Source organism: Lutra lutra, chromosome 11, assembly GCF_902655055.1.
Source record: "Lutra lutra chromosome 11, mLutLut1.2, whole genome shotgun sequence".
Lineage (NCBI taxonomy): Eukaryota > Metazoa > Chordata > Mammalia > Carnivora > Mustelidae > Lutra > Lutra lutra.
This window is the reverse complement of record NC_062288.1, coordinates 70,819,202-71,972,634: the sequence shown is the minus strand read 5'-3', so window position 1 is coordinate 71,972,634 and position 1,153,433 is coordinate 70,819,202. Positions and strand designations below refer to the sequence as shown.

The 1,153,433-nt window shown below is 39.2% G+C and overlaps 6 protein-coding genes and 2 long non-coding RNA genes across 22 annotated transcripts; 3 read left to right on the top strand and 5 right to left on the bottom strand.

Moving 5' to 3' along the window:
* The first annotated feature begins 81,421 nt into the window (after nt 1-81,421).
* On the top strand, nt 81,422-185,100 carry BMT2 (base methyltransferase of 25S rRNA 2 homolog). The gene is made up of 5 exons (XM_047695427.1): nt 81,422-81,700; nt 97,027-97,168; nt 119,573-119,743; nt 163,513-163,627; nt 182,698-185,100. Exons 1-5 carry the CDS (start codon nt 81,541-81,543, stop codon nt 183,325-183,327), a joined length of 1,218 nt encoding a protein of 405 aa, XP_047551383.1. The 5' UTR covers nt 81,422-81,540; the 3' UTR covers nt 183,328-185,100.
* A 20,272-nt stretch (nt 185,101-205,372) lies between these two features.
* Nucleotides 205,373-236,775, top strand: TMEM168 (transmembrane protein 168). 4 transcript variants are annotated; one of them, XM_047694775.1, is made up of 5 exons: nt 205,373-205,393; nt 210,313-211,569; nt 225,580-225,722; nt 227,840-228,114; nt 233,445-236,775. In XM_047694775.1, the coding sequence occupies exons 2-5, from the start codon at nt 210,442-210,444 to the stop codon at nt 233,990-233,992; spliced, it is 2,094 nt and encodes a 697-aa protein (XP_047550731.1). In that variant the 5' UTR covers nt 205,373-205,393; nt 210,313-210,441; the 3' UTR covers nt 233,993-236,775. The 4 variants fall into 4 exon arrangements, with proteins under 4 accessions (XP_047550731.1, XP_047550729.1, XP_047550727.1 ...); XM_047694773.1 differs by lacking the exon at nt 205,373-205,393 and adding an exon at nt 205,525-205,767; XM_047694771.1 differs by lacking the exon at nt 205,373-205,393 and adding an exon at nt 205,556-205,576.
* A 226,432-nt stretch (nt 236,776-463,207) lies between these two features.
* LOC125080574 (uncharacterized) lies at nt 463,208-478,007 on the bottom strand. The gene is made up of 2 exons (XR_007121411.1): nt 477,614-478,007; nt 463,208-463,495 (listed from the first exon to the last, which is right to left on the bottom strand). It is a non-coding gene; the product is annotated as an uncharacterized LOC125080574 (long non-coding RNA).
* Nucleotides 478,008-481,640: 3,633 nt separating this feature from the next.
* LSMEM1 (leucine rich single-pass membrane protein 1) lies at nt 481,641-493,180 on the bottom strand. Its single transcript, XM_047694440.1, has 4 exons — nt 492,383-493,180; nt 488,373-488,501; nt 486,529-486,657; nt 481,641-482,876 (listed from the first exon to the last, which is right to left on the bottom strand). The coding sequence occupies exons 2-4, from the start codon at nt 488,494-488,496 to the stop codon at nt 482,746-482,748; spliced, it is 384 nt and encodes a 127-aa protein (XP_047550396.1). The 5' UTR covers nt 488,497-488,501; nt 492,383-493,180; the 3' UTR covers nt 481,641-482,745.
* A 3,200-nt stretch (nt 493,181-496,380) lies between these two features.
* IFRD1 (interferon related developmental regulator 1) lies at nt 496,381-588,998 on the bottom strand. 3 transcript variants are annotated; one of them, XM_047694439.1, is made up of 13 exons: nt 588,878-588,921; nt 574,733-574,796; nt 515,941-516,045; nt 515,710-515,794; nt 514,905-515,029; nt 513,029-513,186; nt 509,736-509,786; nt 509,445-509,623; nt 509,247-509,355; nt 505,842-505,976; nt 500,136-500,264; nt 499,399-499,494; nt 496,381-497,127 (listed from the first exon to the last, which is right to left on the bottom strand). In XM_047694439.1, the coding sequence occupies exons 3-13, from the start codon at nt 515,987-515,989 to the stop codon at nt 497,038-497,040; spliced, it is 1,206 nt and encodes a 401-aa protein (XP_047550395.1). In that variant the 5' UTR covers nt 515,990-516,045; nt 574,733-574,796; nt 588,878-588,921; the 3' UTR covers nt 496,381-497,037. The 3 variants fall into 3 exon arrangements, with proteins under 3 accessions (XP_047550395.1, XP_047550394.1, XP_047550393.1); XM_047694438.1 differs by lacking the exon at nt 574,733-574,796 and having other exon boundaries at nt 588,878-588,998; XM_047694437.1 differs by lacking the exons at nt 574,733-574,796; nt 588,878-588,921 and adding an exon at nt 520,596-520,733.
* A 25,338-nt stretch (nt 588,999-614,336) lies between these two features.
* ZNF277 (zinc finger protein 277) lies at nt 614,337-719,622 on the bottom strand. Of its 6 annotated transcripts, none has more exons than XM_047695186.1 (13): nt 719,467-719,585; nt 706,792-706,831; nt 659,560-659,761; nt 653,882-653,970; nt 653,420-653,502; nt 634,191-634,282; nt 631,314-631,424; nt 629,090-629,222; nt 621,741-621,808; nt 620,031-620,127; nt 618,019-618,061; nt 616,463-616,637; nt 614,337-614,672 (listed from the first exon to the last, which is right to left on the bottom strand). In XM_047695186.1, exons 3-13 carry the CDS (start codon nt 659,646-659,648, stop codon nt 614,486-614,488), a joined length of 1,167 nt encoding a protein of 388 aa, XP_047551142.1. In that variant the 5' UTR covers nt 659,649-659,761; nt 706,792-706,831; nt 719,467-719,585; the 3' UTR covers nt 614,337-614,485. The 6 variants fall into 6 exon arrangements, with proteins under 6 accessions (XP_047551142.1, XP_047551138.1, XP_047551137.1 ...); XM_047695182.1 differs by lacking the exon at nt 706,792-706,831 and adding an exon at nt 665,682-665,889 and having other exon boundaries at nt 659,560-659,757; nt 719,467-719,563; XM_047695181.1 differs by lacking the exon at nt 706,792-706,831 and having other exon boundaries at nt 719,467-719,622.
* A 195-nt stretch (nt 719,623-719,817) lies between these two features.
* Nucleotides 719,818-1,147,584, top strand: DOCK4 (dedicator of cytokinesis 4). Of its 4 annotated transcripts, none has more exons than XM_047694528.1 (53): nt 719,818-720,185; nt 906,656-906,739; nt 908,979-909,019; nt 911,034-911,089; nt 915,459-915,555; nt 920,708-920,856; nt 925,819-925,903; nt 932,723-932,874; nt 951,255-951,336; nt 952,624-952,684; nt 956,696-956,828; nt 960,631-960,719; nt 977,452-977,577; nt 986,718-986,842; nt 987,672-987,834; nt 993,940-994,046; nt 1,005,420-1,005,576; nt 1,010,446-1,010,543; nt 1,010,651-1,010,734; nt 1,010,923-1,011,023; nt 1,013,266-1,013,347; nt 1,014,374-1,014,544; nt 1,018,849-1,019,041; nt 1,030,497-1,030,624; nt 1,032,993-1,033,127; nt 1,045,765-1,045,863; nt 1,058,556-1,058,650; nt 1,069,350-1,069,425; nt 1,071,228-1,071,328; nt 1,071,769-1,071,827; nt 1,079,876-1,080,024; nt 1,081,790-1,081,875; nt 1,086,432-1,086,458; nt 1,086,603-1,086,698; nt 1,087,528-1,087,588; nt 1,091,703-1,091,796; nt 1,100,222-1,100,370; nt 1,102,062-1,102,148; nt 1,103,922-1,104,026; nt 1,108,984-1,109,125; nt 1,110,561-1,110,727; nt 1,113,354-1,113,440; nt 1,127,161-1,127,337; nt 1,128,064-1,128,147; nt 1,131,652-1,131,771; nt 1,132,108-1,132,229; nt 1,132,558-1,132,624; nt 1,133,731-1,133,812; nt 1,133,969-1,134,078; nt 1,136,565-1,136,637; nt 1,138,390-1,138,503; nt 1,141,595-1,141,656; nt 1,144,955-1,147,584. In XM_047694528.1, the coding sequence occupies exons 1-53, from the start codon at nt 720,149-720,151 to the stop codon at nt 1,145,384-1,145,386; spliced, it is 5,859 nt and encodes a 1,952-aa protein (XP_047550484.1). In that variant the 5' UTR covers nt 719,818-720,148; the 3' UTR covers nt 1,145,387-1,147,584. The 4 variants fall into 4 exon arrangements, with proteins under 4 accessions (XP_047550484.1, XP_047550482.1, XP_047550483.1 ...); XM_047694526.1 differs by having other exon boundaries at nt 1,132,558-1,132,678; XM_047694527.1 differs by lacking the exon at nt 1,086,432-1,086,458 and having other exon boundaries at nt 1,132,558-1,132,678.
* On the bottom strand, nt 1,132,651-1,141,770 carry LOC125080614 (uncharacterized). 2 transcript variants are annotated; one of them, XR_007121429.1, is made up of 3 exons: nt 1,141,634-1,141,770; nt 1,140,821-1,140,940; nt 1,132,651-1,132,774 (listed from the first exon to the last, which is right to left on the bottom strand). It is a non-coding gene; the product is annotated as an uncharacterized LOC125080614 (long non-coding RNA). The 2 variants fall into 2 exon arrangements; XR_007121428.1 differs by lacking the exon at nt 1,132,651-1,132,774 and adding an exon at nt 1,135,037-1,135,776.
* Nucleotides 1,147,585-1,153,433: the final 5,849 nt, after the last annotated feature.

Below are 1,153,433 nucleotides of genomic sequence, written 5' to 3'. Positions count from 1 at the left end.
ATTATAATCAGGGATAGGCTGGAACTGGCTCATACTGGTTCGAGAAAATGAATTATACGCATCTCTTTCCACTCAGCATTAGGTGATGTCAGGCTGGTAGTTGATAACAACCTAGATCAAAGACTTACACCATGGAAATCAGCAAACACTACTACTCAAGGTTCTTTTTTCCCCAAAGAGCTGGTTATTGAACATTTACTAGCACATCTCCAGTTGTAATTAAAGTTAATTTCAAATTCCTTTAGAGTAAGAAAAATTGACAAAATGACCTTATAAAATCTGAAATATTTCAGGTACTATTTTCAAGATGGTCTCATTTATGTTCTTTAGCACCACAAGAACAATATCAAAAAAGTTTTCCTGGACTCTATGAGATAATCTATTTTTCAACATAAATTTATATCATTGGTTCTCTTTGTCCATACAAGCATACATGCACCAAATCACAAGGAGGAATAGCAATGGATATACAAGAATAATAATAGTATATGTGTGCTTATGTATGTAAAATTGTTTTCAAATGTGATTTAATAATTATCTCAATATTGGCCTGAATATACAAGCAAAACTCCAATAATTTCTCCCAGACAACAGCAAAAACTAGAATTGATGAAAAACTTTTTGAAACAATAATGGAAGTAAAAGCCACTGTACCAGTTGGAAGTTGTATTATTGAAAATAATAACATTATTATTATTTCCAATATTGTGTTAGAAATAGAACTCATTGCTTGCATCTATAAATATCAGACTGCACTGAAACAAGCTAAATCTATCATTGAAAAATTATACTCTTTTGAAAAATTATATTATTTTTTAAGACAAAATCTTTTTTTAAAGGAAATGGGAAGAGGATAGATATGAGGGTAAATGTTTGATGAATCAGTAAATAATGACTACCAAATGCATATTTAAAAAAATGAGCAAGTCGCCTCGCTGGTTAGAGTGTGGTTCTAAAGAAGTTAAGGGCATGTTAGGTCACTCTAACCTGTGATACTAAACTGAACACTTAGTCTGTTAGCCTTGAAAACAGAAACCTTAAAGCCACAGGACAAAGCCACTAAATTCAATGACTCACCATTAAAGACAACCTAATTCAGTGCATGTGAACCTTAGGGGCAGTGGGACAGCAAACCCAGCTTTTGATACTGGTGGTTTCATAAATCATTAACATCTATCTCATTTATATTCCTTTTTTTCTCCTAACCGAGCAAAGTACAGTGAAAACCAAATTGGAAATAAGAGTCATATTAAACTTCAGGATAAACTGTTTCTCAAACACTGCGAAAGATATTCATAGCAAAAACGTTTAACACATCAGTCTCATCCCCCACCTTGCAACATCATCTGTCCAAAATAAATTTTCTTAAGAATTTGCTTTTTTTCCCCTTGGATTGTTATCTTTTTTATGGTATTTGAATCTGAGCTAATTTTCACAACACAGCAAAAATAGGATCTTATGGAGAGATAAATACTACTTAAAATAATGAAATAGAGAATTAAGGAGATATTCCTATCATAATACATCTACCCTTGCCATTTTGTAAGGATTTTCTGATATTGAAAGATATCTTTTTAGTAACGCGGAATTAAAAGTTCTCTGCTTTTTAAACTATATGAAGGGATATGAAGGGATAATCCTCTATTCTGTTCCTTGCTTTCTTTTCTTAAGAGAGGAAAAAAGCCACATCATAGTGCTGCTCACAGCTGCTTAATATTCTTTTCTTAAGCGAGCTGTGTCAGGTAACTGCCTACCTCTGTGACCCTTGAATCACTCTCCATGATGGCTTAGTGCCCCATGGTTTTACCAATTATCTACATCTTCCTTCAACATTTCTTACTTTTGAAGACAAAATAAAGTTTATGTCAATATTAATTTCAATAATATTCATTGGCAGCTACAAAAAAATCTTTCATAAAACTAAAATGTAAAGAATATGCTGAATTTCAATCAATGTAGATACTATAGAAGAAAAAACAAGATGCTCTCTCCATTTCCTGATCTTTCCCTTATTGATTCACAAATTTTTAAATTGTAAATTAGAATGATAAATACAATTATATTCTTGGGATTTTCAAACATTTGAAAAATTGTAGTCATCAGGATAGGAACCTCTACATTTGGGGTGGCTTTCTTGCCACAGAATTAGAACACGCTTGCCAACAAGCAATAACACTACATAAAATGAAAGATTAATAAAAATCATTTGTCTTCAAGTTTCAAGAGGGATACTGTCAGGCATTATTTTATAGTTATAAGTCACAAACTTAACTTCATCTAGCTCTTACAGTTTTGGGAGATAACAGAAGAAATATCATCATGTTTAATGAAAAAATAGCTGTATTTTTGTCCTGCATCATCATATCTAATCCCTACATGAAGGATGAACTATTATTATGTTAGGGCCAATTTAATGTTAAAACCTGTTTAACTATTAGGGCCTGCTTAGCCAGAGCAACTCCATATTGCCTAGGTAGCCATATTGTTGTTTACATCCACAGACTTCATTCCGGGAATAAATGCCCCCATAGTTCCTGGTATGGTTCCGGGTATTGATTCCAGGAGTAAACGCCTTAACAATAGAAGCCACATACCTTGGGCCCGCGGTTATGCCCTATAAAACCAGCCTGTGAGATCGGGAGGCGGTCGCTCTCTTCAGAGGTGGCCCTGGCCAGTCAGTCTGACTTCTAATGCTTGGCATAGAATAAAGCTCTACATAACTTTCACTTTGTCTCAGTCTCATTCCCCTGGCTGGTCAGTCTAATTTCTAATGCTTGGCATAGAATAAGACTTTGCATAACTTTTACTTTGTCTCAGTCTCGTTCCTTTGATAACGGACCCCAACAATTATTCCCATTTTATGGAGCAAGCAGTGGGAACAGAAGACAAAAAAATAAATAAATTAAAAGATGTTTGACCAATGCCACACAGGTTAGACATGGTAGGGATTCCAAATCAAACCTGACCAAATATCATCCTGATAGATGTCATCCTATCTTCCTGAAGATGATATACTACCTTCTTTAGATAACTGTCAAGGAGTTTTGAAACTAATTCTTTTTCCCAAGTGTTTTAAAAATCAATAAAATGCAGGGTTTTAAACACATTGAAAACAATCATAGTTCATATGAATTATGATAATTTATATGTACATAATTATTTATGAAACTTTCTTGCACATTCTTTCTTTTAAGCATCACTGTATAAAACTCTGAGTTTCTAATCTGAGTGCCATTTTGAAATTTAGGATGATATACCCAGAAAAATACTTAGGTTAAATTCGCAATGGAACTCCATGATTTCTCTCTGGGAAGCTCCGTTGCCCTAACAATATGCACTTTGCATAACTCCAACCAATGACCATCCACAATCAGGAGAATTATCTCAAAAGACTAACCAGCAGTTTCCAATTCTGAGCCCTAAGAGGAGTTTTGGAAAGCTTAGTGTGACCTCATTCTTCAATTTCCCAGATTTCAGAAGTTTTGCTATAGACAGGTAATAGCCAGGTCAATACTTTGTTTTCTGTTATGTGAATCTGGCCATTTCAAGAACAGGAAGAAAGTTGAAAAATTCTCATTACTTTCTACAAAAGGGTCAGGAAAGTTCAGGCATTTATCTACCCATCCAGTCTTCAGCAAATGTGTATATAACCTTACTTTTCCTTGCAACGAGGAGAAAGAATTCATCTTGACATTATTCTTTGTAAATAAGGAAAGCAAATAACTAGAGGGAGATATTAGTTTGATATGCCAATCTAATTGGATGAGCATCAAATTAATCTTCGCAATTGTATTTTCTTGGTGTGCTTACTACTTCAAGCCCTATATGTATTGTAACAAAATGATCCAGGTCAATCTTTAAGACCAATTCTAAGTGATCACTGGAACCAATTATGTTTATGTAGGTCAATCACAAAGAATTGATTAGACCCACTTATAATCTAATTGATTGCATTGTGCTTGACTGTATCTGAAATAGCCACTATGATACAAAAATAATCACACCAGCAATTCAGTAATTATTAGGTAAACCAAAGTAAAAACCAGGTTTATTTTGTTATGCTTAAGTTACTTTCCTCCAACTAGATTTTGAAAATTAATTTGAAAACTTTTTTTCTAATAAAAATATTTTTTCTTTGCATAGTAACTCATGCACCTTATAAAAAAGTCAGACAGTAAAAAAGTACAAGAAATGCAAAGTTAAAATCATCTTGTAATATTAACCTTCCTTCTAGTTTTTCTGGGCAAACCTTACTTTATCCTTGTAAAGTTTGTTTTTAGAACATCTTCTTTCTGGGGCACCTGTGTGGCTCAGGGGTTGAGTGTCTGCCTTAGGCTCAGATCATGATCCCAGGGTCCTGGGATCAAGCCCCAGATTGGGCTCCCTGCTCAGCAGAGTCTCTTTCTCCCTCTCCCACTCTCCCTGTTTGTGTTCCTTCTCTCACTGTGTCTCTCTCTGTCAAATAAATAAATAAAATCTTTAAAAAAAAAAAAAAAGAACATCCTCTTTCCAAGTTCTTAAACTATCACTTAATCTCAAAAATATAAATGGAAAAATCAATAAATTGTTATCTGAAGAGAGAGACAAAAAAACAAATTCCCCTGCCACGTGACAGAAAGTACATATTGTTTACACTTGCTTCTTTGACACATGTGTTTATTTAAGTAATTGCTTTAATCTGTGACTATTTGGTGTTACAAAAGGTTGTGGTTGTCCCACAATCATTCAGTTTTTATTTTTAAATTTAGTTTATGGATAAGGAAATAACTATGAAATAGAACACAAAAAGCACATGCTCCAATTTGCATATGTTGCTAGACTTAGTTTCAAGAAACTATATAATAGATCTCTATTGGTGGTTCTTGACTTAAAGTGTGCATCAGAATTACCCCTAAGGGCTTGTCCAAACAGAGTGCGGAGCCCCCATCTCTAGACTTTCTGAATTAACAGATCTGAACTGAGACAGGAGAATTTTTATTTTGAACAAGTTCCTAAACAATTGTGGTAAGGCTCCTCCAGAGACCACATTTTAAGAACTATTGATCTACATATAGGCATTAAACATCACTTCAGAATTCATCTTTCTAATATTAATCATCACAGAATCTTGATTTTAATGGACAATTTAGTGCCATGTACACAGTAGGTTTCAATGAATGCTGTTGACTGATCTAAACTTAGACATAAAATAAGTTGGATTACAGACCTACCAGTTACTAAATAATGCATCTTTTTCCCAGCTGATAAAATCTTGGCCTAGGTTTCAGAGAGCTGAGGTACATAAAATGGCCTTTGGATACTGAGTTTTTCTACCTATGAAGTTTCTTTTCAATGCACTTGTGTTTTATTTACTGACAATAGGAAGCACAGTCATCCTGGTACAGGCAATATAATGATAAATGAAATGGGCTTAATGAAACATCAATGAAATTGTTGATTCCAGGAATTTTTTTTAGATCAGTGTTTTGGTAATAGGAGGAAGTGGTTTTTGGAACAAGAGAGGTAACAGCTTGATTTTTTTAACATTAGGCCCATGCTGCTAAAATCTGGAATCTGTCTATTAGTTTGTTTTGAGGTTTATCTTTCACCCTGCATGACTTATTTAAGGAAGATATTTCTGCTGTTTTCAATCCTACAGTGAGATGTGTAAGTTCTTTCCTATAATTACACCAGTTCTACCAAATTCTGATGCTAGTTGAAATATCAATGGAACTGGAAGAAAATATTTAAATATTTTTTTCCTTTGCCTTTGTCATATGTTATGGTATTCACATGACTCCCTCTGGTGGTAAATGTAGCATGGAATGTTAATCTTTTTCAAGAAATATACATGTTTATGTTTCTTTTCATATAGAGTCAATGACTATTTCCTTCTTGTCTGAAGTTTTGTTTCCTAGCTTTCCTAATGCTCTCCACAATCTGATTTAACATCGCTTTCATGATGTGGTTCAATCAAAATGATGAGTTCAAACAATACATAGATTGAATCTCTGCAAAACACACCCTGGAAAATGGTGTCAAATAGTTGATGCAGCCTTTTAACAATCAAGCCAGCATATAAAAATTTTAAAATAATTGATTAAAGAAAATGAACCTGAAAACTCAATCTCAAATCCTCTGAATATAGTTCATTCACAGTAACATATAAATTTAGTCCAAGTAAACTTGAATATCTGCATTCAGCAAATACTCTCAGGGCTCCACACAAATGAAACATAGAGTCATCCAGAGATGAATTTGAATTCTACCACTTGGCACCTGTGTAACCTAAGCCAAGTTACATAACCTCTGTGAGATACGATTTTCATATCGACAAAACGGAATAATGTTTATGCCATTGACTTGTTATAGATTAAACAAGACAATGTATTTAAAGATCTAGCACCAAGCCTGATGTTTAATAAGACACTATCTAGTATTACAGTTATTGTTTTTAATTAACAAATCAAAAGAAAGGAAATTAGAAAATTGAGCCTTCTATCTGATTTTTGTTTGAACCTTAGAGCAACAGTCTTCAAAGTGGTAGAGAGGTGAGAGGTTCCCATCAGACCAAGCTCACACAAGTAAGGGACAGCCTCCAGGAGGCAACATCCCAAGTGATGGTTGAGCAGAAGCACGCACTGAAGAAGTGAAGCTCATTTGTTGCACGTACATGCAGTATCTTGATGACTCTCATACCACCTTAAATTGCAACAGTGGGAAGCCAGAGAATCCCCCTTTCCATTCAAACTTGCCTATATTTCTTTTGCTCAAGTCAATATGACAATGTTTCCTTTTGAGTTAAGAGTTGATATGGATTGAGGGATAATGAAATTTTCCTTCTCAAGAAAGAAAATATCTTAATACCTTTTGCATTTACTGTGAGGCAAGAAAGGTAATAAAGGCATTTTTACATCTCCTGGTAAATGCTTCTTGCACTTGTTACCAAAATAATTGGCCTCTATAATATGAAAAGTTGATCATGACTTAAATGATGTTTGTGTGCACACCTGTTTTAACAGTTTTGATTGGTGAGTTAAAATAAGTTATTTGAACTCATTTCCTTTATTGTTTTTTTGTGGTTGAGTTGTTAGTTTTGTGACTGAATTAATTATACATATACATAGGCACAGGTGTACATGTTTAAGGATTTTGTTGTAAATCTTCTTTATACAGACATTTTGCATCGTTATTATTTAACTTTCCTTCCAAAAAATGATATTAAGATAGATTGTTCAGGGATAAAAGCACTATTGTGTGCTATCGTGCCAGGAACAGAATCTATCTTTCATCTGGGATTCTGTTTTTTGAGAATCTCATATTATCTTTTCGGATGCATGGCAATGCAGCTAAAGTAAGAGGGACCAAGTCTGTTCTGTCCCCCATCAGCTCCTTGAGCTCTTGTCATTATTCCTTCTCCTAGCCCATCAGAGAAGTCTAATCCAAGATTCAAGTATGAATTTAGAAGAGCAAAAGCAGAGAAAGCTGCTTGGCCTGCTTCGCCTTCAGCCCAATTAAAGCCAAACTGTCAGCCAGTAATAAGAGTTTTCCTGACCAGCTCTGTCTGCAGATATTCCCCTTGGTGAACTTGCAAGAAAGATTGAAAACATTCCTGGGATTCTTTGTATTACTAGGGGAAAGGAGGAAAGAATAGACAAAGATAGAAATCTGTGATTTTCAAACCAATATATGCAAATTAGCTAAAACTATAAAAGGACTTCACAGTAATACAACTTTCTGCAACTACTCAAAACTGGTAACCAGTCCGCTCGCCAGAAAATACGAGAAAGATCACTACCAAGGGTGACTTACATCTTCACATGTATTTAGTGACTGAAGCATTTGTGATTCCTTCTCTTCATGGCACCACACATTTATTCACCCAGTCTTCTTGCCTTGTCTCTCTTGGAAACATCTCTTAAATGCATTATCCATAGGAATTTTCATCAACAACTGCTGCCTTTCCTATACTCTGTCTCATCTAGGATCCTTCAATATACCATTTTACAGTTTCCTACATTGATTTCCTCTCACTGTCCTCTTGCTCACCAGTCAGAGCACCTGCAAAAAACAAGTGGTGCATTCAAGTCACGTAATCTGAGGAGAGTTTAATAAGGAGAATATTTATAAGGGCACGAGTAGGGCTGAAGAAAGCCGTAGGAGTTAATGCTATGCCTTGGGAGCCTACACACCTCGCCAGAAGCGGCAAGAGGAGTGGGTGGTTGCCAGACCCAGAGGGGAAAGCTATATAGATAGGGTTGCCAGACACAAACTGTGGCTGCTGCTAGAGGGATATAGCCAACCTGCAGTGGCCAAACTGGGAAGAATGTGAGGGCTGGGGGGAATCAGTATCTGTACTTCAACCTTCTCTCTCTTCTGATCACCTACAGGTATCTCCCACTGGCTACATCTAACTGGGAGTTAGAAGACAAAGTTAATGTAGCCTGTGTGGGGCAGCACCCCCACAGGCCCATGTAGCAGCAAGAATGTAGAGAGGGGATCTGGAGATGCAACCAAAGAATTCAAGTACATCCTGCCCTACTATGATTTTACTGCAAGTGGGCATTGTCTCCTGCCTAGACTACCAGTTTCTTCCTAACTGATCTCTTTGCCTTTAGTCTTGCTTGCTTCCAGCCTATTCTCTATACTAGACAGTGATAGTTCCAAAAGTGCAAATCTCATCATGTCACTTACCTACCTAAAGCCAGTTAGTGGCCTCCACTGCTCCTGGGACAAATTTTAAACTCTTTAACGTGTGTTTTATAAGGACTTTGGCAATTTAGCTCCTAAGATCTTTCCAGTCTCATTACTCACTCTTTCCCTGGTCACACACCACACACACTGAAAGGTAATAGAGGTCTACTAATATGTCATGCTTGCCTCCTGATATTTCTGCATTATGGTCCTTGTGCTCAAGTGCTTTTTGCTACTCTTTGCTGGTTGAGTTCCTTAGTACCACTCTCAAATGTCCCCTTATTTCTCTGCCCTCCCAGAATTAGGTTATACAACTTCATGGCACAGTTCCATCTGCTCCAGACATGGCACTATATGTTATTCTAATAGCCTCTTAACTTCTTTATTTCCCTCTGGAGAATAAAAACTGCTCCAGTGCAAAGGATTACATTGTTCATCATTGTCACCTCAGCACCATCTGGGGCCTGGCATCATGTAGGACCTAGGAAATTTTACTGAATGAATAAAGAAAATAAAAATAAAAAGTCCAATCTCTTCATCATGACTTCCTGACTCTCCGTTATCCACCTGACAATACATAATCATCCTAACGTCATATTACCCTGTCTTTTCAACATCTGTTCCTTCCCAATCATGGACTCATCTGTCCAATCATTTTTCCTCCTAGGAAGGAAGTTAAAGATCCTCTTTTCTCCCTTGTAGGTAATCTTGGGACTCAAGCATCAGAATCAAGCTGAAGTCCTCATTTTAATCCAAATCACACAGTATAATTAACCAATTGTTAAGAGTGAAAAATCATCAATTCTAGGAGGTCCAGTATGATCTCCTAGATGTGGGTTAGAATATAGGTATTGTATTCCATCTCAATTAGAATCTATAGCACAAGAGGGTAGAGTATTAAAAAGGATTGAAAGATTGCACAGATATAAAGATAGTTCTTTCAGGCTGTTTTCCTTCCCAGGCACTGGAAAAGTAAGGCAGGGCCCAATCTCCCATCTCTTTCCCTGCAGGTAGGAAAACATGCTTGGGAGTCTTTTCCTGTCCCCAAATCACATGTGTGCATTGGGGCAAATTTCTGATCTCTTATACATTCTTCTGTCTCTTACTATCATGTTAACTCACAAACCACACTGAAGTTGTAGGTAATCTCAGAGTCCAAACTCCCAGGATCTTGCTCACTAGATATGGAGGTATAATGTTAAAGTCTCAGCTTACAATCAATGGTTAACTTACCTTGCTTCCTTTGTGTGAATTGCTGTCTTGAGCATCTTGAAGGTCAGGTGCTTCATTTGGGGTAAGATTCAGATATTTGTCTGCTGGAAAAATACTATCTTTTTGGTTTTTTAAGTTGTTGCTATGTCCATTTTCTTTTATTTTAATTTTAAAATACTATATGCATATAGTAAAAAAAAAATTCAAAACTCTACAATGAGACAAGTAGGTGTCCCTCTTTCCCAGTTTCTATCTCCTGGAAATTAGCAGAAGTATCTGCTAATTATATTTTATTGTTATAATAATATCACCTCTCAATCTCAGAATTGGATTTACATCACAGGTGTTCTGGTGCCAGATAACATGTGGGAAGACAGGCAGGTTGCCTAAGACAGGTTGACAGAGGAAACGAGTCTCCAACTTTGATTTGGGGAGGGCTATAATTTCTTTAACCCTGGACAGGAGGCTGACAGAGCAGATAACCAGGGTGAAAGGAGAGATTGGTCAGTCCCAAAGCAAAGGCAAAACCATTTATCGGAATAAGGGTATGAGTCTAAAGCTTGACCAACCTCACTAAAAGACTGACGCTGAATCCTTCTGTCTCCAGCCAACTACTTTTTAAAGGTCCTTAGATCAGGAATATGATGGTTTCCAAACCACAAATGAGAGCTTAGATAAGACTAGAAAATTATGGTAGAAGGAGAGCATTACAGGAACAGTCATTTTCTGTACTGATAAATGGTTACTATAATATTTCCTTTTTCATCTGTATATCTTATCTAGTTATTAAACTATAAATAAGGTTTTTCCTATATTTGTACTCAGTAATAAATTATAAATTTACCTAAGTTCTGTGTACTAACGACACTATTGAGCTATGAGAGAATTTTATCCATCAAAAAGTTTACATTTCAGGAGGAGGAGTCAAGATGGCGGAGAAGTAGCAGGCTGAGACTACTTCGGGTAGCGGGAGATCAGCTAAATAGCTTATCTAAAGATTGCAAACACCTACAAATCCAACGGGAGATTGAAGAGAAGAAGAACAGCAATTCCAGAAACAGAAAATCAACTACTTTCTGCAAGGTAGGACTGGCGGAGAAGTGAATCCAAAGCGACGGGAAGATAGACCGCGGGGGGAGGGGCCGGCTCCCGGCGAGCGGCGGAGCAATGGAGCAAAATCAGGACTTTTAAAAGTCTGTTCCGCTGAGGGACATCGCTCCAGAGGCTTAACTGGAAGCCCAGGCGGGGTCAGCGCGGCCTCAGGTCCCGCAGGGTCGAAGAAGGATCGGGGGTGTCTCAGTGTCGCAGAGCTTACCGGTATTAGAACGGGAAAGCCTGCTGCAGAGACAGAGCTGAGGAGTGACTCTCAGCTCGGGGTTGCCTTGAACCGGTCGCAGGCTCGGTCAGCTCGGAGCGTGGCCGGAGGCCAGGGTGGCGGGAGACATTGGGCGCTGTTCTCTGAGGGCGCACTGAGGAGTGGGGCCCCGGGCTCTCGGCTCCTCCGGGCCGGAGACCGGGAGGCCGCCATCTTCATTCCCGTCCTCCGGAACTCTACGGAAAGCGCTCAGGGAACAAAAGCTGCCAAAAGCGAACCCGAGCGGATGACTCAGCGCGGCCCCGGGTAGGGGCGGTGCAACTCCGCCTGGGGCAAAGACGCTTGAGAATCACTACAACAGGCCCCTCCCCCAGAAGATCAACGGGAAACCCAGCCAGGACCAAGTTCACCTACCAAGGAGAGCGGCGGAATTCCAGAGGAGAAGAAAGCAAAGCACGGAACTCATGGCTTTCTCCCCATGATTTTTTTAGCCTTGCAGTTAATTTAATTTTTTTTTCTTTTTCAATTTTTTTTTCTTTTTCTCTTCTTCTGCTGATTTTTTTTTAACTTTTACCGTTTTCTTTTTTTAACGTTTTTTAAATAGTTTATCTAATATATATATTTTTTTCCTCTTTTTATATTTTTTCTTTATCGGCTTTCTTTTTTTTAATAGTTTCTTTTTTTTTTTTCTTTCTTTCTGAACCCCTTTTTATCCCCTTTCTCCCCCCTCACAATTCAGGATCTCTTCTGATTTGGCTAAAGCATATTTTCCTGGGGTTGTTGCCACCCTTTTAGTATTTTACTTGCTCCTTCATATACTCTTATCTGGACAAAATGACAAGGCGGAAAAATTCACAACAAAAAAAAGAACAAGAGGCAGTACCAAAGGCTAGGGACCTAATCAATACAGACATTGGTAATATGTCAGATATAGAGTTCAGAATGATGATTCTCAAGGTTCTAGCCGGGCTTGAAAAAGGCATGGAAGATATTAAAGCAACCCTCTCGGGAGATATAAAAGCCCTTTCTGGAGAAATAAAAGAACTAAAATCTAACCAAGTTGAAATAAAAAAAGCTATTAATGAGGTGCAATCAAAAATGGAGGCTATCACTGCTAGGATAAATGAGGCAGAAGAAAGAATTAGCGATATAGAAGACCAAATGACAGAGAATAAAGAAGCTGAGCAAAAGAGGGACAAACAGCTACTGGACCACGAGGGGAGAATTCGAGAGATAAGTGACACCATAAGACGAAACAACATTAGAATAATTGGGATTCCAGAAGAAGAGGAAACAGAGAGGGGAGCAGAAGGTATGTTGGAGAGAATTATTGGAGAGAATTTCCCCAATATGGCAAAGGGAACAAGCATCAAAATCCAGGAGGTTCAGAGAACCCCCCTCAAAATCAATAAGAATAGGTCCACACCCCATCACCTAATAGTAAAATTGACAAGTCTTAGTGACAAAGAAAGATTCTGAAAGCAGCCCGGGAAAAGAAGTCTGTAACGTACAATGGTAAAAATATTAGATTGGCAGCAGACTTATCTACAGAGACCTGGCAGGCCAGAAAGAGCTGGCATGATATATTCAGAGTACTAAATGAGAAAAACATGCAGCCAAGAATACTATATCCAGCTAGGCTATCATTGAAAATAGAAGGAGAGATTAAAAGCTTCCAGGACAAACAAAAACTGAAAGAATTTGCAAATACCAAACCAGCTCTACAGGAAATATTGAAAGGGGTCCTCTAAGCAAAGAGAGACCCTAAAAGTAGTAGATCAGAAAGAAACAGAGACAATATACAATAACAGTCACCTTACAGGCAATACAATGGCACTAAATTCATATCTCTCAATACTTACCCCGAATGTTAATGGGCTAAATGCCCCAATCAAAAGACACAGGGTATCAGAATGGATAAAAAAACAAAAACCATCTATATGTTGCCTACAAAACTCATCTTACACCCAAAGACACCTCCAGGTTTAAAGTGAGGGGGTGGAAAAGAATTTACCATGCTAATGGACATCGGAAGAAAGCAGGAGTGGCAATCCTTATAGCAGATCAATTAGATTTTAAGCCAAAGACTGTAATAAGAGATGAGGAAGGACACTATATCATACTCAAAGGAACTGTCCAACAAGAAGATCTAACAATTTTAAATATCTATACCCCTAACGTGGGAGCAGCCAACTATATAAACCAATTAATAACAAAACCAAAGAAACATATTGACAATAATACAATAATAGTAGGGGATTTTAACACTCCCCTCACTGAAATGGACAGATCATCCAAGCAAAAGATCAACAAGGAAATCAAGGCCTTAAATGACACACTGGACCAGATGGGCATCACAGATATATTCAGAACATTTCATCCCAAAGCAACAGAATACACATTCTTCTCTAGTGCACATGGAACATTCTCCAGAATAGATCACATTCTTGGTCCTAAATCAAGTCTCAACCGGTATCAAAAGATTGGGATCATTCCCTGCATATTTTCAGACCACAATGCTCTAAAGCTAGAACTCAATCACAAGAGGAAATTTGGAAAGAACCCAAATACATGGAGACTAAACAGCATCCTTCTAAAGAATGAATGGGTCAACCAGGAAATTAAAGAAGAATTGAAAAAATTTATGGAAACAAATGATAATGAAAACACAATGGTTCAGAATCTGTGGGACACAACAAAGGCAGTCCTGAGAGGAAAATATATAGCGGTACAAGCCTTTCTCAAGAAACAAGAAAGGTCTCAGGTACACAACCTAACCCTACACCTAAAGGAGCTGGAGAAAGAACAAGAAGGAAACCCTAAACCCAGCAGGAGAAGAGAAATCATAAAGATCAGAGCAGAAATCAATGAAATAGAAACCAAAAAAACAATAGAACAAATCAACGAAACGAGGAGCTGGTTCTTTGAAAGAATTAATAAGATTGATAAACCCCTGGCCAGACTTATCAAAAAGAAAAGAGAAAGGACCCAAATAAATAAAATCATGAATGAAAGAGGAGAGATCCCAACCAACACCAAAGAAATACAGACAATTATAAGAACATACTATGAGCAACTCTACGCCAACAAATTTGACAATCTGGAAGAAATGGATGCATTCCTAGAGACATATAAACTACCACAACTGAACCAGGAAGAAATAGAAAGCCTGAACAGTCCCATAAGCAGTAAGGAGATTGAAACAGTCATCAAAAATCTCCAAACAAACAAAAGCCCAGGGCCAGACAGCTTCCCGGGGGAATTCTACCAAACATTTAAAGAAGAACTAATTCCTATTCTCCTGAAACTGTTCCAAAAAATACAAATAAAAGGAAAACTTCCAAACTCATTTTATGAGGCCAGCATCACCTTGATCCCAAAACCAGACAAGGATCCCAACAAAAAAGAGAACTACAGACCAATATCCTTGATGAACACAGATGCAAAAATTCTCGCCAAAATACTAGCCAAGAGGATTCAACAGTACATTAAAAGGATTATTCACCACGACCAAGTGGGATTTATTCCAGGGCTGCAAGGCTGGTTCAACATCCGCAAATCAATCAATGTGATACAACACATTAATAAAAGAAAGAACAAGAACCATATGATACTCTCCATAGATGCTGAAAAAGCATTTGACAAAGTACAGCATCCCTTCCTGATCAAAACTCTTCAAAGTGTAGGGATAGAGGGCACATACCTCAATATTATCAAAGCCATCTATGAAAAACCCACTGCAAATATCATTCTCAATGGAGAAAAACTGAAAGCTTTTCCGCTAAGGTGAGGAACACGGCAGGGATGTCCGTTATCACCACTGCTATTCAACATAGTACTAGAAGTCCTAGCCTCAGCAATCAGACAACAAAAGGAAATTAAAGGCATCCAAATCGGCAAAGAAGAAGTCAAACTATCACTCTTCGCAGATGATATGATACTCTATGCGGAAAACCCAAAAGACTCCACTCCAAAACTGCTAGAACTTGTACAGGAATTCAGTAAAGTGTCAGGATATAAAATCAATGCACAGAAATCAGTTGCATTTCTCTACACCAACAACAAGACAGAAGAAAGAGAAATTAAGGAGTCCATCCCATTTACAATTGCACCCAAAACTATAAGATACCTAGGAATAAACCTAACCAAAGAGACTAAGAATCTATACTCAGAAAACTATAAAGTACTCATGAAAGAAATTGAGGAAGACACAAAGAAATGGAAAAATGTTCCATGCTCCTGGATTGGAAGAATAAATATTGTGAAAATGTCTATGCTACCTAAAGCAATCTACACATTTAATGCAATTCCTATCAAAGTACCATCCATTTTTTTTCAAAGAAATGGAACAAATAATCCTAAAATTTATATGGAACCAGAAAAGACCTCGAATAGCCAAAGGAATATTGAAAAAGAAAGCCAAAGTTGGTGGCATCACAATTCCGGACTTCAAGCTCTATTACAAAGCTGTCATCATCAAGACAGCATGGTACTGGCACAAAAACAGACACATAGATCAATGGAACAGAATAGAGAGCCCAGAAATGGACCCTCAACTCTATGGTCAACTCATCTTCGACAAGCAGGAAAGAATGTCCAATGGAACAAAGACAGCCTCTTCAATAAATGGTGTTGGGAAAATTGGACAGCCACATGCAGAAAAATGAAATTGGATCATTTCCTTACACCACACACGAAAATAGACTCAAAATGGATGAAGGATCTCAATGTGAGAAAGGAATCCATCAAAATCCTCGAGGAGAACACAGGCAGCGACCTCTTCGACGTCAGCCACAGCAACATCTTCCTAGGAACATCACCAAAGGCAAGGGAAGCAAGGGCAAAAATGAACTTTTGGGATTTTATCAAGATCAAAAGCTTTTGCACAGCAAAGGAAACAGTGAACAAAACCAAAAGACAACTGACAGAATGGGAGAAGATATTTGCAAATGACATATCAGATAAAGGGCTAGTGTCCAAAATCTATAAAGAACTTAGCAAACTCAACACCCAAAGAACAAATAATCCAATCAAGAAATGGGCAGGGGACATGAACAGACATTTCTGCAAAGAAGACATCCAGATGGCCAACAGACACATGAAAAAGTGCTCCATATCACTCGGCATCAGGGAAATACAAATCAAAACCACCATGAGATATCACCTCACACCAGTCAGAATGGCTAAAATTAACAAGTCAGGAAATGACAGATGCTGGCGAGGATGCGGAGAAAGGGGAACCCTCCTACACTGTTGGTGGGAATGCAAGCTGGTGCAACCACTCTGGAAAACAGCATGGAGGTTCCTCAAAATGTTGAAAATAGAACTACCCTATGACCCTGCAATTGCACTGCTGGGTATTTACCCTAAAGATACAAACGTAGTGATCCGAAGGGGCACATGCACCCGAATGTTTATAGCAGCAATGTCTACAATAGCCAAACTATGGAAAGAACCTAGATGTCCATCTACAGACGAATGGATAAAGAAGAGGTGGTATATATACACAATGGAATACTATGCAGCCATCAAAAGAAATGAAATCTTGCCATTTGCGACGACGTGGATGGAACTAGAGGGTATCATGCTTAGCGAAATAAGTCAATCGGAGAAAGACAACTATCATATGATCTCCCTGATATGAGGGAGAGGAGATGCAACATGGGGGGTTGAGGGGGTAGGAGAAGAGTAAATGAAACAAGATGGGATTGGGAGGGAGACAAACCATAAGTGACTCTTAATCTCACAAAACAAACTGAGGGTTGATGGGGGGAGGGGGTTGGGAGAGGGGGTGGGGTTATGGATATTGGGGAGGGTATGTGCTATGGTGAGTGTTGTGAAGTGTGTAAACCTGGCGATTCGCAGACCTGTACCCCTGGGGATAAAAATATATGTTTATAAAGCTGTAAAAAAAAAAAAAGAAAGAAAGAAAGAAAGGATGAATACCCAAGTTTTGTAGCAACATGGACAGGACTGGAAGAGATTATGCTGAGTGAAATAAGTCAAGCAGAGAGAGTCAATTATCATATGGTTTCACTTATTTGTGGAGCATAACAAATAGCATGGAGGACAAGGGGAGATGGAGAGGAGAAGGGAGTTGAGGGAAATTGGAAGGGGAGGTGAACCATGAGAGACTATGGACTCTGAAAAACGATCTGAGAATTTTGAAGGGGTGGGGGGTGGGAGGTTGGGGGCACCAGGTGGTGGGTATTGTAGAGGGCACAGATTGCATGGAGCACTGGGTGTGGTGCAAAAATAATGAATACAGTTATGCTGAAAAAATAAAAAAAAAATTAGAAAGAAAAAAAAAAAAAGTTTACATTTCATTAGCAGTTTACTTTAAGAAGTGGAATACTTCCCCCAGAAAGTTAGAAGTGTTTCTGAAAACTAAAACAAAATATTTCTCTGGTATACTAACACTCTGCCTATAAGCGGCCAAAAGCAATCAGATTACTTGGGACTCAAGCATCAGAATCAAGCTGAAGTCCTCATTTTAATCCAAATTCACACAGTATAATTAACCAATTGTTAAGAGTGAAAAATCATCAATTCTAGGAGGTCCAGTATGATTAAAATCTGATTGTTTTTCACAATTTTGCATTCTTTTCTGGAATTTTGATGTTTATTGTGATTGGATACACCAGAACAGTCTGATATTATACCAACTTCAGTGGAACCCACTAACTTTCCATGAAGCCTGGACTACTTGCCAGGTGGACTGCCTTCTTCAGAGGAATGTGTGCCTTAATGTCTAAGTTATTAGGAATTATACTTAATGAAGGAACTTTGATCTGTAACCCATCACCTCCCTGACTCCATCTCCTATTACTTTCCCCTGTGGCTCATTCCACACCCGCCTCAAACAGGCCAGACATGTCTCAAAAAGGCCCATAAGACCTTTGCGTTCCTGTTCCCTTTCTCAGGCACTCTGCTTTCAAATATCCACATGATTAATTCATTTCAGCTCACTTTCTTCATTCTACCTTGATGAAACAGCCTTCCCTGGCCACCAAACACCTACTACATCATGGCATCTACCACAATTTGTATTTATTCACTATTTACTTTTTTTTTTTTTTTGGTCTAACTGAAAGTTCTGTGAAGGCAGGGACTATGTTTATCCCCCACTGTCTGTTTAACAAATAGCCATTCAGAACCAACTATGCGTCTAATTTCAAGGACACAGTTGTGAAAGAGTTTGCATTATAGAGGAATATAAGGAAGACAAACAATAAATAAGTAAACAAATAAAACAATGATATTGCAGATGGTGACCAATGCTTTGAAGAAAACAGGAGACTATGATTAAGAGTGACTGAGCGGGGCACCTAGGTGGTTCAGTGGGTTAACCCTCTGCCTTCGGCTCAGGGTCCTGGGATCAAGCCCCGCATCCAGCTCTCTGCTCAGTGGGAGCCTGCTCCCCCCCCCACGCTGCCCACTGCCCCCCACCTGCTGCTCTGCCTACTTGATCTCTCTCTGTCAAATTAATAAATAAAATCTTAAAAAAAAAAAAAAAGTGACTGAGCATGAGCAAGTTCATTGAAATTGGGTGACCAGGGAAGGCCTCTCTTAGGAAGTAACACTGAGTTGAGGTGGGAATGAAATGCTGGAGGCAGCCATGAGAAGACATGGTACCTGAGTACTCCGGCAAGAGGAAACAGAAAGTGCAAGGGACCTAACGCTAGAAAAATTTTGACCTAAAGGGACATAAAGAAGTCTGCTATATCTGGGGGTTTCTGAATGACAGGGATGAGGTTAAGAGGGAATAGCAGGCAGGGGGCAGATCTTACAGAGCAGGACAGATCATACTAAAGTATTAGATTGCTCTGCCTCCCATGTGTAGAATAGATTATAGGAGAGCAAGAGCAGTAGCAGCAGGGAGGTTTACCCTGGCAGATATAAGAGATGACAGTGTCTTGAATCAGATGTAGGTAAAGACAAGTGGAAGAAATAGAGATACAGTGTCGAGGTGGAATTGACACGCATCGCTGATGAACTAGATATGTGCAGTGAGGGGAAGAGAGGAATCAGGGGGGACCTGTAGGCTTTAGGCTAGACCTATGTGATGCATGAATGCATCTCCATTTACTGAGGCATATATTTAATGTTTGGCCCCTAATATGTGCTCAATAGTTGCAAATACATCAATCACTAGGGTAGGTTCTAGGTGACATTTTGTTTGAATAAAACGGTTCCTCTGATGAAAACCACTGCAATTAAAGAGATCAGAATTGCATGTGCCTTTTTCAATCTCATCTGGGTGAGTTTGAGGTAACGGGTGTACTATTACAATTTCCCTTGACAGTGCCTCACGGATGGAATAACAATGGGTGTGTGCAGACACAGAACCGGCTTCTGCTAGGGCCAGGCTATGGCTAGGATTGAGACTGGTAGATCTTGAGAGATTTGAAGACTACTCCCAATGAAGCTGGGGTAGTTTACTTGTGAATGAGTACTCAGTTTTGAGACTTGAATAAATATAGTAGTGAGTCAGAGCTTGGACAGAGTCTCTAGAGGGGATGCTGGTTAGGTGGTTGGCAAAAGACTGAGAATTCAGAGCTGAGGATCTTTGGTAGTGGTCTCACTTGGCTAAGGCTAGAGCACAGCCTAGAATAAAGTCAGGCATCTCCTCTAGAACACTGAACCTGGACAGCAGAGAGAAGAAGAGAGTTTGGTGTTATTTAATAAGGAATTGTAAAAACAAGAAAAACAAAGCATGCACAGAAGTTTGAATGTCATCCAAGGAAAATTATTATGCCCCCCTAAATCATTTAAATAATTTAAATCCTTTCTTTATAAGGTAATCTGAGGTTTTCTAGGCATGTCAAAATTACAGATCAATCCCTAGCAATTGGGTAGGGAGTGAAAGAGTGGGGTAAGGTACAACAATATCCTTTATTGGTGGTCCTATAAATCACCCCACAGAAACAGCTACCTTCTTTAATAACATACAAGGCCATCTTGAGGTCTGATTGGCTGAATAAAGTCATCATGGTTTGGAGAGATTATCTGCTTTGCAGAACTGCCAGGGAGAAAGAGTAGAGCTGAATCAAGAACAAATGCTTTATCTCCTGACCCAAAACTGGAATTTAAGCTGCTCAAACACTGGTAATCCAGAAACTGCTGCCACTCACACTGCCCAAGCAGCTAATGGGAACCAGCAGCAGCCTCACAGCTGCTCAGGATAAAGACCTACTGGGATGTCTGCAGTTGAAGCTTATAGATGTCTGCCCATGTGGCCTCTGGGAAAGCTGGAGCTCAAAATCAGCAGGATTATGAGGTTTAATTGATTAGTGCTGCTAAAGTGTATACCATCCAGTTGTAGAGTTTGTAGTCTTAGCGTCACAGAATTGAGTTAATTTCCTCCCAAGGGAGGCATTTTGCAATTTTCTTAAGTGATAGCTTTAACCTAATACCCTCAGTGGTTAAAATCTCGATAATTAAAAGTTAATGATTTTCTAACAAGCTATTCCTGGCATATGTATAATTTGTTTTCTTTTCCATGCATAGTCCAGGTTGAGGGTTGAACTGTATGAAACAGAAGAAATGTAAATCTCTTCATTCGGTTTCTGAGATAATATCAAGCAAAAAATAATACTCTTAAGAACAACAGAATTTTCATTTTCATTGAAAAATGTTCTCATTTTCTGACTGTAAGAGTGTACAGTAGTGAATTAATCAGTATGTGACCTTGGGTAAGTGACCTTGGGCAAGTGACATAATTTACTACAAGCCTCAGTTTCCTCACCTATAAAATACAGATAATAATAGTTGTATTATCAAATGAGATGATGCAGGAATAAGACTTACTACTCCTGGGGCACTACTCCTGGGGCACTACTCCTGGGGCACTCGGGTGGCTCAGTTGTTGAGTGTCTGCCTTCGGCTTGGGTCATGATCCCAGAGTCCTGGGATCAAGCCCCACATCGGGCTCTCTACTTGGTGCAGAGCCTGCTTCTCCCTCTCTCACTCCCCCTGCTTGTGTTCCCTCTCTTGCTGTCTTTCTGTCAAATAAATTTAAAAAAAAAAAAATCTTAAAAAAAAAAAAAAGAAAAGAAGAGACTTACCACTCCCTTGGAAGCTAATTATTTTCCACCAATTTTTTATTATTATTAAATGTTTTAAGAGTTGATTTTGTCTGGTAGTTAAATAATCCTGCATGTGGGTATTTAATTTGTGGAGCCAAACTTGAACTTCAAAGCTTGGGCAAAGACAAACATTTAAAATCATTTTTCAACTTATTTTCTATTATCCTTCTGTGTCAAATTTGACAGAAGACCTTCCGAAATGAAGTGATTATTATCCTGACAATTAAACTATCTAGTCTTTTAAAGATCCCAATATGTATGTACTTTCCCCTGCAATCTTTGGATTTTTCAAGGTTATTAATTAGCTAAAGAATGACTTTGGGTAAGATAGTTCTTTGTCTGTATTTACAAAAGAAAAAAGCACATGCTACTCTGCTGTTTGATTGATTGAAATAACCTGGGTAAAATTCTAATATTACCGTTAGGGTAGTCTTAAAGAACAATGATACACTTATAAACAACTCTTGTGTTTAACCAGTATTCACTGCTAACCTGCTCTGTGCAAAGCCCTAAAAATACAATAATAATTGAGTCACTAAGAAGCAAGAGAAGCAGCTGCATTTTCTATACTCTCCGTCTATACTGGAAGCTGGTAGATCTTGAGAAAGATCTAGAGAAAGTTGTTTCAACAAATAAGGAGAGTGAACGAACAAATGTGGATTGAGAAAAAAAATCATGAAAAACTATATCAACACTTAAAACTAACAATAAAATATTTTAAAGGCATAAAATGTGGGTCTTATTTTTGTGTTTAACCCTTAAAGTTATGTTAGCCTACACCTCTGACCACACCTAGTCAAGACTGAGACATCCTGTGCCATAAATGTTAGGAAACACTAGGAACAATAAGGTCCCCAGTAATAGGGTAAATTCAGAATACTTGAAGGTAGAAAAGGAAACATGGGTTATGTTTGTCGTTTGGGTCATTGAGCAAATATATTTTTTAAAGTTTTTTCCCTCCAAATACTTAGATGAGGGGGAGTAGGAGGAAACAATACACAGTCCTAACTATAGAACTGGATACATAAAAGTGAGTATTACAATGAAAATATAATTTTGAATAGCATAAAAATTAACACCCACAGTTAATTCCCAAATCTCTTTAACAATCATTTCTTTCTTTTCACAAAACATCTTGTTCTTTGTGTTAAATTAAATTTACTATATAAATGACAGTTTTATCTGTAAAGAAATGGGTGATATACTTAATAATTTTTTGGATTTTGGTGTATACATGGATATGAATCATAATCAAAATGTGCTGTTTTATTAAAAAGCGGTAAGCTAATAAGTTAGCCTGCCACATGCTAATACACTAGCTACTTGCAAGTTAGTAAGTTAGTCTGCCAAAATTTCATGGTCACTGGTAGAGACATGAGTCTCCTGGATCAGAGACAAAGGACAATTTACTACTCAGAGAATAGCAATAGCCAGAATATCAGCATCTGCACTGGTACCCAGAGCTCCAATTCCTATACTGTTGCATGATAAGAGAGGATCCTAAATCTAAGGAACTCATATCTTTTATAATGGGCAGTAAATATATCTGCTCCAGACACAGGTACTATTTCTATGATCCAAGGCTGTAAGCAACTCTACCCTTTCCTGTGGTAGGAGACAATATCTCCATCTTTCAAGTATTTTCTCATTACAAGCATCTTTGAAAAGATGGTTGGGAACAAACGACAGTCAGTGCTTTGCCTTTGCAACCCATGTAGAAATGAAAGAGACTCATGGTGGATTGCCTCAATAATCCGAAGCAATGATTTCTGGGGAAAGAGTCCAGAGGGATAGAGAAAATCCTTTCCCACTGGCTCTTCTGGTGCCAAGGGAGATAAGGCCCTTTCATAATGGGTAGTTTGGTGAAAGCTGAGTTTGGGTGAACTTCCACTGACAACTGTAGCCTGAGAAGAAGAAAATTCCATGTCCTATCCTTCCTTTCTTTCCTGTCCCAATCTTTCAGTCCCCTAGGACATTATAGTTGCTATCTTTGCATCTTGAGCTCTGACTTGGAAATCAATTGCCTTAGAAATAATTTATAATGGCAGTCAGATTCCCTGACTATTCCTCTCACTGCCTCCAATCTCAGTCTCCCCAAAGGGCCTATTAACCCATAATGTATCTGATTTATAAAACATTCAGTTTCAACTTCATTGTGGATTAAATAAACTTGGCAGACTAGCTGGAGACCATAACCACCACTTATGGAGTCTCTAGTGTGAGAAAATGTGTTTTATTAACAAATGCACTTAACAAATGACTTAATGGACCATGCCACTTGTGGCCATGCCACAAAGATTGCATCTTTGTGGTTAATAATCAAGTTTTTAGAATTTTATTGGAGGAAGTTTATTCTTGCAACTATCTATGAAAAAAGACAGTATTTTCATGGCAGCAAAAAGGTTATCCCAAGCCAAAAGCCTACATTAAAAGAACCAAACCAGGGTGCCTGGGTGGCTCAGTGGGTTAAAACCACTGCCTTTGGTTCAGGTCATGATCCCAGGGTCCTGGGATCGAGTCCCGCATCAGGCTCTCTGCTCAGCAGGGAGCCTACTTCCTCCTCTTTCTCTCTGCCTGCTGCTCTGCCTGCTTGTGATCTCTATCTGTCAAATAAATAAATAAAATCTTAAAACAAAACAAAACCAAAAAACCCAGACTTAATCTTTAACAGGAGATTAAAATTCAGGGGGTATGAGCTAACATCTTCTGTCAGATTATCATATTCTCTCCCTAGAGAAATGTGATGGCCAAAAAGCAGGCAGTAAAAGAAAAAACATTTGATGACATTTCTTAAAACCCTTGAAAAATGAGGCATTTGTAATATGTCAGGAAGAAAAAAACCCAAGGAATGATCTCACTCTCTCTGGAAAAGGATTCTAACTTTGAGAACCTCTCCAAATATTCCCAGTTTACCTTCAAATTCTCTTGTATTGTGGGGCTCTGGCTATGCAACAGGACGTTGCCATTTATCCTCAAAATATGTGATATTCCACTTTCCAATTTGCTTTTGTTTAACTTCACCCCATTACACACATTGAATATTTTCCCATGTGCCTTCCCATTTAGAACACATCAAACACTTTTACCATTTTATCATTGTCGTCAATTTTAACATATTTTTTTTAGAATTTATGTTCTTTTCTTCCTGGGTGAAAATTATTCATTTAGTTATATTTTTCCATTTGGAGAGACTGAAAGCAGATTAGCACGTCAAATGTCATCAGCCTAAGTTGTAGCGAAAGGGGCAATCACATTTGGGCGCTCAACAGATTGCTGACATTGTTTGTTTATCAAAGTGAGGGGGGTTTTGGTAACAATGTCACTTTTAACCATCCCTTACTTTTGCTGTTCTCATAGGATTTTACTTGATGTTGATCTGGGGGAAAAAACATGTTTTGTTCCTTTTATAATTACAGTTCTCCAACTCTTTATTTTTTTATCTTATGCCTGAATTTGTGTCCAGTTTTTCATATTTCCAGAGCACATTCTTGAAATTTATGAAATATTACTTTAAAATACAAAATTACTAAACTATCCTAGGAAGTATTTTTTAATATTATGGGAAAGATTATATTAACATCCTAAACTTAAAAATTTAAATGAATATTATCTCCCTCAATATGACTGCCTTAGGAATTTCTACTTTTATTCCATCACTCTTGCCATTTTTAAAAATAATTTTTGGAACTCCTTTTGTGGATTTGCCTTTGGAATCAGCTGCTTTGTTTTAATAAACTCAGTGGTAGCAAATCTTCATCCTTCAAGTATGGACTTCTCTTTTTGATAGAGATCATTGGCATCCGTTGTCTGGTAAATAAGTTAATGAGCAGACTGGGAGACAGACTATTTAGGAGAAAAAGTATCTGATTATAAGGAATGAGGGTGGCAATCTTGTCTGACTAACCTGGCTCCAAAGACAACTTTAGAAAGGACTTCTGGAAGGTTTGAGAGCTTTGTTAGAAGTTGGCTGCTCATATGTCTGGCTCCTGTGCAAATTCCTGGTTCAGTGATAGTGATGTATTACAAAGGTCTTGGATTGCTGTTGTCCTGAATTCACCTGGTCGTTTAAGGATTGTGAGCAGATGAGTGCCATGAACTGACAGGTTTCAAAAGGATCATTCTGCAGGCTGTGCTAGGAAGACACTGAAAAAGAAAGTGTGGAAGGTGGGGCAGACCATAGGAGTCTAATTAGGAAACTATTGCAGTAATCTAGGCAAGAAATGATGTTGGCTCAAGCAAAGATAAAACATAGAAGTGGTGAGAGGTGGTTGGATTCTGAATATATTGTGAAGATACAGGATTTCCTAATATTGGGCCAGATTGGGTCTCTGTTAGGAGTTATTTTTCCTCCTAAAAGGGTATTTGGCAATGTCTGGAGACATCTTTGATTGTCATGACTAAAGGCATGCTATAGGCATTTCGTGAATAGAGGTCAGAGTTGCTGCTATGCATCCTACATTGCACAGGAAAATTTCCCACAAGAATTATCCAAAGAATTACTGAGTCCAAAATGTGGATCGTGCTGACATTGAGAATCCCTGTTCTTGTTGTACTTTGAGCATTCCTTTTCAAATTCTCCAACTAGATGCCTTAGGAGAGCCCACTTCAAGAATTCTGACACTGAGCTAACTCAATTATTCCAATGCCCACAGAAAAGGACAGACTCCAGCAAAATTCATTCTGCCACTGGACTGAAAACTTAAATTATAAAGAAACCTCCCCAGGAGGCATGTTGTAGGAATAATGATAAGTCTGGTCAGAGGTGACTTCATCCGCCAGTGCATCCAGATCGAGGGCAACTTAAGTCAGGACTGCTGCTTGGGCAGCCACCCAGCCTCTACGGGAGCCACTGAAATCTAGACTTATGAAAGTTCCTTCTGAGTTTCCTGGCAGAGAAGCAGCAACAAACAGGGAAAATCTAAGTGGAACCTGCCCTACCAAGTGTCCCAGGTTCGTTATGTCTACCATAACAAGGCAACCACTGGACAGATTTGCCATTTTAAGGCTTCGTCTAGTTGGGTATCCTCACTCTGTGCAGATTGTCAACTCTATGATATGTGTCAAATAATTACAACTTGGAAAGCTACTCTATTAATATTGCATCCTTTACTTAGAAACACTTTATTTGAGAAGAGAATCATCAAATCTCTTAATCCTAATTTTTGGAAATAGAACCAATATCAAAGTAATGTGGTTGTTTCTATTGGCAATACCACATTAGGAAGGACAAAGCCACAAGACTGCTGCCCTGTCTGGGTAGACAACTAAATTACACAGGCCATCTTTGTTACCCATATATTAACTATGCAAGTTCTCAAACTTAGAAGGTTCATAGACAAGCAAAAATATTATGACACAAAAATATTTGATAGGAAACTACCACATATAAAACTTGTTCATACTCAAAAATCCCTTTCTGCTTTACACTAGCCTTATCCTTTGCAATACTTTCATATCTTTGGCATTTTCTTTAAAAATTACGACATGTTGGGGCCTCTAGTGGCTCAGTTGGTTAAGTGACTGATTTTTGATTTGGGTCCAGGTCATGATCTGAGGGTGATGAGATGAAGCCCTGTGTAGGGAGGGCTCCCTGCACAATGGGGAGTCTGCTTGAGACTCTACTTCTCCCAGTTCCCCTCCCAATGTTCATATTCTCTTTCTTTCTCTCTCTCTCTCTCTCAAATAAATAATCCTTAAAAAATAAAAATACATATATAACATGCCATAAGCATCATTGAAACTGAAAATCTTATAAAAGGTACAGGTTTTCATGAAGCCCATAAAAGTGAAATCAGAAAACACTTAATCTACTAAAAAATAGAGATCTGGTGACAAAATAAGTCTTTCAAAACAGACCCTGGAGAAGCCCTTGAATATTTTGCAAACATAACCATAAGCACGCTTCAAAAATCAAGTGAGAAAGTAAAGGCTGCCCTACTGTGCTACTCTATAACTTAGTTAAAAAAAATTAATCTCTCAAAAAGACCTTGGTTTATTTTTTGTGCATCCTAAGAATTAGCACAATCATGCACAGACTGTAACCTGGATGTTGTTAATTATGAAATAAACGTACTTTAATAGCTTATAGACTAACATCTTAGCTTTTTTCCTCAATATAAAAATACACAGAAATTTTTTCCCAAATTCCCTTATTCTCTGTCATTCCCACCACTCACATTATAAGCTCAATTCTTAATTAAAGCTACAGTTGTCTTCTGTCTATTAGAGTTTGACATGCATCTTCTACCCCAAGACCAGTTCAACTTTCTTTTCTGCTCAGTGGTTAAATTGGTTGGATTAGTCACTGCCACTAGAAGGACACTTAACTCCACAGAGCTACAGGGATATTGGGCCCAAACCTCAAAGCACCTCAAGAAGCTCTAGAACCCAGTGAAATGTCCTATTAGATTAGCTTAGGACCAAGGCTTTTTGAGAAACTTGCAACCTAAACAAATAGATGGTCCTTTCAAGCCAGGGAATCCTCAATCTAGAGAAGCCTTCCAAAGTGACAAAATAGCTTACTCAAATATGTCCAAAGCTTTAGATGACTGGCCTCTACTGTCATTTTTCAAAGCCAAAATAAAACCTTGAAGAGGTTCTTCTTCCTTTGCATTTTACACATTGTTTTGGTCCCAGAATGGCTTTCTTGACCTGCCCATCATTTCAAGCCCATTTTCACTTTTACAGATGAGAAAACTCAGGCCCGGAAGGATTAAGTCACTTTTTTCAAGGTCACAAACCTAGTAAGTGGCAGAGCTGAGATTTGAACCACAACAGCTTGATTCCAGAAACTGTGCATGTCACCATCCTGCTCTATTGACTCTATTGGCAAAGGAATGAATATCTGGCAAAAATAGGAAAGAAGTCTAGTGTTCTAGGCTGCCACTTAAAAAGAGATTTAATGATGGTGACAGTCTTGTGGTGAAAGTTGGATCATACCAAGAGTAGCTGCCTGCAGCACCTACCTGTGAAGATAAACTCAACTATGTAGAAATTAACCAATTTAAATCCTTGGAAATTCCTTCCAAAACAAGGGCTCCTAGAAATCTTACACAAAGAAAACAATGTGAGATGGTATTTAAAGCTAGAGTAAAATTTAAGACAAATAAACCAAATGAGACAAACTGATTCTAACATCCTCCTCTGGTATCAAGAGTTGGGAAAATCATGAAATCTCCATGCTTTTCTTCTTCCATTTTAAATATACAGCAACATAAGTAATAATGCTTATCTACTCTCTCTCCATAGCATTGTGAGTGCATATCAATAAGTTTTCTTTTCTCGTTTTGGTTTTTTTTTTTTTTTTTAAGATCTAAAAAAAAAATTTATTTAGGAGAGAGAGTGGGGCAGGGAGAGTGGAGCAGAGGTAGTGGGACAAGCAGACGTTGTGCCGAGTGCGGAGCCCAACAGGGAGCTAGATCCTAGGACCCTGAATGCATGACCTGAGCCAAAACCAAGAGTTTGTTTAATCAAATGAGTCACCCAGGCGCCCCTCAGTGAGTTTGCTTTGTCAATGTTTTTTGAGATCGTCAGTAGAAGCATGTCACATAATTCCAATGTGAATTATCTTTTAGCCACTTCTGCTATTTCTGTACTCATTTCTATAACACACAAATCTTTCTTGATCACTGCAAGTCATCGCTTCTACTTTGCATTATGTGTATTTTCAGTTACATACAGAAATGTATCTGTCATTACTCACTCATCATTAAATTGGTTTTAGCATTAAAGAACTGAAAAGATGCCATCAAGGAGATGATCCACGGGACACTAGATCATTTCATTAAAATCAGATACAACTACTGTTGCATTATATCAAAGTCAATACCAATTATTTTGTCCTCTGTTATATCATTTTTAATATAACAGAATAACCTTTATGGCTTTTTATTCTTCTTTTATTAGTTCTCTAATATTTGTGTGGCTTTATCTGGCCATGAGTTTTGGATTTTTTCATGTATATATAATTTAATTTGAAGTGCTTTTTTTCCCCCTGAATATTTTTACTTGTGTCTCATCTTCTTTATAGGTATTTCTTTTTGTTGATATACATTAAATATCATTCATAGTCTTCAGGGTGGTTTCATCTAATTCCCATTTCTTCATTTCTATTTAAAAATATATATAATATATATATTATATATATACATATCATATATATATATATATATCCTGACCTATATGTATATATAGGTCAGAATCATAATTTTTCTATTCCTTTGAAGTTCTCTTTTAAAGCCTATGCTAATTGTGTAATCTCAACTGACTACCTAAAACTTCAGTATTTTTTATCACATGTAAGCAAACAATGCTTTTTTACCAATTAAGATTTCTAAAATTGCAGTTCTCCTTTTGCTGCTATAAAAATTCCATTATATGGCTAAAATTAACAAGTCAGGAAATGACAGATGCTGGCGAGGATGCGGAGAAAGGGGAACCCTCCTACACTGTTGGTGGGAATGCAAGCTGGTGCAACCACTCTGGAAAACAGCATGGAGGTTCCTCAAAATGTTGAAAATAGAACTACCCTATGACCCTGCAATTGCACTGCTGGGTATTTACCCTAAAGATACAAACGTAGTGATCCGAAGGGGCACGTGCACCCGAATGTTTATAGCAGCAATGTCTACAATAGCCAAACTATGGAAAGAACCTAGATGTCCATCTACAGACGAATGGATAAAGAAGAGGTGGTATATATACACAATGGAATACTATGCAGCCATCAAAAGAAATGAAATCTTGCCATTTGCGACGACGTGGATGGAACTAGAGGGTATCATGCTTAGCGAAATAAGTCAATCGGAGAAAGACAACTATCATATGATCTCCCTGATATGAGGGAGAGGAGATGCAACATGGGGGGTTGAGGGGGTAGGAGAAGAGTAAATGAAACAAGATGGGATTGGGAGGGAGACAAACCATAAGTGACTCTTAATCTCACAAAACAAACTGAGGGTTGATGGGGGGAGGGGGTTGGGAGAGGGGGTGGGGTTATGGATATCGGGGAGGGTATGTGCTATGGTGAGTGTTGTGAAGTGTGTAAACCTGGCGATTCGCAGACCTGTACCCCTGGGGATAAAAATATATGTTTATAAAGCTGTAAAAAAAAAAAAAAGAAAGAAAGAAAGAAAGGATGAATACCCAAGTTTTGTAGCAACATGGACAGGACTGGAAGAGATTATGCTGAGTGAAATAAGTCAAGCAGAGAGAGTCAATTATCATATGGTTTCACTTATTTGTGGAGCATAACAAATAGCATGGAGGACAAGGGGAGATGGAGAGGAGAAGGGAGTTGAGGGAAATTGGAAGGGGAGGTGAACCATGAGAGACTATGGACTCTGAAAAACGATCTGAGAATTTTGAAGGGGTGGGGGGTGGGAGGTTGGGGGCACCAGGTGATGGGTATTTTAGAGGGCACAGATTGCATGGAGCACTGGGTGTGGTGCAAAAATAATGAATACTGTTATGCTGAAAAAATAAAAAAATTTAAAAAAAAATTAAAAAAAAAAAATTCCATTATAATGGTGGTTTTCAAAGTGTGGTCCCAGGATCAGTAGCATCAACATCCTCTGGAAATGTTTTAGAAAATGCAATTCTTTGCCCCATCTTCCCACCCACCCCCCATCCTCCCCATGCCCACCCATACTTACTGATTTAGAAAGTGTAGGCCTGGCATCCAGCAACCTGTGTTTGAACAAGCCCTACACGTGATTCTGATGTTTGAGAACCATTGCATCACAGAGATTATTTTCAAGAACTTGAGAGCATGAATGACGTCTTTTCATCTTTTATCACTCCCATCAGTGTCCAATCCTGTACCTGGCACGTATGAGGTATTTAGTAAATATTGCTTGAATAAATGAATCCATTGATTAGCCAGTCATTTCTAGGATTGGTTTGACATCATCTTCTCCCGACTTCTCTCTTCTTCACATTTGTCATCCATAAAACTGAAGTAATATTATGAAGAGGTTTAAGAGTAGACTGAACATGACTCTCGCTCTGTTGCTGTTTTGTCAACACAATGCTGTTGTGTTCACAGTGCCCAGTGTTACTTTTAAGTTCTCCACAATCAGTGGGTTTTCAGATGCTTAGAAGCAACTTGCATGCCAAGCAGGAAGAGCATTAGGAAGCTGCCGGATACTGAACTGTGCGGAACACTGCATTACACTCTGAACATCATAGCATCTTATTTCCTTCCCTCAAGTAAAAGGGCTAATTTGCCATCCAATAAGCATTCAGCTGGTTCCGCCACACTGTACCCATAATAGAAAGCCAGGAAGATCAACCATGATACTGAATCTGTAGGTATAATTCCATGCTCCAGAAGTAGTTTTTGCCTGACCTGAGAATTATATAAGAAACATAGCTCTTGATTGTTTTTTTCCTCAAAGAATTTCTTCATAAAGCTATGAAAAAATACTGTATTTCTGTATTTCATGAAATATTCACAGATAATGACATTTCTGCTAAAATTATGTAATCAGCCATTCCTAAATTGGTGCCATTATAATTAATGTTTATTTGAGAATCCTCAGAGAAGGACAGAAGATATGTCTCCAGTTTTGTAATGATCAGAGGTTATTCTCCTGGATGCTCTTCCAAACACCTGGGTTAACACATATGTAAATCAGATAATGCTAATGTGTGCACATTAATGAATGTCAAGCTTTACTGTTCCCACAGCTGATTTTTTTAAAAACTAATTTCCTCCTTTTGACAGTAGTATTACCAATAGATTCTTATCCTTGCAGATCCAAACATAACAGTAAAGAATAGCGACCTCCTCCCTTATACTTCCAATGCTTCATCTCTTTTATTTTAAGATACTCTTGATTGCTAGTTCCAGTAGTTTGATCTGATGTGTTGCAAAAAGCCTGATATCACACAAGGAACCTGGATTTTCAGGGTATCTTTTTTTCCTTCAGAAAACCTGGATTTCAATTTTTTAGCTACATTAAAGACAATCACTTCTCTTTTGAACTTTGATTTTCACATCCCCAAAGAGAAGATGACAGCTTGGTGACAGTGACCTTTATAAAGTCAGTTGCTATGTTTGCTATAAAAAACAAAACAAAAAACAAACAAGCAAAAAAATAAAACAAACAAAAATCAAAACAACAACCAGAAAATAACAAGTGTTGGCGAGGCTGTGGAAAAATTAAAACCCTCGTACACTCTTGGTGGGAATGTAAAATGGTGCTAATGCTATGGAACAGAGTATGGTGGTTTCTCAAAAAACTTAGAAATAGAACTACCTTATGACTCAGTAATTCCATATGTGTATATATACTCCAAATAATTAAAAACAGCATCCAGAAGAGATATTTGTAAGCCACATTTATAACAGCATTATTCACAATAGTCAAATAATCATTCATTAATAGATGAACGGATAAATGAAATGCATTATATACATACAATGAAATATTTTTCAGTCCTTAAAAGATAGTAAATTTGGACAAATGTTACACATAGGTAGACCTTGAGGACATTATTCTAGGTGATATAAGCCAGTCACAAAAAATACAAATACAGTATGATTTCACTTAGATGAGGCACCAAGAACAATCAAACTCATAAGAACAGACAGTGGAATAGTTGTTGCCAGGTCCAAGGGGAAGGAAGAGTTGGAGAGTTGCTGTTTAATGAGTATAGAATTTCAGTTTTGCGGGACGCCTGGGTGGCTCAGTTGGTTAAGCAGCTGCCTTCGGCTCAGGTCATGATCCCGGTGTCCTGGGATCGAGTCCCACATCGGGCTCCTTGCTCATCAGGGAGCCTGCTTCTCCCTCTGCCTCTGCCTGCCATTCTGTCTGCCTGTGCTTGCTCTCTCTCCCTCTCTCTCTCTGACAAATAAATAAATAAAATCTTTAAAAAAAAAAAAAAGAATTTCAGTTTTGCAAGATGAAAAAGTTCTGGAGATTGGTTGCACAATATGGTTATTGTTATGGATAAACTTGTGTATAAATGTGGGAAATATGGATTACTTAACAAAGTGGATAAACATAACACTAGTAAACTCTACAGTTAAAAATAGGTAAGAAATTGGGGCGCCTGGGTGGCTCAGTGGGTTAAGCCGCTGCCTTCAGCTCAGGTCATGATCCCAGGGTCCTGGGATCAAGTCCCGCATCGGGCTCGCTGCTCAGCAGGAAGCCTGCTTCCCTTCCTCTCTCTCTGCCTGCCTCTCTGCCTACTTGTGATCTCTCTCTGTCAAATAAATAAATAAAATCTTTAAAAAAAAATAGGTAAGAAATTAAAACAATAAGATATCACTACACACCTATTAGAATGGCCAAAATCCAGAACGCTGACACCACCAGATGCTGGTGAGGATGTGGAGGGGGTGGGGGTAGTACTCATTCACTTCTGGTGGGAATACAAAATAGCACAGCCATTTCAGAAGACTGTTTGGTAGTTTCTTACAAAACTAAAATATATACTCTTCCCACACGATCTAGCAACCAATCTCTTTGGTATTACCCAAAGGCATAAAAAATTTATGTCCACACCAAAAACTATATACAGATGTTTATGGAAGTTTTATTCACAACTGCCCAAGCCCAAATTCAAACAAGATGTCCTAAACTGGTATATCCAGTCAATGGAATATTATTCCATATTAAAAATAAATGAGCTATCAAGCCATAAAAAGACATGGAGGAATCTTAAATGTATATAAGTTAGAGAAAGAAGCCAATCTAAAAAGGCTACATATTATATGATTCCAACTATATGACATTCTGAAAAGGCAAAATTATGGAGACAGTAAAATTATCCGTGGTTGTCTAGACTAGAGGGAGGGAGGGACAAATAGGTAAAACACAGAAAACTTTTTAGAGCAATGAAACCATTCAGTGTGATATTATAACGATAGAAATGTATCATTATAAATTAAAATGTGTAACACCAAGAGTGAAGCCTAATGTGAACTATGGACTTTGGGTGATAATATGTGTCAATGCAGGTTCATCAGTTATAATAAATGTACCCCTCTGGGAGTGGGATAAAGCTACACATATATGAACGCAGGTGTATATGGGATATCTCTGTAGCTTCCTCCCCATTTGCTGTGAATCTACGATTCCTCTAAAAAATAAAGTCTCTCAACTGAAAAAGAAAAGTTATACAATTGTACAACAAGTTATAAAACAGTTGTAAGAAGCAGGCCCCACCAGCGTGTTGAGAGACTATTTGCCACAGTAGTCTTCCTCTCCTCCTCCCCATCTTCCTTCCGCCCCGCCCCCTCCAATCTAGAGGGGAAGACTCTTGAATGCAGAAACCAAGGGAAGGAAGTGGCTTTTTCTCGAGGCCCCAAAGGCAACTACTGTGACAGTTCAACCATTCTCTGGAGAATTCAACAAACAGCCAGTTAGAAATGGGTTTTTTGCTTTTTTTTCCTTTTCCTTTTTTGCCTTCCTGGTCATAAAGGAAAAACCACAGTGGTAAATCAGTCTGGTTCTCTTTTCTTTACAGGTGGGTTACACTGTGAAGGAGGTCACATTTCTCTTCTGTTGAGCCCTGTAGCTCCACCCACCATGACCACAGCTCCAAGTGCTTTCTCTGTGTTGGCCCCATTTTCAGTGAGGATCTCCACCCACTAGGCCAGCCCTCCCCTCACTGCTTCCTATACTCTGAATACAAACAGCAGATTCTGAATCTTTCCCATTTCTGCCTCTCATCCCTCTGCCCCAGAAATCAAAGCTTTTCTCTGTACTAGGTCTTTCAGACTAATGACAAACTGGGTAAGCTGCCATTCTGGTTTACACTAGGTTTCTGATTGTTGATTAGGACATACCTCCAGAATAATTTCCATTTTAGAACATCATTCAATACCCAAACATAAAGTATTCATAAGCCTAAGGTGAGACTCCCAGGCACTGTATTATATCTTGCCAAATTAAGGGACCAGGCCGTCTTTCTAGGGCCTTTCAAATCATGTCACATGATTAGTGGCAGGCTCTGCTCTGCAAAGAGGCATCTTTGCTCTAAAGATCTTTGCCCTTTGTCCCTGAAGTTGTTCATTTTTTTTTTTTTTTTAGATCTTATTTATTTATTTGAGAGAGACAGAGAGAGAGAAAGTGACAGGGATGGTGAGAGAGCACAAGCAGGGAGGAGAGGGAGAAGCCAGCCCCCACACTGAGCAGGGGCTGTCCACTCAGGTCATGATCTCAGGGACCTGGGATCAGACCCAGCCCCAAGCCAGGCTCCCTCTCCCTCTGCTGCTCCCCCTGCTTGTGCTCTCCTGCGCTCTCTGTCAAATAAATAAATAAAATCTTTTAAAAATTGAAAATAAAATAAAATGCCCATAAAGACACAGAAAGAAGAAACTTAACGACTACACCGATCATTCAGACAGAAGCTAGCCTACCTCCAAGGAAAAGAGCAATACTAATTCTAAAGCGAGTGAGATTAGTAGAAACCTTCTCAGAAGCTTTTCCCCCTTTGAATCTGTGGAAAAAAATGTCCTGGAAGAAAGGAAGGAAAGTACTAAAGAGTCCATTACTTTTGAGGCATGGATCCTAACATCAAGTTTAGAGGGCAGTGGAGATTTTACATAAGTCATTAGGATTCATGATAAAAAGTGTTTTCACATTTCATGCTGCCTTGCTGTCCACATAGGTATGGTTCTTCAGGCCTCTGCATATACAGTGTTCATGTATCTCTGGGTTTAAAATACAGTACTGTATTTGAACAGATTTTAATTTCTTCACTTTTATATTATACTGTTTAGTGAATCCTTTAAATAAAATGATAATAAATTCAGCATATTGTTGCAAAATTTGCATAGATAATTGCCTCATGTACGCATTCTCTTTTTTGATAACAACATTTCATGGCTGACTCACATCGAATTTGAAGTATGCTAACACTCTCAGAGCTTACAGAGTTATTTTCCAATATTACCACTAAATATTCTACCCCTGTAACTGATTGTCACTGGTTTCTGCCAGCCCTAGATTTTTAAAATAGTATCTGAAGCATAAAGCAGTTGCCCAATCAATACAATTCAAGTAAATTTGTTTTTCAAGTGGAGAGCCCCTAAAAAGTGTGGTATAAGTAGAAAACAAAAGCTGACCTCTGTTCTCAAGCAAATTCCACATTCAAAAAACCAGTTGTTATCTGGAAGCATTTGAACCAAATTAACAATTACTGGAGATGACAGTAAACTGACACGAAAATTGCCTGAATTTGTCCATCTGGAGGTAAGAAAACAGAAAGAAGACAGTCATCGTTTTAAGATATAAAAGATTATTTTAAAATGTATACCAAATAGCAAACTTGTTTAAAAATGTACGCTCATTTATGGATGAAGAAACGGAAGTGTTCATCCTTGATCAGTACAGGGAGAGGAATAGGAAGTTTTCTGAAGTTGAGAGGTTTTTGTTTGTTTTAGGTCTTGGACTCCAGCCAATATTCCACTTCTCCATTTCAAATGCATCCCCAAATAGACAGAATGCAAAGAATAAGGACGTGAACAGACACCTAAGACTAAAATGATAAAAGAACAAAGTAGGAACATATAAATGAGTAGTTTAAGCAAAGTCGTATTTTCAAGAAAAAATTTTGTAGATGGTAATAAACCAGCATATGGCTACAAAGTACTGAATGTTCAGTAGATGACTCTAAAATAATGTCATGGAAAACTTTCTCTTTATGGCACCATGTCTTTTATTAAGCATTATGTGCCATAGCCCAGATGTAAATCTGACCTACCTTTTTTGCACAAGATAGCCCAAGAGAATGCTAGAAAAGCTAAATATCAGGACTACACAGAGCCAAAATTAGCTGAGCTTGGATAAAAGTATGAAAAGAAATACTGCAAATTGTTAACAGTGGTTGCCACTAGAGGATGGACTTAAAGCTGGGGAAAGATTGGAATTATCAATTTTATATCATGAATTTTCTGCTTGAGTACTTTTAATTAGTTATAATGGTTATATGTTACTTTCATAATTTAAAAATTAATTATTAAAATTTTTGGCCAGATGTCAAATAATGCTACTTGTCAGTTCAAGCAATTTCTGACTTTGAGAAACAGCACTTACTAATGACCCACAAATTCCACTCCTGGATTCCTACCCTCTCTCCCTTCTAGTGGACATGCTGCCATGCCCACAGAAAAGTTTCAGAACTACTGCCAGGTGGCATCTTGGAGGATATAGAAAAGGAGGAATGTGGATAGGTTGGGGTTTTTTTAGACGACCCGCATATCTGGAGTAAGGGAAGAAGCTGTGAAAACTATGAACAGGCCCTGAATCCAGATTCCCAAACTGAGCTTCTTGCCTAAGGATTGTCTGTCCCACATGGCCTCCCCAAGACTTCCTGGTTTGGTTGGGTTTTTTGCACTAGAGTTTTTACCACCCATAAAATTCTGCCAAAAAGATCATCTTTTTGCTTACATCTTTCTTTGAAATACAAATACCTTTGGAAAGAGTAAAGTGCTATCTCTATGCTATTAGTGGATGCTTTATTCCTATTAGTAAATGTTAGCTTCATTTTACGTCCTCAAAACAGCCAATTGATACTAGCGTTGCTGAGTGGGGAGTATATGGTTTGTAAGCATATTGGCCATGGGAGACCTGGATGTTGAAGGGAAGACGTGGTACAGTAGAGAGCATGGAAGTCTGGGAATCACAAAAGAGCCCCAGAAGTCATGAAGGAAGCTGAGTCATAAAAGAAGGTAGTCAATACCAAAATACTGGGGGCTACTTAGAAAAGCACCCAATGAGAAAAAATAAACTCCTTTTGCTCCTTTCATTTGTTTCTCCTCTTTCTTCTCCTTCCTTCCTTTTTAATTCAAATACTGAACAAGAATTAGTACCTCAAGCGAGTTATACATAATGGCCTAAATAAATTTTGGTTGCTGCTCCCTCCTCCATCCCTCCATCCCCAATGACTTCCCACTACTTCTCACAGCCTCGACAAGCCATCGTTTGTCCACTGCCCAGGAAAAGGTTTGCAAAACAGCCTGTCAGTCAGAAGTACATTTGTCAATGCCATTTCTACAGACTGAATGTTTGTGTGTTCCCAAAACTCATGTTGAGAAAGCTAATAAGTGATTGTACTTGGAGGTGGGGTCCTTGGGAGGTGATTAGGTCATAAGAATGAAACCCTCATGAAAAGCACCAGAACCCTTATAAAAGTTACCCTGGAGAGGTCCTTGTGCCCTCCCTCCCACTGAGTTTACAGAGAGAGGACAGCTGTCTATGAACCAGGAAGAAGGCCTTCACCAGACACCAAATCTGGCACCTTAGTCCTTGGACATTCCAACCTCCAGAACTGGAAGAAATACATTTCTGGTCTTGTAAACCACCCAGTTCGATGTTCGTTATAGGAGCCTCAATGGACTAAGACAGGTCTGCACACCCAACCAATAACAGATGGCTGGTTCGTTACCAAGATGGAAATGAAAGCCTAGAGGAAGAGCTGAATTGCCAGGGCTAGGTGAGGGGAACGGCAGGGCTTGGGTGGAGGACTGGATGGGAGAAGACTGGGCAGGTGAGAGAGACACAGAGGTGGGGGAGAGTATGGCGCCCCCTAACAGGAAATGTTACCAAGTCTTTGTTTTGTCCTGTGCAGTCAGTCCCCTTCTCAGCTGCCTACTGAATCCTCGGGAAAATATCTGCTCCTCATAATCGGAATTAGCCCCCTTTTGCAGATAAATTACGCAGTTGAGCAAGGTTAAGTGCAAAATAAAACAAAGGCTTCTCCTCAGGACTCCACTTACATGTGTACAAGTACATATGCTTATGACACAATAAAAAGAAAGTTGTTTCAATAGAGTTATGACAATCTATTATTTTCTTTTCTGTCATTGTTATCATGCAGTTTTATAACATAAATATTTTGTTTCCAGGAAAGGATTTTTTTTTTTAATTTTATTTTTTATAAACATATATTTTTATCCCCAGGGGTACAGGTCTGTGAATCGCCAGGTTTACACACTTCACAGCACTCACCATAGCACATACCCTCCCCAATGTCCATAATCCCACCCCCCCTCCCAACCTCCCTCACCCCATCAACCCTCAATTTGTTTTGTGAGATTAAGAGTCACTTATGGTTTGTCTCCCTCCCAATTCCATCTTGTTTCATTTACTCTTCTCCTACCCCCTTAACCCCCCATGTTGCATCTCCTCTCCCTCATATCAGGGAGATCATATGATAGCTGTCTTTCTCCGATTGACTTATTTCGTTAAGCATGATACCCTCTAGTTCCATCCACGTCGTCGCAAATGGCAAGATAAAGAAGATGTGGTATATATACACAATGGAATACTATGCAGCCAGGAAAGGATTTTGAATGCAAGTGTGTATATACTCGTCCCAAGTGGAAGGGTCCTGCAAGGTACTCTCTCCAGCCTGAACTGAGTCACATCTCCTCTGCCACAGACTCATCTGATGCCCTCCCTGCAGGTTTTAGAGCTCTTCAGAATGCAGTCCCTAAGTAGACTCGGGGCTTCAGAGACAAATCTTGGGTGCATCTGAAAGACACAGCGAGACTGTCAGGACCAGAGATGGCTGTGCCCTATAAAACTACGGCTGTGAAATTCAAGCAGCACCCAGCCAGCAATCAAGAACTCACATTACACACCATCGAAATGGTTGATAAAGTGAGCGAAATGAAAGAGTGACATTCTCTAGTCATGTTTCCTGGTTTTCCAGCATGGTTTTTCTCTTAAGGACTTCCAGCATGTTTAAGGAAGACAGTGAAGATAAGCAAGATAGCGTATAAATTGAGTTTTAAGAGCACTCAATTCAATGCCATGTATCCTAGGACTAGCCAGGAAATATTTACTGAAAGCAGCGGGGCCTATAGAAATCCAGCTTTTTTTTTTTTTTTAAAGATTTTATTTATTTATTTGACAGAGAGAAATCACAAGTAGGCAGAGAGGCAGGCAGAGAGAGAGGAGGAAGCAGGCTCCCCGCTGACCAGAAAGCCCGATGCGGGGCTCGAACCCAGGACCTGGGATCATGACCTGAGCCGAAGGCAGCAGCTTAACCCACTGAGCCACCCAGGCGCCCCAGAAATCCAGCTTTTAAAAATAGATCTCAAAAATCATTTAACAATTTTTAATCACCAATTTACACTTGCCTTCACTTATGCTTATGATTTCCCGGCTCCTTCACCTCTTTCTTCCTCTCAGTATCAGTGCATTAAAAGAACAGAAACATCCTGCTAAAGCCAAAATAGTTAGAGCATGCTGACAGGCAAGCGTTTTACATGAAAACAAAATCTAAAGGCCCTACGGAAACAGAGCTTATGTAGCTTCTTTTTGGGTACACACTGGTTTCTCTTCCAGCCTTTCTGATCCTAACCTCAATTTTTATTGTACAGTTTAATTAACTCAATAATTTGGAAACTCCACTGTTCATCTAGCATGTTCAGGAGGTGAGAGATGATAACTCCAGTCTCCTGATGCACCAAGATAAAAACATTCGGAGATCACAGGAGTTGCAGAGTAGTGGTTAACCCAGAGCCACACTGTCCAGATTCAGACCCCAACTCTTCCTCTCACTCCCTGTGTGACTATGGACAAGTTATGTTGCCTCCCTGCATCTCAGTATCCTCATTTATAACATCAGGATAATAAGCACCTGCTTTACAAAGTTGGATAAGTTGAGTAAATGTACATGAAGTGCTTAGGACATTGTCTAACATATAGGAAAACCATCAATAAACGTGACCACTAACATTGGGAGGATCAAATGAATTTTCATGGCGTGTTAGGAGCTCTTACATGGCTTATGTGGGGTTGTCACTGGAAGATAGAAAAGGGTTGTCTTTACTTTCTTGACCCTTAGAGGACATTTCAACTTATAAATGGAGGAATATAAAGGTGTTTCATAATAATAACGATTCCTTAATAATAATGCGCAAAAGTTATTATTATAAGTCAATGAGATTTAGTTTTCAGTGTGAATACTGAAGGGGAAAAAAGGAACAGAAATTTCATTCTCGACTGACAATGTGAATTTTAGTGCTGGAAATGACTTTTTACTTCTTTGCATAACTATAGCAAGGGTATAATCTTTGAAAGATTTCTGATTTCGCATAACTTCTGGCTCAACCCCAGTGAAGGGAAACAAATAGAAATACATGAGGATACATGATTAAAAACTGCAGTGGGAAAAGAATTATTTATTTATATTTTAGCGAGAAAAGAATAATGTTTACGCTAGAAAAAATCACTCATTTTACCTGGAAGTTGAAGATCCTGCATACAAATGAGATAGAACCTCACACCTGAGGATAAGACAGAGTGGGCCAGAGAAACGGATATTGGACAAATACGTAAAACGACACTTGGCAAACAGAAAAAGACAAAGAATGACTGCAAATGTTCTGTGGCTGGTCATCTGAGTCTGCAGTAGGGGGCAAGTACAAGTAAAGAGGAAAATATGGAGACAGGTGACGGGCTACTGAAATACAGCTCCATAGCTGTAGGAACGTGAAGCGTCTTTTTAAAAGCAACAGAAATTTTCCAAACAAGCTGGATTCCCAAATATTCCTTACTAACAACGTTGGATGCAATCATACTATTACTCTAGCAAAGAGGAGTAATCTCTGCAGCATCAAGCTTTCTTGCTCTCTCCAAACACACACACACATAAGATTTCAGGCTTAAGGGGATGACAAAACCAGAATGCATAGGAACATTCCGGAGTTGAAGAAATCTGATGATGCTCATATGACTCTGTTTCAGGCTCTTTGATCTCCGTGGGTCTACTCCATCCTTAGCCCATCTCTCTCACCTAGAGGAGAGGGACCATGAAAACCCCTCATTCAAGAAGGACTCCAGGGAAGGACCCAATCAGTGAAGAGCAAGTATGTGCCTTTCCTTACAAAGAGTGACACCAATTCAGTATGTCCCTATTCATGAGAATGTTGTCATTGGGAGTATTTCCTTGTAAGGATTCCTACTGCCAGTTGAACACCAGTACAAAACGCTTTATGTATAGTTGTATTTGTTGTTAATTTTCTTTTTTGTTTTTGTTGTTGTTGTTGTATACTTTTTCTTTCATTTTGTTTTATTTTATTTCTTTTCAGTGTTTCAGAATTCATTGTTTATGCACCATGCCCAGTGCTCCATGCAATGCATGCCCGCCATAATACCCACCACCAGGCCCTCCCAACACCCCACCCCCTCCCCTCCAAAACCCTCAGTTTGTTTCTCAGAGTCCACAGTCTCTCATGGTTTTTCTCCCCCTCCAATTTCCCCGAACTCACTTCTCCACTCCATCTCCCAATGTCCTCCGTGTTATTCCTTTGCTCCACAAGTAAGTGAAACCATATGATAATTGACTCTCTCTGCTTGACTTATTTCACTCAGCTTAATCTCTTCCAGTCCCATCCATGTTGATACAAAAGTTGGATATTCATCCTTTCTGATGGAGGCTTAAGGCTCCATTGCATATATGGACCACATCTTCTTTATCCATTCGTTCGTTGAAGGGCATCTTGGTTCTTTCCACAGTTTGACGACTGTGGCCATTGCTGCTATAAACATTGGGGTACAGATGGCCCTTCTTTTCTCTATATCAGTATCTTTGGGGTTGTTAACTTAAAAAAAAAAACACAAGGTGATGAAAATAGCTGGATGTAGTCAAGTTCAAATAGTCTAAACTACACTCCTAAACTTTAAACTGACTTGAATTAAATGATGTTTTTAGAGCTTAAAATAGGAAGTACAAGTGTGGTATTATAATAGAGTAGATTTTAGTTAAAATATCTTAGTAAAATCTAAAAGTCAAATGTAAGCAAAATAACAAAACATCTAAATACTAAAGTAGTTTTCTCTTTAGTTTAATCCCATATTGATATTTTAAATGTACATGGCACCTTCATGATTATGAAATATTCATCAACATTCTATTCTCTCTAAGTTTTTGCCTATCTTAACTTAAAATAAACTTATAAATGTAATATTTTAAACTAAATTTTTCCACTTTCACATTTTTGCAATTCTTTTAATCTGTCACTGAGGTTAAGGAAACTTTAAAAATATTTTCACACCTTGAATGGGTAGCATTATTCTATTTATTTATTTATTTATTGAGACAGAGTGTGTATGGGTGCAGAGAGAGAAGGTGAGAGAGAATCTCAAGCCAAGTACACACTGAGTACAGAGTTCGACTCAGGTTTAATCCCAGGAATATAAGATCATGACCTGAGCAAAAGTCAAGAGTCAGATGTTTAACCAACTGAGCCACCCAGGTTCTCCATGTTGCTCTTATTAATAAAGTGCCTTTACTCAGAGATAATTGATAACAGAACTATATTTATGAGGCCCCCAAGGCCCAAAGTATCAAATGAGCACATTTACATTTTATGCAGTTCATTACAGAGTTTGGGGAGAATGGGTAAACACTTTCTCCATGAAAATAATTAAATGGGGAGTGGAGGAGTGGGGTAACTGGGTGAGGGGCATTGAAGAGGGTATATGTTGTAATGAGCACTGGCTATTATATAAGACTGATGAATCACAGATCTGTACCCCTGAAACAAATAGTACATTATATGTTAATCAATTGAATTTAAATAAAATTGTTTTTAAAAGAAAAATAGAAGTTGAAAAAATGATTAATAATAGTATACATTCATGCTATCTTGTGGTTCAGAACTTTACTCTGAGCGAAAAATTTTGACTTTGGAAACTTTTATGGTTAATGTCATTAGGTCTAAATAACATTTATCAGGCCAAATTAAAGTATCAATATGATAAGAAACTCTAGTAATCAATCTTTGGTTTATTGAAGCTATCAAATTATTTATTCATGAATAACTTACACCAATTTGAAAGACCCAGATCTTTCAGCCATACATTTCCCAAATACATGTGTGGAGGAATAGCAGTAATTATTCAATATGCTACTAATAACATTTGTTTTATTTTCACACAAATAGACTTTACATCAATTTGTTTCTCATTTTTATTCTTTTTCCTTTCTTGTAAAAAAAAAAAAAAAGAGGAATATATACTTTCAGTCATCTGCATTCACGGCCAGGTTTTTTTCATAGGTCAGTTAATTGGTGGGTCCGTACTATTACTTGGGATCACCATCAATTCTTTCTTTTAGGCATTTATCTCATCAAGGTGCATACAGCAAATGGTCATTTGCCAAAGTAATCAAGATTCTTGAGGGCAAATTAAATGTTTTCTTGTATCTCTAAGGAAAAATAGAATACCGCATGCAAAGAAATCAAAACAGTAATTATCTACAAAACAGTAAAAATTTAAAGCTAAATGATTTTAAATCCTACTAAGAAATAGCATGAAATGCTAAAGTGTGTGAATAGAATGTCTCCTTTTATGCAAAGACACTGCTAGACTTAGCTCTCTCTCATCAAGCCTTGATATTTTTTTTTTAAGTTAAGGTTCTCCCATAGTTATGCAGTCAATAAGCTTCCATCTCTAAATATACTAACCTCTTGTATCCATGCAACCTGGGTCAGAGGAGACCAATGTGTACCAGTTGCAGATGGATAACTCACACAGGTGCAGTTTTTAAAATAATTGTGATTGGTGCTATCCTGAGGGTATGGAAGGGAGAAGAGTTTCAGATGCACAGAACCAACTGACTGGACATGCATGGCTCTCAGATGCTTGTGATACCACTGAGTGCATGAGGGCACGCACAGAGGAGCATACACAGAGCGTGCAGTGATGTATGTGCAAGAGCTCATTGGCTGTTGCTATGGAGGCAGCCAGTAATGGCGTAGAGGGAGCAAACTGAAGGACATAAAAAGAAATGACTGTGTTACATATACTGAGAAGGAAACCTGTGAAATCCTCTCCTCTCATTGGCTATTACTATGGAGACAGCCTTTGAAAGCCTCTAGGAGATGGAAATTAGATTCTGATTTAAACACACAACACACACACTCATCTCATAATGGGGAGTATCAGCATGAAAATATTTAAGCCATTTTCCAGAACAATTGCTAACATAGAGCAAGAAAATCCCCCTGGGTACAATACTGGCATTATTGAATGATAATCAAGAATGTCATTTTTCCCTGCCCTGGTATTCATTTCAAAAAGTTATCTAACTCATCCATTTTTGTCTCCAAGTTGTATGTCAGATTCCCATACCACTGGATCCCATTGACAGGTCACTCTTTGAAGCAATGAATACAGCCCCTGGATGCACAGAAAGTGCTTAAAGACCTTGAAACACTGATGTTTGGCAGACAGACATATTTTAAGTTTTATCAGCTCTTCATACCTTGGGTAAATGTTTTTCAGTGGTGCCTTATTAACAAGGATCCTTGCACCCTGCTATGTGGAAAAAAAAACAAGAAAAAGTTGAACTTTAACCGGTGCTCATGAAGAGTAAATGAAATCATTGCCTCCTAAATTAGTCTCTTCTGCTTCTTTTGGGTGATAGCAGTTTGCCCCGACTCAATTACCAGAATAACCATCATCTCTTGAATCCTTTTCAGTGTTTCATTTGCTCTGAACCCCTGCTATGTGTGGTAGCTAAGCTACTTAAAACTTACGTTTATCTTGGTTCCAAAAAATACATAGAAATATGTAATTTGGTCTAAGGAAATGTATATTGTAGGAAAAAATATGCCTTTTAGAATACGGAAATTAATAGCCACTACTTATATACCAAGAGAGATACCCAGCAAATTAAAAAGTTGAATGGTTATTATGTAAAATAAGTTAAAGGATTTTTTCTTCTTCTTTTTGTAACATAAACTAGGTAATAGAATGGGAAAGAGCTTTGGTTTGAAACTTCTAGACACTACATACTGAGACAGAATTGTCTCTGTGGCTGAATTCTTCAGGAGGTATGAAACAAGTGTTATAAAGTGGACAATTGAAGTGGCTTAGAGGCTCATTGATTACTCTTTGCAAGGACTGTTCTAGTCATGGAATGGGGCTTGAGAGACAGTCACAGGTAGCAAAACTCTCTGATTTTCTCCTGGAAATGTTAAAGTAAGAAATTCTACAACCAAGGGAGGCACACACTTCTATTGCAAAAGTCAAAATATTAACAGAGATATAAGTTACTACAGATTGTTCTGAGTCACCCCCATAGCTGGGTAGAAGGATTATGTCTTCTGCCTGAGAAAGAGAGCACTAGAGAAAGGCCCAAATAACCATAGGCTGTGCACCAATTCCCTGCAACCAAACATTTAACACAAAGCCTTCTGCCTTACAAACAAGGTAGTCTAGGGGAACTTAACTGAGTCCTCATTACAAGTCAGGATGCTCTATCTAGAATTACAGATTTTCTTGGCTAGGAATCAGTCTGTATTTGGAAATGGTAAAGTTCTATCTATGCCCTTGGTATCAGAAGCAATCCTGAACCCAGTGTACCTTAACATTTGTCAAATACATCTGCTGCTAGCTGCCTACACAACCGTGTGACAAATAAAGAAATACCGGAACTATTAAGACGATAGATCTCATCTGTGAGACAGAAAGGTGTGCTTATACAGCATCTGAAATGTTCCTCAGTGTCTCACTTTTTTCTTTCTTTGATGCCTAAAGATGTGATTCAGGCTTCAAGCATTACTGATTTGGTATTTTCAAGCAGAGGGAGAAATCTGGTTCAATGTAAATATTAAATATTACTATTTACAAAGATCTTTTGAGTGCAGGATTTGACCTGAACTTTTAGCAAGATGTGAAGCACAGTGTCTCATTCCTTTCACCCTACACATTATCCTTAAAAATTCTATTTGCAGGGATGCCTGGGTGGCTCAGTGGGTTAAAGCCTCTGCCTTCGGGCTCAGGTCATGATCTCAGGGTCCTGGGATTGAGCCCCACATCGGGCATTCTGCTTAGTGGGGAGCCTGCTTCCCCCTCTCTCTCTGCCGGCCTCTCTGCCTACTTGTGATCTCTCTCTGTCAAATAAATAAATAAAATCTTTGAAAAAAAATTCTACTGCAGAATGATTTTCCTGAGAAGTCTAATGCTCTTGTTTTAGATTATTACACACAGAGATCATTAATTTTTTTCTAAGTTAATTGACTTTTCATGCTGTAACTTCAGTGCTACTACATAGCTCTCCAGTTGCAAGGAAAGCCCTCTGAGGATTATTTCCTCTAAGTTACATACCTGATATTCCTATAATTAGCTAGTCAAAGAATGGGAGCCCCTGGGCTAGCCTCCAAATCCAAGCAGTCTGACTTTCCTTGGGCAATTGCTTTGTGATAAAAATATAACATTTATTTATACTCGATTGTGTTATTTTTATGAAAGATTTACTCATATTATGATATTGGACTTCAGCAGTAAAAATAGCAATGTTTCAACATTCCTACAAGTATGTTCCTCAGATTAGCAAAAAAAGACCTAAGAATCACAAGAGATGAAAATGTGTGTGACTGAATTGAGTCCATAAGATGATGGCTGAAAAATATGTTCTCACCAGCATTCAAATACACAAAATAAAATGTGAAATATTTTTCATAGCATAGTAAAATTGCCTGAAATTGCCCAAAATAAATAATCATATATCTTAAAGATTATAAAACTTAGGCCAACAAAGAAAATGAAGAACAATCTATTTTAAAGATTACATCATTCAGATCAAACTTTAAAGGATTATAAATACTTGGGCATAATTTGAGAGCATCTTCATTAATTTGTAATAATCATGAATGTTAATCCAACTTTTCTGTTCCTTACTGATATAAACAGAATGTTCTTTTTTCAAGTTTTGGAAGTCTGGAGTTCTTCAACTGTCAGAGTTAAAATTTTACTACACCTTTTTTCATTGTTTTAAAAATGACTTATTTATTTTAGAGAGAGAGAGCGCAAGGGAGAAGGGCAAGAGAGAATCTCAAGAAGATTCTGCACTGAGCCCAACACAGGAGCTCCATCTCACCATCCTGAGATCACAGCCTGAGCTGAAAGCAAGAGTCAGACCCTTAACCAAGTACACCACCCAGGCACCCCTGTACATTTTTTCATTTTAATAGTTACTTATAATTTCAGCTTACCTTTGAGTTGGCTAGTGAAGTAATTCCCCAGAGGTTTAACTCCCTTTGCTGCAGAGTTTTAACTTTTCCTTCCTTACAAGATTTGACAGAAAGAGACCAGGTTGAATATGTCCTATATTTCCCAGTATAACTTCCATGTAACAGCATTTTTCAAGTCAGCAGAAAAACTTCTCACCATGTTTCTTCTTCAGGCCCATTCTTCTCCCTTTTTGAAGCCAGGGCTGGTTGAGATTTAAATTTGTACCATATACTTTGGCTCTCATTGCATTTTCCCTTGGTAGTGGGTATAACAGGCCTTAGCTCACCTATAAATCTACTTGTTTTGTGGTTGTATTAAAAAAAAATGTCCTTTGCCTTTTGGAACAGAGTATAACATAATTTAAACAGGTACATAAGACTGTTTCTTTCTCTATACCAACTAAATTGTCCTCACAGTTGCTCAGAAGCACCAATTTAATGTACTAACAACATTTTCCTAATTCAGTGCTCCTAGAAAACAAATTATAATATTCAGAAATTTTATCATACTTCTTAATGTACCACTTAATGTACCACTACATTTAGATTTTTATAAAACAAATCATGTTATATGGACAGAAACAGATACGATAAAATATCTGTGATCCTATATTAGCTTACAAGACACTTTCAGTTATTAAAAATGGATGCTCTGTATTTTCAGCAATTAAAGTACTGTTTGAATTTCCTATTTAGATAGCCCCTTAGTAAATTAAAGATTCTAAAGATAGTAAGTATAATATATTCTTCTGCGTTTTCAGTCAAATGTTTTCATTTTGATGGTTTCTTTTATTTATCCAGAAAAATACTCTAGTTTTATCATAATAAGGGGAAAATATTATGTCTGCAGCCTCATTTACTGCTAACCCTTCCCTATTCACTGTTATATTTACCTGCCTGAAATGCTTTTTGGCTTTCTTTTCACATTTGGCATATTCATAATCATTTCTTAGGACTAACTCAAAGGTCCTTAGGAAGCCATCATAACAACCAGCTTTGAGTCACTCATTGCGCTATCTGTAATCCCCTAGGTCTTTGCACAATTCTTTTTGAACACCTAACATCTTTTATGGTAGTTCATTTCACATACGTCCACAGCTCCTTCTAGAGTGTGAGATCTTTAAAGGCAAGGTAGCTGGTACAAAATCACTGCCACATAGGCATTTAATGAAAAAAATACATCAAACCAGTAGTACTGAGATTTGGAACACAGGCAGAGCTATAAGACCTGAAAGGAGGCAAAACACTTCTTCCTCTGAAATAGGAGGAATGAAGTTGTACGTACATAGTATTGCTCCTTCATGAAGGTGCTTCTCATGAAGGAGCTCCTTCATGAAGGTGCTTCTCCATTTCAAAGGTAAGGTAAAAAATCTTGGGAAGAAACAGGTTCTGCTGATTATGAATTTGTGTCCAAGGCACTACACAGTTTGGCTAACCTGCAAACAGTAGAGGATAAATTTCACAAGATATTCTCCAAGAAAGCAAGAATAACAAAAAAAAAAAAATAAATGATTCAGAAAATTTGAGAATATATTAACTAATGACTTAAAATAGAAACTTTAAAAAATTAGAGAATAACTCAGTGGGGTGATTGACATCCCATCCATCATCAGACTAGGCTGTCCTGAGGAAAAACACACTTTGCTTAATCCTATTTTAGGAGCAAGGTTGAGAAACAAGTCTATGAAAACAAATGTCTGCACTTCCCAAACATACAGGTATCTTCTTCTTCTTTGAGGGCACTGAGTACAGCCTTTATTTTGGCTGAAACTTGTGAGTGGGTTAGAAAGGTGTGATATGGTGATTTGTAATCAGAAACATATCTTTGGTGTTCATCCCCATTTCTGGCAAGAGCTCCTGAAACCCTAGGAATTTCCTAAGTGCTGAGAACCTTACAGATGTCTTTTCTTATGTTAATGAGGCGGAGAGCCCTGGGGTAACCTAAGAATGTGGCTGGTTGCCCCTGGAGCCAACCCTGTGTTTGGAGGTTGGCACTTCCAGTCCCCCTCCACCCTATACCCCTGGGGAAGGAAGAGGAGCTGGAGATTGAATTCAGTCACTAATGGCCAACGATTTAATCAGGCATGCCTATGTAATGAAGTCTCCATAAAAACCCAAAAGGATGGGGTTTGGAAGGCTTCCAGGTTGGTGAGCTCTGTGGAGATTCGAGGAGAGAGGCTGAGCCTGGAGAGGGCAAGGAAGCTCTGTACCTTTTCCCCACACCTTGTCCTATGCTTCTCTTCCATCCAGCCGTACCTGAGTCATATATCCTTTCATAACAAATCTGTGCTCTAGTAAGTAAAATGTTTCTCTGAGTTTTGTGAGCTGCTCTAGCAAATTAATAGAAACCAGGCTGGGGGTTGTGGGAACCTCTCATCTATAGCCGGTGGGTCAGAAGTACAAGTGATAAATAACCCGGGCCTGTGACCGGCATCTTCACTGGGTGGGATTCATTGAAACTGTTAGGTCCGTAATTGAAGGAGCGATACAAAGCGAAGGTCAAGCAAAGCTTTATTTCGCGCCAAGCATTGAGAATCAAACCGACCGTTCGGGGCCGCCTCTTACAGAGAGGACAACCCCTCCCTGCCTTGCCGACTAACTTTTACAGAGCAAAGGCCATGTGGTTGGGCCTGGCCACACACAGGTGGCCAATTGAATTACAATTCACCCCATAGTAGCTATTTGAACTAGCCTATCACCTCGGTCAGGATTGGCACCCAAAAGGCAGGGCCCACACTCCTTGGTAGCTAGTGAGACAGTTTGCACACTTTACTGATTGGATGTCTCCACCTGGCCCGACTCATCCCTGCATCCGGGCTGTTACCTCCACCTGACCTGACTGCCTTTGTATTTGGGCTCTGTTATCAGGGACTGGTAGACCATATTCTTGCTTTTAAGTAAGTTCCCCTGGGGTGGGGGGCAGGGTCAGTTTAAGTTTTACTGCATAAACAACAAAATGGCTGTTCAATCAAGGTGGAGCCTCTCTGGCTAAATAGGCCCTTAGAGAAACCTCCAACCTGGAGCGTTAGTCAGAAGGGCAGGTAACAACCTAGCATTTGACTGGCCTCCGAAGTAAGGGGCTGGGTGGGGAGCAGTCTTGCAGGACTGAGCCCTTGGTGCTGTCTCTAGGTAGCTGGTGTCAGAATTGAGTTGAACAGTAGGACACCGAGCTATGTCCTGAGCATTGCTTGCTGGTGTGGGGGAAACCACCTGCCCCCACCCAACACATATTGGTATTGGGTTAGGAAACCCAAAAGGAGAAGATTCTAGTTCTAAACTGGGTTCTAAATTACTTCTTATTCCTCAAGCCAGTGAGAAGTCCATTCTCCAACACAAGCAATTGTAAAACTGTGCAGATGCTCAGATCAGAGTACACAAAGTGTGAGTAAAAACACACACAGACCCTTGTCCTCGTTCTCCAGGTCCCTTCCTCTTCTGTAAATCAAACTGTCTTCAGGTAAGTGTTCGTTATCATTAATTAACCTCTAGCTCCTTTTACATTTAATCACTTAATTAAAGTTCTAGACCCAGGTCTAACTTGGACCAATAAAATACCCATAGATTTGCTAATTTAATCAATTGTGTGAAGATTTTAGTAATTCCGCTCTTAGAATTCCATGCTCTTTGTCCCAGTTCTGAGATCATCTCAGTCTAGCCTTTGGTACACTGCCTCTCCTCAGTGAATTAAGCTCATTGTGTCTGCACACACCGAATGTTACAAAGTCTTTGCCAACACTGCAATTGTCAAAAATAAGTTCGTTAGGCCTCTATCATGACCATTACCCAAAATCAATTCCATTTTTGCTGAAAGGGAAGGTTTTTGCAAAACCTAACAAGGCCCAAGTTAGGCAGTCTGTTCAGCAACCCTGATATATAGGACACCCAGTCATCATTAACTGAGGACTCTTCCAAGATTTATTTGTTCAAATTGGATAGTCTTTTTTTTTTTAAGATTTTATTTATTTATTTGACAGAGATTACAAGTAGGCAGAGAGGCAGGCAGAGAGAGAGAGGAAGAAGCAGACTCCCTGCCGAGCAGAGAGCCCGATGTGGGGCTCAATCCCAGGACCCTGGGATCATGACCTGAGCCGAAGGCAGAGGTTTTAACCACTAAGCCACCCAGGGGCTCCTTATTTGTTCAACATGGATATTCTAACCCTTGGAATTTTCTGATGCATCACAGAGACACTGTTTTCTGGGGCTCCAGAAAATAATACCTTAGCTGTAAGAGCTACCAAATATATCTTAGAAGCCTCTGTATCATTTCCCTTGGAATTGTCCTTGAGCCTCTCATTCTCCCATAGCTACATTGTATCTTCAGAAAATCTTGTTGGGTCTGCCCTGAAAATATATCAGAATCTAACCGCCTCTCACTCCTCCCCTGCTCCCCTGGTCGTGCTGGCACTGATCTAGGCCACCATGGATTCTTAAACCCTGAATTATAATTGCCTCCAAAGGGCTCTGTTTCTATCCTTTCTATGTTATAGCCTCTTCTCAACACAGAAACCACAGAGATCATTTTAAAACATTTGTCTGCTCTGCTCTCCTCAAAACCCTACAGGGGTACTCCATTTCATTCAGAGTAAAAGCCAAAGTCCTCACAGTGGCAGTAAGTACTTACATGGTCTCCTTCCCACTTTACCTCCCACCTCACCTCCCTGACCTCGTGCTCCAGCTCACTCCACCTAAACTGCATCCGGCTCCTTGCTGTTTCCCAAACATACCAGCCATTTGGTCACTTCAGGCCTCCAGGTAACCTGTGCCACCCACCTGCCATGATCCTGTACTTCCTTCAAATCTGTGTTCAGTATCACTTATTCAATCAGGCTACACCATGACATTGTTTAAAACGGCAACTTTGCCTTCTCCCCAGCACTAATGTTGCTCATCCTTCTCATAGCATGTATCATTTTGTAATGAACTAAATAATGACTGTGTTTGTTATATTTATTACTTGTGGTTTGTCCACCACATCTGTAGTGTAAGTTTTTTGGGAACAGATCTCTTCGTTTTATGTAACCATATTTGCCAACCACCTAAAACTGCATCTGGTACACAATAAGTCTACAACAAATATTTGTTGAATTAAAGAATTAATGAATTGGTAACAGTGGGCACCTGGGTGGCTCAGTTGGTTGGGCGACTGCCTTCGGCTTGAGTCCTGATCCTGGAGTCCCAGGATCGAGTCCTGCATCGGGCTCCCAGCTCCATGGGGAGTCTGCTTCTCCCTCTGACCTTCTCCCCTCTCATGCTCTTTCTCTCTCTGTCAAATAAATGAATAATTATTTTTAAAAAAATGAATTGGTAACAGGAAAATATTTCTTTTACCACCTGAATCAGTTAAAGATTCAGAGTTGAGATGTATATAATAGAAACATGACTACTGCAATTCATAAAGGAGTTAATTTTTCTCATGTAAAGTAGGCAATCCCAGTTAGTGCCTTCTTTCTTTATCTTTTCTTTTCTTTTTGTTGTTGTTGTTGTTGTCCAACAAAATTTTGTCCAACAAAAGTACCCTATGATTTTTTTAAATTTAAATTCAATTAGTCAACATAGTACATTATTAGTTTCAGATGTAGGGTTCAATAATTAATCAGTTGGATATAACACCCAGTGCTCATCACATCATGCTAGTGCCTTATTTCTTACGCCTTTTTAACCTCATGACCCTTAGCACAGGGTTTCTTCCTTATAACCTTAAATTTATTTATTTATTTATTTATTTATTTATTTTAAGATTTTATTTATTTATTTGACAGACAGAGATTACAAGTAGGCAGAGAGGCAGTCAGAGAGAGGAGGAAGCGGGCTCCCTGCTGAGCAGAGAGCCCGATGTGGGGCTCGATCCCAGGACCCTGAGATCATGACCTGAGCCGAAGGCAGAGGCTTTAACCCACTGAGCCACCCAGGCGCCCCTCCTTATAACCTTAAAAGGGCTGCTTCACTTTCAGTCACTGTCCACTGAGTCTGTGCCTTTTTGGATTCCTCATCCGATGACTTCTGATTATGTCTCACAAGCCAGAACTAGAGCACATGGCCATTCATAGCTGCAAAGAAAATTGAGAAGTGTCCATAGTTTCAAATGGTCACAATGCGGCCCATGACAGAAGACTGGAACCAACACATGTAAATGCTTAGAACCATGTATGGCGAGTAAATGGCATGAACATATTAGCTATTACTGTCACCTTTGTCTTTTATTTTTTAAATTCCTAAAGTATTCTGTGAATACTAAGCCAATAAGGAAATCAATATATTATAATATGACTACATTGAACTAATGCAGTTAATTTATTAAAGCTTTTCATTTTTAAATAAAAGAATAGTTAAAATAGCTAGAATGAATTTGCTTTAAAGAGCACAATTTATGATAGGATCTTAGAGTTCAATTATGCAAAATATCTACAAATTAAATGCTTCTTTGTTCTGAATCAGGCTCAAGTTCATACAGATAAAATCATACTTATGTACATTTTCCAACCACGGCCAATTCATTTATGTCTAAATGTCTATTATGTGCCAAGGACCATTCTATGCACTGTTTTACACTCTTGGACAAAACAATAAATGGGAAAAAAGGTGTTTCCAGAGTTCAGACTTTAATGAGCATAATAATAATAATAATAATGAGTTTATAGTATTGAAAACTCTGTCTATACTTCCATTTTCCAAATGACTTCCTAAATTAATTTATCTAATAAATTAATCAATAATTAATCAGTTGGATGTAACACCCAGTGCTCATCACATCATGCTAGAGCCTTATTTCTTACGCCTTTTTACCTCATGACCCTTAGCACAGGGTTCCTTCCTTATAACCTTAAAAGGGCTGCTTCACTTTCAGTCACTGTCCACTGAGTCTGTGCCTTTTTTTTTTTTTTTTTTGATTAATTATTGACTAACAGAAAACTAAAGTAAGCAATTATTTAAAAGTAAGTTTGTGGCTCCTGGGTGGCTCAGTCAGTTAAGTGTCTGCCTCTAGCTTAGGTCATGATCTCAGGGTCTTGGGATAGAGCCCCACATCAGGCTCCCCCTCAGCTGGCAGCCTGCTTCTCCCTCTGCCTGCCACTCCCCCTGCTTGTGCTCTCTCTCTGTCTCTGTCAATAAATAAAAAATCTTAAAAATAATAAGTTTCTCTATATCATAAAACTTAAAGAAAACTATCATGCAAAGTACATTTTCCTTCTTCACTTTTACAATAGAGCCAGGCTATTTTTTCCCCCATATTTAAATAGTGTACTTGCACATTTATACTAATTCTTAAGGAAGTTGTTTTCTTTTTTGCTTCAGTGTACTATTCATAACATAAGTTTCTCTTATTTCATTCATGTCTGTAAATATTTTAAACATAAAGAACTTCTTGGTCTAGGCCGGAGGTAATTATTTCTGAAATTATTTCACAGTCAAAAATATTAAGTACCATTCCTTTAAATTACCCACAGATACATAGGATGAGTTTGGCAAAATGGGGAGAAAATTGAAAAAGCGCACCACATAAAAAAAGTCATCATTTTGAACTGGTCTGAAACCATTTTCTTTCTTAGGTTAGGTCCAGTCTGAACAATGGGAAGCAAACATTTGAGAAGGAAATACGTGATACATCTCAGAAATCCTGTGAGAAAACATTCAAGAAAATGTTTATTTCAAAATATTATGTTCCTATATTCCAGTGGGGAATGGGCCTCACAAAGGTCTACTTCCTTGTTCTGTGGGGCCTCAGAATCACCTTCTAGTCCCTACTTCTACCCTAAACTTTCTGGGAGCGACTCCTAACTAACACAACTGTCTCTACTTGGGCTAAGTCACTTCAGGCCTGAAAATTTTTGCTCCCCATTATAGGTCTATTTGGTAGAGATGGTCAGAGTTGTCTCTGTCCTGTTTTCAGTTATGAGCTGGGTGCATAGTTTCTTCTCAATGTTTTTCCCTTTGCCCATGATAGAAGCAAAAAGGTTTTTTATAAAAGGCTCAATCAAATACCTAGAATGACCCAATTAAGTTATGTTACCAGGCTTTAACCTTAAAGTAATATGTCAGAAAGTCTGAAAAACTGATTAACCTGTTACCTTTTCCCCAAACTGTTCACAAAATTGCAGTGTTTCAATCATAGTTATAAATCCTAAGCCTTTCAGACAGAGTTCAACCACAGTAACAATGCTGGAAATAGCTGCAATTCTTTTTCTTTTTTGTCCAATACAGTCATTGTCTAAATAATGTATACATGTCTGATCTGTCCATTCTGCTTTGTATAGAAATAAACTTTTGCAAGATACTTTACCCTTTTGGCACTGAATTTTGTGGAGAATCAATAAATAGTATATATGTCCATATCTTCGCTGCCTATTTCAAATTAGGATGCATTTGTGTGTGTATGTATGTGTGTGTGTGTGTGTGTGTGTGTGGTGTGGTGTGTTTAAGGTTAAGGGAAAACTATTAGAAATAAAGAGAAACTCATAAGACTACAGATTACACACTTAATATTAAAAATACATCACATTTTAATATTCAAATAATAACCAGATAGAAACTATATGGGAAAGAATGATCCCATTTATAAAAACAATAAAAAGAAAGTACCTAACTATAAATTACCAGGAAATATGCAGAACCTGCATGCCTAAAGCTTTAAAACAATACTGGGGAACATATAAAAAGATTTAAAGAAATTATAAAACACACACACACCCTTGTCTACAAAGGAGATAATGTTATAATGATGTCATTTCTCCTGTAAATTACTCAATAAGTTAAATGCAATGACAAAACACCAAAAGAATTTATTTTTTCAACTGGAAAAAATTACGCTAAAGATCATCTGAAAAACTAAATATGCAAAGACAAGTCAAACAAATTCTAAAAGGGAAGAATGAGAGAGTTTAGTCCTAGTAACTCTTAAGACACAGTGTAGCATCCGTAATTAGACGGTTTGGAACCTGAGAAGAAAAAGATCAATGGAAGAGAAGAAAACAAATAGAGCACAATTATGTAACAGCGTAGAAGTGTTAGCTAATGCTAAGGTGGTAATCATATCCCAATATATAAATGTATCAAATCAACACCTTATATACCCTAAACTTGCACAATGTTATGTATCAGTTACATTTCAAAAAAAGAAAATGTGTTAGCGGGACATAGGTAAAGAGATTTCCTTTATGTTAAAGTTGTGTTTCAAATCAATGTGGAAAAACTTCTAGATGGTGAAAACTAAAATTATAACTATAAGCAAAGTCAAACAGTACGTAAGGAAAAAATATCTGTAACATGTAAAAAGGGATTAATTTCCTTAATTTATAAAGAACTCCTATAAATCAATAAGAACAAGACGGTCATTTCGTGAGAAAGAGAGAATATTTTCTTCCAAAACAGAGCAGGTAAATGGTGCCTACTCTGGAGTATGACCAAAAAAGCCAAACCAAACCAAAACAAAACAAAACAACCCCCCTCCAAAGAAAACCCAAAAATTAAAACAAAGAAAGCCTGGGGTTGAGAGTAAAGATGTTTGGAAGGAAAATGGGAAAGTGAGGCTTTTATCTTCCAGTTTGATCTTTTGCTACAGCATGGATTTTTCTATCATCCAAGTATTTATTTACTTGACATGTCAACAGATTACCTGGGCAATGGAATTATAGATCAGTATTTATTTTCATTATTTTTTATCTATATTAAAAATAAAACCCAAATTATTGCTATTTTAACATTTTAAAGAAATTGTTCAAAATTGTCTATAATTTACTCTAGGATTCTCCTGTGTAGATAGTCACATATATGAGTTTCAGTTTAATTCTACCCTACAAGCAGATAATTATCATTTGAAGTGTCCTAATCAGAAACATACACTTCATAGGTTGTGGGGTCCTTTGAGTAGCTCTATCCATAGCATACAATCCAGAGGCTATTATACAAGCCTTTCAAGTATCTTTATTTCCAATCAACACCAGAGCCTTTGTTAGATGTTAGAAGTGACTTCCCACTAGTGAAATGGTGTTCAAGATGTATGTACTGGCTAGAAATATTGTACAGATGTTCCCACTTTTGAATGAATAGCCTAGTACTTAGGAAACTCAATATTCTACACCTTTTAGAATAAAGCCTTGGTTTAAGATTATGAATAAATTATTTGGCTGCCTAATGAAAGATTTTGTCACCTGGCTATAACTAAAAGGTTAGTTACACTTGACATTAAAATATAGTTACATTCATCCATATTGAAGCTTGTATGCAAGGTGTACCAGAGTGCCAAAAATGATGCAATTTATAGAACAGTTGCATGACATTTTCTCAATAAATATTACTGTGTAATGTTCTTATGTGTGGCAAATTTAGTCTTACTTTCATTGTAACATATCACCTCATGATGAAATTGTGGAGGAGAAGATCTATAAAGCTCACTTGACTTTTACTGGAGGTCACTCTACATATCTACCCCAAAAATGAATTACTATAAATGATTAAATTACTTATATTAATTCACAAAAATTTATAATGGAGTGAGAAGGGTAGGAGCTTTGAGAAGGCAAAAACTTAGAAACAAACTAAGCATCATATTCTCCCTCCTAATTATCATACCTGGATCCCAGAAGTACAAATGTAGAATTTGAGATATACAACTTAATCATGGCATTGATGTGGGTTTTTATATTTCTTTAGCAAACTTATAGAGTTTTCTACCCCACCCTTCTTGTGTCATCTGAGGTCACTATTATATTCCCAATTCTCCACCCATTAAGCCTCTTTGTCAGGTGTATTATCATATGGACATATCCTAAAAGCTGTGACAAAATCTGCTGACTGCAAAATATTCCGAATTCAGTCAAAGTAGAGTTCATTATAAGGTAAGTTTCTCTATTTTCATTCCACTTGTCCAAATGTAGCAATATCAGCCTACCTGTATTATCTGAAATAATAGTTGCACATTTGGACAAGATTACTTTATTGCCAGTTTTACCTTTGGGGAGTCACTTTTTAATTTCCTGTACAAAAATTGAAGACATCTAATCCTTTGTATCATTTGTTAGTCGACACTTGGAATTTCATCCCCTTTAGATCTACTTAAAAGGATTTTTTTACTTAACATTCAAGGTAATGTCAAGAATAGTTCACATAAGGGCCAGTTCAGTTGGTTGAGCATCCAACTCTTGGTTTTGGCTCAGGTCAGGATCTCAAGGTCATGGGATCAAGCCTTGAGCACTCAGCAGGGAGTCTGCCTGAGATTCTCCTTTTTCCTCTGGCCCTCCCCCAGCTTGCATGCATAAATTCTCTCTAAAATAAATAAATAAACCTAAAAAAAAAAAAAAGAATAGTTCACATAAATTTGAATACCCAGTCTCTGTAAATCTAAATCTTCTGTGTATTTGATGGATGATTTTAGCCTTGGTATCACTCTAGCATTACACATTTTAAAAATACTCAGCATTTCTCAGGCTTGTACATAGTGTCCTTAACAAAACTCTAACTCAAAACATTAATATCATATTCTTTGATCCGCAGAAAGACACCATGCTCTACATTGTAAATTAACTCTTTGGCTTGGAAAAATTACCAACCAAATTTAATTCTTTTCATCTGAATTTAGTTCACTCTACATCTTGCCATGAATTGCACATGTGCTCCAAGATCATAGGATATCTGTAAAAACAGAAGCCTAACAATTATTAGAAATACAAAATCTGCTAAAGACCTCAGAGACATCTGCTTCAATATCCTATTTTTAGAGGATTTCAGAAAAATTTAATAAGTTGCTCAGATACCCAAAAAGTTAGTGTCAAAGTTGAATCCAAAACCCAGACTTCCTGACTTGAACCATTTCTCCCCAAAGACACTACACAACTTCCTCATTCAATTGTCTGATTCACTAACGTTTTCTCTGAAACAGTCTGGAAAAACTAACATTTTAGCAGCAAAGTATGGTAAATTTGAAATAAAATCTAGATGGAAATTTCAAGCTCCATTGTTCAGATCTAGATAACTGCCCTAAGGAAGAGAAAAATTAACTCTTTGACATTTTTTAACAACAACAAAATCAACAACAAAAATCCTATCTCTTTTATACATTCTCTTTTATATTCTGGATTACAGTTTCTTACTTGTCTTTGATCTCTATGAGATCACCATATAAAATTAGGAACTCTTAAGATCTTGTGCTGATTGAGCCATTCCTGAATCATCTTTTCCTTTTTTTCTTTTATTTCAAATTATAGAAATATAGTTGACATACAATGTTCTGTTAGTTTCAGGTGTAAAACATAGTGATTCAACAATTCTATACATTACTCAATGCTTACCACAGTAAGTATAGTCACTATTTGTCACCAATGTTATTACAATACTATTGAGTAAATTTTTCATGTGGTACTTCTCATCTTCATGACTTATTTTATAAGTTTGTATCTTTTAATGCCCTTCATCTATTTTGCACACATCCCTGTACCCACCTCTCCTCTGGCAACCACCAATTTCTTCTCTGAGGTTAAAGTCTGTTTTGTAGTTGTTTGTTTTACTTTTTAGATTCACATGTAAGTGAAATCTATGATATTTGTCTTTCTATGTGACCTATTTCATTTACTATGATGGAGCTAACATAATCCCAGGGTCCAAAATATACTGCAAAGCTATAATAATCAAAACAGTATGGTAGTGGCACAAAAATAGACACATAGATGAATGGAACAGAATAAAAAAGCCCAGAAATAAGTCCACACTTATATGGTGAATCAATCTTTAACAAAGGACACAAGCATATGCAATGGGGAAAAAGAGGCTCTTCAACCAATGATGTTGGGAAAACTGGTCAGCTACATGCAAAAGAATGAAACTGGACCACTTTGTCACACCATACACAAAAAGAAACTAAAATGGATTAAAGACCAATATGTGAACATTGGGGAGGGTATGTGCTATGGTGAGTGCTGTGAAGTGTGTAAACCTGGCGATTCACAGATCTGTACCCCTGGGGATAAAAATATATTATATGTTTATAAAAAATAAAAAATTTTTTAAAAAGACCAATATGTGAAATCTGAAGTCATGAAACTCCCAAAAGAAAACAGACAGTAAACTCAGACATCAGCTTTAGCAGCAAGCACCTTTACAGATATATCTCCTTAGGCAAAGGAACAAAAGAAAAATGAACTATTGGGACTATACGAGAAACATCCTTTTCACAGATCATTCTTTGAATAATAATTTTCTTCTAACGCTAAAACTGTTGACTTCCTTCCCTATCCTTTTTTTCAACTTTACATGAATTGTCAACAAACAGATAGGTCCATAAGTAAATGAGACTGTAAAGTGGATTCTTCCATCTCAAAACCCAGATAATTTTTCAGTTTGATATACTTAATACTTTCTGGTAATCCCCAAAGAACACGAATAGTACTGCATCCAAATAACTTAGTTGGTTCGATAGCATCAGAAAGTATGGTGATAGTATGATGCATGGTACCCAGCAAAAGCAAAGGTTTTATACCTGCCAAACTATTTATGAAATCTAACATCTATTAGAGCCATGCAAGGTGCAAAGTAACTTAGTTAAGATATACAATAACTTAGAATAGTCTAAACATTGTTGAATGTTGCTGATTAAATTTTAAAAGATTTAGCTTGGCATTTTCTTGATTTCTTTGACCATATGTTTTGTATTGAGCTTTTTAGTATCTCTTTCTAAAACTCAAGGTATTTCTGCTATCCAGTCTGCACTGTCATTGAAATCCCACTTCTCACTCTTACTTCTCATTTCTTACTCTCATAGTGTAGTGTGTGTGTGTGTTTGTGTGTGTGTGTTTAGTTCAAGTACCAGAAACAAACATTAACCATTTGCAAACAGAGGGCTCTTTCTGAGTTTCATGGGATATGATATGCTTAGAGAAATGATTTATCAAAGAGGCATGTTTACCATTGAATTGAGATATGGGGAAATAAAAGATGATTTAAAATGTTTTCTCACTTCTTTGGAGACTCTCTATAATCAGTTTCTTTGAACGTTTCTTCATCTATAAAATAGGGATGCCAGGGGCATTGGGTGGCTCAGGAAGTTAAGCGTCTGCCTTTGGCTCAGGTCATGATCCCAGGGTATTGGAATCGAGTCCACATCAGGATCCTTGCTCAGCCGGGAGTCGTCTTCTCCCTCTATTCTCTCCCTTTCTCTCTCTCTCTCAAATAAATAAATAAATAAATTTTAAAAAATAATAAAATAGGGATGCTAAAATATATAATCTAAAATCTAATTAGAGAAGATTTTAGTACCCATTTATGGTATTCCATGGTAATATCATCAGTTAATATTGTGGCTTAGCAAATGTTAGCCACCAAATGCATCTCCCCTTTCACCCTACATATCTAAACTCAGGTTTTCAATGAACATCACTTCTTATTGGCCTATAAATGTCTAGAGGTTTTTCCACTATGGTGGCAGGGCTACTGAAGAAATGAAGCCATGGTCTCTTTAATTACAAAATCACAACGCATGTTTTACGATGAACACTGTGGTTAGCCCAATCAACTTACTAGAAAATATTTAGGATTTTAAAGATGAAATAAGATAACCATTCCCTGAAGTTGCAGTTGCCTAATACATTCAAGTCCCTCTTTCCCCTTCTTAAAACTATTTCCTTTGTGTTGCTAAAACTGAGTTAAAAACTGACAATAAGTCAGCATTATGCTACACCATATAATGAAGCACTGAGTAAGTACAATATCATACATTGCTATTATAGAATTCTATAAAATCAATTATAGTGTTGGGTTATAGATTCTAGTGATAAAACAGGTTTTTGTTTTATTTTGTTTTGTTTTTTGGCTTGTTTGGTTGCTTAGCAACATTAGCAATATATGCACAGGAACTAAACTGGAAAAACTAAAAACTTCCCCCCTTGTCAAAAGTAAACACAGGAAAAATAGTGAAAGATTCCTTACTCTGTCTAATGTCTGGAGTCCAGTGATGCCTACTTTGAAGAGAAACTTGAGTGGCACATTTGACATTACATGAACGCAAAGTAAGTTTGAAGATACATTTTATTTTGTTCTTTTTTTTTTTTTTTAAGATTTTACTTATTTATTTGACAGGGAGGAAGAAGGAAAGAGAAGGAAGCAGAGGGAGAAGGAGATGCAGACTCCCCACTGAGCATGGAGCACAATATGGGACTCGATCCCAGGACCCTGAGATCATGACCTGAAGGCAGACACTTAACTGACTGAGCCAACCAGGCGTCCTGCGACACATTCCAAAATACAATGACTGAGATACTGCTTTTCATTCTCAGATTTTCCACGTTTCTTGAGAATTTCTGAATCATTCAAGAAATCTTAAAAATCAGGTCCTATCTTGTAAATATGAATGATCTCAAAATATAAACAAAAGGGAAAGGAAGAGAAAATTTAAGGAAAAATAGTATTTTCTGGTCAAAGAGTTCTAAATAGCTATTAGTTATAAATCTTAGTAATTAACATCAAAGCTTGAATAACGAATAGCCAAGAAAATTTCAATTTTGATGTATTAGACTGCTCAAGCTGCCATAACAGAGTCCCACAGATGGGATAGCTTAAACAACAGAAATTAATTTTCTCACAGAAGTCCATGATCAAGGTGCTGGCAAATTGAGTTTCTGGTAAGACCTCTATTCCTGGCTTGCAAAGAACCACATTTTCTCTGTGTCCTTCCAAAGTCTTTCCTCCGTGTGGGTGTGCAGAGATTAAAAGAGAGAGTGATATAGTGACAGAGAGCTCTGGTGTCTCTTCCTCTTTTTATAAGGACACCAGTCCTACTAAATTACTCCACCCCTACAATCCCATTTACTTAATTACTTCCTCCTTAAAGGCCCTATCTTCAACTACAATTGGGGGCTAGGGATTTAACATAATAATTTTGTGGGGACACAGTTCAGTCCATGATACTTGATATCCACTGTAAGTCCCTCAAAATATTGGTTTCTCTACTTCAAATAATGTTAGAAATAATTGGCATAAGATGTTCATTAATTATGACAATCACAAGTTTATTTTTAATCAGCAGGAACATCTCCACAATCTTATATCATGATTTTATCCTTTATCTCCAGGAAAAGCAATATAGCAACATTATAACATAACCTTTTTGGCAAATTTATACTGAAATGAGAATTTGGCCACTCCCTTTTTGAAATAATCTCAGTTCCCTCTACTATGACCATGCCTTCCATAATTCTTGTTATTTCATGAAGAAGGATTATAAAAAGATAGCATTGATAGGAAAATTTGTCCTTATAATAATGGTAACAGTAGTGTAATTTCAGAGAAGCTAGTATCAGACTAAATTTCTTATAGATATTTATCAAAAATCCTGAAAATACACACACACACACACACAGACACACACACACATACACACACCATTTGAAGGCAAGGTATAGTGATCAAATGTAAACAGGAACTAGGGAAGAATTCAACACTTGAAAGAAGAAGGAACTGGCACTCAAAGAGACCCATATTTATACATTCCCCCTGTGAAGATATGAAGCAATTAGAACATAAAGAGAAAGCCATAGTCTTGCTTCCATAAGTATCAGAAGAAAGAATTTGGGGTTTCCAAAGTAACTGAAAATTTAGGGGATAAATCCAGGGGGAAAAAAAGCCATAGAGGACCAAGCTCCAAAATCTTTATATAAACTACCTTCAAACCCTTGGGGAACCCCCAAATTGCATATGTTTTAGACAGCTACAAGGAGACGAGGAAGAAAGCAACAGCTAGAAAGTTAAAAGAAGGGGCGCCTGGGTGGCTCAGTGGGTTAAGCTGCTGCCTTCGGCTCAGGTCATGATCCCAGGTCCTGGGTTCGAGCCCCACATCGGGCTTTCTGCTCAGCAGGGAGCCTGCTTCCTCCTCTCTCTCTGCCTGCCTCTCTGCCTACTTGTGATTTCTCTCTGTCAGATAAATAAATAAAATCTTAAAAAAAAAAAAAGAAAGTTAAAAGAAAAAAAGTGAAACAAAGTGAGCAAGGAATCCAGCTGTTGCTACCTCACGAAAAATAGACTTTAGAGTTTGAGTCAAGCCAAAGTGAAATGCTATGTAAACACCTCAAGCTTTCCATTTAAATCCTAGAACAATCATGATTGTTGATATAAAGACTACTTTTAGGAATAAATTGTATATCTTAAGACTAAAGGCAAAACTAATCCCTAATATTATGGGCAAAACCTTCCCTAACAAAGTGTAAAAACCAAGCCTCCACAAGTTCATGGTGATCAGACAGTAACTAAATTGCCTGGTCACACAAAAATAAATATTTCCTTGAGAACTATAATGAAATCAAGAGTCTTTACAATGCATCATTTGCAATATCCAGTGCACAATCTTAAAGTACTAGACATGCCAAGAAACAAAAGAGTATAATCCCTAGTCAAAAGAAAAAAGACTTAGTAGAAAGAGATCCCAAGTTGACCTAGATGTTAAGATGACCGACAAGGGCTTAAAAGAAATAATTATGAAGATGTTCATGACTTGATGATCAAAAATGAGTAAACAATGGTCAAATCGTATCAAAAAAAGGAAACTATATAAAAAAATGAAAATTCTATTTATTTATTTTTTAATTTTTTAAAGATTTATTTATTTATTACAGAGAGAGACAGAAAGCCCAGGGGCAGGGACTACAGGGATAGAGGGAGAAGGAGAGAGAGAATTCCAAGCAGACTCTCTGATGAGTGCAGAGCCTGACATGGGTCTCCATCTCATGACCCTGAGGTCATGACCTGAGCTGAAATCAGGAGTCTGTCGCTTAACTGACCACCAGGTGCCCCTGAAAATTTTAGAACTGAAACGTTCAATAAGCATATGAAAAAGTGCTCAGCTTTATTAGTAATCAGGAAAAGGTAAATTTCAAACACAATGAAATACTTTCTCATATTCTTTGAAATAGCTAAAATTTAAAAGATGACAATACCAAATGTTAGCAAGGATGTAGAACAACTTGAACTTTCAGATATTGCCAATAAGAGTATACAGTGATGCAGCCACTTTGTAAAAAAAAGATTTTGCAGGTTTTTTTAAAAGTAAAATGTATACCTATCTTATGGCCTAGCATTTCCATTCCTCAGTATTTATTCAAGAGAAATTAAAACATATGCATACAAAAATACTTGAAAACAAATGTTAGAGACACCTGGGTGGCTCAGTTGGTTAAGCGTCTGCCTTCGGCTCAGGTCATGGTCCCAAGGCCCTGGAATTAAGTCTGCATAGGGCTCCTTGCTTAGTAGGGAGCCTGCTTCCCTCTCTGCCTGCCTCTCTCCATGCTTGTGCTCTCTCCCTCTCTCTCTCTCTGAAAAATAAATAAAATAAATCTTAAAAACAAAACAAAAAATTGTTAATAGCAGAAACATCTCAAATGACCATCATTAGGTGAATAACTAATTATGATCTATTTACACAATAGAATACTACTCAACAACACGAAAGTAATATACTATTGTATAACATGAATAAATATGAAAGACATTATGTCATTTGAAAGAAGGCAGACACAAAAAAGCACTTATTGCATGATTCCTTTTATATGAAGCTCAAGAACAGGAAAACTATCACTATAGTGATACAGTCAAAACACCAGTTATGTATGCTAACTGGAGACTAACAGGAAGGGGCACAATGTAGCTTTCCAGGGTGATGAAAATGTTCCTTATCTTGTTTGAATTAATGCTTACATGAATGTATTCATCTGTTGAAACTCACCAGATTGTAAGTATATTTTACCTCAAAAAAAATGGTATCAGAAAATATCTATATAGATCCCTTCCTTATAAAATGTATCTCAACACCATCAGAGAATATGAACCTTTTGCATATATATATTCAACATGAAAATGTATCACTATATATAGTTCTCCATGCCATAAAATATAGATACTAAATATAGAAAGCAATAAGAATACAAAAAAAAAAAAAAGGGAACAAGAAATTTTCCAATCTTACTGAACAGTGTTTACTTGGGAAAAGGAAACTACCAAAGATATTTTCTGTTCCTTGTTAAAATTCTTTTTGCCTTCAAGACTCAAATTTACATTCTAAGTGGAAGAGAATTCAAATTTGTCCACTCCTTTGGAATGGATTCTGTGCCTAGTGAGGCAGAATAAATCCCTATAACTTGGCATTTTGTGCATATTTTATTGTATATTCCTTTATCCTAAAATCTGTAAGTTAAAAAGCAAATACTGTAGTGACTCACTAAGAGCTAACACACCTTAATAGGAAAAGTTGTCACTAGAGATGCATGGTTAAAGAAAAAAAAAGGATTGTGTCATTCTAAAACAATGGTCCTCAACCCAAGCTGTACATTGGCATCAGCTAGGCAGATATTTAAATACTGTATACCAAACCTCACTAATGAAAGCAGAATATATGAGGTATTTTTCTCACTGAAATATGAACTTCACACAGGCAGAGGTTTTTTATTTTTGTTTGTTTGTTTGTTTCTACATTGCTCAGTCTTATATCCCCAGAGCCTGGGACATAATAGGCTCTCAAAATTTGATGAATGAAGGAATGAGTGATAAGTTAGTTATTATAAGTCAAGGAAAAATTTTGGTCTTATACATAATGGCAGAACTCCTCTAGATGGTGCACAGCACAGCAGTGCAAAGCAGTTGTTTTACCAAAAAAAGTTTGACGATTTGTATTAATTTTAGCTGAAAATTATTAAGAATTTTTCATGCATCTCCTATGGGTCAAGAATTATGCTCAGAGTAAGGTATATAAATGTGAATAAAACATGACCTGCATTTGAGAAGCTCCCAGTCTATTAGGGATTAGTGGTGAAGAGAAAGTCTAGCACGTAAACATTCATTAACTTATTCATTAATTCAACAACCATTCATTAAACTCTTATTATGTGCTATGCACATATGTGCCAGGATATGTAGTAGCAAATATGGCAAATGTGATACCTGTCCTCAAGGAGCTTACTGTCTAGTGAGTTAATAAACAAAGAAATAATTTGTGATAAACATTATGAAGGAAATTGTTATAATGTGATAAAGAATTTTGGTCAGACGGAGGGCACTATTTTGCATTGAATGGACATAAAATACATCTTTAGGGAGGAAATATTTGTGTTAAGACTTTACTGATGAGAAGATGACAAGAATGCAAAGGGCATAAAAGGTTTCTAGCAGGGGAAATAACATGTTCAAAATACTCACGTTTGGAAAAAATTTGGCGTGGTTAAGGGCCCCAAAGAATTCAGTGGCTGGAACATAAACAGAAAGTAGAACAAGTTGAAAGTGGAAAAAAAAGGAATAATTCAGTAAGAAGTATTAAATTCACAGCCTGGTAGCCTATGGTAGAGAGTTTGGATTTTATAAGGGCAATATGAATCTCTTAAATGATTTTCATCAATAAAATGGCATGACACAATTTATATATATATTTAATATATATAAATAGATTTCTCAGCCTGTTTATTTCATTTCCATTTTACAATATTAAAGTGTAGTGCGCACATAGCTCATAGGTATAGTTTTTATAGGAGGAGAGTGATTGGCCCCATTCAGGTGTCTGTTCCAAACCCCTACTTTGGGAAAGTGCAAAACCTGGGGTTGTTTTGATTGAAAGCACAGTTTCAATACACCCACACATAAGAAGTAAAGTTACAGACTTGTTTTTTACAAATTCCAGAAATAGGTAGGCGGGGGTGGGGGGCAGGGGGTGCGGGTAGTGGGGCTGCTGTGACTGGGGAAAGGCAGTCCTCTGTTACAGATCATGAGTGAGAGATAGAGAGCAAGGTTGCAAACACCTGTGACTTACAAGGTGTTTGGGTTGGAGGTTACTAACTTCTGGGGGGCTTTCCTCTATACCCCAGGAAAACAAAGCAAGAACTTTTGGCAGAAATCCTAAACTCAAATCCTATTTAAATGTCCAGACTCTGGGTGTGAGGAGGGTTGTCATTCTGTAAAATCTCAAGGCAGCCATTCAGAAAACCAAAAGTTGCTTTTCAGATGTTTCAAAAACTCAGAAAACTAAAAATTTTTCTTATCACAGAGATCCACTTCTGTGGATCAGTATTCAAACTCATAAAAGATAATTCTTTTAGAAGTCAGGCAGGCAGTTCTCAAACCATGAGGACACAGGAAGATTTTTTTTAAAAACATGGAAGTAATATTATCAAACTGCTCATTTAAAAAGTAACCCCAGCAGCAACATAAAGAATAGATAAAGAACAGAGACTAATTAGATTCAGAGAGGTAGTCCAGTTAGGAAACTACTAAGAAAAATTACGAGTAAAATATAGTAAGAACCTTGTTTGGGATAGCAATAGCAGCAGTAATGGAAAAGCATAGACAGATACCAGACACATTTCAGAGGTTGAATGGACCAGACTTAATATATAGGCAGCGAGGAAAGGTGAAAAAGAAAAGATTATTCCAAGATTTCTAGCTTCGACAATAGAGTAAATAGGATTGCTGATAATGGAGACATGCAAAACAGGAAAAGAAACAAACAAAAAGGTCTGAGGGGACAACATAGAGAATGAGGAGATACTGTAAATCCAATGACATATTGAAAGCTCAAGAAAGAGTTGAGAGAGTGGGGCGCCTGGGTGGCTCAGTGGGTTAAAGCCTCTGCCTTCAGCTCAGGTCATGATTCCGGGGTCCTGGGATCAAGTCCCGAATTGGCCTCCCTACTCAGCAGGGAGTCTGCTTCCCTTCCTCTCTCTCTGCCTGCCTCTCTGCCTACTTGTGATCTCTCTCTGTCAAATAAATAAAGTCTTAAGAAAGAAGGAAAGAAAGAAAGAAAGAGTTGAGAAATCAGTATTTGAGAAGAACATGGGTAATAGAACTTTAGGATTGCATGCAGTCAATCAGGAAAATCATGTAAGGTGATTCCCTTGGAAAACTCCAGTAGCAGAGATGAAACAAGGAAAAACTATAAAGAGCCATCAGAGCCATACAGGAAGAATAAGAGATAAGCATGGCTTTGAGGTCAAGAAAGAGATTTACAAGGTGGAAACAACCATCAGTATCAAATTATGCTGGGAGGAAAAGTAGGCAGAGAGCTGAAAAGAGGCTAATGTACTTGACAGTCACATCCTTGTTGACCTTCTCAGAGCAGTTTCAGCAGAGCGGAGGTGGAGGCCAGATTGTGGCAGATTGAGAAGCCACTGAGAGAAGAGGAAGTAGAAGCAGCACTTATGACCTGCCCTTCCAGAAAGTTGTGTATAAACTCGTATATATATCAGTATATAATAACTTAGATATTAAAACATTTTATCACAGTGTTGGGTTGGACTAAAACTAAATTATTGATAAAGCTCCCAAATGAAGCATGGTTTCCTGACCACAGATATCTAGAAATCACCTTATTTTTAAGTGGGATAATTCTGTGGCCTGTTAGAGAAACAGATCCAATGATATTGTGTCTCATCTTTATTTTCATGCCATTGTCTTTAATGATTTCTTCCACCATCATTCCTTTTTACTCCATCTTGGCTCTCGGATACATGACCTTTTTGCCAATCTCATTAATGCTTTGTTCATTTTCTCAAGTTTCCCATCTATTTGGATAATTGCTTCCTACGCAAAACCCAGTCTCCTATTAACTGGCTCATTACCTTAAGTTAAAAGTTCAGAAACTTCTTCAAACTGAAATCACTGCAGTGTCCCGAAAAGAAAACTACTTTTGAAGATGCTGACACATCTGTAAACAGAGACTTTTTTTTTTTTTTGATTAAATACACTGTTTCACAAATCCTTTGTATTCCATGTCAAGTTTCTGTTTGCACCTGTTTTCCTCTCTCATTGCAATGGTATGTTTACTACTCTTTGAATCACAATAGTGGCAAAGCAGTAGAGTACAAAACGAGTCAATGGCAGTGTTGCTAGAGCTAATGTAGTTCAGAAAAGGAATACCATTAAAGTTCCTCTAGTCCTCTCTTCCAGTCGAAGACAATTAGGTTTATAAACATTTATATTCATTATTTCCATGCTAACTAGTTTTATCTTTGCATTTTCTAGACTTACCTCACTGATGCTGAACATTCTAAAAAGCCTTTACTTATTTGGATCAGTGAGAAAAGACCAAGAGATATGAAGTGAAAAAAAAAAAAAAAAGATTTAAAAAATGTAGTAAAATAAACACTCTGAATTCATTATGCTTAATGAGTAATTTAAGTTCTTCTTTGGTAGTATAGGTAAATACTCTTCTCAAATACACTTTTAAAAGCATCTATGCAATTTCCAGACATATATCACTTCAAATGGAATAATACCTTCTGAAAAGGAACCCAAATGCCCTAGTGTACAACTACCTTCCCTATCAACATTTAATTAGCACACACTAGATGGTGGGCACTGATACAGAGATACAGACCTTGGTTTGTGTCCTCAAGAACCATACCATGGGTTGAGGAGATAGGACAAGCCATTCATAGGAAAATAATGATAATATAAAATAGCACATTTTCAGTGAGAAATGAATAGCATAGGTACTAAGAGCTATCAGATTTCAAAAGGGAAGGCTACCATAACAATATAGAATAATTAGAAAAATCTCATGAAGGAAGTGCTCCTTGTGCTGGATCATGGAGGGAGAAATATAAGAGGCGGGTTAACAAAAAGGCCTGGGGAAGGGATTAGAGGTAGAGGAGACAATTTGATGACCTAAAGGAGAGGTAGAACTGCTTAGACTTGTTAGGCAAGTCTGGCCACAAAAAGGCCAGAAGTGTCTTGTGCTCTGAGGGGAGTTAGTGAACTTTCATGCTGTAAGTGAACAGACCATGTTGTAAGAAGTCCAACATATGAAGCCCATGTGGAGAGGTCAGGTAGAGAGCTGAGGCCATTTGACCCAAGCTCCCACTGAAACAGGCAGGCACCTCGGTACCAACAATGTGAGTGAGACCATCTTGGAAGTGGTCTTCTAGGATCAGTTGAGTTACCCACCTAATACCATTACTGAGCCCTGCCTTAATTTCAGAAATTTGAGCAAATAAATGATTAATACTGTTTTAAATCACAAAATTTTGGTGTGAATAAGTGCCTTTTTTCTTCAGATGGGTTAAAAGTGTGACATAAGCAAAATTTATCTGTGAGGACCTCTTGCTTCACTATTATTCACATTCCCAACTTTGTTTTCTCTTCCCCTTTACCATAAGTATTTATGCTAAAAATCCGTGTCATATAATGACTGGTTAATTTACTTTTTACAAAAAGTTCAAAGTGTCCCTTTTAATGTTATTTATCTTTTAACAAAGTAAGATAGGAATATCTTTAAGATGCAAGTGCTGAAAAGATGGGGGGTAGGAGCAGGTATGTAATAAAGAAGAAAGAAAAAATACGTAAAATCACATTTTTGTTTATTTTTGTTTTTAAGATTTTATTTTTAAGTAATCTTTACATTCAGCATGGGAGTTGAACCTACAATTCCGAGATCAAGAGTGACATGTTCTACTGACTGAGCTAGCCAGGCACCCCAGATATTTTTTTTCAATTGATAAAAGTTAATTACTATCTCATATGCCAGTTTATTATAGGTTGAGATCAACTTGGCAGATAACTATTTCTAAATAACTAACAAAAGCCTTTCTCCATCTGGTGCTTTTCCTCAAACATATAAAGTGAATCAAAGAATAAAACAAAAAAAAATATTTCTCTTCAACTAGTCTACCGCTAGTTCTCTTGAACTGGTATGAAACCTCAATGGGAAATTTTCTTTAAAAAACATATCCTCCTACAATTAAGTAGCACATATTTTAACCTAGCACAAAAATCAAAGTAATATTTTTAGTTCCTGTAACTATCAACTATTTGGAATTAGGACATATTAAGAATTTAAAATGTTGCTTATCATTTTCTGTTTTAGAGTCACAGGCATTGGTAAGAAACTAAAATTCAATAATTATTTGTTATCTCTTTCTTTTATTTTTACATATCTTCTCCGTTAACAAATAGTCCTTGTTATTTTCACACTAAGATGATCACTTAGCTGATTTAGGTAGCAAAAGAGGTAACCAGTCTGTATCAAATTTCCACTTACTTTGTTTTATAAATAGTAAAAAATTAGAATTTCACTGGTCTGTGTCCTATTACTAGTAATTGTCAACTTTATAAGAATATAAATAATATTGGGGTGTCTGGGTGGCTTAGGCCATTAAGCGTCCAACTTTGGCTCAGGTCACGGTCCCAGGATCCTGGATTGAGCCCTGCATCAGGCTCCCCGCTCCGTGGGGAGCCTGCTTTTCCCTCTGCCTGCTCCTCCCCCTGCTTGTGCTCTCTCCTCTGCCAAATAAATAAAATAAAATCATACACACACACACACACACACACACACACACACACACACAATGTCTTTGTTTTTCCATTGAAGCCACAATGCCTGGCATATAATAGATGCTAAATTTATTATTTTTAACAGCTTTACTGAGGTATAATAAATATATAATAAAATGTATACATTTGAAGGGTACCATTTGATAAATTTTGATAAATTTAAACTCATAAAACTCTTACAAAAATCAAGATATTAAAAACTTACAAAAGTTTCCTCTTGCCCCTTTTCAATCCCTTCTACCCACTTCTCCTTACCCCACCTCCATAACCTTCATATGTACATTTTGCCACTATAGACTAATTTGCTTTCTGAAGTTTTACATAGGTAAAAACCGTATAGTATATTATTGTTTTTTGTCTGACTCTGACATCCAGCATTAATTATTTTGAGATTAATTCATGTTGTCATGTGAATCAACATTTTTTTTTTGTTATTGTTGACTAGTATTCTATTGTATGGTTAGGCCACAGTTTTTCATTCATCTGTTGATAGACGTTTGGGTTGTTTTCAGTTTGGGGCTGTTTCAGACGTAGCTACTGTAAACCTTTATACACACACACACACACACACACATTTATAAAGTATATATATACACACACTTCCATTAGTCTTGTGTAAATACTTAGGAGTGGGATGGCTGAATCATATGGTAGGTGTATGTTGAACTTTTTTAAGAGACTGCCAAACTGTTTTCCAAAGTGGTTGTGCCATTTAACATTTGCACCTGAACTGTAGGAGAGTTCCCTTACCTCTAGGTTCCAGTCAGTACTTTGTATGGCCTGTCTTCTTAATTTAGATATTCAAATAGGTGTGAAGTGTAACTCATGTGCTTTTAATTTGTTTTTTTCCTAGTGACTAATAATATTAAGCACTTTTTCGTGTACTTTTTGCTGTCTGTACATCATCTTTAGGGAAGTTTTTCATATCTTCTTCCCCTTTGGTGAAGCAGGGAAGTTATCTGTTTTCTTATCATTCAGTTTTGAGAGTTCTTTATATATTCTGGATATAAGCCTTTTATGAGACATAATAATTTCAAATGTTTTCTCCCACTCAGTGGCTTGTCTTCTGATTCCCTTAGCAGTGTCTTTTGAAGAAAGGCAAGTCTAATTTTTGTAAATCCAAGTTATTTTTTCAATTGTGAGTTGTACTTTATGTCATCTCTAAAAGATACATGCCTAACACAAGGTCAAAAAGGTTTTCCTCCAGAACTTTTAGGTTTTATATTTAGGTCTGTGTTCCATTTTGAGTTAATTTTCATATATGGCATGAGACATGGGCTGAATTCCCTTTTTTTTTTTTTTTTTGCATATAAATGTCTACTTGTTCCAGCATCATTTATTGAAAAAAACTATACTTTCTCTACTAAGTGTCTTTGCAACTTTGTGAAAAAAATCAGTTGTCTATACAAGCATGGGTCTATTTCTGAGCTTCTCTTCTATTCCATTGATCTACGTTTTTATCTTTACATTTTACATTGTGGGCTCAGGACACTTAAACATATACTATACATATATAAATATAGACACTTACATGTAATTAGGACACAAGTTCCACCAGACAATACTTACCTTCATTAAGTGCAATAATGGGTGGTGGTATTTTCAGTTCTATTTTAGTTTTTAAAACTGTGGAGCACACTACATTGCTTTTATGGTCCACTCTTGAATATTGGCCTAAAATTTGGAAAACACTACCAATTTAAAAGATCTCTTTCAACCTCCAAACCACTATAACTGTGACTCACTTTAATTTTCTGAACACTTTGTAAGATGTACCTTGCCATATGGCAGCTACTCAGATCCTTTTGAACACCATTTTTACATTTGGGACATTTCCTCTGGCATGAATGCAAGCCTAGATAAGAGACTTAGACTCTGCTAACTATAATATCTGGAGTGAACTGTCTATTCAGAGAAGTGCAAAACAATGAAGCAGAAGCTGCAGGGAATCTTTTGGTTTGTTAAGGTAGAGTGTGGAGGCGTGGGTATTTTAGTATTACAGTGACTGAAGTTCCAACATTTAATGTCCAATATTTGCCCTGTAAGCCAAGAAACAGAGTCAGTGGGGTTTGGCTGGATAGAGTAGTTGCTGGGTTTGACTTAGATGTTGATCCAAGCTGTGTAGTCCCCAAATATGCCTCTTTAGTCCTGCTGGAGTGTGGGGGCCACCTAATATTTTTTAGTAATATTTTCATTTTTTTCCTGATGATTAATGATGTTGAGCACCTTTTCTTGTAAAAAAATAAATGTGTTTCTTACTGTGTGTCATGGTAAAAAAGAATATTGAAGAACATGAGTGAAATCTAACCTCTTCATTTAACATATAAAGAAGAAAAAATAAACCTAGAGAAATCAAGTGATTAATGTCCTGGTGGTTAATGAAAAGCTGAAATCAGGATGCAGAAAATCTCTTAAGTCCTTTGCTCCATTATAAGAACATCATCTATCACCTGGAAGAATACTTCCCATTTTCTATGTAGATATCTTCCTATATTAGTCCAGTTTGAAAATTAAATGAATTCCATTAATATATTGCAAAAATGTTGTAAATTTTATCATTGCATTAGGCACTAATTAGTGGTTTTCATGTGTTCTATTTAACGCTGGTCTTAACACGATTCTGCATATTAACTCTGTAAAGAGAGGTAATCTGTGCTGTTTTAAAGAATGAGGATGAGAAACCAAGTTATCAGGGGTTTAGTGCAGTCATTTGAAAAAATGCCTCTTCCTCCCAGACTGGTTTATCCTGCTCAGTGAATACTGTTGTATTCTGACATCCCTTTTTCCAACAGCCATTTAAAATAATAATGAAAGGGAGTCTAGGTGGCTCAGTTGCTTAAGCATCTGCCTTTGGCTCAGGTCATGATCCCAAGGTTCTGGGATCGAGCCCTGCATCAGGCTCCCTGCTCAGGGGGAGCTTGCCTCTTCTTCTCCCTCTCCCTTTGCTGCTACCCCCTACTCTCTCTCTATCTCTCCCTCTCTCAAATAAGTAAATAAAATCTCAAAATAAATAAAATAATGAGAGAATTTTTTTTAAATTCCAATATTTATGGTATATGAAATCCTGTCATCACATGGGAGGCAAAGGTGTCAATATTTTCCTGCACATAGAATAAGCTTGTTGACCTTGGCGCCAAACATACTTCCCGCAGAGAACCCCTCTTAGCAGCAACTGGAACAAATATTTTACTTAAATGGAAAATCCCATTACCATTCTTCTGCAACTCTAACAGATAGAAAGCTTTTTCTAATACTACTAATCATACCAGAGGAAGGTTATAAACTTCCTTTTAAACTGTGGTCTATGACCGACTGGTTGCCATAGTCCTCCTAAGAAAAGTCAATATTGGTTATATTGGCCTTTGCCCTATTTGAATTCATGCAAATTCAGAATAGAATCCAGCTTTTCAATTTCCTTCTTGAGTTGCTTCTCAGGAACGTATGAAACCAAAAGGCACATTTAAATTATTGTACTCTTGGGGCACCTGGGTGGCTCAATGGGTTAAAGCCTCTGCCTTCAGCTCAGGTCATGGTCCTGGGATTGAGCCCCACATGGAGCTCTCTGCTCAGCAGGGAGCCTGCTTCCTCCTCCTCTCTCTCTGCCTGCCTCTCTGCCTACTTGTGATCTCTGTCAAACAAATAAATAAAATCTTTAAATTATTGTGCTCTTTCATTTGCTTGAAAAATGACAACTAGAGAGTCTTGAATAAGTTCCTTTTATTTGTTCTTAAATTAATATTCAGTGTTAATATTATACCAGCCAGAATTGCTAGTTAAAAAACAGTGAAAAGTTCCACGTGTCTCTTAAAGACAAAGACCTTTAAAAAAACTCATTAATGATTTTGTCAGTTGTAACACATATATTTGATGAGGGTGCAGTGAAATAGACATTCATATATACTGCTAGAGGTGACAAAAACTGCCACCACCTTTCAAACAAGATATTTGACAATATATATTAAAAACTTTAACAAAGGGGTGCCTGGGTGGCTCAGTCAGTTAAGGGTCTGCCTTCGGCTTGGGTCATGATCCCAGAGTCCTGGCATTGAGCTGTGCATTGGGCTCCCTGCTCGGTGGAGAACCTTCTTCTTCCTCTTTCTCTCCTCTGCCTGCCATTCTGCCTACTTGTGCTCTCTATCTCTCTGTCAAATAAATAAATAAAATCTTTAAAATAAAATAAAAACTTTAACATGTTTTCATTAAAAATTTGACCCTTTGATTAAAAAACTTGACTTTCAGAAATTTAGCCTAGTGAAATGTATAATTAAATAGACAAACATTTCTGTACAAGGGTGTTCATCACAGCATTATTTGGAACACGAAAAAACTGGAAACAACATACACTATGTTGGGAATTGGTGACTAAAGCGAAAGGCTATTCATATAATAGATTACCTTACATCCATCAAAAATATCCCATATGTCTATCCATAAAGATAGACAAGCAAAGAAAAAAAATGTTAACAGTTGCTATCTCCCAATGGTAGGTTTTCAGATGACTTCTACCTTCCCCCGCCCTGCTTTCCTGAGATACAATTGACACCTAACATTGTGTAAGTATAAGGTGCACAACATCTTAACTTGATACTTTTGTAAAATGTAAAATGATTACCACTATCAAGTTAACTAACACCTCTATCCCATCACATAACTACCACTTCTTTGTGATGAGAACACTTAAGATCTTCTCTCCCATCTCTATTTTCCAAATTTCCTTCAGTATACACCTCTACTTTTAAGAAGGACTTTAAAATTCATTTGCACATAGTAGCAGGGAGAGTTTGTTTTTTTAGTATAGTTCAGTACAAATGAAATGTAATGCCTCTTTACAATGGTTGTAACTTCTGAATATTGGCACATCTTTTCACCTCCCATATATATTAAAATATGGAAAGAGCCAAAACAACTCTCATTAAAACATCTCTTTCTTCCCGGGGAACACTCCTACACTGTTGGTGGGAATGCAAGCTGGTGCAACCACTCTGGAAAACAGCATGGAGGTTCCTCAAAATGTTGAAAATAGAACTACCCTATGACCCAGCAATTGCACTACTGGGTATTTACCCTAAAGATACAAACGTGATTCGAAGGGGCACGTGCACCCGAATGTTTATAGCAGCAATGTCTACAATAGCCAAACTATGGAAAGAACCTAGATGTCCATCAACAGACAAATGGATAAAGAAGATGTGGTATATATACACAATGGAATACTATGCAGCCATCAAAAGAAATGAAATCTTGCCATTTGCGACGACGTGGATGGAACTAGAAGGTATCATGCTTAGCGAAATAAGTCAATCGGAGAAAGACAATTATCATATGATCTCCCTGATATGAGGGAGAGGAGATGCAACATGGGGGGTTAAGGGGGTAGGAGAAGAGTAAAAGAAACAAGATGGGATTGGGAGGGAGACAAACCATAAGTGACTCTTAATCTCACAAAACAAACTGAGGGTTGATGGGGTTATGGATATTGGGGAGGGTATGTGCTATGGTGAGTGCTGTGAAGTGTGTAAACCTGGCGATTCACAGACCTGTACCCCTGGGGATAAAAATATATTATATGTTTAAAAAAAAATAAAAATAAAATTTAAATTAAAAAAAAAAGAAGTGAGGAATGTACCCTTAATTATAGTTACTACAAATAAATCTTTGGAGATGAATTTTAGGGATTGATTTCAGAAAATAATAAATAAATAAATAAATGAGTGATTAAAAGGAAACTACTGGGAAAAATAGAGAATACTGACAATACAATCCTAGCTTATTTATATAATTTCCAAATGAAAATTAATTATCTGCTTTAATAATTGCTTAATGTTGTATATGTCCGGATTTGTTAATCATACTACAAGGAAGCTTGTATAGCTAGTTAGCTTTTTTGCTATGCCTATGTAAATTATTTAGGCCAACAACAATAGCAGAAAATGATACTAAGAGTTTTTGTAAAAATATGTGGAGATTATTTATAATAATTGTTAAGAAAAAATATCTAAAATATAAAAATAAGGGGATAGGATGGTTAAGTGTCCTTACAATGTCACATTGGGCATTGTCTAATTAGCGTACTCAAGGATCATTAATTCTATAAAACAGGGGTTGGCAAATTATAGTACAATGGCCAAATTCAGCCCATGACTTATTTTTTTATGACCAATAAGTTGAAGAGAATTTTTACACTTTTAAAGTGTTATAAAAGACAAAGTAAAGGGAATATGCAAGGAGATTATATGTGGCTTATAAAACTTAAATATTTACTATTAGGCCTTCCACAAAAAGAGTCTAATTTGCTCTAGAATATGTTTTTGTCTGATTTGCAATTTAGTATTTGTTAAGGCCTGAAGTCTGAGAAGTTGATGTAAATTTGTAGATTTTTGTCGCTTAGAAAATAAATTATTTCTGTATGTTAAGAGAGATAATGCTTAATTTTAAATTTTTACTGACTTATTATATATTAACTGTTTCTGTCTGTAATGTAGCAAATTTGTTTGCATCCTGAGAGATTATATAAATTGTTGTTTTTTAAACTCTTAAAAAAAAGTCTCTTTCTTCCCAAATGAAAAGCCCCCAAATAAGACCACGAGAGCCTCAATTTATTACACATGTGTGTGTAACTTCATTATAATTAGTTCTTTTGAAGTTTATCTGTATTTGATCTGTGTGTTTACTGCACAGATAGGAATACATCTTCCATCTTTATATTCCACCGATCATCTCCATTTCTCCCCTCCTGTTCTTCCTGTGTTCTAGAGAGTGTACAATGCTATGCTCTTCAGGGTCTTCATTATTGAGAAGGTGGCATATAAAAGTTACTTAATGCAAGCTTTATTTATATTCATAAAATCATTGGTTAGAAAGCATTTGCAACATTTTACAAACATATAACCAACAACTGCAGTTCGGTGGTACTCTACAACCTAATACAATCCTTTAAGAGCTCTCAGCCTTTCGAGCAGGAACTTCAAGAATACAGCCGACATCTCTCTGGGGAGCAGAGAAATCAACAATCATGCTCCTCAGGAATTTCCGAAGAGAAGGGCAAGGAGGGGTGCTGGTGATGGTATAGGTTGCCAAACCCACTCAGGCACACTTCACGTAGACTAACCCACCAAATTAAAGGACAGAACACCCAAGCCCAACTTTAAAAGCACTCAGTTCTGATCCAAATTAAATCAGGGTACATTCCCTGTGACACCTGGGCCACCACAAAAGTTCTTGAGGGCAGGTGTTCAGGGTTCTCCATCTTTCCTTTTCTCTCCACTATTACCTTCTACCGCTTTTCTTGACTCTCTCCTTTTCCCATTTCCTATGTCCTTGGCCCAGCTCTGGCACTAAAGGCATTAAGCACCGGTGGCCGGTGAATTAAGTCACTACTCCGTAGACCGCTCCCGCCAATGAAAGCATCTCTGCCTGGGTCCCTCGAAGTGTAAAATTCCTGGGCTGTCGAGTCATCTCAAAAGCGCTTCCCCGCGCTATGCAGCTAAAGAGAACCTATAAGTGACAAAGTACAGCAGGGGTACAGGTAGAAGACCCTAACCGCTTAGCGTTAGAATATAATTCTCAGAGGATGGAAAAGCCGGAAGACGCGAGAAGGCTGGGGGTAGAACCGAGCCCCTACTAAGCAAACTCAGACGCGCAAGCGCGTCGTTCACAGCGCCTGCGCACAGAATCTGGAGAGGGTGGGGAGCAGAAAGGAGCTTTTGGGCCCAGCGCTCCCACTGCCTCAGCTCCCCCGCCTCCTCCAGCTGCTTGCGGTCCCAAACAACCGGGTGCGCCGCCGGCGCTCTCCATCCATTGGCCTTTAGCCTTTTCCGTTTCCGCCCAGCCCTCCACAGTCCGCCAATCAGCTTGAGCGTTTGGGAAAGGGGCCACCTCCAAGGCCGACGCTTGGGCTCCTCTGCCTCCCCCGGCTGCTGCCTCCGCTGCTGCCACCTCCTCCGTCAGGCAGGCGTCTGCGGGGCCCGAGGGGCGGCGGCGGCAGTGATATGGAGCCGGAGGCCGGCGGCCGAAGCAGTGCTCGCAGGCATGGGGCTGGGCCCCCGAGCACTCCGCCGCCTCGGGAGCAGGAGCGGAAGCTGGAGCAAGAGAAGCTGTCCGGGGTGGTGAAGAGCGTCCACCGGCGGCTCCGCAAGAAGTACCGGGAAGGTAAACAGCGAGCTTGAGCGAGGGGGGAGGGGAGGCCTCATCGCCCCCAGCCCCTTGTCACCTCTCCCCTCCCCCAAGGGGCCACCATTGCAACCTGAAGGAGCTGCACGTCAGCCCCTGCCAGCGCCGCTCTCCCAGGCCCGGACGCCCCCTTCTTGGTCGAGTCCTCAGTCGGCGTCAGACGCGCTCCTCCCGCCCCTTTTTCTTCGAGGGCCCTTCAGGAGAGTTCCAGGGCTGTGGAGGAACTGAGTCCCCACCCCTTCCAATCCCCTGTCCCCAGTCGGGGTGCTAAGATTGTTGTCACTACACACACAAACACACGCGCCCTCCCAGAAGAGGTGGAGGTCGCTCGACGCGAGAAAGGTGAAGGTAAAACACGAAGGCAGGTAAGAGCCATTTGGGAAAGATCGAAGGAAGCGTGAGTTGCCACTCTCTCCCTGCGCTTGACCAGGCTTCTTGATTTGCTGCCCCGACAGACCCCCCCTTGCCTGTGGGTTTAGCCAGGCAGTGCTGGAGCTTCCTCGCATTGGTTTCCAGGGCTGCGAAGTCAGCAGGCCTTCTAGCTGACTGGACCTCACCTTGTTAGAGGGGGGAGGGGCGCCATTCATAACCCCCATCCGCCGTTCTCCAAAACCTTGATTTCGGTGAGGAAGGAAAAGATCTGGGGCAGGATCTCAAAATATTGTTTAGCTTTGAATAGTCTGTGTAACCACCGAGCCTCCTAGGGACACAGATGCGGTGAAGCTGGGAACCTGTCCTATGGAAGATCTGAAGCGAAGGAAGAAGCCTTTAGAGGAGCGTTTATAGTTGGGGTCTGCAGTTATCCTCGGTGTTTTTAAATATAGGCTTCTTAACAGAGCCGTTTTGTAGGTCACTTGACATTGGAAATTCCCAGTTTTTTACACACTCAGGAGAAGTTTCTTGAGTATCAAAATGAGGGATAGCCTTCTACTTGCTCTCACTTTAGCTTAATTGCAAACTGAAAGTCAGCAGTCTTCTAGTGTTAGTTTTATAGTGAGTTAAATTTAGGATTAGACGCAAAATATGTTACAGTAACATGTAACATCATGTTACTTTTGATTTACAAACACTTTTCAATTACTCTAGAAGATTAAAAAGAAGTATCTTTTGTTCCTTTGAATGTAGTTGATGTGTTTCCTTTTCCAAACTTAATTCAAAGTTTTCCTCCTTTGGCAACTCAAGCCTAGCTTTTTAAATAGCTGTTTAAATAGTCATCCTCAAAGATGGCTTATAGTTATTGTTTAATAGGTGACAATAGAAAGAGACTTATCAGGCATAGTTAAGATGTTGCCATGTGTTTTTTAAAAGAACGCTTTAACCCCCAACCCACAATTTATTCAATAAAATGAGTAGTTGTCATGACAACCATTGCATCATTCTTGATATTCAAAGAATGCACTTACATAATGGCATTCACTGTAGATTGGAGAAATCCACTGGAGAAATGAAGAAATAAATACACAATTTAATTTATCATGCTATTTTGTACAGCTCTAAGCAAGTACACCTTTTTAAAGAAAAAGCTGACTAGCATATAATTGTTTCCATTTCTACCTTTTTATATTATTAATTTATTTGTAAAAGAAGAGGTTCCACTTAAATCAACACACTACTAATGTGTCATCGTGTGTTCAAGTGCTGTTTATACTTGATTAGTTCCCACATGTTGAAACATGTCTTTAAACTTGAATATTAACCAACGGAACTTTTGTTTATAATGAGAATTGGTCATTGGAAGTTACCAGAGCTAGAAGAGCTACATATGGTTCATAAATGAATGATCTAGTGTGCTTCTGAGCAGGTCAAGTCCTGGCAGTCTGTAAACATTTGAGTGAGACTGTTCTTTAGGCATTTTAATGCCCTGAATTCTATCAATGATCTAGATTTCTCTAGGCTTTATTCCAGTGATACACAAAGCCCCACCAGTGAACTAGCAAAGTAAGAGATCCTAATGAGCATGCACTTCCTGCTTTTATTTCTGACCCGTAATAATGTCAGATTGGACAGAAATCTGTGAAAAGGCCATCTGTGGAAAAGTCTAATTATGCACATAATCCCAAGAAAATAATTTTTTAGTGTTTTCCTTTGAGGTTTTAGTATTATAATACTGGTGGTCCACAGTGTGCAAACATACAAGTTCATTTGCAAGTCACCAGTGGTCATAAAATAATGATGTAAGTGGAGCTTAGGTGCTAGGTCAGGTTATACAGGCCTATTTAAACAGTAACTGTAAGACCATCAATGATACAAACTACACACCTTTTGTAACAATATTTCTATTAGAAAATGCAGTGAAAATTCCAGCTTAGAATCTTGGAATGTTAGACTAGAAGGAACCTTAGCATTTATCATTGATTCCCAAATATGACTGATCATCTGTGTGCCATTTAGAAAATTCTTGTCTTCTACCTTTAGTATATAGTTTCAGAATCCTTGTCAATGGGGCCTGGAAATTTGTCAGCCAATCTTTGGAATGCATTCCTTTTACACATGAGTGAGCCAAATCCCAAAAATATTGACACAACTTGCTTGAAGTTTGGATAGTTCATCATTAGTACTGTACATATTTTATGGAAATAATTTTTTCCTCCCAATTGCACACCTAATGGTAATTCCACATGTTGGTGAAATAGGAGGAAAATGGGAAGCAGTAATTTGTGTTAGGTAAAATGATGTAAATTGATGAGAAAGGAGTAATCCATGGGATAGATATGATGAGCTGAGTTGGGACTATATGAAGTATGGATTTTTGGGTGAGAAATGGCAGGAGTGAGCATTGGATAACAAGTGTACAGTTAGATAATGTAGTTTTCCCTTTCCCTATATCTGGTACTGAAATTGAAAATGAATCAGGAATAACAATAAAAATAAGATTTTCCTGCTGTGGTAGAAAAAATTTCTCAACTGATGCTTGTTGCCCACCTCATGTTTGTTGATGGGGATGAGCAGGCTTGGGGTTGGTGGTAGTGGGTAGAATGGTAAAGATTAGCTGGTGGATTTAGTGCACTTTTTTTTTTTTTTTTTTTTTACCACTTTTGTCCCTCTTTACTCCATTTACTGCCTGTTCTCTGTCACCACTTAGAGATCCTTTGCCAATTTGTATAAAGTAAGAATTGGAGATAATGGTCAGTGTTCTCCGCAGTGCTGTTATCTTAAGTAATTATCAAGAGGAAATGGCAGGGAAATATCTAGCAGTGGTGAGAAGAGGTGTTTGTAGTGTCAGCCATTTATAGCTAAGGGACAGTCCTTTAGATTGAGTTTATATAAATGGAAACATGTTTGCAGATATAGGTGTTTTCTGTCTTTGCTATACAAAATTTTAAGAATAACACTTAAATAACATTTAAGAATAACATGTTATTTTAAGAATAACATGTAAGCCAGAAATATTTTAAATGTATCATAAGAGTTGTAGACAGCTTTTTAATGAGAAACAGCTAATTTTGCTTTCCAAACAGGGACTTCATTGTTTAATCCGATCTGCCTGATGAGTACACATCTAATTGAGAACTGAAGTAGAGCCATGTGTATTTTCAGTTGTCCTTGTATGTTTTTTTCCCATAATCCTAGTCACATAATCCTGTTCCTACAATGATTATTATTATGCTTGGCATCTCTTTTTCCAAACTTAAAGTTTTCATGTAAAAATTGAAAAAATGTGAAGGCTATAGTTGTTAGAAATAAAAGTATGATTTCCATTCCGTTTAGATTTGATTTTTTAACCCATCTGTGAATGTCTTTAGTAAATTTCATCAATTTATTCACTGAATACTCTGAATTTATTTATTCTGTAGGCCAAAACAAGTTAAAAAAACAGTTCATCACACAAACCCATGTAGCTTATAAGCCAACCAGAGAAAAGTAAACATGCATAATAAGCTGTTAACAGTGATATTCTCAAGGTCACTGAATTATGGGGGATCTTTATTGTAGTTTCCTATACTAAAATCAGTGTTAGTAATAGCAATGATGATATTATAAAAGCAGGTAAGACAGATTACTGATACTGAAGCACAAAAGGAGAATACAGGGTATGTTGGTTCTATAGACTATGTCTGGAAAAAATTATGTATTGAAGATAGTTGTGAGCAGCATGTTAAGAAGCAACTACTAAATAGTCTAGTTGAGATGTTTAATTTTATTGATTATTCACATTCTTTATAGTTTGAGAGAAGGGGTGAGCTAGAGTAACAGTTTAGGATAGGCTGAAAAATACTATTGTGATTGTTTTTCTTTACTAAACACATGAAAGAGAGTTGGCAGGGAGGGAAAAACTTGAATTAGACTTTTTTTTTAAAGATTTTATTTATTTATTTATTTATTTGATAGAGAGAGAGAGAGATCACAAGTAGGCAGAGAGGCAGGCAGAGAGAGAGAGGAGGAAACAGGCTCCCCGCCAAGCAGAGAGCCTGATGCTGGACTCGAGTCTAGGACCCTGAGATCACGGCCTAAGCTGAAGGCAGAGGCCCAACCCACCGAGCCACCCAGGCGCCCCTGAATTAGAAATATTTTTAAACTAACACCAAAAGGTCTAAAAATGAAAGAATGAATATAATATTAGTGGTTTTCCTGAAACAAAGTTTTGAAATTGTTTTTAATATTAGGATAACAGACTTTTTAATTGAAATTTCTTATTTTTTTTTCCTTCTATGGTCTTCAACACTACTTTAAAATACTAACCAACTCCATGACCCCAAAAAACTTAGAACAGGTTTTCTTTCTTTCCTTTTTTTTTCCTTTTTTTAAAGTGAAGTTTTACTCTCTTTTTCTTTCTTTTTCTTTTTTTTAGTCATGCCCATTCTGATATAGAATCAGAAAGTGCTGCTTTGTGATAGAATGTTTATTTAGTTAGCAAAATAAGTAAGGTGAAGACTGTCCACAGAGGGCTTTGTTAACATTACACAAGGAGAGTGGGAATTGCCATTCTTGCAGGGAGAAAAAAAGAAGGGTTTAATAATTAGTAACACTAAAAGAGAACATTGACTGGCAAATAGTCATTTCAGTGAGAGGCATATAGTATATTAACTATTTGATTTTGTTATTATTGGTCATTATTGTAGTAAGGTATCTTTTTAGGGTTTTGGTTTTTTTACATTTCAAAAGGTACAGTAAAATTAAGTAGATCCTCTTGATTGGTGTAGAGCCTTTTGATTGTTTTGTGGAGGAAAAAAAAATAAATGCAATGGATCTTAGCCTTGGTTCCACATCATTATCATCTGTGGAAATTTGTGAAACATAGGCATATGTATTTGAAAGCTCCATAGGTTATATAATGAACAGAGGAGTTAAGGAACACTGAACTCTAAAGTACTGTAGAGTAGGAAAGAACCGGAAGAAAGGAGATCACCTAGGAGACCCTTATACTGATCTGATTTAGAGTTAATCATAGCCTCAGTAACAACAGTGATCATGAATACAGAGAAAGATACACCAAAGAATTTTTGAAGGTCAGAGTGAGTAGTTTCAGTGAAAGTAAAGGGGAAGAGTCAGAGATGATGTCAAGGTTTGTTTTCTGGGAAAATTAAAGTACTCATTTTCCTCTGTTTTGGAAATGTGTATGGGTTGGGATGGGAGCAGGGAGAACAGAGTAAACAGGTTGGTTTGTCATAGGGTTGGTGTAATTATTTATTTTGGAATATATCCTTTAGAAGTATAGGATTGGAAGCCCTTCTGTGGAAATTGAAGTTTGAGGCCATATGAACTGACCCACAGAGTGATAATAATGTGTAATTGAGTACAGATCCTTGGAAGACACCAGTAGTGTCCAGTTTTACATTAGTGTCCCTCTTTATATCTTGTGCTCCAATACCACAGTTGTGCTTGCCTTTATTGTATTTATCCCTTACCAGTTCAGTTACCTGTCTTTCCCACTAACTTTAGTTCCTTGAGTAGGACTCTGCCTTTTGTTTTTGTATCCCTAGTATGTAGCATTATGCCTTATAAATTTAAGGTACACATAAAAAGAATGATGCTTATATAGATATTTCTAGATAGTTGGGTTTAATCTTCTTATATTCGTTCATATTTTTAAATTGTAAATTTGGGGTACAGTTTTTTTTGTAAAGAATTTATGGTCATGGCTTCTTATATTTAGTAGTTAGATTAATTTTACTCTTCTAAAAACGCTTGAAATTATCAATGTAAACATATTGTTTTTCTATAGTTAAACTGTAAATAGTGGAGAATATGGATACTGTAAAATGCCTTGTTCTTAACATTTGGTAAATTTTCGTGGAATCACCTTGCCTTATTTTACTGTATGCTGTGAATTTCTCTTCTTTGTTATTTGCTACTCATCTTTCCCTACCAATTGGTTCCTACATACTAGTGTTAGCCAAAGATTAAAAAAAATAAAAAAATAAAAAAATAAAAAGTTTTAGCCAAACAGAAAAAATGAGAACTATTAAGGATATTGTATTGTGTGTCTGTGTGTGTTAGTATTAGAAGATGGTAATAATTTTGTTTTGAGTGTATATTTACCTATATACTGTAACTTCAAAGATAAAAATCTTTCAACCCCAATATCAACCTCCTAAATTTTGGGGGTGAAATTAGCACTAATTGCAAAATGCAAACATCTGAGAACCACTGATATAAACTGTACTAATTTATTATGCTCTAAGTGTAGGGACATTGATGCCCATTGCAAGGGTTATTGTAGAATAGATGGCTAATCAGCATGCATCTGATCATCCCCTTTTCTCATTTATAAAGCAATTTCTCTACTTAATATAGAAATTATTAGTCCAACTTATATAGAAATTAATTCTCAGAAGGTTGTTCATAAGTCCTTTGTTTACACTAAACAAGTAATCTCTGTGGTTGTACATATATCAGTAAATTTGTTTTATAAGGGAATAACAGATGTTGATGCCATTGATTCTGACTTTTCTTAATTTCTTTCCATCTCATGTGTAGGATATATTCAGAGTTTTACATTTTGAATTAACTATTTTATCATAAATATGTTTATAACAAGAGAATGCTCCAAACACAAGATAGACTGTAGATTAAATTACATTTGTAGATACTGAGTTTCATCCATGCAGTGTTTTGTTTTTTAATTAAATTTGACTATTCCGGGGGCACCTGGGTGGCTCAGTGGGTTAAAGCCTCTGCCTTCGGCTCAGGTCATGATCCCAGGGTCCTGGGATCGAGCCCCACATCGGGCTCTCTGCTCAGCGGGGAGCCTGCTTCCTCCTCTCTCTCTCTCTGCCTGCCTCTCTGCCTACTTGTGATCTCTGTCTGTCAAATAAATAAATAAAATCTTTAAAAAAAAATAAATAAATTTGACTATTCAGGATGCCCTAAACCTCACCAATCTATATATTATTTCAAGAGGTGTTTGAGTTTACAATCTTATCATAGACCTGTGGTTTTGAGCCATCACTGCACGGTGGCTTTATCTGAGGAGCATTAAAATAACCAGTTTGTACTCCTGATCCATTAAATGAAACTTCTGGGTGATTCCAGCATGCAGCCAGAGTTGAAATCATTGCCAGAAATCTAACAATTAATGCAGTTGCAGAGACTAAATAATTGCATTTGGCTGACAAAAGACCATTTGTTTGTAGCAAGTAGTGTCAGTGCTACTTGTTCTGGTGCAAAGCTTTGTTCATATCTGTGAACATTCATAAATTAAAAACTGGTAAAGAGAAGCAAGGTGGTGTGGTGGTTAGAAGCATGGACTTTGGCATTTGACTGCTAGGTTTGATGTGTAAGTAAAAGATCTGTCTCAGTGTGTTGGTATTAGAATTGATCTGTAAAGTAAAAGATCTGTCTCAGTGGGTTGGTATTAGAATTAAATGAGTTAATATTTGTGAAGTACTTAAAACAGTATTTGCAACATAGGAAGCATTAAATTTGTTACATACATGGTTTAAGAAATAAAAAGGTATATCATTAACTATACTGCCTGGGTGCATTTAAGGGCTATAACATTGAAGATTGGCTGGTTCCTGGAATTTCTACCAAGGCTGCTCTGTAGTCTCTGTCTTCTTCAGTATTAGAATGGCTGTAACAGGTTTTTTTGCCCCCCCCCCCCCCCCCCCCCCCCCCGCCCCACCAGCCCCGACTGCTTTGCTTCTTATATTTCTGTTTTTATAAGAAAGGTCTGACCTTAGTACATCACTGTTTTGGGTTTTTTCCCTCATCAGATAAATGACTAGTCATGACATGTTGGATATAAGATGCAGGTTTTCAGGTGTTCTGTGTTTGAATCTCAGAAGCTCCTTCTACACCACACACCGTGGATGTTTTGTTCCCCTTTAGGTGTGTCACTGTTTCAGGTGCTCAGGAATCCTGAGAAGCCTGGTTTAACTATGTTTGTGAGACACTCTAGACCTGAACACTTGTCTTAATGCTGTAGAGTGGCTGTTGAACTTGTTTCCACTTGGTCATGAGTTTATCTGCTTACCTCATATTAGAGAAAATGATCTTTAAAGGTTCTTGAAATGTGAATTTGGTAATCTGGTCATCTATAGGTAAAGTATCTTACTGTCCACATTTGATAATGTACCGAAGTAAAAATTAAATAGATTTTTAGTTCTGAATTTCCACAAGGTCAAGATTTGTTTGTGATACTCAAAGTAAATTGTTTTTTTTAAGAGAACTTAATGACCCTCAAATTTAATGAAATATATATTTTTTTAATGTTGTAACTTTTACTGTGCTCATGGCATATAATATTTTTAAATGAAACTTATTGAGGAACAATTTACGTACAATAAACTAAACCCATTTAAAGTGTATAATTCAGTGGGTTTTGGCAGATGTATACACCTGTGAAGCATTGCTACATTCAAGATACAGAACATTTCTATTGTTTCCAAATTTCATTATGCTCCTCTGTAGTCACACCTCTGTCACTCTGTACTCCATGTCCACTGATCCCTTCTGACTATACATTTTTCCTTTTTTTTTAAAGTTTTGTGAATATGGAATCATGTGATTTATTTTGTATTCCATGTAAGAACCACAATAGTGCGGTGTTGATCTTTGATATTATGACTCAGAAGGGTAAACCACTAAGAATAATTTACATGCTATTCTTATCTAAATTTGGCCTCAGATTTACACTTAACAAAATTTCTTATCTTCTGTGCTTTATCTTTTTAAAGTGAGAAAATTAGAAGTTACTGAGAAAATAATATTATTTGTAGCATACTTATAAACATCAAATGGTCCTAGCATGTAAAAATGCATCTGTCTTTTTTTTAAAGCATAGATAACACCATCTATCTTTTTTTTTCCACATAAAAATAACTCATCTATTTAAATAATGTTGTTACCAATAAGTTCTCTTTAAGCGTATAGCTTTTCCTAAAAGATATATGTACTGTTGGGTTTTTTTTTTTCTGTTTCAGTAGAAAATGCTATTTGAATTTTTTTTGTTTTTTCAACTTTTTATTTAGAAATACATACAGTTATCAAAGAACTTAATGGATACAATTGCACTTCCAGCTGCAAGTTTTTCTTTTGACAATAACATAAAGTAAAAAATACGTACATAAAGTAGCATAAAACAGTGAAGTTTCCAGAAAATTGACTTTGAATCTATTGTTTTTCCAAGCCTCTTGTAACTCTTATTTTGAGAACATTATTTTGAAGTATTCAGATTTTACTTTTTCATCACTATTATCCACTGACAGTTGTCAACTCTTGTTTTAATTTTACTCTGGTACTGAATTTAATTTATAATTTCGGTGTTTTGTGTATTTTTTGAGCATGGCAAAAACATAAAACATTTTTTCCCCCATTAATGGGGCACCATCACTAACTCCTATAGCTTATGTAAGTTTTAAATCAAAAAGTATTTGCCTTTCAATTTATACTTTCTAATGGGAAAATTACCATCTTATGGTCTTAATAGACAATATCCATAAACAAGTGACAAAGTACTATAAGGATTGCAGATACATATAGGAAGTAATTGTAAGATGATCAAGTAAGAAGCAGGTGGACCCTTTTGAATATGTGAATTCAGTTATGATTTGAAGGAAAGAAATTTGCTTGTAACAAATGGCAGGAGAGAAGTTAATTCAAAAAGGAAAAATAGTATCAACTTAAATAGGGGATCCCATTGGTTCACTTAAGTTTGGACCTGTTCTTGAGGTTATTTAGAAGAGTAAAGATGAATAACTCCTTAACTCCATTATACTTGGTTCTTAAAAGACACCAGAGGCACAAGGGTGGCTCAGTTCCTTAAGCATCTGCCTTCCGCTCAGGTTGTGGTCCCGTCCTGGGATCAGGCCCTGAATTGGGCTCCCCGCTTGGCAGGAAGCCTGGTTCTCCCTCTCCCACTTCCCCTGCTTGTGTTCCCTCTCTCAGTGTGTCTCTCTCTGTCAAATAAATAAAATCTTAAACAAAACAAAACAAAAAAGACAGTTGCACTCAAAGTAATAATATCTTTTTTTTTTAAGAGTTTATTTATTTATTTAACAGAGAGAGAGAGAGAGAGCACTATCACAAGTAGGCAGAGAGGCCGGCAGGGGTGGGGGGGAGCAGAGAGCTCGATGTGGGACTCAATCCCAAGACCCTGAGATCATGACCTGAGCTGAAGGCAGAGGTTTAACCTACTGAGCCACCCAGGCGCCCCAAAGTAATAATACCTTAAACTAGTCACCAAATTATTAAAAATGGAACTTACTTTCTTTGTTTTTTAATATCCTCGTGACTTATTTATTTTATAACTGGAAGTTTGTATCTTTTGACCCCCTTCACCCATTTCTCCCACACCCCATCCCACACTTCTAGTGACCACCAATCTGCTATCTGTATCTGTGAGCTTGTTTTTTTTGTTTTTGTTTTAGATTCCATGGAACTCTGTCTTTTGAATTAATGAATTAATGTGCTATTAATTTTTTCCTAGTTGTTACTGTTACCACTTTTTATAGGAAGTAGTAGCTCATATTTTTTTTCTTTTAGTTGTCACATAAAATGTTTGTAGAGGTGAATTTAGTCAGTAATTATGATACTGTCTTGATTTTTAGGACCAATCTTCAAAATAACTTGGTTCATTGATTTCTGTTACTGAACTTAGTTTGACAACTTAAATTGGCATCAGTTGTGTTTTAAATTATTAGTTTTTTTTAAATTACTGTTTTAAAAATTTGTAAGAAGAATATAATAAATAGAAGTCATGCTAACAGTTCAGAATCTTATTAGGCAAATTGACTTTATCTTTTAGATGAAGCAGAGCTTTAACATGATCTTTAAAACTATGTACCTGAACAAATTACTGATTTCTTCTTTATATTCATTTAGTTTGGCCATAAAATATTCACTAATTATTAATTTTAAGTTAGACTGGAGGACATATATATATTATTTTTAAAAGATTTTATTTATTTATTTATTTGACAGAGAGATTGAGATCACAAGTCGGCAGAGAGGCAGGCAGAGAGAGAGGGGGAAGCAGGCTCCCTGCTGAGCAGAGAGCCCCACCCGAGGTGGGGCTGGATCCCAGGACCCTGAGATCATGACCTGAGCCAAAGGCAGAGGCTTTAACCCACTGAGCCACCCAGGTGTCCCAGGAGGACATATATTTTTAATTGTGCTTTCTAAAAATAGTTTTTGAATTCTCTATATTTGGGGAAAATGAAATGTATGTATTTATTGGAGATTTAGCTCTCCCTCCCTTCCTCTTCCTCCTTTATCTCTCTTTTTTTTAAAAGATACATTCATACTTCTAAGGATGTCTAAGAAGTGGGCAAGAAAATAGATATTAATCACAATGATTTTGAGTCATCACAAATGCCAATATCATTGTAAAATCATTATATGACTAATTACTAATTCATTGAGAACCTCTGATTGAGCTTGAATACTTAAGCATTTCTGATTCTGTTGACTAGATCTTTGATGCCGACCTCAGGAAGTTCTTAGTTCCTAATTTGCTACTTGGTAATGAAAAAGTATTATACTTTTAAATAGTTCAGTCTTTTAGATGTTGGTTGGCCTAATTTCTAAAAGATAACTAAAAATTCTTAGAATCAAAAATTAACATATTTTTTGTGTAAAAATTTTGACCACATTAGCAGGAGGATTTTGATTACGTTAGCAAAAGGATTTTGATTATGGATACTGGGCACTGGTCAACCTTAACTGGTGTTGGCTTTTAGAACTCAAATCATAAATTATTTTGAAAATACTTTGCTTAAAAGATAAATACTATTATTTTGAATACTGTAAAAACAGAGAATGGGCTATTATGGAAAAAAAAACTGAATTTGGCCATTCTGTTTGTTTAACAAGCTTTCAAGAGTATTCTAGAAAGTAGAATATTTTAATAACTGGTGGCAATGTTTTTTCTTCAACTTTGTAACCACCATTTAACATAGTGTCTTCTTGATACATCTTCTTGTATATGATTTAAAAGTTCTGGGTCCAGGAAGCCTTACATAGGACATAGGGAACATAATCTGGTTCATATAGCATCTACCACATCTTGTGACATTTCTTCTTCCCTTTCTTTGATGCCAGTGCTAGCTCATCAACTTTGTTATCCTGGGTAACATTTTGACATAGAGTATTTTTTTTTTTTTTTCAGCAAATCCACTGAAAGAATGAAAAATATATACAATTACATTGTTTAGTCTCAATTATATATAAGGGTACTACACTTTACTAATCATGCATCGGTTTCACTATCATCGTAGTTGGAGAGAGTTTGGAGACTTAAATGTTAGCAAAGACTTAAAATTGAAAGTTCTCTGCAAACAGTTTGAGTTAAATAGGCTTTACAGACAATATTTGAATCCTTCCTCAAAACTTCAGTGGAGCAGATAGTAAGCTTTAAAACTGTACAAGATACTGATAATTATGTACACAGAATTTTGTTGAATGTGGTAAACTATGGGTCTTAAAAGCTGAATGGCAGTAGGTTTCTGTATATATGCAGTTGTCTTTGTATATATACAGTTGCCTTTGCAATTCTATAGTTAATTCTAGGGTAAATTGAATTTCACAGTATACAGTGATATAGAGTTGTAGTAGATGCATTTGGTGCCCCCACATAACGTACCCTTGGTCTTCAGCTGTGGCGGACAGACAGTGAGCTCAGAGGCACCCAGCCCTAACAAAGTTGCACTTTAACTGAGTGCTGCTTTCCACTATTCTTAACACTGCTGGAGCCCACTAAGGATGTCGCCTTACTCAGTGCCTAAGTGCAAACTAGAAGTAGAGGTTCTCTCATCAACTCTCAGTTAATTGGGGATTGTAGCTGATGTATAAAATGTCCTAGCCTCCTGTCTTTTAGGTGCAAAATTCCAGAATTCATATGCTTCTCTAGCCCACAGCAGCAGAACTCAATAGTGTACCTTTGTATTAGCATTTTTTTCCTGCCTTGGCTTATTCTCCCCACTCCCTCACTCCTGTTTCCTAGGATTCTCTCCCAAATAAACTACTTACACCCAGGTCTTTGTCTTATGTTGTATCTTCTGTGGAATCTAAGCTAAAAAGTCTTACAGAGAAGAAATCTGTTTAAATATGTTAAACATAGCTTTTCCCAGATATATTTGGCCATACAGCTTTTGTTTGAATGATTGTTATTACCAACAAATATAGTAATTTTATGTATTTATTTTTCATATTAAATAGAGCAGTGAAATTTAGAAGTTCAAACAAAAGGCCTTTTAGAATTGAAGATATCCATCTTAATAAAAGATAAAGCACCTCTAAAATGATACTATTCCTTAGTGAACCATTTGATATCAAGTCTGATGAATAGAGTGTTAGGAGCCATCATAGGTTTATTAATGTATCATTAATCAAAATATTTTTTTCGAAGACTTCCTGTAGTTCTATTAGAGATTTGGTAAATTACTCTATCTAAAAGATGTTGCTAAGACTAAGGAGTTTTTCTTTAAGAATTTAGGAAATATGTTTGCCTGCCTGTTTTAGTGGATAGTTATTGCAGTTCACTATATAACAAATTGAGAGTTCTGTCATTACACAAATATTACTGGTTAATGAAAATATTGTTGTGTAAATACATAACCCTCCAAAAGAGAAACCTTCATCCCTTTTGGGTTTACATTCGGTATTCAGGCCAAGATTGAAACTGTGATATGTAATCATTTTAACACTGTGTGTATCTGCATGTATGTACCTTTATTGCTGTTTCTCAATTTCGTCAAACTAAAGGGCTAGTATTTTGATTTTCAACTCAGTCCTTCTTGGTCTCTGTGCTTACAGTAATAAGGCTTTTGAAATTTTGAGTAAGTCAGTCTTGATGTATTTGAACTGTTTTAATTCTTTTTCTGTGTTAAAAATCAATCAAACAAATACACTTCTTGAATGCTAGAATGTGATAGTCTTAACTGGGGAGAGAATTTGACTATCATCTTCAAATTTGGCTGTTTTATTTTATGTTTTTGATTTTATTCTGTCACCAAACAATTGCCTACATTTGAACATAAGGCAATAAAACTTAATCTTAAGACTAAGGATGTTGAGTGAAGCCACCACCATAATTTTTGTTTATCCTTTTGTTTATTCTTTTACCCGTACAATTATGTTAATGCTCATTTATTTGGCCATAGCATTCTCATTCCATATTTTATCAGAATGCACATTGCTCTTTCAGATTTCATATTAAAAGTGGTGACTGATTTAATGTTTTTAAAAAGGTGATGGCAAATATAGTCAGCTTATAATTTTTATTCAGAACATTTTATAAAGATTTGAAACTTTGGAGGGGCTTCCAAGATAATTTCTCTAGCAGCATTTTTGCCCAAGGATAATAATTTTTTAAAGTACTGTTTGCCGAGAGCATGTCAAAATAAGTAAATAAAAATATTTAGCTTGCTTGCTAATTTATGTTACCATCTCAGCTATCAACCTCTTTTTAATATAGAAAACTGTATGTAGAGATCCAAGAAAATAACAGGCAAGAAGCAAGGTTAAGTAACTTTACTCTGTGCTGCAAGGTCATATTGCCCAAGGGTAGCAGGATAATTAATGCTTGAATGCCCAGCCATAATTGTTCCCTCCTAGTGTGTTTTTGGTTTATAAACTGATAACTCATACCTACGTCTGCTTATGCTTATTAGTTTGAGCTTCACAAATCCATCTGTTTAAAATGGTAAAATTTATTTGATTAACACATCATCATAGTTAAAATGTTGCATCTTTTGCATAAAGGACCTTTTAAAATTAAAAAGTTTAAGCTTCATGAAATTTGATTTCATGATTTTGCTTTTCTCATTTTTAAGTAATTATAGGTTATGCAGAAATAAACTTTTAAAAGTCTTAGATATTTTTAAGTGAAATTAACTTAATTCATTTTTTCCCCTTGTTTTTAGTGGGAGATTTTGATAAGATCTGGCGAGAACATTGTGAGGATGAGGAAACCCTTTGTGAATATGCTGTTGCAATGAAAAATTTGGCAGATAACCATTGGGCAAAAACTTGTGAGGGCGAAGGTCGTATTGAATGGTGTTGTAGGTGAGTGTTTTTATGAACTAACATTTTTGGTTTCTAATGTACTGTTTAAACTCTTAAATCCAAGTAATGCTTTGTATAATTCACTGTACCAAAATAGAGCTGCTTTAAAACAGATTATATCTTTTAGATAACTTTTCCCCCTTGACTCTCTTTCCCTAGGTTCATATCATTCATCTCTTTTTCATCAAAATGTTTTTCTCGGATATAACTTTTAATTTTGTTTAAACTTTTTTAAAAGTATAGCTCTAAAAATAAATAAAAGTGTAGTTTTAAATGCATTTAATATACTTAAATACTAATACATTTAAAATAGGAGTTTTAACACTTAACTCTTCATTAATAAGTTATAGTATAGAAATTTCTTTACATAATTATATTTGGATTCAAGTAAAAGTGAATATGTTTCTATAATTTAAAGTTTGAAAACATCTTAAAAGTGTTAAAATCCTAAATTTTGGTTGTATGACTTAGAGTGTTGTAGCACTTAAATTTATTTTGGATAATGTTTATCTTATTGTAGTTTAAGTTCATAGTATAAATTCTAACATTTAAAATATCAGAAAGTGAAATACTTCCTGTCAGTTCTCTCAAGGTGGTAAAATGAGAAGAATAAATATGTATAATGACTGAATTTAAAAATGAACTCCCAGGAGTGGCCAGGTGGCTCAGTCCCTTAAGCAACTGACTTTTGATTTTGGCTTACAGCATGACCTCAGGGTTGTGAGATAGAGCTCTAGGGCTCTGCACTGGGGGGTGGAGTCTACTTAGGATTCTTTCTCTCTTCCTCATTATGCCCCTTCTATCTCTCATTCTCTCTCTCTAAAAAAGTAAATAAATAAAAAATAAATAAAAATGAAGTCCCAGAAAACAAAGTATTTCCTTTTTATGTGGACAATAAATTTATGATAACTTCTGGTTTATATTTCATTGTAGTTATTCTATCCAAAATTTGTTTTAATATCATTTAAAAGTTATGTAATAATGCATATTTCATTCATTAAACAAATAGTCCAGAGGAAAAAAATTGTATATATTTAATTGTTTTGTTCATCTAATAATAATTTTTAATGATTGTCTACTGTGTACTAGTCACATCATAGGCACTGAGAGTACAATAATCCACCAAAATCCTTACTCTCTTGCTCTCTCTTTCATGCTAATAGAGGCAAGAAACAATATATAAGTTAAATATATGCTAAGTCAGATACAGTAAGTGCCATGAGAAAAGTGAAGCAAGGAAAAATAGAACGATTTTAAGTAGGGTAGACAGGGTCGGCCTCACTGAAGTGTTATGTATAAAAAACACGAAAAAAGTGAGAGACCAAGCCTAAAAAGTCCGAAGGCTTTGAGGTACAGACTGTTGCTGGGATGTTTCCGAAACAGTAAGGAAACCAGTTTGGCTAGAGCAAAATATGAAGGGAAGAAGAGTGGTAGAGAGTAAGATAGTGAATAGCTAGAGTCTGTAAGATTTTGTAAACCATTGTAAAGACATTAGCTTTTATTCTGTGTGAATGAGTCACTGGATGTTTTAAGACAAAGATTAACAGGATTTTATTAACCTTTTATAATGTGTCTGGAATTCTTAAGAATTAATTGCTGTGTTAAGATAGACTATAGGAAGGGGAGGGTGTAACTAAGGAAATCAGGAAGCTAATGTAATAATCGAGGTATAAAGTTGTAGGAAACAGTTTTTTTAGAGTGTGAGAAAGTGAATGGACAGAACATTAGTATAATAAGATTAATGCTCAAATGAGTATAATGACTCAAGAGAGGGGGTAGGGAAATGATGGTATATATATTGTGGTGATTATGATGATACATAAATATGAGTTGGGTGTGGGGAGTGAAAGGGTGGTATCACCCACCAATGGATTGTGGATGCCAAGAATTGTGGAGTTGGAGAACTAAAGAAAGGAGCCAGAATAGTAGGAAATAAGATGCTTGGAATTAAAATGTTTTGGGGTTTTTTTGTTTGGTTGGTTGGTTCTGGAGGGAAAATGGTTATAAATCTGACTTACCCACAATACACATTTTCTCCCTCAAGCTAAGAAACACAAAATGAGAAATACTGCTGAACCATGTATTTCTTTTATTACACAGAGTAATAATGTAATCCAGTCAGAAAATTAGTGCCATCACTATTTAAGATCACCATTCTTGGCTTTTAGCAGCAGCACTGCTTTAAAATTAGTATTCAAATACACCAAGCAAGCTCTCAGACTTTATTTTCTTAAATGGACTTTGATAGGTGGTACTCTCATAGGAGCATTTGCTAGTACCTTCCTTGAATAAAGAATCTGCCTCACACTTCACTCTGTTTTTCCTTGGATTTGTGGTTTTTATCAATAGTTATTGTATCTACATGTGTTCTGAAAGAGGTCATTTTTAGGTCAAACTGCTGAAAAGGAACATTCATAAGAATTGAGGTCAAACTGTAAAAGAACAGTGGCAAAATATTGTAAACTAATCTTACTGTGGGATTTAATCCATGAGGAGTTTTATAATGTCTTTAAACTTTAAAATAGCTTGAGGGAAAAGGCTTCAAAACAGTATTGAATTTTGAAACTTGATTTATCTGCAATTTTAACTTGTGTTATATATATAATTCATTTCTCTGTTGATAATTCTAAGAAAGCAGTGGTAATTTGAAAGCTAAAGTGGGTTTTAAAAAGGGTCTAACAGAAGTTTCTTTCCAGTTAATTATACTTAAAACTTCATAGGAATTTGGTATGTGAGTTAAGCCTTACTGACATTACCCTTCTCAGATTTTACTGGCTGTTTAGCTTAAAGAATTCTACATATGATTTCCTGCAAAAAAAATAATAAAATTTGACTTATAGTATGAAATACTGAAAACTAGAAACAAGACACAAATGTATAGTTGTTATGTTTAATAAAAGAATTTGCTTTTTCTAAGTCTTTGTACATAGAGAGAAACACATTGTTTCCTGAATCATTTGCAGGTAAATTGCAGAAAACATGACTTTCATTCCCACACATCTCCTAAAAATAAGGACATTCTTCTCCATAACCACCATATCATCATCATCATCACATTAAGATAATTAACAGTAGTTTTCTCATTTCCTAAAAATTTTAGTTCAAAAATTCAGATTTTTAAAAAATTGTCCCCAAAATGTCCTTATAATTTCTTTTTCTAAATCTAATCAGGGGGGCACCTGGGTGGCTCAGTGGGTTAAGCCGCTGCCTTCGGCTCAGGTCATGATCTCAGGGTCCTGGGATCGAGTCCCGCATCGGGCTCTCTGCTCGGCAGGGAGCCTGCTTCCCTCTCTCTCTCTCTCTCTCTCTCTCTCTCTCTGCCTGCCTCTCTGTCTGCTTGTGATCTCTCTCTGTCAAATAAATAAATAAAAAATCTTTAAAAAAATTAAAAAAAAACTAAATCTAATCAGGGCTTATGCATGACATTTGGTGGTTACATTTCTTTAGGTTCTTGTTTTTATTTGCGTTTTTAGAGAAATGTCAGTTTATTTGTAAAATATCCCACATTCTCTATTCTGTGGTTTTTGGTTTCAAGATGGTTGATAGTACTGTTCAGAATATCTGTATATCCTTACTGATTTTTTTTTTTTTTGGCTTTTTGTTCTGTTACCAAGAGAGATATTTTCAAGATACCATTTTTCTCAATTTTTATATAATAATTATTTGGCTCATCTTTTAGAGATTGCATTTTTCTTTTGAAGTTCTAGTCAGTTAACCTTTTTCTGAATTAAAAGAATTATAACAATTATTTTAAAGTCTTTGTTTATTCCAACATGTTTTATCTAGATCTTCTTTTGGCTGTTTTTTTTTCTTTTGGCTATTATGGATCATTTTCCTGCTTCATTATATGTCTGGTAATTTTAAAATATATATATATATGTATATGTACATATATATATGTACACACACACACACACACACACGAACACTGTGTTTTGAAGAGACTGGCATAAATATTAGTTTTCCCTAGAGAGGGCATGCTTTTTTTTTTTCCTCTCTCTCTCTCTCATTGAGTGGCTGCTAGGATGGAAGACTGACACTTCGATCCATCAGGGGTTAAAATGGATTACATAGTTTCATTTCACCTCTGGCTTCAATTGCTTTGAAGGTGAGTTCTGTCTTATGTATATAACAAGCACATTCCTCCGTCAAGACTCTGAGACCTTAGCCTACAGAAGAGTGTAAAGAATTTTCTCTGCTTTTTAGTCACACTCCATGCCTCTAGTGCTGCCCCACTGCCTTTTTCATATTTGAAAATCAAGACCTATGTGGGGTGGGGGGGATGCAGGAGTAGAACAGGGAGAACAATCTCTGCATTTGGGTTTCTTAAAGTTTCCAGTTAGTCACACTATTCTAAGCAACCGTTAAAAGTTCTGCTGGTTTCCCTTTAATCAAGCAAAATCCCTCTACTATGGAAGACTTGATCCTTTGCTGCCCATGTACCTTTTCAACAAATGTACAAAGTGCCTGTGATCTTTTCTCATCGAGGTCTTTCTTTAGTTCCTTTAGACCTTTTGTATCTTTAGCTCTCTTAATTTCTTCTTAGTACATTGTTTTTTAGATTGTATAGTTCTTTTCCCCCAGTAATAGCATAACCAGGTGCTTGTAAGCAGCTAACAGGTTTATTTGTTTATTAAATAAACTGTTTCATTTGGGTTTGCAAAATGTTTTTTCAAATTGTATCATTCTTTGCATTTATTAGCTTCTGTAAATAAAAGCTTTTCTTTATGAACAGGGAATGATAACCTGTTCTTCAGAAAGGCTGGGGAAAAATAAACATACACATATATCTAATTCTTTTTGTTTAATTAGGAATTTTCTCAATAAGAAATTGGTGTAATAGTTACAATTGTGATGAGTAGGTTTTTTGGTTTTGAGGGTTTTTTAAATTTTTGCAATATCACTATAGCCTCTGATATTAGTTATTCAGTCTTCTTCCATCAGTCTTTTTTTGGGGGTTGGGGGAAGATGTTCAGATTATTTCATATGTAGTTGGTGGGAGCCCCTTCCAAGCTGAATTCTATGTTCTGACATCACCTGTGAGCACTTTCTTAACTCTCTAGAACAATATGAACCTTTACTTTTGCTGTCTGAGACTTAGAATCAAACTATTTCTTCACAGGGCCCTACTTTCTTTTAGTGGGAAATGGCATTTAGAAAATAAAGTAAGATCTGGGCACTAGGTCTGCTGCTGAAGGACTTAGTTCTGAATAATATTAACACATTTGCTTTTGTCCTATAGTTCACATAAAGTGGTTTGAAAATTACAGTGCCAGTTTTACATTTAACGATAAACTGGATGAAGTTTAAAATTTCTTTGCAGTTCTTTTGTCTTTAGAACATATTTAGAACATATTTATAAGGGTCAGGATCCTATGTTTAAAAGTTACTTGAAATAGTTCTTTTGTATATGGTTGTGTTCACTTTTCTTTCATTTTTATGAGTTTTCCCCTATTTTAATTTGTGGGAATATGAAACATTTATATGGTTCAAAACTCAAAACTTTATAAAAAGTTGTATTTGTAAAATGCTCCCATCCTTTTTCTTCATTTGTTTTATCCTGTGTTTTTTTTTTTTTAAGAATTAACCAAATTGACATACACACATGTACCCACCTGTTCTTCTGTGTTCAAGTGGGATATGTTATATACTCTGTTTTATACCTTTCTATTTTATTTAATAATATCTCATGAAGATCACTGTTTGGTATTATACTGGTCAGGGTTCTCCAGAGAATTGACTCCTGTGTTTATGGAGGCTGACAAATCCCAAGATCTGCAGGATGAGTTGACATGCTGGAGACCCAGGAGAACCAGTGGTGTAGTTACAGTCTTAAACCTGGCAGGCTTGAATTCTAGGAATAGCGGATGTTTTAGTCTGAGTCTGAAGGCAGGAAAAATTCAGTGTCCCTGTGCTAATAAGGCAGTCAGGCTGGAGGAGGCTTTCATACTCTGGGGAGGGTTAACCTTTTGCTCTATGCAGACCTTAAAGTTGGATGAGGCCCACCCCATTATGAAGGACAGTCTGCTTTACTCAGTTTACTAATTTAAATGTTAATCTCATTCAGAAACATCCTCACAGAAACACTTAGAATATTTAGCCAGATATCCAGGCACCCCTTGGCCCAGTCAAGTTGACAGCATAAATTAACCAATCACAAGTATATAGATATCTTCCTCATTTCAGTCAGTTATTTATAAGCTTTTCCTATTACAAATACTGCTATAGTGGGTACTCTAGTACGTATTCATTTTGAATTTTGGGCATTGTATCTTTTTAGTTTCCTGGATGTGGAATTGTGGGGTAAAAAAGTAAATATATGTGATTTTGTTAGATATTGTCAAATCACCTTAGATAACCTTGAATAAGTTTAAATCATTTTGCAGTTCCACCAGCAAAAAACAAGAATACCTATTTCTTCACAGTCTCACCTACCTTTTAAAGTTTTGCCAGTTTGATAGGTGGGAACTGGTATCTGTCTGGTTTTATTTTCTCTTGTGAGTGAGGTTAGTATGCTTCACATATTTAAAAATTAATTACCCTTTTTTGTGAGTTATGTGTTTATGTTTTGGATACTTTTTTTTCCCATTCCTTTTGGTTCCTCTTACCTTGTTTATTTTTTTTTCATAGTTTTTAATACGATTTACAGACATGTGCCCTTTTTCTTTGACTCTTTATATCTTTTGCCATGCAGGTTTTTGTTTTGCCATGTAGAAGAATTGTTTTTACATAATCAGATATGTACCTCTTTCATTGCTTCCAGATTTCAGTTGGCTTAGAAAAGCTCTTCTGATTCCCAGACTATAAGAATTCCTAATAGTAGTTTACTCATTTACTCACTAGTTTTCTTCTGGTAATTGAATGATACCATTTTTTACATTTAGATCTCTGACCTGTTTGGAATTCATTCTGGTATTTGTTGGGAAGTATAGCTCTAACTCCCACCACCAAGTAATTATCCATTTCCCCAACATGATTTATGAAAAAGTCCCCCTTTTCTGCAGTGATTTGGCATGACATTTATATGCCAAATTGGCCAACTGTATGCTAGAGTTGGTTCTGTTTTAGGACTTTGTTGCTTTTCATTGTCTCTATTATTTAATCTATGTTGCTCTATAACATCATCTCCCTACCCCACCCCACCACCTGTACTTCCTTCTCTTCCTTCTCAGGGTTTTCTTGATTCTTCTTCTCTCCTTTTCCTTTTTTTTTTTTTGTTGTTGTTGTTTTGGCATGTATTTTAGAACCAACTCTTATAACTCAATTTGTAAAAGTTTTAATTTTTATTGGATTTACATTAAATTTTTTAATAACTGCAGAAAACTGACATCTTTGTAATGTTGAATCATGTCCATGAAAAAGTTATGTATCTTTCCATTTGATCCACTCTGCTTTTGAGTTGTTCAGTAGTATCTTACAATTTTCTGAATACGGGTTATGTGCATTTATCATTTTATTGCTGTTGTAAATATGATCTTCCCTTCCATTATATAAAGAAAGACATATATATATATCTATATATAAAATATACATGTATATACAATGCATACAATATACATGTATATTATATATACAGACGGTTTTAATTTTTGTATGTTTTACATCTTGTTTTACTGAATTGTCTTACTGTTGATATTAGTTTCTTACAGATTCTTTTGGGTTGTCTAGGTAAACTCATCTGTAACTATACAGTATTTTCTTTCTCTCTAGTTCTTTTTGGTTTATTTGTTTGTTTTTTCCCTTTTTCTTTTAATTTTTTTTCTCTTGCTAATATGTATTATTTGCCCCCAGGTGTACAGGTCTGTGAATCGTCAGGTTTACACACTTCACAGCACTCACCATATCACATACCCTCCCCAGTGTCCATAACCCAACCACCCTCTCCACCACCACCCCCAGCAACCCTCAGTCTGTTTCGTAAGATTAAGAGTCTCTTATGGTTTGTCTCCCTCCCAATCCCATCGTGTTTCATTTTTTCCTTCCCTACCCCCCAAACCCCTCACTCTGCCTCTCAAATTCCTCATATCAGAGAGATCATATGATAATTGTCTTTCTCTGATTGACTTATTTCATCAACACAATACCCTCTAGTTCCATCCACATCGTTGCAAATGGCAAGAATTTATTTCTTTTGATGGCTGCATAGTATTCCATTGTATATATATACCACATCTTCTTTATCCATTCATCTGTTGATGGACATCTAGGTTCTTTCCATAGTTTGGCTATTGTGGACATTGCTTCTGTAAACATTGGGGTACACGTGCCCCCTTAGATCACTACATTTGTATCTTTAGGGTAAATACCCACTAGTGCGATTGCTGGGTCATAGGGTAGCTCTATTTTCAACTTTTTGAGGAACCTCTGTGCTGTTTTGCAGAGTGGCTGCACCAGCTTGCATTCCCACCAGCAGTGTAGGAGGGTTCCCCTTTCTCTGCATTCTCATCAGCATCTGTTGTCTACTGACTTATTAATTTTAGCTATTCTGACTGGTGTGAGGTGGTATCTCACTGTGGTTTTGATTTGTATTTCCCTGATGCCGAGTGATATGGAGCACTTTTTCATGTGTCTGCTGGCCATCTGAATATCTTCTTTGCAGAAATGTCTGTTCATGTCCTCTGCGCATTTCTTGATTGGGTTATTTGTTCTTTGGGTGTTGGTTTGGTAAGTTCTTTATAGATTTTGGATACTAGCCCTTTATCTGATAATGTCATTTGCGAATATCTTCCCCCATTCTGTCAGTTGTCTTTTGGTTTTGTTGACTGTTTCCTTTGCTGTGCAAAAGCTTTTGGTCTCAATGAAGTCCCAATAGTGCATTTTTGCCCTCGCTTCCCTTGCCTTTGGTGATGTTTCTAGGAAGAAGTTGCTGTGGCTGAGGTCGAAGCGGTTGCTGCCTGTGTTCTCCTCAAGGATTTTGATGGATTCCTTTCTCACATGGAGGCCCTTCATCCATTTTGAGTCTATTTTTGTGTGTGGTGTATGGAAATGGTCCAGTTTCATTTTTCTGCACACGGCTGTCCAGTTTTCCCAACACCATTTGTGGAAGAGACTGTCTTTTTTCCATTGGACATTCTTCCCTGCTTTGTCGAAGATTAGTTGACCATAGAGTTGAGGGTCTATTTCTGGGCTCTCTATTCTGTTCCATTGATCTATGTGTCTGTTTCTGTGCCAGTACCATACTGTGTTGATGATGACAGCTTTGTAATAGAGCTTGAAGTCTGGAATTGTGATGCCACCGACTTTGGCTTTCCTTTTCAACATTCCTCTGGCTATTCGGGGTCTTTTCTGGTTCCATATAAATTTTAGGATTATTTGTTCCATTTCTTCGAAAAAATTGATGGTATTTTGATAGGGATTGCATTAACTGTGTAGATGGCTTTAGGTAGCATAGACATTTTCACAATATTTGTTCTCCTAATCCATGAGCATGGAACATTTTTCCATTTCTTTGTGTCTTCCTCAGTTTCTTTCTTGAGTACTTTATATAGTTTTCTGAGTATAGATTCTTTGCCTTCTTGGTTAGGTTTATTCCTAGGTATCTGATGGTTTGGGTGCCATTGTAAATGGGATTGACTCCTTAATTTCTCTTTCTTCTGTCTTGTTGTTGGTGTATAGAAATGCAACTGATTTCTGTGCATTGATTTTATATCCTGACACTTTACTGAATTCCTATATGAGTTCTAGCAGTTGTGGAGTGGAGTCTTTTGGGTTCTCCAAAGTATCATATCATCTGCAAAGAGTGATAGTTTGACTTCTTCTTTGCTGATTTGGATGCCTTTAGTTTCTTTTGTTGTCTGATTGCTGAGGATAGGACTTCTAGTAGTACATTGAATAGCAGTGGTGATAGTGGATATCCCTGTTGTGTTTCTGACATTAGCAGAAAAGCTCTCAGTTTTTCTCCATTGAGAATGGTATTCGCTGTGGGTTTTTCATAGATGGCTTTGACAATACTGAGTTATGTACCTTCTGTTCCTACACTTTAAAGAGTTTTGATCAGGAAAGGATGCTGTACTTTGTCAAATGCTTTTTCAGCATCTATTAAGAGTATCACATGGTTCTTGTTCTTTCTTTTATTAATGTATTGTATCACATTGATTGATTTGCCGATGTTGAACCAACCTTGCAGCCCAGGAACAAATCCCACTTGGTCATGGTGAATCATCCTTTTAATGTACTGTTGGATCCTTTTGGCTAGTATTTTGGTGAGAATTTTTGTATCAGTGTTCATCAAGAATATTGGTCTGTAATTCTCTTTTTTGATGAGATCTTTGTCTGGTTTTGGGATCAAGGTAATGCTGGCCTCATAAAATGAGTTCGGAAGTTTTCCTTCCATTTCTATTTTTTGGAACAGTGTCAGGAGAATAGGTATTAATTTTTCTTTAAATGTTTGGGACAATTCCCCCCGGGAAGCCATCTGGCTCTGGGCTCTTGTTTGTTGGGAGATTTTTGATGACTGCTTCAATCTCCTTACTGGTTATGGGTCTGTTCAGGTTTTCTATTTCTTCCTGGTTCAGTTTTGGTAGTTTATATGTCTCTAGGAATGCATCTGTTTCTTCCAGATTGTCAGATTTGCTGGCATAATGTTGCTCATCATATGTTCTTATAATTGTTTGTATTTCTTTGGTGTTGGTTGTGATCTCTCCTCTTTTATTCATGATCTTTTTTAACTTGGGTCATTTCTCTTTTCTTTTTGATAAGTCTGACCAGGGGTTTATCAATCTCATTAATTCTTTCAAGAAAGCAACTCCTAGTTGCGTTGATTTGTTCTATTAATCTTTTGGTTTCTATTTCATTGATTTGTGCTCTGATCTTTATGATTTCTCTTCTGCTGCTGGGTTTAGGCTTTCTTTGCTGTTCTTTCTCCAGCTCCTTTAGGTGTAGGGTTAGGTTGTGTCCTTGAGACCTTTCTTGTTTCTTGAGAAAGGCTTGTATCGATATATACTTTACTCTCAGGACCGCCTTTGCTGTGTCCCACAGATTTTGAACAGTTGTGTTCTCATTATCATTTGTTTCTATGAAGTTTTTAAATTCTTTAATTTCCTGGTTGACCCATTCATTCTTTAGTAGTATGCTCTTTAGCCTCCAGGTATTTGAGTTCTTTCCTCTTGTGGCTGAGTTCTAGCTTCAGAGCATTGTGGTCTGAAAATATGCGGGGATCGATCCCAATCTTTTGGTACCAATTGAAGCCTGATGTGTGACCATGGTGTGATCTATTTTGAAGAATGTTCCATGTGTACTAGAAAAGAATGTGTAATCATTTGCTTTGGGATGGAATGTTCTGAATATATCTGTGATGTCTGTCAGGTCCAGTGTGTCATTTAAGGCCTTTATTTCCTTGTTGATCTTTTCTTTGGATGATCTGTCCATTTCAGTGAGGGGAGTATTAAACTCCCCTACTATTATTGTCTTATTGTCAATGTGTTTCTTTGATTTTGTTTTTATTTGGTTTATATAGTCAGCTGCTCCCATGTTAGGGGTATAGATATTTAACATTGTTAGATCTTCTTGTTGAACAGACCCTTTGAGTATCATATAGTGTCCTTCCTCATCTCTTATTATAGTCTTTGGCTTAAAATCTAATTGATCTGATATAAGGATTGCCACCCCAGCTTTCTTCTTATGTCCATTAGCATGGTAAATTGTTTTCCACCTTGTCACTTTAAATCTGGAGGTTTCTTTGGGTCTAAAATGAGTTTCTTGTAGAGAGCATATTGATAGGTTTTGGTTTTTTATCCATTCTGATACCCTGTGTCTTTTGATTGGGGCATTTAGCCCATTTACATTCAGAGTAACTATTGAGAGAGATGAATTTAGTGCCATTGTATTGCCTGTAAGGTGACTGCTACTGTATATTGTCTCTATTCCTTTCTGGTCTACTACTTTTAGGCTCTCACTTTGCTTAGAGGACCCCTTTCGATATTTCCTGTATAGCTGGTTTGGTTTTTACAAATTCTTTTAGTTTTTGTTTGTCCTGGAAGCTTTTTATCTCTCCTTCTATTTTCAGTGATAGCCTAGCTGGATATTATATTCTTGGCTGCATGTTTTTCTCATTTAGTGCTCTGAATATATCATGCCAGTTCTTTCTGGCCTGCCAAATAGGTCTCTGTGGATAGGTCTGCTGCCAATCTAATATTTTTATCATTGTATGTTACAGTCTTCTTGTCCTGAGGTGATTTCAGGATTTTCTCTGTCACTAAGAGTTGTAAGTTTTATTATTCGATGATGGGGTGTGGACCTATTTTTATTGATTTTGAGGGGGTTCTCTGTGCCTCCTGGATTTTATTGGTTGTTCCCTTTGCCATATTAGGGAAATTCTCCACTATAATTTGCTCCTGTATACCTTCTGCACCCCTCTCTCTTTCCTCTTCTTCTGGAATCCCCATTATTTTAATACTGTTTCATCTTATTGTATCACTTACCTCTTAAATTCTCCCCTCGTGGTCCAGTAGTTGTTTGTCTCTCTTTTGTTCAGCTTCTTTATTCTCCATCGTTTGGTCTTCTATATCACTAATTCTCTCTTCTGCCTCATCTATCCTAGCAGTAAGAGCCTCCGTTTTTTATTGCACCTTATTAATAGCTTTTTTTATTCCAAATTGGTTACATTTTAGGTTTTTTATTTCTCCAGAAAGGGCTTTTATTTCTCCAGACAGAGTTTCTCAAATATATTGCATGCCTTTTTCGAGCCCAGTTAGCACCTTGAGAATCGTCATTCTGAAAACTAGTTCTGACATATTCTTAATGTCCATATTGATTAGGTCCCTGGCCTTCAGTGCTTCCTATTCTTTATTTTGTGGTGAGTTTTTCCACATTGTCATTTTATCCAGATAAGAATATATGAACGAGAGAATAAAATACTAAAAGTGTGGCAAAGACCCCAGAGAAATGTACGCTAAGCAAATCAGATGAGATCCCAAATCGGGGGAGAGAAAAAAGGGATTAAAAAGAAATTTAAAAAAATTTAAAAATGCATATATATCTATAATATATGTATATATATATAATATATATATACATACATAGATACATACATTTATATTAGACTGGTGAATAGAACAGAGCCACCAAGTTGATTTTGGGTTTATTTTGGTCTCAGAAGAAACTACCTCCCAACATTTTAAAGAAAGAAGAACATATATATACCAAAATAAGAGTAAACATGATGAAGGGATGGAATATGACTGTAAAGATGAAGATAAAAATAAATTCTGAGAAAGGAATTGGTAAGATAAGTTGGTTGGAAAAAGAAAAAAAAAGAAAGTGGAGAGAATTTGCTCGGGCTGGAGACTAGAACAAAGCCCTGTGCTAGATTTAGGGTATATTTTGATCTGTTGTATCCCAAAGTTTTTTTTATAAGAAAAAGCCCTATATGTATATAAAAAATAAAGGTAGATAACAATGAAGGATAAAATATTTCTATGATAATGAAGGTTTACAAAAAGATTTTTTTAAGAAAGGTATTGTTAAGATAAACTAGTTAAAAATGTTAAAAAAGGAAAGAGGAAAAGTTAAAAAAATTAGAATAAGAAAAAAATAAAAGAAATTTAATTAACTTTGCAAGACTGAAGAACAATGGGGAGAAAGCCATGAATTCCATGCTTTGCTTTCTCCTCCTCAGAAATTCCTCTGTTCTCCTTGGTCAGTAAGCTTGGTCTTGGCTGGCTGTTCTTGCTCATCTTCTGCGGAAGGTGCCTGTTGCAGTGAATTTGAAATGTCTTTGCCCAAGACGGAATTGCGCAGCCCTTTCCAGGGGGCGGGCTAATTAATTTGCTCAGGTTCGCTCTCGGGAACCTTTGTTACCTGAATGGTTTCCATAGACCTCAGGAGGATGGGAATGAAAATGGCGGCCTCCCAGTCTCTGGCCGGGAGGAGCTGAGAGCTCGGGGCCTCACTTTTCCTTGTGCCTTCGGAGAAAGGTGGTCAATCACTCCCATCTCCCTGGTCTCTGGCCACTCTCCGAGCTCACCCGGCCTGTGACCGAGCGTTTCTGTCTCTGACTCACAGCGCGTTTGGAGTCTCCAATCCCAGCAGACTCCTGCCTCCAGAGAAGGAAGGTGAGTCTCCAGATTGGCCACTTGTGGTGTTCTTGCTCTGCTGTGCTGTGGATCACAGTTTAAGGTAACCCTAAGCTTAGAGCTCACTTTGTAGTTGGTTTCCCTGCTCTGTGAGCTCTGCTACACTCAAGACACCCCCATCCTTCTGTGACCCTGCAGGACCTGAGACCACACTGTCCCCATGAGGGCTTCACCCCCGCTCTGGAGCGATGTCCCTCAGTGGAGCAGACTTCTAACAGTTCGGATTTTGTGCTTCGTTGCTCCACCGCTTGCTGGGAGCCAACCCCACCCCCGTGGTCTGTCTTCCCCTAGCTTCGAATTGGCTTCTCCACAAGGCCTACCTTTCACAAAGTGGTCGATTTTCTGTTTCTAGAATTGTTGCTCTTCTCGTTGATCTCCTGTTGGGTTTGTAGGTGTTCAGAATGGTTTGATAACTATCTAGCTGAACTCCTGTGACCTGATGTCGTCTCAGTCTGCTACTCCTCTGCCATCTTGACTCCTCTTCTCTTTCTCTCTAGTTCTTTTGACCAGTGCTTTTTTCTGTTGTCCGTTGCATACCTTTGCCTTATTCATTTAGCAATAATGTGTTTGGTGTGTCGCCATTAAAAACATTACTGGCTTTTTGACTGATACGTATGTATAATTTTACGGTTAGGAAGTACTCACCAATGCCTATTTTACTGAGTGTTTTTATTAGGAATAGGTGTTGAATTTGCTGAATGTCCTTTCAGCATCTGCGGAAATGAATATGAGGTTCTGTAAATTTATGAATGCAGTGAATTATATTAATGGATTTAAATTTATAGGTGAAGGACTTTTTGTTTTATTTTGTTCTACTTTTATTGCATTATGATTGGATGATTTCATCTGTTTTGTTTTTTTTCTGTGACTCTTACTGTGGTTTTCTTCATGACATAATACATATGTATGGTAATTTTTATGAATATTCAGTGTGTGCTCGAAAAGAAGCTATACTTTCTATTAGAGAGCAAAGTTTGTTATGTTAATAAGATAAACTTTATTCTGCTCCTTCAGGCTTTTCTGTTCTTGCCTAATATTCATTCAGTTGATTGAATTGTGTCTTAAAGTTCCCTATTGTTAGTTGTGTCTATTTCTCAATGCATCTCATGGAGTTTCTGCTTTGTGAAGATGGCTGCTATGATAAATGGCACATAAATATTCATAACTATTGCATTTTCTTTGGAAATTGTGGCCTTCAGCATTATAAAGTTTCCCTTTTTTATTCATTACCAGTCTCTTCATTAACATTTCTCAATCATCTCATGGATGAAATTCATCTTCCAGTAAATCCTTTAAGAACAGCTTGCAACTATGATGTTCCCTGAGTTCTTACATGCCAAAAGCTGTCCTTCTATAGTTTTGTTACAAAGTGCACAGCTTAGCTAGATAAAAATCCTTGACTCACACCTTCTTTCCTTCACCTTTTAAAACAATGTTTCTCTGCTTTAGTCTTATTTTCTATCTTCTTTCCATTTTCTCCCTACCCTCTCCTCTTTTCCCCTTCATTCTCTGCTGAACTGTTTGGGAGTCAGTTGCAGAAATCAGAAGACTTTCATTCCTAATACTTTAAATTGTGTCATTGCACTTAGTTAAGGCAAATTCTCTAGCTTTCTCTCTTCCTCTTTCTTTCTCTCTGTCTCTCTCTCTTTTTTTTTTTTTTTTGTTTCAAGTTTTTATTTAATTCTAGTTAGTTAACATATAGTATAATATTAGTTGCAGGAGTAGAATTTAGTGATTCATCACTTAAAAATAACGCCCTATGCTCCTCACAACAGATGCCCTCCTTAATACCCATCACCCATTTTATTTATTTATTTATTTAAGATTATAGTCATTTTTTAGAGATTTATTTATTTAAAAAGTTTTTAAAGATTTTATTTATTTACTTGAGAAAGAGCAAGAGTGAGAATGAGTACGCAGAGGGAGAGGGAGAAACCTACTCCCCACTGGACAGAGAGCCTGACGCAGGGCTCAATCCCAGGACCCCCAAGATCATGACCTGATCCAAAGGCAGACGCTTAACCAACTGAGCCACCCAAGCACCCCATAAAGATTTATTTATTTATTTGAGAGAGAGTGGGAGGGAGAGAGAGAGAAGGTGTGTGTGAGCTAGGGGAGGAGCAGAGAGAGAATCCTGAAGCCAACTTCCAGGTGCATTGGGCTTGATCCCAGGACTGAGCAGAAATCAAGAGTCAACCACTTAATGGAGTGAATCACCTAAGTGCCCTTTTTTTTTTTAAAGATTTTATTTATTAGAGAGAGAGCAAGCATGAGTGGGGTAAGGGGCAGCAAGAGAAAAGCAGTCTCCCCATTGAGCAGGAGCCCACCACCTTAGCCAACTGAGCCCACCCAGGCGCCCCACCCATCACCCATTTAGCCCATCCCTCTACCCACCTTCCCTCCAGCAACTCTCAGTTTGTTCTCTTGTTAAGCAAAATAAGTCAGAGAAAAACAACACCATATGATTTCCTTCATAAGTAGAATCTCTTTTTTCTCTTTTTCTTTTATAATATTTTACAAATTTTATAGATTCTCAGTTTGGATTTGTATGGTTGTTTCTTTGTGATTAGATTTAAGCATATTAGCAGGAATATCACATAGGTGATATTGTGTCCTCAGTGTATTACATCAGGAGGCATGTGAGATCTGTTCTGAACTGAGGGTTTTTTCCTTTCAAGTAAACTTTTATAGTGCAATTTTAGGGTCACAGCAATATTGAGCAGAAAGCACAATTTCCATGTACACCCAGACCACACATATGCACAGAATCCTCCACTATCAACATAGTGGTACACTAGAGTGGTACATTTATTGTAATTGATGAACCATATTGACATATCATTATCATCCGGAGTCCATAGTTTGTTTACATTAGGGTTTGCTTTTGGTGTTGTATATTCTGTGGGTTTTGACAAATGTATAATGATAAGTATTCACCAGTATAGTATCACACAGAATATTTTCACTGCCCTAAAAATCCTTTCTGCTTTATCTGCATATCCCTTCTTTCCCCATACTCCTGACAACCACAGATGTTTTTAACTCTTTCCATAGTTCTCTGCCTTTTGGAATGTTAAAAAGTTGGAATCACAATATATAGCCTTTTCATATTGACATCTTTCACTTAATAATGTGCATTTAAGGTTCTTCATTATCTTTTTATGGCTCAATAGCTCATTTCTTTTTAGCACCAAGTAATAATCCATTGTTTTGCTATACCACAAGTTCTTTCTTTATTCACCTACTAAAGGACATCTTGATTGCTTCCAAGTTTTGGCATTTATGAATAAAATTGCTGTAAACATCCATCTGCAGGTTTTTGTGTGGAAGTGAGTTTTCATTTGGGGGGGGCAAATATCAAGGAGTGTGATTGCTGTATTGTATGGTAAAAATATGTTTAGTTTTTCACTTTGTATTCCCACTAGTAATGAATAAGAGTTCTTGTTGCCCCACATCTTTATCAGCAGTTGGTGGTTTTGATGTTCAGGATTTTGTCTATGCTATTTATGTGTAGTAATATATTGCAATTTTAATTTGCATTTCCCTAATGACATATGACCTGGAGCATCTTTTCATATGCTTATTTCCTATCTGTATATCTTCTGTGGTAAGGTATCTATTCAGGGTTTTTTTTTTTTTTTTTTTTGCTTATTTTTAAACTAGGTGGTTTGTTTTCTTATTATTAAGATTTAAGAGTTCTTCGTATATTTCAGATAGGAGTCCTTCATCAGCTATGCCTTTGCAGGGATTTTCTCCCAGTCTGTGGCTTGTGTTCTCATTCTTTTCTCATTCTCTCATTCTCTTCTGCAGAACAGTTTTTAATTCTAATGAAGTCTAATTCTCAATTCTTTCTTTCATGGATCTTGACTTTGGTGTTATATCACAAAAGTCATTGCCAAGCCTAGGGTCACCCAGATTTTCTCCTAGGAAATTTATAAAACCTTTTAAGAGTTTATAGGTTTGTGTTTTACTGTGATCCATTTTGAGTAAATTGTTGTGAAGTGTGTAATGTCTATGTTTAGGTTCATTTTTTAGTATTTAGTTGTCATCCGAGCATCATTTGGTGAAAAGACTGTCTTTACCCCCATTGTATTGCTTTGCTCTTTTGTTCCATGGATCTAGTTGTCCATTCTTTCACCAACACCACACCGTTCTGATCACTGTAACTTTATAGTAAGTTTTAGGAAGTCAGACAGTGGTCAGTCCTCCAACTTTGTTTTTCTCCTTCAATATTGTATTGGCTATTCTGGGTCTTTTACCTCTCCATATAAACTTCAAAATTGGTTTGTTGGTATCCACAAAATAATTTGCTGTGATTTTGATTGGGATTGTATTGAATTTGTAGATCAATTTGGGAAGGACTGCTGTTGTGACTGTATTGTATCTTTCTATCCATATTTATGGAATATCTCTCCATTATTTATTCCTTTTTGCTCTCAGTTTTATTTCAGATTTGAAAAGTTCTATCATATCTGCAGTTGCTTACTAAATTATGTGTAATTAGTATTAAAGTGTTAGTATTTTTCTCTTTTATGGCTGTTTTTGGCTCTGTGTTTTTGAGAATTTTCATTCACTGAAAAGTTTTGATTATTTTTCTCTTGCCCTCTAATAGAACCTTTTCTGGTTTCTGGGTTCATTGGGCATTTCTTTCATGTATTTGTCTATTATGTTAGAGTGTCTGTAGGTGGGTAGATAGGAGTTTGTGTGGATTACTCTGTTCTTTAAATCCAAAGAACCTTGCTTGTTTGCTACAAATACAAAAGTATGGTTCCCTTAATAAATATTGTCCTCTTTTGGTCTGACGTATGATTTTCTTACTATGTGTAGATTATAACATCTCATTTTCCTTAATTGCTTCATTTTTTTCCTTTATCACCAAGTCTCCAGAGATACCTCCTTTATTCAAGGTGCCTCTTTTCTTCCCCAGAAGCAATCTTTTCAAGGCTCTTCTTTTTGGTGACATATACGTTTTGTGTATGTCTGTGTATATTGTCCTCTTGACCTTCCAGTGGCTAATGCTCTAGTTCACAATGTCCCAAATCTTTTCTTAAAATTTCCTCTCTCTTGGACCCCTCTCTTGGATGGTATATCTTACTGGTTTTAATCTGTTTTTTTTGCCACTTTTAAGACCCCATGATATCTTACCCTCTTTTATAGAGTCCTCATCTGACTATACTTTGGGGGACTCCAAAGCCAGTTCAGTTGGCCTCTGGTTTTTATTTTCCAGTTACATCTAAAATGAAGTGCTGTTCTGGTTCCTAGTTATGCCATAGGCATGAACTGTATGTGCTTTTATGTGTATGTGCTACACTGAAATATCTATATGTTCTTTGGAAAGTGTATAGGGAGATTGGAATTTAGATGGCTGATATTTTATGAGAATCTGGAATTCTAGCTCTGTAAGTATTTTGCTACGAAGTTTCTAGATAACTATGATGTTAAACCATGTAAAATTGCTATATTTATAATTCAAGAATTCTTGAATATCAGTAGTTGTATATGGTTCTACCCAATAGAAAGGTAAGCAAGCTCTTTACTCTTTGTTTCATGCCTTAGTGAAATGTTACATATTGGAGAGGCATTGTTTTTAGTATTCATTCTAGGGTTATAAAGGCTACATTTTTTATCAAGTTTACTGAGGTTTAATTATATACAATAAAATGGCACCCATTTTAGCATACAATTCAGTGGATATGGACAATTTTTACACTTCTGTAACCACCACTACTGTCAGTATTTCCATCACATTAAAAAGCTCCATTCAGCACTTTTGCAGTTTTAGCCCCACCCCAGGAAATCTGTAAACTGCTTTCTGTCACTAAATTAGATGTCTAAAGTCTACATCTTTAAATTAGCCTTTTAATCTTGCCGGATCTGAGGCTTACTTATTACTCCAGTATCAACTAGTTACCTTTCCCTGCTATATTTGTGTTGGCCTCTGGGCATTTGTACTTGTGAGTCCATCCATCCGTTTTCTACTCGGCACTTTACATTTCACGTGCCTTGAATGGGTGTCCATCTCTGCAGGATCCGTGATGCTTTTTATTTTCTGTGCTTTTACTCATGCTATTCTCTCAGCCAGGAAAGCACTTACCCCTAAATTAACATTCTTCCTTGCCTGATTTATTCTTACTCATATTTTTTAAGTCAGCGTATATTACTGATTGGGTTGTTTATCAATTGTATTTTGTCTTTATCAATTTTGTTTTCTTTATTGTTGTATAATTGTCATCATTAGTCTGAACTCCCTGGGGACAGCAGTGACTTCTTCAATTTGTTTTCACATCACAGATGTGCCTGGCACATGGGAGCTCTCTGTTCTTAATATTTAATAAGTATTTGATTTATGAAGAATAGGTTTTAACTCCTGTATATAAGAACCAAAACTAAGTCTACATAGGAAAAATTAAAGAAGTCTTTTTTTTTTTCTAAGTCTTCATAGTAGTTACTAAGAAAACTAAAGTTGAATGAATAGCATCCTTTAAGTGTGAGGAGAGATGGGCATTAGACCATAGCTCTGCTTGCAGAAACCAGTTTTAAGTTAATGCTTCAATTATTCTCTTGCCATATATTTCTAGAAATTCACCAAGCAGTGTCTGTGGAGAAAAATAGTCTAGCTTTGTTCAAATATGATCTCTGTGTACTAATAATGTGTTTTAAAGATCTAAAAAGAAAATATTTTAAGATTCCATTCTCCTACATTTTAAGTAGCTTTGATAATTATATGTTTATATATATTATATGTTTATAATTATATTTATATTTATAATTATATGTTTTCACATGTGTATTTCCTGTCACAGTGTAAACTCAAGGGCCAGAGCTAGATTAGTCTGTTTTACCTTAAGATTCCTTTCTTTAGGGGCGCCTGGGTGGCTCAGTGGGTTAAAGCCACTGCCTTCGGCTCAGGTCATGATCCCAGGGTCCTGGGATCAAGCCCCACATCGGGCTCTCTGTTCAGCAGGGTGCCTGCTTCCCTTCCTCCCTCTCTCTGCCTGCCTCTTTGCCTACTTGTGATCTCTGTCTGTCAAATAAATAAATAAAATCTTTAAAAAAAAAAAGATTCCTTTCTTTAATAGCTAATAAATATTTGATTTGATTCTGTGATTCATGTTTGCTGTCCTATTACATATCCAGGCATGGTACCCTACTATATTCACTCTAAAATTGTATTAGGTATGAAGAAAATTGTTTATAAGGTTATGTCAATCATCAGTTTCTGATTCTGGATAGCAACCTGATGTGTTCTAAACTGTATGAGCTTAAAATGACGACCTTCAAAAACACTTCATTTTAATAGTGAAAGAATTGGGACAAGCAGGAATGATCTCTTATTAATGGTTAAGAATAATTTCTAGGTGTTACAGAAACCACTCTTACATTTAAACTTTTGTTCTCTGAATGTTTACCTGTAATGACAGTACCATTTTTACCTGAACTAGATTTTTGTTCCCTTCTCTCACAGCAAATAAGATTAATGATTCTTAATATGTTGACATCCTGACTTTGTTTTCATAAACCAGCAGGGATCTAAGAAACAACTATTAGGATATCTGTCTATCACCAGCAAAGCTGGCTCAGAATTAACTGTAATGACTATTCTTTCTGTATGCTCTCACTGAATAGCAGAGTTATCTAAGCTTTTCTGGAGGAACTTATGTTTTAGTTAAGAATACAGTTCAGCAAAACATACAGGCACATCAGTACCCTTGAAAACATACTTTTTTTTTTTTTTTTTTTAATGAGAGAGCACACAAGTGGGAGAGACAGAGGGAGAGAATCCAAAGCGGGCTCTGCTGAGCACGGAGCCTGGCACAGGGCCAATCTCACGACCCTGAGGTCACCACCTGAGCTGAAACCAAATCAGATGCGAACCAACTGTGCCACCCAGGCACTCCAACATACTCTTTATTTATTAAATATAATCTATGATTATGCTTTGTTGTATGGTAGTTAAAAGTGCTACAGGTGCTCAAACTTAACCTCTATGTGAAATTTTCTTTCTTTTTTTTTTTTTTAATTAATGTATTTGACAGAGAGATCATGAGTAGGCAGAGAGGCAGGCAGAGGGAGAGAAGCAGGCTCCCTGCCCAGCAGAGAGCCCCATGTGGGGCTGATGTGGGGCTCGATCCCAGGACCCTGGGATCATGACCTAAGCCAAAGGCAGAGGCTTTAACCCACTGAGCCACCCAGGTGCCCCTCTATGTGACATTTTCAAAGTAAGAATTTGTAATTGAAATTTCTCATTTTGATTAATAAAGGCTAATGTTTTCCCACTTTGTTTTATATTTATATTTAGTGTTTTAAAATATAATTTTATTTTGCCTTGTAGTGTATGCAGAGAATATTTCCAAAATGGTGGGAAGAGAAAAGCACTTGAAAAAGATGAAAAAAGAGCTGTACTCGCCACTAAGACCACTCCAGCCTTAAATACACACGAGTCTTCTAAACTTGAAGGTCATTTAACCAACCTCAGCTTTACAAACCCTGAATTTATAACTGAGTAAGTATACTTTTTCTATTCCAGTTATTAACGTCATCCTGGATAGCTGTATAAATAATGTAAAATAGCGTAATGATTTACCATAAGTAGTGGGCTGTTTGCTTGCTCCCCTGGTAATAGATTAGGCTGAAAAATACATATTTGTAATATTACTAGGTAGAAAACGAGCATAAATTTTAAGGGATATCTGGAAAACTAATGGTTCTTTAATAGATTGTATTCAGGAAAAATGAGAAAGAATAGTTTCTTAAATGTAATTACTCTTACGGGAATGCAAAGAATCAAAATAACAAAATCCATTTTAAACTGTGTTTAATTTAAAGTCGGTATCCACTAATTAAAAAATCACAAGGAATAATGGAAGATTATTAATAGAGCCAATTGCCATTGTTTTATTGTTAATAGGAAAATCTGCCTACTAGTAATATATGTATGCATAGGCTCAAATTTTACTTATTTAGTAAGTAATTGGATATTTTCCAGTTTGGTTACTATCCATCACCTCACAGTTATAATTTTTTTTCTTGTGAAAACTTTTAAGATCCATTCTTTTAGCAACTTTGAAATATACAGTGTAGTGTTAACTATAGTCGTCCTGGTATACCGTTCATCCCTTTAACTTACATATAACTGGAAGTTTGTATCTTTCACCCAATTTCTCTACTCCAACCCTTATCACCCCCTCTGGTAACCATGGTCACATCTCTGTTTCTATGAGTTTAGTTTCTCTTAGATTCCATGTATAAGTATTTGTCTTAGATTGTCTTTCTCTGACTTAATTCACTTAGCATAATGGCCTGAAGAACCATCCATGTTACTAAAAATGGCAGGATTTCATTCTTTTTTATGGGTGAATAGTATTTTGTTCTATATTTATATATATAAGCACATAAGTATTATAATCTAATGAATAGTAGTATTAAAATTATTTATATACCTTAGTACCAGAATTGATTTTTAGTATCAAGTAATACTTTATTAATCTCTTGAAAATGCAACACTTGAATAATTCTAGAAACATTCTTGATAGACACTGAAAGCTAACCATGAAAATAAAATGTATTAGCTTCTTAACAATTTAATTTTATAGATATTGAACATAGTGTTACCTCTGGCTACTTTGATTTTACACCATGTTGACAATACTCTCTAATCAGTTGTAAGCAGTTTCATTTGAAAACTAATTGAATACATTTGATTAGTTCAGTAGGAAAGGATTAAGGCATCTTTTTTTTACCTTTTTTCAAAGGTTACTACAGAGCTTACAAAGCAGGATGTTACTGAACATCCTGTAACTCAGAGTGTTATGAACATTCTTGAATATTTTTAAAATGACAATATAAAAATATAGTTACACTGCTATCAAAGATAGGTATATCTAGAAAATATCAACCCTTGAATTTCTATATGGTTCTTTTTTTATAGTATTTTACTGTTGAGATTACCTTACTTGTTGTATCACTGTCATCATATTTTCCTTCTCTAAACATGTTTTCTTTCAATTCTTGGAACATTTTTGTAATAGTTAATTTGAAGTCTTTGTTAAATTCAACATTTGAGCTTGCTTACTCAGAATCATTTTTTATTTACTACTGTTTTTCTTGGGTATGGACCACACTTTCCTGTTTTTGTTTGTATGTCTCATAATTATTTTGTTAAAAGTTACCCAATGTATTTTTGATAATACATTGTAGAAACTCTCATTTGGGGTTTTTCCCCGAAGTAGGGTGGTGGTGGTGGTTTTTTAGTAATTTGCTAGGGCTTAATCTGTGGGATCTACCTTCTTTGCAGCTTGTATGGTATTGTCATTTTTATTTTTTAGGCTTGTTTCCTCTGCATAGCTTAGTGGTCATTGATAGCACAGGTTCTACTCGAATATCTCAAGCCAGATACGCTTCTACCCTCTACGAGTGGGTGTGTGTTGATTAGGGAGTGCTTTAAAAACTTAGGCAGTTTTCCAGTCTCCCTAACCATATACTTTTCACCAGACCCTCTTGGAGCTCCTGTGCATGTTCACTTAGTCTCCAGATCATTCAAGGCTATGTGGAGATCTTATGAAACACCTGTATGCCTTTCTCATTTTCAGGACTTTTCTGGTTAAATTTTTTACTAATTCTCCAGTCTGCACGTAGCTCAGCCCAACTAAAGCTGCAACCTCAGGCTGGCATAGCTGCTGACTTTGTTTGTTTTCTACTTTTACTGATAATGTTCTGTGTGGGTTTTTGACCCTTTGCTTCAAATCAAGTTAACCCCTTCCAGCAGTGAAGCTGTTGACTTTCATAACCATCCCTGTCCTTGAAAAATTTCTAAACCAACTAACCAAGGGGTGGGGGTGATAAGAGTGGCTTTAGGCAAATAGATCCTTACTATTCTTAACTTAGGATCAGCTTGTTTGAATGAATAAACAATTCTCAAATTGTTTGCCTTTGTTCGAGTATAAAACTCAAGGAGTTTCTTAAGGAGTGGATTTGCACTTCTACCCTGCCAGAATCAAGAAAGAGAATCTGAAGCAGACCCCATGTTGAGTGCAGAGCCCAAGATAGGGCTTGATCTTGAAACCCTGAGATCATCACCTGAGCAGAAACCAAGAGTCTGCTGCTTAATTGACCGTGCCACCCAGCTGCCCCTCCAGTTTAGTTTAAAGGAGAAAAATTAGTTAGGTTTAAGTATTTGAAAGAAAGTATCCAAATATGGTTGTTGTGGGTCAAGAGTTACTTAGTATTGAAATTAAACATTGAAACAAGTTATCTAACCTGGCTAGGTTTATATTTTCTTCATTCTAAAAACTCTGGACTCTTTCATATACCATCTGAACCCAACACGTGTATGTAAACATTATTCCTCCTGCTTTTCTTGCCGTTTTTGCAGCCTTTATTCTAGTCATATAGAACTGTTTAAATTCCCCTAGTGATACATGCTTGGTCTTACTTTCTGGCAGTTGAAAGAACAATATGTCCTCTTTCTGATAAACTGTTGCTGTACTATATTAGGCTATATTTGAAATATCTTGCTTCCCAGAACTTAATTCAAACTTCCCAAAACAAATGATACTCTTTGATACCAATATTAAACCTTTTTATAAATAGTTCTATTAGTGTACTTATAATATTGTACTAAAACCACTATTGAATATTTTTCTTACTACAAATGAAGTAAGATGACAGTGTAAAACATTTGCATGTAAAGAAGACTGTGGATGTAGAAAAATTACTGCTCAGTTCCAGTTAAGTTTATGCAAATTTCTTTCCAGTCTTTTTAATGGGCATTGTTTTTTACACAATAGAGACCATGTAGTATAAAGAATTTTGTTAACTGCTCTTCCCATGCTATTAAAACACTCATTCTGCATTATATATTTTTAAATTATTTTTATTAACATATAATGTATTATTTGTCACAGGGGTACAGGTCTGTGAATCGTCAGGTTTACACACTTCACAGCACTCACCATATCACATACCCTCCCCAGTGTCCATAACCCAACCACCCTCTCCACCACCCCCCCAGCAACCCTCAGTCTGTTTTGTAAGAGTCTGTTATGGTTTGTCTCCCTCCCAATCCCATCTTGTTTCATTTTTTCCTTCCCTAACCCCCAAGCCCCTCACTCTGCCTCTCAAATTCCTCATATCAGAGAGATCATACAGATAATTATCTTTCTCTGATTGGCTTATTTTGTTCAGCACAATACCCTCTAGTTCCATCCACGTTGCAAATGACTAGATTTCATTTCTTTTGATGGCTGCATAGTATTCCATTGTATATATATACCACATCTTCTTTTTCCATTCATCTGTTGATGGACATCTAGGTTCTTTCCATAGTTTGGCTATTGTGGACATTGCTGCTATAAATATTTGAGTGCACGTGTCCTTTCGGATCAGTACATTTGTATCTTTAGGGTAAATACCCAGTAGTGCAATTCCTGGGTTGTAAAGTAGCTCTATTTTCAACTTTTTGAGGAACCTCCATGCTGTTTTCCAGAGTGGCTACACCAGCTTGCATTCCCACCAACAGTGTAAGAGGGTTCCCCTTTCTCCACATCCTCTCCAAATCTGTCATTTCCTGCCTTGTTAATTTTAGCCGTTCTGACTGGTGTGAGGTGGTATCTCACTGTGGTTTTGATTTGTATTTCCCTGATGCCGAGTGATGTGGAGCACTTTTTCATGTGTCTGTTGGCCATCTGGATGTCTTCTTTGCAGAAATGTCTGTTCATGTCCTCTGCGCATTTCTTGATTGGGTTATTTGTTCTTTGGGTGTTGGTTTGGTAAGTTCTTTATAGATTTTGGATACTAGCCCTTTATCTGATAATGTCATTTGCGAATATCTTCTCCCATTCTGTCAGTTGTCTTTTGGTTTTGTTGACTGTTTCCTTTGCTGTGCAAAAGCTTTTGATCTCGATGAAGTCCCAATAGTCCATTTTTGCCCTCACTTCCCTTGCCTTTGGTGATGTTTCTAGGAAGAAGTTGCTGTGGCTGAGGTCGAAGCGGTTGCTGCCTGTGTTCTCCTCAAGGATTTTGATGGATTCCTTTCTCACATGGAGGCCCTTCATCCATTTTGAGTCTATTTTTGTGTGTGGTGTATGGAAATGGTCCAGTTTCATTTTTCTGCACACGGCTGTCCAGTTTTCCTAGCACCATTTGTGGAAGAGACTGTCTTTTTTCCATTGGACATTCTTCCCTGCTTTGTCGAAGATTAGTTGACCATAGAGTTGAGGGTCTATTTCTGGGCTCTCTCTTCTGTTCCATGATCTATGTGTCTGTTTTTGTGCCAGTACCAAAATGTGTTGATGATGACAGCTTTGTAATAGAGCTTGAAGTCTGGAATTGTGATGCCACTGACTTTGGCTTTCCTTTTCAACATTCCTCTGGCTATTCGGGGTCTTTTCTGGTTCCATATAAATTTTAGGATTATTTGTTCCATTTCTTCGAAAAAATTGATGGTGTTTTGATAGGGATTGCATTAACTGTGTAGATGGCTTTAGGTAGCATAGACATTTTCACAATATTTGTTCTCCCAATCCATGAGCATGGAACATTTTTCCATTTCTTTGTGTCTTCCTCAATTTCTTTCTTGAGTACTTTATATAGTTTTCTGAGTACAGATTCTTTGCCTTTTTGGTTAGGTTTATTCCTAGATATCTTATGGTTTGGGGTGCCATTGTAAATGGGATTGACTCCTTAATTTCTCTTTCTTCTGTCTTGTTGTTGGTGTATAGAAATGCAACTGATTTCTGTGCATTGATTTTATATCCTGCCACTTTACTGAATTCCTATGTGAGTTCTAGCAGTTGTGGAGTGGAGTCTTTTGGGTTTTCCAAAGTATCATATCATCTGCAAAGAGTGATAGTTTGACTTCTTCTTTGCTTATTTGGATGCCTTTAGTTTCTTTTGTTGTCTGATTGCTGAGGATAGGACTTCTAGTAGTACATTGAATAGCAGTGGTGATAGTGGATATCGTTGTCGTATTTCTGATGTTAGCGGGAAAGCTCTGTTTTTCCCCATTGAGAATGGAATTCGCTGTGGGTTTCTCATAGATGGCTTTGATAGTGTAGAGGATGTACCTCTATCCCTACACTTTGAAGAGTTTTGATCAAGAAAGGATGCTGTACTTTATCAAATGATTTTCAGCATCTATTTAGAGGATCATGTGTTTCTTGTTCTTTTATTTTGTATTGTATCACGTTGATTGATTTGCGGATGTTGAACCAACCTTGCGGCCCAGGAATAAATCCCTCTTGGTCGTGGTGAATAGTCCTTTTAATGTACTGTTGGATCCTATTGGCTAATATTTTGGTGAAAATTTTTGCATTTCTGTTTATCAAGGATATTGGTCTGTAATTCTCCTTTTTGGTGGCATCTTTGTCTGGTTTTGGGATCAAGGTGATGCTGGCCTCATAAAATGAGTTTGGAAGTTTTCCTTCCATTTCTATTTTTTGGAGCAGTGTCAGGAGAATAGGTATTAATTCTTCTTTAAATGTTTGGTACAATTTCCCCAGGAAGCCGTCTGGCCGTGGGCTCTTGTTTGTTGGGAGATTTTTGATGACTGCTTCAATCTCCTTACTGGTTATGGGTCTGTTCAGGTTTTCTATTTCTTCCTGGTTCAGTTTTGGTAGTTTATATGCCTCTAGGAATGCATCCATTTCTTCCACATTGTCAAATTTGCTGGTGTATAGTTGCTCATCATATCTTCTTATAATTGTTTGTATTTCCTTGGTGTTGGTTGTACTCTCTCCTCCTTCATTCATGATTTTATTAATTTGGCCCCTTTGTCTTTTTCTTTTTGATAAGTCTGACCAGGGGTTTATCAATCTCATTAATTCTTTCAAGGAATCAACTCCTAGTTTCATTGATTTGTTCTACTGTTCTTTTGATTTCTATTTCATTGATTTGTGCTCTGATCTTTAGGATTTCTTTTCTGCTACTGGGTTTAGGCTTTTTTTGCTGTTCTTTCTCCAGCTCCTTTAGGTGTAGGGTTAGGTTGTGTCCTTGAGACCTTGCTTGTTTCTTGAGAAAGGCTTGTATCGATATATACTTTACTCTCAGGACTGCCTTTGCTGTCTCCCAAAGATTTTGGACAGTTGTGTTTTCATTTTCATTTGTTTCCATGAATTTTTAAAATTCTTTCATTTCCTCCTTTCTTGTTTCTTGAGAAAGGCTTATATCACTGTATACTTTCTTCTCAGGACTGCCTTTGCTGTGTCCCACAGATTTTGAACAGTTCTGTTCTCATTATCATTTGTTTCCATGAATTTTTTCAATTCTTCTTTAATTTCCTGGTTGACACATTCATTCTTTAGTACAATCCTCTTTAGCCTCCAGGTATTTGAGTTCTTTCCAACTTTCCTCTTGTGGCTGAGTTCTAGCTTCAGAGCATTGTGGTCTGAAAATATGCAGGGAATGATCCCAATCTTTTGGTACCGGTTGAGACCTGATTTGTGACCCAGGATGTGATCTCTTCTGGAGAATGTTCTATGTGTACTAGAGAAGAATGTGTATTCTGTTGTTTTGGGATGGAATGTTCTTAATATATCTGTGGTGTCCATCTGGTCCAATGTGTCATTTAAGGCCTTTATTTCTTTGTTGATCCTTTGCTTGGGTGATCTGTCCATTTCAGTGAGGGGGTTGTTAAATTCCCCCAATATTATAGTATTATTGTCGGTGTGTTCCTTTGATTTTGTTATTAATTGGTTTATATGGGTGGCTGCTTCCATGTAGGGGGCATAGATATTTAAAATTGTTAGATCTTCTTGTTGAACAGACCTTTTGAGTATGATATAGTGTCCTTGATTGATCTAAGGATTGCCACCCCAGCTTTCTTTTATGTCCATTAGCATGGTAAATTGTTTTCCACCTTGTCACTTTAAATCTGGAGGTTTCTTTGGGTCTAAAATGAGTTTTTGTAGACAGCATATCGATGGGTTTTGGTTTTTTAATCCATTCTGATACCCTGTGTCTTTTGATTCGGGCATTTAGCCCATTTACATTCAGAGTAACTATTGAGAGAGATGAATTTAGTGCCATTGTATTGCCTGTAAGGTGACTGCTACTGTCTATTGTCTCTGTTCCTTTCTGGTCTACTACTTTTAGGCTCTCTCTTTGCTTAGAGGACCCCTTTTGATATTTCCTGTAGGGCTGGTTGATGTTTGCTAATTCCTTTAATTTTTAATTTTTCTTTGTCCTGGAAGCTTTTTATCTCTCCTTCTATTTTCAATGATAGCCTAGCTGGATATAGTATTCTTGGCTGCATATATTTCTCATTTAGTGCTCTGAATATATCATGCCAGTTCCTTCTGGACTTCCAGGCCTCTGTGGATAGGTCTGCTGCCAATCTATTATTTCTACCATTATATGTTAGAGACTTCTTGTCCTGAGGTACGTTCAGGATTTTCTCTTTGTCACTAAGACTTTTACACTTGTTCCCTTTGCCATATTAGGGAAATTCTCCACTATAATTTGCTTTGGTATACCTTCTGTCCCCTTGTCTCTTTCTTCTTCTTCTGGAACCCCAATTATTTTTATACTGTTTCATCTAATGGTATCACTTATCTCTCGAATTTTCCCCTCGTGGTCCAGTAGTTGTTTGTCTTTTGCTCAGCTTCTTTATTCTCCATCATTTGGTCTTCTATATCACTAATTCTCTCTTCTGCCTTCTTTATCCTAGCAGTAAGAGCCCCTATTTTTTATTCCAACTCATTAATAGCTTTTTTGATTTCAGCTTGGTTAAATTTTACTTCTTTTATTTCTCCATGCTTTTTTCGAGCCCAGCTAGCACCTTGAGAATTGTCATTCTGAACTCTGGTTCTGACATATTCTCAGTGTCCATATTGATTAGGTCCCTTGCCATCGGTACTGCCTCTTCTTTTTTTTTGTGGTGAGTTTTTCCGCCTTGTCATTTTATCCAGATAAGAATATATGAATGAGAGTATAAAATACTAAAAGGGTGGCAAAGACCCCAGAAAAATGTACGCTCACCAAATCAGAAGAGATCCAAACCCCAGGGGAGAAGAAAGGGGGTGGGAGGAAATAAAAATTGGGGGATATATATATATAAAAGATTGGTGAATAGAACAAAGCTACCCACTTGATTTTGGGTGTATTTTGGTATCTTAGAAGAAATTGCCTGGCAAAATTTTAAGGAGAGAAAAATTTATATATATATATATTTTATATATATATATATATAAAATATATATATATATATTTTTTATATATATATATGGGTGAACACAATGAAGGGATGGAATATGACTGTAAAGATGAGAATTTTTAAAAAATTCTAAGAAAGGAATTGATAAGTTGGTTGGAAAGAGAAAAAAAAAAGGGAATATGCTCAGGCTGGAGACTAGAACAAAGCCATGTGCTATATTATGGTATATTTTGATGTATTAGAAGAAATTGTATCCCAGAATTTTTTAGGGAAAAAAACCCTATATGTATACAAAAAATAAGGTTAAATAGAACAAAGTGATAAAATATGACTATAACAATGAAAGTTTAAAAAGATTTTTTTTTAGAAAGGTATTTTTTAGATAAATTATTTAAAAAACACTAAAAGAGGAAAGAGGAAAAGTTAAAAAAACAGAATGAGAAAACAAAATAAAATTAAAAATATTTAACTTTGTGAGACTAAAGGATCATGGGAGAAAAGCCATGAATTCTATGCATCGCTTTCCCATAGCTCTGGAGTTCCTCCATTCTCCTTGATCAGTGATCTTGGTCTTGGCTGGATGTTCTTGCTGATCTACTGGGGGAGGGGCCTGTTGCAGTGATTCTCAAATGTCTTTGCCAGAGGTGGAGTTGCACTGCTTTTGCCATGGACTGGGCTAAGTAATCTGCTCAGGTTCACTCTCTGAACTTTTGTTCCCTGAATGCTTTCCTTGGAGCTTTGAAGGATGGGAATGAAAATGGTGGCCTCCCAATCTGCGGCCCCAAGGAGTCTAGAGCTCAGCACACCACTCCTCAGTGCACCCTCAGAGATAAGCAATCACTCCTATCTCTCTGGTCTCTGGCTGCACTCTGAGCTCACCTTGCCTGTGACCAAGTGTTTCTCTATCTGGAGCACGGCCCCATTTGGAGTCTCCAAACCCAGCAGATTCCTGCCGCGCTACTTCTCTGGGAGCAGGAAGGTGAGTTTCCCCAGATCTGCCACTTGTGGGGTCCCTGCTCAAGGAGCAGTGGCCGGACTATGCCTTGGATCATGGTTTAAGGTAACCCCGACCTGAAAGCTCACTCTTTGGTTCTGTCTCCGTAGTTGCCTTCCCTGCTCAGATACCTGGCAGCTCTGCCACACTCAGACATACCCAGTCTTTCTGTGACCCCACGGGACCTGAGACCAAACTGTCCCTGTGAGGACTCCACCCCTGCTTAGCCTCTGGAGCGATACCCCTCAGTGGAGCAGACTTATAAAATTTCTCATTTTGTGTTCCACTGCCCCACCGCTTGCCAGGAGCCAGCCCTTCCTGCCATGGTCTATCTTCCCATCACTTCATATTAACTTCACACGTCCTACCTTTCAGAAAGTGGTTGATTTTCTGTTCCTAGAATTGCTGCTTCACTTCTTTTCTATCTGCTCTTGTGTTTGTACATGTTCAGAATGGTTTGATACCTATCTAGCTGAACTCCTGGGATCTGATGTCGTTTCATTCTGCTACTCCTCTGCCATCTTCTCTCCTTCTCTCCTTCTGCATCATATTTCATCACAAAAACCTGCCAGTATATGTGTCTAAGTAAAGTGGTTCCGAGTACACAATAATGTTCAATTTGCCCAAAGAGAATTGCAGTCTTCTCTCCTCTCTTAGGTAGATGAAATAATCAAGAGTCGCATGTTGAGTTATAGTTATTATATGGGAAAATACATATTCCTTATCATCCAAACCTACTTGGCTTCTGACTTCGGATAACAAGTTTAGATAGCAAGGGTTTTCTTTTTCCCAGTCTTATCTTAAAATGTGTATTCAAGTCATTCTGATTTCTGGGTGTAGGTAATAAGGACTCAGATGGCAAAAATACATAAATTTTTGTACTTATATTTCATGAAAAGCAAATTTAATACCAGATGTTTGTTACTGTTAAAATCACTTTTTAAGTCATCTATATCTCAAAATTGAGATGTGATAATTTTTGGATCTAGATAGAATATGATTAGAAATTTTAGCTCAGATTGTAACTACCCATTCTTCCTACCGTTAAGATATCTGTGTCCCAACCTGCTTTTACTACCTTTTGAAAATACTTGTGTTTTTTTTAAAACATTCAAATGACTGTATTCTGGGCCATAAAACACTTAACAAATTTTAAAAGGTAGATCAAAGTATTTTTGTCAGAACATAGTAGAATAAAACTAGAAATCATTAGCAGAAAGAGACCTAGAAAACCCAAAAACATTGCTCAGCAACGCACTTCTAATTAGCGCACAGGTCAAAGCAGTCATCTTAAGAAATTTCAAAATATTTTGCACTAAATGAAAATGTATCTTACCAATTTATGGGGTGTAATGAAAACAGTGCTTGGAGGGAAATTTGTAGTATTGAGTGCATCTATTAAAAAAGAAGAAAGATTAAAATCAGTACTATAAGCTCCTACCTTAGGAAAGTAGGAAAACAAGAGCAAAATAGGTAGGTCCAGAGTAAGCAGAGGAAAAGAAATAGTGAAAGTTACTGCAGAAGTCAATGAAATTGAAAACAGGAAAAGAGTAGAGAAAATAAGTGAAACTGAAAGCTGGTGTCTTAGGACATTAATAAAATTGATAAACCTCATCTGCTCTAACCAAGAAAAACAAGAAAGAGAAACACAAATTACTAATATCAGAAATGAAAGAGCTGCCATCACTACTGATCTCATGGGCAGTAAAAGGATACTGTAGGAATATTATGCCCACAGATTTGATAACTTAGATGAAATGGACCAATTCCCTGAAAGACAAAACTCATACAGGGGGAAACAGAAAATCAGAATCCGTCTATACATACTAAGGAAATTGAGTCAATAATGAATAGCCTTCCAAAACACAAAGCACAAGGCCCAGTTGGTTTCACTGATGAAATATACCAAACATTTTAGGGAAAAACTGATACCAGTTCTGCAGTCTTTTCCAGAAGATGGAATCAGAAAGAACACTTCCTAATTGGTGCTGTGGGACCAGCAGAATGTAGTTTAGGATGCCAAAGCTGTCTTCCCATTACCTATTCTGAAGTAACATTGAAGTGTTCCTGACTGACTATATAAACATGATTAGATAATGACCGTATTGGGGGTTTAAGTTATGCTTTAGTTGCTTGTGATGGAAACAAATCTAAGGTGAGAAAGAGACTGGAGAATTCATCTAATTGTTTCATCATGTTTCTTTTTAATATGATCTTTATAAGAAAACATCTTCCAATTAAAACTGTAAAATTATACTTTTCATGTAATTACTAAATCTGTACAAAATCTGTACTAAAACTCCCTTTTTGTCAAGTTCATCAAGTGGCCTTTCAATAATTGACCAGCCAAGCTACATTGTGTGAAATCATTTTGGGCTAATGATAGTTTTTCTCAGCTAGTACTTTATTGGTCAAAGTAAAGAAATTGAGAGGCCTCAATAATGTAGACTTTGTAAGGACTCAAATATAATGCCCTCTTTTTGAAGGATAATATGGGGGAAAGGATCTTGCTTTGTATACATTATTCTTTTAAAGTTTGGACATTTAGGTTCTTTTCTTTCTCACAGTTCTTTCATCTCATAATTAAGTATCTCTTTATGCTTATATTTTTGTGTTCTTGGGATGGATTTGCAGTAGATTTCTAGGTTAAAGAGTTTGTGTGACTCAGAGTACTTGTACATATTACTGAATGAATTTCCAGGAAAAAAGATACTACCATTACTTCTAGCAGCATAAGTGCCCACTTTGCCCAAACTCATGAGCACTGAGTATTTTTATTTATTTATTTATTTTGCTCTTTATTAATGTGATGGTATAAAATGGCATCCTGGGTTAATAGGTACTTCTAACAGATAAAAGTAAAAAGAAGGAAAAGGAAATTTATAAAATAAAAGAAAGGAAAATCATATTAAATCAGGAAGATAAAATTCATTCTATGAAGTGCTAGTACTTGACATGGCATTGAAACTTGGCACTCATGCTGTCATTATACTTTCCAAAAATAATAAAGACTATTAATTAGATGGTCCCTGCTGAACCAAGAATCTTACCATAGGCCTTATCTCCATTCTGCCTTAGAATGTAAGATAAATTGGCCATGTACGGTGTGTGATGGAAGGAATATAATACTAAAGAAGACCTAATTAGACCTATTACTGCCAGTCTGGGGAGTTCAGTTTGTAACAAACAGTGATCTTGAATACCATTTTAATATCCTCTTTTTTCCTTAAGATTTAATTTAGTTTCTATTCAATTTTTAGCATTCATTTATTTTATTTTATTAGGCTTTTTAATATTGAAGGTTATTCTAATAAGTAAAAGTTGTTACAGTGGTAAAGGAAGAAGTTAAATGTCTTTTGAACATAATTCAGTAAATTAAAAATTTTAAGTGTTTCAATTGTGGCTTTCAATAGTGTTTTGTCTTTATTTTGAAAGGTATTACATATTAATCAAAGTATATATATAAATGCAAATTTGAACCTGAAACTAAAATTCTTCATTTATTTTACTGAAATGTTAATAGAGTAAATTACAATTACACATACCAGATTTGGAGTTTTAGTAATAGTATCAAAATTTTAGGTCCCATTTAAAGCCATGTATATTATAATGTTTTAAAGCTATTTCTACAGAAACCATGTATATTATCAATTTCATCTTATAAAGTTTTCCTCCATAAATTTTCTTGGTTTAAAATATATATATTGAAAATATGAATAAGCTGACTGCAAATAATCCATGCTTATTAGTTGCTCCTTTCTGAAAAGTTAGAAAGATAGTTCCTTTCCTAATTTTAGCACTGGCTCAGAGAATAACCTCAGGGAAATATCTAACATTCCTGTCTCCTTTTCCTTATAAAAGTAAAATATTACTGTATGGGCTTATAGCTACTAAAAAAAAATATGGGAAGAACATTGTGTAAAAACCCCAGAGCTCTGAGTTTTCAGGTAAATAACCTAAAGTACTGAGAATGAAAGTAGTGAGGATTATATACGTTCAAAACATAATTTGGATAACAGCTCAATTGGTGAATCATCACAATACCATGATTTAGAATTCTGTAATCTTACTGTATATAAAAGAAAATGATGACTACAATATGTTTTCTACCAAAAGAAATTCTGTCTGGAGTGATCTTTAAGTAAATGTCCTTCCATACAGCATTCACTGGGCACTTGGATGGCTCTAGTTAAGCATCTGCCTTTGGCTTAGGTCATGATCCCAGGGTCTTGGGATAGAACTTGCATGGGGCTCCCTGCTCAGCTGGGAGCCTGCTTCTTCCTCTCCCCCTGCTGCTCCCCCTGCTTGTGTTCTCCTGCTCACTCTTTCAAATAAATAAATAAAATCTTCAAAAAACAAAATATACAGCATTCAAAAATTGTTTCTATGAATAACTTTGTAAGATTTTATAAGATTATAAGTTTATAAGATTCTTAATGTAGTTCTATGTACTGTGTTCTCAACTATTAAATATTTAGCATTGTTTATAAGCCCGGCTGTTTATTATTTTATAACTGGAATTGAATCTAATTTGATCTAAAAAATATATAAAGCTAATGAGACTTATACGGGAGATTATAGAAAGATAATTTAGGAAATGGAGTTTTCATTTTTTCTTTAACTAGCAAATTACAGTTTTCTAAATGTATTACCTCTAAAACCCTTCCTGAAACAAGTATCAATGAATGTTACTCATTTTGTGGGAGTGTCAGAGGCATGTGCTATCATTATGTACTATCTTATGAGTCTTAATGGTAATTTGGTGATTATTAACAACTTCTTCCATATACTTCTCCTTATCACTGCAATGTTGTCTTTAAAAAAATATCTTCATCTTAATTCATGTGCTGTAAGAATGTGTCCTTTTATCACTTCATTTACTTGTGCCTTCCTAATAGCAATTCTTTCCCTTTCTCTGCCTGTCTCTTAAATGCTGGTCCTGGGGCTCTCTACTCTTCTCTCTTAGCTTATCCTCCCATGACAGATTAATTTACTCCCATAGCTTTGGTTAACACATGTATGCGAGTGATTCCAAATCTGTATCTCCAGATCTCTTACCTGAATTTCACATAGTTGCTTATTAGACATCTGTTTGTGCCTGTGAGATACCACGACTGAGCTAATTTACTCCCCTTTCCTGCTCTGTGAACCACCCAAATCTGATCCTCTTCCAATTTTCCCTCTTTCATTAAATGTTATCTGTATGCCCACGCCAGAAACTTTAAGACTTATTAACTCTTCCCCCTATCTAACTTCCCATATCTAGATAGTCACCAAGTCTTACTCTCAGTTCTAAGTTCTCAATATGCTTCAGTCTATCTCCTGTCTCCCCTCTCATGTCTTACAAGGGCTCTTGCAGTAGTCTCCTACTTCTAGTTTTTCTACAATCCATTCTCCACAGTACAATTTGAGAACTTTTTCTGCAACACAAACCTGATAATATCAACTCTCTCACTTAAAATTTTCAGTGATTTCCCTTGAAACAAAATCCAAACTTCTAACAAAAAAATCTAACATAAAAAAATCCTCCATGATTGACTTTTGTCTCCCTCATTTCTCAGTACTTTTTCTTTTTAACTATACAATTCAATAATATTGATCTTTCTTTTATTCATGTAGAGTTCCAGTTCCTGCCTGGTATTATTCCTTCTGTCTAGAACATTCTCACACAACCTGCCACCTGAAAATTTGCAGTTTATCCTTACACACTATCTTAAACATTCACCTTTCTCAGGAAGAATTTCCTTTACTCCTAGAATTACTTGGTAACATTAACAAGGCCACATATTCCTGTAACACAGCAGATCTCAAAGTGTGGTCTAGGAGTCTCTGAGACCCTTTGGGACTAGCCATGAATTTAAAATATTTCCTTGTTAAGATATTGATCTTTTTTACTGTGTGGTCTTTGTACTGATAGTTCAAAAGCATTGGTGGATAAAATTGGAGCATCTTAGCACAACTTCAAGCAGTGGCACCAAAGTATGTTAATAGTCATTGTATTCTTTACCATGCACTCAAAATTTTCAGAAAAAGCTGTTTCACTTAAGAATGTCATTGGGATGAAGCAGTGAAAGATACAAATTTTATTAAACTGAACTCGTAAGTAGTTGTCTTTTTAACATGCTGTATGATGTGAAGTAAACAAAAAGTGCTTCTGCTGCATACTAAAGTAAAGCCAGGATGTCGTGATGATTATCCAACTATTTCTATTTAGCCAAACTTCAGAAATTTGCAAAAAAGGGCGGGAAAAGGGAAAATGACTCTTCTCATCACATTTTTTTAATTTTGGAAAATAAGGTTTTTGTTTAAACATATATATGATTTTATTGTTGCTATTTTTATGAGTAAATTTAAAAATTCTCAACTATAATATCTTTTTTGTTAAGGATTTATTTGAGAGTAAGAGCATACACATATGCTTGCGAGTGGGGAGAGGGAGAGAATTTTCAAGCAGACTCCCCACTGAACTTGGAGCCCCTTATAGAGCTCAGTCTCAGGACCCACGAGATCATGACCTTAGCTGAAATCAAGAGTTGGGAAATCAACAGACTGAGCCAGCTGGGCACCCCTTAGCTATAATTCCCAATACAGTTAATATCAATAAATATAACCCATATAAACAACAGTTCTTCGGGGTTTGCAGTGATTTTTAAGAGTACAAAGGGATTCTGAGACTAAAGTTTGAAAACCCCTGCTCTAACACATTGTATTTCCCTGATTTTGTTCATGGTTTGTCTCTCTGTGAAGATAACATCCACGTTGCTTTGTGGGTAACTCAGCTCCTAGCATAGTGTCAACACATACAAGACCCCCAATAAGTACTCATTAAATTAATGAATTCAACAAGCATATGTTGATTATTATCTTGCATATTGTTGAAAATATGAGTCTGAAGGTAAGAAAGGAATTTAAAAAAATCAGAAAATAGATATAGAAGTCTCGTCTGCATTTGGAGATTTTTTTTGACTGATGGAATGACATGATACTATTTGGATATACAGCATATCACCAGAATCAGTCTGGAAAAAGACAATAGAGTAAAAAGAGGAGAGAGATAAACATTAGTTAAGGAACTTAAGGGAATGCTCACATATAACAGGAATGAAAAGGAAGCTACAGTGAATGTAAGAGTGCACAGGGATAATCATCAGTAGGATACAGATTAAGAGGATCACTCATTGGAAGTTTATAATGATACTCTAAAGTGTGAAAGTGGGTAGAAAGATAAAGATAGGATAATGTCCTTAGGGAAATTCAAATCAGTTCTACCCAAGTGACTATAACACGCATGTTGTATTTTTAAATCTGTAAAGTTTTTTATTATCTTGAATCCCTGAAATAAGAATTTAACTGAATTTATTTGTAATGCAGGTAAAACAGCATTAACAAAATTAGGGAATGGTAAAGAGAGTAGCACTTGTCTAAAGCCAAGGAAGAGAAGGGGTGTGTGTGTACACAATACATATAGAGTTGGGTAGATTGAAGAATAAATCATGTTTTTAGTTCTACAGCTAAAGTCATCACCTCTGTATCCTTAGGAGGATCACTTTCTTAATAAAAAATCTATTTAGTACTTCTCCAGAAGAAATACTTTACCTTAAAACTCTGCTCTTATTTCCCTTCATTTGCAGATAGGTCTTTCTGGTCCATCATTTTCTTTAGTTTCTTAAAATTACTAATTATACTCAGAGAATGGATTTTCCATTAGTTCATGCTATCCTGCATAGTTAAGTGGGATAACTTGATTTCTTGGATTCAAACTCAGAAAACATTCACTAATTTTATATGGGGTATTGGAGAGTGATGCTACCTATGTTTTGACCTTTTTTTCTTAAATTACTTGCATTTTGGTAAATGTAACTAATTCCTTCTCACAAGATTTTGATACAAAAGTGTCAAGATATTGCATGGTAACTGTCATGATTAAGGGTAGTCCTATGCAGATTTTTACTAGTGATGCCATACCTATAATACCAATTTTCAGAGATTTTAGATAAACCTGGATACATTTCATGGTACAGTATATTGAACATAGTTGGATATGTCTAACTAAGAAAATGAAGAATCATGCTCAGTTATTAAAAGGGAAAGTCTGGACAAATTTAACCTGGTAGAATGCTTAACCATCAGTTTGTACTATAATTTTTATTATGTTACACTACCTATAAATAGGGTGACCATATGCCCTGGTTTGTCTTATACAGGGCTGCTTTATGCTTGTGATAGTGTTTACTTTTATTTTCAGAAGTGTCCAACTTTGGACTATAAACTATATGGCGATCCTACCTATAAAACAAGGAACCGATAATATAACCATAGCTTAGTTAGAAATATGCAATAAAGAGGGCATGTGATGTGGTGAACACTGGGTGTTAATATGAAGCTGATAACGTACTGAACACATCTGAAAATCATGATGTACTTATAAGTTGGCTAGTTGAATTTAAATTAAAGAATATATATATACAGTAAGAAGGAATAGATTTAGAGAGCAAAGAGATAAGTAAATAAACATCATGACTTAGATAAGCTTCACTTCTCCCAAGCAGTAAGAACTGGGTGATTTTTTTCATGGCTTAGAAGAGCAAACAAACAGAAAAGGTAGAGACTAATGGAATTGAAAACAGACATTCAGTATGAAAATCTATAATTAAAAAAAGACAGAAATACTGGTGACCAGTAGAGTGAGGCATCATGTGGCCTCAGCAATCAGAACACCTGGGCAGGTATATTTTCAGTCATTTAAAAAAGTATTTGCTGAATGCTACTGTATTTCTAGCTGTCTGTGCTATGTAACATGGAAAATAGGAAAAGAAATATAAGATTTTTTTTTTTAATTTATTTATTTGGCGGAGAGGAAATCACAAGTAGGCAGAAGCAGGCAGAGAGGCAGGCAGAGAGGGAGAAGCAGGCTCCCTGCTGAGCAGAGAGCCCGACGTGGGGCTTGATCCCAGAACCCTGGGATCATGACCTGAGCTGAAGGCAGAGGCTTAACCACTGAGCCACCCAGGCGCCCCTATAAGATTTTTTAAAAACATAGCATAATACTAAGATAAAAGTACTAGATAGCTTTGTTTACATTTAATTCTTCAACTGTATATTTCTGTATTTGTTACTCTTGGTTGCTTTAATAGTAATTGCAGTAGTTTACAAGTATAAGGTGTTCCTAGAGCAAAGCCATTATTCTCCATGTTTTGCTTTTAAATATTAATAATATTCAGTAGTCAAATCTAATGGACTTGTTTGCATTTTAATTTAAATGAAGTTCTCTTATGAGTGTAGGGAAAAAAAGATCTTGTGCTTTTGAGAATCATTATGCCTTATTTTATAATTTATCCATGCCGGGAGTATTACTCAAAAAAAAGTTTTGCTACATGCAAATCATATTACAGTAGCAAAGACAAAGATGTAGAACAGATTAATTTTACTTAGACTCTAATGCACTAAGTGGCATTATGCCTGTAGACCTATAACCACTTTGTGTGCATGTAATTCTTTTTCATCATGAAGAATTCCTGAAAAATGTTTAAAAAGAGTCAAATGAATTCATATGAAAGTTGGATAGTTATAAAAGGTCTTTTATTCCTATTCTCTTAAAAAATAAAATTCTTAATTATACCTTATCCTTTAAACAGAATTATTGACAATATATTTCCAGTATGTTATGCCTGTTCTTTAATAATTATAAAATCAAGTAAACAGTTTAATTTTAGCTTTTCAATTATATATCAAGTGGGTATAAAATTGAGAGGGTAGAAATTCACTGTGTTAAGCAGGCTGAGTGAATTTTATCTTTGTCTCAGTTGTGCTAAAACTGGCAAATTAGTTCCTTGTCATGTCACTGGCATTTTAATTTTACTATCATTTACATAAAATACTGGACAGCGCAATAAATTGTGTTTAATTGATAATGGCATATATAGGGGGAAAATATGAACCCCGGTTTTTAAATACCTTCATCTGGTGTTATTTAACAATCTCCGTACTTTGCTTGACAATATCATTCTTTTGAGAAAGTGTAATTATAACCTTATTTGAAAGCAATGCTTTGGAGGTGGGGGGGGGAATATGAATAAATTTGAAGGTTGCTGTTATTGTAAAACAAGGAAATTTTAAAAGTTTTCTGAGCTCTAGTACTCATGCCTGGACAGGATCTATTGTTTGAGAGCTAGAGGAAAGAATAAGGTTAGTGTCTTTGGCTTTCTAAACCTTCCTTCTACCATGAAGTTTATGGGGAAGCTGCTATTTAAAGAGATACAATTGGAGCTGAAACTCTATAATCAGCATAAGAGCCTTCTTGAGTTTCAGCCTACTCCTTCCCTGACCTCTTCTGTTTCACCAGACAGCAGCTGTTGTAGACGTAGGCAGCTGATCACTGGATCTCATTCCCTTCCTCCTCTGGCCCTCTCCATTCTCTGTGCTTCAGGTGGCTGGAAGAGACTGACCTACCTTTGGATCTGCCAAAGTCAGAGCTGATTTCTTTAGATTAGCCACAGTGTTGCACAGAATTCTGAAATGGTTTCCCTGCACCAAATTTAAAAGCACATTATGTACTAAGTTTACTCTTATTATACTGACAGCAGCCAAATTTATCATATTAGATAACTGCATGGAGACCAAAATGAATACTTCATTCAAGTCATATTATTTCTGATTTTTTTAAGTGATATTCTTCATGTAGTACTATATATTTTTATTCTGTTGGTTATGTTTCCCATTCTTGATACAGGTAAATCATATTACAGTAGCAAAGAAAAAGATGCAGAACAGATTAATTTTACTTGTAGACTCTAGTATACTAAGTGGCATTATGCCTGTAGATCTATAACCACTTTGTGTAAGGTAATTCTTTTTCACCATGAAGAATTTCTGAAAAATGTTTAAAAAGAGTCAAATGATTTCATATAAAAGTTGGATAGTTATAAAAGGTCTTTTATTATAGTTCAGTTGTCACTTACAGAAAGACATGTGAAAATAATTCATAATATATTTTAATTATATAGCAATTACTACATTGTATTCTGGCTGTGTAAATTTAAGGAGAATAACTTTGACTTGATTATCACTGTATCACTGACACCCATGGAATACCTGGCACATTAATACACAGTATATATTTGAATAAATAAAAGAAAATACAAAAACTGTTGAGTAATCTAATACAGCATGTTGGAACTCATTGCTTTACTTCTGGAGAATGTTTTAAAATTAAAAGCATGGCCTTAAGAACTTGAGAAAAAATGTAAACTTCAGGTGGAATCCTTTGAAATATGTACGTTGTCAAAGAACTTTGGATTCTTTCCTTAGTTTTTCAAAGAAGTAGTTTTTAGACTTAAATATTGTTACATGCATTAATTTTGTCTAAAGCAGCAGTGACTAAGGTCATAGCACAAAACTTTTAAGCTATAAATGTAAGTGTAGAGTAGTCAAGTAGTTCAGAATGACATTGTCTACCTAATTCAATCTCTAAACCTTTAGGCAATGTTTCTTTGCTTTAAGAACCATTTAAGAGGAAAAGCCTATTACTCTCAAGATCTTGTACTATTATGAATTAACTCTAGGTTGAATATATCTTTTCAAAGGTAGAAACAATTTTCAAAACATGGGAAAGTCTGTAGTTTGACAGAATTCACAGTATTCAAGTAAATTAATTCACTCTATTATAAAGTCACCAGAGAACCTGTGTCCAGAGGCCAAGTTTTCTTAAGGCCTGAGTATTAGTTGAGAACTTAAGAAAATGTTGGAAAATTCCAAAAGCATTAAATTGTTTACTTAGTTACTGGCCGAAGGAGCATCATAATCTTCCTCACCACTGTAATTTTACAAACCAATGTCCTAGTATATAAAACCCCACGAGCACAGATACTGCAGCTGTTTTATTCTCTGCTATAATTCTGGGGCCTAGCACAGTAGCCTTACATATAAAGGAGTGAATGAATGAATTCTCTATTAGAAGGGACTGCAGAATTCATTTTAAGCAAAATTCTCCTGTGATATTAATCTCATGATTAACATAACTGACTTTAGAACATAGAGATGACTTAATTGAAATGGATAATGAAAGTTAGAAATGGAGAACTAATAGTTATCCCTTGAACAACATGAGTTTGAACTGCATTGGCCCATTTACATGCAGTTGTTTTTTTTTTTTTTATAAGTACAGAACTATAAATGTATGTGCTCTTATGAATTTAATTACATTTTCTTTTCTATAGCTTACTTTATTGTAAGAATACAGAATATAATATGTATACAAAATACATGTTAATTAACTATGTTATCAGTAAGGCTTTTGGTCAGCAGTAGGCTAATAGTAGTGAAGTTTTGGGGGAATCCAAAGTTGTATGTGGATTTTCAACTTGCAGGAGGGTTGGCAACTTTAACTCCCATGTTACTCTGGCCTCAACAGTACTCTATTTCATTTCCTTTGTTTTCATCCCTGGAATATTTGTTTTCAGTTCTGTATATTGAGTTAGAAAATGTTGACCCAAAGTATTTTAAAGCAGTATGGATCCATAAATACATCAGATTATAGATCCCAAGAAGAAAAACAAAGAAAATGTTAGAAGTAGAGTGAGGTTTTAAAAAGAGATGCAGGGGTGCTTTCCGTCAGAATACATTGGTACTCTAATACCTCTGTCCTACTTGACTTCTTACCCTTGTTAATATAAGACAGCGTATCCAGTTTCAGCCAACTTATATTTAAACATCTTGAATAAAGATGAGATGAGTTCAGGTAATTGCCGGGGAACTAGGGCCTCATAGACAACAGTGAAGAAGAAGAAACAAAAAGGGAAGGGGAGAATTTTTCAAAGCATAACAGATTAGAGACTTCAAATAAGAAGAAGAAATGTTTCAAATTCTAGAAACATAGGCATATTTATTGTAGGGACAGTCTTATACATCTATACAAATTATGATTATGATAAATGACCCTATTGTCAAGAAAAGATAGTGCTCACTAAGTGATTTTTAAGAAGACAGGTAAGTCTGAACAACTGTTAAAAGATTTCCATTACAGGGGCACCTGGATAGATTAGCAGGTTAAGAGTCCCAACTCTTGATTTCGGCTTAGGTCCTGATCTCAGGGTTGTGAGATCAAGCCCTGCATTGGTCTCCATGCTTAGCAGGGAGCCTGCTTGAGATTCTTTCCCTCTCCTCTGCCCACTCCCTGTTCCATGTGCTTACGTGTGCAGGCTCTTTCTCTCTCTAAAATAAACAATAAACCTTTTTAAAAAAATTTCCATTACATAAAAAGTACATTCTCATTCAAGCACTAGATCTTTGCCCTTAAAGAATCACAAAATTGTGAGTTATTAAAAAGTACTGAAGTGATGGATAAAGATGTGGTGTGTGTGTGTGTGTGTGTATAATGAAATATTACACAGCCATCAAAGAATGAAATCTTGCCATTTGCAACAACATGGATGGAACTAGAGGGTATTATGCTAAGCAAAATAAGTCAGAGAAAGACAGTTATTATATGATCTCACTGATATGCAGAATTTAAGAAACAAGGCAGAGGGTCATAGGAGAAGAAGAAAAAATGAAACAAGATGAAATGAGAGAGGGAGACAAACCATGAGACTCTTAATCATGGGAAACAAATTGAAGGTTGCTGGAGGGAGAAGGGTGGAGGGATGGGGTAACTGCATGATGGACATTGGGGAGAGTATGTGTTGTAATGAGCAGTGGGTATTAGATAAGACTAATGAATCGAAGACCTGTACCCCTGAACCAAATAATACATTATATGTTAATTAATTGAATTTAAATTAAAAAAAATTTTAAAGTACTGAAATATAGGTTATCAATAAGTTGTCATAAATAATAAGACGAAATAGTTGAAATAAACAGTATTTAGAAATACCTTACTAGTTATAGTAGCTTTCCTGTCATGTTAACTGATATCTTAAGACACAATTACTTAGGACGGGGTCGTTATTAAATATAAGTCTGCATTTATCCAAGTTTTTCCAGATCTGATACAGTCATTTTTACTAGGAATAGAAATGTCAGATCTGTTGGGATTTTTTTTTTTTTTTTTTTTTTTGGTATTTCCATTGTATTTGCATTTTTCCATTATCTTCAATCTTGAATTTCTTTGCCAGGAATCTTAATAAGCTACTCTTTCATGAGGCTTAGCTTAAAAGTAATAATTCAGTACATCTATTCACTCACCTGGGAGCAAGGAAACTTAGGATGTTGTGCTTTGCTGCTAGGGAACAAATAGTAGTGATAAGCCAGTGTCATTCCTCCATGTTTTGGAACTCCTCCTCATCCCTCAAGTAACCCTGCACAACTAAACAGGGTTTAGTCACTAAACACTAAACACAGAGACTCTGTGGGCTGTGTATCAGAGTTTTCCATAAGAACAGTCTGTCTGAGTTTGTATATAGAGAGAGTCAGAATTTATTTTAAGGAATTGGCTCCCATGATTGTGAGGGCTGGCCAGTCCAAAATCTACAGTGTAGACCAGGAGGCTGGAGACCCAGGCAAGAGGTGTGTTGCATCTTGAGTCTATAGGCAGTCTGGAGGCAGATTTTCATTGTTTTTTCTATTAAGGCCTTCAGTTTACATGATAGAGGATAATTTGTTTTACTCAGTCTGCCAGTTTTTAAAAATTATTTATTTATATATTTTTTTTACTGTATAGAAACTATTTATTATATAGGCAAGGGTCCTCAAGCCAGTGACAGTTGGATTTCAGTTACACTAAGGATTTTGCTGTCGGTATTTGCCAAACAGCCACAGACCCAACATGCCACTTAGTCCTGACCACCCTGTGGGTTCACCTACTTTATACCTGTCTGCCACCTGATTCTTTTTTTTTTTAATTTTTAATTTTTTATTAATATATAATGTATTATTTGTCCCAGGGGTACAGACAAGCCTGTGAATCATCAGGCTTACACACTTCACAGTACTCAACATAGCACATACCCTCCCCAATGTCCATAACCCAGCCACCCTCTCCCTAACACACTCCTCCCAGCAACCCTCAGTCTCTTTTGTGAGATTAAGAGTCTCTTATGGTTTGTCTCCCTCCCAATCCCATCTTGTTTCATTTTTTCCTTCCCTAACCCCCAGACCCTCCATGTTGACTCTCAAATTCCTCATATCAGGGAGATCATATGATAATTGTCTTTCCCCCATAGGCTTATTTCACTCAGCACAATACCCTCTAGTTCCATCCATGCCGTTGCAAATGGCAAGATTTCATTTTTTGATGGCTGCATAGTATTCCATTGTGTATATATACCACTTCTTTATCCATTCCTCTGTTGATGGACATCTAGGTTCTTTCCATAGTTTAGCTATTGTGGACATTGCTGCTATAAACATTTGGGTACATGTACCCCCTTGGATCACTACATTTTTATCTTTAGGGTAAATACCCACTAGTGCGATTGCTGGGTCGTAGGGTAGCTCTATTTTCAACTTTTTGAGGAACCTCTGTGCTGTTTTGCAGAGTGGCTGCACCAGCTTGCATTCCCACCAACAGTGTACGAGGATTCTCCTTTCTCCGCTTCCTTGCCAACATCTGTCGTTACCTGACTTGTTAGTTTTAGCCGTTCTGACTGGTGTGAGGTGGTATCTCACTGTGGTTTTGATTTGTATTTCCCTGATGCCGAGTGATGTGGAGCACTTTTTCATGTGTCTGTTGGCCATCTGAATATCTTCTTTGCAGAAATGTCTGTTCATGTCCTCTGCGCATTTCTTGATTGGGTTATTTGTTCTTTGGGTGTTGAGCTTGGTAAGTTCTTTATAGATTTTGGATACTAGCCCTTTATCTGATAATGTCATTTGTGAATATCTTCCCCCATTCTGTCAGTTGTCTTTTGGTTTTGTTGACTGTTTCCTTTGCTGTGCAAAAGCTTTTGATCTCGATGAAGTCCCAATAGTGCATTTTTGCCCTCGCTTCCCTTGCCTTTGGTGATGTTTCTAGGAAGAAGTTGCTGTGGCTGAGGTCAAAGCGGTTGCTGCCTGTGTTCTCCTCAAGGATTTTGATGGATTCCTTTCTCACATGGAGGCCCTTCATCTATTTTGAGTCTATTTTTGTGTGTGGTGTATGGAAATGGTCCAGTTTCATTTTTCTGCACACGGCTGTCCAGTTTTCCTAGCACCATTTGTGGAAGAGACTGTCTTTTTTCCATTGGACATTCTTCCCTGCTTTGTCGAAGATTAGTTGACCATAGAGTTGAGGGTCTATTTCTGGGCTCTCTCTTCTGTTCCATGATCTATGTGTCTGTTTCTGTGCCAGTACCATACTGTGTTGATGATGACAGCTTTGTAATAGAGCTTGAAGTCTGGAATTGTGATGCCACCGACTTTGGCTTTCAACATTCCTCTGGCTATTCGGGGTCTTTTCTGGTTCCATATAAATTTTAGGATTATTTGTTCCATTTCTTCGAAAAAATTGATGGTATTTTGATAGGGATTGCATTAACTGTGTAGATGGCTTTAGGTAGCATAGACATTTTCACAATATTTGTTCTTCCAATCCATGAGCATGGAACATTTTTCCATTTCTTTGTGTCTTCCTCAATTTCTTTCTTGAGTACTTTATATAGTTTTCTGAGTACAGATTCTTTGCCTTTTTGGTTAGGTTTATTCCTAGATATCTTATGGTTTGGGGTACCATTGTAAATGGGATTGACTCCTTAATTTCTCTTTCTTCTGTCTTGTTGTTGGTGTATAGAAATGCACCTGATATCTGTGCATTGATTTTATATCCTGCCACTTTACTGAATTCCTATAGGAGTTCTAGCAGTTGTGGAGTGGAGTCTTTCAGGTTTTCCACATAAAGTATCATATCATCTGCAAAGAGTGATAGTTTGACTTCTTCTTTGCCGATCTGGATTCCTTTAATTTCTTTTTGTTGTCTGATTGCTGAGGATAGGACTTCTAGTAGTACATTGAATAGCAGTGGTGATAGTGGATATCCCTGCCATGTTCCTGACCATAGGGGAAAAGCTCTCAGTTTTTCCCCATTGAGAATGGTATTTGCTGTGGGTTTCTCATAAATGGCTTTGATGGTGTAGAGGTATGTACCCTCTATCCCTACACTTTGAAGAGGTTTTTTTTTTTTAAAGATTTTATTTATTTATTTGACAGAGAGAGATCACAAGTAGACGGAGAGGCAGGCAGAGAGAGAGAAGCAGGCTTCTTGCTTAGCAGAGAGCCCGATGTGGGACTCGATCCCAGGACCCTGAGATCATGACCTGAGCCGAAAGCATCGGCTTAACCCACTGAGCCACCCAGGCGCCCCCTGAAGAGTTTTGATCAAGAAAGGATGCTGTACTTTGTCAAATGATTTTCAGCATCTATTTAGAGGATCATGTGGTTCTTGTTCTTTTATTTTGTATTGTATCACGTTGATTGATTTGCGGATGTTGAACCAACCTTGCGGCCCAGGAATAAATCCCTCTTGCTCGTGGTGAATAGTCCTTTTAATGTACTGTTGGATTCTATTGGCTAATAGTTTGGTGAAAATTTTTGCATTTCTGTTTATCAAGGATATTGGTCTGTAATTCTCCTTTTGTCTGGTTTTGGGATCAAGGTGATGCTGGCCTCATAAAATGAGTTTGGAAGTTTTCCTTCCATTTCTATTTTTTGGAGCAGTGTCAGGAGAATAGGTATTAATTCTTCTTTAAATGTTTGGTACAATTCCCCTGGGAAGCCATCTGGCCGTGGGCTCTTGTTTGTTGGGAGATTTTTGATGACTGCTTCAATCTCCTTACTGGTTATGGGTCTGTTCAGGTCTTCTATTTCTTCCTGGTTCAGTTTTGGTAGTTTATATTTCTCTAGGAATGCATCCATTTCTTCCAGATTGTCAAATTTGTTGGCGTATAGTTGCTCATCATATCTTCTTATAATTGTTTGTATTTCTTTGGTGTTGGTTGTGATCTCTCCTCCTTCATTCATGATTTTATTTGTTTGGGGCCTTTCTCTCAGTCTTCCAATTTAAATGTTAATCCCATCTTTAAAAATACCTTCACAGTGACATCAGGACTGGTGTTTGACCAAATACCTGTTTACTGTTACCTAGTCAAAATAACGCATAAAAATAACCATCACAGAATGTCAGTGTCAATTCATGTGCCAGTAGAGCTTAATTTCTTATTATAGAAATAAAAATCACAGGTAAATAGAAGTTCTGATATTGGCTTCCTATACTGCCAGATGATTTTTAAATTTTCTCTACTTTTAGGAACACTGTAGTGGGTGTCCTTTACAAATAACCTTAAGGGACACCTGGGTGGCTCAGTGGTTAAGCGTCTGCCTTCAGCTCAGGATAATCCCAGGGTTCTGGGATTAAGCCCTGCATTCACATGGGGCTGCTTTCTCAGCGGGAGGCCTGCTTCTCCCTCTCCCACTCCCCTTGCTTGTGTTCCCTGTCTCTCTCTGTCAAATTAATAAATAAAATCTTTAAAAATAAAATAAATAACCTTAATTGTTAACACTCACAGAAAATACTTATGAATGTTTCATTAAGTATATGAGCTTTCAGAAATAAATCTCTGACATATAATAAAGCCTCATTAATTTGAAATTCATGATTATTAATATGTCATGAAAAATTCATCTTTGCTATAACTGGGATTTTTAAACAAACTAAGTATTACAGTTGGGATATTTAAACACTTAAGAATGGGAACTTCAGACTTTAAAAAAAGTCATTATAGACATTTAAAAAACATTCTTTAGTGATTTCACCATCTCAAAATTAGTTACCTTTCATTTGCATATATGGTTTTACACACACACACTTTCAAAGTGTGTGTGTGTGTGTTTGTGTGTATGTATTCTGTTTTCATTGGCTGGGAAAACATAGGTGTCTCCTGTGGTCTTTGTATTTAATAGCTGTATTTTAATTCATCAAATTCATGTTTGATATGTTCTATCATGTCCTTAAAACTTATAGTGATAATAATAGTACAAGTTGAAAGATATGAATATTTCAGTGTTCTTGCTAAATATTTCCATTTTGTTCTACAAAAAGTTATAAAAGGTTGCTACAAGTAATATTCAGGTTGTGCACTATAAAACACATCACATCCCAAGAGGGAGTCATTCTCATGGTTGGCATATACACTAAATTAAGTGAGAGTGATGGTGTTTTAACCTCCTGTCTTACCTTGACAAAAGAGAACACTGTCATTTATAAAATACATATATAAATACACACACACACACACACATATGCATATATATAATATATATATAAGTGCATATATATATTATATATATAAATACACACATTGCCTTTTTTATCCCATCCATACCAGGCATCCCAGGGGTTACCACTCTCTCCTGCTTGCTCTCTGGAGGCCCAGTGTTTGCTCACCTACCACAGTGACACTGACAAGCTCATCTCATGAAGGTGCAATAGAGGTTATAAAGGATCACTAAAAGTGTGTGTACTTCACGGTCTGGGGTGTGTTTGCATATATTTGCACAGCCTGGTTGCTTCTCTTTGGCTCTGGAAAGTCTCTCTGGGCAGAACCAGGATGGGCTGCAGCATTCATTTGTTTAATTTGTACAGTAATATACTATCTCAATTTTTTTTTATTTTAAGGAAGGTTACTTTTTCTGTAAATCACAAAGACACCATATAGACGAGCACAACTCAGGAATTTTATCATTTTTCATTGTCATTAGTGTGACAATCATGTATGTAAACTTCACTTTGACCTCAGTAAGTACAAATTATTTTTATAATTTTTGCAGTCTGCAACTTTAGATGTATATTTGTATTTGTTTTTTTTATTGCTAGTGTGGGTTGATATTATTGGGTTTTAATTCCTTTTAGCATTTCCCTCATTCCTTTACATCATTTTCCCATTTATATCTAAATATACCTACTCATAAGAACTTCACTGATGAATAGGAGCCATTGTTATATGCTTACAGTGATCACCATGATGGCAGCTTAAAGAACGTTGTCTTTAAGAGCAAGAATCATTCCTCTGAAAGCATGGCTGAGATCTTTTCACTTAATTCTTTATACCCCTCTCTGATCTCTGTATATGGAGTTTCTGGGTTATCTGTTCAGTTTTTTTCAGGTTTTTTTGCCTAGAAACTATGTCTCCATGCCACTCTCTTGTCTCCAATTTTCCTGTCTTTTCCTGTCTCCAGTCTCAAAAGTTACCCAGAAAAGTTCTATAAAAAAACTTGTCTTCTCTTCCCTTGTTAAAGCTGACTTCCTCTGCTTAATGCAGATTATTTAGTTTATAAGCAACCATTACTCACCACACCTAATCTCCCTCCAATATATTCTTTGTGCTAAGTGATAAGAATGTGTTGTAAAAAATGATAATCTTGATCAGAGTTAGAAGTTGTCTATTCTACCTATTTTTCTGCTGTTTCTTGAAGAAATGATTGAGACAAGGATAGTTAGAATTAATGGTTCTTATGTGATCCACACTATCTAGTAATTTTTACCTGCTTACTTGTCATCTATAAGCTCTAAAAGTTGGCTTTAGAAAACTTTCTCATGTGTATTTGACTCATGGATTCAAGAAGTGATAATGCTATTTATACACATACTCTAAAAATGTGTTTTGTCTTGTGTTTTTCCCTCAAAAAGATATGAGATAGAAACCCAGTTTTCCCTTTCCCCTACTTCAAACCAGCAGGGTTGTTAGTAAGGTCTAGAGCATTGATTTTGACCATTTTAACCATAAAAACTTTTTTTTTGAAGAAATAGTTTATGGTCTGGTCAAAGGGTGTAGAAGTTGTAGCCTCTCAGTATCTCTTATGTCTGCCTTTGTTAACAGGCCCTTGATTGGGCTCTAGAAAATATCTACAGCTCTGTAGAAAGCACTTTGAAAAAACTACTATTGTAAACTATACACTTGGGTAAATATTACCAGCTTCTCTTATGAAATGAGTGAAAAATTATACATAGAGAATACTTCTCCCTCTTAATATATCCTGAGACATTTAAGATGCTGTTGTTGACACTGGCAGCATGCCAGAGAGAAAATTATAGGAAATTAAATCCTGTATTTCCTTACTAAAGTATTTAATCATACAGGGTGGGAATTGAGGGGAAAAAAGAAATACGATCTTATACTATAACTTGTTGAAAAAGAGAACAAAGACAATATTGAATAAAAAACAATGTGGGAAATTTAAATAGGTTATTTGAACAGGCTATACATTTCTGCATATAAGGGTTCTTCTTAATTTTAAATTTAAATTTTAAAAATTTTAAAAATGTTTTCTAATAATGAAATTTTAAGACTCTCTGTATAAGAGTCTCTATATAAGTTTTTATAAAGAAACCAAAAAATGAAAATTTACTGAGGAATTGAACATTTCAAAGAGGCATTAGGATGTAAAAGAAGCATATGGGCGCCTGGGTGGCTTAGTTGGTTAAGTGACTGCCTTTGGATCAGGTCGTGGTTTGGGGTCCTGGGATTGAGTCCTGTGTTGGGCTCTCTGCTTAGTGAGGTGCCTGCTTCTCCCTCTTCCATTCTCCCTTCCATTCTCCCCATATCTCTCTCCCTGTCAAATAAATAAATAATCTTAAAAAAAAGATGTAAAAGAAGCATAAAAGATAAATTTTTTAACCAAAATTTTTTTTAAGATTTTATTTTTTAATTTATTAGGGAGAGTATAAGCAAGTCAGGGGAAGAACAGAGGGAAAGGGAGAGAGAATCTGAAGCGGACTCCACGTTCAGCATGGAGCCCAACATGGGGCTCGATCCCACAACCACAATATCACGACCTAGGCTGAAACCAAGAGTCAGATACTTAACCAACTGAGCCACCCCGGTGCCCCGCCAAATTTTGTTTTCTAATCAGTATGTTTTATCACCTGACAGAATGTCAATGAGGAGAGGTAATATAGATATGCTGAAAATAGAAACCAATCTAACAGTATTTTCCTTGTTGAAAAAGTCCTTCAGGAAGTCATTTGCTTCCTAATAACCTCTTGACCTGTTTTCTAGTAAGAAAAAGCTAATTTTCCACAAATTTGCGTTACCATCAGTAATAAATGCAGCAGATTTTTTAGTTGTGTTTCTCTTAAGGTATGGTAATAGATATTTTTAATAGCTCAAATCTTTCCACAGTCACATTTTGCATGTGGAAAAAATAGCTTTATATAGAGTACATTTAGAAAACATGTGTCCAAATACCCCCAGAATACTATCCAGAGAACATATGCATATTTCTAAAGTACTGTCATATACCACAAAATTTATTAAGACTGTTTAATATGTTATCATACCTACTCCACATTCCTTTTGAACATTCTTAATTTTGGTCAGTTGTCTATTGTGGTTGAATTTGGTGTTAATTTTGTAGTGATGTTTCAGAAAATTATATGGCTTTGATGGGTCATAGATTACTATGGGAAGAATATGGAAAGTGTAACCTGAGAAAAGCCATCTGAGAGTAATAGGTGTCTTGGAAGGGAATTTAAGGAGCTCATCCTAACAGTGCTAAACATGAATTCAAAGATGGAATCACAAATACTAATATTTATAATTAATTTGATGGGGCTGCTTAATATTTCTAGTTTGTATCTTGGCTATATGTCAATACTAAGTACTATAAACTGAAGTAAGAACTAATTATACTTTAATAATATCCAGAGATACAGGACTATGTCTACTTTAGTCAGTCATCAGAGTCCAGAAAATTTTTTGTAGGCAACTGAGGCAGCTTTCTGAAAGGGAGGAAGACAGAAAAGTTTCTGCTTAGTGACTCCTCCATTCTCATGAAGACCACCTGTACTTATTAAAATTGAATTCCACCAGATACCTTTTAATATTTAAAGAAAATCCTTATTTTGCTTAAGCTAGTTTAGTGGTTTTCTGTTCTTTCTGCAAGACAGTGATTCTGTAAACCCTTGTCTTCATCATTACTACCTATACGTAGAAGTTCAGGATGATGCAAGTAGGAATCTGTGAACCATTCTGAATTATATCAAAATGTGATTTGTGTGTCGTATGTGCATTGTTTCTAACAGGTAGAACAAATGAAAAAGTGTAAAGAAAGATAATAGATATAAATCAACATATGTCAGTAAATCACATCAAAATCTAGGTGGCTCAGTCTTTCAAGCATCTGACTCTTGGTTTCGGCTCAGATCGTGATCTCAGGGTCATGAGATCAAGACCCTAGTTGTGGTCTGCCCTTTCATAGAAGTCTGCTTGTTCCTCTCCCTCCCCTTGCCTCTCCCTCTATGCGTGTACACTCACTCTCTCTGAAATAAATACATAAAACTTACTTATGTATTTATTTGAGAGAGAGAGTATATCAGGCTCCATGATAAAGTGCAAAGTCTGCTTGAGTTTCTCTCTCCCTCTGCCCCTCCCCCTCATGTGTACATTCTCTCATTCCCTGTGGTATAGATGCGTGTTAAACATTTGATAGACATACTACACAGATCATACTGTGTTCTCATTGTAAGAGGGCACGTGTTATTTTGTTCCATTCTCAGTGATATTAAATTCAATCATTTGACTAAAGTGATGTCTACCACATTTCTTCACTATAAAGGTTTTGTTTTTTTAAGATTTTATTTATTTATTTGACAGAGAAAGAGAGCAAGAGAGAGGACACAAGCAGCGGGTGTGGGAGAGGGAGAAGAAATAGGCTTTCCCACTGAGCAGAGAGCCCAATGTAGGGCCAGAACCCTGAGATCATGACCTGAGCAAAAAGTGCCCAACCATCTGAGCCACTCAGGCACCCGTTTGATAAATTTTCATAAAACATTTTATAAAAGTTACATGTATGGGTGAAATGAATTATTACTTTGCAGTTTTGAGGTGCACTTTCTATTTTTAGTCATTAGGGCAAGTTTGTTAATCATGTTGGTCAAATGTTCTTCACTGCTTTTTAATGCTTGGTCTCTCAGTTCTTGAGAAGGTATTAAAAGTCATCCATTTGTGGCCACCTGGGTGGCTCAGTGGGTTGAGCCTCAGCCTTCGGTTCTGGTCATGGTCTCAGGGTCCTGGGATTGGGCCCACGTCAAGCTCTCTGCTCAGCAGGAAGCCTGCTTCCTCCTCTCTCTGTCTGCCTACTTGGGATTTCTCGCTCTGTCAAATAAATGAATAAATAATCCTTAAAGAAGAAAAAAGTCATCCATTTGTTTTTTTTGTTGTTTTTTTTTTTTTTAAGATTTTATTTATTTATTTGACAGAGAGAAATCACAAGTAAGCAGAGAGGCAGGCAGAGAGAGAGGAGGAAGCAGGCTCCCCGCTGAGCAGAAAGCCCGATGCATCCATTTGTTTTTAAGAAAGCAGAAAAGAAAGATCTCTGTAAATTGATTGGAAAGGAATTTTTTTTTCATTTTTGCAAAAAAAACCCCCTCAGGATGGAAAATTAGAATAAAACCTCAGAGGATTTGGAAATGAGGTGGAGGATTTTAAGGAGGGGATGGGACATCTAAGTATACCTTCCTTTGTATCCCTGCTTTGTAGTTCAGACCTTTTAAAGTCTATAATGTTTTACATATTCAAAAAATAAAATTAAATCACAGGGATAATTAAAAACACAGAACAAAAAGAAGAGAAAGTAAGGAACCTAGTATGTATCAAGTAACAGAGAGGAAAAAAATTCAGTAGCTTCTGAATATAGCATTCTGACTATAATAATCTTAACAGGTAATATTTTAAGGACAAGAGAAATGCAAAGAAATCCTGAATTTTACTTAGTATGTTGCTGTACTACTGCCTGGTAGAGGCAAAAGGAAAGTTTTCTGTACAGAAGAGTGAGAACCAATGAATATTTAAGCTAAGAAGATTTTGAAAAATTACCATTTTCTAACAACTACAATAAAACAAACTTGATACTAAGCAAAATCTTTAATGGATGCTAAAGCCACTGGTGAAAATTACCAAGGAACAGGAAATTCACTCTATTCACGCATAACCCCACAGTATACAGAAACCTTTATATTGGGGGTGCCTAGGTGGCTCAGTGGTTAAGTATCTGCCTTAGGCTTGGGTCCTGATCCCAAGGTCCTGGACTTGAGCCCTGTGCTGGGCCCCCTGCTCAGCAGGGAGCCCGCTTCTCCATCTCCCTCTGCTGTTCCCCCTGCTTGTGCTATTTCATTCTCTGTCAAAGAAATAAAATCTTAAAAAAAAAAAAAAAAGTATAAAACAAATGTGAATCAAATGAGTATATTCACTAATTTTTTTTAATTCAAATATAGTTGACACACAATGTTAACATTAGTTTCAGGTAGACAGCATAGTGATTTGACAACTCCCTACCTTAGGCTATGCTCACAATAAGTATGCTTCCCAGCTGTCACCATACAATGCTAGCACAATACTGTTGACTATATATTCCCTATGCTATGCGTTTTATCTCTGTGACTTACTCTATAAATGGAAGGCTGTATCTCCCACTGCCACTTCACCCATTTTATGCACCTCCCCTTCTCTGGCAACCGTCATTTTTCTGTGTTTTTGGGTCTGTTTCTGGTTTTTGTTTGTTGATTCATTTGCTCTTTAGATTCCACATGTAAATGAAATTGTGAAATTTTTCCTCCTCTTTCTGACTTATTTCACTTAGCCTAATATCCTCTAGGTCTATCCATGTTGTTGAATTTGGCAAGATTTTTTTTTTAATTTTATTTATTTTTTTGATAGAGATCACAAGCAGGCAGAGAGGCAGACAGAGAGAGAGGAGGAAGCAGGCTCCCCGCTGAGCAGAGAGCCCGACGCGGGACTCAATCCCAGGACCCTGAGATCATGACCTGAGCTGAAGGCAGAGGCTTAACCCACTGAGCCACCCAGGCGCCCCCAAGATTTCTTTTTTATAGCTAATACTCCATTGTGTGTATGTGTGTGTACACATGCACACATACATATATACTATTGTATGTATTATATATGTATTCATTGTATGTGTGTATACACACACATATATATGTATATGTGTGTATATATAATCAATCACATCTTTATCCATTCATCTGCCAAACAGACACTAGGAGTTGCTTTCATATCATGGCTATTTTAAATAACACTGAAATAAACATAGGGATGCACATATTTTTTCAAATAAATATTTTCATTTTCTTTGAGTAAATGCCCAGCAGTGGAATTACTGGGTCATACGATATTTCTATTTTTAGTATTTTAAGGAGTTTCCATACTGTTTTCTCAGTGGCTAACCCAGTTTCCATTCCCACCAGCAGTGCATAAGGATTCCTTTTTCTCCACGTCATTGCCAACACTTGTCATTTCTTGTCTTTTTTATTCTAGCCATTTTGGCAAATGTAAGTTAATAGCTCACTGTGGTTTTGATTTGCATTTCCTGAATTAGTGATGTTGAACTTGTTTTATGTATCTGTATGGCCATCTAGGTCTCATCTTCGGAAAAATGTCTATTCAGTTTCTCTGACCATTTTTTAATTGTATTATTTGGTTTTTTGGTATTGAGATGTATACCTGAGGAAACAGATAAAGGAAAATGTCGCTAGGACCCATGTCAAAGAGATTACAGCCCATGTTTTCTTTTAGAAATTTAATGGTTTTTATGTCTCACATTAGGTCTTTAATCAATTTTGAATTTCTTTGTGTGTATGGTGTAAGAAAGTTGTTGAGTCCTTTTTTTTTTTAATTTTATTTTGTCAGTGTTCCAAGATTCATTGTTTATGCACCACACCCAGTGCTCCATGCAATACGTGTCCTCCTCAATACCCACCACCAGGCCCTCCCAACCCCGACCCCCACCCCCAAACCCTCAGTTTGTTTCTCAGAGTCCACAGTCTCTCATGGTTCATCTCCCCCTCCGATTCCCCCCAACTCACTTATCCTCTCCTTCACCCAATGTACTCTGTGTTATTCCTTATGCTCCACAAGTAAGTGAAACCATATGATAATTGACTTTCTCTGCTTGACTAATTTCACTCAGCATAATTTTCTCCAGTCCCATCCATGTTGATTAAAAAGTTGGGTACTCATCCTTTCTGATGGAGGGATAATACTCCATTATATATATGGACCATATCTTCTTTTTGCATATAGCTGTCTCGTGTTCCCATTTATTGAAGAGATGGTCTTTTTTCCATTGTATAATTTTTGCCTTCTTTGTCGTAGATTAATTGACCATTTCGGCTTGCGTTGGTTTCTCAACTCTTCTTTTCTGTTGATCTATGTGTCTGATTTTGTGCCAGTACCACACTGTTTTGAGTAGTACAGCTCTGTAGTAGTATATCTTGAAATTTGGGATTGTGATACCCTCAGCTTTTTCTTTCTTTTTTTTTTAAAGATTTTATTTATTTATTTGACAGAGAGAGATCACAAGCAGGCAGAGAGGCAGGCAGAGAGAGAGGAGGAAGCAGGCTCCCTGCTGAGCAGAGAGCCCGATGCGGGGCTCGATCCCAGGACCCTGAGATCATGACCTGAGCCGAAGGCAGCGGCTTAACCCACTGAGCCACCCAGGCGCCCCCAGCTTTTTCTTTCTAAAGTTCTTCAGGGTCTTTTGTGGTTCCATACAAATATTAGTATTATTTGTTCTAGTTCTGTGAAAAATGTTGTTGGTATTTTGAGAGGGATTGCTTTGGGTAGTATGGACATTTTAACAGCATTAATTCTTCCATGGGTATTGACTGTCTTTCCATTAGTCTGTGTTTTCTTCATTTTCTTTCAACAATATTCAATAGTTTTCAGAGTACAGGTCTTTCCCCTCCTTGGTTAAGTTTATTCATAGGTATTTTATACTTTTGGGTGTGATGGTAAATGGGATTATTGTCTTAATTTCTTTTTCTGCTACTTTTGTGGAAACACAGCCATTTTGTATATTAATTTTGTATCCTGCAACGCCACTGAATTCATTTATTCTGGTAGTTTTTTGGTGTGATCTTTAGGGCTTTTTATTCATACGGTCATGTCATCTGCAAATAATGAGAGTTTTATACATCTTTCTTACCAATTTGGGTGCTTTTTATTTCATTTCCTCGTGTGATTGCAGTGGCTGGGATTTCCAGTACTATGGTACGTAAAAGTGGTGAGAGTGGACATCCTTGTCTCCTTCCTGATCTTAAAGGAAAAGCTTTCAAGTGTTTCCACCGTTGAGTATGATGTTAGCTGTGGGTTTTTCATATATGGCCTTTATTTTACTGAGGTTTTTCCCTCCAAACTGATTTTGAGAGTTTTTATCACAAACAGATGTTGCGTTTTGTCAGACGCATTTCCTCCCTCTGTTGAAATAAGATTTTTATCCTTTTTGTTGATGTGTTGTATCACATTAATTTGCAAATAATATAGCATACTTGCATCCCTGAAATAGTTCTGCTTGATCGTGGTGAATGACCCTTTTTTTAAATGGATTGTTGAAAGTGAGATTTGCTAATATTTGGTTGAGGATATTTGCATCTATGTTTATCAGTGATGTTGGCCTATAGTTTTCTATTTTGTAGTGTTTTTGTCTGGTTTTGGTATCAGGCTAATGTTGGCCTTGTACAAAGGTTTTGGGAATCTTTCTTCCTAGTCAGGTTTTTGGAATAGTTTAAAGGGTACAAGTATTAACTTTTCTTTAAGTGTTGGTGGAATTCACCGGTGAGTCCATCTAGTCCTGGACTTCTGTTTATTGGTTTGGGGTTTTTTTTTCTTTTTTTTTGCTGATTGAATTTTATTACTAAAAAATCATTGTATTCAGATTTTCTATGTTTCAGTCAGTTCTGATTGTTTATATCTAGGAATTTATTTTTTTCTAGGTTTCCCAGTTTGGGGCATATAATTTTTTATAATATTGTCTTAAAATCTGTTGTTACTTCTCTTTCATTTCTGATTTTATTTATTTGAATCCTCTTTTCTTGATTAAATTGATAAGCCTTTAGCCAGACTTGTTTATATTCTCAAAGAACCAGCTCTTGGTTTTATTCTTTTCCTTTGTCAGGTCTCTTCAGTTTATTTTTGATCTAATCTTCATTATTTCCTTTCTTGTACTAACCTTGACCTTTGTTCTTTTTTCTTTTTAAGTTTAAGGTTAGATTGTTTGAGCTTTTTCTTGTTTTTTTGTGATAAGCCTGTATCACTATAAATTTCCCTTTTACAACTCCAAAGATTATGTGGACCATTGTGATTTTGTTTTCATTTTTCTCCATGTCCCTTTGATTTCTTTAGCAACTCATTGGCTGTTGAGTAGCATATTGTTTAATCTCTACTTGTCTTTTTTCCAGTTTCTTCCTTGTGACTGATTTCTAGTTTCATACCATTGTGGTCAGAAAAGATGCACGATACGATTTTACTCTTAAATTTATTGAGACTTGTTTTGTGGAGTAACGTGATCTGTCCTAGAGAATGTTTCCAGTGCACTTGAAAAGAATGTGTATTCTGTTGTTTTTGGATGAAATGTTCTGTGTATATCTCTTAAGTCCATCTGGTCTGATGTGTTGCTCACAGGTTTTTTGTTGATTTTCTGCCTGTATAATCTATCCATCCATTGATGTAGGTAGGGTTCAAGTTTCTCCATTTATGTCTTAATACTTGTTTATGTATTTAGGTGCTTCAATGTTGAATGCATAGGTATTTACAATTGTTACATCCTCTTGTTGGATTGACCCCTTTTATCAGTATGCAGTACCCTTCTTTATGTTTTATTAGTTTCCGTTTGGAGATCTGCTTTGTCTGATACAAGTATTGCCACCCTGACCTCCCCACCCCCATGCTTTCATTTGCATGGAATACTTCTTTTAATCCTTTCACTTTCAGTCTGTAAGTAAGTGTAAAATGAGTCTCCTTATCAATTCTGTGATCCTTTACATTTCAAGTAATTATTGATAGTTATGTCCTTATTGTTATTTTGGTTTTTTTTTTTTTTTTAATCTCAGCCACATTTTTTTTTAGGATTTTATTTATTTATTTGATAGAGATCACAAGAAGGCAGAGAGGCAGGCAGAGAGAGAGGAGGGAGCAGGGAGAGCCCGATGCTGGGTTTGATCCCAGGACCCTGGGATCATGACCCGAGCCAAATGCCAAGGCTTCAACCCAGGTTGAAGCTGGCTTGAAACTGAGCCACCCAGGTGCCCCATTTTGTTTATTTTTTTCCTGTATTTTGTAGTTCTTCTCTGTTCCTCTTCTCTTGCTCTCTTTACTTGTGACTAAGACTTTCTGTAGTATTATGCTTGATTTTCTTTCTCCTTATTTTTTCTTTTTTTTTTTTTTTTAAAGATTTTATTTATTTGTCAGAGAGAGAGGGAGAGAGAGCAAGCACAGGCAGACAGAATGGCAGGCAGAGGCAGAGGGAGAAGCAGGCTCCTGCTGAGCAAGGAGCCCGATGCGGGACTCGATCCCAGGACGCTGGAATCATGACCTGAGCCGAAGGCAGCTGCTAAACCAACTGAGCCACCCAGGCGTCCCTCCTTATTTTTTTCTATTGTAGGTTTTGGGTTTGTGGTTACCATGAGGTTCACATAAAGCATCTTAAGTATATCAGTTTTAAGTTGATGGCCACTTAAGTTTGAACATTTTAAAAAACTTTTACTACCCCCTCCCTGCCACATTATAATATGTTGTCATATTTTACATTTTATTGATAATTTTCTTCTACTTATGACCTTTTCTTTTCCACTTGAAGTCCCTTTAACATTTCTTGTAAGGCTGGTTTAGTGATGATAAATTACTCTAACTTTTATTTGTCTGAGAAACTCAGTCCTTCATTTCTGAATGATAATCTCACTGGCTAGAGTATTCTTGGTAGTAGGTTTTTTTCCTTTCAGTTTTTTAAAATATATCACGCTACTGTCTTCCCTGTCTTACAAAGTTTCTCCTGAAAAATCAGCTGATTGCCTTATGGGGTTTCCCTTGTATGTGACTTTTTACTTCTTTCTTGCTCCTTTTCTCTATCTCCAGCCTCTAACATTTTAATTACTATGTGTCACAGTATGGACCTCCTTTATGTAACCAGCAGTGAAGCATGGTATTTTTAAAAGTAACATTTATTGGGGCACCTGGGTGGCTCAGTGGGTTAAAGCCTCTGCCTTCTGCTCAGGTCATGATCTCAGGGTCCTGGGATTGAGCCTTGCCTCAGGCTCTCTGCTCAGCAGGGAGCCTGCTTCCCCCCCCCCCCGCCACCTACTTGTGATCTGTCAAATGAATAAATAAAATCTTAAAAAAAAAAAGTAACATTTATCCATAAGGGAAAAATGGTAATACCATCAAAAAATGAGATTCCAAGAAATACAAATCCAACAAAAGATATGGACAAAAGATATGGGAGACAATTTAAAAAAACTAAATAGAGGGAGAACTATGCCATGTCCATGAATTAAAAGATTCTCAGTATGGTAAAGCTGTGAATTCTCCCAAAATGATCTTTAGACTTAGTGTCCTTCTCAAAAATCCCAGTGGGATATAGTGTATGCAGTTACTACTATACAGTAATTAATGTTAATTAACTGGAGAAGTGCAGATGACTCTTACAAACAATATGAAATGAAAGAAGAATGTCACAGAAGGAAAATACAGTATAAAGCTGTATTGTTTAGGGGTGCCTGGGTGACTCAGTTGGTTAAGCATCTGCCCTCGACTCAGGTCACGATCCCAGGGTCCTGGGATTGAGCCTAATGTCAGGCTCCTGACTTAGTGGGAAGCCTGTTTCTCCATCTCCCTCTGCTCCTCCCCTTGCTCATGCTGTCTCACTCTCTCTCAAATAAATAAAATCTTCAAAAAAATTTTTTAAAACTCTCTTCCTCTCCCTCTGTACATCCCCACTGCCCACTCTCACACTCTATTTCAAAAAAAAACAAAAACTGTATTGCTTAGGCATGTGGTCATAGGTCGTAGGACTATAAAAGGAAATGCAGAGAATGATTACCATGAAAATCAGGATAGTGGCTGCATTTACACAGAGGGATGAAGGATGTCATCAGAGAGGGTTATGCTTTCAGAGTGTGGGCAGTGTTTCATTTCTTGACCTGGATGGTAATTACTTGGATGTCACTTTGTGATTATTCTTTAAACTGTAAATATGTTTGATGAAAATAAAAAATTAAGGAGCTAGACTAAAGAATTTGAAATGGATTTAGGTACATACTGAGATTAAATCCATTATACTGTTATTGGTGGTTGTATCATAATGTTGAATTAACTTGAATGATTTAGAATACTCCATCCAGATAGAAAATTTAATTTACAAGAACTTTTTAAGAGACTGCCAGGAATTTGCTAGCCAGTTTACCAGAATCTACTAGCATATAATTTAATATGAGGCAAATTCTGCTCTTACTATGTTCAGGAAGATCATTACTGGATTAACCACAAAAAAAATTCCATCTGTAACATAAACAGCTAACATTATTTACCACTTTTGAGCACTTGCCATATAGCAAATATTGGTGAAGCATTATAAATGCATTATCTATTTAATCCTGGAAACAACTCATAACTGTGGGCACCATAATGGTCCCCATTTTACACACAGGTAAAGGGCAGAATCAGGTTTTGATCCGCATATCTTGTTCTTAGTCCCTGTAATCCTTACTTGAGGCTAGGGTATCTAAGAGTGTATATGTTATTATTGTTACAGATACTCATTTATTCTAACTGGTTATGATTTGGGTATTCAAATTTGTGTTCAGCAGCAGATGTCAGCTAAATGCCAGGCATTTCTATGGCCCCTATCTACTGGATCTTTTGTTCTGTTTAGCAGCTTGGACCCTGTGCCACATATGTTTGCTGGTGTCTTTCTGCCTTGGAGCCTAGTATATTGTGATATATCAAGTATCACCAAACTTAATCTTTTTTTGTTATATGCATCACCCAAACTACATATTAAGCTGCTTTCTTGGGCTGCAGTACTGGAAATTACCTCTTGGAGAAGCTCTTTTAACTCCCTTTCAAGAATGGACATTTATCTAGAAGGCATTATCAGAGGTATTGAGTCTTTCTATGGATAGGGAAAATGATAGCCCTCTATATCCTGCCATATACTCTATCAAATGAGTCCTATTCATTTATAATCAAATGGTGATGGCAGTCATTTCTATAAAATGTTAGGCATTATGCTCTTCATAAAAAATATAACCCTTACTTATTGCCAACTTTGTTATTTTGACTTAGAGTGAGTTTTTCAGGAGCTTAAACTTCTGTCTGTAGTTTTAACATCTCCCAGTGGATCCAAAGGAAACTGATAGCCAAGGTATAAGGAAGAGAAGCTGGACTGGTTCTCTCTGCCCTTTATACAAGATTCATGTTTTCTTTCCTTTGTTTTTTTAAAGGAAATTATCAAAGGAAATATGTCTGAAGTTTAATTTTATTATTGCTTTAATATCTGAAAACTAGGACTACAGGCTTGGGTCCAATAAAATCCAGTTTCCTTTATCCTTACTTGCTGCTACATAAATTGATGGATTGATGGTGGTTATAGATGACCAACTTTATACACTAGAAGAAGATATATAAAACCAGAAATGACTATTTTTGGCCATGAGGAAAGCTCTTGCACATATATAAAAATTTTTTCACAAGTTTAAAAATACTATTTATAATGTTCTTTTGGTTCCTTTAAAATTTCTGAGACAAAGTGAAGTCCAAGGACATTGTTAAATTGACTAATGAGATTTGATTTGTGTATGCATTCTTTTATCTACAAGGACAGTTTTCAAAGTGTGGTCTTGGGATTTGAGACCCTTCCAGGATCTCTGTGGGTGAAAAATTATTTTAATAATATTGAGATGTCATTTGTCTCTATTACTCTTTCTCTCATGAGTGTAGAGTCTTCCAAACCACAGGGCATGTGATGTTACAACAACCTATACACAAAGCCCTTATGAGAATTCTTGTCCTCTAATAAAGCAGACATTAAAGACATTTGAAAAAATAAAATAATCCCTCACTTTTTATTATCTAGCTAATGTAGATTTTTCATATTAAGAGTATAATTTACATTTTTTAGAAAGCCTATTGCAGCATGTTAAATAAATGAATTAATGTTTTTTCACTATTCAGTTTTAATTTCAGATATGGTATTATTGGTAATGTACAACCCACATGTATGAAAGGTCTTTAGGGCCCTCAGTAATTTTTAAATGTCTAAAGGGATCTTGAGACCAAAAATTTAGCCAACGATTTATATGATCTTTTTCTCAAATACTTGAACTTTTCCTTTGTTTTATCCTATAAAAGGTGAACTGAAAATCATCTATTTTTAGGTTGCTACAGACCTCAGGAAAGATCAGATTACTTGATGTTGGCAGCTGCTTTAACCCATTTCTGAAGTTTGAAGAATTTCTAACTGTTGGCATAGACATTGTACCTGCTGTAGAGGTATGCATAGTTCTGTTTTGTTTTGAAGATATTACCAAGGAAAAGCATTGTCTTTACAGTCCTAAAAGAACAAGTGTGTTTTCTATGAAAAAGTTGGTAAGAAATTTCTGTTCAGAAGCAAATAAATATTCCATGAAAATTTTTGAGCATTTAGTTAACAAATATGGTACTGGTCAAATAATACTGATTTTTATTTGTTTCCTGTTTATCTATTGTTGTAATCAGAGGCGTTAGTAGATTGCAGTGATTTCCAGATAGCTTCAAGATTTGGGCTTTTTGTTTGTTTGAGGTATCTTTTTCTGAAGTGTACTGTGATGTAGAGCCATTAAGGAATAATATCAAGAGCAGGGGCTTTTGATACAGTTAAAACTTTATGAAATCCCAGCTATTTGTACTTAGTAGATGAAACTACTTAAATGTTTCCTCTGCTTTTAAAATTAGATTATTTTTCTTAATGATAAATTCATGTTTGCCATTTACTTTTCATAAAGCATTAGGCACCAAAATTTTTTATAAATTGCATTTTTAATGTTAAAAAGAGAATGTGTTACAGTGTAAATTTTTCACCCTGCTGCTATATTCCTAGCACTGAGAAGAGTGCCTAGTACATACTCATTAACAACATCATGAATAAAAGAATAGAATCTTATTTCAACCTGGGGTTGTAACTCTGAAGCAGTTTTCTTATCTCTGTGATGGGGTTAGTAATGGACTGTATTTCATAGGACAGTTGTAATATCTAGTTAAGAAGTAATTAAAATAGTACAGTATCTGTTACATAGAGAGTGTTAAAGAAATGTTTACCATTATTATTGAAAAGTTCCAGAGATTGAACTTTCATATGAATCCTTTGAATTTTGATGAAAAAATGCTAACAAACCATTACCATTATCTCTACTTCTGAAAGGTGGACAGATGTTTGCTTTATGGTAAAATAGCTGTTTTTAGCTTGTCACGGCAAAGAATTCCTATGCCATCAGGACCTATACTTTAAAATGCATTTGGCTTTGTATGTGGATTTTCTTCCTTCCTCAAAAAACACGTTAGAGATATCCTTTAGGGACTGCTGAAATGTGATAACCATTTGATCTAAACTTTGGGCTCAAATAAATACTAAACTTGTGTATATAGAGAGCCATGAACTTTAAAGTAATTGGGAAAGGCAAAAGAACTGCTATATATAAGTTCAGTAATAGAATCAGACTTTCACTTCCAGGCAAAATGGAGTAACAAGGATCAGATTGTTCTTTCCCCCTACCTAAAGCAACAGAAAGTGGACAAAATATAAGTAATTTACAAGACATTGAATATCAGGTGATAAAGAACAGTGATCACTGAAAACAAGTGAGTTGAGCCCTACTCTTGCACCAGCATTTGCCCTTCAGAGAGTTTCTAGGGTATGACACAGAGAGGGAATCCCAGGCATAGCCCAACTGATTCTGAGCTGAGAGCACTAAACATAGATGGCTAGGGTCCAGAGAACACAGTACCAGTTATGTGATAGCTGCACAGAGGGAGAACTCTGAAGTTCGGAGGGCAAAGATGAGGACTCAGCTAAGTACTGGTCACTACATTACATGTGTGAGAAAACTACACGAGACTCAAACTGCACTAGAAAGGAGTGGAGGTTATAGTGCCTGGCACTCAACATAGGATGAAAATAGTACCTATTCCCATCAGGCATACTGGAAACCTAAACAATCACAGTGCCTTAAGTAGAGTATACAGAAGAGTCTTACCTGAGTACTGGAAAATATTTAGCCTTAAACTAAACCATGGTCCAGTCCCACCAAAACAAATCTCAGAAGACCCAAAAAGATCAGTGTCTCCAGGTAACTTAACTACATCCCAGAACAAAGCTCAAGAATATTCATAGCAATACAATGCCGTCCAGTGCCCAAAAAGGTAAAAATCCACGTTAGACATCCAATAAGAAATAACAGGCTATGATCAACAAAGACCAACCCTGAACTGACACAGATGTTAAAATTAGGAAACAAGGACATTAAAATAGGCACAGAATGACTGTATTCTGTATGTACAAAAAGTTTAGAGACATAGAACATACTTAAAAATACCAAATCTAACTTCCAGAGACTTCATACTACCATGTAGGACATGAAGTACATACTAGATGGAATTAAGGCATGTTAGATATTGCAGAAGAAAAATTAAATTGAAGACATGACAACAGAAACCATCCAAAATTAAATACAAAAAGAATTTAAGCTGGAAGAACATCAGTGAGCAATGAGATAATATCAAGTGGCCAAATACAGGCATAACTGTAGTCCCTCCCACAAGGCAGGGAGATTAAAGAAATAATGGCCCAAAATTTTCCAGACTTGATAAAAAGCTATAAATATACAAATCCAAGAAGCTCAACAAACCCACAGCTCAAGAAACAAGATTACACCAAGGCACATGGTAACCAACCCCGCCCCAACACATAACACAAAATCAAAACACAGTGATAAAGAGAAATTCTTAAAAGCAACCAGATTTTTTTAAAGGGCATGTTAAAATAGTGAAGGATAATAATTTGTCACCAAGCAAAAATATCTTTCAAAAATAAAAACAAAATATTTTTCATGCATTCAAAAGCTTTAGGGATTCAACATCAGCCAGTTTACATTTCAAGAAATGTTAAGGAAGAAGTGCTTCAACCAGGTGCAAATATAGATCTACACAAAATGATGAAGAATACAGGAAGTGATAACTACAAAGTTGTTAGAAATGCAGTTTTTTAAATTAAACTCTCTGAAAGACACCGGACCGTTATTATGGGTTGAATTCTGTCCTGTTCCTCCTTGAAAAGATATGTGGAGTCCTAACTTTCGGTGTGTTACTTTATTTGGAGATATGGTCTTTACAGAGATAATCAAGTTAAAATGAGGTTAGTAGGTGGGGTGGGGCCTAATTCAGTATGATTGTAATGTTATAAAAAGAAATTCTGGCTTAGAAACACACATACAGGGAAAATGTCATGTGAAGGCAGAGGGGTGATGGTTCTAGTAAGCCAAAGAACACGAAGCTTGCCAACAACCAGTAGTTAGAATAAAGGCATGAACAGATTTTCCTTCACAGCCCTCAAAATGACCAACCCTGTAGACACCTTGATCTCAGACTTTTAGCCTTTAGAACTGTGACAAAATACATTTCTGTTTAAGCCATCCAGTTTACAGTATTATGTTACAGCGGTCTTTGCAAACTAATACATCCATTTAAACAAGAATAATATGGAGTGTGGTTTACAAGTTTAAAAAAGTCTGACAATAATAGCACAAAGGATGAAATTAGAGAAGGAAAATAACTATTTTTAGGTTTTTATATTAAAGTGGTGAAATACTTAAAGGTAGATTATTAAAGATACATACATTAAATCCTAAAGCAATCACTGAAATAACAAAAGAGTTAAAGCTAATAAGCCAATGGGGTGATAAGATAAAATCATAAATTTATTTAATTCAAAAGATGGAAGAAAGAGATCAAAGGCTATAATGAAGAGGGGACAAAGTAAAAAGGAATTACAGATCTAAACCTTAGTGTATCAATAATTACATTAAATAGGCTGCAAACTTGATCTCCTGGCTGTGGCCAAGGGAGCATGTATTCCTTCTGTGGCACTGTAATAGTCAGTGTCCCCAAAAAGGAGCTCATACCCCCCACCCAGGGGATACCTCCAGATGGCCTGCTTCTCAGTGAAGCCTTACACTTGTTGTCCCACAGGACTGTAATATATTTACATACTTTTAAAAGCTGAAGCCTGGGTGTTGGAGTCAAGATGGCGGAGAAGTAGCAGGCTGAGACTACTTTAGGTAGCGGGAGATCAGCTAAATAGCTTATCTAAAGATTGCAAACACCTATAAATCCAACGGGAGATTGAAGAGAAGAACAGCAATTCCAGAAACAGAAAATCAACCACTTTCTGCAAGGTAGGACTGGCGGAGAAGTGAATCCAAAGCAACGGGAAGATAGACCGCGGGGGGAGGGGCCGGCGAGCAGCGGAGCAACGGAGCACAAAATCAGGACTTTTAAAAGTCTGTTTCACTGAGGGACATCGCTCCAGAAGCTTAACTGGGGTGAAGCCCAGGCGGGGTCAGCGCGGCCTCAGGTCCCACAGGGTCACAGAAGGATCGGGGGTGTCTGAGTGTTGCAGAGCTTACCGGTATTAGAACAGGGAAGCCGGCTACAGAGACAGAGCCGAGGAGTGACTCTCAGCTCAGGGTTACCTTGAACCGGTCGCAGGCTCGGTCAGCTCGGAGCGCGGCCGGAGGCCAGGGTGACAGGAGTCATTGGGCGCTGTTCTCTGAGGGCACACTGAGGAGTGGGGCCCCGGGCTCTCGGCTCCTCCGGGCCGGAGACTGGGAGGCCGCCATCTTCACTCCCGTCCTCCGGAACTCTACAGAAAGCGCTCAGGGAACAAAAGCTCCCGAAAGCAAACCCAGCAAACCCGAGCGGATTACACAGCCCGGCCCCAGGTAAGGGCGGTGCAACTCCGCCTGGGGCAAAGACGCTTGAGAATCACTACAACAGGCCCCTCCCCCAGAAGAGCAACGAGAAACCCAGCCAGGACCAAGTTCACCTACCAAGGAGTGCAGTTTCAATACCGAGGAGAGCGGCGGAATTCCAGAGGAGAAGAAAGCAAAGCATGGAACTCATGACTTTCTCCCCATGATTCTTTAGCCTTGCAGTTAATTTAATTTTTTTTCTCTTTTTCAATTTTTTTTTCTCTTCTAAATTTTTTTAACTTTTACCGTTTTCTTTTTTTAACGTTTTTTAAATAGTTTATCTAATATATATATATATTTTTTTCCTTTTTATATTTTTTATCGGCTTTCTTTTTTTAATAGTTTCTTTTTTTTTTCTTTTTTTTTTCTTTTTTTTTTTTTTTTTTCTTCTGAACCCCTTTTTATCCCCTTTCTACCCCTCATGATTTGGGATCTCTTCTGATTTGGCTAAAGCATATTTTCCTGGGGTTGTTGCCACCCTTTTAGTATTTTACTTGCTCCTTCATATACTCTTATCTGGACAAAATGACAAAGCGGAGAAATTCACAACAAAAAAAAGAACAAGAAGCAGTACCAAAGGCTAGGGACCTAATCAATACAGACATTGGTAATATGTCAGATATAGAGTTCAGAATGAAGATTCTCAAAGTTCTAGCTGGGCTTGAAAAAGGCATGGAAGATATTAAAGCAACCCTCTCGGGAGATATAAAAGCCCTTTCTGGAGAAATAAAAGAACTAAAATCTAACCAAGTTGAAATAATAAAAGCTATTAATGAGGTGCAATAAAAAATGGAGGCTCTCGCTGCTAGGATAAATGAGGCAGGAGAAAGAATTAGCGATATAGAAGACCAAATGACAGAGAATAAAGAAGCTGAGCAAAAGAGGGACAAACAGCTACTGGACCACGAGGGGAGAATTCGAGAGATAAGTGACACCATAAGACGAAACAACATTAGAATAATTGGGATTCCAGAAGAAGAGGAAACGGAGAGGGGAGCAGAAGGTATGTTGGAGAGAATTATTGGAGAGAATTTCCCCAATATGGCAAAGGGAACAAGCATCAAAATCCAGGAGGTTCAGAGAACCCCTCTCAAAATCAATAAGAATAGGTCCACACCCCGTCACCTAATAGTAAAATTGACAAGTCTTAGTGACAAAGAAAAGATCCTGAAAGCAGCCCAGGAAAAGAAGTCTGTAACATACAATGGTAAAAATATTAGATTGGCAGCAGACTTATCCACAGAGACCTGGCAGGCCAGAAAGAGCTGGCATGATATATTCAGAGTACTAAATGAGAAAAACATACAGCCAAGAATACTATATCCAGCTAGGCTATCATTGAAAATAGAAGGAGAGATTAAAAGCTTCCAGGACAAACAAAAACTGAAAGAATTTGCAAACACCAAACCAGCTCTACAGGAAATATTGAAAGGGGTCCTCTAAGCAAAGAGAGACCCTAAAAGTAGTAGATCAGAAAGAAACAGAGACAATATACAATAACAGTCACCTTACAGGCAATACAATGGCACTAAATTCATATTTCTCAATACTTATCCTGAATGTTAATGGGCTAAATGCCCAAACAAAAGACACAGGGTATCAGAATGGATAAAAAAACAAAACCCATCTATATGTTGCCTACAAAACTCATCTTACACCCGAAGACACTTCCAGGTTTAAAGTGAGGGGGTGGAAAAGAATTTACCATGCTAATGGACATCGGAAGAAAGCAGGAGTGGCAATCCTTATAGCAGATCAATTAGATTTTAAGCCAAAGACTGTAATAAGAGATGAGGAAGGACACTATATCATACTCAAAGGAACTGTCCAACAAGAAGATCTAACAATTTTAAATATCTATACCCCTAACGTGGGAGCAGCCAACTATATAAACCAATTAATAACAAAACCAAAGAAACATATTGACAATAATACAATAATAGTAGGGGATTTTAACACTCCCCTCACTGAAATGGACAGATCATCCAAGCAAAAGATCAACAAGGAAATCAAGGCCTTAAATGACACACTGGACCAGATGGGCATCACAGATATATTCAGAACATTTCATCCCAAAGCAACAGAATACACATTCTTCTCTAGTGCACATGGAACATTCTCCAGAATAGATCACATTCTTGGTCCTAAATCAAGTCTCAACTGGTATCAAAAGATTGGGATCATTCCCTGCATATTTTCAGACCACAATGCTCTAAAGCTAGAACTCAATCACAAGAGGAAATTTGGAAAGAACCCAAATACATGGAGACTAAACAGCATCCTTCTAAAGAATGAATGGGTCAACCAGGAAATTAAAGAAGAATTGAAAAAATTTATGGAAACAAATGATAATGAAAACACAATGGTTCAGAATCTGTGGGACACAACAAAGGCAGTCCTGAGAGGAAAATATATAGCGGTACAAGCCTTTCTCAAGAAACAAGAAAGGTCTCAGGCACACAACCTAACCCTACACCTAAAGGAGCTGGAGAAAGAACAAGAAAGAAACCCTAAACCCAGCAGGAGAAGAGAAATCATAAAAATCAGAGCAGAAATCAATGAAATAGAAACCAAAAAAACAATAGAACAAATCAACGAAACTAGGAGCTGGTTCTTTGAAAGAATTAATAAGATTGATAAACCCCTGGCCAGACTTATCAAAAAGAAAAGACAAAGGACCCAAATAAATAAAATCATGAATGAAAGAGGAGAGATCACAACGAACACCAAAGAAATACAGACAATTATAAGAACATACTATGAGCAACTCTACGCCAACAAATTTGACAATCTGGAAGAAATGGATGCATTCCTAGAGACATATAAGCTACCACAACTGAACCAGGAAGAAATGGAAAGCCTGAACAGACCCATAACCAGTAAGGAGATTGAAACAGTCATCAAAAACCTCCAAACAAACAAAAGCCCAGGGCCAGATGGCTTCCCAGGGGAATTCTACCAAACATTTAGAGAAGAACTAATTCCTATCCTCCTGAAACTGTTCCACAAAATAGAAATAGAAGGAAAACTTCCAAATTCATTTTATGAGGCCATCATCACTTTGATCCCAAAACCAGACAAGGATCCCATCAAAAAAGAGAACTACAGACCAATATCCTTGATGAACACAGATGCAAAAATTCTCGCCCAAATACTAGCCAATAGGATTCAACAGTACATTAAAAGGATTATTCACCACGACCAAGTGGGATTTATTCCAGGGCTGCAAGGCTGGTTCAACATCCGCAAATCAATCAATGTGATACAACACATTAATAAAAGAAATAACAAGAACCATATGATACTCTCCATAGATGCTGAAAAAGCATTTGACAAAGTACAGCATCCCTTCCTGGTCAAAACTCTTCAAAGTGTAGGTATAGAGGGCACATACCTCAATATTATCAAAGCCATCTATGAAAAACCCACCGCAAATATCATTCTCAATGGAGAAAAACTGAAAGCTTTTCTGCTAAGGTCAGGAACACAGCAGGGATGTCCGTTATCACCACTGCTCTTCAACATAGTACTAGAGGTCCTAGCCTCAGCAATCAGACAACAAAAGGAAATTAAAGGCATCCAAATTGGCAAAGAAGAAGTCAAACTCTCACTCTTTGCAGATGATATGATACTATATGTGGAAAACCCAAAAGACTCCACTCCAAAACTGCTAGAACTTGTACAGGAATTCAGTAAAGTGTCAGGATATAAAATCAATGCACAGAAATCAGTTGCATTTCTCTACACCAACAACAAGACAGAAGAAAGAGAAATTAAGGAGTCCATCCCATTTACAATTGCACCCAAAACTATAAGATACCTAGGAATAAACCTAACCAAAGAGACTAAGAATCTATACTTAGAAAACTATAAAGTACTCATGAAAGAAATTGAGGAAGACACAAAGAAATGGAAAAATGTTCCATGCTCCTGGATTGGAAGAATAAATATTGTGAAAATGTCTATGCTACCTAAAGCAATCTACACATTTAATGCAATTCCTATCAAAGTACCATCCATTTTTTTTCAAAGAAATGGAACAAATAATCCTAAAATTCATATGGAACCAGAAAAGACCTCGAATAGCCAAAGGAATATTGAAAAAGAAAGCCAAAGTTGGTGGCATCACAATTCCGGACTTCAAGCTCTATTACAAAGCTGTCGTCATCAAGACAGCCTGGTACTGGCACAAAAACAGACACATAGATCAATGGAACAGAATAGAAAGCCCAGAAATAGACCCTCAACTCTATGGTCAACTCATCTTCGACAAAGCAGGAAAGAATGTCCACTGGAAAAAAGACAGCCTCTGCAATAAATGGTGTTGGGAAAATTGGACAGCCACATGCAGAAAAATGAAATTGGATCATTTCCTTACAGCACACACGAAAATAGACTCAAAATGGATGAAGGATCTCAATGTGAGAAAGGAATCCATCAAAATCCTTGAGGAGAACACAGGCAGCAACCTCTTCGACCTCAGCCGCAGCAACATCTTCCTAGGAACATCACCAAAGGCAAGGGAAGCAAGGGCAAAAATGAACTTTTGGGATTTTATCAAGATCAAAAGCTTTTGCACAGCAAAGGAAACAGTTAAAAAAACCAAAAGACAACTGACAGAATGGGAGAAGATATTTGCAAATGACATATCAGATAAAGGGCTAGTGTCCAAAATCTATAAAGAACTTAGCAAACTCAACACCCAAATAACAAATAATCCAATCAAGAAATGGGCAGAGGACATGAACAGACATTTCTGCAAAGAAGACATCCAGATGGCCAACAGACACATGAAAAAGTGCTCCATATCACTCGGCATCAGGGAAATACAAATCAAAACCACAATGAGATATCACCTCACACCAGTCAGAATGGCTAAAATGAACAAGTCAGGAAATGACAGATGCTGGCGAGGATGCAGAGAAAGGGGAACCCTCCTACACTGTTGGTGGGAATGCAAGCTGGTGCAACCACTCTGGAAAACAGCATGGAGGTTCCTCAAAATGTTGAAAATAGAACTACCCTATGACCCAGCAATTGCACTGCTGGGTACTTACCCTAAAGATACAAACGTAGTGATCCGAAGGGGCACGTGCACCCGAATGTTTATAGCAGCAATGTCTACAATAGCCAAACTGTGGAAAGAACCTAGATGTCCATCAACAGACGAATGGATAAAGAAGAAGTGGTATATATACACAATGGAATACTATGCAGCCATCAAAAGAAATGAAATCTTGCCATTTGCGGCGACGTGGATGGAACTAGAGGGTATCATGCTTAGCGAAATAAGTCAATCGGAGAAAGACAACTATCATATGATCTCCCTGATATGAGGGAGAGGAGATGCAACATGGGGGGTTAAGGGGGTAGGAGAAGAGTAAATGAAACAAGATGGGATTGGGAGGGAGACAAACCATAAATGACTCTTAATCTCACAAAACAAACTGAGGGTTGATGGGGGGAGGGGGGTTGGGAGAGGGGGGATGGGGTTATGGATATTGGGGAGGGTATGTGCTATGGTGAGTGCTGTGAAGTGTGTAAACCTGGCGATTCACAGACCTGTACCTCTGGGGATAAAAATATATGTTTATAAAAAATAAAATTTAAAAGCTGAAGCCTGGAGGTCTGGCTTCCAGTCAGCCTGAGTCTAGGTGCTGACATCATCCCCTACAAGGACACTGACAGGTCTTGGCATATCCTCAACTACTGGAAGCTATTAAAAATATAATAGCCTGCTTGGACAAGCATAAAGGTTTGAAAGACAACCAAGAACTGAGACAGAGTTGAATAACAAGTTTCATCTCCTACATGAGGCCACTTCTTCAAAACTGGAAGAGGCTTTGGTGTCATCTGCTATATAGAAACCAACACAGAGAGTCAAAATGAAGAGAGGAATATGTTCCAAATGGAAAGAAAAAATAAATAAATAAAACTTCCAGGGGAAAAAAATTAATGAAATAGAGGTAAGTAATTTACCTACTAAAGAATTCAAAGTAATGGTCATGGAGATACTTATAAAAGTGGAGAGAAGAATGAATTAACACAGTGAGAACTTCAACAAAGAGATGGAAAAGGTACCAAGTATAAGTCACAGAGCTGAAAAATATAAACTGAAAAATACATAAGAGGCATTCAACATGAAACTAGAAACTGCAGAAGCATCAATGTGAAGACAACACAGCAGCAAAAAAAGGAATAGAAAATGGAGAAAATAGTAAAAGCAGCAAGCAAAAAAACAACTTACTGCATACAAATGAACTCCCATAAATCTCTAGGCAGATTTCTCAGCAGAAACTTTGCAGGCCAGAAGGTATACCACTTTATGTTCACAAGGCTGAAAGAAAAGATACTGCCATCCAAGAATACTCTACCTGGCCAAGTTATTCAGAAGTGAAGGAGACACTATAAAACACTGAGGAAAGAAAAATGAAGGTGACATAAAGAAATGTAAAGATATTCCATGCTCATGAATCGGGAGAACAAATATTGTTAAAATTCTGTACTACCTAAAGCAGTCTACAGATTTAAATCAGTCCTTATCAAAATACCAATAGCATTTTTCACAGAACTAGAACAAACCTAACATGTGTATGGAACCACAGAAGACCCCAGATAGCCAAAGCAGTCTTGAAAAATAGAAGATGTATCACAATTCCAGATTTCCAAGTTAAAATACAAAGCTGTGGTAATCTAACAGTGGAGTACTGACATAAATATAGACACATGGATCGTTGGAATGGAATAGAAAACCTAGAAATAAACCCACAATTATATGGTCAATCTTCAACAAAGGAGGAATTTATATATAATAGGAAAAAGAGACTCTTCCACAAATGGTCTTGGGAAAACTGGGCAGCTACATGCAAAAAAATGAAACTGGACCACTTTCTCACACCATCCACAAAAATAAATTCAAAACAGATTCAAGATCTAAATGCAAGACCTGAAACCATAAAAACCCTAGAAAAGAGGAGGTAGTCATTTCCCTGACATGGACCATAACATTTTTCTAGGTAGCTCTCCTAAGGCTGGAGGAGAAAAAAGCAAAAAATAGACTATTGGGACTACATCAAAATAAAGTTTCTGCACAGTAAAAGAAATGATCAACAAAAAGACAAGCTACTGAATGGTATAAGATATTTGCAACTGACATATCTATTAAAGGGTTAGTATCCAAAATATATAAAGAACTTATACAACTCAACACCAAAACCACAAATATTTAAAAATGGGCAGAAGACATGAATAGAAATTTCTCCAAAGAAGACATCAGATGGCTAATAGGCACATGAAAAAATACTCAGTATCACTCATCAGGGAAAGGCAAATCAAAACTACAACAAGATATCACCGCACACCTTTCAGAATGGCGAAAGTCAAGAAGAAAAGAAACAACAAGGGTAGGCAAGGATGTGGAGAAAAAGAAACCGTCATGCAGATGGGAATGTAAACTCGTGCGTTTACTGTGGAAGACATTATGGAGGTTCCTCAAAAACTTAAAAATAGAACTGCCCTACAATCAGCAATCACACTACTGGATATTTACCCAAAAAATACACAACCACTAATTCAAACAGCTATATCCATCTCTGTTTATAGCAGCATTATTTACGATTAAACTATGGCAGCACACAAAGTGTCCATCAATAGATGAATGGATAAATAATAAGTGATAGATAGATATGCAATGAAATACTCATCAAGGGGTTCCTGGGTGGCTCAGTTGGTGAAGCATCAGATACTTGATCTCAGCTCAGGTCTTGATCTTAGGGTCATGAGTTCAAGCCCCACGTTGGGCTCCACACTGGGTGTGGAACCTACTTATGAGAGAGAGAGAGAGATAACCAAAGAGAGAAAGAATCTGTACTCAGAAAACTATAAAATACTAATGAAATAAATTAAGTAAGACACAAAGAAATGGAAAAATGTTCCATGCTCATGGATTGGGAGAACAAATATTGTGAAAATGTCTATGCTACCTAAAGCCATCTACACATTTAATGCAATCTCTATCAAAATACTATCAATTTTTTCGAAGAAATGGAACAAATAATCCTAAAATTTATATAGAACCAGAAAAGACCCCAAATAGCCAGAGGAATGTTGAAAAGGAAAGCCAAAGTCGGTGGCATCACAATTCCAGACTTCAAGCTCTATTACAAAGCTGTCATCATCAACACAGTATGGTACTGGCACAGAAACAGACACATAGATCATGGAACAGAAGAGAGAGCCCAGAAATAGACCCTCAACTCTATGGTCAACTAATCTTCGACAAAGCAGGGAAGAATGTCCAATGGAAAAAAGACGGTCTCTTCCACAAATGGTGCTAGGAAAACTAGACAGCCTTGTGCAGAAAAATGAAACTGGACCATATCCTTACACCACATACAAAATAGACTCAAAATGGATGAAGGGCCTCCATGTGAGAAAGGAATCCATCAAAATCCTTGAGGAGAACACAGGCAGCAACCGCTTCGACCTCAGCCACAGCAACTTCTTCCTCAACCACCTTTTCCAACCACAGTGGTATGAAAGGAAACATTAATTACACAAAACTAGAAAATTTACACATGTGGAGATTAAAAATGCTATTAAACAACTGGTAGGTCAAAGAAGAAATCAAAAGAGAAATAAAAATAATTTGAGACCAATGAAAATAGAAATGGAACACATTAAAATTTATGGGATGCATGGTGCGCCTGGGTGGCTCAGTGGGTTAAGCCACTGCCTTCGGCTCAGGTCATGATCTCAGGGTCCTGGGATCAAGCCCCACATCGGGCTCTCTGCTCAGCTGGGAGCCTGCTTTCCCCTCTCTCTCTGCCTGCCTCTCTGCCTACTTGTGATCTCTCTCTCTGTCACATAAAAAAATAAAATAAAAAAAAAATTTAAAAAAAAAATTTATGGGATGCAGGAAAAGCAATTCTAAGAAGTTCATAGCCATAAATGCCTACCTCAAGAAATAAGAAAAGTTTCAAACAACCTAACTGTACACCTCACGGAACTTGGTAAAATACAAAAAAAGTCCAAAGATAGAAAGAGGGAAATGAAGATCAGAGCAGACATAAATGAAATAGAGACTAAAAAGACAAATAGAAAAGATAAGTGAAAGTAAAAGCTGGTGACTGTGATAAACAATCGTATGTTAACAAACTGGACAATCTATAAGAAATGAATAAATTCCTAGAAACATACAACCTATCAAGACTGAATTAAGATGAAATAGAACATCTGAACAGACTGGGTCCTGCTTAGTGTGTTGAATCAATAATCAAAAACCTTCCAGCATGAAAGACCTCAATGTGAGACAGGAATCCATCAAAATCCTATAGGACAACATAGGCAACCTCTTTGACCTTGGCTGCAGCAACTTCTTGCTACACACGTTTTCAAAGCCAAGAAACAAAAGCAAAAATGAACTATTGGTTCTTGATCAAGATAAAAATCTTTCGCACAGCAAAAGAAACACTCAACAGAACCAGAAGAGAACCCACAGAATGGGAGAAGATATTTGCAAATGACATATCAGATAAAGGACTAGTATCCAAAATCTATAAAGAACTTCTCAAACCCAACACCAAAAGAACAAATAATCCAATCAAGAAATGGGCAGAAGACATGAACAGACATTTCTCCAAAGAAGACATACAAACAGACAATAAATACATGAAAAAATGCTCAACATCACTAGGCATCAGGGAAATACATATCAAAACTGTGATGAGGTACCACCTCATGCCAATCAGAATGGCTAAAATTAACAAGTCAGGAAACAGATGTTGGCAAGGATGTGGAGAAAGGGGAACCTTTTTAAAATGTTGGTGGGAATGCCAACTGGTGCAGCCACTCTGGAAAACAGTATGAAGTTTCCTCAAAAAGTCAGAAATAGGGCTCCCCTACAACCCAGGAATTGCTCTCCTAGGTACTCTTCCAAAGGATACAAACATAGTGATTTGAAGTGTGTATAGCAGCAGTGGCTACAATAGCCAAACTATGAGAAGAACCCAGATGTCCACTGACAGGTGAATGGATAAAGGAGATATGGTATAAACAATGGAATATTAGCTGTCAAAAAGGATGAAATCTTGCCATTTACAATGATGTGGATGGAATTAGATGGTATTATGCTAAGTGAAATAAATCAGAGAAAGACAAATATCATATGCTTTCACTCCTGTGGAATTTAAGAAATAAAACAGATGAATATGGGGAAAGAGAAGGTAAAATAAGATGAAATCAGAGAGGGAGACAAACCATAAGAGACTCTTAACTAGGAAACAAACTGAGGGTTGTTGAAAGGGATATGGTTGGGAGGATGGGGTAACTCAGTGATGGATATTAAGGATAATCCTTAATATAATGAGCAGTGGGTATTCTGTGCAACTGATGAATCACTAAATTCTACCTCTGATACTAATAATAGTTATGTTATAACTGTATGTTAATCGATTTTAAATTTTTAAAAATGAATGCTAAAAACAAAAACCTTCCAACAAACAAAAATCCTCCTCAAACTCTTCCAAAAAATAAGAGAAGGAAACTCTTCCAAACTCATTTTATAAGGAAAGCATAGATAGATTTTTTTGAAGTTGAGGAATGTTCCCTCTGTCCCTATACTTTGAAGTGTTTTAATCAGGAACAGATGCTGTATCTTGTCAGATGCTTTTTCCCGCATCAGTTGAGAGGACCATGTGATTCTTCTCTCTTCTACTGATTTGTTCTATCACATTGATTGATTTGCAAATGTTGAACCACCCTTGCATCCCATGGATAAATCCCACCTATTCATGGTGGGATTCAATCTTTTTAATGTACTGTTGGATCCTATTAGCTAGGATCTTGTTGAGAATCTTGGCATCCATATTCATCAGGGATATTGGTCTGAAATTCTCCTTTTTGATGGGGTCTTTTCCTGGTTTGGGGATCAGGGTAATGCTGGCTTCACAGAAAGAGTCTGGAAGTTTTCCTTCTGTTTCTATGTTTTGAAGCAGCTTCAGGAGAATAGGTATTATTTCTTCTTTGAATGTTTGGTAGAATTCTCCAGGGAATCTGTCAGGTCCTGGGCTCTTGTTTTTGGGGAGGTTTTTGATCACTGCTTCAATCCCGTTACTGATACTAAAACCAGACAAGGATTCCACATGAAAAGAAAAAAAAAATATTACAGGAACAGTGTCCCTAACACATGGATACAAAAATCCCCAACAAAATATAAGCAAACTGAATTCTGTAGTACATTAAAAGAATGTATCAAGTGGGATTTATTCCAAGGATGCAAGGATGGTTTAATATCCACAAAATCAATATAACACACCTTAGTAACAAAATAAAGGATAAAAATCATTTCATTTTGATAGATGTGGAAAAGGATTTAATAAAATACAATATCACTTATGATAAAAACTCTCAACAAAGTGGTTAGGGAGAGAACGTACCTCAACATAGTAGAAAGGCTAAGTATGACCAGCCCACAGCTAACATCATGTTCAACTGTGAAAAGCTTTTCAGTTTTTCTGCTAAGATCAGGAACAAGACAAGGATACCCACTCTTTCCACTTTTATTCAGTAGAGGGTAAGTACTGCCAAGGCAATTAAGCAAGAAAAGAAAAGAGGCATCCAAATTGGAAAGAAAGAAGTAAAGCTGGCACTATTTGGAGATAACTTATACTATACATAAAAATCCTAAAGATTAAAATCTGGAAACTGTTAGAATAAAGAAATCCAGTAAAGTTGCAAGATAAAAAATCAACACATTGTATTTTTATACACTAATAGTAAAATACAAAAAAAAAAAAAATTAAGAAAACAATTCCATTTATAAATGTGTCAAACAGAATAAAGTACCAAGGAATAAATCTGACCAAGGAGGTGAAAGACTTGTATATTGAAAACTACAATAATAAAAGAAACTGAATATATAAATAAATGGTAAGATGATCGGTGCTTATAGATTCAAAGAATGTTGTTTAATATCATACTACCCAAACCAGTTCACAGATTCAGTGCAATCCCTATCACAATTGCAGTGTCATTTTTCACAGAAACAGAACAGTTTTAAAATTTAATTGGAATCATCAGAGACCCCCAAATAGTGAAAATGGTCTTGGGAAAGAAGAAACTGGAGGCATTACACTACCTGATTTCAAACTATATTACAAAGCTATGATGATTAAATCTCTAGGATACTGGTATTAAAATCTACACATAGAACAAATAGAAGAGAGGGCCTAGAAATAAACCCATGTATATATGGTCAATTAATTTATAACAAAGGAGCAGAGAATATACAGAGGGAAGGAGGTCAGTCTCTTCAATAAATGGTGCTGAGAAAATTGGACATCATATGCAAACGAATGAAATGGGACCACTACACACCAAAACTAAAAATGGATTAGGGACTTGAACATGGATCGAAAGCCATAAAACTCCTCTGAGAAAACTTGGGTGTAATCATCTTGATTATCAGTCATGGTGATATTTTAAATCTGATTACCAAAACCAAAGGCAACAAATGCAAAAATAGACAAACGAGACTACATCAAACTAAAAAGCTTCTACAAAGGAAACGAGTAACAGCATGAAAAGGCAACCTACAGAATGGAAGAAAGTATCTGCAAATCATTTTACTTCAGATAAGGGACTACTATCTAAAATATATTTTAAAACTCACAATTCAATAGCAAAGAATAAACTGTCAATAGATAGATTTTATTAAACAGTTAATACCTGACTTAAAATACATATTAAAGTCAACTTACATGATGGGAACTACCGCAATGAAGTGAATATACAGCACTGCATAATTTGCTGAATGTTACAACTTCATGGAAATGATTCAGAATCAATATGCTAGCAGAGCAATAGAGTCAGGAAAAAAGCAATACTAGGCATCAAGATTGGAAAGAACCGAAACTGTCTTTATTCATATATGACATTGATCATCCATTAAATTATTCCTTGGAATCTACAGAGTAGCTACTAGAATAAATGAGTTTAGCAGGGTTGCAAGATAGGAGAGCAATATACAAGAGTCAACTGGTATAGATGATATATAGATATAGATATAGATGCAAAAGAGTGGATGAATCTCAAAATAATTGTATTGTGTGGAAGAAGCCAGGCAAATCAAGAAGACATTATTCTTACTCCATTCATATAAAATTTTATGAAATACAAACTAAATCTGGAGCGCCTGGGTGGCTCAGTGGGTTAAGCCACTGCCTTCAGCTCGGGTCATGGTCTCAGGATCCTGGGATCGAGCCCCAAGTCGGGCTCTTTGCTCAGCGGGGAGCCTGCTTCTCTCTCTCTGGCTGCCTCTCTGCCTACTTGTGATCTTTCTCTGTCAAATAAATAAATAAAATCTTTAAAAAAAAAATACAAACTAAATCTGTAATGATAGAAATCACATGAACAATTGCCTGGTAGCCAGGAAGAACAAGAAGGGTACCAGGAAAGGATTGTAAAGGCTCAGGGAGGAAGCTTTTGGAGGTGTTAGGTCTATTCATTGATTGTCGTTTCATGGTTTCATGAATGTTTAATGACAAAACTTATCAATAAGTACCCTTTAAATATACTTGTGTGTCAGTTCTCCTTGTTTGTACACCAGTATACTGAAGTTATCTTAAGAGGAAAAAAAGGTGGGGGTGCCTAGGTGGCTCCAACTCTTGGTTTTGGTTCAGGTCATGGATTATAAGATCCAGCCCTGTGTTGGGCTCCCTGCTCAGGTAAAGTCTGCTTGCTGATTCTCTCCCTCTGCCCCTCCTCCCATTTGGCATGTACTCTCACACCCTCCAATCATTTAAAAAAAGAAAAAAAAATGGAGGAAGGGGAAGCAATGGGAAGGAGAAAAACATTTTTCTTTTTTCATGTTATGTGTTACTTTCTCTAATAGATAGTCCACATAATTATGTGCTCAGCTTGTCTACCTACTAGCAAGAATGAGGGAATAAAGTATTAGTCCATATCATTGTTAGTTAATAACTATTATATTAAAAGAACACTAATTTTTATCTAATTTTAAAACTTTTTATTCTGGTTGTTTAATAGAATAAATGTAATACTAAAATTATTTTTAAGATGATTCGAGCTAATGGTTTAAAGACATTTTTCATGACCTTGAAAAGTTTTGGTGCTCTGCTTTTACAAATGTATAATGCCTCTTTCATTATCCTTTTCGATTCATCTTTATTTAATAGTATTGTTTAAAGTTTTTATATTGGTCTTTGTTAACTATAAATGTTGAAGTGAAAGTAAATATGACTAAGTTTAGATAAATCTTTCTAGTAAGCTCTTATCCAAATTAAATTTCAAATTGTTAGGCAGAAATATTTAGTTTAATGAGAAGAAATTCTCTAGGCTTGATTATAATCTCTTTGAAATTTTATTGTGTAAAAGTTTAGTTTGAATGTCTGTGCAAGTGGAATCACGTAGAAGGGAAAAATTAAGAATTAAAGCTTGGATAATGTAGAAATGCTGTGACACTGTGTGGTGTAAAATCTGTGTAATAGGGTGGAAGTGATCTTCAGATTCTGAATATGCCTTGTTTTTCCCTTTCTGCAGAGTGTATATAAATGTGACTTCCTGAACTTGCAGCTTCAGCAGCCACTCCAGCTTGCACAGGATGCTATAGATGCCTTTTTGAAGCAGCTGAAAAACCCTATTGATTCTCTTCCTGGAGAACTTTTCCATGTGGTGGTTTTCTCTCTCCTCCTTTCTTATTTTCCATCGCCTTACCAACGATGGATTTGCTGCAAGAAAGCCCATGAACTGTTAGTGTTAAATGGTTTATTGCTTATCATCACACCTGATTCCTCCCATCAGAACCGTCATGCTATGATGATGAAAAGCTGGAAGATTGCTATAGAATCCCTGGGCTTTAAACGTTTCAAGTATTCAAAATTTTCACATATGCATTTGATGGCATTTAGAAAAATCTCCCTAAAAACCACAAGTGACTTGGTTAGTAGGAACTACCCAGGGATGTTATATATTCCTCAAGATTTCAACAGTATAGAAGAAGAGGAATATTCTAACCCTTCCTGCTACGTTCGATCAGATATGGAAGATGAACAACTAGCATATGGTTTCACAGAGCTCCCTGATGCTCCATACGACTCAGATTCTGGAGAAAGTCAAACCAGCTCTATTCCTTTCTATGAGCTAGAAGATCCCATATTACTTTTAAGTTAATAGCAAAGCAAAAGGCCCTTTCAGTCCAGACTTCTAAACTAATTCCTTACACTAATCAGAAATACTAACATGAACTCAGTACTTAAAACCTGGTTTGCATAGAAGAAATGCAAAGGTTTACAGAGTTTGCTATTTTTTTCTACTTCTGGATTTTAAAATTTATTCTTATATAGAAAGCTTAAAGTTTCATGCAGAGTGACTCCTGTCATAGCAGAAACCACTGTTACTTTAGCATTTAGCACTAAGATACTATAGAAAGGTACCTTTTTTCTTTAGTGCTATTGTGAAAATGAAGCATAACTTGCTATGTATTTTTCTTTTTTAATCTTTTCAGTGTTGACTTTAAACCATTGCAATGAGAAAGATATGTAGAAAGCTGTAGCTTGCACTTTGATTACTCACAAGTTAAATGTGACAGAGATAGATTGGTTTAGTTGTTTTGTGATGCACTTATTCTCTTTTCTAGCTAAATTGTTATCTGTTACAGAAAGCCATTTTCTGTTCAGTTTTGTCTGGTGATCCAGCGTTTCCTCAACTTTCTGGAATTGATTTTTTTTTTCTTTTTTGCTCATTTGGCAGCATCAGACATTTGGGGAAAAATTTCCCCCAAGTATGTATTCTAATTTCATTAGTACAGTACAATAAACACCATTGCCAAAGTAGAATGTTCATATCTTTCATATTGATTTAGGCCTTGGTGTTAAGTATATTTAACTGTGAGAGTTCACTCTTACCTTTTTTAATTTTAGGTTTCATTTACAAAATTTTCTATTTAAGCAAGGAACAATACTCGATCCTGACCTGAAACACCTTTGTGAAAGGGTTTGCACTTGTAAGAGTTTATGTTCTGTCTAGACCAACCTTATTAGGGTTCTCACCTTTCCATTAAGGAGGTGTGCTGCACTACAAGTCTGGAATTATATAGAAAAATTTTAAATTAACCCTCTGCTAGCAATCTCATAAAATGGTTTTGACCTTTCGGTATTCTAGTTTCTATCAAAATTCTAGCAGAAAATTTTCTTTGAATATATAAACCATTAGTTGGCTGTGGGAATTTTCCCTTTCCACATTGATAAATGACTTTCTGTGTTTCTGAATCAGAAGCAAATGATTAAGGAGAAAAATATGTCCAAACAAGACAAGATTAGTTTAAATAGCTAAGAACATTTGGTCCACATTGTCTTGTCAGCCAGCAATTGTCATGTAAACTGTCGTTTTTAAGAGTGCCACTGTGTGGATTTTTTTTTCAAGTGGTTATTACATTAAAATTACCTCATACTGAGGTTTTTGCACTGAAGTATCACAGTTTCAGAATCCATGGTTAATGTTATGTGTGCGCGCGCGCGTGTGTATGTATGTTCTTCAAGGAAACTTGCATTTTCAATAGTTGATCCTTAAATTTCATAAACTGCACTTCTTTACTCTGGTAAAATTGATGTTTTTGTGCTTATTGTGAGTTGCTGTAGTTAACTTTGAATGTCAGACTTTATTTAGAAATATAAAATTACCCTTTAAGATACCAGTGTTTGGGTATATATACCCGATATTTCAAATTAAATTTCATGTTCTAAATTAATGAAAGTAACAGGATTGTAATTAACCTAAAAAGTCAGTTGAATGAATGCAATAAACAATGGTTGCTCAAATATGCCAAAAGTAACTAGAAATGTTTCATTTATTTTCAATAGCCTCAGAGCCCTTAATAATTAAGATTTGAGTTTTCTTTCCAATTAAGCATTGTAGGTCCCATCTTTATCTCCCCCAAAAGAATGGGAAAAAAACCCACTCTATTCAGATAACACAAAACTGTGTTTACTATGTTTTGGTAGTACCTCTTTTACCCATATTGCCCATTTCCTTTGATTTGGCGAAATATGATCTTAAGGGCAAAGAAAACAATATATCTAATTAAAGTGCTTTGAAAGTAAATGAAAACCGGGCTTTTGAGAGGCTGGTATAAGTATGACCTTGGAGTCAGCCTTTGTGTTACAGCTAACATGTTGGTGCTATAAATTTTTCTGATTGTTTACAGATGTTGATTCTGCTTATGCTCCAAAGTGTGCATGATGTATTTTAAGTAGTACTTTAAAGAAAAGTCTCTTTATAAAACCTACTCCCACTTAGTATAAATTTGTTTGGATTTATAAATGTCATTTGTTACTATACATTCAGCTTCAAATTAGGTTGGTACAGGATTTAAACTAATACATATTCCACCAAAGCCAGTTTAACATTTATGTGTTAAAATATAAGCAGTCCTGTGGCTTGGTGCCAGAAGATATATGTAATGACAAGAGAAGTTAACAGAGCCTTTTAATACTGAATGGGTACTCTTGAGAATGATTTACTAAATAAGTTTTAAGGGGTCTCCTGTCTCAGAACAGGATTCTCCAAAATAATTTGGAGTTTCAGAAATAAATGATGATCATTTGATTAGATTCTTCAGGATCATGACTTGATAAAAAATGGTTTATATCATATTTGCCAAATGGTGGGAGATGGCATATCTGAAAATGTATGTTTGTGTTTGTTGTATTTTTTCACATTTTGTGAACAAAGCACATTTATTAAAAATTTTAAATTTTCTAATATTCATTGTCTATTACTTAAAACCTGAAAGTGCTATGCTCTTTGACTTTTATACTAAGTGATTTCAAAATTGGGAAGCAGTTTAAAATTTGAATGACCTCCAGAATTTTCAAGCTAGGTTCACCTACTCAAATTCCTTAATTTCAGGAATTGATGCACAAAATTCAGAGAGTTCAAGTGAGTACGATATTGTTACATATTGTCATGCTGTTTATCAAAGAACCGGGGACAACAGCCTCCATAAATTCTGGTTCATTGTAGGTCTCCTCCTTTCCTTGGAAGTTACTTTTATCAAAGATAGTTAAGTGTATTAGTTATTTTATGGCAGCAGATGGCTTTCTCATGATGTCAAACAGTTCTTAATCCACTGAACGAATGTTTGAACTTTACCATATACGGTATGCTGGGGAAACATTAGGATTGGGGTGGTCATAGTCCCCTGCTTTCATGGAGCTGATGATCTAACAAAAGACAAGCATCCTATATAGGGTTAACATCTCTATCTAGGAATGTTTGCCTACTGATCCTTAAACCTTTGCCCCTGCTCAAGTCCCTTAATTTGTTTACCAAAAATGAAACAGAATCTAAAAATTTTTAAAGACAACTGTTCAACAAATTACAAACACATTGTGGGTAAGAGGAATGTATTGTTCATCTCTCTAGAAAAGTGCAAGCTACAAACCAATTCTCTGATTGTAAAAGGTGGGTAAAAAAAAAAGTGGGGGAGGAAACCAAGCTGTCACTCCATTTTCCCCACATTTTTCTGGGCACAGTGCTAGAATGGTATTCCTCTTCAAGGGTCCACACACTAACATTTGGTTCCGTTTTGGTGTTACAAATTGTTAGGCAATAGCAAAGGTGGAAAACAAATTTTTCGTACTTAAAAAAACATTTATTACAAAGAATGTATTTTAAAAATTTGATTTTTCCAAAAAAACCTGAATTGCACTAATCTCCATAATGGTTCACAAAAATTTCATGTCCATGATCCACTGCCAACAAAGTTCCCCAAGATTAGTGGTAACCTATATTACACAATACTCAATATACAAAGAAGCTGCAACAGCTAACAATTTCATTAAGGACCTCTAAATATTATAAAAGGAGGGAAGTATTAGGTTTCCTAAACCCTATTTTTCTTATTAGAGAAATTCATATCCCAAAATTGGAAGACTTTACCTTGAACTTAGATTTAAATGTTTTATCATCCTAAATTTAAGAATGAGTTTAGTTCAGTATGCATTTTTCAACTAAGAATCTTGTTACATCTAGCACTGTTGAGTGCTAACTTTTGGTCAACTTCAGCAGGGTTCAAATTAACTTGAATTTTTTTAACCATAACACTTTTGTCCAATTAATAGAAAGCGATTCTACTTTTTGCCATATAAAACATTTCTGATTAATGTTCCTGCATCCTTTTAGTACTCAGAAATATTGACAACTACTTAATATCATAGGTTTTAACAATTTCTAAAATTGGGTCCATCAGTGGTCCAAAATGGTACCTATGTTTTTTAAATAATTTTTTTTCCTTAAAGATTTTTTTAATTTATTTGACAGACAGATCATGAGTAGGCAGAGAGGCAGGCAGAGAGAGAGGAGGAGGAGGAGGCAGGCTCCCTGCTGAGCAGAGAGCTCGATGCGGGACTCGATCCCAGGACCCTGAGATCATGACCTGAGCTGAAGGCAGAGGCTTAACCACTGAGCCACCCAGGCGCCCCGGTACCTATGTTTTTTAAATTAAAATTTAAACAATTTTAATATTTTAAAAATTTCAAAAATGTTTTTAAATTTTAAAATTTAAAAAAAATAAAATTTAATTAAAATTTAAATTTTAAATTTTAAAAGTTTTAAATTTAAAATTTAAATTAAAATCCAAAAAATTAGGTCATAGATATTGACTGCAGAATCATTTCTTGAATTTGTCATAAATAATGAAAAGGCTATGAAGCAAATTTGTTCATATTACAGGATTAGAATGCCCATGTAAACCATAAAAATGGTACGGAGCATTGCTCAAAATATAAAACGATGCCAATAGTTTTTGAAGCTCTTTAAGGAGAAAAGTCAGGAGAATATACTTGCATACTTTTATTGCATATATGTCTCACTTACTAAAGGCAGTCACAACCAAGTAAATCATTCAATGGTGTCCTGATAACATTCTGTTGGTCTTTGAGCTGGCATGGGGAAAACAGATATCCATAAGAAAATGATTTGTGGGCACAGAGATATTCTATATGAAGCTATTGTAGAATCCACATTTAAGCCCTTTGTAATTGTTCCCTACACCTACAAATCTTTCTCACAGCTAATTAATGCCAGGCTTCAGCTAGGCCTATTGCCCTGTACCTAAGAAAAAGGATAGAAATATGGCCCTGGCCAATATTAATTTAGTTCTTCAAACTCTTGCTCTGTAACACATCCTTTTTGGATGAGGGAATTTGCCGACACAGGTTAAATGTAGAGAAGATAAAGTCAACAACAGCAACAACAAACCGTCTCCTAATTAACACAGGCCTTTTCACTAGGAAGCCAAGAACTAACATTTCCCAAAGCCAAACATGGATGAACCAACCATTCCTTGAAAATAAGGTAGATGGGTGATTGCTGACAAGAAGAGAGGCAGGTGGATCAAATTCCTAGAGCCTCCCTGCAAGAAGAAATGCTGAAGGAAACAGACCTAAGACAGAGGGGATACGGCTTGACTGTAAAAACACAGGTTTGTTTTCTAAACTCACTGAAGCATTAGCACCGATTAATGTCCCAGAGAGGTTGCTGTGCAAACAGTAAGGACCTGGGAATTTTAAAGAAGAAAACAATGATCAAGAGGAAATACGATCATTTGGAGGTTGTGTAACCAGAAGTATTACCAAGACGGGGGGGACCCCAGTGGCATGGAGAACGGTGCCAGTTGGAATTAAAAGCTATGGAATGGGAGTTAGGATGTCATAAATCATCTCTTTAGTCTTGCCTGGACACATATAAAAACTGGACACATATAAAAACTGCTAATATCAATTTTATACTTCAAGAAGTCAAAACAAGTCCTTTTAATGAAATGTTTTTCTCCCTAAAAGCTCTCAAATGTGAAGAGGCAACACCATTTTAACATCCTTGGTGTAGAGATAGTATTACAGACAAATACAGGGGGATAATAATCATCTATAGATTAAGTTCACTTTCCAAAGAATGTGAAGCATGAAATTCACAAGAAAGCAAGCATAGATATTTTAACAGGTCATTTTAGATTATATACAGTATTACTTAAGAAATAAACTTGGAGTTGTTTTGAGTAATGATGAATTTTCACAACTAGCCCTTGAGGTCCCTAAACAGTCATGAGGATTATTTGTAAAATAGGAATTCAAATTAGGAATACAGTTTGTGGCAATGTTTGAAAGCAAAGTTGTTTTGACCATTCACTCAATACTGACTCATAAGTTGAGATCTAATTACTGCATTATTACACTGGACTAGGTCCTATAAGGAATGGATATGTGTTGTGCTTTTCAGGGCTGACAATGTAAATTTTTTAAAAAATGCATTAGCTTTAATAGGAGGCAACAAAAACTTTAAAATTGCAAAATACCATACTGCACTGCAGCATCTGGTGGTACATAACAATGAAATCTGTTCACATGACCTTTGGCATTATGTTATGTTCATCACCAATCTAGATACAATTTATTCAAATATGGATAGCCCCCATCACCCAAGTGCCAAATGTCAACAAGCCTGTGCCTACCTTTGTACTAGCTAGTCCTTCTGCCTAGAATTTCTTCCTCTTACTATGGATTTGTAGGAGTAGTTCATTTTTGTTATCCAGGTCTTAGCTTACATGTCACCTCCTAGGGCATGCTTCCCAGTCCACATTATCAAGTAGTCTTCACGTCACCCTAAATTCTCTGCATAACCAATTATCTGATGTTTATCTTTTTCCTTATCTATATGTGTGGCCAAGGCCCTCATCTATTCTGTATCTTCAGCCTGGCAAAGTGCCTTGCAACAAAGCAAGTGATCAATAAGTATAAATTTATATATTATAAATAAATTCACCTGACCTTACAAAATCCAACTGAGAGGACTCAGGACCATGGCTGATATTTACATTTAGCTTATGAATTTTGTGGGGTGGTCCAGTTTTGTTTATTAATACATTCTCAAAATTAGGATATAGGTCAATTTATACTCTAGAAAAGTCTGAATTGTTTTGTAGAAAATGTCACTTAGATCAATATTAAGTGATTTGGAGCCATAGAATTTTTCTCTCCTCTACTTACTCCTGCCCATTTAAATTTGTTCTATCTTAATCTCAGATCATACTTTCTCACCACGTCTCTATCAATGCTATCCAATCCCTACCTCCCTCTCATTGACAATAAAGAATTGAAACTTGTACACAATCATTAGCTTTGCTACATCTAAGGAAGATTCATCTAGTTGACCTCTGTGGTTCCACAAGAGAAGTAGTGCTCCAGCAGCTTTTTAATTCATGTAAGGGATACAGTATGCCAACCACTTTGCAGATAGGTTTCTACCACTAAACACTGAAATTTGGGGCAAATTTCTTCATAAGACCTGTTTCTTAATCCACAAAATTCACTTACAGGGTTACTCTGATAGCTTTACCAAGTTCCTGTAAAGCAAATAACACACTCTTGTCACATAGTATGATCAGCACACAGTTTCTATTATTTATTTTAGCAAATAGCCATTAATAGTCCTCTTCCTCTTTTCTTAGTCCTGACTATCCTGTGCCTCCCATGCACATTGACCATCTTATCTCCACCACCTACCACCAATTCAAAATTTAATATCCACTCCTCAGAATCTTACTGAGCAATTAAATAGTCGGCATTCAATTTTCTCATCTTCAATTTTCTCCCCTATGACATAATTTCCTCCCAGAAAATAACATAAAAGATACCCAATCCACTACAACCTACCCTGCAAGATTTCAATGGAAACTACAAAACAAACCTCAAGACAATAAGATTTTGTCTCTTTATAAGATGAATTCATCAAGATGGGTAACCACTTCCTCAGTATGTTTGATTCAACTATCCATTAATCATCAAAGAGTTTCCATAAATATAAAGGACAGCAGTTAATATGAGGTAGTTGTTGGTTCACAACCCTCTCAAGAGCTTCCTGGAAGTAATCTGAAACAGGCCCTGAATGTGAAGGGCAGGTAGAGACCAAAGAAAGAGGTCACTCCAGTCTGGTAGGTGGCAGTTTTAATAAGCAAAGGGAACTTATTACACGAACTTATTACACAGACGAATGGATCCCTGCATCTGCTCACGAAATCTTAGCAGCTTATAAAAAGGCCTTAACTGGATTCAATCATGCCTATCGTTCAGGTGTTCTCAACACCACATCATTATCTCAAGGCTATGTCCTTGGAGCAGCCTGTGGGAGTGGGAAAGGGAAGCAGAATGCACATTCCAAGAAAAAGGGAGAGTGTGAGGCATCTCCAATCCCCCAGATCCAGCTCATAGATCAACTGGCAGTCACATCTTTTCCACAACCTTTCCCAACAGCAGTATAACCAAGTTATGTAAGAGTAGGAAGAGATTAGGGTTATTTCATCATTAAGTGGGAAGAAAACCCTTGAAACATAGTTCGGTTTCTAAAGGACTGACTTCTCTAGGTCCACAAAAGCACATCCACTATTGCTTTTATTACATTCCAAGTGATGAGTAAAACCCTATCCATGGGAATACTTGTCTGAATCCACCAACTAACGTACAGCACTACAGAAGCCTTGAACAGATTGGAGAATTACCTAAAAGCCTAGAAAATTACAAGACCAAAAGAGATGACTCATTTTTGAAAAACACTGTTCAGTTTTAAGTAAAATCCTTTCAATAGTCATTATAATAACAAGCATCACTTATTAAGCAACTATTGGGCATTAGATAATATGCTAAGCGCTCTACAAACAATGCCTCGTTTTCATTTTCTCAACAAGCCTACAAAGTACTATTATCACTATGGTACTAGTGAGGACAGTAGGTCTCTGAAAGGTTTAACAACTGTCTAAAGTTACAGAGTTAGAAAAGTAGCTCAGCCACAATGCAACTTGAGTCTGACTGCAAAGCTTCTGCTCATTCACCACATTACCGGAGTTGCCTAATCAACGTGGCTGCCTGAATGAGTACATGTATTTGAAATTAGTTTTCATAAACAATGGGCACAAAATTGAATAAAACATGCATATATTAAGTGTTTGCATTTCACTGTGCCAGGCATTCTTTTACATACTAAGTTCTGATACCCAGATAAATCAGATTATGCCTTCAAGAAGCTTCCTTCCATCTAATAAGACAAAACATATTCATGAAAAGTATAACGTAGAAAAAGGGATGTCACAAAGAAATTGAAAAGGGAATCAAATATTTTTTCCTTTAAAAAGGTATGAGAGGGGTGCCTAGGGGGCTCACTTGGTTGAGCATCCAACTCAGGATTTCAGCTCAGGTCATGATCTCATGGGTCGTGAGCCCGCAGCAGGCTTCCTGCTCAGTGGGGAGTTAGCTTGAGGATCCTCTCCCTCTGCGCCCCCTCAAATAAATAAATATTTTTTAAAGCATAAAAATCACAATATTACAAGTAAATTTTATCGAACTTCTGTGAGTTTTTTTCCCTAAAATCTGTTCTAAAGCATTGAAAAAAAATCGTAAAGAAAAAGGGCACTTTGAACTATACCTGATTCAAATTTAGAGAGCACACGGATAAAATGACAAGTGATACTAATTTTCTATTGCTGCTGTAACAAATTGCCACAGACTTATTGGCTTAAAAAAATATATCTTACAGTTTTGTAGGTCAGAACTCTGACATGGGTCTCACTGGAGTAAAGTCAAGGTGTTCTGTTCCCTCTGGAGGTTCCAAGGAAGAATCCATTTCCTTGCCATTTCCAGCTGGAGGCTACATGAATTCCTGGGCTCATAGCTCTCTTGCATCTTTAGAGCCAGCAATATCAGGTCAAGTCCTGCTCATATCATAGCTCTGAACCTCCTTCCACCATCAGCGTTCCTCTCTCCGAATCTAACTGCAGCTGGAAAAAGTTTTCCCCTTTTAAGGACTCGTGATTAGAGTGGGCCAATGAGAATAATCCAGGATAATCACCCTATCAGAAGGTCTTTAACCTGAAACACTTGTGCAAAGTTCCTTTACCAAGAGAAGTTGTCTATTCACAGGGTTCTCTTTGCGAGGCCATTTTTCCACCAAGCTCACAGGCCATTTCAGCTATTGCTATGAGTGCAAAACTAGTAAATAAAACACTGAGGAAGAAAACAATTAAAAGTCATATATTGACAAAATTCAGTAATATCAAAGAGAACTCTCTTTCTTCCAAGAATGAATTCAGGCAAAGAATAATGTAAGTCACTCTAATTAAAGAAAAAAAAAAAACAAAAACCCATGGTCATCTGGATCCTGAGAAAAGCATTTATTAAATCCAATACCCCTTCATAAGTAAGCTTTTAGAGTAATGGAAGAAAGTCTTCTTAACATGACAAAAGAATCCACAGGAAACCTCATAATGAAGAAACGCTAGAAACCTTTCATTAAGGGCAAAAAGAATAACAATAATGTATGCACCATGTTGCACCATGACTATTCAATGCACAGATTTGATGAATTAAAATGTTTGCAAACTTTTTGCAAACATGTTTGCAAGCACTGAAGCACAGATGTAATAACAAAAAACTGGGAAGTCTAAAAATCCTTCAAAGGAAAAAATAGTTAACATGAAACTTAGTACATTCATCTCATACAGTTGTTGAAAAAAAATTTTAGGGGCTCCTCGGTGGCTCAGTTGGTTAAGCATCTGCCTTCAGCTCAGGTTATGAACCTGGGGTCCTGGAATTGAGCCCCACCTCGGGCTCCCTGCTCAGTGGGGAGCCTGCTTCTGCCTCTGTGCCTCCTCTCCCCGCTCATATGCTTTCTCTCTCTGCCTCTTTCTCTCTAAAATCTTTTAAAAATTTCTTTTTAAACCAGGCCCCACAGGGATCTCTGTGCCCTATCTTGAGAACATCTCCAAGATAATTGCTAAAAACAAAAAAACAAGTTGAATTAACAGCAGAAGAAACACAACCACACCAAAAACAAAATTACAAATTTGTATAAGAACTCCTATTGGGGGGCGCCTGGGTGGCTCAGTGGGTTAAGCCGCTGCCTTCGGCTCAGGTCATGATCCCAGGTCCTGGGTTCGAGCCCTGCGTCGGGCTTTCTGCTCAGCGGGGAGCCTGCTTCCTCCTCTCTCTCTGCCTGCCTCTCTGCCTACTTGTGATTTCTCTCTGTCAAATAAATAAATAAAATCTTAAAAAAAAAAAAAAAAGAACTCCTATTGACACCTGGAAAGAGGATAAAATCAATGACTCACAAAACTTAGTATGATTAGGAATGACCAAATGGCAGCTTCCTAGGTGACATTTCCCTGAGACTGTGATTCAGTAGGTCTGGGCTAACGCAAAGACACCTCCATCTTTAACAAGCTCCCAGGTGATTTCAGTTAGAGAGCCTATGGCCAGCATCTTGAGAAATCCCGACTTAGAAACAGTTTATCGAAGTAATACTATTTACCTGCAGGCTCCTGAGTGGCTTTGGCAAAGGACTGAAGGGGAACTTCTAAACCACACTACGCCGTATGGTTTATGTTGTTTAGATTGTGTAAATTAGTATAGTTTGTACAATTTTTCTTAAGCTTTATTTTAGAAAGAGAAGGAGCACGAGTGGGAGGAGCAGAAGGAGAGGGAATCTTAAGCAGACTCCACACTGAATGCAGAGCCCACTGCCAGGCTACATTTCATGACCCTGGGATCACAATGAGAGCCCGAACCAGGACTGGGTTGCTCAACCAACCATGCTGCCCAGGTGCCCCGGTTTATATATTTTAAAGCAATTAAAACAACAACCAGGAAAACACACACACACACACACACACAAAAAGAGAGTGAGGTGTCTTTAGTTCCCTCGCATAAAATCTATGAGAAATCAAAGGAAGAAAACAGGTCACCTGGGCAATCAAAAAAGGTTCCGAAAGGAAGTGGCTTTTAAAATGAGCTTGGAAGGAAAAGCTAAGATTAGAACGAGTAAAATTGAGGGAGAAGTATTCTAGATAGGGGAGTGAGAAAAGAACACACAGGAGAAAATAAGGACTTTGAACTAAGGAATATTTCCATTTCATAGAATTTAGGGCACTGAAGATAAATTATTAGGAATTAAGAGTTTCATAGTTAAGACACTATTTTTAGAGAATCTTGGTTATAGGGCTAAATATTTTGACTCTACAATTAGTGAAAAATAACTGGAAGATTTCAAGCCTAAGAACCGTGTAATAGACTAATATTCTAAGAGGGTTCACTGGAGACCAGGTGCACTGAAGGGCAGAAAATGGAAGCTGGAGGCTACAGTCCTTTGCAAAAGAAATGAGCACAAATTGTGGCAGAGACATGGAGACAGGCAGAAGGAGCCCCGGCTCTGAGTAGAGAATACAGGAGGAAGAGATAAGGAGAGAGAAGTTTGCCCTGAAAGGTTCTGCATTTGGGGAAGTATAAAATATGGCCAGATTTCGGGAGCGCCTAAAGATAGGCTTGGGGATCGGCTGCAGAGAAGTCAAAATTAACATCAAGATCTAGCTAAGGGTGCAGAGAAACGAAAAAAGGAGCAAAATGGAGTTTAGAGAAAAATCTCCTCAGGAGGTAGTAGACCAATTTTTGAAACAATTCCAACAAAGGAAAGAAAAAGTAGTCGGAGATGTAGGATGAGAAGTAGAACACGGATCTCGGTCAAGCACACCACCACCTCTCCAACACGACCCTCACTGGCCTGGAAATTTGTTTCATTTTTCTATTGGCTAGAAAAGTGGTTCCCAAATATCGCACTTAACCAGAATCACCTGGGAATGAGGACGTTAAACCAAAGACTACTAGGATGGAGGGAGCAACCCTACAACTTATTATTCAGTAGGTTTTATGCGGCATCTCAAATTCGGTGTATTTAAAAAGTTCCTTTATGGTTTGGGGGCCGTTACACCAGATAGAATTTGGAATAGAGGATGAAAGGAAAGGTAGCAAAGACTGAAACCAAATTAACCCACATAAATAAAGCATAAATAACTTCCATAAAAATTGTTACACATTTAAAAGAAAACTATTATATTCTTAGGATATGTGGGAAAGTAATAATTAGAGGAGAAAGGCAAAGCTGAGCTAAATTTCTTCACTTCAAAAAGCCAAAAGTTTGTGTTTTGTTTTTATAATTAGATGTGACAAAGATGAAAGAAAGGGTATTATATTTTGAGTATTTGTAGCCTTCTCCCTTCCCCTTATTTCCTAACAAGGTTTCTGGCCCCGTGCTGAGCTCGGGGTATTAAGTAGCTGATCTAAAAAATTAGAGAACGGGAAAACTAAATGAAGCCCTGAGAGGCTGTACTGATCTGTAAAAATGAAAATGGCTTAGTAATGGAGAACCTACTCAGTGTCAGGCATTGTTCCAAATACTTGATATACATTAACTCATTTAATCCTCATAGCAACCCTATGAATAAATACTACTTCCATTTTACAAATGGGGCTAGTCAGAGTTTCAAACGGAATCGAATTCAGACAGTCCAGCTCCAGAACACTCAGTCTTAACCACTACCCTGTCCTGCTTCTCATAAGAAATACCAAACAGCTAAGCGAAGGAGTAAAGCCGAGAGGATAAGAAACCAGCGCAACACTTGGGACAAGATATTTTGGGAAAGTATATGTGGAACAGAAAAATAAAAGATATCCAATAAGTTCTCAAAAATTAAATTTTTCTCAAAAATTAAATTTATAAATGAAATATGTGAACTGATAGGGCATACTTTTTTAAACTACCAACTAAGGAAATATTGATTAAATGCTCAGTGTTCTGAAAACATATCCATTACTAAAATAAACTCAAGGAGGAATAAAAATCTGAAAGACCAGTGGGCATAGAATATATTCTAGTAGCAAAGAGGTTACCTCTCAGAAAGATGCCTCCAGACCCACAGGCTTCAGGATTTAGTCCCTTCAAACTTAAAGATGACTTCCATCCCAAATCACCTGTTGCACCAAATAGAAGAAAGGGGAAAGCTATCATATTCATTCAATAGAACAAATATACCACTTATACCAAAACCTAAAAAGATAATACTAGAAAATAAAACCATGTACACTGGAGCACCTGGGTGGCTCAGTGGGTTAAACCTCTGCCTCGGCTCAGGTCTTGATCTCAGGGGCCCCGCATGGGCCTCTGTGCTCAGCGGGGAGCCTGCTTCCCCCTCTCTTTCTGCCTGCCTTTCTGCCTACTTGTGATCTCTCTCTCTGTCCAATAAATAAATAAAATCTTAAAAAAAAAACCATGTACACTTCTCACTTAAAAACTTATCAATATCAAAAATAGAATCTTGAACACTTACTTTAATAATTCACTAAAAGACCAAGGAGGATTTATTCCAGAATCACGAAGGTAGATCAATCGTCGGAGTAGTCGGTATGAGAAGTTAAACTCAGTGGATCAATGAGGGAAAACCATATGAACATCTCGAAAGATCCTTAAAAAGAATTTGAATTTGGGATGCCTAGGTGGCTCAGTGGGTTAAGCGTTTGCCTTCGCCTCAGGTCATGATCCCAGGGCTGGGATCAAGCATCATATCAGGCTCCCTGCTTGGTGAGGATCCTGCTTCTCCCTCTGCCTCCTGCTCCCCCTGCTTGTGCGCACGTGCTCTCTCTCTCTCAAATAAACAAATAAAATGTTAAAAAAAAAAAGAATTTGAATTCAAAACCAATATCTGAAACAAAACACACGATGAAAAATTTCTTAAGAATGAACAAAATGTATTCTTTAAATATTCCCTTTAAGGGGTGCCTGGGTGGCTTAGTGGGTTAAAGCCTCTGCCTTCGGCTTGGGTCATGATCCCAGGGTCCTGGGATCAAACCCCACATCCGGCCCTCTGCTCAGTGGGGAGCCTGCCTCCCTTCTTCTCTGCCTGACTCTCTGCCTACCTGTGATCTCTGTCTGTCAAATAAATAAATAAATACATCTTTAAAAATTAATTAACCATCAAGACTATGTTTAATGATGACAATCCTAGAAGTGTTTCCATTCATGTCAGGAACATGCCAAGACCTGCTTTCACTGCTTACTTAAACAAAAATAATTAAATAATGCTTTAAATATGGATTTAAAAATTAAGAGGCATAATAAATGGAAAAAGAAAATAAGTGATTATTATTATTTTTAGGGAAAAAAGTGCTTAATATTAAAAAATTTAGTGAGATGGTCAAATGCTTTAAGATGTAATATGTTTTCTAGAAATACTCAGAAAATAAAAAACAAAATTCGAGAAGACAATATCAGCATATGCAATAATAGCTCCTTCCTATGTTGACTCCAGAGAAATAAGAGAGAATATGTTTTAAATCATTTGATATAAATATAGCTACACTGAAAATTAGAAGGTAAGTTTCCAGGGAACTGTGAGCCCTCTTTAAGAATGGAAAGCAAACAATACTTTTTCAGTCTAAAAGACTAAAACAAAAAGACTCAGGGAACACAGCTGGGAAGCCGCAGCAGCAAAGAGAGATGAAGCTTCTAATACCTGAAAGTCACCACCATGAAAGACGGCAGATCCAACAAATGGAAGAACTTCGAAGCTGATGAAATGGAGTCAAAGGAGCATTCAGAACACACTTAAAAGAGGTATGTTTAGTATCCTTAAAGGAGGAAAATGCCATAAAATAACAAAGAGATCATTAAAGGGTAGCAGATACTTCCCCCTCTCTTTCTACCTGCCTCTCTGCCTACTTTTCCCCTTGATACTTAAAGGGAAAGGAGGCAGGGAAGGAAGGAAGGAAGGAAGGAAGGAAGGAAGGAAGGAAGGAAGGAAAAGAAAAAAGAAAGTAGAAGCCTAGGGAAAAAATTTTTAAATAGCCTAAGAAATAAATTACTGGCCATAAGATTAAACTGAAGAATTCTTCCAGAAAAAAGCACAAAGAAGTAAAGAGGTAAAAAATAGGAAAGAAACATGAAGATTAGATACAGTTCCAACATATTTCAGAAATCAGAGTTCCAGATACTAGAGAAAAAGAAAAGGAAATACTGAAAAAAATAATGCCAACATTTTTCCAGAATTTAAGAATGTTTAAAATCCTGTAATAAAATAGGATTGCTAAATAAAAATATAGGGTTTTTCTAAACGTCCACATATGGAATTTTGGACGATTTAGAATAAGGAGAGTTCAGCTCGGGTCATGATCTCGGGGTCCTGGGATCGAGCCCCACATTGGGCTCTCTGCTCGGCGGGGAGCCTGCTTCCCCCTCTCTTTGCCTGCCTCTCTGCCTACCTGTGATCTCTCTCCCTCTCTCTGTCAAATAAATAAATAAAATCTTAAAAAAAAAAAAGAAAAGAAAAAAAATAGAATAAGGAGAGTTTTCTAAAAGCTAGGAGAAAAGACATACAAAGGAATGGGAATCAGATTGGCACCAGACTTTTTTTTTTTTTTTAAGATTTTATTTATTTGAGAGAGAATGAGAGAGCATGTAAGGGGTGAGGGGCAGGAGAAGCCAGCTCCCTGATGAGCAGAGGGCCTGATGTGGGACTTGATCCTGGGACTCCAGGATCATGACCTGAGCCAAAGGCAGTTGCTTAACCAACTGAGCCACCCAGGTGGCACCAGACTTTTTATCAGCATCTTTAGATTTCAAGAATCTATGCAAAGAAAATGCATTTTTTATTTTTTTTTTTTAAGATTTATTTATTTGACAGAGATCACAAGTAGGCAGAGAGGCAGGCAGAGAGAGAGGAGGAAGCAGGCTCCCTGCTGGCAGAGATCCTGATGTGGGGCTTGATCCCAGAACCCTGAGATCATGACCTGAGCCAAAGGCAGAGGCTTCAACCCACTGAGCCACCCAGGCACCCTGAAAATGCATCTTTTAAAAGGTTATTTTTTAAATGTTAAATATTGTAAAATAAAAAAATTTTAAAGACAAAGTTTTCTGTTGTCAAAAATCTAGTTAATTGACAGCGGGACCACAGAATGGTTTCTTTCTGGTAAGAAAATCAGCCGTAAGAATTAAGAGCCTTAAAAATGTTCATATTCTTTAACCTATTAGGAATCTATCCTGAAAGGATGGTCAGAAGTATAACATATCACAAGTGCAATAAGCCAAAGTTGCAGAATTTGATCAAATCAAAAACATCCTCAATTTCCCAAATTAAGGAAAAGGTTAAATCATGGCTGAGCTACATGATGCAATATTTGCCATGGTTAATACAGTGTAAAATGCTAACGAGCGGAGCTGCCTTAGTTGAAAGGGCAAGTCAAAGTGGTTCAAACAATAATAACACCTATTACCTGACTTAAGAATTTGGGGTGTAAGGAAAAAGTGTAGTTAAGCTCTGGCAAACATGGCTTGCTGCCATCCTTATTTCTGCTTCCTTCTTTATAAAAGAGAATTCTGGGGGCGCCTGGGTGGCTCAGTGGGTTAAAGCCTCTGCCTTCAGCTCCGGTCATGATCTCAGGGTCCTGGGATCGAGCCCCACATCGGGCTCTCTGCTCAGCGGGGAGCCTGCTTCCCTCTCTCTCTCTCTCTCTCTCTCTGCCTGCCTCTCTGCCTACTTGTGATCTCTCTCTCTCTGTCAAATAAATAAAATCTTTAAAAAAAAAAAGAGAATTCTGATTATTTAAAGATTTTGTTTCTTCATTTGAGAGAGAGAGAGAGGAAGAGAGATTATGGGAGGGGGTAGGGACAGAGGGAGAGGGATAAGCAGACTTCCCACTGAGAGCTTAGCGGCGAGCCATCCCAGGACCCTGGGATCATGACCTGAGCTGAAGTCAGATGTGCCACCCAGGCGCCCCAAGAACTGTGATTTTTAGATGGGTATATAGCTACCCCCAAATTTACCACTTTCCCCAGATTCTATAAATACTAAATACCAGTCAAAGTGATGTTAAGCTGAAGTGTTTCATGTAAGTCCAAGAAGCGTCATTAAAGTAAGGGTGGGGGACTACACTTGCCTCTTGTACTCTCTCCTTTCTCTTGACTAGAATTCAGAAGTGATGACTGGAAATGAAACAGACATCTTGCACTATGAGGAGGAAGCCATGTTCTTAGTGGAAGGGAAATAAGAGAAAAGGAATCAGGATCTTTAACACCAAGAAACACCACATCTGCTCTAGAATACCTATCTCTAGACTTTTTATGTGAGAAATAAACTGGTATTAAGCCACAGCTGTTGAGCTTTTTGATATATGCACTGAATCCTAAAATCTGGGCTCTACCCTTAGAGTTTCTGATTCAGTAGATCTGGAGGGTGGGGCTGATAATTTGCATTTCTAACTAGTTTCCAGATGATGCTGATACCTCTGGTCTAGGGAACCACACTTGTAGAACCACTGCACTGATAGCAATAACCCAGTGGTTCTCAAAACTTGCTTTACATTAGAATCACTGGGGAGGTAGGGAGGCACTCAGCAGGGCAGGAAGAATCTTTAATAAAACACACCATCTACCTGGGACTCACTCCAGAGGAGACTGGTTTAATTGATCTGCGCTGGGCCTGGGTATGGGTGTAGGTTAAGAATCTTCCAGAGGATTCTAAGGAGTATGCCAGGACTGAACACTGTAACATTTTCCTGCTTACTATTTATAGCAATAATGAGACAGAAACACCTGTGTTCCCCCCAGAGGGAAATGATATTTAGAAAGTTGCACTTGATGACTTGAAGCGGAAAGACTGAGGTTTAAGCCACTGCTCAGGACAGTGTAATTTCTCTGGACCTTGGTTATTTTATCTGTAAAATGATGATGATGATATTACATCATCAGCTTTTACAGAGATTGAATGATGGGACATAGGTGAAAGCACTTTGTAATCTCAAAGTTTTACACAGAAATAACAAGGGAGTAGACCCAGCATATCATGTATGGAGATCCTGAGTTGGTTCAGCTCTGGAGATTGGAAAGAAGTAGGAGGAAAAACAAGAAAGAAGATGGGAAGAAATAATGTAGGACTCCTCTGTGACTCCCTGCCAGAGAGGACTGAAACAGATATCATGATCCATTTATCCTGCCACAGGTTCTGCCTCCCCTCCTCCCTTGATTTAAGGAAAAAAAAAAAAGGTATTTCCACAGGTGTTCCTAGTCTGACATAATTCCTCTGGGTGAGATATCGGCCTGGAGCGCACACACCGTGCCTGCATGGAACTGAGGGTTGAAGAATGGCCGTTCCTGCCATTAGGATCAGGACACTGCCATCGGTAACTGCAGCTGGAGCTCTCCTGTCACTGAGGCCGTTCCGAAGCGGCTGCTTTAGAGCCAGGTGTCTGGCTGAGGATGTGCCAGATGTCAGGAACTGGCCCTAATTCTTCTAATTTCAGGATAAACGTTACCAGGCAGAGGGGTGTTTAGTTCATCTCTGGAGGGCCTCAGGTGCCAGGAGAAGGGGTTTGGACTTTATCCTGTAGCCTGCAGAAGTCATTGGCTTTAATCTAAGAAGTGACACAGAATGGTGCTCTGAGAGTATCAGTTACGGTGATTGATTAGACGGGGGTGAGGCTGGCATCGAAAGGACAAACCGCAGAAGTTACTGAAGTAATTCAGGGGTTAGGACCTCAACTAGGGTAGTGACAGTGGAATTTGAAAAGAAATGATAAATGCAAGAAGTGGAGTGAATGAAGACGAACAATACTCGGCCTTCACAATTGTCAGGTTCTTGTAGTCGATACTGGCAGCCTTCAGCAACTAACGATGGATGAGAGCTCCCCTCTCCCTTGACTACTAGGTGGGGTCCTAGCGTGAAACCAAGTCTCAGACTTCATGCAACTACACAGATGAATATTTATCAACAAGCAGGCACACACAAAAAAAAAACAACAAAACTACACAAAAAATATTTGGTGCCACAGTATTAAACAGCATTCTAGATTCGGGGAGCCATTCTGAAGCTGCCAGTAGGCCACATTCAGAAGTTTCTTACACGTACTCCATTTAGGCAAGAACAGAAGTGCCCGTACAACATTCTAGCCAGCCACATATCTTGAACACCTGTTATTTCCACAATGAAAAATTATTTATCATCTTTTATGTTAATTAACATACCTCTAGTGCAGATTAACAGTGATCGTGGAAGCATTTCTGCATCCAACTTTATAGTGAAGATTCCTGATTAGTCTTTCAAATGCTAATTATCTACCCTGGAGTGTGCAGATGAAAGTTAACTCTCAAACACACACATCTCACTGAAGTATTCTGAAGTATACTGACAAGATAACAAGCATCAAAGATAGTTTCAAGGTCACAAGGCCATGGATCATGTTTGAGGAAGATGAAAAAGCACTGTTTTAATGAGACACCTTCGTGCTAAGGAACAGGAAACAGGTGTGGCTGATTTCAGCCAAAAACAAATTTATTGGAGGATACTGGGTAGCTCAGAGGATGGCTGGAAACGGAGCTTGGACCTGCGTGGTCAGAGAGTACAACCAGTAACAACACACACTGAACTGATGGGAGACGGCTTTAAAGTTGCTGTAGGCATGTGCAGGCATCTTAAGTCAAAGACACCACTAACCCTGGATGCTGGAGGCCAGCTGCTAAAACCACTCTATTGTTCCAGGAGCCTACCTCGCTATGCTTCTGCAGTTACTCAGGAAGCATGGCTTTCTGTGTTGGCTTTTTTGAGTCGACAGCTCCCAGCTGGTGTACATGATTGGTAGAACAAGAACGTGACATTTCAGATTCAGCCACTAGACTCCTAAGGTGGGGAATTCTCCAAACACAGAACGGTGGTTCAGGTGGTGGGAATGCAAAGCCAACCAACCAACCCACAAATTATGTATGTATAAATAAAATAGATGAATAAATTATTAATTAAAAGGAAATTGAATTAGAAGTGATGGCAATGTACTCAAGTAGAAACATCTAGTAGGTAGTTGGAAATGTGACAGGTGTTCTGCAAAGAGAGTTACAAATTTGGGAATTGGCTAGTGACTGCTTTTATAGTCAAGGCAGGTGTCTGGACAGAGTCTCACACTTCTTATTTACATAGGAGGAATCTGAGTCTGAGAGTTCTTTATCACTATTGATCTGCTCCTACCCCAACCCCCTAACATCTATTAAATGAAAATGAAGAAATTCAGGGCAAAGATAGGAATAAAGTATAGTTGATATAAAAGTATAGATGATACTAAGAAAATAAATGGGAGAGAACAAGTGATTGTTGGAGGTCTATTGTTTTCTATCATTTTATTTAACACATGTTTAAGTAACAACTATTGTAGTTCACCAGGCCAATTTAATCTTGAGCAAAACTGGACATGTCCTGGCATTTGAGGAAATGAAAGCAGACTAGGGTGCAGACAACTGGGGGAGTGTTGTGCGAGTCAAGCTGGAGGTAAAAAAGGGCCAGGCTATAGAACTTGTCCATACCTGTTAAAGGATTTTGAGCTTTGTCCTAAAGTGGATAAAACATCTAAAGGTTTTAAGGTATTTGTTTACATACATGATCTCATTTAATCCCTACAACAACCCTGTGAGGTGGGTGTTATTGGTATCCCATTAACACATGAGAAAACTGGGGTTCAGAGAGATTAACTGACCTAAGAGCTACAAGGAGCAGAAAATGATGGGAGGGATAAAAGGCAGGCAGAAAGGGAGGGCTTCTTAGAAAGGGGAAAGGAATTCACAGTTTTTGAAGGCCTACCTTCTGCCAGAAAAAAAATACTATTTACACAATATCTTTGCAAGAAAGGTTTAGTTTTTTTTTTTTTTTTTTTTTTTTTTTTTTTTTTTTTTTTTTTTTTTAACAAACACCGGTTGCACATAGAAAAGAGGAGGAAGCAGGATCCAAACTCCAAATCCACCGGACTCTGCTGTTGTGAAGCACTGCCTCCCCTACATTTATTCAGTGAGTTCGAGTACAAATGAGAATCAGGCCTGGGCGACTGATTAATCACAGACCTGTACCCCTAAAGCCAATAATACATTACATGTTAATTTTAAAAATTAAAAATTTAAAAAGAAGAAGAAGAAGAAGGCTGGTAAACGTATAAGGGGAGGTAGAAGAAGGGGAAAGGAACAAGCCAGGCTTGGGGAGCTCAGTGCTGTGTCGGTGAAGACCCAGGCGGTGATTTTTAAAAGGAGTCTTAATTAGAAAAGGAGGCGAGAAGGGCTTTGAAGGCGAGCCTAAGGAGCTTGGGCTTCAGCTAGTCAGGCGGACACAAAGCCACGCATTATGCCACAGGTACCAAAGAACAGCAACGCCTCCTGCGTTATTTACAGCCCACGTGCGGACCGTCCCGCCTGTCCTGGCCCAGTTTCGGTCCAGCTCCCGGCCGCGGCCTAAAGGCTTCATGGTCACGGTCTACGTGATCCTTGGTGGTCCTCCCGCTCCCTGTTGGCCCGCCGATCCTAAGTCCCAGAAGGCGAAGGAAACTGGATTCAGTCGGCACCCTAGGTAGGGGGTGCGTGTGTGCTATCGCAACGCCAGGCACACCTGCCGCAGCCGCGGCGGCACGGACAGTTTGGGCGGGGAGGGGGCCGGGCCTCAGGGAGGAAGCGCGCTGCGCGGTTTGACCCCGGCGGCGTTCCGTACCGTCGTGGATTCGGCGGCAGGAACATGGCGGCCGCGGTCGAACCGGTAACGGAGAAAGTTTCCAACGAGGCTGGCCTGTGTTAGTGCCTGTGGCCTCCGGCCCTCGACCCCCTCCTGGCGTGCCACCTCCCAGCTCCGAGTCGCATGCTCAGCCCCCAAGGGCCCTCCCTTTACTGTATTGGCCCCAGAGCCGACTCTGGGGGTTGAGAGAGCGTTGGTGGCGGCGGCCGAGTCAGGTAGGGGGGTCGGGGTGAACAGCGGGGTGGCAAGACCTGAGCACAGACGCTGCCCAGGGCTCTGCATATTTCGAGAGCCTAGCTCCGCACAGCCGGTCACCCGGGGGAGAGGTTGTGATACCTGACCCGGGAGTTGTTGATGGTGGGGTTTGAGGATGGAAGGTGGGGTGCTCCATATCCCCCGTGGTTCCCCAGGCAGTTGGGCCCCCAGTTATGGTTGCCTTCTTCCAAAGTAGAGGGATGGTAGAGAACAGGCAGGCTCTTTCTGGAAGAATTGCTGTTGTTGCCCCAGTACTAAGAGATTGAATATTTAAGTTGACATTGTCCTCGTTTGTAATGGGCCCAAAGAGTTAACATGAGTTCATAGAATCAAAGCACGGGAATTCCCCGACCTTGGGTGCTCAGTATGGTTCTTTCAGTTTTTGACGCCTCTCCTAGATGGGACGGAAATAGTTTCTGAGTCCAAAGCTGATGCAGGTGATACAGTGTGTAGTGGCTCTAGTGAGCCATTCCCTAGAGGTAGGTCACGGAAGAGAACTAACTGGTTTGGAGGAATTTGGATGAATTAAGTGAAGGCTGAAGTAGGCGAAAAGAGAAAGAGGCCAAACATTCATGGACTCTTCCTTAGTTCTGTTACTTATGAGCTGTGGGATATTACACTTTATTCTCTTATATTAATAAGCATCCAATAACTGGCATTGTTATTAAATATAATTATTTCTGTATTAGTCTGTTTCTTTCACGGGTGCTTGTTGAATACCTACTTGGTGCCAAATTTTCTGCTAAGACATGAGTACACAGTATTAAAGCCCAACTTTCAGAGACCTTATTGATGTAGTAGGGAATGCAGACCTTAAACAAAGGAGAATCAGCATTTTCTTATTATAGAAGAAGTGCAGGGATCATATAAATGAGTCAGGGGTAATCTCACCAAGAAAATGATTTTAGTGAGACCTGAAGAGTAGGAGTGAGCCAGGTATGAGGACTGGGATGGGTCTAGGAAGAGGGAAAAAGTGTACCTGCAAAGGGAATAGCAGTGATACACTTCAGAACTGAAAGGTCAGTACTGTTGGAATACAAAGTTTAAGAGGAAAAAAGATGCAGTAGGAAAGTTATTCATATCCAAAAGGCCTTATAAGGCGTTTTAAGGAGTTTAGGCTTTATTGCTTAAGATGATGGGAAGACATTGGAGGGTTTTTATATAACAGAGTGAACTAACAAATTTTTTTATTTTACACGGGACACTTCTTGGAGAGGGCAGTGGTAGATATAGGGAGACATTCAAGCATGACATGATGGTGGCCAAAATTGGGATTTTGACTTTGGGGATGGAAATAGAAACATTTAAGATATGTATAGGAAGACGAGTGGACAGGACTTGGTGAGGACTCAATATAGGTGGTGAAGGAGAGGAGGGTTAGAGTAGTATGCGGGGTTATATAAAACAGACTCTGGGAGTTCCCCTATGCTGATTGACTCTTCTGTGCTCCATTTTTCTCTCTCAGGCAAGTAATTTCTCATTGAATCAAGTAATAGCCGACCAGTTGAAAAGACTGTGATGCTTTGTTGTTCTACTCTCTGATTCAGCCAGTTTGTCCTTGGAAGAAGTTCAGAATGTGGAAAGACTTGTAAATTAGCCATTTGAAATATTCTACATGTTGATTTTGACAGTGTGGTAACATATATTCTATGATATGGATGTTATGGGTATAATTTACATGTTTACCTTTTTAAAAATTATTTGTTTGCAAGAAAGAGCATGAGCATAGTGAGAGTAGAAGGAGAAGCAGATTCCCACTGATCAAGGAGTCGGATGTGGGGCTCAATCCCAGGACCCCGAGATCATGACCTGAGCTGAAGTAACCACCTAACTGACTGAGCCACCAAGGCACCCTTGTTTACCATTTTTCTAGCATTTTACCTCTAAGAGAGCTGGTGCTTTTGTATCTATCAGGTAGATTCATATATGTATATCATTAAGGAGAGAGAATAATTGAAGACATGGAAATAGATGAGATTGCTCATAGAAAGTGTACAATGAGAGAAAAGCCTAGGCCTGGGATTGAACATCCAAGAAATGGATTGAGAATCAAGAGTCTGCAAGAAGACAGAGGAGGAGAAGTCACTAAATTAGAAAGAAAATCTGAATGTTGGTCTTTGAAAGCTAAAGGAGAGTTAGGTTTCAGAAATCGAGAGGAGTCTACAGTGTCAAAGGTTGCTTGAAGAAAGTGCGGGATAATAAGTAAAAAGGATGCATTGTTTTTAGGCGCTTATAGGTCATTTTAGAATTTGGCAGAGCAGTTAGTCATATGGTGGGAACCATTGTTGAGTGGTGTGGGATGTGAAGCAATCAAATAGTAGCTGTCAAAAGAGGATAGAAGGTTGAACTTGGAAGAGAATATGGGGGTGCATGAGGATTGGTTTTGTTTCTGGGGTTTTTGTGGGGGTTTTTTGTATTTTTAAAAAGAGCTTTGTAAGTATTTAAGTGCTAATGGATAAGAAAGAGTGGGAGTTTGAAGAGCGAGGAGATTGTGAAGTTCTGAAGGGGTAGAGGGGAAAAGATAGCCAGTATGGCTGAAAGATTGAGTCTTGGATAGGGAAGGGATACCCTTCTTCCTCTGTATCAGGAGATGTCAGTAGAGGTGAGTTTGTGGTGTTGGAAACTCAGGTAAGCTCTCTTCTGACAACTCTGTTGGAGGCAGTCATCTGGTGGGAGTGTAGTGAGTGGGAAGTGGGTGTCAGAGATTTGAGAATAAGGAAGAGGTTGGATAGCCAAAAAAGAATGGAGAGTGGTGACCAAAGAAACAGAATGATGTCTCATGAACTGAGTGGCATCCATTGAGCCTGGTGTGTGACTAATTTTTTTCTTTAGCAGTGTTCAGTTGTCTAAGCCCAGACCGTACCAACAACCCTTTGGGGATCTATATTCCAGCGTATTTGTTGAACGATTGTATTACAGGAGTGATGTTAAAAAAAAAAAAAAATGCAAAGCCCTTTAGATTTTATCAATGTCTAACATATAAGCAAAACAGATAAAGCCAAAATGTACCAAAGCAGATATTTTCTTTAGCAGTGTATGGTATCTTAAGAAATGATTGGGTGAAAATGTTATTGAGGAAAATCAGAATACTTAATTAAGTAGGCTTATTTGTAAAAAAAAAAAAAAAAAAAAAAAATCCTTATTGAAGTAGAATTAGTAATAGTATTTGGAACATCCCAGAGGCTGTAAGATTGTCACTCAGTAAAATTCTTCTCTAACCAAATGGTTAATTAAGGGTTAATTCCAGGTTATCATATTTCTGTCAGGTCTTTCTTTTAGTGTCCTACTATTTTTTTTTTTTTCAAGATTTTATTTGTCAGAAAGAGAAGGCATATAAGCAGGGGGGTCTACCGGCAGAGGGAGAAGGAGAGTGAGAAGCGGGCTCCCCGCAGAGCAAGGAGCCCAGTGCGGGCTCGATCCCAGGACCAGAGGATCATGACCTGAGCTGAAGGCAGACGCTAATGGACTGAGCCACCCAGGCACCCCTCATGTGTCCTACTATTAAGAAACTATAATAAGCTGATTACAAACAAGTCATTTTTTGAATTTTTGTCTGGTTGAATTCTCTATGGATATTTAGTGTGACTGTGAGCTGTTGAATGGATCAGTTCTGAAACAGTATACCAGCAACTTTGAAGAATTATCTGGTATATAGGTAAAGCACTTTTTGACCACTGTCATGTTTTAAGTGCAATTTGTGGGGGCAGTCAAAGATTAAAATAATTATTTGGGTTCTTTAGCGAATAATTGTTAACTTTTTAAAAGTAAAAGTATAAAGTTTAATTTACAGTAAATATTGGTTAGCATTCTCACTTTACAATTTTGACTAGAAAGTTCAGGAAGTGGTTTGCCACAGAGATAGTGTTTAGATCTAGAAAGGAGGTTTGATAATCCAAGTAATTTAATAGTGCTAAAAGTACAGGGAAAATTATGGGTTAACTTTAGGGATGTACTTTAATACAGTTAAGCTTTACTTCTGGTAAGTTTATTAGTTAAACAATGTAAAGACTAAGATTTTATAGCCTGTTAGAGCTGCCTTGTAAAAAGATTGAGAGGATTTTAGGCAGGTAGGAACAGTTACTATTACTGGATACTTAGTGCTTTTCAAATTAGACATAAATCATTCGGTTAGCTACTGAGTAGTTTTTGACGGTGCCAAATCCATCTTCTACAATCTAAGCCAGGTTGGGAATCTCAGATTTGCACATAGTAGTTGAAAAACCAACCACTGAAGTAAGAATGGGTTAGTCTTTGGAAAAACAGTTTCACTGATGGTGATTTAGTCATACTTCTTAGCATATGTTAAGTAGAAGACCCTGTCATTTTTATTTGGATAAAGTGAGTTTTTAAACCAGAAACAATTACCATTAAAATACGTGCAAGTCAAATTTAAAATTGAGTTTCAGAAGAAACTTTATTTCTGACTTATTATTTTGTACAAAGAAGAGAGAGATAACAGATAAATTATATAAAATTAACACTGACCTATTTTTTCTTCTTTTTAGACCACTGTAAACAAAAATTCCACCAGAGCAAATGCTGAAATAGGAGTTACGGATACGTTGGATTTGCTGGATGAAAATCAAGCAGCTAATTTTTCTACCACGGGGAGAAAGCCCAAATTGCCAGATTACATGTGTAAATCACTGCGTTACTGCTTTAGTCATTGTCTGTATTTAGCAATGACAAGACTGGAAGAAGTCAACAGAGAAGTGAATATGCATTCTTCAGTGCGTTATCTTGGCTATTTAGCCAGAATCAATTTACTGGTTGCTATATGCTTAGGTCTTTATGTAAGATGGGAAAAAACAGCAAATTCCTTAATTTTGGTAATTTTTATTCTTGGTCTTTTCGTTCTTGGAATTGCCAGCATACTCTATTATTATTTTTCAATGGAAGCAGCAAGTTTAAGTCTCTCCAATCTTTGGTTTGGATTCTTGCTTGGCCTCCTATGTTTTCTTGACAATTCATCCTTTAAAAATGATGTGAAAGAAGAATCAACCAAATATTTGCTTCTAACTTCCATAGTATTAAGGATATTATGTGCTTTGGTGGAGAGAATTTCTGGATATGTCCGTCATCGACCCACTTTACTAACCGCAGTTGAGTTTCTGGAACTTGTTGGATTTGCTATTGCCAGCACAACTATGTTGGTGGAGAAGTCTCTGAGTGTCATTTTACTTGTTGTAGCTTTGGCCATGCTGATTATTGACCTGAGAATGAAGTCTTTCTTAGCTATTCCAAACTTAGTTATTTTTGCAGTCTTGCTGTTTTTCTCCTCATTGGAAACTCCCAAAAATCCAGTTGCTTTTGCATGTTTTTTTATCTGCCTGATAACTGACCCTTTCCTTGACATTTATTTTAGTGGACTTTCAGTGACTGAAAGGTGGAAACCCTTTTTGTACCGTGGAAGAATATGCAGAAGACTTTCGGTGGTTTTCACAGGAATGATTGAGCTTACCTTTTTTATTCTTTCAGCATTTAAACTCAGAGACACTCACCTCTGGTATTTTGTAATTCCAGGCTTTTCCATTTTTGGAATTTTCTGGATGATTTGCCATATTATTTTTCTCTTAACTCTTTGGGGATTCCATACCAAATTAAATGACTGCCATAAAGTATATTTCACCCACAGGGTAGATAACAATAGCCTTGATAGAATCATGGCATCCAAAGGGATGCGTCACTTTTGCTTAATTTCAGAGCAGTTAGTTTTTTTTAGTCTTCTTGCAACGGCGATTTTAGGAGCAGTTTCCTGGCAGGTAAGCATATAGTTTGTTTATTATGCCAGTGCCTGTGATGTGTGATTAAATGCTTGCTTCAAGAGTTAAATTATTAGAATCGAAAAGTGACGTTCCCAATTTCAAAAGGAAACTCTTTTTTGATGCTTGTTTTTGTTCATGGATTTGAATATATTGACAGTATAATTTAGTTTTATCTCTAGCAAAGAGGTACCAAAATGTTAGGAATACTCAGCAAGTGAAATGCTCCTGCCTTCTAATTGTTTATTAGTTAAACACTGAGAGATTAAAGATCCTTAAATATTAACATTTGAAGGGTGCTTAAGATTGCACATTAATCCTACACGGTAGGAAACTTGAATGCCTCAGAAGACAACATTTAGAGTCTCTGGGACTAGCCCTAACCGGGTTACCCAGCTTCTGTCTAGTCCAGTGGTCTTTCACTACAACACATTTCTTTTATATAGCCACTTCCCATTTATGTCAAAGGTGATTAGATATATAATGTATCAGGTTCTTTATTAGATGAGTGGCTCTCATAAGAAAGAAAAATTGAGTTTTACAGTACATTTGCTGCCCATGATATGTTAAAGAAATTTAGAAGTTCTTTTGTAGACAAAGATATTTAAATTGCATGGTTGGAATTTATATTTATAATATTAACAAGCCTAGTCTTCTATTTGAACTTTCATTGACTGCAGGATATGTCATATATTGTACTGGCTGCTGAAGATTGCAAGATGAATAAGAAATGTCTGTCTTAAGTCACAATCTCTAATGGAATAGAGAAGAGGCAGGCATGTAAACAATTATTACAGCGTGAGAAATGTAATTTGAGTACATCAGATATTAAGATGTAGGGGAAAAAGTATGGTCCCCTGTGCTTGATATAGTTTTCTGCTTTGGTTCAGTTACTTGCTACACAGTGATTTTTAGATGTGAGTGTTTGAAGGGAGATGTGGAGACTTGCCTGGGCATGGTGCCTCTTTGTCCGTGTGGGCTAGGGCAGGGAGCCTGTGTGGGAGTCGAGTAAATGATAAAAAACATTGTGGGTGTTGCCTGAGGCTATCTTCCTCACTTTACTTGCTAGTTCTGGGGACTGTCAGAATCCAGATGATGATGATGGAGGATGACGTCAGAAACTCTTAAAAGAGTTCTGTTTCTTTCCTTCACCTTTTCCTGTTAGGTCCTTTTCCAGCCCTAACCAATCCTGCCCCTGCATCAGCCTCACTCATGCTTGATACCTTTCCAGATCATCAAATCCTGTGAACCAGTTATTGTCTAAGCCACCATATCTTTCTTATTTTCTTATACCAGTGGTCTTCAAATATGGTGTGTGCACCATTGCAAGTACACAAAAGCTTTCCAAAGACTAGGTCAGCAAAAATAAGAGAATCAGTTTCCAGCTTCTCTCCTGCCGTTCTATTCTTAATGTTGATGTATTTGAGAATGCCTCTCAATTTGGGTGTGAAGTGCTATCTCGTTGTAGTTTTAATTTGTATGTCTCTAATGACTAATGATGTTGAGCATCATTTAATGTGTATTAGTCATTCACTTACTTTGTTTTTGAAATATCTAAATCTTTTACCCATTGTTAAATTGAGTTACTTCTCTTCTTATGATTGAACTTTAAGGGTTCTTTTTATATTCTGGATACAGGGCATTGGTTAGATGATTGGGAAATGTTTTTTCCCAGTCTGTGAGTTATGCTTTTTTTTTTTTTTTTAAAGATTAGGCTTGCTCATCCTTTGTTATTACCTACATACATTATCTGCATAGTACTAAATTATTTCCAGACCTTTTTTCTTAATGACACAGTTTGAAGAGTACAGGTTTTTAATTTCATGAAGACCAATTTATTAACTTATTCTTTATGTACTCTGTTTTTAGTATAAGAAGTCTTTGCTTAACCCTAGGTCACAAAGATTTTTCTTCTATAGTAGTTTTCTTCTAGTGGTTTTATTATTTCAGCTTTTACATTTAGGTATATGATCTGATTTGAAAAAAATTTTGTCTATGGTATGATGTAAGGATCTAATTATTTTAAAATACAACTTTCTGTTTCGGGAAAAGACTATCCTTTCCCCTGTTGAATTGCCTTGATACCTTTGTCCAAAGTCAGTGAAATATAAGGCTTTATTTCTGAGCTTTCTTTTTTGTTCTGTTGATCGGTATGTCTGACCTTATACTAAGAATGTGCTGTCTCACAAGATATTTTCTAATTACCCTTGAAATTTCTTCTTTGACCTTTAGGTTATTTAAATTGGTTGTCTGACAATGGGATATTTGAGGGATTTCCCACATTTCCTTGTTATTGATTTCTAATTTAATTACATGTAATTGGAGAACATAGTTTGTATGATTTAGTTCTTTTATTAAGACTTGTTTTGGGGCCTGGCATGTTTTATTCTGGAGAATATACCATGTTCACTTGAAAAGAATGAGCATTCTACTGTTATTGGGTAGAGTATTTTATAAATACCAGCTAGGTCAAGCTGGTGGGTTTTCTTCCTAAATCTATATCCTTGCTGATTTTCTATTTCCGTTAGGACTTAGAGAGGAATATTAAAAATCTTCATCGTAAGTGGCTAAATTGTGAGTTTGTCTTCTCAGTTGTGTCATTTTCTTGTTTCATGTATTTTGCGGTTCTGTTCCAGGTGTGTATCTACATCTTTAATTACTATACCTTCTTAACATATAGACCTTTTTTAATCATCATAAACACCCTCGCTGAGTACAATAGAGACCTCATGGCTCACAAAACCTAAAGTAGTAACTCTCTGGCTCTTTACAGAAAGTTTGCCAACTCCTGTTGTAGGCCAATGCTTCTCAACCTTTAATGTGCATTGAAATCATGTGGGGGATGTTGTTAAATTTCTGAAGATTGAAATTGATTTTGGGAGACAGCTTGAACAGTTAAAGGTGATACAGAAACTCCTGGTCAAAAGTATACCTATTGAGTAACAAGGTACTAATTTAGCTTTTAAGACTAACATGCATCTTACCTGAGTTGTGTCTGTATTATTAGTTGCTTTTGGTAACTGCTGCCTATGGTGTAGGCATTGTGTCTTTGATGCTGTTAAATTTTTCAACCTAATTTAATTAAACTCTATTTAAAGTTTTCTCAAACTGTGCTCTGCCAGGTGTTCTGTGAGATGTTAATGAGTGTCCTCAGAGAAAAAGTGTCAAAGAAAGAAACATTTCCAAACTTAACCAGGAAATCCTTGACCATATTCCTCATTAACCGCCTCCTCCCACTGCACCTATTAACCTCTCTGTGAAACATAATTTAGGAAATATTCCATTGGATTTACAGAAAGTCCCAACCCTTTTGGCTGATGAAAACATCAGAAATTTAGATAGTGAAAGGCAAAAAATTAAGAGTTTTGTAAGGCTATTTTTGGCATAACATCATTGTTAATACAAGTAAGTCCTAAGCCCTATCTCAAATTCTTTAGATTTTATTTTGTAGAACTTGAACAATGTTTAACAGTCCTAAATCATACAGATACTGACTAGCTTTTTAACAATATACCCATTTTTATTTTTAACAATAAACCCATTTCTTCACATTTCTGTGAGAGTAATTCAGATGTAAACTGGTATTTTCCGTTATCTCATTAAAATTTCCTTTACTGGATTTCTACTGGAAAAATAGTTCCACTGATTGGGTGGGTGCAGACCCAGTGTGGCAGGAAAAAAAAAAAGACAAAGAGACACCTTTTGAGCTCATGATTCAGCCAAAGATAGGATCAGTAAAGTAGAGATAGCCTGAAATCAAGTGTAGCTAGCTAGGAGCAAAAATAAGGACCTTGACTAAGGTGATAGTCTTACCCTTAACACAGCATTTTCCCGTAATATCTTGTTGTGAAGTATAATATAAAGAGAACTTGGAATAAGTTGATGAAATGTAGAGTTGAATAATGTTCTGACATGGTAGTCTAAAAATATAAAAAAAAAATGCTGAGACTAAAGAGAGCAGTTGGGAATGTAGGATGATGGATTTCATTGAGTTAATGACCTAGCAGGCATTTGGAATGAACAAAATATTTTATAGTAGGTTTACTTTTTTAAAGTATATTTTTAAGCAGTCCGATGTACTGTTATTTTACTACTAGAGGAGTGAAATCAAACAAAAGCATGGGATTAATCTGTCTTGAGCACAATCGTAGTTTGGACTTTAATTTCCAAAAATGGGCTTAGCTACTTTTTCTTATTTTAAGCTTATTTGCATGTTAGTTTTGGGTTTTGTTAGTTTTACTTAGCTTAATAATATATAAATTTTTTTTATTAAGGAAAAATTTGCATTTAGTAATAGTCATGCTTTTTTGTGAGTAATTTTGCAGTTCTGACCAACACAAATAGTTGTGTGACTACCACTACCGCAGTCAAAATACAGAGCAGTTGCATTACTCTCCCACATTCCCTCCTGCTCCTTTGTAATCCAATTCCAGTAGCTGGCAACCACTCATCTGTTTTCTGTCCCTAGCCACTTTTCTTTTGCAGAATGTCATATTCAAGTTGTACATTTTATAGTTGTTGGGATCTGGCTTCTTTCACTTAGCATAATTTATATAGATACATCTATGTTGTGTATATGTTTATTCCTTTGTATTGCAGAGCAGTGTTCCATTTTATGGATATCTCACAGTTTAATCATTTCTCAGATGAGGGATGCTGAAATTAGTTTTTGGTAATTATAAAAGTTGCTAGAAACATTCATAGACGGGGTGTTTTGTTAAGATAAATTTTTATTTTACTTGGTGTGGGATTGCTGGGTCATGTGATAAAGATGAATCATTTTTAACTTTTAAGAAACAACCACACTGTTTTCAGAGTGGCTGTACCATTTTGCATTCGGGCCAGCAGTGTCTATGAGTTCCTTTTGCTCCACATAATAACCAGTGCTTGACATTGTCTACTTGTTTTTGTTTTTTCAACCATTCTGATAGGTGTCTAGTGCTAATTCATTGTGGTCTTATTTTCTATCACCCCAGTAACTACTGATGTTTATCTTTTCCTGTGCTTACTTGCTATGGTAGGTCTTCTCCGGTGAAGTACCTGTTCAGATCTCTTGGCAATTTTTAAAAATGTGGATTTTGTTCTTTCTTTATAGTCAGTTCTGAGTATTCTTTATATACTCTAGATACGAGTCCTTTATCAGATATAGGACTTGGAAATATTTCCTCCCAGTGTGTGGCTTATCTTCTCTCTTAGCGTGTTTTTTGAAGAGCAGAAGTTCTAAATTTTGCCACAGTCCACTTTATCAATTTTTTTCTTTTATGAATCTTTTGATGTCCTACCTAAGAAATCTTTGACTGCATTTGAATAGAATCCTAACTAATCCCATATGGATAGCTTTGTTCTTTGTTTTTCCATAGTTTTACTGAGTTTAATAACATTCTCAGAATGAGTCAGTAGTATCATTCTAAGTCATTTACATTAAAAATCTGGAATTTACCATTAACTTGTTGTGTTCTATTCATAATCTCATTCTAACTTTAAAATGGAACATTGCAGCTGTTGTTTCCTGCAATTTGTATTATGTTCATTGAATGTACTATTTGCTTTCCTCTTTTATCCTTGTTTTTTAAAAAAATAAGTCAATGAGATACACTGAGTACCACAGCATTTGGTATTAGTATTATTACTCAGCTATAAGTTTTTCAGAAATTGCGATAATTGATTATTCATATAAGAATAAAAGAATATAGGGGCGCCTGGGTGGCTCAGTGGGTTAAAGCCTCTGCCTTCGGCTCAGGTCATGATCCCAGAGTCCTGGGATCGAGCCCCACATCGGGCTCTCTGCTCAACAGGGAGCCTGCTTCCTCCAATCTCTCTCTCTCTCTCTCTCTGCCTGCCTCTCTGCCTACTTGTGATCTCTGTCTGTCAAATAAATAAATAAATAAAGAATAAAAGAATATATCCAGATACCCAAGGAAGTATATACCCCATGGCTCACTCTTTGGTTTAGAGATTCTCTATGACATCATTCACGTGAGATTTTATATGCCTTTCCTTGCCAACCATTGCTATTTGCAGTTTCCATGGGAGTACGATATAACTTTTTGAGGAAGCCTTTTGACCCATACCAGAAAAACCATAAGCACCGTTGATTTCTCTATAGGGAAAAGCAATGGCAATCACTGGGTGGAACAGATGGAACAAGATCAGCCTCACATCCAATAAAGAGATGAAATCCACAGATGCAGCAGTTTCATTTCTGGCAAGATGGCAGCATCAGCCATATTACTTCACTTGGCATGGGGAACAGGGAGTTTTTAAACCTGCTGCCAAAACTAGAAGTGCACATGTTTCATAATTTTTTGTTTTGTTTCATTTCTCTTTCTAAAGTTTTGAGCTATTTTGGTCTAGATGAGAGGTAGGGAGGGGACACTAATTTTTTTTTTTTTTTTTTTTTTAGCTTAAGGGCATTCTTTTAATTTGATGTTTTTTTCATTTCTGCCAGAATACTATGAAACAGGAGTACTTTTTTTCCCCCTAAAAAAACCAACAATGGTCCTAATTTTGTTTTTCTTTAAGTAAAAACAAGGTTTTTCCTTTTTCTCCAGATGATTTTCCAGCTTTTAAAAATTTTAATGACCACAAAGAATTTTTTTTTTTTAAAGATTTTATTTATTTATTTGACAGACAGAGATCACAAGCAGGCAGAGAAGCAAGCAGAGAGAGAGGAGGAAGTAGGCTCCCCACTGCTGAGCAGAGAGCCCGATGTGGGGCTCGATCCCAGGACCCTGGGATCATGACCTGAGCTGAAGGCAGAGGCTTTACCCCACTGAGCCACCCAGGCGCCCCGAGAATTTTTTTCCATTTAATAAGATTTACCGTTTATTAATGGTTGTCTATGTGCTCTACATCATTCTGTGTACTTTCTGTGTTTACTTAATCCTCATGACACTCTGAGATGGGTACCATTATTATTCCCATTTCATAGATAAGAAATACACGTGAGAGATTAGGAAGCTTGCTCAAGGCTGCAGAGCTGGTAAGAATCCAGGCAATCTGCCTTCACAGCGCTTAACCACTTTACTTAGTTCCATGTATTTTTAGAGTTGGAAATGAGCATAGAGATTATTTAATGTAACCTCTTTATTCTGCCCACAGGAAAAGTAAAATTCAGTGGACTTCCTGTGTTTGATTCCCATACCACTGTTGTTTTACCTTTATCAGGATTGTCATCTAAAAAATGTCTGTTTTTGCCATCTGTATTTTGAGATTACTCAAAAAAGATTCCTAATACATTTACTAGAGCTTTAACTCTACATCAGTATCTCCTATATGGTAATAGTCATTTAGCTTTTTGTTGTCTTACTCATAATGACTTCAATTTAAAAATGCTTCACTGCAAATTACAGCTACCATTTATTGTGCTAGCCATGTTCACATATTTCTAATCTATACTACAAGCTCACAAAATAAATAGTAGCCCCCTTTTATAGATAGTGACTCAAAAGGTAAATTAATTTGCTTATGTACTCACAGATGGTAAATGGCTGAGCTATGTTTGAACCAAAGTCTAACTCCAAAGCTTACGTCCTTTGCACTAGACCCTGTAGCCTCTGTATAAAGAAATCACTTGGCTTTAAAACTGTGAGGTAGCTTTCTAATGTTCTTAAAATTTCCTCTACTGAACAAATTTTTGGAGGTTGCCGATTGTTTCTTAAATATGGGCTTCTTATATTAAAGAGCATATTACCTTCATTTATATATTGCTTTCTAATAATACATTTATATATTCTGTTTCTTAGTTGGACTTCATTTTCTTTAGACTTCCATGTGTACTATCTCTCAGACTGGTTTACTTAAGATGACGCTACAAAAATACTTCTAAACAATAATTTTATCTCTTATGTAAATGCCAGATTTTTTAAAATGAAATTCCAACATTCATATCTGTATATTACATAGATATTTTGTTCCCATTATCTGAGAAATTTTATGATATGAAAGTGTTGAATGTTTTGACCCTGATTCAAAAGCCCAGCTGAACAGAAAATAGCTAGTAACTACTTTTCTACAAAGGATATTACTTAGAGTTGTTTATTGGTCTGATACTATGTTCAGATTCTGCCTGCTTTGAAATTTGCATCATGTCCTATAGTTTGATAGTGAGCTTAGTGTGATTTGGAGAAATGGAGGAAGAAACGTACCTATACTTAATAGTTTTGTTTAGGGTAATTGATCGTATTTATTACAGGGAGTTGTTTAAAATATAAGGAGTACATCAAAATCACAAATGACTTTCAGGTTAAAGCTGTAAATGTTTGCATGCCAGTAAAATTGAAGCTTTCTGAAAGTGCCACGTGGATAAAACATCCTATATTTATTTTTTCTCCCCCTGGACATATTTACCATCTGTTCAGTTAAGATTGCTAATTCTTTGTGTTGCCAAACTGCTCACTTTTATTTATGTGTGTTATCTTGAGAGTATACTCAAAACTGTTTAAGCTTGCTTACTCAAAATAATACAAATATTTAATGTTTTCTGTTAAATTTGACTTAAAAATTAATGACAACATAAAATTATCAGTTTTCATCTAAGATCATAAAAATAACAGATCTATTGTATATTAATTATCAGTACCTTCTGAATATCTGCTTATTTAGTCCTATTAAATATTACTATCAGTGTTGTATAACTGACATGAGAGTATTGAATAACACCACTATCAGTTAACATTTTAATTAGATTTTTAAATTATTTAATAAGGCTTCCTACTTGAGTCATGTACAGACTGATTTGCAATTGAAGTTTATCATTAAATAGTTTATAATTTATCAGTGAACTGCATTAATGCAATGTTTTTTCTAATGGTAAAACTATGATATAATTTCACAGTAAAAAACTTAGTTGGTTTATAAAATTCTTTAAGGTAATACAGAAGTCAATAATAACCACTGATATTGTATACTTATGTATATTTAAAGAAAGGCTAGTCTATACCCTTGACATAATTTGATAATTAGGGCTAAATTTAAATGTGTCTGGGCCACTTTCAGAAATGGGAATTTCCATTCTCTTTAAGACATAGGAAAGATGGGAAGATAGCAGGTTAATGAATAGTCTTAAATAAAGGAAAATGGTTTGATTAAACAAAATGAAAAGTTAACATTTTTATCATGGTACAACATTCTATTACAATTTACATGTCAAAATTTAGTTCCTCACTCCAGAATATCAAATTCCTTGTTTAGAAAAATCTTTATGTATCTATGTCATGAAATTTCCTAGTAACTCTTAGTACAGAAAGGCTGTGTATAAAACTGAACTTCCCATTCTTCTAGAAAGTATCCTGATTTTTGGAATAAGGTGCAGGGACTTTTTTTTTTTTTTTAAGAAGGTGCTGTTTTTTTTTGTAATTCTGTTTTGTAATTATATCTCTATAGCAGAATAAATAAACATGCCTGTAAGATTGAGTAGAGCAGCTTTATGTAGGCAGAACTATTTTTTAAAAATATGTGCCTTTAATAAGTGAGCCAAAGGCAAATACTGCATGATTTCACTTATATGTGGAATCTAAACAAAACAAACAAAACTAACAAATTCTTAAATATAGAGAACAGACTGGTGGTTGCCACAGGGGAGGTGGGTAGGATGATAGGCAAAAGGGATGTACAGGATTAAGAGGGACAAACTTCCAGTTTTTAAAATAAACAAGTCACAGAGATGAAAATAGAGCATAGGGAATATAAATAATATCATGATAATGTTGTAGGGTGACTACACTTACCCGGGTGAGCACTGAGTAATGTATGGAATTACCGAATCACTGTGTTGTACACCTGAAACTAATATAATTGTGTGTCAATTACACTTTAGTTTTTTTAAATGCCTTAAAAAAATGTATGCTTTTAGGCAACAGTGCACTTTCCTTTACAATCCTTACCACTGTTTATCACAGCTGCTTCACATACCACTTTTATGGCCCTGAAGGTTTTTGTGACTCTCGCTATAAATTATAACATGGTGAGTTATTTAGTTTCTTTCATTGCTATCTTGATCAGAAAAGTACTAGTTATATAAAGTTAAAGGTAGAAATAATCAAGTTGTCATATTGGTCATGTTATTTAGTAATTCTTTTGTATGAATGGCTGACATAATGTAGAAGTAATCCTTTGATGAATTAAACCCCTAAAACAAAAGGTTTTTTGTTATCTTGGAGCAACATATGCAATAGAAGGCATAGAAGAAAAAGAAAGTAATGAAATTATTAGTATTTGTAGGTAAGATGATTACCTGGCAAACCTAAGAGTTAACTGGGAAATCAATTGAAAATGCTGTCCTAACAGTTGTGAGAATTATGCTGCATCTTTAACCTTGTAAACTCTGTCATAAAAGGTTGATTTGTGGATAGTTACCATTAATCTAGTCACTATAAAAACTATGTAAATTTTCTTGGAATTGTAGGATGTAGGTAATATAAGAAGAAATAAATGATGTATAGTGGGAGTATATATTTTTAATACATTTAGGTGGCAAAAAACAACATGTAAATATACAAAAAATGTCCTAGACGTGCATAATCAGAAAATGTAATGGAAATCACTCCATTCATAGAACAACAAACATAAAATGAAAAAGGTTTAAAAGAAACTTACGATATTTTTACAAAGAAATTTAAAACTGCACTGAGGATTTTGAAAGAAGACTTGAGTAAATGAAAATACATATTATACTTTCGGGGATAGTAATACTCAATAGTGTTCCCTGTGAACATGTTTAAAACTGAAGAAGGAAGGTTTAAAGCTGAGCTGCACCTCTAGTGCCATCAAGAGCAAAAATCAAAGCCCAGAACTTCAGAGGTGGGGTCTTTGGTAAGTTAATTACCTCCCATTTTAAGATGACACACTGAAGGAAAAGGGTGGAACCGTGTCCGTTACAGCGCTGTCATGAATTTGCATTCTGACATTGTTTCCTTTGAGTGATGTGACCCAGATTAAGTGGTCAAACCTGGCTTAAGATACTGCGTTCCAGCTCTTTGGAAGAAACGAACAAAAATCCACTTGGAGAAAGGTGTCATTATCCTAGGCTTGAAATGGGTCCTGTGAGTATATATATGTAGTTATATAATTATAGGACTAATTTCAGGCCTAGGATAATTTTATATATATATACACGTATACATACATATACACGCACACACATATATATGCACGCACATATATACACACACACGTGTATTTTTGTATACAGTGTTCAGATCATAAACATAACCAGGTACACACACACACACACAGCATCAAAAGCAATAAGCAGCAGGACCAACAAGCAAGAGATGAACAGAAAGTCTTGATGAACCAGATTTACCCAGTTGAAAATGATAAAAGCAAAGGTAGTATATAATAGTAGGAAGATGAAAACTATAAAATAGTAACAAGGCAGATTTGAAAAAGAGTAAGTTTTAGAATCAGAAAATAAAATACCTGAAATTCAGTGTGCAAGACTAATAGATAAAGTTGAAGTGAGCATTAGTAAATTGGAAGATACATTTCAGAAGAAACTGCACAAGAAGGAGCACAAAAGAAAAATGGAAAATACAAAAGACTAAGACTCAAAGAGGGTACAGTGAGAACTCTATTTTATTGGAGTCCCAGAAGAAAGAAGGAAATAAAGGCCAAAGGAAATATTTGAAAGGAGAGGCAGACTAATGGAACAGAATAAAGTATAAGAACAAATCCCATAATACTTGATTTATGGCAGAGACGGCACTGTAGAGTAATGTGGAATTGTTGAGATTTTCAGTGATTGGTAATTGTACAGATAGAAAAAATGGAATTGGACCATAAACAAATATCAATTACATTTGGATTATAGACCTAAAAATGTGAAGAGCAAAACAATAAAGCCTTTCAAGGGTAATGTAAAATAATCTTTCTTGACCTTTGGGTAGAGGAAGATTTCTTTAACTTACACAGAATGACATTACAATTAAAAACATGCTAAACAAGGGGTTCCTGGGTGGCTCGGTTAAAATGTCAGACTTAGATTCTACACAGGTCTTGATCTCAGGGTTGTGAGATCAAGCCTGTAGTCGGGCTCTGTGCTTTGCTTAGAATCTGCTTGTCCCTCTCCCTCCCCCTCTGCGTTTACACCCTGCGCATGTACACTCTCTCTCAAGTAAATAAATGAATAAAATCTTAAAAAAAAAAAAAACACAGGGCACCTGGGTGGCTCAGTGGTTAAGCCTCTGCCTTCAGCTCAGGTCATGATCTCAGGGTCCTGGGATCGAGTCCCACATCGGGCTCTCTGCTCTGCAGGGAGCCTGCTTCCTCCTCTCTCTCTCTCTCTCTCTGCTTGCCTCTCTGCCCACTTGTGATCTCTGTCAAATAAATAAAATCTTTAAAAAAAAAAAAAACTAAGCAAAAAAAAAAAAAAAACATTAAGGGGGGGAAGCATTCATCATATAACCCACAAAAGTCAAATATACTGAGAGCAAAACAAAGCTGTAATAATAAAAAGACAGCCCCATGGAAAAATTAGTAAAGTATTTAACACTTCACCATAGATGAAACTCAGATTATCAAAGGGATTTAAAAATTAAATAAGAGAACTCCATACTTATTCTGGTTTTATTAAAATAGAAAAGTAAATGGAATCTAAATAGCAATAATAGGGAGTCAGCTAATTAAAATTTTATACGATAGGAATGCCATTCTCTTTTTTTTTTTTTTTTCTTTTTGACAGAGACACAGCGAGAGAGGGAACACAAGCAGGGGGTGTGGGAAAGGGAGAAACAGGCCTCCCACTGAGCAAGGATTCCTACGCAGGGCCCAATGATCCCAGGATCCCGGGATCATGACCCAAGCCAAAGGGCAGACACCCAACAACTGAGGCACCCAGGTGCCCCAGGATTGCCATTCCTTACAAATGATTAGCATTATACTAATAGGCTTACAGTATATTAGTGTACAGAACATTATCCTACTGTGACTAAAAAACATGTATATATATTATGTGAAGTCAGGTATTTCAGAAAGCATGTGTGGAGGACAGTACATGCAATGATTTTAATCACTTATCTCAATTATATTTTCTAATGTTTCTAAATTGAGCATGTACTATATTTTATGCAATTGATAGCAAACAGTATACCCAGAATAGGGCATTATATCCATTTTTCCGTTATGGGAATCACCCATTTTTTATTAAAATTCTGAGGGAATTAGAGAAATGCATGTTCATGAACAGAAGCAAGCATATAACCATATAGTATGTGCAGTAGCAACATAAAGAATGGGGAACACTACTGGTACTGTGAAGCTATAGATCAGGACTGAGTGATTATCATCCACTTTGTTTTCACTTAAATGGGTCCTTTATTTTTTCCGGGTTGTTTTTTGGTTTTTGTGGCTTTTTTGCCTCCCTTTTTCTCTTCTGCTTTTAAGATGCTTAAATGCCCTTTATGTATATAGAACATATATACACACACATACACATTTTTTTTTTTTACAACTTTGAATTTACAGAGTCTAGAGCTTTTCAAAGGAAAACTTTATTAAAAGTTTAAGACTGGGATTCATTTTGATAGCTTTAGAATCTTAAATTTTCTATAAGATTTTATTTTCTTTAATTTTGGACTTTTCACAGGAAAATGAGCCCTTTCTAAAGTAACTTTTCTGATAAAATAAATGAGTATGTTATTTGAAAAGTGATTTAGAATATGTTGGTTTTTTAACAGGAAAGGATTTGTTTTCTGGCCTTTAGTGTTATACCAAGAGGGTTTTGTTTTGTTTTGTTTTTAGTTTGGGTAGGATGTTACCAGGCAAATTAAAAAAAATAGGATGTGCTGTATTTGTTTTGCCACAACTTCCAAGAAACTTCCAGATTAATTTAGGTTTCATTGATCAACCTTATATACTTGCTCTGATTCAACCTGTAATTGTTTTTAGGTTATTGTTCTTTTTATCTTTTTTGGAAGTGGGGCAAATATATACGTAAATGTATATATGCACACACATAAGTGCAGTCACACATGCTGTATAAATAAATATGCTGTTTTGAACTTCTTTTAGCCAACAAATGGAATCTTCTTGAGCATGTTTCTGATAGTTTTACCACTGGAATCCATGGCTCATGGTCTCTTCCATGAATTGGGTAACTGTTTAGGAGGAACATCCGTTGGATATGCTATTGTGATTCCCACCAACTTCTGCAGGTACAGTAATCTAGTATAATTAGTAGTGACTACTTGACTCTTAATATTTTCCTAATATTTGTATGAATTTGAATATAAAATGTGATTGCTCATTTTTTCAGAAGTATAGTATTTTCAAAATATAATGCTCTTGCAGTTTTTTTCATTTACCCCAAATGTTTAAAAACTTTTATTAGCTCTGCATAATGATGTAATCCTCAGGATTCAATTTAAATATTTTCTTGATAAATGTGATTAGCTTATACTTAGTTAAAAAAAATCAGAAAAAATGAATGATGCTTCCAAGGAAAGGTCCTACCCTTTCTTTAGAAAAAGGTCCTATCCTTTCTTTAGAAAAGGTTATCTTGTTTAAGAAAATGTCCTATGAAACAACCTGCTAAAATTTAATAGAATGTATACTGAACCTGAGAATCCTAAATGCTAGTTCTGTGTTAATGCTAAGCAAATCATAACTTCTCTGAACTTCAATGTTTTTACTTAAAATGCCAATGACAGGGATGTCTCAGTGGCTCAGTTGGCTAAGCATCCAACTCTGGATTTTAGCTCACATCATCATCTCAGGGTGGTGAGATCAAGCCCCAAGTTGGGCTCTATGCTGGGCGTGGATCTTAAGATCCTCTCTTTCCCTCTGCCTTTGCCCCTCCCCACCTCAAAAAATGCAAATGACAATACCTATTCTAACCATCTCAGAAGAACCTATTATGAAGAGCTAATGAGAATATGGATGTAAAAATACTCTGCTCACTGGAAAATGTTACAAAAAAATTGGGAATGAAGAAACATATATTTGTTTCATTGTAGTTTTATTCCAAAATAATTTTTGTCCTTAAATGTGTGGCAAATCTTTTTGAATATGTAAATATTGCCACATTAAAAAAATTTTTATAGTAAGTACCTTTGAAATAGAAAAAAATAGTTATTTGCTGTTAATGAATTTTGATTACCAAGTATTCATAATTTCCTTTGTGATTTTTGGGGTGGGGGAGAGGGAAGACTTTGAAATAAAAAATTTATTTCAAATAGTTGTCATAAAAACCAAAAACAGAGTATTTGTAGTAAATATTTTCCTTCACGTTAAAGGCTTTATAAAAAGTTGCAAATTCTTATGAGATGTAAAAGGAATAGATTTAATTAAAAGGGTCACATAAAGTAAGATGTGACAGTTTAGCCGGGAGAACACGTGGAAATAGTAATTTGCACTAATTTTTGTTAATGCGTTGCTTATTCTTTTACTGTTTGTGACTGCTAAATGTTACATATACAGCACAAAGTGTCTTACTATTTTAATGAAAACTAGTGTCATTAGAATAATACTGATAAAACTTAAAAAAAAAGAATAATACTGATAATATATGAAGCAAAATGTAAGGTTTTCAGAACTACTGAAAGAACTTTGTTTTCTGGATAGGAGTGATGATTTTTTTTTTCTTCTTCTTGAATATTGGTATTTTGATTCTGCTAGCTTTAAGACATGGTTTTTCATCTTTACTACAGTACCATTTTATGTTCGTTCTAGGATCAGATCTGTCTTCAGTTGTTCAGCAGTATAAGGCATTGGGCCTAAATTTTAATAACTGTTTCAAAATGTCATTTACCAACAATTTCTTCTGTCATTTGTGTTCCTTAACTTAGTAGAACTTGAATGCAACCTTATAAAGTCTGTCTTTTTCAATATAGAAATATAAAGCATACTGCTTCCATAAAGTTTTTTGTCAAGGAAAGAAAGTTCTTTAATTATAGTTCCCACCTGGGTGTTCTTGAAATGCAGGGTAAAATCAGTATGATCTTGCTTTTAGAAAGTCTTATTCAATATCTGTCATTTGGTAAAAGAATACAAATACAGAACAAAGAACAGTCTTATCTACATTTGAAGATCTTTTCCCAGCTTTCAGTTTGGTGACTATTTTATTGGTTAGAGAAAAGTTATATAGAAATGTAACTTTTAGTAATTAGGCTCTGATGTTCAAGCTTAATTTTTAGTACTGTAGAAAAGAGGGTTTTAAAAAAATTCTATTTAGTTAGCAGCAGCTGTTATGATGCTTAATTACAAATGAAGAGTAAGAATGTGACATAGAATGTACACTCTTTAAACACCAAAATAATTTTTTTTCCTTCAGTCCTGATGGCCAGCCAACACTTCTTCCACCAGAACATGTGCAGGAGTTAAATTTGAGGTCTACTGGCATGCTCAATGCTATCCAAAGATTTTTTGCATATCATATGATTGAGACCTATGGATGTGACTATTCCACAAGTGGACTGTCTTTTGATACTCTACATTCCAAACTGAAAGCTTTCCTTGAACTTCGGACTGTGGATGGACCTAGACATGATACGTATGTTTTGTATTACAGTGGGCACACCCATGGCACAGGAGAGTGGGCTCTTGCAGGTAAGTGTACCTCTGGCAATTTCACTATTATAAAGATAGATCTATTTATGCAAAGCTACCCTTCACACTGCAATATTATTTCCAAATTTCTTAATTCCAAATTTCCAAAATTCTTAATTTTCTGCTTCACAGTTTACCAAGTATACAGGTGATTCTGTTTTGTTTTTGTTTTCTCTGGCATACCTGTTTAGCATAATATTAGTAATCTCTAAAGGTTTTGAGAATTACGTCTTGTATTGATTGGAAGAAAAAATCTGCTTAGTCTAAGAAATTATGAGTTTCCCTTTAATATATTTTCAGAATTATTAAATTTAGTTTCATTTTTCAGAAGCTAATTAATTTGACCAGTACTTCTAAGTCTTTAAATGTTATGAGTGCTGATTTCAGTAGTTCTGCACATGTACAGTTCATGTTAGAAAGCTTATAAGGAGTTTAAACAGCAAGTGAGGTGATATGGTGGGAGTAGTGCTTAGGTCAGGAGACCTTGGTTCTTGTCCTGATTTTGTCATAACAGTGTTATTTTTGTCAAGTTACCTAACTTCTCTCAGTTTTAGTTCTCTCCTCTGTAAAATGAGGGGGTAATATTAAATCTTCTTGCTAACTGTAAAATGAGATCTATTTTAAATGTAAATTTGCTCATTGGGCTTCCCAACTAGAATAGAGACCACGTAAGTCATGGGCTTTGTTTTATTAATTATTTGCTTAGTGCCTAGAACAGAGCCTGGCAGATCCCTAGTAGGGTTCCTTAAGTACAGATGGAAGAAATCATTGAATGAGGGCACCTGGGTATCTTAGTCCATAAACGTCTGCCTTCGGCTCAGGACCCTGGGATCCAGCCCCGCATCGGGCTCTCTGCTCAGCGGAGAACCTGCTTCCTCCTCTCTCTCTGCCTGCCTCTCTGCCTGCTTGTGATCTCTCTATGTCAAATAAATAAATAAAAAATCTTAAAGAAAAAAAAGAACGCTAAGTGGGGATGATTAAAGGTTAAAGTCGAGATGATTTTAAACCATCATGGGTTCCCTAATCACATGCTAGATTTGAAATGAGGGTTTTATCATAAAAATACGTTGTAATTTTTGGTTATGTGAATAAATTAATGGCTGTCTAGGAGTGAAAGCAAATATTTATCGGGCATATTTGTAGCAGTTACTATGCTTGGTACTCTATATACATTAAATTTAATGTTCACTTAAACTTTCAGGTAAGTACTATCACCTCTATCATCTTCATTTTTCAAAGAATAAAATGAAAACCTAAAGTTGTTACATATCTGTGGTCATACAACTGGTAAGTGATGGAACCATAATTCAAATCCAGATCTGCCTAACCCCTTAAAGTGTATTTTCCCCCATTGTACCATGTGCTGTCAAGGTTAAAACCATTAAGGTAGAGAAAATTGCATGTTCTGGTTTAGTAGATATTTTTGTTCACCCATTTCCTAAATACTTTTGAAGAAGGTAGGCAACATCAAAATTACTTGAATGCAGTTTGTAAAATCTTTTACTTGACCTGTAACTTGTTAATAATTCAATGTAGAAAACTTTTTAAGCCTTTATGGCTATTTTAATTTTAGGTAAAGTATACCAGTCTGTGTACTTGACCTTAGAGCACAGAAAAAAAGGTTCTAGTCAATTCAAAAATCCTGACAAATAGCATTTCAGACCTAAAACCTGGGATTGATTGTTGAAAATTTACTGTATTGCTTATAATACTGAACTCTTCCCAAATCAAATGGAAAAAGACATAATTTTGGTGGTCATGCGTATATCCCTGGTTATTTGTAAGTATTTTAAGAAAATAATTTTAAAAGTAAGCTTGTTATATGTTAACATGAAGGATTTATTAATGTAAACATTTTTCAGAAACTTTGTATTTTTCCACTTAAATCTTTTAAAAATTTATTTCAATTATCTTATAAAAGATGGCTTTGGAAGTAAATTCTAGATGTATAATTTCCTACTATTTATATCAACTTTTTCTTTTCCTAGGAAAAATAATAGACACCAAGTAACATATATCTATCAGTGTTCTTAAATTTTCACTCACTATGAGTTAGCAATAATTTATGAAGACTTAAAAACTCTATAAATTGTGGCTATATTTTAGGTTAATATCTAGCAATTACATTCTGGAATGGTATCTTTATAATATTTTTTGAATATATCACCAATGAGTTGACCATTATAGAATTCCTCTCTTAGCCAAGAAGATTTGTTCTTCTACGTGTAACTTTCTTTTTGGAGACTTTATGGTAAAAAGTAGAACACAATGAAGGGTAGGTTCATCCCATAATTCAGCAACGCTATACTCTCTCAGCTTGAGGCACCAAGCCCACTTGGAGGTAACCAGGTTGAGCTGGGGATAGAGGCTGAGCCTTCCTTTCACTCAGTTCCTGCCTTGGGCTGCTAGAGACATAACCCTCAAAGGCAGATGATAGTACTGAACCCTCCTGCTCAAAGGAAAATGCTTTAATCCATCCCAGCCCACGTGACAGAGAGCTTTGAGCTCTGAGAATTACATCTTTCTAAAAACCTGTAAAATAGGAAACATCATGTCTGGATTTTACATGGGAGTTAGCAAGTAAGAGCAGGTCCAGAACTAAGTACCACTGTGAGAAAGAGAATCTCTATTTGCCCTTATATCACATACCTTTACTCACAGTATTTCTTAGAATATATAGTAGTCTCCTTAATTTATGGAGTTTCATAAGATGGAATCAGTTATTTTTGCCTCTTTGTTTCAGAGTAAAAAACAATTATGATAATGACAAGAGAGAATTAAATGAAAAAATATAGATAATCTATAAAGCAGTTTATCACAGATAAACAAAGCCTTTAAAAAGCAGTCTCAATTACTTTAACTGCATCAGATGGCTGTTAGCTGAGATAAATGTAAGTACTTTGCATCTGGGCCAAAAGCCAAATGCAACATAGAACCTATTCATAGGAGAAAGCAGAGCAAAACAAAACAGGAGAAGAGAAATAGTCAGTTGAAAAGGCTTTAATGCTCCTTTAAGTCTCTTATTGATATCTAAAGAGCATGTATGTAAGAGAATTAGTTTAGAATGTGCTTTTAGGATATTTATTGAAATAGTTGTAGAAGGCAAGTTAGACAATGATGTTTTGTGGCAGATGGATTTTGTATAATAGCTCTTGTAATCTCCGTCATTCTCTGATCTCTATGAGAAATTGAATAGAACTGGCAATAATGAAAAGTTAACATTTTACTATATAACGAAAGGTATCTTCTGGAGCTCTCTGTGAAGCAATACATTAGTAATACACAGAAACCATGTATTGAGATAGTGCCTCTGAAATGATAAGCATGAGTATAAGAATAATTCATAAAATAGCTTTTTCATTGTCAAAAGCCCAAGATATAGTAGGCTGATGAATAAAAGAATATTAATTGTTCATAAAGAATGTGTTATTATGCCCTGGCTTCAGAGGTCCCATTACTAATAGAATCCAAATACTAAAGGATTCTCTCTCTTTCTCTCCAGTGTCATTTTGATAGTTTAGCAAAGAGAATGATTGCTCTAGGTAGAGATGTGTATCTGAAATTGTTGGAGCTTGTGCCGTAATCTCCATCTTAACATGGAGATTATACCATGTTAAGACTTTGTTCTGATCATTAAAGTAACATATGCTCAGTGTAAAAATGGTCGAAAATATAGGAAGGTGTAACAAAAACTACCTGAAATCCAAACACCCAGCAGTAACCACTGCTGTTTTTGTAGATACACTTCCATGCCATGCTTTTTCTCCTAGTATTATAGACATTTTCTTGTCAATAGAATTTTTTTTAAATACCATTTTATTATAATTCTCTCATAATTTCCATTCCTCCTGGTTGTTTCAGATTTTACACTATCATAGATAGCAGTGGGAAGAAGATCTTTATATGTAATTTTTGTCCCCATTTCTGCCCTTTCCTTAGGATAAATTCCCTAGAATTGGAATGATTCTATGAATATTAATGTACCATTGAAACACAGCCAAGAGTAGGATGAGTAAGGATAGCACTTGCTTGGGTCACAGAATTTAAGAGGATGCCAAAAATTAAATAGTCAAGATAGTATTTTAATGCCATATATTTAAAAATCAAAATTAATACAAAAAGACCTATTATAATGAACTAGATGTAAAACCTACTAGCTTTAAGATAAATTTGCTTTAGACTTTTCTGGGTATGTATTTTTTTTAATCCTGTGTTGTTTTTCAGGTAATAAAATACATTTAGGGGTGCCTGGGTGGCTCAGTCAGTTAGGTGGCTGCCTTTGGCTCAGGTCATGATTGCAGGGTCTTGGGATCGAGCTCCCCATCGGGCTCCCTGCTCAGTGGAGAGCCTGCTTCTCCCTCTCCCTCTGCCTGCTGCTCTGCCTACTTGTGCTCTCTCTCTCTCTCTCTGTCAAATAAATAAAATCTTTTAAAAATCCACTATAAACTCATTCTTGATACAGGTAGGAAGAGTTTCTTTTTCCTTCAGTAGGTATCTATGTATAAGGCAAGGTAACATTAATTTATCATTGATCAGTGGTTTTCAAAAGACCAACAAACTTTTTCTCTAAAGGGCAAGGTATTTTTGGCTTAGTAGTCATAAGGTCCCTATTGTAACTGGTCAGCACAGGCACTGTAGAACAAAAGCATCCATAGACAGAATGCACATGAATGTTATTTATGGAAATAAGAAGAAGAAATTTAAGTTTCTTGTACTGTCACATGTTGCAAACTTCTGTTCTTTTGATTTTTAACCATGTAAAAATGTAAATCAGTTCTTAGCTCTCAGGCCCTACAAACACAGTGTTGACATGCTGGATTGGCCCCTGAGCCATAATTTGCTGCCTGTGATATAGAATATTGACTTTTCATTTTTTTCACTAAATTTAACTTCATAAATATAATTTTCTTAATTTATTATAACCTATTCCTTTTTCAATGTAACAAGGATTTTTTTTTTACCCGAAGTTGAAAGTCTGTTTTTTTTTTTAAGATTTTATTTATTTATTTGACAGAGAAAGATCACAAGTAGGCAGAGAGGCAGGCAGAGAGAGAGAGGGAGAAGCAGGCTGCCCACTAAGCAGAGAGCCCGATGCGGGGCTTGATCCCGGGACCCTGAGATCATGACCTGAGCCGAAGGCAGAGTCTTAACCCACTGAGCCACCCAGGCGCCCTGAAAGTCTGTTTTTAAAAACTCTTCTGACGAGATACTTTGAAAGGAAGGCTCCATCTATTTTTTTGGCCTACATATTTAATTCCAGGAACTTAAACTATACTTAAGAGGAGGCTTCAGAAAAATTATTACTCTATTGAATTTTCTTTTGTTCACAGGTGGAGACATACTGCGCCTTGACACACTTTTAGAATGGTGGAGAGAAAAGAATGCCTCCTTCTGTTCTCGCCTTATTATCGTATTAGACAGTGAGAATTCAACTCCGTGGGTAAAAGAAGTGAGAAAAATCAATGATCAGTACATTGCAGTGCAAGGAGCAGAGATGACAAAGACCATAGATATTGAAGAAGCTGACCCACCACAGCTGGGGGACTTTACAAAAGACTGGGTGGAATATAACTGCAACCCCGGTAATAACATCTGCTGGACTGAGAAGGGCCGCACTGTGAAGGCCGTCTACGCTGTGTCAAAGCGGTGGAGTGACTACACCCTGCATCTGCCAACGGGCAGTGACGTGGCCAAGCACTGGATGTTGCACTTTCCTCGTATTACGTATCCACTGGTGCATTTGGCAAATTGGTTGTGCGGTCTGAACCTTTTTTGGATCTGCAAAAGTTGTTTCAGGTGTTTGAAAAGATTAAAAATGAGTTGGTTTCTTCCTACTGTGCTGGACACAGGACAAGGCTTCAAACTTGTCAAATCTTAATTTGGAACCCAAAGTGGAATATTATTGAGAGTTCATACTACCAGTTATCACTAACTTGCCATTTTTTGTATATGGTTTTTTTATTTGTGGAAAAAAAAAAAAAAACCTTGCTACTTCTGTAGCTGCTCTCACTTTGTCTTTTCTCAAGTAATTATGGTGTTTGTGAGATGTTGGGAATAAGCATTTAATCCTACAAGTATGTAAGGAGACATAAATGCTCATGCTGTGTAAATGCATAACGGAGGCTAAAAATAACAATGCACTTTGAGGAATGTTTGTATATGCCTCTGATTAGAAAGAAAACACTTGTCTATGCTCTGCAGTGGCCAATGAAGAATTAATAATGCCTTATTTTCTAGGCATGGATTAGAGAACGTAGACCAGACAGTTTGTTTACTATTATAAGAAAACTTCCAATTTGCTTACAGAAGTTTTTTTGTGTGTGTGTGAACAGTAGGTTTGAGTCCAAGACCATTTGAACAATTACAAACTCTTAAAAAAAGGATTAAAGGGAGAAGCCTGAAATGAATGCAAAAATGCACTTATAGTCTACCATTCAGATGTCTTGGTTGTGGCCTTTTAATCAGTGTAGTAGTAAAGCTCAAACAACTGTTGAGTTCAAAACTTTCTTCATGTAGGTAACAGTAAGAAGCTAGAAGCCTACAAATCGCTCCTTCCTGCATTGTTGGGGTGGAGAGAGGGGTTCTGAAAGCACTGGCAATTTTAAGAGTCTTTCTCAGGTAACTGTTTTAATGAACAATGTTTCCAGCTACAAATTCCTCCCATATAAATTGTCTTCTCTTTCAAAAAGTAAACTCTTAAAAAATTTAGCAATTTCTCATTGATTCAGGCTATTTTCACTATTCAGAAATGATTTTGATTTCTATGGAATTAATGCTCTGCCATGAAAATTATCTTTCAGATCTCTCATTAGTGATGACATTTTTTTCTACTGAAGGTCAAAGGATTGGAAACAGGTCATTTTTTTCTTGTATACATGTACTGTATTATGTTTAAAAAAGTATTCATATTGGCAATTTTAGTTATGCATAATGGTGTGGTTGTAATTTTTAAAACTTAATTCAGTGTTTTGTCTGATTAAAGCAGGCACTGACCAGGGTATCCCCTAAGAGGTAATTTACCTCCCATTCCCTTCCAGTAATCCTTACATTCTAAATTTTCTTATCTGAGACGTAACAAGAGGGGAGTAGAATTAAATTAGGGGATAATCTAATCTTTGTTGTTTAAAGTGTGACTTCTCACCATTGAAGCCATTTTTCCAGCCTCAGAGAGAAAATAATGCCTCTACCATTTTCTACCTGGTGACTCGAAAATTGAAGTTTTTGTTAGGTAGAAGTCACTTAGTGTCAGGGAACTTGTGAACCACTATCTATGCAGTGTTGTTACAGTCTGATTATTTCTGTGTTTTGAATATGATTTTCCTAATGCTTTGAATAAAATTTTAAAAATTAATTTTTCATTTAATGTGCAAAAAACAGTTACTGAATAATTTTGATATATTAAAAGTGATAGTCATAATAAATGCCCATTTATTAGAGTTCATGGTTGGTAAACAAGTTGATTTGAAATTTTCCAATATTTGGTTACATATTTATATCAACATTATCCAAATGAAATAGTGTAATGTTTCATTTCTGTTCAGAACTAGTGTAGCAGAAAAGCCAAGTGGTAAAATTATGAGCTTATAGCTACAAAAAAGTTAAATTAGCATTAAGTAAAATCTTTTAAATTTAAAAGCTAATATTGAGCAAATTAGCTTTAAATAAAGCATATATCTTTACTCTGAGAAAGCCAAATATAAAGGTATATTCTGCATTCCTTATAACATAATATTAAGATGGTACTAAAAATCAGATTCAAAAGGTAGCAGACTTTACGGCCACAAAACTAGTGTTCTGATACACATTTTCTATGACCAAAAAAGTTCTGAGCTAAAAATGTGACTCGAGCCAATTTATTAACCACAAAGAGTACCCACTTTTTGAATTCTCCTCCTAAACAAAAAACTATAAAATGACAGTTAAGAGGTGGCATCCTAAATTAAAGCTGCCATTTTAAAACATTAACTGACAGAATATAATATGGAGAAAAAATATTATAGGAAGGATAAATTGATTGGTTACTCTAACTTAAAAGATTAAAAACTAGATCTGGCAATTAGTAAGGATAATTTTCTTATGACTTTCATTTTATATACCATATGTTTATGAAGGAGTTACTGGGAATGATAGGAATTACTTCAGGGCAAAACTTTATCAGCCCACAAAAAATAGTTTAAAATGGAGATGTTTTTTAATATAATGTTGATTTAATTTGTTTTCTTACATGATACCTTGCTGAAACCAGAAAAGCACTACACCCTAAAAACATCTCTTAAACTATATACTGTTCTGTGATGAATTAAGGGAGTCAAGTTCTTTCTCTTCCTATAATTTTTCAGTTATGCCATTATTTCACTAAAAACTTTTGTTTTAGTTTGCTCTGACTAAACTCTTCTTCCCTGGGATATTTGGATTTATCTTTGCATAGCTTTCTATCTTGCTCTTCTTAATAAATACAGAATTGTACAGAAGACCATTTTTATGACCAGTGTTTTCATAAGTCTATTAAAAATTGCATTGCTAATTAAAATGCATTTATATTTAATGCATTTATGGGTGGGGTTTTTTTTTTCCAGTAAAATCTTCATTAGAATCTATTTGTAACTGTACATATTGTTTGTAAATTTTGGCCTAAATATATTTGCTGTTTTGGGTACTGCCTTTTTATATGTATTCTTTCCCATTTAGAGTTTAGTCTCCTTCAAAGTAACGTTCTACATTACCTTTCCTCAGAGGATAGCTCACATTATGTATGCCAGAAGAAAATGGTTTGATTTTGAGAATGTTGCTTGGTATATTTCATAGTGAATGCTCAAAGGATTTGGATCTATCAGTATCTTTGAACATGTCCTCTATTGAAAACATAATACAATTACCCACAAATGTGCCTTGCCCCATAATAGGAGGTATTAAAAGAATATTTTTGACTGAGTGAATTTAGAATCCTAAGGAGAAACTGGAATAATTTGATTGTAAATTATTTCATTTTCTTATAATTTTAAGTGGCTATTATTTCAAGAGCCTCATTAAATTAATAATTACTAAAGACTATTATAGAATCAGTGAAAGGAAAACATCTCACATTTTTTTAAAAATATTTTTTTATTAAGTAAACTCCACACCCAAACATAGGGCTCAAACTCAACCCCAAGATCCACAGTCCCATACTCTCTACTGGCTGAGCCAGCCAGGTGCCCCAAACAGTTCACATTTTTAAAAAGTAGTGTCAGGATTAAAGAAGGAAAAACAGGTTTGAATGAAAACATAGCTCATGTCGCAAAAAGATAGCTTTTTGTTGGCTGAGTTCATTTTCATCAGGACTCTGATATAATAAAGATTGAATCTTTCATTGATTTCCCATTAGAAACACATAGACAAATTGGAGACTTAATCACAAATGGAAATTATTAAAAGGAAGTGATGAACAAAGAAGAAAGTTGGCTGTGCTCATCTGTAACAACTAGACTGTAAAGTCAGAAAAAGTTGGCCTGTAACAAACATATTCAGGCTAGGTTCAAAGCCAGGGAAACTATGGCTATCTCACATTTGGGGTATCTCTCCTACCTACTAGTTGTAATACATAAAGTATGAAAAAATGACGTTTAAGTAGTAGTTGTTTTGAGAAATTGTCTCATTGACAGTAATTTCTATTTATGTGTATTAGGAAGTACTGTTGCTATTATTATTCTCTATTGACCAAAGCTGATTCAAAATTGAAATCCATAGGTTAGTCACTAAGTTTTTAAATATTTATACATAAAAACCATTTTGATTGATTAAAATATAAAATTGACCAGTCACCTTGTGTGATGACCTCACAGCATTTTTAAGTCTTAATTAGAATAAGTAGAGAGTTTTAGTCAATTTTTGTTGTTACTGTTTGGTCTGTACCTATAAATATTGATCTATCCCAAACTGAAGATTTCTGTTTTAAAGATTTTATTTATTTATTTATTTGTCAGAGACAGAGAGAATGTGTATGAGTAGGGGGAGAAGCAGGCTCCCTGTAGAGCAAGGAGTCATGTGGAACTTGATCCCAGGACTCTGGGATCATGACCTGGGCTGAAGGCAGATGCCTAACCAGGTGAGCCACTCAGGTGTCTGAAGACTGAAGATTTTTAGTAGTGTGCCAAGGATTAGAGAGGAACATGGTATATCTTCCGAGACCAGCAATGTTTACTCCATGGAGAGCAAAAGTATTTTTATATTAAGACATAACAGTGAATTGATAAGCAGGATTTACATTAATTTTTAGTTTAAGTCAGAAGACTTCAAAGCAGTTTTATTTTTGTAGCAGGTCTTTTGTTCTATCCTTCTAACCCCAGGACATTGAAGATTCTTTAGGTATAATATTGGATATTAATGACACTCTATAGAGATTTTTTTTTCCAAGAAATCCTTTGTCTTCTGGGTTAGAAATGCAAATAGCATGAATTTTCTCAAAACAATTTTGTTTCTATATATATGGAATTTCAGTTGGGTGCCATTAAATATATTGATTTCTTCTTCTCCAGAAGAAGGTATTAGTAAGGAAAATGGGGTGAGGATTTTAATTTGTAATCCATATCCACCTACATTGATACCCATTCTCACCTATTTATCTTCTACCATACTCCTCTTTTTTTTCCCAACACCTAACCTTTGGATTCCTTTCTACATAAAGCAACTAAACATCAGTCACAACAGAAACGACAATGGCTATCAATTTTTTTTTTTTATGTTCTAGGAACTGTGCAAAGCACTTCTGTATACATTATTTCATTAAGTCCTCACAACCACCTCTTATGATGGATATACTTTTATGAGTGAGTCATAATGGTATTTGTCTTTCTCTGACCTATTTTGAATATTTTGTCAAGGGGCCAAACACCTGGCTATAAGCTCATAAACATACCCAAGAGGAGCAACTGCCAATATAAAGACCTTCAATTATTAATTGTACTAATATCACCCTCACTTTTTAGCCCCTCCCTTAGTTTCCCAGCAATCTTTGATGCTAGAGCCCTTCTGGGATGGCTCTGGACTGGTCAGAGGTTCTTCTCCAGAAGCATCTTCTGTGAAGCTACTAGGCTACAGCTTGCTTCACTCTGGCTCCCCAGTTCAATACTCTTCTATCCATTTTGCCTTCTGGATGTGTACTGAAATCACTGGTCTGGTGAGAAGGCTCCTCCCTTTCTCTACATCTTGATGGTACCATGTACTTGTTCCTTTACGTAATTTAATAGGAACTGGAGGAGATACAAAGGCATGTGTTCACAATCTTGAACTTGAAGCAAATATAAATTTCATTTTTATAAAAACAGTGAAATTGACATCCACTTCTGGTTAGGATGTGAAATACAAAAGAACTTTGGTTCAGTGGAAGCATGAGAAAAATTCCAGATAAAAGCATACAATTTATTGGAGCTATTGCAGAGTCGTATATACAAGCAAGTCTAGGTGCAATAAATATAAAGAGAGATGAGTTCTACATAAGCAAGCAGAGACCAGAGCAGCTTCTAGAGCTGGGACACATGCCTGTCTGAGTGCTGGGGACTTAGAAATGGAACTGCCATAGATGAGAAGATTTTGCAGAAGAAAAGAAACTGATTGAACTTTTGAGGATATTGTGGGCTGGTGAGATGGGTCTCAAAGGTCATTAGAAGATTGACTCAAGGGCGCCTGGGTGGCTCAGTGGGTTAAGCCACTGCCTTCGGCTCAGGTCATGATCTCAGGGTCCTGGGATCAAGCCCCTCATCGGGCTCTCTGCTCATCAGGGAGCCTGTTTCCTCCTCTCTCTCTGCCTGCCTCTCTGCCTGCTTGTGATCTCTGTCTGTCAAATAAATAAATAAATAAAATCTTAAAAAAAAAAAAAAGAAGAAGATTGACTCAAAAAGCATGCCTCCTTGCGCTGAAATTTTGCTAAGAAACTGGCAGTGGAAGAGGACTGAGAGAGCATTTAGGTAGCTTTGTGAATCACAATTGCCAGAGTTGGAATCACATTTGAATCTTAACTATCTAAAAGTGAAACAACTCTTATTCCAGTTTAAACACTAAAATAACCAAATTGTTCAGTCTCTTGAGGGATTCAGCATGGGAGATTAGGGACAGGGCTAAGTGAAGGTGAACTCAATCTAATTAAAGCTCCAGCCCAGCTCCAGCCCAATTCAACTTGTGGAGAATTCTGAAGGGTAATTTTCTCACCCTAATCACAGAATGAAAGGCGTGCACTCCCTCGATAGACACAAACTTACACTTTACTCTCCACTGTTCTTTTATGTACAATACAGAACACATTTTTAAAAATTCTCAGATACCGGGGCGCCTGGGTGGCTCAGTGGGTTAAGCTGCTGCCTTCAGCTCGGGTCATGATCTCAGAGTCCTGGGATCGAGCCCCACATCGGGCTCTCTGCTCAGCAGGGAGCCTGCTTCCTCCTCTCTCTCTGCCTGCCTCTCTGCCTGCTTGTGATCTCTCTGTCAAATAAATAAAATCTTTTAAAAAAAATTCTCAGATATCAAGAGGGGAGGAATTGGACCTATTATCAAGAGTAAGCAGTCAACGGGAAGGACTAGCCACAGTAATCAGACAAGAAAAAGGAATGAAGGGCATCCAAATTGGTAAGGAAGAAGTAAAACTTTCACCATTTGCAGATGGCATGATACTATATTGACTCCACCAAAAAAACTACTAGAACTGATAAATGAATTCAGTAAGGCCACAGGATACAAAATCAATATACAGAAATCGATTGCATTTCTATACACTAATAAGTAGCAGAAAGAGAAGCTAAGAAAATAGTCTCATTCATAATGGCACCAAAAAGAATACCTAGGAATACACTTACCTAAAGAGGTGAAAGACCTATCTGACAACTATAAAACACTGGTGAAAGAAATTGAAGATGACACAAACAAATGGAAAGATATTCCATGCTCATGAATTGGGAGAACAAATACTGATTACATGTCCATACTACCCAAAGCAATCTACACATTTAATGCAATCCCTATCAAAATACCAATAGCATTTTTTCACAAAACTAAAATAATCGTAAAATTTTATGGAACCACAAAAGACCTCAAATAGTCAAAGCAATCTTTAAAAAGAACAAAACTAGAAGTATCACAATCACAGATAGCAAGATATACTATAAAGCTGTAGTAATCAGAGCAGTATGGTAGTGACACAAAAATAGACACATAAATCAATGGAGCAGATAAAGAACCCAGAAATAAAGCCATAATTATACAGTCAATTAATCTTCAACAAAGTAGGAAAGAATATGCAATGGGAAAAAGATAATCTCTTCAACAAATGTTGTTGGGAAAACTGGAAAGCTACGTGCAAAGGAATGAAACTGGACCACTTTTTTCACCATACATAAAAATAAATTCCAAATGGATTAAAAATCTCAGTGTAAGGCCTGCGACTATAAAAATCCTAGAAAATAACACAAGCGGTCATTTCTCTGACAAGGGCCATAACATTTTTCTAGATAAGTCTTAAAAGGTGTTGGAAACAAAAGCAAAAATAGACAATTGGAACTACATCAAAATAAGTTTCTGCACAGCAAAAGAAATGATCAACAAAACAAAAAGACAGCCTACTGAATGGGAGACGATATTTGCAACTGATGTATCTGTTAAAGTGTTAGTATCCAAAATATATAAAGAGCTTATACAACTCAAGACCAAAACCACAAATAATCTTATTTTAAAATAGGCAGAAGACATGAATAGACATTTCTCCAAAGAAGACATACGGATGGCCAACAGACTCATGAAAAGAAGCTCAACATCACTCATCATTAAGGAAATGCAAATCAAAACCACAATGAGATATTGCCTCACACCTGTCAGAATGGCTAAAATAAAAAACACAAGAAACAATAAATATTGGAGAGGATGTGGAGAAAAAAAGGAACCCTCAGGCACTGTTGGTGGGAATGCAAACTGGTGCAGCCACTGTGGAAAACAGTAAGGAGGTTCCTTAGAAAATTAAAAAAGAACTACTATATGATGTATAATTCCACTACTGGATATTTACCCGAAGAATACAAAAACACTACTCTAAAAATATATATGCACCCCTATGTTTATTGCAGCATTATTTATAATAGCCAAATTATGGAAGCAGTCCAAGTGCCCCTCAATAGGTAAATGGATAAAGCTATAATATATACACATATAGATCGGTAGATATTTATATATATCTATATGTGTGTATGTCTATGCATGAATATTACTCAGCTATAAAAGAAATAAAATCTTATCATTTGTAATAACATGCATGGATCTAGAAGGTATAATGTTAAGTGAAATAAGTCAGAAAAATACAAATACTGTGTGATTTCACTCACGTGAAATTAAGAAACAAATGAAGAAAAAAAAAAAGACAAATACAAAAACACTCTTAATAACAGAGAACAAACAGATGGTTACCAGAGTAGGTTGGAGGTTGCATGGGTGAAATAAGTGAAGGTGATTAAGAGTACAAGCATCATGATGAGCACTGAGTGATGTATTGAATTGTTGAATCACTATATTGTACACCTGAGACTAATACAACACTGTGTAATGTTACTGGAATTAAAATAACAAAAGAGACAATAAAAAAGGTAAACATTTTTAAAAAAGAATAAGCAGTCAAGAGACCCCTGTAGATTACTAGCAGACAAGAATGTTTTAAAAAACTAAGGTGTGTTGAAGAATTTACAGGAAAGGATGGATACAATGGGCACAGAGGAAATTTCAGAACAAAATAGATATTCTAGGACTGATAAATATATTAGAAATAAAAAATCCCTGGATGGCACTCATGGTGGAGTGTGTAGTCCATGGCGTGGGATGTCATAATGAGTTAGAACCACAAAAAGGGGTGATCTGGTATATGCTAAGAAGGGCACACTAAGGATAAGGGAGAGAGGATAATGGAAGATTGGTTACACGGGAGAGATTTATCAAATATAAAAATATATCAAGGATGATAGAAGCATATTTTCTGTTCAAAAGGGAATTGCAAATATGAAAATGGAGAGATCTAGAATGACCTCTAAGATGTTGGGTTGGAAGAGGAAGTAATTGATAGAGAAATTAATAGAAAAGTAAGGTTGTTTAAACATTTATGTGTGTGTGTTTATACATATAATTTTTAGCTTTGCCTGTAAGAGAGCTTGAGATTGCTAATGCCCCAAAAGTAATGAATACACCTAGATCCCATGTTGTGACTTCATAATATTATTCTCCACTAAAAGAAATCAGGGTTCTTTGGCGAAATAACTGATTACTTCTTATAACTTTTGCTGGAGAAGCAAAAACAAGATAAGTCTGGAATATCTATTAGCTTCAGAAAGCAATCAGTGCTCAAAGAACATGAGGTAACTGTTAAAAAAGGCACATATGTCAGCTTAAAGCAACTCCCAATGGCCAGATCTCAGACGATTTGAAAATAAACAGTGATAGTAGCAGACTATAAGCCATTGAGTAAACTAGGAAACTATATGCCCTAATGATGTAATGCATACATACACAAAAATTTCAAAGGACAAGTTATATTAAAGAGGCATAATAAAATTAATAGAGGAGGTAGAATGCTAAAAACAAACTTGATTAATTCAAAAGAAGGTAGAAAAGGAGAAGGAAGAAACAAAGAACCAATAGGACAATAGAAAACAAATACCAAGATATCAGATTTAAAGTTAACCTTACTGATTAATTACATTAAATGTAAGTGGACTAATTGCTTCAATTAAAAGTCAGAGGTTGTCAAACTAAATTAGAGTTGCTCAACCTCAGCACTATTGACATTTTGGACCATGTAATTCTTTGTTGTAGAAAACTGTACTGTGTATTACAGGATGTTAGACAGTATCCCTGGCTTCTAGTACTAGGTACCAGAAGTATAACCCATTTCCCTTCAGTTTTAATAATCAAACTTGTCTCCAGATAGTTCTAAATATGCCCTGGGGAACAAAATCACTCCTGGTTGAGAACCACCTCACTAGATGAAAAACAAGATTTAACAATATGCTGTTTACTAGAAACATATGTTAAATATAAAGACACCAACAGTTTTCAAGGAAAAAGATGGGGGAAAGGTGCAAATATTAATCATAAGAAGGTTGGTGTGACTATGTTAGTATCAGATAATGCAAATTTGAAAACAAAGAATTTCAAACTGACAAAAAGAAATACCTATCCAAAGGGCTTAATTGTGCTTGCACCTAATAACAGAAGTGTTCAAATACAGAGGTGTCAAATAGCAGAGGTATTCAAAATACTGGAAGCATAAATTGACAGAAACAAAGTAAAGATCTACAATCAAATTGGGAGATTTAAACACTGCTCTTTCAGTAATTGCCAGAATAACTTGATGATAATCAGTAAGATTATAGAACATTTGAACACTTTTAAAGACTTATTTATATTATTTTTATTTTATTTTATTATTTTATTTTTAGAGAGAGAGAGAACATACACAGACAAGGAGGAGGGAGAAGTAGGTGGAGGAGGAGAAATCTCAAGCAGACTCTGTGCTGAGCATGAAGCCCAACAAAGGGCCAGACTCACTACCCTGAGAGAATGACCTGAGCCAAAACCAAGAGTTGGATGCTTAACCAAATGAGCCACCCAGGTGCCCCTGAACAACACTTTTAACAAACTTGACTTAGTGCTATTTTCAGAATAGTGCACTCAATAACTGCAGAATATATATTCTTTTCAAGTGCACCCAGAATTTTCACCAAGATGGAACATATGCTGAGCCAAAAAATAAGTCTCATTAAAATACAATGGCTGTCCTCAAAATATTTTCTATGACCATAACAGATATGAATTAAAAATCAATCATAAAGACATCTAGAAAAATCCCCAAATACTATAAAATAACAAACTTCTCAGTAAATCCTGGGTCAAAGTCACAAGGGAAATTTTAAAATATTTAAATTAAATATCAAACTTCTTCAAAATAGTTTGTTTTTATATCCCAGCTTTGCTGGTAGATTAAGCAAATGCTAGAGTAAAGCCAGGATCGAGGCAAGATTACTTACACTGTCCATACACCAAATATAGAAGTTAACTTTTAACTACACTTATAGGTCAAATGACATCTGGAAAGAGTTTATCAATTAACATATATGGTAAAGGCATATTTTAGATAACAACCAAATCACAGAGATTTCTCCAAGGATATATAAGATATACAAGAAACTTGAGGCCATTTTTCAATCCAGGGTCCTGGGGTTCCCCTTGTGGAGGATTACAGAACCATGAAGCATAAAACCACCAACACACCAATGCATGCAGACCCTCCTCACATGGAGCCATTCTCCCCATCTCTTGAAAGAAGACAATGTTTCAAAAGAATGCCTGGGCGGACTTTAGGAAACGATTCTTCCTCTTGCACACAGTTACTGAAGCCCGTTATGAATAGGACCATTTTATCAAGAGATACAGCAGAGTTTCTTCTGGCACTTAAAATTAGACATTCCTACCATAGACAAGGGATAACAGCTTTGTCCTGCCTGAGATAAAAGGCTTCTAAAGTAAGAATTTCAACAAGATCCACAATTGCTTTGGAGTCTCCTGGAAGCATGGGAAGTACTCTGCCTCAGGTCTTTTCATCTGGCCCTTCTGGATAACATATGAATTCCACCATTTAACACCGTGTCGTACTTGCCAACACTTTGGTGGGTCACACTTGATACAGTAGATTTTAAAAAAATGTTTTTCAGCCCAACAGACTTTCTGTAGTCAAAAAGAGTTCAATAAAACCATTCAATTGCTTTTCTTGCATCCTTGGGCAGTCACTTACCCTTAATTTTCAACCTCCTGCCTGTAGGAGTAGAAAGCTAAAAAAAGTAACAAGTGTTCTATTCACATTCTGCCATCCAGAAGAGAGGTGGAAAATAAATTTTAAAATTTCAATGTTCCTTTCTTTTGTAAGCCAAAAATTGTTTTGAGTGTAGTAGGTGTTAAAATTGTAGAAAATGGTGGTTCAAACTAGATTTTTGCAGATGGGGGTTCTAACTAGGAATGATCTTATAACTTTAGCTATGATGTAAAAAGGAATTATTTTAGTGGTGGATTCTGAACAGGTTGAAATTAGAAAAAATAATAAAATAAAGAAAAATCTACATCCAGACTTTCATAATGAAATTGCAGAAAAAACAAAGAGAAATCTAAAACAGTTCATTTTTTAAAGTATCTTCAAAGTAGAAAATGTATACTAATAAGCTCTATTTCAGTAACAGCAACAAAAAAAATCAAAGGACAAAAAATTATATAATCAATATGCTGAGAGAAAATAATAATCAACATCTATACCCAGCAAAGATATCCTTCAGGAATGAAGATATTGTAAGGACATTACAGGCAAAAACTGATAGGATTTGCTACCAGCACATCTTCAGAAAGGAAGGAATTATATTCTTTGGACAGAAAATGACACCAGTTAGAAGGCAGACTGTAGAAAGGAAGAATTCTAAAGACAGCCATATATAACTGGGTGAAGTTAAATGAACACAGACTATGTCAAGTAATAATAAGTCTCATGGGGTGTAAAATACAGAGAAAATGAAAAAAAGAACATATACAAATCATAGCATATCGGTTGATTTTCCTGTGCTAGGGTTAAAATACTAATTAACTTGTAATTTCTGGGGCAAAAATGGCATAGATTTATTCCCATAAAATAAGGGAACATTTTCAGATGGATAGAGGGGGAAAAAATGGAATTTAAAAAAAAATGCAGTGATTCCAAAAGAAAGCAAGAAAGGAAGAAAAACAGAACATAAAAAAGGCACAATACATAAAAAGAAGGTAGATTTAAACCCACATTTACTGTTCTAAGACTTCTGAGGATAGTACATGGGAGTATGACAGAAAAGAGAGTAATAAATTTAGTCAAATGGCTTGCTTGTCTTAGGACATAAGACATCCTTTTTAATAAGATCCCATAAAGTTTAAAAATCACTACTTCTTGAGTATTTCAGGAATCCAGAGCACCAGCAAGTCATTCTCATCTATCTTTTTTATCATCACCATGAACTTGCAAGTTAAGTTTTTTTAATCCCCAGTTCAGAGATGAGGTTTGCCTAAGGTTGCTCAGATAGTAAATGATAAAACAGGATTCAAACCAGTTCAGATTCATCCCAACCTCCAAACACATCTCACTATGACAGAATTTCCACCACTTAGTAAACACCCAGTAGTCATGTTATTTAAATATAACCTAAGTTCTTAATTGCCTACAAGAACAGATGGACAAAAGTTTTGCAACAAACCCCATTTTTAAAAAATTCAAATTCCTGAGATTTCTTAAGTTACAAATAAATAGATCCTTAAAACAAATGTACCAAACTTAGCCTACAGTCATATGTGCAGCTACTCATATTATAAGCATTTTGGGGATGCCATGCATCCTATATTTTTCCATTTTGTGGTCCACAATGCATATGCATTTCAGTTTCTATTTGGATCTCCATTTAATTCTACTAAGAATATGCATTCATTTCTTGTTAAAACTAGACTTTTCATTTCTGAAATGATTTATACTAGAAGACAATATAATTACATCAGAAGACATTTTAATTTGCAAATTCGTTTCCAGCCAAGATTTGTCCAAAATAAAATCTAATTTATGCCAAAGAATATCAAACCTGCTAATCAATTCTCTTTTAATGACTTCCCAGAAAGAAACTGATGCTGGCTATGATTCTTTACACAGCATGGTTATAGTCCAACCATCTTGCTTTTTAAAAGTATTCAATCTATTTTTATCATCTTTCAGAAATGAGGAATGCATTATCTACCACAAAATGAGAACTTTGTTGCCTAAATGATTTAAAAAAAAAAAAAAGGAAGACTTTGATAGTTTTCCCACAGGTCATTTATTTCTAGGTCCATTCACTTTTATTTTTCTCATTTTAAAAAAATTTCTAATTAAAAAAATTAATTTCTAATGCCTTCTATTCTGGTTTGTTCACTGTATTTTAATATACAATATAATGCTGAAACAACCATAGCTTGTTCCAAGACTATTACAAGAGAACAAGTTGAAGAAAGAAAACCTGTCCCTAGAAAAAAATAAATGGATGACACGCTGGCCCTTAAACTCTGTTTCTAATGGAAAATCCCATGCAGTAGATGAAAAATAACCAGAAAACATGAACTGCCTCATTAATTTTATGCCCAAATTCTATCAGCAATTGATTTTTAATGCCTATGTTCATCATTTATGAGCTTCTACCATCCGTAATATACACTTTAAATGAAGCTTTATAAGATGAACTAGTTACATTGTGAGGCTCACTGTATTATCTATATAAAGCGTCCCAAAGAGTAATTCACAAAGAAACAAAAAGCTGATGAGCCAGTGTTGTTTTGTGATACAAATTACTAATTATGAAATGTCAAATGTGGCAGCTATAATTGCTACTTGATTTGAAATGACCTTAAAAATGGCAACATATCATGAAGATACTTTTGGAAAATGAAGATACCATTGCTTTCTTTGAGTGTGTTTCCACGGCATCTTTCAGCCAAGTTTTCTGATAATCCCAGTCAGACCATCTGCATTACTAGGTATTTGTTGTTGATAGAAAGATAACAGATTTGGAAACTGTTACACATAAAAACAAAGCAGATTAAAATAAGCTAAATATATTAATTTTCAAAGTGGATGCTGGAGATGACAGTTTCATAAACTAGTGATTCATTAAGGTTTGTAGAGTTCCTTGGAATAGTTTCTTAAGTCTGTTTTAAAAAATAAGTAGAAAATAAGGTTTTAAACATGGTTTTTTAAGTTTACTCTCCACGTAGGGCAAAACTGTTAAGGCTAGCTTTGCCGTTACCAGAACTGAGTTAAAAATAAATTTCCAGAAGCCAGATTAATTTGGAAGATATTTTTTAATTTACCACTAGAGAATAGGTAACACTGCCTAACAGCCAACCTCTGTTGAAAGCCATGACATGTGTTAACCCATTTAATCATCCAACAATCCTAGGAAGGAGGTATTATCATTACTGATATTTTAGGGATGAGAGAATGAGGCAGGGAGATAGTCAAGCCTACCTGCCTCACTCAGTAGGAAAAGATGGCTCTAACCTGGGTGGTTCTTCTCTCTGAAGCCTGATTCTAACCATGGTCCTAAGCAGTCTCTCTTCAACTGAAGTGTTCGAATTGAGTGTAAAATGTTTTCTTTTATTAAAGACAGAGAAGAACCCATGGTGAAGTCCTAGCATATGCAGGAAGCCTTGAATAATGTTCAAAATGGAGTCAATCATTAACTCGATTGGTGGACTTTCCCTGGATTCTTCCCTAAAAAACTACCCTGTAGACTTTCTGCTTCTGACATTTAAATCCTTGCTCAGGGCTCTATGATCTCATTTAAAAAATTCTCCCAACAACCCTACAGACTACAGTGGTTTATTTTCATTTAAATTAACACATGAGGGGCACCTGGGTGGCTCAATAGATTAAGCCTCTGCCTTTGGCTCAGGTCATGATCCTGGGGTCCTGGGATGGAGCCCTGCAGTGGGCTCCCTGCTCAGCGGGGAGTCTGCTTCTCCCTCTTCTTCTGCCCCTCTGTTCCTGTTCTCTCTCTCTCTCTCTCTCCCTCTCTCTCTCTCAAGTAAATAAAATCTTTAAAATAAATAACAAACAAATAGACACACAGGACATGGACATTTTGTAAATGAGGGCAGAGGACACCACAGATATTCTAAAAGTGCCAAGGGTTTAATGTATTTCTACATCCTTTCATAGATTTCCTCATGAAAAGCTTTACCTTCAGAACTTGAGCCTGCAAGGCCATCTGGCTGGCTACATGCAGAGCATGTGGCTCTCGAGCTCAGGCTCATGAGCCCGAGCCCCATTTGGGGAGTAGAGTTTACCTCAAAATAAAGAAATGAAAAAACAAAATAAAAATAGCAAAACTTGAGACCAGAGCAACATAAAGTTATTCTGATAACTAAGTTTTTCTAACATAGATAATACAGGAGACATATGGGACAGTAATGGTCAGATAATGTGGAAATTGGGATTGTTCAAAGACTGTTTTCCCAAGTCAAAGGAGTGTGAAACTGCAGGAGTAGAACACAAATCTCATCAGGAAAAGGAAAAGCCCTCAGCTGGGCTGCTGACCTGGCAGGATGAAATTTTTTAGCTGTACTATAGAAAAATTAGAAACAAGAGTCTGTACTCAGGGCCCTGTCCCCGGAGAACTGCCCTTTCCCAGGGCAGCTCTCCGCTCTGGGCAGTTCTCCTGTCTCCTCTGCCCACTCTTTGGGCAGCCCCACAGACTCTGATCTCCATGCCCCTTGGCCCTGTCTCAGTAGGACTAGTCCTTACCTCATTACATTGTGTCCTCATTCCTATCTTATTGTTTTATGCACTGTAATATTCCCTGAGACAGACTCCAGTCACACTGAGCTGCCTGCCTTGATGAGCCATTTTAATCCCCATGATCAATGATTTTTTTTGTTAGTGCTGTTCATTGTTATTTAAGACAGCTCATAATGCAAAATAATAAAAAAAAACCCACAAATATCATCAGATGGAAAATCTTTTTGTACAGGGTAACATCCTTTCTGATAGTCCAATTCTCTACCTCCATGTTTCCTTCTTCCACTGGTTATAAACCTGGTGTGTGTGGGGAGAGCAGATATCAAAGTCACCTAGGAAAAATTTTAAGGACCCATACCAGTTACCCTTCCCTCTGCAAGATTGTATTATGTTGAAAACCACCATTCCTAAAAGAACAAAGAAAAAAAAACACCATTCTTGTAAAATATGGAGGATAGCTCTATTTCTCTAATCCCTCAAAAACCTTAAATATAATAACAATTTCAAGATCCTTTGGAATTTATAGACCATACTTTTTTTATGACTAGGAGGAGGGCTCTATGCTTTTTTAAAAGCAGGTATGTAACCAAGCTTTCCTTGCATAGGTAAAAACATCCTGTTTTATGTTAAGTACCATGACATAACAAGATGTATCAGTATATAGTTTTGTAGGCATTTTAAAGACTCTTTCATAACTAAATTAACAAAGAGCCTATTAGTTTTTAAAATCTTGGTTAAAGGGGAAAAAGTAATTAAAGATTCTTCCTTTTAATATACCAAAAATTATTCAACAGTATTCTGAAGTTTTTCAGAGAGTAAAATTATTTCGACCTTGCTTTTAATTTGAAGAAATCTTAGCTCTATTACTTTAGATACATATGTCCTTAGTCATTTTCTGTATCTCCAAAGTGGTTTTTCCATCCAGAAATTGGAAGGCACTACACATTTAGGCTGGATGGTCCTCAGGTGACTGAGAAATGCAGGTGAGATTCAAGAAATGATGCTCTATTTGCTCTCACTGTCTTTTCTTTCTTCCATCATCTCCTGCGATCTACCTGGAAATGTCCACCATTAAAATTATACTCCCCTCCCCAGATTGGACACTTAGGGAATGATTGGGAATCTCTTTTATTAGTTGGCACAGCTTAGTTTTATTTATTTACCATTTATACTCCACGTATCTCCAACATATTTGAGGTGGTTAACAATAAAATTAGGTCCATTATGGAAATGAAAAGCAACCCCTTCTCTTTTTTCCTCCTAATCCCTCCAAATAATAGAAAGTTTGAGTCAACTTTGATTCAACGTTTGTTAAAATTATAGGAAACCATAAACCACAATAACATATGATTATTTTATATCAGAATATCCCAGTGATCTCAAGTACATAGGAAACAAAGATAGTGGGTAGGTAGGGGAAAGATTTTATTGAGAATTAAATGACAATGTCAGTTCCTAAGCTTTTGTTTCTCAGCACCAAACCTACAGTTTCTATTGTGTTACATGATGTCAAAATGCAGACTTTGCAAGCTACATTTCTGCTTTGCCAGCTGGCTCCCTATTAGGCTCTGCCAACTGCAGTGTGTGAGTGTGTCTGTGTTGGTAGTAGTTGTGTATTTGCTGTTTGTGTATATGTGGTGTGTGTATGTAGTATGTGTATGTGGTAATGTGTGTGTATGCGGTGATATCTGTGCATATGGTGATGCGTGTGTACATGGTTGTGTGTTTTTATGTTTGATAATATGTGTGTGTATGTGGTATGTGTATATGTGTTTGTGGTGTGTATGTATGATGGTTATATTGTGGTGGCAGTAATGTGGAGGGAGAGGTGGGAGAGTGTGTTTGCATGGGCAGGTGACAGAGGGAGTGTTAGACAGAAGCAGAAAGAAAAAACTGCTTGCTTTCAGTGTGTTTCCTGTTCCTGGGAGCATCAACCCAGCAACATTTCTGTGCCCCAAGATGGCAGTTTCTTCCCATAACATACACTTGCACAACCATAACAACACTTCCTATAAGCACACTTTCTCAAAGATACCCAGGACCAGTGGCCTGAAGACCCCTCTTTAGAAATCTGAGTTCCAGTTCCCTGTGGCGTCTTCACCAAGCTTTTAAGTTTTCATACCATCTACCTTTTCCCTTTGTTTACCCAGTCCTAGATGTGGAAGATGCTTCTTGTAGTAGCTTTCTTATTTTTTCTGTTTCCCTTTTTGGTCACATAATTAACTTCACACCTAATTGGTAATTTTTGTATTATATTCTCTCTGTTAAATGGCTAGTGTGACTGTCTCCTGACTAGATCTTAATGGATAGAATGGATTCCGACCATGTCTTTCATTATGTTCACTTACATGAAACAGTACATCTTCTAAGACAGTCACATACTCTTCCTGAGTTATTAAAAAGATGTTCTCATGATATCCAATTTTTGTTAGAGGTAATGTTTCTTTTAACAAGGAAGCACATAAAACAGTTTTACTCCCTTTTTAATTTTTGGAAAAATGCTTATTGTAAAGATTGTAATTTGCATTCTTTGAATGTACGAATGAGCTGTGTTAAACCCATGACTGCATGAGTCATGTATGGGTCAGAAAAGCCCCATCCCCTAGGGCTAATTTTTATATCTGATAGCTTAGTAAATAAAATGAAGACAGTGGTCCTAGCATCTTAAGAATTAAATCTAACCAGAAGTCTGATTTCTTTAATAATTTGCTATCCGACTATTTAAAAACCAAAAATTTAAAAGGTTGGTAGAAAGATGGCTATTTCTCTAAAGAGAAGGTAATTATGCCAAGAGTCAATGATTATATTTTCTCATGGGGTTTTCCTGGCAAGCCATGGCAACAGCACTTCTTTTATGAACAAGTAACAAAATTATTTTCTCCCAGAGATTAGTCTGTGTATGATGGGGAGGCATAATTGCCTAAGCTCAGAAGTTTTCAGGACTAACAGGAAACATAAGCCAAGAGAGCCCAGCACAGGATGATATAAAGACCAGAAATGTAGGCTAGAAAGGACCCGATTTTGAGTTCAAAAAGAAAGTGGAAGACAAATTTGCTTAGGATTGCCTTACCAGTAGAGGGAAGAAGATAGTAAAGGAATATACTCAAAGTACTAGAGAGAAAAAACTACCACAGCCAAGAATTCTGTACCCAGAAAAGTGTGATAGAACTTAGATCTACCTAAAAAGAAATACTAAAGAAAGTCCTTCATACTGATAGGAGTGACTGAGGATGGTAACCTGAATCTACAAAAAGAAACCAGGAACACCGAAATGGTAAATACGTAGGTAACTACCCCCCCACAAAAAAAGTAGAAATATTTTTTCTTTCCTTCTTTTAATTACCTTAAGAGACATGAGATGAGATTATGTAAAGCAGTAATTATAGCACTGTATTGCTGAGTTTATAAACTAAATTGAGGTGATTTATATGACAATAATAGTACAAAAAACGAGAAAGGAAAAGAAGCTGTATTGGAGCTGAATTACTTTATTTTACCAGAATAAAGTCTATATTAACCTGACATAGATTGTGATGAATTATAACTTATATAATCTCTAGCACAACCACCAAGAAAATAACTCCACAAGTGTACTTTAAAAAATTGGCAAAGGTATTTAAATGATACACTATATGATATTTGGCATAAACAGTCATAAAGGAGGAACATATAAACAAGAAATTCATGAAACTAGAAGGCAAATAGCAAAAAATAGACATATTTCCAACAAAATCAATAATTACATTACTGTGATTACACTCTAATCAAAGGAGTTGTCAGACTGGGCTTAAACAGCACTGCCCTGCTATATGCTGTCTCTAAGAGACACAGTACATATGGCAAGACACAAATAGTTGAAAATAAAAGGATATTAAAGAAGTTGAGTGGCTACATTAAGACAAAATGAACTTTAAGAAGTCTTACCAAAAACAGAGATATTTTATAGTAATAATAGTCTACACATCATGAAAATAAAGCAATTTTTAATTTATACTCCCAGTAAAAGAGCCTCAAATCAGAAGAAATAAAAACTTACAAAATTCAAAGGACAGAGAGACAACTATAATTAGAGATTTCAATGTCCCATTGTCAGTAGTCGATAGAATGACTAGACATAAAAATCAAAATGGATATAGAAAAATTGAACACTATCAATCCATTTAACCTGATATAGATTATAACAAGTTAAGATGCATAAAGCCACACACCTTCCACCCAACAGAGAAAGTCATTTCAAGTACATGGGGAACATTCTCTAGGACAGACCATATGGTAAACCATAAAACAATCTGAGTGTGTCCTCTGACCTCAATTAAGTTCAATTACAAATCAAGAGCAGAAATAAATAAGAAATTGCCAAATATTTGGAATTAAATAACGTGTTTATAATTAATCTGTGAGACTAAGAAGAAATCACAAGGCAAATTAGAAAAAATTTTAAGATTAATGAAAAAAGCACATTTCAAATGTATGGGATGAAGTTAAGACAGTAATTAAAAATAAGAATATAGGTCTAAATATTAATATGTGAAAAGAAGTATCAATCAATAATGTAAATTTCTGGCATAATAATAATAGACAAAGAGCAAATTAAACCCAAAACAGAAGAAAAGCAGTAATGACCAGGAAAATAACGAGGATGGAAATTTTCCAAACCCATTCAAAGAGGCTAGTTGTACCTTGATACCAATAACAAAGCTTTCATAAGAAAGAAGAAAAACAGACCAGCATAAACAGACACAAAAATTCGTAACAAAATACTAGAGATTAAATTTAGCAACATATTAAAAAAAAAAAAATCACACACCGTGACCAAGTGGGATTTATCTCAGAAATGCAAACTTGGTTAACAAATGAAGACCAGCTAATGTAATACAGCATATTAATAGAATAAATGCAAAAACACCTGATTATCTCAATAAACTGAGTAAAGCATTCAACAAAATCCAGCTTCAATTCATGACAAAAACTCTTAAAGTAGAAGTAGAAAATTGCTTCCTCATCCTGATAGAGGAAGTCTACAAAATTTGGTAATTGCCTCCCCTTCACTCCATTGGCAAGGAGGGATTATTACCCCAGGTTTTGGGGGTGACTGAACACACAAACCTGAACTTGAAAGATGAGATCAATGACAGTTTATTAATCACATATGCTCACAGTCCAGGGGAGGAGGATACTACATACCATTAAGAGCCACACAGTAGTTGCAGTGGGGAACAGAATGAACAATCAGGCTTTGTAGTATCAAAAGAATGAAGTGCCCCATGGTGCCTGCAGGAGAATGTGATTGGCTTGTTTGAATGAATTTGTGGGCTGGCAGGGAACTGAAACCCTATACTGAGAGATAAGATAAGCATGATCTTCGCCTGGTCTGTTTGATAAGGAGGACTGTTTAGCTGGTGGACCTTAATCCTTGGCAACAGAATGAGGAGGAGAACTTGTGGTTAGGCCATTTGAGGTCCTCCTAATTTTACAAGATAACACATAATGCTGAAAATGTTAATCTTTACATCATTAAAACAAAAACAAAAACAAAAAAATGCCACAAAACCCCCCACAAGCCCCCCCAAAACCCAAAAGCACAACTCTATCACTAACATATACTTAATATATACTTATATTAAGTATATGTTATATACTTATATATAAGATATTAAGTATACATATTAAGTATACTTAACACTTCACAGAAGAAGAATAGATGTTTTCTTCCTGGAATCAGGAAAAAAAAGGAAGGATATCCACTCATATAGCTCCTATTCAACATTTTACAAGAAGTTTAGCCATCATAACAAGGCAAGAGGACAATTAAAGTCATTCAGATTGAAAGGAAGATATAAAACTCTATTTGCAGATGACATGGTGTTATATGTAGAAAATCCTAAAGAATCTATACACACACAAAAAACTACTAAAACTAATCTGTGTAGCAGGTTTTCAGGATATAAGACACAAAAAATAAATTATATTTCTATGTGCAAGCTGTGAACAATCTGAAAACAAGCAATTGCATTCACAGTATCATTAAAAATAAAATACTTAGGAACAAATTTAGCAAAAAGGACATATACCTGTACCCCATGAACTTTGCTTAAAGAAATAAAAGACCTAAATAAATGGAGACACATAACATGTCTGTAGATTGGAAGATTCAAAATTATTAAAATAGAAATTCTTCCCAAGTTGATCTACAGAGTTGAGTCAAATCAATGTTAACCCTATAAAAAACTCAGCAAGAAGGGCAACTGGGTGGTTCAGTAGGTTAAACATCTGCCTCTGGCTCAGGTCATGATCTCAGTCCTGGAACAGAGCCCCACATTGGGCTCCTTGCTCAGTGGGAAGACTGCTTCTCCCTCTCCCTCTGCCTCTACCTGCTGCTTCCCCTGCTTGTGCTCTCTCTTGGTTGCTCTCTCCATCTCAGTCAAATAAATAAATCCTTAAAAATATATATATTTAAAAAAAAAAAACTCGGCAAGGCTTTGTTTTGTTTTGTTTCATAGGAATGGACAGGTCAATACTAAACTTCCATGGAAATGCAAAGAACCAGGAATAACCAAAACAATTCTGAAGAACAAAAGTTGGAGGCCTTACACTTTATTTCAGAGCTTAGTATAAAATTATAGTGATCAAAATAACATAATATTGACATGAGAATAGACATATAGATCAATACAATAAAAGAGAAAGAAACTTAAGCATTTATAGTCAACTGATTTTTGACAAAGTGCTAAGCAATTCAATAGGAAAAGTCTTCTCAGCAAATGATGCTAAAACACCTGCATATTCATAGGCAAAAAAGGTTAACTTAGACCCTTAGCTGACACCATACAGAAAATAAACCCAAAATGAATCGTAGACTTAAATAGGTGAGCTACAAATATAAAACTTCTAGAAGAAAATATAGGAGAAAATCTTTGTGATATTGAGTTAGAAAAGATTTCTTAGAAATAACACTGAGAGCATGATCCATAAAAGAAAAAGTTGGTAATTTGGACTTTAAATTTTTAAATTTAAATTTCAAACTTGCTCTTCAAAAAGTATCATTAACAATAAGATAAGCCACAGATTAGTAGAAAACATTTACAAATTATATCTGATAAAGGGTTTATATTCAATATATATAAAGAACTCTTAAAGCTCAGTTATAAGAATAAAAATAACCCAGTTTAAAAGTGGGCAAAAGGTTTAAACAGATATTTCACTACTAAAATATATGAATGGCTAGTAAGTCCATGAGGATACTGAACATCTTTAGTCATTAAAATGCAAAATAAAGTGAGATACCGTTCTGTACCCATCAGAATGACTAAAAAGAAAAAGACTGTAAATACCAAGTGTTAGCAAATGCTCAATTAGCAAATGAGAAAAATCTGGAATCCCCTTAGATTGTTGGTGGGAATGTAAAATGGCACAGCCAATTTGGAAAACATTGTGGCAATTACTTCAAAAGTTAAACACTACTATGATAGTTAACTTACAATTACATAGCAATTTTGCCCCAAAGTATCCACCCAAGAAAATGAAACTTTATACCCACATAAAGACTTGTGCATGAATATGCATAGCAATATTATTCATAGTAGCCAAAGACTGGAAATAATCTAAATGTCCACTGGCTAGTGAATGGATAAATAAAGATACAGTGTATTCTCATCAAGACAAGGATTCCTATGTTGCCTTTTTATAACCGCACTCTACTCCCCCTGCTACTGTACCTCCTCCCCCACTCCCCGCCTTCATCTCCTGTCTGCCCCACAACTACCACTAAAGTGTCCTCCATTTTTTTAATTTGGTGATTTTAAAAATGTTATATAAAGGAATCATATACATAGCACGTAACCTGTTGGGATTGGCTTTTATTTTACTCAGTGTAATTCCCTGATGAGTCATCCAAGTTGTTCTGTATCTCAATAAACCATTCTTTTAATTTCTAAGTGGCAAATGCACCACAGTTTGTTTAACCACTGACTCAATGAAGAATATTTGGTTATTTCCCACTGTTGGGCTATTATGAATAAAGCTGTTATAGATATTCATTTATAAGTTTTTATATGAGAAGTTTTTATTTCTTTAAGATAAATGCACAACAGTGTAACTGCTGGACTATATGGTAATTGCATATTTAGTTTTTTAAGAAACTGCCTAACTGTTTTCCAGAGTGGCTGAGAATTACTATCTTTCAAAAAGTAGTTCTGTTCATTGTTAACTCTGACCACACAACAGGAAGAAAAGGAAAGTCCATTTTTATTCAAGCTTTGGTCTCATTGCTTCTCTGCCTTTTGGCTAAGATCAGGTGTATTTCAAGCTTAGGTCTTTAACAAGAATAGGAAACTAGAATTCTATTAAGACCCTCTTATCATAGTTAATTAAGGAGAAAGGTGACAGTGCAATATTATGAAATATCTTTGAAAGAAAAGCAATTTGTTAATAATGCAAGTGAAGATTTGTTTAAGTATTTTTAACACTGACCTAGGAGCTCAGTATCAGCAGTACCTACATGATATACTGATGTAATATTTGGCATGGAGCAGCTTCTGAATGTTTAACCTAACATTTTTAAATTAAAATACAGGAAATATACTCCATATGTTCCCAATATGTATACCTGCTCATGTTGGTTTACTTTTATTTAAAAAACTAGCTCTCGGAGATATAGGTGCATTTTCTCTTCCCAAAACAAGATATACCACAACATTTGAGGTTGAAAAATAAAAATTTCAGAAAATTTCTGAATAATTTAGGACATTCTAAACCTTGAGACATAACATTCCCATTATGGCATTATTACTGCACAGCAAGTAATTTTGGCCCAGTCTTTTCTTTTGAAATCTGAAACCCAAAGGAGTTATGTGCAGAAGATGTTCATGATATTCATTTATAAGTTTTTATATGAGAAATTTTTATTTCTCTAAGGTAAATACACAACAGTGTAACTCTTGGACTATATGGTAATTGCATACTTAGTTTTTTAAGAAACTGCCAAACCGTTTTTCCAGAGTGGCTGAAAATTACTATTTTTCAGTGCGCAAGGCCACTCCCAACCTTGAAGTTTTCAGTTCTTTAAGTATTTATCCCTTCTAAGCCATATTTAAAAGTCATCATGGGAATCAACCTGCATGCACACTATTCAGTATTTTCTTCTTTCTCCATTTACCAGTTCCTAAGCTTCCCACCCATTCCAGTTTAGCATTTTGTGCTATTCTCTATACAACTTTATTCAACCACATCGGAATATCTGAGTGTAGGGAGGTCATAGCTTCAAAGTCATTTGGTGGAGGACAGGTCCCTGGAAATTCTATTAACAATCACTGTGAGGTTTGCTGGATCCTCCTATAGAAAGATTACTTCCCATCCTTAATGACATTTCCACTACCAGTCTTTCCAGGTTGGAGCTGCCACAGTGTTTTTCTCTGTTCCTATCACTTTCATTCATTATCGACCTTAATTCTCCCCGGTAACATTTGTATTAATTCACTATTGTCACCTAAACAATGAAAGTTTTAGTTACATTATTTTTTCTAGATAGCCCACTAGTACTCCTTCCTTTTCCATAATTACACCCTTCATGGCGAAATTTTATTTCTCATTAATGTGTTAGTGGCTTAATTGAAGGAGTTAGAGCTTTTCCTTATATTTAACCAATGTAACACATACTGAGTGGTTATCATTTCCACTGTGATTTCTCAGCAAAGTCTGTGGTGAGAAAGCTGGATACAGTTCCTGCCTTAATGGAGCTTACAGTCTAGTGGTAGAAACAGACAGTAAGCAGATCATCACACAGGTAATTAACTACATTAATAGCAAGCATAAGGAAAAAAATACTAGAAATGTATACTTCAAGGGACTCATGGTGATGTGGCAGGAATTGTAGACTAGAAAAAAAAAATGATGTTCTTCCTGATATTTGAGCATGAATTGAGTCAAATGGAAGAGGACGACCGCCACTTGAGTGAAAAAGACAGGCATAGGTTAGAATGCACTGAAAGTCACTGGGCCTGGAACTCAGAGTCAAGAGGACAAAGTTGGGGAAGAGAACAGAAGCAAGACCCTGCTGGGTCTGGCGGGCTCTATATTATTAGATCTGCATTTGAAAAAAAAAAAAATAAGCAGGGGATTGTTGTGATCAGATGTGCCATTTAAAATGATCATTTTCTATAAATAAATAAATAAGCAAATAAATAAATGGAGCACTCTTAGAAAATGAAATAAAGTAACCATTCTAGCTTAGAATGGAGGAGGAAACAAACAGATAAAGGGAAGCCAGTGAGGAAACTCTTACCGATGCTCAGGGAGAAGGACAGATTTCTTGGATCAATGTGTTGGCACCGAAGAGGAAAAATACCTTAGAGGTAAAGCTAGTAAGCTGTGGTTTTTAGCCAGAGCAACTGAATAGTGTGGATAGGTTTAGGGTATATGGCTTCGGTTTGGGACATACTGAGTATGGGCTAGAATGTGAATTCCGCAAAGACAAGGTGTTTTTGCCTATTTTGTTCACTGCTACATCCCAGTGCCTCAGGCGACATTCAAGTGGAGATGTTCAACAGGCAGATTAATTATACGGATTTGTAGCCCAGAAGAGAGGTTTAGGTTGGAATTTGAAATGTGGGAGTCAGCAAGATGCTCTCAGGAGCCAGGAGAATGCCAAGCTGGAAGAGTGGGAAAGGCAAGATCAAATGTGGTGTCCAGCTGACTTGCTAACAGCTTTCTGCAGTATCCTGTGCTTGTCAAAGCATTCAGTAATCACTCCCTCCAATGTGAGGTGAGTGAGACCCCACGGAGTCTATGCTCAGAAGGGGTCCTGACAGTGTTAAGGCCCAGTGTCTCCCATGTGCTTTCAGCTTTGGCATGTCCTACAAGAATACTAAGCCCTTTTCCTGTGTTATTATTCCTGTCTCCCTACTCCTTCTTTCAGGAGAAGTGGGTGGGAAGACATTAGGAAAATCATTAGTTCTAAAATGCAACATGGTCATATGGCTGAATTGTCACGGAAGATAGAGATTTAATGCTTTAACATTTCCAACTATCTGGTCACGATTTAGGCCAGTAGGATATACTTTTAGCCAGAAAGACATTTCTCTGTCCTTTATTAACTCAGCTGCTTTCTCTACCTATCTGCATGAAAGTCTTTCCTTCTTCTAGTTCTTCTGAAAGAAGTCCTCTCTCCTATTTCTCCCTCTTCTTATGCACCCAGAGCAGAAAGAGGTTTGGCGATCTCCTACATACATTTGACATATCAGTTAACTAAATTCATTGTGGGGGACGAAAACACTGCCTTTAGACATTTTGTGTTATTATATTTACATGAAGGTGAGTGTCATCAGCATCTTTGATATATTACTGATCAAAAGGGCCTGAATGTATACACTTTACATATAATTTCTCCTTAATAAAATATTTAATAAAATAACAACTTTTCATAGCATGTCCATTGTTAAAGATGCAAAACTTTTCAAAACCAAACCGGTCAAAACCAGTTTAGAACCAGTTTCATTTTTAGAATTACTTTTTTTAGAGAGAGAGAGCACAAGAGGAGGGGGAGATGGAGAGGGAGAGAGAACCTTAAGCAGGCTCCATGTCTGGCACAGAACCTGATACAGGGCTCAATCTCATGACCCTGAGATCATGACCAGAGCCAAAATCGAGAGTCAGATGCACCAACAATTACTGATCTTTTATAACAATTAATTCAAAAATGTAATTTATTTATTCTATCCAAGTCTCAATGTCATTTTCTTGGACAAGGCGCTTATTTGATGTAAACTGTCCTAGGTAATCAATCTAAACCATCACCAAAATGGAGCAACCAAAAGTCATTGAAAGTTACATTTAAAAAAAAAAAAAAACCCATAGAACCTTCTGCTGTGTCTACAATAATTAAACATTTCTTTCATAATCAAGAGAAATTATTTCTTTTCCAAAGATAGAGATTATAGAAACATTTTTTAAGACCCTCTTGTTGGGGGCGCCTGGGTGGCTCAGTGGGTTAGGCCGCTGCCTTCGGCTCAGGTCATGATCTCAGGGTCCTGGGATCGAGTCCCACATCGGGCTCTCTGCTCAGCAAGAAGCCTGCTTCCCTCTCTCTCTCTCTCTGCCTGCCTCTCCGTCTACTTGTGATCTCTCTCTGTCAAATAAATAAATAAAATCTTTAAAAAAAAAAAAAAAGACCCTCTTGTTGGTATACGACCACCTAAAAATCTCTAGGAAATAAAGTTCATTGAATGAATGTGACTATAAGCATAACTGATTTTCTATCACTAGCTGAACAGGTTTTAAAATTTTCCCAAATACTCTTAGCATACTCACTACATGATCTTAAAAAATATATACCGTTGGTCTAATGAATGCATTGTTAGCCCAGTGATACACAAACAGGTTATTCTATAAAAATGGGAATAATAATGCTTGCCTCATAAGACTGCTGTGAGAATTAAATTAATGTTTGGAAAGCACTCAGAACAGCCTCTGACACATAGCAAGCCCAAGTAGCATTGGCTGCTATGAATGTTGTGACCACTTACAAACATGGGTCATGTTTATCTGCGTTTCAGATCTCAGGGTGGGGACGACAGCTATGTGGGAATTAGAATTATTATTTTGGGTAGATCACATTGATTACGAAGCAGAAATTCTGTATATAAATCAAACAATTTTTAAGGGACTAGAAGAGCCACTATTCAAAAGACTTCTTTACGCACAGACCTGCTTTGTCAAGAATGCTGAAGGTGCCCTTAAGAAAGTAAATTTCCCTCCTGTCACTACATTCCTCTAGGAGTCCTTTCCCTTTGCCTCCGTGACAGCTGCTTGAGGACAGTTTGAGTGTGGGTTAGAAGGGAGTACGTTGCAAGAGCAGAGATGGCAAACGCCCTTGGCTAATACATCTTGCAAGTCTGAAAATCGTTTATTTACTTTTTCCATTATCAGTCATTCTTACCTTTCTAACATGGTCATATGCTAGTTCTTGGTCTACTTTCCCTCCCCTGTGGTTTTTTTCCCTGTGCCCACTCTGAGTTTGTCCTGCCTCCTTCAGTGTTTCCTGGACTATCAGGTCAGGATGGTCATTGGATTTTATCTCTGAACTGCTCAACCCTCTCCCTTGATTCCATATTCTTTATTCAGAACCTGCGGCAGTTGCTCCAGTCCTGCTCTCCTGTCTCTACAATTCTGTCTGTTGCTGGCTACACCCTAGCAGGAAAGAGAGCTGAGGAAATTGCTGTGGCCCCACAGGTTTCTGTATCTTTGATAAGCTGGAAGTCCTCCTGAACTCTTCTCTTGCTTCCTGTCCTGGATCTTCTTCCCCTACTTGAGCTTTTTATATTAAAAAAATGCAAGGGATGACGAGCATACTTGCGGGTAGTCGTGAATTATTGTTACCTATTTCAAAGCAGTTTTCTCCCCCTGTCTCTCCCCATATAATAGAATCTTTACTGAAGAGCTGAGTTATTCTCTTTCTTTGCTCCCATGATGAAGAGGGATCCAACCCTGGCCGGAATGAATTGACCAAGTTTTTCAAAATGAATCAAGAAGAAAAGCCCCTCAGTATGACTCAATTCCCCAACATGCACACCAGTGTGACCACCAGGGAGCGCAGCCCACTGGCCAGGTTTTCTGCCTCCCTGAAGTCACAAACTAAAATAAGTTAGATCCACAGTCCCACTTCTAGTAAGAGCTTTACTCACTTCTGTGGAATGATCCAAACGTAAGGATTATCGATGCTTCTGAATCCGCACTGACTTATGGTTGTTGAGCCAAATCTCAAGAGGCAATGAGAGGTCTTTCCCTCTCTTCCATTACTCTTTAGCTGCAAAATTGCTAGAGCTCACTCAAAGGAAGAGAACCTACCACTGATTTTCTCAGATGAGCCAACCAATGGAACATTCAGCAAAAAAAGAAATCAATTACTGATAACATGCACCAACACTGATGAATCTTGATATAATTACGCCAAGTGGAAGGCAGACAAAATAAAAGTATATACTGTATTATTCCACTTACATAAAATTCTAGAACAAGCAAACTAACCTATGGTATAGAAAGTTGTCACAGGAAGTTGTGGAGGGACCACGAGAAAGAAAAGGAAGAAAGGAAAGGATCACAAAGTAGCACAAGGAAACTTTTGGAAGTGATGAATAGTCTTATTATTTTGACTGTGGTGTTGGTTTCATAGGGGTGCATGTGTCAAAACTTACCCAAGTATCCAGTTTAAATATGTACTATTTATTGTAGGTTAATTTATTACCATAAAGCTATTTAAAAAGTATATATCCGGGGCACCTGGGTGGCTCAGTGGGTTAAAGCCTCTGCCTTCAGCTCAGGTCATGATCCTAGGGTCCTGGGATCGAGCCCCACATCGGGCTCTCTGCTCCACAGGGAGACTGCTTCCTCCTCTCTCTTTCTCTGCCTGCCTCTCTGCCTACTTGTGATCTCTGTCTGTCAAATAAATAAATAAAATCTTAAAAAAAAAAAAGGTATATATCCACCCCCAGCTATTAGTATGGCATACAAGATTATTAAATTTCCTAATATTAAACCAACATTGCTAAAATAAATCTCATATCATCACAAATACTAGCTTTTTAATGTGGTATTGAATTCTCTTTGCTGATAATTCATTTTTGCATTTTTTATCTTTCATTTCTTTAAATAGCTATTTTATAGTCAATATTAGATAATTCTACTTTCTGAATTCCTTATGATTTAGACCTATTGTTTGTCATGTTTGCTGGTTTTCTCTCACTAGAGCTTGGTTTTCTTGTGTTTGATAATTTTGAACTGGGAATTTTTATTTGTCTTACTCAAATACATAGAAATTCTGAAGCCTCAAGTAGGAGGGACTTTCTCTAGGATTAGTATTTGCGTATGCCAGGCACCAGGGAGCAATTCCAATCCCCGACTACCTTATTTTTCAGTTTGCAATTTTCCGGCTTGTGGGTAGTATAAATTCAATGCAGAGTATAAATAAAAAGCCCCAAATCACAAATGGATAGAGTTAAAAATTCTCACAAGAGATGATGTGTTTGTTTTTAGCCCAGTGCTACAACCCAGGCAAATTTCCTCTTAGCTGCTCTTTGCTGACTGTCGGATGTTCCTCTTGCACACTATTTCCTGGAGGTCATATAACCCCTTCAACAGGTTATGACTTCATATATGCATTTCAAGTTCTGTTTCCTTTGTTTTCACGGACACAAATCTGATCCTTTCCTTTCCTTAGCAATTATAAATCCCAGCGCTCTGGATTTCTGGTATCACTTTGTTCTGGGGGAGTCAGGCTTCTACGTTCACTTGCTGCCCGGATGTCAACTAACAGCTGTTTCTTTCGGTTCTTGGGAATTTTCCTTACTTTCTTGCAAACTCAGCCATTTTTTAAAAGTGTATTTGTTATTTAGGACCTATGTGTATCTCAGCAAAATGGCTTGTCAGATATTCGACCCATAAGAAAGCTCAAAGTGTGGGGCACCTGTGTGGCTCAGTGGGTTAAACCTCTGCCTTTGGCTCAGGTCATAATCTCCGGGTCCTGGGATCGAGCCCCACATCAGGCTCTCTGCTCAGCAGGGAGCCTGCTTCCCCCTCTCTCTCTCTACCTGCCTCTCTGCCTACTTGTGATTTCTGTCAAATAAATAAATAAATAAATAAATGAATAAATAAAATCTTTAAAAAAAATAAAAAAGAATGCTCAAAGTAGATCCCCACTCTTTCTTTGTATGAAACTTTTCTCTTCACTCAAGTGGACCTCTGTGTAACATCTAGTGTGGTCAGAAAACAATCAGGAGGTGACTACAAGTCTCATCCACATTTTCTAAGGCTATGTCATTGGGCTTCTTAAGATCCTTAAGACCTTTAGTATTGGTATTACTCCTTCCAGAATTTTCCGTACAGCTGATTGTGGCCAGCGGGAATGGAAGACACAGATACCAAATACTGATGGTACTCTTCCGTCTTGCTCAGGTAGGTACCTGTCATTAGGACTTGCACACTTTAATGACTAGTTATTCACTGCATCATGACCAGTGACCATAATCACTACATGACGAAAACAATGAACTCTATCTCAGAGGACCACGGAAATACAGCTGGCTTTCTCACAGTAAAACATAATCTTTGCTTTAGCATCATTGTGAGTTTACTGAAATCTGAAATATTCCTAAGAGGTTGAACTGGATAAATCAAGTCAAGCTAAGGGGCGCCTGGGTGGCTCAGTGGGTTAAGCTGCTGCCTTCGGCTCAGGTCATGATCCCAGGTCCTGGGTTCGAGCCCCACATCGGGCTTTCTGCTCAGCAGGGAGCCTGCTTCCTCCTCTCTCTCTGCCTGCCTCTCTGCTTACTTGTGATTTCTCTCTGTCAAATAAATAAATAAAATCTTTAAAAAAAAAATCAAGTCAAGCTAAGTAGTTCTCATCAACCTGCCACAAGGTGTGCAGATCATGTGTGAGCAGCTACCCTCCTAGTTCACAGGTCAATCAAAGTTTTCATTTCCCACCTATGGTGGAAAATCCAAGCCAGAGAGAGGTTCAAGACCAGGCTTGATGCTTGGCATGGTGCAATTATTAAGGGTAACGACTAAGTGCTACACCTGTTCTTAGTTACAAAGTCTTGATTTATTTTTTTCAGATTTTATTTACTTATTTGAGAGAGAGAAAGAGAAAACCCGAGCTGGGGGAGGGGCAGAGGAAGAAGCAGACTCCCTGCTAAGTGTGGGGCTCTGTCCCAGGACCCTGAGAACATGACCTGAGCTAAAGTCAGACGCTTAACCAACTGAGCCACCCAGGTGCCCCTGAAGTCTTGAATTTTTTTAAGCCATTCTCAACTACCTTTCTGCGTGAGTCTGTGTGTGTGTGTGTGTGTGTGTGTGTGTGTGTGTGTGTGTGTGTGTCTTTTTCTAGGCTAGATCTAACCAGATACGGAATATTCCCATCTGAGAAAGAATGGAACAAAGCCAAGAAGAGAGGGCACTATGCCCAGGCAGTGCCTATGGCCAGACCCTGCTATGGCCCAGCCTCTCCTCCTCATGCCAGACTCTTCCTCTAGTGGTGCTCAAATTCTTGTGTGCATTAAGATCACAGGGAGACTTGTTAAAAATGTGTTTTAAAGGTCCTGGTTCTATTTTAAGACTAGTGAGAAACTGAGGGTGGGGTTGGGAGTGTTTAGTGGGTTTCTGAGGTGACCACACAGGTGGTCCCAGCACCACATGCAGAGCAAACCTTCAGTCTGGGTTCTGGATGCTGGAATTACTCTTGGCCCTCTGATATTTGCTTACCTTGTTTGCCTCATCTCCTATGTATGTCTGTTTGAACTGATCTCTTTGACCCTGCCCCCCATTTCCTCTCCAACTTTTATCCAACCCGGCTATAGGTCCTTGCTTCAGCTGCCCTGCTCCTGAGCCAGCTTTACCCATGCATCCTGGCACTGTCCCCACAGCGCATCCCAACTGGGCTGGCTGAGGAGTCCAGTTCCTGACCCCAAACCTGGATGTGGGTTTTCAGGCCTGACCACAGACAACTACAAAGTCTTGACCTGGCTGGCCTCGTGGGAAACGCTGCCCTCTCCATACTAGGCTTGGTGTACAGTCAATGCGTTAATGTCTCTGAAAGGAGCTTCAGTCAAGGACTCAAGCCCTTCTGGCCAGCCAGGCTCTTATGTATACTTGCAATTCTAGCTCAGGCACCCTTCAGCCAAGGTGACTAGGTGGAGGCCTCCTTATTAGAGAAGGACACTGAAGACACTTTTATTCCCCTCTCAGACCAAGCACCCTGAACTAGACTCCTCGCTTTCATTTCCACTCCTCCTTCCCCCTTAACAAGCACATTGTTCCATGGGGGAAAATGGAACTGGGACAGTCTTCACTTTCTCTGGTTTTAGCTTCTTGTACTATTGCCACAAGTGATTAAAGGCTTCATTGTTAGTTGTGCTTTGCTCTGCTGCTTTAAACTGAAATCCTAACAGCTCAGCTCCCTCTCCAGGTCAGCCGAGCTTCTGAGAGTCGAGATCCTGAACCAAAACAACTTACTTTTGGAAACTGGGAGATAATATAATAAATTTGGGGTTTGTCAGTTTTTAAGCTACTAATTTGTTACACAGCATTAGATAGCCAATACTATTATCTTTCTCACTTACTTTCTTCTGTACATCTGGACTTTGAACTGTTTCAAGTGGTTTTCATATCTATTATCCCCCTTCTTCCTAAATACAATAGCTAACATTTATAGAAACCTTAACTTTGTGCCAGGCACTGTATTATGTATTAAACAAGCAATATCTGAGTAAATTGTGACAACTCTGAGACGGGTCCTTTTACTACCTCTGATTTACTGAGGAGGAGATTAAGGCACCGGATGCTAAATAACTTGGCCCAAATCACATGTATATAGAGTGGAGTTAGCATGCAAACCCTAGCTCTTACCACTGCAAGAAATTCTAGCCCAAAGACATGATGCTACTTAGGTAAGGCCACACAGCAACCTAGTACTGGAGGCAAAGCCAGGACCCCAGTCCCAATTCCCTCCTGGAGTCTGGGATAACTGCCAAGGACAATGAACAGACTCGGAAATCATCGTCAGCTGCCAGCTAGGCAGAGAGACCCGCTGAGAGGATTGGTGGCAAGAAGCCTCCTTAGGTGGCAAAGTCTTGTGCACCTCTGAGCCTTCATCCAAACCCTGGGGACAACAATCTGACTGACGACCTGCATCAAGTCTTCTCACATCTCTACTACTCACTTCAGCATGACAGGAGAAATAGTAAGGAATACACAAAATAAAGATACAGTTGGGATTGTTTCAAGCACATGGACTCCATGAGACGATGTACCCCACGGGGGTACCATAAAACTGCAGAGCAAAGAGGGATGGTTTTCTGGAATTAAAATTTCACCAATTTTAGACATAAAATTGGAATTCGTGATAATTCTGGGGAGCACTGAGCTAAAGCTACACATCGCGGTATCTTAAGGAACTGTATTTGTTGTGTATTTACAGGATACTACTAAAAGGAAGTGCTTCAACTCTTTGAAATAACAAAAACTACAAATTCTTAAATTCTTTGCAGCACTTGAAATGCCCTCTAAAGGGGAGTTTGCAGAAAATCAGATTCTTAGTCTTTATGCTCAGATCCTGACTTTAGAGACAGCCCGTGGGCCTAGAAAGCTAGTTCTTAAAGCACCACCAGGTGATTCTGATGCAACGGATTCAGGCACAGTCATTTGGGGATCTCTGCTAAGTCCACACCATTTATTATCTATTATTTATTAACAGAGACCTTAAGGACTTCCAGTCCCATAATAATTGAAATTTGGAAATGCTTTGCGAAGTTTGTGACTACCAGTGGTTCTCACTGGAACTTTATTGATTTATCACCACTGTCGTTATATCAGACTAGTAAAACATCATTTTCAACTTGCATTCCCCCATTCTGCACAGACCTTATCATGAGGACAGAGTTCCTGGAACTGGAAGACTCAGCCCCACTCCAGGCTCTCAAAACAGCCATTAATCAGTAGAATTTAAGAAATAAATGACCACACTACCTTATATCTAGATCCTGGAAATGGTCCTTGTACCAGTCCTATGCATTGAGTCCCAAATCCAACAGCAGAAGCCATGCATTCTTGTCCTGACACAGGGGTCTCTCTGGTTCCTTTTTCATTTCATCAGCAATATTTTTTGTGTGTGTTCTGATCCCAAGGGCTGAAACTCTATCAGTAAGCCGGCAGTGGGTCTTTTGAGCTTTCTGGCTTGACCTCTAACCTTTACTTCTGAAGTTTTCCCTGTCTTAACTGATTACCTTTTATCATCCATCAAGGTAACTTCCCGAATCACTGGCCAACCTCGGCTGGGTCTGTCTGTTCTCCCTCCCCCAATCCAGTTCAAGCTTTGACAGAGATTGTGGTTTTTACACTCTTGGATATCCCTAGACATACAGGTTTTCTGAAACAGTCTCTTTGGCATATTTAAGAGACATTAAATCTCTTGGGTTATAATCACTTAAAAATTAAACAAAAACTTCTGAACCTGCCTAAGAAATAAAATGAACTATCAAAATCAAATGCTCACATTTTTAACAGAATTTTAATATTCTATTTTTAGGGGAAAACCCTTTGTATTTTATTCAAATTCATGAATAATGGATGACATTTAAGATGTCTCATTATGCTTGCAACATACAAATATACAGTTTCTTAAAATGGCCTCCTGTCAAATACATATGATTTCTATTTGTCTGCTGTTAATGTAATTGACTAAACACCAGAGTCTACTGATTATGCTTTTCGTTGTAAACCACTTACTTTATAGGCATAAGCAGCTGTGTTTATGCTTCTGTGATTTTCGGGTTTCATTATGAAGTTTCAGCATGTGATTCAAGAGCCATAGGCAGTATAAGCACCCAGGCAGCAGCTGGCAACTTTTACCAACAAAGGGAATATTCCATCAACACTTGCATACGTCGTAGTGTAGCAGGATACACAGATGTGTATGTTACACCCCTGCAACCCCATTAACTGTGAGATGTGAACAGGCATATCTATGGGCCTGTGTCATCCAAGGTTCTGCCAGAGAAACAACCTCTTAATGACCATGGGACAAGCAGTGATAGCCTCTCTTTCATTTCTGATACTAATATTTGTGTCTTCTCTTTTTTCTTTATCAGCTGAATAGAGTTTTGTCAATTTTATTGATCTTTTCCAAGAACCAAATTTGGTTTTATTGATTTTCTCTATTAATTTTCTGTTTTCAATTTCATTGATTTATGCTGCAATGTTTATTGTCTCTTTTGGTTGCTTTAGGTTTATATTACTTTTCTCCCTCTCTTTTCCTGAAATGGAAGCTTAAATTATTGATTACAGATCTTTCTTGTCTACTGTTCATTCAATGCTAAAAAAAAAAAAAAAAAACCTCCCCCAAGACTGGCTTCCATGGCATCCTGCAAATTTTGATAAATTGTATTTTCTTTTTTATTCAAAGTATTTCTTAAAATTTCTCTTGAGGCTTCTTTAAGCCATGGTTAAAAGTCTGTTGTTTGAACTCCAAATATTTTGGGATTTTCCAGCTCTTTCCAAAGTTGATTTCTAGTTCAATTTCATTGTAATTTAAGAGCATGCTTTGTTTGATTTTCTTCTTTCAGATTTGTTGAGGTGTGTTTGATTTGGCTTACTGGAATATCATCTATCCAGGTGAATGTTCCATGTGATATTAAGAAGAATATTTGTTCTGTTGTTGTTGGATGAAGGGTTCCATGTATGTCCCGTAGACATATAGATTGATGGTACTGTTTAGTTTAACTACATTCTTACCGATTTTCTGCCTGCCGGAACTGTCAGCTACTGAGAGAGGGGTGTTGAAGTCTCCAGCTATAATAGATTTATCTATTTCTCCTTGCAGTTCCATCAATTTTTGCCCATTTTGATGTTCTGTTCGGAGGCAAGTGGACAGGAAGGATTGTTACGTGTTCTTGAAGAATTGACCCCTTTTGATCATTATGAATGATGCTCTTTATCCCTGATAATTGCCCTAGCTCTGAAGTCTGCTTTGTCTGCGATTAGTACAGCTACTTCAGCGCTCTTTCGATTGGTATGAACTGTGGCCTATCTTTTCCACTGGTTTACTTTAAATTATCTTTTCATTTAAAGTGGTTTCTTGTACACAGTATATAGTCGGTCTTGTTTTTGTATCCACTCTGTTTCTGTCTTTTAATTGGTGTATTCAGACTATTCACATATACAGCGATTATTGATGGATGAATATTGATCATTTTTGTAACTGTTTTCTATTCGATTGCATTTATTGTTGCTATTGTTGTTCTTTCTCTTCTTTCTTCTCTTCCTCCTCATCCTGCACCTTCCTCTTCCTCGTGTCTTTGTTTTCTGCCTCCTCTGATTTCTGCTTTTATTTTTTAATTAAAATTCAATTACGTTAACATAGAGTGTATTATTAGTTTCAGAGGTAGTTTCATGATTTGGTTTCTGCTTTTAACTTACCATGTTTTATCATTCCATTCCTCTTCACTTTTAACCTATCAATAATACTTCTTAATGTTTTTTAGTGGTTACCCTAGAGTTTACAATATATATTTTTAAGTAATTCAACTCTACTTTCATATAATAGTATATTGCCTCATGGACAATGTGGGATCTTTATTTTTTTTAAAGATTTTATTTATTTGAGAGAGAGAGAGAGAGAAAGAGTGAGCACAAATTGGTGGGGAGAGAAGAGGGAGAAGCAGGCTCCCCACCGAGCAGGGAGCACAGCAGGGCCCCATCCCAGGACCCTGAGATCATGACCTGAGTTAAAGGCAGACACTTAACCGACAGAGCCACCCAACCACCCATAGTGCGGGTACTTTATAATAAATAAATAAAGTACTTTATGATAAAATATTCCTAATCCCTCCTGTCCACTATAATATTACTGCAATTTAGTTCACTTTTTCATATGCTATAATCATCAAATACATTGTTGCTGTTATTTTTTTGAACAAACTGTTCTCTGTTAGATCAGTTAAGAAAAAGAAGATTTTATTTGACCTTTATTTACTCCTTCCCTAGCATTCTTCTTTCTTTATATAGGTCTAATTTTTGTTCTATGATTTTTCTTCTTTCTAAGGAACTTTTTTTTACCATTTGCAACGTAAGTCTACAGGCAGCAAATTCCCTTAATTTTTCTTTGTCCAAGAAAGTCTTTATTTCCCTTTTGCATTTGAAAGATGATACAGACTTTAAGGTTGGTGGCTTTTGGTTTTATTAGGATAGCTCTAGAACAGACTTTTTCTAAAAGCATATGTCTTACTGTTAAGGCATGGCCTTTGTGCTGCCTCATCTGGATGTCTAGGGTGTTAATTTCTTTATGGGCTAGAACTAGAATGTCCCCCCAAATTGTTCAACCTTGAGCATCTTTGTTTAAACCTCTACCTCACTGCAAACACTCTCTGTGTAGTCTCACCTCATGCATGCTTAGGACACATAAACCATGCCCTCCCCCACACTGCTCTCTCCTCAATTCCTACCACACACATTGCAGTGACTATATCTTCCCTAATTCAAATTTCTTCCAAGCAGGACTTCCATGCTCTGCTTGGACTTTATCTCACTGTGCCATAGTTGATTAATCTTTGCCAGTCTGAGAGCCAGGGTGATTATGGGATATTATCTGATGAATTTTCTTTTTAGGGATCATAGTTTATGCTGTTCGTTGTCCAATAACTGAAAACAATGACCTCATACACTTTGTGCGGTTATATGATTTCTTACAGCTTGAAAACTAATCTAGGGCCAATTACTGTGTAATCGTTAGAAGCAGAAATGTCCCTTATTCATTTTTCTATTCCCAATATCTAGCACAGATCCTGGCCTTCAAAGGCAATCAACAAGAAATCAATACATGAATTAATGCGTCCATCAATGAATTCAGGGAAGCAAGAATAGAGTGGGAAAGGGGAAAATTAATTTGAGAGTGTTTGGGAAGCATTAACTAGATAGCAATGTACTCAAGCAAATTTAAAGTTTTAATGGAATCTGACTCTTAAACTCAGAAGATTCAAGAGTTAGCCTTCATACCTTTTGGGAAGCAAGTTATTCAGTAAAGGCTGATTCTCCATTTGTCAATATAATTCATGTTGAAAAGCCTGAGCCAGGATTACTGGCTTGCAATTCCTCTTACCTATTATGTAGTCAATAAATGAGTTCCAGGTAAATCAAGGCATATATGGATTTTATAATATTCCGATTTAGAAGAATTGTTGGATTTTGATGTTCTACACTTGCGTATTTCTTTAGTATTGGAAGGTAATAGGCTAGTGCCACATTTTGAAATCTTTTAAGTTTTGAGGAAATCCTTTTTAGGGATTTTTAAAAAACTGCTTCCTATTTCAGATACATGTTTCTGGTATTTTAATCAATCAAGCAATTAATTATGTCATTAAAATATATTTATTATTACTACATGATAAAGTAACCAACTTATTTTTTAGAAATATATTTTAGAAAAAATCTTTTAACCAGGCTTATATTTGCCCATTTATTTTTAAAAATATGCTTAGCTGAGACATGTATAAAGCCATAAATTTTCTGTTTAAAATCATTTTTCTCCAAGCTATCTATTTAAATAATATCAGGTGGTTATGTTTTCAAGTTAGATTTCTAGGGGCTACAGTTAATTTAAATAAAAGCCATTTTATTTTTTACAGATCTAATTTATTTCTCAATTATCAAGCTTTGATGTAAATGTAAATATAAAAGACATTTTACATTGAAAATGTGATCTTGCTAATATTTTCTGAAAATGAAATGTATAACTACGTTACAGAAAAGTTTTAAATATGATATTGTTATAGAAGAGAACAAGGCAGGATAACTTTTTATGTTCAAGCATAAGTCAGTGAACTATACTTAAAGGTGACAAAAATATTTTATAATGAAGAAAACAAGATAAAGAAAACAAGAAAGATAGAGACTTGCAGATAAGGAATCATCATAGAAGGGTAAACCCCTTACCTGACTTTAAAAATCTTCAAATACTTACCTATTATAAAATCTTGAGGCTCCAGTAATGGGAAAATTTGTCAAAAACGTTTTTTGTCGTGAATAATATTTTATTTTCAAGTAAAGACTGACAGAGACAGGAAAAGGTGATTTTGGGTGTTCTAGAAGAAATAAAAATTATTAATTTATAAAAATTGGATTTCAAGGAAAAAGTATATGAAGAATAGCCTGAAGAAGAGAAGGTGGGATAGGAACGTACAATATCCTTCAAAGGTATGTACGTGTGTTCGAAAAACTCCAGAGATGGATTCTAAGTACACCAAGACAGAGTAAATAGATGATAAAAGCCTGAGCTAGAGATGAGATGTCTCATAAAACTTCTAGCACAGGGAAAATTACTGATCTTGACACTCACTGTCTTGCTTAATTACATTGCAAAAGCACAAGATGATGTTTGATTAAAGTACTGAAATAATGCATAGACTGAGACAAAAATAAAGAAAAATGAAGATACAAGCAGAGTCCACGTGTCACACATGTTTAAACCACCACAGCTTAATTTTTAACCAAAAATGTCAAACACCATCTTAGAACACAATATTTACAATAGATGTTTGCTGTAACATAGTTTGCCAAATGGAAGTAATAGCTGAATTTAACTGTTTTTTTTTTTAATATTGTTGCAGAAAAAGCACATGAATGGCTCTCTTTTGGCATGCTTATACATGGTGGCCTTTAGGCCTTTAATTTTACCTCTTCCTGCTTATTCATTTCTCCTTGGAGTAGTGCTTTTTGGAATCTCCAAAAGGAAAAAGGAAAAAAACAAAAAGAAAGACAAAGACATTTATTTTGATTGTCTTATGGAAGTCTACAGCAGCTTGGAGACTATTTTAAAACATTTAATCAAAATATTGTTACATCTAGGTAGAGTAGTTATAATGATTTCTATTATCTTTTTATTCTTTCCTGAAATCCCACACTTTTTACAATGATCATATATACCACCAAAGTAATCATGAGCAAACAAACAAATTAAGGGAACTCATGGGTCTATTTCATTCCAGTTAGGTGCTTTCATGGTTTCATTTTCCCTTTGATATTAGATTGTCACAACCTCATAAAAATCTCATACCAGTTTCAAAATTATTTAGAACATTCTAAATAAATTGCTTATCTTAAATGTCATTATAATCTGAGCACCTTTGTCAAACACAGGAGCAAATACAACAGTCTGTCCCAGGTTTGGGAGAGGAGGGAGCAATGAGGGAAAAGCTTTATGCTACAGAGGGATACTTGTAAAGATCTTCCAAACATTTTAAGAATTCCAAAAATAATGTGGATGGTGAAAAAGGAGAGAGAAAACTGAGTTTAGAAAAATTCTGGATAGAGTTGAGGTGATGAAGGCTAATAAGCGGTTTTGTAAGACTTTACATAAGATGTTTAGCATCCAAGGAGTTAAGAAAATCAATTATACCCTGATATATTTATACAAGGTGGAGGGAAATGCTAAGTTGAAATGACTTAAAATTTTCAGGTCTTTTTTTTCTTTCTTCTTACCCAGTGGTCCATGCAATACGTGCCCTCCTTAATACCCACCACCAGGCTCATCAGGTCTTATTTAATAAAGAATAAAGTAGTCAGTAAGGAAGGGAGACAGAGAAGTGAAGATCATAGTTCTTGGTATACATATTATGTGTAGAGGGGATTGCTTTTATGTTTATTCTACTTTTTTTTTTTTTAGGATTTTATTTATTTATTTGACAGACAGAGCTCACAAGCAGGGGAGTGGCTGAGGGAGAGGGAGAAATAGGCTCCCCGCTGAGCAGGGAGCCCCATGTGGGGCTCAATCCCAAGACCCTAGGATCATGACCTGAGCCAAAGGCAGATGCTTAACAGACTGAGACACCTAGGTGCCCCTGTTTATTCTATTTTTAATCAAGGACTTCTTTTTTCCTGAAAGAGATAGGGGATGATTTTGTTTGGTGAGTCATGGAAGTCTTACTATTAAGATAAAGAAGATAGTCTTTCTGTTAGATAAAGAGGATAGTCCTGGAGTTCTTTGTGTTGTCTTTGGAAAAGACAAAGTTTCCTGAGTGGCTGGGTTGGTTGAGCGATGGACCCATTTTGGCTCCGGTCGTGATGTCATGGTTGTGGGATGGAGCCCCACCTGGAGCCCTGCACTTGGCTCTGTACTCAGCCGGGAGTCAACTTGAACATTCTTTCCTTCTGCCCTTCCCCTCACACCTGCGCACATACACACACACATAGTCTCTCTCTCTCTCAAATAAATAAATAAATCTTTAAAAAAAAAATGTGTTCTCCAGAGAATCAACACAAATTTTCTATATCCTATCATTTGTGCATTCCAAAGTTTGTTTAGCAATGTACAAGTTCACATTGCGAATTTTTTCCATTAGTAACCAAAATACTCAGTACATGTTTTGTTAATATTTTAAACAATGAATCAGGGCCTAATAATATTTTTGTAATAATTTAACACCCCAGTATAAACATAATCTTTTAATTAACTGGGTAGTAAATGTAAATGCAAGTACACAAACATTATTGTTAATGACAGGACTGCTATATTTCAGAGGACCCCTGCTTATTAATTCAATACAATACAGAGCTGTCCCTTTTAAGAGAAACATTATCCTTACATCTTTGAACTATCAATAAATATAAAAATACTTACATTATAAAATAACTTCTATTTAGACCTGTTCTTTCTAACCAAGGAGATTATTTACAGGCTCCATTAACTATGAGGTGTACACGCACTCCATGATTAACACTTAATCTAATAATGACATATACAGAGATTGAATTGCTGTTACTCTCTCACCATATACTTCACCCACTAATGTGGATTTCCCCAGAGCTTCAAGTATGTTTAAAGGAAGTTCAGGATTAACCCAGTGAGATATTCAGTGGTTGAAGGTACATGTAAATCCTATTTCACCTACATTTTGTGTTAAACCGGCATTGAGATTAGGAAGGTGAATATGAATATGCCGTTGTTTTGCACAGGACTTGGTCTAGTAATAGTCATGCTATTGCCTAGAAATGCCTGAGGGCACTCCCCTGGTTCGGAATGAGTTCACCACAGACATCTGCCCTTTCCAAATCAGTGTTAGTACTAGACCCACCCTTGCGGTACTTGCGCACACAGTGGCCAGGGGGTCTGGTTTTATTAGGGTTGAGGATGGCAGTCTAGAGTTTTGTGGGCTCACTCTTTATGAGTGAATTTAAAACATGAGAGCAGGAATTTAAAATGTAGGGAAAAGAGAAGTGGCTTAAAGGGTCAGTTATAAAAATCAACCAAGATCTCTATAACAAAGGAACCTCAGTGGAGGAAGGTGGCCTGGCTCTCGATCTAGTCCTGTGGCTGTCAATGGGTTTCTCTGAGACAGCAACCTTTGAAGTGGATGCCTCTTTGAAATGGATGTGTCCACAATCAAAGCTTAAGTCAGGCACTTTTATTATAAAACAAAACAAAACAACTGTCAGAGCTTCCATCAAAGCCATCTAAATTCTAGCCAAGTGACATTTGGGAATAAGAACTACAATGGCTTTAGGGCTCTTCACAAATATTCCTGTTCTCCCTACTTCTGGGTAAATGGTAAGAATGCACTTCCTCTTGAATTCAGTTGTGATCAGATGACACGTTGGCCAACCAAATAAGATTGGAAGTGATCAAGGTCATATTTTGTGATATTATGGTCTCTCTTTTTTTTTTAAGATTTTATTTACTTATTTGACAGAAAGAAAGATCACAAGTAGGCATAGAGGCAGGCATGGAGAGGGGAAAGTAGGCTCCCTGCTGAGCAGAGAGCCAATCCAGAGCTCAATCCCAGGACCCCAAGATAATGACCTGAGCCTCATGACTTGAGCCTCATGACCTGAGCCGAAGGCAGAGGTTTAACACACTGAACCACCCAGGTGTCCCTGATATTATGGTCTTCATCTGTCTTACTACTTTCTCTTACTGGGCATTTATTACTTTCTATTATTAAGTGCCATTAAAACTGGTCCCCCCTAAACACTGCAGCAAGAACTGCTTTGTGTATTAATATTTTTCTTTAGTAATGAAAAAATTTAAGGCTTCAAATTTTCCTCTAAGTTTTCACTGGGTCTCAAGTTTGACATGCAATGAAGTCTTCTTTTTATTGCTTTCTAAAAGTTTATTAATTTTCTTTTGATTTCTTCTTTGGGGGTAAGGTTTATCTAAAAATAGATTATTTAATTTCCTAGAATTACAATATTTTTGGCCACTCTTTTTAACATATTTCTGGTTTTATTGGATAATGAGAAAATAATGGAACTATATTTACTTCTTTAAATTTATTAATGTTTTCTTTATAGATGTAACAGTTTTTATAAATCTCTCAAAAATATATAGGACAAAGAAATATATAAAACAAAATTTATTTTCTATTAAGGAGCTAGAAAATATGAACACAGACACACTATCCATTACATCACATTTTAAAATATAATTTCCAATCATGTATTAAAGTCTCATGCTATAAATTTATTTTTTAAAAGATCTCTGTATATCTGATAGGTTTTTTGCTTTATGTATTTATCTATGTTCTTTGATTCATATAGAAGTATGACTGCATTTTTCATAGACTGTATCTTTTTCATTGCAAAATTACTTCTATATTTTTTGTGTTTTTACTCTAAATTCTGCATTATCTCACATTGTCTATATTTTTAATCTATTATCTCTTTTTCCACTCTTATATTTTCAACATCTCTTTAGTTTTTTAAATGTGTTTCCTGTAAAGAGTTTACAACTAGGTTTACTTTTTAACTCAATTTGATCTTTCCTGCCTGTCAGAAGGAAAAGTTCATTGTAGGAAAAATTCACTTATATTTAGTGTAGTTACACTTATTTTAGTTTTCTATCATATAGTCTACTTATGACTTATTTTACATTGTTTTCTATTTTCTCTTCTTTTGTCAGAATGATCAAGTTGTGCTTGATTCATTTTTTTCTCTTATTAATTTGAAAGATATTCTATTTTTTAAAATTTTATTAATATTACTTTCATCTTCTCTGTTCTTATAAAAGGTATATACTTCTCTACTACTATTTGAAAATAAGATGCCACACTCTATTTTTTCTACTCTTCTTACTTGCCCATAAGATGAGACCTTTAAATAATTTCATTTTGCGTATTACTTCATCTCCTCCCCCAGTAAATGAGCGCTACCCCATCCCTATCTCTTTCTACTCTACTAATTCTTGAGTTTTGCTGCTATAATTTAGTATATTTAAACTATTATTAGAATATCCCTTATTGTATATCCCTTCTGTGTCTATGGTTTTTACTTACCATTTACCTTACAGTCATTTTATCCATTTGAATTTCAGTTGAATAAGTAATATTGATTTAATATATAAGCAATTGTTGCTCATCACTGCTTTCTCATGTCTTTGATTTCTCATATTTAGAATTCTGATGTATTCTATGGCATTTATTCTTTGTTTTTATTAGTCTTTTCTTGATAATTTTCCTCTCTGAACATTTGCATATCCTCAAATATCTTTACTTTGCCTTAACAAGTGAACAATTTCTTGGCTGTATATAGGATTTTCAGATTGAAATTCTTTTCTCTCAGTAGTCCTCAGATACTATTCCACTGATTTTTGGCTTCTAGTGTTGCAACTGAGAAGTTCAAAGCCAGTATAATTTTTCTTCCCTTTATGGTTAGCTTGTTCTTTTTGACAGAATGTTTTGAATATTTTCTATGTATCCTAGAACTCAGAAACTTCCTATGATATGTCTAATTATATGTCTCTCCTCATCAGTCTGGCCAGGAATGTGATGAACATTTCAATCTAAAAATTCAGATCTTAAGTTCAGGGTCATTGTCTTTCTCTTCAGCTTTCACAAGAGCCTTATCTTCATTTATGGATTTACCTTTCAGCTGAAGCTGGTATTATTTCCAGGTTTACTTTCCTAGAGATACTATATAATTCTCTTACCTTTTCTCTAATGCTTTATATCTCATTACATTTTTGTTTGTTGCTTTCAGATATTGTGGGTCAAATTGTATCCCCTAAAAGATATATCAAGGTCTTAATCCCAAGGACCTAAGAAATGTAAACTTATTTGGGAATGGGGTCTTTGTAGATGTAAATAAGTGAAGAGGAGGTGGGGCCTCGATCCAATGACTGGTATTGTTATTGGGAAAGAAAAATTTGGAGACTCAGAGACACAAAGTAGAAGAAAGCCATGTAATGATGGAGACAGAGAGTAGAGTGATGCGGCTGCCAAGTCCAGGAATATCAAAGACTGGCAAACAACCACCAGAAGCCCAGAAGAGGCAAGAAAGGATTCTCCTCCAGACCCTTCAGCAGAAATATGGCCCTGTTGACTTTTTGGACTTCTAAAGCCTCTCTCTCTCTCTCTCTCTAAAGAGACTACATATCTTTTGTTATTTATTACAGCAGCCCTAGGAAATGAATGAAGGTAAGTCTTCTACTAGATGTTCCAGGTCACTAATTCAAGTCAACTTCATTTTATTTACTGAATCACTTAATTAAAGAATTATGTTTTGTTGCCATTTATAAAACTCAAGAGTATTTTATGATCTCCATTTGAATATCCTTAAGTCATATTGATGTTTTATAACTCAGGCTTTTAATTTGTTTTATCTAACAGCTCTATTTCACTAAGTGATTTGTTTATTTGTTTGTTTGTGGGGTTTTTTTTTTTGCCTAATTTTCATTTCTGGATACTAGGTTCCCTTAGATGTTATTTTTCCTTATTGACTGACAGAGCTCAGGTCTGATTTGAGAGTACACTAAGTGAATGACCACAGGCAAAGTGACCTCTCCCTCTGTAGGTTGATGATCATGATGGAGCAGGCAAGGAGCCAGTCCTTTATTGAGGTGATAACCTCTCTGCAATTTGGTCTTCTTATATCCAGACTTATCAAGGGCAGGATAGGTTTGGCTCACCCACACAGCAACTGCTTAACCTCAGGAAGAGTCAGGAAGACATGGTATGTTCATGGAAGGTTAATGTTTCTTTTTCTACCTAGGGCCCACCTCTCTGAGGTCATGCTGTTCCCAGGGTCCTGTACTTTTTCGTCCTTACCTGGGAATCTACGGTGTTCTCTAGGTGCTTTCTTGACCAAGAAGAAGAAAACTCTACACTAATTCCCTTTCCTATACCCCAACAGTATTATTGTTGTACCCAAAGTAATTTATACGCTTTAATTCTAAATTGTGAAGTGGAATAAATAGAGTCCAATGGATATATGTATGTGTACATTTAACTATTTCTGGCATTCTAGAGTGGTTATTAGCTAAAAATCTTCAACATGAAGCAAGAATAGGAAACAGGTTGCAAAATAACATGGAACATCTTCTAATTAGAAAATAGATAGGAAAATGTAAGCATGTCCAGTTGAGCATCTATTTAGTAAATGTGGTATCTTAATCTGTCTTATAAATTTTGCCTCTTTAACATAAAATAATTTTAAGTCTATATAAACAAGGTAGACTCTTTGGAATAATACAATTTGAAAATGAATCTCAAGGTTTTATTAGCTGTGGTCTTTATCACCTTGGTATATGGATTTTTAGAAAATAACTTTTAAAAATATACATGTACTTATTTAAATATCTAGCACTCATGGATAAGACAATAGCTTAACATCCAGTGTAAATAGTTGAATTTTCTTCCTACAAACCATGATTTCCTTTTAAAAGTAACTTTTCATCTTTAGTTGGATCAAGATAGCAAGTTTCCTATTTCTTCCAACTTTCAAGAAAGAAAAAATGTATTTCTAAAAATAATTAATTATTAACAACACTAGAAAACTTTTGAGAAACAGCTGAAAAATAAAAAGCAGACGGGTTCAGATCTCTGGGGGAAAAATAGGCTATGATAACCCAAAACAAGCCCCAAAGAAAAGATTGCTGTGGCTATAGGGTTAGTTTTAAGAAAGTTTCAAATTCAGAGTCAAAAGATCCAAGGAATGAAAGGGACTCACTGGTAAACTTTAGGGTGGCCAAGTGGGGCAGCTGCAGCGGGAAGACTGCCCTCTTCCCTGCTTGCCACTGCTGAGCACTGTGTCTTCCAGCTGTGGGACTCTGGTTTTTTTGTTTGTTTGTTTGTTTGTTTGTTTGTTTGTTTGTTTGTTTTTAATAGGTTATGGAGTCTAAGGATTTTTTTTTTTTAAGATTTTCATTTATTTGACAGAGATCACAAGTAGGCAGAGAGGCAGGCAGAGACAGAGGAAGAGAAGCGGGCTCCCTGTCGAGCAGAGAGCCCACCCAATGCGAGGCTGTATCCCAGGACCCTGAGATCATGACCCAAGCTAAAGGCAGAGGCTTTAACCTACTGAGCCACCCAGGCGCCCCTCTGTTTGTTTTTTTGGTTTTTTTTTATGGTGGGTGGAATGGGAGCTAGCTGATAGGTGCTATCTTCCCACAAGCTAAAATAGGAACTATCTCTCTAATATCAAGAAGGCAAAGCAGTACCCTAGTTTTACTGTTTTACTACTAATTTTACTGTTTAACATCTCTCCAGGAAATGATTCCCACACCCAAAAGATAAATCATGGCACACCCATTTTAGCATTAGGCCTTGGTGTCTTCCACAATTACCAGAAGCAGGCTACCAGAAATAGAATACCCAGACTGTAGATTAAAGGATACCAGGAGGTGGCACTTATTTATTATTTCTACTGATTCTATAGGAGGTTGCTCTTGCTAGACTAACACACCTGGCCTCCTTTATAACAACTGTCCACACACTTTTCCCCTGACTTAGCCTATTTGTTTCCTGTCTGCCCAAAGATTAGGAATTCCTGTTTGTTACTTGTTAATAGTATCCCTATGAATCGTTTGAAATAGAACAAAGGGATATCAATATTAGTATAATCTGAAGTTGGTACAGCCTAAAGATGTTAAGAATGTTAAGAACTCATCTGGGTGAGGCACTGATTACGCAGTCAAGAAATGCTGGGGGCACAGATCTCCATCAAAGCTTTATCTGATCAAGAGGTCTTTGCTCTCTCCTAAGGTCATGGGCAGCCACCAAAATCAATTAGTCATGCACCTAAACATTTCTCTTTATGCCCTATGAGAGCCCTACTGCCATCTTGTTATCAGTCTGCCCTGAAATGGGTCTCCTGACCAGAAGACAAATTTTATTTAGGACAAACGACAAAAGGTAACAGAATCAAGAATTTTAGTTTGACTAACCCCAATTCCCACCCATGCTGTTTGGCAAATTCCTCTTCTGATTAAAGAACGCCCTCTAAGATAACCACAACAATGATAAATGTACATAATCCCCCATCTCCACTATACCAACATGTTTGTCCAGTGTAATTCTCTAGATGCTTTTCCCTATCTTGTTTAGATTCCTTATCAGATGATCTTTTAAAAAGAAAATGTAGTCTGAGCAGAATATGGAGATTGGGTGAGGGAAACTGTGAACCTTAAGAATTAGCAGTATGATGTGGGAAAATAAAACATAGAATGCCTCGGGGCACCTCGGGCCTCAGTTAAAAGCGGCTGCCTTTGGCTCAGGTCATGATCCGGAGGTCCTGGGTCCTGGGATCAAACCCTACATCTGGCTTCCGTGCTCAGTGGGGCGTCTGCTCCTCCCCTTTCTCCCCTGCTCATACTCTCTCACATGAATAAAAAAATCTTAAAAAAAAAGTCGTATGGCTAGATTTTGCATGTTAGAGATAAACAATGCTCTGTGATGGATGATAACCATCTGGTAAATTTAGAAGACTCTAATGAAAATCTGGTTAAGTGTCATAAAAAATACTGTTAAAGGGCTTTTTACTTATGGGCGCTCCAAATTCCATTTTTCCTTTTTAACAGCACATCAGGTTTCTTTCATTGTTTCTTCTACATGGCATCAGCCTTTATCAAATGGACACTGTGCAGGAGGATGCTGTGCTCTGATGATTTCTCCAGAGAAAGCCCTGAGGACTTCAGCGAGGGCACTTACTCAGCCGGAAGGGACTGGTCTGTGTTTCCCACTGGAGGGAATAACTGAGGCGATGACGGTCTTTCCTCCTGCAGTTGTAGCCACTGTTGCAGGGAGCCATATTCTAAAGTCTGAAGGAGGCAAATGACTTTCACAAGAGGGTACATGTATGGCAGCTAAGGCCACCATAACAAAGTACCACAGCACGGGTGGCTTAAACAATGCAAATTTACTTCTCACAATTGTAAAGATTAGAAATCCAAAATCAAGGTGTTGGCAGGATTGGTTTCTTCTGAAGTCCTCTCTCTTTGGCTTGTAGATGACTGTCTTCTCCATGTGCCTTCATCTGGTCTTCCCTCTGTTTCTCCATGTCCCAATCCTCTCTTCTTATAAGGACATCAGTCATTTTGGATTAGGACCCCACCATCCGATCTCATTTTACCTTACCTTTCCTCTTTAAAGGCCCTATCTCCCAAAACAATCACATTCTGGGGTACTGGGTATCAGGAATTCAGGGGGGACACAATTTAGCCTGTAAGATTAGTCTTTTCCTAGTGGGTAGAGGGTGTTCAAACAGTGAAATCTGCTCCAAGTTTCAAGATGTACCAGAATCAAGAAGATTATCTATGGCAGGGAAGAAATTTTACAAGAACTAGGAAGTATACACAAACTTCAGGCTTAACTCAAGTTGACATGGGATCCGCATGTCAGTCCCAACTCTCCACTTCATCTTTCAGGTTGATATTATAAGGTTAGAGGAAGAGAACTATGTTAGCAGAAGTAAAGATTAGTTACTTTTCTTCATGTCCCAAATTTTACTTTCACTTTCCTAGACTCTCTCAGTCTTAGGAGACGGAGCCCTCTCCATGTTGACCCCCTCAACTTCCCTTCCTCTGCACTTTAAAAGTTTCTTTGGACTTTTTCCATCCTATCTCCTCTCTGCCTTCCCAGTGCCAACTCCTCTTCCACCATCCATCACAGCTTCCAAAATATCTTCTGTCAGTGATTCTTTCCTATCTCCACTGTCCCTCCCTCACCAGGGAGAAACCACAAGACTTTCCTTCTCCACTGGGTATTTCTCCAGGGCTTAGAAAAACCCTGGGTGGCTCAGCGGGTTAAGCCGCTGCCTTCGGCTCAGGTCATGATCTCAGGGTCCTGGGATCGAGTCCCGCATCGGGCTCTCTGCTCGGCGGGGAGCCTGCTTCCCTCTCTCTCTCTGCCTGCCTCTCTGCCTACTTGTGATCTCTGTCTGCCAAATAAATAAATAAAATCTTTAAAAAAAAAAAAAAAAAGAAAAAAAAAAGAAAAGCAAGCTCAGAGTTCCAGTATTTTTACAGTAAAACAGAACACAATTCCCCGAACCGTGTGCTATCCTTCCTCCTCACTGCCAGAGCCCCGAGGATAACTGAACATGAGAATACATGTGTCAGTCATCCTCCTCAGTCCTGGCTCAGAGACTGGCACTGTTGACAATATTTTCCTGAAGCACTTTCCTCCCTTGGTTTGTCCTGGCCCTACATGTTCTCACTCTCCACGCCACAGCTCAGTTCTTCATCCAGCTCTCTTGCACTGTGGCCTCTCAATATGAGATCTCCTCTGCTCCCATGGCTCCAATATAAACCTTTGCTTAAATATTTACCAAATCAATATAATTTGCTTTGGCCTAAACTCCCAACCAACACTGCCAGCTGTTGCCTGTGCAGCTCCATCTGGATGGTCAGCTGGCACCTCCAACACAATGTGAGCAACACCAAATTATTCATTTCCCCAATACCCACCTCCTTTTTTTAACAAGTAAATTGCAATTTTTAAAAAACAAGAGAGAAATGTAATAACCCTATAGATTAAAAAGACTTAAAACACACATCAACCTTGTGGATCTTAGGTTGAATCTGATGCAAACAAAATGGTAAACATTATAGGATAATCAAGGAAATTTAAACTATTTGACAATATTACGTAATTATTGCTAGATTTGCTTAGGTGTGATGGTGGTATTGAAATTACGCTTTAAAACAGTTTATCTTCTAAGATGTATACTAAAATATTTATGCATCAAATTATGTGATGTGTGAGTTTTTCTTTTAGAACCTCTGCCAGGAAAGGGAGTATGGTTATATAAATGAAATAAGACTAACCATGAGTTCAAGTTGGTCATGGTCACACAGGGAGGGGGTCAGGCACATAATTATCTTTACTTTGGTATTTGTTTCTCATAATAAGGGGATTTTAGAAATCAAGAAAAGGTTTAAAAACAAAGCTAAGTTAAAAAACTACACCTCCTTCTCACTCCCCTAATTTTGTTGACAGATCTTTTCTCTTGATCATTTTGCTGTCCTTCACCTTCTCCTCCCACCCCCAAACATACAGGAACTGTATTCAGCCCACTCTGCTTTCCCTCCAAAGCATACTTGTTTTCTTTCTTCTCACTTTTTCCTAATCACCACCTGGGTTCAGAGGGCCTCATTCCTTTTTCTCCAATAATCTATAATAACTTCTTCTCCTGAATCCTGATTTTCCTATGAGCAGGGTTTATTCTAACAAGAATAAAATAATATTCTAATTCCACTTGTTTTCCCAGACCATGACCTACAGACTTACTTGAGAAAACAGAACAATCTATGGGAGACTTGCTACCCAAAATGAAGCATGAAAGGACTTCTGATCTTGGAATTGGTGGGAGTGAGAGTGAGGAGGAAGTTTGGAATTTGATTTGCCATTTGCCTTCCAAACTTGGGTTATACTTTTCTTATGACTGTTCAATAGGCAGAGATAGCTGAGTGTACTGGTTAAGAACCAAACAGCCTCCCAGCGGCAGGGCCTCAGTTCCCTAAGCAAATAATTGCACTTATTCACAAATTTGTTTGTTTGAACAGTTTAAAAAATTATAAACAAGACTTTATAATATGTTTTAAAATCTTCAAATAAGGAATTTCATTGGCTTTTGAACCCCCTTTTTAAAAATGTAGAAAAATGTAAAACTATCTTAGTTTATATGAATATAAACTAATATTATACTAATATATACTAATACTAATATTATATACTAATATACTGATATAAACTATATTAGTTTATAAAAGCAAGTGATGGCATAATAGAAGGTAAAAATTTACAGGTCAAATCTCAACAAAAGCCTTTGGCTCCTTGTTGAATACAACAAGAAGTGATTTAGTACATCTGATAATGAGCTTTTTCCATTTAGATCTAGAGTTCTTTGTTAGGTGTTCTTCCCGCTAAGGCACTACTAAAACCAACTATAAAATAAACTGAAATAGATCCAAGACTTTAAAAATAAGGACGTATTTCAATCACACTACTCTCACTAAAAATATTAGTATAATTGTAATCACTTACAACATAATGATATAATAATATTTTGTTAAGAGCAGTAAGATATTTTGTACCATGAATATATATGTTATCTTTTAAAAATAGTTTATTTGAAATTACTTCATCATTTAAAAATTTATAGCTTAGTAAATTACTTATGGTATGCATAGTGTGTTTGTGTGTGTGTGTGTGTGTGTGTGTGTGTGTGTGTGTGTGTGTGATATCCAATTAATTAAAATCAAATTCCACTTCTGGCAAGACTGAGAAACTCCACAGACCCACTCCCTAGTGAAATAGGTAAAAATTATTATTTTTAAAATTTATTTATTTATTTGAGAGAGAGAGAGAGCACAAATGGGAAAGGAAGAGAGAGAATCTCAAGCAGACTCCATGCTGAGTGCAGAGCTGGAGGCAGGGCTCCATCTCAGGACCCTAAGATCACAACCTGAGCTGAAACCAAGAGTAGGTTGTTCAGTGGACCATGCCACCCAGGAGCCCCAGTGAAAATTATTTTAAAACAAAATTTAAACCATTGGAATCATCTTAAGGGTGTACAGCAAATAAACATTTATTCAAGATCCACTACTATGCTATAACAGAGTTCATGAAATTTCAATGAATACCTGCTTCTTTCCTATCCCTTCATGGTTCAATGAGACAAAAACTACTCTCCAGACTGGCACATGGTTTCCTCTCCAACACATGCTGGCTAGAAGGCTATCACCCTAGGAGAAGAAGGACGTCAACATTCCTCATCCTGACCCCAGTTATCTATTACTGAAGCTAAGTTCTGGATGAGTTCAGCAAAGAGATAGGGTTCCCTTCTTCCACCTATTGCCCCCTGGTGGCATACATGCTCTATCTTAGGTGTAGCCTGCTAGGAATAGTAGGGCCCAGATCACCCTTGCCATGACTCATTTGTAGTTTATATTATCAGGGGTTCCAAGCCAGGAGGGGCAAACTGAGAAGACCTGAAGCTATTGTCATTTCCTCCACTAACAATCAACCCCTACAGTGAAGCATCATTCTGAGAAAAAAGTAACCATGTCCCCACCCCAGCTCAAGCTCTGTCTCAGAGATTTTGGTCAGAATGAGAATCAGGGGGCGCCTGAGTGGCTCAGTGGGTTAAAGCCTCTGCCTTCGGCTCAGGTCATGATCCCAGGGTCTTGGGATCGAGCCCTGCATCAGGCTCTCTGCTTGGCGAGGAGCCTCCTTCCCTTCCTCTCTCTCTCTGCCTGCCTCTCTGCCTACTTGTGATCTCTCTCTGTCAAATAAATGAATAAAATCTTAAAAAAAAAAAAAAAGAATGAGAATCAGGACATGAAAGAGCTCCAAATTTCCTCCTAAAGTAACTGAGTTCATTTGTAATAGATTGCAGAGAAGTTAAAGCCTAAAAGTCCTCTCAAAAACAGTGAAGGTTGTGGGGAGAGGCAACTGGGAAGAGGTTGATAGATTCATTGGAGATAAAAACTAAACACTATACATCACCCAGTTTGTCAGAGAAAACAGACAGCTGGAATGAGGCATCTGGGAGAAGTCCTAGGCTCAGTAAAAGTCTCAGCACTGATACCTGGCATATCCCTTCAAAGGAGCCTGAATTTGATTGGATCAGATGATGATGCAATTTACACCTCAGGGCGTGTTGAAAATATAGACCAACCAGCCAACAGTACTGGCATTTAAGAGATGGGTGCGGTCAGGAAGAAGACAATCTAAGAGAGCCCTGCCAAAACCAAGGGTTAATTATGGCCTACCCCTGGCTATAGGCACCTCCTACCCCCTCACCTCCTTTCACTCTCACTGCACTCTGGAGTAACATCAGGGACTTCATACTGAGGGAGGAAATGAACTTCACTTAAAAAAAAAAAAAAATCCAGCCAGACACTAAACAAATAAGCAAATAACAGGCACTAGTGTTGTTGAGGGGGACTATTACCCAGAGTTGCTACAATATATTTTCTAAAATGTCTAGTTTCTAACAACAACAACAACAAAATGTGATCATTATCTTAAAAAAATGCATGTGACAAAAACTGCCTGTGAGACCAACCAGATGTTGAAATTAACAAAAAATTTCAAAGCAGTCATTATAAATATGTTCCAAAACTAAAAGAAATCATGATTAACAAAGTGAAGGAAGGTGGTGACCACTGAATAATGTCTAGAATTGTCAAATCACTATGTTGTATACCTGAAACAAATAGAACATTGTATGTCAGCTATACTTCAATAATAAAACTTTTTATTTTTTTTATTTTTTTTTAATTTTATTTTTTATAAACATATAATATATTTTTATCCCCAGGGGTATAGGTCTGTGAATTGCCAGGTTTACACACTTCACAGCACTCACCATAGCACATACCCTCCCCAATGTCCATAATCCCACCCCCACTTCCCAACCCCCCTCCCCCCATCAACCCTCAGTTTGTTTTGTGAGATTAAGAGTCACTTATGGTTTGTCTCCCTCCCAATCCCATCTTGTTTCATTTACTCTTCTCCTACCCCCTTAACCCCCCATGTTGCATCTCCTCTCCCTCATATCAGGGAGATATAAAACTTTTTAAAAAAGAAGTAAAGGAAGGTATTATAACAGTGTTACATCAAAAAGAGAACACCAATAGAAAGGTTAAAAATTATTTAAAAAGAAAAACACACACCAAATAGATGTACTGCAGTTGAACTGCAATGAATTGAACTGAACTGAAATGAAAAATTCACTATATATAAAAAAGAAACCTATAGACCAATATCTCTCAAAAACACATACAAAATTCTTCAGCAAAATGTTAGCAAAATTGAAGCTAAAAAAACATGAGACAAATTGCACATTATTACCAAGTAATACCCAGGTATGTGAGGCTGATTTAATAACTGAAAATCAATTAATACAACCCATCACCTCAACTTCATAGACACTATCTACAAAAAAAACCTACAGCTTACATCATACTTGATGGTGAGAAACTAGAAGCTTTCCCACTAAAGTCAAGTTCAAGGCAAGATCTGCTTGAAAGTCACTTTTCAATATCATACTGGAAGTCCTTGCTAATGCAATAAGGCAAGAAAAAGAAATAAGAGTTATACAGATTTGGAAAGAGGACATGAAAATGCTTTCTTTCCATAGATAACATAATCATCTATGCAGAAAATCCTAAAGAAACAACAAAAAACCTCTTGGGATCAATAAGCAATTATAGCAAGGTTGCAAGATATAAGATGAATATACAAAAGTCAATTGCTTTCCTATATACCAAAACTAAAGAAGTAGAATGTGAAATTAAAAACAAACTAGGGTTTACATTAGCACCCACCAAAAATGAAATACTTAGGTATAAATCTAACAAAATGTATATAAGACCTTAAGATGAGAACTTTGACTCTAATGAATGAAAGCAAAGAAGAACTGTATAATCAGAGAGATATTCCATGTTCACAGACAAGAATAATCCATATTGTCAAGTTGTCAGTTCTTCAGAACTTTATCTATACATTCAGTCTATACATCCCAATTAAAATCCTAGCAAGTTTCTTTTAATAGATAACAACAAAGTGATTCTGAAGCTCATACAAAAAGGCAAAAGATCTAGGGGCACCTGGGTGGCTCAGTGGGTTAAAGCCTCTGCCTTCGGCTCAGGTCATGATCCCAGGGTCCTGGGATCGAGCCCCGCATCAGGCTCTCTGCTCCGCAGGGAGCCTGCTTTCTCCTCTCTCTCTCTCTCTCTCTCTCTCTCTTTGCCTGCCTCTATGCCTGCCTCTATGCCTACCTGTGATCTCTGTCTGTCAAATAAATAAATAAAAATAAAATCTTAAAAAAAAAAGCAAAAGATCTAGAAAAGCCAAGAAAATAGTGAAGAGCAAAGCTGAAGGACTGATGTTATCCAACTTCAAGACTTACTACAAAGCTATAATAATCGAGACAGTGAGGTACTGACAAAAGAATAGACAGATGGACCCACAGAATAAAATAGAGTCTATAAAAGACCTACCTCCCATAAATGTACTCAACTGTACTTTGGCAAAGGAGCAAAGGCAATACACTGAAGCCAAGACAGTATTTTTAATAAATGGTGCTGGAACAAGTGACAACCACAGGCCCAAAAGTGAACTGGACATAGACCTTACATCCTTCACAAAAATTAACTCAAAATGGAATATAGACCCAAATGTAAAATGTAAAACTATAAAATTCCTAGAAGATAACATAGAAAAAAACTGAGATGACTTTGGAATACAGTGATGCCTTTTAGATATAGTACCAAGGACAAAATTCATGAAAGAAATAATTGATAAGCTGGACTTCATTTATATAGTCATAATTTATATATTTATGTAATATATTTATAAAATGTATTAATACCCATTTTAACTAAATTAAAGTGGTTTATGGACAAAGGATCTGAACATGGTTTTCTCTAAAGAAAATGTGTAAATGTCCAATAAGCACATGAAAAGATGTTCAATATCACTAGTCATATGATAAACACATATAAAACCACATAACATACCACTTCACACCCACTAGGATGGTTAGAATTAAAAAGTCAGATAATAGCAAGTGCTGGTGAGAATGTGGAGAAGCTGAACCTTAATACGCTGTTAATGGGACTCTAAGATGGGGCAGCCAGTTTGGAAAACATTTTCTGTAGCTCCGTAAACAATCATACATAAAGTTATCATTTAACCCAGCAATTCTACTACAAAGTATATACCCAAATGATAACATATGTGCACACAAATCCTCCTACACAAGTGTTTATGGCAACACTAAGTCACAAAAACCAAAAGGTAGAAATAATGCAGATGTTCATCAGCTCGAGAGGATAAAGTGTGATATATTCATAAAATGAACTATTACTCACCCAAAAAGGAAATCCATGCTAAAATATGGATTAATCTTCAAGACAATATGCTAGGGGAAAGAAGTTAGTAACAAAAGACAGCATATTAGATGATTCCACTTATTAAATATGCCCAGAAGGGGCATATCTATACCAACAAATTGTATATTCGTGGTTGCATTGGGCTGGAAGAAATGTATTTTTTGAAAATGGGATAACTAAAGGATTATGGGATTTCTTTGTGAGGTGATCGAAATGTTTTTAAAATTGACTGTGATAGGAATCGCAAATATCTGTGAATATACTAGAAACTTTTGAATTACACATTTTAAGTGGATAAATTAGATGGTTTCTGTATCATATCTCAATAAAACTGTTTTGGTTTTTTTTTTTAAGATTTTATTTATTTATTTGACAGAGAGAGATCACAAGTAGACGGAGAGGCAGGCAGAGAGAGAGAGAGAGAGGGAAGCAGGCTCCCTGCTGAGCAGAGAGCCCGATGCGGGCCTCGATCCCAGGACCCTGAGATCATGACCTGAGCCGAAGGCAGCGGCTTAACCCACTGAGCCACCCAGGCGCCCAATAAAACTGTTTTTAACAAAAGATTGGAAATTGCATTCCATAAATTTTGTTGCTGATACCACACAACCTAAAAAGATTGAGTCCATTTATTAGATTATCTTTATGGATGGGTATATTAAAAATATGTTCTAATTCTTGGCAGCTGTATCATTCTTTATAAGTTATAAAGTAGCATCACTTACAATTATAGTTGTTTATGAGCCAGTAGGTGTTCTAATAAAGAGAGGTGAAACTCCACAGATCAAATTGAAACCAGTTCCATTTTCATTATATACAAGAAAAAACGGACATAGTTCTAAACACTATAAAGCCTCAACTCTTCCCTTCTAATTCCCTTTGCCAAATTCCAATGTCTTGATCAAGCATTCACAGACCAGTAAGACAGACTTGCCTATTACCAGTTTATTATTATCAATGAGTAGCTGGGTTTTCTTTCTTTTCTTTGTCCTTTCTTTAAATTATATGCATTGTTTGTGGGTGAGACTATCGTAGAGTAGAGGTTGACAAACCTTTTCTACAGAGCCAAATAGTAAATATTTTAAGCTTTGTGGATATCAGGTCTCTCTCTCAACCCCTTAACACACTGTTACACTGCAAAAGCAACAACAGACAATTTGTTAATGAATTAGCATGACATGTTCCAATAAACTTTAGTATGAACACAGACATTTGAATTTTGTATTATTTTCAAGTGAAAAATGTTGGGAAAATGATACTCTTCTTTTGATTACTTTCAACCATTTAAAAATATAAAAGCAGTTGGGCCTTACAAAAAGAGGTGGCTGGCCTAATCTGACCCATGAGTCACAATTTGTTGATCCCTGTCTTGATTATGACTGAATAGAGAAATAACTAAAATAATAATAACAATTTAAAAATAATAATAATAACTAGAATTTCTAAAATAATTTTTAACCTTTAAAACATTTATTTCCCCCAGATGTCCCACTTAGGGCTCTGGGTAGAGATTGGGAAGAAAGTAATCAGAAGCATCGCACTGTGGTTTTAATATCTAAAACCTCTTAAAAAAGTAAGACCTCTTTAATATAATTATGGACAATTAAAATTAATTCTAGTGTTGACAGAAAACATAAATACAAACAAACAATTCCCCAAGCTGCTTGGTAATCTGACAAGCTTGTAAATTGAAAATTGATTTTCACCCTCTTCAACTGAGTGAATTTTATAGTCACTGGAATCTTGAAAACTAGACAATGGGTGGGGGGGATTAACCAACCATTCCCAGGAGCCAACATCAGACACTTTCTTCCTTTTTTCTTTCTCTCTATTTGATTTATGATCATTCATAACCTTAACAATCACTGTGTTACACAGATTGTAGCTAAGTAACATAAAACTAACTGCTTGAAAAGGGTGAAAAAGTTAACGACCACATTATAATTTTACTTATTTATAAAGCAGTTTGACTGGATTTTCAAAACCAAACTGACACTAATTATCCATCACCCATACACACAGTGAGGGCCCAAACTTGTCTTTGGTTCCTGCTTGTCCTTCTGGTAACTTTGCTTCTAGTTGAAAAACTACATTTCCTTCTTTTGTCAGTATTGGTTCTACTTTTCTAATTAACACTTATTCTCAACTTTATGCATACATACCTAGATCTGAATGTATACTGCTAGAAGATAAAGAACATCTTTCTGATAGTTTTACCACTGTGATAGTGTGAGGGATGTCTTGGGACCATAAGAATCTAGAAGAATGACAATTTTAGTAAGAGAAATGTAGCTGTTTCCTTCCTTCAAATTTTCTTTACTGTTTTGGTTAACTTAAATGTGCTACGAAAGGCACTTATTTTTATTTAACACAAAAAGATTAAATGTTACTCAATAGAAAGAAAAACCACTAAACTAGATGAAATTGTTATCTTTTCCAAATACAATTCACTACAGCAGTCAGAGGGGAAATCATACTGATATACACCAGGAGGCAAATCAGGTTATGAATCATGTCATCTTTTGTTCTACCGAGGGACCCGGTAAATTCGCATTCATTTGGTATGATAATACTTATGCCTCTTTTCCAGAGGTTTACTGAAGTGTATTTTCACTGTCCTGGTATCATTATCTTTTTCTATCTTCAGTTTTTCTCTAGGCCTTGTGGACAAATTTAGAACAGAACGTGTTGTAACCATGGTGAGTCAGGAGTATAATCAATGTAAAGCAAATTATCAGAATTAGGTTTTTTAATGTTTACAGTAATCCCTGCAGTAAATTGTGATATCATTATGAGAATGGTTAATGAGATTTTAGAGCTAAATGACCTCCAGAGGGAGAAATGCAAAATAAAAGTTTAATGGGTATAAGTTTATGAGTTAAGCTGAAGCTTTTCCAGGCTTCAGAAAAACTAACAGGGTCTACTGAATTATGAATGTCTTCCCTAGGCAAGTCAAGCTCTAACTTTAGGAATTTCTGTAAGAAAACAACAACCTTACATTCTTTTCAGTCTGAAACCAAAATATTCTTTTGAATTTTGGCTTAAAATCTTACATAATATTTCTAAAGCTACCAGATACACAGCTCAGGGATATTGCACAAATTTAATTTGGACAGATTTTAAGTCCTCCAACACTGGCAAAGATGCAAATGAGCATACATTTAAGCAGTTAATTGAAACAGTCTCCAACTGTTCTGGAGATTTGGGGGGGAAAAAACAGTCTCTGTGATTTAGCCCCCTAATATACAAATGGCTGGGTATTCACACCTGGTATGTGTTCTCTCTCGACCCATGTGTCTGAGTCATTTGTAGTTGCCATTGCTGATGTACATGCCATAGTTTTGATAATGGCTCAAGAGAAATAAAGTCATTTGATAGTGGTTTCAAATCATTACTAAGAGTTCTCAAAATTTTTATAAAGCAGGGACTCTATTTTCAAGCAAAATTATGCATGGAATTCCTGGAATGTAGATTTTTAAAAATAAGAGCTTACTTCATAAAGTACCTAAGCAAGCAAGATAGATTCTCTAAATTAGGGTTTACCCACCAAGGCCTGGCCCACTACCAGCTTTTAAATAGTCCACCAAAGAAGAACGGTTCTTACATTTTTAAGTTGTTGGAAAGTATCCAAAGAAGGACAGTATTTCATGAGACATGAAAGGAATGTGAAATTCAGGTTTCAGTGTCCAGAAAGTTTTATTGAAAGACATACATGGTCATTTGTCTACCTGTTTTGTATGACTGCTTTTGCATTACAAGGGTGAAATTGAGTCATTATAACAAAGACATTATTGTCAACAAAGCCAAAAATATTCTTATCCGACTCTTTACAGAAAAAGTTTGCCAACCTCTGCTATAAATGAGAATATTTTCATTCACTTTCTAAAAAACAGGTTATACATCATCTAACTTTCCTCTTATATGTGGGTATGTTATCCACTGTACCAGTTGTAAATGTACCTAGGAATTGTTCATCCTGTCTACTTGAGAGAAAGTTTCATCATTGGTAAGTTGGGTATGTAACTGCACAGCTTTGTGTCTGGCTCTGTGGAGAATTCTGAAAGGAAATACATTGTGACTCCTCCCTTCAAAGAGCTTAACTTAGGTCAAGAGAAGACAGAGGTTCAATGCTACATTGAATCACATGTGAAACAACCTGTTTCTGTGGTTTCTGTCAGGAAACCTTCATACTATGCTTGTGGGCAGAGAGCAAATGAAAGTGAAGGTTGGGGAAAATGGAAGAGGGGGCTTCCATTACAGAAAAGAAAGTAATTTCAAAGCGAAAATCAAACCTCCCTGTTCTTAAAGCATTCCACTTGTTGCTTACCCCCACCCCTTACTCTCCTTTGCTCTCTCCCCTTCCCATTCTGTCTCTCATGTAGAGCCAGCAGGGATTTTTTTCGCCTTAGCCGCTACTAACCCATGCCCTCAAGGCCCCATTTTTCATCCATCCAGCTTGTCAAGGTTTTACTCTTACATGTTCCCTAAACAAAGATGGTTTTCTCCCTCAGAGAACCTCTGATGCCACTTGTTAAATAATACTTTTTAAAAAAAGGAAAAAATCACCTCAACTGAGGGAGGGAAGAGGAGAAGGAAAGCATTCGTGGTGAGAGACAGACATGTGGTAGTGAAGAAACAAGGAGACGAGGAAGGAGTTTGGAGAACAGAGGTTACAGGGAGAGAGGTCAGACGTGTGGGAATTCACAGTGCCTGGATAAACGTAATCTAACTTGTACATGCCTTCCTGGATGAGACTCATGAAAGAACAAGAGAGAAGTGCTTCGAACACTGGGCCTCCTTTGAAGTTTTGTGACTGAAAACAGCCAGATTCCTACGGCTGCTCAAGGTTCTCATCTAGGAAGTCAATGTTGAAGTTTTGACGAAAAGCAGACACCTGTGGTGGTCCCGTACTTCACGGACTCCTCGCCTTCTTGCCTTTATCACACGCTGTCCCCATATATTATTATCCTGACTGTTGAGCCTGATGTATTGCTAAGACTCCAATAGAAATGGAGACAAAGCTTGGCAGAGGGCCTTCACCACTAGAGTGTCTGGTCCCCAGGCCTCTCCTTTCTCCTACTAAGGTGTCTGGAGTAATCTTCTCATTCGCTGTCTCCGGGTTTGATGGCCAAACTCGACAAGACAGGCACATGGTGATGGCACAAGGACTTGGCAATGAAAATAAAACTTAGCAAAGAAATCGAGACTCAGTGTAAGTTCGTGAGCCTCGGAGTGGCCTGATGAAAGCAGCCCTCATGGAGTGTGGGTACCGAAGCTGGATAGAAGGGGACACACTTCAGAGTGTGACAGGAGGATGGTGGACTGGTCTAAGCATAACATAGTGAGAGCCCGAACCTCAGCGGGGGCCACAATGATAGAGGAAAAACAGCTCTAAGGATTGGCAAGAGAAAAAAATTGATGCGACATAGCTTTAGGGGATGAAGGCAGGGAGAGGACTGCAGGATTTGGGCCTGGGTGACTTGAAAAATGGTAGAGACATTATCAAATATATTACTATTTTTAAAATACATGTATAATTTACCACTTCCCTACTTCATCATGGAATCCAGTCTTCTTATAGAAAAAGCACATACATATATACACAGGGAGGTTAAATTAAGATAGAGATCTAAATTAATAGGGAAAAGGGAGAGTGAGGGTGATACAATCCTCTGCCTGAGTACTAAATTTAGCTCTGAGCTTCCTTGCAGCTGAGGCCGGTGGCTTCACAGCTGTGACTCTCTACCACTCCTTCCAGAGACCATCACCTGCCTGGCAGTACATTCTGGAAGAAGTCACACTGACCTTTACGGAGTAATGTCCAGGCATGCCTTGTTCTACTGCATGCCACTTTATTACACTTCTCATACTTACACATTTTGCATTTGAAGGTTTGTGGCAACCCTTCATCAAGCAAGTCTATCAGCATTTGGTCACTTCATGTCTCTGTGTCATGTTTTGGTAATTCTCCCAGTATTTTAACATTTTTCATTATTATTGCATTTGTTACGGTGATCTGTGATCAGTGATCTTTGATGAAACTCGTATAATTGTTTTGGGGTACCATGAACAATGTCCCTATAAGATGGCAAACTTAATAAAAGTTGCGTGTGTTCTGACTGCAGATGTGATGGAAGTAGCAAGAGAACTAGAATAAGAATTGGAGCCTGAACACAAGGCAAACTTGCCACAATCTTGCAATAACTCTAACAGATGAGGAGCTGCTTCTTAAGGATGAGCAAGCAAAGTGGTCTCGTGAGACGGAATCTACTCCTGGTAAAGTTGCTGTGAAGACGTTGAAATGACAACAAAAGATTTAGAATGTTACATGAACTTAGTTGACAAAGCAATAGCAGGATTTGAAGAGATTCCAATTCTGAAAGATGTTCTACTGTGGGTAAAATGTTATCAAACAGGACCACCTGGGTGGCTCAGTGGGTTAAGCCTCTGCCTTTGGCTCAGGTCATGATCTCAGGGTCCTGGGATGGAGCCTCGCATCGGGCTCTCTGCTCAGTGGGGAGCCTGCTTCCTCCTCTCTCTCTGCCTACTTGTGATCTCTCTGTCGAATAAATAAATATTTTTTTTAAATGCTATCAAACAGCTCTGCAGGCTATACAGGAATTACTCATGTAAGAGTCAGTCAATGAGGCAAACTTCATATTACCTTATTTTAAGAAATTGCCACAGCCACTCCAACCTTCAGCAGTCACCACCCTGATGAGTCAGCAGCCATCAACACTGAGGCAAGACCCTCTGGATGGTTAATATTTTTTAGCAATAAAATATTTTTAGATTAAGGCTTATACACTTTCTTAGACGTAATGTTATTGAACATTTAATAGGTTACAGTACAGTGCAAACATAAATTTTATATACAGTGGGAAACCCACTTTATTGCAATATTTGCTTTATTGCAGGGATCTGAACCAAATCCGCCACATCTCTGGGATATGCCTGTAATAGACGTAGTCTCAGTACTGGTTCCTTAAAAGCTAGAGAAAACGTTCTTTGTATGCAAGGTACTTGATGCAGGACTCCATCCCAGGACTCCAGAGCCAAAGGCAGATGCTTAACTGACTGAGCCACCCAGGTGTCCCTGTGAAGGTCTTTCTAAATGAAATGAGATTGATATGAATCAAGTAGGGGATAACAGTCTGCTCACCACTAGGACAGGGAGCCTAGCTGAGTAGAGAGGCAGGTCATAGGGTATCCCTTCCTGCACCAGAGATACTCAACCTGAGTTCTGGAGCAAAAAAAAAAAAAAAAAAAAAAAAGCAAAGACCTGATCCAAGAGTGAAGGAACAAGAGGACAAAGTCTAAGAGTGAAGCTAGTTGACTGTGTTTCTTCAAGAACCTCTGATCCTTTCCCTGTCTTCTCTGGGATCTCATTGATAGACAACAAATAATCTATTACTTTGAGAGGACCATCACCAAGTTAACCCAAACTACCTTTCATTGCAACAGGAAACTATCACACATGTCCTCTTCTCAATCTGTTCCTTAGCATGTAGGAGGTGAAGGAACACCGAGGGTATGACCATAGGCCTGGGGAGTCACAGGCTTCTGGGGAGATGGTCAGAGAAGAATAGGACCCATGGGAAATCATTGGATGAGGGTAATCTATGGTCACAATTTCACTCCCTTTCAGTTGTTACCATTAAAATGTTTTTAAACATATCCCTTCAAATTTTTCAGAAAACCACAACAAATCCTAAGCTGAAACAGAAAATGCCTGCCCTCAAATCACCCTGTCCTCCTTGTTACAGCATTCATCACACCGTAATTGCTTGTTTTCCTGTCTGCCTTTCTGGCTGAATGATAAATATGTTTCGGAGGGCAAGACCTTGTAATCTCATTCCTCACCGTATCTCTGGCACCTATCATTTGTGTTCAATAAATACTTGTTGAATAATGTTGAACAAAAACCTTCCCACGTCTCTCTCTTCTAGCTACTTTTACTATTCTTGATCCCGACACTATTTCTTCCTAGGCAAAGAAACTGTCTCTCATTCTGACATAAGAAGCTTGAAGCTGGATTTTTGGAGTCAAAATTATTAATTGTCTAGTATTTTGCTTTATTAATTCTTAGTAGGGTTGTATTAATAATCAGGACATACATCAAATGTTCGTTTCTCTTCAATCTTGATTTCCTACTCCTTAGTTCTTTCAAAAACTATGAAAAAGAATTCGTGTTTTATGGAAACCCTTACTACCCTTTTCCCTAAATTGTAAAGAAAATTAATAACAAAATGGCATTTACTGAATGTTTACCATATGCCAGCCATATGTCCTCAACACTTTGTAAGTATGAAGTAGCATAAAACTTGCCCCAATTCTAGAAAGTAGGTAGTTATTACCTCCTTTACAAATAAGGAAAAAGAAACAGAATAATTTCAAGAGGTGCCCAAAGTCCAGGGCTAGACATATGCCTGTGCAAATTGTATACCACCCAACTCCAGTGGGCACCCTTATACACCTTCCAATGCTGTATGGAGTTGCCCTACAAGGCCATGGAGGTAGTAATCGATGCAGCTAAGATTCTAACCCACACACTCTGGCTCCAGCCCCTACCCTTAACCATGACGCTAATCTAGGCCCTTTTCCTTTCACGTAATTCCTGCCACTATGGGGTTATGCTTAGAGTGGGCAATACCAATCCCTGAAAGCTCACTGTTGGTGAGTTCTGATTTCATCAAGGTTAATTCTTTTATATTATTTGGGAACTAGTCATTATCATGTATATTGATTTTATACTCTGGTTAAACAGAACATTCAAGGAGCTAGAGCTATGATGGGTAGGTCACCAGCAGAAGCTGAGGAAAATAGAGACTTTTTTTTTTTTTAACCTAAATAAGAACTCTATGGAGTAAAAGAGATCCTTTTCTCATACTTGGATAAAACAGGTTTTTTTTCTTAATGCTAGCAGGATGCCTGAGGTCTCCTGCATGTTCTTAATGCCAACATAGCAGAGAATAAAAACAAGATAAGCAGAGTTAGACGGTTCCATGCCAAAGGTTCTAAATGTATAGTTCTTACACTAGCAGCAGCAACAGCAGCACCTGAGAGCTTATTAGAAATGCAGAATCTTGGGACACCTGAGTGGCTCTGTCAGTGAAGTGTCTGACTCTTGATCTTAGGGTCATGAGTTCAGGTCCCACATTGGGCTCAAAGCTTGGCATGGAGCCTACTTTAAAAAAATGCAGAACCTCTGGCCCCACTCCAGATACACTGGATCAGAATCTGTATTTTAACATGATCTCCAAGTAATCCACATATACACCAGGTTTGAGAAGAACTACTCTTGTCTCTTATTTGCTGTGCTGTGATATGATGCCGTTCACCTCTTAGGTCCTCCATGTCCCCAAACCTGCAATACTATAGACTTAACTGCAAGAGACTTGTGTTCATGTAACTTTGTGGGATTGCAGAAAAGCAGGCTGTTCCATATTTGTGTTGGTGTGGGGCAGACAGAGGAGACCAGCTGCAGAAGGCAAGACAGAGAGATCAAGAGCTTGGAGCAAGCAGAAATTCAAAGCAAGAAATGAGGAGGAGGCCCCCAAAACTCTAGGTGGGAAGGGGCAGGGCCACTGGTCCATGTGTGGAATGAGGACACTGGCCATTACCATGTGAAAGCAAAATTGACTGCCCCATGTCATTCATGTGAAAGGAAGAAAGCCCTATAAAGTAGGAGAGGAGGGCTGGGTAGAGATATCTATAAGTTTATATTCAAAAATAAATAATACATTATGTATTAATTAAAAAATTTAAACAAAGGACCATAAGAGAATAAATTCTGTTGTTGTAAGCAAAAAAATATTATTCAATTCTCTGTGCATTCTCTATGTCAAACTTGGTTACATCCTGATTCTAGGGAAATGTAAATGTATTTCTAGAAATAAATCTTCTTCTGAGATTCCTGGTTTCAGCTGATCTGTATTTATAACTAAAATCTCCATGTCATGAAAATCCTAACTTGGATAATTTTAGTAAAGAACTTTCTATTAAGTTTGATAGGAACAAGGGGAAAAATCAGGACAGGTGAATGACATACTTGTGCTTTAGCCCAGGTAATGAAATGGATCCCTCAAATAGATAATAAGATTATATTTGGCAGATCAGCTCTAAACAGGTTTGGGGCTCTTGGATGGCTCAGCTGTTAAGCATCTGCCTTTGGCTCAGGTCATGATCTCAGGGTCCTGGGATCAAGCCCTGCGTTGGGCTCCCTGGGAAACCTGCTTCTCCCTCTCCCACACCCCCCGCTTGTGTGCCCTCTCTCCCTGTCTCTCTCTGTCAAATTAATAAAATCTTAAAATAAATAAATTGCTTGGGGTGCCTGGGTGGCTCAGTGGGTTAAGTCTCTGCCTTCGGCCCAGGTCATGATCTCAGGGACCTAGGATAGAGCCCCGCATCCGGCTCTCCGCTCAGCAGAGAGCCTGCTTCCCCTTCTCTCTCTGCCTGCTGCTCTGCCTACTTGTGATCTCTCTGTCGAATAAATAAATAAAATCTTTAAAATAAATAAATAAATTTCTTGAAAAAAATCTATAGGAGCAGATGTTACTTCGTCAATCAGAAATTCTAAAACAAGTATTAACTCCACCAAGACAAATTTTCATTAACTAGTTTAAACAGTAACCCCCCCTACCCCCACAAACACACACCCACTTAGGGAATCAACTGTTCTAAACAGTGCAAGTTAAAGTTTTTGTTGAAGAAAGGTCTGTTTTGTAAACAATCAGCTTGATTTCCATTTCAGAAAGCACCTTGGCGGTTTCTTAAATAGTTGAACATACACTTACTCAGTACATGATCCAGCCATCCCACTTCTAAGTTTTTACCCAAGATGATGGCAAGAATATAGCCATACACAGACTGGTACATAAATGTTCACAGCAGATTTGCAAGAGCTCAAAGTTAGGGAAAAAACAAAAACACACAAAAAAAACGAATGTCCATTAACTGGTGAGTGAACAAACAAATCAGAGATGATCCAAACAGTGGAATACAACTCAGCAATAAAAAGGAAAGAACTATTTATATACATTAATAACATGGACAAATCTCAAATTAGTTACACTGAATGCAAGAACCCAGACCAAAAAAAAAAAAGAGGACCTATTATATTATTCTACTTTATAAAACTTGAGAAAATGCAAACTAGTCTATAAGGACAGAAAGCACATCAGTGGTTGCCTGGGGAGTGGGGGTTGGAAAGTGAATTACAAAGGGGCACCGTGAGAACCTGAGGCGGGGGTGATGGTTATAGTCATCATTTCAGCTGTGGTGATGGTTTCACGGTGTATGTGAAACTCAAAGCTCATCAAGTCATACGCCGTAAATATATGCCATTTATGTCAACAAACCCTCAGCAAAACTGTAAGAAAAACATTCGCTCAAAAACTATTTTAAAAATAATTATCAGCCATAAATTAATCACCAAAAAGGACTAAGAGCTAAGTAGGCTCAACATTCTTAAAGCAAAAATGAACTACGCCCTCTTATTTCATAGAAATCCTTCCAGCCTTACCCAGCCGTGGGGCTTTGCTCTACTTGGGCACAGACCAGTGCTCAGCAGACGGACTGCTGTCATCGTGGATGTGAGGCTGCTTTCTTTGTGTCGACATAAATTTTTTATTGAAATAGGTCTTGGAACAGAGGTCATTCTCTGTGGTTGTGAGAAAAGAGATACCCTCACTTAAACAGGGCATTTTGTCCACCTAAAGGGCTGTTTGAGTGGATGCAACACACGTCGCAAGCTCATTTATCAAATAAGATAAATCTGTGAGGCACTTTGTAAAGTGTAAAACACTGGAGAGGCAGAAAATTGTTACTGCTCCTGCTTCTGCGGCTATTAATTAATTAGGACGGTGATTGGTGATTATGAATTCATTTGATCGATACAATTAGCTCATTTAGAAGACTCAAAGTGCAAGTGAACTGATGTATTAATAATAGAGTTAACACGAAACTGATAAAGGAATAATGAGGTATATGCTCCATCGGCACACACCACAGATGTGCGGCCAGCACTGCTTTGTTCCTTCTCTAACACAAGTGTAACATTCCTACATACAGATACGGGTGTGTGTTTGCAGGGGTGGGTGTATACATGGCAGCCCCAGGAATGATTAAGATCATAAGAAATAATAAAAGTTAGGTACAAGCTCTGGTCAACAAAGGTCATAAGCACCTATAGGAGGTCAAATAAACCACTCTGAAACAAGAACCCCTCTCACATTTTTCTATGCATTGGAGAGTATCATCTGGAGGAAAAGAGATCTCAGAACCTCCTGTCTTACAGTTCTCTCTTTCTACCCCCTGCATTTTACCTTCCCTGCTTTGTTCTTGACCTCCTCTCTTTAAATCCCTCTGGTCTGCTGTGCTCTTGTAGGACAAATCCCAAGTTCCATTTTCTCTGCCTCTTTCTCTTCCCAGGTTTTTTCTTTCCTGCAGGGATAATCTATGTCGATCAAATCTTGACACAACTCCTTCTTTCACAAAATCTTTTCAGAGCAATGCCACAATGCTGTTTTGCTAGACTTTGTAGTTTTCTGTGCTCATTTTGAGGACACCATACACACAAAGATCTTGAGTGTGTGTTTACTTGAACATTCCAAAGAATTTGAAACGAAAACCTATTTTCCCCAGTTCTTAGCTAAAGCTTTAAAAATAATAAATTCCAGCCTCTGCCTGGAATTATCCCTGACTCATGCCTCTCTTTCATTTCTGAGCCTGGAGAAGGTCTGAGGTGATCACTTTTATACCTGATTCACCTTCTCAATTCACCATATAAGGGATTTAAAAAAAAACACTATAATCGTAATTTAATTAGTGAGAGTCTATGACCCAAAATTATGAACAATGTAATATGATGATATAAATATTTGCTTGGATTTTGTGAATTTTGTGAATTCACCAACATGAATGTTAGTATGAAGAAATGAGTAAATGACCGGGTCATCCGTTAGTACTGTTAAGAACCCCAATACCCTCTTAGCCTCATAAAATGGGAGACTCCTCTCCCACATACTAGCACTATCTCTCTGGCCAGCCATGCACACTGCTTTCTCTGCTGAGACCTGATGATGGAAGAGGTCACTCTTTTGATTGAAGGAAGCCTGATGCTGGGTCCTAGAGGGCTGGCAGGATGCTGAGATCTTAATCTCTATTAGCATGGACTGGATCATGCCCAGCAGCAGAGACTGGAGGATACATCTCCCACCCCTCTGAGCAACCCTCCCATCCACGGGAGGAAATTTTTAAAAAAGATTTTATTTACTTATTTGAGAGAGAGAGAGAGAAAACAAGCCGGTAGGGCAGGTGGGGAGGGAGCACGGCAGAGGGAGAGGGACAAGCAGGTCCCACTGAGCGAACCTGTAGTGGGGCTCCATTCCGGGACCACAGGATCATGACCTGAGCAGATGACAGACACTTAACCAATTGAGCCACCCAGGTGCCCCCAAACTCATATTTTTAATGGGAACGTCTATGTATTCAACTGCCCTTTGTTGTAAAGTGCAGCCAAAAGGCAAAACAGCTGAAGTGATAGCCCCTGTCCACTGTCAATAAAATCCACACATCAATCCAAGTCCATCAGATTTTCCTTCCAAATATTCATTCCATTAATTCCCCTTACTGGTATCCAGCCCAGGCCCTGGTTTTATTCGTGTGCAGTTGCTCTAGAGCAAACGCATCTTACAGACCTGCCATGGGACAGGCACCTCCATGAATTTGTATTAATTCTCAACAGTAGCACTGCAAATCAGTTGCAAAGCTTTTACAAATGAGAAATGGAGGAAGCTATTATTTCTGTCTGCCTGACACTGCTTGGCATCCCCTCACCATCCTTTGGGGCATTTCCCCTTCCCCACCCAATTTCATGGATGACAGCACCCTTCCCCCTCAGGCATATTTAGGTCAACCATGGAACCACACTCTCCTGCCGCAGGGACGATCCAGGGCAGCCCTAATAGCGATGACACCACCACCACAGCAGTTTCATGATGGCAACTATTCCAAACGTTGTAAGCATTTGAAGGCGTTTCATCCTCATAACAACCCTACCACATAGGTGCCCGTATTTTTCTCGTTTATCAGATGAGGTGATGGAGGCACAGAGAGGTTAAGGTACTTGCCTAAGGTCCTAAGCTAGATCATAAATTCTTCTATCAGAATTTAATAATTCTAGGAGCACTTCGGTAGCTCAGTGGGTTAAGCCTCTGCCTTCAGCTTGGGTCATGATCTCAGGGTCCTAGGATCAAGCCCCACATCGGGCTCTCTGCTCAGCGGAGAGCCTGCTTCCCCCTCGCCCCTACCTGCCTAAATGCCTACTTGTGATCTCTGTCTGTCAAATAAATAAATAAAATCTTAAAAAAAAAAAAGAATTTAATAATTCTAGCTAAGGAAAGAGTCCTTTTCTCTTTGGTAGAGAAACTAAAGGGGGAGTGAGCACATAGTGACCAATAGCCCCTTCCAGTACTCCCTAGTGAAAGCTACCCTGTACCCTGCCCTTCCCCACAGAGGAGAAGAGAAATCTCTAGCTCTATTTCTGGAGGCCCCCAGCTGTCTCAGTTCATGTTTTCTCCAGGCTTGGTTGATCCACAATCCCTCAGCTTTGGCAGTCAATCCAGTAATCGTCCAGTAGATCTTGTTTTTAAGCCTATATTGAACTGAGATTCAATTACCTGCCAGCAAATGATTACTGACTAACACAAGAAAAAGAAAACCTGGGGAGGCTAGCTGGTACAGCAGGGGGCACAGGCAGGCTTTCTGATTCAAAAGCACCTGGCCATACCACCTGACCACACAGCTCCTCAGCTGGCCTGCCCACCACAAAATCACCACTGTACAGGTAGCCTTTCTGGAACATAATTTTCATCACTCTTCAATTTTTCCAACAGTTTCCCACATTTCCAGACACATCAAATGCACACACCTCTGTCTCATTTTCAGTGCCTTCCAGATCAGGCCTCTCTTAAATTTGAAAACCCTCCAGCTATCTCCCACCCAACAAGAATCTAGCCCAAATCATGCCATTCACATTGCTGTGATTCCTTCACTCCAGTCCTTTCAAATGACGAAAATCATACTCATTCATGACTCAGTTCAAATCTTGCCCCTTTCCAGAAATCCCAACTACTCTCATCATTAATAATTTCTTCAACTAAGAGTATTGAAACCACTTTGTTTGGAAACCAATTTAACAAAACAAGTGGAAGGAATATATTTGTCTCCTATCTATAAATAGTTTTATTTCATTGGATAGCTACTCCATGAAAATACTGCTAATTGGGAAGTGTCAGTTAGGATTTATTTTTAAAAAAGAAAAAAAAAAGAACAATTGTAGAATAGATTCCATTTTAAGTAATTGTGAAGCTGATTTCCTTGATACTTTTTTTTTCTTTCAGTTAAATGGCTCGTGTTGTATTTTTCTATTCAGTGACAAACACACCAGAATCCAGATAAAAATTCAACTGTGAAAAAACAGCACTATGATTTCTCCAAACATCTATTTCTTAGCTGAAGTATACTTGGAAGTGTGCAAGGAAGGATTTCAAAGCCCTTCCTGGAAATGAGGTATGCTGCTTCCCCGACTGTCTTCAGGGAAGCTGGGCTTGGCATTCTCACATTCTGAAGCAATTGATCGCTTAGCATACCCAGGAATACTGCAATCCAATTAGTGGCAAATCACAAAGCCTACTGATGCCAGGATGAACAATCATCATTGTCCCCAAAAATGCTATTTATATCTCCCTTCTTCTGAACCTCAGACTATATTTTCTTTTTCTTTCTTTTTTTTTTTTTTTTCAGTAAAAACTACTTGATCCCTTGACTTGGAACCATTTATATCGAACTTAAGATCTCCGCTTTTCCTAGATAACACTCCTATAAGCCTGGTTTGACTTGTTCTCTAATTCTACAATGTTCAAAAGTGATTTCTAAGAGGTAAATCAATAAAACATTTAGAAGACAATAGAGGAAATACTCTTATGCCTTCAGGATGGGAAAATGACTTCTTCAACAGAATGTAAAAAGTACTAATGTTAGGTAAAAGCCAACTGTGAGCAGTGGAAGGAACACCAGAGGCAGAGTCCCAAGTTTTCAAAGCAGAATGATAGAGACCTGAGATGGAGGCAAACTGGTGATAAACAGATTATACGTTAGAACATGAGGGTTACAACATCCCCATGCTGTGGCTTCCAAGTATTAAGGCTGACATACCAAGAACCACAGGTACAGAGCATGAGCTCTCCTGTTCTATTTCTGCTCAGGGTAACTCTGAGACTGCAAATGATAATGCATTTGCTTTAGGGGCACAAGCCCACCTCCCACTGAGAAAGGTGGCCATGACAGTACCAGTACAAACCTCGTCAATGGTTGACAAAGGGTGGAAGCAGCCTCCATCAGAGACTGACCCACTGTACCTCCCAGCTCCTCCCACCTCAGAAAAATCCAGTAACATCCAATCCCAAAACTGCTACAGGCTGATTCTACCTGGCAAACTTCCCTCTCTCCCACCAGGACTGTGTACTTTCGCTTTAATAAACTGCTTTGTGCTTGCTACTTTCCTTCTGGCTGTCTTTATTTGATTACAGATTCTCACTCAAATCTTTTCATGGGGAATCCAATAACTGAGACCTCTAGTCACACAAGGCAGACTCTCCTACTGCTAACACTAATAGCAAAAGAAAAACTGACAAATTTGATTTTATTGAAATTAAAAATGTATGTCCTTCAAAAGACACAATTAAGACGTAAAGGGGAGCCTGGGTGACTCAGGGGGTTAAGCCTCTGCCTTTGGCTCAGGTCATGATCTCAGGGTCCTGGGATCAAGCCCCACATCAGGCTCTCCACTCAGCAGGGAGCCTGCTTCCCCCTCTCTCTCTGCCTGACTCTCTGCCTACTTGTGATCTCTCTCTATTTGTCAAATAAATAAATAAAATCTTAAAAAAAAAAGACAGTAAAAAGTCAAGCCACAGATGAAGAGGAGATATGTATATACATAAAACTACAAATCAGTAAGAAAAAACAATGCATTAAAAAAAAAAAATGAGCAGGTGTCCTGAACCAGTACGGCATAAAAGAGGAAATCCAAACAACAGACTTGTGAAAGGTGACAAATTTTACCAGTAATCAAGTAAACACAAATCAAAAATGCAGTAAGATACTATTAATCACCTATCAAAATAGTTAAATTCAAGACTCAAAATAACATGGGTATAATGAAAAGTCTCATATATCACTGGTAGAGGCATTAAATTATTACCACCACTTTGAGAAAATTTTTGGCATTATCTATTATTCAACCTAGGGAATAGCAATCCACTCCTAAATATATAACTCAAGAGAAATATGTGCACAGACGTGTCCATGGAAGCCTTCAAAATGACCAAACCCTGGCTATAACTCAAATCAACAGTAAAATAGATAAATTATGACATATTCTATAATAGAACACTCTACAGAAATGAAAATAAATACCTCCAACTAACAATATAGAAGAACTTTAAAAACACACTGTGGAACAAAGAAGTCCGAAAGAGAGAACGGTATAATTGTGCTTACATGAAGTTCAAGACTCAGGCAAAACTAAACCATATAGGGAAGGATAGTGGTTGCCTTTAGAAGAGAGGATTCCTTGAGATGTACAGTTATGATCTGTGCACTTTTCAACGTGTTATGTTAAACTTTGGTTACAAATATATTAAAAATCACTGACACTAGCAATTAGAAAATCATTGGATTTCTTGGAACATTTTCAGAGTGTAATCTGGCTAAAAGGCAGGTTTCAAGTTTTTATACAAGGGGAAAGCGAGAAGTAAAGGGAGGCAGTTGGTAGATCAACGTTGAAAAGGGAAGCAGCCAGTACCAGCTCATGCAAACATACACCGTGCATCAGCCTATCTGTTTCTGGGCACATTAGATTTGCTGATGACTCAATCTTTACTTTTCTTTTGTGATAATCTTCACAAAGTCACTCTCGTTCTTATGATTTAAATTAACCATATAACCATAAACTGAATAATGAACATTTATAACCCTATCTACAGAAATGAGAAGCGTTGTCTGTTTTGAGATAGAAATGGCTAATATTGAAGGAAAAATAACTTTGACTCTGAATTAATATATCTAACTTTAATTTTTTTTCTAAAATAGTGAATATTGAAAAGTAAGTTTTCATAATCAATACATACTTATCTTAAGTTCCAAGAGCAGTATGTCTTCAGTGTTCTTGTTCTATTTTCCACATTCTGGGTAAGATGACTCAGCAACATTCACTGTAATTAAAAACCTAATATAAATATAGGAAGTACACTCCATTATAAAAGTTAATGCAGAGGCAAATGGAGCAAAATAAATTTTCATTAAAAAAAGTAATTAATAAGAACTTTGCTGTCTGTGTTCCTAAGTCTGATTTCCTCATTAAAATTAGTTATTCAGTCTTCCATTTTGGAACTTGCTTACTTTTTGTATAACACAAAGAGCCATTATCATTTAATTAAAATTATGCCATTAAATAGCTGACCTTTCACTTCACAAGACTGGGTGCTAAGTTTGACTCAAATTCCAAGTTTAAAGCGCACTTAGCTGAAGGCGGAGGTATGTCTGTAAGTCTCAGATTCAGGGAACGGGCTTTAACGCAGCCCATTGTGAATTAAGGTTTTCTGCCTCAGTCACTGACTCACACTGTACGTCTTTAGGAATGGTGCCCCTTGGAAGAAATTGCTCTAAGTCACAAATTTGACTGAAAGTGTTAAATCTCATGATCACAAAGCTATTTAAGAAATATTTCAAAATACTGATTAAATTTGCAATTCCACAGAATCATAATTTCTGAAAGTATTCTCCAAATCAAAGTCAAAGTTAAATGTATTTTGAAAATTTGCCAAACGTGTAAACTTAATAACATTTTTTTTTTTAAATTTTTATAAGGTTAAGATTACTGGTCAGAGGACATGATCATTTTCCTAGCTATAAATATACAGTCAAGTTACCTTCCAAAAATATGAGTAGTAGGTTCTTTTCTATGTTTTAGCTTCTTTTTTTATTTGGATTTTTGGCTCCTTTTGGTCTTTTAAATTACACTTACAATGTTAAGATGAAGCCATTGCCACAATACATTAACATATCCGTCTCTCAAACACATGAAGCAAAACGTCTCCACAGCACCCTCCTGAGACTGCTTCAGAGATCCTGAAACAGCCCTGATTCTTTTCCTTCTGAAACCTGGTGAGCAAATGCTTCTAACACATACATGTTTTATTATTCTGTTGCTTGCAGCCAACAACATCTACCTGATACACCTCCCCACATGTAGAACACTTGCAGATAATTTACCCGCCTTTCTATCTGGACCTTAAGCCACAAAGCAAAAAATTAAGGGAGACCCAAGACAGAGAATGGTGAGCAAGTAAATATTTGGTTGTGGGGTTCCATTTCTTTGAAGACCTAAGTAGGAATGAATGGACTTGCAGAGTAATATCCTCAAAAAAACTGGCCTCTCTTATCCAGGTATAAAAAGACTGAGAGAAGGTAAAATTTAAAAATAAAAATAAAAATTACTAAGGGTTTGGATTGTCTAAACATGAAAGAGATTGGGGCTGTCCTTGAGAATAAAAGTAGTATAAAGATGAAACAATGAATTAGTGTTTTACAGAGCAGGCACTAAAAGAATACAATCTGTTTTCTTAAAAGGAGTAAAATTTCAGATGGATCAAGGCAAATAGTGTACTAGAAAGTTTTCCAGAAAAATAATTCAGTATATTTTTCTGTTTTCTCAATAGTAGTAACTTTTTGGTCTCCACTGAGGAATTATTTATCTTTATATACTCAGAGTCATTACCATTTATTTGAAAATAAATTTATTTGCCTTTTGTTAAACAGAAACAGGCCCAAAATGGAGTCACTTGCTAAGCACCCCCCGACTTACTATGTAACCCAAGTGCAGTTTCAGCGTGTCCCAGGAGTGGAATCTGAAACCAATCAGTGTGGAATTTCCTGATCACACTTGGGAGACAGTCTGCACGATAAGACCTCTGCCCTTTCCCCTGAGGGAAGGTGACCTTGTCTCAAACAACCCTTTCTTTTCTTTTGCTCATAACTTCCTTGTCCCACCTCATTTCTGCCCCTAAACACCTTCCACTTGGTAGACTCCTGGAAGCACCCTTCTATTTGTTAGTCATGAATCGTTGAATAAAGCCAGATCGGTCTTAAAAGTTCGCTAGGTTGGTTTTGTTCTTTAATATGGATAATGTGAAAAAGGAAAAAACAGGTTAGGATATTGACAGAAGCTTAACTCACAAGAAATCTAGGGATTTGGGAGTTATGTCACCTTACCCCAACTTCATCTCTCCACACCAGCTCCTTGCTTAAATCCTCTAGCGCTGTTGTAATGAAATCCCCAATTCTAGAAGACCTCAATATAGTCTGGCCCCTGTCTGTCTGTCCAGAATCACATCACACCACACTCTGTCTGACCCTCTACACCCCAACAATGCTGCTTTCTTTCAGTTCCTCAATCATCCGGCTCCCTCCAAGTGCAGTGCCTTTGCACATGCTCTCCTCCTGCCCAACGACCATCCTTCCTCTCCCTGACAATCCCTCTTCCCCAGATTACTACAGCATCGTCACTGATGCACGGGAAAGACTTGCCTGCCCCAGCAACCAGGCTGGATTCCTCAGTTCTTCACTCTCACAGCACTTCTCACTCAGGCTGTAAGTGTACCTCTATCAGTGTCATCATTTGATGTAAGTTCTTTTCTACGAAACTGTAAGCTCCATGAGAGCATGAACTGCATCTGGTCTTACCTGCCTTTTCATCCCCTGCAACTAAAACTTACTATGCAATAATCACTTGACAAATTAAGAAAGGAGTCAATCCCCTTGGTACCAATATCAGAGACAGAATCTTGGGCTGGTGACCAGAGCTATAAGTTTGTCTTACCTGCACATTTTTCTTGATACCCAGATATGGACCTGAAAGCAGTCTGCGCGGGCAGCCTTCCATGGGTTAGCAGTTCCGCACAGATCTACAGGACCTGATACAGGTGTAGGTAGCATTGCATGCAGTTCTCTCTCCTCATAGGATTTAGGCAGACCCAGAATGTTTGTCCTGGTAACATGTGGATGGCCTCAAATTACTGCTGCTCCTCTCTCAGAGAAAACATTGAGGGGCTGCCATGGACAAATAGGACATTTGTGTCTTTGCATCTCTCTCCAGTGATACTGGAAGAAGGCAGGTGATGACAAAGTACTGTTGTGACATGTTTCCGTTTCTAATTCCTTTAGGTTCCAGATCATACACCTAAAAATACATATACAGAACCGGATTCCAAGTAGGCTACCAAGAACAAAGAAAAATTTAAGGAGGAGCAAGTGCCTTATTTCTCATAGAAGGTGGAATGAGCAAATGGAAAGGAATGGACATGGAATAAAAAATGCTTGTTTTAAAAACAATAATGCAGAGCTTCTAGGTTGGTGAACATGTGGGGATTTGGGAGAATGGCACACCTGGGGAGGGTGTGGAAACTCTGAGCACTTCCCCCCTCAAACCTGCCAAGCCCCCATCCCCACCCCACCCACCCCGTGCCTCTCTTCCACCTGGCTGTTCTTGAGTTATATCTTTTATAATAAACTAGTGATCTATATTTTATGCTCTTGAAGGCCTCAAAATCAAAGAAGCCTAAGTCTATTTTATATGTGACAGAACTGAGCCTTCTAGGATATCTCTATATCCCCAAGAAAATCTACAACTGTCAGATTCCAGAAATTCAAGCTACACTAATTCAGAGGATGAATCTCAAGAAGGCATCTTCTTCTGCGATATGATGGGTAGTAAAAAAAAAAAAGCAGTGTTGCTTTTATATTTCACCCAGCAATGTATGGGTGGATCATCTCTCTGCATCATTACCAACATTTGGCAGTGATTCCTCATTTCCCACTTCCCATCCACATTCCTGCTCACTGCCATCCACAAGATACAACATACCTTTATCCTAGAAGAGTCACCAGTGCTTACATGATCTACCCTTTCATACCCAAAGTGAGATCCAGTGAGACCCAGGGGATTTATGGGTCTCCAAGGCTCTCCTCCCATCCTCTAAAGCCCGACAGTCTGAAGGAGGCTCCTGATGTTGATATAACTAGTACTCCTGGGAAGCCTCAGAGTTTTCCATTCATCTTCCAATGCCACCACAGCAACCTCATCAAGCACATCAGGTGTGGGATCCAATAGCCAAGAAGAACTAAAATGCACTTTATAGTCTCTAAAACACAAGAATGTGCCCATAGATAAGAGAGTAGTAGATTCATTCGTCAAGTTCATGCTACTCAGATATCAATTGAATGAACCAATGATAAAGGCAGATATGTTAAAGATTATCATCAAAGAGAATGAAGACCTCTTCACTGAGATCTCCCTGGGAGCCGCTGAGTATATGGAGGTGATCTTTGGCCTTGATGTGAAGGAAGTAGATCTCACCAACTGCTGCTATGACCTCCTCATCAACCTGGGCCTCCCATATGACAGGGTGCTGCATGGTGAAAAGGGCAGGCCTGAGACCAGCGTCCTGATATTTATCCTGGATATGATCTCCCTCAAGGACAACTGTGTGTCACTGAAGAGGAAGTCTAGGAAGTTCTGAATTTGATGAGGATGTATTCTGAGAGGAAGCACTTTGTCTTCGGAGGGCCCAGGGAGCTCATCACCAAAGATTTCATGAAGGAAAAGTACCTAGAATAACAATAGACAGTTCCCCAATGATCCTACAATTGGAATTTCTATGGGGCCCAAGAGCCCACACTGAAACCACCAAGATGCAAATCCTAGAGTTTCTGGCCAGGGTTCATGGTTTACTAATCCAAGTTCTTTCGCATGTCAGTCTGAGGAGATTCTGCAAGATGAAGAAGAGAAAGTCTGAGCCACAGTTTCAGCTGAGGCTGTGTCTACTTCCGAGTTCACTGCACATTCTCGTGCCAAGTCCACTCATCGTCTTGCCGCTAGTGAAGCCAGAGACAGATTCCTCATTTTGCTTGAAAAGGTCAGTTAGAGATCATAAAATTTTGGTCTGAGGTAGGGCAGAAAGGAACACAATGAATATTCCTCTATCTCCTATTTTAAATGTTTTAAAGGTGTAACTTGAAAAAAAATTTTATTGGAAATGTATACTTTTTATTTTTTGATGTATTATTCAGATATTGTTTCTTTCAATGTAGATTCAATTAGTTTCAAATTTTCCAAACTTATGAATGATATCAGACACACATTTACTACTGTAAGAGTTTAGTTTTGTAAAATAAATTGTGAAACCATCCACCTTATTTTGTCATCCAGAATGCAAATATGGCATTGCTATAGGCATTTCTTTGGAACTGTGAAAGAAATCTGCTTTGAGATAGTTGGGATCAAGAGAAAAAGAGAGAAGAAAATCTAAAAGATGCTCATATCTTGACTTCCCTATCCTTTTTATTTCTTATTCCATAAAGTTAAAAAATACATACATGGATTTGCTTAGCTCTTTCAAGGATGTATGAGAAATAGATCTTAATAAACTGAACTCACGGGCGCCTGGGTGGCTCAGTGGGTTAAGCTGCTGCCTTCGGCTCAGGTCATGATCTCGGAGTCCTGGGATCGAGTCCCGCATCGGGCTCTCTGCTCAGCAGGGAACCTGCTTCCTCCTGTCTCTCTGCCTGCCTCTCTGCCTGCTTGTGATCTCTCTCTGTCAAATAAATAAATAAAATCTTTAAAAAATAAAATAAAATAAAAATAAATAAACTGAACTCACACTTACTGGGAAACACACACACACACACACACACACACACACACACAGAATTTTAAGTTTCTCTTATGAAAACCTTAACAAACCATTGGAAATACAGCCATGAAAAGACATTGGGTTAAAATAAACACAGCAAGTTTTCCTGGTTTAGTAAATAAACTGCAGTTAACTTTCTCCCAAGGTACAGCTATTTAGGTGAAATGCATTTTAATAATACCAGATGGTACCATTTATGCCTACACCTTAGCAAGTACACCTAGCCATTTTCGTATAGCATTCATTTTCAAAGAGCAAGGAGAAAATAAACTAGTAGCTAAAAGCAGAAGAGAAAGCTGTTGGATTCAATGAGCTTTGCATTTGAATAATTGGTGTGAATCTTTGACTTTAAGTGTGTACTCAAGGAACACGAAAAGATTCCTATCTTAATTAAAGATATCTTAGGTTGCCAAATATATTTTTTTTCTCTTTAAAAATGCTATGCAAAATGTTCATTTGAATTACAGGCAAAATTTCAAAAGCAGTTTGCTTTAAAAAAAACAATCATCAATCTCTTCCTCCAATCTGCAGGGGAATAAAATGTAAAGACTTCTCTGAACCTTCAGGATACATGGGTGGCCCAGTCAGTCAAGTGTCTGCCTTCAGCTCAGGTCATGAGCTCAGGGTCCTACGATCCAGTTCCAAGTGGGGCTGCCTGCTCAGCCGGTAGTCTGCTTCTCCCTCTCCTCCCCACTCATGCTCTCTCTCTTGCTATCTCAGTCTTTCTCTCTCAAATAAATAAATAGATAGATAGATATGTTTTTTTTAAAAAGACTCTCTTAATTTTCATCTTTACTATCAATAATGTCTGTACCCTGCAGGATTTGAATTGTTTCCGTTCGATCCTTGAAATGAGGTTGCAAATGTATATAATCTATATTTACTTTTTTCTCTCACTAGATCATGAGCCCTCTGAGGGCAGGCTAGTTATTCCAGCCATGACTGCATTCAGTACTCAAGGTCAGGCATCCAGCAGGCAGGCAACATACTTTCTGGTTTTGTCAGTGCCTACACAGCTGTTCATGTTGAGAAATTTTATATTTATATAAAATACATATATTATTTTATATATTATATAAATTATTTATATTTACATAAAATATATTTATATCATAAAACCTCTTCCATATCTTCTAGAACTGTATATAAGTATTTAATATTTAGCATATAGCATTCATTTGAATCAAACCAAGTGCCGAAAACACGCTTCACCTCTGCAATTCTCAGTGCTTATTGAGATTTGCAGATGTCCAGAAGTAGTCTTCTGTGGGAAGCAGGAGAGGCAGGAGAGGCCACCGAGTGGAAAGGAGGGCTGTGCACCTGGAGGAGGAGCTTAAGGTTGTCATGGATGCTTTAAGTCTAGTGGGTCCACACCACACAACTGAATATAGTTTCCTTAGACAGAGGACACCTGATTCTACCTATCATTCAGTGCACCTTGTGGAAGAATCATTCGTTATTTCAAAACAACCTGGAACTAGGCCAACAGTGGATTATAAAACAAGATCCTGCCCTTGGGGGCTTATGTCCTAGAAAACTGGTAGTTTGGGGCAGAATTTAAGAAGCCCATCCCCCAAACCAGATGAAAAGAACAACAAATCTAGTAACTAACAGTCAGCAATGCCAATAGGAAAGGGTCCCAAACTCAGATCCTACATTTTGAGAAATATTATCTTAAACCAGAACCATTTCGAACAAAGTGAAAAAAAATGCCAGGAATCAACACGCTGTTTAGCCTCTTGAGAAAACAGCACGGAAGAAAGAAATTGCTAAAGAAAGCCTACAAAATTTGAGAAACAAACAAAACAACTATTAACCCGACTTTGAGGGACCAGGTGGTCAGTGTGGCAATCCGTGAGGAAAAACAAAAACACCCCAAGGTGAATCCTTCTTGCCTACGATCAGTGAGCAGAGACTGAGGCCAGGCTGAGGAAATCACACAGTCTGCTTTTTAAAAATTTCTACCAGCAGAAGAAAGGCAAAGAGGGTGTAAGGAAAAATGTTTCAAGGATAACGATCTTGACAACCCATACAAGCTTGCCGAGACAGGAGAAAAATGAGAGTAAGGGCGAGCTGGAGGCTGTGGAGTCAGCGCATCAGATTGGAAAGAGAGCCCTCCCCGGAAAAAATAGAGCATCCAAGGTGTCAAGTGACCTCTGTGTGGCTTTGGAACATAACTTTAGGCTGAAAGGACAGACTGGATATCACTGCCCACACCTGAGGCTCCTTCCTTCCCCAGGCCTTCAGACCTTCGTATGGATGCTAACAACTAGAAAAAAATTAGTGAAGCCTATCTCACCATAACAATGAATTATTTTTTAGGTAGTTTAAATTCTCCTCATCTGTTAGAGCATTTACGTGTCATAGAAATCAGCCATTTCAGAACTGTTGAAGTCTGTAACTTTCACAAAATGCTTATTATTTGGCCGTATTTTACAAACCTATTAAAGAAAAAAGATGACATCTCAACTGTATTAATGGGAATTGCTAACACTTCATTAATGATGCCTAAATGCAATGATCATTTACTGAACAGAAGTGTGAGAAATTTTTATCTCAAAAGTCATTACTGTTTTGTCGTAAGTTTATGTTGACTAATTGTATACTTATTATTACACAAAGTCTATTTCTGTGGTACAAAAAGCTGTTTTACAATTATAAGCAATCTAATAAATGAATCTGAGTAATTTGATGGTAATATAAGCATCCAGCGATTAGTCTCTTAATCAGGCTCATTGCTTCATTGCAGTAAGAAACATAATTGTTCAGAAATATAGAGAAGTTTTTTACACCCATGGTTACAAACTTTTTCAGACAACCAGAGGTTGAATTTTTCTACTTGTAACTCAATAAAAGCAAAGTAAGTTGCTTTATTAATTGAAGCAAGGATTCCAGCAGCCAGGGGTTATGATTGGAGAGTTTTAATAACTCTTCATTTCTCTACATTGTCAAGGGTATTCATTTAATTCTATTGCTTTCGAGTGCATGAAACCGACACAAGGGAACATTTTCTCTTGTTTTTTCATATTTCTCTCTTCCAGTGATGGAGAACGTTGTTGTTGGTACTCCATAACTCCATTCTGAAAATTATTAAATCTCAAAAGTTAAGTCAAATCTGATGCTCCAAGTACTCATTAATTCAAATTGAAATATTTCATGTTGGGGTGGCTTCTTGTTCTTTATTTTACTATTAGTGTGTGTGTGTGTGTGTGTGTGTGTGTGTGTGTGTGTGTGTGTGTATGAGAGATAGAGAAAGAGCAGCCCTTTTTAAAACCTCTGAAAACTGGAGAGTTGCTTAGACTTTGAAAATAAATTTCAAATTCTATTGAAAAGGTCAGTATGTGTGTATGTTAATATGGAAAGATCTTTCAGAAATACTGTTAAGAAAGCAAGTTGCAAAATGTATTATATATTCCTGTTTGGATTTTAGTATCTTTAAAGAATATGAATCCTCTTGTATTAACTACCTGCTTCTACCTACTGGAAGGATAGATCCAGAACTCCTACTGGCAAAAGGACTGGAAATCAGCAGCATAAAATTCAACTCTCATCCCTGACACCCAGTCTCTCTGGACCTTTCTACCCCTTCTCCCCTCCTTGTCAGTTTCCTTTACTTTTCCACTTACTATCCCTAAATGCTAAATGTTGGTAAACCCCAGAACCTGTGCTAAGCTCCCTTCTCTTCACTCTCCATTAATGACCTCATTCAGGACCATGGCTTCCAATATCCTCAAATGACTACAACTCTCAAGTCAAAATTTCTATTCCTTATATCTTCCAGAAAATTTTGAATTGTATAGCAAATAGGCCACTTAATGTAATCACATGACTCGCTAATGGCATTTCAAACTTAATTTGACAAAAAAAAAAAATAGAACTCTTGTTTTTATCATTGAGTCTTCTCTAGCTGAACAAATTAAACCACTATTCCCCCAGTTACTGAAGCCAAAATCCAGGAATTACCCTTGATCTCTCTCTTAATTATATCCAATATTCAATTTATCAAGGACTCCTTCTAGTTTTATCTTTAAGACTTCCTGTCCAGGGATGCCTGGGTGGCTCAGTTGGTTAAGTGACTGCCTTCTGCTCAGGTCATGATCCTGGAGTCCCCGGATCGAGTCCCACTTCGGGTTCTAAGATCGCCAGGGAGTCTGTTTCTCCTGCTGACCTCTCTCCTCTCATGTTCTCTCTCTCTCTCTCTCTCTCTCTCTCCCTCATTCTCTTTCTCAATCCCTCAAATAAATAAATAAAATCTTTAAAAAAAAACCTTCCTGTCCACATCCATTTTCTTCCATCTCTTTGACTATAATTCATACATAAGCAACTGTCATATCTCAAGTGAACTTCTTATAAGACTCATTGCTCCAGCTCATTATCCTACAGTCCATGTCTCCCATGCTACCCAAAGTGACCCAACTTTTTCTCTTTCTCTGCTTAACACACCTCCAAAGGCTTCCCCGTCATTCCTGGAACAAATCCTTCCTTCTTATACTGGCTGGAAATCTCTACAGGCCTGGGCCCTGCCTCACTCTAAGACCTCATCTTCATCGGTTTGACTCCTTTTCCCCTCAGTTCCATTCACACTGGCTTTCTTCTGTTTCCTCAAATAGACCGAGCACATTTCTACTCTTGCACCTTTCCTATAGCTGTTTCTTCTATCCAAAATCTTTTTTCTTGATTCAAACCTATAACAGAGACTAATACTCAGAAGCTGCCACTAACAAAAGCCTAAAATATCCTATTAATTTAGCAGCGTGATGGCAAGAACGAAGGACACTAAAAATCTGGTGACTCTTGCTACGCCACAGCAAAACTTTTTGGTCACAGTGTCTCCTGTGATAATTTAGAAGACAAATCATATGCCTATCATGCCAACAACTCTAAGAGAAGCAGGAAGGAAAAAAAAAAAAAAAAGCCAGGACATCACTATGCGTTTGTAGCTCCTTGCCACTTTTTGACAAGTTATTACAGGAGAGATAAGATCAGGCAAGGACTGGCCAGTTTGCAAGAGGTAAAAGGATAGAGAATCTACAGGTCTGGGGCTTGATGAAGTTGGAAAGTGTCTGCAAACCCCAAACAACAAAAGATGAGATTGGTTTTGCTCATATGCTTTTTCAAAAACCTTATGTGAATCCAAGGAGATAAAACAATGATTCTCAACTGAACACAGTGTAGCCCCCAGGGAATAGTTGGCGATGTCTAGAAACACTTTGGGTTCTTGCAACTGAGAGTCAGGGAACCACCAGCATCTACTTACTGAATAGAGTCTGGGGATGTTGCTGAACATCTTTCAGTGCATAGGACAACCCCATTGAGTACAGACCTCACCAAGACCTGAAACCATGAAACTTCTACAAAAAACATAGTGAAAAAGTTCCTTGACATTGGTCTTGGCCATGATTTTATGGATATGACACACAAAGCACAAGCAACAAGGCAAAAATAAACAGGGGGGACTACATTAAACTAAAAAGCTTCTGCACAGCAAAACACTCAACAAAATGAAAAGACAACCTAAAGAAAATGAGAAAATATTTGTAAACCACATATCTGATAAGAGGTTAATATCCAAAAGTAACTCATATGACTCAATAGCAAAATCACCACCATTATCATCATCATCATCTTCATCTAATTAAAAATGAGCAAAGAAAGGGCCTGGAGAGCTCAGTCATTTGAGCGTTTGACTGTTAATTTCAACTCAGGTCATGGTCTCAGGGTTGTGAGATCAAACTCTCAGTCAGGCTCTGTGCTCAGCTCAGAATCTGCTTGATGTTCTCTATCTCCCTCTCCCTTTGCCCCTGCCCTGCTCCACACGCTCTCTAAATAAATAAATAAATAAATAAATAAATAAATAAATAAATAAATAAATAATTTTTTTAAGTGGGCAAAGGATCTGAATAGACATTTTTCCAGAAAGGATATTCTAGGGACGCCTATGTGGCTCAGTCGTTTGAGCATCTGCCTTTGGCTTAGGTCATGATCCCTGGGCCCTGGGATCTAGCCCCAAATTGGGCTCCCTGCTCAGCAGGGAGTCTCCTTCTCCCTCTCCCTTTGTGCTCTCTTCCTCTGTGCTCTCCTTTTCAAGCTATAATAAAACGTTATTGATCACAGTAATTTATAAATTACTTCCTCAATTTTATTCTTCTATCCCAAGGTGTATAATTTCCCCTGACTTAAAAACTAGTCAAGGGGATATACAGTAGCATGGACAGACATAAAAATAAGAGGAATTATAATATCTTTAAAAAATAGCAAGCAGAGATGATAAGGAAAAGAATCATAGGAAGAGCACAACATTATCAGGCATTTATTTTACTTCTAAAATTTATCAAACTATTGGGTTCAGAATGTCCAGAGAAATAGCTTTGTTTCTCTCACCTGTCCTAAGTCAATGTAGAGAACATCAAGAACTCAGCATATTTTTCAATAGTCTCTCTTTACATTTTATTGTCAAGGACAAAATGGATAATTTATTTTCAAGGACAAAATGGATAATAAATGCATACTGATAAATATTCTGACTAATATGTATTTACATAACACGTTCATAAATAGTTACAATTCACTGAACGTCACCACAGGACATGCTGAAATTCTCACACATTTATAAAGTGAGAAAAAGTTGTTAAAATGAAAAAGGGGCCACTGGAGTAATCTAAAAGTAACTGATGGCAGTAAAGGGCTTACCCCCTGAAACTAGACCAGCAGAGTTGGCTTTGGACATAGCTTGTACTGGAAGCGAAGATGAGTATAGAAGTCTAGAGAAGAAAGTCTAGAAAAGAGGTCTAGAGAAGAAGAAGATTAATCTGAGTGGGAACTGGCTTTAGTAATTCTTTACTGCTTTGAATAGAAAACTAATAAAATGCTTGAGAAAGCTTTGACAAATCTTCGTAAGATAAAATGCAATTGTTTGCCCCTCAAAGCTTAATACTTTACCTATTTGAATACCTGAGGGATGAAAGTGGAGATTATTAGAGTTTGCATCCTATGCTAATGCACTAAGTTTCTATTGCTGAGTGACTAATTACTGCAACGCAAAACCTCTAGCCAGGGCTGGGCTCTCATCTAGAGGTCCAACTAGGGAAAGATCCATTTTCCCACTCTTGTGGTTGTTGGAAGCATTCACTCCCTTGCAGCTACAGAGACTTGTTTAAAAACAGCAAGTGACAAACCATGAGAGACTGTGGACTTTGAGAAACAAACTGAGGGTTTTGGAGCGGGGGGGGGGGGGTTGGGTGAGCCTGGTGGTGGGTATTATGGAGGCCACAGATTGCATGGAGTACTGGATGTGGTGCATAAACGATGAATTTTGGAACTGAAAAGAAAATAAAAATGAAATGAAATGAAATGAAGTGAAATGAAATGAAATGAAATGAAAAAATAATAAAGTAAATTAAAATAAATTGGAAAAATATCCCTAAAAAAAAAACTATGGTTTAAAAAAAAAAAAAAAAAACAGCAAGTGAAGAGAGGGATAAAGTCTACTGGGAAGATAGGATCTAGTATAATGTGACAAAATTATAGTGACATCCCATTATCTTTACCAAATTCTATTGTTAGAATCAAGTCAAAGGTCCTGCAAGAAAAAGTAATAACAACAGGAAATGGGGATCATGGAGACCACCTTAGAGTCTGTTTGCCACGGACTACCCTCTGGCTATCAATTATTCACATCTCTTCCACATACAACATTTTCTCTTTGTCAGATTCCCAAGAGTCTCATTGCATTAAAGCCAGAACACAAGGTCCAAACTCTCAACATCTAAAACAGATACAGGTGCAGATTAGGCTCCTGGGTGTAATCTACTAAGTGCAGTTCCTGAGAAACAATTCTTCTCCATATGTAGATCTGTGAAACTAAAGGTATCTGTCCCGACGTACCCAGCAGGCAATAGTGGGATAGGTGAAGGAGAACAGCTATGGACATTCCAGTTCATAGAGTGGGGAAATGGAAGGTAAAAAAGTGTTACCAGCCCATAGCAGTTCAAAAATCAGTCTAGCCAAACAAACACTGAGAGTTCCTTTATTAAGTTTCAGTAATTCTCCATGGCTTTCAGCCCAGTCATCTGGGATCTGGTTCTGCCCTTTGAATCATCTTTCCTTTTTCATAAAAGATAGAAATGTTTACAGCCAAGTAGTTTAATCAGCCTTCTTGCTGACAGGAGAATGTTGGGGTCCAACAGCCTCCTTTCATTCTGTCCTCTTTCCACGAAAAATGGAAGTGTTTCTGCTGAAATAATTTTCTCAAACATTTCAGTGTGTCTCCCATGGATTTCAATGGACTCACTCCATGAGATGAAAGCCACACCCACAGACCTTTCCAAGATAATCTTTTTTTCTATCTTTGGCTCCCACTGAGATGCTTGAAGAACAACAAAATGAAGCTTCCTAGAGTCCCTAGGGTTTCATGGAGACATCTGTCAAGAAATCCTTCATCTCTTGCAAAGAACTTTGTGTGATGGAATACTCTGACCTTTTGACCTTTCTGAAGATTAAACAAATGGTTGTACCATCATGTCCTCAGCTTTGTCTCTAGATCACATTGCCTTAACTCTAGCATCTCTCCTCATCTTCAGAGACAGAGAATTTTCAAAATCATCAGGTCCTGGTCCCCTGATGTTTAATAGTTCTTTCCACAATCTCTCTCTTCTCACACATTTTCCTGTAAGTGCCTTCAGCACTTGGCTTGGAAATATCTTCAACTATGGTTCTGCTTTCCACAAAACTGCCAGAAACAATTTTTCTAACTTAGTGCTATGTCATAAGGAGAATCCCTTGTCCTCCATTTTTCAGTAACATGCTCCTCACTGACTTCTGGATCCTCTGACAGGGTCCTTAAAGCCCAGGTTTCTACTAACAACCAGTCTGAAGCAAATTAGGCCTTCTCTAGTATGACACTTAAAATTTCTATAGATTCCACATACTGTCTGGTTTCCAAGCCCCTCCTACGTTTTTAGGTTATGTGCTATAACAGCACCCCAGTTCCAGATGCTAAAATCTGTGTTTGTTTGCTACTGTTACATACCTAATCACCACAAACCTAGTGGCTTAAAACAACACACACTTCTTATCATGTAGTTTCTGTGAGCCATAGGTATGGTCATGACTTGGGTCTTCTGCTCAGAATCTCACAGGCTATTATCAAGGTGCTGACTAGGGTGACACGCTTTTTTTTTTTTTTTTTTTTTAATCACCCAGTGCTCATCACAACAAATGCACTCCTTAATCCCCACCACCTACTAGGTGACACTCTTGTCTGAAGGCTCAGATAGGGGGAATTTTCTTCCCTGCTCCTGTGGTTGTTGGCAACATTCTGTTCTGTGTGGTTATAACATTCATGGCACTTATTTCTTCAGAACCACCCAGGTAAGAAAAAGAGTGAGTCTGCTAGCAAGATGGAGTATTACAGGATATAATGCAATCACGAGACTGACATACAGTCACCTGTGCCATGTTCTGCTGGTTAAAATCAAATCACAGTTTCTACCCACATTTAAGGGGAAAGGCTTACATGCGAACACCAGGAGACAGGGTTCAGACACCTCAGATCTTTCACTCTTTTCTGAAAGTCAATGATCCTTTTCCCTACTTCTCCTTCATATCCTATTTTTCCACTAAATGAGAGCATTAGAAATCCCTCGTCTCTGAGACTATTTCTTCTGTATCCTGTTTCTTCTAACTGGAATGTTTTGGTCCAGTTCTAACTGTTGGGGCATGCCTGTATTGGTTAAGCTCCTTAATACTCCAGAGTGGAAGTCAGCTCTATCCTCAACTCAGCTGCCTGTGCAAATATTGGGTTCTACTCTACCTACACAGATTCTTTCTATCTTCGGATCTTAGCAGAAAATATAACTTTGACCCATCTGCTATAAGAAAGCTATCTATGGGGGGCTATAGGAAAGATAAGACAGAATCTAGGTTCCTCTAATTACATTTTGTTATCTGCTTGGTATACAGTGATGAACAAGACATGGCCTCTGTCCTGAGTGACTGACAACCTAGTGAGGGAGACAGATATAAGCAGATAACGGCCAAATGTCTGTAGTGTGCTATAGAAAAGATATTCAAGCAAAGGCCTTCTGGATGATGAAATTAAAATAGTTTGCTGTGTCTGAATCAGATGCGAAGTGCATAAAGGTTAAGTTAAAAAAATAAAGCTAGGAGAATTAAAGGTGGGTGACCAGTTACCAGCTTTTAATTTTTCAAGTTAAAAGAAAACTGGGTCTTGTACTGCAGGCAGTAAAGAGCCACCAAAGATTATTTTATATGAAAGTAAAAAACTTTTTTTTTAAAGTAGGTTCCATGCCCAGCATGGAGCCCAACATGGAGCTTGAACTCATGACCCTGAGATCAAGACCTGAGCTGAGATCAAGAGTTGGACATTTAACCGACTGAGCCACCCAGGTGCCCATAAAGCAATTTTAATACCATTTGGGGAAGATAACTCTGGTAGAAGACTATCAAAAGCTAATACAGTAGTCCAGATGTAGAAATAAAGAGGGAATCCACTCAAGAAGCATTTTAAAGGTTTGACTGACAGGTGATAGTCTCTGGATGAAGGAGAGGGGAGTCTGAAATAACTCTGAGCTGCTTCTCTTAGATAAATTCCTGACAGATGGAACTATGGATCAAGATAAGGAACAGAGGGGGAGCCTGGGTGGCTCAGAGGGTTAAAACCTCTGCCTTCGGCTCAGGTCATGATCCCAGGATCCTGGGATAGAGCCCCCCATCGGGCTCTCTCCTTGGTGGGGAGCCTGCTTCCTCCTCTCTCTCTCTGCCTGCCTCTCTGCCTGATCTCTCTCTGTCGAATAAATAAATAAAATCTTTAAAAAAAAAGATAAGGAACAGAGGAAGAGATGCAGACTTGAGGACAAAGGGTCAGGAAAGTGGAATCTTATGTGAAATTGGATATAGTGTCAGTGTCTGTCTTCAAGCTATTTATACCATTCTCTGCTTAACCCACAAAGAAGTTTTCTCTCAAAGATAGGTTTTAGGAGATCTAGGAGGTAAAGGATGGAAACAAAGTGATATTCATTCATGTTCCAAGGGATGAAAGCTTTGCTCTTCTGATACCCATAACATGGTTTTCCTAACCGGTAAGGAAAAAAAAAAAAAAAAAAAAAGCCATGACCTCCCTCATAAACAGTTCTGTGTTTGGATCTCTGTGTTTAAGTGTCTCCTGGACATGTGAAGATGTTGTCCCATGCATTTTTAAAATCCCAATGCTTTAATCAAGCTGATTGTGAGTTATAAATGTATAAAAACATCCTAGTATAGAAAGCACTCAATACTTCAAAATAATGGCTTTTTGTTAATTACTTCTTATGTACAGTGACCATGAGGTCTCTCGTGGAAGCTTAATTTCATAGAGGAAACAGGTTGAAAATACAGCCCAGTTCAGAGGGAAATGATGCGTCTTACCTCATACTGCATGAGAATATGCCATTCTTAAAAATACCGGTGTGTGGAAGAAAGTTTCATATCCACAGCCAAGGCTAGAGTAATCCTGGAAAGAAGTGGAGAATACCATTTACATACTACGAAATAGAAATTTTATTATTAAAGCATTAAAACAACATTGCAGAACATTTTAAAAATAGAGGAGGAAATATGTTATCTCACTATCCTTAATTAAGTTACAACCTATTTTATATGTTCTCTTTTGGTCTTCTGTACATAATTGTGTATAGTTAATAATAGCCTACATTCTATTTCATATTTTCACTTAACATTCCATCTAAGGCATTTCTGTGTTGCCATGTGAGGTTCATTATCATTTCTATTAGTCACACAATCTTCCAACAAGTAGATCTACCCTAATTTACCTAGTATGATATTATTGCTGGCTATTTTTTCTTCCAGCATTTTTGCCATTATAGATAATACTGCAATGAACATATTCCTCAACAAGGCTTTCCCCTTAGTTTAGTTTTGCAAGATAAATTCAATAAATTGGCTTGCTAGTTAAAATCCTATGGCTATTGATTTACACTGCCTCACTGTCCCTCAGGAGGTTTTCATTATTCATCTTCCCACCTGCATAGTAAAAAAAAAAAAAACATTTTTCTTTTTTTTTTAAGATTTTATTTATTTATTTGACAGGCAGAGATCACAAGCAGGCAGAGAGGCAGGCAGAGAGAGAGGGTGAAGCAGGCTCCCTGCCAAGCAGAGACCCCGATGTGGGGTTCGATCCCAGGACCCTGAGATCATGACCTGAGCCGAAGGCAGAGGCTTTAACCCACTGAACCACCCAGGTGCCCCAAAATGCCATTTTTCATTGCACCTTCTCAATCATTTCCTTTAACTCATCTGAGTGAAAACAACTTATTTTGCCTTTTTAGTTTGCATTTTCTGATTACTAGCAACCACAAACATTTTCACTGTCTCCTAAATTGTCCTACTTCTTTGGTGACATTTAGGTTTGCCAATTATATTGGGGTGCTGCTTTTTCCCTTATAACTGAATACACTCTTTATATGTCATCTTGAGCTCTGAATATTTACAATAAAACACTTTTCTCTGTCATTTCTTTGGTGCCACAATTCTTCAGAGCAATTTAATGAATTGCCAGATAGAAAAATTAGTTGGGACACATCTAACAATATTTTTATACCATAATAGCATTAGCACAGTCAGTTCTTTATTTTAAATCACCACTCTTACTTATCTTGACAGGACCCTACAAGACTACTCCCAGGACTTTTGCTATCCTTTAGAACTGATTTATGCCATCATTTCAAATGTATTTCCTGTAACTGCCCTCAGTTTTAAAAAACAAGGTGAAAACCCAAGAGGCTGTAAAGGGAGCTATAACATTAGTTACACATTAATATAAATCAATCCACATCCTTAGAGATTATAACTTTTAAAATACATTTAAAAAGACACATAGAGAATTACAATGACTATCCTTCGGAAACAAATGCATCACACAGAAAATTTTATGAAAATGAAAAATAGGCACTTATTTTAGGTTGTAAGCAAATAGTATCTTCAGTGTCTGTCTGAGAGTGATCAACACCCCTGGGACACAGCACAACTCCAAGGTGATAGGGGAGGATTGTAGATTCTAGAGCTGGAAAATCTGAGTTCAAATCCTAGCTTTGCCAATTAAAAGTAACTGAGTGAAACTGACCTTGTTAATCCAGATCTGTTTCTCATCTATTAAATATAACAATAGCTTCCTCTATGCTCCGCACAGGGAGCTTTGAGTACTTTATCCCACATTCTTGTAACATCACTATAAGGCAGGAAATATAGACTTCATTTCACCGGGAGATCTCTGACTTCTCTATTGTTTTCCTGACTTACCTATTTAAACAGTAATCTTCCCTACACTCCACACTTTATCCTCCTTCATTGTTCTCCATTGCACAACACACCATCTTACTACTTATCAACTTGTCTTATGCTTATGGTCTGCGTTTTGCCACTAGAAAGTAATCTTCAGAGCATGGATTTTTCTTTTCTCACTGCTCTATCTTCAGCAATGAGTTATCTGTTGAATGAACAAGCTGTGATACCACTCTTACCCCAGGTGTCTCCTATCACTTCCCTCTACTATTTATAGTTTCTTTTAAAAATCATTTAACAGGGGTGCCTGGGTGGCTCAGTCGGTTAAGCATCTGCCTTAGGCTCAGGTCATGATCCCAGGATCCTGGGATTGGGCCCCACATCAGGCTCCTTGCTTGGCAGGGAGCCTACTTTCCCCTCTTCCTCTGCTGCTCCCTCTGCTTATGCTTTCTCGCTCTGTCAAAAAAAAAAAAATCTTGGGGCGCCTGGGTGGCTCAGTGGGTTAAAACCTCTGCTTTCAGCTTGGGTCATGATCCCAGAGTCCTGGGATTGAGCTCCTTTGCTCAGCGAGGAGCCTGCTTCCCCATCTCTCTCTGCCTGCCTCTCTGCCGACTTGTGATCTCTGTCAAATAAATAAATAAATAAATACTCCTTTAAAAAAATAATCTTTAAAATAATAAAATAAAAATAAAAATTATTTCATAGACCAAAGTGCATTCTACATAATATGACAAACCTATTTATTTTTCATTTGTCATTTAATCAGTTAATGAGAGAACATTGTTGACTAGGAAAACTTCAACAATACGCTCGAATTCCTCCTGTACAGTTTTAAAATGCTGTTTTAGGCCAGAGTGTCCAATCTATTCTTCCCAATTTATTTGAAATTGAGACTACATGTTAAAATATCAAGACATGAGATTGTGCTTTTGGTAGAATCTTTGGACCAGATGGTGAATCTGGTGGAATTTTCCAAGCTGGACATCAAAGTCTGAGTCAGCCTGAATCTATGGGGCTCGAGAGTCTTCAAATCCAGTTTGTATATTATTATGTACAAATCTATTAAATGAGGCAACAGTTTTTATCTTATAAATCCATGTGGGAAAAAGAACCATAAAAATACTTTTCTCTGTGGCTGACTAGAAATTACAGCGTTGGAACAGAAAGCTAAGTAACTTCCTAGCTCCACCACTTCTCCGCTGTGCGACTTATAATGAAGTATTTACTCCCCTAAGCCTTAGTTTCCACATTTGTAAACAACCATAATACTATTTACCTCGTGGGGTTGTGAGGACTGAACGGGATCCACAAGGGAAGTACGCAGCACAGTGCCTTATGTGATGGAAAAACTCAATAAATTAGCTTCTCTCCTCTGCTCCTTTCACTGTGAGGTAGTGTAAGAATTTCAGAGGAGTGAGTCTGAATCCTAGTTCCCTCCCTACCAGCTCTGTGACCTTGGACATGTTATAAATCACTCTGTGCTTCCACTAACCCATCTGTATGATGTCACTGGGGATAGTGCCAGTAGGTTTCTTGTGAAGACTCGGGGAGAAAATTCCTGTGCAGTGCTTGTGCTTTGCCTGATAAAGGTTAATTGCTCAGAGAGAGAGTTTAGTAGTAGGAGTAATAAGTGTATCAGTGTCCTTTATTCTTGCCATCACACTGCTAAATCAATAGGGTATTTTAGGCTTTTGTTATGGCAAAACTCCACATCTGAGTATTAGTCTCTATTACAGGTTTGAATGACGAGGAAAAAAAAAATGTTTTGGACAGAAGAAACAACTAATGGAAACAGTCGGAAGGGCTAATCTCTCCTTAAACTTGTGATATTAGACACATGTTTAATGTAAAACAAAAGAGAAAGTCTGTTCTTAACAAAAGTCTCTCATTTACATATTTGAGGGTGATATCACTTTAGGGAACAAAGGAGATGCTGTGGTTGGTAGGATTTGTACCTTTCTTCTGCTCTAAATTCTTTTTTTTTTAATCACTTTTTAAAATTTATTTTCAGCATAACAGTATTCATTGTTTTTGTACCATACCCAGTGCTCCATGCAATCCGTGCCCTCTCTAATACCCACCACCTGGTTCCCCCAACCTCCCACCCCCCCCACCTCCAAATTCTTGACACAGGGTACATATGCCTTCTACAAGATGAAAAATATTTACTTAAAAAAAAAATGAGACAGCATAAAATATTCAGAAAAATGGTTTATGGTACTGCCTGATGCAAATTGAGCAATGTGTTGTGTTTCTGGCCTGAAGAATTTCTTACATGATGTCATGTGTTGCTACTGCAAACACATTGACTGTCAGTCACCTTCAAATAAGTGCCCTGTGATAAAACCAGCACGTTACAGTCCTACAATTTCTCCTTGTTGAGAATTCTAAGCAATAGCTCCCCAGGCTTACCTTTGGGATGGAGGCAATTTTTACAGCATTTAATTGTTATATGGCTTTCTTGTAGAGATTCAGGTTTTAGAGAGTCACTGCTGAATGAAAATATCTCACATGCATCGGAAAGATAAAAGTGGTGTCAAAGTACTTAAGGTGTTTTGGGTTTGTTGTTGGTTTTTTTCCTTTTTTAAGTAGCAACCTTAAGGTTAAATTCAAATTATAGAACAGATTGTTCTTTCTGCCCCTTATCTAATGTCATCCATGAAGTCAGGTTTCAGTTGCCTTAATCTCTTCAAGGCCTCTGAGAACAGACCAGTCCCAAGACCATCAGAGAGAGCCGGAGCAAGCTCACATGCTCTGATCACACTTCCACAGATCCCTGAAACAGTGCAGTCCCAAGCCCTCACTGGTCCAGGAGTGCAGCAGTCTGAAATTGCAGTCACATCCTTTCATGTTACAAACTGGCTTCCAGTTCCTTCTTGAAACAGCGACACGCACTTCTGTGGGAGCAGCAGAGGTAGAAGGGTCCCGGGGCTGGCTCCAGTGGCCAGTCACCAAAAATTAATTCTTAAAATCTCAACCACTGTTATTTTCAATATTTTTCAATGCTACAAGTTATGGGTCACAATTTTAAAGTCTTTAAAGGGTTATCCCCTACCAGAAAGAATATGTATTTCTTTCTGACACTACTGATTCTAAATAAGCTCTTATTATATCTAAACGGGACTCTGTGGCACCCAAAGCGCTGGGCCAAACCAACCAGGCACAGCTCAGTGCTCTGACTCAACAATGGGGGATTAAACACGAAAAACAAAAAAGTCTTCCTTTTTTGTCTAGGGTCTAGGGTCTCCCTCTATGATATGGTATTGGAGCAAGCAGGATATATGGAAGTCAGAAGAGAGTGTGAGTCTTCTAACCAACTCCATCTGTTGCTGCAAAGCCCCATTGAGACACGTCATAAAGAGCCAGGGACCCAGATTCAGCTCAGACCTCCAGGCCCAACTCAGGGAGCTTCTCTGATGGGAATCACTCAAACACTCTGTGCCTCAATTTCCCCCCTGAATAAGATGAAATGAGCCAGGATGATCTCCTGAGGGCTTTCTCATTGCTGATATTCTGTGTTTCTCTAACTTTGCTGGTACCTAAGATCTGGGCAAGATTTTGGGGGTTTGACCCGGAATTACTTAGAAGAGCAACAATTCACTTTTTCTGTCTACCTAAAACAAACAAATGATAACATCACAGAAACAAAATAAGATTTAAAAGCAAATAATACAAAATAAAGTGTATTAGTATCGACCACTGTTTACACTTAATACTTATAATAGTTTCTGAAGGTCACCAATCACCACCTATCTTCCCAAATCTCTTTTTCTTATTCATCTTTCTCCTTTATTTCCTTGAAAGGCTTAACCCTCTTTATTTTGTGCTCATCTTTTGGGAAAGTGTCTCCTAGCCGGGGTCTAAGCCTTACTCTGATTCTCTTCACACCTTTGTGACTGGTTCTGATTTTAGCTTTCTCTTCTTTTCTCCCATCTTTAACTACATATTTACCATGAAGTTCTACTCCATTTTCCCTACTCTTCTTTTTGTATATGCATTTGCATATTTTCTAACCCATTAGCCTACCTTTTTTATGTTAGATTCTCCTCTCTGCATCCAAAGTGTAAGTTTCTACCCTAATCACGTATGTCTAACTGTCCAGAAGGCAGATCTTTTTATATCCTGACACACATCTTTCTAATATGTCCACAATTTCATTTCCTTCTTCTCCATTTGCAAAGAAATATCCAGGCTAGATCATTTCTGCAGATCTTTCATACTCACTCATAACACCACTCTTATCTCAAGCCTCTAGCCTCAAAAGCTTTGGACATCTTTTTGTATTCTGCTGTGTTTAAGGGGAAGTCAGACTGTGTGTGCTCACATCTCAAGATGCCCAATTACTGGCTTTCTGACCTGGGCAAGTTATTCAACCTCTCTGTGACTCAATTTCCTCTTTTGTAAAATGGGGATGATAAGAACACCTACCTCACAGGATAAGTGCAAGAGATAAAGTGTTGCTCTGTTATAAAATGCATAGTATAACATCTGCCATGGGTTCTGTTCAGGAAACAATAGATAACCAAGCAAACAAACAAACAAAACAAAGAAGTGTGTTAATGCCAGGAAAAACAACAAGCTGTGCAAGAAAGGAAATGTAACCATCACACACTATGTGTGGAATATCTGTGGAGAATAATAACTATGCCCTAATGATGTTAATACTAAATATGGACTTAACTGAACACTGTGCAATCATTAACATTGGGAGGATGGAGAGAGGGCGAGTATGTACAGAGTGCATGCAGCTAGCAGTGTGAGTGTATATGTGTGTGTATGTGTGAGTATGTGTGAGTATGTGTGAGATAATCTCTGTCTGAGAGAAGATTTGAGATAAGTCATCATCTTCTAGAGTGGAAAGCCAATATGAAATGCCTAGAACAGAAACATCAAAAATTAGTGGCTATATGAATGTTATTGAGAAATACAGATGTAAAAGCTAGGAGAAAACCATTGAATTGAAAGACTTGGAGCAGAAATCCAGGTTGGGATGAGTTAGTATCTGAGGGCTACTCTTTGTTCCTTTAAAACCTTATAGTAGTATTTGACTGAAACACTCTATCCCAATATTACTTTGATAAAAATAAAAAATTTTAGAGTAATTCATTAAATCATGGATTATGTGTTTGGAAGTCATACAAATCCTGAGAAAATGTTGGTATTTGAAGAAGGTATCATTCGTACATTTTAATTTCCCACATTGAACCTGTAGCCTAAACTCAAAATATAAACTGATTCAGAAAATGGTTAAAGGAGGGTGGTGGATGGGATGTTGGGTAAGCCTGGAGATGGGTATTAAGGAGGGCACATATTGCATGGAGCACAGGGTGTGGTGCATAAACAATGAATTCTGGAACACTGAAAGGAAATTTTAAAAAAATAAATAAAATTTTAAAAAAATGGTTAGAAAAATTCATGATAAATTTATAGCCAAGGGACGCCTAGGTGGCTCAGTTGGTTAAGCCACTGCCTTCGGTGCAGGTCATGATCCCAGGGTCCTAGGATAGAGTGCCACATGGGGCTCCTTGCTTGGCAGGGAGCCTGCTTCTCTCGCTGCCTCTGCCTGCCTCTCTGCATGCTTGTGTGTGCTCGCTCTCTCTCTCTCTCTCTCTGGCAAATAAATAATATCTTAAAAAAAAATTTATAGCCAAGACATTATTTAAAAAAAAAAAAAAGTAGGGATGTCTGAGTGACAGCTTAGCCTCTTTAGGTATCATGAAAACAACCATGAGCTCCAAAAAATATCTTTTATCATTGTTAGGAACAGAAGGCCACCTAGAAATCTGACCTGCAATCCAACAAGCAGAGTTTCTACGAGTGTGGGTATTTATTCCAATGGTGGTCACGCCCAAGATGATTTTGGTAATACTGCCCAAAATAATCTTGGCAAATAATCTTTTCTATTTAAGCATGACACTTGTCATTTTAATTGTTTTATAGTCTCTCCATCAGATATCATTGCCACCAACATACTTGGAACAATATTTATGGAAACCAATTATTTGCAAAGCATATTGAATCTCACTGATTAAAACTACAAATTCAGCACAGTTTTTTAAAAAAATCCTCTAACATGTGCTGCCTAATAAATTTAGATGGGTTTGTTATTCTTCCCTAAAAAACAATGAGATTAAAAAAAAAACACGGTAATGGATAAAAATGAGGAATTCAAAATCTCTGCTTAATGATTTTTAGTAAGTCATGGATTAGAAGATGATGTGTTAAAATGGTTAGGTGACGTTAGGATGGTGAGGAGGACTGGGAGAGACTTCACTGGAAAATGCCTTGGCACTGATTTCTGCTTTGTTATGGCTTGTTCCAACGAACTTCTGAATGCCAATCATATCGCAGATGCATGAAAACCCCATCCCTGCTATCGAGCTCTGAATGAGTGGGGGTGGCTCTCTGAGGAGGAGGAGAGCCAGTGAGATGCAAAGCCAAATGCTGGTTGGCAAAATGAAGGGTATCATCATAGAAGATACACAGAAACAGTTCTGCAAGTGCACATTCAAGAACTTGGCGTAGCTTTAGTTCTACCTCTTCAATATCTTCAAGAGGAAGAAAATAAGTTAATCAGAACAGTTATTCTGATCTGAACATGTGAATAAATGAAAATCATCTGGAACCAAGAAAAAAAAAAGGTGAACACTTCTAAAATCAACACTGGTAGTGCCAACACAGAAAATACAACAGGCTTTGATGAGACTTCTTTTCACACTTGGGTTACAAAGCATGCTGATGAGCTCGTTTCCACAGCCTGCCATGAAACAAGTTTGTCTGCTCAGATGTTTCTTTCCTCCAGTCTAAGAAACTGGGTTTTGAAGTATCACAACGAATTAAGAATCTTTTCTCACACTGCTTTCTTGCCTAAAAGTCACACCATCTTGGTTCTTGATTCTTCCCCTTCTCCACCAGTGAAACAGTACGAAAAGAACTCCAAATCTGCTTCTGTGATCCCCACGTTAAAATTTGCATATGTTTTAAATTCAGGCTCATATTTAAAAGGCTTCTCTCAAGGTTTAAAAGAATGAGATTCATTAAGAAGGTGATACATCCATACTTAATTCTCCAACCTGACTGTTCAATGAAATTGCCTGGGGAGTTTTAAAAGCGACTCACCCTGGGTCAGAGTACCGTAAGGGTATCCAAACTTTTCTGAGCTCCCCAGGACAGTCTCATGTGCACCCCTGGTGAGAAGTACTTCTCTGGAGAACTGGACACCACAAAGTTTATGTGTTTATCAACCTCACTGGGTTGTTCACTCCCAGAGCCAAGTGGATGGATTTGGTTTTTCTGTCTCCTACTTTGATTTCTCTTTTGTTCTAGTCTTTACAAAGGTGAATCCAACAGAAGGATACTGCATAAATCATTTAAGAAGGGCCTACAAAAAACAGATCTGCTTCTCATCCAGTCTCACTGGTTTTTCTGGAACTACGAACAAACAAATAAAAAACCCTACTTTGTATCCATAACGGAACACTTCTTAGGTAATAATATTTTTTTAAAAACCTCAATAATGAAAATTATAATATATACTTTGGACTTTTTATTCCAGAAATTCAATTCTATTTTCAAAGATCATCTTATTACTACCCATAAGAAGACTCTTTGGCAACAAAGACAGAAATTACCAGTTGAATAAAGGAACCTGAGGGTCAGATACTTGGTGTATTTCTGGTTGCTTTAGAATGTCCAATCCTTCACTATAATATTCAACAACCTAAAATTGGAAGGGAAAGGGGAGTTTAATGGCTTGGTCATATAATTTTTGGAATTTTATTTTCACCCTTATAATTACATAGCACAGCCTTATTATAAGAGCAATGAAAAGTCAGGCGCCTGGGTGGCTCAGTTGGTTGAGCGACTGCCTTCGGCTCAGGTCATGATCCCGGACTTCCAGGATCCACTGCATTGGGCTCCCAGCTCCTTGGGGAGTCTGCTTCTCCCTCTGACCTTCTCCTCTCTCACAGTCTCTCTCACTCATTCTCTCTCAAATAAATAAATAAAATCTTAAAAAAAAAAAAAAGGCAATGAAAAGTCACCAAAGTCTCTTTCATACAGGAATAACATGATTTCTCCATGGGAAAACTGGAAGAGGACCATGTAGAAAAACATGAGTTCCATTTGGGGCTCCTGAATTTGAAATGTCTTCATGACATCCAACGACACGTGTCAATTAGTCAGCTGGTTGATCTGTGAGAGGAGAGGAAATTTGTAGGTTTCTATAAAGAGAAGGTAACTGAAATTAAGGACAAGATGGAGGGCACTTGGGAAAGAGAAGAACGGGAAGCGTGGGGAACTCCAATATTGTGGTCAGCTATGACAAGAGAGCAACAAAAGCATGTGGGGAACCTGCAATAAATACACTTCTAACCCTATCTCTAGGCATACCTCTATTTTCTGTATAAAACCAGAAGTGGAATTTCTTTTACCTTTTTTTTTTTTTTTTTAGATTTTATTTATTTGAGAGACAGAGAGAGTGAGAGAGAACAAGCATGAGCAAGGTGAAGGGCAGAGGTAGAAGCAGATTCCCTGATGAGCAGGAAGTCTGATGAGGGGCTTCATCTGGGACCCTGGGATCATGACCTGAGCTAAAGGCAGCCGCTTAACTGACTGAACCACCCAGGTGCCTCCAGAAGTGGAATTTTCTAAAGAGCATTTAAAGCCTATTGATGCAGACTGACAGCTTTCCAGAAAGATCATACTAACTTTCTGCCCCCTCACCAATGCTATGATCCTTGTCAATGTGGTTGGTAAAAACATCATCCCATTATCTCAGGCAACTGTTTGAAATCATTTGCATTAGGAAGCACACGTGATGTTCCTACACAAATGAGCCTGAGACTCTTAAATGCAGAACTGCATTTAGGATGGGACTATGTAGCCAATATCATAAATACACAATCAACTTGCTGAGTTAAAAGGAAATCAAAATTCCATCATCTGTTTTCACAGTGTGTTTCTAACAAGCCCAAGTTCCGATGTCTGCTTCCTCCACTGTGTGAAGGTCCCAAGACTGCTCAGCTGGTAAGTTCAGGCCGAGCCCCCTGCAGACATCTTTCCTCTGGCGAGCGCAACCGGGATGCTGCTCAGGGAGACAGAAACTCAGTAGTGCTGTTTCCAAATTTAGCTTGGAACTTCATAATCATCTTGTTAAGTGTTTTTAATACTGCTTGGAAAATGTACAAGCAAAGCCTAACATATTTTTGTCAATCAATCAGTATAAATTCAGATGTAAGTTTACTGATATGTACTGTATTTTCTGGTGACCCCAAGAATAATGCATCACACTCCTGAATATATTGTGATTAAGTAAAGCCTTCTGGCTTCACTGTCTAATATTAAGGTGACTAGATCGGGGTTTATTCCAACTGACATCTTTCTGGTATTACTATCTGTAATTATTTTTCTTAAAGGAGATGCAATCTCTTGTATTTATATTTTTAACTGACTCCTTTTGGGATATTATAGACTAAAGGGGCTTTTTTTTTTTACAAGGACCATGTTTTTTGGGGTTTTTTTTGCTTTTAAGATTTTATTTATTTATTTGACAGAGAGAGAGAGAGACAGCAAGAGAGGGAACACAAGCAGTGGAAGCGGAGAGGGAGAAGCAGGGACTTCCCGCTGAGCAGGGAGCCGGATGTGGGGCTCCATCCCAGGATGCTGGGATCACAACCTGAGCTGAAGGCAGACACTTAAGGACTGAGCCACACAGGTCCTCACAAGGACCATGTTTTAAAATTGGTTCTTGCTGTGTAAATTATCTGTGGATCCTGTCACTCTGTCCAGCTCCCGAATACTCCCCTTAAAAAGTTAACATGACTGTTTGTGTAGAAATTAAGGGATCTCCAACCTTTACTCCATCAAGGTGGTTGCCTTGGCCTGTTTTGAACTTGGTCCAGTCACTGTATGTTGCTTCAAGTTCATACTTTCAGTACATACATTTGCTTCTGGTTGCTTTCTTCAGAGAGTAGGTAAAGACTTCTGCTTGGATTTGAATCCTGACACCACCCACTTCCACCCCCATGATCCCAGGAAGGTTCTTTAACCCTCAGGTGCCTCCATTTCTTCATGCACAAGAGGGAAAAATACTACCTTTTCACATTGAGTAAGCACTGCAAGTGTTAATGATTGTCTTTTTGTCTGGTGGTTTTTGCCATTGTGTGCTGTGTTGTTGCTACCGTTTATTTTGGGTTTTTTGGCGGGGGGGGGGGGGGGGGGGGGGGGCGGAGAAGGTTGAGCAATGTACCACCTACAACACCTTCTAGTTTACAGCATGACCACAGGAATAGTGACCCACTCTTTCTAAATTATCAGCCTTGCTGACTCAGAGGCTGGGATCTTGGTGCACACTGGCTCACCAAAGCAAAAGCAAGGCTCATGTGACTCTCGGGCACTCATTTCCAAGAGACTCTAAGTACACATACACTCAGAAGTCCTCTGAGTATACACACCAGTCAACAACGTGAATCTCAGCATATAAAATTCAGTTCCCTGCTCCCAAAGAAACAGGAAAGCCACAGACTCTCCTCCCCCATCGGTCTCCTCTCTTCTCTCTCTCTCTCTCAGATACACACACACACACACACACACACACACACACACACACACACCCCTTTCTGGTGGGACAATGAAGAGTGAATCTGAGGACAAGACTGAGGCTGGGAGGCCATTTGGAAAACTAATGCAACCATCCCTAGACATTTGAAGGGTGGGGTCGGGGTGGGAGACGGTAGGGAACCAGAAAAAGACATTTACAGCTGTTAGAAGCATGAACAGTAAGTACATTTTACATGTTTTTAATGTAGCTTCTCTAAAGCACACAAGACATTGGGAAGAAGGTTTAGGGCTATAACCTCCAAGATCCACAGGGCAGGGAGGGCTTTGTGGGAACAAGAACCACCTGGCTGGCCCAGCCTGCTTCCTTCACATCAACAGGAGGGTGGGTAGGGAAGTGTGGATTACCTCAGTCAGCAGCACTGAGGAGAGCATGTCGGGCTGCTGGTGGTGTGTGGACTGCCTCACCCACTGCCCCGAGCCCAGTGACCTGCTGGACAGGGACAGCTCACCCACATCTGACAGGGACATCTGCTCAGGGCAGGTAGCAGATGGAGACTGAGAGTGGGGGGTGAGAGGGAGTGGTCATAACCCCTCCTGGGCAGTTACATCAACATCACAAAGGGACCAGCTCACCTGGGGAAGGGCAGGATCCAGAGTGGGAGTCAGCATCACTCTGGGAGGCCACCTAGACTCCAAGTTGGGCCCTGCAAATGTGTCCTGAATTCTTAAACAAGCAGGCAAACAAAAATTCTTTCCTTGAAGTCCATCCATACCAATATTTCCCATTACAAGCCTTACTGCTGCTCCCATTCTATTAATAATAAAAGACAAAGCTAAGTTGTTCACTGGCTAATTTTATTCCTTGCGAACTCCCTCCACCCCTTCAGGTGAGGCCTGTCAATGAAAAGGTTTTCTGGCAGCTGCCCCAGCAGTCTGATGACCTTGCCCCTGTTTAGACCTTTGGGAACCTCTTTAAAAGTCTCATTTGTTACTGGCCAGAGCCCTCCCTGACAGGTACACCCCTATTTGCCTGAAATTCTTCACTTTAGTTACACAGTCTGAAATTCACCTCTTAGTACTAAGCTTTCTATTTAAAATGCAAATACTTCTGCATGGGTAGGCAGTCTATTCTACCCAAATTAAAATTGTTCAATCATGTGGGGTTTTCCTCCAAAGCCAAGAGACCAGTTTCCAGAGGAAGCTGTAGAGTAGAATCAGTGAATCTTGGTGGCGAAGGTACTCAGAAAAGACATTCCTGCCCTCTTGCAACCCTGCCAAGCTGGGAATTAGGGGTGCTGCCTAAAGGATGGGGGTCCGAGGCTCCCAGGGCTATGGGAAGGAGTCCCAGGCTCAAAGACTGACTTTCCTTTTTAAGCAGGCCCAGATACTGTATGTATATTTTCTACAGTCAAGGGAAAAAAATCACAGGTTAGGATACAAACACTAACCTATTACAATCAAACATTTTGAGCCAAAAATAAGCATCGAAAAGCCAATTAAGACTTCACCAAAATCTGCAAAACACAGAGGGAAGACTCCATTCATAATATGCAGTAAAACACAGTAAGTTCTACTCCATCTGCCCTTTCCACTCCTCTCACACCACACACACACACACACACATCCACTACACTATGGATGCCCCTTCAGATTTTTCCTCTCACACTTCATACTCCTCCAAATTTCCACCCCAATCCTGAAAGAACAGGTCTTCTTTTGTTTTATCTGTATTTTCTGTTCTGTCTGGATGAAAAGAAATGTTGGCTGTCACTGTCATTCCTTGATAAACTTCTGCCCAAACTGTCAAGAAATAAATGTATCACTACAAAAGAAAAGAGAGAGGAGAGAGAACAGAGTTTATTTTTTGGTAAGACAAGAATGTTGATTGTTCTGTCTTCCTAATTTTCTATTTCTTTATGGTTGCTTGCTGTGCATTTTTTCTAAAACGCAAGACACAAATTCCAACCTCCTTGTTAACATGAGGACAGCTTCCATTTTCATTTGGAGAACTACACGATGTTTGATTTTTACAGTACAGGAAGCTAGTAACCACATAATCATCTTCAGTTCCTAAAATTAAACAGATAGATAAACAAATAAGCAAAAACAGGGGACTACATTTATTTACGGATCTATTCACAAAGTTCTAGTAGAGACTGTAAATATAAAAACTTGTGGAGTCAGTGGCAATGGTCCATGGGAACAAAAGAGGTCTTTTTAAAAGATTTATTTATTTATTTTTAGAAGGAAAGAGTGTGGGTGAGTGAAGGGGGGGAGAGGCAAAGGGAAAGGAAGGGGGAGAGAATCTCAAGCAGATGCCATGCTGAGCATGAAGCCCAACGTGGGGCTTGATCTCACGACTCTGACATCATGACTTGAACCGAAACCAAAAGTCGGGTGCTTTAACCAACAGTGACACCCAGGCATCCTGGAACAAAATAGTTTTTAATTAGGTTAAAAAAACATATGTTTTAGAAGGAACTGACAGGGACTGCAGGTGCTCCTGACTCAGTGTAAAAAACTGATTGACTTCCTTTGGATTAAACAAGTCCAGCATTACTACGTGATCCTAGGAGAAAGGCCAGAACTGAACCTTCTGGAAGATGATGCGATGTTGGATGTCCTGCCATTCCAGGCAGGTGAGGACAAGCAGGTACACAAAGGTGTAGTTTCTCAGGATGTTCCAAACTGGAATCCATATCAATGACTTCTCCACTGTCAAGTACCTCACCCGGGGATCATTTCGGAATACAAAATCATCCCTCTTTCAAATTACTTTTTTCTAAGCTGATTTTCCTTTGTCCAAATCTTCTAATTATCTAGCTTTAAAAAATGTACTGTGTTCAACTCGTTAACTTCCTTCCATGTTCAGGAACAGGAAAAATATATATGGAGTGAGAGCAAGGTGGGAAGAAGAGTGAAAAGGAGGAGAGGGAAGGATTAGCGAAGAAAAGAGAATGATAGTTTTCTGCATTCCTTTGTCCTCCACTAACACACGGTGCTTATCGTCACCATGCCTGTGAGATAGAGGAAGAAAAGAGAAATCTTTGGAGTACTGATCTATCCACAGAACTGTAGCTGTCATACTTCTGTGGAAGATCCCACAATATTTATCTTCAGCCACAAGCTTTCTCCTGGTTTCGTATCTCTGCTGTCTCCAAATTATTTCCGCTTGGAGGTTTATTGTCACTTCAAAGTAACCACTTCTCAAATTATTTTAACAGGCTTCATTCCCAAACCAGCTTCCTTTTCCTGCATTCATATTTCTATTAATGGTAGCAAAACTTTCTAAATGACTCAGCCTAATCTCCTGGTGCCATCAATGACTCTCCCTCCTTCCTCTCACCTTTATACCATCAGTGTTTTCATCTTCCTGATGTTATCTCTCTTTCTTCCATCCCTTCCTTCCCATTTCTTCTCTAAAAAAATTTTTGACAGAGAGACCACAGGCATGAAGGGGTTTGGAGGTGAGGGGCAGAGGCAAAGGGAGAGAGAGAAAACCTCCAGCAAACTTCCTACCAAGAGCAGAGCCCAACTCCCAGGGCTTGATCTCATGACCTTGAGATCATGACCTGAGCCGAAATCAAGAGTCAATGCTTAACCGAGCCACCCAGGCACCCCTCTTCCTTTCCATTCTTAATCCTATCAGGCTGTTATCACTGCATGCTGCAATTGGAGTTCTAAAGATAAACACCTTCACAGTTTTTTTCTGGGCTCATCCTGTTCAAGATATTATGTACTGAAAAGGAAAATTACTGAGTGGAATAAACTAGAGAAGAGGTAAAAATTGTAACGATGATAATGGTTAACAGTTCTTGAGCACTATTTGTCAAATACTCCTTAAAAGCTCTTTTCATGGATTAATGCATTTAAGGCTCACTATAAAACTCTATAAAATGGGCACTATTTGTACCTTCCTCATAATAGGTAGAAAAACATGACAGTGGAAATAAACTTTTCATGGTGTACTGGGAGTCAGAGGATATAGGTTCAAGGTCTCAGAATCATTTTGTAAAATGAGGGGGCAAAGCAGATAATATCTAAATTCCTTTTTCTTGAAAATAATCTGAGATTGTACTTCATAACTGAGATGAGAACTTTAGTATGAAACAGAAAGAGAACCCTGAAATTCTCCAAATTCTGTTCTATTCTCCAGGGGTCATTCATAAAGAAACAATGATTCATTTATTCAAAACATTCTTGAGCACCTACAACTTACCATGACCAATGGACAATTATTGTGTCATTTTATATAGCCCTCTTATTTGTATTGACTCTTCCCTTATTATTGCTCAAGTCTTACCTGAGGCAGGTGATAGTCCAAAGAAAAGAAGAGCTAAGAGAAGGTAATGAATCTTCATAGCAAGGCCGCTCAGAAGCAACTAAGTGTCTCAAAAAGATAAACTGATATACATGAAGGTGTTTTTAGAGTCAGGATTCCTGTACTTGAGACTTCCCTGGGTGAGCTGGACCTAATGTGTCTTGGTCTCTGTCAGATTTGTGGGGCTCCAACTCCCCACAACTCCTGTATACATCCTATTTATTGAATCGTATTATGACATGTGTAAGCCCTTATTACATCTTTACAACACTTTTTGCTCATCTATGTCCCTCTACACTGTCTCTGTGACCCATCATCAAGGCTTAACTGTAAGGCCTCTTATCACTTGAATGATCTCTACCTTGATGGCTCCATTAACCGTGGCACCCCCTTTCCTGGTACTTATACCACCTCTCCCTTTCGTCTATGAATCTCCTTTCCTAGTCTGGACATCATGTTCATCAAGACCAATGTTGCCTGGAATACTTTTATGAGGTTGTTAGTAAACCTGAATTTTCACAGTCTCTAACTCCCCTTCCTCTCCTTCTACATCCAGCATACATCGCTGAAGATCATCATGTGATTATGTTAATGTTTCACTTTCATCTCCTTTCAACTGGGCCCAGGTGGTGGCTTTCCCACTTAGTGTGACAACCACAAGGAAAGAGATTGTATGGTCTCTGACCCTGTGCCTACATATACTGTAAAATAGAGTAATGCTCAGAGAAGTTTGTTGAACTGAAGTGACCTTTCTTCCCTACGTTATTTTTGTTACTCTTTTATTGACTACTCTTACTCCAAAGGGGCTGTTCTTATCAGAACTAACACAGTCCCTCATCCCTCCCTTTTTCATGCAGATAAAATCTCCCCCTTCTTTCTTTACTGAATATACTGAGCCATCACTTGTATATTCCTTCTCACCCTCTATACCATATAAAAATGTGTTTGTCTTTACTTCTATCATTTTTTATCTTTTGTTGCAGAAGAAATAATCACTTTCTCCTTCAAAATCTATGTCATCTTCCCAGGCTCTCTCTCCAATTATTTTCTGCCATTTCCCTTCACAATTCTCTACCCATTAGGTAGACCACAGATACATACAGATTGATATCATTCTGGGTCACAATTGCTTTAAGCATTTCTGAAGATGGATGTTTATGTTTAATGTTGGGCATAGATGGCTAGCATCACCCTAAGCACAACATAAGAGTCTGTCATAAGAAACTAATGATAATTCTTTTTTTTTTATTTATTTATTTGACAGATAGAGATCACAAGTAGGCAGAGAGGCAGGCAGAGACAGAGAGAGGAGGAAGCAGGCTCCCTGCTGAGCAGAGAGCCCAATGCGGGGCTCGATCCCAGGTCCTGGGATCATGACTTGAGCCAAAGGCAGAGGCTTTAACACACTGAGCCACCCAGATGCCCCGAAACTAGTGATAATTCTTCAAATAAGTTATAAATGTGTATTTTTGTCATACATTTTTCAAAAAAAAAAAAAGAATTTAAGGCAGGTTACTTGCTATACACACAAGAGATTAAAAGTGAGCAGATTATAAAACTAGGTTGTGGGGGCGCCTGGGTGGCTCAGTGGGTTAAGCCGCTGCCTTCAGCTCAGGTCATGATCTCAGGGTCCTGGGATCGAGTCCCGCATCGGGCTCTCTGCTCAGCGGGGAGCCTGCTTCCCTCTGTCTCTCTCTCTGCCTGCCTCTCTGTTTGTGATCTCTCTCTGTCAAATAAAATCTTTAAAAAAAAAAAAACGAGGTTGTGAAAAATAAGATACAATTATAGGTAAATTAGAGATGGACCACAAATTGTGCTTGAGTTTTGTGCAGTAAAAATAAGAGAAACGATAGTTATAGAAGTCACCAGATCAAAGTAATCTCAAGACAGAAGAACAAAGCTATAGGCATTACATTTTTTTATTTCAAACTATTTTACAAAGCTATAATAATCAATACAGTATAATATTAGCATTAAAAAAGACACATAGGTCAATGAAACAGAATATAAAACCCAGAAATAAACCCGTGCATATTTGGCTACTTAATTTATGATAAAGGAGCCAAGAATATACCATGGAGAAAGGATAGTCTTATCAATAAATGGTGCTGGGAACACTGGATAGGTGCATACAAAAGAATGAAACTGGACCACTTTCTTTCACCATACACAAAAATTAATTCAAAATGGATTAAATATTGCATGTAAGACCTGAAACCACAGAAGTCCTAGAAGAAAACATAGGTAGAAGTCTCCTTGACATTGGTCTTGGTAATAATTTTCTGGATTTTAAACCAAAAGCAAAGGCAACAAAAGTGAAAATAAACAAGTGGTACTAGATCAAACCTAAAAGCTCTGCACAGCAAAGAATACCGTCAACAAAATTAAAAGGGAACCCACCAAATTGGAGAGAATATTTGTAAATCATATGTCTGATAAAAGGTTAATATTCAAATTATAGAGAACTCATACAACTCAATAGGAAAAAAAATAAATAATCCAATTTAAAAGTGGGCAGAGGATCTAAAAGACATTTTTCCAAAGAAGACATACAGATGGCCAATGGGTCCAAGAAAATGTGCTCAGCAACATTAACCATCAGGGATATGCTAATCAAAATGATAAAGAGAGATGACCTCACACATGTTAGAAGGGCTGTTGTCAAAAAGACAAGAGATGACAAGTGTTGGCAAGGCTGTGGAGAAAAGGAAATCTTCATGTAATATCAATGGGAATGTAAATTGGCATAGCTACTATGAAAAACAGCTTGGAGGTTCTTCAAAAAGTTAAAAATTGAACTACCACATGATCCATCAATTCCACTCTGGAATCCCAAAAGAAATAAAAACACTAACTTACAAAGCTTATGTAATTCCATGTTTGTTGTAGCATTTTCTATAACAGCCGAGTGCCCAGGTATTTCTCTTTACAGTAAATGTCCCTCAATGGATGAATGGATACAGAAGATGTCTTATTTACATAAAATGGAATATTAGTCACCCATTAAAAAAAGAAAGAAAATCTTGCCATTTGCAAAAACACGAATGGACCTTGAGGGCATTATGCTAAGGAAAATAAGAGCAAAACAAATATCACATGATCTCACATATATGTAGACTCTAAAACAATACAAAAACAAAACAAAACCAAAAACCTGAACTAATGTAGATAAAGAAAGCAGATTGGTGGTTGTCAGAGGCAATAGAGAAAGGGCTTGCAAAGATGGTCAAAAGGTACAAATTTCCATTTATACAATAAATAAATAAATCCTGGGGATGTAATGTAACACATGGGGACTACAATTAATTATACTGTCTTACATATTTGAAAGTTTCTAAGAGAGTAGATCTTAATAGTTCTCATCACAAGAAAAATAATTATAAGTGTGTATGGTAATGGATATTAAGTAGACTTATTATGGTAATCATTCTGTAATATATTCAAATATCAAATCATCATGTTGTACACCTGAAACCAACATAATGTCATATGTCAATTATATTTCAATATTTTTTTAATTTTAAAAAGCAATTCAGTGGAAAAAAAGGGGGGCTCTATGATGCCAAATAAGTCCCATGTTTTCAGCTAAGCATCTGATTCAATCAAGCTTTAACAAATGGAAAATCTTTAGCCTTTCATAGTGGGAAAAGGGAATGAGAGCAGATACATGAGCAGGTACTGCCCCCAGGATAAGGGGAGAGACTACATTTACCTTATATCTGTACTAGTTAGGATCAGGTTTAGCTATGACAAATATAAATTTAAAATAATAATGACTTAAACCTATTAGAATTTATTTTATTCTACCATAAAGCCCAGAGGTAGATAAGTAGGTAAGTAGGTAGGGAGGTAGGTAAATAGATAGATGATACATTGATTGATTGATTGATTCAGAGCTGAGTGGTGGTTTCATGATCCCCGGTATCCTCCTGTCCTATTGATTTATCATACTCAAGACACAGATCCAAGATGGCTATTCAAGCTTCAACTATCTTTTTGCATTCTGGTCATTGGGAAGGAAGAAACGTGAAGAAGGACGTACTCCTCTTTGAGGAACCTTCCTGAGACTGCACATAATACTTCCACTTACATCTCACTGACTAGAACCTAGTCATACGGCCAGACCTAACTGCAAGAGAGGCTGGGGGAATTTAGTCGTGATTCTAGACAGCCATGTGTTCAGCTATAAATTGGGAGCTTTACTTAGTAACAAAGGGATAATGTATATTGAGGTAGCTAAGTCAGTATCTCTATTATCATAGGACTCTCCTCAAGTTTTGAAGGGGTGGGGGTGGGAAGTTGGGCCAGCCTGGTGGTGGGTATTGTGGAGGGCACGTATTGCATGGAGTACTGGGTGTAGTGCATAAACAATGAAGTCTAGTACACTGAAAAGTAATTAAAAAAATAAAAAAATTTTTAAAAAGACTCTCCTCAAGACCTCCCATCTCTCTACAATACAGAGATACCATGTCAACATGAAAACAAATGGGGGTGGGGGGAATTAACACAACTGTTGTCTTCGGATTTCAAGAAGCTTTATGTTCATAAGCTGGGATTTCATATAAGCTTCTAGAGGGAGGAAAAGGTCATTCCCAAGGAAACACATCCAAATCTGATGGGAGGGGACCATGAAGAGACAGAAGTATGGAACTTTGTGTATCACAGACTACAAAAGTTAGGGTTCTCTCTGACAGGACATAATGACACATGAGAAAATACTTTTAATAGAATATAGCTTAATGTATTGACAGAAATATACACAGTGTGGTCTGACAGAAGGGCTGTCAAGAATGTCAGCCCTGCCTGGTTGCCATCCCTGCAGAGATGCTTTTCTTTGCAGCTGGCACTATAATTAGGCCCTCCTTTAACCCGTGGGAGACTGTCTTGGATCTAAACACTTTCTAGTAAAAATGTTCGGATCTACATTAGTATTTGCAGTTTTATTATGATATATGTATTTGGAGAAAGAGAGAAGTAGAGGCTGTAGAGTGAAATGGTTAAAAGCACAGATTCTAGAGCCAGACTGTGTGAACTTGAATGATGAGTTCTCCAACCATGTGACCTTGAGCAAGTCATTAACCTCAGCATGCTTCAGTTTCCTTCTCTCTAAAATGGGGTTAAGAGACATCCCGTGTTATTTGAATCTGTTTGGTTTCTGAATTAAGACAGGAAGGCAAACTCCACTATCTACCTCATAGGGGTATGGAGTGGAGTAAACAAGCTAATATAAGACTGATGGTATATAACATGGAACATTTTAAATGCTGTGCAAGTGTTTGCTATTGTTAATTGGGGCTATATTTTACACACTAGATGAGAGTCTCTGCACCCCAACATGCATCTGTCCTCCAGTGTCCTTCTGGTGGCAGGGGGCAAGGATAACCCACATGCTGGGCCCTCCCAGCTGGTTCTATCCTACTGCTATTAATGAGGTCATTCTCACTGGGTCCTTCTCTGAAAGGACACTAATGACAGAGAACATTTTTGTCCTTTAAGTTGAAGACAAATGACATGTTTCAGATCTTTAATAGAATGGTAAAACAGTAAAAAGACTCCAGTATAGAAAGAACAAGGTTAAAAAATAAAACTTCTGGTGTACCCAAACAAATTAATGCCTCACTCAGGAAGTCCCTTTGTGAGCAGGAACTGTATCTATTCAATTCACCAAGGTACCCAGAAAGTAGCACAGTGTTTAACATAGAGTAAATACTTAATACATTTTTCTTGACTAAGTAAATATATGGTGAATGCCTAGAGATGTTTCAGAAGTTTACTTCAATACTATAATTCAAGTCACAAAGAAGTAAGTAGGAACTTCAGGCTGTTTTCATGAATTTTTTCAGGTCTAGCCCTGCTGCCAAAATCATAAACAGTAAATAGACACACCCTTCTCTCTACTCCTCACCACTGTCATCTCCACTAAGGAACATTTATGAATGGCAGAGATTCTCTTCAAATTCTTTGATAGTCTTCTCTGGAGCTTTTTTTCTTTTAAGTTTTGTTTTCAAATTTAAAATATATTTTGATAATATATCTCAAAATGTTATAGCTCATTCTTACTCTCTATGCATCAACCTCTTCTTCTTAGTCTTAGACAGTTTTAGCAACTTAGAAATAAACTAGCAATTTAGAAATATTTGGTATTTCTTTTTTTTCCTCTGTAATAACATGCTTAAACTCAAAAAAATATAATCTATTCTTAATAATCACATATATATCTCTTGAGTTCAAAATGCCTAGGGATGGAGGGCGTTTTAAGATCTTAAAATAAATGAATGAATGAACATATATTCATATAAGTTATATATATAAATATAAGTTACATATATAAGTTATACATGTATAAATTATGTGTTATATATAGTACATACAATTATATGTATATTATATGTAACATTGTGACCTGGAGACAGCAGGTGTTTTTAATGAAAGATTTGATGCCATGATGCAGACAAACCATCCAGCTTAGGTCAACCTTAAAGAATGAGGTTTCTATGAAACAATATGTAAAGTACCAATTTCAAGGGCTTTATTGTAGTTTCAAATGCCTTAAATCAGATAAGGACCACCTCCCCCCACCCTATGCATTTTTAAATTGAGACTTCATTAAAAAGCAATTTTTATTTTAAAGAGGAAATAGAAATATTCTACATTAAAATTTAGAACAGAGAACTTCTAGCCATTCCGTATTTTAGTTCTGTATCATATTTAGTTAAGGAGTTAAGGTAGAGTGTAACAGGTAGCAATAGGGACAGAGGGGTGGGAATCTAGGAAAGTAGGTAGATGAAAATCCAGTATTCATCATATTCTGAAAGGATAAAAGTTAAGCAAATATACCACTACTACTTTGAGTTATTTCTAACCTCAGAAAAATCCAACTGTTTGCAATTATATCTCTTTTCCTAATTTTATTTTACTTATTTATTTATTTATTTATTTTTTGCTTCAAATATGCCATGTTTTTAATCACTCAACTGACTTAGGATCAGGTAAGATGGGTATGTATGGTAATGGATCAAGAATTGAGGGGGATGAGTATCAGAAACATTTCTTTTATTCTGTCCCCTTTTAGCTTCGCCACTGAATCTGTCATCAAGTCCCTTTCACCTCCTTCTGCGTGATGACATCAAGTGGAAATGGTACGCGTTTGGGAGGCAAGAGGCTGACAAGCAGGAAGCACAACTGAGCCTGAGCTTTGTTCAGCCTCTCTCTGCAGCGGGCTCCGGCGCTCCCTACGGCGGCGGCGGCGGGAGCATTGCGGGGTGGTCCCGGCGAGCCCGCCACCCGCTCGGCCAGACGCGCGAGGCGGGCTGCGGGGCCGGCGCGGGAGGGGAGCGCGGCGTCCGCGCCTGCAGCCTGGGCTCTCGGCTCGGCCCTTCGGGAGGCGCCCCACCTGCCCACTGCCCTCGGCGCTCCCGGTCGGACACCGCCGCCTCTTTTCCTAATTTTAAACTGGTGGGGAAAGGAGGGCAGGCATTACAAAAATTTGTGACCATTGAATAAAAAATAAACTTTAACCACATTACGCAAGTGGTTTCTATTTGGGTCCCAAGAAAGGAGTTCTGAATAAATATCATTAAAAACTTTTGACAAAGAAGTGGGAAAGGTGATAATTTTCAAACATGATGCCTGGTAAAGCTCTGGCTATACTCTTGTAGCAATGTCTGAAGTCTAATATAAATCTCTTCCTACCATCAGTCTTCTGTTCCTTTTAGTATTGTCCTGGATAAAGCTTTCATTCCCCCAGACTCATCAGCATGATGCTGTATAAATAAATTGTGATACATTCATCAAAAGAAGTTACAGAGTAGCTAAAATTTATAAACTGAGGCTGTATTTATTTTCACAAATAAATCTTAAGCATAAAGTGTTCAGCAAAAGCAATTTGCAAAAGAACATATACAGTATGATCCAATTATATGAGGTTTAAAAACTACATAAACTCTGTGTTGCTTGTGGGCACAGATAAATGTAATAAAAGGAAAAGCATTTCTACTACAATTGAGGGCAGTAGCTATTTCTGGAAGAATACATGAGGAACTTAATACCTGAAATATTTTATTTTTAAATTATCTGATACAAACTTGGCAAAATACTAGGATTTGTCTAAGTTTATGGAAAATATAAACATATCCTTCTCTACATTTTCCTGTTTTCTTGATATAATTTATAATTTTAAGGAAAAATAAATAAGTTAATTGCTCAGATCAAGTAGGTACAAAAACAATAATAAAATACCTCTAGAAAAAGAAAAGCAAGGAATTTATAAATATGAAGTTTAAAAGAATGAAATAGAAGCCATAAAGAATAAAACTGTTCAGTAAAATTAAGTGACTGCACTTTGAAAAGTCCCATAGAGGACATCTTTGAATCTTTTATTAAGACTAAAAGAGGAAAAATAAACACCATTCATAATGAGGAAAGAGATATATCTACAGAAGATATTGTGTTTTTTAAGATTTATTTATTTATTTATTTTAGAGAGAGAGTGTGTGTGAGAGCAAGGGGAAGGGCAGAGGTAGAGGGCGAGATTCTCAAGCAGTTTCCCCGCTATGCATGGAGTCCCACATGGGGCTCAATCTCACAACTCTGAGATCATGACCTGAGCTGAAATCCAGAGTTGGATGCTTAAATAAATCAGCCATCCAGGTGCCCCAACACTGTTTAAACTATAAAAGAATACTAAAGTTTCTAATATTAATTAATTGGAAAATATAGATGAAATGATATCAATTATGTATTATATTATATATTTAATATATATTACCAAGTTGAATCAAATAGAGGATAAAAGCTTAAATATAGGAATAATTGTAAAAAAAAAAATTGCAAGAGTTGTCAAAGCTCTAATCTAAAAATAAGCTACAGTCCCAGAAGGTTTTATAAATTTTACTAAAGCTATAAAGGGCAGATAATTACTATATAATATAAATTCTTTTAGAGCATAGAAAAGCATGCAAATCTTCCCATATCATTCTTTAAGAATAGCCTCACTTTATATCAAAAATAAATAAGGATAAGGGCACCTGGGTGGCTCAGTGGGTTAAAGCCTCTGCCTTCAGCTCAGGTCATGATCTCAGGGTCCTGGATCGAGCCCCGCATCCGGCTCTCTGCTCAGCAGGGAGCCTGCTTCCTCTTCTCTCTCTGCCTGCCTCTCTGCCTACTTGTGATCTCTGTCTGTCAAATAAGTAAATAAAATCTTTAAAAAAATAAATAAGTAAGGATAGCTCAAAAATAGAATACTATAATCTCATTTTAATATACTATCATAAAATTTTAAATAAAATAATTATCTAACTGAACCCAGTAGCTTAGTTTTTAAATAATACATCAGAACTACAAGGGACACTAGTCATCCTGGGCTACTGAATATCTGAAAACCTTTCTGTTGTTTAAGGAATTCCCAATCTCCCATCAAAGAGCCTACTCGTACCACATATTTTCTTTCCCAGTTTTCCATGAAGTTAAAGTAAGAGGTATGTGACCTAGCTTTACCCATCAGATATCACCATTGCAGACTTTAGGTTGAAAGCTACTGACAAGAAACAGCAGAACTGCTCAGAACCCATCTGTTGAGCAGTGGAGTCTACATTCCAGTACAAAAATGGTGGGGCCAAGGGCATGTTTGCCGTCCAGGTTAGGTGATAAAAGTTAGGACGTCCATGTTCAGAAGTTTCTACAGTGTGTCTTTGCTGGACCAGTTCTACAAAATAATGTGAGACTTTGTTCTGGACCACATAGCCTACAAACCTGATACTTTTGACTTCCCAAAGATTCCAGGAGTTCCTTGATAGCTTTTAATAACTTGTTTTTGTACTGTACTTAGGATGAGTTGGTTTTGTTGCTTGTAACTAAAACCACATACTAATATGTTGACAAAGTAAAATTTTTCCCGGTAATGCAAAGATGACTTAATGCTAATAAATCAATTGATGTGATTCACTACATAAACAGATTAAAAAAGAAGAGCTGTACATTATATAACCTAACACCATTTGATGAATTTCACCTCTTACTGATTAAAAACAATACAACACAAAATCTTATCAAACTAGAAATAGTGGGAAATTTTCTCAATTTATAAAGAATATCTACCAGACGCAAAGAGCAAATACCATACTCAGTGTGAAACATTGGAAGTACTTCCACTTACATCACAAACAGAATAAAGATGTACACCTCATCAGGACTATTCAGCCATAAACAAGAGAGCCTGCCCAACACAATTAGACAACAAATTATGTGAGATAAATAATAGAAAAGTAATCACACTTTCATTCTTTACAGGTAAATATGATTATTTATCTAGAAAGTCAAGAGAACCCACTGAAAAATTGTTAGATTTTTTTAGGGGGGTTAGTAACATAGGCGGATATAAGATGGGTCTATAAAAAAATTCTGTGACATTGTGATATACTAGTGATAATCAATTTTTAATATAGTAGAAAAATTTTCATTTATGGTAGCAAAAGAAATGTAAAATATATAGGAAGACACTTATCAAAAATGTTTAAAATGCATATGAAGAAAACTACAAAACTTACCTGAAGGATATAAAATTATATTCAAATAAATACAGAGGTCTACCATGTTCTTGGTTTGTTTTTTCAAGTTAGTCTTTTAATTTAATATAATTTCATTCAAAATCCCAACAAGACATTTGTTTTGTATATAGTTTAACAAGCTGATTCTAAAATTCACATGGAAGAAAAAAATGCCCAATGATTTTGAAAATGTGTGAGAAAGAAAAAGAATAAGAGAGGAATTGCCCTAACACTTATTCAAACCTTGATAATAAAAACAAAGTTGAATTTGCACTGAAATATACAAAAGCAAATCTATGAAACAGAGTGAGGAGTCCAGAAACTACTCTTCAGATATATGGAAATGGAATATCTGTATGGAAATGATGAACTCTTCTAAATATGATGTGACAACTGGCTATACTTTAAAGTGGGGGAAATTTTAAATTTATTTTCCCTACCTAACATAAAACTAAATATCTATGCAAAAAGGCTTGGGAAAAAAATGAGAAAAATTTTAAAATCTTGGGAAAAGAAAGGTCTTGCTATGCAAGTCTCAGAAGCTTTGGACTGGACTACATTGAAACTTAAATTTTCTCTAAGATAAAAGGTACCATGAAGAAAGTTTTAAGAAAGGGGAATCAAGGACAAAACTAGCAGAAAATATTTAATAATCTAGAACAGATAGGGATGTGTATCCATAATACAGAAAGAATACACACTCATAAAAGGAAACTTCCACTTTTTCACTTATTACTCCATGTACTTCTACACTATTTCCATATTTAATAAGAGTTGTCTCATATACTGCTTTATAAAAAGCTAAAAAACATTTTAAAAAACATTAGGAAGTATATCACTCTTCACCAAGACTATCCATATCAGCTTTTCTATTTTAAATGAAGGTCTATAAAAAACACATTATTCCATCTATTCAGTTATTTAAGTTTAAAATAATCTTACTTAGAATGAGGAAACTATGTAGTATATACGTCTGTTCTCTGTTGCAGCATCAACAAAGGAAAAGGACATTGCCATTACTTCTAGTCAAGACCAATGTAATATTTAATATTAAATTTATTGCTTTATTGAATTTATTTGCTTTAATATTATTAAATTATAATTCATAAATGCAAATATGTAGTTTATAAACAGCAGTGCTATATCATCAAAGTAATCTAGGAGCCAGAAATAAATTAATGGTCTTGTCTCTTATTAACATGGCTGTTTAACTACCACAGTAACTATCTTGGTAACAAATTTCCACAAACTTTGTGCCTTGAAACAACAGAAATCTATTCTCCCACAGTTCTGGAGGACAGAATCTGAAATCAAGGTGATGGCAGGTTGGTTTGCTCTGGATGTTCTGAGGGAGAATCTGTCCCATGACCCTCTTCTAGCTTCTGATGGCTACTGGAAATCCTTGGTATTCTTTGGCTTGTGACTACCCTCCAATCTCTGCCATTGCCTTCACATGGCCTTTTCATCCTTGTCTCTCCTCTGTATCTGTGTGTCTCTGAGTAATCTCTTTTTCTGTCTTTTATAAGAACATATGTCATTAGGTTTTGGGTGTCCCCTAAATCTAAGATGATCTCAAGATCCTCAATTACATCTATAAGACCCTATTTTCAAACAAGGTCACATTTACAGGTATGAGGTTTAGGACTTAGACATGTCTTCCGAGGATACATAATTTAACCCACTAGAGGCATCAAGGCAGGATAGGCCCCAGGGCTAAGAAGACTGGAGAAAGCTGAATGGAGGAAGTGGCACCTGGGCCCTGAAGTATGTCCAAGAGTTGGAGAGCTCAAGATGAGAACATAAGATTTCACAGAATTAGGAAAATGTTATAAATGGTGGGTCTGAGGAAGGGGCAGCGTTAAGAAGCAATATTCCTCAAGGAGATAGTTGGAGGTTCCACTAGCTTACTAAGGCTGTGTCAAATTATGTTTAGGTACTATCAGGAACCCGAAAGGTTTTCTAAAACACAGAACTGGCTAGATATATTGTGTATAATACATTAAAGTTATTTATTTCTAAGAATAACAAAATCTCCACATGAGTGCTTTTTATTTGAAATTTTTATTTCTATAAATTACTCTAAAATATTTTAGATTGTTACTAATTGGAAAAATGAATTTCCATGAAATATTAGATAAAAACCAGTTGCCCAGAAAGTCTATTGCTTGAGCTGGGAGGTTAGGCTTATATATTGCAGTGCTGCTCTTGGATAGGATTGCATGAAGAACAGCTCCATCTAATTAGCAGGTGCAGGGTAGTTGATGACCTTTTGGTAACTGGCAGTGGGAAAGAATGTGCACTCTTGTATCTGTGGGAGGTACTGAGGGTGGTAGTTAAGGACAATAGGTATTTAACAGTCTTGCTTCAAGTCCTTGCTTCAAATCTTAGCTCTACTTTTGTTCTTTTACTAGCTATATAATTTTCAGCAAGTTGCTCCATTTTCTAGTCTCTATAATAATATTTCCCAAATCATATGTTTATTGAGAGGGTTAGATGAGATGGTGTGTTAGTTTCCAGGGGCTGCCATTACAAAAGGCCACAAACCGGGTACCTTAAAACAAGAGAAATTTATCATCTCATAGTTCTGGAGGCTAGGACTCCAAAATTAAGATATTATTCAGACCTTGTTCTCTCAAAATCCATAGGGGAGAATGCTTCCTTGACTCTTCAACCTTCTGGTGTTTGCTGATAATCCTTGGTGCTCCTTGGTTTGTAGATGCATCACTCCATCTCTCCCTCTATCATCACTTGACCATCTTTTCCCTGTTCCTCAGCTCTTCCTGGAGAATCTCTAACTCTGGATTAAGGGCCTGCCCTATTCCAAGATGACTTCATCTTAACTAATTATACTTGCAACTACCCTACTTCCAAATAAAGTCACATTGTAAGGCACTAGGAAGGCAGCTATGCTCACCACTATACCACCAACGCTTGTAAGGCTCTAGGGATTAGGATTTCAACATATTTTTGGGAGGCACAGTTCAACCCAAATGAAACGGTTTGAAAATCCCTTTGTACTCAACAAGCAACCAACATTTGCTACTATCTTGAAGGCAGAAGAAGTTTTGATACAGGGTGACATTATATTATCTTGCCCTTGGCAGGCACTTAGTCAGTGTTGTTGATGTGATGGTTTTGTACGTATTTATATTTTTATTTTAGGAATTTAAATAAACTGCCAAACTAGAAAAAATATCCTAAGTAGAGGAAGTACGTCCTCTACATCTCTTGTATGGTCCAGAGTTTACAAAGATATTTTGTGGGAATTTCAATGCCAGGGAATAAACATACCTTATAACCACAGTTCTGCAATTTTAAAAACACATGCAGTGTTATTACGCTTGTTTATATTTACAGTAAAAAAAATCTGACAACCCACCTTCCTTGAGGTGAGGAGAGTTCTCTTCACCTTTTTTAGTGGCAGTCCTTCTAACACAGAGAATTAATAAGTATTTTTTTAATACTCCTGACAGGTTCTTCCATAAGCTACCCTTCTTCATATTGCAATACAATTGACATTGCTAATTTTCCATTTCTTAAAATGAAAAGGGAAAAAATGCCTTTCTTTATAAGCATTTAATAGTGAATTTAAAATATAAAAATCAGTGGGAGAAGTGACAAAATTGAATTAAATTATAAGATTTACCAAGATGAAAATCTCCCATTTAGAATTAAGTGGCTTTAGGCATTCTGGAATCTGTTGTTAAGTATGAAATCAGTTCAATGATCAGGCTAGGAAATACATGTGAGGAAACCCTTCATATCAAAATCTTATTTTTTTTAACGTACTTTTTAAAGCTGTATCTAGGACAAACTACAACTTTATATCTGAAAATTTTTTCAAAACCAATAAATGACAAAAGACCACAAAAATTTAGGAAAGGTACATGGATGAAGGGTATGTTAAATAAGCAGATTTAACCTTTGTATGCTAATTTTAAGCAAATATGTAATGGAAAGAAGCAAATGAATCTTAGATAGAAGGCAATGTGAAAAAAAAGAAAGTATTACTGCCTTCTGATGGTAACAAATTAGGCACAGGAATTCAAGTAAAGAAACAGAAGCCAGGCAGGTCTGGCAGAACATTTTACCAGCCAGACACTTCCCACAGATTGGGAATTCTAGAAATATTAAGGAGGATGAAGCCAGAGAGAAGGAGCTGGAAGATGAGGAAAGTGGTATCAAAAAGGAAAAATCCTAACATATTTACACTCACTATTTTTTAGCAATAATTAAGACACTAAGGCCAATGAAGAGAACCAAAGTTTAGAATAAAAATGATTGGCTCTGTTAAAAGATAGAGGACATTTTTGCTAAATATACTGAGTGGTTTCCTTCCTTAATCTTTGATCTCTGATGGAAGCTGTCAACAGACAGCAGAGTGCACTTAAATGAGGGACTTGGCAGATCTGGGTTATAGGCTTGATTCTGTTTCTTCCTGGCTCTGTCTTCTCAGGTAAGCCAGGAAAGCTCTCTGGTTTCCAGGGTAGCCATTAATGATTTGTTTCTTCACGTATGGTTCAGAGTGTATAAATCTAAAATCTAAAATTGTATGCCTCTGAGTTTATAGATTTCTTCTTTTAATAGAGATTATTTTGTGAATTATATTGTGAATATACATGCATGTGTGTGTGCACACACACAGACATAAACACACACACACACACACAAATGATATTCAAAATGTTTCAAACCAGTTCAGCATTGACTAATTGTACCAGAGGCTGGCTACAAACAACCAATATGGTCCTAACCAATTCATGCCTCCTGAATATCAGCTCTGCAAGGAAAAAGATGAAAGCATAGATACATTGTTTCGAGTGGAAAGGTGGCTCCCTCATACTTTCAGTAAACCAAGCCTATATTCATACCCTAAAAATGCAATCCCTGTATAACCATTCACCAGGTCGTAACTTCCCTGTATTTAAGACTTAGGGAGCAGGAGGAAATATATATAGCTTCTGGAAAGGAAAGAAGGGAGGGAGAAGCATCTGCATTTCGAGATCCTGATTCCTACATGTAGCAGACTGATTAGACTATAGCCAGAACTTGGAATTGCTTAGCAACTAAATACTTGCTCCCATCTTCTGACTTATATAGGTACTAGAGAACCATGGCGGGGCGGGGGGGGGGGGGGTGGATCTTGAACCATAAATGAAATTCAGATTACACATTTCAAAGACTTATCTGATGAACCAGGGTAAGATGACGGGAGCTGAGAGAATTCAGGTGGGCCCTTGAGAAAGAATACCGCATTAAAGAAAGAAGAGTTTGGGTAGGGCCAGATCAGCATACAGCCACAGACATTGCTCTAGAAGAAAGAACATGGCCTCTGGACTCTTCTGACTCAGGCTTCTGAACTCCTCCTTTGTGACCTTGGCATCTACTTTAAAGATTCAGTGTCTTTATCTTTAAAATGGGGTTGGAAATCATCACAGTCCATGTATCACAGAGTGGCCATGAGGAAAAATGGAGGTATTGCATGTAAAGCCTTTAGAGAGAATTTAACACATACTAACTGTTGTTACCTTGGAAGCCCAGGTGTATTTGGAATGGGAAACACCAGTTGTTTGTGCATCAGCTGAAAAACCTAATAATAGTAACAGCAACAATGGTGATAACAACCTCACTATATATTCTGTATCACTTAGGGACCCTGCTCAGGGTACCTCACCCCTCCTCTACCCCCTTAAAAGTCTTGTTTCTCCTTAAAGGCAGGCATTTTTTTTTCTTTCCCCTTCCAAGAGGGTAGCTTGGGGTTGGAAAATTTAGGGACTTCTCTCACTCTGGGGGGAGAATGTGAAGCTTTTGATTGAAAGGCTGAGGCCCCCAGAGCTGGATTGTCTGAGAGAAAAGAGCTCCTAGCACTGAAGGAGGTGGGAGCAACCGACCTGAGGGAGTTAGGGAACACGGAAGGAGCAAAAAAGGGCACTTGTTCCCCATTCCCATCAACTTGTCAACTTTCCTAATTAAAAAGGATAAACTATTATGAGAGAAGAACAACTTTATAAAGATTTAAAATTATTTTCTATCACCCTCCCAAAAAGGCTGAAGAGCTAGCTGGCTGGAAGGTGAAGAAAGAGTTGGAAACCAGAACCATCTGGACAACCACTGAGGCTGCGTGGCACAGCCTGGGGTCCAAGTCACAGGTCAAGGGTGTCGTAGATGAGGAAGGTCTGGGTTAAGTTAGAAGATGGAAACATGATCAAGGTCCTACAGAATTGGGTGCCAGATCAGCAACCAGAGACAACATAAGAGATAGCTGCCCCCCAAGGTGCATCTGGTCTGTAGGCTCTCCCAACAATGGAGCCAGTAAAAGACTGAGGCTATGATGGAGTCCATCTCAAGATGTGGGGCTCAGCTGGCCCTAGAGGCTTGGGAAGACGGCAGAAGCTTGTAGGAGATCACCTTTTACAGACCAGAGAAATATATTCCTTCAATTATTCATTTAGAAGTTGATTATTTTGAGGTTTTTTTTCTATGTCATTCAGTGATATAAAAAATGCCATTTATAGCCAAAAGCCACTAAATTGTTAAAAATGTCATAAGCCAGTTCTCAGAATTAATAAGTCAACTAGAAACAAGTGTATGCTCTCATCAAGAGTTAAATATGCAGTTCAGGTGAGGATTTAGGGCCATTAGATATATAATCACACACACACAAAAAAAAACCCAACAACCTTTTTTTGCATGAGGTGATTCATTTTGGGTTTTGAAATGCAAAAATTGCCATCTTAATTATTTCCAGTCTACTCTGTATATGTATGTGATATGAGTTCACAAGTACGAGCAGTTACCATGGTAGCCAGAGACCTTCCTTTCACAACAGATAAAAGTGAATAGTAATGTTTTAGACCCACTGTTTTTAACTCTGTTCCTTCTATATATGTGTCTTCCCCATTAATATTACAACATTAAGATGATCCACAACACACTTAAACCGTTTGCTTTGAATATCAAGATGACTCAGCCCACCCTGTCCTGTAAATAAGAAGGTTTTGGCATTTACAGATTACTCCTGTCAACTAAAACGTGGTTCAAGTGAGAATTACACGGTCCTGGCAGACATCCATGTGACCTAAGGTTTGGGTTTTTTCTGAGGATTTATAACCCTGACAGTTCATTTTGTGGGCCTTCTTTAAAGCCTGTCATTTAGCACAAATTGACATTTAAGCAGCTTTTTAAAGCTCTAGTATAAAAAATGTTAAAACATCCTGGGTTTTTTCCTATTAACATCACCTATTATTTATTATCGTAGTCAGAAAAGCGAATCATCAATTTTCCCCTTTCAACATTTTTCTTAGGAACTGGAGGCAGTGGGGAAGATAGGGCAACCTCAGTCAGTTTTATTTCCTTCTTTAAAAAGAAAAAAATAAACTTCTTAGATTAACATTAAAATCTTTTGTACAAAAGACACTACAAAATCAAGAGAAGATACCACTGGGTGTTGTAATGCATTTAACAAACAGGATTAGTGTCCAGAATATATATATATATATATATATATATATATATATATTTCTATTACATAATGTATAAATATTATACATATATAAGATTTTATACATAATATAAAATAGTACATTATAAAATATATATGTAAATATATATATATGTACAAATTATAAAAAAAAAACTCAACAGGAAAAGGGGAAGGAATATAAAAGCACCAATTTAGGGAGGAGTCAAGATGGCGGAGAAGTAGCAGGCTGAGACTACTTCGGGTAGCGGGAGATCAGCTAAATAGCTTATCTAAAGATTGCAAACACCTACAAATCCAACGGGAGATTGAAGAGAAGAAGAACAGCAATTCCAGAAACAGAAAATCAACCACTTTCTGCAAGGTAGGACTGGCGGAGAAGTGAATCCAAAGCGACGGGAAGATAGACCGCGGGGGGAGGGACTGGCTCCCGGCGAGCGGCGGAGCAACGGAGCAAAATCAGGACTTTTAAAAGTCTGTTCTGCTGAGGGACATCACTCCAGAGGCTTAACTGGGGTGAAGCCCAGGCGGGGTAAGCGCGGCCTCAGGTCCCGCAGGGTCGCAGAAGGATCGGGGGTGTCTCAGTGTCGCAGAGCTTACCGGTGTTAGAACGGGGAAGCCGGCTGCAGAGACAGAGCCGAGGAGTGACTCTCAGCTCAGGGTTGAACCTTGAACCGGTCGCAGGCTCGGTCAGCTCGGAGCGCGGCCGGAGGCCAGGGTGACGAGAGTCATTTGGCACTGTTCTCTGAGGGCGCACTGAGGAGTGGGGCCCCGGGCTCTCGGCTCCTCCGGGCCGGAGACCAGGAGGCCGCCATCTTCATTCCCGTCCTCCGGACTCTACGGAAAGCGCTCAGGGAACAAAAGCTCCCGAAAGCAAACCCGAGCGGATTACTCAGCGCGGCCCGGGGTAAGGGCAGTGCAACTCCGCCTGGGGCAAAGACGCTTGAGAATCACTACAACAGGCCCCTCCCCCAGAAGATCTACGGGAAACCCAGCCAGGACCAAGTTCACCTACCAAGGAGAACGGCGGAATTCCAGAGGAGAAGAAAGCAAAGCACGGAACTCATGGCTTTCTCCCCATGATTTTTTAGCCTTGCAGTTAATTTAATTTTTTTTTCTTTTTCAATTTTTTTTTCTTTTTCTCTTCTTCTGCTAAATTTTTTTTTAACTTTTACCATTTTCTTTTTTTCAACGTTTTTTAAATAGTTTAATATATATATATTTTTTCCTCTTTTTATATTTATTTCTTTATCGGCTTTCTTTTTTTTAATAGTTTTTTTTTTCTTTCTTTCTGAGCCCCTTTTTATCCCCTTTCTCCCCCCTCACAATTCAGGATCTCTTCTGATTTGGCTAAAGCATATTTTCCTGGGGTTGTTGCCACCCTTTTAGTATTTTACTTGCTCCTTCATAAACTCTTATCTGGACAAAATGACAAGGCGGAAAAATTCACAACAAAAAAAAGAACAAGAAGCAGTACCAAAGGCTAGGGACCTAATCAATACAGACATTGGTAATATGTCAGATATAGAGTTCAGAATGATGATTCTCAAGGTTCTAGCCGGGCTTGAAAAAGGCATGGAAGATATTAAAGCAACCCTCTCGGGAGATATAAAAGCCCTTTCTGGAGAAATAAAAGAACTAAAATCTAACCAAGTTGAAATCAAAAAAGCTATTAATGAGGTGCAATAAAAAATGGAGGCTCTCACTGCTAGGATAAATGAGGCAGAAGAAAGAATTAGCGATATAGAAGACCAAATGACAGAGAATAAAGAAGCTGAGCAGAAGAGGGACAAACAGCTACTGGACCACGAGGGGAGAATTCGAGAGATAAGTGACAGCATAAGACGAAACAACATTAGAATAATTGGGATTCCAGAAGAAGAGGAAACAGAGAGGGGAGCAGAAGGTATATTGGAGAGAATTATTGGAGAGAATTTCCCCAATATGGCAAAGGGAACAAGCATCAAAATCCAGGAGGTTCAGAGAACCCCCCTCAAAATCAATAAGAATAGGTCTACACCCCGTCACCTAATAGTGAAATTGACAAGTCTTAGTGACAAAGAAAAGATCCTGAAAGCAGCCCGGGAAAAGAAGTCTGTAACGTACAATGGTAAAAATATTAGATTGGCAGCAGACTTATCCACAGAGACCTGGCAGGCCAGAAAGAGCTGGCATGATATATTCAGAGTACTAAATGAGAAAAACATGCAGCCAAGAATACTATATCCAGCTAGGCTATCATTGAAAATAGAAGGAGAGATTAAAAGCTTCCAGGACAAACAAAAACTGAAAGAATTTGCAAATACCAAACCAGCTCTACAGGAAATATTGAAAGGGGTCCTCTAAGCAAAGAGAGACCCTAAAAGTAGTAGATCAGAAAGAAACAGAGACAATATACAATAACAGTCACCTTACAGGCAATACAATGGCACTAAATTCATATCTCTCAATACTTACCCTGAATGTGAATGGGCTAAACGCCCCAATCAAAAGACACAGGGTATCAGAATGGATAAAAAAACAAAACCCATCTATGTGTTGCCTACAAGAAACTCATCTTACACCCAAAGACACCTCCAGGTTTAAAGTGAGGGGGTGGAAAAGAATTTACCATGCTAATGGACATCAGAAGAAAGCAGGAGTGGCAATCCTTATATCAGATCAATTAGATTTTAAGCCAAAGACTATAATAAGAGATGAGGAAGGACACTATATCATACTCAAAGGAACTGTCCAACAAGAAGATCTAACAATTTTAAATATCTATGCCCCTAACGTGGGAGCAGCCAACTATATAAACCAATTAATAACAAAATCAAAGAAACACATCGACAAGAATACAATCATAGTAGGGGATTTTAACACTCCCCTCACTGAAATGGACAGATCATCCAAGCAAAAGATCAACAAGGAAATCAAGGCCTTAAATGACACACTGGACCAGATGGACATCACAGATATATTCAGAACATTTCATCCCAAAGCAACAGAATACACATTCTTCTCTAGTGCACATGGAACATTCTCCAGAATAGATCACATTCTTGGTCCTAAATCAAGTCTCAACCGGTATCAAAAGATTGGGATCATTCCCTGCATATTTTCAGACCACAATGCTCTAAAGCTAGAACTCAATAACAAGAGGAAATTTGGAAAGAACCCAAATACATGGAGACTAAACAGCATCCTTCTAAAGAATGAATGGGTCAACCAGGAAATCAAAGAAGAATTGAAAAAAATTATGGAAACAAATGATAATGAAAACACAACAGTTCAGAATCTGTGGGACACAACAAAGGCAGTCCTGAGAGGAAAATATATAGCGGTACAAGCCTTTCTCAAGAAACAAGAAAGGTCTCAGGTACACAACCTAACCCTACACCTAAAGGAGCTGGAGAAAGAACAAGAAAGAAACCCTAAACCCAGCAGGAGAAGAGAAATCATAAAGATCAGAGCAGAAATCAATGAAATAGAAACCAAAAAAACAATAGAACAAATCAACGAAACTAGGAGCTGGTTCTTTGAAAGAATTAATAAGATTGATAAACCCCTGGCCAGACATATCAAAAAGAAAAGAGAAAGGACCCAAATAAATAAAATCATGAATGAAAGAGGAGAGATCACAACGAACACCAAAGAAATACAGACAATTATAAGAACATACTATGAGCAACTCTACGCCAACAAATTTGACAATCTGGAAGAAATGGATGCATTCCTAGAGACATATAAACTACCACAACTGAACCAGGAGAAATAGAAAGCCTGAACAGACCCATAAGCAGTAAGGAGATTGAAACAGTCATCAAAAATCTCCAAACAAACAAAAGCCCAGGGCCAGACGGCTTCCCGGGGGAATTCTACCAAACATTTAAAGAAGAACTAATTCCTATTCTCCTGAAACTGTTCCAAAAAATAGCAATAGAAGGAAAACTTCCAAACTCATTTTATGAGGCCAGCATCACCTTGATCCCAAAACCAGACAAGGATCCCAACAAAAAAGAGAACTACAGACCAATATCCTTGATGAACACAGATGCAAAAATTCTCGCCAAAATACTAGCCAATAGGATTCAACAGTACGTTAAAAGGATTATTCACCACGACCAAGTGGGATTTATTCCAGGGCTGCAAGGCTGGTTCAACATCCGCAAATCAATCAATGTGATACAACACATTAATAAAAGAAAGAACAAGAACCATATGATACTCTCCATAGATGCTGAAAAAGCATTTGACAAAGTACAGCATCCCTTCCTGATCAAAACTCTTCAAAGTGTAGGGATAGAGGGCACATACCTCAATATTATCAAAGCCATCTATGAAAAACCCACCGCAAATATCATTCTCAATGGAGAAAAACTGAAAGCTTTTCCGCTAAGGTCAGGAACACGGCAGGGATGTCCGTTATCACCACTGCTCTTCAACATAGTACTAGAGGTCCTAGCCTCAGCAATCAGACAACAAAAGGAAATTAAAGGCATCCAAATTGGCAAAGAAGAAGTCAAACTCTCACTCTTTGCAGATGATATGATACTATATGTGGAAAACCCAAAAGACTCCACTCCAAAACTGCTAGAACTTGTACAGGAATTCAGTAAAGTGTCAGGATATAAAATCAATGCACAGAAATCAGTTGCATTTCTCTACACCAACAACAAGACAGAAGAAAGAGAAATTAAGGAGTCCATCCCATTTACAATTGCACCCAAAACTATAAGATACCTAGGAATAAACCTAACCAAAGAGACTAAGAATCTATACTCAGAAAACTATAAAGTACTCATGAAAGAAATTGAGGAAGACACAAAGAAATGGAAAAATGTTCCATGCTCCTGGATTGGAAGAATAAATATTGTGAAAATGTCTATGCTACCTAAAGCAATCTACACATTTAATGCAATTCCTATCAAAGTACCATCCATTTTTTTCAAAGAAATGGAACAAATAATCCTAAAATTTATATGGAACCAGAAAAGACCTCGAATAGCCAAAGGAATATTGAAAAAGAAAGCCAAAGTTGGTGGCATCACAATTCCGGACTTCAAGCTCTATTACAAAGCTGTCATCATCAAGACAGCATGGTACTGGCACAAAAACAGACACATAGATCAATGGAACAGAATAGAGAGCCCAGAAATGGACCCTCAACTCTATGGTCAACTCATCTTCGACAAAGCAGGAAAGAATGTCCAATGGAACAAAGACAGCCTCTTCAATAAATGGTGTTGGGAAAATTGGACAGCCACATGCAGAAAAATGAAATTGGATCATTTCCTTACACCACACACGAAAATAGACTCAAAATGGATGAAGGATCTCAATGTGAGAAAGGAATCCATCAAAATCCTCGAGGAAAACACAGGCAGCAACCTCTTCGACGTCAGCCGCAGCAACATCTTCCTAGGAACATCACCAAAGGCAAGGGAAGCAAGGGCAAAAATGAACTTTTGGGATTTTATCAAGATCAAAAGCTTTTGCACAGCAAAGGAAACAGTGAACAAAACCAAAAGACAACTGACAGAATGGGAGAAGATATTTGCAAATGACATATCAGATAAAGGGCTAGTGTCCAAAATCTATAAAGAACTTAGCAAACTCAACACCCAAAGAACAAATAATCCAATCAAGAAATGGGCAGAGGACATGAACAGACATTTCTGCAAAGAAGACATCCAGATGGCCAACAGACACATGAAAAAGTGCTCCATATCACTCGGCATCAGGGAAATACAAATCAAAACCACCATGAGATATCACCTCACACCAGTCAGAATGGCTAAAATGAACAAGTCAGGAAATGACAGATGCTGGCGAGGATGCGGAGAAAGGGGAACCCTCCTACACTGTTGGTGGGAATGCAAGCTGGTGCAACCACTCTGGAAAACAGCATGGAGGTTCCTCAAAATGTTGAAAATAGAACTACCCTATGACCCAGCAATTGCACTGCTGGGTATTTACCCTAAAGATACGAACATAGTGATCCGAAGGGGCACGTGCACCCGAATGTTTATAGCAGCAATGTCTACAATAGCCAAACTATGGAAAGAACCTAGATGTCCATCTACAGACGAATGGATAAAGAAGAGGTGGTATATATACACAATGGAATACTATGCAGCCATCAAAAGAAATGAAATCTTGCCATTTGCGACGACGTGGATGGAACTAGAGGGTATCATGCTTAGCGAAATAAGTCAATCGGAGAAAGACAACTATCATATGATCTCCCTGATATGAGGGAGAGGAGATGCAACATGGGGGGTCGAGGGGGTAGGAGAAGAGTAAATGAAACAAGATGGGATTGGGAGGGAGACAAACCATAAGTGACTCTTAATCTCACAAAACAAACTGAGGGTTGATGGGGGGAGGGGGTTGGGAGAGGGGGTGGGGTTATGGATATCGGGGAGGGTATGTGCTATGGTGAGTGTTGTGAAGTGTGTAAACCTGGCGATTCACAGACCTGTACCCCTGGGGATAAAAATATATGTTTATAAAGCTGTAAAAAAAAAAAAAAGAAAGAAGGAAAGAAAGGATGAATCCCCAAGTTTTGTAGCAACATGGACGGGACTGGAAGAGATTATGCTGAGTGAAATAAGTCAAGCAGAGAGAGTCAATTATCATATGGTTTCACTTATTTGTGGAGCATAACAAATAGCATGGAGGACAAGGGGAGATGGAGAGGAGAAGGGAGTTGAGGGAAATTGGAAGGGGAGGTGAACCATGAGAGACTATGGACTCTGAAAAACGATCTGAGAATTTTGAAGGGGTGGGGGGTGGGAGGTTGGGGGCACCAGGTGGTGGGTATTGTAGAGGGCACGGATTGCATGGAGCACTGGGTGTGGTGCAAAAATAATGAATACTGTTATGCTGAAAAAAATAAAAAAAATTAATAAAAAAAAAAAAAAAAGCACCAATTTACAAAAGAGAGAGTTTGAATGGCCGTATAAAAAGATGCTTAAACTTCTTAGTTATTAGAGAAGGTTGAACTAACACAATGAAATACTTACTACTTTGTGCTCATAGAGCTGACAAAACCACAAAAGTCTGGGAGAGGAAGGGGGTGGTTTAAACTGGTCTCTGCTCTCACATTCACTGGCCCTCACCTCCAATCCAACTGCCATATTACTTTCCAGCCAAAGGGCCGCTGGGCTTGGAGGGTGTGTGGCTTTTCAGGTGAGTCGTGAAGTGGAGAGGTGAACCTAAGCACACCTGGGGGCCAGCAGGAAGAAGGCAGACCAATAGCTGCACTTCTCAAGAAAGCTTGGCTTGTGGAGATCCTTGGTGGATCTCCCAAAGATGGGAGAATAAAATCCTTTGCTAGTATTTTGTTTTGGTTTCTTTTTAAGGATTGTATTTTGTTTACTTTTAACTCCAACAGCATAGAGCTTAGTTAACCTGAAGGGATCCACATTTATTACAAAGGGCCTTCCACACCTGGGTGGCTCTGTGGGTTAAAGCATCTGCCCTTGGCTCAGGTCATGATCCCAGGGTCCTGGGATCAAGCCCCGCACCGGGCTCTCTGCTCAGCTGGGAGCCTGCTTCCTCCTCTCTCTCCGCCTCCTTGTGATCTTCCTCTGTCAAATAAATAAATAAATAAATAAATAAATAAATAAATAAATCTTTAAAAAAAAAACAAAAACAAAAACAAAGGGACTTCCATCACATCAGCGTGGAACTCAGTCTCGAAAGAGAAAGAATAAGGCCCCAGCTGACAACTGGAGAAGGCTCAGTTCCCACTTCGTCATTATGTACAAACATCATAAGGCTCCCACCCCGTTCTTTCATTAGAGGATGAGGTCTGTGTATGCTTACTTCTCCAACAACATTGTGATTCAGGAGAATGGGTCTCTTCTTGCAATCAGAAAGTGCTTGGGTGAAAAACCCACAATGTTTGGAGAAGACCAGGCCATTACTTGTTCAGTATTTCAAGCTGAGAAAGATGAGTTAATTCTTGAGGGAAACAATTCTAAACTTGTGTTGGATTTAGGTGCTTCAATTCAAGAAGCCACGATAGTTAAAAACAAGGATATCAGAAAGGTTTTGGATGTTATCTGTCTCTGATAAAGGAAGAGTTCAGCAGGCAGATTAGTAACATCCAGGAGCTGCTGAGCCATGGAAACCAGTACTTAAGACCTGTCTGTGACATTAAGAGCACAATTGAATTCATCTATTTAAAAGAAAAAAGGGGGGGCACCTGGGTGGCTCAGTGGGTTAAAGCCTCTGCCTTCGGCTCTGGTCATGATCCCAGAGTCCTGGGATTGAGCCCCACATCAGTCTCTCTGCTCGGCAGGGAGCCTGCTTCTCCCCTTCTCTCTGCCTGCCTCTCTGCCTGCTTGTGATCTCTCTCTCTCTCTCTCTGTGTCAAATAAATAAATAGGATCTTTAAAAAAAAAGAAAAGAAAGAAAGATGTGTGGGTAATATAAAGGCATTTAAAGACATTTGAAACCATTTTTCTAAGTAATTCTTGAGTTAAAACAAAAATCCAAAATTACTGATAAAATGAACAGCAGAGTCCTACACTTCCCATCTATGGCACACAGCCAAAGCAATACTCAGCAGAAATGTACATTCTAAATGCATTTATTAGAAAACAGGAAAGATAGTAAATAAATGCATTAAACTTTCACCTCATAATGAGAGAAAAACAACCAAACCAAACAAAAAAATTAGGAAGAAATTTAAGAAGATAAAAACAGAACTAGATTAAATAGAAAATAACCCCAAAAGGCAGACTAGATTAATTAAAATAAAATTAGTTCTTTGAAAAGCCCAACAAAATACACAAGACTCTGGTAATTCTGATAGGGAGGGAGAGAAATAACACCAGAAATAAGAATTAAAACACAGCCAAAGACACAGATAATACTTGTAAAATCCAAAGAATTGTATCTAACACTTAGACCAATAAATTTAAAATTTTAGAAAAAAGAATTGTTTGGGACATACAGATTATCAACTAATATCAGGGAAGATGTAAACTGAAAAAACAGCCACAGAAAAAACTAAAAACATAATTTTTAAAAATCTGCTCTTTAAAAAAAAGCATCAGTCCTAGACCATTTTATGAGTTCTACATAACCTTTAAAAGACACATATTTTTTCCCCATGTTTTATTTAAACTGTTTCAGGCCACAAAATAGATACAAAATATCCTTACATGTTTTATAAGCCTAGCATAACACAAACTTGTGTAAAGACTGCCCCAAATAACCTTTTCTAAATCTCATATAAGATTATGAAAGTAAAAATATTTTTCCAAAAAGTACAAATCAAAACTATAAGAATGATATATCACAACTAAGACTTCTTATAAGAATAAAAAAGTGGCTAACTTGCTCAACAATGAGAAATTTATTATTTCCTTATAAATAGAAAAAGAAAATCTACATGATTCTTGTAATAGAGGTTGAAAAAATCACAAACCTATTTCTAAACTAAACTCAGTAATCTAGGAATAGCATGAAAATAGCGTGTTCTGTAAGAAATTAATGTGAGTTTTTTCCCACTCCTTTAAACACATTAGTTAAGAATAAAAGATAGTTTTACCCATTTTCAAGAGGACTCCCAAGCCATGGCCTAGGTTTTCCTCACCCGGAACTGGGATGGAGCTTTTTTTTTCCCTAATTATTTTACTATCCTATTTACTTTTTTTATTTTTTAAAATTTAAATTCAATTAACATATAATGTATTATTAGTTTCATAGGTAGAGTTCAGTGATTCATCAGTTGCATATAACACCCAGTGCTCATTACATTATGTGCCCTCCTTAGTGTCCATCATCCAGTCACCCCATCCTTCCACCCTTTTCCCCTCCAAAAACCCTTGGTTTGTTTCCCATGATTAAGAGTCTTATGGTTTGTCTCTCTCTCTGATTTCATCTTGTTTTATTTTTCCCTCCCTTCCCCTATGCTCTTCTGTTTTGTTTCTTAAATTCTACATATGAGTAAAATCATAAGATAATTGTCTTTCTCTGATTGACTTATTTCACTTAGCATAATGCCCTCTAGTTCCATCCACATCTTTGCAAATGGGGGATGTCGTTTTTTGATGGCTGAGTAGTATTCCATTGGGAATACCACATCTTCTTTATCCATTCCTCTGTCCATGGACATCTGAGCTTTTGCATCCCCTGGCTAGTAAAGGAGAAATCAGCACTAAAGTACTTGCTGTCCTCGGGATCACCAAGCTCTAGGTTTAGGAGATCTTGCTAACCGAGAGCGTTTAAGCTAGACTGTCCAAGAGAAGATGGAAAAGGCTTTTGACTTGTGGAATTTGAAAGGCAAGAACGACTTTACTGAAAACTCAAATATGGAAAACACTGCAGTTTTTAGAGAGGTGATGATTGGGGGAATTGGGGTGGGGATGATTAGGGTGGGGGATGACCTGAGCCAAATGGTCTGTCACTCTGGTTCAGAGTTGGCAGCAATCCTATTGCTGCAGGGACAGATGTCAAGGCTTGTAGAAGCTGAGCCAGCAGGACTGAAACCCTGGGTGTGTGCTGAGGGCTCCAGGCCTCTGCAGCATAGTGTGCACACTCATGTGGTTTATGTGTGCACACATGCATACATCCGTGTGTGTGTACACATCCCTGTGTGATGTTCTGGATCTGGCCTATCAGTTATCACAATCAACACATAATTTTTGTGAAATACTTTTAAGACTATGAGAATGAATAAGAGAATTTTATCAGATGGCTAGCTATAAGATCAACACATAAAAGAGACTTGTTTTCCTGTGTTGATCTTAACCACTCCCCAAAATCATGAGAAAAATAATCACTGTCACTAGCCTATTTTACATGTTAGAATAAACATCATTAAAAAAATGTGTCAAACCTATGAGGAAAAAAAAATCATAAAATCTTTTGAAGAAGATATTGAGCACCTGATTAAGGGGAAAACATACTATGTTTCTGGATATACTATTTTTCTAGTTTATAAAAATAGGGTAGGGGTGCCTGGGTGGCTCAGTGGGCTAAGCCTCTGCCTTTGGCTCAGGTCAAGATCTCAGGGTCCTGGGATCGAGCCCCACATCGGGCTCTCTGCTCAGCAGGAAGCCTGCTTCTCCCCTGCCCCTGCCTGCCTCTCTGCCTGCTTGTGATCTCTCTCTGTCAAATAAATAAATACAATCTTTAAAAAATAAAAAATAAATAAATAAAAGTAGGGTAAATAAAAGCAGGGTAAATATTTAACCTCTCTGCATCTTATTTCCCTTATTTGTAAGAAGGAAACAAAAATATTACTGACTTAATTAGGTTTTTATGAGAATTAAATGAGTTAATTTATATAAAGTATAATTGTTACTAATAAAAATATGTCAGCTATTTTCAAATTAATCTAAAATTTTGATGCAGTTCTAAATAAAATCTCCCCAAATTTTTATGGGACATGAAAAAGATAATTCTTAAATTCAAATACAAATGTAAATGTTAAAAACTACTAATAGAAATGATGAAAATTTAGGATTATGATGGGAAACTTGATCCAGCTTGATCATTTCAAAGCACATTTTGGAGAACTTCAGTAATAAAAAACAATGTAACATTAATTAAAATAACAGGCAAATATTTCAAAGAATAGAGAATAGAATAAAGATCCTAAACAGTTTCCTGTATCTGTATGGGATATGATCTAAGAAAAATGTAAGATTTGAGATTCATGGGGAAAAAATGGACTATTCAAAGAATTTAGTTGGAATAAATAACTATCTATTGTATCTTTATCCAATACCAAAACCTAAAATAAATGCCTGATGTGGTTCCAAGTTAAATGAAAAACCACAACTATAAAAGTATTACAAGAAAATATAAGAAGGGTGCCTCACTGGCTCAGTCAGTAGAGCATGCGACTCTTGACCTCAGGTCTGTGGGTTCAAGCCCCATGTTGGGTAGACAGATTATTTAAAAAACAAAATATTTTGTGCTCATTTCGGCAGCACATATACTAAAATTGGAACGATAAAAAACAAAATATTTTTTGAAAAGAGAAAAATGAGAATGAATATGTAACTTTAAGGAAACACTACAAATTATATTAATCAAGGTTTAACTGAGCATAACAGAAATTATTCTACCTTGCTTAAGCAGAAAACATTTAAATACATAGAACCTAATGCTTAGAAAATTATCAGAAGGGATTGGAAGAACAAGATCTAAGTAGAACTTTAAAAAAGAATTTCCAGAACATCATTGTAGATCTGGCCCACCGAAATAATCAACAGCTCTGCTCTGATCAGAAAATTCCATGATCAGAAAGCTGGGGAATCAACTAACTTTAAGACCACTACACATCATGGGGCGCCTGGGTGGCTCAGTGGGCTAAGCCTCTGCCTTTGGCTCAGGTCATGATCCCAGGGTCCTGGAATCGAGCCCCGTATCGGGCTCTTTGCTCAGCGGGGAGCCTACTTCCTCCTCTCTCTCTGCCTGCCTCTCTGCCTACTTGTGATCTCTGTCTGTCAAATAAATAAATAAATAAATAAATAAATAAATAAATAAATAAATAAACCACTACACATCAGCCCTTGCATCCTAGCTAAATGGAGCCCCCATCTACCCTGTTTCTTGACATCCTTGAAAGTAAAGCATAAGAACTGAGATTCTGCTGCTGTCTCTGAAAACCAAATGCCCCTTCCATCAGGCTCACCTGTGGAAGTAGCTAGACTAGCTAAGGCATGGACCCATCTCACTCCCACCTTCTAAATCTTGGGAAGAACAGACTTCTCCACTAGGAGTTAGTTCACGTGTAGAACTCAAACTCAAGTTCAGATGGATTTTGTGAAAAGTAGCCGTTCCACATTCTAGCCTTTCTACTCTCCAACCTTCAGGACAAAGTAAGTCATGCTACAGGGGAACTGGAATCTCACGGAGGGGGTCAATTTGTGATTCCTTTCACAATGAGAAAAATGGAAAACTCGCAGTAAGAAAAGATAGGAGAAAGATAGGAAGAGATTGATAGATGTAATACATGACCATAAACAAAGTAAAATCAACAACAAATAACAACAAAAAGAAACATACGGGGGGGTGGAAATATTTGCAATACATAGAACAGATGAACATCAGTGCTCATAACATGATCTCTGAATCACTAAGAAAAGCAACAGAGTAGAAATGTGAACACAGGCTCAGAGCAAGCAATGAAAAGAAAAGGAAATGTATACAAACAATAAATGTATGAAAATATTCCTCAACCAACCAGTAAAGAGTGAAATGCATATAAAAACAAGGTAGTATGATTTTTATTAGATTGGCAAAAAAAATTATTTTAAGTGGTAATATACACAGTTGATGGAAATATAAATTCAATGTTGCCTTTTTGGAGGGCCTTTTAGTATTGACAAAATTTTAAATGCCCATGCCATTTAACTGAACATTTTCACTCCTAGGAATCAGACTTAGAGAAACCTATTTAATGAAGCGTCATTTATGATTGCAGAAAATGTAGACAGCCTGAATGCTTTCAAAAGGAAAAAGTGTTAAATAACTTAGGTATAGCTATTCTCTGAAATAAATGTTTTTAACATCTATATTTATTCATAGTATCTTTAAAAACAGTCACAAAATTTCTGGGGCAGGTACACATTATTACTCACAATAATCAGTATTTCCCCTTTGTCCCAAGTCTTCCCCTTTCTGGGATGAGAGAAGGAGAGCTGGAGAGATGTCATCCTACATATAAAAGGGTCTGCACTGCAGGTGGGGAACCCCGTAAACATGAACCTGGGAGATTATACAGAAGAGGAATAGGCGTTCCCTGGCTTCTCCCCTGAGAGAGAGACAGACCTCTGTTCCCAAATATAAACAAATTGTCTCTGGGAACAAAAGGGAAAGGATGCTAGGCTCTTAATCTTTGGAATATAAATAAACGTCTCTAGGGGAAGGATAAGACAAGCATGTCTGAGCTTACAACCCTGGAATGTTTCCATATTTGGAGGAGGTAAGTTTATTACTTTTTGGAAGGGAGCAGATGGCGCCAGGTCTAACACCCTGGATGCAAGGAAGAAGTCGATCTGGGAAAATGGAAATGTTCTCTAGCCTGTTGTTTTCCTTCCCTTATGAAGCAAAACTATGCAAAAACATGACCCTAAGCAGACGAATAAAAAGTAAATTTATGATATTTGTACCCAGGGTAATCAAAACATAGATCAAAATATAGAATTAAAATATAGAATATTAAATGAAAAGTAAGGACGATACATTAAATAGTATCTCACCTATGTGGAATTGGTAAACCAAGTTGTTAACATGGCTATCTCTTAGGAAAGGAGAATGGATGTGAACAGTAAAAAAGGGAACTTTGTTTAAACTATATATAATTTTTGTTATTGAATTTGGGTGTAAACTGAGGGGCGATATTTAAAATATCTTCTTTTCTGTGTTTTCAAGATTCCTTGCAATAGATATATGTTAATTTTATAATAAAAGTCACTTTTTTATAATCAATTTGTTCATCAAATGTTCTTTATTCTTCACAACAGCCACAGATTAATAAGTTGTATCTATTATCACTGAATTTATCATTTATTCCAAAAGGGAAATGGTGCACCATTATTGATAAAACGAGATTATCCTCTTCTGCTATTTATCAATGTTTGTTCCACAGTAACATTTTAAAATTTCATTCATTGGCGCACCTGCATGTCAGGTGTCCACCTTCAGCTCAGGTCATGATCTCAAGGTCCTCCAGCCATATTAGGCTCATGTGGGAGTCAGCTTCACCCTCTCCCTCTGTGCTTCTCCCCTTCCCCATCCTCCCCCTCTTCCCCAGCCCCGCTCATGCTCTCTCCCTTAGATAAATAAATAAAATATTTAAAATTTTTTTCACTCATTTATCAACATTTATTTAGTATCTATTACATGCTTGGCATTATAATTGGCACTGAGGTTATAAAAAAAAAGTTGGTCCTTCTTGAACAGCTCACAATCTACTGAGGGTAAAAAACTTGTGTTAGAGTATGTTGTAATTCCTTATGATAAACAACAACATGTGAACTAAGAGTGGTATAGACCATGCAAGGGCAGCTCACTCCTGCTTAAGAGGGGGAGTGTTTCATGAAAAGGTGACGTTTGAAATAAGGCCTGAAGAACTCCATTCTACCACAGCACAGCTGAAGGAAATCAGACTGCTAGGTAATTTGATATATATCAACCCAGGAAAGACCCCTCTATTTGTGGCTTGATTTTTAAACCAAATACTACTTGTTATCTACTACCAAATAGTAGATAACACAAATTTCCAACATATTAGAAAGACTGAGTCCATGAGAAGGCAGAGATGCATCTGGCTGAACTGAGAGAGATTTCTGGAACTATTATTACAAGTTGGAGGTGTTGTGTAACTGTAGATGATTCTTAATCCTTAAAAAGTAAGTCATGTGAAATAGATGTTCTTGATAAAATTCAGGGGAGAGTGATGTAATGTTTAAGTTCTAAGCCTTAAGTTCCTTTGGTTTGAAGCGAAAAGTACCAGTAACTGTTATGTCCTCTCTTCATTATTCTGACAGAGACTTGAGGGGAGTCAGATGACAGTAAAGGTTAACTCAGTAGATTTCAAAACGTGGTCCTCATATTAGCAGCATCAGTATCACTAGGAACTTGTTAGCAATGTGAATTCTTGGTCCCCACTCTAGACTACTGAATCAGAAACTCCATGGAGGGGTCCTGCAGTCCATGTTTTAACAAGCCTTTCATGTGATTCTGATGCCCATTGCATAATCAGGTTTGAGAACCACTCTACTAAGGCAAGCTCTCAGTCACTCACAGGCAACCAGTTAATGGCTTAAATTTAACCAGCTATCTCTTGTTTATGTACTGGCAGAAAGAAGGAAACATGGCAGAAAGGAGAATTTAAGAAACATTTTGGTATTTTTCTCAAATACATGTATGTAAATAATATTTAATAGAGAGCACATGGGTGAGAATACTCTTTATTTGAAAGAAAACCGCCCTACAAGTGGTGGGATGGATATTTTGGTCTCTATTGCTTCATGGGCTTCAGAGAATCAATGGAAAACACATCTGGAAAATCTTCACAGTGACAAAGCAGGCAATCTTTGATTTGTTATGACTTGAGGAAAATGGGAAGATGCTCCTGTTTCAAACACCTGTCCAGCCAGAGGCCACGTGACTAAAAGTGCACTATCAGAGACTAACTTCTTCCCCCTTCAGCGAAGCATTTCTCTGAATACTCTTAAAATCAACATCCCCTCTCAAATCCCCTCTGGAGGAATATACTTTAAATCGTCACCAATCTGATTCAACCATGAATTCATTACCAACAATCTTTTCTTCTGAAACCAGAGCTCTAGGAAGTGTACACAGTAAGGCCCTGGTCTCTCTGGGTGGGAAATAATGCAGACAAGGAAGGTGGGGATGTTAGTCATTGGAAATATATTTCCACACTTTCATCCATTGTAGACTTAGATTCTTCAAAGTCTAATTCTGGCATACCATTAGATAAGTCCTCCACCCCTCAGTACCTCAAATTCTCAGCTGTTAAAAGTCTTACAAGTTTAGGGTTTTGAAAATGCTCAGCAATCTTTGAGTGCTAAACATGTGAAGAAAAAAAATCACGTCAGTGTATGGAAGATAATCATTCTGGCTAACTTCACTCATTACTTCCATTATTAGTGCCAGTCTAAAGACCATCTAGAGTCCTTGGTGAAATCAGAGAAGTCATTTGCTGGCACCCAAGTATCATCTCCTGGTGATAGCTTATTTTACCCAATGAATAAAAAGGTTGATTAAATTATAACCACATATTAATGGATGCTCAAAGCCCTGAATTATTTTTGTGGAAACTAAGCATGGGGAAGAGACAAGTGCTATTTTCCAGTAACCTATACTACTCACACTGTTTAGTTTATGTGTTTTGTTTTCTTCAATATTCCTTTAAGATAAGAAGAAAGAATTCCTTATATTTTATTATATAACTGAGTTTAGTGGTTAATTAATAACTTGGACAGCAGCTTTAAACCACTTTCCTGCCACCCAATGAAGAATAAGATGTCTCAGGATTTTCTTTCTATTCTTGGCAGCAGAGCTGCTGAAGAGATAAACAACCAGAACTGCTAACATAAATCACACTCTAGGAGATAAACTGCCCGACCTTTTGGGGAACCATTTACACTTGTATAACACTGCAATCCAAGGAGCCCAGAACAGTTGGGGTAGGTTACCATGTACACACATTTTTAAGTATTTAATCTTGCCACTCATTAAGTGAGGAAATAGAAAAAAAGAGTTATGAATACACTCTCTTGGACCTAATACCACAATAGGGAGTAATCAAATAAAGCCCAAACTTCCTGCATCCTGGTTCCATCTGTTCCTCTCTCTTATCTTTTCCCTTTACAAGCAGAGTTTTCTCAGTGGCAAAATTGCTCTTAGACAGCAATTTTTGATTCTCCATCCTTACCCACACAACACAAATTTTTTTTTAAAGATTTTATTTATTTATTTGAGAGAGATACAGTGAGAGAGAGAGAGCATGAGCAAGGAGAAGGTCAGAGGGAGACGCAGACTTCCCATGGAGCTGGGAGCCGGATGCGGGACTTGATCCCGGGACTCCGGGATCATGACCTGAGCCGAAGGCAGTCGTCCAACCAACTGAGCCACCCAGGCGTCCCCACAACACAAATTTTGTTCCCCAGAAGCTGACACTACCATCCACCTGTTGCTCAAGGATAAATCCTAGAATCACCCTGGATCAGTGTCTTTCCCTGCCCCTTCCTCAGCCCATCAGATCAGCCAAGTCCTACCTCCAACATATACATGTCAAATCCAAGCACTTCTCAGCATCTCCACTGACACCCTGTCTACCCGCCCCCTCCTACCAGTATCTCTCACCTGGACCCTGTTTCTTCCCTTTCTCCCTACAGCCCACTCATTACACAAGAGTCTGACTCATCTATAACATAAATTAGATCTTATGACTACCGTGTTTCAAATCCTCCTGCAGTTTCTGAGTATAATTACAATAAATTTCAAATTCTATCATGGTCCCTTAGGCTCTGTCTCTTAATCTTCATCATGTTCTCCTTGTGGACTGGATGCAGACACTCCAATTTCGCTGGCCCTCTGTTTGGTTCCTCAACCATGCCTACCTTATTAACTTCCAAGAGTCCTCTCCGATAAAGATCATCATCTGAATCTTTGCCCAGCAGGCATCTATGCATTATTCAAATCTCAGCATACATATTACCTCCTCAGAGAAGGATTTTCTGAAATGCCTGCCCACACCACAGCTCAGCCATTTTATCACCTTATTTGTTTAAATTTTCTCTTCATCACTCATCATACATGACATTTTCTTATTTATTAAATATCTGTCTCACCATACTAGACTATAAGCTTCATGAAAGCAGGGACCTTTTTCTCTTACCCCTTAATCTCTAGAGCCCAGAGCCATACCAAGGTCAGAATGGTACTTGATATATATTTGTTGAATCAATGAATAAACTCTTCGACTAAACTCACTCTATAAAAGTTTCAGTCAAATATGTAATGCTAAGAACAGTCAATTCAACAAATATTTTTATGTGATACCAAGTGCCAGACACTGTTCTGGGGGTTTTGTTGGAGTTGGTTTGCATTTATCTACTAAAGTTGAATAAAACATGTTTTGATCATAATAACATACCAGTTAATTGCCATTTGAAGAAAAGTCCAGTGTGAGGAGCACAGGCTGTGACACTTACTCCTGACATGATTGTTGGTACTGGGGCTTCCAAGGGCTTCACTATAAAAGTACAAGTTTATCATTGTCTCTGGAAAAACAAATCACAGAATACCTTTCTTTAGGATGGTGGAGCAGGAGCACATCTACAGATATTCAAGAGTAAGAAGACAAGGTTCAACTCCTAGGTCTGCCTTTTATAATATGTGTAACTTTGGGCAAGTTACCTTATCCCTCTGTGACTCAGTTATACATCTTTTAAAGCTACAAATATTATTAACTTTCCTGCTTACTTCATAGAGTTATAACCATCAAAGAAATATTGCAACTAAGAACACTGCATTCGTTTTTCTTTTAAAAGATTTTATTTATTTATTTGACAGAGATCACAAGCAGGCAGAGAGGCAGGCAGAGAGAGAAGGAGGGGAAGCAGGCTCCCCGCTGAGCAGAGAGCCCGATGAGGGGCTTGATTCCAGGACCCTGAGATCATGACCTGAGCTGAAGGTAGAGGATTTAACCCACTGAGCCACCCAGGTGCCCCAAGAACACTGCATTCTAAAGATGTATGTGGTTTAAGATTATAAACATGTGCATGCTGACAGAGAAAGGCTAACAATGGAACAGTAAATAATTTACAAAATACATTTACCACCTATGTTCAATTAATTCATGTTCAATATAAACAATTAGTCACTAAAAGTTAGAATAGTTGGATTTTTCCAAACACATTTGTTTATGATACATTTCCCCAACACATCCTCATTTCCAGGGTCCCTTCCTTGGATCTGTCCTTGTACATGAATCCCCTTCCTAAGAAGGAGGTCCCAGTATGTGTGATGTCCATAGTTATTAGCAATGTCTCCTACCTAAAGAGACACTAAACTCAAAACACAGACTAACCTCCAGTTATGACTGCAGTGACACGCTTAGTGGTCAAAAATTCCCCCAAACTGTTTCTGAAACTAAATATAAATCACTGAGGATAATACCAGTCAGGGAGAAAAAGTGACACACCGAGTCCTTAATATGGATGCAACAGGCACATAGATCAGTATAGTCCCTTCTGATCAAACAGCCTATGTAGAGAATTCTTAGGCCCTTTTGGATGCCACGTAAATGCTCATAATCAATGAAATTCTCTACCCACATAGTTTTTCCAGCTACAGATTTGATAAAGAGAAAAAAGAACCACCTTAAAACTCTAACTTTAGTGATTTTTTTTGCCAAGTAATCCTAGACAGAACTTAATGATATATTTTTAAATGTTTTTTCTTGACTATCTTGCCTTGGAGGGTAAATCTGCTCTTGCTCTGTCTTTCCACTTGAAAGTCATTTGTATTTCATCAATTATTAGGCACCTATTTCATTTGACAATCTCTTGATGCTCCTTCTTAATTATTTAAATACTTAGAAATATAAACTAAATAAGCTTGTGTGAACGTCCAGCTTAAAAAGCCTTTTAACAATTTTCTCAGATGCACAGATTTGAGAATTGCACCATCAAGGTGCCAGAAATGTGTAAGGAGAACAAGATTTTTAAACAGCAAAATAAAAGTTAGTTCCAGTTTAAGTATCCATTCAGAACACTTTAGAATATAATCTAGATAATAGGGCTCATGCTTCTTTCTATCTTACACATCCAAGTTCATCCTCTTCAGCCTCACTCCTTCAAGACTTTGCACGGGTCACACCACAACCCTGGTTACTGAGTGACCAGGGTGAATACAGAGGTTCTTGGTAAAAGAAGTGGGTAACTTCAAATCAAGGACTTTTATGCCTGCTGATTGCTGCCCAATTATGGTTCTGCAGGAGGTTTGAGACAATGTCTCAATTCTGGGTCTGTATCCAAATTCCAGAGCCTGTGTTGAGTGTCTGTTGATCTATACAGCATCTGTACAGTCGTAATCCATATATGGTCCAGAATTAAATTCAAAGGACCCAAATTAATAAAAACATGAATGAAAGAGAAGAGATCACAACCAACATCAAAGAAATACAAACATTTGTAAAAAAATCTTTTAAGCAACTATATGCCAGCAAATTTGACAGTCTGGAAGAAATGGATGCATTCCTGGAGACACATAAACACCAACACAGAACCAGGAAGAAATAGAAAACCTGAACAGACCCATAATCAGTAAGGAAATTGAAGTAGTCATCAAAAATTTCCCAACAAACAAGAGCCCAGGGCCAGACAGCTTCCCCAGGGGAATTCTACCAAACATTTAAAGAAGAATTAATACCTGTTCTCCTAAAACTGTTCCAAAAATAGAAATGGAAGGAAAACTTCCAAGCTCATTTTATGAGACCAGCATTACCTTGATTCCAAAACCAGACAAAGACACCATCAAAAAGGAGAATTACAGACCAATATCATTGATGAACACAAATGCAAAAATTCTCACCAAAATACTAGCCAATAGGATCCAACAATACATTAAAAAGATTATCCAACATGACCAAGTGGGATTTATTCCTCGGCTGCAAGTTTGGTTCAACATCCACAAATCAATCAATGTGATACAATACATTAATAAAAGAAAGAACAAGAACCATATGATATTCTCAATAGATGCTGGAAAAGCCTTTGACAAAGTACAGCATCCTTTCTCTTTTTTTTCTTAAGATTTTATTTATTTATTTGACAGAGAGAGATCACAAGTCGGCAGAGAGGCAGGCGGGGGGTGGGGGGGAAGCAGGCTCCCTACTGAGCAGAGAGCCCAATGCGGGGCTCAATCCCAGGACTCCAGGATCATGACCTGAGCCGAAGGCAGACGCTTTAACCCACTGAGCCACCCAGGCACCTCAGCATCCTTTCTTGATCAAAACTCTTCAAAGTGTAGAGATAGAGGGTACATACCTCAATACCATCAAAGCCATTTATGAAAGACCCACAGTGAATATCATTCTCAATGGGGAAAAACTGAGAGCTTTTCCCCTAAGATCAGGAACATGGCAGGGATGTCGTCTATCACCGCTGCTATTCAACATAGTACTAGAAGTCTTAGCCTCAGCAGTCAGACAACAAAAAGAAATTAAAGTCATCCAAGTCAGCAAAGAAGAAGTCAAACTCTCACTCTTTGCAGATGATATGATAATTTATGTGGAAAACTCAAAGACTCCACTCCAAAACTGCTACAACTTATATAGAAATTCACTAAAGTGTCAGGATATAAAATCAATGCTCAGAAATCAGTTGCATTTCTATACACCAACAGTAAGACAAAAGAAAGAAAAGTTAAGGAGTTGATCTCATTTACAATGGCACCCAAAACCATAAGATACCTAGGAATAAACCTAACCAAAGAGGCAAAGAATCTGTACTCAGAAAACTATAAAGTACTCATGAAAGAAACTGAGGAAGACACAAAGAAATGGAAAAATGTTCCATGCTCATGGGTTGGAAGAACAAATATTGTGAAAATGTCTATGCTACCTAAAGCAATCTACACATTCAATGCAATCCCTATCAAAATACCATCAATGTTTTTCAAAGAAATGGAACAAATAATCCTAAAATTTATATGGAACCAGAAAAGACCCCCAATAGCCAGAGGGATGTTGAAAAAGAAAGCCAAAGTTGGTGGCATCACAATTCCAGACTTCAAGCTCTATTACAAAGCTGTCATCATCAACACAGTATGGTACTGGCACAAAAACAGACACATAAATCAATGGAACAGAATAGAGAGGCTGGAAATGGACCCTCAACTCTATGGTCAACTAATCTTCTACAAAGCAGGAAAGAATGTCCAATGGAAAAAAGACAGTCTCTTCAACAAATGGTGTTGGGAAAACTGGACACCCACATGCAAAAGAATGAAAATGGACCGTTTCCTTATACCACACACAAAAATAGACTCAAAATGGATGAAAGACCTCAAAATAGACTCAAAATGGATGAAAGACAGGAGTCCATCAAAATCCTTGAGGAAAACAGAGGCAGCAACCTCTTCGACCTTAGCCCCAGCCACTTCTTCCTAACAACATCCCCAAAGGCAAGGGAAACAAGGACAAAAATGAACCATTGGGACTTCATAAAGATCAAAAACTTTTGCACAGCAAAGGAAACAGTCAACAAAACCAAAAGACAACTGACACTCAGTTGTCAACATCACTCAGCATCAGGGAAATACAAATCAAAACCACAATGAGATACCATCTCACACCAGTCAGAATGGCTAAAATTAACAAGTCAGGAAATGACAGATGTTGGCTAAGATGCAGAGAAAGGGGAACCCTTTTACACTGTTGGTGGGAATGCAAGCTGGTGTAGCCACTCTGGAAAACAGCATGGAGGTTCCTCAAAAAGTTGAAAATAGAGCTACCCTATGACCCAGCAATCACACTACTGGGCATTTACCCCAAAGATACAAATGTAGTGATCTGAAGGGGCACGTGGACCCAAATGTTTATAGCAGCAATGTCCACAACAGCCAAACTATGGAAAGAACCTAGATGTCCATCAACAGATGAACGGATAAAGAAGAAGTGGTATATATATACAATGGAATACTATGCAGCCATCGAAAGAAATGAAATCTTGCCATTTGCAATGACGTGGGTGGAACTAGAGGGCATTATGCTAAACGAAATAAGTCAATCAGAGAAAGACAAGTATCATATGATCTCTCTGATATGAGGAATTTGAGAGGGTGGGGGGTTGTGGGTGGTTGTTGGGGGTTGTGTGGGGTAGGGAAGGAAAAAAATGAAACAAGATAGGATCGGGAGGGAAACAAACCATATGAGACTCTTAATCTCATGAAACAAACTGAGGTTTGCGGCAGGGAGGGGTGTGTGGAGAGGGTGGTTGGGTTATGGACATTGGGGACGGTATGGGCTATGGTGAGTGCTGTGAAATGTGTAAGCCTGATGATTCACAGACCTGTACCCAGGGGCATATAATACATTATATGTTGATAAAAATAAATTTTTAAAAATTGTGTGTATAGTTTTGTTTGTCTGTGTGTGTATGTTTTAGGAAGGAGAACAATAGGTTGTATTAGAAATCAAGAACCACCGATCTCCATTGTCTGTGTTCTTCTGATTCCTACCTTCCTCCTAGTTTGACTCACTGCCTTGCTTCGAACTAGGGCTTCAGGGTATGCCCATATATAAAAGCACAGCCTCCCTCTGACCAGTTTGGACAGCCCTTGCTTATGTTTATCCATCATCCCCCGGGCACTTTCCTGATCTCACCCTTCTCCTGAATCTTCTCTCTTCTTTGCACACCTTGCTATAGCTTTTGTTCTTGGTCCCAATGTCAATATGCAAATTCATGGTTCAACCATACACACTAATCTTAGACCCAGTTCTTATGATCCTATTCATTGTAAACACTGTTTTCTCTCACTGATTTTAAGTACATTATCCTAAACAGATTTCAATCACTCACCACTCAGTACCATTGAAGATTTTTTTAAAAGATAGACATTTAGTAAGAATTTTAAGTATTTTGATATAATAAGCTAGGTGGCCTGTTGAGTTAGTCAGGAAAAGGACTTTTAATGAAATGGTGGTGGTTTAAATATAAGACAAACCAATCATGACAGGGGTTTTGTACTAGCTATCATGGTCCATAAATAAATACTTGAAACCAGGCAACAGATGAGAAATAGTGGGCCCTCAGTTCTAACACGTAACTATTGGGAAATATCTAGTAGATTAAAGCATTAGAGTGAGCATTTACTCATTTTATTTTTTTTATTATTTTTATTGTGTTGTGTTAGTCACCATACAAAAACTAATGTAGAGTGAGTATTTAGATGACCTGAAAGTCCTACCTGTAGAGATGAACTATTTTGTGTAAAACTCAAGAGGAAGTTTACCTTTAAATTCAGTAAAAGATTATACATCCTCATAGTTTGATTTCTGGCTTTCATATAACACATAAACAATATTATATACTGCTACAACTAGTTTCTTTCCCAAAGATAGTAGCCATATTATCAGCCAATTAAGGTTGAATAATCTAAATTGCATATATAATATAGATTACATATATTTTTAAATATAACCATTTTCTTATCATTTAAATAATGTCCCTGTAAGTTTTAAGCAGAATTCTCAGGTAGACTCCCAAGATTCCTGTCCCCTAGTTATTCAATCAAATGCCAATCTCAATATCATTCTAGAGGGATTTTTAAGATGTAAAGCCCCAAAATCAACTGACCTTTGGAGGCAGACAATACATGGGTAGTCTTGACCCAATCACAAAATCCCTGTAAAAGCAGTGTTTTCTGTGGCTGGTAGTAGAGGGCAAAATCCCAGAGATGTGAGCATGAAAAAAAATTTAATGCATTACTGCTGGCTTTGCAGATGGAGGGGCTGCATGCAAGGACCAGAGAGCAGCTTCTAAGAGCTAACAGAGACCCCTCAGCCAACAGTCAGCAAAGAAATGGAAACCTGAATCTCATAGCTGAAAAGAACTAAATTCTGCCAATACCCTAAATGAGTTTGGAAGTAGATTCTTCCCCAGAGCCTGTAGATTAAAGTTCCCCCTCTCCCATAGGCCAATGTCTTAATTTCTGCCTTGTGAGTCCCCAGGCAGAGAACCCACAGGATCCCCTACCATATTTCTGATCTACCCAACTCTGCTGATAATTTGGTGTCATTTAAACCACTAACTGTGTGGTAATTTGTTACACTGCAGAAGATAACTAATATACTAACCTTCTGGGAACTTACATGCCATGCTTCTCCTGTATCTAATATTTTCATGCAGCTTTGTAGAAAAACTCAAAATCTGGCTCATGAGGAGAACACAAGCCTACCAGGTAGCCATAAGTAGAGGTCTGTTGACCATTCTGAAGATCTGTGGTTGAGTTACAATGAGCTGTTATAAGAAAATGACTCACTTGGCTTCAATAACAAGCCTAAGTAGAAGAATCAGCAGAACCAACTAACCAAAATGACTCTAAAAATCATTTTCTAGACTGAAATGCATATTAGGAAGTTTTAGCAGAGGTGTCTGTTGAGATTAAATGCTTAATTTTAGAGCAAACAATTTTCTAATATAAACAAATTATTGTAAAAACCAAAGAGGCAGAACTACATTGGATGATTCCATGGACACATGCAAGTAAATCTGTACCTACAGGCATGTAAAAATAGGTTTTAACACTGTCACCCAGCACATCTCAACATTGTTCAACCATATTTATCTTTCCCCAACTTTCTGCCTTTCTCTTGACAGAATACACATAATTGGGAGACAAGGAAATTGGTGGTCTCTAGGGACCACACTGAAAGTGCATTAATCAGAATTCCCCTGGAAAAGCAGTACAGAACTGTTTCTACTCATAGTCGAAATAGCTCAGCATGAGCCTCCAATTAAAAATTAATCAAGTGAATAAGACCCTGCAATACAAAACAGCACAAGAAAATTAAACATCTCCCCAGGGGAAAGCCTACAAGTCATAAAAAATTAAAACATAAAACTGTGAATATTTACAAATATCATTTACAAACTTAAGGTTGTTGGTGACTCATGCCCATGGCAAGATCACAGGTCCTCAGGGAGCTTGAAAACCTTTCAGGGGTCAAAGCTTTGCCTGCCTGAGGACACACCAGAGCCACCAGTTGGAGGATGATGGGGCAATTAATAAAACACAGACTCAGTACCCACCCCCACAGGTGGTGACTCATAAGGTCTGTGATGCAGACATTCTAGCTTGGGTAATTGCGACAAATAATCTGAAGGGATTCTGGTGGGCATCTAATCTGAGAAGCACACAGTAGTTGCCAGTGTCCTCACAGTGGTCTAACAAGTCTGGGGCCCTCCCAATGCAGCACACTGTCTATTGCTCTGCTACTTATTCAGGAAATGAACTTGTATTTGTGAATTCCTCAGACACTTTTCCAGTTTTCTTTCCCAGTTACAAATGAGATCATCCTAAGCAGAACTTTTAGGATAAACATTGGTGAACAAAATTTTCCTATTGCTTCAACAGATAAAAGAGAAGTTATTACATGCCAGACACTGTCCTGGAGATTCAATGACAAATAAGTAAGAAATAGCCCCTGCTCTCAGCCTAATGATAGCCCAATGTCATTAATAATCAAACAGAATACAATATGTTGAATGGCAGGATGGGAAAAATACAAGAAGGAGGGAAAGTGTTGTTGGCAGGATGACTATCACACACAAAACCCAGAGTTAAAAAGGAAGTTTAGTATGGTGGAGTAGAGCCTATCTGTCTGTGGGTGTGTGGACATGTACAATGGGTGTTAGAGGGAATAGTGAAAGATGGGATTAGAGAAAAAGATGAGATTGGGACCAAATTATGCCTCTTTGAAAGTAAACTCGTGCTGGCAAAGTGTGTTGGTAAACTTGCCTGAGCCATTATCCAACAGATTCTATTCACATCAAGACAAAGATAGTAAGACTGGATAGTATTACAAGGTGTGTTTTAAAGACTCTTAAGTCTTTTAAGAGCTCAACACTTCCTGATAGAGCAATTCCTGTGTAAATTCATAAAGATATAGGACTTTTTTTCCTTTTCCCATTTGCCTGACAGTTTTCAGGAGACATTGTCACAGAAAATAATTCATCTATAAAGACAGCTATTGTATACCTTTGCATACTGCCAATATTGCCATGCTTCTTTTTTTTTTTTTTTAAAGATTTTATTTCTTTATTTGACAGAGAGAGATCACAAGTAGACAGAGAGGCAGGCAGAGAGAGAGAGAGAGGGAAGCAGGCTTCTTGCTGAGCAGAGAGCCCGATGTGGGACTCGATCCCAGGACCCTGAGATCATGACCTGAGCCGAAGGCAGCGGCTTAACCCACTGAGCCACCCAGCCGCCCTATTGCCATGCTTCTAACTCACAGTATTCATGGACCTCAGAAGTCATAGCCCAAGTGTCCATCCAAGGAAACAATCCCTTCTAAGTTTTACATTTTCTTCAGTAGGGGTGGAATGCATCAAATGGAACCTCAATTCCCTTCAAGTGGCTTGTTCTAAAATTAGGAAGCCATCTCATCTAGTTCAAATAAAGTTCTTCTGGACTGGAATGGAGACTTGAGCTATAGTTCTAGAAATACATAATTTGGAATGGGAAAAATGTAGGAGAGATCATCCATGTGTATAAATAGAAGAAAAAGTGTGAGAGTAAATGAAACATTATATATAGCAAGAAGGAAGTAATTTGTGTCATTCAAGAGAAGGAGTGATGCTAATATCTAGACCAATAAAAGTAAAGACCCGAAGTGAATTGAGGTAGGCAAGAGATCAAGCATAAGCCTTAAGCTGGAAATATTTAACTTGCTTTTCCAGAGCAAATTTACTTTCCAAACTTCTCTTCCTTGCTCTCTATTCTGGTGACTGACTTACATGAATTGCATCAAAGGGCTGTATTATCTTCTGGCTTCCAGTTGGGTTCAGCCAATGGAAGGCACTAGTGGAACATCAAAGAGAAGGAGAGGAGAGTGAGACCAGGTATCTATTTGCTAGGCCATGGTTTAACTCTTTCCCTCTGCCAAAGGCCTCAACACCTGTCAGACAGACTCCTACAGCTGCTTTCTCTCTCTGGGGTTCTGGTAATTGCTCTCTTGTCTTGCTGTTTCAGGCCTTGGATGATAGGGGCTCCCTACTATTGCTAGCCCTGTAGTGCTTCATTCCTGCTGGTTCATTCCTTGCTGAAATCCTTCATTCCTTTGACCTTGCCTACAACATTGTAAACAATCCTTTCATTATACTCTTCTCTAATACTCATTTAAGTGAGCCATTTATTTCCTGTCTGGATCCTGACTGATACAACCTGCCACAGACTGCATACTTCTTTTATTGACAATGGAGAGTTAGCCTGACTTTTGGAGGTGATTAAAATAATAACTGTCGTTATTAAAATTTACATAGAAATTATAGTTCACATGTGTCCTTTTCTCATTCTTTATCCATGACTTTTAAAACTGAGACCTCACCCACTCTACTGGAATAATAATATATATAAAATGAAGGTAATGTGGGTATTTTCTACCAAGTTTAATATTCTTAAAAATCCCAGAGCCCAGGGGCACCTGGCTGGCTCAGTGGGAAGAGCATGAGAATCTTGATCTTGAGGTCACAAGTTCAAGCCCCACATTAGGTGTAGAGATTATTTAAAATAAATAAATAAAACTTTAAAAAAAAAAGAATTCAAGAACCCAAATGTTGTATAGTCTTTTAAAGTTGAATGAATTAGTCTCATTATATAAGTTGGCTCTATTTCCTTCATTTGGGCTCCAGGTTTTTTAAATTAGCCAAGACTCATTTTTCAAGCTTTCAATCCTATTAGAAATTTTCTAAAGGCAAATTGTCAGAAAAGTAGGATTATGAGTCAGAAATTAATCACGAGCTGGTAGATATCTAAGACCATATTTTATAGTAATAATTTAATCAATTAAGAACATATGTCTGCCAAACCAGTTTGTTGGTGTCATATAGATAGATTCTGACAATAGTAACTGTTTTCTTTCTTCTCAAACACTCAGTTCTTCTTTATATGGACACAACCCAAATCTTTTTACTATGTCAGTAAGCAAAACATGCAGAATAATACTTTTTTAAAATAGCTAAATATTGTCATTCTAAACAGAGGAGGGCAAAGAGAAAGTATCTCTATAATAAAGTTGACAACCAATTTCATAAGATACTCAATTCCCAAAATAAGTAAGTCCATGATGACTACAGACACAATGGAGTCCAGAAATACATGAATAATATTCAAGCAGATACTTTGTGTCATTATGGTGAAGACATTGTTATTGAAGAAAGATTCTTATAGTAAGATCCAGGAAGTGTGGTGGTCTTCCCTCTAAGGTAAGAGATGGTAGACTGGACAATTAGAATTCAACTTAGATTACTTCTATCAAAGTTGGGTCCCCTCCATACACACACACACACACACATTCATATTATACCCAGAGAGCCAAAAGGCTTAAATCATTGATTATCAGAAAATTAGATTTACAAAATCCATATCTCCTTTTGATCTATATGCATCAAGAATAAAATAATTGCCTCCAAAAAAATCACACACAAAAAGACACTATCTCTTTTCATCACTGGAAGGTATATATTCCAGATGTAAAAGAATGAAATTTATGACCTGAAGATATCACTTAGCATAAATAGAACCTCAACTTCCCATTGAGTGGCTTACCTTAAATTTAGCAAGCCAATCTCGCAATTCAAGATAAGGCTTTTCTTTTATTTTTAAAATATTTTATTTATTTATTTGAGAGAGAGAGAGTGATAGAGAGCATTTGAGGGGAGAGGGTCAGAGGGAGAAACAGACTCCCCTCTGAGCAGGGAGCCTGATGCGGGACTCCATCCTGGGACCCTGGGATCACAACCTGAGCCCAAGGCAGTCACTCAATCAAGTGAGCCACCCAGGTGCTCCAATAAAGCTTTTCTAACCATTGAGATAAAGCTTTTCTAGAATGGAATGGATATTTGAGATACAGTTCTAGAAAGAAATAATTTGAGGGTGGGGTGTAGAGATGAAGGAGACTGTCCAATATATAAATACAATACATAAAAGAGAAAGAAGAGAAAGCATGAGAGTAAAAGAAACATGATTTTTCGGGGCACCTGGGTGGCTCAGTGGGTTAAGCCGCTGCCTTCGGCTCAGGTCATGATATCAGGGTCCTGGGATCGAGTCCCGCATCGGGCTCTCTGCTCAACAGGGAGCCTGCTTCCCTCTCTCTCTCTCTCTCTCTCTGCCTGCCTCTCTGTCTACTTGTGATCTCTCTCTGTCAAATAAATAAATAAAATCTTTAAAAAAAAAAAACATGATTTTTCAATAAGGAAGTAATTAGTGACATTCAAGTACAACTTAGTAGGGGGACAGGTATGTACCAAATTATCATAATGAGTGGACAGAAAGAAAATGAAGATAGCGATCAAAGCCCACAGAAGGAAGTAAATGGTAAAAAGAAGGAAAACAATCACTGCTGTGACTTGATTTATCTATAGGACACTATAAGCAGATTTGGCAGAACTTCATTCTTAATAGATTCAGTTATCTTAATAAAATATGGTCTTTGACATCTACCTACTCCTGATTAGCTCATGATGAATTTCCAATCATTCAGAAAGTTTACTTATGAAAAGGAAGTAACTCTGTCTTGAGCTACTCTGAACCCCTAGGACCTAGAAGATAATGCCAGGCAAATGGATGCCCAGACTTCCTGCCTCAAGTCAATAACTAGTTCAGTCAGTGATCAAAAGGGCTTAAGACCAAGGGAAGGTTTTTCATGTTAAAAGAGAGCTGTGTATTTTTGAGAGCAAATAGGATAAAGCCAATAGATAGAAGAAACTGACTACATTAAAAGAAAGACCTGGAAAAAAGAGAGAGAGAGACAGGAGAAAGTTCCCAGGTGCAATGGCCAAAGAGGTACAAGAGCCTTCCTAGTACCTCTCCATACCATTTCTAGGAATTGTTTCCATGCCTCCCTCTCCTCATTCCCATCAATCTTCCTTTCCCCTCAACTTCCCAGTGCTTCCTTTTCATTTCTCCTTCCCATTTCCCCTTTCCCTCACCTCACTTCTCTCTCTCATCTAGCCACAGTGTAAAAGTGAAATAAAAATAATAATGGTAACTGTCATAAAATTATATTAAGTTCTTAAGGTTAAAGCATCTGAATTAATTTTTTTTACATTTGTCTCTAACTTTTTTGGTGTGTGTTGCTCTAGAATAAATATTTTTCCTCTGGGTATAAGGCAATATAAGAAAAGCCTCTTCCAAATTTAGACTCTTAAGAAAAGAATTTGGTTTTTGGCAGAGAAGGGTATAGTTTGTGGCAGAAAGCATTATGATATAATCATAGTTTGCAACATGGGCTCCAGAGTTAGGCAGACCTGCACTGCAATCAGAGCCCCCATTTACTGGCTGTGGGACTTGGCATGCTTCCTCATCTATGAAATTGTGCTGTTACCTTCCCCTAGAGAGAGGCTCGAAGTTTTAAATGAGGAAATGGTAGACTTTGAACCTAGTACCCAGCACAGAGTAAACACCCAATAACAGTAGTCACTGTCCTTAGAAGCTACTTGATATGTCCTAAACTCCCTGGACAGATGAATTAAGCCAAGAAAATATTCATCTAAACATGAAACTTTTTACAGCCTCAGTTTGGTAAACTTACCATTAGCATTATTCTCATTATGTTCATCCAAGGTTAAAAAAAGAGAGAGAGAGAGAGAGAGTGAGAGAGAGAAGGAAAAAAAGAAATGGAAGCAAATCCACTCTGTTGCTAATTTAAGCCACAGAATTAACTAGTGATTGCAGCCAACTGCCCCAAGACATAGCAGTGCTGGAAAAGCAAAAGGTACATGTACAGATTTGACAGCCTGAGAGACAAATAAGCACATCAATTTTAATTTAACCTCCCAAGTATGCAAGCTGTCACTCAAGATCATTGTTAGGCCAATTATCTGGCACTAAATATTGTTATGATTTCTGACATCAAATCCATAGCAGAACACAGTTTTAGAGTGACAGTTCAGTGGAAAATTCCCAGTACTTTCCCTCTGCAATCTGGGCTGGTGAGGTTTAATTAAACAGCCAAATTACAAGCTGCCTCAGAAGATTCTCTAACAAAATTGCTGGCTGGTCTTTTGTGATAATGGTCCTGCAGACCTCTGCTTATGGTCACGTGAGCTTCCTTGGTTACGAAAGGACTGGTCATTGATTCAGTCATAGAAGTCAAGGCTTTTTTATCACTGTCATTTCTGCTGCTTTTACTGACAATGGAATAAGGAGATTTAAAGTTTCAGTTGTTTGCCTAAATATGCCCGATCATGAGAAAGCACGCTGGAAGAAGGACCCATACTGTAAAGGTCGCACATTTGAAAATCTACTGAAGGCTACATAATGTACAAGCATAAGGACTTTGAGTTCTATTCCAAACACTAATGAAAAATACAGTTTGGTCTGGGCTGGAGCAAGTCATTTTTGAGCCCTCCTGCCCCTGGTTGCCTGCTCAATCCCAGCTGCTTGTGGAGTGAGAGAGGCCAGCTTGTGCTTCAGTTCTGCTGATGAGTGAGGACGCAAATGTGACATCAAGCTTCCTGAGTCAGCAGCAGATTGCTCCCCAGGGAGTGCTCTGCATTCCTAGAGCTGTCTGTGTGCATGGTGTAAGAGAATGGTCAGGCTCATTCTTCTGTATATAGCTGTCCAATTTTCCTAGCATCATTTATTGAAGAGACTGCCTTTTTGTCATTGAATATTTTTTCCTGCTTCATCAAAGATTATTTGACCATAGAGCTGAAGGTGTGTACCTGGGCTCTCTACTCTTGTTCCATTGGTCTATGTGTCTGTTTTTGTGCCAGTACCATGCTGTCTTGGTGATCACAGCTTTTTAATATAGCTTGAAATCAGACAACATGATGCCCCCAGCTTAGTTTTTCTTTTTCAATATATCCTTGGCGATTTGGGGTCTTTTTTGGTTCCATACAAATATTAGTTTTGTTTGTTCCAGCACTTCAAAAAATGCTATTGGCATTTTGGTTGGGATGGCATTGAAAGTATGGATTGCTCTGGGCAGCATAGACATTTTAACAATGTTCATTCTTCTGATCCATGAGCATGGAATGCTTTTCCATCTTTTTGTCTTCTTCAATTTCTTTCATGAGTGTTCTACAGTTCCTAGAGTATAGATCCTTTACCTCCTTGGTTAAGTTTATTCCCAGGTACCTTACGGTGTTGGTGTTACTGTAAATGAAAATGATTCTCTAATTTCTCTTTCAATAGTTTCATTGTTAGTGTATAAGAAAACAACTGATTTCTGTGCATTGATTTTGTACACCGCCACATTACTGAATTGCTGTGTGAGTTTTGGTAATTTGGAGATGGAGTTTTTTGGGTTTTCCACATAAAGTATCATGTCATCTGCAAAGAGATTGATTTTGACATCTTTGCCAATTTGAATACCTTTTATTTCTTTTTGTTGTCTGATTGCTGTTGCGAGGACTTCTAGTACTATGTTGAACAACAGTGGCAAGAGAGGGCATCCTTGTCATCTTCCTGATCTTAAGGGAAAGGATCTCAGCTTTTCCCCATTGAGAATGATATTCACTGTGGGTTTTTCATAGATGGATTTTATGAAGTTGAGGAATGTTCCTTCTATCCCTATACTCTGAGGAGTTTTAATCAGGAACAGATGCGGGATTTTGTTAGATGCTTTTTCTGCATCAATTGAGAGGACCATATGGTTCTCTCTTCTCTTATTAATTTGTTCTATCATGTTGATTGATTTGTGACTATTGAACCACCCTTGCATCCCAGGGATGAATCCCACCTGGTCATGGTGGATAATCTTTTTAATGTACTACTGAATCCTATTAGCTGGTATCTTGTTGAGAATCTTGGCATCCATATTCATCAGGGGTATTGGTCTGAAATTCTCTTTTTTGATGGGGTCTTTGTGTGGTTTTGGTAATGCTTGCCTCATAGAAAGAGTTTTCCTTCTGTTTCTGTTTTTTGAAACAGCTTCAGAATAGTTATTATTTCTTCTTTGAATGTTTGGTAGAATTCCCCTGGGAACCCATCAGGTCCTGGACTCTTGTTTTTTGGGAGGTTTTTGATCACTGCTTCAACCTAATTACTAGTTATTCATCTATTCAGTTGTCAGTTTCTTCCTGTTTCAGTCTTGGAAGTTATAGGTTTCCAGGAATGCATCCATTTCTTCCACTTATCCAACTATCACTTAATCATTTCAAGTCATCTGAAATTACCTCAAGCCAAAAGAAACTATTGTTTTCCATAACTCATAAGCCTAAAGGTCTGTGTCAAAATAGTCTCTTACAATAGAACTCCAAACTATATTTTTGGATCTTAAAAGAAAGAAAAACTAAAAATTGGATTACATCTAATAAATTCACACTACCTGGTGGGAGAGCAAGTCTGGGGGTCATAGTATGCTGCACAGCATGCTGACTGGCAGGGGAGTGAAACAGGGCTACAGGTCTCAGGAAACATTCATGAGTTCTTTAGTAAATAATTAATCATCTGTCATTTACATATTCATTGGTACTATTCAAATACTATAAACATGGTTTATAAATTAGCTTTCGAAAATAGCTTATTGGACTAAGAGACTTCATTCAAATAAGCTACCCATTTTCTTTGTTTACATAATTAATATTTATATCAAACACATTTTTTTAAATGCAGAGTTATCCCCCTACTCCATTCTGTAGGTCAGAATTATCACCAATTCCAATGAAGTCTGTTAATGAGGTGTTTGTTTTTGTGTAGAGTACTACTCAAACCATTACTGTACATCCCAAGTAGTTTATAGGGACTTTTTTATTACATAGTCAAGTATATTCACAGGGCCAATACGCCCTTGTCTGTTTACCATTTCTCTTTGTTTATTTACTCACTGATTTATGAAGTGTAATACACTGCAAAAACTCTCTTAGTAATGATGGGAAATTATTAAGGTTGTTCTGCATAGTATTTCTCATTACACTGTAACCAGAGTTCATAAAGAAGTCAATTATGAAGCTAAAGATAAGGATGTGTCCAAGTGATGACAAAAAAAAATTGGTAAATCCAGTCTAATTTCAATTAATTCAGAAAAAATGAAACTTGTCCAATGTTTGATTGATCATGTAGACTAGCGATTGGAAATCTTTTGGGGTCAAAGACCACTTTGAGAATTTAATGCAAGTTATTAGACTTTCTCTACACAAAACCTGGGCCAAGGGAAGAACTTATGGTGGGGGGTGGGTGGGAAACACAATTTTTCACTTTTCAATCAGTCAATGTGCTTTACTAGATAATCTCCAAATGCAAGGCCATCTTTTTTGAGCTCTATATGTTTCTACCAGTGTATTTATTAAACAAGTTCTACTTTACCCACAAGTTCCTAATTATAATGAAATTAAGTGCATGCCCCAGAGGCTTGCTTTATTCTTATTCTTACCTAAATGACTTCACAATTCCGATGCTTAGAATAGTAAGGCTCCTGAGATATCTCATCACTAAGGTAAGTGTTTTCAGACCCTCTTGGCCCTCTCAGGGTGGAAACCTTAAATTAGTGATTCTATCCCTCCTCTTTTAGAAGTCTGAATCTCTTCCATGGTCATTGTTTTTCCCCACTCTGCCACACTGCCACATCTTCCTCCAGAATTCTCTAAGATTCTTAGGCAGATAACACTGTAACTTTGACATCTTCTCTGAACATAGCCACCTCCTCCTTCCCTTAAATGAAACCAGGCTGTCAATAAGGGCATTGCTTCCCCGGAAAGCTTCTCAAGTAGAGGCTTTCCTTCTCTCACATGTCCACATCAGAAAAAAATTAGAAGCCAAACTGTCCTCTGTGCTTTCCACTGCAACCTCAAATCATCTCCCCCTTCCTTTGCTTTGAAGCTCATGCCAGTCAGCTATACTCACCACTCTACCTCTTCAAAGCTATCATATTAACTCCAAGTTATTCCCCTCCTTTTTTTTTGACAAGATTCAATCCTGTATCCTGGATCAGAGTCATTTTTATCATCCCTACTTTTGTCATCATTCTTAGAGATGATAACACCCACATGGATGACCCATCATACATCTCAGTGTCTCAATTAATTTCTTAACTGCCTCTACCACAGGGACTTTTTCTTCCATACCACCTCAGCCAGTCATTCCCATAACCATGTTGTGGGAATTATCTCTTCCATAATCTCAGTTTCAGACATCTCATTTCTGGCCACTACCTTTATCTCTTTGAGCTTACTTATTCTATTAACAACCTCTTCCACTGCTACAATTTTTAATCTTGACCTTTTATCTTTTGCTGAAATACCCATCTCCTATCTTCAATTAACTTTATCCAACCTTAGTTGCTATGGTCCATTACCACTAACAATCCCTTGACACACTCTCCTTCAGGTGTACTATCCTAACAAAACCCTGGTTGAACCTGAAAATCCACTTTTCCTGTGTCTTGAATGATGCTAGAGAAAATCATTAAATACAAATTTTAAATGGGCACATAACACTTCCTGGAATGTCTACTGTTTCCCTAGGAAGCTCACTTTCCCACTCTCTAAGACTATTATTTCAAATATCCTCCCCTCACCAAAACCTTCCATATACCCTCCCCTTTTCACTCTCAGTTGATGACCTTGACTTCTACTTCCTAAAAAAACTAGATATCATTAGATAGGAATTCCCCCACATCCTCACCTCCATATAGAAAACCTCCATATAGAAAACCTGTGTCACTACCTTTTTCTCCATCTGTCCTCCCATCACAACAGAAAATGTATCATTCTACTCCTCAAAGGCTAATCTTTCCTTTGGGCTCTGAAGCCCATCATATCGATCTTTTAAGTTAGGCAATGTACCTCTTACAAATCACACAGACTGGTGAGGATGCCTACAGGCTCATGGATTCTAAATGCTAAAGGAAGGAATATTCTGTCTAAACTATAATCTATTCCAAACCCCAGTATACTGCCCTTAAATATCATGTCTGGATCTAGTTGTGGAACTACCCCAAGACACAATACATATGTACCAGCCATGCAGCAAACCTGGAGTCCTTGTTTCTCCACCTCAGGCTAAGTACCCATTTTGTATAGAAATTGGAAAATAAGCCCAGTGTCTCCTATAAACTGGGGACTGAGACACCAAGCTTACCTCCTTGTAAGTGTGCATAAAGATTTTGAACAACCCTTAAAATATCCTATCCCTGTTTTATAAAACAATCTGTCCACATCCTTTCTAAAGTCTTCTGATATTTGTTAGAATCAAGAATTTTAGGTCAATGATGAGGTTGGAAATTATTTATTCATTCCCACTTTAAAGGCTCAGCAAAGCAGAGTTGACTAGGCTAAAGTCACACATTAGATAGTGAGCACTGTATCAGAATCATGTTCTCTAAGAAAAAAACTCTTTCCACTGTGCTCCTTATAATTGTGGGCTCCATGGAGCAGTAATACCCTAAAAATATTATTGTGTGAGCATTTGACTAAATGACTATGATATAGATTTATGGATCACCTAGTGGGTTTCTTTTTTTTTTTAAGACTTTATTTATTTATTTATTTGACAGAGAGAGAAAGAGAGCGAGCACCATCAGGGGGAGCAGCAGAGGGAGAGAGAAGTCGGCTCCCCACCAAGCAGGGAGTCTGATGTGGGGCTCCATCCCAGGACATTGGGATCATGACCTGAACCAAATGCAGTTCCTTACCCAACTAAAGCACCCAGGCGTCCCTCACCTAGTGGGTTTCACATGGATGCTCAAAAAATATCCATAGTAACAGACTAGAAACCAATGGCCAGTGTGTAAAAGTAACAATCTAGGAGTGGACCAACTTTGTATATTATTTCTTCTGAACAGTAACCTCTATCATGGCCTGTGAAAAAATACCAAATTCTGAAGAATTTGGCCTTAGGAGCTGCCTTAGACAGTTGAACTATCTGGAGATAGTCGGCCTGTCTCCTGTTTGTTTTTATACAAACACAGGGAATTTTTTTTTTACATTAATTTCATCTTAAAAAAATAATAAAATTAATTTCACCCCATAGTTCATCAGTCACCAATCAAACACACACTGAGCACCTGCTATTGTCAGAAGATGTGCTAGATACTGGATTTATAGACACAACTGTTAAAAAGTCCCTGCTCTCAGGGATTTAAGATTCTAAATAGGGACCCTTAGAACACACTGGTATAGTGCAGCCCCCTTGGAGGGCTAGCACGAGTAATATGCTATGAATAAAAAAGTACTGAAGTTGATGAAGTATTTACTTTAAAAAATTAGAATGGATCCATTTGTCCTTCTAATAATTTTGTACTCATTTACTGGCATCGCTAGGTGCATTCCTGAGTAGGAATAAATGGAGTAGAGTTACAATTCACAAACTGCAGATAATCCACATCCTATCTGGTGTTTGCTATGACCCATCATGTGGATAAATCCATGGGAATGTGTCAGCAAATGAAATTCATCTATCATGGGTCCAAGTAGAAAAGAAGTGTTGACCAGCTCTAGCCTGGAGGTCTAGTGAGAAGGAGAGATATTCAGAGAGACAACAACTGGAGGGTACTCTGTTAGGTGCAACCATATACACCTGTTGTATACATGGGAAACTTTGGGCATGCAGAGAAAGGATCAGAAAAAAACTGTGCTGAAAGGAGAGGGTGGTGTTAGGATTAGAGGAAACCGTGCCAAGACATAGCTAACATGGGAGAAGCCTAATCAGGAAGGGTAGAACAAGGAGCTGGGTTGGGATGGATTGGACATGGCACAGGTTTAGAGTTCTTGATTCCATCAATCTCAGAATGAAGAAGAGTTGAGAATGTAAGCTATCTGGTTAAAATGGAGAGATTTGGCAAGGTTCACAGTCCAGTATAGAGGCTGCAACTTCCAAAGATACAGGCCCACCAGGGGCCAGGCAGTATGCATAGCACAGCCAAAAGTTTGGTTGAGTGGGTCAGAGTTCAAGACTCAGAGTCAGTATTTGGACAGATAATCTGGAAAGAGGCTTTCCAGCCATCACAAGACATAGAACCACAAAGCAATAGGGGCAGGATGTGAGTAAAATCGAGATAGGACTGTCTGGTCTCTATCCTTAGTTCAAATTTCAGTATGTGGTAGGTAAGGGCTAGCAGGTATGTGCAACTCCACAGTGTCAAGGAGGAAAGAGAAAAAAAACACAGTGACATCCTTGCCACTGAAAAGCTCACAGTCTAAAAAGGGAGAAAGAAACATGCAAGCATATAAGCACCAGAGATCCTGTGATAAGAAGTTCATACAAGGTGTAGAACCAGAGTGCAAAAGAGGGAGTGGACAATTCAGCCCTGGAAGTTTAGGTAACAGTTTCATGATGGAGGTGACCAATGAATAGACTTGGAAGATAAGTAGGTGTTCGCCTGGCAGATCTTGAAAGGAAGGCAACATTGGGAAAGACATTGCAAGCAAAGGAAGCAGCACGAGCAAGAGTTACTAGGACCCATGGAAACCGTCTGGAATATTGAAAATCAGCATGTGGATGAAAGATCGAGTCAGGATTAATTAAATAATTTGTGCAACCAGTGAGGAAGCCAGACCTGTAGAAGGTGCAGAATGGAGTGAAATTTGTTTGGGCTTTATTGTATAGATCAGTAAAGTTTCTTTTTTTAATTTTTGTTTTAATAGCTTTATTGATAATATAATTCAAATTCAGTATGATTCACCTATCTGAAGTGTACAGTTCATGGGTTTTTAGTACACTTATAGATATTTACAACAAACACATTTTTAGAACATTTTCATCACCTCAGAAAGAAATTCTATACTCTGTAGCTATCAACCTCCATAACCCTAAGTCCTCTAAAAGCCCTAAGCAATTGTTAGTCTACTTTCTTTCTCTATAAATTTGTGTATTCTGGATACTTTGTAGGAAATGGAATCATATCATATGTGGTCATTTGTGACTGGTTTCTTTGATTTAGTATGTTTTCAAGGTTCATCCCTGTTGTAGCACATATCAGTGCCTCATTAATATTTTATGCCCAAATAATATTCTATTGCATGGCTATACCCCATTTTTTATTTATTCATCCATTCATGGGCATTTGGATTGTTTCCACTTTTGGCTATTATGAATAATGCTGCCATAAACATTTCTGTCCAAGTTTTTTTGTGGACATAGGTTTTCATTTCTCTTGAGCATACACGTAGGCATGGAATTGCTGGATCATATGGTAACTCTACATTTAATCATTCAAGGAACTGCTAGAATATTTTCTGAAGTGGATGCTTCATTTTATAATCCTACTGGCAGTGTACGAGGGTTTCAATTTTTTCACATCTTCATTGGCACTTTTTATTATCAGTATTTTTTATTCCTAGTCATTCTACTGAATGTCAAGTGGTAAAAGTTTTTAAGTAGACAATAAAAATTCTGGTTGATGACTCCATCATCAAGATGGAAAAAGAAATGAAATAAAAAGTAGGAATAGAGATAAAGAATTCTAACAGAGAGTGCATCTGTGTCTCTGTCATTAGCAACTTAGGAAAGATAAAAATGGTGCCATCGGTACAATTACTTTCTCTATAATATCAGAGTCTCAATCAACTTCATGTTGTTTCCTTTAAGAATCTTTTATCCTAATCATAACAATTATTGTGGAAAAAATGGGTGTCAGTTTTTTAGAATATGCCCCAAAGAAACCAATACTTCCTTATCTTCCAAGTTTCCAGTCTGTTCTTCAGACTTCATACCCATCTACCCACCCCTACACTGTGATACTTCTGTGCATGACTAGAGGTAGTTCAGTTTAAAATGCATTTTCAGGATGCCTGGGTGGCTCAGTGGGTTAAGCCTCTGCCTTCAGCTCAGGTCATGATCTCAGGTTCCTGGGATCAAGCACCGCATCAGGCTCTCTGCTCAGCAGGGAGCCTGCTTCCCCCCCCCCCCATCTCTCTGCCTGCCTCTCTGCCTACTTGGGATCTCTCTGTCTCTCTCTCTCTCTGTCAAATACATATATAGATATGTGTGTGTGTGTGTGTGTGTGTGTGTGTGTGTGTGTAATATATAAATGCATTTGCAATTGCCAAGGTTTAGGCGATTGATTTCCTCTAGAAGGTGGGAAAGAAAGAGAAAAATCTAGCAATTCTCTGGTTTCTGGCTGGGGTGAGAGGCTAAGATTGTTCTTATTACTAAGATGCAAAAAAGCTGACCAGGAGAGGGGAGTTAGGGACAGATGAAGCATTTGGATTTAAGCACATTGATGTTGCAGTGTCTGGAGGACATCAAGGGGGAGAAGTTTGGCAGTAGCTGGATAGAAGTCCCCAAGGCTGTGGTTCAAATCATCTGTTTCAAATACTTAAACCAAATGGCACACAGAAGCGCAATATTTGTTAATTTAAAATGTCTAGAATATGTCGTCCAGCTGGCTTTATGCCATAGTAAATTCAGTTTGAAATTAAGAAATTGGCCCAGGTGCTCAGCCAAAAGAAATTTGGAGAGATGTCTCAGTAAAAAATAAATTATAGCTATGTATTTCTCCAGTTCTCTTCTGTTCTTTACTGGTGATTTATACCATGTTTCAAAATCCAAAACGAATTAGAGACTTCCTCCAATACCTGAATCCATTCATTTACTCGTTCAACAGAAATTTACTGAGTATGAGGTACTTATTCAGGAGCTCAAGATGGCCACTCTTGAACAAAATAAGCATGGTCTCTACCTGCCCACCCTCCACTCTCCCTCCAGGGTGTAACTTCCATGGTTTTTCTCACTCAAAAGCTATTTATTTTTCTAGGAAGGGCAATCCTCTAGCATCTGAGCATTGAAATAGGTAGGAAGATTTTATTTCATGCTTCTAATAATTCTTAAAATATATATATTATTGAAGAATTGACATGTAGCATTATATTAGTTTCAGGTACACAACAGACTGATTCAAGATAATTTTTAATAACTGTTTAAACCACCTTAGAAAACACTTTTAAATGCTTGGCAGTTCTCTTAGGATATTAAGGTTCATGAATAGCATTTCTCAAATGACCACAAATTGGTTTAAATCTTCAAAGGATGCATTTTTAATTTTCTAAAGCTAAATAAGAGGTTAAATAGCCTGGCTTTAAAAAATGGAAATTCATATTAATGTTACACACAAGACTATAAACACTACAGCTTGGCTTGCTCCTGACTCAAAAAGAAAAAAATAAATAAAGGAGGGCGGTGGGGAAATATTGATGTTCACAAGATTTTTCATTTATTTAGTGGTGCAATTTCAGTGATAAAAATCACTAAAACCTTGGGGGAGTGCCTGGGTGGCTCAGTGGGTTAAAGCCTCTGCCTTCCGCTCAGGTCATGATCCCAAGGTCCGGAATCCAGCCCCGTATCGGGCTCTCAGCTTGGCAGGGAGCTTCCCTCTCTCTCTGCCTGCCTCTCTGCCTCCTTGTGATCTCTATCTGTCAAATACATAAATTTAAAAATTATATATATAAAAAAATCACTAAAACCCTAGACTAGTTCATTGACACCTTCTTAATCAAAAAGCAATAGCACTTTCCTTAATTTTTATTGAGGTACAATTTACATATAACAAAATTTACTAACTTCGAGTATACAATTTAATGACTTTTGACGAATGCATACAGCCCTGTACCCTTCAGCAGAATCAGAACTATAGAGCAGTGCTGTCCAGTAGAAATTTTGGCCATTATGGAAATGTTCTGTATCTGCCCAGACCAATATGGAAGCCATTATAATGCAGCTTAGAGACTGAGTTAACAGAATGAATAACTTTAATTTTAATTCATCTTAAGTAACTACATGTGACAAGTAACTACCATATTAGACAGTGCATGGCATTTCCATCACCCCAAAAATTTCCTATGGCTATCATCTTGCAATGTTGCTCCAGTGCCCTCTACTGACAAAGCTTAGCATTACACTAACTAGCAAAGAGAACACTGTTAACATAGCCAGGAATAGAAGGGGAGAAAATAACTCATCCAATAGGTGTATGTTTAATTGTAATGAATTCCAATTTATCAGTTTTCTTCTTCATGGTGTTTATATCTTGCCTTCGAAAACTTTGACTAATGAAAGATTATAAATATTTCTTATGTTATCAGAGTTTTATAGTTTTAGCTCCTACACCTAGGTCTATCATCCAGCTTTTGTTAAAATTTTTATATGGTGTGAGGTAAGGGTGGAAGTTACTATTTTTGCATATAGATATCCAATAGCTTCAGCATTTGTTGAAAAAACGTCTTTTCTTCCCTCCACTGAATTATATTAGCATATTTGTCAAAAATCACCTCACTGTATATGAAAATAAATCCATTTCTAAACTCTGGGTTATATGCCTATCTGTATACCCATTAGTATCTTAATTATAGTAGTTTCACAATAAATCTTGAAATCAGTTACAATGAGTTCTCTAACTTTTTTCTTTTTCTCACTCATAAGCTATCCAGTTTTGCTTCCTCAAAATTGTTTTGGCTCTTTAAGGTAGTTACATGACCATATAAATTTTAGGATCAGCTTGTCAATTTCTAATTTTTGAATCTCCCACTCAGATATTTTATTGGAATTTTATTAAATCTATAAATCAGCTTGGAGTTCATTGACATCTTAATTATGCTGCATCTTCCAATCCATGAACATGCCATCTCTTTCCATTTATTTAAATCCTAAATTCTAAAATTTCTCTCAGCAGCATTTGGTAGATTGCCTCTGTTGCTATTCTGGGCCTTAGAAATCTCGTAATTCTTACTCCTTCAGGTTCATCAGGGATTAAACTCTCCTCTGGCTTTCATGTGTTTTGGACATTTTCTATATTCTGTAATTATTTCTTTAAAAGTTATTTAGCAAGCTTTTATAATTATCTGCTTGGAATTTGTGAGACCACTTCACCTCTGTGTTATTAACAAAAGCAAACTCCTTAAAAATGTAAAGTAATAACTAACCAAGCTAGAATAAAAATTGGAGATCCTTTCTGCTCTAAATTCTCTTTTTCAGGATTTAAACTATTGAATATTATCTACTCATGTTAATGATGCGTGCTCTGTGTTAACAGTTTCAGTCAGCTACAGTCTGAAATGGGAAGAATGAAACAGAATAAACACAGTTTCTACCAAGGTTCTTATATTTGTAAGTTACCCAGATCAATAATTTGTAAATTACTCACTGATAAGAAAAGTGAAGGGGGGGAGTCCAAATAAATATTTTGAAATAGTATCTTATTAAATTATTAATTTAATTATCTTAAATTATTAAATTAATTAATTTAAATTAATTAAATTATCTTAAATATTATCTATTATCTATCTTAAAACACTTTAGTTTTCTTTCTCATTTCCAGTATTTCCTCCTGCCCTGTCATCTTTCTCTCCCATTTCCCCAGAGAGCAGCAAGAAGAAAGAACAAACTGCCTTCAGGTTTGTGTTGTCACAGCAGGTACAAAGCTTGAAAGAAATGGGTTAATACTCATTTTGGGGATACAAATTAGACTCAAATATTCAGGCAGAGACAATATTTTTATTTAATTATTTCACTTTATTAGGAAATATTTGACTAGCTAATACATGCACCTAGTACAACATTTATAAAATACAGAAGAGTCTACAATGACTATGCTGTGAATACACAATGATACACTCCCTATCCCGCAGGAAGTTTGCTTTCATATTTTCTTCTATGACTTTTATAGTTTTATTTTTTACATTAAAGTCTGGTTCATCTGAAAAGTATTCTTTCCAATTTTACTGAGATATTATTGACATATAACATATGTAAATTTATGGTGTACAATATGATTTGATACACATACACGTTGCTAAATATTTACCACAATAAGGTTAGTTCATACATCCAACACAAAATGATCCTTTTTGTAATGATAACACTTGAAATCTATCATCCTAACTTTCAGATATATAATACAATATCTAATTATAGTCTCCATGCTGCGCATTAGATCCTCTATTCATCTTAGACCTGGAAGTTTATACTCCTTAACCAGCATCTCCCCCTTCCTCCCACCTGCCTAGCCTCTCCCAACCATCATTCTACTATTTTTATGAGTTTAGTTATTTAAATTCCATATGTAAGTGATACCATATAGTAGTTGTCTTTCTCTGACTGACTTACTTCACTTAGCATAACATCCTCCACCCAAGTTCCTGCAAAAGTCAGGATTTCCTTCTTCTTATGGCTGAATAATGCAAGAGAGGGAAAGAGTATATGTGTTTATACAGCATTTTCCTTTACCTTTTCTACCATCAGCAGACACTCAGGATGGTTCCATGGCTTGGCTATTGTAAATAATGCTTCAGTGAACATGAGGGTGCAGATATCTCTTCAAGATATTGATTTTATTTCTTTCAGATACATACTCAGAAATGAAATTGCTGGATCATATGGTGGTTCTATTTTTAGTTTTTTACAGAACCTTCACGCTGTTTTCCACAGTTGCTCTACCAATTTACATTCCCACCAACAGTACATATAAGTACCATTTTCTCTACATTCTCACCAAAACTTGACATCTCTGATCTTTTTGATGATAGCCATTCTAACAGGTGGGAGGTGTTATCTTCTTGAGGTTCAGATTTGCATTTTCCTAGTGATTAGTGATGTTGAGCATCCTTCCATGTATCTGTTGGCCATCTGTATTTCTTCTTCAGAATAATGTCTTTTTGGTTCTTCTCTATTTTTTAAACAGATTGTTTTTCCTTTGTAGCTATTGAGTTGTAAAGGTTACTTATATATTTTGGATATTAACCCCTTATCAGATAGTGTGCAAATGTTTTCTCCCATTCCATAGGTTGCTTTTTATTTTTCCAAGTATTTCCTTTGCTATGAAAAAGCCTTTGTTTTGCTATAGTCCCACTTGTTTATTTGTGCCTTTGTTGCTTATACTCTTTTTTTTCTTTTTAAATTAATTTTATTTTTTATAAACATATAATATATTTTATCCCCAGGGGTACAGGTCTGTGAATCACCAGGTTTACACACTTCACAGCACTCACCATAGCACATACCCTCCCAGTGTCCATAATCCCACCCCCCTCCCAACACCCCTCCCCCCATCACCCTCAGTTTGTTTTGTGAGATTAAGAGTCACTTATGGTTTGTCTCCCTCCCAATTCCATCTTGTTTCATTTACTCTTCTCCTACACCCTTAACCCCACATGTTGCATCTCCTCTCCCTCATATCAGGGAGATCATATGATAGTTGTCTTTCTCCGATTGACTTATTTCGCTAAGCATGATACCCTCTAGTTCCATCCACGTCATCGCAAATGGCAAGATTTCATTTCTTTTGATGGCTGCATAGTATTCCATTGTGTATATATACCACCTCTTCTTTATCCATTCGTCTGTTGATGGACATCTAGGTTCTTTCCATAGTTTGGCTATTGTAGACATTGCTGCTATAAACATTCGGGTGCACGTGCCCCTTCGGATCACTACGTTTGTATCTTTAGGGTAAATACCCAGCAGTGCAATTGCAGGGTCATAGGGTAGTTCTATTTTCAACATTTTGAGGAACCTCCATGCTGTTTTCCAGAGTGGTTGCACCAGCTTGCATTCCCACCAACAGTGTAGGAGGGTTCCCCTTTCTCCGCATCCTCGCCAGCATCTGTCATTTCCTGACTTGTTCATTTTAGCCATTCTGACTGGTGTGAGGTGATATCTCATGGTGGTTTTGATTTGTATTTCCCTGATGCCGAGTGATATGGAGCACTTTTTCATGTGTCTGTTGGCCATCTGGATGTCTTCTTTGCAGAAATGTCTGTTCATGTCCTCTGCCCATTTCTTGATTGGATTATTTGTTCTTTGGGTGTTGAGTTTGCTAAGTTCTTTATAGATTTTGGACACTTGCCCTTTATCTGATATGTCATTTGCAAATATCCTCTCCCATTCTGTCAGTTGTCTTTTGGTTTTGTTAACTGTTTCCTTTGCTGTGCAAAAGCTTTTGATCTTGATAAAATCCCAATAGTTCATTTTTGCCCTTGCTTCCCTTGCTTTTGGCGATGTTCCTAGGAAGATGTTGCTGCGGCTGAGGTCGAAGAGGTTGCTGCCTGTGTTCTCCTTGAGGATTTTGATGGAATCCTTTCTCACATTGAGATCCTTCATCCATTTTGAGTCTATTCTCGTGTGTGGTGTAAGGAAATGATCCAGTTTCATTTTTCTGCATGTGGCTGTCCAATTTTCCCAACACCATTTATTGAAGAGGCTGTCTTTGTTCCATTGGACATTCTTTCCTGCTTTGTCGAAGATGAGTTGACCATAGAGTTGAGGGTCCATTTCTGGGCTCTCTATTCTGCTCCATTGATCTATGTGTCTGTTTTTGTGCCAGTACCATGCTGTCTTGATGATGACAGCTTTGTAATAGAGCTTGAAGTCCGGAATTGTGATGCCACCAACTTTGGCTTTCTTTTTCAATATTCCTTTGGCTATTCGAGGTCTTTTCTGGTTCCATATAAATTTTAGGATTATTTGTTCCATTTCTTTGAAAAAAATGGATGGTACTTTGATAGGAATTGCATTAAATGTGTAGATTGCTTTAGGTAGCATAGACATTTTCACAATATTTATTCTTCCAATCCAGGAGCATGGAACATTTTTCCATTTCTTTGTGTCTTCCTCAATTTCTTTCATGAGTACTTTATAGTTTTCTGAGTATAGATTCTTAGTCTCTTTGGTTAGGTTTATTCCTAGGTATCTTATAGTTTTGGGTGCAACTGTAAATGGGATGGACTCCTTAATTTCTCTTTCTTCTGTCTTGTTGTTGGTGTAGAGAAATGCAACTGATTTCTGTGCATTGATTTTATATCCTGACACTTTACTGAATTCCTGTACAAGTTCTAGCAGTTTTGGAGTGGAGTCTTTTGGGTTTTCCACATAGAGTATCATATCATCTGCAAAGAGTGAGAGTTTGACTTCTTCTTTGCCGATTTGGATGCCTTTAATTTCCTTTTGTTGTCTGATTGCTGAGGCTAGGACTTCTAGTACTATGTTGAAGAGCAGTGGTGATAACGGACATCCCTGCCGTGTTCCTGACCTTAGCGGAAAAGCTTTCAGTTTTTCTCCATTGAGAATGATATTTGCGGTGGGTTTTTCATAGATGGCTTTGATAATATTGAGGTATGTGCCCTCTATCCCTACACTTTGAAGAGTTTTGATCAGGAAGGGATGCTGTACTTTGTCAAATGCTTTTTCAGCATCTATGGAGAGTATCATATGGTTCTTGTTCTTTCTTTTATTAATGTGTTGTATCACATTGATTGATTTGCAGATGTTGAACCAACCTTGCAGCCCTGGAATAAATCCCACTTGGTCGTGGTGAATAATCCTTTTAATGTCCTGTTGAATCCTATTGGCTAGTATTTTGGCGAGAATTTTTGCATCTGTGTTCATCAAGGATATTGGTCTGTAGTTCTCTTTTTTGATGGGATCCTTGTCTGGTTTTGGGATCAAGGTGATGCTGGCCTCATAAAATGAGTTTGGAAGTTTTCCTTCCATTTCTATTTTTTGGAACAGTTTCAGGAGAATAGGAATTAGTTCTTCTTTAAATGTTTGGTAGAATTCTCCCGGGAAGCCGTCTGGCCCTGGGCTTTTGTTTGTTTGGAGATTTTTGATGACTGTTTCAATCTCCTTACTGCTTATGGGTCTGTTCAGGCTTTCTATTTCTTCCTGGTTCAGTTGTGGTAGTTTATATGTCTCTAGGAATGCATCCATTTCTTCCAGATTGTCAAATTTGTTGGCGTAGAGTTGCTCATAGTATGTTCTTATAATTGTCTGTATTTCTTTGGTGTTCGTTGTGATTTCTCCTCTTTCATTCATGATTTTATTTATTTGGGTCCTCTCTCTTTTCTTTTTGATAAGTCTGGCCAGGGGTTTATCAATCTTATTCATTCTTTCAAAGAACCAGCTCCTAGTTTCGTTGATTTGTTCTATTGTTTTTTTGGTTTCTATTTCATTGATTTCTGCTCTGATCTTTTTGATATCTCTTCTCCTGCTGGGTTTAGGGTTTCCTTCTTGTTCTTTCTCCAGCTCCTTTAGGTGTAGGGTTAGGTTGTGTACCTGAGACCTTTCTTGTTTCTTGAGAAAGGCTTGTACCGCTATATATTTTCCTCTCAGGACTGCCTTTGTTGTGTCCCACAGATTCTGAACCGTTGTGTTTTCATTATCATTTGTTTCCATAAATTTTTTCAATTCTTCTTTAATTTCCTGGTTGACCCATTCATTCTTTAGAAGGATGCTGTTTAGTCTCCATGTATTTGGGTTCTTTCCAAATTTCCTCTTGTGATTGAGTTCTAGCTTCAAAGCATTGTGGTCTGAAAATATGCAGGGAATGATTCCAATCTTTTGATAACAGTTGAGACCTGATTTAGGACCAAGAATGTGATCTATTCTGGAGAATGTTCCATGTGCACTAGAGAAGAATGTGTATTCTGTTGCTTTGGGATGAAAAGTTCTGAATATATCTGTGATGTCCATCTGGTCCAGTGTGTCATTTAAGGCCTTGATTTCCTTGTTGATCTTTTGCTTGGATGATCTGTCCATTTCAGTGAGGGGAGTGTTAAAGTCCCCTACTATTATTGTATTATTGTCGATATGTTTCTTTGATTTTGTTATTAATTGGTTTATATAGTTCGCTGCTCCCACGTTAGGGGCATAGATATTTAAAATTGTTAGATCTTCTTGTTGGATAGTTACTTTGAGTATGATATAGTGTCCTTCCTCATCTCTTATTGTAGTCTTTGGCTTAAAATCTAATTGATCTGATATAAGGATTGCCACTCCTGCTTTCTTCTGATGTCCATTAGCATGGTAAATTCTTTTCCACCCCCTCACTTTAAATCTGGAGGTGTCTTCAGGTTTAAGATGAGTTTCTTGTAGGCAACATATAGATGGGTTTTGTTTTTTAATCCATTCTGATACCCTGTGTCTTTTGATTGGGGCATTTAGCCCATTAACATTCAGGGTAAGTATTGAGAGATATGAATTTAGTGCCATTGTATTGCCTGTAAGGTGACTGTTATTGTATATTGTCTCTGTTTCTTTCTGATCTACTTCTTTTAGGGTCTCTCTTTGCTTAGAGGACCCCTTTCAATATTTCCTGTAGAGCTGGTTTGGTATTTGCAAATTCTTTCAGTTTTTGTTTGTCCTGGAAGCTTTTAATCTCTCCTTCTATTTTCAATGATAGCCTAGCTGGATATAGTATTCTTGGCTGCATGTTTTTCTCGTTTAGTACTCTGAATATATCATGCCAGCTCTTTCTGGCCTGCCAGGTCTCTGTGGATAAGTCTGCTGCCAATCTAATATTTTTACCATTGTACGTTACAGACTTCTTTTCCTGGGCTGCTTTCAGGATCTTCTCTTTGTCACTAAGACTTGTCAATTTTACTATTAGGTGATGGGGTGTGGACCTATTCTTATTGATCTTGAGGGGGCTTCTCTGAACCTCCTGGATTTTGATGCTTGTTCCCTTTGCCATATTGGGGAAATTCTCTCCAATATACCTTCTGCTCCCCTCTCTGTTTCCTCTTCTTCTGGAATCCCAATTATTCTAATGTTGTTTCGTCTTTTGGTGTCACTTATCTCTCGAATTCTCCCCTCGTGATCCAGTAGCTGTTTGTCCCTCTTTTGCTCAGCTTTATTCTCTGTCATTTGGTCTTCTATATTGCTAATTCTTTCTTCTGCCTCATTTATCCTAGCCGTCAGAGCCTCCATTTTTGTTTGCACCTCATTAATAGCTTTTTTTATTTCAACTTGGTTAGATTTTAGTTCTTTTATTTCTCCAGAAAGGGCTTTTATGTCTCCCAAGAGGGTTTCTCTAATATCTTCCATGCCTTTTTCGAGCCCGGCTAAAACCTTGAGAATCGTCATTCTGAACTCTGGATCTGACATATTACCAATGTCTGTATTGATTAGGTCCCTAGCCTTTGGTACTGCCTCTTGTTCCTTTTTTTGTGGTGAATTTTTCCGCCTTGTCATTTTGTCCAGATAAGAGTATATGAAGGAGCAAGTAAAATACTAAAAGGGTGGCAACAACCCCAGGAAAATATGCTTTAGCCAAATCAGAAGAGATCCCAAATCGTGGGGGGGGGGGGGGGGGAGGGGATAAAAAGAGGTTCAGAAAAAAAGAAAAAAAAATTAAAAAAAGAAAACCAATAAAGAAAAAGTATAAAAAGGAAATATATATATATATACATATATATATATATATGTATATATATATATATATTAGATAAACTAGTTAAAAAATGTTAAAAAAAGAAAAGGGTAAAAGTTAAAAAAATTTAGCAGAAGAAGAAAAAAATTGAAAAAGAAAAGAAAAAAAAATTAAATTAACTGCAAGGCTAAAGAATCATGGGGAGAAAGCCATGAGTTCCGTGCTTTGCTTTCTCCTCCTCTGGAATTCCGCTGCTCTCCTTGGTATTGAAACTACACTCCTTGGTAGGTGAACTTGGTCCTGGCTGGGTTTCTTGCTGATCTTCTGGGGGAGGGGCCTGTTGTAGTGATTCTCAAGCGTCTTTGCCCCAGGTGGAGTTGCACCGCCCTTACCCGGGGCCGGGCTGAGTAATCCGCTCGGGTTTGCTTTAGGGAGATTTTGTTCCCTGAGCGCTTTCCGTAGAGTTCCGGAGGGTGGGAATGAAGATGGCGGCCTCCCAGTCTCCGGCCCGGAGGAGCCGAGAGCCCAGGGCCCCACTCCTCAGTGCGCCCCCAGAGAACAGCGCCCAATGACTCCCGCCACCCTGGCCTCCGGCCGTGCTCCGAGCTGACCGAGCCTGCAACCGGTTCAAGGTAACCCTGAGCTGAGAGTCACTCCTCGGCTCTGTCTCTGTAGCCGGCTTCCCCGTTCTAATACCTGTGAGCTCTGCGACACTCAGACACCCCGATCCTTCTATGACCCTGCGGGACCTGAGGCCACGCTGACCCCGCGCGGGCTTCACCCCAGTTAAGCCTCTGGAGCGATGTCCCTCAGCGGAACAGACTTTTAAAAGTCCCGATTTTGTGCTCCGTTGCTCCGCCGCTTGCCGGGAGCCGGCCCCTCCCCCCGCGGTCTATCTTCCCGTCACTTTGGATTCACTTCTCCGCCAGTCCTACCTTTCAGAAAGTGGTTGATTTTCTGTTTCTAGAATTGCTGTTCTTCTTCTATTCGATCTCCCATTGGATTTGTAGGTGTTTGTAATCTTTAGATAAGCTATCTAGCTGATCTCCCGATACCTGAAGTAGTCTCAGCCTGCTACTTCTCCGCCATCTTGACTCCTCCCCCTGTTGCTTATACTCTTAATTTCATATCCAAAAAGCATTGCCAAAACCAATGACAAGGAACTTTTTCCTTATGTTTTTCTTCCCGTAGTTTTACAGTTTGGGACCTTACATTTAGGATTTTAATCCCTTCTTAGTGAATATTGGGGAGTGGTAAAAGTTGTATAATATGGGGGTCTAGCTTCATTCTTTGGCATATGAATATCAAGTTTTCCCAGGACTATTAGAGATTCTTTTCTCCTCTGAATATTCTTGACTTCCTGTCAAATATTAGCTGATGATGTATGTAGAGTTTGTTTCTGGGTCTTTGTGTTTACTTTTAAGACAGATGATAGTACCATACTGTTTTGATTCCTACTACTCTATAGTAATGTTTGAAATCAAGAAGTGTGATGCCTCCCACTTTGTTCTTTCTCAGGATTGCTTTGGCTATTTAGAGTCTTTTGTGGTTCCATACAAATTTCAGGATTGCTTGTTCTATTTCTGTGAAAAATGCCCCTAGAATTTTGATAGAGACTGTATTCAATTTATAGATGGCTTTCAGTAGAATGGAAATTTTAACAATATCAATTCTTCCAGCTCAAGAACATGGGCTATCTTTCCATTTATTTGTTTCCTTCCATTACTTTCATTGGTGTCTTATATGTACGGATCTTTCACCTCCTTGGCTAAAAATACTCCTAAAAAATATTTTATTATTTTTCTCACTGAAATGGACAGATCATCCAAGCAAAAGAACAAAAAGGAAATCAAGGCCTTAAATGACACACTGGACCAGATGGACATCACAGATATATTCAGAACTTTTCATCCCAAAGCAACAGAATACACATTCTTCTCTAGTGCACATGGAACATTCTCCAGAATAGATCACATTCTTGGTCCTAAATCAAGTCTCAACCAGTATCAAAAGATTGGGATCATTCCCTGCATATCTTCAGACCACAATGCTTTGAAGCTAGAACTCAATCACAAGAGGAAATTTGGAAAGAACCCAAATACATGGAGACTAAACAGCATCCTTCTAAAGAATGAATGGGTCAACCAGGAAATTAAAGAAGAATTGAAAAAATTTATGGAAACAAATGATAATGAAAACACAACGGTTCAGAATCTGTGGGACACAACAAAGGCAGTCCTGAGAGGAAAATATATAGCGGTACAAGCCTTTCTCAAGAAACAAGAAAGGTCTCAGGTACACAACCTAACCCTACACCTAAAGGAGCTGGAGAAAGAACAAGAAGGAAACCCTAAACCCAGCAGGAGAAGAGAAATCAAAAAGATCAGAGCAGAAATCAATGAAATAGAAACCAAAAAAACAATAGAACAAATCAACGAAACTAGGAGCTGGTTCTTTGAAAGAATGAATAAGATTGATAAACCCCTGGCCAGACTTATCAAAAAGAAAAGAGAGAGGACCCAAATAAATAAAATCATGAATGAAAGAGGAGAAATCACAACGAACACCAAAGAAATACAGACAATTATAAGAACATACTATGAGCAACTCTACGCCAACAAATTTGACAATCTGGAAGAAATGGATGCATTCCTAGAGACATATAAACTACCACAACTGAACCAGGAAGAAATAGAAAGCCTGAACAGACCCATAAGCAGTAAGGAGATTGAAACAGTCATCAAAAATCTCCAAACAAACAAAAGCCCAGGGCCAGACGGCTTCCCGGGAGAATTCTACCAAACATTTAAAGAAGAACTAATTCCTATTCTCCTGAAACTGTTCCAAAAAATAGAAATGGAAGGAAAACTTCCAAACTCATTTTATGAGGCCAGCATCACCTTGATCCCAAAACCAGACAAGGATCCCATCAAAAAAGAGAACTACAGACCAATATCCTTGATGAACACAGATGCAAAAATTCTCGCCAAAATACTAGCCAATAGGATTCAACAGGACATTAAAAGGATTATTCACCACGACCAAGTGGGATTTATTCCAGGGCTGCAAGGTTGGTTCAACATCTGCAAATCAATCAATGTGATACAACACATTAATAAAAGAAAGAACAAGAACCATATGATACTCTCCATAGATGCTGAAAAAGCATTTGACAAAGTACAGCATCCCTTCCTGATCAAAACTCTTCAAAGTGTAGGGATAGAGGGCACATACCTCAATATTATCAAAGCCATCTATGAAAAACCCACCGCAAATATCATTCTCAATGGAGAAAAACTGAAAGCTTTTCCGCTAAGGTCAGGAACACGGCAGGGATGTCCGTTATCACCACTGCTCTTCAACATAGTACTAGAAGTCCTAGCCTCAGCAATCAGACAACAAAAGGAAATTAAAGGCATCCAAATCGGCAAAGAAGAAGTCAAACTCTCACTCTTTGCAGATGATATGATACTCTATGTGGAAAACCCAAAAGACTCCACTCCAAAACTGCTAGAACTTGTACAGGAATTCAGTAAAGTGTCAGGATATAAAATCAATGCACAGAAATCAGTTGCATTTCTCTACACCAACAACAAGACAGAAGAAAGAGAAATTAAGGAGTCCATCCCATTTACAGTTGCACCCAAAACTATAAGATACCTAGGAATAAACCTAACCAAAGAGACTAAGAATCTATACTCAGAAAACTATAAAGTACTCATGAAAGAAATTGAGGAAGACACAAAGAAATGGAAAAATGTTCCATGCTCCTGGATTGGAAGAATAAATATTGTGAAAATGTCTATGCTACCTAAAGCAATCTACACATTTAATGCAATTCCTATCAAAGTACCATCCATTTTTTTCAAAGAAATGGAACAAATAATCCTAAAATTTATATGGAACCAGAAAAGACCTCGAATAGCCAAAGGAATATTGAAAAAGAAAGCCAAAGTTGGTGGCATCACAATTCCGGACTTCAAGCTCTATTACAAAGCTGTCATCATCAAGACAGCATGGTACTGGCACAAAAACAGACACATAGATCAATGGAGCAGAATAGAGAGCCCAGAAATGGACCCTCAACTCTATGGTCAACTCATCTTCGACAAAGCAGGAAAGAATGTCCAATGGAACAAAGACAGCCTCTTCAATAAATGGTGTTGGGAAAATTGGACAGCCACATGCAGAAAAATGAAACTGGATCATTTCCTTACACCACACACGAGAATAGACTCAAAATGGATGAAGGATCTCAATGTGAGAAAGGATTCCATCAAAATCCTCAAGGAGAACACAGGCAGCAACCTCTTCGACCTCAGCCGCAGCAACATCTTCCTAGGAACATCGCCAAAAGCAAGGGAAGCAAGGGCAAAAATGAACTATTGGGATTTTATCAAGATCAAAAGCTTTTGCACAGCAAAGGAAACAGTTAACAAAACCAAAAGACAACTGACAGAATGGGAGAGGATATTTGCAAATGACATATCAGATAAAGGGCAAGTGTCCAAAATCTATAAAGAACTTAGCAAACTCAACACCCAAAGAACAAATAATCCAATCAAGAAATGGGCAGAGGACATGAACAGACATTTCTGCAAAGAAGACATCCAGATGGCCAACAGACACATGAAAAAGTGCTCCATATCACTCGGCATCAGGGAAATACAAATCAAAACCACCATGAGATATCACCTCACACCAGTCAGAATGGCTAAAATGAACAAGTCAGGAAATGACAGATGCTGGCGAGGATGCGGAGAAAGGGGAACCCTCCTACACTGTTGGTGGGAATGCAAGCTGGTGCAACCACTCTGGAAAACAGCATGGAGGTTCCTCAAAATGTTGAAAATAGAACTACCCTATGACCCTGCAATTGCACTGCTGGGTATTTACCCTAAAGATACAAACGTAGTGATCCGAAGGGGCACGTGCACCCGAATGTTTATAGCAGCAATGTCTACAATAGCCAAACTATGGAAAGAACCTAGATGTCCATCAACAGACGAATGGATAAAGAAGAGGTGGTATATATACACAATGGAATACTATGCAGCCATCAAAAGAAATGAAATCTTGCCATTTGTGATGACGTGGATGGAACTAGAGGGTATCATGCTTAGCGAAATAAGTCAATCAGAGAAAGACAACTATCATATGATCTCCCTGATATGAGGAAGTAGAGATGCAACATGGGGGGTTAAGGGGGTTGGAGAAGAATAAATGAAACAAGATGGGATTGGGAGGGAGACAAACCATAAGTGACTCTTAATCTCACAAAACAAACTGAGGGTTGATGGGGGGAGGGGGTTGGGAGAGGGAGGTGGGGTTATGGATATTGGGGAGGGTATGTGCTATGGTGAGTGCTGTGAAGTGTGTAAACCTGGCGATTCGCAGACCTGTACCCCTGGGGATAAAAATATATGTTTATAAAGCTGTAAAAAAAAAAAAAGAAAAAGAAAAAAGAAAGGATGAATACCCAAGTTTTGTAGCAACATGGATGGGACTGGAAGAGATTATGCTGAGTGAAATAAGTCAAGCAGAGAGAGTCAATTATCATATGGTTTCACTTATTTGTGGAGCATAATAAATAGCATGGAGGACAAGGGGAGATGGAGAGGAGAAGGGAGTTGAGGGAAATTGGAAGGGGAGGTGAACCATGAGAGACTATGGACTCTGAAAAATGATCTGAGAATTTTGAAGGGGTGGGGGGTGGGAGGTTGGGGGCACCAGGTGGTGGGTATTGTAGAGGGCACGGATTGCATGGAGCACTGGGTGTGGTGCAAAAATAATGAATACTGTTATGCTGAAAAAATAAAAAATTAATTAAAAAAATTTTATTATTTTTGTTGCTGTTATAAATGGGGTTGTTTTATTTCTTTTTGAAACAGTTAACTGTTAATGTATAGAAACACAATTGATTTTTATATGTTGATTTTGTATCCTGCAACTTCACTGAATTCATTTATTAGTTCTAACAGTGTTTAAGAGAAGTCTTTAGGATTTTCTCTATATAAAATTATATCATCTGCAAAACAAGAAAATCTACTTTTTCCTATCTGATTTGGATGCCTTCTTTTTTTTTTTCTTGCCTAATTGCTCTGGCTAGAACTTCCAGTACTATGTTGAATGGAAATGGTGAGATTAGACATCCTGTTCTGTTTCTGACCTTAGCAGAAAAGCTTCCAACCTTTCACTATTGACTATGATGTTACCTGTGGTCTTGCAACAAAGAAATTTGGATGAGATATACCTCTTCCCTCCTTGTTTTTTTACATCATTGCTTAATTTCATGTTATTTCTGTTTTTAAGTGTCAAACCAAGGGTAATTTTAACTTAGAAAATATTTTTCATAAAATTTACCAAAACATTTTTCAGAAACAGATTCCTTTAATCCATATTTAAAGAATACCTACTATATAGCAGGCAATACATTTGGTATTGCGAAAATGGAAATGCTTGTTTTGATAAAATTTTCACTCAAAATTTGTGCTATTTATAATATCTCTGGAAACACAAAAAAGTGTTAACAGCTTTACCTCCAAGGAAGGAACTTTATCTTTAAAGTCTACCCTTTTTCACTTTTTGAATTTTGTATCCTATGTCTGTGTATTACTTAGTCAAGAAGTTTGATTTCTTTTTTTTTTTAAGATTTTATTTATTTATTTGAAAGAAAAGAGAGACAGAGCATGAGCAGGAAAGAGGAGACAGATGGAGAGGGAGAGAAGCAGGCTCCCTGCTGTGCAGGGAGCCTGATGGAGGGGCTTAATCCCAGGACCATGAGATCATGGCCCGAGCGGAAGGCAGGTGCTTAACCAACTGAGCCACTGGCACCCCCAAAAAGTTTGATTTCTAAAATCCTATGTATTCCATAATTCCTCTAGAAAATAATTTGTAACATGCAATGGGTTTTTTTTTAATCTCTTTAAAAATGGTTCCATGTTGTAGTAAGTTAACAAATTCTAACAAAATTTTCTGTTTATTCATCTTAATTTCTTCAAAGAAAGGAGGCTGTTGTGTACATTGATTTGCCAACCAGCATAGTTTATTATTGGTTACAGAAGATCTTATGACCACTTAACCTGTTCTTAATTAACCACAATAGCTCCAAGGGGAAGATTCTAGTGTATAGCATTCTTCTCTACATGAAAATTAGCCTACTTATAGTAACACAAGTTCTCCCAAAGCTCTCCTGTGGCTCTCCACCAAGTCCTACCTCCCATGTTCACGTGGCATCTCAACCCCTGTGTTGATAGAGATTATGAGAGGATTTTTCATCTAATTCCCTTGCTCTGCAGCACTTATCTCCATCAATGAGAGCTATAGCTGGGAGGAACGTGGCTAGGTGCTGAGGAAAGCTGAAATGAATCTTCTGTGAATACTAAATATATTGAGACTAAGGACTGGAAGAACACCTGATTAGCTACCGTTTCAGTTGCTTAAAATGTTTATCACACTCGGGCTCTAAGAGGAAAAAAGGAGTCATTTGTTCTGAGGTTGATATAAAGAGGTAGTGTAACACAGAGGGGTAAATGCCAAAGGCTTATATGATTTGTGGCCAGTCTCAGAAAGGAGTTCAAATCTCACTACAGTGTGTTGAGGATTGAAAGAAGGCAAGAAGGAATAAAGAGATCATATGGAGGACCGCATTAAGACATTAAGAGTGGGATAGAAAGAACAAGCTAAATATGTTACACATTAAGAAGAAAGATCGAAAATATAACGACCAGGTATAGTCAGTGAGGTCTGAGAACCGACTGGCAGTTAAAGTAGAGATTAAAAGCAGAACTCAGCGACCAGTGAATGCTGGCTCTTTCTTACTAATAATTCTGACTTGGTAAGACTCACAGAAATAGCAGTTCCTATTATTATTATTATTATTATTATTATTATTATTATTATTAATAGCAGCTAGTAGTAGTAGCAGTAGCAATTATATTGGATGAAACAGTGAGGTAGGGATGGCTCCCAGGTTTCTGATTGCATGCCTGGTAAACAGACAGGCCTTTAACTGGGCTGAGAATACAGAAGGAAAAACAGGTATAAATGAGAGGAGGGAAAAAAGAAAAAGCTGCTGAGTTAGAAGAACCTGGAGAAGCAGCCAACTGGAAAAATGCACGTGTGGCATATGTGAAAACTGGTCAGGGTGCCCGGCGGGGGCACAGTTTTTTGAAGGACATGCTCTTGATTTTGGCTCAAGTCATGATTGTGAATTTAAGCCCTACATGGGGCTCCACACTCAGTGTGGAGGTTGCTTGATAATTCTCTCTCCCTCTCCCTCTGCCCCACCCACTCATGCTCTCTCTCTCTCTCTCTCCCTAAAAAAATCTTTAAAAAAGAAAAGAAAAGAAAAGAAAACTCATCAGGAGAGGGGTTGAGATCTAGAAATATATCCTAAGAGTGGCCACATTTAAATGGTGGGTGACCTCATCAGAGTAGGTGAGAATTAAAGAACCAAGAGAAACATGTAGTGTGTAGAAAATGGTAAGAATGAAGACTAGAGAACTTACAGGGAAACCAGGAGGAGAGAGTGACACAGAATAAAGAGAGGGGACCCTGAGAGAGAAAATAGCCTGATCAGATTTCCTTCCCCATCAGATAAATCCAACGGATGTTCTGCCTGGAAATGCATAGGTTCGAGATCTTCCCTAGGACTTCAGGCCCAAGTATCCATGATCAACCTCTGGGTACACCTGAAACCACCCACCAGCCTTCCTGGAAGCCTCCATGATGGCAGTGGTGCAGGATCAAAAAGTCCTCATCTGCATTCCTAGCTCAGGTCATTCAGGAATTCCATGGTTTCTATGAAGGAGAATAGAGTTTTTCCCACTCTTTAGCAGCTGGCCCAAGACAGCTTTCATATCCGTGGGAAAAGTTTCAGAAATCAAGAAATCATGCAAGGCTGACAAAACAACCTGCCTATTAACAAGTAAATGCAAGATTTTAGTTACATGTTGGAAGTAGAAAGTTGGCAATCTCAAATTCTTCTACATTGTAGTAGTAGTGTAATGCCTTATTTTTTACAAGTGAATTTTCTAGATAAAGTCTACTACTGTAGGAACTAAACCTTTAATTTTAGCCATTTGTTATACAAACTCACTAAAATTTTCCTACCTTCCCAATACATAGTACATTGTACAAAATACAATCTTGCTCGTAAACTCAAGATCATTGTTATGATCATTATTTATTATGATAAAAGATGGAAAGGATAAGAAGAAGTAATATTTACTATACACTTATTGTGCATTACTGTACATTTATTGCATGATGGGCCCTAAGCATCATACTTAACCTCCTCAATGATCCTATACACTAGGCATTGTTATCTCCATTCTACAGATAAAGACATTAAGATTTAGCAAGATTAACTTGTCAAAAATCAAATATACATTTTAGCTAAAATTTATATCTTGTTTTGTCTGATTCCAAAACCATCACATTTCCCCTTCCTGTGCTTTCCCCTCCAACTTTCATTTCTTATAGCTATTTCTTTCTGGGAGTTCCCTCAACTACTGTTTACCCCTGTAATTAAACAAGCCAGGTTTTTGAGCTTTTACCAGATGATTTACCTCTCTTTTCCCACGTTACAAATGACCACTTTCAGTATATCAGCTTCAGTAGTAATACCTCCCTGATCCTAGTGCCTTTTTTTTCTAAAACCTAGGCAACTTGCCAGGGAAAACCAAGTCACCAATTTTATTTAATTAATTGATTGATTTTATTAAATTAATTAATTAATAATTATTAAATTAATTAACATAGTTTAACACAATGCTTAAGAATGGCTTCGCAACTCTCCTGTGAATTCTGTTTTCATCCCTCCTTAGAGACTTTTCTTTACTGTCAGATTTATGGCTGTATGCAAGAAAGTTAATCAAAATCTAAATGTTAAATTAATTACTTTCTCAGTTTCTCCAACAAGACTTCCCTGCAATCACTTGCCCATATGTGGGCCATCCCTATGGTTCAGAAAAGGGCAGGTACCCACGTCAAACAATCAGACCCTTTCTTGGGGCTCTGTCTATAGTTAGCAGGAAAGAAATGCCCTTGTCACGGGAGCTATTACAAGATGGATTCAGTGCTTTCTTCTACTCTCTGGGGACAGAGAGCAGTCTACCACTACTGTAGTAGGGAATAATTGCCCCTTGCAAAGAGAGCAGAGACAGGCAATGGAGAGAAAGAGGATCCAGACAGCGTTGTGTCTGCATCCAGTTACTCCTAGCTCTTCAGTTGCCATGAACTTATAAGCTTATAAACCTTTTCCTCTTTATTTGTCTCAAGCTATTTATTCATGTGTTTCCATCATCCATCACTAAGAGACTCTTGACCAATGTATGTAGGCATTAATCAAGAATAGCAGTTCTTAACTTAGCCAAAGTTGCACAGTAGAAGCATCAGGAGAGTTTTTAAAGTCCCAATGCCAAAGCTGAATCTAAAACCAATTAGATCAGAATTTCTGGGTGTAGGAACTAGGCATCAGAATTTTTATACAGCTCCCTAGGGGAGTCCAAAGTGGATCCAGGTTAAGAATCACTGATCTGGAATAGCTTTGATTCTATGTAGTCTATCAAAAACCAACAGCAAAGGATGAAGCTTTGGAAACATTTTCATTGAAGTAAAAACCAAAAGAACAATTGCCATTATTCCCTGTACTGTTCAAGGTATACTGAAAGTCATAATTGATGCAAGAATACTAAAAAGTATTATATGAAGTTTAAAAATAGAATGTGGAGAGACACAGCTGTCAGCTTTTGGAGAAAACAATTTCCACATAGAAATCCAAGAGACCCTATAGACAAACTATTGGAATTAGAATCAGAAGGGTGGCTAGATACAAAATCAACACATGTAGGAGAGGTGAATTCTCTCCAAATAAATATGTATGATCAATACAAATCCAACAGGACTTCTCACAGAATTTGACCAGCTCACCTGAATATTCATTTAAAAAAATAAAAGATTAAGAAAACCAAAATAATTTTAGAAAGTACAAGTGAGGGACTTGCCCTACTGAATATAAACTTTATCACAGTCTCTTTTAAGTTATATTTTATACCCGCACATACACACGCACACTTTTATACCATGTATATCTACTTACACTCCAGAGATTAAAGGAGTCACAGATACAGTAAATAACAAGCAAATTACAAACAATAGAAAGGCTAGAAACAGGACAACACAGATCCAAAAACATGATAGGTGAAAGAGGTAGAATTACAAATCAGTAAGGGGGGGGAATGGAAAATCAATAAATGGTAACTTATATGAGGAAAAATTGATCTCTACTCCCACAATACACAAAAGGTAAATTCCAGAAGGATTAAAGCATTTAATTAAAAGCAAAAATTTTAAATTTTAGAACAACAAATGGAAAGTGTGCTTGTAGTCTTAGGATAAGGAAGGATTTCTTAAATAGGATTAAAAACACAAACTACAAAGAAACTAACTGAAAAATATGGCATTATTTAATTCTAAAACTTTTATATAACACAGCACACAAAAGAGAGATAAGCCACGAACTGAGAGAAGATATTTGTACTTGTGGAAAGTCAACAAAAGACTAGTATCCAGGGTATCTAAAGAGCTCCTACAAATCAAGAGGAATCCCAATTGAAAAACAGGCAGTGGATGCCTTTTATTTCTGTTTGTTGTTTGATTGCTGTGGCTAGAACTTTCATTACTAGGTTTAATAACAATGGTGAGAATGGACATACCTGTCTTATTCCTGACTACAGGAGAAAAGCTCTCATATTTCCCCATTGAGGATGAGATCAGCTGTCGGTTTTTCATGGACAGCCTGTATTATGTTGAGGTATGTTCTTCTAAACCTACTTTGTTGAGGGTTTTTGTCATGAATGGATTATTATGAGCAGAAGACGTGAACAGACATTTTTCCAAAGAAGACATGCAAATGGCCAACAAACACATGACAAGTTACCCAACATCTCTGATCATCAGGGGAATACAAATTAAACTACAATAAAATATCACTTCATGCCTGTCAGAAAGGCTAAAATCAACAACACAAGAAAAAAAAAAACAGGTGTTGGCAAGAATGTGGAGAAAGGGGAATCCTCCTGCATTGTTGGTGAGAATGCAAACTGGTGCAGCCACTCTGGAAAACAGTATGAAACTTCCTCAAAAAGTTAAAAACAGAATGTCCAATGACAGATGAATGGATAAAGAAGATGTGGTACATATATATAATGGAATATTACTCAGGCATAAAAAGGAATGAAATCTCGACATTTGCAACAACATGGATGGAGCTAGAGAGTATTATACTAAGCAGAGAAAGACACATGCCATACAATTACACTCATCTGTGGAACTAACGTGCAGAGGGGATAAAGAGAGAGAGGCAAACCAAGAAACAGACTCTTAACTGTGGAGAACAAAATGATGGTTACCAGAAAGGAGGTGGGTGGGGGGATGAGTTAAATAGATGATGGTGATTAAGGAGTGTACTTGTTGTGATGAACACTGGGTGTTGTTTCTAAGTGTTGAATCACTAAATTATATGCCAGAAACTAATGTTACACTCTATGTTAAATAAGTGGAATTTAAATAAAAACTTCAAAAAACAAAAGTAAAACACAAAGGTTAACAGGAATGGGCAAATCACAGATGAAACCCAACCAACAAATAAACATACGAAAAATATAAATTTAAAATGAGATATAATTTAAACATGTGAAATTAACAAACATTTAATAAAATGACAATCACAAACTTGGGGAAGCATATGGGAATAAGAAACTCCCATAAGCAAGTGGGAGAATAAATTGCCAAAACCATTTATAACAATTTGAATTTGTCTTAAAACCCAACAATTCTATTAGGAGGAATATATGCTTGAGATACTATAAACCACATGGATCAAAAGGTATGTGCAAGCATGTTCACTGCACCATAATTTGTAATAAGGAAAAAAGGGGGGGGGAGAAAAAAGGGAAAGAGAGAGAGAAAAATTTAAATTTATAAATTATGGTATATTTATATTGGATACCATACAACAGTTAAATGAATGAACTAGAGCTAATGAACTGATGTACAGATAAAACTTAGTAGCATACTATTGACTCTACATAATAAAATATTCAGCTAACTAAAAATAAAAGGAAACTTTTTCAAACCATGAAAAAACCACAGCTAATACTATACTTAATCATGATTGACTAGACGCTTTCCCTTTAAAATTGGGAACAAGACAAGATGTGCACTCTTGTTACTTCTATTCAACACTGTACTGCAGGTTCCACCCAAGGAAATTAAGCAGACAGGCAAGAAGGAAGGAAAAGAGAAAGAGAGGAGAGAGGGAAGGAAGGAGGGAGGGAGGGAAGAAAGAAAAGAGAGAGAGACCAAGAGGTGTCCAGATTGGAAATAAAGAAGTAAAATTATCTCTATTCCTAAATGGCATGATCATGTGTATAGGAAATCCTAAAGAATCCACTAAATCAAATAGAACCAATAAACAAATTCAGCAGGACTGCTGGATAAAATATCAACATACAAAAATCAATTGTTTTTATATACACTTACAATGAACAATCTAAAAATGAAATTAACAAAATTTCATTTATAGTAGCATCAAAAAGAAGAAAATACCAAAGAATAAATTTAACAAAAGGAATGTAAAACTTATAATCTCAAAACTGTAAAATGTTGCTGAAAGAAATCAAAGAAGATTTAAATAAACAGAAACCATCCCAAGTTCATGAATTGGAAGACTTAACATGGTTGAAATGGCAATACTCCCAAGTTGATATACAGATTCAATACTTACCAGAATCCCAACTGACTTCATTACAGAAATCAACATGCTGATCTTTAAATGCATATGGAATTGTAAGGGACTTAGACAACCAAAACAATATTAAAAAGAAGAACAAATAGAATCACGCTTCTCAACTACAGAACTTACTACAAAGCAATGGTACTCAAGACAGTGTGGTACTGGCACAAGGATAGACTTATAGATCAATGGCACAGAATTGAGATTCCACAAATAAATCCATATATCTATGGTCAAATGATTTTTGGCAAGGATGCAAGACCATTCAATAGGAAAAGAATAATCTTCTCTACAAATCATGCTGAGACACCTGGATAGTCACATACATAAGAATGAAGTCAACCCCTAGATCATACCAAAGATAAAAATTAATTCGAAATTGATCAAAGATATAAATATGAGACCATAGATTCTTAGGAAATAGCAGAGATAAATCATGACCTTGAATTATGCAATAGGTTCTTAGATATGACATCAAAACCATGAGAGGAAAAAAAAGAATAAACAAACTGGACTTCATCAAAATTTAAAATATTCTTGGGGCACCTGGGTGGCTCAGTGGGTTGAGCCTCTGCCTTCGGCTCAGGTCATGATCTCAGGGTCCTGGGATCGAGCCCCACATAGGGCTCTCTGCTGGGCGGGGAGCCTGCTTCCCCGCTCTCTCTGCCTGCCTCTCTGCCTGCTTGTGATCTCTGTCTGTCAAATGGATGGATAAAATCTTAAAAAAAAAATTTAAAATATTCTTTAAAGGATACCATGAAGAAAGTGAAGAAAAACACAGAATTAAAGAAAATATTTGCAATTCACGTATTTCATAAGGGACTTGTATCCAGAATATACAAATAACCTTTACAGCTTAATAATAAAAAGGCAAATAGCCTAATTTAAAAATGGGCAAAAAATCTGAACAGACATTTCTTCCAAGGAAGACACAAAAATAGCCATTAAACTCATAAAAAGATTCTCAACATCACTGGTCATCAGGCAAATGCGTATCAAAACCACAACGAGACATGCTAGGATGACTAACATAAAAAAGAGTCAGATAATAACAAATGTTGGTGAGGATGTGGAGAAATGAGAACTCTCATACATTACTGATGGAAATGTAAAATGGCACAGCCACTTTGGAAATAGTCTGGCTCTTCCTTAAATGTCCAAATGCAGAGTTGCCATATGACCCAGGATTCTATTCCTAGGTATTTACCCATGAGAAATGAAAACACATGTCCACACAAAAATATATTCATAAATATTTATGGCAGCATTATTTTTAATAGTTAAGAGGTGGAAAGACCCCAAATGTTCATCAATGAATGAATAGATAAACTGTAGTATAACCATACAATTCAATTATGGTCATAAAAAGGAATTACATCACACAAATTCAATTTTATGGCCATAAAAAGGAATAAAGTTCTGATACATGCTACAAAATTGAGGAACCTTGAAAGCATTACACTAAGGAAAAGAAATCAATAACAAAAGACCATTTATTACATGATTCCATTCCTACAAAATATGCATAATAGAGAAACCTAAGAAACAAGGTATATTAGTGGTTGCTTAGGATTGAGGGTAAGACAAAAAGGAAAAGACTGGGTGGTGATAGCTAATGGGCAGAGGTTTTCTTTCTTAGATGATGAAAATGTTATAAAAATCATTGTGATTTTTTTATGCACGGCTGCATATATCTGTGATTTTCCAAAAAAAAAAAAATACACTGCATACTTCCATTAGATGAATTGTATGGTATATGAATTATCTCAATAAAGCTCCCAATAAGGAGCTATTATTAACTTAAATAATATTTAGGACATGATATTTATAGTATAGCATCATTTATTTAAAGTTTACAAATGCAGAAAACAAAAATTTTAATGTTTTTTTCAAAGAACACTACAAAGCTATAGTCATCAAAACAGTACAGTATTGGTGCAAAAAATTGACACAGATCAATGAAACAGGATAGAAGGCCCAGAAATAAACCCATGATTTTAAGGTCAATTAATCTATGCCAACAGAGGCAAGAATATACAATGCAGAAAAGACAATCTCTTCATCAAATAGGGTTGGGAAAACTGGACAGCTACATGCAAAGGAATGAAACAGGACCACTTTCTTACACCATACCCAGAAATAAACTCAAAATGGATTAAAGATCTAAATGTGAGACCTGAAGCCATAAAACTCCTTAAGGAAAATGTAGGCAGTAATCTCTTGGACATACATGGGTCTTAGCAACACTTTCCTTGATAAGATTCCAAATGCAAGAGAAACAAAAGCAAAATTAAACTGATAGGACTACATCAAAATAAAAAGCTTTTGCACAACAAAGGAAACCATCAACAACAACAAAAAAAGGCAATGTACTGAATGGAGAAGATATTTGCAAATAATGTACCCAATAAAGGTTTAATATCCAAAATATATATAGAATTTTTACAACTCAATAACAAAAAACAAATAATCTAATTTAAAAATGAGCAGAGGATCTGAACATTTTTTCAAAGAAGATATAAAGATGGCTAAAAGACAAATGAAAAAGATGCTCAACATCACCAATTACCAGGGAAAAGCAAAATCAAAACCACAATGAGACACCACCTCACATGAGTCAGAATGCCTCATATCAAAAAGATAAAAATAACACGTGTTAACAGGATCTGGAGAAAAAGGGACCCTCATGCACTGTTGGTAGGAATGTAAATTGGCACAACTACTGTGGAAAACAACATGGAGCTTCCTCAAAAAACTAAAAATAGAAATACCATATGATCCAATAATTTCACTACTGGATATTTATCCAAAGGGGGAAAAAAACTAATTCAAAAAAATCTATTCACCCCTACATTTACTGCAGCACTATTTACAATAGTCAAGATATGAAAGCAACCTATGGGGCGCCTGGGTGGCTCAGTGGGTTAAGCCGCTGCCTTCGGCTCAGGTCATGATCTCAGGGTTCTGGGATCGAGCCCCGCATTGGGCTCTCTGCTCGGCAGGGAGCCTGCTTCCTCCTCTCTCTCTACCTGCCTCTCTGCCTGCTTGTGATCTCTCTCTGTCAAATAAATAAATAAAAAATCTTAAAAAAAAAAAAAAAGATATGAAAGCAACCTAAGTGTCCATTGATATATGAATGGATAAAGAGGCTGTGCTAAAAATATACAATGGAATATTACTCAGCCATGAAAAAGAATGAAGTCTTGCCATTTGCAACAACAAAGTACCCAGAGGGTACTATGCTAAATGAAGTGAGTCAGAGAAAGACAAATACTGTATAATTTCACTTATATGTGGAATCTAAAAAACAAATCAACAAACAAACATAAAACAGAAACAGATCCATAAACACAGAGAACAAACAGGTCTTTGTCAGAAAGCAGGGAGTTGGGGTGGGGGAGAGTGGGAGAAATGGGTGAAGGGGATTAAGAGATACAAATTTCCAGGCACAAAATAAGTAAGTCACGAGGATGAAAAGTATGACATAGGGAATCTAGTCAAGAACACAGTAATAGGGGCGCCTGGGTGGCTCGGTGGGTTAAAGCCTCTGCCTTCGGCTCAGGTCATGATCCCAGGGTCCTGGGATCGAGCCCCGCATCGGGCTCTCTGCTCAGCAGGGAGCCTGCTTCCTCCTCTCTCTCTCTGCCTGCCTCTCTGCCTACTTGTGATCTCTGTCTGCCAAATAAATAAATAAAATCTTTAAAAAAAAAAAAAAGAAAGCAGTAATAACATTGTTTGGCAACTACATTTACAACAGTAAGTGTGGCATAATGTACAGAACTGTCAAATCACTACATTACACACTCAAAACTAATATAACATGGTAGGTCAACTGTACTTTATAATAAAAATTATCAAAATAATAATAGTTTAGGCAGGAAGATAAGATAATGGGTTAGTTTTGGGAAAGATAAAAAAGAAGTGAGGGACTTAAACACACCTGTGATATTATATGAAATATTAAAGCAAAAGCAAAATAATTTTGTAAAAACTTAGTGGTTTTCCTTAAAATTTTTTTCCTTAAAATTTTTAATAAATCCTTTTTGTTAGCTTTAGTAAGAGCCAACTTACTAAAGCAGCAATTATTCTAATTGCTAAGTCAAAACTGCCAAAGTTTCTCTAAAGAGAAACACAAACTCTATGAGGTACTCTACTTTGTAGATTTTAAACAGAAATAAGGACCTGGATCTGTGGTTAATGAGGACTTACTGTACTTTACATCTTTTGATCTTCTTAGTCTCTCTTCCACATTCTTTGCGGTCTCTACCCTACTTTACTAAAGAGCTTTGACCAAAAATCGGTGTAATACAATAAATGTCTAACCACTGGAGTAATTTTCCTATTCTTTTCAAACAGTCCAGATTCTAACACTTTTCTCCCACAAACGACTGGGGCTATGGGCTCACTCTCAGTCTGCACGTATTCCACTAGGTCCTCTGGGTTATGCGGAGCCACAAACACCAACTGTGGGTACCAACATGGCTCTTGATCCAAAAGCTGTTAGACAGGAATGCCTGGGTGGCTCGGTTGGTTAATCATCTGCCTTTGGCTCAGGTCATGATCCCAGGGTCCTGGGAGGAGTCCCACATCAGGCTTCCTGCTCAGTGAAGAGTTTGCTTCTCCCTCTCCCCCCTGCTTGTGCTCTCTCTTGCTCTCTCTCTCAAAATGAATAAATAAAATCTTTTTTAAAAAATAAAAATAATAAAAGCTGTTAGACTGAGAATTTGCTTTGCTAGATTTCTACGTTCAAGAACATGGGAATTATAACTCCTCCAGAGTATTTCAAGTACTTTTTGCAAACAGAGTTAAAAATCCACTCTTGGGGCGCCTGGCTGGCTCAGTGGGTTAAGCCGCTGCCTTCGGCTCAGGTCATGATCTCAGGGTCCTGGGATCGAGTCCCACATCGGGCTCTCTGCTCAGCAAGAAGCCTGCTTCCTCCTCTCTCTCTCTCTCTCTGCCTGCCTCTCCGTCTACTTGTGATCTCTCTCTGTCAAATAAATAAATTAAAAAAAAAATCCACTCTGGGGGCGCCTGGGTGGCTCAGTGGGTTAAAGCCTCTGCCTTTGGCTCAGGTCATGATCCCAGGGTCCTGGGATTGAGCCTCACATCGGGCTCTCTGCTCAGTGGGGAGCCTGCTTCCCCCCGCCCCCTCCTGCCTCTCTGTCTACTTGTGAGCTCTCTCTGTCAAATAAATAAATAAAATCTCTAAAAAAAAATCCACTCTGGATCCCCTGTCACTCTGGTCCAGTAGTGTTAGTATAGAGTTCTTCAAAACTTTGTCATCTCATACTCTCTCCCTTGCCCCGCCTCTCACACGTGTGCTGTGGTTCTTAGACAGATGCCACGGTGACTTAGCAGAAAAGACCATCCACACATTATAGATTTATAGATATAATGCCTGAAAAGTTTTGCAATAAATTTTCCCAGTTTCAGACAAACAAACCCAAAAAAAAAATCTTCCCAGACAAAAACCACAGACTTGTTAAGGGACAAATATTAAAAGATAATATTTGCTTTTATTTATTTATTTATTTATTTATTTATTTATTTAAAGATTTTATTTATTTATTTGACAGAGAGAGATCACAAGTAGGCAGAGACAGGCAGAGAGAGGGCGGGGGAAGCAGGCTCCCTTCTGAGCAGAGAGCCCAATTCGGGGCTTGATCCCAGGACCCTGAGATCATGACTTGAGCTGAAGGCAGAGGCTTAATCCACTGAGCCACCCAGGCACCCCTAATATTTGCTTTTAATAAACATTATTTTAAAATCTTTTTAGAGAGCCACAAAAGTGTTTTTGAAGGTGTTCTTTTCATGGCCAATTTGTATTTCCATGAATGAGTCATTGGTTCTTTCCAGGTATTAGAAATAAACACTGGGTCAATCTGGAAACACAAAGGATACAGTCATTGGGGGTGATTTAATGTCACCACAAATATTACAGATATGAATTCCCTCCCAATTCCCTAAAAGATGTATTTCAAAATAGATCTCATTTGAGTCCACCCCTTCTCTGCTCTCAGCAAAACTGAAAAGACATTAAGTATTTGTGGGTTTCTAAGAATCCCATCTTCTCTCTTTGGATCATACAGAATTGTAGGCCTTACAAGATCTAGAAAAATGAGGAGGGTTTTCAGTCATCAATCCTTCTGTCAGAAACTCAGTCCATGTGAGTAGTGTCCCCAGCCATGGGAAGGCAACTAGTTTCAACAGTAACTCCACCTCCTCCAGACCAAGCTTCACCACTATCCACAGAGCCAAGTACTCCACAGTCAGAGATTTCCATGACCTTCCAAAGCCCTGCCACCTCAACAAGGTGGCAACTGTCCTCCCACAGAGGCCCAGGTATTTCCTTCAGACTGATCTGGAAACCTTCCATTTCCCTTCTCTGTATGAAGGACAGGTCGATGGGATGCCATCGCCTACTTCAACTTTTCAACCTCCCACACACAAAAGTCTGTCTCAATTTATCTCCAGGCTGGGTTCTCCTTCTTCACCATCCCCTAGCAAAGCCCCCCCCCCCTTCTAATACACACATACAAAGACAGTTCACTCCCCCTCTCCCTCACTCCCTCATTCCCCAAGGACCTCCCCTTCTTGGGGAAGTAGGAGATGTGGGCCAAAAAGGAATTATACTTTTTCTCTGGCATGTCTATGAGACAGAAAGAGAGATTTATTTTAAAAAAACAGGTTTATATAAGATACAGACAACCTCACAACATGTAACGGCTTGAATTTTGCCTAAAACTTCCACCATTAGATGCAGTTCTCTTGATTACAGCTTCGTCTGCAGAAGTCCACAGCTCATTCCTTTACTCATTCAAAGGTGTAGTTTTAAGGGAACAGATGTGGAGTCCACTTGGAGAGAAGCTGAATTTGAGGCGCTGAATGGTGAGATGAAGTAGCCAATTAAGAATAGAGCCTGGACCTACATATAAATCAGGAAATCCTGTTCCAGTATTTAGAGCCATAGGCAGGAATAAGAGGCTATGGACTGAAGGAGAGGATGCCCTCGGACCGAGGCCTGAGGCACCCTCCAGCAAAGCAGACTGTGGCGGCAGGACCTTAGGTAGAGGGGTAAGTAAATGAGTGGCCAGAAAGCCCGAGCTCCGCGAAGCAAGATATGGACAGCTGTTTCAAGGGCAGCAGCAAGATGGGAGAAAGGCCTTGGAACTCATTCTCTCCCCTTAAGAATTTAGCCACCACGATCATACTCAGGAGATTACTTTAGCTGATTATAGCTCAAACTGCAGAGAGCACATGGGCCCTGAGGGAGCTGGATGAGACGGGTATCATTTGGTGGGAGGCGAGAGCGAAGGAAGGCTCCGGCACAAGCCCTCTGTCCAGGTCGTCCTGGGTGGACAGAAGAGTAATACCCATCTACCCACACCTTTCTCCCTCTATATATGGGCGAAATGACAATCCTGCTGCCCAGGCCTTCCCCACTCCCTAATTAGCTCTCACATTCCTGTGATTTCCACAGCAGCTCTGAGGCATTTCTCTGGTTAGGTACTGAGCAACAGCTTATGCTACAGCACACTCTGACACTTTTCCCTTTCTGAAAAGATAACTTTTAGATCTTAAGACCTCTACTGAAATACTTAGTTATTTAAAAATTAAAATTAATTTATATACATAGTATAAATAATGGGCCCTAAACTTCTCATGAAAAGCGAGCATCTCTCACCCAACCCCTTCTGATTTCCAGTACTGTTCCACAGAGACCGCCAAATGAAAACATTGTCCTTTTATTTTGCTTACTACCTCAATATCTTTAAAGAATGTTCACATGCTGCTATTTCTTGATTTATCAACTTTGGGCCCTGTGAATCTATGGGCTTTCTGCCACAGGCGGTAAGGATTCAGCTAACACCATTGCCTACCTTCCCTCCTCCTGCCTCCCCATCTCTGATGTTTAGATGACTACCTTTACTTCATCTATGGCTTATCTTTGTAATTTTAAATAATTAAATTGTCATCTCTTGACTACACAGTCTGTACAAAGAGAATATTCACACCTCTATGCTTACTTCCGCCTCATTTTCCCCTTCGCCCCTCCCATCAATTGACAGCTACCTTTCCGATTTCTGTTTTTGAAATTGATATCATATATATTCTGTTCTGTATCTGTCGTGTGTTCTATACTTTTTAAAGATTTATTTATTTATGGGGCGCCTGGGTGGCTCAGTGGGTTAAAGCCTCTGCCTTCGGCTCATCGGGCTCTCTGCTCAGCAAGGATCCTGCTTCCTTTCCTCTCTTTCTGCCTGCTTCTGCCTACTTGTGATCTCTGTCAAACAAATAAACAAAATCTTAAAAAACAAACAAAAACTCTCTCTAAAAAAAAAAAAAGATTTATTTATTTATTTTAGAGAGAGACTGGGGGGCCGGGGGACATAGGGAGTGGGGGAGAGAATCTCAAGTGGGGCTCGATCTCACAAGCCTGAGATCGGGACCTGAGCCAAACCAAGAGTCGACGCTTAACCAACTGAGCCACCCAGGTGCCCCATATGTTACATACTTTTTAAATGTGGTTGTCTCATCTGAAGTGGTTTCAAAGCAGGATATCAGAGCAGGGTCAATTTGCAATTGTGGTTTTGATTTAGATGTAGTCATGTGGATACAGCTTTATCAAATATAAGCATTCTCTATTTTTTAAAATAAAAATTAGAAATGTATACAATAGGCTTCCTTAAACTTCATGCCACCCCTGAACCAAAGAGGATGGGAATATCTATGATGCCGTTGCTTGATTTTAAGATCAATGCTTAGAGATATGCTAATTAGGCCACATCAGAAAGTCATGAATCTTTTGTCCTCCCCTACATTAATTTTTGTCAAGGCCTATAGGCAGAGGAAAATATTGGAAAATTTAATTATCTCCTAAATTTGGGAGAGGCTAGGCAGCCAGTCTAAATAAAAATAATAGCAGAAACTCCTAAGAGAATAGGTCTAGCAATGAGAATGACCCTATGGAGGAAATGTAGTAAAATTGCAAAGAAAAATGCTTTATAAAAATGAAATCTAGGAGTACCTGGGTGGCTCAGTTGGTTGGGCGTTTGCCTTTGACTCCAGTCATGGTCCCAGGGTCCTGGGATCCAACCCCACACTGGGCTCCCTGGGGGGCAGAGAGACTGCTTCTCCCTCTCCCTCTCCTCCTGCTGGTGCTTGCTCTCTCTCTCTTTCTCTCTCATGCTCACTCTCCCCCTTTCACTCAAATAAATAAATAAAATATTTTTTAAAATGAAATACTGTCTGAAAAAAAACAGTGTTAAATCTCCTCAATAAAATATAAACTGTTAAAATAAAATGCTATCATCTTTAGTTCACCTCTGGTCTTCTTAGAAAGCTATAGACAAGTCACTGTTACATAAACCAGCCTACCATCAATTTAAGTGATTTCCTAAGCCCAAGAAGGGAGCCAGAGAATTGCCACCAAAACCCAGTCCCATAAAGCTTGAAAACTTTAAGACAAAAATCAGTGTTGAATCTTGTATCACAGATTTTAATTCTAAATAAATAAATAAAATAAATCACCGCACTATATTTTAATGAATACATAATTCTGTAACACAGCTCCCTAAGTATGTCTGATGGTGAAGCTTCAGTGTATTTGACAATTTGTTAATTCAATTGGCTCCTACTATGTTCATTACTATTTTGGATTAAAAAAATAGTTTCTCTTCAGAAATGAAAGAGAGTGGACATTCCCTTGTCAAGATACCTATCTGTGTATGAGTTGCCAGGATATTTTTGAGAAAGAACAGAAGAGGGAAAAATAAAAAACAAAGAGTACATAGTTGTTAGAAAGAAAGAAAGAAAAAAGAAAAGAAAGAAAGTCTCTTTTAACTGGGCTTAAACATTTGAGGCAGTAAATTTGCATAAGACCTCTCCAAAAGAACCTACTGTTGCCTCTGTTTAATCTTAAAAACAAAAATTCCTGCCCAAATCCCAGGTGAAGATTAAATTAAGAGCACCTTGGGCAACCAAATAAGCACCACAGCTAGAGCATTTGGGTTTGAGATCTTGTATCAAACAAGAACTGCTTAACAGGCAACTCCATGACAGCCTGGCTGGGACACTGAACTCAACTGAGAGGAGATGATATCGGAAACTCCGTGAACTTCTACTTTGTTCAATTAGGCCAAATATCCCGCACAAGAAAATGAGGGCTTCAAGGTCAGAAAAGCAGAAGGGAAAACAAAGAGGAAATTGCCTTGGCGAAATGAAGGTTCCAGGGTGAGCTTAAGCAAGGACAGTGAGCCCCCATCAGGAGGCTGAGCTGGAGAGTTGAGGAAAGAAGAAACATTCAATCCACAACGATGTCCTTCGCTTTTGCTGGGCTGTGCAGGGGAACTTGACCACTTCCAGTAAGCTGCTGAGCAGAAGAGCCCTGGGTGGTCAGGAGCTCCTAAGAGGAGCAGCTCCCTCTGGGTATCTGTAAAGGTTGGCCTCTGGGTCAAGTAAGGAGCCTAAAGGAATAAGAGCAATTGATCTGGGAATTAAGGTAAAAGTAATCCTCTTAGTGACCTCATTAAGCTGTATTATTAAAGAAAAAAATAAGGGCAAGCAGCAGGCTCTAGTATATTAACCTAACACATGTAAATGTTTTACAGCCAAGTGGGTTCCCTAAAGGACCCAGAAATTCATCATCATCCTGTCCTGAAGCCACAGCTCAGGATTTTCTTTCCCTCTCAAAAGGCTGCTATGGGAATCCACCTTTCCTCTACTCTGAGTGAGACGAAGTACTTAGGGTTAATTGAGTAGAACTATTTTCTGAAATGTAAAAGTCTTTCTTCTATGCTCAGTGTTCACAGAATGACCAAAAGCTCTTATATGCAAATTAAACCAACATAGTCTGAGTGAAAAGAGAAGGTTGCAATGGGAAGAAAATATATAAGGATGTCTTTCATTCCATCTTACAAAAAAACAAAAAATAGGCTCACCTACCCCGCCTCTTGCTACCTACCTTGAAGTTCCCATTCTGATCCCTCAAACTTCCAGAAGGAATGGGCAGAAATAATTTTAGGAAACAATGTGTCTGTAAAATATCCACTATATAGGTTTGTCTTTCACCAAATTCTGAACTGCCACATGTGACTTGGGAAGGAATGCCGTCCAAGGAAGTCGTGAACGCGGTGGCCCTGGGTACTCTGTGCTTTAGGATTCATTTAATTCTTCATTCAAAAAGTATTTTTATTGAGCACCTATGATGTGCCAGGCTCTGTTTTAGAAACTGAGAGTATAGCGACATAAATGACAGAGTCACTGTTTGATGGAATTTACATTCTCATGGGACACAGAGACTATAAGAAATAGTAAATATGTAACTTCAGATAATAAGTGCTTTGAGGAAAAAGCAAAGTGAAGGAAATTGGCAGGGACTGGGGGTGGGTGAAGCAGGTCAGCGGTTTTACAGAAGATGAGCAGGTAAGACCCCTCCGAGTGATAGTAACTAAGCAAAAAGCTGAATGATATGAAGGAGCAAGTCAAAAGGAATGTGAATTTTATTAGAGGTTGGATGGAAGTGTGCCTAGACGGCTCAGTCAGCATAGCATGCAACTCTTGATCCTGGCGTTGTAAGTTTAAGCCGCACATTGGGCATGGAGCCTAGTGCATAAACAATGAATTTTGGAACACACACACACACACACACACACACACACACACAGAAAAATAAATAAATAAATAATGTTTTAAAAAGATTAAAATTAAAAATAAAGGTTAATGGAAAGTCATTGCAGAGTTTTGAGCAAGAATGCAAAATGACTGACAGTACTTTTTAAAGGTCACTCCGGGTACTCTAAGGAAGGAATCCAGAGTGGTAAGACAGGATACAGGCGGACCAGTGAAAAGGACAATGACTCAGGGAAATGTGACAGCATGAATGTGATACATGGTCAGAGTCAAGATATATCTTGAAAATCAAGCGTAGAGCTGATGGATTAGATGAAGAAAAATGAGGGAACAAGGATATCTCTTTTTTTTAAAGATTTACTTATTTATTTGATAGAGACACAGCAAGAGAGGGAACACAAGCAGGGGGAGTAGAAGAGGGAGAAGCAGGCTTCCCCCAAGTTGGGAGCCAGATGCGGGGCTCGATCCCAGGACCCTGGGGATCATGATGTGGGCTGAAGGCAGATGCCTAACGACCGAGCCACCCAGGAGCCCCAAGGATGTCTTTAAAAAGTTGGACCTCAACAATTAGATCAAAGGAAGTACCATATACTATACTGGGGAAGAGGGGAAGAGGAACAAGTGTTTTGAGGAGAGAGAAGGTAGTCACCAATTTCACCTAAGACATCTTAAGTTTGAGATGCCACTCTAGACTTCTAAAGAGAGATGTCAAAAGGTGGATGGTATCCAAACCTGGGGCTTAAAGTAGAAGCTGGAACTGACTGCAGATACAAATTTGAAGATCATCCACCATGTGTAACATGTCAACATTAGAATAAGGTTTCCTACTCTGTCTTCCCAATGTTTGAAAATCCTCCAAAGCCATCTTTTAAGGGACCATCCTGGGCTTGTTCCAAGTGACCCTGCTTCTTGAGAAGTGGGAAGCTGCCTATGCCCCTGATCTAGTCAAAATCTTAGAAATGCCTTTGGGAGAAGTGTCTTTACCCACCTGCTTACCGGGCCACACCTAGAGCCATGACTCAGATGAGCGTGCACTGGTGCTGTGATTACCTAGCTCCTTCTGACCTCTCCACTCTCCATTTAGTGTCCACACAGAGAATAGATGTATTAAAAGTATTCAGAGATCTTGCACAGAAACCAAGGGCAGAAATGTAGCCAAGACTCAAAAAGGACCTGGAACCAGGAACAGGAAAATCATCAGGACTTTCCATTCCCTACTTTGTTCTACACCCTCATGACTCCTCACCTCTCATAGGCCCTACCTCCTAATACCATCCCCTTGGGGGTGAGACTGTCCACAGACGAACACAGTTGGGGACACAACATTCAGATCAGAGCACCATGAATACATGCCCAGCCTAGGCCACTGGCTCTGAGATGGAGGATGAAAGGCACACATAGTAGAGCTGCTCAGTTGGGCCCATTAAATCAGCCAAAAATAAGCACAAACAAATGCTGAAGGGCCTACAACCATGGGATTTGTGATTGTTTTGCAGTATTATTGTTTCCAAAGTTAAATGATACACGCTGTAATTATAGTCACTCACAAAGCCTATCTGTGTCTGCATCCCCACTTTGCTTTCTGAGGAGAGAGACTATGATCGATTCACTTTGGGTCAAGTGTTTCCTCCCTCCCCATTATTAAAGGAGGTAGTCAAGGCTGTTAGGATAAACCTGGAGGCTGGGGGTCACCCCTGTGGATCAGAAGATAGTTCTCAGAAGAAAGTGTGGGGTGGGGTGGTTATTGTGGTCTGGGCAGACACCCAAAAGGAGTCTACCTCTATTTCATGTACAAAGTGCTCCCTACAGTAAGAACTGCCTGAAGGTAAAAACTGTTCTTCTGTGAGAAAAATTGTCTCCTGCAAGAAAGTTCTGAATTTCAGAAGAAACTTAACTTTGAAGAAAAAAAGGAAAAAGCAATGTTCCTTAAAAGGGAAAGATAGGGAGCACATAGAGATGTTTAAATGCTATTAATCAGAGGATTTGGGTGGAATTTGATCAATGGTTCACAAGGAAATCAAGTGTGAAATGGAAAGGATAGCAAATCATTTCAGCACTATGAAATTCATTTCTGTGACTCCAGAAACATCAGCTGCTACCAGCCACTCCTGCCAATGGCCAGGAGGCATGGATCTGAGCCTAATGAAAGATAAAGAGTTGTCTCTTGATGAAGGAAAATGACCAGGGGAGAAAGGTGAAGTTGAGACATAATTACAACCATTTCAAATTGAGTGAGTACACAAGTGATGTTGGTCCTTTACTTGAATGATGAATTTTAGATCAGAGTTATTACACTATTAAAAAATAGATTATTCAAATTAGCTTTATGGTAGCAAGAAAATAAATTAATAAGATGCTAAGATGTTTTTTGCCTTAAACAAAGGATTTTGTTTCCTTTCATCACTTTTTGAGGAGATATAATGACAATTTTTAGATTCTGAATGTTCAAACAGAGAAATGTTTATAATAATGTACAAAGCTTCATTTACATCTGATTTTTAATAGCTGGTTACATTTTTCCTTTGTATGTCACTTCTAGTGAAGAAATGGCTGATTATCTTACCTACTTATATAAATACAAGCAAACATGCATATATATATATACATTTTGAATTCTATGATTATTAAACTCACTATGTGCTGATATTTAAATTGTATAAATACCAGATAATAAATCACAGGCAAACTGGATGAATAGATCTTTGAATAAATGGCATAACTCTGAAAGCAATGCAAGGCACGTGCCAAAAAGCAATGCTTTTTGAATGATTGTATTGGGAGCAATTAATTAATAACAGTCACTAATGATAACAAGGGCATCTGGGAGGTACATGGTGTCCCACCAGATATATGCCAGGCAGGCAATAAAAATTTGCACAAAGAATCTAATTTAAAGAGAGAATTGCAAGAAAATGGAAAAGAAATAAAAAGCTCTTCCAAGCACTTTATAAGAAATCATACTGGGACCAGACTCATCCAGTAGAAGCAGCTCTTCTGGGAGGTTAGGTTTTAAAGAAAACCTACAACCACCTCATCTTTTTTTTTTTTAAAGATTTTATTTATTTATTTGACAGAGATCACAAGTAGACAGAGAGGCAGGCAGAGAGAGATAGACAAAGGAGGAAGCAGGCTCCCCACCAAGCAGAGAGCCCGATGCAGCGCTCAATCCCAGGACCCTGGGATCACGACCTGAGCTGAAGGCAGAGGCTTTAACCCACTGAGCCACCCAGGTGCCCCCAGGTTTTAATGAAAACCTGCAACCACCTCATCTTTAGCTTGTGGATTTTCCTCAGCAAAAATTCCAGAAGCAAAGCAATTCAAGGGGCTGCTACTGCTCTGAAGGTGGGTTAGTTCCTCACCCGCAGACCTGCTGAATCTAAAACCCAAACTGGACCAAGCATCTCTATTTTTAATAGGCTCCCCCAGTGATTCTGTTGGAATCTGTCATGCTTGGAAACCCCTGTTGTAGAGAGGAAAACTAAAGCTATTGTTGACACATTTGGTCCTCTGTCTATAGAAGGCCTTCAGAATCCTTGGGAAACCTTCAGAAAATGCCCTCTGGGTTTCACAAATCCCACTCTTATCCCCTCCCTCCTAAGGTTTAAGATTCTCCCTAGAATCTCTCTTTCATCAGACATGCAGGAGAAGCTGTTTCTATCTTTGTACTATAAGATTTTGTTTTAATTGTTGAAAACTCTCTGCTGAAAATTGGATCCATCCAGTGACATGAATGATTTGGGATTAAACTGGCAGAGGGCCTGGACAAATGAATCTCTCAATTATTTATTCGGGACTATGACACAACCACAGACATGGTTTCCCTTTCAGTATGTGTTTTAAAACCATGTCAGTGCTGTTCTGAGTTTGAAAAAATACACACTGAATCCACGACTCCTTCATTCTTTGTTTATTGATCTTTTAAATTACATAAACCCTAACTGCACCCAGTTGCCTAAGTAGGATTATGCCACATGACAAACTGCTAATAAGTGAAACACTAAAAAGACCCACCATCTGTCCATACGGCTTTCGGATGAGCAATCAAGGCAGCCCTCGTGCTGGGCTATGCCTAAAGTCCCCTTCCACCTGCACGACTCCCGGAAGCCTCTGCAGTCCCCCCTGTGCCCTGCAAGCTGCGAAAGGGCTGGCTCTGGTGGAAAGAGCAGAACCGAGGGGTAGACAAAGACAAGGAGAGCATTCTGCTTCTCTAGGAGGCTCTCCTCTGAAGCTCAGATTGCAATTTGGATCTTTCTCTTCATGGGAGCAAAGTCAACGAAGTCTAAAGAAGTATATCAGGGGCTTCATGATCTTTAGATTTCCAACATGGTTCAAAGGATAAAAGCTCTACCTCTGACCCTCATATATAGTTTCTGAAGGTAACTAAGAACAATTCAGGATACTTCAAAAGGAAGAGGATAAGAGAAGCCTACGGAATATTCGCTCCTGGATTTTGTGGTGTGGTTCAATTAAAATGGAAAGGGGGTGGGGCGCCTGGGTGGCTCAGTGGGTTAAGCCGCTGCCTTCGGCTTAGGTCATGATCCCAGGTCCTGGGTTCGGGCCCCACATCGGGCTTTCTGCTCAGCAGGGAGCCTGCTTCCTCCTCTCTCTCTGCCTGCCTCTCTGCCTACTTGTGATTTCTCTCTGTCAAATAAATAAATAAAATCTTAAAAAAAAATAAAATAAAATAAAATGGAAAGGGGTAGACTTATCATTTACATAATAGACACACACACACACAGACACGAGCATTTAGGTCAATGGGGTGGGGCAGGATACATAGTGAGACATTGGTTATATCCCAGGAAGAAAACAAGGAAGGCCACTGGGCGCAGAACTCCCACAATTCTGTTTGTATGAGGAACAAGAAGCCGTTTTCTACAAGTCTTCCTAAAGGAGAAGAGAAAAAAGTTATAGAAACTTGATCCAAGAACATGAGGTCCATGTGCAAAGGGAAAGGAAATAGAGGGACACTTATTTGCCTGAGTTCCTGTAAAAAAAAACCTGAAATAAAAGAAATGAAAAATAAAGGATATATTTCACTAAATTTTCAGTTAGGATCAGAACATTAAAAAAAGTCCTCTGCAAAAAGTTAAAAAGGAACTCTGACAGCTTGTATAACAGAATCTAGAAGAGCTCAGTATCCCTTCATATCCCACTTCAGAGGAATGTGGAGCTCATTAGAGAAGAGAGAGAGAGCAGCCTGACCATGAAGTTGGACCCACCTCTTTTTGGAAGAGAGGAGAGGTAGGAAAGAACCCTACGCATTTGAGTCCCTCCCTGGGTGATGGATGACATTGTCACAGTGGGGGAAGGAAGAGTAAGCAAGTCGACACAGAGGGCTAGCTCCCAAGCACAGGCAAAACATCTCAGGATCTTCCTGAACCACCTGCAAAGATCTGAGAACTGTGTGAGTTTCTGCAATTACAGATGGGAGCAGAGCTAGAGAAACACCTTTTTTCCCCTCTATTATGACAGCATTATAACCTCCAGGATGGTATAGCCCAGGGAAATGAGAGTCATCCCATTTTAAAAGAATGTGATGATATAATCAGAGATAACGCCTACCTTGAACTAGCATGTGGCATTATCAATGAGTAAAAGGAGACATAGACCTATTTATGAATGTGTGTTTTAAATGTGTGCTGGTGCTGTTCATATATACACATATGTCTTGTGGTTGAGCTCATGTGTATGAAGTATATACACATATGCTCTCATACATACCTTCTTTGGCCAGAAATCACAGACCTTGCTGATGGATATGAAGACAATCCAGGCAGCAAATGGTGATGCCCATTACTAAGAAGGAGAAACCAGGAGAGGAGTCAGACTGGGTCAGTGGGGAGATGCAAACAAAAGTTCAGTCCAGGACATGTTCTATTTGAGATAAAAATGCTATGTAGGCAGTAGATGGATACGCTTAGTGTTCAGAGGAGAGATGGGTAGACATGTCAGACTGGATGTCCTCAGCATTTAAAGTCATGGCCCTGGATGAGCTCCTGTATGAGGAGAGATATTAAAAAAAAAAAAAAAAAAGCACCTCAGAACAGAGCCCCGGGGACAGGGCAGGGAAGGAGGGAGAGGGACAGGATGCGTGGTGGCACAGTGGGGGAGGTGTCTGCCTTCAGTTTAGGTCATGATCTTGGGGTCCTGAGATCAGTTCCATGTCAGGCTCCTTGCTCAGCAGGGAGCCTGCTTCTCCCTCTGTCTGCCACTCCCCTCCCTGCTTGTGCTTGCTCTCTCTTTGACAAAGAAATAAAATCTTAAAAAACAAAAGAAAACAAAAAACACAGAGCCCAGGAGGGGAAGTCCAATTTTGTGGCTGGTAGGAGGAAGTGGAAGAATGAGAAACTGAGCTTTATGTTTAACTCAACAGAATTTCACAGAATTGTGTTTCTCCAACTTTAGTCCTTGGGATACCCTGTGAAAAAGGGTTTTCTGATCAGATCAGTGTAGGATAATGCCACACACATAGCGTCCCCCCAACCCCTACCCCAGGAACTTCAGAATACCAGACTACTGTTTGCAGATGAAAGATTCGGAGCTGTCCTACTGTATTTAACTGTATTTAATAGAGTTTCACTGTATTTAACAGAGCATTTCCTAAGTCAGGGGTTCTCAAATACAGTCCCCAGATGAGCAGCATGACCATCCCCTGAGAACCTGGTAGAAATGCAAATACTCAGTCCCACTCAGATGTAGACAATCAGAAGCTCTGGAAGCCGGACCCTGCAACATGATTACATGCCTACCAAGGGGACTCGTGTGTGGTTTGAGGACCAATGTCCTAAACACTGGCCCTTTTTCTATTTTTGGCTGATAATAGTGCTTTCCAATGTGTTTTACTTGGAAAATATTGCAAACTCTAGCTTTTAGATTCTTAGTTTAACAAACCTTAAAGTGAGGGATTATAATTAAAGATTAAATCCAGTATCTTACCATTTATTTGTTTGTTGTTAAATCAACATGCCACCAAATATTTCTGTTGTTGTTGTTGTTGTTGTTGTTGTTGTTGTTGTTGTTGTTAAGAGAGAAAGAGAGGGCCAGAGGGAGAGAAAATATCTTAGGCAGCCTCCATGCCCAGCGGGGAGCCAGACATGGGGCTCCATGTTGCCACCCTGAGATCGTGACCTGAGCTGAAATCAGGTCATCAGTTGTAGGCTTAACCCGATAAGCCACCCAGGTGTCCCAATATTTATACTAATTTAAATAAAGGCTTTATTTGACAAGAAGCAATGTGTGGTTATATATTATATATATATAGTATGCTTTTTTTTCACACACACAAAAGTAACCTTTTTACCTTCTTCAACTGGTCACATTATCTAGACCTGCCCTACACAATAAGTTATCCATTAGCCATGTGTGGCTACTTACAGTTAAATTGATTAACATTAAATAAATTAAAACGCAGTGCCTGAGTCACATTAGCCACATTTCCAGTGCTATCCACATGTGGCTAGTGGGCAGTGCAGATAAAGAACATCTACTGAACAGCCCCGATTTAGACAATGAATAATTTCTTCCCCCACTATCCATAAACACCTTGCAGTCAGCATTGTAGAAAGGAGAGCCACTGAGATGTGTGAGTGTGACCTTCATTTCCCAGACAACATCCGTCCTCACAGGGAAGAATGGGAGTGGATAATGACGAGCACATGTAAGAAAGTCAGGGGTCTAGAACTTTAAGCTTGAAAAATCCCCCTCATTTTCCTGCACAGAGTCTTAGGGGTCTCCCATGGCTGTTGTATAAAAGTTCTCCACCTGCTGTCCAGGAAATCCTCTTCAGTCTATGGCTTCCGATGTAGTCTCCATTCTACTCCACCACCAACCTCACCACACAAGACCCCCAGCCCACTCAGCACCTCGGAAATCACCTTCGGTGCTTGGGAACCCCCCAGGTCCTGAACCCATGCTTTCTCATCAGTTTCCCAAACTCCCTTGCAGGCTACACAAGGTCATGTGACCTAGGATCTACCACTCGCGTGCACTCAGGGGAGATTTCAATTTGGAAGAAAGCACTTCAACTATGAGGCAATGCCAGGCACTACGTGAAAACATGCTGGCAGGGATGGGGGAGGGTGGCAAGAGAGGTCACCTTTCAGAGGCAGCAGTGGCAATAAATGAGGCGGGGAGGAGAAGTGTCCCCTGCTCAGTGTCAGCAACAGAGATCCCAGTCGTGGGTCAGCCTAGCATGAGGGCCTCCACTGGAGCAACCCACGGATAATAACTTACATCTTATTCCTGGCTATAAAACACCCAAGTCTCATTCTCTGGTTTCTTGAAAATTCTGAGTTACATAATATCCTTTAATAAATTCTTTTTGAGCCCAAATTATCCAGAGTGAATTCTGTTGCTTGTAAATAGTGTCTGTAATACAAATTCCTACCCAAGTTGGAAAGAATTCTCTCCACAGCATTTACTGACACACATTGATTATCCTACTTGGATTCTCTTCCAGAGAGGAGATACAAACACTTGCAGAACTCATTCTTGAGGGCCTTCCAATTCAGGAAGAGCATAATCAGCAAACCAAAGAAAAGGTGGCCAAGACAAGTACAAACGCAGCACCATGGAGCTCTGACAGACAAGGAGGAGGAGGGCAAGTTGGCAAAACCTTCAAGGAAAAGAGGACCCTTGAGCTGCAAAAGATAAACAGGGTGCTGACAGGCAGGCCAGCAAAAGGACAAAGGCAAAGGCAAAAGCATGATCAAGGTCAAGAAGGCGAGGATCATCTTCCCTATTGTGGGAAGATGGTCAAAGTGTGGGTTTGGGTGGGGAAAGAAAGGAGTCTCAGCATCCAGCAAAAATACTTGGGAAAACCTAACAATAACAGCTAACCTCACCTGAGTGCTTCCTGTGTGCCCTTCTCTAAATTGCTTACATGGCATTAATTCATTCACTCCTGGCTACAACCCCAAGAGGGAGATGACAACCACCCTTATTTTACAGAAGTAAAAAAAAACCTGAGGCGCAGAGGTAAGTGACATGCTCGAGCACAGGAGCAGCAGAGAAGGAGTGTTACCCTCTAGTCCAGCTCCCGAATCCACACGTGTATGCACTCCATGCTGCTCTAGTGAGGGGAGAGCCAGTTCAAAAAGGACTCTATAACCCATCCTAAGGACCTTGAACTTGACTCTGGCAGCACTGGAGGATTTAAGCAGATGAGTGGAATGATCAGACTTGTGTTTTAGGACAAATGCCAAGTGTTTACAGAGTGGAGGACAGAAAGAAGGAAGGCAGCTAGTCAGGAAGACCTGACTCTCCACTCCCTACACTCACACCCACTCCCCATACATACATATATACATACACATGCAAAGACACACACACACACACACACACACACACACACAGCCCTCCTCCTAGGGCCTGCCATACAACCAAGATAACAAAAAGCAGAGCTTCAGGGGACATGATTCAAAACCAAGAAAGAAATAGAAACTTTTAGCAGAAAAGCTCAAAATGGATCTATATTGGAACCATAGCTCCCAACTTGGCAGCTTTGTGACCCCGGCTAAATTACTTAACCTCCTTAAGCTTCAGTTTTTCTACAGAATTGGAGAAACAAAATGAAAATCCCTATCACAAAACTCAGAGTGGGGTCAGATGTGTCCCCAGAATTCAGATTGTCTGGACTGTCGAACAGTAATGGGTTGTCCATTCCACACATTATGTAACACACCTAGCAAGCCTGAACACAGTCTCCTGTGTCAAGTCCATTATTCTTTCTGTGGAAAAATATATTTCCGCAGTGAAACATGTGAATATTCACACTAAGTGGGATAAAGCAAAACTATAAATAGTCTCACATAAGTTCAAGTTCTGTTTCCCTATCAAAAGATTTCAGGTCACATCAGTTCTATATTCAAATGAGTTATGAAAAACTTGAGGTTTTCAAAGCTTTGGGGATTTCAGAATTGCAGATAAGGGGTTATGCCCCTCATTATAATATTTGCTTCAGACTTTCTGTAAGAATTAAATAAGTGAGGCATATAAAGCACTTAGAATCTGATATTCATACCAAATGACAACAAATGTGAACCAGTGTCCCCGTTCCTCAGCCCAGGTGCCTCAACTCTGCCATGTCAAAAAAGCTCTCAAAGCTAGTGATATCTTCACTCGTGCTTTTGATCATGAATTCTCATCTTTACTATCAGCCCCACTACCAATCATAATGCCCATTTCACTATTCTTCTTGGAAATCCTATCAAGTCTTCTTTGCAAAGTCTCCAAGATGGGTTCTAGAGACCCACCCTGCCCTCCTACTCCCGTGCAAAGACCTGTCTGCAAGGCCACCCTGGAAGGTGTGAAGCTGGGGTAAATTATACCATGGGACACCTTCCCCTGTAGCCACGATATTTTTTAGGGACAATATTATTAAAATCAGCAAAAGTAATCATGAATTGTAGAAGATGGAGGGAAAGTACCAGAACACATAAAACCTCAGCAAGGCAATGGTGAGCCAGGGAACTTTTATGGTTTGCACACCAGGGATAGGGGCGGCACTGCTGGGTCACCTGCCCCGCCTTAAAGACACCACAGTTTCTGCCTCTTCTCCAATCCTCCATTCTGCTCCCTTGCCCAGAGTTCTCCTGAATCATCATCACTATCACCATCATCACCATCATCATCCTTCTATGACACGGTGCTCTAAAATTTACTTGGGACACTGAATATATTACCTTACAGTTGGGACCTATGCCTTCATCATTCTCTTCTACTAGGCATTGTGTCCTCAGCCAGCCAGGTAATTTCTATAAAATGCTGGTTATTCTTGTCAGCAGAGCCCCGGAGACAAGACCATCAAGCCATGTGGTTGAAGACCTACCACACCCACAACCCAAGCCACCAGTGCCATTTTGTGTGTCTGCCTGGGCTGATCTGCAAGGCCTCCCTGGGTTGGAGATCAAGCCCAACAGGCACAGTTTTAACAGACTGCCTGTCAGCAAAGAAAAGGAGAGATGCTGCATATTGGCATTTCCATTGTCGTTCCCAAGAGTGATGGCCCCCAAACCTTAGCTGAGCATCACACACACCTGGAACAATTTTAAATCCAGGTTTCCAGGTCCCTCCTGAGAGATTCTGAGACCCCAGATGTGAGGGGAAGGCTGAGAATCTGTACTTTATTATGCTCCCCCAGATGACTCTGATACAAAGGCAATCTTGGAAATCACTGACCTAGAAAATCAGGAAACACAAATTATAGAAAAATAACTTTAAACATCCCAAATTCTAATTTCTGGCAACTGTAAAATCTGTGTTCACACTGAGGGCAGAAAGGAAATGGCCTTGGAATATTAATACAAACAGCCATAATGACCATTCACTTCAGATGACCTTTATGTAAATGACATAGAGACTTTGCAAAGGGAGCACAAAATTGTAAGATGTAAAGCCTAAATTTAGGCAGAGGGACAAATGAATATCTGTTATCTAGAAGATGCATGTAGGCAGCTTTAGACGAAGGCTTGTTATTGGTTCTTGCCCTCCGTCGGTCTCCTTTAGCTCCCACTGCCTTCCCACTCCCATCCCCAAGTGAAAGCTGCCTACAGTGGCAGGATGACACTTCAGAAATCAAATGGAAACCGAAAAATTACTTCTCTGGTTAGCATCTGTGTGGCAATATATTTACTGCCTCTGTTCAGCCCTGAGCAATGGCCAGGGAAGCCAGAAAAGAGGGCAAGAGCTCTATTCATCTAATTACTTCAGCAGAAGAAAAATGTGTTAATTAACTGACCTTAATAATTCATATGTATCCAAACGGAGGGATCATCAGGCTTGCACAAAAGGCCTAGCATCTGAATAAAGAATCCTCAGAATGATCTCAGGGACAGCCTCATTTTGGAGAGGTGATCTATTTTTGTTTTCTCAAGAACAAATCTACCACCTCCAAAATGATTGAAGAACCTTCCTGCAAATTATGGGTTTGCTGTAATACCTTGATTCCTCCAATTTCCTCAGCCCCTCCAGGGAATGTAAAATATTTTTAGAATCACAACAGCCTAACACATTAATTGGATTTCATTATGCTCGCTGCTGATTGGAACATTATACAGTAAAGGGGAATGTGACTGTGTGTGTCCTCTACAGACTTCCAAAGCAGCAAGAGGAGAGACAAAAACAGGTCTTGCTTTTCTGGGGAGTTACCACGATCACTCAAATCATGGTTCCCTACCAAATATGCTGCCGCCTGGAAACCAACCATGAAATTAGTCCCACGAGCTTCAGGTCTCGAAGTCACTGTAAGAAAGAGCAAGGACGCTGATGATTTCATTCTCAAAGATAGGGGGACACCCCCAAGCAGGTACACTATTTCCATTTGCCTTTCTGGGGTCTTAGCAGGCAGAGGTGGAGATTCATGTCAGGGCAAAGTCATTCTCCAAGAGTGTTTATTAAATAGTCTACAAGCACCATAGACAGAGAAACACAGGGATGGAGGCTGGGAGTCTAGGTTGCAGAGGACAACCAGCAATGGGGAACAAAGAACAGCTGGAGGTTCTTCAGTGGGTCGGCAGGACGTGGTAGTGATGACAAAGATGTGGCTGGCCATGGCAGTAGGGGATGAACACCTGCTCCTGGCAGCGATCCCGGCCTGTCAGGCCAAGGCCATCACTGCAGTGTATGTGCCCCAGCTGAGCCCCAGAGCCAGCAGTGGAGCCAGGCGGACACCTGCCTCACCAGCCAAGGGGACCTTGCCAGAGGCCCAGCTGGAGGTGGGAAGGGGCTGAGAGGATGCCAACTGCAGGACCCCTGTCCATGGGATCCTGGGTGTTGGGGTGAATATCCACTCCCCAAATTCATACACTGAGGTTCTAATGCCCAGTGCCTCCGGATGTGACCTTATTTGGAAATAGGATGTTGCAGGTGTCATCCATTAAGACAGGGTCACACTGGAGTAGGATGGGCTCCTAGTCCAATATGACAGCTGTCTTTGTAGAAAGAACACCATGTGAAGGGACAGACCCAGGCCAGAAGAATGCCATGTGAAGAAGGAGTTGTACTGCTACAAGCCAAGAAGCTACCAGAAGCTGTGGAAGAGACCTGGAAAAGATCCTTCCAATGGCATTCATAGGGACCATGGTCCTGCTGACACCTTGATTTCACATTCTGGCCTTAAAACTCTGAAACAACTTTCTGTCGTTCTAAGCCACCCAGTTTGTGGGACTTTATTACAGCAGCCTAGGAAACTAGCTCACAGGGCCAAGGAAGAAAGTTTTGAGCTGATAGGAGAGGGATCAGTCCTCTGACACTAGAATCCAGCTATCATAGTTCAGAATCAGTTCCATGATCTTAGGCAACTTGCTAGCTCTTTGAACCTATTCTTCCACCTATAGAATCGGATTGCTTATACAGTGCCAGTCTGTAGAGTTGTTATGAGGATTAAGTGAGATAATGCTGGTCACATGGTTAGCCTTGTGCCTGGCACACATTAAACACACATTAGGCATTCAGTGAATGTGTGCTAGCACCTGGTAAAGGGCTGCAGAATCATGCAGTGTGGGTGACAGTGGATCTCCATCTGTAATCTTTTGCTCCCAGGGTTTACTTTGCACACTGAATGAATTGTGATATGCGTTTTCTACCATGGCAGCTAAAATTATCTACATGGCTGATCTACAAACATCACAATGCTCCTCAACTCCTTTCCCTATCTCAGCTTCACTAGATTACTCCTAGCTGGCAAATCACATCCTCCATCAGCCCCAATCTCTCTGCATCTTCCTCCCTCCCTGCATCCCCATCCCCCACAGCCTTCCCTTCTGAGAGGATGCCTTTCCTCCTTGCCCTTTCTATTGGCTTCGCCCACCTCTAGCTATAAATCTTTCCTGTTCTCTAGCTGCTCTGCCTGGAGCGACCTCCTATTATGGGCCCTCCCCTCTTCTCTTTAACCCCCTATCATCCCACCTTCTCCTCAAAAACCCATCCACGTCCCAATTATAGTGAACGGAAATAGGAGACAAGTTCCCACTGACACCTAAACATCATCAACTACCTTCTAACCCCAACCCACCCACTACTGATAAAAATAAACCTTTGAAAAATAGAATGAATCAGTTTAATCCAACCTCTCTTCATTGAACCAAGAAGAGCTCTGTCTCCACACCCTGCACAGAAACACAGCATGTACAATACTGGGATATCTGCGTGGGCAACAGTTCATGAGAGAAAGCTGCTAAGAGGTGCCCTGAGCCCCCTCACCTTCCCTACCCTACATGTGTATCTACTAAATGCTCCCAGGGGAAAAAAAAAAAAGACAGAGCCAGAACCCCCAATAATTCATCTGCAAATGCACAAAAGGAAAGCCAAGTCACACAGGCAATCCCCTCTTCCCTCCACCATGCTACTCACCAGGAGTCAGCCTTTTGGGATTTCCATGCCCCTGTTATAGAGGCACCATCCCAATGTAGGCATCATCAAGTGCAGCAGTGCATAAGTCTATGGTGAGAGAAGTCCTTCTACTCTTTACCTAACATCTTGCTATTGATTAACAAGTAGATAGTGGATAAATCTGGTTTTTCCCTGCCAGTACCTCTCTATTTCTTTTGAGGAACTGTTCTTTTTCTGTTCCATAGGAGTCTCATGATGCAATCAAGTAAAACCACACACACACAGAATAACAAAATTGACCTCATCTCCCTGACAACAGTGATTAGTCGATCTAATGGCGCATGATCCAAAGTGGACCAGAGTCCTTCCCTGTGATGACACATAGACATGGGGATAGAGAAGTGCCTTTTCCCACTGGAGCTGCTAAACAGAAAGGGTATTTCCATGGGACTTCCATTAGCTATCTTCACCACACTGAGAGCCAGTCTGCAAGAAGAGGCCTACCCAGAGAGGAAAGGTAGAGGTGAGAGACTGACAGAGACATGCACAAAGACCAAGCAACAACATTTGAGACCCTGCATCCAGTCAAGCTTCAAGCCACATCCACACACCATACACTTATCCAACCCTACCAAGGATTGTAGGACCCCTTTTTTATTTAATCCACTTGGAGTTAGAGTCCTAGCTCTTACAACTAAAAATGACATTGAAGAATTTTCAACTATATGGCAGTATCCATGTCTTAAAATGGTCAGCATCTGTTCTGTTACTGGTTGCCTAATGTTTTGATTATCACCACTGCTTCTAATGTAAAAGTTCTGACCCAACAGAGTGTGTGGTTAACAGTGTTTTCTAGGCTGTACGGAGGCAGCCTCCAAACCCTGTAGGCTGGGGCTTCCTCCCAAACTTCCACCTCAACAGGAAAATGAGACAAGGCCTGAAGACACTCTTCTCATCCCTGAGGTGTGAAGATGAGAGCAGCAGGGCAGAGTTGAGTTCTTTATTCTTCATCACTGTGACACAGCCCCTGCCTGTGTCAAGGGAGGATGCAAGGCTTTGGGTATGTGCCATAAGGAGGAGACTGAAGGACTGACCTGGAAGAGTCACGTCAAGGACAATGTAAACGAATGTTCAGAAGAAAGAGTCCTGGAGAAAAATGAGACTCTCTCCCGAGGAAGATGGCACTGCATGAAAAGATGCTCAAAATCACTGATCATCAGAGAAATACAAATCAAAACTATAATGAGATACTACCTCACACCTGTCAGGATGACTGAAATTAACAGGAAACAACAAGTGTTGAGAGGAAATGGAGAAAGGAGCACTCTCTTACACTATTGGTGGGAATGCAAGCTGCTGCAGCCACTCTGGAAAACAGTATGGAAGTTCCTCAAAAAGTTGAAAATAGAACTACCCTATGACCCAACAATTGCTCTGCTAGGTATTGACCCAAAAGATACAAACATGCTGACTCAAAGGGATACAAGCACCCCAATGTTTATAGCAGCATTATCAATAATAGCCAAATTATGCAAAGAACCCAAATATCCATCCACTGATGAATGGATAAGGAAAATGTGGTATATATTACTCGGCCATTAAAAAAAAAAAAAAAAGAATGAAATCTTGCCATTTGCAATAACATAGATAGAGCCAGAATATATTATGCAAGGCAAACAAAATCAGTCAGAGAAAGACAAATACTGTATGATTTCACTCATATGTGGAATTAAAGAAATGAAACAGACGGACATGGGAAAAAAGAGAGAGGCAAACCATAAAATAGATTTTTAACTATAGAGAACAAACCAAAAGTTGCTAGAGGGGAGATGGATGGGGAATAGGCTAGATGGGTGACAGTATTAAAGAGGGGACTTGTGATAAGTATAGGGTGCCATATGTAAGTGATGAATCACTAAATTCTACCGCTGAAACTAATATTACATGATATGTTAACTAAGTGGAATTAAAATAAAAACTTAAAAATACATACACATATATATATATGTGTGTATATATATATACACACACACACACACACACACGTAAATACCTTCACAAAGGGTTTGCTGCTCTAGTGGGAATATTGTAGGTCCTCTCCCCCAGCAATGAATGTAAACAAAAAAGGTAAAATCTATTATTTTCAGTTTTTGTGCTTGTCATTTTCTTCACTTAACATCCATTTAAAGCATGGTATTCTTGACTAACTTAAAGACTACATCAAAGAAATTGGTCCAATCACAAAATCTAATCCAAGTTCAGAAACTGGTAAAACTGATGACTTAGGGTTGTTTATCCTTTCCTTTCACTATTGAAAAATAAATACAAGTACATGCTTATGGTCACAGATTAAAATAGAAGAGGAAGTGCGGTTTCCCCTTTCCAGGAAGGCTGGGATATTACTGGAAGAATACAGAGCAACCCACGTGTTACAGACTAAATTGTGTCCCCCACCAAAGTTTGTACTTGGAAGCCCTAATCCCCAGTGTAATGGCATTTGGAAACTGGGTCTTTGAGAGGTAAGTAGGATTAGATGAGATCAGGAGGGTGGGATATTCATGATGGGATTAGTAGAGACTGCCCTGTTAAGTACAGACTGGGAGCTTGCTTCCTCTCAGCCAAATGATGACACAGCCAAAAGGTGGCCATGCACAAATCAGGAAGAGGGTCCTCACTAGGACCCCGCGAGGCTGGCACCTTGATCTAGAACGCTAGCCTCCTAAATTGTGAGAAAATACATTTCTGTTGCTAAGCCACCCAGCGTATGGCATTTTGTTATGATGATCCAAACAGATTAAGACACTGTGAAACCTGGCTGAGTACATGGGGATTCTGAAAGGGATGAGGCCACTCAATGTTGAGAAGGCAAGCTGAGAATGTGTGTCACCCCTTCAGCCATGCAGATGTTCTATGGATATTTAAAGTCCATGTTTGTTGACTCTATGGCATCCTCTCTATTCCAGCCCCATGAAGGCTGGAATACAACGCCTCCAGAAGAGTCCACAAAAACTATCCCACACATTCTCAGTGATCAGTTGGATCTGTCCCTAGACACCAGCCTCTGCCATGCCACTTTCCCCATGGTCCCTGCATGGTCTTGCCACCATCCTGCTGACCTCATTCCCCCAGGTGTGTAGGCCACTCAGAGGCTATCTCTGTCAAGGATGCAGGATATAAGGGTGGCCTCTCTCTGGGAAACACTCAGTTGCTGAGCCTCACAAGCCCCAGTGTTACAGGCCTTGGGCCTTGATTAGGACCACTTAGGCTCACTCAAAAGCCTGCATTTTTCCTAACACAAAGTCCTCAATCTTCAGGAGAAGAGGTGTGTGTATACCCCCATGGCTTCTTGTGCTAACTGATCCATCTTCTCCTCAGATCTCCTCCCCAAAGGAGAAGGCGACTCTTGCAAGTTAGACAGAAACTCCCCTTACATCTTTTGCCCAGGGCAGGGGCCAGCGTACCTTACATTAACCAACTAAGAGGACCCACTGCACTGAACCTTCAATTAAAGATCAGTCCCATGTGATTCCATTAAGAATTCAGCTGTCGGGGCGCCTGGGTGGCTCAGTGGGTTAAGCCTCTGCCTTCAGCTCAGGTCATGATCTCATGGTCCTGGGATCGAGCCCCACATTGGGCTCTTTGCTCATCAGAGAGTCTACTTCCCCCGCCCCTGCCTGCCTCTCTGCCTACTTGTGATCTCTCTCTCTGTCAAATAAATAAATAAAATATTTTAAAAATATGTTAAAAAAAAGAATACAGCTGTCAATTTCAGAAGGAAGGAGAAGAAAGGTAGGGAAGAAAGAAGAGAGGGGGAAAGTGGGGGAGGAAAGGAAGGATAAGAAATAGAAGGAAAGAAGGAAGGAAGAAAGAAGGAAGGAGGAAGAGAAATGAAAAGAAGAGAATAGAGAAAAGGGAAGAGAAGAGGGGTTCAAAGAAAGCACCCTATAGGGTACCTTGTTACACACGTGGAGGCATGAAGAGGAAGGCTGTCACTCCATATGCCAGACACAGCTGTATCTCTGTTCTAGTCCAGGGCTTGTGACACAGATACACCGTTACCCATCTGGTCTCTGCTATGTCGAGGCCTATAAATAAAATTTCCACTCAGGTAATTCTGGGAGAAGAGCTGAGGGGCGGTGTGAAGGTAGTGGCACCTGGCAGAGCACAGTGAGGACGTTAACGGCAGCCAGTTACCCGAAAAGTGTGTAAGACAAAGACTGACTTTTGAGGACCCCTCTTTAATAGACTTCTCCCTCACTGAAGACTCTGCCAAGGGTATGGGGAGCTCTGAGAAACAGGACATTTAGGAGCCTCATCTCCTTTCTAGAATCCAAGAGGCACTTAGCCAGTGCATCTCTGTAAGAAAGGGAGTCGACAAGGGGGGATTTGCCATCTTTCAGGAGAATGAAAAATGTGATGCATTGCTTCCTCCAGCTCAGAGGTAAGGGGAGAAGTCCCCGGTCTCATGCCTCAGCCCATCCTGTTACCTCCCTGAGAGCTTGGACATGTTTGTTTTCTGCCTCCAGGAACATCTGCTTAGAGCTTTGCCGAGTCCCATTTACATCGCTGGCTTCACCCTTACATAGCTTACAGTTTGGCTGCCATCGTCAGGAAGGCTCTGGGCAAAGGCAATGGCGACTCATGGACTATGTAGATGAGATGGCCCAGGGGTCTTGGGAAAGTTCGCTTAGTGGAGAAAACACAGAAAGCACAAGCATACCCAGGGGAGGCATCTGTGCTCTGTTAATCCCCAAAGCATCCTTACAAAGAAAAACTAAAGGCAAATTTAGTCCAAAGTTAACTAAGGGATATTAAAACAGAAAACATTATGGGTGTGCTAGGAAAATGAACATTTGGAAGTTACCAAAAGAAGCCAGTCTGAGATCTGTATATCGTGCGCTCTAAATTATCTGGCAGGTAGCACTGGGACCTTAAAAATTAAAATTGAAATGGGGGCAAAATACCCTAATGGAAATAAACCTCAAAGACATTTTTTTATTTTATTAAAAAATAATTCACATCTGGGATGCCTAGGTGGCTCAGTCAATTAAGAATACCTTCAGCTCAGGTCATGATCCCAGGGTCCTGGGATCAAGTCCCATTTCAAGCTCCCTGCTCAGCAGGGAGCCTGCTTCTCTCTCTGCCTCTGTTCCCCCTGCTTGTGCCCTCTTGCTCTGACAAATAAATAAATAAATCTTAAAATTAAAATGATAATAATAATTCACATCCATGTGGTAGCTAAAACTTTACAGTGTGACAGAATGGTCCAAAGTGGCAGGTTTGTGATTGAAGGCATTTGTAGAAAGAGTGATTCCCCCAAGTCCCTGGCAGGGGGCTGTTCAGAGGTCAATTTTTTTTAAGATTTTATTTATTAATTTGACAGAGATCACAAGTAGGCAGAGAGGCAGGCAGAGAGAGGAGGAAGCAGGCTTCCCGCTGAGCAGAAAGCCCAATGTGGGGCTCAATCCCAGGACCCTGGGATCATGACCCGAGCCGAAGGCAGAGGCTTTAATTTACTGAGCCACCCAGGTGCCCCCAGAGGTCATTTTTCTAATCTGAGACTTGCTTGGCAGGGCAAGTGGTGGTTCCTGTGCCCTGGAAACTCCATTCACTCTCTCTCTCTCCCCCCTCTCTTCAGGGTTTTCCCCCATGTGCCCTTGGCCTCCACCTGCCACCCTCCCGATGCAGCACTGGCCCACCACTGCCACTGCCATCTCAAAGTCCATTAAGATTCTTTGATATTGAACCATCACCTCAAACTCAAAAGCTCAATTCACAAACATGCTCCTTTCTTTCTGTCCTCCTTACCTCCCAACCAGGTCTACTTCTTGGCCTTGTTTCTGATAATAGCCCCTCTGTTGTCTCAGTCACCTGCAGCAAAACCATCAAGTTACTTTTTACTTTCCCTCCATTAACCCTACTGCCAAACCCACTGGGTAGAAAAGAATTAACCTCATTCAGAGAGAGGTCTATCCTTTGCCCTTGGCTCCTGAAAAGTGATCTCTAGGTCCCTCAGCTGGCATTCCTGATAAGAATGTCTTTGCCTACCTGGGGACTCTCAGCCATAGTAGATTATCTAACAGTGTGATTTATGAGGCATTCAGTAGGAAAGGGTTAGGAAGGATTTTCCAAAGATGGAATCTTTGGAAGGTATCTTTTTCTCCACATGCTCTTTGGATCCCTGAGCTGACCATGTAAGGGATCTGACTATCCCAAGGCTGTCATGTTGTGATGAAGCCCGGGTCACAATGAGAAGCCACGTTTGGTCCTCCAGTTCATAGCCTCTGCTAGGTGCAGACATGGGAGTGAAGACACCACTGATGATTCTAGCCATCAAATTATCCCCAACCACTCAAGTCTTCTTGGCTGGGGTCCCAGACATTATGGAGCAGAAGAGAACTGATTATACTGTGTCCTTCCCAAATGAGTGATCCACAAAAAATTCTGTGAGTGTAGTAAAATGGTGGTGTTATGCTACTAAGTTTTGGGCCAATTTGTTGCCCAGCACTACTAACTGATACACTTTTCTGGCCAGAGGTCTGGGTTAGGCTTCCATTTCTGGACTCCCTGTCATCTTGTACTTTTTTCATCCTACCTTTGCCACACTGAATTGTCATTGCCAGCTTGCTCACCTCTACTCCACACTAGGCATTAAGTCTGTGAAGTCAGAGACCACATTTACCTCTATGGATCTGTAACTCCTCAGTGCTCTGCTCTCAGTGCCTAGCAAAAAATAGGGAACCAGTAATAATTGTCTGACCAATATCCAATAAGGTAGCACCACATGAACACCAGACAATGGGCCAAAATCAGTACACAACAGGAAGAAAAGTCTGGAACACACACCCAGCGAATCAGATGCATCATCTTGTATGAAGGAAAGCACCTCAGATCAGTGAGGGTTGACAACAGCCCAAATCCTCTACAAAACCAGCTTTCAGGGTGTGAATTTTTCATGAACGGAAGACAAGCTCTGCACTGGAAGAAAGACCCAGATAGCGGAAAGGCTCAAAGGTCAGGGCTATGATTCTGGATGGCAAATTATACTGCAAGTTTAGACCACAAAGGGACTGAGAGAGAGAAACAATGTCTAGCTGACCTTTATCTAAGGCCTAAAATTAATTATTAATCCTAGATCCTGACCCACATCTATTGAGCTGAATCCTATTTCAACAGAGGCATTTATGGTGCTCAAAAGATCTAGGGAAAAGGGCCAGGGTGTCACACTGGGGAATGATGAATGGGTCAGGAAGATTCACTTACTGGGTAAAGAAAAATTAAAGTTTGGCTAAGAAGCCAGGATTTTATTCCGGAAAACTCAAAGGAAATAAAAACATGGGAATTCCTTGGCCTAATAAAAACCTGCTAAAATAAGGAGTACTATCTAATCTTATCTCCTAATTAGAAGTAGGAATCATGAATTACAAGCATGTTTGGTGTATGTGAAATAATGACCTGCCAACTCAACAGCATGTAAATAAATCAGTCAAGGGAGTTTAGGTACTAGAAGGAAGATTTCCTTAGAAAGAAAACTGGAAATTCAGTTGAAAAAACTATTTTGACAGTAAATAATTATATATTTTGACATTTTTCTCTCTTCAATTCTCTGGAAGGTGTTAATTAAATAACCATTCTAACAAATCTGGAATAACACACTTGCTGAAAGGTAGTATAATCAGAAAGGATTGGGGTTCCAAGATGGTTCTTTAAAAATTCACATCCACCTTTTTTTTTTTTTTTTCGCATCCACCTTTGTCTCTGGGAATCATTCAAGCTGAGAAAAAGCCATGTCTTTTCTCTTCCCTCAAGCCTGAAGGAGTCCAAAATTTACTAATTCTTTGACTATGTAAAGTATGCACATGGTATGAAATTCCACAGGTATAAAAGGATATAAGCTAAGTTTCCCTCTAAGAGTGTTTTGTTTTGTTTTGTTTTTTAAGATTTTATTTATTTATTTTACAGAGAGAGAGAGATCACAAGTAGACAGAGAGGCAGGCAGAGCGAGAGAGGGGGAAGCAGGCTCCCTGCTGAGCAGAGAGCCCGAAGTGGGGCTCGATCCCAGGACCCTGAGACCATGACCTGAGCCGAAGGCAGAGGCTTAACCCACTGAGCCACCCAGGCGCCCCTGTTTTGTTTTTTTAAGACTTTTATTTATTTGACAGACAGAGATCACAAGTAGGCAGAGAGAGAGGAGGAACAAGGCTCTCCACAGAGCAGAGAGCCCGACGTGGGGCTCGATCCCAGGACCCTGGGATCATGACCTGAGCCGAAGGCAGAGGCTTTAACCCACTGAGCCACCCAGGCACCCCTCTAAGAGTGTTTTTTAAATGCCCAGCTTTATTCTGGAAATTAAGACTCTCTGATGCTTTATTTTGGACCTAGAGCAAGAATAGCATTAGGAGTAATTTTCTGTGTTTGTACCAAGAAAAGAAATCTATTCGATCGATATGTAGTATTATTATTACAGTCACTTTCTATCTTAATTCAACTCTTCTTAATTAAGTCACTTTCCCTCCTTGCCATATTTTGAGACTTATGACCATGGCAAAATCCTACCACCTAGTGGAAAAACTCTCCATCCCTCACTCTGAATCCTTTTTAGAATTTAGAATACATTAGCTGTTAGCCATGAGCTACCTATGTAGGTCACTTTGAAAATTTTGCTTTAAGGCAATGAACTGTTCAAATGTTTTAATCAATGAAAGATGCTGTAAATTTTGGCCTCAGAGACTTAAGCAATGTTTCCATTTCTTAGAAAAGCAATAGTTACTGGGGCTTGCAGAGATCTACTTCCATTGTTTGGATTTTTTTCAGTTTGTATTCATTTAGTGTTGATAACATCAAGATATAGGCATAAGTGGGTGACATCAGGTACAGTTTTAATCTCTTTGATGTGATAAGCATGATAAATTCACAGCCACATCAATCTATGGGAATCACTCAAATCGAGAAAAAAGCAGGTCTTTTCCCTCAAGACAGTGAAGCAGGATCCCACACTTTCAGTAGATTTTGAGGTTGCAGTTCACAATGACTAGACAAGAATTCTATGTGTATTCATAGATAAGGATTTTCCAATATTTTATTTAGTTTGACTACTCCATCACAGGCAATAGTTGAAGGCACAAAACTTGATGTAGAGATGATGGACTGAGGATCCCACCAAGGCAACAGAGAAGGGAAGAAGAAGAGAGGGAATGAAAATGGTTTGTTTTCCTGATAGATTTCAGTCCATTCTAGCACTAAATCTGCATGAGTTGACACCAGAAGATCTTTGCACTTTTCCATATTTTACTCCTTCTTCCAGATGGAATCTTGGTTTTAGGTCATTCCATCACTGGCCTTGGACAGCAAAGAAAAAAAAAAAAAAGCACCTGTCAATAGGGACACAGAAATAATACTTCCAGAAGTCCATGGTCCTACTTTACATGTGTGATGCCTTGTCTGCTCATCTGTTTGAATATCCAGGTGCCTGCACATCTCTTTTGGTATTTGATTCATTCATTTTGGGATTCCTATACCATGAAAACAGAGTGTCCCACTTCTCCAGACCATCTTCAACCTTCATATTTCACACTCTAGAAATCAATTTGAAGCCTCAACTTCCTACCCTGTATGAGTGCCCTGCATCTGAATGTATGTCATTCCTTTTCCTCCTATCTCCTCAGTCAAGGAAAATGTTGGCTGTCTCCTGTCAGCAAACTCCCTCTCTGTGTTTTTAAAGGACACCTTAATATATTCTGGATTATCTTGTCTTAATGAGGAGGTGAGGTCAAATATATCCTCTTCTCTCTTCAGCTCCCATTTTTATACCATGCTCTTAGTCACCAACACCAGTTTAACCCCATGTTCAGAATTTCTGTTCTGAAAATTCTGAGCCCAAACTAATGTCATCTCCTCCTTCTCACTTTATTCCATCAGGTTTGGTCATTGAATATCCATATCAATAACTCCCTGGCATCCCCATTTCTCAATAAACATTAGAATTAATCCAGATTGAGACGTTTTGAGGTTAAGTTCAATAGACGGATGGAGAATAAGGCAGTTTGGAGCCTTGATTAGTCACCTTTTAGAGTGTATGTCTAGTTCATAATAAACCTTTTCTCTAATAACTACCCTTTTCACAAAATATGGCCCCACACTCCAATACAGCCATATGTGAATGGACCAGAAATAGTCACCTGGTAAAAACTGAGCCACAGATCTCCTGGAAACTTGGAATGGGGTTCAAAGAGAGCCAGATTGTTTCTGGAACTGAGGACATAAGAACTTAGAGGCTATGATGCACAGAAAGCAAAGACTGAGCTGCAGAGAAAGAAGAATGAAGCAGAGACAAAGAAACCACATAGTTCCAGAGGAAAGAGACTGAGGAAATACCCTCATTCCATCTGTTCTTCCTCATTCCTAAGTCTTCTCACTTCCTTCTGGAGAAGGAGCTTTAACACTTCATGTAGTGTGTGGAGCTGTTGGTGGTGAATTCTTTCAGCTTTTGCATGTCTGAAAAAAAAAAAGTCTATTTCTCTCTTGTTTTAAAAGTTATTTCTGATGGGTAGAGAACTATGGGTTGACAGTTGTTTCAATTTTGGTACCTTAAAGATATTGTTTCCCTGTCTTCTCACTTTATACTGTTTTCATGAAAAATCTGTCATCCTTATTACTGTATCTCTGTATTTAATGTGTCTTTTTCTCTGACTGCTTTTAAGATTTTCTCTTTATTACGGGTTTTGAGCAATTTGATTACAATATGCTTTCTTCATGTTTCTAGTGCTTTGGTTTCATGGACGTTTTTGGAACTGGAGATTTTCAGTTTCCATCATATTTGGAAAATTTGGAGCCTTTATTTATTCAAATATTTTTCCTTCTGTTCTTTGAGCTTTCCAACCACACAAATCTTAGACTGCTTGAAGTGGTCCTACAACTCACTGAGGAATTCTGTTCTGTAAAACAGTTCTGTTTACTTCTGCCAGCTTCTCTTTTTGCTTCAATTTTTATTACTTTGCCATCGAATTCACTGAAAAATTCTTCAGCAATGTCTAATCTGCTATTAATGCATCTAGTGCATTTTTCATTTCATGCCTTATAGTTTCATTCCACATGCTTTAATTTGGGTCTCTTATATACTTTCCTTTTCTCTAGCTTTTTAAACATATGGAATACAATTCAAGGCAGTAAACTGGGACAATGGTAGGGCTTACCTTGTTTGTTTCTAATCTCTAGAGATAATGGTCCTCCAATGCCTGATGCCCATTATCTTGAAGCCATAGTTACATTTATCTTGGGAGCAGGGGAATGGCAAATCCAGTTCTAGTTACTCTGTCTTGCAGAAGCAGAAATCCCTTCTCCCATTTCCTAAGGCATAATATTTGACTTTTCCTTGGATTTCAGCATATATAGCCTGTGTCTTTCAAAAAAATTTTCTTTGCCTAAACAACAGTATCTGATACATTGAACAAGTAGAACTCATGGGGTTTCCTAACAACAACAACACCCAAAACTATATTTTCATCTCCTATATACATAAATCTTTTCATGGGGGGGGGGTAACCTTTCTTCTCTTGATCTTGGAAAAAAAACTCAAGGCAGTCTATGTGGGAGTATTCAATATTAGCACCCTCCCATGTATACCTCAATTCCTAAAAAGGGGCCAAGAGAGCTTATGGCAGAGGACATCTTACATCTCTGATGTAAGTGATAGATTGGCAGGGGAAATTGGGAAGTAAAAAATGAAAATAGAATATATAAATAAGTAACCACAAAGAATTTAGTATCATAAGCTATACAGATCCATAATGTGTTTTCAATTTTGAATCATTCAGAGGAGCTATGAAGAGCCACCATATTTACCCATAAAATATCCTTGAGTGCCACATACAGAATTCTAAACCAAATAAATCTCTGATCTGATCTAATATGGGTGGTCCTCCTTACCTTAATACAACCATTAAGGCCAAAGAATAAGTTGATATGGAGCCAAGGAAAGCCAAGAAATAGAAAAAAAAAATCAATTACGATTCAACTAAAGGTGAGTAGTGCTAACTAAAAGAATTTGGAATTGAAACTCTACCTAAGAAACTGATACTGAACAGATGTTCAAAAAGATTAAAAAGAGGAAATGCCAAATATATTGCATAACAAGAGCCAATTATGAGAAAAGAGTATGGATATAATTTGGACCGTAACAATAGATGGGGGCTGGTGAGCCATCCACAGATAAGCTAAGATTCCTAAGATAAGGCAGCCAAGTCCTGCCTACACATCCATGGCTCCTCAAACACCACACTCCATTTTAAGCATTTTATTTGCTGAGGAACAAATGAAAATTGGAAAGAACCCAAGGAAAACTAAAAGTGATCATAGAAGAGCAGATTTTTTTTTTAGGACAATCTAAGTTAATTAAAGATAGGAAATCTGGTTGAAAGACAGTAAAAGCAAAGAAGGTGCACAGATGAAATTTAGTCACAAAAACAGTACAAAAATCCTAACAGGAAGAGAGCAGGATGAGAACTGGAGGACAAAAGAATCAAACCTGGAAAAACTTATAATTCAAAGAACTTTGGAGTTTAACAAACAAACAACTGGTGTGAATTACAGAGAACACAAGCCAGCTTTATGGAGAGAGGACTTGCTGACCAGGTATTTCTTTTTCTAAACTTCATGGGTCAGAAATTGAACAGAACACTGACTAAAAGGCAGCAAAACAAAGATTTTCTTTTCTCCAACACAAGTTACAGTCTCCAAACCAGGGCGGTTTCAGGGTGGGTAATCAACCCATGCAGACACACAGGACCCTGTGTTTGGCCTAATGCTCTCCTATCATCATCATGAAATTAATAATTTACAAAGGGCCTGTAATTTCATTTTATACTGGATCCCATAAATTAGATAGGTGATTCTGCAATAAACCCGAGACTATGAAGAATTTTACCACTATTCACAAAATGTCTTTTTCCCTCACATCTAAGATAATGGATAAATCTGGAGAGAGAGTAAGGCAAGAACGAGGACCATCCATTCACCTCTCTGCAAGACACTCCCCCCTTCTCTGCAAGACCACCCCCACCCCTACCACCATCATATCTGTGGACTGGCTTTCCCCAGTCTTCCTTCCCCAGGACAATAAGCACAAGGTTAATGAGAATGTGCTTTGACAGCTTGAGCTGCATCAAAAGAGTCCACAGAACAATGAGTTCCTCCAGAGAGATCACTCCATAGTAATAAAGTCTTTTTCTGGTCAAGCAACATCTTTAATCTTTCCAGATTAAATAATCTCTCTTCTTGCAGAATCCACAATCTGTCCTTGGTGAGTAAAAAGCTACATTAGCAGCAAGGCCTAAGAGAATTAGGAATTTCTTATCCTGAGTAGTATTAATAAGCAAGAAGTTGGAGGAAATATACATGTATGTTATATATTCTAATATTTACAACATTTTATTCATATACGCCAAAAGTCCCCCTCTGGCCAGGCACTGTCAGCTACTGAGGACTCTACAATGAACAGAGCATAGTTTCTACCCTCATGGTGGTTATGATTCAGTCATATTAACATGTTCCATTTATCTAAGTCCAGAATTCATTCTATATATGAAGCACAGTAGAAAGATGTGGACTGAAGAAACAGATATGGAAATCATCTATATATAAGTGGCATTTAAAACCATAAGATAAACCCAGAAATAGGGTGTAGAGACAGAACAGTGGGCAAAACCCCAGGGAATGGCAACATTGAGGAAGGAGGCAGAGCCAGAGGGACCCCAATAGGAAATATAATGGAAATCCCAGGAGTATAGAAGGGAAACCAGGAGAGTGCTGACCCAGAGGCCGAGACAGTGAAGAGTTTTATGAAAGAAATGTTCAATAAGGTCAAATCCAGGAGGAGATGCAAGATGGTGGAAAAGTAGGAGACCTAATATCATTGGTCCCAGGAGTTCAGCTAGATAGTTACCAAACCATTCTGAACACCTACATATTCAACAGATCAAAGAGAAGAAGAGCTGAAATCCCAGGAACAGAAAAGCAACCACTTTTCAGAAGGTAGGACTTGCAGAGAAGTGAATCCGAAGCCATGGGAAGATAGACCATGGGGGGAGCCCTCAGCAAGCATTATAGCAGTGGAACACAAAGTCAGAACTTCTAGAAGTCTGCTTCACTGAGGGACATCATTCCAGAGGCTAAGTGGGGGATAGAGCCCTCGTGGGGACAATGTGGTCTCAGGACAGGCGGGGTCACAAAAAGACCAGCTGTGGCTGAGTGTGGCAGAGCTCCCATGTATCAGAGCAGGGAAGCCAGCTGTGGAGATGGAGCTGAGGAGTGCACTCTCAGCTTGTTACCTTAATGGAGTGCGTTACCTTAACAGTGATCAGAGGCATGGTCCGGCAACTGCTCTTCAAGCAGGGACTCCCACAAGTAGCAGATCCAGAGAGACCCCTCCTTACTCCTCCCCCTACTTACTCCAGCACGGGAGTGCATTGCAGGAATCTGCTGGGTTTGGAGACTCCAAAGGGGGGCCGTGTGCCAGAGATAGAAACACTCAGTCACAGGCCAGGTGAGCTCGGAGCGCCGCTGGAGACCAGGGCAACGGGAGTGACTGACCGCTTTTCTCTGAGAGTGCACTGAGGAGTGGGGCCCCGAGCTCTCACCTCATACAGGGCCAGAGATTGGGAGGCCACCATCTTCATTCCTGTCCTCCAAAGCTGTACAGAAAGCGTTCAGGGAACAAAAGCTACTAAGAGCAAAACCAAGCAGATTACTTAGCCTGACCCCTGGCAAGGGTGGTGCAATTCCACCTCAGGCAAAAACATTTGAGAACCAATGCAAGAGTCCCCTCCCCTAGAAGATCAATAAGAACATCCAGCCAAGACCACGTTCACCAGTCAATGAGAACTGCAAAACCTCAGAAATATGGGTATACAGAATATGGAATTCATGGCTTTTTTCCCATGATTCTTTAGTCTTTCAAGGTTAAGTTTTTTTAAGATTTTATTTATTTAATTGGCAGACAGAGATCACAAGTAGGCAGAGAGGCAGGCAGAGAGAGAGAGGGAAGCAGGTTCCCTGCTGAGCAGAGAGCCTGATGTGGGGCTCGATCCCAGGCCCAAAGGCAGGGGCTTAACCCACGTGAGCCACCCAGGTGCCCCTAAAGATGGAGCTGACATTTTAAAATGGGCATCCAGACTTCAGGGGAAGAGGGTATTGTAGGAGGATCCCAAGCTCACCTTGTCCCACAGATACACCTAGAGAACAACAACATCAGTGGAAGAGATGAAATCGGGAGCCAAACTTACCCAAAGGCATGGCCACATGACAAAGGGATACTGCAGGTACAGAGAGGAGAGGATCATACCCTACCCCAGGCACCCCAGGCACTGGAAACCTGCACTGGGCTGATGATTCCCCATAACATTTGACTCTGTAAACCAAAAGGGCTTAACTTCTTCAGTTCTAATGATTAGGGGGACTTAAACACCTGGAACTTTAATGATCAGTAGAACTTTAATGATTTCTTGGCTCTAGGAAATCTGGAGGGTGATGGAACACTGAGTAATTGCCCTCAAAGAGACAGCACAACAAACAGTCCTGCTGAGATACAGCACAGAAGCAGCAAATTGAAAGACACATGGAGTGTATGGTGGTGGGGAGGGGGAGGGCGAGAAGAGTGGGGGGGGATTTTTTGCTAATCTCAGGGCTTGTGCTGGAGGAGCAGGGATCTTTTGGAGACTTCTATTAGAACAAAAATTAAAAGAATTTGCAAACACCAAACCAGCCTACAGGAATATTGAAAGGGGACCTCTAAGCAGAGAGAGAGACTAAAAGTAACAGACCAGAAAGGAGCAGAGACAATATACAGTAACAGTCACCTTACAGGCAATATAATGGCACTAATTTCATATCTTTCAATAGTTACCCTGAATGTAAATGGACTAAGTGACCCAATCAAAATATACAGGGTATCAGAATGAATTAAAAACAAGACCCATTGGTATGCTGTCTGCAAGAATCTCATTTTAGACCCAAAGACACCTCCAGATTTAAAGTGAGGGAGTAGAAAACATTACCATGCTAATGGACATCAAAAGAAAGCTGGGGTGGCAATCCTTATGTCAGATAAATAAGGACTATAATAAGAGATGAGGAAGGACACTATATCATACTTAAAAGGTCTGTCCAACAAGAAGATCTAACAATATGAGGTATCTATACCCCTAACATGGAAGCAGCCAATTATATCCACCAATTAATAACAAAACCAAAAAAACACATCAGCAATAAGACAATAATAGTAGGGGACTTGACACCCCCTCCCTGAAATGGACAAATCATCTAAGCAAAAGATCAACAAGGAAATAAAGGGTTTAAATGACACACTGGACCAATGGACATCACAGATATATTCAGAACATTCCGTCCCAAAGTAATAGAATACACAATGTTCTCTAGGGCACATGGAACATTCTCCAGAATAGATCACATCCTGGGTCATAGATCAGGTCTCAACTGGTACCAAAAGATTGGGATCATTCCCTGCTTATTTTCAGACTACAATGCTTTGAAACTAGAACTCAACCACAAGAAGAAACTTGGAAAGAACTCAAATACATAGAGGCTAAAGAGCATCCTACTAAAGAATGAATGGGTCAACCAGGAAATTAAAGAAGAATTTAAAAAATTCATGGAAACAAATGAAAATGAAAGCACAACTGTTCAAAATCTTTGGGACACAGCAAAGGCGGCCCTGAGAGTAAAGTACATAGCTATACAAGCCTTTCTCAAGAAACAAGAAAGGTCTCAAGTACATAACCTAACCCTACACGTAAAGAAGCTAGAGAAAGAACAGCAAAGAAAGCCTAAAACCAGCAGGAGAAGAAAAATAATAAAGATCAGAGCAGAAACCAATGAAATAGAAGCCAAAAGAACAGTAGAACAAATCAATGAAACTAGGAGCTGGTTCTTTGACAGAATTAATAAGATTGATAAATCCCTGGCTAGACTCATCAAAAAGAAAAGAGAGGACCCAAATTAATAAAATCATGAATGAAAGAGGACAGATCACAACCAACACCAAGGAAATACAAACAATTATAAGAACATATCATGAGCAACAATATGTCCGCAAATTTGACAATCTGGAAGAAATGGATGCATTCCTAGAGACAAATAAACTACCAAAACTGAACCAGGAAGAAATAGAAAACCTGAACAGACACATAGCCAGTAAGGAGATTGAAGCAGTCATAAAAAATCTCCCAACAAACAAGAGCCCAGGGCCAGAGAGCTTCCCAGGGGAATTCTACCAAACATTTAAAGAAGAATTAATATCTATTCTCCTGACACTGTTCCAAAAAATAGAAATGGAAGGAAAACTTCCAAACTCATTTTATGAGGCCAGCATTATCTTGATCCCAAAATCAAAGACCCCTTCAAAAAGGAGAATTACAGACCAATATCCTTGATGAACATAGATGCAAAAATTCTCACCAAAATATTAGCCAATAGGATCCAACAGTACTTTAAAAGGATTATTCACCACAACCAAGTGGGATTTATTCCTGGGCTGCAATTTTGGTTCAACATCTGCAAATCAATCAATGTGATACAATACATTAATAAAAGAACAAGAAACCATATAATGCTCTCAATAGATGCTGAAAAACCATTTGACAAAGCACAACATCCTTTCTTGATGAAAACTCTTCACAGTGTTGGGATAGAGGGTACATAAAACAATATCATCAAAGCTATTTATGAAAAACCCACAGCAAATGTCATCCTCAATGGGGAAAAACTGAATGCTTTTCCCCTAAGGTCAGGAACACAGCAGGGATGTCCCCTATCACCACTGCTATTCAACATAGTACTAGAAGTCCTAGCCTCAACAATCAGACAACAAAAAGAAATAAAATGCATTCAAATTGGCAAAGAAGAAGTCAAACTCTCACTCTTTGCAGATGATATGATACTTTATGTGGAAAACCCAAAAGACTCTACTCCAAAACTGCTAGAATACATACAAGAATTTAGTAAAGTGTCAGAATATAAAATCAATGTACAGAAATCAGTTGCATTTCTATACACCAACACCAAGACAGAAAAAAAAATTAAGGAGTCGATCCCATTTACAATTGCACCCAAAACCATAAGATACCTAGGAATAAACCTAGGAATAAACCTAACCAAAGAGGCAAAGAATCTGTACTCAGAAAACTATAAAGTACTTATGAAAGAAACTGAGGAGGACACAAAGAAATGGAAAAATGTTCCATGCTCATGGGTTGGAAGAACAAATATTGTGAAAATGTCTATGCTACCTAAAGCAATCTACACATTCAATGCAATCCCTATCAAAATACCATTGATGTTTTTCAAAGAAATGGAACAAATAATCCTAAAATTTATATGGAACCAGAAAAGACCCCCAATAGCCAGAGGGATGTTGAAAAAGAAAGCCAAAGTTGGTGGCATCACAATTCCAGACTTCAAGCTCTATTACAAAGCTGTCATCATCAACACAGTATGGTACTGGCACAAAAACAGACACATAAATCAATGGAACAGAATAGAGAGCCTGGAAATGGACCCTCAACTCTATGGTCAACTAATCTTCTACAAAGCAGGAAAGAATGTCCAATGGAAAAAAGACAGTCTCTTCAACAAATGGTGTTGGGAAAACTGGACACCCACATGCAAAAGAATGAAAATGGACCGTTTCCTTATACCACACACAAAAATAGACTCAAAATGGATGAAAGACCTCAAAATAGACTCAAAATGGATGAAAGACAGGAGTCCATCAAAATCCTTGAGGAAAACAGAGGCAGCAACCTCTTCGACCTTAGCCCCAGCCACTTCTTCCTAACAACATCCCCAAAGGCAAGGGAAACAAGGACAAAAATGAACCACTGGGACTTCATAAAGATCAAAAACTTTTGCACAGCAAAGGAAACAGTCAACAAAACCAAAAGACAACTGACACAATGGGAGAAGATATTCACAAATGACATGTCAGATAAAGGGCTAGTATCCAAAATCTATAAAGACCTTATCAAACTCAACACCCAAAGAAAAAAATCATCCAGCCAAGAAATGGACAGAAGACATGAACAGAAATATCTGCAAAGAAGACATCCAAATGGCCAGTCAACACATGAAAAAGTACTCAACATCACTCGGCATCAGGGAAATACAAAACAAAACCACAATGAGATACTACGTCACACAAGTCAGAACGGCTAAAATTAACAAGTCAGGAAACGAAAGACATTGGCGAAGATGTGGAAAAAGGGGAACCCTCCTACACTGTTGGAGGGAATGCAAGCTGGTGTAGCCACTCTGGAAAACAACATGGAGGTTCCTCAAAAAGTTGAAAATAGAACTACCCTATGACCCAGCAATTGTACTACTGGATATTTACCCTAAAGATGCAAATGTAGTGATCTGAAGGGGCATGTGCAGCTGAATGTTTATAGCAGCAATGTCCACAATAGCCAAACTATGGAAAGAACCTAGAAAGAACCTTTCTATCAACAGATGAATGGATAAAGAGGATGTAGTATATATATACAATGGAATACTATGCACCGATCAAAAAAAATGAAATCTTGCCATTTGCAATGACATGGATGGAACTAGAGTGTATTATGGAAAACAATTATCATATGATCTCTCTGATATGAGGAATTTGAGAGGCAGGGCAGGGGGTCATGGGGAGTAAGGAGGGAAAAAATGAAACAAGATGAGACCAGGGAAGGAGACAAACCATAAGAGACTCTTTATCTCAGGAAACAAACTGAGGGTTGCTGGGGAATGGGAGGGGAGGGATAGGGTGGCTAGGTTATGGATGTTGGGGAGAGTATGTGCTATGGTGAGTGCTGTAAATTGCTTAAGACTGATGATTCACAGACCTGTACCCCTGAAGCAAATAATACATTATATGTTAATAAAAAAATAAAAATAAGGTTAAATCCAACAAAAAAGTTCACTAAGAAAAACTTTGGGTAATGGGCATTGGATCTAGAAATGACGTCATAAGTTCTATTACCTCAGCAAGGACAGTTTCCACAGGCAGGTGAGGTGAATGTCCAATTGCAGCAGGTAGTGAGGAATGGATGGGAGTTCCAACTATAAGGGACAATGGGTATAGCCCATCATTTTGAGAACTCTAGGCAGGAAGGAGAAGTAAGAAAAGAAGAAGTGGCTAGAGGAGATAGCAGGAGAAGGGTTTATTAGGGTAGGAGAGACTTACATGGGTATCAAGAAGGAGCTAGTGTAAAAGAACAGACATAATAGAGAAATCATAGTACCAGGTTAGAAAAAGAGACTAAGATCAAAGACAGAAGGCGGTGCACATTGACATGAGTCTTAAGTAAAAGCCACAGTTGGGGGGAGGGTTGTTGGTAGGTCTATAGAGAGAAAAGATGGCCACTCAGAGAAACCCTCCTGATGGCTTTGGTATTCACTCTGAAGGTAGAGTGAACAAAAATCCCAGTTTGCTGGGGACAGAGGCTTTTGCAGAACAGCTGGTCAGCCTATTGTGGGCTCAGGGACATGCCTTCCCTCTTTTTCTCTGGGTCACAAAATTGGGGTTATGCCCCAAATGGTTATGCCTTATTTCTTGCTTTGCCGTTGTGTGATGATCTGATCTTCCCACTTAGAGGTAAGCTCCATGAGGGTGGAATGTCTGCGCGATGAAAAGACACTTCAGGAGCTGCATAAATTCCTCTGCTTCATTGTGAGATAATTTCCGACAGACCTGAAACAAGGTTCCCTTGTGAAGACCTTCATAAAAGTGGGATCAAAGAGGCCACCTCTATGGACTTTCCCAAAATTCAAAAAAAAATTATGAAGTTCCCACCAGAACGAGCAGAAAACCACTCCTTGGCATCAAACCCCACTCTCAGCATTTTGTTGTGAATAAGAAAAATCACAGCCACTCTCATTTGTTAAGTGCTTACCAGGTACTAGGTATCACTTTGTTCAATTATTACAGCAACCTTATTAGGTAGGATCACTCCCATTTTGTAGTAAGATGACCAACACTCAGAAAAGGTAAAGAGCCAAGGTCACACATTTAATGAGCACAGAATGAGATTCAAAGGTCCTTCAACTCTAAAACACACAGTCTTCACCACTATGTAGGTGACCTTCTAGCCTAAGAGCCTTTTCCCCAGACATAAACCCTGAGCTGTCATATGTCTGAAGCAACCTTTCACTCGCTCATGGATATCTCAAATTTTATTTTAACTTTTGCCTTCTTTCTTCCTTTCAAAGTGACCTCCTTCCTCTGAAATAACCAACTGCCACCAGGTGTCCCTCCTCTCCTATTAGTGAGCACCACTTTGTTCTAATTGCAAATCAGAGGCAATGCAAGCAAACTGGAAAGCCTTCCTAGCTTAATTCAATTACACAAATTCACATTATCGAGCAACATACTATCCCCATAGGACACCCAGATGAGGGGCGCCTGGGTGGCTCAGTGGGTTAAGCCTCTGCCTTCGGCTCAGGTCATGATCTCAGGGTCCTGGGATCGAGCCCCGCATGGGGCTCTCTGCTCAGCAGGGAGCCTGCTTCCCCCCTTTCTCTCTGTCTGCCTCTCTGACTACTTGTGATCTCTCTCTCTCTGTCAAATAAATAAATAAAATAAAATAAAAAAAAAAGAAAGGACACCCAGATGAGAGAGCAATGCAAAGGGCACAACACAAGCACACAATGACAAGGCAAATCAGAGAGCTTCAAATCAAGTTCTAGTTGACAGGAGGAATAGATGGCATCAAACTGTTGGGAGTAATGATTATGGAATGTGATGATTAGAAGTCCTTTGTGATTTCTACAAGTAAATATGGAGAGAACTTGGGTTTTCTATCATCCATACTGAATGAAGGTTTAAAAATAGGTCCCAGATTGTACCTCAAAGGCGACCTAATGTCTTTTTCCTTCCTTGTTTATTTTCTGCATCTGTAAGAAACTGTTTCTGAGACCTTAAGTGTGATTCAGATGTTGACCCCAGCTCATTAATGTTAAAGGAGTTTGGGGGAGTGAGGCTGTGGAACAGAATATTTAAAATGACTTTAGGGCATTGGAAAATTAGACATTTTTTGGCATTTAAGATGCCATAATTAAATTATTAATTGGTTTTTTCAATTGCTTGGCCTACTCCCTTTGTTCATCAGACAATAAATGCTCTGTGGCAGCAGCACTCCACAATCAGGAGGAATATTCCTGATGGAACAAGCTTGTTACATTCTGTGTCTTTGAGGACTTATGCATGAATAATGCATCATGTTTTGAAATTTAGAAAGGGACTTGAGAGTCAGAGGAAACCAAAAAACAAGGAAAAGTTCGGTCATGACTTCCTTTCCTACAGCCCATGACTACTTCTTCTATCTGGGCGGACACAGAGTGGCCCATGTCTTCCTCCATCTGCGAAGATTTCAAACGCTGCAGCCTTGCCCTTGGGCAGTCTGTTTCACACCATGGCTGCTTTCTCTGCCCTCGTCCCCTTCACAACCTACTCCCCACATTCCTGGCATGAGAGAAAATGTCTACAGAAAAATCCTTTTTATTGGCAAGACCAACTTTGAAGGAAAAAAAGAAAGAAGAAATGAAACAAAGGTAAAATCTTCCTCCAATTTCCTTCTGACCAATTATGTGACTTCCTATAAGTCCATTTTGATTTCTTTTAAATAGTGAGGGAAATTCAGGGGCAACATAAGCTTTGCCCCCAATTAACGCTAGCAATGGCAGAAAGTTCCACACGTAAGCCCGATTTTCATCTCTCGGCACTTTGAAGAGCTCCATCACACTGTATCAACAGAGTCACAGCTCATTTCAACTCTATTTTTTTGCTCCTCCGTGCTGAGGGCTGAATTCATCATTTGCCTCACATCATCTCCATGATTGTCACTGGTCTCAGCTGACTGTGGAGTATTTTGGTATTGATTCTATTTCTTTATCTCACCACCTCTGTAGACTTATTTCTAAGTCCCTTGTAACTATTACGTCAAAGGGGAGGGACATCTGACCATCCCTCAACAGCATTTTTAATCACTAGGGAATGTCAATAGTCTGTCAAAGGACCTATAAAATGTCTTCAGCAGAAGATGTCAAAGACAGGAGGTTTTCATTCGAAATGAAGGCAAGGCGGATTCTGTCATAATTAGCGGGGATAGGGCAAGGGCTGGTCATTCTCATGTCCAGCCAGGATGCTCCCTTAAGCAGCACCGGGAGCAGAACTACCTATATCACAACAAAATCTGAATCCTTTGTGTCTTTAGATCAAGGTCGAAGATACCACTTTCCAACGTACATGAAAAGACAAACTGCTGGACCGTCTACCTGCCTGGTCAGCTTTGTGTGTCTCATATTTGTAAGCCCACACATCATGGTATCCCAAAGCTACCACTTCAGGAATAATCCTTCTTTGCTCTCCTGAGGCAGGACTCTTGTCTGGCTTTTCTTCAGGACCCTTACCTTTCAGGGTTCCTGGTTTCTCACTCACATCCGCTATCAGAACAGCTCTCAATGGCTCTTCAGAAAAGTGAAGTAGCCCCTTCAATTGGAACTTAAGCCAAGTGCAGTTGAGAAGGTATGGCTATGGGGGAAGGGAGGGAAATAAAAAGTAGAAATTGGAATGTTCTTCTCAAGACATTAATAGGTCTTTGACAAGAGATCATGAATGTTCCTTGGAGATTAAGAATCACATCCATAAATGATCAGATGGTTCCCTTTTTTAATGTACAACTCATTAGTGACTTATAAACACTACAGAACCTGAAGAACTTTCTATCAAATTCCTCAGTTTTCACCAGAAGCAATACCCTCCTGTGTTACCAAGGAACAACCTGAAAGTCAGGGAAGTTGACAACATGAAAAGAGTTCAAGGCTACACTCTTACTAATGCATAGTACCAGAATCCAATCCCAAGTTTACTCCAAATCCGTGATCTGTATAGTCACTGGTCCAAACAGAGCACCAGAATCATCACAGCAACTTTTTAAAAACATGAACTCCCAACACCCGCCCCTGCCTGCCAGCTCAGAATGTCTGAGAGTAGGATCGGAACTCAGGGTTGTTTTGTTTTTTTTTTTTAAGTCTTCCTGGTGATGCCCTCAGTGAGCACGCTGGAAACTGCTATCTCCTGTTTGTGGTTGCAGGCCAATACCTTTTTCTCATGTCTTATTTGCACAAACATTCTCCCCCCATCCCCATTTCCAATGATTGCAATTCACTTGTTCTGAAGAACCAAATTGAAAACAAAAATTTTTTTTCAGGCTGAAGTAATCATCTAATCCATTTTTTAAAATTTATTTGAGAGAAAGAAAGCAGAGTGAGAGAGAGCACGGGGTGGGGTGGTGCAGGGAAAGTCAGAAGGAGAGGGAGAAGGCTCCCCACTAATCACGGACCCCCATGCAGGACTGATCCCAGGACCCCAGGATCATAATCCAATCTGAAGGCAGATAAGTCAGTGACTGAGCCACCCAGGCGCCCCACATCATCTATTTTTAAGAAACCTCACAGGTTCTTGTGATTTAAAAAATTATATAAAGAATCCAGCACAGAGCCAGGAGTTTAGCCACACAACACCTTAAATGCTTCCGTCTGTTTTCTCTGGCTCTTCATACTTTAAAAGCAAGAACTATGGGGGGTGTTAACCAAATCTTTTGGTTTGAGGAACAAAATTTCGTTTGAAAAAAATCTTAAACATCAAGGCCTCTCCGAGTAAGACATTGAGACAACATATTATTATCAGGTGCTGGAAGTATTACCATTATAAGTAATTGACGTGGATGTGTTTGATCAGCTGTTCTCATAAAATCTATACGCTTATCAAAACGCCATCCATCCCCAACCAAAAGTAATGTCCCACCTATCTTCCCAGTTTGAAAAATAATTTGTTACTAACATACCAGATGACATAGATCAGAAGCCCACTTGGAGGGAGGACCACACCTTAGCCTCCTCTCGGATCCTCTGCAGCGTGGGCTCAGGGAAGCCCAGCACAGCCCACACCACCAAGTGCGTCAGAGACGCTCCAATCCCACTCGTTATAGAGAATTAAGCTTGTTCTGACTTGCTTTTTCATCACATCTTTAAAAATCCTTTTCACCTTCACAGTAAGAAGAATGGTATTTCTATAATGTTTTCCCCATAAAAATTTTGACTAAGAAGCTTTATCTTCACCAAGTAAGAATAAGGGGGCACACAGGTTCCAATAAGAATAATTTCATTTTTCCTCTTTAAAAAAAAAAAAATACACATCCGGACTCCGTGAAAAGATAGCTCATGGCCCTGTCTCCCTTTCACAGCTTCTTCTGCGCAAACTCGTTTACAAAGGGAATAGATTACCAGTCTTTTCTGGCGATCTCTCTTTCCCTCATCCTCATCTGAATTTAAATGGGGTCATTATGTCAAGCTGGAATAAAATTATTTTATACCCCCTAACTCAGAGAAATCTTGTTTTCACTGAAATTATCTTGCTAAGCAATAAAAATGGGCTAGAACCCAATGGTTTGGTATTTCTAAGACACCTCAGTTAGTCGACATGGTATGCGCACCAAAACCCTTCCGTTTTCCACGGGCTGTCAGTAGTAAAATAAGCAATTGTTTTTGTTATTTTTAACTCTCCAGGTTTGCTCTGTTCTTACCCAAAAGCCTTGCTTTGCAGATTGGCATCCCCTTTGCAGATAGGTAGTCCCTAGACAGAGGGTCTTGGTCTTTTCTGGAGAAATGAGTAATGTGTGTCCCCTAAATTGGAGCTCAGCCACCACACTGGGAACCTGGGGCCTCCTAGCTCAGGCTGCTGCATGCCCCAGTGTGCTCCAACGAGCTGCGTGTTCCCCCGTGCCTCCATGTGTCAACAGCAGAGCGTTGGGGGAAGGGCTGGGCTAGGCTCACCTGCAGGCCGTTGCCAAGGCAGAATTCTGAGGGGCTAGAAGAAGGTGGAATAGAAAAGAAAGTACATGGCTGAGGCACCTGGGTGGTTCAGTCGTTAAGGGTCCGAGCTGGGCTTGGGTCAGTGGTCCCAGGTCCTGGGATCAAGCCCCGCATCAGGGTGAGCGCCTGCTTCTTCCTCTGCCTGCCACTCCCCTTGCTTATGCTTTCTTTCTCTCTCTCTCTCTCTCTCAAATAAATAAATAAAATCTTTAAAAAATAAAGAAAGAAAGGGCATGGCCTGGGACCTGGAGGCAGAAGCTGTGTGTAATCCTTCTATCACAGTGGAGCCCATTGCCAGAAAAAAAAAAAAAACCTCTCTCTCTAAGCCCCTTGTGAACACATAAGAGTCCAAAGAATGATGCAAATATTCTTTTCTTTTCCTATCAGGATATGTCTCAGGTCAGCTGTCTTTTCTATTTCTTTTTCTCCTCTGCGTGCTTCCTCTTTCCACTGAACCCTGTGGCACCTTATTAGTGCTGGACAGACAGATTCTTGGCTCCATCTCAGGTAAGCAAATGTGGACCCTGATGTTCATCAGACTAGATTATTTGATAAATAATAAAACCCTCCTGCATTTATTGATCATCTCCTAGAGCACAGTAAATTTTTTGCTACAAAGCCCCTCACCCTATCATCCTTGGCCGGATGAGATCAGGATGTTATGGTCTTAAGCACTGCAGCAGAAAAAAATATTTTGGCTTTAAGTCCCAAAGACTTAATGCAGAGGTTTAAATGCAGTGAGTTATTTCCACCATACCATACTTACTATATTTAAAAATAATAATTACAATAACAACTCATACTTTGTTTCTGCTAGTTTTCAGTGCTTTATTAAGCACTGAAGGCTCTGTTAAGCCTCCCAACAATATTAAGAAATAGATTTAATAATTACCCAGTTTCGCTTAAGTTAATTTTCCAAAACTCACAGTAAACAGTGGCAGCAGCATCGAAACCAGGAAATTGGGTTCCCCAGCCCATGTCTCAGCCGCCATATTTGACTGCTATGTGGGCAAAGAGTACAAAGATTCAGTAATGCAAGAAGAATTCGTTCTCAAGACCTCGTGTCCAGCATGGTGATGACAGTTAACAACACCGTACTGTACACCTGAAATGTGTTAAGAGGAGAGCTCTTCAATATTCTTACCCCTAAATCCCCCAAACACAAATGGTAACTATAAAGGTGATGCATATATTAATTAATTTAATTGTGGTGCTCATCCAACAATATGTATATCAAAACATCAAGTTGTATACCTTAAATATATACAACTTTTATATGTCAATTATAGCTCAAGAAAGCTATTTAAAAAGAAAGGAAAGGGGCGCCTGCGTGGCTCGGTCAGTTGGGCATCCAACTGTTGATTTTGGCTCAGGTCATGATCTCAGGGTCCTGGGATTGAGCCCTGCATCTCTCTCCTTCCTGATAAATTATTTTGCCACAACCCAACAACGGTTCAGTAAGAATTTTCAGTACACACAAATTTTAGATTATTAAAATGTTCTATACGATATCTATCAATTTTAAGAAGCGAGTATGCAGGACAAAAGCTTTTGAGCACAAAAATAGGTAAGTAAAATGTCTTGTGTTTATTTCATCAACTAGTGTTGTAAAATGTAAACGTGTGTGTTTGTGTTTAATAGTTAATGACAGGGTTTTCATCAGCCCAAAATGAGAGAATTGCAATGCATTCTTCAATAAACTTGCACAATATATTTGCATTACATAAAAGATTTTCTAAGACTCACATGCTTTTTAAGCTCATTTATATCACAGCATATCATATCACAAACTGTGTACCTGACCTTTTGAGCTAAAACAGGGCAGGTTCCAGATATTCCAAATATACAATTTCCTCCTGTAGTTTAGTAAAGACCACAGACTTATCAGATTTCTTCAAAATTAATCAGCAGAACACTGAGGGTTTTTTGCATGAGAAAGGAAGCCAACAAAGCTTATATAACTTATATATATAACCATACATTTCCCTTGTTCCCCAGTTGAATGTGAACTCTTCTAAAGTAGATAGACGGTTTGCACAAAGAGCTCAATAAACATTGGTTAAATAACTCAGGCTCTCTCTTTTGACTCCCACCCTACCATACACATACCAGTACTACTAGCAAATACCAGAAGGCAACTGGCTCTGAAGTCAGCCCAGCCCCTGTCCCTGGAAAAGTATGAGTCAGAGTTTAATCACCTGAGCAGAATTTCTTTTCTTGAGAAGAGTCATCACCTGGTTCCCTTGAATACAGATAATTCACTGGATTCATCAAGCTGTCACAGGAATTCATAAGCGTGCTTGAGGTGCCATGAACCTCACTGGCTCAGTGAACTTATTCTGATGACAAAGCTCCTTTTGTAAGAGAAGGTGTAGGTGCGGAGCCGAATTCTCTTGCTAACCTTTGGTTCTCCTTCATGTCAGCCACCCTAAACCCCAATGAAGCAGAAGGACCCTAGCATAAAATGAGCCCTTTTCTGCATAGTACCCCCATAGCCCTTTGCGTTGGAGTAGCTCCCAACCCTGCAGCAGAAAGTTGGCCCCAGGGTTGGGATCCGAATCAGATAGTCTGTTGCCTGAAGAAATGCGCATGCTCAGTTCATAACCCTGCCTACACCCAGTCAAGTGCGAAGCTCCGGTGTTAGCAGCTGCTTTTAGATGTTCATTTCTTTAGTTTTGTTCAGCGTCCAGTTGATTGAGTCGCTTTACAATCAGGCTGTTGATTTTCTTAAGATCGTCTATGTCCTTTCCCTCAGCTGTTAGTCTTCTTGACACGTCATCCATCTTGTTTCCAGTTTGAACTTCAAAATAGAAAACAGACTGCATTATTTGGTTTCCAGGCTGTTCGGTCAGGACTGGTTAGTGCCTTGTGTTGGTGCTTAGCTGAGTGCTGAAAGGACCCCTTGGCCAGTCCCCTGCTCCAGTCTCCCAGGCAGCCCAGCTGCCCGGGAGAGGAATTGCTTAAGACTAAAGTTATCTACCAAGTGGATTATTTTTACAATTTGTTGGGGCCAGCCTAGACTACCTTTGGAAGCTCCGCACAGATTTTGGCTGAGAAACATCACCGTGAGCAACCAAGGGAAACCACCAGCATGTCTCATTATGAGCATGTCAGGGAAGTGATTGTTACTTTGTCTTTTTCAGAGACCTTTTCTCAGAAGGATTTTGGCTCCTCATCAGGAAATGAGGTTTTCTGGGTTTTGTTTTGTTTTTTTTTTTAAGATTTTATTTATTTATTTATTTGACATACAGAGATCACAAGCAGGCAGAGAGGCAGGCAGAGAGAGAGGAGGAAGCAGGCTCCCCACTGAGCAGAGAACCCAAAGCAGGGCTTGATCCCAAGACCCTGGGACCATGACCTAAGTTGAAGGCAGAGGCTTTAACCCACTGAGCCACCCAGGCACCCCTGGGTTTTGGTCTCTTTTGACATAGCTCTGCTGGTTCTGGATTACCAGCCCATAAATGAATATGTAAGAATTCCCCTCAGACCATCCTGAGAACAGAGACAATATTTTCAAAATAAACCAAACTCCTGGTGATAAAGTCAGCTACAGAACAGAACACACCGAGGTCTGCTGATCAGAGTTAAAATTTCCAAGAAATGCAGCACAATATCCACACTTACTATTTGAGCTTCTTGATTTCCATTTTAGGCAAGTTTTTTCCAAGGTATCTGTCAGGAACTAATGGTGGTAACATGCCACGAGGCTTAGTGAATAAACTAATATGGGAAGGAAAACTAGACATTAGAGCTTCCCCTTCCAGGCTTGGGACAAATTATTGTTCAGAAGCTGCTTCTTCCCCATGTTTGAAAAATTATGCTGGATGAATTATGATCCAAAACTTGAAGGAAGGATCTTAATTGAGATTTGCTGCAGAGCAAGATGGAATACCACTTGCTTCTGGGGAAAAATGTGAAACTGAAGTAAATTCCTAACACATGAGACACTTTCCCCTCTTGGGAACCTCCTAGAACATTAGTCACAAAGAGAAGGAAGCAGCAGCCATGTTGGCTTAACTGTGTTCCACAATACACTGATTCCAAATTAAATTCCCCCCCCCCCAAAAAAAGGGTTGCATGTGCAAAAAAGTTACAGAAACATTATATACTGACTTGCCTCTTGGAAACTCAGAGGAAGGTAAAAAAAAAAAAAAAAAGAGCATTATTTAACTCAGCAATTCTCAGGTGCATTTGACCATAGGACCTTTTTTTCTTCAGGCAACACTTAATAACATCCTATGTGCCCAGTATTCTCAGGAACACACTGCCTGGCCACTAGAAACTGCTACCAGAGGCATCCATAGTTATTTACCCTTGCTGTCTATTATTCCTTTTTAGGAGAGGGATTATGACAAAAACCTAAGGCCCGTTGTTGGGGTTTTATTTTTTCTAAGATTTTTATTTATTTATTTGAGAGAGAGAGACAGAGATTGTGAGAAAGAGCACAAGCTGGGAGGAAAAAGAGAACCAGACGCCCTGGCTGAGCAAGGAGCCCAACCTGGGGCTCAATCCCAGGATCCTGGGATCATGACCAGAGCCAAAAGCAGATGCTTAACTGACTGAGCCACCCAGGTGTCCCAAGCCCCCATGGTTTAATAAGAAAGTAATTGGCATAAAATAAGCCTTCTCTCTCATGTAAAAAGACCAGAGTTTTAAAGAATACAAGTTCTTCCACTTCAGAGAAAGGTTACAAATCTGCACTCAATCCCACTGAGAGCAAAAAGATTTCCTTGTTAAAGAGGATCACAGGCCAAGTTCATTTCCAGATACCTGTGCCAACTCTGGTCTTAGTTTGAGTTAAGTTTTGTCTGAAAACCAGAGGAAGTCCTTACTTTATTACTTTAAAACGCAGGAAATGGAGGGCAGGGGAGCTCTGGAGCCAGACAGATGAGGGTTTGGATCCTGGTTCTGCCTCTGATTAGCAGGGTAAACATGGAGAGGACAACTCTCTGGACCTTAGTCTTGCATTGATGAAATAGAAATATTAAATACTACCTCAAGACATAAAAATTAAGATAATGAATTTATGTGTCTGGCACAGAGCAACTGCCCAATAAAGACATCCTTTATTCATGTCTTCTTCCATTTGTTAATATGACTTTGCCCTCAATATAAAACACCAGCAGCAAATATAAAATAAACCATATTTATAAGGATGCTGATAAAGTCACGCTCTTTGAGGTAGGGCGGGAGAGTCTTTGGGCACTTATGAGCTGTGGACGTTGGGCATGGTAGTTTAACTCAGTCACTGTCCCAGATGGGTGTGGCAGAATGACATTTAGAGCATTCATTTTGGTTGGTGTAACATGTCAGAAGGTAATCCATAGGCTCTCTATGGTCCTGAAGGTTCAGGAACAACCCACATCCAACCGATGGTCAGATACAAGGGCACCTTGTCAGGAAAGTTGCCCTTGCAGCTTCTAAGTGCAAGAAGGCAAGGGCTGGGTGAGAGAGAAGTGATTAAACATGATGCCTCCCTACCTGCCCCCACCCACAGGCTGGATAAAAACCTTTTAGCTGGAAGGAGGGAGTTTGGGGGAAAAAAGGGTGGGAAGCTATCAAAGAGTCACGTCCTCTGCCCACCTGTCTCCCCCCATCCACCAGCCCTACCTCTAATCCTGAATGAATTTAAATTAAGGGCATTCCAAAGACATGGGCTCCACTTCTCAATGCAGATTTTCAAAGGCTACACGGCCTGCAAAGTAGGAAAGGGCAGGAAAAAATGACAGTGTGGTGGATCCAGGGGGAAAGGGTGTCAAAGATGACTCCCTCCACTTGGGCTTCTTTCACTCTTCTCTTGGGGCTGGGAGGAAGCTGAAAAAAATCCTGAATGATGGCCCACAGGGGTTAGCTGTGAGAGAACACTGGTGGGCTTGAGGGCGGGGGGCAGTCTTTCAGCTGAGGAGCTGTGTGGGACAGCCCAGGTCCCCACGGGAGAGGTCAGGCCCAGGTTGAGAGCAGGCAGGGCAGCGAGGAGAGCCCAGGCACCATCAAACAGGAAAGAAGTGGTCTTACCGCCTTCCTAACACTGCCTCCCAGGGTAGGGGGGCCCTACAGAGCCCTCAGTGCTACCAGCTGATTCCTGGGAAGTGAGAAAACCTGGAAAGGAATTGGAAGCCTCAGCGTGACTCTGCTACAGACCTGAATTAATAGAACCGTTTTACACTGGACCAAGAAAACCGACAGTCACCAAGGATAAGCCGCCGGCCATTTGACAACTAGGGACTCCAAGTAAGAGAGTAAAGTCCTAGGAGGTGTTTGTGAACTTTGGGCACCATGGGCTTGTGTCCCCACGATCCTCCTGGAGCTGCAGGGCTCACTCAGGGCCACCGCACACCCTCTTTCAGCAGAGCTGTGAGTGCCAAAAAGCACGACTCCACCCAGAACAAAGTTAAACAACCAGCCACGAAGTAAGAGCCTTTGAGTAATGAGAACATGTCGGTGGTACTTACCTATTAGAAAAATCACGAAGGAAACCAGTGCCAGGCTGACAATCAACACAATTATCAGCCCCATAAAAAACAGACTATGACTTCCGTTTCCTGAGTTAGTGCCAACATCCGGGATTTTCTCCTCAAGGGCTGATAGGAAACAAACAAAAACAATGACAAGAACTCCTCTGCAGATGGTTTGTCCACAGACCTGAATTGTCCCCATGATTAGAGTGTGAGTAAGGGATACACCCGTTTTCCTCAGTGATCGCCCTGGAAAGTGACTTAGGTTTTAAGAATGCCTTTGGGCTGGTGCTCTTTGTGAATTTCTTACTTTCTTCAACATTGGTATTCAAAAAACAAGGAATCTCTTTGGAAAGTTCTTTGAAGATGGTGTTAACACTGAAGGAGCAGAACCAGGGCTTTTCCTGGGCTGGGTAGAGGAAGCTACATACATTAAAGGCTCAGAATGTTGGAGGCTCTGTCTCGCCTTCCGCCAGTGTGAGCCAGGAGTAAAACAGCTGGCTGGGACACCTCTTCTAAGCAGAAGGCAGACTACTCTGGGATGTCACCCAAAGACAGAGATGTCTCCTTGCATCATGGGAGTCATCAGTGAAGCCCACATCCATTTAAGCAGAAAAATGGCTCCAATGTATTTTCGTCTCTTAGAAGCATCTTTGGGATCAAGCTGCTCTGGAAACAAGGTTCTTTTAAATGTTCTGAAGTTAAATTGAGACTGCAACCATGCTTTTAAGGCAGCTTGGGTCCGCCAGAGCATGAAGTGTCTGCATGTGGCCATCCTTTTGTAAGGCCCCTGTGCCTCGTGACACCCAAAGTAAATTCATTAAGAAATAGAGAGACTTGGGAAGACTAATGACTTCCTCTCTGTATTCTCTCCTCCTTGGCATCGGTCCCACACAGGGTGCTACTTGATTGTAGCTGGGTGAGTGCCTTGTGTCCTGAGCCAAGTCACCCTACCACCACCTTTGCTTCCTAATCAAAGCGATGGGATAAGTTGGCATCGAAACACCTGTGTCTACTGAGACTGACCCAGTAAAGGCAGGTGAAAACCCAAACGCATTAAAATGAAGAAACAAGGAAGACCTCGGGAAGGATGGAAAAGGGGAATAATAGGTGTAAATTTGGGACAGTCAGAGTTTAGAACAGGAATGGAACAAATGGCCAGTGGAAATTAAGGCCTGTGTTTGAATGTCACAGTTTAAGCTGCAAAAATGGGGCTCAGAATGATCTGATCGGGCTCGTGTACAATATTCAGGGAATAAAGTCTACATTTAGTATTTAGCAGATTTTTGTTTTGCTTTCTGCCCCCCCCCTCCCCCCCGTTTCTTAAGCCTTTAGTTGGGGCCATTTGTAATTTGTAAGTAGAAAATTAAGTTGATTTCTTTGCCCAATAAAATTCTAATGACTTTTTAAGAGCTGGAGGAATGTGTGGAGCATTTTCCAGGAATCCACTATGAAGTCAGAGCTCTCTAGGGAAGTGGGCCCCACTGGTGATGTGGATGGGGTCCCCAGCAGGTGCAACAGATGCCCAGAGGGAGGAGCAAACCTCTTGGAAGACCTGCAGCCTCCAACACTTTCCTGGGAGAGACACTCCACAGGAAAGTCTCAGAACCCTTGAAGACAGATTCCAAATCTTGCTTAGGAGCCAAGAAAGCCCCTACACCTGGCAAGTATTAAAAGAACAAAAACAAGAATTGCCTAATAATAAATAGCACTTCCGTCATTGAGCTGTTCCTAATGCCCACCCTGCCCCCCCACACACCCCCACGTCCAGATTAGCATTTGCTATTTTTAGGAGGCCTGGAAGCCAGGAAGGGCCACCGAGCCTGGGAGGGCGCACATACAGAACAGGTGCTGTGATCCCGCAGGACAGAGGTTAAGTTTGTTTAAGTCGTTTATGGAATCCACAATATAAAGTTTTCTGTCTTCAGGCATGCCTCCAGGGCCCATGTCCTGGGAATGATTCATTGTTCCTGGAAGAAAAGAGTGACGTGAAGCAGAAGGCTGGGCCCAGGAGCCCCCGTCACAAGAACCACAGGCCACAGGCACATAAAGAACCCTCCACATACATTCCTTTCAGTCAAAGGTCTAGAAGAGCTGTGCTTGTCCAGAAGGAAATTTTTCCTTGTGGGGACAACTTCGTATCTACTCTTTTTGCCTGGCTTACCAGGAAGCTCAGACTCAAGTGTGTGGCCCAGTCTGAGCCCTTTATACCTTGCTTCTCTGAATATCCTTCCCCTCCTCCGCTGATTCCTCAGTTCTATTTTCCCCGGGCCTCCTTTTTTTATTTTCTAAGTTATTTTAAAATATTTTTTTCTTTTATTACATTGTTTATATTCTGGTGAAATGCCTCAAATCGTTTGCCCAAGAAAAGTATGTATAAACATATAGAAAAATAAAACTAAGCTAGTCAGCCTTGGGCCCAAAGATTCTGAGGGGAGAAGAGAGTATTAGGAGGAACTGTCCTAACTGCATGAGGCTTTAAAATAAAACTGCAATTTTCTTTTAACTCTTTATTTTTTTAATATATTATTTATTTATTTTGTTTTTAGTATTTATTTTTTATTTATATATATATATATTTTTGAGAGTGGGGGATGGGGCAGAGGCAGACCGGGAGAGAGAATCTCAAGCAGACGCCACACTGAGCACAGAGCCCGACACAGGGCTCGATCCCATGACCCTGAGATCATGACCAGAGCTGAAATTGAGACGCAGACACTCAACCAACAGCACAAAACTGCCATTTTTATATTTTATATTCTCCCTCAATATGGCATATGAGTTTCTACCTTAAATGTACCCGTTAGCCCTGAGTTGCTGGCTGGGAGTCCTCAAGACGAAATCTTCACAAGCTTAGAAGCTATAGACAGGAACCCTATGGCGAGCTGGAGACCAGACTCTGGGACATCCGAGGTCTCTTCCCTCTGAGTTTCCTTAGATCAAGGTCACTTACATAATACAGAATTTTAAAAGTGAGGCTTACATTTTCTAACGACAGCACCACTTCAAGCAACCCCGAAAAGCCTGAATGGATTAAAAAGGTCTATTTTAAGCTGTCTGTCCAGCACAACAGAGAAATGACGGCCCTTTAACTACATGAAATACAGAGCTCTAGGAAGACAAACTCAAATTACTATCAAAGCTGTCTCTTTCACAGTTCTCTTTTCATAAAATGAGTCTGATAGTGATACCGGGCTTTTTGATCTGAAAGGGATGGTAGACATGCTCTGGTTTGGTCCCCATTCTTCCCTCAGTGAGGAAATCGAAGCTGAGCTGGGGAATGCCCGAGATCATACATTTAGTTAGTTGCAGAGCTGGAAGCGGGCCTCTTGCTTCAGAGTTCACTGCGTCGTCCCTTTCTTCTCCGCATCCCTCCCTAACCCTCTTTCAAACCTCAGCTCAAACCTCTCACCTCCTCTAAGAATCAACCTGCTTCTCCTCTGTGCTTGTGCTGGATGCAGTACCTTCTTCCACCAGAACACTTACCCTGTTTTACAACATTTATTGCTCCCATCTTTGACTTTCCCAACTGACAGAAAACTCCTGAGGGTCAGCACCGAATTCTCCAAGTGCCCAGTGTCAAATATATAAGCCAGTGACTTACAGTAAGTGGGAGTAATTAACATATTTTATACAAGAGCTGAAGCTCACCATTTTCAAAAGAATTTAAGGCAGTTAATAATAAATACACTAATAGAAATAAAACTGAGTGTAAAAATCCTCATGTGATATCTAACTGGCCTCTGGTAAACTAAATAAGCTTTGTGCCTGCTGATATGAAGCAACACACTACTTCCCATAAACATTTTACAATTTTCCTTCAATAGCAATTACAGAATGAAGAAAAATAGGAGAAACCAAATTCAGGGGGGAAAAAAGATGTGAACACCAGTAGAAGATCTGAAAAAAGAATCAGCCATTTACTAAGTAGATTAAATTACATTCTAAAATTAAAAACCAGGAATTTTCCAGTGATACCTGAAACCCACTAGGACTTATGAAAAAAAAAATATGCTCCTAAAGTCCTAAGAAAAACAGCGAGTGCAGAATGACCTGGGGCGCCTGGGTGGCTCAGTCAGTTGAGGCCACCTCCTAACTTTGGCTCATGGTCTCAGGGTTGTGGGATCGAGCCCCACATCCCGCTCCATGCTCAGCGGGGAGTCTGCTTAGGAGTCTCTCACCCTCCCTCTGTCCCTCCCACCACATATGCTCTCTCTCTCTCTAAAATGAGTAAATCTTTTTTAAAAATGTCATGGACTCATTAAACTTTTGCTCAACCAAAGTTAAAGACTGAACAAGGTGTTTTTTGAGAGTGGGGGATGAAATTTTAATTAAATTTGTTAATTTTAATTAACAAAAATACATAATTCTCTGGGTAGTTTAGCTACTACTGAAGCACACCTGAGATATTGATATTACTGAATTCCAAATAGACCCATGGAGCATTCATGAGGGAATGACATAGAGTGGTCATTTTTTAAAAAGCAGCAGCAGCATATAAAATAAAGGAGACTTAGAGATCAATCAAATCTTATCCTCTCACAGGTAAAACCGTAGTGACTGAGGCATGGTCACAGATTTCTATTCTTCCAGAGATGTTTTGTGTGTTATCATCTCGTATACTTTACTCTCCCCGATACTAAAATTTGATGAAGACTAAAGGTTATATGTTTCACATCATAAGATCATCATTCCAGCCATGGCTCCTATTTTAGGCTTGGTGACTGACGCGTGGTTCATTTTTGGATCTCTGACTTAATGTCCTTGAGCCTTAGCTTCCCCTTTAGGAATGGAATTCGTATTGCTCAAATCTCAGACTGAAGCTTAATTGATGTTTACAAAGTGGAGGGCCAACTAGAAAATCACAGCCACGAAAGCGAACCCAAGAGCCGTGCAGTTAATTAAATCTCCAAATCATTAGCCTTGCTACTGCTGACTACAAAGGTGACTCAGGGCAACATGGAGTCCAAAAGCACTAAGGCAGCAACTTAAGGGAAAGCTATGAAGGGCCCTGAAAGTAAATTTCTTATTCAGGATTAAGTCACAATATAAAGAGATGCCATTTTCATGTATTTTTAACTACAACATGCAAATGGAAAATAAAGACCTGTCCAAGAAAACAGAGTTGGGCGTCTGTGGTTCACGGCCACCAAGTGCTCACCAATGACTCGGTAAGTAAATGGATACAGGATCACATGGCCCTAAAATGAGGCCCCACGGCTCTTGGCATCCAGTTGTTGCTATCTGTGGCTCCTCCGTAGAAGGCCAACAATCAGCGGGGCTGGTTACTAAATTCTGCATCACCCCGGCTCAGCCCTCCTCCCTAATCCTGGTGTGCAAATCTGCTCATTAAGGTTGACCAAAGCAGTATCCTTTTAATGGAGCCCTTTCTGATACCTGGCACTAAAACATGTAAGTAATTTCATTTTCCTCCAGCTTAGATCAAGGCTCACAACTGATTCTTTTCATCATGTAAGGACTCTTTCACTACCTACAAATATTCTGACAGAATAGTTGTCTATGAAAAATGGCTTTGCTCTTTATTTTTTAACCAAAGGTGCTCGGTCTCAAAGCTCTGAAGTAACACACCGATACTGCTTTGCCACAGGATCAGAATTGTTATAATAGGGCATAACTCAAAGCTAACAGGAAGCTTTGAGTGAGTCATGGTAATTTGTTCTTTAAATTCCATTTCAGAGTCAGTGCCTCTTCACATTCAGGAATTAATTTTTTAAATCAAGTCTAAATCATTTCTATCAAAAGTTTAAAGCAGAGTGCATGCAACAAAAAACATCCCAGGCTCAAGAATCATAATGCAGGTCGGCAGAATAAGAACATGCAAATTACTTACAAAAATGTGAACTTTGACTGCTAGGAGGCCAGGAAAAAAAAAAAAAAACTAATCAGAAGCAACTGCAACAAAACTTTACAAATTCTGTGGTTCTTTCTTTGCCTTCCTTCAGCGCACAGGTGCTCCTACAAGGCCCAGAAACCCCAGCTTGATGTCGGTCTATATTTAGTGTTCATTTAGCCAAGCAATGTAACATGCCAAATACTTTTTTCAAAATGTCTGAGGTTTTTTGTGAATGTATTGCTGAAACCATGCTTTGAAAATAAAAAGCCACCATGCTTTGATTCAGTTGGTAACTGATGAGGTCCTTATTGGACCAAAGTTAATGTCCTTATTTGGCTGGTGTGTGTGTGTGTAAGCAGACACATTTCTAGCGCCTCAGCCACGGTATGTGCCCATATATAAATGTCCACTAGCGGACTGGAGCTGCCATCCTGACAACTACCTTGCACAGGACTCCAGACCAGGCAGAGGATGGCAATCAGCAAGGACAGAACAAGGTTGTGGTATTAACTAGGGGCATGGCACGTCAGAGAGCCCCTAGGGCGTCCAGTCACTAGGAAACAGGATTGTGAGGGGGAGATTTTGTGGCTCCAGACCCACCGCAGGAGAGGGAATTACTTTGTCTCATCCACCTCCCTGTCTACTGGAAGGCTTTATTCACTCTGAGTTTTTAGGCATCCTCCTTTCTCAGGAATGTCAGGCTTTCTCTTGTGTGGTTCCCTCACTCACACGCCAAGGAGCTTCTGCCCTCTGCTGTACATAAAAGGAGCTACAGTGAGTCCTGCCGTCCCCATTGAAGGCCACTGGGACAGACTCTCCCAGCAGGATGCTGAGGGCTGGGTACTAAACAGATTCACAGTCATTTCTAATCCCACCTTCCACTGCCACGTCTAAGACAGACATTATTTGTCCTTGAAACATTTTGTATGTCAGTGAGAAAATAGTGGCTTCACAGAACTTCCTTTACATTTTACATTCAGTACAGACCTCACCCTACTTTTAGGGGAAAGGAAAGCCATTTTCTTAGGCTTCATCTGTACCAGAGGACCAATTCATGCAGAAGACATTATAACTCATAACTGCCTTCTCAGAACTATATTGTATATTAAAAACCTATGCCAAATTCCATGAAAAATGAAAATGTTTGCTGTTAATTATCAGCCTGTTTTTTAAATACTCCCTGACTACCTGATCTGTCTTAAACCATCAAATCTTTGAAAAAAATAATAGAATGGCCTCATTTTGAGCATTTACTGTTTTTCTCTCTCCTATAGTCTTACAAGCCTGTGAATTATCAATTTCCTCCAGGGATGAGGAAAATGGAGTCTAAGCAATTCCTTACACCAAAATCTGAGTAAAACCATTTTTTTAAAAAAAGATTTTATGTTTTTGAGAGAGAGATAGCAAGAAACATGAGTGGGAAGAGGGAGAGAAAGGCTCCCTGCTGAGCAGGGAGCCCGAAGCAGGACTCCATCCAAGGACCCTGGGACCATGACCTGAGCTGAAGGCAGACATTTAACCAACTGAGCCACCCAGGTGCCCCTGAATTTTTAAACCAGTGAAGGGGCTGAAAGTTTTTATAGCTTATGACCAATTGTCTCCCAATTCTGGAGAACTGCATTAAGAGCAAGAGGACACACCTCATTTTATCTATTACATACCTGAAAGAACACATCAGGAATAGTTCAAAGCCACAAGAAGAAAATAGGTATTCTCACCTGAATTGTTTAATCTGGGAGCATTTTTAAGTATTTGATTTTTATTTCAAATACTTTATTCTATCTAGATCCAATTCCCAGAAAATTCAGTGGATGCCACTTGAATCATGGAATGCTGGTTGTTCCAAAATTAACGCTTGAGCCTCAAAGAACTTAGTAGGCAGGGACCATTTTAAATTCCTTTAAACCAGCAAGATTAACAAAGAATCAAGGAATGAACTCGTCTGTCATACACCATTTTACTACTTCCAAGAAAACTCAGACATTTGTATACACTGAATCCCCATTAATCCTTGTTGAGCAAACATTCATAAATTGCATGAAAATGTATCCACCTACAAACGTAAGCAGATTAAACACTCATCTCTTCTTCCTCCTAAAACCCCAGCTAAAAGGCAGAATAAAGATTTCAAAACCACAAGAAAGAAAATTGGAAGAAACAATACTGAACAATATTTCAACAAATGTATTAAATATGGAAGAGACCGTGGTTGTTAGCCTGCCTTCACAGGCCTCCAGAGGACCATCACTGATGAGTGAGGGAACCTGCAGGGTCCAGGCGGGCTCAAGAATTGGAGGCAACACGAAGTATGGAGTGAAACACGAGCCAGGTCATTTCATGAACATTGGAAAACTACATTATAGAAATCTCCCAGAAAGAAAAATGAATGAAAAATAAGGAATCCAGCAGCTTTAGTTATGTCATGGGGTTTGGACACAAAGAAAAGTGTATGTGCGTGTGCGTCCAGTTGGGTTTTTTGGTTTGGGGAGGGGTGCAGTGCGGGGCAGGGTCAAGAACTTACGAATTTTATTTTCCAGATTGCCAGGGGTCACCAAAGCATAGTATCACACAATTTTAGAACACTAAAAAAACTCTAACAACAACAACAAAAAAAAAACAAAGAAATCAGAAATAAATACTGTGCATCACAACACTTTCATTAGAATAGAGCAATGCCTTTGAAAATCTTGATTATCTACCTTAAGTTTTATATACCAATCCATACTACCTTTAAGACATGTAGTTCTCTCAAAGTAAATGACCTCCCATGCATCCATTCCTGGAGTTACTGAAGGAAGTGTTCCACTTCAACAATTAAGTAATCTAATAACCAAGACATAGGGTCCAGGAAATGCAAACTCCAATCCGAGTGAAAAACAAATCCAGGATGATGAAGTCTCAGGAAACAGCTGTATACATGGGTAAGAAAGAACTTAGTTTACACTGAAACAAGTACACAGTAGAGCTTTGACCATGTCAAAAATAGATTTAAAGTTTTACCTATTTGGGACTGTTTTTGAAGAAGTAGTGATGTGTATGTAAAACCAAGACAAAATGTTGGGAACAGAAACAGAAGCATAGTGAACTAGTTCGGGAATGAACACAGAAATATGGTTGATATAATACAATGATGCCAATTTAATGAAAAAATACTGGGAGAATGAGAAAAAAGTAAAAAGGCAGAAACCTTCATCTATCAAATAGGAAGCTGTCAGATGTTTCTAAACATAGCAAATTAATAAATAAGCAGTATAGGCCCCACTCAGAAATATAAAACCAAGGTGCTAGGAAAAACCTCAAGGCTGAAATGCCCCCTAAGAAATGGAAAAGGATGGTCCCAGGAGCTAACATTTTTCCTTATAATCCTTGTGGTACTATTAAGCTATGTATATAGATCGCTTTAATAAAAATTCATTATTTAAAAATATGTATACATACAGGAAATTGAAAATTTAGGGGGGAAAACACTACTTGCAATCTCTTTTCCACAATTCTCACCTACTTGGGAGCACAAGGAGGTGACAGCATGCAAACTCAAATTCTGGATTCCAAGGCAGTCTTCCTCTGCACCAGATCTGAAGGATGGGCCACACACTCACAGCAACCAAGAGCACCCCCACAGGCCAGCCGAGTGCAGCCGAGGGGCCCCATCACACCTCCCAGAGATGTGGAAAATGCAGGAGAGGAAGAACACTAGTTTGGGAAGTACCTTCACTGATTTTGGTTCTTCTCTACACTGTACATGCTTCCCCACCCCTCCTGCCTCTTATTACTATTCTCTGCACTAATACCAAAGAAATCAGTAACCAAAATCCCAGTGATATGCTACAATATTATTCTAATTTTCCCAATGACATTGCTACATTTTTTTTCATTTATTTTCATGTTGTCCAAATATACAGAGTAAGTTTTCTTCTCACTCTTTCCCTACTAGCTTGGTCATTTTGAACTCTACTTCAGACCCAGAAACGTTTCTTCTACTAGAAAAGAAGCACTTTTTATGTGAAAAGATCTTTATTTCAAAATACAAGAATATAGCAGATAAAATGTATTAGTACCCTCAGAGGTCAAGGTTAGCAGCCTTTCTGGCATATGCTAATTGTTCATGAACTCCCATAGGTGGAATGAATAACCTTTAAGTACATCTGTAAGGTCTATTCTGTAAGGTATAAATTCTCTATGTTGATCCCAGTGACAAAATTAAATTAGGTTCCATTTAAAAATTAAAATATAGCAGCTTTTCCAGAAGAACTAGCTCCCAAAACCGTATCCAGAACTCACCTATTTAACATCTTAACTTAAATACCTTGTATATTTACAACATTATAATCAATATTTTTGGACAACCACAGTATAGGAAATTTAACCTTGGGTAAGAATTTTCCTCATTATGAAATCATGAAATATCGTATTTTTGCTCTCCTCATAAACAGAAAATGACCAAACATTACATTTTATTTGTTTATGTTTACAGAGAATATTCAATAATCAGAACTCACCATTTGTAATACTGTACATTAAATTATAATATAACCCCTGCTACAAAAGCTATCTATGCTGACCCTACATAAAAACTATCCCTAGTTTAAATACATTAGGAATTACCAAAGGGGGAAAAAAAATTTAGAAAGTGGTCTTCCAATCCTGAAAAGCTAGAAGAATTCTCCAACATCTGCTCTCTTATCTCGACATTTGCTTCGAGCTTTCGTTCGAGCTTTGAAGGCTGCAGAGTTATACAGGTGCTGAAATGAAGGAAAGGAAAACACATGCGGATCACTAAAATTTAAGATACTCTGATAAAGGATGAATTAAAAATCACAAAGCAAAGAAATGAGCTAACTCAACCTTATCAATTTTAAAAGTTTATAAAGCACACACAAAGAACAATGGGGAAAATTAACACATCATAGATGATAGATATTCTGTATTAAGAAAAAGTATTATTCAAATAGGTAAAATACCAAATTCCAAAAAAGTTTTTTAAAAATGCATCAACATTTAATCTGATTAAAGAAAAAAACAATTCATGAACTAAAGTGAACAAAATACCCAAAATATCCAATAAATTAAAATAGCAAGGAAAAAAAATTAGGCTCCATCTTAATGCCAATTAAACTAACAAATGTTTTAAATCCTAAAATTCAATGCTGTCAAATATGTAATAGCTATATACCTTTATTCATTACTAGAAATAATTAAAAATGACAGAATAACTTTAGAAGGTAATTTGGCAGTACATATCAAATAAGTCAGAATTGACTCTGTATTCCCATGTACAGATTTCTTCTGAGAAAAAAATTCAAAGGAGAAATACATGTAAAGATCCTAATATTAAAATACTCATCAATTATATGACCATAACAATGATTAACTATAGAGAGTCTATAAAAATATAATTAAACACTTCAGGGGCACCTGGGTGGCAGAGTTGGTTAAGCTCCAACTCTTGGTTTCGGCTCAGACTGTGATCTCAGGGTGGTGGGACTGAGACGCACACTGGGTTCTGCGCTCAGCATGGAATCTGCTTGAGATTTTCTGCTCTGCCCCTCCCCCAAATCACACACTTATGCACTCTCTCTCTCCCCAAATAAAATCTTTAAAAAGCATATTTATATATATTTATATATAAGATATAATTATATATATAATAAATTACAAATATATTTATTATATTATATATAATATACAATATAATATGACATTTATTATATTATATATAATATACAATATAATATGACATTTATATTATATATTAAATATAATATGATATATGTTATATTATAATATAATATAATTTATATATAAGAAATATATATAAACATATATATGAGATAAACATATATATTTACAAATATGTATATATGATTAAGCACTTCACACCCACTAGTATGGCTATAATTTAAAACAAAACAAAAAAGCTAGAATAACAAGTGTTGATAAGGATACAGAAGTTGAAATTCTCATACACTGCTGGTAGGAATGCAAAATGGTACAGGACCTACAGAAAATGGTTTGGCAGTTCCCTAAAAAATTAAACATATAACTACCATATGAGCCAGCAACTCCATTCCTATACCTAAAAGAATTAAGAACAGGTGGTCTAATGAAAACTTACACACAAATGTTCATAGCAGCATTATTCACAATGGCCAAAAAGTGTTAAACAAGCTCAATGTGCATCAATGACTGGATAATCAATAATACTCCACACCATGGAGTATTATTCAGCCCAAAAAGGACTGAAGTACTGGTATGTGTTAGAACATGGATGACCCTTGGCAACATAATGCTGGATGAAAAAAACCACACAACAGGTCACATGTTATTTGAGTCTATTTATACAAAATATCCAGAATAGGTAAATGCAGAGACAGAAAGCACACAAGTGGTTGCCAGTAGCTGGGGGGAGGGGGGGGGAGGGGGGAGAAAGGGAAGTGAATGCTTAAAGGTATAAGCTTCCTTCTGAGGAGATGAAAATATCTTGAAACTAGACAGATAGCTGTACAACATTGTGACTGTACTAAAAGCCCTGAATTATACAACTGAAAACAGGTTTGTTATGTGAATTTCACCTCAGTAAAAACATAAGAATAATTATAATTTAAGGATTTTTGAAAGGCTAAGTGAAATTATAAGTAATGTCACAAACTCTCTAAGCCTGTTTCCTTAACTTGCAAATGAATCTGGTACTTATTAGGTAGGTTTAGTTATCTGATACAAAAGCAGCACTATGTAACATTTATTCTTTAATAGAAGTTAACAGAATAAAGGAAAACAAAAAAGGAAAATTTCTATATTAATGGGACTAAGGATAAAATTATTCAATACAACCCCTCTGTACTCTAACTGCAATGAAGTTTCTACAATTTTAATACAGCTGTTGTGTCTGAAACAGCATGAGGCACTCGAGGCCCACAGACTCCACTCAATACCTATCGCCTGGTAGAATCGCAGCATCAGCTCTGCTTCTCTTCAATGCATTTGGTTCTGATGAGAACAAAAACAAAACCTACCCTTTCAAAACGAGAAATCTTCATCGTTTTAAGTGTTGCGGCATCAAGCATCACGGGGGGTCCAAGTTCAAATACATTACGAAGGAATTCATTTGACTTGAGTAAAATAGAAACATAATAAAGCTCATTATTAAACATCAGCTCTTTTTTATATAAAGTGAAATGATTAACAGAAGTAATGTGAAGCTTATAAATAAGAACATAGGTCACTTATTTTCTGTTTCTCTTTGTAAGACTAAATTGTTTCAAATGCCTTGAATCCAGTAAAGTTATGAGAAGAGCAACAGTGCTCTACCGAATTTATAGATGTTCCACCGGATTTATACAATACAAACAGAAGAGTTTCTTACTTATTGAATCCTACTTTAAAATATAAATGTAAAATTGATTAATAAAATGTAGTTCTGTATCATCCTGAATGCATTCTGCATATCCCGCTAACTTCAAAAGCCCATTCAGTGAACTACATTCAAAACTGCTCCCTGGGCCGCCTGGGTGGCTCAGTGGGTTAAGCCGCTGCCTTCGGCTCAGGTCATGATCTCTGAGTCCTGGGTTCGAGCCCCGCATCGGGCTCTCTGCTCAGCGGGGAGCCTGCTTCCTCCTCTCTCTCTGCCTACCTCTCTGCCTGCTTGTGATCTCTCTGTCAAATAAATAAATAAAATCTTTAAAAAAAAAAAACAAAAAAAACTGCTCCCTAATTTAAAAGCAAACACATAGAAAAGAGGTCAATCACTCACCTGCAAATGATACTGCATCCCTGATCCAAGAACTTCCTTAAAGGTGTCATAGGTATGTTTTTTGACCCAGCAATCAATATACATTCGTTCAGGGCCAAATTTAACAGTTTCTGCTGGAAAATCCCGTTCCTAGACAACAGAAGAACCAAAATTTTAAGAGGAATTAAGAGGACTTAAAGAGATCCTACATAAATACAATTTCTAAATAGACACATTTACGTGCTGAGGTAAGAAAACAATATGGTTTAAACTGATACTGCCATCCCTGAGATGTGAATAGACTAGAAATTACTATCCTAATAAGGGTGTAGAACTTCATCTAGTTGTCATAGACTTGGCACAACTGAGTTCAGATAATCTTACTGGCAAACCACATTGTTGTGAATGTCTTTAAATTTCAGTAGCACTCAAGAAACCTCAGGAAACAAACTGAGGGTTGCTGGAGTTGGCGGAGTGGGAAGGATGGGGTGGCTGGGTGATGGCCATTGGGGAGGGTATGTGCTGTGGTGAGTGCTGTGAATTGTTTAAGACTGATGAATCACAGACCTGTATCCCTGAAACAAATAATGCATCATATGCTAATTTAAAAGAAAACTTGAAGGAAAAAAAGTTATCTCTACCGGTCTACAAATGAGGGGTGAGGTGGGGAAGGAAGAGGAGGAGGTATCAAAGATAAGATGACCCCACACACCAGTGGTGAAACTGAGGGGAAGCAGGGTCAAGAGAACACAAACGGGGTTAACAGACCAACCAAAAAGAAGAGGACCAGCAAGCAGGGGGTTCCAAGGGTTTAAGACCAGGCTTATTAAGAAAATGAGAGCAGGTACACCTGGGTGGCTCAGTTGGTTAAGCATCTGCCTTCGGCTCAGGTCCTGAATCCAGGGCCCCGGGATTGAGCCCCACATCGGGCTCCCTCTGCCTCTGCCCCTACTTGTGCTGTCAAATAAATAAAATCTTAAAAAAAAAAAAAAGAAAGAAAGAAAGAGAAAATGAGAGGGAATAGGTGAGTTTAAGACTTCAGAGATGGAATAATTTTGCCAGAAGACAATTTTATAAAGTATAACCCTGAGAGAGAATCAAGTGAATGGAAATAAAGGAAATGGAAGTAAAGATCACGAACAAATACAGGATAGGGTTTTCCAAATGCACAGGAGTCACACAGACTAGGGGCAAAACTTGGGAGGAAAAAAACTGGCTATGACTATGAAAGAACAACCAGGAAGAGAACAGCGGGTCACCGGAGACAGGATAAAGAGACAGAACTTGATCACTCCAACTATCTTCCCTACACCTACGTAGCCCCCTTCTTTCCCAGCAGACACAGCATATAACATGGAAGAACAGAATGCAAACTCCAGACTCACACAAGTATGCTACTCATTGGCCTGTCATTTTGCCAAGTAATTTAACCCCTTTGGGTCTGTTCCCTTGCTTGTCAAGTGGGGCTTTCCTCCCTCTACCAGTTATTACAAGTGTAAGACAAAGTCTGTGTGTGAACACATACAGTAGCTGATCTGTTACAACAGCTCAAAAAACCCACGAGGGTTCTACTGTTTCAGCCTTCCTTATTTCAGAAAACACTGAGACACCAGGAAAGAACTCACTCTAAACTCAACTGCATCCTTACCTACTCTTCTCCTATATCTCTCCAGCTCAAGGCAAATCATACTGTTTACATCATACTCTCAACCTTTCATTTATATTTTAAAATGCTCCCTTCTCCATGGCTTTCTCCTCCCATAAAATGCATCCAGCATCTTAAACAAGACACAGTAACACACCCTCCAACAGTCCAGTGGTCAACTCTCTTCCCCTTCCAATTATAGCCGTGTCTTAAAAAAGAACAGTCGTGTTTTAAAAAAGAACAGTCAAGACACCCCATCTCCACTTCTTCACTTCCCATTCTCTTTTCAATCAATCCCCATCAAGCTTTCCTGCCATCATTCTACTGAAGCTGCATTTGTAAAGGTCACCCACCAAAGACCTAACTGACAAATCCAATGGACACTCTGACTCTCTCTCACTTGCCCATCTGCAGTACTTGGCCCCTTTGAAAGATACCACAGTGCAGTGAGTTCAAATTCCAGCTTTCCTACTTACTGTTCTTTATGCCTTTAGTAAACTCCTTTTTCCTTAAAAAGTTAATTCTGTTGCTTAAGAGTTATAAAGGAATTAAAATAAGAAAACTGTATGTCAAGGTATCTAACCTATTAAATGCTTGCTAACTTGAGAAATACACGGTCTTAAAAGAATGACTCCTGAATGAAATGACAGGCAGCAATAACTATGCCTAAAATGGAGAATTCTCCTCTGTAGCAATTTAACAACCTCCATCCATCCAGGAAACAGGGTCCTTCAGAGAAAACTGGCTTCCAGTAAAAGCAAAGAAACAGCAACACTCAACAAGGCTGGAAGGCCAGACCTTTCTTTGGCAGGTACAGTGAAGCAGAGCAGGAGCACAGTGAAGCCGGTCAAAGGGCAGGGGAGGAAGAGAAATCCTGAGACGGAGAGGAGAGGGTGTTTAAGGTCTGGGAAGGAGAGCACCACAGGTCAGAATTATGAGGCGAAAAAAGGGCTTTTACTTTTTGTACTGCTGGGCAAGAGCGACGGGCACACAAAAGACCTGTTAAGGCTGCTTAAAGATTTTAACTTATTTGAGAGAGAGAGAGAGAGAACGCGCGCACGAGCAGGCTGAGGGGTAGAGGAGAAGCAGGCTTCCCGCCAAGCGGGGAGACCAATGCAGGGCTCAATCCAAGAACCCTGGGATCATGACCTGAGCCAAAGGCAGATGCTTTACTGACTGACCCACCCAGGTGAGTAGTTTGCAGTCATTCAAGAAAATGGCTCAATTTGAGGATACCACCACACTAAAATTTTAAGATCAGAAGGATCAATTGTTAATACAGAGGTCTGCTCAAGTTCGGGAATTTTATTCTGTGTTTTAGGTTATAAAAACCAGAGTAAATATAAACTACTACTCTAATTAGAGTTAGCATTAACCAAAATGTTCAGGTCCCAGAAGACCTCTATACTTATACCCTAGGTTATACTTAGATTAAAATGAAGAAAGTAGTTCTTAAGTAGTCTATGTATGAGAATCATTGGAACATTTCAAAACTGGACTTGAATGGGGTCTTAACATCTTTATTTTTTTAATTCCCATTCTAAGTTTCCATATTCATGTCAGGTTGATGACTCTTTGGTGACATACTAATTCTTAAATGAACTGCCCTATCAGATAGCAAGTATCTGAGATATTTATTCTTATATCCAAGAAATAATTCTTTATCTAGCTAAGAAAAAGAAAAACAAAAAAACAAAAAACAAAACAAACACTTTGGTATTCTCCACAGTAAAACTGCTCTTATCCTGCAGTTTTGTTTTTTTTTTTAATTTTGAGGGTACTTTTTTTTAATTGATTTTTCCTAATACATGAAAAAAACCTTCCCTAGTACATGAAATAAACTTTCTATATACAATTGCTTTTTTTTGAGTAATGTTTTTTGGTTTTGACACATTCAGGGATTTTTTTTTAAATTTTATTTATTTATTAAAAATTTTATTTATTTATTTGACAGAGAGAGACAACAAGCAGGCAGAGAGGCAGGCAGAGAGAGAGGAGGAAGCAGGCTCCCTTCTGAGCAGAGAGCCCAATGCGGGGCTCAATCCCAGGACCCTGAGATCATGACCTGAGCCGAAGGCAGTGGCTTAACCCACTGAGCCACCCAGGCACCCCTTTAATTTTATTTTTTATAAACATATAATATATTTTTGTCCCCAGGGGTACAGGTCTGTGAATCGCCAGGTTTACACACTTCACAGCACTCACCATAGCACATACCCTCCCCAATGTCCGTAATCCCACCCTCCCTCTCCCAACCCCCCTCCCCCCATCAACCCTCAGTTTGTTTTGTGAGATTAAGAGTCACTTATGGTTTGTCTCCCTCCCAATCCCATCTTGTTTCATTTACTCTTCTCCTACCCCCTTAACCCCCCATGTTGCATCTCCTCTCCCTCATATCAGGGAGATCATATGATAGTTGTCTTTCTCCGATTGACTTATTTCACTAAGCATGATACCCTCTAGTTCCATCCACGTCGTTGCAAATGGCATGATTTCATTTCTTTTGATGGCTGCATAGTATTCCATTGTGTATATATACCACATCTTCTTTATCCATTCGTCTGTAGATGGACATCTAGGTTCTTTCCATAGTTTGGCTATTGTAGACATTGCTGCTATCAACATTCGGGTGCACGTGCCCCTTCGGATCACTACATTTGTATCTTTAGGGTAAATACCCAGCAGTCCTGCAGTTCCTTTTAACCATGCATTCTATCCAAATCCCTGAAAGTTTCTAAATCCATTTATTTGCCAGGTAGATTAAAACAGGTTAGAAGACTATAGAAGATACTCAAGCATCAGATGATTTTAAACCCTTATTTAAAGGCTGGATTTCGGGGCGCCTGGGTGGCTCAGTGGGTTAAAGCCTCTGCCTTCAGCTCAGGTCATGATTCCAGGGTCCTGGGATCGAGCCCCACATCGGGCTCTCTGCTAGGCAGGGAGCCTGCTTCCCTTCCTCTCTCTGCCTCTCTCTGCCTACTTGTGATCTCTCTCTCTGTCAAATAAATAAATAAAATCTAAAAAAAAAAAAATAAAAAAAAATAAAGGCTGGATTTCATCATTTCTCGGCCTTTTGGCTAAGATCAAGTGTAAAGGCTGGATTTCGTTATTTCAGTTTTTAGCACTCAGGTTTCCCAGACAAAGGTCTTTGTTTAAAGTACTGAAGGGGGGGCGCCTGGGTGGCTCAGCAGGTTAAAGCCTCTGCCTTCGGCTCGGGTCATGATCCCAGGGTCCTGGGATCGAGCCCCACGTCGGGCTCTCTGCTCAGCGGGGAGCCTGCTTCCCTTCCTCTCTCTGCCTGCCTCTCTCTCCCTGCCTCTCTGCCTGCCTGTGATCTCTGTCTGTCGAATGAATAAATAAAATCTTTAAAAAAATAAAAATAAAAAAAAATAAAGTACTGAAGGGTAGGCAATAATTTACCGTTCACAAAAAATACCATACTAAATATCTATGTGCTAAAAAGCACCTTTGCTTAAATGATGGCAAGTACAACAAAGTGAAACACACTTTTTTAACTATGAAATTGTCATATTTTTTAACCTAAAAAAAAAGTACCTTTATGCATCAGAACTAAATTTTCCTTTGTTTAAAAAAAAAAAAAAAAAAAAAGAGTCATCTTTCTGTATGTAGTTAAAAACCTTGCTTAAAAGGAGGAAACTGTTTTGTCCAAAACTGAAGTTCAATCAAAAAATGACCCACAATTGTCCAGTTTAGCCTAAAACAATCTCATCTCAAAACAAGTAGCACATGCCTGGCTGGCTCAGTTGGTGGAGCATACAACTCTTGATCTCGGGGTCATGAGTTCAAGCCCCATGGTGGGTGCATCAAATCTACTTAAAAAAAAAAAAAAAAAGGTAGGAAGGAGGGGCACCTGGATGGCTCAGTGGTTAAGCTCAGGTCATGATCCCCAGATCCTGGGGTCAAGCCCCGTATCAGGCTCCCTGTTCAGTGAGGAGCCTGCTTCTCCCTCTCCCACTCCCCCTGCTTGTGTTCCCTCTCTTGCTATGTCTCTGTCAAATAAATAAAATCTTTATAAATAAGTAAGTAAATGAAAGTAGCCATTATAGCATTAAAAGACCTACCTCCACTGCCCTCAGGATGTCTCTGAACACCGACCGCTGCTTTCTCTTGTCCACTTTGGCACGGTGCTTGTTTCCATCCGTAGCCAAAGCCCTAAGCATCTGGGTCAAAGAGTCCATGTCTTCGTAAAAGAAATCCTGGTCAGGAAAAACAATTTTGTTTAGTTCATTATTGGGTCCTCCCCCCAACCTTTCCTAGTGCTAAAAGAGAACACTCTACTTTGGAAAATACCCAGCAGGGGTAAAAACAGCACCACAAATCTCTGAGCTCTTTAGAGATCTTGGCGCACAGGAACACATTAATGCATTTATAATATCATGCTGAAGTTTTAATCCAGAAATGCTGACTACAAGATGATATACTACCACTAAACAATTAACATTCCCCCTCCAAGTATATCCAGATACATTCAATAAATATTTAGTGCGCTCCTACCATATTCAAGACATTCCTAGGATTTCAAAGTAGTTCCGTGAAATTGAATACCACAAATACCAACATAGCTTCTATCCTTTGGCTCTTCAGTCCCCAAAGCACAAAACCCCCGAATTCCAAATATTCTTATTCCGAAAGTACAAGCTATCAGTAATGCCTAAAGCACCTAACTTCAAATATACTGGACATATTTCAAAAAAGCAATACAATTTAAATCTGGTGCACAATTTAAGTAATTAAATTACTCAAGTTAAGAAGTTATTTTAATCCCTTTTGAAGGGAAGCCACAAAATGTATTACTATTTGCTATTACCTTGATATGACTCCCCTCCAACAAAAAATTATCCAGCCCAATAATATATCAACAGTGCAGAGATTGAGAAATCCCACTATAATTGACCTCTGCCATCAGTAAAACTCAATCTAGTTTACAGTCTGAGTCAATGAGTTTAATACAGTATTAACTTGGAAAAATTAAATACTAAATATTATAGGGAAACATATCCATAACATGTTGGGGCATTAAAAAGAAAGTAAATTTAAGACATAAAAATAGTCCAGAAATAGCTTCCAAAAGCCAATTTACTAGAGTTTAGGGTAACTCTACAGTAAAACTATACACCCAGGGACAAATGGGCTCTTGGAGATACAAATAAACACCTCAACTCCTATCAGTAATAAAAAGAAAACAGCGTGGGGGCGCCTGGGTGGCTCAGTGGGTTAGGCCGCTGCCTTCGGCTCAGGTCATGATCCCAGGTCCTGGGTTCGAGCCCCGCATCGGGCTCTCTGCTCTGCAGGGAGCCTGCTTCCTCCTCTCTCTCTGCCTGCCTCTCTGCTTACTTGTGATTTCTCTCTGTCAAATAAATAAATAAAATCTTTAAAAAAAAAAAAAAAAAGAAAAGAAAACAGCGTGATCGTTATCACAGAAGGGTGTGTGTGTGTGTGTGTGTGTGTTGTGTCTGTCTGAAAGCCTTGTTCTTGCAGCACTTCCCATGTCAGGTTAGGTGGGGACAAAAAAGGAAGAACTGGGGAAGATCTGTCTATATTCTATTTTGGTATAGTTTCCTGAGTCAGCACATTATGTGGCTCCCAAGACCTGTAACTCTGCCCAGTAAATAATCTTTGTTTTATTATAGGCTATCCCAGAGAGCCCCTAAAAGGCCACTACCAAAAGATCACCACCAGGAGGGGGATGTAATCCTCACTTTAATGAACAGTTACTGTTAATAGCTACCACTTACACTGTATCTATGTTCTCAACAACCCCGTGGGGTAATTACTACTTTATTCTCCATTTTAAAGATACTGATACTGAGTCATAGAGAAGTCGCCCAACATTATCCAACTAGTAAGGGTGGAAAAGAGATTTGAACCTGGGAGTATGGTGCAGAGTGCACTCTTACCCGTTTGGTTGTAGAGCGAACACAGAGAGCTCTCACAAACAATTCCTACTTCTTCATGTCAACTTATAATCGTTAGCAAAAGGCTCTGAATATTTCAATGCCATGAATTTGCTTCCAAAACCCTAATTTAAATCAGCTTATGTATTCATCAACACATGGTTTAATTTTTTGAGCACTCCTTAACTACCCCCACCACAGCCACACACTCACTCCTTTCAAAAAGCTTACTTAACAAAAATAGCAAACAAAACGCTAGGTTCTGTTTCGTAACCCAGGTCACTTCTGTCCTTAAACAAATAGTTACCCAAACTTGTTCAATTTTATCTGAGTTCTCCTAGCTCTCTCATATGATTTATTATACCCAGAGAATATAAGCTACGTGGGCAACAATAAAAGTGTATTTACAAAATTTTTTAAAAATTCAACATGTATAACTTGAACTGCCTTATTACTTTACTTTTAAAATACACTTTAAAGGAAAAAGAAAAAGAAATTACCATTTCTGGCCTGTAGAAGAACAGAAGTTTAAAAAAGTGGGACATCTGGCTTCTATGCCTTGAGGTTAAGGAGGGATTAACTAGCGCAATAAAATTAAATTGATTGCTAAACTTGAGTTCAATTTCTCACATAAGTAGATTCATTCGCTACTGAAAGCATTAATAACTTCTTTTCATTCCCACCCTGCTATCCTTCAAAGAAAAAGGGAGAGGCTGGGGTAAGCCTAAAAAAGACACTTCCCAGATATTTTTAAACACAGAACTAGAATGGAATTATTCATTGTTAAATAACATATTTAATTCCTTAAAAGGTTTCATTCCAGAAATATAATCTTTGTTCTTACATTAAAAAGCAGCTAATAAGTAAGCCAAGGTTCACAAGAGAGGATACAAACCAGGGTGACCAAATGTCCCAGTTAGCTTGAGAGGAAAGGTTTCCTGGAACACCGAACTTTCCGTGCTAACCAAGCAACAGAACCAGGCGAACCGGTAAAGTTGGTCAGCTATCACAAACTCAACTACTTTTGAGAGCCAAACTGAGGTAATGAACATCCATGGACGGACAGTCGGTAGGGTACTGCAAAGCGCATAAGGCCCAGTCTAAAGGGGGATGTTTGCTTTCAGCTTTGGCTTAGAGAGGTTAAACAACAGTGACTAAACTCATTTGATCTCAAACCTATGTCGACTAAGTATTTCATCCATTTGTCTGACATTTATTATAAAGCACTCATGCCTGAGTCACCTTAATATGCCGTGTCTGAGACGTCCAAGCAGAGCCGCACAGACTGCCGTAGACAACTCTCTCCACGAGTAACAGTGTCCCTAAACTTGAGTTCTACAGACAGCAAGAGTTAAGTGTAATAAACTACACTTAAATGTTGCTCTACCAACCCCTACTGGTTTACACTCTTAAAATTTTTATATCACCACTGCCAAGAAGCAGGGCAATCAGTCACTTGATTCTCAAGCTGGCCATACTCCAAAGTTATCATCCAATTCTTAATTATGAATATAATGGTGGAATAATGATCCTTGAGACACAATCTTTTCCCTCTGTTCATCAGACACTTACACTCTCCATCCCTCTGGCCAATTCAAACATAAGTGCCAACGATTCACCAGCAGCTATTCTCATGTTGACATCATCAGAAGAGAGGAGGCTTGGAAGTTTATGGAAATGCCTAAAAAACAGTTAGTCATTACTGTGTGAACATAACCAATCATATCAATAAATGTTGTTTTTATAAAATATGAAACTAAGAGTACATACATCTCAAGCTTTTTCTTCACTTCACTGATTGGGCATATAGTCAATAATAATGTCCATGCGAGAAGAGCGCTGATATGAAGCACTGTATTAGGGGTGCTGCAAATAACATTTGTGTCTTTGTCTTTGAGATAGGACTTGGTGAAGATACTTTCCAAACATTCCAGAGTTGAATACAGCTCCTAATGCATCAGAACATGACGTAAGGTAAGGTAACCACTTTAAATTTGAAGTGTGCAAGTATATTAATTAATTAAATTTGAAATGTGCAAGAGTAAAGGGTGTTCTACTTACAGTAATGTCTTCTGTAGCAATAAAACAGCAAACACCAAAGCAAGTTGCACACTAAAAAGAAAAAAATAGACATTAATGTTGGTAATTTTTTTATTATTTCCGTATTTTCCTGCTTTTATAATTCAGTGTGAAAATTTTCTCAACTACATGATGACACTGCTCCCAAGCACAGAATAAAAAGAGAAAGGGGTGCCTGGGTGGCTCATGGGTTAAGTGTCTGCCGGGGTCCTGGCATAGAGAGTCTGCTTCTGCCTCTCCCTCTGCACAGCCCCCTCTCTGCTCATACTCTCCCTCGCTCTCAAATAAATAAAAATCTTTTTCAAAAAAAGAATATGAAGAGATAAAGAATATAGGATCAAGAGTTAACGGAAGTGGATTTTAGCCCAAGCTCTGCTACCAAACCAACAATGCGACTTTAGGAAAGTTATTCAATTTCTCCTGGGTCTTCCTTTTTTAATCCAGCAGATCCTTTTCAAACTTCCAACTCCAGCTCAAAGACAGAGATGAAGTTTGCACATTGGAGATAAAAAAGCCTACTCTGTTAAAAAACCTTTAAGCACATTAAGTTTGTTATAAGCTTTTAAGTATTTAAAACCATTTATATTCATTCATCTCTTTTTATAAAGACTCTACTATGAAAACTTCTAAAAGAAATCAGTTTCCAAGAAATAGCAGAAATCTAAAATTTAATTAACTATCCTCAAACTTGCCACCTAAAAAGGGGTCTCATTCATTCAAATTTCACTTTTTTCTGCCTATGTTGAAAACCAGTCAGGAATCCTATAATTTCCTTTTGTTAGAGGATAAAAAAGAGATTAGATAAATGATGACACTACAGGACTACCATGGTTTAAGTTACCTAATAAAATGGAGCTCAGAATACAAAATTTATATACAATCTGCTTGCAACAGAAACGGGAACCATTAGTTTTCAGAACACTGCTCTACACAAATAAATCATATGAAAACAACTTATAATTTGTGAGATTTCTGTATTCTCCATTTCCCTTTTCGCCAAATTTTCAGTAAAATCCTCTCATGTTGTTCTAAGTGCCACTAAAGCGTGAAGTCTTTAAGTCACCATTCACACAGCCAAGTTCCTGGTATCATGAGGACATTTGCGGATTAATCTGCTCAGAGTCACTATTTTATTTTCATTATTTCATCCTGGTAAAACTGGATATTGCTAAAATTAAAAAGTAGTCGAGGCATTATTCTCGATAACAGAAACTTTCAATCTGTAATCCCTCATCCTAAACAAGCAGCAGAGGCAAAGCCACATCTCTCCTTTTGATGCCTCTAAGAGAGAAAAGATAGCTTGAAAACTAGAACTGCCTTCATTCCTTCTGCTAATATGAGGATTGTCAAGTACTTTTTTAAATTCATAGCAAGCATCAAACATATTATTTAAAAAATGACAACAGGGGCGCCTGGGTGGCTCAGTGGGTTAAGCCACTGCCTTCGGCTCAGGTCATGATCCCAGGTCCTGGGTTCGAGCCCCGCATCAGGCTTTCTGCTCAGCAGGGAGCCTGCATCCTCCTCTCTCTCTCTGTCTGCCTCTCTGCCTACTTGTGATTTCTCTCTGTCAAATAAATAAATAAAAATCTTTAAAAAAATTAAAAAAATAATAAAAAAAAATAAAAAATGACAACAAACACACATGCAAGGAAAATTAAGGGTTTACTACAAGTATCCACGCAACAGTGTTTTCTGTCAAACATTTCAAAAATACCCTTATAGTCCTGCATGATTTAAAAGTTTCATGAAAACCCAAAAAAGGGGGATAAAAATGTAAATAGCAAAAGCTTAATTAGCTATTTGGGGATTATGAACTGTTAGAGGGCAAGAGATTCCTAAGAAGTCACCAAAATTCTACTTTTTTTTTGCCTCTGGGGAAACAGCTTAACTATTCCCAGCCTCCATATAGTTGGTAAACCAAGGAACCAGCCACTAAAGTGATGCATTCTGGCCTGAGTACCTGTCTTTTTTCTTTCTCCATCTTGCCACCATAGCTGCCATAAGGAGGACCTAAAGGTAGGACACAGAGATGTGGATGGACACCCAGGGACTCTGCCAACTTACACAGTGATATGAGCAAGAAATAAATTTTTATTAAGCCCCTAAGATTTCAGGGTTTATCTGATAGAAAGATCAATGTCATTTAAATATAATACTAAATAGTCAGTAATACCAAAGAGAAAGCTAATGTGAAAAGTCACTATTAAAACTATTAGAAAGTCTCAAAGCTGAACTGGTTTCTTGTTTAAAAAAAAAAAAAAAAAAAAAAAACAGCTTAACATTCAAATCTACTAAGATTAAATTCTTAAGATCCATTATGATTCAAATCCACTTTCCAAACCCAGAAAGATGTTTGTGATAATTACCTGAGCACTCTAAAAACAAACAAACAAAATCCACAATCTAAAGTCAACTGTCATGAGTAACAAGTATCAAATAATTAGAGAATGAAACATTGTCTTTCAAACCTCATGACATGACTAGATGAGTATCTCACAAGTTACAGATTCCTACGAAATAAAGCATTCAGCTTTTTCATAAGGACTTCTAGGCCACAACAGCCAAGGTTTTTAAAAAATACCTATTACTGGATGGGGGAGAAAATCTGTGCCTGCATTCGCCTGAAGAAGGGGGAGAAGACCACAGAGGAGGAGATCAAGGCTTTCTGCAAAGGGAAGATCTCCCACTTCAAGATTCCCCGCTATGTCCTGTTTGTCACAAACTTCCCCCTCACCGTCTCAGGAAAGATCCAGAAATTCAAACTTCGAGAGCAGATGGAACAACATCTAAACCTGTGAATAGGGGATTGGGAGGGGTCCTCCCAGGCCCTCCCTGCCCTTCCCCCACATTCCCGCCTGTCTTTGTGATTTGACATAAAGAGTTTCTGTGTTTAAAAAAAATAAATAAATAAATAAAAATACCTATTACATTTCTTAGAATAAAAAATGACCACCCAATAAGCACTTTCTATATCATTTAAGTTACAACAAAAATTATTCTTCAATCATCCTGAAGAACTCAAGATAGTATTTCCTATCAGCTTACGACCTTTGATTTCGAAGACGTCGAGATTTGTTCTATCTGGGATATTCTATGGTATCTCAGAAAATTTAAGAAAACAATTGTCCTATTAAGTCTGCTCAAAGTAAAAGACAAATGCAAATAAAACGTTAATTAAAAACCTATTATTTTAAAAAATGTAACCTAGACCATTCATCAGAGTGTCTGGATGTCATGCCTGGACAGACTTATAAATTAAAAAATCATATACTTACAGTTTGCCTAGCCTGGATACTAGCTGTTCCATCACAAATTATTTTCTTTAAGACTGGTCCAAGAGTTTTTAAAACCTCTTCACTTTCAATTCCAGGGCCCAACTGAACACAAAGAACAGATGCTAATGCTGCAGCCGCACGCTGCTCATCACTCTTACCTAGGAAAAAAGCAAAGGTACAACCATGAAAAATTGTTCTGAGAAAACTTATTAAGACAGCAATTTCCCAAATTTGTACAATTCACCAAAATATTATTTACCGTTTATATAACCCCATAATATGCTAACATGAGCTGCAAACCTAGTGACCTCAAACTCTGGAAACCAGCCTCACCCTACAACCACCACTTATTAGCCAAATAAATGACTTATAACTCTTATTCTCAAAACGTATTTCTTCAGCAGTGAAATGGAGATTAACATCTGTCTTAAGGGAGCACTGTAACAATTCAGCAAAATGACGTGTTTCAAGCTGAGCTGACCTTCCAGATCTTTCATGTACTCATAGAACAGTGCTCAGGTAGACTCTGAATTAGTTTCTCAACCATTTCAGATGTATGCAGTCCATGAAGTAAACTAAACCTTCAAGGTTTCTCCTTCCCCAATTTTTTTTTAAACAAGTAAGGGATTAAAAATAAAGGATTCTTGGGGTGCCTGGGTGGCTCTGGTCGATAAGCATCCAACCCCTGATTTCATTTCAGCTCATGATCTCAGGGTGCTGAGATCCAGCCCCACATCCAGCTCCACACTCAAGAGGGGAGTCTGCTTACCCCTCCCCGTTCTGCTTACACATCCATGCTCTCTCTTTCAAATAAAATCTTTAGGAAGAAAGAAAGAGAGAATTCTTATAACCATATGAAAACTGCAGATACCAAATTATTACCTGACAAATTAAAAATCTATTAAAAAAGCAGATTGGAATGGAATTTTTAAAGGTCATCTAATCCAACTACCATTATAGGAAACAGTCTCAAAAAAGTTGGCTCTGCTATCAACTATACCACTAAGAAGTTATATAATCTTAGACCAATCTCACATTTCCTAGACCTTTATTCTGTACAATGAGAGAGATGGAATGGTTGAAAGGTTTGCAAATATCCATTCTATTGCAAAGCTTTCACCTGAGGTAAAATGAGAAAAACAAGAAGATAAAGGTAATAAGCTCATTCAATTCAAAAAGAGCATGTGTGCTTCCCACATTTCTGGTGCTAGAAATATTTTGTTAATAAAGACCTTAATGATAGAAGGTCATTATTCTCATAATGTTCTTACTTGACAAAATAATTAAGCTGGCAGCCCCAGATCCTTGTAATTTTAGTGGTTCCTAAAACTGAAGTTTGTTAATATTAGACTTAATCTTCAAGGTCTCTCTTCATTCTTAAAAGTTCTGTGATTATAATATGACTTCCAGAATCTCCATTACAAAGTTCTAGAATTTAAACATTTCAAGGGATATCCTGAAAATGATGTCATCCACAGGTATGACTGAGGTTTTTAGTAAGTGCAAGGGAAAATGAGCTATGTGATTATAATACTTTTTAAATTAGGAAAATGAAGTAGGATGGCTTTTTTAATACCTTTGTTAAAATCTGACACAAGCTTTCAAGATTTTCTTATACATGAAAATGGCAATCACCTGTTCCAACATAAACACGGATGACAATCCATCACAATCCTAGTTTCAAGCTGTTTTTACATAAACAAAAACAAAGCTTCTAACAAGTCTCATTCTGAATTGAATAAGCATAGTGTATTCCTTGACAACTGTAAAGTTAAGAGTGAGCCAATCTTCCATTTCCATTAATAAATATTACTACAAAGAAGGTGGCAAATTCCTTTTTAGTTCTATGCCTCTGACTCAAAAATAAGTATATTACCTTTTTTCAGGCAGCGTTCAATGCTGTCAGTCAAAGTCATTCTTCTTTCCAGAATAAATTCATAAAGCATTTTTGAAGCCAGTGCATTTTTAATACCTTCAAGAGCTGCCTGCCTTGTCTTCGCACTATTTAAAACAAATCAGAAGATCAATTTGGTGTGTACCATAGGTTAACAATGACTTATAAAAACTACACTATTTCCCTCTCCATTTCTCTTTATACATTTGTAGATTCTTTCTTTCTATAGAATTGTCATCAAGCTCTAACCATTTTTCAGTGTAATAAGGTGAATCCACAATTCACCTCATTACACAGAAGACATATTCTCCCGTATTACATATTTAAGCAAACTCACAATTTTTTGATACTACAAAAGTCTGGACTTCGCATTTGCATCTTTAGGGCTTTTTACTTCTGTTTAAGTCAGCTCTAGAACGACTATGAAATAAGAAAATTTAGCTTTGCTATTTTTCACATCTGCAATAAAATTAGTGGGCAAGAGGCCAAAGTTTAGCTGTACTTTCCAGCTGAAGAGTAACTTTTAGTCCAACAAATCCATTTCAATTACAATCAAATACAGTTATATGCTATTTATAATGCTAGAATAATGACTAATCTGAGACAATCTAAATTCTAGTGGCATGTTCCTATCTACGTTAAAAGTCCAAAGGAACAAGAAACATTTAAAGATACAAAGTAAACAAATCAGGCTTTAGAAAAATATACTGTTAAATCACAGAACTGCATATAATATACATAGTGGCTGATCAGAATCACACAGAAGGAAGTTTCCAGTATCTCCTACCTTTTATCCAGGGTCAAATCAATGAATCCCTTCAATTTGTACTCTAAGTCTTCTTGAGTTCCTTCCTCATCAAAGACTTCTGGTCCTAAGGAATAATATAAACTTAACATTGTTAATTTAAGTAGGAAAAAAGCAGATAGGAAACAGTGATAGTGTGCCTTAGCTAGAAGAATTCTTCTACCTAAAACATCTTTTTATCTAAAGTTGCAAATTTAAATTTAAAACTCATACCATCTTCAGCAAAACTGGAAGGATCGCTGTAACCACTGCAATGGCTCATTGTTTCAATCGATGCATCCTCATCACTAAAAGGTTGAACATTCCGATGCTGGCCACCTAGTGGGTAAAAGAGGGTGGAAGTAGATGACTGTGCTGCCATATGCTCAAAAATTTCACTTGGGAATTTTTAAATCTACTTAGGAGAAATTTGGTAATGAAAACCCAACCTTATTTAAAAGGGATGATTATGCTACAAATAAACATATTTAAATATTCTAAAATAAGTCAATTCACCTGTTTTTCAGACTACTGTTTTATAATATAAATCAACTTCAGAAATGTATCAAAAACTGGTATTATGGTTGAAAAGGTATTTCCAAAACATGACTTCATTGAAGACAATAAAATATCCAGAAATAGAGTATGAAATAATAGGTCATAAGAATAAGTATATTTTTCAAGGAGAATGACTGAGCCTAGTAAACATAAACATGGTAAATGGATTAATTTTTAAGTTACACACCTTGTGTGAAGAAATAAGACATTAAGAGATGGTAGTTTTAAAGATAACTTGAATTAAGCAAGGGGAGGGGGGGACGCCTGAGTGGTTCAGTCAATTAAACATCCGGCTCAGGTCATGATCTCAGGAGCCCCATGTGGGGCTCTGGATGCTGGGGTCATCACAGTCTGCAGTCCTCTTGAGACTCTCTCCCCCTCTGCCCCTCACCCTGCACATATACACACAAACACACACACGCAGTCTCTCTCTCTCTCAAACAAATAAATAAAATTTTTATTTTAAAAGGTGGGGGGTACGCCTGGGTGGCTCAGTCGGTTAGGCAGCTGCCTTCGGCTCGGGTCATGATCCCAGTCTCCTGGGATCGAGTCCCATGTTGGGATCCTTGCACAGCAGGGAGTCTGCTTCTCCCTCTGCCTCTGCCTGCCACTCTGCCTGCCTGTGTGCTCTCTCTCTGACAAATAAAAATAAAATCTTAAAAAAAAATAAAAATAAAAATAAAAAATAAATTAAAAGGTGGGGGAAGGAATAAAATAGAAATTGTGGTTTTTGATATAGTAGAAAAGCCTGTTAGATGATTCACTTTTAAAAGAAAGGTTAACATACCCAACAGTTTAAAAACATCAGGGCTGTTACTAAAAAATAAAATCTTTTTTTTTTAAAGATTTTATTTTTTGAGTAATCTCTACACTCAACTTGGAGCTTGAATTGACAACTCCAAGATAAAGAATCCTATGTTCCACCAACTGAGCCACCCAAGCACCCCAAAATAAAATCTTTTTTTGTAACTAGAATCTTTCCTCAAATTAACTTAAAAAATAAATCCAGGGTGCCTGGGTGGCTCAGTGGGTTAAGCCTCTGCCTTTGGCTCGGGTCCTGGAATCGAGCCCTGCATCAGGCTCTCTGCTCAGACGCTTCCCCCTCTCTATCTCTGACTGCCTCTCTGCCTACTTGTGATCTGTCTGCCAAATAAATAAGTAAAATCTTCAAAAAAAATAAATTTAGTTATATTTTGTTTTGCAGGAATTTAATAATAAAGAACTGCTCTGTCATGAATTACATTCAGCACTGAGTTACAGTACATCCCAAAATCTGCCCCAAAAGTGACTTTGAGTCACTTGATTCACCTTTGAGTCCAAGTTCCCTTATCAGTTAAATCAAAGATTGTACCAAATATCACCAGGTGCCTATGTTCAAGAAATTCATGTCACTTATTCCCTTAAAAAGAGGTGGTTTGTTTGTTTGTTTTCCCAATCCTCTATGTTTAAGCTTCCTAAGTTTAGTATTTGGGGGTATTTTTTAATAAAGTTTTTTTTTTAATCAAAATACAATCTGGCTAATTTTTAAATCAACACAAGATGACAAGCAGCCTTCAAATTTGCTTGCTATTCCAAGGGAATAACTTTGCTAATAAAGGTAGGACAGCATAAAGAATAAGCTAAGAAGCCAGACTACCATAACATATTAATCAGAGTGCTTAGGCCAGGAATAAACAAATAAACCAAGACCTATGACATCATACTCTATTTCTGGATCTACCTTCATTGTCTTCCATGATTTGAAGTCATGGGAATAGTTAAAAGTCATCTGATTTCTACTAATACACATTCACAAGTCAATTCATATTTTCTACTTTTCATATTCATATTCTACTTCTAAACTGCCAAGAAGAGTACTCTTACACACCTCTTACTCAACTCCTTTCCCTAAGTCTGTTTCCAAGACTCCAGGAAAGAGAAGTTAAACAACAACAAATGAAGAAAAAGAACCCTGTATGAATGCCTGATATCTAGATCAAATTCACCCACTGTGTGATCCCAAGTAATATTAATTAGGTAGCACTCTAGACATAAAGTCCTTATATCTTTGGGGGTTTACTAACAAGGTTTTGTTCTTTCATTTTTTAAAAAAAATGCTCTCTTTCAATTAAGTGCAATGAAAAATAAGCATACTTGTCAATTTTATCAGCTTTCTAAAACCTTGCATAACTTAAAAGAGAAAGAATTTAAATGGAAAATCAAAGTGATAGGAAACGTGGTTATCTTTTTATTGTACATGTTAAGATCTCGTTTGAATCCCATCTCTACTGGATGTCATTTAAAAAATACCAAAAAAGTAAATGGCTTTTAAGTAAGTACAAGTTTGTGACAACGTTCCATCTCTTCTAATCAGTTATTATTTATTCCTTTATTTAAAAAGTAATGCATCCACATGGAACCAAATTAACGTTTTAAAAAAGTAAATCCCACTGCATAACCCACTTATCAGAGGTAAGCACAGATAACAAGTACTAGTGTAAATTTCCCAAAATATTCAAAGCCTGTACAGTTTTATACACTCAACGAAGAATTCTTTTCCATTCGTTTGAATACGCTAAAATTCAGTGTTTAAGTTTACCTTTTCTACTGAAAATAAATTTAAAAAAATAAAAGGCAACAGCAAAAAGGCTGATGAGAAATGAGGAAAGAGGAGAGGTGAAATTTGAAAAGTAATCCCCCACCACCACCTGTGGTTATTCGTTAGCCCTAGGAAGAAAGGGAATTTCAGAGTTTCTGAGGTGATAAGATTTGTTTGTGATTCGAGGAAGCCATGAGTAACATCCGTTACAACTTTTAAAATGACTTCTTGCTGCTTCACCATCATCTGTTCCAACAAAAGGTAAAACTTAAAGAAGAATAAAATGAATAAGGACCTCCCAGACAATTCAAATTGACTTCAGAGGAGGAAAAGCTAAAATACAGAAAATAGAGGTACCCCCTATTCACACTGAGCAATCAAATGCTACAACAAACTAATTTTGTATTTTACATCTTGATCAAGAATGAATTTCATGAGTATCGAGGGCATACAATCAAAATAAAGAGCAACATAAAAGGGGGGAAACTGCAACTATAATAATTCATTTCTATTGTCAATTATTAAATGTTTACTACAGAACATAAGTTTTCATGCTGCTATAAATCCTACAGGAAAGCGTTTTAAACGCCAGTTTCCTATTATCTTTAACAAGAAAACCGGACTATTCATTAATGAACAGAGGCGTATCATTACGAGGGTCGGATCAGCAATTGTGTTGACAAATACATAATGGTTAGTACTAGTTCTGATGAGCTGAAGTCTGAGAATTCCAATGTTTAACTTCAAAATCTCGACCAAAAAATTACTAAATGAGATGATTTCACCCAGTTTAACTTAATACTCGATTTAAGTTTAGTGGTGTCTCATAAGACTTTCTTTTAGGTCCTTTTCCCCTAACCCTATAGTTAGTAGTAGAGAATCATGAGTTCATTTAAGCACCTACCCATCCAGGAAAAGCTTCAACGTTGCAATGAGAACACAAAAAAATCTAAACTTTTGGCCAATTGCAACCTGAGTTCCCCACCACCTCGCCCATCCCGGCCTCAGGGGACAGAACCTACAGAACGCTGCACAAAGGAAAACGCGGTTTCTGCCCCCCGGGAGGTCGCTGGACCACCCCCCGCAGACGAAGCGGGGGCGCGGGGTTTCTGCAGGTGCCAGTTTGTAATAGAAATAGACCCTAGGCTCGGACAGTGGCCCTGAGCCTCCACGCCTCCGCCCAGCCAGGTGGACAAGCGGGATGCTCAAGGCGGCAACGGGATGGGATGCCACACCAGCGCCTCTGCGTCACCCGGGCCGCACAGCGCAAGGGCGGGCCTCGTGACGCAAGAGCAGGGCCAAACGCGCCGGACCTTTGACATTCCCCAGAACTCCACGTTGGGGTCGGTGGGTCAAAGGCAACCACTGACATCAAGACGCAAATCCTCTCTCGGCCCCACCCTCCGTTAGGGTGAGCTCTGAAGAGCAAGCACCAGCTTCTGAGAAGAGTTCCTCTCCCGCCCAACAATCCGTCACCCCGGACCCGGATCCACTCTCAGGCCCTAGAACCTATTCGCACCGCCCCTCCCCGCCCCCAAGGCCGGTGCCAAAGAGTTCGGTCCGCAAGCCAGATCCAAATCGCGCGAGGTACTGCCCCCACGGCACGCTGGGAACTGTAGTTCGCCAGTCAAGCGAAGAGCCCGGCCGACACATATGTCCAGAGGAATGGAACTACAAATCCCACGGCGCCCGAGGTTGAGACTCGCAAGCCCGGCCGGCAACTGGGATGTCGGCGGCGGGGATACCCGCTTACCTGCTGTCGCCGCCGTCGCTGCAGCTGCCCCTGTGCCGCTGCCACCACTGCCACCGCGGTGGGGAGTGTTCCGCTTCTTATTCTTCGGCATCGTGGGACGCCCGGTGCCGCCTAAACTCGGAGCTTATTGAGGATCAGCCGATGGAGCTGCACTTTTTACTCGTGCGTCTGTGCGGCGGGCGGCTAAGAGGCGAGTCTTCAGCTAACAACAGAGGCGAGAAGCGGCGGGGGTACGAGCGGGCGGTGGCAGCAGCAGAAATCCCCGTGAAGAGCTGTGATCGGAAACGATACATGTTTCTCTCTAGCGCGGGAGCTAAGGCGGGGCGGGCTGGGCCACGACGCCTTAAGTAGCAAGACCGCCGCCTGTCGTCACCATCTGTGGGCGGGACTCGAACTCTCATTAGCCAATCCCTATAGATCTCCCCACCGGAGTCTTACCTCCGGCGACCGATGGATGCTGACTACCAATCCCATGTCGCAAATCTTCCAGCGGCGAACACGGATCAACTCCTCTCTGCCGCACTGAATTCTGGGAAATGTAGTAAATCTTCGGGGGGAAGTTCTCCTATCTCCGCCCAACGGGCTTTTCTGCGCTCTTTTCTCCCTACTCGTGTCCCCTCCCCTGCTTCTCAGCCGCCCCGCCTCGGAATAAACTGAGTTGTTCCCGGGCGTTGAGCAATGAAGCCAGTATGCCTGATGACGACGGCCAGCTTCCAACTGGGAGCTACGCAATCTGCTTAGCTCATCTTTATCTCGCGGGTCGCGTTCTTCTGTTTAACCTCTCCCCTGCTTCCGTGCAGCTTCGGTCCAGGCACAGCCATACCCCTCCTCGGGAACACCTCCAAGATTTTAGTTGTTGAATTAGTTTAGTGATCACCACTACCTATAATTGAGGGGCTGTGTGCCCCCTACCTCCAAAAAAAGGCGTGCTTTAATTAGTCGTGTAGTTCGTCTATTTCTCCTAGTATAGACTAGAAAGATCTGGTGATTCAGTGTCACAGGAGTCACATTTCTACACAAAAATGAGTCCTTTGACAATTCTGCCAGTTAGGAGGTCAATCTGGGATAAGAGTTGGTTTCTGAGAATTCAACAGCTGGTAAAACAAATATAAACTATAAATACCAATATCGCAGTGTTTATTTTCCAAGGCGCTCTTAGGTATGTCTTCCCTGTTACATTTGTCATGTATTTGGGACCTGTCATTAGGTTCATGTATTATGCCCAAACTCACTGACTCACCCCAGCATAGGTGGCTCATCCCTCACTCCACCTCTCTCCTGGGCTCCTCTTATTTTCTGCTTGTAGCACATTTCCGCCTGAATGTACCGCCAGCACCTCAATCCAATATCACTAAAACAAGAACTGTTTCCCTCTTCCTGTGCCCTTTGTGTGTTCACAGTACTACTATCCTCTATGTCCAAATTCAAAAACTCAACTTCATATGTGGTTCCCCACTCTCTTTAGTGCTCCCCAAAACAATCGGTTTTATGATAAACTCTAAATTCATGTACTATTCTCCAGTCACATGGCCTCAGTTCAAATCACCTAAAGGGATCTTCCAGTCATTTCAAATGACTGGAAGATTTCAGGTTTCACACATGATAATGCTGTCAGGTTTATTTATGATCCCCTGTTTTACTAATTCACTAGTTTAATAGTTGCTCAAAAACATTCTTCGGTTCCATTACCAACATGTTCAATGCCAAACCTCTTAGCTTGGCCTGGACTCCCTTTCCAGCTTCATCTCTCACTGCTTCCCCATACACATCCCATTCTTCAGTGAATGAAGCCTTAGGGAAGCCCTAAACAGAACTGTTTCCTCCTCCTCACAACTCAGTGCTCTTTGTAATGCTCTGTTGTCACTTACTATATCCCTACAGGTCACACAGCCCATTCAAAGATGCTCTCCAAAGGGCCATATTTCAGGATGGCTTTTACTTTCTTTAATCCTAAGGCAGAAAGTAAGCCACATAGAGCATGTAAACCAGGTAAGGATGCAGATTGGTGGACACAGCTCCCATGATTTCCTTCCATCATCCCTCCCATGACTACATATCTGAAGTCTAGTGACCTTGGGCCACACTGAGTGAGACGAACCCAGGTTAAAGGAACACAGAGCTACATACCTTTTATAACACCAGGCTCTTCATCATACAGAAATAAATAATACTACACTTAAGGCAATAATTTTGCCACAGTGTGAGCCCACTGCCATCCATACAGGCTGGATGTCCAGGTTCCAAGCTTTGAACATGTGCTCTGCCTGCATTTGGGAGCATGTTCCTTTTATCTGCATCCATGTTCATGTCCACTTAGAGGCTTTTCTGGGGCAGGCCCAGCCATGGCCTACCACATGATACGCATACACGTTTTACATTTATTTATGAACACATCTGTCATCTAATAAAATTGTTGGCTCCCCCAGAACAAGAAGCTTGGTCTCATCATCTCTATTCCTCACAGCACATAAAAAAGTGTTATCTTCGTAATTATAGATAGTCAGCATATGTTAAATGAACGTTTAAGAAATAATTGTTGACTATATTTCTCTAGTTCAAAAACAGGAAGAAACATGACATACACTGAAGATACCTCAAATTATGAACTCTGAAAGGTACTTCTGATAAAATCATCTTACTATATTTTTATGTGTATAGTTACTTCAGACCAGTACAAGTGCCAGAAAGATTTAGTCACAGTCCTCATAAGACAGTGGTCCTTAACTCAACATGTTGGCTTTACAACATATTTAAAGAAATTACAAGACTCCCAACAACACTGAGTCACCAAGTGACTACAAATAGCAGGAGGAAAGGGGAAGAGGACACAGGGCTTTTTCCTTGTCAGGATTTGCCTTTTCATTCTCCAGTGACTTCTGCGTAGATCTCACAGGCCAGACTTTTGTCACACAATGATCCCTGACCCAAAGGGAGTCTAGAAGACAAGTATTTTCAGCTGGGCTTATTGACAATCAAATCTAAGGTTCTGTCAATAAGAATAAGGGGGAGATCATGAATGTCAGGTAAGCAGATAGCAGGGTCTCCTTCATGTACTATGAGGCAAAGTTTTCCCATGCTCTAATAAATATCACATATTTGTTACCAACTTGACATTATGTGCTGCGTCTCAGCTCTTAGCAGTAAAAAGATGTTTCCTCCCCCTATAAAATACAACCTACGCAGTTTAACATTCCAACAGATATCACTATCACGTAAATAAACTCATTGTTGCAAAAATAAATTGTACATTAATCTGAATGTGTGGACACACCTGAGAAGAGTTCCAAGCTCTCATGGGATCTGTATATTGAGAAATATGGTTCAAGAACAATTAATTAACACAAATAAGACTTGGTATTCAAACCTCCTCTGAAGGCATAAACATAAAAGCCTGTCTTTGAATGACTTTAGTCATGGCTTCCTTGGGATTCTTTGCATAGCATTAAGCAAAATTAAATGTCTCCCAGATCCAGCTGAGACTTACCATAGCCTAGTTCCTGCCTGTCTCTCCCAACTCATCTCTCATCACCTAACAACAGTCATATGACAGAAGGGAAGGGACTGTGTTGTTAGAAGTTCTTCCTCTTACCTCTCAGCCCCTAGCCAGAGATCTTCTGTTTTGCCATATGGAACTCCTGGCAGGTATCGCAGCTCATCATGCTCAACGCCTGGCTACCTCTCCCACTCCTCTTTTCACCCACTACACTTTGCCTAAGTGTGTCCTTTGCCACCTCAGAATATAAAGTTCATTCCCCCTTAAGACTTTTGTAACAGCCGTCCCTCACCCCTGAGTTTCCACAATTGCCATTCAGTTCTCAGCTCAAGTGACGCCTCCCTAAGGAGCCTCCCTACTCTCCATTCAGACATGGTCCCCTCACCCCACTTACCACCACCCCATGTATGTTATTCTCCTAAAGCACATCTCACCACCTAATGCTTCTCAGGTTCAGTCATTATTTTCTCTTGGCCCTACTACAATGTCAGAATGATGGTAAGAACAGATTTCATTTTATTCACTGCTTTATCTTCAGTATTGGCTCTCAGTAGATATTCATGTTTACTGAACGGATAAATAACTGAATGTCACTCCTCTGCCTGGAACATCCTCCTCCACCAATTCCTCTCATCCTTTAGGTCACAGATCCTGGGCCTCCCTCCCCCAGCCCATCAGGTTTAAATGTCTCTCTTCTATGTCCCCATAGTGCCCTCCTTAGAATAGCATTAATTACATGTATTGTAATTCTTGATTACCATTTCCCCATCAGACACAAAATGGGCAAAGCCCAAGATCATCATTACTATATCAGACACCAGAGCCTGATAAGTACCTAAGCTTTACATGTAGCACCTTTGTGCAAATTAGAAAGAGAGGCCAGGGCATCCAGCTTGATGGGTGATAATGAGCTGGAACTCAGCCCCCTCTCTCCCTTCATCAGGGAACAACCTGTCCATTTGTACAGAGTGGCTCTCATAGATAATACTGTTTAATTCAGTGAGGGAGTGGATTTCCTCTATATCAGAGCAGTTTTCTTAAAGATAGAAACTGAAGTAGGGGGAAAGGATGATACTAATAATTATCAGAAGTCCCCTCCGCTGCTGGTGCTGTTGTAGGTTTTTTTCCTCTTTTTTACCACTTGATTACAGTATGATTGATATACAAAAAGCTGTACTTGTTTGATGGATACAACCTGATGAGTTCAGAAATAAGTATACACCAGTGGGACCATCACTACAATCAATGCCATAAACATATCCATCACCTCCAAAAATTTCCTCCTACCCTGTGTGTGAGTGTGATAAGAACACTTAATTGTAGGTTCACCTCACACATCTCATACACTTCTTACAATGACCATATGCAGGACAGATTAGTTGTAACATTTTGTGGATGAAGAACTGGGCTCAGAGAGGTTTTGTCACTTTCCCATGGTTGTACCATTAGTAAATAGTATGTCTGTGATTAAAGCCCAGGCCCATCTGTTTCCAAGGTTGTCCTTGGCTGACCTCGGCCACATGGCAACCTGAATGCTTCTTCCCAAGAGTCATGGGTTATGTATGTAGTCCTGCTAGCAAAGGCCATGTGGGCAGAATCTTGTCTTGTTCCCTGCTTTTGTAGTGTTCCTAAACGCCTACTATTGTTAACTGATTGTTTGTTTGATCGTTTGGCAGATTTAGAGTTTTCTGATAATTCAAAGACTCTGGCAGAATTATATTTTTAAATAACAATGTTATTCAACCAAATAATGCTTAAAGTGATTATCATTTGTTACTTTTTAGGTATGTTGCTTTCTTTATCTGTTTGCAAGTTTTGTGTTATTGCCAGGGAAGATGATAATACAACATGATAAATATGAAGTCCCTGTTTATTTCTTTTAAGAAGGGATACAGTGGGGTGTCTGGGTGGCTCAGGTGGTTAAGCATCTGCCTTCAGCTCAGGTCATGAGGTCCTGGGATCGAACCCCACATTGGGCTCCCTGCTCAGCGGAAAGCCTGCTTCTCCTTTTCCCACTCCCCCTGTTTGTATTCCCTCTCTCTCTCTCTCTCTCTCTCTCTGTCAAATAAATAAATAAATAAATAAACAAACAAACATCTTTTTAAAAAAATAAGAAGGGGGCGCCTGGGTGGCTCAGTGGGTTAAAGCCTCTGCCTTCGGCTCAGGTCATGATCCCAGGGTCCTGGGATTGAGCCCCGCATTGGGCTCTCTGCTCAGCAGGGAGCCTGCTTCCCTTCCTCTCTCTCTGCCTGCCTCTCTGCCTACTTGTGATCTCTGTCTGCCAAATAAATAAATAAATAAATAAATAATCTTTAAAAAAATAAGAAGGGATACAGTGGCAAAATTAGTTAAAACTCCTAAGCCTCCAAATATATTTTGTTTGCTTTTTTCCTTTTTGTTATGTAGGAGACATATCTCTTATTGGTTCTGAAATTGCATACACTTTCTCTAATGAAATTCCTGAAAAATAAAAAATAAGATTGTCAGTTGTCCTCTTAGAATGTTGCTTATCTCACAAAGTTGTGGTTCTATCAATACTACAGTATAAGGCTCTATTAGAAGAGGACTGTGAGGCATAAATACTATAATATACATGGCCAGACAGTAACGTTTATCACACAATGTATTGAAAGGGCTTTTCATGAAAACAGCATACATATGGATTTTCTTTTCTTTGAAGAAAAAGCTTCAAAGAAGCTTGGACTCTTTCATTTGGATATCTTCTGATACTTCATACCAAACCTTATCAAAATCAAAATCAATTTGTTCTCTGCTGACCCCTCTATCCTAAAACCTACAGGGGGGGCACCTGGGTGGCTCAATAGATTAAGCCTCTGCCTTCGGCTCAGGTCATGGTCTCAGGGTCCCGAGATCAAGCGCCGCATCAGGCTCTCTGCTCAGCAGGGAGCCTGCTTCCCCCACTGCCTCTCTGCCTACTTGTGATCTCTCTCTCTGTCAAAAAAAAAAAAAAAAAAAAAATCTAAAACCTACAGTCAGTTCTCCTTCCCCAGTTTCTCTGGGAGCACCAATCTTCTGGCCAACCAACCAGAGAATCTTAAAATAAAAAAAAAAGACTTGAGGTCATCTACTTTAAACTCCTGTCTCATCTAGGAAATGCTTTGGCAACACAACTGAGATCCTGATCTCTAACTCAGTCTACCAGGATTCAAATCCTGGCCACTTGAATGGATTCTTGAGCAAATCACTTCACCTCTCTGTGCCTTGGTTTCAATGAGAATAATAACAGAGCCTATTGTATTGACTTGTAATGAGGAATACATGAAATATTACCATGTAGAGCACTCAGCCCAGTGCCCAACACAGAGTAAACACTCAATAAATGTTAGTCTTTAATATTAGGAAGGAGATATTTACCCATCTTTTCTTAAACTCTGCCAGTGCTAAGAATCACACAACTTTCAAGGCAGATCATTCCAATATTAGAGTTATCATTTTAAGAAGTCCCATATTCCTTCAATAAACATTCATCAAGTGTCTGCAATGTACAAAATATGATGCTAGAACCTGAGAACAAAGAGAGGAGTAGAGAATAGTGTCTGTCCTGACAAAATTCCCAGTCTATGCAGTTCAGCACCAAGTGGCCTGTGGCTGTCCTGCACCCCCTTGGAAGGGATACTTTAATGTTCCACAGGGATGTGACCAATGAGATGCTTCAGCTACCTCAAAGCAACTAGTTCACAGGCTCCCCAGGGAGGTCAGTCCTCTCTTCTGGAAGAAATCACCTTCCTCTTGTGAACCTCCATTTCCTTATGTCTAAATAGGAATAAATAAACTTGCCTATTATGTCACTGGATTGTTGTAAAAATAAAATGAGATCATTATATCATCCTTGTAACCTGTCAGATATTCTGTAAAGATGAGATATTCCATGTGTTAAGCCAAAGAAAAAACATGACTCTTCTCATGATAGAATTATAGATACCAGTCAGCAAGGCAAGGTCTTAGGTCTTTTGGCTAGGAACTAATACCTAGACCTTGATCAGTACCAAGACCCCAAATCAGGTTTACCAGCAAGGACAAGAACAAACTGAATCAACAAGGCATCCAGCACTGCTCCTGAAAATCTAATTGGTGGCCACATATTTTGTTGGAAAGTCATCAGGTTTTAGATCCAGACTGACCTAGAGTCAAAAGGCCTTATCTTCCACTTACTAGCTGGGTGATCTTGTGCAAGATACTCAATTTAAGCCACAGCTCCATTTGTAAATTAGATTCTCTCTCCTGGTAAATTCAGAGTTAGAATGTAGAGACATTCAGAGTTTGGACTAGTCTTTTGAGCAGAGGGGACGTGATATCAAGGAATATAAATTAGCTATCATCTGCCCACCACAGACTTGAAAAAACAACAAAGTCAGTCTGCAGAAAGAAAAGAACCAAACAGCACGACAGTGAGAAGCAGGGACAGGAGTTGAAACTTCCCAGCTCCCCATGTAGTTCCACTTTCAGAGAACAGAACTTCCTAAGACTCAGCTGAATTTGGGTTCCAGGATCATCCCTGAACTTTTAAAGTAAACCGTTTCTTTAGGCTTAAGTTAGGTCTAGGTTTAGGCTTAGTCAGTTTCTATTTCTTGCAGGCTGGAGTAACTGATAGTTTCTTCTTGGCACTCCCGTTTCCTTGAGTGATTGTTTCTTGGAGACCCAGGAAACTATTCAGTCAGTTGCAAATGGGACTTGCAGAGCCTAATCCTCTACTCTCAGATGAAAGATGGTGGGAAGTAGGAACAGATTCTCCAACACTTTAGAGGCATGTTAGTGTTTTAGCATTTTCCTAAATTATGGAGAATGAGTGAACTGCCAAATTTCATTCATCATCAGTGATATTTACCATGAACTATCATCAGCCAAAAGAATTCTGAAGAGTGAGTTTAAAAACCTAAACCAAACTGAACTGACCTTAACAGGTTTATTGCATTGAAATATTTTTATTAGGTGTTCTAAAATTATAATTATTTTATTAAAAATAAGAGAAAATTGGCTACTGAACACATGGCTATAAGACTGAAAATTTTAGGGACGCCTGGGTGGCTCAGTGGGTTAAGCCGCTGCCTTCAGCTCAGGTCATGATCCCGGCGTCCTGGGATCGAGTCCCGCGTCGGGCTCCTTGTTCTGTAGGGAGCCTGCTTCTCCCTCTGCCTCTGCCTGCCACTCTGTCTGCCTGTGCTCGCTCTCTCTCTCTCTGACAAATAAATAAATAAAATCTTTAAAAAAAAAAAAAAAAAGACTGAAAATTTTATTAATAAGATACATTTAATAATTATTTTGTCATTCCATTTAAGAAAGACTTTCGTAGTTAATTTAAAACAGACATCATTGATTGCTTACCCCAAATCTATCCAGCTCTCTCTCCTCATTCATAAAACTGCAATTTTGTCCAGATTTCCAACCCTCTTTGAGAGGCCATGTGCTTCAGGGAAAGATGGACCTGGCCCCAGCACCAAGCACTGGGTCATGAATGATCCCGTGACTGATTCCTCCTATGAATCGTTGGTTCAGTCTTGGATCCACAACATAATTCTAACCAATGAAGTGTGAGAGTTGAGGGTTTGTCAGGAAGACTTCTCTTTTCCAAAAGAAATACAAACAAAAAGGTGGTCTTCTCTTTCTCTGGATATTGTCATTTGAGACCAATGACAGGAAACAAAGCTAACATACCAGGAACTATAAGACAGAAGGATTACAGAAACTGGATGAGATTTCTGAGATATTCAATTACCATGTAGCATCACCTATCACCTCTAGACCACTCATTATGTGAGATAATAAAAGTACTTAATATTTAAGTCAATTTTAACTGGAGATTTCTGTGACTTGGGGCTAAAAGGATCCCGACTGATACTGCTATATCTAACAATCTCTTGAAAATGATGGTAGCATTTGGCAATTTCTAACATTCTTATATGTGTTTAAAAGTGAGTTGAATAAAAATAATTCTTCAACTATTCCCCTACAACCCTAAAAATTCCATATGCTCCAAGAAAGAAAATGTCTTTGAAATCCTCACTCCTGTCATCTGCTGTTTTGTACTTAGAATGTACCAACATAGTGCCACTGCCCACTTCATGCCGCCTCCACAGAAGCCTGTCCAAGGACACCCTGTTAAAACTCTTTATTTGGAGAATTTCCTTTCCTTCACTCCCACTATGATTGTCTGAGAGTGCTTTCTGGGCTTTTCCCCCTAGTATCCTTTTCTTTCTCCCTCTTTGCCATTCCTAATTAAGCCTTGGGGCGCCTGGGTGTGGCTCAGTTGGTTAAGCCTGTGCCTTCAGCTCGGGTCTTGATCCCCAGGTCCTGGGACCAAGTCCTGCCTCAGGCTCCTTGCTCGGCAGCAAGCTGGCTTCTCTTTCTCTCTCTGTCTACTGCTTCCCTGCCTATGTGCTCGCTTGCTCTCTCTGTCAAATAAATAAATAAAATCTTTAAAAAAAGAGTAATCTTCCTTAAGGCAAACCCATCACTATCCCCATGTAGACTTTCCAAATCCCACCTTTGTCCCTGCAGAATGGACTGTCCCCTCCGATGTGGTAAAAAGTGCATTTTCTGGAGTCAGACTGTTAAGATTTGAACCCTGGCTCCACCCTTTACCAGACGCAAGTTACTGAACCTGTGCTTTCAGTTTCCTCTTCTATAAAGCGGCACCAATCAATAGTGCTTTTAGAATTATTGGGATAATTAAATAAGACAATGCATGTTAGCACTTAGCACATGCCAGGCACACAGTAAATATTCCATAAATGTAATAATGCTGTGATTATGATTACAGAAAATCTATGGCTTCCATTGCACCAACTTCTCTATATTTTTCTTTACCAGGCTTTGAGTTACTTGCATCTAATTCATTTTTGTAGCTCAGCATCTAGCACTGGCCTAAAAGGTAGTAGGCACTACACGAACACTTTTTGATTGAATGACTGTGTTACTGACTAATTCATAACCCTTCATTGGCCCCTGACTGCCTATAGTATAAAATCCATACACTTTAACATGGTTTACAAAACTTCCAATACCTGCCTCCTATACATCTGTCTCACTTCATCTTCTACATACCAGCTAAGCAAGATCACTCATAGCCTCCCAAAGAAACATTTCCTTCAACTGGGAATGTCCTCCCAGGACCTTTTCTAATCTGGTGAATTTCTTTTGACATCTGAGGCCCAAATCAAGTATCTTTTCCTATGGTCTTTCCTGACCATCTTAAAACTTGCCACCAAGTCCAGAAACACAGGCAAACACATAATAGTTTTGTTGGGATTATTACATTATAGGATAAAATAATCTATCTGCATTTCCAAACTTCATGGCAACGCTGTAGCTAGAACTGATCCCTCCCTCATCTGTGCTCCCACACTATCTTTTGCCTCTTTCGTGAAGCGCTGACTACCTGGGATGCAACACACAGAGGCCCTGCATTATTGATCTGTGTCCCAACCACTGAACTCTGACTGACACAGGTGAAGCACGCTGAAAATATTTGTCAAATAACAAAATGTCAACAACTATTATGGCTCATCTATGTGTTGGGCAAGGAAAATTGCCACCCACTGAATCACTGATCGTGAACATCCCTAGCACACAAATCCTGCCTGCAATCACTTTCATCCTTGTTGCTCTGGAAAATGAAGCAAAATGCTTGCCATGTGCCCTAGTGACTTCTTCTTCTTTTTTAAGATTTTATTTATTTGATAGAGAGGGGACACAAACAGGGGGAGTGAGAAAGGGAGAAGCAGGCTCCCCACTGAGCAGGGAGCCCGATGTGGGGCTCAATCCCAGGACCCTGGGATCATGACCTGAGCAGAAGGCAGACACTTAACAACTGAGCCACCCAGGCGCCCTGCCCTGGTGACTTCATACTGCATTGCTTATATTCAGTTTTTACTCGTGGTTAAAACATGTCTTCTTTGAAGGAATATTTGCATGTTTTGAAAATGAAAAAATTAAGGAAATGTGGTTTATAATTAGTCAATGTTATGTGATGCCTTCACGAAGAAAAGTATCAATAGAGTAAAATGAATAAAACTCTTCAAAATAAATGATACACTAACATATGAATGTTCTTATTAATAAAATTAAAATTTTACAAAGAGCTATTATCTAAACTGACCAGATAAATGCATTGCTATTAAGATCAACTTTAATTTATACTGGCTGATAGAGCTCATGTATATATAGTTGCAGTCAGATCACGTGGCATTTCAACTAGTGAACAAGTGGTCCCCTACCCCCTATACCTGCAGTCTCTAGATTATGGTAAAAATTCTAAGCGAGGGGCACCTGGTGGCTCAGTCAGATAAGGCTTGGACTCTTGGTTTCAGCTCAGGCCACGATCTCAGGGTCATGAGATTGAGCTCCACATCAGACTGCACTTGGCGTAGAGTTTGCTTGGGATTGTCTCTCTCCTTCTCCCTTCCTCCTGTTCACAGGTGTTCACTCTCTCTCTCAAATAAGTAAATCTTAAAAAAAAAAAAAAAAAAATCTCAAGCCAGTCTCCTCTCAGCAAACTCTCTAATGAAACAGTATTTCTTAAAGACAACATTTGGCCAGAAAAACAAGCAATTCACATGATAGTTTCATGAGACAGTCTGTGAAGTGGAAGATAGCCTCCAGCGAGTGATGGAAACCATGTTGTCAGATGCATGTTTCACAGCTGCACCCTGGCAGGTCTAATGAGGGAAACATTTAGAGGCTCTGCTTTAATAATAACTTAGTTTCCTGGGAAACTTTATTCTCTCTTACAGTAGAATAGCTTACAATTCCACGGACACGATGAGCATTCTTAACATTTAAGAGATGATCCGATCTGGGGGAAGTTATATTTTCAATCTGATTTTGAGTATTGCTGTAGGGAGGTAATGCCATCATCACTCATTGAAATCTAGAGTAAAATTATTGTCATCCAATAAAGAATTACTCTGTTCATCATTAATCCAACCCATAAATGTCAACTTGCAAAGTGAGTCATAGTAAATACATATTCATGGTGCAAGAGCACCCAAAACTGACACTGTCAAGTTGGCACTTAAAACCTCTCAGAGGAAGTTGATAAACTGATACAGGATGATTCAAAAAATATTGAACACCTTCCAAAGTGGACTACTCAGTAACCAGGTAATGTACAATCACATATGTATTAAACCATGGGTGACCTTTTAACTGTCTAGCCATAGGGAAAGTGTTAGGTTTTAACCCCATGTTTATATTGTTAAGTGTTCAATTATTTTTGAACCATTCCATGCAATACTATGGGTATTCTAATCTGAGGTCCAAAAATGGGATTTAGATGCGCTGTGGACTCCCTGAAATTATATTTTATCCCATATTATAATTTGTCTGTATGTAATAGCATGGAATCAACAAAACTTTTCATTAACAGATTTTACAGTGATATTAATAATTACTTAATTTAATCTTAAGTTTAATTTAGGATTTAATAAAGTCATATATCACTTTTAGGTCTATTAGTAGACATTAAAAAAAACATGTTGTCATATTAAGTACACTTCATTCACTGCAATCCCTATCATAATACCAATGGCATTATTCATAGAACTAGAACAAATAATCCTAAAATCTTTATGGAACCACAAAAGACCCCCCCAAGAGGCAAAGCAATCTTGAGAAAAAACAAAGCTGGAGGTATTATGCTCTCTGATTTCAACTATAAAACAAAGGTATAGTAATCAAAACAGTATGGTACTGGCACAAAAATAGACCCATAGATAACAGCATAGAATTGGGAGCCCACAAATAAACCCACATTTTATATGGTCAATTAATCAATGACAAAGGAGGCAAGAATGTACAATGAGGGGGGCGCCTAGGTGGTTTAGTCAGTTAAGCGTCTGCGTTCTGCTCAGGTCATGGTCCCAGGGTCCTGGTATCCAGCCCTGTATCATTGGGCTTCCTGCTCAGTGGGTAAGCTGCTTCTCCCTCTCCTCCCTGCTCATGCTCTCTCTCTCTCTATCTCCACCACCTCCTCTCTTTCTCTCTCTCTCTCAAATAAATAAAAAAATAAATAACTTTTTTTTAAATGTACAATGAAAAAGACAGTCTTTTCAGCAAATGGTGTTAGGAAAACTGGACAACAATATGCAAAAAAATGTAACTGGACCACTCTCTTACACCATATGCAAAAATCAAATCGAAATGGATTAAAGACTTAAATATAAGACCTGAAGCCATAAAATTTCTGTAAGAAAATACAGGCAGTAAGTTCTTTGACATTGATCTTACCTACATTCTTTTATATATGTCTCCTCTAGTAAGAGCAACAAAATAAAGAACAAACAATTAGGACTACAACAAACTAAAAAACTTTTGCCCAGCAAAGGAAACCATTAACAAAAGGAAAATCAACCTACTGAATGGGAGAAGACACTAGCAAATGATTTATCTGATAGGGGTTCATACCCAAAATATATAAAGAACTCATACAACTCAGTAATAACAACAACAACAACAAAAACAAAAACCTGGTTAAAAATGGGCAGAGAAGGCATACAGGTGGGCAAAAAGCACATGAAATGATGTTCAACATCACTAATCATCAGGGAAATGCAAATCAAAACCACAAGATACACCTCACACCTGTCAGAATGGCTATTATCAAAAAGAAAAGTATTGGCAAGGATGTAGAGAAAAGGGAACTCCAAGCACTGTTGGTAGAAAGGTAAATTGGTAAGGCTACTATAGAAAACAATATAGAGGTTCCTCAAAAAATTAAAAATAGAACTACCATACAACTAGCTATTCCATTTCTGGGTATTTATCTGAAGAAAATGAAAGCACTAATTCAAAAAGATATACATACTGCTATGTTCACTGCAGCATTACTTACAATAGCCAAGATATGGAAGTTCCCCAAGTGTCCACTGATAGATTATTAAATAGAGAAGATGTGTTATGTGAGTGTACATATATACATAATATTCCAACATATATACATAATATTCCAATATTACTTCACCATATAAAATAATGAAACATGGATAGATCTAGAAGACATTGTGCTAATAAAGTAATTCAGACAGAGAAAGACAAATACCATATGATTTCACTTACATGTAGAATCTAAGAAACAAATGAACGAACAGAAGAGACACAGACTTATAGACACAGGGAACAAACTTGTGGTTGTGGTGGGGGGGAGCAGGGGGATGGGTGGAGGGTGAGTGAAATAAGTAAAGAGGATTAAGAGGTACAAACTTCTAGTTATGAAATAAAGAAGTCCCAGGGATGATAATGTGCACTCAATAAAATCACGATAACTTTGCATGGTCACAGAGGGTAACTAGACCTATCAAGGTGACCATTTTATAATATATAAAAATATCAAATTACTATGCTGCACATCTGAAACTAATATAATACTGTATGTCAATTATCCTTCAATTTCAGAATAACGAATACACTTCAACTCTGGCTGCTGCAGAGCTCTTACCAGCATTCCTGCTCTAGGACCCAGGTTACTGCTAGCACATAGAGAATCTTTTCTAACTTCTACAAAATTTAAAAAGTCACCAAGATGCCCTTCCTCTTGGAGAGAGGGAGGCAGTCCTCCAATGGGGAGCATTGTTTGGTATGGGAAATGTGATTGGGTTTCAACCCCTTGGCACCTCCTCAGCTGGATACCTTTGTGTATCACACAAACTATACAACTGCAAACAGCAGCCCCACTTGGGTGCCAATGGAAGTGAAAATATACCAGGACTCTTCCGTACATTTCCTATAGAAAATACTTTGAACAAAGACTGTATATATTCTTGTTCGGAATTTGTATTTGTATTTGATTCTAAGATCCACATTTTTTAACTATTTAACATCTCTGAAACTGATGTTTCTTACAGTGCTATACCCAGTCAACCACTCAATAAATTTTATATAATGAATAATGAATACACACACACACCAAAAAAAAAAAAAATTTAAGGAAGTGAAATAATTCTAAATTCTATTTTTATATTTCACTCAGAATAATAAGTTATTTTCTACTTGAAAGATGACACCCTGTAGATCTATCAAATAGAGCACTTTTTCTTGTCCTCTGTTTTCAAGGATTCCTTAGACTAAAATAATTCCTCCTCAACCTCAAAGCACTTTGTTTATGTTCTTCTTGTGGCCTTATGCTATTCTGCTTTGCACTATAATTATATTTTGTTTTTCTTGCCTATAAAATCCTACAGGGCAGGGCCTGTGGACCTTTGTCTTCTCTGCTATGTAGGGCAACAGCATGGTCAAGTAGAAGCAAAATGGCCTCTGGAGATAGGCCAACCTCATCCAGGTCTTGGTCCTGCTGTCTACTGGCTCTATGATCGTGAGCAAGTTATTTAACCTCCCAGAGTCCCATTTCCTCACTTGGAAAATGGAGGTAACATGGGATTGGTCTGAAGGTTTAAAACTGAGTTGAGTTAGAAAGGACTGGCACTTAGGAAGTTCTTTGTAGCTGACTGCCACTATTTTTCAGCATTCTGGAAACAGGCAGATTCACATTCAGGCTTGGCCACTTATTATGACCCCTAACTACCAGTTACTTCTGGATGCCTAAGCTTCTAAGCACCATGAAGGTAGGATGCTATCTGTCTCATTCACCGTTTGTCCTTAGCATCTAACACAGAGCCTGGCTGGTGTTGAATGGACCAGTGAATGAATAAAAAATGAAGATAATCCCTTAGAGCACTATTGTGAGAATTAGGAAGAATATATAAAAGTGCCAGTCACAGTTACAGTGCCTGGTACATAGTAGGCACAAATAACTAATTTTTGACTTTCAAAACAGATAAATATGAAAAAAAATAGGATGCAAAAAGTGCTATGGGCATTCACACCCTTGTATTTATCATGTGATTACTGGAATAGGCAAGAGAGGACATGGCTACATGGCTGGCTTGATGACTAACATTCTACCATAAAAATGGGCTCACACCTCCAATGCAACACGATTATAGGCAGCAAGAGTCACTTATTTGTTTAGTAAATACTTACTGAGCACTTAGGAAGTAGAGGATACCAAAACGGATAAAATATTTATGAACAAGTACATCTATGTCAGGGACTAACATGGAGGTGCTTGCTTTCCAAGACTCTGAGGCCTTAGATGACTCAAGTTTCCATGTAAAAATAGATTTTAAAAGATCACAGAGAACATACAGGACACTCAATAGACCCTTTCCTCTTTATTTCAAATACTACTTCCATAACTGTGACCTGTCTGCTCCCACCCACTTAGACAGACGGAGGTAGCGCCTCTGATCTTTGTCGTAAATAAGAGAGTATAGGAGCCATGACTCTGGAGGTCAGGACAAGGGAGGTTCCTACTGCCCTGGATATACCCTCCCATTATTACAGCACCAAGGGAAGGAAGGCTGTGTAGAAATGAAGACTGGGTGGAGGGAGGGTAAACTGTAACCATGAGTCTAAAGATAAATGATTATACCTCATCTATAACCTGGCTTCCTGGTGATCTCACCTAAATTTTCCATACTGATGTGTGTCATTGTTGTTCACCAAGACAGATAGGAAAGTAGAGTCCATAAGCCATACTGGAGTAACTATCGATCAAAGAGGAGGAAAAAATCCAGGCTGTCATGTTGAATTAACAATTTAAATTTCGTCATACATCCTTATGTTGATATCCTTAATTCAAAACATAATAAGACACAGAGTTAAAACAATGCTACAGGTCTTCATACAAGCCTTTCCTGGCAGTCTAAGCAGTAACCTCAAGACCTATCCTTAAGCTTCCTCAGCCTCCTGTATCCCCTTAATTAAGCCTTTAATGATGGGTGCAGATTTCTGGCCACAACAGGGGACACAAGACATAGGGAGCAACAGCAACACTACTTGAAAAATTATGAACAAAAAATTTTCTAGGACCAATTATGCAAGAAGGAAAGAAGGGAGGGTAGAGAGAAGGTGGAAGGGAGGGAGAAGAAAGGCAAGAAATAATAAATCAACCTAACAAGGTCCAGCCATATCAAGGACTAATTATGTAAAACACTGAGCAAAAGGAGCTCTGAGGAATGGCCCTTTCACCCCCACCGGTCTTTGGCGGGCATTTGTATTAACTGGCTGAGAAATATGATGTTAGGGGTGCCTGGGTGGCTCAGTTGGTTAACTTCCTGCCTTTGGCTCAGGTCATAATCCCAGGATCCTGTATTGAGCCTCACATCAAGCTCTCTGCTCAGCGGGGAGCCTGCCTCTCCCTCTTTCTCTGCCTGCTACTCCCCCTGCTTATGCTCTCTGTCTGTCAAATGAATAAAATCTTTAATAAACAAACAAACAAACAAGTAATTAAATGTTAAAGGGGGGAAAATGGCAAGCATAGTCAATTAAAAGAAGAAAAAAAAAAAGGAATATGATGCTGACCTATAAGAAACAGGATGCTAAGAGAACATTCTATTTCAAACACCAGACCTCAGGAGGGCCCAGGGCCACTTTTGGGGGTACCAAGCTACAAACAGGTGGTCAGCATCTGACATCCTCCTTGTTCTGTTTATGTAAAATATCTTCTATTCTTCCTCTTCCACTGGGGAAGACAGAAGTGGCATGAGCAGCAGCTGGGAGGGAGTGTGTATGTGGAAGGGAGGTGGGGAGTTAGCCCCGTTCTGGACATGCATTCATCATTGTGTGTTCTGGGTAGGCCAGATGTTAAAAGACTTCTCTGGTCTTCCAAGGGCAACAAGGATCAAAGCTAAAGCTCCTGTCATGTGTGACAAAAAGGAAATTTTTCTTGTTCCAGGTTCTCCTTCCAGGTACTTGAGAGAATTCTTCCAGAGCATTAGCCTGCTCTGCACATCTGCGCAGCCCACTGTCTGTCCCCATCGAGTAGCCCAGAGCCCAGAGCCAGGCTGCCCTTTGGCTCTCAGCAGGTGACGGCTCCCTGTGTCATAACTACCCTCCCCAGGCTGCTGCCAGCCTTCCCCCTCTGCTTCTTACCTGAATCCCTCAAAGCATCACGAAGATCAGAAGGACTGTGCTGACAGAAAAGGACATAACACTACAGAAAACAGTATTTCTCCAAAAACGAAGTGAGCTCCAAGTCCTCATCCTGCCCTATGGTGCATCTGCTCCACATTTCCTAGTGTTCTCATATTTTGCTCTCCTTGGTTCACTACTCCTTCTACAGAATTAAGGCAGGCAGACCTAAATCTGTTTACACAAGAGAAGTCCTTGGGCCTCTGCAGGTGCCATCAAGCCTCTGATCTGTACCTGCCAACATGAGACAGAAGGAGAGACTGAAGCAGCAGGAAGATACTGAGAAGAAAGAAGAGGAGAAAGATTGGGTGTGAAACATCAGCACCATGCTTTCCATCTCACAGTAGTCTCCTGATGGTAACATTCTTTCTTGATTTTTTTAATGTAACAGTTTTTAATCCATAATAAGTGATCTTCTCACAGGAAAAATTGAAGGACTGTCTGTTACAATTTAACCAAGCTGAAATTTTGTAACATGAGACCATACAGTATGTTCTTTTATAGAAAAATGCTAGGCCTGCCTTATCCCTAAAGAAAAAAGAACATGGTGAAAAAGAACACAGTGAGACTGCCTTGTTTACTGAGGCTGCTAAAATAATAAACTGATTATTATGAGTTCCATTTTAGTATGTCTGAGTGAGAATTTGTTGAAGCAGAAGGTGCATTACGGGGAAAATGCTTAGGAAGTGAAATTAGGTATTTCATACATGGAACAGCAGCTGCTCAGAGAGCAGAAAACCCCTCAGAAATAATTTATCAAGTGGTGATGTAGTCAACAACAATGAATACAACTCTTCTTCCAAATGAGGGAATGGTCCTAGATAGCTGTCACTGCAGATGACAGCAACATTATAGTCCAGATCTTGGAACTATTGCATAACTAATGTTCAAAGGTTTATAGCCCAGAATGAACATTCTGGAGAGCAAACAATCTTTGATTCAACATTATCAAAAACAGAATATTAAAGCATAATCACAGTGTAGACATACACCATGGCCAAAATGCAAAGTGATGTTGGCTTGTGCAAGAAAGCTTTCTATAGGTATGAGACATTCCAAACACCAGTTCATACTGAACAGGCAAGTCTGACATTAGACAAGTGCATGAGGTAGAAAAGCCACAACTAGTATAAAAACAAGAAAAAAGAAAAGAAAAATAAAGAAGAGTGGTAATGAACAAGAAAGTTCAACAGAGTAATTGCAACTTTTAGTAGATAAGTCTTCCAAGGGCATTTGTAAATGATGTACCGGCTCTTTGGCAGACAGGTAAAGTTATTCTTCTGAAACTATAAACATTTGTTGGGAGACAGTTTTAGAAAGTTTTAGAAAGAGGAGGCAAAATTGCCAGGTTGGTAAAAGGCTACTGACATGAAAACAATAGCTTCTGAGGAGAGGACTGACATGATGTTGATGATTCTTAAAAGATTAATCTACTAATCAGAAGAATGAATTGAAAGGGGATGGGGAGGGTTGGGTTCAGGTTCTGTGTGTCTGAAGCTATTATCAGCTTAAAGAGGGTGTAGGTCGTTTTTGGGTGGTTGTTTTTTTTTTTTTAAAGACTTTATTTATTCATCTGACAGAGAGAGATCACAAGTAGGCAGAGAGGCAGGCAGATAGAGAAGGGGAAGCAGGCTCCCCGCCGAGCAGAGAGCCCGATACAGGGCCTGATCCCAGAACCCTGAGACCATGACCCGAGCCGAAGGCAGAGCCCCAACCCACTGAGACACCCAGGCGCCCCAAGAGGGTGTAGGTCGTTTTTAAGAAAAAGAATATATATTTAAGAATACAAAACTGCTGGTGCCATACCCAGAGCCTTTAAATGGACCCATACAAGGAAAGAGGCCTGAAGGTTAAACTTCTGTACCTTCACAATAAGCTACCTTATGGGTAAGTGATAGCTTAACCCCTATCTGACCACCCAAGCTGGAAACCCAGAAGTCATCTTTTTTTTTTTTTAAGATTTTATTTATTTATTTGACAGAGAGAGATCACAAGCAGACAGAGAGACAGGCAGAGAGAGAGGAGGAAGCAGGCTCCCTGCTGAGCAGAGAGCCCGATGTGGGGCTTGATCCCAGGACCCTGAGATCATGACCTGAGCTGAAGGCAGCAGCTTAACTCACTGAGCCACCCAGGCGCCCCAGAAGTCATCTTTGATTCTTCCTCGCATTTCCTCTTCAGTCACCAAGTCATGACCATTTCATTTCCTAATTATTTCTCAAATTCATTTCTTTCTTCATTCTTTTTTTTTTTTTTTTTTGAAAGAGAGAGTGAGCATGCAGACAGGAGGGAGAAGGGGAGAGGGAGAGGAAAAGAAAATTAAGCAGGTTCCATGCCCAGCACAGAGCCCAAGGTGGGGCTGAATCTCATGACCCTGAGATCACAACCTGAACCAAAATCAAGAGTCTGACACTTAACTTACTGAGCCACCCAGGCGTCCCTCTTTCTTCATCCTTAATAGCAATACATCTACCAACAGCATCTCTTACCTACTCTACTGCAAAGAGCTTCCTAACAGGTTCCCTGTTCCCATTCCTTGACCAGGTCAGAAATCCTTGACCCTAACACTCAGAACTCTATCTAATCTCTGCCTAAAAATTAAATCTACAATTTCACATATCTATTGAGTACCCTTCATTAAAGCCCTAGTTAGGAGAAAGCATTAAGCCTCCTTAGCATGACAAGCAAGGCCTCCATGACCTTGTCCTTTGTACCTCAGCAACCTCAGCATTCAACTCTTCACAGTATCAACAACATACTGCCTCTATTTCTTTGCAAACACCTTTAAAGTTTTCATATCCAGGCTTTCAGTTCCTGGCTGACCTCTTAGCTTAGAGTTTCTGTTTCTCCTCATCTTCCTCCTTTCCACCTCCCTTAAGATACTCCACACACTATATTGAGGACTTGTTTCTCTCTTTTCGTCTCCTCTCCAGCCTATCATTAACTCAGTGGTAGGAGCCATGTCTGACTCATGTTTGTATCCCTAGCACTTAGCAGAATGTAGGTCCTCATTAGATTATTTTTGAATGAACAAATTAGTGATTGAATCAATCACTGTATGAGTCTTTCTCTCTGACAAAGGACACAGAGACAAGAAGAATAGAGAACTTATTTCTAGATTATGCCCATTATTGTGGATAAGAGAAAGAAAAGAAGACAATTAAGCATAGGCTACTGAGAATAATTAGAAAAGTAGAAGGAGGGCCCTTGAGTGGCTCAGATGGTTAAGCGTCTGCCTTTGGCTCAGGTCATGATCCTGGGGTCCTGGGATCGAGTCCTGCATTGGGCTCCCTGGTCAGTGGGGAGCCTGCTTCTCCCCCTGCCCCTCCCTCCCTCTCTCTCTCTCTCTCATGAAAAAATAAAATCTTTAAAAAAAAAAAAAAAGAAAAGAAAAGTAGGAGGATTAACCGGAATTGTGTCATTTTCTTTCTATTTATCATTAAGTTATACTGTTTCTACAGTGAATGCATACTACTTTTTAAATAAGAAGTAAGTTTGGGGCACCTGGATGGCTCAGTGGGTTAAGCCTCTGCCTTTGGCTCAGGTCGTGATCTCAAGAGTCCTGGGATCGAGCCCCACATTGGGCTCTCTGCTTAGCAGGGAACCTGCTTTCCCCCCCTCTCTGCCTGCCTCTCTGCCTACTTGTGATCTCTCTCTCTGTGAAATAAATGAAATTAAAAAAAATATTTTAAAATAAATAAGAAATAAGTTTATTAGGGTACATGCTAAGCTGCTTAAAACAGAGACCCCAGAATGCAAGCTGGTGCAACCACTCTGGAAAACATCATAGAAGTTCCTCAAAAAGTTGAAAATAGAGCTACCCTACAACCCAGCAATTGCACTACTGTGTATTTACCCTAAGGATACAAATGTAGTGATCTGAAGGGGCACATGCACCCGAATGTTTATAGCAGCAATGTCCACAATAGCCAAACTATGGAAAGAACCTAGATGCCCATCAACAGATGAATGGATAAAGAAGATGTGGTATATATATATATATATATATATATATATATATATATATATATATATATATATATATATATATATATATATTGGAATACTATGCAGCCATCAAAAGAAATGAAATCTTGCCATTTGCGACAACGTGAATGGAACTAGAGGGTATTATGCTGAAAGACAACTATCATATGATCTCCCTGATATAAGGAAGTGGAGATGCAATGTGGGGGGCTTGGGGGGTAGGAAAAGAATAAATGAAACAACATGGGATCAGGAGGGAGACAAACCATAAGAGACTCTTAATCTCACAAAACAAACTGAGGGTAGGGAGAGGGTGGTGGGGTTATGGACATCAGGGAGGGTATGTGCTATGATGAGTGCTGTGAAGTATGTAAACCTGGCTATTCATAGACCTGTACCCCTGGGGCTAATAATACATTATATGTCTATAAAATTTTTAAAATTATTTTAAAAATTAATTAATTAAAAAAAAACCAGAGACCCCAAAATAAAATGGTTAAAATACAGTATAAGTTTATTTCTCTCTCATGTAAAGACCCAAAGGTGATTAGTCCATGGCTAGTGGAGCAACAATGCTGTCCTCAACATGCCAGCCCTGCCTCTTGACCACCAATTTCTAAGGCTGCTTCTAGTCTAGAGTGAGAACAAAAGCGGAGGACAGGACAAAAGCAGCAAGTTGCTCCCAGCTCCTGGCCCAACAGCCATACCCAGTTGCGAGGGATATTGGGAAATGTAGTCTCTAGTTGGGCATTGATATGCCCAGCTAAAATTCAGAAGAGTTTTATCCATAAAAGGAAAAAAGACAAAGGAATACCAGGGATGACTAGTGGTCAGATGGAAAGTGTTCTGTTCTGTTGGTTCTGTACAAGAGAGAGAGGAAAAGAGAATGTTTTAGTAAAGCAGTAGAAGCAAAGGCCAGATTTCAAGGAATTAAGAGTTACTGGGTACTGGGAAACTGAAGATTAAAAAGTACAGACCATTTATTCATGTTCAACAGTGAACTGAAGAAGAGAAATAGGGTGATGACTAGAAAAAACTACAAACTTGAACCAGATTTTGGTTTGTTTTTCTTGGAGAAGGAATAACCCATGCTTGTCTGAAGTTGTCAGTGGAGATAAGGATCAAATGCTTGAGAAGACCTAAGCCTGGATATGGCAGCTCTGCAGAGTCAGAAGGCCTCCTCTCCTGAAGCTGAGGGAGGGATGAGAGGTCAGGCTGGAGACACTGATACTGAAGTGGAAGGTAGGGGAAAGTTTATCCTACCCACCAGTTCTCCAGCTCTCCCTCCACAGAGTCCCAAGCCCCAAACTTTCCTGCCCCTAATCCTACCCAACCATCCCCCAAAATATCACCTGTTACCCAGTACCATTTTCTACTTTGCAAAGTCAATGAACCACCTAGACAAGAGTTTCAACAAAGACTTTGAGGACACTCAGCTCCTCTTTGATTCATTTAGTTACACACTCTTTATTCAGTACATAAAGATTACTCTCTACATTCTGTCAGCTAGGGGTATAGAGGTGGACAAGACAAAATCCTTACCTCCATGGAATCTGACTTGGAGGACAACATGTACATTTCAACAATAACCTTCTGAAGACAATGCCTGGCATTTGCTGTGTTACCCAGTTTACTTTAGCAGTAAAATTTTCTGGGAGGGGAGAAGACGGGGAAACAGTGTGACACAGGGGACACACAGTCACACTGAATCTATACCTGTTCTCTGGTGGCTGCAACATAATCTAGAAAATAAATCCACAGAACTCATACTTAGAAAACGGAGATAACACCATGTCTATCTTGAAGAGATGTTACTAGGTATTCAAGCCTCTATACAGTACCTTAAATGACCATAAAGAGCCAGTGGTTCTACCACCTTGATTCTCCACAGGAGCACATGCTTCTCTCCTTCTGTTCTCCCCTTCTCAACCCATTCTTGGCCCTCTGTTTGCTTTTAATTTTCTTCATGTTCTCCTGAATACAATCACCTTCCGACTTTCGTTTAAACTCAACAGGCCATTTGTAATCACTGCTGGGCAGTGGAGAGTACAGGTTAAGAGGATACGTGGACTCCTAAGTGAAAGGCTTGAGTTTGATTCTCAGTCCTGAGCAATTTCACTGATATCTCTGAGCCTCAGTTTTCTCATCCGCAAATGGACATAACACCTACCTTGTGGCTTGCTTCTGAGAATTAAATGGGGTGTCTGTGTAAAGTTCACACACTGTTAGACCTAGCAATCACCAAAAAAGGTTATTTGTTATTATGTGACAATGCATCCATATAAAGAAGCTGGCATCAGACCAAAGCCTGACTGGTTCAGGCTGTTGCCCCAAGTTAAAAAAAGTAATGAAACAGCATTAAATACTGGGATGACTGATACATTCCTTCTGGAACACCCTACTGCTATACAGACTTAGAATGAACTAGAAGCCAGAAGACTGGTCTGGTTTTACCAGCAGTCAGCTGTGCTAGGGCCTCTGGGGTTGGCCCTATTAGTAATAATACAAAATGCTGAGTCATCCTACCCTCCCCCACAACGACCGGATTTTTGCGGGTAGGGTAGCTGTCAGGGACTGAAATGCTCTCTGGCAGACTTCTCAGCAGAGCATTCCAGGGCCTACTTGGCCCACTCTGATCTCCTGACCCACTTGCAGCTCACCTTTTCTTTTGTCTCAGCCCTATTTATGATCTCACCTCTCTGCCTACTGATCCAACCGGTTATTTTCCTCCTCTGGGCACAAGCCTCCTGACCTCCGTTCTGGAGCCACAGCCAAACAGGCAGGGGTTCCTACTGATACCTGGGAATTTCCACTTGGGAATCAGGGGATGCCCTGAGCAGAAAAAGGTGCTTTCTTCCTGAAAACCCTGTTCAAGTTTTTTTCTAAAAGAGTTAAATGAGAGGGAGGAGAAAGCAAATAAAAAACCTGCTTCTAATGGACATATAGATGAAGTGAAACAAAAGGGAAAAAACTAGACATGTTTTCCAGAAGATAGATGGATGCAACTACTTGATTAACTTCCTAACCTTATCTGTGCAATCTAAGGGTGCTGCCACTGTTATAAAGATGGCTTGCCATCTCTTCTCTGTCATAAATTCTTTTCCATAATAATATCAATTTTGGTAACTAATTGACCCTTGCTCTGTGCTATAGGCCTGTGAGATGAATGGTTTGTTCTGATTTTCAGACTTCAGAGCCTTGCAATAGAATGCAGATGTCTTGAGTTACAGAATTGGTCAACAATACTGTATTAAAAAAAAAAAAAAAGACCACATGGGAAATGAATTTCGGCATCTTTGCTTACTAAATAACCTGTACTGGCAAAAATACTTGCCCTTTAAAGTCTTGAGTATACTGCTCCTTGTACCCCTGTATCCTTCTAAGTCCCCACTTCCTGTTTCCTTGGTTGTGAAATGCTGTGTGGTTATAAGTCTGATGCACAGGGACTGAGTGGTCAAAAAAGCCTCCTCTGTCCCCACTTCTGCAACCCTGACCACAGACCCTGCAAGTGACAGGAGGTGGAAGTTGCTGGCAGGTCTGAAGTGCACTAACCACCACCTCTACACTTCCTTCCTTCTTGGGTTTCAATCTCTGATAACTGTCCCCTGCCCCTCCTCCCATCAGGTGATGCAAATGTAACCATCCCCTTGTGAGGGTATGTACAATGTAGCTGTGACATCTTACTCCTATCCACACTGATCACCAAGGGTGGCTGTGGCATGGGGAACTGCTTGCTGCCTCACTGCTCTATGCCTGACTCTCCAGAGGGCCATTGAAGATGCCTTCCCAACAGAGAAACAGTGCCTTGCTGGATAGGAAATATGCACCCTACCTCTGCTGCTTCACAGAGGGCACTCTGTTGAGCCATTCCCTGATCTTGAGATTATTCTTCTTGGCTAACAATTTAAAAGACTTGCCATCTGCTCACAAGGTCCTAAAAGTTTTGATTTCAACATCTGTGCTAAAGATCAAGTCCTTAGTTTTCATTCTTAATTCATATTCATTTGCAGACTAATTTTTTTTCAGGCCCTAGGTCTCTGTACTTATAATAATTCTCCTGGTTGTTAATGAAAGGGCCTGACACAACTCGTTTTATTTAGTTTGGTTTTTGTTGTGAATTATTATTGAGAAACAGGACAGAATCACAGAAGGAGAACTGATGACTTTTTTTTAACTATTAAGGGTTATGCTAATTATTTTTATTAATGTTTTCTGATTATAAAACTATTATATAATGTTTTACAAGATATGAAAAATCCAGGAAAGTTTAAATCACCAAGGTACAAAAAGGACAAAAATCTCACCACCCCATGGCAGTAACTGTCCACGTTTTGATATATTTCCTTCCAATCTCTTTTTCCTACAATTTTTAGTAAGAATAGGAAGGCTATTTTTATTACTAGCACCCTTCAGCAAAGAACTGGGGCTGGGCTGGTGGGGAGTGGGGGAGGACACACATATTTGCTTGTGTTTTCAACAACTCCAAAAGACAGGTGTTGCTGAAATTATAGAAACTGAGTCCTAGAAAGGTGTTAATAATTTGCCTGAGTGAGGATTCAAATCCACATCTCTCACTCCCAGGGCAAAACTTTTTATGAAGTGGACTCCCAACTGAAGCCTTTTCATGGATTTTATGGAGAGAATGAAATGTTCAGAGAGGGATGCTGGACTTACTGAGAGTCAGATCTATCCAGTGTATTATTAAATCAGAGCTGCTGAAAGAAGTCTCTTCATGTGTGTGTGTGTGTGCATGTGTGTGTGCGTGTGTGTGTGTGTGTGTGTAGCCATTTTCAAAGAGAGACTGATTTCTCCGAGAATCCGAAATATCACTGTTATTGTAAGCTGAGTAGAAAGAAATGGAGAGAGTGCTCTGAATCATCTCAAAGCAGCTCAGCAGTTCCGCTCTCCCAAAAGAGAAAGGAGAGTAAATCTTTGACAGTCTGGGCCACTTTCAACACAGCAAGAGCCTGACAATGTCTTGCCTTCCATGGACTTCCAGCTGCAGACAAGTCATGACAGAACCATCTAAAGCTATTGGCCAGATGTGAGTAAATGACACTGAACACAGAAATGGAGTTGTAGTTCTGCTAAAAACCTTTGGACTTAGATAAAAATATATATTAAGCAATCACTATGCTAGCCCTCCCTGTACAAGATCTGGGGTATTAAGACAAGTACATACAATAAATGGCTTCCCTGCCCACGAAGAGTTTCATCCAGTCAACAAATATTTATTGAGCACCTACTATGCACCAAACACTGTAAAGATGAGATAGGTCAGTAAATAAAACAAAGATCCCTGCCCTGAAGCACTGGCTGCTGAGTGGGAAAAGATGGACAAGACAACAATAAACGTAATTGAGACAAGCTGTGCAAATTCCAGAGGCCAGGATTTGGGTATGAAGTGCAGGTTTTACTGGGGAAACTCCTACATGAAGGGTTAACAAGAGGCATGGGGTCCCTTGACCTGCTATTCATTTTATATTCGCTTGTTTCCAGTCTGAGGGTTTGCTTTTAATTTTCCTTTTACATTTCATCTTATTACTACTTTTTAATTTGTAAAATGTTTACACTCTTCATTGTCTTTAAAGAAGTGTCACCTCCACCTCCATCTCCTCAGTCCTTTTTCCTCCCCCTTGTACAAAGTCATTTTTAGTAATATTTTTACTTATCCTTTCAAGGCCTTTGTATTTGGCAGAAACAAGCAAACATTCTTTTTTTTATTATTATGTTATGTTAGTCACCAAACAATACATCATTAGTTTTTGATATAGTGTTCCATGATTCATTGTTTGCATATAACACCCAGTGCTCCATGCAATACATGCCCTCCTTAAAAGCCATCACCTGGGGGCGCCTGGGTGGCTCAGTGGGTTAAGCCGCTGCCTTTGGCTCAGGTCATGATCCCAGGTCCTGGGTTCGAGCCCCACATCGGGCTTTCTGCTCGGCGGGGAGCCTGCTTCCTCCTCTCTCTCTGCCTGCCTCTCTGCCTACTTGTGATTTCTCTCTGTCCAATAAATAAATAAAATCTTTAAAAAAAAAAAAAAAAGCCATCACCTGGCTAACCCATCCCCCCAGCCCCACCCCTCTATAACCCAGTTTGTTTCTCTGATTCCATAGTCTCTAACGATTCATCTCCCCTTCTCTGTTCCCCCATCCTTTTTTCCCTTCTCCTAATGTCCTCTATGCTATCCTTTTATATTCCACGGATAAGTGAAACCATATAATAACTGACTTTCTCTGATAAGTAAACATTCTTATATTTCTTCTTTTATTACACAGAAAGAGTATTCTATGTATATCTTTTACTAATCTTTTGTTCTGAATCTATTTTTAAAGAGCTTTTTTTTGTTTGTTTGTTTTTTAATAGCTGCTCTGTTTTCTATTTTGCTTTATTTGACAAGTCCCCTATTGATGGCTGTTTGGATTGTTTTTCTTTTGCTATTATAAATAATGCCACAATGAATAACTCCCTGAACACAGTGTTTCAAATTTCTAGCGATTCTTAAAAATAGAACTGCTAAGTCAACAGGTGAATAAAATGCAGCTTTACTAGTTAATTCCAGATTATTCTCTATAGAGTCTGTACCATTTTGCACTCCCAACAATTAAGACAGCAACTGTTCCTCCAGAGCCTCACTAACAGATCATATTAGCAAACATTTTGAGTTTTGCCCATCAGATAAGTGAGCAGTAATTTTTTTAGTATAATTGACAATGTTGCATTAGTTTCAAGTGTACAAGGTAATGATCCCACAAGTTTACACATTATGCTATGCTCACCACAAGTGTAGTCGCTGCCTTTGGTGGGCAGTAGTATTTTTAAATACTTTTTAAATTCATTTTCCTCTTAATATGAGTAAGATGGAGTAGGTTTTCAGATAGTACAGGCCGTTTCCCTCTAAATTTTTAAAAAACATTTAACCACCTTTCATATCTTTTGTCCATTGTGCCTTTCTCAGGAAAGTACTTTGGAAACTTTTCTGACTCCAGTAAAAAAACAAAGGCCACGAGGTAGTCACAATAAATGTATATATCAACTTGGAGAGGACTGGCATCTCCTTGATGCTACCTTGTCTGACCCAAGAAGGTGGGATGTCTTCTTATTTGTTCATCTCTATTTGTTTCACAGAGCACTTTACAGTTGTCCACTTATCTGTTTTGTTCATTTCTTTGCATCCATTTGGTAAAACCACAACAGGATGGAGAAAAGCCCATGGTCATGCTGACTGGTCTTACTTTAAATTTATTACCACAGACCTAAAGCAGTGTCTTCCTGCTCCCTAGTAGGTAACACTGCCCTGTCTTTCAGCCTCCAGCTCCCCCCACAGCTCATTACACCCTGTCCCCCCACCCCTCATTCAGCTGATGGTCTTGTTTTCTACCTCATTCAGAAAACAAATCAAAACAGAACAAAAAATCAGAAGACAACTTCTGGAGTTTTCTCTTAGGATAAAAACGCCAGCCACCCAAATTCCAATTTTTCAAAAACTCTCCCTCTAGGGGGAAAAAAAAAGAAGAACATAAAAAAACCAACGATAGTAGAAATCCAAGGGCAGCAGTCACTTCATAGCCTACCTCAGAAGCCCAGACTTGTGAGAATTACATGGAAGAGGAGAAAGAGCAGTGGGGTCTTGGTGATAGTAGACTTTAAGTAACACCAGGCTGGGTTCACTGCCAGCGAAGACAAGCAGAATACTGGTCTAAGGCAATGAGCTGGTTCAGTCTCCTCCACTGGGCCCCCAGGGTTAGGGCAGACCTTACCCAAATGTGTGTGCTCCCTCCTGAGTGCCGCAGGTGGACTGGAGGATGCCTGGGAATGCCAGGTTCACAGCAAGAACGAAGGCCCCCTCATCATTCCTATTAAAGTCTAGAGGATGTGTAAGGGCTTAGTTGCCATGGCTGAAGCTTCTTTTGAATTCAGTGGATGGGGTTGAAGGCCTAGAAGATTGATAGTCATACTGAGAAAACAAGATAAACACCAAGCAATTGATAAGCAAGACAGAATGATAGAGCTTATTTATATTTACACATTGATGTATCTACTAAATTAGGCGGTAGAGACGATTCAGAAATAGAATAGTATATAATAAGGTACTGATCGTAGGATGCCAGGGATAAATACAAAAATGCTTGAGAACAGAGAGCCATCAGGTCATGGATTATCTTGAGAAACAGCAGCAGTCTAAAGCTAGATTTTTATCTCCAGCATAAAGATTGTTAAGGAGGCTCCTGCCACATAGATCTAAACATGAGCAGGACAGAGGATGTACATTGGTGACCAGAGATTATCTGATTGACATGATTTTTAGGAAGGTCTCAGTTTAGCCAGCAGAGGGCAGAAGAACACAGAAACCATTCCAAGATTTATGATCCTTGGAATGTTCAGAATAGAAGGATTGTATAGTGTCTTTGCAAAAATAAACAACAAAAACATGACAGGTATGGGTCTTTTGAAAGATCATATTTAAAAACAGCATGTCTAAGGCAGTGACTAATTACTGTTGACATTGCAACAAAGTCTTGCTTTTTGTTAAAAGTCAGAATTTATTTAAATGACGCATTTCCTTATAGAGCCTTAAATACCTGACAAAAATAGGGGAATATGTCTAAATAATTTAACCTTAATTTTAAGAAATACTTTTAGTTGAAAATCCCACAGAAATAAAGTCTCTGAAACTTTAATAAACATGCATAGTAGTGATTAATTTTATAAATCTCAGAAATGGATTTCTTTAAAGAATGTGATCAACTGTAAATATAGAATGCAGTGACATTTGGGTGTGTGTGTGGTTTTTTTTTAAGATTTTATTTATTTATTTCACAGAGAGAGGGAACACAAGCTGGGGGAGTGGGAGAGGGAGAAGCAGGCTTCCTGCCGAGCAGGGAGCCCAACATCCACATAGGGCTCAATCCCCAGGACTCTGGGGATCATGACTTGAGCTGAAGGGAGATGCCCAATGACTGAGCTACCTGGGCATCCCTGCAGTGACATTTGTTAAATGAGGTAACGAGTGTCAAAATGTTAAATGGGTTATTTATTAAAGACAATTACGCATTTAGCCTATGCGGTCAATAAGAATGGAGGTAGAAGAGGGGAGAAGGAACTGCCCCTTCCAACAGAAAGAGGGCAAAAGCAGACTTAGACCTCAACAAAATCCTGAGGCCAGTGGCCTTATATCTGTTTCCTCCAATCTCCATCCACTCCTTTCCTGCTGCTCACCTGTACAATTGCAAAAAGTATATTTACTATTCAGATGAAGTTTCAAGCCCACATATTCCAGACCCAGATAAAGAAACTGCAAAAGGTTTTCCCCGGCATACTGTTAAATCACTTATTTTGGGGGTGGCAACCAAGTATCAAATTCACTGAGCAGGAAGTCTGAGAATCAAGATTCTAGCTCTAAGGTGAACATTATCTGGGTAAACCACTGAACCTCTCCAATCCACAGTATTTTTCATCTACAAAATAAAGGTGTGAGGCTAGATGATCTCAGAGATCCCTACCAATTCACAGATCCTAAGATTCTATTTATTTTGTCCCCATCTTATACTTCTCCATCTTACCTGATATGTGAGCTGGTAAAACTATAGGATGCTAGTCTCTGCTCAAGAAAATATGCAAATTAAGAAAGAACTCTTAGGACACCTGGGTGGTTTAGTCGGTTAAGCATCTGCCTTCGGCTCAGGTCCTGATCCCAGAGTCCTGGGATTGAGTTCCACAATGGGTTCTCTGCTCGGCAGAGAGCCTGCTTCTCCCTCTGCCTGCTGCTCCCCCTGCTTGTGCTCTCTCTCCCTCTCTCTCTGTCAAATAAATAAATAAATAAATATGAAAGTGAGAAAGAAAACTCTTAAAGACCCTGAGAAAAAATAATCTCTACCACTAGAATGTCAGATCTGAAAGCAGGATACAAGGAAATTCACTTTATTTTATCTACTGAGTGGAAGATTTTATGCCATTCACAACATACTTTTTTTAATTTTTAAAAGATTTTATGATCTAATTTTTATTTTTGTCAAGATTTTCTTTTTAAGTAATCTCCACACCCAACATGGGTCTCAAACTCACAACCCCAAGATCAAGAGATGCCTGCTCTACCAACTGAGCCAGCCAGAGGCCCCCAAACCACACTTTCAGAGGCCAGCTTCAGGTCAGAAGTCTGCTTTTACACATCTCAAGTCTCACTGAACTGTAATCATCAGGGCTCCCAGGTCACTGAACAATCAAAGCACTAACTAAGGGAATTAAGAGCAGGCAGGATGGCCAGTTTAAACACTCTTCCAGGCAGTGGTGTGAAGCATTACTTCCTACCCAGACTTTAAACCATCTGTAGTGGCTGAAAAGCATTCGGCTCTAAGTAACAGAATAGCCAACCTCAGAAGCTTAAACCCTGAAGAACAAGAAGCTCCAAGCTTGGCTCCATGGGTGGTCAGTGGCTGCCAGGTCAGTAGTTTCCTCCACAGAATTAACACCTGATGGTTACAAGGTGTCTGCCACATTCTAGGCAGCACAGCCCCTAATGGCTCCAGAAGCAGTGAAGGATGAGTAGACAGATGGAACTTTCTTCTCCTGAAGCTTTTGCTCTTATAAGGGGGGAAAAATCTTTCCCCCAGCCTAATTGCTCTTATATTTCATTGGCCAGAACTAGATTACATTTATTTCTTAACAGTTATGGATGCCAGGAAGTCCAAGATCAAGGCGCCAGTCGAAACCAAAAATCCTAAACGAAATACTAGCCACCCAAATTCAACAGCCTAGTAAAAGGATCACACACTCTGATGAAGTGGGATTTATCCCTGGGATGCTATGATGGCTGAACATACACAAATCAGTAAGTGCTATATACCACCGTAACCGAATTAAGAATAAAAATCATATAATCATCTCCACAGATGCAGAAAAAAAGCATTTCTTGTATAAAAGCACTAATCCCATTACAAGGGCTACACCCTCATGCCCTAATTACTTACCAAAGACCCTACTCCAAATACCAACACATCAGGGATTAGGGATTCAACATATAATACTTAGTGGGGGCAGAGGGCATACAGACATTCACTGTCCATCAAAGAGTTTTACCATTTCATTTTCTATCCTATTGCTTCGCTTATTGTGTTTCTTTTGCTCTTCTGTTAAAAGAAGAGTTTCTGTGTTGAATCAACAGCTAGGTTATTCCCAGAGAAGTGACTGGAGACATTTCCTTGGGAAAACTCTCTTGGAAGACAAAATGCACACTGTCTGTTTCTGGAGCAGCCCAACAGAGTGCAGCACTGCACTGCTCACACCTTCCCAGGGACGGAACGGTACTGGTTGTCAAATTAATTTCTTCTTTCATTCACAGTTCATTCTGGGCTTCTGCCTGGTCAAGAATTTAGAGGCAGAACCTTACACAAAGGGATTTAAGCTGCATGCTAATAAAATGTCAAAACTATTGTGCGTAAGGGAGCTGTGCATTTTTTTTTAAGAAAAAGATACCACCAGGATTACAAGATAGATGCCCATTAGTGAAATCTGTTTTGTAACTCATCAGAAAATCTTCAAACTACGAGTGAATTCTCATATTGTCTTCCATAAGCCATTAGACCGTGTCTTTCTACTTTTTGGACTGTACAGTAACACAATACACTAAAATGAGTGGTCTGCAAATTTGGGTAACCTATTTTTAACTTTAAGTGGTAATTTTTACCTCCCCATGAAAACCTTAATGATGAATAAGGGCCACTTTTTGGGAAAGTTGCTTATTCCACAGAACACAACTGTTATGCCTCATGTTAAAGCACGAAGCGCTGAATCAGAAGGTCACCTTCTCTAACAGTCTTTCTCGATTTAAAAAGAAACACCCAAAGATGACAAGGAGTGGCTTCATTTTCAAGGTCATCTAATGAGAGAAAAAGAGTTGCTCTAGGTTAAGGCAGAGCTTTTTAACTAAAGCAAGATCCCACCATTGGTACCCAAAATAGCCAGGGGTTTACAGAGCAATTGCTAGAATTACCTAGAAAAACAGAATCATCTCCCAAAGGGGAAGTTTTTGTTTCTGGGGGATAAGACACATTCTCTGAGGGAGTGACTAATGAGAGGCAAGACACAAAAGGTCTAAGGCATTTGTCACTATCCTAAGTATAGTATTTAAGTGACAAGCAAAAATGTATACGTACATTTCCATTTGAGGGGATAAAGCGCCCTTCGACCCTAGCATACTCTGCAGTCCAACTGGCTCTTATTTTTTAAAAAGTGTATGTATAAAAAAAAAAAATATATATATATATATATCTCAGTTTGTGAAGACCTGTCCAACAAGGCTGAAGTTACAAAACATAGGATCAAATACCCAACTCTTCTTGTGATTAAATTACAGGTCTCTTAGCTGCTGGAGGCCTTTCATAGGCAGCTCACAGCCTGGGAAAATGTCTAATTCCTCTGTTAGACCCTTTAGGGTCCACAGCTGATGCCTCCTTATTTTGACTAAAGGTGATTGCCCATGAATCCCCAGGTCACATAAGGATGCTCACCACTATATTAAAGAGACCCTGTGCTCAGTCCTGGTTGGGGTGAAGGAGCTTCCTGTGTGCATGTGTGTACTCCTAAACTTGTCAGAGGCTACAGCTAAGCAGCATGAAGCAACGCTGAGGTGTAACTATTAATGCAAGATTCATTGTTAAATGTTTATCTTGTGTAATTTTTAAAAATTTTTATTTAAATTCAATTAATTAACATATAATGTATTATTGATTTCAGAGGTAGAGGTCAGGGATTCATTAGTTTTATATAACTCCCAGTGCTCATTATATCATGTGCCCTCCTCCTTAATGCCCATCACCCAGTTACTCCAACCCCCCATCTCACCCCTCCAACCACTCTGTTTGTTTCCTATGATTAAAAGTTGCTTATCGTTTGTCTCCCTCTCTGATTTGTCTTGTTTTATTTTTTCCTCTCTTCCCCAATGATCCTGTTTTCTTAAATTCCACATATGAGTGAGATCGTATGATAATTATCTTTCTCTGATTGATTTATTTCGTTTAGCTTAATACACTCTAATTTCATCCACATCATTGCAAATGGCAAGATTTCATTTTTGATGGCTGAGCAATATTCCATCTTATATATACCACATTTTCTCCATCCATTTATCTGTCAATGGACACCAGTTTGGCTACTGTGGACATTGCTGCTATAAATATTGGGGTGCATGTGTGCCTTTGGATCACTACATTTGTAATTTTGGGGTAAATACCTTTTAGTCCAATTGCTGGGTCTTGGGTAGCTCTATTTTCAGCTTGAGGACCCACCACACTGTTTTCCAGAGTGGCTGCACCAGTTTGCATTCCCACCAACAATGTAGGAAGGTTCCCCTTTTCTCTGCATCCTCACCAAGTCTGTCATTTCCTGACTTGTTAATTTTAGCCATTCTGACTGGTGGGAGGTGGTATCTCATTGAGGTTTTGATTTGTATTTCCCTGATACCGAGTGATGTGGAGCATTTTTTTATTTGTCTGTTGGGCATTTGTATGTATTCTTTGGAGAAATGTCTGTTCCTATTTTTTGCTCATTTCTTAGCTGGATGGTTTTTTCTTTGGGTGTTGAGTTTGATAAGGTCTTTATAGATTTTGGACACTAGCCCTTTATCTGATAGGTCATTTCTCCCATTATCTTCTTCCATTCTGTCAGTTGTCTTTTGGTTTTGTCAACTGTTTCCTTTGCTGTCCAAAAGCTTTTTATCTAGATGAAGTCTCGTAATTGTTAACTGTTTACATAAGCTTTTTTGAAGTTTATCATACAGGCAGAGAATTACAAAAAATTAAGAGTGCAGCTCAATGAAGAATTCCTAGTAAGGAGACAGATCATAGGGGAATTTACTGAAGGAGCAGTCACCCTACAATTAAATGTTTTAGGGGGAAGGAGTGGCCAGTGAAGAGATGACTGTGAAACCAAAGTAAGAAAGCTTGACACATGTCCCCCAGAGTTTAAAGAATATAAAAACTGGTACCTATTCTCAACAAAAAGGTATAAGGTGAGGGATTGGCTAGAGCTGCCAGTGCAAGAAGAGAGCAGGAAAGTGGAAGCCCGCAGCACTCATACCACCTGTGGACAGGGGCACCCATTTCCCAGACTGACATCACAGACCGTCATCACAAGATCATCATCTTCATAGGCTCCCAAAAGGATGCCCATTATGATAAGGAGAACTAGGTGAGGTCTCTGGAATAGGACGTGGGGATTCATAAGAATGTAGAAAAAGTTCCATACTTGAGTCAGAAAATAGTGTAATTAGAAGGCCCATGGGGGGATGAGAGGGGAGAGGTGTGCCCAGAAACTCCTCAGCAGAGAAAGGCCAGCACTCTGCTTATCCATAAGAAGGGGTATTTGCTATCAAGGAGAGGAATACACATAGCTCCAGCTAAGTTAAAAGACAGGCTATTCTTTTTCTGTCATCCTCTTGCACAACCAAACCCTGGAGGAGGCTGAAGGATGTAGCAGGGAAGCAGAAGGACAGACCTCCCCACTGCCAGTCTGTGGGACTATAGGTAAGCCCTGAGCTGAGTACAAAGGGTGGAGGTGGGGATTTGATTTTGACTTAGTTAAGATAGGAATTTTTAATACCTGAAAACAGGACTCCTTAGATAACGAAAAGAGACCAGAGATGGATATCATTTGCCCAAGATGGTCTGCAGAGCCAGAAAAGAAAATCCAACATGGTATGTTTGAGGACACCTCATCCCATAAAATGGTTACATAAGTTTGACGATCCATAGCCAAGAGATGAGAAGAAGTCTACTGGCTCTCCTAAGGTATGCAGCCTGAAGGCTTTGAAATCTGAGGCAGGGTTTCGGGTGAGATAAAGAAGTCTTTTAATTAAAGTCAGCAAGGGTAAGAGCAAGGTGACATAAGATTCTTCCAGGAACTTCAAAGCAGAAAAGATTAAAATGACAGCTTGGACACCTAAGAGTAGACAGAAGTTATTTATTGAGTATAGTCTAAGTTTTCTCCAGAAGCTAGAAAAAACAGTCTTCTTCACTGGTTATCGCTTATCTACCGGGCCCTGTCACACAACACCAGGAGTCAAATATTTCATTGCAGGGACCTCATTTTTGGAGGGAAGTGGCCCAAAAGTAATACAAGAATTTTACACAGCAGAGGGAGGAGATTCAAAGCCCTGAAAAACAAGCAAGTGGAGAGAAGCTGGGATGTTGAGTCTAAAGAGACTCAAGGAGTCCATTTCAAGAGCTATGACCGGCATCGTGGTGGCATGATGATCACTATGTGCACCTCTAGATGGCACACCGGCCACTTTATGAGCAGTTCGAGGGTGGCTGGCTTTGTCTTCAGAACATTTGTGTCAAAGTGACTCTTAGCTGTCTTTTAGGGGAGAGGTTCAAGACCTAACAAGCAAGGACATTTTAGATTGGGGAGCTCCCTCTCCCTTGAAATAGCCAGTGTCAAGGAGAGAATTACTCTTCACACATGGAACTGGAACTCCAGACTGAGAAGCAGGCAAGCAATGGATTTGGATATTAGAGGCTTTGTTTTCCTAGGTCTGTCTCTCAAGGAAGAAAAATGTTCAGAGTTGGCTCTCACTGGGGCAACGAGAGGGATTCTGGCTTCTAATGCATAGTAAGGTTGGTCAGAAAGGAGAAAAAAATCAATAGAATCCCATATAACAGAATTCAAATAGCATTCCATGTAATAATTTCCAGTTATTTTCAAGGCCCTCAAATTTTCCCATATTCCCTGTTGATGTCACCAATTTGGAACTGCAAAGTGTTTCTGGTCCGATGGCTCTCTGGGTGAACAGTGAATAGTAGTGAAGAGTTGGGGGTGAATAGTGGTTAGTAGTAGAGCAGAGGTCCTGAAGTATCAGACAGAATTGTTTGCTTTTCTCATTAGCCACTCAACCAAGTTTGGGTATCATCACTGAAACCTGGGGGACATAATTTTGAAATGTGTAAAAACAAGACCAAAACTCTTTGGCAAGTAACATCTTAAATCTCACATTCATCTAAGAAGTCTTGCCTCCTACTCCCTCTCTTTTTTCATAGCGTCTGTGATATATTTCAAGAACAGGCATGAAAAATAAACTGCTTTCATGGCCTTTCAAAGGATCATTTTGAAACCTGACTTTCAGACTTATGGTAGGGATTTATATTTATGGTAGGGATTTAAAATGGACTATCCACCCTAATCTAATACTAGTCTTTTGGTACAAGGATGACAATGGACACACTACAAAGATTATCATACAATCTTTGAGTAGTTTTATTTTTATTTGTGGTGGTGATGAGTTTAAATGGTCCATTCAATGCTTTCTTACTGAACACACATTTTGGAAGGCAACAGTTAGCTTAGATGTATAAGCAATTCATGGAGGGGAGCAAATACACATGGATAAGGAAACAATAACTATGGATAATATTTACTGAATGCTTGGTATGTGCCAAGCCCTGCTCTGTATTTTATTCACATGCATAATCTCATTTAATCATCACGGTAGCTTAATAGGATAAGAAATACTAGAAGTTCCCTCTTATCCATGGGAAATATATTCTGAGACTGCCACTGGATGCCTAAAACCTGAGATAGTACTGAACCTTAGATACACGATACTTTTCCTATACGTATACCTGTGATGAAGTGGAATTTATAAATTCGGCAGAGTAACAGTTTAGTAACAATAACAAAATAAAAAGTAGAGTAATTATACCAACATACTTAATAAAAGTTATATGAATATGGTCTCCCCGTACCCAATATCTTACTGTACTGTACCCACCCTTCTTCTTATGATAATATGAGATGAGTAAATGCCTACCTGATAAGACAAAGTGAGGTGACATAGCAAAGCCAAGACTGACCTTCAGACAATTCATCAGAAAGACAATCATCAGTTTCTGGACCATAATTGACCGTGAGTCACGGAAATCACAGAAAGCAAACCTGCCAATAAGGGCAGACTACTACATCGTTATCTCTCCTTGTTATTGATAAGGAACCCAAGGCACAGAGAGGTTAAGTGACTATTCCAAAGCCAAACAGCTTGGAAGTATTGCCCCCTGGATACTGCCCAGCGAGGCCTGTTCTTTTGTATTCATTCACACAATAACATAATAATTCGATGCTCCCAGTAATAGGACACAACCAGTTTGTTCTGATATATGCAGTTCCAAAATTTCTCCACATATCTACACCTCCCGTCCAGCCTTTAGCCTTTTGAAAACAACTTAACACTAGGTGGTACTGATTTAATGAAAATCTTGAGAATGAATTCAAAGTTTTTAGTTAATATTTCTGAGTGTGCACTGTTGTTTGACATTTTAAAACAGCCAAAACATTGTCTGAAAAAATGGCTGAGTTATATGATTTTTTCTCTTTAAGACAAATGTAAAGTCCAGATATGTTCGTTATGGGCTATAATTAATTTCACTGTTCAGTTTCCTCTAAAGATCATAGATTTTTTCCTGCCTTATAACACCCACTCCTCACTGCTGTTTTCAATCTTGGCAACATTTACATAAAATACTAAACCAGTCTCCTCACTCTGCCCCTCTGAGACTTCCTTCCTCCCATCTGACCCCACCCTCTCCCTGGGACCCAGCATGTGCACAACCCAGGGGTTAAATCATCAGGGACAAGTTACAGTTAAGACTCAGATTTCTGAAACAACAAACTGTCATTAAAAAAAAAAAACAGGCTGTTAGGGTTAGATTGCTATACTTAGGATAGAGAGGTTTATGACTGAAAGAAATGGAAGCTCAGCAGATCTCAATGTTTGCAGAGCCTAGGGCTAGAGTAAAAATGTTGGTGAGGATGTAGAGAAAAGGGAACTCTTGTGCACTGCTGGTGGGAATTTACATTGGTGCAGTCACTCTGGAAAACAGTATAGAGGTTCCTCAAAAATTATACAGAACAGAACTACCATATGATCCAGCATTTCCACTTCTGGGTATTTAGCTGAAGAAAATGAAAACACTGACTCAAAAAGACATATGCACCCCCATTTTCACTGCAGCATTATTTACAATAGCCAAGACAGGGGAGCACCCAAAGTGCCCATCAATGGATGAATAGATAAAGAAAATGTGACCTTCAGCCATAGGAAAGAGAAAACTTGCCATTCATGACAACGTGGCTAGAACTAGTGGGTATCATGTGCTAACTGAAATAAGTCACAGAAAGACAAATATCATATGATCTCTCTAACGTGGAATCTCAAACAAAACTGAATTCATAGATACAGAGAACAGAGTGGTGGTTACTAGAGGCATGGGGTGGGAGGTGAGGGAGCAATGGGTAAGATGAAAAAAAGGCAGAAACTTCCAGTTACAGGTACAGCATGGCATGTAATGTACAGCATTGTGAGTATATTACCAATGCTGTATTGTGTCTTTTAAAGTTGTTAAGAGGGTTGATCTTAAAAGTTCTCATCAAAAGAAAAAAATTTTTGTAGCTTATGCGGTGATGGATATTAACTAGACTTTTTGCCGTAATCAATTCACAATGTATACAAATATAGACACATCATGTTGTACACCTCACACTCATATAATGCTATATATCAATTATACCTCAATAAAAAAAGAAAAAACTTACTTTTAATTCTTGTTTCAAAATGTTATATTAAAATGAGAAGGCAAAATCGTAATTATAATGAATGACTCTTAAAAACTATTTATTGGGGCACCTGGGTGGCTCAGTGGGTGCAATGTCCAACTCTTGATCTCAGGTCTTGATCTTAGGGTCATGAGTTCAAGGCCCACATTGGATGTGGAAGCTACTTTTAAAAATAAAATTAAAATTAAATCAAAATCAAAGCTATTTTTTGTGGTAAAATCTCATAACGTAAAATTTACCATCTTAACCATTTTTTTAAAGATTTTACTTATTTATTTGACAGCCAGAGATCACAAGTAGGCAGAGAGGCAGGCAGAGAGAGAGAGACTGGAGGAAGCATGCTCCCTGCTGAGCAGAGAGCCAGATGCAGGGCTCGATCCCAGGACCCCGGGATCATGACCTGAGCCGAAGACAGAGTCTTTAACCCACTGAACCACCCAGGAGTCCCCCATCTTAACCATTTTTAAGCATACTGGACAACATTCATAACTATAGGCACCTTGTACAACAGATCTCTAGAACTTTCTCATCATGCAAAACTGAAACTATATATATTGTTCTATACCCTCTGAATAACTTCCCTTTTGCCCTCTTCCCTGCCCCTAGCAAATACCATTCTACTTTCTGTTTCTAAGAGTTTGACTATTTTAGATCTTCACATAAGTGAAATCATGCAGTATTTGTCTTCCTATGACTGGTTTATTCCACTTAGCATAATGTTCTCAAATTTCATCCATGTTGTAGCATGATTAGTGATATTTTAAGTTATCTTTTAGAAATATTAAATCTCACTAAGTTTTTTATAAAAATAAGATTATTTACAATTTTTGCCAGCCATGGAGGTAAGCCACTCAGATCTCACTTCAAAGGAAAAATGGCCACGAAGTACACAGTTATCAATGGCCCCTAGCCACCCCTTCAGGATCCGCCTCAGTGCGCAGTCTGAGGCTCTCGCAGTCTGAGGCTCTGCCATCTCGAGGGAGCTTTCAGTTAAAGGCTATGAGACAGGGAAATGAAGGTTAGTCGTTTCTGTTTAATCTAGGACTTCCCTACTGGCAATCTTTGTACCAGAAATCCCCACTGTGCTGGTCAAGACTTTCTCAGAACTATATTGCAGTCAGAGGCTCCTCCTACCCAAACTTACTTTCCTTTCCTCTCTCTCTGTAGGTATCAGACCTACATTGTGGTCTGAAGGCTTTCCTGACCCATTCCTGCTCCATTTTCCCTGGATCTTTAACAGACATTTCCCCCAAAAAATCCCTTGTATTTCTGGCATCTGTTTCCTAAAAAACCCAAATTGGCACAATTTTCTAGCATTTAGTATCCATTTAGTTGACAGCACAGAGAATTGGTATTGCATTTTATTCAGGTTACATCTAGGCCCACATACATACAATATTTAAAATCATATGAATTAATCTTGCAAACTGTCATTGTCCACCATTTGCAGTTTGTGTGAACACCATGCTCTGGAAACACAGATTGGAACATGAGGAGAAACAAGAACGTGGACACTTGGGCACTATAGAAAAATGGTATTTTCTTGTGCAAGCATCTACTACATTCAAGTTACCTGAGAGGAAGTATTCAAAAGTTAACTAATTTGTCTTCTCTTTACTAAATATTTCTGCTACTCAAATTCTCATACTGAAGCAGTATCCATCTCCAATATCTGTAGTGGTAAAGCACACTGACCTTCAGGTCATTCAGATGCCAATGACTGTTGTTTAAAATTACTTGGGGCAAAAGGTGTGGTTAAATATTTCACTGGGTCCTGAATAGTATTAATCCTGAAGATAGATGCATAATGTCACAGGTTGTATTAGATGAGAGCCAAGCTCCAGATCCCGTGACAAAGAAACTTATGTGTTTTCTGTGCCTGTGAAATACTGGTGTCTAAAACACAGGGTTCAGGAAAGGAAACCGGGTCACCTGGATCAAAGATGGTGCTGACATTTTTTTTTTAAAGATTTTATTTATTTATTTAACAGAGAGAGAGATCACAAGTAGGCAAAGAGGCAGGCAGAGAGAGAGGGGGAAGCAGGCTCCCTGCTGAGCAGAGACCCCCCCCCCACCCCCATGAGGGGCTCGATCCCAGGACCCTGAGACCATGACCTGAGCCGAAGGCAGAGGCTTAACCCACTGAACTGCCCAGGCGCCCCTTTTTTTTTTTTTTTTAAGATTTTACTTATTTAATTGAGAGAGATCACAAGTACGCAGAGAGGCAGGTGGGGTGGGGTGGGGAAGCAGGCTCCCTGCTGAGCAGACAGCCTGATGTGGGGCTCAATCCCAGGACCCTGAGATCATGACCTGAGCCGAAGGCAGAGGCTTAACCCACTGAACTGCCCAGGCACCCCTTATTTTTTTTTTAAGATTTTACTTATTTAATTGAGAGAGATCACAAGTACGCAGAGAGGCAGGTGGGGTGGGGTGGGGAAGCACCACAGACAGCCTGATGTGGGGCTCAATCCCAGGACCCTGAGATCATGACCTGAGCCAAAGGCAGAGGCTTAACCCACTGAGCCACCCAGGTGCCCGTAAAGATGGAGCTGACATTTTTAAATGGGCATCCAGACTTCAGGGGAAAAGGGTATTGTAGGAGATCCCAAGCTTACCTTGTCCCACAGATACACCTAGAGAACAACAACATCAGTGGAAGAGATGAAATCGGGAGCCAAACTGACCCAAAGGCATGGCCACAGGACAAAAGGATACTGCAGGTACAGAGAGGGGAGGATCACACCCTACCCCAGGCACCCCAGGCACTGGGATCCTGCACTGGGCTGATGATCCCCCATAACATTTGACTTTGTAAACTAAAGGGGCTTAACTTCTTCAGTTCTAATGATTAGGGGGACTTAAACACCTGGAACTTTAATGATCAGTGGGCTTGCCTTTAGGAAATCTGGAGGGTGATGGAACACTGAGTAATTGCCCTCAAAGAAACAGCACAACAAACAGTCCTGCTGAGATACAGCACGGAAGCAACAAATTGAAAGACACATGGAGTGTATGGTGGTGGGGGAGTGGGAAGAGTGGGGGGGATTTGTTTGCTAATCTCAGGGCCTGTGCTGGAAAAGCAGGGATCTTTGGGAGACTTCTATTAGAAAAAAGGGGCCAGCAGGTGCAGATTTCAATCTCTCACTCCCCTCCCCAGCCTATAAACACAAATCAGCACAGCACAAACACTCTCCACCTAGCTTGCTAACAGCAGCTCCAACACTGCACACTTCTATAGATCTTCCTTCTCCAACCTGGCCCCCTCCCATAGCAAACATGCACAAACCTAGCTAACACCACAAACCTGTCCCGAGGGCTTTCCTGAGGCCACCCCCTACAATAAACATGGCAGTGCGCAAGCAGCACCAACAGGGGTCAGCATCACTCCAAACTGACTCCTGCCCCTTTGAGAAATGGTAAAGGGGATTCTTTGAATGGAAAGACCACAAGGAATAGTAAGAAAAGTAGCAACCACAAAAGCAGTAAAAATAAGTCAAGGGACTCACAAAATCAGTCAAGGAACTCACAAAACAAAAGGATCTTATACTTAAACTGGGGGGCAGGGGGAGGCAATAAAGAATGGACTCAAACTTAAGCAACCATCAACTTAGTATAGACTGCTATATGCAAAGATGTTATATATAAACCTAATGGTAACCACAAATCAAAAATCAGTAATGACTATACAAAAAAGAGAGAGAAAATAATCCAAGTATATCACTAAAGAAAGCCAATTTATGGTAAGAAGAGACAGAGAAGAACTACAAAAACAACCATAAAACAAGTAACAGGGACACCTCGGTGGCTCAGTGGTACAGTATCTGCATTCTGCTCAGGTGACGATCCCAGGGTCTTGGGACTGAGTCCCACATCGGGCTCCTTGCTCAATGGAAAGCCACTCTTTGCTGTTGAATTTTTGTTTGGATGATCTCTCCCTCTGCCTGCAGCTCCCCCTGCTTGTGCTCCTTCTCTCTCTAACAAATAAATAAATAAAATCTTTTTTTAAAAAAAGTAACAAAATGGCAATATATACATACCTATAAATAATTAATTTGAAGGTAAATGGACCAAATCCTCCAATTAAAAGATTTAGGGTGACAGAATATTTTAATATTCTGTAAGTCCAAGAATATTTTAATATATTCTGTCACCCTAAAGACCCACCTACATGCTGCCTACAAGAGACTCATTTCAGACCTAAAATCAAATGCAGATTGAAAGTGAAGAGATAGAAAGCATTTATCATGAAAATGGGAGTGAAAAGAAAGCCAGGATAGCTATAACTACATCAAACAAAATGGACTTTAAAACAAAGACTGTAGCAAGAGGCAAAGGAGGATACTATATAATAAGAGGAACAATCTAAGAAGATATAACAATTGCAAATATTTATACACTCAACATGGGAGTACCCAAATACATAAAGCAGTTAATCACAAACACAAAGGAAGTAATTGATAGTAATACAATAATAGTAGGGGACTTTAACACCCACCTACATCAAGGGACAGATCATCCAAACAAAAATTCAACAGCAAAGAGTGGCTTTGAATGACACATTTGACTAATAGATATATTGAGAACATTCCATCCTAAAACAGCAAAATACACATTCTTTTCAAGGATACATGGAACATTCTCCAGAATAGATTGTATTTTGCAGCATCATTTACAATAGTCATGATATGGAAGCAGCCCACATGTCCACTGATAGATGAATGAATGAATAAAGAAGAGGTGGTGTGTGTGTGTGTGTGTGTGTGTGTGTGTGTGTGTGTAATAGAATATTATTCAGCCATAAAAAGGAATGAAATATTGAAATATTTGCAATTACATGGATGAAGCTAGAGAGTACAGTGCCAAATGAAATAAGTCAGTCAGAGAAAGACAAATACCACACTATTTCACTCATATGTGGAATTAAAGAAACAAAAAAGAAATAGTGGAGAAGGCAAGAAAAATTTTCAAGACAAATTACCAGAAGAGACGGAGCTGCTGAGAGAGGAGAGAGTTCTGGAGTTCTTCAGAGGTATACCCTCGAGTATCTGGCTGAGTATTATTCTTTGAGTGTTTGAAAGCAAACTACCCAAGGCCAGGAAAAGAACCACTGGAAATGAGAAGGCCCAATAATTCCCAGAGGTCACATAGGGTGGGGAATGGTTTATTCTATATAATCCTGAGGGGAAAGATTTCTTAATACATGGGGCATTGTGCAGAATCCTCAAAAGTGTGCCAGTTTAGCAGGAGGGCTAAATTATTTCCTGACTGAAGGCAGCTCTAGACTTGCCTTAACAAAGAAAGCTTAAAGACAAAAGTTAAAAGGATCTGATAGGTTCCAAGTAACTTAACTGCGTGCTGAGACAAAATCCAACACAATTTGAAGGAATACAACAAAAACCAAACACTCAAAAATACAAAGTTCACCATGTCTAACATTTGATCATAAATCACCATGCAAGCAAAAAAGGCAAGAAATATTACCTATAACCTGGAGACATTTTGATTTTTAAAAACAAGAAATGAAAAACATGATGACTTAGCAAAGATATTGAAACAGTTATTATAACTATTCAAGAAGGTAGAAAAAAATGACCATTATGAGGAGAGAAATGGAAGATATTAAAAGGACATAAATGAGACCTTTATAGGTAAAAAATATGTCGATGAAAAATATACTAGATGGTATTAATAACAGGTATGATGCTGCAAAGGAAAAGATAGCTAAACTTGAAGAAAGGACAGTAAAACTATCTGAGGCGGGCAGAATTCTAAGATGTACTCCCAAGATTTCATGCCCCTGGTGTACAAACCCCACATAATCCACATGACTATGAATATGATAAATTCTACCTGGTGATTATGTTACATGACACAGATGATCTTAAGAAAGAGAGATTATCCAGGCAGACTTGACTTAAGCACATAGGCTTTTTGAAAGCAGATTGTTTCTCTGGCTGATCACAGAGGGAAGTTACAGATCAAAGCAAGAAAAGTATTCAAAGCACTGTTACTGGCTTGACAATGGAGGAGACCATATGGTAAGAAAGGTGGGCAGTCTCTATTTCATAAGATCAGCTATGAACTGAGGGGCAGCAGAAAAATAGGGACCTCAATCCTGTAAGTCCAAGAAAATGAATTTTGTCAACAAACAGTGAGCTTGGAAATGTATGCTAAGCCTTACATGAGAACCTCATTCCCTGTCAATACCTTGATTTCAGCCCTGTGAGATCTTGAAGAGAGAACCCAGATATGTTGTGTCAGACTTTTGGCTTATAAAACTGTGAGTTAATAAAAGGATGTTATTTCAAGGCTCAAAGTCCGTGGTAATTTGTTAAATAGCAGTAGAAAATTATCCATGAATGGGGCACCTGGGTGGCGCAGTCAGTTAAACATCCGACTCTTGGTTTTGGCTCAGGTCATGATCTCAGGGTAATGACTGAACCCTACACTGGGCACCCCACTCAGTGCAGAGTCTGCTTAAGACTCTCTCTCTCGGGGCGCCTGGGTGGCTCAGTGGGTTAAGCCGCTGCCTTTGGCTCAAGTCGTGATCTCAGGGTCCTGGGATGGAGTCCCGCATCGGGCTCTCTGCTCAGCGGGGAGCCTGCTTCCCTCTCTCTCTCTCTGCCTGCCTATCTGCCTACTTGTGATCTCTCTCTGTCAAATAAATAAATAAAATCTTAAAAAAAAAAAAAAGACTCTCTCTCTCCCTCTGCCCTTCTTCCCCATGTGCTCTCTCTCTTTCTCTCTCTCAAAATAAATAAATAAACCTTAAAAAAATAAAAAAGAAAGAAAATTATCCATGAAGCAAGAGAAAAAAGACTAACAAACAGCACAGCATCAATGATTGCAAGCAATATCAAGGATTCTAACGTAGGTGTAATGGAGCCTTAGAAGAAAGGGGAAGGGCATAGTTAAAGACATAATGGCCAGGACACCTGGGTGGCTCAGTCGTTGAGCATCTGACTTCAGCTCAGGTCATGATCTCAGGGTCCTGGGATCTAGTCCCACATCAGGCTCCTGCTCAGTAAGGAGCCTACCTCTCCCTCTGTCCTGCCCCCTGCTTGTGTGCATTCTCTCTTTCTCTCTCAAATAAATAAATAAAATCTTTTAAAAAAAAGTAAAGATATAATGGCCAAAGTATGTATAACATTTAGCCCAATTATGCCCAATATATAAGTGAAATTCTCACCATATAAAATTTACTTTTATTCAATACTTCAAAAAAACTGGAGTTGTAGAAAATAGTTTACTATTTAATTTACTGAAAGAGGTTACCAGATGAAATGTATTGAACCTATAAAAAAACAGTATGTAGATTTTATAGGCTCAATGCCTAAAAGTTGATCATAAAACTTGACTTGACATCAAGCATTTTCTAGGAAATTTATCAGCAGATTTCTGACTTTACAGAGCCTTATTTCATTAACAAATATCCAAATTAGCTACTAGGTAAAATTGAAATAATTTATTAAAATCAAGATCATCTGGGTGCCTGGGTGGCTCAGTCATTGTGTCTGCCTTTGGCTCAGGTCATGATCCCAGGACCCTGGGATCGAGTTGTGCATCGGGCTCCCTGCTCAGTGGGAAGCCTGCTTCTCCCTCTTCCACTACCCCTGCTTGTGTTCACTCTGTCGCTGTGTCTCTCTCTGTCAAGTAAATAAAGAAAATCTTTCATAAATAAATAAATAAAATCAAGACCACCTGCCAAACAATCATTTAAAAATATAAAACTCCAACGCCATTGTAGAAAGGCTCTATAATACCTAATGATCTCCACTATCTGATATTCATGCCCTTGAGTACTCCCTCCCAGTGGTCTGGAATGGAATTACTGGCTCACTTCTAATGAATAGATTGTGGCAGGAGTGAGAACAAGCTACTTTTGAGAGTAAATTATAAGAAGACTGTCTTCTCTTTTGGGCTCTCTCTCTCTCTCTCTCGTCACTAGCCTAGAAGGAAAGCCAGTTGCCATGTTTTGAGGAAACCCTGTGGAAAAGCCTAATTGGCTAGTGACTGAACAACCACATGTGTGGCCTTCGGAGTGGATGCCAGCTTTACCATCAGTCGACCTTTTGATGAGACTACAACCCCAGCTGATAGCTTGGTCACAACCTCCTAAGAGACCTGAGGCACCCAATTAAGCTGCACTCAGATTCTTGACACACAGGAATTCTTTCAAGCCTCTATGGGTTGGGAAAATTTGTCAAACAGCAGTAAATAACCAATACAGTTTAATTATTCAGCAGTTTAATCCTTTTCACGAAGGGGAAAATAATCCTACTTGTTACTTTGTGTACCACAGTATTTTCATGGATCAGTAAACAAGTCAATGTGTAGCTGGCTATTACATGAAGATTCAAAATCTGTAATAATTTGGCACCATAATATATTCAAATATTGTCACCGGTGAGCAGTATGATATAGAGAATAGAGTTTACCAGGAACCAAAGTAACACTTGGTTCATTTTATAATCTTAGAGAATCATTAGGTTCTTTTAAAAATGTTCCAGAGAGATATCTTTAATTGCTGGTGCTATGTTCAAGTTAAACAACTTTCTACCCACACAAATGGGTAAAATTATATGACTCACTAATTCTCCCACTGAACAGAGCTCCACAAAACCTTTTGGCCATCTGGCTAAGATAGTACCTTTGGGACTAATAACCTAAGGCTCTCTGGGACCTAATAATCATATCAGACTAATATATATAGCTCTTACTAGCTAAATAATATCCACGCTAGAGATGTAAGATAAAGAAAATGATGATTAAAATAGCAATGGTTTAAACTTTAAAGCTTATAATATTATTGTCATTTACAGTTTCATTTGTTTCTCACCAAAAATCTTGTGTACTAGATATTTTTATCATAAGCACTTTTCACCATGCTTATTCTTTGCTATGTATCTAGGACAGAGTTTGATAACTCTAGAGTTCAAAGACAATTTGACACAAACAGAATAACTGTTGGCTCCTGAAGCCACAAAATGCCTGCATTAAAAAGTTAATAAATCTAACATAATGAGAAAAATCCTACTATCCTACTGCCTTCCCAACCCACCCTTGGCTGGACTTTGTCTTTTCTTCTATTCCACATTGTTTTAGACTTTATTTTTTTTGGAGGGAAGGTTTACTCTAGCTTAATGAGCCAAATTCTTTGAGCCAACAACTACCTTCCTTACAAGCCCATAAACAAAATTGACCATATTTGTTATGGGAAAAGGCAGTCCAAAGACATGGTAATGAACGCCTACTGTGGAATTCTCATATCCTGCAGAAATTTATGGCCCCATTCACCACCGCATCATATGCCTCCTAGAAAAAGAAGCAATGGGTATTTTATTCCTGACTAGAAATTGATGTGTAGCCAGGGGTAACATGTGCACATTCACATCTGCCTCAAGCAGGGTGTAAAATGTGCCCATGAATCGAAGATTCTCTAGTATTTTTAAATCACGGAAAGTCAGAACTAGCTGCAAGAGGCAGGCTTTGGGAGTTGGGCTGCACTCCCCCGAAATACGTGTCTTGATCTTTTGTTGCTCCATTTCCTGGACTGGAAGTTCTCTAGAGGTTCTTTTGACTCTAATGTTATATTTGTGGACCAGCCAAGTTCATTTAAGGAACCTGCCTAAGCTGTGTTAACTCTGTGCTGAATCCTTGATGTCAGACAGTATTTTTCATGGGTGCTTTGGATTATGACACACAGTGTACACAGTAGGATATTACAATATATCTATGGCTGGCAAAGAGTCATCAAAACTAGTTGAAAAATAGGAAATAGTTGCATGAAAAGAAAACATTTAAATAACATGTCTAGCAAAGACCACTAGGAAAGACCAAAAGTCACAATTTCTATTTCCCCCTATTTCCTTTATATTAGAACTTCTGATTTTATTTTTTTTAATTTTATTTATTTATTTGACAGACAGAGATCACAAGTAGGCAGAGAGAGAGGAGGAAGCAGGCTCCCTGCTGAGCAGAGAGCCCAATGCAGGGCTGGATCCCAGGACCTTGGGATCATGACCTGAGCCAAAGGCAGAGGCTTTAACCCACTGAGCCACCCAGGCGCCCTAGAACTTCTGATTTTAAACAGCCATCTGAAACAAAGATATTTCTTGGTAGTTCACTAGTAGATACGGTCATTTGTCTAAGTTCTGGCCAATGAGATATAAGCAGTAGTGTTATGTGCAGTATCTTGGAAGAGTCCTACTGGCTTAAATGCAGACAAGATGGCTGAAGCACAAGAACCATGAACCTGAACCATGAGATGGCACTTGCATACCAAGAATAGCAGGCCAACAATATAGAGGGGACCTTGATCGTTGATACCATGAGTGCTGTCTCTAGATAGTCAGCCCTGAACTATCTCCAAACTTCATTTGACAGAGAAATAAATGGCCATCTTGTTTATATCACTACCATTTTAGATTTCCTGTCACCCACAACAGAATTAATATTGGTGACAAAGCAAGAATATTTGTAACCCATTTTAATAAAGTTATGTAGGTGTGTATGCATACATGCATGTGGACATGTGTGTGTGTTAGGTCCAGCCACCCAGCATCCACTCTCCCATTTTTAACATCATTCTGATGTTAAACATTGAACTGCCTCTCTATCACTGTGTGAGGTCATGGTGGATGGTCATGAACAGATTCTCTCTTTAATGGCTCCAAGGGGGGTCTCTAGAGTCTCCTTTCATCCGGTCCTTCTTTTCACCTCCCTGTTTTAGGGAGAGGCAAGGCAGAGTGTTCTAAAGCTCAGTCCTAAGTCCTCTCCATTTCTTGACTGTGCTCTCCCACAAAGGAATTTTTCATCCACATCAGCATCTGCTACATCTATATAGAGAGGGTCCACAAAATACATCTCTAGCCTGAACCTGTCCATTGAATTCTATACGCATGTATCAGTCAGGAATCTGGCAGAAATGAGTGATATACACTCAGACTGGCACAACTTAAGTGTGTAGACAGGATACAGGGAAATTAAAAGAGGTACAACAGTGTTCTGTAATTAGCAAGAATGCAGCCAGAACCTGGAGAGACAAGGCTTGCAGGGGAAGGTGTCTGACAAGAGCTGTGACCTTTGGTTCAGGGACACAGCCTTTCCACAGCAGTGAGGCAGGGATGAAGCCAAGAAAACAAAGACAAAAGTCACTCCTTTTCCTCTTTTGATCTCCTGCTACTGTACCCCACTGAACTAACCTGATCTGAAGCCAGAGGCAAAGGGAGTTTTGTTGATGCAGGTCACCCTCCCAGAGCGACAAGCAGGGTGGAGGGAGATATGGAGGCAAAGACAGAAAATGTGTGGCACAACCCATATATCTGGTTACCTACTTAACATCTTTTGATGTCTCAAGGCACCTGAAATTCAGCATACCTCAGATGAAACCACTCATGCAACCCCTCCCAAGATTTAGCCAACCCGGTCATCTTTCACTGTTCCCAATCTTAGGAAATGACACTGTTAGCAATGTATTTATGCAAGCCAAAAACCTGGAAATTATGCCTGGTCCCTCTCTTGCCCTGTCCATTCGTACTCAATCTATCACCAAGTCCAGCTAATTTTATGTAACGTAAATTCCGCAAAACAAAACAAAATAAAAACCATTCTCTCCTAGTACTTTCTTTTTTTTTTTTAAGATTTTATTTTTACTTATTCATTTGGCAGAGAGAGCAAGAGAGCACAAGCATGGGGAACAGCAGAGGGAGAGGGAGAAGCAGGCTCCCTGCCCAGCAGGGAGCCCAATGCAGGGCTTGATCCCAGAACCCTGAGACTGTGACCTGAGCTAAAGGCAGGAGCTTAACCATCTGAGCCACCCAGTTGCCCCTAGTACTTTGATTCTTCAGAACAAAGGTGCAAGCAAGGAGCGCAGGCCAGGCCAAGACCACTAGATCCCTATTATTAACCCTGTTCTTCAGGCTCTCTTCAATCTCATGAGACTCCTGGATTCTTCCCACAAAGCTTCTTTTAGGTCAATTTAGTGAGAATTAGTTTCTGCTGCCTCAACAACAGTCTTAATGAATAAAGTAAAATGTTTAATTAGGAAGCTGAGAAAGTACTTTCTCCTCAAACACGTCCTCACTCTTTACAACTTACAAAATGTCTGATATATATAAATATATATAAATATCTTTACCTATCTTCTCCAAAGAGAGGCATTATAAGATAATTTTGTAAATTAAAAAATGTAAAGTACAGCTATGTGTAATTCAATCATAGCATGGCCCATATGTTAGCAATGGGCATCTCTCAGAGTCTTCTCTTTGGGTCTTTGGTCTCCATGTTTTCTACATAAGCACTTATTACCTTTGTAATTTAGTTTTACAAAGTAAGTAAACATTATCTTAAAAAATAAATAAATTATAGTGTATTGATGCTGGAATAATAGTAAAAATGCTTTAATACTGCATAACAGGCACATAGCAAGAAAGCAGCTACTACAGAATTGTATTAAAAAACAAAACTAAGATTTGGGTTTCAGATGGGTGTTTTAGTGATATACACACAGTGGCTGAGGTCATTCATTCAACGTGTATCCATATATTGAGTGTCTGCTTATACTTCCTTACTTATACTTCAAATAGGTTAATTGTTTGACTCATAGACTATACTTTCATTATATGTCTATGTACAGAACATAGTCTACACAGGTCCTACTGATACAAATGAATGAAGATTTTCATTCTTAAAACACTTCTAGTCTTGTGCAAAGTGACACAAAGTATGGCATGGGAACCCTTTGCATCAGAGTCACCTGTGGCAGTGGTTCAATGAAAATGCCTAGGTTCTTCCCCAGGAACCAGAGAAAATAACAAAGTGAAGATGAGATTTAAGCCTGGTTTTTTAAAAATTATTTTTATTAACATATAATGTATTATTTGCCCCAGGGGTACAGGTTTAAGCCTGGTTTTAAATGATATAAGGAGATAAGGAATTAACTGGCCAAAGAAACAAAGATCTGGCATTCTAATTAGTATAAGACAAAAAATATTTAAGAACATAATTCTAGAGCTTCCCAATTTAGTAACCAGTAAATAATGTGTCATAATAACAGTATTACAGACTTACACTTCTGCTACCAAGACAGCACACATGCTTGAGTTAAGAGCTGACAGCTGGGAGTGTCCGTGGCCTGAAAAAGTAATTAATATATTTATTAATTATCCTCCTGTGCATACTTCAAACAGCTTAATTGTTTGACTAACAGACCGTACCTTCATTATAAGTCGCAGTGACCAATCATAAATTGGATTTTTTTAAAAAAGATTTTATTTATTTATTTGTTTGTCAGAGAGAGAGAGAGCACTTGCGAGTGCACAAGCAGGCAGAGCAGCAGGCAGAGGCAGAGGGAGAAGCAGGCTCCCCGCCAAGCAAGGAGCCCCATGCGGGACTTGATCCCAGGACCCTGGGATCATGACCTGAGCCAAAGGCAGAAGCTTGACCGACTGAGCCACCCAGGCATCCCAATAAGCTGGATTTTTATAGCTATCTTCAAGTTAGAAATGCTCATATTTCACACCTGAAGAAAATTTCCACTTACTCTATACTAACATTGCCTTTGAGTTCATAAAATATCAAGAAAACCTACATGTAAGCTGTTTTCCAAAAATCTGCAACCAAAATACTAACAAAATGATTATTTTAAAATCATAGCTCCCCATGCTGCTTTTACCTTGCTTAATTGCAGTTAACTCATTCATCCATTCATCTGTTGATTGATTGATAGATTGAGTCATTCACTCAAACATTCATTTACACAGAACACTGTATACATGTGCAAGAGACTGGAGAGTCAATGATAATTAAATCCTTCCTTCAAAAAAAGTTTGCAGATAAGTTTACAGATAAAATGAAGATGAGAGGTAGTATATAATAAATGCCACCAACTGAAACATGCAAAGTACTAAGAGGACTCAAAGGTGAGAAAGCTGGCTGCCACTGGGTTTCACAGGACAGCTTTGCCACTGACAGGTCAGATAATGAGGGAGTAAAACTGACAATCTCAGCAGTTGAATATAGGAGTGGAAGAATCAAGCAGATGCTTGGAGTCTGGGTAGCAACAACAGAAGCCAAAAAGAGGAACAGCTTTTGAATGGGGGGAAAATGAGTTGTTTAGGACCAAGTCTAGCATGTTGCTGGGATATCTAATGAGACATGAAAGCAGGGAATTGGGAAAACTAGTCTCTGGCTCTGGAGAGGGTACAGGGCTGAATATCACGGGGTCAAGGACGGAGTCAAGGCTCACGGCCAACCCAAGTTTTGTTGTTAAACCTCTTTGAACTTTGGCTGCCTCCTCTACAAAATAAAAATGCTGTGTTAAATCCAAGGTCCCCAAAGCATGGTACACTGCAGGATTTTAGACGGTCCACAGAGAAACCTCATTTTACTGTTTTATATTTATTTTCAGGTGTTTTCCAAAAAAAATTATTGCACAAGAAAACCCTGACTTCACTGACATTATTTCTTTGGCTAAATGAAGAAAAAAGGTATCTTGGTTTTTAAGGAATACTAAAATATATTGGCAATAGTCTGATAAGGTACAAATTGTGAAGACAGTTTGCAAATGCTAAGTTTGGGAAGCTAAATTTTAGGTTGTCTAGAAGGTGTCTAGTACTAAATATTACTAAATTCTGTCTAAAATCATAGGTTTGATGGTATTTCCATAGGTGGAAGTGGAGGGCTAGATAAGATTGACAAGAAAGAGTATGTGAAATGAAAAACGGGCTCAGGGCAGAGCCTGGAGGATCCTACACTGAAGGGATGAAGGGAGCTGTGACCAGGATGGGGCAGTCCCGTCTGCAGCCTCAGCTGGAGGTGGGGATGCTGTAAGTGGAGACGGAGGCAGACAAAGAGGAAAGGCAAGGAGCTGTGCCTCTGTTCTTAACTCTCGGAAGTGGGATACAGGGAGATTATACTGTGTAGAGGGAGGAGAATGTGGAGGAGACAGCCAGTTACTTGTACTTCACATGCCAAGCAGAAGTACTCTGATCCTATGATTCAGTAAGCTGAGAGAAAAGGGGGGTGACATTAACTGTACAGAGTAGAACAACAAACTCAATCACACTTTGACTCAAATGTCCCACACTCTGTGTCTGCACCTACTCTTTTATGTGTGGGCAATTCATTCCAACTGACATTTAACTGGTGTCTAACCACTTCCAGACACTATTCAAAGTAGTGGGGACTTAGAAATGGATGAAATACAGTTGATGCCCTAAAGAGCCTACAGTGTGGAAAGGAAGGCAGACATGCTTACAAATAAATTAGAACTCAGTGTGAAGTGTTCAATCATAAAAGTACGTTCAAGGAACAGCAGTACAAGAGAAGAGAAAGTGTAAAACTCTACTCTGATGAGAATGGGAGAAGAAAAGGGGACAGTCAGAAAAGACTAACCAAATATAGATGACCCTAAGTCATAAAGGAAATTTTACATTTCCAAGCACTCTAAGATTTATTCATTCAAACAATATTTACTGAATGCCCATTACATGCCAGGCACTATTCATGCCAGACACTAAGGATGAACAGAAAGTAAGAGTGATTTTAAAAAATCCCTGCTCTTATGGAATTTACAAGCTAGTGAGGGAAGATAAGTAACAAATCAGCAAAAAAATAAATAGTATGTGAGATGGTGATTAAGTGCTATCAGGAAAAAAATGATAGGAAGGGAGGTTAGAAAGGGCTTAAGGCAGCGTGAGTTGTTATTTTTCTTACTCATAAGTTTAAGGCATGCGTGAGCTGTTATTTTTTAAGAGTAGTCAGGGGAAGCCTTAGTAAAAACAGGATCTTTGAGCAAATCCCTGAAGGAGGAAAGGAAACAAGCCATGTGGATTGAGTATTCCAAGAAGAGAGAATAGCAAATGCAAATGTTCTAAAGTGGAAGCATGCCTGGCATGTTTGGAAAAGCACTGGGCAGCGTGAGCGGGCACCAGGGAGCCACAGAGAATAGGTAAGAGAGTTAAAAGAGGGCCAGATCAGGCTTGAACATTTTAAGAGTGAGATGCTTTAGAAATCTCATCCAGGTAGGTGTGTCCAGGAGACACTGGGCTCTTTGAATCCGGAGTTGAGGTAAGAGGTCTGAGCTGGGCACAGATGGTCCACAGACGGTATTTAAAGTCATGAGCCTGCATGAGACCACCAAAGGAGTGAATACAGATGGCAAATACAGGTCTGTGGACTAAGCCAAGAGCTTTCCAGTGTTTGGAGATCATGACAGTAAGAAGGAACCAGGAAAGAAACAAAAAAGAAACAGTGAGAAGGGAAAAAAGGGAAGCCAGAAGAGCACAGTGCCCTTGAAGCCCAGGGAAGAATAATCTCAAGAAGGAAGGGATGATCAACTGTGTCACATAGATTAAGTGTGGTTAATGGGTCAAATAAAAGGAAGACTAGGAGTTGGCCACTGAATGAGCAGAGTAGAAGTGCTTGTTGATCTCAACAAGCCAAGTTTTGGTAGATTGGGCAGGGGAGAGAGCGGAGTGGAGGAGAGGCAAGCCAAAATGGAACTGGGAAGCACAGACAAGTCTTTTGAGAGTTTTGTCAAAAAAAAAAAAAAAAAAAAAAAAGAGATGCAGAAAAATGGGACAGCTGCCAGAGGGAGATGTATGGTCAATAGGGTTTTTAAAATTTAAAGGTTATTGTTGTTGTTTAATAGGGATAGCATAGCCTGTTTGTATACTAACAGGTATGATCTAAAAGAAAGAGAAAAGTTGGTGATATAGGAATAAGAGAAGAAAACTGCAGGAGCAATGGGTCTGAATAGAAAAAGAAGAATGATAGACAACTATGCATAAAAAAATGTTTGGTCACTGACACATTTAAACTAATAGAAAACCCCCAAACAATCATTCATATGTTATTCCTCAACTCAGGTTTCCTCCGTGGGCACAACTGCTTGTGTATATGTTTTTTGACATTTTTGTGTACGGTACACAACTTGTTCCTTTTTGGTGTGGTATTTATATACAGGGGTCGATCAAGGCAGGGAAAGATGCTCTTTCTTGATAGCCCTGAATCATACCACCATCTCTAGTAGGATGGTCAAAGGGCCTCTATAAATGAAGTTTGTGTTAGTTTTACAAAACCTTGTTTAATTAGGGGAAATTTCCATTAACATGGAAGGGAGGGATGTGTTTATTTCTGTGAATTAGGAATTGTCTTGAGGCTCCTCTAGTCTGATTCCCTCCCCCATCAGAAGCTTCGCAGAGCCTGCATAGCATATACAGGGAAGAGTCACGTATCAGACAGAACAAACACAGGGATCTGACTACTTGAGGGACACACTGGCATTGCGACATCTAAGAGAGGTTTGTTCCTTTCAAATCAGTTTCTTGAGGAGAAATCTGATGCTAGTTTTGCTCAAAACATCTTTGCAACTCCTCTTCCATTCATACCCTATGGCATGTAGAAAATATTCATCCTTACAGCAAGGAAATTGGGGAATGTCTAAAGAAATTTATAGCCAATTCTATTGTTGAGGTTTTTAACAACTTTTTTGAAATCTATATGCCATAAATTCACCCACTATACAGTTATGTCAATGACTGTTGATAAATCTATAGTTATGCAATCATCACCAAAATCCAGCTTTAGGACGTTAGGATGTTTCCATCAACCCATAAAGCTCCCCAGGGCCCATTTACATTTAATCCCTACTACCCTAGGCAACCACAGATCTTATTTCTATGCCTATAAATTTTCCTTTTCTGGATATTTTCTTTAAATAGGATCACACAGGGGCGCCTGGGTGGCTCAGTGGATTAAAGCCTCTGCCTTCGGCTCAGGTCATGATCCCAGGGTCCTGGGATCGAGCCCCGAATCGGGATCTCTGCTCAGTGGGGAACCTGCTTCCTCCTCTCTCTCTGCCTGCCCCTCTGCCTACTTGTGATTTCTGTCTATCAAATAAATAATATCTTATAAAAAAATAAATAAATAGGATCACACAGTATGTGATTCTTATTCCTACCTCTTTCACTGAGCATTATGTTTTTGAAATTCATCCATGTTGCAGCATCTATCAGCACTTTGTTTTAATATATCACTGAATAGTATTTCATTCTATGGGTATATCACATTCTGTTTATCCATTCACTAGATGATAGGTATTTGAGTTTTTAGTTTGGGGCTATTATGAATGCTATAAACATTCACATGCATGTCTCTGTGTGGATGTTTTATTTCTGTTGAATAAGGGTTTTTAACTGTACAATTCAATGGTTTTTAGTATAGTTACCAGAATTGTGCAACCAATGTCACTATCTAATTGCAAAATATTTTCATCATCCCCAAAAGAAACCCTATACCCATTAGCAGTCACTCCTAATTTCCCCTTCCTTCCATCCCCTAGAAACTACTAGTCTACTTTCTAACTACAAATTTACCTATTCTGGGCACTTTATATAAAGGAATCATATCATGTGGAGCTTTTTGTGACTGACTTCTTTCACTTATCATAATGTTTTCAAGATTCACCCACATCACAGCATGTGTCAGTGCTTCAGTCCTTCTCAGTGGCAAAAAAATGCCAGATTCTTTGGATACACCATCCTTTATCCCTACCTCAGTTGGTATACGCATCTGGGTTGTTTCCACTTTTTGGCTATTATGAATAATGCTGCTATGAACACCTGTGCACAAGTTTTTGCACGGACATGTGTTTTCAATTCTCAGTTCTCTGGGTTATAAATCTAGGAGTGGACTTGCTGGGTCATATGGGACCTTTATGTTCGACTTTTTGAGGAGCTGCTAAACTGTTTTTCAAAGTGGCTGCGCCACTTTACACATCAATGTATGAGGGCTCCAATTTTTTCACAAGCTCACCAACACTGTGGAAATTCACTTTTTACCAGCATAAAAGGGGTTAAGCAAACCTGTGACTTTTTTCCTACGTGCATAACATAGTGACATCCCTGGGTTGATCTTCCAGAATGAACGGCTGGGTTACTCCTGCAACTAAGGAGAGAACACTCTCAAATGCAGACAGTGATCCAGGGCTAGATCTCAGAAAAAGACTCCCTTGTAGTGAGCTAATCAAATAATAACAACCTCATAGTAATAGCTACCCAACAACAGCCTTGCAACTTTCCAGAAACTGCTTATTAAACCTCAGGGCATTATATGTACTTCATGATTTCCCTACCCAAATGAGCAGTTTCACTAACAAGTTCTAACTGGTAAGGTAGAACTTTTGTCTCATCCAGGGAGGAAATCTGTGAAAAGAAATGAAATGTGTATGTGTACATACATACATATATATACTACTATAGAATTTAGCATTGTTTTATTTCCCACACTAAAATGTCTAGGCAGAGAGCCAAAAACCTCAAAATAAGCTTTCTTTTAGTGCAAATAAAGAACAATGAATAATTTTAAAATAGTTCATTATGTTGAATTATAATGAGCAATACCTAAGTATGAGATTGTTATGTTATATATTTTATACACTGTTCAATCAACTGCTTTAATTACAATTTTAATTATGTTTTCTATAATAATAAAAGAAAAATATCACATGTCACTTGTGGATTATAACAACAGGTAGAATAATGTTAAGTAACAATGCATCCTTGAGTGTGAATCCATAAAGAAAATTTACATATATCATAGTCTAAGAACACTTTAGAAAATATCACACCAATATATATTTGAACAGAGTTGTAATACTAGGCAAGTAAACTAGCAAACAAACCAAACATCCCCCTACTTGATGAAAACAGCAATTCAATGTCAGCAAAAAACTTTGCAACGCAGAGACAGAGGGGGAAAGAATATGAGAGAATAGAGGGAATCTAAAAGATAAAGTCTCAGGCATCAAATCCTAGAACAAATAATCTTAAAAATGTTCTCTTCTCCAGATATGCTTCATAACTCATATTTATATTAATGTACTGTAATCTGTGTTGCTATATTTTTATTCATTTTCATTGATAATTGGAATTATTAAACTTCTTTTCTTAGTGCTTAGCAAATGTGAAATGTTAGCAAATCCAACCTTGGAACGTATCATGGAAATGGCCCATTTCTGACAAACATTATGTCCACAGGGCTTGTATCAAATGACTATGTTTAAGAAGGACAAAAGTGTTCAAATGTCCTCTGACCAACAGTATAACCTCAGGTGTTGTGTACCACAGACTCTCAATCAATAGAGGAAGAAAGACTGGAAAATTAGCTAAGCACATTTACAGAAATCAAAGATTATCCAGAAATCATGTGGTTTTTTGGTTTTTTTTTTTAAATGAACAGAGACATAATAGGGCTATCCTTTTTTAATCCCTTAGAGTCAACCAGATACAGGATTTAACCAATCTCAGGATATGTTCCTCTTCTGAAGTAGAGAAATAGACCCCGTAATAATAATGCCATTCATACCATATCATACCAGGACAGCAGATGAGTCACTGGAGGGGGCCTCTAGACTACCTGAGAAAGGCCATGTCAAACCTGACCCAGCTCTTCATGCCTTCCCTGCAACTATGTCAAGGGACTGTTCTGTCTGGCCTCAAAGATGGTGGGAGGAAGAGCATCTGCCACACCACCTGCTGTTTCTGCACAGAAGAACCCCCCTCACCCTCCCTGGGCTACAGCAGAGTCATCCAGGAAAAATGCCCTACCCTCAGATGTGAGCATAAAGGAGTGGGTGGCTATTTAAGGTCTTTCACTTTGACTCACTGTACCCCTAAAAGTAGAGCTCTTTTAAGAGATTAGGTACCAAGAGGGCTTGATTCTGATGACTGCCTGAATTAAAACCTGTTACAACTAGGGAAATTGGGGTAAGCTGCTCCTGCCAGTAAAACCCTGGAGAGCTTCTATCAGAGATACCAGTATTAACATAAGTGACCCTGTTCTAGCCTGAGGCTAGATTTGGGCATGTGGGACACAGAGACTTCTGAAATTTTCATGGAGACGGACCAAAGTCCCTTGGGATGTGGCCTGCTTTGTTTCTACCTTCCCCTTGACTTAATGTGACTGACCCTCATAATCCTTCTCTTTGAGGATTTTCCTTTTCAGCCCCTATATATGATTTTATTTGTGTATACGACGTAGGAAAATAAACGGGGCTACCTGGGAAAGGGTTTGCAGGCAGAGGTGAGAATGCGGTGGATGGGGTTAGAGTGGCAACCAGAATTTTTAATATGTGCCTTTTTCTAATTTTTAAAAAAAAATTTAGAATCCGTAAATATCATGGCTTTTTTTTTTTTTCTTTTTGAATTAAGGAATGAAGTAGGCTTTTCTCCAGCATTTGTGGAACCTGGGACAAGAATAAAAATACACGTCTACAAATGTAAAAGCTATAAATCAAGCTAACAAACTGTTAAATAAAATATGTTCTCTTCCCCTACCTTGACAAATAAACTTTCTTAAAGACAAAAAAGATAAATAAGGGCAAAATTTGAAAGTTGACATAATAGGGGTGCCTGGGTGGCTCAGTGGATTAAAGCCTCTGCCTTTGGCTCATGTTATGATCCCAGGGTTCTGGGATCGAACCCCACATCAGGCTCTCTGCTCAGCAAGGAGCCTGCTTCCCCCTGTCTCTCTCTGCCTACTTGTGATCTCTGTCTGTCAAATAAATTTAAAAAATCTTAAAAAAAAAAAAAAGAAAGTTGGCAAAATATAAAACACATAGAATTAAAAATTATTATTGTGCATATCCACATAGCTGAGCGATGATTTGGTGATGTTTGGAAGAATAATAAAATAAAATAAAGTAAAATTATATTAAATTTAGAAATTCACGGGGCACCTGGGTGGCTCAGTGGGTTAAAGCCTCTGCCTTCGGCTCGGGTCGTGATGCCAGGGTCCTGGGATCGAGCCCCACATCGGGCTCTCTGCTCAGCGGGGAGCCTGCTTCCTCCTCTCTCTCTCTGCCTCTCTGCCTACTTGTGATCTCTGTCTGTCAAGTGGATGAATAAAATCTTTAAAAAAAAAATTTAGAAATTCACAAAGTAATTTTTAAAGATTTATTTATTTATTTGAGGGGGGTGGAGCAGCAGGAGAGGTACAGAAACTCAAGCAGGCTCCCCACTGAGCACAGAGCCTGACATGAGGCTCCATCTCAGGACCCTGAGATCAAGGTCTAAGCTGAAACCAAGAGTTAGACACTTAACCTACTGAGCCACCCAGGCATGCCCACAATATATTTTATATTTATTCTACACATCTTTTTCTTGCACATCATTTCAATATAAGCATGCTATGTAGTCATAGTCAAGATTTTTAAATAATTTGAGTGCTACTGACAGTAATAACAAATTAGAAATCTTTCTTGAGTATTTAAAGTTTTTAGGGTTTTTTTCCCCTAAATTAGTTTGAATTTGAAGAAACCACTCTGCTAAGGCAGAAACAACTGGAATTTTCAAAACCTTTTTAAAGCAGTACTTACACTGGAAATAAACTATGACATCTGATCTCATGTTCAAACATTATAATGGGGTCTTTACTGCAGAAATGATTACATAATATTTAAATTTCTCCTATAAATCAATAGCACTCAATTGCTCTTTTCCTCATCTCTCAATGCAGATCTATATAGTATTTCTTAAATTCTTCTCATTTCTAATTTTTAAATGTTAAGATATTATAAAGAAAACTAGAAATAGCATACTTCCTGCAATATCCTACTTCAAAGAATTCAAAATCTTAGAAATTGTCCATGTCTTTAAGTATGAATATCAGGTTTCTATTAAATTGGGAGACTACATAAGTAAAAAAAAAAAATGTAAAAATGCCCCTGTAGGGCGCCTGGGTGGCTCAGTTGGTTGGGCGACTACCTTTGGCTCAGGTCATGATCCTGGAGTCCCACATTGGGCTCCCTGCTCGGTAGGAAATCTGCTTCTCCCGCTGACCTCTCTCCTCTCATGCTCTTTCTCTATCTCATTCTCTCTCTCTCTCTCTCTCAAATAAGTAAATAATTTTTTTTTAAATGCCCCTGTAATCCTTAAAAACTCAGTCGTTATTACAGAGATTGATGATGTGGTGAAAAAGGAACTCTGAAGGGCACTGACACAGGTGAGGATGTGGTCAGTATATGCAGGCAGCAACAAACCATTCTTCTTTCAAAGTACTTCAAATCATAATAGAACTGAAGAAATAATGGCAAACAAGTTTCCGGAACTGCTAAAACCACCTAGGAAAACCCAAACCAACCATCTAAGACAGATGGAGACAAATGGATAGGGCTAGGCAATAAAACTTTTCTAAAGAGAGTGACCAAGGAAAGAAAAATCTCCAGTCTCAGAAGAGAATTATTTCAATGAACTTGAGCTTCTTGTACAATGTTTCTAGAACATTCATGTGACTGTGATCTTGACAGTATGCTCATTTATGTATAATATAGCAGCAAGGATCTGATATAAAATTATAATATTCTAAGAGTACTTTATTAAAATGCTTTATATAGAGTAAGAATTTTATATTCCTATTACTCCCTTACTTATTACTCATCTTAAAGTTAACTGGGTAAGAAAAAAATGGTTATTTGGGAGCAAGAGGAAGAAAGAAAATGAGGGAGACCATCTATATAAAAAGAGGTTTGGATGAGATGAGCACTGTTTGGACTGATTATCAGGGTAGACCTATATTCATTCATAACCCCTATGCTCACTTCTCATAGCACCAGAATCACATTGTGTTGCAAAGCCCTTTTTATTTGATTGCCTCACAATTATACCATAAGCTTACAGATAAGGATGGTGACCAATGTGTTTTCCACTGTGTCTCCACCAATTACACAGGGTCTAACAGACAGTAGGTACTGGTAAATATTAACCGGCTAGGTGGATGGATGGATAAATAGGTAGGTAGGCATGTGGGTGGGTTAGCTCATACGTCAAAGGTGTTAGGGAGTTGCACATCTCTTGGCTACAGTAGATAGGAAAGTTTCTTCATATCCATGGGAAGTTGGACTACCAATGCTACAGCCACAAACATCTCTCAGATACCATTAACCTCTCCACAACGGTTTGCTCAAATTACAGGTGTTTACCTAATAGGTGTTTACCTAAAGTCCAAATATTGAAAGAGAAATCTTAAAAATCCAAACCTAAAAACTGATAGAAAATGTACCTCCTTCTTTTAATTGTAATACCTTTCAGAGATAACTCTGGTCAGGAATTTATTGCCAGGATGCCTGGGTAGCTCAATATTCACAAATCTATCAACATGATGTACCACATCAATAAGAGAAAGGATAAAAACCATATGACTATACGATCATTTCAACAGATGCAGAAAAAGCATTTGACAAAGTACAACATCTATTTATGGTAAAAACCCTCAGCAAAGTAGGTTTAGAGGGAACATACCTCAATATAATAAAGGTTATACATTAAAAACCCACAGCTGGGGGTGCCTAGGTGGCTCAGTTGGTTGAGCCTCCAACTTTTGGTTTCCACTCAGGTCATGATCTCATGGGTTGCGGGATGAAGTCCTGTGTCGGGCTCCACGCTCACTAAAGAGTCTGCTTGGAGATTCTTTCCCTCTGCTCCCCCCACCCAACTTGCATGCATACTCTCTTTCTCTCTAATAAATAAATGAATAAATATTTTAAACAAATAAAAAATAAAAATCCACAGCTAACATCATACTCAATGAGGAAAAGTGAGAGCATTTCCCCTAAGATCAGGAACAAGACAAGGCTGTCCATGCACACCACTTCTATTCAATACGGTACTGGAAATCCTAGCAACAGCAATCAGACAAGGAAAAGAAATGAAAGGCATCCAAATTGGTAGAGGAAGCAAAACATGCACTATTTCTGGATGACATGATACTGTATATAAAAAAACTCTAGAGGGGCGCCTGGGTGGCTCAGTGGGTTAAAGCCTCTGCCTTCGGCTCGAGTCATGATCCCAGGGTTCTGGGATCGAGCCCCACGTCTGGCTCTCTGCTCAGCCAGGAGCCTGCTTCCTCCTCTCTCTCTGTCTGCCTCTCTGCCTACTTGTGATCTCTATCTATCAAATGAATAAATAAAAATCTAAAAAAAAAACAAACAACTCTAGAGTCTCCACCAGAAAACTACTGGAACTGATAATGAATTCAGTAAGGTCACAGGATACAAAATCAATGTACAGAAATCCATTGCATTTCTATACACTAATAAGGAACCAGCAGAAAGAGAAACTAAGAAAACAATTCTATTTATAATTGGACCAAAGAAAATAAAATACCTAGTGATAAACTTAACCAAGGAGGTGAGAGACCTGTACTCTGAAAATGACAAAATATTGATGAAAGAAACTGAAGACAACACAAACAAATGGAAATATATCCCTTACACACAGAATGAAGAAATAGTGTTAAAATGTCCATACTACCCAAAAACAATCTACAAACTTAATGCAATCCCCATCAAAGTACCAACAGCATCTTTCACAGAACTAGAATAAACAATCCTAAAGCTTATATGGAACCGCAAAAGACCTCAAATAGCTAAAGCAATCTTGAAAAAGAAAGAAGCTGGAGGTATCACAATTCCAGATTTCAAGTTATAGTATTAAGCTGTAGTAATCAAAACCATATGGTAATGGCACAAAAACAGACACATAGATCAATGTAACACAACAGAGAGCCCAGAAAGAAACCCACAATTATATAATCGATAAATCTTCAACAAAGGATGCAAGAATATGCAATGGGAAAAAGTCTCTTCAACAACTAGGTACACCTGGTTATTCATGTTGTGTAGTAACAGAAATGGCTCAAGATTAGAATATTTATGAATTCAGAGGTGGTATCAAAAGGGCCAGCCTTTGGTCAGGGGTATGGGAGGAAAAATATCAGAAAATGGGGGACAAAGAGGTCTAGGAGAGAGAATATAGTTAGACATACAGGCAAAGGCACAAAGTATTAAGGTCTGTGTATCAAATGTTGGGATCCACCAGACAGGGTCTATCATAGAAAAGGCGATAAGCAATCAAGTAGATAAAAAAGCAGGCCAGTTGATGCCTTTGTCATCAGCACTGGGATCAGTGCTGGCATTTGGCCACAGTGGCAAAGATGGAGGTAAATATCTGGGTCAGCAGCATGGACTTTCATTCACCAAGACCAATCTTGCTACTGGTCATTCACTTTGAATGTAAAGAGAAAAGGTCTAAGGTTAATTACTGGCACTGCTGAATGTCCAGCAAGGAGAGACCACCACGGAGCCTATGATAAGGCATCATACCCCAAAGAGATTAACTAGCTAACTTGGCAACAAACTAACTACATTGGGCCCCTTCAATCCTGGAAAAACCAGCAGTTCAGGAATACATGCATGTTCTGGGAACAGATTTGCCTTTCCCACCTGTAGGCCCCAGTCAACATCCTCAAGGGCTTAGAGAGTATTCCATCCACTGGTAAGAGATCCCACATACCATGCTGTCAGATCATGGGCCCACATCACAGCAAAGGAGGAGCAGGAGTCAGCCCATGATCATGGGATTGCAGCACATGCCGCATTCCTCAGAAGGAGCCAGCTTGAGAGTGTTGAAACTGCCTGCTGGAAGCACCAGGTCAAGAGCATGACTCTGAAGGGACGGGGTGCCAATCTCTGGAAGAGATTATATTCCCAGGATGGAAGAGCTTTATATGCTGTCTCCAAGAGAAAGAATAGATGGACCAAGAAATAAGAGTGGCAGCAGAAGTGGACTCACATGCCACTGATCTCAATGATCTGGCCACAGGGGCTGTGACTCCTCAGTTCTGGGCTCTGCAGGGTTAGAAGACGTAGCACCCTGAGCAGCCACACTTTTGCCAGGGGACCTAGCAAGAGTCACCCAGTCATCTTAAGCTCCCTGTGTCCGGAACCAGCAGGAGGGAGAGAACTTATTGCGTAGTTGCCTCTCATCATGAGGAGGAGGTAGGCCTGTTGTCACACAATGGGGGCTGGCAGGAATATGGGTGCAGCCCACTTGGGCACTTAGGTATAGCTGCTCCAGCTTAAGAAGGGCATGGTGACCAGAACCTTGGGCTTCTTGGGGATAAAAGTGTAGGTAGGTCACAGCACCACGGAGGCTACTGAGGCCAGCAGAAGTGGTAGCTGAAAGTGAAGGGAACTTAGAACAAACAGCAAAGTTGGAAGACAATGAAGAGCCGTTTGTCTGCTCACCGCCCCCTTCCAAGTCTCCCTCAGGAAAAGAGGCCCACGACGCCATAGAAGAACTGCACTGCCAGTGGTTTCGGAAATGAGGCTCCTGCGCTGGGAGAAGATGGTAGTCACAGAGCCGTGTCACCCACCTCCGCTTCAGCACTGGGAGTCCAGTCAGCAGACAGCCTCCTGCAGTCCCGTCTTCGTGCCGCCCACAGACACCGAGCGAGGGAGGCTGCAGAAAGCACGGCACTGCAGCCCCAGGCCGGAAGAGGCGGTGTCAGCCCAGAGCTCCTCACGTGATTGGCTGTGGCTGGGTAGGCCCGCCAGCTGCTTCCGCCCACTTCCTTCCCCGGGTGTGGGTCAGTAGTAAGACTTGAGCAACCCAAGCTCCATCTTAGCGTTTACTCCTGCAGAACGTACCTGAAATGAGGATTATGTCAAGCACAGCAGGAATTCTTTAGAGTCCCCTTTTTTGCCTTCTCCCATCAGCTTTCTCCCTAAATATTAACTGTTTCAGTTTCCTCTGTTTAGAGCTTACCCAAAGCACTCTTTCTCTCAGTGCTCAGGCCACACAGCCCCAAGTGGGTCCCAGACTTCAGGCCCAGCTGGCAGAGAACCCTTGGGCTCTGCAGCCACAGAGGCCTCCCTCACCTCTCTATCTCTCTCTCTAAGTGTATTTCTTCTTTTTCTTCTTCCACAGTCACTGTCAATCCGTGGGGGGGGGGGGGGGGTGGAAAACTTTGGACACTCACATGTTATATTTTTGGGCCAATGACACACATCCTATCCATGCAAATTAGTGCGAACAGTTTACTAGAGTACCCGGAAAGGTATTTGCGTTTTTAAAAAGTGACTATCCACAGAATGCTTCTCTAATGGAGAATTTCCGGCAACATTATTTAATAAGGTTGAGCCTTCCCTATATCCTTCCAAATGCACCATTACTTTGCCTGCATGCAGCCCCTTGGCTCCCTGAAATACCTAAGAGCATTAAAACAACAAAAATAACAAATGACTGAGTTCTTATTACATGTTAGCCATTGGGCTGGGCCTTTTACATTCCTTTAAACCCCACACCAACTTCATTTCAGATAAATAGCTGAGTCTTGGAAAGCCTAAGTGGCTCCCCAAGGCATGCAGCTTGGAAGTGGTAGAGAAAAAAATGCACTCAGCTATTTTGACTGCAAGCGCCCAGCCCACTGGAATTGAAGGAAAGCAGCTCCCAGCTGGCACACAAGTGCGGTGCCATTAGCAACAGCTCAGCAGCACACCACAGAAATCAGCACACACTTTGTTGTTGAATGATGTTCAAAAGGCATTTTTCACCATTTAGGGTCTGAAATAATATACCAGACTGGACATTCTTGGATCAAATTTCCAAAATTTCCTGTTAATTTTCATACCACGCTTTAAAGCAAGAATGAAGCCATCTACATGTATGAGAGCTGTGAGTTAGAAAAAAGCCCCATTCCCCCGCCCTTTTTGGGGTGGAGCACTGTTATTTAGCCAATTTCACTAGATATTAGTGATGGTCAGTTGTTTTAGAGGAGCACTCAGATGGAACAAAGATGCCATGGCCTCAGCCCTCAAGGAACACAGTGCTTGAGCCCCAGTGAATGGATTTGGTTCATTGAATAACAGTTGAGGAGACACAGCCAAAGTGCCTAGAAGCCACCTCCCCTCCAGTTCAACATTGCCTTTCTTTGAGAATTCCAGTTCATCCAGTGGTGAGAAGGAGAATGTGGAGAAGTGATATTGGGATCCATTACACAACCATTTCAGTAAGTACAAACCCCTGGTATCTCCTTGGTGAAAGTGGCAGAGATTTAGGAACAGGTAGAATGGCTGTGATCATGGGACTAGTCAAAATATTTCAACCATTATTGCATACTATGGACCCAGAGAGGCCAAGTACAGGGGATTCCTGGCGGTAGGCAATAGGACACTACAGCCTTGGGGTGGCCTGGTATGCACCAGGCAGATTTCCCCAGAGGACAGCAGTCCTTCACCCAGAGGGGCTCATGTCTGAGCCTACTCATAGCATCCACTGATGGTGAGAAGTAGAGGGAGGATGGGAGACATATAGGACAAACTCAGGCATGCTGGAGGCTTGGCCAGTTACAGAGCTATTTTCCTCTCCTACTGACCAGGGCTCCCTAGGGCTGAGGCGGCTGGAGTGATAAAAGGGCATTCTGGGAGCTTTAGCCAGTGTCTATTTACCAATTGATAAGGAGAATTTCTTTTTTAAGGTTTTATTTATTTATTTATTTATTTGAGAGAAATAGAGAGAATGAGCAAGGCAGGGAGGAGCAGAAGGAGAGAGAGAAGGGAGCCTGGGGTCATGACCTGAACAGAAGGCAGACACTTAACCAGCTGAGCCACCCCGGAGCCCCAGGAGCTTTTAATGTTGCACGCTAATGCACACTGCTGGACTGGTAGCAGCTCTGGAGGTGACACATGGACGACACATGGCAGCTTCCTGGACAACACTGGTGTTATGATCAGAAAAATCCTTGAGCTACTGATCATTTCTTCCAGGGACCAGTCTTGTTCAGGAGCTCTGTGGATGCCAGAGGACTGACTGAAAACACTCAGATAAAACCTTCCCTATGGGCAGAAATATCCAGGGCAAATGTAATCCAGGGCTATGTCTTTTTTTCTTTTCTTTTCTTTTCTTTTTTTTATATTTTATTTATTTGACAGATAGAGATCACAAGTAGGCAGAGAGGCAGGCAGAGAGAGAGAGGGAGAAGCAGGCTGCCCACTAAGCAGAGCGCCCGATGCGGGGCTTGATCCCAGGACCCTGAGGTCATGACCCGAGCCGAAGGCAGAGGCTTAATTCACTGAGCCGCCCAGGCGCCCCATATGTCTTAATCTCTAAGTAAACCTGAAACCTGTAGGATCCAAGACTTGCCTGTCATTGTATCAGTTCCTTCTTACAGACCACAGACCGGAGATGGTAAATCGGCATCATCTCAGTTGATTGCTGGTGGCTACCTGATGCACTGTGTCAAATGGGATTCTAAAGTTACACCCAGTCTTTGAGAGAAAAAGTCCCACTGATAGTGTACTGGTGACAACTTTTAGATCAAGGCTTTCCTTTCCCCCCAGCTTTTTGTGTGGTGTGTCATGGCTGCCCTTTGCCACCTAGTAAAGACTATAGACACCTTTTCAGAGTAATACTTATTGAAAAAGAAAATTAAATAAAAAGGAAATCAAATATGTTAAATACAGTTAACTAAAAACTTTAGGGAAGTATTTAAGATACAATAATATATGTGCATCTTTATTATTGCATTCAACAAGATCCAGTGGTGAGCCCAGAAACCATTGAATTTTGAAATACTAATGAGTATAGATGATATTTTGAGATGTCTACAACAGCTGAATGCACCATGAATATATCTGTGGTTTCTATCATCAAAAGCACTGCAAATTCTACAACGACGTATTGCCTGCATTCATGGTGGAAGGAAATGGTATGCTTCAGTTTAAGGTTGATGAAAATAAAGACATCATCTTTTCCCATTCATGTTCAGAGACTCTTTGAATTCTAGCTATGGATCTCTTGGGAGAGGGCCCAGAGACCCCAGGTTTCTAACCCATAACTGAGACAGCCACACAGACCCATCTCCTGGTCTGTCATGTTTTTCTCTAGGGCATCCAAGACCAGTATTCACTGAAGTCCAGAATTGTGCACACCAGTATTTAACACCTGTTTATCTAAATACATATCATTCCATGACTCTGGAGGGTAATAGTGGTGGGGCACCCAAGTGTTCTGGTTTTCATCATGGCCCAAATCATGGTCCAATTCCTGGGAAAACAGAGAAGTCTCCCTATTGTGTTAATTCTCTACAAAGTTCAGGTTGCCCCAAGGCCCACGGAATGGAACTGCAGACACCAAGGATTCAGGAACTCATGACCTGACAGGTCCCTGTTATGGTTTGGAAGTCTGGAGGGCATCACCAACTGCTCTGGGTGTGGTTAAGCAAGAAGAGAAGGGACTCCAATAGAATCTATGCATGCGCTGGATATGGCAATAAGAGCACATATCATGGAGAGGAATGGCTGGCACGCCCTTCTTAACTGTGTTTGTAAGTTATACCTTCTTGCACGTTGATGGATTTATAATTATCTCCTGGTAAAAATGAAGACCGAAAACAGACCATTTTCCAGACAGAGACCTTTAAATAAAAATCAGCAGTAGACTTTCACAGTGGTGTGAGTGTGGTAAATCAGGACTAACACTTTCACAATATGAAATGAGACTCAAATTCATCATTACCATTTATTATATTTGAATTGTAGTTATTATTTAAGAGGAGAAAAAAAGCAAACATCTTCTACCTGGGACATCAAATGGTGCTGCTGTGAAAGATTGTCAACCCAGCTTTCTGGGATAGTTGCCAATAAACGCTCAGAAATTTTGTTGCCTCTCATTAAGCCCCTCTGAAACTCCAGAAGCAGTTGTGTAAAATAGATGCTCAGGTCTTGACTTCTGAGCTGTCTGTCCAACATTTTATTCCTTGACCTCAAGTTTGCTTGAAATCACCTGCACCATTAAGTTCCCCCTTCAGACTGTTCATTTGACTATTTCATTCTCTGTGCAGTGAGATATTGAAGACTTGCCCAGCAGTGTGGCATTCAAGACCGCAAACCCCATTTGGCCTCCCATGCTCTGAAGACTCTGTACTAGTTATTAACAATAGCCCCTAGAAGTCCAGAATTGGCTTTGTGTGAGCTCTGCTTTTGCCTCTAGGCTTGTTGACCACTACCCATCCACCAACTCCCAGTGATGAGACAAGCATAAGCCCCTTCATTTCTTCTTTTTTTTTTTAAGATTTTATTTATTTATTTGTTAGGGAGAGAGAGTGGGAGGGAGAGAGAGTGCAAGCACTAGCAGGGGGAGAGGCAGGCAGAGGGAGAAGCAGGCTCCCTGCTGAGCAAAAAGCCCAATGTGGTTCTCGATCCCTGCCAGAGATCGTGACCTGAGCCAAAGGCAGACAGACGCTTTACCGACTGAGCCACCCAGATGTCCCAAGTCCCATCATTTCTATTTAAAACCTTGGAAACTGGAAAAAGTTCTGTCAGGTCGGGTCCTTGATGCCTAATAAGACTGGAACTTGCCTTTCCTCAATTAATTTCTGCCTAAATCACATTTCTCCTTGTACTCCAGTCAACACTTGCCAAACTCAAAGTCCATAAAGAAGTAAAGAAATGCACATAAGCTAAATGACTGACATCAATATATGGAGCAGTAGACTGGGAAAAAATAATCCAGCTTAGTGGTGATGGTGATGATGATGATGAAGATGATGATGATGGCACTCTTATTAAGTGCCTCGTACATTCTAGAAACTGTTATCTCTGAACTTTCAAATCTATACTGTTGGTCCAGAAGTTTGTCTTTATTCCTGTATCATGCTGCTTTGACTACTGTAGCTTTGTAATATGTTTTGAGAGTAAGAAGTGTGAGATCTCTAACTTTGTTCTTCTTTTCCAAGATTGTTTTGGCTATTTGGGTGCCTTGAAATGCCATGTGAATTTTAGGAAAGATTTATTTTCTATTTCTGTCCCCCCAAAAAATACCATTAGGATTTTGATAGGTGTTGCATTGTGGAAAATCTATTACATGCTTTAAAAATATATTCTCATTTATATCTTATGATATTCTGGGAGATAGGTACTATTATTATTTTCCAAATACACATAATAAAATGGAGGCATATAGATGTTATGTAACTTGCCAATGGGTCCACAACTAGTGAGAGAACCAGGTTTTATACCCAGACAGAGTCCAAATACCATATATTTCATGATCATCCTGAACAGACTGAGGATTTGCATAACCTGAAAAGTTTCTATACTTCCACTGTTTAAGAAGTAAGGAAGAACTGAAAGGAACCAGCTAATTGTTCACCAGCATCTATTCTCCCTTTCTTTACTAATACTTTACTAATACTAATACTATTCTCCCTTCTTTACTTTACTATTCTCCCTTTCTTTACTAATACTAATAATAGCTTTCTTTACTAATAGCTAATTGTTCACCAGCATCTATTCTCCCTTTCTTTACTAATACTAATACTAATAGGCCTCTGAGTTTAAGTTGCCCACACCACCGCCGAGTTGATAACTGCATGTCCCAGTAGACCCTGCAGTTAAGTAGCTACAAAGAAACACTCATGTATCTGTGGTTCTTCTCCTTCCTCTTCCTGACTGGGTTGGAAGCCCTGTCCAGGCATGACCAGGCAGCCCTACCACCCTGGAGCTCGTCAAGACTGTGGGGAGAGAGGCAAATAGATCCTGAGGTAAACCAATGTATCCTTGGATCTTTTTGTTACAGCATCATAGCCTAAACCCTAACTAATGCTATTAACTTTGGGGATGTTTCACTTGGAATTTCTGTATTTAGGAGAATGAGGTTTTCAAACATTTGAGACCAGAAAATAGCTTGATGACTTTTTTTTTAACTTTTTGGGTAATTTTTAAGTTAAACTTCCCCATCTAGTACCTTTTTACAAAGATGTTGGTGCTGAGTTATGGAAATTAGGGCATGTGCTTTGAATTTATTTTCTAGTAGTAATAATGAATGTTCATCTAGCTAAATTATTTTGACTTTGTTCCTAGGATCATCTGCTTTTTCCTGTGGGGTACCCTAGTTGGAGTTGGGGATTGGGCCCCAGAACCCAGGGCAGGGCCTAGACAACTGGATTATCCCAGCAGTGAGATGGACCATCCGCCTGGAGACACCCACTCTGACAGCTCTGACAGACTGACATTGTATGTGTTAGCCTGGTTGATGTTCTTCACAGAGAATGCCATGCTAGGGTCCTGGATAAGGCTCAGATCTTGTATGTGCCCAGGTGTAGATTTCGCGTGATATTAATCAGAACTATCCTTATGGAGGGTAACGTTTGGAGCCGTTCATCTGAACAAAGACTAAAAAGCTTTTTTTTTTTTTTTAAGGAAAATTTCAAACATATTCGTAAGTAGAGAGATTAGTGTGATGAGCGCCCTTGTCTGTGAATGTTTTTATGTAGATGAAGTCAAGTTAAAAAGAACATCAAGGGCAGCTTTGAAGACGAAGAGAATTTGAGAAAGGACAGACAAGGGAGGTCATGATAAAAGGGAGGAGTTTTGCTCAGACAAAGGCTTTTTATAAGATGGTGACGAAAGAAATAGGGCAGCTCACCTTGCCCTAAAAACACTTCAGCTCCCTCCGACAGAGCTTAAGAATTAATCAATCATAACAAAACAGTTAATATCTACCTTACCTTTCCTATGCGCTGAATATTGTTTTACAAACTCATCAGGTAGCCATTAATATTATGCCCATATTACAAATGAGAAATTTGTGACTTTCAGAAGTTAAAGTTAACTTTCTCAAAGTCCCATGGCTGATAAATGTCAGAGCCAAGATTTGAAACCAGGACCTTTTTGACTCAAGAGCCTCTTACTCCTAACAATACGTCTGTGTTTAAGTATGGTTCATGGGCTTTGACCTAACATCACTTGGGGCACTTGTTAGAAAGGCAGATTTCTCATTCCCATCCTAGACCTAGTGCATCAGAAACTAAGGTGTATGAGATATGAACAGGCATCAGAAATCAGATTTTTCAGTCCATCCAAGTTTGAGAACTGTAGCTTAGTGACACTTTGTTGAGGTAGTCTCCATCAGAGGTTCTCTGAACTTTTTGATTCTGTACCATTAAGATGTATTAAAAGATGCTTTCTCAGGATAATCTCATTCTTTCTCTAAATTATATACATTCTTTATTTTTCTTTTTAGAAGAGTTTATTTATTTGAGAGAGAGAGCACAACAGTGAGCAGTGCCAGGAGGTATAAGAGAAGCAGGCTCCTTGCCCAGCAAGGAGCCAGATGCAAGGCTTGAGACCAGGACCCTGGGATCGTGATCTGAGCCGAAGGCAGACGCTTAACTGACTGAGCCACCCAGGTGTCCCTATGTACATTCTTTATAAATTACTCTTTATGATTTAATACATAGACACCGTTGTTCTAGTGTATAATGTATACCATAAATATACACAAAAAATTTTAAAATATCCCAAGTGCATGTCCTCTATTCCTCTTTTGAGGACATTGTTCTATAGTCAGTGCAATATGAATTTGTTATCCCATTTTATCACGCCATCCATATCAGGAGTCATAAAGGGAACTAGCCCTCAGACAGGGATTATAAATCAGGAAATTTCATGTAGAAATACAGGTCTCTGGAGACTTCTTTTGGAAACAGTAGATTTGACCCCCTTAGGCCTGAGTTTGTGATGTCATCATTGGCAGGGGCTGCTGAGGAAAAAATGAGCGGGACCCCAGCAGTGAGTCCCTCGTGGGGAGCGTGCACAGGTGCAGTCTCGGCCTTGCCCGCCTCGCTTGCTTCTATTAAATAGGGACCCAGTGGACATTTCAGTCTTTGATGTCAGATCTACTGCCAAGACATGAGGATTTCTTATTCTACCCTCACATGAAGACAGTCTTCATCTTGGTATGTTGTATGCTGCCAGATAATTTTTACCACCAACCTTAACTTTTAAAACCAATCATCTTAGCTCGACCCATATGAATTTGCCATTTCACAGGTTCCAAATGCTACAAATAAAGGAATTTTACAGGGTTCGAAATAGTCGTAAATCTGCTTTTGGAGCGCACCGTGGTTAGAGTTTGCTTTAATAACAACCCAGGTTATTTCAGTGGCTGAGGTAATGAAATGTTGCTGAAAGAACTTGACTAACTGAGGCACTGAAAAAACATGATTAACTGGGGTGCCTGGATGCTTCTGTCAGTTAGGCATTCCACTCTTGATTTCAGCTCCAGTCATGTTCTTAAGTCATGATCTCAGGGTTGTGAGATCGAGCTCCGCACTGAGCTCCACTTAAAATTCATTTTGTTGGGATGCCTAGTGGTGCAGTAGGTGGAATGTCTGCCTTCGGTTCAGGTCATGATCCCAGGGTCCTGGGATCAAGTCTCATAAGGGGTTCCTTTCTCAGCGGGAATCCTGCTTCTTCCTCTGCCTGCTCTGCCAGCCACTACCCCTGCTTGTGCTCTCTCTCTCTGACAAATAAATAAAATCTTTTAAAAAAAATCAAGAAAAAAAATCAAGAAGAAAGGAGAAATTTAAAAAAAAAGATTCTCTCTGTCCCTCTCCCTCTGCCCCTCCCCTGCCTCTTTCCCTCTCTAAAAATAAAATAAATAATAGACCAAAAAAAAAAAAAAACAAGATTAAATTTGTCATTGGTTTCAAGGGAGACTCAAAATACCATGTTGTCACTTTCTGAGGAAAATAAAAGCATGCAAGGATGAAAATTATCTTATACATTAATAAGCCAGATTCTCTCCAGAGCTGAAACCCCTCATTGTTTGTAAGGTAGGGACATGAGGAGGCAAAAAAGCCTCTTTCGTTTGTGCCTCAGAATGTCTTTGGTAAAAGGAGACACTAAGTTTCACTCTGAAGTTTGTGTTTCTCCATTTGTAACTGGACTACCACAAGGTTGTCTTGAGGGCTGCCTCTTTCTGGCCTCATGTCCAAAAAGAACATAGTTCCCAAATCCGGAAGACCTGACAATAGGTTTTTGTCAAGGAATTGGTTTTTCTAGTCATAAGGAATTTTATTAGGAGGAATAATTACCTCAAAAAAGAACTGATAGGGACGCCTGGATGGCTCAGTTGGTTAAGCAGCTGCCTTCAGCTCAGGTCATGATCCCAGCGTCCTGGGATCGAGTCCCACCTCAGGCTCCTTGCTCGGCGGGGAGCCTGCTTCTCCCTCTGCCTCTGCCTACCACTCTGTCTGCCTGTGCTCATGCTCTCTCTCTCTCTCTCGAACAAATAAAATAAAAATAAAAAAAAAGAACTGATAATGGTTAAAATTTCACATTGTACAATTTGTTAGAGAATAAAAGAGATCAAATTGTCTTGATAAAATTTATATCCATAAAATATTTGTCTAGGGAAATTGGATTTGATAAAAACAATGGTCACAAAAGAAAAATTACAATATCAGAAGTTATAATGTATACAATTTGATGAATGTATTAAACACTTCCTGTACAATTTATACAAAACAGAAGTGAATTCTTTGGAAATAATTTAAATAAAATATAAGTAAAATGTATTACAGACAAGTTCACAAGACAGATAGGAAACTGATCAAGGAATTAAACTGCCTTAATGGAACTCTCTGCAGAAAATGTATTCCATCTGTGTTCATAAACATGGAGTCCAAGGGACCACGGTCAAAACATCAACCACCCGGGGGCGCCTGGGTGGCTCAGGGCGCCTGGGCTAAAGCCTCTGCCTTCTGCTTGCGTCATGATCCCAGGGTCCTGGAATCGAGCTCAACATTGGGCTCTCTGCTCGGCAGGGAGACTGCTTCCCCCTCTCTCTCTCTGTCTCTCTGCCTGCCTCTCTGCCTACTTGTGATCTCTATCTGTCAAATAAATAAATAAAATCTTAAAAAAAAAAAATCAACCACCTGGTATAAATGGTCAGGGCCACACTCTGGGGAGAGAATGCCCAGTTCCCACTAGAGAGCAGCTTCCAAAACCCAGTGGAACTTGGGCACATGTGTGGAGACCTTTTGGCTGATTCTGCTCAAACTCTACAGCCTACCACTTAAAACAGCTTTGCTTGCACTGGCTACTTTTCAGCTACCTACCCCACTTTCCCCAGATCTCCTCCATTTAGACCAGGTGACTTCCCCAGGCTGGGTTTCCCAGTTCTCACCATCTTCCCTGCCTGCAGGTCATCTTCCAGTGGTCTACTTCCTACTGTTCCTTCAAGACTCAGGCCTAGCTCCTCTTCCTCATTGCCTCCCATGTAGCTTCCATCTCCCTGCAATCCAGACTTTGTCCCTCTGGATAAACTCCTACCAAAGTCACCAAAGACCTCTCCATTGCCAAGTGCTACAAAAACTCTTAGATTGATTCCTCTGTCCATCACTCCCTCCTTCTGGTAACCATTTCTTCTCAAGTTCCCATGACACAGGGCACAATGAGGCTCCATCTGGTGAAGGGCAATGCCCACAAAGGGATGCAACTGTGGGCCATTATCAATCTACACCCAGGCCAGCTGGCGGAAGGAGGGCCTCAATCCAGAAGGAGGGAGCTGGAGTGTCCGTTATATGCCTCAAATTCAGCAGGTCCAAAATAATAGGCATTTGGTCCTGACCATTCTACTTCCAAAATTTTCCAGATTTTTGTTGCCTTAGTTGAAGTTCTCATCAGCATGTCATCAGATTGATGTTTCAGTCTCTCTCTTGGTCCACTTGGCCTACTCTAGTTCCTCCTTTATACAGACAGTTTATTTATTTATTTATTTATTTATTTATTTATTTTTAAAGATTTTATTTACTTATTTGACAGAGAGAGAGAGATCACAAGTAGGCAGAGAGGCAGGCAGAGAGAGAAGGGGAAATAGGCTCCCCACTGAGCAGAGAGCCAGATGCGGGGCTCCATCCCAGGACCCTGAGATCATGACCTGAGCCAAAGGCAGAGGCCTAACCCACTGAGCCACCCAGGTGCCCCCAGTCAGTTTATTTTTTAAATGTTTTCCTCATTTTTATTGGGAAACAGTTGACACACATCACTGCATAATTTTAAGACATATAACGTGGTGGTTTGATTTATACATATTGTGAAATGATTCCCACAATAGGTTCAGCTAGTATCCATCATTTCATATAAATATACTGAAAAGAAAAGAAAAAATTCTCCTTATGATGAGAACTCTTAGGATTTACTCTCTTAAATTCCTGTGTATCAAACAGCAGTGCTAACTATAGTCTTCATGTTGCACATTACATCTCTAGTGTTTATTTATTTTATAACTGGAAGTTTGTACCTTTTGACCACCTTCCTCCAATTCAACACAATGCCTCTTGGAACCACAAGTCTGATCTCTTTATGAGTTTATTTTAGATTCCACCTGTGAGATCATACAGTGTTTGTCTTTCTCTGTCTGACTTCCTCCACTTAGCATAATCCCTTCAAGGTCCATCCTTGTTGTTGCGAATAATAGGATTTCCTCTAGTCCATTGATTGCTTGATGATACCCCATTGTATGTATGCATTTGTACCTACTGCAATTCTTTATTCATTCATCCACTGATGGACACTTAAATTGTTTCCATGTCTTGGGTATTGTAAACAATGATGCTATGAACATGGGAGTGCACATGTATTTTCAAGTTAGTGTTTTCATTTCCTTTGGATATATTCCCGGTAGTGCAATTGCTGGATCATATGGCAGGTTTCTTTTTTATTTTTTAAAGATTTAATTTAATTTAATTTAATTTTAGATTCATTTCTTTGAGAGAAAGAGAGTGAGCAGGGGGAGGGGCAGAGGAAGAAGGAAAGAATTTCAAGCAGACTCCCCACTGAGCATTGAGCCCAACACAGGGCTTGATCCAACGACCTGAAGATCATGATCTGACCCAAAATCAAGAGTTGAACGCCTAACAGACTAAGCCACCCAGGCCCCCTTAAAGATTTTATTTTTTTTTATAAAGATTTTAAAAAAATTTATTAGACAGGGGCGCCTGGGTGGCTCAGTGGGTTAAAGCCTCTGCCTTCAGCTCGGGTCATGATCCCAGGGTCCTGGGATCAAGCCCTGCATCTGGCTCTCTGCTTGGCCGGAAGCCTGCTTCCTCCTCTCCTTCTGCCTGCCTCTCTGCCTACTTGTGATCTCTGTCTGTCAAGTAAATAAATAAAATCTTAAAAAATAATAATAAAATAAAAAATAAAGAATAAAAATGTATTTGACAGAGAGAGATACAGCGAGAGAGGGATCACAAGCAGGGGGAGTAGGAGAGAGAGAAGAAGGCTTCCCGCTGAGCAGGGCACCTGATTCGGGGCTTGATCCCAGAATCCTGGGATCATGACCTGAGCTGAAGGCAGATGCTTAACGACTGAACCACCCAGGCGCCCCTAAAGGTTTTATTTTTAAGTTATCTCTATACCCAACATGGGGCTTAAACCTACAACCCTGAGATCAAGAGTTGCATGTTCCACTGATTGAGCTAGCCAGGTGTCCTTCTCTTTTTAATTTTTGAGGATCCTCCATACCGGTTTCCATAGCAGTTGTACAAATTTACAGTCCAAACAGTGCACAAGGCTTCCCTTTTCTCCATATCCATACCAGCATTTATTATCTCTTCTCTTGTTGGTGTTGGCCATTCTAACAGATGGATATGTCAGCATTGTCAGGTGATAACTCACTGTGGCTTTAATTTGCATTTCCCCAATGACTGGTGATGTTGAGCATCTTTTCAGGTGCCTATTGACCTTCTTTGGAAAAATGTTCTGGTCCTTTGCCCATTTTCAGCCTATTTTTTAGTCTTTTTCTTATTGTGGTAAAATATACATAACACAAAATTGATTGTTCTGAACATTTTAAAATAAATAACTCAGTGCTGTTAATTAAATCCACAATGTTGGGGGAGCCTGGGTGGCTCAGTCCATTAAGTATCTGACTCTTGATTTTGGCTCAGTCATGATCTCAGGGTGGTGAGTTCAAGCCTCATGTGGGGCTCTGCACTGGGTGTGGGGTCTGCTTAGGATTCTCTCTCTCCCTCTGCCCCTCCCTTACCCACCCTACTGCCTGTTCTCTCTCTCAAAAAAAAATTCACAATGTTGTGCAACTATCACCACTATTTCCAGAACTCTGTAATTATCTGAACAGAAACTCTGTAACCATCAAACAGTAACTCTCCATTTCCCCTTTCTCCCTGGGAACCGATTTTTTGTTTTTCTAGGAACGTTTTTTAAGGAAGACACCAGTACACCATGTGTTGCTGTCCATGAAAATATCCTTAAAGTCCTCTTCACTCTCCCTTCTGTGCTAAAGATCCTGCTTGGTCTCTGAACACTGTAATCTCTCTCCAGTCTTCTCCTAACTTGCTGCCCTCACCTTTTCTTCATGTACAATTGCACCAGCTTCTAGGACAAGGCTTTCTAGAGCCCACACAGCTGGCAGTGTAGTCCAGCTTTTGTCTCATGGCGAGCAGCCTCTTGGCATTCTTGGGAATAAAATTCTCCATTCTAACCCCAGAAAAATGTGATGTCCCCACACATTTATTTATAATATTCTCCTCAGAAGTGAGAGTGGAGAGACCAAATGCATATTGGCTTGGGGCACCAAGAATATTTCCAACTCACAGCCTGGCCTTCTCCCAGTTCTTTTCTCATGGGGTTGCTGAAATTGAAACTGCATGGGCAGCATCTAAGATACTGTAGGACTCTAAACTGGAATGGACCAGCATGTGATGCTGAGACCAAGGCCTGGATCATAAGAAGACAGTAATATTAAGAGTCTGCCCAAGAGTGTACAGAGAGAGCATATGTGAAAACACTGAGGTGGGAAGAAGCGTTGTCTGTTCAAGGAGGCCTGGGTGCCTCAAGAGTAGTGGGCATGCAGGAGAGTGGCAAGGGACGAGGTTGGAGATGTGGCCAGGTCCAAATCAGGAGGGCTTTGGGGGTCATGTAAGAAGTTTACACTTGATTTCTTGTTCAATGAGAAGCCATGTACACGAGCTCTGACAGTCTCATGTATGTAATAGAAAACTCCACTTAAAGGGTTTAAGCAATAAAGGGAATTTATTGGCTTGAGTTACTGAAAAGTCCAGGGGACTGTCTTGAGGTGAGGGCTCTGGTTTCATTTCATCTTGCCTTTTCTCTTCTCTGAGAATCCTTGGCCTACTTTCTCTCAAGATGGCAAGATGGGTTTTGACAGCAACCGGGGTACCTGTTTCTTTCTTTCACAAGGAAAGGGAGAATCTAGCTTCTATAAGGCAATGAACAGACTCCCTCACAGTCACTCTGATTGGCTCAGCCGGGACCAGTCCCAGTGGGCACCTCTCTGCACCACCCGATCTCTGCAGTGAAGCTCTAACTCCAGGCAGTTCTCCCTCCCTCCTGTCGCCAGGGCTGCGGTCAGTCCCAAAAGGCATGATGCTACTTAGTGAGGGTGGAATGGTCCCCCAAAGATCATTTGGAAACAATTAGGGAAGAAAGACAGGGGAAGTAGGTGCTGGTAAGTAACCCCCAAATTCATTATACCGTGGAAGGATTGTTCAAGATCACTCTAGCTGCTGTGAAGAGAACAGACTGGAGGAGCCATTACAGAAGGGGGGAGGCTAACTAGTAGATGGTTGCTGTGGTTTAGTCCAGGGGTGGCACAGACTGAGGAGATGCATTTGGGGGAGAGAATTGACTGGACTTAATGATGGACTGGATGATAGAGGAGGTAGTTGTGACCAGATTCTGAGAAGTCTGAAGTGCCAGGCTTTGGATGTTATCTTTGTAGGTTGATGGAGGTGTTGGAGTGGGTTGTCTTTTGGGAGAGTAAGAGATTAAGAATTTTTGGTTTTTGGTGTCTTTCACTTTCTCTTCCTCCTTTAGGTTTTTTTTTTTTTTTTTTTTTGTGGGGTTTTGTTTTGTTTTGTTTTAGTTTTTACAATTTACCACAGCATATTCTTTTGCTTTTCTAATGTTTTCCAAATGATGAAAACACCGAATGAAAATCTGTGATTTCATTAGATTGATTTACTGCTCATCCTGTATCCAAGTCGACTGAAATTATCTTCAAAAAAAAAAAAAAAGAAGCCTGTTTTCTGTAGCCTAATTTTATAAGCCCAAAAGAACCCAGCTTCACTTGAATCTCAGAACACTGTGAAATTAATATTAACTTAGCTGAATGTTTTCAGTTTGAATTAATATGCTTGCGATGTCATTCAATCTTGCAAATTGCTATCATCAGGAAGTGAACATGTTTTAGCTTTTCAAAGTATCAATTATGAGGCATAAGAGTTCAACTGCAGCTCCTGGTTTAATCCTCGGGCTATCCATCATCTAAAGCGTATTGAGAGTTGAACTAAACTTCAAGGATGTAGGATGGCTATTTTTGCAGACTAGGCAAACAATAGCTGTAGTTTGATGCCCTTGATGAAAGTGGACTGGTGTGTTAATTCTGCACATGAAGTCAGCAAAGCACTTAACATTTTAAAGAATCCATTCTTGTTCTGATTCAGGTTTGAGTCCGTCCCTTCAAAAAGAATTGCTATTTCTCCATTCAGTAAAGAAGTTCAGGACTTGGCTTTGTTTCATTTTAAATTCCCATGTATTATTTTGTCATCAAAATACACAATACTTGGTGGGGCTTTTTTCTTTTGGACACATCCCCATCTCTCTGTTCCTCGGTTTTCTCATCATCTCTTTACCCTTGATGAGGATGAACATTCCTGACTAGAGAGCTCATAACATTATTTTGAGGGTCAGGTCAGATGATACATGGAAAAGTTGTGCGGACAGCTAAATTCTACATAAAATGTTTCTTTTCTGGTCATGCAACATCTATAGTCATAGCAGTTACTGTTAGAGTCCCTTTGCACTACCACTTCCTTAGCCTTTGTGTAAGGTACAGAGCAATGTGGAAGGCAGGCTGGAAGTGCCAGGCAGTTTATGCTGTGGGAGCAGTCCTAGATCTGCAGCCAGTGGGGGTTGGTGGATAAATACCCCAGCTCTTTTGCCCTTTGGTGGTAGTGGTGGGTGGAGGGCCACTCCACGTGTTCTATGCAATCCCCTAGTCCTCAGTAAGGTTGAACTCCAGTTCTCTTAGCAGTAATTTCTTCATTAATGCACACTTTAGTGTTCCTTCCATTTCATTTTTTACTTACTATACTGCCATTTCCTGAGTTTACCTGTCAAGTAAATGATCTGCACTCAAGTTTTCTTTTAAGGTCTGTTTTTGGTGGAACTCAACCTAAGACCCTAGTTTTAATGGTCTTTCAAATAGTATACAAGCAGCTAGCTCACCACTGATATTCTAGAATTCTCTGGCTTTATCGCCCAGCCTTAGTTCTGGATTGGGATGGAGTCTGTTTTGCCTCCTGACTGCCAGGACTCAACAGTATTTACCAGTAAACTCTTCAAGATGTGGTTTCCTAGTAACTTCGACTATACCTATCATCCCCTGAGAGACTGTGTACCTTCTAGAGGGGCCAGGTGATACATGAGTCAAGCAGGCAGAGATGAAATATCACCTTTATTACTAATAAAAATGCTGTTGGAGAGCATGGCATACAGTTGTGGGCACTGACAATGAACCCCAAAGTTAGGCAGATTTATCCACACGGTCACAGACAGCATTGGGTAACTGCTGGCCTCTAACTTCACAGGTGGAGCCTGTCACTCTGAAGTTTGCAGAATGGAGGAGCAGAACAGGGTGTGCTCTCTCGGCAGACCGACAGATCTGAACGAGAAAAAGAAGGAGGAAGGGGCTGAGTCATAGATGCCTCATTCTTGTTCCAGTCAGAAAATTCATTTTCCTCACTCATAGCAGTGACAGGGGGCAGAAAGAAACCAAGAAAGTTATTGTAATGGATTCCTTTTCTTCTGGAAACAAGGTGCTAGGGAAATGGGTTTCCTTTTTCCAACACTCCCAGGGGTTTTTTGTTCTTAGCTCATTGGGCTTAACCGTTAAATTCAAAGCCAACCAAGAGTGTGACCATCTCCTTGGCAGGAGACCAGCAATCTATCCTGACAGTACTGCTCCCACCATGAGCACATCCCCTTGCTTTTCCCATCCGAATGGCTGAAGAGCATAGCTATTGCCCTCAGAAGGTAGTTCAGTGACTGAAGTAATTCCAGGACCATGCTGAACCCTAGCTGAAAGTTCCTCAGTTCACTTTGCAGTCCTAACTGTGTCTAACCATGTTGTTTGGACAGTCAGGGGCTCTGAAGAGATTATATGACAATGTAAAGATACCTCAATAAAAATTTTTCAGTAAAATATTGATGTCTGCCAATTTAAATATAACCCCTGTGAATTCCCCAGGGAAAAAAGTTGAAAGATTAGATTCTCTTTTATGCTTGAGTTAAAGATAAAGACATTAGAATCTAAAACTCATCCTTCTTGATTCTGCTCATTCTGAACCAGATGAGTTAGTTCTTCAGGCCTTGGACAGCACGTGGGTCTTTCAGCAGCATGGACAGGGTCTCACTAGAACCACTGGTGTGGCTTTTTTCAGAATCTCAAAAGTTAAATTATACACCAAGTTTCTAGTATACCTCACTTTTAAAAAAGAAAGGATTAAAAAAAATTATTTGAGAGAAAGAGAGAGAAATAGCAAGCTGGGGAAGGGGTAAAGGCATGAGGGAAAGGGAGAGGGAGAAGGAGAATCTCAGGCAGACTTTGTGCTGAGAGTGGACCCTGACTTGGGACTTGATCTCACAACCCTGAGATCACGAGTTGAGTGGAAACTAAGAGTTGGATGCTCAACCGACTGTGCCACCTAGGCGCCTTGATATACCTCATTTTTAAGAGTACCATCAAAACACTTAACACCAACATAACTAAACAAAAGAAAACAAATCAATACCAAGAGCTTCAAGTAATTATCAAGACAAAATGATGTTCCTCAAACCCTGCACCTTCCATAACAGAGACTCAAGGATACCTTGATTTCTGCTTCAGCAGGGTGTTGAAGTTCTTGACCAGTAAACTTAAACTGCATTGGGAGGAATCTCCCCCAAGAGGTTACCACTGGTAACATGCTTCACCATTCCTATGAGGAAAGCCAACTGGTAATTCTCTCAAGGTGACCTATGAGATTGTAAGAGATCAGAATATGCCACCCCAATCTTTGCCACTCTGGCATAAGGATTATTTTGAACTGAAGGTAACTGAGATAAAGTTGGCATAGGGTGAGCTCTCTGTGGTACCCTATCTACCTGAAAACAAGATCATAAATTGCCCAAAGTATCTCCCCCCTCCTCCCACCATCCCCCACTTTTCATACCAGGAAGGGACTAACAACCTTATCACCAGAGATGAGATGGCACCTCTTTGAGGTCTATACAAACCTTACCTACCTTACTAGCCCTTACCTACCATTAATTTGTCATATATTTCCCTTCCTGCCATTTGCTGCCACTAAAAAGCTCAGTCTTTTTCATATGTCTTGACAGTTCTATTTAAATGTACCCTCTTTTAGCTGTTTCTTTGGGGGTTTTCTATTCTTTCTGAAAAGCCCCCTATGTAAAACTTTTTTAAAAAAACATTTTATTTATTTATTTGAGAGGAAAGAGAGTGGGGGTGAGTGCAGGTGGAGGGGCAGAGAGAGGGAGAGGCAGAGAATCCCAAACAGAATCCATGCTGAGCACAAAACTTGATCTCATGACCCATTAGATCATGACCTGAGCTGAAATCACAAGTCAGACACTTAACCAACGGAGCCACCCAGGCACCCGTTTAAAACTTTTAATATCAAATAACTTTTTTTGGTTAAACATTTTTAAAAAATATTCTATTTAGGGGCGCCTGTGTGGCTGAGTCCGTGAAGAGTCTGCCTTTGGCTCTGGTTGGGGTTCCGAGGTCCTGGGATCAAGCCCCGAGCCAGGCTCCCTGCTCAGCGGAGCCTGCTTCTCCCTGTCCTTCCGCCTGCCATTCTGTCTGCTTGTGCTCTTTCTCTAGCTCTCTGTTAAATAAATAAAATCTTTAAAAAAAAAAAAAAGATTCTATTTATTTATTTGCCAGAGAGTGCACAAACGGGGAGTAGCAGGTAGAGGGAGAGAACGAGACTCCCTGCTGAGCAAGTAGCCTGATGAGGGACTTGATCCCGGGACCCCACGATCATGACTTCAGCTGAAGGCAGCCGCTTAACTGAGGACTGAGCCACCTAGGTGCCCCAATGTCAAATAACTTCGTATATTTTTTCTCATATTAATCTGTCTGTTGACAGTTTATTTTGCAGAATCAGCTGAAGAAACTAAGAGGGCAGAGAAGTTTTCTCCCCTGTAAGGCATTTACATTTTTGCAAAGAAATATCCAGGGATGGTAAGCCCAATTATGAGTCTGCTGTGAGAGGTCTTTCTTTCCCATCTCAAATCTTAAAAACCTTTTTATTTTTCCTTTCCCCTCTCAGCCCACTGTCTACAATATCCCCTGCCTGATCTGTGGGAATCTAGACTCTAAATAACCACACGGTTTCCACACTGGCTTGTGCGGTTGGTCTTTGTTGTGGAATGACAGGCCTATAAAGCCTTTTTTTGAAGGGTAGCTTCTCTTTCATCCCCTTGTTGGTTTCACCTGGAAAACAACCTCAGCAGATTCCTGAACTAAAGCTGCTATGATCATTTCTGCAGCTGAAATTTCTAGGTTTAGCTATGAATCACAAAAACCCCAAAGTAACAGTGGGGAGGTAGATATTTATTCCATTCAGATGAATGTCTAGGTCATTGTTCAAGGGCTGGTGCAGCCTCAAGATAGGGATCCAGGTTCCTTTGACACTCTTGCCCCATCATGCTTGGTTTGACCTCCCTGTCCCATATGCAGACATCTTTGGCAACAGAGCAGGAAGGGATGAAAGGAAAACAGAGAGCGCTTTGTCTAGTATCTTAAGGAAGACTCTTAGAAGCTGTCACTCAACTCTTCTGCTTACATCTCATTTACCATAATGTAGATGAGGAAGTGTCCTAAGCTGCTGGAAAACCTGGGAAATGTAGTCCTCATTCTAGCTGCCATATACCCAACTAAACTTATTATTCAAGAAATGGAGAATGAATACGGGGGCAACTGGACTACCAGATTAATTGTACCGGTGAGGACAGATACCTCTGTGGAGCCCTCCTCAGCACTCCACCTTCCCTTGCTTTTGATTGGTCCAGGCCTCCAGCAGTATTTCCCTCCATTCTGCCTTTGTCAGCAATAGTGGATATGTTCTGGAGCTTGACTTCCCCTCTATGCCTTTCAAGGTGGAACAGCTGGATTTGTCACAGTTTAACTTACCTCCTCGTAAGTTAAAATTCCCCAATAAAGGCCTAGTATTTCTAGAGTCTGATGCCTTTTTTTCCCCTTTTATTTATTTATTTATTTATTTTTAAAAGATTTTATTTATTTATTTGACAGAGAGATCACAAGCAGGCAGAGAGGCAGGCAGAGAGAGAGGAGGAAGCAGGCTCCCTGCCGAGCAGAGAGCCCGATGCGGGGCTCGATCCCAGGACTCTGAGATCATGACCTGAGCCGAAGGCAGCGGCTTAACCCACTGAGCCACCCAGGCGCCCTTTTTTTCCCCTTTTAAATCTTTCTCTTCTTTCTGGCCTAGACATGTACTTACCTGACATTCTGTTCTAGAGTTCGTCTAATGGGGTCTTCTGTTTTGAGAGATAAAACACTAGGTCTGCTTGGCCAAAAGCAGCCATTGTTCAAAAACAAACAAACAAACAAACAAACAAACAAAAAACCAAAACCGAAACAAGCAAACAAAAACCTTGGCCAGGGGCCCCTGGGTGGCTCAGTCAGTTGAGATTCTGCCTTTGGCTCCGGACGGAGCCCAGCATCAGGCTCCCTGCTCAGTAGGAAGCCTGCTTCTCCCTCTCCCTCTGCCTGCCACTCTGCCTACTTGGGCTCTCTCCCTGTGAAAGTAAATAAATAAAATCTTAAAACAATAAGAAAAACAACAACAACAAAACCTTGGCCACTCTCCCCTTTCCGAGTTAGATAACTAGCATGCATTTTCTGATTAGGCTAACAGCCAATCTGGGCTTGGATTCCGTTTATCATGGTCCTTATTGGCTCTGTTATGTTTCCTGTATTCTGGTTACCTTCATTTAGTGTTAATTTTCAGAATTTCTCAAGCCTGCTCCCTCTGGGCATAGATAGCACTTGTATCTCTATTTACAATTTTAGTGACATCTGGAAACCCGTTCAATAATCCCTTGAATGTGTACTTTCATCGGATTGATCCTCCCCTTTTGAATTGTCCAACCTTGCAGGGTACACTTTGCATCAGTGTCCCAATTTTTTTTTTTTAAAGATTTTGTTTTATTTATTTATTTATTTGACAGACAGAGACCACAAGTAGGCAGAGGCAGGCAGAGAGAGAGAGGGGGAAGCAGGCTCCCCTTGGAGCAGAGAGCCCGATGTGGGGCTCGATCCCAGGACCCTGAGATCATGACCTGAGCCGAAGGCAGAGGCTTTAACCCACTGAGCCACCCAGGCACCCCCTCAGTGTCCCAGTTTTTAAGGAGGAGTTCCCAATAGTTCTTGACAAGTAGTCTCTATTTTCTGTGTAGCTCTAAGAGAGTCCTTTGCCAGTAGTGGTCTATATTCTTGCTCCCTCTGAGAGTCAGCACAGTTGGCTGAGATTTTGCTTCTATTCTTGTTTAATTTTTTTGGGACCAAGTTATTATTTCTGAGCTAAAAAAAAATACAACCCCAAACCTCCAAAACATCTACACATTTTAAAAATAACCTCTTATATCTTTTCCCTTTTATCTGTCCTTCAGTTTCATTTTTCCTTTTATGTCCATCTAATCTAAGATCTCAACTTTATCTCCAAAAAAACCTTTCTCCTTCACAAGCTTAATTATTCTTAATTTTGTTCTCATTCTTTCATTGCTCCTGTTCTAAAACTGAAGCATATTCTAGAAACACTCTACACACTTCCTGAACAAATCTGATTCCTAGACACACAAGGTTCTAGGCATAGGACTACCTTCTTATCTTTGGTTTTAAAACAATTTAACTCAATCGTGTCTTTAACTTAGGCATTTTCCATTATAATGACTTTTATTTTTTTGCCTTTAAAAAAAAAAAGATTTATTTTGGAGCGGGAGGGGGCAGAGGGAGAGTCACTCCCAGGCAGACTCCCCACTGAGGGCAGAGCTGGAAGTGGGGCTCTCATGACCCCAAGATCATGACCTGAGCCAAAAACACACAGGTGCCCCTTTTCTCTTTTGTTTGTTTTTTGTTTTGTTTTGTTTTTAAGGATTTTATTTATTTATTTGAGATGGAGAGAGACAGCAGAGGGAGGGTGAGAGGGAGCAGCAGACTCCCCACTGGGCAGAGGGCTCAATGTCAGGACCCTGAGTTCATGACCTGAGCCAAAGGCAGATGCTTAGCCGTCTAGGAGTCCCTCTGCTTGGTGTTTCATAAGAGATCTGTGCAGATGTCTGCAAAGTTGGAGGCTTGGAAAACTAAAGCCATGGTCAGAGCCTCTAATTTTTACAAATCCAGTCACTTTTGGATCACATGGCAGGGGATGACTTTTTTTTTTTTAAGATTTTATTTATTTACTTGACAAAGATACAGAGAGAGAGAGAGAGAGAGAGAGAGAGAGAGAACACAAGCAGGGGGAGTCGGAGAGGGAGAAGCAGGCTTCCCGCTCAGCAGGGAGCCCATGCGGGGCTCCATACCAGGACCCTGGAATCATGACCTGAGCCAAAGGCAGACGTTTAATGACCGAGCCGCCCAGGTGCCCCTGGGGGATGACTCCTGAGACTCATGACAGGCCACATGACTTCAAAATTAGTCTTTGGGCACTGCCTACAGAGGCTGGTATTAACTGTTGAAAACTACAACTTCAAACTCCAGTACTCTATAGCACACATGCTATGTAAAGAATGTATTGTATAAGAAGTGACAGCATTAGAAAATCATCATTTTGCAGTCACTAGAAAAAATAATAGGTAACAATTACCAATGAATACTGAGTGAGTTAGATAAAAGATTGATGGGGAACTTTATAATGATGCACTGACTGATAACACCTGAGCAGATTATCAGCTCTAAAATCTCTAAAAACTGGTACTAGGGATATTATGTGCCTGACGTGATGCAACAGCAACAGTATTTCTTATAAATTATTTGTGCAAATAAGTTTTTGAACACAAATTTACTGGAACTTAAGTCCACCAGTCAGCAGGAAAAATGGGTGATAGAAGAACATGTTAAATGACACAAAGAGCATATGATCATGCAAATCCAGAAAGTGAGATAATGGGCTTAGTTTCTTTAACAAAAAAGTGACATTTTAAGAGGAAGGGAGCACAAACTGTATAGATTATAAGACCCTTAGGAACCATACCAACCAAATGCAATATGTGAATTAAAAAATCTCAATTTTTTAAAAAGATTTTATTGATTTGAGAGAGTATGAGCATGAGATGGGGGAGGGGCAGAGGGATAAGGAGCAGCAGACTCCCCACTGAGCAGGGAACCTGATTCAGAGCTTGATTTCAAGATCCTGACATCATGACCTGAGCTTTGCGAAGGCAGCCACCTGGGTGGCCAGGTGCTCCCTGGGACCTGATTTAAACACCTGGGTGGCCAGGTGCTCCATGGGACCTGATTTAAACAAACCAACTGTTAAGGAGTTTTAGATTACCCAAATGTTAACAACTCACCACACTCACTTTAGCATCCTCTCTCTATATATTCACATTTGTTTTCTGAGAGTAAGTTGCAACCAAAATGCTCTTTTACCTGTAAGTTTAACTGTGTATTATCTAAAGACATGGACATTCTCATACATAACCACAGTACAATTGTCAAGATCTGGAAATTAACACCAATTAACAATAGCTACTGACCTTATTAAAAGTGTACTATTTGTCCCACTAGATCTTTTACGGCAAAAGAAAATTTTTTTTTGGCCCAGAATCTAATCCAGGATCGCATGTAGTATTATCTCTTTAGTTTCCTTTAATCTAAAAGAGTAAGTATTTCGGTCTTTGTTTTTCATGACCTTGACTTTTGAAGAATAAAGGCCAATTATTTGGTTGACTGTCCCTCAACTTGGGTTTGATTAATGTTTCTTTGTTATATTCGTGTTAATGCATTTTTGGAAGGAATCCTCAAACATGTCTTGTCTTCATCAGTGCATCTAATTAGAAAGTATATAGTATCTGTCCTGTAACTGGTAATACTGTAAAAGGACATCTTGAGAAAGCTAGGGAAAATTGAAAACATAGGATATTAATAAGTTAATTTGTTAGATGTCATAATGGTATTGTGTTTATGTTTTTAAAAAATGGTACTGATCTGCTAATGATAGATACATTGTAGAAGATGAGGCTTGATGCCCATTTCTAGGGAGTTTGGTTACTCTATGCAGAAAGCAATAATGATAGTATAGTCAGATTTATACTTTTCTGAAATTGCTTCCAATTTGTGCATTCTCCAGGTCTTTGACCATTTTTCCTTTCTTTTTTTTTTAAAGATTTTATTTGTTTATTTGACAGAGAGAGATCACAAGTAGACAGAGAGGCAGGCAGAGAGAGAGAAAGAGAGAGAGGGAAGCAGGCTCCCTGCTGAGCAGAGAGCCCGATGCGGGACTCGATCCCAGGACCCCGAGATCATGACCTGAGCCGAAGGCAGCGGCTTAACCCACTGAGCCACCCAGGCGCCCATTTTTCCTTTCTTTTACTGGCTCCTTTTTTTGGTCACTATAAATCTTCCCCAGTGTAGTCAAATTCTGTGACTTGTTGGAAGAAAGCCTGTGGCGGAGGAAATTGAAATTACTGGCTGAAACTAACTTTATAAATAATTTGAACATTTCATTTCTTTGTGATTTACGAGTCCTCTTTATTTAAAAAAGAAAAAAAATTTTTTAAAGCCATCTTTTCACCTAATGTGGGGCTCAAACTCATGACCCCCGAGATCAAGAGTCACATACTCCATCAGCTGAGCCAGCCAGGTGCCCCAAATGTCTTCCTTATTATAAATAATTGAGTCTAATGAAATGAGATCATTTATAATGATTACATAGTAAAACTTTACAGCCCAAAATACAAAAAGTCCTCATTTTATTTTTTGGAAAGTACTTTTTAAAATTTTATTTCACCAAGAAGTAATCCTTTGCTGATGTTCAAATTTAAACTATTCTTCTGAGTTTGTCTCATAAGAGAAAAAACATGAGACGTTGCATTTTCTTCTAGTTTTTCTGTGGCATTTTCTTCTAGTTTTTCAAGCTCTCATGTAGTAGCAACTGATTCAAAATACTGCTTTGTTTCAAAGCATGCAGTTTAGATATGTCTTCACTGATGATGGTAATATTTCCATTTTGTTCCTGAGCTGTCAGGTCACTTTCACTGTCAGACAGCGTACATAGAAGAGTGTCGTTTTCATAGGTTGGAAAATAATACCTGAAAACAACCAGATATAATGAATAACCAAACTATAACTCATCCAGAAAAGTTTCTAGGCAGTTGACATACACATTAGTATAATTCTGCTGGGTTTCCTCGCCAACAATTTCAACGGCATTTTGCAAATGTGGTATGGGAGACAACTTCTGAATTACTTTCACTTTGACCTTTAATGACTGATACCAGTCTTAGCTGCATCCTTGCTAACTGCCCATTCAGCCTCTGTTTGATATTCCCACAAGAACTTACTATCTGAAAAGGCAGCTTACTCCAGTATTGGGCATCTAGTTGTTAGAGATATTGCCATGGATGAAGCTAAAAATGAAACCCCTTCATTTCTATTCAAAGGTTCCAGTTCTTCCCTAGAAGATTACCAAAACTCAAATATGGCTACTTTTTCATACATGAGTCCTTTAAATACCTGATGAAAATACTGTTTCCTTTGAATGTGTGTGTGTTCTTCCCAACCTATTCACTACTGGTTCCCTCATTCTAGGTGAATAAAAATTAAAACATTTATAGAATTTTACGTCTATTACTCTGGTTCCTTTTCTGGACACACTTAGGAGTTAGTTCTGGAGTATCTCTAAAGATTTCAACTTATTTAAGAATTACAGGAACAGGGTCTCAGGCAATCCAGGACCAACTTTGTCTCTTACAAATCGGGGATTTTCTTTCTTGCATTCTTTTTTAAGAAGATTTTATTTATTTATTTACCTAGGACCGACTTTGTCTCTTACATATCGGGGATTTTCTTTCTTGCATTCTTTTTAAAGAAGATTTTATTTATTTATTTATTTATTTGACAGAGAGAAAGAGACAGAGAGAGACAGAGAGAGCAAGGGAGTGTGAGCAGGGTGAGGGATAAAGGGAGAATCTCAGACAGATTCCATGCTGAGTACAGAGCCTGATGTGGGGCTCAATCTCATGACCCTATGATCATGACCTGAGCTGAAACCAAGAGTTGGGACGTTTAACTGCACGAACCACCCAGGTGCCCTGAAATCTGGGATTTTCTAGAGGAAAATCTAGAGCTTCGGGGCTAGTATTGGGGGAGGGGTGGGGGGCACTTATTTAACATTTCCTAAGAAGAGAAGAACCTCCAGGCAGCTAGAACCCTACAACCTCTCCGAGGTTCTCCCAGCTGAGGTTGTCCAGACTACTATGAGAACCAGCCCAGATGTCTGAACTAGCAAAGGATATCTGGGAGTCTGAAACCACCTCCATAGTACAGATCAGTGGACCAACTGCTTAACATTTATAAAGTTCTGAGATGCAAAATATATACCAAAAGCCCTAATAGTTGTGTACTCTTTGACAGAATAATTTTATTTCTAGGAGTTTATCTAAATGAAAAATTAGACAAGTGTGCAACAATGCAGGCATCTGGATATTCACTGTATTACTATTTATAAGAGCAAAATGCAAGAAACGACCTCAATATCTAGGAAATTAGGGTATATCTATTGAATGGGATATCTGACAACCATTAAAAATGGTGCAATTGATATGTATTACATATAAAAAATGCATGCAATAATCTGTTAACAAAAATATAATGAAAAAAATCTTTGCTTCTATACTTACATCTTTTTCTTCATACCACAAAATACTAGAGTTGGTTATACTTATAAAAGGGGATTCCTTTAAAAATAAGGTTTTTTGAAGATTTTTGCGCTTTTTTATAAACGTATCTTTCTCTCTCATTAAGGTCTGGAGAAACTGAATAATGGAACAAATAAGGGATATGGAGCAAAGAAGTATAAGCTTGGTTGAGTAGTACTCACTCTGGTTGATCCCACATCTTTCTTTCAGGAAGCAGTGATGTATGTTTAGCTTCTTCCATATGAGTCCTTAACTCTGCTTTGGATTTGAATTTCACATGGCAGCCATAACATCTACATTGGTGAATTTGTCTCCGGATGAAATTGACCAGTTTTACTTGCTGGTAGAAATTTAATCCTGAAATATGATAGTTTATACAATCATCAGACAACTGGTCAGGCCTATTTTTAAATTGTTATAATTTTTTAAAAGAGCCAATTCTTTTTTTTTTTAAAAGGTTTTATTTATTTATTTATTTTTAAAGATTTTATTTGACAGACAGAAATCACAAGTAGGCAGAGAGGCAGGCAGAGAGAGGGGGGGAAGCAGGCTCCCTGCTGAGCAGAGAGCCTGATGCGGGGCTCGATCCCAGGACCCTGAGATCATGACCTGAGCCGAAGGCAGAGGCTTTAACACACTGAGCCACCCAGGCGCCCCAAGGTTTTATTTATTTTTTTGAAAGAGGAAAACAGAGTGAGTGAGCATGAGCAGGGGGAGGGGCAGATGGACAAGCAGACTTTGTGCTGAGTATGGAGCCTGAGGTGGAGCTTGATCCCAGGACCCTGAGATCATGACCTGAGCCAAAGTCAAATGCTTAACCATCTGTACCACCCAAGTGCCTGAGCCACTTCTCTTTATTAACCAACCTGAAGAGGCACTACAATGATAAAGAATAATAGATACCAAACAATAACAGCTAATACTTATATAGGGCTTATGTGCTAGCCACTGTTCTAACCAGTTTCCACACATTAATACATTTAATTCTTGCAGAACTCTACCACATAGGTAGTATTATCATATCCACATTATCTATTAGGAGACTGTCCAAGGTTGCACAGCTAGTGGGTGGTAGAGCCAGCATGTGACATACATACATGTCTGTAAGAAGAGCAAAGTAAAGTAACACTTTCCAGAGTCTAGGAAAGTAGTCAGTAAGCTGAGGTGTGGGAAGTGAGCTTTCTACTGCCTTTGATCCATTAACAAGTCAGTAATTTACATCTTCGTGCCCCTAATCTTTCTATCATACTTATACTGAAAATGATACAATTGGGTCCATCTGTGACAAATAATCTAGCTACACTGTCAAGCAGTATAGTAGCTATTTTATATACATTGTCCACTCCCTTCACATTCTGTTGACCTGAGGCCTTATGTCACACAGCCAGTAAGTGCTGGAGCTGGACTATGAACCCCAGTCTGACCTCAAAAATCCATGGGCTTTCTCTTAGCCGCTTCCACTTTATTTATAATAGATACTAATCATTAGCTTGCATTTTATTTGAAGGATTCATATATGTAGGAAAGAAGAAAGACCATATGAAATAAAAAACCATATTTGAGTATTACAGTTCAAAATGGTTGTGAATCACTGCTTCAGGCAGTCCCATTGAGACCATCTGTGGAGAGACACATTTGGCTGTGCATTCTCCAATCACGACTCCTGAACAAGGCGTCATTTACAGGAGTGTGTATAAAAACGCAACATCATGGAAAACAACTTCTGAATCAAACTCACCAAGTTCTGACTTTATTTTGAGGAGATCAAACTCGTGAGCATCCTAAAAAAGGAATGAATATCTGTGAGCATATAAATTATTTAATCTTTCAGGCTGAAGTTATAAACAGACGGCTTATTCATAGGAGTTTGAACACTGTTGAAACTCAGTCTCAGTTCATCATGTTCTGCTTTTGAAGTATTCGAAATATAACTGCTTCCCCCAACCACATCCAACTACTTTTTAAAGCACAGTCCAAACAAGTCATGCCAATCAGTTGAAACATTTTAATTATTCACAGTTTGTATCTACAGTTTTCACAATTTACTATGTATGCATTCTGCAATCTGACAAAAGTGTCCTCAGTCTGTGGTAAAATGTGGCCCTATTTACTGTATTGTGTGCCTGGACTACAATTATGGATATAGGTCCTTTGCTACACAAGCAGATAGGTAATTTTACAAATCCACTTTTCATTTTATGCTGTTAAACACACTGTTTAATGCAAATTTCTCTTCACTGACATCTTTCCATAAATTTTATTTCTTTTGATTTTTACAATGCAGCCTTATTCTGTTCCACTCGTGCAATCGTCCATCTGGGTAAATGTTTGAACTTAAAAGCTTACAGAGAATAAAGATCATCTAACTTCCTATGAAGGCATTCAATGTAACATCAGAGGCAGGATAATTAGGAAATCTACGGTACTTTATGACTGGAAGTGACTGAGCAGAGGGCGAGGACACAGGTTAAGGATGTTGCAAAGGAAATTTCCTATACAGGGTAGGGGTATTAAGACTCCTTTCAATTCAAAGATATTAGGATATTATTAATTAAATTTAAACACTGAAAACTATACACACATACTATTAGCAACCTGTTTCAGAGAAAACGACTCTCTGCTTTCTTAAGGGTAAATGCTCATGGCCTTTCACATACATTCTATTTTTTTTTTTTTTAAATGGAACTAAGAAGAGTGTTTCTGAATGAGAGCAGGGAGAAGGTGGGTAAAACAGGATAATCTGCATCACTGTTGGCAGAGATGGCTGGGGAGGGTAGGGAGAGGGAATGAGAATCATCCAGTAATATTTTTTAATTATAATCACTCCTCTACCTTTAAGCTGCAGTACTGTCATGACTCATTAGATATCCCCCCTCTTCACCCGCACTGTCCAGGTGAGGATCAGAGTTGTTGGGAGTGTGTCATCTCTCAGATATACTGGGGAGAAAAAAGGTTTAGAACTACCAGCTTCAAGCTTCATTATAACATAAAAATGGCATCCAAAGAGGAACACATGAACTGGAAATACCCTCAAATTTCTTCCCTCCAAATTCTTACAACTGCAGGAGCTGCACGATCACATCCTTTACCCTTTGCCTCTACATTGCCCAGGCCGCACTGCCCATTTCCCTTAAGGGCTTCGTGAACCCTTTCCTGCTTTCCTTATTCACTAGCACAGGAGGCAGTGGAAAAAGATACAGAACCGTCCATATCTTGAGTACTGTTACTCATGGTTACAGGGCCCACATTCTAAGCTAGAATTATCTCATAAACATCTCAGAGGTAGGATGGAATCAGTGGTCTGTGAAATCCCACCCTAACAGTTTGCACAGGTCTTGTGCATTGTACTAAATTGCCCTGAGTTCTGGCTCTTCTTGATGGATTGGGCCTGTCTCTTCGGTTTTGCCTATAGCACTTTCTTTTTAATAAAAGATTTATTTATTTATTTGGCGGGGGGAAGGAGAGAGGGCACAAGTGAGCACAGGAGGAGGGGCAGAGGGAGAGAATCTTTTAAGTAGACTCTACGCTGAGTGTGGAGTTGAACTCGGGGCTCGATCTCACAACCTTGAGTTCAAGACATAAGCTGAAACCACGAGTTGGATGCTTAACCAACTGAGTCATCAGGTGCCCCACCTGGAGCACTTTTAGGAATAGGATAATGACAAACTAAACATAAGCTGGTAAGACTGCAATCATGATCAGTGTCCCTGTCAGAACAAAACAAAATTCAAATGAATAAAAGTATCTCACCTCCATGTGGACACATAATTTCTCAATGGTTTCTGCTTGCTTTTCACAAAATAGGCAGACAGCAGAGTCAGGGTGTTCTTCCCAATCAGACCAGTCACTGTGTTAAAAAGAAAACAGCAAATAGAGAGATTCCCCTCATTAAGAGGGTGTACTAAGCAGTCACTTGCTATTACTTCCTCCTCCCTGGGAAACCCTGCCACTCTCTTTCAACTCTGACATTTTTGTAAAGATTGTCACATCATATTATGACTTTTTGATACAGCTTTTGAAATTCAAAGTAGCACCATGAAATTAATATAAATAATGAACAGGTGCTGCTCCATTTTCTTCTATTTGCTTCTCTTCTGAGCAGCTATTTTACTACAGAATCAGTTTAATGTCTTTCTGACACAACTAGGTTTAATTCGCAAAGGAGGCATATCAGTAGATGCAATGCTCCCTCTCATTAGCCACAACCACTAAGTACACATGCTGTGAGGTGCGGTGCTGGGAGTGTGTCTCTGCATGACAAATGGCGTGTTTTAAAAAGGCAAACCATGTATCCTTCATGTGAGAAATACTGATCATTTTAAGTGTTAAATCTGGCGGTAAACAGAGAGGTCAAAAACCACACAGGACCCATGTTACCATTCCTGTCTACTCCCCATCCCCTGATTTATTTTGAAGACACTATCAACTTCTTGTCAGTCCTAAACCCGGAAAACTGAAATCCCAGGAGAGAAAAAAGGCCAAGCATCTTTGAAGGAAAAGAGGATGAGTAAAGGGAATCCTTTAAGGTTGAAAAGAACACTTCCCAAGCTTGTAATTCCAAGGCAAGAAGCTGTGAATATTTTAACTAGGTCAATGGGATGTACATGGAACAAGGTTAATTCCGTGACATTCTCTACTCCAATGACAAGCAGCACGGAGAGTTCAAAGGTTGTGTAACTTCAAGATCTGGGCACCAACCAAGTGAGCAAAATACCAATGAAATGTATCTTTTTCTGCATTATTTTTTACTTGTGTGTTCAATTAACAGCTTTTTAAAAAACTTTTGAAATTTTATTTTTATTTATTTATATATTTATTTTTAAGGATCTTATTTATTTATTTGAGAGAGTGATAGACAGGACAAGCGGGGGTGGAGGGGTTGGGAAAGGGAGAGGGAGAAGTACACTTCCTACTGAGCAGGAGGCATGGGGCTCGATTCTAGGATCCTAGGATCATGACCTGAGCTGAAGGCAGATATTTAACCAACTGAGCCACTCAAGAGCCCCTAAAGTTGTTTTTTTTAAAAATTAATTAATTTATTTTAAAAGATTTTATTTATTTATTTAGAGAGAGGAGGAGGAGAAGGAGCAGAGGGAGAGGGACAAGCTGACTCCACACTGAGCAAAGAGCTTGATGTGGGACTTGATTTCATGACTTTGAGATCAAGACCTGAGCCAAGACCCAAGAGTCAGATGCTCAACTATGTCACCCAGTCACCCCTCAATTAACAGTTCTAATGGCAAAACACTATTTAGCTGGAATAACAGTTGCTTTAGTGATTTTTATGTAAAAGTTACTTGGAATTCAAGTTTTTGTGCTATTACATGGACGGATGATGACAAGGAGAGAAAGTTTTCTTCGTTTCTATTCTCTTCAGAATAATCGCTTTAAACCAAACTATGGAGTTGTTTTCCTACTCTTAAAACACAGCAATTAATTAGCAGCCATAACAAATCTTACTCTTCCTGATGGTCTAGCAACTCCCGATCATCTTCCAGTTGAACTTCCTCCCATGACTTTCCAAGTTCCTGTTGTGGGAAGAACAGAGAGATTAGGGAAGATGGAGGGAGCAGGGGGAAGAGGAGAAAGGAGAGAGAAAATAGACACAAAATTAAAATAATAAAACCTACTTAAAACCACATACTTGCTGGTTTTAAATCAATGTAAGTAGGGTTTATTAAAACAGTTATTTCAGTGACAAGGAGGATGTATCCTAAAATGCTTTTAATAGGTTTTTCTTTTTGGAGAAGCAGTGATATTCTTTCCATCAAATTCCTTTCTCTTAAATGTAAACCAGTTTCTCAACCCTGGACGCACATTAGAATCTTTTGGGGACCTTTTTAAAAAAAACAAAAATATCTCTTGATGGGGCCTGTGAAACACTCACATAGCTGGACTGTTTCTCCCTGAAGTCCTCTACAGTCTATTTTTCAAACAGGAGCCACAGTGATCTTTCTAAAGGACACTTCCTTGTTTGTATAAACCCTCCTATGGCTTTTTACCACACTTAGAACAAAATTCAGAGGACTTATCATGGTGTGAAAGATCTGCGTGTTCTGCCCTGGCTCCTTCTTCGTTACTATGCCCCATGCCTTTTCCTCTGGCTCAATTTGCTCCAGATAGATCAGTGTCTTCACTATCCCTTGAAAGCAACAAGCTCACCTCCACTGGCTACTTCTGGACATGTTGCGTTGTCTGCCTGAACATTGCTCTCCTGCGTAACCGAGGGGCTCAGTCGTGGGGGCATCTGCTTAAATATTGCCGCCTCTTCTGACTCCTCTGTCTAAAAAAACACCCCTTCTCCCAGTTACTTTTTATTCCCCTATGATGTTTTATTATTTTATTTTAAAAAAAAGATTTTATTTATTTATTTGACAGAGATCACAAGTAGGCAGAGAGAGGGAGGGGGAAGCGGGCTCCCGCTGAGCAGAGAGCCTGATGGGCTCAATCTCAGGACCCTGGAATCGTGACCTGAGCTGAGGGCAGAGGCTTTAACCACTGAGCCACCCAGGTGCCCTGATGTTTTATTTTTTTTTTTTTAAACATCAATCACTTCCTGAAATCAGTTCTGTGTTTCTGTATGTTTTCTCATTTGGTATTCGTTTTCTCCACCAGAATGTCCATGAGGAAATGGACTTTGTTCATTGTTCTATTTCTAGAGCCAGGCATATATGGTAAGTACTAGAAAATATTTCAAAAACTGAATTGTAACTGAAAAGGTCTAAAATTCAGTACCAGTTTAGATCCTACCTCAAAAGGTTTTTATAAGGTGACTAAATAAATTAGTACACATACAGGCAAACCTCAGAGATATTGCAGGTTTGGTTCCAGACTACCCCTGTAAGGCAAGTTGAATGAATGTTTTGGTTTCCCAGTGCACATAAAAGTTATGTTTACATTATATTGCAGTGTATTATGTGTGCATAATGTGTGCATTACGTCTAGAAAAACACTATATACCTTAATTATTGTGAGAATTACCAAAATGTGACTCAGAGACATGATGTGAGTGAATGCTGTTGAAAAAATGGCACAGATAGAGTTGCTCAATCCTTCAGGACTGCCATAATCCTTCAACTTCTAAAAATCCATGAAGCACAATAAGCAAAGTGCAATAAAACTAGTTATCCCTCTATATAAATAGTACACGGCAACAGGCAATAGTAAGTACTCAAATATCTACTTCAACACCTTTTATCTTTTATCTGGAGAAGATGCACCCATGTAGGGCTGGGTCTGGCAAACTTAGTCATAGTTTCAGCAAAACTTTATGGAGTAATGAGCAGGAATGATTTCTTTCGGCCTAACCATTTATCTTTTCTATTCCTGAATCATTTATTTCTCCTCCTTATTTTTTCTTCTTTCCCCATCCAATTTCCCCACTGTGCCATGCAAAAGCAGACAGTGCACTAAAGAAGGATGTAGAACAATAATGGGTACCTTTCCAAGCAGCTAAACTATGGTTACAGTCAAGCCCAACCTGAGCTGTTAAAAGTACAGACGTTCTTGCTTGATATTCCTCTTTTGGAAAAAAGTAACTAAAATTCACTCTCAGTTTTGAACTTTTTTTCTTTTCTCAAAAAATGTATTCATTTAACGAAAAACAAAGAACTACAAGGTCCATTATGATTTAGGGGAAAAAGAAAATCTATCATTCGTCAACTTAATGAGAGGTGTTGAGGCTGTCATTATCTATCAGCTAAATGATGCATAAATTCAGACACGCAGAGATTTACCATAATGTCATTAGAGATAGTAATTTGGACTCTATAATGTACTTCCCAGAGTGTCATGAAGTGTCTGAACCTCATTATGGACATCAGGAATGGCTTCAACACTGCCAACAGGATCTCTGTTAGTTGGAATTTTTGGTGATGAAATTAAATCTTTCATGGATTACTTGGTCTCTCTAGACTTGTACTTAAAGGTCATTGCTACAGGATATTATTCAAAGAAGGACCATCTGTGGTATTACCATTTTCAATGATAGGGACAAATGTTGCTTACCAATAAATGTTTTGGCCAAAGAGACATAAAATGTCTTTTAGTGTCAAACTTCCAAACCCAAAGAATTATTTTTCAACTTTCTGAGTATTCAGTATAACATGGAGGGATTTTCCTAGGCAACGGCACTAACCATTTACCACTTGAGAGGAAAATGGAACTTGGTGTTCATTAGTGTATTAAGAAACAAGTGGTTTGCATGTGACACTGGCCCAGACTTTCCTAGAATGTTCCGACTCATGTAGTCAAATATATATGATTTATTATAGGAATAAGACCCAAAAAGAAAAAAAAAAGGCACAGACTCTCTAATTAAGATGCTGTGCTTGCTAATGAATCATGTTCGGAAAGCAAAGATTTCAAGAAAAACAAAGTTTGGAAGGCATATCAGTAAAGATGTTCAGCACACCCCCTCAAACCCTTACATCAGATGGTTTATGATCAATGAGAGGGTGGGCAAGAAAAACAAAACAAAAAAAAGAAATCTCCTTTACACAGCATCCCCACTGCTCCAACACACGTACTTATATGTACTTACATGAAAAACCCATTATAAACAGAGAAAAAGAAATGTTTTATTTTTTATTTTTTCAAGTTTTTATTTAAATTCTAGTTAGTCGAGAAGTGTTTTACATGGTGGGGGGGCACTTGGATGGCGCTTGGTTGGTTAAGTGTCTGCCTTCAGCTCAGGTCATGATCCCAGGGTCCTGGGAGGGAGCCCTGTGTCAAGCCTGCTTCTTCCTCTTCCTCTGCTATTCCCTGCACCACATCTCCCCCACCTGTGCTCTCCTCTCTCTCAGATAAATAAAATCTTTAAAAAAAAAAAAGAGATAAGTGTTCTAAATGTAAATAATTTCATTAGAAAGAACTATACTAAAACTATAAAAATAGGTTAAGAGCCAACTTTTGTTACAGCAGGTTTTGTATATCTTCAATAATAAAAAAAATACAAATAAAAAATGATAAAACCACTGCAAAAATAATTTTCTTTAGGAAAACTTGGGGCTTGAAACATGAATGCCTTAGGACTAGGTAGCTGACGGCTCAGTGATGATGGCAGGGGCATCTGAATGTGAAACTGCCTGGGAAATTGTCCCCTTGACCATCTCCACTATTCACTGAACACTTTTGTTTGTGAGGAAACAGAGAGAACCCATAGTAGGTAATCTAGTCTATGCAAAGTGACTTTTTATGAATTTGCAAGTCTTTTTTTATTAAAAAACTGATATGAATTATTAAGTATGGAAATTATCTCACCTAAGGAAAAAAAAGGAATCTGTCAATTTGCTGAGCTCAGAGGAGAGCCAAAAACCACCTCTGTGCCTAAGGTCGCCCACCTTAGATGACTATTAGAGTCCAGGAATATCCTGGATGCTGCCATCACTGCTGAGTGGAGATTCTACTCCGAGTGGAGGAGAGGAAATCTGTTGGCACTTATCTGCTACAGGAGAGGTTCAAGCATTAACTTTGTATACCCCATCCCGAGGTGCTGAAATTATGTGCTTAAGTGTCTGTCTCTCATTTGGCCTCTAAACTCTCTGAGTAGTAACTTAAATCAACCACCTTAACTGAAATCAACCACCTTGTCTGTAATATTTTTTTTTCCTGTTCCACCAATGTCTTGTACTGGAAGGCACTCAAATGTGTGTAGAATGTATGAAGCCAATGGAAGTGCTTCTTGGAGGGAAGAGGATGTGAGAAATGGATGTGTAGACCCTGAGGGCTATATACAACAGTTCTTCACTCTTTGGCTCCACATCCATCACTCATGTCAGCCTTATCCCTCAGAGGAATACACAGTGAGTATCTGGGGAGCATTTTTTTCCCCACCTTTTTAAAACTGAAGCAATGTCACTATTCACTGCTTAAGTAAACTTTTAGAAGAATTTATTCTTCATATTATTTTTGTGAAATATTAAGTATTTTCATTAATGGGGTCTAAAAGGAAACAAATGATGCTGAGCAATCTCTGACCCTCATTTTTCTCTAATTACACAGTACTTAGTATTTGGAACAGTATTTTATATACTCATTCTATATATTATACCTTTTATCAACAACAATACTCAGGACGGTTAAGGTTGATAGTTCTGGTAAGTCCTTCTCTATGTTAGGACACTTCTACATCTTTAGAGACTTTATTAGCTTCTTCAATGCTTTTCTTTTTTAAAAAGGATTTTATTTATTTACTTGACAAAGAGAGAGAGAGAACACAAGCAGGGGGAGAGGGAGAGGGAGAAGCAGGCTTCCCGCTGAGCAGGGAGCCCGATGCAGGGCTCTATCTCAGGACCTCGGGATCATGACCTGAGCCAAAGGCAGACGCCCAACGGCTGACCCACCTAAGCGCCCCTCTTCAATCTTTTTCTAAGGTAAGTTTATTTAATTTCCAAAATGCTAAGGCTAATTGTAACACATTTTAGGCTTTGTTTTTTAAATCATTCTTCTTCTTGTGGGCTATTTACTTCAGTGGGAAAGCATACAGGGCTAAGAAGGCTAAGGTTGTGGGTCAGAGCCCTTGATGAGCTTATTAGAGTCAGGTTTACTTTGACCCAGACTCACTTTCTAGTTTAGTACAAAAGAGAACAGGCAGAAGGTGGTGAAGAGATCATTACGAATTCATCATTATTACTTGACCAAAACCAAACCAAAAAAGTAAGAGACAGGTACCTCATTTCAACTGAGGAAAAATTGAAGGAAACTGATACAGAGAGGTTAAGAATCCTGTTCTAACTATGTGACTCTGGGAAAAGATCCATGCTTAGTCTCCAAACCTATAAAAATGGGGATAATGATAAAATCCGTGACACATGAATATGGTTAAGAGTAAATGACATAATATACATATCCAAGACAGTGCCAGGCATACAGCAAGTAGTCAAATGTTGCTAGTTAAAAGAAAAAATTGCTTATATTAATAGTCTCCTAAAATGATTTAATTTTCATTTTATATACTATTAAAGTCTTTATATTCTCTTGAAACACTCTTCTTAAGCTATGATTCATGCCACATCATATCTGGACACTCAGTGGGCAGTATTATCTAGCCTGTTCATCTAGAGACAGCTGGTCCTTGCAAATAATTTCAGTTTTGAAAGACATACTATTCGATGCCCAGAGAATAGAGCATCATACTTTTCTGAAAGTGCCAGCAGAATTTGAGTGAACAGTGTCTTTGAAGTCTCCTCTAAAAGGTAAATACCTCCAGCTATATATATGTAATGTTCTGCTAGTCCTAAACTCTCAATATTATTTTAAAAGATGCCCAGAAGGAAGTACTACTAAATTGCTTCCGTGGCTTTCCGTAGTAGCTGATATTTCTTAGAGCTAACACTGAGGTCCACTCACCGTTGGATTGGGCTGGGCCCTGAAGCAGTGTTTGTTCTAGGAATTAATGATTGAGTGATTTCAAGAGAAGATTGAAGGACTCAAAGGCAGCCTTTGCCTTTAGCTAGTTATAAAACATTTGCAGCAGATCATGGCAACTTCTCAGAGCCAATCTTCAAACACATGTCAAACTTGCTTCTCAAGGGGAATTTTATTTTAACAGTACAAGGATTAGTTAGAACAGACAAAAATTCCACCCTACAGCAGAACTTTCCAACATATTTCAGGAGATGCTTGTTTCTGTCCAATTGATAAAATGGTTGATTATAAGCAATTATGCCTTCTGTGGCCATGAGTTTGATTTCTAACTCATTCCTAATGAGAGGAAAAAAATAATTGCCATTTCTTAAAAAAAGTGTCAGAAACAACTCTCTTTCTCCTAATTCAAGTGGAGAATTATGTAACCCTTTTCTTTATACCAGTGGATTATTTCATTTGTTATGTACACCCCCAAATTCAGCAGAATAGGGCAGGGCCGGTAGCACTGCCAGTCACTGTGTCAGTCAAAATCCCCTCTTCCATTCCTAATGCACCCCCTAGTGACACATGCCTCCTACTGAATACCTTCTCTTAACCAAAAAAGCTCATGAAATGGTATTGAGGTTTCTAGGAAGGAAAACTTTCAATGTATTTAAAATCCTTCATGTGGTAACACCATTATCACATTCTATTAGCCGAATAAATTAAAGTCCTCTTACCTAGTGAAATGACTTGGTTTCTCTAAAACCTCCATCAAAGATAAGCTGGCCAAGGAGGATGGTAAGTTTGTTTTTTTTTGTGGGAAAAGGAAGATTTCTTTTAATGGGTGGAGAGGGAAGAGTGAAGAGATTTTTTTTTTTCCCCTCTCATTAAGAGAAAATCTTAGTGAGGCTCCATGCCCAGTGTGTGAGCCTGACTTGGAGCTTGCTTTCACAACCCTGAGATCATGACCTGAGCGGAAATCAAGAGTTGAACACCCAACAAACTGAGCCACCCAGGCACCCTTACGAAGAGGCTGTTTTTAAAGAGTTATCTAGCATAAGACACCTACCACATCCAGAGGCCAAAAGATGTTTCTTGAGTAGAATACAGAAGTCTCTGGTCTCAAGGTAATAAATACTGTAACAAATAAGTGAGAGTATGTAGATACTCAAATACTTTGTTTATTATTACTTTTTTTTTTTTTTTTTTTTGGTCCAGATCACTGTGAATTCTAGAGACATGACATTTCTACTGTATAAACATCTGGTAAATCAAAGACAAACCGAATCAAATTATGCTTTGTAAACTAAACACTATGAAGCTAATCACTGCTTGGAAGTGTCCCTCGATTACATTTTGACCTTTATACTAATTGCTTGTTTAAATATTAGACAGCTCTTAGAAAGATTTTTGTTTGTGGAAATGCAATCAAATTTTAAATTATGAAGAGAAAGCCTTACCAAATAATTGATGACATAAAATCGGTCATATTCTCTGTTCTTAGGATTAATCCTCCGATGCTGTTTTTTCCTCATATGATCTTTAAGTGTATTTTTGTCCCTGAAGGTCTTCTCACAGTACAAGCACTGCAAGCTAAAAAAAAAAAAAAAAAAAAAAAAAAAAAAAAAAAAAAAAAAAAAAATACACAAACACTGACAGATTACACAAGTCTCCTGGAGAGCTGCTGCGAAAGTCCTTTATTTTTAAGTCTTATGATTATTCATTTTAGGTCACAGAATCTTCAAATGGGATACGACACCCCTGTCAGAACCTCTTTTACTTCATCCATTCAGCTTTGTGGGATTCAGGCTTGGTTTATTTTGTGGTTAGCTACACTGGCCAACTTGGCTATGCAGTCAAACCGTGACAAAGATAGCTAATACCCAAGTAACTTTGGTGTCTTCTAATCAAATTTTCTCTTCTAAAAATGAAAATGTAGTTATGTTCTTCAAATAATTACAATGATAACTAGCATTGGTTGCCTCCATTGAGTACAACAGATTAGTCTATGATTTGGCATATTCTCTGAGCTGATTTGCAGAGATTAATGCCCAGTTCCAGTACACACTAGCTGTGACACTTGGTCAAGTTACTTGCTTCTCTATTGACATTCATTTTCTAGCTAACCGTCTTTCTCAACCCAAGTCTGACAGTGGATACTGCCTGTAACTTCCCCATCAGTCATTAGAGTTTTATTTTTTGGAGTCACACAAATTATGTCTAAGCTCCCTTTTACATGAAAACTCTCAAATGAGTGAAATCAGTTGTTTCAATTTCGAATTCTTTTCCCATCACTACTAAACACCCTTTGAACCATTTCTTGTGCCAGAGAAATAACTGTATTATTTTACAGCAAATAATTTATGACATTAAAAAAAGATCATGCTAATCTTGCTAGAAAGCACATCTGTTATTATTTTATAAATGAAGGATCATTTAGTAAGAGTGAAAGGACTTGTTTTAATGTAGTGTTGATATCAGAATTTGAACTCGGAACTTTTAATATTTCTTTCTTAATGTCATTGCTCTGAATGTTGTGTGCTGAGATTTCATTTGGGAAAAAAAATACAGGGGTACCTCAGTAGCTCAGTTGGTTGGGTGTCTGACCACTGATTTTCACTTGGGTCATGATATTGGTCATGCGATCAAGCCCTGTGTTGGGCTCCACATTTAGTGGGGAGTCTGGGAGTCTGCTTGATTTTCTCTCTCTCCCTCGCCTTCTGTTCCTCCCCCTGCTTAAGCTCCCTCTCTAAAATTCAATAAATAAAAATTTTAAAAACTAAGAAAAAAAAACCCCAAAACTAGGTTTTGAGAGAAAAAATATTGGGTCCTCTCCTAGAGAGAAATGTTGATCAATTTCTGAAAGCCATTTTAGTGACCTAGAGAATTTCCTTCCTTATTTTACAAGCTAAGCTCTAGATACTCACTAGATAACCACAGTCACCAGAATATGAACTTAGAAAAAGTGGAGTGTTATGATATATAAATGTAAGTACTAAAAGGTAAAAGAATGGACAGAGTTTGTCTCACATAAAGCTGAATAACAGAACATTTTGACAATATATTTACTACATATGTGAAAAATTATACTGAAAAACAAATGAATTACCAATACAAAATTAAGAAATGTGGAGATACTAATGAGGAAGGGCACATATGAAAATTCAAGGCGATTAATAATGTTCTATTTCTTTTTTTAAAAAAAGATTTATTGAGAGAGAAGAGGGAGAGGACATGTATGCATACCCATGTGCATGCACGGGGGAGTGGAAGGGGCGGAGGGAGATAGAATTTCAAGCAGACTTGACCCTGAGACCATGACCTGAGCCAAAATCAAGATTTGGGATGCTTAACTGACAAAGCCACCCAGGAATCCCTGTTCTATGTCTTAGGCTAGATGGAGAGTATACACTTCATACCCTATATAGCATATGTTACATGGTATGTACATTGTTTGGTATTTATGATACTTTAAAAAAAAACAGTAAAAGATAGTATGATTAGAGAAAAGAAGGCTGTCATGCAAAACGTGAATGCCTCCAACAGGAGAAATGAGAAAATTCCATTTTATTAATCACTTCTATTAATTAATCATAAAAAATTCACAACAAACAATAAAAAAAATTGCCAAGAGTCCAAAATTAAAATAGCTTCAGGTTGTGTTTCATGAAAAAAAATACTTACTTGTCCAGCTTTTTCTGTAATGTGCATAGAAATTCATTGCAGTTTACAATGTTGTCTGGCAATCCAATGTTGAAAGCATGTTCTCTGGCCATGTGGTTCAAAAGAACAGATCTAAGAAGAAATTTGAGCAATTTATATTATTTACAAATCATCTAGAAACAAATCATGTTAGGAATATCAATTTTATAATGACAACACTAATCAGAAGTACATGCAAAGGTTAAACACTAAAATATAAAATTTGGGCTATGAAAGAGCCATATGTTATAAAGTACTTAAGTACACATATAATCACAATAGTTCTTTAAAGTGAGTTAAAGTTCCATTATCTGCCAGTGGACAGGAATATACTCTATAGATAATTGGGTTTCTGTCCTTTAAACTATTAAACTGTGGTTTGCCTACTTTTCCAATTCATCATGGGAAGGAGGAAGAGACAACTGCCAAAGGGAAATACGTCCTGCTATGTACATCCTGGGATCACAGACATTTAGTCAGCCCACTATCAGACACAGACCTGGAACTCACACTAAACACATCTAAGAATATGTAAGGGTTACCATAACCTGAACACACCATGACCAGTCTGTTGATTAGTTTATGCTGAAAAGGAAAATTTTAATTTTTCTAAGTTTTACATAGCAAAAATGCCTATGTGTAAAATATATTATCCTACTGGGTCTTTAGCATAACTTTATTTTTATTTTTATTTAAAATAAATAACTTTATTTTTATTTATTTTATTTTATTTTAATTTTTTTTAAGTTTATTTATTTATTTAAGTAATCGCTACATCTAACACGAGGCTTGAACTCAGGACCCCAAGATCAAGAGTCCCATCCTCCTTGGGCTGAGCCAGCAAGGCACCCTCGTTATCACAACATTAGTTCATAAAATGAAGGTGACAGTTTTGGGGAACTCATTAGTACACAAACCATTATTAGACTATGCACAGTGACACACAATACAGTTTATCTAGCTTATTTAGATACTTATGATGCCCCCAAATTACTATTTTTTTAGGGTTATCATTTTTTCCTTTAGAAAATAAAATAAAGCAGCCAACCCTAAAAATGTTTGCTGTTTTTTTTAACTATGTAGGAGTCCCATTTATTAATCTCATAGTTAACACACTCTTTTGGCTAACCACTTAGCTATTTATCGATAACTATGAATAAAACTAGTATTTCATAGAGTACTTCATAGCGCCTTTGGCGCAAATTTTTCTCTATGCCAGCTGCCCTAGAGAAGAATCAAATCTTCATTAGTGGTATTTTAAACATCAGCGCTGCAACCAAACCATTTTCTAAATTCAAATTAGTACCTTCTCCTCAATGTTTTTTAAGTAATAATGTCAGTTACTGTGCTAGGCTTTTTTGTTAATACTGTAGACTGCCTTCTTTGAAACGGGCAGAAAATGGTATTTTTCTGATTGTCCACTCTTATGTTGCCACTAAAACCATTCCCAGTTCCTAGAGGTTACAACTTCATGACCTGTATTTAAGTCATGTACATTTGTAAACACCAAATGCTGTATAATGAGAAATCTATCTCTTTGTCTTTAGTTCCTGGCACAGAGCTTCTAAAACCCTTGGAATTTCTCCTTGATAGGATTATCGCTGTTCTGCTGACAAGGCCACTCAACCCAAGACCGTTAGGTAGCTTCATAATGGGAGTTGGTCAAGGAAAAGACTAACCATGTGATTACAAGGTGGTGCTTTTGAGCCTCCAGAGAGGGGAGTGATCTGGAGATTAAGTTCAATGACTGAAACAATGCTCATATGATGAAGGGTTATTAAAAATTCTGGACATCAAAGCTCAGTGAAGATTCCTGGTTGGTGAATACTCTGATGTGCTGGGTGAGTGATATGTCCTGATTCTTTCGAACAGAAGCTCTGAGTTCAGGAACCTCCCGAAACTTGCCCTACGTATCTCTTCACTTGGCTGCTCCTTTATAACAAAACTGCAGTCCTAAGTATACTCACTTTCCAGAGTTTTGTGAGTCATTCTGTAAATTACTAACTATGCAAATTACGGGTGAGGATCTTTGAATTTCTGGCCAGTTGGTCAACTGAACTTGTGGCTGGTAACTAAAATGGAGGCAGTCTTGCTGGGCATGATGCTGCTTAACCTGCAGAGTCTTACGCTAACGGTGGGCAATTAGTTTAGAATTGAATTATAATATGCCAGCTGGTTTTGAACCCAGTTGGGAGTAGTAAAGAATTATCAATACCCCAGTTTTGTTTTGTTTTTTAGATCTTTATTAGTTTTAATATTCAAAAGTGAAACATCAAAAACTGCTAAAGGTTTAGCGTTAACGCTATAGAAGGGTGTGTCTATAGTAGATTGTTGTACATGGTCTTGCCTGTCAGCCAACTGAAAAAGTCCTACAACATTAAACACAAATTTATTTTTGGCATTTAAGAAAAAAAGAGGCAAACCAAGAAACAGATTCCTAACTACACAGAACACACTGATGTTACTGGAGAGGAGATGGGGGGATGGGTTAAACAGGTGACAGGGATTAAGGAGGGTACTTGTAGTGATGAGCACTGGGTATTGGAGTGTTGTATGTAAATGATAAATCACTAAATTCTACACCCGAAACTAATAATACACTGTAAGTTAACTAACTGGAAATTCAATAAATACTTGGAAAAAAATAAAAGAAAAAAATGAAAAAATTATTCCTTTATTCTGCTTAGAGCAACTACAATCCATCTTTAATGTTAAGCATAGTTAAAAAAAAAATTACAGCTGATATATAAAAAAGTCCTGAGCTAATCCACAGAACTTAATTTATATAACCATTACGAATGTTTTGATGTGTTTTCAGATGAAAAACAATAATATTTAAAGACATGGATGAGGGCAAACCTGTTCCCGAAAAATTCCTCATTGCAAAACATACAAATACCATGAAAATGGTTATCATTTCTTTCTTGCTGCTGTTGTTCCAGAATTTCTTTCTGTAAATTAGAAACAGGTATTTCATATTATTATTATTATTATTATTTTTTAAGATTTTATTTTTTATTTGACAGAAAGTAAGAGGGTAGCACAAGCAGGGGGAAAGGCGGGCAGAGGGAGAGGGAGAAGCAGCTCTCTGCTGAACAGAGAGCCCAAAGTGGGGCTCAAACCCAAGACCCTGGGATCATGATCTGAGCTGAAGGCAGATCTTAACCAACTGAGCCACCAAGCCATCCCTGATATTATCTTTAATAAATGTACAGTTAGCTAATGAAAAATGTTATAGTCTGAATGGGAGGAATCTGGGGAAGAAGCACAAAGGGATATATGAATATTGACAATATTTCAAATTTCTCCACATTTCTGTCCTTGTATCAAAACTCGAAGTCTATACTGTTAAATGCTGACAGAACACTCCATTTGGATAGCTTTGCAGGAAACTCAGAGTCACCTGGGTCTCATCATCCTTCCCTACCCTGGCTTTACTCCTGTTCTTACTAGTTAACTCCCATCCTCACCCTCTTTCCCAAACAAAAATATGGTAGGGTTTTTGATTTGCTCCTTTTTGTACCTCTCAGTTTAGTCTGCAATCAAGTTCTGACAAATTTTTCACTTGAATTATCTTTTATATTACTTTTCTCCACCATTCCCAATGCCATCGCCCTGAGTCCGGTTTTTGATCAGTCATGGGATTACAATAAATAAGTCTCCTAGAGGGTCTCCAGGATCTCAATCCTTTTTCCATCACATCCATCCTTCTTTTTGTTCTGAGGCAAACTCTTAAACATGGTTTTCCTACGCTATTATCTTGTTATTCTTCAACTCAAATAATTTTTTAAAAATATTTTATTTATTTATTCATGAGAGACAGAGAGAAGCAGAGGGAGAAGGAGGCTTCCCATGGTGCAGGGAGCCCAATGAGGAACTTGATCCCAGGACCCCGGGATCACAACCTGAGCCCAAAGCAGAAGCTTAACCGAATGAGCCACCCAGCCACCCCCAACTCAATAATTTTAAATATGCTTTGGTAACATTTGCTCCAATCAGGGTGGTTCTACACACCATCTTTCCTTGAGGTCATTTTATTTCTCTTTGATTTTTGCCTGTTATGAATCTTAACTGTAACTTAAGATTCCCATTTCTATCATGATTTCCATTTCCAGACTGCTGTATGAGAGTTACAAGCTCTGGCTCTGAAACACTGAGTAGACTTGGATTTGAACTCTGGCACTCTGGGTACTCAGTATTTAACTTTTTCAATCATCAGTTTTCTCATTTTTAAGATGAAAATGGAAATATTATCTCAGAGAATTGTTTATAGGATTAAATCAGATAATTTATGTACAGGGTTCAAATTGTGCATGGGTCATTAAATGTTGGATATTATTGTTAACCAGCCAATGTCAATTTCCACTGTTTATTACCATCATCTCTTTGTTAACTGTTTGCCTGCCTTGTCTTCTGAAGGGATATGAAAACTCTTTGGAGTAAGAATTAAGTCTTAGAGTATATAGCCTGTGAAGAATATATAAATGTTGAGAATTATAAATTGTGGTAATTCATGATGCAGAATACATCTCAAAAAACTTTTTAAAGGGCTAAACATGAGTTGTTGTAAATTGTAATCTCTTGTCTCTGATTAAAAATTAGATTTTTAGGGGGAAAAAATTAAGTCTTTATGCTGTACTTAGAATGGCATACAGCTTCTCTTATAACATGGAGCTCAAAATAGGAACTTTATAAAGTTTATTGGTGATTCTATGAATACTTACAGAATAACATAAAAATGAGCTAATATCTAGAAGCTTAATAAATTCCATATGGCATTTCTGGAAATGTATCACCAAACATCTAGAAATACTAATCCATTTAAAGAAAAAAAATTAAGAAGTTACCATGATAAAAATCAATTCCATGAACTGGTTCCATCCGTGATAGAACAATGAATATCACACTTACCCTTCCCCTGTAAACTACTAGAAAATAACTTGCTTCATCTATTTTATCTATTTTCAGATACTGGATAATGGACAGTGCAGGGCTGCGATCCATGAAAGAAGAAAATAATACACTGCCAGTTTTTTGCTGGGTGGTATTTTCCAAACTGCAATATAGGGAAGTGAAACCCAAGTGAGGTGTAGCTACTCACTGGATGGAGGGGAAAAAAAAGAATGGAGTTCAGGACACTAAAGCGAGTGCACTCTGTGGGACAAGGTACTAGAGAGAAGAAGGCTGGAGAGAGGGAGCTCAAGATGTACAAAGTAGGACTCTGTAAGTCCTGACGGAGGAATTTCCAGGGGCTGTGAAGCTGAATGGAGATTCCAGAGGTTACAGCATTGGGATATATTGGAGTTCCAACATGCAGAATAAACAGACCTTGCTCAACAGTTTAGGCATACAGCAAATATAAAAGAAACTCTTTAAATTTATGTGCTGGTAGCAAGTGGATAGATAAAAGCTAGAGAAATAAAAGAGCTAAGGTAGATGTATCAGACCATCTCAATTATTGCTTTTTTTTTTTTTTTAAAGATTTTATTTATTTATTTGACAGAGAGAGATCACAAGTAGATGGAGAGGCAGGCAGAGAGAGAGAGAGAGAGGGAAGCAGGCTCCCTGCTGAGCAGAGAGCCCGATGCGGGCCCCGATCCCAGGACCCTGAGATCATGACCTGAGCCGAAGGCAGCGGCTTAACCCACTGAGCCACCCAGGCGCCCTCAATTATTGCTTTTTGAGTTTAAGTGAACCTTGCAGCAAAACTGAAATGGATAGAAGTCAAATAAAAGAGGTACTGTTAAAGGAAACTGAACTTTTATAAACATGCCTGGTTTGACTAAAAAAAAAAAAAAAAAAAAGAAAAAAAAAGAAAACACATTTCTGGGCTCTGTATCAACAACTTTGTTAGCAGGAAAAACAAAAACCCTAATAAAGCTTTTGATAAAGAACCCTATCACTACTGGTACAGTAAGGCCAAGGCCGAACATGTACTTTCTCTGCCTATTCCTGTTTTCAGTCCACAAGACTCAGTGCTCATTAAAAGTCACCATTCTGGCTCGTACTTCTCAAGCTTGTGATGATATAACCCAATTTGGCTAAAGAAAAATCTCACTCAACTTCGTATCTCCTTGGTTTTAGCTCAGCACAAACACAAAAGATTTGTGAGTCTAAACCAGAGGGATACTAAGCCATTTAAGGTTTTCTTTGGCCAAATATAAATTTTATCAACTGACCCTGAATTGCAAAACTCAAGTGGAAACATTAGAAACGTAAATTGATTCTTCTTAGGAGAGCCTAATTTACACTTTGGTATATTCGAGGCAGCATGGGATAGACTGGACAATAAGAAAAGTCACTGTAATGGCAAGTAACTAAAACCAGCCTGTTCTGTTCTGGAGCCTCTCTCCTACAGTGATGGCGGGTACTGAGGACTCTCAGCTAAGTTCACCTGCACAACCGACAACCATAGTAAAAGATGAAGATTCCAGAATGCCCTTGTACTCTAGGTTCAGAGATGCCCTAGCAGGTCTCATACAACTCCTTTGATTTTTACCCAAGTTCATTCCATTAAGATCTGCCTTTTGTCTATGGCACACACTCTCCCCCCACCCCCAACAAACTCTTTTTAAACTCCTTTCCAGACCTTCCTCCAAGGGGAGCTACTTAAACCATTTATTGCTCTGCCTCTGCTTTCTGTTTATTTTATTTGCTTAAGACTTTTCTCATTTTCATATTAACAAGTCTAACAAGGACTAGCTTTATTTGGATTCTCTGCTCTTCCTAGACTTGGTAATTTTAAAATAAGAGAAGTCTTATGTAAATGAAATAAGCAGAAAGAAGATGGTTAATTAAGAAAAAATAGTTTTTCTTTTCTCTTTCTTTCCTTTTTCTTTTGTAAAGCTTGGTATATGATTAGTTCTAGCATATACTTTAACTCACTTTCAAACAAAGAAGTATAATATTAACAGATAATCCACAGCAAGCATCACAAAGATGTGCAAATCAAAGCCTACCAGCTTTGTGGTTTTATTTTTCTAAAAAACAAAACAAAACAAAACAAAAACCAATCCCATGCTGGGTAGACATACTAGATTTTATTCACGGATTTCCAAAATAGGAGGATGAAGAGAATGTCACAGATGTTATATGTTTGAACTTCTCAAACTTATCTGATGAAATCAGAAAAAATTTTCATTACAAAATAGGCTTGGATAAAGACCACAGTTATAAGAATATAAGATCAGCTTATGTATTTGGCAAAGAGTCATAATAACAAGCTGTATTTTTGTCTAATTGGTTTAAAATGTCAAGAATGGCAGGAAAGAGGTCAGTGCAGAGTCTTTCATCTTTATTCATAAGCTGAAGGCAGAGGAAACATTAATGAAACAGCAGATAGAGCAGATGGCCCTCAATAGTCAGTGGGGATTGACATATATAGGTAGAAAATGAAAATGTGAGTTAGGCTGAAAGTTACAAAAATCAGCCAATTTAGGAAAAAGCAATTTAGAAAAATCTCAATTCAGTTAAGTATTTGTGTACAGGAAAGAAGAAACTGATGCTTAGAATGACATAGCCAATGGAGATAGCTTGTGTTACAGTCAGGAAGTAAAACTAAGGCTGATGTTATTAATTATAGATACCAAAAATGTTCTCTAGATACTGACATTTCAGATTCATAACAGACTTTCCAGCTGAATGGCTGTATGAGTGACTAGGAGAGCAAGCAGCACACTCCGAAGGTTCCTTCCCAATCTAGCCCCCCGGGGCAGCAGCAGAGCAGAACCTGTCAGGCAATCTCAGTTTAGGAGCCCAGCTGAGCTCCTTCAACAGAGAACACAAAAATTGTCCCTAGTAAAGTCAGAGCGGTAGCCCAGAGCCTCCAAAGGAAGGCAGCAGGATCTCCTAGTCCTCTTGCTTCCTACTTTCGGGACAATGGGTTTTCTCTGAGGTCTTTGGGATTATTTCATTTATACTTCCACCTTAGCCCAATAGTTATATCAGGCTGCTATGAAACAATGTGGCATAGAAATGAGAGTAAAAGAAAGAAAAAATTAGGATGGGCACATAACTTGAAGGTTAAAAAATAAAAATAACACACGCCTACATATGCACAAATTCATACCTAAAGGTGGGCCCCAAATTTGGCTATCAGTTTTCTTAGAAAAGGGAAACCAAGCCAGCAGGGGTTTGTGCTGATTTTGTCCCTTATTCCTCAGAGGTAACCTTTATACCCTTGACATTTCTTGAGCGGCTGGAGTGTCCGTCTTACTCAGGACGAGCCCTCTGACAGCACCTGACAGCTAATGTTAATGAGATAACTCAGGATGGAGGCTGCTATGCCAGAAAGTCCCACTGCATGCTTAGTGGCTCAGGGCTTTGAGCCACATGCTCTCAGCCTTACTTAGAAAGAGGGAAGTGGTGGTTGAGTTCCACTCTGTGGTCAATGACTCAATCAATCAGTCTTAATGAAATTTTGGTAAAAACCCTGGTTACTAAAGCTCAGGTAAGCTTTCCTAGTTGGGAATACTCTGTACTGTCACACACTGATGTGCCAGGAGGGCAAGAGATCCCTGGAGATGATGGAAACTGTGCTTAGGACTTTGCCAGACCTTCCCCCATGTATCTCTCCTGTTGCTTCTGATCTGTATCTCTTTCTATAACAAAACTGTAGTCCTAAGTACAGTGCTTTCCTGAGTTCTTAGAGCTGTGGGGCAGTAGGACCCCTCAATTTGTAGCCAACTGGTCAGAAAAGAAGATGCCCTGGAAATCCCCGCCCCAACTTGTGGCTGGTGTTAACATAAGGACAGTCTTGTGGGAGACTGTGCTTTGTGAAGTCTGGCTTAGCTCTAGGGAGCTAGAAGTTATTGATAACAAGTATACAATGTGATTTAATGGACAATATATTAGAATAAATAGACCAAACAACATGGACTGTTTCTCATAATGATCCTCAAAATAAGCTTACTCTCATGCCAAAGCACATTCCAAACTCAGTGACGTGTGAAGGGGTTGGGTGAAGGTTGTTGGGATACAATATAGATGCCTGCTTCCTCCTCATTGGAGGCTGAAAGTTTAAGACTATCTAGAAAAACTACTCAACTCAAACACTGTTCCCCGAATGCAGTTTTTATAACATAATAATCTGGATTTTGTCTTTTCAGTAAAGCACCTAGAATGCGGCTTTTCTAGCTCTCACTTGGATGTAGAGCCAAAGGCCTTAAGAGGTAATAAGGAGGGATGCCTGGGTGGCTCAGTAGGTTAAGCCACTGCCTTCGGCTCAAGTCCTGATCCCAGGGTCCTGGGACCAAGTTCCGCATGAGGCTCCTTGCTCGGCAGGGAGCCTGCTTCTCTCTCTGACTCTGCCTGCCACTCTGCCTGCTTGTGTGTGGTCTCTCCCTCTCTCTGACAAATAAATAAATAAATACATAAAATCTTAAAAAAAAAAAAAAAAGGTAATGAGGAGACATGTGGGTTGATACTGTCATAGAAATTGCAGAGTCCTAAACATGGACTAGATCTTGCATGCAAGTCATTTCATGCTTAGCCAAAATGACTCAAGAGAACAGCCACAAACTAGACAAAAAAATCCCTAAAAAAATTCATTTTTAATCCCCATTTCACCCTTCCAACACCAACTACTGGTCTCTAAAGTGGTATTTATTAATCAAGGTCACAATTTTTAGCATGGATTAAATTTTAAGTAAGGTGTCACCAGTTGCCTAGTCCTGACTGGATGGGTAGGTCGGGGATTGTGAGAAAATTATCCCAATAACACCTAGCAATGAGTGACATAATCTGCTAACATCTCCGCAAAGACAAACTTCTGGCAAAATATATTCCAAGATAACTAAATACAGCAATTTATTATACTTATCGCTAACAACTTGGTTAAAAGATCAAGATTGAGTACCAAACAAGTATAGGTTAGGTTTTAGAATTTATTTATGACAACTAGTTAGTTGATTCAATTGTTTCTTCAAGCCATGCCTTTCAATAGACAAATATGTATATCTCTTTGAACTCTGAGAAAGGAAAAGCATCTACCTACTTTAACCCAAAGTGGCACTTAATCACTAAGATATTAATTAAAATAAAGGAGAGGGAGGAGGAGGAGTTCTGCTCTGCTACCCTGCTTAGGATTAAGAAAGTCACAGAGGGGAGCCTGGTTGACTCAGTAGGTAGTAGCATGTGAGTATTGATCTTGGGGTTCGAGTTCCATGTTGGGTGGGGAGATTACTTAAAAATAAAATCTTAAAAAAAAAAGTCATGGAAAATATCCTTATAATGAGAAAAAGTTGGAAAAATCAAAAAAGGAAAGAAAAAATCATTCCTTATTTTAAATCCAAAAATCTATATATTTGTAACCACAGGACTGTACATTTTTTTTATTTTTAACTTATTATTTTTAACTTTTTAAAAAGATTTATTTATTATTTTAGAGAGAGCGAGAGCATGCATGCATGAGTGCAAGGGAATGGGGAGCAGGGAAGAGGGAGAGGGAGAAGGAGAGAATCTCAAGTAGACTCCCTACTGAGCACCAAGCCAGAGGTGGGGACCAATCCTGCAGTGCTCAGATCCCACGTGAGCAGAAATCAAGAATCCAACAGCTAAGAGACTGAAGCACCCAGGCACCCCATTTAATTTTTTTTAAGTTTATTTATTTGTAATCTCTATACCCAATATGGGGTTTGAACTCACGACCCTGAGACCAAGAGTCACACACTCTACTGACTGGACCAGGCAGGCAACCCTGAATTGTACACTTTAAAAGGGTGAATTGTGTTTCTGTGAATTGTATCTCAATAAAACTGTTATTTTTTAAAGGAAAAGAAAAAAATCTGAAGCCCCAAGACACAAGACAAACTGAATTCCAACGGAGATAAACCTCTCTTAGGAGGGACAGAGACACAAATTATTTCCCCTTTGAGAAAAGGAAAAAAAAAAAAAAAAGCTTAAATTTTACAGAATTTTTAAAGGGTAAGTCCCTGGGAACCCTTGCCACAAAACGGTCCAGCTCTTTCTTTTCTACAGGTTTCCTTCAAGTTCTCAGGAAAAGATTAGCAGTAGGGGAAAGAAATATGAACAAGAGCCCATCACTGGTGAGCAGGCACAAAACCCACTTGATTCCTAGGACCCTTCTTTGGCATTCAAAGCAAAAGCCAGAAGCCGCTGGGGGAAGGATCCAAACCTTGCATTGCTACAAAGCATTGGTTTTCTGAGGCTAGGGAGAGGGCAAGAATTACTGAGAAATAAAATATCATTCCTGAGTTCTTTCTGAGTGTACAACAGTGTTCAGTGGTATAAGAGCTGGATATGAAGACAGGCTCAGGAGACCCTAACCGGCAGTTTGCCAAGCAAGTTCTACAACACATTTTTTCTTAGAACATTGAAGCAAGTTATAGGCATGTATTCTGGTATTAAAGGATTTAAATATTAAAAAAATAATAAAGACATTTGAAATTTATGGAAAGGATGGTTATTCTTTCTAAAAGATGGAGTAGGTCTGGCCACAATCTGTTGGGATGACAGCAGGGAAAGGAGGCAGCAAAGGTCAAGGGTGCATTTATTTTTTATTTCTATGAGAGGTTACAAAAGATCATCCCCTCAAGAAAAGAGATGGTGGCATGAACATTTAGGAATATTAATAGAGTTAAAACCTTGAAGAAGAATCAATCCTGGAACAGTTTAGAATTCAGATTTACTTAAGTTTTCAGCCATCAATATAAGTTCAGGGTAAAAAATAAAACAGTAAAACATCAACAAAATGGAAGTTTAAAAGAAAAGTAATAAATATTAAAAAGTACATTAGTCAGATGCAGAAAAAGGTCTGTACTGTTGATATAAATGAGTCAAAAAGTACTAGCTTTCTTTTGAAGAGACTTGGTTACAGTACCAGAACCCAGACTGCATACCAAATAGCAAAGCCCCCTAATACAGATGGAACACTGATCAGCCTTTTCTCTTTAAGAGTGTGAACATTTGCAGCTCTTATAGCACTGGAGATTCTGGGCTGGCACTCCTTTGAGAAACTGACATCAAGTCATGGAGAATGGTACCTCACCTATCTTTGGTCATAAAAAGGAGACCACAGACGTTTGTTTGCTATTTCCTGTTCCCCACACCCCCACTGTCCCAAAGGAGTAAATGAATTGAAATTAACACAGAGAAGGTTTTATACTGTTTTTTTTTTGGTGAAAACAGGTGACTTGGAACATTCCAGCTGGCTAAAACAAATGCCATTTACTCAGCAAAAATTTCCCAAAGGTTAACTGAAGTTTTGGTATTATACTGGGCACTGTGAACTACACCTTCTTTTTGGTCATAATCTGTAATTCAGAATAGGTTTAAATCTTTCCCACTCACTGAGAAAAAAGTTCTTATAAATTGATCAGTGAATATTAAAGTTTTAATGTCTACTTTGTAGCTGATAGCTAAAGTTAATAATTCTCTACAGAAACCAATTCTTCCTAAGTCACTTCAGTCACTGGAATTACTCTTTAAAATGTCTTTATTGGGGCACCTGGGTGGCTCAGGTCGTGATCTCAGGGTCCTGGGATTGAGCCCCGCATCAGGCTCTCTGCTCATCGGGGAGCCTGCTTCCTCCTCTTTCTTTGCCTGCCTCTCTGCCTACTTGTGATCTCTCTCTCTCTCTGTCAAATAAATAAATAAAATAAAATAAAAAGAAGTCTTTTTCTTCCAAAAGCATTTTCAAAGCATTGATTTATCTGCAGCTCCATTCTAGAGGCTTACTTCAGATATCAGCTTTTCTAAAAACTCTTCTCTTCCCCTTCAGAAAAGCCATGAGATTTTGGAGAACAGCCTTCCAAACAGAGCCAATAGCAGGTGCAAACATCAAGTGATGCTGGCAAGAGCTTGTGTCTAAGGAATGGAGACAGAGACATGGCCATGTGGCTGGATATGGTGACCAAAGTTGGGGAGAGAAACAGGCACCAGACCCTTTGGGATCCTGGTAAGAGCTCTGGATTTTTATTCTAAATAAATTTGAAAGTATTGGAAACATTTCATTTACTGGAGTTATATGAAAATGAATGAGTGAACATTATATAAACTATCGAAATAGTCTTCAAATCGTTTCAAAGTCAGGAAGGATAAAAAATAACACCATCCTTTCTTGTTCTTTCTGCCATTTCTCATATCTTCTTATAGTAAGCATGGTATTTTCATTTTGATCTCACTCAGAGTTATGGTGAAGGCTTATCACAACCTTTCTCTAATGTAAAAACTCAATATGAGGAAATTAAAGTAAAGAAAGCTCAGTAAACTTCTACCAATTTAAGGAATGGAGAGCAAGTCTGATTAACAAAGTAAAATGGAAATGAATTAATTTTGTGTAAAGATACTGACGTAGTTTCAACCACATTCAGAACAGAAATTGCCGGCAACTTACTTAAATATTTTAGAAGCCCTCTGAGCAGGCGTTAAGTAAAAAGCTATATATTCACCAAAGAATTCCTTTTTAAGTGTCTAAAAATGTTAGGTAGCCCCAGGAAAGACTAACCTGTCTGCCGGAATCTGATGACTTGGGCATTCTGGGTTCATGTTCGTAATATACCCATACAATATACTTAGTATACTTAAACAAAAACACAGATCCACATGTAGAGGCAGGAATAACTGTATTAAAACAAGGATTATCAATGACACAATACCATTTCTTAAGATAAACCAGCATTTTATGAGAGCTGATAGGAAGTTAACTTTGACAATAACATCAAGGATCTTAATAAACAAATGAGAAAAGACATGTCAATGGCTAAAGCAAGACAGTAAAACAAAAAAGCCAGAGAGAAATTTCTTAACTGGTTTATGATATACTCCCACAAATCCACGAGGTTTGATGTGACTAATATTCCACCTTCTTAAAAGACATCAGCACCTCCCACCCCTTCTGAAACAGCAATGATAACAGAAACAACCATCTGCTTGCTACATAGGACAGAAAGCATTTTTCTTCTTCTTGGAGTCGCAATGAGGTGGCTTTTTGAAGGGAAAGGAAGAGATAGAAGAGACAGAATTAACTAGTAGAGAAAAAAATTACATAAAAGTAACCATTAACAGGGAACAGACCATTACACTGAAAAAAAAAGAAAAGCAGAAGGACAGAAGAAAAAGAACTGCAAGAGTTAAACACATGCCAATTAGAAAAGTCTAATTTTCATTTGTACCGAAGATATGAGGGAATCTAGCGTAGGCAAGAAGAGGAGGATTTTAATAACGGAGAAGTGCCTACAGGAGACTGCAAAATGCCCCCCTCTTACACTGGAAGAGGAGAGAGCATCCAGGGCATGGCTCAGTACAGTATAACCTCCCTGAGGAAGCATTTTCTTGGATAAACTCAAGGTCAGATACACCTTTATGTTTCTTTAAAGATAGGGAAAACTCTGAAAACATATTATCTTCAAGTTTTAAAAGAAAATGTAAGCAGTTTAGGTCCAAAGAATTGAGAGATTACTACCTACCACTGACTTAAGATAATAAAGTAAGAAGTGGGATTTTTTTTTTTTTAAGATTTCATTTATTTATTTGACACACAGAGAGAGATCACAAGTAGGCAGAGTGGCAGGCAGAGAGAGAGAGGGGGAAGTAGGCTCCCTGCTGAGCAGAGAGCCTAATGTGGGACTTGATCCTAGGACCCTGAGATCATGACCTGAGCCGAAGGCAGAGGCTTAACCCACTGAGCCACCCAGGCGTCTGAAATTAGATTTTCTTAAAAAAAAAAAAAAATCTTAGCAGTAGATACAAAACATTATTACTTATTTACATACGTATCTATGTTCCCACTTATCCATTTTTATTCATTATAACAAAGGTCAATTTAGAAAATGTCTCTTTTGCTTATAGAAGTAAGATCAGGGGCACTGGGGTGGCTCAGTGGGTTAAAGCCTCTGCTTTCAGCTCAGGTCATGATCTCAGGGTCCTGGGATGGCAGGGAGCCTGCTTCCTCCCCTCTCCCTCTCTGCCTGCCTCTCTGCCTACTTGTGATCTCTGTCTGTCAAATAAATAAAATCTTAAAAAAAAAAAAAAAGAAGTAAGAACAAACTAGATAAAGGATCTTGGTACAACTAGAAAAAAGCATGGTGCACCGGGTTTGGGAAATAGCAGGAGTCTGGGATGCTTCCCTTATTATTTTATATGGTATATAACTGTGACCTTGAACACTTCTCCTAACAACCTTGACCTTGTTTTTTCCATTTAAACAGAAATAATTTAATTGTCTTACTGATTTCATAGAGCCAATATGTATAAAAAATGGCATGTAAATTTTTAAGTTCTGTTAAAGGAGTTCAGAGTGGTAAACTTTAGGATTGAGTTTAGTATAGTTTCAGACTGGGTTTATATTTATTTGCTAAATAGAAACATTAATCTGAAGGCTAAAATTGCTCAGTGGTCATTTTAGCTAATTGATCTCTGTTGGTTGTTAATAATGTTATAGTTCAATGGGAAATATCATATTATGTTTGGGAAAGTTGTTCTAGATGCAATCAGAAAGAGTATGCTACAAGGGTAGGAATTATGCCAAAAATGTATACGTGTAAACTGACTTTTTTGCTTTGAAGACACTAATAGAAAATAATTTAATCCTTTACTAAAAATCTCTAAAATATATAAAGAAAAGTGCCAGGAAGAAAAAAAATCTTAGTAGGAGAACCACAATTTCATTTTGTTGTTGCTTTGATTGTGTATGTGTGTGGGGGAGGTGGAATATATAAAGTAGCATTAAAATCAAACATTTTTTAAAAAAAAATTTTAAAAAAGGTGATATGATAGTGATTTTTTAAAAAAGAGAAACTCCCAGGCAGTTAAATGGATATCTCTCCTTATCCCAATTTAATTGAAATTACATCTTGTTACTGAGAGCTTATGAATGCCACATCTTTTCCCATGGGCCAACTGAAAAACTAGTGGTTTTTAATACTAAGGTGTAACCCAGTGATTAAAGATGTGTGCCTTGCTATTTTATATCTCTTTTAACAATCAGGGAGATCTAAAAAAAATCAGGGAGATCTGACTATACAGGTTTATTGACCCATCTCACCAATACTTGAGGATTAAAATTTAAGTTAAACCTTTATGTAGAAGGTTCAGAGTAGATACAAAGTAAACAGGACAATCCCAACCCTTAAGAGCATTTATTCCAACAAGGAAGATAGATTTCTGAATAACAGTAATTGAAAAGCCAAATAAAATAGTATATTAAGAGATCTCTGAAGACGTTATTAATTCTTATAGGTGGCATCTGGAAGCTTTTTTGGCAAATGTGGCATTTAAGCAATATCTTGAGGGGTATTTTATTTATACAGGTGGATTGGTGGGGTGGCATTCCTGGTTGATGAAGCAGAGTCCTGAAAGTACCTAATACATTTGAGTAAATGTGAGACAAGTAGTGTTTTCACCAGACTGCATTCTCTACAAGGGCAGGGAGTATGGCCCATTTCATCCACTGCTAGAACAACAGCATTTAGAACACTGTCTGGTACAAGGTAAATATTTATTAAATAAACTGAACACTGAGTAACTGAAAGATAAAAGACACTAGAAATGCAGGCTTAGCTCATAAAATCTTAAGAATATGTAGATGATAAAGAACACTGAAGGTTTTGGCAGAATAAAATAATCTGCTATATGTTTTAATATTAAAATATTAACTTATATTAAAATTCTGGAAGCAATGTCAATTGATTGGAGAGGTAAGTCCACAGGCAAGGTAAGATAAAAGGCATGAAGATTACAAAGAAAAGTATGAAAATGGGATTCAGAAGTGGAACTGACAGGAGTTAAAGATAACCCTAGAAATCTCCAAATTGAGTAACCAGAAGAATGGTGGTACCATTACATAAGCAAACAGGCAAATCATAAATTTTAGTAGAGAAAGAAATAAGTTCAGTTTTAGGCACATTCAACTTAAGGTGTTGACTGGAAATCCATATGGAGATGTTTAGTATAAGGAAGGAGAGTTAGATTTGGGGTTTAAATTTTTTTTAAAAAATTTTTAAAGATTTTATTTATTTACTTGAAAGAGAATGAGTGAGAGAGAGCATTAGAGAGGAGAAGGTCAGAGGGAGAAGCAGACTCCCCAAGGAGCTGGGAGCCCGATGCAAGACTCGATCCTGGAAGTCCGGGATCATGACCTGAGCCGAAGGCAGTCGTTCAACCAACTGAGCGAGCCACCCAGGCCCCTAGATTTGGGGTTTAGAGGTAAACCAAGATGAAAGCTGTAGATGAACTCAATCAACAGGTATTTATTCTGACTGCCTACTCTGCACCAGCACCAATAGTTGAGCCTTCAGTGTAGCAGTAATAGTTATGAGAGTGCACAGTCTAGATGAGGGAACGACCTTGAGAAACTTATACATACCCATTGAAGAGAAAAGGGTCTAAAGGGCCACTGGAGGATATTAAGGCAGAATGATGAGATCAAGGAAACATGTTTGTTTATTTCAATAATTATTTTTAAAAAGATTTTATTTATTTGAGAGAGAGAGAGAGTGTGTGAGTGTGACAGGGAGCGCTACAGACTGAGAGGAAGAAGCAGACACCCTGCTGAGCAGGGAGCCTAATGTGGGACTCAATCCCAGGACCCTGGGATCGTGATCCCCTGAGCCAAAGGACAAAGGCATGACCTGACTAAGTCACCCAAGCACCCCCATTTTTATTTGTTTTTAGAAAGATTTTCTTTCCTTTGAGCGTGGGGGGTTGGGGGGCGGGTGGGAAGGGACAGAGGGAGAGAGAGAGAATCCCTGAGCGTCGAGCCTGATGCGGGTCCTGAGATCATGACCCAAACAAAAACTGGTCTGATGGTCCTTACCCGAGCACCTAAGCCACCCAACCACCTAAAGGAACATTTTAAAGAAGAAAGCTAAAGAAAAGAAGGTATACAAACTATTAAACTCTCGAGAATCTTTCCTAATCTGCAGTTCCCTTCTGAGCACAAATAAAAAAAAGAAAAGAAGTGTTAAGTAGGAATCAAGCTTTTCAAAAAGAAAACTGGGAACACACACAAATCTCACAAATGTCACAAGGAACCAGTGAGGTCTACAAGAAAATGGAAAAAGAAATATGGTTCTAGCCTTAAATCTGCTATGGTAACCAGAAGTGAATTCTTTAGACTCTATATATGTCCAACTATTCACATAGAAATAGGAATTTTTTAAAAAATGGGGGAAATACCAACACGAACTTAGCATTATATTGAGAAGTGGCAAAGTCAATCTGAACTCAAATCATACAGAAGTATTTAACTAAATGCTTTATTGAGAGTTTCAAATGAGAGAGGAAATATCAAAGAATATAATCCATATGAGTTACCATTAATGTAAATCAGGAGAGCAAATGCCACATGAGTTCTCCAGTTTGAGGGTCCCTCCCTCAAGGACTTGAACTGAATTCACTTAAACACAGATTACATTATATATCCAGTATCATAATGTAACTTAATTGGTTTAAATTACATTTTTCAGAAGCTAGATTGAAACTCTGATGAAGAGAAATTCTTTGAAAAATACAATCAATGACAAATAAGGAAAAAACTACCAAGCTGTGGCAGAGTGGGTGACTTAACCCTCTGGGTGTATGATTCCCCTCCGGCGAGTTCTTAGAGGGAGAATAAGGACCAAGGGCATAAATCTCTTCACGAGTTCCAATACATGATGACAAAGCACCTTTCAGGAATGGTACACCAATTCATATTCTTAAAAGTGGCTGAAAAAGTTTTTGTCCTTAATGAAAGATAAAAGGTGTACTATTGCTTTTGCTCAAAATTGTTTCATTGGATTGTTTGGACTTCTTTCTGGAAATGCCTGTTACTAATAATGTAGAGGTCATTATACATAAAAGAGAGATATCTTGTCATCACTGCAAACGAACATCACCCACACCAACTTCATGTTCCATAGTTTAGAGCATAAAACTGTGATGAAATGCCTGACTGCAAATTCAACCTGTCTTCCTGCTATCTGGCAAATCTTTCCTTGTTTGATCCTCTCACCATGATTCCCAGCAGCAGCCTCTTGTAAATCTCCTGTTTTCCCTAAATTCCAGTCCTAGCCTAAATCCCTTCCCTATACAGATGTGTCAAACGCTGAGCATCCAAACAGAGCAATTCCCAGAGTCTAGGATAAGAGTAAGGCATACGGGAAGCTAAGTACTTACTACTAGACTGGCATGGCACTCTTACAAAAGGCACACATTTGGTTTAAAGCCCCATCTTGCTCCTTGTTCACTATGTTGTCCTGGGCAAAAGAGTCTTTCTAGGACAGAGTTTCCTCATGAAGAGAACAGCATTTAAATAGCTACTTCAGAGGGCTGACGTGAAGCAAGGACCCAAGGCAAGGAATGGCATTTGGGTGGCTCTCAGTAACTGCTAGCTTCTTTCCATGTCTCCACGGTGCACTGCTCTTTGCCAGAGTTGTCAGCGTTAAGTGGATTTTTACACAGGTATATTTATCATCTTTTTTCCACTTCACTCCCATGGACAATGGGGAGACATCGGTGGGTCTTTATCACTATAAAGTCAATGTTCCACAACTTAGCTCCATCTCATCTCTCTAAATCCATATCCTACCCCTCCTCCAAAAATCTTTCTACCTTAGCCAGACTGGATTTAATCAACTTTCCTGACATCTTGAATACTTAGATCCACATGCATTTTTCCTCTCATTTTCACAACTCTCCAATTGCCCAAATCCATTTCACTGTTAGGATACAGTATTATCATTGTTATTTGCAACCTTTATTGAGTGCTTTTTATGTGGGAGATACTGTTCTAAGTATATTACATGCAATATCTACTTCATCTTCACAAACCCTACAAGATATTCTATCATCTCCAGTACTGAGACAAGAACACATATTTGCCTTTTTCCTCTAGAGTCTATATGCTCTTCTATCATAGGAGCCATGCCTTGTGTTTTTTCCTTTGTATGATTATCTAGTTAAGCAGGAATTCAATGAATATATACATATATATTTCACATTTTGTTTAGCTGCCATAATACTCACTTTCATCAAATCTATCACGTTGTCAGACTACAAAGTTAGTAAGAAGGTATGATGTGATTTAATAAGAAACACACATTTGGTCTTTGTCCTTGCACATAGCTCCTAAAGTCCTAAGTGTTCAGAGCTATAAAAAGTGTTTTTTTGATATGTTAATGAGTGACTTTTGGAAAGCACACAAGTAACCTAAGGATGTGAGGGATGCTGCCAGTGGAGCCAACTGTGTGATTAGAGGGTTACAATTTTCAGCAACACCCCTCCTACCTAGGAGAGAGGACAGAGACTGAGTTCAGGCACCAAAGGCCAATGAATTAATCAGTCATGTCTTAGTAATGAAGCCTCCACAAAAATCCCAAAAGGACAAGGTCTGGAGAGCTTCCAGTTGATGAACCAGAACGCGTCCATGTGCTGTCTTGCCAGGCCCCAAACTCTACAGGGACAGAAGCTCCTTTGCTTGGGATCTCATCCCTTGTATGTATCTCTGCATCTGCTATTGATTCATATTCTTTTGATATCCTTTGTAATAAACTGGCAATGTTGTTAGTAAACTGGTTTCCTAGAGGGAGCTGCTCTGGCAAATTAATGAAACCCAAGGGGGTGGGGGTCACGGAAACCTCTGATTTACAGTCAGTGGGTCAGAAGCACAGGTAGCAACCTGGACTTGCAATTGTCATCTGAACAGTAGGGCAGTTTTGTGGGACTGAGCCCTCAGTCTGTGGAATTGGATACTATCTCTGGGCAGATAGTGTCAGAATTGAGTTGAACTGTAGGACACACAGCTGGTGTTGGAGAATTGCCAGTGGTTTGGGGAAAAAGAAAACAAACATGCTGAAATGGGTGTCAGAATCTTAAAAGATCACCTAAATTTTAGAGATGTAATATTTCTGGGACTGTATCTATCTGCAGACATACAGTAAAGATTCTGTGTATAGAGTAATAGCAATGGCTGAAGTAGTAGGGTTTGATATAAAGAAATCCTTGGGGCACTAGGATTATGTCAGTTTGATCATTCTTGATTAAGGCCACTGTGAGCGACAGTGAGAAAACCCAAAGCAATAAAAAATTATGAGTAAGTATAAGCAAACAACCTCCCCCTCCAAAAGACTGCAAATTCATCCGTGTTTTGTAGATTGCTTAAGACACTACAACAGAGAAAGAAGAAAGACTTAAGAAGTCCCGTTTCTTTACTGGGTTTGTTGCCACAGTAAAAGAGTAACTTTTTTTGACATACAAATCAACATCCAACAATATTCTTTCTCCTCCCTGTGTGAGAAATAATCATTTGGAGTGTTTACAAAATATAAGGTGCTTCAGGAGGCTTCCTTAATCCTATGACTCTGATGGATTAGAACGTATTTTCTTTTTCCATGTCTTGAGAATTTAGCAGAAAACAATGAAATCACCGCTCTCTGTCATAACATTATTTAGCCAAATCCAAAGACATAAGGAATATTTAAAGGTAACCACTAAAGGAGGAGCAAGTCATTTTCAAGTAATAGTTGAGAATAAATTACAAATAATGGAAAAATGTATATTTTTAAATAAAATTATTAACTTTAAAAATGAACAAATTTCTGTTCAGCTTGTGAAAATAAAAATGCTCACACTTGTATATGTTGTCACCCTTTTTAAAGACCAAAAATGCTGAGAGTTTCAAATTAGCTTGCTTATGATTAAAGCTGAAAATGAGAAAGGCTACTATGAACAAACCATATGCTTAATTCATAAAGGGGTATAAAAGAAGTACATAGCACATTCCAGTGAAGAGGAGAAAAAAAAAGTTAATTAATTCAACTCAATTTTAGCTGAGGGCATTTTTCCACGACTGCTGAACCCTAGCATGTGCCAGGCAGCTAAAATTACACTAAAATGTGTAAGCTTTGTTGTTATTTTAGAGATAATCCAGGAAGCCAAACAAAGTAAAAAATTCTCACTGCATTTTTAACACGAACACTTTAATCTTCAATCAAGTGTACACTTATCTTCTGTTTTAAGATCTTTATGTATTACCTCTTTTGTGTATGTTTGAAAGTTTTAAGATTAAAAAGTGAAAACAAACAAAAAAGAACAAAAGTGATTTTACATGTATTTCCAAAACATTGTTCATCCTCTAAAACCATTCTTACCAGTCTCTGTTTCTGAAGTTCTTCTCTAAGTAGTCGATCTTCTGGTAAAACGTCACATAACAAAAAGTAATTGTCTTGTTCTTCTGTTGAGAGATTAGGAAAATAAATAAGGTCTACTGGCCATACCACCCTGAACCCGCCCGATCTTGTCTGATCTTGGAAGCTAAGCAGGGTCGGGCCTGGTTAGTACTTGGATGGGAGAAAAATAAATAAGAAATGGTATTTATCATTTTTTCCTCCAGAAGGATTTATTCCTTTAAAAAACATACATATATGTATGTCCATTAGAATCTCTCTTCTGGTATATAGTTCTGCTTAGCCATATTGAAGTTAGGCAACATAAAGAGAGCAATTTAATTTTAGCTACCACGAAAGTGAGAGAAATCTAATTTAAGGAAGTAAGGTTATTTCTTTGGATTTTTGGATTATAGGGAAAATATGGTAGCTAAGATGTATACTTACCAACTGGAGCTGTGGAATTGATTCTTATCACACTACAAAAATCTGTAATGGGCTGTTCAGTGAACCTTTTCCTCCAATATAAAATGTACCTTAGAATAATCAAAAACAAAGGATAGTAAGAAGACCCAATATTCTACTTACTATAGAGTGATAAGGTTTTATAAGACCATTTAATTATCCCAAAACAATAAATCAAATGTTGACTGAGAACTGCTAGAGAATTTGTAAGTGGAAATGCAGTAGAGCACTGTAGAAATATGAAATAAATATTTAATGAAATGAAATTACTCTGTAAAGGCATGGACATGATTAAACTTTACTATCCCCAAATTCAATAAACAGACATATGGGGAAGTTAAAATGAATTATTCTTAGGTGATAATGAAGTTTTTCTGAAATCACATCTAAGTTTATGTGAATTTAAAATGCAACAATGATTAAATAGGCTTTATCACACATTTTCCAATAAATTGAAAAGTGGGGGGTTATCTTACACATAAAAAGCACTGAAGGCAAAAAAAAATGCAATGAGATGTCAGTCTAAATTCAATACCTATATGACAAGATAGAAAAATTTTGTATGTGCACGCTGTGGCTGAAATGAGGCAGATTTTTTGAAAAATTGCCAAGCTTACAATTATATCTAATGAGTGGAGTTAGAAGCAGCACGCTGTGTAAATTTTAAAGCATAGCCTAACACTTGGACCGGCACTGTCTGATGAAAGAAGGAGTAAGATGACAGGATTCAATGACCTGTTCACCTTTCTGTTTATCTAACAAGATTTATATTGGCAATTGCAATCTCATTTATCAAATGGTACCAAGACAAGAAGGTAGCCTCCTTCATGGGGAGAAGAGACATGGAAAGGTTGACTTTATAGCTGACCGTTTGTTTATCAGGCTATATGGTTGATACATAAAGAACAAGAACAACAACAACAAAGAACAACCAAAAAAACTTAGAGCAGAGAAAGAAAAACCCCTGAAGGGGATGGGACTTATCGAAATAGATTTAGTAACAGACAGTAAAAATTTGGACATTTTAAATGGCTTGGTAGAGCAACTAGCAGTGTTTTGTACATAGTAGGTTAACAAGAAATATTTTTAAGAGGTAGAAGAGTGTTTAAAGATTTCTGTAAGTTTCTCTTAGTAGCCTTCAACTCTCACAATTTTGTCTCCTTTTAATTCTTCTTTCCCTTTTTCTTAACATTAATGTCCTAGCCCCATGGTGCTCTACAGAAAGGGCTTCATGTATTTAAAAAAAAAAGAAAAAAAAAAGTGCTTGGGGAGAGGTCTGAGAGAAAGAGAGAACTGTGACACAGAAAAATATAAACAGATGACAAGACAGTTTGGAACATATAAGGAAAAGAAGTAAAAGAGTAACATATGAAAATAGAACCATGTTTTAGTTCTTCCTTCTCATGTACAACCATACTGTTGACCTGGATGGTTAAATAAGGGGAGAACTCTTTCCTTATAGATGGTGCAAGACCTTATTTATTTATTTATTTATTTATTTTAAAGATTTTATTTATTTATTTGACAGACAGAGATCACAAGTAGGCAGAGAGGCAGGCAGAGAGAGAGGAAGGGAAGCAGGCTCCCTGCTGAGCAGAGAGCCCGATGAGGGACTCGATCCCAGGACCCTGAGATCATGACCTGAGCCAAAGGCAGCGGCTTAACCCACTGAGCCACCCAGGTGCCCGGTGCAAGACCTTATTTTAAGAGATCTAAAAATGACGTATCCGAAGCTCCAGCTCACCCTCAAACCATAACCACTGACACTATGGTGAGCTTGTTGGCTTCCACACTAGAAGTGTCAGAGGCAGAAGGCAAGTGTGTATTGGAGCCATCAATGGGGATGAAAAGAAGAAAAGTACCTACAAAAGGGGGAAACATTATTCCCTGGTCACTGAGGGCAGACTGCACTGCCCACTTAGTATCTTAAACAGCTACTCTTATTCTCTTCTTTTTCATTACCCACAATTTACCACCAAACCAGCGGAGAGAGAAAAAAGGGGAAATAAAAGGAAAGAGAAGACAACATAACAATGATACTCCCAGCCACTCTCCTTATTTTCCCCTCAGCATATTTCTATTGTAAATTGGTACCAGGGATAAAGGACACAGAAGAACCTCTATTAGAGACGCCAGGAATAGAAGATGGATTGTTCTTCCAAACCATACTACATAGCCATCTATTTTCTGACTAATCAAATTCATACAGCAGAACTGGGTGCTAAGATAATGGACTTAAACAAAAACCAGGACAGTCAGATTGGATACAGAGTTTTCATCATGGCTACCACTACAATACACCATGGAGAGGTTCCTCACCCCGATTACTACTCCAGTGAGGCCATCTGGGGGATATTCAATGTTAGGGGAACACTTAGTGTGTCTCTTCTTCATGTTTTTACTTCTCTAGTGTATTTAAAGCTACAGTTGCAATCATTCAATATTTAAAGGCAGCCAATAAATGACATGTGATATGACTTCTTTATTTGGAGGACAGTTATCAAAGCATTTTATACTTCATTAAAAAGCCATAAGAGTAATTATTAGGTAATCAGCAAATACTTTTTTCTTTTGAAAGAATTTCAATCATGTTTCATTGAATTGTTTCCCAAAAAAATCCTTCTAGTAGTCTTGCTTGCCCAGCCTGACTGTAATTGGTGTACTTTCTGACAGAGGCATAAAGATTTGAGATATGGTTGTTAATTAAGTAGTACTGAATGACTGGAACTTAATATAGAAAGGGGAGAGAATTAAGGAGTTACCATTTATCTTCTGGAAAAATTTTATTTACTGTATAAAGCTTGTAAATGGTTCAGTGTAAATAACTATGTTAAATGGCTCAAAGGAAATATTTCTATTTTTGTTTTATTCTGAGAAAGTTTTACTGTTAACTTTTTTCCAATAAAATGTTAAATATATTAACATGAAAATTTATAGTTTCTTTCCTATAAAGAACATGGTAAGTATCTCACCTATTATTTATCATCTTTATTACTTATTGTACTCAGAAGAAACAATTCCTCTCTGAGAAGCTATATATGTACACATACATATATATATATACACACACACACATATACATGTAAATCTATACATATACACACACATATACCCACCCCTGAGACTTTTCCGACATTAGGAAAAAGTCATATAATGTTGAGAAGATTCCAATTTAACTCTCACAAGTAGTTAATGTTTGCATTGTTTTGGAGAGGAATTTTTAGTTTTCCTAAATAGTAGGAGGGTATTATCTAAAGGAGACTGAATATATCCAAAAGCATTTATTTTTTATTTATTTTTTTTATCCAAAAGCATTTAAAAGCAAGAGTTTTTTACATACGTTCTTGGTCAATTTGAAGTAACCACCAAAGTGAAGCTTACTGGGAGGACAATTGACAAGGAAAAGCTGGGTTTCCAAATTTAAAGTTTCCAAATTACTTTATTTAGAAAGTGTATACATATGTATATATACATATATCAGCTAAGTATCTTTTGCTTTTTAATTAAAGCATCTATTTTACTGCATAACTGCATTTAGAGGGTGATTGATTTCAACATTTAATTATTGACTCCTAAGTCTGAGACCTAGTAAATAATTTGGTTTTTCTGCCCACATACAGATGAGATTAATATTAATGATAAAAAAGAAAGGTTAGCACAAATATAGCTACTTAGCTATTATACATAACACAAAGGGAAAAATATAAACTCAAATTTAGATATTCCTCACAGATTTTAGAAGAAAGATAAATCTCCAATTTTCACTGGTAGGTCATCATATTTTTCTCCAATTCCTGAGGAAGAATTTGCATTTACATGATAAAGTGGGGAATAGATTTATATCAAAGAAAAGCTGAGTTATACAACTTATCAAAGAATAGCTCATTTGATAGTCCTGTCAATGGTTATTTGGTAAGAATCTGAAGATCTCTAGCCTAAAAAGTATCTAAAACAAATCCAACAGACCTGACTACATACAACTAGAAATCACATATGAGAGTACTCCCAAAATACTCACATACACACACAGACATATATATAAAAACACAAATATTTTAACTCAAAATAAAGATTAAGGAATGGGAATGAGAAGTATGAAGTGCTTCCTCTGAAATTATGTAATAATTAGTTTATTCTACTAGTTGGTAGCATATATCATTCATAACTCTCCTTCACATTCTCTTTCTGCTTCCTGACCAGACAACACCAACATCTAAAAAAGCGCAATGCTGAGGGGATATGAGGGGTCATAATAATACAGAAAGCACTCAACAGACATTCTGTATTGGTGTTAGGCAGTTGAGAAGAAGAGGAAGGGTTAGAGAATAATATTACTCCTGTAGGCTTCCCGGCTATTCCAACTTAAAAACAAACTCATTCTCAAAGTTTAGAGTATTTAGGATCCAAAATTAAATTTTCTCAAAAGTTATGTTTGATATATAATAATTATGTTTTCAGACCAGCATAATACCCATAGAAAATTCAAGCTATAGTTGTGGAAAACTAAGAGTTCAAATATGTATCTTTTGTAATAAAAATATAATGAAATTTTTGACTACCATCTGGTGGATATAAAAGATGTCCAAGGTACTGGCCAGTCCTATACATGTCCTGGTTTACCTAATGCTCAACAATCTTATGAGAGTTGAGGTGTTATCCCCTTTCACTGCTGAGGAAACTGTTGCTTAGAGTGGTTTACGTAGTTTGTTAGAAGTTACATGGTCAGGAAGTCACCAAGTCTTCACTCAACCCTAGGCCTGACTCGTTTCACAGTTCAATCTTAGTAATATAGCTTGCTGCTTTGCAGGACCCATCGTAAGAAAGGAATTGCTTGCTAGGAATAATGCGAATAATAATACATCGTTTAGATGCAGAGATATTACAACATCTGGGCTACTGCAATGTTTTGTATGGAAATCAAGGCAGAATATCTAGAAATGGGTCTTGGCCAGATATACCAAAATGTATGCTTTTAGTAATTGTACAAAACCAGTTAATTACCATGATAATGTGCATATGAAAAATGCTTCCAAGTGTCAACTAATAACAACATGAACATAACTGCATTTCTCTTGGACAATCACTTCTAGGAATTAGGAATTAGAAAACAATGAGTAACTGCTTATATTACCTGTCTGTTGGTATGGATATTCTAAGTCAGCTGCTCATAAACTGGAGTTTAGCTCACTTTGGGTCCTGGCTATGTAGGTGAAGTTCCTACATTTCACACATGCCCATGGTTGGCATTTCCTCAACCACTAACCTCTATGTCTCTGCTCTTCATCCTTTTCGTCTTCTTCCACTCAGTACCTCATTCACTGACCTCAACAGCGATCTACGCTTATACCACTTTGGCTTGTTGAATAATTCTTTACTCTTTTGGCCTGACAGGCTCCAACCAAAGGTCCCTGTTCCCAACAATTTTTGAAAAATAGTATGAATGTTTACATTTGCATAGGAATATTTTTATATATAAACTTATCTTTTTCTTTTTTAAAGATTTTATTTATTTGACAGAGAGAGAGAGAGATCACAAGTAGGCAGAGAGGCAGGCAGAGAGAGAGGGGAGGAAGCAGGCTCCCTATAAACTTATCTTTAAGTTATGTTTTTCCTTTATGGAATACTGAATTTAATTCTTTTAGGGACAACGCAAAATTTACCTTTGGAAATCAGCAACCAACTTGACGTCAGCTATGACCATCTTATGTTCAATAATCATGTGCTTCAGAAGTTTGTCTTGTTCATCCATAGGAAAATGTTCTTCACAGAAAATACAAGGCACAGATGGAGAACCTTCTAAAGCGGTGATGCCACCTGGACTTTCTGGCAGGGAAAGTGGCTCCAGGATACAATCCTTACTGTCTGGGAGAGAGAAAAAGAAAAAACAAAAGCGAAAAGAAAAAAAAAAAGAAAAAGCTGAAATCAACTCTTTAGGATCATTTCTCACCTCCTGCATTAAAAGGATCCTAAAGATATTTATGTCTTTCCAAAATGAAAAATACACAGTGCCAGAGTACAGGATACTTTATTATCCTTTTAAATGGATTCTGCAACCTAGAAGCAGGGAGTGTAACAAGACAAGCTCAAACTCCCCATTTGCCGGCTTGAATGGGGGAAAAACCCATTTGTCAGAGCAGCTGTTCAAGCATTCTTGGACACTCTCCAATGGCAGCAATTCCGGGGGTACTTGCAGGGGGACTGCTGCAAAATGCTGTGTTAAGGTTCTATGGCTCGACTGTGACCTATGGCTGATAGTCATCACATTATGGTAAGTAAACGGTATATACTGAGTCTCCAGATGATACCACGGCAGTCTTTTAATCTGCTTCCTGTTGCAGCTGCAAACTCTTTCCTGTTTCTGATTACTTGTCACGTGCAAAGAAGATAGCTCTCATATTGGTTGACACAGCATATGCTGGGTGGCCCAGGTGGCAATTTTTGATGTTGACTTATGTCTACCATTTGCTTTGTTACACAATTACGTACCATAACTCATGTTCTTGTGAACAAAGAGATGAATGCTGACTTACTAGACATACATAGTAAACATTTTTCCTGCTGATACTGTTCATTTTCCTAACATCATCTATAGTATCTTTAAGAGTAGGGACGCCTGGGTGGCTCAGTTGGTTGGACGACTGCCTTCGGCTCAGGTCATGATCCTGGAGTCCTGGGATCGAGTCCCACATCGGGCTCCCAGCTCCATGGGGAGTCTGCTTCTCCCTCTGACCTTCTCGCTCATGCTCTCTCTCACTGTCTCTCTCTCAAATAAATAAATAAAAATCTTTATATAAAAAAAAAAAGAGTAGATCTGTGTGTGGGACGCATGGGTGGCTCAGTTGGTTGAGCGGCTGCCTTCGGCTCAGGTCATGATCCCAGTGTCCTGGGATCGAGTCCCACATCGGGCTCCTTGCTGGGCAGGGAACCTGCTTCTCCCTCTGCCTCTGCCTGCCTCTCTGTCTGCCTGTGCTCGCTCGCTCTCTCTCCCTCTGTCCCTGACATATAAATAAATAAAATCTTAAAAAAAAAAAAGAGTAGATCTGTGTAAGGTCTATAGTTCTGAATTCAGGACTCAAACCACAGCCAGTTGTGTCAGGAGCCCTCTTCAGTCTTCCAGAGGGGGAAGGCTGCACCTATCACCTTATGCAAGGTACCGAGTAGTAACTAACTAGGCAACTAGGATGAGATATTTAATATCTGAGGAAGGGCAGGGAATCTTCTTCATAAAGACAGACAGCTATTTCAGGGTGCCTGGGTGGTGCAGTTAGTAAAGCACCCAACTTGGTTTTCAGCTCAGGTCCTGATCTCAGGGTCCTGAGATCAAGTCCCATGTTGGGCTCTGTGCTCAGCGCAGTCTGCTTAAGACTGTCTCTCCTTATTCCTCTGCCCCTCCCCTCAATTGTCTCTCTCCTTCTCCCTCTCTAAAATAAATAAATGTTGAAAGAGAGAGAGAGAGAAAGGAGGAAAGAAAGTAAGTAAGTTATTCCATAAAAAAGTTTTTGGAATTAGTGTACTACTAATTTTATTTCTTGTTTTTATATTACTTTACCTTATTTCTAAAGGGCTTCTTAATTGCCTAATTCACAGAAACAGTCACTGGTGCACTGATAACCAGGCCTTAGCACTGGGTAAGCATTCATTCACTCCACAAAAATCAGCTGAGTAGTAGCTTCTGAGTACTGGTCTTTTCTGCTTAATGTTGCATGATAGGATCCTTATTATCAAGGCTAAAGTGCTTGCAACTTGTTTGACAGTACAAATAAGTCGAAAGGATAGAGAGACAGAATGTATAGGGTTTATGCGAGCATGGGGATAGGAGAGTCACTTAACTGAGCTGGAAGGGAGGGTGTTCCAAAGGACATGTCCTCAATACATGATTCAAAATACTCTGCTCATATTAAAGTATGCTAAATTAAACTTTTATCTTAGTTCCATAAAATTATTTAATACCAGAAAAGGTGAAAATAGGATATATATGACAATGGAGAGACTATTTAAAATATACAAGCACTTAAAGAAGCACTATTAACAAAAGTGATGTTATCAACTATTACATTTGTTAAATTATGCAATGGAAGCAAGGGATTCTGGAGTTCTATAGTTCTTCAGTTGTAGGTTAAATTATGTAGGAACTTAAACCCTCATGTTAAAAATAGGACGGGGGAAAAGAGGTAATATACTTATGAAACTATATTTTACATTCACTAGAATGGGACAATAAAAGACAACATATATTCTAAATAAAGGTACCATTAGTGAACATTAGCTGCCATCTAGAAAATAACAGATACCATCCTACACCCTTCCCCCTTAAATTGAATGATGTATATGTAAATTCATTTTGTCTGACTACAGAAAACAATGTATTAATCATCACCAATAGCAAGAGCTAACATTACTAAGTGTTTGATATTTGTAAATTACCAGCAGAGGCCTTCAGGGCACTTTCTCAATCATAGCTACCTTTCCCAATTAGTACTATTATAACCCCCATCTTACAGATGAGACTTAGAAAAGTTAAATCAAGGGACCTAAACACAGTAAGTTAAGACTAAATTCAAACAAGACACTATTCTGCCCCAGTTCCAAAAGTCATTTCCCAAAATCTGTTTTTCTGTATACATTCAATGCTATTTTGAATTCATATGTGTTTACAAGCCACACCGAATTTCTGTGTATTCTGCTAGTGTCCTGTAGTCTCCGCAATACTACTTCCACCAACAAATCTCAGTTCCCCGCCTCCTCCAAAAACCACTGGGTACAGTTTATCTCCATCATTGTCCGTATGCTTTCCCAGAGTTTCACTATAAATTCTCTAATGTTCTTCTGTGGTTCACCTCTCCTCCTTTTTGTATGTTCAAAGTCCAGTCTATCTTTCTTCAAATTATTCTTGAGAGAATGAAACTAAATGTTCACATATCCTAGAACCAAACTGCTTGTGGTTACTATAAAGACATATAGGAACAAAATCATATATATGCAAATTTCATGTATGAAGAACTTGTGGTTTAGAAGGTGCTACGTTGCTTTGGGAGCTCAAGTTACTCTGCAATCCAGAAAAGAAACAAAAATTTTTACAGACTTATTTATTCATTTGAGAGAAGGAGAGAGTGAGCATCTGCACAGGGAGGAGGGGCAGAGAGGGAGAGAGAAACTTTAAGCAGACTCCATGCTGAGTCCGGAGCCCAACTTAGGGGCTTGATATCACAACCCTGAGCTCATGACCTGAGCCAAAATCAAGAGTCAGACACTCAACCAACTGAGCCACCCAGGCACTCCCAGAAATAAAAATTTTAACAGAACATTTTGGACAACAAGATTTTAGTGTTCTGACTCCTTAATCATTTATCATCATGCTCAAATTTACAACAGCATTGATCAAAAGAAGTAATTTGTTTACCTACTTGTCTTTCTTTTTCCCACTTTGGATTGTTAATCCCTGCAAGGCCAGATGAGTCCTGGTCATCTTTATTTATCCGGCATGTATACTGTGTCACCGGACCAGGACTGTCACCACCACTGTGAGTTCATTTGTGCAAGGTACTGTTAAGCACTTCATATGTGCAGTATTAACTTTATACGTGTAGTATTAACCCAGTCAACCCCCATTATAACCCTAGGTCAGAGATTCCATTTCCTTCCCTATTTTATAGTTGAGGAAACTGAGATACTGAGAGACTAAGTGCCTTGCCCTAGATAGCTAGTAAGTGGTGGAGCAGGGTTTGAATTCCAAGTGGTCTGGCTTAAGCATTAGCAGTCTTACCCTATACATTAAGACTAAAGAAGTTGGACCTTTTCCTATAGGAAGCAGAGCCACTCCTACATTTAAAGCACTTTGGGGAGAATGGATGAAAAAGGGACAAGTCTCAGGATGAGGAGATCGGTCAGCTGGGAAATGACTGCAGAGTCCAGGACGGGGGCAGTAATGTTAGCAATGCTTTGAGGGGATGGTGAAAGGAGCGGTCGCAGAGATTACACCGACAGTTCCTGATTACTGGTTGGCTATAGGGAGTGAAGACAACTAGGATGCCTTCTGAGTTTCTGGCTGGGGAGGCAGTATGAATGAGAGGTGCCAGTCACCAATCTAGAAATATATGTAGAAAAGCAGGTGTTTTTGTTCTGAGAGAGGGATGGATAATGAGTTAAGCTTTAGATGAACCCATGTGACCTGCTCCAAAGTTAGATATTCCTGGCATGGGTCCTGGACAAAGGCAGCAGTCACTGGAGTTTCACGTGATGCATTTGTGTTATTTCCTCTGTTTGCTAGCACCCCAACCCCCCAAGTCCTCTTGCGGGTTTGACTCACTCCATCTCTCCATGTCCAACAATAGCAAATATCTCTGCTGTAATATGTGTCTCTAGGACAGTTTGGGAACTCCTCAAGGTCAAGGACTAAATTTTATTTTCATATCTAGTGTAGACTATAGACTGCCTGAACTACAGAGAGTATTTGATAAATGTCTGAAAGGACTCAGCTTCTAGGTAAGTCCCATTTCAGGGAACACTTGTGGCTGTCTGACTTTAGGGAAGTGAGAGAAACAGAGAATAATTACATCCAAATCTTTAGTGCTGTGGTCCTTGGTATAACGAGCCCACTGGTAATAAAGAATGATGTAAAAATTACACTAAATTCTAAGGTAACAAGTATTATTGAATTCTTCTTTTTTTTTTTTTTTTAATTTTTCATGCATACTGGCTAGTAGACAAGAGACAAGAGGCATTTGGAATGCAGAGTAAATTATACCACTCACATCAGAGGATGTTTCTATGGGAAAGGTCTGAATCTCAAGTATATTTTACTTTAGAGTAGTGGTTTCCAAATCTGTTGACATTACATCACCTGGAGGGCTTTTGAAAAGTAATGATTTCAAGACTTTGTTTTGGACTGAGGAAATGTAACTTTTACCAAGCAGTAGTTCCTAAACTGAAGTCTAAGGATCAGTGGTTCAAAGGATGATTCCATGGGGACTGTGGACATCTTGATTAAATGTGAGAGTATGATGAACTCATGGAAAGTCTATAAACAGGGAACAAGGCCTTGTGGCAAAGCTTACCTGGTACTGTATTCCGTCCTAAAGAGAGCTTCTCAAACACTAAGCACAGGGTCAGCAGAGATAACTCAGTCAGATTTGTCCAAGAGATTATTTCTAGCTGCCACCATAAGAATCATAGCTACAGGACTGCCTGGGTGGCTCAGTTGGTTAAGCAACTGCCTCGGCTCAGGTCATGATCCCAGAGTCCCTGGATGGAGTCCCACATTGGGCTCCCAGCTCCACGGGGAGTCTGCTTTTCCCTCTGACCTTCTCCCCTCTCATTCTCTCTCTCTCACACTCTCTCTCTCTCAAATAAATAAATAAATTCTTAAAAAAAAAAAAGAATCATAGCTACAACTTACCACATGGTAAACAAAATAAATAAATAAATACAGAAATATAGAATTCTTTGCTACAGGGACCTTGAACTTGAAAAGGCAAAAGGAAATAAACTTACATCTAGCTCCTTTCAGCAAAGAGGCAAAGCATCTTGGAAAGTCTGCTTTGGCCCCAAATCTGCTTCACACATTTGTTATAAATTAGCAACAACAAATTATCTGCTCTAGTTCTCACTTTGAACAGCAACTCTGTTCAGATGAACTGTAAAAAATACCATCCCAAGAGAACTGAATTTTTGAGGAGATCCTATGCGGATTATAAATAATTTTACTGACTGGGTAAATCCCCGAAGGGCCAAATTATTACTCTAGAATCCTGCTTCTCAAAGTTTTAATGTGCTTACAATTCACCTGGAGACTTTGTTAAAATGCAGATCCAGATTCAGGAGGTGAGGGGGCCAGGGAAACACGCCAATCCAATCTCTTGCTGCTATGAGCATAATTGAAAGATAGTCTCAGGTGCTATGCTCTGAAATCCTACTTGCACTGAAGCCAAGCTTCCACAGGCTGGTCTCAGTAAATGATTAGAGGCAGCAGAAATGGTAATGCAGACCGGTTCCTGTGAGACATGAAATTTCACTGACATGTGACATTGGCTGGAGGACTCCCATCAGCTTGTCAGAAACTTGCTTACAACTGTGCCGCAGTCTGACAGTCTCCTCCACCACCTCTCCTTCCCTCTTTCCTTCACAGGGGTCAGACCTACATTGCTACCTCCTCCAGCACTCTCTCCTTTTCCCCTCCTCTGGTATCTCCCCCCAAAATCTCTTACACGTCAAATCCCATCTTAGTGTGTGCTTCTTGGAGGACATGAACTAACAAAGTAGGTCTAGGAGGTAAAAAGGCTTGAAATTCTCCATGTCTGAGTTCCCAGGTGATGTCAGTCTGCTCATCCACAGCCATACTCTGAGTAGTAAGGTTCTACTGAGGGAACAAAACCAGTCACGAACTCATAATATATCTGTGTGCTAAAATGACAACCCTAGACTTTACAGTGTATCATTTCTGCCAAGTAGATAAAAGCTGCTGGTGCTTTGAAGAAAAAATAAGAAGCTTCTGAGGTTTCTGTCCCCCTTAAGTCAAATGAGAAAAGCCCATATCAACAAATAATTGATGAGAAGTTTTTCAGCATTCCTTCATGGGAAACTGCACAAGACCTCACACATCCCTTCAAGCCCTTTAAGGAAGCACCCACACTTTGCTTTGCACACTACCATCACACTGCTAAAACTCTGAAGGAAAAAAAAAAGCAGTATTTTGGTGATATACTCGTAATGTGGTGATACACTCAACCCAGATCAAATAAGTTTAGTTGCTACTCTTATCCCACTCTGATAATCTAATTGATAATCATAAAATCTGGAACAAAGATGGGCAAGGTATTTCTGTTTTTGTAGTTTTAACTTAGAAAATGCTATAGACAAACACCTAATTTCCAAAGTAAAGATTTCTTTTACATTTGTTATTTATATTAGTGTAATTTACTTGATGATTGCTTTCTTTAGTATTTTATCAAGTCAGATAATATTTTTTAGGCCTGTTCTCTAAGCTTTTGATTTGACAAACATCATCCCTTTCCATAGGACTCCGATGCCAACTTAACCTTATTTATTATGTCTTAGTTTTATTCTGAAAGTTAAACTCCAAGAAGGTAACTTTATTTCTAAGTTCTTGAGGGTACTTCTCTTGTAGCTAAAAAAAAAAGAGGATCTCTAGTTCCTGTCTGGTTTTTTTTTTTTTTTTTTTGGGCCAGTTCCTTAATTTCTAAGTTTGCACCCCATACAGATGCATTTGGAAAATGGAGAAGACTGGGTCTGGTCTTTTTAACTATAACCTATCTCTAAAGCTCAGAGTAAGAATGTAAGACCCTTGGGCACTTGGGCAGCTCAGTTGGTGAAGCCACTGCCTTCTGCTCAGGTCATGATCCTGGAGTCCCAGGACTGAGTCACACATCAGGCTCCCTGCTTGGCAGGGAGTCTGCTTCTCCCTCTGACCCTCCCCACTTTCATTCTCTCTCTCTCTCAGTCTTTCTCAAATAAATAAATAAAAATCTAAAAAAAAAAAAAAAAAAAAAAGAATGTAAGACCCTTATTTAACTACCCTTGGGCTAATAATTCATTTTGTAAATTACTGAGACTTCATATTAAAAAGATTAATTTACTATACAACTACTAAGAGTAGGGGAATATGGGTAAGGAGGGTGCACTTAGGTGAGTTTATTATACATTCTTGACACCACACTGAGACTGCTGAGGAGGCTGTGCTGAATTAGTACACTCAACTATAGCTGGTGGGTTTGCCACAGCCTTTGGTATGGAAACAGGGTTATAAACACACTCAACCCTTAAACCTGTGCTTAGAAATTTAAGGAGCTAATTGAACACAAGCAAAAAGCTATAAAAACTTTATTACAACATAGCCTATAAAGCAAAGTAATAGAAACGACCTAAGTGTCATGCAAATGAAAATCAGTTTTTTAAAATATGGCAGGGGTGCCTGGGAGGCTCAGTCAATTAAGCATCTGACTTTGGCTCGGGTCATGATCTCAGGGTCCTGGGACTGAGCCCTGCATCAGTTCAGTGGGAGTCTGCTTGTTTATTTCCTCTTCTCCTTCAGCCCCTCCTCTACTTGTGTTCTCTGTTTCTCAAATAAAATCTTTAAAAAAATAAACTATGGTGTATCTGTGCTGTATATCATGCATTTGCTAAATGACAATTATGAAGACAGCGGAGAAATACTGTAAAAGATGTTTGATATTTGTTGAAAAGAGCCTAATCCACAATGACTTGCATACAATTCCTCACACACACATACATACATACATATACCCACATAAAAGACTTGAAAGAAAACACCCAAAAAGAAAAACAACGAGAGATTATGAATGCATTCATGTACCCCCAATTTTCTTTAATACTGAATTTTTTTTTTTTTTTTTTGAGAGAGAGAGAACCAAAAACACGGGAGCTTTGCGCAGGGGTGAGGGAGGGGGAGATGGAGGGAGAGAATCTCAAGAGGGCTCCACACTCAGCACTAAGGCCAACACAGAACTTAATCTCATGACCTGAGCTGAAATCAAGACATGGATGCTCAACCAACTGAGTCACCCAGGGGCCCCAACACTGAAAAATTTTAAATAAAAAGCAAGTTCTCTGATGAGTTTCTAAATGTGACTGTGACAGATAAAATTAAGAGAAAGAAATTAAGCAAGTATAATTTTATTTGGCCACTTTCTAAGTCTTGACATTTAAGATGAAAAATTTTGATTAAATTTACCATTTTAAAATTGAGTGCCTACTATGCAGAAAGTATATGTTAGACACTGTCAAAACTATGAAGATTATTAATATAAAATCCCTATCCTGAACAAGTTGCTAGAGGTAAATATGAGACAACTACACAAATTATATTAGTCAACATATGCAAAGTTCACCATAGGAATCAAGGGTTAAGGAACAGGGAGGGAAAAAAACAACACAAATCAGGAGAAACAAAACAAATTCTCCATAGAGGATTCCTGAAATGGTAAAGAATTTCATCAAGTAGGGGCGCCTGGGTGGCTCAGTGGGTTAAAGCCGCTGCCTTCGGCTCAGGTCATGATCCCAGGGTCCTGGGATCGAGCCCCACATCGGGCTCTCTGCTCAGCGGGGAGCCTGCTTCTCTTCCTTTCTCTCTGCCTGCCTCTCTGTCTACTTGTGATCTGTCTGTCAAATAAATAAATAAAATCTTTAAAAAAAAAGAATTTCATCAAGTATATATAGGTAGTTAAAAAGCCAAAATAGCCAATTAGTGCTAGAGTCTAAGTAAGAAAAAGCTGCAAGGGTAGATGGACCACACGTTGGTGGGTCTTAGTGCCAGTCCAAGGAGTTATATTTTATTTGGAAGTTGTGAGTAGATTCAGAAGGTCTTTAAGGAAGTAATACAACATATTAAGTCACAAAACAAGACTTAACAAAATGAAAACACAACAAATATATGGGATGCAGCAAAAAACGGGACTAATAGGGAAGCTTATAGTGGTAAATGCCTATGTTAAAAAGAAGAAGGATCTCATGAACAATCTCACTCAAAGAATTAGTCAAAGAACAAAAAACTAAACTCAAATTAGCATAAGGGAAGAAATAATAAAGATTAGGACAGAATGAAAATAAAATACAAAAAGTCAATAAAATTAAGAATTGGTGTTTTGAAAAGATAAACAAAATTGACAAACCTTTAGTTAGAAAAAAGAAAAGACTCAAAATCAGATATGAAAGAAGGGGCAATTATAACCGATACCACAGAAATACAAGGATCGTAAGAAACTACTATGAATAACTATATGCCAGCAAAATGTATAACCTAGATGAAATGGATAAATTCCTAGAAACATACAACCTGCCAAACTGAATCATGAAGATACAGAAAATGTAAATAGACCTATAAAGAGGTTGAATCACTAATGAAAAACCTCCAAAGAAAAGCCTGGCAACAGATGACCTCAAAGAAGAATTCTACCACACATTTAAAGAAGACTTAGTGCTAATCCTCCTCAAACTCCTCCAAAACATCAGAGGAGTGAAATACTCCCAAATTTACTTTATGAATTTATTTACTTTATCAGCATTAGCCTGATACCAAAAACAGACAAAGACATTACAAGAAAACTACCAGCCAATATCCCCAATGAATACACATGCAAAAATCCTCAACAAAATACTAGCCAAATGCAATGGCACATTAAAAGAATTATATGCGATAATCAAGCAGGATTTATCCCTGGGATGCAAGGATGGTTCAGCATATGAAAATTAATCAGGATAAAAACACTCAACAAACTAGGAAAAGAACATTTCCCCCAACAAAATGAAGACCATTTATGAAAAGCTCACAATTAACATCATATTCAACTGTGAAAAACTGAAAGCTTTCCCTCTAAAGTCAGGAACAAGCAAGGATGCTCACTCTTGCCACTTCTATTCAGTAGAATACTGGAAGTTCTAACAAGAGAAATTGAGCAAGAAAAAAGAAATAAATTATCCAAATCAGAGAAAAAGTAAAACTATCTGCAGATGACGTGAATTTATATGCAGAACACCGTAGATTACACACACACATACACACACACAACTTATAATGAGTAAAATTCAGGCAAGTTGCAGTCTACAAAATCAACATGGAAGAATCATTTGTGTTTCTATACACTAACAGTGAATCTTCTGAAAAGGAAATGATTTCATTTAAAATAGCATCGGAAAGAGTAAAATACCGGGTGCCCATAGCTGGCTCAAATGGTAGAGCACGTGACTCTTGATCTTGGGGTGATGAGTTCAAGCTCCACGTTAGCTGTAGAGACTACTTAAAAACAAAATCTTATAAAGAAAAAAAAAAGAGTAAAATACTTAGGAATAAACTTAACCAAAAAGGCAAAAGACTTATACTGAAAATTGCAAAAACTGTGAAGAAAGAAATTTAGATACAAATAGTCGGGAAGATAGCATCTGTTCATCAACCGGAAGACTTAAAATGTTAAAATGTCCACATTACTCAAAGCAATCTACAAACTCAATGCAATCTCTATCAAAATCCCAATGGGATTTTTGCAAAAATAGAAAAAAACAATCCTAAATTTATATGGAACCACAAAGGACTCTGAATAGCCAAAACAATCTTGAGGAATGAAGAGGAACAAAGCTGGACGCATCATACTTCCTGACTACAAAACATATTACAAAGCTACAGTAATCAAAATACATGGTACTGGCATAAAGACAGATATACAGAGATCAGAGAACAGAACATAGAGTCCAGAAATAAACCCACACATTTGTCAAATGATCTTTTACAAAGATGACAAGACTACATAATGGGAAAGGACAGTTTCTTCAACAATCATTTGTTAAAGAACACCATTTGTTATGTAAACTAGATATTCACATGCGAAATAATGAAATCATTTACCTCCTTACCTTTTGGCACACAGAAAAATCAACTCAAAATGGACTGAAGACTTAAATGTAAGCCAGTCACAAAAGGACAAGTTCTGTACGATTCTGCTTATATGAAGTACCTAAAGTAGTCAAACACAGACAAGCAGAAGGTATAATGATGGTTGTCTGGGGATAGAGGAGGGGAAAATGCAGACTGGTTGTTCAACTGAGTATAGAGTTTCAATCATGCAAGGTAAAAAAGTTCTAGAGATCTACTGTACAACAATGTACACATATTTAAAAATACTAGAGGCACCCGGATGGCTTGGTCGGTTGGATGTTGCCTTTGGTTCAGGCATGGCTCCGGGATCCTGATTTAGAGTCCCAGGTCAGGCTCCCTGCTCTGCAGTCTGCTTCTGCCTCCCATCCCCCCTTGTGGTCTCTTACTTGCTCTCTCAAAGAAATAAATAAAATCTTAAAAAAAAAACAAAACTGCACATTTGGTCTCATTAACTCCTATTAAACAGTCCTGGGCAAGTTACTTAACCTCTCATAGCCTGTTTCCATACCATAAAATGGACTAAGCATAATGATCACTGATAGAGTTGTTATGAGGGTTAATTAAGGAAATTAATGTAAAGCACAGAGATGACTGACATACAAGCTTAGCAAACATTAGGTCCTATTGTTACTACTGATAATTATGAGTACGGCTGTAAATTTGAGGATGGGCTTTATCCACATTGGTGTGTATTAGAAGTTCCTATGGATTGGGGCACCTGGGTGGCTCAGTCGGTTAAGCGTCTGCCTTTGGCTTGGGTCATGATCCCAGGGTCCTGGAATCAAGGCCCTCATTGGGCTCTCTGCTCAGTGGGGAACGGGGAGCCTGCTTCTCCCTCTCTCTCTCTCTCTTCCTGTCTCTCATGAATAAATAAACAAAGTGTTAAAAAAAAGAAGTTCCTGTGGATTAATTCAAAATACACATTCTATGGCCCTAACATGGACCTAAAGGATAAAATCATATGAGGATGGAGCCCACGTTTCTAAAACATAGGGTCACTTTGTAACTATTTACTCTTAGGTTCTGATTATATTGTTGAAATTCAGAGGTTTCTGAATTCTCTTGATTACCTTGTTATTTCTGTAGCACATCATAATAAAAGAAAACTCAATGAGATTTTTAATATCGAGATAAGGGCAGTTGAAGAAATTTATACTGATAGCCACAGTTTTCTGAACACATGAGGTCCCAAACCATACTGAAAGGCAAGAGCTTAAGGAAAAATAGAAGAGACTTTGAACTACTACTATGGAAAATGCAATTTAGATACAACAAGATAAAAAAGAAATCATAGTAGAAAAGCCCTGAAGGCCCAGCTGAGGTTAGCTAGAAGTCCTACTTTGGGACAAATTTATTTTTCAGTAAAAGATTTGTATTCTGTGCCTAAAAGCAGCTGATTGTTCTTAAAACATGATATTTTAGGTTGTCAAATCATGCAGCCCTACACAAACACATATACATATATACGTAATGATAAGATTCTTAAGTAGGCTACTTTAGAAACATCTAACCCAGTGCTGTCCAATAGAACCATCTGAGACGAAGGAAATATTCTGTATCTGCTCTGTCCAGTATGGTCCATTACCCACATGTTGCTACTGAGCACTGAAAATATGGACAATGAGACTAGGGCAACTTTAATTGTGTTTAATTTTAATTTAAATAGCTATAAGTGATTATTGGCTGTCATATTATATAGGGCAGATCTAATTAGTGCTGAAGTTCTTAATGTTGGGTCCACATGCACCTCAGTGATTCATAGCCTCTTCTATGGAATTCAATGTGAAACATATAATTCAAAATTATACGTATGTGAATTTTTCTAGGAAGAAGGTCTTTTGATTTAATAGATTCTTAAAGAATTCTGGGGACTCCAAAAAGTTTAAAAACTACCTATCTTGTCAATATATTTCTATCATTTCGTCTAACATTTTTATTTATGATGTGTATGTGAAGTGTCTTCATGCTGGGATTTCAAGCAATCAAATAACTAACTAAATTAATCACTGTTCTGCAGTAGGATTTAAATTATCTCACTTTGCAGCCAGAGCAGAAGGAGAGAGACTGAAGACAGAACAGGCATAATTATAAAGGGTATAATGTAGAAACTACAGACAAATCCCCTGGCAAAACTGTTTTTTTTAAAAACTGGTTATCACAGTGCCTAAAATCCCTGCCATTGAAGTCAATGCTTTGGACTACTGTTTCTGGAAGTAAAATGTTATCTTTTATATAAATACAGGAATTTACTATCTGACAACAGTCACAATTGATTTCTTTATCTATGGTGTCTAGTCCAGAGAGTCTCTAATAGGACCAGATTATCACATCTTGTCTACAATAAAGATTTGAGAAAAAGCAACATGTTTTCCACAGAGAATCTGGATCAACAACTCTCTTGCTCTCCAAAGATTTTTTTTTTTTTTTTTTAACATTCCTGTTCTGTAAAGAAAAACTGTTTCAGGTGTTAAGCTCTACAGCACATTCTATCACCTAATTCTTTTTTTTTTTTCTTTAAAGATTTATTTATTTGAGAGAGAAAGCGCACGCGCCTGGGCTGCGGAGGGGGTGGGGCACAGTGGCGGGGACAGAGGGAGAAGGAGAAGTGGACTCCCTGATGAGCAGAGAGCCTGACTCCTATCACCTAATTATTTCTAGTGAAGCAGGTCTGTTTAGTTTGTATGCAAGCATTATCAATACCAAAGATGGGTCAGAAAAAAGACTGGATGACAACATGTGGATGGAAGACAACCATTCTGCTATGAATCTGGAGCTATTACCATGTCCAATCTTTCTAGTAATACTCAGAACTTGCTTTCTTATGTATCTCCAAAGCACTGTCCATCCTATTAAATTCCCTAAGGATGGGCTCAGAAGTTGCTTATTTATAGATTTTCTCTTTTTGTCTAGAAAACTCTCAATTAGCTTAGGAGCTACTAAAAAATGGAGCTTAGGAGCAAGCCATATAGTAGACTAAGGTTGTAGAAATAGATTGATTTCTACCCTATGATGGCTAATGAGGTAATACCATTAAGCTCCTTTTCCTTATTATACTATGAAAACACTGCAGAGAAATTTTGGCCGCTGCCTCCCCTCCATGCTGCATTTCTTACTTTCAAAACTACTAATAGTGAAAACGTAATTTAAATAAAAACTTGAAACAAAAACAAAACATAAAAAAGTTTCCTCTCAGGCAACTTTGGTGTTAAACTGGGAAACTAAACGGTATGCTGGTTTCATTTCTTGGCTATAGAATAATATGTTTCTGGATTATACATGATACCTTCTTATCTATTCCATTAAGTGGAGTTAGTAGTGTCTAATGCAGTAGTAACAATAATGTCACTTATTACTTATAATGTTTCCACACAGCAGCAGCTGTTAAAAATATTATAAATTCATAATATTTTAGAGGGAAGTAAATCCTAGGACGATAATGTAAATGGATAAAAATAAAGCCTTATTAATATGATAAATGATTAATATGTAGATTTAAATCAGACAAGATTATTACTGTTAAAATATGCTTTAAAACATACATGGTTAAATATATTCTGTACTCTGGAAATATTTTAACTCTAATGTTTATTGACATGAAAGATTTAAAATCCAGAAGGAGTTGGAATGGAGAATAAATGACTGCACTTTGTTATATGATTACTTCAAATATTTTCTCACACGCTACTATTTCTACTGTGTATTATCAAAGACATTTCAGAGTACTTCAGTGTAAAGCTACTAAAAGTTCTTATTTGATAGGAACAGGACCAAGGATGCTGGGGGTCTAAGTGGAATTCAAGGCTGGATACATATATATTTCATTCTAAGAAATAATGGAAACAAACGGAACTAAGTTCTCAATTTTATCCCCTTCTACCAACAGAAGATAGTAGTCAGGGGTCAGACATTAGGGATTTGGGAATATAAATCTGGAAATAAACAAAATAGGCATCACAATTATGACCACATTTAATGGTAAATTTAATTAACTTGAATAACCTATTGCAAATAATGCTGGTGATCCTGATAGGAGGGCCCATGTAACAGACACGTAACAAAAGAATTTTGGCAAGAATGAGAAAAAACAAATTGGTGAATGCTTTTATATAATGTAACTTATGGCGGGAAGGATGGAAGGAAGGCAGGGCAGATTCTAATTCAGAAAGATCTGATTGGTTATTGGCCTGACTTATGCCAATAACAACAACTGTCTCCAGCAGAAATTACACAGTATATCCATAGGGGTTGTGTTTAACCTGCTTTAATTGATTTAATTTGACAGGCAATTACTTTGGAATTAGTATTCTTGTCAATATTTTAATGAAATGGGTTGGCAACTTGAAAGCTCTTAATCACCAGATATTTCCTATTAAGTATAATTAGTGTTTTTGATAGAACCACAAACTTCTGAGTTGTGAGACTATTATAGCTATCTCTATTTAGAAAACTAAAGAGCTATGACATCTTTTCATTTTAGTGTTTGATAACTTAATTCATCAATATAAACATTTAAAAATATAATAGTTTGTTTTTATGAAACAGGTTAAGAATAGTTTTTTAGGCACAGAGAAATATTAATAAATATACTTTTCAATAGTACCATATAACCAGATTGAAAATCTTATTTTAAAACATTTGAATTCCTACATAATTGAGATATATTAGATATATTGAGAAATATGTTAGACATAAGACATATAGGAGATATACTATAAATACATATATTTTTATATGTGTAGATTTGAGATATGGATGTATGTATGTATTAGATACCAATTAGTTCCTTGAAAAAAATTGGTTTTTGTCTTTCCATTGACTGGGAAGTACTCTGTTTCTTTGACAACTCTACCAATGCAATTCACCTTTTGGTTTATGTCCCAAACATATTAATAATTCAGAATAAAGTCAAGTGGTAGTTTCAAATCAGTATCTATGTTGAATGAATTTTTCATGTGGAGAAAAGTCATTGAATATGTTTTTTGCTCTCTGGACAAACAATTCTGTTATCTTAAACAGTAAATACCACAACAGATTCTGAAATTAAGAAAACATGCTAATTGTTTTTTGATCTTTGGGTGAGAAGTTAAAATTATGAATCACTAAATTCAATTACTAATTTTCTTCTTTGAAGAAAACCTATTATTAATACAGTGGGCCTTCACAGTGATAGTACTAACTAGATTATTCAGCACTGATTAAATCAGCTGCGATTCTGATGGGTCTTAACTGTTAAAATAATAAAAGACCTCTTTCTAACAGTCTCCTCAGCAATGAAGCAGCTCTGTAATCGCAAGGCTCTAAATGATCTAAATATGAGAAATTCATTGTATCACTCCATTTTACAAACATGTTTCCCTAGAAAGTAATTCTCTATTCCAGGTCACTCACAGGCTTAAAAGACTGTGCTAGATACTGAGGAACAAATGAAGAAAAGAATGACCCCGCCCTCAAGGAACCTGCATCTTTTCCGCTAGGAAGGCTGGTCAAACCCAAAGATACATCTCATACAACTGAGAAAAGTCACAAGCACCAGAGGAGAGAAAAGAACAAAGCAAAAGGGCAAGGTAGCCTATATCCAGTAAGTTAAGATTCCAAAGCACTGAATTCATTTACTCAGTTCCAATCACATGCCAGCCACTTGAGCAGTTGTTTGGCCTTACTTTGAGACATTTTACAAATCCTTTTCTGCAAGTTACTTGGACCTTCCAAAATTTGGGCTTCTTTTATAAAGACATAGTTATAAAGACAGAGCTATGAGTAGCATTCAAAACTTCTGCAAAACACCTGAGAGTCATTTGTCTAATGACAACCTCTCTTGTATCTTCAGTGAAATTTAGTATAAATCCCATCTCCGTGATACAACATAATCTACAAAAGCGTGATCATACCACAAAACCACTTGACTTCCAACACAAACCATATGGGAATAAAATGATGTTGGATAATAAAACACACAACAGATTTTAGTCCTAGCATTTCAGATATAGAATTAAATTCCTACGTTTTATGTCACAATTACAAATACTAATCCAAAATGTGATATAATAAATCTTGTTATCTCTAAAACAAGGTTGAAGTCAGTTAACATAAATGGTCCATGTTGCCAATTACTCATCCAATAGTAAACTGAGTTCTGCAGGCAGTTAATGTGACTAGCATAGGTTTCATTGGAATGTCCAAAGGCAACCTGAATATCTTTAGTTACTTTTACTTTCAGGCAGTGATTCTCAAACCTAATAGTCTATTATGAATCAACCAGGGAACTTCTGAAATATGCTGATGTTTTCTAATGTAATTACTCTATGGTAACCAAGACATGTTTTATATGAAGCCACAAACTACTGTTCTAAGAAAAACCTGATATCATAGTCACTCTTTATGACTTTATAATTTAGTGTAAGTATAAAAAAAACTAAATATTTATGGAGGAAGAGTAAAAAAATCATTTCTGGATTTGGGAGAAACATCTTTCCTACGGGTTATAGAAGGGATATTTTGTGATAGACAAAATTATATTTTGTAGAAAGTAGGCTGACTAAAAAAAGGACTTAATTTATGAAATGTAATCAGACTAAAGCTTTTTTTGATAAAATATTTCTTTAGTGTGAGCCGGCTCATACACATTTGATAAACTAAAGAATAATGTCAGCATAGCACAGCAGTTGTATTATTTTTGTTTGTTTGTTTGTTTTGTTTTGTTTTGTTTTACCAGTTGTATTGTTTTGTTCCCCACCCCCCCCAACCCTGGTAAAATAATGATTTGAATTCATCAGGGCATTATGTAAAGAAAGTCTAAGCAATATAGAAAATTCTTTAATAAAACTCCTGAAAATTCCAGGAAGGAGGGGCTTCAATAACTCCTACCCTAGAGGTGCCTGGCTGGCTCAGTCAGTGAAGCATGCAACTCTTGACCTTAGGCTTGTGAGTTTAAGCCCCACGTTGGGTCTTGAAAGAAATTTCTTAAAAAATAAAATCTTTAGGGGCACCTGGGTGGCTCAGTGGGTTAAGCCTCTGCCTTCGGCTCAGGTCATGATCCGAGAGTCCTGGGATGGAGCCCCGCATCGGGCTCTCTGCTCAGCAGGGAGCCTGCTTCCTCCTCTCTCTCTGCCTGCCTCTCTGCCTACTTGTGATCTCTGTCCAATAAATAAATAAAATCTTTAAAAAAAATAACAATAAAATAAAATCTTTAAAAACAAAAAAAACCCCTGCTACTCTTTCCACTTTTTTAAGCTAGACAAGGAAGCCAAGGATGCAGATGAGGAAGTTGCAAAGGCATTTGTTCCTGTGTTTAAAAAATGCCTGATTAGGGGCACCTGGGTGGTTCCGTGGGTTAAAGCCTCTGCTTGCAGCTCGGGTCATGATCCCAGGGTCCGGGCATCAAGCCCCACATCCGGCTCTCTGCTCGGCGGGGAGCCTGCTACTCCCACTCTCTCTCTGCCTGCTTCTCTGCCTACTTGTGATCTCTGTCAAATAAATAAAAGAAAATCTTAAAAAAAAAAAAAAAAAAAAGCCTGATTAACAAAGAGGGTCTCTTCAACAAATGATGCTAGAACAAGTGAACATCCACATGCAGAAAAGTGAATCTAGACACAGACCTACATCCTTCACAGATTAACTCAAAATGTAGCATAGAACTAGTAAAACATGAAACTATAAAACTCTTAAAGATAACAAAGAAGAAAACCTTGATGACCCTGATTATGGTGATGCCTTTTTTGGTACAATATCAAAAACATGTAAGAAATAACTGATGAAAGAAATAAAACTGATACCATGAAAGAAATAACTGATAAGCTCAACTTTGTTAAAATTAAAAACTTTTGCTCTGCAAGACAGTATCAAGAAAATCAGGACAAGTCACAGATTGGGAGAAAAGATTTACTAAAAACACACTTATAATAAGGACTATTACCTAAAATATACAAAGAACTCTTAAAATTTAACAATAGGAAAACAAACCTGATTAAGAAGTGGGCCAATAATCTTAATAGATATCCCCAAAGAAGATATACAGATGGCAAATGAGCATATTAAAAAAACGCTCCACAAATGTTAACAGGAAAATGCAAATTAAAATAAGATACTACTACACGTCTGTAATAATGGTCAAAATCCTGAACACTGACAACACCAAATGTTGGTGAGGATATGGAGCAACAGGAACTCTCATTCACTGCTTCTGGGAATGCAAAACGGTACAGCCACTTTGGAAGACAGCTTGGTGGTTTCTTATAAAATTAAACATGTTCTTACCATTCGATCCAGCAACCATGCTCCCTGGTATCTATCTAAAGGAGTTGAAAGCTTATGTCTATACAAAAACCTGTAAACAGATGTTTATAGCAGATTTGCTCCTAACTGCCAAAACCTGGAAGCAGCTAAGATGTCCTTCAGTAGGTAAATGGATACACTTTGGTACAATCCACATAATGGAATATTATTCAGTGCTAAAAAGAGCTATCAAGCCATAGTAAGACATGGAAGAATCTTCAATGCATATTACTAAGAGAAAGAAGTCAATTTGAAAAAAGCCATATATAGTATGATTCCAACTATATGATGCTCTGGAAAAGGCAAAGAAAAAATAAATGGAGACCATACAACGATCAATGGTTACTAGGGGTGGGGACAGATGATTAGGCAGAGCACAGAGGATTTTTAGGGCACTGACAAGACTCTGTATGTTAATGATGGATACATGTCATTATACATTTGCCCAAACCCTTAGAATGCACAACACCAAGAGAAAAAAAACCTAAGGTAAACTATGGACTTCCGGTGACTTTGATACTTCAATGTAGGTTCAACCTTGGTTAAAAAATGTACCATTCTGGTGAGTGATGTTGATAATGGGAGAAACTATTCGTCTGTGGGATTGGGAGGAATATGGGAAATTTCTTATCTGCTTCTCAATTTTGTTGTAAACCTAAAACTGCTCTAAAAAAAATAAAGTCTTAATAATAAAACATTTGATTAGTAGAATAAAACACTTGATTAATAGAGTTTACACACTGAGTCAGTTGTTTAATTCTGAAGAAACCAGTCTTCATTTGGAGTAAATGTCATAGTGAAAGAGGCAGCATGAATTCTTGAGTTCAAGGAAGCAAAGAATCAACTGGACTGTGATTCTGAATGTAAATCCAGTGGAGATTTAAGTTTGCTACTCTTTTTATTAGGACTGCTCTGGTTACAAAGTTGTACTGGTTTTGAGTGATCTGTCCCCAACCGTATTCCCTACGTGAGATATATTTTTATTGTCTGATTTTGTGTGATGCAAAGTTTTTCAGGAATGAATCTAAGGTTACTGGGGCAGAAACACCCCTATGGTTTGTATACAGTGAAGTATTTTGGGGCACAATACATTGGGAGAGACGAAGGCATCTACTGGCTAAGTCTAATAATCCAGCTCAGCCTTTGGACTTTTATAAGTCCTTAATAAAAGAAGGTGGGGCAGGGAAAGAGGGTAGTCTAAATACTGAAAAAGCGCTTCCAGTGTAGCATATCATAGGTTCCCAGCTAATGAAGTCCTAGAATCAAAACTCCACTTTAGAGATAAGAAAACTATGACCTAAAAGCTTTTTTCTACTTCATTTGCATGCCTGGTAAAGCTTTAAAAGCCTTCTTATATAGGCCAATGCTCATTATGCCAAATAACTGGCTATTTTAACTGTTTTGGCATCATGTTATAACCAAGTCAACAAGGAGGCTTTGTCCTTCCCCAATGCAGTTCCAGTTTTATTCTGCAAAACAATGAGGAAATAGTGCTTTTTTCTTTTTTTTAACCCAAACTGCTTCATAACCAATTTTACTGGAATGGATCCATTTTGGATTCCAAAAATATTCAGATATAAAATTGCCAAAGAGAGAGATAAAAATATTAAATGGAGAAAGATAATAAAATATTACCCAAGAGTCCCAGTTTGTAAGATCTGGAGTACTGACTCATGGAATAAAACACCAATATCAAAAAAATGTAGTCTTCCAAAGTGAAGAAACTCAAGAAATTTAGATTAAAACAAAATACTTAAATGACTACGTATTTGAAGTTATTAAGTGGCACTTAATGAAACCTAACCAGATGTTTGAATAAACCACATAAAACAGATATACAGTAATTATCTTAAAAAAATTGAGAGTAATTCAAAATAAGCAAGCCAAGGAAAGATTATATATACTGACCAAACAACAGCAACCCATCCAAAGCTTTGGTATGTTTTACTTTGATATAAGCATACATGATTTCAGAAAATCTTCTAACTTTGGATTTGAATTTTGGGTACACAAATAGACATTTGGAAACAATGATGTATAAACTATTCTATGTACTTCTCTCATTATAAAATCATTCCAAATTTCTAGTGTTCACGATCTTATGTGGGATAAAGAACAGAGAAGAGGCTCCTGGCTGGCTCAGTCAGACGAGCATGCAACTCTTTTTATTTTATTTTTTTAAGATTTTATTTATGTATTTATTTGAGAGAGAGACAGAGGGTGAATGTGAACTGGGTGAGGTAGAGGGGAGGGGTGGAGGGAGAGAGAATCTCAATACAGGGCTTGATCTCAGGACCCTGAGATCAGGAACTGAGCCAAAATCCAGAGTCGGCTGCTTAACTGACTGAGCCATGCAGTGCCCTGCACATGCAACTCTTGATCTTGGGATTGTGAGTTCAAGCCCCAGGCTGGATGTAGAGATTACTTAAAAACAAAACAAAACAAAACAAAACAACACAACCACAAAAAAACAGAAAGGCAAAAATGCAACACATTGTAAATCCTTAAGGAACATATAAATACACTTTCATGTCAAATTGTCATGCAGTACCTTTGCCTTTCCAGAAATGGCACTCAAAACTGCTCAGACTTGGGTCTTAAACTGGGCCAGAGTTTTAAATATTTTGTTTTGTTTTGTTTTGTTTTGTTTTGTTTATTTGACGGAGAGAGAGATCACAAGTAGGCAGAGAGGCAGGCAGAGAGAGAGGAAGGGAAGCAGGCTCCCTGCTGAGCAGATAGCCCGATGTGGGGCTCGATCCCAGGACTCTGGGATCATGACCTGAGCGGAAGGCAGAGGCTTTAACCCACTGAGCCACCCAGGCGCCCCATGGGCCAGAGTTTTAAAAAAATGTTTAGCTTTGCCTATGAAAGGAGAGACTGAGTTCCTGTTGCTTGAGAATTTCAATCATCTGTGGGAGCATCTAGAGAAATCTTGGGGAGGATCTATCTGGGTGAAGCTGCCACCACTGCTATTTTTTAAAGTACAATGGGCTCAGGTCCCCTTGTCGAATGAGGAAATGTTACCAGTAGAGAAAACTGCTTTCCTCTCTGCCTCTTAGATACGATGCCTCAAAACTCCTAGTCCTCTTCCAGTCAGCTGGCAAAGAGAGGTACATTAAAGAAAAGACTAGAAAAACAAGGAAGAGGACTTTCAGATGCAGGCACAAGTAAACAAAAACAAATAGAAAAACAGCCAGCAAAACTAATCAAATGTTAGCAATTATTCAGAGTGCTATTCATTGCCCTTCTTCTCCTCCTTCTTTATTCCCCAAACCTCTTCTCATTCTTAGCTCTGAATCTGTAAAGCTTTAAGGCATTTAAGAAACAAGACTTTGTGAACAGAATGTAATTATTTTCAAAACATCCTACAGTTAGAACATTACAGGGAGAAGTCTCACTGATGAAACTGACAAAAAATGCGATCAGAATCAAGAAACTAGGTTTCCAAATCCCAGCATTCCACGGAACAATGATTATTGATCATGTATGACAGCCACTAAATAAAATACAAAAATGCAAAATAAGTTACTTGGGTTATATAAAATAAGCTAATGGGAGAGTAATCATAGTCAACATATCCAATATAGCTATATATTAAGATGATATAATAGTGGTCAAAGGCCTATCACAGAGCAGAAAGGTGCTTCACTCTGAATCTCACTGACAGCTATCATTTCTGCTATGTCCTAAAGCAGTAATTTACAATGGAAGAGGAAGATATTGTTATAATTTGAGAACCTTCATAAACCACTCCTCCAGGTGGAAGTCACTGGGGTGAACAAACTTGTACTCAGAGGAATAAAGAACAGGAAGCCTATGAATATCAAATATGTAACTCCTACATTTATAAAAAGATAAATATATTTTTTTGGTGCATTAAGAGATTAATAGAAAACTTCAAGGATGAGTCTGTGTTATTTTTAGTAGCTCCAAAAGAGAAGAAACAGAACTATAAAGAGCCATGAGATATTTTAGGAAACAAGGACACACATTATTGGCATTGATAGTTTTTGGTGAAGCAATTGTTTTAGAAGTGCAACAGAACTTAGGGCTTTCCATAAGGTTTTCAATGTTTCACACACCTCAATTTTCTAATTCTTCTCAGAAGTCCGTTTGTTGTGATATACTGGTGAGGTTTCAAGTACTGGAAATTTCAGAAGTTGCGGCAACTCTTACCCACTGTGTTAAAAAAGTCTGTGTTTTTGGTTTGTGATTTTATAGCCAGTGATAACAATGGGCCACTGTTAGTGTTTCACTGACCACAGTAATTATACAGTTATCTTGGGAATTAAAAAAATAAATGTAGAAATGTTAGTAATAGGAGGCAGAGTTGCCTCTCTGTAGGGCAATGATAATACTACTCACAGCTTCTACTTGTCCCTATTACTATAGGTTAGCAGAGCACAGTACAGTCAGCAATATACCTGCCTCTAGTAGTTTCCTTCTACACCCTTCCTTCTCCAGTGCTGATCCTTCTTTTCTACCGACAGGCACGTAGTAGTGTTCTGGGAGTTCCACCTTTTCTTCCAATTCAAAACATAAGGAAGGGCTCACAACTGTCATCTGCATTTCTTGGCTGACCGATGTAATATTTTGATTCAAAGTCTCACTAGTTTGACTAAGCCAGTTTTCTTTTTTTTTTTTTTTTAAAGATTTTATTTATTTATTTGACAGACAGAGATCACAAGTAGGCAGAGAGGCAGACAGATAGAGAGAGAGGGGGAAGCAGGCTCCCCGCAGAGCACAGAGCCCGATGTGGGGCTTGATCCCAGGACACTGGGACCATGACCCGAGCCGAAGGCAGAGGCTTTAACCCACTGAGCCACCCAGGTGCTCCAACTAAGCCAGTTTTCTAAAACAAAATTATTGAACTACAAAAAACCAATATATGGTTCACTACAAAACTTTTGAGCGAAATGAAGGGGGAAAATACCAATACCACCTTTCAGAAATAACCACAATTAAATTTATGATGATTTTCTTCATCTTATCCCAACATATATTTTTATTAAAAATCCAAATAAATGCTTTCTTGGTACATGCTTTTCCCCCCACTTAATATGCCACCATGTCTTCAGCTGTAGGAGCTCTTTATTTCCTTTCTAGGGAAGCATAGCCTGAGTAGGACCCTATTTCAAGCGTGTTCTATTCTTGGGGAGGGATGCAGCCTCTGTTCAAGTTTCTTTTAACTAGAGGTAGGCTAGGGCTCAGAGGAAACAATCAGCATTTTACTATGGTCAGAGTTTTTTGTTTGTTTTTTTCGTTTTTAAATTTTACTGAATAATTTATTTAAACTTTCTGCCCTTGTCCTACTCTCTCAAGCATGAAGATATCTCTGTTAATACTTTCATTATTAGACACTTACCAAGAGCAAGTACCCCCTTCAACTGACTAGAGTTACTATAAATAATTATGTAACACAAATTAAATTACTGAGTTTGAGTAACTGTTATAAACAATCTATTGTTTGAAACCAGTGATAAGTGACCCTAGGGGACCAAGGGCATATCCATGACTAGAGTAGTGTGGTTCTCAAAGTGTGACCCTCAGACCAGCAACATCATTATCACCTGGAAACTCCTCAGAAATGCAAATTACTGGGCCCTAGTCCAGGAAGAACCAACTAAATGAAAAACTCTGAGAGTGGAGTCCAGAAGTCTGCATTTTTTTTTTTTTTAAAGAATTTATTTATTTGACAGAGAGTGAGAGAAGGAGAGAGAGCACAAGTGGGGAGAGCAGCAGAGGGAGAGGGGGAAGGGGGAAGCAGGCTCCCTGCTGAGCAGGGAGCCCGATGCGGGACTCGATCCCAGGATCCTGAGATCATGACCTGAGCCGAAGGCAGAGGCTTAACCCACTGAGCCACCCAGGTGCCCCCAGAAGTCTGCATTTTAATAAGTGCTCCAGGTTAAGAACCACTGGCCTAGGGATCTAACACTGTAAGATCTTCTAGAAAAATTCTTAAGTTTCTCGTAGTGTGCAAGGGGAACTGATGTAAAAACAGGACTGGCGGAAGGCAGGTATCTGGTCAGGGAGAACTTGCTGTGTCGTAACAATGTTGGGATTTAGTAAATTCAGCTTTCTTCCTAGAGGGATTAGGACCACAATCACCAAGTGCCAGACCTATGTAATCAAAATCTGCATTAAGGCCCAGAGCAGGATCCCCAGGTGGTGCTGACATAACACTGCTCTTCAGAACCTACTGCCCCAGCCTACATTGTTGCCTAGAAAGGATCACTGCAGCTTCTAGGATGTGGCACCTTCCTGTCTAATCCAGTTACCCTCAAACTCCAAGACAGGCTTTATGTTTTCTATCACAAAGGGCTATTTTTATTGGTATTACCTAATTTCCTGCAACTGAAACCTGGAGGTGAGAATCTGACTGAGAATTATTATTATTTTTTTCAAAGTAGGCTCTGCAACCCACACTGGGCTTGAACTCATGACCCTGAGATTAAGAGCTGTGTGGTCTGCCAACTGAGCCAGGAAGGCACCCGGAGAACTACCTTTCTGAACGGTAGCTCTGAAGAGCAAGGCCTGTAATCTTCATGGAGTCTGAGAACCCAAGAGGCTGATTACAAAAATGTGTATATGCACATATATTCCTCAAGGAGAAGAATTCACAGCTTTTACTAGGTTCTTAAGGGTATCTGTGATGCTCATAAAAGCTTAAAAACCAAACCAAGAGCCCACACTATCTAGGAAGCAAATGGTTCCTACGTAAAAGTGAGATGAACCCTGCATAAAATGCTGACCTTGTGGAGCTGGGTGTTAGGCACACACACAAATGAAAACTAATGGCCTGTACTGAATAATGCTGAAGACTGAGACTAATCTGAGGAGTTATCCACTGTCCCGATGCGATGATCTAATATTGTAAAAGCTGGGACTTTCATCGGAGGGGTTTTACTTTCTTCAAGGACAAAGTGATGAAGATGATACTTTGTTTCCTAGCATTATGCTAGGAAATTTATTTAGTATCTGTTTTAATTATCAGAAATATCCTATGAGGAAGGCAGTTTATTAGGTAGTGAGAGAATAATAAAGTTTTTTAAAAAATAATTTCTTTTAGAGAAAGAGAGTGCACACCGAAGGAGGGGCAGAGGGAGAGGGAGATAGAATCTCAAGCAGACTCCCCACTGAGTGCCAAGCCCAAGGTGGGGCTTGACCTCATGACCTCAAGATCATGACCTAAGACGATATCAAGAGTTGGACATTAACCATCTAAGCAACATAGGCGCCCCAAGAAAGATAAACAGTTTTAAACTCATCTCAATAGGTCAGTGACAACCAACAGTGTCAACAGCTTTGTTTAGTCACAATGCTGCCAATAGTTAAGGTCAACCAATCCGCACACACTCCTGCTTCCGAGACCCTGCCACTCCCCTGACTTCTATAAGTCCCCAAACCCAAAATAATCAGCAGCCTGCTTTGTTGAGTAGGCCTATGTTTTTATATGTACACGTCTCCACTGTCCAGCAACAGTAAATTCAGCTTTTTGTTTCAGATATTGAATAGTGAATGACTTCTTCCTTGACCAGAGGAAGGTTACACAGTGTTATACATCCAGTAAGAGTCAAGAGGATTGGGATACAAGCAGTCTGACTCCAGACCCTAAGCTTTTTAAGTCATTATAGTCACCCTAAGCAAATATCTTAGTATTTGGATTATGATAGCTTATATGGAGAGCCTGATTTCATCCTCCTTTTCTTGACCATAGAAATGTTATTTAAAGACAGTATATGGTGGGGCACCTGGGTGGCTCAGCTGGTCAGCTGGGTGGCTCACCTTTGGCTCAGATCATGATCCTGGAGTCCGGGAATTGAGCCCTATGTTGGGCTTCCTACTTTGCAGGGAGTCTGCTTCTCCCTCTCCTTCTGTCCCTCCACCCCACTTGTGCTCTCTGTATTGCTCGCTCTAATAAATAAACACAGTCTTAAAAAAAAAGACAATATATGGTAATTTATTATTGCATCTAATTTTAGTCTTCTATGGAGACCATGAACATGTTAAATCCCTATAAAGTTAGGCAGTATTATCCACCAACTTTCATAACTCCAAGTTTCCATTTTAAAAAAAAAACTGAAACACACTTAAAACATAACATTCTCTTAAATGTTAAGCTGCAAAGAGTTTCTAAATATAAATAACAACATATTTTTGTACTAAGACAAAATATATCTTAGAAAATATACCTTGTATATTGTTTACAAAACATTCCCAGAAATAATCACATGGAAAAAATTTTTTCTATCATTCAACTACCTTTACTGATACAATTAAATACTTAGTAGCTTTCAAGGTATTAATAAAGAAAATAAAACATGTGCAGTGTATTTTTTGTAAATAAAAATTTAAGACAAACAGATAATCTCTAAAAAAAACCCCTGAAACTAAAAATATTTTTTGCCAAGGGAACTCAAAGTCCACGTTCTCTCGGTAATGACTATTTCCCCTATGATGTATGTTCTCCCTTTGGCTTTCTTTCTGAGCTTTAATATAAAGCTAAAAATTCTCGGCCAAAATCTTGGCCATTTTAAGATCCATAAATCTGGGCAAGCAGTCACATGGCTCAATTTAATAATCTTTTTTTATTTTATTGCTTTTTAAAATATCTCAGTAATTTGGAAAACAGAACATAAAGGGAGATGAACTCTACTGAGCCTGCAAAACTAGAAGGGCAGACTGTAGGAAGGAAGAGAGCTATTAAATGCAAGCAGGCCGAGAGCAGTGTACAGAACTCATTGTAGAGAAATATAAAGTAATGAGTTAGGCAACACCAAATTCTACAGAAAATGAGTACACCCCTGGTACTCATATGCTACAAGACAGTGAACAGAAGAATAAATGTTTCATAGAAGACTTGACTCTAAACTTTCAGCACAGTGCTTAAAAAACTAAATAAAGGGGCACCTGGGTGGCTCAGTGGGTTAAAGCCTCTACCTTTGGCTCAGGTCATGATCCCGGGATCCTGGGATGAGCCTTCCATTGGGCTCTCTGCTCAGTGGGGAGCCTGCTTCCCTCTCTCTCTTGTCTGCCTCTCTGCCTGCTTGTGATCCCTGTCTGTCAAATAAATAAATAAAATCTTTTAAAAAAACCCAACTAAATAGAATTCTAAGGTGTTTACTGCCTTGGTATAAGTCAAAGGATGTTATTTAAAAATGAAATAACTGGGGCGCCTGGGTGGCTCAGTGGGTTAAAGCCTCTGCCTTCGGCTCAGGTCATGATCTCAGGGTCCTGGGATCGAGCCCCGCGTCGGGCTCTCTGCTCAGCAGGGAGCCGGCTTCCCTCTCTCTCTCTCTGCCTGCCTCTCTGCCTACTTGTGATCTCTGTCTGTCAAATAAATAAATAAAATCTTTAAAAAAAAATGAAATAACTAACTTTATTTTGAACAAAGGGTAGTTAAGGTCACCTTGCTTTAGAACAGTTTTCTACTACAGAGTATTCAAGTAAAAGCAAGCAGAATGACACAAGATCTTTGAGTAGAGGCTTTGATATTCAACAGGATGAAACAAATGACCACTGGTGTCTTTTAATGCAGAACAGATTGCGAAGAAACTCATGTAATCAGACACAATTCTAAAGGGACCACAAAGGTCAAAGAATGTAAGGGCAGGGTGTATCCAGTACATGTGATAATATTCAGAAAAGCAGCAGCAGGAAAACAAATGGGGGAGAGATTAACACTAAAAAATGAGATTTCTTTTTTCATCTTCAACACAAGTTATCACTCTTTTCTCCCAGAAAAGAATGGTTGTCAATAAGGACCCAATGAAACAATCACTTTTCTTAATTTGAAAACAAAAACAACCAGAAAGTAGACATAGCTAGTCATATCAAGTGTCATCCATTAGCTCTTCTTGGGATTTAGTAAATTTTGCATCCTCTCATTTTTTATAGGTGTAACACCAAACTGTTGGAACTGTTGGTTGTTAGGTAAAACAGACTTTACAAATGGTGAAATGAGAAACAGTTGGTCTCCAGGCACATTTATTACTAGTTTTAAAGGAAACTGTCAGAGCTGAAGCTTCATTCCAATCACTCAACCACGTGGCTGAAACAGACAGCCTTTAGCACAGGGGAGGCCCAGTAGGGAATTCAAAGACTAATGCAGTGCCCGGAAAAACACCTTTAAAATTTTTGAAGCTACTTAATGGCATGAAATTTTTTGGTGGTTAGAATCTTCCCAAGCTGCCTAAGCAAACCTATAAGCAGGAGAACCACTGAGGCCAAGTTTGAACTTAAAGACCACTGTTAGGGTTTATGATGGTCTATCATTACAAACTCTAATCCCTTTCCCACACACATTCCTGTGATTAGATCTGACTGACATTAAAATTCCATCAAATTCTGAAAAAATCATTAAGACTAAAAGAAAAAAAAAAGTTCCAAGTTTGTAAGAAGTGAACCTCAGATGAGAAAAATGCAATCACTCTATGCTATAACTCTTCATTGCAGAAGTCAGAAAAGGTGGAACAGACACCAGAGTAGGCACAACTTTCTGGTTCTATCACCTTTGCTCCCTACTCAACCTCCTGATTTCATTCTCTTCTTGCCCAATTTTAGAAAACTGATGCATTCCTTATACTCTGAAATGTAATATGAAAATTAAAATTTATCTGGTAACGAAGGGTGAGCACTTCCCAAAAATAACTGCCATATAAAAGCAAGACTGGGAGGTTTATTCAAGAGTTATCTTTGTTAATTTGATCATAGGGGAAAAAAAAACAAACGAACTGATATCCAACAATAAAGGAATGATCAAATGAATCACAGAAATTAAGTAAGTCATTAAAAATGTGTTTTAAGCGATTTAATGGCATGAGAAAACACTCAGGAAAAATTATACAAAATCATATTTATGCTATGATCCCTATTTTTAAAAAATATGTAACATATTTTTAAACAAAAGAAACTACCAAACAAGGAAAACACAAAGATCAGCTGGATGAGGGAAAGGAATTCCTTCTGTTATCTTTAACTACACTAGAAGCTTTATGCCCATATCCCAGGAAATTTGCCCAGGATAGATGCATTTACCCACATGGTAATTTTTTAAAAGAAAGTTTTTTCCTAATGTATTTATAATTGCTTTGTATACGTGAATTGTTGAATTCACATTATTTATTGACTTGGTATCTGGGGCTTTTCTAGGAGGGGCACACTAGAAGTCGAAGGTCTGAAGTGCGACTACCCAGTTTGAGCTGCTACTTTCGTGCATGTGCGTGTGCCAGCACATTGAAATCTTTCCCTGCCGATTTCTCTAAGAAAAGCTCTGAACATTCAAATCTCTCCTAAAACCTTGCCTTTTCTCTCTTTCCTCTTTTCAATAAAACTCCCTTTGGACACTGTAAGTAAAAACATGAAAAGCAAACAAAGGAAAAAAAAACCTCACTGAGTATGTCTCTGGAATTATAGTTCCTTAGTAACTTTTTAAGTAATTGCTTAATTCAGAATACGCATCCCCTATAAAAGTATTAAAAGGAAAAAAAAAAGCTTTGGGGATGCACCTGTGGCTTAGTTTCCCTTCTATTAATTTGAGGGTTATAATACTCTGTATTCTTAGACTTTATTCTGTGCCAATTAGAGTTAGGTGAGTGTTTCAAGAAGAAAACTGATCTTCCTTCTGAAATTTAGAATACAATGAAAACAAAACTCCATCAGTTAACCTTTTATAATACATGGTAGAGTAATCAAACTTGGTTCAGTTTAATTCACGCAAAGATATAAAAATTCATTTTATTTTATTATATTTGGGGATAATGAAACAAAATCAGAACATCTGCTGGCATGTTAAATGTCTTTCTAATTAAATCTAGCAGTTGAATGAACCAATTCATTAACAATAAGCCTAGTTTATTATCTCATTAATACAGATGGTTAATATCAGGAACAATAAAAGAATCTCAAAAAGTACAAAAACAATTGTAAAGTGGCAAGGGCGTCAGAGAGAATAGTATTTGAAGCAAAGGAATACTATGAAAACAAAAAACAAAGTAAAGTAATTTAGGAATATTTGATATAAAATCAGTAGGTAAAGTATGTGTTGATTATGTTGATATTCCTCAAGTCATGATCTTTGCAGTTAGTGACTTATGCAACCCCTTTGAAAAATAACTGCTCAACATAATATTCAGAAACCCGGTAAACTCCTTATACAAAACATTGTATTGTTTTCTGAGATGTTGCTAGATAAATTAAAGCACATTATACTCCATTACCCCATGGAAAGAATGTAGAATTTAAAAAAAATTCTCAATTCTAATCACATTTCCCTGGTACTTTGAATTTTGGATGAGTGTGGAAATACAAAGAAAGATTTTTAATAAGGTCTGAACAATTTGGTCCAAGAATTTTGGTAATTAAGTATCTCAAACAAGCACAAAAACACTCTATCCTATCCTCTAGCTTAATACTTCATTAATGGAGTTCCCTGGAGATTTTCTAAAGTGGCTAACATATCCTTCCTCAAGGGCAGAGATATATTCTTCCTCTTTCCAGGTCCCTGTATATGGTAACTTCATTTAAAGGATTTTTGTCATTTCTGCATATAAGACATTACGAAGATAATTTTGGGTTATAGTGATAGATGAAGTTACTACAGCTGAGAGAATGGAATAAAAAATTTCAAATCAAGTTTTAGAAAATCCATAATTTGCTTATAATGCCTATAATATGTAAACATCTCCCTTCATTCTAAAATATTTATTGAAAATCTACAGTATAGTAGGTACCAAGCTAGGACAAAAGACTAAAGAGAGGAAGACATGGATCCTGTCCCCAAAGCACAGGTAGAAACACAAGCAATTATGGCACATTATAGATAATGATATGTGCAAGGTACAAGGAAAATCCAGGGTATGGAGGGCATTTAAGTCTGCCAATCAAAGTCTAGGAGTTATCTGAATTAAGACTTTAAGGGCAAATATGAGTACTATATGGAAGAAGGAAACCTAGTTGGAACAGCAGGGAGACCATGAACACTTCAAGGAGAAATATAGCTGAGACAGCATTTCAGGGAACTATGAATATTACTAACATTCAGAGATCTGACTGCAGTAAGGAAGCAATAGCAATGGTTCTGGTGGAATATAGGAGGGTCTGAATTAGGGCAGTGGTGATCAACAGGAGTGACTGCCCAGTGCTTATCAGGTGAGTGACAAGAATCATTCTACTGCTATTGTTTCCTTGGACTAAGAGACCTCGGGAGTTCCCACCAGAAGAATCTTACTTATCTTGGTTTCTGAATCCTGTTTGGCTGTTTCTGTTTTTTTTTTCACTATGTCCCATAGCCTGGCTTTCAAATTGGACCTGACTACCAACAAGTGCAACTCCTTAGGTTCCGTTCCAACATCCAGGCATACAGATACTTCAGTTTTTGCAGTAACCAGTAGTTTTAAATACCTTCAGTTTCACCCTGCTTCTCCAGGTCAAATTTCTGCCTGATCTCTAACCTCTCTCTTACAACTTGACATGACAAAGTAAACTTGTCCTTTTTGCAATTCTCTATTACATCTACTTCCCATTTTTTGTTCTCTAAGTGATGGACTCTGAAAGATTCTTGCTTTTACTGCCTGCATTTGATGCATTATGGGATACAGAGGATGGATTACTACAAGCAGAAAAAGCACTCTTTAAAATACTTTCAAGAAGGGGGCTACCTATCATCACGCACACAACAAAACATAAGAAACAACAACAACACCACCACCATCACCAACAAAACCCCCCAAAACCAACAACCCACGTGCTTTTAGATTCTAAGTCATTACCTGTTATCATTCTTAATGGCAATTACTTAGCTTTTTCTTATGCTTGTTAATAATGGATAAATAAGGACTAGGAAAAATTTCTTTTCATTGGCTGAAACCAGTCAGACCCTCTCCACTGCCATATTTTGTCTTAACACAAACTAGAATTCAGCTAATATTTCTAATCATTTTGGCAGAATCCATCACAAACTGGATGTGATGTTGTTGCCTACTACTGTACTGTTCACCTGTACACCAGTGAGTAGTTCCCAAGCTTCAATGTACCTCCAAATCACCTGAAAGACTTGTTAAACCAGAGTACTAAGCTCCATCTCAAGCTGCTCATTCAGTAGATCTGGGGTGTGGCATGTGAATGTGTATTTCCAGGTGATGTTGATGCAGCTGGACAACCATGTTTTGAGAACCACTGTCATACACTCACAAGGGGGCATGAATGCAAGGAAGAAGGTGGTATCCCAATTATGGTTTACCACCCTTCCCCCCAAAAAGCTTCTCTAAATTAGATTGCAATTCTGATTCTGGTCAGACAGTTTAGAAGGTTAAGTCTTGATCATGGGAAAGATTCCAAGGTATCAATTCCTTTTAAGGAAAGAAAATAATAAACACAACTGTGTTTCATGGCTATTTTAACAGAGATGCTCTGTGGGAGAGCTTAAGATGTTGCAGTTTCATTAGCATGATCCAGTGTTGCTATGGGGACCAACTGGAGAGGAATCATCAGTACACAAGAAAATGAAAAGAGAGGAATTGATGAAGTAAAACAACAACAAGAACAAACATTTCTGAGAAAATAAAGCCAAGTCACATTGCCCATTTTCTGGCATTTACATAAATTAAGGTATAAATTCTCCTTTAACAATGAGATGTAGCCACATACAGATAGCACCATCTTTAACAGATGCACAATTCCTCTGCAATTTAGAGAGAGAAGCAAAAACAAAATCTTTTAAAAGGGAGAAGAAGGAAACGGCATTAGGGGTTTTTATTAAGCATAGTTAGGCATGATGACCGTGAGACTAGTGGCTGTGCAGAAAGGAACATTTTGCCCACTTGGATCCAGTTCTGCACAATAGGGAGATGGAAGACTCAGGCAGATAGGACACATAGCTCTGGGGACTGAAAAAGGGAGAAGGTAAGTGAATGGCCTGTTCTTAGTCTGTTAAAAAATGGAACTAACAAGAGCCAGAGAAGAAGGAAGAACCTGAAATAAACATCAATTCTTCATCTAAACCATCTTGTATCAGCTTCCAGTCTCCCTTCTTCAAGTCTTTTATTCCATCAGTTCCTAAAATTAAAACCATCCTATCTCCCTATTTTCTTTCTCAACATATCTCAACTTTTCTGCCCACTTTTCTAGCTTATACTTTATATCTACTTTTTTTTTTTAAAGATTTTATTTAATTATTTGACAGAGAGAGACACAGCAAGAGAGGGAACAAAAGCAAGGGGAGTGGGAGAGAGAGAAGCAGACTTCCCACTGAGCAGGGAGCCTGACGTGGGGGTTGATACCAAGACCCTGGAGTCATGACCTGAGCTGAAGGCAGATGCTTAACAACTGAGCCACCCACAAGCCCACCCGACATCTATCCACTTTTTAAAATGAAGTTAAAAAAATTTTTTTTTTTGCGAAAGAGAGAGCAAGAGTACATGCGCATGCATGCGTGAGTTGGGGGGAAAGGCAGAGGGAGAGAATCTTTAAGTAGACTCCCTGCCCAGTGTGGCAGGACTCAATCCCAGATCACAACCTGAGCAAAAACCAAGAGCCAGACACTCAACCAACTAAATCACCAAGGCACCCCGTATATCCACTTCTGTTATCCAACTTTATTTTTCACCATCCCTCTTATTGTCTATGTCTTTTTTAACACCAACTTGGAAGAAATTCCTACTCAGAGCTTTCCTCTCCTTGTCAGACGCCACATTTATTGTCCCAACTTTAATGATTTTTAACTGTAATCCCAGATGCCTCAGATCCCAAGGAGCTCCACTGGGTATGACGGGAAAACCAAAACAGATAGCTCCTTGGCCTCCCCTGACCCTCTTTAGCCACAGAGGCCTAGGTTTTATAGGTTTTATATGTTAGGATTTTGCATAGGATAATTTCGAAAATAGTTCCATCACTCAAAAAAACTTTGAGAAATACTGCTAATATACTAAATCATTTGCCACTCAACAAATTATTGTTACTGGTACTATTGTCTACATGTATATGTTTTGTTTCATAAATTATACTGGGAGCTCCTTAAAAGTAGCTTATCTGTCTTTTCCCCATTGTGTTTAGCTCAGTGCCAAGGTAAAGCAGTGCATTCTGTTGACTGATTCATTTTTTTAAAAGATTATTTATTTATTTATTTGATAGACAGAGATCACAAGTAGGCAGAGAGGCAGGCAGAGAGAGAGGAGGAGGCAGCAGGCTCCCTGCTGAGCAGAGAGCCCAACGTGGGCCAGGACCCTGGGATCATGACCGGAGCTGAAGGCAGAGGTTTTACCCCACTGAGCCACCCAGGCACCCCAACTGATTCATTTTTCAATTTATTTTGTAAGTGATCTGGTAAAATTCATACTGAGGTGACAAATTCTGAGGTGACTGACATAATATACTGCCTATGAGTAATATCTCACATAAAAAAAAAGCATCTCTTGATATAAGTTAGTGTGTAATGCAAAAGAATGGATTGATACATGTTTGTTTGTTTGTTTGTTTGTTTTTTTAATCAGCAGCAAACCCACAGGACAGACTTTTGAGGAACAGAGACCTTTCCAATACCACTCCAATCAGGCCCCCTAAATTTGCAATTAATTTGTGAGACTGACCCAGCTTTGTGACGTTATTGATAATTTCTCAATTCCATTCATGCCTTTTGGGTTTACATAACTTTTTTGTATATTGATGCACAACTATACGAACTGGTTCATTTTGCTGAACTACACGCACTGCACTTTATGTTTTTCTTATCTCATTATTTAAGAAATATGCAGCTAATGAAACACCCATTGATGTGGTTACTTCCTTGGACTTACAACTGCATTTGAGATGCAAGAGGCTAGCTTATTGCAACTGAAGAGAAGAGAAGGCCACCAAGGGGAATACTGAACTGAGAACAAAGTGCCTTTGTCACCATAAGACCCTGCTATTCTTCATGCACTTCTTTAAAAGGGTGAGTGAATAGAGTAAAATAGCATGGTAATATTGTCCCTGTGTCCAGTACAGAAATAGAGCTGTGTTTTTGTTAATCACAGAGGGGAAAAAAAACAAAAGAAACTCAAAACTCTTTTTTTGCAAAAAGGTACATTACAAATATATACAGTGTCTCTAGGAGAAAAACAACTTAGCCTGATTCCTGAAGTCTGTTAGGAGAGAATAGCAAAACCAGAATCTTCCTCACTTCCTTCCCTCTGTCTGCTTTCCTTCCGTTTCTCTTCTTTCAACCTATATGAGAACCCTAACCCTAAGAGAGAATGCAGTTGGAGCTTCAGCTAGCATTCTCTCTCACCTTCTAACAGCTACAGTGGCCCTCAGAGACTATGGATCCCAAAACAATGTACAGGCTGACTGCTGTCAGTGTCTTGGAGTCGGGGTGAAGGGGCAACAGAAAAGAGAAATGAAGACTTGAAGAATCAGGAGCCAAAATGACTGGGAAAAGAGTGGTTACTAGCACATCAGAATACCAGAAAGAGGAATAATTTTTTTTTTTTTTAATTTATTTGACAGACAGAGATCACAAGTAGGCAGAGAGGCAGGCAGAGAAAGAGGAAGGAAAGCAGGCTCCCTGCTGAGGAGAGAGCCCGATGCAGGGGCTTGATTCCAGGACCCTGGGATCATGACCTGAGCCGAAAGCAGAGGCTTTAACCCACTGAGCCACCCAGGCACCCCAAGAGGAATAATTTTTTTGAAGGGAAGGCTAAAAAAGAAGAGTGTGGAAAAAAATTGTTTGGACGTTACAAACAGAAGCATTTATTCAAAAGATAAACAATTTGAGCTCTTCTGCACCAGTAACTAGGCATTCAAAGTAGAAATGAAATAACAGGAGGTTACTGTAGGTAGGTAACAATAGATGGAGCACATTATATTTCATTTGTGAAAATTGCTTGTAACTGCTTTTTGAAATTTTTGTCTAATCATATAAATAACTGCATATAATGAGGGAGGCTTTAAAATGCTAAATTATAAGCATTATGTTTAATGTATATATCAAGATTATAAATGTATATATCAAGATTATAAAATGTTGATTAATGTTTTAGAAAACATATCAACTAATCCATGACCATAAATTCTAATCTAGATACTTTACATTTTTTATTTTTTAAAGACTTTATTTTTTTGGGCGCCTGGGTGGCTCAGTGGGTTAAACCGCTGCCTTTGGCTCAGGTCATGATCTCAGGGTCCTGGGATCGAGTCCCGCATCGGGCTCTCTGCTCAGCGGAGAGCCTGCTTCCCTCTCTCTCTCTCTGCCTGCCTCTCTGTCTACTTGTGATCTCTCTCTGTCAAATAAATAAATAAAATCTTAAAAAAAAAAAAAAAGATTTAAAGACTTTATTTTTTTAAAGTAACCTCGACTGCTAACATGGGGCTTGAACTTATGACCCCAAACTGAGATCAAGAGTAGCAAGCATGCTCTACCAACTGAACAGAAAGGGGCCCCTAATCTAAATACTTTAATAATACTGGGCAACTAAATGACATCATAAACTTAGAGACTTTTGGTATCTTCAGCAGAAAGAGGTAATAAAGAAAATCATATACATATACATATATGGCATTAAAACAAACCCCAAAACATCTGTTTAGGGAATATGCTTCTATTCTCTTTCTACTTTATCTCTGTATATATAAATTCATTTCTACAGTTTTTCCGCTTTAATTCTAAAGAAGCTGAGGTCACTGGTACCCAGAATGTCAATGGGTCCATTATGATGAAAAGACCTATATTATTATCTAAATTACAATACCAGAAAAAAACCACTTCCAACCTCATAGGTTGCATAAACTGAGAACCTAGGAAGAAGAAGGTTTGTTAAAAGAAGTATGGGTGACAATCAAGAAATGGGCAGAGGACATGAACAGACATTTCTGCAAAGAAGACATCCAGATGGCCAACAGACACATGAAAAAATGCTCCACATCCCTCGGCATCAGGGAAATACAAATCAAAACCACGATGAGATACCACCTTACACCAGTCAGAATGGCTAAAATTAACAAGTCAGGAAATGACAGATGCTAGTGAGGATGCAGAGCAAGGGGAACCCTCCTATACTGTTGGTGGAAATGCAAGCTGGTGCAGCCACTCTGGAAAACAGCATGGAGGTTCCTCAAAAAGTTGAAAATAGAACTACCCTATGACCCAGCAATTACACTACTGGGTATTTACCCTAAAGATACAAACATAGTGATCCAACAAATGTAGTGATCCGAAGAGGAATGTGCACCCGAATGCTTATAGCAGCAATGTCGACAATAGCCAAACTATGGAAAGAATCTAGATGTCCATCAACAGACGAATGGATAAAGAAGACGTGGTATATATATACTATGGAATACTATGCAGCCATCAAAAGAAATGAAATCTTGCCATTTGTGACGATGTGGATGGAACTAGAGGGTATTATGCTTAGCAAAATAAGTCGATCAGAGAAAGACAACTATCATATGATCTCCATGATATGAGGAAGTGGAGATACAACGTGGGGGGTTTGGGGGGTAGGAAATGAATAAATGAAACGAGATGGGATCGGGAGGGAGACAAACCATAATTTTTTTTTTTAAAGATTTTATTTATTTATTTGACAGAGAGAGATCACAAGTAGACAGAGAGGCAGGCAGAGAGAGAGAGAGAGGGAAGCAGGCTCCCTGCTGAGCAGAGAGCCCGATGCGGGACTCGATCCCAGGACCCTGAGATCATGACCTGAGCCGAAGGCAGCGGCTTAACCCATTGAGCCACCCAGGCGCCCGACAAACCATAATTTAATCTCACAAAACAAACTGAGGGTTGCTGGGGGAAAGAGGGTCGGGAGAGGGTGGTGGGGTTATGGACATTGGGGAGGGTATGTGCTATGGTGAGTGCTGTGAAGTGTGTAAATTTGGTGATTCACAGATCTGTACCCCTGGGGCTAATAATACATTATATGTTTATAAAAAAAGGCGGGGGGGGGGACGACAAAAAAAAGTAGGGGTGAAACAGAAAAATAAAAATCCATACATTTCAATCAGGTTTAATACCTTACTCATTGTCATAGGAAATACATGTTATTTGCACAAAGAGACTCCGACAGTTTATATGTTTCTAAAATTGCCTTTTGGGTTCTAATTCAAAATATTAGATTGAGCTTAATTTCTAACACGAAACGTGGAGGAGTGATAGTGAAAGAGGATATGTAGAATTCCCAGGGTCAACAAAACTTAAGGTACTTATCGTTGCATTCACAACCATTTTAGCTATTCATTCTGAAACTTACTGCCAATTGTACACCATGTGTGCTTCATTAATACTGACTCGCCACGGAATTTCTTTTCTCACCTATACTTTACTCAGATGTTCAGCTACATAAGGAAGAGATTACTGAGCCAAATTTTTAAAGGCTATCAGGAACCTAGAAAGTTATCTAAGTGACTCAATCTCTAACACCAGAAAAAAATTAAAGCCCCCCCAAACTAGGTCTAGTATAATCAGAGAATATTATCTAAAAATAGCCCATAAAGAAAAAATTTCAAGAGATTATTTATATGCTGAAATAAAGAGTTACTACTGACGTGTATCTTTCTTTAGATGTACCCTGATGCTGGAAAAATCAGCAGGGAAATCAAGAACATCTTGAAAAGAACAAGGTCGAGGGTCTTACACATAACTGAATTCAAAACTTCCTAAAAAAACACTATGGTAATTAAGACAGGGTGTTGCTGGCATGAGAAAAAAATCAATAAAGATGAATGGAACAGAACTGAGAGTCCAGAAATAAACCCTCACATTATGGTCATTAGATTTTTCACAAGGATGCCAAGACAATTCAGTTGGGGAAATGATGGCTTTTCAATAAATGGTTCTAGAACAACTGGCTGTCCACAGACAGAGCTGGACTACTTCCTTATATCATACACAAAAATTAACTATATATGCTATTCATTCACAGCAGAGGTATTTAAAACGACAGCACAGGAGAATTTTTGGTGTAGTATGATGCTAATGCACTAAGGGTAAGTAGATTATAGTACTCCTTGCTAAAAACTAGTTGTGTGACTTATGCTTTTGGCTTTGCAAATTGTTCATCTCCTAAATGTAGCTGAGGAGATAAAATGAAATCAAGTATTGAACAATGCTCTAGAAAATACGACTTGCATATAAGGTGAAGAGGACTATGGAGAGAAGCTGATATAGTTATTGGCTCTTCAAGGACATTAGCCTCCAACTAGCTGAGAGCCAAGAAGAAAGAAGATGGAACAGGGGTGCCTCAGTTTCAGCCCTGAACATACAGCAGACAGATGTCTAATTCCATCCAAATGTCAAGTGTCAAGTCAGGAGTAACACTGACATCTCTTACTAAGCATGCAAATATAAAATATAAGAGCAAGGCAAAATCAGTAATAGAAGTAATAACAGGTATTGGCAAGGAGAAAAAGGAACCCTCATACACTGTTGGTGGGAATGCAAACTGGTGCAGCCACTCTGAAAAACGGTATGGAGTTTCCTCAAAAAGTTAAAAATAGAACTATTCTACGAGCCAGCAATCACATTACTGGATATTTACCCAGAGAATTCAAAAACACTAATTCAAAGGGATACATGCATCCTTATGTTTATTGCAGCAATATTTACATAGCCAAACTATGGAAGCAGCCCAAGTGACCACTGACTGATGAATGGATAAAGAAGATGTGGTACACATGCACAGACACACACTGCAGTATTTTTCAGCCATAAAAAAATGAAATCTTGCAATTTGCAATCATATGGATAGAGTATAATGCTAAGCAAAATAAGTCAGAGAAAGACAAGTGAAACAAAATAAATGAACAAGGGAGAGAGAGAAACTAAAAGACTTACAGAAAACAAACTGATGGTTACCAGAGGGGAGGTGGGTAGGGGGATGGATGGAATAGGTGAAGGGGATTAAGGACAGTACTTGTCATTATGAGCACAAAGTGATGTATGGAAGTGTTGAATCACGACACTGTTCACCTGAAACTAATATTACACTGTATGGTAACCAGAATTAAAATAAACACTTAAGGGGCACCTGAGTGGCTCAGTGGGTTAAAGCCTCTGCCTTCAGCTCAGGTCATGATCTCAGGGTCCTAGGATCGAGCCCCGCATCGGGCTCTCTGCTCAGCGGGGAGCCTGCTTCCTCCTTTCTCTCTGCCTGCCTCTCTGCCTACTTGTGACCTCTGTCTGTGTGTTAAATAAATAAAAAAAAAAATAAACACTTAAAAATAAAAACATATATATCTCTATCTATCTATCTACTTACATCTATATGAGCAAAGTGTATCATAGTCATAATCTCCATATGGGAGATGACATAAGAAACCAATAATGGAAATAAAAGGTTAAGAAGAGGAAATGCTGGGCTATATTTTGGTATTGGCAAAGAGTCAGCAAAAACATTTCACAGGAAAGGTGAAGATGATACCTAATTTTAAGTCTTAAGGAATGAGTAGAGGCTGTAAGGTAGAAAGGCAGGAAAAAGATACTTTAGGCAGAAAGAATACATGAGTTATGGTTAGACTGGTCAAAATGATAAACTTTCTCAAAATATGCAGAGATAATGGAAGTGGATTATTCAAGTACCTCTGGGCTTTCAGAATGTCCGACCAGCCATCACTCTGAAGATTACAAGGTATCCCAGTGACTACAGATAAAACCAGTATAGCAAGGTTTATGAGATTAAGAACTGCATTACTAGATTACTTTTTAAATTTCTTTTTAGATTTCTATTTATTTATTTGACAAAGAGAGATCACAAGTAGGCAGAAAGGCAGGCAGAGAGAAGGGGGAGAAGCAGGCTCCCCACTGAGCAGAGAGCCGGATGCGGGACTTGACCCCAGGACCCTGAGATCATGACCTGAGCTGAAGGCAGAGGCTTAACCCACTGAGCCACCCAGGTACCCTCCTTTTTTTTTTTTTTTTTTTTAAAGACTTATTTATTTATGTATTTGACAGACAGAGATCACATGTAGGCAGATAGGAAGGCAGAGAGAGAGGGGGAAGCAGGCTCCCCAGCAAGCAAGAGCCTGATATGGGGCTCCATCCCAGGACCCTGAGATCATGACCTGAGCCGAAGGCAGAGGCCTGCCCCACTGAGCCACCCAGGAGCCCTGCATCACTAGATTCTTGACATGGACACTGCATTTAACATTTGATATACAATTGCTCTTCAGGGTCAGGACTCAGGGGATCCTGAGGGAATATCATCCCAGAGAGCAGCTTCAACTATAATGTCTAGATTGTCATCAAACACTACTAGTGTGCTATCATTTGTGCACACACAGATACTTGCACTACCAGTAATCTCAGAGAAGTGGCCTCAATTCTCAGTACTTTATTTACAATCTGGCTTCTAAGTTAATTGCAAGTAGGAAAATCAACTCAAAACAGGAAGAGTTACACTTACAAATTCAGAGCATTGTCCTACATGAATTAAGTGTTAATCCACAAACTCTTTCAGACTACTTTGTTCTAATCTCCAAATGCACACACCTTATTCGATTTCATAAGGTTTCTTTTGTCTAGTTGAAACATTGTTCCTTTTTCTTGCAATTCATGTTGTCTGTCTTCTCCTTGAGACTTTAATCCCAATTATATTGACTCCCAATGGTACCTTAATTCCCCAGACCTCATTATTCACTAAATCATCTGTTCAGTTTTTAATATATGACCTTTATAGGACAAAGGCTTTGAAATCACTGTAGTTAAGGGGGGCGGGATCCTTTTTGGAGGGGGGTGGGTGGCAGTCCCTGGATACTGCTGTTATTTTCATCAAGGGAGCTAAGAGGAGAAAACTGTGGAATACTTTAAATTGATACCAATTTTCTTTCCTAATGAAGTAGAAACTACCATTATAATAGACAAGATTTTTCCCCCCCAAATACCTATTTCAAGCAAATATACTTGCTATTAGGGAGGAATATCTAAAATAAGCTGTATACTGATCAAATGAAAGATTCTTTGAATGAAGAATGATCTGTGGTTGTCCTGATCCCAATACATGATACAAAATAGTGCCATGATGGTATGTTTGCTTACTTTCAGGAAAAATTGAGATGTCATGCATGTTAAAGAAAATTTAAAGAAAAAACAGTAAAAACATAACTTCCTTGGAAGTTTTGTTATAATAATGTTATAATAAATCATCAATTCCAACTTCCTTGGAAGTAATATTATAATAAATCATCAAAATAGAAAAAAAAATAGGAGAATGGGGAGATGAAAGGAGCCAAAAACAATCTGAAAAACTGTGATCTGTTATTAGAACTAGAATCAGAGACTTCAGAGGTAACTGACCTACTCACAGAAAAACTTCCAGTTTATCATTAAAAACAAGTACCCTACTGCAAAATTCAATACCTCTGGATACTAGATGAGGATGACTTGGACTTATACCAATGGTGTTAGATTAGATGAAGAATCTGCAGTAGATCTATAAGTTTTCATTAAGAGAAAAAAAATATAGCAACAAACCAGCATTTCACCTTTCTGGTTAATCAGGCCAAACTTCACTCCAATTAACACATCGACATTTAAAAATGTTTACAACAAATTAAAATTTTTGTTACACACACGCACACACACACACACAATTTTAAACATATACAATCACCCCATCCAAATGATGTGTGGTCTTGTTTGAAAATTCTTATCAGATCTGTACAAAATTTAGAGCTTAATTATGAGTATCTGGTAAGATCTGCCATGGATCAAAAAAATATAGAGGTGCAGAGGTATATGGCCATTGTTAATTATGGAAAAGACAGAAACTTTTCTTAGAAAAAAAAAGACTTCTTAGAAATAATTAAGAAAAACATAACTTAAAAAATTACTTTCATCTAGAAAGTAAAATTTAAAAGTTCAAATTTCCACAAGACAAAAGCCTTGTGAGCACTCAATGGATAGGCTTAACTCCTCCATCTGGCCTCCTAGATTATTCTCCTAATTCTGATCTTCCATCTGAGGAGGGGCTATCTATAACAGAGAAAAAGAAAACCCTCAGCTACCTGTGGTACAGATTAAATTAGTGGTGACAAGCAATGAGGAGTCTTGAATGAGGATATACTTTCACTTTGTGCTTTTCCTATAGGCACGGACAAATCACAGCTGGCTTTTGAGCTGGAAGGTGACATGATACGTCATACATTTTAGGAAGACTTATTTACCTTAACATCTGGTTTGAACTGCTTAAGGAACATGCTCCATTAACAAGAGCCTTTGAACTACTGGTCTTGCCTCTGTACGTGCATCTTCACATTAGGACTATCACGAGGTTCTTCTTAGTCAGTCAATGTGATTCATGTTATTCACTCACCTAAAACATTCCCCATCATGTAGGAGATAATGCAAGTTCTTTTGCTAGATCCACAAACTCCTTTTTAATACAGCCCTTGCGCCCTGTTCAGCTTTGTCTCTACCACATCATTTTAGGCTAGGATAATACATACTTATAGGGCATCTTCAAGCCTTTCCTCATGCAGCTTCATCTATCAAAAAGGCCTACCTCGGGACGCCTGGGTGGCTCAGTGGGTTAAAGCCTCTGCCTTCGGCTAGGGTCATGATCCCAGAGTCCTGGGATCGAGCCCCGCATCAGGCTCTCTGCTCCCCCTCTCTCTCTACCTGCCTCTGCCTACTTGTGATCTCTGTCTGTCAAATAAATAAATAAAATCTTAAAAAAAAAAAAAAAAAAAAAAAGGCCTACCTCACCTGTCAACGACCTTGGCCTATGTATCACTCCTGGAGAAGCCTACCCAAACCTCCCTGATAGGTTAGAAGCACATGCGACAGCTACCTATTTGCTTCAGATTCTTTTACTACACTTCTGCATTATTATCCTCTACTAGACAAGTGTCTCCTTCGGGGCAGGAACTTTGTCTTATTCTTTTTTTGTGCCTTCAGAACTTAGCACATAATTACTACTCAACAAATGCTCAATAAAACCCAGGGCCTAAGAAAATCGAAAGTGTCTTTTTGATCTGTAAGGCAAACTGTCTGTGTGTGTTCTTGTTTTTAATTAGGGAGATTCTACTAACTGCTTCTGGAGACCATTTGGCCTGAAGGAGAACAAAGATCCAAATTTTTGTGAAATATCCACATCCTTATAAATACAGGCCTGAGCACTAGTCAGCCTCTTGGTTATTCTAAGATGGTTATCAGATGTAGTCTTGTATTCCATTTTATCTCCCACTACTGCTCTCTTTACTCTGAAGCATTAAGCAGTTTCTGAAATGTGCCTCCATGACACCTGGCTTTCACCCCCTCCCCCTGAGGTGCAGGTACTCTATCTATCTACATGCTTGCTGGAGTCTTTCCTAATCCTCTGGTCTCTCTCACTTCTTCCATGAAGCCAACAATGATTATCCCTTTCAAGCAAATTTTTTCTCTATTCATTCCACTATCCATTGATGGGAGCTAAACCTAGTCACTAGTATATGTGTCTCTTCTCCATTTAGACTTCAAGCAAGACAGAAACTATGTTGTCTTTTTAAAATATTTTCAAAAGTGACTTATCCCAGTGTCACTTCCAGCTCAAATACTCATAAATATTTAGATTAACTGATAAGTGACTGACAGTTTAAAGGGGGAAGAGCCCAGTCATACTCAGGATAGAAGGGATAGTCAGGGTAGAAAGGCACTAGTCAGTAAATCCAAAGATGGTCATTTTAAGCTTGAGATTATTATACCTCTGCTTTATTTATATAACCCTCTACATTTTATGAAATCATCCCCTAAACACTTCAGTATTAAACTGCCAGATAAGAAAGATTATTATTTATATCGTAATTATGAGAAAATAGAAGTTTAGGGAGTATAATTTATTTAAAGTTGTACAACTAAAACATGAACTGGATTCTTGTCTGTAAGTTTAGTGTTCTTTTCACTATAGTATGCTGCCAACCTCAGGAAGAGACCAAATTTCAGGGGCTGTAAGTATAAAGGACAATAGCTATCAGTCAATAAACAAAAGGACTTAGCAGGTACTATGTACAGTCTGAGTACCTAAAATAATAAAAGAGGAGGAAAGTAAAAAAAAAAAAAAAAAAAGCCCCAGCATTTTTAATAAGCTCTTTCCAAATCCTTGGCGATGACTTTCTATAAAGAGTTTAATATTCACAAGAGTAAGGTCAATGGATAAGTCCCAATGTCCATAAAGTCAAACAAAAGGTACTATGTGCTGGAGAGTGCTTTAAAAAGAGGGTGGGGAGGACATCCCTCCCCTCCCCAACTTATATGAAAAAAGGCACTCACCTATGTACACACTCCTTGGCTAGGTCAGGAAGAAGGCAATCTGGAAAAAAGGGAGTATCTTCAGTATGTATAGTGGACGGAATGGTGACTCAAGAGAGATATTCACCTGGAACCTCAGATGTGCCCCTATGTGGAAGAAGGGTCTCCGCAGATATAATTAAGGTAATTATCTTGAGATAAGCTCATCCTGGATTAAGGTAGGCTCTAAATGCAACAACTGAAGCCTTTTTAAGAGACAGAAAAGGAGAAGAAAAAAAGACATAGGGAGGAAGGCTATATGAAGACAGAAGAAATTGGCGTTATGCTGCTAAAAGCCAAGGAATGACGGATGCTACCAGATTCTCCTTTAGAGGCTGCAGAGGGAATGTGGCCCTGCTGACATCTTGACTTCAGCCTTTGAGCCTTCAGAAAGGAGACGGAATAAACTTCTGTGGTTCTAAGCCACCAGTTTGTGGTAATTTGTTACAGGTGGCCTTTGGAAACTCATATAGTATATATCAGCTGAACTATTAGAATTAAAATTTCTCTCTACAGCAGGTAATAGGATTCTCCTAGATAACTATATGATTAAGGTTAAAAGAAGTGTGTAGCTAATTCAATCTATGGTTCAAGAATGGCTTCACATAAAAAGTGACATTTAAGATATTAAATATGAGGGGTGCCTGGGTGGCTCAGTGGGTTAAAACCTCTGCCTTCGGTTCAGGTCATGATTCCAGGGTCCTGGGATTGAGCCCAGCATCAGGATCTCTTCTCGGCAGGGAGCCTGCTTTTCCCGTTCTCTCTGCCTGTCTCTCTGCCTACTTGTGGCCTCTGTCTGTCAAATAAATAAATAAAATCTTTTAAAAAGTTTAAAAAAAGATTTTAAATATGAGTATGACAGAGAGAGGAAGGGAGGAGGCTTACTTTTATAATGAGGGTTATAATATTTATAAAGTGTAATTTATGCAGGATATAACTTAAAAAATGTTGCTCATAAGAATATGAAAATGTGTTTGAGGTTCTACAAGTATGTGTGACTTTCGGAGCAGGGTCCAAAGATCAGCTAACAGTACTAATATGACAATAACTTTTGATAACTATCCATATATAAGATGAATTCAGAATCTGATTAATGTATTATTACAAGAGATATCAACAAACATGAAACTTTAGAAAACAGTGGCAATATAAAGAGAACAATCCAGTTCTTTCACTTTTACACTGTTTGCCTAAATCGGTTTACTCTGAAATAACATTTTAAGTGAGACTCCTGAAGAAATGGAGATTTGCCAGTTGGCTCTGAATACTGCTAACTAGAAGTGAATAACAATGGTCCAATGAATCATTTCTAAGCTGTTTTAAGAAACCTTTCACTAAAAAATTCCTCTACATCACAGGAGTTGTGGATTTACATCAAAGAGCTACTTGGATTCATCATTTCATTAATAAACAGTAATTCAGAAACTTTGACATTTCTGACAATGATGCCACACACATGCAATTAAAAAAAAATTGCAACCAACCTACATTCTTCAAGTCAATGAAAGTTGATAGAGGAACGTGAATTAAATTTTTATAACCTTAAATAATGTATTAAATAGCTATGGTTACCTGACTTAATAAGAAGCACAAGCTTGAGTGCCTCGGGACAGTAGGTCAGAAACCCGTTACTTAGGAACACTTTCCTTTTCCATTGTTCAATATTCAGATCTTACTTCAAATGTTCTAAGAAAGGGATACTAAAATAAAGAAACAAAAGATACTGATTTAAGGAGTTCTCCTATTATGCTCGAGGGCTGGGTTTTATTTATTTATTTCATTACCAGCATGGACATTTTCCAAAGAACTCTGGCATTCTGGATATAATGGGGGGAATGCTCCTTAGAGGATGCTACATCTCCCTGAAGCAGAACAAAGTTATGCTTTTTGTCTCTACCCTGTGCCTACTACTCTGCTTATCTTCCCCCCACTTAGGACTTGAAGTAAAATAGGAAAGCCATAAAAATGAGTGACAATGGTTATTACTACAGACACAAGGTGAATGATCTCTTCTTGAACATGTTTACAGATGAACTCTTTGGGATGTCTAAGCTCCTAATAAACATGATCTGTTTAAAAGGAAAATGACCCAGACTAGCATTTCCCAAATCAAATTCCATGGAACACTAGCATCCTATGAAATGTTAATGTGTGCCAGTTGAGAAAAAGATAGTGTGGTCAAATATTTGGAGAACTGCAGTATAATATTTATCACCTCTTCACAAAAATTAGCACACTAAAGTCCTAAAGTAAGGAAGCTATCAGTTTAAGTCAGTAACTGTAAATTATTTGATCATAAAATTCTTTGTGTATGTAAAAAGGTATTGTAATATTTTTGTCTTGTGATTCTATGAAGTCCTGAAATATTGTCCCCTAAAAACATAAATGGCATGCTACATTAGCCCTACCTACTTCGATCACATGGGCAGACAAAAACAATGAGAACACAATTTTCTATGAGTATCTCTCAAAAGCATGACAGAAAAAAATGATTTTTTTTCAGTCAATGACCTAAAAGTTAAATTAATTTAGGCTTTAAGAATGTGTAAATTCATATGGTTGGATGTACTTGGAATTTCATGTAATAAAAGGAAAACAGGATTGTGCTCTATTTATAGAAAGAACTATAACTAATGGTATCTAAAAATATCACATTAACGGGGGGAATTATTAACATCATAATCAGTTCTATCAATAAACTCTAAAATGTTTCGCAAGGAAAAAGATCAAGAACAGTAATCTTTCTCTGAGGCATCAAATTCCATGTAGTCTAAGGGTCATGAGAAAGAAGGGGTGTTATTACCTTATACTTGAGAATTATATTACAACTGGCTGATTATTCAGGATTAATGAGCTCAGGGTTAGGAGTTCAGTGGCCATATGGGCAACTGTAATGAGTTGCCTGGAGCTAGGCCTCTGCCAATACTGCCAATCAGCATGGTAGGGGTCCCTAAACCCACCAGCAATTTGGCTCTGCACCAGCAGGGGACCATCTCGAGCCAGTGGCTCTATACCAACCCCAGTCTTGACCTCATCTCCATCTGGGTCCGGGATGCTAGTCATTGGCCATGTGACTAATAGCTGGGAAGAGAGCCTCAGCTTGCATACCTTTTCCAGTAACTGAGTGCTCAACCCATTGCACTGATTCTGTAAGCTGTGATCTGATGCCTCACCCAGAATAAACCTCTTAACTCGTTTCTCTTAGGTCTTTTAATGGCTTGAGACCTGTCCCTAAAGCCCAGTTTGTGATGGTGTTCCTGCCAATGAAATAGATTTTCTCCTTGACCAAACTTTGGTTTCCTGAAGGCTCCTCTGAATCCTTTTCTTGATTAGGCCTCACCAGCCTAATTTTTGCAAGAATCCTGCTATGTCAGTTCAGAGAGACTCTCCCATCCTCCGTATCTGATGAGGTTCCTCATCCTCTACCATCCTCCAGGTGATATTTCATTATCTAGCATCTTACCCTGGCCTGCCTTTAGCAAGAATCTTGTCAAGTCTGTTTAGCCAGATTTCTACCCAGATTTTCTACCCCCCTGCCCCCAACCTGCTCCTTGGCTAAAAATTCCTGTCTTTCCTTTTATTTGGAATTGAGCAGTTCTAGACGTGTTTATATGTAATTGATGTCTGTTTTATCATCTTTGCGGCATTCTCTGTTTCTGGACCTTCCTTGGGATGGGGCCTAAGCAGACACTCAACCTATCAAAGGGAGAATCTTCATATGCCACCTGCTGTGTCCCAGCATTATTTTTCTAATCTCAGAAATTTCTTTACAGGACTGAGCAAACACATGACTTCATTAGCAAAGGCATATTAGTAAATTCTAGTGTGGGTCTTCATTATCTCTTGCTTTGGCAAATACCCACGCTTCCCGACTCATCGTTTGCTCTTCAATACATTGTTACTTGATTAAACTTTGATCTTGTCATTCCCTTTCTTCGTCTGCAGAGCTGGGGGTCTAACATTTGAGAGTAAATGATCCAGTCTCAACTCACCTTTTCAAACTTTTCACTGTTCTCATTTACCTACTATTTTCTCCAAGCAAAATGAATTGACTTGCTATCTCCCAAATATGCCCTTAGTTTTTCTATTGTTCCCTCCCTTTGCCCAGCCACGTAATAAATGCTTTTCCTTATTTCTGCATGTCCAAATCTTATTCAACTTCAAGGCAAAGCACCACCAGCAGGTCTTAATCTCTTTCTTATTCAACTCTGTCTTGATCACTCTGATGGTCCTTAACATTTTCTACCTTGTAATAGTTATTTAGATACTTCTTATATCTTCCCTATTAGGTTGTAAAATCCTTGATGGCAAGACCTATCTCGTCTTTACTTTTGTATTCTAAAGCATTTAAAATGCAAAAGCTTGCACGCTACATTGCTTAATAAATATTTCAGAACTAAGTTTCAGTTCAATTAACAACTTTCAGATTCACACTGTTTATTTAAAAAATGGAAAGGTGAGGGGATAGAATGAGATGGGATATGTCCTACTGATTTAGCCATAGTCTCTTGGAATGACGGACCCTAGAAGTTACCTATTGCAGTGGTTCTCCACGAATTTTCTACCTTGATACTTGGTCAATACACCTACACACTCACATGTGCAATGAATTCTTAAGGGAATACCCAGATACACTTGTTTTCTTTCTACACAGACTCTAGGACAGGCATAACTGGGCTCCCTAGCTGTAAACCTACCTTCTCTTTATTTGATATTTGAAAGACGCAGTTGAAAGGATGCTAAAATAAACGAATCATCTCATTTACAAACCAGGAAATCTTAACCATGAGGGCAAAAAACTTCTCTAAAATCAGAGTCAGTTAGAAGCATTAGTAGGATTAAAACCCAGGTCTCTGGCTCCTTGTCCAGTGAGTGACCTTTCTATAAAGCAGTACGATCTATGATCAACACTGCTAGAAATAAACCTCAGAGTCCTAGTAGGTTATTAGCAGTACTTTTCTTTATGTGGGTGCATATTTATAAAGCTTCCAAACTTTTTTTCACTTTCTTTTCCTACCCCTCCTCTCCTCCAGTTGTAGAAATTAGGTGTACGGTGCTTTAACAAAGATAGTTTAATTGCTGTTACGTTACTGTTCAACAACTGTTCCTGCTATTAATTGCTTTATGATGATAATTACAATTAGTAGTACAAGATATTTTCTTTTCTAATTGGCTATTACTGGTGAATAGCAGCTTGTTACATAACAGAAAATTGTGTTAAATAACCACAATTACCATTCTGAGATCCTTCTCTTAAAAAACAAATCTCTAAGTTTTTGGATAAAAACACTAAAATTTTATTTATTTATTTTATTATAAGGCAGGGCCTCTGTAATTACTTGTGGGAGGATACATCTTTCAGTTAAGAAAAAGCATGAAATGAGATGAGTGTTGGAGAAACAGGAACTGGAACATGCACCTCCTTTCTTTTAAAAATAAAAACATTTAAAAGCTTTCAGCTCCTTAGTAAATGGATACAAGTTGCAGATTCAAATGTATCCACTTCTTCCCACACTGTGATATGGAAACAGAAAGGACTCTCCAATTAGCTCTGATGAAATACCATTGCAAAGCCCCACCAATCACATGGATGTGTTCCCGAGATAAAGTCAGGGGTTCTTCGTTTTGCCTCATATAGGACCCAGGATGGAGCCAATACATAGTCACCACTCAACCAACACCAAATGACATCACAGCATGGCACTGTAGAAGATGAAGTGATCCCAAGGGATATGTGACAGTCTCTGCCTCTAAAGGGTTTACATATTATAAAACCAAGAGTATGTCTTGACTCAAACTCTAATGTTGGTTAGTTTGTAATGAGTTAAGTCATATCCAGACTTTTCTAGTAGCAGTAGTCATAATAACAATGAGGTCAAACAACTTGCTTGAGCTCACACAGGCTGTAACTGACAGCTACTTTTGAATCCATTTTTTTCCCATTCCAAAGAGCTCTTTGAAGAGCTTCTTGAGATAGATCTTCATCAGCAGCATCATTCATCCCTATATTCACTGCTTCACTCAACCTCCCCAAAAGATATGTAATTAACTGTAGCATTTTCAGGATGGAATGGAGACTCAGAGGTTAAATAATTTTTCCCAAGTTCACAATGCTGCAAAGCAGCAAATTTATGATCAGAGTCCGATTTTGAATACATTTTTTCTTTCCACACATTTCTACTCAATGTATCCCATATTGACTTATATCACTTAAAATATTCTACCACTTCTCAATTGTTGACACTCCCTCCCCAAATGAACCAAAGGTTTAAGTCCTGTTAACTTCTAGAAACTTTACTTGGTCCCTAGAGCCAAAGATAGCACCTAACCCCAGTTGCCTATCTTGCAAATAAATGACGCTGGTCACAGAGTATTGGCTGAGATGAAAAGAGAGACAGAAGACTGATCAGTTAAATCCAACACCACTTTTGGAAAAAGCTGCTCTGCAGACGTCTGGGTCAATGAGGTCATTTAGAACACACTTGTTTCAGTGAGAGATGGCAATTTTTTAAGATGCTGTCAGTGAAAGGCCAATCCATTCAGAGTCTGATGAGTTTATTAAATAAATCATAGCAAAACTGAACCCTAATTCTGTATCAAAGTTCTCCAAGAACAGCTAACAGAAACATGTAGTCAATCACTGGAGATGGCAGTATCCTGCTTTGTTTCTATTTACTCATAGATTTATGTTTAGAAGAAAGTATAATTTTTATTACACGAATCTGGTCAACATTTTCTTCAATTTTTCAAGATGGGAAGTATGTGTTGTGGAGGATGGCACTGTGCTTTTGCATGAATATAAGTCTTTGTCGACACAATGAGAAGTGTATGTAAATTCCATGTCTGCTACTCCAAGTAATCCCTCAACAGGAGCCTCATTATCAAATGGAAAGACACATTAGAGTTGTAGTACTCAAAATTATTACCTGTATCACCTCTGGCACACATGCTAAAGATGAGTTCATACCTGTATCTGAAATAAGTCACCATTTATTGAGGACCAGCCCATCTCAGTCACCATTCAATATTTCGGCAAGACAGATTTAATTATTACCCATTTTAAAGATGAGAAGTGGAGGTTCAGAGGTTGGTTAACGTGCCTATGGGGGGTAGGTAACCAGGATCTAATCTTACATTGGCCTGACCTCAAAATGCACACACACACTCTTTTTCCTATACTATACTGCCTTTCTAGAGTAACATTAGCTTTGGGACATATTTATGTTCAAGGAAAGTCTGTTTCAGACCTTATCCGATGGAATTTAGTTTCTATGAACGTCATTATAATAGTAAATAGGATAATAGGTCTGTTTTGGTTACTGTGCAAGCCACTCTTGCACCAGTTTCCTCACTTTAAAATGAAAAGGGGATACTATGAGTATCTACTTCAGGTATGCTGTTAGGATGAAATGACATAAGACCTATGACAGCATTTGAAACAGTACTTGGCACAGTTACGGCTCAACAAATGTTAGCTATCTGAATCAGTACCACCATTATTTTAACATCCTCTTTTATAAAATTTGTCTTAATATTCTACAAGCAGTTTCCACATATTTTTCATAGGAAAATAAATGATGTGCCAAAGGAGGCCTCTTCAGAATCTTACACCAAACCCACAGGGTGAGGTTTCCATAATTATTTTTCTTCCATGACTCCCTCTAGCCTGTACCTTGCAAGGCCATCCCAGTGTGCAAGATTATCTGAACTTCTTGCTGACTCTGAATGTGGGTATGTGTGCAGACAGCTGGGGATGAGGGGGCAGCACTGGTCGGGATGAGAAAAGGTATGAAGATAATATAAAACGCTTTCAGGGCACATAGTTGCACTACTAGTACAGAGCACCAACAGACACTAATGACTCCCAGGAATGCAAGGGCAGACTAAGCAGCTATCACCAACACATTCCTAAGCTTCTCCTTGGTTATAACACAATGTAGATTGCTTCCTAAGTACATACAGAATCAGAGGGTAGGCAGCTTTCTAGTTCATTCAGGCATACCACGACACTGAAAACAACTAATATTTATTGAATTCCAAGATGGTAAAAGGAAATAATGCCAGGCTGTCAGAGATATATAACTGAATGAAATAATCACAACAACTCTGCAAAATAGGTATTATATTCATATTTTCATAAATGCTGCTGCATTTCACTATTTCAGCTATTCACAACTATTAAACATCAGAATTGAAATTCAAATACAGTTTTTCAAAGATAGGGTCTAGTTCTCTTCCCACTGTCATGTTAAATGTATGCAACTGGACTTGAAACTAATGCTGGAAATAAGAGGACAACCTGTGGAAAACCAGATAACTGCCAGAGAGATGATGGAACACTGATTCCAATTTCTATGCAGCAGCTCACTCAGGTATGGGTTCAAGGTTACAAGGGAAAGGCATGAAGTATTTAAAAAAAAAAGTAATCATTATCTATACAATACTAACACTTCACTTAAAAAAAAGAAGACTAAAAACTACGTGAAAATGCTAACTATGATTACCTCTGACAGAATATCATATTCATGATGATATATTCTGCATTTCCAAGTTGGTGTGCATAACTTCCACAAGCATAAAACATATACTCAGTTTTTTTATTTGACTTCAATTCCTCTGTGTAAAATAGCAGCCATTCTAAGTACTGTGAATAAATTTCAAACAGATTCTAACCATTAAACTATTAGAATGTTTACTTCATGGAGCTCGGATAAGCACTGGAGGTATAAAGGTAAAATAAGACAACTCTTGCCCTCAAGAAGTTCACAGTCTACTGGGATAGGCAAAGCTGTCAATAACTAACTAACTACAGTGTGATATGGTTAAGTGTGATAATGGAGATGTGGTAAGGAAAGCAGGATGACTGCAGATGAGGCTGGAAAAGTAGATTTGAATCTTAAATGCCACACGGAGAATTTAGACCTCATTATACAAGCATGAGAGTCACACTGAAGATCTGAAGTGAGGATGCATGAACACATTCGTGTTTTGGAATGTGGACTAAAGGAGGGAAAAATCAAGAGTCCGTGAGATCACTAGGAAGGTTTTGCAATCATCCAGGCTGGAATTCATTTCTGGTTAAACAATGATTAACTACTGACAAAGTGCCAAGAAAAGGTCTTGGCAGACAAAACCGAACATGTCAAAGTTTCAAGAACACAGTTTGGAGGATGGAGGACACAGACAATTTAGCAGCAACGGTGAAGGTCAGAAACAGAAAAGGGGCTAAAGAGATGAAGAACAAATTCAAAAGATTTCAGGCACAGAAAAATAAGGCTTAGTAAGTCATCACATTTGGGACATGAGGGCAAGACAGAAATCAAGGATGCTTCCTAGGTTTCTAGCTAAGGTCCGATGCTATTTATTGAAATAGCAAATATAAAAATGAGGAGTTCACACCACCTGCTACCCCCACTCCTAGAGAAATCACATATTAGTTAATAAGGTCTCCAGAGGAAGTACATTATAAATCCAAAGTAGCATTCCCATGATTATCATCTACTGAGCATGCATTTGCAGAGAAAAAAGTTAACTCAGTTAGAATATTACAATATAGGTACACAGGTTATTATGGTCAGAAAAAAGTCACCTCCATCACAAAGATCTCCTGTAAGTACTGTCAGTTAATAAACTATATGTGTTATCTTACTGCCTGTGACTAAAAACAGCAAAAGAAAAAATATCAGTAATACATCTCCAAGTGCGATTTACTATCTGTTCTTAATTTACTACGTGTTACTTAATATACTATCTTGTATTTACTATCTGTTCTTAATTTTAGAAGATAATATGAAATCCCAGTTACAGTTCAAATCTATGCAAGCAGTGTTGTGCAAGATCAGGGACTTTTCTGGAGAGGGATGGAACCTCAGAAGTCTGACAGCAGAGATCTCAGGTAAGGTATTGCACCTGCTTGCACACAACTCGGTGACATTAAAGTAGAAATCGTCAGTCCCAGGATAGTAAGCACACAGACTGATATTTTAATTAGACCGAGAGTGAAACCTCTTAAAAAAGACAGTTTTCAAGAAATTAATGATTTCACAGGGAAAGACATTCCTGAGAATCTAAGTAACTGCTTAACAAAAAAATACAAATATACTTTTAGTATCATTATTTCCACCTAAAACTTTCATCATACTTTGTAAGCTTTGAAAAGAATTTGGATAAAGTTACAGAACGATACATAAATTATTAAGGGGATTTTTAATGACAACCTTACCTTATAAAAGTGATATAAAAATCAACCATTAGTTCTCCCATTGACTGCTACAAATTAGTAAGAATACTTGTCAGCTACGAGCCAAGATGAGGAATTTTTTGGTTACAGATGCTTCTAATTCACTGCTGCTCAATACTTTTGTTGAAAACAAACTGGAAGATAAAATTATGCTTTATAGCACTTACTCAATTCAATCTAACAGTCATTTAAACATTGGTCCTTGATTAATGATTTCCTCACACTGGTAAGCACAGGGGAAAAGAACACTCATATAATACTCATAGTTGTGTATACTGACATCTTTCAAAGGGAAAATCTGACATCTTTCAAAATTTTAAACCTGTGTAATTACCTTTGACCCAGCAATTCCTTAAGAAATACACACCAAGAGGGAGAAGGACATGTATATAAAGTTATTCACTAAGCCCACTACATGTTCATTAACAGAGGAATGGTTAAAGTATGGCACATTCATTTTATGGAATACAACTGGCACAGTCCTTAAAAAAAATGAAGCAACAAATACACTGACATGGAAGAGTGTCTATAATAGATCATTGGGAAAAAGGAGGTTGCAGATCTTTGAGCTTACAAAGAATGATCCCTTTTTATTTTTCAAAATCAAAACAATACAGATGTGTGTCTTGTAGGAATACGTGAGAAAACACACAATGAACTTTTAAAAATTGTTATTTTGGGAATGAACTGTGTGGTGGAGGAACTTTCATTTAACTCAAAGGCACTGGCTTCAAATATTTATTATGAAAAAGAAATTTTTTAAAAAGATTTTATCTATTTATTTGACAGACAGATCACAAGTAGGCAGAGAGGCAGGCAGAGGGAGAGGGGGAAGCAGGTTTCCCACTGAGCAGAGAGCCCCATGTGGGGCTGGATCCCAGAACCCTGAGATCATGACCTGAGTCAAAGGCAGAGACTTAATCCACTAAGTTATCCACGCACCCCTATTATGAAAATTTTTATAATAACTGAAGATATTTAAAAGTTCTACAATGTTGGGCGCCTGGGTGGCTCAGTGGGTTAAGCCGCTGCCTTCGGCTCAGGTCATGATCTCAGGGTCCTGGGATCGAGGCCCGCATCGGGCTCTCTGCTCAGCAGGGAGCCTGCTTCCCTCTCTCTCTCTCTCTGCCTGCCTCTCCGTCTACTTGTGATCTCTCTCTGTCAAATAAATAAATAAAATCTTAAAAAAAAAAAAGTTCTACAATGTTTTTGAAAGAAATTCCCAATTTTCTTTTTTATGAGTTAATATGTGAAATAAATTCTTCAAAGATTCCATCTTTAAATGTTAAACAGATAGCCAGACTGCTGGAACCTTGAGAAACTGGAAAACCTTACTAGTATCTTACCATTAGGTAAAAGCCCCCAAATGAACTGCTTAGGGCATAGGCATAACTATTTAAAGTGGGAGCCTATCAAAGAATGCTTTGGGAGAGATATTAAAATAATTTCAGAGCTAGGAAGTTCCACTGATGAGCAGTGGGAAGAAATTGCACTTTATCACTGTGCTGCTGAATTAAAATTCAAGACTAAATGTCAATTTAATCGTGAAAACAAAAACAAAGTAACCCCCAAAATATCAAATAAGGACAGAGAACCTTTAAGCCCCAAACCATGTCCAACAGAAAAAGACAACTTGTGCTAAATTACACATCAAGACAAAAAAGAAAGGAGGTGGGCGGGAACAGATGCACAGGGCAGCCTCCAAGGTTTGGTTTTTGATCTCTACAGCGGATCAGAGGGCAACTTAAAAGACACGTAGAGCCAAAGTAGTTGCGATGATTTTCGTAATCACCTTCAAATTTTCTCTGAAGCCCTGAGTGCAAAATACTACTTCCTTTCCTCTTTTTCTAAGGACTCGGCCAGGGTCCACAGGCAATCCTGGAGATGGCCTGGGGCGATCAGAGAGGCTGTGAGAAACACAATTTCCCTTCAGAGGCCGCTCCAGCCAGCAATTAAGCAAATCTGTAGAGTGGAGAGAAGTGACCAGTCTGCAACTGGAAATCCTCCTCCCCGACACAAATAAAACACATCGCCCGAGGCCAGCGGAGGCAGGGTACTGGAGAGAAGAGAGCTGCTAATCCAGGAGTTATAATCACACATGCGCGAACATGACTTGACACACACCCACCCCGCACGGAGCGCAAAGCTGGGAGCTCCAAACGGAAGACAAACGCTCAGGGAGCTTCCTCGACTTCGCGGAAAGCCATTCTATTCCATTTTCTCTTTCCTCCCCAGAGCGTTCCCACCAAGGAGCCGCCTTGGACCCCACCCCACCGGGCTGGCCCAGCCCGTGGCCCCCTCGCGCCCAGGTGGCTTTAGAGCTGGCAGGCTCCCGCGGCTTGCCTGGCGATCGGCTGCACTCCTGATCGGAGAGAAAGGAAGACAAACCATTTACACTTCAGTGGCACCATACTCACCCTCATAACTGACACCGCCGACTTTGCTGTGGTTGCCCTCACAGTCCTCCTCCCCTCCGGCAGCAGCCCCCTGGGTCTCGGGGGCAGCCATTACGCGGCAGAAGAGAAAAAGGAGGGCCGCCAGGCGGGTCCGGAACCAATGGAAACGCGACTGGAGGCGAACTCCCCATCAACGCAGGGTTTCCTTCAGGTCCTCGCCTCGCCTTCACGTACTGGGCCAATAGGATGTGGAGAGCGGTGCCTAATCCCCGCCCCCAGCAGCTGAGGCGACGCCCCCTTCCGGGATGGCGAGGCCCAGAACTACAATTCCCAGCGTGCTGCAGGGACCCTGGGACAGGGAGGGCTGGGAGAGGCGCTGGTGGGCGGGGGTGCGCTGGAGAGTATCCTGTCTTGTAGCTTAGTTCAGTGAATCAGAACAATGACTGCGCCGCCGGGTTCCCGGGAGCGCGTCGGAGGACTGTGAGCAGCCGCCGCCGGGAGAGCGGCGGGCGGCGCAGCCTCAGCTGCGCGGTGTCAACGCCGGGTTCGGGAGCTTCCAGCGCAGACCTTGCCCAGCGCCCACAGCTCGCGCGGAGCCGCCGGGTTCCAGCGTTGCAGCCGCTACTCGGGAACTGTGCATTGTTGTGAGCCGGAGAAGGAGCGGGGATTACAAAGCCCAAAGACCCCGGGCCCCCCTTTAGCCATGTGGATACCTACGGAGCACGAGAAATACGGCGTGGGTGAGTCTCCGCGGGACGAACTTTTATTCCTCTCTGGCCCGAGCGGGTGCGCATTTCGCGTCCTTGCCCCTGCGCCCCTCTGGCTCCTCGGGGCTGGAAATGCCTAATCCTGGCATCGCGCTGCGGGTTTGGGGCTTTGCCGAGCCAGCTCCGGGCAGAGGGGTGTGCGCCGGGGTCTCGCCCCTCACCGCCCCATCGGCGCTTCCCGCACCCGCTCCCGGAGCGCCGGGACGGCTGGAGGAGCGCGCGGCCAGCCCTCCCGCTGCGGGCTCTGCCTGCGGAGTTTGGAGTGGCGACGGGGCGTATGTGAGTCAAGTTGGGAGAGGAGAACGAACGGCGCTCCTCTCCCTCGTTCCCCTTCTTCTCCAAAGAGGGCAATGGGATGCAACGATTTCCAGGGGTGGAGAGGGAGACAACAACTACTGCGCATAGAGAACACCCCCAAAACAGAAGGGAGGCGCAAAACCTTTTCTTCGGCTCCACATTCTCAGAGTGAGGAATGTGGCACCGTCCTCAAAAGAGCCGTTCTGACAGACCGAGCCCGACCCCAGCTTCCTTCCTTCTTCCTATCCCGGGTTCCTGGGGTGCGAGTGTTGAGGGGCTGGGGGATTGGTAAATTTCAACATCTGCGCCTCTTTGGTCTTTGGAGGGGAACGGGTATTTCAGCAGTGTTTTTACTTCTGGCCACCCTCTCGGCCCCGGGGTAAGCGGTTTGGGGGTTGGTGGAGGACAGCTGTGGAGTGATAATGGGGAGGGGGAAATCGGAAAGCCTGGGTCTTCGAGGCGAGGAGACAGGTTTTAGGAAAGGACTACTCTGACACTGGCGTTCGGAAGAAAAGGAAGAGGGTAGCTCTCGCGGTTCTGTGCAAAGGTGAACAACAAAGGACATTAATGTTGACTGATGAATACAGGAGTCTCCCTTCCTTTCCCTCCTCCCATTTCAGGCTGATTACAGTTCCCGTTTTTGTTGTTTGATTTCAGCTGGGTCTCTCCTTGACAGTTAGTCCTTTTAGGGTTGTGGCTATTAAGAAGCCAGGCTTTCTGACAAGCCTGCAGCGGCCAAATGCAATTATAACCTCTCAGAAGGTTTAACAGGCTGGAAGCGTTTTGGATTTTACTAACAATCTTTATTTCCTATAATGCCCTGTCCTGCTGATTGCTGTACTTTTTTTTTTTTTTTTTTTGGATACAGAGCTAGTGATTTAGACAATGTGTAGGTATCTGCTTATGTTCTAAATTAATTTTCCTGTAATTAAAAAAATCTGGTAAACCTTTCCAGGGAATCGTAGTCATAGGGGATTTTTTTTTTAACTTCCCATGGGGATAGGACTTTGGAGTCCACTGGAAGGACTGTATGATTAAACAAAGTCATTCCTATATTTTCATTAGCTTTCATTCTGACTGTGACCGTTCAGCAAGACAATAGTTTGTCCTAGACCCACCTTTGGGAAGGGGTTCCAGTTTTCCCTCTCTTCAAAGTGGGGGGAGGAACCTTTGCCAGGCACTGTACTGGCAAAGAATAGATGTTGGTGGTTATTATTTTCCTTCTGTCCCCTCCTCCCACTCCCTTTTTGGGTAGATTAACCCTTGCTAGGAAAAGATATTGCCTTTGCTGAAATGGTGAGGGACTGGAGTGTCCCCCTTGTCACTCACTGGGTTTAACACTCAGTGCAGGAAGCACAGATCCATCCAGCAACACTGTCCCGCTTGGAGTCGATCCCAGATGTTGCTTTCTTCCAAGTGTTAAATTATACAGATTATGGATGGGATTTATTTTCTTGATTTCTTTACATGCCAAGTCACAGCTGGGTGCTGGTATTGATTAGTTTTTCTCTCTCCTTTCTTTATAAGCCTTGGTCAGAGGCTTATAACACACTCTGGGATTTCCTGGAATGGCAAACCGGATATTATCGGTCAAGTGTTTTGGGCTGCAGCAGACACCTTGCTTTTGGGTGGTTGTGATTTGGTTGCAGAGAAGGGGGAGATGGAAGGGTGAGCACAGCGTTGGGAAAAGGAGGTTGAGTTGAGAGGTGAGGATAGAGAGGGGTCTGCTCATTTATACAGTATCATACACACATACAGGAATGTTAATCTTTTATCATTAATTTTTGAGCATTTGGCTTATGAAATGCTTAGCTGTTCTTTAGAATCCATCTGTTAGGTGTGTGCATTTTGTGTATGTGTGTGTGCGTGTGTCTGTGGTGAAAATTTTGCTAGGATACTTAAGTGTAGACTTTATTTCTCACCATGGAGAGCACTATTTGCAGCTGTCTATGCTGCAAGTTTTTTTTTAAACCTTGGTTTTAAAAAAAAAGTACATGTGCTTTTCTCATCTAGTTCTTATAAATACTAAGGAAGAGATATTTTACGGGCAAAAATGTTTGGTTGTTATCAGGTGTAGTAGTAATTCAGTTCCTCATTCTTTGAAATAAATTAGTCTTTGTAACTTGAAATAACTGAAGTTTTACTGCACATTGTATATTTTTCCAATGATACTTCTTAGCCATCATCAATTATATATGAGATAATTATATGTCTTTATATATTTCTGTTGTAGTTTCAAACAACATATTGTTAATATGGATAAAATTAAATTTCATACCTGTAGTAAGATGTATCAGATAGAAATTCTTTTCAAACCTGACATATGGGCACTCTTGATCCAATTGATGGGTGGTCTTAAAATAATGTATACTTATAGACCTAAGTGTTCAGATTCTAGAGAATTAGAAGGTATAGTGATAAAGCTATAGTCCTGAGGGATAGGGGAACTTGTGTCTTTTAAGCCATTTTAGTAGGCACAATGATAGACATATTTTATCTTGGGAAATTCTGGTTAGCTCTTGGTCGTAGGCTAGACACTGCTGCCAGCTGTGTGACCTTAGGTAAGTCATTTAACCTTTTGGACAAATGATATCCAAAGTCCTTCCCAGTATTAATTCTTGAGAGCTCTTCCAAACAAATGCGTCCTTTGGTTAGAAAAATACCTCCATGGTGTAGAGATTGTTATAAGAAAGACACTTTTGTTGTGACTATACCACATGGTTTTTTAACTAACATCAAAGGTAAGCAAAAGCTACCTGGCAGGCTGCCAGAACCCAGGTAATAGTTACTCATTTCAATCTGTTTGATTCTCTTTCTCTAGGAGGAGCTCCTTGGGCAGTGACAAAAGCATTCTTTTTTTTTTTTTTAAAAGATTTTATTTATTTATTTGACAGACAAAGATCACAGGGAGGCAGAGAGGGAGGCAGAGAGAGAGGAGGAAGCAGGCTCCCCGCTGAGCAGAGAGCCCGATGCGGCTCGGAGATCCCAGGACCCTGGGATCATGACCTGAGCTGAAGGCAGAGGATTTAACCCACTGAGCCACCCAGGTGCCCCGACAAAAGCATTCTTCATAGACACCCCCCCCTTGCAAATTTCCTTAGGATCACTATCTGCTTCCTGCATGTCCTCATCAGTCATACCTCCCTTTCCTCCCTCAAAGGGATGGGAATTAGTCACAGAGAAAGTTACATTTTGACCATTGAAGATACATTTCTGTATTCATTTGTTCAGTATCCATGTATGCACAGGCTTCCCAGGTGAGACAGCGGGCCTTACTGGGCTGCAAACTGTGTGCCTCTCAACCCCAGCCAGATGTTTAACATGTGTGAGCTTAGAGGGAGATTATATACTGGATTGGTCAGTGCAAAAAATTCATGAGCCTGACTAGAAACAAAACTCGGAACGAGCTTATATGAAGGTTATGAGTATCATTTTAAAAATGAATTATTTAGGGGCGCCTGGATGGCTTTCTGCTCAGCAGGGAGCCTGCTTCCCCAGCTCCCTCTGCCTGCCTCTCTGCCTTCTTGTGATCTCTGTCTGTCAAATAAATAAATAAAATCTTAAAAAAAAAAATGAAGTATTTAGGGGCACCTGGGTGGCTCAGATGGTAAAGTGCCTGCCTTCAGCTCAGGTCATGATACCAGAGTCCTGGGATCCAGCCCCACATAGGGCTCCCTGCTCAGTGGGGAGCTTCCTTCTCCCTCTATTGTTCCCTCTGCTTGTGCTCTCTCACTCTGTCAAATAAATAAGCAAAGCCTTTAAAAAATAAAATAAAATAAAAATAAAAAAAAATAAAAATGAAATATTTAGTACTTCCATCACTGAGTTCTTAAAAGTATTCCTGTCCTCCATTTCTCTTGTAGTGTTCTGAATGCATTCAAGTAGGAATCCCATTCCTTTTTAAAGCTTCCTCTGTTTTACAGGAAGAGGTACCTTCCTGTATTCTACAGGATCTTTAGGATATCTTTTCCTTGAAAAAGTGTGCTTTAATGATAGCTTGTGTGGGAGAGTTATGAGCGAGTATGTCTGTCCTCTTAGCTGTTTTTCAGTTTTTTAGCTACTAGTCTCTTGAAATGTTTCCTATTTGCAGTACCATGTGTCCAGATAACATGTATAGCTAAATAGTGATGTGCTGCCTGAAATTATTTGTGGCACTTAGAGCCTGGCACAGGATTCTTCACTTTAAATGGAAAGCAAAGAGGAGTGATTTATATCTCCAGGCAAAGCATCATTGAAGCAGAGCGCCTGGGTGGCCCATTGGGTTAAGCCTTTGCCTTCCGCTCAGGTCATTGTGTCAGGGTCTTGGGATTGGGCTCTCTGCTCAGCAGGGAGCCTGCTTCCCCCCCTCTCTCTCTGCCTGCCTCTCTGCCTACTTTTGATCTCTTCTTTCTCTGTCAAATAAATAAATAAAATCTTTGAAAAAAAAAAAAAGTATCCCTGAAGGGCTGTGCAGACAGAATGGCAACTGATGTTCTTGAGTTCCTCTCTTAAGGGAATAGCCTCTAAACGTGTTTCCCTCTTTTGGCCATTCTCCTAAGGGAGGAGGATCCTTTCACTAGGCACTAGAAACACAGAGATACTACCCTTCCTCTTTAGTGTTGTTGTTTGTTTGTTTGTTTTGTCATTTTTTCCTGGAGGCCGTGTGGTTGGTTTCCTGTGAAGGAGATTTACAAATTTTGAGAAACGTTAGGCTTTCCTGTCTCCAGCTTTACTCTTTTGGAGACTACATTTTCAGAATTATCTTTGATTCAGGATGTCCAAATTTCTAGCATAATGACTTCGTGCTGTGAGCATACATGGCAGGGAAACATTACACTCTAAAGAATCCCAACCAAAATGCTGTAACCGTAACATATTAATACAATGTTTTATAGCTGAAGAAAATACTATGAAGTTATTTTATTTGGGTATACTCTCTGAAATAGAATGGTAAGTTCCATCTGACTTCATAGAGATTGACCTAACGTCAGTGACTTTTAATCTTGGCTAGGAAATACATTGAATAGGAAATAGATTTATCCAATTAATCCATAATATCATTCATAATAGGAAATACATTTACTTTCCTCATTTGATGTGTATACACAAATACCATCAGCACCAGCCCACACACATAAGAATACAACAATATATGCTCATATTCTGTGTGATCTTCTATTCTTTATCATAAAAAAAAAAAAAGTTCATGCTAACTTGACCTAATGACTTCTTAGTGGATCCTGACTCACAGTTTGAAAAGCACTTCTCTGAATACTGCATTTATTACACAGGAAGGACTGGAACTTAGACTTTTTTGGGTTTCTGGTCAAGTTCATTTGTGACATTGTTTTTTTTTTTTCTTTTTTTTAAACAGTTAGATGTTTGTGTTTATTTTTGACTTAGAATTTAGTAACCATACATAACTTTTTTCCTTCAGTGTTGTAAAAATCTGCCTCTTTATGTGCTATTTCTTATTATAGATAAAACAAATATCCAAAGTCATCACATGAATTGTATAAGTTGTCTCTTCAAGTTCATGTGTGTCTTCCAACTAGGATCTTTTTGACAAGGATTGGTATGCACTTATTAGTGACCAATTTTGGATGTTTTCTACGTGATTTCCTTTGAGGATAATCTCTGGCCTCTGTAACAAGAATAAAGACAGTAAACCTACTGAGCTATATTGTCAGTTATAGCATTACCACCCATCATCATTTTTTGCTTTTTCTCACGTTGCTTGCTGATTATTATTGGAAGAAACAATGCAGGTTATATAACTATTTTTCTTTTTAAGGCACCTTGATACCTTAATTTGTCTTTTTTTTTTTTTTTTTTAAAGAGAGAGAGTGGGCACATGGGGCAGAGGGGTGTAGGGGGAGAGAATCTTAAGCAGGCTTCATGCCCAGCACAGAGCCCAACATGGAGCTTGATCCTACTATCCTGAGATCATGACCTGAGCTGAAATCAAGAGTTGCCTCTTAAACCCCTGAGCCACCCAGGCACCCCTCGACTATGACTGAAACTGTAGAAGGTACAGCATATAGAGAAAATGCAGTTAATGCACAGATAAGAATAATTCTTTCTGCTACAGCATGGAGATTATCAGCAAATTCTTTTTTAAAAAACTCCCTTTGTTGGAAATATAAGCAGTATGAAACTTAAAAGCACACATACTCTTGCTTGTGGAGGAGGGGGTTGGCTTAAAAATGAGAAAAGAGAGATTCTTGCGGTAGATGACTTGAGAGAGTGCTGGAACCAGGTTAGCAAACCTTGCATGGTGAAATCCGGATGGATCTGAGATAGTTAGAAGATGGAAAGCAACAAGGCTTCGTGATTGAATATGAGGAGTTTGGGAAAGGAAGAAGTTTAGGGTGTCTCTCTGGTTTCTGGCTGCAACAATGGGTAAAACTTATGAGACGTTTTTGTAGGCGTGGCAGGTTTATGGTGTGAGATTGCGTTTCCTTTGGCCACCTTAAATTTACCATACCTGTCAAATGTTCAGGAGGCAGTAGCTGGTAGGTAGTCAGCCGGGAGCAAAGGAGGGAGGGAGGGAGAAGAGAGTGTGGTTACAGAGATTTTTGGTTTATGTGTGATGATTGAAGTGGTTGACCCAGATAAGACTTTATTCATTGTATTGACTTTGATTACGTAGTCTGCTTGCTCACTCTAAATTTTAAAGCGACAGGCCCTAAATTTCTAAAGAGCAATTGTCTTGGAGCACTTTATTAATATGGATACAGGGTACTCTAAAGGAAGAAATATTACCTGTCCAGGTAGAATAGGTAGTAAACTAAATTTTTATGGTCTTTTCTTGCTTCCCATTAGTACCTTGCCTGGCTAAGGCATCAGTTGCCTCTATTTCTGTGATAGTTCTCTCCCAAGCAAGTATCTCATGCCAGATTGTGCATGTTTGTGAGATTTCACCAACAGGATGTTGAAAAACAGAATGAACAAATATTTTAATAAACAAGATTTATACATCCCTCAGACAACATATAAGTGCATATACATATCTAAAAATGGGAAAATGCTCAGATATCCAAAGCAGTGTATTAGTACATACAGATTTTGTGTGTGTGTGTGTTAAATAGATAATACCTCTTAGGAATCACAAGGTCAACTTTAGACTTCATTAAGTTATACTACTGCCCTCCTGAAAATCATGTCATTTGAAGTAAGGGATTCCAGCTTAAGATGGCATTGGGCTCCCTTTCCCTAATGTAGACTGTCATAACTTCCCACCGAAATATCAATAAATGCACATAAAGAGGCAAACACTGATAATATTAAAAATCAAGTCTGACATAAAGCCTGTTGCCACAGTTTGGGAGTAATTTTCCCAAGGCAGGTAGAATTGGATTAAGGAAACCAATTGGTGGTTCTCTCTGCTTTCCTTCATTAAGAAGAGCAGCTTCAGTGACCTGGGCAGAAGGACTATCGTCTCTCCCCATGTCACCAGCTTAGAGGTCAGGTTAGTACTTTCAACTTGAAGTGTTTCCTTTCCTGCCTGAGGCATCTATGGGCCTTCTCTTTCCACTTCATCTTTATATTTCCATTGAGAGATAACCATTTCCAGAAACAACTGGGATGGGAAGGGGGTCGGGGGCTGGATAGCAAGGAGTCTATGGGAGATGCCACTTTGTCTTTGAGAAGTGTACTGGGGTCTCTATAAGAAAAGTGATTTCATGGGTGCCCTTGAAGGGCTGCAGTAACAAAGCATGTTGGGTATTGTAGTTTTTTTTTTTTTTTTTAAAGATTTTATTTATTTATTTGACAGAGATCACAAGTAGAGAGGCAGGCGGAGAGAGAGGAGGGAGCAGGCTCCCTGCTGAGCAGAGAGCCCGATGCGGGACTCCATCCCAGGACCCTGAGATCATGACCTGAGCCGAAGGCAGCGGCTTAACCCACTGAGCCACCCAGGAGCCCCGGGTATTGTAGTTTTGCCTGCAGTCTCTTGGTGACAAGTAGTGGGATAAAAGATGATTCACCTGAATTGCCAAAAACCATGGCACATGGAACATGATGGCTTATAGCTGAGAACTTGGCTCAGAGCTGTGCGCATCAACCAGATTTTGAAGGAAGGCCTGTAAGGGGAACTCAGTACATACTTTTATTTTCAGCCATATTAAAAGCACTGCAGGGAGTTTTAGAACCAGTGGTCACATTTGTGTCCCTAAAAAGAATGAAAGCTACTAAATCTGGAAACAGGCATGTGTCACTTAGTAATAAACTAAAACATGACTGTTTCTCAGCTGGGGAGGAAGAAGGGAAAGCATGACATTCACATGGGGAGGCTGTTGGAAATTGCAAGTACATATGTGTATTATCCACCCCTATTCATGTCCCAGGTGAGTGTGCCAGGAAGAGGAGGCTGGTGGGGTTTCTTCTGGATATGAAGTTAGCAAGTCTTTCTCTTGATGAATTGGATAACCATTCCTCCCCCAAGTTATGAATCATTTTCATAAACCAAGCAATTTGTTTATTTTTATAAGTATTAGTTGGACATTAACCTCAAAATGTCTCCTTGAAATCTTTAAGCAGAAATGTAGAGATTGGGTTCTATTTCTTTTTCTTTTCTCCAGAATAAAGCATCTTGTCTGTCACTGGTCACTGTAGGTAAACATGTTCAGTAACATGGGCATGTGTGTATGTGAGGCAACCAAAAATGGCCCTCACCTGGGTCCTGGGGAGAGGAGAGAGCCTGTTGGTAATTCTCCTGAGGTGTCCAAAGTTGGTTGAAGAGTCTGTTGGTGGTAGAGCTTCCATGATGGCAAGCCTAAGAGGTTACCTAGGCTCTCAAAGAAACATGAAAATTCAAACATGAATGGGTGGTTATAGAATGAATGAAGATAGAAGAAATTGTTGAGATTTTTCTCCAGAAATAAACACTAACAAAAGATAGGGGTATTCCTACAAAATTACACACATAGTAGAAGTTTGTTGTTTCTTCAATTTGCCTTTTTTTTTTTTAAGGAGAATTGTATTTGTATTAATTTTCACTGAATACTGGCAGCTGTAATTTATAGAAATTGATTCAGACAACCAAATATTTGCATTCTTGGCTCCATGTTAGAACACTAGGTATAAGTTATGTTAAAAATACAGTGATGAATGTTGAAATGGGAAAGTACTTAAGTGAAGAATGGGGATACAAAATTACAAAAGTTGCTGTGTTGTTATAACCAATAGTTTCAATTGAAAAATGGCGGTTTGTTTTGCCTTCATACTTTTAATAGTTTCCAAATTAACTTGCATTTCTTTTACAATCAGAAATAATGATCTATTCTCTTCTATAAGCTGACCAGGATTAGAGGTTAGACTGATGGAAGCTGAGTCTGAAATGCCTGAATTTACTTTGTCATTTATGTCTAGGAAGTAATCTGTTCCAGAGTTTCAAAGTGGCTTTCTTTGGTGTACCGTCTTGATTATTGTGATGGCTCTGTCCTGTTCATGCTTCCTCAGCCCCAGTGAATTTGTGCTTTCAGATGACCTTGAGGTAGAACTCTTTGAAAAAGAGCCCTAATCCTTCTTTGAAAAAGAGCTTCAGAGGAACTCACCTAAGATAAAAATGCTGTTCTCTCCATGACGTATTCATTTAGAGAACTTTGAATGTAGGTATCACTGCTCACTTTCCTGTGTTTTGTGAACTCAGTGGGCCCTGGGATCATTTATGCAAGAGAAATTCATCCACAGAGTCAACAAGTCAAAAAGGTTTTAGTTAGCAATTGGGGATAATTTCTTATTCATGGATGTTACAGACTGAATGTTTATGTGTCCCCACCACTCAAATTCATATGGAAGCTCCTACCCCCAGCAAGGCTGTATTTGGAGTAAAGAGGTAAGAAATAACAAACAAGGGCACAAAGGTGGGGCCCTGATTGGATAGGATTAGTGTTCTCTTAAGAAGAAACCCTAGTTGCTCTCTGGGCACATGCATGCCTTAGTGTTTGAGGACACAGTGAGGCACAGCCAACCACCAGCCAGGAAGAGGTCTCTGGCCAGAAACTGATCCTGCCGGCCCTTGTTCTTACACTCCTAGCCCCCAGAACATTGCGAAAATAAGTTTCTGTCATTTAAACCACCTCATCTATAGTGTTTTGTTATGGCAGCCTGAGCTAACACAATGGATCTAAACAGTTTTGGGTACTAGGAACAGGGACAAAGTAAATAGAAGCTGAATCCTGGACCTCAGTGTGACAGATGTAGTCAGTGTAGATCCTTGTCCTGGCTGAGGTCTGAGCCCCCTAGCTAACCCACAGAAGCACGGAGTTAGCTGAGTCAGACTGTTTGATGATGATTATCTGCTCTGGGCATATGTTTATTTGAATAATGGCAATTTTCCAAAGGTGCTTACATTGTCTTAAGGCATCAAACCACATCAGATGCCTGCAAAGCTTCCAACTAGAAAGTATCTGGAGAAGTAGAATCTTGAGATGCTTCTTTTCTTCCTGTTGTAATTACTTATAAAGAACCTGAGGTGATAGGTCTGACCATTGAGGCTAGCTAGCATTTGAACAGGTAGATGGTGTTTTACTATACGGAAATTCGATTGGAGACATCACTTTGGTATCCTTTGTTTTTGAAAGGCCTAGGTGGCTCAGATGGTTAAGCATCTGCCTTTGCTCAGGTCATGATCTCCGGGTCCTGGGATCGAGCCCCTTGTGAGACTCCCAGCTTGGGAGGGAGTCTGCTTCTCCCTCTACCTCTCCCCTTGCTTGTGCTTTCTCTGTCCCTCTCTCTCAAACAAATGAATAAAATCTTGAAAGAAAGAAAGAAAAAAAGAAAGACAGGCTGGCTTGGGTGTTGAATGCCAGCTCCCTAAGGAGAATAAAGCAATATTTGAGGGAAATTCCCCCTCCCCCCATTTTCTATCCTTAAATATGTTTTTCCTGATAGCTGGTAGTACATCCCTCTAAGAATTCACTTGCTACCTATTTTTGTTTTCCTTAGTGGTAACTATAAAGGAGTATCCTGTGACTCATTGATGGAGAAACTTACATTGGATGATTATTTATTGAGTATGCCTGCTATGTATAAGGCAGTGTGCTAGCTTGGTGGAGCATATAAGGAGGTATAGATCTGGATCCATGAACAAGTAATAAATTGAGACATGTATCATATTTTTATCTCATTTAATTTATACATTTATTCAAGGTACGTGTGATCTATTTTTAAAAAATTCAGTAAGGCCCCCCCCCCGCCCCAAAAATTCAGTAAGGCAGTGCATAAACAGATAAATCAGTGCAAAGGTTAAGACAGTTATTTCCCCTCAAGCTTTAAAATGAAGATAAGGACTTGGGATGGTGGTATTATTCACTTGTGAGCCCGAGGAAACAGCCCTGCGGAGGGCGTGTCTCATATCCTGGAAAACTCAGAACTTGTACAAAAGAATAGGAGTTTCAGTTTGAGATAGTCTGCGTAGAAGTGAGTCACCAGCTGCCAGGATTGTCCAATATAAACACCTGAGCCATGTTGTACTTTAAATAGCTGGAAAACCTTTTTCCTCTTCCTACTGGGCATTTTCCATGTCCCACCCACCATGTCCCCTTGCCCTGTCCCCCCAGCATAATCCTATCACCTCCCCCTGTTAAGTACCTTAGAAAATGGCTTGCTATTTATTGTAGTTTCCTTCTAAGATTGGGCAGAGGAAGAAAGAAAGATCCAGTATTTCTCACTCTTCTTAAAGAAAATTTTGAAGCAATAAATAAAAACCATAGTAAATGTTTAAGTTACAGAAAAGTAAGAGTGGGTAAGCAGAGAAGAAACTTAAAAGATGGAATGTTTGTATGCCTGTGGGATTGGTCCCATACAAACACACTGAAGCCTTAGCGCCAATCTGGAGAAGATGAGTGATTTGTTCAAGGTGACCCAGCTGGTACGTGGCAGAGGTGAGATTTGGACACACTGTCCAAGTCTGGAGCCTGTAGCCCCTTCATGGTACCACCATCTTCTGTGCACACAGTCAGGCCTACAGCAAGTCTGGGGACCTAGCCCCAGGCTGTGAGGTTCCATGGACAGTGGTGAAGACATTGGTCACCATTCTTGACTTATTTTTAAATGAGATGCTGGTGTTAATACTAGAAGTCTGTGCTGTAGGTATGGGTATCCCCTACTTTGCTAAAGTTCGCCCTACACCACTTCCCTTTTATGACAGACCTATAGTAGTACCTGTTTTTGCAGAGTGAAAGGAATCCAAAGAGGATTGTTTTTACAAAAAAAAAGGGGGGTGCAGAAAGTGAAAATACCATTCAGCATCTGTTTGCGGAGAGCTGTTGGAGAGTGGCGCCACCAAGCGCTTCCCCTGGAACCACATTCAGCCTCTCGGCATCAAGCCGCCTATCAGAAAAGGCTGAAGAGAGGTTATTTTTTTTGAGTCTGGGAATGCTTGTAAATTTTTCCATGTAAATTAATGGTAATTGCTTCTTTGTCTTACGCATTATCTTATGAACTTTCTTATGAAAGTTTTCATAGGATTGCTCTACTTTAGGATAGCAGGGGAAACCTGTACCTACCTTGTCCTTTTGTTCTAGCACTGGTCTCTGGTGGTGGTGGTCAGCTGCACGGCGTGCCATCTGCCTGTAGGTGGGGAGTGGGATACAGCACAGTGGTACTGGAGAGACCACTCGATGGGTCAGGAGTTGATGGTGACAGAAGGGTGTGGGGAAGGGGGGTTGAGAGGCAAGGATGAGACCATGCTGTGTAACCAGAAGGAAAAGAAGTGTGTATCTATGAATGAGGGTGGACCTTAGCCAAGCCTGACCAGCAACAAGGAGGAACCGTGGAGTAAAACCCCAAGTTCTCAGTGAGCAGGGGTGTGTGTCTAGAGACTAGAAGAAGGAGAGGTAGAAGGAAGGGAGCATCAGCATTGATGATCAGACCACGGAAGCCTTCATCTGTGAGGCTGATGCTGGTAGCTCTAGCTTCTCATGGACCCGGGCATCTCACTCTGCCCCATCTGTGCTTGGGGAAGCCTCATGGTGCAGAGCCTGTGAGCTGGTGCCTTACACAGCCTTGGTGTGCTGGAGAGGTACCCCTTGTTTAAATTACTGCAGTACCTTCTTAATTTGTCTCCTACGTAGTCTCTTCTTTCTCGAGAACATGCTCTGCACGAGAGTGCAAGTGATGTGTTTTTGCAAAGTGAATTTTTGTTTGGTAGTGTGCATCTGGAGAAACAATACCTGTGGTGTTTCCTTTGCAGTTAGGGTTGTGTCCTTTCATGGCTCACAAGGCCCTTCTTAAATTGGCTTCATCTGCAGTCCGGTCTAGTGTCAGATGGTTCTTTCTCCCATACCCTGGGCTCCATCCTAGGGAACCCCTTACCTTTTCTCAGACTCCAGGCCTCTTTCCTTGCTGGAACTCTGCCTTGCTTGACCACCCTCTTTCCCCTTCTTTACTTGGGAAGCCTAACTGTGGTGTCTTTAAGAGCTTCCATTTCTGACTGCTCACAGAAGTGAAAACTTGTCCCCCGTTCCTCATTGTGCCTGCAGCTGCCTCTCTTAGGACCCTTTTTACTGCCGTTCGACATTGTCTGCCATTGCTACAGGCTCACGAAGCCTTTGAAGCCGGAGATGCTGTGCTCTTCAGCTTCGATTTCTCTGGATGATAAATACAGAGCCAGCTTTGAGTAGGCCCAGGAAGTGATGAATCAGTGAACGAATGGTCTTAGTCCGTTCAGGTTGCTGTAACAAAATACCACAGATGAGGTAGCTTTATAATCCACGGAGATTTGGTGCCGGCATGGTTAGGTTCTGGGGAGACATTCTTCTGGACTGCGGACTTCTTGCTGTGTCCTCACCTGGTAGAAGGACCTGTGGAGCTCTTTGGGGTCTCTTTTGTAAGAGCATCAATCCCATTCATGAGGCTTTACCCCTGTGACCTAAACATCTCTCAAATGCCCCACTTCCTAATACCATCACACCAGGCATTAGGATTTCAGTATATAAATTGGGGAGGGGGTATGAACCTTCAGACCAGAGTGAATGGGTTCCTTGGAAGAAGGGGAGATCTCTAGGCTTAGTGTGTTGTCATTGTTAGTTGTTTTTTTTTTTTTTTTTTTTTTTTAACCAGGTTGCATAGAACGCATAAACCAGCCTCTGAGAAGATGAAGCGACTAGACTGGCGGGGCAAATGCCCCCGATATCTGCCAGTTTTGGTCCGGGGGAAGAGAGAGATTTGTCAGAGAAGTGACAGAATTTGTCGAGAGTCTAGGAAACTACCTACGTAAATTCTGAAACATACAGCACTGTTCTGTTTGTTTTGTGACCATATAAAATTGGCATGAAAAAAATCCACATAGAGAATAAAAACGAAAAAGGTGTGAGTGCTCTTTCGTGACGAGATCCCCTGCTAAGCACTTAAGTCTGTGAAGACAGGGCTGGATTTTTTTCTGTTGTATCCTCTGTGCTTAGTATACTATTTAGTACATACTTTATAATATGATTTATACTATGAAAAATAAAATAGATTTTGAGTCTGTGTGGGTAGGCCTCAATTGTTCATGGACTGTTCACAAGTCAAGTCTCCACCACAGCACGTGGCTGGCTGCCTGACTCTGTTCACATGCCGGACGATGCTGGGGCACATCTGTTTGTCACATGGTCTGGCCACCATGTGATCAGCAATTGTAGGAAGTCTTCTGGCTAACACTGTATCTTAGACTAACACTGTATCTTAGACATTTTTAAAAAGTTTTTATTTTAATTCGGGTTAGTTAGCATATAGCAAAATGTGAGTTCAGGTGTGCCGTATACTGATTCAGCACTTCCAGGCATCAGCCTGTGGTCATGGAGGCAAGGGCTCTCCTTAATCCCCATCACCTGCTTCCCCCACCCCCCCCCACCCACCTCCCCTCTGGTTGACCAGTTTGTTCTCTACAGGTAAGAGTCTGTTTAAACATTTTTAGTACTTCTTTCTCGTTTTTTTCTTTTCCCGACTTGTCAGTGATTCAGCTTCACAACAGAAGTTTCATGCTGCTGCTTTTTCAGAGTAAAAGTATCCTACGATTGCAAGGCACTTATCAACAGACAAAAAATCCCCCCAAAACCGCTACCCAGTATGCACTTAGCCTTTGGTGAGAAACAGCCCTGTCACTGTACTGTAGCCAAAAAATACAGAGATCTATGACATGCTGAAGAGATACACTACACTTGTCATTCATAGTTTCTCATTTTTAAAAAATTTATTTATTTTTAGAGAGAGAGAGAGAGAGAGCATGCATAGGGGGAGGGGCAAAGGAAGAGGGAGGAGGGAAGCAGACTCCCCGCTGAGCTCAGAGCCTATGCTGGGTTCAGGTTCAGTTTCACAACCCTGAGATCAGAACCTGATCAAATCCAGTGTCGGTCACCCAGGTGCCCCAGCTTTTCTTTCTCTCTCTCTCTTTTTTTTTTTTCGTGAGATCAGCCTTATTCATGAGAACATTTTATTAGAAGCCATCTGTCATGTCCTGTTGGTGTGACTGCAGGTTGTATTCTGCACAAGGTGGCTGGGTTTGGGAATGTTGCCTCTGACAAGAAGGGATACTCTCTTTCTGATTTGCGTAGTAGTGAGATAAGAGCTAACAGGAACCCTGATCCTTGTTCTTAATTGATATTGAGCAGATAAAATTTTGAAAATATAAAACAAATTTATTAGGGTAAAATGCTGTTTTTATTGGCTTTATATGTTGGGGTTCTAGCCAAGAATTCATTAAAAAAACAAAAACAAAAACTTGACTGTGAAAACCTAAGTTTGAAAACTACTGACTTGGCAGAATGCCTTGGAAGGAGACTAGAGTACTGCAGGTAAATTTCTCTTACAGCAGGCTTTGAAATTACTTTCCGAATTCTGTTGATGAGCTGACATCTTCCTGCTTTCATTGGCATTGGAGAAGTCTTCTGGCTTGGGGGGTACGAATTATCATGGAATTATTGCATTTGCCATGAGATACAATTTGCACCATTTATATTGATGTAGTAAACCTTTCGTGTCTGAAAAACGCATTTGTTTGATACCATCATAGTATCAAGAACCTAATTCAGAGGGCTCATGGGAGTTTATGAGAGCAGGAAGGAGCCTAGGGTTCTAATTTTGGTGCTTTCATAGTAACTGTATGAACTGTATGAGGGTGTTTATCTCTTAGGGACTTCTTAAGGTCTCATGTAAAGTGAGGCTTGGATGGAGGGATTTCCAGTATTCCTTGAAATTCTAGAATTCCGTTGTAAGTTCAAAATTTCCTTGGGGACTCTGACTAGATGTCAGTGGAACTGACTGGAGTATTCTATTTCTGAAGTGTTTCACTTTGTGTTTAGGTAACTGAAGGTGAAGTGAGACCTTTACTCGTTCTGGTGGTCACTTATGCCAGACCATTTACTGCATTCACACTTTTATGTGTTATCTCAAACCTTTTGGGCAATTCCCTGTGGAGTTTGGTTCTGTGAATTTTGTTAAGTGTTTGATAAATATCACATTAAGCCACTCTATTCCCCTAAGTCTTTCTGTCCCTAATAGGCTTTTGCCAGGGTTATTAACTTATTCAAATGAATAAACTAAATCCCTTTGTCTATTTTCAAGTCACATTGTACCAATTCAAAGAAAACAAATTGGTTGAGGGCATCAGATTTGGACATAATCTATTTCTGAAAAGCATTTTTTCCTTTTTAGTTGTGAAAAAAGAGCTCAGGGATGGAAATATATTACACTTAACTGTCAAACAGAAAAGAATCATCCTCGATCTCATTTCACATCCAAATTATACCACTCAGAGGCCACACTGTGCAAGACTGGTCAGATTCCACTGACTGGTTGAGATTACTTCTCTAATTGGAAAAAATTAGGACTATTAATCATTGTGACACAAGGCAAAATGTCATCATGGTATGACATCCTTATTTTCTACCTGAGAAATGGTGGCTTCTGATAGCAAAACCAAAGCCTCCTTTCTCTTCTCTCCTTCCCATTTCCTCTCTGGCTGTGGTTGTCTGGAGTAGATCAGACAAAGAGTTGCAAAAGGCAGAGGGCATAGAAACGGAAGAAAGCTTTCCTTCTTTTCTGTTCCACAGAAACAGGTGTGATAATAAAATGGGGTAGAGGTGGAAGGAAGACCTCATAAGCTAGGGAATTATATCGTTGCATAGGCATTTGAAATTATTTGCATTAGGTAATTGATGGAGATAAAGTCTTTTTAAGCATGGGGACATCAAAGTGATTGAACTCTGAATTTTCATTTGTTCCTCCTAAATTCCCTCAGATGGGAAATGGTTTAGGCGCTTTGCCAGGATTTTCTCAGGAGGATCATAATTTTCTAACTATAGAAGTAATTATGGTTGTAACACATGAATTATTTTGGTATTGAGTTTTGTAATTTCTTAGTATTTTGGCATACTTAAAATTTATTTGGACAATTGCACATTTTAAGGAGGATTTAAAAGAAAAAGGCAACTAACTGACAAATGCTGGGGTATCTCATAGTTAACTTTTAAAAACATTTAGTTCCCCCCACCCCACCCCGACCTCATTAACATCACTTAAAAAAAAAAAAAAGAGTAATGGGGCTCCTGGGTGGCTCCATCCATTAGGGGTTTGACTCTTGGTTTTGGCTCAGGTCATGATCGTGGGGTCATGGGATCAAACACTGCATCGGGTTCCACAGAGTCTGCTTGGGATTCTCTCTCTCCCTCTGCCCTTCCCCCTGCTTGTGTGCATGTGCATGCTTTCTCTCTCTCTCTTTCTCTCTCTCTCACATTAAAATCTTAAATAAAAAGAGAAACAAATACATGAATGTGTACAAAAATGTATAATTAGGGACCCCCTTCTGATTCTTCTTTTTTTTCTTCTATTTTTTTTTTTTTTTTTGGATAGCCATGGCTTTTTGCTGGGGTAACTTTGTATCTCTAATAAGCCACGTCTTCTGTAGGTCTCTGAAACTCTGTTACCCTCCTGAGTTCTTGCAGTACTCTAGAGGGGTTAGTGGCATTTTTGTGTGTGTTGTATTATTTTCAGAGGGGAAAACTATTATGACGTAATTGGTGAACCTTAGGTCCAAATCCTGCAGTTTTTCCGCGGCTGTCTCATTAAGCGCACTGGGAATATTCTTGCACTTCTGTTTCTACCTCGGTACTGATATTAATTTGATGTCAAATTTTTTTTTTTTATCTTTTTCCTATGAGCACTTTATTTTTTTATTTTATTTTACTTTTTAAAAATTTTTTATTTCTTTTCAGCGTAACAGTATTCATTGTTTTTGCACCACACCCAGTACTCCATGCAATCCGTGCCCTCTCCAATACCCACCACCTGGTTCCCCCAACTCCCCACCCCCCCGCCCCTTCAAAACCCTCAGGTTGTTTTTCAGAGTCCATAGTCTCTCATGGTTCACCTCCCAATTTCCCTCAACTCCCTTCTCCTCTCTAACTCCCCTTATCCCCCATGCTATTTGTTATGCTCTACAAATAAGTGAAACCATGTGATAATTGACTCTCTCTGCTTGACTTATTTCAGCATGTTTCAACTCATGTTGCTACAAAAGTTGGGTATTCATCCTTTCTGATGGAGGCATCATACTCCATAGTGTATATGGACCACATCTTCCTTATCCATTCGTCCGTTGAAGGGCATCTTGGTTCTTTCCACAGATTGGCGACTGTGGCCATTGCTGCTATAAACACTGGGGTACAGATGGCCCTTCTTTTCACTTGATGTCAAATTGTTAATGCAACCATATTTTGTGATGATCTAGACTATTACAGGCAATACCTCATTTATAGAATAGTAGTAAACAAGTACTGAAACTCATTATGTGTCAGGCACCATGCCAGGGTTGTGTAGACATTTCGTTCTCTGCTCAGGCCAACTGCATGGTACTGTTTCACCCCAATTTTACAAATGAGAAACTGAGGCACAGAAGTGTTACAGAACCTGCCAGAGATTTCAAGGCTAATGAGTTGTGGAGCTCTGATTTTCTGTTACATTCCAAACCCCAGTGCCTTAACCACTGGGTTACGGTGTCTCCCTGGTCGGGTTTTTGTTGCCAAATCGTTTTGTTTGGGTTGTTGGTGGTAGTATAGGAGTTGGGGGTATTGATTATCCTAAAGGTAAGCTGTTGACGAAACCCATAGTTATAATTGCAGCACATGTTACTCCTTTTGAAACCTGCAACTCCACTAGTTGTAAGCTATTCACTGACACAGCCAAGGCTAATGGTTGGACAGCCTGTGATTTTGAAACCTTTGCATTGGACTGGGCCCTTGATCTTACTGAGAGTGTGCATGATGTCCCAGTGAGGTTCTCCAGGTCAACCCATCACCACCCCAGAGTTCATCAGAAGGCAGTTTGGCCTGAGACTCAGCTGAACAGGGGCTGCTTCCAGGAGCCTGGTGTTGGAGCATCCCCAAGTGTGCAGCTGGGATGGACACATCGACCAAAGTGACCCCTTCCCTCAGCTGCAGCCCCTGATAGCATGTACCTTTCCTCCTCGTGGTAATCATCATCTGTCATGTCATGTAGAAAAGGCTGGATTCCACTTAGCAAAGGCAGTATAGGACGGTGCACTCATAAGGTGGGAAAGTCTGTTAATGAAAACAGAATGCACAATGGTAGAGACCTGTCAGGTCTTTGGATGGGGCGGAGGGGGGTCTCTATGGCAGTACTGGGGAGATGTAATGATAACACCATCCTGTAAGGTTAGTATCATAGTCAGACTGAGGGTTTCTTTTATTTCAAGTGACTTTTGCCCCAAAGAGCTCACTGAGGATGACCCATGTTCCAACTCCCTCGTGAAGTCATCATCAGGTCTGACAGAAAATGACTCGAGTGCTTAAATTATACCTTTTCTGTGTGTAGAATAATAATACCCTGTTCCATGGATATGGGGCTTTTTAAAATTTGCAGTGCCTTCTCACCTGTCCTGTTGGATTCTCTTAGCATCTTAGAAGTAGATAGGAGAAGATAGTTTCCCATTTTTAACGATGACACAGCGAAGGCACAGGGAATAAAGTCGTCAGCAAAGCACAAATAAAATGTGACAGGTCAAGACAGCCCAGCTCTGCTGTTTATTTGAAGGACTGTCTCAGTTTGTTCCTTTGTATACATATTTTCTCTGTCTGCAGGGCTTTGACCGTTTACCCCACTCTTGGTACATGTACATGTTTGAGTAGTGGACCAAACCAGGTCCCTATGGGTGGCCACCACGTGTAGATGAGAATATCAGTGTGCCAGCCCACACTTTGTTACTGTGTTCCCCAGACCAAACTCAGCCTCCACATGGCTAGTGCTGTGTGTGCTGGTTACTCTATAGTTCAGTATTACTGGTTTCCTATGAATTCCTTAGCATTTTATAGCCCATCTCAGTTTTATTTAAAAATTTTCTATGTATGGGAATGTTGCTAAGCTTTAGTTTTTTGCTCCCTAAACAGGGATAATAATACCTACTTGCTTATTCACAGTGTAATTATCATGATCAGGTGAGATCATTCTTGTGAAGCCATGGAAATTATAAAGGGCTTTACAAACATAAAGAATTACTATGGATGACCTTAAGGTCAGGATGGAAGTCAGCTCTAGTTGGAATAATTGTTCGTGATACCATCCATAACTCCTTTTCTCAAGACCTGCTACGAGCCCCCATGAGGAGTTATGGGGGTCACACAGGGATTTGTGAAGGAGCAGACTTGCGAAGCCCCTTGGGAATGGTCTGGCTTACGCTTCTGGGAGCCATTGACCAAGGCCTATGACCATAGGAGCAGGGCGCCCCTGTCAGGAAGGAGTCACCCACTGATTTCCATGGAACCAGGTGCTTATGAGGTGGGCCAATGCCATGCTGCCTGGAACTTGCCAAAATGTGGATAGTAGCTTATGCCTTTTGCTCAAAAAGGAAAAAAGAAAAACGAAAGACATTTTGGAGTATATGCTTTATTAAACCTCAAGTCAGATGTTTCTTTTGTAATGCTCTTATGTGACAGTGAGGGGGAGTCTGTCGTGCACTGTGGAGAGATTGCCGAGAGCACTGTCCATGTGAAGTGCCCCCTGATTGTGCAGGAGGGAGGCAGGGAGGGCTTGGGAAAACTTGACCCTGCCCGGAAGTTCTTAGCAAGTGATGTTCACTCACGTGACTCTATCTGTGCATATTCTCTGATCTAGGAGTTCCTCCTTTGTGCCAGGTGCTGTGCTAGGTGATGCGTCAACACTGGGGAGGGTGGGGTTTTTGGATCTCAGGAAGCTTAGAAATACACTCCTCCATGAAGTATGTGTTAGGTACGTGTGTTAGGCAGTGTAGTATGCTGTGGGTACAGAGATGAACAGCGAATTCCAAGGAGCTCAAGTCTGCGCAGAGAAGACAGAAGGGATCACGGGCTGTGGTCCTGGGAGAGTCAGGGGGCACGGAGGAAGGTCTCCTTTGATTGGGGCAGGCACGAGTATCCTGGAGATGGTAATACTTGGAAAGAGTGGCAAAGTAATTGGAGGAGTTAGGTGGGTGGAAGGATTGGGGAATGATTTCCCTCGATAAAGTATAAGTAAAGGCAAGTAAGCCTAATGGTGTGTGCACAATGGCTGGGGAGCTGCATTAGATTACTCTGAAAAAATTATTATTCTAATACTCCTGTATGTAGTTGATGCATTACCTTATTCCATTTTAGATCTGTGGCTCTCAGCCTAGCTGAACCCTTCACCCCTCACTCCCAGGAGTGTTGGCAATGTGGTGTTTTTCGTTAATAGAGTGATTGGGAAGCCCTAGTGGCATCCATTGGATCCAACTAGAAATACTAGTTGGCCTCCCGAAGGAAAGACGCCTCTATCCCAAATCCCTACGGCGTCCTCCTTGAGAAACCCTATTAGGCAGAATCCCATGATGAAACAAGGAGGTGAGCACTCTTGCTATTTTGAATTAAGGCACGAAAGCCAAGGCCTTGATTTGTGGGCCCTCAGTAGGGTCTGGAATGACTTTTCTATAAGTAACTTTCATTTGAAATTTCTTTTGCTTTGGTTTGACATGGTTTCCATGTCTTATTGCTGTTCTGTCTCAATTCTAGATAATACCTTAGTAGATGACATCTTTTTTAAGAGGAAATAGTTAATTCTCCTCCTGTTCTTGAGTGGGGGAGCTCCATTAAAGAAACAGCCAGCCCTTTCTCTGCTGCTTCCCTCCCTTCCTCACTAGATTGCCAACTGGCTGGCTACTTGGAGAGAAGGTGTTTGGTTGGCCTGGCTCAGTCCCTCCTTTCCAGTGGTATCTGTCCCTGCAGAGAGTTTGCCTTCTGATTTGTGAGGTTAGTGGTGGTGTGGGAGGCCTGCATGTTTGTGACTTAAACTCATTATAGGAGTGTTAGCTGGGCCGTGTGTACAGTGATGTAGTCTGTGTACTGCACAAAGGGAGCAAGTGGTGGCTGGAAGCCTGCCAGAGCTCCGCTGTACCCAGCCCGCTGTGCTGGGAGCTGAGCTGTTCTTCTGCTCATTTGAACAAGAGCACTGTATAGACCAATGGCCGCCATGTTGCACAACTCCAGAGGGCACCTTGGTATTCTCATTGTGTTTCTACATTTGGTGTTCTAGGTCTTGTATGTTCTGCCTTGATAGTGAGCAGAATGTGTACACATCCAGCTATGCTGTTCTGTGGGGGGCTGGTTGCTAGTAAAGCTGACATTTTGATCCCCATTGGTTTGATTTGCTTCCTGTTTCATTCCAGTGGATGAAAGGGGTGTTACTTACTACTTTACCTGGTCCTTTGGTTTCTTTAGTGAAGCAAGGCTTTTGTGGTCTGTGAGATCTAAATTTTGTCTCTTACACATACAGTTGGTACGTGTTTATGATTACAAGTTCACAGCATAGAAGAGCATAGAGTTTGAAACTCAAGTCTCTTCACCTCCCCCACTCTCCTTTTTATAAGTTACCATTACTGATGCTTTGGGGGAGAGTCTCAGATTCTTTAACATTCTGTCTTTTTAACAATGTGACCATTGGGGTGCTCAGTTGGCTCGGTTGGTTAAGTGTCTGACTCTTAATTCTGGCTCAGGTTGTGATCTCAGGGTTGTGGGATTGAGTCAGGTGTGCTCAATGGGGAGTCAGCTTCTTTTCCTCTCTCTCTGGCCTTCCCCATGCTCATGCTTGTGCATGAACACACATACTCTCTCTCTCTCTAAAATAAATAAATCTTGGGGCATCTGGGTGGCTCAGTTGGTTAAGCAACTGCCTTTGGCTCAGGTCATGATCCTGGAGTCCCAGGATCGAGTCCCACATCAGGCTCCCTGCTTGGCGGGGAGTCTGCTTCTCCCTCTGACCTCTCCCCTCTCATGGTGTCTCTCTCTCTCCCAAATAAATAAATAAAATCTTAAAAAAAAAAAAAGAAAAAATCTTTAAAAAAAATGTGATCACATTATATAAGTGTTGCAACTTTTAACATTATATTTTTCCATACATGTACATTATAAATTTAGCTTTTAAAAGCTAATATATTTTAAAGATTATTTATTTGAATATATTTAAATATATTGAATATATTTAAAGGTTATTTATTGTTTCATGTACCTCAAGAAATTGAGGTACAGAGATCAGGTAACTTGTCTGAGGTCATGCAGGGCAAGGATGTAACTTTGGTGTTCGAAGCTAGGTCTCATGGCTTCAGAATGGGTATTCTTCGGTTATTTGATAGCATATGGTATAAAATTCAAAAGGTGCAAAAGGTTAGTGATTGGAGGACAACTGAGGTTCCTGTCCCTTTTCCCAAAATTCTCTTTTGGGGAGCCCTCTGTCAGTTCATTGGGAGCCCCTTGGGTACACATGCCCATGCTCCACTGTACACCCATTAACATAAGGCAATACATGGACATACAATTTTTTTTTCTTTATACGAGTGAGACACAAATACAGCTGTTGTCCATCCAGGTTAGCCCTGTGATGCTGCTTCCCATCACCCTCTGTTTAGCCTCTGGCAATCACAGTTCTACTCTTTGCTCTATGTGTTTGAAGATTTTAGATTTAGATTTTAGATTTTAGATTTTTAGATTTCACATGTAAGTAAAATCTTGCAGTATTTATCTTTGTGTCTGGCTTATTTTACTCAGCACTGTATCTTCTCAGTCCACTCATGTGGTCACAGATAGCAGGATTTGCTTCTTTATTAAGGTAGGATACTCTTCCATACCACATTTTCTCTATCCATTCATCCCTTAATGGGTATTCAGGTTGCTTCCGTATCTTACCTTTTCTTTTTAACAGTTGCATACTATTATACTGTAGGAATGTATCATAATTTATTTAAACACCTCTCGTCGTGGTTTCCAATAGCATGCTATTCGAAATAATGCCACCTCAAAGGTGTTTCTGTTTGTTATATGCAAATATGTGCAATCATGTAATGACACACGGGAATATCTGTACAGTATATTTCTGGAAGTACGATTGCTGGGTGAGAAGGGGTGCACGTGTAAGCTTTTTATGGATCTTGACAAATGATCTTCCCACAAGTCTGTGCCATTGTGGGCTCCTCCCAATGTCTTTGTTTCCTCAGTCCCTTGCCAGCATTGAATATTATCTCAAATATTGTATTAGTTTGTTAAGTGATGTCAGTACACGAAAAGAGGGAAATCAGCAGTGTTTGGAGTTAGTTATCTTTAGCTAATCCAGTCTTGATAGTATTCATATTCTTGATACTATTCTTGATAGTATTCAGTACTCAAGAAGACTGATGTGCAAGTTATGCAGCTACTTCCCATTTTCCTAAGAAATGTCTTCCATTCTTTTCTTTTAATCATGCAGTTACTATGAAGCATTTTTTTTTTTAAAGATTTTTTATATATTTGACAGAGACAGCGAGAGAAGGAATACAAGCAGGGGGTATGGGAGAGGAAGAAGCAGGCCTCCCGCTGAGCAGGGAGCACCATGCAGGGCTCCATCCCAGGACCCTGGGATCATGACCCAAGCTGAAGGCAGACACTTAATCACTGAACCATCCGGGCACCCTATGAAGCATTTTTTAATCAACTTTAGGCAAACCACCTGCACCATGTCATCAACACTGGGAAGCTTCCTAGAGGGCAAGCAGTAACTGATTTGGGAGTCTGGACTTAGTGTCCTGTAATACACAAACCAGCTCACCATGCCAGCCCTTCCTTCCAAGGTGTTAGCAGTGCATAGCCCCCAAGTGCTGGGGGGCACAGTGGGAACCGCAGCTGCTCCAGAGAGCGGTGCCATCATCAGGACAGTCAGCTCATGCTGTCATCCAGGAATTGAGACTGCTCCATAAGTCACTCTGGGGCTTGTGCTTTTATCGTCGGTGCTGTGTTTTGAGAGTTTTCTAAGGAAAAGCCAGTGCTTTGAACTGCGCACACGCAGATTTCATTTCAGAGTGTTTTGGCTCCACATGATCAACTCATGCTTACTTTCAAGCCTGAAAGAGCAGAATATCTGTCTGATCTGCCTGGCGGATCTCAGATGGTGTTGTGTGGAGTAAAAGGCTGCTTGCAAAAGGAAGGGAGGATTTTGTATATGGGTTGAGGGGTGCTGTGCCTCCATTTCCTTGAGGCCCCAGGTCTCTGAATGGCTGTTGGGTGGTTCGGGAGGGCAGGGGTCCCCAGGAGGTTTTCCACGTTGAGGTCCTGGCTGGGGTCTGCCGCAGCTCTGCCATGTGCTCAGCGGACACCCTGTCTTCTGTACAGTCAGTTGTCCATGTGATGAAGTACGGATGCACGGTACTTACACTGTCCAGTGGTTGACTTGGAAGCTGTCATGTTTTGAGTTGTTACTTTGGAATTTTGTTTTCTAGTCATGTTCTATTTTAGCCTTTTGGACTTACTGTTACTACAGAACAAGGAGCTGATATTGTCTCCCCCGCCCCCTTTACAAACTGAATTGACAACTTGTCAGCTTGCTGACAACAAGCCAGAAGCTCGTACAATAGGGAGAGCCTAAATGGAAACTCTTTATGCTTATACTAAAGTGATGCGAGTGTACATTCAGTATTCATCACACCGTTCAGGTGCCTCTTTCCCCGCACATGTCTGATTGTGAGGGTTTGCTACAAAGCTCTTCTCATCTCCTAAATCTTGACAGTACAACTGCCAGTTGTATTTCCACATTTCTAATTAAGTTAGGTTTTCATAGAGTGTGGAAGAAAGGGTTTTGAGGTGACTTTGAGTGTCAGTTAAAAATCATGTTGTGGGGTAACTGGGTGGCTAGGTGAGTTAAGCCTCTGCCTTCAACTCTGGTCATGATTTCAGGGTTCCAGGATCGAGCCCCGCATCGGGCTCTCTGCTCATCGGCCTGCTTCCCTCTCTGTCTGCCTACCTCTCTGCCTACTGGTGATCTCTCTGTCAAATAAATAAAATCTTAAAAAAAAAAAAAATCATGTTGTGATTCTGGAAAAACTTCCTTTTGCGGCACTTGCATGTTCCTTAAAGGGGTATTTTCCATGCCAAGTATCTTTGATTCACCTCTGTGTGTGTGTGTCTAGGTTTAAAAAAAACCAGCTCTTGTGTGTAGCATTTTTCTGGCAGCTCCCTAACAGGTAGTGATGTGTTACTCCTGTGCTACTTGATATCTGTGAGACAGGGTTCCTAGAGACTTCACTTAGAAGTCCATCTCCTGTGGTCCCTTTGATGTCTGTTTTTCTTCCCAAGTAAGGCTCCTAACTTTTTCAGCATTTCTTATCATAACTCTTGAGGACTTGGCTAAATTCAAACACAGTTTTTAAAAATGTTGATTCCTTTTATTGTCATCAGTTCATTTTATGTCTGAAGCTGCTGTATCTTTCAGATAACCTTTATAAAGGTATGGCGCTGAATCCTTACGGGTTGGTGAGCGTAGTGTGATCCTCCCAGAAGCTGATTTGGTGGTCTGCTGCATGTGTGCGTGTGTTCCGTCTGTTGAGCTCTACTTCTGTGGTTCTCAACTGAGGATGAAAGGGTCGATTCAGGAGAAGGAAGATGGATGGCGGACGGAAAAAGAATTTGTGTTTTTCAGATCACTTTTCTTAAAAGTACTCAAAACCGGTCATTTCTGCATAGTTAGCTGCTACCAGCAACCAAGCAATGTCCTTCTCATTGTAATTCTGGCAGCTTCTTTGTAAGGCTCCTTCTGGGTGTATGAGAAGGGTTGGGTGGTCTTTGGGTGGTCTTTGAGGAGGGATATGAGGAAACCGTATGTTCTCAGTTTACCTCTTGTCGTGTCTCTCTGTGGCTTCCTTCTGCTGGGTGTTTTGGTTCCTGACTGAACTGGAGAGGCTGGCTGCAGAGAAGTTGAAGAGTTTTACCAAGTGAGTCCTTCGAATCCAAAGGGACATAGAGATGCTACTCCTGCTCATTTTCTCTCTCAGATCCCTCCTCCCCTTGCTGGCACTCATCTTCCCTCCTTGATTCTCTTCTGAGGAAGCTCTTGACTCATTTAAATTATGGAATGACTTAGGACCATTAAAAATGCAACAGACAAAAGGCCTCCCTTTTTAAGTGTATAGGTGAGTGATAGGGCCAGACTGACTCCTCACGTCCTGCAGCAGAAACACTACCAGCTGTCAATGTGTATGCCGCTATAACATATTGTTGCATTTCGTCTCTAACTGTGATGAGGGGAAATGTGGCCAGAAACAGCCTTCAGAAAGCTCGTTCGGAATGAGAGGCTGCTTCTGGTGTCATTAGGTGTTTGGGGATTTTTCTAATCTTGATGCTGGATACTTAACACACTTTGTTTATTGGGTTGACCCTCTGCAACCAACCATTCTACTGTATCCAGGAAAGTCCCAGGGGACGAGTGTCATAGGGTTTGTTGTATGCATACTTGCATATGGACATGCACACACACAGCAGGTGACCACTGGTGGGCCTTCATGCCCAAGAGACTGCCCATGGTCTCTCCATAGCAGGAAGCACTGCATTTCCGTGAAGCAAACCTCAATGTTGTGGTGATCAAGATCGAGAGTTCCCCAGAAGGTGCCTTTTTTTTTTTTTTCACTTTATCAAAGACCTTATTTCAAATTTCTGTGAAAAAAAAAATCAATATTCCCCTATTGCATTTGACATATCATCTATGAATGACTTCCAAAGAAAGTAGTTTACAAATGTACTAGAGGATATTGTATTTAACAACAATAGCTTCTATGAAATGAATAGTTCTATTTGTCAGGCACCAGGGTAAGTGCTTTTAAATGCATTATTAGCTTGTCTGCTTCTCACAATAACCTTGTGAGGTAGATGCTATTATTATCATCCCTATATTTTAGAAGAGCAATGTGGGGCTTAGAAAGATTACCTGCCCAAGGTCACACTACCCTAGTAAGGGGTGATATCAGGCTTTGTGCCCAGGGCTGTCTGATTCCTGAACATCAACTCTGAAATTCCTCAGGCAATGCTGATGGGGTCCCAGTGTCTTTACAGGCAGAACAGGCACCACTTTGCAGGGGCAACATAGCTTCCCAGTGTCGCTGCCTAACGACTTGTTATGGCTATAATTGCGTGCCCTGGAGCTGAATTGTCGGACAGGGATGACTGGAATTGGAAGTTGGTTGGCAGGAGAATTATTTCCCCCCTATCCTCACTCTGCTTCACTATCCCTGTAACTTAGGGCAACTTAGGTTACAAAGGACAACATTACCAGAGAGCTTATTATAAGGCTGCTCATACCTAGTTGATCAACATCTGTGCAGTGTTTTCATGAAAGACAAATACAAACAATAACCACTGAACTTGTTTTTATTTTTAATGTGCAATCTCATTGCTGCATACAGTACTCTCAGAGCAACTGCACTTGGTTAAAAGAAGTAGGTACTCAGGAGACAGCTTACTATAATGAGTCAGTTTCCACATTGTTACTGAACAGGACTTTGTGGTTAGAAGACTCTGGGGGTTAAAAATTGCTGTAATTAAAATTCAGTAATTGGCAGGTTTGCACAAAATACAGGTTTTTCTGTTTTGATTCTAGAAGAGCCAGATAAGGACATTGTATGTATGAGTTGTGGTTTTTATTTTTCCCACTATATTTTTCAGTGTCAACAAATTGAGCCATTAAAATTTTGTATGGGGGGGTGCCTGGGTGGTATGGTTGGTTAAGCAGCCAACTCGAGCTCAGCTCAGGTGATGATCTCAGGGTCCTAAGATTGAGCCCCACATTGTACTCCCCACTCAGAGGAGAGTCTGCTTGAGGATTCTCTCTCCTTCTGTTCCTCCCCACCACTTGTACTTGCGCTTTCTCTAAAATAAAAATAAATAAATCTTTTTAAAAATTTTGTATCATTATTCATAATGGGAAGGTAAACGAGAGGTCACGCAGACAGATCTGCATTACTACTGCAGGAGGGAAGAACAAAGCTGCCAGCCTCATGCTGCGTTTGGAGTTAGGGCCGAGTAGAACACTGTGGGGTCAAGAGGAGACCTTTAGACAGGAGTGCACAGACCCATAGGCTACTAGTGAGTAGGTGAGGGGTCTGGGTGGATTTGAGGGAATCAATTTCCAGAGCTCAACTTCCATTTATATTTTTTCCTTACTACTTATTGTCTCCTTTGCCCATCTTCCCTTTCCTCAGTAGGTCTTCTCCCGCTGAGAGTAAGGCCCATGCATCCCCAGTCATACTAGGGTCCTCTTAAGACCCTGAGCTAGAAAAACTTCTGGGCCCCAAACAAAGGGATGATTAAAATAGTGGTGTTGGTGTTGATGAAAATTAATGACTCTAATGACAGGATAACAAATACGTATGCATTTCAGGTGGCATCCAATTCTTTATTTTCCACAAATTGAAAGAGGACTTAATGGAGTTGTCAGTTGATCATTAAAAATAATTTTGATGATAGATCACCCTGAGATTGTTTCTGTCGTATGTTCCAGAAGGAATTCAAACTATTGAGGAACATTATTACAACACATTTAAATTTCCGTGTAGTTATTTGTGTGAACAAGTTTTCTCAGCCTTTAAATTAATAAAGGGGGAGGGGCAGATATGAATAAAATTGATGAATTCTGTCTCATTTCAGCAATATTCATCTACAGATGCATGATTTCACTAGAAAAAGTATTTCATTTGTTAGTCCTTAAGTGGTGCATTTCAGAAGCCACTAATTTTTATTTTTAATAATCATTTATAAAATAATATAGTATTTGTGTTTTTATCATTTGTATGTGACTAATAATATAAATCTAGAAGAAAAAAATTATGAGAGTCTTATGGGCAAGGGAAACTAAATGCACATTTATGTTTTTATGTGTGTAAATCTAGAAAGACACTATGGCCATAAAATAATTTATATGTATATTTTTCAAGTTTTCTGTGACCATAAGATGTTTACACACATAAAACTTTTCTGTGACTTATGCACATGTATTTATACTTAAATTGCAGAGATATTAGAATGCTTAATAAAACTTTCAAACAGTAAAAATATTTTACACTGAGACCAAATTTGGTGGGGGAACTGGGATGGAACTATAAAATCAAACAGAAATTTCTGTTTCTCAAAGCTTTTTAGTTTTTTTTTTTTTTAATGAAAAATGTTAGATGACAAATAGTTCGGGTGTTTTGATTTAGTTGAATTCAGTTTAGAGAATCATGTTACAATTCAGTTTTCAGTTGTCATAATATGATACCTTGGCAGTTAGATCTTCTCTAACTATTCAAACTTGAGCTGAAAAATTTCAGATGTCAACTTAAATGTGTGTGAGGGGAAGTGTAGTTGTAATTCTTTTAGTAGGCATGCAAGCAAAAACACTGGGAGAAGATGGAGAAAAAGCATCATCTAGTGAGAACCAGGTACTATTCATCTGGGAATACAATATGGAAGAGATAAAGAGCCTTAATATCAGGAGGGTTCTGGAGCCTTTTGGGGCCACATGAACAAAGGTGTTTGGAGGAGTATTTTCTATCCTAAGGTGGTGGTGAGAACTTTTAATTATAGTAATAATAATTTATTATTTAAATGTCTGCCTTTATTCCCTATAATCATGATTTCTTTCATATATATGGAGGCATGTATATGTGGGCTGTGTGTGTGTGTGTGTGTGTGTGTGATCTGGTATGCTAGTGAAGAGAAGGTTTTGGGTCCTTTTGTTGGACAAAGGTGAAAAGCAGTGAGCCTGGGTTCTCTCGCATGCATTTCTGTGCTGGAAGGTTGACAGCTCATGATTAAATTGAGCAGTGAGTTGGATGAGCTTCTGACTCGTTAAAGCCATTGGGAGAGAACAGATCTAGAGAAAAGATACTGTGTTTCAAGGATCACAGCAGTCTTTTCCAGATCGTGTGTGCTTGTGTGAACAATTTGTACGTAGTAGGAGCCAGGTCCGATTGTGTACTAATGTCTGATGGGATGCCACAGACTCTTAGAGCCAACCGAAAAGCTGAAGGTCTTCAGCTGGTCAGGGTGGGAGTTGGCAGATGGTGTGGTCCTGGCCATGGTTCAAACCACACCTGGCAAGCCCAGGCAGGGCAGATCGCAGGTGGAGAGTCAAGAGGGAATCCGTGTGTGCTAGGGAGGGGTGAGGAAAGGTGTGGAGGAAGGAAAAGCCTGCCCTGGAGGGCCAGAGTGGGCATCTTGGAGGTATGCGTTGGGGCCCAGTCCCCCGTTGTCAGTCCACACAGATACCCCACTTGCTCTCTTGATTTATTTTGGTCACCGTATTGTTCGATACACTACGGCCTTTCCTGGGGGCCATTTTCCACTTGGAAGTGCCACTAGAAATATCTTCCGTGGTGTTTTGCTGGGCCAGGGCCAGCCCTTGGGCATTTCCAGGCTTTGTCTCAGCTGGCACAGCCGTGACTGGGGTATCCAGCCGGTCTTTGTGGTGTGTTCAGAGTGTGCGGGAGCCTTTGGGAGCAGGTGATTCCTAAATATTAACTATTTGGAGAGCCACACGAGATCCCAGTGGAACCCTTTAGAACTAACTGCTGACTACCTTTAAAAGAGCCGTGCAGGCTTCAAAGCCACTTCTGTTTTGCTCCGTTATTAATCTCTTTAGGAAATGATTCCTTTGGGAACTGGGATAAGAGGACCTGCTGCCTACAAAACAGCTGTCTGGCCACTAAGTCTTTAGAAAGAGACAATGGAAAATAATCTAATACAACAAGGCCTATTGTCCGGAAGTGACATTTCCCTCCTTCCCTTGAGTTGAAACACTTGTGTTGAAACATGGAAAAGTAATTATAAATTGGGGGCTAGGGAGGGAGGCACCGTCCCTTTTGTGGTTCCTTTCTCACCCAATGCACAAGGGAGATCATGCTTTTTCGTGGTTTGTTTGCTCCCTGGTGTTTGGACAGAATCCTATAAAATCTTGACGCTAAATTAATCAGGCAAATGTATAGAATGTCAGAGGGATTACATTGGATTCTGGGTAATCATCGGTTGGCCTTTGAGCAGTTGACATGCCAGATGTCTTTGGGGTTGGTGAAATGATAAATGTCCATGGGATCTGACTGTTGTCATGAAGGGCTCACAGGAGATAATTAAGCTTCTTTCTGGTTCCCAGGTTTTGTTGCTATCTAAGACTGTGTCTTTTAGGGTAAAGTCTACCTATATAGGGGTCCTTTGGGACTACAGGCTGTCATTTTTACCGACGCATCTGCGGAGCAGAAAATAAAATTGCACGCTTTGTGGTTGAAAATGTGGGGAAACATGTAAAGAAAAAAGACCAAAATCCATCTATGATGCCATTACCAGAAATAATCTACTATTATTCTTCAGTGTTTCCTTTGTGTCTTTACATTTTTTAAATGCATTTGATGCATTCTTTTTAATAACAGGATCATATAATATTTACCATTTGGTATTATGGTTTTTCCACTTAATAATAGATTGCAAGCTAATGAATTTATTTCTATGACACAAGATAAATACTTGAAAATGTGAATTACTGTAATTTTAGGCAATTAGTGTAGTCCAGCTTTAAAGGAGCAATTGCCCTGATTTTTACCTTGGTTTATAATGCTGGCAGTGAGTATCTAAAAGTCACTTTTTTTTTTTCATACAGTGGAAATGAGGAATACCTGGCCTTCATCTGAGATCAGGTCTAATGGTTCACTTTTCACTAGAGATAGAGGACAAGCTGTAACAGAAATTTGGGAAAACTTCTTTACAAAGACATAGTGCAGGACCTAAGAGAGAGTGGCACATGAAAGTGAGCCCATGAAGAAGAGATAAAACCTCTGGCTTTTCTTTTTCTTGGAGTGTTTCTCTTTTTTTTTTTTTTTTTGGTGGATATTTCCTGTTGGGCTGAGTGAATATTAGCCTTCTAGATGGAGGACATTTTCTTTAAGTTGCTGTAAAGAATCCCAAAATTCACAACACTGGAAACTTACTGGAATATTTGCTTAAATTTCGTTTGGATAGTGTTATAGGCTGAATTGTCACCCCCTGAAATTTGTATGTTCAACTCCTAATCCTTAGTTCCTTAGGATGGGACTGCATTTGGAGACAGAGCCGTAAAGAGGTGGTTAAGTTAAAATGAGGCCTTGAGGAAAGAAGGAGACAAGCTGTAAGAGACTCTTAATGATAGAGAACAAACTGAGGGTTGATGGAGGGATGTATGTAAACTAAGTAAAGTTTAAATTAAAAAAAAAAAAAAAAATGAGGCCTTTAGCGTGGGCCCTAATCCTACTGACTGGTGTCCTTATAACAAGAAGAAATTCAGACACACAAAGAGGGGTATGAGTACAAAGAAGGACAACCATGTGTAAGACACAGCAAGAAGGCAGCTGGCTGCAAGCTAAGGAGAGACCTCAGAAGAAAATAATGCTACAAACACCTTGATCTTGGACTTCTAGCCTCCAGAACTGTGAGAAAATCAATTTCTGTTGTTTGAACCACCCACTCGGTGGTATTTTGTTTTGGCAGCCCTAACAAACTGAATAATGCAGCAGAAGAGTCATTTGACATATTTGGGGATATGTTTTCCAGCTATAATAATAAATGGAGAACATTTCCATGGGGGTGTGAAGAAATGACCTTAAGAGGGCAGGGCCATAGGACAGAGGGTGGGGAGGACCTAGTTGGATGCATGTTTTTGGCAAAGCTCTAGCTACTAGATGGTGTGGTTGATTCATTGTGTTCCCTTACATTATTATGCTTTCTATCTCACGTTATTTAACATTATGTGATTTTCCATGGATCAAATATTATATTAAAGATAAGGGAAAAAGCACTAGATGTTAAAAAAAGGGGGGGGATCCCCTTATTTACATGGATGATATTTAGTGAAATAAAAGAAGATATTGTCAGAATTTTTTCTTAATACTATCATTTATATAGTTTTTCTTTTCAAAAGATAGTTTGTTCTGCGAAGCAGGTTGTAATTGTATTCATTAGTTATTTCTTTATGGGAAATAAGTTAATTATCTTTTCATTTAAGGGGAAAGTGAATATCAGAAGTGAGTTTTCAGCCTTGCCAATGTGATAAGAAAATGCAGAAGCTTACATCTTTGAAGCGTGATCATCCTGAAATATCTGTGCTACAAAGGAGGGTTGGGGACTGCTTGTGAAAGTTCTTCTAATATTTAGAATTGAGGATATTTACCATGCTCTGGAGAGTAAGTTGTGGTTGTTGAGTAGAAGTGGATCTGACCTATGTTCATGTCACTTTAACCTGTATACGTGTGTGTGCGTTCCCATGTGTGCTTGTGTGTGCATGCGTGTGTGGATTTGTGTGCTGTGACTGTAGAGTTTTTTCACACGGATAAATCCCATTTTAAATGCATGGCAGTGGTTGCAAGGTAGTGTCTGATTAGATCATTGTGCTAGAAAAATACTCTTTTAAGCACATACAGTCCTGCTTCTGAGTGTATGCTATTCTCTGAGGCAGTAGCTGACAATATTTCTGTGTATCTCAGTAATTATTTATGGGTAGTGTTTGGCTTTAAAAATCTGGTTTTAAAATTTCTTAGATTACTTGAGTACTTTATCAGGTTTTCTGGATGCCTGGGATTTCCCTTTTAGTACCTAGTTAAGAATATTTCTTAAGAAAGCGTTAGTAAAAGATATTAAATATCCTTTCCCTCTTAGGGTATTCTGAATATTGCTTGACCTTTGTGTAAATAATCAAGGTCATCATTATGAAAGCAATTCTTGTTCTGGAATGTAATGATGTCTTTTGGAGCTATTGAGTTAAGTATAGTTTACTCCTACAATAAACCCTAAATATATATGATTTTTGAATGTTTTCTTTGCCTTTTATACTTTTCCCCTCTATTTTGCTATCACATCATCACCTCTAATTTTCTTTGCTGCTTTGTAACCCCTTTGCCTCCTTGTAATTTGCTGTGTATGCTTTGCTTGTGGAAATAGAGATTATAATAATTGAGCTTAACAGTGGTTGTGTATGAATGAGCTGCCTGAAAATGCTCAGAAGCTCTGCTTCAGTAAAAAGTCCAAATGGAGTGTGTGATACCTTCTTGAGTTGTTGACCTACTCAGATTAATACACTTTTATAGGGTGTCTGTTGTGGGTGAATTCCACCTAGTCCCGGCACTGGGCAGTGCCGTGAATTCTGGCTGGCGAATCACAGAAGTGATTTGTCTCCCTGCTGTCTTGTCAGCCCTGACCATTTTTGCAGCTGAAAAGCAAAAGTTCTGTTTCTTTCAGTCTTGATTTAGTACCTTCCAACAGAGACCGTGATTCTTATCAAAGGCTGCAAGAGAAAGGCAGGGTGAGTCCACAAACGCCTAATTGAGGCTCCTGGGACTCATTCTACATCCCTTTGCTATCAACAGGATGTGTTTCAAAAATTTCCTCATGGAGTCAACCACAGAATAATTTATAATCCCCTCACCTCCCCCAAAGTGCTTCCATTAAAAGAGCAAATATCTGGTTTGTAGAATTCTCCATTTAATCGTTCAGAGTTTTCAATGATCTTGCTCTGAGTGGCATTTTATTTTTGTCTATAAAATTTCATCCTTTTATCTTTGTTAACTACTGATGTTGCTTGGAAAACCAGAGTGTCAGAGCAGTGGTGATAAAACAGATGGATGTATGTCTTCTTGAAAGGACCACCCAGGGTGCTGGTTATTTTTCTTAGGATTGCCATGCTTAGCTTGCAATTTTTCTTGGACTTCTGACTTAAAACTGGGACAACAGATGTACCTGATTTTCCCCCTCAGTGATTTACAACATCAGCTATGGTCAGCACTTACCTTGCCTAATTCCTGGTATTGCTTAACTGTGTTTATAAAGGACATTTTTGTATGTATGCTGGCATTTGGCCCAAAATGAAGAGTCACTTTCTCCAGGGACTTTGACTTCTACAGCTCCAAACAATATATCCAGGTGAAAGCACAGATACCAGAATGAGTGTGATGGATCTGAGATGTAAAGACATTTTAAACTTGATCAGTACCTGATATTTTACTTATAAATACCAGATAACTTTTATTCCAAACCGAGGGAGTATTTTTAAGTACTCATGGATAATAGTATTTTTCTGTCAGAAAATGTGACATGTGGTGGAGTCAATGATTCAAAACTCATACAGTTTTCTACTTTTGATTTAGGTGAATCATGATCATGACTGTATTATGTATCCAAGTCAATAGGATTTTAAGCGCAGGACAGTTGTGAGGTATGGAGGGTGAGGAAGGGCCGGTGAGATACTTATTGTCCTACAAGAAGTTTTAATTTTATAGTGATGAAATTAAGACACTTAAGAAGATCTTAGAGATTATTTAGTGTAATACCTCTACCCCCCACCCCCAAGAAAAAAATCAAGGCCCAGCGTAGTTCATTGAATTTAAGTTGACTCTAGTTGCATTTGAACCAGCAGCTGAGGAGATAGTGAAAAGGCTCAGAGGCATTGAAATGAACCATAAGAGTGACCTAGGACAGTTTTGATGATTGATATCTTAAAGTAAATTCCTTGACTATATATGACCCATCTCACTGGAGTTAACTGTCTTTGCTCTTCTTATTTTGCCATGAGTGTTTTAAATGAATAGGCTGGTTTTCTAATGTTTGTTACAGCATTAGCAAATTCTGAAATCAAGTGAGTTTTTGGTTTTGTTTTTTTAGCCATGCACTTTGTTGTCTTTCACAAGACTTTACTCTTCTTGTAAAGGTGGGACTGGCCGCTGGACAGCTGTGCACTGGGAAGTTACTGCTGGCAACCTTGGCCTAGACTGAATTCAGGCCACATGGCCACTGGCCAGAAACTTATTAGCCAGTTTAGCTCCTTGACCACCGGCTTCTGTTTTTCTGTTTCACTTGCAAATGGAGGTGGTTCTTCTGGTACAACATAAGTTTAAAAAAAAAATTCCTTGGAAGACCTTGGAAAGGGGAGGCAGATGAATGATCGGAGTTCCTGGTTTTGTTCCCTGAAGAATAACAGCTCTTAACTGAGATCCTGGGACTTTGGTCCAGCTATAGGCCATTAGACTGAATGAAATTTTGTCCACAAATGAGTTCTTCTGTAATTGAGAACTACTGGAGATGTGTATGATGGGAACTTTGAAAATTTAAGCCATTTTGCTTATTAGATTTTAAAGCAGATATAATTATCGGAATTTATTCTTCCAAGTAACTGTTAGGACCTAAGAGAAGTTACTTTAAATATGTAATCTGTTTTTCAATAATACTGCCATTACTGAGAACAGGATTTTATTACAGCCTTATAAGGTCACACTTTTTTTTTTTTTTTAAACTTTAAGGGTTGTAGTTGGGTTGCTATATCCCATTATCTTGAGGGAATTGTGATTTGAATTTAAAGTCAAATGTACTCTTCAGCATTTTGATTTGAAATTAACTGTGTGCTCTGAAGACATCTCAGGGACAAGGTTGGGCCAAAGTAAATTATGAAGTCTTCCAGAGTGGTTGCTTAGGAGAACAAAACACTTATTCTTGGCAGTCTTTGTTTTGTTTTTCTCTTTAATGGCATAGTTCTGTTGGCCGGACCATCTTATGTTTCTCATAAGCCTTTTCATTTCCCAAGATACCTGGTTCACATTGTATACTGATCAGTGGTGTTTAAAGGGTTCTCACTTTCAGACACAATACTGAAAAGCAGCAGCAGCCTAGCATGTGATTTTCCTCTTGGAAAGAGAGAAAAGCTAGGACAGAAATGGTAGGGAAGAGTGGCCTGTTGACTTACTCTTCAGTTGCAGGAGTGATATTGTAGGTTGTGACTCTGCCACAGGTCCCAGAAGGTGGCATTGACTTCAAGAGTAGGGGTCACAAGGCATTCCAGTGCTTAGAATAGGGTGAGAAGGTGAAGAGGACGTTTAAGTATTAGGTTTCTTTGGTCATCTTTGTGTTTTTGAGTGATTTCCAGATGCTCTCATTTACCTTGGTATACTTCTTCTTCTTCTTCTTTTTAAAAATATTTTATTTGAGAGAGAGAAAGAGCCTGAGTGGGGTGAGGAGCAGAGGGAGAAGCAGGCTCCCCACTGAGCAGGGAGCCGGATCCCAGGACTCCAGGATCATGACCTGAGCCTAGGCAGACGCTTAACTGACTGAGCCACACAGGTGCCCCTACCTGGGTATACTCCTGACAAATTTAATCTTATGCTTAATTCAGTTCCTCAGAGAAAGATACAAACTTTTTGATTTTCCTCATGTCATGTTAAGAAATGGACTTGATGTTTAAATATCCAGATACGAGAATAGAATAGTAGTTCTCTTATTGGAGTTTATTGTAACCCAGGGAATGAAACCCGCCTTAGAGACACGTAGTGAACAGTTTTTGTTTGTAGTCGTAGATTGAAAGCCAAGTTGATACGCTGCTTAATATTAGTATTAGTTAGAGTTTCTGCTGAGGTTAGTACTTAAACATTTTTGTATTCCTTAATAGATGGTTCTGTGTCTCATGAGGTTTTAAGAACATGTCTATCACCAATAAGTGACATTTTCCCCAATAGTCTATAGTGGAGCTCAGGCAGACCCTAGTTGATATTCTGGCTTTGCCACTTAGTGGGTGTTTGAGCCTTTGCTTCCTTATCTGGATGAAGGACTAATGTACCCCCCTCAGGATGGCTATGAGAGTTAAATGAAGTAAAGGATGTAATGCATTTAGCACAATGCTTGGCATACTTAATGCTCTGGAAAGGTTTTTTAAATTCATTGTAAATATTGAGCATGAGTCAGGCTGTCTGGACAGTTCTAAGTCTGGTTAGGTGAGATGGAGATCTGTGTGTTTGATTTTAGACAGAGCACATAGGCCTGGAGTATATTTGTATGAATGAAGTAAGGCACAGGTAGTATAGTTCCTGGCACAGGAACTGAATTCGTAATCCAGACAGGTTAGAGAACAGCAACTGTGATTATTGTTACTTATCCCATTTTCTAAAAGTCTACCAAATGCATATCTTATTAATATGGTTATATTATTATTGTTTTATAGTCTATATAGACTATAAAACAATAAGAGGTTACAAATATGGCTATATTTAGACTGTAAAAACAAAAAAATATATATATTTACAAAAACACTAAGTGAAAATGTGCAGGGTAATATTACCATGATCCGAATATAAACTCACTGGTGCACCTGTGTGGCACAGTCAGTTTAAGCCTCCGACTCTTGGTTTCAGCTCGGTTCGAGATCTCAGAGTCCTGAGATTGAGCCCCTTGTCGGGCTCTGCGCTCTGTATGGAGTCTGCTTAAGACTCTTTCTCCCTCTCTCTGCTACACATGCTCTCTTTCTCTTGTCTGTCTCAAATAAATAAATCTTAAAAAAAAAAAAAACCATAAACTCCTTCAAGGTAGGATCTTTGTGTGTTTTGTTTATTGCTGTCTCCTCAGTGAAAAGTGTCTGACATGTAACATGTTCAAAAAATTGGAATGAATGGATAAATGTGTACTAAACCCATTTCAGAATGTGGCTTGTCCATTCCCTTGCAGTCCTAACTGAGTATGAATTTTTCCATGGCATAGTGGCTAAGAGTATGAATTCTGGCCCTAGACAATTTCAGCTCATATCCACTTACTGGCTCAGGACTTTGGAGCAATTATTTACTTCTGTATGTCTCAGTTTCCTCATTTGTGTAATGGGGTGTAATTGTACCTACCTCATTTGTTTTATTATGAGTATTAAATTAATGAATATTTATAAAGCACTTAGAGGAATGTCTTGCCTCTATTAAGCTCTATGTAAATGTTAAATGATTAAATTAAATGATGAAGTATTAAATGATTAAATATTGATTAAGTAAATAAAAGGGACTTCTCTTTGGCTACCACTGATTGTACCAGGAGTGGACATCTAACCCAGAGACTGACCTTGGCTGACATTGACATGATGTTGGCTAGCCCAAGAAGAGGAGGTAGGTCAGATCCCTCTCCCGGGAAGGTATGCGTGGGAACTTGACTAATTAAGTCAATTAGTTGTGAGAAAGTCAGTTTACGACCCAGAGAGGAGGGTGGACATTAGAGGATGCATGCCACAGGGGGTGCCATGGGCGAGGGTAGCCGTGAGAGTGGAGCATGTGGTACAGAGAAGTAGAAGAAGTGGAGAGGTTGGGGAAGGCTGTGGTAGGGGGGCTGCATATATGTCGCATACAATTCTTGTTCCCCCACCCCTCATCATTTTTTTGTTTATATTGTAACTTGAGTGAAGCTCTGTTCTTCTGAGACAAAGGACCTGGGGTGATGAGTCATGCACATCAGCTTGCTTGGCATGTCTTAATTTGTTTCCCTTTGGTAAATGGTTTTTTGTTTAGGAAAAAACCCACCTGTTCTAGGATGTGGTAGTAGAAGTGGCCATAGCTCCAAGAGAGGACAGGTTCACATTTGGCCCCAACACACTCAGTGTTTTATTGCTTACAGTGTAACAGCACAGAAGTCTGTTACAAAGCAGTATTGACCCCTTCAGTGAAGAGTTAAGTATCTGGGTTAATTCAATAGTGCTTGGGAACATCATATGTTACCATGGAAGTGACTAGATCAATAAGAAAATGTTAAATTGTGTTTAGTATGGCTTAAAGCAAAACAAAACAAAACTAAGGTAGGGAAGCATTTAGTTTGTTTTGGGAAGGTTTTCTGTAATATTGGGTAAATTTTAAATCAGGTGAGATTTAGGCATTGTATGAATCAGAATTCTTTTTTTTTTTTTTTAAGATTTATTTATTTATTTATTTATTTATTTATTTATTTGACAGAGAGATCACAAGTAGCCAGAGAGGCAGGCAGAGAGAGAGGAAGAGAAGCAGGCCTCCAGCTGAGCAGAGAGCCTGATGCGGGGCTTGAACCCAGGACCCTGGGATCACGACCTGAGCCGAAGGCAGAGGCTTTAACCCACTGAGCCACCCAGGTGCCCCCAGAATTCTTTTTAGTTGTAATGATAAGAACCCGACTGGAAAATGTTGACTGATGTAACCAGTAGTTCAAAGGTATGCCTGGCTCGGGGCAAAGCAGTATTCAGGAGGTTATGGAATTTCTTAGGACTTGTTGCTTTTGCTCCCAGTCCGTGTGGTTGGCCTTTTGGACAGAGAAGGGAAGAGACCTTCTTCCTCCCAGTGTCTGTCTACAAAACCAAGTGAAAGGACGCAAGTCTGCTTGGGTCACATGCTTGCTTATAGATTTACCACTGTATCCTGGGGGATGTTGGCTGTGATTGGTCCTGTCTGGGTCACATGCCTCCTCTGAGGCACAGAGCCTGTGTTCTCCTGAGTGACAGCCCCGCCAGAGTACGCAGAGTGGAGGAGGGGGAGTTTTCTAGGGGAGGAGTGTTGGCAGGAGAGAGATTTCCACTCCAGGGAAATGAATGGCAGAGTGTTTGTTATTCAGGAAACCACTCCTCCAGAGCTCTACTCTCTCCATGCCAGATAAATGAGGTTTCACACTATTTGGAGTTACTTGCTCTCTTTGGAAACATGCAGAATAAAAATTGTGCATTTAAAAAAAAAAACAACCAAAAACATTGCACTATCAGTTTTTAAATCAAATTTTTAATATTTATTCTATAATGGAAATGGGTCCTTTTTTTTCACTAGCTTTTTAACCACCATAATAGTAACGATGTACTCCATTTCTGCTCTCCAAATCTTAATAGGAAAGTTGGAACCAATCTGGATGGGGAATAGCAACCATGGGTTCAGAATACTCTTTAGTTTGGATGCTCAGGGTGAAGGCTTTTTGTCATCGTTTACTTACAGTCACAGTGGAAAGAGATTCTTGGCATTAAGGTCCTCTGGTTTTGTTATGCCACATTAACCGAGACGTGTAAATGTCATAAGTGAACTATTGATATTGCTTAAGTGGTCTGGAGAGATTGTTCCAGAGCTCAAGTGTTTATACCCAGGAGAGCTTAACCTATCTTCTTCCATAAATAAAGCATCCCTTATATCATGTAAATTAGCCCAATCTCTCTAGACAGTCAGCATGGACTGCATTTTGTTTTACCCTAAAAGGCTCTGCTGCATGAAATTCGAATGCAGAATTAATAAGATGCTTTTGTGCTTCACAAGTTGGATAAAGACAGATCCTGGGATCAAAGCACAATCCACTGGTAACCCTTTCTAGTCTAATGAGAATTTATAGGAAATAGCACCTTCCATCAGATTTTCCACACTAGACGTGAAAGATGTATTGAGCTTTCCGTCCCGTTCACACGTGCCTAGCCAGATTGTTCTATGCTGTTCGGTACCAGGTTAGATGGTGTGGTAGAAGAATTGGATTCTACCACAGGCTTATGTCCCATTCAGTTTTCTAAACAAGCCCAACAAATCCAGTAGTTCACGGAAGTCTCTTCTCAGCCTTTACCTGCATATTGGATTTGTATGGGTTGTAATAAATATGTTCAGTATTCTGGAGATCTTTGTGTATGGAATATATTTGAAGAGTAACTGTCCGTCTCCTGGTAGACATCATAACAGGAAAGGAAACAATGGAAATGTGCCACTGATCGGCCTTTTGTGTATGTGTCGGCTTTCAAGTCCAGTTTTTAATTATTAAAATCGGAAGACTCACTTGCGTGATTAATTCTTTCTGTGTACCTGCACAGATTAGGGACATGTGTGTATCAGAGTACAGGAAGTGGAGGATCCCCATGGTGACCCTGATGATGGGCCTTGGGTTCGGCCTTACAGGACTCAGAGTCTGTGGTAGCGTGTGAAAATATTTACCAAGCCTGCATTCTCAGCAAAGTCTGGTGAGCTGTAAACTGATGAATGCAACGATACGTCCTTTCATCGAGGCTATAGCCAAGTACAAGCAATTTGTTTAGAAAGATAAATGCACAGAAAGCTAAAGTTTAACAAATTGATTGTTGTTCCCTGCTGATGAAACATTGTTTTCTTTCCTGCCTTGGCCCCTGACCTGGGGCTGGGGCCATGACGGTGCCTGTGAAGGAGACCACCCAAGGCTGTTCTGATTTCTGGGTAACCTCTGACTACATGTTCAGATTTTTGATGGTTTACTAGGAGATTAAGGTAGTTTTTAGAGAAACCAGACAGGCCGGTAGGCTGCCTTTGTGCTAGCCACTCCTTTTCAGCTGACTGAGAGAGAATTCTACATGTCTTCCGGGCTTGCCTTGATTCTTTTCCCCAGACAAAACTTTCCCCAGTAATCTCCAGGAGCCTGCAGGGGGTGTCTGCTGTCCGAAATTCCATGACCTGTTAATGCTTTTAGAGCTAGAGATCACCCTGTCTTGTTGGGTTCTCTGGTACTGTGTGGCTATACATTTGCCTCCCCAACTCAATATTATCCCACCAATTCTGTCTGTGGAGTGTCTTCTCAAGAAATATTTTATTATCTTGTTTGATATTTGTGAAAGCCCTTTGGGAGAGATTGAGAAATTTTAGAAAGAAGTTTAGAAAGTTTAGAAAGAAGTTTAGGAAGCTCTTTGGCAGCAAGAGCCTACATTTGCAGATCGACTGAGACCTGGAGATGTGGCTCTGGACTCACCTAGTTAAGGACCATTTGCTCTGAGTGCCAAGTGTCCCGTGATGGACAAATGGAGACTTGCAAAGGTGAGGGACAGCTCTTGTTACCTAGAAGCTTTCGGTCAGGCCAAGAAGAGAAGCTGGGCACTGTTATATAAAGTATGTGACAGTTTATTTTGTGGGAAGTGGGAAGGGAGGATTGTTTGGTGGGATAAGGAAGGCTTCTAGGGGAGAAGGGTGTCATACATGTACTGGATTTCAACGTATGGGCAAAACTTTGCCAGATACAGGACATTATTGTCAGGGAGATAACAGAGCAAAAGAAATAAGGAAGTACAAGGCTGTATTTTGAGAAGAAGAAGTAGGATAATTTGACTGGAGTGAGAAGTTTGTTTAGAGAAGCAGAAAGAAAATAAGTCAGAAACTCTGGTTGGGATCAAATGATGGAGGACCTTGATGCTAGACCAAGGATCTTGGTGGGGCCAAGAACATGGTGGAGGGAGGGACCAAAGTGATAAAGGCTGGGTGGTGACCATATAGGTGGGAGCTACCAGGGATGCAGAAAAGGGTTAAGAGGCTGTTGCAGAGGTCTACCTGGTAAGTCCTTGGACAGGTGCGATGGGAAGAAATGTTAATATCCTAGAGAGAGGGAAGGAAAAGGGTACAGCCCCAGGATATGATGGGATGGTGGTGGGTTTTTATAATCTGTAGAGTGATATTGACTTGGAAGGATATTGGAGCTTCATTCTAAGAGAAGATAACATACTTCTGAGACACACACGTTTGTGGTAATATACCGGGAGGTAGAATATCAGGGGGCCTTGGTTGTACTCAAAGAGCTAAATTGTGGCTGACCCTCTCTTCGGTTTCTGTAACATCCTCCATAGCCTCTGGTATAGATCAGAACACTTTACCAAAACATAATGAATTCAGTGATGAGATTCTTTTAGTGGGTTTGTAGTAACTTAAATGAAGCTGGGCTGAATCCTATTTACACCATAGTTATAGTAAAGGAGACCAAACCAGGACTATTTATTTATTTATTTGTTTATAAAAAAGATTTTTATTTATTAGAGAGAGAGGTAGAGTGCACAAGCAGGGGGAGGAAGCAGGCTCCCCATGGAGCAGGGAGACCGATGTGGGGCTCGATCCTTAGATCATGACCCAAGCTGAAGGCAGACAGAGGCTCAACCGACTGAGCCACCCAGGCGTCCTCAAACCAGGACTATTTAAAATCATTATGCAGTGGTGCCTGGGTGGCTCAGTGGGTTAAAGCCTCTGCCTTTGGCTCAGGTCATGATCCCAGGGTCCTGGGATCCAGCCCTCCATCAGGCTCTTTGCTCAGCAGGGAGCCTGCTTACCTTCCTCTCTCTCTGTCTGCCTCTGTGCTTACTTGTGATCTCTGTCAAATAAATAAATAAAATCTTTAAAAAAAAACTAAAAAAATATCATTATGGATACATATGATTTTTATTTTTTATTATTTTTTAAAGATTTTATTTATTTGACAGAGATCACAAGTAGGCAGAGAGGCAGGCAGAGAGAGAGGGATAAGCAGACTCCCTGCTGAGCAGAGAGCCTGATGCAGGGCTCCGTCCCATGACCCTGGGATCATGACCTGAACCGAAAGCAGAGGCTTTAACCCACTGAGCCACCCAGGCGCCCCTACATATGATTTTTAAAGCACTGTCAGAGAAACATCCTTTTATAACTAAACAATTGAGATGGTAATTAAAGATAGTTTTCAGCCATTTATTACAAAAGATTCCTTATAGACTTTTATTGGGCAAACTTTTGGACTTTTCCAAGTTTATTAAAATGTGATAGTTTCTTAGAAATTTTCAGGATTTGACACTGTTAGCCTTAATAGAGAGATTTCTTATATATGAATAAATAGGATTCAGCATTTTAACAGACTTTCCAAATGTTATTTTGAAATGTAAATGCATACTGTATGTATTTATTCATATAGAGGAATATAACTGGTCACCTAAAGATCTGGTGAATCTTAAAAAATCAACTTGTGAATTATATCAAAACGGTGTAATCCATTGTCTTTGGGAGTCCCAAAGTCTACCCAAAAAGCATAACAAAAACAAATGAAGGTATCACTTACCCAACCGTATTAAGTACTAAACTCACTGTTGTATCTCTGTTCCAACTTCATTTGTCCACAAAGTATTTATTGAATTCATATATGTACTAAGCTGTAGGCACTGGGATACAGACGTAAGTAAACCTGTCCGTAGCACCAAGTCCACCCAGGTTTCTAGCTAGAAACGTGGGCATGACCCTGATCCATTGCTTCCTAATAAGTGTGTTTCTGAGACCAGCATCATCAGTGTCATTGGGGAAATGGAGGTGGGACCCAGCAATCAGTTTGAAAAAGCCTTCCCTCGGGATTCTGATAAACACTAAAGACTGAGAGGCTCTGGCTCTTAGGGCTTCCATGGAGAGAACTGTATGTCAGTGTTAATAGTTCCCTTTTAACTATGTATTTTACTTTATGCACTTAACATTTTCAGAAACATTCCTGGGCCTCAACAGATTGCAAAAGTGGTCTATGACACAGAAACGATCAGTTAGGATCCTGTTGGCCTGCCTACCTCTCCTTCTCCCCCTTCTTTTTCTCTGTAATCCATCAGTTCACCAAATCCTATGGATGCTCTTGTTGAGGTACCTGTCAAATATTCTCTTCCTTCTGTGTCCCCAATGTTATTAACTTAGCTTAAAACTCAGTTCCTTCTTTAGCTATTGAAATCACCACCTAAGTGTCCCACCTCAACAGGCTTGCCACTCCCCCAACCCATACTCCCCACTGTAGCCAAAGGAATCCTTCTAGGTATGAATCATGTAACTCATCATTGGTCACATGGGATCAAGTCCAAATTCTTTAGAATGGCTTTTAAGAAGTTTTCAGGGTCTCGACCTTGTCTGCATTTTCAAGGTCTCCTCACTGTATTTAGCTTGAGCAGGAAATACCCCACAGTTCTTGAACTGGACCATGACATCTTCATCTTTCTGCATTCCACCCCTTGGAATATTCCTCCCTTTCTTGCTTGCCTGGAGAACTTAAATTCACACTTAAGTTCTGTAGCCAGGTGGTCCTTAGCAACCCAGGCTGTGCGAGTGGCTCTGTTCTCTGAGCTGTTGTAGTGTTTTTCCTTCAAATAATCATTCCAAAAATGATCCGTTACATGTGCTGCCAAAGTGAGCATTCCAAAAATTATTTGACCGCAGAGTTCATATTTTCAGAATCTTTGCTACCCAAGGAAGACCTTTCCAGCAGATTACTTAGGTGTGTAGTTGCTACAGAAGGGTGCTTGTTCAGCCTTAAAATGTTCTTACCTCTGGAGAGTGAGCCGACAGCTGGTACAGAACCTTGTATGGCATCATTTGTGGGAGGGAGGAGAGGGTGATGTCTCCAGTGGCCACCACAAGGAGGGGGTGCGATGGGCACTCTGTAATTACTCTCATTGTCTCATTGCCAGGCTGCTGGGGGCCAAAACACATTTGAGGTGTTGTGGTTTGAGCTCTTGTCTCAAGTGATGGGAAATGAAGATGACTGGGGCTCAACCACAGTGAATAACTTTAAAAACATTTGTGCCCAGCCTCCCAATATAAAAGTTGAACACCATCATTATCAAAATCTAGGAAGATAGGAGAAAAGTGTGAGGGGAAGAATTTATATGTTGTTCTGTCTCCTAGTGAAAATTGCTCACTATAAATTCTTTTAGTTTTTTAGAGATTTATTTATTTGAAAGAGAGAGAGTGCATGTACATGCAGTGGGGGGAGGGGGAGGGGAAGAGGAAGAGAGAGAATCTCAGGCAGACTTCTGTTGAACTTGCAGCCTGACGGAGAGGGCTGGATCTCAGGACCCTGAGTTGACAACCTGAGCCAAAATCTGAAGTCAGATGCTCAATCGACTGACCCACCCAGGCTCCCTTCACCATAAATGCTTAATATATGTTTTAGTGGCTACATGAAATTCCACTGAATGAATGTGTCTTCACTTATATAACTCCACTGTAATGGCATGTTAAGGTTGTTGTCCATTTTCTTCCTTTATAAATAAAACTGCATTGACTCTCTTGAATTGCATGTGTTTGTGTGTGTGTGTGTGTGTGTGTGTGTATACATGAATAGTCTTTAAATAATCTCTCTAGCCAAATATATAATTAAGGATGTCAGTAACTATTCTTGAATTCTTTTTTTTTTTCAGTTTTTATCTTAAAGATTTATTTATTTTTGAGAGAGTATAAGCAAGGAGAGGGGCAGAGGAGGAGGGAGAGGGAAAAGAAGAGAATGTCAAGCAGACTCTGTGTTGAGTGCAAGCCCATCATGGACCTTGATCTCACGACCCTGAGATCATGTCTTGAGGCTAAGAGTTGGATGCTTAACCGACTGAGCTACCCAGGCTCCCGGGTTTTTATTTTAATTCCAATTAGTTAACATACTGTGTAATATTAGTTTTAGGTGTGTAACATAGTGGTTCAACACTTCATATCTACTTGGTGCTCATCCTGATAAGTGCACTCCTTAATTCTCGTCACCTATTAAACGCACCCCCCACCCCCATAACCAACAGTTTGTTCTCTATAATTAATGATCTCTATTTTACCGTGAAACATTTATTAAGAAGTAGAACAATGCTGGATAATTCTCCCCCTACACAGTAATATAGTCTCCATATCTGCTACTTGGGAAAACGACATCATATAAAGCAACATTTAAATAATTTTTTATGCTTTTTATAGTCTATTATAGAATGTCATGCTTTGTGAGATAAGAGAGGAACATGCTTTAGCTTTCTGGCTCATTAATAAAGTGTAGTTGTAATTAACCAAATACTAAAAAATGAGTATAGTTTATAATTCTTTGCATAAAATTTTTGCCAAGTTAAAATGTAAGCTCAGATGTAATTTTCTTTTTTTCTTCATTACCTCACTTTTAAGAAACTCAGACATTTTTATAGGTTGTTGATGAAGTATCTCATAATAGCCTGGTAAGTTCCAAGGGTACAGTTCTTTTGGATTAAGAGGATTGGGGAGGATGGAAGGAGAGAGCCTACTGTTTTCTGGGTTCTGTGCTAGATGCTGTGAGAGAGAACCCCCTCCCCCCAGCCATCCCGAGAAGATGGCATCGAGATCCCCCATTGTAGAGATGAAGATGCCAAGGCTCAATGAAATTACCTTGTTTCAAAGTTCTGTGGCTTGTAAGAGACCCTTGTCCATTAGCCTCCAAAGCCCATGTTCTTTTAGTTACATCTAGGTGCCTCAGGGCCCATGAACCCTGTGAACAAAAAAATGGATTATGATTTTTGTGTGGAGTGATGTTATTACTCTAGAGCTGGGCTGTCTCCATTTGTCTCTTTACATTTAAATCTAAATAAATTTAAATAAAAGTTAAGATTCAGTTTCTTGGGGCACCTGGATGGCTCAGTGGGTTGAAGCCTCTGCATTCGGCTCAGGTCATGATCTCAGGGTCCTCGGATTGAGCCCCGCATCGGGGATTGAGGGGGGAGCCTGCTCCCCGCCCCCTGCCTGCCTCTCTGCCTACTTGTGATCTTTGTCAAATAAATAAATAAAATCTTAAAAAAAAAAGATTCTGTTTCTTGGCCACACTACTACCTTTCAAGCACTTGATAGTCCCATGTTTGTAAGGGTTACCACATTGGATAGTGCAGATAGAGCACTTCCATCACATACAGTTCTATTGGACCGTACTGGTCTGGAGGCTGCCTCTGGGAAAAGTCCTTACAGGCTCCTGTCCACTGTCTTAACAGAATCGCTAATAAACATATAAATACTTCTTTGGGACTTTGACTTACACTGGATCTTAGCCAATCACACCCTTTCTAAACTCTAGGATCTCCATTGTCCACAGTCTGGGGCCTCCTCACTGAAAGACCGAGAAGGCTTGCATAACCCAGTGCGTGGGGATTGCATCTTCACCATCACAGTAGTTGACACAGAGTATTACCTCAAAAACATTTTTCTTAAACAGGTTAGACCATAAGAAGGGTAGTGTTTTCTGTTTCTTTGCATGAAAAGTTCTAAACTGTCATTCTGCCAGCTACAAATTATTATTTTAAATTCAATTAATATTTTCTCAGCAGAGTCTTAATTCAGTCTTAATTAATAAACCAAATACTGATACTAATTAATTAATAAACCAAAATGGGGAGGAATTAGTGAAAACTGAAATTCAGGATGTACTTTGGTGAATTTTAAACATATCAACATTAAAATCCTCAGTAATCTGTCTTCGGGAAATTTTTGGACACAGGGAATAGACTTTTTAAAGGACTTTTGGGGGGGGATACATAAAAGGAGTTGTAACTTACTGTCTGCATATTTTCTTATTATGGCATTTAGAAGCAGTAGGACAAAAGAGGTCATTTTGCCAAGTGAGGCAGCGTTGTAGAAGGAAAAAGTACTGTTCTGTGGAGCTCTAAAAATCTATGTAACCTCCCTGAGCTTAGTTAATTTCCTTATCCATTTCTCCATCAATAAATCGGAAGAATGCCATCTGCCTTGCTTGTCAGAGACATTGGCAGCAGCTCAAGTAAACTCACAGATTTGGTAGGGCCTGGGAAACAACCAGTGGGGTGCACATGTTAGCATGGCTTCGTTTCCTGGGGCCCCTCTTGTCTGAACCGTTCGTGAAATCTGAGCAACAACAAGGTATTGCCCGAGGCCTGGCTCTCCCAGCACGTGTTCGGCTGTTCTGCGTCTCGGACATACGCTGACAGTGAAGGATCTTGTTCTTAATAGAGGGTCAGTAGTGATATGATTGACATGATGAAAAATACTTTGTTTGAGGAGGAGGAACCCTGGTGCCATGAGCTGTCTTCCTTTTATGAACTCGTTTACCCTGAGCCAATATTCCTGGGAGATGAGAGAGTCTTTATCTCATGGAGGAATAAATACCAGTCTCCGTCTTAGCACTTCTTCACCAGAGAACAGTTGTCTTGATATGTAGTAGACAATACTCTATGTATCAGTTCCTCGCTTTAGTCGTGAAAGGGGGAGGTTATTGAACACTTTACTAGTGAAGTCCAGAAGGACAATGGGACAAATGCAGAAGTCATTGTGGGATTTCATATTAATCTGCATTTCAGAAAGCAAGTGGGAGGACAGAAGAGTTGTTCAAACAATATGCACGCAGTATGGAGATGTTGCCTGTAGCTGGGGAGGCAGCAGACTCTTGGGAGTTACTGTCGTTCTCATTACTTTCTTCAGGTGTAATGTCACTTACCTGACCTAAGTAAAGATTCCATATTCTTTTTACCTTAAAAAAAATACATATATACTTATATGTGTATGTATGTGTGTGTGTGTGTGTGTGTGTGTTTAATATGCCACGTTATTAGTTTGATAGTGGCAAACTATCAAACTGATATAGATCATCTATATCACAGTATCATCTATATCACAGTGGTTCATTTTTATTATTGCTAAGTTTTTAGCCTGGATGCTGATACCACTGAAATGCTGTTGCTTTCAGTCCTGTGAAGGACCTAGTCTGCTGCCTTGCACACATTGCTTGTTGGATCAATAGCTGGGGTTGGTAGAAATTGGAGGGTGATCTCTTTGTTTTGCCAGGACAATGTGTCCTTCACACACATCCCACATTCTATATTGGAACTGGCAATTAACTTTGCAGTTGGAATAATGTTATAAATAATGGGTTGGTTCCCAGAATGGCCCACCATACTAAATTAACCCATAAAATGGCTCAGCTGATAGAGAAACAAATGTGCTAGGATCTGAAGGTGCTCTCAGAAACTGACTTAGAGCTGAATTTTACACAGTCAATAACTTAAGTTGGTAAGCTGGGAACTGCTTACACATTTTTTAGATATAAATTCCAAATAACATGTCTGTTAAGCTTTATTTCTGACTTCTTAGTGTAGGAAGTTCTTCCCTTCATAAAAACTTTAACCTGAAAACTCAAACAATCGAAATTAGGTGACTGGTGGAAGCTGAGCTAAATATAATGTCTGCTTTATTTGCCAGAGTTTTGCTAAAAAGCACTGTGGCTTTTAGATTTTTTTCTTTTGATTAAATGCAGTTTTAAAAATGGTCTCATTTTATTGATTCATACTGGTTTTCCACTTGTTGTAAAGAAAATTCTCTAAAAACTCAATAAGTTGGTATGTGGTAGTGGTAACAAAGGCGTAAGTCTAAGAATTTATTGTGCTACATCCTGCAAAGGTAAATACCATTCATTGTAAAATACTGTTGAAGTATAAAGACTATAAGATAAATATTTCCTGTCATTCCAAACTCTGTAGTCTTTAAATTACTATTGAAACTGACACTGATATCTTATGTGATCCCTGATCCTCTTTGTGTTACGGTTTTGAGATGGTCAAATGCAAAAATATGTTCAAAATCTTACTACCTGATAGACGTTTACCCTCACAGGATCTTTACTTGAATAAATGTTGATGTTTTCCTATTTTACTCAAGGACTTGAGACGTGTCCTTTAGCTTGGTGGCTGCAAACTGTGAAAGTAGTCCTGAGAGTCAGTCTTTGGTATGTTTTGAGTGAGGGAGGAGGTTTATTTGGTGGCTTAAGATCTGTGACAGGGCCATTAGGAGGGCCTATGTCTCTTCTCTTTATTTTTAATTGAATGGAGGAAACAGAACCTCATTAATGCAAGCGGAGAAATGCTGCACACGTTGCCTTCCTGTTGGAATCTGTGACTTGACCCCCATCACACAGCAGCACTGTGTCTTTAGGCGGTCTGCCGTGTGGCATGTGGGGCCAATTATCATCACCATGACTATTTCATTTGATGGGAAAATCTGTAGTAAAACAAGAATATTAAGTGTGTTTGTTAATATTGATGTCTTTAGGAGCCAGCTGTGCCGAAACTGTTTATTGCTTATATTTATAAAGTTTATTAAATGCTGATCCTCTGTCATGGAATGGTCTTATTGTCCATTTTCTGAGCTTGTACTTACATAGTAAATGGAAGAGTTGTTTTTTTCTTGAGCCTTTTTTTTTTAAAAATTAAAGTTGAGCATGTGCCTTTATATAAATAGAGCATTTGAGAAAATAGCATTTATTATTCCTTTGTATGCCTTTTAATGGATTTTAGTTTCTCTCTCCGTCTCAGAGGCAACTGGGCATCCAGTAATTGCATTTTAGCTTCAATCAGCAGGAGTTCATTTTCTAAAAAAAATAGCAGCAGTTTGGTGCTGTAGGTAAAGATAGGTGGCTCTTCGTTCTGCATTTGTGTGTGAATGCTGTTTCTCCCATCCTACTGAATCTCTAGCCAGACCCGGGTACCTTTTCAATAATAGATCTGTGTGGGTTGTTGGGTCACGGAAACCTTTATGTTAAATTATACCTTTCTGTCCTCTGTCTCTCTACTTCTTGCTAAACTTCCCTCATTATGGAAAAAAGACATTTCATCGGATAAAAACAAAGCAGCCAAGCTCTTTGTGAGACAAGCATTCAGTGACTCACGATAACACAATTTCATGTTTGCTGGATTTAACCGCAACATGAAAACGGGATTCGGGGAAGGATGCTACACTAGAGCATATGACTCAGAGATGCATACTGATCATGGGCTCCAGACAGAGGGTGTCCATCTGAATCTCGAATGTGCCTGCCTTCCCGTGGAACTGAAAATCAAGTGGATCCTTCTGCAGCTGTTTTTCCCACCCGAGCTGGGTGACAGTAGAGGTATAGGAGGTATGCTATGGGGTCCCTTCCCTTTTACTGCTAAGTGATAGCTGCTGGATTTTGAGTAAGTACCTCACGTGCATTGGTTTATTCACCTCCTACAATCTTCTAAGGTAGACACTACGATTGTCATACACATGAGGAAGCTGCTGTGGTGAGAAGCTGATGTAGCTATTGAGTCTCGGCTGCCAGCTCAGGGTCAGGTGCTACAGCCCCAGGCTTGAGCCGCTGCACTGTCCTGGCCGTGGGTACGCATCTTTGCTGTTGGAACATGGCTCTAAAGAAGGGTGTTGCATCACCTGTCCTAGGAATTGGCCCCAAGGGTAAATCAAAGTATATGGAATCAAGTTACTCTCCCCAGAGTTGAATGTCACGTACTTGAGAGGTATTGTGCTTAGTGGAGATAAGGAAGCAGCGCTCCCACCCCGCACTCACTGATTCTGAAAGACCGGTCGTGAAGAGACACGTGTGGCTGAAACAAATGGACCATGCTGAGTCTGTCAGCATCCCCAAGCCACCTGGAGCCAAGTGGTGCCTTGTAATTAAGTTGCGGAGACACTGTCAATCTTGTTAATGTTTTAGAAGGAAGTGGCTAGGAAATGGTGTCTGAATGTTTGGAAGCCCTAAGAAGGAACTGCCCTCACACCTGGGGGCTTGGAAAGTCCCCGGGAAGTCAAGCTGGGGCTGAGAGCTGTGGGCAGCGCTGGAGCAGAGGACTTGGAGCTGTATGGGAAACTCAGAGCAAGAGCTGACAGAGGTGAGCTGAACCCATGTTGGAAAAGCACCTCAGGGAAGAGCAGTGAGTGGCAGCTAAGCTGCCCGGCAGCCCAGCATCTGGAGGTTTGCATGGGGAGCAGGGATGACTTGCTGTTGAAACGGTGGGCTCTGTTTCTGTTGTTGAAGGAAATAATTCACAGTGCTTCATAAAGGGGAGAAGAGGCAGGGTTCTCTCTCAGGTGAGGGTGGAGCCTGAGAACCACCTGACTCGAAGTGTCTGGAACTGGGTGCCTGTGGAGAAGGACTCATTCATGAGGTGGAAATAATTGAGTCAGTTGCAACTCTTTACCCATAAATTACGCAGTCACTAGGTAATTTGTCCCCTGATATTTCTGCCAACTATAATAAAACAATATGCCTTTACCCCTGTAGTTTTAACATGTGATGGACATGTTGGGAAATGCTTGGTTATAGAGGTAATGTTAGGGTCTTAGGAGGAGAAATTCCTCACGGGCAGGCAAGTATTTCAAAGCTTTGGAGTACGACCTATGTTCATATGCAGGCTTAGATTCCTACTCGTTTTGTTATTTTAGGCAAATTACTCAACTTCTTTCAGTCCACATTTTCTTTTCTAAAATGTTGGACAATAGTAACACACACAGAGTGCTTTTGTGACCATGCGAGATGGTGCCTGTGAAGCAGTTTACACCTTGTTTTGGTCCAGGGTAAATGTTGAGTAAATGTCAGCAGCTGTTGTCTGTCCTCCGTCCTCCCCATCAGCTGAGCTTGCGGCTGCTGAACTTGGCCCAGAAGCCTCCTCCGGGGGCTGCCCTGAGGGCGTGTTTCAGAAGGCTTGGAGTACTTGCCTGTTGATGCGTGGAGCAGATCCGGTGTCTTGGCCTGGAAGCTCTTTCTGTTTTCTTTACCAATAGCTTTCATCCTTCTCCCAGATGTCCGGAGGCCAGAGAGTAGACATATCAAAAATAATATCTTCTAATGAGGCCTAGGTTTCTTTTCACAGCTTATGTGAAGTTTTCTTCTGTCCAGGTTAGAATAGACGATTTCCCTTTAATAGGCTACTTTAATCTTCTCCAAGATAAGGATACATTATATATTTTTTATAATGTTCTCTCCCTTTCTTTTAAATTTCTTTGTTTTATTTCTTTTTCTACACTCTTTTTTTTTTTTTTTAAAGATTTTAGTCACTCACTTAGCAGAGAGAGACACAGTGAGAGAGGGAGCACAAGCAGGGGGAGTGGGAGAGGGAGAAGGAGGCTTCCCGCTGAGCAGGGAGCCCGATGCCGGGCTTGATCCCAGGACCCGGGGATCATGACCTGAGCCAAAGGCAGATGCCCAGCCATTGAGCCACTCAGGTGCCCCATCTACAGAGTCTTTAAGAAGACCCTAGATTCTCACATACAGGGGGTTATCAGACCTACGTTGGCGTGGTAGCAGAAAAGTTATCCTATGTGCTTTGAATCTATACTCTGAAAGCCCCAGTTGCCAAAAGAGCCAATGGGCTCAATGCTTGAACATAGAAATAGTGATGTATTAAAGTGGGAAGCTAAGGATCCGTCATGAGGGAGGGACGGCACTGACACTGTCTTGCAGGGCCTGGTGATGGTCTTGCAGCTGCATCATCTCTTATTCCATATATGTTAAGAAGTCCTAGCTCCCTGTACACTGGCATGAAAAATTTCCACGGAGAGTCTCTGTATCCACATGCCAAAAAGAGATGTGTTAGCAACTGGCACTTGTTAAGACTTTGAAAAAAATGGATTACATAAGTGGTGTTCCAAAACTCAGGTACAGAGCAAGACAAAGCCGTTCAGCAGTCAAGAACCTGGCCCCAGCAGCCCAGCTGCTTGGGTTGAAGCCCGCTCTCTGCTTAGTGATTGTGCGATCTCAAGCTAGCCATTCCACCTTTGTGTGCCTCAGTTGACTCCTTGTACAATGAGACTATTCACTGCGATCTCCGAGGCTTGTCTTGAAAATTAACTGAGTTCACATTTATAAGGTGTTCAGAATAATGCCTGACACTATATAAATGTTTGTTAAATACTTAAATACTGAAAATTGATGCGTCGTGTGTATCTGCTGAGCCGATTGGTCTGCTACTGCAGAAGACTAAAATACAGGCCAGCATTTGTTAGGTCGATTATCTGATGGATTCCATGAATGCATGAAATCTAAGGGCTAATAATTTGAAACTGGATATATTTCATTGATGAACTGTCTTCATTTCTAAGCATGATACTTCAGATCCTCATAATAACGTGAAGCCACTTACTTTTTTTTTATCCAGTTCTGAGGCATTCTATCTCTCTGTACGCACTTGAATGTCTGAAAACTATACATGTCTTAAAAATCAGTGGATCGGGGCACCTGGGTGGCTCAGTGGGTTAAGCCTCTGCCTTTGGCTCGGGTCATGATCTCAGGGTCCTGGGATCGAGCCCCGCATTGGGCTCTCTGCTCAGCAGGGAGCCTGCTTTCCCCTCTCTCTCTGCCTGCCTCTCTGCCTACTTGTAATCTCTGTCAAATAAATAAATAAAATCTTTAAAAAAATAAATAACAAAATAAAAATCAGTGGATCTGTTGAATGTTATCACTCCTCCCCCAGTAAGGCTTTATTTGATGAATGCTGCAATGAAAGGGGAAAAAAAAAACAAAAACAAAAAAAAAACTTGGTTGTCTTTGAACAAGGAAATATGATGATTCATGGGTCCACATGAAGGTGCTGAATCTGTGCTCTGAGAAGTATAAAATCAGTGTCTGGGACTGAGGCGATGCTCTACCTGCCCACTGAAGGCGGGAGCCGCATGCACGGTGGCCAGAGCCTTCCCCTCAGCCCCAGGGAGTTGGACTTCTGGGCCACACGGAGGCTTCCTTGCAACCCCAGACCCCGGAGTTAGTTACCCCTTAGTCCAGTACCTGTGTGTCCCATCTTCACTGAATTGAATTTGGCATTGGATTTGTACTGACATGAACTTAGAGGTAATTCCTGTAAGAAGCCTCTACCGTTTTAAAAATCCGGGAAGAATGACTGGGGCAGGAATTTGTAACCAGGGGGCCTACGAACAGAATTCCAAGGTCTCTGCTCTTGAATGGGGAAAGAAAAAAATCCTCATTTCCACGAATCCTGAGCCGAGATTTAGCATTTCCTTCCGTTATGAATGTAGACAGGTTAGTATTTAGCATTTGAAATTACAACACCCGTGAAATATGCCACTAGATCCTGTTATTCAGTGGATTAATAAAGAAGCACACATGCAACTACATTAGGATTTGTTTTTTTTTTTAATATTTTGATAACTGCATTGCAATATATTTGTGTTCCTTTGTAATCCTCTTTTATGCTTTGAAAAACATTATTCTGAGATGAAGTTGATAGGCTTCCCCAGATTGCCCGCCGGGGTCCAGAGTACAAAAGTTAAGAACCCTGTTTTCCAGTCCTTTGCTTCTGTATTAGTTCCACTTCTCAGCCATTCTTCTGTTTTCTTCCTCACCATGTCCCTTTGCCTGCGTTCTGGAGAGCTGAGATGTAGTCTTCAAAAGGTTCAGTATCTATTGTGTCACTGGCATCTTTTCTATATTTTTGACTCTGGCAACGGAAATTCTTTGGCTGTATTGTTTGTGATTTATACATCTTAGGGGAGGAGACTCTTTTTAGGTTTTCTGCCTCTTCAGTACAATGCTGTCTACGTAAACTTCCAGTGAAAGGTGTTGATCCGGTGACCGTGGGAGAGCTGGCGGCTGTGAAAGCAAGACACAGAGAGCAGAGGACCTGCAGCCCTGGGGGGGGGGGACGGGGACAGGAGGGAGAGACTGTGCTTGTGCAAAGGTATAATATGAGGCCCGGGGTGGGGTGGGGGAGCCAATGGAGGCTGTGAAATGAGTTGGGGAAACAGTATATCAGGTGGAATAATAAGGAGATGGAGAAGTAATTAAATTGAGGCTTTCCAGTCTCCTCCTGAAGGAAGCTTCTCCATATCAAAATCTACTTTTGCTCCTGGGAACTGTTCCTATGTAGTTAAGGATGGATTCTTCACCCATGTCTTCAATTACCTGAATTCAGTATGGAGCCTTCGTGATTCAGGGCTTTCTGTGAAGGCTCCCTTACCTCCCAGATAACTCCCTATTTTAGTTCCAGTTGTTGCCAGAATCTTGTGATGAGCAGTGTCCGCATTTTCTATCGAATAGAGGAAAGTAGGCAGACTCTTGGCTTGTAGGAAATACTGCCTATGTTTGAGGATTAGGAGGTGTTGCACCAAAGGTAAAAACCAGTGCAAGGGATAATATTTTTAGGTAAAATATTTAGTAACAGAATGTTGAGTCTTTGTTAAGCCACAGGGGAAATATTACAGGGAAAGTGGATGCAGAAAAGAATTTACGGTGATAAGATAAGCATACACTGATATATCTGTAAATAGCTATGCTGAAATACCAGGTCTAGGGAATTAAAAAAAAAAAATTATTCTGGTAATAGGAGAACCTGGGCTTGGATTGCCTTGAGACTCCAAAACACGTTTTGCTCACCATTTGGGAAACATAGTTTTTTTTTTTTTTTTTTAAGATTTTTATTTATTTATTTGAGAGAGATTGAACATGAGAGGGGAGAAGGAGAGAGGGAGAAGCAGGCTCCCCATGGAGCTTGGAGCCTGATATGGGACTTGATCCCGGGACAATGGGATCATGACCTGAGCTGAAGACAGTCGCCCAACCAACTGAGCTATCCAGGCACCCTGGGAAACATAGTTTTAATGAATGGTTGGATTTTTGTGGATTATAGACTCTAAAAACCCAACAATTGACTGCTTACATGTGTATATTTCTAATGACAATACCATTCAGATTGAGGGTAATCTGAATTAGGGACAAGAGAGTATATAGAAATGTTACTAGACAAGAACTATATTGCCTTCAAATACTTTTTTTTTTTTAAGATTTTATTTATTCATTTGACAGGGATCACAAGTAGGCAAAGAGGCAGACAGAGAGGAAGGGAAGCAGGCTCCCTGCTGAGCAGAGAGCCCAATGCGGGGCTCGATCCCAGGACCCTGAGATCATGACCCGAGCCAAAGGCAGAGGCTTAACCCACTGAGCCACCCAGGCACCCCTCAAATACTTTAATAACTAGATCTAATAGAACAAACTCTAGTATGTTACTAAGGGTTCTCCTTTAAAAAATAAATGGTACATCTTAGTCACATGCCATTGTAGATAGATGTGTTTATAAAACGCTTTGAGGCTTTTAAGTAAGTCTCTTAAATGTGTGGAAAGTCATTTTTATTTGCATTACTGGTTTCCCTATTGAATCCTTAGTTTAGAGGAAATGTTAAAATTTTGGATAATGTTAAACTTACCTAAATTATCACAAAGCGTTAACCGCAATTGAAAAAAAATCAGATGGGATGAAGGAATATGTAAGCCTCTTGAAAATATTGGTTTTCAAAAATTTTTTCTGTATCAAAGTCTTCTGTCACACAGACAATAAAACAATTTAGGAGGTCCTGTAATTCCTGCCTTTTATTTGGCATTCCCGAAGTCATGGTGACCAAGAAGCAAAGGTGATCATGTTTTGCCAGTTTGTTAAGGAAAGCCCAGGCTAACCCTTTGTAGGATGAACAAGCTCTCCGGACCTCTGTAGCCTTGAGCTGGAGACTTTGATACTCCTTCCCATGCCAGCCATAAAAAAACCCCCTTATTTCATAAAGTTTGGCAAAGCATTTCAGGTCTAGCCACTTCCCAAAGCCGAATCCATGTGTAAAGTCACCTTGGGTTTCTGCTACCAAAACTGATTTATGTTATAGTGTATATGATATATAGTGTATACATAGTGTATTTGACACACTATACATCTATATATAGATATATAGTGTATTTGATAAGCACTGCCCCACTGTGATTTTAGATGTTGGATTTTGGATTTGCTCTGTGGGCTTCTGGCTGTGGGAGGCACATTTTATCCCATTAGAATGTTATAACTTCTAGTCTATTTCTCTCATTTTCTATTTTGGAAATAAACATTCATGCACATTCTAACAAGTATTCAGTTTAAGAGAAGTTAGGTGACATGGAATAATTATCATAAATTAATTTTTACATACTTGATCTCGTAACCTCCCTGCACCATTTTTTTTTTTTCTTCAGTTAACTAAATTCTGTGACTTGTTTAAGTTGTGACCTGGACTTCGGATTTTAGAGAAGTCAGTTGAGTATAAGTATTTCCATGCAAATCATGTTTCTAAAATCATCCCTAGAATGTGTGTATGCCTAGTGGAATGCAAAGCTTACTGGAGAAAGGATGAAATTAGGTGAGCCTGAAGGAAGTCTAAAAATCCTGTTTAATGACCCTGTTAGGTTTTTATATAGATTAATGTTATTAAATGAGGAATGGTAAGCCCGTCTGGACTGCCTCATCCTCTGAAGAGCCAGTTCTGGCAGTATAAACCGGGAAGATTTCTCTTGTGTCTCTACGTAGATAACATTGCATTATTGCAAGCCCTCAGGCCCTTTTCCTGAACAACATATGCTTGCATCTGGCTCCGTTTTATGTGAGCCAAACCAATCTTAGGTCTAGTATGGGAGTTTATTAGTGCATATGCCTGTGTGTGTGTGTGTGTGTGTGTGTGTGTGTGTGTGTTGTTTAAGAGGGGTTTTAGGGCCTGGGGTAATGAGACATGGCCAATTAAAGCCGAGTGTTGCTTAGGGATGTGGCTCAGTGAGCACAGCCTAACTCTAAATTCTTGGTTATCACATGCCCTCAATACAGACCTCAAGTAGACCAGTGTCTTCAATGCACTCTCTTGCCTTGCCTTTCTGCAGGGCTTACTGCTGCGGTGCCCTCTTCTCTCTGGGGCTGCTACTTTTATCCCTCCTCATGGTGCCCATTCCTGGCCCTGGTACCTTCTGCTTCCTCCTTTTCTCAATGTAAATTTTGCTGCATTGCATTGGGAGCTGCCCTTACAGAGGCAAAAGAGAAGTTCTGGGTTTATAGGTCATAAAGTGTAGCACCTTAAAAAGTTTTAACAAGCAAGAGGTGTTTCAAAACCCAGTAGGAGAAAGATCTCTGATGATGAAATCCAGGCCTATGGAAAAGGAGGTCATTTTGGGATGGGAACCTTCTTGTCACACCTTTGTGCTCTCCGTGTCCTGATAGGTTCTTTGATGTTTGCAGGCATCCTGAGGAGAGTGTGCCTACCAACACGCTTCAGAGGTATGGCATGTTGCTGTAGGGTGTGATTATGGGATACCTCTGATGGAAGGACAGTACTGTAAAACCACCAGTGTATTTTCTCAGCCGTGTCAGAAATCTGCGTAAAAGGAGCATTAAATGACTAGTTTTGGTGACAGGATGCTGAACCACAAAGCTCCTGGTCACTGCTGTGGCTACTTGCTGACCTAGCATCCTGGAGAGACCCTGGTCCTCCTAGACCTGACTCAGGCTGCAGCTGTGAACTGGGGGCCTGGTGCCATCCACATGGGCAAATGCAGGAAGTGCCAAATGGCCTGGCAAGTTCTACTGTGGCCTTTGGTGTGGCCATATGGTGCTAAAATGTCAAACTGTTCCTGAGTGTGGGCCACGATTGAAGAGCTAGATAGAGAAAACACACTTTAGATAATGAATCCACTGAGGCTTTTATTCTCCAGCTACTGACTTTTTCACTTTGTCACTTTACCCAACATTTATTAGATAGTGTTTGGTGGATAGTGGGCTTCTTACATTGTGGGAGATACCAAAATATGCAATAAAATAATCAGATGTTTCTTATAAAGATTGTATCTCCCATGGTTTATGTAAATTGCACTTAATAAGCTGTCAGTAGAGGGAGGTGAAATGTATGAGTGACTTACACATAGAATTTAATGGGTGGAAACTCTCTTAGAAACTGAGGAAAGATGAAGAAACTAAGTCCCCCCAAAAGATTGTAGCATCCTTAGGTTGCGTTCGCAGAGATCTTACTGGGAACTATGCCTTACCCCCTTTTCCATTGCAGCTTTATGGTGTTATATTCTGGCAATTGCCCTTGTAGATGGATTGACATAATGCCTTGAGAAGTTTACAGTCAGTGTAGAAAGAGCAAACACAACAGGGACTTACAGATGATCCCAATCAAAACATTGTACAAGTGCTAAGTGATTGAGGCCAAAGGGAATGTGGAAGTCCAAAGGGAGAGAGGAGGAGATGAGTGATGTGGTTCAGATGAGGTTAGTCCTGGCAGACTTCCAAGAGGAGATGGCTGGGCTTGGGTTTGGCCCATGTAGCTCTCCTCAGTCCCAATTGCTGGGTCTTTACGGAAACAGGTTTTTCTCATAGCAAAGGATATCTGACTGGTTGGAAAGAAGAGATATTTATACTCAGAGTTTTTGTGCCTGATAGTTTAGGGGGTCTTGGACTTTTAGATGTGTCGCCAAATGCACAGAATGTAACACTATATCACATTCAATGTAGGCCTAATGAAAAAGACAAGTCATTTCATGTACTGGATAGAGGTGCTATAGCTTGGGAGATTTTTTGACTCTAATGAATCTTTGCTGTCTTTTCAATTTGAGTAACTCCTTCCTGGGACACCAGGTTGGTTCAGTCTGTTAAGCATCTGCCTCTGGCTCAGGTCATGATCCCAGAGTCCTGGGATCGAGGTCTACCTCAGGCTCCCTGCTCAGCAGGGAGCCTGCTTCACCTCTGCGTGCCGTTCCCCCCATTTGTGCTGTCTGTCTCTTTCTGAAAAATAAATAAACAAAATCTTAAAAAAAATAACTCCTTCCTGTCTTTTTTTTATACATTTTCAAAAAATTGCTTTGGTTTTACTTATCCATACTTGACCATATGTAAGCTCAGCTGTTTGAAGGCTCTAAACAGTTGTGTTCTCCTTGTAGCGTCGTGACCTTTCTGGGGTTGGGTGCGCAGGAGTGAGCCTCTTTCTGTTGCCACTGCTTTGCAGTCCTAGGGGGATTTGCCTTTTTATTTTTTTTTAAGAGAGGGAGGGGATGTTGGAAGGGCAGAGGGAGAATCCCAAGCAGCTCCACGTCTAGCACACAGCCTCTGCAGGGCTTGATCTCACATGCATGAGATCGTGACCTGAGCTGAAATGAAGAGTCAGATGCTCAACCAACTGAGCCTCCCAGGCACCCCAGGAATTGTTTTGAGTGGCCCAAAGGAGGTGTCCTTTTTCTTTCTTTAAAACTTTTTAGTTTGAACTGATTTTAGAATTGCAGATGGTTTTCAAAAACTGTACAGAATCCCCTCATATCTCTCATTCATTCCACTTTCCCAAATCATAGAGAATCCCTGCTTATCCACCCTTAGAGAAAGCCTCACCTTTGCGCACAGGAAGGCCTGTGTAAGAATCTGCTTGGCTGTGTGGTGCATAATGGACAGTATATAATAACAAGCAAATAGATTAATACCCTGTGTAATTTTTATGTGAGGGAATGTCACATAGTAGTAGAAATAAGTGTCAAATGCACCATGTTGAGGAAGTAAAACCAAGTGGAAGAAGGGTGTGTGATGTTGGGGTGAGAGCCAGGGCAGAACAGGACTAGATGCTGTGTGTGCGTGTGAAGTAACCGTAGAAGCACTGGCACGTACGTGTGAACGGTCGCACAGAAAACTCAAGCTCCTGGCTGCTTCTTGGAGTGGTCAGGACTGTGTGTGAGCTGTCTGTTATATTTGGGACATTTAATTTTTAATTTTTTAATTTTTTAAACTGAATGGTAGGCACTCCATGGTTCCCTGTATCATTTTCTAAACTTTTCCAGTGACTAAAATGTTGAACTTCACATTTAGGAAATAAGGATCATGACAAATCCCCGCTCGGCTGTTCACTGGAGATGCCCTCGCAGTTCGTTTTCCTGAGAGAGGGATGCCCCTTCAGAGTTGAAGGGTGAGGGAGGGAGGCAACAGTTGATTGATTGATTCTTCTCTGTGGGTGAGACCATCACCAGGCCTTTCATCTTCTGGGTCACATTTTCCCCACTTAGTTTCTGTGACTGCCTTTGCAGGCCTCATACAACATACAGAAAACAGAGAGCCTCGCGCTTTCCGTATGAGGACACTAGACACAGGGAAGCAGGGCTGTCTCAGCTCTGTCCTCTGCCAGGGCTGGGGTCCTGGCAGCCCACTTACTGGCCTCGCGGCCTTGGGGGACTTACTTAACCTCCTGTGCAGTAGTTCTGTCATCTGCAGAAGGGACGCAGGAATAGAACCTGCCTCTGGGGATGTTTGCAGGACTGAGTTACGCGTATAGAGCATGTTCTCTTCTCTCCCCTCTGGTTCACGGACTCCTTTCATTTGATTCCCACAGGCTCGGATGACTAGAAGTCTTAAATTTGAGTTACTTACCTGTACTTAAGAATTGTGTGAGGGTTAAATTTAAAAAGCACGTATTACTGGCTTCTCATGAAGGAGCGGAACATGCCGTGACCCTGGTCCCCCACAGGCAACACCACTGTCCCCTCTAGGTAGAAATGCCGCCCCCCGTGGAATGTAGTTCCTGGCACCCCCTTATGTCTCCTGGACACTGAGGCAGCTGGTCAGGGTCATCTAACAGCCAAGCCACTCCACCTGGTGACGGTGAGGTCACCTGCCCAGCCCCCACTGGCGTTTGAATTTGCTACCTTGATTTTAAAAAGGTCTGTAGTGATGCAAATAGGGAACTGGATTATGTGTCGGTAATTGGGGTCCTCCAGAGAAACAGAACTGGGAGGAGATTTTGTATGTATTCTATTCATATTATATCCCTTACATATATGTAAGGAAACCCTTGAGCAGCAGTTGATGGCACAATCTTGAGGCAGAATTTCTTCTTCAGGGAAACCTCTGTGTGTGCTTTGAAGGCCTTTCAACTGATTGGACGAGGTACTCCCCACATGATTAAGAATGATCCTCTTAACCTGAAGTCACCGGCTTGTTAGATGGTAACCGCATCTACAATACTCCTCCACAGCAACATCTAGGGTAGTGTTTGGTGGGATAACTGGGCACTAGAGCCTAGCCCAAGTTAACAAAGGAAACTGACTCGCAGATCATATCTGTACAAAAAGTCTGTAGACTTTTTTTTCCTGTCCTGAATAGTAGAGGATTGCAGTGGCACTTAGGGTTTTTGAAGGAGTTGAATATAAGAAACTCAGAGAACCTCTGAGCTCTGCAGATAATGCTGCCCCGTCTGGGCTGGGATCTGTGAGACAGCACGTTAGTGATTGATGAGGCAGGACGCTCCCTCAGGTGGGGGGCTGACAGCAAAGCTGGGTTTGGTCCTTCTGGCGATGCCATTCAGGGTTAGGAATAGTACTGAGGAGACTCTTAAGGGAGTTTGGAGGAAGACAGGGCATTTAGGAAGGACTTGGTTTCTTCACAAGCTGTAGAGTCTCCTGCAAACCAGGTACACAGGCCTTGCTCTTCCTGCTCAAGGTCAGGTATTAATACAGGTTCCGAATACATATCACAACCATTTGCCTCCTGTGGCCTTGTGCATTGGAAGGATGCCAACAGGGCTTAAAAGGAATTCTCTTGGAGCCTCCTTTGTTTCTCCTAGATTTGTGCAGAGCTGCTGTAGAAAGGCTGAAAGGCAAAGACTGTCCTTCTGTGTGTGTTTGTCTTTGCATTGTTTTGTTTTGTTTTGTTTTATAATGCATCAAGTAAGATGATTTTGAGCTTAGTTTTTTATTATTGTTGGTGGGGAAGTGGGGACATTGAACAAAGCCTCGATACTCCATTTCTGCATGATCTTTTAGAATTTGCAGCAACTTTAAATACTATTTGTGTTTTATTTCCATGAAAAATTACACTGGCTAGAAAATCTGAAATTAATCTTTTTTTTTTTTTTTTTTTAAATTAGAGTGCATGAGCAACGTGGAGAGACAGAGGGAGAGGGAGAAGCAGACTCCCCGCTGAGCAGGGAACCCAGCCCTGGGCTCAATCCCAGGACCCTGAGATCACTCAGGTGATCCACTCCGGTGCCCCAATATGAAATTAATCTTAAGGAAGGACACAGAAACTCAGAAATTCAGCCTCAGAGTTTGATCTCAAAGGTGTGTTCTCTTTAGAACATACTGAGACACTGGCACCATAGAGCAGACATGTAGGAGTCCATGGGTTCTGGTGTGGTCTGCACACTGCTGCATCAGAGTGAGGGACAGTGTCCAGTCAGGAGGTGGGTCGGGGGAGAGGCACTGGTAAGTCTCCATTTCAGAGTTTCTTATACTAGGAGAGAGCACAGAGTCTTGGTTGGTTGGTTGTTCTACCTGATCTACTTCGATGCTTCATTGGAACCATAGGCATTAGCCCTTGGTTTCTTTCTTTAGCGAATTCCAGCTGTGCTCGTGTTTATTCTCGGGCTCCGTCACAAGCTGCTGAGAGGGAAGAGCAGTGAGTTTGGACTCGGGCTCTGTGGTGTGTCTAGTCTTGGTTTCACTGGTGCTTCAGTTTCACAGCCTCAAAGGCAAGGCACGGGGGCCTGTTTCCCCCCATCTTAACCACAAGGTGCGTGAGGGGATGGTAACTAAAATTCAAGGGAGGGGCACCTGGGCGGCTCAGTGGGTTGAGCCTCTGCCTTCGGCTCGGGTCATGGTCTCAGGTCCTGGGATCGAGCCCCGCGTCGGGCTCTCTGCTCAGCGGTGAGCCTGCGTCCTCCTCTGTCTCTGCCTGCCTGCCTGCCTACTTGTGATCTCTCTCTGTCAAATAAATAAATAGAATCTTTAAAAAAAAAAAAATTCAAGGGATACTTCATTTTACTTCCTCTCTAAACTGTGTCTTAGTGAAACTTGTAGCTCATTTGGAGCCTCTCACGATCCCTTGATTCCTCTGCCCTTTCCCCAGCTAGATCCCCTCTCTAGATTCAGTGCTGCGCATGGCCTGTCACATTGGTCACTCTTGTCAGTACTTCAGCTGTCTTGCTTTCTTCATACCCCGGGCTCTGCCATCTCCTTGTTCCTCCTCAGTTAGGGACCTCACTGTCCTTTCACTATATCTTTATTGGTCCTCTTAGTTGTGTGGCCTTGACTTTGTTACTATATTTTTCAGGGAAACTTTTAATTATCACTGTTAGTCTGTAAAACATGTAATGTTTTGTCACACCTGGCCTAAGGTACCCTCCTGCTGCTGAATTTGTTACTGTGATACTTTTCCTAGCTTCCTCTTTGTTTCGGTTAAACAAGAGAAATTCCATTCTCTCACATTCAAAGGTTAGACTTAGATATGGCCCTTGTTCTCTGCTCTTTCTTTTCCACAAATTGTTCTTTATATTTAAAAAATGATAGTCTTGATGAAACCTCTCTGCAAAGAACCAGTGGGCATGCCTGCCGTTGGGATTACTGGTTCTTGGAACCAGAAACCATCCCCTCTTATTCTTTTCTTTTCTTTTCTTTTCTTTTCTTTTCTTTTCTTTTCTTTTCTTTTCTTTTCTTTTTTCTTTCTTTCTTTTTTTCTTTTCTTTTCTTTTCTTTTCTTTTCTTTTCTTTTCTTTTCTTTTCTTTTCTTTTCTTTTCTTTTCTTTTCTTTTCTTTTCTTTCTTGGTAGCCTGCCTTGCTCTGGGGATTAATAATGTTTTTGTTCAAGGGGATCACTCCTTTTGGAGTGTAATTTTGTGCTCCTGTTTAATAGGTGGGTAGCTTCTTTTGTCATTTGAGAGGCTGCCAGGCTCCATGCCATGAGTGATTGTTTCCCAAATTCCAGCGGCCCTGGTTTAGGATGTGCAGAGCGGCCCTTGCAGGAGATGCTGCTGGTGCCACCAGCTCTCGGCAGAGCAGGCAGGTGCGGTGGAGTCGGGTAGGGACAGCAGTGCTGCGGTGTCCTCTCTTGGAATCTGGGCATGTGATGAGCTTTTCTAATCTGTTTGAAGTCAGGAACCAGTCAATTTCCTCTTTTGGTAGGGTGTTCTGCCATTCTCTCTCTCTTTCTCTTTAAAGATTTGATTTAATTATTTGAGTGAGAGCGAGAGAAAGATTGCAAGGAGAGGTGAGAGACAGAGAGAGAGAAAGAGAAATAGAGAATCTCAAGCAGCCTTGGTGTTGAGCATGGAGCCCAACACAGGGTTCAGTCTCAGGAACCTGAGATCATGACCTGAGCCGAAACCAGGAGTCACTCGCTCAATGTCTGAACCACCCCGGTGCTCCCGTATTCTGTCATTCTGGTGTTCCCACTCAGTTTCCACATGTGTCACCCGAGTATGTATATTGTAAAATTCTTCGACAAATGCCTTCTTGGTCATTCTGCTTCAGCTCTGCCAAACAGGCAGTAGCCCTTGCTCTATATTCAATGGCAAGAGTAAGGGCAATAATTGTCCTCTGTATTATATTCAAGCCAAACCACTGAGAACATATCATGTTCCTTTCTGGAAAAAAGATTTTGTAGGAGGATGTTGACAAATTGGAGTGGATTCAGAAGTGAGCAAGTTTTAGGAACCAGTCCTATGGAGGATGATTGTAGGGAAGGAAAGATTTAGTCTAGAGGTAGTCGATGTTAATGGCTAACAGTTTACTGAATGTTGATTGTGTGCCAAACACTGTACAAAGCACTTTACAGGTGTTATTCCATGTAATGCACACATAAAAATTCAGGTATTGTTGTTAGCCTGATTTTACAACTGGAAGAACTGAAGAACAAGGGAGTGTCACTCGGGTCAAGGTCAACCACCTAGGACATGGGGGCCTGCTGTGGGACTCCCAGTGGCCAGAGCCTATACTCCTCACCTCTGCTTTAGAGGACATTTTTCACGCAAGAGATGAGCCCAGGAAGAGAGGTTAGGCCAAACCTATATCAGACATTATTATCACATTTGTTTTACTGCACTGGAGAAACCGGTGGTTATAAGATACATCCTTATTTTGTTTGCCACTAAGAAAAATTTCTGCCAATTAATATTATGACACACAATTAATCGCGAAGCTCCTTCTGATTTTATAGTTGTTACAGTGTGAAGAAAGCATGACTCAGATGGAAAAATGTTGTCCTTTGTTCTTCTAGAGCAGGGACAGAAGGACCAAGCTGTAGGAAGACTTTAGTTTAAGGAAATGGTTCCTCTCCTGTCAAAGCAGCTGAGAAATAAAACCTCCCTGTGTCAGAGGGCTTGACACAGAGCAGCGGCTCAGTGTAAAGTTGCCCATCGAGTGAGCACTAAGACTGGCCAGAGGATTTTTCCTGGGTGACGTAAAGGGAGTTATGCAATTGGGTAGAAGGTAAAATAAATGACTTTGTAGGACCCTTTCAAATCCTCACATTTTTTATGTATACAAATGTAAGGGGTACCACGTAACAGTCACATAAAATAGAAAATGTGCTTAGCAGTTCTCTGTGCCAGGCATCCATAGTGACCCACCCTTCTTTCTTCCTTTCTTTTCTCTTCTCTTTTTGTCATTCAGAAGTATAGCTGGTAATTTGCTATTTTACTTTTCTCTCTGGTAGAGTCCTGACGTTCTGGCTCAGAACTGGAGGCACACTACACTTGCCCCCACCCCTCTTCCCTACTGTTTTGTTTCCCCTCCAGATCTCACAGCTGAATCCCATTGTGTTTCCCCATTGAAAGGGAATTACGAGCTATCATAAATGAAAACTCAGCACAGTGTGCGCGTACACACTAGCCTTCTGGGAAATGTCAGTGCTCTCTGTCTTCTCGTTTCTCAAATTATCTATTCATCTCTGCTTTTCAAAATGCTATTCTACCTTCAAGACCCCATTTAAAAGGGATCTCCAAAAAAGCCTTGCATGACCACATAAACTAGTGATAATTTGCCTCTTCCGGACTCCTATTTTGTTTATTATCATGCTGATGGCATTTACAACATTTGACCTTGCACGCTAATTATTTGTACCTGGTCTTTTGTCCTCCACCTCCACAAGCTCTGAGGGCGGAGACAAATCTTTGCCACAGAATCCTCCCACAGAGGGTTTGATACATGGCACGTGCTGCATACATACATATGTGAGTAAGTGAATGAATTATTGAATTTTGTAGCAGACTTACCTTTTCATAAATGTCGGATTAAGCTAATAAAAATTATGCTGTGTTCCCTGAGTGTATTGTACTTGGATGTGGGAGTGGGAATTGTGGCATGATTTTAGGCTGAGTGATTTACAAGCCAGCCCCAGGACTGCAGATGAGAAATGAACCACAGAAAGAAAAATCTACAAGCAGATAATGGCTTTTTGCATGTTGCTAGTTCTTCATAGTTTCTATACTTTAAGAAATTTTTAAACACTTCCAGTAGACATAAAATGAAACAAGGGTCCCGCCTGCCCTTTTTCTCAGTTTCTTCAGAGATGTGAAATTTTGCAAGCTGTTGATTTAGGTTCTAAACCACAGTGAGGTAAAAAGTTACGAGTCTGTTTAATTTATAGTGACATCTTTGGAAATTGGCCCAAAGAATTCTTTCAACCTGTGGCACTGGTATATAACAGGAGAGAGAAATCTGATTAGTTCTTGATTGTTGCTTTATACTTGGTCTTCTCCTTTTGGCTGAAGATTTAGATAATTATTTGGGGGCAAAGTGGCCTGGAACTAGGATGCATGTGAAAGGGAATTGACAAGGATGGTTGGGATGGCTGGTGTTTCTTATGATATTCAATACCCATTAGCCTTGTCCAATATTCCTGGGAAAGCAACAAGATTCAAATTTTCATTATATTTTGGGGTAATTTGGAGTGGTTTAATTTTTTGATGGAAGGAATGATTAGAATTGTATATAACCCTTGGAAAAGAGGGAGTTAGAGAAAGCTGTTGGGTCTATTTTTTTAAAGATTTTGTTGGTTGAATTTCTAGTCTAAATGTTCTGTAATTCCTTGTAGTCTGCATGCCGCTTAACCAAGACAGCAAGCTGTCAGTTGAGTGGGTGTAATACTGAAGGTTTGGATTGATGGCTTTCTGTTGATTGAAGGAGATAAATTATATAGCTAATAAGAGCTTGCATTAGGGAATAAAATTTAATAAATAAGTTTGGCAGTAATTGGCTATTGGGATAAGTTTAATGTGTCCTGTGTAATTTTTCCATTTATAAAATAATTTTTTCTCAAGTACCTGTTATATATGTGGTACTGTTTAGGGAAGGAGAGGGAGAGAGATATACTGAGATTTAATGCCCTAGTTTTGACAAAAGCATAAAGAAGGAGAGGAAGCTTAAATAGATACTAAAAAGCCATTTACTTTCATGGTTTTAGCTATTTTTAAGCGACTAAAGTTTACTCCATCTTTATCAATAAGCTTGGATCATATTTACTTGAAAAATGTACTGACTTTTAATTGAGCAGTGTAATAGAATCAATTTAAAGGGCCCCCTCAAAATATTATGTCTTAGTTAAAGCAAATTATGTCTTAAAGCAAATTGATTGACCAAGGATTTAGAAAGTAAAGTATACAGAAAGGACTTTATTGATTAAGTAAAGATTGTATTTGTATTTAAAGTCTATTTGTGTGATTTTTTTTTTAAGGGTGAAATAAATTTTACAGCATTGAGGGTGAATACTTATTACGAAAATTACTGAAGTAAAGGTTTTTTGTTTTGTTTTGTTTTTAAAATCATGACATATTACTGCCACTCTGAAAATTGGAGTTTGGCTCATTGAATCAAAGGCCAGACATTTTCGCATTAAATATGATAGCACACATGAAGGTTTTTGAAATATACCTTGATAATCAGACTTATTATTTAAAAAATTTTTTGGTTGTAGATATATTTTCTATTTTAATTTCAAAAGTTGTTTTGAAATATTAGTATACTCATACAGTTCATTGGATCAGTCACTGTGATTCATTGGTTCAGCCTGCCTTTGTCCATGTTTGATGTCTTTAGAAGAGATTTCTTTAGGCATTTAGGAATTTGGTGATTTTCAATGGTAGATTTACCCCTCACTCAAGCTGTTGGTGTCACTGCAAACGTTCTGTGCCTGAGGGAGGAGGACTGTTGTTATCGTAGTAAAGGCTCAACCCATTCTATTAATATCCTTTATCTTGAGACTAAATTATAAAGGGTATGGGATTTTGTCTAATTAAAATTAAAATGGTTCTGAATCATTGTAATGGAGTGAAGAATTCAAAGTAATATGAGCTGTATGAATAGTGCATTTATATTTTTCTTCATGTCAAGTTGACATTACTCAGAATAGGGTTTTTTGTTTTGTTTTGTTTTTCTAACTTAGAAATCCAAATCTTAGTCTCCACTATGGTACAAGTTTCAACAAATAATAACCTGACAACATCTGATACATTATGATATTTTCTTTTCTATTCTATTCCATTCCATTCAAAAAATTGATTTCATAAACTGTTTCAGGAACTATGAATGAGACATAACTCACAATTTGAGAAACTCCAATCCAAAGTAATGAACACCTGACTGTATATGATGATTCACCAAAGAAAGCAGTCTTTGTCCTCTATAAGCACACATCTAAGCAGCCTTTTAATTTTTTTAAAGATTTAAAAAAATCTTTTAAGGATTTAAAAGAATTTTTAAGCTTTTAAAATAAGAGAGATAGAAATCTCTCTTATTTGAGAGAGAGAGTACGTACAACCATGAGGGCAGGGGACGGGATGCAGAATGAGGGGCAGAGGGAGGGAGAGAGATTCTCAAGCACATTCCACACTGAGCATGGAGGCCGACGTGGGGCTCGATCTCACGACCCTGACTCCAAGAGTTGGGTGCTTAGCCGACTGTGCCACCCAGGCACCCCCAAGTAACCTTTTTGTACCATACTCTTTTTCACTGAGGCAAGGAAGTGCCGAATTGAAAGACCTAATTATAAAATTAAATAAGAAAGGGTGGTTTATATACTTGAGGAAGTTTAAGAAGGCTCATGACAAGAACATTTATGGAATGGCAAGATAAATTCAGCCTCGACCAGCCCCAGATTCCATTTTTGTTTTGGTCTAGCTAAAAAGAACGGCACCTGGACATGCTTCTGCCTTTCAGAGACTCAGTGCCTCTGTTAGGTACCCCCGCATGACCACCTCACCCTCGCCTGGCACCTTCTCTCCCTCCAGTTCCTGAAAGGAGAATTAGGCCTCGTAGCCCCATTCTGGCAATTAGGTTGGAATGAAGGTCTCAGAGGTAGATGACTCCGGAATTTCAGGGTGTGGGGTGATTCTGGAATTTGGGATCCTAAATTCTAAGGAACCTGAATCCTAAATGGATTCATCCGTTTCCCTTCACATTGTCCGTTGAAACTTGCGAGTGAAACCCAGAACTTCTGACCTTCAGGACTGGCTAATGCAGGCCTCCTGCTTAGTGAATTCTTCAAGGGCCGTGGGTCTGTCAACCCATGGGCCAAGTGCCTCAGGGGAAGCCTAAACCAGGAGTCATTTTCCCTAAAGCCAGAGAATATTCTGCTCATCTTTCACTGACCATTCTCCGTGTATCCCATGCTACCTCCTACTTGGTAACCAAGGACATTGAATGTGGGTGAAATAGCAAGACTGAAGTCCTTAAAAAATTTTTTTTTTTCTTTTAAAGCATGAATCCACATACCTTGTTATGTGTATGCATGCCTGTGGTCTGTAGCTTCCTCCTTTAAGGTCCTTTCAGGGGAGGGATGCCATCAGTCTTTGTGCTGTTTCTAGATACCATCTCCATGTGAATGTTTGTTGATTCTATTTTTAACATTTCATCCTTTGTAGGAGCTGCCACCAGGCTGGGATGACCACATGTCCTGTTTTCCCCTCAGGTTTTTCCTGGTTAAGTTCCATTCTTTTGTTCGTGATAGCTAGAAATCCTTTTGGGATGGCAATCTGTTCTTTAACTACGTTGAACCGAATTTCAAGTAACACTGTGCTTTTGAAACCCTGTGGTTTAAACCTCCTCAGGAATCCCTGTAGTTAAGACAAAACAACCACAGAGAAAATGACCTCAGGTTCTGAAGTAGGGGGCCAATTTACAAGGGGCAAGGGATCCTATCAAAGTGAAACTCTTAGACTAAACACCGTGACAGTCCACTGTTTTCCTAATGGTCTGAGGGACTGCCAACCTGAGCTCCCACAACCCTTTCATCTTAGCCCTGAATCCAGATATTAATAAATGCTTCTGAAATGAGAGTTTTACAGATTTCAGGCCCACAGATGATAAGCATATGAAGGCCCCTTTTGTCTAAGTTAGTCTGCTGCCTCCCAGCAGGATGTTGGCTTTCTTTCCAGGGATGGAATTTAAAAGCATCTCCTCCATCCCCATACTAGGGTATCAGTTTGAAACCATACAGTTTGCGCTGACGGTACTTAGGTTTTTTCCCCCTTTCTCTTCTCTTGGGTCACTTGGGTCATGTTGTTCTCTCCTATCACATCTCTGATTATGTCCCCTGTGACACAAGATTTTTTTTGGTGTCTTCCTCATTAGCTAGCATGGTATTTGGTTCATTATAAGCACCTGATAAATGTTTGTAACAAAAAATAAGTGAAGGAATAAATAATGCATATACCACATTTTAACTGTTTCTTGAATTGCACCAGGCATGCATTCATTCTGTCATTCATTCGTTCAGTCAAAATACATTTATTGAGAGACACTGTATTAGGGACTGGGGCTATAGAGAGATAAAGACAGTTACTACCATCGGAAAGCCCATGGTTTATCAGATGTAAAAGTTCTCGGTTTCTTCTTGTCTTATGAAAGCTGTGGACAATTAAGTACTTTATGAAGTGAATGACTCACCCTGATGTTTGTCCATTAAGTTGGCATCCCTGTATCCTGCAAGATTTGCTCACCTACCCGGGTAGACAGATCACGTTACTGCATATATGTGGTGCTCTGGTCATTGTAGACTATCAATCAATCATGGATCCAGCCCATCTGAAAACAATCTCAGGAGCTGTAAGGAGAGCTGATCTCATCCAGTACACCCCATATAATTCATACTCAGAGTTTTAGATTAATTCAGAGAACAGAAGACAGCTCACAACTACAAGAAGCAGAATCACATTTGTTAGTTTTAAGACCTGTCTGTGGGATTTGGCATGCCATTTCTTTGATAACATGGCGGTTTTCACTATTACAGGTCTGTGTATTTCAAAGCTTACTTGACATTGGGAAGGAATGGCTCTATTTATTGTCTAAAGTACTGGAAGTCAAATGGATTATTTTGGGTAACTTTTACTGATGTAATGACTTGACATAAAATAAAGACTCTGTTCCAGAGATTGTGAATTACTGCCTGTGTGAATTCAACTTTGCAGGGCCATTAATACTATACTGCCACAGAGAACAAAGCTGTTACATTTCAATCAGAAATTATTGGCTCCTTTTGGTAGGACACCTCTGTATTTTTCTCACCTCCCATACACTTTACTTTTCCCCACAATTACTAACGTAAAGCATGGCTTAAGTTTATTTTGAGAGTATAGACTAGCTTTGAGAAAGGGCAAGATTGAATAAAAACAGACTCGGAGTATGTTACATGAGATTCCTTTAGCTTTTGTGTATAATTTGTGCTAGAGATTTTTTTTTTAAAGATTTTCTTTGTTTATTTGACAGAGAACACGAGAGGGAACACAAGCAGGGGGAGTGGGAGAGGGAGAAGCAGGCCTCCCACTGAGCAGGGATTCCATTGCAGGCCTGGATCCCAGGACCCTGGGATCATGACCTGAGCTGAAGGCAGAGGCTTAACTACTGAGCCACCCAGTGGTCCCTGGGCTAATGATTTTGATATCATTCCTCATTGGCTTAGTTTTACTGCCCAGAGAAATCCACTTGCCTTGCTTAGAAAACAAACCGACAAAGCTATATTTTTATAATTACTGGGGAAATTGTTGGAACCGTGATACCTTATTTATATTAACTATCCAAAGGTGTGCATGTGAAGAAGGGAAACCTAATGGGGGTCTCTTAAACATGATGTAAAGAGAGCTGTTGAGACTGCCTGTCCGTGGTGGAGCATGGCAGCTGTGTGTCCCTGAGCTTTAGGACATGGCACCTGTAATGTGGCACTGTGGGCCTTTAAGACCACTGCTTTCCCACGGGTTGTTGTTCTGTCGTCACACCCCCTTCCCCCTTCCTGGCAGCTCTCTAAACCTGGGGTGCTGTCCCAGGCCTGTGGCTTCCTGGAATGCTCTTTCCTTATAGTTCTGCCAGGTGACGTCCTCCTCAACCTTCAGACTCTGCTCAAATTTCATTTCTTGGAGGAAGCCTCCCTTGACCTCTCCAGGCAGAGTTAGGTGCTTCCAAGTCTAGATGTAATCAAGGCCCTGCTCATTGGATCAGGATCCTAGAGGACTCAAACATTGAGGGAATGGCTTTACTGAAAACCAAAGACTGGGGTATATGCATGCATTTTCGTTTGCATTTTCTTCCATATAAAAGGTGTGCTGGAGAAGAACTGTTCCGTGAGTTAGGTGACAGGACTCTCCAGTCTGCTGCTAGTTTGAGGGACTTTGTGGGAAGTCCTGCCCTCAGAAAAGAAGAATGTTGCCCAGGCTGTTTACAGATATCTACATATGGATGGGCTAAAAGCTGCAAGGGTTTTTCTGTTTTGCTTTATTTTGTTTTTTAGATTTTATTTATTTGTCAGAGAGAGAGAAAGGGCACGCAAGCAGGGGGAACAGCAGAGGGAGAGGGAGAAGCCGACTTGATCTATCAATCACAGAGACCTGGGATCATGACCTGAGCCAGAGGCAGATGCTTAACTGACTGAGCCACCCTGGTGCCTTTTTTTTTTTTTTTAACTTTTATTTTAATCTTGAAATAATTAAAATTATAGACTCACAGAAGGTTACTTGCATATGAAGAGTTCCATGTACCCTTCACCTCACTCCGCCAAAGCTACCTTATTTAGCTGCGATCCAGCATCAACACTACAACACTGATGTTGCCACTTTACTGTTAACTTGACTGCATGCTCTGCTCAGTTGACAGGTGCCCTAGTGGGTGTGTGTGTAGTTTGATGCACTTTAATCCCATGGGTGGGTTCGTGTAACCGCCACCATCATCAAAACAGAGACTGTTTAGCCTCCACAAAGGACCCCCCCCCCCCCCCCCCCGCTTAAGGTACTCCTTTGTGAGTGCGCCCGTCTCTGCCCTGTCTCTGGCTCCTGCCAGCTACTTGTCTGTTCGCTATGGCTACAATCCTGTCATTTTGAGAATATCATGTAAGTGAAATCGTACTGTATCTAATCTTATTAGATGGGCTTCCCCCCCTCCCCGCCCCAAACATAAAGCCTTGAGATCTGTTCAGGTTGTGGCTTACATCAGTGGTTGATTTCTTTTCTTGTTGAGTCCTGTTCCATAGTGTATAAACCAGTCTGTTTAACCATTCATTCCACTGATGAGCATTTGGGTTGTTTCCAGTTTGGGGCTATCATGACGAAAGCTGCTCTACAGGTTTTTGTGTGCATATACATTTTCATTTCTCGGGGATAAATGCCTAAGAGTACAGCTATTAGGTCGGATGGTAAGTGGATGTTTAGTTTTATAAGAAACTGCCAGACTGCTTTGCAGAGTGACTGTGCCATTTTACACTTACACCAGCCGGGTAGGAGAGGGCCCAGTTTCTAAGGTGGCCGTAATTTCACCCTCGCAAAGTCCTCTGAGGTACAGGATTCAGAATCTGTGAGCACTGGAGAAGGATAATACTGCCACCTTTCCTTCCCAGCAGATATTAAGGGGCTGTCTAAGTTGTGTGTTCCTGGTGCTGTTTGTTTAACTGAAGGTTTTTAAGTAAGCAAGCCATAACCGTGGTAGGTGTTCTTTGCAAAGCACTTTCATGCATACTATTGGTTATGTAATAGTGGTTTATTTTGTTGTTGCTCTTCAGTGTGTCCACGGGCAAACAGTTAGTGGGACCCTGCTTGTATCAGACACCACAGGGGACACCCTGGTCTAATGTGCAGATAGAGACTTGGGCACGATGGAGCTAGTGTTGAACCTGCAACTCCTCCCCTTCAGCTGTGGGTATTTATCTGAGCTTTTGCTTCACATTTAACTTGGAGACGATAATACCTACTTTGCTGGGCTGTCAGGGGCACCGAGTAGGATAATAGCATGACTTCTTGGATGAGGGTAAATACTTAGAGATCCTCTGTCTTCGAAGATTTCAATATTATGCCTTTTTGATTAATTTTTATGTTGATTAAAATTGCTGATGTTTTCATTAGCTCTAGTTTTACAAAACAGAGAAAAATCCATTGCTGATTCTTTAATAAGAATGGTGACGGTTGGGGCGCCTGGGTGGCTCAGTGGGTTGAAGCCTCTGCCTTCGGCTCAGGTCATGATCCCAGGGTCCTGGGATCGAGTCCCACATAGCATCGGGCTCTCTGCTCAGCAGGGAGCCTGCTTCCTCCTCTCTCTCTGCCTGCCTCTCTGCCTACTTGTGATCTCTGTCTGTCAAATAAATAAATAAAATCTTTAAAAAAAAAGTTTTAATGAATGTGGGTTTGTTCCTTGAATTAAAAACAAGGAAATAGAAAAGGTGTTTTCTTTCTTTCTTTTTTTTTAAACTGTATTTAATGAGTAGCTCCTATGGGCCAGGCACTGCTAGGTAGTTGATAATCCATTATTTTATCCTTAAAATGGTCTTATGATGTAGTTGATGATATTATTCCCATTTTATAAATGAGAAAATGAGATTTCCTGAGTCACATGGCCAGTGAGTGGCTATACCTCTCTTCAGTTAATTTTCTGTTTCCAGGCCCTGATCTTCCCTCTGATACTGGGGGAAGGAATAATAGGGCTGGAATTTGTTCCTTGGCCGGAAGAGGGGTTAATTGCAGGTTAAGTACCCTTTAGTGTGGCTGTGAGGTCTAGGGTAGCACACTTATCAGTTGATTTCTTATTTAAGTGTAAATGACAGAGTTTGCCCATGTTAACCATTTCTCACTCACCTGATGGGTTATGTGTAAGAATAAGCTGTAGAGATTGTTGGTTTTTGATGTCGGTTAGAGTGTTTTCTCCATGATCTGGAAAACTAATACCTTGTTCTCATGGTAAAGTCCGGATGATAGTGTAGGGACAGAACAGTGAGGGTGCCAATTGTGCCACCTACCTTTGGATAGCCCTTTTATTACTTCTGGAAAGATTCCTTCTAACTAGATACATTTCTTATTATGGTTTGGAACATATTTCTTAGTTTTTAAAGCAGATTTCTTTCCTCATTACAGCTGATTTAGGAGTGAATGGAAATTTAGTTTGTCTGCCTTGAATTCTAATAGGTAGACATAGTAAGTTCAAGTTCATACTGGATCCAGAATGTAAAATTTACCATGAGTATTCCAGGGGTAAGAGGTTACCTACCTTTATAGCAGCTAAAATTCCAGATGTGATTTGCTTGAGTTAAAGAAATGATTGATGGTGACTGGGTTTAGTTAACTAGGCCTTTTTTTTTTTTTTTACTATAAATCAAAGGTTTATTCATGGTACTTTTAAAAAAGATAGCCATACCTTCGTGTCATTCTTTTGTGATGCTGAAGTTTTTATTGCTGCATATGACAGAATTGCAAGTGACCTTGCTTTTGACTTTGTCATTAAAGAAATATAAGGTTTACTTTGTTTTTGATAACTTAAAGACAAAGATAACTTCAAGACATATTTTAGTCTTTATAATGAAATGGAAAGCTAAAGTACATAGCAAATAATGCAAAAAGGATTAAACAAAATATAAAAAATGAATGCACACTTTTCTGTCATCTCAGTAAACGCATTTGGGCTAAACACTACAGGGTTCAAATTCAGATTGGGTTTTTAAAAAAATCCAGCCAAGGGTTGCTTATAAGAGATGATCTTGCAGGATAATGACCCACCTCTAAAGTAGACAAATTCCTAGAAATAGTAGAATGGTGATTTCCAGGTGTTGGGGATACAAGGAGAGGGAGAGCCACTGTTTAATAGGTATTGAGTTTTGGATTTGCAAGACAAAAAGGTCACGAAGATCTGTTTCATAACAGTGTGAATATACTTTACACTACTGACTGGACACTGAAAAATGGTTAAGATGGCATATTTTATGTTTTAGTTTTTGCCACAATTTAAAAAATGTAATGACCCACCAAAACTAAAAATAAAAAGACAGATCTGTTAACAATGACAAGTGAGAATCAAGTATGATATTATTAATATGAGACAAAACAGAATTCAATTAAGAATTTTTTGCACTCAGAAATAAATGCAAATCAAATACTAGTAGAACTGGATGGAGAAACTGACGAAATATTTTAGTGGTGGAGAACTTTGATACTCTATTCAAATGGAAGGGAAGTTCATCTGTGTTAAATAAGAAATCAGTTATCATTTGGCATCTGGAATGTCATCAGTGACTTTTGTGGGAGCAGTTTCTGTGGATGGGTATGGTCAGAACCACATTCCTCATATAGAAGAATAATGGGGAACCAGAAGGAAGGGACCTACAGACCCTAAAATATCTATATGTTAGTGTGTGAGTCTTTCTGCCTGGAGTTATTTTCTCTGCTGATTGTTTGCAAGTCGGAATCTAATTTGTGAGTGGCAAAGGTCTTCAAACAGTATTTTCTGTTTTCTCATGTTCAAGTGGTTGAAGAGTTCCTAGACAAGGATGATGAAATTACAGAGGTGGGAAGCTTGGAAGAGAAGCTTCTGAAAATTCAAGAGAGAGAAAGAACCTCATGCCAAGAGGTTAGTGACTGTGGACAAAAAGGAGACAAAAGTTTCTCTCTGTGGATTTGTAGGAGAATATGGTTAACACTTTGTTGATGGAGAATGGGAATGAGCCTTCGTAAGGAGCACTAGAAACTTGTGCTCAGCAGAGCACATGAAAGAATTCATAAAATCTAGTCACAGCATGAATTCCTGCTCTCCAGGAAGCAGGGAGAAGACTGCTTGAATTCAGAGATTATTGAGAGATTCAGAAGATACCATATGTAATGTAGAAATACTGTTCGGGACAGGAAGGAGGCATGAGATTGGGAGTCAGGCAGATCTAGTTCAAATCCCGGCTTCGTCATTTTCTGCATTATGTGATGGGCAAGTTATTTAATTACAGTTTGCTTACGAGGATATATATGAAATATATAGCATGGTGTCTAGCATATAATAGGTACTCAATAAATGAGAGCTGCTAGTTCATAAATGCATGCTCTCTGAGGTGATTGCCTGAAACCAAGGCCAGAGCGGAGTGGTACTGGAATCTGAAGCCAGGTTATCTGACTTCAGAACCTATGTTTTGTCCCTGCCCTGCACTGCGTCTTTATCAAAGGGCTGTGTTCCTTGCGTAGGATGCAGTTGCTTGGATTTGGCATGCATGTTGCCATAGATGCTGTTCCAATAAGTAGTAGGTTCTAGTGCCAGCCTTAATGTGTCTGCGGTGCCTGAGTGCCAGCAGCACTGTAGATCATAAAGCCATTCTGAGAGCTGGAGGCGATGTTGGTTTTTTAATTTGGGAAGGCTAGGAACTACTCTGTCCTCTTGTCCTGTCCGCCGCACCCCTGCACCTGGTACTTGAGCTGTTGGTCATCTGTGGCAGCACAGGGAGGGAGACAGAGGCTAAGGCTCTGGGCTTCAGTAGGGGGCAGGTAGATAATTCTAGCAAAGCCCCTGGGGTCCTGCAGTTCATTCAATTCCTATCTTCCTCTGCCATTCCGTACCCACCCACCTTTTTTTTTTTTTTTTTTCCCCCTCCTCTGGTTTCTGATTCTTGTTGTGGGGTGGAATTCCGATGTCCTCTCCTGCCCTGGGTCCTTAATGATCCATGACATAACTCCCTGGATGTTTTTACTGCCAACAGTTGTTGGACCCAGGAAGCTAACTGGAGTGACCAGCTCTGGCCCCATTGCTGTTTCTTTTTCACATACATCTAGTCTCATTAGGAAGAGGCAGAGGTATGTAAGGGCTGTTGGTGGGCTCTTAGCATTTAGACTTCCAGGGAGGGACACATCTGCATTTAGGGGGACGGGAAGGTCTGGTGCATCTTCTGGGTTAGTTGGGCTGCATGTCAGTGTGTACAGCCAATGCGAAGTTTGGGAAGCAGCAGTGGAGGTAGGGCGACCTGATAGCTTCCCTGGCTTTGTTCCCTTCTTGTCATTGCCTTTTGGGCCACACAGGCCTGTTTGGTTCATGGGTTGAGGCCAGGCCCTGGGCAGGGGTTCTAGGAATTAGGGGAAAAGACAGTCTGGCATGTCAGTCTGCATTACAGAGCCGTAGAAGGCAGGAAGGGTACTTGAAGTAGGCAAGTGGCTGCCCACATGTGAGGCTTCGGAGGGAGGCTTTTTTTGCAACTACCTCTCTATGTAACGTAGAGTCATTGAATAATTGTTAATCTATTTTGACACAAAGTGAGAATTTTTTTTGGATGGCATATTTGGCAACATGGAAGGGCCACAATGGTCTCAAATTACTCTCAAAGCTCATTTGTTTATTCTAACCAACATCTCGCCTCTCTCTCTCTCTCTCTCTCTGAATGATTTTCATTTGAAGAAATCCAATTAAGTCTGGTTAACTGTGGCAATAAATTGCTCAATAATTCCCATAAATTCTCTAAAATTTAAGAAGGGGAAAATTGAGTGTGGTGTAAGTAAGCTTCAGGGATTTTGAGAGAAATGATTCCTTCAATCTTGGTTCTGTGGTTCTGTTGTCATTCTTTTGTAAATAAGAGATCTGCAGGCAGATCAGAAATTTATGTGGAAAGTGGATGATTTGATGAGGGCAATGAGAGTTTATGTAATAGCTCTGCATCTTGTGATGGAAATCTCCCATGGATTTTTCTGACTGGGGAGGAGGAGGCTCTATCTACTTAATATGGTGTGAAAATAAATTCTAAAGGTAGTTAGATGGAGAGAGGCTTTTGATAAGTGCAGTGATGGCTTTGTTTGGATGTCCAGGATTGAGTCAGAGCAAAAGAAGAAGCAGGGCATGAAAGCCTAGTCTTGGACCTAAGCTTCTATTTTGAAGTAAAGGCCATATATATAGTCAGTTCTGCTATCATGCAACTTCTGTGTCCCTAAAAATCACTGTGCTGCTCAAAATTGCACAATAAAAACCATAACACTGGGGCGCCTGGGTGACTGAGTGGGTTAAGCCTCTGCCTTCTTCTCAGGTCATGATCTCAGGGTCCTCAGATGGAGCCCCACATCAGGCTCTCTGCTCAGCGGGGAGCCTGCTTTCCCCTCTCTCTCTGCCTGCCTCTCTGCCTACTTGTGATCTCTCTCTCTGTCAAATAAATAAATAAAAATCTTAAACAAACAAACAAACAAACCAACCACAGCACTGAGATAGAAAATAGGGTTAGGGACTCAGCATTCAAAAATGTATTCAGTGACACATTAGTAAAAAGGATAGGAACCAAGTAAAAATGGTAGCATGGCTTTACACATGTTAAATGGGTAAGAAATACATAAATACTGTAATGAATTTTGCTTAAAAATGGTCTGAAGTTGCTTGTGAAGGTGGGTTTCAGGGGGCTGCAGTTTGTGAGTTTTAGTGAATGTTGGGCGGTAGGCGGTGGGGAAGCCATCAGAGGGAAGCCAGCAACACGAGGGGCTTATCTGTCTGTTTTGATAGGCTTATATGTCCTATAATCCATAGAGACAGCAAGTTAGGAGTTGGGAAGCAGCCTATAGGGAAATGACAGCTAATGGGGATGAGGTTCCCATTTGGGGTGATGAGAAAAGTCTGGAACTGGAGAATGGTGACAGTTGCAAGAATATTGTGAATCTGCTTTGTCCTACTGAATTGTGTACTTTAAAATAGTTAAAATGGGGGCACCTGGGTGGCTCAGTTGGTTAAGCGTCTGCCTTTGGGTCAGGTCATGATCCCTAGGTCCTGGGATCAAGCCCCGCGTTGAGCTCCCTGCTCAGCGGGGAGTCTGCTTCTCTCTCTCCCTCTGCCCCTCCCCCTTGCTTGTGCACTCTCTCTCACTCTCTCAAATAAATAGAATCTTAAAAAAATTAAAATAGTTAAAGTGGTAAATTTTGTGTAATATGTATTTTACCCCCACACACATACGCACACACATATAAAAACACATTTTGAGTTTGTTTTCCTGGGAAGAGTTCTGTTCTTCGTACTACAAGGGATGTGTAAAAAGGGCAGCAAGGTGCTGTCTCAAAGGATTGCTGCAGCTCAGGGGCGCCTGGGTGGCTCAGTGGGTTAAGTGTCTGCCTTCAGCTCGGGGCATGATCCCAGGTCCTGGGTTGGAGCCCCACCTCAGGCTCCCTGCTCCCCAGGGAGTCTGCCTGCCCTTCCCCCTCTGTTGCTCCCTGCTTGTGCTCTCTCTTGTGCTCACTCTCTCTCTCAAATAAATCTTTAAATAAAAAAAGGATTGTCACAGCTCACTTGGGAGATGAGGTAAACGGAACAATAGGTTACAAGGCAGAGTTGAAATGTGCTGTGGAGGAGGTGAGAACAGTAGGCTTCAAGTGTCCAGAGAGGAAGTGTACCTGCCCTTCTGGAGAGATCCAAAAGGCTTTCCTGCAGGCAGTAGCACATAAGATGGTCTCGCTGGGTCTGGACTAAGTGTCACCTAGGAAGCTCTAAAAATACCTATTCTCAGGCCTGGCCCTGTTCAAATTAGATCAAAATCTTTGGAGGGAGAGGCTTAAAAATAGGTTTGTTTGTTTGTTTGTTTTTTAAAGAATCCCCCGATGATTCTCACTAACAGCTGGGGGTGAAAACCACAGGTTTAAGGAACCACTGAATATTTGACAGGTATGTTCTGGGCAGAGGAAATTACAGAAGCACATGTCCAGGTAGGAGAACCTACATTCTTTTTGACTAGACAGAGGATAGGAGTGCAGGAGAGTGGAGGTGCCTGGCCGAATAAACAGTTTAGGTAATCTCACAGAGTATCTTTAATGTCAGTGTGAGAATCTGTAGTTAAGTTTGTCTTCAGTGGGGAGCACACACATTTTGATGGGCCAAGAGGGATAGGTATCGGTACTTGTTTGTTAGATAAGTGCGTCTGGCAGCATTCTGAGATCAAAATGTTCTGCTTTGTAGATTGCTGGACATAGGGGGCCTGTTAGGAAGGAATTTTAATGATCTAAACTAGAGGTTCACAGAGTGGAGTCTGCAGACTCCTGGGTATCTCCCTAGATTCTTCTGGGGGAGGGTCAGCAAAGACTAGGCTATCTTCATAATAACACTAAGATGTCACTACTAGCTTTTTTCACTAGGTTTGGTGTTTGTATTAATGGTGCAAAACCAATGCTTGGAAAACTTTTGGCGCCTTAGCAGAAATCAAGGCCATGGCACAAGCTGTAGTCATATTTTTCACCTTGCTGGAAAAAAATACCAGTTTCACTTAAGAATGCCCTTGATGAAGCAATAAAAATCTCACCCCTCGGGTTCATATCTCCTTAATATTCTCTGTGACAAAATGGAAAGCACTCATAAACCACTTCTGTACACTAGAGAATGTTGGTTGTTGGGACGGAGAGCCCTTCCACAAATGTTTGGGTTGCATGATGAACTAACTGCATTTATCAGGGAGTACTCATTTTTCATGGGAGACTAATCGACATATTACCATCATTCAGACTTGGTTATTTGGCAGACACTTTCTTGGAAATGAACAACATGAACCTGTCACTTCAAGGCATTTGACAGCAGTTATCGCCAATGATAAAATTTGTCCTTTCAAGCAAAAATGAGAATTTTGAAAAACCTCTATCTGTCACCGTGAACTTACTAGCGTACCGATACTTTAAAACTTTTCTGATGTGATTTTGTGATATTTTGATGTTACGAAGTGCATCGATGTTTGGAAGATGAAATTACTAAGTGAGCCAATATTTTCCAATATTATTCATGGGGAGTGACTGTGCCATGAGGGTTGACCGGGATGGCTGGTATGTTCATGCCCTCATTTGGGGAACACCATGAGGTAGGTTGGATTTTCAGCATTTGGCACCTGCTTGGGGGATGGTCACATGAAAACCCCCAAAACACACTGATGTTTTGAGCCCAGTGAACTGAGAAAACAGTAATACTTTTATTTTCCTTTGTTAGGTTATTTTAAATGAACAGCTTTATTGAGATAAATTCATATACCATACAATTCACTCATTTAAAATGTGCATTTTGGTTGTTTTTGTATATGGACAGAGTTGTGCAATCATCAAGACAATTTTGGAAGATTTTCATCACTGTCCGCCCCCCATATCCATTAGCAGTCATTCCCCATTCCTCCCAAACCCACAGCTCTGGGCAACTAGTAACTTATTTTCTTTTTCTCTAGATTTACCTGTTCTGGGCATTTCTTACAAGTGGAAGACACTACGTTGTGTTTCTTGTTTGGCTTCATTTACTTAGTATACTGTGTTCAGAGTTACACTGTGTTGTCTTCTGTATTGCACTTGATATGATGTGTTCAAGGTTTTCCATGTTGCAGCATGAATCAGTGCATCTTTCCTTTTGAAGGCTCAGTAATAGTCCGTTGTATAGATTATACCGTGTTTTTTCTAGTAAGTGTGCAGAAGTGTGTGTATGCATGTACATATGTTTTCAAAGGAATTAATTTCAATTCCTGTGTAGTTAACATACAGTGTTGTATTAGTTTCAGGTGTTGAATACAGTGCTCATTGCTAAGTGCTCATGGTGCTAAGTGTGGTCTTGATCCCCTACCCCTATTTCACCCATCCCCCTTCACCTCCCCAGCAATAGTACTTTTAATGATGTAGGGAAGTCAAGTGAGGGTACTGGTTGTGGGAAGTGTAAATAAAAAGGGGGGCGATGTTTTGCTTTTGGCTGAGTCCTGACATGCAGTTTTCTTACCCCTTCAGATGTATCCAAAATAAGCTAAGCTTATTGTCGATTTTCTATTTGGAGAAGACTTTTATGGAGTTAGATATAAAGAAACCAACTTTCAAAGATTTTTTTCCCTTTCTTACTTACCTTAATAGTCATAATTTCCTTTTTTTGTCTCCTTTTTAAAGTCATTAATGGTGCCAGAAGTTAGCCCCCTTTGGGCTGCTGGCCTCACTGTCAGAAGCTCTGGATTTCACATAGCTGCCCTCTCCTCCTCCGTCTAGTGCCTACCGGGGTCACTCAAGACTTCCCTTTCTGGTCTCAGATACTGGGCTTTGTATTTGAGAACTCAGGGACAAATCGCTTTGGTATTGAAACTGCTAGAACTGGCCAACGCCCCACTTTTGCCTCAGGAATTCGCTAATAATGGCTCCTTTCACAGTAGCCTCTGACCTAATTTGTTGCTGCTGTTTATTTGCAAGCTCGTTTTTATTGAATATGCAATCATATAATTTTTTTCCCTGTATTGGTAATCCCCTACTGCCTTCCAGGGATCTTCCCTGTGGGAAATTTGTGGTTTGCTGAGTTTAGAATCAGCTCTCTGCAGTGATAGCCGATTGAGTCCTTAAGGCCAAGTTAAGTGCCCCATGATGGGGCATAAAAGCCAATGAGGTTCAGAGAATTGTGTATAGGTAAAGGAAAGGTGGACTGGTAGTTGGAGCTAAAGAGAAAGATTCAAGAAAAGAGATTGTGGGTGGGAACACCCCGGTGGTTCTTCCCATGAAATCTAGTAAAATCCATATTGCTCATTCACAGTTTACTCTGAGATAAATCTTCTTGGCAAATGTGGAAAAAAGTTTTCACCCAGATTGGAGCTGAGGAGAAATATAATGGTCTTGGGAAAGTATTATACATGTTACGATGACTCTTCATCTCTACTTTTCATGAATGAAGACACCTATATAGCAGTTCTCCATTGTCCATGGGGGTATATCCAAGACACCGCCAGTGGGTGACTAAAACATGGGTAGTTCAGAACCTTCTATTATACTGTGTTTTTTCTATATGTACCTATGGTAAAGGTTAATTTATAAACTAGGCACAGTAAGAGATTAACAGTAGTAACTGATAATCAAGGGAACAGTGATAAAAATACACTGCAGTAAAAGTATGTGAATGTGGTTTTTCTCTCTCTAAATATGTTATTGTACTGTACTTACCCTTACGAGATGAGAAAATGGCTACCTGAGGAGATGAGTGAAATGAGGTGAGTGATGTAGACACTGTGATGTGTGATATTAGTTAGGCGACTGTTGACCTTCTGACCATTCATCAGACGGAGGGTCATCGCCCTCTTGACAGTGGTTGACTGCGGGAAACTGAAACTGCAAAAGGTGAAACTGCGGGGAAGGGGAAATTACTGTACTTAATTAAAATATCTAGTTAACCCTAGGTGAGACAGGCAGGTCATAGTCTGTCTGGAACAGACTTCACCCTTGACTCTTCATATGGGGAACCAGAGCCTGTCCAGGTCAGGACACTATCATGTGAGTTCTGAGAGCAAAAACTCAAATATCCAGCAGTGATAAGTTTTCTGAGTAAAGACTTGATAAACACTAATAAAAGTATTCAGTGAAAAATTGTGAAAGATGGCTAAATATATAAAATAGAAATTACTGACTGGAATTAAAATAAAGTGATAACAAATGATGAGCATAAATGCCCCACATAGGTGGAAATTCAATATATGGTAAATGATCTAAATGTAAACTGGTGATTTTCAACCAGTTCATAAAATTAAGGTGTTTTTCTCAGCCTGATATAGATACCACTGAGACCAGAACTCTCACAGATGTCCTGAAGACGAGCAGACCGAAGTAACCAGAGCTAAGGCAGTCCCTTAGCCCCTCCACACAGAAGGCAGTGTCCTCGTGTCCACCACGGCTCACACCAGAAGCCATTACTGCCTAGGCTGCGGTGGTTCCATCCTTCCCCAATGTTCTCACAACCCCTCCTTCCTGTCATCTTTTCTACTTGAATGCAGTCAAGCATCAGCTGTTGAGCTGTGGCAGGACCAAATGCCCCAGAAACGATGAGCTGAAAGGGCTGACTCTTCTGTACCTCAGTGACATCCCCTGCTGTAGGTGTGTCTCAGAAATGACCGCACCCCTTTTCCGATGTGGCTCTCCTGAACAACATTCTGTACTCTGCTCTATAAAGACCTGAGGGGGATGTCAAAAAGGCGAGGGGGGCTTACAGGAGGCGAATAGACGGGACACAGGCAAGATTTCTCTGCTGAGGTTTGGGTGCATCCTGAATGGCTAAGACGACGGCAGCTGCACCTGCACGTCTTACCATGGGAGGCAGGTCGCACTGACCCGGTGGGACGGGAAGGGAGGTACATGTGGCTTCCAGCTGACCACCTGCCTGATTTCCCGGAGTGGCGGATGCTGGGTCTGTGGTGGGAGTGTCTGAGAGAAGGCAGTGGGGAGTAGCTGAGCTGAAAGGCTGCAGTCAGGAAGTCAGTACAGGCAGGGACCGGCTCATCCCTGGAACGCACAGCCTCCATCTTGGCTGAGAGATTTCTGGATTACAGTCCTCCCCCGCCACACACAAGCACGCACGCACACACACACAGACACAGACACACACACACACACGCACACACACACACTGTGTGTAATGGTTGTGAGATTTGACCTTTCCCTGCCTCATCTGCTGACCAAGGTGGCCCGGAGATCCTGTTTTGCCCCATGCTTTTCCCCAGACAGGCCCAATATCAGGGCCCCAATACAGGAGTAATAATGTAGAAATGTTCCCTATCCTATTTAACTTAGTATCTTGCATATAATAATTGAGTCATGTCTTTGAAGACTGAGGCTCTGAGATGGATGGGGGGGTACTCAGTGCACAGAAAGAGGAATGTGCGTGGACAGATATATGAGACACAGACCACTGCACGTAGCCGTCTGAGATGCTCATTTCTTTAGACTTTCATGCTAATCTTAATTGAGCTCTGCAAGTGTTAACAATGTTTTAAGACAAGATTCTTTAATATTTGAAGTCTTTTTTTACCTTTATTGGAATTATCTGTGAATATATTACTTTTCTTTTTCTTTCTTTTCTTTTTTTTTTTTCTTTACACATTTTAATGAAATAAATCAGCATCAGGAGACTTTGAGGCTGGTATTCATATTCGGCAGTCTTTTGGCTTCTCTGGGAGGGCATCCACAAATGACTTTGCTTTTGGATACAATGCTATGCTTAAAGATGATTTTTACTGCAGCTTAACAGAAAAAAAATTGTGCTCTATATAGAAGCGCACCCTGCTTGTTCACAAATATTGTAACGTGTGTTCAATAACCAGTTTCCCTAAACTTTCTTAAAACCTGAGGAGCTTGCTTTTCGGCTGAGACACAATATCCCTAAAAATCAATACATTCGTATTTTTAGTTCCCTAGTTTTACCTTGAGAGAGCAGGTGGCCCAGGAGTTTTTATCATGAGAACTGGTACCATTTATATGAAAGTTGGATTGCTTGACTTTCTATAGCATTTTCTTTGAAAGAAGTCTTGTTTTTTATATTTTAAGTTTACCAGATATTTTTTTTTCCTTCTCTATGTCTCATTTGGGGCTGCAGAGAAATTGAGTTAGCCAGGGGTCTACCCCTCAGTGCAGCCTCCTCTGTAATCCTAACTGGAGGACATCTGATCAGCAGAGATCTTTCATCCTGTCTGTATGACAGTCGAGAAAGGGTCCCCTGTTGCTCACTCCTGTTCTTGTGTTATTTTGTTTTGTTTGCTTGGGGAAGTGGTAGTGGGAGGAGGGCTGTTTGCAGCCCCTGCTGGATGCTCATGGGCACCAGTCTGCCCATTTTGCTGTACTGGGGGGGGGCGGGGGGGGGGGGCGGGGGATGACCTTGGCCTCCCAGCCAGGCCATTGGGATTTTACCTGTGGCCTTAAAGAAATGTCTCCTATGGAGAGAAATCCTTCAAGAGAGGCAAAGCACTTTCTTCTTATATCCACCTTTCAAAATGAGATTTGAACTGGAATATTTTTTCTTTCCTTTTCTCCTCCTTCAATAAATAAAACTGGGCCAAACACTGAAAGTGATTGGTCTCCTTTACCTCCCTGGTTCTTAGCAATATTTAGAAATAAGGAGTCTGGCTTTATTTACTGCAAATTAAAATCCCCTACATTCTACTAGATTCCATCCCTAAGAGGCAGGATTACAGCATCCATTTTTATGGTTTCTTCAGCAATTGTTGGATTTCTATTGGCATTGAAATGCATTCATGTGGGCATTTTGACATTTGTCTGCAATAAATAGAAAGAATGTAATTAAAGGTCAGCTCCTGAAATGGGTTTTTAGTTTATTTTGATATCTGTGGAAACTTATGGGCTTGGCCAGTGTTCTTTTACTGACTTAACTTTTAAATGCCCTTTTAATTATCTAAGTTTCATCGGGGTCTGCAAATTAAGGGAGTAAAAATAAATGCCTTGTTCCCAAGAGAGTGATCTAATAGTATCCTCAATGGTCTAAAAATAAGTAGTGTAATTAATGGTGTAAAAATATTCTCATTTATGCACTGAGGTAGAAATTTCAATTCCGAGGGAGAGTAGGGGTCTCCCTGACTTGTGGTATCAAGTTTACAGGCAGAAGAGGATTCTAACCAGGGATTTCTTTATTTCTGTCCCTTTCTGTAGAGTTTCCTAGAAGGCTATATCTCACTTCAGTGTTGGGTGTGACACCTAACATGTTATAGAATGGAATTTGGGATAGTTTCTTTGTGAGTGGCATTTATTTTTGCAGGCTCTTCAGTATTCGAACTAGCTTGCAGTGAAATAATATCACTTTATATTAAGCATGTAATCTCAGAAATGTTTATATTATAATCTTAGAACTTTGCAGTAAATTTTACTTAGAACTTGGATGTACATGTGTTTGTTTTGTTTTATTTTTTAAGATTTTATTTATTACCTGACAGAGATGGAGAACATGCATGCGCACAGGCAGGGGGGTGGGACAGAGGGAGGAGAAGCAGGCTCTCTGCTGAGCGCAGAGTGTGATGTGAGGCTGGATCCCAGGACTCTGAGATCATGACCTGAACTGCAAGCCGACGCTTAACTGACTGAGCCAACCAGGCATTCCACATGTGTGGGGAGATTGATGATTTCTCTCTCTCTTTTTTTTTAAAGATTTTATTTATTTATTTGACAGATCACAAGTAGGCAGAGAGGCAGGCAGAGAGAGAGGAGGAAGCAGGCTCCCTGCTGAGCAGATAGCCGGATGTGGGGCTTGATCCCAGGACCCTGGGATCATGACCTGAGCCGAAGGCAGAGGCTTAACCCACTGAGCCACTCAGGTGCCCCTGATGATTTCTCTTTTATTTGCAGTCTTGCCTCTACGAAATTCAGGATAAATTCCTTATGCCCTTCAAAGCCCTCACTATATGGTTTTAATAAGGTCTTACTTCCTTGGTTCTGAGAAATGAGGATGAACTGGGCAGCTGGCTGCTTGCCAGATATTCTAATTCTTGCCCACTCTGTGATATTGGCTCATGCCTTCGAGGATTTCTTTCCCCACCCTTCCTGCATCTTCATTTTTCAGAATTCCACGTATCCATCCTAGGCTACTTCCATGAAGTTTTTCTTGATTCCTTCAATTAAATAAAATACAACTTTGCTTTTATGGTATGTATCATTACGTCCCCCAGAGACTCCTGTATTAGTCTGCTAGTGCTACTATAACAAAATACCAGAGACTGAGTCACTTAAACTACAGAAATTTGTATTTTCACAGTTCTAGAGGCTGCAAGTCCATGATCAAGAGGTCAATGGGTTTGGTTTTTCCTGAGCCCTGTTTCCCCAGTGGCTTCTCTTCCTCTCCTCAGATGGCCTCACAGACCTCCCTGATATCTCTTCCTCTTCTTAGACGGACACCAGCCAGATTGGATAAGGGCCCACCCACATGGCCTCATTTAACTGTAATAATAACCTCTTTGAAGGCTGTCTCCAAATAGTCATATTCTAAGGTACGAGGGGTTAGGACTTTAGTAGTTCAAAACAGTGGCTATTTAGGGCACCTGGGTGGCTCATTTGGTTAAGTGATTACCTTCCGCTCAGGGCATGATCCTGAAGTCCTAGGATCGAGTCCCGCATCAGGCTCCCAACTCCATGGGGAGCCTGCTTCTCCCTCTGACCTTCTCCCCTCTCATGCTTTCTCTCTCTCTCAAATAAAGAAATAAAATCTTTGGGGGAAAAAAAAAGAAAAACAGTGGCTATATATACATATTATGTGCTTTTTCTTTCCTTTCCCTCATTTGATTGTGAGGTATTTGAAGACAGAGCCTTGTATAAATAGGCTTATCAAGTCTTAGTTTAAATGCCTCATACATAATAAATGGTCAGTAAATATCTGTTGAATTTAATTTTAATTCAATCAACTGTTCAAAAATTTGGTGTAGTTATTAGGCTCTTATGGAAATGATTTATGGCCAAAACATGACACTTAAGATTTCTTTATGGATTTTGCGAAATGCTGCCATATAATTAATAAAACAAAACATTGCCAGAATAATATGTTACTCCTCTTTTTCCTTCAGACTTAAGTAATGCTCATTTTGCATACATCCTTTCTCATTCTTATAAACTCAAGGTGAAAAGAGAGGTCAAGATTGAATTTAACATACCTACCTTTCAAATCCACATAGGAATCCTAACTGCCTCGGGCAGTCATTCTCTGCATTCAGTTGGCACACGTTGAATAATGCTTGGGCGTAACTCACCCCTTGGTTCAGTTCTCTGAGATTAGTGATGTCAAAGGCCTTATCAGGAAGCCATGCTTCTGGGGAATTAGATATTCCTTGGAAATACTTTTAAGGTTATCACTGGTTAGACTAAAAAACTGGTTGTTCCCATTTTGAAAACTTGAGAGATTCCTAGCATTTCTGCCATCCTCCATTGTGTGTTATTGAGAAGCTCTATCAAATTACACGTCTTCACGTTAGAGGAAAATCTTTGCTGATGTCTAAGAAAATGTCTTGTTTGGCCCACAGCCCCCTCAGCAGCCCCCTCTGTGCCTGTGCTTGGCTTGGAAAGATCTGGTTGAATATCTCAACTTGACTCTCCAGGTCCTGCTCTGCTCTCTGCTGGTCTGATCTGTTGTGTTTAGAGTTGTCCTCCTCAGCATTTGGGATCATCAGTCCTTGGTGCAGATTAGAGTGTACCCTCAGCCTTTCTGGCAAACAAGCTTTGATCAGAAAACTGCCTAAAAGAAAAGGGGATTCACTGTGCCTGAAGGACTTTATCCATTTATACCTCAAGGTACCAGGTTCTTTTGGGTTTCATGGCCCCCTCCGTCCCAGTGCTGTGCCTGAATATTGGGCTCTCTTCTCTTGCAGAAAATTGCATATGTGTCTTAGTTGACCAGACTGCTATAACATAATACCAGAAACTGGGTGGTTTATAAACAACAGACATTTATTGCTCACAGTTCTGGAGGATGGAAATTCCAAGACCAAGACGTTAACAGAATCGGTGTCTGGTGATGCCTACTTTCTGGTTCATGACAATTATCTTCTTGATGTTTCCTCCCCTGGTAGAAGCAGCAGGACATTTTCTCTGGGCTCTCTTATAAGGGTGCTAATCTCATTCATTAGGGCTCTGCTCTCGACCTAATAACCTCCTAATACCATCATCTTGGGGATTAGGATTCAATATTTGAATTCTGTAGGGACACAAACATTCAGACCATGGTGTTTGGCATGGAACTGCCAAACAGAATCTGCTGTGGAGTACATTGTTCATTACGGGTTTTCCCCATCCTTCACATAACTATAAAGCTTAGAAATTTATCTAAGAAGGGTCACCTGGGTGGCTCAGTGGGTTAAAGCCTCTGCCTTTGGCTCAGGTCATGATCCCAGGGTCCTGGGATCGAGCCCCACATCGGGCTCTCTGTTCAGCGGGGAGCCTGCTTCCTCCTCTCTCTCTGCCTACCTCTCTGCCTACTTGTAATCTCTGTCTGTCAAATAAGTAAATAAAATCTTAAAAAAAAAAAAGGAACTTATCTAAGAATTTGGTGGCTTTGTGACTTTGCTTCAAGGAAGCTTACTACCAAATTTGAAACCTTGCCATGGTTATTCAAGTTAACTCCTGGAGTTATAATGTTTGCATTTTGATTTTGCTCCCACAATGATTTTTTTAAAAATTTTTAGATAATTATACACTAGTAAGAAGTTTAAAAAAATAATACAAAGAGGTCCTACATACCCTCATGGTTGGTGTCTATTTTTTTAATCTGTTTTATATTAGAGTTCTAGATTTTCACATTAATCTTTTAATTTGCTTTTCTAAACTTAATGCTATGTTCTTTATTGTAATTTTCAATAACGTATTTAGAGAAAGGTTGAAAATAAATCAAAGCCGGTAAATAAGGATTCTGTCACCTTTGAGTCAACCTAAACATGTTTCAGCTCACCATCCAAGGTAATAGGGACAAGTAGTTTTTCTTCTTGGATATAAAATTAGAATAATGTCTCCCATATGATCTCTGACATGTTTCTGATAATGGCCAGTATTTTCCCATTTTTTTTTTTAATGATCCCAGAAGATTATTAAACTCATCTCTAAGGGATAATTTAAATGATGCTTTACTCCCTTTCTTGATTCCTACTGGTTAGTCTTGAACCTACCACCTCCAACATTACTGATCTCACCCTTGTTTAAAATGAGCCCATTTACTGCTTATTATCACACTGTTTAGTGTTGTGTTAATTATATACTACTTTATTTTGTTCCAAACATACTTTTTAATTGTGTTCTCCCCACCACATAAGAAGCATTTTGAAACTTCTGCCTTCTGGTTTTTTTATTCTTTCTACATTCCTTAGTAAAGATTCCTTAGCAGAAACACAGGAGGTCATCTGGATATTTTTCTCCTAAGAAGTGGCACTTTATACTTGTTCTTTCTAAATTACGCTATCCAATATAGGGGGAGGGGGAAGCAGATTTCTTCTGATGACTGATTCTCAGAGTTTGGTAGATAGTCAAGGTTAATTTTGAGTTTGGGTGCCCCTTGCAATCAGTGAGCCGGATCTCACAAGCCACGGCCCACAATTATGTGCAAAAAAAGCTGTAAAGGTTCTGAGTTGGGATTTTCCCCTCCACTTCTTCTTAGAGTGCCCCACTCTAATGATTAGTTCATGAATGGAGAGAGCACGGCTTGGTTAATGAGGCATTCTGTTTCAGTGGTGTACTTAGAAGTAATTCAGTAATAATTGCTGCATGCTAGGATTCATATTCCAGAGCACACAGTAGCAATAACACATCTGTTGTGGAAGTATCATTAGAAGATGGAGAGAGCATTAACCTACCTAACCCCCGTTCTCTAAAGACCAAAATTCTAGGAAAAAATTCAGACTGAATTTTCCTGCAGAGCCGGCCCCGCGACACTGGCCTCAGCAGGGAGGGGAGAGTAGAGCATGGAGTGCAGGAGCTTGAGCAGAAACCTCGGGCTGGCCTGCCGGTCCTTGGAGAGTTGGCCCCGGCTCCACAGGGATAGGTAGGACTGGGTCCTGGGTCTCAGAAAAAGAGAAAGATATTCAGGACTGTTCTTAGGGTCAAAGCAGTCATGGGTTTATCATTTTTCAAATCCTATATAGGTCATTTTTTACCAGTCTACCCTGTAGTAGGATCAGCCTTTGGTTTTAAGGGTGATGACTAAATGTTCTGCCGGTCTGATACTCCAGGGTAAACAGGTCTTCTGTGGAGGCCAGGGAGTCATCCTTTGGGCTTTCCCACATGGCTCCCAGGAGCCTAGGGCTGGGACTAGAAAGGGAGGAATGTAATGCTGTGAATTTGTGGGTTTGACTTCTCTAGCCTCAAGTTCCCATTCATCTTTCAGTATCCCTGCACCTACAGTCTTGTTAGAAAAATTCCCTTTTTGGGGCGCCTGGGTGGCTCAGTGGGTTAAAGTCTCTGCTTTCGGCTCAGGTCATGATCTCAGGATCCTGGGATCGAGCCCCACTTCGGGCTCTCTGCTCGTCAGGGAGCCTGCTTCCTCCTCTCTCTCTCTGCCTGCCTCTGACTACTTATGATCTCTGTCTGTCAAATAAATAAATAAAATCTTTAAAAAAAAAAAAGAAAGAAAAATTCCCCTTGTTTTTCCCATTTGTTCTCCAAGTTTGGGGATTTTGATCTGACAATTTAAAAAAATTAATCATGTGCTATTTTCCTAAAACACCATGGGGAAAAGTGGGTATAATGTATAAGTATTATAAATGGAAGTGTTCTATATAAGTCGAGTTGATTTTGTAGATACTTGAAATGAGTTCTTTGTTGTAAGAGGTAAACTCGGACATGTGTACAGCTCAGCATTACCAGAGGCAGAGGCCAAGGTATCTATGAGTTTGTCTCCTTTCAGTAAGAAAACTCGAAGAAAAAAAAAAAAAGAGATTTATTTTATTAACATACAAGTTTTTATTAGAGTAACCAGAATTCTTAGAGGCTGGTTCACTGTGTAAATGTTAATTTCCCGTACTCAAAGCGTTTGGAATGTTTAAAAGCACCTTTCTAAGCGTTTGACATACATTAACTGAGTTATTCCTTAGAACATTTCATAAGGTCGGTCCCTTTCCGAAAGCCACACAACTGCAAAACGGCATGGCTGGGATTTGAACCCTGGCAGTTAATTTGCTCTGGAGTCTTTTCTCTTAGCCACTCTGCTATGCTTGCTTTCAGAAATCACAGTGTTTCTAGTTTTCTTTTTCTTCCTCACTCATGGAACGGTTTCTCGTTTGCTTGGTCACTAGTCTCACATTTACTGAGACCTGCTATCAATTAGGTGTTGCGGTCAAGGATATTTTCCTGTCCTCAAAAACCTCAGCCTGGCAGTGGGAGATAGATACATAAACCACAGATGAAGGAGTTTGGGAGTAGAAGAGACAGATCCACTCTGTGTGTGTGTGTGTGTGTGTGTGTGTGTGTGTGTGTGTGTGTGTGTGTGTATCTCAGGAAAGGCCTCAGGACATCAGCATTTAAAGGAAGGGTGAAGGATCAGGAGGGCTGGACAAAAAAGACCTTAAGAAAAATCATTCCGCAGGTTTAAAATGTAGAAGGTTCAGGACTAAACTACAGATCTATTTGAGGGCAAAAGGAAAAAATGATTGTAATTGCTGGTGTGGGAAAGGCAAAGAAGTTATGGTTGGATAGTGAGATATTAGGGTTAAAAAACACCTAGGGAGAGGGGGGTTCTGAGGGATTTCATTGTGTGGAAAATCATAACAACAATAAATATCAAATTCAACCAAGAGAATTGCTTTGGGAAGTTGGCACTGGGTCCTGACTTTTCTGGGGCTGATTGGTAGCCTTTGTAATAAGCTATTTTATTGGTGCCATTTGTCTTTTGACATAAAAGTACTTGATGCTAAGCAACCGCGTGTAAAAATCAAGCCTCTCTTCTTTATAGCAGATATTTCACCCCTCTGGGGACCAGAGCTGTGGCGGAGGCAGGGTCACCATCATCTTGATTCAAAAGACATTTTGAGGGTGATATTATAGATGAGCTCCTTAACTAGCTTGTGAAATGTATCACAAACCTTATACTGGGAGAGTGAGTTGAGTTTATACTGAAGGACTGTTTGCCTGTGACAAAATTGCTTGTTCTGAGTAGATGACATTTTGGGGCGGGGGGTTGTTGACTATAATTCTCATCTTTAGAAGTGGTGCCAAAAGTGGAAATCTTCTCACTGTGCGGAGCACCCCACCCTGTCCTTTTGTAACACACCCAGACTCAGTTCCTAGGAGACTCTTAGAATAGATGAATGGCTGTTCCATAGAAACTTGTGAGTCTTGCTTTGTTCGCTTGGTTATTTAAGTCTGAATTCAAACATCAGAGTTTGGAATATAAACCATTCTTTAAGGGTGGGATTTATTTTAAATGCTTCCCTTAACCCTGATCACATATGGAAGAGAGAGACACAGAGAGAGAAGAGAGAAGGAGGGAGGCAGGAAGAAATCAGGATATTTCACTAATCCCAATTTCTGACCTCATGTTTCCCTTTGGTAAACACTTGAGTATCTACTATATGCCAGGCCTGGGGGATATGGGAGTGAATGTGTGGGGTTCTTGAATACACTGAGCTCTGATTGTAATGGGGAGAGATAGATGTGCACAGGTAATTCCATTGTATTTTTATATATGCAATCCTGGGTGTAGAGTGGGAGTCTAGAGGAGGGAAGAGCTATCTCTTTTCTATGGTAAGGCTTTCCCAGTGGATGGGGGCAAAGATGGGGCTCTTGGGCTGGATCCTAAGAAAGAAGCATTTCTTCAGGCAGGCTTGGTGGGATATGATGGAGGTGTTCAGGCTTATATAAAATATTGGAGCATCCATGCCCACTTGGCTCTGTTGGATGACAAATTGACTTTGAAGAGCTGCTGTGTCTCTTCTTCTCAAAAGGAATGAATAGGAGTGTTTGGATGGCTCAGTTAGTTGAGAGTCTGACTCTTGCTTTTTTTTTTTTTTTTTAAGATTTTATTTATTTACTTGACAGACAGAGATCACAAGAAGGCAGAGAGGCAGTCAGAGAGAGGAGGAAGCAGGCTCCCCGCCGAGCAGAGAGCCCGATGCGGGGCTCGATCCCAGGACCCTGGGATCATGACCCGAGCTGAAGGCAGAGGCTTTAACCCACTGAGCCACCCAGGCGCCCCCTGACTCTTGCTTTTAGCGCAGGTCATGATCTCAGGGTCCTGAGATCCAGCCCCCATCTGGGCTCCAGGCTCAGCAGTGAGTCTTCTTGTCCCTCTTCTTTCCCCTCTGGTCCTCCCCCAGCTCATGCGCTCTTTCTCTCTCTCCCTCTCTCTCACTAAGATAAATAAATCTTAAACAAACAAACAAAAAACCCAAAGGGAAAGGATAGCCTGATATACTGTGTTAACCCAGGATCCAAATGCATGTCAATCCTATATTGAATCTCACGAGAGTGCCCAAGATCTTAAAAGAGCATGCTGTAGATAGATAGAGCAAAGAACACTCTCTAGTTAGGCAACTAACTTATCTTTGGGTTGAATTATGTGTAATTTTTTCCTAGGAGATATCTAATTGTAATAATTGCTTTACATAGTTACTAATACCTGAATTGTAGCTATACCAAAACATTTGAAATGCTTTATGCATAATGTTCCTTATTCACAGTTGGAAGAAGGTATGATATTTGGCATATGTAGGCTTGAAACACAGCTCATTTTCATTGCCAGAATTTATTTTTGTTAAACTATTTCGTGGAGACTAAAAATAAAGATATGGTTGTAAAATTATAATAGCCTAGAATTAAAAGGATAAAATACTATTTGTGAGTCCTTGTTTTGCAAATATTTATCAGCATTTAATATGTGCAATAATTCTATGAAAATAAAACCTGTTCATTATTTTTTCATTGATTCTTAATTTTTTATCTTACCTATAATCATACCAGTAGTAATGTCTTAATCGGCTCCAATACCACCAACTCTATTTCTAAGTCTGAGTGAAGGGGTCGTTTTGTCTTCTGTGTCCATCTAGCCGGTTGTCTGTTTAATTGTATCTGTGACTTTCCTTTGACCCACATATTATGGGGTTTCTGGGCCAACTTCATACTTGGTTGATTTGAAAGGCAAGTTTTTCTGATTGATGTAGGGTCTATGAACCTAAAAGAAAGTCGTGTTTGTTCATGAATTCAGTCAATCAATTTATCAGTTTTAATGAATGCCCACCATGTGCTGTGATAGTTGCTTAGTGGTGAACAGAACTATCCCCTTTCTTGACCTCATGGAACTTAGAGTGAAGTATTGCAGATAGGCATTGAATGAGTCAACAAACAAGTCAGTACATAGTTATCAATTGTGTTAAGGAATACAATAAACTATTTTTTCCTGTTAAAGAGAATAAGGGGCTACTGTTAAAGAGAGGCATGTGTGTGGTGGGTCCTGCTATAGATCGGGTTGTCAGGGCTGCTGTCTGCTCTTTCTGTGGACTGTTATTTATTTGCCCTTCTAGGCTGTAAATGCTGATAGCAAGTTTTAGAAATTTAAATATGCACTTTTTTTTAAAAAGATGTTGTGATGTGTTTCTTCGTCTATTTAAAGTTCAGTCTGTGTTCATTTGGACCTAGTATTTATCTTATTTCAAATTGTGTGATATGCATACATATGTACATGTTAAATTATTCACCACTAAAGGAAATTACATATAAATATATATATATAATTTAATTGTAGTATATATGTAATTTTTAGAATAAGAACACAATTTCCTTTAGCAGTTGAATTTTTCAGAGGATTTGAGCAGAGGGATGGATGTAGGTTATCTTTCTATTTTTTAGTACTTAGGCCTTTTAATTTTAGCATTCATTCCCATTCATTTCTAATAATTGTGCAGTATGGAAACATTTGAGACACAGGGCAGACGAAGAGAAAATATTTCCTGAGAGAGCATACTATTTGTATGGAGTATGTAAAGCCCCGTGATGTAACAGACTTTCAGCACTGACGGACACAGTGCAATCCCTTGAACTCTGCTGAGGCATTTCTGAATTAATAGGCCCAGAACTTCTGAAAAAGTTCTGTCCCTGCTTTCACCTGTGTGATGACTACAAACAATACTACAAACTGAGAATCACAAAGGTATGCGTGACTAGGCTTTTCACAATAAAAATGTTCAAAACATCTGTAGTTTATAGAGGGCTCACAGAACAACCTGAATCCTCATCCCTTTACCTCTGTAGAGCTTTTTACACCTTCCAGTATGTTTAGACCTTCCCCTGGTTTGTAGAACCAATTCTTTTTCCAGCCAAGGAAGTCTAAGAATCCTTAATTGGATGGTTTGATGACTTAATAATACCAGATACCTTCTACTAGTTGCTTTTTTGTGATTGGTTACTCAGGTTCCATTCACTCAACTTCTTCTCTTTTCCTTTGGACAAGAATTTGCTCCAGTTATGGTCACCAGGTGCTGGGTTCCATTCCTGTGCCCTGCCTGGTGCGCTCCGTCTGATAAGCATTTCATTGATTCTGTACCGGTGCTCTGCTTTCTGTAGTCAGACACTCCCCCCCACACCTCACGACTGAATCCAGCCCCTGAGACCCTGCTACTCTGCCTCTCTTATACAGACTATGTACTTATCTGTGGTGACACCAGTTGACTTTTTTGCGTTCTCCAATGCTGTGGTCTATGATCCATTGCCGGAATGTCCAGTTGCTCATCTCTGTGCCATCGTGGCTTATGTCTTTCTCGATCTTCTCACTGGAAACTTTACTGATAAGCTACATCACCAAATCTCACCCACTCTGGAATACCTCATTGATATTTAATATTGTCTTGGCTACTAAGTAGAATTCAAAAGCATTAGAATTCTTTGTGTCTGAATAAACATTTATTGAGCACCAGCTATATATAAGGCAATGCTTTATGTTGTGACAAAGAGGCAAGTAAGACCTGATACCAATTTCTAGAGCCACATAATCAGTTGAGAGAACAAAATTAATACATGATACATGATGGGTTAAAGAACACCCCCCCCCCAGCATTACACATACACAGAGGTAATTTTACTTAATTGTAGAACTTGCTCAGAGAGACCTAATCATACCCATGCTTTTTCACTTCTGTATACACCTAAATTCATGAATTCATTAAACGTGCTTATTCAGTCTTCTTAAGGGTATTTGGTGAAATATTTTTGTTTCATGGTTGGTTTCTTAAAATTTCTTACATTTATTTTGTCCCTTTCTACTTCAGTGAACTTTATAAAAGTATTTCAAGTTATTATGCGTGTTTTAGAAAGAATGAAGCCATTTGTTGATAGGGTTATCACTGTAGCAATTAGGAGAAAAAAAGACTTCTTTGAAATATTTGCAGAATTCTCTATTCATGGGATTCATGGAGCCAAATAATTTCAAGAAATGTCGTGGGTCACTTAATTAAATATTCTGTTTCTTAAGAGATCAAAATGTTGGGGTTTGGGGCACCTGGGTGGTTCAGTTGTTTAAGCATCTAACTCTTAATTTTGACTTAGGTCATTATCTCAGAGTTGGGAGATCCAGCCCCCAGTTGGGCTCCACACTGGGTATGGAGCTGGCCTAAGATTCTGTCTCTCCCTCTCCCCATGTTCTTCCCCACTTCCCTCTCTAAAATAAATAAATGAATTAGTTAATTAATTTTGGGGTTTGACTCCCTTTTGTCTCCTATTCACTGTTTCTCCTTTGATTTTTTTTTTAAAGATTTTATTTATTTATTTGTCAGAGAGAGACAAAAAGTGAGAGTGAGCACAGCAGGGAGAGCAGCAGGCAGAGGAAGAAGCAGGCTCCCCCGCTGGGCTGGGATTCTAATGTGAGACTCAACCCCAGGACCCTGGGATCATGACCTTAGCTGAAGACAGCTGCTTAACCGACTGAGCCACCCAGGCGCCCTCTCCTTTGATTTAAAAGTGAATGTGGGGATGCCTGGGTGGCTCAGTTGGTTAAGCGGCTGCATTCAGCTCAGGTCATGATCCCAGGGTCCTGGGATTGAGTCTCACATTAGAATCCCAGCCCAGCGGGGGAGCCTGCTTCTTCCTCTGCCTGCTGCTCTCCCTGCTGTGCTCACTCTCACTTTTTGTCTCTCTCTGACAAATAAATAAATAAAATCTTTAAAAAAAAAAGAAAGTGAATCTAAAGTTATTATTTCCTAAAGCAGTTGAAATCCCTTACCTTCCCCCATTGCTTTCTTTCTAAGCCTTTCATATATCTTTAGTTACTACAAGTCTTTGTCTATTTCTAGATAATTCAGCATTATTGTCTCCCCTTCTTGTTTGCCTTCTTTGACTCCAACTTGTCCTTATTTGTATAAAATAAGCCTAACTTTCACTGTATATGATTAGAAGCGGATCGATATTAAGTAGAGGGATTTTTTTTTTTTTTTTGGTATTGCAAATTATTCTTTTGCTGTGAAGTTCATAATACAGTTCCTGTTAAATCATTGAAATACAGTGTTAAGACTTGGTCATTTTTCGACTGCCTTCGGCTCAGGTCATGATCCTGGAGTCTCGGGATCAAGTCCCGCATCGGGCTCCCAGCTCCATGGGGAGTCTGCTTCTCCCTCTGACCTTCTCCTAGCTCATGCTCTCTCTCACTGTCTCTCTCTCAAATAAATAAATAAAATCTTTAAAAAAAAAAAAAAAGACTTGGTCATTTTTGTTTCAGAACTTCCTTGTTGCTGATTCTATCATTTTCTATCATACATTTTTTAATTTTAATTCAATTGATTAACATATAATGTATTATTGGTTTCAAAGATCACATACATTTTTAAATCCCTAAATACATGTTTTATTTTAATAGACAGTTGTCATGTTTCTGTGTTTCAAGTTAGCTACAACTAAGCTGGTATAATTTGTAGTGTCCTTTTCTAAGTTTTTAGTGCTAATAAAGATTAGAGAGTCTCCAAGTGTGAACTCAAAATCTTTGAAAGTTGTTTTGACTTAAAATTATCTCCATTTGATAAGGCTTTCAGTTGAGGAGGAATGGACCTTGCTGAAGTGCAGTTTTATTTCTCATATCTCCATTCATCTATATAGCTTGTCACTGTATCACAAAAGAAAACTCCCTATGGCTCATTCCTGAGCTTTGACCCGATAATATTGCTTTTTTTTTTTCTCCTTGTGATGACTATTAATTTAACCTCTACAAAGCAGTGTTATTGAAGTAAGGAGCACATTACTCTAGTGGGAGTAAATGAATTACAATTTTTTTAAAATAGAAAGATAAAAATGGCATGAATATTCTTTTGAAAGAAACAGTTGAGGTATATTTTTATATAAATATTTTCCAGTCAGTTGCCCATAATTCAATATATTTTTCTACCTAATTCACGTAAATGAAATAGTCTTAACGATATCTATGCTCAGTCTATTTTTCTGAGGTAGAAACGAAATTTACAGTTTTTAAATTCAGCAGTAACCAGGGCGCCTGAATGGCTCATTTGGTTAAGCAGCTGCCTTGGGCTCAGGTCATGATCTTGAGGTTTTGGGATGGAGCCCCAGATAGGGCTCCCTGCTCAGTGGGGAGCCTGCTTCTCCCTGCCCCCTCTGCTCTTCCCCTTGTCCCTCCCCTACTCATTTTTTTTCTCTCTATCTCTAAAAAATAAAAATAATTTTTTAAAAAAAATTTCAGCAGTAACCATTTTAGACAGTTTTGTGGTTTTCCTTTTTGATTTTCCCTTATATTTCCGAAAGCCATTATTATTTTTTTTTAAAGGAAGTTTTATAAAGCTAATTTCATACTAGGTGGGTATCAGACATTGTGTTCCTTAAGAATTAGGATCAAAATCACTGGATTTTTTTGCACTAGTCTTTGAGGTGATGTATTACAGTAAAAAGAATTTCCTTACAGAAACTCCTTACTGAGTTTCTCATTTAAAAGAAACATCTTTGCAAACTACCAGCTTTACTGCAGAGATGTTTAAAACAGGTTCAGCAGACATGCTTCTTAAAATTATTGGTGCACATCAATCAGTCAGGAGGGCAGTCACCACTAGAGTGCAAAGTGGTAGTTTTAATATGATGCTTTTTTCTCCCTCTTTTGAAATGTACAATGACTTTTAATTGAACCAGCAATATTAAGTAGTGGGTTATTTCTGTGAAGATTAATGATGGTTGTAGACCAGCTTAAGTGATACTTTTAACAAGTTAGTTGCCCTGAGAGAATTCATTACAGTGTTAGTAAGAACAGTGGTTTGTGGGGAGTGGGAGGTGGAGGGGGCACTGAGAGACAGCAAAGATGGTAAGAACCACTTAATGTTTATTTATAATCAGTGACCATTAAGCAACTCCTGGATAATATTGGACCCACTTATGTCCTTTGAAGTAACAGTGTAACTGTCTGCCCACTTAAGAATGCAGCCACATACCTTTACCACATTTGGGTTACTTTCTTTTCTGTCTTCTACTGTAATTATCTCCACAAGTGCCCAAATCTTCCATAATAGTGTCTACATGCAAAAGATAGAAATGGTAAATCCTTTGTCATTAAACGATTCCTCAGGACGCCTTGAGTTTGCAGGCTGGTAGGGATTTCAGCATTCTGTTCCACTGTCTTCCAAATGCCTACTGAGAGAGCAGCACCTCTCTGACATCCTGAGGTGTGCGGGGGTGTGATTTATTGGTACCCAGAGCCTGCTCTCTGTGCATTTTATTCCATCTTCTTGGGGAAGGCGGCCAGTGCAATTTCAAAACTGGAATAGTGATTATGGCTTTCTGATCTAGTGCTGCCTGTCGGGCATGTTAAAAAAGAAAGGCAGGGAAGTTTAATGCAAATCACGGTCTCTTTGAGGCAGGGTCATCTTGAGCTGTTTCACAGTGCAATAGCCTTTGGAGAAACTGTTTTTAGTACTTGGAGTGCTTTCAGATGTTGTTTTGAAGAGACTTGACGCTTAGGGCCCAAAGTCCTTATGCAGGTCCGAGGACAAGAGGGAGCACAGGGTCTTCCTGTTGAGGTACACAGAGGATGTCACTCCTTTGGCTAGAGTTCTCTGATCCTTGACATCAAAAGTACGCACATGTTAGATTTGCAGACAGCTGTTTTGTAGCCACATAACTGGATTTCAACATCTGTATCTGTTGGAAAGTGTAAGCTATCTCAGAGGGTTGTTGTGGGGATGAAAAAATAAAATGTGAACACCCTAAAATCATGCTTCATACATGGTAGACAATAAATGTTCATTTATTTCCCCACAAAAGACAGACCACTGTGTCATGTATACTCCATTGGTGGATGAAAATGAGGCACAGTGTGAATCTTTATAGTGTGTTCATGCAGTCCCTGACATCTTCATTTATCAATGTTCCTACACAACCAGCCTTGGTGAAGGTGTGGTGTTAGCAGAGAGTGGGCCTTGACTCTGTTCATGACACGCAAAAACATTCAGCAGTTCTTGGAGTGGACACTTGAATATTTGGTTGTTTTGTGAGTTAGTGAGAACATCACACCTAGGACAGAATGCAGTGTGGCTTGCTGATGTGGTCAAAAGGGGAGACAGATTGATGGGGTTGCTCCAGTGATACTCCAGAAGAGAGAGAACAGCTTATAAAATGGACTATACTGATGCCTTTAGAAGGCACAGGGAAGATTCTGGGTGTCATGTAAGGATGATACCATTCATTTCAAACCTCAGTAGCACATGCGATGTTAACTGGGGTGCTTAAATGGGTATGGTCTTCTCCTCCAGGTGAAGAAGGAACTGAGAAATACCCTTGTGAATCTCTTCTTTCTTCAGGGCTGGAGGGTTGGTGGGGAGGGTAGGGTGGGTAGGGGGTGGGCAACGTGGAGTTTGTCTTACCGATTGTCTGTAGCACAGGTGTTCTTAGATTTAAGTAAATCTAATCAGCTCTGGAAAGTAGGAAAAGTGATGGGTCTGTAGTCCAGAGTTCAGCCTTCTACAGTAGCCTTGTCCAATATCAGTCACACATATTATTTTAAATTTTCCAGTAGGCACACTAAAAAGTTAAAAAAGTAATAAAAGTAAAACAGGTGAAATTAATTCTGGTAATATTTTATTTAACTCAATATATACTTAAGATATATCCTTTTAATATGCAAAAGCATAAAAATTGAAATGTTATATATTCCCCCTTTTTTAGAAGAAAGTCCTAAGAACCCAATGTGCCTTTTACATTGACAACATATAACAAGCATTATTGAGTACTTAACAAGTGTCACTGTAAGCTCTTTATTATTTTATTTTGTTTTCTTTAAATTCAAGTTAACATACTGGTGTAGCATTGGTTTCAGGAGTAGAATTTAGTGATTCATCACTTAAATGTAACACCCAGTGCTCATCACAAGTGCCCTCCTTAATCCCCATCCCCCCATCCACCTCCCCTCCAGCAAACCCTTCTCTGTAGTTAAGAGTCTCTTATGTTAAGCTCTTTAAATGCATTACTGTGTTTAATCCTTTCAGTTACCTTAAGTGGTAGATACTAGTATTATTCCTATTTTATAAATGAAGAAACTTGGGAATGAGAAGTTAAGGAATCTTCCTAAGATCTCAGAGCACCTCATTGGCCCAGCTAGGGGAGTCTCAGGACATCCAGCTCCAGAATGGGTGATGTTGACCCTTAGGGTTTCTTGCCTATTAAATCTGTCCTTCAAGTTAGGAAACTGAATGGGTGGAAATTTGCCTTTGAAAAGAGGGATCAGCACTTGAAATTGACATCATCTAAATTGGCATCTTGGAACCCAAAAGTCCAAATAGCTTATCAGAGTCCTGGTGTGGTGAGTGAGCTGCCATCACAAAATGTAGAACTGAGAATCCTTTTCCTCTTCATTTTTCTGACTTTTCTTCCTCCTTACAGAGGGTTTAGCACTCATTGTTAACTCACTGGAATTGTGTCCTTTCCTGATTTTTTTTTTTTTTTTTTTTTTTTTTTTCTCCAGGGTTGGTGGGTTGGGGATGGAGTATTCCAATTCTCCTGGGTGCTTTCGCTTTTCTGTCCCTGGTGCTATTGACCATGTAAGCTGTGACAAAACCGATTGTGGTCTTTGAATACTATTTAATTCCTTTGCATGTGCTTCACAGTTAACGTTTAATGAGCTTAGGCAAGATGGCCTGGGCTCAGCATGAACCCTGTCCAGATCAGTTAGATGTGACTTTGGAGCTGGGTTTTATTGACACTTTACATGCCAAAGCTGGTTTGGGAATTGCATGTTACCACATCCTTATTTCTGATTCTAATGGGGGAAGTTGACATTTGCCAGATTTTTAGCAACCACTGTTTTAACAAGATGGACTTCTGTCTTTGACACTGCTGTATTCCCCAGCCTTGAGTTTTGACTGGTGAGGAGACACGGCGATTCAACAACTATTGAATGAATGAATTTTGGTGCTTTCAGTTCTTTTTGTTGTTGTTGTCTGTTTCATTGACTCTCATGTAGAAAACACAACTTCTCTCAAACTTACTTATTTAACACAAAAGTATAATTTTAAAAAAGAAAAAGGAAAGAGACAGGCAAGAGAAACATTAACTGAAGCATTACTAATAGTCCCCATATCTAAAAGAACATTAGCTATGGTGTTAGTTTTTCTTGAGTTCACTTTCTGCCCATATTTATTATAGAAATTTGAACATCTGTGATGCAAAGGTAGTATAAAATACCTGCATATGTTTTCTGAACCTCAGGAATTATACACATTTTATCAATCTTAACTATCCTATTTTTCCCTGTTTCTGAAGAATTTTAAGTTAAGTCCTAGATATGATGTTATTTTACCTCAAAATTCTTCAGTACACATTTCTGAGAAGGACTAGTTTTAAAAAGTAATTATCATTTAATCATTACACCTAATATAATGAACAGTATTTTCAAGAGTTAATATTAATAGCCAGTCCATATTTCTGGTGATCTCAAGGATGTGTTTTTATAGATGTTCCTGCCTCTGCTCCAGTTTAGGACCTAAACAGACTTCACATTTTGTAGTGATTGTTGGGATTCTTAAGTTTTTAAAATTTATTATTGTCCTTCACTCCCCTGCTGCTGTTGTTTTCCCCCTTATGCCATTGACTTGTTGACACAATGAGCTCATTTGTATGTTCAGATGCGCCATATTGCTGTTGGCTTTCACATGGCGTACACTTTCCTTTCACTTGCTCCTCTATAACCTGTAAATTGGATATTCCATCTAGAGATGTGATTATATTCAGGCGTGTTCATTTCTTTACTCCTTTGGCAAAAAGAACTCAGTGGGGACACTGTTCACTTTTACCTTCCTTCAACAAGGACATGATGTCTGGCTGCTGCTCTTTGAGGGGATCTAGTCAAGATACATAGGTTAGGAGCTCCCTGCTGTACTGATGTTAGGCTCAGTCACTGACCAATGGAATCAAATCATATGTGCTACGTACACCCTTGGGCCAGCCTTCTTGTATCTCTGCAGTCACCATCAGAAACACTTACTTTGGTTTGTTGGCTCTTCAAATTGGGCCCCAGAATAAATATTTGCGGAGGGCCACCTGGGTAGCTCAGTGGGTTAAAGCCTCTGACTTCGGCTCAGGTCATGATCTCAGGGTCCTGGGATCAAGCCCCACATCGGGCTCTCTGCTCAGTGGGGAGCCTGCTTCCTCCTCTCTCTGCCTGCCTCTCTGCCTACTTGTGACCTCTGTCTGTCAAATAAATAAACTCTTTTTAAAAAATTTTAAAAAATTGGGGCACCTGGGTGGCTCAGTGGGTTAAGCCGCTGCCTTCGGCTCAGGTCATGATCTCAGGGTCCTGGGATCGAGCCCCGCATCGGGCTCTCTGCTCAGCAGGGAGCCTGCTTCCTCCTCTCTCTCTGCCTGCCTCTCTGCCTGCTTGTGATCTCTGTCTGTCAAATAAATAAATAAATAAAATCTTTTAAAAAAAAAAAATTTAAAAAATAAATATTTGTGGAACAGACTTAAATCTGCTCCATAGTGAAGGACCCAAGGTCAGATCAGACAGGCAGGCAACATTGCTTATACCTCTCACTCCCAACCTATCAACATCCTGGAGAATAAAAATGAATAAAAATTATTTTAAGCCACTGAGTTATGGGGTTGTTTGTTATATAGCAAAATAGCTGACTGATGCACTCATAAAATATTGGAGACATTTAAATTGTCTCTGCTTAAGGCAGTTACACTTCTAGTTAAATTTGTATCAGAAGTTATGAAAATATTTTAAAGTTTAGCATTTGAAGAGATTAACTTTCATCTGACTGGAAAATTCATTTTTTGAATTTTTTAAAATTTTATTTATTTTTTATTTATTTGACGGAGAGACAGAGATCAAAAGTAGGCAGAAAAGCAGGCAGGCAGAGGGAGAGGAAGGGAAGCAGGCTTCCCACCAAGCAGAGATCCAGATGCGGGGCTTGATCCCAGGACCCTGGGACCACAACCTGAGCCAAAGGCAGAGGCCTTAACCCACTGAGCCATGGAAAATTCATTTATATGGAAAACATCCCAAAGCCACTACTTAACAGTGTGATACACAGTTCTTAAGAGTTGTATGTCCAGAAAAAGAGAACAAGCACTTTCTTTAAATAAAGTCTGCTTAGCGTAGCTGAACAGTTATACCAGACAGTGAGTTAATACACTTTCATCAGGTTTCACACTGCTGACAAGCAATAAGAAAGAGTCACATGATGCTGTGGGCTGAGAAAATGTGTTCTTCACGTCCCACAAATAAACTGGTGCAGGAAATTTTAAGACCTGAATAATGAAAATGAAACAAAACTCTCGTTTTCTTAGAAATCCCCCCTTTCTATCTACGCAGAGTGGAATAACAGATTCAGATAGAATGCCAAATTCCAGGGATATGACTTGCTACCATTTTATTCTGCCACTATTACTAAACATTTCCCATGTGTGGTAGGCTTTGCACGGGCATTTCACCATTATCACTCCAAGTAATAACCTAAGAAATGTGTGTTATTACCATCTGCACTGTGGAAAATGAAAAGGCTAAACTGTAAAGGGCATAAGTAACTTGATAAAGCTGTAGAACTAGGAAGTGGTCAGGCAGCGATCTGAAGCCAGGCTGCCTTACTCCAAACCAGTGCTCTTACTCATATCCTATACCATGAAAAAAATACTTCTCGTATCTCCATTCTTTGTAAAACATTTTTATTTATTTATTTGACAGAGAGAGATCTCAAGTAGGTAGAGAGGCGGTGGGGAGGGGGAGCAGGCTTCCTGCTGAGCAGAGAGCCTGATGCAGGGCTAAATCCCAGGACCCTGGGATCATGACCTGAGCCGAAGGCAGAGGCTTTAACCCACTGAGCCACCCAGGCGCCCCTTGTATCTCCATTTTGACATCAGAAATGACTATGTAGACATTATCACAGACCATCTTCCAATCTTTTCTCCTCAAATGGAAGAGATCCAACATGGTCACATTTAAAGACATACTTCATGGTCTCCCTCTTAACCCCCAAATGCTTACATGCAGTCAAGCCATCAGGATGCTCACAGAGCAATTTCAAACACCTTTAAAAAATCAAGCAAGCTTGGAGATTAAAAGTCCATACTTGATCAAAGATTGATGGGATGTATGAAAAAGACACAGGGATCAAAGTCCCTGGGAGTGTTGTGGGTGTGAGTTCTGTCACCAAGTTCTGATTTCATTCTGTTGGTCAAAGTAGGTCAGTTACTGAACCTAACATCAATGGAGCAGGGAAGTGTATCGCTTTTGTGAAGGTGGAGAGGGGAGAAGTTTGCCAAACAGTATCTAATTTATCCTAATAACCAGGGTCATTGGTATGATTATCTAACATGGTTTGATGTTATATACAGTTTTCACCTTTGAAAACTCTGCCATTAATCCTGCCTTTCAGCCTGCTTGCTCTGTATACAGATGACCAAGTTTTTTACCCATCATGTTTAGGTAAGGAGAGATAAATTTTATTTGAGGATTTAAGGCCTCCTTCCGGAAAGTGAGGCATTTTCATGGCTATTTTGGATACTTGGTAACCTTTTTTCTTTACTTTTCTCTGTACAATTTGTCTCAGAAAGGATCTGTGGTATTACAAGGAATTTGACTTCTGGAAATAAGGAGTTAACTCAGCATGTAAAGGTAAAAAACTAGGAAATAGATGTTAATTCAATTTGTTGTAGTAACTGGGTCATGTACTACACTAGTAACTCTAGAATTTCCAGATTCTAATCTTTTATCTTCGACCAATTCACAGAACTTCCAGGGTTAAGTTGCCTAATCTCTGGGTGCTTGTAAGTGAAACCAGTGGAGAGGATAGATGTGAAAGCCTGAGACAATTGTGGTGGTTTTCACTGACCAGATAAAATTATTTTCAAATACTTTAAAATTTTATTAATATAAAATTCTAATTCCTAATTCCTAATCATTCTGCCTAAGGTGCACTGGAATTTACCTTAGTGCAATTGATGGGGTAAAGGTTTTTTAAAAAGATTAGTGTTGGGGTGCCTGGGTGGCTTAGTGGGTTAAGCCTCTGCCTTCGGCTCAGATTCCAGGGTCCTGGGATCAAGCCCTGAATCTGGCTCTCGCGGGTCGGCGGGGAGTCTGCTTCCCCCCCACCCCGTCCCCCAGCCTGCCTTTCTGTTTACTTGTGATCTCTGTCAAATAAAAAATAAAATCTTAAAAAAAAAAGATTAATGTTATGAACCTATTAAAGAATAGTACATTGTAAAAATTAGAAGATTTATTTTGGGGGATATAATCAATACTAATTATAATTAGTGCTAATTTGAAGTGTACTTAATCTACTCACAAAGCATGCCCAGTGGACTTTGAATTCACAATTTCCATAATGAACTGAAAGTAAGAAAGTGGCTTTTATTTAAGTATGTTTCACAATAAATGCTATTTCCGTAACTCAAATTTATTGCTAACTAAATCACATGAGTAGGATTTTTACCATGTTTACAAAATTACATATTTTCCAGATGCATGAAAGGCACTGTCGATCTCAGATAGTTGCTTTTGATATGAAGTGTCTTAGCAAGTCATGTGGTGGTTAGTATTTTCCTTTCCTTTCTCTCTCTCTCTCTCTCTTTTTTATACAGAGCCTTAAATGTAGTAAAAAATGTAATGTAATCTAAGTAGGTGAGAGAGGTGGGGTTGCCACTATCCCTAAGTGCCTTCCCATCTCCATTAGAGTGAAGTGTTTCATTTAACAATACATTCTCTGTAGGATTTTCCAGTTTCTTACAGGAAGAGAAACAAATTTTGCAATAAACTGCAATTGTGATGTTTGATTCAATGGGAAATGCCAGCCTGTTGATAGATTTCTAGTCGTATCATTTCCCAATCTAGGGGGAAGAAAAGAGATTTCATACCACAGAGCCCACCACTCTTATTTTTTTCTACCCATTCTTCCTTTCCCTTTGGCTTTCCTGTGGAATTATGAACTCCCTACCTGGAGTCTTCTTGATCCTTTAGATCACAGATGAAGGTGTAGTGGTGACTCTTATTTCTACTACTGATATTACTATAATTTATGAGAATTTCAGGGTCAAAAATTATTTATTCAATATTATTATTATTATTATTATTATTATTCTTGGAGCCCAGTGCGGGGCTTGTACTCATGACCCTGAGATCCTGAGACTGAGACCTGAGCTGAAATCAAGAGTTGGACACTTAATCAACTGAGCGACCCAGGTGCCCCAAACATTATGTATTAGAGATCATAAAAAGCATGGTTCCAGTAGCCTAGATTTCCTCTTACTCCAGTCATGAAATATGTTTTTTCAAAGAAGTTTTTCATGCATGGTTCACTATTTCATTACTGCTGCTATTATTGCTATTTCTTCTTTTTTAAAATATTTTATTTATTTATTTGACAGAGATCACAAGTAGGCAGAGAGGCAGGCAGAGAGAGGGAAGGAAGCAGGCTCCCTGATGAGCAGAGAGCCTGATGTGGGGCTCGATCCCAGGACCCTGAGATCATGACCTGAGCTGAAGGCAGAGGCTCAACCTGCTGAGCCACCCAGGTGCCCCTATTATTGCTATTTCTGCTACCATTTATTGAGTGTTTATTTCATGCCGGAGACCCGTGCCCAGCTCTTCATATGTACTCTCATTTAGTCCCTAAATGAGACTCTCTGCAGTAAGTGTTATGACATCCATCTGACACCATGAGGATTCTGAAGCCCAGAGAGGATCAGCAATTTGCCCAATTTGTCACATGTTTGGTAAAATAGGGAGCAGGGCTCCAAGCCAAGTGTGTCTCCATGTAGAGCCTGTACTCAGGAGCACTATGCTAAACGCCCCATTGCTCTGTAATCCACCTCCTTTGGTCTTGACATTTGGATTAGGGTACCTTAGATAGTTCTCCCTCCTTTCACTCTCAAGTCCCAAGTTCAATGACCATCTTTCTTTTTGGTCCGTTAAAGAAAACTTCCATTTGTTACTTATTTAATACACATGTACTAAACATCAGCTGTGTGAAGAGTGCTTACTATGTTAGGAAACAGAGCTCTAAATATTTGTTTCTTGCTAGTACAGTCTACAAAGCGTTTGGGTAGCTGATAAAATGCATACAATCAGAGAAGTTAAAAATAAATCTCAGAGATCATCAGGATAAAATGACTTCCTTCCCGGGGGCTGTCTGGAAGAGTCCCCACTTGAGGGTCCTGCTTCCATGTTCTTTATTTGTCTACCTGGTCTGTTCTGCAGGACATAATGAACTCTTATGGCCACTTTCCTTCTCAGACTTCCCGCAGAGGACTCTGCCCTCACCCTGAGCCCTGGAAGCAGGCCATCCTGATTCATGACCACAATGACCAGCGTCTCCTGAAGATTTCAGAGTGTGCAGAATATTTTCACATGGATTGTCGTGTTTGTTCCTTACAACCCTGACAAGCAGTGGTCATGTGGAAACTGAGTCATGTAATACAGCTTGCCCACATTCCAGGAAGCTCCTCTGAACCTCACTGCTTCCTTGAATCGTCCCCCGGACTTCATTTCTCTCTGCCATGGGGTTCTTCTTCCTGATTCAGTTCTCACCGAGGCTGTTGCTGGCCCCACCATGCCCCTTCATGTCTCAGCATTTTTGTTAGTGGGAGACCCTCCTTGTGCCCTTTTAAAACTTGTTTCATATTGTTGAACACCAGCTAGAACAGTTACTTAAATCTGCTTTCTCATCTCTTACACCCCATAAATCACACAATGTGAGGTTTTAATGACATAAATATAAATGCGGAGGCCTCACTGTACCTCGCAATCTGTGTCCAGTGGCTAGTATGGTATTCAGGTGATGGTGTACTTATGGAGCGTGAGGAAAATAATAGAAGATGTGTTTTCTGACAGTGGTCATCTCAAATAGTTGGATACGTTAGTTGTGTAAGTATTGCTGGAACAGAGGAACTGTGTTATCTGTGCCTCACAGAGGTGAAAACCAAGGTCTTCCAGTAGGTCTGTCTTCCTTTTCACCAAATGGGAAGTGATGTTCCTACAGGTCGCCACAAGTACACGGCTGATTGTAACCTCTTCTTGAGCAACTGAAGCTGGCACAGGAAATCGGAGATATTATGACTAAAGGGTGCGTCAGGGAGAAAAATGTTCTGAAATGTCACTTAAACAACTAAGTGGCAGAATGGCAACATTTCCCTATCAATGTTAGAAAACATCCTAAGTGAAAAAGGATCCTCAAAAAATTTGTTTAAAAAAAAAAATTTTTCGGTTCCTTTGAGGTTTGTTAACACTTACCCTTTTAAGTAGAGTTGCCAGATTTGGCAAATAAAAGTATCGGACACCCTGTTAAATTTTAATTTCAGGTAAATAATGAAAAAAATTGATAGGCAAGTCCACTTCATATATAATATTGGAGACATACTTAACACTAAAAACTTCTGTTATTTTTCTGAAATCTGTATTTCTCTGGGCATTCTGTATTTTATTTGGAAATCCTGCTTTTAGGAAAGTATTGATCCACATTTAGGTCAGTTTGAGAATGTTGTTTTTTAAATGTAAATAATGTGTATAAAAGCAAATGGGTCTAACTCTAGCTCTTCTGATACAATTTTAATTAGCTAATAAACATAGGAGTTTAAAAACTGACCTTTCTGAAGTCAATGCAACTAGATTTAATTAAAAATGAAGGTAAGGAATCCTAGAAACAAGAAAGTAGGATTTATAGTTCATAGTCAATATCTGTTTTCCTTTACCTTTATTAATTTTGCTCCTAGTTGTGCCCTCTGGAGACTCTAGAAAATAATGGTGTTACTAATGATAGCCAGCCCCTCTTGAGATCAGTTATGTGCCAGGCACTCTTGTAGTGTTTGTTTTAGTTTATTTAGTCATCACAACAACCTTTTGGGACAGGTACTTTTATGATTTCTGTTTGTTATCAATTAGGAAACTAAAGCACAGAGAAGCTAATTAGCTTAACCAAAGGAACATCTCTTCTTCAACCCTTCAACCCTTGAAGTCTTGAAGTGTTTTTCTCTTTTGTAGTCTTAAAGTTTCCATGTCTTTGATTCCTTGTAGGACAAAGTGTCTAGACTCCTTTCTATCCTCGTTCACCTCTGGGTTAACTATGGTTTGTCAGTGCCCTTGAATGTATTACGGTCAACATTTAAAAGTACCTTTTATTGTACCTTATATAAAATTTGTAAGCAGAGAACATTGGGATGTTTTAATGGCCTTTTAAAAAAAAATTTTATTTATTTATTTATTTTTTTTTATAAACATATATTTTTATCCCCAGGGGTACAGGTCTGCGAATCGCCAGGTTTACACACTTCACAGCACTCACCATAGCACATACCCTCCCCAATATCCATAACCCCACCCCCCACTCCCAAACCCCCTCCCCCCATCAACCCTCAGTTTGTTTTGTGAGATTAAGAGTCACTTATGGTTTGTCTCCCTCCCAATCCCATCTTGTTACATTTATTTAATGGCCTTTTTACTGGATGCTGTGTTTCTAATGGTGGTCCAAGGATTATATGAATTTTTATTTTAGTAATTTTATTTTTTGGTGGTGAACATACTTTCACATAACTCAGTTGACTCAAATTGAGTTCTTCTTCAAGTAAAACTTGAAGGTTCCTTATCTACACAAAATGCAAGCAAGACTTTTCCAGTTTCTGTGCAATTTGTTTTTAAAGAAATGTGTAGGAATTCACTTGTATTTGTTTGATTTTTTAGAAATTATTTCATTTTACCTCACTCTTCCTGGCTGGTATCATGGCATCTAATAAATCATAACAGTAGTAATGATACGTACTTAGAACAGAGATCCAAACTCTGCAGGAAAGCATATGCGTGAGTATGTGAGTATCTCCTGTGTGTGTCCCCTTGCTTGGACTTTCCCAGGCTCTGCCTGTCTTTCCATTTGGCTTAAGTCATTGACAGGGTGATATCAATGTGTTTTATACTCTTTGAACCTCTTGTCTTAAGAAGAAGCTTGGAGCTATGTTACAGCATTCTTTGTTAAAACCTGACAGACTCAGATGCCTGGGCAGCTCAGTTGGTTAATCGTCTGCCTTCGGCTCAGGTCATGATCTCAGGGTCCTGGGGTCGAGCCCTGCGTTAGGCTTTCTGCTCAGCGGGAAGCCAGCTTCTCCCACCTCCTCTGTCTACCACTCTGCCTACTTGTGCATGTTCTCACTCTCTCTGTCAAATAAATAAAATAAAATAAAAGAACCCGACAGACTCTTAAATCGCCTAACTTTGATGAGCCACAACCATCCTGCCTAGTCAGATATATTATCCCTAAATCACCATGTCATTCTGTGACCTGCTTGCACCTGTAAAGTTTCTCCCGAAATAGTGAGATTCCTAATCGTTTGCTCTTAGGAATGAAAGTAGCAGGGAGCTAGTAAGAAGAAGCATTTACCTGGGGAATTATAGACCATTTCCACTGCATGTGAGGAAAATGTATAGCTCTAATGGTGGTAGATACAGCTGGGGGCAGAATGGGAGACACAAGGCACTTCTTGTTTGTTTTAAGGAAAGGTCAGATTTAGATATACCAATGAAGAAAGAATCTTCTACCATCTCTTAAAACCAGAAGAAAGGTAAAATTATGTTCATATATCTGATAGCCCTAAAATTTCAAGAAGAATCCAATACATTTATGTATCTGGAGTCGATCATCTATCAGTATACCATTTAATGGAAAACAATTTTCTGTATTTGTCAACATAATCAATAATTAGCATCGTATCTGTGCAGGTGTGTTCAATAAATATAAGTCATAATTTTACTCACATTGGCTTGTGCTTTTAATGTGTAACTGCCATGAAGTGATTAACGTTTATTATTACTCTCTCTCTCAGACTGCTTTGACATTCTTTAGCTACTTTTAATCCATTAAGTTTACTGATTATAGTTCTTAGTTCCCAAAGGTGTTAAAATGAATCATATTTGATAAAAATTTGAGAGCATTATGGAGAAAATTATAAGTATTACTCATTGCTTTCCAGTATCAACATTCAGCCTAAAATGTTGCAGCGATACTGCAGACAAAACTAGCATGTTAAAATACACACATATTACACATAAATTATAGATGCTCCTGTTTTTGTTTTTATTTTGTTTTTTTTTTTTTTAAAGACTTTATTTATTTATTTGATGGAGAGATCGAGAGCACAACTAGGCAGAACGGCAGACAGAGGGAGAGGGAGAAGCAGACTCCCAGTCGAGCAGAGAGCCTGATGTGGGACTCGATCTGAGGACCCTGGGACGATGACCTGAGCTGAAGGCAGCTGCTTAACCAACTGAGCCACCCAGGCGCCCCTATAGTGCTCTTTGAAGGCAATCTGTTACACGCCATAGTTTAAAACATGATAGTATAATACATGGTATCCACAATTCATTATTGAACACTTACAAGTGATTTATTAATGAAAGACTTTTTCCAAAAACTTCATCCATCTTCAGCACAGAACAGAATGGATTCATAATTCTATTTTATAAACAACATATATTTTTAAGAGTCATGTTAGTTTCTATAAATATTTAAAGTATTTTCATAGTATCAAAAGTACAAAATGAAAACAGTTCTAATTTGGTTTCCTTTCATAGGAGTTGTTTTTCCCATCATGGCAGTGTAAATACTACTCCATTTTTATTCTTAATGTTTTTTTTTTTAAAGATTTTATTTATTTATTTGACAGAGAGAGATCACAAGTAGACGGTGAGGCAGGAAGAGAGAGAGAGAGAGAGGGAAGCAGGCTCCCCACTGAGCAGAGAGCCCAATGTGGGGCTCGATCCCAGGACCCTGAGATCATGACCTGAGCCGAAGGCAGAGGCTTAACCCACTGAGCCACCCAGGCACCCCTATTCTTAATGTTCTGAAGAATCCCAAGTACACTGCATTTTTTTTTCCTAGTAAGATATTTAGCAACTTTTTTTTTTTTTTTTTAAGATTTTATTCATTCATTTTCCAGGGAGAGAGAGCATAAGGGGGTGGGGTAGGGGAACAGTGGGGAGAAGAAGAAGCAGGCTCCCTGCCGAGCAAGGAGCCCAATGCTCCCTCCCAGGACCCTGGGATCATGACCTGAGCTGAAGGCAGATGCTTAACCATCTGAGCCACCCAGGTGCCCCAATATTTAACAACTTCTGTGCCATTTCTCCTTTTTGGATAACTTAATTGACCATGTAATTGAACCATGTTGGGGATGGAGGAAAGATTTATCTCGAAAGTTAACTTAAATCAGAAAAGCATATTGCTTTTGGTTTTTGAACTTCTGACTACTGATTGGCATTAATCTTATTTATTGGATATTAGTTTGCACTCAGTTGCTCTTCCCCTGTCCCACTGACTTGTCTCTCCCTTTTTCCCCTTTTGGCTTCGCAGTGAATAAAATCGAACATGTCTGACTGTTTTACTTAACATACATACCTTGACATTTATATTTAACAGATCTCTTGGAGAAAAGAATCTCTAAATAAGACTGTCTGTGTTTTATGTATGAAAATTATACTTGTGCTTGTCAAGCTTTAAGAATTAGTGTATTTAGTTATCTCACAATTAAATGTAGTTTTTTTCCTGAAAAAACAAAAAAACAAAAAACCCTGTGTAATGTTTAGTTTTTAACCTATATTATTACACAGAAAAATGAGACTTATGTCCACTTGAGCAGTTGGTTCTAAGCTTCATTTCAATTTTAAATGAAAAATAAATTTTTTTTAAAAATCTGATTTTGTTTTCTAAAACCTTGAACGCACTTTACCTAGAATTTAGGGCTTATTTGTAATCATAAAGGAATAATAATCAAACTTTCCAATAAGATGAGTGTTTAGGGAAATGTGAATGAAACCAGCCACCTGGAGAATGTCCAAATATTGCAAAACATATTTTGAAAATATCAAGTGGGCCTTTGGGTGGAATTCCATAAATAGTCAGAAAAGCCAGATGTCTTTGATCATCAAATAGTCTGTGGAAGTGTGCCAAGGTGTCCTAAGCTTTCCTCGTCTGGCTTTTTTTTTTTTTTAATAACCTATTTAATATGAAGATGAGGTCCAAAAATTTAAACTATTTTTGCCAAATCCAGTTTGTCTTTATTAACTCTGATTGTTCAGATCCTAAAATAATGAAGAATCTGATTTAAAAATATTTTAAAGACCCTCAGTTCTCCTCCCTAGTCAGCTTGACTCAGCAAATATATATTATGTACCTGCTATGAACAAGGTGTCAGGCTTGTTTCCAAGGGATATAAAAGTATAGAAATCACACTGTTCACCTCGAATTATTGGGAACTGTTCTAACAAAATAGTTTCATGTAGTGTGTTTTATAGAGTTTTCTAAATGAATACCTAAAAATACTGTATTTTTAGCATAAAATCAAGAAATATTTTAAGAATTTTTATTCACTCTGACAGTCTCTAGAAGAGTATAGGAAAATTGTCACAGGTTATACTTCTCTTTGACAAAGTAATATTATGATCTAGCATAAGAGGAGATAAAATAACAGATAATGCAAGGATATGAGTAAGTGATAATTATATTATCTAAGAGTTCAAAGAAAATCAAGTTAAGAAATCAGTAGTCACTGCATTTATTTGGGTACTTCCTTTGGACTGGAAGACTTTATTCCGGGTGTACTATTCATTTCTCTGGGGAACTCTCCTTCCCTACCCCTCCACCCCAATACACATAAAGGCAAAGTTTAGCCCCACTGACATGTACATGCTCACAAGTTTCATTGTTGTTCTGTGTGTGTATGTGAGAGGGTGGTCGAATCCATTTAGTAGAAGTACTTTGTAATAAAAATCTTAGGTTAGAAATTTAAGTTGTCATCCCACTTTTTGGACTGGGCTAAAATTCCATTGTTCGCTGCCAAATTTGAGAACTAGTTAAATTTAATTATATAGTATCTAGTGAGTTGTGTCTGAATTTTCTGTTAAATTATATTAATCTTTAGAGGAAAGACTTTGTCTTAACATTAAGCTTTCTTACTGATCTCCAAGTTCTCCTTTATGCTGTACTTCCCCTAGCAGCTGTCTACTATGCAACCATTAGTGCTGTTCCATCCAATGCAGGGAACTGCATGGGAGTCTTCAGTAGTTCTCTATTGTTTACAAAAAACATTTGGTAACAGCAAAAAGTCTGTCTTCCAGCCTGGACTCCTTTCCTTCCACTGCAAAAATTCTTTTCATGAGGAGGCTCTGCGCTCTGCATTTTCTGTGTGGTTGCTGCTATTGTATTTTCTACCAGAATATTCCTTTCCCTCTTTTTCTAATGGGTGAATTCTTTCTTATCATGTAGGGTTCTAATGCAAATGTTAGCTCTTCTGTGTCTTTCCTTGGCCCACTGTCACAGTATTTAATTCCATGATGTGTGTTCCCATATTTATTATAGCATGTTGTAGATAGTTTATCAGCCAGAATCCAGTCAGGCACAGTAACTACACCAGTTATTTGAACAGTGATACTTTTTTTTTTAAAAGATTTATTTATTTATTTGACAGATCACAAGTAGGCAGAGAGGCAGACAGGGAGAGAGGGGGAAGCAGGCTCCCCGCTGAGCAGAGAGCCAGATGCGGGCTCAATCCCAGGACCCTGAGATCATGACCTGAGCTGAAGGCGGAGGCTTTAACCCACTGAGCCATCCAGGCGCCCCTGAACAGTGATACTTTAATATAAAGAATTGTTAACTAGGTCTAAAGGTGTTACCAAGGAAACCAACAATGTGAGAAGAGAACATTGAAGTATCAGGAAGGTTGCAGCTGTAAGGAAGAGGTAGGTTATTAAAACTTAGAAACAACAGAACTGAAACAGACTGAGGAGTTGGGTGCTGCTCTTGCTGAGTTCAGAACAGGGCTGTGTGTGCCTGGGATCCAGTGGCCAGTCGGTTGGTACTTAGGTGATAATGGCTTATTAACTGACTGAGAGGGATAATGCAATATCTTCTTTGAGTTTACTATAAGCTTTTTTAAAAAAACAATCTTTTTTTTTTCCCCCAAGGATTTTATTTTATTTATTTATTTGACAGAGAGAAATCACAAATAGGCAGAGAAGCGGGGTGGGGGGTGAAGCCGGCCTCCTGCTGAGCAGAGAGCCCAATGTGGGCTTGATCCCAGGACTCTGGAATCATGACCTGAGGCGAATGCAGAGGCTTAACCCACTGAGCCACCCAGGTGCCCCTACCATGAGCTTTTTGATGTTGGTATTGTATCTTGTTTATCTGCTACTCCCACACCCCAAAGCTTCTCAATCTAAATATTTTCATAACTCATTTGATAGTAATACCTAATCTAACCTGTTGATATAATATACATGTTGCTGGAGAAATATTGATTCTGAATGGGCATCTGTTTGGGAAAGTTAGATTTAACCCAACTTTTTTTTTTTTTTTTTAATTTTATTTATGTATTTGACAGAGAGAGACACAGCAAGAGAGTGAACACAAGCGGGGGGAGTGGGAGAGGGAGAAGCAGGCTTTCTGTCCAGCAGGGAGTGTGTAGGGCTCCAGAACAATGGGGTCATGACCTGAGCTGAAGACAGATGCTTAAGGACTGAGCCACACAGGTGCCCCCCAACTGCCTTTTTGAAAACCTGGAAAAATGCTTTATTACACAAGGCATCTGGCCCAATGGTTTAGATAAGAGATCTGGATTGTGAGGGTATGTATAATGGCCTATATATTATATATAATGTCTTTTGTAGGTGTTAGTAAAGATTCAATGAAATAAAAACAGACTGTTGACTGACTTGCTGTTGTTCTATTATTTTTCAGGCTGATAATCTTGTCTTGGCTAGTTTTTTTGTTTTTTTTTGTTTGTTTGTTTTTTGTTTTTTTAACATGTGAGACTTTTTAGAGAGGTAATAAATTTATGAGCTCTTTGTAGTTCCTGAGTGCATAGAGAGACTCTGGTTTATTAGAGTTTTGCAAATGAAAATGGAAGCTCTTTTGTTAGAGCCTTTGAGAAAGAAAACAGAAGATATTTCCAATTCCTTGTAGCTATGATGCTGTAGCAGGTTATGACTCAGGAATGAATTTTCATGTCGGTTTATAGTAAAGGAAGTTGAGCAGGATGAAGGGTATATATTTCATTCAACTTCTGAGAGGCAACTTCCACTAAAATTATAGAAAGAGGAATAATTTGGAGTTTCTGCTAAAATGTAGAAAGAGGAGTAATTTGGGATTTCATTAGTCTGATCTTTCTAACTGAAAACTAGGAGGTAAGGCTCTATACTTCCTTTGACAGGATTCAGATGGTAACTCCTTGCCAGGTTTATTTCTGTTAGTATTACGTACTGCTCCTGGTGCTTTTCCCTCAAGTTAGTATACTTCTGGTTTTCTGTGCTATGGGCAGGGACATGCCAATATGAAGATAAGAACTTGGCAGGTAATTATGAATAAAAATACATTCAAAGCGTAGAAAATATTTAAGAGAACTTGAATTACTTGAATTCCTTTGAAAAGACTGGAACTGTTCTGAGAGTGTAATCTTTTGAGATAGAATCATTCCTGTGTTCATTCCAGATAAAGAAAATAATAGAACTGGGGCCCCTGGGTGGCTCAGTAGGTTGAGCGGCTGACTCTTGGTCAGTATCAGGTCATGATCTCGTGGGTCATGGGCTCTGCACTCAGCCGGGAGTCTGCCTGGGATTCTCTCCCTCTGCCTCTCTTCCCACTCATGCACCTGTAATCACTCACTCTCTCAAATAAATAGATCTTTTAAAAAAGAAAAAATAGAACTATAACCATTTTTAAAAAAATGTTTCTGTTTTCGGATGCCAGAATAGTAAAAATTTACAATTTAAATCTTGTAGGGTCAGTTAAATTTCAGACTATCCTTAATAATAAGGCTAAGGAATTCTTTCTTTAAATTTTCTTGTGCTTCGCTCAACATGCATGGATTTTTCTGATATTCTTAACTATGCTCCACTAGACAGGGGCTGCAGAAGACAGAAATGCCAGAGGTTCCTGACCTGAAGGTACCAAGAACTGCTTTCGGGGGAAGAAAATAAAAACGAATGGGAAATAAGTAATATTGATGAAGTAAATAATACTAGTTGAGGACAGTAGAAAAAATTGTGTAAGAGCAATCACATTCATTGCCAGTATCAGATATCAACAAAATTGCCAGATATTTTTAGAGGAGGGTCCCATTGTAGGCTGTGGTAAAGTTGAATCATAGCCAGTGTTACCATTTGAAAAACAAAATGGCTTTGTAGAACAAATTGTTTTTTTCTTTTGCATATAACCCAAAACTCTGTTGGTTTGGTTGAAAGAAATCCAGTGTAGCGAACCATCTTCTGCCCAGTGCTTTACTTTAAATCTTTGTCTACATGAGGTAAACAGTAATAGTTACTCCAAGGAAAAAAATCAAAGAAGTGTGGGCCATGCAGCGATATCCTCTTTTTGCCTTTATAGTTTAAAAAAGAAAAGCCTGCAGGTAAATGCCATTATCGTTTTTCTGTCTTTCCTGTTCCTTCTTCTTTGCCTCTTTGACTGTTCTAGTAAGTGGTTTCTTTCCCAGGGAGTTTTCTGTTTCTTCCCACTACGTTGTCTACTCTTAACCCATACTCTGACATGAGCCCACATGTGTTTCTGTCATTGCACATCTGCCACCACTAATAATAATAATAATGTCTTGGGCTGCTGTAGCCAGTTACCATAGCCTGGATGGCTCAAGCTACCTTGATTTCTCAACAGACATTTCTTTCCAGCGGCTGGAGATCCGAGCTCAGGGTGCCAGCAGGGTCGGGATTCCGGGGCGAGCCCTCTTCCGGGTTTGCAGAGGGCTGTCTTCACGTGGCGGAAGGAGCTAGTTGGCTCTTTGGCTTCTGCCTATAAGGGCACTAATCCTAGTCAGGAGACTGCTAGGTACTGTTTCCTTCCATTTTATAGATAAGGGAATTGGAGAACTTGAACTGTTTTCTCTTCCAACAAGAGGTAGAATTGATATCGAAATAAGTTACTTTTCCTGCAGAGCCCCACCTTTTACCAATGACACTGTGCTGCTTTCCTCTTTAAACTGGGAGTCTCTTGAAAGTAGGACTTGTGTCTTTCATTAATAATTGGTCAAGTGAGTGCTTGAAGAAAAAGAGCAAAGGTGTGAATATTATAAAAGTATTTAGCTTACATAGCCAAAGCTAACACATTCTTGTCAGAAGAAAAGCATTTATGCTATCATCCACGTGATGACAAAAGCTCATTGTTATATTCATTGCCTGACAGTACTCATGTCAGGCAACAAATAATCATTAGGTGCTCAGAATAGCTGGTCTCTGTTATTCAAGGTACTTAAGAGTGCATTTTATTTTAGTTTAGTTTTTCAACAATGCATTTTAAATGCACATTGCTCTGAAGAAGACACGTTTTATATAAGTGTGGAATTAGAGATAGAAGTTGGGAAACCATCCCGATGATGTCATTTATTAATATTCCTCTTTTTGGCTTTTAACTCCTTCACTTGGGTACTCTCAGGTCAGTAAGGAAGTGATACTATGGTATGTTACTTGAAGGGTAACCCAGAGATAGAGATCCTGCATCTGTCAGAGGCTCTCTGAATCACCAGGAGATATCTTGGAACCATGAATACAACCAGAGTGTGATTACCCACGGAGTGCAGGTCATTGTGGGAGGCTTTTGGAGATGCAGGGATGACTAGGACTCTCTAGGAATAGTAGTCTCCCTCTGGCCATTGTGGGGATGCCTGGGAGTTTCTGTCAGGAAGGGCATGGTTTTCTCCAGGTTGCCTTGTAGGCTTCTCCTTGCCTAAGATGGTTTTGTAACATGTCTAGAGTGGTGCCAGGCACTTTATGTGAATTGTTTTTTAAACATTTCATGTTAAACTTATGGGATGGATATTATTGCCTTTATCATATAGATGAGGAAACTGAGGCCTAGAAGGATTGGTAACTTGCCCACATTCATATACTTACAAGGGATGCCGCTGAAATTCACACCCAAAGCCAGCGCTCTTAACTACTGGGCTATCCCACCTTTCTATTTAACCCAAGCAACCTGGGAAAATAGAACTGCCAGGGTCATTACAAGGTCCTCTAACATCATTTGATCATTTCAAGGACGCAGTGAGGGATACAAGACACCCTTCCCGTTTCACGGTTGAGGAAACTGACCGTGAGGGGTTGTAAGACTAAAGGTGTAGTCTTTTTACTAACGGGCAGTACTGTGCGTTGTGAGTAAACCGGTCCAGTTCTCCTTGTCTGACTCCCCAGTAGCAATCAATAGGAACGATATAGCGTGCAGGAACCGAGATCTGGAGTTTATTATATTTTCCTTCAGTGCATTTTTCCTTTCCCTTGTTGTGTGGGACATGGATGATTTTCTTGGCCCTGTATATACGTAATTGCTTATCTGCTTTGAGATGCAATTGAAGTGCAGTGATTCACGTGCTGAGACTGGACACTGTTGTGCTGTCACCTAAGTCCTTCCACATCTTTCACCAAGAATGCTAATAATTAAACTGCTGGTGGCAACAGAGAAGACACAGTTGTGCCAGGTGTCTGCTGTAGTTTCCCCCAGCACTCAGGTGGCAGGGGTCTAAGAGTTTCCAGGGATTTCAAACAGTGGCCTTTGAAGGCACGCTTTGTACATCTGTCCTTCTCTGGGGAGCTTTGCTCTTTCTGTGGGTGGCGAGTCAGAGCTCTCCATTCGAGAAGAGCTGTCAGGAAACCTGTACCTGCCTTTTTCCTGAAAGTAATGCTGCTTCCCAGCAGCAAGGGCCCCAGGACATTACCATGTCATTGACATTTTTTTTTCCCCCTTTGCAGCCCTCTGGTTATCACCCGATGAGAATGAGAATGCAAAAGACTTTATTTTCTCTCTCAGTGTATTTTCCATTTTTCAAGACTTAGCTGAAGTACCTCCTGTGGGAATACCTCCCTGACTGACTCATTCCCATCCCCTCCCTCCTGCCTCTTCAGAATGGCTCCTTTGCTCTGGCCAACCACACAGGAAGGTGCACTCCCTCCATGGCCTTTCAAGCCAGGTTCTCCACAGTAGGATGTTGGTGTGTTTTGTTTGGTATCATGGCAGTATCCGGTTTGATTCCAGGAATAGGAATCTTCTTCGTCTTTTTTTTTTAATTACATGTTTTTTTTTCCTGGTTATGAATTTAATGATGTTCATTGTGTAACATTTTTATTTATTTATTTATTCATTTTTAAAGATTTATTTATTTATTTGACAGACAGAGATCACAAGTAGGCAGAAAGGCAGGCAGAGAGAGAGAGAGGGAAGCAGGCTCCCTGCTGAGCAGAGAGCCCGATGCGGGACTCGATCCCAGGACCCCGGAGATCATGACCTGAGCTGAAGGCAGCGGCTTAACCCACTGAGCCACCCAGGTGCCCACATTGTGTAACATTTTTAAAAGAGATAAAAACACAGTATGTGAAATCACCCATCAATTCACCACTGTAGAAAAAACCAGAGTTCATATCTTGGGACATTTGCTTTTACTCTCAGGTGTGAGAGGCAGTGTGTGTGTGTTCTGTCCGTGGGCGTCCGATGTTTTATCATTTTGGACATCTGGTGTTTTATCTTCTGGTAGCACTATGGCAGTCCTTTAAATCTTTTCTGTTCTTTGTCAGAAGCCCCATTTTGGATGCCTGGTGTCCTATCACATGGTGACAGCAGTGGTGCTTTTCCTTAGTAATTCCACAAACACTGTTTCTTCTTGAAACAGCTTACATGATAACTTGAAGGGAAAACAGTATCATGACACAAAGGATTGGAGGCAAAATTAGTTTTGCAATGCACCTTGGAAATTATCTAGTCCAATGACTACAAATTCAATTGTGCTTGAAAGTATCTGGGGAATTTGTTAAACTGCTGTCATCCTGGACCAACTAAAACAGTCTTGGGGCTAGAGCTTGGGATTAGTAAGTTCCCTAGGAGGCTTCTGTGGGCAGCGCAGCACCATTCAGTGGACTAGAATTTGGGAGCCAGTTCAATGATTTATTCATCAACTATCTGTTGAGAGCTTCCTGGGAGCCCTGCATGCGCCCCCCCAGTCTCCTCCCCCTTCCCCACTAGGCTTTGGGAATACAGTGATGACCAGGTTAGACATGATACTCGCCCTTAGGGTATGTATTTGACTAGGGAAGACAATAAAATACCAAGTAAGCAAAAATAATCATTATATCGTAGTAAGAAGTTTAAAAGTAAGGCACGGAGAGAGAGTCATTTTAGATCCAATGGTCAGGGGTATCTTCTCAGAGAAAGGAACAAAGTCTCAGGGGTTGCAGACTAGGAAAGAACCACTCACAGAAAGCGTGTGGGAAAGGGGCACCTGGGTGGCTCAGTGGGTTAAAGCCTCTGCCTTCGGCTCAGGTCATGATCTCAGGGTCATGGGAACGAGCCCCGCGTTGGGCTCTCTGCTCAGCAGGGAGCCAGCTTCCCTTCCTCTCTCTCTGCCTGCTTCTCTGCCTACTTGTGATCTCTTTCTGTCAAATGAATAAATAAAATCTTAAAAAAAAAAAAAAAGCAAGCAAGCAAGCAAGCAAGCGTGTGGGAAAGAGTCCCTAGGTGGAGGCCTGCCACACACAGACCCTGATGTGAGCAAATGCTTGGGCGTCTTCCGTAATTGAAGAGCAGTATGTCTGCAGCGCAGTGAGAGAACGGACACTGCAGAGGTGGGTTCAAGGTTGTTTTGACTCGTTACCCAAGAACCCCTGCTAGTAACTGGTGGAAAGAAGGCCGGAACCTACTTTCTGGATTTCGTGTCCCATCAGTGTCTTCTTTGCAGCCGGTTTAGTCTGCTTAGGGCCGCTGTAGCACAATGCTATAGACCAGGGGGCTTAAATAACAAATTTATTGTCTCACATTTCTGAAGGCTAAAAGTCCAAAGTCAAAGTTTCAGCAGGGTTGGTTTCTGCCGGGGCCTCAGGTGTCTCCTTGCAGATGGCCATGTTCTTGCTGTGTCCTCGCATGGTCTTAACTGTCCTTGGCCATCCTTGGTGTCTCTGGATACATACAGATTTCCTTTTTTTAGGATTCCCTAATTATCTCATTTCACCCTAATCCGCTCTTCTAAGGCCCTGTCTTTAAAGACAGTCACATCCTGGGGCCCTAGACATGGGGGCTTCAACATAGGAATTTTGGGCAGGCCATAGTTCAGCCCATAAGGGCTGCCTTCATGTAGGTGACTGACTCCCATGTGACTGTCATGGGAGTCAGTCGAACAAAAGAAAGCACCTCTTTGTCACCTGGGGAGGGTGTACTATGATAGTAAAATAGCGAGTTGAGTTTTTTAAATGGAAATGCCCTGGACAAAAGAGAGACTGGCTTAATGTCCCTACAACCTCTGTTACAGTTGAAGGGGGTAGGAAGCGATATGGAACTGGCTTATGACGTTTTTGCTCCATTAGCTGGGACTTTCTGCAGTTTCAGAACCTTTCCTTTCCAGAAGATTCTGTATCTGCCAGGGTTTTTTGATCCAGCTAATAGAGAATCTACCCTAGCTGGTTTAAGTGAAATTTATAATGGGATATTAGCTGTTTTATAGACTCCTTGAAGGGACATAGAAACATGCTGTCGGTGACATTTCTAAGAACATTTTCTAGAAATACCCCAGGGACTAACCTGACGAGAATGGCTGCTGCTGCCACCTCCAGGGCCACATTGCCTCTGCTGTGACCCACACAGCATCCACACCTCTGTGTCACCTATGCCAGTGGAATGGATGTCCTGGGCTTCCACTCACAGAGTTCATTTCCAAATCAAAACTTACATTCGAGTGGTAGGACCTGGTCTCATGGCTGCACCCAGGCTGCAAGGGGGGTTTCACAGAATGGGTAGCTGTCAAAGATAGCCCTTTCCTCTTAAAAAAAGATGAGAAAGAACTATATTTTGGGAGCCCACAAATGAAATTATGATAGATGTTCTCTTCAATCTACTTTTCCAAGTTAAACTCACATTTGACATCTCCCAGTCCTACCCTGGCTGAATGATAACACATGAGCAGGGACTGTGCTCATTGTCTGTTACATCTTGGAGAGGGTGTGAGTGAGACACATAGATCATAAAGTAGGAGATGAAGCATGGAGATATCTTAAGAGTCCCACTAGTAACTGCCCTTCTCTTTCATTACATTTCATTACATGAGACGGAGGGATGGCAGAAGGCTGCGAAAGAAAGTCTGGCACATAGCAAGTGCAGACCCAGCATTCAGGATCCCCTGGGCTCTGATTTAAGATTTAAGAATTAGCCTTGTTTTTACTAGAGGCAAGAGAGTCCGTTCCTTCAGAATGTCTTACGAATGTTCACAGTGTTTTTTCACACTTTCATGACTTTCTTTATGTGCTTCTCTCCTTTGGAAACTTTGCTTTACCCAAAGCGAATTTCAAGGGCAGGAAGAATGGATATTCATTGTGCTTTTCTTTCAACTTGGGTAGTTTTGAAATTTTTAAAAAATACAAAGTTAGTGGGAGGAGAGAAGGTGGTCATTATTACCAATATTATTATTGAGCAGAATACATATTAAGAGGGTCTTACAGTAAATATTTATTTGGTAAGTGAGTGAGTGAATGAATAAAAAACCAAACATACCTTGGAGCCAAATAAGAGTTCAAGGTCCTGCTCTGCTACTCAGTAGGTGTCTTATCATGATCTCTCTAATCCTCAGTTTCCTTATTGGTATACTGTATAATTTTAGTTACTGCATATGCCTGTTTTAAGCGTTAAGTAAAAGAATCTCTGTAAAAAATATGAAATGATGCTGGTCTGGCCTCAGTCAGCATTTCTCTCATGAGTTTATTCCCCTCTGGGAGATTCCCCCATGAAGATTAACATAACAAAGACATTGGGAAGTTCTCCAATAGAAGAACCTGTTGACATTTTGAAAATTATGTACACCACTTTTTGTGTGGGTGGAACATTATTAACATGCTCCTAGAATATTTTTTCCACATAATAAAATTCGGGAAAGGCTACCACTGCGGACGATCAAAGTTACATTCATAACCCTTCTTTAAAGGAAAACTTTGGTGTATGTATTTTTAAGACTGTCAGAAGTGGCCACAGAGCACTTATCAACAGTTGGCTGGGTGCTGATCCTTGTTTGGTATCAGACGGAAAGATAGGGTAGTAGCAAGCAGGTGCCGGGAAGGCGAGTGGGTAACAGACTCAGGGCTCAGCTCTGCTGAAGAAATGCCTTGTTTGATTTTTACTCTTGGCCATCTGCCTTGAGCTACCTCATGGACCAAACCCTGGAACTGCACGACAGTCTTTCCCAGTGTGGCTGTTCTTCTCTTCGTGACTGTGAACGTCTGTGGTTGAATTCTGCAACTGCCTAGTTGTGGGACCACCTCTACTGCCCTCGAGGGCATTGAGCAAGCCAGCCCAGGCAGGATGCGGTTGTTCTCCAAAGGGTGTGCGGCAGTCCCTTCGGTCCTCCAGGCTGTAGTGTCGAATCCATCCCAAGGGGTCATTACTGGAAATGCTCGTTTACACATGTGTGATCATCATCCCTTTGTGGGAAAGACACCCGAATGTGAAGGCAGTGGGGGTGGAGGTAAGAGGAGAGAAAAGTGAGTTGTTTTCAATTCCATCCTTTCCCTTTTATATTGGAAAGTGTTCATTTGTGTGAAATAAAGTAATGCAGAAGGGGGAAACATGGTACAGTAGGACATGAGGGTTTATTCAGGGTTATCTCAATGCATCTTAATCTGGTGAACTCAGGCTATTCTTTTCCTATTAGACTTTGCTTTTGACCTTTAAATGGGTTAAAAAAATCAAAGATGAAAGCGTACCCACTCGTTTTCCCTGTAGTTCCTCCTGGAAGGATTTAGAAATAAAAGCATCTCTCTGTTGGAGCTGGCAACCCTTTTAGCCACCACCTTGGGTATGATCTCGATTCTTTCCATTATACCAGGGAAATTTTCTAAGGTTTCTCTTAAGAATGTCTTAAAAACTTTTTTGTTGGTTCTTAAATGTATTCTTTTCTTACTTGGAGTTGGTGTAGACTCTGACAGAAGTAGTTGTGAGTGTTTCTATCTGTACAGTGTGTTGCGAGGGAGTGAGTGAATGCCAGTATCTGAAAAGAAAAGATTTCTCAAGGTATTAGACACAGCCATTGGAAAGTGTCCAGATCCCCATTTCGAGCTCCTTATCAATCTTCCTGTCCCATGGCTTTCATCTTTCTTTTTCTTTTGATGTGTCTGTGTTTATGTTAATTTGTATATTAATCAAGAAAGTACTGCCTTCGTCAACCATCCTTGTTAAATCTAGTGGAGAGACTTTGAGCAGACGGGGTTGGTTAGCCATGGTTGTATATCTAGAATTCTCTTTGATTATATTCCCTCCTGAGTTGTGAAAATAATCATATGTCACTTTTGATGTTAAATGAAAATGAAGGAAAACAGGGGCTCATCATCATAGCTTGGTTTCATAAGGGAAAGGGAGTAGGTTCCTAAATTCTGCCATGATGATTTTATGTTCATTGAGTTGAAAGAATTCTGAAATGCCACAGCATAATGTTATGAATGGGAAATGACTACAGGTGTATGTAAGAACATTTTGGGGACTTCTGCCTCTGAATGTCCTGAGTGTCTGAAACAAGGCTGTTCTCCTGAGTCTTCTGACACATAGGCCGGGTCAGATTCAGAAAGCCCTAAACTCCTTACAGTGGAGCTTAACCTTTCACCCAAATCAGTGTTTCCCTCAGTTTTGATCTGTGACTTAAGAAGAGCTGTTTTTCTCCTCTCTGAACTGTAGCTCCCTGCCTTTACTTATTAAGAGGACAATGTGACCCTTGCAGATGTGGGAAGAGGAAGTGGAAATAGGCTTCGACCTTTGTCACTGTACACCCAGAGAGCCTGCTCCTAGATTTGGCTTCTTTTTCTTTCCTTTTCTCTCCCTTTCTTCTGTCCAGCTTATTTCATTGTCTTCTTGCTCATTATCTGGCCATATTCTCTGTAAGACTGCAAACAAAAAAACTATAATCAAGGCTCTCGCCTGACTGAAGCTCTGAGAATTGGTTACATGAAGGCTTGACTCAAGGGACTCAATATTTAATGTGTTCATGATTGGGTTAATGAAACAGGGAGCAGGTGACAAATTTAGTTTATGGAAGCCCCATGCGTGATAGTAGGCATTTGAAAGGGTGGAAAAGACATGGCAGAGATTCTAATCAAGTAGGGTGGCTTAGATGAAAGGTCACCAATGAAATGTAATGTGAATTATGCTAGGGTAATTCATATTATGAAAATAATTTAGGCATATTATATTGTGTCATCACTTCTTATTGCTTTTGAGCCTTCGTGGACTAGAGGAGGCGGTACTTCATATTCCTTGTAACAGAAGTTTTAATGATTTATTTAAAAAAAAAGGAATTACCTAGTCTGCATATTATAAAAATACATATACCATAGCAGGGATGAAGATAGAGGACTATAAACAGAGGTGTGGGGGCAAAGATAAGGTGCCATTACTGCTCCAGGGATTATTTCTCTGCAGGTTCCCATCCAACATTTTCTAGACATTCCTACCTTATATAGTTCATATAGTATCTTCTCTGTTGGTAAAACTCCACTGGTAAAAGAATGAGTCTGCGTTCCCCAAAATAGGTATTTTTACCTACAAGTTGTGTACACATAGTTCATCCTCTTTTTAAGCATGATATAAAGCACTTACAGAAACATTCTTATAGGAAGAGATGGAAGCAAAATAAACTTTGCCATTTAATATTTATTAATACTATAAAACCCTTTTGGTCAGATAACACAATGTTACCATTTTCATGAGAACAGTGTGCTTAAATATGGTTCATCATTTTTAATCTTAGCTTTTTCATGGCATAGCCATTTGAAGGTTGGTACTTTATTATCTTTGGCCTCATTGTTTTTATTATAATGTATATACAATATTACACCCATTTTTAAAGTATGCACTTTGATAAGTTTTGGACTAAGTTGTTTTGATATTTGATTTTAATGGCTGATATCTAATGTGCAAAATAGAGTTTGGTCGTGGTAGAGCATTTGACTGCAAAATAGAGTTTGGTCATATCCATTATTAAAAATAATGGATATAAGGGGCGCCTGGGTGGCTCAGTGGGTTAAGCATCTGCCTTTGTCTCAGGTCATGATCCCAGGGTCCTGGGATAAAGCCCCATGTCCAGTTCCCTGCTCAGCAGCGAGTCTGCTTCTCGCTCTCCTTCTGGCCCTCCCACCCTGCGTGCTCTCTCTCTCTCTCACAATCTCTCTCAAATAAATAAATGAAATCTTTAAAAGAAAATAATGGGTATAAAATTTATATTTCAGAGAGTTTTCTTGATTGTATCAGGCTTGGATTGCTTGATTTGTATAGCCCTTTTATTTTCAGATCTGGTTAGATCTTTGATTTTTACCTGTTACATATGTTTGATTAAAGTAAATCCATGAAAATTTGACTTTTACCGTTTTTGTTTGTTTGTTTGTGTGCCTGCGTGTATGTTGTCAGCGTTATCCTGAATCTGTGTTTTGATTTCAAGAATATTTTTAAGCATTTGCCAGTTTTGAAAGCAAATTCGCTTACACTGATGTAATCTTATTTGTAAATCCACTTAGCCAGGCGCAGGTGCATTGCTGTCTTTCACACCACGCTCAAAGTGAAGAGCTGCAGGCGCCCGGCTCCGTGGCATGGGTGGGGGTGGAGTTTCCCCTTTGCTCTCTGGATGCCTTCCAGTTCTGGTACCATGTGACTTAGAGAATGCACCGGGCAGAGTTCGGACAATGCACATTAGGAGAGCTTAATTTATTTTTAAGGTAGAAACATTACATATATGTATTTTGCACATGCACACGCATGCACACGCACACACACACGCCAATTCTACTCTGTTGTTGTGCGCCTCAGTGGCTCATCTTGTAGACCTAACTCTATCAATAGTTGTCGATTTGTTTAAAATAAAGCCACATAACCCTTTCTAAAAATAGCCCATTACGGAGGGCCGATTATGTAAAAGTAAGCCACGGCTGTTGCTGTTGAAGCGGTGTGAGAGAGCTGGGATCTCCTCTGCCTTGTTGCTTTCCCACCTGCCGCGCTCCTGCCTCCTCCGCCCAAGCGAGTGCGTAAGGCAGGAAGGAAAACAGCGTCTCAGATCTTACCATCAGATCTCACTGGGCTTCTCCATTGCTGTCTCTTAGTCTTTAGCTAATGGACCTTGACGTTCTTGTTAGTGATCATTTCCCTTTTTGCCTTTCTTTAGGAATAGCTTAGAGCCACTTCGATCTTTTGTAGACACATATGGTGTTGAGTTCCATCTGTTCCATCTTTTGCAATATATGGAAATGCAGGGAATACCTTTGGGGCTTCAGGCCCCCTCCTGGCTTTCTCGTACTTTCGTCCTTTTATACTCTTGCTTTATATATCTTTGATTCATATTTTCTTTTTATATTAAGCAAGTTAAGTTTCTTTTAACTTCCCATAATATATATAGCTTGAATTACTTTCATCTCTTTTGGAATAAGTACAAGAGCTTTGAAAATCTGTCTATTTTATTGTTCAAAAATTAACCATAATATTTCCGGAAGAAAAGTTCTAAATAAATTTAAAATAAGTGAATTCAAAATGTAATGAATGACTTATTTAAAAGTTTTGGGAGCAGAGACAGGGAAATCCACTGTTGTATGAAAACTTTTTTCTATTCACGAGAACAGCAAAATACAAAATACAAAATATATAGTGTATCTTATTACTTTGCAAAATTTTTTTTGATTCCTAGTTCAGAGGCCAGTTTACAAAAGAGGAACATCTGGGCTCTCCGGTTTTAACTTGGAAGTCGGTTAATAAATTTATGATTTCTGTGTTGTTTCTGGCAACAAGGTCAGGATTTTAACACTAGGATTACCAGAGAACAGGGGTTCTTTTCTCTGGAAATTGGAGTCAGTTGTCCTAGGGACACATTATCAAGGTATATCATTATAGATCTCATCATTTTGGAATTGCGAAGTAGGTTTAATTAACTTCTGTCCAAGGAATTTAAGGTTTTGTCACCCCAGACCTAAATGCTGAGGGAACCATCATTTTATGACTCAGCTCAGAAGTTGGGGTACTGATTTTCTGAACCTCACTATTCTGAATGTGAATTTGTTCCTTAGTCCTTCATTTCTTCAGAGGAGTGCTTTCTTAGCTGAACCTTGAGACTTCGCAACGAGGTTGCTGGAGAAGCTCAGAGGGTGACCTCCTGAACACGTGTGGTTTGCCTGTCCAGCAGCCAGGGCCAGCTCCCATTTTCATTTGCAACTTGTGCTTCTCTACCCCTCCCCTAGGTGCCTGGGTCAAGTTCCAGGCCAAATGATTGACTCAAGGGGTGAGAATTACAGTATGGCTGACAGTACCTTTACCTTGGACCTTTGTCCCACAGGTTCTGATAGACATTTCTGGATTTGCAGGATTTCATAATTGCATGCATACCATTAAGTGGGAAAGCAAGGGAACTCCTAAATAAACTGTCAAAACAAATGCTCTTATTGTGTAGGCTAAGTTGGGTGGAGGCGAGTGTTTGCAAAGAGCACTTTATTATTATCACGTTGGTGACATTGTAATTAAGCAGGATGATGCCTTGGGTTGTACTAGTTAGTGGTGCTTGGTTCCCTGAGAGGGGTCAGGGAACTTCTGAGAAACAGGGGATTGGAGTGGAGATGAAATAAGTGGAATGATTTCTTCTTTTTTCTTAGAGAAAAATCTGTTTAAAGATAAACATATCTCATAAAAATGAGATGAGTAAGGGTGTTTTTACTTGTCTGTGTTTCATCTTGTGGTACAGTCTGCAGCAGTGAAGTCTGACTGTGGCACCTTGCTTGTCCTTCCCTTGAACTTCAAACCCTTGAACTTGATCTGAGAAGTAGGTTATAAATAGCACCCCGGGGTCTTGCATGTGGCCAAATATTGTACTATAATTAGTAAGGTTTATGGCCTGCCATTGCCTCTCCAGAATGATGGCTGGTCAGTAAGAATCAGTGCTTTTACAGCTCTAGACTTTGAATGGGAGAACATTGAATCTCATTATATATGAGTCCTTTGAAATAACAATAATTGAAATAAATAAACACAAAGTAGGTGGAACTGTAGCATTTAACTGGGCTTTCACTTGGTTTTTTAACTCTTATAGGTTTGGCGATATAGAAAGCAGAAGAAGAAATGAGAATCATGGGTGTGTTCTGTCAGTTGATTCTAAAATGGACAAACTATATATGTCGTATAAATTATGCAAATTATAGTGCACCTTAGTTTGTAAAACTATAAAATGAGACCGTTAAGGGGAAGAATTAAGAGCTTATTAATAATATTGGGGAGGAGTGTGAAATCATTGCAGGGACATATCAAAGGAGAAAGGTGAGAGGGGGTGTGTGTAGGAGTCCAGCTGCTTCTATGAGGAAGCAGCAACCATTACTGGTAGTGGGTGAGTGGGAAGTAGTGAAGCTTTTTTTTTGTAAAAGAGTCCAGGGCTGGGTCTAGAGCATCAAGACAGAACGTGGAGATACAGATGGTAAATTGGTATGTTGGAAACTGGTTTGGGGATCCATCACTGAAATAAGATAGCTTTATAATACATTTCAAAGAAATCTATCATGGGAATCTGTAATATAGTCTATGCTCCAAAAGGGAGAAGGGTTAGAAAATAAAGAATGTTGAATGAAAGTTCAAAGTTCTTTTGAACACAGCTTGTGTTTATAGAACTTGCTTTAAGAGGAAAATTAGGCTTTGGATATTAAAAGATAGTTTAAAATGTATACATACATATATATGCTTCTGTATTAAATATGTCTATATTTCATAAGTAAATACTTATGACTATAGAACCATAAATATATGTATGGATATATAGAGATCTGTCTAGCTAGACCTTATTTTAGGTTTTATTTTTTTTTTAAGATTTTATTTATTTATTTGTTAGAGAGAGGGAGAGAGAGCGAGCCCAGGCAGACAGAATGGCAGGCAGAGGCAGAGGGAGAAGCAGGCTCCCTGACGAGCAAGGAGCCTGATGTGGAACTCGATCCCAGGACGCTGGGATCATGACCTGAGCCGAAGGCAGCTGCTTAACCAACTGAGCCACCCAGGCGTCCCTTATTTTAGGTTTTAATTAAAAGTAACTCTTCTGAGAAATAGAATCGTCTTGGGAAGATGTAAGGTATTGTTTTTGGTCTTTTAAAAAATGCTTGGATATTTTTCATGGTGATATGAAATCATCTCATATAATAACATACTGTTTGAACAGCTCCTGAGGTTCTTTTCCTTTGTGCCCTCAAATTTTTATAGAAAAAAATATTTGCAGCCAGGTGCAAATTAAATTTTTTGTTATTATTAGAAAATGCCATGATTTTGACTCATCTTTTTCTGACCTATTAATGGCTTCTCTAAAAAAAAATGATTGCAATCATTTTCAGATATCTTATTTCATAATTAACATCAAAAAGTATCAGGCCTATATATTCTCCTCCTAACCTTTCCTTCACTCTTCTGGAGTCCTCTTCTCAATAAAAGAGGTCATTTATAATGAGTTTCTAATCCAGTGTCATTGAGACTTTTCCATCTTAAAGTATAAAATGTATGCAGAAACTTCAAGCCTTTTTTTAAATATCAAGTGCCATTAAATTTACCCTCCATTGTATGAGTAAATTCTGTTGCTGAAGTGTCCTACCTCATCCTGTCTGAGAGTTTTGAACCTTCTACCCTGAAAGCCATGAGGAATTTCAGCTTCATTAATGGAATCTTTCCTCATAGCTTCTCCCCACCCTACTTCTGCTATTCCATTGCCCTACCTTCCTAAACCTTAAAAATAGCACCTTTTTAAAAAAATTATCCACTAATTGTTCTATGTGTCACCATAGTATTATATGGTACAGTAATATTATACAGCATGAATATTATATATGTGTACCTAATGCTACCCCCCCAACCTGGCTCGTGGCCATATTTTATTCTTAGCCCAATAGGCCATCTTGCAAAGGATGGATTTTCACAGTTCATCTGTATAATGCCCAACTGGAAATTACTAATTTTGAAATCCTGAGTCCCATGGATGTTCTGGCTTCAGAATTTGGATTTTAGTAATACTTGGCAATTTGAATTTGATTGACAACCTGAAATCTTTTTTTTTTTTCCAGATTGATTTATTTATGTGTGTGTGTGTGTGTGTGTGAGAGAGAGAGAGAGAGAGAGTGTGTGTGAGCATGAGTGGGAGGGAGAGAGGGACAGGGAGAGAGAATCTCAAGCAGACTCCACACTATGAGTAGAGCCTGACATGGGGCTCGATCCCACAACCATGAGATCACAACCTGAACCAAAACCAAGAGTCAGATGCCCAACTGACTGTGCCACTCAGGTGCCCTAGACAGCCTGAAATCTTACATAGACTTTTAAATCAGTGAAAAATCAGAATTGAGAGTGACTGTTCCCTTATTGTGAAAAAAGTATGCCCTTAAAGCTGGAGTTCTCTGTTTTGTTTTTATAATTCTCCAGTGAATTCCAACACTTGGTTTTTGTTTAAAATGTATTATCAGGAAAGAAAAATAAAAATATTGTCAAAAATACTTTTATAAATCATTCATATCAATGACTACCTTTAATTTTCAATATAAATATTTATTTAACAATGTGGAAGACCAAGCCGGCATCCAATACCCAAAAGTATTCCTTTCGGGACCAGTGTAATGTTAAAGAGTTGACCCTTGGACAGTGCAGAGGTTGGGGCACTGAGTCCCCATGGAGCCCCAAACCTGCATATAACTTTTTTGACTCCCCCAAAACTTAACTAAGAGCCTACTTTTGGCTTTACCAATAATATAACTAGCCAATAAACACATATTTTGTATATGTATTATATACTTTACTCTTAGAATAAAGTAAGCCAGATAAAAGAAGATGTTATTAAGACTATCATAAGGAAGAGAAGATATATTTACTGTGCTGTACTGTATTTATGAAAAAAAAAATCCATGTGTAAGTGGACTCCCACAGTTCAAACTGTGTTATTCAAGGATCAACTATAGAACATGTGGATTAAGCAGAATACTAAAAAGGCTTTGGGGAAAGTGAACACCAAGTTTAGAATTATTCTGACTTGTGTCCAGTTAAAGTCAGGGAATAGACCCATTGACCTTAGCAGAATTACCACCATAGTCTACTTTCTGTTTATCTCAGTTGAAGGCCTTCCATAAAAATAAAGCAAAAACAAGGCTGGCCCAAAGATGACCAATATTCTGAAGACTTTGAGGAGAAGCCTCTTTAAATTCTGGGGGGAAATGCCAGATTTTATTTACGATGGCAGATCACTCATTTTATTTTATTTTTAAAATTTTTTAAAAATTTATTTATTTGACAGAGATCACAAGTAGGCAGAGAGGCAGGCAGAGAGAGAGGGGGAAGTAGGCTCCCTGCCGAGCAGAGAGCCCCATTTGGGGCTCGATCCCAGGAGCCTGGAATCATGACCTGAGCCGAAGGCAGAGGCTTTAACCCACTGAGCCACCCAGGCGCCCCAGATCACTCATTTTAGAAGAAATGCTGAAACAGACATTGTGACAAGTAAAGGGAGAGGATAGTAGCCAATTTTGAGTTTTTCCTCTCTATCAGACATGATACTAATTGTTGAGGCAAGTCCTTTTTTAAAGTAAGCTGTGCCCAACGTGGGGCTCCAACTCAGGACCCCAAGATTCCGAGTCACATGCTGCACCAGCTGAGCCAGCCAGGTGCTCCGAGGCAAGTTCCCTTACATCCTTCAAATAGATAGGTTTGAGGATACTCGTAACCTGGATCAAGATAGGAAGCTCTGAGGGATTTCATCTCTTGCCCTGCATTACAAAATTAGTAGTGGTTAGGCTAAAATAGAGATTTAGGTCTGTAGACCTCTAAATACACAGACTCTTTCCAGCACATCTGGCTTGACCTCACTGTAATTAATTTTGAAGCTCTGTTTTTAGGTATGTTAATGTTTAGGATTTTTATATCCTCCTACTGAACTGACTCTTTTACCTTTATGAAATGATTTTATCCATGCTAAGATTTTGTGCCTTGAAATCTACTTTGTCTGGTAGTAATATAGCTACTCCAGCTTTCTTTTGGTTAATGCTACCATCTTAAAGTTAACTTGTGCCCTTCTATGTGAATAGCTTTTCTTTCAGCAGTATGTAACTGGGTCTTGATTTTTTTTTTAATCTGACTACCCCAGCCTTCTAATTGTGGTGGTCAGACCATTTGCATTTAATGTAATTGTTGATATGTCTATATTTTTATCTATCATCTTGGTGGTATATATGTTCTATTTGTTCCATTTGTTATTTACTCATTTCCTCTTTTGCTCCCTTCTTTTGGATTTTTTTTTTTTATCTTATTTTATGTCTTCTACAGGCTTAACAACTTCTGTTGGCTTCTGTTGGGATGCCTGGGTGCTCAGTCGGTTAAGTGTCTGCCTTCAGCTCAGGTCATAATCTCAGGGTCCTGGGACCGAGTCCCGCATCAGGCTCCTTGCTCAGCGGGGAACCTGCTTCTCCTTCTCCCTCTACCTGCCACTCCCCTTGCTCCTGTTCTCTTTCTTTCTGACAAATAAATAAATAAATAAATAAATCTCTATTGGCTTCTGTTGGTTATTTAATGATTACTTTACATTTTTAGCACACATCTTTAACTTACAGTATACCTGTAAGTGATCTACCATTCTCGCATAGAATAGAACTGAAAATAGTGTACTTCTGTTCCTTTCCTTCAGAGCTTTGTGCTATTGTCATACATTTTATTCATAAATACATTTTAAGCTGTGGAGTACGTTACTCTTGTTTTTGTTAAGACGGTCAATTTACTAGTAAAGTACTTAAATGATAGCAAATTAAAAAAAAATAACCATGTTACTTAAATGATAGCAAATTTAAAAAAAACAAACATGTTATTAGCGTTTCTGGTGCTATTTATTCCTTTTCTTCTTCCGTACATCTCATGCTTGAAGGATTTCCTTTAACATTTCTTGGTGCACTGGTGATAAATTCTTTTAGTTTTTGGATGTCTGAAAAGTCTATATTTAACTTTTGTCTTTGAGAAATTTTTTATTGGATGTAGAATACAAGGTTGGTGGGTATTTTTTTTCTATAAGTGCCTTAAAGATAGTTCTCTACCTTCCTCCGACTTGCACTGTTTCTGACATAAAGTCTGCTGTCATTCTTATCTTTGTTCCTCTATACATAATGTGTATTTCTCTCATTATGCCTTTAAGTTGTCCTATCACAATTTTAAGCAGTCTCTGTTGTGGGTGACATAGTTTTGTCCATGTTTCTTATGCTTGGCCTTGTTAAGTTTATTGGCTCTGTGATTTGTGTTCTCATCATACTTGGAAAAATTTTTGTCATTATTTATTTAATGCATCTTTTGTCCCTGCCCCTCCTTTAGAGACTCAAGTTACATATGAAATGGGCACTTGATGTTGCATAGGTCACTGATAATGTGTTCATTAAAATTTTTTTCCATTTATTTCATTTTGGGTAGTTACTATTTTGGTCTTCAAAATTTACTAGCCCCTTTTTCTGTTAATCCCATTAGTGGTCCCCCCCCCCATGCATGGTAGTTTTCATCTCTAAAATTTTATTCAGGTCTTTTAAATATCCTTTCAATGTCTCTACTTAACTTTTGAATGTATGGAATGTAGTTACACTACTATTCCAGTTTCTTTGCTAATAATAACATCTGTATTAATTCTAAGTCACTTTTCATTGGCTTTTCTTCACACAAAGGGCCATATTTTCCTGAATATTTGCATTTCTCATATTTTTTTTATTACATATTCTAATAGCTTTTACCATTTTAGGTGGAGATTTTAAATTCATAAAAATATTCATCACCTTTATTCTGGGATACAGTTAATTTAATCCTTTTGGATCTTTTGAGATTTTTTTTTTAAGGACAGAGTAGTGGTTCGTCTAGGGCTACTTTTACCCCACTGCTAAGGCAAACCCCTTCTCTACCAATCTCAAGATTTATGTTTTCCAGTTTGGCTACTGGGAACGGGCCTTCTGTGAGTTCCAGACACCATTCCTTCTAAATCTTCAGGGTGGTTCTTTCCTGAGATTCACTTAGTTTCTTTATGTGCCTGCACTAACCAGTATTCTCCCGAACACTCAAGGCAGAACTTCTGCAGACCTTCGCAGTTGTGTTTCTGGGTAACTCTGTCCTCTTCTACTCTAAGCTTCCTTGGTTCCCCCAGAATCCCAACTCTATTTCCTCAACTCCAAGAGTCTGCTAGGCTCTATATGTGCTCTTCCTCAGTGCTCCTTGGCCTGGGTATTATCCCAAGGCATTAAGCTGGGGGCAGTTCTGGAGCTGACTTCATGTGTATCCCTCTCTTGAAGATCACTGTAATTCAGTGCCCCACGTGCAGTGTCTTGAAAACCGCTGCTAACTTAGATTTTATCCAGTGTTTTGGTTGTTTCAGGGGGCAGATTAAATCTTGTTCCTATTACTCCATCTTGGTTGGAGGCAGAAATATTAGGTGTAAATTTACACTGAAGGATTTATTTTTTCTTCTTTTTCAGTTTGGCAGCTTGATGGGAGACTATTTCCCTTTATCTTGGTTTTTACTTTTTCATTACTGGCTTTTTTTTTTTTTTTAAACGAAGGAATATAATTTCCCTTAATGTGTTTTTTCAAAAGTCTGAATTTTCTTAAGTGTTTGAAGTGGGGATGAATGAGACCTTGGGTTCTTGATACTAGCCCCAGACTTGGACAAAAGCTGACTGGTATCCAAAGATCCCTGATGGATGCTGTCTGTTTTGTTGATTCCAGTGTTGTGTGAGTGATGATTATTTGCATGGGTGTGGGTGATGCTTACCTTTTATGTTGTCTTTTGTAGATTTTAAAGTATAATGGCCTAGGATTGCTTTTTTTTTTTTTTAAACAACTCCTCGTTAAAGTTCCCAGAATCTAGCAAACAACAAGTGTATCCAGCACAAAAAAACATGCTCAAATGAGATGTAGGTTTTCAGTTGGCAAGTTCTTCTATTTATTTTAAGTGAAGTTGTTATTCAAGGGACACAGAGTGTTGAACAATGATTTCCCTAAGCAGCACTTCCATATGCCATGAATGTAAACTTAAAAATGGTGGCTTAAAGGGAACTTACTTTCTTTTTACTCTGTGGAAAAAAGTGCTGTTACTTTCTTTACTTCACATTATAAGGCATGAATTTTAATATACATTTTTTTTTTAACTTTTGGCAAATGACAGTTGACCTATAGTCCCTCATCTTTTTAAATGATAACATTTGCTATGGCCATGCTTTTGATGTCTCATAGGGCTTTCTTGGTTAATTGTGCTCTCTTGAACAAAATGGCATGCTTTTATCAGCCTATCAGATTTAGAGACATGACTTTTGAATCTACTTGTTCTTACCCTGTTATGGAAAGTAGTATGTTTCAGAGTAAAGACAAATGCTCTTGTTTGATAAATATTATTAAGCAATTATTATCTTTTAGGCATGGGCTAAGTTTGGAATGTGTATGGATAAAGACTTGGTGCCTGTCTCCGTTGATGAGCGCATTCGTTATCAATCAATAATATAACACATAGTGGTAATCATTTGCTGGTCTCTATTTGTTTAATAAGTGTTTTTTGAGAATCTGCTGTGCATCAGATACTGTACCAGTCTGTGTATTCAGAGCAGTGAATAGTTACCTACTTCTCTGGAGGTAATATTTTAATGAGGTGGTGAGGAGGTGGGAGCATAGGAAATACAATAAAGATAAATTAGTGTAATGGGGTAGATCTTGACAGTGGGAAGGGTCTATTTTCATCTTGTAGTCAGAAAGACCTTTATTTGTAAGGTGACATTTGAACAGAGACCTTTAAAAAGTAAGAAGACAAATCATGCAGCTGTCTGAGGAAAGAGTGTTCTGCAGAGGCAAGTATAAAAACTAGCAAAGGAGAGTGTGCTGGAGTGTGTGTCTCAGGAACCACAAAGAGGCTGGAGTGGCCAGTGGAATGACCAAGGGAAGAATGTCAGGAGGTAAGTTCCCCAAGGTGGGGACGAGGTGGGGACGGGGTGGGGATGGGGTGGGGAACCAGGTCACCTTGGCCTTTATTGGCATGGTGTGAAGGATGTGAGCTTTCTTTCTTTTTTTTTTTTTAAGATTTTTTTTTTTAAAGACTTTATTTATTTATTTGACAGACAGAGATCACAAGTAGGCAGAGAGGCAGGCAGAGGGAGAGAGAGCAAGGGAAACAGACTCCCTGCTGAGCAGAGAGCCCGATGCGGGCCTGGATCCAGGACCCTGGGATCATGACCTGAGCCGAAAGCAGAGGCTTTAACACACTGAGCCACCCAGGTGCCCAAGGATGTGAGCTTTCTTTGTGAGCTGGAGGCAAGGACTTGGGAGGATTCTGCAGAGAGTGAGACTTGACGAACTCTGGTGTTAGAAGTACCTGCAGGTTGCTGCCCTGTGAAGCAGGGGAAGAAACTTTGGGGGTGACGTGGGGTTAGTTAGAAGTTGTTAAAGTAGTCCACGTGAGATTCTGAAGAGCTTGAGCTGGGATTCAGGTACTTGTGCGGTGAAAGTGGTCAATTCAGGTTGTATTTTATGAGACTGATGCGCTACCTACTGTGCTGACGAGGCACCTTCAGGTTGTATTTTAAAGAACGCTTCCTTGGGTTTGCTGAAGGATTGGATGTCTGATGTGAACAAAGAGGAGAATCAGAATCCAGGACGGCTGTAATGTGTTTGGTCTTGAACTGGTAGAAGAGAGTTATGTTTAATGGGGTGATTAGGAATTGGGATCAGGGGATTTGGAGGGGTGCATAGGATTTAAGAATTTGACTTTGGATCTGGTATATTTGAAGTACATATTAGACACAAGTAGAGATATCAGGTAGATAATTTGATGTATGAGTGTGGAGTGAGAGGAGAAGTTTGGGCTAGAGAACAAATTTGTTATGGCATATTATGATGAAAGTAGGAGGAACAAACTGATGTACTTTGAGCACTAGACAAAAATAATATGGAAGAGCATCTAAAACAGAGCATACTCTATGCAAATGAAGAATCTGAAGTCTAGGAAAGTAGAGTGAGGTGCCCAAGGGCACAAGGTTGTTGGTGAAACCCATGTCACTCAGCTCTTCATCCATTATTTCTAACCCAGCATGCAATCTGCCATCCATGAAGTTATAGTAATAGAAGGGGGGAAGTCCCACTAATATAAAAGCCAAAGATAATAAACAGTGGTGGTGGGCACTGTTTAAGAGCACAAATTCTGGGGTGCCTGGGTGGCTCAGTGGGTTAAAGCCTCTGCCTTCAACTCAGGTCATGATCCCAGGGTCCTGGGATTAAGCCCTGCATCGGGCTCTCTGCTCAGCCCGGAGCCTGCTTCCTCCTCTCTCTCTGCTTGCCTCTCTGCCTACTTGTGATCTCTCTGTCAAATAAATAAATAAAATCTTAAAAAAAAAAAAAGAGCACAAATTCTGACACACTTCCTAGGTTCTAATCCCTGTGTGGCCTTGGATAAATAATCTAGCTTCTCTGGGCTTCAGTTTCCTTATATGTAAATTGATAAGGTTGATAATATTCACCCCATAAACTGAGAGGATTGACAGGATATATGTCAAGCACTTCAAACAAAACCCTGCTAAATGTTGTCTAAGATTCTTCTTTCAGAATGGAAGCTAAGAACTTTTCTTAGAACTTCTAGGGAACCCAGAATTGGCTTGATATCTGGGGGTACTCAAATATTATGTATAAGCCCTAGTGAAGTCAGACATTTTCATATCCCTTCAACCCAGAGTTGTCTGTTCTCTCCCTGACATTTGGATCTACTGGAGCTTGTAATTGGTAACAAACTCTGCTCTTTTGCATTATTTTGTTCTTTAAATTGATTATATTCTGTGAGACTGGCTTATCTGCCTTTTTATTAAGCATTCATGATTTTGTGACACCTCATTTTCTCCACTGATGGCTTTTATGAATGCCTTTCTTTTTTTTTTTTTTTTTTGGAATGCCTTTTTAATACAGATCTTAATCTTGCCTTAATGTTTTAAGCAATGTCTTGGTTATCTACACTGTAACCTCTCATTGGTGTGTTGTTACATTATCAATGCATCATTGTGTACAGATCAAAACAAGTAAACTCTTGTTTTCAAGACCCCATCCTTTGTGGTTAAGAGTTGATTTGTGGCAGTTTCTTGAGGGTAGAAGAATTGAATATGATTTATTAGTGAAAACTGTTAAGCTTTTCAGAGAGAATGAGATTATTGATTGGGATCTTTTTTATTATAAAGAAGGTTTGATGATCTAGTTTTGCTCAAGACATGTACAAGTCACTCTCTACTTCACTGGGTGGCTTATAATGTCTGCTTATTTCCTTCTTGTGCCTGACATGCTAAGTGTTAAGTAAAGTGAGTTATCAGATGTGTTATTGTCCATACATGGTTGATCATTCATATAGCAAGCAGTAGAACAGCAGCAATTTTGTATAGATGGTGCGTTATCAACTGAATACCTTCCCCCCCACCCCCAGCTGGTGTGCTTGCTCTAATTTTTGTCATGTGCTGTTTGTGGAATTTTTATTTAGCACATTCTCATCTTCTACCCTTTCATGTAACAAGTTTTATTTATCTTTGTTGTCCTAGATGTGAGTTTTACCGATAGTGTTTGATGAGTTCTTGACCTTTCTCATTGTCTGTGGTCCAGTATCCTCTTCCACACTTTTGTTTTAAAAATATTTATTTATTTACTTGAGGCGGGGGGAGGGTGCACATGCATGTGCATGAGCTGGGGGGAGGGACAGAAGGAGAGGAGCAGACTCCCTGATGAGCATGGAGCCTGACCTGAGCTGAAATCAAGAGTCAGATGCTTAATTGACTGAGCCGCCTAGCCACTCCTCTCTTTCACACTTGATGACGTGATCTTCCTTCCTGTCATAAGGCAAATAAGAACTGAGTTTGGGGTCTGGAGTGTTCATTTCTTGGTCACCGATTTCTCTGGACTACAGTGATATCTGTTCCAGTGAGTAGAGTTGCACTAAAATGATAGATAAACATTCTCAGAGAATATTACTCTCTATTACCTTGCAACTGGTTGCTTGTATTCCATTAGGGACTAGAGATCTTTTACATTGGCAGTGTGCTCTCCTTTGAGCCTACAGGCCGGCACTCTTGACCCAGTAAGCTAGAAGTAGGTTACGTGGTGCAAAGAAGGGCAGTCCAGGGCTTCTCTTTGCCATTGAATCATAGAATTTTAGGGCTGAGAGGGTCACTGAAATCATGGAGGTCTAGTTCTTCATTTTATTGATAAGTAAAGGAAACTCATAAACGGGAATTGTCTTTGCCAACATGAAAGTTCATAGGAATACAGCAACCTTAACTAAAATGTCATTTGAGTCTTGTATTACACCCATGTTGAAACAGAACAAGAAGCAGAGCGACAGTGTAGAAACAGTACTGGGTTTTCAATTTGAAGATGGGGTTTTTATGTCCAGTTCTATTGTTACATAGTAGTTGTGATTTGGAATAATTAACTTTTATTGTTTTTGATGTTGTTCATTATGCATTGAACAGTCAATTTATCAGTGACCCTCCTTTTATCTAAAATTTGTTGTCTATTCATATACATTGAGTTGTGCCATATTTGATACTTAAAATTCACTCAAGGTTGTAATTTGGTGAAAAATGTTGACTAATACGGAAATATAGTATGACCCCATTTTCTTCTCTTCTCCCATTTCCTTGAGGTCAGAGGAAATACATTTTTTAACTCCTATAATTGTATATTCTTATCTGCTTTGACAGCTACACCTCAGGGTCTCACCTCTCCTGAAAAGAATTACAATAATTGGGCATTCTGTGACCTTGCTGTCACAATAGATGGGTACTGGAGACTCTGGAAGGATTTTTATCAGCAGTGTTCATCAGTGTTTCCCTGTTAAACCTAAGGAAAGTAGTTCATAAGATGTCTCAACTAATGGTTTCAATTTGGGGCTGCAGCTCAGGCTGAACCAGTTATCACTGTCTTACTAAGAAATACATGGTTACTGTTAAAATGTTAAGAAAGAAAATAATAATTCTAAATCCACTGCCCCAAGAGAACTGCTTTAAGCATTGTATATACTTTATCTTTTATTTTATTTTATTTATTCATTTGACAGAGATCACAAGTAGGCAGAGAGGCAGGCAGAGAGAGGGGAGGGGGAAGCAGGTTCCCTGCTGAGCAGAGAGCCCAATGCAGAACTTGATCCCAGGACCCTGAGATCATGACCCGAGCGGAAGGCAGAGGCTTTAACCCACTGAGCCACCCAGGCACCCCTATACTTTGTCTTTTAAAATATGTGTTTATAGAATCTCATCTATACAACTGTACATACTTATTGCAAGTATGTATAATAACTGGATGCTGTTTTACAGCATGCTCCTTTCACTGAATGTTACTTCTTGATCAGTTTCTCATGTGGTTGTGTTTCCTTGTGTAACATCATCTTTAATGCTGGTATTTCTTTGTCAAATACAAAAAATCAAACCCTTACTGTTGAACGTTCTAAAACAAAAGTGCAGAGTCTACCTGTGGCATAATTTCCCCTACTTGTGTCACTTAAATATATGACCTTTTTACCTAGAATTCTAATCATAAGATTTGATAGCACAGAAACTGGACATTTAGTTGCTCTCACTTGAGAATCCTGTTGAAGGATTTCTATCTAATTGCTCCTTGTTATTTTATACTGATCTCATTAAATTTTCTGTATAAAACATTTTGACCTCACTTTAAATGGGTTCAGCATACATGTAAGGAGAGGATTTTCTCAGCTACTGGGCTCCATACCAGAGTTGTAAAACCTTGCCTAATTCACTTTTACTTCATTAATGAAAGCAGCAGTATGAATATGGTAGTTATAGTAGAAGACATCTCATGTGTGATGGGGAATGAAAATTCAAATGCTCATTGGTGCTAGGCATGAGTCGGCAGGGCCGGGTAATAAATAATAGGGGTTATGGGTTATGTATTTCATCTAAAGGGGTCATTTGTTATGTAAAACAAACTAAGTTGTGAACATTGGAAATTAGGATTCAGAATTAACAGGATTTTCTGATTTTTCTAGAAAAGCTGGAAATTAAATTTATTTATGAAAAACTCTGCATTCATACATGTTGGCTGTAATTATAATTGTTTTACAACACAGTGCTGAGGAAACAGGAGACATCTGTAGATTTAATGTAGTCCACATACAGAGGTAGCCTGGGTGGGGGCAGGTCTTCAACTCTTTGGGAATCTGGACATCCTTTGGAAAGAGAATTTTTGCTTTCTATGCTCATTTTTTCAGGGTTAGTTTAAGGGTAGGTATGATATATAAAAACCAGAAGATTTCAAGTAGGAAATTACTTAAGGAAAAAGAATGATTAACAGTTTAAAACTAGATTTATGCATCTTTAAGGCCCCCAAATGAAATTCTCTTTTAAAATCTTCAGTTTTCTGCATAGTACAGTAAGTGCTTGATAATTCCACCTTATCAACAGGAATTGTGGCAGGGTTCCTCATCCTGTACGTAATCCGTAAATAACTTTCCGTTGAAATAATAATGTAAGAGTTGGAGACAGTTTTGATATCACTCATACTTAAGTGTGGAATGCATTTGAAGTGCTTGTTTCAATATGGTTGATGATTCTGGGGGGATCTTGGAGATTCACTGAGCCCGAAGCAATATAATATGTCACAGTATATGAATGTTAATACTCCTAGCTTCTCTGTCTGCTTCCCCTGTTTAAGTCCCTTTCCTCTTATTTAGTCTTTGTTGTACAGAGACTAACCTACCTCTCAGAGGAGAAGGATCAGCCTAAAGTGGACATGAACACCTCTGTGTGGGTGAACTTATTGGTAGGCACCATTTTTTAGGCCTAGAAGCTAGTCTCATTGGTCCATTTGGTCTTAACATCTTGCTCTTTAAAAAACTCCCACTGACTGGAGTAGACATGATCCCTTTTATTGTCACACAACATTGGAGATGGTAACTAAGGAGCAGGGATTGAAGCCTGTTCTAGCTAGTACAGAAGTTATGTCCTTTCCATAGAACCAAACAGGATTTGACTTACTTTCCTGATTGAGGATTATCCAGATTCAGTTTGGGTTTTACATTATTGTTACTTTGTCACCTGGAAGAGATACATGGTTCCACTGGTGTTGGTTTTCAGGATACACACTCAAGAACAGTATAGGGCATAGCCTGTCCAGAGTATACCTGAAGTTCTATAGCCAGTAGTGGTTCTGGGGTGACAATACTGATACCTCCAAGCTGTTTGTTCTTGGCCTCACTTGACATATTGATCTAAGTCCTCATCCACTTGTGTGGCGTGATGACATCAGTGCTTATCACCATTAAACCTCTTCTGTTGCTCCTCCCTGCAAAGTTTTTGAGGAGTCAGAAGTCCCCAAAATAGAGATGGCTATTTTTCAAAAGGACTTTGATCTCACCACCATATTTTTCTCTATCTGCATTTATATGGTTTGGGATCTTCACTAAGCAACAATAATGACTTCACAGCATTTGTAAAATATGAGACACACTCATTTTATAAAATTCAGAGAATGTAGAAAAACAAAGAAGACAGTTACAAATCATCTCTAAATCATCATACCTGCCAGAAATAAAATATTATCACTTGTGGATATTGTGCAAATTTATGAGTAGAAGAATGAATGAGTGGATAGGTAGGTGTGAATAAATTTAAAATAATGTGTTCATGCTGTACATGCTGTTTTAGAATCTAAAGCATTACATTTAATGGAATGAAACTGGAGGGATTTTTGAATTTCTGAGTAATTTTTTTCATCATGTAAGACTGATGAGTCACAGACCTATACCCCTGAAGCAAATAATACATTATTTGTTAATTATAAATTTTTTTTAAATTAAAAAAAAAAGATTCAAGAAAATAAAAAAAAAAATTAATATCTAGAATAACACCTTCAAGGTAAGAGAAAGAGTTAAGAACCATTAGGAGGTTGGGGTCATCATGGTACTGCTGTAATGCAACCATCAGAACAGCTGGAATGAAAAATACTGAAAATACAAAGTTTGTATGAAGATATGGAACAACCAGAACGTAAAGTGGGTGGGTGGGAACGTAGAGTGATAGAGGCCCTGAGGACATTGTTTCTCATAAAAATAAGATCTTACGACCCCAGTAATCCACTGACATTTACTTCCTAGCATTGAAACCTCAGGTCTACAAAGAGATTTGTGAATTTAATAAGTACTTAGAAACAATTTCCACAAACAAAATGTGATATATACATACAACAGAATTGTATCCATTGATAAAAGGACTATAAAGATACATAACATGGATGACTCTTGTAGACATTACATTAAGCAAAGAAGGCAGACACAAAAACATATGTATTACATGAATCCATTTATATTATGTTTAAGAGCAGGTAAACTGTCTTTGGTGCTGGAAATCAGAACAGTGGTTGCCTATGAGATGGTTGGAGGATAGGCTGAAAAGGGAACTTTCTACAATGACATCTGTGTTCTGTATTTTTATTGGGGTATTGGTTAAATGAACGTATGTGTTTGTCAAAACCCATCAAACTGTACACTTAAGATCTGTGTACCTTATTATGTATAAGTATACCTCAACTTGAGAATTGTTTAAACAAACTAAATTTAAGCATCTTACATATTATGGATTGTCTTCCCGTAAAAAAAAATGAGAAGAATGAACAAACTGGTGTTTCCTCCCACCGCGCCTTATGTTGCTTGAATTCATTTTTCTTTTTTCAGGTTTTACAGCATTCATACTCAGATTTGCAGTCATAATCCCCTAGTTGTTTAGTCTTAGTTCTATATTTAAATAGATTCTGTGCTTGCCACGAGTCCTTTTGCCACAGTTTTTCCATTTCTAAATTCTTTATTTTGATTCATCTCTTGTTTATCCAGATTTCATGGTCAAGAAGTTTTTTTGGTTTGTTTATTCTAAAGGAATACTCATGGATTATCTATTTCCTGAGTTTTTAAATGTTTGCAAATGCCTGTGTTTTGCTTTTGTGCTTGAACCACAAATTAACTGTATTTAATAATACAAAATTCTTGGGACATATGTTTCTTTTTTTAAACACATGGCCCCATTATCTCCTGACATTGAACATTATTATGAAGATGTCTGTAGTCATCCTAGTTATGTGGTCTCTCTCCCTTTAGTAGATGGCTTGCTTTTTACACTTGATGTCTGAAGTATTTTTATTCTTCTGTTCAACAACTTAAGCTACTGCTTCAATTCTTTTGTATTATGTATAAATTGTCCCTAGCAGGAGAATGCCCTTTTGATCTGTAGTTTTGGTTCTCCCTTTATTTTGGAGAATTTGGTGTGTTCTAATTCTTTGTACTCCAGTTTTGTTTTGTTTTCTTTTAAAATTTTTAATTCCAGTTTAATTAATGTACAGTGCTGTATTATTTTCAGGTACAAAATACAGTGAATCAACAACTCTATACATCACACAGTGTTCATCACAAGAAGTACTCTTTAATTCCCATCACCTGTTTCACCCATCCCCCACTGACCTCCCCTCTGGTGACCACCAGTTTGTTCTTTGTATCTAAGAGTCTGGGTATTTTTTTGTATCTTTTTGTTTGTTTTGTTTCTTAAATTCCATATATGAGTGAAATCATATGGTATTTCTCTTTCTTGGACTTTATTTTACTTAGCATAATACCCTCTAATTCCATCCATGCTGTTGCCCATGTGCACATGGCAAGATTTCTTTCTTTTTTTTTTTTTTTTTTTTTGAACTGAGTAATATTCCATTGTATGTATATACCACATCTTCTTTATCCATTCATCTATAGATGGATCCTTGGGTTGGTTCCAAAATGTGGTTATTGTAAGCAATGCTGCAGTAAACATAAGGGTGCATATATCTTTTCAGATTAGTGTTTTCATATTCTTTGGGTAAATATCCAGTAGTGGAATGACTAGATTATATGATAATTCTATTTTTTATTTTTTAAGGAAACTCCTTGCTGTTTTTGTGTGTGGGTGGGTTTTTTGTTTGTTTGTTTGTTTGTTTGTTTTTTACAGTGGTTGCACCAGTCTGCATTCTCACCAACAGTACATGGTGGTTCCCTTTTTTTTTTTTTTTTTTTTTTTTTGTAGTCCAGTTTTTTAATATGAATGCTGCTTTTCTCTTTCCTGTCTGTGTGTGTGCATGTGTTAACTTCAGGAACAATAGTCATCCTTATATTTGATTATCTTGGTTCACCATGTGTTACCTTCTCTCTACTTCCCTCAATTTTTTTATCTTTTCCTGCCCCATTCAGCATGATTATCTCTAACATTTACTCTGTGCCATTAGATTTTCTTCTCTTCTACCCTTTGCTATTTCTAATTTGTTTACTAGCTACCTAATGGTGTTTTATTTTCTATGAATCTCCTCATTTCTACTATCTTCTTTCATCTTGGCCTTTTGTTCTACCATCTAGTCTTGGAGTCCTTGTTTTATAGACTTTGTAGTTGTATGAAGTTTTTATAGAATGTGAAACCCTCACCAGAAGTCCTGTTTCTAAGGTGATGTTCCTCACAGTCTTAGTTCCACATCTGATGTTTGGTTGTGAGATCCTTTTCTTGTATTTTTTATTTTATTATAGCTTTTAAATTTTCCTTATTTCATCTCATTCATGCATAATGGAGGACACTCTCCACAGCATCTTTTGTTCCAATCATGTAGATGTGAATATACCTGATCCTATTTCTCTTTTATCCAGGAATAAATTGTCTCTCAGATCCCTACATACAATTTGAGCACTGGCTAACAGCCTCACTATAGTACTCCTTTTTTTTTTTTTTTTTAAAGATTTCATTTATTTATTTGACAGAAAGAGGGAGAGGGAGAAGCAGGATCCCTGCTGAGCAGGAAACCCAATGTGGGGCTCCATCCCAGGACCCTGGGATCATGACCCAAGCTCAAGGCAGATGCTCAATGGACTGAGCTGCCCAGGTGCCCTTTTATTCTAGTATTCCTAATCCAAGGGCGCGAGAGTGGGAAGAAGTCAGCTGGAACAGAGTACAGTCTTTGTTGGAGGATCTGGACCTGGGGTAACTAACCTTCCTGGTGTTTCTGGGACTTTCCTAGAGTTAGCATTCAAAATCCCACGTCCCAGGAAACCCTACTAGTTCCAGGCATGCTGGGATGGTTGGTCACCCTATTGGGATATTCTCTTTTATATGCATTTTTAAATGGCCCAGGCCTGTGCCTGCTCTGTGTAGCCCTGGCTGATTCATTGCGACCCACACTCTGCTTCGTATCCTGGAATGTGGCCAGCCTGGGGCACCCAGGGAAGTGCAGGATTCTTGTGCCAAGCATTTTTTTTTTCCTCCACAGGACCGCCAGTTCAGCTTCTCTCCAGTTGAGAATATTTAAGTGAAAATGCTCATTCTTTTTCCTCATTACCACTTCTCCAGCAGGATAACATGGGGCAGGACTCAGGGCTACCATGCGGCAGTCTTGTTTCTTGCAGTGGTCCGTTTCAAAAGATGGCGCATACCTAGTGTCCTTCCTTTGTTTCTTCACTTTAAAAAGATGTTTAAAATTTCCCATTAGCCATTTGAGGAGGTACTTGTAGTAATCTTGTTTTTTTTTTTTTTAAAAGATTTTTATTTATTTATTTGACAGACAGAGCTCGCAAGTAGGCAGAGAGGCAGGCAGAGAGAGAGAGAGGAGGAAGCAGGCTCCCCCCGCCGAGCAGAGAGCCCGATGCGGGGCTCGATCCCAGGACGCCGAGATCATGACCCGAGCCGAAGGCAGAGGGTCAACCCACCGAGCCACCCAGGCGCCCCTGTAGTAATCTTGTTTGATTATTGTTACCTAGTCCATTATAAAACTAAGGTTCTCTCAGTTGGCCACATGATTTATCCTCATCTCTTCTTTCTCCTTCTCCCTTCCTGCCCCCAGATACACACATGAAACAACTTCTCTCGCTCCCTCCCTCTCTTTCCCTGACCCCTTGACATATGCAAGTGAAAATATTAGGCCCTTTAAGTAAAAAAAATAAATATTTGAGAGGGAGCTCAGAACCCAAACCCAAATCAAAAGCACAATAGATGAGCCCATGAATTGAAAATGTGCTCCTTTATTGCAGGATTTATAAATTTAGATGCTATCATTGAAACTTCTATTTCTAGGGATTGCTTCACACTGAGCACTTTAACACTGAAACATTAATGTTGATGTGGGTTTAATGTTGAGCTTACTCATTCTCTTTAAAGATTTAATTTTTTTTTTTAAGTGTAAAGAAGTTTATGATTCCCCTAACAGTGGAGTAGTGGCTCAGATTTCCCAGGACTGTATTTTTGAGGCAATGAACATTGGGAACCAGTGGCACCTAACTGTCCCTGTCCTCCCCAGAGCTGCTTTAATAATCCTGTGACCACAAGAGCTGATCAAGCAGTCATAACCCATAAAGTCCAGGCAAAAGAAGTCCTGTCTTCACTGATACGGTCAGAAAAATAGCCCTTTGCTATAATTGATACATCCTACAAGAGGGTCAGTCTTGAAGTTTTGACTGAAGATGAGAAAGCATTGTGAGTAAATTTCAAAAAGAAGCTTAATACACCTTGAAAAGTACTGCTGAATTCAATAGCAGGATGTAGCATGTGCATTTACCTCTACCCTCCCACAAGTGTTTTTTTTGTTTGGCTTTCTTTTGTTTGAAGGAATGGGATTGAGATTATTCAAAAATCCATTTATAAACTAGTAGTTTTGTGCTTTCTCAGCATTTTATTTAAGCCTCAAACAATAGGTAACAAGAGAAATGATCATTTTTATATTTGCTTTCGTTAGCCCATTTTTTTCTAGTCTAGGAAGATAAAGAAGTTTGGCCTATTTTAGAATTTGGTTGTATTTGTCTGTCCGTATATTATATTTCTTCTGGAATCGTTTGCCTTTTATTGAGCTTACCAGAAATACATGCATATAAAAATTGGGGAAAAATTTTAAAATATACCTCTATATCTTCTTGGATTGTTTACTCAGATTTATGACTGCTGAAAAAAACAGATGCATTTAGTAACTGAAGTTACAAACAATTCTGATGAGTTTTATTTTACTTACATTGGTGAGCTGAATAAATGAGTGCTATAACAATTCACTTCTTCTTTCCTTTGGGGATATTGTAAGAAAAGATGTTTTCCTCTTGGAGATTAGAATGTTTTCTCCTCATAGAAAGCAAAATATATTGGAGAAAATTATTCAGCTGATACTTAAATGTTCATTTTAAACTGTGAATAAAAGGCAATACATTTATTTTACATTACTTGCATACACTCTCTACCCATCCTCCCCCCTTTTTAGATGAGAGTGAGGCATTGGAGGGGAATGAGACCATAAAGTCAATCATGTAGGCGCACAAGGTATTACTGGAAATACAATCTAGTCTACCTCCAGCCACTTCTGGACTTGCTGTTTTATATGGTGTTCACATACTAGGCAGGAATCTGACTGCAACACAATATCATGTAGTGAGGAATTCAGAATAACACCGATCTTTCCAGAGTACTTTTGTGCCTTGCCATGAATACCAAAATACCAAAAGACTCTTTTTAAAAGTAAAGCATCCCCCCAAATGGAAACCAAGAACAGCCTTCATGTGAGACCTCACTGTAGTAATCTGTGAAAGATTTGTTCTAAAAAATTAGCTTAGTTGCATAAATAATATCTTAATTATATGTGATGTTTATAGCCCTTCCCTTGGGATTTCCAGTTTAAGGCAAGCGACCCCTTAAACCTAATTAGTTACCAACTATTTTGGCTGAAGAGGTATAGTACTTCCAGTTTCTCTGTTTGAGAATATATTTTTGTACACTTTCTTCCTAAATATTTAATAATTTTGATGCAGTCAAGATTTGGTCAGAATAACAAAATACTAACTTTTCCTCCCAAGATGATGTACACATTGTCACCCATCACACTTTTCTTGCTGTCATTTTTTTTTTTTTTTTTTAAGCTTGCTATGACCTACTTAAAGGTCTTATGACAAGATTGAAACTCCTGGTGAATTTCTTGCTGCAGACTGCAGTGAATTCACCATTTATGCTTGTGTTTTCCAGTCTTGTTCCTGTGGAGATAATGGCCAGCCTTGTCATGCAAACCCACTGCCTTCTTTTTTTGGTAGACATGCTTTTTGTTGTGCATCTCAGGAAGGAATGCCATTTGATTCAGTTGATTTGAGTTTTTAATGGCCACCATACCTATCTCTTGGCGTCTTGGCAGGAGACATTTTAATGAGATGTTCACCTCAACTTAATTCTGATTTGTTGGTATCTCCCTTCTAAGTCTGTATTTTTCAAAGGTTAATCTAATAGTTTCACAAATGTTCTTGGAGTGAAGTAAGAAATTGCCCTGTAGCAATGAAACTAATTTGAAGAAGCTTGAAATGATGAACTACACAGAGCAAGCTCTCTTTGAAAAGAAGTCCATCCATTAGTTACAGCTCAGGATAAGCAAAGGGGGAGGATGAGGTGTGAGGAAGAGGTTCTGACTTGATTATAGGTTAGCAAGCAGTGCACACAATGGGAGGTTACGTGTGCTTTTTGAAAAGTTTGTAAAAAGATGTCATCCATTTTTAACAATATAAAGCTTATATGAAGGCCAAATGACAAGAGAAGAAAGGAAGGTGGAAGGGAGGCAAGGAGGGAGAGAACCATGAACAAGAGAGTGGAATTAAGCTTTCCTAAAGAGAAACCATTTGTCAGGCTATTTATTTATTTATTTATTTGCGAGAGAGTGAGAGCAAGAGATATCACAGAGAAAGAGGGAGAAGCAGATGTGCCACTGAGCAGGGAGCCCAATGCAGGGTTCAGTCCTGGGACCCTGAGATCGTGACCTGAGCTAAAGGGAGGTGCTTAACCCACAGAGCCACCCAGGCACCCCCATCCCACTTTCAGTAGGTGAGAGAGAGGTGCTCCAGCTCCACGGATTCCAGCAGACAAGAAAGGGAGTCAATTGACTGTTTGCAGGATGACCCCCTCCTTGGGTCAGCAGTGAATTGGGTGAAGGGCACCCTTGCTTGCTAGGATCTGTTGAGGACAGAATATTTGTGTTCTCCCCCAATTTCATATATTGATATCTAACGCCACTGGGATGGTGTTTGGAAGTGGGGACTTTGGGGGTAATTAGGTCAGGAGGGTGAAGCCCTCATGAATGCCACCAGTGCCCTTATAAGAAGAGAGCCGAGGGCTGAGAGCCAGCTTGCTCTCTTTCTGCCATGTGAGGGTGCAGTGAGAAGTCGATGGTGCGCAGCCTGGAAGAGAGCTGTCACCAGAACCTAACCATGCTGGCACCCCGATCTCCGACTTCCAGCCTCCAGAACTCTGAGAAGTAAAATTTTGTTGTCTAAAGCCACTCCGTCCATAGCAACCCGAACTGGGACAGGAGCTGAACCTGCCCCTCTTTTCAGCAGCCTTGAATCCAGGGTCATCCTTGCATGGCTTTCATGGTTGCTGGCATCTCCTATTTTATGTCATAATTGCTGGTAGGTCATGGCCATGGTTGTGTAATGTCTCTGCTATTTGTACAATGTTCCTGCTCTTTCCACCTCTGCTCTGTTCTGGTTTGGTGACACTAACTGAAGGGGACAGACAGGCATGGGTTCCCCATGATGAACTGCCTGTCACAAGAGAATAGAAGCCAGTAACTTCTCCCTTAAAGTGCTCCAACCCTTGCCCAACATTGCACCCCTGAGTATTTGCGTGGTATGTGGCCGCTATTCTTAGTGACATGTGGCGGCTCCCCCAAACTCAAACTAGCTAAAAATGTTCATCACCCTGAGAAATCTGAGGTGCTGACTGTTGCTGGAGCAGCTGCTGGCTCCAGGAGTTCATTGTACGTGCAGAGCGTTCTTCATCCCTCTGAGAAGGTTTCTTTTCTAGCAAGTTCTGTCTGTGTGGCTCGAGCCTTTCACATCTCTTAGAGCTCAAAGTCCCAAAAGATGAAAGCTCTTCTTTCTCATCAGCTCTGGCTGAAGTTGGAAGGAAGAATCTGCTAGACTTTCCTTAGTGCCTGGCTAGACGGGGTGTAAAATGTGAGGGGCCTTTCCCCTCCCAAGGTACAGGGACTGAGTGAAATGGGTAGAAAAGATAAAAGCACACTGCACAGTGTCAGTCCACCTTGTTAGTGTTTCATGATTTTTGTGGTTTCAGAGTGATCTTAGAAAACACTTGGAAACTATGAATCCATTCTTTAGCTGCATTAATGGAGGCAGCATTAACATAGCCTAGTAGATTCTGTGTGGTTGGCTTTGAACAGGGATTGTATTTGTACAGCTGGTTTCCTGTGTCTCAGATTTGATCATTCACTGTTCAGACTCATTCTGGGCTTGCCTCCCAGCCTACTCGATGTTGGTGTGTGTTCTCTTTAGGACACAGATACCTGGAACTTGCTGTTTCATGACCAAATGCTAACTTGGGCTTAAAAGGGCCCCTCCTCTGCTTTCTGCAAAACCAAAATCTTGGTCCTATCTCTTGGTCTGTATGAATCTGAAGCCAGCACTTGAAATAGACACATGACATGCTAGTAGCAAAGTTGTTGACACCACTGAAGTTTTTCCTGCAAAGGTAGTGGTCTCCCAGTCAGCTGCTTTGCTTATCTTATGAAAGCAAATTCTACAAGTCATTTTGAACCAGAAAGTGAAATTTTAGACATTCAGATCTTTTTTGAAACATTTCTAGCTACTTGATTATTATGAATGTTTGGAAAAACAGTGAATCATGATACTGTTTAGTTTGGGCCATATTTCCTAAAAATCATTTCTGTGATGCTCTGGTCGTTTACCCTCGTACTTTGAGGGATTAAATGGGATCACATTGGTTCATAATCGTATCTCCTGTCAACATAAGCAAACGAACTACCCAGTTAGTACAGTTACTATGTCCATTAGCAGTGCCATCTGTTGGAATTAACGAATTTCCACGTGAAGTTCAAGAATGACGGTTGGCTGACATTTTTAGATTATCCAAATGAAAGTGACAGGTTCTGTCCTTTGTGTTAGCACGGATGTTCAAGGGTTAGCAACAGTTCTCCTCCAATGTCAATTTGACTTTGCACAAGATGCTGCAGACACCAAGTGCTGGTCCTGTGCTGAAAATGAATGATGACATTTTATGAATTATTTTTCCCGATTTACTTTTGTCCCTGGAGGCCGCTTAGGATTTTCATTTTTACAAAGCAGATTCATATGCAGGACCTATCTGTGAAAGAAGTGGTTTTTTGTTGCATAATCTGAGAGGTCCGAAGGCTGTTCGTCCTCCTGGGGTCACCTGGTGAGTCAGATGTGCTGGGGTGGGAGGGTAGACATATAATCTTCCCCCAAAAGCTTGTAGCTGCAATGATTATGCTCCCTGAGACTGGCCATTTAGCCTTTCTGCACGGGCACATTCATAACGATTAGCTTATCAGATTAGCTTCAGATCTCGTGGGCCCCAGTGTTGGGACACAGTACTAGGGAATGAGCAGGCACAATTACAAGCTGGTGCCACCAGCTCAGTGACAGATTCTTCAAGGGCAGCTGGAAGGAGCGAGATGCCAAAAGACAAAGAAGGGAAAGCTCAGAATGTACCTTGCTTATACTGTTAACATTGTAGGATCAGCCCTGCTGGGTATCTGATGTACGTTCTAGGTATTCGGTTGAAAAATCTTAGCCCTGGCATTATTATTTTTAAAACAATTAGAAGTCTGAAAAAAAAAATCACAAGCCCATGGGATAGAATTGTAGTAAGATTCAGTGTGGAATGTGTGTCCTCTGTGCTGAGAGAGGAAGGGACTAAAGGGAGGCAGGGAGGCAGTTAAAGCCTTTTTGTGTCAGAACGCAGAGCACTGCTGTGACTAGCTGTGCAGAGGATGATCGGAGGTGTTCATTCTTTGCGGAGTTTCCATTTCACTTCATCTAGGTTCTTTCAGAAAGCTTTCCTTCTGGGTTGAAATTGCTCCCATTGATTTTAGCCATGGGATGATTCTTTAAATGAAGAGGTTAAGTCGATCTTTTTAAGGTATTATTGGGCAATTATAAGCCAGCTGGTGACTTCTGCCGAGATCATGCCAGTGAGATGAGGTAGTTTTATGCTGGGAGCAGGGGGGTGGGAGTTTTCAAACAAGTACGGATGGGTCCTTCTGATGCAGGCGCTCAGCCTCCACTCTGCCAATGAAATGCTTTTGCTCTTGGGAAAGTTCTGTGTTTCCATAGAGGTTTGTGAAGATGTTGGAACCTGTTTCTTATTTTTGCTGCCACCTTCTTAGCCTAAGAGTCAGCCCTTGGAGAGTTTGGACTTGGAACATACTCCTATGTTTGGACCTTCTTCAAGTTAATCTTTAAGAAATTTGATGTGCTAATTCTACCGCCTTTTTTCCCCCCTCTGGGATCTGTACTTTATGCTCTAGTGAGACTTACCTACATGTGGGTTCCTAAGTGGCTTGCTCTTTTTTTCCCTTTCTCTCTACAATCCATTTCATCAGTTAAAACTCAAGTCAGGTGTTGTGTTTCTTCTAGAGGCTTTATCCTCCATCTCCCAGATTTGTCAGTAAGCCTCTTGTCTTTACTGCTTGGTATACACCTTAATGGCATCCTCCTCAGACTGCATCGTCACTCTTGTGCTACACGTGTCCTTCTCCTCCCTAGACCGTGAGTTTGGAGAAAGTACTGTGATTTACTGACCTGTGTCTCAACCTCTCAGCCTGGCATTCAGGTGCTTAAGAAATGACTGTTGAGGGGCACCTGGGTGGCTCAGTCATTAAGCGTCTGTCTTCAGCTCAGGTCCTGATCTCAGGGTCTTTGGATTGAGCCCTGTGTCAGGATCCCTGCTCAATGGGGAGCCTGTTTCTCCCTCTCCCTCTGCTGCTCCCCTGCTTGCGCTCTCTTTGTGTCTCTCTGTCAAATACATAAAATCTTAAAAAAAAAAATGACTGTTGAAGGGCATTTGGGTGTGGTGAAGGGAGTCAAATTACCCTTTTAAAAAAAAATCGAGGTTTTTAATTTTATTTATCTTTTATTTTTTTCCTTTTCCCTCCCTTCCTGAGTGTATGTGTCTATGGCCCCCTAAACGCAAAACTCTTTGGTCTAGTGCACGTTCCCAGCTTATGAGTGTCCTGTTTTTTTAAAGTGCATTTAGTCTTCTGCTTTGATCAAAACACCAGCAGCCACACGAGCTAGACTTAGTTTATTATTTGCCTATCAATTTGGTAGAAATTATTTTCTCTTTAGTCAATAGAATCCATAAAGACACGGGTAAAGAAAAGTAGCTTGCCTGTGTACAAGGTTACTGTGTCTGTGTTTAAGGATCTGGCACTTTAGAACTCTATGAAAGCATCAGGGTTTCCAGCATATTTGTGGGTTGAATTATCTTACTATTTTCAACAGTTGCCCCCAAGTTATAAAGTGCCTGTGAGCAGCACATGAATCCATCCAAGCTCATCCTGTTCTCTGCAGGTGCAGCTGAGCTACTTTGGCCACTGAGCAACACTGTTTCCAGCTAGAGCCCATCTCCCTACTTCATCCCCTTGGGATCTTTTGGACTCTTTCATTGGAACTCTTGTTGCATTTCTCATATCAATTCAAAGTGCTGTTGAATTGTGATAACTGGGAGAGTCCTAGCCAAAGGAGTTGGGTTCTAGAGCAGAGGCGGGAACCCTATTGTGTAAATGGCCAGATGGTACATATTGGAGACTCTGGGTGCCCTAGAGTCTCTGTTGCAGCAAGTCCACTCTGCCAAGCAGACATACACAGTGTGACCATCAATGAATGTGGTTGTGGTCCAAACAAAGTTGACGGATACTGAGTTTTGAACTTCTTGAAATTTTCACGTGTCACAAATTTAAGCTCTTTTTTAGATTTTATACTAAGCATTGACAAATGTAAAAACCATCCTTACCTCATAGGCTTACAGAAACAAGTGACAGGCTGGATATGGCTGGTGGTGCCTCTTTTGTTGACCCTTGTTCTAGGGGACAGTTGTAAAGGTGGTAATGGGGCCTAATGAAGCAGCCCCTGTGTGTTAGATAACATACTCTGTGTTAGACAAGGTTCTGGGAACTTAAGGTTTGATTGGGACGAATGATACTTGTGCACATACAGGGGTGAGTATGGTGAGGGGTTTGCTCTGGGTATAATGGGGATACCAAGGCAGGGCACTGAGCCTTATGGGTGGGGAGATAGCTGTGTGCATAGGACTAAGCAGGGAAGGCTGCCTGGTGGAGGTGAATTTGAATTTAAAATGATTTAGAATAAACCAAGCAGGGAATGAAGCCAAAGGCTGCTCCCAGTGGAAGGACTCACAATGAGACAGTGGGAATTAAGAAACAGCCTCATGAGTGGGAGGAACTACAGGATCTGGTATTGCTGATACAATTAAAAGATGGTGAGGAAGGAGGTCCCCAAATAAAGCAGGTATGAGCTACACCACAAAGGATGTGAACTCTGTCTCAGCAGTTGCGGGCTTGGGCACTGAAGGGCTGTTACCTGGAAGAGACCCAGCCACCTGCAGTGGGTCGTGCTGACACCTGCATGGAGGGAGAATCCGAGAGGCCGAGACAAGGAGATTGAAGGTGGCTGAAGGAGGAGTCTGTCATAGTGCTGGAGTGCATTACCCTCTCCATGTCTGCTCTGATAACTAAGCACTTTGAACTGAGATGGAAAGGCCAAGAAATACCCCCAAATAGCTCAAAGAAACAGTGTGTTCCTAGCATCCACAATATAGATCAGAAGCCAGGAGTCTGTGTTTATTGCCTGTCCTCAGCCAGGGGGGTCCCTGAGCTGTTAGGGATTTCATGTGCATGGAGTAGAGCGGACTGGAAAGTTCAATCAGAGTTAAGGGAACTCAGTGAAGAGAAGGTAGAAACGGCCTTTTTTATCCATCCCCCATCCCCAGCCCCCAGCACGGTGCCCGCATATGGGAGGTGCTGAGTGGACGTTGAGGATTTGGCTTATATCAGCATTTGGAAGCCATCTGTACTGTCAGCACTGTCACTGAGTACTTTAGGTGGGCCTCGAACATTTCTCTTGATTAGTGCTTTCGCAGTGACCAGCTGTGTTATGCAAACCAAGTTTCTAAACTTGGAAATTTGGTTATTTTGTAAATGTATTTAGTAGCATGAAATAATGAGGAAGGAGTTATATCACTTTGCTAATTTTGTGAACGATTTTGTATCACTTGGCTAATTTTCCATCATACGGGGATAAGTAAAACAGGTCTTGGAAGCAGCACTGCTCATGATAGCCCAGCCTATGGAAACAACCAGTGCCTGTCAAGGAACAGGAGAGAAGAAATTATGTTATTTTGAGCAGAGGATGACATGGTCTAAGTTGTAGAAGAATCACTCTGGCTGCCAGGTGGAGAATTGACTGAAAGCCAAGGTTATGGAAACAGGAAGAGCTTTGGGAGTCAGTTGCAGTAATCCAGGTTAGCGATGATGGTGTTTTGACTGGGCTGGTATTACTGGAGAGGGAAGAGGTGGCAGGAATCCAGACGTACTTCACAAATAGGTGACAGGGATTTACTGGTGGGTTGGTTAAAGATGTAAGAGAAAAGAGGCAAGGGTGTCTCCTGGGTTTTAGACCTGAGCAGCTAGAAGGGGAAGTGCACTTTCCAGAGACACACGGCTGGGAGTGGAACAGGGTTGAGACTGGGAACTGGGGTTGGGTGGGGAAAGGAGATTAGGAGTTCAGTTTAATGGAGGTATCAAGGGAAAAGTCTCAACAAGACAGATCCACTTGGGAATCCTCAGCATTTAGATGATATTGAAGGTCAGCAGGCTCAGAGAGATTTCTTGTGACACCTGAATTATTTACTCATTAAGTTTTAGGGCACATTGAGTATCTTTATGAAGCCATTTTATTAGAAAATTGAAAGTGTCGTGTCCTTGATCATGTCTTTTCGAAGATACATAGTCTTTCTTGAAAAGCAAGTCAAGGTTAACCAACATGTACATGATAAATCTCGTCTTGCCTCTGAAGAGCATAAACAAAGCAGTTTAGGAAGAAAAGCTATTGATCAGCAAATGACTGACAAAGCAAGGGAAAGAGACCCTTTGCAGTACTGGCATCACTTGGTCTCCTGGCTAGAAATTAGCAACATTAAATATCAGAGTTTTATTTTTTTAATGACATGAAGAGAGCTGGACTGTAGATTAAAGAGGAAGTCTGACTTTGAGAATTATTTTTGTTAGTTCCTGAGAGACATAGTATGAATTGATAAGTTGAAGATTTTCCTTGCAGATGTTGGAGTTGCAGAGATGATGTGGTCTAAGTTCTGCACCATCACCATTCAGGGCATGGAGTATGAAATGCCTATCTCTCTCTCATTAGTATTCTAGTGGGTGGATTCCAAGAACAGAGTTTAGGGAAGAAAAAAAAATATCCTTCACCATCACCGATTTTAAACATCATAGAAAGCACAATACCCTAAAACCTCTCCTTTCTGATTCAGAAGGTGTGATGCTGTCTGATACCGTCCTTTCTTACTGAGCTGTTGTCCCAGGAGAAGCAGATGTCATATCTCTGAGCGGGAGTGTAACTTGGCCCCATTGCTTGGCCTGGTTTTATCGGATGCTCTTTAGAACTTGAATGGAAGTAAATGCCAAATCTTCAAGGGGGGAACACAGAGGGCTTGCCGAAGTTCTCTGCATGGACTCTGCTCTAAGTGCATCTCCTAGGGTCAGTGCTGCCACTCATGCATTTCCCTCGGCTTCCCATAGCAGCTGTGGACATCCTGTTGTGAAGGCTGCTGAGAGAAGCCTTCTGTTGGGTAGAAGCAGTGTGCAGACTTCTGGTTTCCTGTGCTTAGTAGGAATTTGCATCCAATCAATCACAGAGGTTAGAAATGGAGGAAATAAGCATTTGGTCAGGGACCGTCTCTTGACATGACCTGCCCTGTCCAGTGAGTATAGTGGTGGCAGTGGCACGCGTGCTGGTCACCAGCCATGCCTGTCACTGTGGTATTCAGCGATTCTGTCCTCACCTAACCTGATGGGGCACATACTGTCTTATCCCAGTTTCACAGTTGGAGGAAACTCACCAAAGCAAGGGTCACACCTTACTTGAGGGCACGTGGTTTGTAGGTAGCAGACATGGGTTTGGAGCCACCCCCCCCAACCCCGTGCAGATGTACAGGTGATTCTCCTTGCCACCGTTATGGCAGCCGTTGCCCTCCTGAGGAGCGCTGATGACCACTGGGACGTCCATCAGCCAGACGGGGATTTGGATCCTCCTGGGTAGGACTCTCAAGCTTCCTGGCTTGTCTGGGCCCAGCCTTCCTCCTCTGCAGAGGACAGATGACAATACCTGCTGCAGAGAGATGCTGAGAGGGGTCACCATCATACATTTGTGGCTCGGTCCAGAGAGTGGTACCCAGTCTGTGGTATATGTTTTATAAACACGTACTGAGTGGGTGATTATAATTTGCTAAGCACATGCTGTAGCCTCCTCTGGGAGAAACCTGGATGGGGACAGAGCAGAGATGCTTGTGAAGAGGGAAAGGGGACATGTTCAGTTCTAAGTGTTCCTTGTGCTGTCGTGATACAGAATGGTGCTAAGTAAAGCATGTCCTCACTGATGGCTGCAGGGCTTTCTCAACTTAACAGTTTTGATATTACTTAGGAGCATAAATAATCAAATGCATATTTTACAGACATAGCATTTGGCATGCCCTTAACATGGTGTTGGGCTTTCCGGGCTTGCTTTAGACAGCTCTGTGGTCTGTTAGACACTCTGTTGGGTCAGTAGCCCACCTGGTGTATTTCAACTGGGGAAGCAGAGAGAATGTGCTCTGCAGGACATCTGTAAGAAAGAATTTTGGTCTGAATTTGGAAAAAATTAGAGACAGCCTGAATGCCCATTGATAACTGTTTGCTTCCATAAATGACAGCACTTCCCACTGTGAATCTCAGGCATTATGTTGTTGTAAGGAATTTCCCTAGTATTGTGTTGTTGAATGAAAAAGCAAGTCATGGAGGAACATGTATAAGGTGAGTCCGAATTTGTGGAAACTAAACAAATCAAAGTTTAACGGTAATGGTTAAAAACACTGTGAGAGGGGTGCCCGGGTAGATCAGTGGGTTAAGCTTCTCACTGTGGCTCAGGTCATGATCCCAGGGCCCTGGGATTGAGCCCCATGTTGGGCTCCCTGCTCAGCAGGGAGTCTGCATCTCTCTCTCTGCATCCTCCCAGTTGTGCTCTCTCTGTTTCTCTCAAATACATAAATAAATCTTTAACAAAAAACAAAACACCACGGTATTTTAGAGGGAAAAGGAGAGCAAGGGAGGGAGAGAAAGAAAAAGAGTGAACAAACTGTTAATTGCAGGGACTGGGATTGAAAGAAGGCGTCAGGAGAAGAGTAGATGTTCCTTTCTTACTTTAGATGTTTTTGTGTTAATATTTATTTTTATTTATTTTTTATTTTTTTTTATTTTTATTTTTATTTTCTTAAAGATTTTATTTATTTATTTGACAGAGAGAGAGCACAAGCAGGTAGACAGGCAGGCAGAGAGAGAGAGAGGAGAAAGCAGGCTCCCTGCCAAGCAGAGAGGCCGATGCGGGACTCGATCCCAGGACCCCGAGATCATGACCTGAGCCGAAGGCAGAGGCTTAACCCACTTAGCCACCCAGGCGCTCCTAATATTTTTTTTTAAAGATTTTATTTATTTATTTGAGAGAGAGACAGTGAGAGAGAGCATGAGCAAGGAGAAGGTCAGAGGGAGAAGCAGACTCCCCATGGAGCTGGGAGCCCCATGCAGGACTCGATCCCGAGACTCTGGGATCATGACCTGAACCGAAGGCAGTCGTCCAACCAACTAAGCCACCCAGGCGTCCCATTGTGTTAATATTTTTTAAAGCAAACATATATTAGTTGATATTCTAAAGATTGATTTTAAAAAAGGAAAAAAAGAAAAAGTATTCATCCGGTGTTGTGTTGTTTTGTTTTTGTTTTGTATAGTCCTTTTTGACAGATAGGAATGGTTTGAGAATCTTACTCCCTGCGCAGTAAGTAAATGAAAAGGCATAGATTTTAAGGAAACTGATAACAGATGGGGGAAAATTAGCTTACTGAGTAGATTTGGGTGCATTTCTGGAAATGATGGGATCCTCTGTGGATGACACAAAATGTTTAAACTGACAGATTCACAGAGTGGATTAGCCTAACTTGCCTGTTGGGAGATACTAACCTGTACTGCAAGGGAGTTTTTATTCAGCTTACATTCGAGAACTGTATGAAATGTATGCACTACTTCTTTCCTTTTTTGAGCTACTCAAAAGATAAACAGGATTGATGTTTTCATTTATTTTTTGTTCGTATCTGCCCTCTTCTTCATGTAGGTATAGGTCCTTTGAGAGCCGATATATTTATAACATTTTATATCTCCATGGCTTACCTTACCTATATACAACATGGCTAATAACTAACAAGTAATTTTCTGAACAAACAGCATGGATTTGCTGAAGTCCATGCTTTAAAGCTCATGATACTCATTCTGGCAGTTTGCTGATTTTTTTTTTTTTAAAGATTTTTATTTATTTATTTGACAGAGATCACAAGCAGGCAGAGAGGCAGGCAGAGAGAGAAGGAGGGGAAGCAGGCTCCCTGCCAAGCAGAGAGCCCGATGCGGGGCTTGATCCCAGAACCCTGGGATCATGACCTGAACCCAAGGCAGAGGCTTTAACCCACTGAGCCACCCAGGCGCCCCTTTGCTGATTCTTTTTTATGCCCAGATCTAAAGGGCTAATTTCTGAACCAAAACAATTGAGAAATCCTATGATGGCTTTGGGCATCACCTTTTGTCTAACAGGTGCACATTGGTGTTTGTCTCTCGATATGGGCAGGACATGATAATGGGTCCATCTCCCAGCCTCACTTGGCCTCCAGCTTAAGTCTAGTTGGTGATATTGAGGCTTTGAAATTCAGCTCAGAGTCCATCCAGCCCCAGCTCTGGGCTGTCTGCTCCACAGCCTGTGCAGACCTGGTAAGAATGTGATTCTGTATTCTCAGCTTCTCACCTTCTACTGGCCTCTCCAGGGAGAGAGGTTGTCTTGAGGCAAGGTGTGAAGGCTAGCTAATTCAGACCCAAATTAGTAACTATACCAGCCTGCCATTTCTATTCAACTTTGTTATGATTGCAGTGAGCACAGACCTCTTTGCTTTGAAATTTCCAAACTTCATCAGGGAGTCTTCATTCAACATCTCTCTCCATTCATGGGTCTTACCTATATACCAGACAGGCCCTGGGATGTATGCCACCCTCTGACATGCCTTTTTCTTCCTCCTGGAAGAGCTCTTCCCCTTCCAATGGTGGGAATGCCTTCTGTATCTTCATGGTTTTTATCTTAGGGCAGTGACTCTGAGTCCTCCAGGTTCTAATTCTTGATATTAAAGGAGAGCCTTAGGAGTTTAGAAAACACTTATCCCAGCAAAGCCAATCCATTGGAAAATCCTTGATTTTCACAGCTATTGACTGGGAAATGAGCAATCTTGTTTGGGAAATAGAAGAGTGAGCATGTCTCCTTTGTTTTGTTGTCTCTTGGAAGCCAGGCAGCTGCCCCAGTGGGTGGAGGGCTTCGGAGCATAGGAGGTTACTGGGAATGAGAAATACAGATGATAATACGTAAACCTACTGTCCAGCCATAGAGCCAAATGCGAATCTCTAAATGCAAGAGATCTCCAACTCCCCCACCCCAAATTTCCTGATGTTAAAACTTAGTCATGACAGTATTCGAAGGTGTGGAAGAAGAAATGGGGCTGTGGGGAGAACTGTGTGCTTTTTGATTGTAGGAGCCAATTCTAACTTCTTAAAAATTACACGATTTTATAGGCCCTTGAGTCTTTAGGACTTAAATCTGGAGATAACATTTGTCTAAAGCCAGGCCCTTGTGATTGGCAGCTGCTGCCCCCTCTTCCTTATGTTTTAGCTCCCTGGCCCTGTTGCCCAGCTTTTGTTCATTTATTACATTTCATTTAAAAATTTTACTTGTAGGGTACAAGTGCCTCTTTGGCATATAGAAGGCAAAACCCATTTCAGCCTAGTTTCTGAACCCTATGATCTTACATAGACGGCGCTTGGGTTTGGGATACTAAAATTTGATCATTTCAGACAAAGACTTCAATAAATGATTGACATCAACTCCTTTTCAAAAACAAATGCAAATTCAGAAATTTGTTTCTCAAGGCCACTAGGTACAAGCTGCAGACTAAATGAAGGGCATCAGGGATTCAAACTGAGATGGTTTTTGGTTCCTTTGTTGTTGTTGCTAAAAACAAACGAAAGGACTACCACGTCTAGGGAATTGTATGAAGCTGAACTTGTTCTCCTTGGGAGTTTGGGATTGATGCACATGAAGTCTCCATCTAGCAGGACCCCACTAGTCTTTGGGAAACTGACAGAATGATCTGTTATTTCTACATATTTCTACATGAACTGTAAAGTTTCTTAAGGCAGAGAAAGGGAAACAACAGCTTGATGGAGGGATGGGTGGGTACCTTTTAACTCCTCTGTTTTGATGAGATCTTGGTTAATACGTCCTACTTGCCTGTTGCGTTTTGTCAGAATTGGGGCAGCTGGTGGGGAGGAGATAACTGAGAAGCACTGAGGACCTTTTTATATCTGTCACCCAGCTTCAGACCCAGTGTAGGAAAGTTTTTCCCTGTAATGTTTGGTATTTTTAACTGTAGCTCAATTGTAAATTGGACTTTCCTGGCATAGTGTAGATTAGTTCTACATTTATCTCCTAGGGAAACAAAAAAACGACCTTCTTGGACACCCATGTTTTTAAGAACTCAGAGGAAAATGCAGAATTTTGTTAAATTGCATTCTCTAGTAGACAGATCTGCTACTCCAGATTCACTGAAAGGTTTAAAAAAGACACAAACCCGTAGTACACAGAAAGACCTTGAAACTTAGTAACTGAAAATAATTTCAAGAAGTGTCTTAATCTTTTACTGAAACTTCACCCAGCTATAAGAGCTAGAGTTAGGGGAGATGACAAGGACATTAATTTATATTTACTTATTTACATTTTTGTGTTTGGATTTACAAGTTGATAAGTTCAAAATTTTCGAGCTCATTATTTTGGAGTCTTGATAACCTATAGTTACTTTTCAATTCATTCATTTTTATTTAGAAATAAATACATTATTCATTTATATAAGTTGCTTTTTAAATTTAAGAATTCGCTCTATTTACCTATGTTTATTAATGGATAGTAAATTGTCAATGCTTTATAAGGGTTAACTAACATATAGCTGTCACCAGAGGCTAAAACAAGATACCTTTTTTTTTTAAAAAAAAAATTTATTTATTTATTTATTTGTCATAGAGAGAGAGAGCATACAAGCAGGCAAAGTGGCAGGCAGAGGCAGAGAGAGAAGCAGGCCCCCCGCTGAGCAAGGAGCCCGATTCGGGACTTGATCCCAGGACCCTAGGATCATGATCTGAGCTGAAGGCAGCGGCTTAACCAACTGAGCCACCCAGGAGTCCTTAAAACGAGATACTTTTAATTATAGTCACTAATAAAAGAAGAAATAGTCATATCTTCTCACATGTACTTTTCATGGACTTATAACTAACTTATTCTAGTGTTGCTTAGGAATTTGAGGTCCTAATTCTTCTGATTTTGTTAAATGGAAATACTTTAAATTCCCACACACCAAGGGAAGAACACATTCCACGGTCATTTTAATTTTGTATGTTGAAGTTATTTTGGGCAGTTTGACATTATCTTCCAAAAAATAAATTTTCTATGTTGCTTAAAATTTTTTCCTCTAATCTTATTTGGGCACTTGTTATTTCACTGTGCATTGGCTGGAATATTAAAGGCAGTTACTTTGTACGCAAGCCTGAAGGGCATTCACATTGTCAGGTTTAGCTCATGAACAGACTTGAGTCACCTCCAGTGATACTCAGAAAAATAAAAACAAATGCAAAATTATCATTCAGACCAAGGAGTTGCAATAGATGGCTTGCTCCTAATTAACATTGTGAAATAAATGACTGGTTTTGGCTCTAACACCAGACCTGTTGTCTGTTTTTGAAGATATTTTGGAAAACTTAGCTAGTTTATTTGGTGAGTTTCACTGTATAAGGGGAAAGAATAAATATTTACAAAGATTTTTAACCCCGGCCAAGCACAGTGACTTCTAAACATTCTTTTAAAAAAAAAGAGAGAGAGAGAGATGTATTTGTGTGAGAGGGATGTGGAAGGGGGGGGTATGTTGGGTAGTTTAAAAAAGTTTCTTTTAAATAGGGCAACAATTTGCTAACAAAGAATTCAGATTTCAATTTTTATAGACAACATGTGGGATCAATAGCCAACATTCACAGTAAGAAGAAAGGCTTGGGAAGCAGTTCCTTCATTAGTTGATAAAATTGGAAGAGGCACTAACCCCAGAGAAACTGGTGCCCTCTAAAAACCCTGAGGAAAGATTTAAAAGTTCATTTATAATTGATAAGTGCTGAATTGGTAATGTTCATTTTTATCCTGGTTCCCTGATTTGGCCATTATAGTTTCATGAGTTTTTCCTTAACTTGTCATTAAAATCTCAAAGATAAACTGGCAGCATTTCTTTTTAATATCTTTTAATTTTAAAAATAGTAATTGAGGGGGAACAGAAAGGGTTCATAGAGAATTTATAAAGTGGAAATAATAAGGTTAGATGAATTTCTTGGATAAAAAGAGCCATACGAATACTGGGTTGGCAAGTACTCTATAATAAAATGCTGTGAGCATGCCTATAAGGCTCTTCTGACCATACCACTTTGCAAATCTAAAGGGTGTCTGGGCTGGCCACCCATCAGATCCTTGCCCACGCCGGTGTGCATTCTCTCAGCTCCCACTGGTCAGGTAGCTATTGTGTCTGCGCTGGGTATTGGGGTGGGAGTGGATTGAGAGAGAGAGAGGTGTTCTTAATGTGAGTACGTGATGAGTGTAATATAAGGGAAGTGATGAAAGGAAGAAGAGCAAGATGTATTCATAATTATGCAGTTTGTGCTGGGGGCACTGAGCGATGTGGCTGGATCACCAGGTCGTGGCAGGGTGAGGTGTGGTGGTCCTCTCTGGGATGGAGATTTTCTAGGAGACCAGGATGAGAAACATGCTATTAGGAAGGAGCTCGCTTATGCCCATTGTCTGTCCACATTGGCCGGTACCTCTCTACCTACCCCAAAGTCTATCTGCTCTGCAAAATCTCTCCCATCCCCTAATGTTCATGGCATGTGAAATTATTAAAGCTGCTTAATCGATTAAGTAGAATTTTTTTCTGGTCGCTCGAGAATCTACTTATTGGTTCTAAATAACCAAATTTATAAATTTTATAAAATATAAGTCACCTCTAAGTTAGAGATTCACTATAGTTTGTAGTCATGGTCTTTTTAAAAAATATTTTATTTATTTATTTGAGAGAGAAAATGAGAGGAGAGAGAGAGAGCATCTGAGAGAGAAGAGGGTCAGAGACAGAAGCTGACTCCCTGTTGAGCAGGGAGCCCGAGGACAGACTCGATCCTGGGACTCCAGGATCATGACCTGAGCCGAAGGCAATTGTTTAACCAACTGAGCCACCCAGTTTTATTTTAAGTGAGATTTTAATAATCAGTTCTAATATAGCATGTGATAAAATTAATAAATAATGGTAGCCATTGTAAACATCAGTAAAGCCTAAGATCTTGGCTAAAAAGAAGCATTATGGCACAAAATTATTAGGGAGGTGTGTTAATCTTCTCCAGAGAAATGGAACCAATAGGATTCTATATGATTTATGATTTGTTATATATTACATATATGTAAAACATATTAATATATGACTTATTCTAAGGAATTGACTCATGTGATTATGGAGGCAGAGAAGTCCCACAGTGCAGTCTGGTGAAAAAGTTCTGAGAACTGGAGGTCCTAGCTGAGGGCAGGAGAAGCCTGATGTTCTAGCTTGGCAGTCAGACAGACAGATGGAATTTGCCATTCTATCTTTGTTCTTTTCAGGCCCTCAGTGGGTTGGATGATGCCCACCCACCCACATTGAGGAGGGCACTATGTTTTACTGAATCCACAAGTTAAATGCTAATCTCTTCCAGAAACATCTTTACAGACGCACCCAGAAATAATGTTTAATCTGGGTACCTGGAGTCCCAGTCAGGTTGGTCATTAGCCATCATAGAAGGCTAGATTCCTTCCATGAAATAAAAGTTGGAAATTTTATCATGATTCCCTTATTAGGCACCTATAAGTGCAGTAGCGACCTGAAAGTTTAATTCAGACCTGCAGATGGCTTTAGTTACTGACAGGACCCATCCAATTTTCCTTAAAAATGTTGGGTTGAAACAATTAAAAAGCTGTTTTTGAACACACACACACACACACACACACACATTTTCATTGGTTAGGGAAATAGTATCAGAAGAGGTCATGTGGTATACTGAAAATTAAGCAAAAATACTAATTTTTTTCACTTTCTGAAACAAGTGAAGGCTAAGGTTTTATTTTGTTTGATATAGGTAGGTCATCTCAAGGATGCCTGTGGTAGCAGTGGTATTAATTTTATGCCTTGTGCTTAAAAAAATCAAGACTAAACTCAGGATATTGTGCCCACTTCAAAAAGGATCCATTGTAGGTTTTGATGCAATTAAGATAATTCATCTGTGTCTGAATAACCCTATGAAAAAACATCAGAGTTAAATGGCTAAGGTTGCAGGCAAGAATCATCAATAGATGCTATAAAGTATGATGAAAAACTATGCATCTGCAGAATCTCAAAGATACCTGCTAATTACAGAGGAAAAACGAGTAACTCTAAGTGGTAAAACTGCCTTAACCAAGTGATCAAGGTTAAAATCCCCAGCAAGGTTACACATTGCCAATGTATTTTTCCTGATAAGGTACACTGAGCAGGGCTCATCATTACTTCCGTGTTATTCTTGCCAAATTTGCGGATCCTACGTTTAATCATGAGGAAATATCAGACAAACCTAAATTTAGAGACATTGTGAAAAATAACTGGGGGGTATTCTTAAAAGCATCAAGGTCATGAAACACAAAGACTGAGATACTATTTTATGGGAGGAGATTAACGGACTATAACAACAAAATGTAATGTGGAATCCTGGTTTGGATCCTTAACCAGAAAAAAGGAAATCATTTGGACAGTTGGTGAAATTAGTGTATGATCTGATCTGTAGTTAATAGTATTATATCAACATTACCTTCCTGGTTTTGGCAAGCGTGCTATATTTATTTAAGATCTTAATGTTTGATGAAGGGAAGTTAAGGATGTATCAATTTTTAAAAGTTTCTTACTATAAATCTGAAATTATTTCACAATTAAATGTTAACCAAATAAGGCAATGGATTTCATTTTTTTTTCACATAAGAATAGAACTGTAAGTGTGTCAGTTTTGTGTGCATTTAAAACTCACTGGGGAAGGGTGCTTGGCTGGCTCAGTCTTTGGAGCATGTGACTCTTAGGATTGTGAGTTCGACTCCTATATTGGGAGCAGAGATTACTTAAAAATAAAAATCTTAAAAAAAAAAAAGTCACTGTGTTTTGTAGGAACCAAAAGATATTAGAAACATTCTTTCTCGTGATATGAACTCAATGAAACAAGTGCTAAGTGTTACCTTCACCATTGTATTTCCAGTGCCTACCATGGAGCTAGCATACAGAAGAAGGTGGCCACTGGCTGAATTAATGAGGAAATAACACACCTTGGGGATTTCGTTACATTGTATATTCAATAAATATTTTTTGAGTCCCCACTGAGTGTCATACATTGTGCGAGGCCTTGGAAACAGAAAGGAGCTGAAAAACAAGAGGTGATGAGTGTAACGTAGAGATGTACATGGGAGAGGTACATGGCGTAATCCTTCCTTGAAGAAGATGCTTGAGTTTGGGTTTTTTTGTTTGTTTGTTTGTTTTTTAAGAACATCTGGTGGGGAAAGGCGATAGGTAGCCAGAATCTCAGATAGAGGGAAAGGCATTTGCTCAGGCAGATAAGAGGTTCATTGTGACTGTTGCGCATTGTTTATAAAGGACTAGGCTGGACAAGTGTATAGAAGGGGTTTTTGAAAAAACTTGGGACTTTGTTTTATTTTTCCATTGAACTGTTCTCTGGCCCCTCATTTTCTAAAGAAATTGTTGGTGGCTGGTTTTCAGTGGCCAAAACCAGTCCGAAGTAGTGTTTGTTCAAAATTGGAAACTGGCTTAATTATCAGAGAAGGTGGGGGGTAATAAATAAGAATGTAGAGTTTGAATCTCTGCAGATGGGAGTCATGCAAGTTGCATGACTGCTTGAGAAGTCAACATTGGGAATGGAAGTCAAACTTCAAATTGGAAAAAGAAAAGCCTGTGGAGGAAAAATTAGAAATACTTGGGCTTCACTCTGTGGGGGAGATGAATGACCAGAGATGAGACAGGACTGAGTATTAGTTTGGACAGAACATTGGAAGAGGCTGTGACAAGAAGCTGGGTTCTCCCCACTTTGGGGTGGCCTGTGGGTCCAGAGAGCATAGATGCTGGGGCCCAGGTGCCCTTCAGTTCCCCTGCCCTATTTTGTGACTCTGGGTATTTAGGACTTGGAGAGAGAAATCAGATTATTTTTTTCTCTTCCCTTATACCAAAAAAATGTCAGGAAACTTAATCCTGTCTTTCAGAAATTCTCCTAAATAGCATAATTTTCATATTAACCACCTCACACAGGGGAAAAAAACCACATTATATATAGGTATATATAATATGTGATATATACACACACATATATATGTATATATATATGCATATATACATCCTTTATATATCATCTATTTATGTATATACACCTCATATTTGCTGGTAGATTTAATATGTTTCCTTGGAAAATGGCATTTTGCTTCATAGTGAATATTCTTCATTTGGATATTGGGGAAAGCACTGATTATTTCCTGTTACCTCATTCCACTCTTTGACACGAAGCCCATCTTGTAATTTTTCCTTCCTGATGCAGTTACCCCTCAGACAAGTACTGTTGAGGCAGAGTGAATGTTTGGAGTGAAATTTCCTTCCTGCCCTATGTCTACATTTTAGGAAAATCCCTCTTTGCTCTGTTACTTTCCATACCAGTCTCTTTGCGAAAGATTTCCTGTTTTATCAGCCTTTTTATCTCCCTCGACTGGCTAAGCCAGAATCTTTCTAAGTTTAACTGGTTAATGATGATTTCCAAGAAGCTGTAATAACAGAATGAGTTTTTGACTTACTGTTGTGAATGTATTTTTGCCTAGGACAGACTCAGGTCCAGCCTCCAAGTTTCTGGTTAGCAATGCTGATGAAAATATACTATCCCATATTTCCTTACATTTTTGTAGGCTTAGAAATCCCATTTTCATACATTTTTGTGTCCTTGTGATATCTCTGTAGCAAGGTCAGGTAGGTGATGTCATCCCAGGATAGCAAATGGAAGGACCCAGGACCACATGGTTCACAAGCAGCGGGGCTAAGCCCCAGGCCTCCAGCTCTCTTTAACTTCGTTTTCCTTTGCTAAGTGCTGGCATGCTTTTGAGATAATTGTTTAAACTCTGTCTCTTCCCTCCTCTTGGCTGGCACTTAGCCAAAACCATAACCTTTTCTATCATCTTAAGTTGTTTTTAAAAGTACTGATAGGCGGATGAATAATTAGTTCAGAGTTTTATTGTTTGACCTTCAGTTATTCTTGTAGCCACTTAGGCAAATGCCTTTGCATTTGTAGCATTAAAACATAGGTGAAGAATATGTCTTTGACTCCGGAGAATAAAACCGGTTTATTTACTGCTACAGCGACAGTGTCTTCAAATTTTAAGGTGGAATAATTCCCTCCTGATATCACTGATTTATTTCCTTGTTTGCCTTTGCCCTCTTCATTTTCACTATCTCTAAAATGGGAATAGAAACACCTCCCTCGGGTGCCTGGATGGCTCAGTCGGTTAGGTGTCTGCCTTCAGCTCAGGTCATGATCTCAGGGTCCTGGGAGTCCTGCTTGGAATCCTTGCTCAGTGGGAAGCCTGCTTCTCCTCCTCCTTCTGCCTGCCCCTCCCCTTGCTCGTGCTCTCTCTCTCTTTCTCTGTGTGTGTCAAATAAATACATAAAAATCTAAAGAAAAGAAAAGAAACACCTACATCATAGAAGATTAGAAATAATACCTAAAGAATTTAGCAAAACCCTTAACACAATGAAGTAATGCAATAAGATTCCTTTCCTTCTCCCTTGAAAATACATTTTGCAAAGAAGAAATTCTGAATGGGTAAAGCTGTAAAGCCGGTAGCAGGTTGGACTCTAGGAAGCTGACTCTGAGCTGTAGATTAGCTTGTGGGGTGTTTACCAAGGAGTGTTCTTGGAGTTCACACCCATGGAGGAGAGTGGAAGGAAGCAGGACAGGGCAGAGGGGAAAGTTGACCTGTGAGGCCAGTCCAGTGACAGCCTTGGTCCCTTGAGCTAGAGTGACTCTTCACAGTTGTACCGAGTTGGTAGCAGGAAGATCTGGTCTTCTCTCTCCCATTCGGTCTGTCACCAGATACAGGCCACCCTGGGAGGAGGCCATGTCCTTGGGCCAAGCAGCTCTCATTAGCAGAGACAATTCCGGAAGGGGGCCGGCAGCCAAGGGCAGCCTGCCCTAATGCTCGCAGCAGCTGGGAGAATAGGTCATGCATTTCTGAAGAGGGATGTTGGTGTTGCACCAGACTTGACGTTTACCTCGAGTCCAAATGGGAGTGGTTCAAGCGGGAGGAAGTTCTGCAATCCCCGGGAGAACTATCCTCTTAACAGCCAAGGACACCAATCCGTTTTCAGGTGATCTGTGGGAAGTGTCAGAAGCGAATGGATTTTATTCCGTGCACTTCTGATTTCTAGTCACTCAAGTCAGAAGGGAGTCGCGTGACATGTCTCACGTCTGACCACGGTAACGCTGGCGTAGGAATGGAATCCTGCTTGTAAGTCTGCTCACACTTGTGCCTCTCAGGTGTGCCTGCAAGGTGTATGAGGCCTGCGGGCAGGGGCCGGTTCCCAAACAGAGCCAGATCCCAAGCTCATGGCAAGTCTGAGGAGGAGAAGGAGGAGCACAGCATTTCTTTCATTTTCTTAGCTCATTTTCAGCATCAAAGCAATATTCCGGAGCTACTGTTCCGTTTCCACCCTCACATTTCTTTTCTTTTTTCTCCCTCCTCTCCCCTCCCCGCCTTCCCCTTTCCTTTTTATTTACTTACTTGAGAGAGAGAGAGTGGGGGAAGGGACAGAGAAGAGGGAGAAGCAGACTCCCCTGCTGAGCTGTGATCCTGACACCGGGCTCCATCCCAGGACCCTGGGATCACGACCTGAGCCAAAGGCAAATGCTTAAGTGACTGAGCCACCCAGGCATCCCCCTCCCACATTTCATCTGAATTTTTTTCTCCAGTCTTTCTGGGCCATCTGCTCCCACAGTCCTGCTGTCATACTGATAGCCAGCCTGGAGTCCCTTGAGGTTAGGAATGACCACTTTGCTCCTAACTTGTGAAAGGCAAAGAGAAAAGAGGACCTGGGGAAAGACAGTTCTGTCCTGTACTAGTGATGGTACCAGTAGAAATCTCCAGGTGACTTCTGTCTGCTCTCAAGCCCTATTCCAGACAGCTATAAAGAAAGAAGAGTCTTCAATTAGACTAGTATCTTGGTTTTCCCCACCATATTGTATCTTGCCTACAGGAGGATTTTGTACATGTGCAGGGGAGGTGACCCCTTATATGCTTTCCCAGTTCACCATTTCATGAAATAAAGTCCCTGGAAAGAATTTCTCATTAACCTTCTTTCCCTTTTTATGTTTCCTCCAGCTCTTGTCCAGGTCCTTCAGAAATCCTACTTCCTTCTCCACTTTTCCATTTGTGCTGCCCCTCCTACCAATGACACTCAAAACTGATAAACCTAAATGTAGATACATCCGTGACAAGCCAGAGCTGAATGTACAATGTGAAATGAATGTGGACACAGGCAAGAACCACTTTTAAATATGCTGTGAGGAAGTGTTCTGTTAGCGTGCCTCCATGGTCCACACCTGCTTCCCCATTGTCTTCCATTACTGTGGTGCCTCAGGATTTTACAACTGCTCACATCAACATACTTATTTGGTTTCTGGTACAGTCATAGCACATTTTTTTTGTGGCAAAAACCAGCAGTTTCATTTTTGTATTAAGTAGATTCTGTGGGCTAGTCTCAGAATTTGAGAACAATAGCACCATGGTCTCTGTTGTAAATAGTCAGCTCCCGAGTGACCTTTCAGACCACGACCTGTTCATGAGTTGGAGATCCTATTATTAGAAAGATGAAGCCCAAACTCTCACTTTGAGAGATGATTTTCCTTCCTTTGTGTCACAAAGGACAAAGCATTTCCATTATTTTATTTTATTTTTTTACATTATGTTCCGTTCATCTTAGATTGTCAGCCCACAAAGGGCAAGGGGCAGCCTTTGCCAGGCTTGAATTGTGGTGCGCAGAATCACATAAATATTACTTTGACAATGATGATGAACTTGTTATTGTCTGTGTTGTAGAGCTACGTGATTGACTTAGAGTAATTTTTTTAAATCGTTTTTTTCTATTTTTGGTTTTAAAAGTCCTAGAACTCTGTGATTGAGTTTCTCTGTAGTGCTTAAAAGTTTTAAAATGTGAATTTGTTGCTTGTGTGAACAAACAGTATCACTGAAACTAAGGTATGAGTCCCTACTTCATAGAACGGTTGTGCTTTTCATCTTCTTCATAGAAAATATTTCCAAGTCTATATGAGGATGTTTCTCACAGCTGTTAAATTTCAGATAAATTGTCAATAGGTACTAAACAGGTTATTATTTTATAAAGGAATAATAGGAGTGATTATATGGTGCAGTTTATGGTATGATTTTCAAGATGATTATGCTCTACATTCAACACTTTGATTTTACATAGGTATTTTTAAAAGACCTGGTTATAACTTCAGTTTATATGCATGTTTGTTAATCCAAATTTTTTTTTTTTTTTTTTTTTTTTTTTTTTTTTTTTTACGTAATAGCAAGTGGGCAGTAATGAACTCAATACCATACGGTAGTTTGTATGTGCTATTTAAAATTATACTCTCAAGTCTCATGACTGAAACAATAGTATTGGACCTTTACATTTTCAGTTCTGTGAAGAGTTCATTCTCTGTTGTTCAGTTTATGAGAAAACTAAAGGGAATCAAGGAATCAAGCCAGTGTGTGGTCATGTTTAGTAGACCCCAGTATTACGGGGGCAGGGGAAATACCCCTGGAAAGTATACACTGAAGACTTTTGTATAAAGACATAGCTTCTTTAGAATAACAGGGGACAAAGTGGATTGTCACCTATTTGTTCAAAAGACTGGTTTCATGCAAAAATGCCTCAAGAAACTTAAAGGGATTTTGTTGGAAAGTTGTATCCACAATGGAATCTAAAAATAACACATAGTATATTTGATGGAAATGCAAATTGAGGTTTTGTGAAAGCCTGTGTTATTTTGTGAATCTTTGCTTTGCTAAACAAGTTTGCCTGGTTTATGATACATCACACACGACCACTAATAAAAATGGGTCCTTCCTTTTTTGAAATCTTTTGCTTCTTTGCTCAGAACGGCCGTTCCCTTTCAACTTTCTCTTTTATAACCTGAAGCGTAAATAGTATAGTGTTCATCCATCCATTGACAAGTTTACTTCTCTGCAAGGTGGAGTTACTTGTATAACTTGAAGATTGAGAATGGCTTGCCATTTTAGAGGGTAAGGTTCAAAGTCATGCCTGAACCATATCTTGAAAAAGTGCCACTCTGTAAGTGATCTGCAGTTTAATATCTACTTTTAGGTCTTCTCAGCTATAGGAGGTGACGCTAATATTCTGTGAATCTCTAAAACCTGGGTGCCAATTTTAAGTGGCTTTATTTATTCATGTGTGTGTTCATTCTCTGTTCCTGTACTCGGATACTTGTATATATTGGGTCTTGAAAGTGGATTAGAAATAGTTCATGTTCTCGGGGCACCTGGCTGGCTCAGTGGGTTAAAGCCTCTGCCTTTGACTCAGGTCATGATCCCAGGGTCCTAGAATCGAGCCCTGCCTGGGGCTCTCTGCTTGGCAGGGAGACTGCTTCCTCCTCTCTCTGCCTGCCTCTCTGCCTACCTGTGATTTCTGTCTGTCAAATAAATAAATAAAATCTTAAAAAAAAATAGTTCATGTTCTCAAGTAGACACAGATGAATAAAGTGGTATAATATTATATGGTGCCTTACCTTATTTAAGTGCGGTCAGAGTATTCTTGGAGCACAGATGAGAGAGTAATTGATTCCACTTGAAGCGAAGATGAGAAAAGGAAAAGGATGGCATCAGGAAATCAAAAGAGCTAACCTTGGAGCTAGAACTTAAACTAAGACTACTCGTAGTTTGCAGTGTATAAGCAGTGGGATAGGCAACCCCCCAAAAGGGAATAATATGTATAAAGGCACTGAGGCCTGTAAGAAAGAGCTTGCTGTGATTTGGGGTATGACTGAGCAGAGGGCACCTAGTCCACCTCCTTTGTTTTATAGCATAGAATGCTGGATGACATGAAGAAGGCTAATAAAAGAATGTCTACAGAAGAAGTCTGGGGAGTGTGAGAGACACGGTTCAAGAAAAGACAGACTCCTGAAAGTGATATGCATATGGTCACAGTGAGGGGATGGTGACTTCACTAGAGTGGTTTCAGAGCAGAATGAAGGCTGGATTGAGTGGGCTGAAGCATGAAGGGAGGAGGAGGAAATGAAGTCCATGAATGGTACTAACTGTTCAAGGAGGTGATGAGGACCAGGAGAGAAATGCAGACTTTGGAGTTACAAGGACATTTATGAGTGGTCAGAGCTATAGAGAAAGCTGTGCTGGGAAGTCCATGCATTTAGATCTCGAAGAGGAGCAGTGTGGAACCCCTAGGCTTGTGAGAAGTCAAGGTAACTTCATCAATACAGAAAGGCAGTTCTGGGTGCAAGCTTGCTCTGAAGTCTTTTAAATTGTTACTAGTCTACTATCTGTTCAGTTGTAATCTCTTATAAGAAGAGGTCTCTGGAAGTTATTTGAGATAATCCGTCAAGATACACAGACCCTGGATTATTTTTGAGCAAACATCTTCTAGCCCATCAATATGAGGTCATATGGTATTTATGGTTATAGTTAGAGAATGACATCACAAATTAGTGCTTATCTAAAATGTTCTAACTTGGTTACTCTACAGTTATTTTCATCCATCTCATGTACTGTTTTTTGTCCTATGTTTTGATCTCAACTGTTAATTTTAAGATGATCAAAGGGCTTCAGACCTCTCTAAAAGCCCGTTACTTATCGGGATGTCCTGATTTTTGACAGATTCATGTGTTTCTTCAAGCTTTTAAAATACATTCATAACAGTAGTACTAATTTATTTTGGGGATTGGGGTTGTATCTAAACCTCACTCTCTCAGACAGAATTATAAAATTCACTTTCAAAATTTTGATCTTTTAAAAATCAAAGCATTTACTATCTTTTTAAAATTTTTTTAATGTGAATTGAAAGTTGATTACTGTATGCTGTATTGATCCGGAGATGTCTTTTCTTTTTTTCATGTATTGAGGTACATTTTTGTTATTTCTCCATTCTTGTCTCCTTTTTGACTCAGACATTACTCTCCTGGGGAGAATCATTGTGCTTCATTCTTTCTGTAACTCCTCTAGGTACCCAGAGATGACTAACCTATACACACTTTTTCCGATACTAACATCCTAGTCCTGCCCCGCCCTGTGAAATGTTTCAGAAACTAGTCAGTCTATAACCACTAGGTAAGGCTAAATGGTGACATCCTACCCACACCCCTGGACACCCACACCCTATTTCAAGAGTTAAGGCATATGGGAATTGTCATGGTGGCTGTGTGTTTAATCCTAGGAGAGGAGTCTAGTCATGACTAAATACAATGTTACTATTGATTACTACAAGAAGATTGCTTTTATGCCACATACTTGGCTAAGCCCTGGGGACATGTTAGCAAGTAAACAGATGCAGTCTCTTCTCTTTAGGAGCTTTTAGTCTAGGAAAGAGAAATCTCCTTCAAGCCATATAATAGAAAGGCTAAACCAAGCCTAACAGCAAGTAGGATATGTATTCCTCATTTGTTAGTGAGCACATATGTACTGAGTAACAACTGTGGGCAAGCCGTCTGAATGACGTGTGAATATAGCAGTAGGCAAGAATGACACAGATCTTGTGAGGAAATAACCTTGTCATATAGGTAATTGAGTGATACTCTTGATGTTTTGTATTGTTTTAGTAAATTCCATATCTTTAAAATTCATATTTGTAACACTTACTTCACCCAGAAGTTGGCAAAGTATGTAAACTTTAAGATTGACGCTCTTCAAAAATATATAAAATTTAAGTATGACAGCAGGTTTTAGCTCTCAAAGTGTACTTCCTCTTCACATTCATTTTTCCTAGTCAGTGACATATAATAGTGAGCAGTATAATTGGCTATAACCGATATGATTATCTTCATATATTCTATAACATCTCTTACAGTTATTGCCAGTTTTCGAGGAACTGTACCCTATGGCCTGTCATTGGAAATTGGAGATACAGTTCAGATCCTGGAGAAGTGTGATGGTAAGTGGGCTAATGAGATTGCTTGAGGTTGTATGACCAACCTCCTCACCATTGGACAGTTCATAATGCTTACAAATTCTGCCCTTCTGTTGATTTCTGGGATTTTTCCAGTGGTCACAGTGAGCCATTTTTGACAAAGCTTGTTTCTTGCATATTCACTGTTTGGCTTATGGAAAAGCATCATTTGCTGTCTTTAAGCTAATACATTTTTCCTAACATGATTTCCTTATATTCACTAGATCCCACTGTAGAAAACAGTTGAGGCTACTGTATTTGTGGGAGTTCATGACTCCTTGCCAAACTAGAAGATCTTTCTCAGAATCTCAGGGGTCTAGTAGGTCCCCCAGGACAGGAAGAAAGAGACGTCCAGCACAGAAATGGCTTCTCCAAGTTTAGGTAATCAGATAGCTTGGGGAGGACTTCTGCCAAGGCCAGCTCTACTTTAGTCCTGCTGTCTTCTTCCCTGCTACCCCGAAACTTGAACTAAAGTTGTTCAGTGCATATGAAATGTTTGTGGAATATATTGTAAGAACTTTATGGTTATTAGTTTATGCAACATGTAACTGATTAAATCAAGATACTTAATATGTTGCCAATTGTTTCCAATCCTGTTCCATGAAACATCCTTAAGCTCTCCTACTCATAAAGATCCCAGTTGAAATGACTATTTTTTTTCTCATTAATGAGATGACCACATTTTAAAGCCCTATCAGTATATCCAAAACTACACATTTTCCTCCTGAAATGTTGTTCTTAATAGGAACTTATAATATGATAACATTCTGTCATGTCAAGATTCATTAAACTGTGTTCTTCCAAACAGAACTGTCAGATTTACTTAAAGCCTCGCATTAAATTGTGGTGATACATGGACATTTATTCTGTGTACTGTGAATGATATCTTTAGAGATATAATCAGGTCTTCCATGTTATTGTCAGTTCCATTTTGTCTGTTTTTACTTTGTATACAGATAAATATAAAATCTGTTTTGAATTGGTGCATGAAAATGGACTCCATAGCTTAGGGAAGCAGTTTTGTAACCTAAAAACCTTTGACAAAGACCTCTCTATGAGACTTTTGCAGTTCTCAAAAAGTTTTGGTTTCTGTTAAAATGATTATTTAAGAATGGATATATTTCTTGGGTATGCTTTTAAGGGATCTCCTTAATCCTGAGATAGATAGTTTCTGCTCAATTCATTTTGCTTACTTCAAACTGATTTAAAAGCTGTTAGGCATGGCATTTTACAATATCTTATAAGGAACAAAAAAATGTTTAAATATTTGTATTTAATATTTATATAAATTTTATATAATGTTTTATATAAATTTTTAATATTAAAATACAAAGTCCAAATATTTATTTTTAAAAATTCAATTAATCAAGAAAGTCTAATACTACAAAATATTTGTTATATGGTAATTTCTTACCAATAACAAAATGGTTCTATGCTTGAAGAAACTATAAGTTGAAAATAATACATTTATGGGGGTATATATTTATCATACATTTTCATATATATATACCCTATACTTGTTTTAAGCTATAAAAAGATAACATTCTTCTTTCAGGATAATGCTATAAAATACTGATTCAGAGTTGCTTGGAGGTTGAGTCATAGGCATTTTATAGAATAAAAGTTAGAGTGAGCTCAGGTGCTAGGACATTTTGCGGATAAGAGTACCCATCACTTTTCTTGATGGATGATACCTGATTTCCCTCTTCTTATGCTATCAGACTGATCCTAACTCTAGATGATGGGCTCAAGGAAGTGCAAATTTACCCTATGACTGTTGGCTGAGCCCTACCTATACTTTGGTGAGGTCTGGGCCTTGTAGTTGGGCAAAGAGAAATTAGAAACATACTAAATCTTGTGCAGATTCTTGAAGTTCCCTGAGACAGATGCTCACATAAATTATCTTGCCCAAAATAAAATAATCTGATAAGTAGCAAAGCCAGGATTTAAGCCCAATGCTCTGATTCCAAACATTGTGCTTCCACTATGCATGTTTCTATTTTCCAAATAAATTTCCATTACAATTTTTTAAACAGTTTATTAAGAGGATTTTTAAACTAGTAATCACTTGAGCCCAGTCCAACTCTCGTCTTGTTCATACACAGAATATTTATTTATAAGGTAAAATTCCATCAGTAAAGGACAGACTTATTTGTAGTCATTTCTATTCTTTAAAATATTACAATGGTTTATCAAAATAATGACCATGATTATTTCTCCACAGGGTGGTACAGAGGATTTGCCTTAAAAAACCCAAATGTCAAGGTAATAAAAAATACTACTCATAATCATAATTACAGGATTTTTTAAAAAGTTGTTTTATTTCATTTTACAGTTGAAATTACAGTTGGGAGTCTTAGTTGAAATGCCAAATGGCAATGCGGATTTTCATAATTTTGGAAATTCCTTTGAACTTGGATTATCATTAAGACATGCTACTGAAATGATAATCCTACATACTTCTTGCAGTTTGTACTGAGAAGACCTTAATAAGCTCTTTATATATAAACAAAATCTTTTTGAACTGTTAGTTTAGGAGAGAGTGAAATTAAAATTCAAGCAGGGGAATAGATATTCCAAAAGAAAAATTGAATAAAGGTATTTAATCTTGGAGTTTTCTGTGATATAATTTGCAAAAGAGTGGTGTGGAGAAACATGTGGATTTCAGCAGCTTAATAAGATTCCCTTTTGGGTTTGGGCGTGTGAAACATGGAGAAACCATATTATAAAGCTTTCCCTGTTCTTACCATTCCAGACAGAAAACTAAGACTCATTGTCCTTCATATGGTCAGGAATCCTCAGGAATTACAGTAGGAAGTAGTATGATTTTTGTTTGACCTTTCATTTGTATACTTTATGACCTTGACACACATCCTTACTATTTATTATCTGTATTTGTCTCCTTTGTTCTAATCTCTCCAACTTTCATCCAAACTTCCCACATTCTGTAATATTCTCTTGCATATCATGTTCATTTCTTTGTTTAATTCTGGCTTTATTAGGATTGTAGATAAGAAATTGTATCATTGCTTATTCTTAGAATATAATGTTAGTGATCTAAATTCTTCCACCTGTCTTTCTGCTTAACCACACCTTTTTCTAGATCACTCAGCTATGTTTAATAACTGTATTCCATTTATTTTTGTTCATTATAAAGGAGAGCCTGAGGGACAAAAGAATATAGAAATTTAATTTTTTTAAAATACTTTAGCCCTCATTTAAAGTTATTTTTGGACATCTGCAAGGCACATGCAAATGTAGCTTCAGTACTTAATTATTCATTCAGAATAATTTTGAAAAAAAAATCTATTATGGCTTATTTCTGCCACTCCTCTGACCTCAAGTTCTGACTTTTTCTTATTAATTATAATTACTCTGTTTGTTAATCCTACCATATTGGGTTAAATTTTGAAGGAAAAAAATATGTATTTTTTAACATATGTGTCTGTTTACTACTGCTGTATGTACAGAATTTGCTTATTAAGTTTTATATTATCCTTGGATCCACAGAGGTGATAGTATATTCAAATGACATTTGCTTTCCTAAATATTTAATTGAATTTGTCATTTGATGATACATCAAAAATCATTCAGAGGATATTGTCATTTAATGGACAATAAAATTGATGCTAATTTTTTTTATGTTGTTTCTTTCAACTTCGCATTTAGAACAAAGGAACAATTTCCTTGTCCTATCTTTTCCCTACAGTAAAAAGCTTTAAGGTAGCATGCTGTCTTTTGTTTAATCGTTAATTGTTCCATCGGTATGTAGCCTGGTGATTAATTGCTGCTGTGTTTCCATCAAAGATCTTCCATAACACATAATATATGATTTGTCTCCCAATTCATAATGGTACTTTTTTTTAACATGTATATTTTAAAATAGACATGAGTGTTTCAGGGAGAAGAAAAGGAACAACTATCAAAACAAACAAAAGCTAATGCAATATTAAAAAAACTATGCAATATTTAAAAAATTCTTATTCAGTGTAACATGCCTTCTATGCAGAATTCCTGAAAATTTAAAGATTTTCTATTTTATAAAGAATATACTTTTCAGTGAGATTTAATTTTTTTAAATTATTTTAGAGAATCCCTGAATCTATAAACTAGTGAATAGTAGGAAATAAAAGGAATGGATCCAGTGCAGTAGAGATGTTGTTTTTCCCTGTTCCTGATACTGTTCAGGTTGTATGACTATATTTTACGCGTTTGACTTGTGCAAACACTCCTGCATTATCAGTCAGCTAGCGCTATAACCTCCTGTTTTCTCCCACAGGGTATCTTTCCTTCCAGCTACGTTCACTTGAAAAATGCCTGTGTGAAGAACAAAGGGTAAGAAATGAGTTTTATTAATAGTGAGAGGATTTTCTCAGAACCATTGCTTAGCTGAGAATTTGAAAGGCTTAGTAATTGTCTTGACAAATGAACTACAGGAGACCATGCCATTGTCTTTGTGGTTTGATAAAGGTGAATTACACAAAGGCAGCTGGTAGAGAAAATGTAGTACTCTCCATCTGAGTGTGCTGGACTGGAGGAGAATCTAGGGCATCACAGATCTCTCATTGTCCACAGATCATGGAATCAGCCTAATCTGAAGCAGAAGGAGTTGGTTCTTTTTGGTTTCCTGCTGTATGGAGAAGCATGGCAGCCAACTCATGGAGTGCTAAGTCATGTTTCAAACCCCAGGAATTTCCTAGATTCACCACTGATTATAAGCAGCCAAGTCTGACTGTTTTCTCCTAATTCGGGATCATACCGTATCCTTGTGTGACCACTTCACAAAGCCACTCTTCTATTTTAGGAAATGGCATTTCTGTTTATTGTTTGATTGAGCTCATTGATCACCCAAGATCTCTCATACATTTTAGAAGGTTTTCTAGTCTATTTCCAAAAGGACTTGAAAGAGCTGTCAGAATAACAGATGATTCAAATAAAATATCATAGTGTAAAACAGTAGAACTTGCTTAGTTAAGCGGTTATCATGAGCAGACCGTTAATTATCAGTGGGCCGTGGGTTTGGACCCAAATATTAGCTGCCAGTGCCACAAGGAATACTCACTGGACCATTGAATGATTGTCATTTTATGACAGAAGAAACAATGCAGATTCAGCCTTAAAAATTACATTTTACTTCAAATAGAAAAAAATAGCAGTTTACTTGGATGACTAAAGCACATTTTAAATCATAGTAAATGAGATCTTCAAACTTGAATTTTACCAAAAGAGTTCCAAGGATGCTATTTATGTGGATGATTATTATATCCACTGTCTATAAAGGTAAAGTATTAATCTTAGTGCATTGAAATAACTTCTGCAGGTGGGCGAGAGTCTATGGTATAAATACCCTGAGAGTTACTTACATAGATAAAACTGTAGGAGATCCTTATACTGTGTATCCATATACGCAGAAACACACACATACACACATGTATATGCTACTTTAAACAATATTACTATTACTAGCAGTAGCAGTAGTAATTATTTAAACTAGTAGATTAAAACCATAATTCTGATATGAATAATTACAACTGCTACTACTCTTTAATAAATGGGTGTCCATTGGGAAGGTTGTGTAGCTGTAACCCACCAGAAATGAATCAAGGAGAGTAAACAGTCCTTTCGGAGTTCTCCTACTAGGCTCACTCTGACACTGTCCAGCCCCCCTCAAGTAAACCAGAGGAAACCATAGAAGATACTTTGGCCATAGGCTCACTCTTTGTTCTGACCTTTCTGCTCTAGTGATCTGGGCTGGACAGTGTGGAAACCCCAGGGTCTCTACCCTGACCCTTAACGGTGTCCAGCTAGGTAGACCCGTGCAGCCAGTTCTCTTTGCTGCCGTTGCCCCAAGCCCCACCCTACCCCTTGAACTCTGTAGATCAAAGGGCCGCTCAGCCCCAACCGAACACCCCGAGCAAGGGAAATAGAGGATGCTAGCAAAGACGATGTCCAGCATCATTCCACCCAGTGGAAGTCCTCCCTCTCAAAGCAGAATGGGGTGGGTTATTATCAAAACAAGTTCCTTCTCTTATTTATTTATTTTTGTCCTAGACAGTAACTGGTACGTGTCTGGCTCCCTTCCTTGAGCCTGAGGAAGTTTAAATAAGGCTATAGATGTCTCAAAATTTAGTTGTGTAAATTTAAGACTTGGTTGTCGCTTCCCCATGTGACACAAGGCATCATGAACATTAAGTAGCGGGAGAACGTTGAGGGTAAAACCCAAGTTTGTTTTCTTTTTCAAAGATTTTATTTGTTTATTTGACACAGAGAGAGAGATCACAAGTAGACAGAGAGGCAGCCAGAGAGAAGGGGGGAAGCAGGCTCCCTGCTGAGCAGAGAGCCCCATGCGGGGCTCGATCCCAGGATCAAGACCTAACCCTGAGATCATGACCCAAGCCAAAGGTAGAGGCTTAATCCACTGAGCCACCCAGGCACCCCCCAAGTTTGTTTTCTTAAAAAGAAAAAAAATTATTGGAATTGATTGAGATCCTAGATTCTAGGACTGTTAACTGGAAGAAAACTTAAGCCTGAAAACATTTGAGAACACGTATTACCAGATAATTGCTTTCCCAAAGAGGGACTTCTTTGGGATTTTGATATAAACATCTCTTATTTTAGGATCAGCAGCCTGATGGCCCACCAGGATTAAGTAGCTGCAAAGTATATCTCAGGATAACTAAACAAAATGTAATTTCAAGGGCCACTACTTACAACTGTTTGAACATTGACTTTGATTTTGATATAATTAAGAGGAAACAGCTGCCTCACCAAAAATGGTGATTTTGTCAGGCTTCTTAAAAATTTACATTTTGTTTGAACAAATCCCAAATCAATGTCTCACAGATGGAACTGCCCTTTTGTTGGTTCCTGGGTCTTCAGAGCATTGTTGGGCTGATGGGGGTCCTTAAATTAAATTACTATTTATGAACAACGAGGCCCCTTCAGTAGTGTTTAATTGCTGCATGAGGTCATGCCACGTTTTAAATGTTAAGTAGGGTGTTGAGTTGTCCTGGAAATTCATTGTTCCCTTCTTGACCTTACATCTGATCATTTTATAATCTCTGTCTCCAAATATTCATCATTTGAATTGCAACGGCTGCTTCAAAAGCAAAATAAAGGTGTTACCAATTTGAAAATGTCACACGTAGACTTGATAAAAGGTTCTGTGTGTGTTGCAGTTCCTATACTACTGTTTACTTTCTTGCCTAGTTTTAAATCCCACTTTTACATTTTCAGCTGTGTTTAAGCTCTAGAAAGAAGGGAAATACAGAGCAAGTACTTTAGCGGCCCTATGAAATGAGGAAATGAGCCTCGGTTGGTGAAGATTTTAGTTCTCTTACTTGCTGTCAAGAAGGCTTTACACACGACAATTTTACACACTTTGGATATATCATCACGAAAGAACAGAGCAGTTATTAGCCTCATGCTAAGAAGTAATTTTCCCTTGATCATCCAGACAACCTGGTTTGGTGTCTCAAATGCTGTTACCTTGGACCTGTTAGATGTTGTCCTTGAAAAAATACATACATGTTAAGAAAATAAGTCCTATCAAATAGCTGGTAGCATTCTTTTGAGACCTTGTACTGATAATAACAACTTAGGCATTTTAACCTGCACACACACTGAAAAGAATTTGAAAAACCAAATTTGAGATGAGGAAAAAAAAGGTTGTTGTACGTCAAAGACAGATATGGAAGATAAAGGAAATTTGGATTTTATTTTTGTCCATGGCTTCATGCAATATCAGGATCACTTACATACACTAGGAGATGTTGATATGAATGTTTTCTAAGTATAGTGTTTTGCTTTTAGAGAAGAAACCGGAACGGTATAGGACCCTAATCGGAGAGAGGAACATTGTGCAATGGATATTGGAACATCTGTGATAGCAAAAGCTTTTAAACTCAATGATGCATGATAAAATTACTAAGAGACTAAGCGTTTTTCATGGTCCCATGTACAAATAATAAAAACGAAGTGTTGATAAGATCAAATGAGTGCGGACGCCTGGGTGGCTCAGTGGGTTAAAGCCTCTGCCTTTGGCTCGGGTCATGATCTCAGGGTCCTGGGATCAAGCCCCACATTGGGCTCTCTGCTCAGCAGGGAGCCTGCTTCCTCCCTCTCTCTCTGCTTGCCTCTCTGCCTACTTGTGATCTCTGTCTGTCAAATAAATAAATACAATCTTTAAAAAAAAAATAAAAGATCAAGTAAGTGTTTAATCTGTACCTTGGTGTCTAGATATTTCTAACACTAAGTTAGTTTGGATGTTTGCAGCCGTAATACCCTGATCATTGAAAAAGTCTGTTACTCTCTTTGAGTCCTATGGTCATAGTGCTTGAAAAGCAAAAGGTATCTCATAATTTATGCAGACTTGGTGACCTCATGTTACATGAAGGCTTTTGGGCTTGAGAGTTGTTTTTTAGTGGTCACATTGTGGCTGGAGCAGAAGCCTTCTGATACTGTTGCTTCTGACCACACTCCTCAAACTTGATGTGGATGAAGTGGCTGGACCTTTTGGTATTATTCTGCCATGACCCACATAACATTCCTCACATGGGTCTCTAATCAGATCCTCATTACAGTCTGCAGAACCCAAAATAATAGGCAGTTTCCTTTCCCACTTTTATCTTTCAGAGGATTTCAAAGAAAATTGTTATCTATGATAATTGCACGTAGACTTTGTTTTTCTCTTTTAATTTCACAGACAATTTGAAATGGTTATTCCCACTGAAGACTCTGTTATAACAGAAATGACATCAACATTAAGAGACTGGGGAACCATGTGGAAACAGCTCTATGTGGTAAGTAACTTTTTAATGTCATAATTTTTGGATAGAGAATTGTTTTAAGAAAAACTTGAGCAGGAGTTAGCATCGACTAATTGTTGAACACCTGGTTTAAGGCACTAGGCGTCCTCCAGAAGTCAGAAATACAGAGCCTAATAAGACAATCTTGCTGTAATCCATGTGCCCACTAAGCATGGGCTCTCTAATTTTTTTTTTTTTCCAGATGCAGTAATGTAAAAGATGATTTTTCTGGCGTCTCATCGATCAGAATGGTTTACATGGAACTAGTTAGTGTCAGGCTTTCTGAGTATTTTTAATTTTCAAGGAGAAAAATTTATTTTCAGTGCAATTGGAGTATCGGTGGTATTTTCTAATTTTCTATAAATGATTCAATATATGGAAAATGACAGACTCCTTAGGCCAAACGAACCAGAATATTTTAAATATACAAGAGAAAGGAATATTTCTTGGAAAAAAAAAAAAGAGGGTCAGGTCAATGTTTGGAGAGTATGTTTTTATGTATTTATTTACGTGTTAGAACAAATTATACTTACTGAGAGCTTACTGTGTTGCAAACCATGGGGAGGTACGCCATATGCAATGCCTCATCAACTCCATACACCCACTCAAGGAAATGATGACCGTGAACATCCCCAGCTTACAAACAAGGAACATGAGGCAGAGTGAGGTTCTTGGCTGTGGCCTATGCAGTTGGAAAATGGCTGGGCTGGGATTCTGATGTGAATCTAGCGCCCTCACTTTGGGTCTCTGAATATGCACACATTTGGATGTGGTGAAGTTTTGAGGAAGATGAATGCTATTTCTCCTTTTATTTTCAAAGACATTTATAGAACAGCTTAATCATTTGAAGGGAGTGCGTTCAAAATACAAAGGTGTACTTAGCCTGACAAAACGATTTGAAACAGCTTGTCAAAGAGAAAATCCCAATTAGTGAAGGACATTGGCACAGAATGACAGTTTTCATTGTCTGTTATATATAAAATGCAATAGGATATTTCACTGAGGCAAGAAAATCTTAAAAATAAACCCCCTTTTGATGTTGGATTTCACTGACCACGCCCTCCTGGAGCTGGTGGCTTTAGGACTCATTACGAAAATCCACAAGACAGTCTTAGATGAAATGCCGGTCTGAGCTTTGCTGGAATGAGGTAAATGCCAAGTCCAGGTAACTGAACTCAAGGGATCTGTGCTGAGAGGTTACAGAGGAAATGCAGATCTCCCTTCCAGATTTTTTTTTTTTAAGATTTTATTTATTTACTTGACAGAAATCACAAGTAGGCAGAGAGGCAGGCAGAGAGAGAGGAAGGGAAGCAGGCTCCCTGCTGAGCAGAGAGCCCGATGCAGGGCTCCATCCCAGGTCCCTGAGATCATGATCTGAGCCCAAGGCAGAGGTTAATCCCCTGAGCCACCCAGGCGCCCTTCCCTTCCAGATTTTTGAAAAAATTTTTATTAGGAGGAATATAAAATCAAGTATTATTTCACTTAAAATAACGTATATAATATGTGGAAATGAAACTATTGGAAATGTTCACATCATTACATCTTAAATACCCAACAGAAGAGTTATAAAAATAATGGCAGTGTAAGTGTCCTCCATTAGTGGAGCTAGAACACCAGCACTTTGCTTTTTATGTGGCAGCTTGTGGGGAACAAAGTTGAATTTCCTCTTGATTCTGCCTCACCTAGCTATTTTTACCTGCTTTTCAGGCGCGAACATCTATTTTGGGGACATACTTGATTGGTTTGAAAATCTGTGTGTTGTAAGCTCTAGGAGTAACTTTCCCACCTCCTCATGTCCTGAGTAATGGACACAGAGATAGAATGATTTAAAAAGTTCCCCTGGATACTGGCATTGTAGTCAGTTATGTTAGGGACAAATATGAAGTTGAACCTGAAGGGAACAGATTTTAGACCTTGAGAATGAGGCCGACTCGGCTGTGTTGGGGCTTCTGGGTTCTCTTTTCCTTATACAGGTGTTTTGAGCCCAGTGTTTTGATTCAAGTTCGTCCTTGCTCTTTTCCAGCGGTTTTAAGGTGCCTGGCTTCTCCACTGGCAGATGTTTGATGAGGATAAGATCTTGTAAACTGTAAGAAGTTTATGAGATATACTTAATATAAGTAGAACATTTAGCTTAAAAGCTCATGGTAAATACTTGAGAAATGCTAGTTGCTTTTTTTCATATAATTGGTGAGAGCCTAAATAATGTTCTTTAAAATATCACTTAATAAAATACCGGTAATATAACCACAAAAATCTTAGGAGAACTACAGCAGCCATCCTTTACTTAAGTAATTCTGTGCATGCCTTTGGCTGGATATTTTATAACTTTCTTTCCTGGTGCTCTGCCAACTTGTTTTTATTCTCAAATCTTTAGCAGAGATAACCTATTCAGGGTCCCACACTAAGTGGTAAAGCCCGAGTCTAAAGGTAGATCTGCTGCCTCCAAACCCATGCTGTTTTCATTTTGAGGCAAATGGAAACTTACCCATTCTCTAAAACACTGGGACTCACAATTACCTTTTTGCTACATTTCGCACCTATTGCAGGAACTTTCAGATACTGTTTTATTCCAAGGCTTGAATATCATATCCTACCCTTTTCATTTAATGTTAAACCAAGAATATTTTTCATATTTTCTAAATAGTCTTCATAACTGTTCAGTATTTACAGTGCACTTTTTCAAGACTCACCATTTTATGACCAGCTGTCAGCCCAGACCTGATACATACCCGATACTTTCCCACGAGGAGGGCGTGTTTGCCGGTTAGGGCTGCGGTATGTCAGGGTTCCTGTGTCCCCTTCCCTAAAGGGAACGCTGACCAGATGGCTTCATTTTTACCAAGGATCCAGCTTCCTTATTGTCTGAGCACTCTCTTCAACTTAAGTACTAGAGGAGACATCATTAGAAAATGAAGTCCATCCTACCGCACAACTGTAAAACACCGTCCCCAAGAGCAGGGCCGATGGCTTTTACAACAGAGCTGCCTCTTCATTTTGCTGCACAGGACTTGGCTTATTTTATATCTTCCTTATATAATTTCTTTGACTCTTGTGGACCTTTCCGCTGGCCACTGACCTCCTCAAGTCTTTCTTGATCTTCCCTATTGTTTCACATGACTTAGATGGAATCTAACTCTCAAGATCCACAAAATGACCTCCCATAAATCAAGGATCTCATTCTTCTCTAGCTGCTGGGCCTACCCGAGGGAGACCCAGCGTCTGTGGTTGGAGGATCACACCCAGTGGAGACCATGGACTCTGAGCCGTGAATTACCAGAGTATTGCATTACAGTGTGCCTGTCGTGACTTGTATGGGAGCGTATGACATGAGTAAAGAGTGAGAGGTTAATAGTAGAACAAGCATAGTAGAGAGCTTTAAATGTCAAGAGCACAATTATTTTTATCTCAGAGGACCAGGGATAGTGTCATGGAGAATGCTTTGCTGTTCAGCCAGCACATTTGTCTTACCCACACAGTACATTAAAGCACTCCAAGTCACCAAGTCTTGATAAAGTAGAAGACAAGTTATGACTTTTTTAAATGTAAAAAAAAAAAAATTGTGTTCTGACCGAGCATCTTTTCCCATCCCACAGAACTTCTGCTATTTCTGGCAGTTTCTCACTGCAGAGGGCTTCAGATGTATGATAATCTCAATCCTTGTATACCACTGATCATGTCCTCTACTAATATTTTAGTAGAAAGTAAAAGTATAGCTTCTTGTTAAGAAAGATGAAGGGCTGGGGCGCCTGGGTGGCTCAGTGGGTTAAAGCTTCTGCCTTCGGCTCAGGTCATGATCCCAGGGTCTTAGGATCGAGCCCCACATGGGGCTCTCTGCTCAGTGGGGAGCCTGCTTCCTCCTCTCTCTCTCTCTCTCTGCCTGCCTCTCTGCCTACTTGTGATCTCTGTCTGTCAAATAAATACATAAAATCTTTAAAAAAATAAAATTAAAAAGAAAGATGAAGGGTAGATACTTAGAAATAGTTCTGCCCTCCGTGTCTCTGGGTAAGAGATACAGGCCAGCTTTGGGTAAAGAGACGACGTTAGTAGAAGGCTTGTCCTGGACCAACCCCACGTCAGTAACAGTATTAGTAACTGCCGACACTTGGGTGGTATTTATTCTAGGTCAGGCATTATTCTAACAGTTTTGGTGTACTAACCTATCAATCTTGACAGTACCAAATCAGGTAGTTATTATAATATCCATTGTATATATAAGAAAATACACACAAAGAGGTTGATAAATTGCCAAAGGTTTTTTAGCGAGTAAATGGCAAACTTGGAATGCAGATTGCACAGTCAGGCTCCCAAGTCTGTGTTCTTCGTCACTGTGCTGTCCTCTCTTCACCAACATTATCTCCAGGCCACAAAACAACCTTACAGGAAGGTAGGACTGTCTGTTTCACAGATGACAGAACTCACTCGCCAAGGCTTTAAAACAAATAAGTAGCAAAAGCAGCATTTGAAGCTGGGAGTTTCACCCATCTTCCTTATGTTAAGTCGCCTTGCTTGACGAATTTCCCAGGAGAGTATTGAATCTACATGAATATTTAACAAGTAAGAAAGAAAACAGTGTTTGTTCATAAAAGTCTGAATAGTGACCAGATAATAGCAGTGAATGGGTTTGAGAGTTCTCTGTGTAGAGCCAGCTTGTGATGGGAAATACAGTAAAGCCGTACGACCAGCATGTAAGAAATAATAAGAACACAGTGTTTTCTGGTGAAGTGGGCTTCATTGTATGCAACCACTGTTGAGAGAAGACAGAAAAGAATGTGGGTGAGAGTTATCACGGAAGGTTCCTGACAGAGGTGGATCCGGGTAGAGCCTTGAAGGACAGCGGAATGTGGATGGAGCTAAAGAAAGGAGGGTTGGAGGTGGAAGAGGGGCAGTGCATGTAGGCTCCGGGCGTGGAGGCGTGGTGAGGACTCCTGGAAAGGGAAGTTGGATTCTTGGACAGCACTGTCGTGCACCTGGATGAGAGCGTAGAGCGCAGCGGGCATATGCGGGTGTGAGGGGAGAGGGACCCATTCACAGAGAATCTGCCTACCGAGTAGCAAGCACATGGAGGCTGAGCTGGACTTGTCCTTCCCTTTCCCTCCCCGCTTACTCTGGGGACTGACCACTGCTTCCATGTTTGGGTACTTCCCAGAGAAATGAAGGCGATCTCTTCCATCGGCTGTGGCACATCATGAATGAAATCCTGGATCTGCGCCGGCAGGTGCTGGTGGGCCATCTGACCCACGACCGGATGAAGGATGTGAAGCGTCACATTACTGCCCGCCTGGACTGGGGCAATGAGTGAGTACCGTCCCCCGTAGTGGTGGTGGGGGGGGATGTCTCTGGTGACAGATGTCACATAGGTGTGAGCCACTGTGTGGTGATAACGCCGAAAACACCATATGGGTTTTTTTTCAATTTTCTCCTTGTGGGGGCTTAGGGAAGACGGTCATCGATGCAGCTGAGAGCTGGATCCTCCGAGGCTGGGGAGGGCATTAGGATGTTATTTGTTCTCTAGTGTCCTGTGAGGTCGACAGTGTGCATGTTCTCACAGAATATGAAATATTTACAGGGATCAACCGGATAAGGCTTCTTCTAAATAGGTCTTATTTAAAAATAAGCTTTAGGTTTGGCATGTGTATTTGCTTTTAATATATACCCCTTCCGTATCGTGGTAATATGTCACCAGACTAATCTGGAGGGAGACGCTGATGCTAACACTGCCTATTAAAAGTCTTAAAACAGGTACACTGGTGGCGGAATTGATTATTGCCCTTGAATCCGCCTGTGTGTAGATATTGGCCCCTTTGAGGAGCTGCTTTGGAGAACTCAGTAAAAAGTAGACCAAGATTTATTCTTAAATAAAACTATGACTAATCTAAAATAACCTCCAAACACTTCAGTTAATCTCATCATTTAAAGCTCTGATCAGGGCTGATATTGTACTAAGTATGAATGCTAATATGTGGGTGAGAAATTAGAATACACTTTGACTATTATCCTGGGCTTGTTGCAAGAAGTTAAAAGGTCTCTCAGTGTCATGCTCTTGTCCTCCCTTCCTTTCCCCTCTCAGTCCCCATTGGCTAATTGGACCTTCAAAGGATCTTAGGGGTACAGAATAAAAGAAAAGCTAGCAGAAAAGGGGGAAATGGCAGGACATACACCACAGATGAATTCACCTCTTATTGAATCTGGAAAAATCGATTTGAAGCTAGAGTGCAGCTTCTTCTGACTGCAGGAAGTTGCTCTCTCAGAAGCCAGTTTTGATTCCTCTGAGATGTGATGACTACAGATATGAGCATGTGGACCTACTTTGAGCCTCATGCTCACCTTGAGTACTTGGGCTATTTTGTTGAGTAAGATGTGCCATTCATCTTTTACAGATGAGCAGTATGGTAGCCCTAAGTTATTTACCTCTACAAGATTGATTCCTGTGGGGGATTAAAAAAAAAACAAACCACCCTTAGGTGTGGAATGGCAACAGGACATTAGACTAGGAATGCTGCTTTTTGAGACATGAGACGAATTCCTGAGCCCTTCTTGACTTCACTTTTCTCACCTGTGGAAGGAGTACGTTGAACTAGAGAAGGTCTGTGGGCCATTTCTGCTCCAGGACCGTATGAGTCAAAACACACAGCATTTCCTGGGGAAGAAAACATGGTGGCCATTTGCACTGAGCCTCCCGTCTTATTGTGTGAGATGAGGCAGACTGGGTGGGGGTAATCTCAAGGCTGTTTGAAAGGGACCCGTGCTATCTATCCTGTGTTTCTTTTTCATTTTGGGAAAAAAAAAAAAAAAAAAAAAACTTTGAGTTTTCACTGACTTATATTAGCTCTTAGTCATTATGCTGGTCCTTCTTTAAAGATGAGTTTGTAAATAGGAAGAAAGTTGGATGAAGTAGCTTATCAAAAATAGCTTAGAAATATAGAGCAGGCAGAAAGATACTTTTTCAGTTTTAGGAAGGAAGATGATGACAGAGAGAAAAACATTAATTATGACTGAATCATGACTCCGTTTTGACTCATGTAAATTCTAGCTTTACTTTGGGCAGTTCTGTGGCTAATTTATGGTAAGTTGGTAAAACACTGATGTATGAAAATGAACAATATAATTTATATAGCTCATCCTCAAATTCATGAATTTTCTAAGGTCTCATTCTGTTTTCTTTGACCACTTAATTTAAAAACAACTTATAGCACACAGATTGTGCGTTTGCCGGATTCTTGTAAGTATTAAATCAGTTGTCTTATTGAGTAGTGCTAAATGAAAAGCAAATTCAGATAATGCAAGAGAATTATCTCTAGATAATTAAATTATCTAGATTAAACTAGATCAGATTGTCCTGCAAAATCATCTGTCAGCATGTAGATCTCTGGATGAGCATAAATTAAGAACGTTCAATCTCATGTTGTGTATCACACTGCTAACCAGTGGTAAAGAGAAGCCTTCTGCATGTGGGAAGCTTGGGAGGAAGTGGAGGAGGAGCTATTCCTTTTGTTCCTTAACAGAGCCATGAAAAGAAGTATCCACACCTGCAAGTGTCACACAGTTAAAATAATGGTACCTGTTTCTGTTCTCCATAGAGTCCTGTGTTGTCCTTTGACTTTTCTCACTAAGATCATACAGGAGGGAGAATCCATTCTTTCTTTCTTTCCAGTGACTGAAATGATAAAGAGTGTGCCCCTCCCTTCCCTGCTCTGGTTTCCCGTATCCTGAGCATTTTCTCCTTTCTCATTTTACCTCATTTCTTCTTCCTGATATTAAAGCACTGCCCCGATCCTGTTCTGTAAGCTAGGAAAATCTCAAACACTGGGAGAGGTATCCTAAGGATATACCTAGGAATGAACAAAACAAAATCAAAACAGAGGAAGCTCTCTTCATACAGCTAGGACCCAGGAAGCCAGCAGAAGCTGAACAATTACAGCTTTAGGAGAGAAAGACTTGCAAGTTAAAGGCTCCTGGGACCCCAAGACCAGTAGGTTTCTGGACTTCACACCTGCTCCAGAGCCTTTGCAGCTAGAGTTGGTGTTTACTCATTCTCCAGGGATGGACACCAGTTGTCCTTCGTATATCTTTTCTTCCTCATGCCATATGGCTGATGCTCTGACTTTCCAGGTCCAAATTCTCAAAGAAGGAATCTCATTGAAAGCCAAAATCTACTATTCCTGTCTAGACTGAGCGTTTTCTACCAGCCACTCATAAGCTATTGGCCAGTCCCTGGATTATTTGTCCTTAGGTCAGGTGTCTATCTGTTAAGCCAGTCACGTGTGCCTGGGGTAGGGGAGATGTCAGATGACTAGACTGCCTCAGCAATTCTTCATGCCTCCCAGGATAGGACAGCTTCTCAGAGAAGGAGCTGTGGATAAGGTTGGTGCCATGATTCATGTGTAGTTATATACCCTCTTTCCTTTGCTAGATAATCTTTCCTCAGCAATACTGACCTGGTGTCAAATGATGTCTTATATTGTAGTGCAGTGGTTCTCTCTTGGGAGGGGGCAGAGAATGGGGAACAGTCCCTATCAGAATCCCTGGTGAGGCAGACCAAGGGGAGATGTATTAGTCTGCTAGGGCTGCCATAATAAAATATCATAAAGTGGGTGGCTTAAACAACACATGTATTTTCTCACAGTTCTGGAGGCTGGACATCTATGATCAAGGTACCAGCAGATTCAAATTTGGTGAGGGCTCTCTTGCTGGCTTGCAGACAGCTGCCTTCTTGCTGTGTCCTTACATGACCTTTCCTCTGTGCTTACGTGGAGATAGAGAAATCTCTGGGGTCTCTGCTTCCTCTTATAAGAACACCAGTTCTATTGGATTAGGGCCCCACCCTTATGACCTCTTGTAACCTGTATTACCTTATTATGGTCCCTGTCTTCAAATATAATCATAATGGGGTTGGCTTTATTGGGCTTCCCATATAAAGGACCACATTTAGTCCATAATGGGGAGACATGGATACTTGAGAACAAAATCACAATGCTGTATGTGATTTGAAAGTTCAACAAAAATTAGAGAATGGCAGTGTGATTTGTATGTTTCTCAAAGAGAAACATAATTGAAGAAAATTAAACTTTTTCACATCAAAGACAACTACTGCCATTATAAGAACAACTGTCCCTCAAGGTGGCTGGGTCAGTGCCTAGCTTGAAGTAAGTGCCAAATTAATGAGTTCTGCTTACAAAACCGCTAATGAAGTTTGGGGGAAGGTACAGGATTTCAGGATTTTTTTTTTTAAATACACAAGGGAGAAAGCTGTGGTTTTATAACTGGAAATGCCATGGCAGAAGGCTTCTGTGTTAGAAGAAGATGTGAAAGGGACACAGAAAAAATTATCATCAGAGAATTACAGTGAGACATGGAATGGGATAACTGAGGAGAGTCTGGGAGAGAAACAGCATCTTGGCCTTGATCTACAGGGCATCACCGAGACATCGTGACACCTTTGGGATGGTCGTGGAAGGTTCAGGAGATGAATGATACAACATAGATATCATTGTAGTCAAGCGGGCACCCTGGAGAGGAGGATGTCACCAAGGTCCTTAGAGGCGAAGTGGCAGTTACACTGATTTTCCTCCATCTGTGGTAGGACCTCACAAATCAGCCACCACACTTGCTCTCACTGAGGCTAGATGTATAACCTTAGAACAGTTCTCAGTACAGTAAGCCACATGTCAGCTGTGTCCATCTGACCTGAGAGATTAAACCATTTCACTACCCCAGGCCTAAAACTGTGCTGCTTTAACTTCTGTCCCCTGCCTTTTCTGAGTTTCTTCGAATGACCGACCCCAGAACTTTCTGTAACTGAGGACTACACATGTTGCCAGAGAGTCACATTAGAAATGTGTTTGCTCTGGATGTAACTAACTATTTAATGCGAGGTCAAATCCTAAAGGCCAGACTTCCCTCTTCTCAACTCTTGATTTCTAGAACAAAAGTATGTCTCACTCTTGTTTCCGCCCCAGTCTAAGATGGAAGCGTTTCTGTGGTGATGGTTCTTGGGGCTTCCAGTGGCAGGGGCACAGTCCCTGCCCATCCCCTCGATTGACCTGCCTTTTTCATCTTTATCTAAAGTTATGCCCCATGTCCAGCCTGGTTATGTTGGCTTCTCCAAATGTGGTAGCCAGTTAGTATAAGTCAGAAGATAGGAGTGAATGAAGGATGGTGGGCGACATATCTGATTTCGAGATGACACAGTAAAAATACTCTTCTTTAATATATTCTATAGAAGTGACTTTTCCCCCAAATTTTTTCTATGTTTTCTAGACAACTGGGACTGGACCTGGTGCCTAGGAAAGAGTATGCAATGGTGGATCCAGAGGACATCAGCATTACTGAGCTCTACCGACTGGTAGGTACATGGAACCTTGGCTTACAGCCTCACTGCTAATTTTGTGGTTTCCATGGCATTCTTCATACTTGATTGATTTTATAAGAACAGGATGTTCTAAGTTTAATTTGGAGCAAGTCAAGAGAATTGAGAGCTGAGGTGACCATGCCCCAGGTAAAAAACTGGGGCGCTTTACCTGTTCCAGAATCATATGATGGGCACTACTGAGCTCTCAAGTCTTAGATATTAGGAAGTAAATCCAAAGAAGTTATAAGTTCTTTTGCACATCTTTGTATATTTTGTTAGTTTAGTGAAATGCCCACAAATCCTATATATTTATCTGTTGTTTTCCAGTACAGTGCTGAGGCTAATGATATCCACTTATTCTTCCCCAAAATGTTACCCCCGCTCCCTGCCCCCATTACCACCATATGCAAAATCCATTGAAAGTGTCTCCTCCATTGTCTGCAACTGCTGATCTTACCCCACCCCTTCTAGACCCTAATCCATCCTCAGTTCTGAAGTCTGTTAATGATTCTAAGATGTTTGATCATATTGCCCATCACCTATCACTTGAGTTTTTTCCTAGTTACATGGTAAGTTAAATCTGGTCCAGTCTGCTTTGTATTTAGCCTTGTATCCTTTGGTTTTGGTTTTGGTTTTTTTAAGATTTTATTTATTTATTTGACAGAGAGCACAAGTAGGGGGAGCAGCAGACAGAGGGAGAGGGAGAAGCAGGCTTCCCGCTGAGCAGAGAGCCCAATGCAGGGCTCGATCGTAGGACCTTGGGATCATGACCTGAGCCAAAGGCAGACACCTAACCAACTGAGCCACCCAGGCACCCCTAGCCTTTTATTCTTAATACTTGTATAAAAATTACCTAACTTCCTGATATTTAACTAAGTTCTTTTAAAACCCCAAATCAAAGATTATGGCTGGGAAGGGCTTTCAAAAGCCATTATGCCAGTGTAATTTTACTTCAATATGGTTTCCCATGCGTCTTACTATAATGTTGAAAGGAACAGCACCTGTGGTAAATAGTAGACTCATTTCTGGAAGACCCTGCCTCTTTTGGATAGCTTCCCAAGTGTACAGTAGTCTTCGTAGAATAGTGGGGATAATCTTGACCTGAGATGATCTGGGTCTGAGAAATGTGGGGAAATCACCGGTCGGCCCATCAGAGCTGAGTCTGAGTTTTAGAAAGCAGTTCTACCACTTTCATTTTTTTCCTTCATCACTGCTCTGCTCAGGTTATTTATCTGCACCTTATTATGTCAGTTGGAATTAATTCTGCCTTCTGTAGAGAATTTCCTTCACATTGAGCTTCTTGAGAGAAATGTTTCGTGAGGCACACCTTTGTGGCATCAGTGCTAAGCAGAAACCACAGTTAAATGTCAGTTGGAGGGAGGGAGAGAAGGAGGAAGGAAAGAAAGTAAGAGTATCTCAAGTTCAAGTTACCCCTCATTCTTTGCTTGTATAACAGGTAAAATCTGTGTAAATATGCGAGCCCTGTCCTCCAGTTGAGCATCTGTATTGCAGTTGCTTTCTTTAAGGGATTGGGCATCAAATTTGTCTCTCACTTTTTTAATCTCACGCGACTGGAAGTTTCTTCAGGGTAGGCAGTGTTTTATACTTCCTCTGTCATCCCCAAGATAATCTCCTACAGTGCTTTGTACTTCATAAGCCATCACTCAGTGTTTTTGAGGTCATCATGGTCTTATGAAAAGACCATAGGTGTAGATCCAAAAAACTAGATTTGAATTCCCTTTTCTCAGGTGTGTGGTCTTGAGCTTATCGCTTAGTCTCTCAGAGCTTCTGTTTCTTCCCCTGTTAAGTAAGGAAATAATTCTTACCATGTTTGTTAGGAAGATTAAATAAGAAATGCCTGTAAGTGACCTTTTCTTGACAGTTAATGTTTGCAGCGCATCTAAGCGTTCAGTCGATTTACATTCCTTGCTGATCTTAAGATTAGATCTGGCTATGTTCAGTGAAATAAATAGTAGAAGCTTGGACATGATAGAAATTTATTTCTTTCGCAAGCCAGGAGGCAGGAGGTTCTGGGCCTGTGTGTGGTTTCATGGTGTCAAAAGTGATACAGACTTTTTATTTTTCTGCCAGACAGTCCATGGCTTCCATCGTTAAGGATACTTCCAAGTTCAGTACAGCTGCAAGAGCTCTGGCCATTACATCTGCTCTCCAGTAGTAGGAAGGAGAAAGACTTGAAAGAGCTGGCCTAGAAATTCCACACAATATTTGCAGTTACATTTCTTTGGCAAGAACGTAGTCACATCCCGTATTTAGTTAAGGATGGCACATACTCAATAAGCAACTAACAGTGTCTGACACAAGTAGATTTTAGTTTTTCTAGTTTGGTTTTGTATGTGTGTGATTTTATCTTTGTTCTTTTCACCTGATGTCTTATATTGGATGGCAAATTGATACCATCTTTTTCAACATTCCGATTGGTTAGTGATGACCGCTGGGAGTGCTATGTTGATACAGTTCTGGGCTGGGATCGATGAGCAGTGGCTGTCACTGGTGCAAGGGACTCCCACTGATGAGCACTGACTTCCAGGCCAGGGTGTTTTTCATTTTTAGAGCTCAAATCCTCACCCAAGGTGTTCATTTGTGATTTTCCTTGAAAATTTAGTTTCTCCTGGTAGTGGTCATATTTTACTGTTGGTAAAGCAAAGACAGCAGCCCAAGAAAAACCCAAACTATTATAAGCTGCAGAAGGACCTGTTCTTGGCAAGGCAGCTTCCGGTTCCTGTTTATGTCCTGGCCGAGCAGTAATCAGATTGTCCATCGCGCTGCTCTTTTTCTCTGGGCAGCATAAAAGTGACTGACTATAGTGACTTCACCGGTGAAGTTCACAGGAACCACCGCCAATGCCTTGCCGGTCGTCATCGTCATCGTCAGCGTCGTTTTTTTGGTGTTTGTCATTTACAGTTCAAGGGCCATGGCATGCATGCCCCAGTAGGGGATGTTTGATTGATTGTTGGCACTTATTATTTTTTTTTTTTTTACTATGTCTTCTCCATGTCCTATTTGAAACACAAACGTTTGTATCTTGCTAAATCCATACTGCATCTTTAGAAGAAGAAAAAAAGTCTTGCTTTAGGTTTTGGATAACCTTGTTAGCAGATCTTTCTCACCTAATTATGTTCATCTAAGCAGTAAAATGTGCTAAACCTCACAGTGTTAACATATGTCCACTTGGAACATTTGGTTTTCTACCAAAGGCCAGATCCCAATCCTCCTGTAAATAAAGAGAGCCTTAGCTAGATTCTCTGTTTATCTGTGCACACAGAGTATCTTTTAATAAACCTTTCTTGGTTTTATAAGATCACGTTAACTAACTGTTTTATGATCCTTAGTGGGTGGACCAGAGATTCTCAAACAGAGAGCAGGGGACATTTGACAATGTCTGGAGACATTTTTGGTTGTCACAATTGGGGGGTGGGTGGATGGAGGTGGGGAGAGGTGCTTCTGGATCTGATGCTTAGAAGCTAGAGAAAGCTGCTGAACATTGTACAAAACCCAGGAAAGCCTTCACAACAAGGAAATATCCAGCCCAAATTATCAGTAGTTCTGAAGCTGAAAAACCGTGGTATAAGTGATCTACCCAGTAATTGATACATTATATGAGGATTAAATATTTACATCCCTTCAATAAATCTTTGGAATGAATCTCTTTCTTTTCCAAATCAAAGGTTTAGTTAAACAATAAGCACATTTAGAGTAGCTGGTAGGTGCCTTTGTAAGCATAATTCATTTCACAGATGGATTTTTGTCTGTTTGTTATAACCACCAAATGATAGCCCTTGAAGTGTGAACATGCCTTTTTAATTTTGTTTTTGTAATAATATTTTCACAGAGATATTTTTAGCAGTTCCCCATAGTAGTGAGTTACCAGGAGATAACCAAGTCATCATAACCTACTTACGTCCACATCTTTTGCAGACCTGGAAGAATGGTGGGCGGGTGAAGGGGAGATTTTGGAGCCATTTGTGACGACTTACATCACATGTGGATAATCAGGCTTAGGACAGGCATGCATGCAAAAATCCAAGGTTCGAAGGCAGTAATTTTACAGAAGATGCAGCAATGCATTTTTCAGTCAGCATTGATTTGCATGTCTTTGCATATGATCTCAATCAATAGTTCTCAACCCTCATTGCACATTAGAATCACCTGGGGAGCTTTTAAAACTATCACTGTCTGGACCCCCATCCCCTGGAAATTCTAATTTAATTGTTCTGGGATAGGTCCTGGGCATAAGTATTTTTTAAAAGCTCTCCTGGTGATTCTAAAGTGCAACCAAGGTTGAGAACCACTGATCTAGATATATTGAATTCCTTGCATGAGTAAAGGAGCTAATTTTTTTTTTCTTTTTTGCTCCATTTTTAATGAATATTCTGACTGATGCTAGCTAGGAGCTTTGCACTGTTTGAAATAAAGATCAGAGGTTTCTAAAGACCTCCTTGAGGTCCTTTATTTAAATAAGGTTTTTATACCGGTTTCTCCCACTCTAGTCCATAATCGTCATTCATTTCTTCATAGTACTTTGTGCTGTTACCTCAACTTTTAAGTATATCAGTAAATAAGTTAGCATTTTCAGAAAATAAAAAGCTTCTTTGTGAATTAAAGAGATATAGTTGTATGAATGTATGATGCTTCTTTTGCTTTGGTAAAAAAAGAATTTTAAAAAGCACAAAATAGAGCAACCTTCTCAGAAAACAAGGCAGAACTATGCTTTTTATTTTTCCCCTATGGTTAGAATTTTCTCTGCAGGAAGGTTTTTCTAGCAATCATCAGTAACACATAACACAATGTTGAGATGCACTTTACAAGAAAGTGGACTCTTCACTTTCTCAGAGAGATGTCCATCGTACCTGTTGAGTATACAGTGATTACAGATGCATTTGCTTAATTGCATTTTTAACCGTTTACCTTTCGAGTACTTCAAATAAAAGATAAAAGCATGAAAAACTTCTCATAATCTCTTCCTGTTGCATTTACAATTGTAAATTTAGATGGTGTTTTTTCCTTTCAAATCTTCGTCAGTCAGGAATTGTTGAACTAAGAGACATAAAAAAAAATGGTTCATGTAGAAACAGGGTTATGTGCCTTACCCCTAGGAAAGGATATTACCCCATTACTGTGGAATTAATTCCTGAGCTCTTTTTTTTTTTTTTTAAACTGTGAAGTGAGCCAGAAGAGGTGGCCATTAATAATCTGTGTTAGGAAAGCAAAATTCCTCCTCATTCTCCGTACCTGTTCTGCGAATACACAGTCCTTTGTATATATTTTCCCTGTGCTCTTACCTTGAATCACTTCTCCTTGAAGGTGGTCCAAGAACTAGCTGGACCGTGGACTGTTTGTAACTGGTCCAAGTACAAAAATTGTGAGCAAAGGTTTAGAAACCATCACAACATGCTAACATTACCACGACATTTTTATTGTATGTTATGGAAATAATCTGCCTATAATAGGTTAGGGGGAAGAACAACTGGGTTTTTTTCCAGCACCTTGCTGCAGAACCACTGTCCTACATTATTCCTTGCTCCTGCTTCCTCTTTGGGTCTTGGCCAAAGTGTCACTTTCTCAGGACACCTGCTCTGACTGCCCAGACACAAGTCAGATCGCATCCTTCCATAACCTCATGGTAAGCTGGTTCTTCCTCTCCATTTGTCACAGTTGTGGTTTCCCGTCTGCATGCAGGATGATTGTGTTGCTGTCTGCTCCCCCTGGTAGATAAGATCCATGAAGGTGGGGGCTATTTCTGTTTTCTCATCAGTGCGTTCCCACTGCTTGGCACACAGGAGACAGTTAACAAGTGTGTGTTGCCTGACTGGTCTCCCCCATGTTCCATTCACCCCAAAACTATCAGTGATTCCTTTCCTCCTTCACTTGTGTTAATGCCCGCTTCTGATCCTACCTCCCAAGTGTAGCCTCTGCTGGACAGGAATGAGATGTGGACATGGGTGCTACTCCTCCCCTTTGCCAGCTCACCGGCTTCCCTTGTCTGCCTCACTATAGCTCCACGGCAAGTTAGAAACATTTTCTTGCTCTCGTGATTGAATATCACCACAGCATGTCTCAGAAAACTACCATAATTTTGTAATTTCATATACTTTAAATGGACTTTTAATTATGAAAAATGTGAAATCATGGCTGCATTGTTCAACAACTGTCAGTGAAATGACCAGATACTGTTTAGTCTGTTTTTTTTTTTTGTTTTTTTTTTTTTTTTTTTAGAAAGATGAATAATAATTTGTTTTCACCCTGGAAGTTGATAAGGAAACAGTCGAATCTTTTGACCTTCATGCTGCCTGAACCAACTGAGCAAGTTGGTATCATTTTAACATTAATGATTTAAAACCAAATTCTTGGAGTGCCTGGGTGGCTCAGTCCGTTAAGCATCTGACTCTTGATTTCAACTCAGGTCATGATCTCAGGGTTGTGAAATGGGCTCCATGTTGGGCTCTGTGCCGGGCGTGGAGCCTGCTTACGATTCTCTGTCTCTCTCCCCCTTTCCCCACCTCTCCCTCAATAGATAGATAGACAGATAGATAGATAGATAGATTAGATGATAAAACAAACCAAATTCTTAAAGCAAGATTCCTTGATGGTCTGCAGACTTCAGGATTTCTTATTTTAGAAGTTGGAAGAAAATTTGGAGTGTATCATCCAACCAGATGCCAAATCCACAGGGGGGTTAAAAAAAAAAAAGGTACCACCAGACATCATAATCATATGATAGCTAACTAGTTTGTTGGATCACATTGTTTTCTTCAGTCCATGCTGATCATGTTTTTGTTGGGGCGTGTTATTCAGATGGAGCACCGACATCGTAAGAAAGACACCCCAGTGCAGGCCAGCAATCACCACCTCTTTGTGCAGATGAAGAGCCTCATGTGTTCCAACCTGGGGGAGGAGCTCGAGGTCATCTTCTCACTCTTCGACAGTAAAGAGAATCGACCAATCAGGTAACTGCATATGGAAACATGCCTAGGATTTCTGCATGTTGCAATGGTTAGCATTTGTAATTGGCAAGCTTTGGAATATAGGACCTTGTATACTTTCCCTCTGTGAGCCGCAATTTTCTCATTTGTAGAACTCTTTGAATTTCTAACCTGCCTACCCTCTGGAGCTTCCCATGAAAGTTAAATGGGGTGATGCATACAGAAGTTCTTTGAAAAACTCAAAAGGGGTGTAGAACCATGATAATTATTACTAAACGAAAGTATGTCATTAATATCAGGTCTGTTATTTGAGTTACTTTATATTGATAATGCAAGGAAGACAATATTTCTAAAGTGCAAAGTTGGTTTGCTTATCAAGGTCAACACATTGTATTTTTCAAATTTGCAGCAAACAATTGCATTATTGTTGTCTTCCCTGTGTTAGATAATATCAAGAGGGGGGTAAGTACTTGGAAACCATCCCATTAGAGTCTCAGAGCTGTAAAATGGTAAGCTGTTTCAAATATACTCTTTTTTTTTTTCCTTAGTTCTCAGTGTCTTCTCTTAGGGCAAGTTTTTAATATTTAGGAAAAACTTGTAGTGGATATTTTGGTTGTTATTCAAAAGCCTCCACCCTTGTTGAGATTTTTTTATGTTTCAAGTTTTTTGGTGTTTGCTTTAAAATTGAACACAATGCATGCCACCTTTTACATTAAAAAAATTAAATTTAGAATTAAAATTATATCACACAAATCACACATGACCCAACTTTACCATGTTTTAAAAAATGATGCTTATTAAAATGCTGACAATTTTAAGCAACTCTGAGCCACATACAGTGTTTAATAAATACAAAATAATTCTGGAGTATTTCTCTCCTGGTTAAAAAAAATATATATATTTTTAGGTAGCAAGGACAGAATTTATAAGATGTGTAATTAACAATGATAATAGTTTCAAAATCTACTTTATATGCTTTTGAAGGAAATGAATCGGTAAGTTAGAAACACAAACCAGTAGTGCTAAAAAGGGAAGAAAATAAAGGCTTGAAAAACAGATCCAAATTGCAGCTTAGCACTTGCTTTAGAAATGTGAAAGATTATTTAGAGATAATACTTGCTAACATATTGACGAGTGTCTTAGAGAGCTTGGTTTCCAGATAGTTTAACAAAAATTCCTCATAACATTGTCTATATAACATGTTGTCTCTAAAATATTTAACAAACTATAGGAAAAGTAAAAGGGAGTCATGAGGTCACTCTTCTCCTCATTCCTGTTAAGTTAAGGTTTTGAAGACTAAATTCCCCTTTGCCACTAATGTTCACATTGCATCACCACAGGAATGTGTTAATTTAGAATTAAAATTAGCTGCTCTCTTAGTTTTGTTATAAACATTTTGAAATCTCCTAAAATATCCTTTTAGGTTTTAAGCAACAGAGTTCCCCTTCTTTTATTCCTATGTGCTTGATGAAAGTAGGAAAATAACCTGGGTACAGGATCCCCAAAATATGTTTTTGTGGTCTCCAAGTTCAGACCAGGAGTTGGACCTTTTTTCTGCTCTGTGACGTGGCTGGGCTCCCATATGTGCCCGCCTCTCCCTTCGCCTTCCCCGCTTTTCTTCCTCTTCCCCTCTCCCTGGCCTCTGTCACACACACTTCTCTGATAATCCACTTGAGAAGTCATGACCCTAGAAGACATCAAGCCTGAGTCCTTCTGCACTGCTTCTACATCGTAATCATCGTAAAGATGCTGAGCAAAAGAATAAGTAAGAATAAGTAGATATGCTTACGAGGTGATGGAACAGTTTCAGATTTATTTTCTTGCTTTCTGAGACCTTGGGCAGCACAACGATTATTCTTTTAGGGAATTTTCAGAACCCTGCTGTGAGTAGCTTTGGTTCCATTGATGGCACAGGGCAAGTCACCGTTACCCTTTGAAGGGGACTTAGGATACGCAGATCTGGAGACTGGACTTGACTCTGCTCTTTGCTGTTGACTGCAGCTGCCCTGACCCCTTCACTTGCCTCTGTCTTTTCATTCATCTTGGAACTGGTGACAAATCTGGCTTCTCTCATGGCTCCCAGCCTAGCTTATAAGTGTAAAGTATTTTGCATCTTTTCAGAAAAAGGTATTACAAAGGTAAGGTATGATTTTGAGGCCTTGTGTTTCTTCTTAGGCCTAACAGTGTGGGATGTATGGGTATTTTAAAACCAACTTGCATTTCTTTTTTAAACTTTTTTTTTTTTTTCCTTAGAAAATTTCAGATGTGAAAAGGTAGAATAGTATCATAAAGCCTCAGGTACCTGCCTCCAGCTTCAACAGTGATCAGCTCAGACCTAGTCTTATTTAAACCACACCCCTTTCCAGTCCTCCTCATTGCCTCCAGGTTATTTGGAGGCAAATACCAGATATCCTATTTTCAAATGTGGGTATATCCCTAAAAAGAGGAATTCCAAAGAAATTACTACCTAAGAAATTAATATTCCCTAATTTTTAAAAAAAGAATTTATTTATTTATTTGACAGAAAGACGTCAAGAGAGGGAACATAAGCAGGGGTAGTGGGAGAGGGAGAAGTAGGCTTCCCGCCAAGCAGGGAGCTAGACATACGGCTCTATCCCCGAATCCTGGGATCATGACCTAAGTGGAAGGCAGACACTTAACGACTGAGCCACCCAGGCACCCCTTAATATTCCCTCATGATCAAGTATCCATCTCCAGCCAGCGTTTAGTTTTTCCATATTGACTCATACAATTTTACAAATTCCTTATCTGGAATTAGTACTTACCTGCAACCCTTATCTGGCATTCCAAATTCCTTATCTGGAATCTGGAATGCCAGATAAGGAATTTATAATTTATAAGATCCAAATCAAGCCCATGTATTACAGCTGGTTGATAAGTTTTGCAAGTCACTTTTTAGCTACAGTTTCCCTCCCTCTCTCCCTCTTAAATTGTCTTGCAATTATTTTGTTGGGGAAACTGATAATTTGATTTTTTTTTTTCTTTTTCTGAGTTCCATGTTCAGTCCAAACAATGTAAATCTGTAGACAAAAGGTGGTATATTTAAGAGAATGCTTTTGTTGTTAAAGATCATGACTGCTATAATATAGAAAAAATAAGACACATCCCAAGTATAATATTTATAGCATTGATCCTGACCATTAATCACAGGAAGTTACCTTGTCCAGGTGTAGGTGGACGGGCCAACATGGGCTAAGTCGGTGGAGGTGTGGTGAGGAGCAGTAGATGTTTGTTCCTCCCACAAGGCAGACAACTGGTTGGGACTTTTATTTTTTTTTTTAACCTTTCCGCCTCTAAGAAGCAAACAGCGAGCATTTACTGAGCACAAACCATTTTCCAGACTTCATTCTAAATGCTTTAAAAGTGTTGTCAGCACTGATACTGTAGGTGAGGAAACCAAGGCACAGAAAGTTTGCATAGTCAACCGGGGTTAGAATTTGAGAGACTGATAGTCTTTTTTTTTTTTTTTTTTTAGTATTATTTATTTATTTGACAGAGAGATCACAAGAGCCAGAGTTAGAACTTCAGAGACTGATAATCTTTTTTTTTTTAAGATTTTATTTATTTATTTGACAGAGAGAGAGAGAGTGAGAGATCACAAGTGGGCAAACGGGGGGGGGGGGACAGGCTCCCCACTGAGCAGAGAGCCTGATGCGAGGCTCAATCCTAGGACCCTGAGATCATGATCTGAGTCGAAGACAGAGGCTTAACCCACTGAGCCACCCAGGTGCCCCAGAGACGATAGTCTTAATAATAAGTTGTTATAAATTATTGATAATGATAATACTAAACATAGAGCCTCAAAAATGCTCTGTGCTACAGAAACTGGTTTTCTGAATTGAGTCCTTCTCAAATACTTTAAGAAAAGCAAAGTAACGTTGACTCTTACTGTGTGCCAGTGATAAGTAGGTTAGTAGTACTTGGAGATGGCAAATGCAAAAGGAGACAACATATGAAAATCCTCCCCTTCTGGTTCAACTCAGCAGAACAGTGACCCACATGTATATCTACGATACCAGGAAGGGTATGTTTTCCACCGAAAAACTTAAATTGTCACTAAAGTTGGGTCATACTTAGAAAGCCCATTAATTTTCTCTCAAAAAAATTTCTACCCGGACATGTTCCTGAACGTTAGGCCTCTCATGCAAGACAACTCTTGCTGTAAGTAATCACAAAGACTTAGTCAACCTCTGATGCCATCTTGCTCACATACACCGACCATGTTCTTCCTGTCCAGCTTACTTACCTCAGTTGCTTGTGTAACAGCACCAACCGAGAGCTCCCTGCACATAAAGCTACATTGGACTCCACTCTCAGCAAATATAACATACTTTGATTTATTGGAGTTTTGTACAGTCCTGACATTTACATAATTAGTAAAAAATGAATTTGATAAGTTTTGTATGAGTAAAGTGGTTTTAGAGAATATCTGTCTGGTTGAAAGTTTGTAATTTCTCCACTCTACAAGGGTATAGCTGGGAAAGTCAGGCAGTCATTTCCCCAGATAGCCTCTGTAATTTTGTTTTATTTTCTTCTTTTCTATTCTGTTTATTTAACAAAGCACTTACATAATGCTTATGATGTGCCAGGCACTGTTCTAAGCTTTTTAAAAAATATTTACTTATTTGTCTCTTGTAACAACCCTATGAGGTAGGTACTGATAACTATCCCCATTTTTTATGGATGGGGAAACTGAGGCATAGCATGATTAATAGGTGACACAGCTAGTATGTCGTGTGGCTGGTATCTTAACTTGCAGCCTTGTCAGGTACTCTGAGTCATTTTTCTATACCCAGTCTTCTCATCTTTAGGACTTAATATACCCTGTTTTCTTCCTCAACCAAGTTTTACTCACCAGTGTGTGGTAAGGGGTCTGTTGAGGGTTTGTTTTTTTAAGAAACCAGAGTGGGAGAGAAAATGAGCTTGTTGACAGGAAGGATCCAGTAACAATGGAGAGACTGCCCTCAGAGGAGAGGGGAAGTCTTTGGTGGGTCAGTGTCCCTTTCAGAGGCATCAGGAAACGGGCCTGAGACTGCAGGTGGAGAGATGAGCCGGGGCCAGAGAAAGGGACGAGTTTGTGGAACGGTGTTGGTGAGCATAAATAGAGCGATAGGATTGGGATTATCTGGAGTCTTTGTTCATATATATGTGTGTATACATATATATACACTAGTTAACCTTATATGTTACACATGTCTCCTTTGGCTTGCATTTAAAATTGGTTTTTGAACAATTTGGTGACAGAAATACTCCCAGTGTTTGTGTTTTGCATAGGCTGTTCAGCTCTGCACGTGTGTACTTATTCATATCTTCCCTGTGAGGAGATGTGTCAATTAATCTACAACAGACTGTAAATTATATGGGCCAATGCAAATGACATCGTTCACTGGCTGACTACTTCCCTTATAACTGTCATTACTTTGTTTACTGATGTATTCTAAGGCTTCATTAATTAAAGCTGTAAATTTGTTTCACGACTAATGTATTACTGTATTTCATTCTCATCAGAGAATTTGTTTAATAGGACCTAAGTGCCACAAATGGGTACTTAGCTTAGTCCAGGGCTGCTCATGCATGCACGCTGCTGGCATGGGCTTTTATTTGAGAAAATAGCAGCAGGGTAGTACTCCTGGAAAGTCTTATTCTGGTAATTAAATTCCAAAGGTCTTTTCATAGTAGTTAAATTCAGATAAAATTTATTTTCTGCTGGTACCTTAGTCACATTCTTTCCTGAAGTTATGTATTTTTCCTACCATCGTACATGGTAGGAAATACATACAAACTCTTGATTTTCCTTGAAATGCCTCATTTCCATGCAAATTTTATGTTGCCCACTATCACCTTCTTTATTTGATATATCATCCTAATTCTGTCATTTATGAGAAAGGCAAGTAGTGAATATTATTGGTGGGGCTCAGGGTTTTTTAATGTGAATCGTACAGAACTATGAAATATGTCTGAATGTATCTCCATCCTCAAGACACGTCTCTCCCCATATCTGGTACAGGCAGCACTATATAGTTTATAAGTGTCCCAGGTCTGGTGTCAGAGGGCCTGGGTTCAAATCCTGGGTTGTTTTTTCTTTTTAATTCAGTAGCTGAATCAGTCTGGTGCGTTAATTCATTTTTCTTATAGCTGTTAATTATCTGCTAAATGAAGATGATAATAGCACTTACCTCTCAGGGGTTATTTGAAGATTAAATGAGATCATAGATACATTTCATAATGTAATGCTTGACACCTGGTCATTGGTCAGTAAATGTTAGCTATAAAGATTATGATTTTCAAATACCCAAATAGGAAATGTACTTTAACATAACCACAAATGATAAATAGTATTTGTTCTTGAATTCTTATATTTTATGAGTACTTATTGTTGTTTTGTTAGGTACAAGTTATTACAGTTAGATAAGATTCAGAGAGACTTCCTGGTTAACAGGTAGAATGGCATCAGGGGTATGATTTGCTTTAAAGTACTTCAACAACAAGAAGGGGAAAAAAAAAAGCAAACGGAGAACAAAGTTAGAATAAAGGGATAGGTGGAACTAGTGTGACATAATGTCATGACTGTGGATTCCCTGTGGTAGGTCTATAGGTTCTTGGTTGAACTTTAAGCAATTGGGTGTGTATAGTTAATGAGTTACCTGCTTCACATGTTTTATGCACGGAGGCAAAAAAGCAATGAAGAAGAAGATTGGTTTCTTAGTCTAGTCTAGTCGCTAGTTGCGTGGATGTCTTGGTTCCATTCTGCCTGTAATAATATTCCTGGGTTTATATAAACTGACAATAATATTCTTGATGATGGATTTGACAAAACTTGAGAGGAATGTTTTGCTAAGGTCTAGGACATTCAGTATTTTATAATATGTGCATTGTAACATTACCTTTAAAGCATAAACTGTGACTCATATATAAAGCAAAATAGCAGCTTTTAGAAGATGAATCAAGATGCTGTGAGAGGAAGTACTTATATGTTCAAGCAAAATTTTATGTCTTCACTAGGACCAGCTTCCCAGAAACTCTGAATTAGTACAGGTTCAGCCTCTCAAAAGTGAAGATATGCAGCAGTTCTGTGAATGGCATATTACCTCTAACCATTCACTTGTTCGTTCATTCACTCATTGCACAAGTTACATAGGAGTATCTGTTGGTAAGACCTTACTGGAGATTCAGAGGTGAATCTTGGAGCAAATGTCAGAGGGGATCCAGGATGCCAGGAAAGGCATCTACTTTGAGAGGAAGGGCGCTGCTTCTAATGTGGGAAGAAGGGAGGTGAGGTCAGTGAAATGGATAGAAAATGTTGAGATGGAAAGACTGGGTTTGTGGCCTTGGTCTTATATAAGTAACAAAGGGGGAAAAAGATCTGTCATTGGAAAGCAAAAGAGAGAATTAATCGGGGGCTGAAAGTGATTTACAGGAACAGGGTGAGTGGACGCTGAACAGAAGTGTGATAGGAAGCAGAGTTAGTGCAGAATAATAGAATTGCTGTGTGTGGTGAGGCCTCTCCGAAGAGAGACGTCTGAAAGGGGTAGTGAGTCCTGGCTCTCAAGTTCTCCAGCTTTTGCCAGAGGTGCTCAGGAAGTATGCGTCAGAAGCAGGGATTGGGGGTTGGAGATTGAAACATCCCAGTTGGAAAAGAATGAGAAGATTGGAAATCTGGCATCATGATGAGTAGAATCAAAGAAATGACAACCGTAGCTTCCGATGGGTCTCTTCAGAGGCAGATGCTATCTAATAATAGCCTTTTCATTTTTTAAAGGAAATTAAAGAAGTGGCGTTTTGTTTTGTTTCTGAAAAATTCAGGTACTGGGAAAATTTTTCAAGAGCTTATAGAAGTCAGCTGTCAGAGACAATGGCTACTCAGCCCAAACTAGGAAAAATGTGTCTGAATTGTGTGCATTGTAGTACATTGTATCTATCATACGTAACCCAGTTAAGAGAGAGGAAAAGATTTTTTAATTCTCTGAGCACTATGCTAGAATTTCTCATTTCATTCATCATTTGCAACTTATTAGAGTGTGATCACATAAGTTCAGCATTGATATTTTTATCATAAATGAAGAGCATTTATGGTTTGTGAATGCTGAAAGATAGCTGGCAGAGAGCTCTTCTTTAAGTGTTATGTTACGAAGCTGACTCAAAATTGTAACCTCTCCAAAGCGCAACAACAATGTAGAGAGAGAAGGTCTGGCCATACATGCAGGGAGCACAACTCTGCTTGGGAACAAAAATAGTTGAAGAAGGCGTTCAGAGCTCCTCCTTGGATTGTGGCAACATCAACTACTCTGTACGGCCTGGAGCATTTCCTGCTGTGTCTAGACGTGCTGGCTCACATCTCGCTGTGGGTGTCTGTCCATCCTTGACCCGCAGTGACCTTCCCTGGGGCCTCCTGTTTAAAGGCTCTACTGCTCCCCATTCTCCCTCTTCTTTTCTGTCTTCTAATTCTTCGAGCAAGTGCATGAAAACTGGGGCCATTGTCACTTTGGAGTAAATCAGATTTTGTGGTTTGCTTCCCCTTTGGTCACACTTCTGTGTCACATATTAAAAAAAATAATAACAACAACAGGGGCACCTGGATGGCTCAGTGGATTAAAGCTTCTGCCTTTGGCTCAGGTCATACAACCAGGGTCCTGGGATGGAGCCACGCATCCAGATCTCTGCTCCACAGGGAGCCTGCTTCCTCCTCTCTCTCTGCCTGCCTCTCTGCCTACTTGTGATCTCTATCTGTCAAATAAATAAATAAAATCTTATAAAAAATAATTGTTTTAAAAAAATAACAACAAATAATTGCTTTAGAGATGTGGTGATGTCTTTCATCAGAGACATTTTAAGAAATGGTCCAGGAAGAAGATCTAAATTAAAACAGAAGAAACCAAGAAATAACTTCATTCATGCTAAGAACACTAGGGTAAAAGCCATCTACTCTTTTTCTCCATAGAATTTTAAGAGCCATACAATTCCATTTATTTTTCCAATTGCAAATTAATACCTGATTCTAACGATAAGTGGCTGGAAATTCAAGATGGCAGAAAACTGAACACTCAGTGGATTCAGAACTGGCTTTCTCTCTTTTAGCCCTCCCCACTTCCTCAGGCTCCTTGCCTCTTCATTTTTTTTTTTTTTCAAAAGATTTTATTTATTTATTTGACAGAGAGAGAGAGAGAGATCACAAGTAGGCAGAGAGACAAGAGTGGGGGGGGGCAGGTTCCCCGCTGTGCAGAGAGCCTGATATGGGCCTCCATCCCAGGACTCTGAGACTGTGACCTGAGCCAAAGGCAGAGGCTTAACCCACTGAGCCACCCAGGCGCCCCTCCTTGCCTCTTTTTACTTAGATTGTGCAATCTTGTAGAATGTGACCAGAAGGCCCTTTTACCCCTCTTCCTATGTTTTAAAAAGTGATCAGCTTGGTGGTCTTTTCACCAAGAAGCTGTCATCTCTGTCTTTCTTGCTCTGTGCTATGTTTGCTGCTTATATGGAATTCAGATTTCATTTTCCCAAGTTCCCCACTGAGGAAGAAGTTATGGTCACACTGAGCAACCCATCGCACAAGGACTTCTTTGGTGCCATTTCTGCTGTAAGATGGTTGGACACTGACAAAGGAATTGTGAATGATAGGGCCCTCGTTAGCTCCTTTTCTGAACGTAAGACTTTTCCCCCTCATCATCTTCTTGTGTCCACTGGGTGGGTGTTGATGTGGTTAAAGGAAGCTTAAAAGTCTTCTGTTGTTGAGACAACACATTGTAAGATCATGCCATTATTGTCTCATTTTTGTTGTCATCCTTCTACTCCAGTGGGCATGTGCCTGTCAGTGAGAGGGAGAACTCAAGCTGTTGAGGGCTTCTGGAGTGTGGATGGTGTTGTTTCGTGTTACTCTTTGTGAATCAGAAGCACACTCTCGGACCTGTCCCTATGGGAGCATCATTTGCAAAATCTGTCATGCTAAAAAAATGTGAATAAAAATTGGCAGACACATATACAGTGCCTTTTCCTCAGTATTTCTCTTTAGAGATTTTTGACTGAAAGTTAAACAGAGACTGTGTCTTCTTTTTATGTCCACTGAGCATGATTTCACACTGTTGCTCTTGAGTCATTGATGATCATTCATTGAGCAAACAATTACTGCTGTCCTTCTCAGAGCCAGGCACTGATCTGGGCAAGTGGGGACACATCAGTGAATAACCCAGGGAAAAAAAAAAAAATCCTGTACTTCCAGAATGTGGATTCTAATGCTACTGAAAATACTCTTAAACTTTAAGTCATGAAGTATTTTTTGAAAGATAGTTTCTATACAATCTCATTAGTATTTTAACCAATATAGTGTTTCCATTTCACAAAAATATTTGCAGTGTCTAAAGCAATGCTTCCTAATCTTTTTAGTCCCTTTGGCTCCTTCTCCAACTTAGGAAAACTATAAACCTCTATGGAAAGTAATGTACCTGTTCTCATTCACATTAATATTTGTATATCGGTTTAGACATTTTGTAGCTGCCTTGTTTAAAAAAAAAAAATCACTTGACCTTCAAAAGCCCAAGTGCATTTGTCATCTAGCTCATGAATACTATTTAATAAGGATTTAGATAGTTTTCAGTTTTTAAACTTGTAATGAATGCAAAGAATCTGTCAGTAACTTGTTGAAAGGAAATTGGATTTTTTGCTTATTTTCTTTTAAAAAAAATCTTTTTGAGATAATAAATGCATGAAAGATGTGTTGTACTTAGTGGTTTTGTAGGGCTTGACTTACTTCCAGTTTTATTATTTATTCTGCTTTCATTTATGATTTCCTTGCAAGGAACTGCATGCTTCAATCCAAAGTATATTTAAGCTCAGGGTTGCTCTATTTTCAAGATTTCTTATTACAGATGCTTTCCCTAACAAAGAGACATTGTTAGAAAGGTCAGAATAATTACCGTGCATCGACCGGAGTGTTTCCTCCCTCGTGGTGTGTCAAATATACAATATTTGTAATGATCAAATTATGTAAATTTACAGAAGAATAAGCATAAGATATTCTGCCTATACAGGCCTTCTTATTTCATGGTTCCTGTTTCTGTTGATAAGATCCTATCATTGCCTACTTTTTGTTACCTCTCTGAGAAACTGGTTTTCTATTGAAATTCTTAATGAGTTCTCTAGAGATGGTGCAGGAAAGTATTTCCCCGAGTTGCTCAGATGGTATAGCTATTTCTAAGGATTTACTTGAATTCAACATTGGGATTTCTGGAGTCTCAAGTCTTTTGAACTTATAGTCATTACTCTTTTTCTTAAATCAGTCAATGCAGTCATTTTTTAAAATTCATCAGTCAGTGATGGATAGCACAGGCAATATGAAATGGCAGATGATATGTATATCACTTATTTATAATTTAAAAAAGCATGGAATTTCTTTTTTCGTTGAGTTATACTATTCTAGAAAGAGTTTCGATTCAGATAGCTTTATTCTCTGAAAGAAAAAATAGCATGAAATGCTTTTCAGTCATCTTAAGTAGTAAGAATCAGCATGATGTTCAAAATTTGCAATAGAGTTGACTATTAGTTTAAAAAATAATCTCCCCTTGTATCATTCAACTGAAGAATCCTTTGCTGTCCTGACAAAGCCATCACAGCAGTTGGTTGCTTAGTCTCTCACCATCAAATATTTTTAGGGTGAATCTGGGCATGGACATTACTATTAAAAACAGAAAACTCAAGACTCTGTCTTCTCTCTAGGTGAACTCCAGAAACCTTGGTAGCGACAATCACTCTCTTTCCATTTCCCTATAATCAGAAAAAAACTCATGACCCTAATGTTGCTTTAGTTTTAAAATTAGAAAGCCCATTAATAGCTTTATTTAGGAAGTCTTGCTCGAAGAGTTGCTTTCATTTATTGCCAAGGAGAAACTGTCCCTTGTCTGGTTATGTGGTCAGGAGAAGAACTGTGAAAAGTCTTTGGCCTGAAGGTACCGGCGTGCATTGCCTGTTTTCTGGTATATATGACGCTTGTAAAAGACAGCCAGCAGTTCTAACTCATTAGGGCCTGGGCATTTAGGTCAAAACAGTGGTCCTTAAACATAACTGGACTTTTAAACATGCAGGGAGCTTTTAGATTCATCCTGACCTAGTAAGTCATAATGTCCAGGGGAGGGCCTGGGTTTTATACAGCTCCCAAGAGCATGTTGTGTGCACCTGTGTTAGGAGCCACCGGAGGATAAGGTGGGCAAGTGTCTCTGTTTCCCACTGAGCATTCCTTTCATTTTTCCTCTGTGCCACGGTGAGCACTGAAGCCCTTGGTCCAGTAGCCAGCTCAGCCTCCACCCACCTCCCCAGAGTCTTGCCTGAACGGTGGTAGCACCGGCTCATGGGGGACGTTAGTCCACATTTAGAAAGTAGCTTGAGCCTTCCTGTTTTCAGTTGTTCTTTGCCACTTGTTCTAGGAAAGAACGTGGTGACAGTCCCCCTCAGACTGTTGGCAGCATCTTCTACTGTTAATCAGTCAGAAAGCATGTGACAAAATGCAGAAGCAGTGAACTAGAAGCAAGAAATCACCTTATGTTTGCATTCTCTTGCCTTGTGGCTCGAGGCTCCAGGGTGAGCACAGCTGAGACACCCACTCACGGCTTCTCACTCTTCCCTTGTCCTCTCGCTCCCACTGTTTCCGCCTTGGCTCCTGGCGCACCTCCCTTTGCTTTTGCTCACCAGAGAGTAGATATTGTTATCTTGACACATGGCAAAGTTAACTGTAAAACAAGTGACTTCGCATTTTCAAAGGCACTACATGGGCAGTTGTTGGTCAGATGGTTTCTTCAAGTGTGAGTGTAAAAGAACCAGACTGTTCAGGGTTTTTCTGATTAGTTTACCAGAACATGAGCATCTAAATGTTTTCTCTCTTCTGCTACTGTTACTCTTGGGGATCCTATATTTATTTTAATGATTTAACTGTTCGAGTGATTTTAGAAAAATTCTTTATAATTTTCTATAGTTTTGTCAGTCTAGGCTACTAATCTTTCACATCACATGTTTCAACCCAAGATATTCCCCACTCATATGGTTTTGGACGAAGTACAGCTTGTGTAATTTTCACATTCCTGAGATCACCAGGCAGTTTTGCTTCTTACGAGTTGGGAACTATAGAGAGGTTAACATGAATCATACAGAGAAATAGAAAAATCTCCTTGGCATTGGCTAGTCCTAACTTCAGGTACATTGCTCTTTGAAGCCAACTGCTTATCCTAGGAACACCCTATGGGAGAGGCACTTGATAGGATGACTCAGAAGTCTGGGAGCACTCTCCCACATCTGGCCTGCAGGCCTCCAAGACCCTAGGCAAGGCCTTTCCTACAGAAGGGCGACTGCTTCTCTGTGGCTGTGTTAGGCAGAGGGACAGGAAGAAGGAGCATCCTGTCCTGCTGAGAATGGGAACAGAAGCCATCAGAGGGCTCCACATCCTGACTGCACACCCCACATGATCTGACCACGGATAAGAACTTTTCTATCCAGCTCGGCATGGAAATAACACTCTTCATTATCAGAGATCTTTTTGAGTACTTCGGAATGCGGTGGCACAACTGAGCAGGCACACAGATGTAAACTCCCTAAATACAGTTACATTTGTGGCTGGCTTGATTCATTCATTCATTCTGTCAGTCAGTCATGTATTTTCAGTTTCATGTGTTTTCGTTATTATTTTTTATTTTATTGAAAATATTCACAGTACAAACCCTCCGTTCGCATGACATGGTTAGTCTTGCTCTGCTTTGTTCACAGTAATCTGTTCTTTTACATACTGCTTAGTATTGTGGTTAAGACCTGAGATTCTGGATTCAGGCCCTGAATAATTGATTTCCTGGCTGCACCCTTGCTGATCATGCAAGTTTGGCCAATTTACCTAATACCTCCCAGCCCCAGATTCCCCATATGCAAAGTAGGGATGGAGGTGGTTCCTACCGCATCAGGCGGTTGTGAGAAATAAGTGAGAAAATCCATGTGAAGTATAAGTCATGGTGCCCAGCACAGGGTAGTATTTACTTGTACAATTTTTCTCTTGGGTCCAGGATGGGGATGCTTGTTTACATTCTTATTTCATTATCTTGCTTTCCTTAAATCCTTGTTAGAAGAAGGCAAGTCATAGATAATAAATAATTACGGGGTGTTTTTATGCTTTATTTCCAAAGAAAGAATCTGTCTTTGTTGATTTATAATATAAAATGATTTATTATGGCTTACACATGGAATTCAGATGGGCACTAAATTTCTCTCGGAAGTTCCCTCTGGGAGAACATGGCAGTATATGGCAAAGTCAAATGAGGATTTTTTTTTTTTTCCTTGCTGGTAATATCAGCTCACATTTCTCAGTGTTTCTGGAGTTGTTTCTATTTACTTATTCCTTAGTGATGAAGGACACAGTATTCTCATTTGGAAATATATAATGTCACTGTAGATTTTTCCATCACTGTATGTTTAATATAACAAAGATATAAAATGTGCATGGGGACAAGGCTAGAAGCATGATCTAAAATCTGGGGGTGCCATGAAGTTAATTAGGTGACTCTCACATCTGGTGGGGAGGCGCCCTTGATTGAAATGTCTCTTTGGAGAATTTCATGTATTTCTCACCATAAAGTAAAGGACATTATGGGGAAGAGAGGGAAACTTAGGAATGCAAATAAATCTCCCCACTTATTGTGATTGTGTTGTATTTTTTTCCTAAAAGATTATATTTCTTCAGTCTTTAATTAACCACTGAGGAAGTACCAGGTCATCGGCTAGCAGCTGGGGATGTAAAGGTTAATGATGATCACCCCATACTCTCCTTTTTGACAGTGTATTAGCAAGGAACACACACACCTGTTATGATTAGGAAAAAAATGTAAACGATGTAATTGAGGTATTCACATCTTACCACGTCAAAAAGGACACTTTTTAAGCTCACAAAAACCAACTGTGTTTTCTAATCGGAGAAGCCACCCTTTTCCTTAAAGTAGAGTCTCAAAATGCCTTTGTGCGTGGCCACAAAAGTTTGTGAGAGAATTGTAGATGTACCAGAGTGCAATGTCAGTGATTTGTTCAGTTTTTCTCCCCTGGCCTTCAAGACATACGTTTTGGTATTGTCCAAACTTGGGGTGGGGATGGGGTGGCGGGATATTTATTTGTAATTCAAAGATTCTGAGATGTTTTTCTATAGGTCATCTTCTTACCTCTGAAACCATTTGCTGGTTAAATAGGTTCTATATCACCAAAGCTAAAGAGAATTTGATTTGAGATTTAAGTTTGTGTAATAACTTGTCACTAAGAGAATAAAATTTTTTTTAATTGGCCACAAAGATTTTTCTTTTCCCTTTTAATAGAAGTCTGTTTTTTTTTTTTAAAGATTTTACTTATTTACTTGACAGACAGAGATCACAAATAGGCAGAGAAGCAGATAGAGAGAGAGCAGGAAGCAGGCTCCCTGCTGAGCAGAGAGCCTGATGCGGGGCTCGATCCCAGGACTCCAAGACCAAGACCTGAGCCGAAGGCAGAGGCTTAACCCACTGAGCCACCCAGGCGCCCTGATAGAAGTCTGTTTTTTGTTTTTTGGTTTTTTTTTAATTGCACGTGAGTTTTTTTTTCCGTATTACCCTTCGTCAGTCTATTTTTATCTCCCCCTTAAGGCATGCTTAAGCGAGGGGATATGTCATTGGCTTAGTACATATTGATATTCTTTCTGAAACAGGATATGATATAGTATAATACTTGCATAATCAGGATTCTGTCTAGACTGGTGAAATTAAAATAGTGACAGAGCAAAAGGAATCTCTTTCTGAAATAGAATACTTTAGGAAACATGGCTTTACCAGAATATTGATGAAGCTTGCAAATATGGAGTGGTATTTTATATCAGTATTAAAGTTAAGGTTTTCATATCTAGAATGCCTTGTTGACTTTCATATATTCATCTTATTGGTATTCATTATTTTAGACTGCCCTATCAGAAGATAAAGGGCAATTTGTTGTAAACATTCTAGTAGGGATAAAGAGGAGCCTCAAACATAAGTGCATCTCAATAATATATAAAAATATAAAGTAGCAGATGCTGTCTGTGGTACAGAAGAGGGGAAAATGGTCACATTGCCTGTGTTTGGGGCTAAAGTATAAGCCATAAACATTCTTTGATGACTAAGAAGCAAAACCAAATTCCAGTCTTAAATCTCAGGAGAGTCGGTTAACTAAAGCCAAATTCTTAAATCATTTTGGAGCTCTGCATTTGTTTAATAAAATAATTCTATTTTCCTATTTATTTTTCTAGGTATGTTTCCTTGAACAAATTACCAAGGAACTATTTTAAGCCAGGGACTGCTTTGAAACCTGCTAAAACGTATTTCTGCTGCTTTCTTTCCCATGAGGCCAAGAAGGGTGTGGGGAGGATGACCCTGTACTCTTAGGACCAGGCTTGACCAAATCAGCGGGTGTCCCAAACAGATGGACGGCTTCTCTCTTATCTCAATATTCTGGAAATATTTGCTCTTTATTTCTATAAAGCAGAGAAAAGACTAACCTTATAGCATTCATATGAAGTACAAAGGTTTTGAATTAGCACATGGGATAGAATCAGTTCTCAGGCGTGCACCAGATCTGTGATCTTGGACAATATAATTTACTATTTCTCAGTTTCCCCGTCCATAAAATGAGTGTAATAGTAGTTCTGTCTTTATAAGGGCATAATGAGGATTAAATGAATCAATTCCTGTTCCGTCCTTAGCAGAGTGGCCGTCAAATGGTGAATTCTTAACAAAAATAGTATTACCTTGTATGATTAAGTATCATTCATTTATCTGAAGATGAATTTTTACACATTTACTTCGAGCACATCTTAAATTTGAAATAGTAGTGAATTTTCTTCTGCTGTGAAGAAAGCTTACAGTCCTCCTTGAAGTGTAGGAAATGACGGTTGGGTAATAAAAATTTAGCTCCGTATCCTCTTGGATCTTTCATTCCTAGACTGAATTCTGCATTCAGAATTGTCTCAAGTGGAACATTAGCTTCTCTTGAGAATTCTTGCAACAATTTGTATCTCATCATTCAGACCCCATCAGCCGCTGCTCTCTGAAGAAATACCCCCAAATCCCACAGATAATAGGTATGGGATGACCCCCCAAGAAATGTACATTGGTTGCCCTTTCTCATATGAGAGGGCAGGAATAGGTTATCATGTAAGAATAAAGAAAAACATGGTAAGCCATGTGGTTGAATCTGTTACGTGTATCTATCTAGATTTAAATCACAAAAGAGAATAAAAATGTTCCAAAACAGTCATAAATTCATATCCATATGCTTCCTTAGAGATGGGGTTACGGCTCTTGTTTCTTCGCCTGCATGAGATAAGGGAGATTTGCGTTGACAGAGCCAGTATTTAAGGCAAGGGTGGAGTGGTGGATCAGCATGGTGAGTTGGCGGTTCCCAGCCTCACTAACGCCTCGCACTCTCTTTCCCTGCTTGGTCCTCAGCCTGAAGCAAATCTAACCTTGGCCACACTGTGTGCTAATACCCTGGTCCTGCATTCTCTAGGTGTTGGCTGTGTTCCCTCCTGAGGTGGGCAGTCATTTGATTCTGTCATAGGCACGAGGATATTGAAATTCAGAAGCTCATGGTTGCTGGTACATTCATTTTTCTCTGGTTGATATTCTTTCTATTTTACTTACTCATTTTTCTGTTTATTTGAATATAAATGGGTATTTTTGTATATAAATGGGTAACATTACCTTGGATCCAAATGACATCCACAAATATATTGATTTGAATTAGTAGCTGATCAATAGCATTTGTGTTTGTATTTAATATGGTGACCCTATATTTTCTTATGCAAGTTCTGTGGGGAATTTAAGGTCTCCTTTTCCTTCATGGACCAGCGCAAATTCAAGTTTCATTTCTTGGACCTTCTCTTGGTGTTTTAGATGATATATTTATAAGAGCATAAAATATTAAGCCTTCTGCTAGATGGTTACCACTCAGGATGGTGTCCTTGTATGATATTCATTAAATACATGACACACAACATGAAAAACAATACTCTTAGGTATGAACACACAAAACATGGTAGGTCAGTTTTTTTTCCTTTCCTGCACTTACTTAGTTCCACTTTTTGGAATAATAAGAATGCGGTATCACTGATATAGAAACCTATTCTTTTAAAGGTTAATCTTTTTATTTGCATAGATATTTATGTTTTCTGCTTTTGCTGATTTGCCGGTATTGTCAGAAGTGAATAAATGTTTATTGTCTTGGGTGTGCTTCTAATTTACAACAGCAGTTTTGACATCAAATGAAGGGCCTAATATGTTTTGAGTTTACCTCTTAAGATCAGTAAATAGAAGAGTGATAAGTCCTTAGATATTAAATAATTTTCAGAATATTGAACTTTTTTTCTCTTGTAGTGAGAGATTTTTCCTGAGGCTGAATAGAAATGGACTTCCCAAAGCCCCAGATAAGCCAGAACGACATTGCTCTCTCTTCGTGGTAGGTGGATCTTGTTTCGTCTCGGAGGCGGATTTTTCCAGCTGTACTTCGTGTTACTTGAGGAAATAAATTATTGTGAGAGAACATAGTGACTTCCCTTAACCTTTGTAAATAACACTCACAGTACAGGAGGGCGGGACTGCGGGCCTGGGTATTATGGAGGACATGTGCTGTGATAAGCACTGGGTGTTATATGCAACTAATGAGTCATGGAACCCTACCTCAGAAACTAATGCTATACTATATGTTGGCTAATTGAACATGATAATGTAAAGCATAAAATAAAGTATAAGTGCTTGACAAAAAACAAAACAAAACAAAAACACTAAAGTACAGTTAGTGCCCAGAATCTTGAATACCACCATTCATAGACACATCTCTGTTCCTTGGGTTTATGTTGGAGCCTGTTACACTCTGCATGACATATAGCATTTAGGATGTACTTAATAAATGGTTAAAGAATGATTGAGAAATTTAAAAAAGAATTTTTCTTTAATGTATTATTTGACATCAGTAGACTTACCCTGTAAACTTGTAGTGGTATTTTTATTTTATTAAGTTTTTATTTAAATTCCAGTTAGTTAACACAGTGTAATAGTAGTTTCAGGTGGACAGCATAGTGATCCAACACTTCCATACATCACCCACTGCTCATCACCACAAATGTACTCCTTAATCCGCATCACCTATTTAACCCATTCCCCTCAGCTCCCCTCTGATAACCATCAGTTTGTTCTCTGTAGTTAAGAGTCTGTTTCTTGGTGTCTCTCTCTCTTTTCCCCTTTGTTCATTTGTTTTTGTCTCTTAAATTCCACATATGAGTAAAATGTGGTATTTGTCGTTCTCTGACTTATTTTGCTTAGCATAATACTGTCTAGCCCTATCCCTGTCTTTGCAAATGGCAAGATTTCATTCTTTTTTATGGCTGGCTAATACTCCATTAATACTCCATTTCGTGTGTGTGTGTGCGTGTGTGTCTCACATCTTCTTTATCCATTTATCTGTCAGTGGATACGTGGGCTGTTTCCATAATTTGGCTATCATAGAATGGGCCTTTTTTTTTCTTTTAAGCATCATTTGACATCCGTAGACTAAGAGTGTTAATTTGATCATGGTGGTATTTTTAGAACAGGATTTGAATTATATGCTTCTGCTACAAAATTCCATTAAGAATGTCTGCATTATCTTTGTCTTTCTTCTGTTAATTGTAGAAATAATGTGCTGTGACCTTTAATAATTCTATATAACTTATGAGTTTTAAAATAATCCCACTTTTTTTTTTTATAGGATTTAGGTAGCAGTGAGCTAAGAAGGGACGTCTATATCACTGTGCACATTATCCGAATTGGTAAGTCTAACACTTGCCAGTGTGATAGGTCTGATAGAACAGGGGGAAGAAATGCTGAAAAGTCTCTGTGTTGGTGTGATCTCTTTGCTGTCTGGATCAGAAAACAGTGAAAGCCAGTTTGGAATCTGAGAATCACCACATTTGGGATTGTTCCCATTGCTCCCAAACTCATGGACGGCTTTCTCATGCATCATACATAGACTTTGTTTTCTTCCCATAGAAATCGTTAGGTAGTTTGTTGTGCTTTGTTTCTATTGGACTCCATAAACATATTTGACTCAAAATTTCTTATTTGTCTTTTTAAGTTCTAATTTCTGTTAATAGCATCAATTAAACTTCTTTAGGATCTGGATTTCCTACAAGTTTATGAAAATTTTATATACTAATTGGCATTCTCCAAAGTGCAGAATGCTACAGAGCATTATTGCAAAAAGTGCTATACAAGTAAAGGGTTATGAAACCCTGAATGCTATATATTTTTTCCACTTTTATAATATCATCAGCTCATTAAAGGGTCTCAGAAGTCCTCCAGGGAAATATTAAAATGCCTCTCTGACTTTGTTGGCCCTAGTTTTCTCCAAATTCGATTTGACCATGGAAACATTTGCATAATGTAACATTTATTATGTAATAAATGTAACATTTATTAAGATCTTGCAGAGCACACTTTGGGTGTTCCACACTGAACTTGCACAACAGAGCCAGAATAAGTTCACTTGTTTTTACTGATAAAATGCCCCTAAAAGCAGGTAGTTTATGGCAGAGGTGCTAGGTACGATGAAGTATGCCATATCCTACACCGTTTTTCTCTTAAAGTTAACCAGCTGATACTGGGAACTGGTTCCCACTTCTTCACTGCCTGTGCTCCATTATTTGCTTGGGAATACTTCTACCGCATAGTCATGTCTTGCCATGCAATCCTGCATAGTGATCTTTATTTCTATAGTCTTTTCTCTTTTGCATCTGATAACCGTGTTGTGCACTGAGAGAGACTATAAAAACACGTTGCCATCCTAACATAGATTTTCCATATATTTTTTCTCATAAAAGTCAGTTCTGAAAACCCATTTTCATTCTATGCTCTTTTTTGATTTGAGGGGCTGTTGAAATAAAAAGAAAAAGAAGTAAACTTTTTCATTTTAATTTTCTTGTTATAAGTGAGTATATATGGGGAAAAAATTGGAAAGAATCTTCAAAAATATTGAGAAAGTTGGAATGCGTGCTGCTGACTATTTACGAGAGAAAGCTTTTAGGCTCCCAGATGGACGGGGCGGGCAGTTTGTTAGATAATTCTTTGTGAGTGTGTTCTTTTCATTCAAATTCATAATGCCGCTTGTTCATGTAAAATGTGGTTTTGGATGCCTTCATGTGAACTTTGCATTGAATATAATCTTCTATAGTATCAAGAGAAAAACTCCTTTTGCTTTCAGAACTTTCTAGAAGAGATCTGCAGGTTTTGGGTGGTAGATACACATGCGGCAGCGGGGGCTCCAGGCCCTGCTCGCCCAGGGCCTGGACGCCCCTACTGCCTCGGAAGCCATGTGCGTGTTACCAGTCACACACGGCTGCCTTTCAAATAGGCGGCATTAGATTAGTGATTGCATTTTTTCCCTAAGATTTTTATGATCATTAAGCCATCAGAATGAATGTTGAATTGGAAATTACCTGTTACCCATTTTCCCCCCTGAGCTTTGGTCTCAGCTTGACACTGAGATTACCGCAAGAGCTGCCTGATGATCGGGTCCCTTTTACTGTTTTGACACTTTGAGACTGGGAAGAAATTAGATTAAAGGTAAGAAACTCTGAGAAAGAGCAAGGCTTCGTCTGCTGCAATGAAATTAAGGAGCGGAGGATTCTTGTCTATCAGGGACAGATACCTCTTACTTCTTCTAGAATGTCCCTTGTATCTGCTTTAGTAAGAAAAGGGCATGCTGACCCTCACTGGCTGCAGAGAACGGGAGCAATGGCACCTTGCCTCAGAAACTGAGCCCGGATCTTTGATTGTTCAGAAGAGGATGGGGAAAAAAATAGAAATAAATAGTTCCATATCCTCCTGGCCACCCTGCTAAAGGTTTTACCACCTCTCTGTTTCTCCTTTCGGCTTTTAGTTGGTAGCTAAAACTGTTTACTAAATATTACTAAATATTTTTTAACCTTCCCTATGCCTAACTTCCTTTCTGCTTTGAGAATTTTCCTGGAAATCTGACCAGAACTGTAAACCTTTATTAATTCTAGAGTTGGGAACGCCAGCCCTGGCATTAAGTAGTCTTTGCAGCACAGGACCCGACCATGGTTTTGGTATCCATAGAGTGGTGCCTGCCGACATAGGAAAGAAAACTTGAAATTGAGGGTCTGAGGACATGAGGGGTATGAGGGCCTAGGAGTGATGGTGCCCAGTGATCAGAGAGTGACTGGAATGTTCCTGCTATCTTTTCAAGTTGCAGGGGATGGCTGCCTACACCCCTGTATGGGGCTGTCCTCTCCCAGACACCTACAGTTTTTTCTTTCCTATAATTCTAGCCAAAGGGGGTAAAAAAAAAATCAGGGTGCTAGGCCTGCCCTGCCTAAACTTCCAGGAATTTAGAGCTAGAGGAGTCTGTGGAAGTAATCATGATGAGAGTTTCAGGGGTTTTGTTTTTATTTTTTACAACTAAATTTCTTGTGTGATGTTAAGTGATTTTTGAAATACTCCACTTGGGAATCTTCGAGTCATTCTGTTGTCTTGCATTTACCAGGGAATGATTAAGCAAGAAACATAAATTGTGATGTTGGTAAAGATAGGAGGCTACATTTCATCCTAATGCAATCTGTAATAATAATTAAAATAGAGATACTCTAGACTTTTTTCCCCCATTTCACGAGTGATCAGAGTTTTAAATTTGTGACTTTTGTGAGTAAAGTGTAATTGGTTGTTAAATTCAAGTATGACATGACAGTGTTTGATTTGCCAGTGTAATTTATGTTAAAACATGGATTGAAATTTAGCCACATATTAAAGCATCAGGTCATGAAAATGTGATTCTTTAAAATTTGTACATCAAAAAAGCAACTGGCCTGTTTTCTAGTTTTGAGTCTAATTGATAAAATGAGATGTTTTCGTGCCCTTTGTAAGCATTTCCCTAAAAATGATGCATTGGTGTGGTAATTTTACTGTATTACTGATAAATGAAAGCCAGTTAGATATTGCCATCCCCCCCCATGCTTTTTTTTGGTACCCATTTACCATCGGCTTTGGGAAGTGCTGGAGTCCTCTAGATGTGCTATAGGAGAATTTTGCTCAGATGGAAAACAACTTCTATATCTGTTCATTGCCAAGCATCTGGAAACAGATTTGCATACTTTTTTCATTATTTTTCCTCACATTAACTTATTATATTTCAGCTTCAGAATCCTATCTGCTTTCTGTCTTCAAAATTATCCATTGGCAAGTATAATAATAAATTAAACCAGTATCTCAATAACATACTTAAAAATATATAACAATTGAAACAAGATGAAACTGTGTCAGAGTGAAAAGCATCCCAGGAGAGTTTAGCCATTGGCTGAATTGTAATCAGCCTGAGCCCTGGGTCAGGAAAGGGACCTGCACACGCCTTTGATCGTCTTTGCTTACTTGTTTTAGCTTCAGGGAATCTCACACTGCTTCCTTTCAAAGGTGAAATATTTGAAATAGTTCTTTAAGTATGGAAATTTTTTCAGAAAATGAAATGGCACCATTATTGCATTTATTGACCCAGACCTCCTGGGTTGTCTTCATGAATCCTTGGGGAAGGGTTCCCAAACAGAGGATCAGCGCCAATCTCCATGTTTCGTTGGTGATGGCTGGTGCACGGAGTTTCATCGATGAGCCCGAGGTCACACAGCAAGGTGCCTGGAAAGGAGAGTCAAGAGCTGAAGCCACATCTCCTGCGTCCTATCATTGCCCAGTTCCATTGGTTTGGGTCTCTGTATCCACTGAACGTGCACTGGTCGAGTGGCTGCATGGGTCATGTTTGCTTCTCCATTGAACAGGTCGAATGGGAGCAGGAGAGAAAAAGAATGCCTGTAGTGCCCAGTACCGGCGACCTTTTGGCTGTGCAGTTCTTAGCATTGCCGACCTTCTGACCGGAGAGACAAAAGATGACCTCATCCTGAAGGTGTACATGTAAGAAGCACGCCCATGGAGGCACTGGGGCAGGAGCCGGGGCATGTGTGGGTGCCATGTGGCAAAGGGCACTCCAAGGGGATCATGGAAAAAAAGGGGGCGGGGTTGAGTTCGTGAGCCACCCCTCCCAAACTCAATGTGGAGACTTGCCACGGGCGAGCCCCCTCAGCAGTCAGAGGAACTGTGAAATCAAGAACCCAAGAATACAAACACATAAGCATGGGGTGGACCATCCATGTCACAGAGTACCTTCTCTGAACTTAAAAACCAAACCTGTCCTTACCCTCAGTTCATTTGTTCTTGGAAAATGGACATAGTTTTTAACACAAACTACACTTGATCTTAGCCAAAAGGCCGAGAAGCGATAGTTTTTAACACAAACTAATTAGAATTTGGAACAGAAGGTGCAAGTAGGTGATTTCCCTTTTCTTTCATGTATTATGAGTTTACTAGCTCTGCCCAACAAAGTGCTAGGAAGAAGAGAGAGGCTTAAGCCACAGGAGGTGATTATCTCAGTTCTGGAGGTGGCAAGTCCTCGGTCAGGGTGGTGGCTTGGTTAATAGCTTCTGAGAGCTGGGATGGACAGTCTGTTCTGTGCCTTTCTCTCCTAGTTTCTGGTGGTTGCTGGTTGTTTTCAGTGTTCTGTGACACTGGCCAGCATTGCCTTCATCTCTGTGTCCATATTTCCACCTGTTATGAGGGCATGGTTATATTAGGTTGGAGCCCCACCCCAGTGACCTGATTTTAACTTGATCACCTCTGTAGAGGCCCTGTGTCCAAATAAGGTCACATTCTGAGGTACTAGAGCTTAGGACTTCAATTTTTTTTTTTTTTTTTTGTGGGGAGACACAGTTCAACTTCTGGCACTCCACTAAGAAAATCACTTCATGTACTCCCAAATCAGTTGGTTGATTTTTTTTAAATGCACGTGGTTTCAGACCACCCTGCCCTGAGCATCTCCCCACAGGTTTGAAAATTGAGAGTTGACATACTGTAATTCCCTCACTCTGGGTTGAGGGAATGGGTAGGGGAGTGGGCTCATTCCTTGTTTGGGGACCATACTGCTGGCCACCTCCATGAGCGAGCTTACTTGAGTTTCATTTCTGTCTATGGAGTTGATAAACCCAACATTTGCCAATAGTTTTCCTATGTTGGGTTCATATGAGTGACCCACTGCCTGTAGGACATAGACTTCAAATTGCTTTTTGACCACTGCTGGAGGGTTTCATGGATTTATCTATTCTCCACCCAGTGACCCTGGGACCTATGCCACATATTTGCTAATTAGTTGACAAAGATTTGTCTATAGCCTGTGGTTTAGGACCAGTAATTCTGTCTGTTCTCTTTTAAGAGGGATAAAATCTGTGACCTTGATTTTAACTTGCAAACTTTGGGTGAAACTAGCAGGTAGTAAAACTCACTACTCTTTTTATCATGTGGTGGCCCTCAATTTCCATGATAATCCTCTTTCCAGACTCTCCTGGTGATCATTAAATGCAGTGTTTTTTAAATAATTCTGGGGAGAATGGCCACCATTTACAGTGTGCTTACTACGTGCGAGGAACTGTGTTAAGCATTTTCCATGTATCATGTGACTTTATCCTCATGACATACCCATGAAACAGGTGCTGTTGGCTCTGATTTCCACGTAAAGGGACAGAGAGGCTAGATGATGCCCCAAGTCACCGGATTCATAAGAACAGGAACCAGATTTGAAGTCAGGACTGACTCCAGAATTTGAGATGTCAAAGGTCCTAAGCTTTTGGCTGTTATTTTGACACCAGCATCCAGTAATGTGATAATGATGCTATTGTGTGGCCTTGCTTTTTAAGAAAACTAGAATTCCTTGTCAACAGTCTCATTGTTCCTTAGAGTAGTCTTTGCAGGCGTGGGTAGCAAGCACTCTATCTTGCCTTTGGGAAAACAGGACCGACGGTCACGCCATCCCCCTTGCTTATGCAGCCTGCTGAAGAAGACCCATGAAGTCCAGCTCTGCCTATGGGAGATGCTCCCTCGCATAACAATAAATTGTGTTGCTCTTTATGGTTGTTATGTCTGTTTTTTTATAAGCATCAAATAAGGTTTTAGATGATTCTTGCTGGAGAAGAGATCCCCTTAAAAATGGCAGTTCAGCAAATTATGAGTTCGTTTCAGGAAGCATGCCAGCCGATCAAAACAGTCACTGTGGGTTAAGACTAAAGTATGATTTTAGTAGAACATTTTAAGGAAGTGCCTGTTAGAAACAATTTGGAAGAAATTTCTGTTTGTTAGTGTGACCGAATCCCTAACCCATCTGGGTCTCAAATATGGAGCAGTAACAAATACCTCATTTGAGGCCGGAAGCTATTTCAGTCACGTACTTGAGCTTGATTTTACATAGAGTTCTGTAGGTTAAAAGAATGAATTCTGGAGTCGCTTCACTAATAGGAAGCAGGCCATCTCTTCCCCACTGAGCTGAAATAAGAAAACTAGAGACATAATATACTAAATGGCAATTTGTTGTCCTGCAGCTGAACAGGTGCTATGGTTTCATTTCCTCTTAATTTCCTTGCCTTCTAAGATTCAGTGTGCCGTCTGGTACCCTATTGTTACGTGGCCCAAAAATGACCTTCATCTTGTTCATCCTGGAAAAACATATGGTGATGAAATAAATATGTAGTCAAATTGTGAACAGTCTGCTACAGACGAGATCACAAGGAAAAGGAATCTACTGTGGAGCGTTTTGATCGATAGTGTGTAGAATCTTCATATTCAGGACCCTTGGGAGGGAGAATATGTGGTTGATAAAAGTTAGTTGTAATTTACAAACATACTCAAATGAGGGAGGCATTCCCCCGACCCCCAACCGGGACAGTCACGGCAGTAAGGAAGGATGACCAGCCTCAATATTTAGGAGCCATCAGGAGTTGCCAGACAAGGAGACATCCATCCATTCATTAATCCATTGTGTGCTTTTTAAGCACCCACAATGTTCAAAGTCCCAAGGGGGACATATATCAACAGGTCCTAGATCCATTCCTCAAGGACCTTAAAAGTTTCCTAGGTGAACTACAGCATGTTTAACAAAGATGGCATGAGCTCGCAAGTGACAAGAGCTGAAGGAACAAGGTACAGATGGCTGTGAGAGTAAGAAGATAGAAAGATGCCCTTTTGCCCAGCACAGGAAAAGCTGGGGAACTTTGATTACTCTTTAGCGCAAGGGACAATTTGAATGACACCCTTGCAAGTTGTGTTAACCTCAGTTATATTTTGCTTGTTTTGCTATGTCCTGATGCTAACCAAACTCGATCATGTTACCGTAGGTAGAAACCCACAAATGAGAACTTACATTTGTGGAGCATGGAGTATATGCCTGGCATTATCCTAGGCCCAAGCTTATTTAATTGTAGTATATTACCCCCTTTTCACAGGTGAAGAAACCAAGGCACAGGGAGCATAAATAACTTGTCCAAAGGATGTAACTCAGTTAATAGGGTTCAAATCCAGGGAGTAGGGCTTTTGGTCCACACTGCCTTTCACTGTGTGCATCGTCCTCTGAGATTTTGAGGTGAGGGGGACCTCATAAATTGTGAGCTCATCACAACCCCTTCTGGCATGAGGTAGGTGGTCATGCATTTACCAGACATGGGCATCCTGCTCATCACGGGGCAGTTATGCCAAAACTGACCAGTTTGGGGGCATTCCCAAGGAGATTTAAGGAGGTACCGTACGGTGGTTATTCCAGAAAGAGCAGGTGTGCTAGTAAGGTCATTGTTTGATCTGATCCATTATCAAAGCTTAACAGAGTGTTCATGTTTTCTAGGTGTAACACAGAGAGTGAGTGGTACCAAATCCATGAGAACATCATCAAGAAACTGAATGCACGTTACAATTTGACGGGCTCCAACGCAGGTGAGTGTGTCCCTCCACTTTTCATTTCAGGCCTTTTGTTTTATGTATCTGTGTAAGAAGGAGATGAACTGCCCTTTTGTTTTTCTCTGCATTTGCTTCATAACTTTAAAAAATGTGCAGCGAACAATCTGGTACGTCTCCCTGTCCTTTGATAGGCTTGTAGCTGTAACTCTGTTTAAAAAATGTCTTCTGTTCCAGTTTTGAAACAAGGCAGAGTAACTGAATTTGTTCAATATGCCAAATCATGGGGCCTCTAAGTTGTTACCAGTCACTAAAACCCAAATGACAAATATGCCTGGGTTCCTGAGTGTTGTGTGGAGTAGGTCTGATGGATGGAAATTGGCCAGTGAGGTCTAAGAAAAACCTGCTTCACTGTCTACAGCTGGGAGCAGTGCTGGGAACAAACACGCAGGTTCCTATGTTGAAATTGGCTAGGAAGATGAACCATGTTAACTGCAGTGTCACCTACAGAAAAATGGAGGCACACTTGTTAAGGGAACTGAAATATATAGCATTATAAGTTATATATGATACGTGCTACATATTCTTAACCTAGTAACTTCATAAATACTGCATTATATAACGTATGTAGTGGCGTCTTTGAGTTTGGTCAGTGGATCAAACTGGGTGACCCTTCTTTGCTCCCCATCCCCCCTTCCAGCCTATATTGAAGCAAATAAACTAGGTAGCTTTGTGGCTTCATTGACATAAAAAAAAAAACAACTTCAAATTAAGTAATGTATTTGATAACTGAATGCATTTTTTTTTTTTTTTTTAAGACTCATTTTTAAAGTAACTTGAGTGTAGATATTTATGTTCTAGTCCGGCCTGCCTGGTAATTTAGAACAAGAATCGAAACTCAAACCACCTTCTTTTCAGACCCTGCCCATCGTACTAGGCCAAACTGACCCACAAAGAAGAAGTAACTGCAAACAAACTTTTTTGGTCCAGTGAGAGCCCTAAGCATCCACAAGTCACACATGTGGCAGCATTCAGGTTGTAATGAGGGATGAGCTCAGTTTCTCCTCCCTTTCCCAAGAGTTGGGGAGGGAACTTTGGTTCTATCTACTCCTCTCCAAGTCCTCCAGCTACCACTGAATAAACAAGAGACTTGGAACAGTTGAGGGCAGAATCTCTAAAGCACCAGGAAGAGATGGTAGTAGTAGAACACAACATGAAGATTTAAGATATTTTATTTCTTTTTAAGATCTTATGTATGTATTTGAGAGAGAGAGAGAGAACACAAGCAAGGGAAGTGGCAGGCAGAGGGAGAAGCAGGCTCCCCACTGAGCAGGGAGCCCAGTGTAGGACTCGACCCCAGGACCTTATGATCATGACCTGAGCTAACGGCAGACGCTTAACCCATGAGCCACCCAGGCTCCCCAGAAGTGATAAGATAATTTAGAAACCGGGATGTAGGGGCACCTGGGTGGCTCAGTGGGTTAAAGCCTCTGCCTTCGGCTCAGGTCATGATCCTGGAGTCCTGGGATTGGCCCCGCATCGGGCTCTCTGCTCAGCGGGGAGGCTGCTTCTTCCTCTCTCTCTGCCTGCCTCTCTGCCTCCTTGTGATCTCTGTCTATCAAATAAATAAATAAATATTTAAAAAAAAAAACTGGGATGTAGACTTGTCTTCCCTTTTTCTGTGGAATTAAAATAACACTAGTGTATAGACCAAAGGATATAATTTAAATGTACCCTTGGTAAGATGGCAGAGATACCACTTTCTTAACACTAATTTTGCCATATTCTTCAGTAGACTTCTAGCTAAATCCTGGTTCGTTCTAAGTCTTTCAGGGTTTCATGATACCATGGACTGTTTTTTATCATTAATTACCCTCTAACCCTGTGCTGTCCAATTCATTGGGCACTAGCCACGTGGCTATTGAGCACTAGATAGAAGGGTTACAGCCCTTGGATCAAGGTGTGCTGTAATTATAAAATATATACTGGATTGTGAAAACTTGGTGCTTTAAAGAAAATGTAAAATATCCCATTAATAACTTTTATATTGATTACATGTTGAAAGACACCATTATGGAGATAATGGTTAAATAAAATATATTACTAGAATCAATTTTCTTTTTACTTTTTTAGCATGGCTACTAGAAAATTTTTAATTTCATTGGTAGCTCCAATTGTATTTCTGTTAGATAGTGCTGTCCTGGACTTGATTTAAAGGTTTTGTTCAGGGTTGCCGGGGTGGCTCAGTCAGTTAAGCATCCACCTCTTGATTTTGTCTCAAGTCACCGTCTCTGGGTCATGAGATCAAACCCCACGTTGGGCTCCTTGCTCAGCGGAGAGTCTGCTTGAGATTCTGTCCCTCCCCTTCCTGCCAGCCCAACCCGACATGCTTGCTCACACATGTGCGCTCTCTCTCTCTGTCAAATATATAAGTAAATCTTTAAGAAAAAAAATAAAGGTTTTGTTTCAGTTCTTTTCATGCCTCTCCCCAGGAGTCCCACTACTCCTAATTTGCCTGCAGTTACCTCCTATGTGAATGAACACATGTAAAACTAACCCTGACCTTGTGATTTTTCCCATGCATTGCCTTTTCTCCTTATCATCACAGATGCAGTCTTGACAGCATGTGTTGGCCTGCTCCAATAGATTTTTTTGCCCCCAACTCCTATTGACTCCAAAGCCTTTCCTCTTTCTACTATGCCTCATGCAGAATGAAATTCCTCTGTTCTTGGATTGTTTGAATATATCATTGTCCAGACTGATGTGATTCCCAGTTGCCTCTTGAATCATGGTGAAGGTCTCAGTGATGGGCTTTGATGTGTATACCTCCAGATAGAGGTATATAGAATCCAGATTCTATATCTTATGAGGTCAAGGTTCCAGTAAAGCTGAAGTACACATTTCTCTCTGCTTATAGATGAGAGTCGTCTTACAGAGAGGGTAGCCTCTAAGAGCTTTGCCTGTGGAAATCGGATGTCCTAGGTTTGAATCATAGTTTTTCTGGGACGATACTAATACCGTCTTCTGAGGGTTATTGGGGAGAAAGAGTACGCAAAGCGTGTAGCACAACATTTGATCCGTTTAAGTATCTGTTCGTTGTTAGCTATTATTGTTTACTCTCTTTGGAGCCATCATCTGGAATATTCTACATCTTTCTTAAGGCAGTTTTGTTTTTGCAGAGTGGATCCTGATTTGATCTCCGTAATGAAGACTTTGAGAATGATGTAGGTGGATTATGGATAGGTTAGATCCTTGCACCAGGCCTTCCTACTTCGTGTCTTCCATCTTGTCTCTGCTGATTTGATTGCTAATACCTCTTCCTAGGACTTTTCAATTTAAACCTTGTCTTGTGATTACATAGGTTAATGTAATCTTCCAGGAAGGAAGGGCAGCACATTCTATTTCCTTGGGAAGTTCCAGGTGCTTATAGACATGCTCCCCACATTCCATGTGCTTTGCCAGTTTTAATGACCTATGGACCGCTTATCCTGGGTAGAATCCTGAGTGAGGCTACCAGTAAGTGACATCTAAACCACCTTATTCCGAGTGCTCCCTTGTCTGTTTACAACCATCATACTGAAACGACAAACCACTTGCGGCATCTTTGGTGTGAAAGGAGCCGTTGTACTCAGAGCCTGCATGAAGGATTTCACCTTTGGCAGAATCCATCCTCCATTTTGTCACCTGCTGTGCTACTTTGATTACTAGGCAGCCAGCTGTAAGTTTTCTATACTTGGCTTCTTCTGCAGAGCCCTGGTTTCCTGTTTTTTGACCACCCCTCTCCATACTCCTCCTCTTCAGCCTGAGCCCCAGCCAGCTGCCCACAGCCAGCATCTATCTGCCTTCCACTCTGGTTTTTTCCAGTGATGTCTCCACCTGTCAATGTTGGTGGACCATTGTTCTATGTCATCTTGATCTATTCTCTGTTAGAAAGGCAGTTATAAGAAAGAAAAGAGATAGTCAGGAGCTATTTGGCATCGTTATTGGGAGAGAGGCCCTCAAATGCCTTACTTAAAAACAGCAGGGGAAGTGCAACTCTTGATCTTGTGAACATGAGTTCGAGTCCCACTTTGGATTATAGAGGTTACTTAAAATCCTTAAAAACAAAATAGTGAGAGTAGCAAGGGTACACAGAATTGAAGATGGAAATTGGGGTGCCTAATGTTCAAACTATCACAGTGATTAGATATGTTGGCTTCCATTGTTTTCTCCTTGAACCATGGGATTGTTGACTAAATGAAAGCAGTGCAGTCAGATGTTTTCAAGAGAATTGAGTTCATTCAACAAAGTATTGTTTTTTTCCTGCTTTCCTCCCACTATTCCTTGGTCACTGGTACTAAAGAGAAAAAAAAAGAATAACTTTGAATTAGTTTTGGGTACAAATTCTTCCAGCTAATTTCCAGGCCGTTTATGCTTCATTGATGTCCTCTATCTCTTGGAGTTATAATCTTGTCTATTTAATAGATAAAGGGATTTGTCTAGCTAACTGGGTTTTTATCCCCCTCGAACCACCTAAAACTTACGGTTGTAAAGGTACATTAACCACTACCTTTGAGTTTAGAAACTGGGAGAAGATGGCAAGTGATCCATTTAACTTTTAAAGATGAAAAAAATAATAATTGAATTAACGTATTTCTCTGGTTAGATTTAGTTAGGTTGAGTAATTTGAAATTTCCAAAGTTGTGCTCTGTGGGAATTTTAAATCCTAAAAGTAATATTGTAAGAATTTGAAATTCTAAAAATATTCATGACATGAGCCTGGCTTAGGTTTGTTGAGCAAATGGTTATTATAAATGTCACCTCCAATAGACATTAGCAATTGAACGCTAAGAATGTGAACTAAGACTGAGCCAGTGTGAATTACTGAAGCAAATTCAGTTCTGTGACTTGAAGTAAACTGTGTAAAAATCCTTGGCTCTGGTTCAGTATGTCCTGAAAGAAACTTAAAAATCTTTTCATATTATCTGTGTATTTATGAAATCCTATTTCCTGCAGTTTGCACATGTAGTTCACAGCTAGAAGAAATCATATTGACTAGTCAGGTCAATTTCTGCAATCTTTTTTTTTTTTCTTTTTTTAACCTTCGCAAGATGAGAGTACACAGTTGCATTCCTACCAACTATACATTTTAACCCCCACAGAAAATTCAAAGCAATTACCTAGATGAGGAGCCCATAGATGCAGGGAGAACTACTTAACTCTGTGCAGGAAGGGAGCAGTGTTCCTTCTTTGGCTGAGGTGAAAGGAGGCTTGTGATAGTTAGATTGCATTTTGGGGTTGAATATCCTACCCTTACAGGGCAATGCGGTCATTTAATTCAGTATTATTGAACTACTAGAATTCTTGACGATTGTATCAGTGCTCCTGATTTTTGAACATTGCATTTAGAAACTTTACTTTCTAATATTATTAAAAGAAAATTGGTACTTATTGGCACCACCTGTTGGCTAGAAAGGTGGGATGTGAACTTTTTGCTCACTGTTGAAATTCCCAAACTATTAAACCATGCTCTCTTTTTTATTCTTTCAAGGTTTTTTATTTTCAACTAAATTTCCTTCCAGAAAATTTGCACGAGTAGTACAAAGAATTCCTAATTTCTCAAAGGTTAACATTTTACTACATTTGCTTTATCCATCTCTCCATATTTGATCATGCTCTGTCTCTCTCTATAATCATTTATAGCATTACTGGATTGGTATAATTCTTTCTTTTTTTTAAGATTTTATTTATTTATTTGATAGAGATCACAAGTAGGCAGAGAGGCGGGAGGGCAGGCAGCAGGCTACCTCCTGAGCAGAGAGCCCGATGTGGGGCTCGATCCCAGGACCCTGAGATCATGACCTGAGCCGAAGGCAGAGGCTTTAACCCACTGAGCTACCCAGGCGCCCCTGAATTGGTATAATTCTTAAGGTTGCTTCAGTGCTTCTAATGTTTATAGATGTGTGTGTGTGTGTGTGTGTGTGTGTGTGTGTACAGCATACATATAATACACACACACACATACAAATAAAAATACATGTATCACACACACAACACGTACATTTTCCCCCTGAACTATTTGAGAACATTTTGCACTCATGATTCCTCTTTCCCTCTGCCTACTCCAGGACATGGCAACATAACCAAAGCACAATGATCACAATCAGGAAATTAACATGATGTAACTCTCGTATCTATAGATCTTACTCATATTTTGACAGTTTTCTCGACATCCTTTATGACAAAAGAAACCCAGACTGTATGACATGCATTTGTAATATCCTTTCAGTTTCCTTTAATCTAAACCATCCTCTTTTAATGACAGTGAAGAAAAAAGAGTTCAAAATATGGTATTAAATTATGCTTTAAAGTATTTTTAAAGCTTCATGCAGTATAAAAAAACAAATTATAAACTAATGGAAGTAGTGATTAGAGCTTGATTTTATTCTTCAAATTCCTTATACTTTGCTAATCTAGATATAATCACTAGCAATACTGTTTGGAGGATTTGCTATATAGAAAAAATTTGCAGGTTATAAAAGCAAGTATTTGAATAAAATAATTAGATGTTAAGTTATACTCCTATAGTATGTTCTCTGTACATTTTTTAAAAATTGTTTTCAGCCAGTGACTATGTGCTTTGTGTTTTGAAAAAATTACAAGTTAATGATAATGATTATTATTATATACCAGTAAAAAAACAAACACCTTTTTAAACTTGACGGAATCCTTATACCATTGAAGTGTTACCCAGAATCATAAGGACATTTTAAGGTTAAGATTCTCCTCTGTTAAGGAGGAAATGTGAATTTCCTCTGAATGGTCTCATCCACTCCTACAATTACAGTTTGCACTGAATGCCAGGGGGCCCCTCTCCATCCCTCATTTCTGGTCAGTAAATTTCTTTTCTGGTTACGACTCACTGAAAGTAAACAGTTTCAGATGTCTCTTCTGTCTTTCAGTTTGATGTTCCATAGCTTATTATGTATTCCTTCGGTCTTATTTTTGCTGTAACTCTTAGCCATGGGCTAACCACTTCTTAAAGAAAGCATTAAAGTCTTCCCAAAACTTTGAAATGCCGATCTGTGGACTAGCAATTATAATTACATGAGTATTTGCACATATTTATACCTTTTGCATGATAGACCATAGGCATCCCAATCAATAGGGTTATCTAGTCACAGATCTCATGAAAATGATCTTCAGAAGGTGAGCCTAGAGTCAGGCTGTTTGATTATCCTCAGTGGTGTCAAAATCACATCCTCTATGAGTTAAGTTGATTTAGGAAACATTCAGCAATAGGCACATTCACAAACTGAATAATATGGTGTGAAAGTAGGAAATAAAGGTGTGAATATTATGAAAGGAAAGTGATTTTCTTTTACTTTATCTTTTTATTCTCTCTCTCTCTCTCTTTTTTTTTTTAACTGCAAGTTGGCTTTGAAATTACATCTGAAAGAAGAGATACATCTGCAAATTTGAGCATTGGCAACATTAATAATATAGGGTCTAGAATTTCAAGATGACAGTGTTAAAGGACACTTGTCCTTTAGTAATCTGGTCCTGCTGAACAGAGCATTTAAGCAACTAGGCCCCTCAATCATGTAATTCACCATTTAGTAGGCTTTTGGTGCTGTCACAGCTCTCATTTTATTTCTTTATCTAATCTGGCTCATTTTGACACTCTAGCATCTTCCTTGTGCTCCTGCCAGGATCTACTCCTAAAAGTTCTCTCTGGCCTTGAATTGGACCTACATTAGATGAAAGTTTTACTGTATTTATTTTAAAAGTTAGTTATCTTACAATGCCTGGGTGTCTCAGTTGGTTGAGTGTCTGACTCTTGATTTTGGCTCAGGTCATTATCTCAGGGTCATGAGATCGAACACTATGTTAGGCACGGTGCTGGACATGAAGCTTGCTTAAGATTCTCTTTCTCTCTGCCCCTACCCCACTTGTGCATGTGCGCTCTCTCTCTCTCTCTCTCTCTCTCTCAAAAAAAAAAAAAGTAATAATAAAAATAAAATAAAAGTCAATTATCTTACCTTATAGACTCCACATATAATATTCTAGTACCCAAAGCAAAACTCTGTTGATTGATTTTGTAAAATCAAGCACATAGGAAGAAATAGAAGTAAATATTCTTGCTCTGATAATAATGAGGTCCGAAATGTTTTAGAAATAAGCAGGTTTTACTGAAGATGATTTTATGAAAGAATCTAGTAAAACCATCTTTTTCAGGTTTTGCTGCTACCTCATGATGTTGGTGATTTTGTACTTCAAGTTTAGAAGTTCTAACAATTGTTCCCACCCCCCCACCCCCATAGCTCCTACCTCCCAGACACAAAGTATGCAAATACTGTCAAGAAATAGTGTTTTTAGGGGTGCCTTGGTGACTCAGTTAAGTGTCCAACTCTTGGTTTTGGCTTAGGTCATGATCTCATGGTCAGGCTCTGCACTCAGCAGGGGGTCTGCTTGAGGATTCTGTCACTCTGCCCCTCCCCCACTTGTTCTTTCTCTCTCTCTCTAGAATAAATAAATCTTTAAGAAAATAATGTTTTTAGAGCTCTACTGCAGAGGAGCAGCCTCAGGGGCTACATAGATGCAATCTAAGCTGAAACAGCTGTAACTGGTAAAGATCATATATTTAAATAAGATTTGAACGTTTTTCCAATCATATATAGCATATAAAGAGATACTTATTCAAGAGTCAGATTAAATCTTGATAAAAGGAGAGAGAGTTGGAGACACTAGTGCCACAACCCACTTGCTCCTTCCCACCTGCCCTTGCTCCATATGATGGATGTTCTTCTCCAGGCACATGTGACTAAGAAGATGGGACTCCTTCTTTCCTGAACTCTCAGTCAGGGGATACCATTTCTGATTTGAGAGGTAAAGGCTCCCAGTATTTTTCATCTCCCTTAGCTCTGAATTGCAGAGCCTAAATTTCTGGCAGAAGTGGCTATGAGGTAGGGATCTCCCTTCTTGTGCCCAACCCCCACTCATGGGACAATGGCTCTACCTGAGAAGCAGCAGGCCAAGAATACTGGGGCATCAGTTGCCTGTGCCCCAGCTTGCTCATTGGATGAAGGTACCACACAGAGAGCAGCAACTTGAGAACACCAGAGATTACTGCCCCAGCCTAGGCACTTATCCGTGAGGCAGAGGTGTCACTCTAAAGAATGGACCACTGTACCCGTCTTCAACTCTGGAGCAATGGATCAAAGATTTGGCTGGGGGGAGAGGCAGTTCATAAAGAGAAAAATTTCAGAAGCCCTCCTGAAAGGAAATGACTTTATTTGAAACAGAGTAGGGAGAAATTTGAATTCCTGAAAGTGGAAACTTGGGAAAAGGGTTTTTTGGTTTGTTTGTTTTGGGTTTTGGGGTTTTGTTGTTGTTGTTGTTTGCTTGTTTTTTAAAGAATGAAAGGTGCCTGAGTGGCTCAGTTGGTTAAGCAACTGCCTTCAGCTCAGGTCATGATCCTGGAGTCCCGGAATCGAGTCCTGCATTGGGCTCCCTCCCTGTGCTTCTTCCTCTGACCCTCCCCCCTCTAATGGTCTCTCTCTCTCTCAAATAAATAAATAAAATCTTTTAAAAAAAAGAGTGAAGAAAAACAAACAGAACCTCAGAAAAATATACCATCAAGTGTACCAATATATACAAAATGGGAGTACCAGAGGAGAAGAGGGAGAGGAGTAGGAAAAGTATTTGGAGACATACTGGCAGAAAACTTCCCAACTTTGATGAAAACTATTAATCTGTATATCCAAGGAGCACAGTGACTTCAAGTATGGTAAACAGGAAGAGATCCACATGCAAACACATCATAGTAATAATGCTGAAAGACAAAGACAGAATTTTTGAAAGCAACAAGAGAAAAATTACTCATCGTACACAGGGGAATCCCAGGAAATAACTGCTGACTTCTCATAAAATACAGTGGCAGTCAGAAGGCAGTAATGACATTTTCAAAGATTTGAATGTTTAAAAAACAAGCAATATAAAAAAACAACAACAACCCATTGAAGTGTCAATCAAGAATCTTATATCCAGCAAAACTATCTTTCAAAATTCTAGGCAAAATAAAGACAAGACTGAAAACAAAGAATTTTTTGCTAACAAATCTGCTTTGCAAGAAATACTAAAGTTCTTCAGGCTGAAGGCAAGTGACACAGAACATAATCCAAATCCTCATGAAAAATAACACCACTAGGGATACCTAGGTGGCTCAGTAGGTTAAGCATCTGCTTTCAGCTCCTGTCATGATCCCAGGATCCTGGGATTAAGTCCGGCATCAGGCTCTCTGCTTCTCCCTCTGCCTGTGACTCCCCCTACTTGTGTGCTCTCTCTCTCTCCCCATCAAACAAATAAATAAAAATAACACAGCTAAAGGTCAATAATGCATTTATAAAAGACAGTATAGATGGCTGTTTCTTCTCTTATCTTCCCAACTCAGTACACAGCGACATTTTCTACAGTTTCTCAGGTCAGACACTTGGGAGTCTTTCATGATTCCTTGTTTTCCCTCATACTCCCACATCTAATATACTATGAAGATATGACTTCTTATATGCCAATATGTAGGGTTTTTTTTACCACCTTTTTCCATCTCTGTTTTAACCATATCAGCATGGCCTCCATTATTTCCTGCCTTCATATCTCTAGTATCCTTTAATTGTGCTCATCAGTTCCACTCTTTATCTTTCTGGCCCATTTTGGCCAGATAACACTAAGAAAACTTTCTTAAAATGCAAATTGGATCATGTTTTGTTTATTTAAAATTCTCCAATGACTTCTTTTGTGTTTAGAATAAGAGTAATTAATTATGGCCTTCATTAATTATGGCTGCTTATTTTTCTGGCTTTCCCTGCACTATTAGGCATTTCCCTGTCTTCACATGTCGGTGCACATTGCATACTTATATTTATCACTTATGTCTTTGTCAAATCTCTGGTAATTGAGTATTGCTCATGATAGACAGATTTGCCCCCAAAGCCTCCGTAGACCTTCATCATTCCAATATCCAGGACATTTGTAGCACTTGGCTTAATCTAGTGGTAAGTGGGCATGCCTATTGAAAGGAAAATCGTCTTTGCGTATGGCACTTAGAGAATGCTGAACATTTTTCTGATGGAAGGTAATTTGTTGATATTCATGGTAGGGAGGAATAAGAACAGAAACAATGATATTATATAATGGTAGGGGCAGTGGTAGTTGTAGTAATAGCAGCCAACACTGTTGAACACTCCCTTTGTGCTAGATACCACCCAAAGTGTTTTATGGAATTGGTATCATTATAATCTTGATTTTTATAGATACGGAAACCAGACCACAGAGAAGTTAACATTTGACAGAGTCATGAAGCTGTATGTTATACTTCTTACACACTTAATCACAACATGTATTTATCAAATATATTTGTCATTTTTTAATTTTTGCATTGCTGTACAGTCACAGCTACATGTTATTTGGTTCACTGGTGGTAAAATGGCTGATCTAGTCTAAAATTAATTTTGCATGCTACTTATAAATCATGCTGTGCTTGGCATTTTTTATATAAAAGTGCAGAATTTCATGAATTTAAAAGGACTCATCTTATGGAGTGAATTAACTTCAATTCCCGTGAAATTGGAGCTACCAAATAATCAACCATGTTTGATTTAACAGATACGAAGCCTTTCTTTCCTCTACTACTGCTCTGTAAGGGGACCTTTATCGTGAAAAATACATTATTTTGTGACAGACTCTAGATTAATTAATGTCTATGCCTTTGTTCAAAATTAGATATCAAATCATTGTAATTGGCTCTTAAACATCTAGGCAGATAAAAATGTTCATTTTAATGATTGCTTCTTTTAATAAGAGGAACAGTTCTCCCTTAGCTGTTTCAGTTTTGGTACTTAGATTAAGGACTGGGAAAAAGTAACTGTAAAACATTATTGATATATTTTGTGAAATATAAGCTGATTCTTCAGTTTATATTCCTGTTTTTTTTTTCAAAAAATCTTCCCTGAACTTTCAAATTCCCTCAGTCAGTAATGCTTCCTTATTTTATTTTTTTGTTTCCTTATTTTAATAGTCATATCATACTCGTAACCCATTCTGCTTTGCATTTTATTTATATGTGTGTGTCTTATGTTCCGTATGAGATTATCATGTCCTTTGAGTAGGAACCCTACCACATATATCCTTATATCCCACCTTCCACCCTCCTCTCAAGCTGAAAGTTACTGGTATGCCCAAAATGGGCAGTTTAAATTGTAGCAGTACTAAGCCAGTGTACAAATAAAATTTTATTTTTAAAATTTAATTAAAAACTTGTTATTTGAGTATAGTTGATACCATGTTATATTAGTTTCAGGCGTACAACACATAAAATTTTAGTTAGAAGTCCTAGCCCCAGAGATAGCAGGTATAAGGCGAGAACAGAGAAGTCAGCTGTAAAGAAAAGAATAGAAACAAAAATACTGCTCTGTGAACACACACTGTGTCATGAATGACCATTCCTGAAAGGATATGGTAATCCTCAGATAATTGGAAAGGGTGAGTATTTGATGAGTCTCTCCTTTGTAGTGATGAGTAGTTTCCTCATCTTAATGCATTATTTCTTATTGTTCTGCTGGCTCTTTTATCCAACCTGTTGGTTTTTGTCATGGTAATTAAGGGCCACAATAAAAATAGAATCTGGAGTTTCCTTGATGGAAAAATAAGTGGTATTGCTATGGCTTTTTGTGAGTTAGTGCCTGTGGACTTACCCTTAATCATGTTTTTTGTTTTATTGAACGTATATCCACTCTTGAACGTTGCATGTTGAGTGTTGTGGGATTTTTTTTTTTCTCTTTATTTATTTTTTTTTAATGGAAACAAATTGATGATTTAGGAAGAGCCAAGTAAATTGTGATGAAGCCCTCAGTTCAGTCAGCCTTTCTGATTCTTGACAATCTGTGAGCTCTTTGGTTTGAAGAAATCGAAGCACCTCAAAATGGTAGAACCTTCTCCTTTCCTCCAAATTGGTGTCACTCAGCAAGACAAAGGAAATCATTACACCTAGGGCTTTAATCTATATCTTCTAAAGCTCCAGAATGAAAACTGCCAAACCTTCTAACCAAATTTTAGGACAGGTTTAACTCTTAAAATACAATGTCCCCCAGCCCAATAGTGTTTTGTCTGATATCCCCCTGTCATTTCCTCCTTTCTTTCATTCATCTACAAGCTGGCTCTTCCCTGTTTTCCCCTAATTGGGTCCTCTCTTATCCTTTTGCATTCTCTAATCTCTGTGGCACTTACTGTTTAAAATACATTGATGTAGTTCTCTTTTCATGTTTACATATATCCTTCCCTAACACATATTATTTTTCTATCTTGAATTTTCTTTTTTCTTTTTAAGATTTTATTTATTTATTTGACAGAGAGAGGGAGAGATCACAAGTAGGCAGAGCAGCAGGCAGGGGGCGGGGGGAGCTGGCTCCCCACTGAGCAGAGGGCCTGATGCGGGGCTCCGTTCCAGGACCCCGAGATCATGACCTGAGCCGAAAGCAGAGGCCTTAACCCACTGAGCCACCTAGGTGCCCCTATCTTGAATTTTCTTAAGCACTGTCTTTGACTGAATGCTTTTCTTTTTTCATTGTTTTATCTTCTGTTAGGTTTCAGCTTACATTTAAAAAAAAAAAAAAGTCACTGATGGTTAAATGAATTCTGGCTCCCATAGGGCAAAACCAGAATTCTAGTCAATTTTACCTTCTTCCAGCCCCTACCCCAAATAGCATGATGTCTTTGCTTTTCATTACTAGTCAGTTCTTTTCTTCCTTTACACATGCCACAAAATGTTGATGGTGTCTCAGATCAGACCCTTTGATGAGAAGTCCTATTGAATTGATCTTCACTTGCAAAAAAATTACAGGACCTCAAGAATTTTGTTAAATCCCATCTGATTCTGTATTTGAAAGCATCGTTTCTGGTATTCCATATTTGAGCAGTGTTCTTCCCAGCAGGAGGGACTGTTCTTATGTACCATGTCTGGCACACACTGCTAGTCTACAAATATCAGCTCCTGATGATGTTAATGGTGATGGTGATGGTGTGGGTGAGTGTTTTGAAGGCAAAAGGACAGAAGTGGGTAGAGAACAGAAACACCAGTAATGAGGTGGGGGTAGTGGGAGAGCGTGAGTCAGGAAGAAATAGCTGTTGGGACAGATGGATTATAACACATGTTAGTTTGTCTTCATCCTTCTGCCTCTGGGTTTTAAAAGGAACCAATAGCACCACATTAAAGTATCCCGAAGCTGCACCGACTGTTTCACTGTCAAACCGTCCAGACCACTTATACTCCCCTCTTTCATTCCTTGTGGGCACTGGTGAGCAGGTGCTCCTCCGTTGTGTTACCTTCAGTCACCCAACTCAAATGGAGTGGGGGTAGGGAGAGGGATAAAGGAAAGGTAGGTAAAAATGGAATGAACATTTAATTAACGTTCCTGAGTACCCACCAGATTTAACCTAATTCTGATAATAACTCTTTTACACATTCTCTTGGACCCACACACTGAAAAGTATGAGGACATAATGATGCAGTCCTGCCCTGTCCTTCACTTCTTTAGTCTCTGACCCTTGGGTATGCCCCATCTAGGTCAGATTTGAACCCCAGGAAAGGCTCCATCTTCTCTCTGACCTAATGCTTTTTTTTTTTTTTAAACAAATTTTCCTGATGTTTCAACCACTTTATTGAAAACCAAGCGAACTAACTAACAAGACACTGCTTTTGTTGTTATTTGTTCACTCTGTTGAGGGAGAATGAAGGGAAGATCCTAATGTAGATGTGTGCTGGATACACTTTGCATTTCTTTTTTATGCCAGCATGATTGTTGTCATTCTTATGGTTCATGTTTGAGATAATATTGAAGTACTATAAATTATGAATGGGGAATGATAGCTTGCACATGGTAAGTAATGATATAGATAGAGAATCTTTGGAGCACAGATTTATTATCCTCTTGAGTCCACCATCCAAATACATTTTAAAATTGAGTTCATACTAGCTGTTTACTCGAAGGATACAGAAATATGGATTCGAAGGGATGCGTGCACCCTGATGTTTACAGCAATATCATCAGTAATACCTGAACTATGGAAAGACCCCAAATGTCCATTGACTGATAAATGGATAAAGAAGGTGTAGTATATTGATATACAATGAATATTCCTCAGCCATCAAAGAGAATGAAATCTTGCCATTTGCAAAGACATGGAAGGAGCTAGATCTATTACGCTAAGTGAAGTCTGTCAGTCAAAGACAAATACCATGATCTCATTCATGTGTGACGTTCAAGAAGGAAAACAGATGAACATATGGGAAGGGGGAAAAGAAAAAAAGGAGAGAGGGAAACAAGCCATAAGAGACTTTTAATCATAGAGAACAAACTGAGGGTTGATTGGGGGGGATAGGCTAGATGGGTGATGGGGATTAAGGAGGGCACTTGTGATGAGCACTGGGTGTTGTATGTAAGTGATGAACCACTGAATTCTACTCCAGAAACCAACATTGCACTGTATGGTAACTACCTAAAAATTTTCATTAAAAACAAATAATAAAATAAATAAGAAAAAAATTGAGTTCAGTTTAGTGATGACTGGAAGTTTTAAAAATAAGTCTGCTTTGATCGGCTTCATTTTCTATCACTAATATAAGTAACGGACTTTCATTTTGTTCTTTCTTGTTTAAAATAACAGACGAAAAGCAAGAGGGAATTAAAAAACAGAAGTACCCTCTCAAATATACAAATATATTCACAAAGATGACATTAATTTCCTTTCTGTACTTCTTTTGCCTGAGATTTGGGGAAAATAGATAAGAATAATTTATCTTTCATCTTTTATATATCCTACTCTAGTGATGTCACTATAATTGGGGTTTAAAAAAAGATAATTTTACTACTTTACCAACTAAATACCCTTTTATTTGTCAAAGTGGCCTGTATCCTGCTAAATTCTTCTCAGAAAATAATGCCATTAGGAATTTCTAATGCACATAATATTAATATAATCTTGGTTTTGTTATAACCACCTTTGTTACTTAAGTTTGTTAAGATTTATTTATTTATTTATTTGAGAGGTGGAGAATGTGTGCATGAGCAGGAGGAAGGGCAGAGACAGAGAGCGAGAAAATCCCACGCAGACTCGTTGCCGAGCGCGGAGCCCTTTGCAGGGCTCAGTGTCATGATCCTGAGATCACAACCTAAGCCAAAACCAAGAATAGACACTTAACCCAGCCAGACACCCCTGTTACTTATGTTTTAAGAATTTCTCTATGAATATCCCTAAAATCCTTGAATTATTACATGACTTTATCGTTGTGTCTACCTTTATCGTGTTTAGTAAGTATTCATAGGTTTTATAGAGTTAAAGGAAATGAGAACTCCACTTTTGAAATCAGTATCTTCAAGGGCCAGGTAGCCATGACAGTTGCTGGCACGAGTGTTCGTGTAAGGACATTTCCTTCTGGCGGGGGTTGCTGAAGAAGAGGGTGTAGGGGCTGAAACAAGACTTCCTCTTCTTGGTGTTCTGCTCAAGTTTTTACCAGTCGCTATGAACCTCCTTAAACACAGGAAAACTCAGAGAGTCAAGTTAGAAAAATGTTTTCTAGAAATTATTCCTATAGATTTTTAAAAATTTTGTCTGCATGGTAACCTTTCATTTAAAACAATGCTATTATAGTTGCAGGCTTGTTGAAGCAAGTTCAGATTTCCATTCATGCTATTTCTGTCCTTCTATTTTTTACTCTGGTATCTCTCATTTATTTTAGGTTTAGCAGTTTCCCTACAGCTATTACATGGAGACATTGAACAAATCAGAAGAGAATACTCATCAGTATTTTCTCACGGAGTGTCTATAACGAGGAAGTTGGGTTTTTCTAATATCATCATGCCTGGTAAGTGACTTGAGATGGACCAAAGGTTGACATATGCTTATTATGTCTGTGTTTGACACTTAAGAAATTTTTCAGATAGTCAGGTTTGAAGAGTTCAAATGGACCATGCTAAAGAAGGAAATGAGTTATATGAAAATAAATAAGCAAAGATTTCTTGAAAATATCTTTACATTTTGATTATCTTTGGATGGATAACTTAGAGGGCCATGCTACATTCTTTATGACCCTTAAGAAGAAGGAAAACTGGGGTAGGATCCAGAAAATATTTTACCCTTGGGTGGAAAATGTTAGTGAAGTCACTTAGGGGAAATCCTTACAGGTTTTGATAAGAATAATTGTTGAGCAGCATTTTGCCCTTCTTGGAGGATTTTTCTAAGTTGTATATGCAAATAAGCAGCCATATGCAAATACCATATGTATTTCTACACCTTTCCTACTTCTGTTTGAGATCTATTCAGATCTCTCCTAACAATCTGAAAGGACTCAAAAAAAGCGTCTTTCTAATTTTAAGTGTTTAATGAGAGTCACGCTGTTCAAGTAAATGCCAAGTGGTAACATTTCTCTGTGCCCCACATTCCACCCTCTACAACCAAGAGAAACGTAGACCAGATGAAATACTCTGAAATTGTTAACAGTATTTTTAGAAACGAGATCAGGTAAATCTCTGGTTAAATCTCGTACGTGGAAGCAAGCGCGGGAAGTTGCATTGGACAAGGCTCCCAGCACAGCTGTTGAGAGGAATGGTGAGACCGCTGCGCATGAAGACCTCATGTGATGCAGAAATGACCAGCATTGCCCTGTTGCAGCATCTCGTGATCTCTTCATGCAAATCTGTTCATGCAGGGAAGGCTCAGCAAAAGCCTGGAAATTTCCTGAGATGACCTGACCTGGCTTAGGGACCGGCTTTGCCCGAGCATCTCATGCTACTGTTGTTGAAAATGACTGTTTATAGAACTGTTTACTTGGTGGCCTGTTACTCAGTTGCTCTCACACCCCATCATTATTTCCTTCAGTTGCTATAAATAACTGGTATTTCCTTTGTAACAAAAAAAGAAAAAAATTTCATGCCACCAGGAAGCAAATTGATGGGCAAATCTAATATAAAAAACATATTTTCAAACAGAATGCAGACAGCTGCTGGAAGAATTCCTCAGCTTGGTCTCTGGGCAGTATCATTGACAAGTGGAAAAACACAAAGCAACATGACACTTCACCAGCTGAATAATTGTCTGGGATATGCTGTGCTCATGTCCCTTTTGTCTGGCTTTAATGATGGAAATGAACTTCGAGTGGAAGAAGGCTCCCGTCTGTCCCTCTGCTGCACCACCGTAGAGTGGCGAGGTTCTCCCTGCTCAGGCAGTCAGTCTCCCGGACCCCAGTCTGCCGTGCCCGGGATGCCAAGAGATTATTTTAAAGTACTTGCTTCTTTTTCTCTTCTTTTCCTTCTGTGGCTTCTTCATCTTCCAAATTAGAGGAAGAAGGGAAAGGCTCGTGTGTTTACATAAACAGCCGACAGCAACTTTAAAACTCAGTGGAATTTTCTTGCATTGGCAAACAAGCGCTCATTGTTCGTCTCCTTTTATTTCAGAATGTTGACTTGTCAGTTGGTTCTCACTGGTGGCTATAATGCAGACTTGTGCAGAATTCTTCCGTGAGAAGGCATACTTTTGAGGCCAGGTTGCACTGACAGTCTGCTGGCTGTTTTTTTTTTTATTTTCCTTTCACTTTCTAGACTCATCCTTCAGAGCTGATCTCTGTTCTGAGAGGGGTCGGGACAGGTGAGGCCCGTGCTTGGACCAACAGGACAGGCTCATCAACGGAGCTTCTGAGTCTCTGCAGAAGGACTTACCTGTGGTCTTGACACTGACAGGAACGTACACAAAACTCCTGTTGAGGATCATAGCATGTAATTGGTGCCAGACTCTTTCTGGAATGAGAAAAACAGAAACTGAAACTCTGCTCTTGGTCTGGCTGCTGGAGGGGCATGTGTCTGAGCTGTCATCTAGTGTGAGGCGGTGATCTGGCCATGCGCTTTCCAGCCACCATGACCCTTCCCCGTTGTTATGGGTCGGTCTTCCAGCACTTTGTTTCTTAGGGTGTCTAATTTTCAAAGAGGACAAGTCACTTTCTTTGAAGCTCTATCACGGCTCCCTACAAACCGCGCAGCTCTGCCGAAAGTTCCATCGTTTGCTCTCTGAGCCCATGACAGGGAGAGCAGCAAAAATATTTCAATCCATACTCTCCGGTAGAGCTATAATTAGAGCCACAAATGTAATTGTAACTTCTCTAGTAGACACTTTCAAAAGAGTGAGAAAGAGTAGAGATTAATTTTAATAATGTATTTTATTTAACCCACGGCATTCAGAATATTACCATTTCAATAAATAATTCATGTAAAAAATTCTTAATGAGTTATGATACACTCTCTTCTTTAACCTCTATCCTTGAAGGCTGCGAAGTCTTGCCCATTTACAGCCCGTCTCTTTTCAGCCAAGTCACATTTCACGTACTTAGTCGCCACATGTGGTGGCGGTTACAGTATTGGACAGCCTGCCTCTAAATGTCTTAACAGACTGTACTGAATATCGGGAAGCACTAAGTTTCCATCCACCAGACATTCTGGAGCAAAGCTGGCTGATGTGTCTGGAATGTCATGGGAGGTCAGGCTGAGCCCACCCCTTGTCCCGCCCTGGAAGGTCCATTCTTATTCTGAGTTTATTGTTCTTTCTAGGAGAAATGGTCCTTGCTTTAATCATTGTCTCCCTACTTTATCTTCTCCATTTGTGCCGTGTTCCCTTGGAGGCTTGTGCCCATGTACCAGCTGGTTAAACTCACTCTTTGTTAAGGAACCCTTAATTAAATCCTTCCGGTACACTCAGTCTTTCCTAGGAGGCCTGTGAAGCTCCTAACCCTGAAAGGAATTAAGTAAAAGTTGTGGAGTGTTCGAGGAGGGAGGGGTTGAGATTTTCTTTTAAGTATATTATTATTCTTTATCAGTCTCTGACAGAGACATTCGTATCAACAGATACACAGCAGCATCTGAGATAAGGTTTCTTTTGGGGGAAGCAGGTGGGAGCCAGTATGATAGGATCTTCCTTAAAAATACATCCTAAGGACTGCCTGGGTGGCTTAGTGGGTTAGGCCTCTGCCTTCTGCTCAGGTCATGATCTCAGGATCCTGGGATCGAGCCCCCATCAAGCTCTCTGCTTGGTGGGAAGCCTGCTTCCCCCTCTCTCTCTGCCTGCCTCTCTGCTTACTTGTGATCTCTCTCTCTCTGTCAAATAAATAAAATCTTAAAAAAAAGAAAATCCTAAATCTAACCAAACCTTACTACTCCTCAGTCCAAGTCACTGGGCCTCCATATCATGTATGTGCAACCACTTGGCTGAGACCTAAACCCCACGATCATGCTAGGGGAGGGCATCGTGGTCTTTCAACCAATGAATACCACAGCGATATGAGAGAGGTGGAGGCTAAGAATCTTCCATGTTATTGCTGAGGTTGGGGTTCCAGCCCCAAATCAGAATGAGGGAGGGGCTCATGCCTCTAAAATGTTGAAGTTACAGGCCATTACTTAAGGGTGTAGGACTTACCTCAGCTGGCCCTACCAGAAATCCGTGCCTCATCCTAGAGTGTGATGGACATCAGGGAGCCACAGCCCATCCCTTCTCCTTTCTTGACACAACACTGTTCTGTCAGGCCTACCGTGGGTGCTGTTGTAGCATTCGCCATCGTTTGTTTAATGTACAAGCAAAAATTAAAAATTTATGCCCCCCAAAAGTTCACCATCTCAATATCCTTCTAAAATAAAGCAAAACAAAAATATGAATGACAGGAAAAAAAAAAAAGAGAAGACATGAATAGATTTCATAGAAGTCCACTCTATGTGAGAACGCCAAAGTTTGGTTTTCAGCCCATCCATAAATGTTTCCTTTCTGTGGTCTGCTTTGATACCCAGTTACGTGTGATTCTGTCCCTATCCCACCCCCCCACCCGTGAACGTATCGTGAGGTGGTAGAATCTTGGGTACAGATGGCATATTATATTAGTTTCTTATGGCTGCTGTTACAGATCACTACAGATGGGATGGCTGAAAACACCACAAAAATACTTTCTTCCGGTTCTGGAGATCAAAAATTTGTACAGGTCTTACTGGGCTAAAAGCAAGCCCTATCAGCAGGGCTACATTTTTCCTGGTGACTGCAAGAGAGAACTTAGTTCCTTGCCTTATCCAGCTTCTGGAGACTGCCCGCACTTCTTGGGTCATGGCCCTACATCATGCCAATGTCTGCGTCCCTCATCACATCCTCTTCTCTGATTCTGGCCCTCATGCCTCCCTCTCTCTCTTATAAGGACTCTTATAATTCTATTGAACCTATCCTGATAATCCAAGAAAATCTCCCCATCTCAAGATCCTTACTTAATTAATCATAGCCATAGAGTCCCTTTTGTTGTGTAAGGTAACATATTCACGGATTCCCAGGATTAGGACCTGGACATCTTTTGGGAGTGCAGGGGGTGTCATTTTTCTGCCTGCTGCACACATGAAGGGCCATGCAGCCCAACCAGTGTATCCATTGCATGAATTTCTTCCTCAGGTTCCTGGTGATGGTTTTCTGGCACATAATTGAATATTGATAATGACCGAGAACACACCATATCTCAGAATGACCTCTGTCGTGTTGGACCAGTTTCTCTACACCTTTTATCCATTGGGTTGAGGTTTTCTGCTTGCATCCTCAACATTTTTTAATTCAGTTAACTCTCTTGTCACCGTCATTCTTCCTCTGATGGGTTCTAAGCCCTTTCTCTGTATTGTTTATGATCTGAATGATACCGCTCCTATCTCTCCCAGTTCTGTAAAGATGGTCTCTAGAACTGAAATCAGTACTTTAAGCCTGGGCCGACCCATGCAGAATAGACTGGGACTCATCCCTTCCTTGCTTAAGGCACTGGTCTGCTGAAGAAAGTTGAATTGCACTAGATTATTTGATGGCCATTCTCACCCTGTTAAATTACACTTTTTCATAAAAAAAAAAAAGATTTTATTTTAATGTACATTGATGATATGTTGGACACATTTCTTAATTTCTACACATCTGTTTTCTTATCGATAAAATAGAAATAATAGGGCCTTCTTAAAATGTTGATGTGAAAGTTTAATGAGCTGTTGTCTTTATAGCGCCTGGCAAAGTACCCAGCTCCCATTTATCTACTACCACTGTCCTCATCATTAGTATGATCAAAGTTCTTAGTCTTAGACCCATGTTGACTTTTTTTTTTAAGATTTTATTTATTTACTTATTTGACAGAGAGATAGAGAGAAAGCACAAGTAGACAGAGCAGCAGGCAGAGGGAGAGGGGAGAAGAAGGCTCTCCGCAGGGCAGGGAACCCAATGCAGGACTTCATCCCAGGACCCTTGGGATCATGACCTGAGCCGAAGGCAGATGCTCAACCCAGTGAGCCACCCAGGGACCCCTATGTTGACTTGTTTTTGACGAAGGGACAGAAACTTTTCTTGTCCAGTTCCATAAATGTTAACAAATATCCAGCACAGATTAAGACCCCCTGATCAGCCCGGGGCGGAGAGCAGTGGTTTACTTGATGTGAGCTTACACTCTCGGGCTTTACGCAGGGAGTTCACAGCACAGAATCAAAGAACATGGTTCTCAGCTACTGGTAGAAGCCTCTTGGCTCTTGAGGTCAAGCCATAAATCAACCCCATTTGATGTAGTCGCTGAACTCTTTTGTATTTGGTCCCATTGTTGTAACCTTAAATTTTTTTCTGTCTACAGTGATATTTTCAGAAGCCCTCACATGGGCAGAGCTAGTGGGCCTGCTGAACAGAAGAAAGTGTTCTGCCCATCAAATTTACAGAGTGTTAAATTTGAGAGGTGCAGGGTGTTAATAAACATTGTCAGGAAAGTAGTTTTTCACACTAGTGCTATGACTCCATTTCATACTCACTTTATGGTTGCTCTCTTCATTACCCAAGATGCTTTCTTAATACCATTTGGGCTTATTAGTTTTCTCCAGAGCTGACCTCAAGTGTATTGATTTTAATTAGCACATGTTTCAACTGTATCCTGCTGCATATTTTGGCAAGGTGCGGTACCTTGAGGTATTGGAACGTAGCAAGCTGCAGAATTCCTGGGGAGACGTATGTAGAATGTCATCTGGGAGAAATGTTCTCCTTGTTCTGTGTTCTCTTTTCAGACACATCCTACTTGAGTCTAAAGGTTTGCAAGAGAAAAAGGGGTTGCAGGGAGAGTGTCCATTGAAGACCAGAAGAGGAAAGCGTGTGCCTTAAGGAGCTCTTATTTATGAATGTGTGTATTTCTGAAGTTCTTCTCTAAGTCACAGACACAGCCTAACATAACGAAGTAGTCTTGTCCCTCCTACCCCCATTTTAATAACACAAAATCTTGAGGCCTAGAGGTTTATATTACCCTGTTCAGACTTCAGTCACGTGGAGCAGAGAGCAGAGTGAGGGAGAGAGAGAGACTTGAATCCAGATCTTTTATTCCAATCTTCCTGTAACTCTGAATGCTTTAGGCTTCTTTGAATTTTTCTGAAATCAGAAGAGATAGAAGAATTCAGCTATGGTATAAGCAAAACAGGCTTTGTGGATCGATTCGGGAAGCCGATGCCATTTCAAGCCTTGCTCCTTGATCAAACTACGGCATAGCTTCCTCAGATCTCTCATCTTCTCAGAAGTCTTTTCTCATATGACATCCCCTCTGCCGCCGTTCAGCACTCCCTATGCCCCTTCTTGGTCTTACTTTTATCCCCAGTACTTCCTATTATTATACAACATGCTATATATTTGACTTCATTATTAAAGACCTCCCCATTCCTAGAATCTTAACTCTGGGAAAAGGATTTTTGCTTTGTTCACAGCTGTGCCTACCTGGCCTAGAATAATAGCTGGCCCATAGTGGGTGCTCAGAATATTTGCTGAATGACTACATGGAGGCAGAATTTCCTAATACTGGCAGTACCTTCCTCTCCCCACCACCCCTGTTCCTCCTTCAGGCCTAGCCTACAGCCTGGGGAGAACTGGTCACCTTGCGAACCTCCCTCATCCTCTCTTGCCTTTGCTAAAGTCAGAGTTGCCATTCCTTTCAAAAGTTGAGAGTGGAAGGCCCCTCCCCAAGAAACACTCTTCATTTTGCAGGACAGTTAATCCCATGTGGTTTGGACTAGCTAATGACTCATTCAGAGAACTTCCTAAGGTAGATACCCTGTAGCTATACTTCCCATTAATCAGCGTATGCTGTAGCCTGTTTGTAAGCAGAGCCACTCATTATGTGTCACCTACTCTAAGAAGCAAAGGAAGTTGACTCTTGTTAACAGACATCTTTTGCTCTCAACTACCTTGAATTGAGTGTTGCTTTTTCATCTGCCAAATCTGTTAGTGGGAAAACTATTGTTAAGAATTTCCTCCCAGACCTATTGTCGAAAGAACACGTGTGCAGACCATTAGTGTACCAGGCCTATTTTGATTTGGTTGAAATTGGTTGATTCAGAGGACAGAGTCTGTGAATGTACCATTCATTTTGTAATGGGATTGTTAAATTGTTAAAATGAGTTTATATTAAGGATGTGTATGTGTATAGTAATGAATACATATAGTAACAAAATCGAACAAGCTTATAAAAATTTACCGGGCCATTCTCTACAAATTTAAAACAAAAGAGGTGGTTCAAACAAAAACACTTATAAAGCATATAGATCTAATTTTAAATCTGGTGAAACACATTGGTTTCCTCCCAGAACTCCAAGATCGTTGCCTTTCCAAATCGATTTGTCTGAGAGTACTAGAAATGCATAAGCCAGAGACCACTATATCTGTTAATTCCCATGTATTTTTTACATGCTCTTTGTAAAGAGTGGTTTCGATTTCATCCTTTTTGGGACTTACTCATTTTCTCTCTTTATGGGCCGTCTGTTTCCTCGTCAGCTCTGGTCATTCGTAAATGATGCCATCATCAAAAGTTGGTCTTCATGGAGGAAAGTGACCAGTCACACTGGTATTCCCCCATGGTTTTGAAAGCTGGGGCACTTTCTTGAACACACTTTGGTCAGGAAGTTTTCTAAATCTCCCAGTTGTGGGTTTATTTGTATGGTTATTGTTCCTTCTAGTGATCTGTGCTTTTTTTATGGAGAAGTTTTTTATTAGAAAAAAAAAAGAGCATTGACAGTGATTCTTCTAGTGTTTGAAAACTATGTTAAGTAAAAGTGAATTCAACTCTGCTGACCTTACCAGTATTTATCTTCAAAAACTTTATGGTAATAGTTTGTTTACTTCTTTCTCACTTCCCTAGTCACTTACCACTTACCCTTAATTCTTATAGGAAAGGAAAAACAGTCTTTTAGCCTGTTTGGCTAAGTTTGCTCCTTGGCATCAAATTTCTCTTTTTTCTTGGAGTAGTAAGTTTTATAAGTCACCAATGGAGAAAAAAAAATAAATGGCATATGCATTCATAGACTATGTCAGTTTGAATCTTATTTGTTTTATAGCGTTATGGTAAGGAATGTGAAGCCAAGCTTGTCTGCATAACTGAATTATTCTACATCTGTGTTCATAAAGCACTAACCTGGATTCTTTCAGCAGTGAGATCATTTTGTCCACGAATTTTGAAAAAGATTTAAATTGTAACTCTACCCTTTGCAGTCCTGTCATTTTATTCCATTTGGGTATTTTTTTCTACTTTTAAAGTGTTGTGTCTATAAAGTATTAAGACTGGCTTCTTTGAGCCACCCTGCTAGGCTGTCATTTTGAAATCACACCTCATAAATGAAATGAGGAAAATATTGAAAAATGGTAAAACTTGACAACACCTTCCTACGCAATCCCTGTATTTGCCTCCTAACCGGACATTTGCAGTATTGCAAATTCAGACCAGCAGAAGCTGGCCTTCACTTCTCTTGGATATGGGCAATGAGGGTGGGGACCCTTATATAAAAGTGTAAGTATAATATTTTTACTTTTATATGTATGCTCTCACAGTACATTTTATGGACTAAGGCTTTTCTTGATTGTGTATTTTATTACACTTCTTAGTTTCATACTCGTGTGCACACACATGCACACACACACACACATATATAAACATGGTTTTAATTTTCCTACTAGGTGAAATGAGAAATGATTTATACATCACTATAGAAAGGGGCGAATTTGAGAAAGGAGGGAAGAGCGTGGCCAGAAATGTGGAAGTAACCATGTTCATTGTGGAGAGTAGTGGCCAGATCTTAAAGGTATGTGCATACTGGGTCCTTTATGGTAAAACAATCCCACGTCATCATTTTGGGTTCACCTTTAATGTCATCAGTTAATTTCTGGTTTGCGTTCTTTTTGATCTTACTTTTCTCCTCCACCCTTGTGTGGTTTTCTTCCTTTTTTTCATCATTGAAATACCCTCCAGAAAAGCAAGTAGAGAAACAAAAAGGTTTTACAGTTGGATTGTTTCATGAATTGTGGCAGTAATTTCCTCACAGCAGCTCTTCTTTAAATGTCGCGTTTTTATTGTCATTCCGTTCTCCCCCTTTCATCTGTCCTAGTTTTGGAGATGAACACTTTGTCTTTGGCAACTGGTTAAAAAAAAATAAATAAAAACTGCCACATTTCGTCCCATGTATTTTCATTTTGATCAAAATAGGGCCTGACAAGTGAGCTGGTACTGATTGGGGTGGTGATACCAGGTTCCTTTATGCAAGAAGTGTTTTGTGTGAGCCTTGCAGCTTCCTGCATTTCCCAGGGAGGCACAGAACCGGCGTGTGACAGCGGCAGGCTGAGGACTTTGCCGCGTAGTTGAACTCCAAATTGGGCGTGCAGTTGCCCATCTCGTACTTGTCCCCAAGGTTCACCCCCAGCACAGTAGGCCCTGGGAGATGTGCATGGGCATTAAGCAGATGCAGCTACCGGCAGAAGCAGGTGTAAAACAGCCCTGCAAAGGACGACGAGGGGAGGTCATTCTCCATGAAGTGCCGTTTGGGGAGCAGGCCGATAGAGCAAAGCAATTGCTCCGCTGTTTTTCAGATAATCTCTAAATGAAGCTGTCTTTAACCCGCGTGTTTCCTTTGTTAGGATTTTATCTCCTTTGGCTCTGGAGAGCCACCAGCTAGTGAGTACCACTCCTTCGTGCTTTATCATAACAACAGTCCCAGGTGGTCCGAACTGCTCAAACTTCCCATTCCTGTGGATAAATTCAGGGGCGCGCACATCCGCTTTGAATTTCGGCATTGTTCCAGTAAGTGTTTCTTGGGGTTGGCTTTGTTGTGCTGGGCTAAGGCGCTTGCCTTAGGACAGTATGGGCTAATCTGCAGAGAGGGTAACAAAGCAGGGACCTTCTAGAGGGAGGGGTGAAGGTCAGTGGAGTCCTGAGAGGTGAGTGGGCTCACTTCTCAAAGAACCAATAACCTCTGTGGAAACATTCAGGAAGGAAAAGGAGGGAAACAATACATACGGAAGTCTACAGGGTTCTCCTTAAATCATTCATTTTCATAAAAATTAGTTTATCAGTTTCACAGTTTAGAAAGATGAGACAGAAAGGGGAGACACAGAATTAAAAACTTTTCTGACTCAGGGGAGCTTAGGTAGTCCTAACCCATCTGCTGCTCTCCAGCCACGAGGTCACCCAGCTCTCACACCCCTCAGGGGAACCCAGGAGGACCTTTCTAGGCCTGGGAAGTCCCCAGGAGAGCTTCCGATTGGCTCAGAGTGATATCTGATTTGCATATATCTGCATCACCGGGCAGTCTCAGTGTTCAGATGACAAGTCATGTCAGTCAAATAGGCCTTAGAGATGATATGAAGTAATTGCTTCATTTTACAGAACTGAAAAAACCCAAAATGGAGAGATGATCCAGGATTTGCCCCTATGAACACCGCTGTCCCTAAAATTGTCATTTCTTGACATCTCTACTTTAATTCTTTTGTACTCTTTACCACCCTCTCAAGCCCCCACTCCCATCTTCTGCTATCCCTGCGTCTCTGAAGTATAACTTAGACACTACCAGAAGTGCTTGCTTCCGGAGCAAACAAGGGGTACCAGAGGAATCACATTACTAGAGAAGCAGCAGGCTCCTCTCTAGTCTGGAAAGAATGGGGACACTGCCAATAGATATGCGGTGACCTCGCCTGAGTGCTGTGTAATTCACCCCGGATTCAGAGAGAGGACGACTGTCTGTTGCAAGGATGATGGCATATTTTGGAACTGGCTCAGGGAGCTCCAGTAATTATTCTTTGGTGGATGTTTCAGAATGTAGGGAAATGACTAGCAAGGTCTTACCATTCTCCCAAATTCCCAGAGGAGTGTTATGGAAAGGATTTAGAGTGGCAAAATAGAAAGCACTTGGAATGATGCCGTAGCATACCTTCCCCAGTCTTTGTTATAAATTCTCAGTCGAGCTAATACAAGCTTTGAGCTTTAAGGTAAGAAAAAGAGAAAAGTAAAGATGAAATGAGAGAAAAGGAAGAAAGAGCAGAACTTGGAAATGGAAGAAAGGCAATTTTCAGGAAAACCCATTAGATCTGTCCTCTTGTCCTTGTATTTCAAACATTGTTCACAGTGTCAGTTTGGTTTTTGAATATTCATTGTTAAAATTCAGAAGAAACAGCACAAGCATGAAGGAGAAAAATCCCCATAGTCCCATAAATTGAATAATCAGGGCAATTACTTAATCACATGAGTTCCCAAATATTTCTGTGTGTCTGTGTGTATTTTAAGATTTTATTTATTTATTTGAGAGAGAGAAAGCAAGAGAGAAACAAGATTTTATTTATTTATTTGAGAGAGAGAAAGCACAATAAGTGGGGAGGGGGGTGTGCAGAGGGAGAGGGAGAAGCAGACTCCCACTCAGCAGGGAGCCCAACACAGGGCTTCATCCCAGGACCCTGAGATCATGACCTGAGCCAAAAGGCAGATGCTTGACTAACTGAGTCTCCCAGGTGTCCCTGTGTATGTATATTTATTTAAGAAGTATCTTTTACTCATAAAACACATGTTTACTGAACACTTCCTATGTGTCCAGCACTTCCCTGGGCATTGGAGATACATGAGTGAGCACAACTGAATAACTCCTCTCATAGAAGTTTCCTGCTAAGAAGGGAAGACAGACAATATCTGAGCAAATAATTACATGGTAGTGTATCAGGCTGTTGTAAGCATAGTAAAGAAGATTACACTGGAATCAGGTGCTGGAAAGGTATGTTGCTGTGATGCTGTTTTACAAAGGGCAGTCAGAGAGAGGCTCTCCGATAATGAGATGTATCAGCAACAAGCTGAAAGAAATAAAGGCATGAGCGTTTGAGTGTCTGAGGAAAGAAAGTTATAGGCAGAGAGAACAGTAAATATAAAACACCTAAGGTTGAAACATGCTTGGCAATTCAAGGAATATCAAGGAGGCCAGAATGAGCAGCTAAGAGAGTTTGGAGATGAGGCCAGAGACATAGGGAGGGAGCCAGATCCCACATTGTCTTGTAAGTCATGGGCAAGACTTCAGACTTTGTTTGGAGCAAGGAGTGCCATTAGCAGATTTAGATTAAAGATGAGCTGGTCTGCTTTTGTGTGATGGGTTGTAGGTGGGAACCGAAAGACCATTCAACAGCCTTCAGCAGTCCTCCAAGTTAAAATGGTTTGCATTAGAATGATAGTAGGTCAATTCTTTTTCACAGATTTATTGATAGACCAGATTTGAAGGAAGGAGAAGAGTCAAGGATGACCCCCAAGGTTTTGGCCTGAGAATTAAGTGATCATTTATTGAAGTGGGGAGGGTGATAGGAAAAACCTTTTTGGAGAGCAAAAACCAAACATTGCATGTGAAATCTGAGAGGTCTCTTAAACATTCAAGATGTCATATAGACCATTGAATGCTATCCATGCTAGAGACTTAAACTTGAGAAGGAGGACACAGAGTTCAGTGGTGTACTGTAAATATTTGATAACCAGCACTTGAGCTGGGGGAGAAGGGAGCCCTGAATTAGAGGATTTGCTGATTTCCATTGAGTAAATACCCCCATCATGGCCAAATTCAAGTTCCCAACATGACCATCACTGAACTTGGAGTTGGGAAAAGATGCACACTGTCAACTCTTACAAGCCACGACAGGCCAGCTCCAGCATATTACTGATGCCCCTGATTCTCAGAGCCGTGACACTGGATGTGATCTTAAACAGTAAGGTTAGATAGGAAAGGGAAGTCCAAGAACGGATCTCTGGGGTACTTCCACATTGAGAGCTTGGGAGAATGAGAAGAAGCCACTAAGGAAATTAAGACAGAATAGCCAATGAGGTGGAAGGAGAATCCAGGAATAGAAGCCAGGAAGTTAATTGAAGAAAGATTTTTTTTTTTTGAAGATTTTATTTATTTATTTGACACAGAGAGAGAGCTCACAAGTAGGCAGAGAGGCAGGCAGAGAGCGGGGGCGGGGGGGGCAGTGGTGGTGGGAAGAAGCAGGCTCCTTGCTGAGCAGACAACCCAATGGGGGCCTCGATCCCAGAACCCTGAGATCATGCCTGAGCCGAAGTCAGAGGCTTAACCCATTGAGCCACCCAGGTGCCCCAAAGAAAGATTTTCAAAAGAAAATTGATCTGCTATGTCAGGTGCCAGTGATAAATCAAGTAAATGGAGGACAGAGCGATTATCACCCAGTTTGGCATCATGGAAGTCATTGAACCTGACAGGTTGTTTTTAGTGGATTGGTGGTGATGAAAGCCTGGTGAGTGAGTCCAAGAGTGAGGTGGAGGAAAGGAAGGGCAGCAGTAAGTACAGACAGATCTTCCCAGAAACTTTGCTATAAAGAATACAAGTGAGGAGTGTCTGGGTGGCTCAGTGGGTTAAGCCTCTGCCTTCAGCTCAGGTCATGATCCCAGGGTCTTGGGATCGAGCCCCACATCGGGCTCTCTGCTCAGCAGGGAACCTGCTCCCCCCCCCCAACCCTCTGCCTACCTGTGATCTCTCTCTCTGTCCAATAAATAAATAAAATCTTAAAAAAAAAAAAAGAATACAAGAGAGGAGAGAAATGGGATGGAATGGTGGGTCACGGGAGGGATTTTTTTCTTTCTTAAGATGGAGTTCTAAAACATGTTTGGTGCAAATGATTCAGTAGAGAGAACAAACTGATGTGTAGAAGAGAGAGGGGACGAGTGTAGGAACAGTGCTCTTGAGGGAGGGAAGCATGGGGTCCAGTGCTCCAGGTTAAGTGGACAGATCAGGCAATAGTGTGGGAAGGCCCATGCAGATGGGGTAATGGGCAGAGTGTGTGGGAGTCCTCTGCACGTCTGCTGAGAGTGAGGAACATGCTGAGGTTTTGGCAGCTTGAGAAGGGAAGAGGATGGATGAAATCCCTTGTCTCAAAAGTCAAAAGGTGAGCTGGTAGGAAAATGCGGCAAATCTGCCCAGCTCAGGGCCCATCTGTGGTTAATGTGTGTTAATTAAAGTGAGGTTAGTGTGGCGCAGGTGTAGACTAAAGTGCAGGTTGGGTTTCAGCCCGGTGCAGTGTTACCTTATAATAATGGGAAGCGTGGAGGAATAGCAGGTAGACAGGATTCACAGTGGTTAGAAGGATGGAGCCTAGAAATGGGAAGTGGGACTGGAGAGGCCTGGAGAGTAAATTGGAGGTCCCAGGGCACAGTTGTTGGAGTTGGGGTATCAGGGTGGACTGGAAAGTTAGGAGGTAGAATCCATAAATGTAGGGTCTTCATTAGTAAAAAGCGGGGGGGGGTCACATCAGTTTATTGTACTTTAAACCTTGTATGGTGTTTTTTTTTTTTATAACAAAAGACAAATTTGGGGAAACTATTGCTTTTTTCTTACCTTTGCTAATTTTATTCATTCACAGACTCTTGTTACCTTCCAAATTAAATACCAAAAATGACACAAAAAGATAGTCACATTAACTTAGGAAATTACTTCTAAGTAAGTCTTTTCCCCCAAATCTTAAGTTCCATACTTCGGGGATGTCCTCATGCTAGGGGCCAAAACCACCAAGCCAAAATCACCGTTCTCTATGTGGAGTCCCACTTCCCCATGGTGAAATGGCAGAAGCAATCGTGAGGGAATGATATGTTGCTGAAGTCTCTTGTCTGATCTTCAGGGTCACCATATCTAACTCCTCTAGCACACACCTCAGTGCTTTCCCAGAGCTGAACTCTTCTATCAAATATAATGCTCCACTTCCACCCCTGTGTGGGAAAGACTAACTGTCCAGCCCAGAATAGGCTGCAGGCCCTGGAACTCCCTCCTGAACATCTAAATACAAGGAGACAGTCAAGTTGAACCAACCAGTTTCTTTTAATGCTTTCTCCATTTTTGGAGAAGGAAGTTGGTAGAAAGAACTGGAATGGTCCTCAAGATCTAGAGCAAGTTCCCTAATATCATGTGATGTCAGTTTCCTTCTCTGTACATAATTGCCAATAACCCTTGACCTTTCCAGCCCTTGTAATTCTTCATTAGGCATCTGAAAACCTCATGGCCCCATGTCCAGCTTCCAGAATACTACTGTAATAGGCTCTTCTTAAACTACAGATAACAGTTCATGTTGTTTATCCTCATGTCTAAGATCCCAAGGAAGTAGCTTCTACAGGGCTCTCTGTCCTCACACATGTAGACACAGGGAAAGTTCTGTCATAGGCCAAGCAGAGCCTAGAAACCACCTTTGCCCCAGTAATGAGCAAAACATCAAATTTCACGTCCATTCATTCAGTTGTTCATGGATTTAACATATACTTACTGAGAACCTACTATGTTCCTGGCACTCTTTGAGGTACCAAGGTTAGAATAAAATAACATAGAAGAATCCTGCCCTCAGTGATGCTTATGGCTGGGGGTAGAGGGTAGGAGATGAAGAGAAAAAATAATCCAGAAATTTTTTTAAAACGTATTTTCAGGGGCGCCTGGGTGGCTCAGTGGGTTAAACCTCTGCCTTCAGCTCAGGTCATGATCTCAGGGTCTTGGGATCAAGCCCCACGTCGGGCTCTCTGCTCAGCGGGGAGCCTGCTTCCCCCCCCCCCCCGCCCGCCTGCCTCTCTGCCTACTTGTGATCTCTCTCTCTGTCAAATAAATAAATAAAATCTTAAAAAAAAAAAAAAAAAAAAACGTATTTTCAGATAGTGAGTCCCATGAAGAAAATTCATCAGGCAGTGTCCTTTGCTGGCTACAGGGCAGGAATACGGGCTGGAGGGTGGCTACTGTAGGTAGAGGTCTCATCACAAAAGCGGCTCTCTGTTACGTAGAGGAAACTGGTGAGCATGGGTTGTATTTCTTGATCACGCTTGTTGGCAGTCCAAGTCTGAACACAGGTGTATAAACAGGCATTTTAAAAAGCAAATAATTCTTTCTCTCTTTTCTCACAGCAAAGGAGAAAGGAGAGAAGAAATTGTTTGGTTTCTCCTTCGTCCCCCTGATGCAGGAAGATGGTAGGACTCTTCCAGATGGCACTCATGAGCTCATCGTGCATAAGGTAACATCAGTCAGATGCTGGCGGCAGGCTGTGATAAACAGGGCTGAATTATTAACTCATTATCTTGTTATCACTCTGGAAAAGAGAAAGAAATGACTGAAAAGAATACTCGTTTGGAAGATTGCTGGAAAGGAGTCTTTTTGAAAGGATGGTCTGTATATTCTGTGTCATTGTGAAACCTGTTTTAAAGATGATTTATATCTTTATCTTAACTTAGGTGTAGATGTCTGGGTAAGTCTCTATGTTGACCTTAAAGTCCTTTCCATTGCTATGAGAAGATTCAGTAACCTTGCAAATAGGTTTTTGAATATTTCCAGTACATACATGCTTTCCTGTCTAGAGCCGTACTGCCCCAGGAGTAAACCTAACAGGGTGATCGTTACATGTTTCTGGTCTGCTGCTCTCACTAAGTAGGGAGAGATACCGTGGTCCTCTGTCCTAACAATGTCAGCTGTTGTCACTTTCTATTTTGTGCATCAAGAATCGTCATAAAAACATTGGGAACAAAGTAGACTGTAGTCTACTAAAGGCAGTCTACTAAAAAGGCAATGAAAAGAATATTTGTAAAACCAGAGCTCCTTAGAAATTATCCGGGAATGCTAGTACTAATAAAGTATGGAAGAGAAATACTAGTCACTGTAAAATACAGAATTAAAATACACAATTTCCTCCAAAACACTTCTCTTTTGCATTTCACATGACAGTCCAGGTTCTTCCCAGCTCACCCCTGCACTAAGTGGCCCTGACCCCTGGCTCTTGTCTCCCTCTGGTCCAGGTTTCATCAGCTATTGGGGTGACCCATCTAAGGCGCCGGGTCTGACTAGTTTAAACTTCCCAGTTTAACCCCCCCCCAAAACTCCCAATTGCTGAGAAAATAAATCTCAGACCTCTCAGGATGTACAAAGCTTCTGACTCCCAACCACATCACCTTTGAGGCCTTCTGTTCTTGATACCATGACCACCTTCAGCTCCTTTTAGCTCCTGACCCCACTGGCTGCTGGTTCTCTCTGCTCTGACTCTGCCCTTGGCACCCCTAGAGACCTGCTTTCCCCTGCCTCTCCTCATGGCTAACTCCGGCTCACCCTTGGAGGGGCACCTTCAGCACACCCTGCATCAGAAGAATGGTCCTCCCTCCCCAGCCCCCACTCCCTGTGTTCCTAGCTGGCCAACCACTCTCCCGTGAGTTCTCTGGATATCTGCACACATCTCTTACCATGGTACTCTTAACACTGTCCCCTAATTATTTGATGCTCCCTCGGCTTACTCCAGTGGATTTAGGAATCCTGTAAGAGTAATACCTGCGTCAGGGGTGCTGACACATACAATGTGCCAGCAAAGATTTCCTGAATGAATGAAGGAGATACAAACAAAACTTTCCTTACCTTTGAATTATTGCTAATAAAGTGAGTGTCAGTGCCCAACACACCACATCATTTGTGCTGGTACCTGTATGGATATGTATGTGCCTGTTTCTTGAATCTTTTATTTTCTAGTTATTTGTTCAACACATTTGTTGGCCACAAATGACAGGCACTGTTCTAGGTACTGGAAATGTGGTGACCAAAACAGTTCAAGTCCATTCTGTTTCTGGCACTTATGTTCTCTCTACTTCAAAAAGGGACTTAAAGATGCTTACAATGATAAAATATAAAGAAAAAAATATCTTCAAGTAATTAATAAAACAAACAGAGGAACTCAGTGTACTAGACAGTTGAGATGATCGGCTTATCTGACTATTAGGTGGGAGGTGCCTTTTGTGAGATACATGACAGGCAATGTCTTTAGCTACAATTTTCCAAAAGACGTAATGGTACTTTGTGTGAGGGTTTGTGATGCTGCCTCTGTGTGGCATTAAATCTTGACTCCGAAAAGGCAGGACTAAGTTAATTAAAACTGAACTCCAGTGTCCCAATAATGTATAGAAGGATGAATCCCTTTTATATGGCACATCAAGCGTGGGCTTTCTCCCCTGTGGGTTAGACAGTGTTGGGGGCAGGTGCTTAGTGTCCAGTCAAGTCCAGGTTGACCCTTCCAAATGAATACAAATAAGACCAAGATTCATAGTTGGCGTTTAAAGACTCCATATACTTAAAGTGCCAGGAGGACAGGTAGCAGGCCTTGCTTCTCTACAGAAGCACTTCAGAGTTCAACTGGCATTGATTCCCAGACAGAGAACCATTCTACTCTGATACCAGAGGACTGTCGGGTACATTTTAGCAAGGGTAAAACTTTTCCCAGAAGCAGAGCTTTGAATCTGCTCAGACCCTTGTATGAGTTTTCATGGAGTATTCAGAATTGCAATCCATAAAACATAGGAAAATGTGTTTATTTGAGCTTAAGCAATTTAAAAGGCAGGTGTTCCCAGTGATATTTCTCAACCACAAAGAAGGCTCAGGATGGTGTCTGTAGATGGTCTAATTTTGGGCAGACCTGCTTTGAGGAGACCCATCAGGATGCATCAGGCCCACAGAAGAACCCTGAGTAGCTGTGTTATCTTGTGTTTAGGGTTATTCAGTGTTGCTTTTTTGAAGAGGTGTGGGATTCTCTCCAAGTATAACAACTTTTGTTTTTAGTCTAGTAGGTGCCATAGTTTTCTTTTTCATAGTATTGAGCCAACAAGTTCAGTTTCAGCCTGAGGCCACTTGTAGTGTAATGATTATAAAACCATATTTTGAGCATAATGCTTATCCTTCTTCTGCCATGGCAGGAAAACTCACAGCCTGCTGATAATTGCAGCCTTGAATTTACTATTTTTTTAAAAAAGTAGGAAATGGTGGGGGGGAAGGAGGAGGAGTGGTTTCAAATCATTGAGTAGAAAAGATAGCCCATTTAATAAGTAGTGTTGAGATGACCATGATGGGTGTTGGGGGAAAAGAAAGAGCTGGATTCCTACCATGCTTCTTAGACCAAAACAAGTTCCAGATTAAAGGTTAAAAAAAAAATACAAAAAACTTGTAAGAGCCTTAAAAATACAACTGGATATTTTTATGATTTTATACTATTGAGGAAAGGAGGGGCTTTCTAAGAATGGCTCACATGTTAGAAATCAGGTACAAAAAAAAAACCTTTTGACTACGTAAAATTTAAAACTTCTTATTTTTTTTTTTTACTTTTTTTCTTAAGATTTTTATTTATTCATTTGACAGACAGAGATCACAAGTAGGCAGAGCAGCAGGCAGAGAGAGAGGAGGAAGCAGGCTCCCTGCTGAGCAGAGATCCCCATTGGGGGCTCCATCCCAGGACCCTGGGATCATGACCTGAGCCGAAGGCAGAGGCTTTAACCCACTGAACCACCCAGGTGCCCCTCAAACTTCTTATTGATAAAAAACCATCATAATCAAGGCTGAGAGACACATGACAAGGTCACAGAGTTGCAACGCAGCTTACAAAGGGTGATTGTTCCCAGTTGGCCATGAGTTACTACAGATCAGCCCTGACAAGAGCTGTTTACAAGGTTTTACCATTCTGCCTACCCCACCACTTCCCCTCTACTTAGCAGAGAAACAGAAACCAACAGACAGGAACTTTCTTAACTTCCCATGCTCTCTCCTTTGCCACCTGCAAACTTACCGGCATCCTTCCCTTTCTTCCTGCTTCCTGTCTCAGACGATGGGCCAAGACTCTTCTCCAAGCCTGGTTCTTTCAGGATCCCCCTCCCTCCTGACTCCCTGGAGACCCCGCTCTTCCCATTGTCCCCTCTTCCTCCTGTAACGCTAGCTGTTTCCTTTCTTCTGACTGTATTCTTTCAGATGATGGGCCCGCTCAAGCCTTTTTCTTAAAAACAAAAACAACAAAAAACTTTTCAAATGACCACTCCCTCCCCCTTCCCTTCCTATCACCCTCCGTCTCCATGAAAAGCTGGTCTTCCCTCACAGTCTCGACCTCCTTGCATTCCATTTCCTCTTCAGGCTATTTCTGTGCCCAAAGATCAAATGAACTTTATCCGTTGAAATCACTAGTGCCCAACCTGGGTCACATAACCCTTGTTTTATTACTTAGCATGAGAGAAATTAAAAGTGAAACACCTAAAAAAAAAAAAAAAGAAACATCTATAACGTTTTAAAAATTAGAAGTAAGCTGATATGCTTAACTTAGAAACATGCCATGCTGAACAGAAAAAAAGTCTAAGGTAACTTCATAGGTGGACTTGGTCGTAGCGCTGAAGGCTATTAGTGGGACGTCCAAAAAGCCCTTTCAGTCTTACGAATTATACCAGGACATGGTCAGTCTTCCGAAAGTGGCTAAAGCCACTGGCCACTTTGAGAATCTTTCCTTACTTCTTTGCAGCATGTAACACCATTGATGACCCTTCCTGAAAATCCCACATTCTTTGGTCTGTTGGACGGTTTTCTCCTGAGTTTCATCCTTCTTTTCCCTTTGAGGGCCCTTCTGTCTTTTTCCACACCTTACACGTGGGTGTTACCATGGATTTCATCCTTGGCCATCGTCTCTGACTCCTCTGGTCTCGGACCGTCTCAGCTACTTCCATGGGTTCGCTCATCACCGAATCTCTGTTGCTGATGACCACACTGGACTTTCAACCCTGAGTTTTTACCAGCCTCCTGACCATCCACAGCTGGCTTCGCCACAGACACCTCAAATTCTGCAGGTCCCCATGGGACCCTTCCTCTTCGGTTTCTCCTGAGAGGTCTAGGGCAGTTCCAAGGCTTTTTTGTATTGAGAAATCCCATGCTCCAGACTTACTAAGGTCTATATCATTGTCTGAATATACCTGTACTAAAAAAAAAAAATAAAAATAAAAAAAAAGGAGGTTATTTTTAAGATATTTTAGACTTATAGAAGATTTGGAAAAAAATAGTACAGAAAATTCGCATATACCCTTCACCTAGCTTCTCCTTATGTTAACATCTTACGTAACTACAGCATATTTATTGAAACTAAATTAACCTTTGTGCAGTACCTGAATTTCATGAGTTCTTCCACTACCATCATTTTCCTGTTTGGGAGTCCAGTCCAGCTTCCCACATGGCACTTCATTGCCCTGGCCCCAGAGTCTCCTGTATGTGCTTTCCTTCTCCCAGTGCCTTGATAGCTACCATTTCGTCCACAGAATATGCTTTTTCCTGCCTTGCCTGCTGGGTGTGCCTCTTCTTCTCTATGAAAGTCAGGCAGCCCCTTCCCCAGCCCCCTGGAACCCAGTGGCCCTTATCACAGCTTTGTCATGGGTATTCAGGTGCAGGGGTCAGACATCTCATGCCCTCAGGGACAGGGACTGTGTTTATTTCCTGCGTACATTCTTAACACCAAGTTAAAGGACTGACAAATAAGAATTTAATGAACTTTTAATAATATCCTCCAGGATGGCTAATCATACTGAGAGAGTCCCTAAAAGAAGGTGTTGTCCTACCACAGCTGTTTAAATCTGGTTGTGATTAACTGGTAAAATACAGTTCCAACTGGACTGTTTAACTTACTTTATTTTAAAAATTTAACTCCGTACTTTCTGCAGTACAAGAATTACAGACCCCTTAAGGTGATTAACGTATGACGAATTTCTGTACCAGTGTATTTCTGCATAAAATTTAGCTGCTCATCGCTTGGTCACACAGTTTGTATTACCGCAGGTACCATATTTCTGGAACACTGCTTGTGACTGACCATTACAGCTCTCTTTGACATGTCTAAGACAGTTGGTCGACAAGCTGGCCTGGATGTACCATCCATTGTTTTGCCAACTGGTTTGTTTTTTTTTTAATTTTTTTAAAATGATTTTATTTATTTATTTGAGAGAGAGAGAGAGAGAGAGAGAGAGCATGAGAGGAGAGAGAGATCAGCGGGAGAAGCAAACTCCCCGCCGAGCAGGGAGTCCGATGTGGGACTTGATCCCAGGACTCCAGGATCATGACCTGAGCCGAAGGCAGTTGCTTAACCAACTGAGCCACCCAGGCGCCCCTTGCCAACTGGTTTTAACCCTGGGCAGAGGAACAGACCGTGAGCCAAGAGGTATCCTCTTAAAGCTCATTGAGACAGCACCACGGCTTCCCAAAGCCTGCATTTAGTTCTTCTGTGAGAGTCTGAGCACATTTCTCCTGTCAGGTCTGATTTCAGTCTCAAGTGTAGTAAAGCAGAGGGCTAGTTCTCAATTCTTCCTCTCTAAATTGTAATAAATTAACTTCACGCCATTTTGAGGTGACTTGCACAGATCCCAGCCTATCTGAGGAAACACAGAATATTGTCCTTTACTGTGGCAATGACATTGTTTTGTTCCTGTAATCCGGTAGTGGCCTCAAGAGGCTATGGTCTTGTTTCTATGATTCTCATGTCCTCATTGCCTTGTTCCATGTCTGCCCCGGATGTGATGGAAAAAAGTTGTCCTTATACCCAAACCAAAGCAGTTGTTGGGCAAGTGTCCCCAGAATGCAAGTGCTTTGTGTTTAACCGCTCATCTAGTTGAGGGGTGTAACTGGATCTTGGTGTGGTGACAAGACCACGCCTCTCGTGCGTGCACTAGAGCTCTGCGGAATGCCGTAGTGTCAGTCAGCAGGGGTCAGTCTCGACTCACAGGCCTGTGGACACGCAACCCCGACTCTTCCGTACCAGTATTTCCAAGTATCACACAGGCAGTGCTGCATATCGTTTTCCAGCTTCTTACAGTGCCTTAATGGACTCTTAGCTTCAGAGTCGGGGAGTTGGATTGTTCATTTCCATTTTCTCTCCCCCTTACCCTGCTTCAGAGTTGTACTCCCAGCACAGTCCCTTCTCCAACCTGGCTGAGGAAGGCCTGAGGGATTTACTGCTGACCCTTCCTTCCTCACTGCCTGGCTTTTGCTAATCATCTGTGCATGTCCTCATAAAAGGCGGGAGAACCTCCTTGGCTTCAGTGTTTGGTGATACCTGCCGCTGCCCTAGAGGTCTACTTTCTGGAACACCACTTCTCTTCAGTGCTCCCCAACCCAGTTTCTCTACAGTTGTTTCTCTTTCATCAAATGAAATGACAGATGATCTCTACTTCACCTGTTAGGTCCCTAAGCTCCAGTGTCTTGCCTTATCTGCTCCTACTTGGCCTTGCTCCCCACTGCATCCAGGGCATGTTACCCTCCTCGTTCCATTTGTGGTTTCAGGATAGAGCCCAGCCGTTCCTGCTGTAGGGCTCGTGGGCGGATTTGACATGGAGCCATTTCAGCTCCACAGACCACTCTGAGCTGCCTCCCAGGGTGTCTCCCACACACAGACCTTTATTTTGGAGAAGTGAACCTTTTGGTTTTTCTTAGCCTTACCCACCATTCAATATGTTACCTGTAAATCAGTAAATATTTTTTGAATTATAGCAAAACTCAAAACTTGGTTAAAACAACATTTGAAGGAGATACTGTTCCACAGTAGTTTTGAACACAAACCTGCGTTCAAATCCTGACTCTGGCACTTACTAGTAATGTCATGTCGGGCAAATCACACAGCTCCTCAGGTTCCAGTGTCCTGCCTCTTGAGGTTGTTATGAGAATAAGAAAATGCACATAAAGTGCTTTGCAGGGCCTGATGTGTAGTAAACCATCCTAAATGGTAATTGCTTGGATTGCTTTTAAAGTCTCCAGTGTTTGTATGATGTGTTAAGGACGTATGCTGGGAACCTCAGAGAACAATAAGAGATGTGCTATGAGATTTTTCCGTACAATTTCTCAAAGCCACTGCAGTTTTTCAGAAATAGATGAAAACCTCCAAATCTAACCCCATACCTAGCATTATCTCCTTTGACTCCTATTGGACCCCCCACCTAGGAAAAAAAATCAGTGTCAAAACTCCTGGCAAATGTTATCATCAAAAGATTCACTGAAACCCAAGAATGATTATGTGCTTTTCTTTACTGAGTAGGTGGGTAGAATTCTCTTCACCAGTTCTTTCCTGATGAATACACACACACACACGCACACTTACATGCACACACACCCAGTATTCTTGGCAGAAGATCTTGAATTAACTTTTGTGTCCTAATAAATTTATGTTAATGGTTATGTTTACACTTGACTAAGAGTGATAGACTTGAGCTGTGGGAATTGTCAAGGTGTCAAACCTCTGACAAACTCAGATGCTGAGGTCTTGACTTTCCCAGGCTGGAGGAGAGTTGAGGTGAACCACTGCTGGTGGCGCTCATGGGGCCACGATGAGTGACCCAGGAGAAGGCAGCCAAGTCTTCTAGTCACAGTGCTCCCTAAGGACATGACACAGCCATCATGTCTTCAATCACAGAAGTGGTCAGGCCATGACTACCAGTGGAGCTACATGACCGTAGCAAGCAGAAATGCTAAGAATGTGCCAGAAGGGCTCATCAACTAGGCCATTATTTGATGGGTGGGGGAATAAGAGCTCTATCTATAGGAGCAGAATTTCTGTGAACAGATGGAGCATAGCATACTAGGTCCAGCTCCAGCTCCTGAAGAGAAGGCTTGGAAATAGCTGGACAGTATGTCTGTTGTGTCACAGTAAGTGGTAGTTAGACAGATGGAGCACAAGTCAGGCGAGGGCCGGCAGACCAGACTGTGTTCCTGACCCCGCAGACGAGATCTAGGCAGGAAATGGGGGCAGGGTGGGGTGCTGTAACTCATGCTATGACTTGGGGTGGTCCAAGCCCTGACACCAAGAGCAAGACAGGAGGGGATAGCGTTCGAGGGTTCCAAAACGTTACTTTGCCTAAGCACTTTTTCTGAAGAAGTCATTTGAAGTGTTTACTTGGCAATGATTCTCTAAACCATATACGTGTCATTCATGCACTCTGCTGTCTCCATGAAGTATCTCCCAATAATAAAAGAAAGCATTTGGAGTTGTAACACTAGAAGAGAATTATAGAGGCTGTTTATCGTGTTTATAGGTACTCTTGTTACTGGGCAGGTGTGCTAGTAAGAACATCTGTAGTCATCTGATTCTTTTTCTCTAAATGTGTTAGGTCTTTCCTAAAGATTTATTATTTAAAATTTAAAAAATATTCTATGAATCACACACCGTACTCTAGAATGCCAGAGGGATTCTGTGCTTAAATTCCTGCCTGTTACCAAGATGCTAGCCTTGAAGATATTTAAAGAAATAAAGTTCATGTGAGTTTTAAAACTTACATTCAAAATAACCTGTTATAGTAGTTCTATATCTGTTAAAATATTTTTCAGAACTGTAATTTAAAATCACTTTTGTTTAAAGATTTTATTTTTATTTATTTATTTGAGAGAGAGAGAGACAGTATGAGAGGGGAAATGTCAGAGGGAGAGGCAGGCTCCCCGCTGAGCAGGGAGCCCAATGCGGTACCCGATCCTGGGACTCCAGGATCATGACCTGAGCCTAAGGCAGTCGTTCAACCAACTGAGCCACCCAGGTCCCCCTAAAAATCACTTTTATCATTACCAAGAAGTATAGAGTTAATTCACAATAAAAACATAATTCTCTCATTATCTGGGTGTTGTTAACTCTTAATTCTCTAGTATATATCCCTCTAGATATTTTTCTGCATGGATTTTTTTACCCAAATGATATTATAGAGCAGTTTTAGGTTTATAATAAAATTGAGAGGAGGATATAGATTTTTCATTTGCCTCCCTACTCACATGAATAGCCTCTCCCATTATCAACCTCACTCACCAGCATGGTACCTTTTTTTTTTTTTTTAAACCAAGGACGAACCTACATTGACGTATCATAATCACCCAAAGTTCATAGTTTACCTTAAGATTCATTCTTGATGTAGTACATTCTGTGGATTCGGACAAATGAGTAAAAACATATCTCCATTATAATATCACAGTCCCCTAAAAATCCTCTGTGCTCTGCCTATTCATCCCTGCCCCACTGGCCTCTAGCAACCACTCATCATTTTACTGTCCCCATAGTTTTGCCTTTCCCAGAATGTCCTATAGCTGGAATCATACAGTCTGGAGCTTTCTCAGATTGACTTCTTCCACTCCTTTCACTTTCACTTCTTTCACTCTGCGTGTCTTTTCGTGACTCCAGAGCTCATTTCTTTTTAGCACTGAATAGTGTCCATTGTCAGATGAACCACAGTTCATCCATTTACCTGCTGAAGGACATCTTCGTTACTTCATAATATTCACATTTTGTAACCTACTTTTTCAATTAATGATTTTCTAATCATTAATGTTTTTAATCTCATCTAGAACCTAAATCAGTGTATAAATTTCAAAAACAAAAGAAAACAAAAACCTCTTTTCAGCAGGTTGATCCAAATCTGGGACCAAATGTCATATTTAGCTTGGATGCCGGTTCGTCTAGACCAATCCTTTTTTCTTAAGACATTGGACTTGAAGAGACAAACCCAGGCATCCTGCAGAAAGTGCTGCCTTCGGGGTTTTTCTGGATGCTTCCCTGTAGTATTGTTCAGCATGTCGTTCTGTTCATTGTATTGACTGTGAAGTGGAAGTGAAAGCTGCTGTTGTGCTAGATTCAGTTCAGCATCTGTAGTAAGAATACATTATGGATGCTGTTACGTGTTTTTGCCCTGTCCTGCATCGGTATAACGACAACCTGATCCCCCTCCACCATGTGCATGTGGTTATATTTGTCCCCTTGCTTCTGGGATGTCATAATCTGTGTGTCGGTGCATTGGCATCAAAGAATGTCCAATTCTTTTTTTTTTTTTTTTTCAAATAATCTTTACACACAACGTGGGGCTTGAACTCATGACCCTGAGATCAAGAGTTGGACTCTCCACTAAGTCAGCTAGGCATCCCAAATGTCCAGTTTTTTATCCAACGATTTTCCTGCCGATTTTAGCATTCCCAAGTGACAACCTTTAACTAAAGAAAGAGTTACATTAGGAATATGAAACTATATATTCTAAATCTGTAATTCCTTTTACATTTGTTAGCTGGTGTCTTCTGTGAAGTAGAGATTTCTCTCTCATGGTAGGACTCTTAGAGAACCCTGAAAAACAGTTTCCTTTAATTGCCAGTTTTCAAAATAAGGAGGTGTTCAGTAGCAACCTCAGATGAGATGTTGGAAGAATTTAAACATTTTTTTTTAAATGCTGTGGTCACTGCAAATATGATTTCTTGTGCACTTCCTGTGTATCAGGCACTGTGCAAAAGGCTTTATGGAACCTAACTCTTACGACAATATACCGAGATTTTAGAGATAGAAATAGTGATCTTGCATGGCCAGATAATGTGATAGAGTTTCTTCTGGGAGAAATAGCAAAACTGGGATTCGGACCCAAGTTGGTCCCAGCCCAAAATCCATGCTCAATTCCTTCTCTCTCTGTCTTTGTTGTATTTTACTTAAAAGCCAAATTCTATTTGTAATCCTGTGTGGAATGTTTCCCAGTTCATAAACAGTAGAAATGGAAATGATGCTTAGTCATTTTCATGAGGTCTCTTATCCCTCCCTTTTATATTTTGTTTTTAATATTTTTAACAGTGTGAAGAAAACACAAATCTTCAGGATACTACCCGCTACCTCAAACTTCCCTTTTCCAAGGGCATCCTTCTTGGAAATAATCATCAAGCCATTAAGGCCACAAAGGAGTCTTTTTGGATAACATCTTTTCTCTGTTCCACAAAACTCACACAAAATGGTAATGTATCATGCTGTTTTATTTGAAAGCCCTTTTACTTAATCACTCCTGTGAATTTTGGTAGACACGTTTAATAAACACCAGTGTTATATTTAAGAACTTTGCACTAGAAAAATTGTTGATCCTTCTGTTTGTGATCTCCAGTGAAATGGAAACCTTTGCGACCCAATGGTCTGTTAATGCATCTAATTTAAAGATTTCAAAATCATCCCAGGATTGAAACCCAAGTGCACAACGCTTCAAAACCCAGCTGCTTTTTAAAAAGAGGAAGAGGGAGAGACAAAGAATACCACCATTTAATCTCTCTTGTTTTATAGCTCCATAAACAGTGCTAATTGTAGGCTTTGGAATAAGGCTGTTTTTCGTTTAATTAGCTGGATATTGCTTTTCTATTCTACCATACTTTTTATGTCAGTGATTGTTTACCAAGTTATGATTAATAAAACAAGCTCTTCTCCTTGGAAAATCGTCATGAAAACATCATCTGTAATGAGGGAAGGAAATGAAATATTTTTTAATTCTTCATGGTTGCCATATAAGGCTTCTGGCTAGCATTCTGAATGCCATAGTAATAAGTCAGATTCATTATGTTGAGAATCACTTTATAATAAGGTATTGAATCTCATAAAGTGTTCCTGTGCCTAAACATCAGTAAGTGCGATTAGTTCTTTCTTTGTGTCACAGAACAGCATTTGTAGAAGGAAACATATTTCTTCTCTTAGGACATGGCCTCAGAAAAAAAGTAAAATGTCGCATTATAATATTGACCTCTTTTAAGCTACCTTTCAGTTTCTCTTGCAGTGCTGCTATATATATGTAGGACTTTGGCAAATGATCCTTTCACATTTCGTTTCTCCCCTTCCAAAATTATTTTTGGAGAAATATTTTTCAAAATCAACTGCGTATTTTTAATACATTTGGTTGAAGGTAGCCATCGCCAAGTTAAGAAACATCAAGAGTTTATCTGTATTCAGTGATGAATGATTTTACTTAAATAAAAACTTCACTGACAGAACCAGATATAGTTTATAAAGCATTTACAACACCTCTGGTGTTATTTTTTATGGAGCCAGTCATCCCTACGGAGATTATGAAGATAAGAATATCAACCTGCTGTTGACTCCTTCAGACAAAAATTGTACTTACTCTGTGTGGATTAGTTGTATGTCTGTTACAGAGCCTAGGTTCACATTTAACCGATTGCCTCTGGTAGAATAATTTCAGGTTGTATTAGTTACCTCCTGCTGTAGGAACAATTACTGTAAACTTACTGGCTTAAAACAACAAACATGTATCATTGAGCAGTTCGGGAGGTCAGAAATCTGAAATCTTTTTCACTGAACTAAAATCAGGGTGTCAGCACACCTGCATTTGTCCTGGAAGCTCTAGGGAAGAACCTGTGGCTTACTTTTTTAGCTTCCAACGGGGCTACCTGCGTTCTTTGGCTCACGGCCTCTCCTCTGTTTTCAGAGCCAGCAGTGTAGCACCTTGACATGGTTATGACCATCTTCTGTGTCTTAAGGATCCTTGTGATTACTTTGGGCCCACTAGCTATTCCATGATAGTCGCCCCTGTTTTAAGACCTTTAATTTAATCACATCTGTGAAATCTCTTTTGTCATAAAAGGTAAACATATTCACAGGTACCAGAGATTAGGACATCAACATCTATGGGGCCGCTGTTCTGCCGACCACACAGATAATCCTAGCAATAGCTTATCTCCCATCAAAGTATTTGGCCGACTTAACCTTTTCTTGTTCTCAGGTTTAGGTTGTTAGACAGAATTGTGAACATAAAACAGAACCAAATCCTAAAAACTAGAAGTTGCTGCTTTGTAAAAGTGGAGAACATTTTCAGGTAGATATGGGTAAATAAACATATTTAGAAGTCATTATATTAAACATCTCACTATGTGAAGGACAATGCTTGTCTCCGTTTTGGACACTGATAAGTGCTTAATTATCATTTGGGTTTGTTTAACCTTGTCAGTGTAACACAGCTGGGAATGAACCAGGCGATAAATACTGTGTTTCAAAGAGATGAGAAGGAGGAAGGAGGTTAGTTGATCTTTCTGGAATTTACATGCTAGACACACGTTTCTGTGTAGAAGTAATCCAGCTCCAAATTGGAATTAAATTGCTTTGTATTCATTTTACTCAAATTGGAAAATAGACAAATCCCATTTCCATTACAATCGGGCATTTAGCAAGTGATACGGTCTCTAGAAATAGTTTCTTACAGCAGATTTGCATTTCACAATCCCTAAAGTGAGTCTCTGCACTGATTCTGTGCTCCAGTATTGTTCAGGGCTAGTGTTCCAAGGCCGGAGCACCCTGCCGGACATCAGGGACAGCCAGATCGAGGAGATACTTTAAGCTTCTTGAAAGTAGGGATCAGAGAATAAATGCTTTTACTTATTTGTTTTCTTCCTTGGGCTGTTAAACACAACTTTTAAAAAAGTTTAAAAACAGTGCTTAAATTTAGCCTGACAGTTAATTGTACAGTTGCTGACTTGCCCACGTCCCCTTCTCCCCCAAATAATGGGTGGTTCATTCAGTCTCTTCCTGAGAGTGTGATTTAAAATTTTTTAAAAAGTAGGGATTATGTCATCCATCTATTTTCTAGCTCTTGGTAGGTCAAACCTACAGTATACTCTTAAATGCTTGTGGAATGGAATGCTTAAAATTTGCATTTTCAGCAATAGGTCATAGCTCCTAATTTGCAACTAACCTATCTTCAGACAGCAAAATAGAGACCTAGGTGATGACAGTTCTGACTTAATTCTGAGCACTTTGTAAACATGATTAATTACACCCAGAAGAACATACGGCTTTACTCTTCCTTTCCTCCATTATGAGCAGTCAAGAGATTCATCAGACTTTTTGCAGGAAAGGTCCACAGCCCCACCTCAATCTGATTGTCTTGGACCACTGTCCTCTCTTCTCCAGCTCTCCTGATGACAGTGCTGTTCCTGGTTTCCCACTGCTGCCTCTGGGGCTGCTACCTCCTTCCTCCGCACACACTCCTCACACTGGGCTAGGCCTTGGACGCCTTGCCCTGAGGGGCAAGAAAGAGAGGAGGGAGACTGAGTGAGAGCTGGAGTGGAGGTGGAGTGGGAAGTGAGGAGTAAGTGGCAGGGGTCATGCGCTGGGGAACTGTGAGAGAAGATGCCTGGGCAGGAAGGCTTCCTGCGGTAGGATGCAGGAAATAAGAAGTATGTGGGAGGGAGGCCACAAACAGATGGGAGAAGAATGCGGTGCTCCCTCTGCCATGGCAGGTCTCCCTCTGTGGAAATATCTACTCTTCTACATGTAACCAGTCATTTTTAAAAAGGTGTTCCAATCCTACCTCCACGATGTCTGAGTTAGTCATGAATACTAAACACTTTCAGGTTTTTCTGCTATGGAAAGCACCATAAATTTCTCTTTCCAAGTCATTATTTTTCAAATTCCCTCATTTTTTCTAATTCTAAACCATCCTTTTATCCCTGTTTGATGTAGATAAATATTTCTATTTAAGACTAAATTTCTTACTTTTAAGTCCTTTGTGAAGTTTTTCTCTTGAATCTGGCTGAGGTGAAGGTTGCTTCTCTCTCCTCTGAAGATTCTTTTGCTTTTTCTCATCTCTCTTCACTACAGCATTTTTTTTTTCATCGCAACTACTTCTTCCTCGATTTTTTTATTTTTGTTTTCTTCAGGTTTTCGTTTCCATGTTGGTTTTTCTGTCTTTAAGCAAGTCCCATTGGGGTTTCTCCTGAAATGCTTTCAAGTGGAGTTCACACCATTAAGCCTGGGAAGTCCTTCATGGCTTCTTTCTTGGCTGTTCTAGTCTTCCAGCCCCACTGAGCCCGGGAAGCCAGCTCCGCCAGGTTCCCTTGCTCTGTGCGCTCCTGCACACACACAAGCCTTGTTGGTTCTTACCTGCTGTCATTGGCTCCAGACGCCACTGTCTCCCTGCTCCCTCTGGACACTAGTGAAGCTAACTAACTTTTGCCCAGAAAAGCCGAGGGAAGGATTTTTTTCCCTCACCGGGGGAAGAGGTTCTCCGAGGACCCTGGTAGACTCAGGCCCACCTCTTGTCAGTTTCGGAAGGGAAGGAAATGGAAGACATGGTCCCTGCACCTGCCCAGAATCTGGGCTGGAAGATGAACATGACGTCCAGAAACTGGCCCTCTCAAGTCCACGGGCTCACTAGATGACCCAGCAATTGACCAGACTTGTCATCCTTGTGCAGGGGACCTTCTTGTCCTGCCAAGTTTGGGTCACATTGTCAAGAAGACCTTCATTGCCAGGTAGAATTGGTTGCTGGGCAGAGTGCTGAGTGCTGGGGGCACAACTATGGATAAAGCAGGTTTCTGACCCTCAAGAAACTCCCACTTTGGCAGAAAAGGATTCAACAAATATTTATCAACTGCCAACTATCTGCCTGCTCTGTACCCATGCTGGGATACTAACTCAGCATGTTGGCTTTTTCTTTCTTGGAATTTACAATCTAGTAGGCACAAAGACAACTGAAATAGTGAGGTCAGCGCCACTGTGAGGTGAGAGCACGAAGCAGCGACAGTTAGCTCAGTCCAGAGGTTTTGGGAAAGAAGGGTTTCTGGATGAAGCAACAGCTAATCTGGGAACTGAAGGGTAAGTAGGAGTTTGTAAATCAAGAGCACTGGGAAGAGAGAAATAATTAGAATACACTGTAATATAATAAATGCTGTCTTAGAGAGCTAGTTATGGTCTGGGGGAACCTGAAACTTGGATGACCAGGAGGGTTAGGCAACATGTATAGAGGACTCTAGCTTTTACTGCTGAAACACTTTCATGTGAGAGACAATTCTCTGCTAAGGTGATTAACCTTCTCTTTCTTGTTGGAAAGGTGATATGCTTGATCTCTTGAAATGGAGAACCCACCCAGACAAGATCACAGGCTGTCTCTCTAAAATAAAAGAAATCGATGGCTCAGAGATAGTAAAGGTATATGGTGTTTTGTTATCTCTCTTGGGAAATTCATGGAATAAAGAATATTTGGAGGGGAAGGGCAGATGATATTTTCCTTATTAATTTATTTCTTTATCTTACAGTTTCTGCAAGATACACTGGATACCTTATTTGGAATTTTAGATGAAAATTCCCAAAAATATGGGTCTAAAGTATTTGATTCTTTGGTGAGTTTAAATTCACTTCAATTATATCCTAACAATTTTGTCTCTTTATCTTGACTTTCGTAAGGCTCTTTCTGAAATGTGCACTGAATAGCGTAAGTCATTTAAAAAGAACCCTCCCCCACACAAAAAAAAAACCAAAAAAACCCATAATTTGTATTTGGTTTTATAAACCTCAAATTTCTTTTTAGGTTCACATAATAAATTTGCTGCAAGATAGCAAATTCCATCATTTTAAACCTGTAATGGACACTTACATTGAGAGTCACTTTGCTGGGGCACTTGCATACAGGTAAGGCCTTTATCTTGTAATTGGTTTAGAAGCAGTTCCTTTTGAGCCTTTCTACGCAGAACCAGCAATATAGGAAAATTTAAAAGGGAGTGTACGAAGAAATGAACCACAACAACTGAAGTGTCTCTTGAGTCATTCTCTTCCTTTCTCACACATCTTTTTTTAATGGCTGCAACTTACTTTGATTAAAAGGACTGGGGGAAAAAAAAAAAAAAAAAGCCTTTCTGAATTCTATTCCTAAAACCGAAACTATAAAATGTTTTCTTCTTGTCTCCATTTCATGTGGTATTGTTTCGTCTGAATGTCTGGTTATTTCAACCTGGCTGCCAAGAACCCCATTTAGGACGCCTGGGTGGCTCAGTGGGTTAAGCCGCTGCCTTCGGCTCAGGTCATGATCCCAGGTCCTGGGTTCGAGCCCCGCATCGGGCTTTCTGCTCTGCAGGGAGCCTGCTTCCTCCTCTCTCTCTGCCTGCCTCTCTGCTTACTTGTGATTTCTCTCTGTCAAATAAATAAATAAAATCTTTAAAAAAAAAAAAAAAAAAGAACCCCATTTAACCACCACATTCCTTGCTTACTCTAGAAGTCTTTAAGAAAGAGATGTGAAAGGAAATCATCGTATCTTTTTAAATTCTTTCACTCATTTATCTGTTAATATTTACTGAGCTCCTACAGCCTGCCTAATGCATGCTGATTCCTGTGAAGCCATTAAGCAGGTCAGCTGGGGGCTTGACCCTTTGATAGGAACTGCCATTTTCACAGCTCATCCCTTCCTGTTAGCTCAGATTCTGCAGGCAAGGCTAAAGTGAATGAATAATGACAAGCTGTAGCTCTTACCTGCCTCCCTGCAACCCAGTTGATACTTGCCAGAAGGTAACAGCGTCTCTCTTTCTCTGCTAGGTATAACATCTTCCTGGTCTTTCGCCTTGCTTAAGTACAACCCTGGAATGTTCCCCAAAGTTCTTTCTCCCCATTCTAACACTGCCATCACTATCCTGGTATTTTTACCTTATACTTTAAGCACCAAACCAGGTACACGCACAATCATTTATTCCCAGAAGTGTGGTTAAAAAAAAGATGGAATCGTGTTTTTGCCCTTTTCCCCCCATCATGTGATATATAAAAGATAAGTAATCAAATAAGCATTTGATCCTGTTATCTTGGGTATCGCCTCTCAAGGCATGTGAAGATTTAATACTCCAACATTTCAATGAATGGCATGTCATCATGATTTTTACAGAGAGTGAAATGTACTATCAGGGATAGTTAGAAACATTGGCCTGACTCTGCCACTCGGCCTAACGTTTGGGGCCCTAGTAATATCTCACCACTTTTCAGTGGAAGCTGGAGAGGAAGGGTGTAATTTCTAACACTTTATGTTGTCCAGGAGAGCAGGATAATCATTCCTAACAAGACAGATAAGGCCTATGGAATCTTCTCGGGCTATGGGTGGTCAGAAACTCACTGACATTTATCTTCAAAATAACATTCCTGGCACACCTGCCTTGTACCACATCTATGCGTTCTTCCCTGTCTGAGAGAAAAGAGGAACATTTTTAAAAATTGCTCTGTTTCCTAGAAACCAAGAACAGAACAAAGGTAAAGGTAGCAAGACTGCTATCTTGAGAATTATTGTTGTTTTTTTTTTTAATTCCAATTTTGTTCCTTATAAGAAAAAACAAACGGCTGTTTTGGAAGTTCTCTTACTAAGGCACTCTAATGATAAGCCTTGTTCTTCCCACAGGTCCAAGAATTGGCTAGATCAGTCCATGGGCATGTGATCTGGAATAGGGAGTTGTTGCCTTATCCTTCCCCATACCCGCTTTGGCCTCCAACGGAGTATTTCATCCAGCTGTTTACATGGTCACTGGGGAAGAAATCCCAATTATCAGTTGTCCAAGATGGACCGTGGTGGTCAGACTTCCAGGTCCTTTCTTGGCCAGAGTCCTTTTCTCTGTTGTTTGTGTGTATCCATTGGGAAGCTTTGCCAGAAACGTCAGGGTCAATGGGACATGGCCCTATTGAGGAGAATCTCATTGGGAGGAAGTATTTCTCTGTTCAGCTTCAGAGAGAGATAGTGATGTTGGTGTGCACATTCCTAATATCATGAGATGAAGTGGTCTGACAGAACGCTGTGAGGACTGACTGGAAAAGAAGCCTCCTCATGATAAAAATGTTGGATCTTTGGCTTTCAGCTGAGAACTCGAGCAAGTTCACCTTCTGTCTCTCTTGCCCTGTGTTTCAGAGATCTCATCAAAGTTCTCAAGTGGTACGTGGACCGGATAACGGAAGCGGAACGGCAAGAGCACATCCAGGAGGTGTTGAAGGTAAAGACACGCCAGCGACAGCAGATAATGTTATCAAACAGAGCTGTTGCATGGTGATGCCTAAGCTAATTGCTTTCCTCTACACAGACAGTAATTGGTGATGATATAGTACTGGCATCCCAATTCAAGGATGTTAATCAGTTTATGCTCCTCCAGAGCTGATGAAATTTGAAAGAAGCTTTGCCAGGCTCACCCACTGGAACTGCTTGGGATTGAATCCTTGTACCTCTGAGCTCCAGAACCCTCGGAGCGAAGTCTAGGGTTGGCAGGAGGGAGGTCTTAGGACAGAAGACCACGGGTGGGCAGTTCAGCTTGCAGTTTCCTGGCTCTTGCCTTCAACACCCTGACAGAGGCTGTTTGAGAACAATCTGTCTGACATTTTGAGAGAGAATAGGGTGGCTTGGAGACCTGAGGTTTTACTGGGTCTCAGGGTTTAGTGCTGCCCACATGTCTGGGCCCTTGGTACTCTGAGGGAGATGCTAACACTCCACTTGCAAATGTGTTCATGACGAATGGAGGTTCTTAAAGGAATTGTCCAGTAGCAGGTCTGAGAGTCCTCTCGTGTCCTGTCGTTGAGTGCCACTCCATTTGATGTCAGTAGATAATGTGATGACAGGTATGCACTTTTTAAAGCAAGTAGTTTCCTCATTATAAATTTATCACGTTGGTCTGATGGAAGGTAAAATGCTAAGTGGCAAGAGTACCTGCCAGCAAAGCACAGTGATTTTTGAGAAGCAGACAGGTATCTCTCTGTTAACTAAAACCACCTGAGGATCGAAAGCATCTCAGGCTCCTACTTCTGGAGAATTAGAAAGAATTTTCAAATTAGCTAAACATTTTCTCTCATTAGCATCAGAGAGAAATGGCACTCCCCCCACAAGTAAATTCTATTCAAAAATCTCCGCGGGTCTTAGTGTTTAAATCAATAATTTAAATTTCTGATGTTGTCCTGTGGTTTTTAGGCTGTGTCATTGTTAATCCTCTCGGTTTCCTTTGAGACTGACTTTTAAAACATTTCATTTTAAGGCACAAGAGTATATTTTTAAGTACATAGTGCAATCTCGAAGGCTCTTTTCCCTCGCCACCGGTGGACAAAACGAAGAGGAATTTCGCTGCTGCATTCAGGAGCTCCTTATGTCAGTCCGTTTCTTCCTTTCTCAAGAAAGCAAAGGGTCGGGAGCCTTATCTCAATCACAGGTAATGTTTTTTCATCTCTGCTTGGGAAAGCGAAAACGAGTCCAGTTTATTCGTGTTTACATAGCAGCGGGATGTTTTCCTCATGAGAAATCCGTCTCTCCTGTTGATATACGGAGTGCGAGCAACTTTGCAGATTTTGAAAAGGTCCCCTAGCTTCCGAGCGGCAGCATAGCAGAAGTTAGGTTGCCTCTCCTCCAACTGCTCTCACTGTTTGTGGGGAGACTGTTGGTCTGCAGCAGCCTGGATTTCAGTTCCCAAAACACACGCTGGTGTGTGGACATGGCGTCACCATCCGCCTTGAGGAAGGAAGTTCCCTGGAGCCGACTTGTTACCGTTGTTTACCCCAAGCCTTGCACCGCATTTTAATATGTCAACTTGAGACTCATTGTATGGGACTTGGCTAAACTGGCATGTTGTTTTGTTTTATATATCTTGACCCTAATCGTCCTGGGACTGATCTTACTTGACCAGTGCTGGGCAGCTGTTGCCAAATACTATTACTGGGAGTAGTAGCTCCATGGGTTTTGTTTAAGGACAGGGTTTATCCCCTTTCCAAGTAGCATGGCCTTGAACGTGTGCTGAGCAATCATTCTCAATACCTTACTCTACATTTTCTTAATCCTTCTGATACACTTTTAGTTCTAAAGATTTGGTTAAAAACCTGTCAGATGGAGAAGCAGCCTCTTTGCTGCCATCCCCTGGAGACTAGAGATTTATCATCACTGAGAATTAGCAGGGGAAATGGGAGATTAGAAGACAAAACTAACTAGATCCCTTGGAATAACATGATAACTTGGTGCCATTTGACATTTGGAAGGCATTACGTATAATGGGGAAAAACCAGAAATGTACCAACTCTCTAACGAGAGTGCTGTGCTTTTTCTGACTTGTGATGGCTGTTCTTGTTGATCTCTTCTTTACACACCTGAACTAATTCTTACACATGGGCAAGGATACAATACAGGCTCTTTTAATGACATTTTGGCCTCTATTGCCAATGGCACAATCCCCACGCTTGAGGAACTTGCCAGATACCTCAAAGTCAAATTGTGCACTAGCCAAACACTACTTTCAGCAGTTGATACTTAAAAAAGATAATCCAACAAGCTAATCAAGTATTCCTTTAGATCAGAGGTCTCAGAAACTCACTACTTTTATGAAAGCTCTTGTAGTTGAGATTTTTTATCTTAAACCTTTACTGGTTAATAGGGACAAAACTTTTTAAATTCACATCTGAAAAAATACTCTCTTACTTTTAAGAGTAAGTTTAAGTCATGGTTTCTCAGTGACATGCCTTCCTAGGGACTCAAGAGGTTTTTTCCCTTCTATAAAGTTAGGGAAGTAGTCTTTTTCCTTAGTTATGTTTCCACTGTGTCTTAGCAGTTGCCCTGAGATGACCCAGGCACACGTGATGTGATCATTTTCTTTTAGGCTGATGCTAGGAGAATTCATAGAAAATGACGAAGTGGTTAGTTTTCTTTATTAAGCAAAGAGGACTTTGTCCCTCTGTGTTTTGGGAGAAAGGGGAATACTCTAGAGCTTTTTTTTATTCCAAGTTCCCTTTTGACCTCACACCTTCATGGCTGTCTTTTCTGAGAATGAAGGTGTTACTAATCTGATTGACCCTGCACATGACTTTTCTATTGCTGCTGACAAGTAACCAAGTGCTTAATGGCTTTAAATAACATCCACTTATTCACAATTCTATAGATTAGAAGGGTTGATTAGATCTTTTATTTACAGTCTCCTACAGCCAAAATCAAGGTGTTGGCCTCGATGGCTTATTCGGAGATTCTGGGGAAGAATTTACTTTCAGAATCTTCCAAGTGTTCATAAGAATGAGATTCCTATTTCCTTGCTGGTTATCAGCAAGGGGTTGGAGGAGAGGAGGGGTGTTCTCAGCTCCTAGAGCCCATTTGCATTCCTTGGTATGTGGCCCCTCCATCCTCAAAACCAGCAACAATATGTCCAATCCTTCTCATGCTTCAAATCTCTCTGAATCCTCCCACCATGAGCTAGAGCAAACTTCTGCTTTAAAGGATCAGGGTCATGTCATTAGGTCAGGCCCATATGGACAATCTCCATATTTTTTTTTAAGTTTTTTTATTTGACAGAGAGAGATCACAAGCAGACAGAGAGGCAGGCAGAGAGAGGGGGAAACAGGCTCTCTGCTGAGCAGAGAGCCCAATGCGGGGCTTGATCCCAGGCCATGACCCAAGCCGAAGGCAGAGGCTCAACCCACGAGCCACCCAGGTGCCCCAAATCTCCGTATTTTTTTAAGATCAGCTCATTAGTGACCTTCATTAAACCTGCAAAAATCCTTTTTTCTATGTAACATAACTTAGTCGCGGGGACCACACTGAGGGGAAAAGATCTTGGGGTCATCTTAGAATTCTGCACATCCAGAGCTACAGATATCCACCGGTCTGAGTCCAAAACCCCATTTCCTTGCTCTCTTTTGCATTTTTTCATTGTGGGCTCTGACTCAGGGCAAATGCTGCCTTCTGGAGGCAGAGCAGCCATCCCAGAAAGCCTTCCTGTTCGATCAGTTTATAGCGCCCCACAGATCAGGCCAACCTCACTCTTCCAGCATGCTCATTTAGTCCTCCTGCCCTAACCCCGGCTCACTAATGACTCTGTCTCTGGGAGCCCGGCCCCAACAGGACTGCCAGCCCACTCAGGGGTTGGAGCTGTGGCTCTTGGTTTCCCCTTCCATGGACAGATCCCTTCCCTGGATCCCCAAGAGCAGAAGAGGAATGTACAACCCTGCCCCAAATTCCTAATAATTATCTTTCTGTATTTGTCTTGGCTACCAAGAAGGTCAAAATAAAATTGGGCTTTTCTTTCTTATTTGCAATAAAAATCCTTAGCTTAGATATCTTGATCCAACTATCTTTCTGCCCTTATCACAAGGTGCTTGTGCCTGTATCCTTTTTAATAACGTATCTTCACTGCTGTCACATTCAGATCCGTTTTTGAAGTAAAGAGCTATAAATAAAGAAGTAACAGATAAATGAAAAGATTCCTGAGGAATATCAACATAGTTGACTTTTCAGTAATCAGAAGGCTGGGCTCATTTTATTGTATCTTATTTCTTTAACTTCATCTGTATGACTCAGCTCTTTGCAGAGTGAAATGAAGGTTATATAAATATAGTCTTTAGCCGAGAATACCAAGTTATTAACTTTAAATGCATCCAAGTAAGCCTCTACTGTTTAAGAGTCAAGGAGAACGTAGCTGTTGACTGCAGCCCCTGAAGCATTTTGATGGTTCTGGTGTCAAAAACGGGTGTTGGCTCTTGCGTATATCTCTGCTGCTGCTCTACAGATAAATGCCAAAACCCATGAATTTGAATTTGACTCTGTATTTGAATCATCAGCACATGTAGACTCGACCTACTTTTTGCTGGTGTCAGATCTCATTGGTAAGCCAGCTAATACTTGAATATTAGCATATTAGAAACATGTGCCTCCCCCCACCCACCGCTTGATAGACTGGAGGCTGGTTGACACTTCCTTCCATTACTCTCCTTTTGTGGAATTCAAAAGACAGGGTTTGTTTTGATGTACCATCCCAGCCCAATTTGTGTCCCTTAGGATTTGATACTAGCACTTTTTTCCCCTTAAAAAGTGGTTAGCAAGCTTCTTCACGTACATAAAGAATATTGTTCTTAGTACACACAGTTCTGGGGTTATAGTAAATCTCAAAGCAACCTAAAGGTTTGTTATAATGAGCTTTTGATCTTACAGGTGATAAAACTGAAATCCAAGAAGCTAAAGTGACTTGTCCAAGGTCACAGAGTTGATTAGAGGCCAACCCAGTAGTACCTATAATCTAGGTCTTCTGGTTCTCTGTCTTATTTTTTTTCTTTAACCATAACTTCAGTGCTTTCGGGAATCAATGTGTTTGGTTTCTTCAAGGTAAATGAGATTTAGATGAGCACTGAGAAACCTCTAAAAAGAAAGGAAATATAAGTGATGGCATTCCAGGCCTTGGCTGAGCATTCTTTCCATTTGATCATGCTGCATTTTGCTGATTCTGTGCGATTTTTTGCCAATCCTTTTGCTAATGTCAGTGATTTTCCAGAATTTCTCAGTTTTATTATATTGCACCCTTGCACATTTTAAAACATGGCTTTTTTTTTTTTTTTTTTAATTGCAGCCTTTTACCTTTAGGTACTGGAACCATCTTACTTCATTTTTTTAATCATTCAAAATTATTTATCACAGTCTTAACTCATTGACATTTTACAGCAGATTTCTTGGGGCATATCTTGGAGTTGATTTAAATCTCTTCCTTTCAAGGCTGTGTTTCTGAGCTCCTTCCCAGCTGTGTACTCCGAGCTGCTGAAGCTCTTTGATGTGAGGGAAGTGGCCAACTTGGTACAGGACACCCTCGGCAGTCTGCCAACTATCGTGCATGTGGATGATTCCCTGCAGGCCGTGAAGCTACAGTGCATCGGCAAAACCGTGGAGAGCCAGCTATATACCAATCCAGGTAGGGTGGTGAGTCTCGTGAATGAAACACTTTCTGAAAAGCCATTGCTTACCCCTGGTAATCATAGGTCAGCAGAAGCAATTAGAAAGAGGAAGCAGAAAATTCCTTTCTCAAAAGCATTGTGTGTTTGGATAACAGAATAAATGTATTAAGTGGCCAAATATAGCAGCATGGCTGTCAAAGCTTTATTTCTAGAAAGAATGAAAACCCTGATTGAATTATTGATTCTAATCATAAACTGGTGGTGATGTCAGGCATGCTTATTTTCTTGTTACAGGTTTTATTTATTTTTTTTTAAGATTTTATTTACTGGGGCACCTGGGTGGCTCAGTTGTTAAGCATCTGCCTTTGGCTCAGGTCATGATCCCAGGGTCCTGGGATCGAGCCCCATTTTGGGCTCCCTGCTCAACAGGAAGCCTGCTTCTCCCTCTCTCTCTCCCCTGCTTGTGTTTCCTTTCTCGCTTTCTCTCGCGCTCTCTCTCTCTCTCTGTCAAATAAATAAAATCTTTAAAAAAAAAGATTTTTATTTATTTATTGGAGAGAGGGTATAGTGAGAGAGAGCACGAGCAGAGGTGAGGGACAGAGGGAAAAGCAGACTCCCCTTCTGAGCAGGGATTCTGATGCAGGGCTCAATCCCAGGACCTTGGCATCATGACCTGAGCCAGAGGCAGACATTCAACTAACTGAGCCACCTAGATTTTATTTTTTTTATTCAACAAAATTTAATCTTTTCTTTCAGAGAGGCTTACAGGGACCTGATATGATCCTTATTTGTTTGTCTCTTTGTTCTTAAAATGTTTCCATCGATTTGTGTTCTGAAACTGAGTGAAAGTTTTGATGTATTGTCATTTTTTATTTTATACTAGTACATGACCAATTACTGAATTGGTTTTGTCATAATACCTGTTATTAAATCGCACTGCCTTTTTCTTCTAGTTTTTCTTGAAATAAAATATTAGCCTCATTTTCTAGCTTATTTTAAGAAGTTTCTATCGCTGTCACTAAATAAACTTCTAAAAATTGACTCTCCTGAGAATTCTCTTTCCACATGAATGCATGTGTGTATATATTTTTGAAATAAGGTTTCAAATATAGTAAAAAAAAAAAAAAGCTTTTTTTATATTATTTTATTGTAAAACATTTTAAACATACAGACAAGAATGGAGTGTAAGATAGTAAATCATTAATAAATCTCAGTAGTATCAGGTATTTGCTTTAGATCTTTTATTAAGAAATCAGTTGCTAGAGATACATTTAGGCTCTCCTGCATTTACTGACTTACTTCAGAGAAATTCCCACTATCAGAGATTGCTGTTTGTGTTTTCTCTGCCTTTATTACAAATCTATAAAACTATATCTTTTTCTCATCTTTTCAAATATCTTTCATCTTTAGTCTTTGTATGATGACATTATGTTGTATGTCATTCCATAGAGTGCTTATTTTTGACTAATAGACTTTTCTATTTATCCAAGCTGTGAGATACATCTCTAGTTCATTCTTTCATTCTTTTTTTTTTTAATTGGATGGTATTCCATTCTGAATGAATTTATCTTGGTTAATTTATTTTTTCTCCTGTCTATGGACTATTTGTTTCTGAGGTGTTTTTTTTTTTTTTTTCACCCTGAAATTATATTTCAGGAAATAAAAGAAATTTCAAACCTTCTAATTTTTCCCCAGGAAAACATCTTCTCTTGGAGAAAAACTGTTTCTTGCAGTGGTTTTGTGAACCCTGCTCCTCAGAAGCATAGGGGTTCTTCTTTAGTGATCAGGGCCTCCCCCATGATTAGGAGCAGGGGTGCAAAGTATAGGAGGTAGAGGTCCAGACCAGGGACTTGGTGTTAGTTTTCTATTGGTACTGTAACAGCTACTACAAATGTAATGGTTTAAAACAACATAAACTTTGTATCTTACATTTCTGCAGGGCAGAAGTCCAAAATGCTTCTCCCTGGGCTAAAATGAAGGGGATTAAGGTGTCCACAGAGCTGTATTCCTTTGTGGAGGGTCTAGGAGGGATCTGTTTCCTTGTCTTTTACAGTTTGTAGACCTGTATTTTACCTGCATTCCTTGGCTTGCGGCCCCTTCCTCCATCTTCACAGCCCGCAGTGGAGCATCACGCGATCTCTCTGACTCGGACTCTCTTGCGTCTTTCACCTTCAAGGACCCCTGTGTTTATATTGGGTCCATCCAGATAATCCAGGATAATCAAGACCCTTAATTTAATCACTCCTGTAGCATCTGTATTGCCCTTAGCTGTTCCCAAGTTCTGGGAATTAAGGCATGGACATCTTCAGGAGATGATTATCCTGTCTACCGCATATGGGTAAAACAGAGAGACTCAAAAGCTTGTGATAGCTCACCTGCAGATAAGGAGGTAAAAAAAAAACACTTAGAAATCTATAAGTTTTATGTATGGATTACAAGTTTTAAAAATGAGATTTCAAGCGCTACGCTTGTGCGGGTATATACATCTTAGTTAGAAGGATGTTACCAATGACACTCTCCTGACATAAGATTATAAATCTAAAATAGGACAAGATAAAGTAGAGATAAGGACATTACCAGGTATCAACTACATACATCATCAGTCAAAGGCCAAATACTTTGTTTTTGAGAGTATTTCTTTCTCAGAACATAGACTATGGTGAAGATAGTTGATACTTTGAGCTTAAGTCTTATCAGCAAAGAAATGGTTGGTGAGATCGAAGTGAGAAGAATCTGAGAAAGTGACCTTATTTCCTGAGAGTTGGTATTATCCAGAGAGAGGAATACAGAGTATAGTTGGCCCACGTTTTTAAGAAAATAAATTTCAAAACATTTTAGAAAAAAAGCCCAGGTGTTTTAAGCTCCCCAGGAAAGACAAATCGTTCTAACGGTTGTCTTTGTGCTTGAATTCTGATAGAGTTCTCCAGAGGAACAGACCTAGTATGGGTGTGTGTGTGTGTGTGTGTGTGTATACGTGTACAGGGTTTCGTATAAGGAATGAGCTCAAGTGATGATGGAGGCTGAGAATGCCTAACATCTCTGGCTGGTCAGCTGGAGACCTGAGAGAGCCCGTGGTGGAAGTTCCAGTCCAGGTCTGAAGGCAGGAGAAGACTGAAGTCTCTGCTTTTTAAGACAGGCAGAAAGAGCAAATTCTCCATTTTGTCTCCTGTGGTTCTATTCAGGCCTTGAGTGCATTAGATGAGACCCACCCACGCTGAGAAGTGCAACCTGCTTTACTTGAGCTTCCAATTTCAATATGAATTTCATCCAGATATGGTCTCACAGACATGCCCAGGATAATGTTTAACCAAATATCCAGGTACCCCATGGCACAGTCAGGTTGATGCATAAAAACCAACACAAATCCCAAGGAGAAAAAACAAACAAACAAAACAAAACAGAGGAAGCATGCCTAGAAACCAGCACGACTATAGAATACTTTTGGTTGAGCTCAGGTTAGAAATTAATACAGAGAAAATGCAGAGGGACACATATAGTCAACATCAAAGAAGGGAATGACAAAAATCATAGGAAGATTCAGGCCAAGTTGAGTTGAGGGTCCGTGAGCAACTTCAGTGCTGGAGCCATTCCACAGCCAGGCAGAATTACATCCCCCCCAACCGCCCCCCACCTCCAGTCACCCCCCCCAATTGCCCCCCACCTCCAGTCACCCCCCCCAACCGCCCCCTGACTCCAGTCCCCCCCAACTGCCCCCCTGCCTAGTCACACCCCAAGGTCAGAGTTTAGGGCATCTGGTCAAACCTGAAGGCCAGCACTAAGATTTGAAATCTATATAGATCAGTATTTGATGTCTAAGTCATCTGGGGTCCAGGCAGACATATTTAAAGTGTAAAAATTGAACGACTCATTTTCACTTTCTCTTCACAATTCTATTCTTCCTGTTTCCTGAGGGCCACGAAAAGGTCTAAATTTTGGAGAAGACCAATTTGGCAATGGCAGAAGGAGCTAACCTGAGGTATAGAGATTGAGGAGGAAGCATCACCGAAATCATAGTTGAGCCTAAGTTTTATCTGTTTGAAAATACATGTAAACATCAAGGCCCAAATTTAAATTGTTTCCCTATCTTTTTTTTTTCCTAAACTTTTCAATACTGATTGGCACGTGCAAGCACACTACTGGGGAACAGTTGAAAGCCACGTCTTCTCATTTCTTACACTTCATCATCCACACTGGCGCTGATATTCAGGGGAAACCAGGCCTGGGATGTGTGTCTTGGTTTCATTTCCATGAACAGCTACACTCCTTGCCATGAAGGATTGCGAGTAGGGGCGTTCTCCTGGCAGCTCGGGCGAGGACCCGCAGAGGGAGTCACTGTAAGCCAGACCTAGAGAGTGTGTGTCCTGCTGTCTTCCCGTTTTAGCTGCATTGATACATGAAGACACAGAGCTGTTTCAGCTGCCCCTCACATCCAGTAGACTCGTGCTGTTGTTCTTTCTTTCAGCAAATGTGTATTGTGGGTGGATCCCACGCCAGTTATGTTAGAGATGTTTGTAGCAAGTGAAACATCCAGTTCTTGGCCTCAGTCTGCTGCTAGTCTACCATGAAAGCTGACTTTGAGCAAGGAATTAGACTGATAAGGTGCAGCTGTTGTGATCTGGGAAGGGAAGATGGTACTGTGTAACAAGGAGACCTGAATGAGACTCGAGGTTCATCCCACCTACTTCACCTAAGTTTGTGGCCCGTGTCCTGACACCACTCTCACATCTGTATTTCTAGGCCTGATCTCTCCTCTAGGCTCCAAACCTGAGTAGCCATCTGTCCTCGGCTTCTCCATGCAGATGACCCACAGGCACCTCAAACCCCTTGTCCCTCCCAGCCGGCCCCTCCTGTCTCAGTATATGGCAACACCAAGCCCTACATAGCTCTTAGCCATCCTTGAAACCTTCTCCCCTCTGCCCTTTATCTCCACCTCTCCTGAGATGCTCTTCAGTCTCCACACCCTCTCACATGTGCCGGGCCCCCTACCCCCAGCCTGCCACAGGTCCATTCCACACTGCCGTGTTGTCTGCACTCCCCTGGTCATGTCCATCCTCACTTCCCACTCCTCTCTCCCATCCGTCTGCATAGCCATAACAGGAACTCACACCAGACAATGTTGCTCCCAGCAACCTTGCTGACATCCCCTGGTTATGCTCTATTTTGAGGACACAGAAGAGAACTGATCTCTCGGGCCCCGTGACATCACCCTGCCCACCTGCCTGGTCCCGTCTCTTAATGCTCCACTCTGCTTGAACCCGTGCTCTCCTGCTCCTGTCCAATCCCAAGAGATCCCCGTTCACCCTGCTGGGCTCAGTTCAACTCTCATTTTCTCAAGCCTCCTCTCTGCTGTGCATGTTCAGATCTCTCTCTCGTGCAAATATTGCTTTTTGCTTCTTGGAACACCTGATGTAGCTGAAACTGTATAAAAAATTGGGTTTTAGTCATTTCAAGTCTGTCTCCAACCCTTGCTCCAGAAGGAAAACCTCCGAGGGCTGGGACTTTATCTGTCCTGATCACAGTGATTCTCTCCAGCTTCCAGAACTGTGCCTGGTGCATGTTCCTTAGAGGTTTTGTGAATGAAGACTGCATAGTGGGTCATGCATTAAGGATTAGGGCCGAGCACCAATAGGTACTAAGTAAGTGATGTGTATATATAAAAAATCTTACTGGAAAAGGATGGGCATGAATAGGACAACAGAACAGCTTGGGCAGTGGGAAGCCCAGACCAGAAGCAGAGCACAGTGGATAAAAGGAACCAAGTGGTCAAAGCATCTAGTTTGCTTTAGGAAGGGTGCCCCGTGGTCGAGGCTTCCAGGGTTAGGATGAAATCGGCTCAGAGATCATCCTTCGGCCTCTCCTGTCATTTCCCTCTGTGGTCCTGACATTGTCTATGTGAGAACAGAGCCCCTGCATTGTGTGCTGTCTTGCCGTTCTGAGTGTTGTCTGTCCTCCAGTGTATGAAAGGCTCATTTGCAGGTTTTGTTGTCTGTGACATTGGCATTGAGGTTACTGGTGGCTTTGATCACCAAGGCCCAACCTATCTCTGAATGCAGGTGTTCCTCTGTGCCTCGGCCTGATTGCTGCCCACCTCCTTTATTATTTATCCCCCACCCCCGGCCGGGGCTTCCTGGCTTGTGTCCAGCCCATGCCGCACCCCGGTGTGGAGAGTGACTGGCAACCGTGCCTGGCAGCTCAGGACTCCTCGACCTTGCTCCTCTATGGACAGATGCTGACGTCCAGGTTCCATGTCTAAGCCTTTGTTGGTACAGGAGGTAAAGACCAGTTTGTGACTTCAAAATTAACCTCAAGCAGGAAATCAACCAGCTTTTCACAGCTGCTTCTCCTCCTTCCTAGCCCCACACCCCCCTGAGAGTTACTCATGGGAGCGGGCTTTACCACTCAAGTGGGTACAGGCAAAATGAAAAGGAAATGAGAGTCACTCGTTTATACACTCAATGAGATGCATAAAACAGTGAGCTTCGTCTGAGATGTGGGGTGTGGGGGGGTGTAGACCCTTTCAAGGACAAACTGCCTTACGGATTCTATTGTTAAATGTATGGAAAGTTAGTGTGTGTTCAGTTGTGGGTTTTTTCTTCTTTGGTCTTGCTTGATGAGTCCAGGTGTTTCCTTTTAAAGGTAAGAATTAGCATTTTAACCAGTCAGCTTGTTTGGCATTTACCCACCGATTGTATCATTTGCATTGGCTGACATTGCCCTGGTAATGGGGAAAAAGCAAATCTGTTTAGGTAGTCATACATTTCTTTTTATGCACACCACACACGAATTATTTGTCTACCTTACTCCCTTTTTTGCAGTAGCTATTCTCTTAACAGTTGGCTGCAAATTAAATTTTTAGAAATCAAATTCTGCTGGCTGCAGGAACGTATCAGATGAGCTTTACCTTCCTTCCTAATTAATCATCACCAGGCAGTGACTCCTGTCTTGTAATTTTTTAGATTCCTTTTCTTGGTTCTTTTTGTCAAGTAATTGATTTATAAATGAGTATTTAAGTTTCCTGGTCAGGCTTACCATTTAAAGGAACCCTGCAATGAATTATTTCACAAAGTTTGGATTTTAATGTTCTGTGTTGCCCAAAGTGAAGAATGCCTGTGCCTTGTGTGGATTGTTTCAGTGGTAAACCTAAGGCCAAACCGCCTTGTGTTGATAAACCAATAAGAGAAACTATGCAAACCCTGATAATGGAATTTTCCCAGTTGTGAATATTTTGCATTCCCTATGACTTTTATTAGGGTACAGAATTATATATTCTTTTACCTATGCAAGTATCTTCTTATACTGGCTAGGAGTCTCCTACAATGTTGAGTTGATTGGTGAGGTTGGCCATCCTTGCCTTCATTTTTATCTTAAACAGAAAGCATTCAATCTTTCACTGTTAAGTATTGTGTTAGCTAAAAGTAGGCATTCCAGGGGCGCCTGGGTGGTTCAGTCAGTTAAGCGTCTGTCTTCACCTCAGGTCGTGATCCCAGGGTTCTGGGATCAAGTCAGGCACTCTGCTCATCAGGGAATCTGTCTGTCTGTCTGTCTCTCTCTCTACCAATCCCCCCACTCGTGCTCTCTCCCTCTCTCAGATAAATAAAATTTTAAAAATTTTTTAAAAAATCAAAATAAAGGTAGGCATTTCATTAATGCTCATTATCAATTTGGGGAAAATACCTTTTATTATTAGCTTCCTGACAGTTTTTTTTCATGAATGCTGAATTTTGCACATTATTTTCTATATCTGCTAATATGGTGAATTAATATTGATTGATTTTCAGATGTTATACCAAACTTGCCTTCATGATAAACCCTTTTTATCATATATATATATAAAACTAGATTCATTTTGCTCAAATTTTATGAGGATTTTTGCATCTGTGTTCATGAGAGATAGCAATCTATAGTTTTCTTGTCTTGTAATACCTCTGACTAATTTTGGCATCAATAATGCTGGCCTTATAAAAAGAGTTAGTGTGTTCTCTGTTCTATTTTCTGGGAGAATTTTTGTAGACTTGTGGTGATTTCTTCCATAAATGCTTTGTAGAATTCATAGAAGTCATCTGTGCGTGGCATTTTTCTTATGGAAAGGTTCTTAACTACAAGTTCAGTTTCTTTACTGAGTATAGTGTTATTTAAGCTGTCCATTTTTTCTTGAGTGAGTCAAGTTGAATTATAATTTATGCAACTATTTGTAAGATACATGGGTTTTAATAAATCAAGAATAATCCCTCTAAATTGTTGCACCGTTGACATCTTTTTATCTTTATTATTTTTTTTAAAGATTTTATTTATTTATTTGATAGACAGAGATCACAGGTAGGCAGAGAAGCAGGCAGAGAGAGGAAGGGAAGCAGGCTCCCTGCTGAGCAGAGAGCCTGATGTGGCACTCGATCTCAGGACCCTGAGATCATGACCTGAGCCGAAGGCAGAGACTTCAACCCACTGAGCCACCCAGGCACCCCCGTTGACATCTTTTTAAAAACCATGTGGATCAGGGAATTGGGCTAGGGCATTTGCAAGTGGGCACATCTACAAATAATATGACCATTATGGGCACATAATAGACAATGCTTTTGTGTTCATGACATCGTGGTGAAGAGAAAACACTCAGATCAATAAGCGTCATTACTTGTTACTTTTCCAAAAGATTGAAATAAATACTTCATGAGTCCATTACCTCTCTAATTCAAATACCTATTTAATGACAAAGTAGGGATAAATATAAGACTTCGAGTAATGGAGGAATGATACTTGTACAGTCAAAATTCACTGTTGATGGATTCAGTGACTAAAATGTGTTTGTAACCTCAAAATCATACTTGTGACACTCTCATGTTCATTCGTGGCCATGCACAGAGTAGTGAAAACTTGGCGTCGCAGGATGCATGCATTCTCGGCGGAGATGAAACAAGGCAGTGTTCTGCCTTCCTTTCCACTCTCACGCAGGATAACTGGAGGATGGAGCAGCAGGGGGCAGTGCAGCCCAATGCGAGAAGCTCCAGCTCTGGGGCCACAGGATAGTTTGAATCCCACCCATGGCCCCTCCTTACTGGGCTGGCCTCAGGCAAATCACTTAAGGCTTCTGAACCCTTTTTTCTCTTTTGTAATATAAAGAAAATAGAATACGACTGGATGAGTTGTTTTTAAGATATAATATTTTTTATCTATTGTGGTCTGTGTATTTTATCTATGATACATTATTTGCTGTTTCATTGTTCCCAGTGACTTCTTAGAACTTACCTAGCATGAATAACAAGAATCAGCTGTTTATCTTTCTCCCCGATGAGAGTATGTGCAAGTACGATTTTCAGATGTTCAGCAAACCTTGCTTTTAAGATAAGCCTGTCTGATCGTGAAGTTCTACGTATTTTACATGTTGCTAGAATTGATTGGCTAAAGTTGTAAAAAGCATTTTTGAATCTATGGTTGGTAAAGGAATTTTTTAAAAAAACGTGTAGTCTCCCAAGCTTAGGAGCCTGGGAGAGGAGATAACACATAAATATCAACATTTTTTTACCAAGTTGAGTGGTAGCTGACAGCAGACAAGAGAAAGCTGACCCACACAGGTGTATGGAGTTGGAGTAGAGTCAAGGAACAAACTAGTTTACTCCACCGAACTGCAGACAGCTCAGGGCAACTTCAGAAAGGATCAGGAATGAAAGATACTGGTTCTCCAGGGGCACCTGGCTGCCTCTGTTGGAAGAGCATGTGACTCTTGATCTTAGGGTGGTGAGTTCAAGCGCCGCTTTGGATGCAGAGATTACTAAAAAAGATAAATAAGTTTTTTTAAAAAAATACGAAAAATAAACAGAAAATACTAGGGATCTGAAGATTAAGGGTGCTAGAAATACGAAAATTGGATAAGAAAAATCCTTAGAAGAGTTAGCACCCTGCCTCTGTCCCCTTCTCTAATTCAGCCAAAAATAGTTAAGTTCACTATCTGAAAGAAGTCAACGAGGTATGTGTAGATTCAAGAGATCAGGCACTGCTAAATTTGAGACTGAATCACCACACCATAAATGGGGCTTCGCTGTTAAACAGAGAGACCCCTATGGGCCCCTTCCTTTCTTGATTTCAAATGACTAAAAGATGATGGTTTCGTGCTCCCCTGCAGAGGAGATTATCAGATTCCTCTGTAGAGAAACTGGCCAGCCCAAGAAAAGACATATCGGATTCTGAAATTTGGGGGTCCCCTGATGAAACATCTGGATGCCTTCCCACCCTGCTGTGAAGCTTTCCCAGTACACAAGCTTGCCAACAGGCACACAGTTGTGGTTCCCCCCCTCCCAGTTAGCATTTTGGTGCCTTGCTTATAAAGACAGACAACCAACAATCACCAGATACTTGTAGAAATACCTTTAATGTGAAAGCAGAGGCCAAAATGAAGAAACAGAAAAAAGAACTTGAAAGTAAATGATCATTTGAGGAGATAAATAAATAAATAACAGAATTGTCTCTGACTAACTCAGAGAGAGAAAATCCATGAAACAAGAATGAAACATGCTATAGAAGGATATCACTCAGAGAAAACAGGAGTGGCTGCATAATGAAAATACAACACCTCTTCTTTGAAAATTATTAGGAATTTCATGCTGGGAGCACAGAGCATGAAACCAGGTGTGGGGCTGTTCTGAGCACAGGCACCTATGTGAGCACACACCTGTGACACCAGCCTTGGAAATAAGAAAGAACTCTTGGAGATTAAATAAACGAGAGCAGGAATGAGAAAGTTGAAGAGTTAGAAGATAAGGAATTTGGACAAAAGGATGAAAAAATGCTCAAGGAGATGGTTTAAGACATTCATGATATAAATGTAGTCAGAATTCCACACAGAGGACAGAAAAACTAGAGAGAAGGAAATAATCCTACAAGTATTTCAAGCCAAGTTCCCAGAGCTGAAGGACATGAGTTTATAGATTTCAAGGGCCAAGGAAAGGCAAACAATTAGAGAATTTTGAATTATCAGGGATAACTTCCTGAAAACTTTCAAAGAGAGAGAGAAACCAAAGCAAAACAAAAAAATGGGGTCATGTGCAAAGCATTGGAAATTATAATGGTAGCAAATGCAAAATGTTGTTTTAGCCAGAAATTGTGATAGGATTTTCTTTTTTTTTTTTTTTTTTTTTTGAGACTGGGAAGAAGAAAAGAGGGTAAATCTACTGTAGTAAGAAGTCAGTAGATGGTCAATCTCAATGAAAAATCAGTAAACGGCCAGATAAGCATGCCATGTAGATATTGGGAGGTAAAACAAATAATTCAAAAAATAACCCATTTCAGCACAAGAATCAAAGGCCTCTTGAGTACAGGAATCATGGATTTGGGAAAGGAACCACTGTTTTTCAATATCTGTCATGTACTCTTTAACTGTCTGTGTTAATCCTTTAATAATTACAGTTAGATTGTAGATAAGAATTTGAGCGAGGTCAGCGTGGGTCTGCACAGATGTGATGCTAATATTTCTTCTCTCTCCAGATTCCAGGTACATTCTCTTGCCCGTCGTGTTACATCACCTCCACATGCACCTGCAGGAGCAGAAGGACCTGATCATGTGCGCACGTATCCTCAGCAACGTATTTTGTCTCATCAAGAAAAATAGCTCAGTAAGTAAATACAGGTCAGAGTATGTAGTACCCATCAAATGACTTTTGGAAATAAAAATGCTCAAAGTCCTCAGAGAAACCTCACTAAGCGTAACCCTCTGAGACTCTCACTTTTATTTCCAGCTGGGTTGGACATTTTGCTTTTCTTCTGAAATAATTTTTTTTTTCATCTTATAGGATTGCTATAACCCCAAATAACCTGGGTTTCCCTAAACTTGTATTTCGAGAAAGAACTGAATACCCAGTGAGAAAAATTAGAAATCTCAAAGCCTCCCACATGTATCTTTAATCTTGATATGATGAATTCTCTGTGGCAAGAATAAATTACTGCCTGTGAAGTGAAGTCTTTTTGGACCCCGTCTGTGGAAGGCTGCATGGTGGTGGTCCGAGCTTGGCATGGCCCTCGGACCCCGCCCTGCAGAAACTGTGGAAACAGAGGAACGCCCCGGGAGACCAAGCGTATCTTGCACTATAGTTATGACTCAGCCCCAACCGTAATCACTAAAGTGTTGTGGATTTGGGAATTCCTGTGCACGTACCTGATGCTTGCTGCAGTGCTGTTACATTATAGAATGCAGGGCAAATAGAGAAAAATATACAGACTTCCTTAGAATTGGGGACAAGCCTTTGAGTATTCATGTCCGCGGCTCATGGCTCACGGCCGATGTGAAATTCACATGTAAAGGATGTCCTGTTCTAGCTCTGTCAGTTTGCAGCTGTGAATTGACGTATACTCGTCTTTGACAGCTTGTCCAGAGCCGTGCTGGGAGTCCCGTGTCTCTCCCTCCCTGCTACTACTCTGCTACCGTGTTCCCCATGTTTGTTCCTCGTACTTAGGATCGCCTTCTGAAGCGCTCATTGTTGAGCTGGCATGGAACCCCAGTGGAAGGAACGGAGAGAGGGCTCCAGGCCTGTGGAAACAGAGTTGGTACTTGAGAGGAAAAGGGCAGAAGCTGTGTTTAAAAATGTAGTAAGAGAGGGGCACCTGGGTGGCTCAGTGGGTTAAGCCTCTGCCTTCGGCTCAGGTCATGATCCCAATGTCCTGGGATTCAGTCCTGCATCGGGCTCTCTGCTTGGCAGGGAGCCTGCTTCCTCCTCCCTCTCTCTCTCTCTCTCTCTGCCTGCTTGTGATCTCTCTCTGTCAAATAAATAAATAAAATCTAAAAAAAAAAAAAAAAATGTAGTAAGAGAAACCTGTCCAGGGAGGGAGGACTGATTTTTACACATCCCCAAGATCCTAGACCCCAAAGTTGAGCTGGGACTGGGGAGAAGAGTGATGACAGGGAAAATGTTAGCTTTGCTTTAAAACTTTCCTGTATAATTCTGCTGAGTGAGGTGATTCATTGCAGAAGACTGAAAACACCGATCAACAGTAGCGGAAAAGACTTTTAAAAAACTTCTCCTGTCTCTTTCAGTTTGGGAATTGCAGTCACCTTAGACTTACCTGATAAGGAATTCAGAACAGAAACTCTGCTCTGCAGGAGAAACCTTGGTAGTTTTCTTGCAAGTGTAAGAAAGTTTATCATGAAACCCTGGCCAGAAAGCTGTTTCAGACTCCCACTTTGTGAAAGTTTTTGTTTGTTTAGCTGGCTCTGTTTTTGGAGAGGCAGTCCTGGTAGGGAGCCTTTGGACACAGAGTTTTGTCTTGTGCAGGTGTAATAAGAATCCAACTCTACTAAAACATAGGGTCAGCGCAGAGTAATTTGGGTTTCTCTCTCAAGTCCTGGGGGCTTGGAAACAAGTATTAATTTTGCTTTAGGGAAGCAGTGCCCACCATGGCCACTGATCTTAGACCCAGTCTGGAGCTCATGGTGCTCATCTACACTGAATGCCGTTTGCTCACCTTACACGGAGAGTTTTTTAAAAATCATTTTTACAGGAATAGTCATTTGCACTTAAAAGAGTTTTGGAAAATGACCTTTGCAACTCAAGTGATGAGAAGAAGATATGTAAGCACAATCTGAAATCGAGACAGTTAAGGAATTTGGGAACCAGGAGGGACTTTCCGTCAGCAATCCGACTCAGGCGAACTGCCTGGGCCCCATAACGCGCTGTGTCCATGCGTAGCTGGTGCTCTTAGTGTGTCTGGTTTGCTTTCTAGGATGTCACCCCACCTTTCATTTGTGTGTCCAGTAGCCACTGCACAGCCTACTCTTGGGCAAGTTGTGAACTTCTCTGTGCCTTTTCCGTAAAAGAAGGTCATTGACGTAGGTGACGTAGGTGAGGTCCAGTTGTGTCAAGTTCTCTAGTCCTCTGACTTTATGATTCTGCGTTTGGAAATGTGGGCTTTTTCCCTTCTTTTCCATTAGAGAAATTAATACTTATATGAAGCCACCATTTCCTGAGCTCCTTATTTTTTTCCCTTCAGGAGAAATCGGTGTTGGAGGAAATAGATGTGATAGTGGCCAGCCTGTTGGACATCCTGCTGAGAACTATATTGGAGATCACCAGTCGACCTCAGCCATCCGGCTCCGCCATGAGGCTCCAGTTCCAGGATGTCACTGTAAGAGCATAAAGCAAATGACACCAAACAGCACAGTTGTGCTTGTAAAAGCTTCGGTTGCTTTGAGGGTGGGTTGCTATAGGAAACTGGGAAATCTGTCCCTGGGAGAGTGACCCTTGTGTATTTCAAAGATACATGAAGTTAACTTGCATTTTGCCAGGGAATGAAGATAAGAAACCCTGTTCGTTAAAAGATCTTGGATTAAGATTTGTTTAATTTCAGAAAGCCAAATTTGTTATTAGCTCTCACTTTTCTCAATTTAATTAGCCTGTGATTCTGTGTCCCCAGTCCTCTTGGTACTTTTCATTCTCTTTTTATCCATCAAATTGCTTGAGGAGAGGAGAATAATGAAATAGAGAAACAGGAGTCAGGTGTCCTGAGTTCCAATTCTGGATTTCTCACTGTGAATAGTAAGGATCTTAATTTGGGGATGCCTTGGTTTCCTTAGGTATGAAATGAGAAAGTTTGACAGGGTAATTTCTAAGTAATCTTCAAGCTCTACTATTTTATGAGTGTAATATAACATGATTTATAAAAAAATTAAGAAATAATGTATCTGATAGCTTATGTATGTGTATGTATTTTTATGTGTGTGTATCTATAGAGAGAGATGGATTGATGATTGGGTGGATAGATTCTATTTAAAACTCACATTCAGTTCACCAAGAATGGTTTTTTGTTTTTATTTTTTTTTAGATCTGATTAAGAATATTCTTCCAAATATCCGAAATGGCAGTAGATGCTATAGTTTTCATATATTTACAAAAATGTCAGCTTTTGCCATTCTTAATATAAACCATCCACAGTAGAACCTTTGTCTTAAGAATGTTTGCTTAGCCCTTGATGAAAATAATTTTTATTTCTACTTAAAAAAAATACGAAGTCTGCCCTGACTCTCCTACCAAGTTCTCCTGACTATTTCAGGACGGTCGCGTTGTGTGGAATTTTATTTTCTCTGCTTTCAGAGCTGAGATTCACCTGAGGAAACCAAGCTCTGAGTTTGGGAAATAAAGTTGAACTCTTTCTTTTGACCAACTAAGTTAAAGATAGTATGAAACACTTCCTAATATATGTAATAGCTCTACTGCCTCATTTAAAGAAAAGATAAGCCAAGCATTTGAGTTCTCCATTTCACGTGGGTAGTGGTACCTGCATCATGGGGTCGGCTTCGTGTTTTTAGCGCAATGGTTGGTCCAAAGTAAATGCTCAAAACATATTGTTGCTGCTTAACACTCCTGGGGTTCATTATGGATTTGAAGGTTTGGGGGTTTTTTTATGCTGAGTTTTTTTTTTATTTTGTTTTTTTCTTTTTTTTAATTAAATGTGTTATTTTGTGATAATTATAGAGTCACATGCACTTGTAAGAATTATGACAGAGTTGTAAGAAATATTACACAGCTTTTACCCAGTTTCCACAATGGTAAAAATCTTACAGAACTATCGCACAGTATCACGACTGGGATACTGACATTAATACAGTCCAGACACAGACTATTTCCATGGCCCCAAGGATCCCCCGTGTTGTGTTTACAGTCAAAACCACTTCCTTCCCATCTCCACCTCCTCCTTAACCCTGACAATCCCAAATCTGTTCTCCATTTTTATAATTTTGTCTTTTCAAGCATGTTACAGAAATGAAATCATACAGTAAATAACCTTTTGTAATTAGCTTTTTTTCTTTAACTCAGAATAATTCCCTGGAGATTCACCCAAGTTGTTTTATATATTTATATTTTTATACATCTTATTCTTTTTATTGCTCAGTAGTTTCTATGTTTTGGATGTACTACAGTGTGTTTAACCATCACCCATTGAAGATCACCTGGGTTGTTTCCAGATTTTGGCTATTATGAACAAAGCTGCTATAAATGTTTCTGTGCCAGTTTATATGTAAGCATAAGTCTTCATTTCTCTAGGATAAATTCCTAGGAGTGTGGTTGTTGGATTATATGGTAGTTGCAGGTTTAGTTTGTTTTTTTTTGTTTGTTTTTTTTGTTTGTTTTTTTAGATTTTATTTATTTGAGAGAAAGGGAGAGTGCAGCACACACAAGCGGGGAGAGGGGCAGAGGGAGAAGCAGGCTCTCCACTGAGCAGGGAGCCTTACGTGATGCTCTGTCCCAGGACCCTGAGATCATGACCTGAGCTGACTTAACTGACTGAGCCACCCAGGAGTCCCTGCATGTTTAGGTGTTGTTGTTTTTTTTTTTTTTTAAATATTTCATTTACTTATTTGAGAGAGAGAGAGAATAGGAGAGAGAGCGAGCAAGCATGAGAGTGGGAGGGTCAGAGGGGGAAGCAGACTCTCCACCAAGCAGGGAGGCCAATGTGGGACTCGACCCATGGACTCCAGGATCATGACCTGAGCCCAAGGCAAAGTCTCAACCAACTGAGCCACCCAGGTACCCTGCATGTTTAATTTTTTAAGAAACTGCTGAACTGTATTCCATAGTGGCTGTATAACATTACATTCTCATGTACACGGTGTATGAGTGATCCAATTTCTCACTGCCCTCTTCAGCATTTAGGGTTGTTGGTTTTTTGTTGTTGTTGTTGTGGGTGGGGGTGTACTCTGTTACATAGGAAGTAATATCTTATTGTGATTTCAGTTGGCATTTTCCTAATGACCAGTGATACCAAACATATACTTTCATAAACTTGTTTGTCACCAATATATCCTATTTGGTAGAATGTCTCTTCATGTGTTTTTCCCATTTTCTACCCAAATTGCTTTTTACCATTGAATTTTTATGGTTCTTTATATATTGTAGATACTAGTTCTTTATTGAGTATATGGTTTATAAATATTTTCTCCCACTCTATAGCTTGTTTTCCCGTCCTTTTAACAAGGTCTTTTGCAAAAGTTTTTATTATTGATGAAGACCACTTTATCAGTTTTTCATTTTATAGATCATATTTTTGATGTCAAGTCTAAGAATTCTTTGGTCTAGCCCTATATCCTAAAGTTTATCTCCTAAGTTTTTTTTCTAAAAGTTTTACAGTTTTTTATTTTACATTTAAGTCTACGAACTCTTTTGAGTTAATTTTTGCATAAGCTGTGCCAGATTATCTAACATTCTATTATCTCAATATTGACATGTATTAATTGTCTTTTTTCATTCAATTTAAGCTCCTCCTGGTCCTTGGTATGACAAGTGATTTTTAATTAAATTCTGGACATTTTTATAAGACTGTGAATCTTACTCAAGCCTTCTGTTTTAGCTGGCTTTATGTGATACCACTTAGCAGGGGAAGGGGAAGGGTGCTAACTCATGATGGCCAGAGGTAGAATTTCATGTTCCCCATATTGTCTTCACTAGCACTGACCTTCAGGCCTGAAAGCACCGGCTCCTGATTTGGCTTTCTCTCGGGAAAATATTAGGGCACCCCTACATGGCTTTGTGAGCATGGAAGTCTAAGCTCCCCATTTGGTGTGGGTGAGGCCAAAGTTTTTTGTGGTCTTCACTTGGAGTAGAGCAATAAAACTTTTGCCTTGCTTAACTCCCCTATACCTGATCCTTTGGCCAAAGAGCGTAGTCTTTTGTTGTGTGTAATTGTTGGTGTAATTGGCCAGCTTCTTCAGCTCCAGGTGTGAGATACCCAAAGCAGAAAGAAAACCCAGAGAATGTGGTACTATGTCCTTCCTCAGCTCCCAAGGACCCTGGCCAGACTGCTCTTTTCTCCACCTTCAGACTCCTCTTCTATTTGTTCTGTATCTATTAGTGAGGTTTGTAAAGTAGTACATAGCAGGAGGAATAGGTAAAAGTATATCTACTCCATCTTCCCCAAAGCAGAAGAAAGTTCTCCTTCATTATGATTTTGATGGTGACATTTTAATGGCTTCCTGGCAATGGAGCTCTAACATAGTCTTAAAATGGTAATAGCCTAGCAAACTTTAGAGCAAATGTTGGCTGTGGATAAAGGCTGCCTGAGGTTGGAAGCTAAAACACATTTTCAGACTGCTTTGTATCCAGAGACGGTTGTCAATAACAAATCTCTCTGGGGTATGCCTGGCCTTTTTAGGCCTTCACAGTATAATAATCAATGCAAATTAAGAGACTTGAAGTTGGTGAAATCAGGTTTGCAGATGACACTGGGGGTAGGGCAGGCAGGATGTTCATCCATTGTTCTGAATTTTAGGAAAATCACATAAAGAGAAACTTTCCCCAGCATAGCCATGGTGTACCCTCCCCCGTTTTGCAAAAAATCAAACTCTCTCAAGGTATGTGGTTTGAAATTTGCTGGGAAACATCCACTTGGATTATTTGGTTCCTTTGGTTTTATGCTGTAAGACTTTTTTTTCAGGGACTCAAGCTGATGTGCTTTGAATCCTCTTTTGCAACTTTATTATCTACAGGCTCTTGTGCAATTTGCAAATACCTCTAAGCTTCTCTTCCTTTGTCTTTAAAACAAAAGGGGGGTACCTAGGTGGCTCAGTCATTGAGCATCTGCCTTCAGCTTAAGTCCTGATCCCAGCGTCCTGGGATCCAGCTCTGCATTGGGCTATCTGCCCAGTGGTGAGTCTGCTTCTCCCTTTCCCTCTTCCTCTCCCTCTGTGTGCTCTGTCTCTCTCTCTCTCTCAAGTAAATAAATAAAATCTTAAAAAAAAAAAATTGGACCTCTCTCAAAGTTAGTGTGAGGATTTCATCACATGTGTAAGGGTTTAAATAATATCAGTTTACTTCAGTCATTATTGTGGTAGCAGCAACAGTCGCAGTAGTGCTATTATGTTTGCTGAATAATTATACTGTTGTTATAACGAATTCTGTGGTGAGGAGCATGTACTGGTCATTCACAGAGTCAGTCCTCTGTGGGCACTGAAGACTTCATTTCTTTACCATTTTCTCATGGAGAACAGGCTCTTTGAATAAGGTCTTTACGTGGTAGTCCTACGTTGAACACTTCTCAGTCCTTGCAGAAAAAGTGCCCGCAATAATGGATGTCCCGTGGGTGAAAGCAGTTCCCACAGCATGTCATGGCGGAGTGTTCCAGTTCTCTTGCGAGTCCCATGGCTGTCATCCTGCCTCCCCATAACGCTAACAGGAGGACTGACTTCTGCTGCATCGCAATTCTAGATAACAGTAGCCTTATTTTTACTATTTAAAGGGATTGTACTTTTTGTTCCTTTACCAACTGTTCTTTAAATTTTAAAACGCTCTCTCTTGCTAGAAAGAAAAAATAAAACACCATTGTAATCTGTTCCTTTCAAAAATCTAATTGTATGTGGAAGCAGATTTAATGCAGCAGCATGTATGGCCATTTGCTCACACCCTCAACTAACTGGACCCCAAAGTTCCTTGCAGTTTATAAATGCGTCTTTCTTTGCCCGTACTTTGGCTTGGCACCATTTATGGTGCAGGTGACTCAAGTCAGCATCGGCCATGTCTAAGAAAGATACACTGGTCTAAACTTTCCATGTACCGTGGGCTTCTGGTTGGGGGAGGGAAAGGGATGCAGAATTTTTTAAGAAGTTTCTGGAAAAAATAGTGCATGTATGTAACAGAAGGTTTCATGAGGGCCATTTTTGTATGTGAATACTGTGAATTCACCTACAGTGTGAACTACAGTGTGAGTACTGTGAATACTCTCGTTATTCACAGTTGTTGATAGAAATACCTGCTATACTCAAAGTATACATAAAATGGATGCAAGCCACTGAGACACATAATATTTTAAAGGCAGTGTATGAGTAAACAACTCCCACACTTAAACAAAGCTGATCTTGGCCAACAAAGGTTTTCATTTATTCTTTTTAACAAATGTTTGAGTCTTGGGTTTTCTTAAAATTTTTTTTAAACATTGTATTTATTTATAAGAGAGAAAGCACAAGCCGGGGGACAGGCAGAGGGAGAGGAAGAAGCAGACTCCCCACTGAGCAGGGAGCCAGATGTAGGGCTCGATCCCAGGACCCTAAGGTCATGACCTGAGCTGAAAATACTCCCAACCAACTGAGCCACCCAGTCATCCCTGGACACTTAAAATATTTTAAAAACAAACAAATATTATGTTATTGACAAAAAATATTTTAGTAAAATATTGGACATCTAAGCCTCTTTTTTTGGAATATTGTTGACACACAATGTTATATTAGTTTGAGGTATACAACTTAGTGATTGGACAAGTTTATGCCTTATGCTGTGTTCACCCCAAGTATACCAAGTATACCTACCATCTGTACTCTTGCATTGCTATTAAAATTCACTGACTATATTCTTTACCCTCTGCTTTTGTTCCTTTTATTCCTGTGGTTTACTCATACCGTAACTAGAAGCCTGTATCTCTCTCTCCTTCACCCATTTTTCCCAGCCTTTCACTCCCCTCCCCTCCCCTCTGGCAACCATCAGTTCTCTGTATTTATAGGTGTGATTCTGCTTTTTGTGTATTTATTCGTTTTTTTTTAAAGATTCTATTTGTGAGTGGACTAATGGTCTTTCTCTTTCTCAGTCTGACTTTTTTCGCTTGGCATAATACCCTCTAGGTCCATCCAAGTTGTCTCAAATGTCACAATCCCACCCTTTCTTATGGCTGCATAATACTCCATTGTGTACATGTACCACATTTTCTTTATCCATTTGTCAACTGATAGACATGCAGGTTGCTTCCATGTCTTGACTGTTGTAAATTGTAAATAATGCTTCAGTGAACACAGTGGTATCTATATCCTCGTGAGTTAGTGTTTTTGTTTTCTTTGGGTAAATACCCAATACTGGAATTATTGGATCATATGGTATTTCGATTTTTAATTTTTTGAGGAATTCCATACTGCTTTCCACAGTGGCTGTACCAACTTACATTCCCACCAACAGAGTGTGAGGATTCCTTTTTTTTCCCACATGCACTCCCAACACTTGTTATTTCTTATCTTTTTTATTTTAGCCATTCACACAAGTGTGAGGTGATACCTCATTGTGGTTTTGATTTGCATTTTCCTAAGGATGAATGATATTGAGCATCTTTTTGTATGCCTGTTGGCCATCTGTATATCTTCTTTGGAAAAATGTTTATTCAGGTTCTCTGCCTATTTTTAAATCACATTGTTTTTTGTGTGTGTGTTGAGTTGCATTATTTATGTATTTTGGATATTAATGCCTTATCAGATATATCATTTGCAAATATTTTCTTCCATTCAGTGTGTTGTCTTTTTGTTTTATTGATGGTTTCCTTTCCTGTGCAAGTGCTTTTTATTTTGATATAGTCCCAATAATTTATTATTTTTTAAAGATTTTATTTATTTATTTGACAGAGATCACAAGCAGGCAGAGAGGCAGGCAGAGAGAGAGGGAAGGGGAAGCAGGCTCCCTGCTGAGCAGAGAGCCCGATGTGGGGGCTCGATCCCAGGACCCTGGGATCATGACCTGAGCCAAAGGCAGAGGCTTTAACCCACTGAGCCACCCAGGCGCCCCCCCCCCAATAATTTATTTTTGCTTTTGTTTCCCTTGCCTTAGGAGATATACCTAGAAAAATGTTACTATGACCAGTGGACATCTAGGCTTCTTAACAGGTTAAATGTGCTTTGAATTCCTAAATAGATTACGCAAATACATAAAATGACATTGCAGAGTAGATATTCAGATTAATAACACATCATAAATGTGCCAAAGATTAGATACTAGGATAAGTTGTTTGTAGTCTGCACCAGATGTGACAAATATAGATAGTAACCTGGCTTCAAGGAAGTGTTCCTATGTACACTGATTGCAAATACGTAATGAAAGTCTACTGTTTTTTGAGTAACTTTTCTTACTACTGAAACTATTGGAATAATACATTATTCCAACTTCAAGGCATGTCACTATTCACAGGATGGTATATTTTAGGAGTAAACATTTTAAGAATATTAATCTAGTCACTACATTAGAGATAGTATAGCTAGAATGTAGAAAAACTAAGAAATGAGAGATTCAGTGGGTTTCTACTAAGTGGATTTGCATTTTTAAGTTGAGACTTACTGGAAAGGTTAAAAAGTCAGACATTGGTTATCAACTGATAGATTTTTATATGCCTATTTATATTTGAAATATAACCTCAAACTATAGAGGTATATTTCCTCTATAAAATCAAATCAGTCTGAGCAGGTAGGTAGAAGAACCAGAGATACATCCCAGCTTCACCGTTTTTTAACTGTGAAACCTGGGATAAATAACTTAACCTTAACAGATCTTACTGTAAAATGAAGTTAATAGTATCTACTCAACAAGGCTCTAGTAAGGAATGAATTTGATAATAAAAAATGCAGGGATGCCTGGGTGGCTCAGTGGGTTAAGCCTCTGCTTTCAGCTCAGGTTATGGTCCCGCGGTCCTAGGATTGAGCCCCGCATCGGGCTCTCTGCTCAGTGGGGAGCCTGCTTCCCTCTCCCTCTCTGCCTGCCTCTCTGCCTACTTGTGATCTCTCCCTCTCTCTCTGTCAAATAAATAAATAAAACCTTTTTTTTAAAAAATGCAGTAACTTACACATAGTGTTATTCCATAAACGATAATGTTGTCCTAATGTCTTTTTTTTTTTTTAAGATTTTATTTATTTGTCAGAGAGAAAGGAGAGTGAGCGAGCACAGGCAGACAGAATGGCAGGCAGAGGCAGAGGGAGAAGCAGGGTCCCCGCCAAGCAAGGAGCCCGATGTGGGACTCGATCCCAGGACGCTGGGATCATGACCTGAGCCGAAGGCAGCTGCTTAACCAACTGAGCCACCCAGGCGTCCCAGTCCTAATGTCTTTTTTAAGCTTTATTAAGATGTAGTTGACATTCCAAAAATTGTATATATTTAAAGTATGCAACTGCTAAGTTTTGACATATATGTATATACCTGTGAATCATCATCACAATCAAGATAAAGAACATGTCCATCACTCTGAAAAATTTCCTTGCGCCTCCCTCTCTTTCCTTCCTCTTGCCCTCCCCCATACTACCTCATCCCCAGGCAACCACTGCTCTGCTTTCTGTTACTACAGATAAATTTGCATTTCTAGAATTTTATATGAATGGAATCATATGGTACATAGTTACTGTTAGGTTTTTTGGGGGGGTTGACATTTCTACTTTTTCCTCTCAGTATAATTATTTGAGTTTCTTCATTGTTGTTTTATATAGCAGTATTCATTCTTTTTTAATGATGAATAGTGTTACATTATATGGATATACTATAATTTGATTATTCATTGACCCTTTAGTGGACATTTGGGTTGTTTTTGGATTGGGCTATTCTCTTCTATTTATCTATTTTTTCTGTTGTGACACCAATAACAATATCCTGACTACCAGAACTTTATAGTTAAAGTCTTGAAGTCACATAGTGTAAGTCCTTCAACTTTATTCTTTTTGAACGGTGTTTTGGCAATTTCAAGTCCTTAACATTTCCATATGAATTTTTAAATCAGCTTGTCACTTTCTATGCCACAAAAGACCTGATGTGTTATTGATTGGGATTACCCTGAATCTGTATATTAATTAGAGAAGAATTGACACCTTAATAGTATCAAATCTCCCAATTTATGAACATAGTATTCTATTTATTTAGGTCTTTAATTGTTCTCATCAGTGTTTTATGATTTTCAGTGTGTGGATCTTTTGTCCTATATATCACTAAATACTTACATGTTTCAGTGGTATTATAAATTATGTTAATTTGAATTTCAGCTTCCAATGAACCATTTCTCATATGTAGAAGTAAAATTGATTTTGGTACATTGATCTTATATTCTAAGACATTGATTAATTCAGTTAAATAGTTCTAGTAGCTCATTATAGATTTGATAGCATTTTTTGTGCACACAGATATGTTAACTGTGGATAAAGAGATTTTTTTTATTCCTTTCCAGTATATATTCCTTTATTATTTTTTCTTGTTCTAGTGTATTAGCTAGAAACTTCAGTATAAAGTTGAATAGAAGTGGTATCCTGTTTAAGCTTTGGAATGTCTGAAAAATCTTTATTTTGTCTTTCTTTTTGAGGGATTTTTTTAGGTAACAGTCTTGATTGATAGTTGCTTTGTTCTTTCAATACTCTAAAGATGTTGCTCCAAGTTCTCTTAGGCTTGTATTATTTGTAATGAGTAATATCTTACCCTTACCTTTGTTCCTCTGTATGTAATGTGTCTTTTTTGCACTGACTGTTGTTAATATTTTCTCTTTATCTCTGGCTATTTTATTATAATGTATCTTAGTGTACTTTTTTCATGTTTCTTGTGCTTAGGAATTGTTGAAATTTTTTAATACATAAGTTTATAGTTGTCAGAGAATCTGAAATTTTTCCCCTTATTTTTTCAATTACTTTTTCTATGCCCTCCTCCTCTTTGAGTTCTCCAATTACATATATATTCTGCTACTTGAAGTTGTTCTTTAGTTCACTGATGCTTTTTCTTTTATTTCCTTTTTTTTTTTTTTTTAATTTTGGAGAATTTCTGCTGTCTTCAAGTTCAGTAATCTTTTCTTCTGCAGATGTCTAATCTGCCACTAGTCTTCCTAAGTAAATTTTCATCTCACACATTAAAGTCTTCATCTCAATTTGGGTCTTTTTGTTTTCTTTAATGTCTGAAATTAATATGTTCAAACTTTCCTATAGCTTCCTGAATATATAAACTATGGTAATAATAGCTTTTTTTTTTTAAGATTTTTATTTACTTATTTGGCAGAGAGAGATACTGTGAGAAAGGGAACACAAGCAGGGGGAGTGGGAAAGGGAAAAGCAGGCTCCCCCCCTGAGCAGGGAGCTCCACATGGGGCTCGATCCCAGGGCCCCGGGATCATGACCTGAGCCGAAGGCAGACAATGACTGAGCCACCCAGGTGCCCCAATAATAGCTATTTTAATGTCTTTTACTGATAATTCTATTATTTATGTCCTTTCTAGGTCTGTTTTTTTCTCCTTGTTTGCATCATTATTTTTTCCTGCTTCTTTGTATTCCTGGTAATTTTTCATTGAATGCCAGACATTGTGAATTTTATGCTGTTGAGAATGGATTTTTTAAATTCCTAGAAATATCTTTGAACTTTGTTCTGGAATGAGGTTAAATTTTTTAGGAACTATTTTTTCCTCTCTTGCTTATGAACTTTCTTAGGTAGGGTCACAGCAGCATTTATTCCAGATGTAATTTTTCCCTTCTGCTGAGAAAAGGTCTTTTTTAGTATTCTGATGCCCTAATATGGCAAGGTTTTTCCACTCTTACTGGTGAAACAAGGATACTATTCCCAGTCTTGAGTGAGTACCAGGTGGTATTCTCTCATTTCTTTTGGCTTGTTATTTTCCTAGCCTTGGATTGTTTCCTCATACACATGCACTAAAATATAAATCATTGTGCCCTTAAATTTTCCATCTTTTGTGTTAAGTACCAAAGGTTTCTTTGTTCATTAACAAAGTATTATGTTGAGCTTAGAAGATAGATTTCTTTTTTCTTTTTTTTTTTTAGAAGATAGATTTCTGCTAGCCTTTACTTGTTAGTTCTTAAATACTTGCCCCACCAAGTGTGCAGGAATAATTATTTGTTATATTTGTGTTACAAATGTTTATCCTCCTGCAATAAGTCAGTCTGCTTCTTTGGTTACCCTGACCTGGTAATTAAGTAGTATCTCCAGGCCTCCTTTGGCAGCTGGAAGAGATACTTTTGACTTTCCTGACTTAGCTGCCTCTGTTGGAAAATCCCAATTATGAAAGCTTTTCAGTCCCTGATTTTACACGTGAGTCTATAACCACTTTCCACGTAAATGTAAACAAAACAAACAAAAAAACCCCACCAATCCTCAATTAAAATACATTTTTGTAAATTTACTGTCTGTTACCACTGATTGCTTCTTCTGTTGTGTTCATATTGTTTTAAATGTTAAAAGTAGATAACTTTTTTTTTTTGCTGAGTGCTAAAGTTTGCATTAGAGCACAAATATTTTAAATTAGATGCAAGTGATAGCAATTTTATAGGTCTTTAAATCTATGGATGCTATTTTTTCATTATTAATTTTTAAGAATGGACTTTTTAGGAGTCAGTCACATAGCACCCAAGCAGAAAATGATGACAGTTAAGCTATTTTTAAAAGGTATTTGAAACCAATATTGTAATGTATGGCTTTCTCTGTACCCTGCCAGTTAGCAGATCACCACTCAGATGAGTTGGAGGAGATTGTTTGAATTGAGAAATGGAGCATGAGGTACAGGGAGAGTTTTGGAGTTAGAAAGACACATAGATAACTTCAGCTCTTCCACTTCTTAGTGGAAGACTTTGAGCAAGTCTTTTAGCCCACTGAACGTACAGTTTATCTTCTTTAAATAAATATTATACCCCCTACCTCATAGCACTGAAAATGAGGCTGAATAACATAATGAATGAAGGTATAATAAATGCTCAGTAAAATGACCTTACCTCCTTTAAGTGTGTTAAGTTTCCTAGTGAGAAGTTTCCACCCAAGTGAAAACAAAACAAAACAAAAACAAATCCTCCTAATTTGAAAATGCGTATATACCAAGTAAATGGTATTCATCACAGGAAGAAATTTTGACTATAATATTATGGTTACTTTAGATTTAAAAGACTTCCTAGAGTGACTTAAATCATAGTGGGTTTTTTTCACTGTTCTATTTGAGGGCAATTCAAAGTAAGTTATTGATGTTCATTTCATTTTTACTCTTAATAAAAAATATGCCTTTTTTTTTTAATTAGGGGGAGTTTGTTGCTTGTCTCCTGTCCTTATTACGACAAATGACAGATAGACATTATCAACAACTTCTTGATAGTTTCAATACAAAGGAAGAATTAAGGGTAAGTGACTTTTTAAAAAATTTCCTATGTCTTTGTAGCTTTCTTTGTTCTCATTCATTATTGTTAAGATAGTTCCCTGACCGTTGTTTTACCTGTTTGTGTTAAATTCTAAACTGTTTTTTCTCCCGTTCATCCACTTGTCTGACTATCTATCTTGGCTCATTAAGATTTCAACTACTCAAGCAAAGCAATTAACTTTTATTTTATACAAAGACAAAGGATTTGAAATACCTGTCAGCAAAATCCAATAAACTAAAACAGAATCACAGACTTAATGAGACAAAAGCAAATAGGCTAACTCTAGTTAGGTGGACTTGGAAATATTGCCTTTAAAGGAGATAAGGGCGAATATATAAATATATTAGCGGATTTCATCCCTCTAAAACCACAATGAGGACTTGTGGCTACAATGTTCTGACTGGAGAAGCAGGGTTGTGTTTGATATTCTCTGTCAGCTGCGGTCCAATCAATATGCTGTGCTAATGTGATGGGCTGACATTAAATAAAAAATATTGATGCCAGGTTTATAAAAATTTGATCTTTCCTGAGATTTAGGGAGCTCCAGTGCTTCCTTCACGGTGTTCACTAAAACCTTAGAAGTTGATTGTCCTCAGTTGGAAGAATGACCTGTCATCATTTACTTTTATTTCTCTTCCATCTCTTGAGTTTTCCAGATACCTTCATAGGTACACCATTGTAATGGAAGGGATACTTAACATAGCGGTGGGGGAGAATTATAGGACAGGAGGAACAGTCACACTGCGACATTTGCGTGACTGGAAGCCTTCATAGCACCTCAGAGGAAGACCTGCAGATGTTTTTTAGTACAGATCATGCACAGGGATCACTTATCTTTAATCTGGAAGATGTTGCATGACCTTAGAATCATCTTTCAAAGTTACATTGGAGCAGTTGGCAAGCCGAATCATGAAACAAAGAAAAGGTTTGGGCAGATGTACCCTCTCGAGCAGAAAGTCAGTTGGCATAAACCCATGCCTAAAAAAACGTTTTACATGTTTATTTTCAATCTTGAGTTTAGAATTAAAAACAGATAAAAGGCCTTAGAAAGCGCCCACTCTATGCACAGAAATTCATGTGGTTAAAAAGGAAGATAATTGTACAGTCATTAACTTCAGAAGTTGAATATTTAAGACAGGTAAGGAACTATTAGGTTTTACGTAAGAAGTCTGACTTCATGTTTTAAAATTTCCCATAGGAAAAGCTACTACTTATTTTTACAGAGCCTGGGAATAAAACAATAGCAGAGGAGCACACATTGAAAATCATAATTAATCTAGGTCTTGAGTTTTATGCCTTATTATGCATGTTAATAATAATAAAGCAAATGGAAGTCATGAATAAAGTGTTTTATGTGGCCTTTCCTCTTTTCAGTCAGCCCACACCTTTTCACCATTTCCCACTTCAAAATTAACTGGGCCTTCAGGCCAGGAAAATTATTGAATGCTCTTAATTACTTCATCTGTTCTTTAAGCAATATCGATTGAGAAATTCAGTCAACTACTGGTTTTGTTATGTAACCAGGTACAAATTGTCCAGTCCCTGTAGGGGGAGAAATCAGACAGGTAATGGGCATTGACCCCGCAGGTGGCGAACTCCCAGGGAAAGCACGTGGTGCTTGAGAGCATTGGGAATTGCTGCCAACCCAAACTCGTGACAGCAGGAAAAGTCCCCAAGGGAGGTCTCAGCTGAGAACTAAGAGACGAGTAGGCGTGTTCTGGACTTACCTTTGTCTAGGACATTTAGATCTCTCAGCTAAAATGATACCAGGATGTGCTAACTGACAAAGCACTCTCTATGCCACCTTTATAACAGTTACTGGAACCCAGAATGTTTTAGTTTTATTTGTTTGTATGAATCCCCAACCCCTAACTACTAGATTATAAGCTCCTTGGCGTGTGAAGCTTTGGTTGGTTCACTGCTGTATCCTCAGATCCCAGAACATGCTCACCACCATTGTAGGCACTTGAGAAACATTTGTTGAAACCATAAGAGACTCTTAATCTCACAAAACAAACTGAAGGGAGTCGGGGGGGAGAGGTGTAGGGAGAGGAGGGTGGGGATATGGACATTGGGGAGGGTATGCGATATGGTGAGTGCTGTGAAGTGTGTAAACCTGGCAATTCACAGACCTGTACCCCTGGGGCTACTAATACATTATATGTTAATTTAAAAAATTTGAATGTTTGATAGAATATAAAGTATGAAGAAGAGAGTTGTAAGACACAAGGCTGTGTGTGGGATTTATTTTAAGGACATTTGGAAGTTGTAGATGGTTTTAAGGAAGAAGGGAGAGCCGTGGTCCCATTTAAGAAAAACCTGCTGGTTGCACTATTGAAAATGAATTAGCCAAGATCAAACGGGAGGCAGAACCATATAAAGTATCTGATGCAGTCTGTACTAAAAATGACTATGGCCTGAAAATGAGATGATCATGATGGTAGTAGATTCTAGGGACATTTAGGAAGTTGAATTGGCAAGTGCTGGTCACTCAATTTATAAAAGAGGTGGAGAGATAAAAGTTGAAGATGACTCCCAGGCTCTTTAACAACTGGCCAGTTGGGGCTCCTGGGTGGCTCAGTGGGTTGGGCCTCTGCCTTCGGCTCGGTTCATGATCTCAGGGTCCTGGGATGGAGCCCCACATTGGGCTCTCTGCTCAGCAGGGTGCCTGCTTCCTCCTCTCCCTCTCTCTGCCTCTCTGCCTACTTGTGATCTCTGTCAAATAAATAAATAAAATCTTTTAAAAAAAAAAATGGCCAGTTGTTGGTGCCATTCACTGCAAGGGGAACCCCGGAGGTGTGGGTGTACAGGTTAGGGAGCAAGCATAAATCTGGTTTCAGCTAGAGTTTGGTCACTTGAGAGACATCAAAATGGTCATGTCTCGTAGACAGTGTCTAAAGTTTAGGAGAGAAAGCTGGACTGCAGATGTAGATTTGGAAATTGTCATTGACATCTTTGGGAGTAGATGTGATCATTCAAGGAGAGTGTAGAGTATGTAATTGAAGGTATCTGAATAGAATCCAAGCATCAAGGAGCTGCTGCAAAGGAGGTGTGGTAAGATCCTAAAAGGGTCCTTTAATATTGTCGATGAACTCGATGAGAAATTTCAGTGCATTGGTGAGGATAGAAGCCAAGCTGTCATGAATTGAGGAATAAAAAGAGAAAAAGCCACAGTAAACTTAATACCATGTCCCAAGAAAAGGAGGATAACGTGTCTACTAAAGGAGAACTTTGGATATCATAGGAATATTTATGCTGGAGGAGACATAAGCATGTGTAAATAGCAACAATTAGAGCTGGTAGAGGAGAAGCTGAAGGTGCAAGGAAGAAGTGCACGAGGTAGGAAGGTTCCCTGAGAAGGCAGCAGGAGGGGACAGAAGTAGCCTTGACAAGGAAGATCACTTTCCCGTGTAAGAATGGAAGTGGAGTAACTGGGGGGAAGGCAAGCTAAAGGTCACTTATTTTATTAAAGGCTAATTAGTCATCAGATTTTCATCTGTATTTTAAAAGTTCAGAAGTCACCTTTTAATAGATCCATTTTCTTAGTCTCCTTTTTCTTAAAAGCCAAATACCCCTGTTTATGCTACTGAAAGCTACATTACAGGATCTTTCAAAGAAGAGTAACACCAAAAAAAAAAAATTTTTTTAATTAAATTTAAAAAAAAAAAAAGAAGAGTAACACCAGTCCACTGTCCCTTATGCAAAGTCCTTAATAACATTATTTTAGAAGTTAGAAGCTTTGACATTTCAGGAAGATAATGTTTACATACTGTATATGGTATCGGACCTCCAGTAAGATTTGGGATAGCCACTATAATTAAACATCTCAATATTTCTGCAGTTAAAAAATATTCACTCTAGGGCACCTGGGTGGCTCAGTGGGTTAAGCAGCTGCCTTCGGCTCAGGTCGTGATCTCAGGGTCCTGGGATCGAATCCCGCATCGGGCTCTCTGCTCAGCAGGGAGCCTGCTTCCCTCTCTCTCTCTGCCTGCCTCTCTGTCTACTTGTAATCTCTCTCTGTCAAATAAATAAATAAAATCTTAAAAAAAAATATTCACTCTAAATGGGATTAAATGAAAACTAATTCAAGTCAGGTTTTGCTACCGAATGGATTATGAAACCAGAATTTTTAGAATACCTTGAGGTTTTACTCTGGTAGTAAAGAAACTGAGGACTTCTAACAGCACACAATTCTATAAAACAATACATGCAAAGTACTGTTCTAAAAGACTGATTCATATTAACTCATTTAATCCTCAACCCCCTGAGGTAGGCACCATTATGATTTCATTAAAAATGTCAATTACATGATTCAATAGATATCTATTGAGCACCTTGGCTAGACATTAGGGATATCAAGACTAATAAAACAATCTCTCTTAATGCTTTAATGTTATTAAGAGCATCTAAATCATTAGGTTATAAATGACTGGGATGTATAAAAACAACAATGGCAGTCTTAGAATACCTCCTCACCCTCACTCCTACCCGCACTGCCATGGGCCATGCAGTGCTCAACGCTTTTCCTGCCGTCCCTCATTTTACTCCCCGCTAACCTGCCCCAAGCACCTTCCACCCCTGCAAGGAAGTAACTGAGAGGGCTGGAATTCTATTAACTTCGGAGCTCTTTTGCTCAGGCAGCTAAACTCAGCTTTTTCTTAAACTTTAATGAAGTTTGTTCAACCAAGATCTTTGCCATCAAATTGCATAAAATTTCATTTATCAACTCCTTAAAAAGTAATAAGGCAGTTCCAGTCATGAAGTGGGAATAAAAGGCCAAATTAATGGAAGGAGAGTTATTTGGGGGTTTTGTATCTACCTTTAGGTTAGAAATGGAATATATATAAGGGAACTGTATGTAAGGAAACGTGCAGCTTAGTAAAGTGGTATTTAATGGAAAATTGTAACTGATCCTGGGATTAGACACCAAAACCCCCATCTTACCTACTGGTTAAAAGTGATAAAGTATGTCCCCCTCCCTTCCACACACGTGTATTCTCATCTCCAGACGTAGCTACTGTTGACACGTAAGGATATATCCTCACATAATATTTTTTCTGATATATATATATTCACACATATTTTTAATGGAATCCTACTATTCGTATTAGTTGCACTTTTTCACACAGTAATATGGCATGAATATTGTAGAGCTCAGCGTATCATTTATTGCTCTGAATCGTACTACATGGATGCTAATAATTTAATCATTCCCATTTTGCTGGGCATTCAGGATCTTTTGATATTTGCCAAGAGAAGGTTACAGCAGGGAACATTGTGACACACATGTCTCTGTGGACTTGGGCCCTTATTGCTGTAGAATGAATTCCTGGAAATCAAACTATTGGATCACGGGATATATGCATTTTAAATCTTCCTTGGTACTGACATATTATACATTGAAATATTCTTTTTTTTTTTTAAAGATTTTATTTATTTATTTGACAGAGAGAGAGATCACAAGTAGGCAGAGAGTCAGGCAGAGAGGGAGGGGAAAGCAGGCTCCCTCCCTGCTGAGCAGAGAGCCAGAAGCGGAGCTTGATCCCAGGACCCTGAGATCATGACCTGAGCTGAAGGCAGCTGCTTAACGGACTGAGCAACCCAGGCGCCCTGAAATATTCTGATAAATATTTTTGTTGTTTATCTCTAGCATCACTGCTTTTTTCTTTCTTCCTATCAATTCAAAGAAAGATTTGGCCTAGCATTTCACAGTGGTTTTCTAAATGAAAACAAATTTTAAAAGTACAGAGTTCCCATATCTATTAAGGTTATTGGTGTTTTAACTCCATTCTTGCTTGAAGAATCAGGATGTCTCCAGTTACCGTTGGAGTGGCTTCTGGCATTTTGAACAGCATGCTTTTCCTAGGTCCTCAGGGGCTCTGTGCAAGTGGTTTGAGTCACAATGTCAACAGAACTATGTAGGAGCAAGGACCCGAGGGCTGGTACTCTGCATTGTGTAGTCCTTTCCTTCTGGGGACCATGGCAGTATTTTAGAAATGAACAAAAGCTAAGACTAGGAAGTGATTAGAGTTGTTTTTTTTTCCTCCTTCTGTAGTCAGTAATGTTTTATTATACACCCACCTTCTGCTGAGGGCTAAAGTTTTGTCCATATCCGTGGTATTTCTTGTACATGGAGAGCAGTGAGTCTCCTGTTCTTTGTTCATTGTGACTTTTCACATAGAACAGTGGGGATCCTGCTTTAAGCATGTGATTATACCTGTTCCGAAAGTGAAGTAAGGCACTATTACAGCCTTTCGTTGTCTCCCATATACTGGCCCCCAGCTTTGAAAAATCATATCTGATCAAGTCACAATCCAACTTTAAAAACCTCAGGACTGGGACGCCTGGGTGGCTCAGTTGGTTAAGCAGCTGCCTTCAGCTCAGGTCATGATCCCAGCGTCCTGGGATCGAGTCCCGCATCGGGCTCCTTGCTCATCAGGGAGCCTGCTTCTCCCTCTGCCTCTGCCTGCCATTCTGTCTGCCTGTGCTCGCTCTCTCTCCCTCTCTCTCTCTGACAAATAAATAAAATATTAAAAAAAAAAAAACAAAAACCTCAGGACTTCACGATACCTGTGGGACAAGGTCCAGTCTCTCCCAAGTCATCCCTGTCCTCAGTCTACCTTCCATCCTCATTATCCTTCACCCTCCTCCAAACCCCTTTCACAACAGCCACTTAAAATTACTTGCATATTCCTAACCAACTATACAGTTTTTAATTCCTCGGAATCATTTTTTTGTGTGTCCCCAAAATGCCTAGTCTACCATTACTCACTCACTTGAATTGCTTAATTTTACCCACTATTAATCCCTCCCTGGTTTTTTAGTTTATACTATAAAATCCAACTCAGGAATCACTTTCTGTACAAAGTATTCACAGAATATGGTGGCCCCTAGCCCCACTCTTTCCCACCCTCCCTGTTATCACCCAGTACTGCCTTCTAAATGTTCTTTCCTTGGATCCTTGATGACTGTGTTCTGTGAGAGTAGGGAACCCTGTCTTTGTGTCCTAAGCACAGAGCCTCAAACAATATATCTCTGTTGAATGAAACAATCCTCTTAGTAATGTCTGCATACCTCATAAATCATCTTTTTCTGTACAATTATTCCAATTTATAGCCTTTATTGTATTTTTTTTTAAAGATTTTATTTATTTGTCAGAGAGAGAGGGAGAGAGAGTGAGCACAGGCAGACAGAATGGCAGGCAGAGGCAGAGGGAGAAGCAGGCTCCCTGCTGAGCAAGGAGCCCGATGCGGGACTCGATCCCAGGACGCTGGGATCATGACCTGAGCCGAAGGCAGCTGCTTAACCAACTGAGCCACCCAGGCGTCCCGGCCTTTATTGTATTATTAAAAAAAAAAGTTCTCTAGCTCTTGAAGACTGAAGACCACTTGGGGGTTAGTGTTGCATAATATGCTTACATAGTCACCTTTAAGGTTATGAATTTCAATGTGATAATAATTATTAACACCCTTTAATTGAATTCAAACCCCATACCAAAGCTGTTACACATTTGAAATTTGTGGCAAGTTTTTAAAACAATATTTGACTATACTTTAAATCCTAAGTGAAGGAAATGTGTTCCTAGGAGGCTCTGTTCCCTTCCGTTGCTTTTGACATAAGGAGACCCAGTCATGGTCTGATGCTTTCTTTTCTTGAGTTCTTTTTTTTTTTTTTTTAAAGATTTTATTTATTTATCTGACAGACAGAGATCGCAAGCAGACAGAGAGGCAGGCAGAGAGAGAGAGGGAAGCAGGCTCCCTGCTGAGCAGAGAGCCCGATGTGGGACTCGATCCCAGGACCCTGAGATCATGACCTGAGCCGAAGGCAGCGGCTTAACCCACTGAGCCACCCAGGCGCCCCTTTTCTTGAGTTCTTAACTCATGTTTCATGAACTTGGAATTCTTCCTCCCGTGTCTCCCTAATTCTGTTGTATAAATTTCATTTCTGTCTTCTGCTACGCTGATACCACGGTATGCTGTGTAAACACCAAGCAGTTTTTGGTACAATACCGTCAGGAAATGAGTGTAAAACAAATTTCGTCCTCTCACCTAACTGCCTAAAAACCCCTAAAAACTGCCTAAAAACCCCTAAAAACTGCCTTACATTGCCCTCAGGATAAATTTCCACATCCCTTACCGTGGAGCGGGAATGAGATCTATTTACCTTTTTTTGATCTTCCATCCCCATTTCTCGCCACTCCCCATTGCAGTCCAGGCAACCCTGTGTTGTCTCTTGCCTTTAAGGCCTGCTGGTAGTCTTCCCTCTGCATGGAATATCTGGTCCTCAGACTTTGCCTCGTTTGCAGCACATGCATAGATCTGTGTGGTGTTTAGATTAACGTTCATCTCTCCCGCCAAACTGCACGTTCCCTGAAGGCAAGCATCCCGTTCAGATTGCTGTGGTAAGACATGTAGCAGACACTCCATAAGTAAATAAATAAATACATAAAAGAATTATCTTTTTGCATTCAAATAAAATAAAAAGAATGTATCTTACCCCACTAGGTGTCCCCAGTGTCTAACACAGAGCCTGGTACATAATAGAGCACTCAGTATTTATGAATGAATAAATGTTAGTGATGATTTCTAAAGTCATAAAAAATTGCTCTTGCTTTGTTTTCTGTTTGACTATGGGCATTCTTATTGTTTTGGTTTTCACATGATCTTCCTTACTTGAACCTCTTGCACTGAAGAAAAAAAGTGCTTCTATAAAGTACTACCTCGCTGTTCCTTTATCTATTTCAAACCCTGATCGGAATAAAAACAATAATGCAGTTAAGTTATCATGTTGTGCTATTTGAAGTAAACAAACAAAAAAAAGAAACTGTTCCCAGGCTACCAATTTTAAAGTAGCGGCACATGAAACACTTCCTTGTTGCTATCCAAACAAGAATATTATTTTAGTAATGTTCTTTTTTTAAATTATAGGCAAGATCTGTTAGTTATTGTTATGTGTGCAAAATAATTTCATATAGACATGCAAAAGCACACGTTCAGTGAAATGATCAGAGCTGAGAAGTACTTAGGGCAGACCAGGAAACCGCAGTGGATTTGAGGAGGGCAGGCAGCGGGTGTTGAAGAATCCAGCATTCAGGTATTAGTGCTTTAAAAGACTGGAACTGAGTTGGAATGAAACCCGTTGCATGGCAGCTGAGGGTAAATCCTTGCTGAGCTCTATCTCATAGGAGGGTCACAGTAGAAGGTGTTTATGTTACCCTCTGACAAAACATCGTCAGATTGCCACAGTGTGTTGGGTTCTATAAAGGTAGATGAAGCTTCCTTGCATGGATACCATAGAAAGCTATTTGAAAGACTAAAAAGTTTTCTTACGGGAAGCAAAGATTTATGTCACTACACGGGTGTTGGCCCAGTGTTGCACACCACCACACCTTTTATTCTGTGAGATTAGTGGGAATAAGAAAACAAGATGGCACCGAAACAGATGATCTGTGTCCAGCTCTTCCACCTGGAATAACTTTCCCTTTGACCCGAGCACTACAAAAGAGCAACCAAAGTTGTCAGCCCAGAAGATAGATGTCCTGCTTGTTTTTCAGACAATTCTGCCCCGTGTGGCTTCTTCTTCTTCTTCTTCTTCTTTTTTTTTTTTAATTAACGTATAATGTATTATCAGCCCCAGGGTTACAGGTCTGTGAATCGCCAGGTTTATACACTTCACAGCACTCACCATAGCACATACCTTCCCCAATGCCCTGTGCAGCTTCTGTCACTCTCTCCTACCTCCCCCCATACACACACTCCATTGCTAAGGGTGCTACCTCCAATTTCCAATTCTCTAAAAGTTTTGAGGGAAAATGATGAAATTTCAGTATTTTTTTAAAAAGATGAAATTTCAGTATTTTAGAAATTAAGCTATTCGTAAGTCATTGTGACCATAAGAAGTGACTCCCACCTTCATGATTTTTTTTTTAAACATCTATCTAATTTGAATCTCCCTGATGGCTAGTGATGATGAACATTTTTTCATGTGTCTGATAGCCATTTGTATGTCTTCATTGGAGAAGTGTCTGTTCATATCTTCTGCCCATTTTTTTTTATATGATTGTTTTGTGTGTGTTGAGTTTCAGGAGTTCTTTATAGATCCTGGATATCAACTTTTTGTCTGTACTGTCATTTGCAAATATGTTCATCATCACTTGCCATCAGGGAGATTCAAATTAAAACCACATTGAGATACCACCTTACACCAGTTAGAATGGCCAAAATTAGCAAGACAGGAATCAACGTGTGTTGGAGAGGATGTGAAGAAAGGGGAACCCTCTTACACTGTTGGTGGGCATGCAAGTTGGTACAGCCACTTTGGAGAACAGTGTGGAGATTCCTCAAGAAATTAAAAATAGAGCTTCCCTATGACCCTGCAATTGCACTACTGGGTATTTACCCCAAAGATACAGATGTAGTGTATCTACATCTATAAACATTGGGGTACAGTACAATGTTTATAGCAGCAATGGCCACAGTCACCAAACTGTGGAAAGAACCCAGATTCCCTTCAATGGGCGAATGGATAAGGAAGATGTGGTCCATATACACTATGGAGTATTATGCCTCCATCAGAAAGGATGAATACCCAACTTTTGTAGCAACATGGACGGGACTGGAAGAGATTATGCTGAGTAAAATAAGTCAAGCAGAGAGAGTCAATTATCATATGGTTTCACTTATTTGTGAGCATAACAAATAGCATGGAGGACAAGGGGAGATGGAGAGGAGAAGGGAGTTGAGGGAAATTGGAAGGGGAGGTGAACCATGAGAGACTATGGACTCTCAAAAACAATCTGAGGGTTTTGAAGGGGCTGGGGGTGGGAGGTTGGGGGAACCAGGTGGTGGGTATTGGAGAGGGCACGGATTGCATGGAGCACTGGGTGTGGTGCAAAAACAATGAACACTGTTATGCTGAAAAAAAAATTAAAAATTAAAAAAAAAAGAAAAACTGAAATAAAAGTGAAGTAATAAAGTGAAGGAAAAAAAAAATCTATCTAAGCAAGTGCAGCCAGATAGGAAACTGATTTCGGATATAATTCTTTCAAAGGTAAATTCAGACATCCATTTTTGCAGAGAGTATATATAGTCATTCTGGGAAACCGAAAAGAATGAACTGAAAAACTTTCTGGAATTAGTTTTAGAATGCATTAAGAAAAGTTTCTCACTGTTTTAGTATGATAATGACCTGCTTTCCACAAAGAGGGCGAGAATGTGAGGTGTTTCCCCAGATTGTCTGACCTGATGTAGAATTCATTTGGGAAACTCTGTCTGGTGATTCTGCCTACATGACAAAGATCTGTCTGGCCATGTAAAGCCAAATGACCCAGAGGGCGTATTTCCACACGGCACATAGTACATATCAACGTATATGTGTTGATGCCTAAGAAGCCAAAATAAATTCGTGTCAAAATATTTATGGATTTGATCAAAGCTGTTTGAGTATCTTTTAAAAAACCACATGCACACACACACACATACGCACGCACACACACATACACGCATACATGCACATACACATGCACACACACAGAGCTACCACGTGTTTCTTATATTTTCAGATTCTATCTTCTAATGATATGAATGACAACCATAATCTTGTATTCAAGCAGCTTACATGTTTAACATAATGTGTTGTTGGATTTCATAAATAAAACTCTCATGTGTTGGTTTTTGTTTTTTTTTTTTAAGATTAAGGAACACCATACTGTTGCCTTCCATCAGATTGGTAGAGAGATACATTCCTAGCACTGCTTAAGGTTATCAGCAAATCTTTATGTTTTCTAGTTAATAAATCGAAATACAAGCTAGATCGAGCCAATCTCTTTCTGATTGGGCATGCTTTATGTCGTTCAGTACATGTAGCATGGGGTCTCCTTGAGTCCCCGTTAAGTATAGTATGCTACAGCGTTTGAGGTGCTGTCAGTTGAAATGTATTGAAAAGAGGTATTTCTGTGTCTTGTAGTAGCTTCTTGTCAAGAGTGTTTCCAGGTGATCAATTGAAAGAGAACATCTCAGTAAATCCCATTGCCCTCTGGCATGACACCTCTGTGAAGAATTCCTTGACACCATCATAGCTACTAAGCACTCAGCACTGGGCTCAGCATAGCACACATCCTTCTTTGAGTGTCTTCTACATAGCACGCTCAGATGCTGTAAGCCTGCATTGATGCTGTATCCTCAGAATGCCCTCGAAGAAACATGGGTGTTCACCTAAAATGCTTTTTAATGAACAGAACTTCATAATTTTGACACCCACCTAAAAGGAAGAACTGTTTATTGTTCTCTCCATACGAAAAGTTCTGATGTAGAGGATGCTATAATAGTAGAAAGAATATATCTGTCTGCTAATCTTCAACTATCAGTTCCTCTTTATTTATAAAATCTAAATGTTTAGAGCTTGTGAAGAGGAACGAAAGCTCATCTCCACTGTGTATGAGAAGGAAAAGGAAAAGAGAACATTTGGGAAGGGTAGCAAGCTAGTTGGGTGGTGAGAAGGGGAAGGGTGATGATTCCTTCTCCCGGTGAATTAGGGAAGCATGACTTCCTTCTCTGTAGTTGCCTTGGAAATGGCAACAACGGTGGTGGGTGTGTGTGTGTGTGTGTGTGTGTGTGTGTGTGTGTGTGTACAGTTACAATAACTCAATAAAATGGTCTGTTTCCTCCCTATCCAAGGATTTCCTGCTACAGATATTTACTGTGTTCCGAATATTGATACGCCCAGAGATGTTTCCAAAGGACTGGACTGTTATGCGCTTGGTGGCTAACAAGTAAGACTTTTAAGATAACTGCAGCTTGTTATATGGAGGAGAGGAGGTACAAATGATTTTTCTAGTTTGCTCTCAAGTTGGAAAGTTTAAGTCCTGGGATTCTTGTTCTTTGTCTCTGAATTAACTTCTCCCATTCGAAAAATATATATATTACTATTTGTTTTAAACAGGTGAAACATTAACATAGTTCAGAAATCAAACAATATAAGAAGAGTGTACATTGAAAAATCCTCCTCCCACCTATTTTATTTATCCCTTATCCCCAGCCTATAGTTACCACTTTTATTACCTTCTTACATGACCTTCTGGTGTTCCTTTATAGAGAGGCTGGCAGGTAGCTTAATATATACACTATTTTGCATGTTGCTCTTTTGCTTAAAAATCCTGGCAGTCTTTCCACATTAATACGTAGAAAGCCCCTCATTCATTTATGTTCCTTTTTTTCTTTTATAGGCATATAATGTTCTGTTGAATTGGTGTACCATCATTTATTTAACCAGCCCTGTTGCTGGACACTTGGGAATTTTCTAATCTTTCTTAATTCATTTTAACTCAGCAGGATACATTAAGCATCTACCATGTGCTCAGCACTAGGAGTAAGATATGATCCCCAAGTTGGACACATGAAGATTGAAATTCCTTTTATATAGCCAAGAAATATGGCTAGTAGAGAGCCGAAAATAATGCTGTCAGCAAAATTTAGAACTAGAGAAGACATTCGGGGAGATATTGACATAAAATTGAATCTCTGAAGGTTGGCAAAATTAGCTTGTATTAGGCATATCCAGGGGGGAAAAAAAGATCAGAGTCAGTACTTGAAGGAGTAGGAGCCAAGAAAGGAGATTAGGCAGCAGCCTGAATGTCAGGAACCTTCCAGGAGAGTGTCATGGTGGAATCTGGTCTCACGCTTCCTGTCTTTGTCATCTCAGCATACAGAATGAAGGTGAAGTTCTTTAGGAAACTGGCCAATGTTTACTTCCACACTCATAATGTACCGTTTCATAAACATTCTTTCCTTCAAGTCTACATTTGCCTGCTTCTCCTTCCTCCTCTTGTCCAGCCCCAAACATCCTCATAGTAAAGATAAAGGTTGAATTCTCCAGGTATCTATCTGTAGACCAAAGATACCATATGTCCTCCCCAGATGCCAGGTATGATGGTGGTAAGAGCCCCAGGAATGTAGGGTTGGATTTTGATAAGACGCGCCTAATATGGCTTCTGCCGTGGTATACATTTATAGATGTGGAGGTGTTAAAACGAAGTGTTAAAAACTTGTGAAGTAACAAATAGTATAATATGGCATATTATATTTTACATAAGTACAGAAGCAGCTTTTCCATGTTCAGGACTAATTGAAACTCTCGAAATAGCTCTCTTTAGAATTTAGCATATTTAGTTGGATATCTGTGAGTAGAATCAAGTATCTTTTCATCTGGATATCCGGCTGCCATAGGTTTAAAGGGAGCTATTGGTCGTGAATCTGGCCTTATTACCAAAGATCTAACATTCTAGGTACGTGCAGAGGGCTCTGAAGTGGTCCAGGGAGCCAGTTGGGAAGAGGTCCAGGCTGCTGACATCACCATCACACAACATCATCATGTGGTCATTTTGCCTGCCCTGCGTGCAGAGGGATGTTTTGACTTGAATTAGAATATTCAATGGCAAAAATTCAAACCAAAAATAAATTTGACATTTTGTTCCTTATACACACAGGCTCTGCTCGAGCTTCCTGAAAACCGTGACCACAATGTGCCTTTTTTAAAATTAAACACTGTCTCTTTCTCTCTCTTTCTACCTACCTAAAAATCTCTACTCCATTTATGAAGATTCGTGGTCACACAAATGGGTTACAGACTTGGAAGAATAGATTCTGCTTTTGAGTAAATACATGATGTTCAAGATCTTTATCTACAGCGTTAACTAAACAGGAGCATGGGTTAGTTTAGGATGAGCTCTGTGTAATACGTCTAAACAGAAGATGCTCCCAAAGCAAACCCAAGAAAAAGACCATCAGCCTTTGCTAAATGCAGTAACATCATGCTCTTGCCACTCAAGTCGGTGCTGATAAGAAATGGGCACTGTTTTTCCACTGGTGATGTCAAGTCCGACCCAATTTGGAGAGAGGACTCCAGGGTCTGGTAGAGAACACCTGCCAAGTTGGAACAGACACTGTTCTGTGCTGCTCTGCTTCCCACTCTTCTCCCCATGCAAACACCCTAGCCATTTCTCATTCAAATTATGAAACCATGTAAGATTTTTCTTGCCTTATGAATGCAGTATTTTCTAGAATATACTAGAAATCCATAAAAAATATTAGCTACTAGTATACTGGTAAAAAGGTAAATTTCTGAAAGGTGTTAAAGATATTTGAAATATGTTAAAGAACAGGGGCGCCTAGGTAGCTCAGTTGGTTGAACATCCAATTCTTGACTTTGCTCAGGTTGTGGTCTTGGGATCAAGCCCTGCTTTGGCTCTGCTCAGCAGGGAGTCTCCTTCTCTCTTTCCCTCCCCCTCTGCTCCTCCATACCCCCTGCGCGTGCGTGCACGCTCGCGCACACACACACACACACACACTTGGGTGCACTCTCACCCACTCTCTTTCTCTCAAATAAATAAATAAAATCTTTTTTAAAAATGTTAGCATACATTGAAAAGAAAACATTATCATTTGCTAAACTGTAGAAGCAAGTTGCAGGGCTAGATCCACATCTCTGAAGCTTACCACCTTTCTTCCATGGTGCTTTCTTAGACAAACATTTGATCAGGGCCCCTCAAAGAGGCATTTTTACCCAAACTCCCACTTTTACTGCCCACTTTGTACTTAATACATGTCAAACTGATAGTAACTAGCTGAAAAGTCACCACTGCCCTACCCTTAAGTGCAACTGAATAGCTCACCCCTCAAAATATGTATTCTTTGATGTGTTGGTCCTTTCTTCCCATTTGAAGTAGGTTAAAAGCCTTTAATTTTCATCTGTAAACTATGTTGTCCCAAGTCCTGTAGCTTGCCTGCTTTATGTGAAGTCCTACCAAAAGCTGTGACCAGACACTTGATGATTAGTATGGTCTTATGTTTATTTCCACCTGAATGTCCAATATTGGACAACACGGTAAGTCTGTCCAGCCTAACTTGCTCAAGGATGAGACATGTGTCTCTCTTGCTTGTGTGCAAAGCTATGTTATGCCCACTGTTAAGTTCTTGGTAGATGTTTCTGATGAGAACAACTGCTCAATTTGAGAAAGAAGGAACATAAGGGAGATGAAAATTAAGTACCAAAAATACAGGACACTTTGAGACGAGCTTCTCTCCACCCCCTTCCCATACACATTGCAAAATATAGTACAAAAATAAAGTCACAGCTTTATACATTTTCAAAGAGATAAATCTTATAACAGACTTGCTTACTGAGGAAGGTAAAATCTTCTGGCCTTACAGTTGGAAGTTCAGACCCTTATTTTCTTTATCTTGTGTGCATGTTGGTTTCAAATATAGCATACATTTTCTTTTGTGCTTTTTCTCACCAAACACTGAATTATGTAATTGACTATTACCTTCAACTAATTTAGCTTTCAAATGAGAGGAGTGTAGCAAATAGGTAATTTATGGATCCAAAGATTCTTAGGGAAGGTCATTCATTTATTTACTGACCCATCGATTCAGCAAATATTTTTGCAGTGTCTAAAATATAAAATAAATGCCGTAAAGATAGAGCATAGTTCTTTGAAGATGTTTATGAAAGAAAATTTGTTCTGAACTGGGATTGGAAGCCTCTTTCATTAGGAAATAAAACTTGAGCTGAACGCCAAAAGAGGAGTTAACAGGCAGACAGCAAAGGAAGAGTGTTCTTATCAGCAGGAATAGCTTATACAAGGGCCCTGTGGTCAGAGTAAATATGGCACATTCAAGGAACTGAAAGACTGTTAGTGTGGCTGGAACATGAGGCAAGAAGGAACCTGTAACGATGGTTAGAAGAGGAAGACGGGGCCCAAATATTAGGGAGTAGAGAAGCACTGAAAGAAACCAAGAAGAAGGCACTTGGTTAAGCATCTGCCTTTGGCTCAGGTCATGATCCCAGGGTCCTGGCATTGAGCATCACATGGGGAATCCCTGCTCAGTGGGGAGTCTGCTTCTCCCTCTCCTACAACCCGCCCCAACTTGTGTGCGTGCTCTCTCTCTCTCTGAAATAAATAAGTTTTTTGTGGGGGTTTTGTTTGTTTGTTTGTTTGTTTTTTAGAAAAGAGGGAGAGAAAAAAAAAAAAAAAGAAAGGAGGGAGAGAAACCAAGAAGGACCAGTTAGGAGCTTAATACAGCAATCCAGATAAGATGTTAGTGGCTTGAACAGGTGGATTACAGTGAATGTAGTAAGATGGATATTGAAGATCAAGGTAACATAACTTGCAGATGACTGGATGTGGATGGCAGAGAAAAAAAATGGAAGATTTGCCTTTAGAATTTTGGCCTTAACAGAAGGATGAATGGTGGTGCCATTCACTTGGGTGGGGAGATACCAGAGGAGAAGCTTTGGGGGTGGGGCAGGTGAAGAATCTTGGGTAAAACAGGAGTTTGGAATGCTCCTAGATTATCTTAGTGGAAACAGAAGAGGAAGCTAAACCTGCTTACATGGAGCTGAGAGGAAAGGTTAGGGCTAGAGATGTGCCTTAGAGGGTCACCAGCCTATAGATGATATTTGAAGCCATGGCACTGAATGAGAGCACCTGGAAGAGAGCAGATTAAAAAGAAAAAAGTACTTAGGACGGGGCTGTAGAGCATGGTGTCATTTTAACGGTCAAGACATGGAGAAGCATCTAGCCAAAGAGACTGAAAAGGAGCAGACCATGATTTAAGATGACACCCAGCAGAGTATCATGTCCTGCGAAGAAGGTATTTCATGAGGGAAGGAGTATCAAGAGCTGCTGGAGGTTGGAGATGATGAAGACTGACAGTTGCCCCCGGATCTGGCAGTGTAGTGGAGATATGGATGACCATGACATGGGCTCTTCCAGGGCACTGATGGAGGAGGAACCCTTCTTAGAGTGAATTCAAGAACAGCTAGGAACTGAGAAAGTGAAAACAGCTCTTTAGAAGTTTTGCTGTGGAAAGGAGCAGAGAAATGGGGATCTGGAAGGAGTTGAGGGACGAGGACTCTTTTTAAGATATGCAATAACATAGTATTTTGGCTTACAAATAGGAATGGCTCAGCAAAGACAGAAGTACTAATGCTACTGAAGAAAACAGGAATAAGTGAAGGAACAAGTTGGGTGGGGGAAGGGAGTGGGGTTGGGACAAGTGCAGGATTGCAGTGTGCCTGTTGAGAACTGCCTGTTCCCTGTGCATGAGCAGCTTGCACTGCAAAGGCAACCAACCACATCGGCATGCACTTTAGTTTAGCTGGCATTGCTTTTTGCAGTAAAACTTTCTCAATGAAAGAGGTGCCACACTTAGAGTAGTCTGATCTTATGCACACAAAGAAAGCTTGGTCTTAGCTAGGACCGATGGCCCAGGAACAGGAGGGAAGACAGAATATGCGATGAAAAGTTTGGAGGTTGAGCAGCTAATCTGCTGAGTACCCATCAACACCGCTAACCCCTCTTTTTTGCTGTAGCTGGTGGTGTTTTTCTATTAGGGTAATAATCCTTGAACAAGTTTACTGTCTAGGGAGAGATAAGTTACCGATTTTTACCCAGACTATCCATTACTCAGATGAATGTGCCAAACTTAAATAGCGACAGCTAATATTTACAAGAACCTCCCGCGTACTCCATGTCCTGGTGAGTTGTGAGGAGCTGGTAGGAAGAATGAATCCAGGAATGAAAGGCTTCCTTAAGATCTGAGCCTGATGGGCTAAAACTGAGCCCGTTGACACATGAGTGACTTTCTGCTGGTACTGCTCATTGGAGAAGGTCAAGGGAGTTTTTAAAATCCCTAAATCTCTCTGTTTCAGTCTTTTCTTGTTCTTCCTCACCCACGCGGCATGCTTCCTTGACTAAAAGCACAATCACTCCATTTCCTGCTTCCATTTTGGCTTACGCTGTGCCCTCCTCTTGGAGTGCCTTCAGTCCGTTCTTCAAAATAGCTTTTAAAAAGGCATAAAATGTTTTACCAGCTTCTCATTTTAGAATTACCTAGTACGCAAATAAGTACAACAAAGTGTAGGTTTGGATATAGTGGTGAGGCTACAGTCATTCAGTAAAACTGACTGTGGGCTAGGTGCTTGGTGAAGCTGTGGTTAACAAGGCCAGATCCCCCAAAGTCACTGCTCTCCAGGTTCCAACCCTTGGCTGTCTTCTCCTCCATCTGTGACACAATCCCCAGAATGAGACAGGGTGATCACATGCATTAGAATCGTCCCATTCGGGGTGCCTCGGTGGCTCAGTGGGTTAAAGCCTCTGCCTTCAGCTCAGGTCATGATCCTGGGGTGCTGGGATCAGGCCCCGAATTGGTCTCTCTGCTCAGCAGGGAGCCTGCTTTCCCCCCCAACCCCCTCTCTCCCCGTCTACTTGTAATCTCTCTCTGTCAAATAAATAAAGAAACAAAAAAAATCTTAAAAAAAAAAAAAAAAAAAGAATCGTCTCATTGGGCTGCCTCTGGAGCTCACCAGGCCATTGGCGGTGGTAAGGCCCTAAAGTCTTAGAAATCCTCCAGGTGATTTTGTCAATCACTCTAAAGCTTGCAGACTGCTAGCTTAGATCAGTTCCCTGAATGACCTTCAAGGACTTGCCATTGCCCCCAGTGTCTTTGTGTTGATTTCTCCTACCCCTATTCATCCACCAGGTTGTAGGGAAGTTGTTGTTCTCCATGATTAGAATTCCATAGGTTTTCAATGTGTAAACATTAGTCTTGTTGAAACCCAGTTTCTCCACAAACTGCTTTTCCGAATCCAGGTATAATCTGTGGAGGTGGCTTTTTGCTTAAGCATGTTATCAGGTCCAGGTAGTTTACCACAGACAAATTAAAGTAGATGAGATTTCAATAGCAGGGAGATATCCTTGCTTCAGAACTTTTTAAAGGCCCGAATGAGGTGGCAGCTGAAATCTTGAAGCAAAAACTTCGATTTCCTGTGCACCAGTTCCTCTTTCATGTGCAAATTTTGTGGTGCTGTGCCCATAGATGAAGGTTGTTGGAAGTCATCCTTGTGCCCACACTTCTGTGGCAGCCATCAGTCATTTGACCATTTGTAGTAACAGATTGCAAAGTTTTCTTGGCTATGGAAGTGGAGTGTTGAGATTTGAGATGTCCTTATATTCAGAAACTAAGTCATGAGTAAAAGAATAAAACCAAAGGAGTCACATGGTTTTGGAAAAACTGGAACACATAAAGAAAGATTCCTAAACACCCCAGGTATTGACCACAATGAAGGAACAATAATGTACAAATGCCTTTAGATGGCTTGGAGACCTGTGTGCCCGGATCCTGACTCAGTGCTGAGTTACTGTACAAAGCTCTGGGAGCTGCCTCCGTGACTTGGCTGAATGTTATAAGCATAAATGCAAAGCATTTGAAGTAGACTCACTTTAGGTCCTTCTAGTTCTGAGAAGTCTTGTTTTTGGAGGTCTCACCTCTCAACATATCAAACATATTAAATAGACCCACACACCACATTTTACTGAAGAGAGAAAGTGAAAAGCAATTTTTACATTTTGCTTTTTAAATTATTGGCCTATGAGTGAGTCATTTAACTCGATTTGCTTGTGATTTCTCAGCATTTCTGTATGTTTAGGAATTCCTGTGAAGTTGTAAAAGGTAACCTATCCTTTTTTTTTTTTTTTAATAGATGTCGCCTAAATATGAAACTGGACAAGCAATGAAATAAGTAATGTTGTATTCTGTGGACATATAATGAACTTAATTTTAGTTGTTATTTTGCAGTTTTAATTTTTGGTCCCATAACATTTTTTCAGGTCTTTGCATTTTCCAAAGCTCCTCCAAAGATCATGGGTCCTATGCCCTGTACCTCTTGGTGCCTAAGGATGACACCACCTTGGTGAGAGGATGAGGTGTTCAATCTAGAACAAGGACTGCATTCCCCATTTAAGAACTACCAAATATAATGACTGGCATAGAATTCTAGAAGCCAGGAGAATGTGAAGCAGAGTTTGTTGGAATGTTTTTCTGGCTTAGGCCTCCGGAGAGCCTTGCTCTTCAAAGGGTGGACCAAGGATGACCAGCAAGAGCATGCCCTGGAGCTTGTTAGAAATGGCAGGGTCTCAGGCCCCACCTTAGGCCTACTGAGGCAGAAGCTGAATTTTAACTAGATCACCGGGTACCCACTAAAGTCTGAGAAGCACTGCTTTGTCTAGAGAAGTGGTTCTCGGTTCTGGGTGTACCTAAGAATCACCTGGGAGTCCTGACACTCCTGCTGTCCAGGCTGTACCCCAGTCCATTCATTAGCATCTCTGGGAGTATCTCTCTGTATTTTAAAGGCTCCTGGGTGATTCCAGAGAGCCCCTAGTTTAAGACTCTCTGGGTGACAATAAGGCCACAGAGGCTCCATATTTTTTTACCATCGAGCACAGTTCAGGAAGCTGTGGATGTTGTTTGTGTGTTTGGGACCCAACATATAAATAACAAATGGGTCATCTTTGCTGTGGACTAACCTTCTTACTTGGAAGGTTGAATGTGTTGGCTGCTTTCCAAGACATTAGGCCCAATAGTCTAAATCCCTGTTTCACTACCACTGGATGCTCATCCAGTTATGGTTATGGGCCTGCTACGGTTATGGGCCAGAAAGTGGTCTTTTTATGTGATACTCAGGCATAGTGGGACTGTGTGTATTTCTCCACTGAATACCAAAGCAGAACATTTGTGCTTAGAACCCTGTTAAGGATGAACTACTTTGTCCTTGCTAGCATTCCATTATCTGATAATTAAGCTTTAGTTTCATAATGTAAGTTTTAGAGAAACTACTTTGGGAATTTTATGATTTCTTCAGTTATCATCATTGATTTTGCTAGTGGCTATGGAAAATTGGCACTTTATACTGTTACTTGCAGGTGATTTATCTCTTTAATAGGATATTCACTGATGATGTCTCCTGTTTGGGGTGGGAGCTGGAGATACCACAGGACTTTTCATTTTCATGGGCTTTGCTTATACTTAACTTTCACAGTAAGATTCTTTGAAAGATGTAATTGACATATGTAAAATGTACATGCTTCCTCATGATAGAGCAGATGCCTGAGGAATGGTGGTTTTTCTTCTCCTTCCCTTTCTTTACCTTGAGCTATTCTCATTCAGTCATCCAACCACTTAGTCTCATTAATATTCCCCTATCCCAGGAAAAGGCTATCATAGTGAATTTTCCAGCAGATATCGATAATGAACCTTTATGTCTTTCAAAGACTGTAAATATTCTTCTAATTAGTAAATATCCCTCTAGTCCAGGTTTTACCAATAAGATAATCAAGGTGTGAAGTCGGTGGGGTGTTTTGTTTTATTGGCAGTCATGTGCTGAGAACTAAAGTCTCACAAACACTCCCCTGGGCATGCGTCTCAGCAGAGGCCGAGGAGGTTTTCAGGATCAACCATATATATACCATTAGTATATAATATTTTGGAGAATGACCTGTGTTGTTTCAGTGTAATGCTGTATGTAATATTAAACGAACCAGTTCGATATGCATTCAGTTTTGAGTGTTGATTCATCTTTCCCTAATTTCTCCAGCCCTGAGATGCCCCATTCTCTGAATGACCTTACCACCCACTAGCAGTTTCACACAGCTTAGTGCTGGATTATAGACAATTTCACAGTCTGTAATGGTTTCTTTCGTGGCTTCTGTCACCAGGAGAGAGGGAGTCTGCCTTCCATAGCTCTTGCCTGCCCCATAATACCTTAAACGGGGGAGAACAGAGAGAAGATCTCTCATAAATTCTCAATATATTCTATCATTTCATCCATTTTATCTTTGGGCTCCAGTTTCTTGTTCTGTATTTTTTTTAAGTGTGGCTTTCTTCCATGTTAATCAAATGTGGAATATTAAATTTGGATTAATCATTTTGCTTTGTTCATAAGTTAATAAAAGCATTATAAAACATCAGGAGATTGATATATTTCTGCCCGAGTCATATGAACTCATAGATCTGGGTATCATTAACAAAGAACCCAACTTCAGTGATAGATTTTTTTTTTTTTTTTGGCCTGGTGTTCCTTTTTCCTGTTTCAAATGCAAGTCATCTAAGATTGTTTCACGTTGGGGACACTTGGCTGGCTCAGTCTGTAGAGCATGTGACTCATGATCTGGAGGTAATGAGTTCAAGCCCCATGTTGAATATAGAGATTACTTTAAAGTAAATTTTAAAAAGTTAGCACATGGTATTCAAGTAATATTGTTCCACATGCTTCCTGAAGGTTTTCTTTTCTTTTCCTTTTTTTAAAAGTATGTATGTATGTATTTATTTATTTATTTATTGGGGGGGGATGGGGTGGGGAGCGGAGCAGAAAAGCAGAGGGAGAAGGAGAGGGAAAGAATCCCAAGCCGACTTCACACTGAGCACGGAGCCTGACACGGGGTTTGATCTCAGGAGCCTGAGATCATGACCTGAGCTGAAACCAAGAGTTGGATGATTAACTGACTGAGCTACGCAGGTGCCCCTGAAGGTTTTCTCCTTCTACCTTAATTGTTTTTTATTCTTATCTAATAAATAATTTTCACTAATGCAAAGTTTCCAATTTAAAATATTCTCTCTTTTTTTTGTCACTAGTGTTATTATTACAACAGTTCTGTATCTGTCTGATGCACTTCGTAAGAACTTCTTAAATGAAAACTTTGATTATAAAGTAAGTATCCATTTGGATGACTCTCCTGCCTGAGCTGAGATCTTTCACCTTGTACTTGAGGAAATCACCTAACATATTTTCTTTCTCTTAATAATAGGAAGACATATTTATTCCACCTACCCCAAATTAATCTTGGGCTATATTACCTTTCATGATGAATATTAGAAGTTTTCATTATATTCGTGAACAAGATAGGGCTATAATCATGCTTATCAACCTAGTGGAATCATAGTGCCTAAGAGGACATAGTTTCTTGTTGTTACAATAAATTTTCATTCTTCTTTCTTGTACGGTCCTCATGTGTGACAAAGGGAACTTAGAATATATGTTTTTAAGACTTTTTTAAAGTAGAGTTTATATGAAGAAAATGTTTACAAAGTAAATGCTTCAGTTCCTTTACTTCTCCATCATCACATTTTTTTTAGAATGAATTAATGAAAAGAAACAAAATAAAAGATTGGTAAAATTCTTTAAGGCAGAACTATCGGTACATCTATAATATAATTTGATATGCCTAATAATTCTTAATATACTATTTTTTAAATGGAAGATGATAAATGGTAAACAAGGATGGGCAATGCCTATTTTGGCTTCCCTTCTTAATGATGTTTTCAGGTTTTGGCATCTGTATTTCCTATTCTTTTTAAATAACATTTTTCATACTCAACATTGAATAAACTGTCCCTATTGGATAACTAGAAAATACAAAAAAAGCACAAATCAGTGAAAACCAATGGAATTTAAAGTTTGTATACTATGTCTTTATATCATCCCATACAATAATAAATATATGAAAATTTCATGATTACAACTCTGCTTTTTAATATTTAGTTGTTTCTGCTATTTTATTCTTAGAAATTACTCTATGTGCCTTCTTACAATATAAGATTTGGCATATATCCTTAATTATTTTTTGGATATATTTATAAGTGGAACAAAGAGTTAAGGGTTATGCCAATTATATTTGATTTCCTATATATCTACCAACCTAAAATTATTGACTAAAATTCATATTTCGGTTTAGTTTAGTTTGTGAAGTATCTGTTCTTGACTTTTTTCATTATTTTGCTCATTCTTATATTTTTTGCTTATAAGAGCTCTTTATAAATAGAAGATATTAATTCTTTATGATGTTTCTCCTTATTATTTCCAATTTTACTCTCCTTATTATTTCCAATTTTATAATTTCCAATTATGTCCGTGAAGAAGTAGTTTCCTTCCATTATGTCATATGTTTTTGGTTAAGTTTATTTCTGGGAATTTTATTCTGATCTCTTTCTGGTGCTGTTTTTGGTATAAGAAACCTTAAACTCAAAAGATTTGTCTGGGCAGGGAATTTTTACATACTGTCTGAATTTAAAGCAATTAGCATACCCAGAGAAGTGTACGCCTTTTTTTTTTTTAAATTCTCCATTAAAAGGACTTCCAAAAATGAATTCTCACAGGAATAAAATAACCCAACTTATACCTCACACATATTATAAGAGAAACAAAGGATTTAATATACACCAGGGACCTTAAGAAACCTGGGGTATGGCCCGGAAGCAGTATAGAAATAGATAGTATTTATTTGCTTTCCCTCTTTGTTACAGCAAATTTCAAGCATATGTAAAAGCAGAGAGATTAGTGTGATGAACTCTCGTGTACCCGTATCCAGATTAAACTATTATCCACATGGGGCCAACCTTACTTCAACTCTACCTCCATCCACTTACCACTTTCGAAGCAAATCCAAGATATGTCACTTAATCTGTAAATATTTTTGTAAACTATAGCATTTAAATGTTTTGTTCTTGTTTTAGATTTGGGATTCTTACTTTTACCTTGCCGTCATTTTTATCAACCAGTTGTGTCTTCAGTTAGAGATGTTCACACCTTCCAAAAAGAAGAAGGTGTTAGAAAAGTAAGTACCAATGTATAATTGGGTGGGGAATATGAGGCAAATCGAATGTTGTGCCTTTAAGAGGGCGTTTGGTTTAAATGATTCATAAATCAGATATCCGTAACTGGAAATGACATTAAAGAGGCAATGAGCAAGAGGACAAGCAGTCTTTTCTGGAAATTTTGAACTAACTCATACTTTTTTTGGGGTGAGGGAGCTCCATCTTTCAGAAATCAGTGTATTATAGTAGCAAATTAATAAGAGGACAAATCTATTTCATTAAAGGATTTGTATAAGGATTTGCATTAGAAGCATCAAGACATCTACATTAAATATCTTTAATTACAAACATAGTGTCTTTTAATTCAGAAGAGACAAAAATACTTCTCTGTCCCAAAGAGACACAAATACTTCTTCGTTTTGAAGACTTTGTATCAGGTTTGCTTTCTGTTTTATTTCAGGTATGGTGACATGCGCGTCACAATGGGTTGTGAAATTTTCAGCATGTGGCAAAACCTAGGTAAGTAATGGAAAGAGAAGCCACCTCCATTGTGCAGTTTGTCACTGTACTTTTAAGTGTATAAATGAAGAAGGACAACTTATAAGTGATAGTGTTTAAATCAGTAAAATCATCCTTAGAAAGTAATTGATATTTTGGCATTGAATATGGTTATAATTAACTTTTTAAAATTGGTATCTGTCTGAAAAATCATCTTACCTTTGTGTTTCATTATTAATGAATGATAAATTTTATTATCTAACATTGCTCCAATAATACACACATGTTTAGTAATGAGCTAACCTTTCAGAATTTGGGATTGTAACAACTCAAAATTTCTAGAACTCTGAGCTGAGTCTATGAATCATAACAGATTTAGAATTAAATTTATGAAACACTGACTTGCGCACCAGTACTCTTAAAAACACCATGGACCTATATCATAAAGAGTATAGACGAAGGATTTTAAAGCCTCTGCAGTGGCTAAGAAACTATTAGATTCAATTTGGTTAATCCGACACAGCAGAGAGAGCGTACTGCTCCGGCAAATTGATGACCCAGACCTGGCTGCATGGAGAAGAATAATATTTGGAAAACAGATTGTTTTACAATCGCATTGGTATAGGGTTTCTTTCTAGAGATTCCAACTTATTTAATTTTGTATGCTAACTATGCAAGTTTATAGCATTCATTTACTATTACTGCATGGTAAACTTCTTATGATTCATTAAAGTGATGGGCCTACTTGAATATGTAATGATCTAAAAGTATCTTTCCTCTTGGACTCATCCAAGTACAACTTGGAAATGGCAGGATTTGTTTTCTGTAAATGAAAATAGAACCATTAGCGTTTTACTTCCATTTATTTACAGAGTGATTTTTGACCAACATATCATAGCAATATTCATAGCAATTTGAGGAAGCCTTGTTATATAAAACTGAGCCCAGTGTTCGGTACTTGCTGGTAATTTCAGAAAATAAAAGTGAGTTGGCATCTTGAAAGCAACCTCCTACTGTCTAAGGCCAGCCAGCAGTCCACAATGTATCTTTAGAGTCAGCCCAAAAAGAGCAGGAGTTTGTCTTATTTGAAGAGTACTCCTTTCAGTCTTTAGGTTTTGTTCATTCTCTGTGTTGTTTTTCAAAGCCCTGTAGTGTCCATACTGCATTTGGCATTAATTTAACAAGATGTTATTATGCCAGTACTCTTTAGAACATTGGTTCTCATATAAGCCAGCAGCAACAGCACCTGGGAGCTTGTGAGGAAGGGAAATCATCTGGCTCCGCCCCAGAGCTGTTGATTCTACTGAAACAGAATCACGGAGAGAGTGGGACGCAGCTGAGTTTTCACAGGTTCTCCAGGTGGTTTTGGCTAAAGATTGAAAAGCACTGCTTTAGATACTCTCCCCTTTGTCTGTTCTCCCAGCCCTAGAGGCTAGCTCTAGCTCAGTTATGGCAGTCTGTTAGAAGGCTCCTTAGGGGCGCCTGGGTGGCTCAGTGGAGCCTCTGCCTTCAGCTCAGGTCATGATCTCAGGGTCCTGGGTTTGAGCCCCTCATAGCATCGGGCTCTCTGCTTGGCAGGGAGCCTGCCCCTGCCTCTCTGCCTACTTGTGATAAATAAAATCTTAAAAACACACACACACACACACACACATATATATATATATAGAAAGGCTCCTTAGACTCAACTATGGATTCCCAGCAGGACCTAGTTCAAATACAGGGTGGGTGTACATTTTCACTTCATTCCTTGGTTTTCGGGTTATTTCCCTAGAGTTGTGTCCTGACTTTTCTGAGACTTCCAAAACACAAGGTGAATTTTAAAGGTCACTGCTATTGTGCAACAACTAGAATGGGGAAATGTTCAGAAATGTTGAAGCCTCTCTTCCAACATACATATATTCTTACAAAATGGTAAGAAAAATTAAGTATTCAGAGTACTGTTTTAACACCCCTTTTAGACCTTAAGTCAGCTTAGAAATATGAAAATCTATTTGCTATAATTTGGTTTACCTATAAATATGTCCTGTTGAGTATTTGGAATGCTAAAGAAGAATTTATTCAGATAATTACAGATATCCATTTCTTAATGGAACAGGATAATACATTTAATAGTTCGTGAGGCACTGGCTCTGTGCACATTATTTGGAGAGATACAAGAAAAAATAGACCATACCTGCACAGAGCTTAGTGTTTAAATCTCATATTTTAAACTTTTTGTCCGATTTCTGTGGAACAAGAAAATCTTGATAAAAATGAATTGTCGGTTTTAGTAAAGCAAGGAAGCTTTATGACTTAGTCAAGAGCCTCCATGGTTTTTAGTTTGATACAAAAAACACTAACTTTTAGAAAATAAATTGCAAAGAGGAAATAATACTCAGATTACTGAATACATTTTTTGCCACTTGAAAATACCCAGTTAGTCTAATACACAAACACAAACAGAAATTTTACAAAACAGTATTTTTAAATCAGATTTTGGTCATTAGTACTTACCTAGAAGTGTGGAAACTCTTGCATTCTTCAAGTCGAAACAGGGTTGGTTTTTCCCTTCTGTTGAGAACAAGGAATAAAGGGTACATGTAATTGACTCTGCTTTTAAGCACAGAGCTGTACGATTTTCAAATCTTATCATGATTGATCTTATCTTGATTTACTATTGAGCAATGGATCATGGAGTAATTATAGGACTGCCATACTCTGTTCACAGTGACTGCACCGTTTTACATTCCCATTAACAGTTCATAAGGGTTCCAGTCTCCACGTCCTTGCCAACACTTGTTCTTTTCTCTCTCTCTCTTTTTTTTTTGAGAGAGAGAGAGTATGCACACACGTATGTGAGTGGGGTGGAGGTGGGGTGGGGGTGGGGCGGGGTGGAGCAGAAGGAGAGGGAGAAGGAGAATCTTAAGCAGGCTCCGCACCCAGCACGGAGCCTGATGTAGGGCTCAGTCCCACAATCCTGAGATCATGACCAGGGCTGAAATCAAGAGTCAGATGCTTAACTGACTGAGCCACCCAGGCATCCCACTTTTCCTTCCTTCCTTCCTTCCTTCCTTCCTTTCTTCCTTTCTTCTTCTTCTTCTTCTTCTTCTTCTTCTTCTTCTTCTTCTTCTTCTTCTTCTCCTTCTTCTTCTTTTTTTTTTTTTTGACAGTAGCCATCCTAACAGGTGTCAGGTGACATTTCCTTGTGGTTTTGATAAAATAATTTACTTTTGAAGAGTAAAGACCAAGTAGTGAAAAGTAAATACCTTTTCTTAAATGTGTTGTTCCTCAGTATTTTCATTTCCAAGCAGAAGGACTAAAAATGCCCTGTCAAGAGAAGGGGGAAGGCATACAAATTTCATACATTAGTACGATGCTTACAAAATAGTCTACAAAGAAAGAGGCTAGTCTTGACTACTGTGTCCCAGCCGCGGCATTCATTGTGCTTCAAGGTTAAGATTTTTCTTGCTATTTTTAGTGGAACCAACATTCTAACTAAATATAAAGTGGGCCCTTTTTTCCACATTTGCAAACACAGCGTCTTGTAACTGCCGTAAAAAAATCAATACTTCCCTAACAGGCTGTTCTGTGCCCATAAATATAAAACTCCAACAGCCCAAGTAGCAGATGCCCTAAATGCTTCAAAACAAGACCATGTGGCTGACAATTAGGGATGGGGAAAGTATACTAAATCTTCGGTTTAAAAAGAAATCATTTAAGTAAAGTTTATTTTGCTGTTGTCATACATAGCTCCCAATTTTGCTTTGCTGATCAGGGAGGAATTAAATTTTACATGGCGAGATCCTGTTCAGGTTTACACAGGTTCTGTGTTGCCAAACTGTGTTTTCAGCAAATAAGGCTATCTTCATGCTTTCCTGTACAGTGATTTAAAAGTAGGTGTGGCCTGTCTACTGTCAGTAGAAAATTGGGCTGTAAAATGTAGTAAATGGATTTTGTCTGGATTATGATGGAAAGAAACCAACTGTAAATAACATGTTTTAGGACAATCAGGGAAGTTTTTTTTTTAAGATTTTGTTTATTTATTTGACAGACAGAGATCACAAGTAGGCAGAGAGGCAGACAGAGAGAGGGGAAAGCAGGCTCCCCACTGAGCAGAGAGCCCGAAGCAGGGCTCGATCCCAGGACCCTGAGATCATGACCTGAGCCGAAGGCAGAGGCTTTAACCCACTGAGCCACCCAGGCGCCCTGGGAAATTTTAATATAGGCTGAGCTTTAGATTGAGGAATTATTCTGTGCCATTGTTAGAGGTAATAAAGGCACTGTGATTTTTTTTTTTTTTTTAAAGATTTTACCTATTTACTTGACAGAGAGAGATCACAAGTAGACAGAGAGGCAGGCAGAGAGAGAGAGAGAGAGAGAGGGAAGCAGGCTCCCCGCCGAGCAGAGAGCCCGACGCGGGACTCGATCCCAGGACCCTGAGATCATGACCTGAGCCGAAGGCAGCGGCTTAACCCACTGAGCCACCCAGGCGCCCGCACTGTGATTATATATATATACACACACATATATAATCACAATGCCTTTATTACATATATATGTTATATATATATATATATATGTATATATATATATATTCATTCATTCCCACCTGTTAAAGATGCTTGATAATTTGTGTACAAGTAGAATGATATGAAGTCTCAGACTTGCATTAAAATACCCTAGGGGAGAGAAAAATCTTTGGAGTGATAAGTAAAACAAGATTGGCAAAAATGTTGCTAATTGTTGAAGCTAGATGATGGGTATGTGGGGACCTGTTTTAGTGTTCTTTATAATTTTGCACCTGTAAGATTTTTCATAGTAAAAAAAAAAATGTTTTATTGAGCTATAATGAACATACAGTGTTCTTTCAGCTTCAAGTAGACAACATAATGATTCAACAAGTCTGTACGTTACTCAGGATAAATGTAGTCCTTATCTGGCCCCAAATAATACACATTAAAATCTTTTTAAAAGAAAAAAATCAGGTTGTAAAATGCCTATAAATAGGATTTTTTTTTCCTTTTACAATGGAATTAAAAAATACTCAGAGAAACAATGATAAATAAGTACCTGCTAGTGATCTTCTTCAGAGAGGCCAAAGGATGCCAGGCTCAAGAAAGATTAAAAATGAAGGTAATAATGTAGCAGCTCTGAGTCTCATTTCAACAGGCAAGGGAGGACTACTTGGGCTGACAGGAAGTTCCATTTTATTTTGTCTTTCTTGCCACTTCTATTACCTCTTCCCCACACATACCCAAAAGCTAGGCACAGATTTGGTGTCTTACATAATCTCTAAACTGTGGGGAGGCCCTCCTGGTTATTGGTCTCATGTCAAGGTGACCTTTGTCCTGTGTTCCTGGTGCCTTCAGTGCATGGCTCTGCAGAGGTATAGCGCCTGTAGCCATCCCCTAGGGGCAGGCTCACAGACCGGGTATAAGGCTTGCTCATCTCAGGCTGGGCCAGAAGTCTCCTTCCCCCCATTTCTCTCTTCCTCTTTCTTGTCAGGATCTCTTGAATAAGCATTGAGTGGGTTAGGGTTTTACAAATGACAGGAAGAGTGATTGAGTTCAAGTTGCTTCTGCTTTCTGCCCTGACAAAAATAACTAAGGAAAGCAATCGCAAAAGCTGGTTGCTAGCTCCCTGCTTGAAATGTGTGTGTCGGGAGGAAGGGGGAGATACAGGGAGAAGAACTGTGGATTGATGTTTCTCTATATTCTGCCGCAGTGGGTTTGTCCATCTTGAAAGGATTCATTCTTTCAGAGGAAAGTACATAAGGTTAGATTAATAAGGAAGTTTCTTCTGATGAATAAGAAGGAGGTGTACTTGCTCAAATGACGAGAACTCAGGAGTCCCTTGGGAGAGATAAAATTGTACCTGGGCCACAGAGGAAGGTAGGAAAGCAAAAGGAATTCTAAGCCAAGTTTATTCCTCACACATAATGGGTATGGATAAGTGATTAAGAGATGGTGAGAAACAGGTTACTTTTAATGAAACCTCAGAGAGAAAGGAAAAGACAATGTGGCCTCAGAGTTCGGAAAGAAAGAGACTTTCAGATAAGCCAGGGCCTGTGACTTGTGTCCTGCTTATGTCCCACAGCACTGAGGAAAAGGAATGGGCGGCCACATCCTAAAGATGGCTGAACTGTCTCTAGGTACTTTCAGTCACAAAACAATGACTTCACAAACACCCTCTCTCTAATCTCATCCATCATTTTTTTCCAGTTTCCAAATTTTTCCTTTCCTATTCTTTCTTTTAAAAGCCCCTCTAGGGGTGCCTAGATGGCTCAGTCACATAAGCATCTGACTCTTGATTTCGACTCAGGTCACAACAGGGTCATGAGATCAAGTCCTGTGTCCGGATGCTCAGCACAGAGTCTGCTTACGATGCTGTCCCTCTCCCTCTGCCCCTCTGCCCCCCACCATTCACTCTCTCAAAAAATAAAAAAATAGGGGCTCCTGGGTGGCTCAGTCAGTTAAGTGTCTGCCTTTGGCTCAAGTCATGATCTCAGGGTCTTGGTCTCTCGGCTCAGCAGGGAGTCTGCTTTTCCCTCTGCCCCTCCTTGTGCTCTCTCTGTCTCTCTTTCTCTGTGTCTCAAATAAGTAAATAAAATCTTTTTAAAAAATTAGAAATAAAGTAAGTTAAAAAATAAAAGTCCCTCTAAAGTCAATATAAATGTAAAGTGTATATTTGCACCCTGGAGTTGTGTGTGTCTGAGCACCCTAATGCCTTCTAGTACAGAAAACAAAAGAGAGAAATTGATCATTAATGTGAAGGTATGTACACTCCAAAATGTGCCAGTAACTCTGAATGACATGATTTTCTGGGTATTTGACCCTTACTGCAAAAGATGAGAGGTAGAAAAGAATAATAAGGGGGAAACTATCTTTTTTCATGAACCCAGGGCTCTTGTGCCCAGCTTTCCGACCTGTTCTGTGGATTTTAAATGAATGCTTTAAGTGTCATATGCTTTCAGCCACTTGCTCAAGGTTAGCACTTGAGAAATAATGTGTTTTCCATTGTATGCGGTGTTCTTATTATCAAAGTAAGACTCTGAGATTTAACATAGACCATTAGTGTAATGGACTGAACTCACTGCTCATCGGCTAGATGAGATCACTGGTGTCCCTCCTGCCCTCTACCTTCCTTTTTAATGAAGTATCGGTATCATGCTTTGTGTACTTTGGTAATACACCATTTTGAGTTCACTGTTGTTATAGTGCAATCTTTTTAGAAAATTGTTACATACTTTTTTTTTTTTTTTTGGTTGACCATTTAGTTTTTTATTTAGGCTGTGTGTTATGTTTCAAAACATAAGAAAATTTATATGGAGGGGGGTCGGGAGAGGGTGGTGGGGTTATGGACGTTGGGGAGGGTATGTGCTATGGTGAGTGCTGTGAAGTGTGTAAACCTGGCGATTCACAGACCTGTACCCCTGGGGCTAATAATACATTATATGTTTATTAAAAAATTTAAAAATTAAAAAAAATTTATATGATGCAGGGACCACTTTTTTTCATATATAAAAATCTACTCTACTCTTACCACCCAGAGATAACCTTCGTGGTTAACGTTAGGGGATATAATCTTTTTGACTATTATATGTATTTTTTTTTTTTTAAATGAGAGAGGTACCTGTCCATACTGTATTGTACCTTGGCTTTTTCAATTAATTCTCTTGAAAAGATTTGCCTTTTATCCTTCCTTAACCTCAGCTTTAGTGACTGCATACAAATTTTAATGTGTGACTGTATTGTAGTGTACATAACCAATTCCTGATGATTTAACTTCTAGTGTAATTTTAATTTGTCATTTTTAATTTGCGATATAATTTTTCATGGTATCTTAGAGCTTTTTCTTAAACTGTGAAAAAGTAAATCCTTAATTTTTTTAATAAAAAATGGAGAAATATTAATCAATATATGAAAACCTAGTGTTTGTATATCTGCTTAGAGAAATACTTTCTTGCCTGGAGAGGCAGCTATAATTGAATATACTTGTGGCAATCATTTAAAATAAATTCAATAATATTAATTTTCTGAACTCCTACTAAGATTAAATATACTAAAACTCGGATGTGTTATTCAATTTAGGAGAGCACAAGCTTCATTTTATTCCTGCCTTGATTGGCCCTTTCCTAGAAGTGACCTTGATACCCCAGGCAGATCTCCGGAATGTCATGATTCCTATTTTTCACGATATGATGGACTGGGAGCAGAGGCGGAGCGGCAACTTTAAACAGGTAGGCAGATGAGCTTTTCAGAGCGGTTGGGGAGAATTTCAGTTCTTCTCGAGCATCTCTGAGCTACCAGATTCAACTCCAAGTTGGGAAGTGAGCACTGAGCGCTCAAGCGACTTCGATTCCAGCCTGGTCTGCCTTCTCCCCTTCGTGTGACCTTGGTCACTTCTCCAGTCCTGTGTTCCCCCTGAGCCTCCGGGGAAGCTCTCACATCCTATTCTGCTTAAAAATTCTTTGATTTCCAGGGTTCCTGTTGAAGAGCTGGCAGAGACTTGATCTGTTCCCAGTTGGACATGACACAGAGGAATCAGAAGACTAACCATTCTTAAAATCATGGACCTGTCTTGTGGTCTGCACATTGCATTTGGTGAATGGCTAGGTTTTGAGCATTTGATGCATAGTATGTTCTATCGCTTTTTGCTTGAAGTGCTGATAGTTAATTTAAACAGGAAAGCAGTGAAAATTCTTGCATCTAGATTCCTAGATGAGCCTATTAGTTTCATTGACATAGGTTCTGAGAGCTCTGCTCCAGTTTTGGAAAGAATAGAAGTTTTTATTACAAAACTATATTACATAAGAAATCAGCTGCTTTTTGTTGCGCCGGGTCACTCAAGTTGGAGATAGTGGCCTTCTTTCTGTTCAGGTCGTCACCTCACTGAGCTGTACACAGTCACTTGTGTGAAGGATCTGCTCCCCGCCCCTCTCCCCCCCAACCATGCTTCTCCAAATGAAGCCTTTCTCAAATTTTAGGAATGATTATCAACTCTGTGAGTGAGTGAAGGTGACCACAGACCCCTCCCCCGCATGCTTCTCCAAATGAAGCCTTTCTCAAAGGTGACCACAGACCCCTCCTCCTGCCGGAAGCATGCCATATCACCTGTATCAATATCTCATTTCCAGAAAGCGAATAACTGAATGGAAGGCTATTTTAAAATTGTCCCTGCCTGGCGGAGATCCACTCTCCTTCCTTTGGTCTTCATAGCCTTATTAGAATTTGATTCCAAGGAATAACTGAGCTTAGTCCTTTGACAAAGTCAAGTATCTCTCCCAGTCTGTAGTTGCTTACCTCTCTCTGGCCATGCAGGGCTGTTTCACTTTCTGTCTCAGACAGATGAAGGGCTATTTCTGCTTTCCTGATATTCAAGGCCCAAGGGATTTACATTCTTGAAGATATAAATGTTTTGACTGCAGGTTTTCAGGAAATATGTCCTTTCTCTCTCATGTAGCTTATTGCTGACTTAGAATATTTCCATGGATGTACCATCTGGACATGGATAAGGCAAGTTCTCAACTGGAGCAAAGATTTAGTGCAACCTCAGACTGTTTTGAGAAAGAAAATAGATAGAAAACACATCAAAGATTTAAATTAATGTCTGTGGGTATGTTACTTTGCTAATGTTCTTACACATCGAGTGATTTTTTTTTTAAATAAGTAAGAAGGACTTGCCAGTTTTTATAGCTCTTAAAAAAATTCAAGTGTTTAAGCTGGGCTGTAAACATTTGTGTTTGAGTCAACAAATAGAAGTCTTTTGTGGCAGCAGATGACACCCCTCTGGGAGTTCGAAGTCACATTGCTCCATCTAAATTAGCCGCCTAGAATTCCAGGGGGGTGTCTGCTATTAACCACAGCTTATGATAATGTTGCTTTCACAAAATTTACTGTGATTTTTTTTTTTTTTTTTGCTTGCAGATAGAAATACGTTTCGGTTTGCCTAGGGAACCCACTTGTGAAGGAGAGGAAAGGGAGTAATATTTGGGTATGTTTCAGGTGGAAGCCAAGCTCATTGACAAACTGGACAGCCTGATGTCTGAAGGCAAAGGTGATGAAACGTACCGCGAACTCTTCAACAGTATGTGAGTAATGCGTGTCTCTCCAGTCGGTTCCCTTCAGAGGATTTGGTGTCAGTGCTGAGTGCCAGAGAGCTGCAAAGACAGCTTGGGCCTCGAAGGAGTGCTTTGTCTTTTGTGGAATGTGAGATAAAGGATAATTGCCTAACTCTGGTGAAGGATCTTAGTATGCTGATGGTTAGACCCCTTTCCTCATTTTAATCTCTGATTAGGTCAGATCACTTGTGTTATGTAACAAATCTCAATCTTTTCAATCCTAAGAATTAAAGCCAGGGCTGCAAAATAATGATTTTAAGTAGGGTTAAGAGTGGGAAGACGGAAGGGCGGGGGGTGGGGGGTGGGGAGACAATGACATAATTTTCGGGTTCTTGTGCATTGCTCTCCAAAGCAAGATATCCTTGGCTGATTTCTTGACGGGTTGACTAAGCTAAGAGCTGGCCTCTGTTGTTCAGTACTTGATTTGATTTATTGATACTGATCGGTCACTCAGCATTATTAATCGCTTTCTAAATGTTCCTTGCCAGAGTATCACAGAACCAAGTCATTTTTAGTGAATTCTGTGATTTGGATTTGGATGGAGGCTAGAACGACTGCAGAGTGCTGTAGGGGACTTTGAGGCGGTCCTTTCCAATAGAATGTGATCGCAGTCCAGGGTGAATTGCTAGACCCAGTTCTCATCACTGTGATGATGGCCAGAGAGGACATGTAAGAGTGTTTTAGTACTTTAGGGTTTTCATTCTAACACTTGTTTTCTCCACCGTTTTCTATGGATCTTAGCCATTTTCAGTCCGAATATGTTGATAAAGTATTTCTTTTTGAAGGCAGGACTAGCTCCTTATGCCTGGAAAATGTTAACAGGTTCTTTCAGAAGTACAAAAATCATTCAGTGATACGTCTTTCTGTCACAGAATATGCTCTGCCTTGTATGTGTGCCCAAGCATCACGTCCAGCCATTCATGCTTCAGAATCGATAGCCAAATGCCAAGTTGTGTACTTTGTTTTATGATCGTTACTTTAGAAAAGTAGGTGTATTGTTAGTATCCAGATTTAGAAAGCATTATTAGTGACTGATAGGTTTCAACTTGCCCGATTCAGAATCATCCCTGAACCTTTTAAGAAAATTACATTCAAAGGAAGAGCCAAGGAGGGTACCCAGATTTCTTGGGATGGTGGTGGGTGATGATAACATAGATTCTTTGTACTGATTCCTGAACAAAATCATTTTCTTCTGGTACCGCAATTAAACTGGAACTTTTAGTAATTATTCACCAAGCCCTCGTTCATTCTAGTGTACAAAGCGCCTGTGTTTCATGACAGCTGGAGTTTAGCAAGAACTCTGATTAAAGCCTCATCCAGGGTAATAAATTGCCTTTGAAAACTGCTCTCATTTCAGTTACCAGTCTTTGGTTGGAACAAAGAAGTAAAATGAGAAAGCACTCAGTGAAATGAATCTCAGGAGATTTGTGATTAATTATTTATAATAAATTCACAAGATTAATAAATACATCATTTTATAGTGCCTCTTCTCTACTTTAATAAAGGCCTAGAGCTTGCAATTTGGATCGCTTGTGTCTAAATGAGGCTTTGAAATAGGAGATGTACCTTGACGTTAGCATGAAACCAGTAATTAATATATTAAGCCTCTGTAGTTAAGACTGTTTTAAGGTGCCTGATTCATTCAATGGAGGTTATTTTTCTTTTGTGATTTTTAACATATTATTAGAAATGTTACTATAAATATTTTTCTTTCATGCTTTTCCTACCAGCATATTGGGTTTAAATAAAACCTAAAGTGATAATTAAATATCATTACTACCTGGGTTCAGGAGAGAAAGTGAAAAGCCAGCCATGTTTCAGGAAACAATGAAGTGCTGCTTTGGCAATAGAAGTCACCATGAATTGGTAGAAGCACAATGAGTCACTGCACACATTATGAATTGGGAACACATGCCGTTATGGTACAGATTCTCATTTGTTCTCTGTAGTTCATATCTAAAACTTCTTCAGTTTTGTTCAGAAGCTGAAAGTAGCTTCCTCCTTCCTGCAAATGTAGGAGTTGCCCAAAGAGCCTCCTTAGAAGGAGACTTGAAATCTGTGCAGTGGTTTCCTTCCTAAGAGCTAGCTCACCTTTCCCCACCCCATCCCCCAACGTTGTCTTCATGGACCCATACTCCATCTTTTTGTGTAAGTAGGAGTCAGGATTTGTTATTTTTGATAATGCTGGAAGTGTAGATCATTGACACCAGTGTGCTCTCTCCAGCATAGAGTGTCAGAACTAAATTCGGCTTCCCCTGGCTCTGCTTGGTTTGGTTTTATTTACCAAGTACCTCCCTGGGGCAGGTGCTTTCCTAGGGCTGAGGACACCGCAGGGACTGTGCTGTGGGAGCACACAGTAGGGTGCTTTCCGGACGAGCCACTGTCCCTCTCCCTCCTTTCTCATATGTTGCTCTAAATAATTAAGACTCCAAGTCATTCCAGAGGTCTTTATTTGGCAGTCACACATTAAATTCTCGTTTGGAGGCCGGGCAGTGGATACACCACATGTATCTCAGGAGTCTGGCTCTTCTCTTTGGATTAAGAAGAACATGGATACAAAGACACAGGTGTTTCCTGTAGGAGGGATGGCCTCACCACCACTATGTGGTGATGTAGAGAGAAGCAAATTTAGTGTCAGATCCTACCTCCCCCTGTTGATGTTCTTTCCCAGGGTAAGAGCTTTCTGAGCATTATGTCATCCTCTAGGACTCTGGTTTACCCCTCTCTCCACTGGTAGGGAGGCCCACTGCCTATCAGCTAGCAGTGAGAAATCACCCTTCACTGTTCTCGGGTGAGTTCCCCGTGTACTCAGCATGGGCACACAGGCCAAATAAAAACACAGTCTCCCTGAAGTTGGCTAGACTTTCTCTCCTGGCCGCGAGGCTCCCCTTCTCAGTTTGTATCAGATAAACTGGGAGAACCAGCTTCCCGATAGAAAGAACAAGACTGGCTGCGAGAGCAGATGGATCGGGTTCTAGACTTGGTCCTGCCATTTGGGTCTGGGATTCCTGAAGGTTAAGCGGGTGCTGCGGAGCTGTGCCTCTTCTTACAAGAGGGTTTGTGGAGCTCTGATTTCTGACTGTATCAGGAGGCTGTGCAAATTAATGAAATTCATGCCTGCAAAAGAAGTCTCCCTATATTTTTAGAATTATTACTTAACTTGAGTTCTTTGTTTTTCAGCCTATAAAGTATATGAGGTGTGGGCTGTCACTTGGGGAAATTTCTACATCACCCTGCACTGATTTGGCAGGCAGATTTGCATTTGAGGACTTGGTTTGAGACCAGTTTGGCATTTAAGCTTGGATCAGGTGCTGTTCAGAGGGTTTTTAAAAGAAAACTCACTTAAAACAAAGGAGGGGACCGTCCTTGGCAGATTAGTCAGGGCAAGCTCCATCCCATGGTACAGGATTTCTCTCCCTCCCTCCCCCCACTTAATCCAGGAAGCAATTCAGAATAACCCAGGAAACGAATGTTCGAATGCTCGGGGATACATAGGCAACAGATGAGGAGACAAGGCAGAAGGCTGGGCTCTGGAGAGGCAACAGCAAGAGGAAGTAGGGAGAGAAATTGGGAAAGAACATAGCACCAGGAAGGAAGAAAGGAAGGAAGGGAGGGAGGGAGGGAGGGAGGAAGGAGGGAAGCAAGCTAGTTTTGGCAGAATAGCTTTTTTTCTTTAGTGTTTATTTCTCCTTTAAGCACAATATGTGATTGGCTTAGGTTGTGCTTGTGAGAAATGTTTTCTTTCTCTGGTAATCCCAAAACCAAGATGAAAAGGAAACGATTTTAGACAGAAAGGATCTTTAAATGCGGAGGGGTAGGGAAGGATGCTCCCATTGCCGTGCCTCTGTTCTTACTTTTATCTTTTGGGGAAAGTTCAGTCATAAAGGCTTTGCCAAGTGTATGCTTAATTTGCCAAGAGGCAGGAGTGAAAGTCAAACAGATCCTAATTATTCTGGTTGTTGTGATTCTGTGTTTACATAGTGCCTCTGCTCCAAGGTGCTTAAGATTAGGGAAAATGTAGGAGGAGAGTTGTGGCTCAGTACTTGTCACCAACCTGCTCTAACAGCCTCATAGACAATCCCTTGTGATTAATGACAAAATGAATGAAACTGTTGAGTGAGTGCACAGATAGTACAATATGTATTGAGTGGGCAAATGTGAAGGGAAAGGAAAAAACGCAAAACGTCATACCGTCTGTACAAGGATTTTCCTCTAGCAGTTGCATTGCAGTAAAATTGCCTGGATGAAGATGCATTCCACCGAGAGGTAGGAAAACATTTTTATGTGAATAACAGCAAGATCTTATTTCAAAGTAAACTTAGAGGTACTCCTGTTTTCCCTCTTCGCGGTGTTATTTGCTGTGGTAAGGCTCACGCCTCTGCTAGTGTAGGAGAGAAGCTAGGGGAGAATGTCTTGGAGCTTTGGGGTGCGTGTATAGTTTGAAAATATGATCATATGCATGTGTTCGTTTTTATGACTTGGTTAATCTGAAAATCAATTTGCTTTGTCAATGCTTCCTGGATTAGAATTCCGCTATTTGGTCCCTATCCTAGGTAAGACATTGTTTGCAAATCGTGCTACTTGTGCGATATTGGAGTGGTTGCTAAGGCATTTAAGGTACTGATGAAAGTAAGATGGTTGTCATGGTGACTGATAAAAATAAGTGTTGAAAATGCCCTGCATTCTTTCTTTTCCAGTCTATTAAAGAAAATTGAGCGGGAAACATGGAGGGAAAGTGGCGTTTCATTAATTGCCACTGTAACTCGTCTGATGGAGAGGTTGTTAGATTACAGGTAAGCTGAGTCCCCTGCTTCTCGGGTGTGCTGTGCTCCAGCTGGGAAATCAGAGTCAGGATCCAGTCAACTTTCCGCTGGAGTTAATCATCAGCCCACAGTACTTTGTTGGACTTACCTAGCTGGTTCAGAGTTTTTAGTTCATTTTTTCCCCCTTTTCCTCTCTTTTGTTTGGTGGACCGTTCTTTCAAAGTCTTAGTGAATTGAGAAGGTTCTCAGAGTCCCATGAGTAAAGGGATCTTTTTTGGTGTTTAGACTCAGCCATTGACACCAGCAGATCTTTCGGTTTTAGGGTGAAGACAGTGTAAATGAGAATTGTATGGTCAGGCTGCTTTCTTATGAAAGGGGGGTTAAAAAAAATGAAAGGGGAGGTGGCATGCAAAGTGCACACTGTTACCTTTCATAGATGCAATTTTTTGATTTTTAAATTATCTCAACTGTTAAAGCAGTTCATCCCCTTAAATGTGCGGTGTTTTCCTTTTAAGAATGAAACCCTCGTTCTTGTTGTTGATGGCCAGGCTTCTAGTTACTTCCCACCCCTCTGGAAGAAGGTGTATAAGAACACATCTTCACTCCTCCTTCTGGGGGATGGGGGGGAGCCTGTCTATTGAAAGGGAGCAGCAGAAATGGTGCTCAGGAGTGTCTCACCTGAGACCCTGCAGCCTGGGGCAACTCCCCTAGTCCCCAGAGCCCCCTTCTCAAGGGCAACTTGCAAATTGCCTTGGGTCTCTGACAATACTTGCCCCTCCCCTCCCCCAGTCCCACCCCCATGGAAGAAACTGTGTTAGTCCCTAGGAAGGAAGTTCTAACTCTTGCTTTTTGTTTTTAGGGACTGCATGAAAATGGGAGAGGTAGATGGCAAAAAGATTGGCTGCACAGTTAGCCTTCTGGTTAGTAAACTATTCCTCTCTTCCTCCTTGTATCCTAACGTTTGATTGACAGAATCGTTCTGTTTGTTCACAGAAATACTGTTTCGATTGTTTTTAGTTTACAATTTGTTTTTATCTGGATGCTTCTTAGAAGAGCTTGGAAGTGTTTTCAAAAGAAGCACAGCGAGCTTCAGGTTGAATTAAATCCCCAAAAATGCTCAACCAGTACGTCGCAGAAGGTCCCCAGCGTGTCCGCCTGCCTGTGGCTCTGTGAGATCAGAGAGCGATGCCCCCTCCCATCCTGTGGCGCTTTACCCTCCGGGCGTCTTTTGTGGCTCTCCTAGAAAAAGGCACAAGGTCCCTGACTAGAGCTCTTTCTACTTCTGTGTAGACAGTTTCTGTCCTTGTTTTTATATTCATTCTACATTTTAATGAATATTAGTCATCTCTTCTTTGGTGAACAAATGACAGTTTCTGTTTAACACACTAATTTTCACTCTCTAGCTTGTTTGCAAATTAAGTGTCTAATACCATTCTTGTGAAGTTTTGCATCATAACTAAGATAAGCATATTAATTGATCACCCAAAGAGGACATTTTTTAGGAGTAAAATTAAATATTATGTAAGGAAAACAGGCTACACCATGATTGTCCTGGAACACTCAATTGTATTAAAATGTCTCATCCCTGAGTGTTAAATAGGATGTATTCTCACCGCAGAGCTGAAAAATTGACCATACATAGAGACATTCATTTTTTTTTTTTTTACATTTTAATATCGGATATATTGATGCTCTTGGTAGTTTCCCTTAGTCAGATATGAAATACAGAAATATGTGACTGCTTTCAAGTCTAAATGTGTGAGAGCCAAGGTTTCTTTTTCGTATGTTGCAGAATAGCTGAGACCTCACAGCTGTTCTGAGTCCTTGTACAGACGCTCTTCTCCTGACTCTGATGGTCGGAATCCCTCACGTGCCCTGCGGGCCTCTCTTTGCTGGCACCTCGGAAGTGTCTTTTGCCCCCACTCTCATCTGACTTGTCCTCGCTCACCAGCTTCAGTCTTTCCAGTCTGCTCTGTTTATTCCCTTCACAGCCCCTCGTCGAAGCACAGGACTTCTGCTCCTTTGTTACCAGTTTCCCTAGTCTGTGTCCCTCACTGCACTCAGGCTCCCTGTCCTTCTTTACCACACCCGCGGCTTGTTCCTCATTGTGAATGCATGTCCCACATCTCCACCTCCGAAATCAGTCACGAGAAATAGTGAGACCTGAGAGTCTTCTATCCGGCCCCATCTTGTGGTACACTTTCTGACATTATTTTTGTCATCAGACAAACAGTGACCTCAGGCCACCGGACCAGACCCCTGAGGTCAGCCCACTCACCTCCAATCTGAGTCTCATTGTCTAACCTTTGAGCATCGTCATTACCACTTTTAAGTCTCCTGCATGTGTTTCCCCAGTGTCTTGCCTGCTGCTGCCAGCCTTTTACCACATTCGAGAGCCTCGGCCCAAGCTGCTTCTGTATCCCTACCTGGGCATCAGTGTTTGGGCAGAAGACCCAGTGCTCTGTCACTCTTAGTCTTCTTAGTCCATCAGCTTAACCCTGGCTTTTCCCCAATGCTGACCACAAAGTTTCATAAATAACCTCAAAGGACAACCTGTACTTTTTTCCAGAGGAATCTCCTTCCCTTGTCTCCATCTTCTTCCACAGTGCCCTCCGTGTGGAGGTAAGCAGGTACATGCAGACTCCAGGTTCATTTCCTCAGTTGGTGTAACAGAAGAGATCATTTCCCTGGATGATGGAATAAATACTCTGCCTAAAATATGTGTAGTCCCCCAGTAGGAATAAGCCAGAGACCTAATAAAATCAGTGGCCCCAGTAAGATTCACTTGACACAAAGAATTTATCCTTTTGGCTTTGCATTGACCAAGTCTTTATAGAAAATGTTAGCATTTTTTAAAAAAAAGATTTTGTTTATTTATTTGAGAGAGAGAGTGAGACAGAGCATACACTGGGGGAGAGGGAGAAGCAGACTCCCCACTGAGCAGAGAGCCCAACATGGGGCTTGATCCCAGGACCCTGGGATCATGACCCGAGCCAAAGGCTGATACTTAACCGACTGAGCCCCCAAAATGTTAACATTTTGAAAGCTGTTCTAATTTCAGACTAGCACGAGAATGCTTATTATCAAAGTGCCAAATACATAACTTTGAAGCTAATCTTTTTAGCTTCTAGTCCATATGGAAAGTTCTTGATGTTTTCTAGTAATAATATGGTTCTCTTCAGGTACTCATTTCCTCTTAGAGATTTTCCTTAACTCTTTGGAAGGGTTAATTCCAGATTGTCTTCAGGAGAGCTCTGGCTTCCTTCACAAGATTGAAATTAAACTGTAGTGTTAAATTGGTAAAAATGCATAATGTTTGACATGACTCATACTAGGAAATGTAATTATTGTTTTGTTCTTTGTGTCACAAGTTTTGCCAGACATATGTGAAAAATTCTCATCTGTTGACTAGAGAGATTTTTCTTCTTCTTCTTCTTCTTCTTCTTTTTTTTTTTTAAGGAGAATTATTCATTTACAGAGTGATCACTTATTTTGTTCTCAGAAAAATGCTGCTTCTTACCAAAAAGCTATTAGAACAAATCATCCCTTAATAATGTAAAAAGCCTGCTGTGGGGTTGTTAGACTTGTGTTTATGGTACAACAGTTCTTGCTAATTAAAATGATTTTGGCCTTAATAAGAGAGATGCGAATAGCATTATTTACTTAGATTTTTAAGGAATGCCAAGATCTATAGGAGACAAGAGGAAAAGGGGGAGGATAATGGTATAAATTGGAAGAAAAAAAATTTTATGATGCATTCAACTAAATGTCAGTGCCTCAAGGTAAGAAGAGTTCTCATATTGAAGAATAGGCAATATTAGGTGGTGGACAGAAGGTACATTTGACGGAAGGTCCTCGGGCTTGAAGCCAAGTGCAATTTAAGCAGCCACATTGGCTAGTTTGGTTCATCACCAGAACCCTGTCTAGCTAGTCAGTTTCAAAGATTTTTAGGATTCCTGATCTTTCCCCCTTAAAGAAAACCTGTCACTCCTTCAGGCCAACAGAATTATCCCCATATCGCCTCTCATTTTCCCTTCTTCCCTATACCAGCCAGGATCAGTGAACAATAGTGATGGTAGGTCAGAGGGCTTGTGCAGTGATTTCATAATGCACAAATGATCCGCCGACAAAAAGTGCCCCATTTAGAAGCTCACAGCATCCTGCTTTTGCTGGAACCTCATGTCATGTACATTTTTGTCCTGTTTACTAAGTTCAGTGAGGGCTAAGGTATTTTGTACAATGTGGTAGAGGAGTACATGTGGGTGTTTATAGCTTACACCCTTAAAAACCCAACATAATGGGTCCAGGTAAGTCAGAGTTGAATTTTTCATAAGTAATGTTAAAACATTTCAGGGAAGATTGGTAAGCTCCAGATAACTTTTTAAAAAAAATAAACAAAATATTTTCAATAAGCATGCCCCTCTAATAATAGTTTGAAATCTCTTGTTAATAATCCCTTTACTGGAAGTATTGAGACCCCAGCACAAGTAAGAAACTCTGAATAGTACCTTACCAAAAAAGAGCATTTTCATTCATCCTCTTTTACATGATTTTTCAGAGGAAGAAAAAAAAAAGCTTTTACATTATTTTTACTCATCCTTACTTATATAGATCTTAGAAACTTTTTTTTCTTCAGAGCAAAATATGTTTGAAATTTGAAATTAAGCTATGCGTTGAATATCAGTGCTCGGGTTTAACAAGTGGATTAATCTATTGTTATTTTTAATATATTTTTTAGTTGACTAGGCAGTAAAACTAACAAAAAAATAATAGAGTACAAAATAAATGTGAGTTGCTGGCAATAACGTTCCCCAAGCGTTACCAACTTATCCAATAAATTGCTAGGTAATGTTTAACATAGAGTTGCATTAAGAGTATATCACTGGGCCTCCTTCCTTAATTTTTAAAAAGACATTTGTATGGAAAAATGTGTCCATTCTTGTATTTCCAAACACGGAACTTCACAGAGTAAAAAGCAGCTGTTTGCAAACCTGACTGTTGAGAAACGATCAATACTTATATTCTTTTTTACAGAACTTCTATAAGACTGAACTAAACAAGGAAGAGATGTATATACGCTACATCCACAAACTCTATGATCTGCATCTCAAAGCGCAAAACTTCACAGGTAATTCTGTCTTTTGGCTCAGGGTGGGGAGAGTGGGCTGGACACTGGTGTATCATACACGGTCAGTCCTTTGCTTTGTATAATTAGAGCTGGGAACTCAAGCATTTGTCCTTTATAATGGAAATTTTCCATTGGATCTATTTTTCTAGGTACTCCATTTTAATTTATTGGCTTTTTTACTCTATCTCTTGGCATAGTTTTTTAGAGGTTGCTTTTGGGAGTACAAAATACGTATCTCACTTTTGGAGCCTACTTACAGTTGGTATTTTACCACTTCAAGTTAAATAATGTTATGTTGTAGTTCCCTTACATATTGTGTATGCATACATTGGAAACCCCACCAGATAATGCCATAATTTTTACGTTAACAGTCATAACTATTTTATTTTATTTTTTAAAGATTTTATTTATTTATTTGACAGACAGAGATCACAAGTAGGCAGAGAGGCAGGCAGAGAGAGAAGAGGAAGCAGGCTCCCTGCTGAGCAGAGAGCCTGATGCGGGGCTCGATCCCAGGACCCTGAGATCATGACCTGAGCTGAAGGCAGAGGCTTTAACCCACTGAGTCACCCAGGCGCCCCCACAGTCATACCTATTTTAAAGAATTTAGAGGATTAAATGGTCTGTCTTTGTTGCTCATATATTTACTGTTTGTGTTGCTCTTTCTTCCTTCATGAAGTTCTCAGTTCCTCTTTGTTATCATTTTTATTCAACCTAAAGAATATTTCTTTTAAAGTAGATCCGGTGGTGAAGGGCGCCTTGGTGGCTCAGTCAGTTGGGCGGCTGACTCTTGGTTTCCGCTCAGGTCACACTCTCACAGTTGTGGAATCAAGTCCCGAGTAGGGCTCTGCGGTCGTGGTCAGTGCAGAGTCTGCTTCAGATTCTCTCTCCCTCTCCTTGTCTCTCTTTCTCTTTCTCAAATAAATAAATAAAATCCTCAAAAACAGAACAACAACAAAAAAGTAGACCTAGCAATGAAGAATTCTCGTTGTGTTCCTTCGTCAGAGAAGTCTTCGTTTTGCCTTTACCCCTGAAGGATACATCTGCTGGTTATCAAATTCTAGGTGGATAGTTCCTTTGTTTCAGTACTTGGAAAACATTGCCCTGCTGTCTTCTGGCCTCCATGGTTTCTGATGCGAGATCAGCAGTCACCTAAATTGTGTCCCTGTGTATAATGTGTAAGTTTCTCTGGTTGCTTTCAAGACTTTATCTTCGGTTTCTAGCAGTTCAATTATGATGTATATGGTCATGGCTTTCTTTAAGATTATCCTGTCTGGGTCCACAGTGTTTCTTGAATTTATAGACTTATTTCCTTCACCAGATTTGGGAGGTTTTCTGGCATTATTTCCTCAAATGTATTTTCTGCACTGGTCTTCTTTTGGAACTACAAGTGACATGAATGTTAGGCCTTTTGGTATTCTGTAAATTCTTGGGTCTCTGTTCATTATTTTTTCCCAGTTTTTCTTCTTTCTTGTTCAAATTAGATCATTTCTGTTGATCCGTATACAAGTCAATTGGCTCTTCTGTGCCATTTCCATTCAGCTACTGAGCCCTTCCAGTGAAATTTTTTGTTACTGTATTACCCATTTCTAAAATTTCCTTTGCTTTTTTTCTTTTCTTTTCTTTCCTTTCTTTCTTTCTTTTTTTTTTTTTTTTTAAGTTTCCATTTCTTTATAGGGAACTTATATCTTTCTGTTCAAGAGTGTTCACTTTTACTTGAAGGAGCATGGTTATAATAACTTCTTCATAGTATCTCTGTAAATCCAACAACTGAATCTCGGGGTTAGCATCTGTTAATTGCCTTTTCCCTTTGAAATTTTTTTTGTTATCCTGTTTCTTTGAATGTCAAGTCATTTGGGGTTGTTTCATGAACGTTTTGAATATTATGAGACTCTGGGTTCTGTCGAAACCTGGAGAATGTTGAGGGTTCTTTTAATTTCAGCAGATAGTCCAATTAGATTCAAACCTCAAGTCCTAAACCACATTCTGAAGGTTGTGATTCTAATGTCAGCTTAGTTTTCAAAGCCTTTCCATACTGTTCTGGTCTGTCCTACATATATGTCACTCGGAGAGAGCCTGGGACCTAACCAGTGGTCTCTACCCTAGTTCATGTCTCAAAATCTTTGTTATGTTGATTCTGGTCTGTTCAATATATGTGCAGCTTGCAAGTGAGCTCAGGACATTGTACACAACATTTAAAAATCCCTTTCTCTCTGTGATCTTCCTCACTTTTACTATCTCCCAAGGGCTCCTTTTCCTAGCACTCTCACTTAATCTGAGGCAAATTAGTAAAAGCCAAGACTTGATCCTCCCTACACTGTGATGCATTCCCGACAGCTGGTCTTCTGAGGGCCAAGCACCGAACATAAAAAAGCCCATGGACGCCTCTGCTGCCATGATGCCCACACTGTGCACTCTGCAGCTTTGCGCTGTGTTCCCAGGACTCAAAGGAAGCTAGAAGGGTCAAAAGGACTCCAAACCCCAGGAGGGTTCTCCTCTCAGTCCTCTGACCAGAGGAGCTTTCCTGGAGAGCTTTTTATGTCCGTTTCTCTTTGTAGTTCGAGGAGACCAGGACAGCGAAGCCCGGTGATATGAAAGGCGAAAAAATAAGAACCGCAAACTCACTATTCTATGGTCATTCTTTGAGTATTGATTTTCTTACTCTGCCCACCTTCTCTCATTTACTCTTCAGAGTCCTCCAAGAGTTGCCTTATATATCCCGCCTAGGGTTTTTAGCGGGGGAAAGATACAATACAAAGAGCTCACATAGCGTAACCAGAAAAGAACCCTTTAACTGAATGTAGGAACTATAAATCTGAGTCTTTTGCTGCACTGTTCTTCCCAGGAACTCCTGAATTGTGGCCTCTTCTCCAGCTTTAAAAGAAAGTGATCCTTTCTGAAATGGTCCTTGTGTGGCCAGATTTTAAATAATGTTTCCAACTACAATTTCCCTGTATCGATTAATGCATCTCTGTTTCTGAGTATGGAGACCTTGATGAGCTCTTTGGTATCTCTGAGCCTCCCTCAAATAATCAGTCACCATTTTCTGGTGATTTCCCTTCCTAACCATCTCTCAAAGCCACATCCTTTTCATTGTTCCCACTCACTCTGCCTCAGTTAGGCCTTCATCATCTCCCACCGGAGCTGCTTTTTTTCCCCCTGGGCTGTTTCTTAATTAGCACCAGAGCAGGGGACAGAAACTGCAGCCTGCAGACCAGCCACCTGATTTTGTAAAGGAAGTTGTATTAGCACTTAGCCACACCCACTTACACGGCCATTGTCCGTGGCTGCTTTTGCGCCTACAAAAGGCAGAACTGAACAGTTGCAATGACCATATGGCCTGTAAGCCAGATTATACATTATTATAATTGTAAATGTTTTACTGCCTGGCCCTGTAAGGCAATTTTACCAGCCCCTTCTCCAGATATAACCATTTTCAGTTGGTATCTTCTACAGAAAAAAGAAAAAAAAATAGTTCAAGCTCTTTATGCAAGGTCCATTACCTTGGTAAAAGGTTAATTGGTAAAACCATTACCAATCTGTGCAGCCTCATCTTACCACTTGGGGCTACATTCCCTGTCTTCATCCTTTAGGGCATGTGTCTTTACCATCTTTTCCTGGAATTCTTTTTCCTTTTCTTTCCCAGAGCAACTCCATGCCCCACCCGCCATCCCTCTCTCATGGGCTGAGTTCATGGTTCCAACTCTTTTTCATCTTTTTCAGGCTTCATTAACGCACTGACCACATTGTTGTGTTGTTTTGTTTAAGATTTTATTTATTTATTTGTCAGAGAGAGATCGCACAAGCAGGGGGAGAAGCAGGCTCCCCACTGAGCAAGGAGACTGATGTGGAACTTGATCCCAGGACTCAGAGATCATGACCTGAGCTGAAGGCAGCCACTTAACCAACTGAGCCACCCAGGCGGCCCACCACATTGTTTTTAATAGTTATATAAGGGGTGTGTTATGTGTGTATGTGTTTGTGTGTGTTTCTGTGCATACACAGGTAGGTAGAAGTATCTCCAGTTAAAGGGTGAATTCCTTGAAGACAGAGATGATGTTTTCTTCTTCTTAGTGTTCTCATTTTAGTGCCCAGCCATGTGAGATTTTTTTTTTAAAGATTTTATTTATTTATTTGACAGACAGAGATCACAAGTAGGCAGAGAGAGGCAGGCATGGGGGTGGGTGGGGAGAAGGCTCCCGCTGAGCAGAGAGCCTGATGTGGGGCTCAACCCCAGGATCATGACCTGAGCTGAAGGCAGAGGCTTTAATCCACTGAGCTACCCAGGCACCCCCATGCAAGATTTTTTTTTTCTTTTTTTTTAGAGAGAGAGGGCAGATGCATGCGCGTGGGAGTAGTGGGGGTGGGCAGAGGGAGAGAGAGCATCTCAAGGCCTGATACCCGGTGTGGAGCCTGATACTGGGCTGGATCTCAGGACCTGAGATCATGACCTGAGCTGAAACCAAAAGTCTGACACTTAACCAACTGAGCCACCCAGGCAGAGATTTAGATAAATGCATCACCAATAAATTTACTCAGTTAAATTTTAAAACCTACAGAAATTTTTCTCCTTCATATTGGTAATTCCCATATATATATATATATATATATATATATATATATATATATATATATCTTCACACAGATGTGCTGATGGTTTTGAATAAATAGACTAAGATTTTGGAGGTATGTTGTCAGAAAGTTTAAATGACCATTTTTATAGTCGTTAGTAGCCACATTTTGAGCTAGTTTTTATAGCAAAGAAAACCACCTAGTGGAGTTATTTTAAAATCCATTTAAAAAGAAATGAGGGAGGGAACTAAGGACAAGCTCTTCCAGCTATGTAACTGTTCTCTGAAACAGAGTCCAAATCTGTCTGATTGTATTTTAGAAATGGGCAAATTGGTTTTCTTTAATTTGTTTACTGAACTTGCAGTATTTATTTTCCCCAAAGTCATAAGAAATAAGTCCTCCTCACCTGCCACATTATACTCATTTCTCCTCTGTCCTCATTTTTGTGTGTTCTTGAAGAAAGTGAAATTAATGGGGAAACTTTTCTATCTTTAGAGCATTCTGTTTAAATGGCTTTAACCCTTTGCAGCCTTTTGTGATGGTACGCTCCATTAGTAATTCATCCCTTATCTTCTCGTGTTTTTTTTTTCTTGTCGCATGTGGGTGTCCTCACTATACTCTTGTCACGATGATGGAGCGAGATGGCCCATGTTTAATTATGTGGCGGTGACTTTTGTTCAAAATTCTAAGTACTTTTTAAAAAACTGCTGGAAATTTGCGATGTGATTCATTCTTCCCTCTTCAGTACATACTGTTGTTGTCTTAAGATGCAGAAGTATAAATATCTGATGTATTGCAATAAAACATCTACAGTTTGCTAATGTGTTTAAAATCTGCCTCAGTAGTGTCCTATGTTGGTCACACCTCAAAGGGTATATCTGTTTGCTTTTGTGGAAAGTTTCTATAGCTTCCTTCACACACACCATTGACCCCTGAGAGACATCATCGTTTTCCTGAATCAGATTCTGAGACAGTTATCACCTACTCCACACCTTTCAATGTCACCATTCTTCGGATGCCTTGCCAATCCCAGCTTGCCCTCCCAGACTTGGTGATGGCATACCCACTCCCCATCTACCCGTTGTCCCTGGACCGCCCCAGGGCAAGCATGATTTGGAAAGCAGTTGAGATGGACTAAAAATGCTTTGTTGCCCCCCACCCTTGTAGTTTTTTTTTATTATGGTAAAATATACGTAACACAGTATTTACCGTCTTACCTGTTTTTAAGTGTACAGTCCGTTGGCATGTCATGCATTCCCATGGTTGCACAACCATCCCCACTCCGGGTCTCCAGAACTTTTTCATAGGCACAAACCAAAACCATGTACCCATGAAACAGTAGCTTCCCATTTTCTGCTCCCCCCAGTCCCTGGCGTCCACCATGCTACTTCTGGCTCCATGAATTTGACCTTCATAGCTCTTTCAGTCACCACCTGTGGGCAGCTTAAAGGCTTCAGCTGGGGGAAGGGGTTTGCTTGGTCCTTCTCATCCTTTTCACTATGAAATGATTAGCCGCAAGGATATTTTTTGAAACCTCAGGTATTGGGGGAGAAACAAAAGAAAACTGAGAGACAAAAGTGTTCATTCCAGAGCTGTTTATTGAGAGAAAAAGGAGCTATTCAACAGTACAGGGCCAAGTCTTGAAGGAGAGATCTTTGAAGGCCTGCGGGTGTCACCTCTGTGGTAAATGAAGGGAACCATGGATTATTCATGTAGACAGAGGAACAAGGACACACATAGGGCTTTGGTAGATGCTTGGCATTTGTTATAAGGCTGTGTGAGGAATGAAAGATCAGGAAGTCATCTCAGGAGGTCTCAGGAGACTAGAAGCTACTCAGATCCAGCGCCCATCTGACCATTATTATTAGCATTCTTGTGCCATCAAAACCAGTCTTCATGGCTGGCAACCTATGGTGTGGCCATTCAGCTCTGTTTCTGCAACTTCCCAGTTAGCCAGCACCCTGGATACTCTCCTCTGTCCACGTCACATTCACTTTCCACAAGGTAGAATTTGGCGAGTGTCCACTAAACGGAAGGTGCCTCCGTCCCTGTATGGGCAGCTTTCTTGTACCACTGCCTCCGGATGAGGAGGCACTGTGTTTCCTTCGTCAGAAGCCTCTGATGGGGCCAAGGGACTCCAGCCACGGAGGCTGGAGGCTTCTCAGGAGAAAGCGACGAGCTCCATCTTATGTGTGCTATGTGGAGGGACCCTGAATGTGAGCAGAGGTTGGTAGGGACCAGATCATGGCCAGCCTTCCCTGTCCCTTTCGGAAACCTACATTTATTGTTAGCTGCTGTGAGTCACTGGCTGCTTGGAATCAGGGGAGCAATACGATCCTTTGCAGTTGAAAGGTCAGACTGGTAACAGTGTGCAAACTGAACAGAGGGGAGTAAGGGACTGCTGGTGGCGTATGAAAGCTTTTGCAGTTATTGAAGCCAGGAGACTAAGCTCACCAAAGGTAATCACGAAGAAAAAAGGCCAGAGCCTGTGCCTCACAGGACTTGCACAAGTAAAAGGCAAGAGAAAAGTGATAGGGATCCAGGCCTTTCTTATTACAACTTCATGTTACACGCTGAGATGATCACATCGTGGTAATAGCACTTAACCTGCTACTTTGGAGCTTTATGTATAGTTACTCTTAAGGCAAATAAATGAAGATGAAGAATGACGATTTATTGATATTGTGTTAAAAGCTGCTGTTACATTTTTTTTTTTTAAGATTATTTATTTATTGAGGAGGGAGAGAGCTCGAGCAGGAGGGGCAGAGGGAGAAGGAGAGAGACTCTCAGGCAGACTCTGCACTGAGCGTGGAGCCCCACGCAGGGCTGGAGCTCATGACCCCAAGATCATGACCCAAGCTGAAATCCACAGTCGGGCACCCAGCCGACTGCACCACCCAGGCACCAAATACTACATCTTTAAGAGACACGCAGGGATGGTAATTAAATGGATTAATAACTTAAGGGTTTGTCTACTTTATTCTGTTTAATAAATGAGTTGACCATTACAATATTAAAGGAAAAAAAATAATTATTGTAGTCCTTCATCAGTGACAGTGGAACTCGGGTTCCTATCGATCTGCTTGGCCATAGTTAAGATTCAGGAAGAGACCTGCAGAATGGCAAGTATTCTATTAAGGGCACTACCTATGAACTGTGCCTAGCCTGTGGATTACCATTTTCATGTGTGTATACAGAATACCACCTCTTTACATGTTTTCCCAAGAAATCCCAACTGCACCAACATGTAATGACTTCAGTAACCATTACTAAAGATTTGGGGAGCCAACTGAGGGTCATACCACACAATGCACAACAGTCCTCTCCCTGTAAAGAGAGAACTTTTTCAGCCTTTTATTATCAAGAAGAATTTAATTACCATTTCTTGTTTCCTAAGCACACCCTTTGGAAGATGCCTGTAGCCTCCCCCAAGGGATTTACCAGTGAACATCCCCAGCAGTCAAAGGCATGTCTCCCTATTTCTCTGAATGAGCTCCAACAATATATCCTCAAACATTTTTATGATGCCAGCAGCATAGAAGTGTTGTAGAAATAAGGAAGAGGGATGGGAAGGAAGAGAAGGCAAGAAAGAGGGAAAAGAGAAAGAGAGAAATGGGGGTGGGGGTGGGGATGAATATAGGGAGCCAAAAGATGAAATACAAATCTCTGATAATTCCATCTTCCAGGGGGAAGTCATCACTTGTGAACTGGCTCTTGCATCTCTTGTGAACATTTTTCTTCATTTTCATGAAATTCAAAAAATGTTTTTTGCAATTTGCCCCAAGCCAGCTGCATTTGAGGGGAAGCTGTTTGGGGTCTTGTCTTGATCATTTCCTTCCCACTCAACTTTCAGAGGCTGCATATACTCTCCTATTATACGATGAGTTGTTGGAGTGGTCGGATCGGCCCCTCCGGGAGTTCCTGACCTACCCCATGCAAACAGAATGGCAACGCAAGGAGCACCTGCACCTTGCTATCATCCAGAATTTTGACCGAGGCAAAGTAAGTAGCCCTCCCCACCCATGGTCTCTCTCAAGGCGGTTGTGTTGGTGTCATGTTTCCTTTCATTCATAGTTTTTTCATGTCTACCTCCTCAAGCCAGGTACCCTCAGATTTTAATGAGGATTAAAAACACCCAAGAGTTTGCTAAAATTCCCAGGTCCCACCTCTAGGCATTCTGATTGGGTATGTCTGGCATGAGGCAGGGGATTTTGTGACTTCAACAAGGACTTGACATTGCAGTGAGTACAAATTTGGGGCCATACTTTGAGAAACACTGGTCTGGAGGTTTTGACACCTAGGCATTTGATTCTCTGAAAAACCACCCCTCAGCTACCTCCCCAAATTAGCATGCATTCTGCCCCATTCCACTTTTTTGGTAAGGGAAGATAAATGAAACTGACTTTGTTTAAAGAATGTTATGGCATCCCATCATATAGTTAAAAGATCCCACTGACCTGATGATGCCATTCAGCCCATTACCTCACTCCACTCTGTCTCACTCCTCAAGGACTTACAATACCATTTAGGAAAAGTTAAGAATCTGATCACAGTTGTTTATTTGATTTGAACTTTTGGATGCTTTGGTGATACGTGTCTTAGATTTAAATATATCTCCCAAAATGCGAAGGTTAAACAGGAGACTAAAATACAAACAGTAGCTGTCCTTCTTTTACAAAACATAATTGCATAACTTGATGCAAGGAAATTGCCTCTTTCCTATCGTCCTTTATTATGTATCTAAATACCCTGACATATCATTTGTTACATTAATAGCAAGGAAATGCCTTTGTGTCCTCCTCTGGTGAAGTTTCCATCTATAAGCTGTTATAAAATCCTGTTGTGCTTATTTTGGCCCTTCAAAGGGGTTTTTCACTAGATCGGGGGTTACAAACGATGGCCCATGTGTCAAATGGCTCAGCACCCACCGTTTTTGTACCACCCACATTCTAAGAATTGCTTTTACATTTTAAAGTGTTTGAAAGATATGGCAAGAAAAAGAATATCTGACAGATGAAAATTACATGAAATTCGCATTTCGGTGTTCCTAGATAATAGCGTTATTACAGCACAGCCACGCTTATTCACTGTGCCTGCTTTTGTGCTTTAATGGTAGAGTTGGGTAGTTGTGACAAGGACCATGTCGCCCACCAAGCCCGAATTATTTACTGTCTGGCCTTGTGCAGAAAAAGTTTGATGACCCTTGGGCTAGATGAAAGAATTTTTGCATTTCTGCTGAGAGTAACCAGCTGGGTTAGATCCTCACAATTTACAAGTGCAGTCGAGCCAAGCAAGGGCTCGAGCATGCCAGCTGTGGATAATTGGGCCTTAGGGGTCAGTGGTAATTCCCCCCCTTAGCACCGAGGGCCCGTTTATTCATCTACTTGGCCATTGTGGAACTGTAGTTATTTCAAGATGATGATTCTGAAATGATTCCAGAAAATGTTTCCACACCATATGTTCATGCCTGTTGTGGTGGATTATATTTTCTCACTTCCTAAAGATTTTTAATAATTTACATGTTAATTGCATGCTGGTATCAAGCTTAAAGTGGCAGTGGTACTATTAAAGGTAGACTGTAGAGATTAAGAAGTAAGGCCTGGTGATCTGAAGGCAGTCCCACCCTGTCCTCTGGGTGGAAATGAATGAACGTTGTGGGACCATTAGTGTTTGTATCATTCGTTTGTCCACAGTGTTGGGAGAACGGCATCGTCTTGTGCCGGAAGATCGCGGAACAGTATGAGAGTTATTATGACTACAGAAACCTGAGCAAGATGAGGGTAAGGAACCTGGATGCGCACTCATCAGGCAAAGGCATCCTTTTGTCATTAACCTTCCAGTATCGTTCAGTAAAGCTAACTTTGTGATCATCCCGACCTGTCTTGCAGAAAGCTTGTTTAAGGGAAGTCTTTCCTCTGCAGCGTACTCAGCTGTTTATATAGAGAAATAGCAAAGGCTTCTAATTAGTACATGGAAGTGAGCCTTTGATCTCTTCTAAACATCACGTCTGCAATGTGCAATCTAATCCATGATTGATTCTTTTAGTTTGCTGAGAAGTCTCTGTACTGTTTGAAGAGAAGCTCACTTGTATGCAGATCTCTGCCGCAATGTACCATTCTTAGACCCCAGTCTGCACAAACAGTAGACATGGCTAGCTCACCCATTTCTGACCACTTCAAGGCTAAATTCTACAGATGTCATCTCTCTTTAGCTGTGGCAACTTGTGTTATGTGCGATACCGGAACCAAGGTCTCGGTACCCAAGAACCCAGGGAGTTCAGTATTCTGTGCTCCTGAACCAAACATTTTGTCCCTTTTCTTTTCAGGTTCAAATGGGTCCCTCTTGCTCTCTGAGTCCTTACTCTTCAGAGCCATGAGCATTTTGTGTCCTCTTATCACACTTAAGTTCTTCAGGGTTTCTAAAATAGAAAGATTGTGATGTTGCCTTCTAATTCTGAGGTAGCAGTTTATGGGATGATATTGTCAACCTTTAACAGCTCATAAAACCCCATACCTCACAAGTAGCTCACTCAGCCTGCAGGAGCTGGTATAGTATTTCATGCCAGAAGTTCATCGATGTTTCTTCTAACATGAAAACCAACGAGGAAAAAAAAAACAAAAACAAAAAACCTTGTTTCAACTTCAGTCCATCATGCTAGGTCTGGCAGGCACTGCAGTTCTATATAAAAACATGTCTGTGCTTCTCTTGGCATACACACCCTGTAACAGAAGCGAGGTTATAGTGTTTACCCGGGAGAGCCCTTGGGTACCATAGTCACTCCGATTTTTATAAACCCAGAGCATTACACTTCATGCCAACGGCTCTTTGGGGTGCTGTTACTGGGGGCTGGGGGAGGGGAGAAGTTTTCAAGAGCAATATTCGTCTTTCTCTATAAACCCTGGGGATGATAATACCATGAATGGAAAACCATAAGCTTTATGTGCGTCCTAGTGCTGACATGGTTAGAGATACACTTAAGAGTTTTCAGCCCAGACAGCACTTGGCACGATGGGTCTCCTCGGGTTCGGTTTATCCCTGTCCAGCCTGTGCAAGCTTGCACCTTCCAAATGTCCTGAATTACCATGACCAAGAAGAACCAAATCCACAGGTGAGTACATCTAGTGCTAGAATTTTCCAGAAAGATTGGGACTCTAATAGTTCATTCATTTTTTTTTTTAATTCATGTTCATCTTCATTTAATTGTGAAGAAAATATTTTCTCGATAGGCTTTGTGCATAGAAATTATTTTCTTTGGTGAGAACATGGAATAATATTTGATCCTTTAAAGTCAGGGTCAGCAACCTGTAGCCTGTGGACCTGGCAGGACTGAGCAGTTATGACAGGGACCATATGGCCTGAAAAGCCTATGTTCTTTATTCTCTGGCCATTTCCAGAATCATTTTGCTGATCCCTGCCTTAAAGCACAGAAAGGGAGTTAAACCTTCTTTTCTGAAAGAAAAGTTCTTCTTCATAAAGAATAAATATCCTCTTCTAGAAACAGGGAGAGCTGAAGGATGAGGTAAAATTCTTAGAATTCTCCTCTGCTTTCCTAGATGATGGAAGCCTCTTTGTATGACAAGATTATGGACCAGCAACGTCTTGAACCAGAGTTCTTCAGAGTTGGATTTTATGGGAAAAAATTTCCATTCTTCTTAAGAGTAAGTTAATACACTATTTAATTTGTTGTTATACTTCTAAAATAGATATGCCACTCAAGAAAACCAAGATGTTTGAAGACATTTCGTCCTTTTAGAACAATAAGAGATTTTCCTTTAACGTTTTTAGTGTGCAGACACCGTACTAAATCTAGAATACCTTGTTTTGAATAATTTCCCAAGTTATCAAACAATGGTTTGAGTTTTCTTCCTAAATTTCTAAATGCACTATATCTTATGAGCAGTCTTTGGTCATTATAGCTGCTCCCCTGTGGGAGTGCTGTTTACTATTCTGTTCAGTCTGTGATTTCCATAGAGTTAACAGTAGAGAAAAATGGCAGGGCATTGCAGGTGACATAAAACACTGCAGGCTCACGTCCTGTAGAAACTCCCTCCAGAATCACGTAAAGAGCCCAGTTAGTGATTTTGTGAAAAGGTAAATGTCACCCAGCCAAGAGATGCCATTTATTGCTAGTATAAACTAATTCTACCAAAGTAAGTCTTCTAGACACTAAGGTACCTTGTGGATCATAAAATACTTGACTCTGTTCTTACCATTTTTTACATTGTGCCAAGTCGTATGTTACATGCTTGAAGGCTTACTTAACCCTTCAGGGTATAAAATCTTACTTACACTTACTTATATGAGAACAGTAGTTGGGAGAGGAAATGTACCTCCCCACGTAACTGAGGAGAAGTTTTGGGAATACTTGAGAAATTGAGCGAATTCATTCCAAACTCTCAATGTCAGCACACAAATGCTTTGGTAGCTGTGTTGCCCTGTTTTAACTGCCGGCACTTATGAATACTTATAAGATGGGGATACTTGGAGGAGGAGGGAGAAGAGGAAGATTGGACTTTGTTATTTGTTTAATAATCATTAACTTGTCTCACTTTTAAAATGAGAGTTTTATATGTATGTTTTAATTCATATATTTACATGTAAAGTTTATATGTATATACATACACACTAAATATAGATCTAGAGTCCACATTTTCCAAACACCAGGAGCAAAAATTCATTTTAGGGTTACATTGAGCATACCCTCAAATGACAGGTTGATTGAAGTGACTGTGTATTTTGGTGCCATGTAGACGTGAGTCAAATCTCCTTGTTGGGTTAAAAGGGAGTCTGCATGTCGGTGTACATGGTCACAAAGCTGACTCTGCAGATGGACCTGAGGACAGAGGAAAGCTTGATTCTGGATCAAAAACAGAGATAAGTTTAGAACACTTGCTGACTTTGAAAGACTGAGTTTTGAAAGTGGACATTCTAGGCCAGGGCTGTCATTAGCAACCCCCTTCCTGGTGTACATGGCCAGGATCCTTGTGGTGGGAGAAGGGGGACAGTCTAGCGCAGAGGGCTGGAGACCCCACAGGAAGGTCCAGACGTGACTCTGGTGCAACACATCCCCTTCCTTTCTCGGTTCAAAATCAGGCAAAGTAAAAGGTTACTTTTTCTTCCTCATCATACTCAGGGTACAGTGTTTACAAATCATAATATTGCCTACAAAAGTATTTTAATTTCTTTTAAAGATCAGAAGAAAAAAGTGAGTGTTTTTGGCTGAAGAACTTGTTATAATGTATATTAACTTGTATATTATACATTAGATTATGTATTTATTTGTCCCTATACCAAATCAGTCTCTCAATATGATTTTTAATACATTTTTATAGAGGAAGGGGCCCACAAAAATCATATTGTATCATAATGTGTTCATACTGATCAAATGCTGAGTTTAGCTAGCAAGTACACTGTGAAGTATCTTAGACTTAGACCCATTTATCTTATAAATGAAACCATGATAATTAAAAGTGTAAAGTTTTTTTTTTTTAATCAGAAGTAGTTTAGGAGCCACAATTTTAAAGAGAATTTAGCAAAGTAGAAAACTGAATTGGTTAATAAAATAAATTTTATTACAAAGTCGATTGGAATAAATCAACCTATTAATAGTCTTTTCAAAACAGCTTTTCTAGATATAAATGGCATTTTCTTCAAAACGAAGAGAAGGGTCACCCTCTATTGGTTTCTAAAGGGCACCACACCTTTCAGAATTATGGGGCTGGATCTCTTTTTAGGAAATCAGATTCTGGTCTGTCCATCAATTAAAAAACAAGCAAATATCAACATTAAAGATTTCCTCATTGATTAATTCCAAGATAATTTTTGAAGTTGCAATAAATTAATACATTTATATAAGCATATGATCTAAATAGGTTTTTTTTATCCTCATGAAAAATTGACATCTCTTTATGCACAGGATATCTCTGAGTAGTGATTTGTCTGAAGAGAATGACCAAGGTCAAGGATGAGAGATTGACTTTTCATTGTATGCTCTCTACTGTTTGGGTTTTTGTTTTGTTTTGTTTTTACCAGAGATATGTATTTCCTTTTCAGAAAAAAAAGACAATTAAAAAAAATTTAAGTGTGAACAAATGTGACCCAGCAATTCTACTCCTAGGTATATACTCAAGAGAATTGAAAACATATGTTCACACAAAGAACTCTACACAAATGTTCATAGCAACATTATTCACTATTGCCAAAAACTAGAAGCAGCCCAAATATCCATCAGCTGGTGATGAATGGATAAACAACATATGGTATATCTATGCAGTGGGATATTTAGCAATAAGGAAGGAATGAAGTACTTACATATGCTACAAAGTGGACGAACCTTAAGTACATGTTAAGTGAAAGAAGCCAGTTGCAAAAGACTACATGTTGTATGACTCCATTCGTATGAAATGTCCAGAATGGGCAAACCCATAGACACAGAAAGTAGATTAGTGGTTTCAGAGGTCAGGGGGTTGGCAGAGGAAACAGGGAGCGACTGCTCATGGGTATGAGTTTCTCTTCGAGATAATGAAATGTTCTCACGTTCAATAGTCATGATAGTTGCTCTGTGAATATACTAAAAACTTTCAAAAGCGTATATTTTATGGTATGTGAACTATATCTCAAAGCTGTGATTTAAAAAAAAAATGTATTGATGGGGGAAATGCTTCATTCCTTTTCATTTCTTGACAACTCCATTGTGTCCCCAAGTTCATTGCAGGATGACTTCCTAACACTGCTGAATGATTATATGCTTAAAGTAACCCCTGGTTTTATAAACTGCTATAATATGTAAGCATTGCCTTAAAAAGGTTGTAGTTATTAGAGTACTTGGATATTTATTTGGGGACTTCTGTAATATGTACCATAGATATATGTACATGGTCTTATTTTATCAAGCAAATTTATTATCTTTTGAGTAGAATAAAAAATACATAGCTTCAGAAGGTATACCTTCTTTTCTATAGAAAGTCTTAAACACGGGATTGCGTGGGGGTCCTGATTTCTAGGTAGTCCGTCTTTGCCTGTGTTACCAAAGGATCATGACTTGGGGTTTGTGAGGATTGGCGGCAGGTTTTCAGAGCCCACTCCCCGCTGTGTCCTCTGCTTGCCTGCAGCTGCTTTTTTCTCAGCTGCAGTCCTCAGCCCCCTGCCTCTGGCTCAGATTTGTTCCTCAGGGCATTTGTGCAATCGTAGGAACCTCATCAGGCTGAGAAATGCTGAGAACCTTGGGCCTTAGCTAGCTCTCCAGGCCCCGAACCGCTCCCTCTTTCTCCTAAAGATCTTCAGCGCATATCATCCACAACCTTTTGTGGCACCAGTAGCCACTAGGAGTTTTTTCTGGCTGTATCAGCCATGTTCAGCAGAGACAGAGCTCAGCCCTTGGCCCCACATCTGAGCTTGAATACAGTACGTGTGGACAAAGTACAGAAGGATCTTGATCCTTGGTTCCCAATTCTAAAATGGGGTGGGATGTGGGAGTGACTGCCTCTCAGGTTTGGTGGGTTAAGTGAGATAAGTGCAGAGTGCCTCCTCGGTGACTGTTTGCAGCTGTTGAAGCTTTATGACCGTTACACTGGCCGAGTCCCTCTTACCTAACCTGACCAGTGAGGTGCTTTTTTTTTTTTTTAAGATTTTATTTATTTATTAGAGAGAGAGAGCACAAGCAGGCAGAGGTAGAGAGAGAAGCAGGCTCCGCACTGAGCAAGGAGCCTGATGCGGGACTTGATCCCACGACCCTGGGATCATGACCTGAGCCAAAGGCAGCGGCTTAACCAACTGAGCCACCCAGGTGCCCCAGTGAGGTGCTTTAAGGACCTCACCCAGTGAGGTGCTCTCTAGCCTACCTCAAGGACAACCTTCACCATTTCTACCTGAATAAGAGATAGTCCCAGCCCACAGAGTACTTACACATCTTACAAAACAAACGAACAACAACAACAAAAACATTTAAAAAAAATGTATCCAACATTTGGCAAGTCCCTGAAAATCCTAAATCTCAGTTTGGGCCAGTAAATAAGATTCTTGGCCACAGGAAGCCGAGCTGAGTTGGTGATGGCAGAGAAGCTTCCTGTGCGAGGCCTGCTGAGAGCGGGAATGCAAACAGGCTCAGCCTTCCTTTCTTCCATGCCACGATCCAGTGTGGAGGCCCATCTCTGCAGCTTTCATAAAGAATGCATTTTTGGAGATTGCATTTACTTTCTTTCCCTCCACATTGAGAATTTATCCACTCAACTCTGTTACCCAGCTTATAGTAAAAAAACAAAAACAAAAACCTTTAACACATGTGCTCCTTAGCATTTAGAGGGAACATGATTCATGGTTTGGTGCTCTGAGAATCTGATGCCTCTTTACACCTTAGCACACGAACTGGGAGGAACGGCACGTGCTGGCGGCTCTGACCTAAAGCATTGGAGAGCAAAGTTCCTGATCCTTGCCCCTCATTTTTCATATCTGGGCAAATTTTTCAGATTGTTTTGCTTTTTTTTTTTTTTTTTCTGTTACTGTGTATAGATGTGAGGCGTGTGCTCACTTCCTGCTGGGGTCTTCTTTCTTGGCTTCTCTCTGTAATTAACGCACTCCATTATGTCGCTCTCATTTCTTTGTTTATTTTGCCTCCAGAATAAGGAGTTTGTGTGTCGAGGGCATGACTACGAAAGGCTGGAGGCCTTCCAACAGAGAATGCTGAATGAGTTCCCCCACGCCATCGCCATGCAGCACGCCAACCAGCCCGACGAGACCATCTTCCAAGCGGAAGCTCAGTGTATCCACACCTAGACGGGCTGCACTGCAGTTAGAGCCACGGGCCGTTAGCCGCAGAGCAATTTCCTGCAAGGAAAGCCTCTGGCCCCTTTGCTGTGTTCCCACTCTCTCCCTCTTTCTCACTCATCTTGATTTTAGCTTAGCTCCTTCTGAACAGAATTGTTCTAATTATTGTCACAGTGTCAGTGGAAAGGAAATCCCTTAAGGATTCTGGTAAAGAATTTTTTTTCCTTTTAATTAAAACTTTTCCCTATCTCCGCCCTGCTTTTAAAGCTTCTTTTAGTGATTTCCCTTAGAATAATTTTCCTCCAGCATATCCTGTGGAAATATTAACTGGCACATATCATTCACCCCCTTTTCCCTTGATATTTTTATTCTGGAAGGAAGTGCAGAGAAGGATCATACCTTAATATCTTTGGGGAATTCTTGGCCATGGCATTTTGGACAGCCTTTGATGACTGCTATATAATTGACACTTCCATTATCTAAATACAAACAACTCAACTGAAATTACCCAGGCATTGGAGACAAAGGGAATTCACCCCAGCACTCCTTCGTGAATGCTTCTATCTCTTCCCTAAACTTAAGATCTGGGAGAAGACAACAAAAGCCCATTGATAATCATGGATACCATTTCAAAGTAGAAAATAAAATGCAGCAGAAGCAAGAAATTAAGGGAAAAGATTTTGCTATCCTTCTTTGAATGAGAAGAGAAGAAGGTAAATATACAAGTAAATAGGATACCCCCTTTTTAAAATTTAAATTTAAATTCAATTAGCCAACACACAGTACATCAGTTAGTTTTAGATGTAGTGTTCAGTGTTTCTTGTGATACCCCTTTAATGTACTTTTTAAAATATCAACTACAAAAACGCTTTGCTTATCAGTACAAGCTTTGGGAGAGTGATACCACAAGTGTGGGAAGGCTGGAGACACAGAGCTTCACACAGGTAAATAGAAATTATTGTCAGAACTGGCCATGTCTTTGGTCATGGTTGCATGGATATTTATACATTATTTTACAAACATTAAATTAAGAGGGGCCATGCATGGGCTAAAGATAAAATTGTCTCTTAAACAAGGTTTAGAATAATATAATTTTGAGTACCTAAGATCCAAGCCATTCCCACCCAACCCCCAACTAAGAAAAGAAAGAAGAAGAAAAATTAGCGATAAATAAATTCACAACATATGGATATTTTAGCCAGATACTTTGTCAGAATCACCTACCTAAAACTAGTTCAAGACCTGTAGTTTGAGAAACGATTTGTTGCGAACTGAGTTCTTGGCACCTTCTTGGCGGTTTTTAAAATGACTTTGACCCAGGGGAAACACCAGATTGTTACCCAGCCTCGGTTCTCTGCCACAGCTCGGCTCAAGCCAGATTTCCTTGGCGTTTGCCAAGTCGGGTTTCCTCCTTGACTTTTTAATCCTAGATTTACAGATCTATGCCGTGACTCCCATCCCAGAGAGCCAGGAGGTCCTGCAGAGAGAGGGTGTCCCAGACAACATCAAAAGTTTCTATAAAGTGAATCACATCTGGAAATTCCGCTATGACAGACCATTTCACAAAGGCACTAAAGATAAAGAAAATGAATTCAAGGTACCGTGCGTTCTTATTACATACAGTTTCCTATGAGCTCTTTGGAACAAGCCCCACGATAAGCATTTACACAGAATAGAATTAAGTGATAGAACCAGAAGGGACCAGAAATCATTGAGTCTCGTTGATCTCAAACTCAACGGTATATCAGAGGGCCGTGGGATGCTTTTCTAACCAAGCAGAGTTCTTAGCTCAGGAATCCTGACTCAGTAGGTCTGAGAGGAAGGCCTGGGAATCAGCTTCTTTGTGACAGTGCTGGTGGCCCTCAGACCAATCTCTGAGATGTCACAGTTGAGCTTAGTCCTGTCACTCATTCATGTTGAACAACTGTGGGGCTCACAGGATATTTGTTCTCAGATACAGGAGTCTGCAGTGAGTAAAAAATGCTTGACAGAAGGGGCACGAAGATTCTGAGACAGGAAGCAGTAAGGTAGACGGCTGTTACCTTGGAAGATTTCTGTGCGATCTCCTGCTTTTTCTGGTTAGAATGGTGTGTCATTAGGACTTCTGAGAAGACATGGAATGAAAGCAAACCACAGACTCCCTGCATGTACAGAGTTGTCCATTCTCAGTAGCTGTGATAAGCCTTGTCCTCTGGAGCTCTTTTGGGCTGGCTCACAGCCCTACTGGGGCATTGTGCCGAGGGTACATTATCTCTTCTTTCCTTGATAACAGTGACCAAGTGAGACCAGGTAGATCCCTGGTTAGTTAGTATTCCCCCCTACAAAGAATGCAAAACAGACCTATTCCTGTGGGTTAACTGGCTTAGCTCCCTTCATCACAGAGTCTCTACTTAAGCTGGAAAAGGTCCTCCTCACACTGTTAGCAGAGATCCTCTGATGTTAACTGTCCTCGTTGCCTCTGCCTGCATGTCAGTTCCCAGCTGTAGCTCCAGGAATGGGGCACAGCCTGGCAATCAGAAGGGGAAGCTGGGGTCATTCTGCAGCGTCACGATGGGCCTCAACACAGAGCAGTCCTCTGTGAAAGGAGGTCTGATGGGTTACCTATCAAGACAAAGAAACTATTGGAAGACCGTACTGGGATGTCATTGAAAAGATTCATGATCACTTTCTAGTCCTTTTGGAGATTTACATTTTTCTTTGTGTCCCACAAAACCAGTTAACGGTCATTAGTTTATGGTAGCGTTTTCATTGCAATTGTGTTCACTGAATAGTAAGTGTGAGATGCACTGGAGTCAGGCACATTCTAACTACCCGCAGACCCTCCATTACGACCCACACCTTCTAGAACCTTCTCCTTTGTACTTTCTACTGCAGCACATTTCCTCATGGCCATCACTTTATCAGTGGTATAGCAGTCCCCCTAGAAAATAATGATAAATCTGGCTCCTTGATCCTGGACTTCCAGCCCTCAGCATCTGGCACCAAAGTGCCCTTCCAGAAGCCTCATCTGTGCCACAGCCCACACTTATTACACCCTCCCTCTGGGCTCCAGCAACCCTGGACTTACTTCTCCATCTCGTGCTGCGCCCTTTCCCTTTCTCCAGCCTCTTGCAGGCCTCTGCGCGGGCTGCTTCCTGCTGCCTGCCGTGCTCCCCGCTCCCTCCGCCTGGCAAACTCCTACACGCTCTTCAGCATTCCGCTCACGTGTCACCTCCTCTGAGAAGAGCTGTCCTCCTCCCACCAGCTGCTGTGCCTGCCTGCTTCCTTCTGCTCTCCCCCAGCACTGCAAGCATTCCTTTCTCTTTGCCATGAGCCCTTCCCTGGCCACTCACCTTCCTGTCACCACTGTCACTGCTGTCACAGGTACTCTGCCATATTCCTTGCAGTATATTGTGGCTGACACGAAGAAATCCCCCCATTTTCTGTTGTTCTGGAATAAGTGGCACTATTTCAGGGATTTTGTGAAGTTTATTATCCTCTTGAGAAAAAGGAGGCATAGACACAGAAATGGGATTGACAGAAGAGAAATCTGTCATCCACAGTGACTCTTACCAAGGACCAAGGCAGCTGTGGCTTCACGTGTCATGGGGATGCTCTCCTGGCCAGAGGAAGCCTCAGCTCTTTAAATACAGATCCTCCTGGATGATGGCAGTTGAAATGGGCATGAGAAAATGTGGCACAGTGAGGTCGGAAGTTCTAGTAGGTAGGGTCTGGGAACTAGAATGTACCCCCTGGGGGGTCACATGGCCTCCTTGATGTTTAGCCTCTTCCTCTTTAAAATAGAAAGATGGATCTATGTGATTCTTCATGGTCCTTTCCTCCGTGACTGTGTTGACTGGCTGTCGATATTACCCCTTCCAGATAAAAATGGCAAGACCTTAAGGAGTGAGGGGGGTTTAAATTGGAATTTGAAAGAACCAGCAAAGGAAGTAACATGGTAGCCTATTACTCTATTTTAAGCTTGCTGTCTGAAGTCGACCATGTAGTCCGTGAAGGAAAAATTGTCCGGCAGCACAGAACGGGAATGATTAACACAGCGTCATTGGTATCTTACTGTGACAGCTTCACGAGTATGAAGGGATTGCCCACAGGCTAGAAGGGATACTAAAGAAAAGCCTACAGAAATAAGCAAACCTGACCAAATTGAATGGCTGACGTTAGTCATAGCTCAATAACTAGAAAGAAAGGACACTTGGGGACTTAATTTGTTTTGTATTCCATAGAGTCTCTGGGTGGAGAGAACATCATTATACTTGGTGCAGAGTTTACCTGGAATTTCCCGCTGGTTTGAAGTGGAAAAGCGTGAAGTGGTAAGCATCAGAGCTCATTCTCAAGTACTTTCCCATCACACTTACTCAGCGGGAGTCAGGCCATATATTAATTGCTTCTGCTGTTGACTCTGAGTCCCCAGAGGCACACAGAGTAAGGTAGTGAATGCTTATGGTATTGACCCCTGTGACCAAGGCTTGAAGGGGAACGTGACTTATCCTAGTCCAGCCAGCAAGAGGCATTCCTCAAAGAGAACTATGACCACAGTATGGAAACACGGCAGGCCCTTGAGTCAAAGAGCTGGAATTCGAATTACTGTAGGCCACTGGGAAGAGGTTCTCTACCTTGCCTTATTTAATCATTAATCATCCTACCGAAACTATAAAGTATGTATCCCACCCACTCTTCTTACAAGTTTTCACCAGAAGCTAAAAGCATCAAGACGTTGAGAAAAGATAGACTGGAACCCAGATTGTCCCACCTTGAAAGCCAGTCCCATCCATCTCTTTGAGCTCAGTTTCCTGACAGGCAGTGTGAGGCTGGTGCAGGGCCACAGCTCGCTGTCTGACATGCGGTAGCTCCGGGCTGCTCCTGATGGCAGTGGGGCAGTGGGCCTGAAGGCAGCTGTGTGAGTCTCACTGAGCCATCCTGGATGAACACCAGCTGGAAACCAAAGGGTGTTCTTCTAGAACCTGGAAACCACAGCACTCAAGAACCCTTCAGCTTGTTCAAAAGGCCCCAGTTTGGGTGCTGATGGCTGTTGTATCGGGGTGAGACATAGCCTGCTGCCTGTGTCGCTCCTCTGGCTGGCAGCACCTTGATGGCAGCAACCAAGCACCGTCCTCCCTCCCTTGCTACATCCATCTTGACTGAAACCAGCCCTGTTTCTGGCGTATCCTGTAGCCGTATCCTGTAGCCGATCAAAACCACGAGAGTTGTGAAAATATCACTGAACCCCTTTCTTACTGAGGTAACAAGCCTCCTCTGTCACAGAATACGTAAGAGCAGCTCCTGCCCAAATGGCCTTCCAAGCTTGGAAACCGCTCATCTTATGTTCAGTGAAGCTGAGGATTTAGTGGCATTTTCCTTTTACAGTGCTGAAAAATTCCCGTGGCTTCCTAAAGAAACGGAACTCAGTTCAGTAGACTGCCTCAATGTAGTCCCGTTCTTGGAGGGTCTGAGTCAAGGGTCCCCAAAACTGGTTGCTTCCATGGTATACCCTGGTACCTTGCATGGACGAGGGGAGGCTGCTGAACAGTCTCACAGTCTTATTATGCTTCCTTCTGAATGGGCCCAGCCCACAGAATGTTCTTAGTCATCTTGGACTGCATTAATGATGCAGAGAGCCTCTCCGGCTACTTAGTACCCAGAATGTTAAACTCTCTGAGGCCTCACCAATGGTCCTAACCCTTGAAATATTACCCCCTACCTCCCCCTCCCCTTCCCCTGTCACACACACACACACACACAATATTCATAAAAAGTACCATGCTGATGATTAAAGAAGCATGACAAAATACAACCTTTCAAACATCAGCTGCCTACTTTATTAGAATATATAATCTTACATTCTTTCAAACAGAACAAATTGGACTACTTTGTTCCCTGAACACAGCCCACTCATAACAACCTTATGTCTTTCTCTTGTTCCCACTGCCTGAATGTCCTCACCTTCTACTAAAGTTGCTGATTTACTGCTTCATTGCATGGTGTATAAGGCCCTCAAGATCAGGGGCACATAGTAGGTACTAAGTAAATGTATGCCAACCTGAATTGAAATTCCTATGTACAGTGCCAAAATCGAAAAGATTCTGAAAACCAAAAGATGTTTTCCTAAGTTCAGCTCCAAACTCCATTGGTAATAAGCCTGACCTGATCTGATGTAAGACCATTTGTGATCTTTATTTTGTTTAGTATGAATATTCGTATGTCTTACTGCAGAAATGTTAATGCATTTGGTTAAAGAGAATTTCCCCAGACCCTGTTTGAGAATTACATAATAGACTCCACGTACTGTATATTACATTTCTAAAACCTGAAATTTTCTGAATTGTGGAACATCTGGCATCAAAGGTTTTAGATGAGATTATGGGCCTTTATTCTCTAAATCATAGCCCCAAAATATATGATCCCATTCTTTGAAAGATAACAATGCCTTCGAACTACTGTTTTTTCAATAATTGTTCTTATTGTCTTGAGAACCAACAAAAAAAATCAACTTTTCCTGGTTAATAAGTAAGCTCATTTTAAAAATTTTAAACAAAATTTTAAAACTACAAAAGAAAGGTATAATGACTTTTTAAACTCCAGCTACAGATAATGAGAATATTTTCTCATGTCACATAATATCCATCAGAAAAATCATGTGGCTCTACTTTCAGAGTATATGCAGAATCCGACCCCTCTTCACCATGCCCCCAGTAATAGCGGCATCTAGTGTGTGATTTCTGCAATAGTGTCCTAAGCGGTCATGTGTTTCTCCCCTAACCCCCTACGGTCATTTTTGTGCACAACATCCAGTGTTGTGCTTTTAAATTTAAGTTGTATCCTATAAACGTAAAGAAAAGATATTATGAACATGATTTACCCATCATTTTACTTAAACAACTATCAAAAAGACCAGTTTTGTTTTACCAACACCACCCTGTTTTATACAGGATTATTTTAAAGTAAATCTCAGACATCATATCATTTCATCTATAAGTAATTACGTATATTAACTAAAACACATAACCACAATATCATACATGATCCCATCTAAAAATTAACGGTAATTCTTTGACATAAGATATCAAGTCAGCATTCACACTTCACCAAGGGTCTATTTATTTTATGAGTTTTGGTTTTTTTGTCATTTGTTGTTTGAATTCAGATCCACGTAAGGGCCATACATTGCAATGGGTTGAGAGGTCTCCTAAAGTTCTCTTGATCTATAGGTTCTCCCTGATATATATATATATATATATATATATATATATATATATATATATATATATATATATATATTTTTTTTTTTTTTTTGCGTTGCAATTTGTAGACTGAACCTTTGGGGTAATTTAACATGTTTCTTTGTCCCTATATATTTTTTGTAAATTGGCAGTTAGATTTAGAGGCTTGATACAATGTTGTTATTTTTTATTTTTTATTTTTATTATTTTTTTGCAAGAATACTTCATAGGTGGTGTTACATGCTTCTGGTTGTCTCTTTCTTGTTGCTGTGTTGGCAGCCGCCGATGGTGATGGTCTTACTCTATTAGGTATCACAAAATGGTGCTATTTTAGCATTCCCTCTTTGTTTATTCATTGGAACACTTCTATAATGAGAAACGTTCCCTCATCCACTATCTGATTACCTGAGGTATAGCAAAGGAAGGATAATGTGCTATAGAAGTAACCAGAGAAGTTTTTGTTTGTTTGGTTTTGTTATTAGTATCATTAGTAATTCATGGATTTATTTTTTTTAATCCACTGCAGTTATCACTCTTATTGATTTTTCAAGCTGTTCCATTTTGCCCATTGGGAGCCTCTTCAAATTGACTTTGGAGTCTTTCTGGTAATATCCCAATAGTTGTTACAGAGCTAACACGAAGAACTGGGTTGTCAAATCAGATGTGGGAATCAGCAGCAAACTTTCCTAATAACTTTAAGGCAATCAGGAGCCTCAGATGAAGCGGAGAGACATCTGAGACCTCAAGCCTTGTCCTCCAGGTCTGTCTTTCCCACATCAATAATTATTTGGAATAGATGGAGTCTCCAAGTAGGATTCACGGGATTCCTCATCCAGGGAGTACATTTAAATTATGAAATATTCCATTTTGTACTTCAAAGAGTTATAACACTTTTCTGGGACATTCTGTAGGAAATCATGTCTCGTGGCTTCTGGGTATTATTAGTATAAGCAGTTTTCACTGAGGACACAGATACTATCTCATCCTCCTGGCAATTTATCTTAGTCTGTTTACTTGAAGGTTCAGTTGACAAGGGGATAAGACCCAATCACCTGCCTTGTTTTCTATCCCCCAAGGATATTTTCTCCTCCATTAAAGAGAGTGAATGAATCACAGACCAGCTGCTTCAAGGTCTTCCTCCCAGCTGCCTTCCTGGCTTAGTGGGATGACTAGGTACTCCATGCTCATTCACACACTCCCTACCCCAGACCTTAAAACAACCATTTCTCCAATAACTCCTGCATCTTTGTAGTGGAAAACAAGATTTAAAGATCACAATCTGGGGACTAGATGAAAAATAATTCCTCAGTGAACATCTTTTTACACAATATTCTTTGCATACTTCTTTGACCATCTCCTTAGAATAATTTCCCTAAAAGTGAATTGATCTATTAATGAGTCCACAATTTAACCTTTGATTCATGGGCCAACAATGGCATGTACCACCTTATGTCCTGTCTGGTGGGGATAACTGTTCTTGGGAATACCCATTTTCCCAACAACCCTTCAACACTGGGTGTTGTGTTATTTTAATCTTTCCAAATAACTGATAAAAATTGATCATAAGAGGGTTAATTTTTCTTTTTGGCATTTGTTGAATGCTAGGTAAGAATATATATTTTTGGTACATCTGGGTGGCTCAGCTGATTACGCACCTGCCTTTGGCTCAGGTCATGATCCCAGGGTCCTGGGATCAAGTCCCACATCGGGCTCCCTGGTCAGCGGGTAGTCAGCTTCTCTCTCTCTCTCTCTCTCTCTCTCTCTCTCTCAAATAAATAAATAAGATCTTTTTAAGATTTTATTTTATATCATTAAGGTAGAGGTCACTGATTCAACCATATTATATAATACCCAGTGCTTATTACATCATGTGCCCTCCTTACTGCCCATCACCCAGTTACCTCATCTCTCCACTCCGTGCCCCTCCAGCAGCCCTCAGTTTGTTTCCTATGATTAAGAGTCTCTTATGGTTCATCTCCCTCTTTGATTTCCTCTTCTTTTATTTTTTTCCTCTCTTCTCCTATGATCCTCTGTTTTGTTTCTTAAATTCCACGTATCAGTGAGATTATACAATAATTATCTTTCTCTGATTGACTTATTTCCCTTAACATAATACCCTCTAATTCCATCCACATCGTTGCAAATGGCAAGATTTCACTTTTTCATGGCTGAGCAGTATGTGTGTGTGTGTATATATATACACACACACACATATATACCACATCTTCTTTATCCATCTATCTGTTGACATATATATATGTATTTTATATATATATATATATATATATATATATATATATATCACATCTTCTTTATCCATTCATCTGTTGATGGACATCTGGGCTCTTTCCATAGTTTGGCTATTGTGGACATTACAGCTATAAACACATGGGGTGCAGGTGCCCCTTGGGATCACTGCATTTGTATCCTTTGGATCACTGCATTTGTATCTTTGTAATAGATACCTAGTAGTGTAATTACTGGGTAGTAGGGTAGCTCTATTTTCAACTTTTTGAGGAGTCCTCATACTGTTTTCCAGAGTGGCTGCACCAGCTTGCATTCCCACCAACAGTGTAAGAGGGCTTCCCTTTCTCCACATCCTCACCAATATCAGTGGTTTCCTGACCTGTTAATTTTAGCCTTTCTGACCAGTGTGAGATGGTATATTACTGTTTGGTTTTGATTTGTATTTTCCTGATGCCAAGTGATGTTGAGCATTTTTTCATGTGTCTGTTAGCCATTTGTGTGTCTTTGGAGAAATACTTGTTCATGTCTTCTGGCCATTTCTTGACTGGATTATTTGTTCTTTGGGTGTTGAGTTTGATAAGTCCTTTATAAATGTTGGATACTAGCCTTCTATCTGCAAAGACATTTGCAAATATCTTCTTCCATTCTGTCAGTTTCTTTTGGTTTTGTTGACTGTTTCCTTTGCTGTGCAAAAGCTTCTTATCTTGATGAAGTCACAGTAGTTCATTTTTGCCTTTGTTTCCCTTGCCTTTGGGATGTGTCTAGCAAGAAGTTGCTGTGGCTGAGGTCGCAGAGATTACTGCCTGTGTTTTCTTTCCTCTAGGATTTTGATGGGTTCCCATCTCACATTTAGGTCTTTCATCCATTTGGAGTCTATATTTATATATGGTATAAGAAAGTGATCCACTTTCATTCTGCGTGTGGCTAATTTTCCCAACATCATTTGTTGAAGAGACTGTCTTTTTTCCATTGGGTATTCTTTCCTGCTTTGTCAAAGATTAGTTGACCATAGAGTTGAGGGTCCATTTCTGGGTTCTCTCTTCTGTTCCATTGATCTATGTGTCTGTTTTTGTGCCAGTACCATACTATCTTGATGATTATAGCTTTGTAATAGAGCTTGAAGTCCAGAATTATTATGCCACCAGCTTTGGTTTTCTTTTACAACATTCCTTTGGCTATTTGGAGGTCTGTTCTTGTTCCATACAAATTTTAGTATTATTCCAGCTCTGTAAAAAAAAAAGTTGATGGTATTTTGATAAGGATTCCATTAAATATATAGATTGCTCTAGGTAGCATAGACATTTTAACAATATCTGTTCTTCCAATTCATGAACATGGAATGTTTTTCCATTTCTTTGTGTCTTCCTCAATTTCTTGAATGAGTGTTTTATAGTTTTCTGAGTACAGATCCTTTGCCTCTTTGGTTAGGTTTATTCTTAGGTATCTTATGGCTTTTGGTGCAATTATAAATGGGATCAATTCCTTAATTCTCTCTCTTCTGTTTCATTGATAGTGTATAGAAATGGAACTGATTTCTGTGCATTGATTTTTATATCCTGACACTTCAATGAATTCCTGTATGAGTTCTAGCAGTTTTGGTGTGGGGTCTTCTGGGTTTTCCACATAGAGTATCATGTCATCTGAGAAGAATGAGAGTTTGACTTCTTTGTGGATTCACATGCCTTTTATTTCTTTTTGTTAACTGATTGCTGACTGTAGGATTTCTGGTACTCTCTTGAACAACAGTGGTTATAGTGGACATCCCTGCCATGTTCCCAACCTTAGGAGGAAAGTTCTCAGTTTTTCCCCATTGAAAATGATATTTGCTGTGGGTTTTTCATAGATGGCTTTGGTGATATTGAGGTATGTTCCCTCTATCCCTACACTGTGAAGAGTTTTGATCAAGAAAGGATGCTGTACTTTGTTAAATGCTTTTTCTGCATCTGTTGAGAGGATCATATGGTTTTTGTCCTTCCTTTTATTAATGTAGTGTATCACATTGATTAATTGATTTGCAGATGTTGAACCAACCTTGAAGCCCAGGAATAAAGCCCATTTTGTTGTAGTGAATAATCCTATTAATGTACTGTTGGATCCTATTGGTTTGTATCTTGGTGAGAACTTTTGCATCCGTGTTCATCAAGGATATTGGTCTGTAATTCTCCTTTTTGATGGGGTCTTTGTCTGATTTGGGGATCAAAGCAATGCTGGCCTCAAAAAACAAGTTTGGAAGTTTTCCTTCCACTTCTATTTTTTGAAACAGCTTCAGAAGAATCAGTATTAATTCTTCTTTAAATGTGTGGTAGAATTACCCTGGGAAGCCATCCAGCCCTAGACTCATGTTTGTTGGGAGACTTTTGATGACTGCTTTAACCTCCTGACCGGTTATGGGTCTGTTCAGGTTTTCTATTTCTTCTGTTTCAGTTTTGCTAGTTTATACATCTCTAGGAATGCATCCATTTCTTCCAGATTGCCTAATTTGTTGGCATATAGTTGCTCATAATATGTTTTTATAGTTATAAACTATAGTTAAACTATAGTTATAGTTTTATAATATATTTCTTCAGTGTTGGTTGTTGATCCCTCCTCTTTCAATCATTATTTTATTTATTTGGGTCTTTTCTCTTTTCCTTTTGATAAGTCTAGCCAGGGGTTTAGCAATCTTATTAATTCTTTCAAAGGACCAGCTCCTAGTTTCACTGATCTGTTCTACTGTTCTTTCGGTTTCTGTTTCATTGATTGCTGCTATAATCTTTATCATTTCTTTTCTCCTGCTGGGTTTAAGCTGTATTTGCTGTTTTTTCCCCCAGCTCCTTTAGGTGTAAGGTTAGGTTGTGTATTTGAGACCTTTCTTGCTTCTTGAGAAACTTGTATTGCTATATATCTCTCTCCTGGATCACCTGAAATAATTGTGTTTTCATTTTCAATTTCCTGGTTGACCCATTCATTCATTAGTAGGATGCTCTTTAGCCTCTATGTATTTGAGTTCTTTCCAAATTTCCTGTTGTAATTGAATTCAAGTTTCAAAGCATCGTGGTCTGAAAATATGCAGGGAATGATCCCAATCTTTTCATACCAGTTGGGACCTGATTTCTGACCCAGTGTGTGATCTGGTCTGGAGAATGTTCCAGGTGCCCTTGAGAAGAATATGTGTTCTGCTGCTTTAGATTGGAATGGTCTGAATATATCTGTGAAGTCCATCTGGTCCAAAGTGTCATTCAAAGCTCTTGTTTCCTTGTTGATCTTCTGTTTAGATTATCTGTCCATTGCAGTGAGTGGGGTATTAAAGTCCCCTACTATTATTGTAGTATTATCAATGTGTTTCTTTAATTTTGTTATTAATTGGTTTATATAATTGGCTGCTTCCATGTTAGGACCATAAATAAGTACAATTGTTAAGGCTTATTGGATAGACATTTTAATTATGATATAGTGTCCTTCCTCATCTCTTATTACAGTCTTTGGTTTAAAGTCTAATTTGTCTGATATAAGGATTGCCACCCCAGCTTTCTTTTGATGTCCATTAGCATGGTAAATGGTTTTCAACCCCCTCACTTTCAATCTGGAGGTGTCTTTGGGTCTAAAATGGGTCTATCTCTTGCAGATAGCATAGTGATGGTTCTTGCTTTTTTATCCAATCTGGTACCCTTCGTCTTTTGGTTGGGGCATTTAGGTCATTTACATTCAGAGTAACTATTGAAAGATACGAATTTAGTGCCTTTGTATTACTTTACAGAGTCACTGTTTCTGTATATTGTCTCTGTTCCTTTCTGGTCTATGTTACTTTAGGGCTCTCTCTTCACTTAAAGGTTACCTTTTAATATTTCTTACAGGGCTGGTTTGGTGATCACAAATTCTTTTAGTTTCTATTTGTCCTGGAAACTTTTTATCTCTCCTCTTTTGAATGACAACGTAGCTGAATAAAGTCTTCTTGGCTGCATATTTTCCTCTTTTAGCACCCTGTATATATCATTCCAGTCCTTTCTGGCCTGCCACATCTCTGTGGACAGGTCTGCTGCCAGCCTAATGTTTCTACCCTTGTAGGTTACAGACCTCTTGTCCTGAGCTGCTTTCAGGATTTTTCTCTTTGTCTTTAAGATTTGCAAGTTTCCCTATTATATGGTGGGATGTTGACCTATTGTTATTGATTTTGAAGGGGGTTCTCTGTGCCTCCTGGACTTGAATGCCTGTTTCCTTCCCCAAAATAAGGAAGTCCTCCACTATAATTTGCTCTAGTGTACCTTCTGCCCATCCCACCCTCCACTTTCCTCTTCTTCTGGCATCCCAACTATTCTAATATAGTTTGAGTTTATTGTATCACTTATCTCTCGAATTCTCCCCTCATGATCTAGTAGTTATCTTTTTTCAGCTTCTTTATTATCCATAATTTTGTCTTCTATATCACTAATTCTGTCTTCTGCTTCATTTATCCTTGTTAGTGGCTCCATTTTTTATTGCCTCTCATTAATAGCCTTTTTGATTTTGACTTGGTTAGATTTTAGTTATTTTATTTCTCTAGAAAAGGGATTCTCTAGTGTCTTCTATGCTTTTTTCAAGACCAGCTAGAATCTTTGTAGCTGTTATTCTGAACTCTAGTTCTGACATCTTACTTATATCCATACTGAGTAGGTCCCTGGCAGTCAGTACTGCCTCTTGTTCTCTTTGTTGAGGTGAGTTTTTCCATCTTGTTATTCTGTCCAGAGAAGAATAGATGAACAAGAGAACAAAATACCAAAATGGCAACAACAACCCCAGAGAATTAGACACTAAACAAATCAGAAGAGAGCTGAAATCAAAAAAGATAAAATAATAACTTTTTTTTTTTTTAAAGAGAATATAATCAGACAAGTGAACAGAACAGAGCAATACACTATATCCTTAGTGTATTTTGGTCTGTTTGTTAGAAGAAACTGCATCTCAAAATTGTAAAGAAAGAAAAACATACATATACAAAAAGAAAATTAAATGCAATAAAAGTACAGAATGTAACTCTGAAAATGAAAATTTAAAAAGATTTTTTTTTTTAAAGATTTTTTTTTTTTAATTTATTTGTCAGAGAGAGAGGGAGAGAGAGCAAGCACAGGCAGACAGAATGGCAGGCAGAGGCAGAGGGAGAAGCAGGCTCCCCACCAAGCAAGGAGCCTGATGTGGGACTCGATCCCAGGATGCTGGGATCATGACCTGAGCCGAAGGCAGCTGCTTAACCAACTGAGCCACCCAGGCGTCCCTAAAAAGATTTTTTAAAAGGAGTTGATAAAGTAGGAAATTAATGGAAAAGGAAGGAGAAAAAAATTAAAATTGAAATAGTAAAGAATCATGGGGAAAATATCATGAATTCTATATACAGTTTTCCCCTACCACTGTAGTTTTGCACTTCTATGTGATCAGTAAACTTGGTCTTAGCCCCTTCTGGGGGAGGGGCCTGTTGTGCTGATTCTCAGGTCTCTTTTCCCTGGGCAGTATTATACCACCCTTGTCAGTGGCCAGGCTAAGTAAGTGGTTCCAGACTTCTCAAAGTGGCTTTTGTTCCCTGAAGGCTTTCTGTGCTGGCTTAAGAGGATGAGAATGAAAATGGCGACTTCCCAATCTCCCCAGTGCCAGAACCCAAAGCTCAGGGTCCCATTCAGCAGTGCACTTTCAGGGAAAAGCAGTCAGTCACTCCTGTCCCCCTGGTCTCCACGCACACTCCGTGCTCACCCAACCTGTGACTGAGTGTTTCGATCTCAGGTGTGTGACCCCTTTTTGAGTCTGCAAACCCCGCAGGCTCCTTCGATACATACTTGCACCACTCCTCCCCAGGGGAGGAAGGGGGTTCTTACCACAGTTCTGCTGCTTGCTGGGCCCCTGCTCAGAGAGCAGTCACCAGACTGTGCTGCTGTTTGCGGTATATGGCAGCACCAAGCTCATAGCCCACTCCAAGGCTTGCTAACTACAGCTGGCTTCCCTGCTCCGATGCCTGGGAGCTCTGCTCCACTGGTCACCCGATCTTCCTTTGACTCCGGGGATCTGGAGACCACACTCTCCCTCATAGGATTTTGCCCAGCTTTCAGGCAGAGACGTCCTTCTCCATAGCAGACTTAAAGTTCCGATTTTGTGCTCGCCTGCTATGTCACTTTCCAGTAGCTCCATAGGCTTCCCCTCCCCCAGTTTATCTTCCAAAATATCCCCTCAGATTTGCTTCTCAGCACCTCCTACCTTGCAGAAAGTGGTCGCTTTTCTATTTGTAGAATTGCAGCAATTCTTTTCTTAGATCTCCGGTTGAGTTCACAGGTGTTCAGAGTGATTTGATAGATAACTAGCTGAATCCCTGGGACCAGAGGAAACTAAGGTCTCCTTCTCCGCCATCTTGGACTATTCTCCCATTTTGTTTTCTTTTTAAATTTTTTTCATATTAGTAGCATTTGAATTTATAAAGATGAGCATGATTTTTTTTTACCATTGGCCAAAACACATATAAAATTTTCCATCTTAATTATTTTTAAGTGTACAGTACAACAGAGTTAACTATGTGTGCATTCTTACGCAACAGATCAGTTTCATCTCACAAAACGAAAACTCTATACCCACTGAACGTTTCCCCTCTTCCTCCTCCCCAGCCCCTGCCAACCACTGTCCTGCTTTCTAAGATACCTTTTTAACTTTCAGTCCATCCGAGTCCTCACCCTTTTACTTTCTGGTTCAGCTTTTGTGCTTATAAAACAAATGTTTATTGTCACAAATAAATACCCACTTGCCAGCGCTCAGTCAGGGAACATTGCTACTAGCACCCTAGAGGCTTTTCATGTACCCCTTTCTAGTGACAACTTGCTCCCTTTCTCTTACATCACCACTGTCCTCACTTTTATGGTATCCATTCCCTTTCTTGGTTGATCCTCTAAGTTTGTTTCTCTAAAATAAGTCAATTTAGTTTTGCGTGATTCCAAACTTTATGTAACAGTATCATAGTGTGTATATTCTGATTTGGTTCTGTCACTCAGTATTATTTGTAATGTTAGTCCATGTTATTATTACCTGTGACTGAAGTTTGTTTGCATTGCTGGGTGCTATTCCATTGTGTGAACATACCATGATATATTTATGCATTCTCTTATCAACAGGGATTTTTGAGACATTTATGACCATTTTTGTACACACATTTTCTTCACACACATCTACATACATCTCCTCCACTTTTTTTTCCAGAGATAGGCAAACATAGAACTGCATGTAGGACCATGAAATATAGTAAAGAAATCATTAACTTTAGTAGATAATGCCAGACTGTTTTCCAAAGTGATTGAAACGATTTGAACTACCAACAGCCAAAATTGAGAGAGTCTAGTAACACATTCTCACCATCATTTGCTGTTGTCCTATTTTTTTTTTTTTTTGTCATTTAGTGAGTGTTTAGTAGTATATTACTGTGGTATCATTTTTTATGTTGTTGATCACAAGTGAGGTTCCACACCTTTTCATGTATTTACTGACCATTTGGATTTCTTCCTTTATAAAGTGTCCATGTAGAGACTTTGCTCATTTTTTTACTGGGTCATTTGCCATTTGCCATCTTGTTTTTGAGAGTTCATTATATATTCTGGACATAGTCTCTTTGATGGTTTTATATGTTATAAATATCTTCTCCTTTTTTGCTTATCTTTCCTTCTCTTCATAATGCCTCCTAATGAATGTATAATCTTAATTTTGACATAGTCAAATTAGTCTAGTACTTTTCAGTGTTGTTTGAAGATGATGTAAGTGACCTTTAAAAATCTAATTTGTTTCCTTAACTGGAAAAAACCAATATTTAAATGTACTTATTGTAAGCTTGAATTCTTTACAGCTAAGAACTTGGCAGACCTTCTCTTCAAAGAGAATGTCAATGACAGTAATGGCCACAATGTTCAACATTTGAAGAACACTTTCATCATTTTCACATTTAGGTTCCCCATATAACCTAGAATTTTTAAATCATTATAATTCTGTTTGGCTCTCCTTCAACAAATAGATCCTACAGCATATACGATTATCTTATTTTCCATAACTCCCAACCAAGTACCATCCTGTGCTACCTTATGGTGCTGTTATATGTGCATATGGGGTCCATATGGGCATATGTCCCATCTTTCCAACTGGGCTGAAACTCCTTGACATCAGAGGATTTGTAAATGCATCTTTGTATCTCCTGTGATGCTCTGCATTAAGTAAGCAACTAAAAAGGTGATAATAATATGCAGGGCCCCTGAATATTTAGTCCTTCAAAAGAAAAGAAAAATGAGTTTTAACAGACATGAGATCCTCGGATTTTCTTTTAAGGATTACATGGCTTCTTGCAGTGCTAATATAGGGTTGATGGTTGTTGATTATCCCTGCCATGTTTCAACCACTCAGTATAATCACCTTCACTTTCCAGACCTTTAAATGAACAGCTGATTTGTCTTCCACATCCTTATCTAGTCTACTGTATGGCCCCTGGTGGAGATACTGATTGGAGCCAAGGGCGAGCACAGATAATTCAGAGCATGGATAATCTACTTTCTTCTTAAATGTCACAAAATCCAAAATATGTTTATGTGCATTTGCTTCTCAGGTAGAAATGAGTCCTCTGGAAAATGCAATTGAAGTGTTGGAAAATAAGAATCAGCAGCTGAAGACTCTGATTAGTCAGTGTCAGACAAGACAGATGCAGAATATTAATCCCTTGACCATGTGCCTGAATGGAGTTATAGATGCTGCGGTTAATGGTGGAGTTTCCAGGTATCAAGAGGTAAGGATTAGGTATTGTTGTTTGAAAGTTTTTAAATTGATTTCTTAGGGCCTCAGAAGTCTTTTTTCAAAATAAATACACAAATCCCCATGCTAATATAGGGTTACAATTGACACAGAGTTCTTGGTTAAATAGAGGAAACAGTTATTTGCGATGCACACTTAGTTAACACCATTTTCCGAGATGTGGTATTTTGAGGATAGTGTGTGTGTGTGTGTGTGTGTGTGTGTGTGTGTGTTCTTGGATAAATAAAGTGATCAGGTTATAAAAATTACTTAATAAATGTCAACCTTAAACCATTTCCCTGACCAAGGAGGTTCACAGGCATAGACATGTCTGATCTTGTTTAGAAGATACTTTAAACGGACTTTTCATCTGCCCTTGTGGTTTTAAACAGAAAGCCACAGCAGCCTGGAAGGTGAGAGGCCACCATTTTTGTCACTGAATCTTAAAGCACTTTATTTTAGGATATAATGCTCATTGATTTGGATTTGCTGTTTGCTTGCTTTACCACAGATATTTATTTACACAATTGCTGCTCTCCCTTAAACAATCCTTTCCTTGTATTCCCTTTCTGACCAGCTGCCCACAGTAGGAGTCGTTCCTCCTGCCCTACAAATGTGGTTGACAGTGGTGTTTCTTCCAAGATGCCAGGCCTTTAGAAGCGGCTGTGTCTCTCACTTTTTAACTGTCCTGAAGTAAACTGACTCTCCATTCTCTTTCTAGGCATTTTTTGTCAAAGAATATATCTTAAGTCACCCTGAAGATGGAGAGAAAATTGCACGGTTAAGAGAGCTGATGCTTGAGCAGGTAAGTTGGGGACAGAAGCCGGTCACCTTCTCTTTCCTGCCTAGATATGCATGGTTACCCAGAGACCCATCTCCCTGGTTTTCTGTATCAGTGTTCTAATAGAAGCGGTCAGCCAAAGGTTATAGATTCATCTGTAATGTATTCCACCTTGCTCATTTTCACTTCTACTCTCCAGTCCGATGCAAAAATAAATTTAACAGTGAGTAAATTATGGCAGCCCCTTATGACAGACAATTTCATGTAGTTTCTTGGAATACTGTTTGAACATTCTCTCCCTAAAGGCTTGCTGTAGGCTTGAGGCCAACTTTTCACTCAAAATTTTGGGCTCCCATAAGTTCAGGCCAACTTAAAATAAATGAATAGGTAAATGAATGAGGGAAGGAATGAGATTCTTACTTAAGTGTTCCAGTGAAGGGGCAATCAATAGACTTTGCTTTAAAACAAAGACTAAACCTATAGATGATAGGATATGGACAAAATGAGGTAACAAACGCATCATTTTCTATTGCAAAAAAGCATAGTTTATTTTAGTTTATATAGTTTATATAGTTCCAGCAAGCACAAAGAACTAGAGTAATCTCTTGCCTGCTGTGTTCCTGCAGCTAGCTCTCGGCCTGAAAATGGTTTGAAAACCTAGGTAGGAGACATAATAGTTAAGAGGCTGAGGTAAATAGGAAATAAGGACATTTAACACTCATAAACAGTGGAATACATATGAAAAAATGTGACCAAAGCATCTCCTTCTACTTGATAATACCAAATTAATCAACAAATAAGGCATGCCCTTTTGGGTAAGAAAATGATGAGGTTGGATCTGATTTTCATCATTTTATGCTCTGCAGGCTTAATCAACAGAACTTAATACTGGGGAGATAGAAGTGGCCATGGACAGGTACCGTGGCTGGAAGAGGGTCAGTTATACAGCTTCTGGAAAAAAGAAAGGAGTTACTTTAAGGTGACCTGCAAGGAAATCGAGAATAAGCTAAGTTCTCGATGTGGCCCTGGTGCTCTGTAGATACTAGAAGTGAGCAAGTTAGTTTATCCAGTTCTTAGGATTATGGAATGACTGTGGCCTTTGTTGATATTCAAAAATCAGTATTTAACCTGAGTACAGTCTCTTGCGAGTGGCTTGCCTCACTGCAGGACTCAATTGGTGTTCAGTCTGACTGAATTCTTTCCCCTGCATTAAAATTAAAAGGGCCAAGAAGACTCTCAAGAAAAATAAATTGGGAACTTTTGTTTCCTCCACATCCTGTCTGATGTTCATAGGGCCTTGTGGAAAGAGCCTTGGTATAGGAGACTTTAGATCTCTGTCATAGGATAAGCGGTGCAAGTGACTGCCATGTGACTTTGGGCGATCACACCATCTCTTTGAGACCATAGCAGTGGGGGATTAGGCTAGCCGAGGCCACCATTCTCAGCTGGATCTCTGTGAGGTGATTCAGATAAACTACCTGGGGGCCTCGGAAATGCTCTGCCCCAGTGGCTCTTCCAGAAAGGACTTGTTGAGCCAGCTGCTGGGAGTGGTGGCCATTGACAGACACTATTGGTGCTCTGGTCCTTCAGCCATTGCCTCAGCTGCCAAATGCCGCCTGGCCCAACATCATCACCTTCCTGGCTGTCCCACATCCAGTGACTGAGGAAGAAACAGCCCGGCCTCCTGGGCCCAATACAGCACAACCCTCACAGCCTGGTTGAGGCCCAGAGATCCCCTGGTGTGGGCAGAGGCTGACATGACTGCCATGTTCCCAGATTCTTTTTAGTCAGTCCTGCTTCTGTGCCTCCTTCACACAGACAGTGATGCCAGGTGACTCCTCAGTAAACATCCTCATCTCCATGCCACGGTCTACTCCAGGAGAACCCAATCTTCGACGTGATTTGGACAAAACAGAATTTGCCTTATAGCGAATGTTTAAAAACTGGATTCCTGCCCTTGAGGTCAACTCTTCCATGCCCTTTTCCCTTCATTAGACCCTTCCTTTGCCCCTCAGACATCCACTCCACCCTCACTACTCCTTTTTTTTTTTTTTTTCTCACTACTCCCTTTAAAGGTGTCCTTGAGGTTTGAGGTATTTTTATCTTTATGCAGATATGCTGGCAGTGGGTAGGGGCTGCCACAGTCCTGTCCCCCTACAGAAGGTGCTGGACACTAACCCACCAGGTTCAGTCCTGTTTGACCTGAGCTTTCAATCTTAAATGTTCACAAGATATAAAGATAAAACCCAGTGTGATAAAAACCCATGGTATGATATGCTTTCCTCATAGTCCATGAAATTTGTTTTTCTGACCACTTTAGTACGGGGCATTTTTTTTTAAATGTAAAAGGCAGCTGACACTCAGAGGAATTAAGCAGTATTCATAGTTAAAGAACAAAAGAAACTTGAATGTTTGTGTTTATCTCTTTTGGGACTTCACCACTGGAAACCGCCCCCCCCCCCCTTTTTAAGTAGGAGCTGCTCCTTATTGCATTATAAGTGAACCAGAATAATCGTTCTTTAACAAAAACAAAAAGCATAGCAACTATGATAGAATTTCTGTTCCCATTTTACTTGCATGTCTTCCTCAACAAATTTTGGAAATCTTGAGGGGGGGGTGTGGATAAGCACAGCAGAACCTGATGGAAGAGAAAAGAGTATTGTGGAAAATGGAGTGTCATCCAGAGAAGAGATCCCTTGGGGAGCAACTCCTTCCCAGTCCTGTGCAATGTAGATGGGGGCCAAGCGACACATAAGTGCTTAGAAGGGAGAGCAGTGTGGAGATTCCTCAAGAAATTAAAAATAGAGCTTCCCTATGACCCTGCAATTGGGTATTTACTGGGTATTTACCCCAAAGATACAGATGTAGTGAAAAGAAGGGCCATCTGTACCCCAATGTTTATAGCAGCAATGGCCACGGTCGCCAAACTGTGGAAAGAACCAAGATGCCCTTATCAATTATCACATGGTTTCACTTATTTGTGGAGCCTAACAAATAGCATGGAGGACAAGGGGAGATGGAGAGGAGAAGGGAGTTGAGGGAAATTGGAAGGGGAGGTGAACCATGAGAGACTATGGACTCTGAAAAACAAGCTGAGGGTTTTGAAGGGGCAGGGGGTGGGAGGTTGGGGGAACGAAGTGGTGGGTATTAGGGAGGGCACGTATTGCATGGAGCAGTGGGTGTGGTGCAAAAACAATGAATACTGTTACGCTGAAAAGAAATAAAAAATTTAAAAAAAATAAACTGAAAAAAAAGGGGGGGGGGGCTTGTTATTCCAGATCTAAAATACACTGCAAAGAAACTTTGGGTAGCAGGAAAATCAGAAAGACTTCAGTTTGAATCCCCATTTGTCTATTAGTACATGCAGGATTGTTCTGATCCTCACCTGTAAATGAAGGATTGCTCCTCTGTGGGGTGGAGAGGATTAGCTATAGCAGATGCAGAGTGCATGGTACAGTGCTTGACCCCTAGCAGGCACTTGGTGGAGTTATTCATTGATGTGGGTTTTTTCCTTGTCTCGTTCTCAAGGCACAGATTTTGGAATTTGGTTTGGCCGTGCACGAGAAGTTTGTGCCTCAAGATATGAGACCCCTACACAAAAAGCTGGTCGACCAGTTCTTTGTGATGAAGTCAAGTTTAGGGATTCAGGTACGTACCCAAAGTGGCCATAGGGGGCAGTCTGACCACTGCCAGTTTGCTTTTTGTTAGAGGGACGATGAAGTATCCAAGAGTGACATCTTTTGGTTTTTCTACCAAACTGCACCATCTTACCATGGAGTCCTCCAGTATTAAAATTTTGCATCATCTTCTATTTGCCCTGTTCAACTTTTATGAGAACAAAAAAGGGCGAGAAAGCTTAATAATACCAAAACTTAACCTTTTTAAACTTACATAAAGATTTCATTACAATATGCTAAAATACCTCACAAGTTATTTTGCCCCTACGATTGCTCATCTGAAATATTTCCTTCACTCCCTCTCTAGGAGTTCTCTGCTTGTATACAAGCCAGTCCAGTCCATTTTCCTAATGGAAGCCCCCGCGTGTGTAGAAACTCAGCCCCTGCTTCCATGAGCCCAGATGGTACCAGGGTAATTCCTAGACGCAGGTAAGTCATATTCTGAATTATCTTACAATTTGGCATCCCCACAAGATGATCGGGAATGATTCTCTCATTCTTTATGGCACAATTTGTCAAATACACTATTTCTTAATGAAATAATTAACCCGCGAGGCAGCTGCAGACATCTCTCCCTGGTAAAACAGCAACAGCATGAGAAATAAGTAAACTCAAACATTTGATTATATTGAGGCAAACAGGAGACAACAAAATGGGATGTATATTTTTTTTTTCCTTTGGTTTTATACCACACCAGCATGCGATAAAGTACAATTCAGAGACTGAGTTAATGACCATTTTTTTTCCCCCAAAACAGCCCATTAAGTTACCCAGCTGTCAACCGATATTCTTCCTCCTCACTGTCCTCACAAGCTTCTGCTGAAGTAAGCAATATTACAGGGCAATCAGAAAGCTCTGATGAAGTCTTTAACATGCAGGTACTTGATTGGCTTTTTAATCGTCTGGTCGTGTGTATTCCTTTTCTGTCTCAATCATGAGAGTTTCTGTTCAGTCTGCTGGGCTCATGAACAGATCTGCGAGCAAGAACGTTGAGTTAAGGACAAAGCTTTAAACACTTTTACAGCTTTGTTGGTCTCTGGACCCTCCAAAGAGGTTTCTCCCAAAACTGCCTCCTCCACTCTCAGAAGACATGAGCAAGAACGGGAAAGCCCAGGCACACTGTGCAGGGTTGGCATTGAAACCTGCCTCTGGTTTGCGTCTTCAGTTTGGGACCCTGGGAGCCTGTCACCACACGCTAGCTGCCTCTTAGCTGGCGAAGTGGCCTTTTTGCTTCATAGTACATGGTTGAGAGGGCCATTATAAAATTCCTCTACCTCTGTTCCTGTCAGAAAATTTTCATAATAAAAAGATTTTTACTGAAGAAACAAAATAGTTTTTAAGGACATTAGTTAGGGTAACTCCTGCCACACAAAATTCTGTTCAGACCCTACTAATAATAGAGTATTTACACTGATTAGTAAGAAGCAGCTAAAATTTCCCTTTCTGCTGTCTTTAGAAAATGGGCATGGCACCTATTGCCAAATTTATGCCTTGAGCACATTTTTGAAGAAAACAAGAAGGTGTCTTCTGCTCTTTAGAAGCAGTCCCCTATCTCTGTGGCGTTGGCGGGGAGTCCTTCCAGTGTCCCTTAGTCAGCAAGGGCACTGCTACCTGTTCCTCAGTCCCAGGGTGTCCCGGAAACTAACGTGAATGTGTTCCTTTAGCTGGAGTCAAAATCTCAGATTTTTTTTTTTTTCAGAGTATTTTGTTTTTAAATCTCAAATTCGTGATTAATTCAGACAGGCTTCCTTATCAGTCTGAGATTTTTCTCTAGTTCTAAATGGCCCTTTGCTTTTCGTTTTCATTTTGTTTTGTTCTGGTTTGTTTTTTGGCTCCTTTGAAAGGAAAGGGCAGGGATTTTGTTTTCAATATGTCGGTGGTATGTGGAGTCTCTAAGCCGTGGGTGATAACAGCTCCTATGTATTTGCAGCCAAGTCCATCTACCTCAAGCTTGAGTTCGACTCACTCTGCTTCTCCTAATGTGACAAGTTCTGCCCCCTCGAGCGCCAGAGGTCAGTGGCAGAGTGTGGGGTTGACTGAGGGTGCCGTGTGGGAGCTGTGGCCCTCGGGTTCTTGAAGGATGGCCAGTGGCCACGGCACACAAGCCCTGTCCCCCCGGCAGGTCTAGCACCTCACCCTGACGATCCTTCCTTTTCTTCTCTTCCCAGCTTCCCCCTTGTTGTCTGACAAACACAAACATTCCCGAGAAAACTCTTGCCTGTCCCCGAGAGAGAGACCGTGCAGTGCCATCTACCCAACACCTGTGGAACCTTCTCAGGTAGTCCTTGGGGGACAGAGATCCTAGAAAACAAGCCTATGTCTGGAATTGCTTACATATCTCTGCAGAAAAACCCTGTACCTGCCAGAGGCAACCAGATGGGCTTTGTTAGACAACAAGTCGTTCTGAGTGAAGAGTGAACCTCTGTTCCATGCCTGTTGTTCACAGTTTCCGTTGGAGCCATATTTCTGATACAGATACATAGGTTGTTGCCTGAGCAGTCAAACAGAGCTGAAAATGGGAAATGATTCTTCCCTCCTTGACCTAGCCCTCTAGTTCATTGCTGCTATTTAAACAGGACGAGGGGTAATTAGGTGAATGAGCTGGAGTGTCTGTGAGTGTTTGCGTGTGTGTACCAGGAATTTCAAGCAACTTTCTCCATTAGCCAAAGACCCTGGAGAAACATGATCCGTCCAGCAGCCTTTCTTTTGGCCACTACCTAGTTTGAGAGAGCTTCACTTGATTCCTTTCTGAGGTACCCAGGAGCACAAGGACAATTTCCGTTCACCTTTGCCATTCATTAATGTGTTGAGAGAAAAGCAGTTGGGGGCCCAGGCTTTCCCTTTACCTCAAGGAGTAAAGGCCCATGGTCCTCAGCTCCTGCCAGGACTTGATTTTGAAGTGATCCTGATGTAGGAAAGATGTTAGGGTTCGAAGCAGATAGCCAAGAAGGAACTTTTGAGACATCTTTGGTGCAGAAAGGTGATTTTATTAAAGAACAGGGGTAGGACACATAGGTAGAAAGAGCTGCGCCCCAGGGTCATGAGTGGCCCATTATAGACTTTCAAGTTGGGAGGGGCTTAGGGATATTTGGAAGCAAGGTTTCCAGAACCTTGAGGAGACTAGCTATTGTTGGGAAAAGGTCATTTCTTACCATCTAATAAAACCTGAGTCATGAGAGGTTCAGATGTATATCGGTGGGCGATATGCTTGTGGGATGATTGCCAACATGTATCTGTGGGGGAGGGGTTAGAGATAAAGGAATTTTCCAAAAGGATTGTTATATGTTAAAGTAGACTTACAGGATCCTAGGGGCCAGGAGTGGGGGGAGGGATTAGGCTAGGATTGCCTTTTGTCCTTAGCAAAGTGTCAACATGTAGGCAGTTGAGTTGCTAGAGGAATGTTCCTCTGCCTATTTCAAGGATGTGTCAATGGGCTGTAGGTAGCAAGGAAATTTAGTAATTTTTCTTCTGCCTTTGTTTCCCACATCCATCCCTCTTAGTCCAGGTGAGGGCAGGGCCAAGGGCTCGGCTCTCTGGGCACTTCAGGGGCTGTGAAGGGTGGTTTCCAATGTGGAGATTCTTGGGTAGCCCTGCATTTTACCGATGATTTGGGAATAATTTAGGAGTACTCATTTATGTTCCGGCTAATTTTTCTGTTTTTCTACACCACCCTGGCAGAAGTCTGTAGCTGCATCTGGAAATGGATGAGAGCGAGTGGGATGTGGCTTGATTGGTTTATCTTTGCTGATTGTGTAATCTTCCCGAAAGCCCCAGGATGCCTGCTCTGCGCAACACTGCTGTCTCGCAGAAATTCTCTCTGAGTGCGTTTGGCTGAACCAGCTCACCAGTTTTCCTTCCCTTTGTCACTTGCTGTTGCAAGGAAATTTCACACTTTGTTCCATCTGCTCCAGGAGCGCGCGTGTTGCCAGCATGGGGGACTCTGAAAGGCTTCCTTGATTAGCCTCCGGCTTTTCCGCTTTTGGTAAAATGTGAAGCAGTGTGTCATTGCCAAAACCCCGATAATACACATTGCTATGGTGCATCCACTTTTAAGGTCCTGCCCTTTTTCTTTTAATGTATTAGGTGGAACCATGCAAAACGGGCATCTTTGTGGGTTAAAATCCACAGAATATTGTCCATTTTGTGTTTTTAACCTAGGACTCAACACATGTCCATTCACTAGAGATCTTTTGAGCTAATATCTCTTAATTCTTATGTTTCATACTGCCAGTCTAGTGTTTTATTTATAAAGAGCACCATAGCTTAACCGCTGCTTACTGTTTTTTCCTCCATTGTATTATGAAAACTTATTTACCACTTACATTTAAAATCGAATACAAACTTTTTCTTTTTAAAGATTATTTATTTATTTAGTTATTTGACAGAGAGAGAGAGAGAGAGAGAGAGAGCACAAGTAAGCAGGGCAGCAGGCAGAGGGAGAGAGAGAGAAGCAGGCTCTCTGCTGAGCAGGGAGCCTGATGTGGGGCTCGATCCTAGGACCCTGGAATCATGATCTGAGCCGAAGGCAGCCACTTAACTGACTGAGCCACCCAGGCACCCCCGAATACAAACTTCTTAAACTTAAGACTCTTCTCCCCTCTTTTCCTTAAATATAATTGAATTCTTGGTTCCCAGGCTCATCATGTACCATATAAAAATTATTTTGAACCAAAAGTTTCAGTTATGAGACAATCATCTCATTTTCTAGAAGGTCTCCCATCACGGCATAGTGCGCCATAAAAACAGACTCTTGTGCTTTTGCAGAGGCTGCTGTTTAATCATATTGGAGAAGGGGCCTTGCCACGCAGTGACCCGAATCTTTCTGCACCTGAGAAAGGTGGGTATAAAGCCAGCCCCTTCATTGCCCACCCCCCTTCCGGCAACTGTAAGGCTTTGTTTTGTCCTCATTTTCTCCAGTCTATTGTGTGTCTTTGTGGAAGGCAGATCTCCAGATCTTTAGTGATGGGGACTAATTTGGCCCTCAGGGGGCTCATGAAAGACAGTCTTTCCTGACGCATCCTTTCAAACCTGTTTTCTTGTAGAATTGAACAGCAGAATCTGAGCAAGTTAGGAACCCCTCGGTTAAATGGCTTTTGCGGTCCCGTCACCAAGGGCAATGCCTATGCTCCCTGAAACAAAGCTGCTGAGGAGGCGACCTGTTCGGCACAGTGAAAATAGCACCTTCCCAGAAGGGCTCCCTGGTCCCACCCTTGTTGCCCTTACAGAGCTCACTCTGCCAGTTCATCCGTTGTTAGTGGGGACTCCTATACTACTACTTAGGAATTGCAATCCAGTGCATAATGGAGTGTGCCCTGCCTCAAGGTCATACAAAAAAAATGAGAAACCCATGCATAGCGGTTAATAGCTAATTAGCATTGGTGACAGGAGATGAAGAGCAGATTCAGTGTGACCCCCTCCACTGTGCAGGTGGGGGCCAGCAGCAAGTCACCCATTTGCCTCGCGCGGGGTCAAGCCTCAAAACTCAGAGCAGTCGTGTAAGCCCAGGACTCGAGCCGCTAATGAAATGTTCCCATAAAGTGCACTTTAATTGTCCTCATTAAGAGCTAAACTGTATTGTCCTTGGACGACACAGATAGATTAACATTAAAACTTTCCTTGGGAGATTGAAACTAGGGAGATGGTAGCTGAAATGATTTTAAAACACAAATTTTGCTTTAATGTTACATGTCGAATGTTAATCCTTGCCTGGAGTGCTTAGCGTTTTTCTCAGCCCTTCTACCAAGGAAAACCACAAAGCCAATTTAAAACGAACTGAGAAAAATTAATTTTTAAGAGTGGTGATTCCATCCCCTGAAATTGATGTGGTGATTTCGAGTAAAATGTTGAAATCCCAGCTGTGTCCATCAGATGGCAGTGTCTGTACAGGGAGCAAACCACTAGCAATCTTTTTTAAGACTTGCTTTTGGAAACCTGATTTCCTAGCAGTTATTTCTAATCTTGTGCGTCTTGCCCTTGCTTCTAACAGGAGTTGTTCCATGTTTCTGCATCTTACTGAAGCATGGAACAAATTAAAAAAAAAAAAAGGAATGATACCGTCCGTATTCCAAATTACTTTTTTTTTAAGGACATACTTCAGTCTGATCCATTGATTTCAGGAACAAGGGTCCTTTTGCCAAAGATTTGGTCAACAGGATGGTGTGGTTCACCCTGCCAGGTAGTTAAAATATTAGCCTATTACTGTCTTCCCCCTTTTTGGGTGCCACTTGTCCAGAAGTTTCCACTAAAAACTGACATAAAATACTTCAGCGACTGTGTCCGCCCATCTGTTATCTATTATCTAAACACATTTGTAATTCTCAGCAAGATTCCACCGTTCTCCTGTGGAGATCTGTAGTTTTGTCTGACTGCTTGAGGGGAAATAAACAGACATGCTAGCACCCAATTAAATGTCAACTACAACTGTAAAGCAGAAAATTAAAGGTTTAGGAGGGTTTTGGGGTTTTTTTGTTTTTGTTTTTTTAATCCAGTTGATCTTTTCATTCTGGATAATTTCGACTTTCTTCTAAGATCTCAAGTGTTCGAAGGGCAAAGTGGACCATGTGTTTTTAGCTGTGTTATTCCCTTCCAGCTGTGAATCCCACCCCTAGCAGCTGGAGCCTGGACAGTGGGAAAGAAGCCAAGAACATGTCGGATAGTGGGAAAATTATCTCTCCCCCTGTCCCTCCAAGACCCACACAAACTGGTGGGTATTTGAAGCATTTGAACAGTCACTTTTATAAAGTAACTTTTATGACTACTCCAGCTTGTCGTGAATTCCTCAGAGAAAGGTAGGCATTTGGTGTCTGAGGTAAAAACCTGAGTAGTTTAATTCATTCCCAGTGTTTTCCTTCTTTCCTGAATTTCTTACTACATTAAGTCAGACTGTACTCCATTCCTCATGAACTCCGTAGACAGATGTTCTCCTCCTAGGCACCATCCTTAAAATTTGGGGAGGTACCCTGAGCTTTGCCTAGCCCTTAGTATTTTCTCTGTCCTTTGCTTGAACCACCTCATTCTTATCAACCTCTGCTAATTCAGCCACTTCACTCTTACTCGGGACTGATGCCAGAGTTTCACATGGCGCCGAAATAGGAACTAATTGTAACTTTGCTAAGCTTGTGGGGAGCAACTAACCTCGCATCCATTGCTATCCCTTGTGTAGAGAGGTCTGTATCCAGGAGTGAGTGAAATTTCTCAGGGTGCCTGGGTGGCTCAGTCCGTTAAGTGTTCCACTATTGATTTCAGCTCAGGTCGTGATCTCAGGGTCGTGGGATGGAGCCCCACATCATGTTACATAGGGCTCTGCACTCAGTGATTGCCTGAGATTGTTTCCCTACCGCTGTGCTCCTTCCCCACACTTGCCTTCTCACTTGCATGTGCACACACAGCGAGAGCAGGACACAAGCAAGGGGAGTGGGAGAGGGAGAGGGAGAAGCCGGCTTCCCGCTGAGCAGGGAGTCTGATGTGGGGCTCGATCCCATGACTCTGGGATCATGACCTGAGCCAAAGGCAGACGCTTAATGACTGAGCCACACAGGTGCCCCTAAATAAATAAAACTTTAAAAAAATGTGAGATTTCTCAAGGGGTTGATTCAGGGTACTGCAGCCCTTCAGGTGATGGTTTAAGAAGCAAATTCTCAGGCTCAACCTAGAAGATCTGAGATCTGAATCAGATCAGAAAATCTGAATCAGAAGATCACCATTTCCAGGGTAAAGTCCTAGAATTGATATTTTACCAAACCCTTCTAGATTTTGAGAACCACTGAAAATTCTTAAGAAACTTCATGAGCTTACAGCAATAATAGACCCCCTTTCCAACTGAATAAGCCATTTGCTTGGTAACCGTGATATGGTACAGTCTTGAAGTCCTCCTCTGCTGAATCTGCCTCTCTTGGTGATGGGGAGAGTCTTTTCAACATGTGCACACATCTAGAGTAGTTCTGGAGTTTACAAATACAACTGGCCTAAAAGCAAGAGCAAATACGACATTTTCTTCCCAGATTTTTCAGAGTTGCTCATTCAGGTTCCATTTGCTGTATTTTAGCATCTCATCTTTGTTTTCTTTTTTTTTTTTACTGACTTTTTTTGTTTTTTTTTTTTTTTAAACAAACTGTGTGCTACCCAGTTTGTTCTATACTTGTCAAAGCTAAAAGTCACCAACAGGTTTTGAAAAGCATGTAAGATTTTTCAACAGAACAAGAAATAACTAGGCTTCATTGATAACCCACATCCAAATACCACTGTGGCCCGAGATGGTTAAGACTCTTCAGCCAAATAATTTCTATCTTATTCATGCTGTACATATATTCAAGGAGTCTCCAGTTTAAACTGGTTGTATCACTCATGTCAGAAATTTGAAAAGCATTTTCAGAGGAACAACAGTAGTGATGGTAGGTAAGAGCCTAGGCCCAGTCAAACTTGGAGGCAAGGATACCGATGCGGAAGAAGGCCTTTCTAGAAAAGCTCTGTGGACAGACTATGGCTTGCAAGGGCTGCTCTGGAACCATGTGGTGGGGTCACGGAATGCCTGGCTCAGGAGGAAGAGGAGCCTGTGCTGTGGTAAACCTGGACCACACACAGCAGTGGCAGTAACACAGTTCCCAGTCAGCACTCTGTTTCTCCGCTCACACAGGATTTTCTTCTGTCAGCCCCCACCACAACCCACAGGCTAACACTAACACCGGTGTTTGAGAGTAGCAGGTGCTGCACACCCCCACGTGGCCACAAAGGGCCACTCCCCCTTGTGCACTAGGACATAGGTGACCTCACCTCTCCCAGTTTCACCTGGAAGGGCTGCCCTCCCTTCTGCACTGATTGCTCCCCGGGTCTGTCCTCACGTCATCATCTGTGGTCACTGTCGCGGTATCTGTAACTGTCTGTCTTTATTTCCTCCAGCCTCTTTCTAGTTTTCTTGAGTTGTAAACCTCACTTTGGCAGCTGGGAGAAGGGCAGCTGATCACAGAGCAGCAAACCCTGAGCTCAGTGAAACCTCTCTAGTGGAACTGGGAAATCTGACTTACCCTCCTCGTGTTGGCTGTGTCATGGCAGCTTTCTGTGTGCGTGGTTGTGTTCCAGGGGGCTGGACCTGACCTCTGAGCACACAGAGCAGGGCCATCATGGGCTGCATCCCAGCTGTAGGGCTAGGAAACCCAGGGGGAGAAATAGACAGCACTTCTTAGCTGTAATGATGACATCCATAGAGCACCACCCCCACCCCATCCCGCCCTGCCCCCCACTGCCCCCGGACAAAGGGAAGACCTGAGTACAAGCATGAAGGGGGAAAATGGAAAACTTCTCACTTCTTGTTTGGATGTGGCCAAGGCTTTTCTGTTTGGGGAGTACTGGATGTGAGGGCGGTGGGCTGGTGTCAGTTTATTCTCATGGACCCCTTCTAACCTGCCTAGGTGGCATGAGTGTCCCCATTGCTGCTCAAAGTCAGCAGCTATTTTCCAAAGCCTCTCCCTGGCACATCACACCTAAAAGCACCTTTTGAAACAGATCAGGCAGTGGAAAAGCATCTGGGCTTCTGGAAAATGGGACATTGGACCAGTTCGAGCTCCTGTCACTTCTGTATAGCATTATGTATGCGCTGGTGACTTTTCACTAATTCTCCCGTGTCTTGGTGAGGAGTCTGATTCGGACAGGCATCATTTAGTTTCTCCCCTCTCCCCCCACCCCTTGCCTAGGAGGTCTTTAGGCACTGGACCATCTATATGGGTTTGTACACAGAAGGCATGTGCAGCTAGTGAACCTTCTGGTTTTTCTCCGTTCAAAGCATTTCTTTCTGTTTACAGCTTCACCAGCAAGACATACAACGTCAGTGTCCCCCTCACCTGCTGGGAGATCTCCGTTGAAGGTACAGACTCATATTTTAGACTCAGGCTAGAAACTAGCTCCACATTCCTTCTTTCCTTACGATTCATCTGTGGTTCATCACTGAGCTGCTTTCATAGGTACAGACCAGGCAAAGAACACCCAGAGAAGGGGTGAAGGAAGATTGGTAAGAAAACAGGCTTTCCTGTCAGGGAGCCTCCTCCATCAGTGCAGCCCTCTGTGTTCGGGTTATTGGCCTCATTCCCCAAATAGTGGCAGTGAAAATGTATGGACTAGAATCTCCTTATACACTGAATTAGGAAAGAAATATGGTCCCACTGAATTTCCTAGGATGTTTTCAGTCTGGCCTTTTGATTTCAGGGACATCAAAAAAAGAGAAAGAAAAAGAAATTTTAAAACTCAGCCATCAAACCCAATACAAGGTCTCCTGGGCCTTTTTGCTTCTGTCAGTCCCAACCGTTTGACAAAGTCAAACCCGACTTTTTCTCCTTCCATGTTTTATATGAATGTTTTCATTTACATTTGAGATACATACTTCATCATGAAAAACAAGACAGTAAAAGGAGTAAAATTTCTCGGAAACAAATTGAAAAGCTTTAAATTGATAGGTAAACGTAGGCTATTTAACATCTCTAAACATACAAAATCCCTCATGAAGGTAAAGAATAATATTTAGTCTCTATCCAAATTGAATCAGGGACTGGCTGCAGGGATTGTCAATACCTACAGACACTGGTGTTCAGAGCCGCCGCACCAGAGGCAAATATGGGGTTGAAGTGGGTGTCAAAAGAATGATTTTGAATCTGAGTGAGGATTTACATGCTCCGTGTCCTTTTTGTTGAGAAGGTATTTCTTGCTAATGTGAAAGAAAGAGACAAATTAGCTTCTAAAAACACACAGGGGCAGGTCGTGATCCAATGCATCTGTGTTGCTAAGGATAGTTGCTGATAGAAACTGAGACTCTGGAAAACAAAAGCCCCCAAATGGAGAAAATTGCAAAGAAGTGTGATTTCATTTGCATTGCCGACGTTTCTGATGTAGAAATTTGCTGGAGAGTGCAAATTATTTGCTGGTTTGGTTTTTTGGGGGTTTTGGGAGGGGGTCGGTTGGGTTTTTTTGTGTGTGTGGTTTTTTTTTTTTTTTTGGTCATTCTGCAATGCAGCTGTTAATCATAACGTACCCGTGACTGCATTAGCTTGGGCAGCCGTAGACTGTCATGTTGCTGTGATGAGAAAGGAAGCAACATGATGTTTCCATATCTTACATTTGGCCTTACTCGCAAGGAGCTCCCACATATTGCTATGCAATTAACATCTGCATTTTCCAACTTGATTTTGTAGAGTAGTAAGATGGCAAGTCTACGAGACTGATTCTGTAAAAAGAAATGAAGGCATGAGAATATTCAAGCAGCTACCAAACAGTCCCCTTTGGTAAGGTAGCATATGGTTTCTCTCTCTGCAGAGCTGGTGATGTTCTTACTGGCCAGAGGTAGCTCTGCAGCCATATCTACACAAACAGGGTTTGGAGAGAAAACAAATGGCATATTTCTGTTATGACTCCTGTGTTACATTAGGGGGCACAGTGCTACCAAGTTATGAGCTTTGCTATGCCTAGAATGCAGTTTGTTGCCTTAACTCAGTTTTTTCAGCAATTAAATGATGGAGTTAATCCTGTGGCAAAGACTGAGCTTACCTGCCTTATTTAAACTAGCAGTCTGATTTTTGACAGTGAACAGCAATGAATTTGGATCCCCTAATTGGCAACACTTCATTTTAGGCTCCTGCTAAATGAGTTTGTGTCTCCCAGCATTATTTTGTTTAAAAAGAGAGACCAAGCAGAGTTAGTCTAGGATAGCGTTTCAGAAATGCTCTCCATAGGGTATAGTTTTAGAGGCCATTACACAATAAATAAAAAAGTGGTCTGTGGTCAACTAAGTTTAGAAAACCCTAGGCTGAGGAATCCTTTCATTTTCTTGATTGTAAGACTTTAACATGCTACTATGCTTTGAATGCACTCAAGGAGCCCACAATATGCAGCATTTCCCAGTAGAACCCTGCTCTCACAGAGCATCACTTAGGACTCCTTTTCCATAGGACACCAGTTGGGGAATTAGCAAATTCAGAGTAGCCAACAGAGTAGACCTCTAACATATGTGAACAAAGGAGGCTGGTAGAACACAATGTGAAGACCAAAGTCAGCTGAAGAATTCATGCCCCATCTCCAGGGGAAAACCCCTCCTGTTTCAAAAGATTGTCCCCATTAAGAGAAAGCAAGCCGTTGTTGCTAGAACTTCTACTTTTTTTTTTTTTTTTTTTTTTACGTAATGCCAAAAATATTGGGGTCTTATGAGAAATCTTCCTATTTTACAAAATTGGTAACCAAGTCAGTTTCTTTAAAAACGTGCCAGAAGAAACAGGTCCCATTTCAGTCTAGAGCCCGAGAGGAGCCCGAGAGGAGCCCGAGAGCTGCCCGAGTGCTGCTGCTTCAGCTCAGGAGTCAGGAATAGGAGAGAACTGAAGTGCAAGCCTAGGGCGCCTCACTCCTCCTCCAGAGGACTTTGGTAGGAGGCCCACCCACGTCAGGCTGCCCCGGCTCCTATCCTCCAGTTCTGCCCATCCCTGCTGAGCTAGAAGGGGAAAACGGCACAGGCCCAAGCTTTCTGTTGTTTCTACGGGTTCCCCATCTTTCAAATGATGGGACTAATTATATACCTCTGAATTTTCTTCCTGATTACTTTTAGCTTCTTTCTGCCCCCAAAAGAGTAGAATGGCCAGCAAGGTGAACGGAGGGGATAGCAGGTGAAAGCCCGAGGTCTGTCTTGCTGCGGAGAGGACAAGGCCTCCGATTTGAGGCTGGGTTGTGTGCATTAGTCCCACAGCAGGGCTGCCAGAAGTAAGCGCCACAGTGTGGGCGGCTTCAACAACAGGGATGGATTTCCTCACAGTTCAGGAGGCTGCAGGATCCAAAAACAATAGTGTCGGGAGACTTGGTTTCTCCCGCGGCCCCTCTCCTTGGCTTGCAGATGGGCCGCCTTCTCCCTCTGCTTTAATGCGCGGTCTTTGCACCTTTGGGGCCTCTCTACCCAAATTTCTTCCCGTAAGGACACCAGTCAGATCAGACAAGGGCCTACCGGAAAGGCCTCACTTTTAAGGTTACCCCCCCGCCCCCACCGCCTTCAAGGCCCGGTCTCCACGTAGAGTCCCGTTAAGAGCGCCGGGGATGAGGGCTGGGGTTCAGGGCGGGAGGCTGGCGGGCAGCCCAGGACAGTGTTGATGACTCTGCCGCGTCTCCCCTGCGGCTTTTCTCTCGCCTTTGAGCAGGGCTCCGTGCAGTCTTTCACGCCCTCTCCGGTGGAGTACCACTCCCCAGGACTCATCTCCAACTCCCCGGTCCTGTCGGGCAGCTACAGCAGTGGGATTTCTTCGCTCAGCCGGTGTAGCACCTCGGAAACCTCAGGCTTCGAAAATCAGGTGAATGAACAGTTGGCGCCAGGGCCGGGGCCGAGCTACAGCGGGCCGGAGGAGCCGGGGCGCAAGGAGAGCAAAACACCGCCGCCCTATAGCGTGTACGAGCGGACTCTGCGGCGGCCCGTCCCGCTACCTCACAGCCTCTCCATCCCGGTCACGGCCGAGCCGCCCGCACTGCCCCCCAAGCCGCTGGCGGCGCGGCCCGGCCACCTGGAGAACGGGACCCGGAGGACTGAGCCCGGCCCGCGCCCCCGGCCCCTGCCCCGCAAGGTCTCGCAGTTATGAGTCCCTTTGCTGGTCTCCCGCGGCGACGCGGAGTCCTGGCGGTTTACAAGAGAATAGGCAGTAGGACGAGGAGACATTTAGTGTAGGCACTTTAATAACTTACTCAGATTTGTCTTTCAATGAATGGAATTAACACTTGCTTATTAATATGTTGCACAATATTAAAAGTTACTGATCTCAAACGCCAGATGTTCCATGAAGTATGGCTGACTTTCCTTACAATGTCTCTCGTTTGAAAGTGGTAAATAGCGTTAAAGACTTCTTTTGTATCTTTTTATGTTCACCTTTTTTTATATAGTTTCATCTTAAAACCAATAGGCTATTGTCAAACAATACGGCGCGTGATGATGTTGTATACTTTTTACTGAATACTTGATACTCCGAGAAAGCTTACTAAAGTCAATGCACATCTTAACACAATGATCCTTGCTTTAGAAGACTTCTGTACATAAGGGGAGATTTCTGGCTCTTTCCGTGGACAGACTGATCAGTGCACACCAACAGAGTTACAAGTTAAAGCAGGCTACTCAGACAATATACTTAAGGGGTTGCAAGGACTAGGGCAGCAAGTTATTTTGTTCCCGAAACAAAGTAACTCTTTAAGGTTGCTTTTGACATCTGACCACCATCTACTGTCTTAAAATTTTACCTTTGTGAATCGGTTGGTAAATCCTTTAGTATCCTGACATCACGGCATCTACTGTATTTCTTTTCAAGGTGCAATTTACTTTCAGAGTTCCAATCCGCTAGATTAAGCAAAAGACCCCAGGAGAAGTGTTTACTTGAATCTTGTGCTTCCGTACTTGATAGTTTCCTCTGCAGCATTTGTCATTGAAGAAGAGCAGATGTTCACGTGTTAAATAGGCACAAATTAATGTGTCCCATTAACAAGAATTCAGGAATCAATACAGGACAGTATTAAATCAATAGCGTAAATGAAGAGAAAAAACCTTGGAGAAAATATATTAGCATGATTAAATGGCAAAAGGACTTTCAAAAGGTAAGGGCATTAACTTTCAATCCTGCGCCAAATAGAATATTCTTCACAACTCTCCAAGCTCCTACCAGAGCTTGTCTTCTTGGCGGATCCTGTTTTTTGAAGGGTGAGAAGGCTGTAGACCCCTCTGGCTTGAGTATTGCTGCGCAGCATCTCAGATCTAGGTAGGGATGCTAAAGCCACAGTTGCAGGAGTGTGAAAAAAGCACCTTGTATGTAGTAATGTATTTTGTATTTTTGTTTTTTTCTTTTATTGACTGTTTATAACACTCAATTGACAATAAATATGAACTGTATTTTAAATCATACCGTTAAATATTTTCCCTCTTTTGTTGGGAAGCTCATTTTAGTTTAACCGTGTTTGTTTTTGTTGATAGCTTACCTGGAAGGCAGTGACCACTTTTTTATATTCTCTTAATGAAACCATTCAGCAGGTATATGCTGTTGAGGCTGGTTATAGAGGTTTTCTATGATAAATGTTCAAGTATTTTTGTACATAACTAGTTAATTTTAATAAGAGATACCATTATGTGTAAAAAAAAAAAGTACAAATAAAAGCAAACAGTTGTGGATGCAGTATGATTGTTATAATTATGCCAAATACTTTATGTATGGAAAAAGAATATTTGTACATATGTGCTTTTAACAATAATTCTGCCATATTGACTTTACAGTTTTGAATGAATGTCAGAAAAATTAATATATGTTAAAATATTTATGTTTAGTAGAAGTATTCATTATTGAGAAAAGGAACATGAATTTTAGCTTTGTATCTTGCAAGTTTTGCAGTCGGGAATTTCTGGACTAGCTTTTGCTTTTGATGATAACACTTTGTGTTTGTAATCACATTCTTAAAAATATATACACACACATAAGAAGCTCCATATTCCTGTTGCTTTAAAGTAAAGCCTTCCATTTAAATAAGTTGACATGCATAAGGTAACAAAGCTTCTTTGATTTCCTTTTCCTTTGTAATTTAATAGATTGTTGACTAGTGCTTGGGCACTGTGTAAATCAGTGTTATTTGCTCTTGAAGCCATTTTTTAAAGAAGTTTTTTGGCAATGAACAGTTCAATTTATCATGTGTGTATTTCTGAAGCAGCTATATAGCAGAACATTTCAAAAGATTCTGTTAGCTCAGATGTTCATGTCGGTTGCTGCTGAATGGTAAATATTTAATAAAATTACCTGATTAATCTTAACATAACTGTCTTTATTCCTGTTGTCAACGTGTCTTGACCTGCAACAGAAGCTGCGTAAATCTCTTGGTCGGATCGTGGTGACTGATGTTGTTGGACTCTTTGATTGATAGATCCTGTTTTGGTGTTGTCTTGCCTTGGCTGACACACGTCGCCAGGCAAAACTTATTTATACCTTGGAGAAAAAAAGTTGAAAAGGTAATGGTATTGGTAGTAACCAACAGAGAAGTGATTTACCTGGATACTAGACTTAATTAACCTAAGGAGAGCCATTTTTTAGAAGTCAAACCATCAGGGTGCCTGGGTGTCTCAGTCAGTTGAACTTCCAACTCTTGGTTTCTGCTCTGGTCATGATCTTGGGGTCCTGAGGTCCAGCTCCCTTACCCCCACCCTTGGGCTCTGGGCTGGGTGCGGATCCTGCCTGGGATTCTCTCTCTCTCTCCCTTACCCTCCGCCCCTCCCCACCCGGCCTCACTCCCCCACGCACATGCTGGTGCTCTGTGTGTGTGTGTGTGTGTGTGTGTGTGTGTGTGTGTGTGTGTGCATGCATGTGCGTGCTCTGTCCAGAAAAAAAAATAAAACCATCTACGTTTGTTTACAGTGGAGTACTTGACACAAGACAGGTAACTGCTAGGCGTACAAAGGAATAACTGCCTTTGTTAGCTCTGACAAACTCTATCCACAGGCCAGCTTTTCTCCCCAATTTTCATGAAAAGATGGGAAATGTATTTGACAAACACTGGAAAACCCATTGACTACAAGATTTCTGTTAATAGAAGCTGGTGTTTAATTTTGTGATATGTGTCTATGCTGTGCTAGGTTTACAACATTTATGGAACTCAATGCTAAGCGAGCCATTGTCTAAAGCCTCCAACCCATTAAATACCAAAACCCATTTAAAGGCCATAGTCAATGTCCTCCTGATTGTTTCTCGACATTAACTAAGTGATTTTAGAGCATTTTTGGATCATTCTCATTACAACAGCCCATAAGTGTTTCGATTCTACAAGCATAATTACAATATGAATAGCTCTCCTTCCTACCTAAGTAGTCTTCTCTCAGGATTGTTATTGATCGTTCTACAAAACACAACGGAAGAGAATAACAAGTTGCACAGCTTTGCCTTTCTTTGATCTTTACATATTAAAATGTGGCTGTACCAAAATGAATTCTTAGTTCTTGATTGAAATAAGCCTTGCCCTCATTACCAAGAATACCTGAAAGAGAATCCAAAAATTGGCCAAATTCCAATCCCCTGACACAATTATTATTTTACACATCCTTTTCCATTTCTTTCTACATATATTTAGTGCATAGTTCTACGTTGTTGAGTGTGGCTGCCCAAGTATCACCATCATAACCTGTTGCTAATGCAGGGCTGGCGCCTTGCCACTAGTGAGGGCATCACAGCTCAATAGAGCTTTGGGTTGTGTCACAGAGAGAAGGGCAAGATCAGACTTCAGGGAAATGTTAGAATTTTGTTTAAGGTGGAACTTTCAATGAGTGGGCATTGTTTAAAAATGGGTAAACATCATGATATAATTGTTCAGATTTGATGGAAACAGCAAGGCGAGAATTTTGGGTTGAGGGGTTCATGAAGTCTTAGGACATTAACTTTCAGTTGATGCTTTGTACTGATGATAGGATGATAGGATCTGATGATAGGATCTGTTGAGAAGTTGATCTGTTGAGAAGTTCCTATTATGAACAATAAAGTTATTTGCCTCGCCAAGAGATTTGTGGTACGCTTACACTAATAAGCGTTGGAATATGGAGTCCTGCTCACGCGGACAGCAGCTGTATGAGGTACGTAGTTTCAGTTCTCAACGTATAGGTTTTACTCAGTTATAATCACAGTAAACCTGGACAAAATATCCTTATTTTGTCTTTATATGTAGTATGTATTTGCATATAATATATATGTAAAGGCAAAGTATAATAATTCTTGGGCCATTCCCCTATTAATTGACATTATATTGTTTCCAAGCAGTGGCTCCTATAAATAACTCCACTTTGACTCTTCTTACACACAGCTTTTTCCGTGTTTGGATTATTTCCTGACAATGTATTCCTACACTGAAATTGCAAAGGCAGAGAAATGATGATTTTTATCATTCTTTTGCATATTGGCAAATTTATTCCCCAAAGTGTTCTACCAATTTTAATGGCACCAGCAATATCTTTCCAAGATTGGCTGTTGATGCAGTATTTTGTGCTATGTGGGAAGAAAATATTGCTGCCTTACCCAAAATTTGAGAAAATGTTAATAAGTCTTTCACACAATCTTTTGCTAAGGAAATTGATATCCTTACAAAGGAAATGAAAAAGAGAGATGAGAAGACAGAAAAGTAACAAGCTAATGTTGAGACTTTGACGGCACCTACTGAAAATACTTCATCCCAGAGAAGAGATTGCTAGGAAAATCCTTAGCATTTTGAACACAAGTACAACCTCACTTATCCAGAGTTTTTTCCCTGTCATTCGCAATCAGTGAAGAAATAAAAAAATGAGCTGTGAGGACAGTGACCTAAACAGCTGTAGTAAACGCCACAGTCAGCTGAGTGAAGGGTCCGCAGGAAGATAAAGCTGATAAAAAGTCTGTGTGTTAAGTTCAAATGAACTTAAGAATCAGTTCTGACTTTGTAAGAATGTTGAGGCATAGAGGAGATGGGCTCTAGAAAGCTATGCAAGTGGGGGGAAAAAAAGTTAACTCCAGAGAACAAAAATATTTTGTAAAAGTAAATGTAATTATAGTATACTGTGTGGGTCAGCTACATATAATATTTACATAGTCATGGAAAAGTAAAACATATTGATCTAATCCCAAATTATAATATAATTAGACTGGAAGGATGAGGGTAAAGAAGGAATTTGTATGCGCAGAGAATACAGTAAGTTCTCGTCTTCTATAAAGGGATGTCAATAGTGAAGAGGAGGAAGAAATCTTCCTTAGTCCAAGCCTCTGTTCTCCTAGCTGGGCTAAGAATTAAGTCTACGTAAGATGCAAAAAGTCATTTTATCTATGATCCAGGAGTTTACTCCCAAAAATACCTTAAGAGAGCAAAGACCATCGCTGTGCAGGTGGTAAGAATGAATATACAGTACCTCCAGTCTCCCACAAATGGCAGACACACACCTCCAGGCAGGCACTGCTGGAAAGGGACTTGCCAGCACTAACAAGCAACAAAGGTTGAGACAACAAAGGTCCCTTGTGGGCTGGGACCTCTTATGACAGCTTCCTGAGCACTGGCAGGTCTGGACAAAAAGAGTGCTGCTTAACAGTACATGTCCCAAGGATGCCTGGGTGGCTCAGTGGATTAAAGCTTCTGCCTTCGGCTTGGGTCCTGATCCCGGGGTTCTGGAATAGACCCTGCATTGGGCTCTCTGCTTGGCAGGGAGCCTGCTTCCCTTCCTCTCTCTGCCTGCCTCTCTGCCTACTTGTGTTCTCTGTCAAATAAATAAATGAAATCTTTTAAAAAAACAAACAATATATGTCTCAGATTCCCATTCTAGTTGACTGGCCACCAAGGTGCATCCCGACAAGGGCACGCTCCCCAGTGGTGAAGACGACAGGGAATGTTCTCACTGCTCACAAAGTCAAGCTCTTTGACATAGGACGAGATGAAAAGAAAAACTCCCATCTGATTTTTCTTATGCAACATTAACAACTTTAGCTCAGCCTTGGCTCTCTTGGAGCCATGCTAATACGGATGTGCCACAGGGCTGGAGATTGTGTGCTTTTTGGTGTATTTCATTGCACAGAACTTGTTTTTTGAGGTTTCCGGTGACCTGGTGCCAATCTAATGCATTCTGTGACCAACTCATCCTAACACGGGAGTCTTTGGGTTCAGTGGTAAATGCTCTAACAGCTTTTAGTGCTTGACTTGTGCCCACAACTCCGTGGCTTTTCCTTCCAACATGTCCCATAGCAATAGCCTTTACCTCTGATGCACATAACCCACCACAAAGTTTGTCTAAATAGCGCTGGTCTGATCAGAATCACTGGATTCGCCTGTCTGTGAAGCCAGTCTGAACAGTCAGCTTACAGGGCCCGTGCTGCCTTCTGCCCTATGGTGGGTTTTGTTTTGTTTTTGTTTTAAGGGTGAATGGCATAAAAGACAGGCCAAAAAAAAAATAAAAACAAAGACCATCTCTGAGAGGAAATGGATCAGTAACCCAAGAGTACTCTACCAAATTTTTACCAAGAGTCCTTAAGCCCAAGGAACTAGTTCCAGTACTTTATCTCCTAAGCTTAGAGACAACAAAAATCTCACCCCTCTTGCCCCACCTGACTCCACAGAGGTGTCAGGAGGCTGACAGAAGAAGCCTTACTTTCTAGTTTTATGTCATAGTCCCCAGAGCTCAAAGCTGCAGAATCTTCAGAGCCAATGTCCAGTGGAAGTTTATCCTGCTGACTGTGTCAGGTGAAGGGGAGGAAGAAATTTTTGTTGGTCCAGGGTTCTTCTAGCTGGGCTAAGAATTAAATTTATAGGAGATAGATTAACAGGAGAAAATAAACCAAAGTTTTATTACATGAGCCATGGAGGCCCAATTAATGCAATTGAGACCAAACAAGGACCAAAGCCTTTATACGTTTTAGACAAAGAGATAATAAATCCATGAGGAACTGACAGGACAAACAAAACAACTTTGGGACCTTCGATTGGTAAGGAATTCTAAACAGAATTTAGGCTGGGGTAGGAAACTAGCAAAAAGGAACAAGGGTTGTTTATACAGCCTTCTTGGCTCCAAATTTCCTATCTTTGGTGATAAGGATGTCTCTCTACCTCCTGATACAGGAAGGGTATCTTTCACAGGGGAGATTTATTTGTGGCTTTTGGGGGAACAGAGGAGGGTCTGAATGGCCTTCTTACATAGACTGTCTCTTAAATAAGTTTTATTTGAGGTAATCAATATGCCAAAGTAGCACATTTTGGGCAGCCTGCCCTTGATCCCTGAAATAGAAAATGCTTAAAATCTAAAGGCAGACAAAAGATAGCAATGTAAGATACTTTTTTGTTTAGAGATATTAGGGCAAACATTAAGAAATAACTTTTCAAATTGAAACAATTGTCTTTGGGGAGTAAAAATGGCTGGAAACTGAAATATCCTAGGTGACTCCTTTCACAGTGGCTTTGTGGAACTACGTACATATATGACTGTGGTACACTTTTAAGAGACTGAAAAAACTGTATCCTAAAATATTCTGATACCACCACACTGGTTTCATGTTCCCTGGCTGATTTTTTTCCCCTCCTTTCTATTGCTGATTAGGATCTAGAACTCTTTGGGAAGCCCATACAGTGTTTGCAACCAGGTGTCTACTTAAAGGAGTAGGGGGCCAGGTAGCAGGAAGTGAAGGGGAGGAGTTTCTGGATCCATATGAAACTCCTCCCTGAGCAGAAGTGATTGGCAGGAACACCAACACTTTTTAATCCCATTGGTGAAGTCATTTGCAATAGGTTTAGAGCTTAGGCTCCTCCTCTTTGTTCCTCAGTGGGAGCAGGAAGCAGCCCACAGCAAAAATTTTTAGACAGGATTCTGAAAGGACTCTGCAAGTTTTACCAGCTTACAGGTTCCTGTTCTGTCAGTTGTGTGAGTTTTCTCATTCTGATAAACGTACACACAGGTCTATACACACATATCTAAGTATAACTTCCTTGCGAACAGGCAACAGTCCCAGGTTATTTCCCTCCAAGAGGGGAAAAACTAGTTAATACACACTGAGTGTTAAGTGAGCTTCAGGTCTATGGAGAAGTAGTTTGGTTGGGGGGTGGCGGGGGGGGGGGGTCTCCTGTTACTCCTTTGTCCCTTCCCTCACAGTAGATCAAACTCTTGCCTGACTACCCACA

What these genes read in the sequence shown, in the direction of transcription:
- LSMEM1 (XM_047694440.1), bottom strand. Translation starts at nt 488,496, where the DNA reads ATGAATCATTCCCAGGACATGGGCCCTGGAGGCATGCCTGAAGACAGA. An exon ending in GGGATCACAGCACCTGTTCT is followed by an intron (nt 486,658 to 488,372) that starts GTATGTGCGCCC and finishes GTTTCCTATCAG; the next exon opens with CCCTTGAGGAGAAAATCCCG. An exon ending in CTTCGTGATTTTTCTAATAG is followed by an intron (nt 482,877 to 486,528) that starts GTAAGTACCACC and finishes TCTATTTTGAAG; the next exon opens with TTCAAACTGGAAACAAGATG.
- TMEM168 (XM_047694771.1), top strand. Translation starts at nt 205,556, where the DNA reads ATGGCGGCCGCGGTCGAACCG. An exon ending in ATTCCCACCAACTTCTGCAG is followed by an intron (nt 225,723 to 227,839) that starts GTACAGTAATCT and finishes TTTTTCCTTCAG; the next exon opens with TCCTGATGGCCAGCCAACAC. An exon ending in AGGAGAGTGGGCTCTTGCAG is followed by an intron (nt 228,115 to 233,444) that starts GTAAGTGTACCT and finishes TTTTGTTCACAG; the next exon opens with GTGGAGACATACTGCGCCTT.
- IFRD1 (XM_047694437.1), bottom strand. Translation starts at nt 520,686, where the DNA reads ATGCCGAAGAATAAGAAGCGGAACACTCCCCACCGCGGTGGCAGTGGT. An exon ending in TGAACGCTGCCTGAAAAAAG is followed by an intron (nt 513,187 to 514,904) that starts GTAATATACTTA and finishes CTTTTTTCCTAG; the next exon opens with GTAAGAGTGATGAGCAGCGT. An exon ending in GGATGCAGTATCATTTGCAG is followed by an intron (nt 499,495 to 500,135) that starts GTGAGTGATTGA and finishes ATTTTACTCAAG; the next exon opens with TCAAATGAATTCCTTCGTAA.
- ZNF277 (XM_047695181.1), bottom strand. Translation starts at nt 719,557, where the DNA reads ATGGCTGCCCCCGAGACCCAGGGGGCTGCTGCCGGAGGGGAGGAGGAC. An exon ending in CAATTCCACAGCTCCAGTTG is followed by an intron (nt 653,503 to 653,881) that starts GTAAGTATACAT and finishes ATCTCTCAACAG; the next exon opens with AAGAACAAGACAATTACTTT. An exon ending in TTACAGAAAAAGCTGGACAA is followed by an intron (nt 629,223 to 631,313) that starts GTAAGTATTTTT and finishes TTTTTTTTTTAG; the next exon opens with CTTGCAGTGCTTGTACTGTG.
- BMT2 (XM_047695427.1), top strand. Translation starts at nt 81,541, where the DNA reads ATGGAGCCGGAGGCCGGCGGCCGAAGCAGTGCTCGCAGGCATGGGGCT. An exon ending in AACCCTGAATTTATAACTGA is followed by an intron (nt 119,744 to 163,512) that starts GTAAGTATACTT and finishes ATCTATTTTTAG; the next exon opens with GTTGCTACAGACCTCAGGAA. An exon ending in ACATTGTACCTGCTGTAGAG is followed by an intron (nt 163,628 to 182,697) that starts GTATGCATAGTT and finishes CCCTTTCTGCAG; the next exon opens with AGTGTATATAAATGTGACTT.
- DOCK4 (XM_047694526.1), top strand. Translation starts at nt 720,149, where the DNA reads ATGTGGATACCTACGGAGCACGAGAAATACGGCGTGG. An exon ending in GAGAGGTTGTTAGATTACAG is followed by an intron (nt 1,086,699 to 1,087,527) that starts GTAAGCTGAGTC and finishes TTTTGTTTTTAG; the next exon opens with GGACTGCATGAAAATGGGAG. An exon ending in CTGGGAGATCTCCGTTGAAG is followed by an intron (nt 1,141,657 to 1,144,954) that starts GTACAGACTCAT and finishes GCCTTTGAGCAG; the next exon opens with GGCTCCGTGCAGTCTTTCAC.